This window comes from Ambystoma mexicanum, chromosome 12, assembly GCF_040938575.1.
Source record: "Ambystoma mexicanum isolate Mex_15411 chromosome 12, UKY_AmexF1_1, whole genome shotgun sequence".
Taxonomy (NCBI): domain Eukaryota; kingdom Metazoa; phylum Chordata; class Amphibia; order Caudata; family Ambystomatidae; genus Ambystoma; species Ambystoma mexicanum.
The window spans coordinates 283,834,207-284,987,639 of record NC_090936.1 but is presented as its reverse complement, the minus strand read 5'-3'; the positions used below and the strand labels follow the sequence as shown (position 1 = coordinate 284,987,639).

The 1,153,433-nt window shown below is 46.8% G+C and overlaps 1 long non-coding RNA gene and 1 other non-coding gene across 2 annotated transcripts; both read right to left on the bottom strand.

Moving 5' to 3' along the window:
- Positions 1-609,047: 609,047 nt before the first annotated feature.
- Positions 609,048-609,154, bottom strand: LOC138514801 (U6 spliceosomal RNA). The gene has a single exon (XR_011281950.1). It is a non-coding gene; the product is annotated as a U6 spliceosomal RNA (small nuclear RNA).
- Positions 609,155-637,667: 28,513 nt separating this feature from the next.
- On the bottom strand, positions 637,668-638,098 carry LOC138512963 (uncharacterized). Its single transcript, XR_011281636.1, has 3 exons — positions 638,062-638,098; positions 637,829-637,948; positions 637,668-637,732 (listed from the first exon to the last, which is right to left on the bottom strand). It is a non-coding gene; the product is annotated as an uncharacterized lncRNA (long non-coding RNA).
- Positions 638,099-1,153,433: the final 515,335 nt, after the last annotated feature.

The window sequence follows — 1,153,433 nt, the reverse complement described above, 5'->3', positions numbered from 1 at the left end:
TTTACCCTTCCCCATTCCCATTTTTGCCCCATAGGGCATAATGGGAGTGGGGAAGGCGCTAATTACGCCACCGTAAATTACGGTGGCGTAATTAGCACCATGGTCCCTTAGCGCCATGGATTTTAACGCCTGCAAAAAGCAGGCGTTAAACTCACCATGGCGCAAAAGGACCTCGGAATCAGGCGTTAAGGGTTGGCGCCGTTTACAGCGCCGTTAATCCCTTAACGCCTGATTCGTAATGAGGCCCAAAGACATTGTTGAGGAGTTTTGGGAATTTTTACACATGCCTGAATTCCTCATAGATTCATGGTTCACAGTCCAAAATAGATACTTTTCTTGACCCCAGATAGTGCTATACTGGTGTGGTACTGAGGAGAGAGACTGGTTGTGTCATCCCATTATGTTGCAAGAAGTCCTGCAGGCGATTAAAGCATTGTCGCCAGGGAAGGCTCCTGGGCCCGATGGCCTTACGGCTGAATTTTATAAATAGTTTGCATCAATTTTGGCCCTATGCCACTTCTAGAGGCATATCAGCATGCTTTTTAGGATGGGGAATTGTCTGAGCCAATGAGAGAAGCGGTGCTCACTATACTGTTGAAACAAGGAAAAGCCGCAGATGAGTCCAAGTTGTTAGCTGCAAGACTAGCACCACTGATGCATAAATGTATGAATCCAGCTTTATCCCAGGGCGCTCCACCTCTTCTGGGTTGCAGCACATATTTAGGTTGATGTCAGCTGTGTGACAGGAAGGTTCTATAGTAGCAGCACTGTTGGATACCCAAAAGGTGTTTGATTGGTTCTATGTCCTTTTTCTGCACATAAGAAAGACCAATTTATTTTGGGCGATTTTGTGCAGCATCCCAAAAGCATGACCAAGGTTCTTAAAAAAAAGAAATTTGGGTGCATTCACCCTCTGATGCCCCCCTTTCTCTTTGCCGCCCCACTCCCTCAACACCGCATCGCGTGCGCTCGCACACACGCACACACACACGCACACTTGGTCTCACAGTGCCTGTCAGCCTCTGTGGGCACTTTTGTGCATCGCAGGGGCTGACAGTTCAATTTAGAAAGACCGCTCTGTGCGGTCACATAGCAGTCTTTCTAAATCTATCTTTTTTGTAATTGTTTTTTTGACATTTATTTGGACTCAGTACCATTCGATTCGGTGGAATAGACCGTCTTCTCTCGTCTTTGTTGTTCGCTTTGGCGGTTGAGTCATTGTTGTTCGCTTTGGCGGTTGAGTCATTGGCTGAATTAATCAAAGATAAACATTTACATATAGGGATACAGTCGTACAGTCATAAGTTGGTGGTGTCCTTATATGCGGATGACGAGGTGATATATGTCAAGGACCCGGAGGTTAATGTGTTGCAGATCATGACTAATGTGTAAGAATTTGTGGTATTTTCAGTATTGAAAATACAATGATTGATTCAATGTTCAGTGGCAAATGGATTGTAACCGATATCTGGGAACAGACATAGTTCGTTCCCCATAGATTCGATTTCAACACAACTAAGGAAAGGTGCTGTAACAGTCCAGGGTGGTAGTTGGGAGGTGGATGGGACTGCCCCTTACTTTTTATGGAAGGATTTCAATGGTCAAAATGGTCTTGCTACCTCTGGTCTTATTTTAGAGAGGTGCGAACAGTTGTGTCTCAATTTATATGGGCAGGTAAACAACCACTCATGAGGTGGGGAAAAGTGGTTGCACCACTAGATAGAGGAGGTTTGGCACTGCCTGATTTTGAGAAATACTATGCAGCAGCCCAGGCAGCGTTTCTGGCATATTAGTTTACTACTGATACAGACAGGAGACATGTGGAGATTGAGAGAGCCCTTAGGGCTCCATCTTTATTAAGGGCGGTTATACTTGTGGCTCAGGTAACCCATGTAAGCTCAAAAGAAATTTGTGGAGTTGACATGTAGGACCTGGGTACACATCGAAGGTAGGACTGGGGGGAAGGGGGCTTTGGGTTGTCCACTAATCGCCTAAATTGCCATTTAAACATATTCCGAAATTACTGTTTGTGATGCTGGAAATGCATTGGAGGGACAAGGCCTCCATGTCCTTGTCCTGTAGTCCTTTTATCATGTGTGTTCTGTGTTAGTTTCTGCCCAAGAGTCCATGTGGGACACCAGGCAGTGCAGCTCTTCCTCTTTTTGGTCATGGTGAAACAGACCCTTGGTATAACCTTATGGCACCCATGGGTGCGGGTACAGCTCTGTACCCCTAGTGTATGTTTTGGGCACTTGTGTGGGGCCCACAAAGCAGGGCTGGTGGCAGCTCTATGCTGAATTTGACAGGTGCCCTGAGTATCCTCCATTTTGGGATACCCAGACCCTGCCATCGGAATCAGTTGATTCCTGATAGGAGCCAAGATGACCCCTGTGGCCTCTTGATTTCTTTTTCCTGTTATCTTGATTTCCCAAAGTCCTGGGAAGCACTGACTCTGCCCCTTCCCCCTGACTGGCTGTTGGGTGGAAGTTCCATATATGACATTGTGGGGAAGTCCTGGCCAGACTGGATGGAGCCTTCTCAATGACTGTATGTTGTGGGTACACCCTTGGGGTGGGACCTGTGTAAATTGAGTATGTGATCAATATGCACTTCATGTAATGGGTGTCTGGTTTCTGGTTTGTAACACAATGAATGAGACAGCCCTGCCCGAAACTGATATGTATGCAGTGTGGCGTGCTGAATGGCTAGGTACTCGTCCCAATACGCATCCCTTGTTATGAGTGTCTCAAGAGAGGAGAACGGCCTGAATGCACTGTGAGCCTGATTGGCTGCCTGCCTGCATAAATGCCCTTCTGAATGATTGGTTGCCTGAGTGTGACCCAGAAGAGTGAATGAGAGACCAAACAGTATATCTGGTGAACTCTCACTGATGGAAATCATTCAGAAGCTGAAATTGATCAAGGGTGCTTACTCTGGAAGCCGAGCTGGAAGAAGAAGGTTGACCGATGTTCCCTTCGATGCAATCTGATGCTGCTGTGCCTTCGGGAAACTGATCCAAGAGAGGATCTGGCTAGGTGACTTCTTCCCTGGCTACAAGGGACCATTGTGCACCAGCTAACCTTCTCCCAAGAACCCTTGAAGTTAGTTCTAGAAAGGCTGCCGACCGGAGATGGGGACCGCTGCGGAATCATGAAGCGAAGCACCCGGACATTGAAGTCCATCTCTGTCGACGACAATCATCGTCGACCAGAGCCGCAATGCTCCATTGCCTAAGAAACACTTTGAAACAATGACTCCCTTTCTCATCACCGACGACCACTTTGTTCAGCCAGAGAAAGTCAATGCCGCCGACGACCGAGGAGAATCCGCCGGTGGGTTTCCCACTACCCAAAGACCTCAGAGACACCGACGAAGCTTCGAAAGCCAGCCGTGGTCACATCCCGTTCGCTGATGCAAGACGCTGACGACCAATGCCCTTGCTGGGCCAAAGTTCTTCATTGACACTTCGCTGCAATTAACATCGTCGAGGTGCACCGCACGCCACATCTTTGCAGGACGTCCACTACCGATCGTTGACAAGCAACGCCAGGACCGAAGCTGCTGCCTGAACACCTTTTTTCACCCCATTCTTCATGGGATCTCTACGATCTGTGTCTCCTCCCTTAAAGGGAATCACTCAAGAAGGATCCGTTGACGACCCAACGTCAAACTCTGCTAAACCATGTACATTGGGGTAGTAGAACATTTGTAGAATGAACAAAGACTCGGCTAAAGCAATATATGGACTGGGTTTGTTTTATGTCTTTATTACAGGTTGCCCAGGTGGGGGGGATCCTCACACAGAACTGTGTCTAGTTGGTAGGGACCCAGTACTCCACCAATTGTTTATCCAACTTTTTTTCCTCCTCAAGTCTATGGTTGATGCCTGTTGCTATTGATTTGTATGCCGTTTGAAACTGTCTGCAGTTGATGCATTTTAGTGGAATCAAAGATTAATAGTGGTACTACATAGAGACTGTGGGCCTCATTAGGACCCTGGCGGAGAGGGTATTACGCCAGCGTAGTGCATGGCGTACCTCTCCGCCATACTACGAGTTCCCGTAGCGCCATGGAGGTTTTCTCCGCCTGGTTTTACCAGCCGGAGAAAACCATGGCGCTACGGGACCTCGTTGTTAATTACGCCACCGTATTTTACGGTGGCGTAATTAACTCCTTCCCCACTCCCATTATACCCTATGGGGCGAAAATGGGAATGGGGAAGGGCAGAATGGGGATTGGGGATTTACCGCTCCGCCGAGGTCGGAATGGGGCGGTAAATCCGCCAACCCCCATGGCGCTATCGGCGGCTTTCCGCCATGCTTCGCGGTGCATTTAGCACCGCGAAGTCCGCCTGGGTCGTAATGAGGCCCTGTATGTTTTTATCATTTTAGAATTTCCTGAGCAAAAAGTGTGTTATTGCATGTGTACATAATCAAAGCCTTATTTATATAAAGAACTGTGTTACCACTAACATAGTGTATGGACAACATTCCTTTGTGGGTGCTTGGGGACTACACTGTACATAAGTACCATACTAAATCACCTCCTAAGAGCTTAAGCCTTGATTGCTCATCCATAGCTACCCTATAGAGAATCTTATCTGGAGGGCAGGAGAATGGAAACCCTCCTCTAGTCTTTACACCATTGTTTAGCGAACTTGGTTTCATACAATGTATGGGGAAGTTCGGTATCTCTCAATTTCAGGATTAATTTCACAGTGGGCAGTTTCTCTCCATGGACTCATTTAGAAGGATGAGGAATGTCACATTCTTGGATTTATTCTTGCATTTTCATTTGAGGGACTCCCTGAAGGAAATATTTCTGACATTTCCAAAATCGCCAAAGGTGACTACTGTTTTAGATGGGACGATAGGGATAATGGATACGGGCAGACTTGTGTCCAGTCTCTATGACAAAATAGTGGACACTAGGGCAAAGTGAGAAGTGACATCCCTAGGAAAATGGGATATAGCCCTGGGTTGCACCATCATTGAAGAAGTATGCCGAAACTGCTGCACACAGCCTAGAAACATAGATATTAATAGCAGGTTTAAGTTTAAGTTAATACATTTTAAATATCTTCACCAGTTCTATTACACACCGACAACTTTACACACATACTTCCTGGACACACCAGATGAATCCGTTAGATGTGCAGCTTCACCTGCAGATTCTTTACATGTGTCATGGAGCTGTACCTCTGTGTTACAATTTTCGGGAGAATGTTTTTGCTGCAATTAGTGTATTTATTGGGGAGAGGGTAGACCCTACACTGGTGGTGGCTCGTCTGGGATACACCAGGCAAATTGCTAGTCACGTAAAGATGTTGGCGGGGCTGTTGCTGCTGTTTGCAAAGAGGAGAGTTGCAATGGTATGGGGCAGGAAAAAACTGCGTACAATAGAACAGTGGAAGGAGGACATTCTCTATTGCAATGAAATGGAGATGGAATATGGGACCATGGTATACCCAAATTCTAAACCCAGAGATATTTGGGATCCCTATAAACAATATCTTATTTCACTGGCGCAAGAGACTGTTTCATCATCGGAGGATGGGACAACCTAAGGTACTGGCTTGTAAGGGGAGCTGGTGAGGTCGTTGAAAGGGCATATTTGGTAATGCTTATGTTCGACATGCAATTAATTGTTGGAGCTATGAATTTTGCCGATGGGGAGATTGGGTAATACTGAAGGTTGCAAAGTAGTTTCATTTGTATGTACAAGGGGGGATTACCGGCTGTAAAGTACTTGGGGGTAGGTGGAATGCTGAACTATTGTTTTCTCATTGGTGGGTTGTTTTTAAAACAATAAAAATAATTTAAAAGAGAAAACCTGACAGAGACACAATACATTCTCCTTGTAAACCACACCAATCATGTCCAAGTCGAGTCTAGTATTGATTGACAAGATTGAACCTTGAAGGATTTATGTCTCAGCTATTACCCATTTCAGAATCACTCCCTGCTTTCATTCTCTGACCTCTCATTCAAAACACAGACCAAATAGAAGACAAAGGGCCTCATTCCGAGTCTGGCGCTGACCAATGGCGCTATTAGCGCCTTGGTCGGTGCCGGACCCGTACCGGCACCGCCCTGGTGGAATGGGAAATTACCGCCCTATTCCGAGTTGACCAGGGCGGTAATTTCCCATTCCCCAGGGCTCTTCCCCATTCCCAAATGAGCCCCCATAGGGCTCAATGGGAATGGGGAAATTGCAAATAGCGGTGACCATACTTTACGGTCACCGTTATTGCCTTAAAAGCCCCTTTGCGCCCTCGTTCCTAACGCCTGCTAAAAGCAGGCGTTAAGGACGAGGGCGCAGAGGGAACTCGGAATGTGGCGGTAAGGGATTACCGGCACCGGTCTTGTTAACAGTGACCGGTATCCCTTACCGCCATACTCGTAATGAGGCAAAAAGGCTCTTTCCAATTCAAACTCCTCCTTCTTCACTGCCCCACATTTCAAAGCAGTCCTCCCAGCCGGGTCAACTCCCAATTTGACACTAGCAAAGCATTACTTGCAGTAATCCCAGAAGTCACCTTGGCACCTGTGAAAGGCATCTACCACCCTACAGAAGGTCTCATCATAGAACTGAGACAATTTAATAACAACAAGCCCATCTCCAAGGAGCGACACTGGCTATTTGTGCAAGAAGGCATCATATTCAAGACACCCTGCATCACTTACAAAGCAATCACAAGGAAAACAACGCAACTAAGAAACATACCTTTTCTTGCTATGACCCCTTTATTACACATGTCTAGCACAGATTAGACCGGACCCTCCACCCTGCACTTCAGGAAGGACCTGAAGAACATACACATCAAAGAACATCTTGGCAATTACTCATTGCTCCACGAACCCCAATGGACTCTTCCAGTGCTCGCCCACTCTCCTGAGTTTCCTTGTCATCTCAGGAGCCCTGCCACCCCAGGCCAAGCTCTACCTGTATCCGGGGTGGGTGGGGTAGGTGGAGGGATGGGAGGGATGGGGGGGTGGTGCATCCTCTATGTACAGCAATCACAGCTAAGTTTGCACTTTACAACTTTCATACATACTTGCATAAACTTTTTGACTTAAATGCCAACAATGTTTTCACCGAATAAACATATACAGTGGTTTATTAACAGTTCTGAGTATACTTTAGATTACTAAACTTCATTTGGTTGGAGCATACCTAAAGATATTTTGATAAATTATATATATGAGCTGATATGAGCTGATATGATGTTCCATTCACCACTTCTATGACTCTTGCACGTTGAGACAGAGTCAGTATGCAAACCCCTTCCTAGGGCACTCTGTACTCTCTGCATAGTCAAAACATGGGGTCAGAGAAGACCGTAATATAGATCTTCTAGAAATCTCCATTGCCCCTAATGGGACCACATTACCAATTATCTAGGGTTATAAATCAAGACATCCCCAGACCCAGTCAGAACTCCCCAGGATCCACTCAGACCACAGACGGCCCCATCCCTATAGCTCCCGCACAAGACAGAGACACATTCTGTTGACTTGAGTGGGACCTCCTTTCTTGATCCCGTGGGGACAAGAGGCAAGATGCCACGAGAAATTAAGAGAGCCACACTCCTGCAATCCTCTAAACTTACTCATAGTACTTCCGAACACACTCAGCAGCAAGACTACATCCTATAGACAAACCCTCTGCCTTCATTCAGCATCTGAGTAAACAAAAACGAACCTCACAGGGAAAAGGGTAGACATGAGACCATAGCAGTCCACATTTCAACAGCATGAACCCCTTTCAGCAAGGAAGACACTAGAGAGTGAGAAAACACTGTCTGCTCACCAAACAAATGCTTGAAGTATATGGTCTGATTCCAAAAAGACCCCACCAGCCCATTTTTGAAAAATAAATATAGATATTCTTCCCTAGTCTAGAGTGCAGATTCTCACACCAAATTAAATGATGGCAAAGACAAGCCTGACCAGCCCAAACAATCAGGGTGTCATCACCTGGCCATACGTACAATCTAGTTCCCATATGAGCAGGGGGAGAAGGGAGAAGGGAAGCAAGAGGGAAGTAAGAGCAGTCCTAGCTGAGAGTTGAGAAGTGGGATGAAGCAGATATGGAGCAATCATGGGCAACAAGGGTAGGTCTCTGTTCCATAGTTTAGGATCAAAACCAGGAGATGATCAAACATATAGCTGGAATAAAGCTAGGTAATTAAACTCAAGGTTGGTTATAATGCTCTCCAATGAGATCAGAACAATACGATCCAAACATTGCCCTTCTGGGCAGCTGTTGACGTTAGTGTCTCTTGCAAATAAACAAAGTTCTCTGACTCTCTGGGTTATTATCCCTCTCAGCTGCTTGCCTAAATAAAAATAAAAAATCACTCACAGCCCTGAGGTTGCATGATTCACAAGACCTCTTTCTTGAGCCTCCTGATTTCTTGGCTAGGAGTTTTTGTAGTTTGAGTATGATGGGGAGACCATTTCCTCTGCACTAAGGTCGGGAGTGGTAATATCCAGCTGGGCCGTTGCAGGATATTACATTGGAGCTCACATTTCACAAAGGCTCAATTTCTCAAGCAAACAGAGGTATGCTTTATATTTTTCACCTGATTTCCTGCAGGATTCTTGCAATCTCCCTATCTTAGGATCAAGACACTACGGCCCACCGACCCACTCTTCCTTGACACCTCACAACTCAACAATTTCTCTTACCTCTTTCTTTTCCACTCTGTTTTTGTTCTTCACCTGCAGTTCTCAATGCATCACCACATGCTTGTTGCTTCAACCATCTGAGGCTCACCCTTTACAGCTTCAGGATTCACTCTTCTCCAAACTACCAACGTGGTCATCTCTGGGTCAGTCTTGCAATGTCCTCCATCCACCTCCATTCTCTTTCTCTGATCGCTTCTTGCCTTTTCTTTCAACCTCTCATCTCATCCTTAATCACTCTCATGTCCCCGTTCCCAGCACATCCTTCTCTCCCGCCTTTCTGACAGGATGGAATTCTCTGGCACTGTCCTGAATTGGTTTGCCTCCTAACTCTCAGGCTCTCCAGGTCTCCTGCGAAGACCCACAAGGCTCCATCCTCTCAGCAATCCCTTTTAATCTTTACATGGAGCCTCTGTGCACTCTCAAAGATCCCAATATAGCCATCCACCAATATGCAGGATATACTCAGTTGTACCTGCATGAGAGTAAATAGCACGCAGAACATCATTCGGCTGCACGATTATCTAGCCGTCATCCAGTCCCAGATATCAATTGCCTACCTCAAACTAAACACATCCAAGACTGAATTCATCCTCATCAGTCTGCCAACTGAAAGCAACTTGTCCAACAATGTCTCAATGATATGCGCCTATAAGAATTTGAGCCACAACTCTCAGGCTCAGCAGGATCCTTAGGCATCAGTATTGACAGCAATCTGTCCTTCCAGAAACATATAGCCAAGAAGGCCCAAATAGCATGTGTCAGAATCTCTAAACCTCTTCTAAAAATCAAACCCTTCATCCCGCTGTAGAACTTCTGGACCATAGTGCAGGCCCTTGTGGTCTCGCTCACGATGGGGGAATTACTCTCCTGACAGGGCTCCTAGCTGTTCACTTGGCTCCCATAAAAGCAGTGCACCATGCTTCAGCATGTCTTACTAGGAAACATGAACATTGGACAGAATTAGCCCCATCCTATGTGAACTACATTGTCCTCCACTCATCTACAAAGCAGTCAAGAGTAACACACCAGCTTACCTGGCGGCTAAGCTTCACATATCTGGTGGCACACACTCCTTGTGCAGCAAATCAACCAACTGGCTTGAATCACAACTCATCCGTAAAAAGAGGACCTGCAAATAATCCTTCTCTTGTCATGCAACCCCCCTCTGGAACTCGATCCCGGTATCGGCCCACTGACACCGGGATTGTTTTGACATCCTGCATAGCCTGCCGACAGAGGTTAGAATCCTTTCTGGGCCAAACTCGGCCTCTCATGCTTCTGAGGTCGGTAAATTAGCACCACACCTTGGGTAATAATAAGCAGCAACCAAGGACCAGCAGATGTCCTCTCTCTTGTGGAGCCCTCCCGTCCTCACACACCCAATGTATGTTGATAAAATAACCAATAACTTTGCTTTTTATAGAAAAAAGTACAACATTCTGTCTGTTATATACGCTTAAAGATCAATAATGGATGATGCTGTGTTGTTCAGGAGTGTTATTCAAATGTACATAACTTTCTCATGTTCAAATTTCTTAAAGTGAATCCGTTTTCCTCCTATAGATAGGGGAAGTGTAATCATTATGTCTTGCCTATTTAATGCTACATGTTGATAACATTAGCTCTTAGCTAAAGAGAATTCTGATCAAATTTGAATATACGTGTCATTAACAGCCAAAAGATCCTGCTGTCTGTTGGCAAAGTTTGGCTTATTCTGTTGCTTTGGATCTTCCGGTATCACAATCCATGCATTTTATTTCCAGTTTCTTCCTGCAAAACTGGCAAGGAAACTCTGTCATAGATATTTCTATTAGGCTAATATCAATTATTCCAAATTACAAATCCAATATTATAATCAATTCTTACCCTCGTAGTGGTATTAATGTCTGGTATTCCTCCTTTTCTGTCTATAATTTTCCACTAGTTCATGCGGTACAATCTGCATTCTGCAAGGAGATCGAATTTTTAAGGTAATGTATTATGTCCCCCATAGATCTTAATATCCCCATAGTACTTGTCTAACTGGTTAGAGCCTCCACTCACCTTTGCACATCTCGTCTGTGTGCCAAATGCTTCATTCTGGAACTGCGGGACGCGTTCCAAAATGGCTGCTTTTTATTGAAATATGTCATCACGCTGCAGCGTGATGACATCATAAGTTTATTTACAATAGTCACGGTCAGTTTTTTAACAAATGTGTTACCCAAAAATGTAGACATTATCCAAAGGAGGGATATAATTAGTTGTATCCTGATTGGCACATTATTCAAGATTTTAATAAATTTGAATTCTCAATTAGTGTATGGATCCATCTCAAGAGCCCCAATCATGGATCTGTAATTGTTCATCAACTCATGATTGTATATCTCCTTGCTGGAAATCAAACACCGTGCTTCCCGGCCTACTCATCTGCAATGCTTATTTACACTAGATGCCGAATATTTGGTTGGTGGATGTATCAATGTTATACTCTCTAATCACGTTATACTCCCATTCACGTTCAGGATGGACTACTCTGTCAATTGGAAGGTTGAATTTTACTATAGTGTTGTATTCATAATTTAAAACACCATGTTTAACCTTTCACATTGCATCATCCCGATGTCTATAGTCAAGGATATGCTCAGAATATTATGGGGTCACTTTCTGCCAATGAGGTTTCATTGTATATTCAGTGGTTATACCAACAACCTTTCCGAATAATAAATAATATTGACATATTAGAGGTTTCAAATAGTGAAAAATACAACAAACCATATTGTCAATATCACCAAATTAATGTCAATCTCATTAGCTGAATAGGTCTAATAATAAGCAGCACTGAGATGCCTAAGGGTTTGTAGCACTATATAAATGCAAATTATTATTATCATATCCCTGTGAAGAGGATGTGTTGATAATACGTGGTTGGCAACTCTATCACTGGGGTTTTGTGTTTAAAGAACCTGGGGAGACCACTATCTCCATTATAGAGCAAAGTCAGACATCTAATTATAGGACCCATTGACACTGTCAATTTACACCAGTCTCCAGGAAAGCACCCTATTCTGACGTAGATATACCCTTTGTCTCTAGAGGTGTTATCTCAGCATCTTTCTTCTGACACATTGGGCCTCATTACGACCCTGGGGAAACGGGTTAAACTGCGCCGTAAAAGGTGCCGGCGCCGTTCAACCCGTTCCGCTACATTACGAGGTCCGCTCGTGGGACCTGGTAACGCCTGGGAAAACCAGGCGTGCTTACCGGGTCCCGCGAGGGGAAGAGGGAGCAAATAATGGACCATCTCGTAATGGCCCGTTGTTTGCTCCCTCTCCCATTCCCATTCAGCCCTATGGGTGCTGAAATGGGAATGGGGAAGGACCGTGTCCGGGTCCTTCGAGGGAGGAATTACCGGGCCATCCGAACTCAGAATGGCCCGGTAAGTCCTCATTTCGAGGACCCGGGCGCGATTTCGGCGGCAGCCATGCCGACAATAGCGGCATGGCTACCGCCAAACTCGTAATGAGGGCCATTAAGTTAGAGCCAAGATGTGTCCTGGACACTGTAACCCTGGAACGGCGCAGTAGATTAGAGAACATGATGGGGACTACTATCTCCATTATTGAGCAAAGTCAGACATCTAATTATAGGTCCCATTGACACTGTAAATGTACTCCAGTCTCCAGGAAAGCTCCCAGTTCTGACGTAGGTATACCCTTTGTCTCTAGAGGTGTTATCTCAGCATCTTTCTTCTGACACATTGAGTTAGAGCCAAGACATGTCCAGGACACTGTAACCCTGGGACGGTGCAGTAGACTAGAGAACCTGATGGGGAATACTATCTTGATTACATTAGGAAACCAGACTCCCTATATATCAACCTCTAATCTTGACACTAGTACTTTATTTTCCTGAGGTAGAATATCTCTTTAGTTGTGTGTAAATCCATAGTTCCAATGGTAGAATATCAAAATAACATCCCAACAAAGCTAATAAAGTCAGTCAGTCAAATTACTTCATTTCCAGTAAAGTGTTTCAATAATATCAGTAACAACCGCAATACATATAAAACTTATCAAATCTATTCGAATGATTAACATATTTGCCTAAAAAGCAGAAAGCATAAAACAGTCACAAAAATGAGTAAGTACAAATTTGATATCTAATTCCATAACAGGAAATCGATATAGATGTATAAACATAGCAATGTATACTTCCCATTCATGGCCATCATTTTGGGGTATTGCACCAAAATATCGTGAATAAAATGCCGAATGCACGTTTGCAGAAAATGTTGAAGCCAAAAATGCCAAACTAGGTGAGGCTGCAGGGTTTTTCTCTGCACTCCTCGTTCAGTATTTTTGCTTTGGGGGTGCAGTCATTAATAACAATAATATAATGGTCACGTGTCTTTATACCGAAGTAATTTATAAAGAATGCATCTATATTGAATATTTTTTAACAAACAATTTTATAGAGTGTGCACTTTTTTCTCTTTTGGGGGGGCGTCCACCCCAGAACCCCTGTTTCCCACCCCTAAAAACCCACCCCAAGCTTTTCCCAAAAATATTTTATTCTTTACCCCACCCCTAAATGCATGCTCTAGAAACATGTTTGTTACACAAATTCGATGTTAATTAAAAAAATATACGATATAAAGACTGCATACCTCATATAATGTATATTGACTATAGAACACTAGTTCAGCATTTTTTTAAACCTGTGCATATAATCACAAAAAACATACAGGCCAACAAGAAAGTATTGGTATTTAGCTAAACATAAAGTGCATCTGCATCATATAAAAGGAGGAAAGTAGGGCTGAAATAGCAGCCTGTACCCAAGAACCCCGGCCATCAGACTTCAGCGTCAGCCCTTTGTTTGTTTCCTCGTATTTTCCAGGTTCTGCTTATGTAAAGAGACAATACACAAGCTGTTATGACAGACTCCAGACAGACAGTATAGAATGAATCTGTCATCGTTAGAAGCTGGCACCAATAGCCTTTTTCTCAAAGGCACCTACGCAGGGCAAATAAGAAGAAATGTGGCATATCCTTCACTTCAGCTTGGTACATTGGCCATCTTGCCTCGGCTTCTTGCCCTGTTCTTTTAGACTAATTAAGTTTTCTTATTTTCTCATTCAAACACGTAACACGCCGAGCAACATGCCTGGTTGCTAATAGTAATAGGCCTTTTGTTCAGGGGTGGTCATGGCCAGTAGCATTCCAGAGCGCTGGCCCAGGATTTGTCTTTGCTTGTGCCTATTTTAGGCTCAGGCAAGGAAGTTTTTAGCATCGCTGTCCACCCCAAACCTGGGGTTTTCACTCTAATATTACCCTTTACTCTGTATACAATGTATCTGTTATGAAGCTTGATAGGTCAAGTTTACTGTAAGTTATTATACCATATATTGTGCAGTACACACAGATCCAAAAAAGTATGTACTGATCAGTTCAGCTGTTGTAAACAAAATAAAAATATGTCAGAGTGGGAACATAAAACCATTCTTTCTGTTGTAGTGTATTTTGAAAAATGAACAGCAGACATAGAAAGTGGCAGTGGCTGTGTAAGTACTACGAGGCCTCACCCATCATGACTGTTAGGACAATGAAATATGCACTGATCCTTGGAGTTGTGCCCTGCAACCAATACAAAGCTAACTAGGCCTTGGCATGTCAAGCATTACAAGGATGGATATTGTCAACTATTAGTGGGCTAGAGGAAGAAATGGCATTAGCAGATGGAACTACCCAGAGTGCTTTGTGTCAAAGAAGGTTCAGGTAGCTCCTATGAACGGCGACACTGCAGGAGAACTAAATATCACTTGTCCGAAGTTAGTGGTAGGTCTAATGGCCACTAACAATGGACATGCAAGAGTTCCCTCCTGTAATGAATCAGGAGTAACACTCAGACACAGGTGTTATTCAGGTGGTTGTGATACACTTGTATTAGCATAAAAAAGGGTTGGAGAAAGACCTATCTTGCCCTATCACTATGAGGGAATTCCCTACCTTAACAAAACTAAAGGAAGTCATTGGCAGAATGTCCAAAAATAAAGAGTTCTTTGTCCAGTGTCCAAAAATCCTACCCTGACCCTTACAAGCTAAGCTGGAAAAAAAAGGTGCAAAATGGGAAAAGGCTTTCTCTTAACCATCTGTAGGCTTTCCAGTGTTCCAACACAAAGAGCAAAAGGTACAAAAATAAATTAATAATCAAAGTTCAACAAGGTTTCACAACCATCAGCATATTCTCAGATCAGGATTATAATTTAATCGGGAAGAGCTTCTTCTCCCCTACTGGGATCTTTAGTGATCGATTTATAAACACTCTAGTTAACATGGCCGGTTTCATCCCTTTGTCCCACAATATTTTATCTTCCCATCCAGCAGGTGGTCTCTCTTTTCCTCTTGGATTTTACAGATACACAAAGTTGACTTTCTCACTCGGTTAATTGTCTGACTACGGGTTTCAGACTTGCGATCAATATACCTGGTGTATTCTCTAGCCAGGCTTCTTCCCAATGTCACCATTCACCTTACGGTTCCAGTCCAGGGTTATGATTCCTTTCCTATGGATTCTACACAGGCAAAAAGGTGTTCCTGTTCTTACTTTTATCAACATCAGAACAATACATATTTATTGACTCCAGGGATTGTGACTCCCTGGACTACACACACTCAACGGTACTTCTCCTTGCTTGTATCTCTAAAGTTGCATCACTTTTCCATCCCATGGGTATGATTACATTTTCCTGGGTTTATCTCTTCTCACCCACAACTCTCTTTCCTAATAATTTGCAATTGCTCAATCCAAGGGGAATACAACTTCCTTCCCCTAGACTTCAGACACTCAAGGATTCTTTTCCTCCCCTTTACTCGCTTACCTTTTTCACAGTTCAATCACCTCTTCACCCCAAGGGGTTTTGGTTGCTTCGCCTTGGTTTCAATTACTTTCAAGGTGCTGCCTTTCCTCTTTTGGCACTTCTTACTTGTAAACCTCTCATTTGTAATTGGGTGTGGGACCCAGACTTGCAAACACACTGCCTGCTATCCTCTCTTGCAAAGACTTTCTTAATGTTCTCGTTTTTGGGGGTGTAGGTCTCCTGACTCACAGACACATTGCCTGTTATACATTCCTTCCAAAGCTTTCTTAATTATCTCTTTCTTCTGGGTGCAGGTCTCCTGACTCACAGTCACATTGCCTGGTGTACTCTCCCGCCAGGATTTATTCACTTTGTACTTTGGATGAAGGTCCCAGACATGCAACCGGATGCCTGGTTTATTCTATTGCCAGGACTTTGTCTATATGTTTCAGTTGTCTCCCTTCTAAATGTACTCTGCATCACAGCGCCCATGCAGGGTTCACCCTGAGAGTGTCTCTGTCTCTCTAGGTATGCAGTATATGATATGTTATGATATGATATGAAAAGGCATTTATAACACGCCTATACACAAGTGTTTCAATGCGCGACGAGGCAAAGGAGGGGAAACAAAGGGAAGACAGAGACAACGATCTTACTAGGCCAGGTGACATTGAGATTGCACAAGTGCAGAGGAGGGGGTTGGGCAGAAGTGTGAGAGGAAAGGAGGAGGGGCAGTGTAGTACACAAGATCAACAGAATGAATAAATAGAATAAGTACAAACAATAAATAGAAGTGCGGCCAGCTGGTGGCAAGTGCAGGGGTAAGTGCAGACAACAAGTGTCAGGTGCTGGTAGGGGACTGTTGCGATACAGAATCAGCCCCTGAGTGCAGTTTTGCCAGGGGGCAGTGCAGGTATGCAGCTGGCAGGGAGAACCTGGGATAGAGATTAAAGGGTAGTCAGGTGACCAGTGCAGTTTCAGTTTCAGCCAGTAGTTCAACAGAGGGTAGGCAGAGAGAAAGCAGAATGAAAGAGGAAGGTCAGGAGGTGCTTCGTGAACCAGAGATGATTCTCCTCATGATTCAGACAGTCTGGGAGGCTGAGGAAGTACCCAGCCGAAGAAAGAGATCTACCACCAACGCATTACTTGGAGAAGCGACTGACCCTGAGGGATTTGGAATCGGATGAAGGAAGAGCTCGAGAAGGAAGATATTTGCAAAGAGAAAGTTGAAGGTATTGAGGCCCCAGGCCCCAGAAGCCCCTGAGGACAAAATATGGCTCGAAGCAATGACGAAGTGTACTCAGTGGATGCGCAAAGCTGATTAATCAATAATTCCAGTTAGGTTAGTTGATTTTTATTTTGAATTAAGTAGTTTTATAATTTCTGAAGCATAAATCTTGGATCAATATTGTCTCATCAAACAGATAATAGTTAAATTGTTATGCCCTTCTAGGTTCGACAGTGTTTCGGCCTCCAGGGCCTTTCTCAAAAACTGCGCTAATTAATGTAATAAAAGGTCGAATTAACTCTTTACAGAGCAAAATCACACACTCTGAAATGCAAATTCACATAATATGGACATACATATGGTATTATGTGGTTAGACCGAAAATAAAGGTGTGTTATTGGGTCAGATCAGTAGGGAGAGAGAAAAAACTGTGTCAACAACATAATACTTACTTCTTGAACACATGTAGCTTTACAATTTAGATTGTAGAATTCTGATATTATCACTAAACTATTTCAATAGAGCTTTTTAGCTTTTACTGTGTTAAATGAAATGGTACATTCCCATAGTCATAGTCACCTATTAATGACTTGAATAATGCTAGGTGAGTGAGGTGGTCCCCCTTCATTCTGCAATGTGATTATTTAATATCTCCCAGTTGCTTGCCTTTACCCTCTGAGGCGATTTGCGTGCTTGACATGGGGCATGTCAGTGGGTGGTAGTAATGCAACATTACTCACCATTCGATTTGTATTCTGAGCTAGTCCTTACATTTCTGCTACAGTTTAAGTCCTGAATCATATATTCTGGGTTAGTTCCCTAGAGGCTGCAACATCAAATCAAAGCAAAAACCGATCATGTCTTGTAAGGGGTAGCATGTACCCTTAGATTTACAGTAATTGTTTTATGGCCTCTGTACCCGTCCATTCAATTGAAAGCAAAGTATCAATTACCTGCATGGTTTCCCAAAATGCAGGTTTTCATATCAGCATCCCATGATTAATTCCTGATCGCGGTCGCCAGTCAGGATGTTTATTTAAACAAAGTTCAGATTGGACAATTCCTCCTGCGGTGCGCATGACGTCATCCTGTTAGGGAACAGTGATGACGTAGGCACTTTGCACCCTGTTCCCTTTACCTTGGCGGCCATACTTTGGGCTAATGAAGCCCGTTTAATGCTGATAATCTGCATTGCTGATGATATATATGTGGTTAATTTGGTGGCCATATTTAGGGCTAATGATGCCCGATTCATGCCCGAGAGCCACATTACTAAAGATATATGTGTGCCATAATAGGTGTACATACAAAAAACACTTTACAAGTATAACACCTTCCCTATATTAACTAACATGGGCAAAGGTAACTATACAAATACTGTCTGCGTGGCATCGGTTTACTCAATTGGTCATTACCTGAAGACTGGATTGAAATCCTGATGTACCCTAGAGAATGTGCAATCTCAGCACGCATTAGATTAGTACAACTCAAGATACTCCACAGGATATATTATCCTCGAATAGCTCTGTTCAATTGGGGCAAAACATCGGATCCCAACTGCCTACGATGCAAACAAGAAGAAGGTTCCTTCTATCATATCCTCTGGAAATGCGCACGCATACAGCGATTCTGGCACAAATGCAGCGCAAGACTCTCCAGGGCCATATGCCGCCCGATCCCAATGGAACCCAAACTCCTCCTATTGGGCATCGCTGACACGATAGAATTGACTCGATTTGAAAAACTACTAGTATCAACAGCCACGGGAATTGCTAAGAGGAACATCGCACAATTGTGGGGCTCAGAAAACACCCCAAAATATGGCCACTGGATAACGGAGGTGGAATCAGTCATCCTAATGGAACGCCGTGTCTACCAGGCCAGAGGCTGTCCGAACAAAGCGGACAAGATTTGGGGAAAATGGGAAAAGACTATGTAACCCTGCTATAATGTCGTCAAATTGTATTACTATTGTGAAAGCGTGTAAAACCTGTACCCGCCCATACTATCCTTCTAGAAGTCTTGTACAATACCAGGATGCACAAACTGCCAGCTATCTTGCCGTCCAATGTATCTACAATGCTAATATCTCTGCGATTGTTTATATCTGAAATACTTACCCGTGCTACTCTGTCACCTGTATGCGAAGTCTTATAATTAAGGTTTGATATGTTGTTGTTTCATTGCATAAAATACAATAAAACGTGTTATCAAAAAAAAAAATCAGTGTTAGCATTTAATCAGTCCAATATGTTCCCAGTTATAGCTTGTTGATAAACATGCTATATATTTACTACCAATGGGTCTAAATTAGCTCAACTATACATTTTTATACATTTTGAACAGTAGGTCAATCATATATCTGTCCAGGTTAGCTATGACCTATTGTAGTTTGTTAGTTTCAAATGTTGCAACCTGCTAAGATTTCATTACAAACAAAAATGGATGTGATTTAGCAAAGTAAACCGGTGATGTAACTCATTAAATTATTTTAATTACTCACTAATTTTAGTTAATTATAAAATTCCAAATCGCATCATTAGTTAGTTCTTAAATATCTTTGGTAATTGGAGTCTCGAAATTCTGATACATTGTGAGACTATATTTCATAAATAAAAGCACTTATAAAAATTAACCCATCTCTTGATCAGTGTTTAACCCAACTTCTATTGCCCGTAATTTACATATCAACCTTGCTTCCATGCAACGTAATACTAGCTCCTTGTAATCTCCCCTTTTACCTAGAGACATTTTCTTCAGTCCTATAAATCTCAAATCATTCTTGTTTACAAGTTGGTGTAGCTGCTGCCAGTGCTGGGCCAATGGTAATTTAGGATCCTGGCTTCCAATGGTGGAGAAATGTTTTCTGATCCTTATCCTTAATTCACGGATCGTGCTTCCTATGTAGCACTTTCCCCAGGCACATGTTATGGCGTACACTACAAATTTTGATTTGCAATTGATATTGTCATGAATACGTTATCTATTTCCTCTTTGGTCAATGAATTGTATATGTGCCACATTTGTTAAATCCTTTCATTTACGGTTTAAGCCATGTTTGTTCCATGCTTGTACTTGGTAAGTAAGATGGACTCAGTGGGCCTCATTCCGAGTACGGCGCTAACCAATGGCGCTATTAACGCCTTGGTTGACGCCGTACCCGGACCAGCAGCGCCTTGGTGGATGGCGGAATTACTGCCCCATTCCAAGGTTGGCGGGGCGGTAATTCCCCAATCCCCATTTACCCTTCCCCATTCCCATTCTTGCCCCATAGGGCATAATGGGAGTGGGGAAGGCGTTAATTACGCCACCGTAAATTACGGTGGCGTAATTAACATCAAGGTCCCTTAGCGCCATGGTTTTTAACACCTGCTAAAAGCAGGTGTTAAAACCTCCATGGCGCAAAGGGAACTCGGAGTATGGCGGTAAGGGATTACCGCCACCGCTCTCGTTAGCGGTGGCCGCTATCCCTTACCGCCATACTCGGAATGAGGCCCAGTCTATTCTTCAGAGTCGCAGTCTTTTTGAATATCACTCTAGGTTTATACTCTATGTATCTTGAAAGATCCTTATCTAGGGGGAGTACATGCCAATTTTTATTGAGTGCCTTCTTGATTTCATGGTGATTCTCACAGTACTTCATTATAAATGTAACACTATTTGTATCCAAACTGGTCTGTTTGTTTTTCTGCTTAAAAGTTTCACTTCTAGACATTGTTTGTGCCCTTTTGGTTGCTTTGTGAATGGTGTTTCACAGATACCCTCTTGCTCGAAATCTGTCTGCAAATAGGTTACATTCCGCCTCAATAGTTTCTGTTTCTACACAGTTACTTGTAGATCTGATGAACCTGCTAGTTAGAATAGTATGTATCATTGATCTCTGATGACAGCTAGTTGCTGGAAGAGTAGTTAACTTCTGTGGTTTTTCTATATGTTTTTGTAAGTAGCTTCTGGCTAGATACAGAAATAGTTAGATCTAGAACATCTATGTGTTGGTTACTGGAGTTGCCTGTAAAGGGAATACCAAAATCATTTAGATTCAGTCTTTGAATGAATGATTCTATTTCATTCTCTGATCCTTTCCAAATTATTAATACATTGTCTATGTATCTAGACCACAGGAGAACCATTTCCAGGTAAGCTTGGTCAGTATAAATGACAGTATCCTCAACAATGCCCAGGAACAAGTTAGCAAGTACTGGTGCATATTTAATGCCCATGGTAACTCCTTCGGTTTGGTGATAATAGGTATCGCTCAATATAAACTTATTGTGATCCAATGTAGCTTGCAGCATTTTTTAAAGCATCTCTACATGCAGGTAATAAGATGCTGAGCATTCTCTGAAAGGATATTCCAGCGTTTAAATTGACAGAGTTTTTTTGATCAATGTGTACAGTGCCCGGACATGAAGTGTAACCAACAGATAGTGGGGTTCCCATATTTGATCTTGTTAAGAATACTTGTGGCATCTTTCAAGTGAGCAGGTAGTTTATACACCAAGGTTCGTAGGATGTTGTCCAGATATTGTGAGAGTGGCTCTGATGCCCATCCTATTCCATTCAAAACAGGTCTTGCCTCCAGGATAGTTTGATACTGTTTATGTATTGTGGTCAAAATGTACATAGTTGGTAGAGTAGATTCTTTGATAATTAGAAATTACCTCTCCTGCTAAGTTATGCGTCTTGTCTGTGCCATTTAAGGATGAAATCATGTAATTCTTCTGTTACTTTCTTCCTAAAATCTGTTTTAAGGATCTTGTAGTGCTATGTGATTGTATCAATGACATATAATCACACTGATTCATAATCACAATATTTCCCCCTCTGTCAGCTTCTTTGATTACTATCAATCTGTTTTTAGCTAGGGTTTATAGTGCTTTAAATTCCTGACTGGATACATTTTTATTATGCTTGAACTTCCTTTGCTTTCGTTTTTCATTTATAATATTGATGTCCTGAGCTACTGCTCTTTGGAAGGTATCTATTACATTATCTGTTGGTACTGGAGGAATGAACCCAGATTTAGGTCCAGGTTCCTGTGTATCAAGATTATGTGGTCTTATATGTAATTCCTGAAAAACATATCTTATATTACATTCTTCATTTCCTTCTAATGACCTTAGAAGAAATGTATTTTCAATATTACAGAGTGTAAGATCACTCGGTGCTGGCATGTCGTTTGTTTCCCTAGTCTGCATACCGTCTGTTCCCAAAAATCTTTTCCATTTTTATTTCCAAGTGAATCTAAAAAGATCTATTTGTAGATCAAGTGGGTCATAATAGGAGGAAGGTGCAAAACGTAAGCCTTCATTGAGTACACATACTTCATCTTCTGATACCTCTCTTGATGATAGATTGATGACAAGGTATTTCATCAGTTGCTGTTATGAAAACCTTTGTGCTGGCTCTTGTGATTTGCATGTTTGGGTTGTTTCGAGCATCTGTGTCTTTTGCGCTGCCTACCCTCTCCTTCTTCTCCTTCTAATAGTTGAATAACAGGACTTGTAGTTGTTGGTAGTTGGAAACCTTTGTGCTGGCTCTTGTGATTCACCTGTTTGGGTCATTTAGATCATCCGGGCCTTTTGCGCTGCCTACCCTCTCCTTCTTCTTCTCCTAATAGTTTAATAGGATGACTTGTAGTTGTTGGCAGTTGAAAATGAGCCTGCTTAGTAATGGTGCTCGAGTTTCCTTTTTTATAATATTTAATTTGGATCATAAACCTTTACCTGGTAGGGAATTAGAAGGCATGCTATCGAATTAGTATTGCTTGCTCCATCAGGGTCTGATTCTATGTCAGAACTCTGTGGGGATGAATTAGGGGTGCTTCCTCTTGTTATCGGGTGGGATTGTCAATTAAATGTATCTTGGAATATGTATACATAATCCTTGTGGTAATTTCTGTCATCTCAAAATGATTTCCTCATCTTGTGTAGTTTCACCTCACCTTGGTATTCCTTCAAAATATCACATATTTTCTGATAATTATTTTCCTTGGTTGTCCTAGTGCCTTCATTTCTGCAATCTCTTGCTTGACCAATTCTATTTGTTCAGTCACTTGCTTGTGTTACCTGGTAGTGTGTTAAAACATTGGAATATATTTTCAGAGAATGCTCAGCGTCTTACTACCAGCATGTAAAAATGCTTAAAGAAATGTTGCAAGCTACATTGATTCACACAATAAGTTTATATTCAACTACACCTAATATCAACAAACAAAAGGAATAGCCATGGGCACTAAATATGCACCAGCACTTGCTAACTTGTTCATGAGCCTATTTGAGGATCCTGTCACTTAAACGGACCAAGCTCACCTGTAGACGGTTCTCCTGTGGTCTAGATACATACACAACATCTTACTAATTTGGAAATGATCAAAGAATGAATTAGAATCATTTATTCAAAGACTGAACTAAATGTTTTTGATATTTCCTTTACAGGCAACTCCAGTAATCACAACATAGATTTTCTAGATCTAACTAGTTATGCATCTAGCCAGAATCTCCTTACAAGCACATACAGAATACCCACATAAATTAACTCTACTCTTCTAGCAACTAGCTGTCATCAGAGACCAGTGATACATAATAGTCCAACTTGTGGGTTCGTCAGAGCTAGACGTAATTGAATAGAATGAGAAGCTTTTGTTGAGGAATGTAACCTACTTACAGACACATTTCAAGTAAGAGGGTATCCGTTGACCACCATTCACAAAGCAACCAACAAGGCACGAACAATGCATAGAAGTTAAACTCTGAAAGAGAAAAACAAAGATACCAATTTGGATACACATAGTGTTACATTCATAATTAAGTACTGTGAGAATCACCATGAAATCAAGAAGGTACTTAATAAAAATTGGCAAAAACTCCACCTTGTTAAGGATCAGTCAAGATGCATAGAGGATAAGCCCACAGTGATATTGAAATAAGTTGCTACTCTTAAGAATAGACTGAGTCCATCTTACTTACTAAGTAGAAGCATGGAACTAACATGTCTTCAACCGGCAAGGAAAGGATTCCGCAAATGTGGCACATGTAGGATGTGAAAATTTGCTCACACAAGTACTGAGCAATTAATTGACCAAAGAGGAAATAGATTACGTATTCATGACAATATCAATTGAAAATCAAAATGTGTATTGTATGCCATAATACGCGTCTGTGGAAAGTGCTACAGAAGAAGCACTATCCGTGAACGGATAAGGATCAGAGAACATTTCTCGACCATTGGAAGCCAGGATCCTAAATTACAATTGGCCCAGCCCTGGCAGCAGCTACACCAATTTGAACACAAGATTTATAGGACTGAAGAAAAAATGTTCTGGGTAAAAGGGGGGACAGTCATATGATTGACCTACTGTTTGAAATGAATAAAAAATTTATAGTTGAGCCAATTTAGACCCATTGGTCATAAACATAAAGCATGTTTATCAACAAGCTATAACTCGGAACATATTGGAATGATAAAATCCTTACACTGACCTTTGACCAATTGAATAAACAGATGACACCAGAAGTTAATTATATAGTTACTTTTGGCCATTTTAGTTAATATAGGGAAGGAGTTATACTTGTATGGTCTTTTTCTATGTACACCTCTTATGGCACACATATACCTTCAGTAATATGGCTCTCTGGCATGGATCAGGCTTCATTAGACCTAAATATGGCCAACATATTAAGCACATATATGACCTCAGAAATGCCCATTATCGGCAGAAAATGGTCTTCATGAGCCCAGAGTATGGCCGCCAAAATAAAGGGAACATTGCGCGAGGTGCATGCGTTGTCACCGTTCCCTAATAGGATGAAGTAATGCGCACCGCAGGAGGAATTGTCCAATGAGAACTTTGCTTAAATTAACATCCTGAACTGGCGACCGCGATAAAGAATTAATCGTGGGACACTTATACGAAAACCTGCATTTTGGGAAACGATGCAGGCAATTGATACTTGGCTTTGCAATTGAATGGAAGGGTACATAGGCAATAATACAATTAGTACATATCTAAGGGTACATGCTACCCCTTACAAGATAAGACTGTTTTTTGTTTTGATTTGTTGTTACAGGCACTAGGGATCTAACCCAGAATATATTATTCAGGACGTTAACTTCAGCAGAAATGTAAGGAGTACCTCAGAACTCAAATCCAATGTTGAGTAATGTTGCATTACTATCACCCTCAGACATGCACCTTGTCAAGCCACTGGGATATGTTAAAAAAATCATGTCACAGCATAAAGGAAGACCACCTAACTCACCAAGCATTATTCAAGTCACGAACAGGTGACTGTGACTATGGGAATTTGCCAATTCATTTAACACAGAACAGCCTTAAAAGCTCTAATGAAATAGTCTAGTGATAATATCAGAATTCTACAATCTAAACTGTGAACCTATATGTGTCCAAGAAGTAACAAACATGTTGTTGACACTGTTTTTTCCTCTCCCTCTACCCATCCGACTCAATACCACTCCTTTATATTATGTCTAGCCACATAAAACCATATGTATGTCCATAGTATGTGAATTTGCATTTCAGAGTTTGCGATTTTGTTCTGTAAAGAGTCGATTCGACCTGTTATTACTTTAATTAGCCCGCTGTTTGAGAAGGCCTTGGAGGCAGAAACACTTGTCAAGCCAGAAGGGCGCAACAATTTAACTATTATCTGTTCAATGAGACCTTACTGATCAAAGATTAATGCTTCAGAAATGAAAAAACGACTTAATTGAAAATAAAAACCAACAAACCTAACTGGAATTATTGATTTATCAGCTTGCCGCATCCACTGAGTACATTTCGTTATTGATCAGGTTTTGTAAGGTGTGTGTGTACGTTAGGTACTCAAGTCTGGCATGAAAAGCATGAATTTGATGCCTCCACTGCCTGGGGATTGGAAAAGTATTTGTGTGGCATAGAGTGGAAGTCCTACTATCCAGCGGTCTAGCTCCGTATTGAAATTACTATGCCTTGAAGCACCCTGTTGTCCCACTTCCCCTCTCTGGGCTTACCAGTGTTCTCTGGCTGCTTCAGCGTTATCCTCGACTCTCAGCTTCTCCATTGGGGCAACTCCTTCTGCTCGCGTCCCGCCTGTCCTCCAGTGTTAGCCACGCCTTGACCTCTTGTCGTCCGCTTCACTTGCTGCAGGTCTGCGTGTGGCAAAATCTTCCACTCTGGGTCTCTCGTGACTTCGCCAATGTGAGCTTGTCTGCTCACTGCTGTAACTGGTCTGCTTCTCACTTCACGACCCATGACAGGTACTGTGGATCTCCATCTACCTTGCAGTGCTGGGATTTTACATGTCCTGGCACCTATTGTATCCTTCCAACCACTAGAGTGTGTCTCTAGTTCCAAAGCTTTTGCCCTGTGCATTACTCTCGGGCTGTTGCTCTTCTCAGCGTTTTGGCACAAGTTGTCAAACAGAGCCCTATCCTCAGAACAGAGGGGTTGGACTGGTTGTACTCCAATAGGCTATAAAAGTTGGTGAATTAGGGGATGTCATACCCGGAGTGGAAAGGGGCTACCATGTTCCTACCAGTGAGTAGCCTTCTCTCCCACGAGGGTCCTCTCCTCCCATGTGGTCCTTCCATGGAACGCCACACCCAGTGACGGGATCAGGTAGCGGCTGCCCTTCCCTGGCCACGTGGGAAGAGAGTTTCCCCGGAGACAAAGTGATGACATCACTGGATTCATCACACTCACTTTAGTGAGAAACAGCATCTTCTTAGGATTGCATTGTTATTTTCAGGCCGAAAAAGGTATTGAATAAGAGGCCTATGGCAAGCATTCTAGAAGGGAATAAACAAAGGTGATTCATTCATTGGGAGTTTGTTGTTGCTGTTAGTTTAGACATGCACATTCATCACGGAGCAGGATCATTTGGCGCAAGCCTTTGGGGGAGCCGGCCGCTTTGGCATGGCGCGTTGACGGCAGTTGCCCCTTCGTCATGCCAGTTAGATGCAGCTAGCAGGGGACAGGGGCCTAGCAGTGCTGTTTGTTTCCGATAATATATTGTAATCCTAAACACAAATAAATGAAGTGGTTAGAATGACAGGATATTTAACAAATACACAGTGCTCAGTAAATAGAAGCTGTACTTTAACTGAACACGCCATTCACACATAGGCTGTGTGTCCTGCATGTCGTGTATGCAACATACATGACATTCACAACACAGCAGTCTACGTATCAGCGTACAGCTTCATTTACTAGCACTTAAATATATTGTCATCCTAATCACTAGATTTATTTGTGTTTAGAATGACAATATATTTAAGGAAACATGGCGCTGCTAGGTCCCTGCGCCCTGCTGGGCATATCCATTAGTCCATGCCAAAAGGGCTTCTGTGGCCGACACATCACGCCGAAACAGCTGGTGCCCAAAGGCTTGCTCCAAAACAAGGTGCACCATATGCAGCTAGTCATTATATGGCACTGAAAGGCAATAAACTGTCTCCTGTTAGACTTCCAAATTTGCTGTGAGGACTTTCTTTCCTCCAATAGTGATGGATCAAATACATGTAGGATTTACTATTGCACAATTATCTGCTTTTGCCATTGTAAATTCAGAGGTATTTTTTTAGTTCTTTTTCATTAATTTAAAGCTAAAGTTGGCAGATGACGGAAAGGTTTGGTGTGGAAAATCAGACATTACCATAACCTGTTAAGGCTTATGGGAGCCAACAATTTAAGGTTCGATTGAAGATTAATATTTGAGGAACACAGTCACCCATTTCATCTTCCTTAGAATGTTGGTTAGCAGGCTGAGAGATGCTTCACATCTTACTTTAAAATGTTCAGGTGTTATGCTCAGTGGCCTGCTGGGACATTTGCTCATCAACACAGGCCCGTTGAGGGTGGGCAAGGCATTTGTCAGATATTCGTCAGGGGATGTGTCGGTGCAGAGGCCTGAATCCTTCCTCATTTCTCCCAGACGTCTACCCTGCTGTCTCCCACAAGCCCCAAACCCTTCTCACACAGTCCAAAATTCCCTTCTACCAACAGCAACACCAGGTCTTCAGTGTCAGAGTGATGCAACAACCCCGCAGGGGATTCTTCATGATGAAACGAGGAGCATAACAGATGAAAGGTGGAGGGTGGATTCCTCAACAAAAAAAAAATGTGCAGAACTTGGCCTAAAAAAGGGGGACTAGGAGGTAAGACAGCTGCAAGATGGTGAAGAGCAGTGTGTTTGCAGTGACAGACAGAGTTTTGGCAGTGGAGGATATAATGGACCTTCCAATAAGATTTCAATCTTGGGTTTGCAGTCTCTCTGGCTCCTTGCTAGCTAAGGACCTCAGAGGAATATCTTTACTTATACCACAGTGAAACGATGGGTCCAGATTAAAGCAGCCATGCTGTATTCATCCAGATTGTAAGGGCTGCCCATCCAAGGTTATGGAGGGTGTGCCATGAGGTAGCATTCACACCAGGCGTGAACTGTTCTCCACACTGGGCCTCCTGGACATTGCCTACTGGGCAGGACTATAGTCATGCAGCACCTGGGACCCAGGGTACAGTATATCTTCAGTACACTAGGCACAACAGACACACCTACAGTGCTCACTGGCGTGATCTGCAGCCATGCCCTATGAACAGTGTGCCCCTTTGATCATGTACCGAACCCTGCAAACATACCTACCTACAGAGTCCTGGGAACAGCAAAGATATACACAGTGGCAAATTGCCAAGGCCTAGTGTTTTGCTCAGTTGACACTGTGCCCATTTGTCCATGTTTTGGGTTCCACAAGCATACTATCAATGTCAAATGGATGTGGAATGTGCCTTAGGAGCATATACACAATGTCCACTGGGCATGTCCTATGATCGTGCCCAGTGGACACTGTGTCATAGGTATGGCGTTCAGCAATGCAGTGTGTAGTCAAGCACACTTACAGTGGTCCAAGGCCCAAGGTCATTGTGGAGAAAATATCCCTTTCCACATGCACCAAACACCCACATATACCCACAGTGCCCACTGAGCATGCCCAGCGGACCTTGTACCTGGGGTCCTAGCACATAGAACATACCCACAATGCTCTTTAGACGTGACCAGTGGCCATACTGAGTGGCACTAGGTCTAGGCCATGACCTTCCTGGAAGTTCAACATTTGGGATTCACACATATACACTCCCCCTGTACAGAACTTCACAACCGTTTCAGGCACACTCCGAGACAGAGGTACAGTTTCCTTGAAGGTTTACATTGACTTAGGTATAATCGTGTCGAAGTAATTCGCAATTCAGACGTGGACTTCCTATGGAGACCCCAACCTAACCATAACTGCAGAGTCATTGCTGGCACTGCACTACAGAAATGCATATATGTAACATTTGAATCGTTTGATAAATTTGCATGAATTTCATAAATGTTCTTGAAAAGTTGATCAGGACAAATATCTCGAAAATATGGTGCAAGTCTGTCCAACGGTTTAAAAGATCTGAAGCGGGAAACAAAAGGTGTTTTAAATTTTCCGCATTGCTTTTCCTTGTAGAATAAAATTAATAATGTTTGCCCATGTGCCCAACCAAACCACGGAAGGGAAAGAGTGGGTTGAGTGAGGTTTTTGGGGTTTAATAGAAATCCGTCCATTATTTATTTTTAAAATATCTGTTGCCACTGAAAACGTTTATATATCTCCATTGAAGATTTGCAGGAGCTGAGGCTTTATAAACCTGAAAATCCTACCTTTTGCTCGTAAGCATTTCAGAAATGCTCACAAGCATGGGAAAATTGCACTAGCACGTGCTCTAAAATGTATAAGAACGCTGGTAAGGAAATGTTCCACCCCACTGAGTTTGAGTGGAGGAAGAATGATGAAGATTTTGTGAAGGGCTTGGTTTGTAGGTGGCCAGGAAAAGTTTTCTTTTCTAAGCTTTCCACATTCTTTTTTATTTTTTATTTTTTATTTATTGTTGTTTTAATCAAGAGTTTAAGCTTGATTCTTTCAACTTTCCAAATCATAAAAGGAGAACAAAACATAAACACAATCAAATATTAAAACCTTCACGAACATTCAAATAAAAATAAAACGGAATAGTCTGCATAGAAGCCTTCATGTTCAACGGTTAAATTCAATATATTACCTAATGGGTCTAGTTGCTTACTCGCATTTTCACGTCACATCTATGGTATTGCAGATTGTTTAGCAAAACACATCCAAAAAGAAAATGATTACAATTTGCTTACAATCATTGCTTTCCTCAGCATGCCTATATTATACAAAAAATTAAGTATTGCATATCTTACTGCTTTGATATTGGTGTGATAAAGAAGCTCCCAAAGTTTCTCACTAGTCAAGGAATAATTAACCTTAAATAACGACTTAAACGATTGATTCTTTGTAAGCAAACTAGGGCATTCCACAAGTAAATGTTTGATGGTTTCAAAGGTTATTTTACAAAAACGACAATGTGCGTCCAAAAGGGTTAGCTGTTTGCGGTTATGTAGAACTTCCTTTGTAGACCACAAATTGAGGCGGAAATGCAAATAATCATCACGTTGGTGTGAATTGGGAAACATATAAAGGTAGCTTTCAGCTCGACCATGCCTTTTTAAAATAAACGGATAATGTACAAAGTGATAGTAAGTATGACATGCAGTTCTTGTTTGTATCCAGTCATAATCCCACAACTGCTTTGTAGCTTTATCGGGATTCTCTACTAGCAGAGTTAATGAAATGCCTGAATTATAAAGGACTCTTTGCACTTTTAGACGCCATGTCTCTGCAAAGATATCCTTAGAGTTTAGAAGATGGTTTGAGATATGGCATAATATTCCCGTTGTACCAATTGCTAACATACATTTACGGCAAAGCGAGCAGAGCTTCCACTTATCCTGCATAGAGTGATAATAGACCCTATTCATGTCTTACTAAACATATAGGTTCTGATAATGATAAGTTCAAAACTTGTTTCCAATGCAACCCTTCAAATCGCGCCCAGTATTCTTATGGTTTCACAGACGAGGCCTCCGAGCCATACAATATTACTGGCATACATTTCTGTTTATAGTAGGTTTTAATGGGTACAATACAGAATTTACAAAACTTGGCTTTAATTACACGAGCCTGAGAGGTGGTTGTAATTGATTTTTGCTTTATATATTTATCATGACAACTTTGGCCAACCTGATTAGTTACTATTGTACCCAAATAAATGTATAATGTCACTGACAACAATGTAGATCCTTGTAGGGGACATTTATCAGCTTTTGTACGTTACTTCATATTTCCAAATTGCATGATTTTAGTTTTTGAAATGTTCATCATTATGCAATTTTTCTGTGTATAACATTCGAGGGCATCTAATAGTGTTTGTAGTCCTTTGGGAGACTTGGAAAACAGGACCATGTTGTCTGTATAAAGTAAGTATTTATCTTGAATACCATTTATTTTGGGTGAGTCAGTGATATATTTTTCAAAACAAATGCCAACATCAGAAATAAAAAAGTTAAATAAGGCAGAAGCCAAGAGGCAGCCTTGTTTTAAGCCATGAGCAATTCGAATTGGGGCTGTCAGTACCCCATCACTACTTATTCTCACTTGTATGGTGGTCTCTGGGTGTAAGTCAATAATCCTTTTCAAAATAAACCATAGACAATTCTTGCCCATCAGTTTCTTGTACAGCAAGTCACGGAGCTCTGCGTCAAACGCCATGAAAAAATCAATGATTGGAATATACAAGGCCTGATGGCTTTGCTGAGCTTGCTGTATGATGGTATTGAGAGCAATGATGTTAACAGCAGTCCCCAAAACTGGTCTAAAACCTGTTTGAAATGGATCATATAACTTTTCATTCGATAACCAGAGGTTAAGTTGCGTTAAGATTAATTGCGCAAATATTTTCCGCGGGCAGTCTAACAGTGCAATAGGGCGATATGATTTTGGTTCATTCCCTGCTGCCCTTTTTAAAGATAGGCAATATTATTGATTGTTTCCACGGGATAGGTATGAGACCTGTTAGAAATATGTTCTTAAATATTTAGAATAAAATGTGTGCATCAGGCTCGGGATCTACTTGCTAATGCAATGCACAATATCATCAATATCTAATGGAAATGCATGGGAAACATCTTGCAAGCTGACTTGATCAAAGGGATCAGAGAATGAGGTACGATACAGTTCTAGAAAATAATTTTGCCACACCTCATTAATAATGGGGCTAATTTGCACGGCACCTTGTGTTTTATTGGTGGACGAATTCAAACAAGACCAAATACCTCTTGTTGATTTATATAGGATATATTTCAACATATATTCACCATCATTTTGATATTGGAGAAATGTGCTCTCTTTGAGCTAGGTTTTATGAGCTAGGGTCATTTGTTTCTTTCCTGCAGTTCTTGCTATGATAGGAAGATATTTCAGGCTGTGCATGTTATGCCTTAGGAGAGATTTTGTTTGATAAGCCATGACAATGTCTGTGCTTGACAGTCTGATCTGGTAAGATGACACTTTTAAAAATTTGCATCAATTGAACATAACAGTCAGATCCATCAAGTTGTGGTGCATTAAAATGCTTGTGAAAACGAGTACTAAATTGTTGCAATTTAAATGGGGTCCAGTACAGTCAGTTACCACCATTATTTACATGTATATGTGCCACATGGCGGTTTATTTGCATGGCATATGATTCTGTTGGAAATTTACAACAAACGTGTAGCATTTTGTGATCACTCAGGTTTGTTGAAATCACAGTAAGTGAGAGAACCTGTTTGAATAAGTTAGAGGATACATAAACGTAATCCAAGGTGGCAGTTTGCTGACCTCTTGCCCAAATGGACTGGGCGGGGATATCCCCTGCCACCACGCCATTTAGCATGATGAAACCTCTTTCTTTCATGATAAATGACCATGTTGATTCATTTTGTGCTAGTTCAAGGGTACCATTGGGAAATAGGTGCAAATTAAGGTCGCCCAGTATTATGGTGTGGACTATCTCTGGGTCAAGAAGCAAGTTATCCAGTATTAGAAGCAGTTGGTTAAAGAATGTGTCAAACGCCATGGTTAGTCTGCTCCAATAAATATTAACAATGGTGATAATTAGCGGGCCTTTGGTTAACTTTACCAGTTGGAAACAAGATGAGGGAGACGGACATTCGATGCTAACAAAGCCACTGAGTTTCTTAACTGCTTGTAGGAGCCCTCCCATTTGGGTGGCCCATTGTTTTTTTAGTAGCTGGGATCAAAATATTGGTGTGAATGGACCACAAGGGTGGATTCATGAGCCATGTTTCCTGGAAAGCTATTATGTCATACTTCTGGAGACTGCTTTTGTTGGAGTTGATAAAATGATTATGGCCACGAGTGTTCCAGCAAAGGAGGTTAATAGTTAAGGCAGTCTCATTACCTGCCGGAGGAGCCTCATTGCATCATGATCCAGTATGATACAATTGTGTGGCTGATTTGTAATGTATGGTTGACTGGGTTCTTTTTATGGCCTCTTGTGATCCGGTTAAATATTTAACTGAGGATATTCTATTCATTCTGTCTGTGGTTTGACATCTTGTGTCAATAGAAAGCCCATGTCAAACAGGATCATTCTTGTGTCCCAAAACATATTGGCTTCCAGGACAGAGCACATGTATATTTTGGCTTCTGATAAATCGTCTTTGTTGGTAAATTCAATTAAATCAATATCAGTAGATGCCAGATTCCCTAATGCCGGTATGTCCCCACATATGTTCAGAATACTGGCTCTATTCAGAACAAATTTCTTATACAGTAAATCACGACGTCTGAGGACTAAACAGTGTGCAATTTTACGTTGAATGGTAGAACTAGTCTTAAGGGGATGGTGTTAGTGTATGTTTACGGGTGGTAGATACACTTGACTGGAAATGCTAGGGCGAACTAGATCAGCCTTCTGTTGAGGTCTATCTTGACAGGACAATCTATTAGCATTTTGTGATTGTGAACACTCATTAGAAAAAGACGGATCACAAGCAATTGTGTCCAATCAGTTCTCATTCCGCATTTGCGTGAGATATGAATGGATGGAAAGTGTTATGACATCTTTGAAGTCCTGTTGTTGATTATGTGGCTGAGTAGGTGCTAATATTGGTAAGATCTGGTGTGGTTAATTTATTATAGAGGATTGATTTTGTTGCATGGTGTTTTTCTCAAACTGATGGTTCATATCTTGTGTAATCAGGGTTACAGTCGGGTCCGTCAAAGGTATAATCTTGGGTTGATAAGATACAGCTGATGAAACATTAATTGGACCTAACGATAGCATCGTAGTATCATTGCCAAAGACAGTAGTCTTTTCTAGAGTTTTTGATACTAGAGTGTTCTGCTTTATGTATGATTCAATAGAAGCTTTTATCTCTGCTCTGAGCTGTGCAATAGTTGTTGACATACAGGCAAAACATTAAGAGCAGTTTGTACATTAGGCACGGGAATGGTATTTTCCACTTTAGCAGCACTAGTAGCTGGTTTTCCCATTGATGCATTTTGTGGACTGGTTGGGGTATGTCTCAGGTCAATCACTGGGACCTCGATTAGAGACAGTGCTATTAAATCATCCAGTGGCTTGTAGACTTTTGGTGTTAGTGCACTCGTTTTTGCACATGCATTTTCTTGCGGCTTGTCTAATTTGCCTTGAATTCTTACATATTTCCTCTCTTTCTTTTTGAGAGGTCGACGGTGATTTTTTGTGGTCCATTTACATGGCTGTTTCCAATCTGACCTAGGAATGGCATGTAATGTTTTCTGATCAGCTGTCTTATTGGGGACGGCAGAAAACAGATCAAAAATATTCGTTTTAGAGATTAGCATTATGTTAGGCAAGCCAGGATTCGAGGGAATATTGGGTGACAAGCCCTTTCACGTTAAAGCACTCATCTCAGTTATCTCAGAAGAATTATGATGAGATGCCATGGGCTGTGATTTCCTGGGATCTGCTGTGACATTGACTGGATCATTTCTCAGAATACAACTGTGGTCCTGGATATCAGTATTATCCGCTGAGACGTTTACATCAACTGATTGCTCAGGCGGTATACTTTTTTCGATATAGTTAATAGGGTAACCTAGGGTATTCATGCAATTTACCAAATACTCTAGAAGTGATGTTTGCTGGTTCATTTTGGTATCCAATATCTCATACAATTTAGCCACAGTCAGAAGGGCAGTATTCATCGCACTTAACGTGTTATTGAGTGCTGGATCTTCGGGGAATGAGAACCGTTTAGACTGAGCTCTATGAATAAAGACCTCTGGTTCTTGAGTTGCTTCTTGAAAGCACGAACGTCTTGGAGTTGGGGCTATGAATGATAGAGATTCATCGACAAAGTGAATATGTGTCTTGTTCTGTGGTAGTGGGGGGGTATTACCAGCTGAGTTTTTCGTATGATGAGGAGAAGTGTCAATTGACTCATGCCCAGGTTGTAATGAAACATTATTAAATGTGTATTCCTCTTGTAATTGCATTAGGTCACCGGAGTTTGAGCAAATATATTGAATCTCTTGGGACGATGATTCAGATCTACTAGAAATATACATAAAGTCTCTAGCATCATCATCAACTTCCCCTGCCATAGTTAATATGTCATGAGCCTTGCAAAGTCGTTGTTGAGCCGTTACTGAACATCGCACAGGCTCTAACAGTTCGCTCACTTTGGGAGATCTAACCTTGGTTGGCTCATTTGTGAATTGCATTTCCCCAGCCAGACATACAGACACCACAGTGGTATCCGTTACTTCACTAGTCAACGTATTGGATACCAAATGAGAATGAGGACTTACTTGCAACACATCATTGCTATATTCCAGTGGAGTCGGTGGTATTGTGGTTATTTTCTGTGCATCTTGAACATTAGTAGGATTTTCACTCTGGTTCGTCGTCTGTGTGGGGGAATGATTAAGGCAAGTATCTGATGATATTACTGTTTCGTTGTCGTTCGTATTGCTAAGCTCCTTGGAGTAAAATGTACGAATGTCCAAAGAGGTGGAGGCTGAATGCATGGAAATAAGAGCAGGAAAAAAACAATACAAAATGTAGGGAATGTGGAATAGGTGGCACCTTACACACAAAGTCAAATTAGAAAGCAATCAGTGAATAAGGAAAATGAGGAAATAAAAGGGTGTGGAGTGCTGTCTAAAGTAAACAAGCATTGGCAAAGCCAACAAGTTGGGAGTTGCACCTGCTTCTATCAGCGTCCAGTTAATGCACTATGGCAGTGCCTAGTTTTTCAAAAGTTTTATGGTATGCAGTAGGGAGGTAACAAGTAGGAGTCTGCAAGTAAGACTTCAATGTAAATGACTTATTTAAGTTCATTGTCACAAGTAAGTGACCATATATGTATTTCACACCAAAGATATTAGTTTTTCCACATACTCATTGCAACCTCTTGTAATGTCTCTTCTCATGTTGCCACTAAGTAGAGCTGGCAGAGGCAGGGAGCACTGGGGTAGGGCTGAGCCAGGACCAAGTCTTTATGTCTGGCTCTCGAATCTCAATGCGGTCTGAGCCAGATTCTCATGGTGGCTGGATTAGGGGTGGAGGCCAACAGGGGTGGCTGCATGCAGCATGGGCGGGGATGGGGGGTTTAGAGGGTCAGCATCAGTCTTTTTTATGGGAAGAGGGGATGTGAAAGAGAGCAAGGGCATGTTTGTGCTGGGGGAGAGGGACATTACTGCTGTTTTGGGGATGACAGGAGGAACACGGAACAAGATGATAGTGGCACTTGGGGTGGGTGTGGATAGCATGAGTATTTTTGAATAGTGAGGAGAAGGCTTGGGGTGTATGAGTAAGGGACCTCAATTCTGGGTAGTGCTCCGGACAATTCCAGCCAATAAAGTGGCTGGGGTGGGACAGGAAGTCTGGCCAGCTGGACACGAAGTCAGGTACCAGCACATCTGGAGTATTTTTTTATGATTTTCCTTGCAACGGGGCAGCAGGCAAAGCTTTGCGCAGTCACTGACCTAAGAGAAGGGTCAGCCCAGAGCCCCAGTTTAGGCCCAGGCCAGCAAAGCCCACCAGGCTCACACAGCTCTACCCGACATGAGTGCTATGGTGTTCCTGGCAAATTCTGCATGACATCTAATTGCCAAAATGGCTTTGTAGTGAAACTTTGAGTGGAGGAAACAGGCAAATGGTGGTGCAGCGCGCACAGCTTTATATGTCAGCTGGATCCATGTGCAGGTGCCATGTCTCAGTACAGTGCGATTGAAGCTCATTCTGTAGGTGTATCTGCTTACTCCATGTCTTGGTTGGATCCTCTGGAGTAACCTCTCTTTTGAGGCATCAGAGAATAAACACAGCAGGTGAATAGACCTGTAGAGTAAGCGTCACATGGCCCTGATGAGATCAGCTCTTCTCTCTCTCAACTTAAATAGGCTCTCCACTTTCAATCAACACCTGAATTGGCATTTTAAAATGTAATTTCCATGGGAATTTCTTTTAAAAAGCAATCCCAATATATCTTTCATATTATGGTCAATATTTTTAAAGCATAACATACTTGAGTGAACTGCCCTTTTAAAGAGGAAAAGGGATCAATGTGAAGGCATGGACTTAAATTGGATTCAGCAAACTAAATGTCAAACATATTCTGAATACAGATTTTCCACACTAATATGCATGGTATCTTTCGCATTCAGATGGCTGCTAGTTCCAGCTTGTTTCCAGAGAGTTTCCTCAGAAGCAGTCATCCAAGATGGCTGCCTCCATGGAAGAGCTTAAAGAATTCAAAGATTGGCAGGAAAGGGTGGGATTGGCCATATGGATTTGCATGGGTAGGGCCAGGGAATGGGAGGGATTCAATAACCGAACAACTACGAATACCTCTTCATATATCATCTCCATTGAAATGCATTATAGACCCTCATTGAAAGGCCCTATTTGAAGCTCTTAATGTTAAAGCTCTTATTTTAATGACAATAGTTGCGGCTTAAAGGTAACGATTTCACTGCCAACTAATAGCCCAAACTAAAAATCACGGTGCCGAGGCATGAACTAGGTTTGTGTTCCAATATGTAAGCAAATACCCCCAAAATATTGGGGGGCTGGTGTGGATTATCACTTGGTAATCGGCTATGTCCCAAGTAACAGGCTTGTGTGAAACAAGGACCTTGGCAGCTGTTTAACAAGTTTTAAAAACTACATACAAAATTGCTGCCATGCAAAAGAAAGAAGGAAACTACTTTGAGTCTTATCTCCCTTTCCATGGGGGCCATAAGTAAAGGGTCGGGACTGACTAGGAGCACAGTCAACGGTAAAAATACTTATCGATGGTGTGTCAGTGAGTTGGGAATTGTGGCGCAAGGCTGTGGCAGAAGGTGTGGGTGTTCAGTGGTGTGGGTGAATAGGTTTGGGATGCAAGGCAGGAAACAGCCATGGATGGAAAATGGCAGTGCTAGCAGTTTGTGTAAAATCCAGCTTCTGGAAAGGCTAAAAAAATCATGAAGTGGTGCCTGACTTTTGACACCTGTGATTAGCTAAGACGCTGTCTGATGTCAGGAGGCAGGTGGTAATTTGGTGTAAATAGAATAGAAGCGAGTCGGATTATGTGGAAAGCATCTGTATTAAGTAAATGTGCAAAGCGAGTGGCATAATATCACTCGCCATGCTTGAGCCCCCAATCGTTTGTGATTCAGAGGAAATTACAACTATAGACTTCAAATGTTTGTAGATACTGTAGGATTGCTAATCTGCATGATATGATATGATATGATATGATATGGCATTTGTAACGCGCCTATACACAAGTGTTTCAAGGCGCGAATGGCATTTGTAACGCTATGGGACTATGGGACAGTGGTAATGCGTGTAAGGATTGTTGGCATCTTCACAAGGATTTGTGAAGAGAAATATACGTAGAAGTACAATTACTAACAAACATAGCATGACAAAACCTTTGACATTCAGAGTTAGAGAGTCATAAAGGTTTCAATTTAATGCAACAAAGCCCCAGAAATGTGGTGATTAAGGAAAGCAAAGAGACCTTCGTTCGGGGTGTGGCGTTATGCAGGTCATGAGCAATTGTGATGAGTGGACGCATGCTCTCCTTTATGGAATTCCCTTTCACACTCGTCCCCTCTGACTAAGAGTCACTGGCACATGGAGGACAGCTCCGGGGGAACGCTCGCTTTGGAAGCAAGACGAAGTGGAGCAACACAGGTTCGATCCCTGGGAAACCTCTGGGTATTAAGCGTGGAATAAATAACCAATCACAATTATGATAACCAGTTGGGCGACGTGTTCAATCCTAGGTGTTTCCATTGGCACTATGGGCCGTGCTTGTGTATTGTCTCTTTAATGTCTAGGAGTGCGTGATGTGCGTGATACTGCTGGGATCACAACATGCCCGAAAGGTGTCTAACCATATTGGGACGAATAAGTTCACTTTTCATGTGCCCATGTGGATCCATTAAGGCAGATTTTTATTTTTGTATATTGTATATTCCCTTTTAAGTCTGTGGATGCCACCACTAACCCATTCTAAACCACCTAATCGATTATTACAGTGAACTTCTTCCATGAAATGGGCTACTTTTATAGAGGATGCATTTGTGATTAAACACCATTACTTTTCTTAAGTCCCAAGACAAATTTAAACGTGTACACAAGGTTGTGCGGTTGACTATGATTCATGATAGAAAAAGCTGGTGGGATGATGCATTCCCTGAAATGGCCATCTTAACATTGGCCAGGTCACTCCCAGGAACATGCTGACAGCATTAACCCCTGCACTAACTTCCCATGGGGCACAGTACTACGCCTAAAGCCACTCAGCGTTCCCACACGACTTCCGGTGTTACTGTGTAAACAATTCAAAGGGAACAAGAACAGCATTTATTAAGCATCTGGCTGTTTTGTGTCCTGCCCCAGCCATGTTATTCATTGTGGAGTTCACACAGTTTCTCATAAAACTTCGCAGTAGGTCTGGTTTCAATAATGGCTCTCGGACAATAGGCAGATATGCACTGCTCTGACCGGCGTGTCTCCGTTGATCTCTAAGCAGATATAATGATATCTATTTATTTTTTAAGAGTAACATAGTTATCTGTCGCCACAAACATCCCCAAAACGATCTCAGAGACAGGTTGGTGGAAATCGTGGCCCTGAAACGAAGCTATTAAGAAAAAATCTGTAAGATAAACATACTGAGGTATGTTCTAGTTTACTGGAGCAGCAGCCCACGTGGAAACGTAGTAGACCATTTACAAAGCTTTTTTTAGATTAATAGGTCTGACTTAAAATAGAAACAATTGACATCAAAATGACTTATGCCTAAACCACGGGAGGAAAAATGACTAGTCCGGTTTTGTGGGCATGTTGGCATAAGATGTGCACAGTTGCATAACTTGCATGTACATGTGCCACCAGAGGTTTGTCTCTGAATGGGATACATGTGTGTGACTTCAAAAGTCGAACTTCATGTGTCTTTTCATTGAATGGGAATTCTGTAAGTGAACGTGGGTTTCCTTTGTAATGACGAGAGCCTATGGGACCTCAAGATGCCCGCAAGGTAGATAAAGTGCAACCCAGATGTGGTACACTGGAATGCTCCAGTTTTCCACAAGCCCAAGCCAACATGAAGTCTGGGGTATATGCCTGACGCTCTTTATTCCACAATTATAGACATGGGGGGTTGGAGGAAGGGCTGTTTTTAATTCCTACACAGCATTCTTGTGAGTCAGACCAGACCAGGCAGTCAGGGGTTTCATCATTTATCCCAACAGGGCCTTCCTGGTCCCCATCACATTCCCTTACCCAGAGTAACCACCCGGTTAATCCTCCTAATATTTGTCAGAACAAGTCCTTGTTGTATTAGTTTTATTGATAAACACCCAACTGGTCGAATTATTGTTTACCTTTTTTTAACCACCAAAATAATGATGTGGGTAGGCAATATTGGTGGGAGTGGGCATGCTGGTGGGGCAGGCAGGGTCAGTGTGGGGGACAAGCAGGGTCTCCAACTAAAATGGAGGCCAGGAAGATGCCCATTAAAACCTGACAGTAGGTAAGAATGATTACTGCCAGCTGGTAATTTCAGTAGGGGGAATCAGAACCCTGGATAGAATATGTCTAGAACCAGGATTAAGACAGGTACTGAGTAAGAATAGAATGAGGCTATGGGAGCACCGAGCAGAAGCTTTATCAGTTGATCAGACCAATAAAGAGGGCTACATAAGCCCACAGCCTGCTGGAAAATGTAACACCGTGAAGGCTACGATCCTGGAGACAGGAAGAGCAGAGAAGAAGCCACAAGTAGAGAGAGGTACCACTCTACTGAGGGGCATATCTTTGGCAAAGGAGCAGAGCAGGCAAAGTAGTAGGAGGAGAGTCTGCCAAGGGCTATATCTCAGACCCTGTCAGGGGCCGCAAATCATGAAAGAAAAACGAGAGCCCATGAAGGGCTTCAGGTTTTGGCCACGGGGACAACCCATGCCTGGTGGGTAAACATATCACCATCTGAAAAAGCCCTAAGCAACGGGAAATATATATTTGCCGTTAAAAGTGTCTAAAGGTGGCACCCCAAGCAGGAGGCAAGCAAATACTTGTTGGTAGGAGGTGCCGAGGCCCGATCAGGGAATACTATCCCTCGGTTTGCCAAGTAGCAAGCAGGGTGGTATATCCCTAGGAATGCAGAAGATCAGGGAGGGCAATGTATCCTAAAATTGGCAATTAGGAAGCTTTGTACGGTAACTTTTCCAAGGGGGAGCAAAGAAGTGAATTGGCCACAATAACATTGACACTGTGGGTGGTAAATGTGAGCTACATCCCAAAGAAAGTACATTGGACCAGGGATTCCTGGAAGGAACAATGGCTCCTCGACTGGTCCTTAAATCACCTTTGGTTGTCTAGTCTGACCAATGCACTAATAGTTTGAGGTAAAACATGCCTGCAGAGCCACAGTCCTTGAGTTCAGCTCTAACAGCAGCCCTGACGTTTCCAGCCTGACACTTGAGAATAGTGCCACTCAATAGGGCCACTTTTGAATTTAGTTGAAACTATAAGACCTTGTAGGCATACTTCGAACACAAACTGTTGCACAAAAAATAAGTGTGTTTAACATTACTTTGTCTCTTGTGTTTTGTTAATCTTTCACCACAGTGAGGATTATAGGATATGTGCTATGGTGAACAATGTTGCCGGAAGGCACCAACGTGCACATCATTGTTCCTTTTAATACCAACTCAGAGAAAAAGTGTCTGACAACCTGTAGAAGAGCAAATAACAAGGGGGGTCCTGGGAGTCTCTCTGCCAGACATGAGTCCTGTTTACGAGAGCCTTACCCAGAGTTTTAAGCTCACTATCTTTCACAGAGGTGGTCCAACCAGACCGCAACAGGTGTCTGGGATTGCTGTTGGTACTCTTTTTCAGAGGAGAATTGCCTAGCATTTCGATGCTCGACTGCCCCAGGGAAGGACAAAGACTGGTATGTTTTGGATATTTCTTCTCCGTTAAAGATAGTGAGCTAAAGACTCTGGGTAAGTCTCTCATAACCAGGACTAATGTCTGGCAGAGGGACTCCCAGGACCCCCTTGTTAACCTGTAGAAGAGGGCAGAAGGATGACAAACGTAACATTATAATCTATATCACTCTCCACAACATACACACACACACACACCCACCACACACACACACAAACACACGCAGACACACACACAGATACACCTGCACACACACACTCACAAAACGAAACAGACCCAATCATTAGTATTGAAAAAGGAGCATTCAAGACAAACAACACAAACTTAGATCAGTACTTTCTATTAACAACCAGTAATCACAAGTCTAGGTTCGAACGGCAGTAGGCCTGTTGTCAAGTTAATCATACTTAGGGTACCTCTCTCCCTTTGCAACAAGACTGAAGTATCAAATGGCATACAACTTTGTTCAAGGTTCAAGATTACCCTGAGTATTTATTTTAATGATGATTAAAGCTGGCAATACACACATGCGTTCCATCTGCACTATCCTTGAGTGTATACTCCTATAATGGGTGCTCCTTAATAGGCTCTGCCTGCCAGGGAATGATTTCCTCCATGGCTGTAGAAGACATTTTGCCTGATGCAGTTGACTCAGCATAGTGGTGTCACAAAGAATGTTTCAAGTCCATCCACCACTGAAGTCTAGGGTCATTTGGGCATGAGTGGCCGTGATTTCCAATTTCCATCCTTCGACACTGTTCTGGCGCTCTGTCCTGGAACATAAAGCTCGGTCCGCCAAAAATGAGGACTCTCCCTTTCCAGGATCGATCCACCATGAGAACACAATGAAAATAAGGCAAATGCCATTCAGACTCTCCAATCGTGCCCGCAGGCTTGCACCTGTTATTGGAATACTTTTTAAAGGATACCGCGACAACACATGGAGCAGATTTTAAAGTGCGGAGGTAGAGAACACCCAGAACCCAGTGAGGATCCGCCAGATCACCCAGAACTGGAGAACAACATTGTTCTTCCCCATTCTCTCTTGGTAGGGGTCAATCAACATAGAAAGACACGTGGCTTACAATTGTCAGTTTTCGCAAACTCCATTTGTCCTTTACAGTTGGCATTGCAATGTCAGTTTCACTTCTGCAGAAGGCTAAATGTCTGTGTGCTCAGTTGTCCTGCCTCTCCATTTCTACATTTCAAGTCCAGGGTATCTTGACTTGCACATCACAGGTTGTGACCATTCACTGGGCAGCACTCACTCCAGCTTCAGGAACCAATGCAGTTTCTTCCTCACATTTAGGGGGCTAGTTTGAACCGATTGCTTGCCAAAACCGAGCTCCATTTTTGGGGGTGATTGCCCACACATTTATTGACATAACAAAGATAATGTTGAAAGCCCCTAAGGTCGTTTTTTATACATACCAACCCACACAGCTTTTAGTATTCTTTATTTTCATTATTTTGCATTAAACCAAACAACTTCAACATGCGACATGGCAATCCCTTGTCACAAAGGACAATCACATAAATTATATATTAGCACATACAAAAATGAATCCATTGACGAGGTTAAATCAATTTGTGAGTTCACTACATACATTGATTAACAGGACGAGATCATTAAAATAAATTATTCCATTGAACACAGTGAAGTCCACTATTGGCCCTGGGTGCCATTTATGATTCCTGCCTCAATTTCATGCATCCAGGGTGAGGCGTCACAGTCTAGTCTTTGCAAAGTTTGTGCATCACCTAACTGGTGTTCACCAATGCAAAACCCCACATTTCTGCAACTCCCGCTGCCAAGTGAAGCAAAGTATGTCCTGACAGCCTAAATGAATGGGCACTGTGAGATAACTCTTCCCAAGGTTTACCTTCAGAAACCTTTCCTTTTAGCCAAGGATACTCCTGAGAATGTCAATGTCCTTCCCTTTGAAAGGATGGATCTCCACCCCCCTGGTCGAAACTCTTAATGCTGCCGATGGGTGCAGAACTGCATTGTATTTTAATTTGGCACAAAATATTTCTGATGAAACCTGGAAATAAGACGTCCACGTGCACGACCGAGTTCCTGGAAACCAGATAGTTGACCTCCTGGAAGGCCAAGACAATTTGTTCGTGCAAATTCTGTGAATAAAACATAAGAATATTGTTCACTGCATAGAAATTCCTCAACACCAGTAGTTCTTTTTTACATTCACAGGCATAGGGATGGTCACTGACAATAGATTCTGTATGGCACTGGCAACATGAGTTTGAAAACTGACAACACCAGTCCTTTGCTTTCCCAGTAAAACACATGGTCATGCTGGCTCTACTTGAAGAATCTTGCCATACAGGCAGTGCTTAATGTGTGGGTGGGGCTTACCAGGGCTCATCCCCGGCAGTTATTTCTGATCCCAGCTTGATCATGCTGTAGTAGTTTGGCAAGTTCATTTTAACCGTCAGTCTGTCTTAGTAATGTAACAATCAACCGCACAGTGCATTGGCCAGGGTCTCTCCATACTGGGCTGGCGCATTGTTATTCATGAACCGGATGGCCCAGATTGGCAGGGTGGGGCTTTTGATCAATTTTCATAATATTGAGTCGGAAGGTGACAGACTGGACATTGATGCTGGTCATGCCTGTGCACTGCTCCACTCAGCCGGCACGACTTTGCTGCAAGTTCTGTACTGTAATAACTAGCAGGGTGGGTTGACAGCGAAAGGCCAGTCACCAGCCAGCTGCCACAACAAAGGGGTAAGGTCAGTAAAAGGGACCAAAGGGAAGAGAAGTGCCTGTCATGAGTATCCACCTATAAGGGAAGATCTTGCTCTAGTGTTTGACAGGCAAGTTCATCAGTTTAATAGTGATTTGTCCTGCATGTGTCCATCAATTTACCATGCGACGAAAGCCGGTCTGCTCATGTATTCTGTTGATAGCTGGTTAACATGCACTACCTGCCACCGATAGGATCAGAGCATAATGGTAATGATGATGCGTTTCAAAGAAACACTTAAACATGTATTACATAACAAGAGACAACTAATATTTTACGTGCATTGATATCTGTAAATCGCACAGTGCACCAATCGCTCTTAATGAACCGATGGGTGTTGCAGCTTAAACCTCAAATATGTTGACAGGGTATGGCACAGCCTTGGTTGGTGTCCACAGTGGGCAGGGCACTGTTCCGCCCCATTGTGTCGCAGGTGTGCTAGCAAATATTTGGGCCCTGGCAGATATTTTCTTACAAATTAATCACTGCATATAGGTATATGTTTCCTTTCCTGGCACAACACATTCATCCTTGGCCACTCAACACACATCTTTCAGTCTCTTTCTGAACTAATACTCATTTTGTCGATCAGACTGAAAGCATTATTTGGTATAACGCAGAGCGATCTTTTCCTTTTCTATTCATCTGCTATTGTCATTGTTCTGGCTAGTGCTGTGTGTGAATCACATCAATAATCTATTGAAGCAATCTTCCATTCTATAACTTTAGAGGCTTTTTCTGATTCATGAGCAATAAATCAAAACCCCTGATATTATTTCAACATCTACCGCATACAGTGCTCACAGAAAATCACAGGTATTTGATTCGATATCCAGACTGCACAGATCTGATGCATTGATTACCTCACACATCTGGTGAAATCACAGAGAAAAAGCCATGTTGCCACAGATCACTGCATGCCGGCAACCAATATTTGTTTTCCTTTGGGTAATCACCAATGCTTGGGGCATTTTCATGGTCAGAGTAATCAATGGTGAGCACCATTGAAACCTTGATCCTTCGACCCACTCACTCTCTACCAGAGCTGCAACAATGTACCCTTGAAATTGCAATTTATGAGGCTTACAAGTGGGGATTGCTGGAGCTTGAGAAGATTTGGGGTGGCGCAGATGCCCCAATACAGTGAACATACACAAAATAAAAATGTGTGTTGTGTGCTGTGTAGAGGAGCAGCCGAGTACCTCTACAGGAAGTCCCGCATCTATTTTGCCTATATATTGGAAACCAGAAATTGCAACATGTGCAACGCCAGTAATGGTACCTATACCATGAAGAATCTTTGAGACAAGGTATCCGTTGAGAAAGCCCTTCTTGAAGGATCCCCAAAAGACTGAGAGAAGCTCATGAAGAAGTGTGAAGATGTGAAAAGAAGAAGCTGGTGACATCATGAAAAATAAGAGTGACGCATTGGAAAGTATGACCAGAGAATAGAATGCCTAGGTGACATAGAATCTGATGGCAAGGTAAAGAATCGAGAAGGCTTTTATGTGCTGAAAGAAGCTTGCACGTGTGAAGAGCACTGCAGAATTCACAAGTCATTTTACAATTGTACAGACGCTGAAACGCAAGTAAAGTAAGTATTCATTAGGCTGGCTATACATAGCATGTAGACTGCAGGCAGTGCCGCCAACATATATGTATATGGAATTCTGGACATTCGATTATACATTTTAGTAAGCAAGTCTCCATGAAGGAAGACAGATTGGAAGCTATGTGTGTCACAGTAAAGTATAGGCTTGAATTCGAAGCAAGACCAAAGAGGCTGTCTGGCTTAATGTCAAAGACTGTAAGCAGCCAAGAACTGGTTATCAGCTGTGAAGAACAGAAAAACGTGAGAAGACAAGGCATCCCTTGATAAGTTGCAAATAGAGAACATCATGAATGCCAAGTTTCTGTATTAAAAACAATTTAAAGCCATAATATGAGTAATTTCACTGTCTCTGATATCGTCAGCTGAGGATGAAAGTAGATGGAGAGCATGGTGCAACAGATTGAAGATAGTGAGTACTCACACTCCCTTATATTGCCTGAGATGAGAAGCTACCACAAGGCCAAGTTCAAAGACAATGTGACCGGCAGACAGCATGAGTGATGAGAGCAGTCAGGCTAATTGGGTGGGGTGATACAGTCAAATTCATCCCACCAGCACCTGGGGCACCAGCTTACATGCTGCAAGAGCATCAAATGTTCCAGAAGGGTACAGACGTGCCAACCAATTATAGAAGCCTGTATAACGAAGAGCCTTAAAGTTTAAGAGCCAATGAAGTGTCGTGTTTCTAATTACGGTCGAAGATGACTTGTACTAGGGGAAGGCATACGTTCCCACCTGACTGTAGAGACACAATCACAATCCTATCCCATATAGAAAGTATACTTAGACATTCTCCTTGAGCCAACCACAATCTTCTGCAGGTTTTCTTAGTTTGCCAAGTAGTATGATGTCATGTATGATGAACCTTCAGTATAAATGTTTTGTTTTTCATGAAATGATTCGAGATCATCTGTGCGATGTCCGTTGATGTCCTTTGTAATCCCTGTTTTAGACAATTGATATTAAAACAGAGTTATTTGCCAACTTCCTGAGTCAGTCTCATTATTTAGTTTGAGAAGTTATTTTCCATCCCATCCATAGCACAACATGTTACCTTGAGTAAAAGGGCCTGTAGGGGTCAGATGGATGACGTAAAGACCCATCGACCCATAGACTCCAGTGCTTCGGACGATTGATTGCCCTTCACCATCTAGCCAGAAGTTTGTGAGGTTTCCTGTGGAGAGGGACCGATATAGAAATCTTGCAAGAAAATCGATACAGGTGGGACGGGTCCTTCTTTGACGAAATCCCTCCTGGTTTCCACAAGCGCTTTGCGGACGGAAGGGGAAAGTGGTTGATTGGAGAGGGGAGTTGATACCAAAGTTCTTGAGCTGAAAGAGCAAATGGTGAATAGATTAAGGGCAATAGCAAATTGAGGGGATGGGATTGTGGTAGTTTATAAAGTAACAGGGGATTTAAGAAATATTGTAAGAAAAGCCATGAGTGGTGTTTATTTGTGTATATAGATAAGAGATAGGGGGTTAAGGAGTCCTGGTTCAAGGGAATTTCAAAATAAGTCATTATGCACTTCAGTCGAAGTAATCTAGGCTACACAGAGGATAGATCCCTGTAAAATAATGACTTAACCCCCTATCAGGGTATATTTAGGGGCAGAGATAAGGAAAAAGCACTGAGGATTAATGTGAAGAGTGGACTAGTCTGTCTGTTTATATTTGTGTCATATTGAGGGGTCGAAGAGTGACAAAAGTGTAAAGAGAATTAAGAGAAGGTTGAGAAGACATAGTATTTAGCTAGAGAAGTTGGCAGTGCCGATTTAAGGCTAGATTAAGACTCTTGGAAAATAGAGGATTGAGCAGCGATTTGTTGGAGCTAGCTCATATTTGTTGTTTTTATAGACGTATTGTTTGTAAAGCACCGGTTGGTATTGACAGTCAATTGAGACTTGACACAATGGAAGATATTACTCCTTTGATGGACTTGTGCAAAACCCTGCCAAAACACATGCCCAAGTTCAAACAGTATAGTGCAGAATAGGTGAAAGGCATGGCAGACAAGATGTTCATGCCGTGGCCACAAGTGGGATCTTTGACAAAGGTGGTATTGCAACACATGACCACATACTTGCACGCTGTGTACACAGGAAAGAAATTAGAGAAGAGGTTAGCTATTTTAGAGCTTTTGAAGATATACCAGGAATAGAGAGAGGATCCTCCACCTGAGGATTGGATGCTTAATCAGTGTAAAGAGGAAGGTGTCAAGACTTCTTCTCCCCTTCCCTCATTTCAAGTCAAAAGCGTTAGTATAGAAAGGGCAGGACTGTATTCATTGAAGGAACTGAAAGCAGCAATGGGGTATAGTAATCTGATATACAAACCACCAGTTTATAGTAGTGACAATAGTCCAGAGGAGACTAAGAGAAAAGAGGAGACCTTTAATGCCTTACAAAACGGGGAAGAGAAAGGTAAGCGATCAAACATATCGACAGATATAGAACGAGAAATTAAGAGATGGAAAGGAGAAAAGGATAAAGCTGACAAGGTAACGCTCATACAGAACGAATGGATGGGAGGACAGATATTACTTAAGCTAGATGGGAAAAGCATCAAGGAAGTTAGGCAAAGGGAAGATCGAGACAAGCAAGATAGGAAAGACAGGGAACAAGAAAAGAAATTAAAAGAAGATGAGCAGAAAGCCGACAGAGGCAAGAACGGCTGTATCAGGAGGAGCAACAAAAGGAAAGAAGAAAGGGCAAACGAATAAAGGAAGTATGATAACAGACAGAGAGCAATGGAAGAACGGGATAGACAGGACAGCAAGAGAGAAGAAGAGGAAGCACAGAAATTAAGAGATAAGAGGATACAGAGACGAAAGGAAGAGGAAGAAAGAATAGCAGGGGAAACGAGAGAAGAAATAAGAAAGGAAGAAGAAAAAAGTAGATGGGAGGCAAGAAAGCAGAGAGAAGTAGATGAAGAATTACAAAGAAAAAGAAGACAGCGAGAATGCGAGGTTGATTGCATTCAGAATGAATGAATAGAGCCAAGTCCAGTGATGCAATGGAGTGACACATAAGAGTTTTTACCCTTACAGGGAGCAACCTCTGGACCATCTAAAGTTACATTAGATAAGGATTTCGATATAGGGAGCATCTGAGATAGGATTGATAAAGCCTATCAGTATTCAAGAGAAAGAGGCGAATCAGGAAGCCCAGGAAAGGGAGATCGATCTACAATCTCCCAATAACAAGGTGAAGAGGGACACTTGTTTGGTTCTGAGCATAGAGCTCTGTCGTTAAGTAGGCTAACCTTAGACAAGGGTATAAGAGAGGAGAGCCATACTAGTTGGGGGCTAGACATGTCAGATGAAGATAGAGAATCCTTCAGTGGGGAGGGAAGGAACATGTATGCCCCGAGGGAGGCTCACAGGCAGAAAAGGGAGTAAGATGGTCTGATTTAGAACAACCTAAAGATAGGATGCCAGATCCTACAGCATGTCCAGAGTACCCTAATGGACGATTGTATAGCGAAATGGGAGAATCACCACCATAGGTGAACCGGTTAAGGTCTCTGCCAGGAAGAAGGCTATCAGGAACTATTGTTCCTACCATGGATAGGCAGACAATGAGAGTGGATTGCCGAATAAGGTTTACACAATTTCCCCTATTGGAGAAGAGTGGGGCAAGACCACAGTATATTCCATGGCCACAGATGTACAAGAATAATTTAAGGTGCAAACTTCCCAGCTTAACGTGCGTGTGGGAAAATGGATTTATGAGTTAGAGAAAATGACCGGATGAAATACCTTATCAATAGGGGATATCAAGGGTCTCCTAGCAGATATTCTTGGGGAAAGAGCAGATGACATTTGGACGAGAGCAGGTTATTTGTGTATCACGGCACAAAACACGGTGCACAATGGAGCGCCAGTTGAAAACAGTTGGGCAGATGTTTGGAGAGCCCTTAGAGTACAATATTCTGATGTATTAGATATGGGTGCGATTATGACACGAAAGATGAAAGGAAATGAAGATACGCTTGCTTACATTCAAGACATTCAAGAGCGCTAGTCTCTTGAAATGTGCAAGCCATGGAGTAAAATAGTGGTGGTATTTTACCACATTTTGTGTCAGGGACTGCCCAAGCCATTACGGAGACAACTTAAGAAGTTAGTGGGAATGGAAGCAAAACCATGGCCTGAGATACAGTTGACTATAGTGCATCACTGTCGGCTGTTTCAGGAGAAGAATAAAAAGAAAGACAATGCTAGATAAATTGTGGAAGCTAAATTAGTAGAGAAGAAATTGTCAAAATATGCCATAGAAGGGGCGGTATTGACAAGCGGAGAAGGGCTAGAAGTACAGCAAGCAGTGGACATATCGCTGGCGAATAATCAGTGCCTGATGAACCAAGGAGGGAAGGGATTTGTGCCACGAGGTAAAGGTATAGGTTACAGAGGAAGGGGTGGATTTCAGAACACTCAAAGTGGGTTTCAGAATGGGCAGAATGAGAATCAGAATGTGCAAGGAGGATTTAATTAAGGAGGGCTAATTAGACAAAACCCTCCTATATGTTGGACGTGTAGGAATGACAGGACAGATTGCGCGCACATGTGGGAGCCAAGGTTATATACGAAATGGTCAATACTCAATACTCAAGAGGGGGGACAGCTTATCCTCCAGCATATAGCTCACAGGGTAGGTATAGATTTGCCCAGGATCAGACAGTATATCAGGCACAAGCACCACAAGCACCACAAGTGCAACAGGCACAGCAACTGCAGCAATTACAGCAAGCATCATTTAATCCACTGCAAGTGCAGTCGCAGCATGCCTCCAGGCAGATATAGCAAAACGTAAACACAAGACAATTATGGGCACCTAGAATAGGGGGTGTCAGAGTGGTAGGAGGGAATCCTTTTACAGGTACAGATGGTGTATAAGTATTCACAAAAGGACAGCTCACAGGGCAACTTAATGTGTTCAGTACTATCTGTGACACCAGACCTCCAAGAGGAACCAATGGTTGATGTGATGATAGGAGGCACATCCTTTTTATTTTTAGTTGACACTGAGGCTACTCATTTATGTATACGAGAGGGAACGTACCCGGTGTCGGGAAATGCCATGAATTCTCAGGGATTCTCTGGAGCTACAAGTTGAGTTCATTTTACTGATGAATTAACAGTTTCTATAGGAAAATGTGATATGGAATGTGATATGTCTGTTCCATTATTGTATTCACGGAAGACACCAGTTAATATTCTGGGAAGAGACTAAATGACAAAACTTAATATGATTTCTTTTACTGATGAAGATATAGTGTGCTCCACTCTTGGGATACACTATATGAATGTGGGTGAGTTATTATTATTTAGTTGATTTCACATGAGGAAACTTAAAAGAGCTAAAGCAATTATGAAAACTGCAAAACCACATACAGTAAAGCAGATGCAGCGATTCTTGGGAATATGTAATTAAGTGAGAGCGTGGGTGTTTGACTATAGCTCATACATGAGACCCATTTTGCAGGCTTTAAAGAGAGCACAGGTAAACAAGGGGAATATAGAATGGACTGAGGAAGGAGAGGAAGGATTTGAAGAATTGAAGAGGGCAATTTGTACGGCTCCAGCTTTAGGAATTACCAATTATGCTGACAAATTATTTTTATTTGCACACACTGATGGGACAGTTATGACAGCCATGCTAGCACAGAGAATCACATTATTGTACAAACCCCTGGCATATTACAGTGGGATGTTAGACCCAGTCATGAAAGGTCATTTTCTGCGTGAACTATTATTGGCAGCAGCCACGTTCGCAATTGAGAAATCTATAAGTATTGAAATGGGTTGTTCTATGACACTCTTTGCTGAACATGCTTTGTTTGCCATTTTGGAGAAACCTAAGAGTACATTGACGTCCCAGAGGGCTTCCGTGTATGAAGTCACTATATATAATCCAGTGATTCAAATTGTCAGATGTAAAATATTGAACCCTGCCACATTTGTAGCTTAGCCAGTGGCAGAGGATGAGCATGTGCATGATTGCACAAACTACGAGGAGTTTTTTGATAACTAACCACACTTTAAAGAAAATGCATTATCAGGAGGGGAGTTCCTCTTTATTGATGGTTCTTCGAAAATTGATCAGGCAAGTGAGAAAAGGCATTCCGGTGCAGCTGTAGTGAGGCATAGAGCAAATGGTGAATTTGAGGTTGTGGCAAGTGCAAGACTACCGTCTCACTTTTCAGCACAAGTGGCAGAATTGGTAGAGCCTAGTGCAGTACTTGAAAAACACGAAGGACACCGGCTATGTGACATCAACTGTGCATGCAGGGTTAGCACATTGGAAAACGAGGAGCTACTTTCGAGCGGACGGCACTCCAGTGCAGCACGCATCACTATTGGACAGGCTTATTAAGGCACTGCAACTCCCAGCAGCCATAGTGATAGTTAAATGCGCAGCACATACTAAGCAAACTGATTTTATTTCTTGTGGGAAAGTTTTGATGCTCCAGAAATTAAGGAAAAGGTGGTTAAAATCATGATGGTAAAAGAGGGGTATAACCATTTATCAATAGCTCATTTAATGGAGATTCAAAGCAGTGCACCACAGGAAGAGCAAGCACTATGGAATAAAGGGGATTCTCTTTATCCCCCATGGAAGCATTGTAGAGACAGGACAGTACCAGAAAGCCGGTGATGCCAGTTGCATTATTGAGGGTAGCGCTTGAACAGCTGTACTACACAGCGCATGTAACTACAGAGGAGTCCCGCTGCAGCTATTGCAGAAGACTGGTTCATACAGAACCTGTTAGAACACGTTGCATTTTATGTAGTAAATTGCATGGTATATCAAAAGTTTACCGCTGGGCATACACTGTGAACACTTAGAGGAGTGATTTCTCGACCAAATGGTCCTTTTCAGCATTTACATATTAATTATGTTGACATGCTGCAAGTATGTAGTGGATATAGGTATTTGATAGTGGTGGTGTGTTCCTTCTCTAGGTGGATCAAAGAAGGTCCTTGTACATACTCTGATGCTGTTTGTGCAGCAACGTTTTTAGTACTTGAAGTCTTTCCAAGATGGGGAGTGTGTGAAGTGCTGGGATCCGATAACGGGACACATTTTGTTCATGAAGTATTTGAACAAATAAGATTGTTGTTGAATATCAAACATACGAATTCTTCTGCTTATCACCCGCAAGCAAACAGAAAATGTGAGAGACTCAACGACCTCCTAAAGGAGACAGTCGCCAAGCTAAAATTGACATTGAAGAAGGGATGGCTATATCGCTTGCCCTTAGCACTATATGCCCTAAGTATTAAACCTGTTTCTGACCATTACCTCACACCCCACAAATTAGTGACAAGGAGAGAAATGAGAATGCCTTTGAATTCTCCATCGAGGAGCAGTAGTGATGCCGAGTGTTCTGCAATACTGTTAGGAAATGAGTTAAAAAATGAGTACTTAACATGTATGACCGCTAGTATCTTTGTCATTTCAGATCAACTCAAGCTCCAGTGGGGTCGGTCTCAGAACACAGATGAAGACCATTCAGCAGCCACAGTTTCTAAACTATTATCAGCACCCAAGTTGTTTGTTGGTGATACAGTGCTGACCCGTATCTTTACTAGAAAGTGGCAAGAAGCTAGATTTGTTGGCCTGTTTATTATGAAAGATATTACTCCCTCTGCAGTAAAACTTCAAGGCAGGAGAGCCTGGACCCATCTCAGTGATTTTAAAATCTGCATTGGATAGGCCAACGCACCCCTAAATATTGATTCGGAAGCAAGCCAAGAAGAAGAATTTCAGCACGTGCAGACTTGATTGAGGACGAGGAAGAAGGGTGATAAACCAATGGATTAATTGATAAGTGCAGATTTGCACTTGCACTGTGGCTCTCCTGAACACTCCTTATAGATATTATAGCAGGTGTGCAAACCGATTTCTTAAGCTAAAGAGTTCTTTGAAAATGAACTTCAGAAAGCTGTTAATATATTATGGATGTGATTGAGTGGCAACATTTGATAAACAATTGAAAGCGTGAGTAATACGCTGATTCTTTTCGTACAACGCAATTGTTTGATTGAATGTATGGTTTTGACAAACAACGATGCCCATAGGATCCTACTTTCTGTTTTCAAATATATTCGTTGAGCTTATCCTCGTATTGTTGTGGTAGTGTCAACATACATACTTTTCTTCATGATCCTAAAAATGGCCCTGCGATAAGGATGCTGCTTACGGTGATAATTGAACAGATCCTGCAACTACATAATTCACCTGAACTGCCTGATTAATGAGGTTTTTTCCTTCCTTAAGGTAGTATACATCCATAATGAGGAATCTTGAAAATGGTACGATTTTAGAAAATGAGCAAGGCCAAGAGATTTCAGAATGGCACAAGTGATGGGGTTTCATTTGTTGGTTTTTCATATATGTGTTTACAATCATCCTTTGTGCCTTCCTGTTTCTTTTGATTTATTATTTTATTGATCCAAAGAAGGCAGAAATCCCTTTGATTCTCCCCATTCCAGTAACTCATGTAGATTTACCAATCACTAATGAACCTAGGTCTCGAGTGTTCTCTACCCATTAGAATTATTTCCATGGGCAGCAACTATTCTGTTGGGAAGACGCAAAATGAGTACAGAGGAAGATGCTAATATTGACACATATTTAGACAGCACAGCACATTTGGGTAACAACATGTGGTATCAACACATGAAAAGGAAGGGTGAAAAAACCTCCAAAGAGAGCTGCTATGGTTGTGTGCTCTCATACCTTATGCTGTGGGGACCTCTAAGATCTTAGTAGCTACAGAGGTACCAGTGCTGAAAGCCCATTGTCTAATGCATCTTGCAATTTGCCAGACACAAGGTCAGTTCTAGGGATGAACAGCATCCTGGACATGGGTGATTGAGAAGATGTCCCAAAGAGAAGATAACAAAATTTGAAGACAAAAGAAAAAACACAAACACAAAATCTAGTGATAAAATATGAAAAGCCTGGAATAAATGGAGCATGTATCAGAAGGGAAGAAAACAAGATGCTAGATTGTCAAGGAAAGAATTCGGAAGAGATACGGAGGTGCAAGGAAGGAGGCCAATTACAAATTGAAAGAACAGTGTTAACTCCGGAAGGTTGGGCGAAAGGCCTGATTGTGTGCAAAGCAGCAGCAATTTTGGGATTTTATAAGCCAGTTATAGATACAGCAGAGAATGTGTGCAAGCAAAACTGGCCAAAGATTGTGAAGCTGTTGACAGGGGTCAATGATAAAAGAAAACCTTTGTAGATAGTGCATCTGGCCAGTGCAGCCCTATTCTTCAGAAATAATGGTACGTGGATGGTGGATTAAATCATCAGTGTGGTTTAATCTGTCATGGCCACAGGCCCCAGAACACAAAAACCACACCATATAGTGATGGGGGCAATGGGTCACTTAACTCACGTATGTCCCTTTGGGACCTATAAACACAGGGGCCCTGGCTGGACTCAGTCCTGGCGCCAGGCTCATATAGAGATGTGAGCAGGAACACTTTATTTCAGTTCAGGAGTGCTTTTACTTTATTTCAGTGCAGGAGTGCTTTTATTTTACAAGAACTTTCCAGGAGCTGAAAGCCTTTATTCCAGAGAACATCATCATGTGCTGACTCATCGGGTGTGGCTCCCTAGGTCTGGTCTCCATGTGCTGACTCATCGGGTATGGCAGTCAGACTGAACCTCATGGGCGTGGCTTCAGAAGCTCAGCTATATAAGCTGCTACATCCTTAAGGCCGGTGCTTCACGTTACTGTACACTTGTGTGCATTGCGACGCTCACCGCCGCTTGGACCAGTTTACTTACCTTTGAAACCAGGCGTTCTCCTGCATACTAACCTCCAGGAAACCAGTGCTTCATCGCTTCATCTGCAGACTCATTCCTGACATCCAGTGATCTTGATCCCAACACCGCAGCAAGACAAAGGCAAACAGGAACACTTACCTGAAGTATAGTGGCTTAGTCGCAGCAGGATTGGACTACCATGTGCAAGGGACCAGTGAAGGAACTCGCTTCAGATCATACAAGCGCCCCTGCCAGAAGCTGCAGGACGGAGTTCTCACCAAAACGAATCAAAAGCTGAGCTTTCCAGGGACAGCGCATCCCACGAGTACCATGATTTGGGAGAAGGGGTCTGGAAGGGGATCAGGTGCACAAGCTGGCAAACTCACACCCCATATTCTCCACAGAGGAGCAGTCCAGAACAGCATCACCTATTACCACCAGTCACTACATAAGCGCAGAGGGCGAAGTCAGACCCGAGCGACCTCACCCCCGGGAGGGCTGCAACCATGCCACAACGCCTCCGCAGAGACCCGGTGAGCGTAACAGAATATTTGATGTACCAGGCATGAAGGATGGGACAGTAGTACTAATGGATCACTACTGGGCCTCTGGATCCAGAGCCTACATTTAGCTGCCCAGGGACTGGTGACATATTTGTTCCCTAATGCTCTTTCATGTGCCAGCATTAGTGATTCCGAAAAGCGATCTGAATATTGATGAATTTCCAAAGGCAGCTGCCCATTTGAGGAAAAGAAGATCACTTGAGTTCCTCAATCGAACCAGGAGAGAGAATTACTTTTCATTAAAATCAATAGAAGCCTTTTATGCTATTCCATATGAACACAAGGTTTTCAGCCAGACAGCCACAGTGTTATGATTATCTTTATGTCTGGGATCCAGATGATTGCCAGTGTTAAATAGCTTCAGATTACCAGATGGGAACTGTAGTATAATTTAGCGTGTTTTGGAGTGCAGCGCCCCTGCATGGGCTATCTATTTTAAAAGCACACCATTTTTTTTTCTCAATACCTATTTAAAAGCACACCATTTTTATTCTCACTTGAAATGTCTCACTTACAGGAGAAACATTAAATACTTGATTAATTAACTTAACTAACAAAAACGAACACAATTTTAACTCCTTAACATTATAACGTGTTCTCCATGTGCAAAATGAGGCAGGCTGAGATTCATTTCAAACGTTCAATTTTTCACTGTCTTTGCAGGAAGCAAAATTCGAATGCCAGGAAATCAGTTAGTTACAGTTGCTTTCTGTAAAAGTGAGCTATTGTTGAGGAAGGAGGAGGCGAATCTATGAATTTTGATTGGTGCTACGTAAACTTAGGGGAGGTAACAGAGGTTTTCTGGAGTGTCTCTGACAGAATTACAGGGAGAAGACATGTTGCAGTGTTGCAGTGAGGTCGCCTTCATTCTGCTGCTGTGAGGAGCTGGACTAATGACCTTCAGAGACTGGGGTTTCCTAGTCACTTGGCACTGGCTTGAGAACTGCAGATTGCAGATTGAACTGCATGTTCTCGCTGGGTGCTTTAAAGAAAGAAAAAAGAGAGCCCTGGGTCATTGCTCAGAGATGACAAGCCAGGAGATTTTGCGTGCTGAAAAGCTACAAATAGCTGGTAAATATACAAATGGAGTGAGATTGCTGTGACTGCCGGAGAAATTATCTACTATTAGGCAGGCAGTGTAGCGATAGGGAATTCTCCTGTGTTTAACTGCCACGTTATAATGTTGCAAGACAAATGATGTAATCTTTCTTCTTCTTGTTGAAAATGTAAAATGAATTTCGTGGTATTATTGCATTTGTTTATCTTATGTTTATTTCAGAAAGGATTGTCTCACCAGAATGGTAATGTATCATTTTGAAATGAAATTGTGATAACACACAGTCTGCCTAAGAGTGTTCTTGCTTATGTTCTTCATTTGGTGCCTCTAAAAAAATACTCTGCAAGAGAGGGAATGATGTTTAATGTGCCAAGTTTCCTATACAGATTAAGCAATGTCATGAGCCATTATAAATAGTTGTGCGCGTGATTCCACTCAGGGAATGTGTGTGTGGCTTCTGAGTGGAATATAATGCAATAGTCTGCTGAGCGTATATGAATCAGCAGAGAGTGGCCTATGGAAACATAGTCTCACTAATGTAAATAAATTAGTGATAATACAACATGTTATTGTGAATAATTTATGGAAACATAGCTCACTGGTGTAGATAAATCAGTGATAACAGCCATAGGTGACACTCCATATGAAAATGTGGTGTTTCTGAATAATGTAGAAGTCTGAGGCCTCTAGAGATCACAAGAACAGTCTAAACAAAAGAAGGGGGTTTTGTATGTTGGGGCCACAAATAAAACAAAGAAATTATGCTCACCAAAATACCACCAACAAAATGTATTCCACTATAAAGCCAAACCCAATCTGATTGCAAGGAATAGTCATTGTCAAATTACCATTGTTTTTGATAATACAGCCAAGCCCCAAGTTTATACAAAATACCCTACATATTTATGGTGCATTGCAGGCCGGGAAAGTTATCATAGAGCATCTAATTTGCGTGACAAGTGTGTCCCACACTGGAATCTGTACCTTAAAGGGAACCCATTTCGTAGTAACAGTGTGTCACTAAAAACGAATTTCAGAATGTCTCAAATGGAAGCCACATTCCCAGAGATAGTGCAATATTTAGAGGCAAAGTTATATGCACATGGGACATGGTCATCGAACAGTGCCTCAGAATGTCATGACCGCATTCATGGTGAGGTGCAGAAAGGAAAACTAGACAATATTTTTGCAGAAGGCAGCATAATTCAGGTCTGCCTTCTAAGGTTATTAAATGCAGCTGATAAGCATGCAGAGAAGGATTGTCTGATACGGCTATGCGCCAAGATCTGGTTTATTTTGAATAGGTCCCTGCGAATGCAAGAAAATGATACTAAGCTGATTAACAGGTTAAAAGCCGACCTAGATGGGGCAAGCAAAAAGGAGGAAATGTAGGGAGCAGAATTAGAAGGATGTCAGAAAGACATGCAGTTAAAATGCAGAGATTTTGATATTCAATTGTCCAAAAGCAAGAAACAGTTTGAGGACAGTGAACAAGAATTGGTACACTTAAAGGCATTGGTGGACCACATTAGACAAGATTAAGATGAGATGGTTTCAGAAATGCAGATTTTACAAAAATAACATTATGAAAAAGAAAGTGATCTCCAAAATGCAGAACAGGAAATGGTTAAAATGTGTCAAGAAAGTGACAAGAGAAACAAAGAATTTAATGACAGCCAAATGCAAATGTGCGACATGCAGGGGGTAATTAATAAAATGAGTGATGAAAACAACTATTTGCAAAACGAAGCAGACAGTCTCCTTAAAAAGTGTAAGGAGTTGGAACAGCAAATGTGCATTCCGAGGTCCCAGGAGAGGCGGCAGGGCACCACATTCAATAGAGTTGAGGTGAATTCTATTTCTACCCAAAGAGCTAGTGCCCCAGTGACAGGGCCAGTGACTGAACTTGGTTGCATCACTCTTGGGGGATTTGACACTCCCATTGGGGGCCGCCACCAATCCCATACACCTGGAACCAGGGTTGAGTCACCAAGTAGTGCAATTCCATGCATTGCAACAAGTAGCCCCATAAAGATAATGAAATCCATTAAAGCCCTAATCAAACCATTTAAAAAGGGAGGGGAATGCTGCATACAGGATCACTTAGAAGCGGTTCATGACATTTATAAAGCCCTCCAAATACCTAAGGAACAGTACAGGCAGTATTATCATTTAACTTTAGATGCTCCGACGGCCAGTATCATAAGACGATTGAATGAGCAGCAGAATGTGACATGGGCAGAGTTTGAAAAAGAGATTAGGCGTCATTTTTCTCCTTTTCAGTCATTGCAGGAGGCAAAGAAAGTCGCTTACACAATCACTGCTGGGCCTAATACATCCCCTCGCCAGTTCTTACAAGACTTAAAAAGAGAATTTTCTCGCTTTGATGTATCTTTTGACCCCAATTCTAATGAGTTTAAAACTGCATACTTCTATGGGTTACAGAAAGACATTATATCACAACTGGTTCGTGAATTTGATCGTGACAAGTCCCTTGAATGGATTGTACACCAAAGCACAAAACTATATGAGGTACTCTATTATCAGGGTAGAGAAAGTGATAACATAAAAGAACCCAGACCAAAATCTAAAGAACCCTCAGCAACAGTGATGGAAATCAGGTCAGCCAAAATGTCCCTTGAGTCGGCTCAAAGTCCAAGTAAAAATAATTTGGCACCTGAACAAAGGGATAATCAACAAATGTCCTCACTTCCTGTACCAATGTTTCAATCACATGATCCTAATAATAGGGAGAGCTACATCAGCCCCAGGTACTTAGGAGCCCCGGGCAGGCTATCGACCTGATATGTCAAGTATGAACAATAACCAGAGACAAAATCCGGATCAAAGAAATGATGGTCCCTATCAGACATTGGGGACACAGAGCAGATTTGACCCCAATACCATGATATATGGTAATCAGGACAGACCCCGATATGTGGATCGATTTGCTGATAATGGGAATCAACATAGGGCCAGTACCCACAACCTGAGAGACAGGAGATGAGGCAGAACATGAACTACACTCCACGTCAGTACAATGATTCACCACCAGGGGACTACAACCAAAGGATGGGTGCACCCCACTCCCCTCCACAAATGAATCAAGAGTTCAGGAACCATCACAATAGAAATCACTCACCTGAGAGGTATCGGAATAGATCCAATCAGGGGGAAAAAAACCAATATCGATCTAGGCCACAGAGAGAGGATTCTAGAGAGGTGGAAAGGTTCCAGTGTCTCGAGGCCCAAGTGACAATGTTAGCTGAGCAAATAGGAAAGCTCTGTACAGCGCAAAAACAGTAATCCAAGGAGGGGGCAGAAGGCCCTTGCAATGACCGGGGGGGTTCTGAAAAGTGACTAAGTACTTATGATACCGGCAGTGCCAAAAAGACAGATTGCTCTGATGTAATTTTGCATAATGACTTTGAGATGCCTAATGATTTAAAAGTGAAAGTATCAGTAAATGAACATGTGACAGAAAGTGCAAGTACTTCTAAAAGAGAAGTTCGGTTTAACCTAGAGCTAAATCAGACATTGGAGATTTGTACAAATGAAAAAGAAACACCTGAAATTCCAAAGGAACAAAGAGACAGATTTAAGAAAAATGACTCATGCATGGGGAATACCAGTGAACAGGGAGTAAGTGGTGATGATATAACTCCTTCCCTGGGAAATCAGAACAATAACCAAACACAGGCAGTAAGAAGAAATACTGAAAAGGAGGGTACATGTCAATCACCTGAAGAATTCTTCGAGCCACATATTTTTGAAGAGGTTAAAAGGGCTGGTACTACACTAAGGGGCCGATTCATGGAACAAACGTGCGCCGAAAATCTACGCGCAAGCAGGCGCAAGCAGGCGCAAGCAGAAAAAAACAGGCGCACGCGCACGCGTGTGATTCATGGAAGTCCCTGCGCGTGTACACCCCGAGATGTGCGCCAAACCCGTGCATGACGCACAAGTCACTGCAACATCCCGATAGGCGTGCGCGACGCGCACAGTGAAAGCGCACAACCTCGGCGCATACACCAGAAAGTGGGCGGGACATGGGGCGTAACGCGCGGAATGGGGAACAACGCGCGAAAATAAGGGCGTAACTGGGGATGTACTGCAGGGAAGCAGACGGAACGCCCACACGCACTCGAACCACACGTATTCATGGAATCGAATAGGGCAAAGCCACACACAGCCAAATACACGCACAAGCTGAAACACGTCCGCCACACGAAGGCAGGCGGTAGCGTCCCTGCGCATTACAAAAGTGGCAACATACAGCAATTGGGCCTGTGCGAGCGGGCTACGTGTATTTCAGGGGTTTGCGTGAACTTTTTCACGCGATCGGGCCTGGGGGAGCGGGCTACGTGTATTTCAGGGGTTCGCGTGAAGTTTCTCACGCGATCGGGCCTGGGGGAGCGGGCTACGTGTATATCAGGGGTTCGCGTGAAGTTTTTCACGCGATCGGGCCTGGGGGAGCGGGCTACGTGTATTTCAGGGGTTCGCGTGAAGTTTCTCACGCGATCGGGCCTGTGCGAGCGGGGCACGTGTATTGCGGGGGTGCGCGGGAAGCAACACATGCGAGCAAGCGGGGTACGTGTATTTCGGGGGCGCGTGGGAAGTGACACGCGCGATTGAGCGGGGTACGTGTATTTCGGGGGTGCGCGGGAAGTTACACACGCGATTGAGCGGGGTATGTGTATTTCGGGGTTGCGCGGGAAGTTACATACGCGATTGAGCGGGGTACGTGTATTTCGGGGTTGCGCGGGAAGTTATACACGCGATTGAGCGGGGTACGTGTATTTCGGGGGTGCGCAGGAAGTCACACACGCGATCTCATCAGGGTACGTGTATTTCGGGGTGCGGGAGAAGTATCCCACGCAACATCAGCAGGGTACGTGTATTCCAGGGGTGCGTGGGAAGTTCCACATGCAATTCCATCAGGGTACGTGTATTACAGGGGTGCGCGGAAGTTCCACACGCGATATCATCAGGGTACGTGTATTACAGGGGTGCGCGGGGAGCAGCACACGTGAATTGCATGTGTGGGTCCTCCCAGGTGTTCCCTCTACACCCTCCACGGCCACTGCAGGTGGCTCACACCACAGGGGCCTACCCAGCACATGTCATGCAGGCACCCCATCCACCATGGCCATGCCCACTAGCCAACCCACATGTCAACTTGCATTACTGCCCACCAACGCATGTCCCCCTGCACCCCCAGCCACCAGGGGCACCCTCCAGCAGGCCCCCACCCATGTCTCCCACCACCCCCCAGCAGTGCAGGGGCACCCTCCACCAGGCCCCCACCCATGTCTCCCATCACCCCCACCCCCCAGCACTGTGGGGCACCTGCCAGCAGGCCCCACCCATGTCTCCCACCACCCCCACCCCCCAGCCACCAGGGGCAGCCTCCACTAGGTCCCCACTCATGTCTCCCACCCCCCGTAGTGCAGGGGCACCCACCACCAGGCACCCACCAATGTCTCCCACCACCCCCACCCCCCAGCCACCAGGGGCAGCCTCCACCAGGCCCCCACCCATGTCTCCCACCACCCCCACCCCCCAGCCACCAGGGGCAGCCTCCACCCGGTCCCCACCCATTTCTCCCACCACCCCCACCCCCCAGCAGTGCAGGGGCACCCACCACCAGGCACCCACCCATGTCTCCCACCACCCCCACCCCCCAGCCACCAGGGGCAGCCTCCACCAGGCCCCCACCCATGTCTCCCTCCACCCCCACCCCCCAGGCACAAGGGGCAGCCTCCACCAGGCCCCCACCCATGTCTCCCATCGCCCCCACCCACCAGCAGTGCAGGGACAGCCTCCACCAGGCCCCCACCCATGTCTCACACCACCCCCACCCCCCAGCCACCAGGGGCATCCTCCACCAGGCCCCCACTCATTTCCCCTATCACCCCCACCCCCCAGCAGTGCAGGGGCAGCCTCCACCAGGCCCCCATCCATGTCTCCCACCACCCCCACCCCCAAGCAGTGCAGGTGCAGCCTCCACCAGGCCCCCACCCATGTCTCCTACCATCCCCACCCCCCAGCCACCAGGGGCAGCCTCCACCAGGTCCCCACCCATGTCTCCCACCACCCCGACCCCCAGCAGTGCAGGGGCACCCACCACCAGGCACCCACCCATGTCTCCCACCACCCCCACCACCCAGCCACCAGGGGCAACCTCCACCAGGCCCCCACCCATGTCTCCCACCACCCCCACCCCCCAGCCACCAGGGGCAGCCTCCACCAGGCCCCCACCCATGTCTCCCATCACCCCCACCCCCCAGCAGTGCAGCGGCAGCCTCCACCAGGCCCCCATACATGTCTCACACCACCCCCACCCCCCAGCCACCAGGGGCATCCTCCACCAGGCCCCCACTCATTTCCCCTATCACCCCCACCCCCAGCAGTGCAGGGGCAGCCTCCACCAGGCCCCCACCCATGTCTCCCACCACCCCCACCCCCCAGCAGTGCAGGGGCAGCCTCCACCAGGCCCCCACCCATGTCTCCCACCACCGCCACCCCCCCAGTCACCAGGGGCAGCCTCCACCAGGCCCCCACTCATGTCCAACTCATGTCTCCCATCACCCCCACCCCCAACAGTGCAGGGGCAGCCTCCACCAGGCCTTCACCCATGTCTCCCACCACCCCCACCCCCCAGCAGTGCAGGGGCAGCCTCCACCAGGCCCCCACTCATGTCTCCCACCACCCCCACCCCCCAGCAGTGCAGGGGCAGCCTTCACCAGGCCCCCACTCATGTCCAACTCATGGCTCCCATCACCCCCACCCACAGCAGTGCAGGGGCATCCTCCACCAGGCCCCCACTCATGTCTCCCCCCACCCCCACCCCCCCAGTCACCAGGGGCAGCCTCCACCAGGTCCCCACCCATGTCTCCCACCACCCCCCAGCAGTGCAGGGGCACCCTCCACCAGGCCCCACCCATGTCTCCCATCACTCCCACCCCCCAGCACTGTGGGGCACCTGCCAGCAGGCCCCACCCATGTCTCCCACCACCCCCACCCATCAGGGGCAGCCTCCACCAGGTCCCCACCCATGTCTCCCACCACCCCCACCCCCCAGCAGTGCAGGGGCAGCCTCCACCAGGCCCCCACCCATGTCTCCCACCACCCCCACCCCCCCAGTCACCAGGGGCAGCCTCCACCAGGCCCCCACCCATGTCTCCCACCACCCCCACCCCCCAGCAGTGCAGGGGCAGCCTCCACCAGGCCCCCACTCATGTCTCCCACCACCCCCACCCCCCAGCAGTGCAGGGGCAGCCTCCACCAGGCCCCTCTCATATCCAACTCATGTCTCCCATCACCCCCACCCCCAGTAGTGCAGGGGCAGCCTCCACCAGGCCCCCACTGATGTCCAACTCATGTCTCCCCTCACCCCCACCCCCAGCAGTGCAGAGGCAGCCTCCACCAGGCCCCCACCCATGTCTCCCACCACCCCCACCCCCCAGCAGTGCAGGGGCAGCCTCCACCAGGCCCCCACTCATGTCCAACTCATGTCTCCCATCACCCCCACCCCCAGCAGTGCAGGGGAAGCCTCCACCAAGCCCCCACTCATGTCCAACTCATGTCTCCCATCACCCCCACCACCAGCAGTGCAGAGGCAGCCTCCACCAGGCCCCCACCCATGTCTCCCATCCCCCCACCCGCCGGCAGTGCAGGGGCAGCCTCCACCAGGCCCCCACCCATGTCTCACACCACCCCCACCCCCCAGCACTGTGGGGCACCTGCCAGCAGGCCCCCACCCATGTCCAACCATGTTCCCCACCACCCCCACCCCCCAGCACTGTGGGGCACCTGCCAGCAGGCCCCCACCCATGTGCAACTCATGTTCCCCAGCCAACATGTCATCACAATCTAGATCTCTGGTCCCTATGGTCAGCCTCCAAATGCAAAACACCCACCCGAGTATTGCATCCACCCACTCATAATTTGCAATTACATCACAGAACACCAATTGCAAGTTCCGAAACAAACACATTTCCCTCATATACACCCAATGGGTGTCAGTGAATCTCAAAACACATATCATGAAATGCATGAAACCAATGAGATACCACACATTGAAGTTCACCAAAAATAATATGTATTAAAGGAAACATCAATAGAATAAAAAATGAAGAAACAGAAACGTGAATGTACAAAAATGAAAAGAAGCATGGCCGTCAAAAAAAGCAAAACCAAAAATAAAAAACCAAAGTAATGTTCAAAGTCATTGTCCACAAAACAAAATCCAATGGGAAATAAAAAAGAAAGCCATTGCTCCATGGTCAAAAATAGAAAAAAAAATACAATCTGTCAACTATGTACATGGGAACAATCCAGGGTCCATTATCCCAACAAAATAAAGGAAACCTTTCTAACTACACTAACTAATAAAATAAACTATATACAAAAATGTGGCCAATGTCCGAAAGGTCCAAATGAAATAAAAACAAAAATGAAACCTAACACTACCTAGAAACTATGTACAATGGCAGCGGGCTAGTTTCACGGCTCTCTTGTGGATGTTCCGGGCCAGGGCATCATCGAACTCCTCCTCAATGTCCCGGAGGCGGTCCTCCTCCATGGCCCCGAGCGTCCGCAGGGCCGCCGACGTCGCCACCTCCAAACCCCTGCGGATTGCCTCGAGACACTCGGCCCACCTCAGGGCCCTCCGCATGGAGTTCTCCGCCCTGACCATTGTGAGCCGTGCCTCTTCCGCCCGCTGCCGCTCCGCATCTATGGCGTGCCCAACCGCTGCCACACGGAAGACACTGTCTGTCCTGGGTCCTCCTGCCCTCCGGCCGATGCCTGCCCCTCCGATGTCGAATGCCCCGAGCCTTCATGGCTCCCACCACGTTGCTGCTGCTGCTGTGCTTCTGCCCGTGCACTGCCTCCTGCTGCCTGCACATCCTCCGCTGGCTGGGGTGCAGTTGTTGATGTGGCCACCCCTGCTGGACGTCCGACTCCCGACTGTGGCAGGGATGCCTCCTCCACCAGCCTGGCCGCACCGTCAGAGGCAGCTCCACAGGGCACCCAGGTGACTGATGGGTGGGAAGATGGCACAGAGGACGACTGGCGCGTAGGGGGTCCAGTTGAGGAGGGGGTCGGAGCAAGCCCCATCAGACGGAGGAATCCGGCCTGGGTGACCTGTCCCAGCAGGCTGATGTGGTCAACGAGCCATTCGAGATGACTCGCAGTCTCTTCATGAAAAGACTGCACGTCACCTCGCATGGCCCGTTGACGCAACGCCACACCAGCCAGTACAGGCTCAACCCGGACATGGATAGCCACGTCCGCAGGCAGAGGAAGGCCAGTTGACGTGAGCTCATCCCCTGCCTGAAAACGGGTCTGGACGTAGGCATCCCTGCTGGTGCAAGATGATGCAGGGACAGGATCGGGGACAGGATTGCACACAGGCACCTCCGCGGTGGCCTGTGCTGCCTCCTGTCCCTGGTCCTGCACTGCACCACTAGCACCAGTGGGATCCCCACCTCCAGACCCCGTTTCTGGTGCTTGCACGGCCTCCTCCTCCACCAAACCCCCAACCAACCTGGATGACTCCGTGCCATCTTCCCCTGTTGGACCCTGTGGGGTCCCAGCTGCCCCTTCTGCTGCCGAGGAGTCTAACTCCAACCTCTGCCTCTTGGACCTCCCCCCGGCAGCTGCGGCCTGGGACGCGGCCTGGGACGCGGCACCGGACTCCTCACTCCTCACTCCCCGACGAGATGACAACCTGGGAGGGGAGCCGGGCCTCGCTGCAGACAGGGAGAAACAAAACACAGGCATCAGGGCACTGTACAATGGACACATACACACATGACAGTTGTACATGAGTGGCATTGGCAAACCTCAGACATGTCATCACAATCCCCAACACACATGTCATTACAACTCGCACACATGAGCCATACCACAGCCATATCGCAACTGCCGCCACCATCCATACACATACAACAGCATGAGCAGCCAAAGGTGAGCCAGACATCACATGCAACACAGGTATGCACCACACATGTACACACACCACCACACTTGCATGCATGTGTACACCTCTGCCAAGTGTCGCACTGTTCAGACGGGCATCCATGTCACATCTGCCAATCAGGTTTCCACATACCGCTGTCACATGCATCCATGTTGCATCACTGTTGCACCCTTGTCAAATACACACACATGCACATGTACACAGTGCTGATACATGCAGCCGAAAACAACATACATGCGTGACATCAAGGACATGTCTACTTACATACACATTCATCCAAACATGTGTGCCCACACAACTGCATTTGGCATGCAAGCCTACACACACAAGCACCATCCATGTCTCACACATTACAGCCCTCGCATGTGTCAGCCCCACGGCCCTGTACACCCCCACCCATACTCGACCCCATACAAACAGATGTGCAACCTGCACACTACTGAATAATCACCACATGCACTGCTCACAATCAGGATGCATGTACACTCACCGCTCGACTCCAGACGGGTCTGCTTCTCAAGGACCTGGACGTGGAGCGCTGGGGATATGCGTTCCAGGACCCTCATCTGTTCTTCCGACAAGTGGCCCCGGCGTCCCTTGGCATCCGCTGCCTTCAAGAGGCGCCGGGCCTTGTTCGGGGTCCTGGACCTGAAGTCCTCCCAGCACTTCCTGACATGTTGTAAGTCGCGGACTGCCACCGCCTCCGCGTTGATGGCAGTCACGATGTCAGTCCAGATCCGAGTCCGTCCTTCCTTGTCGGCGTGGGAACTTCCGAAGAGGGCATCATACTGCCCCAGGACTTGCTCCACCAGGACACCAACTTCGGTGGCACTGAAGCTGGTGCCCCTCTGCTTCTCTGGCCGGGGGTTGTCAGTGGTCACAGATGGTGTTTGCCCCGACATGACAACCCCAGAGGCAGGAGTGGGTGGGCAACTGGGTCCTGGGGCTGGGCTGTGGAGCGATGGAATCCCAGTCGGGAGTCTTCGGTTCCAGCAGGGGTGGTCACAGCAACAGCACCCCTGGCTGATGTGCAGGCAGCAAATAAAACAAAAAGTGTCTAAACTTAAAGACACTCCCGTCCCCTGCACACCTTACAAGCTGAAATAAATCAGTCAAATTTCATAACATTTGCACTTTTATATATAGAAATAATTGTCCATTTAGAATATAGGTAACAAAATATCTTCATAAAGGTACAGAAAAAAGGTATCAACTTACTTCCAATATGGCCAGCACGAAAAACAAATCAAACCAGACAAAGAAATAAGCTCCCAATTTTGAACTGCAGCTTCAAGCTCTACGCGTTTCGGGGACTATCCCCTTCTTCAGGAGCAAAAATATCTCACAGTGGGAATGTTGTCAAAGAAAATAGAGTCTCTGTCTGTGCATCTGTCTGTGCACGACGTACACAGAACCAGGATCCCTGCGAATACTCCTGCCGTCCTCAACAAGTGAAATGTGATTGCAGAACTCTAAGGCAAATCAATAGCCAATCCAATCCTAATTCAGGACTTCCAGTACCCCGCATCCAATGTAAAGCATCCTGCTGATTATAGAAATGTATAATGCAGTTCCAGAAGCGCACCTCTTCACCTCCGATTCAACGGCTCCTCTCCAATTCACACGTAACAGATCCCCTGCAGCAAATGGCAGTGCACGTGGGCAGCAGGCAGTCAGGCAGCAGCAGATGGCAGGTGGGAGCGTGCTCGGGGCTTTGGGGGGCAGTAGTTCGGCCTTCTGGGCAGGAGCGTGGTCTTCTGTGTGCTTACGCGTGGCCAGCTTGATACGGAGTGATTTGGCACGCATTTTCGCACCACGGACAAGCCTTTTTGGGATGCCTGACGACCAGGTCTATGGCAGGTATAGGTTTCCACCCCATATCATCCTAGACCGGGTCAGGGAGTGGGAAGATGACCTCACATCCCCCACCCTTTGCTCCCAAGCATTGAGCCCCTTGGAGAAGCTGCTCAATGTCCTGCATTTTTTGGCCACTGGGTCATTTCAGCGGACAACTGCCATAGTGGGGGGGTCTCACAGGCCACGCAGTCACGCTGCCTACACCAGGTACTGGCAATCATGACAGCGCACCTCTCAGTCCGCAGGCACATATACATGCCCAGAACACCCGCAGAAAGGCAGGCCGTTGTCCTGGATTTTTTCAGGGTGGCACACTTCCCCAAAGTGCTTGGTGCCATAGATTGCATCCATGTGGCCCTACGTCCACCTAGGGCCATTGAGCACATCTACCGAAACCGCAAGCACTGGCATTCCATCAATGTACAGGTGGTATGTGATGCAAAGGGAATCATCACCTCTATCTATGCAAACTACCCTGGCTCCACCCATGACAGTTTCATATACAGAATGTCCGCCCTGAGCCGGGCCCTGGAAGCTGGGCAGCATGGCGACACATGGCTCCTAGGTCAGTACAAATGCCCTTGCATATGCATGCAAGTCACACACAGATAAATATCCAAACCCTAATAATCTCAACTATTATCACCTCCCCAGGGGACAGTGCCTACCCTCTGAGCAACCACATGATGACGCCAATCCGGAACCCCACCACACCACCCCAGGTAAGATACAACGCCGCCCATATTGCAACCAGGGGCATAGTGGAGTGCACATTCGGAGTGGTCAAGTCACGTTTCCTCTCCCTTGACCGCTCTGGTGGGCAACTACTCTATGCACCACCAGTAGTGTGCAGGATCATTGTGGCAGCATGTGTCCTGCACAATTTTGCAACACGGCAGGGCGTCCCGGTGGACATGGTGGTGCCCCCACATCCCCAACCACAGGCACAGGCGCTGCCCATGGGAGGGGACAGGGCACGTGGCGAGGAAGCCCGGACCCAGCTTGTGGCCACATTTTTCACCTAAACTCCCACCCCTGCGGAGTGCACACAGGCCTGGCACATACCAGGTGACAATCGATGATGACAAAGAGACAGTTAACTGTCACAACCCTACCACCCTGAGAAGGTTGCCATGGAAGTGCCACATCGTCTGCATCCCTAGCTACTTCAACACAAGCTATCCTGTGTGACCAAAAGGCACACATATGACATATGACATGATATGGGCCATACACAAGTATTCCAATGCGCAATGAGGCAGGGAGGGGGGAACAAGGGAACACAGAGAACGGTACTACTAGGCCAGGTGTCATTGGGATCGTGCAATTGCAGGGGTAGGGAGAATGGGAAAAGTGCAAGGGGAAGGGTGGGGGGGAGTCCAGTACAGGGGAAGTAGCCCAAAAAAATAATACATAGGTCGCCTGGTGGCAACTACAAAGGTAAGTGCAGACAAGTGCTGGGAAGGGAGGGCTCTAGGGATAGAGAGACAGTGCTGCAGTGCAGGGGTTACCAGGGAGGCAGTGCAAGTGGAGAGTGGCTGGGCCAGGGACCGAGGTCGGTGAGAGTGGCCCAGTTGCAGCTCCTGTGCAGTTCCTGTGGAGAATTCTGCCAGGGAGAGGTAGACAGTAAGCAGAAGCAAAGAGGAAGGTCTTGAGGTGCTTCCAGAACTGGAGATGATTCCCCTCAAGTTCAAGTCAGGCCGGAAGTCTGTTCCAGGGGGAGGGCCCTGCTGCGGAGAGAAATCTACCCCCAGCTAGTTGCTCTGAGAAGCAGATTACCCGGACATGCAAGGTGTGCATCACACACACCTGAAAACCAGGCCATGGCCATCACTGTCATATCACTCAAACCCTCCCAAACATCAACATGACATGGCACGCCATACCCATACACCAACGCAGTAACGATAAGGTACACATTGCCATGTACTAAATGCACAGTGGCATCGGACACTGCTGCCTGACCCGGAATCAGATAAAATGACAGACCAACAACCTCCCACCCAAAATAAGTCATTTCCAAATGCATTACAACAGTCGTAGACGTAACATCACAATGAATGCCTGTCTACATGCACATTATGCATTGCAAAATCAACACTGCAGCTCATGTGTGCAGTGTCCTACTCCTGCATCACACTGCTCAGCGCACAGCATAGTGAACAGCCATTGTGTGTGATGCACACCCTGAGCATCACATCTAAGTGACAGACCACGTCAAACATCAAATTAGGCATGTACTGGATTCATGATCGGTCACAGGACATGTGCTGCCGGAACACAGTGGGCACCAGAAGGCAAAAAGTGTACACGTGGATATGCAAGGGTGGGAGTACATGTAGTGCATCAGAGTGCAAGTGTGTGGTTCTGCAAGGACATGCACTCCACATATGCATGTGCACTCAAGTGACCATCAGTGTTCCCTACACATCACATGTGAACATCCACCATGTGTACACCCCAGAATGTCAAACCACAACTATCCCCTCGCACCTGAAAGGAAAACACAACACATGAACAGGCATTGATCAGCAGAACACAACATGTACATAGGATACCACCATTACTATGTCAGAGTTCCCATCACACTGCACGGCAAGGCAACTATCAACAACAACCCCCCCCTCACAAATGACCATGACCCACTGACCAACTGCACCTGGGTCATGGAGCCTCCAACCCTCAATTCCACCTGGCCACAGGATCACCTTTACCCTTCGTCACCATCTCCCACCTTGTGTGTAAAAAGATGCTTGAACCCTCAGAATCCACACTCATTTCCAATATCACAAAATCCAAGGCATAAAAACGAACCCGAACACCCTCCAGTAGATGACTTGATGTAGCAGTACCTCACAAAGGCCAAGTACTACCACAATGATGCAACAACCAAGGTAGCACAGCAAAACAATGTCACGACAGGATGTGAGACATGTGTGGTACATGACATAGGATGATGCACCATGAATGGATGTGTACTGTCACAGGTCCCCTGTACAGGCGCGGGAGTGTCACGAAACAACCACCCCCACCATCTCCTGGGTGCCTGCAAGGTCAAACTCACACAGGCCCCTGAGACCCTGGTGGGGAATGAGGTTCAGGGATATGCAGTCGGGACAGGTGTTGACACACTGGATGACTGGAATGAGCGGCAGGAGAGGGGAGGAGGAATGACACATGAAACTAGGGAATGCACGAAAATGTACAACCTGCATGAACACATACACAATCCAAACAAACTTGGACATCATTGTCATGGCCTTCTGTAGTCCAGGCTCAGGAGTGGTACGAACCAACCACCCCCTCTAGGGTTTTGGCGCCTGCAAGTTCGGGGCTTACACAGGCATCCGCAACCCCAGTGGGGAAAGAGGGTCAGGGAACGTTGCTTGGATAGGCACGGGAAGCAGGAACACCGGGTAGAGGGTACAGGTTTCAATATTGCATAGGATCACGGGTGATTAGGGAGAAAAAAACATACCAAATTGAACCACACATACATCCATGCATCAGTACACTCCCCAGCAAGCCTATGCAGAGCAGTTCGTAAGAAAAACAACAAGACACTTAGCTCTGGTTTTGAGTGCTGGCCTCCTGCCTGCGCACTCTCAGGTCCGGTTACAGGAGCACTGCAATGATGCAAAGAGAGACACAGTGAACAACCTGTACGTGCCAATTGCACAAAAACACAACACCAAACATGCCCCATAGCAACAGACTACTCTACAAACAGACAATCTGTGGTTGATGCTTCGTACCCATATATAACATCACCCCTGTGACGGGTCATACACAGTCATTGCAGTAAGGCAGCCGCTGCTGGGTGCGTGGCAAATGGAACACCAATGTGTCACAATTCACACAACATGCAATGTTCCCTGGGTAAGCAGACAGACCCATATAGCAAGCCATGACTACAGAGAAAATTGCGTACCACCATGACCGAAACAAAGTTGGCAGTGCATTTATCATGAAGTACGTGGAAAAGACATGCACTGCACCCGAGTATGTCCCTTGCTGTATGTCCCTGTGAGCTGCCCCTTTCCATGTCTCGGAAGGCTACATGGTTGATACAAGTGGCTCAATGGACCTTGGTGTACCGGAGGGTATGTGCCACTGCCCCTGCATGTGTCCCAGACAACCCTACTATCAGCAGCCATCAGTCCACAAACACATCTGAGCTGCATTGTGTGCTTCAACACCAATATTCGTCTAAGCTCACCCTTAGTGCTGTGACTAAGCCTGCATGTGCAACTCGCCTGGTGCAGGCTTTGCTGTGTCGTGTCCCCCCTGTGATGCTCACCTTGCCTGGAGTTCCTTGGAACATGTCAGCAGTTCTAGGATGTGGGTCTGCAATCACCGTGCCTCTGCTTCTGCACACATGTGCATGTGGGCACCAACGAACGGGTCCAGAATTACGTCGTCCAATGGGCCATGTCTGCTGGCAAAGGTGCTCTGGAGGCTCATCCCCCTGCAGAAAGGGCATGAAACACATGATTAATGCTTCAAAGTCATCTGTGTGTGTCTCATCAGGCATCTCATTACTTGACCATGTCAGAGAGTCACATAGCAAATCACACCATCAGTCCGTCTTTCACCTCCAAAGTGTGGAACACTATCTACAGCATGAATTGCAACAAGCACATGTACAGGAAAGATATGAAACATACTACACAATGCATAGCAATCAATGTCCACATTAATCATGACACGCCCCATCTAGCAAAAGCTGAACAGTGGACAATGACACCTAAATCATCCCCACTAGGGGTGTCAACAAAAGTCACACATCACCAGACATGCCACAGATATGACAGTCCAAAGCCCTTGTGTAAAATGCTGTAACACCGAACCATCCTTGCGAGCCCATGGATAAGGGAGGCAGGAGTGGCATATGTGAGTCAAGGAACCCAAGCAGCAAACACATACACAAGACAACCATGAAGGCCCCTGCTGGAACAGACAGTGGATGCCTTCAAAAGCCACAAAGCATTGCACCGTCACATGAAAGCACAATAGACTAGCAATTTTAAACTAAATCAACTATTAACTAATTACACTAACTATGGAAACCTACATTACCTATTTAAACTAACTATCAAACAGAAACTTAACTAACTAAACTAAAAGAAAAATCAAAAATGGCCACATATGACCCAGGGGGAGGGGAGGCACCCAGGAGGGGGGAGGTACAGGGTGCTGCTCAACATCCACATGCGATGATGCTGAGCCAAAAAAAAATCCTCCATGGGCTCAATGCCTGCACAGCACGACCTATGTGGGAGATAGATGGTCGTCCGAGTCTGGCTCATCCTGGAAAGGAGGACGTGGCACAGTAGCCTGGCCACGCCTAGCCGCAGCTTGCCCCTCATCGGCAGCAAGTCTGCCAGACGGATGAGCCTGGTTCTGTGTGGCGATGTGACATAGGTCTGCATGCAGAACCTCCCGTGATACATGTGCTTCCTCTTGCAAGGTAGCACGTGTAACACAGAGTTCCTCCTGCAAGGCCTGGCTGGACAACCACTGCACCTCCCGGCAAGCCTTTAGCTCAGCCGAGATGGTACGCTCAAGCTGTGCAAACCTCTCCTCTGCCTGCTGCCTCTGGGACATCATAAGGACACCCAGAGTGGATCTGAGGGAAGCATACTCCTCCCTAAGGGCATCCATGTGCGCCTCTGCGTGAGCAGCAATTGCTTGACGCAGAAACGACATTTCAGCCTGGCGTGCCCTGTCTGAGGCCGCCATGCCCAGCCTGAGCGAGCGGTCCGTGGACCGTGCCGCCTGCTGCTGGAGAAGCACCTGCCTAGCAGTGGGGAGCACAGATCGGGCCACACGCTCCATGCTCTCAGCGATGTTCTCCATTGCTGTCCCCTGCTGTTCGGAATTGGCAGTCATGTCTTGCTCCCACTCAGTATACAGCGGTTGCGCGCGGCGACCGCGTTGCCGAGCTTGACCCCTGCGGGACCCAAGGACCGGGGGTCGTCGCTGTGTTGGCACTGCCTGCGGCTGCACGACTACATGCCCCCGTCGATGTGATGTCCCAGGCACATCAGTGACTGGTGTGGAGGGTGACCCTGCGTCCCGATCCACCACGGGCGGAGGAACCAAGACTGTCTGATCCCTCAGTGCAGGTGTCGCAGACAGAGGAGTGTCCACATCAGAATCACTCACCCCTGACACATGGACTTGATGCTCATCCAACTCAACATGGGCGTCAGAGTCGTCATCAAGGCTGGACTCATAGGCAGCCAGAAACAAGATGGACTGCAGCACTTGGGGATTTTTGTGGCCTACCACCCCACGACCCCCACTAGTGCCGGGTTGATGTGGCGTTACCAACCCTGTGTCTGGCATGACAACACCATCCTCTGTTTCCATTGCGTCATCACCTGAAAAATAGAGAGAAAAAGGTCAATACACATGTCAGAAGCACATGACACACACTCACACCGACAGCAAAGGCATCCGGCAGACATGTGACACACAACATATGACCTGGCATGCATGCTGGGTCTACTTTGAATAGCTTCTGTGATCAGACCTGTTGAAAGGTGGCAGTTTCCATGGAAGTGGGTCTATGTAGTGCAGAAAATGTGTATGCCACTCACTACCTACATGTACAAGCACTACATGGTGTGTGCCAGGAAATGTGAAGGCAGTGCAATGTCAAATTCAGACATCACGTGCATTGTGCATTCAATGTGTACCATGTCTAGAAGCCAAGCACCCCTCCACCCCAGTACCAAAGCAGGGATGCCTAGCATGGTATCAAAAGGCTGACCATACACCTGTGTATTGACAGGCAGTGTTGAGTGGCATCAACAGCTTAATGTGATTCAAATTACAACACTGCAAATGATGCTGGGACAGTGGGCAGGATACATGATGGAAACTCCGGAGGCCGCCCACGTGTGAAGAAGACACAACAAGAGTTGGACAGAGTCATTGGCCATTGAACAGGCTGAGGCCTGTGAGCCACACAGATTGCCAGAGCCTAAACATGTGTGCAACGCAGGACTGAGCCACAGTTGACATGGGAAGGCTGATGAGATGGCAGGCAATGTATGTAACCAAGGACTTATATTACAGTGATCATCCAGTCAAGGACACATAGGGGCATGCGTGCAATGCACATGGAGCATGAATGGGCACTCATGTCACTGGGGGACATCTGACCCATGCACAGTACAAGTGAGATACCCTGCATCGAGTACTAAGGCTGTACCACACGGCATATGTCTGGCAGATTCTACGCTGGAAGTTAGCATCTACACAGGACACATGAACAAGAAAGTACACATTGGCAAGATTGAAGCAGACCAGTGCAAAGGTGGAACTGGGGTGCAGAGTGGCGGAGGAGGGGCAAGGGAGCATGCCTACATGGAGTCCCGCATGCAGGCAGAGGAGACATGCATGACGGTAGCATTGCATTACTTACACATCAGAACCATGTACCCGTCACATGTATCAGCAATCATGCACAACACATCCCACAAGTGAAACACACACGTCCTCAACAAACACGCATCAACACTCACTGGACTGGGCATCAAAGTCCAGCTTCTCTCCCACTCCTTCGACCAATTCAGGTGGTATGAACTCCGCAACGAGAGCCTCATGCGGAGTGAGTTCTTCCTCCTCTGGTGCAGGCCCACCGCAAGTCACCAGAGTCAAGTTGTAATTTGAGGCACGCTTGGCCTTAGTGCTGCGCTTGATGTCATTCCAACGGTTTTTGCACTCCTGCGCCGTGTGCACCTCATGGCCGAATGAACTGACATGTTCCGCAACATGCTTCCAGTGGGTGTCACGTTGGGCAGCCGTGGTCTGACTATTGGCACCCACTAGCATGTCACGGCTGTGGCCCCGCACGTAGTCCAAGAGGAAGTCCAGTTCCTGCTTACAGAAAGGCTTCTTCCTCGACGTGCAGGAGGTCGTGGCTGTGTGTGGGGTCCCAACCTGTGCTGCAGGTGCAACCTTCCTCCTCTTGGACTGTGGCGCAGACCCTGGCTGGCTAATGCCGCCCTGACCAGTATGGCCAGTGGGTTCGGTGGATTGAGCCAAGGGAGTGGCAGGTGGAGGGATGACCAAAGGCCTGACTTGTGTCAGTGGCAGCTGGGTGCGCACTAATGGACCCTGCGCAGCAACATCAGCTGTGGCAGGGTCGTTGGCCGCAACGGTCCTGGTTGGCAGACTCACAACCGGGGTGCTGTTGGGTGCATCTGCCCCTGCACTTGCCAACACCCGGCTGTTCGGGGCAGCAGATGACATAAATGCCCCAGGGACACGTGTCTTGGTCTGAGCATCCCGGCCTACCCTTATGGTTTCCCCCCTGGCCTGTTGGAGATCTACCAAGGGCTCTTCAAGTGCCAACGCAGCCTGCGCTGGCAGACCCTGAGCCTGGGTGGCTTTGTCCACAGCTGCACCTGCAGCTACCACTACCCTTGGGCCCGTGGCAGTCGATGGAACGGACTGCCGGGTCATATGGGTGCCAGTGCCAGATGCAGGAGCTGCATCCCCCGGAACCACAGGGGGTGGTGGCATGGCTGCACCGACACATGGCACAACATTGTGCTCAAGTGGCACACCCCTGCCTCTTCCCCCTCTGTGGCTGCCCTGGACACCCTGGAGTCCCCCTACTCCCTGGTCACCACAGCCACGTCCCCAACCACGCCCGCCACGAGGAGTACGCCCAGCTGAGGCGCCCCTCACCTTTGGTTGCCTCCCAACCATGGCACAGATGTAGTAGTGCTGGCACAGATAGAGTGGTGCCAATGGGAGGTGTACACCACAATTGACCTGGGAAATTGGGGTGAAGGGGGTGGGAAGCAAGATGTTAACAGCCCCCCTGCTCCTGCAAGGCTGTATGTGACCCCGGTGATGTGGTGACGGGTCACGCAACGCTCAGGCACCCCAAAACTGCAGTAAAACCGTGCACGCAACCCTGCAGCCTACGTGCGTGGATTCAACCTCCCGCAGTACGCGGTGGCACCCAGTAACACGAATAACGCGTACGCGTGGGACACGCAGGCTACTATGACATCGGAAATGGGTGCGATACACAGGGGCACCCGCAGTGGGAAAAAGAGCGTGTGCGACTCACCGTCTGACTAGCGCGATGCAGAAAAACACGCGTAGCCAATATCCCTGCCAAAAGAAGAGATACGTCCTTGATAGCTGTGAAGTTGTGATGGTGCGCGAAACAACAGGAAGCAGCAACACACGTCGGTCTCCACGAAAGGCACATTCAGCGAACTGCTGGGCCCGCTCACCTTTAACCCGTGCTGAGGGAAACGCACGAGCGCGTCATGTCACTTACGCGCATGGGCCCTTTCCTCGTATTACACGCGGACGTGCAGTTTCCACACGGGCATTACGCGCATGGCCCTTTCCTCGTATTACGCGCGGACGTGCAGTTTCCACACACGCTTACGCGCATGGCCCTTTCCACGTATTACACGCGGACGTGCAGTTTTTCACTTGTGCTGAAATGCCCAAGCACGTCTGTACGCGTCACGTCACAGGGGCGCTTGCACTTGAGGGGCGCCTTCTGTCCAATGAAAATGCGTATGGGTGCAGACGCGCTTACGCGCTAAGGGCCTTTCCTCGAATTACACGCTGACGTGCAGATTTTTCATGTGCCAAATCACTCCGTATCAAGCTGGCCACGCGTAAGCACACGGAAGACCACGCTCCTGCCCAGAAGGCCGAACTACTGCCCCCCAGAGCCCCGAGCACGCTCCCACCTGCCATCTGCTGCTGCCTGACTGCCTGCTGCCCACGTGCACTGCCATTTGCTGCCTGCACATCAGCCAGGGGTGCTGTTGCTGTGACCACCCCTGCTGGAACCGAAGACTCCCGACTGGGATTCCATCGCTCCACAGCCCAGCCCCAGGACCCAGTTGCCCACCCACTCCTGCCTCTGGGGTTGTCATGTCGGGGCAAACACCATCTGTGACCACTGACTACCCCCGGCCAGAGAGGCAGAGGGGCACCAGCTTCAGTGCCACCGAAGTTAGTGTCCTGGTGGAGCAAGTCCTGGGGCAGTATGATGCCCTCTTCGGAAGTTCCCGTGCCGACAAGGAAGGACGGACTCGGATCTGGACTGACATTGTGACTGCCATCAACGCGGAGGGGATGGCAGTCCGCTACTTACAACATGTCAGGAAGCGCTGGGAGGACTTCAGGTCCAGGACCCTGAACAAGGCCCGGCGCCTCTTGAAGGCAGCAGATGCCAAGGGGCGCCAGGGCCACTTGTCGGAAGAACAGATGAGGGTCCTGGAACGCATATCCCCAGCGCTCCACATCCAGGTCCTTGAGAAGCAGACCCGTCTGGAGTCGAGCGGTGAGTGTACATGCATCCTGATTGTGAGCAGTGCGTGTGGTGATTATTCAGTAGTGTGCAGGTTGCACATCTGTTTGTATGGGGTCGAGTATGGGTGGGGGTGTGCAGAGCCGTGGGGCTGACACATGCGAGGGCTGTAATGTGTGAGACATGGATGGTGCTTGTGTGTGTAGGCTTGCATGCCAAATGCAGTTGTGTGGGCACACATGTTTGGATGAATGTGTATGTAAGTAGACATGTCCGTGATGTCACGCATGTATGTTGTTTTCGGCTGCATGTATCAGCACTGTGTACATGTGCATGTGTGTGTATTTGACAAGGGTGCAACAGTGATGCAACATGGATGCATGTGACAGCGGTATTTGGAAGCCTGATTGGCAGATGTGACACGGATGCCCGTCTGAACAGTGCGACACTTGGCAGAGGTGTACACATGCATGCAAGTGTGGTGGTGTGTGTACATGTGTGGTGCACTTCCTGTGTTGCATGTGATGTCTGGCTCACCTTTGGCTGCTCATGCTGTTGTATGTGTATGGATGGTGGTGGCAGTTGCGATATGGCTGTGGTATGGCTCATGTGTGCGAGTTGTAATGACATGTGTGTTGGGGATTGTGATGACATGTCTGAGGTTTGCCAATGCCACTTGTTAGGAAAGATTTCGTAATTGTAGGTAATTTTCCTTCCATGTGGCAACCCCTAAACTTTTTGCTGTTGTTTTTCACCTTGTTCTTGACTTTGCCAGAGAAGTGCAGCCTTCTGCCGCACTCCTCTGGGCTTTCGCTCCTTTTCTTACGGGGAAACTGACATGCCCTTAAGACAGTCAGTACCGGGGAACGCTGTTTCCCGTAGTTTCCTTTATCATGTTGCGGCTTTAGTGCAACATGACACAAGAGGGCACTGTAAGCTAAGTTACAGCTCTCTTGGGTCTCTAGCCTTCTACAGGCCCTAGATACTCTTTTAGGATGGTATTTGATCGGTGCAAGTCATTCAGGGACTGGAATGGTGGCAGCGATCGTTTTGTTTATTTTGAGCTCCTTTTGGCGTTCTGAGCACGTTTTTCGCACTGAACCCAAAATGGTGGCCTGGCTCCCAAAATGGCCAGACCACGAGGCTCCTTTGTCCTGTCCACTGACCGTCTTGCTCCCTTCACCTTCCCCAGGTCGGGCGACCCGGGGCCTTCCTTATTTGGGCATGTACTTTCCCGCGAAACGTGGTTGCTTTCGCGGGCTTCTACATGTCGTTTGTGTGCCTCCAGGGTGTGGGCTGGGATGTCTGGTCCCAATACACATCCTGGGTGCCAGAGAGTCTAGGGTAGTGTGAATGCCTGGGACCACCGTGGTCCGTGATTGGTCCACGTATGGTATGTGTGTTGATGAGCGGATCTCCCATTGGCTCCCCTCCATTTTGGCGCGAAGGGAACCGTGGATAAGAGGGGGCTGGAAACACCACTACCATGTCGATCTCCTGAGTTCTCACGAAGGAAGGAATACTGGGGCCAAGTATCCTGCAACCAAGAGGCTGGACCGAGGAATCGCTGGTGACCCGCTGAAGGAATCCTCCTTTGCACTACTGTCGTCCTGTGAAACCCTTTCCTCCTTGGATCGAACCAGAAGGCCTGTACTGGTGCTTCGACCTTTGGAATAGCAGGAACAGCTATTCCCGGCGACTTCATCATCTCCTGCCAAGTAAGCCTTCGGAAGTGTCTCTGGGCCATCCAGTTGACTGACCAGCTTACAAGGGAGTCCTGCTCTGTAACCGCCGCCAGGTTGTGTTGTATTTCGAGTCCTTGTCACTCTCCCACGCTTCGTACGCTTGGCGTTCCCAAGTCTGAAGGGAGGAGTGTACATTTGGCTTGAATACACACGGCCGCTCCGTTGTCCTGCTGCGGCAACAAACTGTGCTGGTTTCGTCGATTGGGACGTCTTTTTGCTCTACACGACTACGAGGCGTTCCCTGCTCTTCTGAACCTGCCAGCTGCTGAAACTAACGTGGAGAAGCCTGGGTCTGCTTGCTTCGGGGACCGGTGAGTAGTTTAGCAAGGATCTGGTCGCCCTCCTGCAGTATCCCATTGCTTTTCCCTGCTGTGTAAAAACAGCACCCTTTTGGCCGTACTCGCGCTCTGCTTCTGCCCGCTGTGGAGGCTGCGCTTGAGTTGCGGAACCTGTTCTCCTTCTGCTGTGCACTAACCCGAACTGCCTGACTTCCTCCGAAGAGCTTCCCCTTTTCCCCGTTGGCACCGGCGTGGCAGGTACTTTGAGCACAAGGCTCCACTCTTCGCAGGGCTCGGACTTCCATCTAGTTAGGTGCCTCTAAAGGCGAACTGAGTCTAAAGCGTTATTGCACTGCCTGTTTTCCTTTCCTTTCAGGTGGACTACATATTTCGTGCTTTAAACGCTTGCGACTGTGTATTTGTATATATATTGTGTTGATATGGTATGTATTGGCTTAGTATTGTGATATTGTGATTTTCTCGCTACGGTCATTATTTTAAAGGCCTTAAAATAAATGTGTATCTATTTTTGATATAACAACTGTTTGGAGTAGTTTGTCAGCGCTCTTGCTTTGTGTGCTCACTGCGGGCTTTCAGTCACCCTCACCCCTCTTGAGACCTAGTCTTGACCGCCGCGATCGCTACCTTGATTGGTCTGGCTTGTCCAGAGGTTACCCTGTTCCAAGTAATTAGGTTGGCCTTCTGAACTTCTGCGCCACCAGGACAGAGTTCAGAAATCCGTCTTAACAAATTGGTGTACAGCGGTGGGATACGACTGAAGGTATCCAGTGTTGCGCTCGAACTAGGGCATTTCAGGTTATTCCAAGCAGTACACGTAGTGAATTGTTGTAGTATAACTTTAAAAAGGCCATAGTCCTATCAAACAGTATGGAAACAAATACCTTGTTAACTTTAAATGCTTCCAAATCAGAAACGCTGAAAAAGATGTGTGCGGAGAGAGGTGTTTCCTCTCAAGGCACGAAATTGGAAATGATCCAAAGAATCGTGGCGTGGCAAGAAGCGCAGCTTGACGCTATAACTTCTGAGGACAGTGCGGAAGGTGGTGGGGCTGCTCTCACTGGTAGAACCGACGGTTCTGCCGCTGCACTGATCCATCGCGACCACGAGGACAGGGAGGATGTGATGTCTAATGTTTCCTCTGCCAGTGTTGATGGGGAGGCTATGCTTGAATTCAAAAAGCAAGAGCTGCGGTTTAGGCAGCAGGAGCTTGAATTCAGCATAGCCAAACTAAAAATCGAACAGGCAGAAAAACAGAAAGACAAGGATCACCAGTTGGAACTGGCCAAGCTTCAGGTTGCAAATGGATCCAAGGGTCCTAGACATGGGTCTGGGGCTTCCTCTCATCCACGGTTTCCGAAAGATCTGCTCAGTGTGTATGAAGAAAGGAATGACATTATGGACTGGCTGAATGCGTTTGAGTATGCATGCGAGGTTCAAGAAGTTGACAATGCTGATAAGATTGCGTAGTTGCTCAGTAGACTGCCCCATTCTGGCTGCAGTGCCATTATGGAAATGTCGAAGGCTGAGCGGGCTGATTTAGCAATGTTAAAGCAAACTCTCATTTTAAAGTTTGGGAAGACTCCGGCCCAATATTTAAAGCGTTTTCGAGAGTATAAGAAAAAGGAAGGTGGTACTTGGGTATCTTATGTCGCTGAATCTTTGTAAAACTTAACTGGCTGGGTCGAAGGTTATAAGGTTTCTACCTTCGAAGGCATGATCAATCTGGTCATGCTGGAACACATTTTTGCTTCTTCTTCCCCGGAGCTTAAGCAGCATTTGGCCGATTCGAAGGAGATAGATCCTAAGAAGCTGGCCATTGCAGCAGACTTATGGGTGTCACATCGAGTGTCCCATAAGGACAAAACTCATCCTGGTAAGCAGGAGGAAGGGAAAAAGTCCAAAGATATGGAGGGTGGGGAATCTGCTAAATCTTCTTCCCATAAGGGCCACAAAAAGAAAAACAAGGGTAAGACACAAGAGAACTCACAGGGTAGTGGAGGTTCGCCTCCGAAACAGAACTCTGGTTACAATAAGCCTCCCTACGTAAACAGACCCACTGGGGCTTGTTTTTCTTGTGGAGCAACTGACCATGTGAAGGGGGATCCCCGGTGTAAGGTTAGACCTTTGGGGGTCCACTCCGCTAATCTGGCCTTCTCCTCCTACGAGGAAGAAGAGATTACAGGAGCATCCTTCTCCTCAGACTCATTTCCCAGCGGAATAGAGGCTGAGGTAGTTTTAGTGTCCCTGGGTTCCTGGGAGCCTAAAGTCGCAGAGGCTTATGCTAGGATTCCGGATAATACCAAGCACTACTTTAAAGACAGTGTGCTGATCAATGGAGTGGATACTCCAGCTCTTAGGGATAGTGGGTGCAGTCGAACTGTAGTGGATTCTACCTTGGTAGACTCAGAGGAAGTTGCCAGAGCTACTCTGATGCCCACTAAGTTGGCTGACGGCCCCCTCCGTATGTTTCCAGTAATACCTGTAGATCTTACTTTAAATGGTACAGCAGTCAGGATTCCAGTGAGCATTCAGAGAAACGTCCCGGGAAAGGTCTTGCTCGGTAATGATCTCAGAGCTTTAGGGCTCGTAGGAGACACTGCCGAAAGACTCTACACACGGTCTCAAGCACGGGCAGCATTGGCCAAGTCCAATACGCCGCCCCAGCCGAAGGGGAAACCCAAGGCGAAAGGAGTCTACAAGTCAAGACGAGGGAAAGAGAATATTCCCCCGAGCTCGCCTACCACTGCGGTGGAGGAAGTTGGTCAATCGCCCGGGCCTGACGAGGAGGTGGCGATGCCTGAAGTATTCGACCCCAACGATCATCCTGAACTAAAAGACTTGTTAGTTGAAGGAGGTCCTGATAGGGACGAATTCAGTAAAGGCCAACGTGAGTGCCCATCTCTGGAAGGCCTAAGGAGACAGGCCTGCTCCCAGCTTGAGGGTGAGCCTCCTGGGAAGCATAGGATTTATTGGGAAGGTGGACTCCTGTATAGTGAGCCCACAGAGTCTACAGAAGGAGACCATAGGAGGTTGGTGGTTCCCCTTGCTGTTAGGCCCTTCCTCCTGCAGTTGGCGCATGAAGTTCCCCTTGCTGGTCACCTTGGTATGAAGAGGACCAAGCAAAGGTTATCCATGCACTTCTACTGGCCCAAGATGGGGGTACAAGTAGAAAGTCACTGCAGGAGTTGTGCCTCCTGCCAGTTGTCTGGTAAGGTTGGCGCGACAATCCAAGCTCCGTTGGTACCGCTCCCAGTTGTGGGGGTACCATTTGAAAGGGTAGGGATCGACATCGTTGGTCCCCTTGACCCGCAAACATCCTCGGGCAATAGGTTTATCCTGGTGCTGGTCGACCATGCAACCAGGTATCCTGAGGCCATCCCATTGAAAACTGTAACTGCCAAGTCAGTTGCAGAAGCTTTACTCGGCAGATTTACTAGGGTTGGCTTCCCTAAAGAAGTTGTGTCGGATCATGGCAGCAACTTTATGTCGAAGTATAGGCAGGCTATGTGGAAAGAATGTGGGGTCACCTACAGGTTCTCTTCTGCATACCGCCCCCAGACCGATGGTCTGGGGGGGCGTTTCAACAGGACGTTAACGAGCATGATTGGGGCTCTGGAGGAGCCTCAGAGAAGAAAATGGGATCTTCTTGTTTCATGCTTACTGTTTGCCTACCGAGAGGTACCACAGGAGGGTGTTGGCTTCAGCCCCTTCGAACTTCTGTTCGGTCATCCCGTACGGGGACCCTTAGCCATCGTCGAGGAGGGAGGGGAGATGCCCACTCCCCCTGTTACTACCAATGTAGTTGATTATGTGCTAGGGCTCAGAAAACGGATGGTACTTCTGATGGGCTTGGCTAGTGATAAATTGAAGGCAGGGCAAGCACTGGTGAAACATTGGTACGACCAGAAAGCTTCCCTCATCAACTTTACACTTGGTCAGCAAGTCCTGATCATGAATCCCATAAGACCTCGAGCTTTACAGGACAAATGGTCAGGCCCTTACCCAGTGGTGGAGCCCCTGGGTGAGGTTAACTATTCAGTGGACCTTGGAAGGCCTGGACAGGCTCCAAAAGTGCTTCCCGTGAATAGGCTGAAGGCTTTCGGCCCAAGCGTCGAAATCGCAGCACTGCTACTGGCTTCAGATGTTGAGGAAGAGGAGTCTGAACCTCTCCCCGACCTGTTCCCAAGCAGTCCTTCAGTTAGCTCTTTTGAGGGTGTCCGAGTGGCCCCTCACCAAAATGGACAAGGCTCAGTGGTTTACCTTGGACATGAAGTAGGTGGAGGGAGGAGACAGCCTCTACTCAGTCAGGTACAAGCAGTACAAGACTGGCCTACCCCCACTACGCAAACCCAAGTGAGAGCCTTCTTAGGACTCACGGGGTATTACCGCAATTTTGTGGCAGACTATGGCACCATAGCTGCTCCTCTGACTGCCCTCACAACTCCGAAGAAACCCAAGAAGGTAACTTGGACCGACGAGTGTGAGAAGGCCTTCAATGGCTTAAAAGACTCCTTGTGCCAGGCCCCTGTCCTTAGGGCCCCGGATTATCAAAGACCTTTTATCATGCAGACGGACGCCTCTGACACTGGGATAGGAGCTGTACTATCACAAGTAGATGAGAAGGGTAAGGAACACCCTATCGGTTTTATTAGTCGCCAGCTTAAGGACAGAGAGCTCAGATGGTCCACGGTAGAGAAAGAATGTTTCTCTGTTGTGTGGGCCCTAAGGAAGCTGAGGCCCTACCTCTATGGGACCCACTTCACTGTGCAGACTGACCATAAGCCGTTAAAGTGGCTAATGAACATGAAGGGGGAGAATCCAAAGTTGCTTAGGTGGTCCATAAGTCTACAAGGCTTCGACTTCACTATTGAGCATAGGCCAGGTGTCCAACATAGCAATGCTGATGGGTTGTCCAGAATGTTTAACCGACCTGAACAAGAGACTCATCCAGGGGTGGATTAGTTCCCCCTGTCCATAGTCTGGGAGGGGCGAGTGTTAGGAAAGATTTCGTAATTGTAGGTAATTTTCCTTCCATGTGGCAACCCCTAAACTTTTTGCTGTTGTTTTTCACTTTGTTCTTGACTTTGCCAGAGAAGTACAGCCTTCTGCCGCACTCCTCTGGGCTTTCGCTCCTTTTCTTACGGGGAAACTGACATGCCCTTAAGACAGTCAGTACCGGGGAACGCTGTTTCCCGTAGTTTCCTTTATCATGTTGCGGCTTTAGTGCAACATGACACAAGAGGGCACTGTAAGCTAAGTTACAGCTCTCTTGGGTCTCTAGCCTTCTACAGGCCCTAGATACTCTTTTGGGATGGTATTTGATCGGTGCAAGTCATTCAGGGACTGGAATGGTGGCAGCGATCGTTTTGTTTATTTTGAGCTCCTTTTGGCGTTCTGAGCACGTTTTTCGCACTGAACCCAAAATGGTGGCCTGGCTCCCAAAATGGCCAGACCACGAGGCTCCTTTGTCCTGTCCACTGACCGTCTTGCTCCCTTCACCTTCCCCAGGTCGGGCGACCCGGGGCCTTCCTTATTTGGGCATGTACTTTCCCACGAAACGTGGTTGCTTTCGCGGGCTTCTACATGTCGTTTGTGTGCCTCCAGGGTGTGGGCTGGGATGTCTGGTCCCAATACACATCCTGGGTGCCAGAGAGTGTAGGGTAGTGTGAATGCCTGGGACCACCGTGGTCCGTGATTGGTCCACGTATGGTATGTGTGTTGATGAGCGGATCTCCCATTGGCTCCCCTCCGTTTTGGCGTGAAGGGAACCATGGATAAGAGGGTGCTGGAAACACCACTACCATGTCGATCTCCTGAGTTCTCACGAACAAAGGAATACAGGAGCCAAGTATCCTGCAACCAAGAGGCTGGACCGAGGAATCGCTGGTGACCCGCTGAAGGAATCCTCCTTTGCACTACTGTCGTCCTGTGAAACCCTTTCCTCCTTGGATCGAACCAGAAGGCCTGTACTGGTGCTTCGACCTTTGGAATAGCAGGAAAAGCTATTCCCGGCGACTTCATCATCTCCTGCCAAGTAAGCCTTCGGAAGTGTCTCTGGGCCATCCAGTTGACTGACCAGCTTACAAGGGGGTCCTGCTCTGTAACCGCCGCCAGGTTGTGTTGTATTTCGAGTCCTTGTCACTCTCCCACGCTTCGTACACTTGGCGTTCCCAAGTCTGAAGGGAGGAGTGTACATTTGGCTTGAATACACACGGCCGCTCCGTTATCCTGCTGCGGCAACAAACTGTGCTGGTTTCGTCGATTGGGACGTCTTTTTGCTCTACACGACTACGAGGCGTTCCCTGCTCTTCTGAACCTGCCAGCTGCTGAAACTAACGTGGAGAAGCCTGGGTCTGCTTGCTTCGGGGACCGGTGAGTAGTTTAGCTAGGATCTGGTCGCCCTCCTGCAGTATCCCATTGCTTTTCCCTGCTGTGTAAAAACAGCACCCTTTTGGCCGTACTCGCGCTCTGCTTCTGCCCGCTGTGGAGGCTGCGCTTGAGTTGCGGAACCTGTTCTCCTTCTGCTGTGCACTAACCCAAACTGCCTGACTTCCTCCGAAGAGCTTCCCCTTTTGCCCGTTGGCACCGGCGTGGCAGGTACTTTGAGCACAAGGCTCCACTCTTCGCAGGGCTCGGACTTCCATCTAGTTAGGTGCCTCTAAAGGCGAACTGAGTCTAAAGCGTTATTGCACTGCCTGTTTTCCTTTCCTTTCAGGTGGACTACATATTTCGTGCTTTAAACGCTTGCGACTGTGTATTTGTATATATATTGTGTTGATATGGTATGTATTGGCTTAGTATTGTGATATTGTGATTTTCTCGCTACGGTCATTATTTTAAAGGCCTTAAAATAAATGTGTATCTATTTTTGATATAACAACTGTTTGGAGTAGTTTGTCAGCGCTCTTGCTTTGTGTGCTCACTGCGGGCTTTCAGTCACCCTCACCCCTCTTGAGACCTAGTCTTGACCGCCGCGATCGCTACCTTGATTGGTCTGGCTTGTCCAGAGGTTACCCTGTTCCAAGTAATTAGGTTGGCCTTCTGAACTTCTGCGCCACCAGGACAGAGTTCAGAAATCCGTCTTAACACCACTCATGTACAACTGTCATGTGTGTATCTGTCCATTGTACAGTGCCCTGATGCCTGTGTTTTGTTTCTCCCTGTCTGCAGCGTCAACTGATGAAGAGGGCGGAGAAGGTGCTGTGGAGCACAGCGGCGGGGATCCGACCGCCAGCCGGAGACGCAAGGCCCGGCTCCCCTCCCAGGTTGTCATCTCGCTGGGGAGTGAGGAGTCCGGTGCCGCATCCCAGGCCACAGCTGCCGGGGGGAGGTCCAAGAGGCGGAGGTTGGAGTTGGACTCCTCGGCAGCAGAAGGGGCAGCTGGGGCCCCACAGGGCCCAACAGGGGAAGATGGCACGGAGTCATCCAGGTTGGTGGGGGGTTTGGTGGAGGAGGAGGCCGTGCAAGCACCAGAGACGGGGTCTGGAGGTGGGGATCCCACTGGTGCTAGTGGTGCAGTGCAGGACCAGGGACAGGAGGCAGCACAGGCCGCCGCGGAGGTGCCTGTGTGCAATCCTGTTCCCAATCCTGTCCCTGCATCATCTTGCACCAGCAGGGATGCCTACGTCCAGACCCGTTTTCAGGCAGGGGATGAGCTCACGTCAACTGGCCTTCCTCTGCCTGCGGACGTGGCTATCCAGGTCTGGGTTGAGCCTCTCCTGGCTGGTGTGGCGTTGCGTCAACGGGCCATGCGAGGTGACCTGCAGTCTTTTCATGAAGAGACTGCGAGTCATCTCGAATGGCTCGTTGACCACGTCAGCCTGCTGGGACAGGTCACCCAGGCCGGATTCCTCCGTCTGATGGGGCTTGCTCCGACCCCCTCCTCAACTGGACCCCCTACGCACCAGTCGTCCTCTGTGCCATCTTCCCACCCATCAGTCACCTGGGTGCCCTGTGGAGCTGCCTCTGACGGTGCGGCCAGGCTGGTGGAGGAGGCATCCCTGCCACAGTCGGGAGTCGGACGTCCAGCAGGGGTGGCCACATCAACAACTGCACCCCAGCGGGCGGAGGATGTGCAGGCAGCAGGAGGCAGTGCACGGGCAGAGGCACAGCAGCAGCAGCAACGTGGTGGGAGCCATGAAGGCTCGGGGCCTTCGACATCGGAGGGCAGGCATCGGCCGGAGGGCAGGAGGACCCAGGACAGAGAGTGTCTTCCGTGTGGCAGCAGTTGGGCCAAGCCATAGATGCGGAGCGGCAGCGGGCGGAAGAGGCACGGCTCACAATGGTCAGGGCGGAGAACTCCATGCGGAGGGCCCTGAGGCGGGCCGAGTGCCTCGAGGCAATCCGCAGGGGTTTGGAGGTGGAGACGTTGGCGGCCCTGCGGACCCTCGGGGCCATGGAGGAGGACCGCCTCCGGGACATTGAGGAGGAGTTCGATGATGCCCTGGCCCGGAACATCCACAAGTGAGCCGTGAAACTAGCCCGCTGCCCTTGTACATAGTTTCTAGGTAGTGTTAGGTTTCATTTTTGTTTTTATTTAATTTGGACCTTTCGGACATTGGCCACATTTTTGTATATAGTTTATTTTATTAGTTAGTGTAGTTAGATAGGTTTCCTTTATTTTGTTGGGATAATGGACCCTGGATTGTTCCCATGTACATAGTTGACAGTTGGATTGTATTTTTTTTTCTATTTTTGACCATGGAGCAATGGCTTTCTTTTTTATTTCCCATTGGATTTTGTTTTGTGGACATTGACTTTGGACATTACTTTGGTTTTTTATTTTTGGTTTTGCTTTTTTTGACGGACATGCTTCTTTTCATTTTTGTACATTCACGTTTCTGTTTCTTCATTTTTTATTCTATTGATGTTTCCTTTAATACATATTATTTTTGGTGAACTTCAATGTGTGGTATCTCATTGGTTTCATGCATTTCATGATATGTGTTTTGAGATTCACTGACACCCATTGGGTGTATGTGAGGGAAATGTGTTTGTTTCGGAACTTGCAATTGGTGTTCTGTGATGTAATTGCAAATTATGAGTGGGTGGATGCAATACTCGGGTGGGTGTTTTGCATTTGGAGGCTGACCATAGGGACCAGAGATCTAGATTGTGATGACATGTTGGCTGGGGAACATGAGTTGCACATGGGTGGGGGCCTGCTGGCAGGTGCCCCACAGTGCTGGGGGGTGGGGGTGGTGGGGAACATGGTTGGACATGGGTGGGGGCCTGCTGGCAGGTGCCCCACAGTGCTGGGGGGTGGGGTGGTGTGAGACATGGGTGGGGGCCTGGTGGAGGCTGCCCCTGGTGACTGGGGGGTGGGGGTGGTGGGAGACATGGGTGGGGGCCTGGTGGAGGCTGCCCCTGCACTGCTGGAGGTGGGGGTGATGGGAGACATGAGTTGGACATGAGTGGGGGCCTGGTGGAGGCTGCCCCTGCACTGCTGGGGGGTGGGGGTGGTGGGAGACATGAGTGGGGGCCTGGTGGACGCTGCCCCTGCACTGCTGGGGGGGTGGGGGTGGTGGGAGACATGGGTGGGGGTCTGGTGGAGGCTGCCCCTGGTGACTGGGGGTGTGGGGGTGGTGGGAGACATGGGTGAGCGCCTGGTGAAGGCTGCCCCTGCACTGCTGGGGGGTGGGGGTCGTGGGAGACATGGATGGGGACCTGGTGGAGACTGCCCCTGGTGGCTGGGGGGTGGGGTGGTGGGAGACATGAGTGGGGGCCTGGTGGAGGCTGCCCCTGCACTGCTGGGGGGTGGGGGTGGTGGGAGACATGGGTGGGGGCCTGGTGGAGGCTGCCCCTGGTGACTGGGGGGGTGGGGGTGGTGGGAGACATGGGTGGGGGCCTGGTGAAGGCTGCCCCTGCACTGCTGGGTGGTGGGGGTGGTGGGAGACATGGGTGGGGGCCTGGTGGAGGCTGCCCCTGGTGGCTGGGGGGTGGGGGTGGTGGGAGACATGGGTGGGGGCCTGGTGGTGGGTGCCCCTGCACTGCTGGGTGGTGGGGGTGGTTTGAGACATGGGTGGGGGCCTGGTGGAGCCTGCCCCTGGTGGCTGGGGGGTGGGGGTGGTGGGAGACATGGGTGGGGGCCTGGTGGAGCCTGCCCCTGGTGGCTGGGGGGTGGGGGTGGTGGGAGACATGGGTGGGGGCCTGGTGGTGGGTGCCCCTGCACTACTGGGGGTGGGGGTGGTGGGAGACATGGGTGGGGGCCTGGTGGAGGCTGCCCCTGGTGGCTGGGGGGTGGGGGTGGTGGTAGACATGGGTGGGGGCCTGGTGGTGGGTGCCCCTGCACTGCTGGGGGGTGGGGTGGTGGGAGACATGGGTGGGGGCCTGGTGGAGGCTGCCCCTGGTGGCTGGGGGTGGGGGTGGTGGGAGACATGGGTGGGGGCCTGGTGGTGGGTGCTCCTGCACTGCTGGAGGTTGGGGGGGTGGGAGACATGGGTGGGGGCCTGGTGGAGGCTGCCCCTGGTGGCTAGGGGTGGTGGGAGACATGGGTGGGGGGCTGGTGGAGGCTGCCCCTGTTGGCTGGGGGGTGGGGGTGGTGGGAGACATGGGTGGGGGCCTGGTGGAGGGTGCCCCTGCACTGCTGGGGGGTGGTGGGAGACATGGGTGGGGGCCTGTGGAGGGTGCCCCTGGTGGCTGGGGGTGCAGGGGGACATTCATTGGTGGGCAGTAGTGCAAGTTGACATGTGGGTTGGCTGGGGGGCATGGCCATGGTGGATGGGGTGCCTGCAGGACATGTGCAGGGTAGGCCCCTGTGGTGTGAGCCACCTATAGGGGCCATGGTGGGTGTAGAGGGAACACCTGGGAGGGCCCACACGTGCAATTCATGTGTGGTGCTCCCCGCGCACCCCTGTAATACACATACTCTGATGGAATCACGTGTCGAACTTCCCCCGCACCCTGAAATACACGTACCCTGATGGAATCGCGTGTGGAACTTCCCGCGCACCCCTGGAATACACGTACCCTGCTGATTTTGCGTGTGTAACTTCCCCTGCACCCTGAAATACACGTACCCTGCTGATATCGCGTGTGGAACTTCACGCACACCCCTGAAAAACATGTACCCTGCGGAAGTCACGTGTGTAACTTCCCCTGCACCCTGAAATACACGTACCCTGCTGATATCGCGTATGGAACTTCACGCGCTCCCCTGAAAAACACGTACCCTGCGGAAGTCACGTGTGTAACTTCCCCTGCACCCTGAAATACAAGTACCCTGCTGATATCGCGTGTGGAACTTCACGCGCACCCCGAAATACACGTACCCTGATGAGATCGCGTGTGTGACTTCCCGCGCACCCCTGAAATACACGTACCCTGCTGAAATCGCGTGTGTAACTTCCCCTGCACCCTGAAATACACGTACCCTGATGGAATCGCGTGCGGAACTTCCCGCGCACCCCTGGAATACACGTACCCTGCTGATTTCACGTGTGTAACTTCCCCTGCACCCTGAAATACACGTACCCTGATGGAATCGCGTGTGGAACTTCCCGCGCACCCCTGGAATACACGTACCCTGCTGATTTCGCATTTGAAACTTCCCCCGCACCCCGAAATACACGTACCCTGATGGAATCGCGTGTGGAACTTCCCGCGCACCCCTGCGATACGCGTTCCCTGCTCGCACGGGCCCAATCGCGTGTGGAAATTCCCGTGCACCCCTGAAATACACATACCCTGCTGGAATCGCGTGTGTAACTTCCCCTGCACCCTGAAATACACGTACCCTGCTGTTATCGCGTGTGGAACTTCACGCGCACCCCTGAAATACACGTACCCTGCGGAAATCGCGTTTGTAACTTCCCCTGCACCCTGAAATACACGTACCCTGCTGATATCGCGTGTGGAACTTCACGCGCACCCCGAAATACACGTACCCTGATGGAATCGCGTGTGGAACTTTCCGCGCAACCCTGAGGTACGCGTACCCTGCTCGCACGGGCCCAATCGCGTGTGGAAATTCCCGCGCACCCCAGTGATACACGTAGCCCTCTTGCTGTGCTGGTACAGGGTTAGCGCAGCCCTTTGTGCTGGATTGGGTATGTTGATGGCTTTTCCCTGCGCGAGAGGCGTTCTTGGGGGCGTAACTGGAACTCCTGCAGCAGGGTCCGTGCTCCACTGTGCGCCACGGCTGGTTTTGGTGGCTGGAATCCATGAATACGCTGTGCACGGAAATGGATTTTGGCGCACGCGGCTGGCGCAGGGATTCGCATGCGCACACTGTGCACAGCCGTGTGTCCGCCACTTGTGCGCTGAATTCTATGAATTACCGCCTAAATTATCACAAATTCACAGAATTAGACAATGAAAAATTGCCAAGTGATGTTGTTACACATGTTCAGTTGGAGGGTTGTAATATGGTCTCTGATGCTATCTGGATGGATGGGTGAACGGTGGCCACACTCCAAAAAACCTCTGAACATAGGGAAATGAATAAAGTCTCTCACACAGAAATGGGCAAAAAGGAAGGATAAATGTCTTTCCATTTACCAATGTGCTTAGCCAAAAGTGAAAAAGGCCTGAGAAAGGTGAGCCCTGAAATCAGTAAGAATTTGCACTTCTTATGTGTGTTAGAGGAAGTTGAAGACAGGTATTATGTTCCCAACACTGTAGAGGAAAAATGCAATACATTTGCAATGATTGACACTGGCGCACAGGCCACAATTATGTCTAAAGAATTGGTAAAGGTTATCAATGAAGGGAGATCCCCACAGAATCAGATCACAGTGAGGGAAAATCAAGGTCCAGTGCATAATTTTAACGTCGAGGAGGTGCCTATTATAGGCATCACCGAGGTTGACATAAAGATAGGTAAACACAGAATGAAACAGGAGGTATTAGTCACATCCATTTGTGATATTCCATTTCTGATGGGAACAGATTGCCTGAAAAGATTGTCTCCTCTCATAGATGGGGTGAATGGAGTACTGTGGTCCTTAACCAAAAAACCATTGAGACCTAAGAAAATAAAATCACAAAACAGCAATATAAATGAATGTCACACCGTTGCCAAAACAAATGATGCAGTAGAGGTATATCTCCAGAATAGCTGTATACCTAGTGTCACTGTCATTTTGATGTGCCAAGATAAAATGCAGAGTGAAGATGAGAAACAATCTGTACAGATATACTTGGACCCAGGCAAAAGATGGCAAACTGCCATAGATGAGCACACATTACGCTTTTATTTAAAAGAGAAAACATGCAAACAGAATATTGCTCCTAAAGCAGATTCAGAAAAACACATCACCACTCTTGCTGAAATACACATGGAAGATGAGCAACCATGGGTTCACATTGATATAAATGACTATTCTAAAACAACAAAAGCCACTTTAGCACTTGAACAGGAAAGGAGTTTCATTAATGAGAAATTGTTGCAAAAAATAATGGAGAGGGAGGAGATCCCGAAAATTTAGAATTAAAAACCAATATGTCATTGGTTTGGACAGTCCAGACTTTGAAAACCGAATCGCAGGAAGATGCATGCTAAAAATTAGCATTGGGCAGAAAACAATTTACCATAATGTATGGATAGTGAGTGGAACACAAAATGGCTTTTACATGGGCAATGATATCATGCACAGAATGTGTATGGTGTTAGGTTTCCTTAATCAAAACATATGGTCACGCCTAGGTGGGCCTGCACCTGAATTTGAAGACAAAAGAAGGGCTTATCATTGCGCACAGCTGGTCCCAAATGCAATTGGGTTACAACTGAGGAAGGATACGATTATCCCTGCATTCACCAAACAGGTTGCAATAACACTGAAGTGCAAAAATGGACAGCAGATGAAATATTCTGATGCATTTGTGTGCTTGAATGAATCCGTAAAACAGCAAGGCCTGGATTATGAATACATTCCATTGGTAGATATTGGTGAAGGGTCTGTAAAAATCATGGTGAATAATAAAAGTTGTCAAGATATTCATTTAGAGGAAAACTCCTCATTAGGAATGGCCATACAAAAATCACTTTATACTGCAAATCTGAATTAACATGGTGATTGGAATATACCTGAAAAGTATCTAGATGCCAAGGGTGAGTTGCCAGAACACCTGAATTCTCAGCCCAAAGGAATATTTAAAATTCATTCTGTCTACCCTTATGATTCAAGTGAGACAGTGTGTTGTCATCAAGAGGATTGCATAACATTGAACCTAAATGAAAATGAAATAGAAAATGAGCCAATTGAAGCGGAAGCTGATATGCCAAAACATTTAAAAGTGGCAGCTCTACAGAGAGACACACACAGTTAGAGGAAAGCACCGAGATTCCCCTTCCAGAACATTTTCCAGAACTCTCCAAAATGGTAGAGGAGCAGATTTTTATCAGCGGATGCATGTGACAGCGAAGAGGATAGAAATGAACTGAGGAAGATATTTATGGAGTTTAAAGATGTATTTGCAAAAGATGCTTATGATTGTGGTCTAACTGATTTACATGTGGCCACGCTACCGGAAGGGTGTAGCAGAAGCCCAGTATTTGTGCGCCAGTATAGATTACCACTGGCATGTTTAGAGTGATTGGCAGAGATTATTAAAAATTTGGAGTCTTGGGGAATCATAAGGCCCATTCATAGCACATCCAACACACCTAAAAGTGTGTTGAAGCCAAATGGTCAATGGCGGCTACGTGCAGATTTGAGGGAGTTAAATAAAAGAGTGCCAGTATCCAGATGGCCACTGCCCTTCATTGATCAGGGCGTAGCTCAGGTACATGGTTCAAAAGTGTTCACCACGTTGGATCTCACCTCTGGATATTGGTGCGTGCCATTGGCAGAGGAGATTCAGAATTTATTTTCATTTTCATTTGATAAGACGCAATGCGCGTGGGTTAGAGTTCCATTTGGTTATGTCAATAGTGGGAGTGAATTTGGAATATTTTTGAGAAAGGCCATGCCTGATGCAGCGGAAAGAGGTACCATAGTTTATGTGGATGATGTACTGATAAAAAATGAAAGCTTGAAAAACCATTTTGATGAAATAAGACATGTTCCTGGCCAATTGCAGAAAGCAGGCACCAAAGTATCTTTACAAAAGGCACAATGGTGCAAGAAAAAGGTGAATTTTCTAGGCCATGAAGTGACTGAACATGGATTAAAACCACAAAAGAAGAAAGTGGAGGCTATACAAAAACTAAAAGACCCTAAAAATGTGAAAGGGGTAAAAAGTTTATTAGGAATGACGGGGTTTACCAGGAAGTTCATTTAAAATTATGCTGAAATTACTCAACCATTAACTAAGCTTTTAAAGCTGAATACACCCTGGAAATGGGAAAAAGAGCAGTCTGAGGCAGTGGCTAAATTAAAGGAATGTCTTGTAAAGGCACTATGTTTAGCATACCCCGTAAAGGATAGGGATTTCATTATAAAAATAGGTTTCTCTGAACAGTGTATGTCAGCAGTGCTATCACAAAAACATGTTTTGAATCACAAAACCATTGCCTATGCAAGTAAGGCGTTTTCCCAAGTTGAAATTAAATTCAGTGAATGCAAAAAGGCCCTTTTGACCACTGTGTGGGTGCTACAGCATTTCTGCCCCATTGTTCAGGAAGAAAAAGTAATTATTGAGACCAATCATCAACCATTGCAGTTTTTAGAGAGTAAAAGAATCAGGTCAGGTAACCTAGCACAGTACAGAATCACTTCATGGACGCTAGCATTACAAGGTTTCCTGTAGAAGTGAGATATGGCCAAAATAAAAAAAAGCCCAGTTGCTCAAGGTTTAGCAGATCTACATGACTGTGCAGCTGAACATGTATCAAACGGAGTAGAAGTGGAATCTAGTTTACAGGATTTTGGGCAATCACCACACAAAGCTTTTGATGAAAAGACATGCAAGGATTTGCCACCTGTATATGTTGATGGTTGTGCTTTTCACATTGAAAATGACAGTAATAAACAATTAGTGTCAGGAATAGGAAATGTCTGGTTGAAATGTGAAGGCGTCCCCAGTGTAGGGATGAGAATTGGAGCTAGGAGCAGTCAAGTAGTGGAATTGGCAGCCATTTGTAAAGCAATTGTTACTGAAGTTGATAATAAATTTAGTGAAATTGTCCTGGTGACTGATTCTGACTATGCACGAAATAGCTTTGTGGAATATTTACCTGGCTGGAAAGCGAGAGGCATGATTACATACAACAAAAAGCCACTTAAACATGGAAAAATGATACAAGCCATAGACAAATTGGTGTCAGAGAATGATTTAACAATATACTGGAGGAAAATTTGTGGGCATTTAAAAACTCCAGGAGAGGATAAGGAGGGGAACGATAAGGCAGATCAGCTGGCTAAAATTGGGGCTGTGATGGGAGAATTGCTACCTATTGAACATTTACTTGGTGAAATACAAATTGACGCAGTAACACGTTCTAAAGCACCAAAGGAGATAAATCAGCCAGTGGTACAGTGGAGTTATGATACACCAGATCACGATCTAATTGAGGCACAAACGGATGATCAAATTTTGGGAATCTATTATAATCATTTGATAGAACCTGAACAAAACCCTTTAACAGAAAATGATTGTATGGGAAAAGAAGAGCTGAGGGTTCTATTAAAGAATAAAAAACAAATTAGACTACAGGATGGACTCATGTTTAGAGAGTCCATAACAGGACAGATACAGTGGGTGGTAACCCTTTCATTCAGAGGGCTAATGCTACACCATGCACATGATGCAATAACTGCAGGCCACAGAGGTTCACAAAAAACATTGGAAATACTAAAAGATTATGCTTTCTGGCCACATATGCCCCAAGATGTAGAATTATATACTAGAGAATGTCTAGTATGTGCCCACTTTAAACCTGCTTCACCAATGCATAGAGATCCATTAATGAAAAGAGGCTTAACTCTTCCATGGTCATATTTGCAAATAGACTATGTAGGGCCTGTAAAGAGTTCGAGCAGGGGGAACCGTTATATTTTGAGTGAGGTGTGTTTGATGTCGAAATGGATGGAGTATATTCCTGCACTAGATTGTAGTGCGCAAAGAGCAGCTACATTACTGGTGAATCATGTGTTTTCAAGGTTTGGATTACCACAAAGAATAGAATCAGACAGAGGGAGTCATTTCACAAGTGCCCTAATGAGTAAGGTATGGCAAATAATGGGTGTGAAAAGGAAATTACATATGGCATATCGTGCTGCTTCTTCTGCAGGAGTTGAACGCTCTATTAGGTCTGTTTTGGATATATTAAAGAAATTTGTAGCAGAAGCAGGTTCTAGCTGGGATTTACGTTTACCTTTGGTTTTCATGGCAATCAGGTCAACTCCTGCCAAAGCAACAGGTGTTAGCCCACATGAGGTTTTGACAGGTAGGAAAATGGTATTACCACAACACCTGCTATACAGAACACATGAGCAGACACTTGTGAGCGCATCCACAGTTCATGAATACATTGATGAACTGAGGAAGCATTTACAACATGCATTTGCTTTTGTACAGCAAAATCTAGAAAGAGCTGCTGACAGTGCAAAGTCATATTATGATAAACATACATCAGTGAAAGAGTATTGTGTGGGCGATCAGGTGTATAAATTTCATTTTGGAAAAGGTAAACAGAAAAATTCCAAATTTCTAGCAGCCTGGCAGGGGCCATTTCGAATTATAGATAAGGTCTCTCCTGTGGTTTATAAAATTTTGAAAACTGAAGGTGAAACAGCAACGGAACAGTTTGTTCATGTAAACCAAATTAAACCCTGATTGAAAGAGCGTTGAAGCTGGTTTTGTTCTGCACAGTTAATAGATTGGAAATGTTGAATGCTATTTTATGTATGTTTCTTTTCTCTTTGACATGTGCTTAATTTCAGAAGGCGAGAGGAAAAGGGCGAAATATTTTGCAAAGCATGTTTTATTTTTGGCAAAAGGGTGAAGTTAGTATTGTGCTATGTACTTAATTTGTTCCTTTTCTATTTGATTTAGAATACTAATGTATTTTGGGTCGAAGGTCACGGGACCGTAGGATACGGCAGACGATGGAGTCCTGGAGTCCCCTGGATGAAGATCAAATGATGCCTGCCTCCAGGTTGAGGTGAAGACAAAGTAACCGGAATGCCAAAAAGAGATGATTCCTACGGAAAAAGGCTCCAAGAGTGCCAGGATGAAAGAGTACCCGAATTAACCAAATCGCTGGTCGGGACATATCAGAGGCAGACAAGTGTCCTGGAGTATGGAGTTCCACATATTTATTATTTTAATTATTTATTTTAATCTGTTATGTTAATTCTTTATTTTAACTATTTGTTTTATTTTATTGTTTTGTGATTGACTTCAAGTATAAAAGTAAGACACTGGACTATGGACACTTCCATTGGGAAGAAATATGTAAAATATGTTATAAGAACTGATGGACTCAAAGATGAATGTTGATATTATGATGATTGAACAGTGATTTTTCCATTTTCATTTTTCACATATGAATATTCATTTTGTTGGATTGGGTTTCCCCCAACTGTGGCTTGGACCATGGCCAAATTTTCAGAAAAAGTTGGGGATACGTAGTATAATTTAGCGTGTTTTGGACATGGACTATCTATTTTAAAAGCACACCATTTATTTTTCTCAATACCTATTTAAAAGCACACCATTTTTTTTTCTCACTTGAAATGCCTCACTTACAGGAGACACATTAAATACTTGATTAATTAACTTAACTAACAAATACTAACATGATTTTAACTCCTTAACATTATAATGTGTTCTCCATGTGCAAAATGAGGCAGGCTGAGATTCGTTTTAAATGTGCAATTTTTCACTGTCTTTGCAGGAAGCAAAATTTGAATGCCGGGAAATAGGTTAGAAACAGTTGCTTTCTGTAAAAGTGAGCTATTGTTGAGGAAGGGGGAGGCAAATCTATGAATTTTGATTGGTGCTACGTAAACTTAGGGAATTAACAGAGGTTTTTTGGAGTGTCTCTGACAGAATTACAGGGAGAAGACATTTTGCAGAGTTGCTGTGAGGTCGCCTTCATTCTGCTGCTTTGAGGAGCTGGACTAATGACCTTCAGAGACTGGGGTTTCCTAGTCACTTGGCACCGGCTTGAGAACTGCAGATTGCATATTGAACTGCATGTTCTCGCTGGGTGCTTTAAAGAAAGAAAAAAGAGAGCCCTTGGTCACTGCTCAGAGACGACAAGCCAGGAGATTTTGCGTGCTGAAAAGCTACAAATAGCTGTTAAATATGCAAATGGAGTGAGATTCCTGTGACTGCCGGACGAATGATCTACTATTAGACAGGCAGTGTAGCGATAGGGAATTCTGCTGTGTTTAACTGCCACGTTATAATGTTGCAAGACAAATGATGTAATCTTTCTTCTTCTTGTTGAAAATGTAAAATGAAATTCGTGGTATTATTGCATTTGTTTCTCTTATGTTTATTTCAGAAAGGATTGTCTCACCAGAATGGTAATGTATCATTTTGAAATGAAATTGTGATAACACACAGTCTGCCTAAGAGTGTTCTTGCTTCTGTTATTCATTTGGAGCCTCTAAAAAATACTCTGCAAGAGAGGGAATGATGTTTAGGGGCCAATTCATGGAACAAACGTGCGCCGAAAATCTTCGTGCAAGCAGGCGCAAGCAGGCGCAAGCAGGCGCAAGCGGAAAAAAACATGCGATTCATGGAAGTCCCTGCGCGTGTACACCTCGGGATGTGCGCCAAACCCGTGCATGGCGCACAAGTCACTGCAACATCCCGAAAGGCGTGCGCGACGCGCACAGTGAAAGCGCACAACCTCGGCGCATACACCAGAAAGTGGGCGGGACACGGGGCGTAACGCGCGGAATGGGGAACAACGCGCGAAAATAAGGGCGTAACTGGGGATGTACTGCAGGGAAGCAGACGGAAACGCCCACATGCACTCGAACCACACGTATTCATGGAATCGAATAGGGTAAAGCCACGCACAGCCAAAGACATGCACAAGCTGAAACACGTCCACCACACAAAGGCAGGCGCATCACAAAAGTGGCAACATACAGCTATTGGGCCTGTGCGAGTGGGGTACCTGTATTTCGGGGGCGCGCGGGAAGTTACACACGCGATTGAGCGGGGTACGTGTATTTCGGGGGTGCACGGGAAGTTACACACGCGATTGAGTGGGGTATGTGTATTTCGGGGGCGCGCGGGAAGTTACACACGCGATTGAGCGGGGTACGTGTATTTCGGGGGCGCGCGGGAAGTTACACACACAATTGAGCGGGGTACGTGTATTTCGGGGGTGCGCGGGAAGTCACACATGCGATTGAGCGGGGTATGTGTATTTCGGGGGCGCGTGGGAAGTTACACACGCGATTGAGCGGGGTACGTGTATTTCAGGGGTGCGCGGGAAGTTACACACGCGATTGAGCGGGGTACGTGTATTCCAGGGTTGCGCGTGAAGTTCCAGACGCGATCTCATCAGGGTACGTGTATTACAGGGGTGCGCCGGGAGCAGCACACGTGAATTGCACGTGTGGGTCCTCCCAGGTGTTCCCTCTACAACCTCCACGGCCCCTGCAGGTGGCTCACACCACAGGGGCCTACCCAGCACATGTCCTGCAGGCACCCCATCCACCATGGCCATGCCCACCAGCCAACCCACATGTCAACTTGCACTACTGCCCACCAACGCATGTCCCCCTGCACCCCCAGCCACCAGGGGCACCCACCACCAGGCCCCCAACCATGTCTCCCAGCACCCCCACCCCCCAGCAGTGCAGGGGCAGCCTCCACCAGGCCCCCACCCATGTCTCCCAGCACCCCCACCCCCCAGCACTGTGGGGCACCTGCCAGCAGGCCCCCACCCATGTCCAACTCATGTTCCCCACCACTCCCACCCCCCAGCAGTGCAGGGGCAGCCACCACCAGGCCCCCACCCATGTCTCCCAGCACCCCCACCCCCCAGCCACCAGGGGCAGCCTCCACCAGGCCCCCACCCATGTCTCCCACCACCCCCACCCCCCAGCAGTGCAGGCGCAGTCTCCACCAGGCCCCCACCCATGTCTCCCAGCACCCCCACCCCCCGCGACCAGGGGCAGCCTCCACCAGGCCCCCACCCATGTCTCCCACTACCCCCACCCCCCAGCCACCAGGGACAGCCTCCACCAGGCCCCCACCCATGTCTCCGAGCACCCCCACCCCCGCCACCAGGGGCAGCCACCACCAGGCCCCCACCCATGTCTCCCACCAGCCCCACCCCCCAGTCACCAGGGGCAGCCTCCACCAGGCCCCCACCCATGTCTCCCACCACCCCCACCCCCCAGCCACCAGGGGCAGCCTCCACCAGGCCCCCACCCATGTCTCCCACCACCCCCACCCCCCAGCACTGTGGGGCACCTGCCAGCAGGCCCCCACCCATGTCCAACTCATGTTCCCCACCACCCCCACCCCCCAGCACTGTGGGGCACCTGCCAGCAGGCCCCCACCCATGTCCAACTCATGTTCCCCACCACCCCCACCCCCCAGCAGTGCAGGGGCAGCCACCACCAGGCCCCCACCCATGTCTCCCAGCACCCCCACCCCCCAGCCACCAGGGGCTGCCTCCACCAGGCCCCCACCCATGCCTCCCAGCACCCCCACCCCCCAGTCACCAGGGGCAGCCTCCACCAGGCCCCCACCCATGTCTCCCAGCACCCCCACCCCCCAGGGGCAGCCTCCACCAGGCCCCCACCCATGTCTCCCACCACCCCCACCCCCAGCCACCAGGGGCAGCCTCCACCAGGCCCCCACCCATGTCTCCCAGCACCCCCACCCCCCCGCCACCAGGGGCAGCCTAGCCTCCACCAGGCCCCCACCCATGTCTCCCACCACCCCCACCCCCCAGCCACCAGGGGCAGCCTCCACCAGGCCCCCACCCATGTCTCCCACCACCCCCACCCCCAGTCACCAGGGGCAGCCTCCACCAGGCCCCCACCCATGTCTCCCAGCACCCCCACCCTCCAGCAGTGCAGGGGCACCCACCACCAGGCCCCCACCCATGTCTCCCACCACCCCCACCCCCTAGCAGTGCAGGAGCACCCACCACCAGACCCCCACCCATGTCTCCCAGCACCCCCACCCCCCAGCCACCAGGGGTAGCCTCCACCAGGCCCCCACCCATGTCTCCCAGCACCCCACCCCCCCAGTCACCAGGGGCAGCCTCCACCAGGCCCCTACCCATGTCTCCCAGCACCCCCACCCCCCACCCCCCAGGGGCAGCCTCCACCAGGCCCCCACCCATGTCTCCCAGCACCCCACCCCCAGCCACCAGGGGCAGCCTCCACCAGGCTCCGACCCATGTCTCCCAGCACCCCCACCCCCCCGCCACCAGGGGCAGCCTCCACCAGGCCCCCACCCATGTCTCCCTGCACCCCCACCCCCCAGCCACCAGGGGCAGCCTCCACCAGGCCTCCACTCATGTCTCCCACCACCCCCAATCCCCCAGTCACCAGGGGCAGCCTCCACCAGGCCCCCACCCATGTCTCCCAGCACCCCCACCCACCAGCACTGTGGGGCACCCTCCAACAGGCCCCCACCCATGTCTCCCAGCACCCCCACCCCCCAGCAGTGCAGGGGCACCCGCCACCAGGCCCCCACCCATGTCTCCCACCACCCCCACCCCCAGCAGTGCAGGGGCAGCCTCCACCAGGCCCCCACCCATGTCCAACTCATGTTCCCCACCACCCCAACCCCCCACCCCCCAGGGGCAGCCTCCACCAGGCCCCCACCCATGTCTCCCAGCACCCCCACCCCCAGCCACCAGGGGCAGCCTCCACCAGGCCCCCACCCATGTCTCCCAGCACCCCCACCCCCCGCCACCAGGGGCAGCCTCCACCAGGCCCCGACCCATGTCTACCAGCACCCCCACCCCTCCACCACCAGGGGCAGCCTCCACCAGGCCCCCACGCATGTCTCCCACCACCCCCACCCCACAGCAGTGCAGGGGCTGCCTCCACCAGGCCCCCACCCATGTTTCCCAGCACCTCCACCCCCCAGCACTGTGGGGCACCTGCCAGCAGGCCCCCACCCATGTCCAACTCATGTTCCCCACCACCCCCACCCCCCAGCACTGTGGGGCACCTGCCAGCAGGCCCCCACCCATGTCCAACTCATGTTCCCCACCACCCCCACCCCCCAGCACTGTGGGGCACCTGCCAGCAGGCCCCCACCCATGTCCAACTCATGTTCCCCACCACCCCCACCCCCTAGCACTGTGGGGCACCTGTCAGCAGGCCCCCACCCATGTGCAACTCATGTTCCCCAGCCAACATGTCATCACAATCTAGATCCCTGGTCCCTATGGTCAGCCTCCAAATGCAAAACACCCACCCGAGTATTTCATCCACCCACTCATAATTTGCAATTACATCACAGAACACCAATTGCAAGTTCCGAAACAAACACATTTGCCTCACATACACCCAATGGGTGTCAGTGAATCTCAAAACACATATCATGAAATGCATGAAACCAATGAGATACCACACATTGAAGTTCACCAAAAAAAATATGTATTAAAGGAAACATAAATAGAATAAAAAATGAAGAAACAAATGAAAGAAATGTGAATGTACAAAAATGAAAAGAAGCATGTCCGTGAAAAAAAGCAAAACTAAAAATAAAATTCCAAAGTAATGTTGTCCAAAGTCAATGTCCACAAAACAAAATCCAATGGGAAATAAAAAAGAAAGCCATTGTCCATGGTTAAAAAGTAAAAAAAAAATACAATCCAACTGTGAACTATGTACATGGGAACAAGCCAGGGTCCATTATCCCAACAAAATAAAGGAAACCTATCTAACTACACTAACTAATAAAATAAACTATATACAAAAATGTGGCCAATGTCCGAAAGGTCAAAATAAAATAAAAACCAAAATGAAACCTAACACTACCTACATAACTATGTACAAGGGCAGCGGGCTAGTTTCACGGCTCACTTGAGGATGTCCCGGGCCAGGGCATCGTCGAACTCCTCCTCAATGTCCCGGAGGCGGTCCTCCTCCATGGTCCCGAGGGTCCGCAGGGCCGTCGACATCTCCACCTCCAAACCCCTGCGGATTGCCTCGTGGCACTCGGCCCGCCTCAGGGCCCTCCGCATGGAGTTCTCCGCCCTGACCATTGTGAGCCGTGCCTCTTCCGCCCGCTGCCGCTCCGCATCTATGGCGTGGCCCAACCGCTGCCACACGGAAGACACTCTGTCCTGTGTCCTCCTGCCCTCCGGCCGATGCCTGCCCCTCCGATGTTGAAGGCCCCGAGCCTTCATGGCTCCCACCACGTTGCTGCTGCTGCTGTGCCTCTGCCCGTGCACTGCCTCCTGCTGCCTGCACATCCTCTGCCGGCTGGGGTGCAGTCGTATTTGTGGCCACCCCTGCTGGACGTCCGACTCCCGACTGTGGCAGGGATGCATCCTCCACCAGCCTGGCCGCACCGTCAGAGGCAGCTCCACAGCGCACCCAGGTGACTGATGGCTTGGAAGATGGCACAGAGGACGACTGGCACGTAGGGGGTCCAGTTGAGGAGGGGGTCGTAGCAAACCCCATCAGACGGAGGAATCCGGCCTGGGTGACCTGTCCCAGCAGGCTGACGTGGTCAACGAGCCATTCGAGATGACGTGCAGTCTCTTCATGAAAAGACTGCATGTCACCTCGCATGGCCCGTTGACGCTACGCCACACCAGCCAGGACAGGCTCAACCCGGACCTGGATAGCCACATCCGCAGGCAGAGGAAGGCCAGTTGACGTGAGCTCATCCCCTGCCTGAAAACGGGTCTGGACGTAGGCATCCCTGCTGGTGCAAGATGATGCAGGGACAGGATCAGGGACAGGATTGCACACAGGCACCTCCGCGGCGGCCTGTGCTGCCTCCTGTCCCTGGTCCTGCACTGCACCACTAGCACCAGTGGGATCCCCACCTCCAGACCCCGTCTCTGGTGTTTGCACGGCCTCCTCCTCCACCAAACCCCCACCAACCTGGATGACTCCATGCCAACTTCCCCTGTTGGGCCCTCTGGGTTCCCAGCTGCCCCTTCTGCTGCCGAGGAGTCCAACTCCAACCTCTGCCTCTTGGACCTCCCCCCGGCAGCTGCGGCCTGGGACGTGGCACTGGAGTCCTCACTCCCCGACGAGATGACAACATGAGAGGGGAGCCGGGCCTTGCGTCTCCGGCTGGCGGTGGGATCCCCGCCACTGTGCTCCACAGCACCTTCTCCGCCCTCTTCATCAGTTGACGCTGGAGACAGGGAGAAACAAAACACAGGCATCAGGGCACTGTACAATGGACACATACACACATGACAGTTGTACATGAGTGGCATTGGCAAACCTCAGACATGTCATCACAATCCCCAACACACATGTCATTACAACTCGCACACATGAGCCATACCACAGCCATATCGCAACTGCCACCACCATCCATACACATACAACAGCATGAGCAGCCAAAGGTGAGCCAGACATCACATGCAACACAGGAAGTCCACCACACATGTACACACACCACCACACTTGCATGCATGTGTACACCTCTGCCAAGTGTCGCAGTGTTCAGACGGGCATCCATGTCACATCTGCCAATCAGGCTTCCACATACCGCTGTCACATGCATCCATGTTGCATCACTGTTGCACCCTTGTCAAATACACACACATGCACATGTACACAGTGTTGATACATGCAGCCAAATACAAAATACATGCCTGACATCACGGACATGTCTACTTAAATACACATTCATCCAAACATGTGTGCCCACACAACTGCATTTGGCATGCAAGCCTACACACACAAGCACCATCCATGTCTCACACATTACAGCCCTCGCATGTGTCAGCCCCACGGCCCTGTACACCCCCACCCATACTCGACCCCATACAAACAGATGTGCAACCTGCACACTACTGAATAATCACCACACGCACTGCTCACAATCAGGATGCATGTACACTCACCGCTCGACTCCAGACGGGTCTGCTTCTCCAGGACCTGGACGTGGAGCGCTGGGGATATGCGTTCCAGGACCCTCATCTGTTCTTCCGACAAGTGGCCCCGGCGCCCCTTGGCATCCGCTGCCTTCAAGAGGCGGCGGGCCTTGTTCAGGGTCCTGGACCTGAAGTCCTCCCAGCGTTTCTTGGCATGTTGTAAGTCGCGGAATGCCACCCCCTCCGCGTTGATGGCAGTCACAATGTCAGTCCAGATCCGAGTCCGTCCTTCCTTGTCGGCGCGGGAACTTCCGAAGAGGGCATCATACTGCCCCAGGACTTGTCCAACAGGACACCAACTTCGGTGGCACTGAAGGTGGTGCCCCTCTGCCTCTCTGGCCAGGGGTTGTCAGTGGTCCCAGATGGTGTTTGCCCCGACATGACAACTCCAGAGGCAGGAGTGGGTGGGCAACTGGGTCCTGGGGCGGAGCTGTGGAGCGATGGAATCCCAGTCGGGAGTCTTCGGTTCCAGCAGGGGTGGTCACAGCAACAGCACCCCTGGCTGATGTGCAGGCAGCAAATGGCAGGGCACGTGGGCAGCAGGCAGTCAGGCAGCAGCAGATGGCAGGTGGGAGCGTGCTCGGGGCTCTGGGGGGCAGTAGTTCGGCCTTCTGGGCAGGAGCGTGGTCTTCCGTGTGCTTACGCGTGGCCAGCTTGATACGGAGTGATTTGACACGTGAAAAATCTGCACGTCAGCGTGTAATTTGAGGAAAGGCCCTTAGCGCGTAAGCGTCTGCACGCATACGCATTTTCATTGGACAGAAGGCCCCTCAAGCGCAAGCGCCCCTGTAACGTGACGCGTACAGACGTGCATGGGCATTTCAGCACGTGTGAAAAAATGCACGTCTGCGTGTAATACGAGGAAAGGTCCCATGCGCGTAAGCGCGCGTGAAAAAATGCACGTCCGCGTGTAATACGAGGAAAGGCCCTTAGCGCGTATGCACGACAGCACGCATATGTGATTTCATTGGACCAAAGGCCCTCAGCGCGTGAGCGCGTCTGTGACGTGATGCGTGCGGGTGTTTCCCTCATTGCACGTGATGACAGAACACACGTGGATTTCCACCAATCGCGTGTGAAAGTTCCCGGCACCCCAGAACACACGTACCCAGGCTAATCGCATGTGGAACTTCCCGCGCACCCCGAAACACACGTACCCAGGCCAATCGCGTGTACGCTCACTCCCCTCCGATCACACGCGATGACACCCGAATACGGGAAACCCGCGCACGGCAAAAGACGTGCATAGGCGTCAACACGTCCGCCCACACGAAGGCAGCCGGAGGCGTCCCCGCGCACAGCATAAAAATGCGCGCAAACAACAAACGCGTATATACAGCTACGATGAATGCCCCATTTGTCGCTGCACTGATCGTGGGACACCGCAGGAGGAGAATAGCCAGGGCACGCATTTTCGCATCACGGACAAGCCTTTTGGGATGCCTGACGACCAGGTCTACAGCAGGTATAGGTTTCCACCCCATATCATCCTAGACCTGGTCAGGGAGTGGGAAGATGACCTCACATCCCCCACCCTTTGCTCACAAGCATTGAGCCCCTTGAAGAAGCTGCTCAATGTCCTGCATTTTTTGGCCACTGGGTCATTTCAGCGGACCACTGCCATAGTGGGGGGGGTCTCACAGGCCACGCAGTCACGCTGCCTACACCAGGTACTGGCAATCATGACAGCGCGCCCCTCAGTCCGCAGGCACATATACATGCCCAGAACACCCGCAGAAAGGCAGGCCGTTGTCCTGGATTTTTTCAGGGTGGCACACTTCCCCAAAGTGCTCGGTGCCATAGATTGCACCCATGTGGCCCTACGTCCACCTAGGGCCATTGAGCACATCTACCGAAACCGCAAGCACTGGCATTCCATCAATGTACAGGTGGTATGTGATGCAAAGGGAATCATCACCTCTGTCTATGCAAACTACCCTGGCTCCACCCATGACAGTTTCATATACAGAATGTCCGCCCTGAGCCGGGCCCTGGAAGCTGGGAAGCATGGCGACACATGGCTCCTAGGTCAGTACAAATGCCCTTGCACATGCATGCAAGTCACACACAGACAAATATCCAAACCCTAATAATCTCGAATATTATCACCTCCCCAGTGGACAGTGCCTACCCTCTGATCAACCACATGATGACGCCAATCCGGAACCCCACCACACCACCCCAGGTAAGATACAACACTGCCCATATTGCAACGAGGGGCATAGTGGAGCGCACATTCGGAGTGCTCAAGTCACGTTTCCGCTGCCTTGACCGCACTGGTGGGCAACTACTCTATGCACCACCAGTAGTGTGCAGGATCATTGTGGCAGCATGTGTCCTGCACAATGTTGCAACACGGCAGGGCGTCCCGGTGGACATGGTGGTGCCCCCACATCCCCAACCACAGGCACTGGCGCTGCCCATGGGAGGGGACAGGGTACGTGGCGAGAAAGCCCGGACCCAGCTTGTGGCCACATTTTTCACCTAAACTCTCACCCCTGCGGAGTGCACACAGGCCTAGCACATACCAGGTGACAATCGATGATGACAAAGAGACAGTCAACTGTCACAACCCTACCACCCTGAGATAGTTGCCATGGAAGTGCCACATAGTCTGCATCCCTAGCTACTTAAACACAAGCTATCCTGTGTGACCAAAAGGCACACATATGACATATGACATGATATGGGCCATACACAAGTATTCCAAGGCGCAATGAGGCAGGGAGGGGGGAACAAGGGAACACAGAGAACGGTACTACTAGGCCAGGTGCCATTGAGATCGTGCAAGTGCAGGGGTAGGGGGAATGGGAAAAGTGCAAGGGGAAGGGTGGGGGGGAGTCCAGTACAGGGGAAGTAGCCCAAAACAATAATACATAGGTCGCCTGGTGGCAACTACAAAGGTAAGTGCAGACAAGTGCTGGGAAGGGAGGGCTGTAGGGATAGAGAGACAGTACTCCAGTGCAGGGGTTGCCAGGGAGGCAGTGCAAGTGGAGAGTGGCTGGGCCAGGGACCGAGGTTGGTGAGAGTGGCCCAGTTGCAGCTCCTGTGCAGTTCCAGTGAAGAATTCTGCAAGGGAGAGGCAGAGAGTAAGCAGAAGCAAAGAGGAAGGTCTTGAGGTGCTTCCAGAACTGGAGATGGTTCCCCTCAAGTTCAAGTCAGGCCGGAAGTCTGTTCCAGGGGAAGGGCCTTGCTGCGGAGAGAAATCTACCCCCAGCTAGATGCTCTGAGAAGCGGATGACCCGGACATGCAAGGTGTGCATCACACACACCTGCAAAACAGGCCATGCCCATCACCATCATGTCACTCAAACCCTCCCAAACATCAACATGACATGGCAAGCAATACCCATACACCAACGCAGTAACGATAAGGTACACATTGCCATGCCCTAAATGTACAGTGGCATCGGACACTGCTGCCTGACTCGGAATCAGATGAAATGACAGACCAACAAAATCTCCCACCCAAAATAAGTCATTTCCAAATGCATTACAACAGTTGTAGACGTAACATCACAATGAATGCCTGTCTACATGCACATTATGCATTGCAAAATCAACACTGCAGCTCATGTGTGCAGTGTCCTACTCCTGCATCACACTGCTCAGTGCACAGCACAGTAAACAGCCATTGTGTGTGATGCACACCCTGAGCATCACATCTAAGTGACAGACCACGTCAAACATCAAATTAGGCATGTACTGGATCCATGATCGGTCACAGAACATGTGCTGCCGGGACACAGTGGGCACCAGAAGGCAAACAGTGTACACGTGGATATGCAAGGGTGGGAGTACATGTAGTGCATCAGAGTGCAAGTGTGTGGTTCTGCAAGGACATGCACTCCACATATGCATGTGCACTCAAGTGGCCATCAGTGTTCCCTACACATCACATGTGAACATCCACCATGTGTACACCCCAGCATGTCAAACCACAACTATCCCCTCGCACCTGAAAGGAAAACACAACACATGAACAGGCATTGATCAGCAGAACACAACATGTACATAGGATACCACCATTACTATGTCAGAGTTCCCATCACACTGCAGGGCAAGGCAACTATCAACAAAACCCCCCCCCCTCCCTCACATATGACCATGACCCACTGAACAACTGCACCTGGGTCATGGAGCCTCCAAACCTCAATTCCACCTGGCCACAGGATCACCTTTACCCTTCGTCACCATCTCCCACCTTGTGTGTAAAAAGATGCCTGAACCCTCAGAATCCACACTCATTTTCAAAATTACAAAATCCAAGGCATAAAAACAAACCCGAACACCCTCCAGTAGATGACTTGACGTAGCAGTACCTCACAAAGGCCAAGTACTACCACAATGATGCAACAACCAAGGTAGCACAGCAAAACAATGTCACGACAGAATGTGAGACATGTGTGGTACATGACATAGGATGATGCACCATGAATGGATGTGTACTGTCACAGGTCCCCTGTACAGACACGGGAGTGTCACGAAACAACCACCCCCACCATGTCTCGGGTGCCTGCAAGGTCAAACTCACACAGGCCCCTGAGACCCTGGTGGGGAATGAGTTTCAGGAATATGCAGTCGGGACAGGTGTTGACACACTGGATGACTGGAATGAGTGGCAGGAGAGGGGAGGAGGAATGACACATGAAACTAGGGAATGCACTAAAATGTACAACCTGCATGAACACATACACAATCCAAACAAACTTTGAGATCATTGTCATGGCCTTCTGTAGTCCAGGCTCAGGAGTGGTATGAACCAACCACCCCCTCTAGGGTTTTGGCGCCTGCAAGTTCGGGGCTTACACAGGCATCCGCAACCCCAGTGGGGAAAGAGGGTCAGGGAACGTTGCTTGGATAGGCACGGGAAGCAGGAACACCGGGTAGAGGGTACAGGTTTCAAAATTGCATAGGATCACGGCTGATTAGGGAGAAAAAAACATACCAAATTGAACCACACATACATCCATGCATCAGTACACTCCCCAGCAAGCCTATGCAGAGCAGTTTGTAAGAAAAACAACAAGACACTTAGCTCTGGTTTTGAGTGCTGGCCTCCTGCCTGTGCACTCTCAGGTCCGGTTACAGGAGCACTGCAATGCTGCAAAGAGAGCCACAGTCAACAAGCTGTACGTGCCAATTACACAAAAACACAACACCAAACATGCCCCATAGCAACAAACTACTCTACAAACAGACAATCTGTGGTCGATGCTTCATACCCATATATAACATCACCCCTGTGACTGGTCATACACAGTCAATGCAGTAAGTCAGCCGCTGGTGGGTGCATGGCAAATGGAACACCAATGTGTCACAATTCACACAACATGCAATGTTCCCTGGGTAAGCAGACAGACTCATATAGCAAGCCATGACTACAGAGCAAGTTGCGTACCACCATGACCGAAACAAAGTTGGCAGTGCATTTATCATGAAGTATGTGGAAAAGACATGCACTGCACCCGAGTATGTCCCTTGCTGTATGTCCCTGTGAGCTGCCCCTTTCCATGTCTCGGAAGGCTACATGGTTGATACAAGTGCCTCAATGGACCTTGGTGTACCAGAGGGTATGTGCCACTGCCCCTGCATGTGTCCCAGACAACCCTGCTATCAACACCCATCACTCCACAAATACATCTGAGCTGCATTGTGTGCTTCAACACCAATATTCGTCTAAGCTCACCCTCAGTGCTGTGACTAAGCCTGCATGTGCAACTCGCCTGGTGCAAGCTTTGCTGTGTCGTGGCCCCCCTGTGATGCTCACCTTGCCTGGAGTTCCTTGGAACATGTCAGCAGTTCTAGGATGTGGGTCTGCAATCACTGTGCCTCTGCTTCTGCACACATGTGCATGTGGGCACCAACAAACGGGTCCAGAATTCCGTCGTCCAATGGGCCATGTCTGCTGGCAAAGGTGCTCTTGAGGCTCATCCCCCTGCAGAAATGGCATGAAACACATTATTAATGCTTCAAAGTCATCTGTGTGTGTCTCATCAGGCATCTCATTACTTGACCATATCAGAGAGTCACATCACAAATCACACCATCAGTCCGTCTTTCACCTCCAAAGTGTGGAACACTATCTACAGCATGAATTGCAAAGAGCACATGTACAGGAAAGATATGAAACATACTACACAATGCATAGCAATCAATGTCCACATTAATCATGACACACCCCATCTAGAAACAGCTGAACAGTGGACAATGACACCTAAATCATCCCCACTAGGGGTGTCAACACAAGTCACACAGCACCAGACATGCCACAGATATGACAGTCCAAAGCCCTTGTGTAAAATGATGTAACACCGAACCATCCTTGCGAGCCCATGGATAAGGGAGGCAGGAGTGGCATATGTGAGTCAAGGACCCCAAGCAGCAAACACATACACAAGACAACCATGAAGGGCCCAGCTGGAACAGACAGTGGATGCCTTCAAAAGCCACAAAGCACCGCACCGTCACATGAAAGCACAATAGACTAGCAATTTTAAACTAACTGAACTATTAACTAATTACACTAACTATGGAAAACCTACATTACCTATTTAAACTAACTATCAAACAGAAACTTAACTAACTAAACTAAAAGAAAAATCAAAAATGGCCACATACGACAAAGGGGGGAGGGGAGGCACCCAGGAGGGGGGAGGTACAGGGTGCTGCTCAACATCCACATGCGATGATGCTGAGCCAAAAAAAAAATCCTCCATGGGCTCAACGCCTGCACAGCACGACCTATGTGGGAGATAGATGGTCGTCCGAGTCTGGCTCATCCTGGAAAGGAGGACGTGGCACAGTAGCCTGGCCACGCCTAGCCGCAGCTTGCCCCTCGTTGGCAGCAAGTCTGCAGGACGGGTGAGCCTGGTTCTGTGTGGCGATGTGACGTAGGTCTGCATGCAGAACCTCACGTGATACACGTGCTTCCTCTTGCAAGGTAGCACGTGTAACATGGAGTTCCTCCTGCAAGGCCTGGCTTCACAACCGCTGCACCTCCCGGCAAGCCTGTAGCTCAGCCGAGATGGTACGCTCAAGCTGTGCAAACCTCTCCTCTGCCTGCTGCCTCTGGGACATCAAAAGTACACCCAGAGTGGATCTGAGGGAAGCATACTCCTCCCTCAGGGCATCCATGTGCGCCTCTGCATGAGCAGCAATTGCTTGACGCAGAGACGACATTTCAGCCTGGCGTGCCCTGTCTGAGGCCGCCATTCCCAGCCTCAGTGAGCGGGTGGTGGACCGTGCCGCCTGCTGTTGGAGAAGCACCTGCCTAGCAGGGGGAAGCACAGATCGGGCCACATGCTCCATGCTCTCAGCGATGTTCTCCATTGCTGCCCCCTGCCGTTCAGAATTGGCAGTCATGTCTTGCTCCCACTCAGTATACAGCGGTTGCGCGCGGCGACCGCGTTGCCGGGCTTGACCCCTGCGGGACCCAAGGACCGGGGGTCCTCGCTGTGTTGGCACCTCCTGCAGCTGCACGACTACATGCCCCCGTCGACGTGATGTCCCAGGCACATCAGTGACTGGTGTGGAGGGTGACCCTGCGTCCCGATCCACCACGGGCAGAGGAACCAAGACTGTCTGATCCCTCAGTGCAGGTGTCGCAGACAGAGGAGTGTCCACATCAGAATCACTCACCCCTGACACATGGACTTGATGCTGATCCAACTCAACATGAACGTCAGAGTCGTCATCCAGGCTGGACTCATAGGCAGCCAGAGACAAGATGGACTGCAGCACTTGGGGGTTTTCGTGGCCTACCACCCCACGATCCCCACTAGTGCCGGGTTGATGTGGTGTTACCAACACTGTGTCTGGCATGACAACACCATCCTCAGCCTCCATTGCGTCATCACCTGAAAAATAGAGAGAAAAAGGTTAATACACATGTCAGAAGCACACGACACACACACACACCGACAGCAAAGGCATCCGGAAGACATGTGACACACAACATATGACCTGGCATGCATGCTGGGTCTACTTTGAATAGCTTCTGGGATCAGACCTGTTGAAAGGTGGCAGTTTCCATGGAAGTGGGTCTATGCAGTGCAGAAAATGTGTACGCCACTCACTACCTACATGTACAAGCACTACATGGTGTGTGCCAGGAAATGTGAAGGCAGTGCAATGGCAAATTCAGACATCACGTGCATTGTGCATTCAATGTGTACCATGTCTAGAAGCCAAGCACCCCTCCACCCCAGTACCAAAGCAGGGATGCATAGCATGGTATCAAAAGGCTGACCATACACCTGTGTATTGACAGGCAGTGTTGACTGGCATCAACAGCTTAATGTGATTCAAATTACAACACTGCAAATGATGCTGGGACAGTGGGCAGGACACATGATGGAAACTCCGGAGGCCGCCCACTTGTGAAGAAGACACAAGAGTTGGACAGAGTCATTGGCCATTGAACAGGCTGAGGCCTGTGAGCCACACAGATTGTCAGGGCCTAAACATGTGTGCAACGCAGGACTGAGCCACAGTTGACATGGGGAGGCCGATGAGATGGCAGGCAATGTATGTAACCAAGGACTCATATTACAGTGATCATCCAGTCAAGGACACATAGGGGCATGCGTGCAATGCACATGGAGCATGAATGGGCACTCATGTCCTTGCGGGACATCCGACCCATGCACAGTACAAGTGAGATACCCTGCATTGAGTACTAAGGCTGTACCACACGGCATATGTCTGGCAGTTTCTACGCTGGAAGTTAGCATCTACACAGGACACATGAACAAGAAACTACACATTGGCAAGATTGGAGCAGACCAGTGCAAAGGTGGAACTGGAGTGCAGAGTGGCGGAGGAGGGGCAAGGGAGCATGCCCACATGGAGTCCCGCATGCAGGCAGAGGAGACATACATGACGGTAGCATTGCATTACTTACACATCAGAACTATGTACACGTCACATGTAGCAGCAATCATGCACAACACATCCCACAAGTGAAACACACACGTCCTCAACAAACACGCATCAACACTCACTGGACTTGGCATCAAAGTCCAGCATCTCTCCCACTCCTTCGACCAAATCAGGTGGTATGAACTCCGCAACGAGAGCCTCATGCGGAGTGAGTTCTTCCTCCTCTGGTGCAGGCCCACCGTCAGTCACCAGAGTCAAGTTGTAATTTGAGGCATGCTTGGCCTTAGTGCTGCGCTTGATGTCATTCCAACGCTTTTTGCACTCCTGCGCCGTGCGCACCTCATGGCCGAATGAACTGACATGTTCCGCAACATGCTTCCAGTGGGTGTCACGTTGGGCAGCCGTAGTCTGACTATTGGCACCCACTAGCATGTCACGGCTGTGGCCCCGCCCGTAGTCCACGAGGAAGTCCAGTTCCTGCTTACAGAAAGGCTTCTTCCTCGACGTGCAGGGGGTCGTGGCTGTGTGCGGGGTCCCAGCCTGTGCTGCAGGTGTAACCTTCCTCCTCTTGGACTGTGGCGCAGACCCTGGCTGGATAATGCCGCCCTGACCAGTATGGCCAGTAGGTTCGGTGGATTGAGCCAAGGAGTGGCAGGTGGAGGGATGACCAAAGCCCTGACTTGTGTCAGTGGAGGCTGGGTACCCACTAATGTACCCTGCGCAGCAACATCAGCTGTGGCAGGGTCATTGATCGCAACGGTCCTGGTTGGCAGACTCACAACCGGGGTGCTGTTGGGTGCATCTGCCCCTGCACTTGCCAACACCTGGCTGTTCGGGCCAGCAGATGACATGACTGCCCCAGGGACACGTGTCTTGGTCTGAGCAGCCCTGCCTGCCCCTATGGTTTCCCCCCTGGCCTGTTGGAAATCTACCAAGGGCTCTTCAAGTGCCAACGCAGCCTGCGCTGGCAGACCCTGAGCCTGGGTGGCGGTGTCCACAGCTGCACCTGCAGCTACCACTACCCTTGGGCCCGTGGCAGTCGATGGAACGGACTGCCGGGTCATATGGGTGCCAGTGCCAGATGCAGGAGCTGCATCCCCCGGAACCACAGGGGGTGGTGGCATGGCTGCACCGACACATGGCACAACATTGTGCTCAAGTGGCGCAGCCCTGCCTCTTCCCCCTCTGTGGCTGCCCTGGACACCCTGGAGTCCCCCTACTCCCTGGTCACCACGGCCACATCCCCGACCACGCCCGCCACGAGGAGTACGCCCAGCTGAGGCGCCCCTCACCTTTGGTGGCCTCCCAACCACGGCACAGATGTAGTAGTGCTGGCACAGATGGAGTGGTGCCAATGGGAGGTGTACAACACAATTGACCTGGGCAATTGGGGTGAAGGGGGTGGGAAGCAAGATGTTAACAGCCCCCCTGCTCCTGCAAGGCTGTGTGTGACCCCGGTGATGTGGTGACGGGTCACGCAACGCTCAGGCACCCCAAAACTGCAGTAAAATAAAACTGTGCACGCAACCCTGCAGCCTACGTCCGTGGATTCAACCTCCCGCAGTACGCAGTGGCACCCAGTAACACGAATAACGCGTACGCGTGGGACACGCAGGCTACTATGACATCAAAAATGGGTGTGATACACAGGGGCACCCGCAGTGGGAAAAAGATTGTGTGTGACTCACCGTCTGACTAGCGCGATGTAGAAAAACCCGCGTAGCCAATACCCCCGCCAAAAGAAGAGATACGTCCTTGATAGCTGTGAAGTTGTGATGGCGCGCGAAACAACAGGAAGCAGCAACACACGTCGGTCTCCACGAAAGGCACGTACAGCGAACTGCTGGGCCCGCTCACCTTTAACCCGTGCTGAGGGAAACGCACGCGCGCGTCACGTCACTTACGCGCATGGGCCCTTTCCTCGTATTACATGCGGACGTGCATTTTTTCACGTGCGCTGAAATGCCCATGCACGTCTGTACGCGTCACGTCACAGGGGCACTTGCGCTTGAGGGGCCTTCTGTCCAATGAAAATGCGTATGCGTGCAGACGCGCTTACGCGCTAAGGGCCTTTCCTCGAATTACACGCTGACGTGCAGATTTTTCACGTGCCAAATCACTCCGTATCAAGCTGGCCACGTGTAAGCACACGGAAGACCACGCTCCTGCCCAGAAGGCCGAACTACTGCCCCCCAGAGCCCCGAGCACGCTCCGACCTGCCATCTGCTGCTGCCTGACTGCCTGCTGCCCACATGCCCTGCCATTTGCTGCCTGCACATCAGCCAGGGGTGCTGTTGCTGTGACCACCCCTGCTGGAACCGAAGACTCCCGACTGGGATTCCATCGCTCCACAGCCCAGCCCCAGGACCCAGTTGCCCACCCACTCCTGCCTCTGGGGTTGTCATGTCGGGGCAAACACCATCTGGGACCACTGACAACCCCCGGCCAGAGAGGCAGAGGGGCACCAGCTTCAGTGCCACCGAAGTTGGTGTCCTGGTGGAGCAAGTCCTGGGGCAGTATGATGCCCTCTTCGGAAGTTCCCGCGCCCAAGGGCGGACTCGGATCTGGACTGACATTGTGACTGCCATCAACGCAGAGGGGGTGGCAGTCCGCGACTTACAACATGTCAATAAGCGCTGGGAGGACTTCAGGTCCAGGACCCTGAACAAGGCCCGGCGCCTCTTGAAGGCAGCGGATGCCAAGGGGCGCCGGGGCCACTTGTCGGAAGAACAGATGAGGGTCCTGGAATGCATATCCACAGCGCTCCACGTCCAGGTCCTTGAGAAGCAGACCCGTCTGGAGTCGAGCGGTGAATGTACATGCATCCTGATTGTGAGCAGTGCGTGTGGTGATTATTCAGTAGTGTGGAGGTTGCACATCTGTTTGTATGGGGTCGAGTATGGGTGGGGGTGTACAGGGCCGTGGGGCTGACACATGCGAGGGCTGTAATGTGTGAGACATGGATGGTGCTTGTGTGTGTAGGCTTGCATGCCAAATGCAGTTGTGTGGGCACACATGTTTGGATGAATGTGTATGTAAGTAGACATGTCCGTGATGTCACGCATGTATGTTGTATTTGGCTGCATGTATCAGCACTGTGTACATGTGCATGTGTGTGTATTTGACAAGGGTGCAACAGTGATGCAACATGGATGCATGTGACAGCGGTATGTGGAAGCCTGATTGGCAGATGTGACATGGATGCCCGTCTGAACACTGCGACACTTGGCAGAGGTGTACACATGCATTCAAGTGTGGTGGTGTGTGTACATGTGTGGTGCACTTCCTGTGTTGCATGTGATGTCTGGCTCACCGTTGGCTGCTCATGCTGTTGTATGTGTATGGATGGAGGTGGCAGTTGCGATATGGCTGTGGTATGGCTCATGTGTGCGAGTTGTAATGACATGTGTGTTGGGGATTGTGATGACATGTCTGAGGTTTGCCAATGCCACTCATGTACAACTGTCATGTGTGTATGTGTCCATTGTACAGTGCCCTGATGCCTGTGTTTTGTTTCTCCCTGTCTGCAGCGTCAAATGATGAAGAGGGCAGAGAAGGTGCTGTGGAGCACAGCGGCGGGGATCCCACCGCCAGCCGGAGACGCAAGGCCCGGCTCCCCTCCCATGTTGTCATCTCGTCGGGGAGTGAGGAGTCCGTTGCCGCGTCCCAGGCCGCAGCTGCCGGGGGTGGTCCAAGAGGCGGAGGTTGGAGTTGGACTCCTCGGCAGCAGAAGGGGCAGCTGGGACCCCACAGGGCCCAACAGGGGAAGATGGCACGGAGTCATCCAGGTTGGTGGGGGGTTTGGTGGAGGAGGAGGCCGTGCAAGCACCAGAGACGGGGTCTGGAGGTGGGGATCCCACTGGTGCTAGTGGTGCAGTGCAGGACCAGGGACAGGAGGCAGCACAGGCCGCCGCGGAGGTGCCTGTGTGCAATCCTGTCCCTGATCCTGTCCCTGCATCATCTTGCACCAGCAGGGATGCCTACGTCCAGACCCGTTTTCAGGCAGGGGATGAGCTCACGTCAACTGGCCTTCCTCTACCTGCGGACGTGGCTATCCAGGTCCGGGTTCAGCCTGTCCTGGCTGGTGTGGCGTTGCGTCAACGGGCCATGCGAGGTGACCTGCGGTCTTTTCATGAAGAGACTGCACGTCATCTCGAATGGCTCGTTGACCACGTCAGCCTGCTGGGACAGGTCACCCAGGCCGGATTCCTCCATCTGATGGGGCTTGCTATGACCCCCTCCTCAACTGGACCCCCTACGCGCCATTCGTCCTCTGTGCCATCTTCCCACCCATCAGTCACCTGGGTGCGCTGTGGAGCTGCCTCTGACGGTGCGGCCAGGCTGGTGGAGGAGGCATCCCTGCCACAGTCGGGAGTCGGACGTCCAGCAGGGGTGGCCACATCTACGACTGCACCCCAGCCGGCGGAGGATGTGCAGGCAGCAGGAGGCAGTGCACGGGCAGAGGCACAGCAGCAGCAGCAACGTGGTGGGAGCCATGAAGGCTCGGGGCCTTCAACATCGGAGGGGCAGGCATCGGCCGGAGGGCAGGTGGACCCAGGACAGAGAGTGATTTCCGTGTGGCAGCGGTTGGGCCACGCCATAGATGCGGAGCGGCAGCGGGCAGAAGAGGCACGGCTCACAATGGTCAGGGAGGAGAACTCCATGCGGAGGGCCCTGAGGCGGGCCGAGTGCCACGAGGCAATCCGCAGGGGTTTGGAGGTGGAGACGTCGATGGCCCTGCGGACCCTCGGGGCCATGGAGGAGGACCGCCTCCGGGACATTGAGGAGGAGTTCGATGATGCCCTGGCCCGGGACATCCACAAGTGAGCCGTGAAACTAGCCCGCTGCCCTTGTACATAGTTATGTAGGTAGTGTTAGGTTTCGTTTTGGTTTTTATTTTATTTGGACCTTTCGGACATTGGCCACATTTTTGTATATAGTTTATTTTATTAGTTAGTGTAGTTAGATAGGTTTCCTTTATTTTGTTGGGATAATGGACCTTGGCTTGTTCCAATGTACATAGTTCACAGTTGGATTGTATTTTTTTTCCACTTTTTAACCATGGAGCAATGGCTTTCCTTTTTATTTCCCATTGTATTTTGTTTTGTCGACATTGACTTTGGACAACATTACTTTGGAATTTTATTTTTGGTTTTGCTTTTTTTCACGGACATGCTTCTTTTCATTTTTGTACATTCACATTTCTGTTTCTTCATTTTTTATTCTATTTATGTTTCCTTTAATACATATCCTTTTTGGTGAACTTCAATGTGTGGTAACTCATTGCTTTCATGCATTTCACGATATGTGTTTTGAGATTCACTGACACCCATTAGGTGTATGTGAGGGAAATGTGTTTGTTTCGGAACTTGCAATTGGTGTTCTGTGATGTAATTGCAAATTATGAGTGGGTGGATGCAATACTCGGGTGGGTGTTTTGCATTTGGAGGCTGACCATAGGGACCAGGGATCTAGATTGTGATGACATGTTGGCTGGGGAACATGAGTTGCACATGGGTGGGGGCCTGCTGGCAAGTGCCCCACAGTGCTGGGGGGTGGGGGTGGTGGGGAACATGAGTTGGACATGGGTGGGGGCCTGCTGGCAGGTGCCCCACAGTGCTGGGGGGTGGGGGTGGTGGGGAACATGAGTTGGACATGGGTGGGGGCCTGCTGGCAGGTGCCCCACAGTGCCTGGGGGTGGAGGTGGTGGGGAACATGAGTTGGACATGGGTGTGGGCCTGCTGGCAGGTGCCCCACAGTGCTGGGGGGTGAGGGTGCTGGGAGACATGGGTGGGGGCCTGGTGGAGGCTGCCCCTGCACTGCTGGGGGGTGGGGGTGGTGGGAGACATGGGTGGGGGCCTGGTGGTGGGTGCCCCTGCACTGCTGGGGGGTGGGGGTGGTGGGAGACATGGGTGAGGGCCTGGTGGTGGGTGCCCCTGCACTGCTGGGGGGTGGGGGTGGTGGGAGACATGGGTGGGGGCCTGGTGGTGGGTGCCCCGCACTGCTGGGGGGTGGGGGTGGGGGGAGACATGGGTGGGGGCCTGGTGGAGGGTGCCCCACAGTGCTGGGGGGTGGGGTGCTGGGAGACATGGGTGGGGGCCTGGTGGAGGCTGCCCCTGGTGACTGGGGGGGTAGGGGTGGTGGGAGACATGGGTGGGGCCCTGGTGGAGGCTGCCCCGGTGGCTGGGGGGTGGGGATGGTGGGAGACATGGGTGGGGGCCTGGTGGAGGCTGCCCCTGCACTGCTGGGGGGTGGGGGTGGTGGAAGACATGGGTGGGGGCCTGGTGGTGGGTGCCCCTGCACTGCTGGGGGGTGGGGGTGGTGGGAGACATGGGTGGGGGCCTGGTGGAGGGTGCCCCACAGTGCTGGGCGGTGGGGGTGGTGGGGAACATGAGTTGGACATGGGTGTGGGCATGCTGGCAGGTGCCCCACAGTGCTGGGGGGTGAGGGTGCTGGGAGACATGGGTGGGGGCCTGGTGGAGGCTGCCCCTGCACTGCTGGGGGGTGGGGGTGGTGGGAGACATGGGTGGGGGCCTGGTGGTGGGTGCCCCTGCACTGCTGGGGGGTGGGGGTGGTGGGAGACATGGGTGAGGGCCTGGTGGTGGGTGCCCCTGCACTTCTGGGGGGTGGGGGTGGTGGGAGACATGGGTGGGGGCCTGGTGGTGGGTGCCCCTGCACTGCTGGGGGGTGGGGGTGGTGGGAGACATGGGTGGGGGCCTGGTGGAGGGTGCCCCACAGTGCTGGGGGGTGGGGTGCTGGGAGACATGGGTGGGGGCCTGGTGGAGGCTGCCCCTGGTGACTGGGGGGGTAGGGGTGGTGGGAGACATGGGTGGGGCCCTGGTGGAGGCTGCCCCGGTGGCTGGGGGGTGGGGGTGGTGGGAGACATGGGTGGGGGCCTGGTGGAGGCTGCCCCTGCACTGCTGGGGGGTGGGGGTGGTGGGAGACATGGGTGGGGGCCTGGTGGTGGGTGCCCCTGCACTGCTGGGGGGTGGGGGTGGTGGGAGACATGGGTGGGGGCCTGGTGGAGGGTGCCCCACAGTGCTGGGCGGTGGGGGTGGTGGGGAACATGAGTTGGACATGAGTGGGGGCCTGCTGGCAGGTGCCCCACAGTGCTGGGGGTGGGGGTGGTGGGGAACATGAGTTGGACATGGGTGGGGGCCTGCTGGCAGGTGCCCCACAGTACTGGGGGCTGGGGGTGCTGGGAGACATGGGTGGGGGCCTGGTGGAGGCTGCCCCACAGTGCTGGGGGGGTGGGGGTGGTGGGAGACATGGGTGGGGTCCTGGTGGAGGCTGCCCCTGGTGACTGGGGGTGTGGGGGTGGTGGGAGACATGGGTGGGGGCCTGGTGGAGGCTGCCCCTGGTGACTGGGGTGGTGGGGGTGCTGGGAGACATGGGTGGGGGCCTGGTGGAGGCTGCCCCTGGTGACTGGGGGGGTGGGGGTGGTGGGAGACATGGGTGAGGGCCTGGTGGAGGCTGCCCCTGGGGTGTGGGGGGTGGGGGTGCTGGGAGACATGGGTGGGGCCCTGGTGGAGGCTGCCCCGGTGGCCGGGGGGTGGGGGTGGTGGGAGACATGGGTGGGTGCCTGGTGGTGGGTGCCCCTGCACTGCTGGGTGGTGGGGGTGCTGGGAGACATGGGTGGGGGTCTGGTGGAGGGTACCCCTGGTGACTGGGGGTGCAGGGGGACATGCGTTGGTGGGCAGTAGTGCAAGTTGACATGTGGGTTGGCTGGGGGTCATGTCCATGGTGGATGGTGTGCCAGCAGGACATGTGCAGGGTAGGCCCCTGTGGTGTGAGCCACCTGCAGGATCTGTGGAGGGTGTAGAGGGAACACCTGGGAGGACCCACACGTGCAATTCACGTGTGGTGCTCCCCGCGCACCCCTGTAATACACGTACCCTGATGGAATTGCGTGTGGAACTTCCCGCGCACCCCTGAAATACATGTGCCCTGCTGATGTTGCGTGTGAAACTTCCCCCGCACCCCAAAATACACGTACCATGATGAAATCGCGTGTGGAATTTCCAGCGCACCCCTGAAATACACGTACCCTGCTGAAATCGCGTGTGGCACTTCCCGCGCACCCCTGAGATACGCGTACCCCCAATCGCGTGTGGAAATTCCCACGCACACCTGAAATACACGTACCCTGTTGAAATCACGTGTGGCACTTCCTGCGCAACCCTGGGATACGCGTACCCTGCTCGCACAGGCCCAATCGCATGTGGAAATTCCCGCGCACCCCTGAGATACGCGTACCCTGCAGAAATCGCGTGTGGAACTTCCCGCGCACCCCTGAAATACACGTACCCTGCTCGCATGGGGCCAATCGCGTGAGGTACTTCCCGTGCACCCCAGTGATACACGTAGCCCGCTTGCCGTGCTGGTACAGAGTTAGCGCAGCCCTTTGCGCTGGATTGGGTATATTGATGGCTTTTCCCTGCGCGAGAGGCGTTCTTGGGGGCGTAACTGGCGCTGCTGCAGGGTCGCTGTGCCACTGTGCGCCACGGCTGGCTTTGGTGGCTGGAATCCATGAATACGCTGTACGCGGAAATGTATTTTAGCGCACGCGGCTGGTGCAGGGATTCACACGCGCACACTGTGCGCCAGCCGCGTGCGCCACTTGTGCCCTGAATTCTATGAATTACCCCCTTAATGTGCCAAGTTTCCTATACAGATGAAGCAATGTCATGAGCCATTATAAACAGTTGTGCGCATGATTCCACTCAGGATATGTGTGTGTGGCTTCTGAGTGGAATATAATGCAATAGTCTTCTGAGCGTATATGAATCAGCAGAGAGAGGCCTATGGAAACATAGTCTCACTAATGTAAATAAATTAATGATAATACCACATGTTATTGTGAATACTCTATGGAAACATAGTCTCACTAATGTAAATAAATTAGTGATACTACCACATGTTATTGTGAATAATTTATGGAAACATAGCTCACTGGTGTAGATAAATCAGTGATAACAGCCATAGGTGGCACTCCATAAGAAAATGTGGTGTTTCTGAATAATGTAGAAGTCCGAGGCCTCTAGAGGTCACAAGAAGCGCTGGGAGGACTTCAGGTCCAGGACCCTGAACAAGGCCCGGCGCCTCTTGAAGGCAGCGGATGCCAAGGGGCGCCGGGGCCACTTGTCGGAAGAACAGATGAGGGTCCTAGAACGCATATCCCCAGCGCTCCACGTCCAGGTCCTTGAGAAGCAGACCCGTCTGGAGTCGAGCGGTGAGTGTACATGCATCCTGATTGTGAGCAGTGCGTGTGGTGATTATTCAGTAGTGTGCAGGTTGCACATCTGTTTGTATGGGGTCGAATATGGGTGGGGGTGTACAGGGCCGTGGGGCTGACACATGCGAGGGCTGTAATGTGTGAGACATGGATGGTGCTTGTGTGTGTAGGCTTGCATTCCAAATGCAGTTGTGTGGGCACACATGTTTGGATGAATGTGTATTTAAGTAGACATGTCCGTGATGTCACGCATGTATGTTGTTTTTGGCTGCATGTATCAGCACTGTGTACATGTGCATGTGTGTGTATTTTGCAAGGGTGCAACAGTGATGGAACATGGATGCATGTGACAGCGGTATGTGGAAGCCTGATTGGCAGATGTGACATGGATGCCCGTCTGAACACTGCGACACTTGGCAGAGGTGTACACATGCATGCAAGTGTGGTGGTGTGTGTACATGTGTGGTGCACTTCCTGTGTTGCATGTGATGTCTGGCTCACCTTTGGCTGCTCATGCTGTTGTATGTGTATGGATGGTGGTGGCAGTTGCGATATGGCTGTGGTATGGCTCATGTGTGCGAGTTGTAATGACATGTGTGTTGGGGATTGTGATGACATGTCTGAGGTTTGCCAATGCCACTCATGTACAACTGTCATGTGTGTATGTGTTCATTGTAAAGTGCCCTGATGCCTGTGTTTTGTTTCTCCCTGTCTGCAGCGTCAACTGATGAAGAGGGCGGGGAAGGTGCTGTGGAGCACAGCGGCGGGGATCCCACCGCCAGCCGGAGACGCAAGGCCCGGCTCCCCTCCCATGTTGTCATCTCGTCGGGGAGTGAGGAGTCCGGTGCCGCGTCCCAGGCCGCAGCTGCCGGGGGGAGGTCCAAGAGGCAGAGGTTGGAGTTGGACTCCTCGGCAGCAGAAGGGGCAGCTGGGACCCCACAGGGCCCAACAGGGGAAGATGGCACGGAGTCATCCAGGTTGGTGGGGGGTTTGGTGGAGGAGGAGGCCGTGCAAGCACCAGAGACGGGGTCTGGAGGTGGGGATCCCACTGGTGCTAGTGGTGCAGTGCAGGACCAGGGACAGGAGGCAGCCCAGGCCGCCGCGGAGGTGCCTGTGTGCAATCCTGTCCCTGATCCTGTCCCTGCATCATCTTGCACCAGCAGGGATGCCTACGTCCAGACCCGTTTTCAGGCAGGGGATGAGCTCACGTCAACTGGCCTTCCTCTGCCTGCGGATGTGGCTATCCAGGTCCGGGTTCAGCCTGTCCTGGCTGGTGTGGCGTTGCGTCAACGGGCCGTGCGAGGTGACCTGCAGTCTTTTCATGAAGAGACTGCACGTCATCTCGAATGGCTCGTTGACCACGTCAGCCTGCTGGGACAGGTCACCCAGGCCGGATTCCTCCGTCTGATGGGGCTTGCTATGACCCCCTCCTCAACTGGACCCCCTACGCACCAGTCGTCCTCTGTGCCATCTTCCCACCCATCAGTCACCTGGGTGCGCTGTTGAGCTGCCTCTGACGGTGCGGCCAGGCTGGTGGAGGAGGCATCCCTGCCACAGTCGGGAGTTGGACGTCCAGCAGGGGTGGCCACATCTACGACTGCACCCCAGCCGGCGGAGGATGTGCAGGCAGCAGGAGGCAGTGTACGGGCAGAGGCACAGCAGCAGCAGCAACGTGGTGGGAGCCATGAAGGCTCGGGGGCTTCAACATCGGAGGGGCAGGCATCGGCCAGAGGGCAGGAGGACCCAGGACAGAGAGTGTCTTCCGTGTGGCAGCGGTTGGACCACGCCATAGATGCGGAGTGGCAGCGGGCGGAAGAGGCACGGCTCACAATGGTCAGGGCGGAGAACTCCATTCGGAGGGCCCTGAGGCGGGCCGAGTGCCTCGAGGCAATCCGCAGGGGTTTGGAGGTGGAGACGTCGACGGCCCTGCGGACCCTCGGGGCCATGGAGGAGGACCGCCTCCGGAACATTGAGGAGGAGTTCGATGATGCCCTGGCCCGGGACATCCACAAGTGAGCCGTGAAACTAGCCCGCTGCCCTTGTACATAGTTATGTAGGTAGTGTTAGGTTTCATTTTGGTTTTTATTTTATTTGGACCTTTCGGACATTGGCCACATTTTTGTATATAGTTTATTTTATTAGTTAATTTAGTTAGATAGGTTTCCTTTATTTTGTTGGGATAATGGACCCTGGCTTGTTCCCATGTACATAGTTCACAGTTGGATTGTATTTTTTTTTCACTTTTTAACCATGGAGCAATGGCTTTCTTTTTTATTTCCCACTGGATTTTGTTTTGTGGACATTGACTTTGGACAACATTACTTTGGAATTTTATTTTTGGTTTTGCTTTTTTTCATGGACATGCTTCTTTTCATTTTTGTACATTCACATTTCTGTTTCTTCATTTTTGATTCTATTTATGTTTCCTTTAATACATATTTTTTTTGTTGAACTTCAATGTGTGGTATCTCATTGGTTTCATGCATTTCATGATATGTGTTTTGAGATTTACTGACACCCATTGGGTGTATGTGAGGGAAATGTGTTTGTTTCGGAACTTGCAATTGGTGTTCTGTGATGTAATTGCAAATTATGAGTGTGTGGATGCATTACTCGGGTGGGTGTTTTGCATTTGGAGGCTGACCATAGGGACCAGGGATCTAGATTGTGATGACATGTTGGCTGGGGAACATGAGTTGCACATGGGTGGGGGCCAGCTGGCAGGTGCCCCACAGTGCTGGGGGGTGGGGGTGGTGGGGAACATAAGTTGGACATGGGTGGATGCCTGCTGGCAGGTGCCCCACAGTGCTGGGGGGTGTGGGTGGTGGGGAACATGAGTTGGACATGGGTGGGGGCCTGCTGGCAGGTGCCCCACAGTGCTGCGGGGTGGGGGTGGTGGGGAACATGAGTTGGACATGGGTGGGGGCCTGCTGGCAGGTGCCCCACAGTGCTGGGGGGTGAGGGTGCTGGGAGACATGGGTGGGGGCCTGGTGGAGGCTGTCCCTGCACTGCTGGGGGGTGGGGGTGGTGGGAGACATGGGTGGGAGCCTGGTGGTGGGTGTCCCTGCACTGCTGGGGGGTGGGGGTGGTGGGAGACATGGGTGGGGGCCTGGTGGTGGGTCCCCCTGCACTGCTGGGGGTGGGGGTGGTGGGAGACATGGGTGGGGGCCTGGTGGTGGGTGCCCCTGCACTGCTGGGGGGTGGGGGTGGTGGGAGACATGGGTGGGGGCCTGGTGGAGGGTGCCCCACAGTGCTGGGCGGTGGGGGTGGTGGGGAACATGAGTTGGACATGGGTGTGGGCATGCTGGCAGGTGCCCCACAGTGCTGGGGGGTGAGGGTGCTGGGAGACATGGGTGGGGGCCTGGTGGAGGCTGCCCCTGCACTGCTGGGGGGTGGGGGTGGTGGGAGACATGGGTGGGGGCCTGGTGGTGGGTGCCCCTGCACTGCTGGGGGGTGGGGGTGGTGGGAGACATGGGTGAGGGCCTGGTGGTGGGTGCCCCTGCACTTCTGGGGGGTGGGGGTGGTGGGAGACATGGGTGGGGGCCTGGTGGTGGGTGCCCCTGCACTGCTGGGGGGTGGGGGTGGTGGGAGACATGGGTGGGGGCCTGGTGGAGGGTGCCCCACAGTGCTGGGGGGTGGGGTGCTGGGAGACATGGGTGGGGGCCTGGTGGAGGCTGCCCCTGGTGACTGGGGGGGTAGGGGTGGTGGGAGACATGGGTGGGGCCCTGGTGGAGGCTGCCCCGGTGGCTGGGGGGTGGGGGTGGTGGGAGACATGGGTGGGGGCCTGGTGGAGGCTGCCCCTGCACTGCTGGGGGGTGGGGGTGGTGGGAGACATGGGTGGGGGCCTGGTGGTGGGTGCCCCTGCACTGCTGGGGGGTGGGGGTGGTGGGAGACATGGGTGGGGGCCTGGTGGAGGGTGCCCCACAGTGCTGGGCGGTGGGGGTGGTGGGGAACATGAGTTGGACATGAGTGGGGGCCTGCTGGCAGGTGCCCCACAGTGCTGGGGGTGGGGGTGGTGGGGAACATGAGTTGGACATGGGTGGGGGCCTGCTGGCAGGTGCCCCACAGTACTGGGGGCTGGGGGTGCTGGGAGACATGGGTGGGGGCCTGGTGGAGGCTGCCCCACAGTGCTGGGGGGGTGGGGGTGGTGGGAGACATGGGTGGGGTCCTGGTGGAGGCTGCCCCTGGTGACTGGGGGTGTGGGGGTGGTGGGAGACATGGGTGGGGGCCTGGTGGAGGCTGCCCCTGGTGACTGGGGTGGTGGGGGTGCTGGGAGACATGGGTGGGGGCCTGGTGGAGGCTGCCCCTGGTGACTGGGGGGGTGGGGGTGGTGGGAGACATGGGTGAGGGCCTGGTGGAGGCTGCCCCTGGGGTGTGGGGGGTGGGGGTGCTGGGAGACATGGGTGGGGCCCTGGTGGAGGCTGCCCCGGTGGCCGGGGGGTGGGGGTGGTGGGAGACATGGGTGGGTGCCTGGTGGTGGGTGCCCCTGCACTGCTGGGTGGTGGGGGTGCTGGGAGACATGGGTGGGGGTCTGGTGGAGGGTACCCCTGGTGACTGGGGGTGCAGGGGGACATGCGTTGGTGGGCAGTAGTGCAAGTTGACATGTGGGTTGGCTGGGGGTCATGTCCATGGTGGATGGTGTGCCAGCAGGACATGTGCAGGGTAGGCCCCTGTGGTGTGAGCCACCTGCAGGATCTGTGGAGGGTGTAGAGGGAACACCTGGGAGGACCCACACGTGCAATTCACGTGTGGTGCTCCCCGCGCACCCCTGTAATACACGTACCCTGATGGAATTGCGTGTGGAACTTCCCGCGCACCCCTGAAATACATGTGCCCTGCTGATGTTGCGTGTGAAACTTCCCCCGCACCCCAAAATACACGTACCATGATGAAATCGCGTGTGGAATTTCCAGCGCACCCCTGAAATACACGTACCCTGCTGAAATCGCGTGTGGCACTTCCCGCGCACCCCTGAGATACGCGTACCCCCAATCGCGTGTGGAAATTCCCACGCACACCTGAAATACACGTACCCTGTTGAAATCACGTGTGGCACTTCCTGCGCAACCCTGGGATACGCGTACCCTGCTCGCACAGGCCCAATCGCATGTGGAAATTCCCGCGCACCCCTGAGATACGCGTACCCTGCAGAAATCGCGTGTGGAACTTCCCGCGCACCCCTGAAATACACGTACCCTGCTCGCATGGGGCCAATCGCGTGAGGTACTTCCCGTGCACCCCAGTGATACACGTAGCCCGCTTGCCGTGCTGGTACAGAGTTAGCGCAGCCCTTTGCGCTGGATTGGGTATATTGATGGCTTTTCCCTGCGCGAGAGGCGTTCTTGGGGGCGTAACTGGCGCTGCTGCAGGGTCGCTGTGCCACTGTGCGCCACGGCTGGCTTTGGTGGCTGGAATCCATGAATACGCTGTACGCGGAAATGTATTTTAGCGCACGCGGCTGGTGCAGGGATTCACACGCGCACACTGTGCGCCAGCCGCGTGCGCCACTTGTGCCCTGAATTCTATGAATTACCCCCTTAATGTGCCAAGTTTCCTATACAGATGAAGCAATGTCATGAGCCATTATAAACAGTTGTGCGCATGATTCCACTCAGGATATGTGTGTGTGGCTTCTGAGTGGAATATAATGCAATAGTCTTCTGAGCGTATATGAATCAGCAGAGAGAGGCCTATGGAAACATAGTCTCACTAATGTAAATAAATTAATGATAATACCACATGTTATTGTGAATACTCTATGGAAACATAGTCTCACTAATGTAAATAAATTAGTGATACTACCACATGTTATTGTGAATAATTTATGGAAACATAGCTCACTGGTGTAGATAAATCAGTGATAACAGCCATAGGTGGCACTCCATAAGAAAATGTGGTGTTTCTGAATAATGTAGAAGTCCGAGGCCTCTAGAGGTCACAAGAAGCGCTGGGAGGACTTCAGGTCCAGGACCCTGAACAAGGCCCGGCGCCTCTTGAAGGCAGCGGATGCCAAGGGGCGCCGGGGCCACTTGTCGGAAGAACAGATGAGGGTCCTAGAACGCATATCCCCAGCGCTCCACGTCCAGGTCCTTGAGAAGCAGACCCGTCTGGAGTCGAGCGGTGAGTGTACATGCATCCTGATTGTGAGCAGTGCGTGTGGTGATTATTCAGTAGTGTGCAGGTTGCACATCTGTTTGTATGGGGTCGAATATGGGTGGGGGTGTACAGGGCCGTGGGGCTGACACATGCGAGGGCTGTAATGTGTGAGACATGGATGGTGCTTGTGTGTGTAGGCTTGCATTCCAAATGCAGTTGTGTGGGCACACATGTTTGGATGAATGTGTATTTAAGTAGACATGTCCGTGATGTCACGCATGTATGTTGTTTTTGGCTGCATGTATCAGCACTGTGTACATGTGCATGTGTGTGTATTTTGCAAGGGTGCAACAGTGATGGAACATGGATGCATGTGACAGCGGTATGTGGAAGCCTGATTGGCAGATGTGACATGGATGCCCGTCTGAACACTGCGACACTTGGCAGAGGTGTACACATGCATGCAAGTGTGGTGGTGTGTGTACATGTGTGGTGCACTTCCTGTGTTGCATGTGATGTCTGGCTCACCTTTGGCTGCTCATGCTGTTGTATGTGTATGGATGGTGGTGGCAGTTGCGATATGGCTGTGGTATGGCTCATGTGTGCGAGTTGTAATGACATGTGTGTTGGGGATTGTGATGACATGTCTGAGGTTTGCCAATGCCACTCATGTACAACTGTCATGTGTGTATGTGTTCATTGTAAAGTGCCCTGATGCCTGTGTTTTGTTTCTCCCTGTCTGCAGCGTCAACTGATGAAGAGGGCGGGGAAGGTGCTGTGGAGCACAGCGGCGGGGATCCCACCGCCAGCCGGAGACGCAAGGCCCGGCTCCCCTCCCATGTTGTCATCTCGTCGGGGAGTGAGGAGTCCGGTGCCGCGTCCCAGGCCGCAGCTGCCGGGGGGAGGTCCAAGAGGCAGAGGTTGGAGTTGGACTCCTCGGCAGCAGAAGGGGCAGCTGGGACCCCACAGGGCCCAACAGGGGAAGATGGCACGGAGTCATCCAGGTTGGTGGGGGGTTTGGTGGAGGAGGAGGCCGTGCAAGCACCAGAGACGGGGTCTGGAGGTGGGGATCCCACTGGTGCTAGTGGTGCAGTGCAGGACCAGGGACAGGAGGCAGCCCAGGCCGCCGCGGAGGTGCCTGTGTGCAATCCTGTCCCTGATCCTGTCCCTGCATCATCTTGCACCAGCAGGGATGCCTACGTCCAGACCCGTTTTCAGGCAGGGGATGAGCTCACGTCAACTGGCCTTCCTCTGCCTGCGGATGTGGCTATCCAGGTCCGGGTTCAGCCTGTCCTGGCTGGTGTGGCGTTGCGTCAACGGGCCGTGCGAGGTGACCTGCAGTCTTTTCATGAAGAGACTGCACGTCATCTCGAATGGCTCGTTGACCACGTCAGCCTGCTGGGACAGGTCACCCAGGCCGGATTCCTCCGTCTGATGGGGCTTGCTATGACCCCCTCCTCAACTGGACCCCCTACGCACCAGTCGTCCTCTGTGCCATCTTCCCACCCATCAGTCACCTGGGTGCGCTGTTGAGCTGCCTCTGACGGTGCGGCCAGGCTGGTGGAGGAGGCATCCCTGCCACAGTCGGGAGTTGGACGTCCAGCAGGGGTGGCCACATCTACGACTGCACCCCAGCCGGCGGAGGATGTGCAGGCAGCAGGAGGCAGTGTACGGGCAGAGGCACAGCAGCAGCAGCAACGTGGTGGGAGCCATGAAGGCTCGGGGGCTTCAACATCGGAGGGGCAGGCATCGGCCAGAGGGCAGGAGGACCCAGGACAGAGAGTGTCTTCCGTGTGGCAGCGGTTGACCCACGCCATAGATGCGGAGTGGCAGCGGGCGGAAGAGGCACGTCTCACAATGGTCAGGGCGGAGAACTCCATTCGGAGGGCCCTGAGGCGGGCCGAGTGCCTCGAGGCAATCCGCAGGGGTTTGGAGGTGGAGACGTCGACGGCCCTGCGGACCCTCGGGGCCATGGAGGAGGACCGCCTCCGGAACATTGAGGAGGAGTTCGATGATGCCCTGGCCCGGGACATCCACAAGTGAGCCGTGAAACTAGCCCGCTGCCCTTGTACATAGTTATGTAGGTAGTGTTAGGTTTCATTTTGGTGTTTATTTTATTTGGACCTTTCGGACATTGGCCACATTTTTGTATATAGTTTATTTTATTAGTTAATTTAGTTAGATAGGTTTCCTTTATTTTGTTGGGATAATGGACCCTGGCTTGTTCCCATGTACATAGTTCACAGTTGGATTGTATTTTTTTTTCACTTTTTAACCATGGAGCAATGGCTTTCTTTTTTATTTCCCACTGGATTTTGTTTTGTGGACATTGACTTTGGACAACATTACTTTGGAATTTTATTTTTGGTTTTGCTTTTTTTCATGGACATGCTTCTTTTCATTTTTGTACATTCACATTTCTGTTTCTTCATTTTTGATTCTATTTATGTTTCCTTTAATACATATTTTTTTTGTTGAACTTCAATGTGTGGTATCTCATTGGTTTCATGCATTTCATGATATGTGTTTTGAGATTTACTGACACCCATTGGGTGTATGTGAGGGAAATGTGTTTGTTTCGGAACTTGCAATTGGTGTTCTGTGATGTAATTGCAAATTATGAGTGTGTGGATGCATTACTCGGGTGGGTGTTTTGCATTTGGAGGCTGACCATAGGGACCAGGGATCTAGATTGTGATGACATGTTGGCTGGGGAACATGAGTTGCACATGGGTGGGGGCCAGCTGGCAGGTGCCCCACAGTGCTGGGGGGTGGGGGTGGTGGGGAACATAAGTTGGACATGGGTGGATGCCTGCTGGCAGGTGCCCCACAGTGCTGGGGGGTGTGGGTGGTGGGGAACATGAGTTGGACATGGGTGGGGGCCTGCTGGCAGGTGCCCCACAGTGCTGCGGGGTGGGGGTGGTGGGGAACATGAGTTGGACATGGGTGGGGGCCTGCTGGCAGGTGCCCCACAGTGCTGGGGGGTGAGGGTGCTGGGAGACATGGGTGGGGGCCTGGTGGAGGCTGTCCCTGCACTGCTGGGGGGTGGGGGTGGTGGGAGACATGGGTGGGAGCCTGGTGGTGGGTGTCCCTGCACTGCTGGGGGGTGGGGGTGGTGGGAGACATGGGTGGGGGCCTGGTGGTGGGTCCCCCTGCACTGCTGGGGGTGGGGGTGGTGGGAGACATGGGTGGGGGCCTGGTGGTGGGTGCCCCTGCACTGCTGGGGGGTGGGGGTGGTGGGAGACATGGGTGGGGGCCTGGTGGAGGGTGCCCCACAGTGCTGGGGGGTGGGGGTGCTGGGAGACATGGTGGGGGCCTGGTGGAGGCTGCCCCTGGTGACTGGGGGGGTGGGGGTGGTGGGAGACATGGGTGGGGGCCTGGTGGAGACTGCCCCTGGTGGCTGGGGGTGGGGGTGGTGGTTCGACATGGGTGGGGGCCTGGTGGTGGGTGCCCCTGCACTGCTGGGGGGTGGGGGTGGTGGAAGACATGGGTGGGGGCCTGGTGGAGGCTGCCCCTGGTGACTGGGGGGTGGGGGTGGTGGGAGACATGGGTGGGGGCCTGGTGGTGGGTGCCCCTGGTGGCTGGGGGTGGGGGTGATGGGAGACATGGGTGGGGGCCTGGTGGAGGCTGCCCCTGGTGGCTAGGGGGGTAGGGGTGCTGGGAGACATGGGTGGGGGCCTGGTGGAGGCTGCCCCTGGTGACTGGGGGGTGGGGGTGGTGGGAGACATGGGTGGGGGCCTGGTGGTGGGTGCCCCAGTACTGCTGGGGGGTGGGGGTGGTGGGAGACATGGGTGGGGGCCTGGTGGAGGCTGCCCCTGGTGGCTGGTGGGTGGGGGTGCTGGGAGACATGGGTGGGGGCCTGGTGGCAGGTGCCCCACAGTGCTGGGGGGTGGGGGTGGTGGGTAACATGAGTTGGACATGGGTGGGGGCCTGCTGGCAGGTGGCCCACAGTGCTGGGGGTTGGGGGTGGTGGGGAACATGAGTTGGACATGGGTGGGGGCCTGCTGGCAGGTGCCCCACAGTGCGGGGGGTGGGGGTGGTGGGAGACATGGGTGGGGGCCTGGTGGAAGCTGCCCCTGCACTGCTGGGGGGTGGGGGTGGTGGGGGACATGGGTGGGGGCCTGGTGGTGGGTGCCCCTGCACTGCTGGGGGGTGGGGGTGGTGGGAGACATGGGTGGGGGCCTGGTGGAGGTTGCCCCACAGTGCTGGGGGGTGGGGGTGGTGGGGAACATGAGTTGGACATGGGTGGGCTCCTGCTGGCAGGTGCCCCACAGTGCTGGGGGGTGGGGGTGGTGGGGAACATGAGTTGGACATGGGTGGGGGCCTGCTGGCAGGTGCCCCACAGTGCTGGGGGGTGGGGTGCTGGGAGACATGGGTGGGGCCTGGTGGAGGCTGCCCCACAGTGCTGGGGGGGTGGGTGTGGTGGGAGACATGGGTGGGGTCCTGGTGGAGGCTGCCCCTGGTGACTGGGGGTGTGGGGGTGCTGGGAGACATGGGTGGAGGCCTGGTGGAGGCTGCCCCTGGTGACTGGGGGGGTGGGGGTGCTGGGAGACATGGGTGGGGGCCTGGTGGAGGCTGCCCCTGGTGGCTGGGGGTGCTGGGAGACATGGGTGGGGGCCTGGTAGAGGCTGCCCCTGCTGACTGGGGGGTGGGGGTGCTGGGAGACATGGGTGGGGGCCTGGTGGAGGCTGCCCCTGGGGGGTGGGGAGTGGGGGTTGTAAGGATATTTGGCGTGTTACAGCACAGAGTACTGCACTACTACACAGGTAGCAAACAGCACAGAGTACAGCACTACTACACAGGTAGCAAACAGCACAGAGTACAGCACTACTGCACAGGTAGCAATTTTTTTTTTTGCAGCACCACCACAAGGGTGCGGTGCATTGCTATATGTGTTACCAGATTAACAAGGAAAGACAGGCTATTCAGTCAAAAACGATTTTAACATATAAGATGCAAATCTATTTTTACAGTTAAAAGCACACGTGCACATTCAAAAATGCACACTATTTTTCACCTGAAATGCCTATGGTGCGAGAGACACATTTGAAAATAATAACTAACATTACTCATAACTAACCTGACTAATGAAACTAAAGTTAACATAGTCCACTAATAAAAATGTGTCTCCACTGCAGAATTAGGCCTATTCTGAAAGTGAACTTTTAAACGCACATCCATTTTTTTTCTCTGCTGCCCTGTCCACATAATTACAGGAAGCAAAAGAGCTCGAAAGAACCGGAAATCAGTTGGTTACAAAGTATTACTATAAAAATGAGCCATTGTGTAGAGAAGGAGGAGATGGCATGATTGATTCTGATTGGAGCAGCGTCATAGCAAGTATCATGCTAGAGGGAGTGATCAGAGTTTTGCTGGGGGGAGTTCGAGGAGAGAGAAGGACAGTCAAGATTTGGCAGAGCTGGGAGAAGGACCTATTTTTTCCTGGTTGGAGCATTCCTATGTGCAAAAGCTGAGAATTCCAGGCAATGACCCCGGTTTGAGAAGGAAAGGCGCTCCTTTTCACTGGGGTTAATCTTCAAGGGAGCCACATTCAGAAAGAGAACAACTGAAGAAAACTCTGAACAGATAAGGTAATTACATAAGTGTGGGAGCTGAGTGTGTACGAGAATGTTCAGTCAGAGTAGGAAAGGAGATTCCGGTGCCTTAATCACACGTTAATGTTGCAAATTGTGTTCTGTTCTCCGCCATTTTTTTTTTCAGTGTATTACAGGCAATGCTGTTAATGTGCTGTTTTATTTATTTCTGTAAAGAGTGAGATCGTGTTTAAATGCAACTTTTATAATACAGAAAAATATTTGAAAGCAGACGGGTGGTGTGTCTTCTATTTACCAATACAGTGCTGATGATGAGGGGAGATTTTTAAACAATGCAATTGTCATTTTAAGACAGATGTGTGCATGATCATATTCAGTATGGACAGTTGAGAGTGATTGTTTGTAGCATAGCTCGTTGGAGGTACATGAGCCAACGGGAAGAGGGACTCTCTGAACATAGTTCCCTACCGTATATAAGGTAGTGGAAATTACCACAAAATTACCACATATAGCTCTCTGTCGTAAATAAGTCAGTGAGATCGCCCATGGTGGCACACTAACACTAACACTGAAAATGTGGTATTCCTAAAATGTAGGTCTGAGGTCTCTCTACTGATTACACGAAAAATCTAAGCAAAGTAAGGGATTCTGGACATGGGGGCCACAAATAAAATAAGGGAATTATGCTCACCAAAATACCACCAACCACGCATACCAACCACGCATACCAACCACGCATACCAAATATGCATGTCTGGGTGCTGAAATAATGCATGTCCACTGTATTATTGTTGCACATGGCCAAATCTGAATACAAGGAGTGATTATTGCTAAGTTATTTTTGGCGGTAATAAAATACCGTCAGGCCCCAAATCTCCACAAAATACCCTACATATTTATGGTGCGTTGCAGGCCGGGAAAGTGATCATAGAGTACCTACTGGGCGTGGCAAGCGTGTCTCACACTGCCATTTGCACATTAAAGGGAACCCATTTTATAATAACAGTGTGCCACTAAAAACGAATTTCAGAATGTCACAAAGGGAAACCACATTCTCAGATCTAGTGCAATATTTAGAGGCAAAGCTGTTTGCACATGGGAATTGGTCGTCAAATAGCACGTTAGAATGGAGTAACCGCATTCAGGGTGAGGGGCAGAAAGAAAAACTAGACAATATTTTTGCAGAAGGCAGCATAATTCAGGTCTGCCTTACAAGATTATTGAATGCAGCCGATAAAAGTGCAGAGAAAGACTGTTTAATACGGCTATGCGGCAAAATATGGTTTATTTTAAACAAGTCCCTGCGAATGCAAGAGAATGATACTCAGCTAATTACCAGGTTAAATACTGAATTAGATGGGGCAAGTAAAAATCAGGAAATGTTGAGAGCAGAATTGGATGTATGCCAAAAAGACATGCAATTAAAATGCAGAGACTTTGATACTCAGTTATCCAAAAGCAAGAAACAATTTGAAGATAGTGAGCAAGAATTGGCACATTTAAAAGCCTTAGTGGATCACATTAGGCAGGATAAGGATGAGGTTGTTTCAGAAATGCAGATTTTACAAAAAGAACATTGTGAAAAAGAAGGTGATCTCCAGAGTGCAGAACAAGAAATGATTAAAATGATTCAAGAAAGAGACAAGAGAAATAAAGAGTTCAATGAAGGCCATATGCAAATGTGCGACATGCAGGAGGTGATTAATAAAATGAATCGTGAAAAAAACTATTTGCAAGATGAAGCCAACAGACTCCTTAAAAAGTGTAAGGACTTAGAACAGCAAATGTGCATTCCCAGGTCCCAGGAGAGGCGGCAGGGTACCACATTCAATGGAGTGGAGGTGAATTCTAGCTCTGCCCAAAGAGCTAGTGCTCCAGTGACTGGGCCGGTGACTGAACTTGGTTGCAGCGCCCTTGGGGGATTTGATACTCCCATTGGGGGCGGCCACCAATCTCATACACCTGAAAACAGGAGTGAATCACAAAATAGTGCAATTCCATGCATTGCAACAAGTAGCCCCATAAAAATAATGAAATCCATTAAAGCCCTGATCAAACCATTTAAAAAGGGAGGTGAATGCTGCATTGAGGATCACTTAGAAGCGGTGCATGACATTTTTAAAGCACTCCAGATACCTAAGGAACAGTACAGACAATATTTTCATTTAACTTTAGATGCCCCGACGGCCAGCATCATAAGGGGATTAAATGAACAGCAGAATATGACATGGCTGGAGTTTGAAAAAGAAATTAGGCGTCATTTTTCTCCTTTTCAGTCATTGCAGGAGGCAAAGAAAGTCGCGTACACAATTACTGCTGGACCTAATATATCCCCTCGCCAATTTTTACAAGACTTAAAAAGAGCATTTTCTCGCTTTGATGTATCTTTTGACTCAAATTCCAATGAGTTTAAAACTGCATACTTCTATGGGCTACAGAAAGACATCATATCCCAATTGGTCCGTGAATTTGACCGTGACAAGTCCCTTGAGTGGATTGTACATCAAAGCACAAAACTATATGAGGTACTCTATTGTCAGTGTAGAGAAAGTGATAAAATGAAAGATACTAGACCTAAATCTAAAGAACCCTCAGCCACAGTAATGGAAATCAGGTCAGCCAAAATGTCCCTTGAGACTGCTCAAAGCCAAGGTAAAAATAATGTGACACCTGAACAAAGGGGTAATCAACAAAGATCGCCATTTTCTGTACCAATGTCCCAATCACATGATCCTAGTAATAGAGAGAGCTACATCAGCCCTAGGTATTTAGGGGACAGACCCCGGGTAGGATACCGGCCTGATATGGCAGGTATGAACAATAACCAGAGACAAAATCAAGATCAAAGAAATGATGGTCCCTACCAGTCATTGGGGACATAGAGCAGATTTGATCCCAGCACCATGATATATGGTAATCAGGATAGGCCCCGATATGTGGATCGATTTACTGATAATGGACATCAACATAGGGGCCAGTACCCACAATCTGAGAGACAGGACATGAGGCAAAACGTGAACTACAGTCCACGCCAGTACAATGATTCCCCACCAGGGGACTATAATCAAAGGATGGGTGCAACCCGCTCCCCTCCACAAGTGAATCAAGAGTTCAGAAACCATCCCAACCGACATCAATCATCTGAGAGGTATCAGAATAGATCCAATCAGGGGGAAAACAACCAATATCGACCTAGGCCACAGAAAGAGGATCCTAGAGAGATGGAAAGGTTCCAGTGCCTTGAGGCCCAAGTGAAAATGTTAGCTGAGCAAATAGGAAAGCTCTATACAGCGCAAAAACAACCTTCCAAAGAGGGGGCTGATGGCCATAGCAATGACCGGGGGGCTTCCGAAAAGTGACTAAGTACTCATGATAACTGCAGTGCCAAAATGACAGATTGCTCTGATATAATTTTGCATAACGACTCTGAGATGCCTAATGGATTAAAAATGAAAGTACCAGTAAATGAAATTGTGACAGAAAGTGCAAATACTTCTAAAAAAGAGGTACGGTTTAACTTAGAGCTAAATAAAACAGTAAAGATTTGCACAAATGAAAAAGAAACATTAGGAATTCCAAAAGAACAAAGGAACAGATTTAAGAAAAATGACTCATGCATGGGGAATACCAGTGAACAGGGAGTAAGTGGGGATGCTGTAGCTCCTTCCCTGGGCAAGCAAAACAATGACCAAACACCGACAGAAAAAGGAAATGCTCACAAGGAGGGTACAAGTCAATCACCTGAAGAATTCTTTGAGCCACATATTTTTGAAGAGGCTGAAAGGGCTGGTATTACACTAAATGATCACAAATGCACAGAATTAAAAAATGACAAATTGCTGAATGATGTTGTTACACATGTTCAGTTGGAGGATTGTAATGTGGTCTCTGATGTTACCCAGATGGATGGGCGAACAGTGGCCACACTCCAAAAAACCTCTGATCATGGGGAAATGAATAAAAAATCTCGCGCAGAAATGGGTAAAAAGGAGGGAAAAATGTCTTTCCATTTACCAATGTGCTTAGCCAAAAGTGAAAAAGACCTGAGAAAGGTGAGCCCTGAAATCAGTAAGAATTCACATTTCTTATGTGTATTAGAGGAAGTTGAGGACAGATATTATGCACCCATCACTGTAGAAGAAAGATGCCACACCTTTGCTATGATTGACACTGGCGCACAGGCCACAATTATGTCCAAGGAGCTGGTAAAGAGTATCAATGAAGGGAGACCTCCACAGAGTCAGATCACAGTGAAGGAAAATCAAGGCCCAGTGCATAACTTTAATGGGGAGGAGGCGCCCATCATAGGTGTAAATGAGGTTGACATAAAAATAGGAAAGCACAGAATGAAACAAGAGGTATTGATCACATCTATTTGTGAAATTCCATTTCTGATGGGGACAGATTACCTGAAAAGATTGTCTCCTCTCATAGATGGGGTGAATGGAGTGCTGTGGTCCTTAACCAAAAAACCATTGAGGCCTAAGAAACTAAAATCACAAAACAGCAATATAAATGAATGTCACACCGTTGCCAAAACAAATGATGCTGTGGAGGTATATCTCCAGAATAGCTGCATACCTAGTGTCACTGTCATATTAATGTGTCAAGACAAAATGCAGAGCGACAATGAAAAACTACCTGTACAAATATACTTGGACCCAAGGAAAGATTGGCAGACTGCCATAGATGAGCACACATTATGTTTTTATCTAAAAGAGAAAACGTGCAAACAGAATATTGCTCCTAAAACAGATTCAGAAAAACACATTACCACTCTGGCAGAAATACACATGGAAGATGAGCAACCAGGGGTTCATGTTGGTATAAATGATTATTTTAAAACAATAAAAGCCACTTTAGCGCTTGAACATGAAAAGAGTTTCATTAATGAGAAATTGTTGCAAAAAATAATGGAAAGGGAAGAAATCCCGAGATTTAGGATTAAAAACCAATATGTTTCTGGCTTGGACAGCCCAGACTTTGAAAACCGAATTGCAGGCAGATGCATGCTTAAAATTAGCATTGGGCAGAAAACAATTTACCATAATGTATGGATAGTGAGTGGAGCACAAAATGAATTTTACATGGGAAATGACATCATGCACAGAATGTGTATGGTGTTAGATTTCCTTAATCAAAAAATATGGTCACGCCTAGGTGGTCCAGCACCTGAATTTGAAGACAAAAGAAGGGCTTATCATTGTGCACAACTGGTTCCTTATGCAATCGAATTACAAATGAGGAAAAATACTATTATTCCTGCATTTACAAAACAGTTTGCAATAACACTGAAATGCAAAAATGGACAGCAGATGAAAGGCTCTGATGCATTTGTATGCCTGAATGAATCCATAAAACAGCAAGGCCTGGATTATGAATACATTCCATTGGTAGACATTGGTGAGGGATCTGTGAAAATCATGGTAAATAATAAAGGTTGTCAGGATATTCATTTAGAGGAAAACTCCCCATTAGGAATGGCTATACAAAAATCACATTATACGGCAGATTTAAATAACATGGTGATTGGGAATATTCCTGGAAAATATGTAGATGGCAAGGGCGAGTTGCCAGAACACCTGGACTCTCAGCCCAAAGGAATATTTAAAATTCATTCTGTGTATCCTTATGATTCAAATGAGACAGTGTGCTGCCATCAAGAGGATTGCATAATATTTAATTTAAATGAAAATGAAACAGAAAATCAGCCCATTGAAGTGGAAGCTGATATGCCAAAATATTTAAAAGTGGCAGCTTTACAAAAAGACACAGCCACACAGTTAGAGGAAAGCGCCGAGATTCCCTTACCAGAAGATTTTCCAGAATTTTCCAAAATGGTAGAAGAGCAGATCTCCTTAGCAGATGCGTGTGACAGCAATGAGGATAGGAACAATCTGAGGGAGATATTTATGGAGTTTAAGGATGTATTTGCAAAAGATGCTTATGATTGTGGTTTAACTGATTTACATGTGGCCACACTACCAGAAGGGTGTAGCAGAAATCCAGTGTTTGTGCGCCAGTATAGACTACCGCTGGCATGTTTAGAATCATTGGCAGAGATTATTAAAAATTTGGAATCGCGGGGACTCATCAGGCCCATTCATAGCACATCCAATACACCTATTTTAGGTGTGTTGAAGCCAAATGGTCAATGGCGGCTGTGTGCAGACTTGAGAGAGTTAAATAAAAGAGTACCAATATCTAGATGGCCACTGCCATTCATTGATCAGGGCCTAGCTCAGGTACATGGTTCAAATGTATTTACCACATTAGATCTCACCTCTGGATATTGGTGCGTGCCATTGGCAGAGGAGATACAACATTTATTTTCCTTTATATTTGACAGGACTCAATATGCCTGGCTTAGAGCTCCGTTCGGGTACATCAATAGTGGGAGTGAATTTGGCATATTTTTGAGAAAAGGCCATGCCGGATGCAGCGGAAAGAGGAACAATAGTTTATGTGGACGATGTCCTGATAAAAAATGAAAGCCTGAAAAGCCATTTTGATGAAATAAGACATGTACTTGGCCAATTGCAGAAAGCAGGCGCCAAAGTATCTTTGCAAAAAGCACAATGGTGCAAGAAAAAAGTGAACTTTCTAGGGCATGAAGTGACTGAACATGGGCTAAATCCACAAAAGAAGAAAATAGAGGCCATACAAAGATTAACAGATCCTAAAAATGTGAAAGGAGTAAAAAGTTTATTAGGGATGACAGGCTATAACAGAAAGTTCATTGAAAATTATGCAGAAATCACTCAACCATTGACTAAACTGCTTAAACTGAATACTCCCTGGAAATGGGAAAAAGGGCAGTCTGATGCAGTGGCTAAATTAAAGGAATGTCTTGTAAAGGCACCATGTTTAGCATACCCCATAAAGGACAGGGATTTCTTTATAGAAATAGGTTTTTCTGAACATTGTATGTCAGCAGTGTTATCACAAAAACACGATTTGAATCACAAAACCATTGCATATGCAAGTAAGGCATTTTCCCAAGTTGAAATGAAATTTAATGAATGTGAAAAGGCCCTATTAACCACTGTGTGGGCGCTACAACATTTCCGCCCCATTGTTCAGGGAGAAAAGGTAATTATTGAAACAAATCATCAACCTTTGCAATTTTTAGAGAGTAAAAGAATTAGATCAGGTAATCTAGCGCAATCCAGAATCACTTCATGGACGCTAGCATTACAAGGTTTTCCCGTAGAAGTGAGATATGGACAAAATAAAAAGAACCCAATTGCTCAAGGGTTAGCTGACTTACATGACTGTGCAGCTGAACAAATACCAAATGAAATGGAAGTAGAAACTAGTTTGCAGGAATTTGAACAATCACCACAAAGCTTTCGATGAAAAAACATGCAAGGATTTGCCAACTGTATATGTGGATGGTTGTGCTTTTCACATTGAAAATGACAGTAATAAACAGTTAGTGGCAGGAATAGGAAATGTCTGATTGAAATGTGAAGGTGTCCCCAGTATAGGGATGAGGATTGGAGATAGGAGCAGTCAGGTGGCGGAATTGGCAGCCATTTATAAAGCAATTGCTACTGCAGTTGATAAAAAGTTCAGTGAAATTGTCCTGGTGACTGATTCTGACTATGCACGGAATAGCTTTGTGGAGTATTTGCCTGGTTGGAAAGCAAGAGGCATGGTTACATATAACAAAAAGCCACTTAAGCATGGAAAAATGATACAAGCCATAGACAAATTGGTGTCAGAGAATGAGTTAACAATATACTGGAGAAAAATTTGTGGGCATTTAAAAACACCAGGAGAGGATAAGGAGGGAAATGATAAGGCAGACCACCTGGCTAAGATTGGGGCTGTGATGGGAGAATTGCTACCTATTGATTATTTAATGGGTGAAATACAAATTGATGCAGTCACACGTTCTAAAGCACCAAAGGAGGTAGATCAACCGGTGGTGCAGTGGAGTCATGACACGCCAGACCAAGATTTGATTGAGGCACAAAAGAATGATCAAATTTTGGGAATCTATTATAATCATTTGATAGACCCCGAACAAAATCTTTTAACAGAAAATGATTGTATGGGAAAAGAAGAGTTGAGGGTGCTATTAAAGAACAAAACCCGAATTAGATTACAGGATGGACTCATGATTAGAGAGTCCATAACAGGACAAATACAGTGGGTAGTACCCCTTTCATTCAGAGGACTAATGCTACACCATGCACATGATGCCATAACTGCAGGACATAGAGGTTCACAAAAAACATTAGAAATACTAAAAGATTATGCTTACTGGCCACATATGTCCCAAGATGTGGAATTATATACTAGAGGATGTCTAGTATGCGCCCAATTTAAACCTGTTTCACCAATGCATAGAGCACCATTGATGAAAAGAGGCCTAACTCTCCCATGGTCAGATTTGCAAATAGACTATGTAGGTCCTTTAAAAAGGTCGAGCAGAGGACACTGTTATATTTTGAGTGTGGTATGTTTGATGTTGAAGTGGATTGAATGCATTCCTGCACCAGATTGTAGTGCGCAAACAGCAGCCACATTGCTGGTGAACCATGTGTTCTCAAGGTTTGGGTTGCCACAAATAATTGAGTCAGACAGAGGAAGTCATTTCACAAGTACTCTAATGAGTAAGGTATGGCAAATACTAGGTGTGAAAAGGAAACTACATATCGCATATCGGGCGGCGTCTTCAGGTACAGTTGAAAGAAGCAATAGGTCTGTTGTGGATATTTTAAAGAAATTTGTGGCAGAAGCAGGTTCCAGCTGGGATTTACGTTTACCATTGGTTTTGATAGCAATCAGGTCGACTCCTGCCAAAGCAACAGGTGTTAGCCGCCATGAGGTCTTAACAGGTAGGAAAATGGTGTTACCACAACACCTACTATACAGAACACATGAGCAAACCCTTGTGAGTGCATCCACAGTTCATGAATATATTGATGAACTGAGGAGGCATTTGCAACATGCATTTGCTTTTGTGCAGAGAAATCTGGAAAGAGCTGCTGACAGTGCAAAATCGTATTATGATAAAAAGACATCAGTAAAGGAATACAGTGTAGGGGATCAGGTATACAAGTTTCATTTTGGAAAAAGTAAACAGAAAAATTCTAAATTTCTAGCAGCCTGGCAGGGGCCATTTCAAATTATAGATAAGGTCTCTCCTGTAGTGTATAAAATTTTGAAAAATGAAGGTGAAACAGCAATAGAGCAGTTTGTCCATGTAAATCAAATCAAACCATGCCATCCCAGACATGAGATCAGGCAGCTTGAGCATGTAGAAACAGATAAAGTCCCTTGAACACAAAAAGAGAAAATAAATGGGTACAATCAGGAGGCAGTGACAAAGGAGTTAAAAAGTTGATTGTTATGATGGCACATAAACACTGTAGTATATGTAAAAATATATAATATAAAATAAATAAATAAATAAATAAATAAATAAATAAATAAATGCACATATAACGGAAGCTCATGGTTGGTGTGCAGAGAGAAAATGTATTAAATATTGAATGCTGTTTATGTGTGCTTGTTTTCTTTTAACTTGTGTTTAATTTCAGAAAAAAAAAAAAAAAACGAAATATTTTTACCAAGCATGTTTTATTTTTGGCAAAAGGGTGAAGTTAGTATTGTGCTATGTACTTAATTTGTTTATTTTCTATTTGATTTAGAAAATTAACATTATTTGGTCGGAGGTTCCGGGATCAGAGGCCACGGGAGACGATGGAGTCCTGGAGTCCCCTGGATGAAGACCAAAAGATGCCTGCCTCCAGGTGGAGGTGAAGACAAGATAACCAGAATGCTAAAAAAGATGACTCCTATGGATCTAAGATTGCCAAGATGAAAGTGTACTCGAATGAACCAAATAACATCGCTGGTCGGGACATATCAGAGGCAGACAAGAGTGCTGACATATGGAGTTCCACGTATTTATTATTTTAATTATTTATTTTAATTTGTTATATTATTTGTTTTGGTTAGTTGTTTTATTTCATTGTTTTTAATTGACTTGAAAAATCTAAACTTAGAGTAATGCCACTTCCACTGAGAAGGCAATTGTAGAACATTTTGTAAACTAATGAACTCAGATGAATACTGTATTGATTGCAACTTTTTCATTGATGCACATGAATATTCATTTTATTGGATTGATATATTGTGAAAAGAAGAAAAAGAACAAATTGTTTTTAGGAATTGGATTGGATCGTAGCCAGATTCTAAAAACAAAAGGAGGGTATGTAAGGATATTTGGCGTGCTACAGCACAGAGTACAGCACTACTACACAGGTAGCAAACAGCACAGAGTACAGCACTACTACACAGGTAGCAAACAGCACAGAGTACAGCACTACTGCACAGGTAGCAATTTTTTTTTTGCAGCACCACCACAAGGGTGCGGTGCATTGCTATATGTGTTACCAGATTAACAAGGAAAGACAGGCTATTCAGTCAAAAACGATTTTAACATATAAGATGCAAATCTATTTTTACAGTTAAAAGCACACGTGCACATTCAAAAATGCACACTATTTTTCACCTGAAATGCCTATGGTGCGAGAGACACATTTGAAAATAATAACTAACATTACTCATAACTAACCTGACTAATGAAACTAAAGTTAACATAATCCACTAATAAAAATGTGTCTCCACTGCAGAATTAGGCCTATTCTGAAAGTGAACTTTTAAACGCACATCCATTTTTTTTTCTCTGCTGCCCTGTCCACATAATTACAGGAAGCAAAAGAGTTCGAAAGAACAGGAAATCAGTTGGTTACAAAGTATTACTATAAAAATGAGCCATTGTGTAGAGAAGGAGGAGATGGCATGATTGATTCTGATTGGAGCAGCGTCATAGCAAGTATCTTGCTAGAGGGAGTGATCAGAGTTTTGCTGGGGGGAGTTTGAGGAGAGAGAAGGACAGTCAAGATTTGGCAGAGCTGGGAGAAGGACCTATTTTTTCCTGGTTGGAGCATTCCTATCTGCAAAAGCTGAGAATTCCAGGCAATGACCCCGGTTTGAGAAGGAAAGGCGCTCCTTTTCACTGGGGTTAATCTTCAAGGGAGCCACATTCAGAAAGAGAACAGCTGAAGAAAACTCTGAACAGATAAGGTAATTACATAAGTGTGGGAGCTGAGTGTGTACGAGAATGTTCAGTCAGAGTAGGAAAGGAGATTCCGGTGCCTTAATCACACGTTAATGTTGCAAATTGTGTTCTGTTCTCCGCCATTTTTTTTTTCAGTGTATTACAGACAATGCTGTTAATGTGCTGTTTTATTTATTTCTGTAAAGAGTGAGATCGTGTTTAAATGCAACTTTTATAATACAGAAAAATATTTGAAAGCAGACGGGTGGTGTGTCTTCTATTTACCAATACAGTGCTGATGATGAGGGGAGATTTTTAAACAATGCAATTGTCATTTTAAGACAGATGTGTGCATGATCATATTCAGTATGGACAGTTGAGAGTGATTGTTTGTAGCATAGCTCGTTGGAGGTACATGAGCCAACGGGAAGAGGGACTCTCTGAACATAGTTCCCTACCGTATATAAGGTAGTGGAAATTACCACAAAATTACCACATATAGGTCTCTGTCGTAAATAAGTCAGTGAGATCGCCCATGGTGGCACACTAACACTAACACTGAAAATGTGGTATTCCTAAAATGTAGGTCTGAGGTCTCTCTAGTGATTACGCGAAAAATCTAAGCAAAGATAAGGGATTCTGGACATTGGGGCCACAAATAAAATAAGGGAATTATGCTCATCAAAATACCACCAACAACGCATACAAACCACGCTTACCAACCATGCATACCAAATATGCATGTCTGGGTGCTGAAATAATGCATGTCCACTGTATTATTGTTGCACATGGCCAAATCTGAATACAAGGAGTGATTATTGCTAAGTTATTTTTGGCGGTAATAAAATACCGTCAGGCCCCAAATCTCCACAAAATACCCTACAGGGTGCTGGGAGACATGGGTGGGGCCCTGGCGGAGGCTGCCCCTGGTGGCTGTGGGGTGGGGGTGGTGGGAGACATGGGTGGGGGCCTGGTGGTGGGTGCCCCTGCACTGCTGGGGGGTGGGGGTGCAGGGAGACATGGGTGGGGGCCTGGTGGAGGGTGCCCCTGGTGACTGGGAGTGCAGGGGGACATGCGTTGGTGGGCAGTAGTGCAAGTTGACATGTGGGTTGGCTGGGGGTCATGGCCATGGTGGGTGGTGTGCCTGCAGGACATGTGCAGGGTAGGCCCCTGTGGTGTGAGCCACCTGCAGGGGCCGTGGAGGGTGTAGAGGGAACACCTGGGAGGACCCACACGTGCAATTCACGTGTGGTGCTCCCCGCGCACCCCTGTAATACACGTACCCTGATGGAATTGCGTGTGGAACTTCCTGCGCACCCCTGAAATACACGTGCCCTGCTGATGTTGCGTGTGAAACTTCCCCCGCACCCCAAAATACACGTACCATGATAAAATTGCGTGTGGAATTTCCCGCGCACCCCTGAGATACGCGTACCCCCAATCGCGTGTGGAAATTCCCGCGCACCCCTGAAATACACGTACCCTGCTGAAATCGCGTGTGGCACTTCCTGCGCACCCCTGGGATACGCGTACCCTGCTCGCACGGGCCCAATTGCGTGTCGAAATTCCCGGGCACCCCTGAGGTACGCGTACCCTGCGGAAATCGCATGTGGAACTTCCCGCGCACCCCTGAAATACGCGCACCCTGCTCGCACGGGGCCAATCGCGTGAGGTACTTCCCACGCACCCCAGTGATACACGTAGCCCACTTGCCATGCTGGTACAGGGTTAGCGCAGCTCTTTGCGCTGGATTGGGTATATTGATGGCTTTACCCTGCGCGAGAGGCGTTCTTGGGGGCGTAACTGCAGGGTCGCTGCGCCACTGTGCGCCACGGCTGGTTTTGGTGGCTGGAATCCATGAATACGCTGTGCGCGGAAATGTATTTTAGCGCATGCGGCTGGCGCAGGGATTCGCACGCGCACACTGTGCACCAGCCGCGTGCACCACTTGTGCGCTGAATTCTATGAATTACCCCCTTAATGTGCCAAGTTTCCTATACAGATGAAGCAATGTCATGAGCCATTATAAACAGTTGTGCGCATGATTCCACTCAGGATATGTGTGTGTGGCTTCTGAGTGGAATATAATGCAATAGTCTTCTGAGCGTATATGAATCAGCAGAGAGAGGGCTATGGAAACATAGTCTCACTAATGTAAATAAATTAATGTTAATACCACATGTTATTGTGAATACTCTATGGAAACATAGTCTCACTAATATAAATAAATTAGTGATAATACCACATGTTATTGTGAATAATTTATGGAAACATAGCTCACTGGTGTAGATAAATCAGTGATAACAGCCATAGGTGGCACTCCATAAGAAAATATGGTGTTTCTGAATAATGTAGAAGTCCGAGGCCTCTAGAGGTCACAAGAAGAGTCTAAACAAAAGAAGGGGGTTTTGTATGTTGGAGCCACAAATAAAACAAAGAAATTATGCTCACCAAAATACCACCAACAAAATGTATTCCACTATAAAGCCAAACCCAATCTGAATGCAAGGAATAGTCATTTTCAAATTACCATTGTTTTGGCGGTAAGAAAATACCGCCAAGCCCCAAGTTTATACAAAATACCCTACAGAACTCCTGCAGACGATCAACACCACTATTGAGGGGTTCAATGCGATTAAGGAAGAATTGAGGGCCATAAGGCTGATGACCCTCCAGACCAGCTATGTCATTGATATTATCACAGCAATTGATGGAGGTGCTTGTGCTAAAATTGGAGAATCATGTTGCATGTTCATACCTTCTCATGATGACACGAATGGGACTTTAACAGAGACCATAACGTTGCTGACAAACCTGCACAACAAGATGTAAGATGAGACAGAAGATATCGCAGATGTCAGTTGGTTCACATCCATCTTCTCACGGGATCCACAATGGATGGTGAATATCTTTAAGCTCTTGGGAGCTATACTCGTGATGGTGATTTTTTGGTTCTGTGTAATCAGGATAATGATCACACAGTGTAAAAAGACAGCAAACAAAGCAGTAGGAATGAAGATCATAATAGATGCCGAGTTATTATTTGGACCCAAGGAGTTGACAGATGAAGAAATCAGAGACTACATAATAGCCAGTATTTTAGCACCGGAGGGAACGAAGTTCCTGCATCCAAGAAACCACAAGAAGTATGTGGGTCGGTGGATTTCCTGAAGCCTGAATGGACAATGTGGTCACATGACCTGGAGTGCTGATGAACATTTTCACTCCAAAGAAGCACTTTTTTTCAAAAAAGGATGCTGAGGTGTGGAAAATGATGAAGGAGTGGTTGATGAAACGACCAGAGGGGGGAGTGTAGAGAAGCAGCTGAGTACTTCTACAGGAAGTCCTGCCCCTATTTTGCCTGTATGTTGGAAACCAGAAATACCAACATTTGCAACACCAGTGATAGTACCTATACCACGTAGAATCTTTGAGACAAGGTATGCGTTGAGAAAGCCCTATGTGAAGTATCCTCCAAAGACTGATGGTCTCCTAAGAGAATAGCCCAAAGAAGTGTGAAGATGTGAAAAGAAAAAGCGGGTGACGTCACCAAAAGATAGTAGTGACGCATTGGAAAGGATGATCAGAGAAGAGAATGCACAAGTGACATAGAATCTGATGGTGAATTAAAGAATTGAGAAGGCTTTTATGCGTGGATTGAAGCTTGCACAAGTGAAGAGCACTGCAGAAAACACAAGCTATTTTACAATTGTACAGATGCTGAAATGCAACTAGACTAAGTATTCATAAGGCTGGCCATACGCAGTATATAGACTGCCGGCGGTGCAGCCAACATATGTGTATGTAGAGGATGATACATTTTAGTAAGCAAGTCTCCATGAAGGAAGACGGATTGGAAGGTATGTGTGTTGCAGCAAAGAATAGGCTTGAATTTGAAACAAGACCAAAGAGGCTGTCTGGCTTAATGTCAAAGACTGGAAGCCACCAAGAACTGGTTATCAGCTGCGAAGAACAGTAAAACGTGAGGAGCCAAGGCATCCCTTGATAAGTTGCAAAGAGAGAACACAATGGATGCCAGGTTTATTCATTAAAAATGATTTAATGCCATAATATGAGCAAATTCACAGTCTCTGATCACGTGAGCTGAGGATGAAAATAGATGAACATCACGACAGCGAGTGCTCGCCCTCCCTTATATTCCCAGATGCGAGAAGCTACTACAAGGGCAAGTTCAATGTGCATGGCAGATGCATGAGTGATTGGAGATGTCAGGCTAATTGGGTGGGGAGATACGGTCAACTTCACCCACCAGCACCTCAGGTACCAGCTTACGTTGAACATCAAATGTTCCAGATTATGGAAGGCCGTATAATGAAGAGCCTTATAGTTTAAGAGCCAATTAAGTGTTGTGTTTCTAATTACTGTCGAAGATGACTTACACTAGGGGAGGGCATAAGTTGCCGACCTGACTGTAGAGACCCAATCACACTCCTATCTCATATAGAAAGTATACTTAGACGTTCCCCTTGAGCCAACCACAATCTCCCATAGGTTTTCTTAGTTTGTCACATAGTATGACCTCATGCATGACAAACCTTTAGTATAAATGTTTTGTTTTTCATGAAATGTTTCAAGACCATGCTGTGCGACGTCAGTTGATGTCCGTTTTACTCCCTGTTCTATACAATTGATATTAAAACAGTTATTTGATAACTTCCTGAGTCAGTCTTATTATTTAGTTTGAGAAGTTATTCCCTGTCCCATCCATAGTACGACATGTTACCTTCAGTAAAAGGGCCTCTAGGGTTCAGCAGTATATGGTATACATATGTGATGCTCCCACTTATTCAAAGAGGAAACTCGAATACCTGGAAATGTGCAAATTACGTAATTGTCAAAAGGGGCTTTAAACTTTTACATTTTTTATTCATTTTGTCCTTGATTGAAAGTGATATTCCTACAGTTGCTTTCATGTCATACACATATGCTAATCTGATAGCAGCTGGTTCACTTTCCTACACCTATTTAACCACTTACACCTATATCAGTCGGGCCCAATACGTTTATCAGATACATGTGAGAAAAGAATATGGACATATTTGTGAATGCCCTTGTAATTTAAAACTTTGTGGATGCTCACTTAAATTTATATTGCCCTCTATTTAACCTTCTCTGACACACCCTTTAGGACACCCACTTCAGCTGTTTTGGCAGTAGATTATGCATGCATATGTTTGCATAACTTACTCCTAATATTGGCAATTTTTGTATGCAGAGTAATACTTTGTTAGAAAACGCAGAACACATCTAACGCCACCCACAAAGATCCCTGGGCAACTCTAGACTAAGGGGGGACCTCTGGTAGCTGGTGATGAAGCTCTATAAGAGGCCCCCTGCCTTTCATTTTACATTACCGATCACCTGGCTGCAGTGGTCGAAGTGTACGAAAAGAAGTAGTGGAACTATGTTCCATGCCGGTCTGCACCCACTTCCCACAAACCCTGTCACCACGTTCCCTCCCACACACAATAGACACCCCAAACACTTGCACCTGCTGTTTAAGGGAACGTTCAGTGCAGTGCACTGAAAGGGCAAGTTTCAACTTCTTCCTACACTTCTATTTTAAAACGAAACCATTCCGGAACGGTTTCGTTTTAAAATAAAAGTATAGGAGCTGTAAAAGGTCATTTAAAAAAGTAGAGGAGCACCGCTCCCGACCGCTCCCGCTCACTTCGACCACTGCCTGGCTGTCCTATTCCTACTTGTGCACCATTTTAGACAAACAAGGCTGGCCATATGCCATCATCAAACTACCTGCCCTTAGGTATCTTATCCCAGTGACAGTGTCACTGCACATGTAAGGTCTGTTTGGCCACCCAATCATCCCAATTTCCCCTTCCATCAAGTTTCAGATGCATGCAGATCTTCCATGTGAGTCAAGCTTCCAATATATTTGTGATCACTTAAAGAGCTGACACAGGTGCATACATAACCTGCACCTTTCAACTTGATGTTGGTCGTCTAGGACCCTGTATGCTTAACATGCATTTATTTTATTTGCCATGGACTCTGTATATTTAACATGCAGTGTTTAATCACCCAGAACCCTGTATATTTATTTAACGTTCAGTGTTTGGTCACCTAGGACCATGTGCCACCCCCCCCCCAACTCTCCCAGTGCCCCCTGCCTACCATGCTCCTGCAACTTCTGATCCTCTGCATTACTATTCTTTGTCATTCTCTCTCCCACGGCATTTGCCCACCCCTATCTCCACACCCTGCTCCCCTCCCATTGCTTCCCATCCTTCACTTTACTCCCAAATGTCACTCAAACAGCTCTTCTCTCCCACATCCCACTCACTTCAACTTCATCCATCCTAACCACTTCCCTTTATCTACTCTAACAACTTTATTTTCTACCTCTGCCCCATCAACTGACACTAGGTAACTGGAATCCCTAATCACTCTCTAAAAGAAAAGTAATTTACCATGTACCATTTTTTTTATTCCCATCACACCAAACTCTTGGTGACTTCTATCACTGAAAACTGTATCTACCCCATGATACCACCACCCTCTGAGCACTATACAACGACTGTCTATTTCTCTTGCTCCCCTTGTCTCACTAAGAAGGGAGTGGTGTTGGTTTCATGATTAGCCCGAGTACTCCATTGGCACCCCATTCCCCTCTATGATTTTACCCCCCCTCCTTTGGCATATCTCAGTTCAACTCCTTGCTTCCACTCCTCTTACAATTTATTTTATTGTAGTTTGATGCTTGTAGCACAACATAGCTCAAGAGCAACAGAGTGCTTTAAAACGGGAGAGTTCCAGCTTAGGGCTTGTAATTGACATAGTAGCCCCGTTGGTGGAAGGAGAGAAGGATTTTTATTAATCAGGCAGGTAGTGTTGAAAGGCACATGTTTTTAGTGTTTTGTGGAAATGGAGGATTGTGAGGGCATTTAGATCTTCCGCCGGGATTGAGTTCAGATGGCTGGAGCATGGCAGGCGTTACCAGGCTGCTCACCTACCTCCCACCCACCTGGCATACTCAACTTCTTCTTCACTGATCATGATCTCTACTCAAAATCATCCTACATGATCCTCCTGCCATCATTAATGGGTAACATAACCTCTCCAGTATTCAAGTAAAGTGAAGATAAGCTTTATTATGTACATATGTTAATGGGTCTTCTGTAGCACACTGTTGCCACTTTCAAGGCGTCTTGGCACTCTACATAACCAAGAAAGTGATGTGTGGTAGGTTCTGAATTAATCTGAACCACTAGCACTTCTCTGGGCAATCTTCCACACCAACATTTTCTAGCCAATCTGCGCCATTGCAAAAGGTAACCAGCCATATGCAAATCAGTCAAGTAATCCCACCAATAGGAGCAGCCCAGCTGGAACTGCTAGGCCAGGTCCCATCTGCACGGAAACACAAGCAACACCAGACATGTTGCGGTCTTGAGTTGCAGCTTGTTTTCCTGTGGCACAGTGCGCAAGGGACCCATATCTGGGCATACCCCCTCTCAGATAGGGAGACAAACAATAACCTAAAAAGTGATGAGTGGAAGGTTTTGAATTAATCTGAACCACTGGCACTACTCTGGGGAACCTTTCACACCACAATTTTCTTAGCCCGTCTGCGCGATTGCCAAAGGGGTCCATCCATATGCAAATCAGTCAGGTACTTCCACCAATGGGAGCAGAAAGGATGTGACTGAGCAATTTGGGCTAGACTGCCCTTTTTGACGTGGGACCAAATCTGATATGCATACTGTCTTTCCCCCTTTGTAATGGCTTGGTAGGTGAAGAATGTTGGTCTGGATGGTTGCCCAGAGCAATGCCAGAGGTGAATATTCATTCTAAACCTTCAAGCCATCACCTTTTTTGTTTTGCTGTAGTCATCCCGAGTGAGACGGGTATGCCCAGACATGTGCCCCATACCTGCTGGGCCTAGAGACCAAAGCTATTTCTCATTGATGAGTTTTAGAATGGATTAGCGACGAGGATTACTAAGAACCCATGCAAAGAAGCAAAGAAGAAGATAGCTGTGGAGGGGGAGCAGCAGCAGAAGAAGGAGAGAGACCACTGCCCCCAGCCATCCAGAAGTATGTCCCGTCACCCAGGGGCGCTGCGTGCAGGGGGTCAGGAAGAGATGATAAGGGGATAAAAAGAAGTAAAGTAGATAAGCCCCAATATCAATAAACCCCAAAGGGGAAGTGCAAAGCGCAGGCTTCACAAGCAAGAAGAGGGTCTGAAGACATAAAGAGTTCGGAAAGCAGTGAGGCCCCAAAGAGGTAAAGATTTTGGAAAGCAGTGTTGCTCCAAGTTTGGAGTGAAGCCCCTAAGCGGAAGTAGAAAGTACCCGATGTAGTACCAGCTATTGACCCCAAGTTGTGTAGAGTGAAGAAGGGGTTAAAAAGGAAGAAGCTGGTTATTGAGTGCTATGGGACTGTGAGCTGAGGGGTGCCACAGTAAGTCGCAGCACTAGAAGTAAAACATCCCAAGTCGGCACAAGTAAGCTCCAGAAGGAGAAGCGTTTCATGGGAAAACACTAAGAGATGCCAGGCCCTCAATCAAATGATGGGCATGAGCGTTGATGTTCTGTGATAGGGCCAGAAGATGTACCATGGCAGTTTAGGGGTCCTGGTACATAAGCTAGCATAGACATTTTGAAGTACGGTGTACCATACCTGGACAGCGACCGGTAAGCCAGGAGAACTCCGTTCATCTCCAGGGTGAGTGTGTGTCTGATGACGTCAGAAGGTCATGCAGGGGAGTCGGTGAAGAATTAGAATAATGACCCCTTCGTTCCAAGATGAGCTTGGTGGTGGAGCCGTGCGGCCGATGGTTGCTTTGTGTGTAATGTCGCAGCGAACACCAGAGTAAAGGATGTGTGCCCCAGAGTAAAGGACCCAGTGACGTGCCTAGGCATGCCGGGAATGCAGAAGTGATAGGCAGACGCATTGAGAAGGAACGTTGAAGAAGAGAGTCAAAGTCCTACCTGTTATCTAGAAACGTTGAACTCCTTGCAGTACCAGGAAGAGGGTCAGAAGGCGTTGTTGACTTCATAACGGAGCTTAAGGAAACCAAGTTAGCTTTTTTGGTCGGCAGAGTTTGTCTGGCAGCGCGCAGAGTTTGGAAATTATTTTGTGAATGTGACAGAACGCTGCAATTTGTGAGCAGCATATGACGATTTTGCAGAAATTTCAAGTGAATCTACCACCGGGAGCGTTTCACACGAGGGAGAAGTTCAAGCTTCAAGCAGCGCCGAAAGTTCCTTGTGGCAATGAAGTGTCAAGTGTGAATCTCAGAGGAGATTCTAAGACTTCACAATGTATCCTTTACTGTTTCATGATGTAGCATGACATTTTATTGGTGGTAAACACATATGAAATCTTATGTATAAACAGTTTATGGATGAAAGTGTGCATGGGAATTGCACTAGAAGTGTGCGCTGGAAGGATTATGCAGGAAGTGTAATTGAAGAGATAAAGAGCAACATGGACTTTTAGAATTTAATGGGCATGAGTACTAATTACTCATTGTATATTCAAATGTCACTAGATAGTGTGATGTTAGAGAGTACGGACAGGTGGGTGAGTGCCTCAAAGTATAGGGAGGTAGCGCCTCTAAGTGTGTGTGGGTGAGTGCCACAAAGTGTAGGGAGGTAGCGCCTCCCAGTCTGTGCGTGTGAGTGTCACAGAAAGTATAAGGAGGTTGCGACTCCAAGTGTTGTGAGTGAGTGTCACAAATTGTAGGGAGGTAGCGACTCCAAGTGTTGTGGGTGAGTGCCACAAAGTGTAGGGAGCTAGCGCCTCCAAGTGTTTGTGGGTGAGTGCCACAAGTGTAGGGAGGTAGCGACTCCAAGTGGTTGTGGGTGAGTGCTACAAAGTGTAGGGAGGTAGGGACTCCAAGTGTTTGTGGGTGAGTGCCACAATGTGTAGATGTGTTTTGATGCACTTGGTGCATGCTTGTTTTGTCATCGGAAAGGGTGGTGATGTGTTGTGATGTACTTGATGCATTACTATGAGCCGATATGGAATGCTGTGGAAGCTCTTGGAATGTTTGGATATGAGCCCAGCTACTGAGTTCCAACCTTGACAGTTGAGCCTGGGTGATGGGACCCAGTGGTCTCTATTATCTCTATGTAGCTTTCTATATGCTTAAGAGCTTATGTAACTTTGTAATAAAGAAATACTAAATAAACTAGGAAGCCTACAGAAGCTACTTCGTAACACTCTGCTCTAGAAAACAGAAGTTTAGGAGGTCACCCTTGTTAGTCAAACAAGGAACACTTCTGCAATGTTAGCCAAGACAATTCAAGGTAGCTTGGAGAGCAGTCAAGGCTAAGTCTCAGGAGTAGTGGGGGTGATCTGAGGTCTTGGATAAGCACTCACAGTAGGACAACAAGAATTAGCCTTAGACAGTAACATATCAAAAGTACACAATTTATTAGGCCTAGAGGAAACACAAATGAATAATGGGAAACACATTAATATCACTACTTAAACACACACTATGGAGATTGTATGTATAGTCACTTTTCGGTCAATGCGGTAAAATGAGGTTTCCCACCAAAACCTGTCAGAAGGGAAAGCAAACAAACATCAATACATTGGCTAACAGTTAGGCATAATTATTTGCAGTAACGTTTGGGAACACCACAAACAATTAAGACTACAAGTGACAGTACATATTCACCTTTGGTACAAACCTGTACTACACAGTAAAAGTGGTAGCGATGGCTGAGCAGCCAGACTTATCTCAACAGCAAGTGAGCAGTATCAATATTTATACAAAGGACAGTAATTACTATGATTCAAACAAACACTGACTCAAGGTTTATGAGTAAAAGAATATACATTTATTTACACATCAGTTGTATAACATTTCACTAAAGTAAAGCAGTTGAAAAAATCACACTCTTAATACACCACACCACTCCCAAAAGTTTCCAGACAAGTTAAGCTCACAAAATGAAGTGGGAGCAAAATGGCACTCTAGTAATTAAAAAGGGAGGGAAAGACAAAGTTAGGCAGAAATTCAGCAGCACCAACAGGTAAGTCAGCAGGGCAATCTAGAAAGAGGAACTACAGTGATGGAATCAAATCAAATAGGCTTAGGGCCAAAGTCAATAGGACAAAAGTATTTTGCTCAAGTTCACACAGTTCAGGGTAGTTTGCGGTTTAGGCTACCAAGATAGCCTAAAACAATAACAAGGTTATTTAAGATAACCGCAGTAGGAAAAATAAGGTAGTTACCACTGCCACCAGCCAAGTCTTGATGAAAAGGGAGCAAAACAATGCTCCAAGAGAAACAGACAAAAAGGGATAAGTATTAACCCTTTCCAGTACTCCATGTAAGATGGTTTGTATTGGGTCTGTGGATTTAAAAAGACTAATAAAGTCAATGGCAAATGTACATGTTCTGGGAGACAGTAGTCAGTCCCAGAAAATGGAGTCTGAGTTGGGAAGTCTAGAAGACAACCGTGTGTCACTGCACTGAAGATGCTGTGTAACACACAGTAAAAATATGATGCCTGTGGAGTAGGTGAGGCTCCACAATCTATGAACACAAACATTTTAAACACACACATCGAAACACATGTAAGAGTGGGAAAAAAGGGACTCTTACCAGGTGAAAAAAAGAAATCCTAGAAATCCAGCAAAGCTGCTGAGGGACTCAATAAGTAAGGGCAATTAGCCATTCTTGAGAATTCTCCATAAAACTCCTCCCACACAGACTAAGCAACAGGAGGATTTAATCCACTCCTGGATGAATCTCTACCTCTAGTCAGTTAAAAACATTCTAGGGAGACCATCAGCATTTTGGTGGTGACATCCTGCTCTGTGCTCAATGGTGAAATCAAACCCTTGCTGGCCAATTGACCATCTCAGAAGTTTTGGGTTCTCCCCTTTCATTTGCATTAACCATCTCAAGGGTTGGTGGTCTGTCTGAATCACAAAAGTAGATCCATACAAGCATGGTCTAAACTTTCAGAGATCACACAATGGCAAATCATTCACGCTCTATGGTTGCCCACCTTGTTTCTGGTTCCTTCAGTTTCTTACCGATGAAGAAAATGGGGTGTTCCCTACCTTTCTCATCCAATTGACTAAGGACTGCACCTATACCTGTATTGGAGGCATCTGTCTGCAGAATGAAGGGTTGGTGATAATCAGGAGCTCTTAGGACTGGAGCTTGACAAAGGGATTTCTTCAGGTTTTCAAAGGCTTCAGTACACTCCTCATTCCATCTAACCTTTTTAGGGAATTTCGGAGAGGAGATTAAATTCAAGGGAGAAGCTATGGTCCATAGTTCTCTATGAAATTCCTGTAGTATCCAGTGAGACCTAGGAAAGCTCTCACTTGGGTTTAAGTAGTAGGGGTGGCCCAGTTTTGCACAGCTTGTAGTTTGCTGGGCAATGGCCATATTTTACCTCCTCCTACCTCATGACCAAGGTAGACCACTTTGCTCTGACCAATTTGACATTTACTTGCCTTTATGGTCAGATGGGCCTGCTCAAGAGCCTGCAAAACATATCCTAAGTGATCAATATGTTCTTTCCATGTAGGGCTGAACACCGCAATGTCATCCAAGTATTCCATGCAGATGTCCTCCATCCCTTTCATAACTTGATTGACCATCCGTTGGAATGTAGCAGGTTCATTCTTTAGTCCAAAGGGCATAACCTTAAACTGGTAGAGGCCTGCTGGGATTGAGAATGCAGTTTTCTCCTTGGCATGGTTTGTCAGAGCTATTTGCCAATAGCCTGACATACAGATCAAATGTACTGAGGTACTTGGCTGAACCAAGTCTATCCACCAGTTCATCTGTCCTTGGCAAAGGATGAGTATCAGTCTTAGTGACTGCTTTTAGAGCTCTATAGTTCACACAGAATCTCAACTCCTTTGATCCTGCCTTTTTTACTAGAACAACTGGACTAGAGCATGGACTTGTAGAGGACTCTATAACCCCTAGATCAATCATCTTGTTGACCTCTCCTTTGATGTGGGATCTCACATGTTCTCACATTCTGTAACGTCTGCTTTTCACAGGTAGACATTCACCAGTGAGAATATCATGCTGTCCCCAAGGCGTCAAGCCTGGTGATAGTGAAAACAGGGAGGCAAACTGATTTAACAGAACTTTGCGCTCCTCCTGTTGTTCGGAAGTCAGTTGAGAAGAGAGATTAACTCCTATTTTCTCATCCAAAGGTTGGCCTCTGAGGAGGTCAGGTAGAGGTTCACGCTCCTCCTCCTCTTGAGCTTAAGCTAGAAGCAAAGCTCCCACTTCTGGTCTCGAGACATATGCCTTCAAACGGTTGGTGTGAAAGACTCCTTAGGTCTGCCAAAGTCCACCAAATAGTTCACCTCTCCAGGTTTGCCCACAACCTTGAAGGGTCTTATCCATTTGTCCTTGAAAGCCCTCTGCCTTGTTGGCACCATAACTAATACAAGATGGTCTTGAGTAAACTCAACAATGCTGGCCTTCTGGTCATGCCAAAATTTGACCAAAGCCTGACCTGCTTTTAAGTTATCACTAGCTTCTGCCATCATGTGTGACATTCTCCTCAAGAGACCTATCACATAGTCAGTCACTCTGACTTGCTTGGGGGAAGGAGCACTATCCAACACCTCCTTAATCAGGGCCAATGCACCTCTGACTGGATGGCCATCGAGGATTTCAAAGGGACTGTATCCAACTCCCTCCTTAGGGACATCTCTATAATCAAAGAGAAGGCATGGCAGTAGACGGTCCCACTTTCTTTTAAGGGGTTCCTTTAAAGCACCTATCATGTTCTTCATAGTACGATTAAACCTCTCTACCAGTCCATTTGTCTGTGGATGGTAGGCTGTAGAGAACTTGTAAGTGACACCATAGTTTTTCCACATGGCTTGCATGTAGTGGGACATAAAATTGGATCCCCATTCGGATATCACTTCCTTAGGAAACCCTACTCTGGTAAAAATACCAAGTAGAGCCTTAGCCACAGCCTGAGCCGTAACAGTTCTCATAGGTATGGCTTCTGGGTATCTTTGTGCATGGTCTACTACAACCAGGATAAACCTGTTCCCTGAAGATGTGGGAGGGTCAAGGGGACCAACAATGTTGATGCCCACCCTCTCAAAAGGAACTACAACCACTGGGAGAGCCACCAGGGGTGCCACATTTTTGGCTCCACTCTTGCCAGAGGTTTGGCAAGTGTGACAGCTCCTACAGAATTTGTCAACTTCTGAACCCATTTTAGGCCAGTAGAAGCATGAAGAGAGCCTTTCCTTGGACTTTTTGAAACTTAAATGACCAGCCAAAGGTATCTCATGGACCAACTGTAGGAACTGGAGTCAGTTGGCAAGGGGCACTAAAATTATTTTGCAGTCCCCCGGGACTAGACTCTGTGGGTTCACTGTAGTAGAGGCCATCTTCCCAGCTTAACCTGTGCTTTCCAACTTCTTGCCCATCAAGTTGGCTAGCAGCCTGTTGTTGAAGACCTTCGAGAGTAGGAGACTCTCTTTGTCCTCTGATGAAGTCTGCCCTGTTGGGCCCACCTTCTGCCAGTAAATACTGCAGCTCAGGGCGGTAAACAGAGTTAAAATCTCCAACCAAAACAGCGTCTTCTTCCAGATCTGCTTCTTCAGAAACTGGCTCAGCCACACAAGGTTGCACCTCACTCTCTGACTCAGCAGATGGAGGGATCACAGGTGTGATCTTGGACTATCTTGGGAATGTCCTTGTTGGTAGCACAGGGGTGCTGTCTTTTTCCTCGAGGTCTTGGGTTTCCCCTTTGCCTCTTTCTTCCTAGAAATAGCAGTGAGCATCTCCTGTGGAGTGAGAGTGATAGTTTCCTCTATCAACTCCTCTGGAGAGCCTCTCAAGGTCCTCTCACATGCAGGCCTGTTGAGCTCATGTCTCCTCTTACTGGGAGGCCTGGGGGTGCTGGACACAACTCCAAGAGTTTTCATGTCATTACCCAACAGGACTCTCCCAGGCACTTCACTCTGCACACTAACAGGTATTTTGACAGTTATATCATGACACTGGATGAGAGCTGGTAACAGGGGAGCATTTGCACAGGGCCTCCATCTAACTTGGTGAGGCATTTGGCTGCCTAAGCAACATCCTCCACCTTGAAAAATGATTCATCCACCACAGTTATGCTGGCTCCAGTGTCTCTATGGCAAGGGTCTCCTAGCCATTCACAAGAACACTATCTTTATAATACTCTTTATTATTATCGGGGATGGAATTATAGACATCTAAATTCTGTTGTTCCCACAAGCCCAGGGACACTAAAGAAACACTAGCTGAGACTCTCATGGGTTCATCAGCCAGTAGGTGAAAGTTTCCACTTTCCATAGGTACTTCTTCCTCCGGGGAGAAGGCTAAGGAGACAGTGTGGCCCCCTGAACGTTTACCCTTACATCTGGGTTCCCCTTTCACATGGTCAGTTGTCCCACAAACATAACTTTTCCCAAATGTCTTGATGAATGGGGGTTCGTTCTGACCTCCATCTGGTTTGGGTCCAGATGGTGCACTAGCCTGATTTGGTTTCCCTTGTGGTTTACCCTTATGTTGCTGTTTGTGGCCCTCTTTTGGAGTGAGGTATTAGAATTCTCCTTGTTATCTTTCCTTGGCTGCTTTCTCTCATCCTTCTTCTGAGTTGCCCCAGAATCCTTGTGAATAGCCCTGTTGGCAACCCACAAGTCAGCAGCCTTAGCTAACTTCTTTGGATCTATCTCCTTAGAATCAGCCAAGTGCTGTCTGAGATCAGGAGAGCAGGCATCATAAATGGACTCCAACATAACAAGATTTCTCATACCTTCATAAGTGTTCACTCTGTAACCCTTAACCCAACCATCTACGTTTTTCAAAAATTGACATACCCAGGTAGCCCAAGGGGTACCATCATGCTTTTTGAGGGTCCTAAACCTCTTAAGGTACTGGGAAGGGGTCTTCTCAAATCTAGCAATTAAAGCTAGCTTCACACACTCATAATCCCTCCTATCCACCTCCCCCAACTCCATCACAACATCAGATTCAAGAGTGGGTAGCCTAGAGAAGAGCCAGGGAAGCAACTGATTCCCTGTAAGGCCTTGAATCCCATGGTTATATTCAAACATTGCCAACCAATCCAAAATATCAAGCTTAACCTCATACATACCCACAATTTCTTTAGGCATACAGGGTCTCTTAGCACTGGAAGACCTAGAAGACTCTGGGAGAGAAGCATTTTCAAGAGATAGCCTTTTCATTTCTAGTTCATGATTCAACTCAATTTTCCTGAGTTTAAGTTCTTGGTGTTTTTGTTCAGTTTGAGCACTTAAGCGTTTGAATTCCAATTCAAGCCTCATCTTTTCTAGAGCAATGAATTCAGGACTAAGTGTAGGACCTGATGGGGTCCCAGTGGACAAAGGTTGAGGTTGCTGAGCACATAAGGGAGCAGTGAGGCCTACATTTGGAGACACATCTACTTCCTTTAACTCATCAATAATAGACACATTATCATCCTCATTATTTTCTACATTTGCGGGAGAGCCAGGTATTTCAGACCCACTCCCCAGACTTTGGTTCTTTAACAACTTTTCAATCAATTCAGACTGTTTGCCTTTGGCCGAGAGATTCCTTTCTCTACACATATTTTTTAAATAATCCACAGTGTAACCAAGGAGGGTCTCCTGACTGTAGCTTTCCATATCCAACATGACTAATATTGCTTTTTAGTGATGAGAGCATTATGGTTAGTTGATCCAAGGTAATAGCAGCACTCTAAGCATAATTACTATACTTGATCCTCCATTGTTAGGCAGAATTATATACAGTACCCTTTGGGAACACCACACACAATTAAGACTACAAGTGACAGTACAAATTCACCTTTGGTTCAAGCCTGTACTACACAGTAAAAGTGGTAGCGATGGTTGAGTAGCCAGACTTATCTCAAGAGCAAGTGAGCAGTATCAATATTTACACAAAAGGACAGCAATTACTATGATTCAAACAAACACTGACTCAAAGTTTCTGACTAAAAGAATATACATTTATTTACACATCAGTTAAAAAATCACACTCTTAATCCACCACACCACTCCCAATAGTTTCCAGACAAGTTAAGCTCATAAAATGAAGTGGGAGCAAAATGGCACTCTAGGAATTAAAAAGGAAGGGAAAGTCAAAGTTAGACAGAAATTGAGCAGCACCAACAGATAAGGAAGCAGGAAAATCTAGAAAGAGGAACTACAGTGATGGAATCAAATCAAATAGGCTTAGGGCCAAAGTCAATAGGACAAACGTCTTTTGCTCAAGATCACACAGTTCAGGATAGTTTGTGGTTAAGTCTTTACCAACAGTTCCGGACGAAGTTGGTCAGCAGGAAAGTTAGTTTACAGAGTAGAGAAGGACAAGCCCTCGGATTGGCAAAAGGTTTCACACACCTTCACAACGGCTGGACGAAACGAACAACCTAATTTGCACAGTACCTTTAAATGGGGAAGAAGCTGTAGTGAGGCGGACGTTCCTGGCAGTTCTTGCAGGCTCACGGTTCCTGTCGACTGTCGGACTGACATGAAGTAGAAAGACTGGAGGGTCCTGCACTGCCCAGGGAAGAAACCAGCAGCAGAGCAAAGCAACGAATAAAAGGTGCGCTCCTTAAAACTCAAGCAGGGTCTGACCTTCCTGGCTATCCTGCCCACTGTAGCTCTGTACAGCAAATTTGACCAGAGGAGGGAGTCCTGGCTTGCAGTTTGGGCAAACTGGTTGGTCCCACCAGCTCAGGGGAAGAGGATTCCAGGAGGATCTCCTCTGTCATTGGAGTTCGAGGATTCGGACCTCTAGCAGGGCTTCACTGGACGGTTCAGCCATGGTAGGGGTCCTCTTCCATCAGGTCCTCATCGGTTCTTTCGTTCCAGTGGTGATTCTGCCTTTCCAGACCCAGCAACCTGATTTTTTATGCAGTTTCCCTCATTCATACAGCCTGACTGTCAATCATAACAGCAGGGTGGCTGTCCTGGCCAGACAGTCACCTAGAGATGAATATAAATTGAGTCACTGGGTTTTCTACTACTGACTATACCCTGATATTTATAACACACAATTGACAGGAATTCTTGTTGAGGGGGGTTTATTCCTACATCTAAGTCCCTTTGCAATAGCTAGTTTGCCCTGTGTTGCTATTCTACATATGTAGTAGTCACTTCAGCCCTAGGGGTCGCTGGTGTGCCGACTACAATTGGGGTGTAGAAAGCCTATCCCTTTCCTCTCTCACTGCTTTCCTATACGAAAAAGTAAAGTGCACATCCATTGGTGGTCGGATTTCTACTTTAATATTTCCGCCTCCAATGTTTGTGTCTTATCAATAAAAATAGTTCTGATTCGGCCAAATGGTCGATCAGTGGTTAAAAAATGTATATGAGTGCCCTACTTCTTGTGTGTAAATGGGGCACTCAGATGTATGTACATTTGTATCTTTTTAATCAAGCCCTTTTATCATAAATATAGTGGGTCTTGGGGTCTGGGTCATCAGTCCAGAACTGCTTTTTGAACGTCAACCGGTTTCAGCGGTTCAGGTTAATGGCCGCTTTCTTCAGGACAGGTGATATCTTGTTGCTTTTATGCATAAGATATAAAATGTCTTCTAATACTCCCATTCATGGGTATCATAGGGAAATCTTCGGATTTCCGGACGGGCATTGTGGATCACTTTGGAGGCCCTATTGGGTTAAAAAGACAGATTAAAAAGACATAGGTCCAATATCCGGACAAAAAAACGTACAGCCCTGCTAGTTGAACACTACATAACAATGGGCCATACGGAAAATGATCTAACATGGACAATGCTTGAGAAAGTAATACAACCAAGAAGAGATGGCAATATATCCGCACTCCTATTAAGGAGAGAACAGATGTGGATTTTTAGATTACAAAGCCATAGAATTGGCATGGATGAAGACATCTGCTGTCAGGCACTAGCGGTACAATACCAACTTGAAACATAACGACTCTAGCTCCCAAAACCATTTTGCTCCCCAATCAAGCCAGTATGAGACAGAGGCACATAGATTTATAGTCATCTGATAAAATATATAATGAAAAAATATCTAGAAATAGATCACACACTAATATGAGCCATATTTAATAGACTGAGGCAAAGACATAGAAATTCCTTTGAGTCAAATACAGAAAATCAACTGGGGCCAACATGAAAGATGACACCAGTGGTAAAATATTTGGCAAGGACAGAGTCACTCTGACGGTCTGCAGGATTGAGAGAGTTCTCCCTTTTGAAAATATATGAAATGAGCTAGACACAAGATTGGAGCACATTTCCCATGAACAGCAAGGTTTTCTGTAGTCCCTATTGCAATAACTAGGTGCACACAACAAGAATTCATATACAACAAAACCCCAGAACAACAAACGAGCGACATGAGGTCTTAACAACATAAGCTGTTCAAGTGATTACCAGACATAGTAATTACAGACTCCGAAGAGCGCTGCAACTCGGCATATCAACAGGACATGTGAGGATGCACGTAGAACCACATCCCCCATGAAGACTTGGGAGGAGATTTCTGCTCGAATTGCCGCTGATCGAGCAACGTATTTAATAGTACAGAGCATTTGAATGAAAGAACATTAGAGGCCCGTATGTTCATTTAGAGCGATCAATGTAGCACATTAATTTTGACAAATATAACAACGAGCTCGCTCACGAGCGGTCACGTGATTAGAACATGTGATTAGAAATAGGGAGGTTCTCCATCATGGCGTCCGCGACCGAATCCGGAAATAACTCGCTGCGAAAGTTGAAAATAAAGGTAAGCGAACTCTACGAGACCATTTAATAGCCAAGTGTGATATCGAGTCAACTTCTGAAGAGTCACAGTAGACTACCTCGAGAGACTCTTCAGCATTGAACAGCTGCAGGGAGCACTCAGTTGTATACTAAAGGATACAGCGCAACTATGCATCCATCTTGTTTTTGTAGGGAGTCCCTTGTAGCAAAGATAATCGGGGTACTCCATACTCTGGTTAATGCATAGTGAAAGAGGCAGAACCTGTGGCGCTGAATAGTCTTATCTGGCGCCAAGTTTGCTTAAACGAGAAACAGATGGGGAGCTATGTGGGTAGAGACTACTCCAGGCAATACAGTGTGTGTACCATACAGACTTTCTAGATTTGACATATAGAAACAGCCATCGTAGCTCCGTCACTAACTGTTAATAATATCTCCTAAGAACTAAGTAAGATGTTTTGAACATCACATTCTAGACACTCACATATTTGGATTCGTCTCCTAGGGTGACCAGACATCAAAAGACGAATAAGAAGCCTACAACGTGGACTACCTAGAATAATCCAGCCATACAGCAGGTAAACTGGACGTCCAATATAGACACATGTGCCACTCTCTTCCAGTAAACAGTAGCTTGATGATAAGAACGCTATCCCATTCTGTATTCATCCTTGGATACTGACCCAAGGGAGACCCTGGAAGCAATCACACATCAGGATCCGACCACTATATCCCACTAGAGAAACATGTACTAACAGTGACATACAAGTCACTACAGTTAAGGGACAATGAAGCCTGGACATTTTGCTATTATGTTTTATGGTAAGCACTCTGAGACTGATGATATCCCATCTGTCTTTTTAACCCAATAGGGCCTGGAAAGTGATCCACAATGCCTATCCGTAAACCCGAAGATTTCCCTATGATACCCATGAATGGGAGTATTAGAAGAAATGTTATATCTTATGCATAAAAGCAACAAGATATCACCTGTCCTGAATAAAGTGGCCATTAACCTGAACCGCTGAAACCGGTTGACGTTCAAAAAGCAGTTCTGGACAGATGACCCAGACCCCAAGACCCACTATATTTATGATGAAAGGGCTTGAATAAAAAGATACAAATTTACATACATCTGAGTGCCCCATTTACACACAAGAGGTAGGGCACTCATATACATTTTTTAACCACTGATCGACCATTTGGCCGAATCAGAACTGTTTTTATTGATAAGACACAAACATTGGAGGTGGAAATATTAAAGTAGAAATCCGACCACCAATGGATGTGCACTTTACTTTTTAGTATAGTAAAGCAGTGAGAGAGGAAAGGGATAGGCTTTCTGCACGCCAAATGTAGTCGGCACACCAGTGACCCCTAGGGCTGAAGTGACTACTACATATGTAGAATAGCAACACAGGGCAAACTAGGTATTGCAAAGGGACTTAGATGGAGGAATAACCCCCCTCAACAAGAATTCCTGTCAATTGTGTGTTATAAATATCAGGGTATAGACAGGAGTAGAAAACCCGGTGACTCCATTTATATTCAACTCTTCTTCTGGCAGTGTCAAAAACCGCGAGTCATGCACCAGTAGGGCATCAGACTCTGAGTGCTTTTCTATCTACAGTGGGTAACCACGAGGGATTGCGAATAAAAACATAATGGCAGAAGCCACATATTTGTCCTTTGCAGAAGACCTTATAGAAGGGATTTTAGCGAATCCCTCTATTTTAGGGATTGAACAACAAACCGCTATAGCCACAAAAGGCGATGACTGGAATGAACTGGAGATTCTTAGAAAGAAACTTATTCGAACAGAATTACATGGGGCAATTATGACAGAATATCGGCGGGCACTCATCGCACCAAATGGCCTGATAATTAGAATCAAACCCAGAATTTTAATGGGAGAGTTACAATTCAGAAAAGACTGGAGTTTTATTGCCAATAAGTGCACAAGGGACTGGATTATTTTGATAATTAACACCGCTAAAACAGTCTCCGAAAGATTAATGAATTAAATCATTGGCAAACAGGACGCATTAGCAACGAAAATGATAGTAGGTAACTATGTGAAAAATATGGCGGCATTAGATGCAACAATAAAAGAATTTAAAGAGCTAAATCTGAATAAAAAAGTCATCAAATTGAAAAAAGACATCACCATATTTTCACATGAGAAAAAATACCCCTACACAACTAACAAATACTACGAAGAACACGAGAAAAGTGCCAATATGCCTAACATTACTGGACCCACAAGAGGAAGGTATAACCAACAAAGAAACAGACCAAGACCAGGAAATTGGAATTTCTCCAGTGGTAGCTCTGATGATGACACAGGAAGAACAAAAAAAACCTTCCGTTTTGAAGATCAACAGCAAAACAGAGGAGGAAATACCCGGGGTTTTCAAGCACCGAGAGGCCATGGCAGACAAAGAGGATGGTGGCAGGAGCAGTCACTGAGGGTCACCAGGAACCGAGGGAGAGGCTGGTACCAACAGAACAACCCCCAAGAATAAGAAATCAGGCTGAAACAACCGAAAAGAAATCTCTGGTCATGAACCTTTCTGATCTTATTCTCACACAAGAACATTACATGGTTCTGGAAAAAGGGTTATCTTTTGTTCCTACATCAATGCTTGATCCATTCAAGACCAGAATAGAGATAACCCAACGTATGAGAGAAATACGATTGAAACAACATTTCTCTAAGAATACCTATGGAGGCTGTAAAGAAGTGACTGGATTACACAGCAAATCCACATATTATCCACCACCACAGGTCAATACAGTGGAATCACAAACCTTTGAAAAAGTAATCCTGAAAAAACTTGAACAAATCGAAAAAGAGGAGAAGAAACAATTTAACAACATGACGAGGATGGAGAGGATAGCCCATAAAGATTTACAGACTAACGTTGAAATAACGATTAAACCCGCTGATAAAGGGGGGGCTATTGTCGTCATGAAAAAACTTGACTATGAAGGAATGGTGAATACCCTGATTGAAGATCACACCACATATCAACAAATTAGGAAGTGACCCTACAGAAAGACTCAGGAACCTTATTAATCTTATCATAGAAGAGGCAGAAGCAGAAGGCCATATCAGCGCCAAAGAAGCGGCCTTTCTGAGTCCACAACATCCGAGATGCCCTGCATTCTATGCACTCCCTAAAATCCACAAAGGGGTCTCCCCACCACCAGGATGACCCATAGTATCAGGTATTGGTTCCATCTTAGAACCCCTCTCCCAATTCACAGACTTCTTTTTACGAAATGAAGTCATTAAGATGTGATCCTATACCAAAGGCACCACGGCAGTATTAACATACCTGGAAAGCCTAACTTTGAACAACCCAGATATATTCATTGTCACCATGGATATAGAATCCTTATATTCAAGAATTCCACAAAGGGAGACACTGAAAGTCCTGGAAAAAGTTCTACAAGACAAGACGGAAACCCTGGAAATGCCTATCTCACTTATTTTACAACTAGCAGAGATTGCATTGACTAAGAATTACTTTCTGAGAGAAGAAAGCTACTATGAACAAATAGCAGGGACTGCTATGGGTGCCACTTTTGCCCCTCATTAGCTAATCTATATGTTGCAGATTTTGAAGAGAAACATATCTACCCGGAGTCCAACCCCTTCTCAGTTAACATCTTGAGTTGGCGCCATTATTTTGATGACATCCTCATGATTTTCGAGGGGCATATAGCGATTTTGGACAATTTCATCAAATGGGTCAATAACCAAAATCCGTTTTTAAAGTTTACACATGAGGCTAGTAAGACCGAGGCCACCTTCCTGGATTTGAAAATCATGAGGACAGGGCATACCTTTGAAACCACAGTAGACCAGAAAACGACAGACAGAAACTCCCTCTTAGAATATTCAAGCTTTCACCAAAGGTCCTTGAAAGAAAATCTTCCTTTCAGACAATTTCTCCGATTCAGACGTAATTGTACTACAAGAGCTGAATATGGCAAACAGGCAGAGAGATTAGCAAGCAATTTAAAAGACAGGAACTATCCCAATAAAATAATTAAACAAGCAAGAAAGAGGGCAACAAACATATCGAGAGAGATGACATTGATCCAACACGGAAACAAAGCCAGAGGGGAAGATGTCATTAAGGCGGTTTTCAGCCAATCACCGATCATTAACCGCCTTAAGAAAGAAATCAAGAAGGCCTGGCCCCTACTCAATGTAGAAGGCGATTTACCAATACCTTTGTTCTCCATAAAACACAGAAAAAACTTAAGGGACAGCTTGGTCCATACGTACAAAGAAACCAAGCCAAGAGAAACAGCAACATTGTGGAATACAGCAAAACCAGCACGACATGCACCTTGTAATAACTGTTCCATCTGTCAATTCACGAAACGGACAACTACCATCGACATCGGTTGGAAATACCCATGGGAACAAAGAAAGTTCACAAACTGTAATACAACCAATGTGGTATACCAGATTCAGTGTCCATGCCAATAAAGATACATTGGGATGACAACCAGAGCCATCAGAATACGGATTTGTGAACATAGGTCCAATATCTGGACAAACTGTACCTATACCTGTATTGGAGGCATCTGTCTGCACAATGAAGGGTTGGTTATAATCAGGAGCTCATAGGACTGGAGCTTGACAAAGGGCTTTCTTCAGGTTTCCAAAGGCTTGAGTGCACTCCTCATTCCATCTAACCTTTTTAGGGAATTTTGGAGAGGAGATTACATTCAAGGAAGAAGCTATGGTCCCATAGTTCTCTATGCAATTCCTGTAGTATCCAGTGAGACCTAGGAAAGCTCTCACTTGTTTTGCACAGCCGCTGAGCGACTCAGGTAAGGGAAATTAGCCATTCTTGAGAATTCTCCCTAACACCAACTCCAGAGTTGGATAACCCTAACTTATCAAATCAAGCCCTACGAAGATATGAGCCTTGTGCTCAGTGTCAAGTCTGTGCGTAAAAGCACTCATTGATGCATAAAGCTACAAAGTAATTTTCAATGGGAAGGAAAAGTTGGAGGGAGGATTCTGGAGTGTGGAAACTTGATTCTGAGCATCAGAGGAGATTCTGCTGTGGAGAACAAAGCTGTCCCCAACCATGGGATGGCTTTCGGAAGCAGGAGCCATCCAAGCCAAAGCAAGCACCACAATGGATCCTTTGTACTTAAAAAGGGAAAGATGAACTAGGAGCCACTGGTAAGTAGTATGATTACTCACTACCCTTAGCTCACTCTGGGTCCAAACTTACAAGGCTTGGAGATGGTCACCTGGAGTACAAAATCCCCTTCTTGGTTAAGCTTCACACTCCACAGACACTGCAGGTGCAGATGCAGGTCTGGTTTACAACTGGAGCTGGATCTCTCGTCACAAATGCAGGACAAAGAAAGCATTGATGCAGCTGGTCTCAGGTCACTTGAAGAAAGGCGTGAAAGTCACCAGCAGTGACCGCCACTGTCGCACAGTGATGCAAGGGCACCAAAGTCTCGTGGTCTGATTCCTGCTCCTCTTTCATGTCCCAAAGTAGCTGGGCCACCAGAATTTGCCAAGGAGATGCATTGCAGTGCGAAGTAGGATTTTCGCAAAGCTCAAGGCAATTCTCAATAAAGCCAATCTCTAACACACGTGCCAAGGTTGAAGCTGGTCAGTCCACTGGAGAGTTCAGGGAAACATACAATAAGGTAGGAAGTAGGATTTTCACAAAGCTCAAGGCAATTCTCAATAAAGCCAATCTCTAACACACATGCCAAGGTTGAAGCCGGTCAGTCGACTGGAGGGTTCAGGGAAACATACAATAAGGCTTGTTAGTAGGGCAACAAGGAGGCATTGAGAATGATTGGTCCCACAATTCTAAGTTGGCTGAAGCACCTTTGCAGATTTTCGAAGATCGAGCACAAAGCAGGGCTCTACCGGGACAACACAGGGCTCAGGGTGCCAAACTTCTCTGCATGGTTCTAGACAGTCCTTGGATCTGCTTTGCTTCTCTGCATACTTGGCTCCCTATATATGACATATATATATATATCAGTTTAGACCTATTGGTGATCTGCGGGTCTGCACTCAGGCCCCCTCCTGATATCCCAAAGTCCAGTGAGTGTGTGCACCCAGCTGGCCAATGAGGAGGTCTGCCCCACTCATGCACACAGGCAGTGGTCCTATCAGGGACCACTGTGGCTCTCATGCTCTCGTGCACAACAGACATCCTGGCACCAGTATTGTGGATGGGACCAGAGAGTCCCAGCCTGCTTCCTGGGTACCTACACACGTGACATGCATTAGCCCGTGCAAAGTGTCCTCTTTCGTGGGTGTATGCATGTTCAAATAAGGACTCCCCATGTCACAATGACCAGAAAGAAGGCAAATGGACCAAATGGCCAAAGGAGTAGACAAGAGAACTTGTGGCACGGCCATGATGGACACTTGCCACAGTCATGAGCCAAACGCGGTAGGCGTGGTATGGCTCAGTAAAGAAATGTAAAAACACATGAAAAAGCTTCTGCTGCCACTAGTCTACCCCTATGCACAATGTCCAGTTGCTAAAAAATCCTTAATGAATGACTAGGGCCAGGAAAAACAAGGACGCCAGTACGCGGTACAGTAATGTACTTTGCGCACTGAAATAGTGTTGCCAAAAGTGGCAACAATGTCATAAGACTAAGATAAACAAAGTGGCTCAGTACTGGCTGCCTGAAGTCAGTTTCCCCATAACGATGAAGGAAAAAGGCCAGTGGAGTGCAGGTGAAGGCTGTGCTCCACTGGCAGAAAGTGAGGACAGGAATATGAAACAAAAGCAAAAAGTTTAGGGGGTCCACAAATAAAGAGGTAAAATAGCAGTGCATGAAATTTTACCTAACATTCGCCCCTCTCAGACTAAGGACAGGGGACTTAATGCACCAACAGCGAGTCTCATATTCAGGTTGGTTTAAAATTCCAGACAACCCATCAGCATTGCTATGTTGGACACCTGTTCTATGCTCAATAGTGAACTCAAAGCATTACAGGCTATTGAACCACCCAAGCAACTTAGGATTCTCACCCTTCATGTTCATCAGCAGCCTATGGTCAGTCTGTACAGTGAAGTCGGTCCCATAGAGGTATGGCCTCAGCTTCCTTAGGGCCCACCCAATAGAAAAACATTGTTTTTCTACAGTAGACGACCTGAGCTCTCCGTCCTTAAGCTGGCTACTGATGAAACCAATAGGGTTGGCCCTACCTTTCTCATCTAGCTGTGATAGAACTGCACCCGTCCCAGTGTCAGTGGCATCTGTCTGCACAATAATTGATTTCTGATAGTCAGGGGCTCTGGCAACAGATGCCTGGCACAAGGAGTCCTTTACATCTTCTAAGGCCTTCTCACACACCTTAGACCAAGACACCTTCTTGGGTTTCTTGGGAGTTGTGCTCTAGCACCTTGAAGCATCTCTTGTGCTAGATGGGATTACCAGTAAAGATCTCAATTTCCCAATTAGGCCATCATCTCTCATCAATCTGACCTTGAACCAAAGCTTCCTATTTGTAGTTGACCTTGCAGCTTTCTCTCTGTTCTGGGACATTCAAGGGAGTGCAAGCAGATCGCTATCTTCATCCACTGTTTAATGAATAGCCCTTGTTTTCGACTTCTGGATCACTTGTGAGGAGACTACAAATTTGTAAATTTCGACCTATTTACTGATGTTTGATTTAATTATGCTGGGTGTCATTGCTCCCCTTGGCCTCTAGTGACTTGCTCACTCCATATTTTAGGAGCCTTATTCATTGTTAATTGTCCAATACTTTGGCTCTTGCAAATGTTTTCATTTTCTTTAATCTCAGAAAAAATATGTCTCGCTTCCATTGCTTATCTGTTTGCCTCCCTTTGTGTTTAGCAACTCTTCTCCTCGAAATAGCATCCATGATCCCAGGCCTACATAGACTCCTCTTTATTTTGCACACAAAACTAACTCTCTAGCATCTCCTGACGCTGCAGCCAAGGTCTGTTTCTGTGGTAGCTGAATTTTAATCTGTGCACAAGCCAACATACATTTTCCTATCATGGCCGTCCTTGCAACATTATATTTTCCTCTTTAGAAAGCTTCTATGTGTCTCATATACCTTGCGTTGCTGCGTATTTACACTTATTGGTCAAGTTACTTCATTCTTCTTTGTGTATATGGTTACTTTATCTTTTATTGTTTATCGTTTTGTACATGTTTCTCTTATCACTTCTGCTACATCGTTACTCTCGAGTATTTTCATATTGTTTCAGTATGTCCTCAAATAGCTTCTTTATGACAACATCCTTCCACGTCAGATTTCACTCAGCACTACATGATATCCAGTGCTGCATGCTGACATCCCACCACATGACATCCTTCTGTCCCTCCAGTGCGAGGATACATTCAATAGGGTTGTCTGAGTGCAGATCATCTCTCCATTGCTGTAATTAAGTTTAGGACATACCTGTTCTGGAGAGTTATCAGCCTGATGGCTCTAAAGTCTTCTCTGATAGCATTAAATCCTTTTATCGGTGCAATAATCGTCTGTAGCTCCCAACTGTTGATTTGCTGCCACTTGGCGTTCACTGCAGTCTGGTATCCTGGTATAAATGTAGATGTGATTATAATTGCTGTCATGCTGAACACTTTCGGCCTCATTAGGAGTTTGGAGGAATAGCGCTAATGGCTGCCTCCAAATCCTTACCGACTCCGCCCTGGTGAATGGAGCTATTACCGCCCCATTCCAAGGTTGGCAGGGGCGGTAATTCCCCATTCACCAGGGCCCTTCCCCATTTGAGCCCCCATAGGGCTCAATGGGCATGGGGAAGGCACTAATAACGGTACCGCAAATTGCGGTACCGTTATTAGCACAAAAGTCCCTTTGCGGGTCCCGTCCTTCACAGCTGATAAAACCAGGCATTAAGGGAGGACCCGCAAAGGGAACTCGTAATAAGGCGGTAAGGGATTACCAGTAACGGTGCCCTTAACGCCTGGGTCGTAATAATGTTATTTGTGTTCATCTGGAAAGTCTTCATAAGCCTTTATTGATTTTAATGAAAAGTAGCTCTCCCTTTTCAACCGGCGTAGAATAAGTGATCTCTTCCTTCTCTGGTATTCATTCATCTTTGGAAATTCACTGATATTGAGATCACTTTGGGGGATCATTAATGCTGGAACAGGTATTAATACAATGGAACATATTCCTCCCCAATTTCTAGGCAACTGCATGTAAGCTCTGGATCCACATGCCCAATGTTTGTCCATCAGTACAGCAGTTCCTCCATTCATCCCTGGGACCACAAGTGTCTGTCCACATCCTTTGTTCTCTCTGACTAGAACCGAGCCTCAATTCTTGAAGCATGTTGTTGCATTCTTCAATGGTATTATACATCTGGTCCTGCTTCATTGTTGACCCATGTTAGTGTAGAGAAGGGGCCAAATGCATCTACAAGAAGTCCTGCCCCTATTCTGCCTATATGTTGGAAGCCGGAAATTTCGACATACACAACGCTTATAATGATACCTATACCGCAAAAAATCTTCGAAACAAGGTATCCATTGAGAAAGCCTTACAGGATGTATCCTCAAAGAGATGATGGTCTCCTGAGAGAGATCCCCAAAGAAGTGTGAAGATGTGAACAAGAGAGGCTGGTGACATCACAAGAGATGAGAGTGGTGCTCTAAGAAGGTTGCTCAAAGAAGAGAATGTATAGACCTTATGGAATCTGATGACGTAATAAAGAATGGAGTAACTTTCATGTGCGTAAGGAAGATTGCATGTGCAAAGAGCATTTTATAACTGTCCAGATGCTACAACACAAGTAGACTAAGTAATCATGAAGGCTGGCTATACATAGTGAATAGACTGTAGGCGGTTCCGCCAATATATATACACATGTGTAGAATCTGGATATTTGATGTCGCAACTTTAGTATGCCAGGACCCCTTAAAGAGGAGGGCTGAAAGTGTGGTGCAGCACAGAAAACATCTGAAAATGGAGGAAGGATCAAGAAGGCTGTCTGGCCCAGTGTCAAGGGTTGGGCCAGCCAAGAACTGATTATCTATTAAAGGAGATAAAAAGAACGTGAGAAGCGAGGCAAGCTTTTGTTAAGATACAACAGAAAGACACTAAGAGTGCCAAGTTTTATTCATTTAATATCATTAAATGCAAAGAAGGAGCTAAAACACAGTCTCCTGTCACATGGGGTAGATGGAAATAGAACATGGGAAATCAGCAACTAGACTTGAAGAGAAGAATGTGCTCGCACTCCCTTCTATTTTCAGGAACAGTGATACTTTGGAAGGCCAAGTTCAAAGACAATTCAAATGGCAAAAGGCACAAGTGATGAAGGATGGTGGGCTAATTGAAAGGGGAGGCATGGTCAAGTCCACCCACCAGCACCATGGGTACCAGCTTGCGTGATGCTAGCAAGTTGTATAATCCAGAAGGGTACAAGCATGCCAAACAATTATGCAATTATCGAGGGCCATGCATTGAAGAGCCCTATAGTTTGAGAGCCAATGGTGTGTTGTATAACAAATATTGAGGATGACTTGCACAAGGGGTGGGCATAAGTTGTACACCTCACTATAGAGACCCAATCACAATCCATTCCCCTACAGAAAGTATACTTAGATGTTCCCCGTAGACAAACCACAATCCTGAATATGTTTTCTTAGTTTGCCACATAGTATGGCATCACATATGATGAGTTATTACTATAAAAGTGTTATTTTTTATGTGATGTGTTGAGATTATGCCTTGAGATGTCCGTTGTATTCCCTGATTTAGACAATTGAGAATAAAACAGCTTACCTTTGCCAAAATCCTGAGTCAGTCTTATTATTGGTGTAAGAGTTATTCTGCATCCCCTTCTATCTAATGACGTGCTAACTCATTTAAAAGGGCCTAACGGTTCATTAGTAACTTGGAATACTAGGCTGATGATTCTAGGCATCTGTCATTCCCTATTTGCACTATGGCTACTGGTTTTTTCTTCAATAAAGGTGCATGGCAAGATAATAGTCCATCTTTCTATCTGGTAATGATGATAACACGCTCATATACCAATAGCTGAGGTCTTTCCCAGCATCGTGGCTCTCCTGACTTTCAGTCATGTCTGAGCAACCCACCATCTTCATTTTGACAATCTGGGATGGATACATACATGTTTTGCTCATCCACCCCATCCCACCTTCCATCCTCTTTGTCTTTACATAAGTATCTTCATATGGCAATGTTCCTCTTGATTTCCATCATAAATGTGGCTATTTTCCATCAAATTGTCCTCTGGTTGTACATGCTGCTAGATGACCGAGACATATTGCATCATGTGCAGGCATCTCTTTACCAATATATGTCCTTGCTGCATTTATGGCATACGGTATCATGGAACAGACAGAGCAGCTTTCATCTGATGTGCTCTCTCCCACTTCCTTCATGTGCTGATACCATAGGTTATTCTTTAAATGAGCTGAATTATCAAGATATGTGTTTATATCTTCACAATCTTCTCCACTATCCCTTTTAAATTAAAATAGATACCTAGTAAGATTATAAAGTATACTGTTTGTGCTTTCATCAGGGGCAATAGTAACTGTTTCATTGTTCTTCTCCATGTCTGTATCATTTCTTATAACATGTCTAAATGCCATAAAGATCAGGAGGAACATAAAAATAATAACACAGAATGATATCACAATTATTACTCTACGAAAGCCCATCGGCTTTCTTGATGGCAATGAGCCTCTTATATTCCGAAACCTCTCCATTTTGTTTGAATTCTGAATGTATACATGACTCTGTAATTCTTCATGGGTCACACTTTTAGATCAAGAACTGCAAGATTATTGCTTTGATTATTCTGAAAATAAAGTAGGATTGCAAAAAAAGTCAATATATTTACATATCTTCCTATTAAAGCAGGATAAGATAGTAATATGTATGTAAAAACAGCATACACTAATGTGGATATGATTATTATAATGGGTAACATAAAGATGAAATGTGCTTCTCTGCTTTCAGCTCTGGTAATTCAACGCACTACTCCTTTAACCTATCTAAAAAAGTTTCAGAATAACTGCAAGTCTGTTTATTCCTTTTCAAATGTTAAACGATATTGGCCTTTAGTCTAAAATGCTGCTGTGTTCTTCATTTTCCTTGTCTTTACTCTTGGTCATAAAATAAGTCTGCATGTGCGTAACTGCTTATCTTGCTTCACAGTCAGTAGTTGCAGGAGGGGTCTGGGCTTCTCCTTTATATGATTTGATGTTGTTCAAAGGCACCCACCTATGTGTAATGCCTAATAGAAGAACTATTTGTTCAAACAGCTCATTTACAAAATGTGGTCCATTGCCAAAGCAGAAAACCTCACACACCCCATCTTGGAAACACCTCATGCCCAAGGAACTTGGCAGCACACGTGGCATCAGGGTGTGCATGGACCTGCTCGATACATCTAGAAAAAGGACATACCATGACAAGCATATATATGTAGCCATTGCATGTCTGCCGCATATCCACATAATCCATATGTAGATGCTTAAATGGGCCGTCGAGTCTAGGAATTGCTACCCTCACTATTCGCAAGGTGTGCCCTGTAGTACATTTCTGGCCCACAATGCAATTTATAATAAACTGTGCCACATGTTCTGACATCAGGATAGTAATTCTCATAGTCATGTGCTTTGTGAACAGAGGTGTGCATCTTAAATGCAACCCAAGTGCTGCAGTGACATGCCTGTCACTGCGTCTGTCAAGAGGGCACCTGTGATCCCTGAACCTGCTCTGTATTACTTGAGAGCAGGCACTGCATATCAGGATATTGATCCAGCAGGGGGTAGGTGTACACTATAGTTTTGGCATTAAGCTTATGCAAGGGAAACCTTATTAGGAGATCACCCTTTCTGAGATGGAATTGCCCATATCTTTTTATCAATGAATACAAATTTAAAAATCCAGGTCTTCGGCACCCTTGCCAGATGGCAATACATCACACCAGTTGTCAACCAATGGCATGCATCACCCTCAAGAGATTGACACCATCTGGTGTGTCACCTGCCTGCCTCAAATCTCTGTTGCTCGCAAACATAAAAATCAGGTGAGGGTGACTCCCACAAGCTGCTATCAGGGAAGGCGACTCCTTTCACGTACCCAGTGTTGAGATGGAAATGAGCCTATCCCACGCCCTAGGCGCTTCCAAGTTAGGCGGACCCCATACAAGGCGATATAACCAACTGGAGGGAATAGCCCCCACCCACAGGGAATATATAAAAGCCCTGTAGTGCATAGAAGTAGGCAAATAGCGCTAGCCATGCTCCTGCTCTGCGACTCCATTTTGTATTAGGCCAAGACAAGACATGCTGATGGCCTGTGGTGCGCGCGCGCATCCCAAGTTCACTCAGAGATTCCCGGCCCGACATCGGCGCACCAAGCCTGCTCCACAAGAGCCCTGTTGCCACGGAAGTCCATTTCCCTCCTGTCTTTTCAGTGTTGCAAATATCTAGTATCACTTCCAAGAATGCACCCTGAAAAGAGCTTGAGAAAGTACCAGGCTCCAGCACGGTGTCCATCCATCTCCATTAAACTGCCACTGGGCCCCTGACCCTCACCCAGCCAGGCCAGAGCCAGCCACACTTCATCGACACAACCCCCTACCTTTTAACATAGTGATAAGTATCTGACCCCCAGCCCCTGACCTACCTAAGGTGCCCACCACAAATCTAAAGCTTGCACGGCTGTATATCTCTCCATTAGCAACCCGTGTCTCCTGTATCATTAGGTACCTTGCAGGGTAAGTCATAGATCAAACCCAGGGGGAGACCTTGAGTGTGGGAATTGCGGTATCAACGAAGCTCTGAATGTAGGGATAAGTGTGACTGTATTTTATCCTCCCCTCTTCTTAGCACCCCTTTCCTGTGTCACCCAGGTGCCTGTCATAATGAATAATAAGGAAAGAATAGTCTGTCATAGCTATTTAGTTTAGCTTAGAAACATTGTAGTTATGCATGCCCTGATCTTCACCACGAAGATGAGCCCTTCTGAACCCACGTGGAGCTAGATCGATGAGGAAGAACCAGACAATTAGCACCTGGCATCCCCTGTGGAGCAGGCCCATGTATATGTTCGCACCAACCAGCCATGTGGATTTCTACCGTATATAATGATGTCACTGGTGATGCTCTTGACCTTCTTAATGTGCTGTAATTTTTGGCAGAGTGCTCTGGGGCAGCAGAGTTTTTTGCTTACACTTATTTTTTATATGAGCAAAACCTTGTTACCCTCGCAAGACTATCTCTTGGCTTTATTCCCTAGCGGGTTGTATTTACTCTTTATTGTGCACAAAAGGGTATATGCCTTCACCAGCCAGGTGTTAATGGTTGGCATGTGTCTCATTCACTTGCTTGCAAAGATGCAAACTGACTGTCTCACCTGCCTCCCTTAATCTCTAGGGATAGAACGTGTGTTGATTTAAACAAAACCAACTCAGGTCCCCGGTCACTCACCACCTCTCCTTACTCTCTTTTCTATTTAACTACTCTAATTCAATCCCAATTTATTTACCCTTCCCTAACATCCCTAAGCCCTACAACAGCAACAACCATATGTCTCTCTGAAGGCTGCATGAGACTGAATAGGAGCTCTAGCTATGTGCCTTCCTTTAACCTATCTGTTCGAAATTAGGACAAACTATTCAAAAATGTTGCCAGGAATTTCTACCTGGTCAAAACACCTGAAACATGGGTGATTTGAGATTTGTGTGAGATATTACATCCAGACCTAAGCTCCAACAAAGATGCACACATGCAGTCCCTAACACACGGACTGGCTTATTGGAGAACACAACAGCTTATAATTGGGGCAGTATAGGAAAGAGAATTATGGGCATTTGTAGACACATGTTTTGACAGGCTATAGTGTGATTTGATGAATCAGGAACAAGATGGTGGGAGGTGTTTGGAGAGAGAGAGACAAAGAGAAGTGAAAGAGGCTGAAGACAAGAGGTGGAGAACAAATATAATCAGGTTGGAGGAGGGAGATGCAAGGAGATGATCGGATGGGCACATCAGGTGATTGTAGGAGGGGATATCAGGAAATGGTAGGATGGATGAATTAGGAGGTGGAAGGAGGGAGATATATAAATGAGAAGGACAAAATTGAGGTTAATTGAAAGATATCATAAGGTTGTAGTAGGAAGATGTCAGAAGGTGATTGGAGGAAAACATCAGATTGTGGCAGGTGGAAAGCATCAGGAGATGGAACTAGGCAGACATTAGGAGGCGGAAGAAGAAATACATCAGGTGATGGTAGGAGGAAAACAACAGAAGGTGGTAAGAGGTAGACATCAAGATGTGGCAGGAGGAAGACGTAAGCAGGCGGAAGGATGAATACATTAGGAGGTAGCTGGAGGAGAACATCAGGAGGTGATAAGAGGAAAACATGAGGAGGTGTTAGGATGAACACATGAGGAGGTGTTAGGAGGTATGCATCAAAAGGTAGATGGTGGATGGCATCCGGAAGTGGGTGGAAGAAAAGGTCAGTGGGAAGAGGTTGTTGGGAACCAGGAGGAAACACAAAGGGCTAGCAGCATGGTAGATAGCAAGAGTGAGAATGAACAAGAAGGCATGCTAAGCCTATGAGGCAGGTATTTGGCCCTTATCTGAAGGAATTCAATAAATATTTTGAGGATGAACAAGAATTTGGCATAGTGTTGAGGAGGAGCAGGGCCAGAGGAGTAATTATTAGGTTGTGCAGAGGGCAGATGTCAGAACAATAGGAAAGTGAGGTCATACAAACCTGCTAAGCTTCTCTCTGGAAACTGGGTTAAACAAACCCAGTTGTTTCTGTCATGAAGTAAAAGAGGAACTTAACTTGTTTCTGGAACTTGTGCCAGAGTCTCAGCAAAGTCTAGAGGACATTTAGGAAGGTTGGAGGAGGTTCAATGTTCCCACCAATCAGAGACAAGCTAGAGGATGTTTGGAGAAAGAACCTAAGAGACTTTCAGTGACTGGGTGGAACACCAAATTGTTTTGAACATTAGAAAGAGACCCCTGCACTGGTGAACTGTTGACAAAGAATGTCTTGACATGATAGGTTTGGGTATAACCTCCAAGATCAATGTTTTGTGTTTAATAGCACAAGGGCTTGATTGAATTCCAATGAAATTGGGAAGGATAAACCATCCTGGCAATTGAAGGGAGGTCAATTTGGTTGGCGACTCGCTTACAATATGTTTTTTGAAAGACTCCTGGGAAGGCAGAAAGGGGCCAGCATAAGCCGACCCCAGGAGATGGGAATGTATGTTGGAGTTCTGAATAAGTTATTGAAGAATTTTATTTTCTGTCTTCTAATCATTGGGCCAACAATCAACGTTGGAATCAGTAGGCGCCTCAAAATCAACTTTCTAATTGGATGGGGTGACTAAGCACCTAACTTATTCTGTATTTTCAAGGACTAAGCTTGATAAACAACATCAACCTCCAAGTCCTCTGGTGATAGAAAGGAAGATCAGTTTACTTTTATAGATTATCACCCTCTGAAGCTCTTAGATATTTGATTTCAAATTACGTCTAAGGGACCATTAGCCCTTAGGTTATTAACTGTGGTGGAAGTGGGAGAATGGTACTAGTGGCAATTCGACTGCATCTAAAAAGGAGTGGATGGGGTGGCGGGACAGAAGGGGGTCAAAGGGCCGGCAGGTCAGGTCTTTACCTTCCGTTTTAAATCTTCAATAACTTTTTTGCATTGTGGCCAGAATATACTTTGGCTGGAATAATAAATGTATGGCACTAGATTCGTCTCTGACTGAAATATAAATATAACATTCATGAGCAGAAATCTGTGATACAACTGTGCATGCAAATTAAACAAGATACTGTTTGACACACATCTCTTCAGAACATGCTTATTAGTGTTATCTGCAAACCAACATTTACACTATCACATACAATTACAAATCTAGTTTAAATGTATTTTGATTGGCAATACAATTTGACCTGTGAAGGGCTTTATACAGTGTCGGTAGGGAAACATGTAATTTTCCTACATGAATGGTGCAGGAAGTTAATCCATCTATGACAGGTGACAGTTTAATGTTCATACAGTACACTTTGTATGTCCCAGTAATCATCCTGCTGCAGTTACTTCAATTGAAGCCAAGCATTGGCAAAGACAACAGATTTTGCTTTTGTGTAGACATGGATAGGCATTTGCCAGACACTGTTATAATGCCACTAGCTGGAACATGGTGTGAATACCTAGGCATTTGAGTGTCTGGCATCTGGCTATCTGATACCTATACACAACCCAAAACTGTTGACTTCATCAATGTTTGTTTAGACAGGACTTCAGTGCAAGGAACATAAATGAAGTGGTTGAAGGCATACTTGTTTATGAAATTTGTATTAAATATGCAGCACTTTTACACTGCAAATAAGCCATTAACGCTTAACTCTCATCAATCTACTTTGAAATAACACAGATAGGCCCAGTATGATGTTCCTGCTTCATAGAGCTAGCAAAAAGACATCCCACTTGGATATGTTTTGTGCAGGGAGGGAGGAGCTGGTAGTGGGTGCGAATTGCCATAGGCAGTCAATGGGTTGGTAAATAATTAAACCCCACCCTCACATCTAAGTGGTGGGAGGATAGCTCAGGGGCAAGGTGCTCGTCTTGGAAGCAAGACAATGCAGAGCAACACAGGTTTGATCCCTGTATCTGTGCTTAGAAACCTCTGGGTATTAAGTGCTTTAAAAATATCCCATTACAATTGCATTGCATATTCCTCCTCACAGGTCCTCTCCTTCCTATTTTTACTTCAGAGCAATAATATTAGCTTATAAGCACCACCTAATAGCCAAAACTAAAAATGGACTGAAGTAAAACTATAGTGCAAGCAAAGCTCTGTGGTTCTGTCTCCCTCTGGTTGTTCCCCTCTGTTCCTTGGCTGTTCTACTGAGTCACTCTCCTCTGGTCCTTGGCTCCCTTCGGTGCGGCTCCTCTGGTCTTCCCCTTGTCTGGTCATTGATTCCCTAGTGAGTCGATGTCAAACACAAACTGAAGCAAAAGGCTTCATTTTTTTGTGTGCTATTGCTGTTTAAAGTGCACATTTAAAGCCTCCAAATCCCACTCTGGGAATGCTTGTGGTCTCATGCAGAAGGGATGGGACCAAGCAGTTTGGGCTGGGATTCCCCTTTTCGGGTGGGACCAAGCCTAATTTGGATATGGTATTTTCCCTTTTGTAATGGCTTGGAGGGCGAAGAACAATGGTTGCCCAGAGCAATGCCAGAGGTTAGGATTCATTCCAAACCTTCCAGCTATCACCTCTTTTGTTTTGCATGAGTCACCCTGAGTGGGACGAGTATGCCCAGATGTGGGTCCCATGCCTGCTGGGCCTAGAGACCCAAGCTACTCCCAGCCAACAAGGCTGAAACATGTTTGGAGATGCTTGTGGTCTTGTGCAGAAGGCATGTGACAAAGCAGTTCGGGCTAGACTGCCCCTTTTGGGGTGGGGACCAAGCCTGATTTGCAAATAGTCCTTCCCCTTTTGTAATGGCTTGGCAGGCGAAGAACGATGGTCTGGAGGGTTGCCCAGAGCAATGCCAGAGGTTAGGATTAATTCCAAACCTTCCAGCCATCACCTCTTTTGTTTTGCAATGAGATCAAGTTTGCCATTTATTTGAGAATGATATGGTAATAGCCACTTCAAAATTACTCTAACCCCCACTTTAACTGAAAATACATTGCAGCACACAACCTGCGCCCCCGAAATAACACAGGTTACACAATGGAACATACACCATCTGAATGCACGTATATTCACTAACTTTCCTAAAGCACCAAATTAACCACGACAGATACACCAACACAACTCCCTACATTCCTTAAGCACCACTCCTACAGACCCACAGACAATAACACAAACATGTACCTTAGCAACGTGGAGCACACATTACCTACTCCGCCAGACAGATCACAAAATATCCAAGACGTGCACTGCATAGAGTCACATCTTCGGACCTGCAGGCATCAGCATTGTAACAAAGCAATCTTGCCCCAGTCCCCACTTCTGCATTAGTCTCCCACCCCGCCTGGAGCTCCTAGAAGGGGATGAAATGACCGCAGTTGTGCTGTAAAAGATGCAATAAAATAGCATAACAGGACATTGCAAAGAGTTTCACTCATTCTCCTGTGTGGTAGTACTCTGGATGGATCAAGCAACATCTGTGACCAAACGCAAAAGAGGGAGACCATTTAAGTTGGCTCTGCCACCGTTAATGCACCAAAGATTCTAGCTTAGTGGACTGACTGGCTCCTGGAATTGTATATTTACCTGTCAAATGAAGTGATACGGGACTGAGGGAGGGCCAGTATATCAATAATGACGTTCTAGGTAACGGCTTTGTGATCCACTAACGAAGAAACACAAGCGTACAATATTTTCTTCTTACTCATTCAATCTGTCCCATTGCTAGGGTGTCTTTTTTCAAACAGTGTGATTAAGTACACTCTTTGATATAACGACTCCAATTTTGGCAGTAAAGTCAGAGTGTGAATAAATAATGGAGCAGGATCACACACTTTGGCTAAACAGTGAAGCAGGGATGTTAACCCACTCTGCAAATTTGACAATATAGCTTCCAAGCTTTACTTGGTTCAAATATTTAATTTTTTGAATATCCAGTCCTACAATAATACTGTACTATAGAGTTTACTTACAAAATACACACATTCCGTATTAAAGCCGTAAATCCATATAGCAACATATTTAGCCAAGAGAATATTATTGTGGCTTTAATTTTCACATCCTGAGTGGTAAACTATAATTCCCAGAATGCAAGATAATGCAAACCTAAACTATCTGTATAACCCCACTGTACTTTCAGTGCTTCAAGACGCAATGAAGGAAGTTGTGTAATAAACTCAGATGTAGAGCTTCTTTGTCACAAACTTCTAACTCGCTGTCTTCCATGATGTTGAGAACATTTGATTAGTGACAGGAAAGCAACTGTATTGTTTTGCTTGCCAAGCTAGTAGACATTATGGATATAAGCACATCTTTAAAAGGTTGCTTTGTGTTGCTTACTTTAACTATTATAATTGCGCAAGGTAACGGGTGCCTTGCGAGGTCTTTCAGTTGGAAATGCAAGCACATGAATGCCTCTGCAGCTGATACATGTGTTTGCCAGGTCGTTGTGGTGCTCAGACTGCAGCGCAGAAGACGCTGTGTGCCTCTATGCCTTACCGTGACTTGGGAAGTCGGCACATGTCGAGCTGGTTCTATATTTATCTCGGGGAACATAAAAAAGGTCTAGGACGTCTTTCTTCAGCCTTTGAACTAAAGGTACACTATGTAAAAAGCAAACGAACTAGTGGTACAGGGTGCCAATGATTTATTTTCACACTTCCGTCTATGGTGTTTACAAAGAGATACAATGATTAAAAACAACTCTTTGTAGATTTAGCACCAATTATCACAGTAGCTGTCAACTTTTCTTTTGAGCTCTATTCCTGCCATCTTTAAACACGCACTGGTGATCACTCTTCTAAAGAAGCCTACTTTGGATCCTGTTCTACCCTCTAACTGCCCCACCATTTTGCTTCTAATGCTTTTTATGGAGGTTTTAGAGGCTGTATTTTTAGAGGTAGTAACACCTCAATGCAGACCTTCTTTAGAGGATGCAACCATGTTGAACCCATTCCAATCGGGCTTCCACCCCTTCTATGGGCACTGCTTGTTTCTATCACTGATGATCTCACGAGGATGAGTGACCAGGGTGGAGTGGCTCTCTTGATTCTTCTAGATTTATCCAGAGCTTTCAGTCTGATTGACCACTCCATCCTGTGTCATTGCCTACAGGAGGTGGGAAGCTCAGGAATGGTATTAAACTGGTTCAGGTCCTTTTTCTAAGACTGTACTCAAATACTCTCTCTTACCCCATTTAGATCATTGTCTTCAGCCCTCACTTGTGGGGGTCCTCAAAGCTCAGCTATCTCTCCTTTGCTTTTTAATATCTATGTGCGCCCTCTGGCTAGCCTCATCCACTCTCACGAGTGTCGCTGCTTCTCATATGCTGAGGACACCTAGCTGATTCCAAGAGTTGACCAGCATCTGAAAGAATCCACCTCACATTTCAGAGGCTGCCATAGGAGAGTGTGTAAGCACCATCACATGGCTTTTCTCCTCCTTCCCACCCACCTTCTCATCCTTCATATCACCGCTGCGGACCGGGTGTCACACGGCTCAATGCAAGCATTTGATCATGAGCGGGGCACTGTGTTCACTGAGTGCCGCCCGAGTCGGGTTGACTCTGCCTTGCTGTGATGTCTTCGCTCTCCCGTTACAGCCTGGGAGTACTGCAGCTGTGTCTCCTGGCATCCGCTCCGTTCCCTCCGTTCCTCTCTTTGATGTGGGTCCACGCGCCGACAGCACAACCCTCCTTCGTCGCCAGTGTAGCAACCTTGATTCGCTCATGCACGCACCTCACTGCGCAGCAAATAAATGGGATTGACACGGAGGATGCCAAACAACGTCCTTCTTTATTGTCGTCCTACTTGCTACTAACTTACCCCGCCCTCCCACGTCACTTCCCAACCTTCATCCAGCATCCCAATGCCCCGGAACTGATGCGTCAAACATGACAGAGTGAATTAAAATAAATTGGTGTAAGCTCAATGGGAAAAAAAAATGTTTTGGTGATAGGTCCAACTGAAGCCCATTCCCTTCTTCAGATTGCTGGCCCTACACTTTGGGTAAGTTTCCCGCACCTGTGGATACGGTCAGAAATCTGGGAGTTAAGATCTCCAGCTCTCTGTCTCCTATCATCAAGTTAGTGCTTGTTGCAGTGCAGGGTATTTTAAACTTAAATTGCTCAAACAAGTGGTTCCTTTTATACCATAAGCCTTAAAAGGAAGAGTGGTTCTCTCTTCTGTGCTAGGAAGTCTAGACTACTGAAATGAAATGTTGCTAGCTCAACCTAAAAACCAGCTTAATAGGCTTCAAATTCTCACAAATTCTGCAGCTCGGTTAGTAGCTGGCTTACCTAAGTTTGCTCACATATCTCATGTATTACCCACTCCATTGGCTTCCCGTCGAAAGAGGATCACGTTTCATGTCCTCTGTCTAACACATAGAGCCCTTTATAGCCATGGCGCTCTGTACCTTCAGGAAAAGATTATCCCTTATAAGCCAACCTTACCTTCTTATGGTTCCTCATGGTTCCTCATGTCAAGAAGGCCTCAGTAGGTTCTCCCTCCCTGTGTATAACCCTTCAACCTTCCCTTGAGCTGATGGAGGACTAAGTTACATTTCGGAAAATCTTGAAGACTTTTCATTAACCACTGTATTCAGCCTGACTCTAGCCCATTTAATCCTCTCTGAAATCCTTCCTTATTTAGTGCCAAGATACCTCTGGGTGAGAGTGTGCTCTACAAGTAACCAATAGCATAACCTAATGTGCAGAAGTAACCTAGAGTGTATCAAGTGCTAGACAGGATTACCACAACAACTGATTTCTGGCCTAAATTACCGGACAGACTCACAGAATATGGCAAAACACTACCTTACTATCAGTTCAATAAAGTAGGGAAATCTGGCAAGCATAAAACATCACAGCTCACACACTCTTGAACATGTTTCAGTTACACAAAGGTTTATACCTCGATGTACGTCAGCTATGTCACCCAATGTGGCAATTAGTAAAAACCTATCAGGTGGAGGGATAAGTTAATGGAACATATATACCTATAGTTTATTTAGGTGTTAGTAACATCATTGGCTGCCCTATATCAAGTAGGCATGCCTCGAACTACCTCTAACTACATATAATACAGATAATAATAGAATAGTAGCAGTGGAATGGCTTCTGCAACAATGTATAGTCCATCATTACATAGGCTTTCCTGATTGGTCGGTACTCTCTTCCAACCTTGGACATTCGGCTTGTTAACAGCACATAAGCAAAAGGAAATCCAAGTGCGCAGAACCACGTTTGACAACTGCCCTCTTGTCCAACTAGACTACCAACTCTCATCAGTTAGGCCCTAAGCCAAGACCTCTTCTTAGTAGGTGACCTTGGTGACTGTTCTCTTCCTCAGAACATTAAAGGGAGTGAAGGTACATTGCTATCTTCATCTGGAGAGTTATTAATAGGCGTTGGTTCCTGGTCTTGCACCAAGCATGAGGAGACCATGATGTTGTCCATCTCATCCTCCTATTTAGTGCTATTTGATTCAATTGTACTGGGTGTTATTAATCCTCTTGGCCTCCGGATACTCGGTTGCTCTGTCTTGCATATACATTCTGCATCTTCGATTTTCTAATACTTGGCACTCGCAAATGTCTCCTCCTTTACTTAATCTAAGAGAAATATGTCCTACGTACATGGCTTATCCTCTTTGAATCCTTTTGTGCTTTGCAATTGCTTCTTGCTGTGAATCCTTGATCCTGAGCCAAACAAATATTCTTTGTTTTTTCACAGATTTGTATTTCAGTGCCTGTCAGCTCTGCAGCCTTCGTCTCTCTCATTAGGGCTTTTGGCTTACTATTATACAAATCCGACGTCCATCTTCTCATCATGGGTGCTTTACCCACGTTATATTTCCTATGTTTAGCAAGCTTCTTTATGCCTCATCTACCTTGTGTTTCAGCGTATATACATTTCATCTTCTTACTTATCTTCTCAGTGTATATGATTTCTTTACATTTGCATATTGAGTTACTTTATTACTTCAGTCACATCTTCGTTATTTAAGTATTTGTATATTGTTTCAGTGTGTCCTCGTCTCTTCTCTTCATGACATCACTTTACACCTGTCAGATTTCACTTATAGTTCTTCTATGTCCAGTGATATCTGCACACTTCCTTCTACCACATTAGTTCGAGGATACATTTGGTATGGTTGCCTAAGCCCACAACGTCTTTCATATCTTCGATGTGGTATTGGGATGATACTAGTTGTCATTCACAGTGCATTCTTGCTGTTGTTCCAATATGACTGAGGTGCGGGGGCGGGCTCCATGAGTGACGTGTACATGTGCTTCTCTACAATAACAGAACAAGCAATCCATTTCGCACCCAGTTTTATTTGATTTTCCCCAACATCTTCTGTGTTTGGCCTAATACAGACTACAGACTCCACCCTCTAAAGTTGTGTTCTCTGTATCAGCTCTCAGTGGAGAATCAATTGGAAAGGTAGTTTATTCTTTAAATTGCACTTCGAGAAAACACCCTCTGCCTCTCACGGTAAAAGGATACTTCATGGACTAGCTAAAGGGTTTGGTAAAAGCTAAGGTTCCACCTAAAACATTTGTCATGATGTAATTTTAGTTTATAATGGAATTATATTCTAGTTTCTAGGAATCTACTTTCTAATTATTGCACAGGTTTATAACATATCTGAAGAAGTCTTTCTCTTTCTAGCAAAATGAAAATGATTACTCTGGACTCTAACTTTTTTATTTTTACATTTATTTATTTGCTTGGTCATATGACACATCAACAGATTACACTATTGTGTCTTCAATTTCACAACAAGTGGGGAGATTGGTATAAATGACATTGGTAAGCTGTGACAGTGGTTTGCTCAATGTCAGGGATAGGGCTGTAGACATTTCTGAGTGACATCTTAACAATTGCAGCTGTATATTGAACACTTTTTCAGTTGCAATCCCCAGTCCACAAGTCACTATCCAGATTGAAATGCAGAGACACCTGCAACCTTCAAGTCAATGGGAGGATAGTTCAGGGGCAACATGCTCGCCTTGGAAGCAAGACGAGGTGGACCAACACAGGTTCGATCCCTGGGTCTGGCTTAGAAACCTCTGGGTATTAAACGCTTTATAAATAGCCAATTAAATTATACAATCATAAAGTGGACATGCAGCAAGTAATTTCGGTAATATGCCCAGTTATCTTTGACCCATGGGATCAGAGACACGTAGAGCTCCTCAGTGTCATTCGCTCAGGTAGCATCCCTCAGCCAAGCCAATTATTAATTGTGGGAGGGGACCTGTGAGTCCAATACATCAGTATACAATGTTTCGCCAGTAGGAAGCCCAGATTTCACAAAGCGGTACCATCAACTTTGGCAGTTCACTTGTCAATCCGATCAAACAGATCTTTGGGATTGGCTCTATTGACACACCTACAATTTCTGTATCCAGCCTCTTGTTTGTCACATCTGGGACATTTTACACTATTCTCCCTAGAAATATGCTTTATTCTAGATGGTGTGTGTAGTGCAATCTGTGGAGCACACTGTACTGCATCATATGGAACGTCGAGTTGAGCACACTTTATTCGTTAATTTGCACATATTCTGCCAGTCTCTGTGGGAGATCTCCTCTCCCAGCACCACCACCCACCCAGCATTGACAGCATCTCCCAGATCAATTGCTTAACTATCGTGCAGCCCAGTCAGTGGCAATGGTAGGGAATTCTGCAGTAAATCATAAAGTGCTGAAACTAAGCACACAAGTGGCGCACGCGGCTGGCGCACATTGTGCGCGTGCGGCAGTCTGCGCCCGCCGCATGTGCCAAAATCAATTTTCGCGTACAGCGTATTCATGGATTCTAACATCCATAATGAGCCGTGGCGCAGAGTGGCTCAGTGAACCTGCAGCAGTGCCAGTTACGCCCCCAACCCCACCCGTGCGCCATGAACAGCACACAAATCCCGTACATGGCGCACAGGCCAGTGGACCAGCATACAGCCGCCCAACCATGAAAACGGCGGTAAACTCCCCGCTCACCCCTCTGAATACACGAACCCCACTCACAGCAGGGTGCGCGTGGAGAACCACACGCGACAGGCCTTGTGCGAGCGGGGTACGTGTATTTCCGGGGTGCGCACAGAGAATCACACGCGACAGGCCTTGTGCGAGCGGGGTACATGCATTTCGGGGGTGCGTGTGGAGAATCACACGCGACAGGCCTTGTGGGAGCGGGGTACATGTATTTTGGGGGTGCGCGTGGAGAATCACACGTGACAGGCCCTGTGCAAGCGGGGTGCGTGTATTTCGGGGTGCGCATGGAGAATCACACGCGACAGGCACTGTGCAAGTGGGGTACGTGTATTTCGGGGGTGCGTGTGGAGAATCACACGCGACAGGCCTTGTGCGAGCGTGGTACGTGTATCTCGGTGGTGCGTGTGGAGAATCACATGCGATATGCCCTCTGCGAGTGGGGTGCGTGTATTTCGGAGGTGCACGTGGAGAATCACACGCGAAAGGCCTTGAGCGAGCGGGGTACGTGTATTTCGGGGGTGCGCATGGAGAATCACACGCGACAGGCCTTGTGCGAGCGGGGTACGTGTATTTCAGGGGTGCGCGTGGAGAATCACACGCGACAGGCCCTGTGCGAGCGGGTACATGTATTTTGGGGTGCGCGTGGAGAATCACATGTGACAGGCCCTGTGCGAGCGGGGTACGTGTATTTCGGGGTGCGCATGGAGAATCACACGCGACAGGCACTGTGCGAGTGGGGTACGTGTATTTCAGGGTTGCGCATGGAGAATCACACGCAACAGGCCCTGTGCGAGTGGGGTACATGTATTTCGGGGGTGCACGTGGAGAATCACACGCGACAGGCCTTGTGCGAGCGGGGTACATGTATTTCGGGGGTGCACGTGGAGAATCACACGTGATCGACCCTGTGCGATGCGAGCGGGGTACGTGTATTCTGAGGGGTGTGCGGGGAGTTCCAAACGTGATTTTGCAGTGTGTGTCTTCCCAGGTGTGCCCTGTACCTCCTCCCCAGCCCCTGCAGCCAGCCCACATCACAGGGGACTACCCTGCACCCCTGGTCATGTCCCGTAGCCAGCCCATCCACCCTGGCCATGCCCCCCAGCCAGCCCACATGTCACCATGCACCAGTGAGCACCGAGTCATGTCCCCCTGCACCCCCACCCACCCATTGAGGGGCACATGTCAGCAGGCCCCGACTCAGGTCCCCCTGCACCCCCACCCACCCAGCATTGAGGGGCACCTGCCAGCAGGCCCCGACACATGTCCCCCTGCACCCCCACCCACCCTGCATTGAGGGGCACCTGCCAGCAGGCCCCGACACATGTCTCCCTGCACCCCGTCCACCCTGCATTGAGGGGCACCTGCCAGCAGGCCCCGACACATGTCCCCCTGCATCCCCACCCACCCTGCATTGAGGGGCACCTGCTAGCAGGCCCTGACACATGTCTCCCTGCACCCCGTCCACCCTGCATTGAGGGGCACCTGCCAGCAGGCCCCGACACATGTCCCCCTGCACCCCCACCCACCCAGCATTGACGGGCACCTGCCAGCAGGCCCCGACACATGTCCCCCTGCACCGTCACCTACCCAGCATTGACGGGCACCTGCCAGCAGGCCCTGACACATGTCCCCCTGCACCCCCACCCACCCAGCTTTGAGGGGCACCTGCCGGCAGGCCCCGACTCATGTCCCCTTGCACCCTCACCCACCCAGCATTGAGGGGCACCTGCCAGCAGGCCCCGACACATGTCCCCCTGCACCCCCACCCACCCAGCATTGAGGGGCACCTGCCAGCAGGCCCCGACACTGTCCCCTTGCACCCCCACCCACCCAGCATTGACGGGCACCTGCCAGCAGGCCCTGACACATGTCCCCCTGCACCCCCACCCACCCAGCATTGATGGGCACCTGCCAGCAGGCCCCGACACATGTCCCCCTGCACCTCCACCCACCCAGCATTGAGGGGCACCTGCCAGCAGGCCCCGACTCATTTCCCCCTGCACCCCCACCCACCCAGCATTGACGGGCACCTGCCAGCAGGCCCCGACACTGTCCCCTTGCACCCCCACCCACCCAGCATTGACGGGCACCTGCCAGCAGGCCCTGACACATGTCCCCCTGCACCCCCACCCACCCAGCATTGATGGGCACCTGCCAGCAGGCCCCGACACATGTCCCCCTGCACCTCCACCCACCCAGCATTGAGGGGCACCTGCCAGCAGGCCCCGACTCATGTCCCCCAGAAACCCCACCCACCCTGCATTGAGGGGCACCTGCCAGCAGGCCCCGACACATGTCCCCCTGCACCACCACCCACCCAGCATTGACAGGCACCTGCCAGCAGACCCCAACACATGTCCCCCTGCACCCCCACCCACCCAGCATTGAGGGGCACCTGCCAGCAGGCACTGACTCATGTCCCCCACCCACCCAGCATTGAGGGGTATCTCCCAGCAGGCCCTGATACATGCCCCCCTGCACCCCCAACGCCAGCAGGCTCAGACACATGTCCCCCTGCACCCCCACCCACTCTGCATTGCCGGGCACCTGCCAGCAGGCCCCGACAGATGTCCACACCCAACATGTCATAAAGATGCAATGCACATTCACGGGCCTCATGTCCACCAAAATCCCACTGCACGCCACCCCAGTCCTGAGACACAATAAAGTTTCCCATCCACCCCGGGGGCGTGGCTAACCGCCATGTAGGAGAGACGTGTTCGGCGCAGCTCCGCTCGATACGATTATGGATCCGCCGCCAACCATTGCTTAACTTGACTGCAGTCATCCGAAAAACGAACACAGGTCGTGTGAAGGTGTGACCCGCCTGCTGTCGAAGTTTGGGAACCTCACGTCCCTCTGTTGGCCCGCACCAGCGAAAAGAAACAAAACGCCATGCGAGGGCAGGAAATGGCGGCCATGATGATCCCTGGCCCAGCGCTGTAGCGGAGCCCTGTGATCGACCCCAGAGGAGCTCACCAGGGATCTGCCTTAGTGGAACTCGGACTGAAGCGGCGGCGGTGGCCTAAGCTGAGATTCACGCTCCAGCGTCCCGAAGAAGCGAGGTAAGGAGTCGGAGGGGGGGGCACCTGGAGCGGCCTTAACTGCACCCCTGCTGGGCCCGGAGCGAAGAGCCTTGCGGCAGGATTGGGCCCGACCGCCCTGCCGAGCGGCCCATTGATACTGCCCGGACAACACACAACCCCCCCCTCACGAAGCATCTCACGCCGGCGTCAGTGAACCGTATAGTACCCTGGCGGATCCCGCGGACAGGACATGTCCACTAAGGGCGCCCGTAGCAAACACCGCCAAACCACCATGGAGTCCTTCGCGGCCGCTGGAGCGACCGAACCCAGGGAGGCTCCAGCCCCTGGGGAGGCGTCGGGCTCCGAGAGGCCCGAGCCGGCCAACTCCCAACTGCTAGAGGCCATCAAGACACTCCAGAAAACCATGGAGGACAAAATAGACGCGGTCGCCATCGACCTGAACTTATTGAGGCAGGATGTGCGCTCTATCACCGGCAGAACGGACGCTCTTGAGATCCAAGTCCGGGACAACACAGACGCCAAAACTCAACTCTTAAAGGATGTGGACATTTTGGCGCAAAGAGTGAAAAATCTGGAAGACAGGGCCGAGGAAGCTGAAGGAAGGGCCCGCAGGAATAACATCAGAATCATCGGCCTGCCCGAGGGTATCGAGGGCAGCGACCCCACCAACTACATCGAGAACCTGCTCATACAGGAAATTGGGGCTGGGAAACTGTCGCAGGGCTTCACCATAGAAAGAGCCCATCGCTCCCTAGCCAGGAGGCCGCCACCGGGGAGCCCATCCAGACCCATAATAGCCAAAGTCCTCAACTACAGGGACAGGGAGGCCATTTTGGCCTTTACTAGGATGGGCGGTTCCATACAGAGGGACGCCACGAAGATTGCAATTTACCCCGACTACACCTTGCAGGTTCAAAGGAGCAGAGCCCAGTTCCACCACACCAAGGCAAGACTCAAGGAGGCAGGCCTGCGCTACCTACTCCTCTACCCGGCCAGACTCAAGGTCCTGCACAACAATAAGGCACGTTTATTTGACACTCCCGCAGAGGCCTGCGAATGGTTGGACAGTGAACAGATCCCAGACATTGAACGGAGGCAGCGCGGGCCCTAGCCGCCTGTAACAAAGGGACTTCTTCTCACCACTTACTGGCTGCAGTAGCCGATTGTACACTAATATGCCAGTAAGAGTGGCGACACTGATGGTACCGGAGCCGCGCTGGTCGTGGCGCACCTCCTGATAACACCCTCGGAGGTAGCCCCTCTCCTATCCCCAGGATAATTTGGGTGAGCTCACCTGCCCGTAGGGCACCGGAAGACCTCGGTCTGATGGGGCAGAAACGGGGATGTCAGAGCAAGGGCAACCTCGCTAGACGTGTTGTGTTTGAAGTTGTGTTTGTAGTTAAGTTAGACTTTGTTTTTCATGGGGGTTTGAACCCCAAGTTGGGATCACAGTTTGAATCGGACATAAACCGGACCGGGACCAAGCGCAGCAGAATTGCTACCAGGACGACCAAGTTCACCGAACACCTCAACCTCAGGCTTCCCACAGCAACACGACCACACCTAGACTATGGCTGAGAGGATCAGAGTCATGTCCTGGAACGTCAGGGGACTAAACAGTTACATCAAACAGCGCCGCGTTTACGCCTACATGAAGCGCCACAGAGTCGGAATCGCTCTCCTTCAGGAGACCCACTTATGTGGCCCTAAGCTTGCAGCGCTAGCTAAGGTCTGGCGAGGTACCCTAGTGGGTTCCTCCTACTCCACCTACTCCAGAGGAGTCTTGATATGGATTGCCCCCTCTGTCCCAGTCAAGCTGATCCACACCAAGACGGACAATGAAGGTAGGACGGCCCTAATTCAGGGCACCATAGAGGGGCGTGACGTTCGCCTGATTTGCACTTATGCCCCGAATCATGATGCCACTGTTTTCTTTCGTTCGTTGTACGCCCGGCTGTCCCCGAGTAACGAATGTATAACGATATGGGGAGGCGACAACAACTGTACCTTAAACCCTCGCATAGATAGATCGGATGGCAAGCATGGCGACCCCTCCCCACCCGCCAAGATACTGAACGCCCTCACACAGCAATATGCCCTGAAAGACCTGTGGAGAGCGCAAAACCCCGAAATCAGAGGCTACTCCTTCTACTCTCCCCCACATAAGGTCCACACCAGGATAGACTGCCTGTTCATTAGCGAAGAGCACGTGGCCGGGTTTGAAGATACGCAGTATCTGGCCAGGGTACTTTCAGACCACTCCCCACTGATGACCTCTTGGGTGATCACAGCCCCCCGGCCCCCCATCCCGACGTGGAAATTAAGAAGCGAAGCGCTATTAGATAAAGCCTTCAATGAACAAATCAGGGAGGGCTCCATACACTACTGGCAAACCAACATTGATAGCGTCAGATACTTGGGCACAGCATGGGAAGCCTACAAGGTGGTAACTAGAGGGGAAATGATAGCCGCGGCCGGAGGGGCCTTGAAATCCGTCACGACCCTGCTAGAGCACGCTGAGACCGAACTCCAAGACCTCGAAGCCACCCCGTCCCCTGATCCCGCCCACCTGCAGAAAATGATTGAACTTAAACAAACATGCCTAACACACTGGGAGACGCTGGGGAGGCTCAGCTATGCCAAATTCACGGAAAGGAACCACGCCCTGGGCGACAAACCCGGGACACTCCTTGCATGGCTTTATAAACGAGAAACCCCCAGACACCCCATATGCTCCATCTGTAATACAGACGGCTTGACCCTTCACACGCAAGTGGGTATTAACGCAGAGTTTAAGCAATATTACCAAACCCTTTACTCTGATCCAGCCCAGCCCCCAGACCACGCGATCGAAGATGCCCTGGACGCCATCAGGCTCCCTCGCCTGGAGGACCATTTGGCAGATTCCCTCGGAGGCCCCGTCACCCCAGAAGAGGTCGCAGCCACCATTAGGGCACTGCCCTCCGGTAAAACGCCGGGACCGGACGGTCTCCCGGGCGAATTTTATAAGACCTATGAGGACATACTGGCCCCCCTACTGTCCAAAGTATATAACGAGGCGTATGAAACAGGTCACCTCCCCGACTCCATGACCGAAGCTACCATCATCCCCTTACTTAAGCCCGGCAAGGAAAGCTCTGACTGCGGCTCATATCGCCCCTTATCCATGCTGAATGTAGACAATAAGATCCTTACCGCACTACTGGCCAGAAGGCTGCGTACAGCCGTCCCGTACCTTATACACCAAGATCAGACAGGCTACATGCAGGGGCGCTCCATGTCTGAGAACCTGCGAAGGCTGCATCATGTGATACACAGCACAAACGGCATGCCCGGTAAATATGCAGTTGTGTCCCTAGACGCCTCTAAGGCCTTTGATTCGGTCCGATGGACATGGCTCTATGCCACCCTTGACAAGATGGGGGTCGGAACGGCTTTCTTGAATTGGGTCAAACTCATTTACACTAATCCCACAGCCAGAGTGCGAACCAACAACACCTATTCGGAAAAATGGAGTCTGGCCAGGGGCACCCGGCAAGGGTGCCCCCTATCCCCTTTCCTCTACATCCTGGCGATTGAACCAGTGGCGGCATACCTCAGGCAGGAATGTGGAGACGGGGGGATAGTGGTAAATGGAGTGAACCACCTTGTCTCCATGTATGCGGATGACATGCTCCTCTACCTAAGGGATCCCGAATTTCTTCTCCCCTACATTCTCGAAACCCTAGATGGGTTCCACAGATGCACCGGGATCCAGATTAACCACGGCAAGTCTTGCCTATTCCCCCTGGCTGCACTTAGTGGAACCGAGAAAGAACACCTCCCCCCTCTGGCCCTGAAGTGGGAACCCACCACGTTCAAATATCTGGGCGTCGCGATCCACCGGGACCCCGAGGCCGAACACGCATTAAACATGGGCAGGGCTAAGGAGGGACTGGCTAAATCAATTAACCTATGGTGTAAATTGCCCCTCTCAATGGCTGGCAGGGCGGGACTCCTCAAAATGGTTGCTCTCCCGCGTCTTCTACATTTCTTCACTAATGTCCCCTACAACATCCCCCAACGTTTCTTCAAAGACCTGAGCAAACTATGTAGGAAACTCCTATGGCGGGAGGGGAGGCACAGAGTTGCCCTAGACGTAACTCAAAGACCGTACGAGAGGGGAGGCCTGAAGACCCCTAACTTTGAGCTCTACTACATAGCGGCCCAGCTTAAGCACGTGATCCAGTGGATGGCCGATGATGCCACGACGGACACACGCCTATTGCAGCCCCCAGACGCACCTTGGTTGCTTAGGGACCTCCTCTGGATCAGACCAATACCTAAAACGCTGGATGCATACCTCATCCGCCTAGGCATTCAGATCTGGAGTCGGGCCTGCAAATCGGTCGGGTTGACCGACCCCTACTCCCCACAAATCCCTATAGCCGCCATCATGTCCACTAGACCGGAGGACCAGAAGGCGATCCGGAATATGTGGGAACCCTCCGGTGTTGCCACCCTGGGCGATCTGATAGACGACCAGGGCACTCACACATTTTCCGAACTGCACGAGTTGACTGGGGTTCCACTGGGTCAGTTCCTTTTGCATGGGGCGGTGATGGACAGGCTTAGGAAGCGATGGCCGGAAGCGGAATCCCAATGCGCCGGACACGAGTCCATTGAGAATTTGGTGGGCGTTGCAGAGGGGGGACATGAAACCTCTAGGCTTTATGAGATCCTAATTGACAACACCACACATAACGAACTCACATGCAGGGGTAAATGGGAAGCCGAGCTAAACAAGCCGAGTGGGAAACAATAACACATTACCATAAAAAAGTCTCCAGGAATGCCCGATTCCAGCTTATCCAATTTTACATCATCCACAGGGCCTACCTTACCCCTGCTGTCATCTCGAGATTCAATGGTGCCGGCGTAGTTCCGTGCCCCAAGTGCCAAGAACCCGCGGCTTCACTGACCCACATGTTTTGGGCCTGCCCGGATATACAAACCTTCTGGTCGCAAATTCAGACCAGGTTGGCGGAGGAGGACATAACGCTAGACGTGCAATCCCCTAAGGCATGTCTATTGGGCTCATACCCGCGAGGCAAAAAAAACAAACCCCTCAATAGGCTCAAGGACTTGATGTACATCCTCGCAAAAAGGCGCATCGCAATGGCCTTGAAGTGCCCCAGGGCCCCTAGACTTGTGACATGGTGGGAAGACCTCCGTAGGTGGTCTATGGCTGAAACCGGGGCCTGGGAGCTGGCACAGCGACAGCAGAAGACAGGTGACTCGGAAGACCTCTTGCAATGGATAGCCCTCACGACAGCCCTGTTCCGTCCTAAAGAAGTCAGTACCTCAGGTGAGGAACCGGACAGCCCGGGCTCACCCTAACACCAATGGCAGACCGCGCAACCCCGGTCCGGGTTCGCATGGGGGGAGGAGGGAATGGGAAGTTATTGTGGATATATAACTGATTGCTATGTGGAGGATGCTGTTTGTATAAGTTTTTTTTGAAAAATCAATAAATATATTTAAAAAAAAAAAGTTTCCCATCCACCCCACACTGAAAGGCCTATTTCTTGTCACAAACCAAAAGTCAACTATGCACATCAACACATGTCTGTCACACACACTGTGTGCCAGTGATTGTGCAAACCCACATTGTGACATGCAGTAAACCAATGAGCGAATACCACACATGGAAGTAAGAAATCAAAATGTATTGTGCACAAAATGAAGCAAATGGAATCAAAGCATGAAAATAATATTAATCAAAAAAAAGAATGCATGTCCAAAAAAAAAAAAAAAAAATAATGAAGTCACAATCAAAAGTCATCCAAAATAAAGTCAGTGAAAACTCCTTGTCCACCAAAGCAAATCAAAAGGAAACCTACATTTTAAAATCCATTGATCCATGGTGAAGAAAAATAATAATTTTTGCAGAAATCCACATCCAACTATGTACAGAGATTGAAACCTGGGTCCATGAGCCCAACAAATGAAATTAAATCTATAAAAAAAAACCTACCTAATTAAGAACTATATACAAAAACGTGGGGCATTGTCCAAGCCTCCCAAAAGAAAAAAAAAGAGAAAGGAAACCTAACACTAACTAACTATATACAATGGCGGCGGGCAAGTCCTACGGCTCACTCTGTGATGTTGTGGGCCAGGGCATCATCGAACTCCATGTCAATCTCCTGGAGGCGGGCCTCTTCCCAGGCCCCGAGGTCTCGCAGGGATGCATCCATGGCCGGTTCCAACTCCCTGCGAGTTGCCTCAAGGCATTCAGCCCGCCTCAATGCACGACGCATATAGAGAACTCCGCCCTGACCATGGTGAGCGGCACCTCTTCCCCCCACTGTCACTCTGCATCTATACGCTTGCCCAACCGCAGCCACACAGAATACACACCCATTCCAGGGTCCTCCTGCCCTCTGGCCGAGGCCTTCCCCTCTGATGTTGATGGCCCCGAGCCATCATCGCTCCCACCTAGAGCCTGCTGCTGCTGTCCATGTGCCCTGTCCGATGATGCCTGCACATCCTCCATCTGCTGGTCTCCAGTTGTTGGGGTGTCCGCCCCTGCTGGACCGCTAACTCCCAACTGTGGCAGGGATGGGATCTCCACCAAGCTGGCTGTGTTGGTCAGGCCAGGTCCACAAGGGGCCCTGGTGGAATCTGGGCCGGAAGACGGCAGGGAGAATGACTGGCGCATAATCTCCACAGAGGAGGAGAGGTCCGCCAGAGTGTGCGACACATGCAGGGACCCACCGACCATGGCCCCTCCCTACTGTGCCACGTTACCACGCAGCTCTTCGTGATGGCGTGTGTGGTCCCCCCAGGAAGCATGCACATCAGCACGAATGACACGCATGCGCAACGCAACACCAATCAGGATGGAGCCCATATGGTCATGGGACTCCACGTCCGCAGGTAGTGCAGAGCCAGATGACATGGGCCTCTCCCCTACCTGCAGACGGGCCTGGGACAGGGCATCCCTGCTGGTGCATGGTGGTGCAGTCACAGGGTCAGGGACAGCGACATGCACAGGCCCCTCCGCAGCGACCTGTGCTGCCTCCGAACTCTGGCACTGGACTGCACCACTTGCACCAGTGGTACTACGCCCACCATGCCCCATGTGCCGCTCAGTAGCGGGCTCCTCCTCCTCTGTGGAGACCACCAACCTAGATGTCTCTGCACCGTCTTCCGCCACTGCAAGCCCCTGTGGGGGCTCACCCGATCCTTCCGCTACAGCCGTAGTGGCAGACGCGACACCAGTCCCCTCGCTCCCGGATGATGGCAATTCCTGCAAGGGTGGCTGGGCCTTGCGTCGCCGCCCGGTGGAGGCATCCCTGCCGCTTAGCTCCACAGCGCCGTCTCCACCCTCTTCTTCACTCGACGCTGCGTAGAGGGAGACATAGAACACAAGCATCAGGGTACTGTACCATAGTCCCCTAGACAGGAAGCAATAACACATGAGTGGCACTGTCAAACATCACTTCCATCCTGTCCCTCCACAACACATGGGTCAATGCAGGCAACACACATGCAGAAACAGGCACGGCGCATGCAATCAACATCAGCATCCATGTACAAGGGCCTCTATTGACAGAAATGTTGCCTTAAAACTCACATGCATCATGGCTCATACTGATCCCATGCACACACATCACCGGAGGGTCATGCATCATGGCTCGTACACCACAGACACAGTGGATACAAGGGTGACTAGACTGCATAAGTGAATCGTCACGGACATGTGTCATGCATCCATGGTGTTTCAAAGTCACACACACACTTCTCAGACACACAGACATGTACACCATACATGTACATGAGAGCAGCACCCATCTCTCACCCCCATCTATGTCCAAAAACAGGGACAGGCATGCATTCATGTGTGCGTTCCGCATGCTGCTCCCCATATTGCATTGGAACACATGCACCACCCATGTGGTTCACGCATTACTGGTCTCACATGCATTACCATGATGTCCCTGCACACACACACACACATCCATACATGGCCTATGTTACACATACAGGCAAGTAGCTGACTACCAGCACACTGCAACATGCCCTATTTCACACAATAATGCATGGCCACTTACCGCTCGACTCCAGACGGGTCTTCCTCCGAAGGATATGGGCGTGGAGCACTGGGATTATGCGTTCCAGGACCCTCATCTGGATGTTGGTCAGGCTGACCCGGCACCCCTCTGCATCCTTTGCCTTCATGAGGCGCCGAGCCTTGTTGAGGGTCCTGGACCTGAAGTCCTCCCAGCGCTTCCGGACATGCTTGATGTCGCGGGTTGCCACCCCCTCCGTATTGATGGCACCCACTATGTCCTCCCAGATCCTCTCCCGTCCTTCCTTGTCAGCGTGCAATGGTGTGAAGAGGGCATCATAATGCCCCAGAACTTGTTCCACCAGGACACCAACTTCCTTCTCACTGAAGCTGGTGGCCCTCTGCCTCTCTGGCTGGGGGTCGGCAGTGGTCTTGGATGGTGTTTGCCCCGACATGGTGACCCCGGAGGCAGGTGGGGGTGGGCAACTGGGTCCTGGGGCTGGGCTGTGGAGCGATGGTATCCGAGTCGGGAGTCTTCTCTTCCAGCAGGGGTGGACACAGCAACTGGACCCCTGCAGATGGCTGACGTGCAGGCACCAAATAGCAGGGCACATGGGCAGCAGGCAGGCAGCAGCAGATGGCAGGTGGGAGCGTGCTCGCGGCTCTTGGAGGCAGGAAAATTGCCTTTTGGCAGGAGCGTGGTCTTCCGTGTGTTGTTGCGTGGCCAGCTCGATACGGAGTGATTTGGCACGTGAAAAAAGTGCATGTCAGCATGTAAATCGAGCAAAGGACTTTAGCGTGTAAGCGCGTCTGTGACGCTACGTGCGCGGGCGTTCCCCTAGTGACGGGTGCATAGTGAATCAGCACATGAAACAACTGCATGCAATCCGAGGAAAGGGCCTACGCGCGTAAGTGACATGAAGTGCGGGTGTTTCCCTCAGCACGGGTTAAAGGTGAGCAGCTCCTGGCAGTTCACTGTACATGCCTTTCGTGGAGAGCGACATGTGTGTTGCTACTTCGTGTTGTTTTGCGCACCATCACTACTTCACAGCGCGTCAAGGACGTATCTCTTCTTTTGGCGGGGGTATTGGCTCTGTGTGTTTTTCATTATCACGCTAGTCTGACGGTGAGTCGCGCACGCTATTTTTCCCACTGCGGATGCCCCTGTGTATCACGTACCCATTTTCAAGGTCACAGTAGCCTGCGTGTCCCACGCGTATGTGTTTTTCGTGTCCCTGGGTGCCACCGTGTACTGCCGGAGGTTAATTCCACACACGCGGGCTACCGGGGTGCGTGCACGGTTTTACTGTAGTTTTGGGGTGCCTGAGCGTTGCGTGACTCGTCACTTCATCACCGGGGTCACATACAGCCTTGCAGGTGCAGGGGTGCTTATAACATCTTGTATCCCACCCCCTTCACCCAAATTGGCCAGGACAATTGTCGTTCACACCTCCCATTGGCACTTCTCCACCTGTGCCAGCACTGCTCCATCTGTGCCATGGTTGAGGGGCCACCAAAGGTGAGGGGCGCCTCAGCTGGGCGCACTCCTCATGGTGGGCATGATCAGGGATGTGGCCAGGGTGACCAGGGAGTAGGGGGACTCCAGGGTGTCCAGGCTGGCTGCAGACGGGGAAAAGACAGGGGTGCACCAGCTCCGGACGATGTTGTGCCACATGTTGGTGCAGTCATGCAACCCCCCCCTGCGGCTCCAGGAGATGCAGTTCTTGCATCTGGCACTGGCACCCATGTGACCCGGCAGTCCATTTCATCGACTGCCACGGGCCTCAGCTCAGGGACTGCCAGCGCAGGCTGCGTTGGCACTTGATGAGTCCATGGAAGATTTACAGGTGGTCAGGAGGCACACCGTAGGTGCACGCAGGGCTGCCCAGACCGAGGCACGTGTCCCTGGGGCAGTAATCCCATCTACTGCCCCGACCAGCTGGGTGTTGGCAACTGCAGGGGCAGATGCAGCCAACACAACCCTGGTTTTGAGTCTACCAACCAGGACAGTCCCGGTCAATGACTCTGGCCTAGCAGATGTTTCTGTGCAGGGTTCATTCCAGGGCACCCAGCAGCCACCGACGCAAGTCAGGGCCTCACTCCATGTTCCACCTGCCACTCCCTCTGCTCATCCCACCAGTGCCACTGCTCGTACTGATTAGGGCGGTATTTGCCAGCCAGGGTCCGGACCAGCGTCCAAGAGGAGGAAGGTTGCACCTGCAGTACAGGCTGGGACCCCAGACACAGCTACGGCCTCCTGCATGTCGAGGAAGAAGCTTTTCTGCAAGCAGAATACCCACTGGAAGCAAGTTGCAGAAGATGTGAGTTCATTCGGCCATGAGGTGCGCACAGCCCAAGAGTGCCAGAAGCGTTGGAATGATCTCAAACGCAGCGCTAAGGCGAAGCGTGCCTCAAATTACAACATGACTCTGGTGACTGGCAGTGGGCCCGCACCTGAGGAGGTAGACCTCACTCCGCATGAGTCACTCGTTGCGGAGTTCACACCACCAGAATTGGTCGAAGGATTGGGAGAGATGCAGGACTTTGATGCCCAGTCCAGTGAGTGTTGCTGCGTGTTTGTCGAGGCCATGGCTGTTTTTCTCGTGTCATGTGTTGGGCATGACTGCCACTACATGTCATGTGTACATGGTTCTCATGGGTGTCCTGTCAAAGATTCAACACCAAAAGGATTGAATGATGAAAGGGTAGAGGTAATTGGACCTAAGACAAAAGGGTCAAAATTCTCAGACAGAATATATATGGTTAATGGTTTTCGTGTAGTTAAAAATAAAAGTGGTTTATGCTACAGTAACTGGAGTTGGGGGGGGACCCCCAAACTATTGGTCCCAAAAAATAGACCGTTTGGTTTTTTGGTCCTTTTGTTTCGACCCTTTGGTCATTCGATCGTTTTCATTTGAACATTTGACCTAGAACCGTTTTCATGTGCAAGGCATGCAATGCTTCACTGATGCGTGCCTGCTGTGCAGGATGGTGGACATGTTGAGCAGACAGGGACTGTCCTCATCACCACACTTGCACCATGCTCACATGCTAGTCTCCCGGATGCCCCTCCAGTCCATGTTCCAGCTCACCGGCCCTTCTGCATGTAGCCTGGGGTGTCCTTCCTCTCAGCACTGGGACTATGTCATTGCATGTATCCCCTGCTTGCATGTGGGTACTCCACATAGGCATGCTCCCTTGCCCCTCCACCCCCCCTGCACCTCAATTTCACCATTGCACTGTTGTGCATCATTTTGCGGTACTACAATGGCCTGCTCAAGCCTCCTGTGTACATGCTAACTTCCACAGGCCAACCTGCCAGACACAAGCAGTGGGGTACATCCTCTGTCCTTCATGCAGGGTGTCTCACTTGGATTGTGCAGATGGCAGATGCTCCATAGGGACCTGATTGCCCATTCATGCTCCATGTGCATTTTACGCGTCCCCCTATGTGACCTTGACTGGATGCTCATTGTAGTACGTGTCCAGGGTGACCGACATTTCATGCCATTCCACCATCCATTCCATGGCCACTCTGGCCCAGTCCTGCATCACACACATGTTTAGGGTATCACAGTCTGTGTGGGGCACAGTCCTCCCCCAGTTTCAGGCCCACTGACTCTGTCCAACTGGTGTAGTGGGTTTTGCACACATGGGTGTACTACTGAGGGTTTGTCATGTGTCCTGCTTACTGTCCATTCATCCTCTGCTGTGTTGTCAGTTGACTCAGTTGACTCAGATTATGCCATTGATGCTAGTCAATACTGGCTGCCAATACACAGGTCTCGGGTCACCCTTTTGCCACCATGCACGGCATCCCTGCATTTTCACTCGGGAGGGGGTTTGCGAGTAGCCATGCAACCCATTGCATGCACATTGCACATTGTGCCTGAACTTGCCCATGCACTGCCTTCATGTGTTTTGATGCACATCATGAAGTACTTGTTCATGTAGATAGTGAGTAACATACACATGTTCTGCACTGCATCAACCCACTTTGGAGCCATGTAGCACCGTTCTACATGCGTACTCACTGATGCAATGTCAAATTGACCAGGCATGCATGGCAGGTTCACTTTTGTGTGTGACATGTCTGCTTCATGTGTTGGCTGTCTGTGTGATGTCCAGGTGTGACTGTGTTAAGTGCTTGTAACATGTGTACTACTGTTTTTTTCTCTCCACTTGATGACACAATGGAAGCAGAGGATGGTGTTGTCATGCCAGGCACAGGGTTGTTATCACAACCGCAACCCAGCACAAGTGGGGGTGGTGGGGTGGTAGACCACGAGAACCTATGTGTGCTACAGTCCATCTTGTCTTTGGCTGGCAATGAGTCTAGCCCAGATGGCCACTCTGACGACCATGTCGAGTTGTATGTGCATCAGGTCCATATGTCAGGGGTGAGTGATTCTGATGTGGACACTCCTCTTACCGTGACACCTGCACAGAGGGGCCAGACAGTGGTGGGACCTCCGCCTGTGGTGGATCGGGATGCAAGGTCACCTTCCACACTAGTCGCTGATGTGCCTGGGGCATCACGTAGACCGGGGCATGTAGTCGTGCAGCCGCAGGCGGTGCCAACCCAATGAAGACGCCCGGTCCTTGGGTCCCGCAGGTGTCAGACCCAGCAACGCGGTGGCCGCGCACCACAAGGTATACTAAGTGGGAGCAAGAAATGACTGCCAATTCAGAACGTCAGGGGGCAGCACTTGATAACATCGCTGTGAGCATGGAACATGTGGCCCAATCCGTGCTCCCCCCTGCTAGGCAGGTACTTCTCCAGCAGCAGGCGGTGCAGTACACGGCCCTCTCGCTCAGGCTGGGCATGGCGGCCTCTGACAGGGCACGCAGGCTGAAATGTTGTCTCTGCATCAAGCAATTACTGCTCACGCAGAGGCTCACATGGAGGCCCTCAGGGCTGATTATCAGTCCCTCAGATCCACTCTGGGTGCCCTCTTAACATCCCAGAGGGTGCGGTCAGAGGAGAAGTTTGAGCAGCTTGAGCGTATCATCTCAGCTGAGCTATGTGCTTGCCAGGAGGTGCATCAGTTGTCCAGCCAGACCACGCAGGAAGAACTCCATGTTACACGTGTTACCTTGCAAGAGGAAGCACGTGTATCACAGGAGGTTCTGCATGCAGACCAGCGTGTCATTACCGCACAGAACCAGGCTCACCCGTCCGGCAGACTTTCTGCCGACGAGGGGCAAGCTGCGCCTAGGCGTGTTCAGGCTCCTGGTCCACCTCCTCCAATTCAGGTGTGGTGCTTTGTGGCTTTTGAAAGCATCCACTGTCTGTTCCAGCTGGGCCCTTCAAGCTTGTCTTGTGTATGTGTTTGCAGCTTCAGGTCCTGACTCACATAGGCCACTCCTGCTTCCCTTATCCATGGGCTCGCAAGGATGGTTCGGTGTAACAAAATATTACACAAGGGCTTTGGACTTGCCTCATAACTGTGGCCTGTCTGCTGCTGTACTACTAAGTATGGATTGGTTGCGTTTCATCCACCCCATGTCTGTCAAAATGACACTGATGGTGGGAGGAGTTTGGATGTAGCTCTGTAACCTGGCCCAGTGACAACCAGCATGTAGACACACACACAGGGAACTTTCCAGCCTTATTGCTTTGTTAAATGCCCTTTCTGCAGGAAGATGAGGCTCCAGACTACCTTTGCCAGCAGACACAGGGACGACTAATCCAGGAAACTGGCCACGTTCGGTGGTGCAGACGTGTGGATGTGTGCGCAAGCAGATGTACAGGGCTTGTGCTCAGATGTCCGACAGAAGCAGACATGTTTCCAGGAGCTCCTGCCAAGGTGAGCAACACAAGGGCCCACACCGCAGACTACATTCCACCAGGCCACTTGCACATGGATGCTAAGTAGCACCAGTGCTGGGGAGGTTTGCCAGGCATTGTTGGGGAAGCACACAGTACAGCTGACATGACATTGAGGGCCAAATGCCAATTGCCTTTGCAAGTGGTCAGGGGCGCACGCAGGGGCCATCAAACATATCCTCCAGTACACCCTGCTCCATTGAAGCTGAGTAATTAGGGTAGAAGCGTTCCTAACCAGAAACTGATACAGCGCACAGGGACGACCAGTGAGGCTCTGATTCGTGGTGAGTGCATGTCATTTGCATGTGCAAATTTCCACGTGCACTGCCTATTTAAATCTGCGGTGGCAAAACACAACTTGTACTGAAGTTGCACCTTGCTATACGCGTCTTCCAGCTCACCCAGGGACCATTCTATCATGTCTGATTCTTGACCCATTGGTCTTCCATTTTCCGGGCAGCCACATGCGCTGGCCTTACTGCATTGACAGTGTATGTACCATCGGTGGGCCAAGCTAACGTATGGGTACATGGCAGCAGGTGGAGTGTTTGTTTGTGGAGAAGTCACTTTATTTGGGGCATGGATGGGGTTGAGTGTGTGTGTTGTAAACACATATTCAGATCAGTAACTCATCCTCTCTTTGCAGCATTGAAGTGCTCCTGTTACCGGACCTGAGAGTGCACAGGCAGGAGGCCAGCACTCACCCCAGAGATAAGTGTCTCTTTGGCTTGCATCTGACTTATTTGGTACAATGTGCATGATGAACATGTTTTCTCTAATTGAGTATGTGTTTTGTGATTAGTTGTATTTTGCTTATTCTCCCTTGCAAATCCACATCCACTCTCCTGACCCTCTTTCTGGTTATCCTGAATAACAATGCCAGTCCATGCAACATATTCCTGACCCTCCTTCCCCGCCGGGGTCTCAGAGGCCTGTGTTAGTTTGACCTTGCAGGTGCCCAGACCACGGAGGGGTGGTTGGTTCTTGATACTCCTGTGCCTGGGCAACAGAGCTGTGACATTACCCATCAGTTGTTGCATCATCATTGTATGTAATGTACCGTAAATGGTACCCATCCTGTTGGACCATTGGTCAACTGTGCTTCCTTGGTTGTTCTATCATTGTGCTTGTACATGTGCTTTGACATTTCCTGCTACTTCAAGTCATCTACTGGAGACTCTTCCAGGGTTTTTTGGTGCTTACAGCCTTTTTCCGTGGTTTGTGGGTTTGCCTACTTGGAGTTCTATGGGGTTTGGTATTTTTAGCAGTCAAGGTGGACTCTGAGGGGGCTGGACCCTATTTACACGCAAGCTGGAACATGGAGACCAAGGGGTAGGGTGATCCTGTGGCCATGTAGACTTGGAGGAAGAAGGCTACATACCCCAGTGACAGTTGTTCAGAAGGTCACGGTGATGTGTAAGGGAGGGCATTTTGTTGTTGGACAGTTGGCTTGGCCTACAGTGTTTTTGGCACTCTGACATTGTAATTGTGGGGTACTATGTACATGATGAGTTGTGCTGCTCAATGCCTGTTCCTGTGTTGTCTTTACTTTTCAGGTGCCAGGGGATTGGTGTAGTTTGACATGCTGGGGTGTTCACATGGCCAATGTTCATATGTGATGTGTACAGGACACTGAGGGTCACTTGATTTTACATGCATATATTGAGTGCATGTCCCTAATGACACACACAGTTGCACAATGATCCACCACACGTACATCCACACTTCCATGGCCACAGGTCCACACAGATTGCATTCTCATGCCCGCAGTGTCCATGCAGCACATGATATATTACCATTTGGGTAGCCTGTACATGCGTCATTTGGTTCTAGATTTCATTAGTCTTTTTCATGTGATGGTCAAGGTGTATCTGCAACACTATGGCTGCTCAAAGTGCTGTGTGCTGAGCAGCGTGTTGCAGGAGATACACACAGCACACGGGTTCGGGAGTCTGGATTTTGCCATGCCCAATGTGCATGTCAACGGGCATTCAGTGTTGTGTTCATGCTACGACTGTTGGAAATCATTTGTGTCTGACTTTGTATGTGTGGGAGGTTGTTGGTCAGTCATTTCATCGGATTCCCTGTCAGACATCATTGTCTCATGCCAGTTTTCATTTATGACATGTCACTTTGTATATTGTTGGTCATGTGTTGGCCTTTTGCTATTGCATGCCATGATGGTATGGTGTAGCAGACAAGGGTGATGTGGTTTGGGAGGGTTTGGGTGATATACCAGGGATTGTGATGGACTGTTTTGCGGGGGGTGTTATACACACCTTGGATGTGTTCCTTTTGGTCACACAGGATTGGTTATGTTTAAGTAGCTAGGGATGCACACAATGTAGCACTTCCGTGGAACATTCTCAGGGAGGTAAGGTTGTGAGAGTTGACTGTCTCTTTGTCATCATCGATTGTCACCTGGTGTGTGCCAGGACTGTGTGCACTCTGCAGGGGTGGGAGTTTAGGAGAAGAATGTGGCCACAAGCTGGGTCCGGGCTGCCTTGCAACGTGCCCTTCCCCTCCCATGGGTAGCGCCTGTGCCTGTGGTTCCCGCCGTGTTGCAACATTGTGCAGGACACATGCTACCACAATGATCCTGCAAACTACTGGGGGTGCATATAGTAGCTCTCCACCAGAGCGGTCAAGGGAGCGGAAGCGTGACTTGAGCACTCCGAATGTGCGCTCCACTATACCCCTGGTTGCAATATGGACATCGTTGTATCTTACCTGGGTTTGTGTGGTGGGGTTCTGGATTGACGTCATCATGTGGTTGCTCAGAGGGTAGGCACTGTCCCTTGGGGAGGTGATAATAGTTGAGATTATTAGGGCTTGGGTATTTGTCTCTGTGTGACTTGCATGCACGTGCACAGGCATTTGTACTCACCTAGGAGCCATGTGTCACCATGCTGTCCAGCTTCCAGGGCCCGGCTCAGGGCAGACATTCTGTATATGAAACTGTCATGGGTGGAGCCAGGGTAGTTTGCATAGACAGAGGTGATGATTCCTTTAGCATCGCATACAACCTGCACGTTGATGGAATGCCAGTGCTTGCGTTTCGATAGATGTGCTCAGTGGCCCTAGGTGCACGTAGGACCACATGGGTGCAATCTATGGCACAAAGCACTTTGGGGAAGTGTGCCACCCTGTAAAAGTCCTGGACCACGGCCTGCCTTTCTGCGGCTGTTCTGGGCATGTATATGTGCCTGCGGACTGAGGGGCGTGCAGTGATGATTGCCAACACCTGGTGTAGGCAGCGTGACTGCGTGGCCTGTGAGACCCCACCCACTATGGCAGTAGTCCACTGAAATGACCCAGTGGCCAAAAAATGCAGGACATTGAGAACCTTCTCCAAGGGGCTCAATGCTTGGGAGCACAGGGTGGGGGATGTAAGGTCATCTTCCCGCTCCCTGACGATGTCTAGGATAATATGAGGTGGAAACCTATACCTCCCATAGACGTGTTCGTCAGGCATGCTAAAAAGGCTGGTCCGGGGTAAAAAAAAGCGGGCCCTGCCTGTTCTCCTCCTCCTGCGGTGTCCCACGATCAGTGCTGCAACAAATGGGGCATTCATCGTAGCTGTATATACGTGTTTGTTGTTGGACGCTTCCGCCTGCCTTCGTGTGGCGGACGCGTTGACGCCTATGCGTGTCTTTTGCCGTGCGCGAGTTTCCCATTTTCAAATCCATTAATACGGGTGGTTCGCGTGCATGTGGGCGTTCCGTGTATTTCCTTGCAGTACTTCCCCAGTTACGCCTTCTTTTTCACGCGTTGTTCCCCATTCCGCGTGTTATGCCCCATGTCCAACCCCCTTTTTGGTTTGTGCGTGGACATTGTGCGCTTTCCCTGTGCGCGTCGCGCACAGCGTTCGGGATGTTGCAATAAAGTGTGAGCCTGTGTGCGCCACGCACGGGTTTGGCGCACATCCCGAGAAAGACACGCGCAGGGACTTCCATGAATCGCACGCTTGCACGTGCACTTCCTTTTTCACGCTTGCACCTGCTTGCGCCAGCTTGCGCCACTTTTTTCAGTGCACGTTTGTTCCATGAATCGGCCCATGAGTGTTGACAGCCCGAGGAGTGGGCAATATAAGAGAGGAGAGAGTCCTTGATCGGTTCAGTTGGAAATGCATGCCACTTCACTCCCACCCTGTAATAGTACAATCTGAACAGTGAAGTCAGGGTGGAGGGAGTCTCCACCTCTTCCAGTGTGAGGATAGGTCCATTAGCATACATGTCCCCGAGCAAGTTAGACCATATTCCATGCAACTGGTTCAAGTGAATCTGTCAATGAATGGCGGTATACTGAGAGAGAACCAGAGTGGCAAGTGTTTGCTGAATGGGGCCTCTGAAATCATGATTTGGAAAGCAGGACACCATGGCAAGAGGGTGACCCTAAGGGGATTGAATCGACATGGGTCATTATAAGTAGTGAAAATGAACAGTGTAGGAATGTCGGTGTCCCTGGCTGCTAATCGCTAGATTTTCATCTGAAGGGTGACTGCAATGGACTAAACCAATACGATGCGTAGTGGGCTTAAGCCGCTATCCAGCAGAGCCCAAAGTCGGGGGTGTTAAACCTTCCTTTGTCACTCATGGTAGTAAAATGTTGTCATTTCTTCCTTGCTGAGCCAGAGTGCCAAAGGAACAGTGATAACACATTATGTAGAGTGTGAAAGTAGCCTCTACCCAGCCACATGGGCACATTTTGGTTAACATACAGCAACTTCGGGAGGATTATTATTTTGATCAAAGTGATCCTACCTGCGAGAGATAAGGGTATCTGTTGCCACGTGTGTGTTTTGGATACCATTTACATGTAATAAGCCATATAGTTATCATCAAATAACATTTGCCGCGTTCTTCTGACCTGGAACTCAAGATATTTTATGCGTGCTAAAGACCATTTAAACTAGATGAGATCCAGGATGCTGGTGGTAACATCTGTGAGCAGGAATATTTCTGATTTGGTCTGGTCAATACGGAGACCTGATTAGGACCCATATCTGATGACATTGATGAGTACTGGGAAAAGGTTAATGCCTCTGTCTCGGATGTACAATAATATTTCATTGGCTTAGGGGAAGATAACCTTGGGTACACCTGACAAACAGATACCTTTACTGGAATGTTTCAACCTGATAAAAGTCTGCAAGTGATTCCATGATCAGAGCAAAAAGGAGTGTGGATAGTGAGAAACCTTGCCTAGTACCTCTAGACCATTGCAATGGATTTGACACCTGGTGGTTCGTGCCAAAGGTAGAGTGGATAGTAGTCGTATGCACCGAAGAAACTCCAGACCAAGCTCACCTTTCTACAGCACCGCAAAGAGGAAATGCCAAGACCGAATCAAAGGCCTTCTGCGCATCAAGTGATACGACTGACATCCACATCACAGGGTCGATCTGGGCCATAATATTAAACAGTGCAAGAACATTCAGTGATGCCGAGTGACCAAAGAGGAGATGCCAGCAGCTTTGTAAATATGTTGGTGTCTGCATTCATGAGAGGCAATGGACGGTATGAGCCACAGTCCGTAGAGGGTTGATCAAGTTTGAGCTGCAGCACGATTGTGGCCTTCCGAACTGTTGGTGGGTGCACCACAGGGCGCAGCGACTCTTCTCAGAGGGCTTGTATGCATTTTGTCAACAGGTCAGCAAACGCCTTATAGAATTGAGCAGTGAGCCCATCTGGTCTCAGGGACTCCCCTGTCGGTACGTCTACAATGGACTTGGTTATTTCGTCCACTGTGAGCGCCTGCTCCAGTTCATCTCTCATGGCACCTGATATTATGGTGATGGGACTCTCATTGATGAAGGCTTCTATTTCTGTGGTCATTTTAACATCTTGGATTGCGTGTAAATTGGAATAGAATTAGTGAAACACTTTATTTATTCGCTCTAGGCCATGTATCATCACCTCCTGTCTTTATATATGCATGGAATGCTTTGATTGCCATTTTCATTTGTAAGGACTCTTGACAATTGTCTACCTGGTTGGTCGCCTTCCACGTAGTGTGTGGCTGCTGCGGGTATGGCTACATAGCTATGCTCTCTGTGCGCATGGGAACAAAACCTATCCAATGCCTGCTTGATCTCTGCGAGTAATTTCCTCTTGGGGTTTGAAATATGTAGGCATTCTAATCTAGGGAGCTCTAGCTCAGCATCATTGATGTCTTTTGTAATTGTTTCAGCACTCCAAATTCAGTTGGTATTGCTCACGTAAGACTAAAAAAACTGCCACACTATGGCCATTGTGCCATCTAACCCCATATTCAAAACAAAGGGGGGTCTGTGAATCTCTCTACCAGCACGAACACAGCCCAATGACCTGTTCTTGGGTGAATAACACCTGAGAGAGACTCTACCAAGTCTCTAGCTCACTGTCCCTTTCACAGAGAAGACATTTCTCTGCATATCAGACTTTCTCCTTCCCAGAGGCAGTCCAGCACCGAAATACTAAGCAATTCTCCTCTGAACAAGATACCCACAGCAACCCCATACACGTCTTTCAGCCTTGTAGGGCATCATCAGTGAGGTGAAGCTGTGCCTCTCTAAGAACAGTGAGCAAGGGGTCCACGTCTGGATCGCCCTGTTAACTTAGGGTGAAACCCAAAGTTAAGTTATGCAAAGCAAAGGGGGGTCTGGGAATCTCTCTACCAGCGCGAGCACAGCCCAATGACCTGTTCTTGGTTGAATAACCCCTGGGAGAGACTCTACAAAGTCTTTAGCTCACTGTCTCTTTCACAGAGAAGAGATTTCCCTGCATATCAGTCTTTGTCCTGCCCAGGGGCAGTCCAGCACTGAAATATTTGGCAAGTCTACTCTGTACATGAGTACCACAGCAACCCCATACACATGTTTCAGCCGTGTTGGGCATCATCAGTGAGGTGAAGCTGTGCCTCTCTAAGAACAGTGAGCAAGGGGTCCACGTCTGGATCGCCCTGTCGACTTAGGGTGAAACCCAAAGTTAATTTATGCAAAACAAAGGGGGGGTATGGGAATCTCTCTACCAGCACGAACACAGTCCAATGACGTGTCCATGGGTGAATAACCCCTGGGAGAGACTCTACAAAGTCTTTAGCTCACTCTCCCTTTCACAGATAAGACATTTCCCTGCATATCAGTCTTTGTCTTGCCCAGGGGCAGTCCAGCACCGAAATACTAGGCAATTCTCCTCTGAACAAGAGTACCACAGCAACGCCATGCATGTTTTTCAGCCTTGTTGGGCATCATCAGTGAGGTGAAGCTGTGCCTCTCTAAGAACAGTGAGAAAGGGGTCCACATCTGGATCGCCCTGTTAACTTATGGTGAAACCCAAAGTTAATTTATGCAAAGAAATGGGGGATCTGGAAATCTCTCTACCAGCACAAACACTGCCCAATGACCTGTTCTTGGGTGAATAATCCCTGGGAGAGACTCTACCAAGTCTTTAGCTCACTGTCCCTGTTACAGAGAAGACATGTCCCTGCATATCAGTCTTTGTCCCGCCCAGGGGCACTCCAGCACCGAAATACTAGGCAATTCTCCTCTGAACAAGAGTACCACAGCAACCCCATATACGTGTTTCAGCCTTGTTGGGCATCATCAGTGAGGTGAAGCTGTGCCTCTCTAAGAACAGTGAGCAAGAGGTCCACGTCTGGATCGCCCTGTTAACTTAGGGTGAAACCCAAAATTAATTTATGCAAAACAAAGGGGGGTCTGAGAATCTCTCTACCAGCACATGAACACAGCCCAATGACCTGTTCTTGGGTGAATAACCCCTTGGAGAGACTCTACCAAGTCTTTAGCTCACTGTCCCTTTCACAGAGAAAACATGTCCCTGCCTATCAGTCTTTGTCCTGCCCAGGAGCAGTCCTGCACTAAAATACTAGGCAATTCTCCTCTGAACAAGAGTACCACAGCAACCCCATACACATGTTTCAGCTGTGTTGGGCATCATCAGTGAGGTGAAGCTGTGCCTCTCTAAGAACAGTGAGCAAGGGGTCCACGTCTGGATCGCCCTGTTAACTTAGGGTGAAACCCAAAGTTAATTTATCCAAAACAAAGGGGGGTCTGGAAATCTCTCTATCAGCACATGAACACAGCCCAATGACCTGTTCTTGGGTGAATAACCCCTGGGAGAGACTCTACCAAGTCTTTAGCTCACTGTCCCTTTCACAGAGAAGACATGTCCCTGCCTATCAGTCTTTGTCCTGCCCAGGAGCAGTCCTGCACTGAAATACTAGGCAATTCTCCTCTGAACAAGAGTACCACAGCAACCCCATACACATGTTTCAGCTGTGTTGGGCATCATCAGTGAGGTGAAGCTGTGCCTCTCTAAGAACAGTGAGCAAGGGGTCCACGTCTGGATCGCCCTGTTAACTTAGGGTGAAAACCAAAGTTAATTTATGCAAAACAAAGGGGGGTCTGGGAATCTCTCTACCAGCACAAACACAGTCCAATGACCTGTTCCTGGGTGAATAAGCCCTGGGAGAGATTCTACCAAGTCTTTAAATCACTGTCCCTTTCACAGAGAAGAAATGTCCCTGCATAAAAGTCTTTGTCCTGCCCAGGGGCAGTCCAGCACCGAAATACTAGACAATTCTCCTCTGAACAAGAGTCCCACAGCAACCCCTTACATGTGTTTCAGCCTTGTTGGGCATCATCAGTCAGGTGAAGCTGTGCCTCTCTAACAACAGTGAGCAAGGGGTCCACTTCTGGATCGCCCTGTTAACTTCTTAGGGTGAAATCCCACGTTAATTTATGCAAAACAAAGGGGGGTCTGGGAATCTCTCTACCAGCACGAACACAGCCCAATGACCTGTTCTTGGGTGAATAACCCCTGGGAGAGACTCTACCAAGTCTTTAGCTCACTGTCCCTTTCACAGAGAAGAAATGTCCCTGCATATCAGTCTCTGTCCTGCCCAGGGGCAGTCCAGCACCGAAATACTAGGCAGTTCTCCTCTGAACAAGAGTACCACTGCAACCCCATACATGTGTTTAAGCCTTGTTGGGCATCATCAGTGAGGTGAAGCTGTGCCTTTCTAAGAACAGTGAGCAAAGGGTCCACTTCTGGATCGCCTTGTTAACTTCTTAGGGTGAAATCCCACGTTAATTTATGCAAAACAAAGGGGAGTCTGGGAATCTCTCTACCAGCACGAACACAGCCCAATGAGCTGTTCTTGGGTGAATAACCCCTGGGATACACTCTACCAAGTCTTCAGCTCACTGTCCCTTTTCCCTGAAAAACTAGGCAATTCTCCTCTGAACAAGAGTACCACAGAAACCCCATACACGTGTTTCAGCTGTGTTGGGCATCATCAGTGAGGTGAAGCTGTGCCTCTCTAAGAACAGTCTACGTCTGGATCGCCCTGTTAACTTAGGGTGATACCCAAAGTTAATTTATGCAAAACAAAGGGGGGTCTGAGAATCTCTCTACCAGCACATGAACACAGCCCAATGACCTGTTCTTGGGTGAATAACCCCTGGGAGAGACTCTACCAAGTCTTTAGCTCACTGTCCCTTTCACAGAGAAAACATGTCCCTGCCTATCAGTCTTTGTCCTGCCCAGGAGCAGTCCTGCACTAAAATACTAGGCAATTCTCCTCTGAACAAGAGTACCACAGCAACCCCATACACATGTTTCAGCTGTGTTGGGCATCATCAGTGAGGTGAAGCTGTGCCTCTCTAAGAACAGTGAGCAAGGGGTCCACGTCTGGATCGCCCTGTTAACTTAGGGTGAAACCCAAAGTTAATTTATCCAAAACAAAGGGGGGTCTGGAAATCTCTCTATCAGCACATGAACACAGCCCAATGACCTGTTCTTGGGTGAATAACCCCTGGGAGAGACTCTACCAAGTCTTTAGCTCACTGTCCCTTTCACAGAGAAGACATGTCCCTGCCTATCAGTCTTTGTCCTGCCCAGGAGCAGTCCTGCACTGAAATACTAGGCAATTCTCCTCTGAACAAGAGTACCACAGCAACCCCATACACATGTTTCAGCTGTGTTGGGCATCATCAGTGAGGTGAAGCTGTGCCTCTCTAAGAACAGTGAGCAAGGGGTCCACGTCTGGATCGCCCTGTTAACTTAGGGTGAAAACCAAAGTTAATTTATGCAAAACAAAGGGGGGTCTGGGAATCTCTCTACCAGCACAAACACAGTCCAATGACCTGTTCCTGGGTGAATAAGCCCTGGGAGAGATTCTACCAAGTCTTTAAATCACTGTCCCTTTCACAGAGAAGAAATGTCCCTGCATAAAAGTCTTTGTCCTGCCCAGGGGCAGTCCAGCACCGAAATACTAGACAATTCTCCTCTGAACAAGAGTCCCACAGCAACCCCTTACATGTGTTTCAGCCTTGTTGGGCATCATCAGTCAGGTGAAGCTGTGCCTCTCTAACAACAGTGAGCAAGGGGTCCACTTCTGGATCGCCCTGTTAACTTCTTAGGGTGAAATCCCACGTTAATTTATGCAAAACAAAGGGGGGTCTGGGAATCTCTCTACCAGCACGAACACAGCCCAATGACCTGTTCTTGGGTGAATAACCCCTGGGAGAGACTCTACCAAGTCTTTAGCTCACTGTCCCTTTCACAGAGAAGAAATGTCCCTGCATATCAGTCTCTGTCCTGCCCAGGGGCAGTCCAGCACCGAAATACTAGGCAGTTCTCCTCTGAACAAGAGTACCACTGCAACCCCATACATGTGTTTAAGCCTTGTTGGGCATCATCAGTGAGGTGAAGCTGTGCCTTTCTAAGAACAGTGAGCAAAGGGTCCACTTCTGGATCGCCTTGTTAACTTCTTAGGGTGAAATCCCACGTTAATTTATGCAAAACAAAGGGGAGTCTGGGAATCTCTCTACCAGCACGAACACAGCCCAATGAGCTGTTCTTGGGTGAATAACCCCTGGGATACACTCTACCAAGTCTTCAGCTCACTGTCCCTTTTCCCTGAAAAACTAGGCAATTCTCCTCTGAACAAGAGTACCACAGAAACCCCATACACGTGTTTCAGCTGTGTTGGGCATCATCAGTGAGGTGAAGCTGTGCCTCTCTAAGAACAGTCTACGTCTGGATCGCCCTGTTAACTTAGGGTGATACCCAAAGTTAATTTATGCAAAACAAAGGGGGGTCTGAGAATCTCTCTACCAGCACATGAACACAGCCCAATGACCTGTTCTTGGGTGAATAACCCCTGGGAGAGACTCTACCAAGTCTTTAGCTCACTGTCCCTTTCACAGAGAAGACATGTCCCTGCCTATCAGTCTTTGTCCTGCCCAGGAACAGTCCTGCAGTGAAATACTCCTCTGAACAAGAGTGCCACAGCAACCCCATACACGATTAAGTTGAGACTCTCCCAGGGCTGTCCACCCACGAACAAGTCAATGGGCTGTGTTTGTGCTGGTAGAGCATTTCCCAGACCCTCCACCCCCTGTTTTGCATACCAAGTAACTTTGGATCTCTCCCTAAGTTACCAGGCGTCTCCAGACGTGGACCCCTTGCTAACTGCTCTTAGAGAGACACAGCTTCACCTCACTGATGATGCCTAACAAGGTTGCAACACTTGTATGCGGTTGCTGTGGTACTCTTGTTCAGAGGAGAATTGCCTAGCATTTTGTTGCTGGACTGCCCCTGGGCACAGCAAAGACTGATATGTGGGGACATGTCTTCTCTGTGAAAAGAACAGTGAGCTCAAGGCTTGGTTGAGACTCTCCCAGGGGCTATCCACCCAAGAACAAGTCAATGGGCTGTGTTTGTGCTGGTAGAGAGTTTCCCATCCCCCCCCCGTTTAACCTCATATTCATCTCAAAGAAAAACAGAACGTGTTCCCATAAAGTTTAGTGGACCACTATGTCCTGCAATGCCCGGGAGTCTCAATTTCCATTGTTGACATCTCGTGTACTTGGACTTCAGGGTCAGTCTGAAGAGAACAGGTGAGTAGTCGGAATATGTACAAAGGAGGATGCCTACTGAATTCACCATGGTCATAAGGGCGATTGAGATTAGGAACATATCGATTCTGGAGCATATATCATGTACCAATCATTAAAATGTATGGACACACTCCGTCACATGGAAGAAGCACCACATGTTAGCCAAGTCTAACTCACGCAGCCCTTTGATCAGGGTGAGAGCTGCCCTAGTCACTCTCGTATGGGCAGTGCCGGTGGGGTCCAACTGGACATCCAGTATCATATTCATGTCTCCAACCCAGATCACCGGGACAGAGGGTAAGCCTGGCACATTACAATGATTGTGTCATAGAAACCGGTATTCTATATTCGGTCCATATGTTTTGAGCAATAAAACCTCAGTATTCTGTAAAATAGCTTGTACCAGTACATTTCTGCCCGCTGGGCCCACCCTTGATTGTATGGGTGTAAATGCTAGCGATTTATGTATGATCGATAGGACCCCCCTTGATTAAGTGTTATATGATGTATGGAAACGAGTCTTCGCCCAGGCTTTGGCAAACATTTGGTTGAGTGCAGACATTGCATGAGTGTCTTGAAAAAACAGGACTCCATGCCTATCAATATGTGCAAGGATTTTCCTGGCCTTTATGAGATTGCCCAAATCTCCAGCTCAGCAAAACAATGTCCACAGATGACATTACTGGATGTAATAAGAATCATTGTTACGGACCTGACCACTAGCGTTAGTCCACTTTTTGCAATGACCATTTTAGTGAGTGGTCAAGTTTTTTTAAGACAACACCCCCTACACACCTTCCCCAGCCCTACCCTTGCCACCATTCCACTCATAGTGGCGTCAGTCCCAAACAAGTTAAACAACAAGAACCAAAACAAAATTAACCAACAATCATGCACTGGCGGGAGCCACAAACTGCTGGGGTCACCAGTGCCACCAGAGAATACATCAGAATGTCACATTAAGTTCCACCTGTAGCCCAGGGGCCTTAAGTAAGGGTGAAAGAGGAGCATAGTATCCAATGAAGAAGAATGCAAAGAGAAGAGAAGCCAAACCTGCACACGGGAATAGCCAGTCAACCAAGTTCAGTGGCAGCCCGTTCAGGATCCCTGCAGCCATTGGGGTCAGGCCTGTGTCTGGGACATTAGGTTGAATAAAGCTGATAGCATCTTCCAGAATTGTGAAGAAGTATATCTTGCCCTTGAGCTGCAATCATAACAGGATCTCTCGAACAAGAGCTTTCGCACACCTGCGAATGTCTTTCGTTCTGCATCTACTGCCACAGAGAAGTCAGGCTAGATATGAATGTTGTTGTATTCATAGCGCAGGTCTCCTTTTTCTCTGACCAGTCACAATATTTTATCACAAAAAATTGGGCTATGATACGCATTGGCAGATAGCCAGGCTTTGGCATGGGAGACAGGCATCAATGTACTTGCTCAACCCTGAAGTGCTGGGACTGTGTTCGACAGATCAAGTAGCTCCAGTGTTAATACTTCAACAGAGTCATCCATCTGACCGCTTCCTGTGTTCTACGGTATGCCAACTATCCTAATGTTGTTGATTCCAAGTCTTTGCCCTTCAACATAGTGCGCTTCATGTCAGACATTAGTTTGGTGAAGCAAGTCTTCATATTTGACAGGTCGTCCTTCACGATCCATCTCTGCTCTCTGCCTCTGTTATTCGTGCCACTTCTTTATCGAGCTTAACTCGCAACATATTGATGTTTGCCATCATATCATCCAATTTCGTGTTCACCGAGGCAAAACCAGACATCATGCTGTAGAGGAATAGCTGTATATTTGCAGTTTCCTATTCTGCTCACTGTTCGGTGGTCCCCAGGCTTGAGCCCTGCTGCTCTCCTGCCTTGTGAGTTTGCCTCTGGAAGGTGTCCACATTCCCTTGTCTTTTGGATCTGCCTGCCCCCTCATCATGAAATCTTCAAACAATACAAGGAGGTATGTGCTGGGCTGTGTACTCCAGCAGGCCATGGTTGGCCCTGTAAACAGCTGCTAGAAGGGTGTCTGCACACAAGTATCATGCTGCGGGAGAAAACTGAGGCCACCACTCCCCCTAGCAATGCCCTGGTAGCGCCAGGCCTGAAGAGGAAACCGGCCACAGCCCGGAACAGTGCCCCTGACTGACAGCAGCCTCGCAGGTACTTTGCTGCTCCGGGAGAGGGGATGAGGGATAGGGGATGTTGGTATGCCAGGAGCGAAGAACCACTCAAAGAAAGCCCAAGGCATCTAAGGCAGAAGGGCATATCCAGAAGGCCTGTCCAAATCAGCAAGCCAGGGACCAAGTACATAAATGCAGAAAGATCCAACATGAGTTTTGATGTCCAGACAATGCTGGGAAATATCCAGGAAATGAAATCCATATGAAGCCAACACAAAAGGAAGTTGCTGGCAAGTACGAAAATGCTACTCACTTCGAAAAACATCCTATTGAGAAGCATTGTTACTGTGGGGACAAGATTATTTATTTAGTGTTTGAGTGAGTCTCTGCACAAACTGTGTAAAAACCACTAGGTAGTCCAAAAAGGAGCATACACCAAGCAAGAAGTAACAGGTCCAGATATATCTGGGAGAGCACAATTCAATCAGCACACTGGAACAGAACTGATAGAAGGGAGCTGTCAGTGCCGCTCACCACAGCCAAACCTTCTGTAGGATTAAACATTATTAGCATAAAACAAAGTTGCCAACACTGTTGTATCAGGTTACAAATCTTCTTGGCGGGCCTACGTCAGTCCCCTATAGTTGAACATACGTTAGTCAAGCATGATTGGAGCAAACCCTCTTGAGCCCCTCTGCTTGTGACCGCCCAACGTGATGTCACAAACTTTCCCACACTGCCCACAATGACAAACATTTCCTGACATAATTGTACTGACTACCAGAACTTTATTCTTGTGCCAGTGGCCAGTTCTCATGAGAAACACAAAGCAATCTGGGGTTGGCAATGAAGAGACATTGAAATGGCATCTAACCAATCAGGTGCCTTGCTGACACATGCCTCAGAGTTTCTTGTTTCCCCAGCTCCCCCCTGGGTGTCCCCACCACTACTTTATCCTGCAAACTCCTCGAGCCACACCTGCGCACACATTACACAAGTTACATGGTGCTGCAGTCAATGGTGTTCCCACCTCAAGGGATGCTCCCTCCCGCACCCATAATTCCCGCAGCTGATAAACGCACACCGACTCGCAGCACTCTATTTGCATCTTTACCACAACTTCAAGCCCATGTGGATTCTCAGGAGCTGTAGTCTCCCATGCAGCATTTGGTTCATAAACCGCCACTGATGCCACCAGAGAACTGGCCTCCAGATACTGGCTGAGTGTAGTCCAAGAGCAACCGTATCAACGCAACCCCCAAGACTACCACATTCCCATCACCTAGAACTTTATATGAAAAGTCATCATAGTAGAAGTAATATTAGGGTTTTGTGCTTGCATACAGTGACACCTTACCACATTTTACAGTTATGGGGACATCTGTGTGAAATGTGGGAGTCAGCAGAGAACCATTGAGGGAGATGGACAGTGGTCGATAGGATCTATTTATGCAAATAAAGAGTGATTAAGGAAGGTGTACCCCTCAGTGATGTTCGTACATATTTCACTGGTGACAAGGTGGAAGACAGTGACCGGCTCACCGGAGCAAAACTGTGCGACTGTGGAGACAGAGAGGGAGGAATCGATTTTTCACAAATACACCTCAATCACATACCCCCATAATCGGCACATACTGTCCACCAGGTAGAAGGGCAGGGCCTGCAGCACAAGAACACTTGTTTGTTTTGGACATCCAACGCGAGCTGTGGCACAGGAGCAAGGCAGAGTGGGGTCATCGGAAGAAAGCATCTTGCAATGCATCACAAGGCGCTATGTCAGGGAAGGAAAGGACGGTCAGGTAATGTTCAGGAAAGGACCTGTCAATGCCACGGAATGTGTTACCTAGAAATCACCGCAGCCACAAATAACAAATCAGCGCTCTCTGAGTGATTACAACAGCTGTTAACAGGAAATACCAAGATAGGCAAAAACATTAAACAACCAAGAAAAAGGACCAAGTAAGGGAAAAGGAGGAAGCACTCACACACCTGTAGTGAATACATAATAATGTAGCTAAATACACTTATAAAAAAAGGGAAAATACGAGATAAAGGAAAAGGAAGATACAAATAAAGAAAGTCACAGCCCAAACCAGTGAGAGTGCCACAACAACCAAGCAAGGCATGCCCCTACCTAATTTCTTTCTGGCAGTACAGGTTGAACCACTAATACTCTGGAAGAAATAGAAGAGAGGTTTTGAGCATTATGTACAAGCAGTACATGGCCCTAACTATTCTGCCAAAACGGAATGAATCACTTGCTCTTAATTAAGTGCATAGATAAGCATTATGTACACAAGCGAGTGTTGTCTTAGAAGGATATCATTCTGGCAAAAGAACACAGAAATAGGGAGAATCAGTGGAACAGTTTATAACTGTGTTACAAGGATTGGCAGTGACTTGCACATTTGTAGTACCTTAGAAGGGAGACTTTTCAACCAATTTATGTTTGAATGCAGAGATGAAGCAATCATGGATGCTGTACGAAGGAAAGATAATCCACCGCAAGTAGAAGTCTTGCGAGTTGTGAAAGTGGTAGATATGCATCAAGGAATTCGAGCGGAAGACAGTTGTGACTACACACACAAAAAGGAATGCAGTACAGGTTCAGGGACCAGCATAAATTGTTGCTGTACCAATCAGGAGAGGAGACAAAAGGCAAGCTATCACTTAGCATGGAAAGAGGTGATAGGGAAGAAAGGTAGCAGTTTTAACAGTGTGACAGCCTATTTCATCTTTCTAATAGGGACAACTGTCCTGCTTCTAGGGCAATGTTCAATCGTGGAGGTATTTTGGCAAATGCTGTAGGAATACGGAGGCTTAAACAGATTGTCTGATGAGCCATGTGAGGAATTTGATGAATTTGAATTAATTATTGAAGAATCAGTACTCATAGTGGGATGGAGATGCAGACCCAGAGGCTCAAGCAACAGTAGAAGGCATGAATGTAAATATGGTTATTGATTTAGCTGCAAAATATACTTTGCTTCCCATGAAAGGTTTTTATGTGATGTTTAAAAAAGGAATCAACCCTAAAGAGATAAACATCAATATAGTGCATATAGTGGAAAAAGCATTGAATTGATAGGATGGTTTTTGGCGAACATGACATTCAAAGTTCATACAGCTGAAGGGAAGATGTATGTATCCAGAAAAGAAAATGCTGCTTTGATGAACTGGTCGCATCAAAGGAAACAGTGTTTGCATGTGATGAAAAAACATACTGAAGAAAAAGCAAAAAAAAAAGAGAAGGAAGAGAGTAATAGTAACCATATTGTCTTTATGGATGAAATGGGATGTTTGAAAGGACTTGAACATTAGATAAAGCTTACGTCTGGATCAGTTCACACTGTTCACAAAGTCCGGAACGTGCCATGGGCATTAAGGGATGAAGTTAGATGAGAACCGTTATTAATGGAAGGATGAGGAGTAATTGAGAGTGTTGAGTCGGCAGCGTGCGAGTCTCCTTTAGGTGTGGCAAGAAAGTTAATGGAGAATTATGGTGTACAAAGATGTAAGGACTTTAAATTCCAAATTTTTATTCCAGACATCATGTAGCTAATATTGCAACATTATTAAGTACGTCAGGAGAGGCACCTTAGATCTAAAATCAGCCGGGCACCAGGAGAGATTGTATCCATCTTTCAAGAATTTAACTGCATTCATAACTCCTGAAGTTTTATTCCAGGTTCTATGTTCTTAGATCACCAGGTTTTTTGCCAAAGGTTTTCAGCTGAAAAAACGAATCTAATTTATTTTTATATATTTGGGGTAGTTCCCCTCCAAGCCCCCGTTAGCTATTTTCTGGTCCCTATTCCTTATGCCCTTTACCCCTTACATCCCCTTTCTCTCCCTTAAACACCTATTTTACGATGAGTTTTACGGCCGAAAATATCAGCAAAAAACTCAGCAGAAAAAAGCCTGCCGATGTAATAACGTCTTACCTTATTCCAGTGTGTAAGGATGCTGTTTGGATGAGTGTCGGCTGCTGCAGTTATTCAAAGAGTCATGTATCAGTTATTTCATGATGAGGAGGGGATTGTCTGTTTCCAAAATGATGTGTTCATTTATGGAAGGGATACTGAAGAACACAAAAGATTGTTGATGAGAGCACTCAATATTTTAAATAAAGTAGGAATGATATTAAGTAGAGAAAAGTGTAAACTATGCAAACAGAACATTCTATATTTAGGTCATGAAATCTCAAAGAATGCCATTAAGTCCAGGGAAGACTTAATGTACAATATTATTATTTTGGGGTATGGCGGAATACAATATGACATTTTTACTGTGGTTTGGCAGTTCTACCTACAAGATGAAAAGGTTGGCTAAAAAGGGAGTGACTTTTGAATGGGATGAAGAGTGTGAGAGATTATTCCAGGAAGTCAAAGAGGCATTGAACGAAGTTTAACCATCATTAAAAAACAACCATCCTTCTAGGAAGAGCATTGTGACAACCAATGCCAGGGATGAAGGTTTAGAGGCGTTATTAACTCAGAGAGAAGGCAGAAATTAGTTCACCATTGAATTTGCTCTAAGAGCACTAAGGGAGGAAAACAATCATTACTCTACCATTGAGGATAAACTGCTTGCCATTAAATGGGCGGTAGAGAAATTCAGGACCTAATTATGGGGTGCTTGATTTGTAATACATTCTGATCATGAGCCCTTGAAGGAGATTATATCTCCAAAAGGACTAGTTAACGTGTTGTTCCACATAACAAAGTGGGTCACAAAAGTACAAGAGTATAATTGTGAGATAGAATATGGTCTGGGTATCAAGACCTTTTCAGAAGACTGTTTGTCTTGGTTAATGAACAATGAAGAAACAAGTGTAGAGCAGGATCCTAATGATCCAGTATCACTGGATGATCAAGACATAGTATCCAGGGAAGAATGAAGCACTGCAATAGAAGACGACTCTGTTTTTAACAAACTGAAGTCAGTCTTAGAAATGAAGACTTTCAACAAACTTTTATTCAGGATAATACATGTGAAGCTTTTAATATGGTACAGGATGAACTTCATGTAATCCAAGACTTTTGGGGTAATTACGAGTTTACTATTAGCGCCATGGCTGCCTCCAAAATCGTGTCCGGGTTCTTTGAATGCGGACTTACTGGGTCATTCCGACCTTGGAGGACCCGGTAAGTCCCCATTCAAAATACCTATCCCCATTCCCATTCGAGCCCCCATAGGGCTCAATGTGAATAGGGAGGGAGCTAATAACGGGCCTGTTAGTAATGGGCCCGTTATTAGCTCTCTGGTCCCCTTGCCGGACCCACAAAGGACGTCTGGTCTGACCAGACGTTCGGAGCGGGCCTGCAAAGGAACCTCGTAATGCGGCGGTAAGGATTTAACGACACCAGCATCCTTACCGGCGCCGTTAACCCCTTACCGCCGTACTCGTAATGACCCCCATAGTTCATGAAGTTAGAAACGTTATAAAGATACTGGTTCCCAAAAGACTCAAGGCACAGTATTAAGACTTTTTTTCGAATCATACATGAGTGGATGAGTGAACGTTTGTGTGGGTACATTAGTTAAGCACCCTAAATATCATCTCTCTGCTGGCCCTCATGTTAGTGGTATGGACACCTGATGCAGCGTTTGAGCACTGACCAAGCAATATTGTAAGCAGGAAAACATATTTTATCCAAGAAGTTACTTTTACATTGATTTCTGAAAGACAGAACTAACCCCTGTTCGTTCTGGAGCCAGTCACAGTCTGTTTTTTCGATATAATGCTACATGTTTCCAGTGTCCAGTTCTGGATTTGTTGTCAGGGGGTTAATTCTCACGATTTCCTGGAGATAGACTGTGACTTTATAGGAGTTTCCTAAGTCAGCCTGCTTGCACTTTGGTGAGTGGCCATTAAGGCAGGGGGCAGGGTGGTGCCAGGAGATTGTGTAATAGGAGAGAGCCCTCATTTGAGTAACAGTTTCCTGGATAATTGGCTTTACTGGGACTGGTGGTATGTGATAATTTGAAGGTACAGCGATTCTTTTTAGAGTTGTTTTTCACTGAAGCCTAAAGAGATCTGTTGCTCTGGTGAGAGGAGTTCAATAATAGAGCCTCCTCGCATTAACAGTCCCTCATTAAATAATGAAAGTATGTCTGAATTGCATGGCTACCAGATTTCATAGTATGCCTTGCAAGGGGGGATTGTTTGTGGTGTTTGCTCGCTAAGCACTGTAAATGGAGTGTGACACAGGGCCTTTTACAGAGAGAGTTGTGGTGCCAAAGTGCCATTCTAGTGCTGTCCCGTGAGTGTCACAAAGGTGTTCATCACTGAATAGTGGGATGCCGCGTATATGCCCCAATTGCAAGCAGCATTCATATATTGTGAGGTGCACACAGGTACTGCAGTGCCTGCAGCAGTGCTGCAGTGTCGCCTTAAAGCACTGGTAGTTAATTGAGGTTTTCTGAGTCTGTGTTCTAGGGTGTTTGCAGCTTACATCCCTAGGCAGAGTAAATGCCAGCTGGACTATGAGGATAGCTCTCTTTGTTTCAGTTTGGAAGCCTGTTGTATTAATGTGTGAACCTCATTGCACACAGAAATGAATGTCTATATCCTTCTACACAAGTCATCAAATATTTGTTTTAATCCATCACTTCTTTTAAATAAATTCACCAATATATTATACATATTATACTCTGTCATCTCTGTAGTGGAGATTGTAATTGTTAATTTCTCCCTCATGCTTTGTTTGGTGAATATTGCAAAGCCATACGTTTCAATGGGTCACCTTTGGGGTCCCTAGTGGCCCATTATGTTATCTGCTGGTGGAGGCACATTTTTTAAATACCTAAGAACTCAGGTGACCTTGGTCGTGCCCATCTTGTGGTACTCCTCAGGTTAGCACCTTGATATCTCCAACTGCTAAATGGGAGCTATTAATAAAACAGAAAGAACGTTACACAGAAATGGTGATTCCTCTCTAATGTGTCAGGTAGTTTTGCTGCTCTAAGGCTGGACCATACAAACAGAAAATCATTAGTCACCTCTATTAAAAGATCAAGTCTTGAGGAACACAGAGCAAAATGGAGGTTGCATGTCTCAGGCCGCTCCCCTACTTGAACTGCTGTAATACTTGCAGAAGATATTTTTGTGTGTTATTATTTGGTAAATCATGTACCTGGTTCAACATGTGAACACGGATGGCCTGAGGGTGTGGGCTTGGGCGGGGTTTGCATTGTGACAACACCATTAAGGCATTTCGTAATGTAGGGATTCAATATGCAGGTACATGATGATATGGGTAGACTGGGATGAATATTCTGCATACCTGAATTGTCACTCACTTTATGTAAGCCCGAGCGTTTATTATTTTTCTTTTAAATCTTACAAGACATTGGATAGGGAAAGTCGCTACCTATTGGCTTTAGGCAATGCCTATCCTTGAGGGCTCTCTAGAGGGACATGCACATTGAGACTGCTGTGGCAGAGCTTTCAGAGGCTCTCGGGGTAACTGGATACCCAGCCGCCATCTTCGGATTAGACCAGCCCGTACCGGTTAGAACAATGAGACTTATTCCTCGGAGAAACTGCATAAAGAGGTGGTTACCCTGCGCCCCTCGCCTGACGAGGTGGACGTCGGATATTGTCAGAGCAGAGCGACTGACCCGAAAGCAGAGAACCACATGACAACTGATGACGCTACAGAAATTGAGGATGGACTCTGGGAATACACTATGGGCCTCATTACGAGGTGGGCGGTAAGGGATTACCGGCACCGGTAAAGGCTCCGGTGCCGGTAATCCCTTACTGCCCTACTACGAGTTCCCTTTGCGGGTCCTCCCTTAACGCCTGGTTTTTCCAGGCGTTAAGGACGGGACCCGCAAAGAGACTCTGGAACTAATAACGGTACCGCAATTTGCGGTACCATTATTAACGCCTTCCCCACTCCCATTGAGCCCTATGGGGGCTCAAATGGGAATGGGGAAGGGCCCTGGTGAATGGGGAATTACCGGTCCCGCCAACCTTGGAATGGACCGGTAATTGCTCCATTAACCAGGGCAGAGTCGAAGGGGTTCGGGAGGCAGCCATGGCGCTAATAGCCAAGATGCTGCAAACTGTTGGAAACTCGGTACGCAGAGCTACACATAATAATATTGACAACAGCTTACTGACACACCCCAACATGGAAAATAAAAGACACTGAACGTGGAGCCCTACGCACATTGTATCTGTACACTGATGCGGATATGGTGTACCTCCTACATAAAGAACGTGACACTTGTAGTCACACAAGAAGTAATAAAAAAACTCCAGCTAGAGTACACAACCTAGGACAGCAAGTAGATTTTCAACAGGATTCCCCTACTTTGACACGGAATCACTATGAATAGCAGAACCGCAATTTAGTAAATGGTTACAAATGGTGAAAGAAAATAGCTTGAATTAATGAATTGTAAATGCCCCCATGATGAATGTTCTTAATCCTTAGAAAAGAACAGAAACATGACATGCCAGGTTTTTTGACAAGAATTGAATAACTTCTCTGTATTTAATTGAACAGCTTGTTCTGTAGCAATTCTGTTTTGCATCATTTGAATTTTTTTTAAATGAAGCATATCCAGAATCTCTTTTATTTAATTAATTGCAATAAGAGTCCTAGGATTTAAGGGAGCTCACCTAGTAATCTTCTAGTGATATATATATATACATATATATATATATCAAGTTAATTGATTGTGATATAAATATAATTCAGTTGAACATCCATGGTGATGGTATTCACAGGGGAAATGTGAACAAAATGCGGTCCAAAAACAAGAGGTATGAACACAATTGAATTTGTACTGATGATGTTGACCACTATATAATGAAGAGCGAACCAATTTAATATACTTTATATTGACAACTTCCTATATTGATTACTTAATGTAATAAATTAATACAAACGCTTGCTACTCAAAAAGATAAAGTGTACTCCTTGAGCTGCAACAAGGGATGTCTTCACAGATCCTTATAGTATACTATTCTGTATGTTTCTCGGCATGGATGTGAATTATAACTTGTGATTTAAAGTTACACTTGGGGGCCTTTTGCTGTATATAATGTATTGCATGCGGCCAGACCACAAGGGAATATAAGGGGTGGGCAAATTGGAGGCGGGTGAGGTTGGCTTTGTGTGGTGGGCTAATAGAGATGCTGTCTATTAATGAGTTTGCAAGCTGTATTAAAAGGAACATTCCAATTTGTCCATTCTCAACAAGACTTGTTAGCCTTCTCATTTTGATCCCGAGGACCTCCTCCCGGACACACCTACGAGCGCTCAGAATGATAAGGTAGGAGACCTATATTCAAAATCTCCATAGAGGGTTCCGGAGGAGGATACCTGGGCTGGTGAGCGTGCATGGGGGGCTGCATAGAGAGATGAGGGCCCCATTTGGACCAGGGAATGGACAATTTTGGGTGGGAAGTTTTTAGGGGATATGCGGAAATGGGATGCAGATTTTGGGCTGGGTGTGTAGTATTGGTTTTCGTATATGCCTGTTTTATAACTCTGATTCTTTTAGTATTGTCTCTATTTTATCCAGAAAGTAACCTAGAAAAATATCAAGGGTTGGGACTGAACCTGGTGTGGTGGGTCCTCAATATAGTACAAGGCCCCAGGAGGCACGTAACTCCCAGGTACTGGTTAGAGTAATAATTTGGGTATGGGGTGAAACCCAGAAGTGAATAGGGGAAGGTGATAGTGGCAGTATGGTGGAATCCTTACCCTAGTCAGGGCCACTCTGCAGTGTTTCCGGTTGTTAACTGTCAACCCCTTCCCTCTCAGGACCACACCTAAGTGGAGTTAAAGAACGTGTGGAGCAGGGGTGCTTGGGCAATGGGGCAAGAGGCCAACACATGTGATTTAAATAGGGAAAAGAAAATGAGCAATGGCAATCAAAACAATCGTTAAATAGTTGGAATTGTGATTATTTGGCTTCATGGGACTATTTGACTTCACGCAACAGACAGACTCAATTTCAGATTGAGAGGATGCTTAATTTGGATAAACAGGGAACTCTTAGGATGGATCTCGAGGCAGAAGGTACGAAGATGCACACAGTGCAGTGGGGATCGTTTGCCATTTGGTTGGAAGCGGCGACAGCTAGGAGGAATTATGGGAAAATTAGAAGACTGAGGGAGATAAATGATCGACTGAGAGGACAAAATAAAATTCTTAGAGATGGGAGGGGGACGGTCAGAGCCTGAATATGCCCCCAAATAATTCAAAGGGGGCGACAAGGGAGAAGAGGATTGTGCAAATCAGGCTAGTGCGACACCAGAAGATATACTTTAATTTTTCACTAGCATGGGGCCACTCACAGGAGCGAGGTCAGGTGAGGCAGACGAGGATGTACCCTTGGTAGAGATGTCACCATTTATGCCCTCTGGCCCCGGACACTGAGGCCGAGCGAGCCGGGTCGAGCAGTAGCCCAGCCATCCATGGGGACACCTCCCTCCGATGCCCACTCTATGATGAGGGGAGGTACATATAAAGAAGGGATTCAGGCCCTTTTGAAGCTCCCCTCGGACAGGTGTCATCTGGTCATGAGGATGGAGAACAACATCAGGGCCTTTTCAATTTCCATGGCCCTTGGACTTCTGGGTACCTCAGAACCTTGGCGAAGGAGTTCCCTAATATTAGGGAAGAGGCCCAACAATTTGTGGAAGAACCACAGACAGTAATGGAGTGTTATAACCCATCCTGGGCTGATTTTAATTAACTTATGAGACTAGTGGTGCCACTAGATGAGACAGAGGTTAGTGAAATGAGTGACTTGGCCAGTCATGGATCAATGCACACGTGACGCCCTGGGGCAGACAATTGGAAGAATAGAGATGGTGGTTGCAAAGGTATGCCTCAGAAAGACCAATTGGTGAAAAATGTCAATGGTAAACAAAACAAAGGTGAATCCCCAGCAGATTACCTAGACAGGCTGAAGTTGGTGTTCATGCAGCACTCTGGCATTACCAAACCAGTAGGCCATAGCCAACTCGTTTGTTTCCAAACTGTTATCAGTTTGGAAACAAACCGGTCAGGTGCAACTGAGGAACGTGTGTATAGGTTGGCAGACCAAGCCGCTAGGGGAGTCAGTGGCAGTTGCGAATCATTGCGTTACTTGCTAAGGACAAAAGAAGGAAACGTTTGAGAATAAACATATGACATTACAAATTCAAGGAAAGGTGCAGCACAACGCCCTGCGACACAGGCCAGAAGGAGGGCCGGCAAAGGGACAGGCATAGCGGCAAAGTTCAAATGGGTCAATAGGTATATCAAAACCAACATGGATGGTATATAGGATTGCCACAGCAACAAGACAGTGGGGACAGTTTAATCAACAGCAGGCGGGGGAGCAGAGGGCCAACAAGGTCAGGGAAATCGGCCTAACCTGTATGCTAGAGAGCTGTGGTGCCAAATCCTTTGACCTGTAAGCAGGAGGGACATTTGTAGGAGATTTTGTCTTTAGGGCTAATTCCTGATTTGGTGGTATTTTGGTATTGTGGTATTTTGGCAGTAAATTGATTTTACTATTGGTGGTAGTTCAGTATCACCCTATTTTGGTAATAGTTCAGAACTATCTTATTCTGGTGATAATTTAGTGTTAGCTTACTTTGGTGGTAATTTTTAGTGGTATCTTATTAGTGTGGTATAGTGGTAATTTTAGTGGTGAGCATACCTTCCATCATACAGCCCTACAATAAAACAAACCTTCCCTTTTTATAATTATGACCCACCTTTGGCTAACAATAAAGAACCTTTGGACATGGCACACTTTCAGGGGAGCAGCCAGTAAAATGAATGTTCATTTTTAGAAATACTAAATGAAACAGGCAGTCATTTTAAAATGGGTGTAAATTAGGGGTACAGTTCCGCATGGTAAGCGGATTAGCCTGGAGGTAGCGAAAAGTTGGGACAGTACATGGAGCAGGTGAAATGTCACATTAGTATTACATTAAAAACAGAATTCAGAAAGAGACAGGGTTTCAATGTGCATTTTTACAAATTAAGTATTTATATCTGTGACAAACTGCATTGTGGAAATAATCTATATAACAGAATATACTAACCAAAAGCCCATTAACCAACTAATTGTCCCAAATTAACATTGTAATGCAGTTGGTAAACACAGATGCAAATTCATTCGGTTTTAGTGTTCTTCTATGGAGAAGAGAAAATATGCACCGGAAAGAGAATCATTTAACAGTGGGAAGACCTGGGTAAGGCTACTAAACGAATGGGATCTTCACAGTGTTAATGGTGCGATAAAGGGTGAATTTCCCACAAGACCAGCTTGGAAAAATTGGATCGCCTTCTAATATATTGACTATATATTCATCTCTAATGCTATCTTCTGTAACTTTTTCATGTACAGGAAGTTACAATTAGTGCTCATGTCTGCCTATGGTTAGACTGGAGAGGTGAAGTAGAAAGGACATGTAGGTATCCCCTGGAGCTAAAATGTAATCAGGCTAAAAACTGCATCTCTTGGAATGGATGTATTGTGAATACATTTAATCACGTGTTTGAGATGGCATTTCAGAAATGTGATCATATGATGATGTTAGTGAGTCTGAACAGTGTTAGAAGATCTGTACAGATAGCTTTTTCATCCATCTAAGAGGAAACCCCTGCATGTCCATGCTTATGACCTGGCAATTAAATCTTGAAAAAGGGAGATGAGAAGAAAGTTGCGCTTGTTACAGAGATCTCATCCTCCCAATGTATCTGAATGAAGTAGGCAGGTCCAATGTAAATTTAAGAACTGGCTTTACATGGCCCAGCAAGATGCAGAGAGGGTGTTAAACATTTTGAAAGATCAAAATACTTCCCAATTTCAGGATATAGTGAATAGACATCTGAACCCGTAATAGTGGCTACAGATGAATCCAATTTCGAAAGATGTATGGCGTGATTTTTACTCTAAGATTTATGCTAAAAATAAGGATGTACAATGTGATGAATCACCTGCTAATAATTTTTTATGGGATCTAAAGTTTGAGGTGGATGACATCTTGGATATAATTGCTAAATGTTAAAGCACCATATCCTCTGGGCCAGCAGGGGTTTCAAATCTAACCCTAAAGGGTATGCCTGTAGTATGGGCCGAGTTCCTATTTGTTTTATTTAATAAAATCGTATTTTGGAAGAAAATCCTCCCTACTTGGAAAACCTCAATTGTGGTTACTATACACCATTTAAATCCAGCAAAATATAGGCCCACAGCCCTCATAGACTTCCCAGTGAGGTTTTTGTGCACCATCGTAGAATCCAGGCTTAGAAGTTGGACTGAGGAAGCAGCCAAACCTGCTTCAATCTGGATTTTTGCATGGTGCGGGAACAGCGCTGAATGTTTTTTGATCAACGCATTGTAAACACAATTTTCTGATTGTAATGCCTGTGTGTATCTATGTTTCATAGATTTTATCATGGCCTTTGACTCTATTAACCGATCACTATTATGAACAAAATTTAAGAATTGGGGCTGCCCGACATTCTTGGTAGAAATAATCCAGGAGTTATATACAAGAACATCTATACGAATAAGCCTTAATGCAGAAGGCCTCCTCTCTGTCCCTATAAATGCAACCAAAGGATTCAAATAATGCAGCGTAATCACGCCAATACTTTTTAATGTATTCATCTCCGATCCTGGAAGATCCTTAAAAAGTGTAGTGTTCTTCCCCCCTAAACTTGACTCACTAGGCATAAGTTTGCTTCTCTATGCTGAAGATTAAGTGTTTTGTGACCAGACGCCCATTGGTCTGCAAAGCCAAATTTCAGCCTTTAAACAATATACAGTGGCAAATGAGTTGATAATTAACATCAAGAAGTCAAAGGTGATGTTTCTCAAACCCTCTAAAAAGAAAGCTGTACCTTTTTTAAATGGTCACTCCTGAAGGATACCTTTAAACAGTGTTGCAGTTAGTATATTTGGGCTTTCCAATATATGAGAAGTATAACTCTACAAATCTTTATGTACATTTAAGAAAAAAGGGCATGGTACTAATAACGCAAGCAAAAATGATGGACCATAGAAATGGTCAATACTCGGGGCTTCCATTAATACACTTTTTAAAACTGAAGGTTATGCAGGCCATGATATATGGTTTGGATGCTATTTTGAGCTGGGCTGAGGATAAATAGGAACGCACAGAAGAGCTTTCTTTGGAAAAGAACCTTGGACTTCCAATGAGTCCCCTACGGCTTTATTCTGATTTGAACTTGGTATTTTATCCATTTGATCACATTTTTTATGGAAGTTCCTCTCTTTTTATCAAAAGATTTTAACTGATGAGAAACAATTGTTGTTTTATATCTTACATCGAATGATTTTAAACAATAAAAAGGTAGTGAGACTAAATTAGTGTAAACATGGCTGTAATAATCTGTTGAGGGAAGTAGCAGTAACCATACTTGTGCTAAAGAAAATCCCAGATTTAGTGAAAGAACATAGCTAGGGGGTGGATTGGATTTTTACAATAGATATGTGTAAAGTTTATGTCTTCCGTCACTATATCAGCCTAGATGGGAAAGCAATTAATAAAATACCAAACTATCTGGTCAAATTTCGAGACCCCAATTAGAGAGGTTATTTCCTAAGAATAAAGTACATTTGCTTGAGACATTTGCTTGAGACTAAATAAATCATGGGAGACAGGCAAAGAATTCCGAGAGAGGGCAGAACCTGTCAATTTTGTTAGGGTAAGGACATTGAAACATTAAAAAACTTGCCTCTGCTACGTGAGAATTTAAGGGACTTGAGGTTAACTTTTCTGGGTAAGCTATTAAATGATTTTAGGAATGCAAATACAGAGACGCTTTGGAAATTACATTTGCAGGGATATAATGTGGGTCTGAAACTGAATTTAATGAGATTTTTAAAAACTGTTTTAAAATGGTTTATAACAAATGAATTATGAATTATGTACTACTGATGATTAGACTGCAAATTTGATGTACTATGCATGTTTACATAATACTAATATATTCCTCTTTCCTTTTTTTTATCGTATGATGATTTAGGGTATTTTGTATTCTGTATCCTGTATTTTGTGTTGTGTGTATTTCATAATAACACTATAATAACACTATGTAATTTGTGAAAGGTACAGTTTTCTAAACTATAACACAATAAAAGAAAAAAAAAAGATCACCTCATCTTGCAAATAAGATACACATGTTTTGATAAAAGCATTGCCAGAGAAAGGGCATAAAGATTCAAAGAAGTTACAATTCCGTGCCTTCAAGGTACATTATCTGAACGAGGATATTATGACGGGCTATCCATTGATATCCACTGTACGGAAAGAGACAGTTTACAACATCCCCAAGTGCCAAACAGTGATAACAATGCAAGCTTTCTTGGGGGCAGTTGGTGAATTCCGGCAATGGATCACGGAATATGCAAAAATCGTTAAACCACTCAAGGAATACACATGTTTGAATAATGCAAAACCAAGGAAACGTGCACTAGAAGCAGAAGAGGTTTTCATTAAAGTGATTGGCAGAAGCATCTGCTTTAGGGTTGCCCAATTACAAAAAAGATTTCACTCTGTATTGTCATGAGAGGAATGGGATTTCTCTGGCTGTGTAACTCAGAAACATGGCATCCACGGTAGACCCGTAGCTTACAAAAGTAAGGAATTGGACAAAGTTGCTGCCAAAATGCTGCCCTCTTTAAAATTGGTGTAGGCTGCTGGATTGACAGTGGAACAGAGTGAGAACATTGCACTAGGTTCACCCTTTTATGTGGTTGTTATACACGCTGTAGTGGCATTATTACTGAAGACAAAGACACAAAACATGTCTGTATCAAAAGCAAGTAAATTGGAATGTGTCTAATATTACTCTGAACAGATGTTCTGTTTTAAATCCAGTGTCCCTGTAACCTACCCCACAATATGTATATATGTATTGATCCTTTTAGATGGTATAATGATGCCCGAACAGGTTGAGATTGTCAAAGGAGCTGCCTATCAGGCATTGGATGACCCAATTAGTTGCAGTAATGATTTTGCTGATTGAACTGCCAAGGAAACAGCAATACTGGAGAGAAGTTGTGTGTAGGTTCTGCCATTTAAAATGGTGCATTAAGTGACTCCATATAAGACACTGAAAGATATTGCATTTATACAGGTGAATGCTCCTTCTAATGAAAAGGATAATTGGATCAAAAAAGGATGCTGGTAGCAGGAGAACTCTCTGTGGCAGGATTAGCAGTGTCAGTTAGTGGCTCAAAAATATTAGTGTCACTTCTTGTCAGGATGTAGCAAGGGCAGGCACACATCGAAAGAGATGGAATGACAATGTTAGTGGAATGCTCGTGGTTCACACCTAAGTTCACCACTTTGGCCCAAGAATACTGTCAGAGGTGTGTTATTCATCTACCGAACAATGTGGGGAAAAGTGTGCCAATCAGACAGGGGTCACACGCCACCATCACCATATGGCCCATTTGTAGGTTTGGAAATTGACTTCCTTTAATTGCCTAAGTATGACCAGTGATAGTATCTACTTGTGGTATTGGTTGTGCTCTCTGTGTGGGTGGAAGCCTACCCCTGTAGGAAAGCAAATGTAACAGTTGTAAAAAATATTAATTTGTGAGTGTGCACCTAGATTTGGAATACCAGTGTGCATTAATAGTCTTCAGAGAATATATTTTGTTAACAATAATATTGGCATATTATTAAAACTCTATGGCCTACAATGACCATTCAACATAATTTGCATTGCCCCACACCACCTCCAGTTGCAGGGACTGTAGAGAGATCAAACAGTGTTCTGAAAAATAAGCTGGCCAAAATGTGTCAGGAAACTGAGTTTAAGTTGCCAGAAGCCCTTCTCCTGGTATTATAAAGCATGAGAAATAACCCAAATAGGAAAACTGAGCAGAGTCCTTATGGCATTCTTTAGGGATGAACCATGAGATTACCTGTATCACCACATGATGATCTATCCCAAAATGTACCTGATAATTTGCAGTTATCAGGTGATCGATTATTGGAATATGTCAAGGCATTAATTTCTTCTGCCAGTCTTATTCACAATCAGGTTCAAACTGCACTGCCACAGGAACCAGACACTCCAAGCCATTCATTGCAGACTGGTGACCGTATCTTGACAAAGGTTCATCAATAAATAGACAGACTTAGATCCCAGGTGGAAAGAGCCACATTTGGTGATACTTAGTTCTAACTCAGCTGAAAAGGTTCTGGGATTACCCAACATGGGTGCATGCAAGCCACAGCAAATGAGCGGTAGCCCGCGCAGTGTAGCTTATGTGACCTTTCTGATTTCTTTATCAGTACCGGCTTACACTAATGTAGTTATAGGGGAACATGACGTAAACTAGTTTGGCTAAGACAAATTTGACTAACATTGTAATATCTGCTGATTTCAAGGCTTGGCCATGGTACAAAAAGCAATAGATAGTGCCCTTGAATGGGGAACCTGTGACTTGAATGGAGACAGAACATTTGGGCTGGATGTTTGGTTAGGATTTATACCAAGGACAACTGAATGTCTAGCGGGAGTAGTTCCATATCCCTGGGAGGATCTACCAAATTGGATGAGTGTTGAGGACTATTTGAAAGCCCTAAATTCTGAAGTGGAATATCCCACAGTTACCCCCAACCTAGCTTTAGAGATAGAGGTGTGAGTGCTACTATTAATGTACCAAGTACTACCAATGAAAAGCTGACTATTTCATACCCAGAACCTTCTGATGTCTCTGATTTGATATATTATTGTCACTCAGTCCTTTTTACTAGGAGGATGTAAAAGATTATCTTCAAACTCAACTATTGATTGAAGCAGTGGACATGGAGCCACGGTGGTGACAGCCCAAATAGAACTTGGTGGTGACGTAAGTGTGTTGCCAGACCTAGTAAATTTGCCCACGGCCATGCACTGAGTGGTGGTGCCAGGATACTGGGAATTAGAGGACCTCACTTTTGTAGTAGGTAGCAGAAACTAACAACCAAGGCGTTTGGATTATTTACTAACCATTGTGGAGGGAAAGAATAGTTCTAGGTTGGTGAAAGTGAGTTTGAATTTTACAGATGTACAGTCTCAGTTTTCAGGAAATCTAGATACTCAAATTCGTACTATGATTCAGCATTTGCAATCTGCAGAAATGGATATATGAGAGTTTATGACATATACCCAGGGGTAAAATCAATGGTTATGGTCGACACTGTATCAAAACCGGACAGGTTTGGCTATAAATATATAGTGTTAAATGCCACTGTAGCTATGGTATTGTTCACTGTCTCTTTGTCTGCCTTTCAGGTGACCACCCATCACCCTAACTGCACTAAGGAGGCTGGAATCCGGTTGGCACAACAGCAAGACGAGTTGTTTGAAGGATGACAGAAAAGGGAAGCACTTGTTAACATGTGGAGTTGTACTAATACTGCACTTGCAACATTGGGAATATGCATAGGATCACATTTAGATGGTTGTGTTGACTCGCTGAAAAGGCCACATGGCTCAAATCTGGGCAGAGTTTACAGGTAGTGGAGCATGAATTGGTGAGCTTCACATAATAGACACCCTCAGTCAACTTAACAAGGGTGCTCTCCAAAGGTGGATGAATGGCGTGCTCAAAGTAGGGAGAAATCTGTAGTAGGACATGAAAGACTACCTTAATACTCCGGTGGTACCAATAAAAGAAGATATATGACACAATAGTTGCTGAAGAATTATTAGGGGATACCAGAATGTTTATGGCAATAGAGAAATGTGTGGTTGGTACTGCGAAGACAAAGAATGTCACTTCACAGCAGCTGTGCATTTTTTCTGTGCATACAGGCACTAAGCAGTTCACTGTCTTCTGGACAGCTAAGGAAAGAAGGATGGTAAAGCTGTGTGTTGAATTTTTGAAAGAGTGGCCTGAGTTAGTGCCACACATATTTCGGTATAGCGTTCGTTCATTGACAGTTGTAATTTTTATGGTTTTGTAACAAGTATCTTTTACCAAAACAACTCATCAAAATATATAGGGGGGTTGGGAAAGTGTATATAAGCAGTGGGGGGAGGTCAGGAGTAGTTAAAAAACAATAGAGGATGGGGAAATTGGGTGAACCCCCAAAATAAAATAAAAATCAATTTTGATGAGTTTTTTCAGTAAAAAATACTCGTTAAAAAACGCATTGAAATTAGGACCATCAATGAAATGACATAGAACCCATATTTCAAGGTCGCGAGGAAGTGAAGGAGGCAGTGAGGCATGTGCCAGAGTTTGCACATACTGGAGAGGGTGTACAACAAAGAGAAACATGCATTCAAAGCAGTTCATCGTACTGCCACTAAATGCACTCAAGGAGAAGTTCTACGTGCAGTAAATCAGGAAGTGTCTGAGCAACCTTACATTACCACCAATGTGTGTCTCACTATGTTCTCTCTTATATTGGCTTGGTTAATCTGGTGTTGCAGAAGTAACCGTGGTAATTGAAAATTGACCCTCCAGTTCGCCTCCTCTTTGGGTCGCCCCCTGGCCAATATCCCTCTTTCGAGTTGCTAGAAAATGTTTGTTTATATTATGGATCAAAAGCCTGTAGAGATAGATGGTTTAACTGTGCAAATGATAAGCAGGATTGGACCGTAGCTGGGAGAGTACAAATATATATGTAGATTAGTTGTGCAGTAAGCACAAAAGGGTGGTCTATGAACGCGGATGGCCCCTGGAAGGGGGGCAAGTTGTATTGTGGCAAAGCCATGAAGGCAATTAGGAATGCGTGGTTTGAGTATGTGGGTAAATGATGATATGGAGAGTCTGGGATGAATATCTGAATACATGAAGTGTTACTCACGTTATGAAAGCGCAAGTGTTTTTTATTTTTATTTTAAAAACCTAACGGACATTGAATAGGGAAAGTCACCACCTATTAGCTTTAGCCAATGCTTATCCTTGAGGGCTCTCTAGAGGGCCATGCATAGTGGGACTGCTGAGGCAGTGCTTTCAGGAGCTCTCAGGGTAACTGGGTGAAGGACACCGAGCCGCCATCTTCGGATTAGACCCATACCGGTTAGAACAATGGAGCCTTATTCATCGCCGGAAATGCATAAGGAAGCGGTGGACCTATGCCCCTCATCTGAAGGAGTGGACCCTGCATATCACACGACCAGAGTGACTGCACCAGAAGCAGAGGTCCGTGTGACAATGGATGACGTGATAGAAACCTTGGACGGATTCTGGAAAAGCAGAAGGAGTTTTATTGTTATAATTTGAGGGCCGAAAAGGTCAAACAGAAGTGAAATGTACTGCATGGGGCCAGACCACGAGGGAATATAAGGTAGGTGAATTGGAGGTGGGTTGGGTTGAGAGTTGGGTTGGGTTGGGTGGTGGGCTAATGGGGTGCTGTCTGTTTATTAGCTCGCAAGGATATCCCATGGTTTTAACAGCGGCAATTACTTTGTAATTTACTTCGCAAAATATAAGGGGCTGTGAGTTAAGGAGTAAAATGGGGTTGGGGAGATGCTTGGGAAGTAGTGTAGAGGAAGTGGGGCTCTGTAGGGTAGAATAAAAAAGAAATCGAAGTTACATATTCGAAGTAATTACTTTGAAGTAATTACTGTTGTCAAAATGGCATGGAACCCTTGCAAGCTGTAATAAATGGAACATTCCGATTTGACCATTCTCCACATGTCTTCTTATTTTGTTTTGCTTTAATACAGCCTTTATGTGTGATTCTTATGTATACAAAGCTAGTGTAGGGATTTCCTAGGAGGAGTATCTGATCTATTCATCTTAGCCTTGGCTGCCACAGGGTTCTATTATTTTTGGATCTTGTTAAAATTAATATTTAGCAGCCCATCTTACTTTGCAATGAAAGTCAAGTCTAGTATTGATCATGGCTGTAATAACTGTTGTAAGTTATTCCTCAGAAAAAATAAGAAACATTGCTCCCCTAAGCTTAAAATGAATGGAAACACAGTTCTTCAATACTGTAAGAGGATTCAATTCAACACTACAGCTAAGTCAATGCCTAGTCTGGGATACTGAATGGAAACCCTTATTGATATATCTTTATGTCCAGTTCATGCGTTCTGGATGACTACCCCTATATAACACCCCTCTCTTGGAATCCCCCTGACCCCACTGAGCCAAGAAGTAGTTCTGTTTTGCAAGTTTAAAGGTTTATTTGATAATTTAAACAATATATATATATATATCACGCTTTATAATAAATTAATAATTGAATATCACACTGAATCTGAGCAGTAATCAATAATGGATAGTCTGGCACTAGCACACTTGTGAATAGGAACAGAAGAATAAGGTGGTAGAGAATGCTTTATATAAGTTCAGATGGATGTAATGTTGAATGAAATGCAATACAGAAAATACTCAATATGATTTCAACAAAACAATGTAATCACTTTTCTCTGGCAATCCCCTCCCCCCTTTTATGCAATGCAAGGAAATGGAAGGAAAGCACACAGTTCTCAGAAATGCAATCAAATGTAATTCAGTTCACCCCAGCAAGCTTACACTACAGAAGTTGGAAACATAGGCCCAAAATGCTTTTATATGTGCTGGCAATGAAGTGAAAAATATGCTAAAATGCTTTTAATTCCCTCTTGAGGTTCAGGGTGAGTGGTGTCAAGTTAATATTAGTCCAGGCTCACTCTAGCAATGATTCAGGGATGGTTCCTAAGAGGCAAACGAAATTTTAGCAAGGAAAGCAAGAACTGCTGTTTTCACACGTGGAGAAATTTGCAAATCGCGGCAAATTTGCGAGTGCATTTTTCGCGATTGCGGCAAAAGTATCGGTGGTAGGAATGCGGTTCTAGGTTCGTTGAAAAGCCAACATTCTAAGCTTTCAGAGGAAAGTTACTGCAAGTCTCTAAGACAAACGGTTACGGGGTTATGAACGATTTTGTGAAGGTTGTTTTTCGGATTTGAAAAACTTTCAGCTAAAAAATGACAGGTGACAGCTTTGCAAATGACAGGTGACAGTTAGGAGGCAGTTCTACTTAGATTAAAATAGATTGAATTATATTATTTTAACTAAGAGATTGGTTCTGCACAGTTCTGCTGGGTGCTCACAATATATTTTTGAAATAGAATGGGCCTCGCCACGGATCAGGTCAGGTTTTAGACTGGACTCTGGTCTGGTCTCTGCACTTCACAGTGATCTGGGTCAGCTCTCTGGTTCTGCTAACAGTGGTCTGGGTCAGCTCTGCTCTCTCTGGGTACAGCACTGCTTCTGGATCTTTCTGCACAGCTTTCTCTGGAGATTGATGGATTTGAAGTCTGGATCTCTGGATGTGGTATGGTCCGACAGCATGCTCCGCAGCAAATGGAATTGAATGTCCCTATCTGTCCTGACTGTCTGCTTTTAGTGTTTTGAAAATGGGTGTGTGTGCAGCATCACTAGGCTCTACCCCTCTCCACTTGTCATTGGCCACTTCATCCTCTTCCCCTTGATTGGGGGAATGAAATGAAGTGTCATCATGATGAGGTCTGTTTATGGTACAGAGAACCTACCCCTGTCAAATTACACACAATCTATATTTTGACCCAAAAGACATATTTGCACAGGTACACATTTGTTTAAAATTACATGCACCCATCATGCATTTACTGATGGCAGCCCCTGTTCAAACTCTGCTCTTCCTGGGGGCTTGCATTCAGAAATGGCAATATTTTTCACTTTTTGGTCAAGTTACCAATATCAGATTCTTACTCAAATTTACCCAAATGTGTGCAAGGCATGCAGGCATTAATTGATGAGGTATCAGACTTTTCACATGCACACATTTGTTTAAAATTACATGCACCCATCACATATCACAGGAGGTATACCCTGTCCAAATCTGCTCTTCCTGGGAGCTTGCATTCAGAAATGGCAACATTTGCACTTTTTAACTGGTTTCGTAATATCGGACATTACCCCAAATGTATACAAATGTGCGCAAGGAGTATGGACATTACTTGATGAAGTGTCAGATTTTTAACATGCATACATTTTAAGTAATACCCTCTTAACTGCTAGTTTGCCCCCAGAACATCACACAAATTGGAGTTTGGACTTGAATTGAAGGTACATTTTTTAAATTAAGGCTCTCAAAGTTATACATTTCTGTCATTTGATTACAAAGAGTTATCAGTGTTTCTGTAAAATATATATTTTGCTTTCATTTCAGTTCTCAGAGTGTTGGAGTCCGCCTCCAAGACTTGGGTGGGTCAGTCACATGTGTCTTCTGGCAGGCAGGCCTTTGTTGACAGGAAACAGTCAAAATCAACATATCCTATTCAGTTGCAAGAGCCTATTGTGTGGTCTCCAGGAGGCTCCCAGCCAGTCTGCCTTCTATCAATCAAGAGGTCATGTGAGATTCTAACTCCTGGTGTGAATCTCTGGAGGTGAGAGGGTTTCCCTGGCTTCAGGCCTCTGGGAACAGCAGGTGGCAAATTTTTAATTAAAATGCAGCCTTTGAAGTCATTTGAGTCAAATCCCTTTGTCAGCAACTGCACTCAGTTCTCCTGTCAGAGTTTAGACCGCTAGCGCCGCCTTGAGGATATTGTTGGTACTGCATGCAATTTTGGGATCTTTCTTGGATTAATGCATTCTAAACAGGAATGGTTCTTACATGGTAGTAAATAATCCTTGCTTAACATTGTTTTGATGGGGCTCCTTACAGTAAAATGGTTATGTGGAACCCCACAAAAGGGTTGAATCTTTAAAGTGGTCCAATGAGCCACAATTTCAGCAACTTTTTGACATCAGTAACAGTGGATTTTGTTAACAAAGGTTTTTCTTTACACTGGTGGGTGGCAAGTTAGGTAACCATTTTGGTGTGCGCACAAACTGCGTGGTTCTCCTGGATTCTGGCACACTTGTGGGCTTTTTGGCCATCTTGGATTTTCTAAGCCCACAGCACCAAATGTTGCAGCATGATAGCTCAAACGTGGGTCAGGACACCCAACAATACAAACTGATCAGGGGGAGGGGAAATTGCATATAGGTACTCAGTGTGACAATCTGGCTTTTCACATTAGGCATAGGTTGGTTTTGTCAGCCAGGATAAAGTAAAAGGCGATTTTGCCTTCCTGAAATATGCTTATCTAGGAAGAGGAATACAGCGTCATTTCTGAGATCCAAAGAAGCCTAGCTGTACAGGTGCAGCTTGGAACCTATAGATTTGTTCAAGTTAACCAGTCGTGTCATACACATTAGGTAGCCTAGCAGACATGTCTCAATCTTGCAGAACACCAGGTCTGCCACTGAAAGGGTAGGATAGTGCTCACGCTACCCTACATACACATTTCCGTTAACTGAAATGGACTGCAACCTCTTCGGGGCACGCCACCAATCATATGAATTAACCACAAATGCGACGGAAACAGATTGTGGCCCACTATATCAGAGGCTGCTAATACGAGCACAGTTGTGTGGCAATTGTCTGCAGCACCCATAATGACTTCCCAAAGTTTGACAATGGCTCTTGTACCATATTATTCTCTGAACAGATACAGAAGGAAATGCAAAATGTCCAACTCCAGATAATCACTGTACTCCTACTTTTTTACCAAACGTGCCTGTTATATTAATCCCTGCAATTGGTTAAAAGTTTTTGGCTTCCCCAAATCCAGATTACTCTTCGTCAAACTTTTAGTGATGCTTGTCGTTTTTAAAGCAGGGACTAATAGCTGGAGGAGGATAGATGTAATGACATACACAACTGGCCCAGACGAAGCATATGTGTGTACAACAAAAACACAACCTTAATTGGGACATAGCAGGTTGGCCACAACTTTCCTTTGTGTAATATGGCTAATAACCTCCCTTGTGTACGTTTGTCAAACAAAGTTTTTGATAAGTGTCAAAAGGAGTTCACCACTGCTACTTGAGACATATCTGATCTTGAACTATGTTTTGCTTGTAAAGGCCTGTGGAACCTGAGTTTGCTTCATTGTATTTCCTTTAACACCTTCTGACGTTTTGCTCCTATATTTTACCTCTAATTTCATGCAAAGGGAACTAAGTTTTAATTGTTCTATACTTATTCAATTTTTCATTTATTTTACTGCAATACAGTTTAAATGTAAACCCTTTGCAATATAAAACCAACATTATCAAAGTGCATTCATTTTAAACTCTTTAAAACAATATCTAAATTATTTAATACAGCAATACTCAATTTAGTTCTTTGAGAGTTTAAAATACAATGTCAAAAATAATCCGCTGAATAACAAACTCTCAACTTCACGAATTTCACAAATATTTGTCTTTGCAACCAAAGCATCTGAGAAGAATCAATTAGAGGGTGTTTCAAGGGCTCCGGTCTCTACCCCTGCCTGACAAAATCTGCAAAGTTTCTCTGCTCATGGAAGCCTCATCTAGCACCAATGACTTCATTTGTTAAATATAAGTTAAAACGAAATTTGAAAAACTGTGTTCTAAAACTACGCGACTGGTTACAATGGTAAAGTGTTAAAAACTCTAATATAGATAAAATTGCTGAACAAATGGTAATCTGATATCCTCCTGCAGTTATCAGTACAGTCTAACTCTGTTTAACCTTTGAAGTGAAGCGGGTTAAGTCCGCCACACTAATTTTATTTTTCAAATAAGAAATTCGTACACAACTCATACCATTCGGTTAACACTGTATAGCTAATTGGTAGGTCAAACCAAAATCTTCGCACACAGCTGTAGCCTTTGCACAGTAACACACATTGCCATTGAGATCAGGTCGAGTTTGGGTCGGATGATGCTGACTGGGACTTCCGGGGGCAAGGACAAAGTCTTCCTCCCAAGGACAGCCTTAACTTGGTCACAGTCAGTATTCCGCTCTGTACTGTTGGGTACAATGAATAGGGCTCGGTACACATTTTTGCAAGTACATTTGTAGTAAAAGCCTAATAGAAAATGTCCCAAAACGATTATCTAACAATCTTAACTGTGCCGCTGCACTTTTTGCCTGAGCAATCTCATCTGTCAATGGGACAGTATTTTTCCTGACTTCGTTAAATATCATGCACAAATATTTAAAAGCTTTGGCAGTTTCAATGTTAACACCATTTAACATAAAGTTAAAATGATAACTCCTATTAGCAGCATGCCTGTTGGGTTTCATTCGCATCACCTTTGTTTTTAAAACATTTGTGGTCAAGTCCAAATTGGTTAAAAAACGAGCCAGAGCATCGATGCCACGCTGGAGACCGACTGCAGTTAAATCAAAAACGATGATGTCATCTGCATATGCCATATGCTGTAGATGGAAAAGCCTGAGCCGTGGGGGTTTGCTTTTACATTATTAAAAATACTTCCCATATCCTCTATATAAAAGTTTAAAAGAAACAGCGCCAATACGCAGCCTTTCCTTAGCCCGCGAATGGTCGATATCTATTCAGTAAAATGACCATTACAGTCCAGGCTGATGTCAGTTCTAATATCGGTGTGCAATGCAACTAGGATATTAAGTAGATTATCAGGACATTTTGCATTTCTCAACGTTAACAACAACTTGTTCTTATTTATGCAATCGAATGCCTGAGTAAGATCTAAAACGGCTAAAAATATCAGCTTTTGATAAAAACTTAACATCAAAGAGCTCTAATTATTGTAAGAAGTGTTTGAAGTGGCTGTACGGAATACGGGTCAGTGCTCTTGTGCTCCTGTGCAGTGTGGCTTGGCACGTTTCCTCTAATGGTTTTGGGCGTTTTGACCATTTCGGAGTCTGTGTCGGAGCTGGCGCGATAATTCGCTACAAACGACTACCAGCCCATGCTGCCTGTGCTGCCTGTGATGCAGTGAGCCTCCAGTGACCTGGTGGGGTGAATGTGGTGTGCGCTGGGTGAGCCAAAGACTGGCTGTGGCAGTGCTATGAAGTGTTGTGCCGTAGCTGTACCGTGGCTAGAGGCTAAAGGAGCGAATATGACTGCGATCTCACCCCAGCCAACACTTCAGTGATAGCAGGTATTTACAGACTTTAGAACTATAGAGCGGCAGTGGCGGAAGTGTTTGGGGAAGTGCTTCGGCTCAGACGTTCTTTTTCCCTCCTGATAACTTTCGTGACCTGCGCTATTCGATACATTCCGTTGTATGCGGACAGGTGCTAATCTATGCTCTCTGCGGTATCCGGACAGTGCTGGCTTTGAACCAGTGGCTTGCCGTATTATAAATCTGCTGGTAACTGCGGCCAGCGCTGTCTTCGAGTCGGTGGTACTCGACGGCATCTACTCTGATTCAGTAGCGCATAAACTGAGCGGCGGCCGCATTGTTTGGCGCTGCTGGTGACTGTGGATTGTATTATCTTTGAGCCAGCAGGATTGGGCAAGACAGGAGTGCTCCCGCTGGTGACTGTGGCCAGTGCTGTTTTCGAGCCGGTGGCATCATGCGGCATCTATGCTGACTCCGTAGCGCAGAAACTGAGCGGCTCCCTCGTTGTCTGCTCCTGCCTTTACTGACCTGGAATATTCCTAGCTGTGGATATAATTTGGTCTGAGAACCTTTTGCTTTGAGGTAGTAGCTTATCCAATGTGAACAAGTGCGTGGCTGAGCAGTAATAATGAAAGTTAGGCGCAAAGTTAGAGTTAATAAAAAGAACAGAGGTGGCTTGGTGGAAGCTGGCACAGCTGAAACAAGTACGCAGACTACAGTGACAAAAGAAAAGAAGATCGCAGACTTTTTCGGGGAACAAGTAGCGTTAGCTGAAGTGCATGAAGAGCCTAAAAGCTTGGATATGCCTCTCAATGATGCTACTTGCACATCTGCTGAATTTGATAAAGATAACTCACTTCTGAACCTTTGTTATAGCCTAGAGGGCCCGACTGCGAGTATGGAACCGAGCAATCTGGGAGTGCAAGGTACAGATGATGGAAAAAATCCCAGGCCCAGATATGGAGGTTGGGAATCTAACTCCCTCTAATTCTAAGGCAGTGGCATCTGACAGACTGTCCTGTTCACTACGCCTTACGGGTCTGGCTGACGGTTCTGGTGATTTAAAATCAAGAATGTGGTTACTGTAATATTGAATCTAAACGCAAAGAATGTGATGCGCATAATATGGCAACTGGTTCTGCTCTGAAAATTCTGTTGAAGCTGTGCCATGACATCTCATGCCAAGTGAGAAATAATTCTGAATAGTTGAAAGCTAAACAAACGCTATTCGGAGCAGGTGGATCTGAGGCGTCCAAGTCATTAAAGGAAGTTATACCTGCGAAATCCAATTTAGATAATATGGGGGTAGTTAACTTAGAGTCTACCTTGGTTGAGGTTTTGGCTGGGCGTGATTGTGAGAGTATGGATGGCTGTCATATGCCTAAAAGAAAGAGGAGAAGAAGGAAGAAACATCATAAAATAATTATTGAGCCCACAGAGGTACAAGCTGTTCTCAATGACGGAGCTATTGATCCTGCCATGAAACAAAGCCTGTATAAATGCGGTAGAAAGAAGGATGCTAGGAAAGCCAAAAGACTCTCTCACAAAACAAATAATCTCACAACATGGCTGCTTGCAGCTAAAAATGGGCAAAAGCCTAAGGAAACTCATACATTACCGGAGGTTTTTAGTTTAATTGAAGAATCTAATATCAGTTCTATGGACTTTACTGCTAGTAGCCTTGGTAGCAGTATTGAGTCTGTTGAAGTACACATTCCTAAAGAAAAATCTAAGGTAAAGTTTAGGACTCCTAATCAGGCTGTTGGTAAGGTAAGAGTGAAGCTTATATGATTAAGAGTGGAGCAGGCAGTGAGAATGGGAAACAAAAAAACACTTTCCTAGTAGGGAGTTCACTATCTCAGCTTTGAATAGGAAGAACAGAAACCTATAAATCAAAGTCAGCTTTTGGAAATCCTCAGCATGTAGTTGGTGCTGAGGATTATAAAAAGCGGGGACTTCCATTGTGTAGAACAATGCCCTGGCCTTATAACAAAGGTACACTCCTTCTTGGAAGTAGTCGTATTTCTCATTAGAGACTGCAGTGATGAACTGAAAAGGAGTGGCTATGTTCTAGACATTGGCTATGATAATAAGGAGGCAGTGGAGACCAATGGGAGTCAAAAGCATGGGGGATAATGACGATTTGATAAAATCCCATTGGGAATGGCTATGTTCCTTTTTCCCATTGATGAATAAAGGCAAGTGAGTTGATCTCATTATAGCATCTTGCAATACCCGTGGCCATTACAATTTCATTAATGATTCAGGCTCCTATGATGCTTTTAATAAGGCTAATTTTGTCTTCTTACAGGAGACCTGGCTAATGCAAGCAGTTATATTAGACGGCTATACTGCTTATCATAATAAAGCCAAAGGGGATCTACGGGGTAGACCATTTGGGGGATTAACCATATTGGTATCCAATGTTTTTGAATGTATGGAATGTACGATGGTGATGTATAATCAGAATCTAATGATTGTTGAAGTACGAGTGAATGAGGACTGTAAGATTATGTTGGTCAATATGTACGATCCTTCTGGTGATGCATATACTGTTGCCATCAAATTGGGCATCAATGAATGTCTCATTTAGAACTATAGATGCGAAGATGAGATGAATATTATACTAAGACATGACTTAAATACCAACATTTCACTATATAATGATAAAACAATAAGACAAGAGATGGCCATGACAAAGGCTGAAAGATGGCAAGCCTTCATTTTAGATTTAGAACGCCAGGTTGCTAATGGTTTTGGAGCTAGCCCAGCCACAATCATGCCTATATGGACTAATGGTACTTATTCATCCACACTTTACTTTTTATGCCTTAACAATAGGCTGTACGATTGGATGTCTAATTTTCGGACATTGGTGAATTCATATATAGCAATCATGCTTTGTTGATATGCACTATTGAGCTGAAATGTAAATGAGGGCAACACGACAGAGTTGGGGAAGTGGATGTCAATAGTAAAGGAAATAGGTTGGGATGGTCAGATGCCAACCTTGCCAAGGCCAAAGCATGGAGTCATATTACACAGGTTGAACATCTGGCTACGTCTTCTGCTGATGAAATTATATGTGGGATCACCTGAGGCATGCATAATATGATGCCCATAGGTGGCAAGCAATGTCCATATGAATCAGGTAATAACAATTTGAGACAGTATGATAAAGTAATTAGTGCTATTAAGATCAAGATGAGGCGTGCTCTTAGACTATGTGATCGTAGCAGTCTATGCCCTGAATTACTATCTGTGACTAGACGTAAGATTAAAAATAATCACAGAAATGAGATTAGACTGCATTTTATGTCTGATAGAAACATCAATTGGCAAAATATGGTCCAGATGCTGGTTGAGGGTAATATGAAGACATTTTGGGCTAGCTTTAAATCCATCACTAATGGAGATAAACATGACCTGGTGATACCTATTGATATTTCCATGTGGTCTAATTTTCTCATGGGCAAATTTAAAGGAGCTGTCAATGTTTTGGGAACAAAACCTATACCCAATCTGAATATCTTCAGGTTGGATATTGTTAGCATAATCAAGAATCTGAAGCTCTCCAGAACTCCGGGGCCTAACGGGCTCTGTAACATCATAATCAAGAAGAATACAGAAATATGGGCAGACATATTGTTAACTATATATAAGAAGGTAAGCAATACAGGAATCATGCCCAATTCATGGAAAATGTCTAACATCATTCCAGTTTATAAGAACGGCTCACGTAGCCTTCCTGATAATTATCGTCTTCTGGAACTTAGATGTACCTAGTAAGATATTCTGTACATTTGTTCTTAGTGAAATTAACAAATGGATAGAGACCTACCATGTGTTGGACAAGGCTCAAACGGGCTTTTGTAAAGGTTGTTCGACCATCGACAACATATTTATAGTTAACAGGTTAGTAGAACAAGCCAATGGTATCGATAGGCTGCTTCTTTATATGGTGTTCATAGATTTCTCCTCTGCATTTGATACACTAGATCACCTACCCATACAATCTTTTTATGGCAGATTTTGGCAGAATATTTATAGAGAAAAGGAATGCCTTCCCCAAACTGGGTACATGTAAGATTGGCTGGCTGGATAAGCTATGCTGATGACATCATTGTGTTTGATAATACCTTCATTGGTATATGCAATAGTGCCAGGGCTATCTGTGATTATACAGAAAAAAATGGCCATAAAATTAACCTATCCAAAACACTATTTGTGGCCGTCAGCAACAAGTGTAGCAAAAACTCTTACATACCCGGTTCCCTGGGTAAATATATCAAGAGTTAAGTGCTGTAAATATTTAGGACTAGAAATCGGTGTGGATGGGAAGAAAAAAATTTACACCATGGTTCAACAAAATAAAAGAGCCAAGGTTATGTCCATACTTAGTGCAGTGATGTCTTTGTCTAAGAAAACAGCAGGTTATATTGGGTATTATTAATATATATAAATAAAAATTGGCAGCTATGGTGTATGCCAGGGCTGCGTCTTGGTTCACCTACATATAAACGATCTCTACAGGGCCGGGGTTGCTTCAGGAGCAGACTACCGATGTGTAGGGAACAAACCCTTCCCTCTGTTGGTCTACGCTGATGACACAGTGATCCTCACCCGGACACCAAGTGCCCTGCCGAAAATGATCCATGTGTACACAGACTTTATGGCCTTATCAAAGCCTTAAGGTGTAGTGAAGTCTGGAGAAGGATCCCCTGGCTCATGGGTATTTACGTTTGCACAGTCAAGTTATATGTCACAAGTGCGTTTTTACAGACAACTTTGATGAGTAAAGGAGAGGTGAAAGGCTCAGACATTCTGATTCCCTAATCAAGGAGAGACGTGGATTACTGGGGTTCTCTTCGATATAAAACAGGAACCATACAATAGTGTTGAAAGTTGACTCCATGCATCCTATCTGACCTAGAGCAACAATCCAATAGATCGCTGGATAGTGACGAGAGCCAGGTTTGATCTATTGATGCTCAGAGGAAATACAGAAAAATGGGCGGGTGGGCTCCACGAACTTGTATGTCCAGGTTGTAACTCAGAAGTTGAAAGTCTCATGCACTTTGTTCTGTTTTGCCCACATTATGGGGAACTAAGAAGGCAAACAATCCTCCCGATATTGAAGTGAGACAAATTTTCTCAGTGTCGACCAGCATTAACCTTCTTATTACAGGCGCAGTCAATCTTTGTTGCTTATATATTACTAAGATATCTAAGGAGGGCCTGGTGTGCTAGAAATAAATGCCTGGAGAATACTGTACTAATCGACCTGAGCTTGTGCATAGGACTACTCCTTGATGCTGTGTAACGGATTGGACATCATTGCACCTGCAATTTATCATATGAACGCTCCTCTCGTCTGGTTTTATCACAATGTTTTAATGATTTTATTGTATAAGGTTTAATTTGATTTTATCCGAATAAACTTATGTTTGATGAATTATGTCATAAATATCATCAAACTCTAAAAACCAGGGTGTGGCCGCCTCTGTCGAATAAGTCAACTCAGTCACACATGACTCATATAATGAGGTGAACTGATCATCAATTGGAATAGCTTGCAAAGAAAGTTGGAGTCCATGATTTTTTAATAATGCACAAAACGTACCCGGTTTGTTAGTAGTAACATCTCTAAACATTGTCTCAGAGTCATTTTGGACCAAAATAATCCTATGACTTTGAGCTAATTCTTGCATGCCAACTTCAATTTACAGACTTTACAAAGATAGTCCCCAAAATGACTGACTCTTAACGACCTTAACTTTCCCGCAGTCGCTTCTTTTTGATCTGTATTCCTTTATCAAAGGCATGCACTAATCTGTTTGTAAAGTCGATCTTATTTGGATCTGGCTTTCCAATGAAACAGCCAAGCAATGTCTGCACCATGTCTGGATAATAATAAGGATCAGTTAAAATAGTATCATTTATTGCAAAAAGCATAGCCACTTGGAGATCAGTATGGGTTGCATTACTAGGCCGCCAAAATAGGGCCTTGTCACTGTCTTTCCCTTCAACGACAAGCGAACTGCATTCTGGCATTTGTTGTTAAAAACACAATTTCTAAGGCCAGCACATTGTGATCACTGGCATTTGATTCATTTGAGTCTCTAATGATAGGTTTTACAATCTGAAAAACTGTCATGTGAGAACAAAATAAAGACAATAGTCGACTGTGGATGAACGTTCTTCCACGTGAATTGGGGGCAATCCCGGTTGATACATCAATTCAAGGGGAGCAAGTACCACAATTCCAATTCCGCTCGAATCCAAATTCCATATTCTCATAACACCAATAACACTGTGAATACCAAGTTTCACCCAAACATTCACTATTAAGGTCTCCCATGAACAAAAGGTGGGCTGTTACAATCTTCTACCCAAAATGCAAACTCATCCACTAATTTCATCAGAAACTTCTCTATTGAGTTATTCCTCGGATTAAAATACAAATAGACCGGAATGTAGGTATTGCTGTTCTCACAGGTAAAGCTGGGTCCCGATAACTTCACAACTAAAATATCCGGATTTTTTACTCTATTTTTGTAAATGAAAAACCCAAGCTATTCCTCACAGCACATAAGAGGCCCTCATTATGGTTGATCTTTTGGGCCCTTCTGTGCCGCGATGACGCACGTAGTGAATCCATCAACTGCTGGAACCACTTCCAACCAGGGTTCCTGCAAACACATAATGTCGTATGAGTCACCACAAAGATTACTGAAAGACGAAAACATAAAGTCTGATTGACCAGCATATCAGTTTTAATGGTCTTTGTCACTGATCCGTAATGCCAGCTGAATCCCTAGCGTGTAAAGATTTTGTAATTAAAGTCCAATCCTGGGCTTGCGGTCTCGTGTCAACTCGTACATTTTCCATGTGTGTGACCTTGCGGCTATTCACCCCATCTTGCGACACACAAATTCTTAGCAAGGCTTTACCTGCTAAACTGGCAATAGAGTCTATCAACTTATCGGAAGCCACAATTCCTGTTCCCAGATGGGGGCTCAAGTACTCAAACATGTAGTATCCTGTTGAGTACATGTAATTTGCCTCCTCCAGCACTGCCATTCTTACCATACGTGAACCAAAATGCAGTCAAATTAAGTCAGCCCTATCTACACTTATAAACTCGACCTGCGTAATGTCCGCTGATCGCAGTGATCTTAGGCTGGTATCTCGTTGAACAGTGACAAGATAAACTGCCTGTTTACAGGCGACCAAGACTCATCGTCAAAGATACGCTCCACATACAGTGTGTTTGGATTTTACTCACTCCAAGAGCCAACTGATTTAGGGCCTGATTCACGCAGCGTTTTTCAATGGGATTGCACCATTATTAAAAGCTTATTTGAATCAGCCTCTTCGTCTTACGTCTGTGATCACTGGAGTTAGCTAAATGGACAGGTCTACTCTCCAAATGTCCCCTGTGCCCATCATCTCTGACCAGATCACTCTTCATCCTTACTTGAGACTCTGGTTTGGAAGAGAGCTGCTGTTCGGGCCCTATATTAAGGGATCCCGTGAATTTCTGCCACCTCTCTTCCAATATAATACCCATTGTGAAAAATGAACGTTGCACCAGGCAGAGATGGTAATGGTACATTGGACTTTAAGCTTGCTAGAGGCCAAGCCGGCAAAGGATAACAATTGGGAAACCCCTTCTTCATTCTCAGACACACAGGTGGAATGCTGAACAGGAGCTAACAAGCATTCCCTCTCCCCTGTGTCACTCACATCATCTGGATAGATTGTTAAAATGTTCAAATCTGATGATAAATTAGCGGGATGTTTATGAATAACAATGGGTTTCAGAAACTGGGTAATGGCTTTTTTTTCCCAGTTAGCGGTTGCAGGGCTTTTTTTGCCCCCTTTTTATTTTTTGAATTCCACTCGTTGGTTGACTTTTTGCACATAGTAACACTTTCGGAAACCTCCTCCGACGACCTCCCATCCACTGAAGCAACATACTCCACCTTACCCAATCTCTTCCCACCCTTTAATTGCACTTCTTTATCCAATGGTTCGGAGTTCTCAGATCTAGCTTGGACTCTGACACCCCACAAACAGGGCTCTGGGCCTTTGTTCTCAGTTTTTAATATATTTTTCATACTATAGTATTTTTCAGGGGGGTACATCTGCACCTTGTTTTTTAGTTTTGCTTAGACTTAAAAACAAGTACGGTGCTGGGTAATCCCCTCCGGCACGGAATATGCAGGCCTCCTGAATTGGATTGGAGTGTCCGCTGACGTAACCATAGAATTATGTACAGCCTAAACCTCAATGCTGACCTGATCTACGTCCCTTAAGTCAATTGCATTGATATTTGACAACCTCCTTGCCACAATGGGCACTGTAGGTACAACCAAGGATGTGCCAAAGACAGCAGCATGCAATTCATCAATAACAGCTGAGGTCTCTAAACAAGGCATCGGTTTACCGCACAGTTAAGCGCGTCAGCAGCATTAGACAGTGACTCTAGGCCATTCGCTCCCACCGCAAATATGAAACCTTCCAAATAGCTCAGTTTCGTCAATATGTTCATCATATTTACATTGGTATTCTTAGGTTCCTCTTGTACGAACTCATATGACTTGACTAAGCTCATTAACCTATAATTTAAAGCATGCAGTACTGGCAATGCACCGAATCTTTCTCCTCCATTGATTTAACAGGTAGGAACAGTCTCACTTTAGGGCCATTAGTTAAAGTTCTATGGGAAAAAGGTGGAGGGGTCCTCCACCTTCAAAGAATCAGAGGCGTATAGTGATGGCGAGCGTGACAGCCGCGTCGATGGAATAACAGCAGGGGACAATGCATCAAAAGCTCACAGCTGCACCAGGTTTCCAACATTCCCTTCCACTGCTGGGGCTTCAGTGATCAAACTTGCATTCAGCTCCCAATTAGGGACAAGTCTGTTATTGTACGGGAAAGATGGAGGGGCCAAAATCGCTGAATCAGTGACCATCTGCATAGAAAACAATCCCTCACCAACTATTAAGAGTTGCTCGGGCGACCCTGATACCATGCCTTCGTTAGCTTGGCACACGTGTGGAAAATGCTGCTGAAACAAAAGCAGCACCTGGTCTGGGGACAACCAGAATATCAAGGGCCTGGGCCAGAGCTATCCCCAAGTGCATCAGGGAAATTGTTGGGGTCAAATGCCATTTTGCTCTGCATAGCATAATGCCTCCCACTGACACCAACCCCAACGCCAAAAGTACTTTAAAATGAAGTCTCACCTTCAGTTTACTTCACCAAAATGTGGGGGCAGGCTGGACAGATCTGCACAGTCTATATGTAAGCTGCAAACCCGAATCCTGGGATTGCCAGTCCCCCTCTGTAGCCCCATAACATTGCTCAATATAGTATTAGGGGTAGATCGCCCACACATGGGCAACTTCAAGCTGTGCTGAAGAAATCACCCACTTCTGAACTTCCCACCCGTGTGGGCGCATCACTGCTGTGCTGTCTTTAGGCTGTGCCTACTCACGTCAATTCCAGTTAGCTGTTAGCTATTCAGGTCAGCTCAGCCAGGCAATAGTACAGAACAGGTGCAGGCGGGCGGGCAGATGAATAGCTCTAAACTCTGTGCTCCAGACTCTGCAGGAATTTAAACAAGGCATTGTCAATGACAACACTTTGGACTTTTGTGTAGGCATGGGAAAGACACTTATCAGGCACCACCATAGTGCTATTAACTACCCATTGTTGGTAGCAGGTGCAAAATGGTGTGAATACCTAGGCATCTAATAGCGGTGCCTGGCAAAAGATTAAAACTTATGCACAAGCTAAAAATGTTGGCTTTCCCAATGTTTGTTTTAAACAGGACTTCAGTGGCTTTGTCAATCCAATTAAGTCATTAATTCTCAGAAGATTGCGTTGAACAAACACTGGCAGGCACTTTGAATGCAAATCATGATGGTAAGGCTTGATTAACGCGAGCTCAAAGAGTTCCCATGAGAAGGTGTTCAGGGTAGGCAGAGACAGGAATGGGTGGGAATGGCCTTAGGGAGTAGCATGGCCGTGGGCAGACAATGGGTGTGCACACAACCACAATACACCAACAGATTGTGTCCCTCCTCATATGTCAGGCCTCCCTATCTGTACTCCAATGCAATAGTTTTGGCTCATAGGTGTCGCAGGCGACAGCTAATAGCCCAAACTAAAAAGGGCGGGCTGGGGGTAGCAGGTATGCATGCACCTGATTCCTTTTGTCACATTCATGACTCCGGTGACTTTTTCCAGGTCATTGGCAGCGTCTTCCACAAAAAGAACTCTGCTATAGTGTAATGTGAAGCCAGGCTACATAATAAACACGTGCCTTTTCTTTTGCGAGCGTTTCTAGATATAGATGTCTTCACGACACAGAAATAACTTTTTTTTAAACGTAAATATATTCCTACATGTATAGCAAAACACACCTGTTTGGATTGAGAATTACAATGTATACTACCTAAACATCCTTCAACTCCCAACGTCCTATAATAGTAACGTATTAGCCCAAATTCCTATTCGGAGTTCATGCACTAAATTCTGATAGAAACTGATTGGACACTTCCAACAGGCACTTAAAACATTTCTTCGCAAAGAATGTACGCAAAGAAATACCCACGCATCAAATAACACTGGCATTTGATTGACAGTGAAGCTGTGCCGTGGTTGCAGGCTCGGTTGCCCTGACTAGAAAAGCTAAAAGGATGTCATTTCACGGTAAATGCACAAAAGGATGTCATTTCAGATTACTCACACGTTGAGAACATTGCGCGTGTTGCTCATGTATGTATCTGACAGAGGGCACACCTCCTTTAGCGCAGACCCCACGACTTTGAGGACCACTTATACAGACACGTGTCTCCGAACTGACTCTTTCAAACATGTATCTGAAAAATCGAACGGTTCACTCCAGGACATCCGTGATGTTACAGTGAATCCAAGGTCCTCCAGTCTCGGGAAGTGATCACACATTGATGGTGAAGTAGGGTAACAAGAGCGTTCCCCCATGCATTGCACAAGCGCAGTTTCACAGCTGTCCTCCCACAGTCTCCCAATGCATGATTTCTAGAAAGGTTTCCTTTATTTGTATATGTTATCTTCATCACGAAATATTTTGGAATAAACTATGCTATTCTCCAAAGTATAATGCTGCATCTTTCATTTCCAAAACATGTATTTTACTTATAATATATTTTCAAACGTAGATTACGATAGAGCACAGGCAAGGGGTTCAATAAATGCTAGGAGGACGTCACACGCCCTGACGTAACGTGAACCATGCAATGCCACACATTGGGTCAGGCGAGTCCTTTGAGCAACCAGCAGCAGTCTTACTCTGTGTTAAACCAGTCAGCATGTGCCTTACATCAGCACCCTGCACGAACAACGAATGGAAAAGCAGGAATGGCTGGGAATAGGCATTAGCATAATTATGGGCAGGGAATGGGTGGGCTCATAGCCAAACAACTGTGTGTCCCTCCTCAAATGTCATTTCTCTGTGTCCCTTGTCATATAACATTCCTCCCTATTTTACCGGAAGCTGGATTTGAATGCAATAGTTTGGGCTTTATAAGTGTTGCAAGCGACACCTTATAGCCCAAACTGAAAATAAAAATCAGTGATGCTCGTCCACCTTCCTATAATTCACACTGCACCTCTCTGCAAAGTCAGATTTTATTTTCCAGCGTACTGTTCAGCTCCTCTTTCCATACATGTTGTTTTGCATCAAGTCCTCTGCAATGACGCTGTAACATATGTCCCGAGCATTTCTACATAAGGGCATACGTCCAGGATACATGCTGCCCCTTGTGCATTTTTGAGGCTCAGACAAATTACTGGAACAGTCAGGGGATTGGCTTGGGCATACAGAGCCTTTCATGTGTAGTGCTAGAAAAGACAGGTGATTGGCCCAGGGATACAGAGCCTTTCACCTTATGAGACAGAAGAGTTAGGGGGCATGAGTCACACTGCATTTGTTAATTGGATTACTCCATTGTAAAGCATGCTTGTAAATCAGGCGCAGGGGATTGTAAGATATTTTGGGCCTTATTAGGAGTTTGGAGGTAACCATGGTGCTATTAGCGCTATGGCAGCCTCCAAATCCTTACTGACTCCGCCCTGGTGAATGGAGCTATTACCGCCCCATTCCAAGGTTGGCGGGGCAGTAATTCCCCATTCACCAGGGCCCTTCCCCATTCCCATTTGAGCCCCCATAGGGCTCAATGGGAATGGGGAAGGTGCTAATAGCGGTACCTCAAATTGCGGTACCGTTATTAGCACCAAAGTCCCTTTGCGGGTCCCATCCTTAACGCCTGGTAAAAAACCAGGCGTTAAGGGAGGACCGGCAAAGGGAACTCGTAATAGTGCGGTAAGGGATTACCAGTACCGGTGCTGTAAAAATATTGCTGGTAATTTGGTGGTAAATTAGTCTTGCATTTAGATTGGGTTTGGCCTCATATTATTTTAGTGACCATACCTTGTTAGCTTATATTGGTGGTAATTTTAGTGGTATTTTGAATTGCAGTATTTCTACCTGTGGTATAGTGGCGAGCATGGTTTTCTTCTTTATACTATAACCCCATCATAAAACAAACCTTTCCTTTCTATTACAGTACCCCCTAGTTGTCTGTAGAGAGCCCCAGACCTATGCAATTTAAAGGAACTCAATGATTTTATTCAGAGCGCCACCTACAGTTTGTGGCTGGTGTTGCTGGCTTATGTACATCCAGTAACCTATGCACCATTAGGCATTACTGGCTTATGGACATCCAGTTATCTATATATCATATCAGATTCCTTCCCATCAGCATGCAAGGAAGGCACACACACACACAAACCTGCCTTATCACTGAATATTATTAGCTTCCTCTGGATTGTTATTTTACCTGCAGTAGTACATTGGCAAATGCACTACTGAACAGATATGAACTTCCCCTGTATACTATATATATATATACATATATATATATATAAATTAATTCACAGATGCAAAAATGACACCAAAATCCCATTTGTTTTCATATACACTCATTATATTATATCTTATTCAAACGTCATTAAGTCTTACCATGGGTACATTGCATCGTCCTCTGGAATCCAAAAAAACCAAAACAAAACAGAACAAGCAGGTCTTTTGAAACATGGATTAATGTTCCCACATTCTGAGCATGACGAAAAATAAACATGCACTGAATTCCTGCACTGTAATAACCTCAGCTGCTCATACGGCCCTCACTTGACACATATCTTACCAAGATTAGTATTTCTTTGAAGTTCCCAGCATGACCTTGCTATATTCGCAAATGCAGGCCCAGTGTCAGCACAAAATGCTCCAATAATCTTGTGTGGGGAGCACCAGCGAGATATTTTACAGCCAGTGTTCTAGCCCCTTGGAACACCGTCAGTCTTCTCAGCCCAGCCCAAACTAACTATTCTATGCATTTCTTGTCCCAAGAAGTCTCCTATCCTTCCCCTTTTGACATTTCTTGTCTGCCTATAATTTCCCCCAATCAGGTTAACAAGAATGTGTTCTGTATCAACCCTCATGTTTAGAACAATGAGGGCTTTAGGACTGCATTATAATGTTAGAGAAGTTAGAATTAGTATTTTAGCAATGTTAATTATGTTAGTCAGTTATATAACTTAATGTAGTCTCCATGTATGAGGTATCCAAAAATTGTGCACTTCATTATTTGACCTGACAGCACTAAGCTTTTCTATGCGTGTATTTCATTCTCTGCAGTTTCAAGTTGGGCTTGGCTGTGTTGTAAAACCTGTACTTTGCATGCCACCAACAACACATTTACATGTCACACTGGCAAAAAAAAAAAACATATATATATATATATATATATATATATGTATATGCCATAATACTGCTGGCAAAATACCACTACATGCTGGCAATAAAATGTCATTGCATTTGCAATAAGAAAAATGCCATTACATTTTGGTAAAATAAAAATGCCATCACATTTGGTAAAATGCTATATATATCCTTACATATACCCTCCTTTTCCAACAATTCTGGCTACCCAAATCCACAAATGGAGGAAACACAAATTGTTTTTCTTTCTTTCTATTATATGAATCACAATTGAAATAATAGCAACTTAATAAAATGAACATTGACATATTTTATAATAAGCCACTGCTCAATCATAATAACATTAAAAATATCATGCATGTATAACTCTTTTTTTTAACCAATGTGTCCGCCATCAACATTTTCATATATGATAACAAAAACAATACAATAAAATAAATAAATAAAATAAATGACTGATATAACTAACTAAAACAAATAATTAAAATTAAAAAAACATGTGATTCTCCACCACACTCCTTTTCAGTCCCATAGAATAATACTATGCGTCATCAAGAACGCCGTAGAATTAAGTTCAATTCACTACTGTTCTTTTAAAAACATTTATCATATTTATGATTGCACATCTGAGATGTCCTGATCATCAATTTTTCATCATCTGATTCATTCGCTGAAGTTCTTTCATCCTGCCACCCTTGAATGTTTTTCCATAGACGTCATCTCTTTGGGCATCCCTGTTACTTTGTCTTCCCCTCCATACTTCGGTCTAGAGGATTTACTCGAGCTTCATCCCGTGGACTCCAGGACTCATTCATCTCTCGTCTCCTCCGGTCCTGCGACCACCGACCCCAAAAGATCAATTATTTTTTCTAAATTGAATAGCACAATACCAGTTTTACCCTTTCTACCACACACAAAAAACAATTTTGTCCAAAATATTCCGCTTGAGTCTTCTGATTTCTGAAACTAAGCACATGTTAGAGAGAAACAATAAAATATATAAGATACCATTATACACAAAAAATATATATATATATATATATATTTCAACATTGTACCATAATAATTCAACCTGATTCAGGCCCTTCTATCAATTTCTATTACTGCACCTTTCTTAAATGTGGTGTTTTTATCCACATTTATCTGTACAAAAAACATTACATTACATTTATTTTAATTCATTATGTCGTGGGACACTATGAGGACAGCCACTGTGTCTTCCTTTCCATGTCTTCAGGGCACTTAAGCTGTTTCTACTTGCTCAAGTCTCCTGATTTCATGTTTGGGGTGACAGGGCTTGATTTGGTTAACATGAACAATCTGCTCTGTCACCGTTTCAACCTCTGTCTTCAATATTTTGTAAACTACTGGGGACACCTTATCCAAAATTTCAAATGGTTCTTGCCAATCCCCAAGAAATTTAGAATTTTTATGTTTACCTTTTCCAATAGAAATTTATATGCCTGATGCCCTACATTATACTCTTTCACAGATGTCTTTCTATCATAATATGACTTTGCACGGTCAGCAGCTCTTTCCAAATTTCACTGCACAAATGCAAATGCATGTTGTAAATGCTTCTCAGTTCTTCCATATACTCGTGAACTGTAGATGCACACACCAGTGTTTGCTCATGTGTCCTCTATAATAAATGTTGTGGCAGTACCCTCATCCTTCCTGTTAACACCTCATGAGGACTGGTACCTGTCGCTTTGGCAGGAGTCGATCCGATTTGCCATCAAAACCAGGGGTAATCATAAATCCCAGCTGGAACCTGCCTCCGCTACAAACTTCTTTAATATTTCCACAACAGACCTATTGCAACGTTCAAAATTCCCAGAAGAGGAGGGCCAGTAAGCAATATGCAGTTTCCTTTTCACCCCCAATATCTGCCACACCTTACTCATCAAGGTGCTTGTGAAATGACTCCCTCTGTCTGACTCTATTCTTTGTGGTAATCCAAATCTTGAAAAAATATGATTTACAAGAAATGTAGCAGCTTTTTGCGCACGACAATCTGGTGCAGGAATACACTCTACCCATTTCGACATCAAACAAACCACGGTCAAAAGATAACTCTTCCCCCTACTCAACCTTTTTACAGGCACTATATAGTCAATTTGCAAATCTGACCATGGAAGGGTTAAGCCTCTTTTCATCAGTGGAGCTCTATGCATTGGTGAAGCGGGTTTAAATTGGGCACATACCAGGCAACCCCTAGTGTATAATTCCATATCTTGGGACATATGTGGCCAGTAAGCATAATCTTTCAGTATTTATAAAGTCTTTTGTGAACCTCTGCGTCCTGCAGTTATTGCATCATGTGCATGGTGGAGCATTAGTCCTCCGAATGAAAGGGGTACCACCCATTGTATCTGTCCTGGTATGGATTCCCTGATCATGAGTCCATCCTGTAGTCTTATTCGTTTTTTATTCTTTAATAATACCCTCAACTTTTCTTTCCTTGTACAATAATTTTCAGTTAAAGGATTTTGTTCGGGGTCCATCAAATGATTATAATAGATCCCCAATATTGGATCATCCTTTTGCGCTATAATCAGATCTTGATCTGGTGTATCATAACTCCATTGCACTACTGGTTGTTCTACCTCTTTTGGAGCCTTATAGCGTGTAACTGAATCTATTTGTATTTCACCAATTAAGTGTTCAACGGGTAACAACTCTCCCATAACAGCCCCAATCTTGGCTAAGTGATCTGCTTTATCATTTCCCTCCTTATCTTCTCCTGGATTTTTTAAATGTCTACAAATGTTTCTCCAATATATTGTTAAATCATTCTCTGACACTAATTTGTCTATAGTCTGTATCATTTTTCCATGCTTGAGGGGCTTTTTATTATATGTAAGCATGCCTCTTGCTTTCCAACCAGGCAAATATTCTACAAAGCTATTTCATGCATAATCAGAATCAGTCACCAGGACAATTTCACTGAATTTATTATCAACTGCAGTAGTAATTGCTTTATACATGGCTGATAATTCTGCTACCTGGCTACTCCTAGCCCCAATTCTGAGCCCTATACTAGGAATGTCCTCACATTTCAACCATACATTTCCTGTTCCTGATACCAACTGTTTACTGCTGTCATTTCCAATGTGAAAAGCACATCCATCAACATATACAGTTGGTAAACTCTTGCATGGCTTTTCATCAAAAGCTTTATGTGGTGATTGTTCCAACTTCTACAAACTAGATTCCACCTCTACTTTGTCGGATACACATTCAGCTGCACAGTCATGTAAATCTGCTAATCCTTAAGCAACTGGCCGCTTTTGATTTTGGCCATACCTCACTTCTACAGGAAAGCCTTGCAACGCCAATGTCCATGAAGTAATTCTGGACTGTGCTAGATTGCCTGACCTAATCCTTTTATTCTGTAAAAATTGTAATGGTTGATGATTTGTCTCAATAATTGCCTTTCCCCATGAACAATGGGGCGGAAATGCTGCAATGCCCACACAGTGGTCAAAAAGGGCCTTTTCACATTCACTGAATATGAGCTTAACCTGGGAAAATGCCTCACTTGCATAAGCAATGGTTTTGTGGTTCAAATCATGTTTTTGATATAACACTGCTGACATTCAATGTTCAGTGAAACCTATTTCTATAAAGAAATCTCTGTTTTTTATGGGATATGCTAAACATGGCGCCTTTATGAGACATTCCTTTAATTTAGCAACTGCCTCAGATTGCTCCTTTTCCCGTTTTCCAGGGCGTATTCTGCTTCAATAGTTTAGTCAATGGTTGAGTAATTTCAGCATAATTTTCAGTAAATTTTCTGTTATAGCCCGTCATTCCCAAGAAACATTTTAAACCATTCACATTTCTAGGATCTTTCAATTTCTGTATGGCCTCCAGCCTTTTCTTTTGTGGATTTAGCCCATGTTCAGTTATCTCATGATTTAGGAAATTTACCTCTTTCTTGCACCATTGGGCTTTCTGTAAAGATACTTTGGCACCTATCATCTATCTTCCTCTCCACCTCTGGGGTTTCCCAGGGGTCTAACCTCTCACCCTGGCTTTTCAACCAACACCTGGCAACTCTCACTCACTGCATTGCCATTTTCTGCTCAGATTTCCAGTGCTACGCTGATGACACTCAACTCATTTTCCGGCTGCCCTTGGCCACCTCCTCTCCCTCTCTCATCTCTGACTGCCTAACTGCCATTCAAAACTGGTGTGCCGCCAATGATCTTTGTCTGAATGCCAGCAAGACGGAGATCCTCCTCATCAGCACACCATCTCCATCCTTTTCCCTCACTCTCTGGCCGGCCTCCCTTGGCCCTCTTCCTACCACTACCTGCGAGGATAAGAACCTTGGCGTCATCTTTGACTCCACACTTTCCTTCTCGGCCCATATCTCTGATGTCTCTAAAAAGTCAAACTTTTGACTGCACCTCCTCAGAGGTGTTCTGCCTTTCCTCTCCTACCCCCAGAAGCTCATGTTATCCCAAGCTCTGGTTCTCTCTAGCTTGGACTATTGTAACAGCCTCTTTCTAAATCTACCTGCCTCTACACTCCGCCCTCTACAACTTATCCAGAACAGGACTGCGAGACTTGTCCTTGGAATCAAGCTCTGGGATCGTATCTCTCAAGCTTTGAAATCTCTCCATTGGCTCCAAGTGGATGCAAGGATTAAATTCAAAACCCTCTGCATTGTCCACAAGGCTTTCTGGGGCCTGGGCCCAAAATACCTTCAGCTATCCCTCCGCAAATACCTCCCCCTCGAGCTCTTCGCTCCTCTACCTCTAACTCCATCAGGGTCAGTCGTTTTTCAAAGAAACGAGCTGGGGGTAGATCTCTATCTTCGGCTGGGGCCTACCTCTGGAACAGCCTCCCTGCCACTCTAAAACTTGAGGAGAACCATCTCCGGTTCCAGAAGCACCTCAAAACCTTCCTCTTTGCTTCTGCCTTCGCTCCCCTTCTCCTCTGCTGATCTGCTCTCTTGGCACTGTGGACCTGGCCACCCTCTGTCCCCTGGGTCCATGTACCTGCTCACCCTGCCACCTTCCTGCACTGCCTCCTGGCCAACCCTTGCACTGAAGACTGTATCTGTACCCATAAAGCCCCCCCCCATTTTTCTTCTTTTGCTGCACTTATTCAGACTTACCCAGTCTGCTGCCTTAAACACAGCACTTGCCACTTGCTGGCTGCACTACCACAGTTTGCCTCAATTTTCTATTTATTTTATTTATCTGCACTCCTCGGCTTCTGCACTTTCCACTCTCCCCCTTCCATGCACTTTTTCCCTTTTCCCTTTCCCATGCACTTGCACGTTCTCAATGTCACTGGGCCTAGTAAGATCATTTTTATGTTGTGCTGTGTTCTCCCTTGTTCCCCTCCCTTGCCTAGTCGCGCTCTGAAACACTTGTGTACGAGCGCGATACAAATAAAATACCATATCATATCATATCATACCTGCCTTTTGCAATTGGCCAAGTACATGTCTAATTTCATCAAAATGGCTTTTCAAGTTTTGATTTTTTATCAGGACATCATCCACATAAGCTAAAGTTCCTCTTTCCTCTGCATCAGGCATAGCCTTTCTCAAAAATATGCCAAATTCGCTCCCACTATTGACATACCCGAATGGTGTTCTAGCCCATGCGTATTGTGTTTTATCAAATGAAAATGAACAAACAATCTGAATATCCTCTGCCAGTGGCACACACCAATATCCAGATGTGAGATCTAATGTGGTAAACACCTTTGACCCATGCCTCTGAGCAAAGCCTTGATCAATGAATGGTAGTAGCCATCTAGATACTGCCACTCTTTTATTTAACTCCCTCAGGTCCGCACACAGACGCCATTGACAATTTGGCTTTAACACACCCCAAATAGGAGTGTTAGAGGTACTATAAATGGGCCTGATAATTCCCCTGGTCTCCAAGTTTTTAATTATCTCTGCCAATGACTCTAAGCATGCCAATGGGAATCGATATTGGCACACAAATACTGGATTTCTACCACACCCCTCTGGTAATGTGGCAACATGTAAATTAGTTAGGCCGCAATCATATGCATCTTTGGCAAAAACATCTTTAAATTCCATATATATTTTTCTCAATTCATTCTTATCCTCTTCACTATCACATGCATCTGCGAACAGAATCTGCTCCTCTACCATTTTCGAAAATTCTGGGAAATCCTCCAGTAGAGGAATCTCTGTTCTTTCTTCTAACTGCGTGGCTGTAACTCTCTGTAAAGCTGCCACTTTTAAACATTTTGGCATATAAGCTTCCATTTCAATGTGCCGATTTTCTGTTTCATTTTCATTTAAGTCAAATACTATAAAATTCTCTTGGTGACAGCACACTGTCTCATTTGAATCATAAGGCTACACAGATTGAATTTTAAAGATCCCTTTGGGTTGAGAATCCAGATACTCTGGCAACACACCCTGTGCATCTACATATCTCTCAGAGATATTTCCAATCACCATGTTATTGAAGTCTGCAGTATAATGTGATTTTTGTATGGCCATCCCTAATAAAGAATTCTCTTCTAAGTGAATATCCTGGCATCCTTTATTATTCCACATAATTTTGACAGACCCTTCCCCAACATCTACCAATGGAGTAAATTCATAATCCAGGCCTTGCTGCTTCATGGATTCATTCAAGCACACAAATGCATCAGAATCTTTCATTTGCTGACCACTCCTGCCCTTTAGTGTCATAGCAACCTGCTTGGTGAATGCAGAAATAGTAATATCCTTCTTCACCTGTAATTCAATTGCATATGGTACCAATTGTGCACAATGTTAAGCCTTTCTCTTGCCTTCAAATTCGTGTGCAGACCCGCCTAGCCGGGACCATATTTTTTGGTTAAGGAAATCTAACACCATGCACATGCTGTGCATGATATCATTGCCCATGTAAAAATCATTTTGTGTTCGACTCACTATCCACACACTGTGGTAGATGGTTTTGTGTCCAATGTTAATCTTTAGCATTCACCTTCCTGCAATTTGATTTTCAAAATCTGGATTGTCCAAACCAGAGATATATTGGTTTCTAATTCTAAATTTTGGGATCTCCTCCCTCTCCATTATTCTCTGCAGTAGTTTCTCATTATTAAAACTCCTTTCCTGTTCAAGCGCCAAAGTGGCTTTTATCATTTTAGAATGGTCATTTATACTAAAATGAATCCATGGCTGCTCATCTTCCATATGTATTTCAGCAAGGGTGGTGATATGTTTTTCTGGGCATGCTTTAGGAATTGTGTTCTAATTGCATTTCTTCTCTTTTAAATAGAAGTCGATGTGTGTTCATCTATTTCAGTTTGCCATTTCTTCCTAGGGTCCAAATAAATCTGCACAGATTGTTTTTCTTTTTCACTTTGCATTTTATCCTGACACATCAAAATGACAGTGACACTAGGCACACAGCTATTCTGTAGGTACACCTCCACTGCATCATTTGTTTTAGCAACAGTGTGACATTCACTTACATTGCTGTTTTGGGACCTTATTTTCTTAGGTCTTAATGGTTTTTTGGTTAAAGACCACAGTACCCCATTTACCCCATTTATAAGAGGAGACAATCTTTTGAAGTAATCTGTTCCCATCAGGAATGGAATTTCACAAATAGATGTGATCAGCAGTTCCTGTTTCATTCTGTGTTTTCCTATCTTTATGTCAACCTCGGTGACACCAATGATAGGCACCTCCCCACCGTTAAAGTTATTGTCATGCACCAGCCCTGGAAGTTCATGCATAGATGGAAATACCACTAACATGGTTCTGATAGTTCCAGGTTGACGGTCTAGTTTTTATCCAACATGGCCACCCGAACCTATAAACAACAATGCATTCTGGCGCTCGGCGCGTTGTATCAACTTTGTTACGTGCGCTGCCAGTTCTTTCCCTAAGGCGACTTGCAGTTCAGAGCCTCTTCTCTGTTTAACCTCTCCTACTCTCCTTTCTGTATGTATTTCACCTTTATCTCCTCACGTGGGTGTCTACAGGTTAAGGTAAGATAGCGGTTGGTTCTGTTTCGCTGTTAGTTCGTACACGTAGCGCTAACCACCTTTGGTGTCTGCCGCTATTTCCATTTAAGTGTCTATCTCGGCTATCTCTCTCAGCCTTTCTCTCTATATTTACTGCCTTCCTGAGTATCGGAAGTCTTTACATTTTTCTATTTCTTTCTCGCTATCTTCTATCTTTTATTCTTACCTGTTTCTTTCTTTCTTTGCCGGTGTTCCGGTTCCTTTCCGTTTTTTGTGAGAACAACTGGAGTCTGTTTTCCTCTATTCAGCCCCTCCTTAATCTATTGGAGGAATCTTTAGAGACTTTTCTGGTACCCTTCCCAAAGGACAATTGAAAGGTACTACCAAACACTCACCACATCTGAAGACGGACGGTTAACATCTCTCAGGGTTTTTTGCCTTTGTGCTTTTTCCCAGCACGAAGGGCGTGCTCCTCGGGTTTCCCCAAGATCTGTAAAACATCCAGATCAAGGTGGCCACCGATGGAGCGCGTCCTTACTTACGTCAGAAAAAGGAGAAGAGGCCAGTGGAAAGCATAAGAACCAGGAAGAAGACAGAAGCATTAAGGTTGGAGGAGATACAAGACGAAACAGATGAGGAGGAGATAGGGGAAGAGGAGTCAAGTTTTGACAGTATACAACACCCAATTACACCCATGGCGTCTCCGGAACAGACACAGGAGATGTGCAACGCCATACAAGGACTCAGAGTGGAGATGCAAACCCTGCATGCTGAGAACCTTCTGCTTCGTCAACAGGCTGCGGCCAGAACAGAGAGTAGAGATGATTTACCACCTATGCCATTTTCGTATGGTAAATATGAAGGAAACCCTAAGATGATAAAGGAGTTCCTAGATGCCTGTGCGGTATATTTCTCCTTCAGGCCTAGAGCCTTCGAGTCTGGAAGGGCTCGGATAGGATTTATCATTTCTAACTTAGCTGGAAGTGCTCTGGCCTGGGCAACCCCCCTAGTCACTAACCAGGATCCTTTGGTTAATGATTATGCTGTGTTCATACAGGGGTTCAAGGACCGTTTTGAACGTCCAGAGGTCCAGAATACCAAATACGAAGCTTTCCTCGATGTAAAGCAGGGAAATCAGGAACTACAAGCTTACATTGCGCAATTCCAGAGTCTAGCAGTATCCGCTGGTTGGCCAGATACAGCTTCAGAAGGGGGTTGAACGAGGAAATGAAGGACGAACTGGCCCGGGTAGCTCGTCCCAACAGCTTTCGTGAGCTAGTTACCCTCTCCCTCCAGATCGAATTTCGTATCCAGGAGAGACGTTTGGAGAGAAGAAGAGGAAGAGGCTATGTACAACGGTACAGTCCCCCGCAATAAAGAAGAGAACGCCCAACCCTAGAGGAACCAATGCAGATAGGATCTACCAGAGGACCCTTAACCAAGACTGAAAGGAAGAGAAGACAAGAACTGAACCTCTGTATGTACTGTGGATCCTCTAGACACAGCCTCAAGGACTGTTCTGAAAATCCCTCCAGAAGACAGGGAAACGACCGACCCCAGGTCTATGCAAGGGAGACCGTGGGGACAACTGCTCAAACCCTTGCAATCTTACCAGATTCAGCCAGGAAGGAATAGAAGACAACCGTTTAATGGTATTTCAGGTCTCGTTTTCCTACAGTTCGAAGCAGAACATCCCTGTACTAGCCATGCTAGATTGTGGAGCTGCAGGAAATTTCATAGACGTCAAATGGGCCCAAGAGAACCAAATCCCGCTCCAGAAGAAGACAACATCTCTCCCAGTCGAAGGGGTGGATGGACGTCCTTTATCTTCCGGATTTATTACTATGGAAACGGTTCATATCTCATTGGGAATGGGACACCACACGGAGACCCTTAGCTTTGATGTCATCAGGGCGGCACATTTCCCTCTGATTCTAGGTATCTCCTGGTTACGACGTCATAACCCCAGAATAGATTGGACGGCTAACAAACTTAGCTTTGATTCAGACTATTGCAGAGAACATTGCATGAAGGGACTCCAGGTTGAAGTCCAATCCAGCATTACCGAAAGACTATCCAACATCTCAGTTTCCTCTATCCCAGTACAGTACCAGACTTTTTCAAAGGTGTTTGAAGATGTAAACCCTAGACTCCTCCCACCTCACCGTAATGAAGACTGTAGCATAGACTTCAAGGAGGAGGTTTCTCTTCCATTTGGACGGATGTATCCCTTGTCCTTAGCAGAGAAGGCAGCTCTGAAGGATTATCTAGATGCCAACTTGGAGAATGGACTGATCTGACCGTCAAAGTCTTCAGGAGGGGCATCATTGTTCTTTATATCTAAGAAGGACTCAAAGGAATTACGCCCATGTATCGATTACAGGGGTTTAAATAGCCTGACTGTCCGTGACAGAATCCCAATGCCCCTTATTCGAGACATTCTCGAGGCTGTCCGGAACTCAAGGGTATTCACCAAACTCGACCTACGAGGGGCCTACCATTTGTTAAGGATTAAGAGAGGGGATGAGTGGAAGACTGCATTCAGAACACCAATGGGGTTGTTCGAGTACTGTGTGATGCCATTCGGATTAGTGAACGCCCCGGCGATATTTCAGAGATTTGTGGACAAGATCTTTGCAGATCTTCTATATACATCCGTCGTGGTATATCTGGATGATATACTGATCTTCTCAACTTCCTTGGAAGAACATCGAGTCCATGTAAGTGTGGTTCTACAGAGACTACTAGAGAATCATCTCTTTGCCAAGCGGAGAAGTGCATCTTCAATGCTTCCGAGGTCTCATACCTCGGGTTTATCTTGTCTGCTAATGGGGTGCGAATGGATCCTAACAAGATTCAGGCAATAGACCGATGGCCAAATCCTTCTTCTGTTAAGGAGGTGCAACGCTTCCTAGGTCTGGCAAATTTCTATCGCCGATTTATCCCGAAATTTTCAGACCTGGTTTTGCCCATAACCTCGCTCCTCAAAAAGGGAGTGGTTTTTCACTGGGATACTGAAGCACAGGAGGCATTCAAGAACCTTAAGAAACATTTCACCTCTGCTCTGGTTCTACTACGACCTGATCAGACCAAACTTTTTGTCCTGGAGACAGACGCCTCCGGAGGTGCCTTGGGGGCAGTCTTATTACAAGAGGATCGTAAAGGGGAAGAACACCCCATAGCTTACTATTCCCGCACCCTGACGGGAAATGAAAGAAATTATTCTGTGCTCGAGAGAGAGCTATTGGCTATGCGAGCTGCCTGTCAAGAATGGAGACACCTTTTGCAAGGGGCAGCGCAACAGTTCACGATCCGTACGGATCATAGAAACTTGAAGGTACTCCAACAGATGGAGTGTAGAAATTCGAAACATGCTCGCTGGGCATACTACTTTTCCAATTTCGACTTCCAAATCACCTATATACCTGGATCTCAGAACAGTGTTGCTGACGCATTATCCCAAAGCTGGGTAGATGAGGAGAAGCCAGAATTACAGAAGGAAAGAATCCTACCGAAGCATCATTTTTCCATGATAGCAAATCTTTTTCTACAGGAGGTTCATAGTGGATTGGAGGAATATACACAAGAAGAAAGAGAAGCCTATCAATTACAAGAGATCGACGGACTATGGTTTCACCAGTCTGCACTATTTCTACCTACCTCGACTCTTCGAAACCAAGCCATCAGCTTTTGTCATGATCTACCCTTGGCGGGACATAAGGGAGAAAAGGCAACTTATGAGCTGATATCCAGAAGTTTTTGGTGGCCATCTATGCGAAAAGATATCACCTCCTATGTTTCTACTTGCCCCATCTGTGCCATCAATAAGACACCTCGTCAAAGACCATTGGGACTCTAACATCAAGCCAAGGCACCCACACGTCCTTGGGAAGACCTTTCAATGGACTTTGTAGTAGAGCTACTAACTTCAAATGGTAGAACAGCGATCTTGGTAACGATAGATTCTTATACAAAGCTAGCCCACTTTGTAGCATTACAAGGAGTACCCTCTGCCTCTGAGACGGCTACCATATTCCTCAGGGAGGTAATAAGACTACACGGCTTACCCCGAACCATAATCTCTGACAGAGGAACCCAATTTACCTCCAAGTTTTGGGACTCCCTTTGTCAACAACTTGGAGTTCAACAAGCTCTCTCCTCGGGGTATCATCCTCAATCAAACGGACAGACGGAGAGACTGAACGCCAATTTAGAGCAGTACCTTTGTTGCTTTTGAAATAGAGAGCAAGATAATTGGGCTTCTTTGCTACCAATGGCAGAATTTGCCTATAATAATACGTATCATACGGCAATCAAGATGATTCCTTTCAAATGTACCGATGGGTACCATCCCCACCACTTACCAGGAGTCCTAGCTCCAAGGTCTAAGATCTCCACGCCAGCCATAGAAGAGATGCTAATGGATCTCAGAGTCTCACACAAAGAAGCATTGCGAGCATTGGAAGACAGCAGGAGGAGATACAAGGTGTCCGCCGACACCAAAAGAGGTCCTACTCCATTATGGAAGCCAGGAGATTGAGTCTGGCTCTCTACTCGGTATTTACCTCGTTGGACCCGTATGGGTAAATTTGCAGCCAGATTTATAGGTCCTTATCGCATTCTATCCAGGATCAATCCAGTTGCATTCAAATTACAACTCCCCAGCGCCTTAAGAAGAATTCATCCTGTCTTTCATTCGTCTCTTCTAAAGGCTCATAAGGAAGATCCTTACAAAAGAACAAGAAGAAGCCCGATCACTGCCCCTCGCGATGAACCAAAGGAGTATGAGGTGGCCAGGTTGGTGGATTCTCGTTACAGAAGGGGAACTCTTCAATACCTAGTCCATTGGAAGGGTTATCCGATTGCTGAAAGAACATGGGAAACAAGATCCCATGTACATGCCGCACGACTTGTTCAACAGTTCCACCGACGGAATCCGGGAAAGCCTGGAGGAAGCAAGTATCGAAGGGGGCATACTGTCATACACCAGCCCTGGAAGTTCATGCATAGATGGAAATACCACTAATATGGTTCTGATAGTTCCAGGTTGACGGTCTAGTGTTTATCCAACATGGCCACCGGAACCTATAAACAACAATGCATTCTGGCGCTCGGCGCGTTGTATCAACTTTTTTGCGTGTGCTGCCAGTTCTTTCCCTAAGGCGACTTGCAGTTCAGAGCCTCTTCTCTGTTTAACCTCTCCTACTCTCCTTTCTGTATGTATTTCACCTTTATCTCCTCACGTGGGTGTCTACAGGTTAAGGTAAGGTAGCGGTTGGTTCTGTTTCGCTGTTTGTTCGTACACGTAGCGCTAACCACCTTTGGTGTCTGCCGCTATTTCCATTTAAGTGTCTATCTCGGCTATCTCTCTCAGCCTTTCTCTCTATATTTACTGCCTTCCTGAGTATCGGAAGTCTTTACATTTTTCTATTTCTTTCTCGCTATCTTCTATCTTTTATTCTTACCTGTTTCTTTCTTTCTTTGCCGGTGTTCCGGTTCCTTTCCGTTTTTTGTGAGAACAACTGGAGTCTGTTTTCCTCTATTCAGCCCCTCCTTAATCTATCGGAGGAATCTTTGGAGACTTTTCTGGTACCCTTCCCAAAGGACAATTGAAAGGTACTACCAAACACTCACCACATCTGAAGACGGACGGTTAACATCTCTCAGGGTTTTTTGCCTTTGGGCTTTTTCCCAGCACGAAGGGCGTGCTCCTCGGGTTTCCCCAAGATCTGTAAAACATCCAGATCAAGTTGGCCACCGATGGAGCGCGTCCTTACTTACGTCAGAAAAAGGAGAAGAGGTCAGTGGAAAGCATAAGAACCAGGAAGAAGACAGAAGCATTAAGGTTGGAGGAGATACAAGAAGAAACAGGTGAGGAGGAGATAGGGGAAGAGGAGTCAAGTTTTGACAGTTATGCACTGGGCCGTCACTTTGCCTCACTGTGATCTGATTCTGTGTAGATCTCCCTTCATTGATACTTTTTACCACTTCTTTTAACATAATTGTGACCTGTGCACCTGTGTCAAACATTTCAAATGTATTGCATTTCTCTTCCACAGTAATGGGAGCATAATATCTGTCTTCAACTTCCTCTAACAAACATAAAAAGTGTAAATTCTTACTGATTTCAGGATTCACTTTTCTCAGATATTTTTCACTTTTGGCTAAGTACATTGGTAAATGAAAAGACATTTTTCCCTCCTTTCTGTCTATTTCCGTTTGAGAAACCTTACTCATTTCCCCATATGCAGAGGTCCTTTGGAGTGTGGCCACTGTTCGCCCTTCCATCGGGGAATCATCAGAGTTCACACTACAATCCTCCAACTGAATATGCGTAGAAATATCACTCGATAATTTGTCATTTTCTAATTCTGGGCATTTTTGGGTATTTGGCATGTTACCAGTCTTTTTAACTTCCTCAAAAATCTGTGGCTCAAAGAACTCTTCAGGTGACTGATCTGTACTCTCCTTTTGAGTATTTATTTTTCCTGCCTGTATTTTATTAGCGTCTTGATTGTCTAGGGAGAGCGTTCTAACATCCCCACTTACTCACTGATCAATTGTATTGCCCATGCATGAGTTGTCTTTCTTAAATCTGTCTCTTTGTTCTTTTGGAATTTCTTGTTTTCTTTTTTCATTTGCGCAAATTTCCAATGTTTGATTCAACTCCAGGTAAAACCAAACTTCTTTTTTATATGTATTTTCAATATTTGTCTCATGTTAATTTGCCGGTATTTTCATTGGTAAATCATTATGCATCTCAGAGTCATAATGCAAAACCAGATCAGGGCAATCTGTCTTTTTAGCATTGCAGGTATCATGAAGATTTTGTCACTTATTATCAGTAATCACCCAGTCACTTCTAGGGCCTTCTGCCCCTCTTTTGATGACTGTTTTTGGGCTGTACAGAGCTTTCCTATTTGTTCAGCCAACATTTTCACTTGGGCCTCAAGACACTGGAATCTTTCCATCTCTCTAGAATCCTCTCTCTGTGGCCTATGCCGATATTGGTTGTTTTACCCCTGGTTGAATCTATTCTGATATCTCTCAGGAGAGTGATTTCTATTGGTATTGTTTTTGAACTCTTGATTCATGTGGGGCGGGGAGCGGGGTGCACCTATCCTTTGATTGTAGTCCCCTGGTGGCGGTGATTGATTGTATTGAGATGGGGCATAATTCATAATCTGCCTTATGTCCTGTCTCTCATTTTGTGAGTATTGCCCTCTATGCTGATTCCCATTTTCAGTCAATAGATCCACATACCGGGGTCTATCCTGATTACCATATATCATGGTGTTGGGGTCAAATCTGCTCTGTGTCCCCAATGTCTGGCAGGGACCATTATTTCTTGGATCCAGGCCTTGTCTCTGATTATTGTTCATACCTGACATATCAGGCTGATATCCTGCCCGGGGCCTGTCTTATAAGTACCTAGGGCTAATGTAGCTCTCCTATTACTAGGATCATGTGACTGAAACATTGTTGCAGAGAGCGGCAACCTCTGTTGATTACCCCTCTGTTCGGCTGTCACATTATTTTTGCCTGGACTTTGAGCGGATTCAAGTGACATTTTAGCTGACCTGATCTCCATCACTGTTGCAGAGGATTCTTTAGATTTTGGTCTAGTACCTTTCATTTTATCATTCTCTCTACACTGACATATAGCACTTCATATAGTTTTGTACTTTGGTGTACAATCCACTCAAGGGACTTGTCACGATCAAATTTGCGAACTAACTGTGATATGATGTCTTTCTGCAACCCATAGAAGTAGGCAGTTTTAAATTCATTTGAATTGGAATCAAAAGATAAATCAAAGTGAGAAAAAGCTCTTTTAAGTCTTGCAAAAATTGGTGTGGGGATGTATTTGGCCCAGCCGTCATCGTGTATGCCACTTTCTTTGCCTCCTGTAATGACTGGAATAGAGAAAAATTACGTCTAATCTCTTTTTCAAACTCTGCTGATGTCATGTTCTGCTGTTCATTTAATCCTCTAATGATACTGGCTGTGGGAGCGTCCAGGGTTAAATGAAAGTATTGTCTGTATTGTTCTTTAGGTATCTGGAGGGCTTTAAATATATTGTGTACCGCTTCTAAATGGTCTTCTATGCAGCACTCCCCTCCTTTTTTTCTATGGTTTTATTAGGGCCTTGATTGATTTCATTATTTTGATAGGGCTACTTCTTGCTATGCATGGGACTGCACTACTTTGTGATTCCAGCCTTGTTTCAGGCTTATGGGTTTGGTGGTGGCCCCCAATGGGTGTGTCAAATCCCCCAAGGACGCTACAACCAAGTTCAGGCACCTGCACAGCCACTGGGGCACTAGCTCTCTGTGTAGAAATAGAATTCACCACAATTCCATTGAATGTGGTGCCCTGTCATTTGTCCTGGGACCTGGAAATACATATTTGCTGTACCAAATCCTTGCCCTTTTTAAGAAGCCGATCCACCTCCTTACACAAATAATTGTTTTCATCGCCCATCTTATTAATCACATTTTGCATATCACTCATTTGCATTTGGCATTCATTGAATTATTTGTCTCTCTTGTGTCTTTCTTGAAACATTTTAACTATCTCTTGTTCAGCATTTTGAAGATCACTTTCTTTCTCAAAATGTTCTGTTTGTTAAACCTGCATTTCCAAAATAACCTCGTCTTTATCTTGTCTAATATGATCTACCAACCCTTTCAAGTGTTTTAATTCTTGCTCACTATCCTCAAACTGTTTCTTTCTTTGGGACAATTGAGTGTTGAGGTCTTTGCATTTTGACTGCATGTCCTTTTGACATACCTCCAGTTCTGCTCTTAACATTTCCTCTTGTTCACTAGCTACATCCAGTTCAACTTTTAATCTGCTAATCAGCTTGGCATCATTTTCTTGCATTTGCAGGGACCTATTTACAATGACCCATGTCTTGGCACATAGTCGTATGAGACAAACTTTATCAGCATGTTTATCAGCTGCATTTAATAATCTCAAAAGACAGACCTGGAATATGATACCTTCTGCAAAAATGTTATCCAATGGTTCTTTCTGCACTTCCCCATAGATACGGTCATGCCACACTGTGGCATTATTTGATGACCATGTTCCATGTGCGTATAACTTTGCCTCCAGATATTTCACTAACTCTGGGAATGTGGTCTCCATTTGAGACATTCGGATATTCACTTCCAGTGTCACACTGCTCTCATAAAATGGCTTCCCTTTAATGCACGTTTGGTAGTGTTAGACACACTTGCCACGCCCAGTAGGTGCTCTACAGTCACTTTCCCGGCCAACACACCAATATTTGTAAGATATTTTGTCTTATTGGGGTAAATTTAGGATTTGGTGGTATTTTCTTACCGTAAAAATATTGGCAGTAATTTGGTGGTAAATTAGCCTTGCATTTAGATTGGGTTTGGACTCATATTATTTTAGTGACCATGCCTTGTTAGCTTATATTGGTGGTCATTTTAGTGGTATTTTGTTTTGCGGTATTTATACCTGTAGTATAGTGGTGAGCACGGGTTTCTTCTTTATACTATAGCCCCATCATAAAACAAATCTTTCCTTCCTATTAAAGTACCCCCTAGTTGTCTGTAGAGAGCCCCAGACCTATGCACTTCAAAGGAACCAAATGATTTTATTCAGAGAGCCACCTACAGTTCGTGGCTGGTGTTGCTGGCTTATACACATCCAGTAACCTATGCACCGTTAGGCATTGCTGGCTTATGGACATCCAGTAATCTATATATCATATCAGATTACTTCCCATCAGCATGCAAGGAAGGCACATACGCACACACAAACCTGCCTTATCACTAAATATTATTAGCTTCTTCTGGGTTGTTATTTTACCTGCAGTAGTAAATTGGCAAATGCACTACTGAACAGATATGAACTTCCCCTGTATACTTTATATATATATAAATGAATTCACAGATGCAAAAATGACACCAAAATCCCATTTGTTTTCATATACACTCCTTATATTATATCTTGTTCACACATCATTAAGTCTTACCATGGGTACATTGCATCGTCATCTGGAATACAAAAAAAAAAAACAAAAAACAAAACAGAAGAAGCAGGTCTTTTGAAACATGGATTCATGTTCCCACGTTCTGAGCATGATGAAAAATAAACATGCACTGACTTTTTTGCACTGTAATAACCTCAGCCACTCATACGGCGCTCACTTGACACATGTCTTACCAAGATTAGTATTTCTTTGAAGTTCCCAGCATGACCTTGCTATATTCACAAATGCAGGTCCATTGTCAGCACAAAATGCTTCAGTAATCTTGTGTGGGGAGCACCAGCTAGATATCTCTCACAGCCAGCGCTCTAACCCCTTGGAACACCGTCAGTCTTCTCATCCCAGCACAAACTAACTTTTCTCTGCATTTCTTGTCCCAAGAAATCTCCTATCCTTCCCCTTTTGAAAAATATGCCAGTGTGCATTTAAAAATGAATTACAGCAGTGCCACTAAAACATGGATTTCACCTCATTTTGCATATGAGACTGCATTATAATGTTAGGGAAGTTAGAATTTGTATTTTAGCAATGTTAATTATGTTAGTCAGTTATATAACTTAATGTAGTCTCAATGTATGAGGTATTCACAAAATGGTGCACTTCTTTATTTGACCTGGCAGCATTAAATCTTTCTATTCGTGCATTTCATTCTCTGCAGTTTCAAGTTGGGCTTAGCTGTGTTGTAAAAGCTGTACTTTGCATGCCACCAACAACACATTTACATGTCACACTGGCAAAAAAAAGAACAAAAAAAAAAAAATATATATATATATATGTATATATGTATATATATATATATATATATATATATATATATATATATATATATATATATATATATATGTTTATTTCTGCTGGCAAAATACCACTATATGCTGGCAATACAATGCCATTGCATTTACAATAAAATAAAATGCCATTACATTTTGGTACAATAAAAATGCCATCACATTTGGTAAAATGCTATATATGTCCTTGCAGGATTAACCCAGGGATATATAGCCTTTCATCTCTAGTGCTGAACAGTCAGAGTTGATAGGCCCAGGGACACATAGCCCTTCACCTGTAGGGGTGGAACAGGGATGCAAAGTATTTCCCCTGTCGGACTGGACCAATCAGAGGATTAGCCCAGGGATACAGAGCCTCTCACCTCTAGTGCTGAAATGATTAGAGGATAGACCCGTGGATAAAAAACATTACAAACCCTTTGCTTTCAATGGTCGCAAGACTCGACTGATTCTCATAAGCAGTGCCGGATTAAACCCTGTGGAGGCCACCAGGCAGTCAAATTTTGGGCTCACCTTGCAAATTATCTCCTAATACGTACCTCTTCTTTAGGGCGCCGACATTATGGGTCTACAAAAGAGCGGCAACAAACAATATTTACATTTTGTTCAGGAAAATGAAAGAACTCTTAAGACTCAGACAAACATGAGTAAAAGTCCCTGAACAAGATAGATGTGTTCTGTTACAATAGAAACTAGACGGTGAGGTTAATGAAGCTTCATTATATCTCAGAAAAGCTAACTTAGTAATGCAGACGTCGGGCACTGTATATGTGTTCTCGAAGCTTATACACTCGAATATTCTATTAAGGTCTGGAGTCGGCAGGAACACGCAACACGCCAACTCACAATTTCTGGATGTTTGCTGTGTGCGACTGCGATCTGCACACTCTAGTGGGATAACATTGAACTAAGTGGTGTGTACGTCGGCAGCTAGATGGAGATGACCATCACTACTGAACATTATACATACGTAGTTTGCACCGGATCTGTATACAAACTGACAGCTGTCAGAAGATGAGCTTTTAAGAGACAAACTGTTATGTGAATCAGAAGTCTCTGGTTTATGTACATTAAATTATTAATGGGTACATTACATTAACACAGTATTTTCTCTATAGACTGCAGTCTTTCATGTAAAGTTTTGGTTTGTTTCTTTGAGTTGATTCATTTTTGTCTATCTTTTGGAAAAATTTAAAAAAGCTAGATTGTAATTTTCCTTCAAGATCAAATCAATATTACTTTGATCCAATGTCACAGGACTCCTAAAAGGAATGGGCCCCATAGACCGGTCCCTGCTTTGCCTATTTGGTAATTTGGCACTGATCACAGGGGTCAAAGCCTTTCACCCGTGGAGCTAGAAAGATTCAGGGCATTGCTGCTGTATTTTTAACTATTAAAATGATGTATGTAACGTGATCCTTGGCACAGGAGCATCGATTCTTTCATTACTAGGGCAGGTTGATTCAGGGGACTGGCATAGAGACAGGTGCCCAGTGGCTTCTGGGAACGGTTGGTCAGTGGAGGAATCGTTTGCTGTAGACCTGTCTTCAGATCCATGGTATGCTAATCCCAGGATGCATAAGCTACACTGTGTTATCTCTTAACATAATCAGATTCTAGTAGAACCACTTACAAGCAACAGTGTACTGTTTGCCTGAAGCATAGAAAACTGGTTATGCCAAAGGTGTTAAAAATAAACAAAGTATGCCACGGCACATGAGTAAAAAATGACGTGGCTGCGTTGTGGGAACACCAGCTCTCTGGGGTCCGAGTAACCAGTGTGCCCTGGTGCAGTTGTTCAGTGAGGGGCTGCTGCTTTTGGCTATAGGTAGTATGGGTAAGGAGGCTTATTGCAGTCCCTGACAGCATCCACAGACCACTGTCACCCAGATATTTTTCCAACTGCATAACACCTGTCTCTGCCACCAAAATACCCTAATACACTGTAAACAATTAAGTCCAAGCCAAGAGTAGGGTTAACATTTTCTCTACTCGATATAAGGACATTGGGAAGGGTACAGTGAAGAACCTGATGCAGAGGACCATGAGATGCTCTAAATCAGCAGAAAGTCTGCAGGTTGGCGCTATATCGTACAGCCAAAGGTATTCTTATACACATGAAAGCTTAATGTGGGCAGAAGCAAAGACCCCACCACATTCATCCAATGTGCTTTCAGGGACGGCACAATGTGTGCAGCACCAGATTGGAGCCCACCAACACTGTGACTAGTTTCTAAACCAAAAAAGCAATGTTATTTGTGTATGAGCGATTTTTCTGCATACGCTAAATGTAGCGTAAGAGGGACAATCACGTTATTTGCATCTACGAACATTGCATAACATTTTGCAGAGGTGGGGGGCCCAAGTCCATTTTTGCACCATTGTTGTTGCTAATTCAACAAAGAACACTGAAGAGAAGTTTCCCAGGCCTTTTCGGATGTGTGCCCACATCAGTTGGCACCATTCTCTGTTGCCAAGCAGTACATAGTGCAAAACCTGTTCTCATTAGTTTTTATTTGTGCATCGCCTTGAAGCCACATGATCAATCACTTGCGCCATTTATTACAAATCAAGCAGGACAGCGGGTGCAGAATCGATCTTTTCCACCTGTGTGGAAATCTCCATGTAATATTACTTCCACCATAATAAGAAGCTGGGGCTCAGCGACGGTCTGAACTTGCAGTGTCTGGGATAGGAATACATGTAGCCCCCCATAGGGGGACGTGGTTGCAGGGAGCGTGAAAAACAGTTAGTGGTGTCGGCCAAAAGGGGACACCACAAGCAGGACCTAGAGGGCACGGGTTAGGGGTTGTAGGTTGGGGGCTGAGAGCCAGAGCAAAGAGGCAGCTCATAACTAGAGGTAGCGAGATCGGAGGAGTCCAGGAATAGGGTGGGAAGAAGGGAAGAAGAAAGGACAAAGGGAAGGGTCACAGAACTGGCCATAGCACCGATCTATGGAGCAGTTGCATGGCTTTTAGATCCTGTTACTGATAAAATGTAAAATGTTCCAAACAAAGCAGCTACAACCTCGGCACTAAAAAGAGAGGAAAGCCCCAAGGGGGTAATAACTTACCCAGTTAGTTGTAGCATGACATCCTCAATCTCTGTGTTGCTAGCACAGAACGTTTGCAGCAGCTCTGGCTTCAGAACCCTCTAATTTACTGGGCTTCTGTATTAAGGAAAGTCCATACATTCAATGTGTGTCACGTGATGATCTCGCATCTGCGTGGGTATGTGATTACTGCGGCCAATCGCGGGTCTCCCCGCCAACACACTGATTGCGATACAGCGATTTCAATGTTTCAACAACATATGGGTAAAATTATGGGTCAATGCCCTCTTTTTTGTTGTCGCGCGGCCTGACTCCTGAGGGACAAATCTATTGGACCACAATGCAGGTGAGTGCAGACTACCCCACCTTTTGACGCTATTTGGTACTGGTGGGGAACCACAATTTGACAGACATATTAATTATTCTGTCCTCATATGACAGGTAATAGTCACAATCTGGTAAAACAACAATGTATTCATAGTATAACAAAAACACCAACTAAAAAACATATGAATCAAGATCTAACAATAGTTCTGATCTATTCAACTTGTTTGAACACAATGAGGTTGAAATTGCATAAATGTGCTGAGGTTAGTGATATTGTTCTGTTTTAAATTCACCAACATGCTTCATAGTACTGGCATTACCTACGGGTAAGCCACAAAACCATTTAAATGAGTATGCTTTGACACCCCACACAACATTGCTGATTGGCATTCTCTTATTCCACAGAAGGGTCCTCCAACCGCTCGCATATTGAGATGCACATGACGGAATACCATCCGGCAAACTCAGCTACCGCATAAACAGGTATTTACAGTTCATCATTGAATGCCATGACAGTTTCTTTTAATGTGAACGACATCGTAATGAGGAAATCCTGTCCTCTCTTGTCTCTCTATGCAGCATCTACCAGCCTAAAAGCAAGACCTAGCACTGTATTCACAACAGTCTAACCAAGAAAAACTGCTCAAAGACACACAGAGCTACCACCAGGTAGGTAGTGAACCCCAGTTATGGAGGTACAGTGTACCATATCTATGTATATAGATTTCACAGACAGACATATCCCAACACCATTTCATGTTTTTCTTTTAATGTAGATACCACCTGCTTGGTCACCAACCAGAAGTTAAGACTGGGACCAGATTGCGTTTTACTTGTTCAGTCATGAGGAAAGCATGGAGGATAGCATATACATTAAAATTGCAATTTCCGTCAGATATTCCCATGCTGGAAACACAAAATGTGTCGACTTATATAAGTGTATTGGAAAAATACAATATACTAAGTCACTCGTACTAACCTCACCACATTGATGCATTTTCAACCTCATTGTTGAAATACAAGTTGAATACATCAGAACTATTGTTACATCTTGATTCATATGTTTTTAATTTGGTGTTTTTGTTATACTATGAATACATTTTTGTTTGACCAAATTGTGACTATTACCTGTCATATGAGGACAGAATAATTAATACATCTGTCAAGCTATGGTTCACTACCAGTACCAAATAGTGTCAAAGGGTGGGGTAGCCTGCACTCACCTGCATTGTGTTACAATAGTGTTAAACAACATCCAGGAAGCATTGGCACTGTGGACTGTGCCTTTCAGCGCTGGCAGTTTCACAAGAACCAATTGAGGAAAAGGAAAGAATGCAGAACAAAAAGAACACACTCTCGCCCAGATTCAAACATAAATGTACATTAACTATTTAAAAAAATAAAAAGAACAAAATAAATATACATTAGCTATTTTAAAAAACCATTAAAAAAAATAAAACAAAATAAATATGCATTAGCCATTTAAAAAAAGATTACACTCACATGCTTCAATGTATTCTTTTACTTGGACGATGCATGGTATATTTCCCATTCAATGATGGCCAGCTATTTTCCAGAGAGCTTCCTTAGAGACAGTCATCCAAGACGGCTGCCTCCATGGAAGAGCTCACACCAAACAAAAGACTTCTGAGATGGGTCAGGAAGGCGTGGGATAAGTCATAGGGATTACATTCGCAAGGGGTAGGGAATGGGAGGGATTACAACTGTGTATCCCCCCTGAAATGTTGTCTCCATTGGAAAAGCATTACAGACCCACATTCCAAGCCAACATTTGAATCTCTTATGTTAATGACAATAGTTTTATCTTTTAAGGTAGTGCTTTCAGTGAAACCGAATAGCCCAAACTAAATATTGAACAAGAATAAGATTCTCTGAACCCCACGGTCCACTGCAGGAACAGCCAAAACTGCTCTTCCACTGCAGTTTCCACTACACGGACACTTGGCAAACAAGGTTTTTTCAAGCCCAGCGTCATCATGGGATAGTGCAGTGCTCCGCCTCTGCTTCCAGGTAAATTAATAAATTAATCCATAAACGACCACATCCACACCCTGTAGCACTCTGTAACACACTGCTCACTTAAGGAACTGGCCTTCCACTGCCGCTGTTGCTTGGGAAACAAGGCTTTTTCAAGTCCAGCATTATCATGGGAAAGTGCAGTGCTCCACCTCAGCTTCCAGGTAAATGAACGAATGAATCAACAACAACAACGTCCATGCTCTGTAACACCGTGTAACACACAGCTCACTGCAGGAGTTGCCCTTCCACTGCAGATTCCGCTGTCCTTATACATGCGCTTGGAACCTTAAAGATTGTGTACACCTTAAAATATCATACATCAATTTGTGAAGAGCTGCCCTAGTCTGAGTACCTCCAAGCCTCCTCCACAAAGTAACACAGTAATTACAAAATAGTCTGGCGGTTACTGCTATTCCACATTGGTGTATATCCAGATTGTGTTGGCATACTAAGTTTGGGGCACATTCGGTCCCAAGTTCTTTATTCTATGTACATTAAATGCCATTAATAGTGTGAATTCCTTCTTTGGAGCTACAGCACAGTCTGAAATCTGGCAGCACTAGCCATCTACTGTAATTAGAGGTTTTAGTGACTTACCATCCTGTATGCCTCTCGTAAACCTTCAGAACAAGCTATGAATTAAATGGTACGTTTTCTTGAACAGGCGTCTTTGTTCATACCACCTCTTTTCCTCGTAAATTAAGTGTTAGAACATCTTTTATTTGAATTACAAAAGGTTAAATAAATCTCATGTGTCCATTAAACAATCTGACCACAAAAGTGATGGGTGGAAGGTTTCGAATGAATCTAAATCACTGGCAATTGCTCTGGGCAACCTTCCACACCACCATTTTTTAGCCCGTCTACGCCATTGCAAAAGGGGACCAGCCATGTAGAAATCAGTCAGCAGCTGCCGCCACCGAAGGTAGCAGCCCAGCCCGAACTGCTAGGCCAGGTCCCCTCTGCACAGAAAACCATGCAACCCCAGACATGTTTCGGCCTTGTTGGACCTCCTCAGTGAGGTGCAACCTGGTTCCCTGTGGCACAGCGAGCAAGGGACCCACGTCTGGGCATACCCTCTCTCACAAGGAGAAACAAACTGACCACAAAAGTGATGGGTGGAAGGTTTTGAATGAATCTAAACCACTGGCAATTGCTCTGGGCAACCTTCCACACCACCGTTTTTAGCCTGTCTGCGCCATTGCAAAAGGGGACCAGCCATGTGCAAATGCGTCAGCAGCTGCCGCCACCGAAGGTAGCAGCCCAGCCCGAACTGCTAGGCCAGGTCCCCTCTGCACAGAAAACCAAGCAACCCCAGACATGTTTCGGCCTTGTTGGACCTCCTCAGTGAGGTGCAGCCTGGTTCCCTGTGGCGCAGCGAGCAAGGGACCCACGTCTGGGCATACCCTCTCTCACAAGGAGAAACAAACTGACCACAAAAGTGATCGGTGGAAGGTTTCGAATGAATCTAAACCACTGGCAATTGCTCTGGGCAACCTTCCACACCACCGTTTTTAGCCCGTCTGTGCCATTGCAAAAGGGGACCAGCCATGTGCAAATCAGTCAGCAGCTGCCGCCACCGAAGGTAGCAGCCCAGCCTGAACTGCTAGGCCAGGTCCCCTCTGCACAGAAAACCAAGCAACCCCAGACATGTTTCGGCCTTGTTGGACCTCCTCAGTGAGGTGCAGCCTGGTTCCCCGTGGCGCAGCGAGCAAGGGACCCACGTCTGGGCATAGCCTCTTTCACAAGGAGAAACAAACTGACCACAAAAGTGATGGGTGGAAGGTTTCAAATGAATCTAAACCACTGGCAATTGCTCTGGGCAACCTTCCACACCACCGTTTTTTAGCCCGTCTGCGCCATTGCAAAAGGGGACCAGCCATGTGCAAATCAGTCAGCAGCTGCCGCCACCGAAGGTAGCAGCCCAGCCCGAACTGCTAGGCCAGGTCCCCTCTGCACAGAAAACCAAGCAACCCCAGACATGATTCGGCCTTGTTGGACCTCCTCAGTGAGGTGCAGCCTGGTTCCCTGTGGCGCAGCGAGCAAGGGACCCACGTCTGGGCATACCCTCTCTCACAAGGAGAAACAAACTGACCACAAAAGTGATCGGTGGAAGGTTTCGAATGAATCTAAACCACGGGCAATTGCTCTGGGCAACCTTCCACACCACCGTTTTTAGCCCGTCTGTGCCATTGCAAAAGGGGACCAGCCATGTGCAAATCAGTCAGCAGCTGCCGCCACCGAAGGTAGCAGCCCAGCCCGAACTGCTAGGCCAGGCCCCCTCTGCACAGAAAACCAAGCAACCCCAGACATGTTTCGGCCTTGTTGGACCTCCTCAGTGAGGTGCAGCCTGGTTCCCCGTGGCGCAGCGAACAAGGGACCCACGTCTGGGCATAGCCTCTTTCACAAGGAGAAACAAACTGACCACAAAAGTGATGGGTGGAAGGTTTTGAATGAATCTAAACCACTGGCAATTGCTCTGGGCAACCTTCCACACCACCGTTTTTTAGCCCGTCTGCGCCATTGCAAAAGGGGACCAGCCATGTGCAAATCAGTCAGCAGCTGCCGCCACCGAAGGTAGCAGCCCAGCCCGAACTGCTAGGCCAGGTGCTCTCTGCACAGAAACCAAGCAACCCCAGACATGTTTCGGCCTTGTTGGACCTCCTCAGTGAGGTGCTGCCTGGTTCTCTGTGGCGCAGCGAGCAAGGGACCCACGTCTGGGCATACCCTCTCTCACAAGGAAAAACAAACTGACCACAAAAGTGATGGGTGGAAGGTTTCGAATGAATCTAAACCACTGGCAATTGCTCTGGGCAACCTTCCACACCACCGTTTTTAGCCCGTCTGCGCCATTGCAAAAGGGGACCAGCCATGTGCAAATCAGTCAGCAGCTGCCGCCACCGAAGGTAGCAGCCCAGCCCGAACTGCTAGGCCAGGTCCCCTCTGCACAGAAAACCAAGCAACCCCAGACATGTTTCGGCCTTGTTGTACCTCCTCAGTGAGATGCAGCCTGGTTCCCTGAGGCGCAGCGAGCAAGGGACCCACGTCTGGGCATACCCTCTCTCACAAGGAGAAACAAACTGACCACAAAAGTGATGGGTGGAAGGTTTCGAATTAATCTAAACCACTGGCAATTGCTCTGGGCAACCTTGCACATCACCATTTTTCCATTAAACAATCCTCAGAGATAAAAGTAAATCAACCGAAGGTCATCTGGCTGTATGGAAACCAACGGGGATTAAGCAGTGCTGGCATAAGAGATATGACAGCCTGAGGAGGTACAAGGTCAGTGAAAAGAGAGCTCCTGAAGAGGATCATTGTGCAAGGAAAAAAAGCAAGGTATAACAATGCAAACATGTCATTTATTAAAATACACATAAAATAATGATGAAGTATATTTTCCAGGGAAATAAAATGCCACTGAATGTTAACAATACATCCACAACACAATCTTTTGGTCCACCCCAGAACTACCTGTGCACCCAAAATAAACCCTCATTTTCCTTGTGGACAATAAATACTACTTTGCACATGAAATGAAAGACAGCCCCTTTTATCTCACCAGTGCCCCCCTTCCACTCTGCTCGCGCCTGTCCCCCCACACCTTCTGCTGCCCTTTCCACCCCCGACCCTCTCCTAACAAATCCTCAGCGCCTGGTGCTCTTAAGACTTGGCAGCCACCTTCTCTTTCACTCGTCCCTACCATCCAGCTCCATCCACTCAGGATACATTCCTACACACCATAGAAATAAAAGAGGGGCTCTGCTCAGAATCTGGATTCAATTTCTATGTCGGCTTTTTTAAAACAATTACACAAATACTCTATCAACAACCAAAAATGGGCTGGGCACTAATAGCATTGAGCCCATTGTTCTTCGGGGGACTTGGGTCATAATGGCACTGACCCCTAGCCAAGACCCCCACCCAGCTGGGCGATACCTGTTCCATCCAATAGCACAGTGCTTAACGCTAAAATATATTATTTCACTATTAGAACATGATGGAACTTCGGTCTCCGACACACTTTCCACTTAATGTTCAAATGAACAACTGCACAGTTCCACTGTTTTATCACGTGTTTTAAAGTTGCAATGTTTGTGTTTCTTCAAAACTGTTCCCTTTCTCCTGTAAGTAAACAGATAATTGTAGTATTCTACTTATGCTGATGTGAGCCATGAGCTTGTGTGGACTCCAGTCTCGCTAGCCATGAGTTCCTATGTACTTCCAGGCTCGAGAGCGTACATCGTCATGGAACATTGGAGACGAGTTGAAGACAAACGGATCTGGCAGAGCTGAGTCTGGTAGGGGTCACATCCACTCCTTTTCAGATATATTGTTTTAATTAATTACATTTTAATAAAGGCCCATTAAACCCACCGCCGTTTTGATATGATATATATACGTCATACTACAAAGTGGCGACGAGGATTTTGTGATAATGAGCCTGCAGGCTCTGCGGGCGCAACTGACACGGAGCGGGGCTCTCGCTCCGTGATCGCAATGCTGTCGCGGGGCGCGGGAGCTGCGCAGCAATAATTACACGGACCACAGGTATCGATGCCTAAACCCGGACTGGCGTTCCGACGCCAGTTCCGGTGATGCCTTTATTTCCGCATCCGCCTGTAGTGTCACGTGACCCTGCTATATCGGGACACGTGACACCACATTCCTCCCCAAATTGGAGGTGAGACTCTCATGAGTTAACATAACATTTTACATAGAGTCTTACTTCTGGGTGAGTGAATGTCTCTGCCTCGGCTGTCGTCTTCCTTGGTATATTCCGTCTACTACATATCCTTGAAGGCGGGAAGATGGTTTGGGCCTTTCTCTCAGACTGTATCGGGTGCCTCTCTCTCGCGGCGCGCTTTCCGTGGCGGCCTCCACTTCACTACTTCCTCCTTCCGGCACGTCGAGGGTCTGCTGTGGTGTGGGTGTTTGAGGTGGGTGTACTACTTCCTCCCTCTGGGGTGACCGTTGTTCTTCCCACATTTCTGGGGGCACTTTCCTGAAATGGGAGACGTTCCTGGTTACTGTCTCTTTTCCGCGGGTTGCCGTAATCATGCTGTGGTTAGTGGTCGCAACGGTCCACGGGCGCGCTTCGAAGTTGAGGGACATTTTCTTCGGTGGTGCCCGGTTCTTGACAAGGACTGTGACCCCCGGGTTTATGTCTCTGTGGTGCGCTCGTCGAGCAAGGCTTTCTCGCTCATTGTGTCTTTCCCGTCTTTCTTCCATCCCGATGATGTCTGGGTCTGGCGCTGTCCAGTCTGGGTGTATCGGTAACTCTGCCTGGATGGGAACTCCGAACATGAGGGCCGCCGGGCTGACTCCTGTGGCTGTGTGTGGGGTTTGTCGATGTGTCCTTAGAAACCGATATACAGCCTTCAACCAGGGGTGCCCTTGTTCCTTTGCGATCCTGATGATCTTGTTCAGGGATCCCATGAAACGCTCTGCGTCACCGTTTGCCTGAGGCCATCTTGGGGTGATGCGTTGATGTTTGACGTTGACCTCTTTGAAAAATTCCCTTAGTTCTTGACTGACAAACGATGGGCCATTGTCACTCTTCATTTTCTTGGGAATGCCATGAGTGGCGAATATTTTTTTCCAGTGTGAGGATGGTGGTTTCTGCGTTCGTCGAGGCGACATGCTCTACTTCCGGGTATCTGCTAAACTCATCTATCACCACTAGCAGGTATCCTTCTCCAGCGATGGTGCAGTGGTCCATGCTGATGGCCTCCCATCGTCTTCGGCTTCGGGGGGCGCAGCTGAGTGGTTCTGGGTTTGCTGGTCTCCGTGAGGCTTGGCATGCCGTGCAGGATTCTACGAGTTCTGTAATTCTCTGGTGCATGTTTGGCATCCACATTCGGGACTTTAGGTAGGCAGTCGACTTGACAATTCCTTGGTGTCCACTGTGGGCCAGCTTGAGCGCTCTGTCCTCAAGGGATTCTGGTAATATGATCCTGTGTCCTTTCAGTATTACTCCCTCAGGGGCCACAGATAGTTCATGTCTGATGCCGAACAGGGCTCTGAGTTTGGCTTGGGCAGTGTTTGTTCGGTGAGACATTGACATGAGGTACGTTTTCCAGTTACCTGACTGTATGGCTGCGGCCGTATGTTTTAAGACGGTGTCCTCCGCTGTTTCTTGTACCACTTCTTGCAGTGTCAAAGCTCGTGGTCGGGTGCATGCTATCACGTGACAGACGTGTTCGTCCGTTTCTGTTGCGTGGCGCTGTTCTTTGTCGGTGGCTGGCCGCGGGTGGCGGGACAGGTAGTCCGCCGGATTATCCGAACCTGGGCGGTATTCTACTTCAATGTTGTAGGGTTGAAGCTGCAACATCCACTTCTCAATGCGGGCGGGCGGATGCGGGGCGGAGCCTCGGAATATCGGGACAAGGGGTTTGTGGTCGGTGAATACTTTCGCCTGTTTTCCTAACAGGTATACCTTAAAGTGGCGACATCCCCACAGAATGGCTAGGGCTTCCTTCTCAATGTGGGCATAATTTAGTTCAGGTTTTGTGAGGGCTCTGCTGGCAAACGCGATTGGAAATATAGTGCCATCTTTATCTGTTTGGGTCAGAACGGCTCCTAGGCCAACTGGGCTGGCGTCAACAAGAAGTTCGGTCTGTCGGTCTACGTTGAAAAACGCCATGGTGGTGGAGGCGGACAGGGAGTCTTTTATTTGTTGAAAAGCCTGTTGGTGAACCTCCGTCCACTCCCACTTTTGATCTTTCTTGGTTAGCTCTCTGAGTGGGCTGGCGATGCTTGCAAGATCAGGGATAAATCGGGCACAGTATGTGGCCATTCCCATAAAGCTCCTCACCTCTGAGGCTGATTGTGGTGGTTCGAATTCTTTTATGTCCTGTACTTTTGATGGGTCTGGGGACACTCCTGCCGCACTGAAGATGTATCCGAAGAAACAGAGTTCCTTTTTGTTGAATTCACATTTGTCTGCGTTGAGGGTCAGACCGGCCTCTTCGAGTCTCTTTAGGACCGCTGCTAAGCGTTGGTGGTGGTCGTTTTTGTTTGACGCATATACGAGGATGTCGTCACTGATGTTAGTTGCTCCTTCGAGGCCTGTGATGACTTTCCGGATCTCATGCTGGAATACTTCCGCCGCCGAAGATATCCCGAAATTGAGTCTCTTGTATCGCATCAGGCCAAGATGGGACGAAAATGTTGTGATGTATCTGGACTCTTTTGATAGTTTTAGCTGATGATAGCCGGACCGGAGGTCGAGCTTGCTGAAGACTGTCGCCCCCGTGAGATCTACAATGAGCTCGTCGATGGTGGGAGTGACATGGCGCTCACGACCGATGGCTATGTTGGGGAGCCGCATGTCGATGCAAATCCTCACTGCACCTGGTTGTTTTGGTTTCTGGGCTACTACCATCGGCGAAACCCACGGGGCCGGTCCAGACGTCTTCTCAATGATCCCTGCGTTTTCGAGCTTGAGTAGTTCCTTTTCCACGGCTTCTCTCAGGTGGAATGGGATTCGCCTGTGCCGTACCGCTTTGGGTTTGATGGTGGGATCTATATGCAGTTTGACCGTTCTCCCCTTTAGGCGTCCGATGCCTTGGAACAGCTTTTTATGTCGCCCTAGGAGGTCGTGTAGTTCATCGTGCTGTGCACTGAAGGCGAAGTGTATCAGCTCCAGCTTTTCGGCTGTTTTACAGCTTAGGAGGGTTTCGCACCCGGCGTCCACCACATAGATTCGGGCCCGGCAGCTGGCATTACTGTGAGCGAAATTGGATTTGAATGATCCTCGCACAGGTAGGGGTTTCTTTGATCCATAGGCGTATAGCCTGACTTTCCTCTTCAAGAGTTCTGGTCTGGGGTTGAGACTGTTGAATGCAGTCACGGGCATGACATTTACTGTGGCACCGGTGTCGATGATAACTTTCAGTGGGTCTCCGTTGGAGAGGATGGTGCATGTTGGTCTCCTCTTCTGTCGTGATTTTCGTGGGTCCACTGCTGATATTAGGTGCACTCGGTGTGTTCGCCTCTTCCCTTTCTTTCTCCTTTCTTTGTCTTGCCTTTCGGGGGATGAGTCGCTGTTACTTTCGTCGCTTTCGCTTGTGGTTTGTGATCTGTGTGATTCGTCGACTGCCCTGGCTTTCCCTCTCCGCGTTGGTTGGCGGGGTTCTTTGGGCGCGAATCTCCTGCGTGGTTCTTGCGGTGGCCGCGAGTCTGCGTCCCGGTCGTTCTTGTTCGGTGGATTTAGGCAGACTGCGGCGTAATGGTTCAGGCGGTTGCATTTTCTGCATGTTGACCCCCACGCTGGGCAGGAATCCCCTTTATGCCATGGGCATCCGCACCACTTGCACGATTGGTTGCGCCGTTGCGGTGGTTGTATTCTTGTGTTTTGTTTCGGGCGGGTGCCCTGGTGTCGGGAAATGGCCGCTACCTATTCTGTTGGTCCAGGGTTGTCAAGCGGTAGCCTCTGAATGGCTGCTTCCATTACTGCTACTTGGTCCTCTGTTTGCTCGCGGAGTCTTGCCATCTCGAGGATGCGTGATAGCCTAACATTCTTCTCTGACAGTATCGCCCTCCTCAGCTTCTCGGACGAGATGCCGTTGATGATCTGGAGGCGGATGGCGAATTCCTCGTCTGGAAATTCGCAGCCTACAGCCATTTCGCGAAGGCGAGCGTGAAACTTGTCCACTGTCTCTTTTTCCCGTTGCCTCGCCATGCAGAAGTGAAACCTCTCGTAGTCGGGGTTGAGGTCTGGTTTGAACATGTTGGAGAGGGCAGCTTTGGCTGCAGCGTAGTTGGCATCCGTACCTCTGTTTGGTGTGGCGTTAAATATGCGCAGGGCGGCAGATCCTATGTTGAGGAGGAGAAAAGTGCGCATCTTTTTGGGCATAGTGATATCTCTCGCGTCGAGGTGCATCTCGAACTGTTGTAACCATATCTCCCATCTGATGGCTGCTCCATTGGTAAACGGGTCGAAAGGCGGCATGAACGTGGTTAGTGAGGGGTCAGTGCGTTCCTCGGTGAGGCTCCTTCTTGACGTGGACCTGGCGCTGGTATCTGATGGGCTGGACGTCGGGTCTGACATGGTGCGTTGTGCGGCGTTACGGCGCTGTGTTGCTGCTTACCGTGTGTTGGCAGTTGGCCTGGTGAGCGTGCAGCGCGTGGTCCCACGTGCGGCGTCCTGGCAGGGTAGGCCGTGGATTTTTCTGCATTGATTGCCTTTTTATTTTCTTGTCATGGGGTGGTGGTTTCTGTTGGATGCAGCTGCCAGGGCTGGGGGCTGCTGCCAGGGGTATTGCCAAGATGCTGAAAATTTTTTTTTTCTGGGCCCTGGGCGCTGGGCCTTTACTTTCTCTTGTTGGGGCCCTGGGCACTGGGCCTGCACTCCGCTGCCACAGGAAGATGGATGTGATGGTGGGCGGGGCTGGCGTTGTTGTTGAGCCAGCTCCGCGATCGTGCAAACGCGGGTCCGTGGGTGCGATGGCCTCCGTTGTTGTCGGGGCTCACAACCCACTCACCGCCTCGTCGCCAGTGTGATAATGAGCCTGCAGGCTCTGCGGGCGCAACTGACACGGAGCGGGGCTCTCGCTCCGTGATCGCAATGCTGTCGCGGGGCGCGGGAGCTGCGCAGCAATAATTACACGGACCACAGGTATCGATGCCTAAACCGACGCCAGTTCCGGTGATGCCTTTATTTCCGCATCCGCCTGTAGTGTCACGTGACCCTGCTATATCGGGACACGTGACACCACAGATTTCATCCCTAGCCCCACCGCTCTGTGTATCCAGTTAACTCCTACCTGTCCTCCTGGTGAGCTGTCCGTACATCCTGAGAGGTACTCTGTGGCTGCTCAGCTCTACCCTCCCGAGCTTTGCAGCAGCCTCTGCAATTCCGCACATCCCGACCAGCACTCCTTTGCCACTCTGCTCTGCCCTCCCGAACGTTGCAGTGGCCTCTGCAATTTTGCACATCCCGACTGGTACTCCATTGCTGCTCCGCCATGTCCTCCTGAGTGCTGCAGCGGCCTTCCTATCTCAGGTAAATCCTAATTGTTGCCAATGCGCATGCTGTCATCATATCCGATCATGCGGCACATTAGTACGTGAAGATGATCCCGTTATCAGCTGCAGCCTGCACAATTAAAGGCGACTCAACCATTTCCTATTGCGCATGCATGTAACTTTCTGAAGGAAGCACAGAGTTTAAAGTGACAAGCGTGCAACGTTCAGAACAAGCAATGAAAGCTTAAAGTGACAGCACAATTTCGGTGGGCCAGTGTGAAATGATAAAAAGATATTGCTGCAAGATAACGCCAGCTAGCCTATTTATGAACATATTAGCAACCTTCTGCCGTTCATTCATCAATATTATTGCATGTTTGTCACAACCCTTACCCCAGTCCCCCACTGGCAAGTGCACTTGCCAGGTAGGATCAGGGCTCAGGGCTCCATTAATTCCTTGAAGGCCTGGCATCCACTCCCAAGACTCTCTTGGAGTCAGTCCTGGCGCCTCTGGCGCCTGGCTCATAATCTTAATGGAGAACATGTGTAAAAGGGACTACTTTTTTCATTGGGCCTGCAACTAACATGGAGGCACTCACATAGCTTGGTTCCTAGGAACCAAGCTATGCGGTGTAGTGTTTTGGGTGTGGTGGCCTGGGACTACTCTACCTGGACAACTTTATTGAGAGGCTATGTAAACCACACCCAAGCAACAAAGCACGCTTTGCGTTACTTTGCAGACTGCAACGTGACACTCACCGTGTCCTGTGAAACCCACGAGCCTCGGAGAAGCGAGCCTGCAGAGGAGAAAAAAGGGACATCGTTAGCAGCATCTTACCTGCAATCTCCATCCTGTCATCCGCTCCCAGCTCCAGTGAACAGCGTCTTCTGGACACTGCATACCTTCCAGATCGAAAGACCTGAAAGAGAAAGGGGGAAGACAACGTTAGAAAAGGCATACTCTGGCTTTGCTAAGCTACGAACAGCACAAGAAGCTTACCTGGTTGGTCTTCTCCTGGCCGACATCGCTCCTGAGTTCCACACCTGCTGGAGAAGCACCGCGTCCTGTAAGGAAGAAAGAAAACAGGTTAGCAAAGGCAAGACAAAACAGCGCTGCGCATAGCGCTTACTTACCGCATCATAGCGCTCATCACGTGCCATAATTTACCAGAGAGGCCCAACTCGACCAGTTTGCCACACTGAAGCTCTGCACACCTAGGGAGAAGGAAAGACATTATTAATCACCAGAAAGGCAGGCAAGGATAACAGCGCTATACAGAACTGCTGCAATAAGACCTACCTTAGAGACACTTAAATGGGCATGCGTCAGTGAAGTAACTCGGTCGCCCACTCCCACTGAAGACAACGCGCCCCTGCTAAGAAGGCAGGATGGAGAGCACGCCTATTACCACAACAAGGTGAGGAGAGGGCCCAGAGGGGCTGAAACCAAAAGGGGTGGTGGGAGGATATTTACCCAAGTTGGCCAGTCTTGAATCCAGCCCTCCTGTGTTTCAGGCTGGACATCCTCTGAGGACAAGGGGAGAAGATTCCGGCAACCAACCCAGACTGAGTGGCGTCCCTGTGGATACCAGGTGAGAGTAACAATGTTGCAGTCAGAAAGAAAAAAAATAATTTCTCTTATTATTACACTAAATATCAGTGAAATCTTCAGCACTTGCAGTGTTTTCACAATCCATTCTGGCAAACATAATACCACCATCTTCAGGGTGTAAGTATTAATTTCATATTTTTATCCTCACAAATAAAAAATAAAAAAAATAAAAAACATGTCTATCAACAGCATGCTCCCACCCATGTTTTTCGTACCAAAAGTTGGTGAACCTGCAATACCATGGAGGAGGTGGATCAAATCATTTGAGCATTATGCAGGTGTTCTCTGTGGCCAAAAAGACAGTGCAGAGAAGAGGAAATTGTTACTACTACATTGTCTGGGCTCAGCTGGCCAAGAAAAGTTTGAGGACTTGCCAAAATATTCGGCTAATGAGGACATTGACCTAAATAAATATGAACGCACTGTCAAGAAAATAAGCAAGCACTACAAAAAAAAAGCTGAGTACCATATTAGAATGATACAAATTTGGGAAAAGAGTACATGAGGAAGGAGAAAGTGTTGAACAATACATTACGAGCTTGAGAAAATTAGCAATGACCTGCAATGTTAATGAGCAACTTGATGAAAGACTGAGGGATCAGTTCATGTTAGAATGCAGAAATGCCAAAGTGAGGGAGAAATTATGGTCAGAGGACGACCCACCACTAGATACTGTCCTACGAGTAGCCAAGGAGGTGGAACACACGGAGAAGTGTGTCAAAGAGTTAGAAAGTAGGGTTAAGACAGTCAATATCAAATCTGCCACTCAAGAAGCTGATGGGAAAGAAGTTTTAATTGCTTTTGCATCAAGATTACTGAAGGGAGCTGAGAAATCATATGCTGCCATAGAAAAGGAGACTATAGCCATTAAATGGGCAGCAGAGAAATTTAGAAGGTTCATCTGGGGTGTAGATGTGGAATTTCGCACAGATCACAAGCCATTGGTTCACATCATCATGGACACAGGGTTGGAGAAAGTCTCAAATAGGATTAGGAGATGGGTGATACTGTTGCAAGAATTCAATTGTACAGTATGATATGTTCCAGGATTCAAAAATACTGCTGCTGATTATCTGTCCCGTCTCACCACTGTTTCCAAAGCAGGTGATGTGAATGAGAATGACTCAGAAGTAGTTCTGAGTGTGGAAGCTACATCCATACCATGAAATGTATGGGACGAAGCAGAAACACATGATAGTTCTATAAGACAATTGAAACATCTCATTGGAGGTCAATGTCCTTTGAGGAAGACAGAGTTTGAAGAACTTGGTCTCATATTTTGCTGGAGGGTTGCAGATGAGCTCAATGTGCAAGGACATTTGATTATGAGAGGTGACAAAATAATTCCACCAAGAGGTATGCATCAGAGACTCATTGATTTAGTTCACACAGGTCACCAAGGGATAGTGAAAACTAAGCAGAGGATACGAAACAATATTTGGTGGCCTGGATGTGATCTTCAAATGGAGAGATCAATGTGCAACTGTATCCTTTGCAGTGAGAGTGATAAAGTATGTATGAGTGCTAAGTACCCAATGGTGTTAACAGAAATTCCAGAGAAGGCATGGGACGATTTAGGTATGGATGTCCTGGGCCCTGTATGCAGTAATGGGAAACAACAATTTTGTTTAGTTGTAATTGACTTAGTGACCAGGTGGGTGGAGGTGCTGATTAAGCCTTGCACCACTGCTAAGACTGTCACTGATTTCCTTTTGGAGATTTGTGAAATAGAAGGTTTTCCAAAGAGCATCCTGACTGATAATGGCACTCAATGTCGCTCCAAGGAAATGGAGGATTTTTGTATAAGAAATTCTATTGAGCATAAAAGGAGTGCCATTTATCACCCTCAGACAAATGGAGTGGTTGAAGGGTTTAATAAAATACTCAAAGAAACTATTAGATGGGCTTGGTCGAATAGGTTGAACTGGGAGAAAGCAGTGAGAGAAAAAAGTGTTGCACATCGGTCAACTCCACATTCTACAACAGGTTTATCCCCATTTGAGTTGAGCAGAGGACAGATGGCAAACACCATATTGGTACTGTCTTGGATGGGGAATGAAACCAATGTGCAAAAGGACTTTGGGTTTGTTTGTGAGAATATTAGAAAAATTCAGTTGAAGAACAAGTCAATCATGATAGGAGGTCAGCTGTTAGCGGAAAAAATTTAACCCCGACAGTAGGGAAGTTGGTAAGAATCAAACTTCTGCCTTCTTTGAGGAAAGGACCATGCAAATGGTCAAAACCTGTAAAAATAGTTGAAGTGTTCAAGCATGCAGTTAGAATTGAAGATGGAAGAATATGGAATATGGAGAGAGTGTGTGTGGTGAAATCACATGGTGATGGTGACAAGGTTGCAAGTGAAGAGACGAATGCTGATGCTGTCAGTGAGGGAGGAAGTGTGAGGAAGGTATCAAAGACGAAGAGAGTATCGAAATGTTCCTTGTCAAGTGTGAGGAAGGTATCAAGGACAAAGGAAGTGTTCAAATGTTCCTTGCCAGATGTTACCACAGACATTTCATGCCAGTCAAGATGGGGAAGAGTCAGTCGCAGACCCTGATACATGGAAGATTTGTGTAAATTATTTTTAAATGCGGACTTGTCACATGGAAGTTTCTGTGTTTAGACTTTTAGTTGTGTTTGTGATTTTTTTCATTGCAAAGGAGGGGAGATGTGTAGTATTCTACATATGCTGATGTGAGCCATGAGCTTGTGTGGACTCCAGTCTCATGAACACTTGCTAGCCATGAGTTCCTGTGTACTTTCAGGCTTGTGATCGTACTTGAGCTCACATCCACTCCTCCTCAGATATATTGTTTTCATTAATGTAATGCTAGTAAAGCCCCATTAAACCCACCACCGTTTGGTATGTTATATATACGTCCATACTACAATAATGTTACCCTAGAGACTGCCTGTGCTTTAACCATGTTAAAATGCCATTCTTTTTCATTAACTTTTAATGTAACATTATTTTCATGGACTCATTTTTCCTGTGGGTTTTTTCTCTGAACATTTCTTTATTGTGTTCACAAAATGTAAGGGCTTTATCTACCGTTAATAGAAATACTTGTCAAAGAAGGATGTATCCATCCAATGTGGGAGTCCACCCGGCACACACCAGTAATCGTTGAACGCAGAATAGCACAGGGGCAACGTGTCGGTCTTGGAAGCAAGACCACGCAAAGCAACAGAGGTTCGAATCACAGACCCGTGGCAAGAAGCCAAACTAACCTGGCAATTATCATTTACAATGAATTCTAGGAATGGTCCAAGTTGGACAAGCCACTTCAGATAGTTCATTAAATGACTAAGGTGGTTGTGGGTGATTAAATACGTTTTGCAATCAATATCTTTTGTGAGGCTTTTACTGATGCTATGGAAATTGGGGATATTCAGAGAGTTTATCTCAATCCAGACGGGTGGTAAGAGCAGGGAGAGACATTGTGAAATGATTAATGTTCTAACTTGTTAAATAAGGGGAACTCAAACCACCCAACTTAAATAAAAGCTATGGCTAGTCCTTGTTTGTACGCTTCTTTCCTGGAAGCCGAGGAAAGCCGGAAAACATCTACCTGGAGATGGCTTATCAAACATACATTAGTTAATTTTGCACAGCTGGGCATGAAGGCTTAAATCCGAATTTGGTTTTGCGTATGTTCTAATGGCATGACACCTTAATGTAATTGTGAGGAGAGACACACACAAACGTGCGTGAAGAGAAGCAGACTATGAGATCGGTTATGAGTTAGTTATATTCTTCCTGGCTTTTCTTTTTTAATGTATGTTGTTGCACCTTATCGTCTTCTGATCTCTTGGCAGCAGAGGGAGAGCACCAGTCAGAGGCAAACATGCAGTTTCCCTTTCATTGAGAACCGTTCACAGGCTTGTGGATGGCAAAGGATGGATGGGGAGCAAGAGGGTGGGTTCTGATGAAGAGGGTTTAAAGTATTATGACATTTGGAAATTTCTGGAAGAAACATGTCAGGTACCTGTGTTGTCTTTTTACAGTCCTTGCCGAAGATTGTTTCCACATATTACTGATGCCAGGATAAAATAAGCTGAACACGTTGCCGGAAAGTTAAGAGGCTCAACGAATCATGGCAAAAGAAATGTAGCCAAGGATTTTGTTTTATATTCTGTATAGAAGAACCGATTTAAATTGTGATAATTGCAAGTCTTCAGCAAGTAAAGGGATTAAGAGATCAAATGTCCTGGGAAAAAGGAACATCTGGTTTGCCAGAAGTCTTTTTTATTTATTTCCCGATTCAGGATGATCAAATCATACATTCGAAGATGCACTGGAATTTGATGATCAGGGAAGGAGGTTTTGTACGTGGTGATTCCAATGTCCCGGCTGAACCACTACCACTACTTACTGGGCTGTACACGAAGAACAGTTTTTTTAATTCAACACACAATACTGAGATGCCAGATTATTTCCTGTCCCTACTTAAAGCGGAGGGCTCCTGGCGAAAGGAAAGCAGTGAGGATCTGACAGAGAATATTGTTTATATTTCAAATGCAACAACAGTGCTCACACATCGATTGTGTTATCTCGCGATGTATTAAACAGCTAATATTCGCCATAATGTGGTTTATTTATTTCAGACCGATCACCCATAAGTTGTACTTTCAGCTTTGGACATGTATTGAAGGACAGCTCCTCCATGAGCAACCTCACCTCTCCATTCAGACTGATTTTTTGTGTGTGTTGAAATAGAGTTATAGGGTTTATTTTAAACACTTATATGACAGAGCTTGTGAAGGGAGACCAGGAATCCCTGTTGACGTGAGATAAGTGACCTACCAGCAGAATCCCAAAGGCATACCTAGCCGAGAGGTCATGTGCGGATCCCTGTTGCCAGTATGCATGGAGCCACACAAGCTCTGTCACTATTTATTTATTTCATTCTTCATTTATAATGCTTAATACCAGTGAGTGGCTTCTAAGCCAGGATCAGGATTTGAACCTATGTTGGGCTGTGTTGTCTTGCTTCCAAGACAAACGTGTTGCCCCTGAGCTATCCTACCCACCTCCCCCCAAAGGAAGCTCTCCCAATGCCTATCAGCCTTTGTCCTGGCAAGGTCTCTTTTTTCTTTTTTTCTTTTAGGTGGTTCACAAGAAACCCCAGTTCCCAGAATTCACCAGACTCTTCACACATCTGGGATAACAAAAGGTTAATGGGAAGCAGCACCATTTGGAGAAATACTACAAGAACCACAATGCACCTGGGCCGACAGAAAAGACACAACCTGGCACAGGAGGAATGGACTGATTATCAAATTGGAATGTCTTGGCTTCCCCTTCAGAAAATGAATAGGAGGAAAACCACCTACCCCCAAAAGACAGATGGCTGTAGGGAAGCAGTGGGTCAGCAACGGAGGAGCTGTAAACAGCAGCCAGCTGCTCAACACTAGGGGACAGGAAACCCCCACCAAAATCTTTGTAGGCAAAGACATGCTTGATCCAGGAAGGAAACAGAAAACAAATGAGCCCAGTGGGTGACTACATGGACCATATGGTCCATGTAGTCACATAATGTGAATAGGGGGTGGAGCAGGAGGTCCTTTTGAAGACTTCCAGGCGAAGTCCTGGTCCTCAAGGTGATAGCTCAGAAAGTGATTAGCCGAGATAATCTGCTGACTCAATTAGTCAATGGGAGCAAAGGGAAGCTTTTTAGCAGAAAGAAATGACTATACAACGCCAGAAGAGTCAGTTGAGAGTACGAGTGGGGTAAGAGAGCAGGTGAAGGAGGACTTAAGAGTGTTTACAGAAAGAGGCGCTAAGGTGCTGGGGGTGATAAAGGTGTACCAACTGCTGATAAGTGTAAGGGTGGTTGGAGGTATTTTTAGAAGAGGAATATGAGAGGGTTGAGAGTAGGAAAGAGGGAAGAGAGGAAGGTGAAAGGCATGAGCTTGAAGGAGGACAGAGGAGGTGTATTGTTGGAAAGAGTGAGTTTTAGACAGCACCAGCTAGGGTCAGGAGAAAGTGGGAGGGTGAAGACATGGGAAGTGAATGGGAAAGAGATAAGACCCTGAAATTGAGGGTAGTGACAGGGTAGAGATCAAAAGAGAACTAGAGGGTGGAGACAGGCGACGAGACAGAGGGGGTCATTACAACCCTGGTGGTAGGGGGTTAACAGGACCAGTAGAGCTGCCGGCCCCGTTAACCCCCTACCGCCTCATTACGTTGTCCGCTTGCGGGGTCCGTTAAGGATACCTGGTGAAACCAGGCGTCCTTAGCGTGTCCCGTGAGCGGTCCAGCATGCTAACAACGGGCCCATCATTAACGAGCCCGTTGTTAGCATGCTCCCCATTCCCATTGAGCCCTATGGGGGCTCGAATGGGAATGGGGATGCACAGGGTCTGGGTTCTCTGAATGGGGAAATACCGGGCCCTCCAAGGTCGGAATGGCCCATTATTTCTCCATTCAGGGAACCCGGACCCAGTACCCGGTATGGGGGTAGTCATGCCGCTAAAAGCGACATGGCTATCTCCATACTCTGAACGACCCCCAGAGTGTCATAAGAGCAGGAAATGGAGTGTGGCGAGAGAGAGAGAGAGAGAGAGAGAGAGAGAGAGGCAGGCAGTGTAGAAGAGAGTAGAAAGGTTTAGGGAGTAGAGAATGAGAAAAAGTTCATAGATGGTCATTTGGCATAAACAAATGCAGGACACACACATAAATCACATTGGAGGTCCCTGAGGCCTTCAGATAGATAAGGCCTTGGACACTACCTAGAACAAAGACAGACCAAACAGCAGTGGTACTTTGGATTTAGTGAATTGACATGTCATTATGAACATTTCAAGTAAGGAGACTGGACTAGGGAGGTAGGCACCCCTTCCAAGATTGAGGAAAATGTGTACAGGGATCCCACATAGACTGTAAGTCCAAATTGCCTTTTTTGCACATTTTTATAATAAAAACTGAAAGCTTATTGGATTTGTCTGGAGACACATTGAGCACCTTATCACACTGGGACAACCGGTATGAGAATAGTTTCAGAATAACTTGAAGTCCTTTCTCTGGGCAGTTACTTTCTATATTATTCAAAAGTCAAATAACAATACACAACAAATATTTAGTGGCTCTTTTAAAAAAAAATACAGTGAATGATGTTGTGTTATTTTTCATCAAGAATTCTTCAAAAAGGATTCAACCAAAATGTGTGAAAACATGGGCCAAATCAGGACTTAGTTTGGATACTGTCTTCCAGTAGGCATCTTGCACGAACCCGCAGTCTAGGTACGCTAAGTTGTCAAGCTTGGAGCAGAGCCACGAAACCTCATCACACAAGCTGAACAAACCATAGAAAGATCTTGCAAACATAAAAGAAATCATGAATAGATCCCATTCAAAATTTGACTATGAATTAAATGTATACAACTATTATTCCTCCTGAAGAGCTCCACTAGTAGTGAAACTCGCATAGACTATGACGATGAGAGGATATGGATAATAGGACAAAATTATGCCACTAATTTGATAGAATAAATGAAATTAATATTTGGATATAATTACATTAAAAAAAAGAATACAGGATGTAAGTATGATACTAATATCTGATTAAATAATTGCACAATGAAGATTTGGGAAAAATATATAAATATATGAGTAAAGGTCAATATTGAAGATTTGTGGAGAAGAGATCCAAAAGTCAATTTAAAGCGAGCCATATACAGGTCTGAAGTGGGAGAATGGAAGACCAGGCTCCCGTCCTTCACCTCTCGCGCTTGGCCTAAAGGGTCACGGCCCAGGCACCTGCCACGAGAAGAGTTTGCCCATCTACCAGACGACCAAATACCCTGGTACAGGAACATACGGATGTGTCCATCTGCCTGCCCAGCAGCCCGCCCTGGCCATGCCGACACCTGCGGCACGAATCAACTAGACTAAAACCTACACGTCGTTAGAGATGCCATGACGACTTAGCCAACGGTCAGCACACCTGTACAAATATACACACTGGACACTCCCGCACCAATCTACACGAAGAATATACTCAGTGCTATGACGTAGGCGACAGACATATTCACGGACGTGCATCTTTATTATTTTGCACATAGGCTCTCAAAATGCAGAAACGCAAGACGCATCATGAACTCATCTAAAGAGCTTGCTTACGCTTCTCCTAAAACCAGGTGCCCCAATGAGAAATATAATGAAGACACGATACTGGTCATAAGACAATATGGTACTATAACCTAAAGCGCCTGTGCACCAAACGGTTCCACCTATACACCAGGCCTAAGTAGGCTGCAAGCAAGAGCTTCCATGGACGTTAAAAGAACAAGAGTCAGGTTGCTGATCCTGCAGAATGAGCCCGGCGAAAGCAAACAGCCAAGGTCGCAATGTTGCAAACCCACATTCCGAAATCAGACCATCAAGGGCACGATGTTGCAACCTCGCATGCCGCACACCAACGTTAAAGTCACACCTGCAAATTAAACCAGGCACACAGTGGAAAAACAATATTAATTGTGCAGAATTCTGCCTCAAACACGGTCCCACCTCACGTGACCAAGCCGAACCTGACAGGATGCCAAGACCAGAAAAGGCGTCTGGATCCCTCGTTACAAGACACAAGGCAGATACAATTAAAAGGCTCAATGGACATCTGCGACAGTGGGAGTAGTCGGCCTTCCATCTTATGAATAAGTCCTCACATTGTCTGCACGTACTCATAGTGAAACATTGTTGCAAATGACAGGTACACCGAGAGCTGGGAACAGCGATGGTCCCAGGCTGGGAAGCTCGCGGGCGCACCAATCAGAACATGGGGCTCCTATCACTGACGCCATTAACATTAACCAATCATCAGGGGTCTTCATGTAACAATTCTCATGTATCTAATTGTAGGGACAACCCAGATATATCACCTGACTAACCCTTGTCCACTAATATTGTTCTCTATACGTATGCTATACTAACCCTACCACTCGAGCAACCAATTAAGAGTGGCGATAAGTTTTTTGCTAACTTTCCAAGGTGACGCAAGTAGCGCGTCATACTAAGGTAAAAAGGGCCTGCGAGCCCCACGATTGTGTGTGTGTCAGGACGGACGCGTACGATCCTTGACCCATCCCTGCCGTTTTTTGTCTAATAAACAGCAGAGTCACCTTGCTTCTTGCGTGTGTCTCATACTCTATCTCTTTTGGGATATACGGGAGGAGTTGGGGCCTCCCTGCCCGGAGGTCTGCGGACGGCCCGGCCGACCCCGGCAGAATTTCCCCCCCGACAAGTTGGAGGCACTGCTGAGATCTGTTTAAGATCCGCCTTTTAATTTTTACTTTTTCCAGGCACTCCCGTTGCGAGGAGGCCCGGCGGCGTGGCCCCCTCTGCCGTTGCCCCCTTCTGAGGACTACAGGACCATCGCGGAGCTGCGAGAAGACCGGACAGCGCAATCCGGATATTGGCCCTCGGGAGCCGGTTGAGAAGTATCCCGCCCGCGGTTGGCGAGTGTCCAGACGTGGTCCAGACGAGGGGAGGTGACGAGCCGCTTGGAGAGGTGCACGCAGTCGAGCGGCCCCGCATCAAGAGAACTTGGTGAGCATGCCACGCACAACAAGCAATGTGAAATTGTGAGGGAGGGGGGAGGAATTAAATACGGGAGGTGGGAGGTGTTGCACAGGTGCGCGGCGAAGGTTTGACAATTTAGTGTTGGCAATGGAATGAATGGTAGTCGAACGAGTGCGAGAGCAGTCGGCTACGTCACGCGAGAGAGGGGGGCGGAGCACGAAAACATCACGTGCGGCCGCTCGTAGAAACTGATTGGCCTAGGTCGCGACTACGTGTAAGGGTGGGTGTGTGTGGTTTCCTACGATTTGGCATTTATTGATCAATGAGTAGATGAGGATCCCTATTGTTCGAGCAAGAAACTCGATAGGTAGATGACGTTTCCCTGTAGGCGGTAGCTAGTTAGTTGTCCAATACGGAAGATAATTGGCTGGTTAAGCCCTCCTGTTGAGGGGCGTATCACACGCGAGGCGACGCAGCGTGCGCAGTCCGATTATATTATTGATTTGATTACCTTGTTCCAGGAGTGACAGGAAGACAGCTGTAAGGTTAACGGGGGTAGATTGCAAGCGTATTTTGAACTTAAAGAATATATGAAGAACTTACCAGTAGCTCGAAGAGATCGGTGACGTCACCAGTAGGGCTTTCATAGGATATCGCGAGCACAAGGCATCTTCGTTTTGAGAGTGGTGGGGAAGAGAAGTGTGGTAAGGGAGTGGAAACGGAGATAAACGGTAAATGAGTTGATCGGGGAAAGGTGAAACGGGGGACGTGGCTGCGCACGGAGAACGCCGGCCACGGCAAGTGTAGAAGGGGGAGGAGCACGTGAAAATAGGACGACTGTATAAGAGCGTCATAAGGGGTACGCAGCCGCAGGGGGCTACGTGCGCCTCGGCCGCAGGGGGCCGTAAGGGTGTTGTATAAAGAAAGAAAGACAGAAGAAAATATACAAATGTAAAATACCATATTTTTTTTATAATTTTCCTTAGCGGACTATCGTAAGTCCCCAAACTTATGGGGCCAGGTAACGATATAAGGTTGTATATTGTAAACTACTAGTGAGATAAACTGCTACCAGATAGGGGAAGGGTAACAAGTGGAGCGCTACTATGTCATACGGGACAGGATCAGGAGGGTGGGGGAACACCCTCACTACCCCACTACAACACATATGCACAACACTGCCACCCCATAGGGAGAAACTGATTAAGTATAGCATAGAATGGACCCAGGGGACGGATAACAAAATGCTAACACCGTGGCCGCCTAATGGTAGCTTCGATCCATATGCCCAACATTCACTGCTAAACCATCTGCACAATACATACAAGGGGAAGAAGTTGGCAAACCATGTGGAGGTGTTTAAATTATGGAGGATGTTCCAAGGGTCCCGACCAGGACCAAATGGAATGTTCACTATGGGGGAAATACCGGAAGAAAAAGAGATTAAGGAGGAAGGAGAGGATGGGAAAAAGGGGAGTGAAGACCCAAAGTACACGGGGAACGGACGAGAGGGAGGAGAAAAGAATAATACACCAGATGACATAAAAAAGGAACCGAGCAACGAGATACCCATAGCAAAGGGAGTGAAAACAGAGAGAGGGGGGTTGTACCCTTTAAGAGAATTAGGAGAAAGAGAAAGAGGACAGTTAAGGGCGGCTGAGGGATACTCGAACCCGGCATACAGCCCTCCACCATATGTGGCTCATAGGAAGATGCCAGCAGGGGAGGGGAGGACTGGAGAAGACCAGACTGTGGAAATAGGAAATGATGAGTGGGTAGCTGCACAGATATTATTAAAATTACGAGGTTCATTAACAGGAGAAGAGAAGGAGGTAGTAAAGAAAACAGACGAGGATAATGCCAGGGAGAGTGAAATGAGGGGGGAAGAGCTGTTATGACAAAAGGAAGAGATTTTGGAGGAACGACTAGCAAAATTAAGGGATGAGCAGAATGAATTGATAAAGCAGCTCGAGAGGGAGGAGAGAGAGAGAGCGAGGAAAAGGAAAGAAGGTAAGAACGAATTGGAAAAAATAAGGGAACGGAATGAGGAGCAAAGGAGAGAAGCTGAAAGGGTAAAAGCAGCAGCAGAAAGGGTATCAAGAGTAGTGCTGCGAGAAAAGAAAAGGGAAGAAGAAGAAAAAGAAAAAGAAATGGCAATGTGGAAGAGGAGGTTACTATCAGAAACAACTAAGAAATACGAAGAAGGGAGGGTGATAGAGAGTATAGTAGAAAGAGAAAGGGTGAAATGGGAAAGGAAGAAAGAGGATGAAAGAATATTGGAACAGATGAGCAGTGAAGTGATGGAGGAATTAAAAAGGAAAAGGGAGGAAAATAGTAGGGAGATGGAGGAGAGAAATGAAGGAGAAAGAGAAGATAGGAGTAGGGAGAGTGAAGCATGGGGGGATGTATATAGAAACACAGAAGTAGCGACAACATCAGCACAAGGGGGAGCGGTTGATAAAGGAGAAAAAGGAGAACTGGACCTAATAGACTTACAAACAGTAACAATAAAGGGGAAAAAGACCGAGTGGGGGGTGCCGTTTATGACTGACTTTTGTAGTGAGGAAGAAGAAGGAGTGGAGAAGGAAGGAAGGAAAAGTGAAAAGGAAAGCTTAGATAAACTATACCTCACCCGGACCAACACAGACTCACCATGGATCAGTAGGAGAAAGGATGAGCTGGAGAGAAGTGAGGAGGGAGAGCAAGGAATAGCGGAAAGACAGACACATGAGGCCGCACCATCCCCATCCCCATCCCCATCCCCATCCCCATCACGCCCTCCCCCATCGCACCCAACATGCTCAACCACCTCACGCTCGTTACGCAAAATAAAACTCGCGCCCTTCACAGACGAACTGACACCCTATGCATGTCGGCTTAGAGATCTCCCTAGTCGCAGACTGGAAAGACGAATATACATGCCCACATTAAATACAGGAAATGATGGAAGAAGGGGAAAAGATGGAGAAGAAAGAGTTACGAGCAGGGGAAATAAGGACGAAATTGAAGATGTAGAAGAAAGGGAAGAGGAGGAAGGGTGTGAGGACTCGATATTATGGAACACAAAGGGTGAAACGAGACATAACTTAATGCCACTTTTTGAGAGAGGAGGGGTTAGACCACAGTATGTCCCTTGGAAGCATACAGATAAAGAAAATATAAAATGCAGGCTCCCATCATTAAGTGGAGGTGCGGGTAAGTGGATATATGAAATGGAAAAACACACCGCAGGACAGAAACTGGCAGTAGGAGATGTAAAGGGCCTTTTAATATCAATATTAGGGGATAGAGCGGATGACATTTGGAAGAGAGCGGAATTCCATGGGGTAACAATAACAAACACATCGCATGATGGGGCACCATTCGCAAACTGCAGACATGCACTATGGCAGGCACTGAGGGTACAGTACCCAGATACATCAGACATAGGAGCAATTACCTCCCGCAAGATGCGTGAGAATGAAGATCCTGTTGATTATATCCAGGAGATCCAAGAGAAGTGGCGCATGGAAACTAGAGAGCAATGGGATAAAACACCAGCAATATTCTATCATATACTAGTACAAGGGCTCCCAGAAGGAGTTCAGAAACAACTAAAGAAAGTAGTGGGAATGGAAGCAAAACCATTGCCAGAAATACAACTGACTATAGTGCATCATTGCAGGACATGGCAAGGAAAAATGAAACAAAAGGAAGAGGACAGGAAAACGGAAGAGGCTAAACTAGTACAGAAAAAGCTTACTAAATACACAATGGAAGGGGCACTAATAACTACGCCCACAACAATGACCCAAAGCCCCACACAAGTAGTGGCTGCACAAGATTCCGCCCAAATACCACCTCCACAGACTATAACACAACAGGCGCCGCCACTGCAACCATACACAACCAACATGGGAGGAGGACACCCAATGCAAGGAGCTGGGTATTATAATTATAACAGGGGGAGAGGAGGAATTATGAGAGGGAGAGGATACGGATGTAACATCCAACAGCAGGTGGGAGGACTTAGATATTCCTACCCCACAGGACAACCAGTATACCAGGACAACACAGGGAGCTTCCCATGGCAGAGTAGGGAACCACCGGTGTGTTGGAGTTGTGGACTATTAGGGCACATGTCACGCACGTGTAGAGTTAGACCAGGAACACCATCATGGAGTGAACAGGGACAACCAAGGCCCTCACCGGAACAGCAGGGCCTACAGCAACAGCAGACGTTGCAACAGGGAAATGAACAACAACAACAAATAACACAACAACAGCCACAGACATATTCACTGCCACAACAACAGGTAGCGATGACACAACAACCCCAAGCACAACAAACACAACTGGGTAGGGTGACGGTCTTGGGACACAACCCTTACACAGGAAATGGCCAATCGTTGTACCCTCAATAGGACAGCCCACAGACGGCCTTGGTGTGTCCCATCCTGTCAGTAACACCTAATAGTGCGGAGGAACCACGCATAGAGGTAACGATAGGTGACAAAAAATTATCATTCCTTGTCGACACCGGGGCGACCCGGTCTTGCATAAGGGAAGGTAAATTTAAGATGTCAGGCGAAGCCATGAACGCCCAAGGATTCTCTGGGGCTAGAGGGTTGGTACCCTTTACTGATAACATTCCCTTATCTATTGGAGATTATGACCTGTCAGTTCCACTTCTATATTATAGTGCCTCACCAGTAAATATACTGGGGAGAGACATAATGAACAGGCTGAATATGACGATCTCCTTTACTGAGGACGGCATAATTTGCTCTACTCCAGGGATTAACATGCTCACAGCACGACAGATTATGCAAGCATACTGCGGACAGACAGCGATTAGGGCGGAGCCAGTAGAATAAACTATTCCAGTATGGGACAGATATGGCATTTGCATGGATGCCAGTTATAGAAGGGAAAATATGGAGGAGGCCAGCAGCCTATCTGTTTAGACCAGAAACACCTGTTAATGAACCAGAAGGAAAGGTGGTTGTAATGGACATTGAGAGCATTATTGCAACAGCTGATTACATTGCTGTACATACCCAAGACAGAGAAGGAAGAGCATGGAGGGCAGTGATAGCACTAGCAGAAGGGTGTAGGCTCACCCAGGTGTCAGATGAGGAGCTGTTCTCAGAAGAAAAGGAGGAAGGTGAAATGGTGTTCATGATGAGTGTGGAAATATGGCTAAGAGTGGCTTACAAACAAGTAGCACAGAAAATTGCAATGGCACTTGAGGCACCCGCCTGCACCCCAGTCCCCTTCTTTAAGGAAGATATGTCAAAGGTACCCAAATCATTGTGGACTACTAGCCCCTATGACGTGGGGTGCATAAAAAGTATAGAGGGAGTAAGGATAAAATTGAAAAAAGGTGCAATACTCCCCAGAGTGAAACAGTACCCACTATCAAAAGAGGCAGATGAGGGCATTTATGAAACCATTACGGCCCTTAAAAACAATGGCATATTGGTCCCCTCAGAATCACCATGTAACACGGCTGTATACCCAGTGTGCAAGGCTAAAGGGGGGTCTTGGAGCTTCATACAGGATCTCAGGCCCTTGAACAACATAGTAGAAGCAGAATATCCCATAGCAGCAAACCCGGCCACAATATTGTGTGGCATTCCAGCAGAAGCATCACGATTTACAGTGATAGACCTTAAAAATGCTTTTTTCTCAATACCGTTGCACCCAGACTCACAAGACCTGACAAGCTTCACTTACAGAAACACAAAGTGGAAGCACACCAGATTGCCACAAGGGTATTGCGAATCACCCTCAATTTTCAATAGAGTGATACAGATGGATTTGGGTAACATTGAAGTGGAAAGCACAGTATTGCAGTATGTGGATGACATAATAATTTGCAGTACAAACAAAAGAACATGCAGAGAGGACTCCTTAAAGATGTTGACAATATTGGCTGAAAAAGGTTACAAGGTAGACATGGAAAAGATACAGTACTGTCAAGAACAGGTACTTTACATTGGTCAACTTATATCCCAGCATGGAAGAAAGATTGCACCACAAAGAGCACAGGCCATTTCAAGCACTCCAATGCCACAAACTGTGAGGGAACTGCAGCAGTTCCTGGGGCTGTGCAACTACTGTAGAGCATGGGTATTTGATTACAGTTCGTACATACGACCCCTGCTTGAGGCGTTAAGGGAAGCTAATAAAGGGGAGAAAAAGCTGGGGTGGACGATGGAAATGAAAGAGGCTTTTGATGAACTAAAAGCTCCAGTACTGGCATCCCCAGACTATGAGCGACAATTTTTTATATTTTCACATTGCGACTCAGCAGTAATGAAAGCAGTGTTGGCTCAAAAAACAAGCATGGGCTACAAACCAGTAGCATTTTACAGCGGCCACTTAGATCCTGTGATGTTATGTCACTTCCCTTGCGAACAAGGTCTCGCCGCAGCTGCTTTTGCGGTGGAAAAAGCATCAGCAATCACCATGGGGTGCCCAACTACACTGTTTGTGGAACATGCACTATTTGCGATATTGAATAAACCTAAGTCCACTCTAACCACGCAGAAGGCATCAGGTTATGAGATCATTTTATCCAGAGCTGAACTATCAATTGTTAGATGTAACAAGGTCAACCCTGCAAGGTTCCTGGCAGAAGTAATTGAGGAGGGAGATTATGCCCATGACTGTACGCAAATAACTGAAATGTACTCATGTACTAGAAAGGTTGAAGAAAACGCACTAGAGGGAGGTGAGCTCTTGTTTATTGATGGGTCATCAACTATCGATCAAAGGGATGGTATAAGGAGAACTGGGGCAGCAGTGGTAAAAATTATGGAGGTACCGTGTGTGTGGCTATGAAATGTGTACAATTACCACAGCATTACTCCGCTCAAGCAGCGGAATTAGTTGCACTGATCTTGGCGTTGAAGGAAATCTTTGACAAACGAGTGACCATATACTCCGACAGCGCATATGTTACATCCACTGTCCACTCAGGGCTGTCGAAATGGAGAAGAAGAGGGTTTAGGAGAGCTGATGGCAATCCAGTGCAACATGCCCTCTTATTGGCTGAACTAATTGAAGTAATAAATGACCCCCAAGAATTAGCTTTAGTAAAATGCACCGCACCCACCAATGGTGAAGACCACGTCTCGAAGGGGAATGCAGCAGCAGACGCACATGCGAAGTATGCTGCATACTTTGGTGAGATATGGAACCCCCCAGAGTCACAGAGAGGGAGGGGGAGGGGAATGTCTAAGGAGATGTTGATAAGAGAAGGGTACACCCATCTCCCAGCCACACAGATTATGGAGCTACAAGCGGCTGCACCAATGGCCGAAAAAGAAATATGGGTAAAAAGAGGATGCACAATGTCACCAACCGACGCACTATGGCGCCAGGGTTGCACTGGAAAGGTTGTAATACCATTGGCACTTTTGAACACCGCCCTGAGCAAACTACATCATCCAGCCCACACAGGCAAGGAAGTAATTGCAGCACGAATTAGAGAAGATTGGTTCTGCCCCGAGTTAAATTCTCATGTGTCAAATTTTATCAGCAATTGTCTCACATGTCAACAGTTTACGGCCGGCCATACCCTAAAGGTGATAAGAGGTACTATACCCCGGCCATAGGGACCTTTCCGGCATCTCCATATTGACTATGTTGATATGATCAACATATGTCAAGGAAATAGGTATATGATCGTAGTAGTATGCCCATTCTCTAGGTGGATTGAAGCAGGGCCCTGTTCACACCCAGATGCATTTAGAGCAGCTAAATTCCTAGTGAGGGAGGTCTTCCCCAGGTGGGGAGTGTGCGAGGTGTTAAGGTCAGACAATGGCCCACATTTCGCAAACGAAATGTTCCAGCACATCACATCCTTGCTGAACATCAAGCATAAATTTGCATGTGCATACCACCCACAGGCCAACGGTGTATGTGAACGCCTGAATGGCCTATTAAAGGAGGCAATTGCAAAAATACAGCAAACAACAAAGAAGAGTTGGTTATATTGCCTTCCATTAGCCCTATTTGAGCTAAGGAATAGACCAGGGTCCGACCACCACCTCACCCCTCACGAGGTGGTTACCGGACGTCAAATGCGCCTTCCCCTAACGCCAACATCAAGAGCATTTACCGACCACGAAAGTACAGCGAGTGTTCTTGGTGATGAAATGTACCAATATGTGTCTTCTTTGATTACTAGTGTAGTGTTTGTGTCTCAACAGCTCGAGCGCACACGGGGCGGGTCTAACAGCAATCAACAAGAAGACGCGGATAAAGAATTGGAAAAGGAAAGACTGTGTAAAATTGCTAAAGGTGACCACGTACTACTTCGCAATTTCAACAGGAAATGGAATAGTCCACGATTCACTGGCCCCCATCTGGTAGAGGAGGTATCAACGAGAGCAGTAAAGCTACAGGACAAGCATGCCTGGAACCACCTACACGATGTAAAGATCTGCAAACTCCAGACCCGCCCCAGCGCCACCGACAGGTCCATTGGGAGAACAGCAACAACATCACCAACGGAAGAAGAGAGTTCTACCACAGCCAACGACCCAAGTGTTCCCATACCCTGTCACTCCCCAGATTCCCCAGAAACAATAACTGAAGAAGAAAGGGGTGATCCCCATACTGCCCACCCCATGGTCACACGCTTAAAGAGTAAAAATACTTCCGCCAGTTGAGCCCAAACCCCCTGCCCATTGACCCCTACCCCCACTGAAGTAATAACTGAACTGAAGGACATTGCCTTGCACACGTACACATGTAAACACGTGAATGCTCTCTTTTCTTTTTTCTCGCACATGCAGGAACTGCGTATTATTGTACTGCTAAGAAAATAGATAACTAACAAATTCACTGCCCAGGAGTAGATGGTACCCTCAGACGATAACTACCCAGAAGAATTGTCACACCAATTTGTATATGAAATAAAAAGGCCAACGTACCTGAAAAGAAGAAGGGTACGTGTCTACTACACAGCATTCCTCTTGGCCATAGAATACTCAATGTCCCACCTCCACCCATACTTGCCTATCCTAAGAGACAGATCGCTTAGATTAGCGTGGGAACAGCTCTTCGTCTGGGCACTGAATGACTATTTGATAGAGAGAGCTTAAAAAACAACAACTAACATTTAATAACCAGCATATTGAGAATTTTCAGGCGGGCAACTTTAACGTCGCAAGAATACGCTGCCGGACTGCAGCAAGGTAAGAGCAAAATGCCGGTGAAATTAGCATATGTAATAAAAATAATAGGGATTTTGATGATCACCGGGTTCTTGGCTGCCTCTGTATGGCAGTACAGCTATGCTTTCAATATTATTGCTGTACCCAAACCTAATACACCCCCATCCCCAGCTGCAACAGGTGTTACGTCAGGTGATACTAGTAAAATTGCACACAAGCAAAATAGAGTTCAACGCAGCACATACTCAGATAATAAAGGTATTGATAATTATATACAAGATTCAGCACACGTCTCAAACAACATATGGTACCAACACATGACCCGCATTGGCAAGCAGACAACAGAAGACAGCTGCTACGTTTGCTCATTAATACCATACGCCATGAGCGCTTCTCGAACATTCGATGCCACAGAAATAGATGAAAAGACAGCACGATGCATAATATACTTGGCACTGTTCCAAACGAAAGGAAGATTCCAAGGGACAGTGGTGCATATGGTGTGGAAAACACAAGACTCATACCCATATGAAAACAACTTCCTCAAGACTTATTTGAGTTACCACAACAGCAGCCTACATGCTGAAGCATTCAAATACATAACAAGTGGTCCTGCAAAAGGGGAAACAAAGAAAGTAACACTGCAGTATTTACCATGTGATTGGTACGCCACTGAAGTTCCTGGTAAACCAGGATGTTGGGAGAGGCCACTGGTGACGATAACGGGGAAGGTGTACCTGGACAACAAATGGGAGATAGGAGTGATTGGCAGCAACATGGTAACAAAAGAAACTATCTCAACTATCGATGCACACAACCACAGATGTTGGACGACTTGGATCAAGTACGTACCCATGCTCACGTGGATAGAGACGGATGAAGACCCAATAACAATACTGCCGCTGCCTGCGCCTAAGGTATGCTACCAACATAAAGGAGAGGTGGACGTAGGATACAACACCAACTGTGCAAGCGGGATGGAGTTACCTGAGGGGGGAGCAGGAACAGCACTAATAATGGACCATTATTGGGCCTGTGGAGAAAAGGCATACCATACACTGCCCCCCCTGTGGAATGGTGTGTGCACAATGGTGCACGTCAATGTACCATCACTAGTGGTACCCCAGAAGCATGTGAATGTGGTGAACTTTCCCAAAATGGATGAAGGGGACAAGAGGAAGAAGAGATCTGCACCACCTCAGGAGGGGCCAAGGAACAGGAACAACAGCAATGATACTGTCCTAAATAGAAGGAAAAGACAAGGAGAACCTCTGACAGGAAATTACCTGTGGGGAAGGTCGGAAACGGCACTCACTTCAATTCCGCCAGAACACAGACTATTTAGCAGAGCAGCAATGTTCTTCTCCTCAATAATCCATCCGGGACTGCAGGCTTACGCAAACGCAAAATGGCTCCAGATAACTAGATGGGAACTAATGATGACCATCAATTCTACAGTAAATGGATTCAACGCAATAAAAGAGGAGCTGCGAGCTATAAGGATGGTAGCACTCCAGAACAGATATGTATTGGACCTCCTCACAGCCATGGAAGGAGGAGTTTGCGCAAAGATAGGACAATCATGCTGCACGTTCATTCCTGCCAACGATGCTGACAATGGTACACTGACAGAAGCAGTTTCACAATTGGCCCAGATGCACTCCAAAATGATGGATGAAAGTAAAGGTGTGACAAAGGATGAGAGCTGGTTTTCACTATTATGGTCATGGATGCCATCTTGGCTGTCAGATGGACTGAAAATTATAGTTGGTTGTACTATTTTGGCTGGAGCTACACTGATCATAATAAGATTTTGGAAGGCCCGGAAGGCACGCACCACTGATGAGTTGCTTGAAATGGTCGGTATGCACCCCTTGATGCCAGCAGATGACGGCCAACACACAGGCATAATCATACAAGAGAGAGAGAAGTTGCGCAACCAGATCATCACCAACCATCTGGACCCACCATCGGTGAAGATCGAGAACCCAAGAAACCCCAGGAGCTACATAGGGAAATGGGTATACTGTACTCCTGGAGGAGCGTGTGAATATATGTATTGGTCATTTGAAGATCATGTGAACCACTATGGACATTTAGGAGGAATAACTAAGATATGGAGAGTAAGAGGAGATAATGAAAAGGATATGTTTGTGGTCGACAAGTCGACCAGAGGGGGGACTGAAGTGGGAGAATGGAAGACCAGGCTCCCGTCCTTCACCTCTCGCGCTCGGCCTAAAGGGTCACGGCCCAGGCACCCGCCACGAGAAGAGTTTGCCCATCTACAGGACGACCAAATACCCTGGTACAGGAACATACGGATGTGTCCATCTGCCTGCCCAGCAGCCCGCCCTGGCCATGCCGACACCTGCGGCACGGATCAACTAGACTAAAACCTACACGTCGTTAGAGATGCCATGACGACCTAGCCAACGGTCAGCACACCTGTACAAATATACACACTGGACACTCCCGCACCAATCTACACGAAGAATATACTCAGTGCTATGACGTAGGCGACAGACATATTCACAGACGTGCATCTTTATTATTTTCCACATAGGCTCTCAAAATGCAGAAACGCAAGACGCATCATGAACTCATCCAAAGAGCTTGCTTACGCTTCTCCTAAAACCAGGTGCCACAATGAGAAATATAATGAAGACACGATACTGGTCATAAGACAATATGGTACTATAACCTAAAGCGCCTGTGCACCAAACGGTTCCAACTATACACCAGGCCTAAGTAGGCCGCAAGCAAGAGCTTCCATGGACGTTAAAAGAACAAGAGTCAGGTTGCTGATCCTGCAGAATGAGCCCGGCGAAAGAAAACAGCCAAGGTCGCAATGTTGCAAACCCACATTCCGAAAGCAGACCATCAAGGGCACGATATTGCAACCTCGCACGCCGCACACCAACGTTAAAGTCACACCTGCAAATTAAACCAGGCACACAGTGGAAAAACAATATTAATTGTGCAGAATTCTGCCCCAAACACGGTCCCACCTCACGTGACCAAGCCGAACCTGACAGGATGCCAAGACCAGAAAAGGCGTCTGGATCCCTCGTTACAAGACACAAGGCAGATACAATTAAAAGGCTCAATGGACATCTGCGACAGTGGGAGTAGTCGGCCTTCCAGCTTATGAATAAGTCCTCACATTGTCTGCACGTACTCATAGTGAAACATTGCTGCAAATGACAGGTACACCGAGAGCTGGGAACAGCGATGGTCCCAGGCTGGGAAGCTCGCGGGCGCACCAATCAGAACATGGGGCTCCTATCACTGACGCCATTAACATTAACCAATCATCAGGGGTCTTCATGTAACAATTCTCATGTATCTAATTGTAGGGACAACCCAGATATATCACCTGACTAACCCTTGTCCACTAATATTGTTCTCTATACGTATGCTATACTAACCCTACCACTCGAGCAACCAATTAAGAGTGGCGATAGGTTTTTTGCTAACTTTTCAAGGTGACACAAGTAGCGCGTCATACTAAGGTAAAAAGGGCCTGCGAGCCCCACGATTGTGTGTGTGTCAGAACGGACGCGTACGATCCTTGACCCATCCCTGCCGTTTTTTGTCTAATAAACAGCAGAGTCACCTTGCTTCTTGCGTGTGTCTCATACTCTATCTCTTTTGGGATATACGGGAGGAGTTGGGGCCTCCCTGCCCGGAGGTCTGCGGACGGCCCGGCCGACCCCGGCAGAATTTCCCCCCCGACAGGTCACAATGGAAGGGGAAGATGAGACTATTCAAAGCTATACATATGCAACTCTCACTGTTTTATTTGACACAAATGACAATGATATCTTACATTTGGATTCTCTATTTGAAAATACATTTTTGAACATATTGTATGATTTTAGTGTATTTGTTATATATAACTCATAGGAAAAGCACTTTTTGTGCGGCTTATAACTATGCTCCCCCTGGACGAATCCTTACCAACTTTGCAAAAAAAGCATACGGCTCGCTCTGAATTTTATTGGCAAGTTTGGTGAGATTTCGTACATGGGGGGGGCTCCCAAAACATTTTCTTTTTCCATAGACATTATGGAAAAAAATGTTGCTCACGCCTACAGCCCAACCCGTTGGATGGATTTTTACCAAATTTGTGACAGGAGCGTTGGCTTGGTCCCGAATGCGTGGTTTTGTAAATTTGGTGTAAATTGGTCCAGTAATTGTTTTTCAAACAACCAAAAATTAGGTCCAAAAAAATGTGTGTCATCTGGGTTCGGTCCACTAACCAATTTCCCTGTTCGGTCCGAGCACAGGCATCCAATTGTCCTGCGGGCGTGACGTGATGTCCACAGACATCGGACGCACCTAAAGATTGGATGGTGAAAGTGCGTCAGATCTTTGGAAACACCCATTATGTTGGATTTGCAGACAGCCACTATTTTCCACGGACATCGCAGTAAAAACATATAAAAAAGACAATACATTGCACTTGTCAAACTTATCAAACAATCTCTAGGGAGGTGAGGGGTGATAGGATGGGATGGGATATGGCTGCGAAATCTGCGAACAGTCGGGATGTTCGGGGACAGTCCTGTGATGTTCGCGAACACTTCAGATATTCGGGGCATCTATGCCTATTTTTGCATTACAGGGTTGGTGAAAGCAGTTCTTGGATGGTTTATAACTTTTGGCGCCACTCAATAAAAATGCATGACATTTTGGAATTTTATTCTAGACTTGATTCTGAACGGTTTTGGAAAGTGTAAAGCTATTTTGTCAAGAGGGAAAACATTTTAAGGGGGGTCCCAAAATATTGATGTGGTGTCATTTGACGAATCTGCAAAAGGTTTGCAAAACAATTTAAAATCTCGATATACATTTTTTGGTGGGATTTTCTCAAGACGGGGCTAAATTAGAGGGGGGTCGCAACATTTTTAGATGTCTTATAACTTTGTTGCCATTTTATGAATGTGGACAAAAGTTTTCTGAAAGATTAAAGATCCAACCTTCAATGCTTGTGTAACGACTGAATGGATTTTGTCAAGTGGGGGCCAAGTTGTATGACTATTGTATGTATATACATTTTGACACTTTTGAAAAAAAAAAACATGGGCAGATTTTAAGCAAACTTGTGTAAGGAGCATTGGCAAGGACCTTAAAGCATAGTTTTGCATATGTGCACGTGTCATAATGTAGGTACAAAAAATAGTGATATACCTTTGGTGGCCAAGGTATAGCCTGTGGCCATGGGCAGTGGCCAGATTGTCCAGGTCATGGTATAAGGTCATGACCTGGACAATCTGGCTACTGGCCATGACCTTGAGCGATGAAAAATTGTGTTAAAGTGGCAATGTCCACCTGGGACTGGCTATGTGGTAAAGTTATTCGAAAGTAGGATAGTTTTGAAAGGGTAAGCAAGTTTGCTCATGGTAATATGGTCATAGGGTTCTGACTTTGTCTTCTGCAGGCTGCCATGGAAAGGAAAGAGGGGCTCTGTACCGAGCCCTCCCTTCTCTTTCCATGGTGGCCATCTTGGAAAAAATCTGTTTTTTAGCGCCCCAGGTTCCCGCTTTGGAAACCCGGGGTGCTAATGGCCTTTATACCCCCATTGCAGAGTCTGCAATGGACGATAATGGTCCGGAGCCCTCGTTATTTATTTATTTATTTATTTATTTATTTATTTATTTATTTATGTAGAACGTGCCAAAGCCTGTAGGTATCAGAGCGAACACAGACACACTTCGCTTGGGCCAATAACTTGGGCTGCTGGGTTGTTTTCCCCCGTTCCGGTCCCTGGAACGGAGGATCAACATCATATTGTTCAGGTTGGCATGACACAAAATGCTAATGGAAATGTTGGAAAAACATATTGAGTCTATGTACTTTACTGAGAAATGTAAAGTAGATGGAGTCTATAAAATGTTATTTTAGTTTTATTTTTTAACTGTGAAAGGTGGTTTGTAAAGGCACCTTTCTTTAGTTGTTTTAAAAAAAAAATGCTTGCAGCAGATGTTAGAACATAAGGTGAGGAGGGAAAAGAGTGAAGAGGCACCAAGCACTAATATGGAGGGGCAGGTGAACAGGGAAAGATGTTGCGTGTGTGTTACTTCTAAGGTAGTGGGCAGTGTTTCTCTTGCTCCTTGATTACAGCTTCAAACACACGTCGAAATTGCTTCCCTCTGCAGAGTGGTTTGTTGCAGTATATACAGAGGACCATTGTCTTCCAAATATATGGATTAACAGCCTTTTTTATTGCTTGCAAGGGCTGGTTGGATATTGTGTCCCACAGAAGTAGGCTGTGTGGTAACAGTATTGGTTGAGGAAGATGATGTGGAGGAAGACAGCCGACTACTTGCTAAGAAAGGAACAATCTTTCTGAGAGCACTGCGATAGTTGGATTTGTTGTGGCGGCGCATGAAGGTGGTCTCATAGGAGTAATGTCCAGGTAGTCCACGACTGAGTACAAAGTTGCACTCAGTGTATTTCACTTTTGTAGCTTTAGCCTTTGGTATATTCCCAACAGTGCTAAATAACTGCCACACTCATTATTCTCTCTGTATGCTAGAGGTAGGCACTTCCTCTACCTCATCTTCTTGGTCCTCTTTATTGTCTTTGGAAATACTATACTTTTTTGCTGTGTGGGTCGTCCAGTTGTTGGTGGTGGTGGCTCTTGGGAAGGAGGGATGGCAATACCTGATGCCATTTTTTAAGATAAATAGCAGTTTTTCTACTATTCTTCCAAGTGTGTGCTTTGTACTAGATTGTTAATGGATAATGAGTAAGAATGGGTGCAGGAGCTTTGCAAGGGTACATTTTGAGCTTGAAAGCTCCTAGATCAGTAGAAAATGCAGTTTCAAACTGTCCTCAAAGCAAGGACATGAACGCAAAGTGCAAATGCACTCATGGACATGTCATCATGCTGCACGCAAGCGCAGGGTCCCGTAGCACTGTCCAGAAGGTCCACAATGACGTCAGAAGTTCGTGGACATCGACAGAAGCAAAAACAGTGGAAAAGTATTGAAGTGTTAAAAATGATGCTAGAAGGTGGGAAATAGCTGAGTTTTAAGATGAAACATTGTAAATTGGACAAAAACTTTGCTATATTGGGGTAAGTATGATTTTATTTATTTGCATTTTTTTAAAGCGCTCACACAGCCCGGGGGCATTGATACACTGTTACAGAATTTGGTTTTGTCTTAGTTGCATATTTATAACGTGCTTCAATACCCAGAGGTTTCTAAGTGTGGACGCAGGGATCGAACCTGTGTTGTTTTGTGTCATCTTGCTCCCAAGGCGAGCACGTTGCCACTGAGGTATCCTCCCAGGACATTGTATTGATACTTGATATTAGTGAGTTGTAGGAAAATAGCATGCACTGGTAAAAACCCATGGAATTCTCTGAAAAAACCTTGTTAAAGAGACGTTATGGTTAAGTTGCACCAACACAATACAGTCCATTCCTATACAATTCACTAAAAAAACTTTCTTAAATAGATTTTATGGTCAAGTTGCACTAATAAAAACCTATGAAATTCATTTAAAAAACGATGTTAAAAGGACCTTATGGTTAAGTTGCACTAATAAAAACCTATGAAAATCGATGAAAAAATGTTGTTAAAGGGACCTTATGGTTAAGTTGCACTAATAAAAACCTATGAAATTCGATGAAAAAATGTTGTTAAAGGGACGTTATGGTTACAAGTAAAACCGAAAAACCTCAGAAATTCGCCAGTTACGGTAAGATAAGCGACCATAACTCACGCCAGGGGTGTGGCTACATGGCCGTGTGAGCGGACGTGTTCTTGGACAGCTCCCGCAGATCCGACATTGATCCTTGGATATGAACGTGCTTCACCTTTGCCACATGTGCCTGCCACACACCTATGGATGCATGAACATCGGGGGCACGAATGGAACACAATGAGGGACCGATCCGCGGCGTGACGGGCGTGGAACGGATGCTGGAAGATTTGGAGAGCCCGAGTCTCGGGCAGTGGTCGAAGTGTACGAAAAGAAGTAGTGGAGCTATGTTCCCTGCCAGTCTGCCCCGAGCTCCACAAACCCCATCGCTGTATCCCCTCCCATACACAATCCAAACCCCCAAACAAACACACCTGTTATTTAAGGGAATGTTCAGTGCAGTGCCCTGAAGTGTAAGCTTCAACTTCTTCCTACACTATTATTTTAAAAGTAAACCATTCCAGAACGGTTTCTTTTTAAAATAAAAGTATAGGAACGGTGAACCTTAAAAATAAAAAGTATAGGAGCACCGCTCCCGACCGCTCCCGCCCACTTCGACCTCTGGTCTCGGGGCTGAAGAAAGTGGAGGACGGCGAACAAAGGGCCATATAAACTGACCGCTGCATCGCAGGGAAAGGTGGCAGGCGAGGCGCAGCCGAGACCGAGCCCGCCGTGTCCTGGCAGGACAGGTGGAGCCCAGCGTGTGTGCCAGCAAAGGAGGCCCTTTGCGGATGGGATGAGACCCTGCCAAGTCGGGATGTTGGCGACGGGGCCCACGGAGCGTGGAGGTGCGGTGTGAGATCGTGGGCGGCACTGTATACAGCCCGCAGTTTAAGGACGCCCCTGTCACAGCCAGCTGGGCCCTAACACTAATAGCAGCCTAAACTTTACTAAGGCCGGAGGCCAAAAGTGGTGGGGCTTACCCGCACTTCTCTGCCACAATACGATGACCAATAAACCTTTGAGAACAAAGGGCAAGCAACCCACGTTCGACGAATACGCCAGAACATCGCTGGGTGCAGAAGGAGCCAGGAGCAAAGACAAAACCCCCGTGGGGGGCACAGCCAGTATGGGCATGAACCAGGAGATTCTTGCTGCGATTGCCGATCTGAAAGTGGTCTGGTAGACCAAACTGGGACTGGCCATGACCGAATTGAAAGTGGCACTAGAGCTTAAAGTCGGGGCGGTGCAGGAGGAGGTGAATCTTCTCCGGCAAGATGTCAGGTCACTGGCGGAATGCATGGGGAAGCTAGAAAAAGAGATGGCCCCGAACACAGCGGACTGCGCAACCCACAAATCGGAACTTCATGCCCTAGTGCAACTTGTGGGGAACCTGGAACGTAGGGCGGAGGAGGCAGAATGATGCACCGAAGAAATAATATCCGTATCGTTGGATTGCCGGAAGGAGCTGAGGGACCCAACCCCACGGAGTACATTGAATCTATGCTGGTGCAGGAGATAACCAGGGGTGTGTTGTCTGAGGGGTTTGCTGTGGAAAGGGCGCATAGGGCCCTGACGAGGAGACCACCGCCGGGGAACCCCCCTAGGCCGGTGATTGCCAAGATCCTGAATTACCGGGATTGCGAACGAATTCTTGAACACTTTCAGAAAGGTGGAACAATACAAAAGGGGTCAGCAAACATAACCACATATCCGGATTACACCTTGCAGGTGCAACGCAGATGAATGAACTTTGGGACTGTGAAAAGAAGATTACGTGAAGCAGGCCACAGGTATATGCTGATCTACCCCGCAAAACTGAAGGTGTTCCATAAGAACAGAACCTTGTTTTTCGAAACCCCGGAGGACGCTATGGGGTTGCTGGACATGCAGAGCTTCCCCCAAGAATCAGGTATCCAGACAAGAGAAGGAGTAGATAAATAACGGATGTCTGTGGCACCCAGGGTGTCACAGCCTAAGACAATGGGACTTGAATATAGTTTAAGACATAGCCTTTAGGCGGGTGTTGCTAGGGCCAACAAGTATGCATGATCTGTTGGCACCGAGAAACCTTGATGATAGCGCGGGAGCCTTAAAGAGCCTGCCCTCATACCCCCACAACGAGAAGTTTAGTTAGGTCACCGGTAGTCTGGTAACACCCCGCCGAGTTCCTGGCATCGGCATTCCCGGGGAGCCTGAGATCCAGGGATGGAGCTGAGCACTTGTTGGGGTTGGGTGAGGAGTGGGGAGGGAAGGGGTTGTGTGCAGTGGTTTAAAGTTGGGAAAGGGGGGAGGGGGTGTTCGTTTGAAGTGGGAAGGGAGCGAGCCAAATTTTGTGTCATATCAGGCGGGAGGGGAAACTGGGAGGGGAAGCGGGATTCTTTATAAATGGCGTTGGGTAGCCTTAGAGTGGTCACCAGGAATGTGAGGGGCCTTAATAGCTATCTGAAGCTTAACAAAGTAATGATGTACCTAAGAAGGATGAGGATTGACATAGCACTACTACAGGAAAACCACCTTATTAAGGAGAAACTGGAGGTGGTCAAGAGAAAGTGGAAAGGGAGCACCAAGGGAGCTACATACTCAGCTTATGCAAGGGGAGTTTTCATATGGGTGGCACTGCATGTACCATTTCAACTGATTCAGTCTACGGATGACCCGGAAGGCAGAATGATAGTAGTGCGGGGGATGCTGGAAAACCGGGAAGTGAGCATTATAAACTTATACGCCCCTAACCAAGATACAGCAGCCTATTTTAGGACTTTATACGTCAAAATTAGCCCCCTATTGGGTGGCACGATCCTATGGGGAGGGGACTTTAACTGTACATTGAATCCTAAAGTGGACAGGTCAGATGGTAAACTAGACAAACCAACCCTGGCCGCAAATGCGTTACAGGCCCTGCTGACAGATTTTGGACTTGTAGACGTCTGGAGGCAGCTGCACCCGGTGGACAGGCAGTACTCACACTACGGGGCACCACATGACCTGCACACAAGGCTGGATTATGTGTTTGCTGCTGCTGAGTTAGTAAGGGAAATGGTGGGCGCGGAATATAAGGCCAGAGTGCTTTCGGACCACTCCCCCTTAGTCCTGGAGTGGCGACACCAACCCCGTAGAGCGCGAATCCTGACGTGGAAGCTCAGAGCTGAGGCCCTGCAGGTCTCGGGATTCCGGGAGGACCTGAGGGAGGCGATCACTGAGTACTATAATATTAATACCGGAAGCGTCCAATCTGTGCGAACCATATGGGAGGCATTCAAAGTTGTGGTGCGGGGCGTAGGCATATCAAAATCCAGAGGGCTCCAGAGGGGTATAGAACAGGAGCTGCAAGAAACGGAGAGGGAGTTAGAAGACATAATGCATAAGGGGGGCACCTCTTGAGAGGATGGGGCAAGTATGAGACTGCTCCAACAAGCCAGCAGTGAGCACTGGGATAGATTATGCAAGTTGAGCTATAAGAAGTATGTCGAAAGGCAGCATCCAGGGGGAGAAAAGCCGGGCAGATTGCTGGCCTGGCTATATGAAAACGAAACATCACAACCAGTGATCAGGGAAATTAGGGGGGATGGAGGCCAGATCTGGGATACCCAAGAGGGAGTAAACAAAGAGTTCCTTAGATACTATACATGCCTTTATGAGGACACAGGTGAAGTAAGGGACCAAGAGATCCAGAACACACTAGAAGACATAGGCTTGCCCACTCTAGACAATCTGGAACGGGCAGACCTGGACGCCCCAATCACCTCAGAAGTACTAGATACAGTGATCCAGCACCTGCCCACATGCAAAGCTCTGGGGTCGGACGGGCTCCCCAGCAAATTCTACAAAACATACAAACAAGAGCTGCTCCCCCCACTGCTGGCCATGCTTAATGAGGCGTTTGAGCGCGGTAGGCTGCCAGAGTCCCTACGGGAGACAGTGATCATCCCGCTCTTAAAACCAGGTAAGCCAAGTACAGACTGTGGGTCATATAGACCCCTATCGATGCTTAATCAGGACAGCAAGATCCTCACGGCAGTGCTGGCAAACAGACTTAAGCGAGTCATCGGCAGCCTGATACACCCCGACCAAACAGGCTACGTCTTTGGTAGGAATATAACTGATAATCATAGGAGACTTCACCACATTATTGACCACGCAGAGAAGGACCCTGGCGAATTGGCAATTGTCTCGCTGAATGCGGTCAAGGCCTTTGACTCAGTGAGATGGCCTTGGTTGCTAGCGACTCTGAGAGAATATGGAATGGGGCCGGGGTACCTAAGGTGGGTTAAAATGTTATATAGTTCCTCAAACACAAGGGTCAAAAGGAGCGCTACCATCTCAGATAAATGGCAACTCAGCAGGGGCACTAGACAGGGCTGCCCTTGGTCGCCTATTCTATATATCCTAGCGTTGGAGCCATTGTCAGTATGCCTCAGACAACAATACGGGGAGATAGGGATTCACACTGCGGGAGGCTCGCATCTCATATCATTGTATGCCGATGACATACTTTTATATCTGCGCTTCCCAGAGGAGAACCTACAGTATGTCCTGGAGGTGATGGAACGATACGCTACCCTCTCGGGCATAGCAGTGAACCCCAATAAATCCAGCATGTTCCCCCTGGGGAGATACAGACGTGCCCTACCGATGAGCCTACCGGTATTGCCAACACCCTGGCAAACCGAGACGTTCCGATACCTGGGCATTGACATATACTACACGATAGGAGAAGAACACAAACACAACACGGAAAAGGCAGTTGCAGGCATTAAAAACAGCATGGGATTTTGGTCCAGACTTACCCTGGCCATGAATGGGAGAGTGGCTCTGATCAAGTTGGTAGTCCCGCCCAGACACTTTTTTGTAAACATCCCGTATGTGATCCCCAAGCGCTTCTTTGCCAGGCTCCACAGCCTGTGCAGGGGTTTTATATGGCATAACTCCAGGAACTGGGTGGCCCTCTGGAAATTACAAAACTCATGTGATAGGGGTGGTATAAACCTGCCGCATTTTGAGTTGTATTACTGGGTGGGACAGCTGCAATATGTGGCCAGGTGGTTGTCTGAAGAAGAAATGGCTGAAACCAGGCTGTTCTGTAAGCATCCTGCTCCCTACGTCCTTAGAGAGACATTGTGGTTACCTAAAACAAAGGTACTAGGAATGGTGAGGCTGCTGGTGCTTGGCTGGGAGGAGTGGCATAGAGCATGGCAGACTGTGGGATACCCAGCTCCGTTCTCCATGCAGGTGCCGTTAGTGGCGCTATGCAGAGAGGACTCCCAAATGATAAAAGGGGTCCGCAGATACTTGGAACCGATGGGCCTTGCTACCCTTGGAGATATATGGCAGGAGGGGGAGGCATTGGACTTTCAGAGGCTAATAGAAGACACCGGGGTGCATAAGGGCCAACATATCACCTATTCTAGAATCATTAAACAAGTGCGAGAAAGGTGGCCTGCGGCAGTGCTTGCGGAACAACCTGATGCTACCATCGAGACGATGTATGACATCTCGGAGGGTGGGCATGACATATCCCGCATATATGAGCTACTGGGGACCAGAGTGGGGAAGGAGTTGCTCCAACTGAGGCGAGATTGGGAAGAAGAGGTGGGTGAACCCATGTCGGATGGGCAATGGGATAGAGCCCAAAGGTATCATAAGAAGGTGTCCCGAAATGCGAGGCTCCAGCAGATTCAATTATATGTTACTCATAGAGCATATTTGACCCCAAGTAAAATTGCCAGATTTGGTGTCCCGTTGACACAGAAAAGCTCTAGGTGCGGGGAGGAGGAAGCTGGGATGCTACACATGTTTTGGGCTTGCCCGGAGGTGGGAAGGTTTTGGCCAGAACTGAAGGTATGCTTGGCAGGAAAAGGTATTACGCTGGAGGTGGAGTCAGCTTGGGCATGTATGTTTGGGGGCTTTCCCAGACCATGTAACCTGAGGCACATTACTAAGATGAAGGACCTGGCCTACATCCTGGCCAAACAGAGAATTGCAATGTGTTGGAAAGCAGCCCATAGACCTAGAATAGAGATGTGGTGGGCTGACCTCATGAAGTGGGCAGAGACAGAAACGTCTGCCAGGTACGAAGCAGGGTGGGGAGGAGGAGGTGGTGGGACCCCTAATAGCATGGAGACAATTGGTGGCCTCAATGGCGGGCCCCTCCCAGGCCGACCATAGTGATGATGACACAGAAGAGATATTGGCAGCTGACACGCCTGAAGATGAACAGGCTGATTACATGGACACAGGGGCTTCAGTTAAAGGGGTGGGAGGGGGGAGGACAGAAGAGTGTATTCTGTAATGTAACTTGTGAAACTTAAACACGGAAGTCCTAATTGTTTGTAATGGTTGGAGTGTTGTTATAAAATAATAAAAATCTTTAAAAAAAAACATAGCTCACGCCACCACCGTGCACTGCTAAGACTAACACACAGTACATCAAAGATGACATCACAAATGTCCTTGATGACATCACTGATCACATCACATATTTGTTCACTGGAATATCTAGGCCAGGTGGTTTCATTCACTGACAGTCCGAATATTAAAATTCAAAAGGTGCTGTATATCTAGACGTTAACATTGTCATATGTTCTTAAAGTACTTTCCTTAGGGTTTGGTCTCAGCTCATGGTGCACATACATTGGGCAATAGGCAGGCCTGAAACACACAATTCATTTGTAAACATGAAGATAAACTTTAATGCTATTAACATTTTCTGATGATGCTGTTTCTTTCTTCCTTACTTTAGTTTCCCTGTATGTGCCTCTGATGTGTATGCATTGTGGGTCTTCATATGTATTGTTTGTACTAGCACAAGTGTGTAGTAAGTCTTGAATTGTTAGCTAGTTATTACATGTTCAACAACACACAATCACCCCTGACATCATGTAACCAACATTATAAGCACAACCCACTGTAGGGACTTTACATCAAAATAAATTTCACATGTGATGTCATCAGTGATGTCATCGATGACATTTGTGATGTCATCTTTGATGTCCTGGGTGTAAGTCTTACGGTGGTGGCGCAACTTATTGTTGCTTAGCTTATTATAACTGGCGAATTAATGAGGATTTTCTGTATTACTTGTAGCCATAACGTCCGTTTTAAAACGTTTTTTCATTGAATCACATAGGTTTTTATTAGTGCAACTTAACCATAATGTACCTTTAACAACGTTTTTTCATTTAATTTTATAGGTTTTTATTAGTGTAACTTAACCAAAACGTTCCTTTAACAAAGTGTTTTAACTGAATTTCATAGGTTTTTATTAGTGCAACTTAACCATAACGTCCCTTTCACAACGTTTTTTCAGTGAATGTTATAGGTTTTTATTAGTCCAACTTAAAAATAACGTCCCTTTAACAACATTTTTTCATTGAATATATGTATATTTGTGAAAGTGTGTTTCTATGTCTGGGTTTGGCTCCAGTCCCGTAACAGTTGGTGGGCTGAAATTTTGGCCCAAAGTCGGCATACCAGTCTGGGGTGTACTGGCTTCAGTGACATTTCACCAACCCCACGCATTCCCCATGCACAGGAAGGGGTCCGGCCCTGTGCTATCAGCATAGGCGTTTTCGGGAGATTGCTGATTTTTACGATTTTTCAATAATAGAAAGTTATGACACTATACAACATACACACGGCTATAGCAGACCCTCATGTGCATGTCAGCTACAGACCCGGGCAATGCCGGGGAGCATCGCTAGTTTCTAATAAATAGTTCTTGTTGAATTTGAGCAGGCCTGTAATCCCTATTAATGACCAGCATTTTGCCTCTTCCCAAAGCTAGCTTTACACTCAATAAATACTCATTTGTATGAGTTGATTGCAATGTTTAATGAATGTACTATGCAGGTATTTAAACATATGTATACAATCAAGAAATGTCTATTTAGAAACAATGGGAAACACACATATGGATATTATGTTCAAAATGTATGATCATCTAAGATAACAACTTTTTGATAGTCTTTTAAACATTTTCTGTGTTATAAAACAGTAATAATAAAACTGCAATGTCTGGTATAACATTTTTACATTTTATCGCAGTATGGGCCAAGGTCCAGAAAAGTGCTTTGTCTGTGGTGGCGATAATATAAGGTTTGAGAAGTCTACTCGCTTTTTGATCTTTCTTGGCAAGTAGGAATCTGTGGAAGTTCCCTCATCTAATTATGACTCCTTGCATGTCATTGACATTTCTGATATAATCCTTGGCTTCCCTATTCTTAATGGCGTTGTGTTTACTGAGATAATTATGTTTTTGTAGATTTTAAAAGTCTAACCTCACTCTGACCTTGCTCACCTCGATTGTGTCTGACCTTGGTGTTTTAAGATCACCCACAAAAGCCTGATTAATATATTAATATGCTTTCTTGCCATCATTCATATCTTCACTTTTTTTTAACCTCAATCAGTTTAGTATTTTCTGATAGTGTAAATGTTTGTATTAACCTGCATAAAAGAACATCTCTAGTTAGCAGGTGTTGAACACTATACGCTCCCAGTAATTTACAGTGGAATTGCAAAAATATAGCCTAAATAATGTAAATCTTAGTACCACACAATCAAATGTCAATTCAAATACAATGTTACTGTAAATACCCCAACACAATTGCACTCTTCTGAATTCAGAATTTAAAAAAAGAAAGTATTGTGCACACTTTTTTGATGAAGGGGATATTGAGGATCTGTTGCAGTGTATTTGAAGTACCCTTATTCATTCTCCAGATGAAGTAAGAACACTTTCCAAGAAACGGATAGTCTTTTTAACAAACAGGGCTCATGCTTACCATGTTGGTTTTGAAATTGGTTGATGTCACTAAATATTGAAAATTTGGATTGCTCCCCATTTATTATTAACTATTTGTTTTTTTCGAAAAATCCTTTTATATTCTTTCATATTTGAATTTCGTAGCACTTGTACCACATTTGTAGGAAGTCTTTTACATGCTCGGATTTTACAGTCAGTCAATAACCATGCACTTTATTGAGAATTATGTCACCATTTAACAATATTGTCTGTACAAATTGTTGTTCTTGGTTTTACAGTGTGTCTCTTGTTATGCACAAAATGAAATATGTAAGCAAATAAATACACTGTACAATGATTTTGAACACTATCGGCCTCATTACGACCCTGGCGCTAAGTGTTTAACGGCGCCGTAAAAGGCTCCAGCACCATTAAACACTTAGCGCCTTACTACGAGGTCCCTTTGCGGGACCCGACCTTAACGGCTGGTCTACACCAGCCGTTAAAGTAGGGACCCGCAAAGGGACCTTGGTGCTAAGTACGGTACCGCAATTTGAGGTACCGTACTTAGCGCCTTCCCCATTCCCATAGAGCCCTATGGGGCAAAATGGGAATGGGGAAGGGCCATGGTTCAATGGGGAATTACCGCCCTGCCAACCTTGGAATGGGGTGGTAATTCCCCATTAAACCAAGGCGGACCCGTTACAACACCGGCATCAACCATGGTGCTAATAGCGCCATGGTTTAGCGCCGGTGTTATAATGAGGGTCTATATCAATAAGTGTCATTTAGAAATTAAACATAAAATGGTTGTGTAATGATGAGGGGGGGCTTTTCCTTTGCTCAGATGTTCCTATTAGCTCTGAAGCCCTTCTAGTATTTCCCAGTTAAATTCCTGCAAGAGCATAGACGGTCAGTTGTGATTTGGTCTTTTTCACACAGTCATTGCAAAGTCCTGGATTGAACTATGGATTTTCCTTCATCAGGAAAAAAATATATATAAGCCAAGATGCTAGATCCTAGACATTCCAATTTATGGCGTTAACATTCCTTGAAATGCTTACACAAATAATTGGTATGAAGTTCCCACAAAGTGCAGAAATCAGTGTTCAATGCCATTGAGTCTTCAAACAAGGTCCGTTGGCAGTGGGGCTCTCTGTGGTGTTATTACTATTCAGTTCCTCTGAAGCATCTGTCAAAAATTAGACATTTGGGACCAAGAAGTATGCTAAAACCAGGGCTCAACGATCATAGTTCAATTTGTTGAAATCACTTCTAATTGTATACATGGGTGGGCCAAATGAAATATAAACAGTATCTTCCCAAAACAAAACAAAAACATAGCACGGCAATTTCCACAAATGTCTCTTCTGTGGATTTTCTGGTTCTCAGTGTGAGTGGTCAGGCTTTCGAGTCTCAGCCATCAACGTGCCAAAATCCCAGAGGAGTTACCCCAATCGACTCTAATCATACAGGATCCAGGATGTCCTGAGTTTTTACACTCCATTGAGCTTAGGTTATGAGCTTTCCAGGGTCCAATATTCCAAGGCAAGCCAGTCCTTAATATCCTGCATGATGCTCAGAGTTCGCTAAGAGATATTGCTGGGGTCAGTCAGGAGAGAGGCTGATGGACCAGTCTCTACTAGCCTTCCTTCCTGGCTCTGTTCTCTGCACCCGACTAACACTGGAACCCCCTCCCACCACTGAGACCTATATGGGGACTGACCTGGCCATCTGAAACCTCCTATCTCTAGCCGACTAACCGCCTTCCAGCGCCCTACCTATTTATTCAATAGCAAAAGTGCTAATCTCTTTTCTCAAGTGCCTTCTTTTTTGTTTTCTACTCCTCATCAACCCCTGACTTATTGTTCTCACTCTCCTCACCTGAAGATGTTGCATTCCCAATCTCCTCTCTCCCGTCTACCTCCTTCTTCTGCTGATTCTTCACTGTCTCTGTACTACCATCTTGCCCTGTATCTGCCTTCACTTCCTTGTCTCTTGATCTCACAACCTACTTCCCCTATGTTGTAACCACTTCCTGGTCCCCAATCCTTGTAGCCTATTACTTCCACTTACCTGCCTATTGTTGCCAATTTCCATCTTATTCCGAGTCTGACTTAGTCCCTGTAGGCTTCTAACACTACAACTTCCTTCAACTCCATTTCTAGTTGTATTTCCTCCATCCTTCTCTTTCCTCGTGTCACCTACTGTCACTCCACTCCTGGGTTTACTTTCTTCCATCCTCTTTTCTTCTGTTCCTATTGTTGCCTTCCATTCCAATCCTAGTTTTACTCCCACCCTTTTGTCCTCTGTTCCTGTTACTACCTGATGGTCTGCAGGTGTGAACCTAATGGGTTTGAGGGTTAGAACTGTCTAGCCTATTTCACTTCATGATGGTCAGAATGAGGCTGAGGGGGCTGGGCTAAATTTATAAGAGCCCTGGTAGCCATATTTAAACGTTGTGTGCATGGAGAGCTGACAAGCTGCCTTTGTTGATCATATACTGTTTTATTTATTTATTTATTTGTATAGCGCACAGCAGTCCATACGCATCGCAGCGCTGTTACATACGTTAGAATAGCTCAGTTACAATGGTACATACAAAATAACCAGGTCAAGGCACACAAATACAGTACACAGTAAACATGGGTTTAGACAAACAGCCAGGTTTTGAGTGCTATGCGGAAAGCAGGGTGGGACAGTTCAACTCTCAAGGTGACCGGGGGGGAGTTCCATTGCCTGGTGGCAATGTAGGGGAAGATAGCACCACCAGCTCTAGCATGTTTGACTCTGGGGACTACGAGTTGGTGGGGGGTAGGATGTTCGGGTGGGTATGAAGGAGCCTGTTCTGAATACTTTCTGGGAGAGGTAGGGTGCGGCCGTGTGTGTGATGCACTTGCGGGTGATCACGAGTGTATTGAACAGGATCTGTTCTTTGACAGCGAGCCAGTTTACTTGCCTTCTTGCTCCAGAAATGTGTTCTTTTTGGGGAATGCCAAGGATGCTCAGAGATCATTATTCTGGTTTATTTGAAGTTTCAGTAGGTTTTTTGCTGAGGTGCCGGTGAAAAGGATGTTACAATTATCCAGTCTAGAGCTTATTATTTCTCTGACAATGGATAGGCAGTTCTCGGTGTACAGGTATAGTTTTCCTGCGCTGAGTAGCTTAGTGGAGTAGGCTGCAGAGGAAGCAATAATGCTGACTTGCTGTGACATAGAAAGGGTGGCGTCTTGGTGGAGCCCCTAGGGTCTTTACCAAGGATGTGACAGGAGTTTGTATGTTGTTGATTGTAAATGATAAGTATTGGCTTTTGAGTTTTATTAGGGTGTCTTGGGGTTCTACCAACAGGAGTTCCATTGTGTCTCCAATGAGGCAGAGCCATTTGGATGCCATGCAAGCCTGAAAGGTGGAATAGGCTGTGGTGAGGGCTTTGGCGTCTGCTTCATAGTTTCCTGAGAGGGGAAGGATGACTTGAGTATCGTGAGCATAGTTGGTGTAGGCTATGCCGATGGAGTCCAGAATGTCAAAGAGTGGTCTAGTAAAGATGTTATAAAGAGTGGGAGGGATACAGGATCCCTGCGGAACTCCACACTGGATGGTGGCTGGGGCGGCACATGCCTGGTCTGAGAACAATGGCATGGCTCTGCGTTCGAGGAATGAGGTGATCCAGGCTGTCGCATTGGGTGAGAAATTAGCTGAGGTCGAGAGATGATGATAAAGGGTTTAAGTCGAATGCAGCTGATAACTCTAGGAGGAGGAGAGCTGGCTTACCTGCATCCTTGATTTTCACCCAATTGTTTTTTTTAAGTCAAGCAGGGCTGATTCTGTGCCATGCCCTTGGCTGAAGTTGGATTGAAGTAGACCAAGGATGCAGTTAGTTTTCAAGGAATAATTGGACCTGTAGGTATGCTGCTTTGTCTAGAATTTACAGCAGGAAGGAGGCTGTTGATATGGGCATGCAGTTGTTTTGGGATGTGGGGTCAGGTTAGTTTTTGTTTGGGAGGCAGCATACTCAGGCCTCCTTGAGGTATGGGGGATGAGCACAGAGGCAAAGGAGGCATTTATGAAGGCAGTGAGGAACACCGCCATTGTGGCTGAACAGTCCTTAATGATTGTGGCGGCCAGAAGTCACCTTTGCAGTTAGATGATTTGATCTTTTTCATAAGGTTGAGAACTTCAAGTTCATTGGCATCCTTGAATGCGAAAGGTGGGATGTCCTTTGTGGACGGGTTTTGGGTGGCTGTGGTTAGGTGTTGGGGAGTGGTCAGGACATTCTGATTAGTCTGGATACTGCCCTGCAGTAGCTCTATTTTGCTGAGCATGGCCGTTTGTATGTTGGAACACTAGGTTTTGTCCTTAATGAAGGCCTGTGGAGTTGGTTCAGGAGATTCAAGTTCCCTGAAAATGGCAAATATCTCTTTGGACCCTGATTTGGCATTGTCAATCCTTGTATTAAAGGAGGATCTTTGGCCACGATGATTGCCTTTTTATATTGCTTGGTTAACTTGTTAAATTCTAGCGTTGAGGACTCTAGATGATTTGTTTGCCACGCAGTGAGTTTGGTGTATTTCTTGTTTCAGAGCTCTAGTAGCTCTGGGGTAAACCATGAGTTATGTGTCTTACGGGTTTAGCTTTCCGCTCGGCTAATGGGGCAATGGCATCAACTGCCTGTTTTAAAGTAGCATTATAGATGTCAGCCAGTACCTTGGGTTCGTTGGAGAAGGGGGGTCTCAGGGCTGGGATTTCTAGATGAGGCAGTACATTGTCCTTGTTAAGCTTGCGGGAGCTCATTGTTAATGCCAGTGGTAGGCGAGTGGTAGAGGATTTCATCTTAATCGGTTGGGAAATGGAGAAAAGTATGACATGCTGGTGTGACCAAGGCAAGGGGAATTGGAGGTGATGGATGGTGGGCAGTTGTGGTCAGTTATCCAGTCCAAGATGCAGCCTTTGATGTGCGTAGGGTTATGCATGGATTGTTTAAATCCCAGGATATCTAAAGCTTTAGCAAGAGATTTGTCTTGTGAGTCCTGGGGGCCGTTGAACTATAGGTTCCAGTCTCCTAGTAGGATGGCCTTGGAGGCAATCTTTAAATTGTCTGATAGGAGGTGGATAAGGTTTTCGTGGAAGTCCACTTTAGGGCCTATGGATCGATAGACCGATAGTCTGATAAACAGTTTGGAGAGCGATAGTGCAGTTGTGGGAAATGGTGATTTTTAGGACTAGGATGTCACTGCTGCTTCAAAAGAGGCATTAAACTTTCTGGTCGACAGAGATTCCTTTGCTATGAGGGCTACTCCACCCCCTTTGGCATGAGGGCAGTCTTGCCTGTAAATGGTGTACCCTGGCGGGCCCAGAGGCTTCCTGTAGCCATGTTTCTGAGATTGCTGAGAGGTCCAAATTGTGGTTAGTGTGCAGTTTGTGTATGTCTAGTGTGTGAGCAGGGTGGGATCACACAACTGTTACACTACAATTGGGAAGGCAAGTGGTTTAAGGGGCTCTAGGAGTCATTAGGTTTCCCCCAGGGTCTTCCTGTCCTTTAAAGGTTTTCCTATGGGATCCCTGTCTTTTAATGAAAAATGTAATTTCCCTTATCTAGGGGACTTATACAAAATCTGACTCAAAATTATGGGCTCATGTTTCATCCAATTTGTTCAATCAATTCTAACTCAGCATACGTCCAGCAATCCAGTTAACCAGCGCAATAGTTCCTAGCTTCAAGAAAGGCCACAGATCAAGTTAAATGCTATAGACCGATCTCCTTGAGTGATGTCTAACTAAAACGATGGGGAACCTTTGTGATGGATAAATTGCTGTTATGGGCTGAAGACGGTGGTATACTATTCAATACAGAACTGGAGTTCCGATCATCTCTATGTACTACTGAACAATGCTTGAATTTATCTACAATAATCGGACGTTAAAGGGACAGCACTTAATGTGGACTTTACAGACCTATCCACTGCATTTGACTCTCCACGAAGCTGCTGAAGAGCATGCAGCAACAACATCCAGCTGCCTGAAGTCCTGCGAGGTACGTGCATATTTGTGTGCACTTCTGAGCCCTCATATATTAACGTTCCATCGACCGAGAAGTGCCTGCTAAATATAGAGCTCAATTCCCTCTTGGATCACGGATGCATACAAATGCATTCCCACTGCTTTTTTGTTTCATTTGAAGTCTACAGCATTGTTTTACCTCTGATGTCGCTCCAGCTCTTTCAAAATGGGCGCCGCCATTTCTTTGTTCTATCTATTCTTCATAGTGGGCAGCCTGAGCCCACCTCCCCTGATTGGCTGACCTTCCTTTACTTGTCCAATCAGTGGAGCCAGCAGGTAGAGAGCCAGCCCCTTCACAAGGCCATCTTCAGAAGGTCACAGGGTCTACTCTGTCTGGCCCTGTCCGGCCCTGGAGGGAGCCCCCTCCATGCTGCCGCCCCATTAACTTGCCCCCAGCCCACTTCGCCAACCAAACTTGTAGTACATTTTCCTTCAGTGGCCATGGGTTATCTGCCTCGACTTTGCACTGGTAAGTTCCCTAGAACTGGACTACAACCGGCATAGTTGTCATTGAATTTTGTCTCCATTTCCATCCAGCATGACTGTAATCTAGATCTGTTGAGCATCTATTATGTGTATCTGCCTACAGTGTCTCACTGCTTGTTTTCCACTGCTTGTTAGTGCCTTCCTTAAATCTGCTCTCTAAGCTTGCACTACACCTCTGCACCCTCCATTTTGTGCCGTTTCTGTGAATTTTGGGGACATTCACATCTAGGTGTGCTTTTACATCTGTGTTACATCTGTGCACCCTCCATTTTGTGCTGTTTCTGTACTTTTTGGGGAAATTAGAATCTTGCTGTGATTTTACGTCTGTGCTTTTTCATCTGTGCACCCTCCATTTCTGTGCTGTGCTTGTGCTTTTCAGGGAATTTCGAATCTAGGTGTGCTTTTACATCTGTGCACTGATTGTCTGCCTTGGCACACCGACTCCTCTGTGCCGTCCTGACTGCTAGGCCACTTGATGGATTCCTGTGCACTGTGCAGCTTCCCTGCGTATCCCTTTCTCCCCCTCAATTCCCATGGCACTCTCGGCCTCTTCACAGACATCCTCTTCACTGTCTCCTCTCCCGACCTATGAACACCCCATCTGGTCTCCACTCTTTCTTCCTTCTCCTCCTCACCCATTAATGGTGGCACTAGGTGGAAAGTACTACTTTCATCCTTCTCATTCTCTAGGTGTTTCATTAATGTCTATCACAATGGCACTATCATGGCCAAAGGTTCTCATCCTGCTCTTCTCCTTCTCGACCAGTGCCTGCTGTCTCTCATAAACGTCCTTCCTTCTCATCCTACCCCTTCTTCCTCTCCCCTCACTTCTCCACCACCACCGATGGGAGTACTATGCCCCTGTACACCACCTTGGATAACCTTCAAAGGTGGTAACCAGCTCCACCTTGCTACTCTGAATGCTCCTCTGCTGTTAAACACCCCTCTGACATCTGTATCCTTATCAAAGACTTTGACATGTACGTCCCTACTCTTACCAAGATGTGGTTTAATGCCAGTTCTGTCACTGCTCTTGACAGTCTCCTTCCTCGGGCTACAAATTCCTCTCCAAACCGAGAATCAACAGGTCTTGAGGTGCGGTGGAACTGATCTTCCCTGAGTGGGTCCCTGCTTACATCATTTCTTCTCAATCCTACTCCTCCTTTGAATGCCTCGTCTGTAGGCTTGGGGTCTCGCCTACATTCACCCTCACCACTATCTACAGACCCCCTGTCCCTCTTTCCCTCTTCCTCTCCAAATGGGGCAACCTTGTCTCATCCCTTTCAACCTCTTCTTCCAAACTCTTCCTCCTTGGTGACATCAACATTCACCTCGACTCTCTTGAAACTTCCACCTTTCAGTTCCGGGTCCAATGTGACTCTGTCTCTCTCCCTATTCTTCCTTTTGGCCCAATTCACTCTGCTGGCCACAATCTTGATGCCCTCATCTCTGGTGACATCCCTATCCCTGATCTGGTCACCAGCTCCCTCTCCTGGTCTGACAACTTTCTCCTTTCCTCTTGCCTGGGGCCCGCTGCCCCTCTATCTGAGCCACCCCCTGCACTACCAGCCTCCTTTGCCATCCTTCGACAAATAAAAGCAATTGTCAGTTGATGTTTTTGCCTCCACCTTCATCTTTCCTCCCACCCCTACCCCTGCCACTGACTCTCCCTATGACTCTGTCCTGCTAACCTGCACCTTGCCATCTCTAACATCCTTGACACCCTTGCCCCTGCCATGAGCATCTGCCTAAATCCTGCCACCAAGAACAACAGCTGGCATGACTCTGATCTAGCATCTCCGAAATGCAAGTGCAGAGTTGCTGAATGGAAGTTGCAGACCTTGGGCTTATCCTCTGACAAACTGGCCTGCCGCCTGCTCCAGAGGCAATATCGCTTCTCAATCCATTCCGAGATGATGCAGGTCCACATCCATGCCTGCATTTCTGAAGCCACTAACAACACGGCCACACTTTTCAAAATCTGTAATCCAATTGCAGTCTCCACCCCTCTCCTTCCTTCCCAGGCACTCTGCACTGCCTTGGCCTCCCACTTCACATACAAAACTCAGAACATTCTGTCCTCATTCTCCTCTACCCTCCTCCACCCCCATCTCCTCTCCTATGCCTACTCCCCTGTCTCCCTTAGCCCCCTCCTCCGTCGACCCCCCTCACTCTCTGCCCTCCTGCCTATAACACCAGATGAGGTCACTAAAGTGGTCTGCTCTAGAAGGCCTCCTCCAAACAGGTGCCTCCTGCTCCTACAGAACCATTAAGGACAACATCTCCTCTCTTGCCCCCTTCTGTAATCACTCCTTTCCCACCGCTCTTTCCCTCTATCCCTCAAGTACTGCCTCGTGCACCCTCTCTTAAAAAATCTGTCAGCTGACCCCTCCTGCCCAGCTAACTATCACACTATCACTACTACCCCCTTCCCGGGTAAACTCCCCATGGCCCTCCCCCAACTGAACTTCTACACTGAGCTTGTTGGTTGCCTTCATGACCATCAATCTGGATTCCAGGCATCCACAGATATGGAAACTGCTCTCATGAACACCCGTAAATCCATGCTCACAAATCTCGACTCCAACTCTCCTGCTGTTCTCATTCTCCTAGACCTCACCTCTTCCTTTGACATGGACAACCATTCCATCCTCTGAAAACACAAACAACTTCCCACACCCTTGGCATCACTGACCGGGCACTGGATTGGCTGACCTCTTTCCTCACTAACCACCTTCGACGCTGCAACTGGGCCCTTTCTCCTCCACCACCACCCACTCTACCTAAGGCGTCCCACAGGGCTGTTTCCTATTACCATGGCTCTCCAATATCTAACTCAACCCTGTTGCTCACCTGATCTCCTCCTTTTCTCCCCATTTCCAGTGTTATGCTGATGACACACGGTGAGGAATTTGACCATCCGCATGGGGAGTGTGCACACGCTTGGTTTAAAAAAAAATTGTAGTGAAATTGAATGATGGGAGATCAACCTCTGGAAAATGTGTGAGGCTAATCTGCAGACATTTTTCTATGCTTGCCGCACAACACACACATAGTCACATGTACTTTGGGTGGACAAAACCTACAAGCCCAGTCCTCCTGTCATGTCCAAATGGAATGTAACAGCCGCAGGTACATCAAAGCATCTGAAGAAGGGGGAAGGTAACACCTTCCTCTTGCCATGGCCAGCCTCATTAACTGCCAAAGGCTCCATGGATCCTCCCTATACATTGTCTGCCTTTGCTGGTGGCAGTGCATACTGATGAGAATTTAATTGAAGCAGGCATGTGAGAGGCCTGGCCGCAAGACTGACAAAGGGCAGGATACCCAACACCCTTTTTATATGTCAGCTCCCGCCCCTTAGTGTCAAGGGCAGTGAAATTTCATGGCTGGGACAATTGTTTACACTGGTCATCCCCACAGGGAGACCCCATTCAGGAAGGTACGAGTATGTGGTTTGGTGGGGACCATAAGTCTGGTCTGACCGCCGCTTCAGGGGAGACCTGCCACTTTTAATCAGGAACCGCAGATTGATCAATTAACCGGAGACACTTTGATCCACAACAGACAGCAAGATGCATGGGACTAAGTAGTACATGTTGCCACCTCTTTACCTTTCCTCTTGCAATGCACCCTGGTGCTAACCTCATGCATAACAGAATATTGTTGGTGGGGACCAGGGATTGGTTCCTTAAGGTAGGATTAGCGTGCACCAATCACTGGGGCTGATTTGACTTTAAAAGAGGGCTGCGCCCCTCTTTTGGCAGATCTTTCAATGACTTCGAAAATGAGTAAGAAGAAGGACTCATTTGGAGCCTGGCTGAAGTACAGTATGCCTTAAAGCTTCCGCCAGTGAAGGAAGGCCAGGTGTCGACCTCAGACAATTCAGTGTCAGTTTCAAACTCTTCCTCACCTGAAGAGCTGGAGGTTGGTGCTGATATCTTCTTCTTTCTTCTTCTGCAGTAGTCTTTTTTTTGTGTAGGTATCACCTTCCACGAGAGGAAGCCACAATGACCACTATGGAATAAGCAGGCCAGTGACCTTGCTTCCAAGATAGCCAAAAATAATGGGAAAAAGCCTAGTACAGCAGAAAAAAACCCTGGTCTTGTGAAGCGAAGCGATCCAGGTAACAAGGTGCCTTGAAATCCGGGTGACAGAAGTTCCAGTTGGTTAGCAGGATCCAGGTATGTCAGCGGTGTAGACAAGCACAGATAACCCCCTGAAAAGCAGTTGGAAGGAGTATATGCAGAAACCGCAAGGACAGATCATAACTGTAACCAAGGGACAGCAGAGGATAACAAGTGCAGGGAATGGAGACCTGGGAGGAGCACAGGAGACAACTTCAGGAGCAAAGTGTCTGTAATGAAATGCTTGCAGGAAAAGTAGAAGAGGGAGAAAGAGAGTGCCGAGGAGCGGGGAAAGCCCGGCGTGAGAAAGCAAGAGAGCAAAGAGGAGTACCGCAAGCAGGGACAGCCTGTCATGGGGGAGTCGAGAGGAAATGCAGGCAAATAATAAGAGCAGACCGTAATGAAGAACCGGCAAAAGAGGCAGGGACAGACCTGCTGAGGGAATAGGAGAGAGAGAGAGAGAGAGAGCTGCAGGCCATGAGCGGACCTTCTGCGGCAAGCATAGAATCTGCAGCCCCAGGGGAGAGAAAGGGGAAGAGGAAGCCAGCGGGCAAACTGAATCGCCAAGAGAAAACATGCATGTAAATCCAAAGAAGAAACCAAACACCAGGTTGCAATGCGCCAGACTGCTGGGAGAGGAAGGGCCATGTACCTCCCAGCGGTGGCCATGTTGCAAACAACTAGACCATTAAGAGGAAAATGGCAAACATCATGGTGGGGGTGAGTGGGGGTGTTGGGGAGGAGAAAGGATGAGAGTGTTGGGGATGGTGTGTTGGGTGAGGTTAGTGGGGAATGTTGTCATGGTGTGTTGGGAAGGGGGAGGTGGGTGAGGGGTGCTGGGGATGATGTGATGGGGATATGGAGGTGAATGGCGGATGTTGGGGATGGTGTGTTGGGAAGGGGGAGCAGAGAGGGGGTTTTGGGAGGGAGAAGGATGGGAGTGTTGGGGATGGTGTTATGGAAGGGAGAGATGGGTGGAGTTTCACACTTGCTTATACAATTCTAGTTCACTTGAAGCAATGTGAGGACATTGAATTTTGGGTGATAGTGATTTATTCAATGTGTGGCTATGTACAAAGGTGAGCAGCATGTGATTATCAATGTGATCAGAATAATGTGTCTATTTGTTCTTGCTGCACTAGGCGACCATACCTTCCCTCCGCCCATTCACTGTGTGGCAGTGTATCTGCAGGTAGTAAGTTCTGGCGCGACATGTCTTCTTCAGGGAGTAGGGGCACATTTTGCCTAAGGCAGATACTGTGCAGCATGTCACAGGCAAGAAATATTTGTCCAACTTTTCCTGCCCTGTACGTCAAGGCCCTTCTTGTCGGGTGTAGACACCGGAAACAATACATCAGCAGGCCAAACATCTGTTGTGTGTACAACCTCGTCCTGATGTGTGCCTCATTGTAAGCCACCTCCTGTGGCATATACGTGGATTGTGCACAGGTGTCATTAGGCATGGTAGATGGGGGTATCCATAATCAACTGTAAGGGCAAAGGTAACAGGTGCAAGCCACAGAGCATTGTGGATGTATTTCCTTTTCAAAGGGCATGTTGATGGACACTCTGTACATAAATCTTTTCTACATTTTTGCACAACATGGTTTTCCATCCCAGATATTCAATGTAGTGTCATATGCTATGGAGGTACATATGCATTGCCATGTTACACCGTGCGCACAGCTCTCAACCAGCAGTTGACAACTTCATGGCCTGTGAATGGCATTCTAGGGTGCATGTTGCCTATGTTGATTCTGTGTGCTGCTCTCATGCATGTGCCCTGATAGAAGGTTGGTTGTTCTTGAGCATGTTTGTGGTTTCTGCTTTCCTTCCATTATGGCTCCACATGCATGAATGTCATATTACATGCAATCACTATCTGCCAGTGATGCATTGTCTTTTGCAGTGTTGAACGTGCCCCGATGGTTGATTGGTTGTTCTTTTGAATGTTTGTGGTTTCTGGTTTCCATCCATTATGGCTTCACATACATGATTGCCAGATTATATGCAATCACTGTCTGCCCGTGTTGCATTGTCTTTGTGCAGTGTTGAACTGTGACATTGGATGTGTAGGTATGTGTTCCCTATGCATTGTGGTTCCTGCAGTCCTCTTTGTGTGTATGACTTGCTTGTTGAGACAATATGCATTACTGACATACTTCTCTAGGGTCCTGCATGGCCAGGTCCTGTGGGTTGGTGGCTGTCATGTGCAGAGTGAGAGGGCAGGTTCTGCATTAACAGTGCCTTGCCAGGGCATGCATTAATCACTTTGGTGATGCCCCACCCCCTTCATAACACGCCTCTCTCGTGTTGCAAGATTAGTTTGTGTGTTGGCACTTGTACTCACCCAGTATCCATGTCTATTGATCGCAGGACCATGGCATTGTGGGTGGAACCAGGGAAGCGGGCACAGCTGTTTTTGATCATGAGGACTGCATTGCAGGTGACCTGGGTATTCATAGATTGATCCTGCTTTCAGTTATGGTATACCTCTTTGGGTGCCTGGGGGCCACCAGCATCAAATGGGTGCGGTCCAGAGCAGCTATTACTTTGGGCAGGTGGGCTGTTGTATACAAAAATGCCTTTGTGTCATTTTTCTGTGCCAGGGTGGTGGACAGGGAGAGGTGCCAGGAAGCATGCCACAGAAGTGCGTCATGCACCTGCACAAGCACATGTGAATATGTGAGCTGGGGCATGCCGCGCAGCATGCCCACTGTGTACTGGAAGGTGCCAGTGGCATGCAATTGAAGGTCTTACACAAGCCTCGGCAGTGGTGCTACGCAGTTCTGATATTGATCCTGCTGTGTATGTCATCATGGGCCAGGTTGAGGTGCTCAACAGTGGTCTCTCTCTTCAGCCGGTACAGAGTAATCAGGTGTTAGTCAGTTAATGTCAAAGGTGAGAGCCTGACCTGGGGAAGTTGTGCTTGCCTTGCATGGTGTCTCCTCCTCCTCTTCACTGCACCCTGTGCATGTGCTGATGTTCCCGCCTCTGCAGCTCAGTGTGGAGCAGGAGCAGGTGCATGTCCCAGTTTGCAACAGCTAGTGGCAGCATGGTGTTGGTAAGTGTGTTAGGGTCTGGTGTAGGCGTTTATGTACCCTTTCTGAGTGGATTGGGTAACTGGACTGTGTGGATTGCGTAACTGCTCTGTGTTTAGGCAGAATTACCACCAAAAACACAGCAGTATTTTAACTAATTCTGCCAGTTGCTGTTGGTAATTCCGTTGGCTCTAATTCTGCCGGGGCTAATTTTGAGGGTGGAATTAGCACTGACTCTTTATTCAGCTCTGAGGTAAAAGTGGCAATAATTCCGTTTTTGCCTTATATTGCCATACTCATAATGAGGGCCTATGATTGTGTGGGTAAAAGATCCACCTTTGTATGCACAGACTAAGTAGTTTAAAGCAAAGCTAGCATGGGCAACCGCCAGCGTGTGCCCACCAACCATGCATCAGGAGTAATGCTCTGTTGGGAGTGATTAATGCTCATTTTTCAGGAAGCAAGATTGGCGAAGTTCCTCCTGAGACTCTCGATGTTGTGAATTAGCACTTTCATCATTTAACATATTTGCTCCTTTTGAATGGCAAAAATATATATCTACCTACCCATCCTTGTTTTGGTTTACTAAAGGTGGCAATAATTTTCCAAATATGTGTACAGTTCTGGAAATAAGTGGAACGGACAAAAACGTTATGGAAAACGAAAATGCCAGCATGACAGAAATCATGTGAGCTGGAACCTTCTCAGACCTCAATACGAGGTCGCTGGTAACCCGCCGGTGCGACTGGTGGGTTTCCGCCTACCCGGGAACACTGCTTCCACCACCTGATATCTCAGCGGCACCCCAGTGCCACTGGGATATCATAAGTTGCAGCGGAACTACGTGGGAATGGGGATAATGAAGCTCCGACACCATTAGTAATGGTGCTGGTGGTTCAGTGAGGAGTCTGCCGGTAGGGGCCTGAATGCCCTGCAGGTCGGGCCTGCCGGGAGTTCTCTAGACCCTGCCGACAGACTCAGAGTTTGCCTGTCCGGAAAGGATGCTGGAACGTTGCTACCGCCACCCTTCTTTCCAGACCAGCAAACACGTAATGAGGCCCTATGAGCAGTCAGACAGCGGGATTATAGTGAGTTTAAACAAGCTACAGTAATAACTGCCTCCTCTTGTCACAGTATATCATTAAAAGAATTCTCATCATGTACACATTTCTTGGCAATGTAGTCTGCGCTCCTTTCAGATAATGGCAGAAGAAATGCAGAGGAGTGTGAGAAGTATTTTAAGAGCATAAGCACAGCACTGACAGTTGCACGAACAAGCTTGCTGAAGTCAAATGCTTGTTGTAAGTTTCAGAGACATTGCAAAACTAAAGGTCGATGGATGGAAAGTTTTGACTTAATCATAACCAAAGGCATTACTCTGCGTCACCCTGCAGACCGTTGTTTCTTTTTTTAGCTTAGCCTGCCGATCAGCCATGCAATCACAGAAGAGGAAAGACCTGGCTAGGAGCAGTCCAGCGCAAACTGTTAGGTCATATCCCTCATGCAAGAGACCACTACGAAGCACATACATGTTTCAGCCTGATTAGAGATCATCAGTGAGGTCTAGCTTGTGGTGTCTAGCCATAGCAGAATCGGAACCTATAAAAAAGTGGGGGTAATGGGTGTTTGGCCCATGAAAGAAAAACAAAAGAACAAGGTCAGTAAAAAGGTAAGAAATTAATATGACAGCCCTCCCATCCCCCATGAAAGTAATCACAGTGTGTGCGCTCAAGGACAGGCTCCATGGCCAAGCCGATAGAAAATGACGAGAAGAGAAAACAGGAAATCATGTCGATAGGAATGTCGGGGAGGCCTTGCAGAAGTGACAATGCAAAGGAGCCAGCCCAGGGGATCCAGCCCAGGTTTTCCATGGGAACTGTGCAACGGGAGCGAAGGCCCAGGATGCGTTGCAGAAAGAGAGGCGCAATATGTAGGCATGCTGCAAATTCATCCCGTGATGTAAAATGACCCGATCCAAATCAATTAAGGTCCTCTTAATAATTCTGCTGGATTCCTACCCACGGCCACATACACAAAGTCTTCTGGAAAACATAAAACAACATCAAAGTGACGTAGGCCACAATCGTCATTAAGCATAACGTTGGAAATCTGAAAACGCTTTCAAACTGGTAAGGTTTAACATTCAAGAATGATGAGCGCACTCAAATTGTTGAAATTAGGGCAAAAGTGATTTTATATGAAATTGATTAATATGCATTCACATGATGTACAACACATATGTTATTTCACAAAAGAGAATTGTAACAAACAAGTTTCTTTGATGGGATAATTGGGATACCAGTCCACCATACACTGTGAGGTCCGGGAAGACCACCTGCTCAACCCATGTTATGAATGGCTTATAAACAGAGGTCTGACTCTGCAGGTACGAGTCAATTTGGGACGAGAGGTAGTCTGGCCTTAACTGGACTATGCAAAATGTGTACCAAATCGGGAGACAAAGGCAGATTTGGCAAACTTCACAGGGTTGATGGAGATAATAGTGGATACACAGCTTGAATGAGCTGAGACATTGCAGATAAGAGAGGAAAAAAGCTAGAGCAAATAATGCAGACGGTTGCTTGAGGAGATACTACACGCAGGTGTGAATAGACAAGGTGGAGTATGGGCTGACACATTAAGCAAAAGTGGAGGTACATGGTTTAGGAAACTGAGGCAAAGCAGCTTAAGTATTGTAAATAATATGCATACACATTCCTTGTTTGTAAGAAGATGTATGCCTTCGCTAATCACACCAGGCCACATTAGATCTAAGAAATGTCTCTGTTTGGGAAAAAAGTTATTGGTATAACTTAATTACAACTCTGGTAGTATATGTCCTCATTTTAGACCACCATTAATTTTAACAGCATCATTACTAGCCACAACAATATTTATATCATAAGAGAAAAAGAAAAAAAAACGAATAGATGAACATTGTTTTATAGGTAAACATTCTTACAAATAATATCAATAAAACGAAAAAGGACAAGAAACCGAAAAAAAGAATTACAAACAATTACATAGATACATCAACCAACAATAATGTCTATACTTCAGTCCCCAAGAATTTGGCCAGTGGCCACAAACATTATAGTAATATGTTTTGTAGTCATTTTAGGTACTGTAGGGGGAGTAGAATGTATGTGGTATTTATGATTGCAGTACAATTGAGGACAGTGCTTGTGGAATATGTATTTGTTTACACTGGGTATGGTTACTTAGTTGTATACAGTAATGCAGCTGGAAACTATGGTTTGTTTTCTGTGAAAAAAACAGTATAATTTGTTAAGCAGGAATTTGTTAAGCTCCTCCTCATTTCTCCTCTTTCTCTCTGACAACACCTGACAAGGTTTCTAGAAAAGTCCGATCTATGAAAGTGTCATCCAAACAGGTGCTCCCCTACTCCTCCTGAACCATCAAGGGATCATATTGACACCCTTGCTCCAGTTTTAGCTAATTTCTGTCATCAATCTTTCACCGCTGGAAACTTCCCCGCTCCCCTTAAGCACTCCCTGGTGCCCCCCTCATCAAGAAGCTGTCTGCCGATCCTACCTGGCTGGAAAAATATTGCACAATCTTCATCACCCCTTTCCTGTTCAAACTATTGGAAAAGCTGGCCATCTCACAGCTTACTATCCACACTGAACCAGTTGGTTGTCTCCATGACCATCAGTCTGGCTTCAGAGCTGCCAGAGGCACCGGAAATGCTCTCCTGAACACCCGTGAATACCTGCTCTCTAGCCTTGATTCCAGCATTCCTTCTGTCCTCATCCTCCTTGATCGTTCTTCTGCTTTTGACACAGTCAACCATGCCATCCTGATCAATTGACTCCGTGAGAACCTGGCCATCACGGATTAGGCCCTGGAGTGGCTGACCTCCTTCCTCTTGGACCACCCCTCCCAGGTTCTACTTGGTCCCTTTCTCTTTGTCACCTCTCTCTCTACCTGTCATGTTCCCCAGGGCTCTAGCCTCTCACCCTGGTTTTTTAACCTCTACTTGGCCTCTCTGGCCCAGCTTATCTTTACCTTCTCCTCTAACTTTCAGTGTTATGCAGATGACACCCAGCTTTCCTTCAGGCTCCCCTCAGCCTCTTCTCCCTCTCATTCCTGACTGTATATCCGCAATTCAGGATTGGTGCACCTCCAACGATCTCTGCCTTAATGCCAGTAAGATGGAGATCCTTCTCAATGGGACCCCTGCCCCTGCTTTCCCTCTCTCACTCAGGCCGCCCGACTTGGGCCCTCTTCCTTCACCTTCCTGCGAGGCACAAAACCTTGGTATCATCTTCGACTCCACTCTCTCTTTCTGTGCTCACATCTCAGACGTTGCCAAGAAGTCCCATTACCAGCTGCACCTCCACAAAGGGACTCTTCACTTTCTCACTTTCCATAGAAGTTCGCTTTCTCCAGAGCCCAGATTCTCTCTAGGCTGGACTACTGCAACAACATCTTTCTCAATCTGCCTTCCTCTACTCTCCGCCGTCTGCAACTAATCCAGAACAGGACTGCAAGACCTATCCTTGCCTCAAGCCCAGGGACCGTATTTCTCCAGCCCTGAAATCTCTCCACTGGCTCTCAGTGGCTGCAAGGATCTAGTTCAAGACCCTTTGCATTGTCCACAAGTATTTCTGTAGCCAGGGCCTGCACTACATCCAACGCTCTCTTCCAAAATACCTTCCTTCTCGACCCCTTCACTCAGCTACCTCCAACTCCCTAAGGGTTAAGCGCTTCTCCAGGCAGAGAGTGGGGATAGATCTCTCTCCTCTGCAGGTGCCTCCCTCTGGAATGGCCTCCCTGCCCCTCTTAATCTTGAACCGGACCATCTGAAGTTCCAGAAGCAGCTAAACACTTTCCTCTTCTCCTTTGCTTTCTCTCACTCTCTCCCCCCTGCTGACCTACCTGTCTATTGTACTGACTGGCTGCTTAGGTACCCTCAGAGTCTCACTCGGTATCAGGCTCTTTCTTGATCAGTCACCCTTGCACTGTCTCCGGGCCTAACACGCACCTAGGGGCTGTAACTGTAACCCTCCAGTCCCGTGTTCTCCTTTCACTACCCAGAGCTGTGCCTGCATGGCTGCACTTACTCAGAGAATTGCTGCTCTGTTTTCCCCTCCCCTCTACTTTGTATTCCCCCTCCTTTCCCCTTGCATTTCTCGTTCTTGCACGATCTGAATGACACAATGCCTAGTAAGATTGTTTGTCTTGTCCTTCCTCTGTCTTCCCTCCCCTGTCTTGTCGCACCTAGAAACACTTGTGTACAGGTACGTTATAAATGACTTACCATATCATATCATAAATATACATTTACTTTTTTTACCCTCATAAACAGTACATTCTATGTACTATGTTTGGTACAACATTAGTGTGTGCTAGACTGTTGTTCTATTGACTTGATTAATCATTATAACATTGGGGAAAAATAAATCATGGAGTTTTAAAAAAAATCCTACTATAATTATCTCAGTGTAAGTGCAATAATATGTTTGTTTAAAGTGTGTTGGTGTTAAGGGAATGTTTAAAATAGATATCTGTTGGCATGTTCTAACCACATTAGACTTCAGAAGAGGTTTTGTAGTGATACGAATTTTGATGGCGTATTTCAAGTGTATTACAATGAAGGGTATTTTTGAAGTAGTTACATACCTGTTGGCATATTGTAACAATCTTGCATCTACTTTTTTCTGTTTTAGAAAAAAAATTACACTCAGTGCTGCTATACATGTACATGCACATTTTTTTTACTTACATTAGTGTGCTCCTAAAAAGAAATATTTCTAAACGCACAGCATTGTAAGTATTTGCAATTTGGTGCTAAATGATGCAATACATGGCAATTGCTAGAGTGGTTAAAAAAGAGAATATGCTTATTGTAAAGCTTATTACAGGGTAACTAGCAGAACCCCTGTATATACATATTTCTAAAAGAGTTGAAGAAAATACTTTCAAAAATATTTGTATATCTCTTGCTAGATGCAAATGTTGTTGAATCTGAAAATAAAAATGATGGAGAGTTTTACAGTAGTTTTTGATGAAGATGGCTGTGATTAACAGGACATATGTACTCTCAGGGCCCAATTAATGGAAATGTTTGCAGAATTCCTGCGAGGGCCACAGGGCCGTCCTCCGAGAAGGACACTGCGCAGAAAGAAAAATGTGTGCCCTGCGTATTCATTGAATTTACAGCACATCACAGGCATAATCGCAACTCAATCCCGAAACGCCCCTGACATGCTCACACGCTAAGCATAAACAGCCAGAATAGCTACCTTTGTGCGCTCCCCCGGGGGAGAATGCATGCACCCTTCATACAGTGCCTGGGGTCCCCTGTAAGCAGGCCTGTGACTCTGTGATCCTGCACGGGGTCCCCCGTAACCACATCAAGCACCCCGACAACATGCGTATAAAAAGTGCAACTCTGCAATAACTAGGGAAATCTGCATCTGAACCCCTGTAAAACATTCCTGCACCTCACTACACTGCTTACGTGCACCCCTGAGTTACATTGGAAACCTGATTGAGTACACGTACCCCGAAATCTGACATGCAACCACACCAGCATGCTGCAAATCCTACGCGCATTTGTACTTACGTCTGCCTTTAGGTGGCGGATTGTATGAATGACTAGCCAAGACATTGCGCGATTGAATGCATGAACACATCTTCTGCCGTCTTGTGCCGCTCAATTGTAGGCTAGTGAGGGACTGTCTACAGGCAGTCCCTCGGAATGCCTACTTTTTCGCAAGTTGTTCCCCATTTTTGGTGTCCGTCCCCTTCCCAGCCCTCTGCACAAGCCACGCCCATGCTCTGCTTGGAGTCTCGCGTAAGGCCACCGATGGCTCGCAAAGACGTGCCAATCCAGCATGAACTCCACGCAAGTCCAGGAAAAGTACCGTGCATTTGAATCCATGAATCTACGAAGGTGTCATGATCACCTCAAGGGTTCCTAGCCTAGATTCAGGAGTTCAGCCCAGGGGGGTTCATTGTATAGATCAGCAGGTTATAGATGGGTGTTAACTTGGCACACATGGCATGTACACCATTCACAGCAGTAATTCACCAAAGGCTTCAATAGGGATCAAATAGCATACCCATACTCTTAAGATGGCCTCCCTGTGGGCCATGGGGAAGTTTCAGGCAGTGATCTGCACAATGGACCTTGAGGACTACATAAGCCCTGCCACCGCAGTAAGGCGCGCTTCGCGTTAGGTCTGCTGAGAGCAGTGTAACGCTATTGGCGCTTCTGCTCACAGAACCTGTGAAATCAAAGAAAAATAAATATTAACAATTCTACAGCTTCACAGAATTATCTATTGACCACAGACAAGAATTACCTGACCGAAGACATCATCCATCGCAGTTTTTCCAGTCAATATTTTTTTGTCACAGTTCACTTCAGCCTTAAGCCTCACCCGCAGCTGCAGTAACGTTCCGCAGTATTTTTTCATTTTCCCAATTCCTGCAAATAAAAGGTAATATAGTTAAAAAAAACAACTAACTTTACAGAATTATTAGTTCATACACACATTCTTACCGAAGCTTCACAGAGTTATACCTCACTGCTGAGAACCACACTTCGCAGTAGGAGAAAGAAGTGTTTTCAGACTAAAACGAACTCACTCTGTGAAGCGTTTTTCTTCTGGATTACGCGCGCATAGTTACTTCAGTCAAAACACCATGTCAGGTTACCAAAGACTTACCCATTTTTTGTGTGCTTCACCCATAGTGAACGCTTCAACTTACCTCAGGAAGGAGATTTATATTTTTTCCCTTGAAACTCAAAACTCTCCTGTCAAGGCTTTTTCTTCTGAGAATTTACAAAAGAAAAGAAGAATTAAGAAATCATTAAGAGACATCTCTCCAATTTATAAAGAACATTAATTCCACATAGACATTCGTTTTTTCCTGTTTATTTCTGTCAAGAGACTCATTTACATATTAAGACACTTGCCTTCAGCGGTTTCCAGTCAACAGAATTTTGTCTTCAGAACCTCATAATCAGTGCAGCCCTGTGTGATAGCAGGATGGAGAGCTCCCTAAACTCAGAACAAAGGGGCGGAATGTTGGGATTACAATTAAGGGGAGTTATTATCAGTGGTCGAAGTGAGCGGGAGCGGTCGGGAGCGGTGCTCCTCTACTTTTGAAAATTACCTTTTACAGCTCCTATTCTTTTATTTTAAAAAGAAACCGTTCCGGAATGGTTTCGTTTTAAAATAAAAGTGTAGGAAGCAGTTGAAACTTGCCCTTTCAGTGCACTGCACTGAACGTTCCCTTAAACAGCAGGTGCAAGTGTTTGTGAGTGTGTATTGTGTGTGGGAGGGGACGTGATAATGGGGTTTGTGGGGAGTGGGTGCAGGCCAGTAGGGACCATAGCTCCACTACTTCTTTTCGTACACTTCGACCACTGGTTATTATTAAAAGAGGAAGAGGGATCTAGAGTTCTAGTAGTTCTCAAATTTCTTATCAATCACAGCACTCCTTGGTTTGTTATTTCTTTTTGAACGATAGGGAGAAACCATTAAAGCAACAGTGTAGCAGTTCAGCAGGCATTGAGATCATTACGCTCCTGTGGAGTCCAGGTAAGCGTTACAGAAGGCGGATTTGCGTGCAGTTCCGCACGCAAGTACCCTATTGTCCACACAGATAATTCCATGAATTGGGCCCTCAGAGTTCAAGTGTACATCTGAAGTGTTGAACTGAGATAACAGGGTTACATGTAGAATTTTTGGATGTGATTGGTGAATGGATGTGTGACTGTTTCAAAGCAGGCAATGAGGGAGTGTTACAAACATAAAAGTAAAAAGGGTAGAAGGGCTGCCCTGTGCCTGTTGAGCGTAAACCTCCCCACCCTTTTCAATTGCATGTTCTGTCTGCGGACACCACAGAAGTCCACAGTCAGCATATGCCACAATCGGGTCTTTTGAGGATGCCTGGCATGGAAAGGGGACTGCAAAGACTGACGAAGGTCGTGGATGTCCGCAGACATCGGGGGATCAGCCCATCAGGTTTCCTGGGTGTGGTGTACAGGAAGAGTGGATTTTTGGAGCTGTGTTTGATGAGAGCACTGAAAATGGCTATGGCAATGTCTTTGAGTAGTCAGAGTGTATAGATTTTGGGAGATTCTTAGATCGGGTCATTAAAGGTGTATGCTGAAAATCATGGCATCTGTGGAAGTATTGGATTGAAATAAGTGGAAGCTGTGTGGCATGCAGTTTGTGGGTTGAACTGGGCAAGCTTGCTTTCATTCTGTCAGAGCATGGCACATTTTAAATTTCCAGACATTATAGTTGTGCATTGCTGAAGGAACAGTTTGGAGTATTTGACTGCAATGTATTTGCAGTTTGCCCTGAAGGATTTTTTTAAAAGTCTAATGGAACTGTTTCCTGCTGCAAAGATTACTTTTCTCAAATAAATCAGAGGCAAACATGGAGATTTGTAAACCTTTTCAGTGTACAACTGGATGAATTGCAGCGGCTTGTCAAGAAAGCTGTATCTGCTTTTTATATGCTGCAGGAATGTCATTTTTTGAAAATGACAATATGAGGTATGATGGTGTGAATTCTTTTTCATGAAGATGGAGTTCTTTTCACAGATGTCAGAAATGTGATTTTTCTTTACAATATTAGGAATACACTGAAACGGTACCTGTAAGAAAGTTGGAAGGGAAGATGTAGAGGGTAAAGTACTACTGTACATAACAGCAAGACAAGGAAAAAAAGGTGTTTGTTAATAAACCCCCCCCAAAAAAAAAGGTGATTTCCACAGCCAACCCTAAATAATAAATAACTGAAACTGAGTTAAAGCTCACCCCACCCCTTTAAATTTGACTTTCTGTCCAGAGATCACGGGGTAGTCCACGGACGGCATGTGCCATGTGGTTCATTTAAGGATGCCTGGCATGGAAAGGGTGCTAAGGAGACCACAGACAGTTGTAGTGTCTGTGGACATCGGGGATCAGCCAATCAGGTTTCCTGAGTATGATGTACAGGAAGATCACTGAAGATGGCTATGGCTATGTGTTTGAGGAGGCGTAGTGTATTGATTTTGAGGGACTCTTGGATCTATTGGCTAAAGGCCTATTCTGAGCACTGTGGATTGGCTGAGAATCTTGTATTCCATGAATTTCAAGTTTAATGGTAAGGAGTGCAAGTAATGAAGTGGGCTTACTTACTTCCATTTTATAACCGAAACCCCCCGGAAATTAGCCAGTTATTACAACAAATTTGCATGACGAGTATCAGCAAGGACCTAAAGATGGTTCTGGAAATCTGTCTTGTCTTTTATTTTTCCAAAGCGTTAGAATGTAAGTGGAAAAACTAATGATGTAAATTTGGTGTCTGGGTAGTGGGCCTGGCCCTCGGCAAATGCACGTGTGTACTCTGATTTGCTTATTGGGGAATGAAGGACGGCTGGAGGCCATGCCCCATGGATTTGGAGACTGGCCATGGCTGTGTCAGGTTTCAGGAGCTGTGGTTGTTTGTGGAGAAATATATGTGTGTGTTTAAGATGCTAAATGGTTTAGGCCTTAACCTAGAAGTACAGAGTGTGGAGAAATTCCCAAGCAAAGATGGAGATTCAAGCAACATTCCTGATTGGTCAGAAGTTCAGAAAAGGCATTGTTAGAACATTCTAAACTGCCTTTCATTGTCAGCAGCTCAGCAGGAAGGACCTATGTATTAACTTCTGATACATTTTGAACCTAAAACTTTTGGCCTTAGTTTAAATTGAATCTTGATGATTTTGGAGTTTTGGTTGGAGAGCTTTGGAGACCGTCCTGGTATTCCTATGAAGAAAGAAGCAAGCTAAGTGACTTAATTTAAACCTTTCTTTATTTAACTGCATTGCGTTATGTACTTGAGTTGAAATGCGTGCGTGCGTTCATTTTTATTTTCTTATATTAATGTTTTTTGTTAACGTGCGCGTTTGGCGTGAATTAGTTAAATGTAGTTATATCCAGAGCGCTGTTAGCTTAGTGCTCCTTTTCGTTCGGTTTTCGGATTAGTATTATTACGCTGTCTGCGCAAGTGACAGCGTGTTAGGAATCGTTGTGAAGACTCTCGCTGAAATACAATTTTTCATTGTGCTCGGACTGTTTATTAATATACTAACCTACGCGCGTGTTCTTTTCTCGATGGGATTCGCCAGCTGCAAGATGGACGACAACATTCCCTTTCACGCATGCGTGTTTTAAAACTAAAGACACTTTCCTTAAAAGAGTAGTCGCGCATGCTTATTGATCCTACTACGCTAGTTTTCTGGCAAGACTATTCTTTCCACGCAGACACTAATTTAAATGTAAAACGTCACAATTCTGAAAACCAGAAAGCAGCGTTCTTCCGCGCATGCGCATATAATTAATTCAAGAACGCAACTCTGCAAGTCTAATTATTACACGGATGTCAAAATCCGATGAAAAGGCTTATTTATTTAAAAAAAAACGGTTTATTTCCAAACTTGTGTATAAGTATAAGGACGCTATCCGGCAAGCTCGATTATTAATACTTGTTCATTCTTAAAATAAGGAAGAAGCTAGCAAAAGCGGATTAAAGAACAGATTACATTTTATTTACTTCAGTTTGAACTACATCAATGTTGTTTTCTCAGAAGGAGTTTCTTCTACAACTTAGTTCTGCAGTCTTCATGTAGAATTTTTAAAGGAAAAAGTAAAAAGGAACACTGTTTAGTGTCATTCAGAACATTTCACAGTAAGAAAATTAATCCTCAAGTTTTGAGAAGAGGATTTCAGGTATGGTGAAGTTTTTTATTTTAAAAATCCGGGATATAATTTCAAAGGGGAAAGTAGAGTTTTGAAACAACTAAGGTTAGTAAACAAACTGTTGTTTTCTATTGTTTTGTTTCTCAAATAGGTTGAGTGACTTCAAGAAGCAGAACGAAACCTGAAGTTTGTTATTTTGTCCCATTTTCCCCTTTTCCCTCGGGAATGCTAACAGCTACACTATTAACTATCAGTAGAGATGTCAGCATTCATAGGGGACTGTGGGGTTTCAGCAGCTTCTGTGGACACAAAAGAAGTTTTGGAAAAAAGCCTGACAGAATGAAAGGCCAGAAAAGATAGTTCACCCAAGCTGACATGAACCCTGAGTAATCTATGGAAGCATTAAGTGCTCTGGTTAGGAAATTACAGGAGGACTTGAAGGTGGCCTATCATGAAAATAAGAATTTAGGAAGACGGGTGGATGAGTTATGTGATAAGATGGCCCAAACTCAAAGATTGAGAGAGGAAACTGATTTTCCCCCTGAACTAGTTAGAGAGGGAGCGAGAGAGGAGGGTAGTGCAAGTAGGGGTGTGGGGGCAGAAGGAGGTTTCAGGGCTTTAATGATGCCAGTGCCTTTGGCTGCTCCTGAATGCTATTAAGGAGATCCCAATAAGTTTCAAGTATTTCTAACTCAATGTGAGCTACACTACCTAAGTCTGCCCAAATGATTTCCTTCAGATACTTCAAGGGTAACTTTTATGATGTCTTACTTATCTGGAGATGCTTCTACTTGGGCGGGGTTACTGGTTAGACAGAAGAGTGTATCATTGAGTAATTTTCCTCAGTTTATGGAGGAGTTTAGAAAGATGTTTGATAAAAGACAAGTCTCTCTAGAGGCGGATGGTGAACTGTTAGATTTACGCCAAGGTAACAGGGATTTGGTAACTTATATTACACTGTTCAGGTCTTTAGTTTTAGAAACCAAATGGCCAGAAGAAAAAAGATCATCACTTTTTTATCGAGGTCTTAAGGACGAATTAAAAGATGCTTTGTCCAATATAGTTCAGCGCCCTTCTACTTGTGATGGACTGATTGATTTAGTTGTTCAATTGGATTTTCATATAAGTGAAAGCAGAGTAGAACAGCGTTGCATTTCACAAGGAGAGACTAGGTCAGCTTCTTTTAGAGGAGATCGGTTTAAGATTGAGGTTGGTAATAAGGAAGGTAAACAGAAGGGGAGCTACACTACCTACTACATTTTTGATGTCATCTTTAATGTCCTGGGTGTTAGGCTTAGCAGTGCACGGTGGTGGCGCGAGTTATGGTTGCTTAGCTTACCATAATTGGCGAATTTCAAGGGTTTTTCGGTTTTACTTGGAACCATAACGTCCCTTTAACAAAGCTTTTTCACTGAATTTCATAGGTTTTTAGTAGCACAAACTTAACCATAGCGTCCCTTTAACAAAGTTTTTTCACTGAATTTCATAGGTTTTTAGTAGCAAAGCTTAATAATAGTAACTTTGACTTTATGTACATGTAATATGGAACATACTGAACCACTTCTACTGAATGTAATGTCCGCGAACATTTTTGATGTCCGCGGACATATTCGGACAACAGTACCACTACCTAAAAAGTCTGGGGGGGGGTATGTTTAATTGTTATATTACAACATGATAACATTTAAAAAATTCACAAAGTAGTACACATACATATTATATGTAATAATACATAAGAAATGTAACCCATACATGTACCACACTAACCATTCATTTAAATACAATATATTCTAAAATGGAATATACCAAGAGAAGATAAATAGGCTTCCAACATAATTACCTCACAGACACTCCACAACTAAGACCAAGACCAGACCTACAGAGTACTCAGAACATATCTTACCTGAAATAGTAAGTGTACATCATTTTACTCATAGCTTTATAAACTTTCTGTATTAGATTAAAAAATAATATTATATATTTGTTTTTGTCACAGAAATGTCTAGTACTCTCGAATGGCTAGAGGAGCACTTCCCACATGACGAAATGTCAGAAAATAGTGAAGCTAATGGTACACACTTTACTATATAAACCATTTAATTGTTATTATTTTACATATATTTAACATATATATTTCTTTTTGTACAGAGCATACCAAAATAGAAAATATGTCTGAAGAAACTGTTATGGAAAACACGCTTGACAGCTTAAAAGAAAAAATGGATTTATTATTGAGCAATTTTAATAATTTGAAAACTTTTGTTGAGGATCATTTTAAAAACAAAAACCTCATACCATTGTCCCACATGTACTTGTCCCCCTCACCATATCCCAGTCAATTATCCCCAAACCCTCTCCATAATCCAAAACGTTTTGATGAGCCTTCCATCCCTTCTTCACCTGATACTAATCACGTTGAACCCCCTAATTCTCCTGTTTTTGTTTCTGTTTCTTCCTCACCTTCTCTGTCATAAATTATTAATATATGTGAAATAAAGTTAAATGTTTATATTGTGTTGTAATTACTTCCCATTTTTTATTTTTTTAAAAACAATGTAGATGTCCGCGGACAGAGCGGGTGTTCTGAAATGTTCCTAAATAAACGAAAATGGAGGTGTCCTGAAGAACACTATACCTGTCCGTACTGTTCGCTAGCAAGTTGAAACTGTTCTAAGAACACAAGCAGTGTCCTGAAATGTTCGTAATTAAACGAAAATGGAGGTCTCCTAAAGAACACTATACCTGTCCTCACTGTTCGCTAGCAAGTTCAAACTGTTCTAAGAACCCAATTGGTGTCCTGAAATGTTCGTAATTAAACGAAAATGGAGGTGTCCTAAAGACCACTATACCTGTCAGTACTGTTCGCTAGCAAGTTGAAACTGTTCTAAGAACACAAGCAGTGTCCTGAAATGTTCGTAATTAAACGAAAATGGAGGTGTCCTAAAGAACACTATACCTGTCAGTACTGTTCGCTAGCAATTTAAAACTGTTCGAAGAACTCAATTGGTGTCCTGAAATGTTCGTAATTAAACGAAAATCGAGGTATCCTAAAGAACACTATACCTGTCCGTAATGTTCGCTAGCAAGTTAAACTGTTCTAAGAACACAATTGATGTCCTGAAAAGTTCATAATGAAACGAAAATGGAAGTGTCCTAAAGAACACTATATCTGTCCGTAGTGTTCGCTAGCAAGTTTAAACTGTTCTAGAACATACGCGATGTCCAGAAATGTTTGTTTGATGTGTGACGCACTTTTAATTAATTCAGGACCCGAACACTGTCTGTAGAACATCAACGCGCATGCGCAAACCAATGTCCGTGCATTTGGTCTCCTGCGGACAGGAGCTTCCTTCGCGGACCTGTTCGTGAAGGGATCATGTGACCGCGCCCATGCTGATCGCGTGTTCTGAATGCGGACACTGTTCGTGTCCCTGAACAATTTAAAAGTACATTTTCGAGTAATCCACAATATTTTTCCATAAAAACTCATCATGGCACAAGTCCCACATAGTAATCCTGAGTTTCTACATATCTTTTGAAACTTTTTGAACCCTTTTTTGTGTTTGATCTGTCCGCGGACAGCACGCATGTCCACGAACCGCGTACAAGCACCCCTATAAAAGACCACGCCCTAGAGCTTATTCTCATTGTGTTTCTGGCTATTCTTCAGAGCACAGCTATTTCTCCAGCAACTTGCTGATTCCACCATCGAGATGGCATCCCTGGCTGCAGAACTGCCACCTGGTGCTGCACCTGCTTCAGCACCACCACCTTCCCAAGGGCCTGAAGAGGGGAACTGGAGTGAGGATGCAGAGGAGTAAGAAGAGGATGATGAGAATGAGGTAGAGGAAATCCCTACTACCCGCACTAGACGTGAGTCTTGGGTGTGGCGGTTATTTTCCATTTATGGGAATGGTCCTAAGGCTCGTGTGAACTGTGTTATCTGCAATGAGTGCAAAATGATACTCAGTCGAGGGAAGCACGGTTCATACAGCTTTGGGACCATGACCATGAAGCGACACCTGAGGTCATTTCACTCCGGGGCTATTCGCAAGGTTGTACCTTGCGAAGAACGTAGTAGGTTGATTTCCTCTACTTCATCCTCTGTTTCTGATCCTGTCACCACAAGGACCACCTCTGTGGGACAGCGTCTTCCTCAAGCTGCCTTCCAGGCCATACATAATTCTGATGACCCTTACCTTTCGAGGGTCAGAGTTGTATGTATGTACTGTGACACAGTACTCTGCCGGCGGGAGCGACTTCGGAGTGCTTTTGAGACTATCGTCTCAGAGCACGAGAAGACCTGCTCACTACCCAAATAAAACCCACTATACATCTTCCTCTCTCAGCTCGCCCTTTCTTATCCCTGTGCTTGGTGTCCCCCCTTTACCCTCCTTTCCCCTCCTTTCCTAAAGTGTCATGTCTAAAAAACCCAAAAAAATACAAAATTACAAAAATAAAAAAAAATAAGGCTCTTTTCAGAGCCGCATTTCACCGTTAAAAAATAGAAGTGAAGATAAATAAAGCAGGGCCCTTTGTATTTCTTAAAAGTCCGCGGACCGTTCGCGAACATTAAAAAAATTGGGGTGCTACCCTCTTGTTACCATTGCATTTTTCTCTGGGAGGAAGTGGTGGCTCTGAAAAGAGCCTTTGGGAGGTGTTTGTATGTCAAAAATTATAAATACTTAACACCTACTTCAAAATGGATGCTGTATTTCTAAAAAAGGTCGCAATGCATTTTGTACATTTCTCAGAAAAATCTGATTGCCAGCATAAGTAAGATGGACTCCATCTCTGCGAAAAATGTATGTACTTCGAAACATAATATTTTCATTGTGAAAAGAGGACATGCCAAAATCTCTTAGAAATGCACAAATAGCCTTATTAACATTGTGCTTTGCTTTTTCCATTTGTGGACCAAATGAAGAAGAACGAAGCCACATTTGTCTCTCCGCAATCCATGAAAATATTACTTGATAATTGGAAAAATGTCCATGACTTTCCCAAGTCCTTCTTTCATAGCAAATTGCAAATAAATTCCAGACACATGTCCTAAACTGTTCCCTCCACAATGAATTACAATTATGTCTGGATGTTGCTTTGTTTCCAAAGTAGCACAGAGAGGTAGCAAGTCCAACCACTTCATTCCACGTACTCCATGCCAGTGTACTTCCACATGTGGAAATCCAAGATCTACAGCTACTCCACAGCTTTCTGCATGCACCTTCAACAAATGTATCCACAAATCTCCCAAAATCCAAACAATCTGTTTTCTGAAACACAGAGCCATAGCTATCTGTTGTTCTCTCAGCAAAAAGAGTATCTGAGAAACTCTCTCCTGGCACAACACACCCACTAAACTTTCCTGACCAATCCCTTTCACTGCTCATTCCATTTGCATGAATTCTGAACCCAAAAATCCACGGATGTAACTCCCGATGTCCGCGAACTACCGCCATGTCCGCTGACATATCGTAACATGAACAGCCCTTCTACCATGTGCACTTCACTCTCTGTGCCATTCCCTCATTGGATGTAGCTAAGAAATCACATGACCATGCACCAATCACATTCAAGACCTCTACATCTAACTGCATCATCATAGATCAACACTGCAAATGTACTGTGAATCTCTCTGAGTACAAGTGTCATATCATTGGCAAGCACCATCTACATGAAATACTGTACAAGTCTCCAAGATTTCTACTTGCAGCTCCATGCATATCCATATGCATGAACACAAACTACAGGTATGCATATTTTCTGTACAGTACATGAAAACATTTTCAAACTGACTTTTAGCTTGTGTAATCTGTAAAATGAATCTACTGTCTTTTTTCCAATTTCCTAAAATCAACTATCACTTATAAACCTTTATACTATGTATTTTCTTTATACACACACTATCAAATCATGTTAAACTAACATGTTTGAAATTAAATTTATAGACTACATATATTCAAACAAAATTGCATGCATGCACACTCTATGTCCCAATCTTAAAAAATAATACTTATACAATTACATTTATTTATTTATTTATTTATTTGATTACTTTAATTTAAGCATGACATTAAGGCACTATTACCTAGAACAGTTTAGTTACAGAAATGGTGGTATTCAGTGGTACATTATGAATTTCACAAGACATACTAAAGATATTTTGTTGGTTACAGTTACTCATTGCAATAGAATGTGTTCATTAAGAACATATCATATGTATTGAACTGGTGCGACTTATCTTATGTGAATAAGATAGTTTTAATGGTTTTAAGGATGGCGCTGAGGATGTCAATTAAAAAAATCAATATCTAAATTAAAAACAATGCTATATACAAAAAAAATTACTAATTTGTTTCTTTTACAATTGCAGTGAAGACCATTCTCCTGAAAGGAAGCAGCCGAATTTCAAGAACAAAGAAGAACTAAGAATTAAACTGCTCATTTTAGAAAAAAAATAAGTAGAATATCACCATAATATTTGTATTATTACTCAGACATACTGTAAAGTTAATTCATGCTATTGCTGTGCCTAAAAATAGAGATTGTACACCATTCTGTCCAAAAATCCCCATGTCTTAAACAGCGATTTACAGCCAGAATGGCGCACAAATTCCTACTTTTGGACACACAAATTACCCAACTCAACCGCTAGAATTTTCATATTATAGAACAAACAACTGTTTTTATTGTATACATTAGATTTACTATTTGTACTTCTCCACACCACTAGCTTATTTTTTTCTGTCATCTGAACCTGAGTTTAGTAACATATTAATTGAAGAATACACATCTCTACTAGTTGTAGTTCCCAATGCACAATCAGACACCATTACATACATCATCTTACTCAAACACTCATGCACACAGCACACATACATTGCAGAACACCCCAACCCATACCTTCTTTATTTTTTCAACAGACCCTAAAGAATGCCTACCAAAAGTCAAGTCCGTAGAAAGTAACGCAGAAGTAGAGCAAATGAAAATAAGTGTCCAACATAAGCATCCATCTCTAGCAGAATTTGTAAAAAGAAATTGAAACAAAACAGCTAATACAGTCATTTAGTGAAACTCAAGAAGTTTCAAGTACAAAAACTTTGCCTCCTCTATCAAAATGTAAAACAAACCAAAAAACAATTAACAGAAAATCAGCTATCACTACATATAAAACTACTTCTTTAAATTTTAATATAGTGCAAAGTAAGCATACCAAGAAAAGTATTTTAGTCAAAATGTTCCGTCATAAAGTCCTTCAAAATCTTATAAAAACAGGAGAAAAATCAGGTTCAATGCTAGCGTAGGAAATACATTTTAGAAGCGTTGATAGATAGTGCAATTCTTTTCAAAAGAAAGTTATTTATTTTAGCGTTAAACAAAATGAAACCACTAACAAAACTAATAACTAAATTACAAAAAAGACTTCTCAATAAACGAAATGTCAACAGAAAGTACTTCTTAAGTATCTGCGGAGGTGAATGGATTCACACTACGAGCACAGAACCATACTTTAATGAAGAAGCGTACAAACAAAAGCAAACAAATACAATTGCCATACATAGCAGTGGTCGAGGTTATGAAAAAGTTAATAATACCATAATGGAACAAGAAGTACTCCTTACAAAAATATGCCCTGAAAACTTAGAATTACCCCTCCATTCAAATGAATCAGAACGTCTGGTGTACAAATGGCCATGCACGTCAATATGTAACATTCCTAAACAATTTTTCAAGTCTTTACGCCAATTCCTCAATCAATATGTAAAAAGCAAAGACAAAATCAAAATTAAACAACTGCAAAATATGGATACCTGTCCAGTGCGCAAATACACAGGACTACAAGGACATTCATTGGCCTGCATTACAGGACCTACTTGTAAAACCACGTTCCATGATATCAAAAGAATATCAACACATCATTCAACTATAAGAAATCTAGTCTATAAACTGTACTATGCTAAAAGTCCTGCTTTAGCACTAGCAAATTTAAATAACATTCTTCTACATGGTACAGCGAAAGACCTACTTCAAGAAATTGACTATATCCAGAAAAAATATTTTGGAAGTGAAAGCCATTTACAGAATGAAATAGCTTTAAACCAAATTAGCAACAATTCTACACATGGAAACCTTTTGCTAAACACATACAAAAAAGAAATACTAAAATTTAAAAGTACATCAGCTGAAGTACCAAACCATGTATGTGTATGTTGCCACAGAACTTTTTATAAACGTAACACAAAAACTGTAGACCTATCATATAAAATAGAAAACAATGAGGATTCTAAATGGTTTGAATTAGCTCTCTACCTTGTAGCAGAAAACAAATACGAAATAAGTGACCCCTTAATACGTTGCAGTTACTGCACTACAAAACTTGACACAACCAAACTCCTTCACGTGCTATCACAAATAATTTGGAATTATACCCACTACCAAAACCCCTACAACAACTTAATTTATATGAGAGCATCATAATTCAAACAGTACACCCATTTCAAGCAAAAATACGCCTTCAACCAAACCAGCAAAATTACCTCCCTCTGAATTGGTAAAAGGCCTTCATGGAAAAGTAGTTTATTTACCATTAGATCTAAAAGAAAATGTGCATACTCTAGGAGTGCAACGTCCAATGCAGCAATCTTTAATTATCTTAGTAAATGCAGTACCTACAAAAGACAAAAAAATATGGCAACAGCTGGTAGATTTACATAAAGTTAGACAAGCCGTCCAATATCTTAAAGAGAATAATGAATATTACAAAGAAATTAATATTGAAGAAAACTTGAAAGATACAACTGAAATAATTCAAGAAACACAAGAAGCTGGTCAATTTGAGCTACTAGATTCTGCTACAATATCAAATACTGTAGACCATTATACAATTCATCCTTTGCACTCTAATGACACCACAGAAGATGCACTGGAAACATACCAAATGTGTCAAACAAAAGGATCTTCAATCAGCATATGGGAAAAAAGTATAGAAGCACATGCTTTTCCTCTACTCTTTCCTACTGGCAAAGGAGGAAGGTATGATGATAGACCTAATCAAATATCAGCTTCAGAATACCGCTCATTATGGATGTATTCTGAAGATCCCAGATTTAGACAAAATGTGGAATACATATTCCACCTACTCTTTGAAAGCGAACTAGCAACTTTATGTTACAGAGTTGCAAACATATTAAAATCAGGATCCCACTTTCAAAATATGACAGCTACACAAATATTACAAAAAGTGCAACAAAAGGATGATGTTTTACAATCAAATATTACACATCTATTAGCAAATATGCATGGTACTAAAGAGTACTGGTTTCGACGTCATGGAGATGTACGTTGTATGATCAGAAACCTTGGCCCACCCACTTGGTTTGTTACATTAAGTTGTGCAGAATATGCATGGGAAGATTTACATGATTTCCTATGCATGTCAAATAAAAACAAAACAAGCATAGATATACTAACACCAGGAGAACTTTGTTCTTTGGATCCTGTTAATGTTTCAAGATATTTTCACCATCGCTTCATTGCTATGCTACATTTTATTTGTAATAAAACTGTTCCTCCCCTTGGAGAAGTGCAACACTTCTTTTGGAGAAAAGAATACCAAGCCAGAGGAGCCCCACATGTCCACATGCTTTTATGGATTAAATATGCTCCTAAATTTGGTCAAGACAGTGATGCCACTGTTTTACAGTTTATTGAAAAATATGTCACTTGTGAAATTCCATCAGAATCCACAAATAGTGATTTTCATGCACAAATTTTACAATTTCAAAGACATAAATGTGGCAAATATTGTCATCGCAAATACAAAAACAAAGGGAAATACTACACCAAATGCCGATTTGGTTTCCCTAGACCAGTTACAAATACAGGTCAAGTGAACAACCTCATGTCTTGAGTTAGACATAGTGTTAAAGGTAAGTCACCTAAAAATACATATTACATAAAAAGAAAAGAAGAAGAAAAATATATCAATGATTATAATGCAATCATTGCCCACTTATGGAATGCAAACATAGCTGTGCAGTACATTGCAGACAATTCTACTGCCGTTGCATGATATGTCACAGCATACTTAACAAAAGCAGAAAAGACAGAGCTCCAAGACCTCTGAAATGACCTGTCATCAGATAAAACAGTGTCTCAGAAATGATACAGCTTGGGCATAAAAATGCTCTCCCACAGAGAAGGTGGATCATATGAAGCAGCTGATCGTTTAACTGGTACTGCATTGTATGGTAAATCTGAAAATATAGTATGGCTAAGTCTTGGTCCAGCTATATCTAGAAAAAGAGTTCTAAAAACATACGAAGATATAGAAACAATAGCCAAACATGATCCCAACAGCCAAGACATTTTAAAAAACAATTTATTGGACACATACTACCCAAACAGAAGTAATACTTTTAAACCATGTGTCTATACCACATAGCCCAAAACAACACATACAAAAATAATATAAAACCTGATATAAAAAAAGGTAAATACAGAGTGACAAACTGTGAAGGCAGCTTAGTTAAACTCACTAAACCAAATTTAATTAATCATATCAAATTGTCATTGAAGACTCCTCAACATAAAGAAATATATTACATGTCCCTGCTACAACTCTTTAAACAATGGAGAAAAGAAGAAGAAATACTAGAAAACTATGACTCATATGAAGAAGCTCTCAAAGCAAATTAAAGCACTATAACTAATGTAAACTTTACACAATACAAAACAATGTTGCACAATGAACAGCAACACGAAGAAGAACTCCAGGCCCAACTAGATAAAGACACTCCTGACAGTAGTCAACCTTCTGTAACAGGAAGCCAAGAACCACTGGGAGAACCACTAATAATAAATGAGGCAGAATTAGCTATGATAGAAGTAGAAAACACCATGTGTCAGTATGAAGATAAAGAAGACTTAACTATACTACAATCCAAACTAAACAACGAACAACGTAGCATTTTTGAAGAAGTAACAAAACAAATTGCACATGGTGTACAACATGAAAATAAAGAATGTTCCTGCCATAATTATAAACCTATACTACTGTACGTCAGTGGTGAAGCTGGTTCTGGCAAAACATTCCTAATCAAAATCATTAGTAAATTCCTTCAACAATTGACATACAACAAACTGTCAGCTGTCGTCACTGCCCCCACAGGTTTAGCTGCCTACAACATAGGTGGTGTCACTTTACACTGATTACTACTATTGCCAGTAGAACACCAGAACAAATTAGACTATTACAAACTTTCTGCAGAAGCTGCAATGGAACTACGCAGAGTATTGAAACAAATGAAAATGCTACTAATAGATGAAGTGAGCATGGTCTCCAACCTAATGTTGGCTTTGATTCACCTCAGATTATAAGAAGCACTGAAAACAAACTATGGAGAGCTCTTTGCAGGAAAACACATTATTGTTTTCGGAGATCTTCTTCAATTCACACCAGTAAAAGGTGAGCCTATTTTTAAAACATTAGGACACAAACTCTGCCGTAAAACTGTTGGCAGCATTGGAAATGTCAACCTTTGGCAACATTTCCAATACAGAGAATTAACAGAAAACATGCAGCAATCTGCAGATCTCACTTATGCCAACATCTTAAAAAGTATCAGAGTTGGTATACTCTCTAAAGAAGCAGAAACAATATTGAAAACCCGGCACATTTATGCACTTCATGGCGATAATGCATGTGCTACAGATGTTATGGAACAATTAGCCCACAAAATGTCAATTGTATGGCCTTAATGCCAACTCTTGCAGGCTGTTTCAAATTCAATTAAATAATGTTAAGTAAAGAAATGCAACCAATAATGGAAATTAGCGCCACAGACAAACTAGATGTACATGGTATGACACTACCTATGTGTGACCAAGCCACAACAAGACTAAATAGTTTAGAAAAATCAATCTCAAACACAGCAGGCTTAGAAAAGATATTAAAATTATCCTTAAATTGCAGAGTTATGATTAAACGTAACCTTGACGTGGACCAAGGACTAGTTAATGGAGCACTGGGTACAGTTGTTGGCTTTCAAACATACCCACGTGACAACAAATTCAGTTTGTTAATATACTCTTTGACAAACTTTCAGAAGTTAAAAGGATAGGACGCTCAACAGCTCGATTCCTTCTCTTCAAAGACATGTATGTATGCAGAGAACAATTTTCTCTAACTCTTGCATACGCAGTCACGATTCATAAATCACAAGGTCTTACCCTAGCAAAAGCAATGATGGATATTGGTAACACAGTCTTTAAAGAAGGCATGAGCTACGTAGCACTATCACGCTTACGTACACTTGACGGTCTATTTCAAATCAACTTTGATGCAAGTAAAATAAACGCTGATATTCCTTGCATTTTAGAATACAATAGACTTCGCTCATTATACACTCCCCATCTAAACACATATTATGTTCCACAAAAAGTAAAACATTATAAAAGAAAAATAAATCAAACAGAAAAGCAACAGGATGTCACTGCAAATCCTCCAAAGAGAGTAAAAGAAAGTAATACTTCATCAAGTACCACAAGCAAAAAAGAATCAATTAGGGAAAGTAAACCATGGTACTTCTTCAAAGAAGGAAGACAAACTCCAAAAAAAAACAGTCAGATACAGAACTACCTGGTCCATTTAAACTCTCAAATATAGTTGGTGTAAGTTGCTACGCAAACGTAGCAATGTATTTTCTATTTCAATTACCACCAATTGTTGACAACATTTACTTACACAGTACAGACCCATTGTGTTTGCAAATGTTAGTACTTCACAGAAATGCAGCAAACAATCCTGACAACATGTATAGTGTTTATGGAATAAGACAACAATTGGACTACTGTGCTGGAATGGTGAAATTCACTATAAACTCACAGGAAGATCCACCAGAATTTCTAATGTACTTACTACAAGTACTGGAAAACAAAAACATACATATACATGAAATCTTCCAGATTTCAAAGATGTGGAAACATACATGCACTCTCTGCAACAATGTGACACAAGAAGAAATTCCCAATGAACGCTTTGTATATATATCAATACCTAATTGTGAATCCATTCCATTTCAGCAACTTGTACAAAATGCAAACCATGGTAGATTATGTTCTACCTGCAATTTAGATAATCGCTCCACGTTAGTAATACAAACACATAGTAAATACGTAATACTAATGCTTCTATGTTACAATGCAGATGGTACCAAAAACAACTGCAAACTGACTGGATTAACACATGGTCAAATATCACTTGGTAAGAAAACCTTCACAACAATAGGTATAATCTAGCACGCAGGAGCCACAACCAATTCAGGGCACTACACTGCATATATAAAAAAGAAATGTGGATGGTTTCAATGTAATGATAGTACCATTACTCTAAAGCAGAGATTACCAGCAAATCTTACAAACGCTTATTTAATGTTTTTAAAACCAAAATTTGATAACTAAACTGTACTTAAACCTCAAGTAAACTTGTAGTAACAAATATAAACTGTTAGAATATTCCGAAAGCTATCTAACTGCCCAAAGATTCTACAACAATTAATCACATAAATGAATACCACTAAATTAGAGCAAAAAATAGACAATTAGAATACGCCAATTGGTATCTAACTGTCCCAAAATTTAACAATATCCAAACAGATAAATCAATACCACTAAAATGTATAAAAAAATAGACAGTTAGAATACGCCAATTGGTATCTAACTGTCACAAAATTTAACAATATCCAAACAGATAAATCAATACCACTACAATATAGACAGTTAGAATATGCCTACTGGTATCTAACTGCTCCAAAATTTCATAATATCCAAACAAATAAATACTATGTTACTGCTCAAAAAAAAATGCAACAACCCAATGTATAAAGCATTAGCCAGAAACAACAAATGAACACTGAAAACAAACAAACAAATAAACTGTAGCATAACAGAAAAAGGTTTTTTTTTTTAATCCAACATGGATTTTTTTTCTCCCACAGACCCAATGATTTTAGCAACGAACACAGAAACTGAGCAAATTGCACAGTACTCTGGTTTGTAATCTACTAAAAATGAGGGATGAGGGTCCAAAAAAAAAATGTTGATTATACAATGTAAAAAGTCATTACAAAATACTAATACTAACATGCTATTTTCTTTTATCACAGAAATTAACAAGAAATACATGTACTCCAGTTACTAAACCAAACAATAAGTATATTATACACTCTATGCCCTGGCCACAACCATCACAGCATATCACACCCATAGTATCTTATAACTTTGTTCCTTATAAATTTGTTTTTTACCCAAAGTTATAAGCAACTATAAATGTGATATGCTGCGGTGGTTGTGGCCAGGGCATAGAGTGTTGGGTGCATGGCCAAATGGCCATGCACCCAACACTCTATGCCCTGGCCACAACCACCGCAGCATATCACACCCATAGAGTAAAACATTTCAACTATGGCCTATGGAAACTTTTAATGTCCACGGACATTACCAGTGTTCTTAGAACACCTTCAATTTGCCAGCAAACAATACGGACAGCGTCTTCAGAACACCCCCTACGAACATTTCAGGACAACGTGAAAGTTCTTAGAACACTTTCAACTTGCCATCGAACAATACGGACAGCATCTTCAGGACACCCCCTACGAACATTTCAGGACACCGCGAGAGTTCTTAGAACACTTTCAACTTGACAATGTACAATACGGACAGCGTCCTCAGAACACCCCCATTTTGTTTATTTGCAAACATTTCAGGACACCCCGAGTGTTCTTAGAACACTTTCAACTTGCCATCGAACAATACGGACAGCGTCTTCAGGACACCCCCTGCGAACATTTCAGGACACCATGAGAGTTCTTAGAACACTTTCAACTCGACAACGAACAATACGGACAGCGTCCTCAGGACACCCCCTACGAACATTTCACGACAACGCGTGTGTTCTTAGAACACACCCCCATTTTGTTTATTTGCGAACATTTTAGGACACTGAGACAGTTCTTAGAACACTTTCAACTTGCCATCGAACAATACGGACAGCGTCTTCAGGACACCCCCTATGAACATTTCAGGACAACACGAGAGTTCTTAGAACACTTTCAACTTGACAACAAACAATATGGACAGCGTCATCAGAACACCCCCATTTTGTTTATTTGCGAACATTTCAGGACTCCCCGAGTGCTCTTAGAACACATTCAACTTGCCACAGAACAATACAGACAGCATCCCCAGAACACCCCCATTTTGTTTATTTGTGAACATTTCAGGACACCCCGAGTGTTCTTAGAGCACATTCAACTTGCCACAGAACAATACGGACAGCGTCCCAAGAACACCCCCATTTTGTTTATTTGCGAACATTTCAGGACACCACAAGTGTTCTTAGAGCGTCTTCAGGACACCCCCTACGAACATTTCAGGACACTGCGAAAGTTCTTAGAACACTTCAGGACAACGCGTGTTTTCTTAGAACACACCCCCATTTTGTTTATGTGCGAACATTTCAGGACAACGCGAGAGTTCTTAGAACACTTTCAACTTGACAATGAACAATATGGACAGCGTCCCCAGAACACCCCCAATTTGGGTAATACCACTTAGATGGTCACTGTTTTTTGCTGACTATGCTTTTGTAGTGACATTTAAGCCAGGCAAGCAAAATAAAAAGGCAGATGCTTTGTCACATCAATTTCCTGGGAGTGAGTTGGAAGCTACCAAAGAAATGTTACCAATAATTGATCCATGTCACTTTGTTTCTGCGGGAATACAGAAAACAGAAGACGTGGAAGAGGGAGTTCGGAAATCTATGACAATGTTCAGATGGAGGAGTGGATCAGGAAGGACCCAGTTCGAGCAATCAAAAAGGGGTTACCATATTTTGAAGATAAGCTCTATTTGCCTAATGTGGAGTTGAGAGAGAAAGTGGTAAGCGACTGTCATGAATCTAAATTGTCTGGATATCCGGGTTTCCCAAACAACACTTGAATTAGTGAGGAGAAGTTTCTGGTGGGAAAAGATGCATAAGGATATCCTGAATTTTGTGAAGACTTGTGCTGTCTGTGTTCAGATGAAGAGTCAAACAGAAAAACCGTTTGGGTTATTGGAGCTGTTGCCTATTCCACCTCGTCCCTGGCACACAATCTCCCTGGACTTTATTACAGATCTCCCTCGGGATAGGGAATTTACATCTATTTTAGTGGTTGTGGATCTTTTGTCTAAAGAGGCTCATTTTATTCCCATGGAGGGAGAGGTTACCACGGACATTCTGGCTAAAACCTTTCTTCGGGAGATTGTTAGATTGCATGGGCTTCCCAATCAGATTATCTCTGATAGAGGTTCCCAATTTGTTTCTAAATTTTGGAAATTTTTCTGTAAGAGATTGGGAGTGGAAGTAAGATTAACATCAAGTTATCATCCCAAAACGAATGGGCAGGTAGAAAGGGTTAATCAGGAACTGGAAAAATACTTGAGATGTTATTTACAGGCAAGTGATGAATGGGTGAATTTAATTTGGCTTGCGGAATTTGCTTATAATAATTGTGCAAAAGATGCAACTACAATGTCCCCGTTTTTCTTGGAAGGGGTTTCCACCCACGGTTTCTAAGTTTTGAAATCTCAGAGGAGTCAGAGAATACTGGAGTTGAGGCTCACTTACAAACTATGAGAAACAATCTGGAAAGGGCAAATAAGGTACTTTAAGATAGTAAGTTAAAATACAAGAAGTTTGCAGATCAAAAAAGAAGATTAGGTCCCGAGTACAAAGTGAGGGATTTGGTTTGGCTTTCTACTAGGCATTTAAGAATTAAAAGTAAAAATAAATTCAGTCCTCGCTTTGTGGGTCCTTTTGAGGTAGAAAGGGTGATTAATCCTGTAGCGGTATGGTTAAGGCTTCCTAATTCCCTGAAAGTACATCCTACTTTTCACACCAGTCTTTTGAAACCAGTGATTCATGGAACCAGGGTAGTAACGTCCCCTTCACCAGTGTTGTTAGGACGATTCATCTGAAGAGTATGTGGTGAAAAGGATTCTAGATTCTAGAAGACTTAGAGGAAGAATTCAATATTTAATTGATTGGGAGGGTTTCGGACCAGAAGTGCGTACGTGGGAGGATGAATCAAATGTGAATGCCCCACAGTTAGTTGCAAAATTCCATAGGAAGTATCCTTCTAAGGCTAGCCCTGGGACAGGGCGTTAAAAGGGGGGGTACTGTCAGGTTTGAGGAGCTGTGGTTGTTTGTGGAGAAATATATGTGTGTGTTTAAGATGCTAAATGGTTTGGGCCTTAACCTAGAAGTACAGAGCGTGGGAAGGGAAGATGTTGAGGGTAAAGTACTACTGTACATAACAGCAAGACAAGGAAAAAAAGGTGTTTGTTAATAAACCCCCAAAAAACAAAAAAAAGGTGATTTCCATAGCCAACCCTAAATAATAAATAACTGAAACTGAGTTAAAACTCACCCCACCCCTTTAAATTTGACTTTCTGTCCAGAGATCACGGGGTAGTCCACGGACAGCATGTGCCATGTGGTTCATTTAAGGATGCCTGGCATGGAAAGGGTGCTGAGGAGACCACAGACAGTTAACTACAGTTGTAGTGTCTGTGGACATCGGAGATCAGCCAATCAGGTTTCCTGAGTATGATGTACAGGAAGAGCACTGAAGATGGCTATGGCTATGTGTTTGAGGAGACGTAGTGTATTGATTTTGAGGGACTCTTGGATCTATTGGCTAAAGGCCTATTCTGAGCACTGTGGATTGGCTGAGAATCTTTTATTCCATGAATTTCAAGTTTAATGGTAAGGAGTGCAAGTAATGAAGTGGGCTTACTTACTTCCATTTTGTAACCGAAAACCCCCGGAAATTAGCCAGTTATTACAACAAATTTGCATGACGAGTATCAGCAAGGACCTAAAGATGGTTCTGGAAATCTGTCTTGTCTTTTATTTTTCCAAAGCGTTAGAATGTAAGTGGAAAAACTAATGATGTAAATTTGGTGTCTGGGTAGTGGGCCTGGCCCTCGGCAAATGCACGTGTGTACTCTGATTTGCTTATTGGGGAATGAAGGACGGCTGAAGGCCATGCCCCATGGATTTGGAGACTGGCCATGGCTGTGTCAGGTTTCAGGAGCTGTGGTTGTTTGTGGAGAAATATATGTGTGTGTTTAAGATGCTAAATGGTTTGGGCCTTAACCTAGAAGTACAGAGTGTGGAGAAATTCCCAAGCCAAGATGGTGATTCAAGCAACATTCCTGATTGGTCAGAAGTTCAGAAAAGGCATTGTTAGAACATTCTAAACTGCCTTTCATTGTCAGCAGCTCAGCAGGAAGGACCTATGTATTAACTTCTGATATATTTTGAACCTAAAACTTTTGGCCTTAGTTTAAATTGAATCTTGATGATTTTGGAGTTTTGGTTGGAGTGCTTTGGAGACAGTCCTGGGATTCTATTTAAACCTTTCTTTATTTAACTGCATTGTGTTATGTACCTGAGTTGAAATGCGTGCGTGCGTTTGTTTTTATTTTCTTATAGTAATGTTTTTCGTTAACGTTGAGAGTTTGGCGTGAATTAGTTAAATGTATTTATATCCAGAGCGCTGTTAGTTTAGCGCTCCTTTTCGTTCGGTTTTCGGATTAGTATTATTACGCTGTCTGCGCCAGTGACAGCGTGTTAGGAATCGTTTTGAAGACTCTCGCTGAAATAGAATTTTTCATTGTGGTCAGACTGTTTATTAATATACTAACCTACGTGCGTGTTGTTTTCTCGATGGGATTCGCCAGCTGCAAGATGGACAACAGTATTCCCTTTCAAGCATGCATGTTTTAAAACTAAAGACACTTTCCTTTAAAGAGTAGTCGCGCATGCGTATTGATCCTACTACGCTAGTTTTCTGGCAAGACTATTCTTTCTACGCAGACACTAATTTAAATGTAAAACGTCACAATTCTGAAAACCAGAAAGCAGCGTTCTTCCGCGTATGCGCATAGAATTAATTCAAGAACGCAACTCTGCAAGTCTAATTATTACACGGATGTCAAAATCCGATGAAAAGGCTTATTTTTTATTTTTTTTTAAAAACCTGTTTATTTCCACACTTGTGTATAAGTATAAGGACGCTATCCGGCAAGGTCGATTATTAATACTTGTCCATTCTTAAAATAAGGAAGAAGCTAGCAAAAGCATATGCACTGAAGGGTTCTCTTCCAATTTCAGATTAAAGAAGAGTTTACATTTTATTTATTTCAGTTTGAACTACATCAAGGTTGTTTTCTCAGACGGAGTTTCTTCTACAACTTAGTTCTGCAGTCTTCATGTAGAATTTTTAAAGGAAAAAGTAAAAAGGAACACTGTTTAGTGTCATTCAGAACATTTCACGTAACAAAATGAATCCTCAAGTTTTGAGAAGAGGATTTCAGGTATGGGGAAGTTTTTTCTTTTAAAAATCCGGGATATAATTTCAAAGGGGAAAGTAGAGTTTTGAAACAACTAAGGTTAGTAAACAAACTGTTGTTTTCTATTGTTTTGTTTCTCAAATAGGTTGATTGATTTCAAGAAGCAGAACGAAACCTGAAGTTTGTTATTTTGTCGCATTTTCCCCCTTTCCCTCAGGAATGCTAACAGCTACACTGTTAACTATCATTAGAGAGGTCAGCATTCATAGGGCACTGTGGGGGTACATCAGCTTCTGTGGACACAAAAGAAGTTTTGGAAAAAAGCCTGACAGACTGCAAGCCATGGGCACTGGACATTGGTGACATTATTAGGGTATTGTGGACATCGAGATAGGATGCAGGGTAGGTGCAGTGAATAATAGGGGTGGTTTGGTGGAGCTGGGTTCATGGTTGAGCCTTATGCGATTGGAAATGCAACGATGATTTGCTTCGGTAGCATGTGCTGCAGATGACAATTGACATACATGTGAGTTGCAAAAAATATGTTTATTAAAGGAGGTTTATAGTTGTTTCATATATATGAAAATAGAGATTATTAATAACTTATATACAGTGATGTAATATCATGAAACATTTTCATGTATAAAAAAATTATTAAATTGACAGAAAAAACGTTGTTAAAGGAACGTTAAGGTTAAGATGCACCTCACCCTTGGTACCGCTCCACCCAGAAGTTAGCCAGAGGCCTCCCAGTTTGGCATCCCTTTGCACTTCCCTCCTGTGCTCCCATGAGCACTTGCCCATCCGTACTGCCCTTTTTTATTTATGCTCTTCTCTCACTGCACAGTGCATATGGGCATTTGTTAAGTGGCAGTTGGTGTGTAGAAGTTTAATATGTTTATAGGCTTTGTGGCATGTATTGACTCACTCTGCTATACTATGCGGCCTCACTCTGCTATCTATGGTGTGAGAAACAGTAAGATGGCAGCAAAACCATTGCGTGTGCCAAAACCTCCAAAACCGCATTTTTGCCGAAAAAGTGCCAGTGGACTCCTTGACAAGAAAACATAGAGTGACGAGGGAGAAGCAGCGCTTTGCAAGTGAAACTCCAAAATTTGCTTGTAAATGACATTTACTTTGCTGCTGAAACTTCAAAATGCCTGTACATAACACTTTCCAACACTCAAAATCTTGCTTGGCAATACAATTCATTTAATCTAATGAAGCACTGTGAATTTACAAGGTCCTGAAATGTTAAGAGCAAAACACCTTCTCAGCAAAATTGGATTGCCTGTGAATGACATCTCCTGTCAAAAATCTTTGTGCAGCCACACTGGGCTACCTGGGAGTGACAGCCCTTGTGAAATGGGCTCTCCTGATTAAACGTATAGGTCTGCCGGATTAGCAAATATAAAGGGTCTGTTTCTGAAAGAAACACAGATCTTAGTTGTTTTGATCCCACAGGTTCAAATCAAGAATGTAAATTATATATGTTATCTGATGCAACAAGTTTGTTTTCTGCTGGATTTCAGGTCAAGAAATTAAGAATTAACCTAGGTTGGCTGGACCTGCAAGGGGTTGACAAACAGGTTTGCACCAAGGGGAGGGCATTGCTCTCAGCATATGCTCACTGACTCATGATAATTGTGGGGTATGCCAGACTTGTGTCTGCTGCCAGGGACTGAACAATGGCAGATTCTCCAGGCCAGGAAATGGATGTGTGAAGAGGTCATAAACTAGGCTTGCAGAAGGAAATCCCAAAGGTGGGGATGTCCTTGTTCCAGATAAAGACAAAAGGCTAACCATGTGCTGCTAAAGAATATGTAATGAACATTTTTTAGAGATTTATAACTCATTATCAGAAGTGGTGAAAAATATAAAACATGCAGATTTGTTAATCTAATTTTTGGCCCTACATTTGAAAACTTGGTGGAACTGTGTAGCATATTCTGAACAGGAATGGCAATATATGTGGTTTTATGGGAACTGTATTTATGCTAGAATTGTTAAACTTTGCACACACATTCTTATGGTAAACACGCATATTTGTGGACATTTGGAGAAATTCTGGAAACTGTTTTCATGGCGTAATGGACAAAATGCTGCAGAAAGGCGAAACGAAGTCACACAGCTGTGGGATTTTGATGAACAGATACGCCAGAAAATATGTAATCCTTGTGTGTGATTTTCGTAGAGGTTACAAATGTATACATATGTATTTAGGACAACATTTGATGTTGATACTAGTGGCTAGGGGAGGTTTCTAAGTATTGGAAAAATCAAACCATAAACCTGACATCATCTGTCTTTCATCCAATCACCCGGATGCAAGGCGGAGATGAGGCTCTGATCCAATCACATTTCACTGGGGCAAGTTTAGTTAAGCCAGATCATACACCCATTTGGTGAGGACATTTGACAGTATAAATAGGGACATCTGACAACACATAGGACACACTCTTTCTTCTGATTCCAGCAAAGCACTTTGATCCAGCATTCAACATCCAGCCTTCAACATCCTTCTAGATCCATATGCCAATCACCAGGCCAAGAAGTAGCTGAACCATTTTCAGCTAGGCCTCAATCCTTCAACTAATCCTCACAACCCAGTGAAGCACCGTGGTGGGGGGAAGTGTCTTAAAACTATCTGGCTTGCTACCATAAATGCTTGCCTGCTGAGCTCGCCATCCAACTGATCTGAAATATCCAGAGACAAGAATAGCAGATCCCGTGCAGTTCCAGCAACCGGCCTAGCTGATCCTGTCCCGCCTAATGTGCTGCCCTTCCCTGATAGACCCGATCCAATTGACCAGACCCTTGACGGTCCAAAAATCTTAAATCCCATTGGATTGTGAGTATTAACAGGACGCTAGAGAACTATTGTATACCTTGCCTTATTTGGTTCCACCCTAATCTCTGAACTATCCTTACTTTCATAACAAGTAACAGTGTCAAAATCTTTAGTGCTATCCTATCCTGTCCCATTTGCTAATGCGTCATTTTCATAGTCATTTTTATTTGTGTAACTCTTATCCATAAATCCCACTTTGAGTTTTTGGACTGGTTCCGCCGGGGAAGGTGCTGGGGATCTGTTACTGAAGTCATGAATCGGTCTCAGAGCTTACCTCATCCCAACCTGGTTGTCTAGTCTGAATGCTCTAGTCTTGAGTAAGAGCATAAACCATATTTTCTGGTTTTAAACTGAAGTTCTTGTCCAAATTTGCGTCTTTATTTTCAAAAAACACCTCTCACTAAAACCTCTATAACTCCCCCAGTTTTAAAGATAGAAACTAAATTTCAACTCTCACTGAAACCTAACATCCTTAGCTATCTCCGCAACCATATTTGACCCGTTTTTCTTCAATATCGTATAGTAAAAGTTTGACGCGAATTTGCAATTTCAGCCAAAGTACAGTGTCTTTTGCCCATTTCAAAGTGCTTTTTCCATCCCATCATGATCTGAAATGTATATTGTGGTTCATATTATAGCCCATGTATGTTAGGACCTGATTAGTGTTTTTGACCATTTTGCAGTATTTCACCAAGCCATTTCACCTGTCATTTCAAAGTGCCATTTGCCAAAATCAGGTTTACTCTCTTGTGTTGGAGGGAGAATTGCCTATAACTCTACACATTGTAGTTCATTCCTGAAAACCTGCTGATTACTCACTTTGGTGTAGGATTGCTCATTTGATTTTAAACAAAACTTTGCAGTGGGAACATTAACCTTAACACTATCTGTGTGCAAAACCAAACTGTTCTGTTTCCCGGTGTTTCTATATTTCCTACTTATAAGTGAATTAAATTGCTTGACTTATATTTCTGAATTGTATTGTCACCCTTTGGGTGATTGCTGGCCCATATACATATCTATAGTAAACCTATGTGTGATTTGAATATTAAAACAAATAAATAAATATTTACCTTTACAAACTAGCCTGATTCCTGGTTCAGTGTGACCTGGGGGGTATTTTGAGAAGGGTGTGATATGAGTGGTATATCATTCAGAATATTGAATTTATAGACAAAAAATAAATAAAGGTTTCATTTGCGCACTACATACCAGGCGAGACTTGGGTGTGTGCCTGATTGAAATCCCTTACAGCTTGGGGGATCGTGCCACGATTCTGAATTGAGATACCACCCATGACAGTCTAACACAGCATACTATCCTGCAAGGTACAGACACCTTGTTGGGTTGACCTACTGTGCTACACTGTACAAGCACCCCTCAAAAGAAATACTCAAAAGAATTGGGCCTGTTTGCAAAAGTAAATTAACCCCGAAATAAGCCATAAGTAAATTGATATTTCTGAGATGGCGACCCCATTGGAATTTAATATTGGTAGGGAACACTTCCTGCATAAACTCTTTGTCAGGGTTGAGTGGCCAGAACAGGATGTACAGGTATGGCTGCAGGAAATAAAACAACAAGTCACTGCAATCGACCTTGATACCTGGCAGGACAAGGGTTCATTACATCAAGCGCTTAGCGAACTGTTTATGGCCCCAAAAATGAAAGAGGGGCTGTGTAAAATTGCCAAAATATTGGCCTACCTGTACCTCCACATAGGAATCATACAGGAAAAGCATGCAGACAATATAGTTCTGGCACAGAAACAAGGGGAAACCCTGCAGAAAATCCAGACTAATCTGGACTCTGCAGAGCAAAAGCTCCAGGAAAGCAAAGAATCAGAAATAGAGGCTATGCAGTATATCACCAAATTAAAGGAAGATCTAGCTCTCTTACAGCAAAGGAATGCAGAACAATATCTCAAATTACAAACACTGCAAGATGTGTATCAGGAAAGAGTTGAATCTTTACAACAGAGTCAACAGAAACTAGAGCATCCATTGAATTATAATAGAGTCTGTGCAGAACAGATAGTCACCTAACAAAACCACCTGAAATCCTTGAAAGAGGAAAATAATAAATTAATTATTCAAGACATCCACTCTCAAGAGGAATTTGATGAGGAGCACCAGAAATCTAGTGCATTTAAAAAACAGAGGGATGACCTGGCTGAGCAGAGAGCACTCTAACTCAGGAGAGGGACGCCTTAGGCCAGGAAATCCGCCAATTAAAAACTAAGTTAGAGGACAGAAAGCTGGCTTTTCAGGAGTTTAGTGAAGTTAAAACTGAATATGAGAAGCTACTAGAGCACACCAGGTGGGTGGACGATGATCTGGCAAAGACCAATAAGGACCAAACTCAGGAGGTGAGTCTCCTGCAGCAAACAATGGCCCAGTAGTCCCAATCCAGGCACGAAGCAGAGAGAGACAGTGTGGCTCACTGTGAAAAGAATGACAGGCTCCACAAACAGATAGCCATGCAGGAGCAAATCATTGAGACCAGTAAGGCCTTAATAGAGGAGCAAAAGGGTCAGATTTTGGCATGTCACCAGGGAATAGGGGCCGAAAGAAATGAGGTAAGAAGGGGCAGAGAAACCCCTGAGCATAACTTCAGGACCCCTGTCATCAGGGACTTTAATCCCTTCAGTTCCATGGACTCTGACGCCTTCATGTCCACTGGCTCATATTCACCAAGGGCCACAGGCACGGTAGACTTCAGTAGAATAGGAAACATGGGACTGACAGATCAGCGCCTCCCAGAAATGGATGGGCGGGCATCTATGTACAGATTCCCAAATGTTATGGCTGGTCTCTCTGATCAGGAAGACTCCAGTGAGGGGAGAATCAGAGAATTGGATCTTTCAAGTCCACCAGGACTGCCTTCCCCACCTCAAGCCATCAGTCCTATTCAGTACTTTAACCAGGGACTTCCCCACTGAGCTGGAGGGGGCCGCTGAGATAGCCAAACCAGAAGTGTTTCCAGGCTCCAGGCAGATGGTTGAAGAGAGAGTCAACCTAGCTGATGCATGTGAGACTCTGGATCAGAAGCAAAAATTGAAACAAGTTTTCTTAGATTTTCAAAATCTCTTTGCGGTGGACTCATGTGACTGTGGTTGCACCGAAATACATACAACAACAATTCCCACACACCCTGGCATGACTCCAGTGTTTGTGAAGCAATATTGCTTGCCTCTCGCATCAATGGAGTCCCTTACAGAAATAATTAAGAACCTTGAGTACCGTGGGATAATTCGTCCAGTCCACAGCACCTTCAATAATCCGGCACTGGGGATTTTGAAACCAAACGGCCCGTGGAGACTCTATGCTGACCTAAGGGAGCTAAACAAATTAGTCCACACTTCCCGATGCCCTCTTCCCTGCATTGACCAAGGGCTGGCCCAGATCCAGGGGTCAAAGGTATACACTGCCATTGACCTGACCAATGGGTACTGGACTGTACCTGTCAGTAGGGAAGACCAATACAAGCTGGCCTATACCTTCAGGGGGCAGCAGTATACTTGGACCCAGACTCCCTTTGGATACATCAACTCCAGCAATGAATTTAATATCTTTTTGCATAAGGCCATGCCCGACTTGGGTGAAAGGGGTAACCTGGCCTATGTAGATGATGTTCTAATCAAAAGCTCTACTGTAGAGGAACACATAGTGGAGATCCGTTATGTTCTGACACAGTTGAGGGCTGCCGGAGCAAAACTCTCTTTCCAAAAGATACAGTGGTGCAGGCCCCGTGTCAATTTCTTGGGGCATGAGATAACTCCCGAGGGTCTCTGTCCCCAGCAAAAGAAAGTAGAAGCACTTCAGAAACTAAAAGACCCCACAACTCTGCGGGAGAAAAGGAGCCTCCTTGGACTGACTAATTACAGTAGAAAGTTCATTGAGGATTACGCAGAGATCATAAGACCCCTGATCCATCTGTTGAAGGGTGGGTCAAGTGGGAGGGGGGTCCATAACAAGCCGAGGCAGTAAGACAACTCAAAAGAAGCCTCTCACAAGCGCCTTGCCTAGCTTACCCTGTCAAAAGCAAGGAGTTTTTCTTCGAGACAGGGTTCTCAAAAACATGCTTGACTGCAGTATTAGACCAAAAGCATGACAAGGTAAATAAAGTGATCTCCTATGCAAGTAAGACTTTATCTTCTGTGGAGGAGAAATTCAACGACTGTGAGAAGGCACTCCTGGCAACCGTGTGGGCATTGAAGAATTACCGCCCGTTTATCCAGGGGGAACACATCATAGTGGAGACTCCGCACCAGACTCTGCAATATCTTCAAAGTGACAGAATCCGGGCCGGAAATGTGAGTAATTCCCAAATTACTTCCTGGATTCTGTCAATGCAAGGCTTTCCTGTGGAGGTCAGATATGGCCAAAACAAGTCCCCTCGCGCAAGGTCGGCTGACTTTCATGATTGTGCCAGAGAAAACTGTCTCAAGGACGAAAGTCTTAAATTCAAGAACAACATGGAGGCATACCTTAAATCCCCACAAAAGGTCTATGAAGAAGACAAGTGTGACGGAAAGCCCACGTTCTATGTGGATGGGTGCTCCTACCATGTTGACAACAACGTGGAAAAGGAACTTGTGGCTGGCGTGGGGAATGCATGTGTGAATGATGTCCCAGAACCCTCCACTGGGTAGAAAATTGGACCCCATAGTAGTCAAGTGGCAGAGATGATGGCTGTGCATCAAGCCATCCTCACTGCTATCCAACACCAACTCAACAAACTGGTCATCATCACTGATTCAGATTATGTACAGAACGGGTTCGTAGCGCACCTGGTTAATTGGTAAACCAGAGGCATGCTATGTGCTAACAATAAACCACTAAAACATGGAAAATGAAAACAGAATATTGATGATCTTATGACCATCTACTGGAAAAAGATTAAGGGTCATTCTAAAGTAGAGAGACCAGACAAAACTGGAAATGACCTAGCTGATCTGGTGACCAAAACCGGAGCCATCCAAGGGGATCTACTTGAGAATGAGTCCCTGTTGGGGGAAATCCAGGTCAATGCTATCACTAGGTACCAGACAAATGCTCACAATGAACTCTCAACTGCCCAATGGAGTAAGGAGACTCCAGATGCTGATTTGATAATGGCTCAAAAAGGGGATCCAATAATTGGTAAGTTTTATCAACACATTGAGGACCCTGAGAACTTTCCCCTGATGGATACCAATTGCATTGGGAAAGAGGACCTCAGAGTGTTTTTGAAATGTCCAAAAATGTTCCGAATCCAAGGCTGTTTGTTGGTGAGGAGATCCATATCTGGCCATGACCATTGAGTGGTCCCTACCTCATTCCGAATGCTGATACTAAATCACGCCCATGATGCGGCAACAGCCGGTCATCGGGGGTTTCATACGACATTAGAAATCTTGCGAGAGGTTGCATAATGGCCACACATGGGGCAGGACCTCGCCCAATACTTGTATGTGCACAATTTCAGCCAACATCACTCACACACTGTGCTCCCCTCCAAAAGAGGGGGATGACACTGCCTTGGTCAGATTTGCAAGTCGATTTTATCGGGCCTGTGATTCCCTCCTCTAGGGGGAACAAGTACATGTTGACCGTAACATGCTTGTCTACTAAATGGGTGGAATGTCTCCCGGCCCCAAATTGCACGTCAGAAACAGCAGCTGCCCTGATAATCAATCACATATTCTCGCGTTTTGGACTACCCCAAAGGATTGAGTCAACTGAGGAAGCCACTTCACTAGCGAAGTGATGACAAAGATGTGGCAAAGATGAGGCAAAGATGTGGCAGATACTTGGGTTAAAAAGGAAAGTACACATTGCATACCGCTAGGCTGTAGTGATGGAGTTAAGAGGTACAATAAAACTATTGTGAGCATATTAAAAAAGTTTGTGGTAGATTCTGGGCCAAGTTGGGACATTCGATTACCCCTTGTCCTGATGGCCATCAGATCTACCCCTTCTTCTGCAACAAAAATGTCTCCATTTGAGCTGATAACTGGACGAAGGATGATGCTACCCCAGCATCTGCTCTACAGAACCCAAGAGCAGACCTTGATTAATGCTTCCACATCTCATGAGTATGTTGAGAATCTGAGAAAACACCTTCAACATGCTTTTGCGTATGCTCAGTGGAATCTAGAAAGATCTGCAGACAGTATAAAGACCCACTATGACCTTAAGACAACTAAAAATGAATATCAAGTAGGAGGTAATCTGCAACCCCAAGGGCAGTTTGACCATCCCAAGCATACTTTGCGGCAGATAGAAGAGCTTACCAGAAAACCAGAGGGGGAAATCCGGACCTCTAGAAAAATTATTAAATATTCATTGATTACACCTGAGAAAATGGGTAAATTATCAGTGACTGTCGGTGGTGAATATTGCCAATTGTTAAGGAATGCAAATGTCGTTCCCACTGCTGAGATCTCCCGAAGATTTGTGGGTACAGTAGTGGGAAAATTTTCATAAGCGTGTTATGTTCTGTTTTCTAGTTTTGGCACTAAATCCCAAAAATCACCTAGTAGGAGCACTGGGGGACCTGGTGGAAAAACCCAAGGAATCCGGAGTATCATCCCATCTCAATCCGAACTGGTGAGGAGAGCGTATCACCTCAATCACTGACGGGAGAAGCAACTGAATTTCTCGACATGGACAGAAAAGCACATCCCACTCGCCCAACTCCCCCTCGACTGGAAGTCAAAACAAAGTCGGGAGGGGGAATTTGTGGGATGTATTGACCCACTCTACTATAGTATGCTGCCTCACTCTGCTATCTATGGTGTGAGAAACAGTAAAATGGTGGCAGAACCCTTGTGCGCGCCAAAACCTCCACAACCGCGTTTTTCAACACACAAAAAGATGGCTACACAACCTGCCACCCATGGTGAATGTGTGGTGGAACAGAGCACACGCTGCCGAAAAAAGTGCCAGTGGGCTCCATGACAAGTAAACATAGATTGCAGAGGGAGAAGCAGCACTTTGCAAGTGAAACTCCAAAATTTGTCTGTAAATGACATTTACTTTGATGCTGAAACTTCAAAATGGTTGTACATAACACTTTCCAACACTCAAAATCTTGCTTGGCGATAAAATTCATTTAATCTAATGAAGCACTGGGAATTTACAAGGTCCTGAAATGTTAAGAGCAAAACACCTTCTCAGCAAAACTGGATTGCCTGTGAATAACAACTCCTGTTGAAAATCTTTGTGCAGCCACACTGGGCTACCTGGGAGTGACAACCCCTGTCAAATGGGCTCTCCTGATTAAACTTTAAATTTGTCTAAACTAAAAGTCTGCCGGATTAGCAAATATAAAGGGACTGTTGCTGAAAGGAACACAGATCTCAGTTGTTTTGATCCCACAGGTTTAAATCAAGAATGTAAATTATATATGTTATCTGATGCAACACGTTTGTTTTCTGCTGGATTACAGGTCAAGAAATGAATAATTAACCTAGGCTGGCTGGGCCTGCAAGGGGTTGACAAACAGGTGTCCACCAAGGGGAGGCCATTGCTCTCAGCAGATGCTCACTGACACATGATAATTGTGGGGTATGCCAGACATGTGTCTGCTGCCAGGGACTGAACAATGGCAGATTCTACTGGCAGGAAATGGACGTGTGAAGAGGTCATACACTAAGCTTGCAGAAGGGAATCCCAAAGGTTGGGGATGCTCCTTGCCTCCAGAGACAGACAAAAGGCTGACCATTTGCTGCTAAAGAATATATAATAAACATTTTTGAGAGATTTATAACTCGCTATCAGAAGTGGTGAAAAATATAAAACGGGCAGATTTGTTAATCTCATTTTTGGCCCTACATTTGAAAACTTGGTGGAACTGTGTAGCATATTCTGAAAAAGGAATGGCAATATATGTGGATTTATGGAAACTGTATTTATGCTAGAATGGTTAAACTTTGCACACACATTCCTATGGTAAACACGCATATTTGTGTAAATTTGGAGCCATTCTGGAAAACGTTTTAATGGCAAAATTGACAAAATGCCGCAGAAAGGCGAAACAAGTTTTTACAGCTGTGGGATTTTGATGAACAGATACTCCAGAAAATATGTAATCCTTGTATGTGATTTTTGTAGAGGTTACAAATGCATAAATATGTATTTAGGACAAAATTTGATGTTGATACTAGTGGCTAGGGGAGGTTTCTAAGTATTGTAAAAATCAAACCACAAACCTGACATCATCTGTCTTTCATCCAATCACCCCGATCCAAGGCGGAGATGAGGCTCTGATCCAATCCCATTTCACAGGGCAAGTTACACCCATTTGGTGATGTTATTTGACAGGATAAATAGGGACATCTGACAACACATAGGACACACTCTCTCTTCTGATTCCAGCAAAGCACTTTGATACAGCATTCAACATCCAGCCTTCAACATCCTTCTAGATCCAAATGCCAATCACCAGACCAAGCAGTAGCTGAACCATTTTCAGCTAGGCCTCAATCCTCAACTAATCCTCACAACCCAGTGAAGCACTGTGGTGGGGGGATGCATCCTGAAACTATCTGGCTTGCTACCATAAATGCATGCCTGCTGAACTCATCATCGCGCTGATCTGAAATATCCAGAGACAAGAAGGGCAGATCCCGTGCAGTTCAGGCGACCGGCCTCGCTGATCCTGTCCCGCCTGATGTGCTGTCCTTCCCTGATAGACCCGATCCAATTGACCAGACCCTTGACGGTCCAAAAATCTTGAATCCGATTGGATTGTGAGTATTAACAGGACGCTAGAAAACTATTGTATACTTTGCCTTATTTGGTTCCACCCTAATCTCTGAACTATCCTTACTTTCATAACCAGTAACAGTGTCAAAGTCCTTAGTGCTATCCTATGCTGTCTATTCGCTAAAGCGTCATTTTCATAGTCATTTTTATTTGTGTAACTCTTATCCATAAATCCCACTTCGGACTGGTTCCGCCGGCGAAGGCACTGGGGATCTGTTACTGAAGTCATAAATTGGCCTCAGAGCTTACTTCGTCCCAACCTTGTTGTCTAGTCTGAATGCTCTAGTCTTGACTAAAAGCATAATCCATATTTGCTGGTTTTAAACTGAAGTTCTTGTTCAAATTCGCGTCTTTATTTTAGAAAAACACCTCTCAGTAAAACCTCTATAACTCCCTGAGTTTTAAAGATAGAATCTGACACTTTATTTGACCCGTTTTTCTTCAATATTACATAGTAAAAGTTTGCCGCGAATTTGCAATTTTAGCCAAAGTACACGTGTCTTTTGCCCATTTCAAAGTGCTTTTTCCATCCCATTATGATCCCATCATGATCTGAAGTGTACATTGTGGGTCATATTATAGCCCATGTATGTTAGGACATGATTAGTGTTGCTTTCTTTAGAATTTGTCTCCATTCTAGCATTTTTGACCATTTTGCAGTATTTCACCAAGCCATTTCACCTGTCATTTCAAAGTGTCATTTGCCAAAATAAGGTTTTCTCTCTTGTGTGGGAGGGAGGATTGCCTATAACTCTAGACCTTGTATTTCATTCCTGAAAACCTGCTGATTACTCACATTAGTGTAGGATTGCTCATTTGTATTTAAACAAAACATTGCATTGGGAACATTAACCTAAATGCTATCTGTGTGCAAAACCAAACTGTTCTTTTTCCCAGTGTTTCTATTTTTCCTCCTTATAAGTGAATTAAATTGCTTGATTTACATTTCTGAATTGTATTGTCACCCTTTGGGTGATTGCTGCCCCATATACATATCTACAGTAAACCTATGTGTGATTTATATATTAACATGAATAAATAAATATTTACCTTTACAAACTAGCCTGATTCCTCATTCAGTGTGACCTGCGGGGTATTTTGAGAAGGGTGTGATATGAGTGGTATGTCATTCAGAATATTAAACGTATAGACAAAAATAAATAAGGGTTTCATTTGCGCACTACATGCCAGGCGAGACTTGGGTGTGTGCCTGATTGAAATCCCTTACAGCTTATATGTAGAGTTTTTGGAAGTGATAGGTGGATGGGTGTGTTACTGTTTGACAATAGGCAATGAGGGAATGTTACTAGTATAAAAGTGAAATTGTTAGCAGTACAGTCCTGTGCGATGGTGTGCATGTACCATCCAGGTCTTTTAATGATGCATGGCCTGGAAAGGGGACTATGGATGCCATGGATAGTTATAAAGGTACATGGATTATGGTTCTCATTGAATGCTAGAGAAAAGCATGTGAGACAGAAAAGTGTTTCTGTTCTTTGCCATTTTTCTCTAGTAGACAATTGTTCATTGTTTCCATTAGCATATTAAGAAATGCTTATGGTCATGTTGTAGAATCTTATTGAGACTAACTACTTAACTGAGAAATGCAAAGTAAATGGAGTCTATACACTTATTTTATTTAGTGCTATGTTTTAACTGTGAAAGGTGGTTCCTAAAGAAAACTTCTTTTGATGTTTTTTGATTTTGTATTATTTGTTTTTTTTAGTAGGAGATACAGAGAAGTAAGGTGGTAGGGAAGTGAGAGAAGAGACACCAACCACAGATAAGGATGGGCAGGTGCCTAGGGCAAAATAATGGGCATGCCTCAAATGTATGGTAGGGGGCAGTGTTTCACATGCTCCTTGATTACAGTCTCGAAAGCACTTCGGAACTGCTCCCCCTTGCACAGTGGTGTGTTGCAGTACATACAGAGTACTGTTGACTTGGAAAGATATAGATCAACAGTCTCTTTTATGGCTTGCAAGGTAGCTGGTCGGAGATTCTGCTCAACCGGAATGGCCTGTGTGGTGGCAATAGTGGTTGAGAAATATGAGCAAGAGAGCTTACTACTATCTGAGAAAGGCAAAGCCTTTCTAAGAGTATCCCGGTTGTTGGATTTGGTGTGGCGTTTCATGGAGGTGGTCCCAAAGGAGTACTGCCCAGGTTGTCACGACTGAGTACAATGTTGCACTCAGTGAATTTAACCTTTGTAGCCTTAGCCTTCGGCACATCCCTAAAGGTGGTAAAAAACGGCCACAGCCATGATTCTCTCTGGTTGCTACAGGTAGGAATGTCCTTTATCTCGTCTTCCTGGTACTATTTATTGTTTTGTGCATGATTGCACTTTTTCCATTGTGGAGGCCTTCCAGGTGGTGGTGGCGGCTTTTTTGGGAGAATGGATGGCCATGGCTGATGCCATGTTTAAAGTTAAATAGTATGTGTGCTAATATTGTTCCAAGCATATGCTTTCTCGTGGATTGCAGATGGAAAATCAGTAAGATTAGGTCTAGGATCTGTGCAAGGGTCCATTTTCAACTTGAAACATCCTAAATCAGCTGAAAATGCAGTTTTGAACTGTTCGCGAAACATGGACCTGTTTGTGAGCAAATCATCACACTGCACGCGCGGGGTCACGTGACACTGTCCGAACAGTCCACAGTGACATCATACATCCGCGATCGTCGGCGAACTGGAAACAGTGCTAAAAAGTTGCAGAAAGTTATTAGAAGTGTTACAATTGTTGCTAGGAGGTGGAGAATTGCACAGTTTTTACTTGAAACCTTTGTGATTAGCTGAAAATGCTGATGTATTCTGGGTAAGTATGATATTAGGAAGTTGTAGCACATTAGGGTGCACTGGTATAAAACTATGAAATGTAGAGAAAATCCATTGTTAAAGGGACGTCATGGTTAAGTTGGACTAATAAAAACCCATAAAAATCAGTGAAAAAACTTGGTTGAAGGGACGTTATGGTTAGTAGTAAAACCAAAATTTGACAGTTATGGTATGTTAAGCAACCATAACTCGCGCCACCACCGTGTACTGCTAAGACTAACAACCAGGAGATCAAAGATGACATCACAAATGTCATTAATGACCTCACTGATGACATCACATATCTAGGTCACTTGTTTTTGTTCACTGACATATGTAGGCTAGCTGTATTTGTTCACTAACAGTCAGAATATGACAAATGAAAAGGTGCTATATATCTAGATGTTAACCTTATATTATGTTCTTAATGTACTTCCCTTATGGTTTGTTGTTAGCTGATGGAGAACAAACACAGGGCAATAAGCAGGCCTCAAACATACAATTCATTTGTATATATTAACATGAACTTGAACCTTATTGAGATTTTCTGGTGCTGTTGTTTCTTTCTTCTTTACTTTAGTTTCCCTATATGTACCTCTAATTTGTAAGCATCTGGGTCTTCACATGCATTGTTTGAACTAACACAAGTGTGTAGTAATTATTAATTTGTTAACTGTTTATTACATTGTTAACATTACTGAAAACTCAGATAAAGTAGGTTCAGTATTTTACTATCCAAGATTACGTGATAAAAAATATTGTACTTCTCTGGTGCATGCTGCAGCCATTCCCTATGTGTATGTATGATTAGATTCCTGCATTAAAAACAACACTCCAATATAATGTGTTGTTTACATGAGTACATTCTTTTATTCATTAAGTAGTTCATAGTAAGTCTCTCAATTAACACCAACATCTCGTTAGGAGCATTATAATCACAACTCCTTGTAGGGACTTTTCTTAAAAATGTATTTCATATGTGATGTCAACAGTGACATTTAGTATGTCATTTTTGATGTCCTGGGTGTTAGTCTTAGCAGTGCATGGTGGTGGAGTGAGTTATGGTTGCTTAGTTTACCATAACTGGTGAATCTCTAGGGGCTTTCGGTTTTACTTGTAACCAAAACGTCCCTTTAACAAAGTTTTTTCATTGAATTTCATGGGTTTTTATTAGTGCATCTTAACCATAATGTCTCTTTAACAAAGTGTTTTTTGTAAATAATGTACTTCTTTGGTTCATGCTGCAACCATTGGCTATATGTATTTATGATTAGGTTCCTCTACTAACAGCAACGCTAGAATATAATGATTTGTTTACATGAGAACATTCTTTAATACATTAAGTAGTTCATGATAGTCCTCCCAGTCACTGCTAACATCTTGTTTCCAACATTATAAACTCAACCTCTTGTGGGGACTATTTATTAAAATTAATTTAATATGTGATGTCATCAATGACATTTGTGATGTCATTGTTCATGTCCGGGTGTTAGTCCTAGAAGTACACAGACATGGCGTGAGTTATGGTTATGATATATGATATGGCATTTATAATGTGCCTATACACAAGTGTTTCAAGGCACGACGAGGCAAGGGAAGGGAACAAAGGGAGGACAGACAATGATCCTACTAGGCCAGGTGTCATTCAGATTGCGCAAATGCGTGGGAAGGGGGTAGGAACAGTGCAATACATGAGAAAAAATAAACAATAAGTAAAGTAATGGCCAGCATGTGGCAAGTGTATGGGTAAGTGCAGACATCCGGTGTCAGGCTGGTAGGGGGACTGTAGGGATACAGAAACATTCCCCAAGTGCGGGGGTTGCCAGCTGGGCAGTGCAGGTGTATGACGCTGGCGAGGGAGGGACCTGGGCCCGAGATCAGAGGGTGTCCAGGTAGCCAGTGCAGTTCCGGTTACAGCCAGGAGGTCAGCAGAGGAGAGGAGGAGAAAAAGCAGAAGCAAAGAGGAAGGTTTTGAGCTGCTTCCGGAACGTGAGATGGTTCTCCTCAAGTTTAAGGGAGGAAGGGAGGCTGTTCCAGAGGGAGGCACCAGCCGAAGAAAGAGATCTACAACCAACTCGTTGCTTGGAGAAGCGACTGACTCTGAGGGAGTTGGAGGTGGATGAGAGGAGAGCTCGAGAAGGAAGATATTTAGGGAGAGAGAGTTGAAGGTATTGTGGCCCCAAGCCCCAGAAGGCCTTGTGGAAAATGCAGAGGGTTTTGACTTAACCTTCGCAGCCACTGGGAGCCAGTGCAGAGATTTAAGTCCTGGAGAGATACGATCCCTGGGCTTGAGGCCAAGGACAAGTCTCGCAGTCCTGTTCTGGATAAGTTGCATAGGGCAGAGAGTAGAAGCAGGCAGATTTAGAAAGAGGCTGTTGCAGTAGTGCAGCCTAGAGAGAACCAGAGCTCTCTCTGGAGACAGTGAGCTTCTGGGGAAGGAGAGGAAAGGAAGAATACCTCTGAGGAGGTGCAGCTGGTAGTGTGACTTCTTAGAGATGTCAGAGATGTGAGGGGAGAAGGAGAGTGTGGCGTTGAATATGACCCCGAGGTTTTTAGCATTGCAGGTGGGAGCAGGAAGAGGGCCAAGTGAGGCCGGCCAGAGAGCTACAGGAAAGGAGGGAGCGGGTGTGCCGATGAGGAGAATCTCAGTCTTACTGGCATTAAGGCAGAGGTCATTGGTGGCACACCACTCCTAGATAGCAGACAGTGAGTCAGAGATGAGAGAAGGAGAGGAGGAGGCCGAGGGTAGCCTGAAAATGAGCTGGGTGTCATCCACATAGCACTGAAAGATGGGGCAAAGGGTGGCAATGCGGTGGGCAAGGAGTTACCAGGTATTGATTGAACAGCCAGGGAGAGAGGTTAGACCCCTGGGGGACACCACAGGTAGAGAAAAAGATAGCAGAGAGGAAGGACCCAAGTTGGACCTGGGAGAGTCGGTCAGAGAGGAAAGACGTCAGCCACGCCAGAGCCTGACCAGTGATACCCAGGTTATCACAGAGATGGTTGAGCAGGATGGCATGGTTGACAGTGTCAAAGGCAGAAGAGAGATCAAGCAGGATGAGGACACAATGGGTGTTAGCGTCAAGGTTGGAGAGCAGGTCTTCACAGATGTTCAGGAGAGCAGTTTGCGTGCTTCTGGCAGCTCTGAAGCCAGATTGATAGTCATGAAGACAACCAACAGATTCAGTGTGGAGATTAAGCTGGGAGATGGCCAGTTTCTTCAGGAGCTTGCCCAGGAAGGGAGTGATGGAGATTGGGTGATAGTTAGCTGGGCAGGAGGAGTCATCAGAGGGTTTCTTAAGAAGAAGGTTGCTTAGCTTACAATAACTGGTGAATTTGTGGGGTTTTTCGGTTTTACTTGTAACCATAACGTCCCTTTAACAACATTTGTTCATTGAATTTCATAGGTTATCATTAGTGCAACTTAACCATAACGCCCCTGTAACAACGTTTTTTTACTGAATTTCATGGGTTTTTACCAGTGCATGCTAATTTCCTACAACTTACTAATATCAGACCTACCCCAATATAGCAAAATTATTGTTGAATTTACAAATTTGCACCTTAATACTCTGCCATTTCACACCTTCTAGCATCATTTTTTAACACTCCTATACACATTTTGCAACTTATTTCTCAGTGTTTGTGTTTGTCGATGTTCGCGAACGTCTGACGTCATTGCAGACTTTTCAGACAGTGTCAAGTGATGACGAGCTTGCGCGTGGGCATGACCACTTGTCCTTGAATGCATCTGCACTTCTCAAACGGGTCCGTGCTTCGCAGACTGTTCGGAACTGCATTTTCAGCTGATCTAGGAACTTTGAAACTCAAAATGTACCCTTGCACATCTCCTACACCTATTCTTACTCATTATCCATTAACAATCTAGCACACAGCACATACTTGGAAGAAAATGTGCAAAACTGCTATTTATCGTAAAAATTGCATCAGCTATTGCCATCCCTCCTCCCCAAGAGCCACCACCAGCTGGGGGACCTACACAACAAAAGAGGCACAGTACTTCAAAATACAATGAATAAGACCAAGAAGATTAGATACAGGAAGTGCCTACCTCTAGCACACAGAGAGAACCATGGGTGTAGCAGTTCTTTATCACTATTAGGAATGTAGCAAAGGCTGAAGCTACCAAAGTGAAACGTTGTATTCAGTCGCGGACTACCTGGACAGTACTCCTACGGTGCACGTCCATGCTCTGACCACACCAAATCCAACCACTGTAAGGCTCTCAGAAAGGTTGTTCCTTTCTTATCAAGTAGTAGGCTCTCTTCCTCCAACTCATCTTCCTCACCCTATACGGTAACCACACAGCCTACTTCTGTGGGACAAAAAATCCCACCAGCTACCCTACAAGCAATAAAAGAGGCTGTTGATCCATATCTTTTGAAGACAACTGTACTCTGTATATACTGCAACACACCACTATGCAAGGGGGAGCAATTTCAAACTGCTTTTGATGCTGTAATCAAGAACCATGAGAAACACTGCCCCCTACCTTGGAGTTAAAACATGCAATATATCTTTCCCTGTCCACCTGCCCCTCCAGATTTGTGGTTGGTGCCTCTTCCCTTATTTATCTCACCAATTTACTTTCTAAGCTCTCCTGAAAAAAAAAAACACACACACAAACAACGGTTCCTTTAGGAACCACCCTTCACAGTTAAAAAATAGAACAAAATAAATTATCTTATAGACTCCATCTACTTTACATTTCTCAATAAATTAGATAGACTCAATAAGATTCTCCAACATTTCAATTCGCATTTTCGGTTATGCTAAGGTGAATAATTGACAATTGTATACTAGAGAACAATATAAAAGGACAGAAACTATTTTCAGTCCGAAATACTTGTCTCTAGCATACAATAAGGACCATAATCAATGGGACTTTATAACTATCTGCGATCTCCACAGTGCCCTTTCCAGGCCATGGGTCATTAAAAGACCCGGATGGCACATGCACAGCATCGTGCAGGGCAGCCCTTCTACCCTTTTTCAATTTTATATTTGTAACCCCCCCTCAATGCATGCTTTCAAACAGTAACACATCCATCCACCAATCACTTCCAAAAACTCTACATATAATCCTATGACCATATTAAGCTTCCACACACCAACTGCCACTTAACAATCTTCTACAAATCTTTTGCATCTGCATTTCCCTTAATTGCATTGTGCAGTGAGAGAACTTGCGCGTGGCATGACGACATGCCCGTGAATGCGTCTGCACTTTGCAAACTGGTCCGTGCTTTGCAAACTGTTCGGAACTGCATTTTCAGCTGATCTAGGAACTTTAAAGCTCAAAATGTACCCTTGTACATCTCCACCCCTATTCTTACTCATTGTCCATTTACAATCTAGCACACAGCACATACTTGAAAGAAAATCTGCAAAACTGCTATTTATTGGAAAAAATGGCATCAGCTATTGCCATCCCTCCTCCCCAAGAGCCACCACCAGCACCAGCTGGAGGACCTGTGCAACAAAAAAAACACAGTACTTCAAAAGACAATGAAGAGGACCAAGAAGATGAGGTTGAGGAAGTGCATAACTCTAGCACACAGAGAAAATCATGGGTGTGGCAGTTCGTTATCACTGTTGGAAATGTACCAAAGGCTGAAGCTAACAAAGTGAAACGTACTCAGTCGCGGACTACCTGGACAGTACTTCTACGGGACCACTGCCATGAGATGCCACACACAATCCAACCACCGCAATGCTCTCAGAAAGGTTGTTCCTTTCTTATCAGGTAGTAGGCTGTCTTCCTCCACCTCATCTTCCTCACCCAATACGGTAACCACTCAGCCTATTTTTGTGGGACACACAAATCCCACCAGCTCCCTTGCAAGCAATAAAATAGGCTGTTCATCCATATCTTTCGAAGACAACAATACTCTGTATATGCTGCAGCACACCACTATGCAAGGGGGAGCAATTCCGAAGTGCTTTTAAAGCTATAATCAAGGAGCATGAAAAACACTGCCCCCTACCTTAGAGGTAAAACACGTGCAGTATATTCCCCTGTCCACCTGCCCCTCCATATTTGTGGTTGTGTCTCTTCCCTCATGTATCTCTCCAACTTACTTTCTAAGCTCTCCTAAAAAAAAACACACACACACACACAAAAAAGGTTCCTTTAGGAACCACCTTTCACAGTTAAAAATAGAACTAAAAGAATGTTCTTATAGACCCCATCTACTTTACATTTTTCAATAAAGTAGATAGACTCAATACGATTCTCTAACATTTCCATTCACATTTTGGGTTATGCTAAGGTGAATAATTGACAATTGTATACCAGAGAACAATATAAAAGGACAGAAACTATTTTCGGTCCGAAATACTTTTCTCTAGCATACAATAAGGACCATAATCAATGGGCCTTTATAACTATATGCAGTCTCCACAGTGCCCTTTCCAGGCCATGGATCATTAAAAGACCCGGATGGCACATGTACACCATCGCACAGCGCAGCCCTTCTACCTGTTTTTCAATTTTATATTTGAAACACCCTCTTAATGGATTTTTTCAAACAGTCACACATCCATCCACCAATCACTTCCAAAAACTGTTCATATAATCCTATGACCATATTAAGCTTCCACACACTAACTACGATTTAACAATCTTCTACAAATCTTTTGTACCTTCATTTCCCTTACTTGCCTTGTGCAGTGAGAGAAGTGCATAAATAGAAGGGGAAGTTTTGATGGGCAAGTGCTCATAAGAATCCAGGAGGGAAATGCCAAGGGATACTAAGGTGGGACACCACTGGCTAACTACTGGAGCAGAAGAGTCCCAAAGATGGGATGCATCTTAACCGTAACATCCCTTTAACATCATTTTATTCCTGTCAATTTAATAGGTTTTTGTAAGTGAAAATGTTTCATGGTGTTACATCACAGTATATAAGATATTAAAAATGTCTCTTTTCATATATATGAAAGAACTATAAACCTCCTTTAAGAAACACATTTTTTGCAACACATACTTATGTCTGTCGTTATCAGCATTGCATGCTTGGGATGCAAATCATTGTTCAATTGCCTATGGCATAAGGCTCAACCATGACCCCAGCCCAACCTAAACCACCCCTATTATTCACTGCACCTACCGTGCATCCTAGCTCAGTGTCCACTATACCCTAATAATATAACCAATGGCCAGAGCTCATGGCTTGCAGCCATGGCCAGTCTCCAAATCCATGGGGCATGTACTTTGGCCATGCCACATTCCCCAATGAGCAAATCAGAGTACACATTTGAGTTTGCAAAGGGCCAGGCCACTACCCAGACACCAAATGTATATCACTAGTAGTTCTATTTATATTATTACACTTCGTAAAAATCAAACACGAGACATATTTCCAAAAACATGCTTTCAGGTACTGGCCAATGCTCATTGCGCAAGTGTGTTCTAATCTAGTCCACCACTTCAGGCTGTAACCGCAAGCAGAATATGCGTTCCCATTGAAACCTACCGATTTGCCATGCCGCATACACCAACAAGCAAATTAAAGTATAGATTTTGCTTGCTTGCGGCCAGTCCCATTGCCCAGACACCAATGTTATATCACTGTGTTGTGTACTTACATTTTCACACTTTCCAAAATAAAAAACACAGGACATATTTGCAAAACCATGCTTTCATGTTTGCTCCGACCCTTCTCGTGCATATTTGCTGCAATCTCATCCAGCACTTCAACCTGTACCCACGAGAAGATTTCTTTTTCCCATTCAAACCTATCCGATTTTCAAAAAACTTTACCACATAGCCAGTCCCTGCTGGCCATGCCCACTTTAGCCCCATTGCTGGTCCTTCTTGGTCATGGCCAGGAGCCAGATTGTCTGTGTCATGGCATTAGGCCATGACCTGGACAATATGGCCAGCGCCCATAGCCACAGGCTATACCTCAGTCACCAAAGGTATATCACTATTTTTCGTACCTGCATTATGACACTTTTCAAAAAATAAAATACAGACACATTTGCAAAATCATGCTTTTAGGTCCTTGCCAATGCTCCTTACACGAGTTTTCTGCAAATCCGCTCATGTTTTATTTTTTGAAAAGTGTCAAAAGATGCATACATAAACTAGTCATATAACTTAGCACCCACATGACAAAATCAATTCTGACTTTGCACAAACATTCAAGGTTGAGACTATAATCTTTCTGAAAACATTTGTCCACATTCTCCAAATGGCAACCAAGTTATAAGCCATCTAAAAATGTTGAGATCCCTACTCCAGTTTTTCTCCCTCTTGACAAAATCCCACTAAGCTTTGCAAAAACATTCATATCTAGGTCTAAAATCATGTTGCAAACTTTTGTGCAGATTCGTCAAATGGCACCACATTTACAAGCCTTTAAAATATTTTGGGACCCCTCCTCTAGTTTTGTTCACTCTTGACAAAACAGCAACACAGTTTGCAGAACCATTCATAGTCAGGTCTAGAATGTAATTCCAGAATTCCCTGCAGTTTCATTGAGTGGCGCTAAAGTTATAAGCCATCCAAAAAACTGCTTTTCACCAATCCTGTAATAGGCAAAGATGTCCCCGAACATGCTGCGGATGTTGGAGTGGAAAAACTCCAGTTTTTTCTGATTTCTAAGGCCACATCCCATCCTCACCACCGCTCACCTCTCCAGAGATTGTTTCATTAAGAGCAACGTTGTGTTTTATGTGTTTTTACCACGATGTTCGCAGACAACAGGTGCTGTCCGCGAATCGAACATGGCGGGTGTTTCCAAAATCTGACACACCTCATGCTTTCACCATCCAATGAGCAGGTGCGTCCAATGTCCGCAGACATCATGACAGCCCCTGTACCAATTGGAGGCCCATCCGCGGACCGAACAGGCAAGTGAGTCAGTGGGACCGAATCCAGATATCACTGATTTATTTTGCCCTACTTTTTGCTTGTTTTAAAAAAAGCAACTGGACGGATTCACACCAAATGTATAAACGCACGCTTTCGGGACCAACCCGCCACATGTGCTGCAAATTTGGTGAAAATCTAGTTTGTGCTCAATGCGAGAATAAAACAGTTTTTCCATTGCGTCTATGGGAAAAACCACAACTTTTGGGACCCCCCTGCTATAACTTTACCCCCAAACACAAAACCGCACCAAACTTCCCAGAATCAATCTGACAGTGCCACATACCTTTTTTGCAAAGTTTTGTTTCGTGAGGATTCGTTCAGGGCTGGGCAAAGTTATAAGCCACCCAAAAAGTGCTCTTCTTGTGGGTTGAGCCACTTAACCATAACTACAGGGCCGCTACCGCAGGCTTTGTGATATTGTGAGTTAATAGGTGCCTCTTCCTTCTGAAATGAGTGAGTAAACCTGAAGAGGAGAAAACTAAATAATGTGGTGTTTATTACACAACTTGATGAATCAACCATAATGATAAATGGAACTCATGGCAATGAAGGCAGGGCACTCACATTGCAGCTATTGAATTAGACTAATTTAAAAATACATATTTGCATCCTGATGAAACAATCATTCTTGCAGGGATAATAATGATCAGTCATCCTGAAAGATAAATATGTGGAAGAGTTATATTAGACTTAACAACAACAAACAATCCCTGCCAACCAGAAAAACATTTACTGTTATCTTCGGCAAGGAACCTACAATCAAAACAGTAGAAACATGATTCTGTGGCCAAGGTTCATACATGCCCCTGAATACTTTTGAAGCCAATGTTCATAGAGGAACCAGAATAGTCCTAGAGGGGAAAACGCGAACCTGGCAATCCATTTAACTCTCGCAGTTTCTTTGGGTTCATCAGGCCAGATAAATCAGTGGAAAATATTGAAGCCAAATAATATGATATGATATGGCATTTATAACATGCCTATACACAAGTGTTTCTTGGCAGCAAAAGGAGAATAGTGCTGCCAGTTCTTGTTTCATATGCGATCAAAAGAATAGAGGCGGCTTGGGAGGATGAATAAGGTGCAGATATGTCACAAGCTGAGGGGCTGGATGGTACGCATGTGGAAAGCTTGAGGCAGTTATGGGTACACCATTCACCAATATGGCAGACTGGCTGTCGTTTTATGTATAAAAAGCAACATTGTGAGTATTGCAGTAAGGGTTAGGTGTAGAAATGCAGTTCCAATGGGTATTTTCATAGGCAAATACGTCTATTAGACAACATATAAAACAGGCATGCATAACTGAAAATCTGTGGTCTATTAAGAGTCCAGACAACAAGAGAGAAAGCTTTTGTGTACAATAACTAATCTACATGTGTACTTATTTACATGCACAACCAAACGACCTATCTTGAAGATCGAGTCTATATGTCTGTAGCATCTCATGTAGCTTCATTACGTTAACGTCTCGTAGGTTGACAGGTGCCCTTTTAGTTATGTAAAATGGTGGACATTACACAAGTGAAACTGACGGAAAACCTCATGTAAGCTCAGAGCTCTTAATGAGGCCCAAGGCTGCAGTGTATGTGTCTAGCGATTGCACTACATGCATTCTTCTTCTTCTGTAAATATATTAATATTTATGTGCCTTCTAACAATACTGATACATTAATGCTGGTCTAACCTCAAGCCATGTACCAACAGAAGTTACATTTAAGTCCTAAGAAATGAATGTGCACACATGATTTATTGGAGACGTGAAATATGTGCCTTGGTGGTGTAAAGGTGCAGAGACACTAAAATGGCAGGGTTGATTTAATTGTGATTATTAACACTTTTAAATTGTGACTAAGTGCATATTGTGCTTGCATGTGTACTTTTATGTTGTTGTTTTCTGAATTTTAATTCGAAATAAAGAAGTATAACCAAAAAGAAGGATTGCTTAAATGGGGCAAACAGAGTATACTGCTTCCAATTGTGAAACATGAGGGGGTACATCTTCCTCGGAACAGGGGCTTTGCATGTTCAGTGGTGGACTAAGAACTGAATCAGAGGGAGAGCACAATAGACACGCCATCATTGAAGAAATGATGGTTTGGTGACCCCTTCCGTGTGATCTACCAGGAGCCTTGAAGTAGATCTGTAGTCACAGTTTATTCATTTTCTTGCACACAGACATCACTGCCGCCTGGTCTTAGCACTCACTGTATGTGGCACGCCACCAATAAGACGATATTTCTCTCTATAACAAGGGGACACGATACATTCAATGCGACATTGATACAAGAGCAGGAACATTTCAAAATATTACATACTTCGTTGTTGGGGGTCACCCCCACTCAATGCATTGTGCTGAATAAGAGCACTCTGTTTTCCATATACAAAGAAATGAAAATGAAGAGTAATCAAAGCATTACTGAAAGGGATTCATTCCAGAAGTGGCACCTCTGAAAGCGATTTGAAGAACAGAGGAAAGTTTACATTGGTTCTGGGGAGTCCTGATGAAGGCCCAACAAGAATGATGGTGGCTCTCATGCTCCATACAAGGGGGATTGTCTAGACAATAGGGGTGAATCACAGATGTGTCGACAAGCTGACACTGGACATTGTATTACACTGATAATTTAGAAACCTTTCGCTTTGAAGGTATGCCCATCAGCACCACACTAGGGTTTTTGTGGTGCTGAAGTGTGTTCGCAGGAGGGAAACTGTATTTGAGCTTTGTGATGTAAGATGGTAGTTTAACAGTTTTCAGGTGTAACAATGGGTCATTTCTAAGAGCCCAGAAAAAGTGTTATTAAATGGGTTGTGGGTACAGTGTTACTTCAACTACTAACCCCCACTAAACGATTTCATGCTTTTAGGAGTGTACTGTATTCATTGCATTTGTTTGTCTTTTGTGTACTATATTGAATTAAATAACACACACTTGAGTGCGTAGGGTTGAATAAAATACCCAACACATTTGCGGTGTGCAGAGCTGTGTATGAAAAGCGAGGGATGTGTGAAATAGGCAGGAGTGTCGTAAGCTTATTTGAGTACTCTTACATAGGAGTTGTGTTTCCACATTATTCATTTACTTGGACAGCATTGCCCAGCAACTCAATCGGAAAGGTGCTAAAGGGTTCTCTATGCAAGTTAATTGAGGAGCTAATTTAGTGTCTGGCCTAAAGATCTCAGTCCTTCCACCAATGAAGCTCTCTGCCATCCGCCAACAAAGAATGGCAAAGACCTATAGGCCTTTGTGCTGCAGAAGGAACATCCTTATAATCAATGGTGGTAGAGCCCTGCCTAATGGCGGACATACAAACATCAACGATAAGCCCCCGTCACTGCCGGAGACATTGACATCAAACACCTTCTGCCATTGGTCCAACCGCATGTGAAGGTGATGTGAAACAACTATTGGCACAACAAAACTGATTCTGGAGAAGTTATCTAAAAGAGATACTACTCAAAATAAATTCACAAAACACATACAGGCTGTCCCTAGTAGGAAGAACATCCTGACCCTCACGGGCAAAGCTCTCCCTAAGAGGCCGGTGGTGCACCACCTATCTAATAGGGATAGAGAGAGAACTCGCTCTCATCTACAAAAATAGACACATATAAAACTTGCATTGACTAAAAAGACCAGAGACAAGTATGAATAGAGACAGCGGACATAAGATCTTATCTCTGCTGTGTGTAATGATAGGCTCCCACTACCTGGAATTTCTGTACAAGTTTAATCACCATAAGGGTAGTGGCCTGTCACACATTAGCGCTCGTTCTAGAATAATAAAACTAACAACCCTCAGATTAGGGAAGACCTAGGAGCCAAAAGCATATCTAAGATTAGTAATTTACCTGACGTGTTAAACCACTACTCTGTAAACATCGACGTATTCATGAGAAAGTGCATGATCTTATGGTCGAGTGGTTTCGATGGCCGCTATAATTAGGGTCATTTTCTTCAGGTCCTAAATTTCTTCTGGGATGGGCTTCCCTCCATCAGCAGTCCGCAGTTGCGATCATATGATCGCAGGTGTATCATATGATATATGATATGATATATTCCACACACGTCTAGCTAGTAGACCGGGAAGTGAACATTATTTGTTCTGCAGGTCTCTCTATATGGGGACTGATCAAGCATGAGTTGGCGTTGTATGACACTGGTTCTGCGTGATGCCTTTGTCACATCAGAATGATTCCGCACACCTGTGTAGTGCAGGCCGTGTCATTGGTTCGTCTGCACTGTAAAAGCACGTTCAATCTCGTTATGCTTGATTGTAGCATTTCGCTGCTGCTATATGAGGATTGAACGCGGGGTTCAGAAGCCACGATCTGCATGGATAGAAAGCATCAAATGTGGAAGTAGCGGGACACATATTTCATTGGTCGGGACAGATTAGTGACACGCTCTTTGGCAATACACTAATGCACTTACACCCTGCTCAATGTGTTTGGACAGTTACCAACCAGGTGCCATTTATCGATCCATAGATCTTGGCACATGTATGTGTGAATACCATGTTTTCATCACACAGTCTGCAAGTTGATGCAGTGGAAAACTTTATAATTCCGCTACATGCGTTAATGTACTAGGAAGGCAACGTGTGTTCTATCAAGTATAACTATGACATTGTGGAACCAGCCATACTGCAGAATTCAGTCTTTATGGTGTTGATAGGGGAATCTGTTGGGATTTTGATGTGCTCCCAGACACGTGAATTTGTGGTTGATGGCATCCAGCACCTGTCTGAGAATGCTACTGAATAACAATTGAGAGAGGCCAGCAACACCTCGCACAGAGACATCAAGGGAACATATTTGCAAACCACTGTATTTCAGGCACACTGAATTTATAGAGGCACCTCTCAACAGGTGCACAGTTGGACTCAATGAGGCAGGTGGGAGGAGCTTTTCCTCCTGGACAGCATTTGGGAAAGTAATAAATTGTTTGGACCACAATGCCTTGAGAGTACAAGATGAAATCCCAAAAAGGATTCTGAATTGGTGCTGAGAATGAAAATGATGACAGCGGGTTGTGAAAAAGATACAGGGTTCTGTTTGAGTTTTTGGGACCCCTTTGGCATGCCAACTCATGCTGCAATGCTAGGCATGTGAGATCCTTATGAATACTAACTTAATTCCAATTGATCACATAGCAGAAAGCTGGGTGGTGTCCGCCAGGAACTGCATGTTTTGTGACCATTCTGACTGCCTATTACATCTGAGCCCAGTTTTTTTAATTAATAATCCAGCCTAAACAGAGTTCTGAGCAGATGCAAATTAGTTGTTTGTGGTCTCCAGATCAAATGCCTAAAGCCCAACACACGAAGAGTGTTGCAAATAGGCCAACACACAATGTGTCTCATACAAGGCCAGTGGCGCGAGGGGGTGAGTACAGATCATTTTGCTGAAGGTAAGCGCATCAGGTGGGTGTATGCTGGAGGGGGTGTGGCAAGGTTAAGGGGGGAAGGTGGCTGCAAATCCGGGACAGGGGTGTGGGGACCCCCCCAAAAATAAGTGGGAGTATGGGAAATGAAAGAGTGACCCTGCGAGGGACAGCCTTTTACAAGGGACCTTCCTCAATGTCACTCTTTTTAGAGTGACATTGAGAAATATATTCAAATCAGCTGGTGGGATTAGGTCCTGTGGCAAAATGTCCTTCTGGTCATTGTCACATGAACCTGCACATAACAATCCCAAGTCCTCAAAGGCAGCTATAACTCAGAAGGTTATTTTACAGGCACCACAGCCCAGCCTATTTTGTGAAACCAAGCATTTAAGGACTACACCTCCCAGAATTGGCCTCTGTCTAAGAGGACACACCTGGGTCAGAATCGGGAGAGACAACTATGGATCTGTGTAGAAGAGAGGTTTGGAAACAATGTAGTAAGGTCCTTAAAGTCTGAATAGACATGGAAGAACATGGTCCAAGCCCAATTTATCCAGACGCCGGTAAACAATCAACTCTAAGAATAACTACATCCCCCATCATCTGTCTTCTACTAAGGGGAAACATGGGCCCCTAAGAAACCTCACTTTGAGGTATGGGTGAATAAAGACTTTGAGGGGATCCTTAGCACCCAAGAAAAACAGTTTACTGTCTTCCCACATCTCAAAGGAAAGGCTCAGCAACAAACATAGACAAAGCACAGCCAAGCTGGCCTACAAGGGAATGGAACCTTGCAGGGACTGACAGGGAGAGAAAGCAGCAGCTGCATCTCATATCCAGAGAGAACATTCTGTAAAGAAATTCAAGTTGGTATCTTGTTTATTCGAAGCATCCCGGTGACTGAGCATGATCAGTTAGGTCACAGGACACAGGACTCCTACAGTCAATCAGGAATAAGCTATTTAACTGATCACTATGTAATTGTCTGTTCTGCAACACAAGAGGGAGGAAAGGGATGTCTGAATTGCAGAGCTGGTGAGGTGCAAAGTGGCAGTTTTGGTTTGGAGGCAGAAGAGGAGCTTAGGGAGTGTTAGGGGTGGAAGAGAATGTGTAGAGGAGGTTTCGGATATGGCCTGCACCCCATCCCCTCAGCTTGAGGTACCAGAAGCATACTCGCCAGGGTATGTGACGTATGAGGAGCAAATGAATCAGCAAAGAGCTACACTGGGATTCTGCCCAGTATACATCAGAAGATCCTTACCTGTTGAAGTGCCCATAACCAGACAACCCTGGGCAACATGGTACCCTATCAGACAGCCGTACCAGCCGCTGATACGAACCGAAGAGTACCTACAGACGGTCCATGAAGAGACCCAAAGAGCCCTAATGGAAAGCCAGTGGAAATGACACAAGGGCCCGAACAGACTCGTGAATGAACAAAAGCGGCTATCAAAGACAAGCACGCTAGTGCGAGTAACTACGAAATTAAATGTAATGCACACAGAGAAGAGATCATGTTAAAACGTGAGGAAACGGAGCTACTTAACAAGATGGAAGCAACCTATATATATACAGTCTTCTCTACTTTTAACTCCTTTATTTTTTCTCCGCCGCCCTCCGTTACCTTTCCCTTACTTACATTCCATGACAGGGTATTGATTAGAAGGCAGGTATACGTGTGTCCAGCTGGTGTTCATCTAATCTGTCGAGTGTCTGTCATATGTGTCTTGTTGTATGTCAAATGTAAAATAATTGTATTAATGATTGGTTGAGATGCATTTTGGCTTTACGCGATTCTGTAACTAAGAGGGAATCACCATTGAATTGATGGGTTTGAGTAAATTGTTGGTATAAATTTTGGCGGGAAAATATTGGATTAGAGCTTTCGTATGTGTTGCTCGCTCATACCATTGGAGGGTTAAAGAACTGTGTAAATACTATTAGTCATGAAAATAAGAAGTTACCCTGCCATGCAACTGCCCAAGCATGCACCCAAACTGAAGAAATACAGTACGGAGTGGGTTAAGGGTACCGCCAATAAGATGTTTATGCCATGGCCCCAGAATGGGTCACTCTCTAAGGCTATTTTACAGCACATGACTACCTTCCTACACGCCACATATTCGGGCAAGAAGTTAGAGAAACGTCTTGCTGTTCTAGAGTTGTGGAAAATGTTTGAAGAAGCGAAGGTGGAAGAACCACCCACAGACTGGATACTAAATGTATGTACGGAGGGGGGTAAGATGCCTACCGCGCCACCAGCCCTGCCTGAGTCAGTCATTGAAGGAAGTAAGTCAGAGGGTCTTTACCCACTAAGAGAACTTAAGGCAGCCACGTGGTATAGCAACCCCGCATATGAGTCACCTATGTACAGTAGTGACGATAATAAGGGAAAAGAACAAGAAAACAATATTGCGTCCGCGGTCTCAAGGGACAAAGAGAGATGTGAAGATGAAGGGAAAGATTGGGCACAGAGTTGTGCACCTCCAGATAAGGAGAAAGAGGGAAATAAACGTAAAGGAAATGAAGGTAGAGATGACGAGATAGCATCGCGAAAGACAAATGGATGGGAGGTCAAATATTACTGAAGTTAGATGGAAAAGGAAGTGATGATTTGAGGCCAAGGGAGAGGTTTGATGAGACGCAAAGGAGAGAGAGAGAGAAAGGGAGGGAAGAAAGGGATGAAAGGACAAGAAAAAAAGATAGGCTAAGGCGAGAACAACTATATCGCGAAGAGCAAGGAATACCGCTCAGTCGCACACAATACATAGCCTATAAAAAGTACAGGCAGAACATGTTAAGGTTAGAGGAAGAAAGGAGAGTGCATGAAAGGAAAGTAAAAAAGCGGGAAAATGAGGAAAGTAGGAGGGCAAAGGAACGTAGAAATGAACAGATGCAGCAAGTAGATAAGGCTAGATAAGAAGCAAAAAAGCAAAAGGAAATAGACGAGGAAATAGAACGTAAGCACAGACAGAGGGCACAGGATCTTGAATATTTGGAGCGGGAAGTGATTAAACCCAATCCTACAGTAGAATGGGAAGACATAGAAGAATTCTTTCCTGCAAGCGATGCGGTACCAGGTACAAGCGGGACAAATATTGAAGATGACTTCGACACCAGGAGCATCAGGGAAACGATTGATAAAATATATGATGAGATGGGGCTAGAGCAGATATCCAAAGGGGGAAGGGAAGATGAGCGCTTAGAGAGCACTCAGCTATATGACACTGAGGATGTCACCCTAAGTAGTGGGAGCAGGGGACTGTCCCTAGACAAGCTGGAGATTGGGCAGAACGAGGAAGATGCAAGTAGTTGTGTAAACTGGGAGTATTCAGAATCTGACTCTGGTGGGGAAACAGAGGATGAGGCACATGAGGAAGGGAGATGGTGTGAAAAACGGCTCCCATGGGACCGAGGGGTACGATGGTCAGACGCTAGCGAGTCCACAAGTAGGACACCGAAGTCTGCCGCGCAGTCCGGCCGACATGAAGGAACACCCCAGGGTCAGAGGGGGGCGTCAGCACCAGCCTATGCAGACAGACTAAGGGCATTGCCAGGTAGACGGCAAGGCGGGAATGCCACCCCGGCGATAGACTGGAGAGCTATGGGAAAAGAGAAGGAGGACTGTGCATTCCAATTCCCGTTGCTAAAAAAGGGGGGAGCAAGACCACAATATATTCCATGGCCACACATGGACCGAGAGAACCTTAAAAATAAGCTTCCAATGCTGACCTCGGGAGCCGGAAAGTGGATACATGAGGTAGCGAAAATGACGGGGGGTGTCACCTTAGCTATAGGGGACATAAAGGGCCTCCTATTTGCCATACTTGGTGAAAGAGCAGATGATGTATGGAGACGGGCAGCCTATCCAAGGGTAACCCTAACTAACACCTCCCATGACGGTGCGCCATTTAATAACTGTAGGGAAGCAGTTTGGAAAGCGCTGCAAACGCTATATCCAGACACTTCTGATATGGGGGCTATAATGACTCGGAAAATGAAAGAGTCAGAGGATCCATTGATTTATATCCAGAATTTTCAAGACGCGTGGGTGCTCGAAACGCATGAGACTTGGACTAAATCTATCCCTGTTTTTTACCACATATTATGCCTGGGGTTGCCTGAACCGGTGCAGAAGCAGCTCAAGAAATTAGTAGGAATAGAAGCTAAACCATGCGCTGAAATACAGTTGACAATTGCACATTACTGTAGATTGTTGCAAGAAAAGAATCAGAAAAAGGAGGCAACTCGTAAGGGGTGAGGAGGCGAAGCTGGTGCAAAGGAAGCTCTGGAAGTATGCTCTCTAGGGAGCCATGCTCACCAGCCCAGCCGAACCAAGCGCACAACAAGTGACCAACCCATCGCAGAATAATCAGGGTAACGCAGGATTTTACCCAAGAGGAAGGGTTTTTGGAGCAAGACGATGGCAGAGTAATCAAGGAGGGTTTTGAGGTAACCAGGCAGGATTTCAGAATAATCAAATTGGCTTTCAGAACGCGCAGATGGGCGGTCCAGCTATGCCAGATGGACAGGTGGCCCGACCACCGCCAGTGTGTTGGCTGTGTGGAATGACAGGACATGTGGTGTGTATGTGCAGAATCCAAGGCATGTGGCAAAACAGCCAAGGGATGGGGGTAGGCATGGTGAATCAGCCTGCCATCCCGCAACAGGGCGGTGCACAAAATTATACAGTGCAGCCGCAGGCGTTAGGCGTGCAGAAAGATGCACAGCAAATGGTTCAATCACCAAACATGGGGAACTTGCCGCAGGGACAATCCCAGCAGGCACCGCCCCAAATGGCACAGGGCACTAGCTCTGGAGGGGGAGTTAACCCTGGGGCTGAGGGAAATCAACAAGTATACAGTGGGCCGAACTTATATATGAAATAGGACAGCTCACGGGAAACTCTGATGTGCTCTATCTTGTCAGTGACACCAGACCCTAACAGGAAACCAAGGGTGAATGTCACCATAGGGGGTAAAGAATATTCCATCTTAGTTGACACGGGTGCAATGCGCTCGTGCATATAAGAGGGCAAATTTTCCTTGTCCGGCGAGGCTATAGAAACTCAAGAGTTTCACTGGAGCTCATAGTAGAGTTCCCTTTACAGACGCACTCCCAGTCTCCATAGGAGAACGCAAAATGAATGTACTCCTATTATATTCACGTCAGACCCCAGTAAATATTCTGGGCCGAGACCTGATGACTAAACTAAACATGAACATATCGTTTACCGAGCATGGTATAGTGTGCTCCACTCCAGGAATGCATTATTGAAACGTGTGCGAAATGATAAGAGCATACTCAGGACATATAGCCATGAGAGCTGTACCGATGGAGTCAGAAGTCTTTGCATATGGCGTTCGGGTGCTTATGGCGGGACTGCCAGGCCTCACAGATAGAACTATGAGGACACCTGATGAGTTTCTGTTCAGGCCAAGAATACCCATACACGAAGAGGAGGGACAAGTATTTCCCTTAATGATACAATCCGCCACAGTACGAGGGAAAGTGGTATTGGTCGAAGGATATGATGACAAAGGCAGACAATGATGTGTGATTATCGCCATCGAGGAAGGGTATCGAGTGACTGACTTCAGCGGTGACGATCTGTTCGAAGAGCACCCTGACCTAGAGGAGACAAGAGTGGAAGTAAGTCTTACATTTTGGGTCAAAATGATCACACGGGAGGTGCCACAGAAAATGATGTTGATGCTGGTACGTCCAGAATACTTTGATGATGACATGGCCAAAGTGCCTGCTGCGGTATGGACTACAGGGCCCTATGATGTAGGCCTCCTGAAGGGGGCAGCGGAAGTGAAAATTAAACTGAAACCAGGAGCAATTTTACCACAAGCGCGACAATATCCCATATCCAGAGAAGCAGATTAAGGGATCGCAAAGACAATTTCCGCCATGATGGAGCAGGGCATCTTAGTGACGTCAGAATCACCTTGCAACATGGTGATTTACCCTGTCAAAAAATCAAAGGGAGGGTCTTGGCGTTTAATCCAAGATTTACGAGCATTAAACGATATAGTTGAAGCCGAGTTCCCTCTAGTCCCTAATCCATCCACAATACTGTGTAATATACCCACTGAGGCAAAATATTTCACAGTGATTGATTTGAAAAACACATTTTTCTCAATTCCACTGCACCGTGAATCTCAGGACCTGACGTCATTCACCTTCGTGCAAATGAGCATGAAAAGTACGAGATTGCCACAGGGCTATTGCGAGTCCCCGTCTATTTTCAACAGAGTCCTGCAAATGGACCTAGGCAATATTGCGGTGGACAGTGTTGTTTTGCAGTCGGTAGATGACATTCTGATCTGCAGCACCGCTGAAGAGCAATGCAGGCGGGACTCTGTCCAGCTATTGACTATATTGGCTGAAAAGGGATACAAAGTTGATAAGGAAAAGTTGCAGTACTGTCAACAGGAGGTGTTGTTCATAGGGCAACTGATCTCTAATGAGGAGAAAAAGGTAACCCCAGAAAGGGCTGAATCCATCATGAACACGGCCAAGCTGCGCACGTTAAAACAAATGCAAAGATTCTTAGGCCTGTGCAATTATGTCAGAGCATGGGTCTTCGACTACAGCTTGTATACCAAGCCCTTGCTTCAGGCTTTAAAGAAAGCCCAGGCAAGAACAGGAGAAATTGAATGGACTGAGGCAATGGAGAAAGGGTTTGCAGAACTCAAGGGGGCAATTTGTAAGGCCCCAGTTCTCGGGATTCCAAATTATGCAGAGGAATTCTACCTGTTCTCACACTATGATGGTAATTTCATGATGGCAGTGCTCGCACAGCGAACCTCACTGGGGTACAAGCCCCTAGTATTTTACAGCAGGAGTCTGGACCCTGTTATGAAGGGCCACTTCCCATGCAAACAAAATCTAGCTGCTGCCGCATTTGCCATCGAAAAGGCGGCATCCATCATGATGGGGTGCTCCATGACATTGTATGTTGAACATTCACTGTTCGCCATACTAGAGAAGCCAAAGGGCACACTGACGTCTCAGAGAGCATCCGCCTATGAGGTGATTATCTCTAACCCATCGATCGAAATAGTTCGATGTAAAACTGCGAATCCTGCTACATTCATAGCTGAGCCAGTCGCAGAGGGAGAACCTATACACGACTGTGCAAACTATGAGGAATTCTATGATGAGATCCCCAGGGTAAAGGAAAATGTCCTGGCAAGTGGAGAGATCGTCTTTATTGACGGTTCTTCGAGAATCGACCAAGAAGACGGACAGAGGTATACAGGCCTGGCCGTGATAAAACACCTAGCGAAAGGAGAGTTTCGAGTACTCATCAGTGCGCGAATACCCTCTCACTATTCTGCGCAAGCTGCAGAACTGTTGGCACTGGTACTCACCATTGAGAATCATGCAGACCAGGAAGTACCTGTAGCGTGAGCCACACCAGAAGCCTATAGCAATATGGGGCAGACTCAGCTAATGGCGATCCAGGGGGAGGCACCGCATGAGGAGAAAAATTTGTGGAAGTGTCGAGGGTGTTCTTTAAACCCCTCTGACGGGTTGTGGAGGCAAGACAGCACTGGTAAACCAGTAATGCCTGTCGCCCTTCTAAAGGTAGCATTAGAACAACTACACTACCCCATCGATATGACAAAAGAAAATCTTGCTGCAACGCTCGCAGAAGACTGGCTCACACCGAATTTAGCAGAGCATGTTGCATTTTTCATGGTGAACTGCATAATCTGCCAGAAATTCACCGCTGGGCACACATTAAAAGTAGTGAGAGGTTTCATCCCCAGACCAAATGGGCCATTCCAGCACTTGCATATCGACTACGTCGACATGATTCAAGTGTGCAACAGGTACAGGTATTTAATTGTGGTGGTGTGTCCATTCTCTAGATGGATAGAAGCAGGTCCCTGTACACACCCCGACGCTAACTGTGCTGCCAGGTTCCTAGTGAGGGAGGTGTTCCTAAAATGGGGGGTGTGCGAAGTAATGAGATCAGATAACGGAGCTCACTTTGTAAATTCCGTTTTCGAACAGATTAGCTTGTTGCGTGATATAAAGCACAAGTTTGCATTGGTGTATCATTCTGAGGGGAATGGGATATGTGAACGGATCAATGGCTTGCTTAAGGAGAGGATAGCCAAGTTGAAGCTCACATTAAAGAAGGGATGGCTGCACTGTCTACCATTGGCATTGTATGCACTTCGGAACCAACCAGGCTCCGAGCATCATCTCACACCGCACGAGATAGCTACAGGCAGAAGGATTAGGACCCCTATTACCCCCCGAGATAGAGCTAGTTGTGATGCCCAGCCAACTAGGGAGGTTCTGGGAACAGAGATGCAAAAGTACCTTAACTCTATGACATCCGCCGCCTCTGTCATTATAGGCCAGCTGCAGCGATGGCGAAAAGGGGACGGCGCAGCACAAAACACAGTACGAAGTGCTGAAGCAGACACCAAGCAAGGTGTGCATGCGCCCCCCGTCTTCCCTGGTGACAGCGTGCTTGTGAAGAACTTTACCAGGAAGAGGTAGGACGAGCCAAGATTTAATGGCCTGTTCATCGTAGAGGACTGCACACCCTCTGGAGTCAAGCTCCAGGGCAGAAGGGCATAGATCTTCCTGAATGACATTAAACCATATATAGGAGAGAGCCCTCCTGCTGCATCCAACTGCAAAGAAACCACAGACAACGGGGAAGAACCTCAGCATGTGCAGACAAGATCCATGGCGAGGAAGAAGGACGCATGAGCAGAAAACCAAGACAAAGAACCCGGATGCACGTGTGGCATGAACCTGGACAGGTTCCCCAAGCAAAGGGGGATAAGGACATAATGAACACTCTATACATCCCAGTTGCAGGGTAAAGAGAAGTACATCCAAAGCCACAACATTGATAAAATGAACTGTTGAAAGCACGACATGCCCAAAGTCATACAAAGAATCAAGACTCTGATAGACTGTAAACAAAATATTCACCAAGAGTGTGACACAGTATCCTGAAGCATCCAGTATCAAGGCTTTGTGCACAGAACTTATGGTATCCCCCAGTAGAAACATCACAGGGTGGATCAGGGTGGAACATCAGAGGATGTACTTTCCTGTTTCCGGCTAGTATTAGAGACATATCCATCACTTGTAGGGAGAGTTACCAGCATCACAGACTTTATTCAAGATCCGGCCAACAAGAAAATAATCGGGCAACTACTGACTGTCATCACGGAAGCTTTCATTGCACTGCCGAGTACAGTGATAAGGGTACAGATGCTTCCACCACAAGTGATCATTGATGAACTGACATACACACTCTTCTTCTGCGAGGAATGCCCTGGACTTGTGGGGAGAACCACAGATACTTTAACCTTTATCAGAGATCCAAGAAACAACAAATTCCTAAACCGAGTGTGGTACAAACTGAACTACGTGGTCGCAATCCACGCAGCAGGAAAGTGTAAAGACTGTTCACGTCACAAGCAAGGCCTGTGATCTAGAGACCAGAAAATCAGAGCAAATGTTGTTGTCACCAGAAGACAGCAGATATGCATACCATGTCTTCTTTTACCTCATTGAGAACTTTCCAGAACTAGTGGGTAGACCCAGCGATGTGGACGTACCCGCATTCCTCAGAGACCCAGTAAAGAACGCACAACTAAACAAGCTCCTAAGAGCTATCATAGCGCAACTGTGAAGTAATTATGTTCATCAACTGCTGATGAGAGCCTTCTGAAGAAGAGATCCCAATAAACTTTCTGCCGAGGACTGATAGAGAAGAGCAGAAACGAGGATTACGACATCTTGTTCCTAGTATATTTTATTTTTTCTTCTATTTTTGCGTATTATCCTTTTCATCATCCTTCCGCCGTGGAGCAGATCGAGGAGAGAGACACTGTTCTTCAACTTGTCGCCAAGAGACAGAGTGAAAGGAGCAGACACAAGAACTTCACCATCTTATTTTCATTTTTCCTGCATTCTTCTCATTTTTCCTATTTTTTCATATGTTCCCTTTTAGTTTTATTTTTTGTTTTTACTTTTACAACATTTTATTTTTGTGTGATTTTTAACATTTACATCTCTTCTTTCGCATTGAGCAAGTTCCAGCATGTCCTCAGGACCAAGACAAATTTGAGGCGTGCATTGGGACCTCACCTATTATCGATATGTATAATGAATGTGATGTACCAAAGGTGCTAGCCTAACCCTTTTCCATAATCTAGCACAGGAACTGTACTGAGTATCCAGAGACTACCGTTGTCACTCACTTTAGGGGGGGCATTTGGAGAAGCACTCGACCCTCTAATAGTAACAAACTCTCGAAATACGAGACCAGAGCAAAGGAAGGAATAAATAATTGACTGTGAACTCATTTGAAATGGGGACCCAGAACAGTAACTTGGTTTTACCCCCAACAGAAGGGCGCCCCCACTTCCCTGGAAGAAAATGCTGCAAATTGTTGTTCCGAACGATTATGTGTATATGCATAGTTATTATTATTGTTTTTCTGTCTTTAACAATCAGAACTGCGTTCTTTATCGGTGCATGAAGTGTCCCAATCTCAGTGCACCCATCAGATAATGAATGTCGGGGGCCTACGAAAGCACCCAGATCCTATATAGTCATCCCAGTCCCAAGAAAAGCTGATGATAAAAGTAGCAAACTAAATTTAAATGTAATAAGCAATGATTTAGACACATTCGAGGTCACAAATGAAGAGAAAAGCTGGAGACAGGGTCAGCACGGAATGAATGAAAATGTTGCACTGACCACTGCACGCACCCACACAAAGGATACACATAGACAAGGGCAAGTATCAATGGCTACAGGGCCTCCAACGAAGGCAGCAGAGAAGGGGAGACTGCCTACCGAACAATCAGTTCCAGAAAACAGTGGAAGTACCCAAGAGGAGCCAAGTAAAACACTAGAGAGAGAGGTCATAGCAAAATCCCTCAAAAGAACAGAAGTAGCCAAAAAGGTATTCACAGAGAAAACACAAATGCTGATAGACTATTTGTTCCCCTTCATAGTCAGAGCAAAGAAACTGCACAAGGAGCTGGAACATAGAACTGCAAAGACTATAATGACAAACACGCCAGTTCGAGCACTGCAGACAAACACCAGATCTATGACTCAGCCTCACGTTGAGGAGATGGTGAGCAAATGGTGGCCAGAGAACCACAATGAAAAACAACAAGAGGAGTGGAAGAGAAACACAAAACCTTCTCCCATCACAGCAATGCAGTCGAGGCAGCCTGCTCCACCGAGACACCCAGAGAGGAAAAGCCGCACTGACTCATTTAGAGACATAGGGCCTCATTACTACCCAGGCGCTAATGGGTTAACGGCGCCGTAAAAGGCTGCGGCGCCGTTAACCTATTAGCACATAATTACGAGGTCCCTTTGCGGGACCCGACCTTAACGGCTGGTGTAGACCAGCCGTTAAAGTAGGGACCCGCAAAGGAACCTTGGTGCTAATTACGGTGCTGCAATTTGCGGCACTGTACTTACCGCCTTCCCCATTCCCATTGAGCCCTATGGGGCAAATATGGGAATGGGGAAGGGCCATGGAGGAAGGGGGAATTACCGCCCAGCCAACCTTGTAATGGGGTGGTAATTCCCCCTTTCTCCATGGCGGAGTCGGTAACTTACCGGAATGGACCATGGTGCTGATAGCACCATGGTCTTCCGCCAGGGTCGTAATGAGGCCCATAGTCATAGCCAACTACAGAAGAACGCTGAGAATCAAGAGAAGCCCACATGAAGATAACAATGAATTTAATGATTACCTGGACAGCACACCCCATCTCGGAAACAACATATGGTACCAGCACATGAAGGAAGTAGGACGAAGTGAGTCGGAAGGAGAATTCTTCGTCTGTGCTCTCCTACCATACAGCATGGGAAAATCAAAGATCTTCGTGGCCGTAGAAATTGATGTCCCTACAGCACACTGTATGTCACATGTAGCAATGTGCAACACCCAAGGACAATTTATGGGAAGAGACACCTCGTTGATATGGGCCAATGAAAAGGATTACCCGGATGAAGATGGCTACATCCAGGACATTAAAACAAGAAACCGAGCGCACACCAGAAGTCATGTGATCAGGTATGAGAACCCTGGCATCAAAGGATCAGGGATACGATGGGAAGTTAACCCGAGACTGAACGTTCAAGGAAAGACTGCAGAAGAGGCTCAAATCTGGAAGAACAAATGCAGATCTGGGGGTCAGTGCTCTCCCAGATGGTTGGGAGGACGGAGAAGTAATCTGCAGAGTGTGGATGGTCCTTGGAGCCTGCAAGGAAGCAATAGAGAATTTGCAGAGGTTGTGCAAACCTCTGTGGCCAAAACTAGTAAAACTGCTAACATGGGTCGAAGATAGAGGAGGACCTCTGCAGATAGTGCCACTGGAGAGCCCGAAACTATGTTTCAGAAACAATGGCACAAGGACGATGGGAGAGAATCAAAACTGTGGACTAATCTTTGAAGCTCCAGGAATGACACAAGGAACCACAGTTATTATGGACCATTACTGGGCGTGTGGATCCAAGGCATACATAAGGCTGCCGAAAAACTGGGAAGGCATATCCACACTAGTGAACATCCACGTTCCCACACTAGTGATCTCTACGAATGACCTGAAGTTGGACAGTTTCCCAAAAGCAGATGCTCATCTAAGAAGAAGGAGATCTGTGGAACTGGTATCCAGAATAAAGAGAGAAAATTACTTTTCTACCAAATCAGAAGAGGCATTTCAGGCAATCCCATATGAACACAGGCTGTTCAGCCTCACCTCAACTGTATTGACCACGTTGCTCTTGCCACACATCCAAATTGGAGTGAATGCTGAATGGTTGCAGATAACCAGATGGGAGTTATTGCAGACCATCAATACCACCATAAATGGATTCAACGCGATCAAAGAAGAGCTTAGAGCAATCAGACTGATGACCCTCCAAAACAGATATGTGCTTGAAATGATCACTGCAATGGATGGAGGTGTTTGTGCAAAAATCAGAGAATCATGTTGCACATTCCTACCATCACACAATGAAGAACACGGAACCCTAACAGAGGCCATAAGCATGTTGACAAGCCTGAAAAACCAGATGATCGATGAAAGTGATGAAGTGGACGGTGACAGCTGGTTTGGAGACCTATTCTCGTGGGTTCCTCAATGGATGGCAGATATATTCAAGTTTCTGGCAGCTCTACTAGCAATGGTATTGCTAGGATTCTGTGTTATCAAGATAATCATTACACAGTGCCAGAAAACTGCGAAGAAAGCCAGAGGGATGAAAATAATGGTTGATTCGAGCCAGGCTAGAAGCCCAGAGACCTGACTGATGAAGAAATTAGAGACTTTGTGAAAGCCAGCAAATTTGCGCCAGAGGGAACAAAGTTCACATACCCTAAGAAACGAAGAAGGTATGAAGGAAAATGGATCTACTGCAGCCCAAATGGACATAATGACATGGAACAAAGACGAACATGTGAAAACAGCAGGAAGTTTGAAGGGGGTGATAAAAATATGGACTCCAAAGACTCACACATTCACACCATCATGAACAAACCCTGATGACGATGAACATGACACTGAAGAACCAAAGGAAATAAGTTCAAAAGAGATCGCAGAAGTGGTCTATGAACTGACCAGAGGGGGGAGTGTAGAGGAGGTCCCGGATATGGCCTGCACCCCATCCCCTCAGCTCGAGGTACCAGAAGCATACTCGCCAAGGTATGTGACGTATGAGGAGCAAATGAATCAGCAAAGATCTACACTGGGACTCTTCCCAGTGTACATCAGAAGATCCATACCTGTTGAAGCACCCATAACCAGACAACCCTGGGCAACACGGTACCCTATCAGACAGCGTACCAGCCGCTGATACGAACCGAAGCGTACCTACAGACGGTGCATGAAGAGACCCAAAGAGCCCTAATGGAAGGCCAGTGGAAATGACACCAGGGCCTGGACAGACTCGCGATTGAACAAAAACTGCTATCGAAGACAAGCACGCCAGTGCGAGTAACTACGAAATTAAATGTAATGGACACAGAGAAGAGATAATGTTAAAATGTAAGGAAACGGTGCTACGTGACAAGATGGAAGCAACCGACCTGTTAACGTGTGTAAATAGGATTGAAACGCAAGATGCTAAGAAATCGATACTGTTTGCAGTGCTTAGTAGAAGATAGAGCGGCAAGCGCCAACCATATATCTATCTCAAAAAGCCACATTATACAAGTGCGACTCCATTTTGTAAAAGCAGAAATGTACCCAGGCGGCCAGAGGGCTGACCGGCCAAGTTTCATGACCCAGCCAAGACAAGTGAAGGAGCTGAATCGAAACTCAACAAAGAGCGGCTCATGCCTAGGAAATCGAGGTCAACCAGAGAAGGGGAAGAGAGCGTCAGCTCACAAGACTCCAACTTCAGAGCATACCAGCCTGCCTCTTGAAGATCAAGATAAGGGGGCCCATGCAGGTGGATAGGCTGACACAGAATTAAATGCACTAAAAGCTGGAAACTGAAGCAGATTCATGGTGAACTAACACGTGACCAGCCAGGCGCGAAGAGGTACCATCGCCTGATGTCATCCAGGACCCGAGGATTCCATAATTTTTCCCGATAAGAGACTACAGTTTTGAGGCCATCCTTAGCCAACTAATTGACACATTGCCCTAAAACACTGATTGATGGAAGGGAGGCAGGGTGAAACTTGGGACACCAGGCACAGGGGTGTCCATTCTGCATGCTGCTAATTAAAAGTGGAAATGTATGTCTAGGGGTGTAGCCTACCCAATCACAATGGACCAAGTTATCTGGAGTCCTATAGATACTGTAACCATTAGGACGTCGTACTTGCAGTGACGTCAATCACGTGTGAAGTAGAGGGAGGGGCTTAGACGCCCACCCAATAAGAGTTATCCAATCCGCATGCCCTATTATCATATACAGATATAACACCTCTACTTAAGTTACCTTTCCTAACCAATTATATTGCATGATGATTTTTTATAGAATTAGACGTCAGTGATGACAATATTTGCCTATAAGAATTGCTGTTCGACTGAAGTTCGAGGAAGTCGGAATGAGACAGGCACAATGCTGCTGATTTCCATTTGTTTCTCTGTTTGATGTAATTGTCATTAAACAGAATTCCCTTTGCCAACTTACTCAGTCCTCATTATTGAGTCGTGTTGGAGTAAGTGAATCCTGCAGTCCCCTTCCTCACATGGTGCAGCTATCTTGTCTTACAAGTTCTAGAGGGGTGAGCGTTGACCTATGGGCCCGTCAGTGATTTCCTCCCCTATAGAACAAATGGAACTGATGCAGGGGGATAGAGGCTGCATAGAGGTCACCGGAGAACAGGAAAATAGCTTGGAGGTAGTAAAGTGGTGCTTGAAAGTATACAGGAGTAACAGATGAGCAACACAATAAGTGGGGTGGTTGGAGGGAGAGGCAAAGGAGGAGACGAAGTTGGAAGAAGTATAAAGGAGCTTGGAGGTGACATTTTCGAAGAAATGCAGACATATGGTCAGGTGGTGCTTGGAGGAGACAAATGAGAAGAAGAGAAGTCTGTTAAGGAGGAGGTCGGGAGTAGAGTTGAGGAGGAGGGAAAGACAAGATGAAACAAGTTTGCAGAAGACCAGCGGGAGAGGAGAATGGAGCAGCCATGTGTTAAGATTGTGGGGTGTGAGTCGAGGTGGTGTGGGGGTATGGGCACTTTGCAGTGCATAGAAGAGGTCGTGAAATTAGGAGATATAGATGAGAAAGTGCAGGAAAGGTCTCCTTAGGTATTAAAACTATTGTGACTCATCTAGGAGGTGGGCGAGGACAGGATGCTGGAGGCTGGAGTCAGGACCTCAGGAGAGGGATGTGGAAAGGGCTGCCTTGCCCAGTTATAGAGAAGCCCAGGTGTCCAATCGTTTGGTGGAAGTTCTGGGACCACTTTCCACCTTCCCAAGCCCCGGCTGCCCCATTCCCCAGGGATAACAGAGCACATGCAGGCAAAGGCGTAGACAGGGTAGGGTCTGATCAAGCAAGGCCCAGCCAAAATCTGTAAATGCCCAATCGGCAGTGCTGTGTGTGCATTTACAGATATTAATGTCACAAGTACGTTAGACTGTTAGACAATCCTGGCTACGCCTCTGCATGCAGGGCCCAGAGACCCAGATATAGGGTGCTCCTGAAGTCGAGGCCGAAAAACAGAGGACTTCAATCTATAGGCCATGGATACAAGGAATGAGTCTGGGGACACTCATCCTTCTCCACTACTCCAAGACTTTTAGTGACATTGAAAGGATACTATGTAACAGGGAGGGAGCCCTGGATTCAGGAGTAGGAGACCCAAAGACATACTGTTGACCAAGTGCTGTTGTGCTACAACAACGATTGCTGTCTTGTTATTGCGCCAAAGGAGAAGCCATCTTGAACAATGTTGGCAGGAGCACTCAAAACTCGTTCACCATCCTGACAAAAATGCATCCATTGTGTTACCTCATATGTAGAGTTCACTACAGTGAACAAAAACTGACTAGCAGAAATGAAAACAAAAACAAACACCAGATCATTAAGTGAGTCGTAATGTTTCTTTGCCTGTCTCTTTCGCCTTTTCTATTTGTATGTATTTTTTTTTTCATTGAAGATCAGGGATGTACTTTTGAACACAAATGATCTACAAAGTAATCAATCACAGAGATCAAGGCAGTCCTTGACTAAGGTACCATTACAAAAAAGGAGCATTGATGGATTGAATGAGGTAGACTAGGTGATGAAGGGGTAGCATATGAACATATACCAGGCACAGGAGTACATATCATCTCTCTCCACTGCTTGCTTATTGTGCTTTTTCAACTGTTATTTCAGGTTCGATGTAGCAGTTTAAGCCTCTGTAAAGTTGCCATTCGATGCACGGTCCACAAAGTATTGCAAACTGTCTAGATCAGGGTTGTCCAACTCCAGGCCTCGAGGGCCGGGATCCTGGTGGGTTTTCAGGGTATCCCTCATTAATATTCATGAGGAAAAATGTGCATACATTTAGAATCATTCTATGCAAATGTATCTCATGAATATTAATGAGGGGTATGCTGAAAACCAGACAAGGATCCAGCCCTTGATGCTTGGAGTTGAACAACCCTAGTCTAGATGATAATGCAAAAACCATGCCTCGGCCTATTCCAGGTAAAGCTTCACATATGCTACTAGGTTTAAGGTTCATTAAACAGACAAAAACCTTCTAACCTAGAGATGGATGGCAAAATATAGGGAGCAACCTAGCAAACAAAGTCAAAGAGTAAAGGGCTCCAAGAGGGAAGTACGGAATGGTTTTAAGTGAAAAAAAAAGAAAATATGAAAACACTCAGAAACAGGAAGAATGCCCCTAAATGAATTGTGTACTTTTAAAATGATATTAAAGCGAATCTACTCGAAAGGTGCTTACATTCATTTTTAATGTAGGGTTTTCTACTACAAAAGACGAGCAAAGATAAAAATGATACATTTTTACAAAGCCCATTAAAAAGCAAAAGGTCTTTTATTTCACATTCACTGCCAAAGACTTGTGTATCTGTGGTCTATATTATTACATCATTTAACAGTAACAACCTTGGTTCTTTAACACAAATATACTCACTTAAAGTCATGTGACAAATGCATTGTCCTCAGCCCTCTGAGAACATTCGACTTGTTGATTTTAGTCCAAAGTCCTACTTCTCCGTACCTTCAAGTACTGCTGTTGGCTGTTAAACATTATTTATCTCATTTATTTATAGACATGTTGTAGCGATTTGACAAAATGAATGTAGTAGCAACAATTGTGGAAGAAATGATGGACATACATTACTCAGGGAAAACAATAGAAAAAGGCAACTTGAAAGTGAAACCATAATTGCAACACTCTCCTAAATACAAACAGCTTGATCACAGAACAGCAATTATAAAGTTGCAAACTACAGATATCCTTCAGGGACCATCTGTATGAACCACTCGGGTCCATTTTACCCATCAAAGAGTTATACGAATGGAAGGACCTTGCTTTACTCCTAACTACCAATTGTTAACCCTTCCTTAGGCAATCCTTAATAATCTGGTAAAAAAGTGTTATTTATGCAATATGACCTGAGTGGCGGGGACATTACCGACTCAGGTAATGCCCTGCCGTGAGGGTCATATTGCTATTAGTACCCCGGCCCGCATTGTATGTGTGACCGGAGCACTAAAAGCATTTTTTTCTGTCCCGAAAAGCTGCAGCATTTCGGGATAAAAAAAAAAAAACAACCAAGAAAATGGCCGCCGGGAAAGGGAAAACGGGAGTCCGTTTTCTCTTTCCATGGCGGCCTTCGAGAGCGGACGCGCTGGGAACACAAGTGTTCCCAGCGCGTCCGCTCCCGAAAAAAAAAGAAGCAGAGGGTAAGTGGGGTTGGGAGGGCGGGAGGGAGGGGAAGGGGGGAAAAAAAAAAAACGTACCTTTGTCGATGGAAGCCTCCAGCTGTGTGGAGGCGCGGAGTCTCCACACTGCTGGAGGCTGCCATCGTCCCCCAGCAGGGACGCAGGAGCAAGAAGGTAAGTGGGGTGGGTGTAGGGAGGAGGGAGGGAAGGGAAAAAAAAAAAAAGCTTACCCGAGTCCCCAGCCGAGGACAAGGCAGCTGTAGTCCCGGCTGAGAATTGAAGGATTCTCGGCTGGGTAAGGACCCGGCGAGAGCCAATCAGAATGCGTATTGCATCCTGCTTGACTCTCGCCAGGTACTAATACCTAATAATCTACTAAAATATTGGTAGTTATCTTTTACCTAATGATCTGGTAAACAATTGGTAGTTAGGAGAGAAGCAAAGGTCTTAGTTCTGTTTTCAAATAACCTTTCTGCCCAAAACGCTATAGAAATAGCAAATACTGGAGAACTCTACTTACTTCTAAGATCTGTATCCGTAGGCCGAATACCCATGTTTGGTCTCCAGCAGTGCTTTTCTATTAGAGGTATGTTTTTCATTTCAAGACTGAGCATAGATGATGCCCATTAGGATGGGTTTTAAGGCACCCATCAAGTCCATGTCAGGGCTATGAATTCTGTTTCAAACAACCATGAATGCTGCTGCTTGAGTGAATTGTGTGCTGGAAATTGTTCAATTTCCAAAAGTATGTTTTTCCCATCGTGCTCAACTTCCACCTAAGACTGATCACATTCACAAATAGGCCAGAATGATATTAAATTAGAGTGACCCAGAAAAGATCCCTAAAGGAACCAAATTATTTATGAACATGTTCTATCTATTCATAAACATATATTACATTCGAATAATAATAAAAACGTATCATAAGGACCCATTCACTAACCATAAAAAAGCAAGAGCAAATTTATGAATCAATCTTAAGTACACAGAGGGCATCCGGGCAGCTTATCATGACCTTTTATTGTATCCCTTACCAGAGGAGAACAACATGTGCAAGTAGGTATTTCTCCAGTTTCAACAGTGCCTATTCAATCCAGATTGTTAGCTCTCATTCATTCTGATAGGAAATACAAGGAACCACAGGCATGTTTTGATCTCACCCACCTGCATCATCAGTGATCCGTATCTTTGGACTCTGCTCGCAGAGAGATCTAAACACACAAATGGTCACGGGATTTGGCATGACCGGTTGAAACAACCAAAATTTGTTGGATGGAAACCTAACACTAGGAATTGTGCCTTTACAGAAAGGAAGAACCATATGCAAATCCTACTTATTCCCACTTCAAAAGGGGAAATCCTGCCTTAATGAAAGGGAACACAAGCAGCTCAGATATATAATGGCCTCCAATGCGAAAATAACAACTGTTTTATGTACAAGCCAAGAACATCCCCTGTTCAGCTCTTGGGTGATCTAGTGGGGTGCTCAAGAGGGGAGAGGGCCTGTGAGGACATCGACTATCCGCACAGTGGGTGTGCGCTAACCTGGGCATTTTTAAAACATTTCTATATGAAATTGAATGAGGGCAGGTCAACCTCTGGAAAATGTGTGGGGCTAATCTGCACACAATTTCTTATTCCCACTGCATGACATACCCATAGACATGTGTACTCAGGGTGCACACAGTTTACAGGTGCAGTCCTCCATGTCATATTTAGTTGTAATGTGTCACCCAGGAGTATATCAGGGAATCTCAAATGTGGGAGGGCAAAACCTTCCACCTGCCATGGCCAGACTAATTAAATAACAAAGGCTTGTTGGCCCTGCAGAATGATGGCATCAATTAAACATAATTAGCATACTAATAGAGTATACTTCAAACAGGCCCACATGGGGCCTATCTGCAGAGGCTAACTAAAGACAGGAAAAGGCCCAACAAACTTCAATATGCACTGTGTCAACCTGAAGCCAGTTCTGCCCCTCGGTATAAAGCTCAGTGAAGTTTCATGTCTGGTACATGTGGTTACAGTAGGAAACCCCCACAGGGGGACCCGTTTCAGAGAGTAGGAGTATGTGATTTGATGGAGACAGAAAGTCTGTTCTCGTCACAACTTCAAGGGGGACCTGTCTTTAATCAGGAACCACTGAAAGCTCAATTAACCAGAGAGACCCTTTGATCCACAACACACAAGAAGATGAGTGGGACTTAGTAGTGTGTTTTTACCCCTTTACCTTTCCTGTTGCAAAGCACTCTGGTTATGACCTCACATATAACAGAACATTGTTGGTAGGGGCCCATTGGGTCATTAAGCTAGGCTTAGCTTACACCAATCACGGGGGCCCATTTTGCTTTAAAAGAGGGTTGAGAACCCTCTTTTGGCAGATCATCTGAAGACTTTGCAAGGAGTAGAAAGCATAACTAATTGGGACACTGGCTGAAGGTACAGTCTGCATTACAACTTCTACCAGTGAACGAAGGCCAGAAACTCCAACAGGGAAGCAAGATCCCTCCCCTAAACTTCTCCCAGGGAATAGAGTAAGATACTGAATCCAGAGGACCCTCCAGCAGCTCCAGAACCAGTACGCAGCCAGCACTCAGCGTGCCCTGCTAGGCCCTACAAGCAAGCTTCATATCTGGGAAGTGGCAGAGAGTCTCTGAACCAAGCCAAGGACAAGGCGGTTGCCTGCAACACTCTCCTCAGCTTTGGGCCATCTGCTTTAAAGGATGACACAAGCCCAGCTATGAAGCTAGGAGGACGTCACTGACAAGCATCAACCGGCATCCACCGTAAAGGAAATTTCCGAGGAAATTGAGCCCCTCAAACTGCAACCGACTACACCACTCACTGTTGTCATGCCATAATCGTTCACGCAGTCCGAGACACCTCACCACATTCAGACACGCTAACCAGCACTGAGACAATGAGTCCTTACCCCGAGATGCCATTTAGGCCTGCCTGCAGCCATCCATCCAGCCTTACTCGCCGAACTGCCTGATAGCTGCAGCTGTCTCCCATCTTGAACTCTGTCGCATAAGCTGAATAGTGCCCTGAAACCGACTTACAGGCGCTTAAGGAGGGCTTCTGTGTAGAAGCCCGCAAATGGATGGTGAACAAAGGAACCAAACCTGGTTTGGTGTGCAGAGTAAAACACGAGAAAGACATTTTCAAAAAGAAATGGCAGATAAACCCAGCTGGAACCATATAAAAATGTATATGGTCTAGCAGGTTTAAGTTCGAGGCTACCAAGATAGCCTAAAACAATACAATGGTTATTTAAGCTAACCGCAGTCGGAAAAATAGGGTAGTTACCACTGCCACCTGCCAAATCTTTAATGAAAAGGGAGCGAAACAATGCTCCAAGAGAAACAGACAAAAAGGGATAATGATTAACCCTTTCCAGTACTCTATGTAAGATAGTTTGTACTGGGTCTGTGGATTTTAAAGAGACTAATAAAGCCAATGGCAACTTTACATGTTCTGGGAGACAGTAGTCAGTCCCAGAAAATGGAGTCTGAGTTGGGAAGTCTAAAAGACAACCCTGTGTCACTGCACTGAAGGTGCTGTGTAACACACAGTAAAACGATGATCCTTGTGGAGTAGCTGAGGCTCCACAGTCTATGTACACAAGCACATGTTAGACATACAGCAAAACACAGGTAAGAGTGGGGGAAAAAGGTTCACACTCTTGCCAGGTGAGAAAAACTAAATCCTAGAAATCCAGCAAAGCTGCTGACGGACTCAGTAGGTAAGGGAAATTAGCCATTCTGGAGAATTCTCCCCAACAGTCCACCTAAATCAGTGTTTGAAGAAGATGATAATTTGGAGAGAACTAGAGGACGCTTAAGAAGCTAAGGCTGGAGTTGGAACCCATGAGCTTGAGAGTAGAGGAACAGGAGCCAAAGCCCAAGAGATGGGGGAAGGGGTTGGAGCAGCTGCACATGATGTCAAGGGAGGACTGATGAGGGGCTGGAGCTATTTCCTAGAGCGGCTCTCCAGCAGAGTCCAAGTGCTCAACAGAGAAGCTGGAGCAAAAGCCCATGAGCTGGGGATAAACACCTGAGGAAGACTGAAAGAGCTCACATGCTCAAGGTAGGGGTGAATGTCACAAATTTAGTAACTGTGAATATCAGGAGGGGCTAGGGGTGGAAGGCTATGAGACCGAGGCCCACAAACAAAGGTTGAAGAGACAGGATAATGCTAGAGGTGTTAGAGGGTGAGGTGATAGGTGCCCAAAAGGGTGAAGCTGGAAATGACAGGCGAGAGGAATAGGCATGCTAAAACGGGCAAAGAAGGTGAAGGAGACAGGAGAGAGAGGGATAAAGGGGAATTTATAGGGAGGAGAGTGCAAAGGGGAAGAAGATGAGGGTAAAGACACCAGATACGTGGAGGAGAAAATACAAGCGTTCAACCAGTGGTTACGGAAAGAGTGGGAGTTAGAAGAAAGAAATATGAATCTGGTGGAAGAAGGTCTAATATATAGGAGAGTCAGGAGCAGAAGTGCTGTCACGTGAAGTGGAAGTGGTGGATGAGGAGACATTGTAGAAAATTGAAAAGATCACTTGGAGTGTGGCAAAAAGGCTAACAACTAGAGTAGGGTGTAACAGTAGTTATTCCACTCTCTCCTCTGATCTACTTCTTCTTGCCCTCATCCAGGGCTTATGGAACTGCCCAGAACTCTACCAAGAACCCTCATTCCTTGGCCCAAGTACAATAAGCATCTGTAGAGAAATAAGAGCCAATTCCTCTGGCAAAGACATAGGAAAACAAAAGAAGGACTCTGAAAGAAACCAAGTCTCAAAGGACTAAGAAGAGTGTAGGAAACCCTAAAGCCCAAATTTAAAGAGAGAGAGATCCAGATGCTGGTGACCAGAGCGTGGGAATCTATAAAGCCAGAAAGGACAGGCTGATTTCCCAGAGGCTATTACAGTGCTGCACTGTCCAACAACGTCCCCACAAGGATACAAGATCAACATTCTGAAACCCCAGAGACTTTGTGTCATGACCCTTTTGGTGGAAAGTAAAACCTTGGTGAGACCCTGAAATGGACAAATTCAATTTGGAACTTTAGTTGTCCTCAAACCTTGAGTTAGTTTGATTCTCAAATCCCTCGTGAAAATCTTGCTCCAACTTTGTCTCATTTCTTGTTTTTTATTTGTGTACAGCACTTTTGAAAATCAAACAAAAATATTTAAAGTTAAATGTGTCTAGTTCTTTGAACTCTAGTATCAATGTGACAACAACTAAACAATATGCTAAAAACAGAGGTAAGTGCTAAACAAAAACTAGTTCTTAATACTAATAAAGCAAGGTTGTGATGGGCTTTCAGTCTACCTTTAGGAGTCTTGTATTAAATATCTGGTTGCATGGTAATGAGACAGGGGTTTTGTGGGAGCTTGGGTAGAGATCATTAAGCCACGTTCTTCCCTCCCACTTCTATTCCATATGCAGCCTCCACTCCATGAATTGCTCTAATTAAAAATGAAATACAAAATAACACCATTCCTCAAGGGGATATTTCCCCTCTAGTATTGTACAGAGAGCTAAAAGGTTATTTCAGACCATTGTGACTGGACACCACGAATCCGATTGATTTGCCTGCGGCTGAAAATACCGCGGGCAAATCGTTTGCATGAGAAAGGTGCAAACTAGAAAGGTTTCCACCTTTCTCATGTGAACACACATACATTCTCACACCCACACACACACACAACAGACCCACAACACAGCCATAACACACCACCACCCACACCCTCAGCACACCCCCGCCCACACCCCCAACATAAACAAACCCCACTTACCTTCATCTTCACGCTGGTTCCCTGCAGCGCCAGTTCCCTTACACTTCCGTGATCGGGAACTGGCACTGCAGGGTCCTTTTCTTTACTTTTTTTTGTAATGGAAGGCTGCGCGGGTGTTCCCCGCAGTATAGTGAGTGGGCCGATATGGGCGACACCCCCGCAGTCCCCGTTTTATTATTTTATTTATGTATTTATTTTAACGGAAAGCTGCGGGGGTGTCCCCCGCAGCCCCCGCTCACTATACCATAAAGTATAGTGAGCGGGCCGATGCGGGGGACACCCCCCATTTTATTTTATTTTTTATTTTTTTAACAGAAGGCTGTAATAAAGTATAGTGAGCCAGCTGTTGTTTTTTTTTTTTTTTTTTTTTAATGGAAGGCTGCGGGGATGTCCCCCACAGCCCCCGCTCATTATACCATAAAGTATAGTGAGCAAGGCGATGCGGGGGACACCCCCGAAGCCCCCTTTTCTTTTCAATGCTACCACCAAAGGTTCGAGGTTTTGGTGTTCGAACCTTTGGTGGTAGCATTTTTAGAACTTTTGGTTCATGTGAACCTTTAAATGTGGGAAAAACGTCCTAAAACAGGCACCACCCCACAGGTCAGGTTATTTGGACCTGTTTGTTCTCAATAAAGGTGCTACACTTTAGGAACATATTCTGTATAGTTATATTTTGAAGGTCAGCAGTAGGATCACTGGCCATGGCCATGAGTCTGAGACAGTGGCAACCTAGGGTGAATTCTAGTGAGCAAACTGGTCATGGCAGCAGGTAATGACTAGTGGCCACTCTGCTGCAATATGGAGACCAGTGGTCCATTGGACGTGGGGTCCTATTACAGGCCCAAATGCCCTGCTGCTGTACGTGTAGCCACTGCTTAGTTCAGGGGATACGATGGCAGGACCATAGGCCCTTCTCTATTCAAAGAAGCCACTGGCCATGGCCAACTGTCAGTAGCCTAAGGCCATGACCAGTGGCCACTATGCAGACATTTGTGGAGTCAGGGGAACGACCAAAGTCCCTGCCCTAGGCAAAATGCACGCTCCCCATTACCAGTGGTCCTTTTTGGTGACTTTGGGGTTCCCAGGATTTTGCGAAATTCCACACTCTGGTCAAGTAGCCACTTGTACTGATTACAGGCCATGCTCAATGGGCTTGTTGGGTGGCTTTAGGATTCTAAAGGCAGTGCTGATGACCTAGCTCTAGGCAAAGCAGCCATTATGCAGTATTGCAGCCTAAGGTCATTGGACTATCTGGTGGTACAGTGGTTCACAAGGTGGACAAAAGGCTCTGTTGCAGTCACGTTATTGATTATGCTCTCAGACCCACTAGTCAATGGGTACTTTTAAAGCCTACCTGTTCAGTAAATGGCAGTAATTTTGGGTGTTTCAATCCAATCCTTCTTAACGGAAATTCAATGCATTTGCTTATCCGCAGATGTTTTCTTTTTTCAAAACCTCTTTATTAAAACATTGGAGCCCATTTTCCTCTTGCATGTAATTTGGCAAAGGGTGCGATTACATGTAGACATACACGTAGGTTGCTACCCGCCTCCAAATTTTGGTCATTTGCACTGTGGAGTGCAAATGTGGAGGGCAAAATGTGGCATACATGTGTGCACGCCACCTTTTACCCTGCAGATTTTCACTCCACCGTGCAAATGAGTAAATGCTGTCTACCATACTCACATGGAAGCTAGCATTTACAAATACAATTAACTGCTGCCTGCCATTTGTGCGTGGTAGGCAGCATTTAATCGTAACTGTAAATGCTGCCTGCCACGCATGCATGATAGGATGATAAGTGTTGGATGTAGGTTGAGGTTAGTTGTCAGAGCATCTCAGAGTGTGTTTGAAAGGTTTTAAGTTGTAGCCAGGAGGTATATAGATGAGCAGGAAGCTGTGCGAGGCGGAGGGTGAGAGTTGGAGTTTTACCAAAAGGGGTTTGTCCTCCACCCCTTCATGATCTGTTCCAAACAGTAAGGGTGTAGCTGGGTGGGAAGGCCTTGTGCGCAATGGGTTTGTAATCATCAACAAACCAGGTCTTCTGTGAAAAGGTCAAAGATGTGGAATTTGTTTTTGGAGACAGACCTGGCGTTAATGAGGATGCAAGAGAGTTGGTGGGGTATGCTTGCAAGTGCTAGATGGGCCAGGTTGGAGAATGTGGAAGGAGCAGGAGTAGAGGAGGGGGATTGGGGAGAGTGTAGCCAAAGGAGGGCATCAGGGGAAAGGGGTTGGTTGGTGGGTAGGGGTAAAAGGGGTGGATGGGGAGGATGTGGGGGGAGGACAAGGGGAATGGTGGTGGACCAGGGGGAGGGTCAAAGATGGGAATAGGGCTAGGAGTGGAATTGAGTGCCGGTGGGAAGGCTTCAGCTCTAAAATGAGGTGGCAGGGTTTGTGATCTGGGTTGGAGAATTGGTGATGCTAGATGGGGCCTGAGGTGGACTAGGTCTGGACCTTTCCATGACTTTCAGGTGGCCCATGGGGTGTGGGTGACAAAGGGCTGTGGAGGTAGGGTTTTTGTCCAGGGCTGCTCTTGCTGCCCCAAGAGAAGTGAAGAGTAAGTTTGCGGTGGGGGTGCTATGTTGTTAGGCAGAGGTACGAGCAGAGGGTGCATGTGAGTAGCTAGTAGGGGAGTTGAGATGGGAAGGTTGTTTTAACTGGGTCACCGGGCAGTGCGGAATTTTCCAGGGGTCAATGTTCTCAGCTCTTGCTCTCCATGTGAATACCCAATACATCAAAGAACTTTAATTCATATAACAACATACAATTATGTTAATAACCCACCAAACCAGAATTAGAATAACATATGTTTCCATATTATTTATAGAAAAATATGATTGCATCTAAATCATGTATTTAGTAGTTCAAAATCATCAATGACATTGGTGGGTTAGTCAGTCAACATAACATAGGAAACTCATACAAAGTTAACATCATTATCCAATAGCCAATCTACATCGTCATAATCAATAGCAAGCTGTATACATGTCTTATGATTCAGGGGACCTTTTATAATATACACTTTGAGTGCCCTGGCAATCTGGGGGTTGCTCATCCTCATCAAATGCCTAAGGGCAATTTAACAGTTCAAAATACCTGTTTTATTTTCAAATTAGATTTAATGTCTGTGCTTGAATTATACTATAAACTGGGCAAAAAAATATAAATATATAACCATCTCAACTGCATTATAAAACCTGCCCAATTCTGATCATATGTTTGTAATTTTAACCAAGACCCTGTTATGATTTTCAGTAGCAGTACATTCAATTGTAACCTCACCAGCCAGTGTCTGGTTGGTGTTCTAGACAGATTTTCCGCAGGACTACTTCGGAAGTTCTCAACTCTGAAATACATCTGATTACTAATTTCATTGTCTTGTAGTTGGACACGCTGTTCATCAAATCAGGATTATAAATCAGTGATTACCTGAGATTATTATGATTTGAATAATGACAGGAGCTTAATTAAACTCTGGCCACGATTGCAGTCTTTGAAAGTGATCCCTCAGCTTTAATCCCTGGGATGTTTAAGCAGTTTTCACACATGCTTAAATCTTTTTTATTAATGTATTAATAAAAGAGAGACCTTGCTTCTACTGTTTGCCCAATGTTCTCAAGCAAAGTTAAACTGGTGCGCTCCATATCTCATCTTCAATGTAAGTAAACCAAGCTCCAGGGGCCAGATTACAGAAACGTTGCACTGGTGCAAGTGCAACATTGCACGGTTTAGCACTAGGGCAAAGTTTGCTCTAGTTCTAAAAACACTTGGAAATATTAGAAAACCATTGCACCATGAGAAGTGCAGTTTGCCATGGCATAAACACCAAGGCAAAAATTGCCTTAGTGCAAAAAATATACATTGTTGAATCATTTTTGCACCAGGGCAAAGTTTGCCCTATGGCTAATACCATTCCATAATAGCACTGGGGCAAAGCTTTCCCTGGTGCAAAAATACAGCGAAAATGTATCTTTCTTGCATTGGGGCAATTTGTGCCCTCATGCTAATAACATGCCAAAATGCACTTGTCATGGTGCAATGGTTTTCTAATATTTCCAAGTGTTTTTACAAATAGGGCAAACGTTGCCCTAGTGCTAATACTGTGTAGACTTTGCACGTGCATGGGTGAAAAGCTTCTGTAATCTGGCGCAAGGTGTCTCAGGAGGATAGCTCAGGGGCAACATGCTCACCTTGGAAGCAAGATGACACAGAGTAACGCAGGTTCGATCCTCGGGTCCGCGCTTAGAAACCTCTGGGTATTAAGTGCGTTATAAATAACCTATCATATCAGGTGGGCAACATAAGAGCAGAGGTAGCTGAGAACTAAAGAGATAATAATCACTTAATAAAGTTACATACAAATGTTTGCAAAGTAGAGTAATCATCCATGCTCTAAATTTCAGCTCATAAAATGCAATTGCCTTTGCTTTGGCCTTATAAACTCTTATCATATTGACGAAAATGTCCTCCTAAAACTAAAAATTCACACTTTGGGCCATATTCGCACATTTAAAACATTTGTTAAAGCACGCCTGAGTTTGACCCCTATGCTTGCCCCCATGTCATCACATGCGCAACCACGCAGAGACTATTTTTCCCCACTTTCAGTCTGTGAGCCTGAAGTTCCTCACCTTTTGGTCTCAGGATCTGGGTAACCAATTTAAGAATATAAAGGATTAGTCCCTTGATAACTACTTAATGAGTATATACCGCAATAAGGCTGTGCAAGCCATTGGGTTTTCTGGCCATTAAAACTGTATCATCAGCGTATGCCCGCATCGGAATACCAACTCCTGAAACTGCAGGACCACTGATAACATTTTAAACACTTTTTTAATCTTGGTTTAGTCACTTTATATTAAGAAGGAAAGCTCGCTTTTATGGATCTTTCCATGGCCTTGGGTCTGGTTAAACGAGGGAAGCAGTGGGAAAGCCTAGGAGACATGGGTTTACCTTCTGGTCTTCTAGAATCATTGATGGCCTTATGCTCTAACAATAAATTCTGCTTGCGATATGCTCAAGATTCGGTCTGTTGAGACAATTTAGGGACAGAGCGAGATCTGCATCAAGGATGGGTCCTTGCACCTCTTCTTTTTAATCTTTATATCAATTCTCTCAATGAGGTCTTGAATACTGCAACTTTGACTACTCCTTTAGTGTTCTTGTTGCCTGTGTCTCCTTCCTCTTTCTGCCTCCTCAACCTGCCTTGGGCCAACCCGGGCTCCTCATATTTTTCTATTCTTTCTAACATGGTTTGCCATCCTCCTCCATTTAAGCAGTTGCTAATTACAATATCTCCGCTAGCTATTCTCTTGTTAAGACCTTCTCTGCTAGAAACTTTAATCGTGTTGCTATCACCTCCTCTGCTGTTATCACCACCTGCTTTCCTGATGGTATCACCTCACCTGCTGTTATCGCCACTTCATCCTCTGTTATCACCTCCTTCACTATTACAACCGCTCGCTCCCCATTTGGTTAGAATACAAAATTGACTGAACGCCCGAGTTTACGATCAACAAGCAATGGAGGAATTATCAATTTCAGCCTGTTTTTTGCCCAGACTTCTGAAGTGTACGAATCACTTTTTTGTATTGGTGCCGAGTCCTTAGAATACAAAGATTAAAGGATTTTGCAACTGCAACCCCATCCTTTTAAAGAACAGTGATCCAGCCGCAGTGGTGGTGTCGTTTTTCTCCAAGAACCTGCATCTGCCATCACATGCAGGTCTTTCTGAAGCCCTGTTAAAAAGGTGCAACGCTTCATGTTGTGTAACACTACATGTACATCACTGTAAGCACCGTAACTGGTATCACTACATATTATCCCCACCAAAAATATCACTGTATATATGGTCGTCCGGAACGGCCACAGGCGATATTTTTTGGGGGGATACGTTTTCGGGTTTTTCGGAGCAGGGTATGCAGGGATGTCCCCCACTCCTTTAAAAATAATGCGGGGGTGTCCCCTGCAGGTTCCATCCCTTAATATCGCCACATAAATATGGCAATATTTTTGCATGGCGATATTTTTGCAGGGATATTAACACATGGAACCCCGTAACTGTGTTGCTCTGGGCTGAACAGCAATATTACATATGGGTTATTTGGGTTGCATCTAAAAATTGCTCAGCACTAAAATGATTGAGAAAAGGAAACTAGAATAAACAATTCATGCAAACATGCATGACAGGTTGAACCAATAGAAAAAACTCCAGCAATAGATGATCAAGCAAATAGACAATTTTATGTTATTGGAAAACACACCAGCTGACTGTGACATAAAAGGCATCACATGCTGCGCATATGTTCCATATTGTTCACGGTTATCTCTCTGCTGATACATAATGCTGTCCCTTGCAGACAACAGATGCTACTCTGAATCCAGCTTTCTTACGATGGCTTCCTCGCAGTTTTCCACTCCTTCAGTGGTTGCTTCTTGTCTACGATGAAACCAAGATAGACTAAGAGCATAGTTCTACATGCAAGACTCATTGGAGGGGCGAACCCCTAATACCAGTAGCAACTGTCCCCTAGGGAGCATACAGTCAGCAACCATCTCCATGCGTCCAAATGATCTATCCAAAAGCCTCACACTCCTTCACCTTCCCAGAACATTAGTTATGCCTTTCTTAGAATCCCATCCAATGCACATCGAGGCATTCAATTTCCATCCAACCATTCCCACTGGAGTCCAGACCAGGTGGTGGTGTATCATCTCGTGTCAGGTAATTCTAAGGTTCAAGTCAACCTCACATGCTTCACCTCAGAGCATGCATTTCCACCGACATTGCATATCCATACCTGAACCAAACTTATCTTCCTAACCCCGCCAATCCTTATCATCATGTGTCTCTTCCCATCATCCATAGGCAAAACTTTCTACAGAGTGGAGTCCAACGGCATCAGATAAAGAGAGAGTAAGCAAGGAAGGAGGAAGAAAGCCGCCTTCAGTACATTTATCAAGCTATCACTTCGGTCAGGCAGCTCATAGCATCTACAATAAACACAGAAAAGGGTGCCCGATGGGGATTATTATATGCTGATATCATAATCAATGAAAGGCGTTTAATGCCTGTACCTCAAGATTGAGGTTATGTGGTTGCAACCTTATGTTTAACCATACACTGGCGTAAATCAAAAACAGTGTGAAGGCAATCATAATATGACACAAACAAATTGAAGTACCTAAAGTATTAATTCAAATTATTAAATACATTTGTGTAGAAATTAAATATTTTGCACAGTAGCACAGAATACAAAGGGGCCCATTTCATGGCATGTTTTGCATGGTGTGAAGTAGCTTTGCACTGCGGAAAATTGACTTTGCACTTCCAACATTCCCTCTGCATGAGGCCACAAGCATCCCCAGACATGTTTCCGCCTCATTGGGCATCACCAGTGAGGAGTAGCCTGGGACCCTAGGCCCAGCAGGCATGGGACCCATGCCTGGGCATACCCGTTCCACTCAGGGTGACTAAAGCAAAACAAAAGAGGTGATGGCTGGAAGCTTCCCCTCACTGATGAGGCCCATCGCTGGTGTTCTCGTGCTGAAGGGATCTGACCAAGCAGTTTGAGCAGGACTGCCCCTTTTGGGGTGGGATCAGGCCTGATTTGCATACGGTCTTTCCCCTTCTGTAACGGCTTGGCAGGCGAAGAACGATGGTCTGGGGGGTTGCCCCGAGCAATGCCAGAGGTTAAGATTAGTTCTAAACCTTACAGCCATCACCTCTTTAGTTTTACTGCATAACAGTGATCAACTGTCTGTTTTAGAGCAGGACCAAGAAACAGAAGGGTCTACGGGCATATGCTGACTTGAACAGAACCTCAACACTTAGGTTTGGTTAAAAAATGGCAAACATTGCACGTTTCAGTGGGTGTTGTAATATGCACCACCTTCGTCAGGACCAAAAGACGACCCTTTTACGGGAAGGCTCAAGGAGAGTGTCAGTCGATGTAGCTCGATGACAAGAGCTGATCCGAAGAAAGGAAACCAGTTTTGTTTGCAGAAAGGGCAAGGGATCTCCAGTAAATGCAGGCTGACCAGTCGCCTTCTGAATGTACTTAATTAGCACAAATCTAAAGAAATGGAGGGGAAGAAGAAATCTTGCGTGGAAAGTCTGGCTTATCAGGGCAAGCTAGTAGAATGCTCCTCTACGAAGAAGCATGAATAAGGTATTAGTGCAGCTGCAGTGTCAGTGTGGCTGAGCTTTCGCGCAATTGATATCAAAATCGGAAGAGTGACAAGGGTCCACACATGAGCTCATACCATCTTCGCCATTCCCTGTGGGTGAGTTTGTGCTATCCCTGCTCCCCCTACCCCACCATGTTTATCTGCTGCTCCCTCACCCACTGTCTAGTGTGGTGTTGTTGTGGTGTGTTTGGTAGTACAAGGAAACCCTTTAAAACCACTTCTTAATGCATCCTTTATATAATTAGGAGGTACAGTCTGTTTGACATGGGAATACGGCTGCTGTATGATTCCTAACTTGGACTATTTCATAAGCATACAACACATAGTGGGACAGATATGACCGATTTTCTGCAATTCTCTATCCCCAGTTTTTCTACACCCCGTTAATTTTGTTTTGAGCTGGACATGTTTCGTGTTGTAATACTCGTGTGCTCAGTAACAATTGTTTCACAAATAAAAAAAAAGGCCAAGCTGAAATAATTAGTGGCCTGGTATGCTGCGAAGGCTTTTTCTATTGCTTTATGCTCTCAATATTTTAAAAAAGGATGTCACAGAAACATGTAAGATTTCAAAGAAACATCAGTTTGAGTAGGCCGTGGCCAGCATTTTCTGGTCATCAAACAGTCATATTTGAGAAACTGACAGAAAATGTGCCGAGTTATTTTTAGGTTTACAATTTTGAGGATCTGCCAAGAAAATGATCATAAACATCTGTTTTTAAGAAGGGTCACTGCAGAGCATGTTGAAATGCACAGCCCCAGCTTCCTGTGCTTTTGAAATGTGAAGGGCTGTTGCAGCAACTTGTTCTTTTCCTATATAATCTTAAATATAATGAGCTCCACACACTATGACAGCCACAGTTTAGTACTGAGGCGATATAAACCGAGGCGGTCGGCCGGCGGTGTTGGTAACGGTCCGCCGCCCAAGTTAAGTGCCTGAATGCAGTAAGGTTCTGTTAACGTGGGCGGCGGTCCCATTAGCAACAGTGTAGCTCCTTACACGGGTGCTTATGGTGCCTTTTTTGAGTGTAAATAAACAAAAAAGAAACTTACCTTGGCTGCGCGGCGGGTGCTGTAGGGTGCTGGTGTCCTAGAAGTGTGTTTTCACTGTTAATGACGGTGACATTATTAACATGAAAGCGGGCTTCAGTGAAAGCAGCACTGCGCGGCACCGGGCCGCGCTGCCAAGGTAAGTTTCTTTTTTTTATTTACACACAAAAAAAGACACCATTAGCACCCGGTTAGGGCGCTACATGTGTGCTAAAATGAAGGAGGAGTGGGGAGGGGAAAGGAAGCGCCCTACACCAATGAAAATTCTCAGAACGCACCCGAGCATTTTCATTGGTGGATGGCGCCACACAGGGTGCTAATGAGGACTGGTGATTTTATAGTAAACTGCTCTGCATTGCTTAATTTCAAGGGTCCATTTACACTTCTAAGAATACAAACATTATTTGTTGTCAGGTTTACATTATTTTACAGGGAAGGGGAATAACAGAATACGCGAGGGTCAAAGTTAAACAAATAAAACAACTTTATTGCATTTTACACAAAGAGAGAATCCAAGGTAAATTGAAAACCAAGCTAGGACATGTGTTCGTAACAAAAGGGAGGGTAGTACACTGATAATTGAAGGGAATGTCCACAAAGCTCAGGGACAATCTTTGGTTGTGTCATTACCCTGAGATAAGAGTTAAACAAATATTTGTCGGAAAGGCACCCACACACATTTCGTTCGGTAGCTCTGTGCACCTGAGGTTTTTGTCAGGTGATCATTTATTTCGTCCCAATCAGTTTGGGGCAGATCTTCGGGCAGTCGTCATTATTATAGCAACTTTGACTTGTGTGAGCCTGTAAGATGCTCAATCATCTCTTTGGGTCTTCACAGCCTGGGATTCAAGCTCTGGTACAACACCTTGGCTGGGATACCCAAAGGGGCCTCCTAGTTAGCATATGGCTAAAGGGAAAAGTGGCCAAGGACTGGAACTTTACCATGAGGTTCCATGCCTTCTGAAGTTATTTAAGCAAAGGTGCTCTGCATCATGCTAAACTTCCAGTCCATGACTACTTTTTGCTTTAGTCATTTGATTCTCGTGGTATTTGCCAGAACTGAGGAGCCAGGATACCCATTGGTATTGATAGCCTCCTAGTCAACAGTCAGTGTCCCTCATTAAGAGTTGTATGGTACCCGGATAAATGCTGGTAATAACGTTTACCAACACTTTTACCGGACCGGCCAACTAAAACCTTGCCGATAGGGGTGACGGATTTACTTCCAGCTTAAAGCTGGAGGTAAATCTGACCCATACTGGCAAAAAAATGCCTGTGTTACCGGCATGATAATATTGTTTCTGGTAATTGTGGCAAAATGGAAATGGGAACTTACCATGAATATGGCACTTGTAATCTGCCATTATTACTGACAGACACGTGCCGGTAACAGAATTTCCATTTGCTGGTATCCTGGCAGTATTACCGCTGGGATACTGGCAAACCCGTAATGAGGCCCAGTGTCTCAGTACTGCTGGGTCCGTTTTGGTTAGTGTGATTGGTAGACTTGCTAACTCAATCCGGTCCAGTCTGTGTCTCTTGGTCTTAGCCTCTCTCCTTTATGGCAACTATTATTTAGTGTTATTGGTGGACCTGCCAATTCCACCAATTCCAGTCTTTAGCTTTCCTCCAGGCTTATCCAAGGTGATTTTGATTTGATGTCCACTAACTCTCAGCACCAGGTCAGTAAGGCTCTCAACTGCCACCAGCCATAAAGCTTTGACCTTCTTCCATCATAGGCCCTCATTGTATGTTTTCCACCTTAATTCCCTGACTATCTCTTTTCTTTCTTGCTGTGGCCAATGGTGTGTACTCCTGAGCCTTCCTGTACATCCCTCCTTCTGTTCCACCTCTTCCTGATAGTAATGTCTCTTCTTCTCCACTCCTTCTTCGCTTGGCCTCTTTTCCCCTCCCAATGTCTCTCTTCTCCGATACCTCCCGTCCCCTGCACATAACTTCCTCCTTCCTCTCGGTCTTCTCTCCTTACCTTTTAATTATTAACTGTTTCCCTCTTCCTCCTCATCATGGGTTTCCTCCCTTGACCATCCTTGTATCGCTGACTCCTGACCTCCCTCCTGTGGTTTTTGCCTTTGCCTTTACCGGGATCCTCCTGACTGTTTCTATCCTTCTTCAGCCAACTGTCATCCTTCTCCTCGTTCTTGCACCTCTCTGCACAGCCTGCATTGCTCTAGCATCCTCACACTCCCACACCAGTCTCAGCATTTGACCACCTTTAATATTCTGGCCGAATGAGATTTGTAAATGTCTGGATTGCATATAATCATGAATTTTGCTTTGGGCCTGATCTATATAAAAAGAGGCCCCTAAACCTCATCTCCTGGTATGACTAAGGAACTTCTCTTTGCACAGCCCGAGTGCATAAATAACAGGTCTGCTATCTTGGAATCAGGCATTCCGAGCATGGGGGACACCTGATCCTGAATGGCTCCCTCACCTCACTGTGTTTCTGAGTGTCTCTTTTCTGACAGTTGCGCGCAGGCACAACGTCTGCCTCTGAAAATCAGGATTAAGAAATTACATTTGATTGGTGTTTCTTTTTTTGTGTGAAGGTTTGTGAGCCACAATTGCATAAATAGCACACCTGCCATCTTGGAATCAAGCCTACCTAGCATGATGGCCACCTGATCCTGAAATGGCTCCCCATTCCCAGCATTGCTGTCAGTTGTTCGTAGGCAGAGCCACAACTTCGGTTTCTGCAAGTCAGGGTAATGTAATGCAATATGATGGATGGTTCTTTATTGTGAAGGTTTGTGGTCTGTAATTGCTGTTTGACTGTGCAAATGCCTGAGAACCAAGGGGAAACAACTGTGACTCTGCTCCCCTTGGATGGCACTGTTTGCAGTGACAACATGGTTTGACAGACCTTAAAGTAATAGTGCGGTTTAACACCTCACACTGCCTCCTAAAAGAAAAAAAATAATGATATTCCCTTTATTGCCAGTAATTTACACCCCTGATCGCCTGCAAATAATCTAACATCCAAATATCACCTGCTAAGGGACCATATGAAAACTGTCAACCCAGATTTTCTTAGATGACCCTCTGAAGTTACAGTGACGAATCCATACGCACATCGCCTGCCATCAGAAAGATACATCCTCAGATTAGACAGGCTGTTTTCATTAGCGTAGAATATGCCCGCGTGGTCTCTTCACAGGTGAACTAAGCTCATTGGGCCACTCGATAGGGGGTGCGTCTTGGCCGGATTAAGGGAGGGTTCGAGGTGCACCGAAGGCGACAAACAGCGTGGATAAGGGAGAAGATATCAGGCACAAAATGAATGTTGAACACGGAGACAATAAAGAGTTTACAGGGTGTGGTGGTTGACTTCAGACCTTCCTTTCTCTGATGCCCGCAGCCTCAAATATTTTAATAGACAGACAATTAAGATAGCCTCTTTTAGGATGGGAAAAGAAAATGGAAACCCTACCTTAATTTAAGCAGTTAGTTTATTTAATGAATTAGAAATCAGAAAAGAACTGTGAATCTCCCGAAATTAGGACATGCAACCACACCAGGATACTAACAAATTAGTGGTAATTCGAAACCCACTTTGGTAATCAGAGACATTATTGTATAGACCCTACAAAGTAGAGTTAAATATAATGTCCAGAAGGCTTGAAAGGGGCTGCATCAGACTTGTGTGTGTGGGGGAGGGGGGTGGTATAGAAGAAAACTGATTAAAGTAAGGGAAGTGGTACAGATATAATAATGTGTTGAGAGGAAGAGACTGAACATGAAGAACCTCCCAACTGGTTGGAAAGTAGCCATTATATATTGGGGAATTGTACAATGTTGCAATGACAGGTTTCATAGGTAGGATTAGCTAGGGAAGGGCAATATATTGGGGCATTACTCCATGGGGAAGACTCGAGGAATAAAGAGGCAGAGTCTCCATCCCATGTCAGGAATAATAGAATAGTAGATGACACTAAAATCATTTGAGAAAGAGCAATTTAAATGAAATAAGCTGGGGCGGGCGCAGGTCGGGCAGGTGTGATTAAAGCAGGAGTTGAGTCCATGGAGAGACCTACAATCTATTATTAGTAGAATGAAGAGCTACCTAAAATACACAACTAGATAGTTTTAGAAATCTCATTCCCCTAGAATGCAAATTGAATGGGATCTTAGACGGGTAACCATCTAACGGGGGAATTCAAGCAGGGACAAAAAGGGTGTGTTTTTTTTAAATTTCTTATATTCCTTTCTATTTTCTCCTTTATCTCTCACTCCTTCCTGCATCACTATATCTCCTATCTGTCCTACCTGTGGTGTACAAAATGAATCCTAGATCGATTAACCATCTTAACATGGTATCATGGAATGGGCTTAACAATGTTGTCAAATTAACCAAGGTGCTGAATCACTTGCAATCTATGCCCTGTGATATTGCGTTTCTCCAAGAAACACACTTTGATGATAAGGAAGCTGAGAAACCTAAGAGAGGATGGGTTGGACAGACCTATTTTTCAACAAACTTAAGTAGCAAATGTGGTGTCTCAATACTTATCAGGAAGAGTTTGCCTCTGACAATCCTGGCCAGCAAAACAGACAAGGAGGGGAGAATTGTCTGTGTTACAGTCAAGATACAAAACAGTATACTGCCTTTATGTAATATATGTGCGCCAAACTTAGAAGACCCTCTGTTTTTTCATACACTTTCGAAAATTATCCAAAACTGCAAGGTCGACTCAATTGTGTTGGCCGGCGACTTCAACTTGGTGATGGATCAATTACTTGACCAGTCTAATTGCTGATTGCTCCTGAAATCCCAAAAAAAGTAAGAAATCACTAGACAGTTTGATCACTGAATTACACCTGGATGATATATGGCATCTGGAACACCCGTCAGAGAGAGACTATCTATGCCATGACTCATATTCATGCATTGATATTTTTTTTTACCTCAAGTCAGGTGACGCCGAACGGTTTTAATTCCAAAATAGGTTTGATCAATATTGCGGACATGCACCTGTGTCGTTATGCATCTCCCTTTGGTCAAATCAACGAGGTGGCGGCTAATCTCAAACGTTTTGCAAAACGAGTAAACCAGAAGTGAGATTGTGGATGAGATTGAAGAATTAATTCAAAACAACAAGACAGAAGGCATGGCAGTCTCTACAATTTGGGAAGCATTTAAATGTTTTATCAGAGGTGTGCTAATGTCAAAATCTGGGAGATTCAGAAAGATGAGGGAAGAAAAGATGAAGACGTTATCTGCAGAAGCCAAACGATTGGAAAGACAATTTGTCATGAGCCGTGATGAAGGGGTTAAAACACAACTGAGGGAGGCAAAGTATGAACTGAACAAAATAATGTCGGACCGCTTTATTCAGGCAGAAGATAAACTACTTCGAGAATGGAGAAAAGGCTGGTAGGCTTCTAGCCTACAGGCTGAAAGTGGCTGACAGTGACCGTATCGTCACTGCAATCCGGAAGGGGGACTTAAGACACAACAAAAAGGAATCAATACAATGGGCCTTATTACAAGGAAGGCGGGAGGGGGTTAACAGGACCGGTAGAGCTTCCCGCAACATTAACCCCCTAGCGCCCCATTACGAGGTCTTCTCTCGGGACCCGCTAAGGACGCCTGGTAAAACCAGGCGTCCTTAGCGGGTCCCACGAGCAGACCAGGATGCAAACAACAGGCCTGTCATTAACGGGCACGTTGTTTGCATCCTCCCAATTCCCATTGAGTCCTATGGGGGCTCAATTGGGAATGGGGATGTACCGGGTCTGTGTTCCCTGAATGGGGAATACCGGGCCCTCCAAGGTCGGAATGGCCCGGTATTTCCCCATTCAGGGATCCCGGTACCCGGAATGGGTGTAGCCATGATGCAAAAAGTGGCATGGTTACCTCAAGGGTCGTAATGAGGCCCAATGTTTCATAATTTTTATGAAGGACTTTACAGATCAGAATTGAGCTGCGAGCCGGAGGCTATAAAGTCCTTCCTAGAATCCATAGAACTCTCTTGCCTAACCGATGAACAAACAAAGGATCTCGAGGGTTATGTACACTTAGAAGATGTCCGATGGGCTATTTCATCACTCAGTGTAGGCAAATCACCTATTATCGATGAACTACCCACAGAATTGTATAGGATATTACCTGACAGCACCCTGCAGCTATTGTGTGATGTGTACAATGCGTCCTTTGACACTGGCTCCCTGCTGATTCTATGCAGCACGCCTTGATAACTGTGCTACCAAAAAAAGACAGGTCACCTACTCGATGCGCCAATTATACGCCGATCAGCTTAATCAATACGGATTGTAAGATCTTGGCTAAAATACTAGCTAAAAGACTGGAGACAGTGATACTATGCATAGGCGACCGCTATAGCTGTGGTATCCCTAGATGCCGAAAAAGCTTTTCACCGTATTGAATGGGCCTTTCTATTTACCTGCTTGGAGAAAATGAAACTTGGTCAAGGCTTTTTGAAATGGATGCATCTTATATACAAGGATCCATCGGCCAGTGTAATCACCAACAGTCTAATATCAGAATCATTCAACCTTGCCAGGGGTACTAGACAGGGGTGCCCTCTTTCGCCTTTATTATTCATTTTGTCAATGGAACCCCTGGCAGTATTACTTCGATCTGATACCAATCTCTGCTCAATAATAGAAGACGACCATGTAAATAAAATCTGGCTATACGCAGATGACATTGCTAGTGGCTATATGGGAACCGGCACTTGGCATCCCTTATCTGATGCAAGACATTCAACCATTTTCTTCTGTGTCCGGATATAAGGTAAACTGGTGTAAGTCAGGAATTCTCCCGATCAAAAACTTGTGTATGCAATTCACATGTAGTCTGTTCCAGTTTACTTGGTGTCAGGGCAAAATAAAATACTTGGGGATTTGGATTGGGCCAGAAGTGGTGAAGTTACCAAAAATGAACTTTGATATGATCCTGCCGAGACTACGGTCGGACATGGATAGATGGGGAGTCCTGAAACTGTCAACATGGGGGAAAATCAATTCTATTTAAATGAATCTCGTGCCACGTGTAAATTATCTTCTTTCCATTTTTCGATCAAAGTGCCAAAAACACTACTTCAAAGAGATAAATAGAATAATGCAGAAATGTATATGGGACAGAAAACCACCAAGACTTGCGCTGTGGAAAATGCAGCTGCCCCAAAAATATGGCGGAATGAATCTACCTCACTTTTCAGAATATCATCTGGCCTCCATGGTTAGACATCTGTGTAAAGTTATTGATACTGATGGGGAGCGAATGGTTGACATATTGAGAGAAAGTAATGCATCATCTCAATTGGCTCCGAAGGCATTACTATATATGGTGTCCAAGCATTCAAAAAGGCACTGACTGCATTCAAAAAAGGAAATGACTGCATTCAAAACTGCAATGACTGCTTTTTTAAAGGAGAGCTGGCATGACCTAAATGTATTGGAACCAATCCGTTCTTATTCCCGGAGGCTTCGATTTAGTTCAATACAGCTTTGAAGTCACATGGAAAAGTGTTATTCTGGCCAGCGTGGTTCCTAGCAGGGATCAAATACATTATAGACCTAATTGAAGGTGAAGAATGAATTCCATTTGCACAACTATGCTGCACTTTCGATTTAAAGGAATGCACCTATGCAGAATATAGAAAACTGAAGAGCGTCATGTCCATGAACTTGGACCCTGCACAACTGGCGATCCAGGGCAAAGCTTGGTCAGCTTTAGAGACTTGCAAACGTGCTGCTCACCCAGCCACAACTATGTACAAGGTTCTGAGAACATATCATAAGGGGAACTCAGAGACGGCAAATGTTTGGACCGAAGAGCTGGGTGAAATGATTCACCAAAATTGCTGGCTACATTGCTGTGGTAATGTGAGGCTTGTGAGCATGGACTGGGGCTTAAGAGTGTCGCAAACCAAGCTTCTTTTTCGATCCTTTTGGACTCTGGTGCATCTGTTTAGGAGACACTTGTTGGAAAATGATCTGTGTCGGAAATGCAAATAAGCTAGAGGTACTCGAAGTCATTAGATCTGCTTCTGTCCAAAGACTAAATTATTCTGGGACGGAGTTTGTAAAAGATTAGGTTTGGTGTTGTGCTGCACCATTTCAATGGTTGCGTCTCTCTTAGTACTTGGAGATGTATCACTGTTAGAGGATGTTGACTTTAGAAAGACAACGTAGTTCCTCAGGGCCTGTATGATTGCGAAAAAGATGATTTTAAGGGCCTGGAAGTCGTCTACCTGTTTTTGCATCGATGAGTGGGTGGATGCGTCACTTACAATCTCCACCTATGAAAAGGCAATTTGTAAACTGAAAGGACAGACTGAAAAGTTTATGGACATATGGGGGAATTTTCTCAATGTGTACGGTTAAAGTCTCTGGGTGACTCCACATGCTGGTGTTTTTTGTCAAAATTCACTATTATTTCGAAATGTATACTGATTTGCTCTTATGCTAACCATGACCATGCCATGTTGTGTGGGGATGTGTTTTGTGATTATTTATACATTGTACTACCAAATAATACATGTATATATTCTTTCGTTTCTCTATCTTCTTCTTTTCCTAATCCCTTTTCTATTTACTTTCTTGTTCCACCTTTTCTTCTTATTTATGTTATGTTATGCATTATGAGATGTTTATTTTTCTTTCTTCTTCTCTTTTGAAGCCAATTTTGTGACCACATTTGTACTTTTATGATGCTTGTTTATTTCCGATTGTATTGCAAACTTTATTTCTGTGAAAATAAAAATATGTATACCAAAAATAAGATAACTGAATTGCAGCGATGGGACTCTCTTAAACTGTCGTTGGGAGGCAAGGTGGATGCAATTAAGATGATGATAACTCCAAAAATAACTAATTGTCAAGACTTGAGGTCTTCGAAGATTAAGTATACCTCCGTCCCCAAGAACCGAACAGAAAGATAGAATCAATTTGCTGTTCAGTTATTGGAGCCACAGGTGGCACGAACAAGAACACTGAGTCCCCAGGTAGCTGCAATGGAGGAAAAGGCGGGTTATACAATGACAACAATGAGACACAGTGTACTGGGTGACAAATGACAAAAGGAATCAAAAGGGGCACCTACCCGTTGGATAGCTGGGGAATGGCCGGAGGGAGGAAAAGGAAAACAGGAACCCTGATTCTAGTCCACCGCCCAGGGGAGGGTTGGATGTTCCCTCAGTAGTGTGCAGTGCAGCCACAGAATGTGCCAGTTAAGGTGTGCTGGCAGCAGCAGAGACTTACTGGGTTGCCCCTGTGTGAAGGATACAGGAGAGACAAGCCTTCACAATAGATGGAGTTCAGCATAGTTTCAAAAAATGCAAATCCAAGAGAAGTCCAGAGAGCAAGATCTGAGGTCCGAAAAACACCAGACTGACGAGATGTAAAGCGCTGAGCCAGGGAAAAGTCAATATCAAATCCAATAGCCAGGAACCGAGGTTGGAGCAGTTCAGATAATCAGCCAGAAGGTTGCTGTAACAAAGGAAAAGGCACAAGGAAGTCCAGCAACAAATGCCAAGTTCGAATATCCAGAGGCAAACAAGGTCGGGAAAATGAAAATGCCAAACGCTGGAAAGTACACAGCTGAGAAGCACGGTGTCGTGTGTATGGCATTCGTTTTATACTGTTGCCATGGTTCCTGTGTCATGAGAGCGGGAGCGCCGCATCAGGTGATGCATATGGAGCTGCCGTGCTGTGTGGACTGACAGTCTTGCCAGACGTGTGTTGAGACAACATGGCAACTGCCAATGCAGATGCGGCCGACGCCACCCTTAGTAACGAATCCCGGATGGTGCAATGACCCTTCTTAAAGGAAAGGATCGGTGGTACGCTGATTGGGCACCCCTCTGCTGTTGGGGCAATTGTACGTGAAGCCCACAAGTGGGGGTGTCCTGAGGTGTTGGGTGCAACTCGGGTGATTGCTGAGAGTGTGCATGCATAACACTTATGTTATGAGTATGATATCTCTGAAGAAATAAAAGCTGAGAGAGATGGATAGTCTAATCCAAGCAATCTTATGGGAAAAGAAGAAACCAAGATTGAAGTTATGGAAACTGCAATTGCAAAACAAAAGAGGGGGATTAAATAGTCAAAGTTTTGGAAGATATCTTCAAGCATTCACGATAAGACATTTTTTGCCGTCATTGACAGGGATATTGATGAGTGGGCTGTTGCTGAAACAAGCATGGTAGGCCCACTCAAGACCTGCGCAGTCTTATCAACTACAAATGTAGACTGGGGGAATAGATTTGCTCTGATTGAGGGCCTCATTACACGTTGTGCGGTAAAAACCTCAAATTACCGGCATGGCGCTCTTAGCGTGTCCGCCCTGGCGCTAATAGCATACCATTACGAGTACGCGGACACGAGCATAGCGCCATGCCGGTAAAGACCCTACCGCCATGCCGTTAAAGACCCAAAAAAGTCACTTACCGCCCTCGACGAAAGTGCAGATAGCACCTCCGCCCACATGCTGCATGCAAAGAGCAGTCACCGCTAAATTGCGGAACCGGAAATAGCGTCATCGCACAGGAACGGGAAAGAGCACGTCGGCCATCTTTAAAAACACAATCCATTGCCATCCACTGCCCCCTGGACCTGTTTGGAGTAGGTTGCAGTTGCAAATCATCCGGGACACCTTCAACATGCCCAAAGCATTTAAAAAAAGCACTGACAGGCAGCGCAAAGAAAAATTCACCTCGGAGGAGTTGAACATGTTGACCCAGACCCTGGCTGACAATGCTGAGGTTGTCTTTGCCAACGACATGCGGCGGCCGGCACTACTGAAAAAAAAGGCCATCTGGGAAGAAGTTGCGGTTAAAGTCAGTGCAGTGGGCACCAGCACCTGCACGGTGCGTGAGTGCAGGAAAAGGTGGGACGACCTCAGACTGCAGATGAGGGGCATCCTTTCCGAAAACCACCGAAAAGCCACTGCAGGTGGAGCCAGTTCACCCATAAGACTAAAGGAATGGGAGGAGACCTGTGCAAACCTAATCGCAGTGGAATCCATTGAGGGAGTAGGCACTATGGAGCTAGGCGTGGGAACCACTTCGTATGGAGGTGAGTGTACACATGACAGGATGCTATGTGAATGTACTGTTCCCCCAAAATGTGAGCCCAGAATCCTCTCATGCATGGACACACATCCACACATGCATCCATCCCTGCCCATGGCAGTGTCAGACCCAAACACACACACATGCACCACACATCACCATAGACAAGTGCCAAACACAACCATGCATGGATGAGGCACTGAACTGACACATCACCTGCATCCACGACTATTAAGTCCCAATGGCCACAACTGCATTATTGATGTATCCTGCATGAAGTACATAGAAACGTAACCAATGCCATCCCCCTTCTTGTCCCTGACAGGCTCACATACAGATGGTGAGGATGCCGCAAATGCATCCCAGGCACCACCTACCAGTATGAGACCAAGGGCACAGTACTCTGAGGACACCACCACGACATCTAGGGGCAAGGGGGGAAGGTGCCACATGATGAGTGCGAAGCTTCGGAGGAGTGCCACTGCCAGGATTGAAGTAGCCACACCACCAACTAGAGCCCCATCACCGCAGGTGAACCCACAACCACCAATACCAGCTACCAAGGGCCCACCATCAGCTGCGCCAAGCTCCGCAGGAGAGGCAGCCGCCACTGCCCCCCTATCTGACCTTGAAGACACAACAGTTGGCACAATGCTGATGCACACCCCAAGCCCCCCTACAACCCCTGAGCCAGCACCACTCCAGACACCTGGGTCTGATGTCACTGGTGAGGACAACATTACAGCCATAATGTCCCCCATGGTGGCTTCACCTGCTGTCATGGATGCGTCTGAGGGCACAGCAGCCACTAAACTATCACCCAGCACTGCCCTCGAGCTGGCCACCATCCGGCAGCGTCAACAGGAACTTACTGTGCTGGTTGGCCAGCATGTTGAGGAGGCTGCCCATCTCAGAGAGGATATTGTGGAGACGGCAAGGCACTCCAGTGAGAGGACGGAGGCCTGTACTGACAGGCTTTGTGAGGAGATAACTAGGCTAAGGGAGGTCCTCATTCGAATAGCTGACACAATGGACCGCCACTTCACACCACCAGGACAGTCTGCCACGTCGTCATCTGCCGGTTCAACGCAGACAAGACCCCTCCGCCGCTCAACACGCACCACCAGGCGCATGTCTGCCCATCCTCCAAATGCTGCTGCAGATAATGGCCAATAGGGGGTTTATGGCAATTCTTCTGCGTGCATGGGCCAACGCAAACATGGCAGACACATGAGGAACTGTTGTGGGGGGTGGGTGGAAGGGTGGTAGGGTGTTATGGGTCTGTTGTGGGGGGTGGGTGGAAGGGTGTTATGGGTGTGTTGTGGGGGGGTGGAAGGGTGTTATGGGTCTGTTGTGGGGGGGGTGGAAGGGTGTTATGTGTCTGTTGTGGGGGGGTGGGTGGAAGGGTGTTATGGGTCTGTTGTGGGGGGTGGTTGGAAGGGTGGTGGGATGTTTGGGGACATGCACTTTTTCATCTTTCCGTTACTTAATACACTGGTGTTTGATCAAAACACAGGCTTGGACATCTTCATTGTGTATGGGTACTTTATTGGTGACAGGGTCCATTGCGTACTTCTAAACATACACCAGTGCATTACTACACATAGCCATGTGACAGTACCAAAACATGTTCCTGAGAATATTTGGTTGATCAGATGCTGTCTCACAGCACGTCCCTCCTGCCCATCCCCTCTTGCAAGACCTGCATCCGCTTCACCTCCGTCCTCATCACCATCATCATCCTCATCAGGTGCTTCTATTTCAACGTCAGGGGGCAGTGGCACATTCCGTCTGATACACATATTGTGCAGCATGACACATGCCATGGTGATCTTGGCCACCTTCTCATGGCCATACAGGAGAGCGCCACCAGACCTGCTAATGCACCTAAACCGTGACTTCAAAAGGCCAAAAGTCTGCTTGATCACGATGCGGGTACGGGTATGTGCTCGATTGTATTCCTCTTTGTGCCTGTTCTGTGGGTTCCGTACAGGTGTGAGGAGCCAGCTCTTCAGGGGATAGCCTGCATCACCTGTATGGGGGAACGAATGGGGTCCTGTTACTGTTCACCTCAAGAGCAGCCTATTCATATCACACAAATTGACATTGCATTGTTATTCAAGTCCACAGTCAACAGCATACATGCAAATGGTCTGTGTGACAGCAATGTGCAAGGGTGAGCTCGACCCTGCAAGTAGACATGCCCCATTGATGCCTTCAACAGTAATTGACATGTCCTGGGTGAGGCGAGGTCGTAGGTGTCCCTGGGCCCAGGCAGATTTGGTTCCTCACTGCTGTTGTATTGCCATTCCAACATAGATGTTGCCATGCAGTCAGGCATCACTTGAGTGGTGGTAAAGGTGTGTGGTGAAATGCTATGTCTATGGCTAGGGCTGATCCCTTTGCATGCATCATAGGGCACATTGCATTATAGATGTTGTGCTGGACTGATTCCGGATGACTATCCTGATGGCACGTATGAAATCTGTGTATTTTGTGGCGTGGAATGTTGTGCAATGTGTATGGGTGTTTGATGTTACTAGACCTGAAATTTCATCTGTGTTTTGTGGCTCATACTTGCATGTCAGTTCAACTCAAGTACGTTGCAGCCTTCCCAGATGGATATTGGCGTACATCTGTATGTGCATTTTGCAGACAGACAACAAGCTACACCCAGTTGGAGCATGTCTCTCCCCCCCCAATCACACCCAGTTGGAGCATGTCTCTCCCCCCATCACACCCAGTTGGAGCATGTCTCTCCCCCCATCACACCCAACCATCACACCCAGTTGGAGCATGTCTCTCCCCCCATCACACCCAGTTGGAGTATGTATCTCTCCCGCCCCAAACACACTGCCATGTGCCTGCCCTGCTACTCACCAAGTAGCCACGAACGTTGTGCAGTTTGTCGCTCCATGTAGCGTGGGATAGTTGAGTTCCGCAGAACCATGGAATCATGGGTTGATCTGGGAAATTGGGCACAGCAATGTGTGATTATCTTGTTAGCATCACATACCATTTGGACATTGATGGAGTGGAATTGCTTCCTGTTTCGGTAGACCACTTCATTGCGATGTGGGACCACCAATTCGACATGTGTACAGTCGATGGCCCCAATGCAACTTGGGATGCCTGCCAGTGAATAGAAGCCAACTTTGGTGTTTGCAATCTCCTGGGCAGTCCGTGGCATGTATATGTGTTCAGGTGCATGCTTCAGGAGGGCATCGAGTACCTGGTTCAACGTGCGTGAAAATACTGGTTGGGAGATGCCATGCATCTGGCTCACTGTATGCTGATAGGTGCTTGTGGCCAGGAAGTGGAGCACAGTCACCACCTTGAGTAGAGGGGGGATGGCAGTTCTGATGTCTATGAGGCTCACAATATCGTCGTGTATCATGTCCACGATGCTGGTCATGGTATCCCGGTCCAGAAGGTACAGGGTGTGTATCTGCTCAGGGGTTAGGTTAAATGGACTGGCTCTGATCCTGGGGATTGGTGGGTGCCTCTGTGGTATGATTAGGTGCCGTGGTGGTGCTTCCTGTGCCTGTCTTGCCCTCCTCCTCCTCCCCCTGCGTCTCCTTTGGGCTGCCTGTTGTTGGTGCAGCTGCGCTGCAATCATGTCCTCAAGCCCATGTAATGCTGCTAGTATTGGAGCCATCTTGGTGTGGGAAGGGGTGTGTGAAGGGGTGTGGTGTGCTCCTTTTGAGCTGCCACAGTCTCCATTGCCTCCACCTGTGCTGATTGTGTCCACCGGTGGCACGTGGGAACACTGCTCAGTTCTCTCAACGTGTGGTTCGCGATGCCGGTATTTGCGCCATGGCGGTAAGGGGTTTTGGGGGCTTTACCATGCCGCTATTGGCATGTCCGCTCGCCTTGTGATGCTGTGCTAATAGCGGCATGGCCTAATTTAAGGTATGGTGGGTCGCGCGCACGCGGACTGCCCACTATTAGTGGCACCGTACTTAGCGGTGCTGCTAATAGCGGTGAGCCGGGTCGTAATTCGCATGGGGATTTAACGTTGCCGGTATTCCAATACCGGTAACGTTAAATCCATACCGCCTACCGTGTAATGAGGCCCTGAGTTTTTAAGATCAACTTGGAGAGCCATCTATGTGTCACTGAACATAAAACCGGTCATTTCAAATCATCCACAATTTCGTTAAATCCAGCAATTACAATTAGGAACAAAACAATTTTCTGGCCAAACTGGTATCTGACAGTAGTAAAAAAGATTGATGACTTATTTGAAGGAGGAAAGTGGCTGTCATTTTAAGACCTTATAAGCAAGCATGATATAAATGAATGCATTTATGGAGAATATAGAAAGATAAGAAGTGTAGTGAACCTGTCAACATTGGATTCTTCCAACATATTGGATACCTTTAAGATTATATGTAGCCAAGAGCATATGGGATCCAAAATGTATAATCTATTAAGCAAAAACTCAGAAGGAAATAACAATATTTTGGCAGCATAGTCTCAAAGCTTGGAAGAGGAAATGACTCAGGGTTGATGGAAGTCTCTGTGTGGTAACATCCCGAGAATATAATTAAATATTGGAGAAAGAGCCTGGCAAGTGAAATTATTTAGTATTTTGGACTCTGGATCTTATGCACAAGCAAGGCTTGAGTTTAACAAATACTTGTTGGGGATGCGGTCATGCACAAGGCACAGAGTATATGTTTTGGGAGTGCTACAAAGTGAGAGAACTTTGGAAGTGAATTACTGAGGTGATGAAAGAAGTGAAAGAAGATAAGGACTTTAATTTTGAATCACAGATTCTGGGAGAGTATACAGACCTGGAGGAGCTGAGATAGCATCAAGTGACTTGGATTATGAGGGGTTTGTTAGCAGAAAAAAAGATAATTTTACGTAATTGGAAAATGGATTGGTACCTAACATTGGACTCATGGATGGAAGAAATGTACTCAATTAGTAACATGGAAAAAGTTGTGATGTTGTTGCAGAGTAAGGAGGCTCTATTCAATGAAATTTGGGGGGTTCCTGAAGTTGGAACTGAGTTAATCAGGTTAAGGTTTGAATGTAATTATAATACTTGTTCATAGCATGGAAAATATTGTATGATGTATTAACAAAATTAGATTTTAAAATTGTGTAAACACAATAGTTAGGATGAAAAAAAAATGATTCCCTTTTTTTGTCTTCTTCTTCCTTTCTTCATCACTCCTTTGTTTGGCTTCTATATCTCTGGGGTTGTTATGAGGGGGGCAGGGGGATTACCTATGTTTTTTATACTTATTGCATTTACCAAGGATAAGTTGTATGTGTTGAATGACATTTCATATTATTTTGTGAGTTGGTAAAATTAATAAAGTAGTTTGAAAAAAAAAGAAAAAAATGTATTGTTTAATAACAGGGTGAGGCCAGAAGTGTGAGGGAATCCCTGGTGCCTCCATGTACCATCTACCAAGTACCACCTCAGAGTCAGTATCACCTAGCAAGTGGTCTCCCGAAGGCCCCAGGGTCCTACTATCCACAAGTACTGCCCTTTGACATGGAAACTCTGTCACAGCTATCAAAAGATTGAACATATGTGGCTAGACAAAAGGAGGAATATATAAACATGCTTTGTCTGAATCTTTCATACTTTCCACAAAGTTATACAAAATTCGATTAGAAAATCTAAGCAATTTTTGACGGCCTGTGGTTGGATTTATCAATGTACCCTCAGTTATAAAGGCAGGATGGCCCCCTTCTTTTTAGCAGACATCTGCAAACTGTGTCTCAACATATGTGTCTAGCTATGGCTCTCTAGATCGCTCACCAAAGCCCATGAATATAGAGATGATGCAAGTTGTAATGTGTAACACCTGCATAGACAAAGGTTGCACACCTCTGTTTCTGAGGATTAACTTGTTTCATGCAGATTCCTTTATTCTGCTTGTGAAGAACTTGAAGCACTTGAATTACAAGTTGCTGCTAAATAAAATAATATTTCTGGATATATACAATGTTAGACTTCCTCTGGTCTTTCAACCAAGATTGTGGTAAATCTTCATTAACCATTGTCCCCTATGGCCTTACAGACAGACAGACTTGGATCCATATTTGATTCCATATAATAAATATATCGGAAGGCAAAGTTACGTCTGAATAGGCCAGTCCAAATGGTTCTTTTGACCTTCCTGTGGGTTTCCTCCACCTGAACACAGGCATCCCTAACCCTGCAGTGTCACCTGATGTCATACTGTGAAATAGTGACCCCTACTGTCTATTATTTAACTATGTGGATATCCGTGGCCTTCTCTGACTAACCCCATCCAGGAATTTCTTATTGTTTATGCAGTTCGTTCAGCTGGCTGGTACCTCTCTCTCTCTCTCTCTCTCTCTCTCTCTCTCTCTCTCTCTCTCTCTCTCTCTGTCTCTCTCTCTCTTTCTCTCTCTCTCTGTCTCGCTCTCGTCTCTCTCTCCCTCTCTAACTCCCCGTTACAAGTTATGCGGTGCAGGAAAAGGGAAAAGTGCTGGTAAAAGTGCTGGTAATTCCGTGACTGGCCTTTTTATCGCACCACAAAATTACAAGTTTGCTGGGGGGGTCACTGATTTACCTCCAGCCAAGAGCTGGACTTAAATCTGGCCCCCACCGGCAGAAAACCGATGGAATTACTGGCACCTGTAATACCAGCAATCCCCTCCATGGAATCCTATGGGACTCAATGGAATGGGGATCTACCGCCACTTTCTGCCACTTGTAATATCCTGGAAATTACAGGATATCAGGCAGCAGAAACGGTAGGTCAGTTTACTGGTATCCCAATGGAAATTACCAGTGAGATACCGGCAAACTTACAATGAGGCTATGGTCTCATCCCTTCCCATCAATACCTCTCCTTCTCCCTCTACAACTATTCTGCTACCTTCTTGATCTTATTAGTCTCTCTCTTTACAGCTATGCTATTTGCCTCAACTTACTCCCTCTCTCCACTCATCTCACCACTTTTCTTCCTCTATCATTAACTCTCACACCTCTCCATCTGCACCTTAGTCCACACTCCCTGTCTGCTTCCTCCATGTCCTGATCTTTTTACACTCCCTTTTCTTGTCCCCTACTCAGTGGTGTCGCTAGGGGGGGAGACTGGGGGCGCCGGCCCCCCCTTGTGAAACCCTGTGCCCCCCCTTGTGCCCCCCCTACCTAAGATGAGCAGTGACCATGTTCTCCCTCTTCTTTTGTCTGTGCCCCCCCTACTTTTGTCTTTGGCCCCCTCTGTGCCCCTCCTAAATTTGATTCCTGGCGACGCCACTGCCCCTACTACTACCTTCCTCCCTCTATTTTCACCATCACCATTACTGCTACTTTTGCGCTTCCATTATTGTTATACTCTCACTCTTCTAGACTCCTGCACTGTTGTTCATACACACCCCACCCTCGCTCACATTTTGCACCCCTCCTCTTCCTCTTACCAATCACTTCCTGTGCTTTCCCCAGAGGGTCAGGTTTGCATTATGAAAACTTTCATTTGGTTGTAAATCTGGGCAACCATCTAGTCTCACTACGTCTGCTTCCTGAAAAATGTGCGCTTGTTCTTCTTTCTTTTCTATTGGTCGGCCTTGTCGTGAGGGGTAACTGTGTTTTGTCTCTTATAGATTCTGGAACAGGCCTCTGGTGGCAGTTAGTTATCTTCGATGTCTCTGGTACGAGTCTTTCTTTCTGATGCCTGGATGCTTCTGCGGGAAGTAGCTCTGAATGAAAACAACAGGAAACTGAGTCAGGACCGAGGCTGACACGTGTAGCAAATAGGACAGTGGTACCAATGCTTTCACACAACATTGGTCTCTCTGTAAAGTCAAGGACTGGGGACCCCCTCAGCTCCCTCTCTCTGTCCCTGGGGTAGGAACGGCTCTGTGAATGTCCTAGTAGGCCGCCCAGGCAGGGTTGAGAGTGGTCCCTGCTCCTGTCTGAAAGCGTCATTAATCTGACCCTGTCACATCACCAATTTAGAGGATGTAGACCATCTCCAGCTACTATCGGGATTGAGATAGTGGCATATTATTGGGCCATGAATATCCAAGGGGTGGGATGTACTGATTCCAATGGGCCACTAACACAAGGTAGTGGCCCATGAGAAGTGTGGACCACTTCTGAGGCTGTTGGCCATTATCGGTGAGTATGGGCCAACCAAAAAGCTTGATTTGCTTCATACATTCTAGCACAATATTAATGGGGGTATAAAAACTATGATTTTCTTTGATGATAAGATAGAGGGTATATAGTCATGCAGAATCTGTCTCAATTACAACATATGCTATCTGTATTTCAATTCCCTGATGCTTCAATCACATTATACCCACATTTGCTGCGCTTTCGCAGTGATAGATAGGATCAACTCAAGTCAGACACAAATGTTTTACAGTTAATCAAAGGTGCTTCGAGGATAGTAAGATCCTTGGGCCAAATAAGGAAAGAGCAACCTAAAATGTTCAATGTAAACAGCATGATGGATTCTCCTATAATTTAACGTTGCAAAGAATGTGGCTTGTCCTCTAGTTTAAAGGTTGAGTCTTTAGTTTGCAAAAAGAACAGGAACAAAAAGATCAGAACATTCTTATTGGGCCTTCAGAAAAGCTCTGAAAACTTGGCTGCTCACGGAGCCCTAGACATTGATTGCCCTCATTTGCCCCTCTGCAGTTTTTTCCATCCCAGCCCCCTACAGCGCCTTGATGCCTGAGGTTTGTGTGCCAATTATAGATGAAAAAATAAATAAATAAATAAAGTCAGGATTTCCCACCAGGGAGACTGATCAGTTCCCAGTCACTCCGAATGTAAGCGTCCTGTCCCTGCACTGCTTTCTTGTAGCCTTCTCTCCTAGCCTCTGGTCATCTGCTTTTCATTCTTGATGTGGTAGGTTCTAGTCTCCTGCTTCTCATCTTCATTGCACTGGGAGTCCCTTCGTCTGCATCTCTGGATCCTGAACCCCACGGCATACTAGGTCGGTTCAACACTGGACGCTGGGCTAAAGGAGTGGAGAGAAAACATTAGTAGCTCCCCCAGGCCAGTGGTCTGCTTACTTTCTCTATAATCTTTCTGTAGCTATTGTTGAAAACCAAAAGGTATGGCAGATACTAGGTGCTCTGTGTGTAATGAAGCCAAAAGAGAACCTGAAAGACAAAATATACCTGCACTCACCTGTGACAGAATATCTTCTTAAGGCAACCCGTTGAAATACACTGGAGATGGGTGCACTCCTGCAGTAGAGACGCCCCTGAGTTATTTTCCAGTCGGCGGGATCCTGGACCTATAGCAAATCCAGAGAGATAACTGGAACCTTTTAATAGTCAACGGTTGGGCTTTTGAGATTTCCTCCTGCCCTTGGAAGGTATGTTTTTATGACGTTTTAAAGGAATGGTTCGGTCAAAAAATGTTATTTCCACTACGGGTCGGCCATGTGTTTTTAAGCCTAAATGGCTTGATTTTAGAAAAATTTCCTATGGACCATACCCGATTTTTTGTCCATTAAACGCACGCGAAATCAGGCATCAGGGAGCTGCCATTTTGTGATAATCCTATCATTTCCCCCATCGCCCTGGCTGACCTGCTTTTGCGGCACTAAATCATATCCCCCACCCCTGAGCCTGTCATCAGCAGACGCGTACCGCCCATTTCACAACGCCAAAGCACGTCTCGTGTCAACATTCGCTGCGCTTCAGCTAATGACGTGTCGCCATGGAAATGGCAGGACGCCTCTTTCCTCAATAAGTATAAACAGACCGTTTCACAACACACAGCCACAGACTTTCGATTCCATTTCTCTCTCTGTGTTACTTTGAGTATTCTGTGACTCGTTTCTGTGCTCTGGTCAGCTACCTTCATTGCTTGTTGCCCATGTGAACAGATACCAGTACCACCGCTATCAATTATTTTAGTTTGTTTAACACACAATGGCTACAATAATGCCCTACATGTACAAGCCCGAGTATACCGAGGAGGAACTACTGGAAAGGCAAACACGTGAAAATGATGGGGATTCGGACGGCAGTTGGGAGGACGACTCAACAGCTGAAGAGCCTGGACCTAGTCGCATGGACGGTGTTTCCACCTGGTGCACATGCAATCGGTGCGAGCTAATGCCAACCGAGGACGAGAACTGCTGCTGCTGTGAAAACTCGGGATGCGTGGCCTACATTTCGGAAGGCGAGCCACGACCGCAATGCATCACCGAGCTGCCAGACTTCAGGGCAGCCTGCCTCACACGGTCCGTGTTGAGGATAATGATGGTGCTTATGCACGAACTTCGCGCAACTGTTCGTCCTCGTAATCCTAGTACGAGTAAGTATACTCTGCTTGTAATGCCACTCCTATTTCATGGTCTTCTACTATATCCAAAATTACATATACATATCATTGTAACGCACGAAAGTCTTCCAATAATGTGCAGTGTGTAGATAGCATTTGTCCGAGCAGAATGCCATTAGTTACAAGAATTGTCATTGACAACAAACGTTTATTAAACTTATCTTGGTCATTTAAAAACAGTTTGTTTCATTCCTTTTCACAGGTGGTACAGGCTGGTGGCCTATCGTTCCTTTACATGGTGGCTTCACGGGAGGCTTGGACACCGCGTTCGAAGAGTGATACCCACCTGTGCCATTCGTGCCATAAGAGAAACGTTCCCGAGTGACAGCGGTCAGTACAGGGGATTTTCTCTCGCTGCAACCTGAACTGTACAATGTGTAAAGTTTTGTATTTTGTGTCATCAAAATAAGATACAAAATAAAACACCACATATATTTTAACAACGGTTGTTTCGATTTTTTAAATCAATCAAGTGTGTCTCCATTCAAGGATGGACGTCAGACATCTGTGCTCGGAATGGGTGAAGTTCAGGTCGCTGTGAAGCGGGGTGGTCACTATCTAAGCTAACATAATATATTATCAATAATGCATGCACTAAGTAACACTTGTTCAAAGTCTTTCAGTTGGTTATGTCTCTATAAAAGTCACACATATATCTATACTATCAATTAACATTGGATTATACAGGCCTTAGGTCAAGGGTCTTGACCACTATAATACACTGTTTGAAGTGTGGGTCTGTGCTCACAAGAATCTCCGGTATGTGGCATTTGTTATTGATAGGCAACTATATTCTGCAGTAGGGGTCTAATGTTAGTTTGGGATCTGCTAGGTGGGCATCATGGTGTGGTCAGTGGTCTGGCACATGAAGAGAATACTTTGCAGGGACACAGGGTCAGAATGGCAGTAAGTTTCCACTGGCGAGGGTGCGTGGGCAAGGACACGTTTGTGGAGATGAACGAGCCATGTGCTTGGTTCAGGCCGGTTCACATGCAGGACCGTTATCTCAGAGAGTGATGTGTTACATTTATTAGCTGTTGCAATTACCTCTGGAGTTATCCAGTCAGAGTGGGAACGAGGGTGTGGGCCATGTGCTCTGCGCGCTGTACAATCGCAGTGAGGCCTGGTCACCAAGATGGAGTGGAAAGGGGGTACAAAAATGGATGCCCCGTGTCCTGCTCAGTGTTCCCATCTACGCAAATGTCATCCAAAGTTACCATCACATAAGGGCAAGGGGCGAACCCACTACTGGAGGCACTTGGTACGATTTTCAACTGAGAAGTAAAGGATGAGAGGGGCCTGATGGCCCCTCGCTCCCACACACTTGCCTGCACGCCAAAAGGTGTTTCGCACCCGGGGATGAGCGCTGGCATGGGGGGGTGTCACGGGCGCAAACGCCCAAGGTGCCAAACAGCATGTACACTTCAAAAGGTATCCCACGCCCAGGGGCCATCGCTCACATGGCCTCCTCAGACCCCTTGTCTCCAGGCAGGCCTCCCCCGAGGCAGGCCGCCCCCCTGCAATAAACATAATACCACGACACACACACGTCATTCATTCACAAACACACCCCTGTTTCTAATACTTTATAAACCACTTGATATGTCTCATGAGAACATCTTTGTGCTTTGCAAGTCAACTCCTGAACCTTCTACCTGAGAAGCACTGAGATCTATGCTAATCTGCTAGTTGCCGTGCTATCTGTGACAGCTTCGAGCAAACTCGTCAGTGCTACCTGTGGCCATCTACCTGTTCTCCTGCAACATACTGCTCGGCCTGCTGAATCCAACTGTTTGTTGGTCAAGGTAAGGCCATGTATCCTAGTCATATTTCTGTCATTTTTACATTTCAATCTATTTGCTATTACAGTACCCAACAGAGCTTTGGTCATTGGTCTCATTGCTATTGACTTGAGTTTCAATTGTTATGCTATCAATAGATCTATTTATTTTCATCTGTGTCAATTGTCATCGAATGGCATCCTTCGGGGGTCCAGTCTATAATGTAAGCATGTTTCCTTTTCGTGCAAGACAGAACATCCAAGGGACGAGTCACATGTTCAGAGTTTAGTCACATAATTTAAAAAATGTCTGTAACTTATGCAAATACTAAGCCGCACATGATGAACTGGTATGGTTCCGGCGACCAAAACAAACCTTGCATTGAGCATGGTATGGTTCATTTACTTTTTTATGACATTTTTATTCATCAAGGTTTTATAAAAATCTTGATATTTAATTTTCAGAATTTTCAACAATGCCTGCCTGTTCGATTAGCGGTTGCCCTTCGAAGACCCATGCTAAATCTGAAGGCACTACAATGCATGTTTTCCCGAAAACTGTTGATCGAATAAGAGAATGGGTCAGACATTGCAGATATCCACTGGATGAGCTGGAAAGTAGAGTCCAACAATTCTTTGAGGACAAGAGGGGTGATCGATACCGCATCTGCAGCCGGCACTTTCCCTCGAACATGTACACCACATCTTGGGTAACAAAGAAGAATAAACGGCGATCGACACGAAAATTGCTCGCAAACGCTATTCCCACTCTATTCGTCCACAATCCGCCACTGGTGAGTCAAGTGTCCGTTTTTAGCTTTAGGCCTTGCGGTAGTGTGTAGGTAGCCGAATGGATTCATTGATATTTTAGGTGTTGTTTCCAATTTGTAATACTTTTGACATTGATATGATTGTATAGCTTTTTGAATAATGACATTTATCAATATATTATTTTTAGATTTCATAACACACAAACGAAATCTATATATGGGCACAGGCAACTGTGCTATATTGCGCATTACTCAAGTATTCTGTCTCCTTACATGGCAATTTTAAATATTGGCATTTCATTATCAAACAATAATTTACCTTTACAACTTCTTGTCTATCCCTTGAATCTGAAGCAAGAACATTCTACTTCCGTCACGTGCTCGCAGTTATCAACCACTTCTAGCGCGTATCAGGTAAGCATACTTGGCTATTCTGCTACAGACTTGTTTTATGCATGTCAAGTAATAGTTTTTATGTATCGTGTGATTATTTTACCAATTGTTTGGTTAGTGCTTTCCAATTGATATACACCTTAGTTGTCATCCCCTGGTGTTTGTTTTCAGTTATAATTAGTGTTATCCATACTAATGCAAGTACTGTCTTTCAGGGAGATGCTGAGGCGTCCACTACATTGACAACAGCCCTAGATGTTCTTCAACAGCACTAGGTATGGATACTGACAGCTCCATCGACCGTGATCGGCAGGACTGGAACACTTGCCGTTTGATTGTTGTACACCATGTTTCATTCGTGGTTAGCCGTTGATATGTACCTGTGCGGTCGACCCCAAGCGTGTGTTGTGTTTTCAATATTGTAATCCTTACTAATGCAAATACTATGTTTCAGGCAGTTGTTGAATCGTCAACCCACGCAGTTGATGCAGACCCTGACATTCAAGTAATTCCGGTGGAAGTGGGACCATGCGGATACGAATCGTGCAACAGCTTTCGGAAGTGCGCACCACATTGACAACAGCCCTAGATATTCTTCAGCAGCACGAGGTATGGATACTGACAGCTCCATCGAGCATGATCATATAACGTGATTCCATTTGCTATACTTTCTTCCCTATTAACGCAAGTACTGTGTTTCAGGGAGACGATGGAGCTTCCACTTCAATCACAAGATTACATTTAGATGATGCAGATGTAAAGAAATCGGAGAAATAAGTCGGTTAAATCTGATCATATTTAAATATTCCTTGATTCTTTTAAACAATGCAACATTTGTGGTTATCTCTTTAGATGTACCTGTGACGTCGACCCCAAGTGTGTGTTATGTTTACAATATTGAAAACCATACTAACGCAAGTACTGTGTTTCAGGGAGTTGCTGATGCCTCCTCTTCAATACAATCATTCGTGGGAGTACATGCTGAGCCAGAGGTATGGATACTGACAGCTCCATCAAACTAGGTCATCAGAGCTCAAATACTTGTCGTTTGATTGTTCCACACAATGTTTAAATCGTGTTTGTCTATTGAGATGTACATGTGTGTTCGTCCCCACGTGTGTTTTATGCTAACAATATTTTGATACACCGTAATGAAAATACTATGTTTCAGGGAGTCGATGGAGCCTCATTCCGTGCTGTCTATGCAGATACAGAAAATATAGTCGTTGCAGCGCAATAGGAAGGGGAGACATGCGGATACGTATCGGAGCAACAGCGTGCAGATGTTGAAGGTCGAGTCAAAAAAGTTGCAAAGAAAAGAAACAAAAATAAGGTTAGTTACAAACAGTTCATAACTTTAGAGTTTTTTTTGTGCTGGGGACTATTTTATGTTTTATTCAAGTCAATTGTACTATACTTTATCTTGTGTTTAAACTGAACATCCCTTTTCCAATCTATCCTCTAGTTACCCGTGGGTGTCCGAACTATACATACACAGACATTGAAGCGAATGAGAGATGTTTCTTGCCAGCCATTTACACTATGGAGGAACTATTAATGCAGACGCCGCGTGTTGAGACTAGAGATGCTCATGTCCTATGGTCAGAACATGAAATGAATGTGTCCGGAGAATCCAGTAAAGTTGTAAAGGACCATTGCTACAGTACGACTGCACCACCGCAACAACATGATACTGGATGTATTGAAGATAGCTCTGAAGTAGTCGCAGATCAATTTACACAATCTACACCCGCCAAAAAATTGCCACCAAAAAAGCTGTCGACATTGTTGTGTTCTCCCAACAAATGTTGAAGCAGCAGATGTTGAAATGACAGAGAATGAACCAGCAGCAGCATTCACCGACGCATCAGAACTTGATAGCAGCGATATTTCTTTCAAATGTGGTGAAATGTCCTCAACGTCACAGGCCGAAACAACTTTGACGCAGGATGACAGTCTAATGAAAGATGGCAAATACATAGTATTCGACAGTTGTTTGATGGATATTATAAGTATGCTGAAATGTGGGCATTCCATCAGATGGAAAGTATGTGGGAAGCCATTGATTCATGTGACTCGTCAAAAACAAGGCAGTAACGTCACAATACATGCCGCCTGTAGATTACATCATACGTTCTCATAGTCTGCACAACCGATGCTGGGGAAACTACCAGCAGGCAATCTACTGTGTGCAGCTGCATCACTTTTTAGTGGCTCCAGTTTTAGAAAGTTAAAGTCTTTCTTTCAGTTGGTGGGACTTCATTTCATTTAAAAAACGCAGTACTACAAATACCAACATGATTATCTGTTTCCGGCCATTAGTGAAGCTTTGAAAATTGAACAATTGTCTCTAGCAAGTACATTCGAAGGCAAACGATTCAGGCTAGCGGCGATGGACAGTGCGACAGTCCTGGATTTTCTGCAAAGTACTGCACCTACCACTTTCAGGACATGGATAGTAAGAACATTGTGAGTTCGGTGGTCGTGCAGGTAACACAATGTACATCCTCAGTGGCCATGGAGAACACTAGGATTTATAAAATCATTGGAATATCTGCAATCGAGGGGAATGCACATCGACCTCATAGCCACGGACAGACACATTTCAATTGCCAAGACAATGAGAGAGCACTTCCCACATATTAAACATCAATTTGACGTATGGCATCTTGCTAAATCAATCAATAAGAAAATCTCGGCTGCAGGGAAAAAAAAGGGTTTGGAAAGTATTTCAGAGTGGTCCCAGTCTATCAGCAACCATCTTTGGTGGAGCTCCAAAACTTGTGAAGGGTCAGTGGAAATACTACTTGAAAAATGGCGGTCACTGATGCACCACTGTACCAATGTGCACCGCTGGTCAGAAAACCTACATTTCCACCAATGTGAACATGGCCCTTTGTCCCCAGTGGAGGCACGGAAGAAGAAGTGGTTGAATCCATCTTCACCGACACACAAAGCCATTGAGAAGATTGTTTTCGATAAAACTCTCTCAAGAGATTTGAGGGGACTGACAGAATTCTGTCACACAGGAGGTTTGGAGGTGTTCCACAATATGTGCCTAAAGTACAGGCCAAAGCGCTTGCATTTCAGCATACAAGGCATGAGACATAGGACTCTACTTGCCGTCTTGGCCCATAACGAAAATCTCGGCCGTGAACAATCTAGGACTATGGGTAATGTAAGAATGCCTCGCTACACTAAGGCCTTTTCAAAAAGAAGTAAGCAATGGGTGATCAAACCAGTCTATGAGGAAATGGAGTTCGACTTTGTCAAAAGCCTTATTGTTGCTGTATTAGAGAAGCACAGATATGGAATTTTGAACGTTTCTGTGCAGAGCACTGATCCATTGCCACCCAACATTGCCACTGTGCCATGTCCACCCAAAGGAGAGCTGGTTGTGAAGTACAAATCCCGGTTTAAATAATTGTAAAACGATTGTCTTTTTGTAAATAAATGTTATTGTACAGTGTGCATACAAAGTACGCTAACCCTAACCCCTACCTTCACCATCCTGGGTGCCGAACAACCTGGGTGTCATCTTTGAATTCTCCCTCTATTCACCTCATATTGCAGACCTTGTCTATATGTGTATGTATATATTTTTGTTGATTTAACTAATTTTCGCAATCTCTTCTAAATGCTGGGCACTGTTAACCGAGGGGAGGCTTGCGTATTGCAAATAATAAAACAAACAAACAATAAATCTCACTTTCAACTCAACTCCTCGGGTACTTTATACTTTCCCTGACCTTCCCCAAAAAATTAAAAGTCTCAATAGTTATGTTTCTTTGGGGCTTCAAAGCTCGCAGACAACGAGGACAAAATTGGGGGCCTTAGAACACGCCAAGCGAGCCGTTGCAGATGGGAGAGAAGCCAGTTTGCATTTGCACATTGAGGCGCACTACATAGATGGATTTGAAACTTCAAGTTCTCACAGATGGCTTTACTACGGGATGGTGCAAAGAAAGAATGTATGCTCATTTCTAGTGAAGGTCAGCGGCTTTGATTTTCAGCTCGCGCCCTGAAGAGGCCCACAACTCGCACTGGCAGTATAAGGTTCTATTGTTTTTTGACCTTGAGAGACAGGGACCATGCCGAAAGAACTTCATTTGAAGAGGGGGTGGGGGGTGCAATAACGTAAGAGACGATAAGGCAGAAAATTCTTAAACTAGACCGAGTTTCATGTTAGTTCAGTATACGAAAAATCGTTGTCAAGAGCACAGTGGGATTTACAGACTGCATTACGCAGAGACACAATGGAAATTGCAAATATAATGTAAGTAACTCTTTAGACGCTTTTATACCGGAATGAAGAATTAATGAATGGATGCATGAATAAATGAATGAATGAAGAGCTTTGAAAACGTTTGTGGGATCGTCCTTGTAGCGGGCACATGGGCATGCAGGTCCACATTCCACACGCATGTAGACAAAAAGTAGTTTCTCATTGTGTACTAACCTCGATTTATTTCGTTAGTTTTCGCATTGATTTTAGAGCCAAACATACTCCATTGCACTATCCTTGAAAGCAAATAGATTTAGCTCGGCCGTAATAAATAAAATGAATAATATTAATAAAGATCGGCTGGCGAGACTAATTATACATTTTATGTTTTCAAAACAGGTATATGCTTCCCTTTTGCCACTGCCACCAGTTTCAGACCCCGGCAGATGGTTTCTTCAACCGCCAGCTGCAGCTTAATGTAAACAACTGCACCATTCTGATGATTTTATGGGACGATCGCCAAGGGCCCATATGCCCTTACGCGGTACTAGCGGCTAGAAGCAACATATCAACCTTTACGCTGGCCTAGTGCCTACTTGTTCAACGTGCGATAAAGGTGCTTCTTTGAACGAAAACCAACACCCTGTGTACCATAAAGGAACAGCGCGTGACTCACGATAAACTTTTACGAATTTGCGGATAGAGATAAAAGAAAATAAAGGACTTTCGGAGTTCATATGGCAATTGCTGAATATTCTATAAACATTTAATGTCAAATAAATGTACTTTACCAAATTTACCGTGTTGCTGTTTGATTTTAAAGTACAGTTTCATATTCCAAATTGTGGCGCGCTGTGTTGTGAGCTGATCTGTGTTGGTTTCCGGGTTCTGTGTGAAGTCGCATAGAAGACGACTGGGTGCGTTTGCCTACGCAGCACAGAAACTTCATGGAGAGAGGTGGGGAATGTGAATGTTTTGATAATGTCAGGCTCAGGGGCGGGGGAGATGATTTAGTGCCGCAAAAGCAGGTCAGCCAGGGCCATGGGGGAAATGATAGGATTATCACAAAATGGCAGCTCCCTGATGCCTGTTTTCACGTGCGTTTAATGGACGAAAAATCGGGTAAGGTCCATAGGAAATTTTTCTAAAATCGAGCGACTTAGGCTTAAAAACACATGGCCGACCCGCAGGGGAAATAACATTTTTTGACCAAACCATTCCTTTAACTGATATTTATTTTATTGACTGTGTTAAAAAGCTATCATTTGTACTGCTGCATGACAAGGGTTTAATTAAAAAATTAAAAAATACAAAAATCAATATTTGTCAAGCCTCAAGGGGCTTCCTGCTAATATAAATCTGTTTAGTGGACCGTGTATTAAAGTACCAGGCAGTTCCTTACGCATGAGTATGCAGCCACTCGCGCCATTCACACCATAATGTTTCCATCATGAATAATGGTGTGAAGACTGTCTCCTGGTTCTGATCTCATTTCTGACTTGCTGCGCACTCAGGCCTTTGGGTGAGTTGTGCCCTATAAAAGATACATAACAATAACAACCAAAGAACAAACTCACAAACCTAAGCAAATCAGAGATGGATTGCCCTCTGCCCACTCTACCCAACATGCCACGCTGCTGTGCACAACCCTCAGGGAATGAATTCAGGAGATCAGACGCATCCTGGTCTGCCTCCCGTGCCCTCTTTTTAAATGGAAAAGAGAAAGGTAGGATCAACTTCTTTGATGAACAACAGCTTAACAACATTATAAAGCCAGATGAATAACAAAACAGAACTAAAATGACTCATTATAGGCGTGAAACTCCTAGGACAGGGGTGCCCACTAACCTGTTACCCATCCCCTAACTCACTATCGGACTGTTTCCTTTTGCTGACACCTTGCACTACCCACACACTCTATCCTCACACATGGAAGTGATCGGTTCTCAAAACCTCACACTCACAGAGAAATTCCACAGCTCTAGTCATAGCACCACTCCCCCAGGTCTCCTTCAGATCTGAAGCCAGGCTCACAGCGCAGACTTCCCTTTGACTGATCGTATGCTCTCCCCTTTGAATGAAACACACACCCAAGTGTCAAAACGCCACAAACCGCTTCGAATCGCAGGACACTCAGGACTCAGGTATTTCCAGTCCGCGTGCACGAGCAGCCTCCATCTGCCTCACCCTCTATCCCACTATGACGCCTCCCGCTTTGCTTGCAAGGCTATGCACAATGAGGTTTCCAGAATGACAGGCGTACACCATACAAGAAGAAAGTACATTCCATTACAGTAAATTGAGCAAAACCAGGTGCGCTGACATACCAATTCTCACATGTGGCTTACTAATCAGTTTTCAGCAACAATATTTGGAACTCAAATTATGGAGAAACGATTGCGAATGGGGGGTAGATTACGATGCAAGTACCCATGAGACATTAGCTTCTCCTAGACCCATCCTTTGCTATGACCTTGTCCAAAATGGAAACACTTGTGTATAGGCACCATACAAATGTCCTATAAATACATAAATAAAAAGTGACTGATTCTCTGGTGTGGCTTTCCAAAATAGCCACCATCTAGCCCAATCCATTTGAACAATATGTTTAAATAGGACAACATTTTAGTATTAGAGGAGACTTAAAACATTTCACAGGTTGATAGCTACAGACAGGGAGCAGTAACAAAACATTGCGCAATGCAACTATCCCAGGCATATGTGCAGGCTCAGACTGGCCTATAGGGCAATAGGCCCATGGGCGAACCAAAAACGCAAAATGCTTGTGTGGGCCAGTTTTTGGGTCAAAGTGGGGCACTTTATGGACAATGTGGGCCGGTTTGATGAGTTACTTCACCATGCAGCTAATAGTTTTGACGAGTGTTGCTGAATAAATATTCTTTAAAATGTAGAATTTGCATCACATTGTATCAAAAACCTCCCCCTTAAGTACTATTCAAACACCGTCACTAAAGGATTGAATTCCCATTTGCAACGGTGTGCCACTTTTTCGTTGGTGCCTGAGACAATCGTATGCTCCAGTCCAACCCTGGGCATATGCCACCCGATGACAAACAGAAATAAGGTGAACTTGATCATTGCATTTTGCAAAGTCTTTTTAACTGCACGCTGTAGTACTCGAGGTGGCAATGTCACATACACATGCTACATTTCTTTAAATGTTTAACCAGAACACTGCCTTATATCATCTAACTGCTCAACATGCTGGCTGGAGTATTGCACACAAGAGCGGTTCAGAGCTGCGCAGGATGTAGTCACGTGTCTGGGAGATTCAATAGCTTGGCCTTCAGCACAAAGGCGACACCCACGGTTCTCTTTCGGGATGCCTTACCAAGAAAACACTGTTCATGGCATCCGGGAAGAGTAGTGCCGGGCGCTAGCGTGTCAGTTCCAGTATGGGTGCTGTGGAGAGAGTCACGAATGATAGTTGCCTTGCCTATGAGATCAAAACCGATGGTACAGCTGATACATTGCTGGGAAAGGAACGTATCACAGCATCAGCCACAATGACTGCTATTAAGAAATATTCGAAGTCAGCAGCGGGCAATATTGCCGCGATATTGAATGCATTTGAGACATCCTATAAAGATATCTCTGTCTGGTCCGATAGAATGGGGGATATTGTATGGAGGAAGGCGCTTGATTTAGCAAACCAAGACCTCATATCATTGCCACCACTGTAAAAGCGAAAAGAGAATATCAAGGCTGAGTTCCACAAAAGGAAATACACCAAACACAGGCTTACAAAGATACACAGATCTTTATTCTACAACTGAACAGTTTTCAAAGGAACAAAGTATCAGATAGCTATCTGGCCCTCAGCACATCACAACGAATACCAGCCCTTTCGGTGTGAGAAGTGAGTGGGGCTGTACATCAGAACATTCACTCTTTTTATACAATTCTCTAACATGATGTCCAGCCCATCTACAGGTTAATCATTCCTCGGGCTAGGGGTTCGTGCCGCGTTCACTTCTAATTTATTCAACTATATGCATCTGGATTAGTCCTAGTTTATACACAAATAAGTCACAACGGCAACATTGTATCTTTGGATCTAACATTAAGCCTTCATACATATTTCATACAATTCAGTTCTACAAGTGTTCACATTCAGTATTTAAACAACATTGTACTTAATACATGCTCGCGGATCGGTTTCGTTGGCACAGGTAATCCTTGATCTACAGGTCAACGAAGGACAAGGTCTCATTACATGGCCTGCGGGAAGTTTAGGCATTAACTTGCATGTAGAGGTCAAGACAGGCAAGTTACAAACAGAAGAACACTGTCCACCATTTTAGAACACAGGGTGACTTTGGAGTGAGAATCAAAATGGCGGATGAACCTAAAACGGCGGCTAAATCGATCTAAGATCGGAAATTTGCAGCGCGGATTTCTTCGCAGAGTGACTGGGCTTAGGCCAATATATACAATAAAGGAGGCATGATATAATATCCTGTTTAACAAACCCTCCTTTTGGCCTAAGCCAAACGCTAAACTACTTCTAGTCAATTTACGAGTAACCCCACGGCTCAATGTCCATACATCCTGAATCACTATCGGAGATATCAATTGCCATAAGATCAGATAATAAGATTTCTTTCAGCACATATTCATATTGGAGATCTTCTCTGGGGCGTATACTTTATGTCCTAATGTACCCATCGCTTGTGCGCAACATCCTCCTAACATCGAACACATACCAGGAAGACATTGTATACAACAACAAAGAAACAACAGATTACGTAAAAAAATCAGCAAGACCGAAAGTAGTTTCCATCCCCAAGATCGCAAGAAGTCCCAGAACCAAGCGCTAAGATCCCAGTTTCCCTCGGGAACATGCACTTATGAACTTAGGACATGCAGATTCTGTATTGCCTTAAAGATAGTTGGGGAGGAATCTGGTGCGAAAACACAGCAAGCGGACCACACCAATTTACATAGCCCACCACGCTCAGCCAGGATGACATCTAATGCCATACGGTTCTGAAGTGCTACTAACCTTATTGCTTTCTGTTCTAGAGTCATATTATAGAGTGGTTTTCATTCAAAATCTCGAAAGAATAATCTCGAATAACAATAAGGTCGAAAAAAAAAGACCGAAAAATAAAAAGTCGATTTTTTTTTTAAAATTATATATTTATTTTGGGGTCCGGGATTAAAAAAAAAATGGTAAAAACAAAAAAAAACAAAAAAAAGGGGGGTTGGTGGGGACCCCCCCATTTCGAATAAAAAACGCCATAAAAAAATTCAACCTTTTTTTTTCGGCCTTTTTTTTCGAGATTTATTTTTTCGAGATTTGTAAATTCGGTATTATGACCATAAACCTTATAGAGTATGTCAGTGGTCCAGTTGATGGTCCTCTCCAGTACTCTCGCTAGTCTCCTGATATCTTCGGAGTTCATTATTTGCCCCCAAAATGGCACAAAGGATTTAGCTACATCACCCAGAACTTGTGCTGAAGTCTCACCATTCTCGTCCCGTCGTGGATGAGCCTTTGAAATCTCTACCGTACTTGCAACGAATACTCGGATAACAGGATCCCTAAATAACAAGTTCCCTGCCAATCCCTGGGTAACCATGGAAATGCTACATTACTGCAAACGAAGTAGACAGGTTCGCCTACATACAAGGGTCTGTCCTCGCCAGTCAAATTCGCAACATTGGCGCAACCTTTAAAATCACCCATTAACTGAGTACCATTCCTTTGTATGCAGAAAGAACTTGAATTGGGGCTATGGTTAACAGTGTAGGAAGGAAGCATGGCATCCTTATTACCTATAGGAGCCATCTTGAAAGAGATCAAAGATTGAAAAGGGCGGGACAGTCTATCAGAAGGCCTAATAGAAGCAACACTTGGCTTGCTCCTATTCTCAAAAAGTGAGCATCCCGAGGGCATCAGAACACTTTTTTCAAACTTGTTCAAGTTAATCCCATCGAAATTCCCCGAGATGCTATCGTTCCATTGCCAAAGAATAATGCTCTAAGAGAAGCATATCAAGCAGTTGTCAAAGGTAAAGGATGAATATACCAACCTAGCCCCTTATCCCCGTGTTGCGGTAAGTGTGAACAGATCCGACAATTAGATTTGTTAAAAATGGCATGTCTAGCATTCATGATGAGTAATAGTGTGTTGTTGTGATAATTCTGTCTGTGCTGAGAGTCTCTAGGAGATAGAGTATGCAGATGCACGAAAGGAGTAGAAACAGTAGGTACATTTTCAGTAGGTAACAAATTCTCAAATGGATGTACTTCTTCTAGATACCAGAAACCTATGACAATGACTGTTGTGAAACCAATTAACATTATCACAAGACAGCAATACGTTTTCGGGGCCCATACATTGGTTTGTCCATTTTTGCAACTGGTCACACATTTTCTTATCTGTTCTGTGCATGCGGGAGCGGTTGCAGGCATTGTATTCTTCAAACGAAAGCACCAATGTTATTTGCTGGCGACCTGCAGTTTGAGCATTTTCTTAGTCCTTCCACAAACCCTAGCCAACAGAATCCCCTTATGTACAAATGATCGGGCCAAAAAGACAAGCCCTTCAATGATTTTCCTTGATGGCACAGCCGAACCTTGGAGTAAGTCTATTTCCTCGGACGCAGATCTTACCTTGTGGTGCCTGCTACTGAGTGATCTGTGAACAACATGTCATCACTTCCCACTGGAAGTGGCAAATTAATGGAAGCAAGATCAGAAACAAGAGCAACTTCTGGAAACAAAACTGTTGGAGAGTGTGGAGATGAAATGGCTGTTTCCCCAGACCTCACAGGCTCAGGGAGAATCTTCGATGCACTCTTGATGCTGGTTGCTGCTTCGTGATAATTGGTTACAGAATTGGTTAGGGGTTCTGCATCTTCTGTATCGTGTGGCACTGGGTGTGGAATCCTCTTGGTGTGTGATGCGTGTATCCGATACTTCTGGCCTGCTACCCGCACTGCAGTCTGTGTGACCACCAAAACCTGGAAGGGGCCCCGCCAGCGAGGTGCGAGGCAAGAAGATCGCTCAAGCGATTTCATGAGGATCCACTCTCCCGGTCGTATCCTGTGACTGGGACCCTCGTACCGTACAGGTAAAGCCTCTCGCACCTGGTGATAAATCGAATACAGATTTTTAGTTAACTGGCCTTAATAGTCAGAGAGAAGTACATTTTCAACGTCTCGTAAAGAACGAGACTTCAGAGCATTCCAAATATTAGCTGGCCTATCCATAACCACCTCAAAGGGAGAGAGCCCCGTCTTAGTTTGAGGGGTTGTTCTCATAGATAACAACATGACCGGTGAGGCGTCTCGCCATTTTAGTTTGGTGCTGGCACACGTTTTAGCGAGCTTGTTCTTGATGATGCTGTTGTGTCTTTCTACCAGTCCAGCACTCTAAGCGTGTCTAGCCGAATGGAACCGTTTATCGATCTGTAATCCCGCGCATATCTGCAGAATTACAGCAGCGATAAAGTGTGGACCATTGTCCGACCAGATGAATCTCGGCAACCCAAATCTTGGAAAATATTCCTTTAACATAGTCTTTGCCGTGGTCATAGCTGTGGCATCGTTGACAGGATAGGCTTCAATCCATTTTCTAAAAGCACAGATGACGACTAACACATACTTGAAATTGTTGTAACGCTCCATCTCAATAAAATTAAAATGAATAACCTCGAAGGGGACGGAAGGTGGACCAAAACTACCCCTAGGAGTTGATGTGCCCTTTCCCACATTACGCTGCAAACAAATCATGCACCCCTGAACGAAGCGTTCAGCTACTTTAGGGATTTTGTCATTTACCCACACATTTTGCAACATTTTAGTGATTTTACAAGCACATATATGAGTGGGACCATGAGCCATAACAACCAGGCAGTAACCACTTCCCTTCAACTTTGTCCACCCAACACCCATCATCATCTAGTTTCCCCAAACCCTCAGCCCACTTCTTAGCTTCTTCTAATGTGGCATTGGCTTGGATATCCCTTACGGAATCAATACCCTCATCCAAAGTATAGGCATTCGTGGCTTCCCTTAAAGTATACATTTCTGAAGAGGGATCAGTGGCAGTCTGTTTGGCTATCTGGTCAGCAAAAGTGTTCCCTTTTCCTACATGATCTACAATCTTCTGATGCGCTGTGCATTTTATGATAGCTAGCTGAGTAGGGAGTGCAAGCGCTGAAAGTAACCGTACTATCAAGAAGCCATGTTGAATTTTTGTACTATGTGAAGTCAAGAAACCTCTTTCTGCCCAAAGTCTACCGAAGTTGTGAACCACCCCAAAGGCGTACTGACTGTCAGTATATATGTTTGCTGTAAGCCCTTCAGAAAGTTCACAAGCTCGGGTCAATGCTACAATCTCTGCGGCCTGCGCGGAGTTATGCGTGATTCTCTTGGTTTCCACGACCGTGCTTAATGTATTGATTGCATAAGCAGCTGTGGATGTACCATCCGGAAGTTTGAAGCAGGAGCCATCGCAAAACAGCTCCCCTTGTGGATTGTTCAAAGGAGTATCTTTCAAATCGATTCTACCCTTTGTCTCTTGTTCAGTAATGCAAAGGCAGTCATGTGACTCTTCGTCACTGCAAGCAGTACCTTGCGGGAAAGGTAGAAGTTCAGCTGGATTAAGAACACAATACCTCTTAATTTGTATGTGCGGTGCAAATAAGATCAATTCATATCTCGTTAATCGTGCGGAGGTGAGGTATTGCGTTTGTGTTCTGTTTAATAGAACATCTACAGAGTGAGGTACCATCAGGGTTATTGCATGGCCTAGCACAATTCCCTCGCTCTGTTTTACGGGCGCAGCAGCAGCAGCAGCGACAGCTCGCAAACATCTTGGCAAAGCGCATGCTACAGGATCAAGGGCGGAAGAAAAGTAGCCACATGGCCTATTCTTCCCTCCATGTTCCTGTGTTAATACAGCCAAAGCACATCCATCACATTCATGCACATAAAACACAAAGGCCTTTTCATAGTTTGGTGTGCCCAAAACGGGTGCCGAGCACAATGCAGTCTTGAGCAAATCAAATGCTTGCTGGTGTTCCAAGTTCCATGGTAATGGCAAAGAAATGCCCTTTTTCGTCAAAGCCAACATTGGTTTAATCACTAGGGAGAAACTGGGGATCCACTGCCTACAGTAAGAAGCCATAACTATCAGGGCTCTAATTTCCTTCTGCGTATTTGGGACAGACATGCTAGAAATAAGTTTTATCCATTCAGGCATCAACCTTCTTCTCTCCTTTGACAGGAGATAGCCTAAATAGGCGACCTCCTGACAACAGTATTGACATTTTTAAGCGAAGCCTTATGTCCATGTTTAGCCAACTGAATAAGCAACAACACCCTTGATACCCTCGAGCTGCCCTCCATACAAGCGCTCTCTGAGTCAGCAGCTAAAAGAAAGTCATCAACATATTGAAGCAGTGTACAAGTAGAGGGCAACTCAAGGGTATCGAGCTGCTCTTTCAAAGCCCTACTATAGATACTAGGAATTTCCGTGTAACCTTGGGTGCATGGGTGAAGGTAAACGAACGTCCCCCTAAGGTGAACGCAAACATGTATCTACTGTCTTTGTGTATAGGAATACTAAAGAAAGGGTTCTTTAGATGCACGACACTAAAATGAGTAGCTGAAGCCGGGATCATGGTTAATATTGTCGTCACATCAGGCACAATTGGAAATTGTGGAGCAACGATCTTATTGATGGCACGTAAATCAATTATGAAACGAAAAGGAATTGCATTATTGCCTTTTTTGTACACAATTAAAATGGGACTATTGCACAAACTACCTGCAATTTCCTCAATCACCCCTCGATGCACAAAATCGGAGATGATGCATTTCAAAGCTTGCTCACCATCGACCGAGATCTTATACTGGGGAATACGTGGCAGCTTTTACTCCATGTTTCAAGATAATCTTAACAGGTTCAATTTGCAAGATACCGACGTCATTATCATCAATAGCCCACAAACACTCCGGAACATGACTAAATTCCGGCGGCAAAGGTCTGGTCAAGAATTGAGAGGCAGAAAGTTGCTGTGGTGAAATCGCCAAACACACTCCATCAGAAGAACAATGAAATACTGCATAATGGGGGTAATTCATAGAATTTAGCGCACAAGTGGCGCACGTGGCTAGCGCACAATGTGCGCGTGTGATTGTCTGCCGCATGCGCTAAAATCCATTTCCGCGCACAGCGTATTCATGGATTTTAGCTACCAAAACCAGCCGTAGTGCACAGTGGCACAGCGACCCTGCAGCAGCGCCAGTTACGCCCCCAAGAACACCCCTAGCACTGGGAAAAGCCATCAAAATCCCCAATCCAGCGCAAAGGGCTGCACTAACCCTGTACCAGTATACATGGCCGCCACACAGCACACGGCAAGCGGGGTGCACGGGAAGTTTCATACGCGATTGTCCCTGTGCGAGTGGGGTATGTGTATTACTGGGGTTTGCGGGAAGTTTTACACGCGAAGGGCCCTGTGCGAGTGGGGTACATGTATTACTGGGGTTTGCAGGAAGTTTCACACGCTTTTGGCCCTGTGTGAGTGGGGTATGTGTATTAATGGGGTGCGCGGGAAATTTTACATGCGAAAGGGCCCTGTGCGAGTGGGGTACGTGTATTACTGGGGTTCGCAGGAAGTTTTACACGCGAAAGGGCCCTGTGCGAGTGGGGTAAGTGTATTAATGGGGTTTGCGGGAAGTTTTACACGCGATTGGCCCTGTGCGAGTGGGGTACGTGTATTACTGGGGTTCGCGGGAAGTTTCACACGCGATTGGCCCTCTGCGAGTGGGGTACGTGTATTACTGGGGTTCGCGGGAAGTTTCACACGCGATAGGCCCTGTGCGAGTGGGGTACATGTATTACTGGGGTTCTCGGGAAGTTTCACACGCGATTGGCCCTGTGCGAGCGGGGTACGTGTATTACTGGGGTTCGCGGGAAGTTTCACACGCGATAGGCCCTGTGCGAGTGGGGTACATGTATTACTGGGGTTCTCGGGAAGTTTCACACGCGATTGGCCCTGTGCGAGCGGGGTACTGTATCACTGGGGTTCGCGTGAAGTCTCACACGCGATTTGAGCAGGGTACGTGTATTTTGGGGGGTGCGCGGGAAGTTTCACACGCGATTGGCCCTGTGCGAGTGGAGTACGTGTATTACTGGGGTGCGTGGGAAGTTTCACACGCGATTGGCCCTGTGCGAATGGGGTACGTGTATAACTGGGGTTCACGTGAAGTCTCACATGCGATTTGAGCAGGGTATGTGTATTTCGGGGGGTGCGCGGGAAGTTTCACACGTGATTGGCCCTGTGCGAGCGGGGTACGTGTATAACTGGGGTTTGCGTGAAGTCTCACATGCGATTGGATCCAGGTACGTGTATTTTGGGGGGTGCGCGGGAAGTTTCACAAGCGATTGGCCCTGTGCGAGCAGGGACGTGTATAACTGGGGTTCGCGTGAAGTCTCACATGTGATTTGAGCAGGGTACGTGTATTTCAGGGGGTGCGCAGGGAGTCTGACACGTAAATTGGCAGTGTGGGTCCTCCCAGTCCTCTACATCCTCCACGGCCCCTGCAGGCAGCCCACACCAGAGGGGACTACCCTGCACCCCTGGTCATGTCCCGCAGGCAGCCCATCCACCATGGGCATGCCCCCCAGCCAAGCCACATGTCAGCTTGCACTATTGATCACCAACTCATGTCCCCCAGCACCCCCACCCCCCAGCAGTGCAGGGCACCTGCCAGCAGGCCCCACTCATGTCCCCCTGCACCCCCACCCCCCAGCAGTGGAGGGCACCTGCCAGCAGGCCCCCACTCATGTCCCACTCATGTCCCCCTGCCCCCACGTCATGACGATCCTCAATCATGGCCCTTATGGCCAGCCTCCCCTGCCCAAAGACCGAACCAAGTATTGCATCCACCCACATAGAAAAGCCAATTACATGATACAACCCCAAAGGCAAGTATGTAAATGAACACTTGTCCGTCACACACACTCAATGGGTGCAAGTGAATGTGAAAACCCATATCATGACATGCATGAAACCAAGAGATAATACCACACATCGAAGTATGAAGAAAAAAATGCATTAAACACAACATGAATGTAATTAAAAGAAAACACACAACAATGGGAATAATTAAAGAAATGCTGCATGTCCGTAAAAGAATAAAAAACAAGTAATCATAATCCAAAGAAATACAAAAGAAATGGTGTCCAAAGTCTCAGTCCAACAAAGGAAATCCAAGGGAAAAAAGAAAGTGAAATCCATTGCTCCATCGTGAAAATAAAAAAAAATAGAATAATCCAATGGTGAACTATGTACAAATGAACAATCCAGGGTCCATGAGCTCAACTGATGAAATGAAACCTACCAAAAATACTACCTAATAAAAAAACTATATACAAAAACGTGGTGCATTGTCCAAGCGCAACCAAAATAAAAAAAAGGAAACCTAACACTATCTAACTATATACAATGGCTGCGGGCAAGTCCTGCGGCTCACTCTGTGGTTTCCTGGGCCAGGGCATCATCGAACTCCATGTCGATCTCCCGCAGGCGGGCCTGTGTCCTGGCCCCGAGGTCTCGCAGGGAGGCACACATGGCCTGTTCCAACTCCCTGCGAGTCGCCTCGAGGCACTCTGCCCGCCTCAATGCCCGACGCATGGAGAACTCCGCCCTGACCAAGGTGAGCCGTGCCTCTTCCGCCCGCCGCCGCTCCGCACCTATACGCTGGCCCAACCGCAGCCACACGGAAGACACATCTATTCCAGGGTCCTCCTGCCCTCTGGCCAATGCCTGCCCCCCTGATGTTGATGGCCCCGAGCCATCATTGCTCTCACCTAGAGCCTGCTCCTGCTGCTGCTGCTGCTGTCCATGTGCCCTGTCCGATGATGCCTGCACATCCTCCATCAGCTGGTCTCCAGTTGTGGTGTCCACCCCTGCTGGACCGCCGACTCCCGACTGTTGCAGGCATGGGATCTCCACCAAGCTGGCTGTGTTGGTCATGCCAGGTCCACAGGGGGCCCTCGTGGAATCTGGGCCGGAAGACGGCAGGGAGAATGACTGGCGCATAGTCTCCACAGAGGAGGAGAAGTCCGCCAGAATGCGCGTCACATGTAGGAACCCACCAACCAGGGCCCCTCCCAACAGTGCCACGTTGCGACGCTGCTCTTCATGATGGCGTGCGTTCTCTGCCCAGGAAGAATGCACGTCATCACGAATGTCACGCGTGCGCAATGTGACACCAATCAGAACGGAGCCCATTCGTTCATGGGACCCCTCGTCCGCAGGTAGTGGAGAGGCAGATGACATGGCACTCTCCCCAACCTGCAAACGGGCCTGGGACGGGGCCTCCCTTCTGGTGCATGGTGGTGCAGTCACAGGGTCAAGGACAGGGACATGCGCAGGCCCCTCCGCGGTGACCTGTGCTGCCTCCTGACCCTGGCCCTGGACTGCACCACTTGCACCAGTGGTACTACCCCCACCAGGCCCCATGTGCGGCTCAGTAGCGGGCTCCTCCTCCTCTTTGAAGACCATCAACCTGGATGTCTCCATACCATCTTCCGCCATTGCAAGCCCCTGTGGGGGCTCACCCGGCCCTTTCGCCACAGCCGTAGTGGCAGACGCGGCACCAGCTTCCTCGCTCCCGGATGATGGCAAGTCCTGGGAGGGTGGCTGGGCCTTGCGTCGCCGCCCGGTGGAGGCATCCCCGCCGCTTGGTTCCACAGCACCGTCTCTGCCCTCTTCTTCACTTGACGCTGCGTAGAGGGAGACATAGAACACAAGCATCAGGGTACAGTACAATATTTCCCTAGACAGGAAGCAATAACACATGAGTGGCAGTGTCTAACGTCACTTCCATCCTGTCCCTCCACAACACATGGGTGAATGCACGCAACACAGATGCATAAGCAGGCATGGCGCCTGCAATCAACATCAGCATCCATGTACAAGGGCCTCTATTAATCAAAATGTTGCCTTCAAACTCACATGCATCCTGGCTCACACTGATCCCATGCACACACATCACCTGAGGGTCATGCATCATGCCTTGTACACCACAGACACAGTGGATGGACACAGTGAATACACCGGTGACCGCACTGCATGAGTGAATCTACATATCATCACGGACATTTGTCATGAATCCATTGCGTATCGAAGTCACAAACACACTTCTCAGACACACTAACATGTGCACCATACATGTACATGACAGCAGCACCCAACCCTCACACCCCCACCATGTGCAAGAACAGACACTGGCATGCTTTCATGTGTGCATTTGCCATACAGCTTCCCATGTAGCATTGGAACTCATGCACCAACCATGTGGTTTGCACATTACTGGTCTCACATGCATGACCATGATGTCCCTGCACACACACATCCATACATGGCCCAAGTCACACATACAGGCAAGTATCAGACTACCAGCACACTGCAACATGCCCTGTCTCACACACCAATGCTTGGCCACTTACTGCTCAACTCCAGACGGGTCTTCCTCTGAAGGATCTGGGCGTGGAGCGCTGGGCTACGTGTTCCAGGACCCTCATCTGGATGTCACTCATGCTGACCCGGCCCCCCTCCGCGAGGTGCCGGGCCTTGTGGAGGGTCCTGGACCTGAAGTCCTCCCAGCGCTTCTTGACATGCTTGATGTCGCGGGTTGCCACCCCCTCCGTGTTGATGGCAACCACTACGTCGTCCCAGATCCTCTCCCGTCCTTCCTTGTTGGCGCGTGATGTTCCGAAGAGGGCATCATAATGCCCCAGGACATGCTCCACCAGGACACCAACTTCCTTCACACTGAAGCTGGTGGCCCTGTGTCTCTTTGGCTGGGGGTCGCCAGTGGTCTCAGATGGTGTTTGCCCCGACTTGGCGACCCGCGAGGCAGGCGTGGGTGGGCAACTGGGTCCTGGGGCTGGGCTGTGGAGCGATGGTATCCCAGTCGGGAGTCTTCTGTTCCAGCAGGGGTGGACACAGCAACTGGAACCCTGGCTGACGTGCAGGCACCAAATAGCAGGGCACGTGGGCAGCAGGCAGTCAGGCAGCAGCAGATGGCAGGTGGGAGTGTGCTCGAGGCTCTGGGGGCAGGAAAATGGCCTTGAGGGCAGGAGCGTGGTCTTCCGTGTGTGTACGCGTGGCCAGCTTGATACAGGGTGAATTGGCACGTGAAAAAAGTGCACGTCAGTGTGAAATCTGAGGAAAGGCCCTAAGCGTGTAAGCGCGTCAGCACATGTACGCGATTTCATTGGACCAGAGGCCCTTAGCGCGTAAGCACGTCTGTGATGTATCACGCACGGGCGTTGCCCTGGCACTGGTTGAAGATCCCACATGTCTTTCCATTGCTCTGTACGTGCTTTTCATGGGGTGCGGGCGTGTGTTTTCCAGCCGTTGGGGTTCACACGCTATTACTTCACAGCGGGTGGGTGTTGGCTACGCGTTCTTCTACACACAAGGCAGACGGTGAGTGGTATTCCGCTCGCCCAGGGCCAATCGCGTGTGAGACTACCCGGGATCCCCAGTAATAGACGTACCCCACTCGCACAGGGCCCTTTCGCGTGTAAAACTTCCCACGCACCCCAGTAATACACGTACCCCACTCGCACAGGGCCCTTTCACGTGTAAAACTTCCCGCGAACCCCAGTAATACACGTACCCCACTCGCACAGGGCCCTTTCACGTGTAAAACTTCCCGCGCACCCCCGAAATACACGCACATGCTATTTTTCACACAGCGGGTGTCTGTGTTTGTCACGTACCCCCTTTTTTTACGGCCATACTGGCCTGCCTGTCGATTGCGTATATTTTTTTTGGGCTCCTGGCTTCCACACCGTACTACGTGTGTCATTTTTGCACACACGTGGGCTACTGGGGTGCGCTTGTCTCTTTTTCTTCTTTTTATGGGGTGCCTGTGTGTTGCGTGCACGTCATTTATCCTAGGGGGCCACAGAATGGGACATTCATCATAGCTGTATATACGTGCTTTTTGTTTGTGCACACTTTTGTAATGCGCAGGGACGCTACCGCCTGCCTTCGTGTGGCGGATGTGTTTAGCCTGTGCGTGTCTTTGCCCGTGCATGGGTTTGCCCTATTCGATTCCATGAATACGTGTGGTTCGCGTGCGTGTGGGCGTTCCGTGTACCTCCCAGCAGTACTTCCCCAGTTACGCCTTCTTTTTCACGCGTTGTTCCCCATTCCGCGTGTTACGCCCCGTGTCCCACCCCCTTTTTGGTGTGTGCGTGGACATTGTGTGCTTTCCCTGTGTGCGTCGCGCACAGCGTTTGAGCTGTTGCAATGACGTGTGTGCCCATGTGCGCCACACTCGGGTTTGGCGCACATCCCAAGGAAAACACGCGCAGGGACTTCCATGACTTCCTGTTTTTTCATGCTTGCGCCTGCTTGCGCCTGCTTGCGCCAAGATTTTCGGCACACATTTGTTCCATGCATCGGCTCCTTAATTCCTTCAACAGATTCAACCCCAACCAATTCTCCCCACAATTCGTAGTCAAAAGGAATGGACAATGGTCTGAAAATGGACACCAGGTAATCGGTACCGGCGAAGAAACTGGACAGACAACTGGTGTGCCAGAAAACTCTACAGAAACATTGGTTTGCCCTGACAGTGGAATGTTCGGAACCCGTGAATAGTCAATGGAACCCTTCTGTGCCCCTGTATCTATCAAGAATAGATGTTTCCTATTTCCCACTAACATCTCAACGTAGGGACCCTTCTGATTAAAGGGAATAGGCGTTGGTTCCAAACCCTGTTTCGGGCAACCCTAGCGAAACAGAATGTCATCAAAAGCAAGTTCTTCAGAGAGGTAAGCAGCAGAAGGACAATCAAAAATGTTTCTATTATCCACACTCGATGCCTGATTGTCTGGCAAAAAAGGTTGCTGTGAATCCTGTGAAAACTGACCTCTACCAGGACCCCCTACACCTGGGCAACCTCTGGATCATCTACCCATATTTCCAAATGTATTATTTGACCTCTGCTGGAGGATCGGTCATTGTGCACGCCAATGGCCCTCTTGTCGTCAATAAGCACACTGGTTAATGTTTACAGGACCCAAGGGCGCATTTCCCTGAGGAACCTTCTGACATCTAGATTGCTAATTAGTCCCTCTAGGGCCTCTAACAATTTGCTGCAATAGTACTTTTGTCTTTAAGTCTCCTTTTCTCTTTTCAACTCTTTCTTTTTAGTTATTGACATGATTCTCATAGTACTGAGCCATGTGCAATACTTCTGACTGAGACTTCGCTTGCCAAGCACTCTCGGAGGATATCATTTGCGACTGGATGTCAGGCAGCAAACCACGCCAAACTTTGTTCCTAGGTCTTGTCCACTGAAATCTGAAAATACCTGTTCAAACCGATTAAAGAACTCGGTAGCACCCTCAGACTTCCCTTGGACACAGGCAGTAAGCGTGTCCCAAATAATTCTCTTTTCAGGAATTATAGTTTTCAATTTCGTAACTACTCTGTCAGGCAAAGTTAGTATTACCTGAGGCGGTCTTTCGCCAGCTGGCCTTTCTCCATCGAGTCTAGCCATGTTAGTCCATGTATCTCCTAGCCCTGGTACATCATCTACAGTTCTAATCTGTTTCCACAAGTCGACAGGCAGGAGTACGGGAAATAACAAATCGATATCACTTAAGGTGAATACCGATGATTGCAAGACAGACTATTTCTTTGTAGAACCCTGTCGGATTTTTCCTAATGTCGGGAATAGATTGTTTAATGGTGTTCACTTCCTGTCTCGAGAACGAGACGTGAACAAACTGTGACACATAGGGCCTCATTACACGGTAGGCGTTGGACCAAGGTGCTAATAGCACATAACACATAAATGAATTCCTAATCCTTGAATAAAAATGTTTTTCTCAGGAAGATTGTCTATATTAGAAAGTGTGGCAAAAACATTAGCTTGTTCATCCTTCTCCATGCCCACGCAGTTAACTCACGTTTTTTCTCTGGAGACACAGTATTATGAGTTACAACCCTCGATCCCGCTCCCTGATCTACTACAAGCGGTGTAGAACCACTTGGAAGAGGGAAAGTAGGCAAGTTTTGAACATCAGGGAACAGAGGTGCTATTACTGGTATAGCAGGCAAAGGTGGAGGAACGGGTGGGGGAGCAACGACAAGAGAAGGAACAATGCCTGGAGGAAGAGGAACAGCAGGAGGAACAATAGGAGGAGCAGGAGGAACTATAGGAGGAGGAATAACAGCAGGAAGAGGAACATACGGAGGTGGCGCATTGGCACCAGGCCTTCGTTCGTTTAATAGTTTATCGATAAGTTCATCAGATACATGAAAGTCTTTAGAAGGGTACATTTCTGAATCCCAAGTGAAAAATCCCTATCCATATTCCTAACTGACTCAGACTGTTTATTTTGGTCGTACAACAACACTTTTTCGGCGTTATTCATATGACGGCGCGCATGCTTTTCTCTACTCTTAAACTGCTGCAAAGCTTGTTTCTTCCAATTCTGTAATACATTGAATGCTGCAGGTGTAGACTTTTTCTTCAATAATATAGATTCTAAGTATTCAATACGAGGGAGTTCAAAACTACCATTGATTGGCCACTGAAGTTCGGAAGCATGTCTAGTTTGTCTGTGCCAAATATCGTTAAATACTATAATAATAATAATAATAAACTATACTACCAATGCCCTGCTAACAGTACATAGTACACCCCTCCATTGGTGCTGGTCGGACAAATTCCAAAGATTGTCTGTCCTTGCGGAATAATGCCCTGAAGCAGGCAGACAAATTCCCAGACATATCAGAATACTGGTGAACTCGCGAGTGCAATATGCCAAAACATATTATCAGGATACTTAAGAATCAGGTCCCGACTCACCTGATCAAATCCTAAGGAGGTCCGATCGGATTACAAAGTTTTCTCACAAAGATTTCCTCGTGGTTGGTGATTTAGGCAAATCTGCCCGTCTCGATATATGGACCCTCGTCGAGATGCTGACTCTGACCACGTGCTCACCGTCCAGGGATCAGGTCGTGTAGCGCTGCTGAGGTGTCGCATCTCATCCAAGAAAGGGGCCCTCTTTACACCGTCCAATCCCGGTCCGATAGCTGTGTCAACCTTCAACGAGCTGGCATCAATCTTGAGGGTCCCTATTCAGGTGCTATCTGTAAAAGGGAAAAGAGAATATCGAGGCTGAGTACCACAAAAGGAAATACACCAAACACGGGCTTACAAAGATACACAGATCTTTATTCTACAACTGAACAGTTTTCAAAGGAACAAAGTATCAGATAGCTATCTGGCCCTCAGTACATCACAGCGAATGCCAACCCTTTCGGTGTGAGAAGTGAGTGGGGCTGTACATGAGAACATTCACTCTTTTTATACAATTCTCTATCATGATGTCCAGCCCATCTACAGGTTAATCATTCCTCGGGCTATGGGTGTGTGCCGCGTCCACTTCTAATTTATTCACCTATATGCATCTGGATTCGTCCTAGTTTATACACAAATAAGTCCCAATGGCAACAGTGTATCTTTGAATCTAACATTAAGCCTTCGTACATATTTCATACAATGCAGTTCTACAAGTCTTTACATTCAGTATTTAAACAACATTGTACTTAATATATGCTCGCGGATCAGTTTCGTTGGCACAGGCAATCCTTGATCTACAGGTCAACGAAGAACATTTGGCCTGCGGGCAGTTTAGGCATTAACTTACATGTAGAGGTCAAGACAGCCAAGTTACAAACAGAAGAACACTGTCCACCATTTTAGAACACAGGGTGACTTTGGAGTGAGAATCAAAATGGCGGATGAACCTAAAATGGCAGCTAAATCGATCTAAGATCGGAACTTTGCAACGCGAATTTCTTCGCAGAGCGACTGAGCTTATGTGAATATATACAATAAAGGAGGGATTAAGGCGCTATATAAATAACACATCATTATCATTATCATTATAATATCCCATTTAACACCACGATTAACACTATTCCTGGTAAATTGCATATAAACATTTATTATGCATTAGGTGGGACTTTATTGTACATTATATAGTCTGCCCTAGTTAATCATAGGAGCACTGTATTACAGCATGTTTCGTCTTGATTGGATGGTATCCCGGGTGGGAGAATGGGGAAGCAGTCCTACTGAAATCATCCAGGAACTAAGCAGAGAAGGGGGATTCGGCTACTAATCATGAAAAAAGGCAATGATGAAATTGTTGTCCACTTTTGTATGAGTTATTTTTACATGTAAATAACCCTGACCTATGCTTAAAACTGGCTCTGTTGTGAGAAAACAGTTCATGTTGCGCTGATTTAATGCACTTCAAGTATTGGATGTCACTGGAGCCTGGTTAGGCATCCCGGAAGAGAATCGTGAGTGTCGCCTTTGCGCTGAAGGCCAATATATTGCATCTATCAGACACATGACTACATCTGTGCAGCTGTGAACCGCTCTTGTGAACAATACTCCACCCAGCATGTTGAGCAGTTGGATGACATAAGGAAAGAAGTGTTCTGTTTCAGATGTGTATCTGGCTACTCTCATGGGTTGCTGGTTGCTATTAAACCGGTTTGGAGAACTGTGGTGGAAAATTAGCCTCATTGGGTTATGCCATACGAATTCCATTATTATTAATGATCATATGAGGTTCTGGATTTTGTTTTCTAAGATCTTATATGGAATGGTTCTCTATATATAGGCAAATGTGTGAGTAATGTTTGTGTATGCACTTTATGTATGTTTGTGGTATTTTGAGGACATTTTGTGTAGGCTTTTAGGTCAAATTAATTGTATGATGAAATGTATGTATATACGTTTGCTGTATTTTAATATGTTTGTGTAAACGTTTAACTATATGCAACAACAAAAAAAATAACATTTAATTGACAATTTTTTTCAGGATCTGATAGTTTGCCTTTCTGGGACCATACTGCACTAATAAGTTCTCCCAGTAAAAAGTTGCAAGCCTCTCTGTTGGTACAGATTTTACAGAAATATTGGTTGTTGCCTACAACCATTTCACCCATATCGTCATCTGGTAAACACTCCTTACATCAGGTTTAATATTGGCCTCAGTTGTAGGAACCTGATCCAAAAAACCTCATGTTGCTAAATCCCAAAATAGGCGAGCACCCTCTTAAGCAGCTAGGGACTATAATTCTTTGTGTGATTTAACCTGGGCTTCTTTGATTTCCTTGAGATAATTTTCCTTTATTAGAATGTGTGTCCCCATGCCATGAGAATCCCTTCCTCATTCAAAAGGATGAATGGTAACTGAGGGACATGATGTCAGGTAACAAATTATGGTTTGTGTTAGCAAAATCTAATGCATTTAATTTATTTCATGTACATTTCAAATGATTAAAGAGGCTGTCTTTAATAAATAAATAAAAAATCATAGACACGCCTTGGAATGTGAAGACATGTGCAGGAACCAGGAGTTAGAAAATGAATAGTAGAGCAGCGACTCGGGATGGCTGCCTGATTCAGAGCATAGGCTAAATAAATACCTTCCTTACAATGTTCTAAAAACCATTAAAATGTTACCTTTACAGTTTGTTTGATATCTGCTGTTATGTAAAGTTGGAGTGGGACGCTCTGACGTTAGCAAGCATTGTAAAAGAATACTTTGTTCCGATGCGGAAGAACCGGTGGGTGCGGCCTTGAAGCAGCGGCATGTGTTTGTAAACACATCCGGTGCGTCCTGTCAGCTGATCGGCGTGCGTACGGATGAAGAGACGCCTTAAATGGAGTTGCAGTTTCCCTCACAATAAGTGTTTGTAAGTACGTCAGTGCTTTACATGAAGGAAAGAACACTTTTTTAAACACGCAGAATACTCAGCAAGAAAGTATTCACATTACAAAGACATTGGCCCTCATTACGACCCTGGCGGAAATCGAAAAACGATGGCGGAAATGCAATACCGCCATCGAATAGCGCTCGGTGCGATTATGACCCGTCACCGTAAAGTACGATGCCATTAGCGACACCGTAGTGAACGCCAACGCTAACTGCACCAAGTACGCGCACGCGCGCCATGCGAAACCGTAATTACCACCATGGCGCAAAGGTACGCGAATTCTGACACTAGCGGACATGTACCTAACGCCATCAAGCATGGCGGAAAGTACCATTCCGCCATGGTGAGAAGAACGGCAACGCGAACCAACCGTAAATGGCCCTACTGAGTGCCTGTACACCACTCCCTGGCCACATTGCACAACTCCTCGTAGGTGCAATGAAGTCACACAATGCAACCAGTGAAATGTACACGTCACCCATGCATGCCAACGAACAAATGAATGTAGGGGGTCCAAGTGCCTTCTGAGTGGCCATCCATATTTGCCATGTCACCATTGCTGCACTGATGCAGCACAGGCATGTGAAGGGTCAAGTACAGCAATATGAACTGAAATATGAGACAAAACAACAACAGGCCCCCATCGCTTGACACCAGTGTAAGGCAACATTCAGAGCAGTAACCTGAGGGAGACTGCACCAGCCCTGTACCCTTGCCAGTAAACAAACCAACCATCAGCATAAGCATGTACCACACAAGTTGGCAGAGTGACTGAGCAGCCAGGCCCATCTCAAGAGGGGCCAATGGGAGCTGCAGGGCACAGATGGCACGAATACAGAAGCTATTCCAATGGACATGACCTCAGTCTCCCTCCAAGAAACGCACGCAAACACAGGCACCTGTGACCAGCCATATTCTGATAATCATATCATTCCACCAATCCACCTGGCTGACCGGCATCTGTTACACAAAAGCTAATCCCCCGCCCCTGAGCATGACATCATTAAAACAGTCATAATGGCAGCCCCTATCCCTGACCTCACTGGGCTTCGTAGGCAAACGCGCACAGTACAGTACCACGCAACTATAACCAGAAGCCGGAACCCAATGCAGATCTACTCACAATACATCGCTCCACAAATAGGAATATGCTACATTACTTGCAAAGAATAATGCTACACGGTTAATATCAGAATAGAAATTTAATGCACTACAAAATCACCAAGCCCATACAGCCATTAGGTCATGAACTCCAAAATACATTTCAGTATTGTGGGCAGCATCCGCAATAAATGACCAGCTTCTGCTTGTGTGACGCCCTGTTCCTTCATGGTACACAGGGGCTACATACACGTTCAAAAAGGCAACAAGGAAGCGCCTAGAACCGCAGGGCCGTCCCATTAGGTAGGCACTAGTCCAGCTGAAAGGTTGATATGTTGCTCCTAGCCACTAGTACTGCGTAAGGGCATGTGGCCCATTGGCGATCGTCCCATAAGATCGTAATGGTGCTCCACTGATTAACTCGAAGCAGCAGGTGTCGGGAGTAAAAGCCATCTGCAGGAGTGGCATACAGATGGCAGCGGCAAAAGGGGAGGAGATACCTGTCACCCAAATGAAATGAAAAAGAATGGTATGGGCATCAGAACTTAATTTGAATTACTCACTTCAATGATCACACTAAATCTACAGCCATATGCATGTTAGCCCACTCAAAAGGATTATTTCCACCCAAAATTCACTTGCGAATCATAACCATATAAATCGAGGTGAAAACACTATTACAAACGAGTGTTTGTGTGCATGCGTCTGTTAAGACAGAATCCATTAGATGGGACTATTAACGTGCATAGACACAAGTGTTTGAAGGCGCGTCGAGACAGGGAGGGTTCAACAAGGGCAGATAGACGATGGTCCCACTATGGCAGCTCTGCATCACATAGCGCAGGGGAAGGGGATAGATACCAAAAAGCCATGTACATGGCAAACTCTCAATTAAATCCTCTGTCCATGCATGCATACATCATTCCCTCATCCCGGTATAAAAACGCCTGATTATTTACTCACATAACATTTGAAATCTCCATTGAGTCTGTGCGTAATGCAGTCTGCAAAATCCACTGTGCCCCAGGCCGGAATAATAGTGTTGTGAAGTAACATGTATGTGGGAACGTCCTGCCTAATCGTCCACTACGCTATTGCGCATCCCATACTATTCATATCAATCATTGCATTCTCGCCATGGCCCCTGTCCCAAGGACATTAAACAATAGAACGTTATATTTGCAGTCAGACCTGTGGGCGTCTCCTCGCCGCTAGCTGAAAACCGAAAGCGCTGTCCTTCGAATTCCTCATTTGCAACATCACGTCGAAAAGGCATCTGTGACCGCTTGAAATCACAAATTCATCCATGTAGTGCGGCAGTGTGTGAAAATGGCAACTGGCTTCACTCACAAATGGGACGCCCCGCCCGTCGGTGAACCTCGGTACAGTGCTGCATGAGGGTCCACCGTTAATCGAGTACTACATTCCACTGACCCCTCACAAGTTTGTTCGCGACTGCAAAGATTGTATGTGAAACAATGGGACCATAGCAGAATGAACATATACAGCAATATTACACTGCCATCGGGATTAAATACATGATTGTAATAGCAAGATGCCATGCGTCACATTGCAGCGTTGCGTGCGGGACGTGCTCGCCCAAAGGGGATTGCAGCTGGCACAGGTGGAATGAATCACCACAGGTGGAGGCTATACAGCCTGAAAACACATAAATTGCACACCCAACCCCCTCCCACAACCACACCCACTCCAAAATGCTACCGGCAGGACTAGCGATGTTGGGCCTGGGGGACCTGATAGCACTGCAAGTACTCCAACTTCAAGAAGAAGACAAACACCAACTACTACAACAACCGGCCGCACAGAGGAGACGCAGGAGGAGGAGGAGGGCAAGGCAGGGCCAGCAAAGCCCACCAGCACAGCCACTACCACCACGCAGGCAGCCCGCAATCCCACGCCTCCGAGCTCATCCGTTCAACCTCACTGATGAGCAGATCCACACCCTCTACCGTTTGGACCGGGACACCATAACCGCCATTGTGGACATGACACACGCTGACCTTGCCAGCATGATAGATAGCCCAACCGCCATCCCACCCCTACTGAAGGTGGTGTCTGTACTACACTTCCTGGCCACAGGCACCTACCAGCACACAGTCGGACAGTTGCATGGCATTTCACAGCCACTGTTGTCACGGACACTATCGCAAGTGCTCGATGCCCTCCTGAAGCACGCAGACGACTACATCTCTCTACCACGCTCGGAGCAGAAAATTACGAACACGAAAGTGGGATTCCATGCACTTGCCGGCATACCGGGTTGCATTGGTGCCATTGACTGCACCCATGTGGAATTGGTTGTGCCACATGCCATGGAGGCCCAGTACCGCAACCGAAAACAATATCATTCTCTTAATGTACAAATGGTGTGTGACTCCAACAGGATCATTACACATTGTTGTGCCCGATTTCCTGGATCAACCCATGATTCTATGGTCTTGAGGAACTCTACAATACCACGCTACATGGAGCGACACGCAGGGAACAGATCCTGGCTACTCGGTGAGTCTCATTTCATGCATGATAATGTGGGGTATGTGATGCGGCAATGACCTGGCAGGAAGGGGGGGGGTGCGTACGTAGCTATGTCATTCCACAAACATCCTTTATTGTCCACATACAGGTGATGCCGGGTATCCACTGAAGAGATGGCTCCTTACACCACTCCGGAACCCACAGAACCAGCATGAGGAGGACTATAACCATGCCCACTCATGTACCCGTGTAGTCATAGAACAGGCATTCGGCCTACTGAAGACTCGTTTCCGCTGCCTCAGCAGGTCTGGCGGGGCACTCCTGTACTGCCATGAGAAGGTTGCAAAGATGGTCATGGCATGTGTCATGCTACACAACATGTGCGTACGTAGAAATGTGCCCATGCCCCCTGACGCAGGACTGCAAGCACCTGATGATGGTCATGATGAGGGTGGGGATGTGGCAGCACCTCAAGGAGTCCACGAGGCACAGGAGGGCCGTGAAATTCGTCAGATTCTCATAGATTCATGCTTCTAGCACTCACGCCTGGTGGCTGATACATGGACACGGGACTTGTGGCACTGTGTGTGTCTGGAACATGCACAATATGGACTGTACGCCTATAAAGGCCTCGTACACAAAGATCAATGTCCACACATCTCATTGGATGATTGTGAATTGTTTATAGCATATGTGAAATTATGTTACACACCCCATCGACCCGCCACCCAAGAAAGCCCAACACACCCCCTCCACCCTCCTACCTCCCCCCGAACACCAGTGTCCAAAGATGCTCATTGTCAGTGGGCAGACGCTATTGCATGCCCCCTCTGCGGGTATCAGGGGCACCCCTGCCTGTGGAGCGCAGGTTCCTCCCCGATCTACGTTGGGGGCTGCCCTGGACGGAACTTGCAACGGATGATGTCTCTGCCTGCTCACGTCCATGCATGTCCCTAATGGTTTGTGAGAGCTCAGTGAGCACACGGCGCACAGCGGCAAGTTCAGCACATACGTCTTTGGACGTCGCATGCAGTTCCCCCCTCAGGCTCTCGGTGCTTCTCTCCATTTGTACCCTCAGGCTCTCGGTGCTTCTCTCCATTTGTGCCCTTAGTGTCTCTGTGCTTCTCTCCATTTCTGACCTAAGTGTCTCAGTTGATGTTTCTATGGCTGCCTTAGTACCCCCACATTCATCAGCATGCTCCTTGAGGAGCGTGGCCAGTTGCTGCTGTTGCACGATCACCTGGTCGAGGGACTGTTGCCTCTGCTGGGCGATGGCCATTTGCAGTGGTGTCACAGAGGGGCTGATCACCTCATGTTGCCTTGCCACAGGGCTTGTGGGGGATGGCCAGTCGTCGTCTTGTGGGTGCCCCTGCGTGGTATCCTCATGGTGTACGGGATGAAACAAACAGGGGGATTGAGACAGGTCATGGATGGATCCTACATCGACTGCACCGTTTTCTGTGTCGGAGCATGCTGCCATTAATGCAGTGTCACCTATGGTGCTGCTGCCACCAGAAGCAGTGCCTTCTGTGGCATCCATTGGGGGGACCTGTGGTGCTGCTGTTGTGGGCATGCTGGCTGCTGGGGTGCCTGTTGGAGTCCCCTCCTGTGTGCTGCCACTTGATTTGTGCTGCTGCCGTGTCTTGATCCGTGCAGCTGAGGTGGAGGGTCTTTGGCCGTTGATCTTGGCCCTCTTTGCAGGTGTGCTGGTAGGGGTGTCCTGGAGCTCGTCGTTTGAATCGGACCCTGTGGTGGAGTAAAGGAGGGCGAGCGTTATTTATGGGTCTGTGGAAATTGGAATGGCAATGTATCACATGCATTGGGGTGGTACCTGAGGGTGATTTGGGTCAGGGCCTTGGAGGTGGTTTCATTTTTGTGTGGATTGAGGATGCAGTTGTTTTGCAGCCTGCAGTTAGGGTGTGCATGCTGCACGTGTAGAGGGTGTTTTTAGGATTTTTAGTTATTTATGTATTTAATGTGACTTTTAAAGTGCGCTATCAGGCCAATGTATGTGGACGTTCTCCTGGACATGTGTTTCTGTTGCACTATGTGGACACATGGTACTTCACATGATTGGACATTGTGGATTTAGCTTTGTTTTATTTGGCCCACCTACCTGATTCTTCGGATGTCTGCACTCCTTTCTCCATCCCTCCGACTCCCTCTATACTCTCCATTCCAATGGTGGAGGCACAGATTTCTTCCCAGGGGGTCAACTTGATGGGTGATTCCGATCCTCCCCCGTTTGCTGTGGCAATGTTACGGTTGGCAGATAGTATGCTCCGTACGCGTATCCGCAAGTCGTCCCATCGCTTTCTGCATTGCTGTGGGTTGCGGGGTGCGGTCCCCACCGCACTTACCCGCTGTGCCACCAGGGCCCATATGGCCTTCTTGTTCCCAACTGCCGTCCTGGTCATTTGCGTCGAGAAGACGACGCCAGCATTCTCCTGGAGGGTCTCTGTGAGCACGGTGAGTTCCTCATGGGAGAAGTGGACCTGCCGCTTGCGGTCGCACGCTTTTTTCGCAACTTTTCCCATTTTTATTGTTTTCACTAGGGTGGCTAACGGGTTGGGATGTGTCTCAGGGTAGGATTTTTGATGGTTGTGTTGAGATTCTGATTTTATAGGTGTACGGCGTGCTGTTTCCCGTTCCGGGACCATGTTTTTACTTCCGTTTCCGTATGTTTACGGTCACCGTATTTTGCGATTAGCGCTCATTACGGTGACCGCTATGATGGGTGGCGGAATTGCACCTAGGGCGCCGTACGACGGCGGTGAGGGGCGTTTTGGGGACATTTCCGCCATCGCGGACTTTGCACTTCCGCCATGGCGTAGTGCTCGTGCCCGATGGGTCAGAATTAGCCGCACTTTACTCCGTCGTGCATTGACGGAAACGCTATTTACGCTATGGCGTTCCGGTCAGTTACTTTCCGCCAGGGTCGTAATGAGGGCCATTGTGCATTACTTTGGAGTTTATTTGAGCAAAAAAATTATATTTGCGGCACTTTTCCCTATATTCTCCTTGCTACAAGATAAGCCTTATATACTTTTAACAAAGCCTTTAAAGGGGGAGGAAGAGGAATTTGCAAATACTTATTTCTACAACCAGCTTTATGGAAGCCTAATTACCAATATAGATACCTGTGTGCCTACTACAATAAATAATGCCAAACTATTTGAAACCACAATAAAGACATTTGGATGAATACTCCAACAGCAGGTCAAATAGCGTGCAGAATTAAATGCAAGATTTGAAGTCTTTTATTAAGGAGTCGCTGCACAAACCAATAAGCATTGCTTATTGAGGTTAATAAACCCATTCCACAGGCTGGTTCCCTTTTTATGCTAGAACACCCAATATAGAACATCTTTGGCATATTCATCCACCAGTGCCACTTCAATAATACTATGACCTCAAAAAAGAATGTGCTCAGGGATGGGACTTCGGCATCACCCCAACAATGCCCTTAAAAGACAAAAACGCGACTCCCCCACACCTAAAGATGATCCACAGGACCCAGTCATGCCTGCCATTCTAGATGAGATTAAATCTCTTAAACCCTTCATGGGAGCTACAACTAAAAAACTACAGATGTTTGATGAGAAATGGTCGTCGTTTGAAGCTAGAATCCATGAATTTGAAAAAAGAGTAAGTAATGCGGAAGACGTCATAGGAAGAGTACATGCTCTGGAAAATTAATTTCCCTCTCTCCAAAAGCAGAGGATCTAAAAAATGGGAACAGGAGAAATAACCTGTGCATTGTAAGCCTTCCAGAGAATATGGAAAAGGATAACCCCACCCAATTCTTATATAATATGCTCCCAACGCTTCTGGGCCTTCCTCTGTCAATGCAACTCAATATTGAAAGAGCTCACAGCGTGGGTCCTAAAATTCCACCCAGAAACGCTCCTAGAACTTTGATCTTTGTTGTTCTGGATTATACTCATGTTCTCCTCATTATGGAAAAAGCAAAGCAAAGGAAGAAATTAATATGGGAAGGTATCAAGATCTTCATCTCTCATGATGCATCGACTGCAACTGCAGCAAGGAGGAAAGAACTACTGATGCTTAGACCCACACTTAAAAAAACTTAATGCCAGGTCTGGAATTATACATCCGGCCTCTCTAAAGGTTACCCTTAATGGTCATATGTTCACTTTCCAATTCGCAGCAGATGTGAGAAGATTTATACAAAACCATAGAAGAGAATACATGGGTACATGAAGACTGCCCACTTAAAACAACTTGTTTATTGGAATTGTCTCATCATTCACGATTCTTGAGCCAGTGTGGAGCACCGGGTGTGCCGTCCAGGATCTGGCTCTCCACCCCCTCTACTTATCGTTCATTCTAGGCAAGGTTTGGAGTGGCTGCTCCGGTTATCCACTACTTTCATCGTTATTTTTCAATTCAAGTATGCATTACAAAATTCCATTTCAATCGTGTTTGTCTTTCCCTGCCCCTCTCGTCTCCTCTCTGTTTGTCTACACATGCAATTCCCAATTCATCTAGGCTTTGTGTGTATTTATATCTTTTTGAATGGCCCTCATTTCTTTTAATGTAACGTCATGGAATGTCAAAGGTCTCCATAACCCTGTCAAGCTGCAGAAAATACTGGCCCATCTTAATAGGGCTAAACCATCAATAGCATACCTGCAAGAATCTCACCTCTCACAATCAGAAGCAGCCAAATTGAAATGTCCTTGGGTTGGACAAGCTTTTTCTCTCAGAGCACTTGGGAACAAAATTGAGTCATCACTCTTATTAATAAGCACCTTCAATGTAAAGTTATTTCCACAGAATCTGATGAAGTGGGTAGCTGTCATGATCACTGCTTCCAAGGAGCCAGGACCAGCCCAACGTCCTTGGAAGCAGGCCCCTAATCCTAAGCCTAGGCACCAGCCGGTCCCTACTGGGACCTTTTGGACCTTGTCCTGGTGCCAGTGGCACCAGGCTCATCAAAGCCATCGGTCCCGGCACTGGAAGCGCCGGGCTCATACTATATGTGAAGATGCTTGGGTGGACTTACCTGCAGCAGACCATGCTGCTTACTTACCAGCTACATAGGAATCCTCTGTAAGCCGGAACTATTTTCTTACCTGGGTTGGGCAAGCTCCACGCCCTGGATATAACACTGGAACTCTTCTGGAACAGGAACTCTTTTCTTACCTAGGCGGGGCCGTGGAGGAAGACGCCTCATCACTCCTAGGCTATTTAAACCACACCCGATTGATGAAGCGTGCTTCGCGTTATTCTGCATCTGCAGCAGAACGCTCACCGAGTCTGTTCCAGCTTTTCTTCTTCCGATCCGGTACCTGCAAGAACAATACTTACCATTCCAGTATCCAGTCTTCAGCAGCGCCTGTAAAAGACAAGAAACAACAGGTTAGCACAACGACTTCACATGCAACGCATTCCTTACCTGGTCCATCAGCAGCGACCATTTCTTCACGCTCCACCTCCGCCTGTGGAGACAAAAGCATAGTTATTACTCACCGGCAATCCGCGAATTCCGGATGTTTTCAACACTGCAACCCAGCATCTGAAAGACAAAAGAAGAGACATTAGACAGGTATTTACTTACGCCCATCGCGCTCTCCACAATAGAGCGCCTGCAACTACTCCGGCGTTTTCATCACCTCTTCAGCACGAACTCACAGCTGTGAAGGAAAGAGACAGTTAAAGCGCTTGCATATACTCACTCATTTCCAAGCGCTTCTTTCCAAGGCTCTGGCTCCAGCTTTGGCTCTCTTCATACCATCTTCTAACGCTAGAGCCCTGCAAAACAAATAGAACAAAGCATTATTCCGAGCCCTGTTCAATACTTACGTGTCCACGCACCTAAAGACTATATGGACTAAAAGGTGTCCGGAAACTCACCGCTCGTGCTGTTAACGGCGGTTGCGATCCTCTGATGTTAAGAGGCCTACGTTTCACCCAGTGAAGGAACTGGCAACGTCACCCTGCACCAGACGCAGATGGAGAGCCCAGCATTCACCTATCTAAGGTGAGCACGTCTAGCTGGGGGCTCTACGGAGAAGCTAGACGAGAGAGAGAGAGAGAGAGAAGGACACTCAATTGCCCAGATCTTTAACCCCATATATTCTTTCATCTGCAGAAATCTCACCCTTCGAGTTCGACACACAGTGCGAAGAGGCTCAGCCCCAGAAGCCAATCGAGTCCTGCACATCACTTTTCGAGTCACAGACTCCTTCCTGCCTAGACCAGCGCCTCCGTGGGAATCAGGTGAGCGTTACAGTAGATGTGTTCTGGTTAATAAGCACCTTCAATGGAAATTTATTTCCACAGAATCTGACGAAGTGGGTAGATGGGTTCTGGTTAAACTTCTTTTTCAGTCTACTGAATATAACATTTTAAATGTGTATGGCTCTACCAATGCGGATCCTACTTTCTGGACCCAATTAAGAAATCATATATTTAAATCTAGCCCTGATAATCTTATAGTGTGTGAGGACTACAATGAGATCATGGACCCCCTTCTTGATAAAACATCAAATGTTCTTTTTTAAAATATTAACTCTCATATACAATTTACTAACTTTGTATCTGAATTAGGTCTTATTGATGGTTGTCGTTTAGTTCATCCCGCAGATATGGAATACACTTTCTCTTCTCCACCACACAACTCATTTTTAAGAATCCACTATGTCCAAATCTGTGACAAACTGCCTGTTAGACGCTAAGATAGAACCCATCACTTTATCAGATCATGCTCCCATCCAAATTCAACTTTCAAATTCCCATAACCTGCACCAACATAATAGGTGGAGATTCAACTTAGCTCTCCCGAAAGATAAACTATTTACTGAATTTATACAACAACAACACACCCACTTTTTCTCTAAAAATTTGAAGGAATACATTCCCATTGACAATAATTGGGACTGCTATAAAGCTGTACTAAGATGCCATATCATTTCCTACTCAGCCAGTAAAAAGAAAAAAACCAAGACAAGAATCTGAAGGCATTCTTAAAACAATTAAATGTCTAGAAACTGAATATATTCTTACTAATTCTGATTCAATTCTCCCGAAAATAACTAAACTAAGGATTCAGTACAATAATCTGGTTACACAATATTCTTGCACTAACCTCCTGAAGTATAAGTCAAAAATCTATCAATTTCCTAATAAATCTAGTAAATCACTTGCTTCGTATCTCAAACTCAAAAAAGATAGAGCCAGAATTGCGGCTATTAAAGAACAAAATGGAAATAGAGTACTTAAAGATGAGGATATTTTACTAACCTTCTGGAAAACGATATTCCTCTGAAGTATCTCCTAATAGTACGGATGCTTCGAATTTCCTCAGGAATATCCACCGCAATTCATATTTCTCAACCAACTTTCAATGCTTATTGTATTCCCCAAACCAAATAATGATCCTGAATTAGTCCAGAATTATAGACACATATCCCTAATCAATACTGACTGTAAAATCCTCGTCAAAATCCGAGCCAATAGACTGAACCCTGTGGGATGCATTGACCCACTAGGCTCTGCCCTGCGACATCACTGTGTGCTGCTTTCACTAGAAACAACAGAATGGCCGCCAAAAAGCCCTATGTGTGCTAAAAACCTCTGAGAAGTGCACAGGGAAACCGTAAAAATAGGCTGCCAATCTACTTTGCCTGTGTCAGTGGTAGAACAGGCGACCACACTGCCAAAACCTGTCATTGGGCTGCCCTCAGAGTGAAATGGAACTACCAGAAAAGGCAGTGTTTCATGGGCAGGAAAACCCAGAAGTGCTCTAAAATTAATTTTTCCTTGGCTGTGCAATTGCAAAATAATGGTTCTAAAACATCAGAAAAGATCCAACATCCTTGTTGGGTGTTAACCATCTCCTTATTTAAGGAATCCCCATAAATCCACAATGTCAGGAGAACCAGATTTCATCACAAGAATATCCACATTAAAAAAAAGGCTTGCCTGGAAAAACCGGTCAGAATATGGGCGCAGGACCGCCGCCCGCCTGTGTGAAAGCTGTCATTTACTTACACTGGGAGTTTAGACTTGTACATTAAGATCAAATTGTTGAAAAGAAGGGACTTGCCATCAAAAGCAATATAGGTTGCTACTATTCAATCTCTATATTTTTAAAATACTGGAATTAGAGATCTGTGTGTCTACTTGTTGAAAATGTAAAGTATTTTAGCAAAGACAATTTTAAACAAAGTGTTTTAAAGTGAACTGATGCCAGCCACAGAACTTCAAAGGCAAATTCCACATTGTGCTCCAAACAAAGGTGCCTTCCTTTTGCTCTCTGCCCAGGAACTCTCAATTAGATGCTAATGAAAGGAGGAGGAGATTTTGCTCTGCTTCTCTGGGGAGAGACAATAGGCTTCCTGGACTGAAAGGGAATGCAAATTCAAGTGTCAACGGACACTACTGCCAGCAGGAAGAGAGGCCTGGATTGCTCTTGGCCCAGCAAAACCTTGCGGGCGGGACCAGACAGATTTGTGTATCCGTAAACCACAAGAAGATATATTTTTGAAAAAGATACAAAGAGAACTGTGCAAAATTTGTACACATCTGTAAAATATAGGTTGTTAACAGGAACATTCTGCTCACATTTGGAAACTACTCTGAACTCTGTGCTATGTTCAGAGACAGAACTACAGAAATTGTGATTTTGTAGCAATTGTGATGATGCTAGAAATATGAAACTTCACGGGATTATGCCCAGATGTAATGCGCATATATGTAGAGCAATGTGGACAAATCTGACATTGGGTACCCAACCAAAAGGTAAAAAAAATGGTCAAATCTGAACTAAAGCTCTCACTGAGATGGGATGGGACTCGGACAGATACTTGCTCTAATAAATCTGTGATGTAAATATGTATTGTTAGCAAGTTGGTTATATTGTAAATATGCTTTATGTGAAAAATAGATTTACTGTACAGAAACAAAGGGGAGGTACTTCCTGTATTGTAAAATACAGCATCATCATGGCACCAGAGTTCTTTCTCAAATCAGGAGAGAGGACAGACCCTTACCAATAGATTCCTAGAGGGTGTTCCTAGTATAAGTCAGCCTACCCACCCCATAGGGAAATACATAAATAGAGACAGCTTAGGACCTAGAGACACACACAGATGCACCCATCAACTGATTACTGGTGAAGCATTTTTCAGAAGAAACCCATATCTAAGACTCCAGAACTGTGAAAGCAGAGAGGTCAAATTCCAAAGCTGAACCCTTCTCAGCTTGGCCTTTAAAATCTTGAAACTTGATTTTACCCCAGACATCCAAGGGGCACAACAAAAAGAACAGCCAGCTGTGCTATTTCTGCTTTCTTGCCAAGAACTCTTGCTAGAATCCAGAGATCCAAACCAGTAGAGCAGAGCTGTAACCAGATATCTGCAACCCAGAACCAACCCGTCAGATCCAGTCCAGAGGCCGTGCAGTGTCCAGAGTGTCGTACCGAGCGCCCTGAATCTTGTCCGGTGGGCTAGCAGAATTCCCGTCCAGACATCTTTGACCAGATCCTTGACGGGCCCATTCCCAACAGTTGTTGTAGGTATCTATAGCATAGAATTGTCATTAGCAAGTATCGTATCCATAAGTAATACTATCCAAACCCATTCTATCATATCCAGAACTGCATTGTAGAACATTTTTGTCTTTCCTGAATCTTTCTCTCATTCCTATAGTCCTTTCGTAATGGTAGTGATAATATCATCTTTGCGCTAATATATTTGCTGAGAAAAGACAAGTGTATCGGCGGGCAAAAGTCAGGCGTCACTGATCTGGTGGCTGTACCGTTGGGTATCTTGCATCTTTAGAAACTCCCTAGTGTATAGAAAATTCCTGTTAGTAATTCAGAAACAAATCTTCCATTTGAAAATTCTGACTCTTTCTGAGAAAAACCAACCTCTAAAAAACCCTTCATAACTCCCGTACCATATATGCTAGAAATCGCGTTTCTTGTGCGCAGAAAAGTTTGCCGCAAATTTTTCTTTTGGCTCAATTTCATCATATGTAAAACAGCTGTTCTTTGCATCCGACCTCAGAATTCAGTTTTCAACCTGCTGGTTATTCAATCATCATTGCTAGTGTTTCCCTGAAACTATACAAAGCGGCTCACACTAGGTTTGAATCAAATTTAGTGAATTAAATCCATTTTCAGTGTTTTTAACCATTCATTCAAAGCCACATTCAAAAGCATTTGACCTGTTTGCAATCATTCCTGTTTCTCTCTCTATGCTTGCTGGGGGGAATTGGGATTGAAACTGTATTTATTGACTTTGTATTCCTGAAACCTGTTTTCTCTCCTTCCATATCTTTATCTTGCATAATGGTGGGATTGAGTAGTGTGCAGGAGGAAAGAGTGACATTGCATTTGACTGAACCCACACAAAGTTTTATTCTATGCTGCATTATTTTTCCTATCCATACTCCTTCTGATTAAAGAGATTGTTGATTGTAACATCGCCACAATGATGATCCTTGTATAAATATTAATGCTGTGATATATATATTGTTCAAATTCATCAAATAAATCTTTTAACTTTGCAAAACAGCATGCTTCCTGGTTCAGTGAGACCTGGGGGATTCAAAGAGAGGGGCATGATATAAGGGTACATCATTCAGAAATAAAAGAACTTATAGACAAAAATATATAATTAAGGGTTCCAGCATCACATGCTAGGCATTGACTTAGGTGGAGTGCCGGGTTGAAATCACTTACAAACCTTTTCTCCTGAATCTAATTAAAAATGATCAAGTAGGTTATGTCAAAGGAAGACTGTCCTCAGAAATATTAGACAATTCACGAGCATCCTTAATATCTTTGGAAAATCTACAAACTCGTATGCAGCCATAGTACCTGACACATAAAAAGCTTTTGACAGATTAGAGTGGAATTTTATGTTCAAAACCTTACAATGGCATGGATTCCCAACCCCTTCATTTCTATGGTGAAAGTATTATATGCTAATCCCAGGACGGCAATCTTTATAAATAGACATATTTCTTCCTCCTTTCCTCTTAGTAGAGGAACGTGCCAAGGCTGTCCCCTTTCCCCGCTACTTTTAATTCTCGCCCTAGAACCATTTCTTGAAGCAACCAGACAATAAGAGAATATTGTCGGACTTCATTATGGTGATATTCAAATTAAAACTGCTGCATACGCAGATGATGTATTACTCCTCCTAAATGTAACTGACTCTTGCCTAAAACATTTACTCAATATTATCACACAATTTTTTCTAGCCTCCGGGAACAAATTGATCATTGACAAATCAGAAATATTGCCACTCGACATACACTGCACCAAACCTCATTGCTCGAATCTAGGAATGAAATTGGGTATTAAATATCTGGGTGTTATTATAACTTTTTCCATCAAGAATCGTATAAAACAAAACATTGAGAATGACTTAGCTAGAGTTAAAGATCTTACAAGTTTATAGTCCCCTGTTTCCTTATCTTGGTGGGGTGGGTTGGAATCTATTAAAATGTTGATTGCTCCAATTGTATTATATTTGTTATATATGCTCCCAATTTCCCTTCTCGTGTTGTTTTTCAAATCTCTTGATTTATATATTCTTAAATTTCTATGGGGAAAGAAAAAACATAGAATCACACTTTGTAAACTTAAAGCTTCTAAAGCAGCAGGTGGAATTGATTTTCCTGGTTTAAAGCAAATATCAAATAGCGTTTATTTTACGCCAAGGTCAAATGTGGTTCACTCCCATTACTGTGAACTCACCAAATTCGTTTCTTATAGAGAGAGCGGTGGTCTTTCCCCACATCTTAACAGATTGCCCATATATTAAAGGGACTAATAGATTTATTACCAGTAATAGCATAAATACCACTATTGGTTATCTCAGATCATACTTATTTCCATCCACCCCCAAAATATCTCAATTCATATCTCAATATATTTGGATGAATCCACTGATTAAGATTAATAAGAAAACTATGTGGTAGAAGCCATGGCTCTAGGTATTAAATATGTAAGACAACATTTTGTTAGAGGGATACCTCTCATCTTTAATGTGTTGGTAACCAAATATCATATTCCCATGATTTTTATTAACCAACACTTCCATTTTCCACAAGATCTTTGCATTTCTTTTTTATACCTGGGTAGTTCAGCTATTCAACCTGCAATTGATAAAAACGGAGGCTGCCTGCTAGACCTATTCATCTAAGTAGCTATCCAAAATATCCAAATATATCCAAAATATAACTTCTAATTGGAAAAACATAAAAAATCTGCACTTTAAAATATGGTGGAACTCTATATGACATATTGATAGATTGGAATGATGTAATGCCTCATCCCCTTCCTTGCAAGATAAACACGAATCAAGATGGGAGTCATTCATTGACAATTTGGAAAACGTATTTGGGAAAACGTATCACCTCGTTTTTAATGTATACTAATAAGATAACTATGTCCCCTCACTCTCCTTTTGTTGCTGTATGTCAGTCTTTGTTTTGTATGTCTCTTATAAATGTCATATGTTATATCGTATACACCTATTAGTTTAAATGAAATCTGCATTCATGCATTAGGATATAGAAGGTTTGTTCCGGCATACGAGGCCTTTCAATATAACAATAATATGTTTTGAAAACTCTGCTATTATGTTCATATATTCGCACTGAACTGATTTCTGTATGTTTTCAATTCGCCTTGTATGCTAATGTATTAGAATAATAAAATACTTATAGAAAAAAAAGAAATGAATAGTACAGTGAAACAGCATTAGGCAATGCCTTGACAAAAGAGAAATTAATGTGCATTGGTTGCATGGAAGGATACATCAGGGCGCCCCTGTCTTGGAAGCAAGACAACACATAGCAGCACAGGTTCGAATCCGGGTCCCAAGCTTGGAGACTGGTCTCCGATGTTAAGCACACAATAGAAGATTAATTAATTAATGGAAGAACACAAGAAACAAACAGAGCATATGCTCCCTATGCAAATACAGGTGACAGCAATTGAACCTCCTTTTAGTCTGTGTGTGAGCATTTGTGTGCTATTAAAAACAAGTGGATGTGTGATGCCCCAGGAACCGTCAATACAGTAGGACATTTAGAGACAGCATTCATATTACCTCACGTACCTTTGTGATGGGGTTATCAACTGGTGGTCAGTCTTTAGGACACTATTTGAAAACTATCAGACCAGTGCTAATGCTGACAGTCAACCATCTCAAACAAAAAATCAGAAGAGAATTCTGGGTTTCTGGGCGTCATTACGAGTTTGGAGGTCCGGAAATAAGGATGCCAGAAGCAACGTACAGGCACCCTTTCTGGACCACCAAACTAAGAGTTTGCCGGTAGGGGCATGGAAATCCCAGCAGGCCCGACCTGCCGGGTGTTCAGGCCCCTACCGGAAGTGCTTTCACTGAAGCACCTGTACCGTTAGCACTGATGCTGGTGCTTCAGTAACCCCGTTCCCATGAAGTTCTATGGGACTCCACAGGAATGGGGATGTACCCTTTCTGCCACCTGCCATAATATGCCGGTGGCATCGGGAAATCATGCAGGTTTTACCGGCAACCCCATAATGAGGCCCAGACTAGACAGAAGCACTTACCCTCGCACTTGCCACCAGCTGGCTGAACTTTTATTTATTGTCTATATTTATTCTACGGTTATCCTATGGACTGCACTGCTCTCTCCCCTTTCCCCCTGTACTTTTCCCCTTCTCCCCTCCCCTGCACTTGCGTTATCTCAATGTCACCTGGCCTAGTAGGATCGTTGTCTCTGTCTTCCCTCTGTTTCCCCTCCCTTACCTCGTCAAACCTTGAAACACTTATGTATAGGCACATTATAAATGCCATATCATATCATATCATATCATATCATATCATATCATATCATATCATATCATACCAAGAAGACAGATCATGTGGCAAAGAAGCCTTCTGTGCAGGTCCATGAAAGTAATGTGGGTAATGGAGTGCATAAAATATGCAAAGACAGTGTTTCCAGCTGACCAATGCTACACTGCTCGAAAACGGTGCTGTCTGAATAATCCAACCCACACCAGTTCACACATAGGGTGATCCGCTTGGTTCATGCTGGCCACAAAGCCTTGTACAAATTCAAGGCTTAGCTCAGGTAAACCATTCGGTTCCCTGGAGTACAGGAAGCGAGTGATAACCTGATTACGGTGCTGTGTCCCCTGTCAGGCCAGAGGATGCCAAGACATCCCAGGCCCCCATCCGACCAATGGTATGATATTTAGAACCCTCCATTTCAGACTTTAGATCACTACCTATTGGTCAGTATGTATTGGTATTCATTGACGTAGGTAAAGATATTGGTGAAGGCCCACTTTTTTGTTATCGGGAGACCTGACGCATATGGGACTAATCAAACGTAACAGGATACAAGTGAGCGCAGGCTACCCCACACTTTAACACAATAAGGTACAGGTAGGAACCAACAATGAGACAGAAGTATTAATCACTCTTTCGTTAAAAAACAAGTAATAGTATAGATCTGGTAAAACACAATGTATTCATGATTTAACAACACACCAATTTGAAAAATAACACATCAATCAGAATCTAACAGCATTTCCAGTAAGTTGTAAATCAATTATACACAATAGGACAAAGGACTCAGCAATGTGTTGAGGTTAGTAGTTGAAGTGCCTTAGTGTGTTGTACTTAGTATTAGCACACTTCAAAAAGTTGGTTCCTAACTGTACATTATTGTGTTAAAGGGTGGGGTAGCCTGCACTCACTTGTATCATGTTCTGGGTGGTATGCATTGATACATTTCCAAATCGCCAGAAGTAGAAATAGTCACATCTGCGGCCTCCTCAGCAGTCCTACCCAAGCTGAACAAGATGTTGGTGACACATGGCTTTCCTGAAACTATCAAAACAGACAAGGGTCCTCACTGTAGATACATTTTGACAATTCCAGGATATTCTGCTAGTGGAGCATATTTGCATCATGCCTGCCTGCCCTCAAGTCAACGGAGATACACAACACTTCATGCAAACACTACAGAACATGTTACAAATGGTACAATATTAAAATGCCATTCCAGAGAGAATTCCAACCTACATCCCATGCATAGCACAACTCTGAGGTCCTTCAGAAATATTCTTGACATATCGCTGAAGGGGGTGAATGGCAACATGCCAGAGACTCAACCATTTCAGAAGGGGACCAAGAACTAATAAGGGACTGGAAAATCAGAAACATTTGTCATGACTTTTAATGGAATGTGTGTCAAACTTTTAAGTTATGTTATGTTATGTTACTTTGCATTTATATAGCGCCTTATGTACCATTGGTATGGTCTCAAGGCGCTGGTGGGTTGAACGCCCTCGGGAACCGAAGTTTGAGTCACTAGAGAGAGTAAAGAGAGTCAAAAGGTGCGTGTGAGCACCGGATATGTGTGCAGCTGGTGTGGCATTCGTGTGATAGCTGCTTCTTAGCGGTAGGTGTGGTGGTTGAGAAAGCAAGAGTATGTGTTCGTTCTGGCAGGTTTTTATCCAGACCGATTCTGGCTGAGTTAGGCCTGAGGAGAACGCCTGGGCTTGAGGGTGGGTAACCAGCAGTGTTTAGGTAACACCCATGGTTGACCATTTCTGTCAAAATAGCCCTGGTCTTTTTTTTCACCATTTTCTGTTTGGATGGTCTTTCTTGTGTCTTACTCTGAGCACCAAGCCAGGTTTGAGCCCTTTGTTCATTTTGCCTTTGGCTGGCTTCAGTCCGGAATCCCACCTCTGGCTTCAGTGTGTCTGGAAGGGCAGGAAGTGAGGGAGGTTCCCAAAACTCCCCTGTCCATTGTCTCTAGGAATGCGTGAATGCACCCAGTCCTGATTGGCAGGACAGCCACCCTGCTGTTTGAGTGACAGTCTAGACTGTGCACTAAAGGGAGACATATGCTTAAAAGGGGAGGGTTTTGGAACTAGAGGCAGAGTCAACCACTGGGAAGAACACCCGATGACGAAACCATGAACAAAGTTTGATGCATCGTCCTGGACCTGTGAATTGCCCAGTGAAGCCCTGCTGCTGTACTGAAACACCTTTTTCTGATCAACAAGAGAATCTCTGGAAGGGACAACTTCTTCCCTTGGGTTAGTGGGACCAACTAACCCTGAGACGAACTCCACTGGACCATCTTCCCCGACTGCCTGTGCTTCTTTGCTGCTGAAAAAACTGAGTGCCAGGGGTTGAGAAATCCATGGTCGAGTGCAACATCTGCAATCCGGCCCGAAGATCCAGGAGTATCCTAAGGACCATCCAGAATCAGGGCAACCAGAGCTTGGGTCCCCTTACCAGAGTGCAGGACTTAAAGAGTGAAGGAAACCCAACTGGTATCCAAGATCTGTGGTGGTGCTCTTTACCGTGCGCTGAAACCGCAAAATGCCGCTGATCTGAAAAGAGCCTGTAGCTGCCGACGACCTCCAAATTGCTGCTGCAGGAGTCCTCCAAACATCCTCCCTCTTGTCCCCACGACTGAGACTCAGAAAAACAGGATCTGCATCGCTGCAACAGGACAACATCCAGTCGGACCACTCTTCTTCAAACCAGAGGTACTGTTCAGACTTGGGGTACTTATCTCAGTTGAGACTTGCAGTGGCTACTTTTGTTAGAGTTGATTTCAAATCTGCTTCCCACAAGTGTAACAGCTTGTGACCCTATAAGTGATTTCTACAAAACTGTCTAACTTTGTGCAAGACTTTTATTAACTACGAAGTGCCTCAGCTCCAAAGACTGTGCTCCAATTGACTTTGGTTGTCCTGTCTCCCATTGACTTTGATATTTTCTGTCCCTGAGAAGTGGTAACTTGGTTTAGACTGTTATTGCTGGGAAAGGTTTTGTCTAGATTTCACTGGAAGATTTAAGTATACTCACATACCCTGAGAACCTGTTTAACCTTTTTCCTTCCTTTAACCTTTCATTTCTGCAACCACAGAATCTGCAAAGTATACTAGTGATATATTTATGCCAATAATGTCCTTATGAACGAAGTCACCTCGGGGTGTAGGAAGTCTGCAAAAATCATCTCAAAAGAGTATCTACTAAACTCATGCTGCTTTTGGAAAAATATTTTAAAGAATATTTGATTGTTACATATATTGCCATTTTTAAAGAATGATGATACACAAATTGATGTTAAAAAAAGAAAAAACTATGTATAACTGAAACCTTGAGTATAAGGGTTACTTGGCAACTTGTATCTGTGAATTTCATTGCTACAGCTCTATAGCTCACATTTACCCCTCTTGAGACAGGCATGGCTGCTCAGCCACACTACCAACCTGTGTAGTACAGCCCTATACTAAAAGGTGGGTTACCTAATACCACAAGGGCATGTGTTGTGTAGTCTCACACAGTTTTACTACATCAATTCTTGCCTAACAACCGGCAATAGGGCAGGTCGGTCTACCTCCAGCCTACCTCCAGCCGTTGTGCTTCTATAGGGGAGAAACATCAATGCCAAGAAAGCACACTATAGCTTTCAGGCCCGGCTGCCGGGGTGGACATGACGTTTAACGGCCTGCTAGTTCGAGCTTTGGTAGGCCCGAGCAAAGCTAGGGCCTCTGCTCAGGCTGTGGGTCGTTAAACTCCATGTTCGCACAGTGCTGGGGTATGAAAGATAATGTTCTTTTTTTTAATTTCGAGGGGAGATGTGCTCAGCGCGAGCACATCTCCAGTTGGAATGGAAAAAAAAGTCAAACAAAATGGTCGCTGCCATGAACATAGAAAAAGTACGGCAGCCATTGAATGGGTGCAAAAATCTGAAAATCCGAAAAGGGACAGTGTCCCTTTTCGTTTTTTATGGCGGCCGGTGAAGGCAGATTTGTGCCCAGGAAAGGTGGATTTTGATTGGTCAGACCGCCTTTCCTGGGTGAAAATACCCCATATGTATAGAAGTGGCACAACACTGCCCAAAAAAAATTTAAGTTCATCCAAGACCAACAGCCTGTAAAACAGCTCAACTTCAACTTAAGAATTCTGAGAACAAATTGTTGTTAATTCCAGATAAAAGATCATGATATGAACCACTTTTAGACCTGGAAGGTATTTGGGATGACCAGGATGAGGCATGGGATATCCCACTGGAAAGAGCCTCATATCCTAAGAAAACCCCCAGACTTGCCATCAATACTATTAGGGTACTATCCGAGATGGAGACACAAGCAGGCAATGGAAGTGTTACCAACGATTGTCCTACAAACATGACATATCTAGGGGAAATGGGCTCTATGATAATTGATTATATATTTGTCTCAGACGATGTATGGTCTAAAATAAGTCATTTTGAGGTTCTGGAAATTTGTGAAAGCGGCCATAGGCCTTTTGCACTAACCTTTGAACTTGAGTGCCCCGTTCTTTCACCATCAGGTAAGGATGTACGAAAACAGGCCATTACAGTCACTGGTCATGGCTGTATGGCTGATAAATGGGTGAAATTGAACCAGGGGGACTTCATACCACGCCTTTATGATAATATTATCTCTCCCCTCAAGAAGAGCTGCTTAAATTAAGTGGAAGCTCCTGAAGTGATGGGAACCTTTGGGGAAGTGGTCTCAGGAATGTTCCCTCTTGTAACAAGTACCAGCAGACATATAAAACGAAAAGCCTTAACCAGGGTTAATTGGTATGACCATGATTGTGTAATAGCAAAACAAGAGATGGTAAGAGTGCCTGCAAAGGATAACGCAATAGATAAAGCCCTACTTCGGGAAAAAAGGTCAGAATATAAATCAATGGTCAAGTCTAAAAATGATCTTTACTGTAAGAACAAATGGGAGACCCTGGCATCTGCACTCAACTCGAGGGATTATGTTACATTTTGGAAGCTGGTGTCGGGAGCTGAGGTGAGAGGGAATGTAGAGATCTAGTGTAGTATAACTGTAGAGACATGGCTGCACCATTTATCTTCATTATATGGGGGAGAGAGGGAGGAGGAACCTGCAAGGACTATCACGGCCATCTGAGAAGATCCTGAGGGACTTTCATTTAGCATCAATGATGTGTCAATTGCCATTAATTCACAAAAGGTTGGGAAGCCGGCAGGCACCGACAAAGACCTATGTAAGGAATAACCAGCAAACGTTGCCCCAATCCTCTAGAAGCTCTTAGAAGCATGTGTCATTACTGATTCTGTCCCCGAATCGTGGCGGATGGCAGAAATTGTGCCGATTTATAAAAAAAAGGGGGAAGGAGTGTCCCGCAAACTATTGCCCAATTTCATTGTTAGTGTGGGTAAAATCTTCACTAAGGCACTATTAGGTCAGTACAGGCATGTGCCTCAGAAAATCAGATTATAGGCATGCTACAGACAGGTTTCCAAAGGGGGAAGGGTACAGTAGATCAGAGCTTCTGCTTTTATAAGATTGTTAGAAAATATACCGTCCTTAGGAAGATAAGACTTTATGCCACGTTTGTGGCCCTAAAGACGCCCTTTGACCGTGCCCCATGGAATTTTATATGGCAAGTCTTAAGGTAAAAAGGAATGCCAATGGGATTATTAAGGGCCATTAAATCCCTTTTCAAAGAGAACAAGGACGCAAGTCAGAGTAGGCCTGGGGGCGAGGTCACAGATACATTTGATGTCACCAAAGGAGTAAGGCAGGGCTGGCCCTGGCTCTTCTCTTGTTCTGTATTTATATAGAGGACGTGTTGAAACAGTTGCAGGCTGATGGCAATGACGTGCCGAAGCTGGGAAACTTGGTATATGCTGGTCTGTTCTTTGCAGATGATGTTGTGATTCTGTCGACCACCCCCCACGGATTAAAGCAGTCATTGTCAGCTTTCTTGGAAAAATGTGAGGAGTTAAAACTATCTTTGAACACAGAGAAAACACAAATACTGGTCTTTAGGCCCAGCTTTGGTAAAATTGTGAACCTTGGCATTAATGCATGGGGGATGCACTAGAACAAGTAAGCCATTACGATTACTTGGGCACACGTTTCAGTGATAATGGTAACTGGTCAAATCAAACTGCCAGATCTATTGTCACCGTAGAAAATTATAGTGGTGGCACCCGTGCTTTCTGCAACAAACACGGCAGGGGTGCTATTTCCCCTGCCTTGGATTTATACAAGAAGCAGGCCACGGCAGCTGCCATTTTCGTAGCAGAATTATGAGGGTTTGCAGACCTGAAGCCATTGAGAACGGTGGAAAACAAGTTTCTCAAGACACTGTTGTGCCTCCCTTTATCTATGTCTAATGCATGGTTGCATCTTGAACTTGATTTATGCCCAACTGAAGTAATTGTGACAGCAGAACCAATTCTCTTTAGGCTGCGGCTTTCAGAAACGCCCAATCTTGAGTATAAGTGGGGTGGATATGATCCATCTGATGAGTCTAGAGGGAGCAATGAAATTGCCATGGCTGGCGCATGTCAGAAAAAACCTCTATGATTTAAATGAGCAGGAAGTATGGACCCAACCACTCTTGATTAATACACTAAAGTCCAAATGTATAAAGGTAAAGATATGTGAGGAATTCTATAGACGACATATGGTTATAGCATGCAGGAATCTAAAATCTACACCCGACTAAGTATCAGTTAAGTCAGATTTGGGGTTTGAAAAATATATGGACTGGATCAACCCTCCGCTAGCCTCTGCTCTTTTTATTAATTTCAGATTGGGATCATTGAAGGTGGAAAAATTCACTGCCTCATGGAGACCATGGGCCTCATTACCGATCCGGCGGTAACCCTGCCAGTGCTACCGTCGGGTTTGCCGCTGGACGCATAATCATTTACTGCGCCTGATTACCTGGTGCCACCGATACAAGTCTGGCGGCCGTCAAGTCAGGCGCTGGAACATTTGTTAATCCCGATTCCCATAGAGTCCTTTGGGTCTCTATGGGAGTGGGGACACAGGAGCACCAGCACTGTTAGCAATGGGGCCGGTGCTCCTGTGAAAAGTCTGCCTACCATGGCCGCCGCACCTGGCAGGGTCATACCTGTTGGGAACAGCTGCTCCAGCAGGTAGACTTGTAGTTTTCCGGTCCGGAAACAAGGCTGCCGGTGAGCTTACCAGCAGCCTTGTTTCCGGACCGGCAAACATGTAATGAGGCCCCAGGGAACACGAGTAAGTGCCCTCTGTGTAATGCAAGCAAGGAAACGTTTATACATGTTATGTTTTTTTGCACCGCTAATTAGGGATTGAGAAAGTTATACTTAAATACTTCAATGAGACTAGCTGGTGTGTAGACAGTCATCAAAGCCTTGGAGCTATGTAAGACAACTGATGACCCAGGAAGGGTTTATGAAGTGTCAAAATGTATACATAGGGCCTGGTTGGTGAGGCTTAAAATGTGAGATGCTGCTTTCATGATAATTGATTTTAGGAAGGCTGCAAGTTTTCTATTTCATGATTCATTAGTGGGTACTCTCCCACTCTGGAATACATTTTGTTAGGTTTTATAAATGAAATGTTGTGGTTCAATTAAATATTGAATGAAGCTGTGGATTCTATAAGGTCTAAAATATAGGATTTTGTTTTTAGGACTACTGATGATTTTTATGTGTTCTTTTGGGGGGCTGCAAGCTTTAAGCTGTAAGATGTGTAAGTGGTTTACAAGATTTTGTAATTGATATGTTTTAGAATTTGGATGAATTGAATGTCACTGCTGTTTTTAAAAGATTTTTGTGAAATATGAATTTGTAACCAACTTATTGACATGTAAGCCATTCTTTTATGGCTTCTTTTATGGCTTAGTAGCTGAATAAAAGATTAGAAAAGTGAAAGTGATATGATATGATACAGCATTTATAATGCGCCTCTACGCAGGTTTTTCTAGGTGAGACAAGGCAAGGAGGGGGAAACAGAGGGAGGACAAAACAACGATCTTACTAGGCCTAGTGTCATTCAGATTGCTGAAGTGCAGGGGAGTGGAAGGAGAGAAGTGTTGGGGGTGAGAAATGCAGGTAACTCAATAAATGTAGTCCGCGAGTGGCTCATAAGTGCAGAGAGAAGGGACTGTAGGATTGCAGATACATGCCATAAGTGCTGGGGTAGCCTGGAGGCAGTGCGAGGGCAACTGGACATGCAGGAGTCCATCCAGGCCCGAGTTCAGAGGGTAGTCAGATGACCAGTGCGTGCAGCAGTTGGGACATCAGCAGGGGAGAGGAAGAGAGAAAGTGGAAGCGAAAAGAAAGGTGGTTCTGCTCAAATTTGAGAGAGGCAGGGAGGCTGTTCCAGAGGGAGGCCCTAGCTGAAGAGAGATTTCTGCCCCCAACTCTCTGCTTGGAGAGTTTGAAGTGGATGAGCAGAGAGCTCGAGAAGGGAGATGTTTAGGAAGAGAGAGTTGGAGGTAGTACAGTCCCAGGCCCCAGAAAGCCTTGTGGACAATGCAAAGGATCTTGAACGTGATCCTAGCCGCCGCAGGGAGCCAGTGAAGAGATTTCAGAGCTGGAGAGATATGATCCGTGGGTTTTAGGCCAAGGACAGGTCTCACAGTCCTGTTCTGGATAAGTTGTAGAGGTTGGAGAGTAGAGGCCGGCAGATTTAGAAAGGGGCTGTTGCAATAGTCCAGCATAGAGAGGACCAGAGTTCTGGAGACAGTGAGCTTCTGGGGGAAAGTGAGAAAAGGAAGAATACCTCTGAAGAGATGTGAGGAGAGAAGGAGAGGGTGGAGTCGAGGATGACACCAAAGTTCTTAGCCTCACAGTTATGAGCAGGAAGAGGGCCCAGAGTGGGTGGCAAGAGATAGAGAGGAAAGTAGGGAGCTGGTGTTCTGATGAGTAGGATCTCAGTCTTACTTGCATTAAGGCAGAGATCATTTGCGGCACACCATTTCTGAATTGCAGCCAGACCGTCTGGTATGAGAGAAGGGGAAGAGGCAGCAGAGGGGAGATCGAAAGAGAGCTGGGTGTCATCCGCATAACACTGAAAGTTGGAGCAGAAAGTAGCGATGCAGTAGGCAAGAGGTGCCATGTAGTGGTTGAAAAGCCAGGGAGAATAGTTAGACCCATTGGGAACACCACAAGTAGCTAGAGCGATAGAAGAGAGGAAGGACCTGAGAGGGTTGGTCAGTGAGAAAGGAGGTCATCCAGGCCAGGGCCTGACCGGTGATACCCGGGTTATCATGGAGGTGATTGAGCAGGATGGCATGGTTGACCGTATCAAAAGCAGAAGGAAGATCGAGGAGAATAAGGATAGAAGTAAGGTTAGAGCCAAGGTTAGAGAGCAGGTCTTCACTCGTGTTCAGGAGAGCAGTTTCGGTGCTTATGGCAGCTCTGAAGCCAGACTGGTGGTTCTGGAGACAACCAACACATTCAGTGTGCAGATTAAGCTGGGAGATGGCCAGCTTTTCCAAGAGTTTACCCAGGAAAGGAGTGATGGAGATCGCCATAGTTAGCCGGAGAGGAAGGATCGGCAGTGGGCTTCTTTAGAAGGGGTGCACAAGGGAGTGCTTTAGGGGGAGGGGGAAGGTTCCAGTAGCAAAGGAGTAATTGCATAAATCAGCCAAGGCTGGAGCAATGGTGTCAATGTGGGCCTTGATGGTTCTGGATGAGAAGGGGAAAACCTGCTTTGATGAGGCTTTGATATATCATACTTCTCTAGAAACATAATCTGGGGTTAACAAGGGAAAGGAGGAGAAAGGAGGAAGAGAGGTTGGACAGGGTGTCCTGAGTTTTAGTGATGAAATGAGAAGCCAAGGCCATGCAGAGGGCCCGGGAGGGAACAAGAGAGCTAGAGACTGCCGCAGTATTGACCAGCTCCTTGCAGTTTTGAAGTGTTAATCATACAAATTGAAGGGCACCTGGAAAGTAAATGCACACACACTGCCACTCTGCCCAGCCAAGCATTCAGCATCCAGTGCACCAAGCCTCATTTCTGACATCATTCCCCCTCTTATGCATACAAGATGCACCATCTACACTTGACTCATGCATCCCAGCTGGATCCCCAGAGAACCCAGGCCGACCCAACTTACTCAAAATGATCATGAAACAGTAAGAGCTGACACCTGCTTTCTTATCCTTCCTCAATACCTCAATCACGACTTCATATGTCCCACCTGCTTTAAAGTCACCATTTGTTACGCCACTTCTCAAGAAAACCCACAGTTGATCCAAATAACCCAGTAAGTTATCACCCCATCTCAAACACTCCTTTCATTGGATAATTCTGCAAATGTTCATATACCGCCAGTTCTAGGAATCAAACATCATATTTCCCAAGGCCCAGAATGATTTGAGGCTGAAGAAGGGTACAGAATCATCCCAAGTGATCTCTCATTTTATTGGAGATTTCAACAGCATATGGCACACTCATCGACAGAATTCTTCAAAGGAGACTATAAACATTGGAATAAAAGGACCTGCTTTACTCTGGATTGCCTCCTTTCTCACAGGAAGAACTTAAACTTACATCATGCTCTGCTACATATCTCAGCCACTCCTACCCACCTGTGGAGTACCCCCCCCCCAAAGATCCACCATCTTGCCTCTCCAGTTCAACATTGCATGACTCCACTACAGGACGTCATCAGCCTGACTGGTCTCGCTTGACATTCATCAGACGGCACACAGATAATCTACAAACTCAAAAACACTGTCAACAGAGTTACCACACCTAACACATGCCTCAAAGATGTGGGTGGTTTGATGTAAAAAAACAGAACTCATGCTCTGCAGTCCAGCTGCTTCAAACACTGCATATTTCACAAAAGGTAGCAGGCGCTCCTCTCCAGAAAGAACATGGCATGATAACCTGTTCTGAGATGAGAGTTTGTAGCACATGCTGTTTGCTCACTGTACCTTTCACAGATGGGAAATTCCCATTTGCATATCAGTCTTTGTCTCGCCCACATGGCCAGTCCAGCACCGAAATGCTATGGCAATTCCTCCCTGAACCCCATACACGTGTTTCAGCCTTGTTGGGCCTCATCAGTGAGGTGAAGCTGTGCCTCTCTGCTTCAAACACCACCTCAGTCTGTTGGCCTAACAAGATGGGCCTATGCCCAGCATCTACATCATCAGTAAAGAACTTCGGAACAACAATAGAGTGTGCCATCAAACATGAACCCGCTGAGAGCCATTGCCAGAAATTGTTTTTTCCAACATTGCCATCTACGAGGCATTATGGCGTATCTGTTTTTTATCCACAGGACCACGGCTGTGATATCACTATTTCTATCAAGACGGACTTGACAAGAGCCTCATCTTCGGCTTCCCAGAATACCACATGGAAAGATTCAGTGGGCAAATTGCAGCAGCCAGACTGTTACTAAGAATGAAAAAACCCACCTATGTAAGTTAAACTCACAGATAATGCAAGCTAGATGTATATAGACAGTACTCTGTGGATCTAATAATGCCGGAGAAAACAAATGTTACATCAAGAATAAACATAATGTTAAAAACACAAAACACATTTTATTTAAATTTGTTTTTTATAAGATAAGAACAATACACCAACAGGCCGATTCATGGAATAATTAGCGCGGCGCAAGTGGCCAAAAACGTGCGATTCGCAGTGGAATAGCGAAAATCGCAGTGGAATAGCGAAAATCGCACGAAAAGCAGCGCACATCGATTCATGGAAGGCCGTGCGCGAGAAAACCATCGGACGTGCGATAAGAAAGTGCGCGGCGCACGTTGGCGCACAGGCCATCTAACGGCATGCGCCAGGTCACAGCGAAAATCGCACAGTCCACAGCGAAAATCGCACATAGCGCGGCGCACGCAACAAAAGTAGGCGGAACACGGGGCGTAACACTCGGAATGGGGAACAACTTGCCAAAATGTGGGCATCACGGGGGAAGCACAGGGTAAAAGTGCGCAGAACGCCCACACGCTCGCCTACAACATGTATTCATGGAATAGAATAGGTCAAAAAAGCGCACGCTAAAACCAGCGCACAGGCACAAACACGACCGCCACAAGAAAGCAGGCGGTAGCGTCTCAGCGGCTGTAAGAAATGTGCGCCAAAAGGTGCGCCAACAAATAGCACCCATATACTGCCATGATGAATGTCCTATACTGTGGCCCTCCAGGACAAATGAGGTGCAAAGGGGTACCCACAAACACGGACACGCTGACAAAAAATACGTGTGCGCGGGAAGTCTCACACGCGATTTGGCCGGGTACGTGGATTTCAGGGGTGCGCGGGAAGGTCCACACGCGATTACAGCAGGGTACGTGCATTTCAGGGGTGCGCGGGAATTTCCACACGCGAATAGCCTGGCCGCGTGTATTTCAGGGGTGCGCGGGAAGTTCCACACGCGATTACAGCAGGGTACGTGTATTTCAGGGGTGCGCAGGAATTTCCACACGCGAATAGCCTGGCCGCGTGTATTTCAGGGGTGCGCGGGAAGTCCCACACGCGATTGCAGCAGGGTACGTGTATTTCAGGGGTGCGCGGGAAGTTCCACACGCGAATAGCCTGGCCGCGTGTATTTCAGGGGTGCGCGGGAAGTCCCACACGTGATTACAGCAGGGTACGTGTATTTCAGGGGTGCGCAGGAAGTTCCACACGCGAATAGCCTGGCCGTGTGTATTTCAGGGGTGCGCGGGAAGTTCCACACGCGAATAGCCTCGGCGCGTGTATTTCAGGGGTGCGCGGGAATTTCCACACGCGAATAGGCTGGGCGCGTGTATTACAGGGGTGCGCGGGAAGTCCCACACGCGATTACAGCAGGGTGCGTGTATTTCAGGGGTGCGCGGGAATTTCCACACGCGATTTGGCTTGGTACGTGTATTACAGGGGTGCGCGGGAATTTCCACACGCGAATAGCCTGGCCGCGTGTATTTCAGGGGTGCGCGGGAAGTCCCACACGCGATTACAGCAGGGTACGTGTATTTCAGGGGTGCGCGGGAAGTTCCACACGCGAATAGCCTGGCCGCGTGTATTTCAGGGGTGCACGGGAAGTCCCACACGCGATTACAGCAGGGTACGTGTATTTCAGGGGTGTGCGGGAAGTTCCACACGCAAATAGCCTGGCCGCGTGTATTTCAGGGGTGCGCGGGAAGTTCCACACGCGAATAGCCTGGGCGCGTGTATTTCAGGGGTGCGCAGGAATTTCCACACGCGAATAGGCTGGGCGCGTGTATTACAGGGGTGCGCGGGAAGTCCCACACGCGATTACAGCAGGGTACGTGTATTTCAGGGGTGAGCAGGAATTTCCACACGCGATTTAGCTTGGTACGTGTATTACAGGGGTGCGTGCGAAGTTACACACGCGATTAGGCTGGGTGGGTCCTGTCACCCTCGACGGCCCCTGCAGGCAGCCCACAAAACAGGGGACTACCCTGCACACCTGCTCATGTCTCCCACCACCCCCACCCCCCCAGTCACCATGGGTACCCTCCACCAGGCCCCCACTCATGTCTCCCACCACCCCCACCCCCCCACCATCCAGGGGCACCCTCCACCAGGCCCCCACTCATGTCACCCACCACCCCCACCGCCCACCATCCAGGGGCACCCTCCACCAGGCCCCCACTCATGTCACCCACCACCCCCACCCCCCCGCCACCAGGGGCACCCTCCACCAGGCCCCCAACCATGTCTCCCACCACCCCCACCCCCCACCATCCAGGGGCAGCCTCCACCAGGCCCCCACTCATGTCTCCCACCACACCCACCCCCCACCATCCAGGGGCACCCTCCACCAGGCCCCCACTCATGTCTCCCACCATCCCCACCCCCCACCATCCAGGGGCACCCTCCACCAGGCCCCCACTCATGTCTCCCACCACCCCCACCCCCCACCATCCAGGGGCAGCCTCCACCAGGCCCCCACCCATGTCTCCCACCACCCCCACCCCCCAGCAGTGCAGGGGCAGCCTCCACCAGGCCCCCACTCATGTCCCCTATCACCCCCACCCCCCAGCGGTGCAGGGGCAGCCTCCACCAGGCCCCCACCCATGTCTCCCACCACCCCCACCCTCCCGCCACCAGGGGCAGCCTCCACCAGGCCCCCACCTATGCCTCCCACCACCCCCACCCCCCGCCACCAGGGGCACCCTCCACCAGGCCCCCAACCATGTCTCCCACCACCCCCACCCCCCACCATCCAGGGGCAGCCTCCACCAGGCCCCCACTCATGTCTCCCACCACCCCCACCCCCCACCATCCAGGGGCAGCCTCCACCAGGCCCCCACTCATGTCTCCCACCACCCCCACCCCCCAGCAGTGCAGGGGCAGCCTCCACCAGGCCCCCACTCATGTCTCCCACCACCCCCAGCCCCCACCATCCAGGGGCACCCTCCACCAGGCCCCCACTCATGTCTCCCACCACCCCCACCCCCCAGCAGTGCAGGGGCAGCCTCCACCAGGCCCCCACCCATGTCTCCCACCACCCCCACCCCCCAGCAGTGCAGGGGCAGCCTCCACCAGGCCCCCACTCATGTCTCCCACCACCCCCACCCCCCACCATCCAGGGGCACCCTCCACCAGGCCCCCACTCATGTCTCCCACCACCCCCACCCCCCAGCAGTGCAGGGGCAGCCTCCACCAGGCCCCCATCCATGCCTCCCACCACCCCCACCCCCCCGCCACCAGGGGCACCCTCCACCAGGCCCCCAACCATGTCTCCCACCACCCCCACCCCCCACCATCCAGGGGCAGCCTCCACCAGGCCCCCACTCATGTCTCCCACCACCCCCACCCCCCAGCAGTGCAGGGGCAGCCTCCACCAGGCCCCCACTCATGTCTCCCACCACTCCCAGCCCCCACCATCCAGGGGCACCCTCCACCAGGCCCCCACTCATGTCTCCCACCACCCCCACCCCCCAGCAGTGCAGGGGCAGCCTCCACCAGGCCCCCACCCATGTCTCCAACCACCCCCACCCCCCAGCAGTGCAGGGGCAGCCTCCACCAGGCCCCCACTCATGTCTCCCACCACCCCCCACCATCCAGGGGCACCCTCCACCAGGCCCCCACTCATGTCTCCCACCACCCCCACCCCCCAGCAGTGCAGGGGCAGCCTCCACCAGGCCCCCACCCATGTCTCCCACCACCCCCACCCCCCAGCAGTGCAGGGGCAGCCTCCACCAGGCCCCCACTCATGTCTCCCACCACCCCCACCCCCCACCATCCAGGGGCACCCTCCACCAGGCCCCCACTCATGTCTCCCACCACCCCCACCCCCCAGCAGTGCAGGGGCAGCCTCCACCAGGCCCCCACCCATGTCTCCCACCACCCCCACCCCCCAGCAGTGCAGGGGCAGCCTCCACCAGGCCCCCACTCATGTCTCCCACCACCCCCACCCCCCACCATCCAGGGGCACCCTCCACCAGGCCCCCACTCATGTCACCCACCACCCCCACCCCGCCAGTCACCAGGGGCACCCTCCACCAGGCCCCCACTCATTTCCCCTATCACCCCCACCCCCCAGCAGTGCAGGGGCAGCCTCCACCAGGCCCCCACTCATGTCTCCCACCACCCCCACCCCCCACCATCCAGGGGCACCCTCCACCAGGCCCCCACTCATGTCTCCCACCACCCCCACCCCCCAGCAGTACAGGGGCAGCCTCCACCAGGCCCCCACCCATGTCTCCCACCACCCCCACCCCCCAGCAGTGCAGGGGCAGCCTCCACCAGGCCCCCACTCATGTCTCCCACCACCCCCACCCCCCACCATCCAGGGGCACCCTCCACCAGGCCCCCACTCAGTTCACCCACCACCCCCACCCCCCCAGTCACCAGGGGCACCCTCCACCGTGCCCCCACTCATGTCCCCTATCACCCCCACCCCCCAGCAGTGCAGGGGCAGCCTCCACCAGGCCCCCACCCATGTCTCCCACCACCCCCACCCTCCCGCCACCAGGGGCAGCCTCCACCAGGCCCCCACCCATGCCTCCCACCACCCCCACCCCCCCGCCACCAGGGGCACCCTCCACCAGGCCCCCACTCATGTCACCCACCACCCCCACCCCCCCGCCACCAGGGGCACCCTCCACCAGGCCCCCACTCATGTCACCCACCACCCCCATCCCCCCAGTCACCAGGGGCACCCTCCACCAGGCCCCCACTCATGTCACCCACCACCCCCACCCCCCCAGTCACCAGGGGCACCCTCCACCAGGCCCCCACTCATGTCACCCACCACCCCCACCCCCCAGTCACCAGGGGCACCCTCCACCAGGCCCCCACTCATGTCCCCTATCACCCCCACCCCCCAGCAGTGCAGGGGCAGCCTCCACCAGGCCCCCACCCATGTCTCCCACCACCCCCACCCTCCTGCCACCAGGGGCAGCCTCCACCAGGCCCCCACCCATGCCTCCCACCACCCCCACCCCCCCGCCACCAGGGGCACCCTCCACCAGGCCCCCAACCATGTCTCCCACCACCCCCACCCCCCACCATCCAGGGGCAGCCTCCACCAGGCCCCCACCCATGCCTCCCACCACCCCCACCCCCCCGCCACCAGGGGCACCCTCCACCAGGCCCCCACTCATGTCACCCACCACCCCCACCCCCCGCCACCAGGGGCACCCTCCACCAGGCCCCCACTCATGTCACCCACCACCCCCATCCCCCCAGTCACCAGGGGCACCCTCCACCAGGCCCCCACTCATGTCACCCACCACCCCCACCCCTCCAGTCACCAGGGGCACCCTCCACCAGGCCCCCACTCATGTCACCCACCACCCCCACCCCCCCAGTCACCAGGGGCACCCTCCACCAGGCCCCCACTCATGTCTCCCACCACCCCCACCCTCCCGCCACCAGGGGCAGCCTCCACCAGGCCCCCACCCATGCCTCCCACCACCCCCACCCCCCCGCCACCAGGGGCACCCTCCACCAGGCCCCCAACCATGTCTCCCACCACCCCCACCCCCCACCATCCAGGGGCACCCTCCACCAGGCCCCCAACCATGTCTCCCACCACCCCCACCCCCCACCATCCAGGGGCACCCTCCACCAGGCCCCCACTCATGTCACCCACCACCCCCACCCCCCAACATCCAGGGGCACCCTCCACCAGGCCCCCACTCATGTCACCCACCACCCCCACCCCCCGCCACCAGGGGCACCCTCCACCAGGCCCCCACTCATGTCACCCACCACCCCCACCCCCCACCATCCAGGGGCACCCTCCACCAGGCCCCCACTCATGTCACCCACCACCCCCACCCCCCGCCACCAGGGGCACCCTCCACCAGGCCCCCACTCATGTCTCCCACCACCCCCACCCCCCAGCACTGTGGGGAACCTGCCAGCAGGCCCCCACACATGTCCCCCTGGCCCCAGGTCCTGACGATACACAATCATGGCAGTAATGGCCAGCATACCCAGCACAAACACCCAGGCAAGGATTGCATCCACCCACATAGTGAATGCAATCACATGACACAACCCCAATGCCAAGTATGCAAAAGAACACATGTCCGTCACACACACATACACAATGGGTGCAAGTGAATGTCAAAACCCATATCATGACATGTAACAAACCAATGAGAAAATAACACAAGTGTAAGAAAATATAAAAAATGTATTGAATACCATGAGTGGGGGCCTGGTGGAGGGTGCCCCTGGTGGCGGGGGGGTGGGGGTGGTGGGAGGCATGGGTGGGGGCCTGGTGGAGGCTGCCCCTGGTGGCGGGAGGGTGGGGGTGGTGGGAGACATGGGTGGGGGCCTGGTGGAGGCTGCCCCTGCACTGCTGGGGGGTGGGGGTGATAGGGGACATGAGTGGGGGCCTGGTGGAGGGTGCCCCTGGTGACTGGGGGGGTGGGGGTGGTGGGAGACATGAGTGGGGGCCTGGTGGAGGCTGCCCCTGCACTGCTGGGGGGTAGGGGTGATAGGGGAAATGAGTGGGGGCCTGGTGGAGGGTGCCCCTGGTGACTGGGGGGGTGGGGGTGGCTCATGCATATCACATGCACACACTTCACCTCAGTCACATCCATCTGGCCCCAAACACACCGAACACAGGCGAAACAAGGGTAAGTTGGGTGCGTCACTGAATCTGTGCATTGTCACACACATGTGTCATGCATCCATGGCATGCACAAGTCACAGACATGCAGGTCAGGCACACAGACATGGCTACCATATATGTACCTGGCATCAGCACCCATCCTTCACCCCCATCCATGTCCAGGTACAGAGACTGGCATGCTCTCATGTCCAAAATCTGCATAGGGCTCCCCATGCCGCATTTCAACACATGCAACAACCATGTGGGTCACACATCACTGGTCCCACATGCATTACCATGATGTCCCTGCACACATACATGCATACATGGCCCATGGCACACATACAGGCAAGTATCATAGAACCAGCACACCGCAACATGCCCTGTCTCACACAGTAATGCTTGGACACATACCGCTCAACTCCAGACGGGCCTCCCTCTCAAGGACCTGGGCGTGGAGCGCTGGGCGTACGCGTTCCAGGACCCTCTTCTGGATGGAACTCATGCGGCCCCCGGCCCCCCTCCACGAGGCGCCGGGCCTTCACAAGGGTCCTGGACCTCAAGTCCTCCCAGCGCTTCTTGATCTTCTGGACGTTGCGGGTTACCACCCCCTCCGTGTTGATGGCAACCACACAGTCGGCCCAGATCCTCTCCCGTCCTTCCTTGCTGGCGCGGGACGATCCAAAGAGGGCATCATACTGCCCCAGGACATGCTCCACCAGGACACCAACTTCGGTGGCAGTGAAGCTGGTGCCCCTCTGCCCCTCTGGCCTGGGGTTGCCACTGGTGCCAGATGTGGAAGTGCCCGACATGGCAACCCCAGAGGCAGGTGTGGGTGGGCAACTGGGTCCTGGGGCTGGGCTGTGGAGCGATGTAATCCCAGTTGGGAGTCTTCAGTTCCAGCAGGGGTGGACACAGCAACTGGACCCCTGCAGATGGCTGATGTGCAGGCACCAAATGGCAGGGCACGGTGGCAGCAGGCAGGCAGGCAGGCAGCAGCAGATAGCACGTGGGAGGCTGCTCGGGGCACTGGGGGGCAGTAACTCGGCCTTCTGGGCAGGAGTGTGGTGTTCCGTGTGTTTTCGGGTGGCCAGCTTGATACGGAGTGATTTGGCACGTGAAAATCCTGCACGTCAGCGTGAAATCCGAGGAAAGGCCCTTAGCGCGTAAGCCGCGTCAGCACGCATACGCGATTCTATTGGACCAGAGTCCCCTCAGCGCGTAAGCGCGTCTGACGTGACCCGCACGGGCGTTCCCCACTCAGCACGTGATGACGGAACACACGTGGAAATACTGCACGTCAGAGTGTCATCGCGTGATTGGCCTATGTACGTGTATTTCATTGCGTGTAATTGGACAAAAGTGCGCGTACACGCAATTGGCCTATGTACGTGTATTTCAGGGGTGCGCGGGCACTTACACACGCAAGTACGTCAGCGCACCTGTATGGCTGCTGCGTGGGAATTTCCCACACGCTATTGGAGTGGGAACTAGATTCCAGGGGTGCGCGGGTCACACGCTCGCCTAGAACACGCGCAAAGCATTAATTTGCGCACTTTTCAAATAACAAGCCAGATGCCAGGATGAACATACCGTTCCTAGCAGCAGTGGCAGTGGGCTACCAAAGGAGGAGGAGGAGGAGAGTCAGGGCCAGAATATTCACACCCAGAACCAGCCTTTTCGGGATGCCTGATGACCAGGTGTATGGAAGGTACAGGTTTCCACCACACATAATACTGGACCTGGTGAGTGAGTGGGAGGATGACCTCACATCACCCACCCTGTGCTCTCAAGCACTCAGCCCCCTGGAGAATGTCCTCAATGTACTGCACTTCTTAGCCACTGGATCATTTCAGCGGACAAGTGCCATAGTGGGTGGGGTGTCACAGGCCACCCAGTCACGCTGCCTACACCAGGTCTTGGACATCATCACTGCACGCCCATCAGTCCACAGGCACATATACCTGCCCAGAACACCTGCTGAAAGGCATGCTGCCGCCCTGGATTTTTACGGAGTGGCACGATTCCCCAAAGTGCTAGGTGCCATCGACTGCACCCATGTGGCTCTACGTCCCCCCAGGGCATCAGAGCACATCTATAGGAACCGCAAGCACTGGCATTCCATCAACGTGCAGGTAGTATGTAATGCCAAGGGGAATCATCACCTCAGTATATGCCAACTATCCCGGGTCCACCCACGACAGCTTCATTTACCGAATGTCCACCCTATGCCAGGACATAGATGCTGGGCGGCATGGCGATACATGGCTTCTCGGTGAGTATGTATGCCACTGCACATGCATGCATGTTGGATACTGAGCAAGGTCCACAACCCCACCAATGATACCAATCACCACCTCCACAGGGGACAGTGCCTACCCTCTCAGCCCCAACATGATGACGCCAATTCGGAACCCCACCACGCCACCCGAGGTAAGATATAAACACAGCCCACATTACAACCCGGGGCATAGTGGAGCGCACATTCGGAGTGCTAAAGTCACGCTTTCGCTCCCTTGACCGTTCTGGTGGGCAGCTGTTATACGCTCCCCCAGTAGTGTGCAGGATCATAGTGGCAGCATGTGTCCTGCACAACGTTGCAAACACGCCGGGGCCTGCCCGTGGACATGGTGGTGGCCCCACATCCCCAACCACATGCACAGCCGCTGCGCATGGGAGGGGAAAGGGCACGAGGGGAGGCAGCCCGTACACAGCTAGTGGCTAATTACTTCACATAGTATTCACTCCCCTGTGGAGTGCACACTGGCCTGGCACATTCCATCTGACAATCAATGATGACTCAACCTGACACTGATCCTGAATGTCTGGAGATTCAACCGTGAAAAGCATATCAGCCTGAGATTGTTCACCTGGAAGTGTTACAATGTGTGCATCCCTACCCACACACAACACCAATGCAGTTTTGTGAAGGAACACATTCAAGCAGCCAAAATTAATACCCACTTGCTAGCAACAAGAGGACAGTGCCATGTCACCCAACCCATCCCCAGCACTGCCACACAACACACCGTGCCATGTCATGCTATGTGCAGGTAAACAAAGTAATCCCCACAACGTGACAAGTGTTGCGATGTACAGTGTCCCCAATTGAAACTTCCTACACCTGAAATGCTCACTGTAATGCAGGACAAACAACATACTTGAGCACGTACTACCATAAACATGACTTCAGTAATGTAATAAATCAGTTGTCTCACCACCTGGATATGCCTGCACTCCCACCACTTCCAACTGAACAGTGTTGGTGCCATGTAGAGTTGTAGGTGCACTGCTGCCAACAAGGACCCCATCTCCAGACTAGAGGGCCTTGTGTAGACATGAGGAAGGGACCTGCAAATTGGGAGGCAGACACAGATGATGAGTTACACATCAATGCAACATGCAGTGTACAACACAACAGCAATATGCACTAGGAATGTATACACAGTATTGACTAGACTACCCACACATGTAGTGGGAGTCCAATGTCACCATGTACTTCAATGTCACTTGGGCACACCCTTTGCAAGCCCATGGAAACGGGAAGCTGGAGGGGTGTGTGTGACTCAAACCCAGGCATCTGAACCTAATACATGACAAGCCTGCATGTGCCCAGCCACAATGCAGCGTATGCCCACAGGAACCACGGAAGCCAACAATGTGTCCCCAAAAAATTGGGTAAAATATAAAATTAAAAATAAATATTTAAAAAATATAAAAATAAAAAGAAAATCAAAAATGGCCATTAAAGGGCCCGGGGGGGTTGGGGAGGCCACCCAGGAGGTCCGAGGTCAGGGTGCACACCAGAAACCACCTGTGTGGATCCTGGGAAAAAAAAACACCTCCATGGGCTCATGGCCCACACGGCTACCCTATTGTGGGAGTATCACTGCTGTCGCTATTATCACCCTGTGCAGCTGCATCCGGAGGTGGTTGCACTATGGGAGGCAGCCCACGCAAGGCCCTACTCTGTTCCTCCATGGCTGCAAGCATGCGGGTGTGGTAGGTCTCGTTCTGGAGGATGAGGGTGCGGAGGTCCCCATGCAACAACTCACGGGATGCCCGGACCTCCGCCCTCGTTGCTTGAATCTCAGCTGAGAGCGTACGGGTGAGACGCTCCAGCTGCTGTTCTGTACTTTGGTGTGTTGAAGCCTCTAGCTCAACAAGAGTCGTCCTGAGTTGATGTAGCTCCTGCCTCAGGGCTTCCCTGTGGCCCTGGGACTCTATGGAGATGGCCTCCTGCAGAGTCGCCAGTGCCGCCCGCCTGTCCCTGTTGGACGCCAACATGTCCTCCCTGTGTGACTGGCAGATGGAGTCGGTTGCCTGCTCTAGTCGCTCCATCAGCCTTTCAGGGGGGACAATGGAAGTGGCCACCCTATCCATGGCCTGAGCCATCATCTCGGATGATGCTGCCTGTTGGGTAGCCATACCGTAAATGGATTGCTCCCATACGGTATTGCCAGGTGGCGTACGGCCACCACGTCGGCGGGCACCACACCTGTCTGGGGCAAGGCGGACTGCGCCTTGCTGTGCCGGCACTGCCTGAGGCTGCAGGACTGCATTCCCCCTCTGATCTGCTGGCCCAGGAACAGGATCAGATGTCGCGGAGTGTGACCCTGCATCCGTAACCACCAAAGGCCTAGCTGCCAACACTGACATCCCCATTGAGGGTTCTGACCCTGGTGCAGGTGGGTGGGACAGAACAGATTCCCTCCCTGGAACACTCACCTGCGACGGCACGTAGGTCTCATCATCCGAGTCAACAGCTGAGTACAGCTCGGGGGAGGTGCAGCCAGAGACACCCCTTGAGAGCACGACCTGCAGCACTTGTGGGTTTTCACCCACCAGCACACCACGTCCCTCACTGGTGGTTGGTCGGCCCTCGGACCCCTCCTGGCTCTGCACCATCTCCACAACCCCAGCAGTATCAGGTGCGTCTTCCCCTGCAATGACATAATGACAAAGAAATGGAAACCTGCATTAGCACCATGGCACACAATGAGGGCTGTGAAACAAGAGAACCAGTACTTGATTGACACATGTCCCACATGACTAAGACCCTCCCATGCATGCACCCTCACTGCGTATGAAGGGCAGGCAAATGGCACACACTCATTACACAAAGATGGAAGATGAACACATTTCATGCATGCTGCCTGGCAGTGGCATCACACATTGCCCTGTGATTGCCAGGTGACACACACATGCCATCACACAGATGGCATGTGCCATTGCTATTGAGTGTAGATGGAGAGGAGGGCAGCACTTATTCATTCTGTCCAGTTCCCACATGCAATAGCTTTTCTAATTCTGACAGGTCTGCTTTATCACCTGGAGCTGCCAGTCCAATATGGTCCAATTGCACATGTGTGAACATATGATATCCAGGTAACAAAGTAACTCCACTTTACCATGGCCATGCCATACATGTGACTAGAGGACTGAGGAATGCCTAGTATAAGTGGTGGAATGCATACAAATTGTCTGATTGAACATAGGAAAATAATCAACAATGTAGTGGCAAGGTGACACTTCAAGGCCAACTTGGGTGCTGTTGGGCTAGATGTCTACTGTTGGCAGAAGGGATACTGCAATGGCGAAATGCAGCTGCCCAGGATGTCTTGCATGAAGCACATGGCTGACCCATTCGACTCAGGCGCACACACTTTCACCTGGCACACAAACAGATGCCCTCACACACACACCATGCACATGGATGACACACACATGCATGTGCACTCACCGGACAATGCCTCGTAATCAGGCAGATCTCCCACGCCTTGGATCTGTTCCTCCGTGACGTAGGTCCCAGCGACTGACTCATGTGGAGTGAGTTCCATGTCTTCTACTGGAGACCCACCTCCAGTCACTAGAGTTGCGGCATGACTTGAGGCCAGCTTCTTCTTTGCCCTGCGCTTTAGGTCATTCCAGCGCTTGTAGCAATCATTGGCTGTGCGCCTCACGATTCCAAGGGCACTTACGATGTCCGCAATGGTCTGCCAGTGTGCCTGGCGTTGTGCAGGTGTGGTCTTGGATCCTGCAACAATGACCATCTCGTTATCATGTCCGGACACATACTCGACAAGTGCATTCAGTTCCACATCCGTGAAGCTGGGCTTCCTCGACGGACCGGACTGTGTAGCCGTGTCGGGGGCATCAGCCTGTGCCGGACGAGCACTCTTCCTCTTCCGCTTGGAAGGTGGTGGTGATCCTGAGTGTCCTGCGCCGCTCTGGACACTAGGGGCAGGAGCCCTGGTGGGCTCTGTATCAGGTGTGTGGGATTGCACACTCAGCATGGGAGTTGGTGCAGGCATTGGCTCAAGTGTAATGGTGTCATGGGGAATGTCAGCAGAATGGACTAGGACGGACACTGTCCTGGCTGGGTGTGTGAGAGCTGGGGTGGATGGAGCTGCAGCTGCCCCTGCAGCCTCTCCGCCCTGCCTACTTGGGGCAGCAGATGACCCACCACCAGATCCACGTGGCATGATAGCATCAACGTGCACCAGCGCACGTGTCGTAGCCCTGCTGACCTGGAAGTCAGCCATGGAGTCAGCCAGGTCTGGTGCCACAATGGGCTGGTCCAACAAGGGCTGAGCATGGATGGTGTCAGCCACTTCAGCCTCAACGGGAGGGGGGGAGGGGGGGAGGGGGGGGGGTGATGGGTGCCCTTGACTGGTCCTCCACACATGGGGGGACAGGCTCACCCTGCAAGTTACGACCACGTCCCCTACCGGATCCACCACGGCCACCACTTGTGGCTCTTCCACCTTTGCCACCCTTACGGAATCCTTGCCTCCCAGCCATGGCACTGATATTAATGTGCGTATGGGAGTGGCTGTAGACAATTGTCCTGGGCAATTGGGGGTCAAAGGGGTTGGGTACCAGATGGTAATTGTACCCTAGTGCTCTAGCACGGCTGATTGTAACCCCTGGGGAAAGATGACGGGTCACGCAACGCACAGGAGGCCCAAAAAAGGGAGATGACGTGCACGCAACCCCTCCTAGACCACGTGTGCAGAAAGAAAAACCTGCACTACGCTGTGGCACCCAGTAACACAAGAATGAACGTATGCGTGTCACACGCAGCCTAGAATGACCTCTGAAGGGGTAGGCTACACACGGGGCAAGCACAGAAGTTGGATACGTGCGTGACTCACCGTCTGCCAGGTAAAAGAGCGTGAAAAATGAGCGCGTTTGGCTGGCTAAACCCCCGCCAAAAGAAGATGTGTACGCTGTCTGAGAAGACAGGACAACAGTAGAAGGGGACACTGTTTGAGGGAACAGGCCCAGGTAAACCAGTACAAGAGGAAAAATAGAGAAAAAGCTGTCAGAGGTAACAGGGAGTACGAACTGGAAACGCCGTGAAGTAAATCGCGTGTGAAACGACAAGAAGTACAGAATTCACCCACTCGCTCTCCACGAAAAGCACGTACAAGGAAATGGTGTTCTACATGTACCTTATATACAGGCCCACACGTACAGCGTCACTTACGCGGCGTGTACGTTCACCAATCACACGCTTTGTCACTCCTGCGTGTAGATCCATTTTCACCAATCACACGCTTTGTCACTTCTGCGTGTAGATCCATTTTCACCAATCACACGCTTTGTCACTTCTGCGTGTAGATCCATTTTCACCAATCACACGCTTTGACACTGGGACGTGTCACGCAACAATTTCCTGCACGTGCAGGTGACTATAGGCGCGCATATGCTGTTGACGGGTTTACGCGCTAAGGGCCTTTCCTCGATTCACACGCTGACGTGTGGGATTTCACTCCCTATCAGGCTGTCCACGCGTTCACACACGAGAGACCACGCTCCTGGCCAGGAGGCCAAATTACTGCCCCCCAGAGCCCTGAGCACGCTCCCACCTGCCATCTGCTGCTGCCTGACTGCCTGCTGGCCAGGTGCCCCACAGTGCTGGTGGGTGGGGGTGTTGGGAGACATGGGTGGGGGCCTGGTGGAGGCTGCCCCTGGTGGCGGGGGGGTGGGGGTGGTGGGGGGCATGGGTGGGGGCCTGGTGAAGGCTGCCCCTGGTGGCGGGGGGGGTGGGGGTGGTGGGAGACATGGGTGGGGGCCTGGTGGAGGGTGCCCCTGGTGGCGGGGGGGGTGGGGGTGGTGGGAGACATGGGTGGGGGCCTGGTGGAGGCTGCCCCTGGTGGCGGGGGGGTGGGGGTGGTGGGGGGCATGGGTGGGGGCCTGGTGGAGGCTGCCCCTGGTGGCGGGGGGGGGGTGATGGTGGTGGGAGACATGAGTGGGGGCCTAGTGGAGGCTGCCCCTGGTGGCGGGGGGGTGGGGGTGGTGGGGGGCATGGGTGGGGGCCTGGTGGAGGCTGCCCCTGGTGGCGGGGGGTGGGGGTGGTGGGAGACATGGGTGGGGGCCTGGTGGAGGGTGCCCCTGGTGGCAGGGGGGTGGGGGTGGTGGGAGACATGGGTGGGGGCCTGGTGGAGGCTGCCCCTGCACTGCTGGGGGTTGGGGTGGTGGGAGGCATGGGTGGGGGCCTGGTGGAGGCTGCCCCTGGTGGCGGGCGGGTGGGGGTGGTGGGAGACATGGGTGGGGGCCTGGTGGAGGCTGCCCCTGCACTGCTGGGGGTTGTGGGTGGTGGGAGGCATGGGTGGGGGCCTGGTGGAGGCTGCCCCTGCACTGCTGGGGGTTGGGGGTGGTGGGAGGCATGGGTGGGGGCCTGGTGGAGGCTGCCCCTGCACTGCTGGGGGTTGGGGGTGGTGGGAGGCATGGGTGGGGGCCTGGTGGAGGCTGCCCCTGGTGGCGGGGGGGTGGGGGTGGTGGGAGACATGGGTGGGGGCCTGGTGGAGGCTGCCCCTGGTGGCGGGGGGGTGGGGGTGGTGGGGGGCATGGGTGGGGGCCTGGTGGAGGCTGCCCCTGGTGGCGGGGGGGGGTGGGGGTGGTGGGAGACATGAGTGGGGGCCTGGTGGAGGCTGCCCCTGGTGGCGGGGGGGGGTGGGGGTGGTGGGAGACATGAGTGGGGGCCTGGTGGAGGCTGCCCCTGGTGGCGTGGGGGTGGGGGTGGTGGGGGGCATGGGTGGGGGCCTGGTGGAGGCTGCCCCTGGTGGCGGGGGGGGGTGGGGGTGATGGGAGACATGGGTGGGGGCCTGGTGGAGGGTGCCCCTGGTGGCGGGGGGGTGGGGGTGGTGGGAGACATGGGTGGGGGCCTGGTGGAGGCTGCCCCTGCACTGCTGGGGGTTGGGGGTGGTGGGAGGCATGGGTGGGGGCCTGGTGGAGGCTGCCCCTGCACTGCTGGGGGTTGGGGGTGGTGGGAGGCATGGGTGGGGGCCTGGTGGAGGCTGCCCCTGCACTGCTGGGGGTTGGGGGTGGTGGGAGGCATGGGTGGGGGCCTGGTGGAGGCTGCCCCTGCACTGCTGGGGGTTGGGGGTGGTGGGAGGCATGGGTGGGGGCCTGGTGGAGGCTGCCCCTGGTGGCGGGGGGGTGGGGGTGGTGGGAGACATGGGTGGGGGCCTGGTGGAGGCTGCCCCTGCACTGCTGGGGGGTGGGGGTGCAGGGGGACATGAGCAGGTGTGCAGGGTAGTCCCCTGTTTTGTAGGCTGCCTGCAGGGGCCGTGGAGGGTGTACAGGGAACACCTGTGAGGACCCACCCAGCCTAATCGCGTGTGACTTCCCACGCACCCCTGTAATACACGTACCCAGCCAAATCGCGTGTGATGATTCCCACGCACCCCTGTAATACACGTACCCAGCCAAATCGCGTGTGATAATTCCTGCGCACCCCTGTAATACACGTACCTGGCCAAATCGGATCCCTGTAATACACGTACCCAGCCGAATCGCGTGTAAAACTTCCCGTGTACCCCTGTAATACACGTACACAGCCAAATCGCATGTGATAATTCCCGCGTACCCCTGTGATACACGTGCCCTGGCTAATCGCGTGTAAAACTTCCCGCCTACCCCTGTAATACACGTACCCTGGCCAATCGCGTGTTAAACTTCCCGCGTACCCCTGTAATACACGTACCCTGGCTAATCGCATGTGAAACTTCCCGCATACCCCTGTAATACACGTACCCTGGCCAATCGCGTGTTAAACTTCCCGCGTACCCCTGTAATACACGTACCCTGGCTAATCGCGTGTATAACTTCCCGCCTACCCCTGTAATACACGTACCCTGGCCAATCGCGTGTTACACTTCCCGCGTACCCCTGTAATACACATACCCTGGCTAATCGCGTGTATAACTTCACGCGTACCCCTGACATGAACGTTACCCGCTTTGCGTTCCTTGTTTGGCAGCCCTGTAAACTGGTCCAGGGTTAGCGCAGCCCTTTGCGATGATTTTGCGATTTTGATGGCTTTTCCTTGCGCGAGGGCGTTCTTGGGGGCGTTACTTGCGCTGCTAGTGGGTCGCTGCGATACTCTGCGCCACGGCTGGTTTGGGAGCCTGAAATCCATGAATACGCTCTGCGCGGAAATCGGTTTTAGCGCACGTGCCTGGCGCAGTCAATCGCACGCGGACACTCTGCGCCAGCCGCTTGCGACACTTTTCTGCGAAATTCTATGAATTACCCTGCAAGGCTGTCTCTACAGCTCAAGGTAAAAGCCATGCTCTCAGAGCACCTAGGAATGCCTTGAAAAATGGCCAGTAAGTCTACACGACCACTTTCTTAAACAGGCACAACCTTATAAATCAGGCATCGTGTCTCTCTTCCTTGCTGCAGAAGTTGAAGATTTAGCACAGTCTTCTTGGTGCAGAAGGCAACCAAGAGTGTGAAGCATCACAAGGTTTAAACTGGCATCAAGGGTAACTTGTCACAAAACAGGATCACATTCATCTTGGCGGAAATGTAGCAGTTGTGATCAACAGCACATCCCAAGGTTACTGCTCTCGGACAATAGAAATTCTGTGGGTTCCAGTATGGGGTCCATTGAATAGTTAGTACATTCCTGTGTTTGCCCCGAGCCAGCAGAAATGTCAAAGCCACTTATAGGATGCATGTAGCAAAAGTTGAAGTGGGTGTCCTGGGTACAATACCTTAGCAGCCATTTGGTGCATGTTTCTTTAAAGAGCGCCAACAGGAAGGGTGTATTTTATTTATGTCTATAAAAGCATATCCCCAGTTCTATCAAAGGGCCCTTTGAATGATATCAGTTGAAGTGTGATTCACAAGAGGGATGGGAAATCACTCTGTACACTGCGCAATCGCGGAAGGGGACTAGTGAATTCTCAAACCCCTTTGCCATTTACCAACTATACTCATAATAAAAAGTTATCTCTCACTGTTTTATACACAGAGCTATTTTTCTGCAGGAGATCATGTGGTGTAACCATGAATCAATGCAACAAGTAGTATCTGAGATGACAAGTTTCTTCCATGAGTCACTGGCCTTAAGATTCATCTTTAACAGCCTCCCCACACTGGTCTCCTACAGATCCTCGAAGCGTGACAACCGCCATGCTTGCAGATGTTTTTGAAGTGCATATGGTCTACCCCTGCCCAGTTAATCAGCCTATTAGCAAAGGGGTGTGGTGTCAGATTCTCCTTGTGCAATAAAAAGGATTTTCTGGGAAGCTTGGGGCCATCTGTTCCCAGTTCCTGTGTCAAGCTCGGCCGCCGTTGGCGGCTGTGGAGACGCTGGCGATGGGGCGGCCATTGAATTGGCCGTCACGCTGACGGCGTCCACATCCAGCGGTCTAGTTTTCTCCGCGCTTCCCCGGCGGAGCCTATTTAACGTCACCCAACCCGGAAGCCCGCGCGTTGCAACCTTCGCGTCAGGCTCCGGGTTGGTACGCTGCAGTTTTCCTTTCCGTGGCTGTCGCCACCGCATTCCCCTTGTTGCTTCTCTCCTCCCTCTCTTGTTCCTCCTTCCGTTCCTCGTCCTCTCCCTTTGTTTCTCTCCCTCGTTGACTGCAGGGATCCCCTTCTTATGCTCTCTCATTGTGTCGCGTTCCCTACTGGCTCCTTTCTCTGCTTGCCGTTCTGCCTTCCTGGGTATACACTCCTGCCTCTGCCCTATTTAAGCGGACCCCTCAAGCTTCGCTATCGACATACTCCTGATATGCCCTGCAGTCCAGACCAGAACCACTACTGACCTGCAAAGAAGGGTTTTTTTTGTGCCTTTTAGGCTTTTTCCCCTACACCGGTCTACCCCGGTTCGGGGGCCCCCTTTTTGCCCCGAGTTTGAGGGGCAGGGTGGCTTCCTCTCGGGGTAGGTCATATCATCATACCAGAGAACAGGAAGTCTGGAAGCGGAGATTCGGAGCTGAACCGGAAAAGATACCCCAAGGTGAGCAGGAAGGTATTGAAGATAGAGGGGGATCAGGGGTGAAGTTAGAAGAAAGTAGGAGTACAGCTGACAGATTGCAACGCCAGGAAGTAACAATGGCCACCCCTGAACAGGTACAGGAGTTAGTGGCCGCAGTTCAGGCCTTGAACGTTGAACTACAGAACGTTAAGGCTGATAATCTAACCTTGAGACAAATGATCACTTCACGAGAACCCAGGGATCATGATTTGCCTCCCATGGCTTTATCTACTGGCAAGTTTGACGGAACCCCAAGGCGCCTCAAAGAATTCCTGGAAGCATGTTCTATGTATTTCACGTTCAGACCTAGTCTGTTTTCAACTGATCACACCAAGGTGGGATTTATGGTTTCCAACATGACAGGGAACGCCTTAGCCTGGGTCACTCCCCTGGTGTCAAACAATGATCCTGTGATAAGTAATTTTGGTGGATTTGTGACCTTATTGCGCCAGACCTTTGAACAGGACGAGATAGTCCATGTAGCAGCAGAAGAGCTATTGGATGTTCACCAGGGTTCCAGTGACCTGTTGACGTATATCTCCACGTTTAAGCGCTTGGCTTCCACCGCAGGATGGCCAGAACAGGCCCAGTATACTGTGTTCCGTCGTGGACTGAAGGAGGAGATCAAGGACGAATTGGCAAGAATAGCTCGTCCAACAACCCTGTCGGATTTGTTTTCCATAGTCACCCAGATTGAGTATCGTTTGAGTGAACGTAAGGCAGAGAGAAAGAAGTATAAGTCCCCTATCTCCCTTCCTCAAGGCACCCATTCAGTACCTTCTCTAGCTCACCCCAGCAACAAGGAAGAACCTATGCAGGTTGGGTCTACCAGAACTCCTTTGTCATCTGAAGAGAGAAGACGCCGTAGAGAATTGGGACTTTGTATGTATTGTGGCTCGGATTCCCACCTGCTTCGAAATTGCTCAGAAGTACCGCCAAGGCGGTCGGGAAACGAACGACCTCGGAACTAAAGGGGACGAGTGAACGAGGTCGGACTTTTAGTCCCTATCTTACAGTGACAGTGACGTCACATCCAACCACGCTGGACTCACGTCTTATGGCAGTTCCCATCCAATTGACTACCCCGACGGAAGTCCTTACCACCATGGCCTTGTTGGATTGTGGCGCTGCAGGAGTGTTTATGGATACTACGTGGGCACACAAACACGGGCTAACACTTGTACAAAGGGAGGAAGTCCAGAAGGTGGAAGGAGTCGATGGGTCTCCGCTTTCATCAGGTCCTATCACCCACTCCACCGAAACCATGATGGTTCGCATCTTTCACCATTCGGAACAGTTACAGTTCGATTTAATTCGAGCAGCACATTTCCCAGTAATACTTGGAATCTCTTGGCTGAGGATGCATAATCCGCTAATAGATTGGACACAGAACACTTTGGCCTTCACTTCCTCATACTGTAAACACAATTGCGGTATCCATCCCGCAGAAGAGCCGGTACAGGTCCTTACTCCTCTACAACAAGGGGTAAACGAGATTTGTAAAGTTCCTCAAGAATTGACCGAATTTTCTGACCTTTTCAAGGACAACTCAGTTTTGGAACTACCCCCACATCGGCCGGAAGACTGTGTCATCGAGTTGCTACCTGATGCCCTGGTGCCATTCAGTCGCATGTTCTCCTTGTCTCTTACGGAAAAGAGGGCCCTTCGTAAATATTTGGATTCCCATTTAGTTAATGGCCTTATTCGACCTTCCAAATCACCGGCAGGTGCATCTCTCTTCTTCATACCTAAGAAAGATACTTCTGAACTAAGGCCCTGTATTGATTACCGGGGCCTGAACAAGGTCACAATTCCAGACAGATACCCAATGCCCCTGATAGCTGACATCTTGGAAGCAGTCCAGGGTTCCACAATATTTTCTAAATTGGACCTTCGCAGTGCCTATCATCTCCTGCGAATTAGAAATGGGGATGAATGGAAGACTGCTTTTCGGACCCCGTTTGGCCTTTTTGAGTATCGGGTGATGCCATTCGGCCTGGTAAACGCACCCGCCATATTCCAACGCTTTATGGATCGCCTGTTTTCCGATCTGCTATATTGTAGTGTCATAGTTTATTTGGATGACATCTTGGTGTTTTCAAAGACCAATTCCGAACACGTGTGTCATCTTCGGACAGTATTCCAGCGACTACGCTCGCAACAGCTATTGGTCAAGCTTGAGAAATGTCTCTTCTACCAACCTTCTATTCCATACTTAGGATACATCCTCTCTCAAGAAGGAATCAGTATGGATCCCAGGAAGGTATCTGCCATCCTGGATTGGCCAGTTCCAGCATCCCAAAAAGACGTCCAACGGTTTTTGGGGTTAGCTAATTTTTATAGAAAATTTATCAATCACTTCTCACAGATAGTTCTTTCAATCACCGCCCTCCTGAAAAAGGAGACCAAACCTTTCTTTTGGTCGGAATCGGCCAACCAAGCCTTTTTATATCTGAAAGGAAGATTCTGCTCCGCTCCGATTCTGTCTCAACCGGATCAGGACCAGCCCTTCATAGTCGAGGCAGACGCTTCGGCCCACGCATTGGGAGCTGTTCTCCTTCAACTTAAGGATGGCACAGAGCATCCCGTAGCCTATCTCTCTAAAACCCTTTCAGCTAGCCAAAGGAATTACTCTGTGATAGAAAAAGAACTTTTGGCCCTCAAAGTCGCCTGTGAAGAATGGAGACACCTACTCCAAGGCGGTACCCATCCTTTCGTGTTACGCACGGACCATAAGAACCTAAAGGTACTCGGAAGTATGGAGTGTGTCAACTCCAGGCAGGCCCGGTGGGCGCATTTCTTTAGCCAGTATGATTTTGATATAACCTACATACCAGGCACTCAGAATTGCTTGGCCGATGCCCTATCCAGAAGACAGTCTTTCGAGCAACTCACCCCCCCAATCGGAAACCCTCTGTTTCCTCGAAACAGGATTGTGGGATTAGTTTCTTCCTTTCTGCAAGAAATCAAGATGGTAACCAGACCGGACTTAGTCACCTCAATACCTGGGAGTCTGCGCTCACAAATAGGTTGGTCGGAAGGACTTTTGCTAGTGGGACAGCGTTTGTATGTTCCCTCCGAAATCCTACAGCGGAAGGTACTGGATTGGGGCCATAACCACATGACAGCTGGCCATAGAGGAGTTAAAGGAACCACAGAGTTGATCTCTCGCTCATTCTTTTGGCCATCACTATCTCAGGATGTGAGAAGGCACTGTAGAACGTGTATGGTGTGCGCACAGAATAAGAATACCACCTGCAAACCCTATGGGCTATTGACTCAACCGGAATTACCCAACAGACCCTGGACTCAAATTTCTACAGACTTCATTGTAGACTTGCCAGTGTCCCAGGGTTCGACTTGTCTCATGGTTACCATAGACACGTTTACTAAGATGGCACATTTTTCTGCATTACCAGGAATACCATCTGCCCCCCAGATGGCGGAAGTTTTTCTTAGGGACATATTCAGACTCCATGGTCTTCCTGATAAGATAATCTCTGATAGAGGCACTCAATACACATCTCGGTTTTGGGGAGCCCTATGCCACCGACTAGGGATAGAAAGGGCCTTATCATCTGGCTTTCACCCCCAGACCAATGGCCAGACGGAGCGAATTAACGCCTCCCTCGAGCAGTACCTTAGGTGTTACATCAACAAGAATCAGGACAATTGGGTTAGCCTTCTGCCCACGGCAGAATTCGCCTACAACAACACAGTACATTCGGCTACGGGTCTTAGCCCCTTTTTCTGCTCCTATGGGGTTCACCCTCGTAGTATACTTCCTGTGTTTCCCTCACCTTCTAATATACCTACTATTGAATCTACCTTGGATCGCATAACTACCGCACATTCTACCGCTCGACGGAGTTTGGCTTCCACTAGGCATAGGTATAAGGTTTTTGCTGATCGGTCTCGCTTGCCTTGCCCTGATTGGAAGGAGGGTGATCGAGTTTGGTTATCAACCCGATTCCTGCCTAGATGGGTGCATTCGACCAAATTGACCCCCCGATTTGTAGGGCCCTATAAGATCATCAAGAAGATCAATCCTGTGGCCTATAAATTACAGCTTCCCAAATCCATGCACCGGGTACACCCGGTCTTTCACTCATCCCTCCTTCGGCCTGTTGATCCCCATATCTCAGTTAAGAAGGGTGTTGGATTGTCCAATAATGCCAAGAACCTGCCCAAAGAATATGAGGTATCAGCCATTCGTGATTCCAGATATCGCAAAGGCAGGTTGGAATACCTGGTTTCCTGGAGGAATTACCCTAGTTCAGAGGACTCCTGGGAGCCTAAATCCTATATTCATGCTCCCAGAATGGTCAGGAGTTTTCACCGAGCTCATCCGGGTAAGCCCGGGGGAACCAGCCTTGGAGGGGGGCATACTGTCAAGCTCGGCCGCCGTTGGCGGCTGTGGAGACGCTGGCGATGGGGCGGCCATTGAATTGGCCGTCACGCTGACGGCGTCCACATCCAGCGGTCTAGTTTTCTCCGCGCTTCCCCGGCGGAGCCTATTTAACGTCACCCAACCCGGAAGCCCGCGCGTTGCAACCTTCGCGTCAGGCTCCGGGTTGGTACGCTGCAGTTTTCCTTTCCGTGGCTGTCGCCACCGCATTCCCCTTGTTGCTTCTCTCCTCCCTCTCTTGTTCCTCCTTCCGTTCCTCGTCCTCTCCCTTTGTTTCTCTCCCTCGTTGACTGCAGGGATCCCCTTCTTATGCTCTCTCATTGTGTCGCGTTCCCTACTGGCTCCTTTCTCTGCTTGCCGTTCTGCCTTCCTGGGTATACACTCCTGCCTCTGCCCTATTTAAGCGGACCCCTCAAGCTTCGCTATCGACATACTCCTGATATGCCCTGCAGTCCAGACCAGAACCACTACTGACCTGCAAAGAAGGGTTTTTTTTGTGCCTTTTAGGCTTTTTCCCCTACACCGGTCTACCCCGGTTCGGGGGCCCCCTTTTTGCCCCGAGTTTGAGGGGCAGGGTGGCTTCCTCTCGGGGTAGGTCATATCATCATACCAGAGAACAGGAAGTCTGGAAGCGGAGATTCGGAGCTGAACCGGAAAAGATACCCCAAGGTGAGCAGGAAGGTATTGAAGATAGAGGGGGATCAGGGGTGAAGTTAGAAGAAAGTAGGAGTACAGCTGACATCCTGCCAGAGGGAAAATAATGCTCCTTTCATCTGCTCAGCTAATGGGTTGAAAGCTAACTTAGGCAGACAATGGGCCTCATTATGACCCTGCCGGTCTGGAAACAATGGTGGCGGTAAACCCGCCGCCACCGTTGTCTCTGGACTGGCAGATAAGGAGTTTTGCAGGCGGGTGGTGTCACCCCCGCCAGGTCTGACCTGGCGGGAGTAACACCACCCACCTGCAGACGGAAATGGAAACAACAGCACCGTTATTTATGGTGCCAGTGTTTCCACGGTCCCCATCCCCATGGAGTCCTATGGCACTCCATGGGAATGGGGATTAACGGAATTCCGTCTCAGGAATTACTGGGTCACCAGGGTGTAATGTCCAAGTAAATCTGGCAAGTCCTAATGCAGTAATTCTTTCCGGGTCTGGCAGCAGCCTGGCGGTTTTTCCAGCACGGCTACCGCCATACTCGTAATGAGGCCCAATGTGTGCAACAGCAAATTCAAGATTGCCAATTACTTTAATCCCTGATATATATATATATATATATATATACTGTCAAGGGAGCTATAAGGATCTAGGGAGGGATTTTCATTTCAAATATGGGGTTGAAATTGTGCATTTTACCGCACAAAAAGTGACCAAAAAGCCATAAGTTTACAATCACTTCTAAAAGGGAACATGAAAATTCCATGTCACCAACAGCAGACAAGAACATTTTACAACATAACACATGTTAATGATCAATGTGTCCACAGTGTAAGACAGCACTGTCACTGATGTAACACATTGTCATGCTGGTTGTGCCCAAAATATGCCTCTGTAGCAACATGTCTATGCTGACTGTTCCCAATTTAGGCCAGCATTGTCCTGTACAACGCATGATTGATGCTGCCTGTGCAGTGTGCTCAATACATATGGCAGCTTATCTCTGTAATACACTTTCATTACTTCTGTGTTAATGATTGATGCTGCCTGTGCAGTGTGCTCAATACATATTCCAGCTTATCTCTGTAATACACTTTCATTACTTCTGTGTTAATGATTGATGCTGCCTGTGCAGTGTGCCCAATACATATGGCAGTGTATCCCTGTAATACACATTCATTACGTCTGTGTTAATGATTGATGCTGCCTGTGCAGTGTGCCCAATACATATGGCAGCTTATCTACTGTAATGCATTCATTACTTCTGTGTTAAGGAAAGAAGCATAATCCAATTCAAAAGATAAAATGTGGAAAAGCGATCACCCAAAGGTGAACCTAATTGAAGAAATGCAATGTGAGCACAATCTTAAAGTATGAAGAACTAGACATGGCCGGGTGCCCTCCTCTCCCAGCGCCCAGGGGCGGCCGGTGCGCCTGTACTCGGATCACTCCAGCCGAGCTGAGGGACATGTTGTAGAAATCGGGGAGGGAATTGACCTCATGGTGTCTGCTGTAAAGCCCACAGTGTCTTGGATCTGTTGGGCTACAGTGTTATGCGCTGTGAAAATTCACTCCCCAGCTGGCCTTCCTCCAACAGGGGCACGGACACCTCCCAAGGGCTGTTTTGCCTCATCCAGATTAGCACTTGTCAGTTGCAAAAACAAAAACTAGATAGAGCCCCAGGTATTTTACCTGCTGTGCTGCTTTTCCGAGTATGGATGGTGTGATTGCGTTGCCTAGCCATTTTGGCAAATAATTAATTCCCACATGCGGTAAAATCATGTTGAAAATCATTCCTTTTGTGACGCAATTTGAACAGTACCCAAGGGGGAGGTTTTTGTCAAAACGTAATGCAAAGTGTACCCTCCCTCCCCAGGCGGAATGTTCAAACATTAAGGTGGCCCGTGCTGCTTTTGAGTCTCCGAGATACTACTAGCCAGATACTTGTGTTTCGGTGTATCTGGCCAGCAGTATCTCGGAGGCTTAAAAGCACTGCATGCCACAAACATACGTAGGAAAATATAGCAGGCAGTACTTCCCACTGCTGGAAGCTAGGAGAAATAGGCTAGTGTTTGTAGTAACTTCCTGGTTACCACTTCCTGTTGCCAAACAGGAAGTGCATGATAACTCATGAGCTCTCTAGTGTGTGGGTGTGGCTGGCTATATAAGCCACACCCAAGATTCTTCCAGTGCTTCATGTTGCTTACTGTGAGCTGTATCAGCAACACACTTGCCGTGCTCTGGATCAGCCAGCATCTGCTTACCTGCTTCGGATCATCCTGTTTCTGCTTACCTGCTCCGGATCATCCTGCTTCTGCTTACCTGCTCCGGATCATCCTGCTTCTTCTTAACTGCTCCGGATCATCCTCCTTCTGCTTACCCGCTCTGGATCATTCAGCTTTAGCTTACCTGATTCTTACTCCAATCCGCAGCTATCTCCAGTCAAGGGAGAACTTCTACACCGGCACCCGTAAGAACAAAGAAGAACAGCGTTAACACGCGCACATCAGTAATGTTGCACATACTCACTGAATCTTCCCGCGATGCTGGAATCCAGGTTAGTTGCACGAGCGCACAAACCCCTGTAAGAAAGAAGAGACATTATTCATTACGCTTGCTCCAATAACGCAGACACTTATTTCACTGTGCTCTCTCTCTCTCTACACGGTGCATACTTACTAAAAGCCTCTGTGCAAACTTACCTAACCACCAAGTCTGCAGTAGCGCTGAACCCGGACTTGAGGCGCTAATACCACAATTTTCTCCTTTGCCAGGCACGCTCGAATTGAAGGCGCTGCGCAAACCTACCAGCAGCTAGCTTCTACACGCAGTGCTACTCACCCACAAAAATACCGGCAAACAAAGACAATACGGAACATTTTGGACACTCAACATTCTCTGCGCAACGTTCACTTGTGGGAAGGACTTTCTAGTCATTGAAGAAACTGGCGCCTTGAACTCTCGGTCTTGCTGTGAGGTATAAAACAGCGTTTGACATCTGAACTCAGCCTACAGACATTGGCACCAATCACATGAGTGAATTGCACCCCTGCAAATGCAGGATGGAGTGCACACCCTACTAAAGATCAAGGTAAGCCCATAGGGGGACATCACAGCACACAGTAAAGAGAAGGGAAGGGCCCAGGGGAATCGGGTGAATTCAGGTCTGAGTGTACACCTAGTATTTTACAGGTATTTCTACGGGTGAAACAGGAGAATTGAAGACTCAGGGTCAAGGGAGGCTCGTCCATCGCTCCTGCAGAGACACAGGTGAGTTTGACAGAACACTAAGCCATCCTCAATACCTCTGCCTGAGCGATGGAAATCTCTGAGTTAGACCATCTTTCCCTATTGTTAGGTGAACTATGGGACGAGGTGCATGCAGCCAGCTCAGAGACAAATGTCTTAAGGTGCGAACTGGTAGTCAACAGGGACAAAACAGACAATTTGGAAAGACAGCTCCTACAGACCCAAGCTGGTCTAGCACCCCCACAAGGTGGAGTTCCACAAGGGCAGCCTACCGTGGCACCTGTAGCCACACCCGTTCAGGTATTGCTTCCAAGCAACATCCCTTTAGCACCCCCAGAACGCTTCTCTGGGAATCCCAAGAAATTTGGAGCGTTCATGAATCAATGCTGGCTACATTTCATATGCATACCAGACACCTTTCTGAACGACCAAGCTAAAGTAGCTTTTGTCCTCTCCTATGTAGGAGGGCACGCGGTGGACTGGTATGTCCCGTTAGTGCTTACGGATAACCCTTTACTGAGAAATTACCGAGGTTTTCAGTGTGAACCGGAAAAACTATTTGCCCATCGGACTCGAGGTCAGGACCTGGATGATGAGCTACTCTCTCTGCGACAGGGTGGTCAGGATCTAATCTCATATATCACCACATTCAATCGCTTAATAGCCGAATCGGTGTCCAGTCAACTGGTCGACACCATTTGGTCGAATGCCAAATGGTCGAATTTTTTTTTTTTTTAATATATATGTGTTTTGTGGGTTTTCGTGTGGGGAAAAAAGAAAAAAAAAGAAAAAAAAGGGGGTCGGGGGGGACCCCCCCAAAAAAAACCAAAAAATGGGTAAACAAAAAAAAAAAAAAAAATTCGACCATTTGGCATTCGACCAAATGGTGTCGACCAAATTGTCTGTCGACCAAATGTTTTCGACCATTTGACTGGTAACCAGCCGAATCAGGTTGGCCAGAGGAGAAACAAATAACATTATTTTATTGAGGGCAGAGAGGAGAATTAAAAGCATAAGTAGTTAATCCTCCCGAAGATTGCAGTGAATACATCAGCCAAACTATGCAACTAGACCACCGGTTACAGGATCGCAAGGCTGACTGAACCAGATCAGAGCATAGACCAGTGTATGTCCGACCAAAGGAAGCGTCCCATCGACAGGCGTCAGAAGTACACTCAGAGCCCATGCAATTGGGTGTTCTCAGGGGACCACTCACCAAGGCGGAGAGAGAACGGAGGTGTCAGGAAAATCTTTGCTTATATTGCGGCCAATCTGGACACTTCCACCGGAACTGCATGATTAAACCCCCACGGAAGGCAATGGGGGTACTAGATAACATAGGGGAAGACACAGGTGCGGTAGTGGAAAACTCCAACCCCCGGCAGATGTAGAGGTTGATCTGTTGAGCCAGGAACGGAGCACTCAGATCTCACATTTCAGTATTCCTGTGGTTTTGGTAGACCCTTCAAAGACCACCCGAATGCATGCCCTCAAGGCATTCATAGACAGTGGGGCTATTGGGAACTACCTGGACATAAACACTGCAAAGACCTTGGGATTAGCATTCCACCGTAAGGACACTGCAGAAAGCGTGACAGCTGTGGATGGCACACAAGTCCTTTCAGGACCAGTAACACAGTGTACTTCCACCATCACCTCTGCCAAGATGGCCACAGAGAAAGTATTAGATTCCACCTTATCGCTGCACCCCAATTCCAGCTGATTCTTGGGATACCGTGGCTAGAGACGCACAACCCTAAGATAGATTGGCGAGCTCGAACCTTACTCTTTTCCACGGAATGCGCCTCTTGTTACGACATCAGAGGGATCAAAGGAAGCCCATTTTTAGCTTCACAGGAAAAGATAGCAGGTTTATGCTTGGTGGGCACTTTACCAGAGGAATACCAGGAGTTCTAGGATGTGTTCGCGAAGGAGCAAGCTAATACTCTACCACCACATTGAGTTTAGGACTGCCAGATTGACCTGCAACCAGGGGCACAAGTACTGTGCAGCCGCATTTATGCATTAACAGAAGAAGAAAACACTAATCTACGGACCTACTTGGATCAATACCTAGCCAATGGCTTCATTAAACCATCTAAGTCACCAGCCGCCTCCCCACTCTTCTTCGTACCGAAGAAAGAGGGGGATTTAAGAACGTGTATTGATTACCGGGCCCTAAATCAAGTCACCATAAAAAACAAGTACCCATTACCTCTGATACCAGTACTCATAGACCAGGTGAGACAAGCGAAGATGTTCACCAAGCTAGACTTACGTGGCACATATCACCTGGTATGCATGAAGAAATGGGACGAGTGGAAGACTGCGTTCCACACCCGCTATGGCTTGTACGAATACCAGGCCATGCCCTTTGGGCTATGCAATGCCCCGGCTGCATTCCAGCATTTTATGAATGATGTGTTACGGGAACTCCTCGATGTCTGCGCAGTCCTCTACATCGATGACATTCTGATCTACTCCACCACTCCCCAAGAGCACGTAACCCACGTGTGAGCTGTACTCCGCAAACTGCGTGAAAACCAACTGTAGGCAAAGCTAGAAAAATGCTCCTTCCACGTCACCGAGGTGGAGTTTCTGGGATATGTAAATACACCGCAGGGGATCAAGATGGACAATAGAAAAGTGGAGGCAATCCTCACTTGGTCCTCACCCACATCTGTAAAGGGAGTACAGAGTTTCCTGGGGTTTCCAAACTTTTATCAACGCTTCATACCAGGATTCTCACATATTGTACATCCAATAACATCCTTGCTGCGCAAACACCGAAAGTTCGAATGGACACCAGCAGCGGAAGAAGCTTTCCGAGCTCTCAAGGAAAAATTCCCCTCAGCCCCAATTCTGCAACACCCACAGCCTGATTTACCGTACATCGTGGAAACGGACGCTTCAAGCATTACCATGGGGGCCATATTCTCTCAACAAAATCCTGAAACCGGATGCTTCAAACCATTGCCTTTTGGTCAAGGAAATTTTCCCCAGCAGAATTAAACTATGTCATTTCTGAGAAAGAACTCCTAGCAATCAAGAGTGCACTGTGTGAATGGCGACATTACTTACTAAGAGCAAAACACACATCACAATAATAAGAGATCATCGGAACTTGCAATACTTACACTCAGCAAAAGCTTAGTCTTCTAGGCAGCTCCGTTGGGCCCTATCCTTAATGGAATATGACTTTGTAATCAGCTACCGCCCTGGAGTTAAGAACGGGAAAGCAGATGCGTTATCCCACATTGGCACAGGAGAGGACGTCTACAATGCCCCTAATCTGGTGGAGATCATACCAGCCATATAATTCTTGGCCTCTGCATCGGCCCATCTCCGTTAAATACTCTGCAGGAAACAATAAAAGAAAATATGTCTGAAGAAGACCTACTGGCTTGGGACATGAAGGGAGATCAGTTCACCATTCAAGACAAACCACCATACTACCAAAAACGCTTCTACATTCCAACTAAGGATCTGCAACAAGCAATCATATCAGACTACCACGACTCGCTGTAGAAGCCCATCCGGGTATAGCCAAAACCATGAAGAAAGTAAGCACATCTTCTTGGTGGCCAACTTGGCGAGAAGATATTGCCACCTAAATAGGCACCTCTGAGGTGTGTGCACAATACAAAACATCCAGGCAAAAACCAGCCGGCCTCCTTCAGCCAATCACCATTCCGCCAGCGCTCTGGCACACAGTATCAATGGACTTCATCACTGATCTACCCCCTAACTCAGGTTATAATACCATCCTCGTAGTAGTGGACCACTTCTCCAAAATGGCCCATTTCAAAGCTCTAAAGGGTATTCCCTCAGCAAAGACCCTGGTGCAGGTTTTTCTAGATCGAATCGTCAAGTTACATGGATTCCCTACCATAATCACTTCTGACAGCGGCAGCCAATTTGTATCTCGTTTTTGGAAAAAATGTTATACTCTGGCAAGAGTCTGTCTTCTAGTCACCACCCTCAAACGGACGGCCAAACCAAGCGCACGAACCAGACCATGGAACAGTATTTGCACTGTCTATTACGCCAAACAAGCCAAAGCTGGACAGAAATTCTATGGATGGCAGAGTATGCCTACAACAACTCAACACATTCATCAACCCAAGCAACACCCTTCTTTACTGTATACGGTCGGAACCCCAGAACGTCGGTCTATGATCCGCCAGAAAAGATTGAAATGCCTGCAGTAAAGAATCTACATGCCAGCATCATGAAAGCAGCCAGAGAAGCCAGCAGGAACCTACAGCAAGCCAAAGAAACACAGAAAAGAATTGCTGATCCCCATCGACGAAAAGCCCCAGATTATCAAGTGGGAGACTCGGTCTGGCTGGCAACTAGACACATTGCTTTAAAGGGTCCCAAGAAATTTCAGCCTAGATACCTCGGCGCGTATACAATAGAAAAAGTAATTAATCCAGCAGCCATGTGACTGGCTTTACCTCAACATATGCGTATACATCCCGTATTTCACGAGTCACTATTAAAACCAGCACACCCAAGAAACCGAACTTCCACATCTCCCGCACCCATACAAGTGGGTGAGGACGCACCAGAATATGAAGTAAAGAACATATTAGATTCCAAACAAGTACAAAATATCCTGTATTATTTGATTGACTGAAAGGGGTACGAACCCCAGGGAAGGTCATGGGAAGCCAGCATGCACGTGCATGCCCCCTGATTGGTGCGGAAATTCCATCGGGACCATCCTGAGAAACCAAAGCCCTCATACACACCATTGGGAGGGGTCTTGAGGGGGAAGACTGTCATGGGTATCAGGCAGGTAGTTGGGGCAAGCTGGGTGGAGGCTTGGCAGGCCTGGCATAGGCACACAAAGAACCCATAACAAATCCCTCCCTTCATTCCTTCCTAGTGTTTGTAGTAACTTCCTGGTTACCACTTCCTGTTGCCAAACAGGAAGTGCATGATAACTCATGAGCTCTCTAGTGTTTGGGTGTGGCTGGCTATATAAGCCACACCCAAGATACTTCCAGTGCTTTGTGTTGCTTACTGTGAGCTGTATTAGCAACACACTTGCCGTGCTCTGGATCAGCCAGCATCTGCTTACCTGCTTCGGAGCATCCTGTTTCTGATTACCAGCTCCGGATCATCTTGCTTCTACTTACCTGCTCCGGGTCATCCTACTTCTGCTTAGCCGCTCTGGATCATTCAGCTTTAGCTTACCTGGTTCTTACTCCACGCCGAAGCTATCTCCAGTGAAGAGGGGATTTCTACACTGGCACATGTAAGAACAAAGAAGAACAGTGTTAACACACGCACATCAATAACGCTGCGCATACTCACCGAATCTTCCTGCAACGCTGGAATCCAGGTTAGTTGCACGAGCGCACAAACCCCTGTAAGAAAGAAGAAACCTTATTCATTGCGCTCGCTCCAATAACGCGGACACTTATTTCACTGCGCTCTCTCTCTCTACGCGGTGCATACTTACCAAAAGCCTCAGTGCAAACTTACCTAACCACCAAGTCTCCAGTAGCGCTGAACCCGGACTCAAGGCGCTAATACCACATAATTTCTCCTGCAAGGGAATGGGAGAGACATTACCAGGCGCACTGGAATTGAAAGCGCTGCGCAAACCTACCAGCAGCTAGCTTCTACACGCAGCGCTACTCACCCACAAAAATACTGGCAAACAATTTTGGACACTCAACATTCTCCGCGCAACGTTCACTTGTGGGAAGGACTTTTTAGCCAGTGAAGAAACTGGCGCCTTGAACTCTCGGCCTCGCTGTGAAGGCATAAAACAGCGTTTGGCATCTGAACTCAGCTTAAAGACATTACCACCAATCACATGAGTGAATCACGCCCCTGCAAATGCAGGATGGAGTGCACACCCTACAAAAGATCAAGGTAAGCCCATAGGGGGACATCACAGCACATAGTAAAGAGAAGGGAAGGGCCCAGGGGAATCGGGTGAATTCAGTTCTGATTGTACACCTTGTATTTGACAGGTATTCGTCCGGGTGAAACAGGGGAAGAGAAGACATGGGGTCAAGGGAGGCTCGTCCATCGCTCCTACAGAGACACAGGTGAGTGTGACACAACCGTCACACTTTTTATGAATATGGTATTTTTGACACTGTAACGAATCAAAAGTACATCAAGGAAAGGTAATGCAATATACAGACATTATAAATTGAATTCATGGCACTTAGCATTTATTGTAGGAGTGCTCTAGAGTCCTGTTCAGCCTGGGCTGCTTGGTTTTCTTTTACCGTGCTCCTGCTTTGAATTGGATACATTGTATCTCCTTGACGAGATTCGTAGAACAATTCGACCCATGACTTTGATCCTTAGTTCTGTGGTAGGCATTTTACTTCATTCAACCTGACCACAATGTCATTTAAATATACTGTGCCCCTAAAAAAAAAATGTATTCTTTTAATTTTAGTGGCAAAGTAAGCTACGCCCACTTTCTCCCAGCAAGACTTTATAATCTAAGACATGCGTGCGCATTGTGTGCGCGCATTGTGGGAGTGCTCAAGAGTGCTGTTCAGCTGATACAGCTGACCAGCCGACCCACTAATCGAGCATATTTCCTTCCAATGTGCCAATGCAAACTTTCCTACGCTATATTCACAAGTTCTCAAAAACGGAGCCCAACTGATTCCTCCTGCACCCAAAATGGATAAACAAGGGCTCCCAAATGCCATGTTAGAAACCCGTTTCATGCAGCACGATGCTGTGAAAGATGATGTATCCCTGCGATATAACAAAGAGGACACAATACCCGAAACACAACAAGAACTGTTACCAGGACTGAAAATGTTGTTTGTTTATTTATTTATAGCGTGCGCCGGACCCGAAGATATCCAGGCGCGTGTGTAAGAATACTTTAAGCTTACAGGTTACAGTTACACATTACAAGTAGTTACAGGTTACATTGACAACAAGGATAATGATATACAGGGTTATATACACAGGAATTTGTACACATAGGTGTATACACAGTATACATTGATAGACAAAGAGCCAGGTGGAGTAAGCGGGGGAGATGAGCATGTAAGTATGCGTTCAGCTGCAGATTAACAGACGGGTCAGACGTGAGTAGTCCTGGTGTCAGTCAGTTATAGGTCATTTTCCTTGAGCCATTTAATACATTTAAGTCTGAAGTGTGGATACGATTGGTCAGACCTTAAAGAAGATGGGAGGGAGTTCCACAACTGGGCCGCTTTGACCGGCAAGCTGTTGCCTCCGGCTGTGCTCAATTTAAATGGGGGCACAACTAGCTGGTTGGTATATGCTTCTCTGGTAGGTCTATTGGAAGTTCTTCTTTTGAACCTATCTGTTAGGTATTTGGGGGCTAAATCATTAATACTTTTGAATGTTAGTGATACTGTTTTAAGTTTAATTCTGTCAGCTGTAGAGAGCCAGTTAGATTGTCTTCTGACATCTGAGATGTGCTCTCTTCTTGGGATTCCTAAGGCGGCTCTGAGGGCATTGTTCTGCAAGGTTTGGATTTTTTGCAGCGTGTGTGTATTAGACACTATGTATAGTGCGTTACAATAGTCCAATTTGGATAATACCAGAGCTCTTGATAGGGTGAGGCAGCTGGCAGTGGACAAGTATGGTTTTGCTGCTCTAATCAGCTTACAGGTGTATGCGGTACTAGAGGCCATCACACTCACCTGCTTAGTTAGAGAAAGGCAAGAGTTGAGGTAAAAACCTAGTGTTTTTACCTGTTTTGCTACTTTAATGGTGTTGCCATCTATAACAAATGATGCATCATTCAGTCTTTTGATGTTTTGTGTGTTCCCCAGTATGATGAGTTCCGTTTTGTCATCATTCAGGCATAGACCATGACGGTTCCATCCATGCCTGGATGATGAGGTATATCTTATTCACCAAGGCCAAGTCCTGTTCATAATCCCCTGAAAGTGGGATGAGAATCTGAGTGTCATCTGCATAGTTTGTGTAGGTGACACCAAGAAGGTCCATATCATGAAAAAAGGGCTTCGTGAAAATATTATACATGGTCGGAGAGATGCAGGATCCCTGGGGGACGCCACATGTGATAGGCATTGAGTCAGCCGCTGCAGAGGTAGAGAAAACCCTCATGGTTCTGCCACTTAAGAACGACTTAATCCATGCAATGGCAAATGTGTGTGGAGAAGTGGGCCGCAGATTCCAGGTGGGTACAGAGCACATCATGATCCACCAAGTCAAATGCTGCTGAGAGATCCAGTAGGATGAGTAGGGCTGTTTTTCCAAGGTCTCTCAGCTCATCGACCTGGCTTTTGAGATTGATAAGTGCAGTTTTGGTACCGTGCTGAGGCCTGAAGCCTGATTGTCTGGTACCTAATAGTTGATGCAGCTCCAGGTATTTTTGGATCTGCAAGTAAGCAACTCTGTCTAGTATTTTTTAACAGAAATGTTACTGTAGTAATTGGCCTGTAGTTAGTCAGGATGGAGGGGTCCAAAGTTTGCTTTTTAAGGAAGGGGAGGACCCATGATTGTTTAAGGTTGTCTGGTATCGTGCCTGATACAAAGGAGGTATTAATAAGTTCGGAAATAAATGGAGATAGGTCTCTGGCCGCATCTTTTATCAGTTGGGCTGGGCATATGTTGCCGCGACAGTTGGATGGTTTGAGCGAAAGTATTATTTTTTCAGTCTTTAAAATGGTTACTTTGGTGTAGTTGAATTTATGTTCTGGTTTGGTAGAAGTAGGTGGTTTACCTCTTTGGTTGGTTGAGGGAGGAATATTTAGTTTCTTTTTCTCAATTTTGGTTTGGAGTGTGGCAATTTTGTCGTTTAGGGCTTTTTGGATGTTAGAGCACCACGTTTTATTTTTGTCGCAGTTGTCTGGAACAGGGATAGGGTTTTCCAGTTCCTTTAGTATAATGAATAGCTCTTTGGTTCCAGATTTAGCCTGTAGTATTCTGTTGTTAAGGTTCTCTTTTTTAGCTCTCCTTATTTCATTTGTGGAACTCTTAGAGGCATTGATGAGAGCTGCTTTATTAGTCTCAGATGGAGTTAGTCACCAGACAGATTTTCATTTGCATTTTTCAATCCTTAGGGATTTGAGGTGAGGGGTGAACGAGGTGTTTAAGTGTGCTCTGGGCTTACTTTTTCTCATTTTCAAAGGAGCGATAGTGTCCAAGATTATGTCCAAGGTTGAGTTGAATTCGTTCACTAGAGCTGATGGGTTTAGAGATTCAGGTAAGGAGTTTAGAGTTGGGAGGATAAGTGGTAGCAGTTTGTCCGTGGTTATGTTTTTTTTTAAATTTCTGGTTGGTAAGGGGGGAGCCAATATATTTTCCTTAGGTTGGGTAGTGTTTTCATTTATGAGGAAAGTTATTAGCGCATGATCTGTCCAGATTTGTGGACAGACATCAGTAATCATTACATTACAGTTGTGGTTGGCTACCCAGTCGAGGGTTCGACCGTTTTCGTGGGTAGGTTGTGAGATTCTTTGGGTAAATCCAAGTTCTATGATGACATTGGTGATATTAGTCGCTTGCAGATCTTTGTGGTCGTTGAAACATAGTTTCAGGTCTCCCAGAAGGATGGCTTGCGATTACTTTTTTAGGTTATTTGAGAGGATCATAGAGATGTCCTCCTCAAAGTTTCCAATGGGACCTGGTGGCCTTTAGATGAGGTGTATATTGATAGATTGAGAGGATGATGTTAAGAGTTAAGCGGTTAAGGATTCACACAATTTGGTTGGTGTTTGAAGGCGTTTCTATTTTTATGGCGAGATTATTTTTAGCAAAGATGGCTAGGCCGCCTCCTCGAGAATTGGTTCTATCTTCTCTGAGAATGTTGTAAATAGGGGGCAAGGCAAGCATCAGAGCGGGTCCTTCTGCTTGGTGAAGCCATGTTTCCGTTATGGCTAGGAGATCATAATCACCTATTTGGATGAGATCAGCAATTTCGGTGACATGTGTTGTTAATGATCTAGCATTAATAAGGGCACCCTTAAGAGGGGTGTTTGGTTTGGGTGTCGCAGGGGTGGCACAACTTTTCTTTTTAGTTGGCCTATTGCTTGATTTGCAGTGATTGTTAATGGGACTGTTAAAGTGGGAATCTCTTTTGGTGGGGGAGGTGTTTAGTTTGGGGGCATTACGTTGGAGGTCACTTCTGTTATTAGGTTTGGTGACTAGTCTGGCTGGAGGTTCATAGATTTTTGGTAATCTTGATGATAACTTGGCATTTCTGCTTAAGGTGTCACACAGGATATTTGTTAGAGGGTGGTAGGGGATAGGTAACTTTATAGACTGAGGGTTAGTGTCTGGGGTGATGGTCGGTTGGCGCTCACCAGGGTTCAATGATGCAGTAGTCATAAATTGCGGTGGGTCATTTACTGTTGTAATTGTGGACCAGAGAGTGGTCAGGTAGAGGAGGGTGGAGATCATTCTATCCTAGGAATGATCATCTATGTCTGGTGGGGGGCCACAGTCATGTCTAGGTAATCACTAATAGGTTATGGAGCTCATAGTTTCTAGCATTGTAGTAGTGCCAGTCGCCTAACACGATGCAATAAATGATTAATTCACAGTAATGTCTATGTAATCACTAATGGGTTACAGAGCGCATGGTTTCTAGCACTGCATTATAGTGATAGCAGTAACCTGGTACAATGCAATCAGAGATTCATTCATTCACCACGCACATTGGGACTAGGTTCCCTTTATAGTAACGGTAATCACAACACTATCTAACAGCAGTATGCAGTGCGGAAGTTAAAGTGGTAGACGTAGAAGGCTAAACAATCCTTAGTAGTAATCTGTAAAGTACAGTAATATCAGTAGCAGCACAGTATTTTGAGGCAGACATTCTTCTTCACTATGGCTAAAGTTAGCTATTACGTGCATGTACAGGTACGACTGGACGTTTTAGATGAGAGTAGTAGAAGTGTAGGCAGTAAGGTGACTATTTTACAACACATGGCAATATAATAAGCAAGATAATTTACAAGCTGACGTTATGGAATAAGGCTGATAGGCAGCGCTAGTTCAGCATAGGCATGTTCGGGAGCGCCAGAGCTGTGGGAGTGGGTTAATGTGCACAGCATGGCTTAACCAGGAGCAAACAATCAATAATGCACTACTGACCATGACTGTATGGTGGCATACTGGGGCTGAGGCGGCAGTCATTCAATGTCAGTGATGACCCCACAGTGGTGAGCGTTGGAGGACTGTAGTGGTCCTAGGAAGTCTTTGGTCATCCGAGGCAGTGTGGGAGTCGCCGGGTTGTTGGACCATGGGCAGAATGATGTGGTGACGGTGATGGGCCATCACGGGACAGGGCCAGGACAGGCTCTTTTACTCGGCCCTTCTATGCGGTGCTTCCGCACTCCGGCTTCCGCCTATCCGTGTCAGTGGAGGGTGGAAGTAGAGCGGCACAGCCAATCCGTAGCTGGGAGAGGCTGATCAGGCAAATGCGTTACAAAATGCTGTGAAAGACGTTGCGGCGACTGACAGAGTTGATGGCAATGGTGACGCAAGGCAAAATCAATCAGGGAAATGCCAGAAGGCAATGCAAAATACCCCAATACTGCACAACTGCCTTGCAGGGTGCAGATGACAAATGTGCAACGAAATGGGCAGCAGTGCGGGTGTCAAAGTCGGGACTCACTGGTGCAGAAGATATGGTTTCCTGCACTTCCCCATTTGCTGGGCAGGTCACGTGGCGATGAAGAGAAGGCCTCTGCCTTCCTCTTGCGACGTGGCTGCAGCTGTAGCAGGCACAGGACAGGCCCTTTTACTCTGCCCTTCTACGTGGAGCTTCTGCACTCCGGCTTCCGCCTATCGGTGGCAGTGGAGGGTGGAAGTAGAGCGGCACAGCCAATCCGTATCTGGGAGAGGCTGATCAGGCAAATGCATTAAAAAATGCTGTGAAAGACATGGCGGCCATTGACCGTGTTTATGGCAATGACAGCCCAAGGCAAATTCAATCAGGGAAACGCCAGAAGGCAATGCAAAATACCCCAATACTGCACAACTGCCTTGCAGGGTGCAGATGACAAATGTGCAACGAAATGGGCAGCAGTGCGATTGTCAACGGCGGAACTCACTGGTGCAGAAGATATGGTTTCCTGCACTTCCCCATTTGCTGAGCAGGTCACGTGGTGATGGAGAGAAGGCTCCTGCCTTCCTCTCCTGACGTGGCTGCAGCTGTAGCAGGCACAGGAAAGGCCCTTTTACTCGGCCCTTCTATGCAGAGCTTCCGCACCCTGGCTTCCGCCTATCGGTGGCACTGGAGGGCGGAAGTAGAGCGGCACAGCCAAAACGTAGCTGGGAGAGGCTGATCAGGAAAATGCGTTACAAAATGCTATGAAAGACGTGGCGGCCATTGACCTCTCCCGAGGTGGCTGCAGCTGTGTTATAGTTTACAAGTAAATTGTTATGTGTTATAGTTTACAAGTAAACTTTTCACATTCAATAAGTACAATATTTCAATTCATGTATAAATGTTGTGCAAGAACCAATAATATCACAATAGTGTACTACAATATAAAATATAAACAATTAGTGTAAATACAAATACAAATATATATACAGATATACAATATAAAATATCATTTAGAAATGAAAGAAAAAACATAGGTTCACAGTACGCAGTTATCAGTTAACCAGCTTAAAACATGTAGATTCCAGTATTATATCTGCATCCAACCTGGCTTGATCTTTCTACAGTATACATGTATGGGAAAAAATACCAGTTCACTGCTGTATAGTTATTTCCAGGAATTTGTCTACCTTTTGTCAGCCATTGTACATTGAGATATAAACCTTCATATTCCTTGTATTAATGCACTGTGCCCAAAACGCCATCATTTATGGTGTCAATGCTGTGTACATATCTTCCATATGATCTAATATATGTCTCGGTAAGACTGGAGCATTCTGTCAGTAAGTGCTTAGCAGTTTCAATAACATCCTTTTTCTTGAATATCCTACACCATCGATCAGCCCATGGTATGTTGGTAATTGACCCAGTTACTGACAGTACTGGCAGGTAGTTTAATCTCAGTAATAGAATGAAACGTCTGAGTCTGGGGGAAGGGGAAAGATTTAAATACTGCTGTGGTGTCTTGAACTTATACAACAAGTGGGACCCCGACTGGTACTTTTTAAGCTGTTCAGTTGGGCATAGTTTTCCAGTCAGTCCCACCATTCGATGCATCTAGCAAGAGCATGTTTCATTTTAACAATATCATGCCCCTGCCTCTGTGTCCAACATATCTCTTCAAAGAGCACTTCCATGCTTTTATTTTAGTTGACAATTTGTCGATTCTTTGAGTGTTCCCTGGTGTAGGGCCAAGAGCAATCTGTTGGTGGGGTGATTTTCAAAACAATGGATTTGAATGACATAAGTACTAGCTCCATCCTAATTATTGCCATTGCAATACAGTCCGGGAGACCCAATATGTTCCTCCAATATTTGCCCTCTATGATCTGCAGCCACTTTAAGTCTATAGATAATAGTGACTCCAGTTCATAGGTTATCATCGGAGCTGCCCAGACTGTGTATGCCCCATATTTAAGGGTAAAGCGATATATCATGGCAGTAATCTGTGCAGTTTTGATGGTACATGCTTGTTTACAAACCAGATAACCTCCCTTGTCATTAAGTTCAATTCCCAGGTATTCATACATTTGTGTATATGGAATCTCTCATTCTTTTATCAACAGATTAGGGCGGACAATTTTCCTGCTGGTATAGACCATAAACTTTGTTTTGTCACGATTAGTAATCAGACCATTGGTATCAGCAAATGACCAGAGAACTTCCGTAGATCTACAGAGGCCACTGAAGGTGTGATCGAGAATTACTAAATCATCTGCATAGGCCAAGACTGGGCAGTGAGAAGAGCCTATCATAGGTGGACAATTATATACAGACTTTATGCCAATTGGCAGATCATACACAAACACATTGTAGACTAGGGGGGCTGTAACACAACCCTATTTAACCCCTTTACTTTGGTTTATAAACGTAGTCATATTCCCTTGCGTATCTAATTTCAGGGAAGCGCTGGTATTATGGTGTAATAGCCTAAGATAGTATAAAAGGCCGACAGGGCAGCCCACTAGGTAAAGTTTTGGCCAAAGCTTTTATCTAGGTATGAGGTCAAATGCTGCCTTAAAGTCCACAAAGAGATCGTATAGTGGTGGTTTACCTTTCTATTTGGCTCTAGTGCGAAGTATGTCCATGACAGCCAAGTTATGTGCAGTGGAGTACCCTCGCCTGAAGCCTGATTGAAGGTGGCAAAGAAGCTCCGACTTTTACTATTTCCTCTGTTTCTTCAGTGATGTCCTTCGCGAAACCCACCCCGAGACCATCCTTTGGATTAAAGCAACTGCCGATTCCAATTCACAAGACGACTCTAACAGCCATGAATAATGGCCTCTATATTATAACAAAAATGTATACATTTTTGGACAAAAAGACAGAAGCACATACTATCCTGTTAAATGTATTGTCTGCCAAAATTGATTGGATAGCTGCTGAATTAATACAGAAAAATGTAAGCCCTTCAAAAGATAAATTACTAACTCCCCCTATATCCATATTTGATAACAGCCAATAGCAAAAATCGCACCCAAAGGAAAAAATTGGGCTGGGTCCACTGTTACAAATAAAACCTACATCAGAAATTTTAGAGGATGACACTGTACAAAAAGATGCCTATAGAAAAAAATACTCGACTCCCAGGAGCCAATATACAAAGTTTTCCAAATACCAAAACGTATTAAAAGAAAAAAAGAAAATGGTTATTCAAACTAAAAAGAAAAAAAACAAGAATCAATTAATACTAAATAAAGCATCTAAGAGTAAATAAAAAAATGTTTTAGATGCTCTAACTACTCCCCAAGTCAAATAATAGGGAATATGAGAACTAAACTTAATTTAGGAGTCTCCAAAGAACAACTTGGAGCAAAAAATCCAAATCGCCCGATACTATCCTAAACAAAGAGCCTGATGCCTCATAACTAGCGGGAGATGAAGAAATGACAGTAGAAAATGAAGAACTCATGAACTACTCAAGTTATTCTATCACTTCCCTACAAAAATTGGGCATGAACAAGATCACTCAGACCCGCCATCTGGCACACCCAAATATTCTATTCACCTGGAAATGAGTTCTCCAGTTAACAGTGTTTTTGTTATTATGGAACAAAAAACGGCTCCAACTGTTACTTGAAATAATAAGGAAATTGTACTTGACAAACAACGAAAGGATAAAGTAACCTTTGAGCCCATGAACAAACTGTAACGCTAACCTGATTCCCGTAGAGGCGCCGGTCTTGACTGGGCGTATACCGTATCTTCAAAGGTGATGTGTAACACACGGCTGGCTCTTTGGGCTGGACCTCTGTGCACTGTATGTCTGACTCGAAGGGTAAGATGTCTGCAGATAGAAAATATGGGATTAAGGAACTGGGTTATTGAATGTCTCTCTCTTCTTCCCTTTCTCTTCTCCTGTAGAACCCCAAAGGTTAACGCTCTCACCTTAGGTAAGTGAACGCTGTGCTCTCCATCTGCCTCGGGGCAGGGTGCTGTAACCAGTTTCTTCACTGGATAAGGGGAGCAGGCCTCTTGACTTCAGAGGACTGCTGTCCGTCGTTTACTGCACGAACGGTAAGTTTCGAGTAATTCTAATGTCTTTAAAGTCTTTAGTAATGATGTTTCTTGTTTTGCAGGGTTCCGGCGATGGCGGATGACGGGCTGAAGTGAGTTGAAGATGGAGCCCGTGTGATGAATAGAAGCGCCTGGAAGCACGTAAGTAAGCGCTTGTTGCCTGCTTCACGATGCGCTCTAACTGTCTTTTTATTTTGCAGGTACAAGTTCGGAGCGGCTGCAGGGTGCCGGAATACCCACTGGGTTAGATGTGGAAAGGAGTAATGGCACGTGAGTATTAAAGTTCCCCAATGTCTTTAAACGCACCTTGTTTTGTCTTTCAGATGCGGGATGCAGCGCCGAAGGCCTCCGGAGCGTGCGAAGAGTTGGTAAGCTTTTGTCTTTCAGATGCCGGAATGCAGTGTGAAGACCTCCGGAGCGCACGAAGAGTAGGTAAGCCTTTGTCTTTCAGATGCCGGAATGCAGTGTGAAGACCTCCGGAGCGCACGAAGAGTAGGTAAGCCTTTGTCTTTCAGATGCCGGAATGCAGCGCGAGGCGTTGGTGACAGCCGATGGACCAGGTAAGTGAAGAGCTGTCACTGAAGACCGTAATGCTAACCTGTTCTTTCTTGTCTTTATAGGTGTTGCTGAAGACTGGATTCAGGATGGTAAGCCTTTTTCCTTAGGCCCAGGATCAGATGCAGAAGACACGATGAGCGTTCTGCTGCAGAGGATGCAGAATAACGCAAAGCAAGATTCATCCATCGGGTGTGGTTTAAATAGCCTCCTGTAGTGCTTAGGTGTCTCCTTCCACAGCCACGCCTAGGTAAGAAAAGAGTTCCTGCTTTTCAGAAGAGTTCCAGTGATCTGAATCTAGGGAGTGGCTCCTGCCCCACCCAACAGGAAAAGTAGTTCCAAACAGAAGAGGATCAGAGGCTCAACTGGCAGGCAAGTAAGCAGCATGGTCTGCTGCAGGTAAGTCCACCCAAGCATTATGAGCCCGGCGCTTCCAGCGCTGGGACTGGGCATATTTATGAGCCTGGTGCCACTGGCGCCAGGACTGGGTCCAAAAGGTCCCAATTGGGACTGGTTGGCACTCGGAACCTGGGTTATGGATCTGCTTCCAAGGGAGTTGGGAAAACCCTGACCTTTTGGAAGCAGAGATCATGACAGTACCCCCCTCAAGGCCCCTCCCAAACCGGGCTTCTCCGGGGGTTTTGGCTTGTCAGGAAAGGTTCGGTGAAATCTTTTCATTAGGCGAGGAGCGTGGACATATTCAGCAGGTTCCCAGGATCTCTCTTGGGGGCCGTAGCCTTTCCAGTCAATTAGGTAAAATAGTTTAGATTTGGAGATCTTGGAGTCCAGAATGCTTTTGACTTCAAACTCGAGTTCTCCATCAACTAGGATAGGTTTTGGAGATTTAGTTAGTCGGGTTTGAGGTTGCACGGGTTTTAATAGAGAGACGTGGAAGACCGGATGTATCTTCATGTGCGGGGGCAAGTCCAGCTTGACCGCTACTGGGTTTACTATGGTAGTGATGGAATAGGGACCAAGGTATCTTGGGTTGAATGTGCGTGGCCCTTTTAGAGGTAGATATTTGGTGGATAACCAGACTTGATCTCCTACTTGATATTGAGGGGCTTCCTTCCGATGTTGATCTGCTCCTTTCTTGTATTGTTCTTTAGCCCTTTGAAGGTGAGAAACAGCTTCCTTAAAGGCTTGGATGATTGTAGAATGCAGGTAGTCTACTGCTGGTGTTTCAAGATCTTGGAGGGGATCCAACTCCGAGGTTCGAGGGTGACTGCCGTACAAAAGAAAAAACAGGGTTTTCCCAGTTCCCGAATGGACAGAGTTATTGTAGGCATATTCGGCTATCCAAAGGATGTCTTTCCAAGTTTTTTCAGTTTGTTGCAGCATGCAGCGTAAATACTGTTCCAGAGTTTGATTGGTCCTCTCGGTTTGTCCGTCGGTCTGAGGGTGGTGACTGGTCGATAGTCTCACATCAATTTGAGCCGACCGACAGCAACTTCGCCAAAAATGAGAAATAAATTGACTACCTCGATCCGAAATTAGAACCGAAGGAAAACCGTGCAGTCGGACGATGTTTTCGAGAAATTCTCGGGCCAGAGTTGCTGCTGTTGGCAAGCCTTTGAGCGGAATGAAATGCGCCATCTTGGAGAATAAGTCCACGATTACTAGAATCGTATTGTATCCGGAGCATGGAGGTAGATCGGTGATGAAGTCCATAGAAAGCGTATGCCAAGGGCGAGGTGGGATGTCAATAGGGCGTAAGAGGCCTGCTGGTCTTTCCTTTTGACTCTTGTTTTGGGCGCATACTCCACAGGACATTATAAAGTCTCTGATATCTTTTTTCCAAGACGGCCACCAGAAGTAGCGCTTGATCTTTTCTGAGGTCTTGGCCATACCGGGATGTCCTTCCATTAAAGAATCGTGATAACAAGAGATTACTTTTTTCTGTAAATCTGTGCTGGGTAGGTATAATCGTTCTTGGAAATACAATAAGTTGTCCTTTACTGCAAAGTCCTTTCCCTGCAGATGCCAATTCTGTATGTCTGCTGGAGTTACAAGTTGCCTGGCTTTATCCTTAACTTCCTCTATGGATTCTGTGGCGATTACACCCAGAATTCTTTGTTCGGGAATGATTGGTACAGGTTTAGGGTTGATCAAGTGTTCTTCCACTCCCATCCGAGAAAGGGCATCAGCTTTACCGTTCTTTGTACCAGGTCGATAGGTAATTATGAAGTCAAACTCGGCAAAGAATAATGCCCAACGGAGTTGTCTAGAGGATTGGGCTTTTGCGGTTTTCAAATATTGCAGGTTTCGGTGATCCGTAATCACAGTAACGGTGTGTTGGGCCCCCAGCAGATAATGCCACCAAGCCTTAAAGGCAGACTTGATAGCCAGAAGTTCCTTGTCAGTAATCGTGTAATTGATTTCAGGAGGCGAGAATTTGCGGGACCAAAATGCCACGGGATGCAACTGATTGGTTACCGGGTCCTTTTGTGATAGAACTGCCCCCATGGCAAGGCTTGAAGCATCAGTTTCCACGATGTAGGGGAGTTCGGGGCGAGGGTGTTTTAAGATTGGTGCAGAGATAAATTTAGTCTTCAAATCCTGGAAAGCTTGTTCCGCCTCGGTAGACCATTCAAAACATTTGTTTTTCTTTAACAAGGCAGTGATGGGCTGGACTATTCGAGAGAATTCGGGGATAAACCTGCGGTAAAAGTTAGCGAAGCCTAACATGCTTTGCACACCTTTTACGGAGGATGGTGATGGCCATTTGAGAACTGCATCGACCTTCTTTGAATCCATACACACTCCGCCAGGTGATAATATGAATCCCAAGAATTCAACTTCAGTCACGTTGAAAACACATTTTTCCAACTTAGCGAAAAGTTTGTGTTGACGCAATCTTTTGAGGACCATTTTCAGGTGTTTCCGATGTTCAGATTCCGATGAAGAATAAACGAGGATGTCGTCAATGTAAACAACAACACACACATCTATGAGCTCTCTGAGGACATCGTTCATAAAATATTGAAAGGCGGCCGGGGCATTGCAAAGTCCGAAGGGCATGACCTGATATTCAAATAGCCCATACTTGGTGCGGAAGGCCGTCTTCCATTCATCGCCCTCTTTTACTCGTACCAAGTGGTAAGCTCCTCTAAGATCCAGCTTTGTATATATGCATGCTTTTCTGACTTGGTCCAGGAGTTCAGGGATCAAAGGTAACGGATATCTATTCTTAACGGTGATCTGGTTCAGGGAGCGATAATCTATACAAGTTCTAAGGTCTCCTTCCTTTTTTGGAACGAAGAACAAAGCTGAAGAAGCAGGGGACTTGGAAGGACGAATAAACCCATTTGCCAGGTATTGATCCAGGTATTGTCGAAGGTGAAGGTTCTCAGGCTCGGTGAGGGCATAAATTCTACTACAAGGAGGAGTAGATCCAGGTATCAGGTCTATCTGGCAGTCATAAGACCTATGAGGAGGTAGAGAGTTAGCCTGATCCTTCCGGAAAACATCTTGGTATTCTAGGTATTCGGGAGGTAACTGGGGAGTCTCTGAAGAAATTGCTGCCAGTGCAACACCAGGTGGAGGGTGACAAGTAGAGACACATTCTGGAAACTGGACCGTTCTTGCTCGCCAATCGATCAGAGGATTGTGTTTCTCTAACCAAGGTATTCCTAGAATAATCTGAAACTGAGGGGCCTTGATCACATCGAACACGATCTTCTCATGGTGTCCATCTTGACTTACTAGCGTCACCTCTTGAGTGGTATGCGTTACTGGCCCGGAGGCTATCTCCGTACCATCCACCGTAGTAATGACGTCCTTTACAGCCTTGGGACAAAGAGTTAGATTCATCCTCAAAACCATTTCATGATCCACATAATTGCCGATGGCACCGCTGTCAACGTAAGCTTCAATTGCATGTAATCGATCCGGATTATCAGGGCTAATGAGGACCATAGGTATCACGAAATGCGAGGTCACGGAACTGGTTTTCACGCTCGGCAAGAGGACCTCTATTCTTGTCGGGCGAGGTCGTTTCCCTGCTCAGAGTTTGTAACTTTGGTAACTGCAGCTCCTACTGCCTTCTTGGCAGGTTTCACCGGACAGTCTCGAAGAGAGTGCCCTGAGTTTCCGCAATAGAGGCATAATTGCAACTGTTTTCTCCTTTCCCGCTCCTTTTGTGTTAGAGGACCTTTCAGACCCCCTATTTGCATGGGTTCCCCGGAGTCTACTCCTTTGGAAGGAGTTGGCGGTTTGGAAAATACTCGAGCATCAAACTTGGAACGATCGGCCTTCCTGTTCTGCAGTCTGTGATCTATTTGAACGACTAAGTCTATATAGTCCGAACAATCTTGTGGGGGATTCACTACTTGGGCTAACACATCTTTGAGCTCTCCACGTAGACCTCTATAAATCAGCGTAATCCTTTTGTCCTCAGGCCATTGAGTTTCCACTATCAGTCTGTTGAAAGACGCAATATAAGCCAAAAGGTCTTGATTACCTTGTCGCAACGAAAGAAGCTCATTGTCCAAGGCCTGCCCCTGTGAATGTCTTGCGAACAGTTTTTCCATACTGAGCTGAAAAGCTTGAAAATCATGGAGGACCGGATCATCTTGATTTACTAGAGGGATCGACCAGTCTGCCGCATTGCCACTAAGGTACGAAAGCACGAAAGCTACTTTAGCTTGATCAGTTGGAAAGGCTGCTGGCCGGCATAAGAAATGCAACCGGCACTGATTGATAAATACTGCAAACCTCTTTGGGTCACCAGAAAATCGTTCGGGCGGAGCCAGAGGTACATTCCCAGGTAGGTTGATCTGCACTGGATTCATAGAGGATGTAGGAGGAAGATTTCCCCCAGATGCGGGTAACTGGGTCTGTCCGGCTTGGGACTGTAGCAATTGTCTAGCGAGATCATCTGTTCGCTCCTTGGAAATAATCAGTTCCCTTCTTAGAGCGTTCGTTTCCTGACGGGCTGCATGCACTTCTGCCCTTAGTTCCCCAAGTAACTGGGCTAGCTGGTCGGTATCCGAGGTTTCCATAGCGCCTGGACGGGAGTTTTGTGGTAGGCTTTGCGTTCTGTAACGCTCACCTGATTCCCGTAGAGGCGCCGGTCTTGACTGGGCGTATACCGTATCTTCAAAGGTGATGTGTAACACACAGCTGGCTCTTTGGGCTGGACCTCTGTGCACTGTATGTCTGACTCGAAGGGTAAGATGTCTGCAGATAGAAAATATGGGATTAAGGAACTGGGTTATTGAATGTCTCTCTCTTCTTCCCTTTCTCTTCTCCTGTAGAACCCCAAAGGTTAACGCTCTCACCTTAGGTAAGTGAACGCCGTGCTCTCCATCTGCCTCGGGGCAGGGTGCTGTAACCAGTTTCTTCACTGGATAAGGGGAGCAGGCCTCTTGACTTCAGAGGACTGCTGTCCGCCGTTTACTGCACGAACGGTAAGTTTCGAGTAATTCTAATGTCTTTAAAGTCTTTAGTAATGATGTTTCTTGTTTTGCAGGGTTCCGGCGATGGCGGATGACGGGCTGAAGTGAGTTGAAGATGGAGCCCGTGTGATGAATAGAAGCGCCTGGAAGCACGTAAGTAAGCGCTTGTTGCCTGCTTCACGATGCGCTCTAACTGTCTTTTTATTTTGCAGGTACAAGTTCGGAGCGGCTGCAGGGTGCCGGAATACCCACTGGGTTAGATGTGGAAAGGAGTAATGGCACGTGAGTATTAAAGTTCCCCAATGTCTTTAAACGCACCTTGTTTTGTCTTTCAGATGCGGGATGCAGCGCCGAAGGCCTCCGGAGCGTGCGAAGAGTTGGTAAGCTTTTGTCTTTCAGATGCCGGAATGCAGTGTGAAGACCTCCGGAGCACACGAAGAGTAGGTAAGCCTTTGTCTTTCAGATGCCGGAATGCAGTGTGAAGACCTCCGGAGCGCACAAAGAGTAGGTAAGCCTTTGTCTTTCAGATGCCGGAATGCAGCGCGAGGCGTTGGTGACAGCCGATGGACCAGGTAAGTGAAGAGCTGTCACTGAAGACCGTAATGCTAACCTGTTCTTTCTTGTCTTTATAGGTGTTGCTGAAGACTGGATTCAGGATGGTAAGCCTTTTTCCTTAGGCCCAGGATCAGATGCAGAAGACACGATGAGCGTTCTGCTGCAGAGGATGCAGAATAACGCAAAGCAAGATTCATCCATCGGGTGTGGTTTAAATAGCCTCCTGTAGTGCTTAGGTGTCTCCTTCCACAGCCACGCCTAGGTAAGAAAAGAGTTCCTGCTTTTCAGAAGAGTTCCAGTGATCTGAATCTAGGGAGTGGCTCCTGCCCCACCCAACAGGAAAAGTAGTTCCAAACAGAAGAGGATCAGAGGCTCAACTGGCAGGCAAGTAAGCAGCATGGTCTGCTGCAGGTAAGTCCACCCAAGCATTATGAGCCCGGCGCTTCCAGCGCTGGGACTGGGCATATTTATGAGCCTGGTGCCACTGGCGCCAGGACTGGGTCCAAAAGGTCCCAATTGGGACTGGTTGGCACTCGGAACCTGGGTTATGGATCTGCTTCCAAGGGAGTTGGGAAAACCCTGACCTTTTGGAAGCAGAGATAATGACACAAACCCACTTCACAATTGAGAGACCATTCCCGGTCAGCAAAAAATAGATTACACCGAAACCCAAACCTGAGAAGATGTCCATATACTGGCGAAAACGCCAAAACTATTGATCTTACCATCTCTCCTAACAGAGATTCTAGCAGAATAACTGAAAAGACTTTACATCGTCGCAATACCTTAAACATAATAATGAATGAAAGGCAAAGAGGGAACCTTTATTCAAATCGAGCAACTCATCTAACCATTTCAAGAAAATCCCAAAGTTAAAATGAATTGAGTCACACGACATCCAAACAGTTTACCCTGATAGAACTTGTAAAATGGACACAGGAAGATTATCCATTGCATCACAAATTGTTAAAGAAGCAATCTTGGGAGAAAGAAATACTTTAGCGGAGCTAAGGTTCACACTATCGATTAACCAAAACTCAGATGCTACGAGAGAGACACTAACTCTCAATCAGAAATACGAGAGAGGAAATACCTCCTTGAAATCTCACAGAGAAACACAACCCTCCTCAGAAAATCTTTAACCTCTAATTATAAAATGTGAGGGCAGCAGAATTAAACTAACACAAGCAGTTTATTTTGATAAAGCAAACCATTCTGATTGGAAGCAACATGAAAGAGACACAAGACACTAACCACAATTCAAACCATTAATGCCAACTAAATCCCATGCAACTGAGTGTTAAGATGGCCGTATGGAACACCAGGGGATTTAAACACCTTATGAATACTAGTCATAACCACCCATTGTCATCTTATGATATAATCATACTACAGGAGACCTGGATAACAATACAACCCATATGGCTGAACTATAACATTGTTTGGATTCCTGCAATCAAACCGTCAAAAGGCAGACCTATGGCTATGTGAGAAAGAGATTTTACCATCCTCAATTGGCCAGTAGAAGGAGACTTTCCACCTCAGCCAAAATGGAAAAGAGAACAGTCAACTGCAATCTTAGATTACTATTTTAGTTTTAATAGCAATTTATATCAACAAATCCACAGCACAGCCATGGGGTCGCCGGTAGCACCAACAGCTGCTAATCTGTATGTCGAATCATTTGAGATACAAACTATATATAATACAACTAACTCATTTTTCAATCAATTAGTGTTATGGAGACGCTTTATAGATGATATCTTGATTGTGTGGGAAGGCTCAGAGACATCTTTTCAAAACTGTATGGAGTGGATTAACCAACAGAATCGGCACCTGAAATTTACCTCCACTCTGAGTAATAGCAAAGTGAACTTTTTAGACATCACGATTTGGGCAGATAAAGTGAACAACATTTTGAAAGTAAAACCATTTCACAAACCGACAGATCGGAACTCTCTTCTGTGCTTCAACAAATGCCATTCTCAACACACCAGGGAAAACCTGCCCTTTGGGCAGTTTTTACGTTTGAAACGTAATAGTACACAAAACAGTACTTTTTTATTAGAAAGTGAATCTCTAAGCTTAAAGCTGTGAATGAGGAAATATCAGAAGAAAATAGTGAAATGAGCTCTGAAGAAATCTATAAAAAACAACCGTGAAGCACTCCTTGAGTACAAAACAAAAACTCCAGCAAATATAGAAATACAGAGCACATTTACATCATCTTCCAATGAAATTACAAAGATCATTGAAAAAAAAACTGGCATGTACTACGCGGTGGAGAATGCCCATTGGAAACACCTTTGTGTGCATTTAAAAGAGCCGCTAATCTAAAAGAGCTGCTCACGAAGAATAATATTTTTTTAAGATCTGATCAACAAAAAAGTGTGACAGAATTGTGGGGTTTGCCACATGTGAAAGGACACTGCCCGTGTGGGGGATGTATAAATTGTAAGTTTACTAGTAGGACTACCGAAGTAGGCATAGGCTTGAAGAAACCATGGTCCCAGCCCACTTTACAAACTGCAATTCAGAACACGTGATATATACAATTTGGTGTCCGTGCTCAAAGATTTATGTAGGGGTGACAGAAAGTAAAGTGAAGCTGAGAATCAGTGAGCATAGGAGTTGCTTGAAAAATAAGGTGGTGACAGCTCCCCTTGTGAATCACTTTCTTACAATGGATATAATAGAGAGACATTAAATAAAAAATGATTAAATATGGAAAAATGGCTCATCTTCCTTACCAGTTCGTCAGAGATTGGGCTTAATGAGTCAGTAAAGTGGAATAATGTTTGATTCCTTGAGTATTCATAATATGGGTTTTTCATCTTCAATTTGAAGTTAAGTTGTTGACATTATCAACAGATGTCACTAACTGAATGCTCCAAATATATGTCACTATTAATGGTAATTAGTCTTGTTTGTTAATCATTTAAACCTGTAGAAGCACAATAACACATGATTATTATCAGAGTATAGGAAGACATGTTCAGGTTATAGGAGGCTTCAAGCCTATGGATACAACGAATAACTGCGTGTACAACGTTTATTGTAAAATACATTGCCGAACTTTCTGGTAGTTGATCAAGAATACAGGAGAGGCACAGGTGGTAATAGTTAAAGGCAGTAGTTACGAGATACATTGCACCACACGTACACGTGCACCGAGAGGCGTTATAAATTCAAACGCTCACGGAACAACGTGAATGAAATCAGCTGACAAGTGCTGTCGGGTGTGCGTTTCAGCGATTCGTCCAGAGATACAGAAACAGCGAGGTTGTTGGTAAGTTCTTCTAAAATCGGTTAGCAAGGAGACTAGAAGTAGTTATACAATAAATAGATGACGATTTGATGAATGACTTTGAGTGTTTGCGATCGAAGTTTCTAATTAGTTTTAATATATATGATGGTCGTATTTTTCAGAAGGTGGCAGTGCCCTTTAACATAACTAAGAGGTTTACCGCTCTGCAGATTGCAAACCTAGATGAAATAGCAGCGAGTGTTAGCCGTGGATGGTCACTATAACATCGGAGGACTGCTTTTGGCCCCATTTGCAGGTAAAGAAAGCCATTCAAGACATTTTTACAGCTTGTTATGAATGGGCTTCCCTTTGCCCGGGGAAGATTAGTGTCAGAACTAACCCAGAGAAGCAAGTTGGCTTTTGAGTTATTATTTGATGTGCCATACAAACATACAGAGGTAAGAAATGACCAGCCCTAGGTCCGAGTATTAAAAGACCTGCTAAAACGTGATTGGATGTTGGCACACGTGTTAAGAGCATCGCAATTAGAGTCTGCCATGTGTTGCATGTTAGTCAAGTTAACTAGATGTGGGCTGTACATCATTCCAATGAGTTAGTAAGTGATTCTAGTGAAGGTTTATTGTAGCACATGTTAGGACTTACTCTTTGCAGTCAAAATTAAGATTTCTGCTTTTACAGAATCACAATTGTAGAGTAAACAGAATGAAGCACACTTGTTTAGAGCATCGCAACAAGTGTCTGCCATGTGTTGCATGTTAGTCAAGTTAAACAGACGTGGGCTGTACATCACTCCAATGAGTTAATAAGTGATTCTAGTGCAAGTTTATTGTAGCACATGTTAGGACTTACTCTTTGGAGTCTAAGTTAAGATTGCTGCTTTTACAGAATAGCAAATGTAGACTAAACATAATTAAGTACCGAGGGTTTTTCTTACTCTTACACTGCTGTTTGTGTTGTTCCTCAGATTGTTGCCTGTTAAGAATGTACCCACTCCTGACCGTTTTAGGAATTCAATATCCAATTTATACGGTAAGCCTATCTAGGGTGAATTGTTGGTCCCTGTAGATTGGGTAACAGGAATTTAGCAGTATTAATGAAAACTGCTTATAATTGTTTCCTCCTTCATAATTCGGACATATAACATCGTATATTCCAACTTCTGACATCATAAATTAATGTGTGCATTAAGTTATGTACCCATTGGTCCCCTGAAGAAGTTCTCAGTGATTTTATTTGTAACATTGATGAAGAACGAAACATGTTGGCTCTATTAACACTGGATCAATTAGCAGTGTTCTCAATTATATATTAAGTTGTGTAAAGAACCTTTTTTGTAAAATGATTCACCCACCAGTGTCTACATCTGAGAAGGTTAAGTGACCTGACCATTACTAATAGTGGTCCCTTACCCGTTTACCAACGTTGTTTGTAAACTTTGCACTTTTGTGTTTGATTTATGCTATTTTTATCATTGCATTGTTTATATATTGTATTGCAAGATTTTATTGTATTTGTGATTCCGATAAAATGTGATGTCTTTTTATGTGATTTTATTAAGGATTATTAGATTATCTTCGTGAATAAAATTGAATGCATTTGTATCTATTTGAGAAGGTTGGTGCAGTTCTTATTTGTTAAATGAACTGAACAGGTCAAATCCAGGTTTAGGAGAAAACAGAGCAACGCAATGGTTCTGTAGTTTTTGAGTGTCCTTTGCTTTTTTGGGGGTCGAACACTTGTGTCAGTAAATTATCCCAAGTCTCTTTTTTGGTTCTTGGATATTTAAACAACCTGTATACCTAGAGTTTATTGACTTCAAATAGGCTTACAATTTAATATCTAGGAACATCCTATGGCAAAAACAAATAGAAGAAGAATGCCCAAAGTACATCTTACAGGTACTAGAGCAACTGTACTCTAACACCTTTGTACAAGTTAAATTAAATCAAGAAGGCTTACTATCACACCCAATTCCTACTTACCAGGGCCTGAAACAAGGTTGTATATTGACTGCAACTCTCTTTAATGTTTACATTAGAGATATGCTTAAACACCTGCAAAACATGAGAGCCTTTGGCACAAATGGTAGACAAATATAAGTAAATGAGATAAGGAATGTTACCTTTGTGTCCAATGTTTGAAAAACATATGAAGTATTTAACAGAAAACAACCAGCTATTCAAGGATGTTTTAACATTTGTTAGTTTTGTGGAAAGACTATGTACCCTAAGTAAATGTTTTATACGAAGAAGGGCGGAACGATGTGTTCGGGATTGTGAGAAAACTGTATAAATACTCATGTTTTTGAAATGTCCAGCACGCTCTCATCTCACTGTGTCTGCTTGCACACATTGCGGGGTGTTGAGAGCCAGACAGCTATTCTGTTAAAATAAAGTGTACTTGTACCTTAGTACTTGTGACTGGCGTATTTGCATTATGTGGTATTAAGCCTTGATATTCTTTTAATCTTTCAGATGGTGCCCGAATAGGGACCCTCAGGATTGATGTCATATCGCTAGACAAAAACGAGGCTGCGGGACTGGGATTGGAGAGTGATGGGGGCCTCCACAGTACTGCACGCCTGATACCTCGACGGTGAGCTGCGTTTAGTAGGACATCACGACGAGGGTCCCCATATCGAGGCCTGTTTTTGCGTAAGCGTCAGCCACAACAATTTGTAATCCAATCGGACCCCTTTGAAATTTGAAGTCAGGTGAGTCATGCCCCGATTCTTAAAAGTTCTGATATTGGTTGCAGTTTTGTTTTTGCAAATACAAACAACGCCAGGTAAAGACAGTGATTTGATATGCTTGGGAAATTGTCATCCTGTTTCAGGGTTTTATTTCGCAGAGAGAGACAATCTTTGAAACAAGGCCAACTGGCGCCACCCGATGGGTCGCCGGCTTATTTAATGTATTGTAAGTATGGCAGAGGAACTATAGTATTAAATGAAATTTGGCACAGACAGACCAGACATATTTCTGAACTTCAGTGGCCAGTCTATGGTAGTTTTGAAATTGCCCGCCTAGAACATTTAGAATCTGTATTGTTGAGAAAAAAGGATAGGCCTGCAGCATTTGATGCAGTTAGAGATTGGAGGAAGGAAGCTATGCAGCAACTCAAAAGTAGAGAAACGCATGCACGTAGACACATGACGAATGCTGAGAAAACATTGTTGCATGATCAGCAGGTACAGTCAGAATCCATTAGAAATATAGATAGGGCTTTTCAACTAGATGTGCAAAAGATATATCCCTCTCAGGATTTTTATACATCAGATGAGTTACTTAATAAATGATTGAATGAACGTAGAACTGTTTCAACTGCACCACCTCCTTATGTGCCTCCTCCCATTGTTGTTCCTCCTCTTCCCATTGTTGTTCCTCTTCTTCCTGTTGTTGTTCCCCCTCCTGCACCTCCACCCTTGCTGACAGTTGCCGTCCGCATAGCTCCGTGTGAACCACCAGCGGTATAGCCTCCGCTATCTATTGACTCTTTGCCAGGTGGTTCTGCTGCACCTGTAGTGGTTCAAGGGGCGGGAGATGATCCAAGAATAGAGACTTGTGGCACTGTATCTAAAGGCAGAAAGAGAGAATTGTATGCGTGGGCTAAAAAGTACATAGAAGAGGGTGATGATTCGGCTGTTTTAGTTGAAATTTCTGACCAAGGGGTTATTCCTGAAGAGAATATTTTGATACAACGGATGGGAATGTATTTAGTTTATATATGGAGTGATTTAACGGACATGAATGTCCCACAGGAGTTGAGTGATTTGAATGTCCTTGCCCGTGCAAGGGGCACTGCGGAGAAAGTATATGAGCATGTAGGGAAGATACTTGAGTTTAAAAGGTAGCTAGATCGATTACAGGAAGATAAAATGGATGGTAATGAATGGCAAGCTTAATATGTGCAGAAGCAATTTGTTCTTCCATTGAAACCAATGAGTGAAGAAATGTGCATTTGCCCAAGAGATGCTCTTAGATGGATTTCGGATGTTTCAATTTCTCCCATTGAAGTGCATGACACGTTTAGTCAATATGCTACGGCAATGCAAAGGAAAGTGTTTCAGGTGAGGGTAGAGTATCTACAAGATGAATTTATGAAGAGAAAGGAATGTTGCCCCGCATATTGGATGGTTATTTATAAAAGAGCATTTTCACCCGATACTGCTTATTTACTTTGTCACTTGATTTAGCCGTGTTGCTTAATAGACATCTAGATTTGCCTACTTTACAATTGCCGATGAGGGAGGTTCCTCTGACATTTATTCCAAAAGTAGAGATTCCAGCTAATGCTGCAGCAGGAACAACTGCCACTTCTATTGAAGCACATTATGTCTCACAGTTTGTCCATGTTCCATTTTCTAGACAGGAAGTGAATACCATTAGGCAATCAATTCCAGATATTAGGAAGAATCCAACAGGATTTTATACAGAAATTGAATTTGTTTTGCATTTGTCAGTTTTCACGGTGGGTGATATAGACTTGTTGTTTCCTGTGAGCCTTCCTGCTGAGGTGGAAGCAGATTAGAACTGAAGACAATCAGGCAGGGATGGGTGATACATGGGATGCCTTAGTACGAATAGATGGGGAAAGGAATGCAGGTGAGAAAACGCCACAGGTGATACTGATGTCAGATAGAGTAGTGACTAAATTGAAAACTCTGGTTCCTGAAAAAAGAATCATATGGGATAAGCTTACGGCTTGCATGCAATTGAAGTCAGAGGGTGCAACTGAGTATTTTAACTAATTTGAGCAAGTAATTTCAGATTTTAGTGATCAAGACTTAAGTACAGAGCCAGGAAAGAGGCTGTTCGTTGATAAGTTTATACGTGGATTATTGCCTGAAATCCAATCACAGATCATGACTTCTGAGAATGCATGGCAAACAAGATCACAATCTGAAGTGTTACACATGGCTCAGAACTATGAAAATAGGGTTAATACAGAGAAGGAGAAGGTGGGAAAGAAGAAGGGAGGTCTGAAAACTAGAGTGTTATCACAGAAAATAGCTAGAGGAGCCAGAGGTGGGAATACACACTTTAGAGGTCCATTTACACCACAGGGTGGTGCACAATTGAGTCCTGTACATAAGAACCAGTGTGCATATTGTAGACAGGAGGGTCATTGGCGAGGACAATGCCCGATCCTTCAGCAGAGATCGAATAGCATGTATGGTGCCATTGGTAGACGATCCAGAGGCCACCCTGGGATAGGGGGTCCTGGTAGAAGTCAGTTTGCACACAATCAACAGACACCATCACAAGATAATCAGCAACAGAGTGTTACTAGTGGGAATATTTTTGATAATTCTTCGAATGTCTATTTTTCTGAGGATTTTGGATCTGACAATATACTGTTCCATTAGGACAGCCCGAAGCAGAGTCTGGAACCGATACCTATTCCCGTCGATCAGAAGGGCTCTACGTTGAAATGAAGGTTGGGAATAGGGAGCATCTCTTTTTGATACATACAGGAGCACATAAGTGTTCTATTGATCATTCACAGGTTCCAGATATTCCACTGTCAGGGCAGAACAACATTTCTGTAGAGTTCTCTGGTACGCCAGTGGTTAGTCCTGTCTCTCGGCCGGTACCAATTTCACTGGGACCATTTACTGATTCTTGTGCGTTTCTATTGATGACAAATTGTGTCAAAAATGTGTTGGGATTGAATTTGTTAAAGGAATTGAATGCTGTGATTTACTGTTCTCCAGATGGAGTGTACTTAACGATTTTGCCCCAACAAACATCTGTTCCACAATTTGTGTATATGCCTTTACCAATTGAATTTAATAAGGTTCTGACATGTTTACGAGCAGTTAATGATAATGATGTTGAAATTTTACAAATTCAACCTGCTAAAATTGTGTTGAAACTAGCTGTTAAATTGGCGCGTATTCCGTTCGGTTGAAGGTGAACAGGCTTTGAAGAGTATTATTTCTGATTTCGTACACCAAGGAGTAAATGAGGAAATTGCATGGAGTGTGTGTAATAGTCCGATTTTACCAGTTTACAAGAAAGGGGATAATGTGATTTCTTTTCGTTTTATTGTTGATTTGCCCACAATTAATAAAGTTGTTGTTCCACAGTTTCCGATTGTGCCTGATGTTACCACAATTCTGACTATGATTCCAGCCACGGCTACACATTTTAGTGTTACGAATTTAAAAAATGCTTCCTTTAGTATCCCTGTGCATGTTGATAGCAGATATTTGTTCATGTTTACCCTAGGGGGACGCTCGTTCACATTCACACGTGTGCCGCAAGGGTACACTGAGAGTCCAAGCATCTATAGTACAGCATTGAAAGAACAGCTTGATATGCTTGAGTTGCCTTCCACCTGCACGCTGTTGCAATATGTTGATGATCTACTTCTAGCTGCTGATTCTGAAGCTGCTTACAAAGAAGTCACTGTGTTGCTGCTTATTCATTTAGCAGAGCATGGGCATAAGGCTTCATTGAAGAAGTTCAATGTCGAAGGAGGGAAGAAGACTGACACCTGAACGGATACAGCGCATCTCTGATATGTCTGTTCCAAATACACAGAAAGAGGTCAGAGCTTTAATAGGCATGGCCCCATATTGTAGACAGTGGATCCAGAATGTTTGTTTGTTGATAAAACCTATGTTGGCATTGACAAAGAAGGACATTTCTTTACTGTGGAACATGGATTGCCAGAACGCTTTGATCTGCTTAAGGCTGCGCTGTGTTCAGCACCAGTTTTGGGCACAGCCAGGCCCCCAGATAAGGTGCGTAATAGGCATTTTACATTAAAATCTTGTAAATATGACAGCTTTATTATTTTCCTGTGTACATTTACACAGAAGTTTGGAGCAGAGGGCAGTGGAAAAGGTCAGTTTACTTAACAGAAACCAGAAGGCTTCTTTTGATTTTGATCTACATGGATGTAATTGCGAGCCATGGATAAAAGCCCCTGAAACAGAATGTATATTTCTCTGAAGCCTTTCAAAAAAAGAAACTGCACACTGTGATAAAAGGAATGGTATATTTCCATTCAACTTCTGCTATGTTGTGCCCATAGAGCAAACAGAAACACTGTGCAGAGTTATTTTCCTAGCATTTTAGGATTGTAAAATTAATACGCTGGAAAACTAAGTTGCAAATGAGAATTCATATTTTGTAACAAATTATGCTTTTTTTCCCAGTGAAGGCAAACCAGTATTGCACAATTATATTTTTTGGAGTTCCTGTGCTGTAGGCATAATCATGCGGAGGCAGATAATTTGTACATTTATAATTTAATTTACACTCTACTTATAAAAACAATGTGCAAAATGATGACTATGCACTGTCTAGTTTCCATCCATTCAACCTTGCAGTCAATGGGGTACATTACTGTAAATGGTCAGTGGCAGAAGAGTCTTTGTTCAAGGGTGAGTGATTGTCATTACACCAATCACAGATGTTCTAGCCTCTCAAATCTGCAAGACTACAATTAAAACATTCAAAACCTGACTCTCCAGGAAGTGCAAGCACTGTTCAAAAACAAACAAATGAAAGTTACATTTGTAATTGAAATAGAAACTCAGCAAAACCTTTCCGTGTGATAATCCAGATAAGTATTTAACTTTATGTAGCGCTTCATACATGGTTCATCCAACATCTAGGCACTGATTATTATACCTCAGCCGATACTCAGTCAACCGACCTCTGAAGGATTTTAGCCAATAAGATAGCTAAGCTGGTTGAGCACTCGTTGCTGTGATGTATGAGTGATCTTTAGGTTGCAGGTATGAATGCCGGCAAGGCCAACTCAGTCTTTCATCCTTTCAAGGTCGATAAAGGTGTTGGTATGGTGATAATTGTGATAAATATTTTCTTTGTACAGCTCTTTGCAAAAAGCGCCGTATAAATAACCATTTGACCATGAGATTAGATATAGAATTTAGCATGGAGTCCTTGCCACTGTGCACTGTTGCATCATAACATTGGCATGCCATTAGGTAGCAATAGATCTAGGAAATTAGGACTTTCATTAAACATCAAAAGACAATTCTGCTATTGAGCCTCAAAACACACAATATAATACAATTCATGCTTGCTTTGTAATGTAATTGGCTAGGTTTTTATGTTTTCAACATTTAAATATATACAGGAGAATTAGAATGGCCAGACCTTAGAGAAATATGAAAGGTGTATTCTGTCACAATACAGAAAGCTCCCGCATAGTAATGAATTCCATACAGTTTTTGCACACGTCAGCAGGATGTCACATACATTTTACTCTCTTGCAAAGGAGAAAAGTCATTTTTACTCTCTTGAAATCACATTTACTCTTAAAGTTTAAAAATAGGGAGTAAAATACTCCCACCTCAAAATCCTATCTGGAACACTGGGCACACCAAATTATGAGAAAGGATTTGTTTTGTATGTGAATGAATGTGATGGATGTGCTTTCGCTGTTTTGACACAGGAATATGGGGGCAAGAATAGGCCGTGCAGCTATTTTTTCTCCACGTCAGACCCTGTTGCATGCACTTTGCCAAGATGTTTGAGAGCTGTAGCTGCTGCTGCTGCATCCGTGAAACAAATTGAGGGTATGGTTTTAGGTAATTCTTTAACCGTGATGGTACCCCACTCCGTAGACATTCTATTAAACAGAACACAGAAGCAACATCTCACATCAGCTCGATTAACAAGATACAAGCTGATTCTATTTGCTCCACATATCCAAATTAAGAGATGTTGTTCATTGAATCCGGCTGAACTATTGCCTTCTCAACAAGAGAAGGATTGCAGTGATGAAATGTCACATGATTGCCTCTTTATTACGGAACAAGAAACTAAGGGCAGCATTGATTTTATTGATGCACCCTTAAAGAATCCACAAGGGGAGCTATTCTGTGAATGCTCCTGTTTTAAACTGCTGGATGGTATATCCACCGCTGCTTATGCAATCACCACGTTAAGCACTGTTGTGGAGACTAAACGAATTCCGCATAATTCTGCGCAGGCCGCAGAGATTATTGCACTAACCAGAGCTTGTGAGATTTCTGAAGGGCTTAGTGTAAATATATATACAGATAGTCAGTGCTCATTTGGGGTGGTTTGAAATTGTGGTCGACTATGTGTTGAAAGAGGATTCTTGACCTCACATGGAACAAACATTCAACATGGCACTCTGATAGTCCGGTTGCTGTCAACACTTGCACTCCCTACGCAACTAGCAATAATGAAGTGTGTCGCACACCAGAAAGTATCGAACAATGTAGGAAAAGGGAACACTTTTGCTGACAGAATAGCCAAACAGATTGCTATTGATTTGCACTCAAAGATGTACGTGCTCGATCCAACAAGATGGGTACTGACACTTGAATGATGGATGAAGAGATTAGATGTATGAAAGAAATTCAGGCTGAAGCTTCCCCAGAAGAAATTAAACAGGGGGCTGAGGGTCCAGCGGGTCTAGATGATGAGGGGTGTTGGGTGGATAATGAGAAGCAAAGATGGATGCTACCCAATGCCTATGTCACTGCTATGGTCACCATGGCTTATGGCCCAACACACATATATGCCAAAAAGATTTGCCAACAATTAGATCCCATCGGGTATAACACTAATATCCAGAAAACTGCTAAATGTTTGTTCCAGAGTTGCACGATATGTTCGCATCATAACATTGGGAAGAGAACACTGACACCGAAGGGCAGTTTTGGTCCCCCCCCCATGCCTTTTGAGGTGATCCATTTTGATTTCATTGAGATGGAACATTGTCAGAACTATAAATATGTCCTAGTTGTGATCTGTGCCTTTAGCAAATGGGTTGAGGCTTTCCCACTGAAAGATGCCACAGCAATGTCAATGGCAAAGACCATGATTAAGGAATATTTTCCTAGGTTTGGCTTGCTGAGAGTAATTTGGTCCGATAATGGTCCACATTTCATCACTGCTGTCAACCTGCAAAGATGTGCAGGGTTACAGATTGATAAACGGTTCCACTCGGCCAGACATACTCAGAGTGCCGGCCTTGTGGAACACCATAATGGTATTCTACAGAATAAAATCGCCAAGGTGTGTGCGCACAGCAATCTGAAATAGCCTTGACGCTTTGCCAATAGCCTTACTATTAATGCGGACGACCGCACAATCAAAGACAGGGCTCTCCCTCTATGAGATTGTCATGGGGGGACCAGTCAATGTAAGGAATGCTCCAAGACTCAAGCAGTTGAAAGATATCGAAAATCCGCTTTTGTCTGACTATTGTGATCAGTTGACTCAAAACTTGCATTTGATTCACCAACAGGTACTAGCAGTCCTCTCTGTAAAATACAAGGGTCCGGGTCATCGACTCTGACCTGGTCAGTGGGTCCTGGTGAAGAATTTTGAAAGGAGCACCTGTCTTGTACCTCATTGGAAAGGACCACATCAGATCCTTTTGGCTACGCAAACTGCAGCACGAGTGACCAGAAAGAAACACTGGATATACGTGACACATGTGAAGAGGATTCCTTTTCCTTTGACTTATGACGAAGGGCAGGGGAAGTGAATTGATCCCGACGCTCACAACGCACCTGTTTTGATCGACACTGAGGGTGTAACGAAAGTCCTTCCTGAGCCTGTGGGGTCTGGGGAGATTTCTGCTTCTTCATTTTCTTCTTCACCGTCGATTGATCTTGTTTCAGCTTCTTCAGGAAACGATGATGCTTTGTTCACCGATCATTCAGTACCTGAAGTTGTAAGGTACGATCTGCAACCACGGAATATGATTTAGATTTAGAGTTTGCTGACATTACATTAATGTAAATAGAATAGGAAAGTACACCTAGGATTCTGTGCCCACAAGAAACCTACAAGAATCCACTTTTGAGCCAGTGCCTTGTCATTCCTCTGCTGCACACAATAAAAGACAGGGACCCGCAAAGTTACCTTCAATGAAGATAGGCCACGTGGTCAAGTGAGGCTTCTTAATGGACGCTGAGAAACTATGCCTATTTTAGAGGCCATTCGTACTAAAAAGGATCTTGATCATTTTACTGATAATGAGTCTGCCCATCGAGGGTCATGGTCCCCGAGGAACAAATGGATACTGATCACAATAACAGCTTGTATTATAATTGCATTGAGATTTGGGTTTTGGTATCTGGAAAGTACACATCCGCTTGATGTTTTATTGCCAACTGCAAGTGTCTCCACCATATGTGCATTCGCACACACTTCGTCCTCGAGACCTCCAGATAGATGGGGTTATCATAACAACACCCTCTTGATGATCATGAATGCAACCAATGCCATTCTGAATAAGTCCAATTGTTGGATATGTTCACATCTGCCACAACATGGGAAAAGGGATTGGGCTGGTATATACATCCACTCCCTGTAACTATTGCTTGTTATGCTTCACTTAGGGCATTATTCTTTGGCCAATGGAATGATAGTGTCACTGGGAATTTTGATGGGACTAATCTCAAGGAGTTTGAAAAACAGTTTTAGCACCTTTGGTATGTTCTCTGTTTACAAATAGGAGCAAGCAAAATGTTGCTTCTATCAGGCCTTCTGATAGACTCTCCAGACCTTTCCAATCAATGATTACCTTTAAATGGCTCCCATAGGTAATAGGGATGCCATGCCTCCTTCATATACTTTTAACCATAGTCCAAACTCTGTTCCATTTTGCATACAAAGAGAGGGTTCCCAACCAATGGGTATATTTGAGGTATGTACAAACGTTGCTGTGCTTACTAGTGAAGATAGACCTCTATATGTAGGAAATCCTGTTTACTTTGTTTGCGGTAATGAGGCATATCCATGGTTGCCAAGAGATTGGGAGGGTACTTGTTATTTAGGTATACTATTACCAGGCGTATATGTTGCCACCACTGCTGAAGTTTCTAGAACTCGTCCCAGGCACGATGAGGATGGTGACAACCCTTGCAGATTCTGGGTGACATTGCTAAATCCTTTGTGCCATTTTGGGGACAGATAATCAACTCCCAAGATATTAGAAAATTAGCGAGGCTTTTAGAGAAAACCATCAATGAAACCACTGACATTCTATACAACATGACACTGGAGCAAAAGGCTATTAGATTAGTGGTTCTTCAAAATAGGATGGTGCTAGACATCATTCTAGCTGAGTGTGGTGGGGTGTGAAAAATTGTGGGATCTGCGTGTTGTGATTTTGCACCCGATTCCTCCCCCACCATATTTAAGGCAATTAAGAAATTGCACACCTTAAGTACTGAAGTACATGTTCCAGAGGGAAACTGGGATATTGGCACATGGTTCTGGGACTTGTTACCATCTTGAGGGTGGAAAATCTTTGCAGTTCTAATGGTGATCCTTGACATTGTACTGTTTTGCTACTGTTGCATACAGTGTCTTCCTGTAGTTTGTTCTATGATAGGGGGAAGTTGTGCACAAGCAGTTGGTAAACTAGAACATAAGACAAATATGCCCGGAAAGATTACTAATGCTTTGGTAATGCAGGATATCGCATTAAAGGAGTTAATGTGATCAATGTTTTTGAAGATAGCGATTCAGGATGTTCTGACGATGATACATGGTTTTCGGATGATGCTAAGGTTTGAGTAATGCTGTGGTCTTAGGCCAAAAGGAGGGTTTGTAAAAGTATATTTTGCATGAATACCGTCTGATAGTGAACGTTGGCCTAAGCACATTCGCATCACACTGTAACTCGCATTTGAATTAACCTGAAATAGGCTGACTATGCTGCCATTTTAAGTTATCCGCCATTTTGATTAACTCCTGTTTTCTGTCCCATGTTAGAATTTTGTGTTTTCGGCTCCAGCAGAGCAAAATGAACTTTGTACTGTGTCAACATAGATAAGCATGCTGAAGCTGCTAAGGTGGATTGTTTGTCCTGCACTAAGGAAACCTTGGAGCTAAACAAGAGCCGTGCTAATCAGTAATTTAGATGCCATCTGTACCAACAGTGTCTTCCCCGTTCAAATAGTGAAACAGAATGATGAATAGCTGAACATGTGCATTGCAGAAATCTTTGTTTTCACTCGTTGAAACTAAGCTGACTTTAAACTTAAGAAAAAATGGTAGACAAATGTAAGTAAATGAAATAAGGACTGTTACCTTTCTGTCCAATGTTTGAAAAACATATGAAGTGTTTAACAGAAAACAACCAGCTATTCAAGGATGTTTTAACATGAATTTGTTTTGTGGAAAGTCGGTGTACCCTAGGTAAATGTGTTACACAAAGGTGGGGCTGGACGATGTGTCCAGGATTGTGAGAAAACTGTATAAATACGGGGTGTTGAGAGACAGACAGCTGTTCTGTTAAGATAGAATGTACTTGTAGCTTAGTACTCGTGACTGGCGTATTTCTATTATGCGGTATTAAGCGTCAATATTCTTTTAATCTTTCATAATGTATTTAAGAAATTCATGAAAACACCTATTCAATAGCAGAACCAATGTGATATGTTCTCTCCTTATACACTCCACTCAGAAGGATAGCAAAATAATATCTAGTGAATGTTTGACTAAGTGCATAAACTGTAACACTCACCTGGTTCCCACGGGGGCGCTGGTCTAGTCTGGATTGCTGTGGCCTCTTCTAGCGTGATGCGCAGGACCCGGAACACCGATTGGACAGGACCTCCAAATCGTGCTTGCCTGGCCCGTAGGAATATCCTTCTGCAGATGAGGAAGGGGATTAACAGTCTGCAGAATAGTGTGCTAGCTCCCCCCTTTCCCCCTTCCCCCTTCGTTCCTCTCTAACTTCCTCCAAACCCCGGTTGAAGCTCACCTTATGGTTTGGAAGGATGAACTCTCCATCCTGCTTCTGGTGCAGGGGCGCGTGTTCGTCCAGTTACTTCACTGGTTTTCAGAATGGCGCTGGCAAAATCCACTTGACTTTCCTGAGCGATGCGCCGTAAGTATGAAAGTTCAAAGTTCAAGTGAGGCCCCCTTTATGTTGTCTTTCTAACCTGTGATCTGTGCTTTATTTCAGGTGCAGAATGAAGGCGATGCGCCGAGGGGTTAAACTGCCGAGGTGAGTAGTGATGAGGGCGATCCCTCTAAATGTCCTTATCATTCCCCAGAAATGTCTCTTGTCCTTTCCCCATAGGGGCCGGGGTACGGTACCTGCCAACGGGGCGGCGCCGACCCGAAATGTGGAAGAAAAGCCGGTAAGTATTATGTCTGTTAATCAGGCTTTCCTTCTGTGTTCCTTCTGCTCACCTTTTGTTTCTTCCTCTCTCCCCTAGGTGCAGAGATGTGGCGTCCAATGCTGACAGCCGCGATGGAGCCGGGAGATGTCTCGAGGACAGGTGAGTGAAGCGTGGCGCTGCAGCGAGCAACGCAATGCTTTTAAATTGAAGTCTTTCTTCAGGGATGCTGGCGAGAAGATTCCGGATGCAGGTAAGAAATTTGAAATAGTCCTTGGTTTTCACCTTTCTCTTCTCTTCCTTCCTTGCAGGTCTTCCAGGTTCGAGGTGGGCGTGGCTGGAGTCCAGGAGCAGGAGCAGACACAGTGAGCGTTAAGCTGCAGGAAGCAGAACAACACGAAGCATGAGCTGCTGTCTGGGCATGGCTTAAATAGCCGCCAAAGAAGTCCCAGGTATGTATCCTTCCCCAACTAGGTATGAAAAAATAGTCCCTTTCAGGTCTCAGGGAGGCCTGAAGCGTGCAGCATGGTCTGCATCAGGTAAGTGCACAAAACACCTCCCTTTATGAGCCTGGCGCCTATGGCGCCAGGACTGATGTCCAACATGAGCCTGGCGCCAAAGGCGCCAGGACTGAGTCCAAAGAGCCCCTATAAGGGGCTGCTGGGCTTTTACCCGAGGGCATGATGCCTGCTTCCGGGGGTGCTGGGCCTGGCCTGGTGCTCCGGGAGTAGGCATCATGACATAAACCCCTCTACATTTGTTGGATCAATACACTTTAGGTGGCTATTCCATTCCAATCTTAATTGCTATTGTTATTGTTAACCTTAGAATTCAACCCACCATTTATTTGGCTGCTCTTGAATATGCCTTATGATTCATTGTTCTGCAATGCATCCCTGTCTCCTGCTTGCAGTTGATCCTTTTTGTGTTGTTGTTAATTGATGTGGCCTCTATCTTTTCAGTTGTTACCCTTAATTGTTTTGAAGAAAACACAACATTTGGGAGACTGATAGACATTTTGAATTTTTATTTTCCAATTTTTCTTGGGTCAATCACTTAAATAAATTTCATTGCAGAGTACACTTGAAGTTGTACTATGAGGAAATGGTCCTTTCATTCTTTGTATGTGGTCCTTTTCTTTACAATAATTCATTTATATGTCAATATTCCTCGCATTATTTTAAAAAAATATTTTTCTTTGACGTCTTTTCTTATTTAATAACTACACATTCATCATTTTCACCACTTGATGTAGGTCCTCGGGATCATATGAAATCCTCTCAGTATATGTCAAGGCTTATCCTCATATACCTTGTTGTGGATTATCTAAAATTGATGTGATATACACTCTGGGTGCTACTGTCCCGGCAGTGTTCTTCTCTATGCTGAATATTTTTGTGAAAATAAAAAGAGGAATACTGACTTATAAATGTTAATGTTAAGGGTATTTGTATTGCGCACCATCACCACCGGAGTGGTCCCCATTAGTTCAGGCTGATCTGAAAATGAGGGTGAACAAAAAGGGAGGGACTGGGTGAGTGGGTTAGTATGGTGTAGTGGGGATAGGAAAGTGAGAGCTATGTTTTCCTGTTGGCAGCTTCAGTTCAGTTTGCACTGTTCGCTGAGCTTAAGTGCGGTTTTCGGGTCATTGAGACTTCATATGTGCTGTTGTGAGGGTTTATGTTTTGTTAGTCTCTTGTTGTAGTGGGGTGAACTGTGTGCGTAGTGCTGTGCAGGGATGTGGTTGGGTAAGTTTCTGTATGGGAAGTGTGTGCGGAAAGTTGAGATTTTAGAGTTGGGTTAGCAGGTTTTTCTTACCTCTTTGTCTTTGCATTTCTGTGCTCATCATCTATGATTATCCTGTGTGTTTGGTGTAGTAGTGTGTCCGCTTAGTTGGTGGCCATGTCGAGGAGTGGCAGTTTTCCTCTGTGTTACACTAGTGGTATGTCTACCTGGTTGATACTGACGTGCTCCCCGACCTGGGTTGGTGATGATTGGGATAGAGGGTTCTCGTCACTCCCTGGCCGTCCCTTGGGGGGTCCTTACCTACCTAAGTTTCCTATGTGGACATGGGTTGTTGGGGTGCCTTCCCCCCACCCTCCGGTTAGGGGAGATTAAGTTAGGGCCATGGGTTACTACTTAAGGTTCTTGTTTCGCGTTGGGTGCATACTTCCTAGTCATTTCCTTCTGGTTTTGGAGCAAAGACCCACATTTTTAGTAGTTTCCTGAATTCCAAATTATCCCTTGTGTTGCATATGTTTTTTGGTAGGTCATTCTAGGTTATTGCTGCCAGGAGAGAGAAAGATTATCCTCCAAATGTTCCTTTATTGTATGGTTTTGGTTCTAAGCGAATGTCATTGCTTGATCTGATTGGTCTTTTCAGACGGTAGATGGTTATTTTCTCATTTAGGAACTCTGAACATTGGTCATGGTTTGTTCTTTGAATGAATGATTGAAAGAGAAGGACCACATACAAAGAATTTAATAGTAATTTCTTCATAGTACAATTTCAAGTGTACTGTGCAATGACATGTATTTCATTGATTGACCCAAGAAAATGTAGAAAATAAAAATTAAACAAGCCTATCAGGCGCTAAGTCTCCCAAATGTTGTGCTTTTTTCAAGTTCATTTAACATATTGGGCAGACACAATATTCCATTGAGTGTAGACAAGCAACATGAATACCATAAGACGATTGTTTATTAATTAGCGCCAAAGGATAATGAACGTTTGCTATTTAGTTTCTTCTACCCTTAATTTTGTATTTATGTGTTCATTTATTTTTCTTGCTATTTAATGGTATGACTTGCTTTTTAATACTGTTAACTCTTTCTTCATTTGTGTTAATTATTTTGGATATGATTATGAATTTTAATTTCTCTCCCTTTTGGAATAGGTTATTCACCTCACCTAGTCAAAACGATGGAGAATCTTTCAAACAAATATATAGAATTAGTTGAATTTACATTTTATATTTTACATTAGGTGTCTCCGGAACAAAACTTCAGATATATGTCATATTTGATACAAGTTTTGCAAGGATTTGAAAAAGGTAGAAGAGTAGAAGGCCAACATTAGAGCAGGGAGGGATAACAATCCTCCTCTGAGGTAACAACTTGGTAGGAATTGGGCACATGTAGCCAACCTGTTTCTGCATAAATCTACTTAAATATGCTGATGGGTTGAACTCAGAATATTAGCGAGCAATTGGTTTACATGCTTCATCTTCACTGATCTATCTAGGAAGGCCCTGAGAATGATTGCCTTGACATCACTGAGATGTAGCCACCTCTGGACTTCAGGCCCAGATTCTCCACTCCAATGCTGTTGCTATTTTGTTTCGGTAGGAGCGCTACCCTGCTCATGTAATGGTGGATTATGTTCTATGGTGAGGAGTATCTGCGGAAAGCGAGAGGAGTTTTGTGATGCTAGTTTTAGGGTATTCTTGCACTACATAAGGATTGCATAAGTTGGCTTACAAAATGCCCCACCAGAAAGGTTAAATCTGATGCCATACTTATTCAAGCAGCATTGAAGAATTCTCCAGTGAATACCTTCAGAGGCTGAGGAGCAATAGAGAAAGTGACCAGGAGTCTCCCCTGATCCCAGGGATCACTATTCAATGGCCATCTTCCCTTTCCAAAGAAAAGCGGGAGCACGCCCACATGGATTTTCACATACAACGTTCATTAGGAAGCCGGATGCATCACTTCGAGGGACTCTTTAAACCCTATATTTGTTTTGCACCTCATATACAAAGACCCCTATGCGTACTTGGATCTTTAAAGCATCCTTCACTGCTCTTTCTCTGTCCTGGTAAATAGACACTTCGTCATCCCCTAGAGCTGACATCTCAATGACTGTGACTAGCTCCTTAACATGTTTAACCCAGGTCAATGAATTCCACTAATGGCAGGTTGGCCCAAAGGCATACTCAGTCTAGTAAAGGTTGTAGATTGGCTTTGATTTTATCTTGATACTGATTATGTCAAGTTGATAATGATTAATACATTATTCTTGTATTACACGCTTAATACCGGGAACAACAACTGTGTTTAGGAAGAAACTAAAGACGTCCCTGTTTAGTTAGATCTTTTACTTCAAATCTGCATAGGGTCTTCTGGTGATAACAGACTTTCTGTCCTGCCTTGTCTCATCTCGTCTGGATGTATTGTGTCTTGTCATTGTTCTTTGTTGGTGTGCTTAAGTCTGCGGGTCAGTGGTGCGTGATACAAATTAGTAAAGTAAAGTAACAGTCTCTAAGCAGGGGACAGGATTCGTACCAGAGTCGCTCTTCATTGTCTTGCTTTTAAAACGAAAGTGTTGCCAATGAACTATCCTGCCGGCACTGATAGGTGGAAATATTAGAGCACCTTTTAGGAGGTCCAACAATTTCTTAAGAAAAATGTTTTTAGTGCACATCATGTCATGACTCGTAGAGCCACCCCACAAATAAGAGCATGGCTGATTTTATTGATCTGTTGCCTATCAAACACTGAAAGCTTACTGGTGTTGATCGAGCTCTCGTTAGAGCGCCTTTACTTTCTTCCACATGTGCACCTCATTGTCCTTCCCTGTTAAAGCCCCCGCTGAGATCATCGAAGAACTTTACCACTTCATTCTCAGCCTCTGCAATGTTCGGTTTCAAACTGCAGTCCATTTTCCCAGGTCCACAGAAAATCAACTTCGTTTTTTTTCTCCATTTATTTCCAACTCTTTATTACATCTAATCTGCTGAAATGGATCTAATTGGGCGTCCATCTTAGTCTTGGAGAGGAGAGCAGCATCTTCAGCATAAAGAGCAATGCCAATCTTCTAACCTCTGGGAGTCAGGTGTCAGCCTTAAGGGTAGAGATCTTTTCATTAATTTCCTTAACGCACAGGCAGCCTTAGGGGTACACATTTTCCCTCTAGATTTAGTTGGTGTTTCCTCCGTCTGACACCAGCTGGCCGAGGCCCTATTGCTGCTATATTAATCCACTATACCTCTACGGAGCGATGGTCGAATGTTATACTTAATCAAATATTTGCAAAGTTCAGATCTCGGAGCACTGTCGAAAGCAGATGTCAGATCAATGAAAAGTACATATAAACACTCATTTCGCAGTGTTGCAGGTGCATAGGCACATCAATGTTGCCTCGTGGGATTTTTTGCACTGGTGGTAGGACTGTCCTTGTACTCATATTCCACATCTGCAAACCCTCTGAAGATAATAAAGGTTTAAACTGTAGATTAAGGTCACCCAGCACCATTTGTGTGAGAGTATTATTCAATCTGTAATGTGTGTCCTCAATTTCAAGCAATGTTTTCTTTCACTCTACAGAAAAGGCAATTGCGTCTTCGCCATAGGGTCTATGTTCACTGCATGCGTTCTTACGCTGATAGAAATGACAACTTAGATTGTTTGCGTGTCAGGGAGCCCTCTTGCGACCCTATGTATTCTAGCATAGAGATCTAACTTTATCCATGAGACCAGCCCTCCACTGACACGGCCCATAGGACTTTAGTTGCTGGCACTGCTAGATTTATATAAGTTCTAAACAGATATCATCCATTACCCAGGTTTCCTGTAAAAAGATGATTTAATGTTCTCTAATAAAATGAGATCCAGTCCTCATCCATTATATTCTCACTCGAACCCACAATGGTTCGTCATAGAATTGTTAACTTTTCGGGGATGCGGATATTGGACATTTCCTGGGGATGATTGAGAACATCAATGGAGGGACATAACCATCATGATATGATATGATATGGTATTTGTAACGCGCCTATACACAGGTGTTTCAATCAAATCATTCTATTGTGTCTGATTTTCGTAAGCATGTATCTGTTTCTGTGACTAAGACATACTGTGAACACATGTTTTTAACGTGTTGGCATAGATCTGTATCTCCGATATGATCATTTTCACTCACAACCTTCTCCAGATATACATCCCTTTACAACACTTAATTTAGGGTAACCACTATAACGTATGTTACTTAGATCTCGAATTATGTATTGGTCTAAGGGACAATAGGAGGTAGTGGTCAGAGTAGAATGATTGGGCCTTTGAGACAAGTTCTGTACTCAAGAAACGGGACGGCCATCTGCTAACAACTTCACTCATATCGTCACAAATTAGAGAGCAGCAACTGTTAACAGGCTATCGCATCCCTGTGCAGATTTTCTGTACATTAATCACATGCACTCCTCCCCTTTATTGCCTGCAGTCTCCCTGATCCAACTTGGATCTAGGACTAGGATCTAGGATTTCCCTTCCAATAAAAGCGGGAAGCTTTTATTGGAAGGGAAATTCTTCGCCAAACCTCTGCAAGCGGTTCTTACTTGCAGAATGCTTATTATTTACCGACTTCACTGTCTCAAGGCAGGGGGTCTATTTTATTGTGTGAAGACCTAATATTACTAATTGATGGCTGGCTAGCCAATTTTGTGATATTCACCATTGTTAGAGTTCCTTTCCCTCTGCCACTTGTTCTTCCGCCCTGCTGTTTCCCACACTTTATCAGGTTGTAACAAATTTAATTGAATAATTTCTTTTCTCACCTCTGCTCATTCTGATCTAAGGGGCCGCTACCATTTTCTTTATGCACTCCAATTTCATATTCAACATTGTAACACGGGCCAGAAAACCCTTAATGTAAAGTCTGTACAGCCTATGGGGTTTTAGATTATGCACCAGATAGCAGCTTTGCTTTCATGGGATTAAGCATGGGGCCAGAAGTGAGCTCAGTACTAATGTAATATTCGAATAGTATCTAGACTGCCATTCCGAACCAAGGAATGTTTATATGGGGGAGAGAAAGTTCACAATGCACATTACCACGATTTACAGGGCGATTTCCGGTCTGTTAATGACATAGGGGGTCATTACGAGGTAGACGGTAAGGGGTTAACGGCGCCGGGAAAAGGTGCCAGAGCCGTCAACCCCTTACCGCCCCATTATGAGTCTTCTCGTGGGAACCCATTAAGGACTCCTTGTTTTACCAGGTGCCCTTAGCGGGTCTCGCAAGCAGACCAGGGTGCTAACAACGGCCCTGTTGTTAACAAGCCCGTTGTTAGCAGCCTCCCCATTCCCATTGAGCCCTATGGGGGCTCGAATGGGAATGGGGATGGGTATAGGGCTCAATGGGAATGGGGATGGGTTCCTTGAATGAGGAATAACCAGGCCCTCCAAGGTCGGAATGGCCCAGTAATTCCTCATTCAAGGAACTTGAACCCGGTACCCTGTAAGGGGGTAGCCATGCCGCTAATAGCGGCATGGTTACCTCCTACCTTGTCATGACCCCCTTAGTCTCTCGGGACAATGTTATATCAGGATAACTTAATACATTGAGTCTATTACTTACCATTAAAGTATCAGCAAAGAACATATTGGGTGTCCTTTTTCTCTAATAGTAATATTTAATTCGGCTTTATGTGTTTTCTTTGATTTTTGTACTCAGGTGTGATGCATTCTAAGAATGGGATTCTGTAATTGATCAAGCAAGTGTACTTCTGCAAGAATCATAAAAGTCTGACAAACCCCCCAAGTCCCCCGCTCCCACTAGGTGAGGTTTAGGCTGTACTCGGCAATGGCTGGAATAAATGTATTGATATTCAGATGGCCATTTTACTAGATATTTTAATATTGGCTTTAACCATAGCACCACTCATCTCAAAGCCTAGTCTATGTTTTTTTTTTATCAATAATGGAATTTACAGATGGGTCAATGTCATCTCCTCTCCTTTGCACGACAGCTATTTCCCAAAACTCAGTGGAAGCGGCTCCATTTTTTAGATTAAACATTGTGGTGTATGGATTTGTTTTGTGGCCTAGGCTGGAGATTGTTTAGTGTTAGACTCATTTTTAGACATAGGGGCTCATTATGAGTGTGCCGGCCTGGTAAAATTGCCGCATTTTTACCGGACCGGCGCACTCCGATTTTTGACAGTAGGTGCTCTGATCCACCAGCAGGCCAGAGCTGTTAGTAGTTCAGGCCACTACCGGCAAATGATTGCTGCAATCACCGGCACTAGTACTACCAGTGCCAGTGTTTGTGGCAAAACCAATCCATGGAGTCCTACAGGACTCCATGGAATGGAAACTTAACACCGTCGCTGGCACTTTTAATATCCCGGGAATACCGGGATATCGGGCGAAGGTAGCGGTAAGGCAGGTTTGCTGGCAAACCACTATAATTACCGGCGGGTTACCGGCAAACCCGTAATGACCCCCTGTCACCAATATAAATAAATACATCTAGCCAAAGCAATACACTAATAATCAAAATAACAATTAAGATGTCCCCAAGGCAATCAACAGAGACTGTGTTAAAATAAGAAAGGTAAAAAGGAATTAAACAAGTAGGCAAACCATTGAAATAACAGTGCTGCAAATAGTGCACCTTGGGGCGCCCGACTGGCTCAAGGGGTATGTATAGTTTGCCTGCCTCAAGTAATGCCATTGCAGCGCTTATAGCCAACAATGAGACAAACTCAAAACTAAATTCAAAGACAAAGCATGCGCATATCTTCATGCAATTATAGGTACTTTACAGCTTCTCTTGAGCTCCAAAAGGGATTAAACCAACCAACTCCAGGGTGCAAGTTACAGGGTACAAAGTGTATGGCACACATTCCGGATAACAGGATATGGCACACCACGGCTCACCAACTCGCCTGGCTCTTAGACGCACTGCATCTGGGAGGCTGCCAATGTGCTCTGGAGCAGTCTGGCATTGTGTAGTTTTGCGAGGGTCCAAAGTGAGGTTGAGGAGGGGCTTCTCCACTCCTTAATCCTAAATTCCTCCCAAAGCTGCTGCGCCAGCATGGCAACATTATGGAACCAGCAGTGGAACAGCAAGCAACAGACCACCCAGCTTCCCACTCTGTTTTGCTCAGGCCCCCGTTTTGGTGGTGCACTGCATGACACCACCTCCATCTACAACCTTCCAATAGGTGAATGGTGAATTTCTCAGCAGCTAGCATACCACTTATGTTCCCACTCTGCTCAGTCCCCCTTTTTATTTGAGGTGCTATAGGACACAACCTAATTTCACCTCTTTCCACCATGTGAATGGTGATTGCTCAGCAGGGAAGAGCCCTCTCAGCTTCCCGTTCCACTTACTTCAGACCACCTTCTTGGTGGAGTGCTGTATGACACACCATCTCCTTCCAATATGTGAATGGCTCTGCAGGGAACATCTCTCTCAGCTTCACGTTCCACTTACTTCAGACCGCCTTCTTGGTGCATGGCTCTGCAGGAAACAACCCTCTCAACTTTTCGTTCGACTTACTTCAGACCACCTGTTTGGTGGAGTGCAGTATGACACTCCACCTCCTTTCAATAGGGGAATGGCTCTGCAGGGAGCAGCCCTCTCAGCTTCCCGTTCCACTTACTTCAGACCACCTTTTTGGTGAAGTGCTGTATATCACTCCACCTCCTTCCAATAGGTGAATGGATCTGCAAGGAACTGCCCTCTCAGCTTCTCTTTCCACTTACCTTACACCGCCTTTTTGGTGGAGTGCTGTATATCACTCCACCTCCTTCCAATAGGTGAATGGCTCTGCAGGGAACAGCCCTCTCAGCTTCCCATTCCACTTACTTCAGACGGCATTTTTGGTGGAGTGCTGTATGACACTCCACCGCCTTCCAATAGGTGAATGGCTCAGCAGGGAGCAGCCCTCTCAGCTTCCCGTTCCACTTACTTCAGACCGCCTTTTTGGTGGAGTGCTGTATGACACTCCACCTCCTTCCAATAGGTGAATGGCTCAGCAGGGAGCAGCCCTCTCAGCTCCCCGTTCCACTTACTTCAGACCGCCTTTTTGGTGTAGTGCTTTATGACACTCCACCTCCTTCCAATAGGTGAATGGATCTGCAAGGAACTGCCCTCTCAACTTCTCATTCCACTTACTTCAGACTGCCTTTTTGGTGGAGTGCTGTATGACACTCCACCTCCTTCCAATAGGTGAATGGCTCTGCAGGGAACAGCCCTCTCAGCTTCCCGTTCCACTTACTTCTGACGGCATTTTTGCTGGAGTGCTGTATAACACTCTACCTCCTTCCAATAGGTGAATGGCTCAGCAGGGAACAGCCCTCTCAGCTTCCCGTTCCACTTATCTCATAACCGCCTTTTTGGTGGAGTGCTGTATGACACCTCCCACACTCAAGATTTGCAAGCAAAAGAGAAGAGCCCAATTCACATTGCTGGTCTTTTTTATCACCTGTCAACTCAGTACTCGTGATAGAGAATCGCTGCCTTAGGATATGTGGCATATCAGCCATCAGGCAGACACCTTCTATCTAAGCCATACCAAACAAGAGTATACATAAGCTGATTGAGTCCAGTCCTGTGCAGACACAGATGAATGACAAGGTAGCCATTTTTGATACTCACATGCCCCACAATGCTTAAACTGGCCTTGACCTAAATGATGCCTAGCAATGGCGCAAATCAGAAAAAAACTTGCACCGGCCTAAATGGCTCCAATAAGAAAAAAAAATGGATCAGAACAGCAGCGTTTCGAGCTGGCTCCAATGATTCAAATCAATCAGAGTGGAACCCAAAATAATTCAAACATTTCAAACTCTGAGTCAAACTATTCGGAGATATAACAGCAGATATTTCCTCAACCTGACTCGAAGTTTTGGCAGCTTGTTTTTATTGAATGTATTTTGATTTTATTATGATGTTATGTTATGATTAATGTAATTGGACCTTTAGTCTGATTTCAGTTGATTCAGCCTGATCAGGTGCCTATGGTTTCAAATTGTTTGCATTGATTAGAACCTACCCTAGCGTTTTAAGGCCTAGTTCGAATTCAGGAAGGTATCAGCCCTATCGGGTTCAACTGGTGTCATCCATTATTTACTGTGTTCAACAAGGGTTCGAGTTGAGAAATGTAAAGCTCACCCGCCCCCTAAGTTTACATGATCACCGCCCTGTGGCCGTATTATAGAAACGTTTCATTGGTCCAAGTGCAATTTGGCACCATATTAGCACTGAGAAGCAAAAACCATAAGCATAATGAAAAAGTAAGGGGTAAAATCAAAGTGTTAGCAGGGATGTTGTTTCCCCAAAATGCCATGGATAGTGGAAGTGACATCACACAACCCTTGACCTCTGATGACATCAAAGGAAGTGGTATCATTTGACACTGCCCCCAAGTGACATCACGGGAAGTGATGGCACACAACCTTCAGATGCGTCTAACACCTCCTGTGTTTCCACCCAGAACATTCAAACACACACTATCCCATTACTACTCAATCACCCACCAGTCACTCACTCATACACCTTCTCTTACATCCACTCTCACTGCATTCTCCACACAGGCACCCACCCACGCAGAACATACGTTTCAAACACACACACTAGCACATTTCTTCTCATTCACCCACCACTCACGGACCATAGCACATACATACATCTGACACACACTTCATGCATGCAAAATACACATCACATTTAAAAAAAGAAAAAAGCCTTCCTGTCTGTTTTTCCAGCTTCAGTCTGACACTCCAGGCCACCTCGGCTCCTCCGTGCTGCTCACAAACAGGAACCAGGAAGCTGTGAGAGCTTCTTGTTTCCTGCATATGAGCTGCGAGGAAGCTGGAGGAGAAGGGGTTAGAGCCGAACATGGCATGTGACACGTGCCACATGTCATGGTCAGTTCATCCTACTGAGCACTTGCTTCTTGCAATGCAAGCCCCGGCCCATCCTTCACCCTAATGGGTGAGGATGGGCCGCGCCCCCCACACTCCAGACCTGGTGTGACAAGGACCTTGGTACTCCTGTACCCAGGAGCTTCCATTTAAAACAAAAATAAACTTTTTTACAGGGTTATCAAGGGAGACTACAAGGGTAGCAAGGAGACCACGGTGGTCGCTTCCGAGACCCTTAGTGCCCCCCCTAATGAAGCTCCTGGTTGTTAGCCATTCATGCCTTATTTTCGTAACCCAGGCCATTGTCATGCCCTTCCATGGTGTAGGAAGCAAAACATTTTCATTTCTACTTTGCTTTCCTCCTCCATCTTGGAAGAGCGTCAGCTTTTACACCTGCAAGAGATTTTCAGATGTATTCCATTGGAACCCATTTAATAAAAAGTTGCCTACAAAGCATAATTTGCAGGCGCGTTTATTATTATTTTTAAAAATGTAAAGCAGGGGACCCAGCAGGGCATGCGTGCTAACGTTGGCGATCCACTGCATGAATGTTGCATTTTATTTAAAATGACCCCCCGCCCCATTGTTTCAATGCGTTTTGGCTCCTGGGCATTGTCTGTGTGCTAATGCAGAAGGGTATTAGCGCCAGAAATGCATTGAAAAACATGTTTTTTGCGTTATGCTAATAATGCCCAGAATTGCACCTGCAATGGAGCAAAGGCTCGGCAAAGATGCACGTGATTGTTCTGTAACATCATTTCAATAATCAGCAGTGTGTGACATGTCAGAAAAGAAGTAGTGGAACTATGTTCCCTGGTTGCCAGCCCGTGCGCCCCAAAAACCCCATCGCCACGCTCCATACCACGCGCAAACCAAACCCCCAAACAAACACACCTGCTGTTTACGGAAATGTTCATTGCAGTGCACTGAAGTGGAACTTTCAACTCACTCCTACACATTTATTTTAAAAGTAAACCTTTCCTGAACTAATAAATGAAAGTATAAGAACAGTAAAAAATGTGTTTTAAAAGTAGACGAGCACTGTCCACCCACTTTGACCACTGATAGGCATATGTGTGTGGTGTGCTTAGAATTCCATCCCAAATTGACCTGAGGGAGTGCTTGAGCCAAGTAAGTCATACGCACTGATGACCAAGGGATTTCTGAATCTATTTTGCAGTTATCCTTGGGGGATAAAAAAATGATCTTGATACTGAGGGGGGAATTAGGTTTTGTTCTTTTCGGATCATTTGGGGTCAGCACATAGAACTCACTTGACGTCGAGTCAAAAACAAGGTCACGTGCCGCTCAATCAATCAGGAGTTGCACTTTTTGGGGACACTTGGTTGCAGTCCTGATATCATACCGAAATTGTCTTAGTGCATTCACTTCGCTACAGGGTGCATTTCAAATATAAATACCCCTTACAATGCGGGAACGAGATGTCTGCACATTAAACGGGGGTTCTAGGAACGTGATATTCCCTTGGGCAGGATTTCCGGAAGTGACTTGGTAGCTCTGTCGTGCGTCACCTTTTGTGAGGCAGCTGTGAATTGTAGGGTAATAAGACCCGCTTACGTTGTCCCACTTTAAACAAAGCTTTCAGCGTCTGTTTATGCAAGTGTAAAGAGGACCTTCGCAATGTTTCACTGCGGACATTTACACAAGACTGTTTTCCTGTGAAGTCCAAACGCTCTGACGTAGCTCCTCAGCAGCTGCCATCTGAGGAACGTATCTCAAGGCACACCTTATCTATTGCAACTACTGCGTCTGAACGCGTTCACTGAAGTGTTGAAGGCTGGCACAATCGCCTCTTCGTTTAGCTCATGAATGTAAGTGCATGTTTTCCTCGCGAATAGCAGGGTTCTGAGTACACTAAAGAGGCTGTAAAGATTAATGGATGAACTGGTTCAAGGCCATTTGTAATGACGTACATTTCCCAGCACTTGGGGTGAATATGGAACGAAGAAACAACAATTAGGGTTAAAAAAAAAATAGGCTCCTTAGAGACACTATCCAGTGCCTAGTGCGAGAACAACGTCGTGTCATCTGTTATAACACACATCTGTTGAACTATAGGACATAAGCAAAAAGCACATCGACGTGCTTTCAGTTGCAACACAAACATCTGCCAACTGAGCCCTTGTCATAAGAGATCGCTCTTTGCCCAGTCCTTGGAGTTAATCCAACACTCTGCATTCTGGGACTTGTAGATCCATGCAAATGTCTAACTGCAAGTCCATTCCTGTATGAGCCTTGTTGTTTATTTGTGACAAGGCCCATTTCTGCTTCTCACAATAATGTAATAAGGAAACGCATTTGAGAAATAAGATTTTTTAAATAATTATGATGTTTAACCAATGGCACCCTCCAATCAACATAACATAGACGTTTTATTGTACTCAACAAAAGACTTTCCAGGCTTAACTGCTGTCACGGCTGAGTGGTTCAGTAGGAGTAAAAGCCAAGTAAAAGTATTCCGAGTTTTACCAACGATGCCACTTGCAAGCAGCAAGTTAAAATCCCAACCCGCAGACATCAAGCGTCAGAACTTTACACATCTACATAAAATACATTAATAAATGAAAATCTACAACTACTTGCATACCACCGCCTCAGCCAATGCGCACTAGCACCAAAGGCACAGGTGGCTCCTATCTGGACACAAACGCTTCTATCTGCTTGACAGAGAGCACCCCGGGACAGCCCCACGCTCAGTTTCTGAGTACCTCTGGACTTCACGCCCAAACATAACATAACACAAAGAACATTTAAGGTTATTGTATATCTGCAGATATAGCTTTTCCTGACCTCCTTAGTTCTGTAGCCTTCTGTCTTTCCCTAAATGGGTCTGCCTTCCTGGCAGCAAGCAGTCACTCACAGGCATTTGTGCCCTACACGTTTGTCTTGCCTTATGGTATGGGTTTCTTGGTTCGACTTTGTCTGGTGAAGATAAGGTGTGTGTCCTCCTGGATTTGTGGAACACCTGACACGGCCACCAATGAAGCCCTGGTCATGTGCTTGGGGCCAGATGGCAGACGTTTTTGTAATAGTTGTACCCCGGGGTTGTCAGACTTAACACCCCCTTCCAGGATCTTCTGGCCCTCACTTTGCCTCCTCTTCCACCACCTTATGAGGATTCACTGGATGTGGGAAATTAGCCTCCTGACTTGGGTTATTTTCTTCCTCCCTATCCTTTCTGCTTTTCCCCTCTTCCTCCATCCTGGTGTTCCTGTTAATCCTCTCCATCATCTTCATGCTTTCTTTCTCTCACATGCTCTATGTCTCCTCTACTCTTCCTCTGCTTTTCATGGTCTCCCTGCTGCCGTCTCTGCTCTCCTCTGATTCCTCTTACTTTCTCCCACCACTGTTTCCGTGTTCTGCAGCTCCACTCTTCTTTCAACCTTCTTCATTCCACTGGCACCTTTCTCTCTCCTTCATTGCTGCTCTTCTTTCCCCCTCATTTGCCTACTCCTCTCCTTCACTTTTGCTCCTCCCTCTCCTCCCCATTCCGCCTCACCGTATCACCACGCTCTAAACTGCCTCTCAGTCTCCAGACTCCTAACTACCACACTGGTTGTATACTCATCTCTCTGTTATCCCAGCTCAGGGGTATGAGTTGCACGTACGGGTGGCTGGGGATAGAGCAATCATCATCAGCACCAAAGGTTTAGCAGGTGTGGATGATTCGTTAGTGGTCTGCGACACAGCTCTGCTAGCCGGCATGATAAAGCACCCTTCTGCAATCTTGGATTCAGTTTCCTTGGTATTGTATGGTACTGTTGGCCAGGAGGACCAGTGTCTCTTCCATTCCATATTCATGTAAGGGTTCAGGCTCCTTTTCTGATAAACTGGAGTCTGCCCAGAATCAAGAGAGTCCGAGCAGTGGGAACCAGCTTCCCCTACCTCACAGCCCAGCATTGGAATGCCCTCTTCTCAGCATTCAGGGGATAAAACCGGCCTTCCGCAAAGCAGTAAAGACCTTAATCTTTACCTAAAAACTCTTTGGCACCCAGTTGCCACATAATTTCCTTGCAAATGTACATATACTGTCTTACAAAATGAACTCTGTATGTATGCATCCAATCTTCTTGATTCCCCCAGGGCTGTTTGCGCACTACATAAATATAAATAAATAAATAAATACATAAACAGGAAGTAGCTCCCTAGATCCATTGACTTACGCTGGGTAATCAGAGCTCCCAGTCCTCTACATTATTACTTTGGCGTTCACGGTTTTCCATGGTGGCGGCTCAGAAAACCATGTGGTCTTTAGCAGTCTTCAGACTATATTTCCCAGGGTATAGTGATTCAGATGAGGCCAGGGATTGACTGATGCACCTAATGGATCTGCCAAGTACCTTCTCTTGGGGCCTGCATCATGGAGTGCTTACCAGTCCTCAGGCACCATGTTCATCACAGACAACCCCCTAGTCTAGCATTAAGCATGGATATTATTCACAATATAACGAATTAAAATATTCGAATTATCATAGTCATAATTATTTTTTAAAAAGCCTAAAACAAAACAAAGGAACTGAGCAGTCTGTAAATGCTTCTTTGTTTAATAAATAGTGCATATTTCCTATGCGTACCACTGAATAATATGGTTTCTTGGTCAATTACACAAATATCACTTCCTTTGGCATTCTTGCATCAGCTAAAAACGAGGGGTAGCATGACTTAATCGGTCCAAAAACCAGAGATAGTACACACCTCTAAATGTCCGTTTTAGACCCACCTTCATATCCATAGAAGAGGGAGTAATAATTGTACTGACAGCTCTGGCTATTCTGTGCAGAGAGTGTGCTTGTCCCAGGGTCATATGTGGACCAGACCTCGGCTAGCAAGCATACATTCTGGCTTTTGAAACTAATGAAAAAATGCTAAATGGAAAATATTGAATGGTACCGTTGAGTTAATTGTGATTGGAGATGGTACTGATGAAGGTGGTTAGCACCTCTGTAGGACACCGAAACCGGTTGACCCTTGTTTTCAGGAAATAGGCTATAACAAGAGCCAATCCTGACGAATGTGTTGTACCAAGAGCACTGTATGAACATAGTACGCTATTTTTGATGACACAGTCTGTTGAATGATTGCTACACAGACTTAAATTAACGTTTTCACAGCTTCTTTTAAACATTTAATTTTTAGATTAAGCTCCCATAGGTCCAAAAAGAATACATCATAACCTTGCAGACATTGTAGTTTTCCTTTTAAGTAGAACGTGGTCTATATGCCTTGTGTTCGATAAAATCTATAAAATATGTGTTCTAAAAATATTGTAGGCATGAACAGTGAAAGTGAGGGTTGCGCGACAGACCATGGTTACGAAACGAAAAATCATTCTTTCTTATTCTATCTTTTCGTAGATAGGCGGCACACCGCCATGTACTAGCGACATGGGGTGTTTCTAATAGGCATATTTAGAGATGTGTGCTATCACTGTTTTTTGGTCTGAATAAGTTATGCTAATACTCGTTTTTAGCGGATATGACGGTCTGAAGCAGACTGTGTGATAAAGCTTGTTCGCATTTGAAATTAACATTTAGGATCACTGTCTTTTGTGATATATATAGTTTGTTAACGGCAGACCCCTGACAAATAATGAATGGGGGCCTCGCTTTTGTGTTTTGTAAATCTTGCATCCACCCCATCTCTAGCTGATGGCCACAAGAGGCTTCTCTGGGTCCAATCAGGAAGAAATCGCCTCAGCCCGGGCACACCCGGGACAATATCAGAGATATCAACCACTGATGGACTAGGTGATCGGATGACAAAAGCGTGTGTCAATCCTTCTTAATTTCCTAGTGGCATCTAACCAGGGGAGTCCCAATTAAGGGCAGAACAGTGAAGGGTGAAGACCATTGACCCCAGCTTCTTTGCCTCTAAGCCTATGTGTTTGCCTTTCTCCCTGTTGCGCCTATGAGTACCCGAAGCTTCTTAACTACTATACTGTCTCTCCACATTGTTTTTATCACCTATAATGCATTGACTCCAGCTGCTGATCCTCCTACTCACCTCTCCCTACGCTTTCTCCAGTCATGCTGCAGCTTCCTCCTTTCCTATCCCTATTGTAAACCTCACAACTCGAAACTCCCACTACTCCATCTCTCTTCCACCTCCTTCCAACAAACAAAGCAGATGAGCTAACCATGTCTCCTCTAACACCTATCCACCTCACCTCATTTCCTCTGAGACTAAACCTCTCTACTCTTTCTTACCTTATCAACTGAACATTGCACTCTGGAATGCTCAGTCTGTACGCAACAAAACTTCCCTTCTCACTGACTACTTTCACTTGAGCTTTCCTCCCCTAGACCTTCTTGCTATCATTGGAACCAGGATTTCCCCATCTACCACTGGTACTCTGGTGGGTCTACATGACTCCAAACTATCCTTCATTCACTCTCCTCGACTGACTGGCAGAGGTGGAGGTGATGGACACCTGCTCTCTTTCCACCACAGTGCCTCACAGATCTTCCCTGCCATTTCCTCTCCTTCCTCGTTTCAATTCACCATCTCAACTATTGCTCTGCCTTACTCTGCTAACATAATTTCCCTCTATTGCCCTCCTGGTCCCACTGGACCATAGATTGATGATCTTGGGCAATTCATTGATTCTCTTTCCACTTAACATCACCTCATTTTCTTAGGTACCTTTAACCTTCTCTCCCCAACCATTTCTTAGAAATCTGAACCAGTATTTTCTTCATTGCCACGTTCTCCAATCTATCCATAACCTACCTATCCACACAGATGGTAATTGCTTGGTTCTCTCATTAATCCACACCACTCTCACAGCCACTAATACTACTGTCACACCATCCAAATCTGATCACTAAATTGTTTACACCACCACCTCCTTTGCACCCTCTGACCTTTCCTCACCACTTGCTTTAACTATGACTAAAAGGAAATATAAACTTTCTGCCATTTCTCCTTTCTCTCCAACCTACCGTTCACCCACAGCTGATGCCTCTTCCACCAACACTGCCTACTCCATGTTCCAATCTCTACTATATGACTCATTCTCTTCTCACTTTCCACTGCTTATTTTTACCCCTAAGTCTCAGCATCCTCAACCATGGGTCACCCATTTGTACACTCTCTCTGCAGATACATGTGTTGGCTGCTGTGCAAATAGAGGTATACCCACTCGCAAGAGGACCTAGAACTCTACATCTCTCCCCTGAACTCTCCCAAGTTCACTCTTGAATGAGCGAAAAGGGAATTCTACCTAACCCTCATTGACTCTCACTCCAACCATCCTCGCCGGCTATGTGAAACCCTAACAAAACACACTCCTCACTCCTCCTAAGTCAATGACTATCGATTTCTTTCTCACAGCCAATGACCTAGCTGAATACTTTTGCTGCAATAACTTCCCAAAATTAGAGTCTCTCCTGACCTATCTCACATTTCCTTCTCCTACATTTTACACTCTGCCTACTCTACCATTATCATCTGCCTCTATCTTCCACTTTAGTCACATGAATACTTTTTTTTAAATATATGGAACGATTCACAAATTTGCGTGTCATCCTTGCACAGCGGCCATGCTAATCTTCTTTGTATCGTTCCAATTTTAGTATATGTGCTGCGGAAGCGAGCACTAGTCACACTAATACTGATGACGTGCTATCTCTACTGATGAAGGCTAACCTCCCTTGTCCCTCATCAGACCCTCTTGCTCCTCAGCTAGTGAAGCCTATTGCCCATTTAATGGCCTCTCACCTGAATGAACTCTTCAAACTGTCATTCGACCTTGCTTGCTTTCCCTCTATTTTCAAAACAGCCATGGTCATCCCACTCCTAAAAAAAGCAAGGGGCTGACCAGAACCTACCGGCTAACTTTCACCATGTGTCTCTCCTTCTGTACTACTCCAAAGTGTTTGAAAGGGTTGTGTTCAACTGTCTTACCAATTTCTTAGACTTCCACAACCTTCCAGCCCCCCTACGAGCAGGTTTCTGCTCCTATCACTCCATGGAAACTGCTCTCATGACTGTGTCCAACTTCATTGCCTCTGCTAAGCACTCCAACCGATCCTCTATCCTACTTCTCCGACATGTCTGCTGCCTTTGATATTGTCAATCACTCTAATATCCTTAATACTCTCTTTCATCTTGGGATTTTGCGATTTAGCCCTGCCTGAATTGAATCGTACCTTTCACCTTGTCAATTCTCTGTCTCCTGGAGCAACAACACCTTTGAACTCACTCTAACTGTTGGTGTTCCACAAGGCTCTGTCTTGGGACTGCTCCTCTTTACACTCCAAACCTCTGCTCTTGGGGCACTAATCTCCTTCTTTGTGTTCTCGTAACAACTCTTGGCGGATGACACCGAAATATTTCCTTTTCAAGAAATCTCCTCTGATCTCTCTATCAAAATTTCCAACTATCTCTCTGCCAATACATTTTTATCACTTCACACTCACTGATGTCAAACTCTACTCTACCAAAACAGAGGTGCTCGACTTCCCGTCCAAAATATCTATCTTATCTCTTCCTCTACCTCTCCAGTTCCCACCTGACACTCTCTTCTACTCTTTTTCATCTGGAAACCTCAGCAACATATATGACCCTTCTCACTCCATCCCTACTTTCATCTGCATAACTGGAACATCAGCTCACCTCAACCTCCAAAATATTAGGAAAATCAGGCTCCTCCTTCCTTTCAACACTGCCAAGAATCCCTTAACCACTCTTATCTTCTATAAACTGAACGACTATGCCAGCATCCTCTTTGGTCCCCCCAACTATACGTTTTGTCCTCTAGACAAGATCTTTAACCTCGCTACCAGGACTCTCTTTGAACTCCCTCACTTCACATCTACTTCCTCATACCATCACCAGGCTGGATGGATGTCAAAATGCAAAACAGAATCAAATCAAAATGTCTTCTCCTGATTCACAAATATCTCCATGGTAAGGCACTTCTGTATCTTTCCTCCTCAATCCAACTCTACAATCCTTATGTTAATCTCTGCTCTGCCTCCTTCACTACCCTTGTGGCTCCTCAGCCCTCCCTGTGCTTCCTCTCACTGCCCACTCTTTCTCTCTTCTTGCTCCACTTACATGGAATTCTCTTCCCCCGGACATCCGATTAACAGTTCACGTGTATTTGTTCAACACCAAATTAAAAGCTTACCTCCTTGCCTATGAGTTACTCTCTTAACCTACTTCACATCTTTCTGCTAGCTAACATTTTTCCTTCGCCTATACCTACCCATACCCCTCACTTCCTCTGCCTCCACTCTAGCACTTCACCTATCATGGTCACATTCCTAGCACAGCTGGCTGTTCCGCCTACCTGCACTTAAAAATGTCCACTGTTGATTGTCCTTTGTAGAGAAGCAGATGTACACATCATTAGACCCACCCTATCACATCCATCATATTGGAAGAGCAGCAAGAAAGCACTGTGCATGACACCTGGTATCATCCAAATACTTCATCGAAGATATGAAAGACGTTATGCGCTCAGACAACCGTATCGAATGTACCCTTGAACTGACGTAGTAGAAGGAAGTCTATTGATACCACTGGACATATAAGAAAGTAAACTCTGACAGGTGTAAAGTGATGTCATGAAGAGAAGAGAACAGGGCACACTGAAATGATATATGAATAATTAAAGAATGAAGATGTGATGAAGTGACAAAGTGAACATACATGTGAATATGAAGAAGCTATAAATGCTGAGAAGGTAAGTGAGAAGAAATGCAGTAGATGTATACATGCAGAAATGCAAGGTAGATGAGACATATAGAAGTTTGCTAAACATAGGAAATAGAACATGAATAAAGCAGCCATGTTGAGAAAATGGACATCGGTTTTGTATGTAAGAGAGAAGCCTCAAGGAGAAAGACCAAGGCTTCAGAGCTGACAAGCACTCAAATACAAATTCCTGCAAGAACAAAGAATATTTGTTTGGCTCAGGATCAAAGATACCACAGCAAGAAGCAACTGCAAGGCACGAGACGAGTCAAGAAGGATAATCTATGTACACAAGACATATTTCCCTTAGATGAAGTAAAGGAGTGAACTTGTGAGAGTGCCATTGTTTGGAGAATTGTTTTATGGAAATGGGTGGCGATTGATGACGCTTGCCCAAGTTGATTGTTGCAGTGTAATTAATTGAAGAAAGAACAGAATAAAAGAATCTGTAAGTTTTGACACTCCCCTTTTACACTTGTGTAAAACATTACTGAGATACGCACCTAAGATGAGGAAATACTGTGCCGAATAGGTAAAAAGCACGGCTGACAACATTTTCAGGCCTTGGCCTCAAGTAAGTTCACTATCGAAAACAGTATTGCAACACATGACAACATACCTACATGCTTTATACTCGGTGAAGAAGTTCCAAAAAAGGTTAGCTATTTTAGCTTTATGGAAAATGTGTCGGAGCGAGAATGAAGACACACCCGAGAAGAAGGAGTGGCTGTTCAATCAGCATAAAAGCGAGGGCGAAGCCCCATCAGCTCTTCTTTCTCCTCCCAAAAACAATAGTACAATTTGAGGAAAAACAGGGATTTTATCCTCTAAAGGAGTGAAAAGCAGAGGCGAGGTATGTTAATCCGATATGTGCGTCCCCGCTTACAGTAGTGAAGATAATGTAGAAAAAAGCAAGAGTAGAAAATGTAAATATATTAGTGCATGTGATGAACATAAAGAACGTGATGAAAGAAGGGACAGACAGATAAAAGAGGAAGCCAAGAGACGAAAAGGAGAGAAAGACAGAGCTAGTGAAGTGACAATAGTACAGAAGAGTGGGTTGGAGGACAGATACCACTCAAATTGAACGGAAAGGATATTGACTATATGAAAGAAAGAGAGGAAATGGAAAAGAAGGTAAATTAACAAGAAAGGGTACAGAGAGAAGAAGGAAATGGAGAGGAAACGAAAGGAAGAACGAAGAAGATATGAAGAACAGAAAAAAGAGAAAAAGAGAAAAGAGGAGAAGAAATATGAAGAAACAGAAATACAGAGATTGAAAGAACATAGGTTGCAAAGAAGGCGAGAGGATGAAGAGAAAAGGAAGATGAGAAGAAAGGAAGAATGAATGAGAAGGAGAACGGGACAATGGGATGACGAAATAGATCACATTGTTAATAGATGTATAATACCAATTGAAGCACAAGAACAATGGGAAGAAGAGAGAAGGTCACAACAGCTCTGCAGGGAGCTGAATGAGATACCTAGAGTACAGACATGGGCTGATTAGCATGAGGCAGAAGGCATGGGGAAAAGGATTGGGGATCTATATAGTCAAATAAGGGAGAAAGATGGTTTCGAGACCAAGGGGAGCATCGAAGGACCTCCACAAAAGAAAACAGGAGGTGGATTGGATGAAATAATGATGGACAAGCATAGAGCACTGTCCTTAAGTAAAATAGACCTTGATGATGAGGAAAGGGATAACAGCCATACCAGTTGGGGTATAATGATATCAGATGGAGAAAGCGAAGAGAACGAGAGAGCGCAAAGAGAGGGCACGTGTGGTTTTTTAGTAGATCCGAACATAGAAAGAGGAGTAAAGTGGTCAGACTTCAAAGACCTGAAAGAAAAAACAACAGAACCTATGCCGAACGATGACAAGCACGGTCACATAGCACAGGGGATATATCCCCACCTTATTTAAGAAGATTTAGGTCACTGACCAGATGAAGTCAAGCAGCCAAATCATATTTTATGTCAGGGAATGCCCGAGCCAGTGCAATGGCAGATGATAAAAAAGGTAGGGATGGAAATGAACCCATTGCCAGAAATACAGTTGACTATCGTGCACCATTGATGATTGTTAGAAGAGAAAAATAAGAAAAAAAGCTGTGAATAGAAAGCATGAGGAAGCAAAGTTAGTTCAGAAAAAGCTATTGAAATTTGCCCTGGAAGGAGCAATATTGACGAGGGGTGACGGCATGGCCACACAAAAATGATAGCTCACACAGCCAAGCATGTAGGGTACCCTACAGATCAAGGTGGGTAAAACCTCTGGTTATGAGGTAGAGGGAATGGACCTAGAGGATGAGAAGACAGATTTGAAAACCCTCAAACGGGAGAAGGATTTAGTGGAGGACAGCCGCAGCAGCACTGGAATTGTGGCAGTACAGGACATATGGCCTACACGTGTAGAAATAGAGGTGGCATGCAGCAGAACTGGGAAGCTCCAAGAGGGGGATGGGCTATTCTCAACATTATAGTGAAGAACCACCAGAGAATTTTGCCCAAGTTCAAATGCAGTATCAGACACGTGTGCTGCAAATACAGCAAACACAGCAGATCCAGCTGCAATCACAGTCGCCACAAGAGCAACCACAGCAAGCGCCTATGCAAACACAACAAGTACAGACTCAACAACAACAGTACACTCCGATGCAACAAGTAACGGTACCACAATAGAAGGTGAATACAGGAGCCCCATAAGCACCCACACCCAGGATAGGGAGTGTAACAGTAGTGGGAGGGAATCCTTTTATAGGTACAGGAATCAATTTATACCCACATTAGGAAAGCCCACAGAGCAAGCTGATGTGTTCAGTACTTTCTGTGACACCAGACCCACAAGAGAAACCAAGGGTCAAGGTAATGATAGGAGGCAAGGCATTTAAGTCCCTTGTAGACACAGGAGGGAACATATCCAATGCCTGGCATTTCCATTAATGTGCAGGGATTCTCTGGGGTAATGAGTGTGGTTCCTTTTACTGATGAATTACCAATTTCAATAGGACAACATGACGTGTCCATGCCATTATTGTATTTGCGGCAGACACCAGTTAATACATTAGGATGTGACTTGATGACACAATTTAACATGATGACAATGAGATAGTGTGTTCCACTCCAGGGATACACTACATAATGTAAGAGAATTCATATTAGCATTTACCGGCCAAAAAGTATTACGAGGGGTTCCTTTGGGCTCAGAAGCATTTTTTTATGTAGTAAATATCGTGTTGTCATGGCTTCCTGGATTGATAGATACATTGTTTAGAATTACTGACAAATTGTTTTTTAGGCCAGAAATACCTATGGATTAGGAAGAAGGACAGGCTATCCCCATAGAACCTGAGGCAGCAGTGGTAAAAGAGGAAAGTGTGGTTGTTCATGGGACAGATGATGAGGGAAGAGCATGGAGAACAACTAATAGCTTTTGACAAAGGATACAGACTAACAGACTTGACAAACAAGGAATTGTTCAGAGATGAGTATTCAGATGATGAATTAGTATTGTTCATAAGGCTCACTTATTGGATTAAAGTTGAGAATAGGGAAATACCAAAGCGAATGGCACTGGTGAAAAAGAAACCATGATTTTTCCAGAAAGATTTAGAAAAGGTGCCAGGCATCTTATGGATCAGCAGTCCATATGACGTGGGTCTATTGAATGGAGCAGAAACAAATAAAATAAAGCTCAAACCCAGAACATTTTTACCATGAGCAAAACAGTACAGAATGTCCAGAAACAGAGGAAGGTATATTTGAAACCATTTCCACTTCAATACAGCAGGGAATACTGGTACCATCTGAATCCCCACGTAATACAGCTGTGTACCCAGTGAAGAAATCAAAAGGGGTGGTCATGGAGATTTATTCAGGCTCTACGCCCTCTAAACAATATTGTAGAAGCAGAGGTTCTATGCAACATTGCAGCTAATGCCAAATAGTTCACAGTTATGGATTTAAAAAATGCTTTCTTTTCAATTCCCCTCACAAGATTTGACTTTGTTTTTGTATAGGAATCAGCGCTGGAAATATACAAGATTACCTCAGGGGTACTTTGAGTCCCCATCAATCTTTAATAGGGCACTTCAGATGGACCTAGGTAACGTACAACTCGAGAGCACAATAATTCAGTATGTAGATGACATATTAGTGTGCAGTGAGACAGAAGATGCAGAAAAGATTCATTTCGACTAACAACAATAATAGCAGAAAAAGGATACAAAGTAGACAAACAGAAACTACAAAATTGCCAGGAAGAGGTCCTGTACATAGGACAGCCAATCTCTGAAGAGGGGAGAAAAGTGATACATGAGAGAGCAGAAGCAATCATGAAAACTACAAATCCTGAGACATTGAGGCAAATGCAACTATTTCTGGGCCTATGTAATTATTGTAGGGCCTGGGTTTTTGATTACAGTACATATATTCAACCACTTCTTAAAGGATGTAAGTAAGTACAGATAGGTAAAAGGGAGATAACATGGACAGATGACTGAAGAATTTGAAGAATTAAAAAGGGCGATTTGTACAGCCCCTGTGTTAGGGATTCCAAATTATAATGAGGAGTTTTTCTTGTTCTCACATTCAAATGGAGAAGTGATGACAGCAGTCCTCACACAGAAGACAACATTAGGACATGGACATAAACCATTAGCCTACTATAGTGGAAATTTAGACCCAGTAATGAAAGGGCATTACCCCTGCAAACAAGTGAATTTGAAGAAGTGACAAGTTCGAGACTGTCTTCACATTGTTCAATTCAGGTTGCAGAATTAGTGGTGCTTATCGCAGCACTCCAGAGATATGAGGATGAGGAAGTGACAGTATACACAGACTCTGCCTATATGACGTCAACCGTACATGCAGGTTTGTCTCTCTGGAAAAGGAGGGCTTTCTCCACTCAGACGGCATACCAGTGCACAATGTGCCATTATTGGACAAGCTTATTAAAGTACTAAAGCTCCCATTGGCTTTCACCATCGTGCAGTGTGCAGCCCACACTAAGAGGGCAGACATGATTTCTTGTGGTAACGAAGCTGCAGATTTTGAAGCCAAAAGGGCAGCATATTTTCCAAATATTTCTGATGTTGAAGTAGAAGATGTTAAGCAAATGTTGGAACGATGTATGATGTTGAAGGAAGGTGTTAATATGTTATCCATTGTACACTTAATTGAGCTGCAAGGTCGAGCTCCAGAGGAAGAACAGGATTTATGGAAGAGACAAGGGTGTTCTCTATCTCCCACAGAGGCTATATGGAGACAAGATAGCAGTGGAAAGCCAGTCAAAGCTCTAGCATTATTGAAAAAGGTGCTGGATCAGCTTCATTATCCCAGTCATACAGCCAGAGAGAATCTTGCTGTCAGGATCGCAGAAGACTGTTTTTCACCATATATCTTAGAACACATTGCACAGTGTTTTGTGAAATGCATTATCTGCCAGACGTTCACAGCAGGGCATACCTTGCGAATGGTGAGAGGAGAAATACCCAGACTCAATGGTCCTTTTCAGCATCTACATATAGATTATGTGGATATGTTGCAAACATGCAATGGCTACCTATATATGATAGTTTTAGTATGTCTCTTTTCCAGATTGATTGAGGCAGATCCATGTACGCACTTCAATGCCACATGTGCTGCCAAGTTTCTCGTATGTGAGGTGTTTCCTAGATGGGGTGTGTGCAAAATCCTGCAGTCTGATAATGGGCTGCATTTTGGAAATTAATTGTTCGAACAGATAGCTCTTCTATTAGGCATACAGCACAGGTTTCCATCTGCCTTTCACACACAGGTGAATGGTATCCATGAGCATTTAAATGGACTCCTTAAATAGAAGAAAGCCAAGATTAAGATGACTGATAAGAAGGGATGGCTAGATTGCCTACCCCTTGCACTGTTTGCTTTGAGAAACCAGCCTGGCTCAGATTGTCGAAATAAGAAAGTATATTGTGCCTCCTATTGTAATAAAAATATTTTATATTGGCCTACGCCAAGCTGCTCAAAAGTCGCTTGGGAAAGAAATCTGTGTTGCAAGGTCCTGACCTTAAATCTATGTAGGCTGCCATTTTACGTCAAACAGCCATTTTAGGATTCGTTGTGTAAAATTCACCATGTGAGCTAAAATGGTGGACAATGTCATTGTTGAGGTCATGAACTGAGACCTCGTCCTTCGTTGACCTATGTGTAAAGGTATTACACATGCAATGAAAACTAATCCACGAGCATATGTCGAGATAATATATTCGAATACTGAACAAAGAACATCTGTCTTATTACATTGTATTAATGTTTAAGAAGGCCTGCATGGAAAACTTTAGAATACACAGCAATTGCATACGCTTGTTGTTACATGTATTAAAAGCAAACCAGTTATATGCGGTTATTTGAGACTCGGCACGAACCCTAGATCTGTGATATATTAAAAGGAATATTAACCCGAAGTGGGGCTAGGCATCGCGCCCACAAAACATATAAAAAGCGAATGCATTCTAATGTACAGCGTCTCTCACTGAACACACTGAACCACGCTGGAGTTCTTTGTGTTGTACTGAGGGCCGATAGCTATCTGACTTTGCACTGTTTTTGTAATTGAATTCAGTAGAGAATAAAGTACTTTGTATGTTCCTTTGTAACCCGTGTTCGATGTATTTCCTTTTGGGGTACTCAGCCTCGATATATTATTTCTGTTTTTACAGTTGGCGCCCAAATAGGGACCCTCAAGATTGATGCCGGATTGTTGAAGGTTGACACACGCTATCGGACCGGGATCGGATGGTTTGACAAAAAGAAAGGGGCCCCTGGATGAGACGCGACACCTCAGCAGCGCTGCACGACCCGATCCCTGGACGATTAGCCTGTGGTCTGAGACGGCATCTTGATGAGGGTCCACTAATCGAGGCGGGCAGATTTGCCGAAATCACCATACACGAGGTAAGATTAGTTAGGTAAGATTCTTAGAAGTACCGATCGGTCCTCCTTAGGTTTGGTCAGGTGAGTCGTGACCCGATTCTTATTTCAACCCTGACAATTTGAATTTTGGCGCATTATATCTGCAGACACAATTATTGACCAGGTAACACCAAGAATTTGAGATATGCCTGGGAAATTGTCTACCTGCTTTAGGGCATTATTCCACAGTGATAGACAATCATTGGAATTTAGCCACCCGCCACCACAGGAGGGGTCACCGGAATGTACTATGTACTGTAAGCATGTCATTGGAAGTATAGTATTTAATGATATTTGGCACATACAGACCAGACATGCCTCCGAACTTCAGTGGCCAATCAATGGTAGTTTTGAGATCCCTCGCATTGAATATTTGGAGTCAGTCTTGTTAAAGAAAAAGGCTAGACCTGCAGCATTTGATGTTTTGCAGAATTGGAAAAAAGAAGCGTTACAACAGCTTAAGAGTAGAGAGAAACATGTGCGCCGTCATAAACCGAATGCCGAAAAAGCGTTATTATATGACCAGGATAAACAGTCTGAGTCGGCTAAAAATATGGAAAGGGCTTTCTCACTTGGTATTCACAAAATCTATCCTTCCAAAGATCTTCATGTTTCTGATGAGTTTATTGATAAAATATTAAATGAACGAAGGCCTGGTGCCTCTGCGCCACCTCTGTATGTCCATCTTCCCACTGTTGTACCTCTTCCTGCTGTTATTCCTGCTCTTCCTACTCAACCTGTTGTTCCTACTCCTCTGGTTTTTGTCCCTCCACCTGCTCCTCTGCCTCTTTTTATCGCACCAGTTATAGCACCATCCATCGAATTTGCCTGCTCCCTCTCTTCCAAGTGGTCCTGAACCGCTTTTAATGGATTGTGGTGCAGGGTCAAAGGTTGTCACTCGCAGTACTGTACCACCGGAGAAGAAATGTGAGTTAATTGCATGGGCTAAGCATTGTATGGAGAAGGATGATCAAGCTAGCGTTTTTTCCACACTTATTAATACGGATAATTTTCCTGAGAAAAATGTTTTTATTGAAGGTTTAGGGATTCAGTTATGTATAATGTGCGGAAGAGTAAATAATGCGGGTGTTCCGCAAGGGATAAGGGATCTAAATACTTTAGCACTTTCCAGAGACACGGTGGAGAAGGTAAATGAGCATGTTGAGAGGTTATTTGGGTATAGAAAGGAGTTAGAAAGGATACAGAATAAGGATGATGAAGAGGGAAATATGTATGTACAGAAACGGTTCCTTCCGTGTCGTAAACCGATATCGGAGGAAATCCGAATTTGTAAGAAAGATGCGATTAGATGGATTTCAGACATATCGATAACTCCAGTTGAAGTATATGACACGTATAGTCAATACATGCTGGAAATGCAGAGGAAAGTGATACAGGTAATGGTAGAGTACCTGCAGGATGAATGTGTAAAAAGGAAGATTAGTTGTCCCACAGAGTTATTGAACATTTATAAGAGAGCTTTTTCACTTAACACTTCTTCGACTGCTTTAGTGCTTGACTTGGCTCTGTTGCTTAGTAAGCATTTGGAGTTGCCTACATCTCAGTTGCCTATGAGAGAGGTTCCTCCGTCATTTGTCCCGAAGGTTGAGGTTGCGGCCGATGCTGCACGGGGTATAGTCGCTGTGGACATTCCCGCACATTATGTATCACAGTTTGTTCACGTCCCGTTTTCACGGCAGGAAGTGAACACCATTAGACAGTCTATTCCTGACATTAGGAAAAATCTGACAGGGTTTTATAAAGAGATGGAATCTGTTTTGCAATCCTCAGTGTTCACCTTAGGTGACATTGATTTGTTGTTTCCTGTACTCCTGCCCGTAGATTTATGGAAACAAGTTAGAACTATTGACGATGTACCCGGGTTGGGAGATACATGGGCGAATATAACTAGACTAGATGGGGAAAGGCCTGCTGGCGAACGACCACAACAAGTGATACTAACCCTGCCTGATAGAATCATTGCTAAATTAAAAACCATAATTCCCGAAAAGAGAATTATTTGGGACAAGCTTATGGCCTGTGTCCAAGGAAAGTCTGAAGGTGCCACTGAGTTCTTTAATCGGTTCGAACGGGTATTCTCGGATTTCAGTGGACAAGACTTAGGCATCGAGTCTGGGAAAAGATTATTTGTGGACAAATTTGTACTGCCTGACATCCAGTCACAGATTATGTCTTCAGAGAGCGCTTGGCAGGCGAAATCACAATCAGAAGTACTGCACATGGCTCAGTACTATGAGAACCGTGTCAATAATGAAAAAGATAGGATTGAAAAACGGAAAGGCGATTTAAAAACTAAAGTGCTCTTGCAGCAAATTGTTAGGGGGCCCAGAGGGGGTAATTCTCAGGTTAGAGGTCAGTATGTCCCACAGGAGAATGTGCCCTTGGGTCCTGTGAATATTAATCAGTGTGCTTATTGTCGTCGAGAGGGTCATTGGCGAGCACAATGCCCCGTCCTTCAACAAAGGTCAAATAATACATTTGGTAATATGGGTAGGCTATCCAGAGGTCGCCCGGGCGTAGGGGGCCCTGGTAAAGGTCAGTTTACACAGGACCCTCAACAACCTTTTTTAAAGGACAATCAGACTCTGAGTGCGGACACTAGGAATATTTTTGATCATCCTTCCGCTGCATATTTATCTGAAGAGCTTCCTTTTGATAATATTCTGTTTTGTTAGGATTGCCCGAAGCAGGGTTTGGAACCTACACCTATTCCAGTCAATCAGAAAGGTCCCTACGTTGAAATGATGGTGGGAAATAGGAAACATCAGTTTTTGATAGAGACTGGAGCACAGAAGTGTTCCATTGATCATTTGCGGGTTCCAAACATTCCACTGTCAGGGCAAACAAATGTTTCTGTAGGGTTTTCTGGTACACCAGTTGTTTGTCCGGTTTCTATGCCGCTACCTATTTCTTTGGGTCCCTTATGGACCACTGTCCTTTTCTGTTGACTTCGGATTGTGGAGAGAACTTGCTGGGGTTGAATTTGTTAAAAGAATTAAATGCAGTGATTTATTGTTCTTCTGATGGAGTGCGCTTGACGATTTCACCACAGCAATTTTCTGCCTCGCAATTTTTGACTAGAACTTTGCCTCCCGAATTCATTGATGTACCAGAGAGTTTGTGGGCTGTCGACGACAATGATGTCGGTGTTTTACAGATTGAGCCTGTTAAGATAGTTTTGAAACATGAAATTGAGCTGCCTCGCATTCCCCAGTATAAGATTTCGGTTGAGGGCGAGCGAGCTTTGAAATGTATTGTTTCCGATTTTGTGCATCGCGGTGTGATTGAAGAAATTTCAGGAAGTTTGTGTAATAGTCCGATTTTACCCGTGTACAAGAAAGGCGATAATGTAATTCCATTCCGTTTTGTAATTGATTTACGTGCCATTAATAAAGTTGTGGCACCACAATTTCCAATTGTGCCTGATGTGACGACGATCCTAACCATGATTCCAGCTACAGCTACTTACTTTAGGGTTGTGGACTTAAAGAATGCTTTCTTTAGTATTCCTATACACAAGGATAGTAGATATTTGTTCGCATTCACCTTAGGGGGATGCTCGTTTACATTTATTCGTGCACCTCAAGGGTACACAGAGAGTCTTAGTATTTATAGTAGGGCTTTGAAAGAGCAACTTGATACCCTTAAATTGCCCTCTACCTGTACTTTGCTTCAGTACGTTGACGATTTGCTTCTAGCTGCTGACTCTGAGAGTGCCTGTAAGGAGGGCACTGTGTCATTACTTATTCATCTAGCTAAGCATGGTCACAAAGCTTTGCTTAATAAATTTCAATATTGTTGTCAGGAGGTCGCCTATCTAGGCTATGTCCTGTCAAACGAGGGAAGAAGATTGACACCTGAAAGAATAAAACATATTTCTGGCATGTCTGTCCCAAATACACAGAAGAAAGTTAGAAACTTGATAGGTATGGCTTCTTACTGTAGGTTGTTGATCCCGAATTTCTCACTAGTGATCAAACCGATGGTGGCTTTGACGAAGAAGGGCATTTCTTCGCCGTTGCCATGGACCACGGAACACCAGCAATCGTTTGACTTGCTTAAGACTGCATTATGCTCTGCACCAGTTTTGGGCACACCAAACTATGAAAAGGCCTTTGTATTGTTTGTACATGAATGTGATGGATGTGCTTTGGCTGTATTAACGCAGGAAAATGGAGGGAAGTATAGGCCATGCAGGTACTATTCTTCCGCCCTTGATCCTGTAGCATGCGCTTTGCCAAGATGTTTGCGCGCTGTCGCTGCTGCTGCTGCATCTGTAAAACAGAGTGAGGGAATGGTCCTAAGCCATGATCTAACCCTGATGGTGCCTCACTCTGTAGATGTTCTATTGAACCGAACTCAAACGCAACACCTCACTTCTGCACGTTTGACAAGATATGAATAGATCTTGTTTGCTCCTCACATTCAAATTAAGAGGTGTTGTGTCCTTAATCCGGCTGAACTCCTACCTTTTCCGCAAAATACTATTTGCGTCGATGAAGAGTCACATGATTGTTTGTATACGACCGAACAAGAAACAAAGGGCAGAATTGATTTGAAAGATACCCCTTTGAATAATCCGCAAGGAGAGCTGTTTTGTGATGGCTCATGCTTTAAACTTCCGGATGGTACATCCACAGCCGCTTATGCAATCACTACATTGAGCACGGTTGTGGAAACTAAGAGAATTACGCATAATTCTGCGCAGGCCGCAGAGATTATAGCATTAACCCGAGCTTGTGAACTTTCCGAAGGGCTTGTAGTAAATATATATACTGATAGTCAGTATGCCTTTGGGGTGGTTCACAACTTTGGGAGACTTTGGTCGGAAAGAGGGTTCCTAACCTCGCATGGCACCAAGATTCAACATGGCTCCCTAATAGTGCACCTACTCTCAGCGCTTTCGCTCCCTACTCAGTTAGCAGTTATGAAATGTGCAGCACATCGAAAGATTGTGGATGATATTGGAAAAGGGAACGCTTTTCGCTGATCAGATAGCTAGACAAACTGCCACAGATCTTTTCACGGAAATGTATGTTTCAAGGGAGACTGAAAATGCCTATGTAATGGATGAGGGCGTTGGGTCTGTACGGGATATCCAAGCCGATGCCACATTAGAAGAATCCAAGAGGTGGGCTGAGGGCTTTGGAAAACTTGATGATGATGGGTGTTGGGTGGACACGGTTGATGGAAAATGGCTACTTCCTGATGCTTATGTGATGATGATGGTTGTAATGGCACACGGTCCTACGCATGTGTGTGCCCAGCAGATGACGAAAATGTTAGAAAAAGTTTGGGTAAATGATAACATTTCAAAAATTGCTCAGCATTACTGTATGATTTGCCTACAACATAATATGGGAAAGGGGACAGCAACCCCAAGGGGAAGTTTTGGGCCACCCTCTGTTCCATTCGAAGTGATCCACTTTGATTTTATTGAAATGGAACGATGCAACAATCTAAAATATGTCCTTGTGGTCATTTGTGCCTTCAGTAAGTGGGTTGAGGTTTTCTCTGTAAAAGATGCTACAGCCATGACCACTGCGAAAAACATGTTAAAGGAGTACTTTCCCCGGTTTGTTTGCCGAGAGTTATCTGGTCGGACAGTGGTCCACATTGTGTCGCCATTGTAATCCTACAGATATGTACAGCGTTACAAATTGAACAAACAGTTCCATTCAGCCAGACATCATCAGAGCGCCGGACTAGTAGAAAGACACAACGGTATCATCAAGAACAAGCTCACTAAGACGTGTGCCGGCACCAAATTAAAATGACCGGACGCCTTACCGATCGTGTTACTAGCCATGCGTACAACCCCTAAAACTAAGACTGGGCTCTCTCCATTTGAGGTGGTAATGGGGAGACCTGCCAATATCTGGAATCTTCCAAAATGTCGAAATATGAAGAATGTTGAAAATGTACTATTTTCATATTATTGTAGCCAATTGACTAAAAACCTGTATTTGATTTACTACCAGGTACGAGAGGCCTTACCTGTGCGATACGAGGGTCCGGGCCATGGCATAAGACCAGGGAGCTGGGTGCTCGTCAAATCATTTGAGCGCACCACCTGCCTCGCGCCTTGCTGGCGTGGGCCATTCCAGGTCCTGTTGGTCACCCACACAGCGGTGCGGGTAGCAGGGCGAAAGAACTCGATCCACGCGTCACACATCAAGAAACTTCCTCACCCTGTGCCACACGCTACAGGAGAAGCATAACCCCTCGCTGATACTGCAACTGATTATCCCAAAGCAGTAAGCAGCACTGAGAGTGTGTCAGAGAATATCTCTAAGCTCAGGAGGCTTGGGGAGGCTGCCATTTTGTCTCCACACTCTTTGCAAATTTTGCACCCGGAAACGGCTGTTTCAAATTCAGCCCCCTCACTTGCCTCTGACACATTGCTTCCAACGGGAAGTGACAACACATTGTTTCCGGACCAATCAGTACCAGGAACAGCCAGGTACCACTTACGTTCGAGAAAATAGACACACGGCACGGTTCTGCTGTGCATCTGATAGACATACGGCACGGTTCGGCTGTGCATACAAGGAAGGAAAAGAGTTATCGAGGGCTTACTTTTGCCCAAATTTGAGAAAGGGGATTCTGTTGGCTAGGGTTGTGGAAGGACGGGGGGGTTGCCAGCAACGAACATTAGGGTTTCCATTTGAAGACTGCAATGCCTGCCACCGCCGCCGCTCGTATTGGACTTGTAAATAAGGGGGTGACGAACCGGGACAATGGACAAAATGCCTGGGCCCCGAAAACGTATTGCTGTATTTTTGTAATGATATTTGGGTTTCTTATAGTCGCTGCCTTAGGATTATGGTACCTTGAGGAAACTCATTCCTTAGAACTTTTGTTGCTTGCTGAAAATGCACCCATTGTTCCTACTCCCTTTGTACATTTGCACACTTTATCCCCTCGGGATTCCCAGCACAGACAAAGGTACCATAATAACACACTACTACTTATCATGAATACTACACATGCCATTTTTAATAAATCCAATTGCTGGGTCTGTTCGCATTTACCGCAACACGGGGATAAGGGGCTAGGTTGGTATATTCATCCTTTAGTGTTGAAAACTGTCTGCTATGCTTCTCTTAGAGCACTGTTCTTTGGCCAATGGAATGATATCGTCTCAGGGAACTTTGATGGCACCAATTTGAATAGTTTTGAGAAACGTGTTTTGACTCCCCTGGGATGCTCCCTTTTTGCAAATAGGAGTAAACCGAATGTTGCTTCTATTAGGCCTTCTGATAAACTGTCTCATCCTTTCCAATCTTTGATTTCCTTTAAAATGGCTCCGATAGGCAATAAGGATTCCATGCCTCCTTCCTACACTGTTAACCATAGCCCCGATTCAGTTTCTTTCTGCATACAGAGGAATGGCACTCGGTCAATGGGAGATTTTAAAGGTTGTGCCAACGTTGCAAATTTGACTGGGGAAGACAGACCTTTGTATGTAGGCGAACCTGTCTATTTCGTTTGCGGTAATGTAGCGTTTCCATGGTTGCCCAGAGATTGGCAGGGATCCTATTACCTGGGGTGTTCATAGCAAGTACTATAGAAATTTCAAAGGCTCGCCCATGGTGGGACGAGAATGGTGACACCCCACAAAAGTCTTGGGAGATATAGCAAAATCAGTTGTGCCATTTTGGGAGCAGATAGTGAATTCAGAAGATATCAGGAGACTAGCGAGAGTACTGGAGAGAACCATCAACCGGACCACGGATATACTCTACAACATGACATTAGAGCAGAAAGCAATAAGATTAGTAGAACTCCAGAACCGGATGGCATTAGATGTAATTCTGGCTGAACGTGGTGGAGTATGTAAATTAGTGGGGTCCGCTTGCTGCATTTTCGTACCAGATTCTTCCCCAACTATCTTCAAGGCAATACAGAATCTGCATATCCTCAGTTCCGAAGTGCATGTTCCCGAGGGAAATTGGGATCGTGGCGCTTGGTTCTGGGACTTCTTGCGATCTTGGGGTTGGAAGATACTTTCGGTCTTATTAATTATTTTGGGAATTCTGTTGTTTCTTTGTTGTTGTATTCAGTTTCTGCCTGGTATGTCTTCGATACTAGGGGGATGTTGCGCACAAGCGATAGGTTCGATAGGACATAAAGTATATGCCCCAGATAAGACTGCCAAAGAATACGTATTGAAGGATATTTTAGCAAAAGACCTAATGACAATAGATATTTCTGATAGTGATTCAGGGTGCATGGACAATGATGCATGGAGTTATTTGCAGGGAGATCCAAAGTAGTTTTTTAGCACTTGGCATAGGCCAAAAGGAGGGTTTGTCAAAATAAGAAAGTATATTGTGCCTCCTTTTGTAATAAAAATATTTTATATTGGCCTACGCCAAGCTGCTCGAAAGTCGCTTGCGAAAGAAATCTGTGTTGCAAAGTCCTGACCTTAAATCTATGTAGGCCGCCATTTTAGGTCAAACCGCCATTTTAGGATTCGTTGTGTAAAAGTCACCCTCTGAGCTAAAATGGTGGATGATGTCATTGAAAAAATACAACATGGCCGTCTTGACCTCTGTACATAGCTAATGTGTAATTTGCCTGCAGGCCACTTGTTGAGGTCATGAACTGAGACCTCGTCCTTCGTTGACCTATGTGTAAAGGGATTACTCGTGCAATGAAAACTAATCCACGAGCATATGTCAAGACAATATATTCGAATACTGAACAAAGAACATCTGTCTTATTACATTGTATTAATGTTTAAGAAGGCCTGCATGGAAAACTTTAGAATACACAGCTATTGCATACGCTTGTTGTTACATGTATTAAAAGCAAACCAGTTATATGCGGTTATTTGAGACGTGGCACGAACCCTAGATCGGTGATATATTAAAAGGAATATTAACCCGAAGTGGAGCTGGGCATCGCGCCCACAAAATGTATAAAAAGCGAATGCATTCTAATGTACAGCGTCTCTCACTGAACACACTGAACCACGCTGGAGTTTGTTGTGTTGTACTGCGGGCCGACAGCTATCTGATTTTGCACTGTTTTTGTAATTGAATTCAGTAGAGAATAAAGTACTTTGTATGTTCCTTTGTAACCCGTGTTCGGTGTATTTCCTTTTGGGGTACTCAGCCTTGATATATTATTTCTGTTTTCACAAGATCACCACCTAACTCCTCATGGGTTGGTGACTGGGTGCCGCATAATAGTAGCCCTTGCTCCTCCCACTCAAATACAAACCAATGCCCAATGTGTAGCAAAAACATTAGGGGATTATATACATGATTATTTAACAAATATGACAGCTAGTGTTTCTTTTATTTCCCAACAGATAAAAAATGAGAGGGAAGGGTCAAAGAAGATTGAAGAAGACAGCCAAATAGTTAATCCTGTAAACTTGTACCTGGTAGAGAGGGCCATTCCCATTGCTGTGAAGCTCAAAGGAAGTGGAGCTTGGCTGCACCTGAATGATGTAAAGCTTTACAAAGGAGAGACCCTTACCCCTCCTGCACCCGCTGACAATGAAGCAAGAGAATCTGCAGACCAGATCGCTACCAAGAGCCAACAAAGAACAGATTACATAAAAACAATTTGAACTGTCAATTATTCCTAAATTTAAAGGGAAAATAAACAAACTTTGCTGTGTTCACAGAACTATTCCTATTAGGCTAAAGAGACAAAGCTTTGTAAACAGAACACGAAGATCGCACATGACACTTTATGCTGCCTATAACATTGCACCCATTTCTGTATGCTGCTTTTGTATACATACTTCGATCTTACCCAGCTTTAGTGAGACAACACATTGATATTGTCACTTTTTCGTAAAATCCTAAAAACAATCCTATTAATTTCAGGATCCTCATTGCAATCACATAAACATTTCTGTTATAAAAATGTGTGGTTCCTAAAAGTGACAGAAGCTGAACGATTGAATTAAAGAAAATGAGAATCTTACACATTCTTAGAAAGAAGGGCGCTTAATGCACAGGATACAATTCAACACATGAAGGATATTGCAATACTTCTTGCAGCTGCATTTTGTACATTGTGTTCTCTTTACTTCCTCATGCTTATAATATATCATGAAATGATGTTTTATAATTTAAATGAAGTATCCAACAATGAGAAATCTCTTTCCCTAATACAAGCATGAGTGATATTTTCCCTGAGATTTCCAAACAAATTAACCGAGTCAAGAGGGATGTTGAATCAAATTGTCAGGATATAAATACATACCTTGATAACTCAGCCCATTTAAAAAATAATATCTATCAATACATGAGTGAGGTGGGGAGTAGAACGCCAGAAGAGAGCTGCTATGTATGTTCCCTCATCCCTTATGCCATGAGCATAGCCAGAACATTTATAGCAAGAGAAATATCTATACATTAACCGAAGTGCCTCATCCATCTAGCAGCATGTATGATAAGAGGTCAATTTGAAGGGAATGGATGGATGTCAAAGAGAACGTTCCCATATGAAGATGCTTACATAAAGACACAGAAGATGGAAAAGCAAACTAATTGGAAGAGCAGAATGCTCCTATACTCATTTAGTGGTCTGACTGGAGGAGAGATAAGAATTGTTGAACAAAAGAGACTAATTGGGTTACATCTATATCTAACAATTACCCATAGGTGTCGGAATTTTATGTGATATGTATCTTACTGACATGGTGACTTTGTATTTCTAATTGCACTTGTAATACTAATTCGTAGGGAATCACCAAATACTGAACAAAACATGTATGAATTCATCATCTGAAGATAAAATTATATAATCTGGATTACTCTGACCTTTTTGTGCTTGTTTTCTACACTAATAAAATCTACACCATATGGTGCTTATAAGTAAAACTATCCTTTGGTCTATCATACTTCATGGTTGTGAGCACGGATAGTGAGGATACCCCCTTTGACTTTCTATTTGCGTTTTAGGTGACAGTGAAAAGTCATCTAACCTTCCCCACCGGTGCAGCACACTATTATATATTTCTTTGCATACTAAATCTAGATAGGATAGCGCACCTCCAGCATAGGGTTTATTTCACAAAACCCAAGTAACACAAAATAAGGGTCTTCGGGTGCTCCCAGCACCTCAGGATATTGTGTTCTGCTAACATAAAAGTGTAAAACCTAATCTTGCAAACAAACTGTCCATGTTAATTGCTGAAACAAGTCTCAAATGGACAAATACTGTATTGTTGGCACATTTTAGCATTAAAAGTACTGTTAACAGAAGAACTGGTTTAAACACACATGAGGTATTTGCTTCTTCCCTCCTCACCACCACTGAATGCATCTAATATATCACACATTTGACAAACGATATAATGCTGGAGTACTTCAAAAGACTCATGAAATGCATTAGATCTATCCAATCATAAGTAATAATAAGTAATAATCAAAAGTCCTAATAAAGTAGCTGGAGCAAGGCTGCCATTCTTTTGAGCCTGAGAATTATGTAAATGTGAAGATAAACCAGCAGAAAATGCCATTGGCTTCGTGCTGGAAGGGGCCCTATCAGGTTCTTTTTACTTCTAACACTGCTATAAAAGTTCCTGAGCTGGCAACCTTGATAAAAATGGCCAGCTGTTACAAAGGGGCAGCTCCCAAGATGAAGCACCAACTGGTGCCAGTTAGAGTATTGCTTCTGTTTCTATATTACCTGGTTTTATTTGAGAACAATGCCTTGGGGCCCTAGAACACAAACACTGTGTTTAAACAGGAGAATCATTTGAAAAGACAATTTTGAGTCTTCAATCTGAAGAATGTCATTTCAATGGCAGAGGTGGGGAGGTAGTTGTGGTGGAGACAATGTATATAGTGTGCAGCAGATGTAAGTGCCCAGTGGAGGAAGTGCTAGGAAGAGGTCAACTTCCAATAAATAGGTAAGTAAAGGCCTACATTGGCATAGGCCAGTGGGTGACAACTGCAAGTGCTAGGAGCAGGCGGAGGCTGGAGGTGATTAGATGTGGGAGGCCAGGGCTCAGAAGGACACATAAGGGCCTTGGTCACCATTCTCAGCAATTGTGGGATTAACAGAGGAGGGAGGAAGGGAAGGAGGAGGTGAAAAGCACAGTCTTGAGGAGCTTCTGGAATTTGAGGAGATCCGGCTCAAGACAAAGAGGAATAGGGGAGGCTGTTCCATAAGAGAGAGCCAGCTGAGGAAAGAGGTCGGCCACCTGCCCTCTGTTTAGCAAAGCGCTTGACACACAGAGGGTTGGTCCCGGAGGAACATAAAGATCTAGAAGGAGAGTATTTCGTGAGAGACAGTTGTAGATAGCGTGGTCCCTGGCCCCAGACAGCCTTATGGATGATGCAGAGGGATTTGAAATTGAACCTTGCAGCAACGGTGAGACAGGGAAGAGTTTTTAGGCCTGGAGACATGCAGTCACTGGCATTGAGGCCAAGGATATGTCTTGCTGCCCTATTATGGATTAGCTGGAGGGGTTTTACAGAGGAAGAGGGTAGATTCAGGAAAAGGCTACTGCAGTAGTCTAGCCTAGAGAGTGTGAAACAGTAGAATTCTTTTGAGAAGGAAGATTTGACAGTGGGACGTCATGGCAAGTTCCTGAATGTGATGAAAGAAGGAAAGTGTGGAGATGATGATGACTCCAAGGTTTCTGGCTTCAGATGAAAGAGATTGGGTATAACCCATAGAGGATGGCCACAGTGAGGCGACATAAGAGGGAGCAGCAGTCCCAATAGGAAGGATTTCAGTTTTGCTGGAATTAAGGCAGATATTGCTGGAAGTGCACAGGACTGGATGGCAGATTGACAGTCCGGAATGATGGAAGAATAAAGTAAGGAGAGGGTCAGAGGGAAGTTTGAAGCAGAGATGTGTGTCCTCTGCGTAACACTGGATGTTAGGCGAGAAGGTGGAAATGAGTTGTGCAAGTGGAGCAAGGTAAGTGTTGAAGAGCCAGGGAGAGAGGTTGGATCCCTGGGGGACTCCACATGTGGAGAAAGAGGTGAGGTAGGGGAGGAGAAAGTGCCCAGAATAACCTGGGATGGACAGTCAATGAGGAAGGAGGTCAGCCAGTCCAGTGCCTGCTCCACGATACCCAGGGTATCATGGAGCCGTTTTATGAGGATGGAGTGTTTGACCGTGTCAAAAGCAAAGGAGAGGTCAAGTAGAAGGAGAACAGCCAGAGAGTTGGATCTAGAGATGTGCGCAGTTCCTCACGGGTGTTCAGAATAGTGGATTCGATGCCTCTGGTTGCTCAGAATCCAGATTGATGGTCGTGGAGGGAACTAACTAGTTCAGTATGTGAGGTAAGTTGGGTGAAGGCCATCTTCTCCAGGAGTTTCCCAAGGAAGGGGGTGATAGATACAGGGCAGTAGCTGGCTGGATAAGTGGGGTCTGCTGAAGTTTATTTCAGTAGGGGGAACACAAGGGAGTGCTCAAGGGAGGAGGGGAAAGATCCAGTGGTAAAATAGTGGTTGCAGCAATCAGAAAGTGCAGGGGAAAGGGAGCCAATATTGTCCTTAATGTTTCTTGAAGAGCATGGGGAAAGCCAGTTTGGAGGAGACCTTCATGGAGCGGACAACTCTGATGTCATCAGGTGCGATAGGGGAGAAGGAGGAGAGAAAGGAAGAAGGGAGGTGGGAGGCATACGAGGCAAGGGGGTGGAGGAGTTGAGGGGGTGAAGGACGCAAGGATGCTCAGGATGTGCTGAGTTTTTGTACTCAAATGTGTGGCCAATGCGTTGCAGAGGGCTTGGGAGGGGAGAGGTGAGGAGGAGACTGCGAGAGGGTGGCTAGTGACCTGCACAGTTTAAATAGTTCAGCCATGTTGTTGGATGTACCACAGATGTGCACCTGGATGTGGGCCCTTTTCTTGGCGTGGATGGAAAGCCTGCATTGCCTTTGGAGCAGGCAACAGGCCAGTTTGTCAGAGGGTAAGCCAGAGGTCTGCCACTTCTGTTCTGTGACTCTGAACTTGTGTTTCAGTGCTGCAAGCTCAGAGTCGTACCAAGAGTTATGCTTGGAGGCAGTTTTCAGGTGGATCCTCATGTCTGGGGCAAGAATGTCCAGAGTGCTAGTAATGGCCAGATGGAGGTTGCTGAGAGCAGCGACAGAGCTAGAGTCTGGGATGAGGGGAGAGTGGGGGATGAAGGTGGATGTGAAGGCTACAGCTAGTACTTGTTTAATCAGATAGATGTTCATGAACAAGGTTGGCAAGGCTGGAGGAGGTGCATTCAGAGGACTGAGAGGACGTGGGTGAGAGGAGAGAGTGGTCTGAGCAGGAGAGGGGGTGATCAGTGGGGAGGCGAGTGAAAGATCAGAGTGGATGAGGGCATCAATAGTGTGTCCAGCCTAGTGGCTTGGACCAGAAAGGAGAATGGAGAGGGAGAACGAGGTGCAAAGGTTACAGAAGAGAGTGGATGCCATGACAAAGGAGTCCAGATGGATGTTGAAATCACCCTGAAAAAACAGTTTAGAGGTGGCTATGTGGCGAAAGGAGCAGAAATCGGGCCATTTAGAAATCAGGCTCTCAAAGGAACATTAAAGTTGCGTGGGTATGATGGAGGAAGGGACCCACTCGGGGAAAATCAGTGCAACCCCACTGCCAGCACGCCACATCTAAGTGGAACATTGGAAAGGGTCCCCTCAATGCATTACCCATCCTAATGGATTTCTGATGAAGATTATCAAAAGTCACTTTATACAACTACTGTTAGACAATACAGGATGGCCCATTGTTCATGTTATTGTCACTTCCCAAATGGACCAAATAAAATTTGGTGAATCTATGTCTCCCACGTCAACCCATATTAGTGGTCTTGCCTTGTATTGTGCTAAAACCTAGTATTTGTCAGGGCATGATAAATCCTCTGAGTGGCTGATAACATAGCACACTGGTGTTAAGATTCAGATAACTGTTGGGAAAACATGCATACGAAAGTCTTTCGCCCAAAAGCGGTACACAGGTTGGCTTCCCATGTTTTTTTTATTATTCAGACCATTAAATAGATAATGGAAGGGGTACTTATTATTTTATTGATTTCTCTTGACACATTTGTCATTGGAGACTGAAACTACTATCAAAAAGGTATGCTGTGTCATTCCTTCCTTATTCTGTATTTAGCACATGATGTACCTTGCACCATTATTCGGTGTTCTGTTTCTCATGTTATAAATGTGACAAAATGTAACTATCATGCCACTGCACAAAGCCAGCAGTTGTGGTACGGAACAACAGCCAGGTTAGATATATCAGGACACAGGTGGTTACTTTTCAACTATCAGTTTCTCATGACCTTTGTCTGCCTCCCAGGTAAATTCCAAGTTCCAGAATTGTTCCAAGGGTGCAGTCATTAGTTTGGCACAGTAGAGAGCATTTCTCATCACAAGACATAATCAAACTTTAGATGATGAGGTGTGGAGTGGAGGAACTTCTGTGATTGTAGCCTGGAATGTGTACAAGGGCCAATGACTTCATGACAGATTAGGCCAACTTGGAAAAACAATCATCATTATAACTGGGGTAAAGCTTAGAACTATAAATGCCAAGGCTGGTAAGCTGTGAGTCGTTTCTGCACTGAGCACAATCACTGAGGACCTGCTGATGTGTTTGACCTGAAATTCAACAAAGGTAGCAGGCGCCCCTGTCTCGGAAGAACAAGGCATGATAACCTGTTCAGTGGTTGTTAACCACATTGAGAGCTTGCTTAGAGAGGCTCAGCTTCACCTCACTGATGATGCCCAACAAGGCTGAAACACGTGTATGGGGTTGCTAGTGGTACTCTTGTTCAGAGAGAAATTGCCATAGCATTTCGGTGCTGGACTGCCCATGTGGGCGGGACAAAGACTGATATGCAAATGGATATTTCCCATCTGTGAAAGGTACAGTGAGCAAAAAGCAGATGGCTGCGAACTCTCAATGTGGTTAACAACCACTGAACAGGTTATCATGCCTTGTTGTTCCGAGAGAGGGGCGCCTGATACCTTTGTTGAATTGTTTGACCTGAAATATCACAGCTGCAGATGAGAACATGGAATCGGATGTGGCCTGCTCTGAAGTTTAGGAATACATCAATTAACATTTGCTGAGGTTTTTTGACAATTTGCAACACTAGATCTGACCCAGAGAGATTACCCAAGAGTATGGGATTCCTCTTGAATTGTGCAATGGCAGTTCTCGAACTGCACAAGCTGAAACTGTCAGTGGTCTCAGTGTTCCTTTTAAGATTATGGTCCCATTGCAGGGGTATGGGGCCTTTCCAGCCAGATAATGCCTTGACCATGGGCAGGGTATCTGTGGGATGGATCATCCACAGATATTAGAGGCAGATAGAGACTGGCAGAGAGCACAACAGTTTCATGCTGACCTCTGCAGAGATAGGATTGGATGTCTGATTACGGAAATGATTGGTGGTTATGGCCCTTGGAACCTCCCCAACTGCATTGTGTCAGAAAGATTAAACTAGATCAGATAGTAGTAGTAGTTGATGGATATATTGGGAGGGGATAGGTTATTTAGCAGCAACAGATGCATTTGAGTTAATGGTATACCTTTCTGGAGGCATTCACTTCAGACTATAAAAATGCACTAGGACACACAACAATCTATTAGCTGGCTTAAAGGGAAAGAATGTCAGGTTTAGATTATTAGATTGATTATTATTTAATATGTGTTTTCGTTCAATCAAAATAACCCTCCAACTATACTATCTGGGCCCTCCGAGTGGTTGCTATCCCTAGCTACCAGTGGTGAGCCGCCTATCTATGGTGAGAGGACAGAGAGATGCTGACCCTATTGCTCAGAATGGTTTAAAAAGAACAGACAGCTGCACTGTGTCCAATGTACTGGGTTTTAGCATGACCTTGATTACTTTAATTGTCCTGCTTTCTTGAACTACAGATTATTTAAAAGCAACATAAAGTCATACAAATTTGAACTGAACTTGTGCACATATTTTTTAAGAACATGGGGTATCCCATTATTACTGGAAAATCCCTAAGTGGTGTTGACCAACTGGTTTCACTGGTTCACGTATGTGTGACCACTTTCTTCAGGACCTCAGATGCCTCATAATTGCCAAGCATCAGTACATCTGCTTATGGATTGCTTGAAAATCAGGAAAGGACTGCCTCTGCACCCATGGGAGGAGAGCAGGGAAGGGGGGACACCAAGTGTTTATTTACTAATGGCATCCAAATGATATCTTCTCTGTGGGTTTTAGATATCAGCCCCAAAATGAATGTCCCCACCCAAGTATGTGGCAAAGACAGCTCCCTATCTAAAGTCAGAGTGGCCTCTGTCTTTGTGATATGTCTTCACCCACATTCAGTATAAGTCGGAGTTTTGTCACTTCTTTTTTAAGCCAATTGAGCAGCAGAGAATAGCTGAAGATTGCCGTAATGTTGTTTAGGTTATCTACTTTCCTCCCATGTTGTTCGAGAGTGATATCTCTGGGAAAGTGCCTGGCCCTCTTCTTAGCATGTCAAACTGTTTTCTACGGGCATCCCGGTTTCTTAATTTTATTTCCAAATCAGTCGACTGTTGGTCATAGTCGCACAGGGCAGTGCAGTTCCTCTGATAACAACGAAATTAAAAGGTCAATTTTCTGAGAAGCTTCTAGGAAGTTAGCTCTGAAATAGTAGTAGTGAATTTCTATCAGTGGGTTTGTGGTACACTGTGCTCTTGATTACCCCATCTTGTGCAATCAGAACTAGGTTGAGGAAGTTGACCTCGGAGTGGCTGCTTGTCAAGATGAATTTGAGAAAGCCGTGCTGTGTTTTAAGCCATGTCATGAAATCAGTAAGGTTTCCATCTGTGTCTTCAAAGATCAAGAAAATATCATCTATACATCTAGTACATAGTTTGATATTGCTATAGAAGGGGTTGTTGACATAATAACTGGTTGTTTTTTCCAAATCTGCTACATAGAGGTTGCCTAGGCTGGGGGAAAAGGATGCCCAATAGCGATTCCTGATGTTTGATCATAGAAATCTTTTTCACAGATAAAGTAGATCTTAGTCAAAGCGAGGTGGTTGTTTTTCTCTATGAATTTTGTCAATTACAGTGATTGTCGCTTCCTGTTGGATTCTCGTATATATAGTGACTCTAAATCTAGGGTTACCAGGATTTGATTGATGAAGTCAAAACCGGTCGGCTAACACCACTTAGGGATTTCCCAGTAATAATGGGATACCCCATGTTCTTAATAAATATGTGCACAAGTTCAGTTCACATTTTAATGAGTTAATGTTGCTTTTAAACAATTTGCAGTTCAAGAAAGCAGGACAGTTATAGTAATCGAGGTCCATGCCAGAATCCAGTACATTGGATACAGCGCAAAGTGTCTGTCTGTTCTTTTTAAACCATTCTGAGCAATAGTGTCAGCCTCCCTCTGTCCCGCACCCTAGATAGGTAGCTCACCACCGGCACCTAGGAATATCAATTACTCCGAGGGCTCAGACAGTATGGTTGGAGGGTCATTTATATTGAATGAAAATACATGTTAAGTAATAATCAGTTGACTTAACCTGTATTTCTGTTGTGTGATAACATGTTTGGGATCATGTACAGTGTATGGCACCCACTCCAAGTCCCCCTTTGTGTTTATTAGATTATAAAATACCATTAAACTGGGTAACTCTTTTGCCACATTGTTTTCTAAACCTACTTAACATTATGACCAATGTACAACAGATCTCTGATATAGAAAGACAAACAATTTATGATACCATAATGAATGCATTTGAAAGTGTGCTACAGTCTTCACCTTGTGCACTGCTTTGAACATATTGTCTGTAGCTCTAGAAGGAATAACATTTCACTTCTTTGGAGTTCTATTCTCAAAACGGTACTGAATCACAGTTAGGGATAAAACAGACCTCTTGCTCTGTGCACATACACTTATATAAACAAATAGACAGTCCGATATTTACTTAGGTGTCACTAAACACTCTTCCCACAGCAAAAAGTGGTATCAATTATCACAAAATTTTATTAAGATTCTAAATTTCATAAAACAATCAAAAAAATTATGATCATCATACATAAAACATATACATTATGCTTAAAACCACACAAGTAGAAATACCATAAGTACGGCAAGTTTTCAGATGTTCTATAAGGATCTTACATTGTGTGTACAACTCACACTCTGATTCCTATATCACACTACTAATGGCCTATTTACTATTGGTATAATACAAACAACCCGACTTGTACAAGTTTCTGTCCTTAAGATACAGTGATGTAGGACATTCTTCAGGGGAAATTGTCTTGTGCCGCAATTTAAAAATTCTTCTTTCTTAGGGGAGAACTCTGTTGGTCAAAAAGTGAACACCCTATTAGTATCTAGTCATTGAGTATCAATCTCTATTTACATAAAACATGTATACCCTCATCCCTCCAAGGGTAAAGAGTATGTCTTAAATTACATACCTCTCTGCTCAATCATGAATCTTTGGCTTTATCAGTTAAATATTGTAGATTCCCGATTTCTTCAGGTATTCTAGCGCTTCCTTATCTCTCCCTTCTCTCTAGTAGTATATAAATAGGGCAAAAAGATATGGGATTTAACACAACCTCCCATATATGTCAACTTGATAGGCTAAATAATAGGTTCAAAGTCTTACCTATATCAAAGCAGGGTTATGCTACAGTATGGCTGAACATCTTGATCCCAAGTGTTCTGTAAGGATTCCTCCTATATACTGGTGAGTACCAGACTCCACTCCCCTTATAGGGCCAAGTTCCTGTAAGAGATAGATCCCCATTCAGATTTCTATAGTCCTTATAGTTCTACAAATGTCACCTCCACCATGGAGTTTTTCATGGATTTATTCATCCAAATTCTGCCCTCACTTACTTGAGCATCCTTTCTCTTTACCACCAACCCGTAGAAGTACCAATCCTGTGTTTCTGCTAGGATCTGGCTTTGGAGTTGCCATGGTGATAATGCTTAGCAGAATAATTATTGTTGTGGTATGTTTCTCCTTTTCGTTTTATACTAATAAAGGATACATTCATGTCTCTAATGCTGACAAAATACCTGAAACCCTTGAGAATAAATATTGCTATTTCCATGATGAACATTTTGATGGAAATTAACACTAGGTAGGGCAAACCCCTACTATCGGTGGAAGGTTTGGTAACATATAGGCAAAACAAAATATAATCTTCTTCCACTGGAGATGATTTCATCCTTTTGATTAAACCTTGCTTATTCTAAATGGGCTCCGCGAGGAGTTCCGACTCGTCATTCAACTGGTATGAAACAAAAACAAGGAGTGTATTTATGTCAAATGCTTATTTTAAAATACACCAATTTGTATCCATACACGGAAAGGACATTCAGACATTTAATGAATACAAAATGAATTTCACGTACACCCCAGGGACAGAACCTTGGAGTGATATAGACTAAATGAAGTAAAAGATCCGGAGAGTCAGACAAAAGATTGTCCTACCGTAGACCCGAAAAGTGTGTAGCCATGTTTTGGTACAAACTAGTGAAAACCCAAAGGAAGAACTCAAGAAATAAGAGGGTTTACATGAGAAAGGGAAATACATTACAGAGAAAAGGGATACTGTAAAATCATGTTTGTTGATGCCCTAAATCACATTGATATATTGTGATGAATCCTACGGATCCTTCACTACACCCCTGCCTAAAGTCTACTCCCAGGTGGCCAGGAAAAGGCAGATCTTTTATGGTCCTTGCCTTGTAGGTGATGTACTGTGGGAGCATCACCTGGAAGGAGGCAGGGCCCAGGGTGCTGAGGAGATACCACAGGATGAGATACAGTATTTTTCCTTTGAAAGGGAGAACCTTGTGGAGTTGCCAAAACAGTTAATGACTTGTTGTAATTATAATGTACCTGAACCATATATAAGATCTGTGGCTCTGGTCACAAATGCCATAAAGCCTGAACAATCCTTACCAATAGAAAAACCATGCAAGGTACTTCAGGAAAAAAAAACTCCTTACTACCAAAGGTATAATGGAACAGAATTTAGAAATATTGCCTTAAATAATCTGTCTTCCTCTGTAATAACAAATTCGAATGGTTCATCCTTATATAACTCAATAAATTACTACAAAGAACTAACTTTGCTGTTGGGGACTTCAACTACCAGGATCCCATAAGTACTGTGACGATTCAGAGGGCTGAAGAGTCACATTCTGATGCAGGCAATTAGAAGTTTATGCAGTAAAAGCAGTAGCAGAACTAAGAAGGCACAGTGTTGGCAATCCAGGCAGAAGTGGGAGAACCAAAGGGGCTGCCGGGACTCTAATGCAGCAGATTTCCCCTCCTTGTCCTGGGAGCATCCTGTCCCCCCAAACTCTGGAGTGCGACAGGCTGCACAGCGTAAGGCATGCAGGAAGACTGCCTTTCCCGATGTGAGCCTAATTGCAGATATTGCACAGCAGGAAGCTTGTCAGAGAATCCAAAAGAGTAGCAACAAAGCGTCTGGGCAATTATTCTGGCTAACAGTTGGCAGAAAGATAAAAGGCAAGTTTGGGAAAGGGAAACCTGCTACTTGAGAACATTCTTTGAAGTTGATACAAGCTACATTGCCAAAGACTGTTGGAGAAAGAGAGAAGTGTGTCCCAAAGGCAATTCTAGGTTGTTGTTGGTTGCAGAGAAACAAGAAAGGCAGATGTGCTGCCCTTCTGAAAGGAAGGTTCAGGGGAAGAGTGTCTTGTCTACTTGAAGGTGTTGAAGTACCTGAGAGTGTATCTTGTTCTATCTGAAAACTGTCTTACAAAACACTGAACTTGTGGTGGTGTATTTTTACAGGCAAAGAAGAAAGGCAAAGAGGTGGCCCCTCTGTTTAGAGGAAGAGTGACTTGTCTACTTGAAGGTGTTGAAGTAGCTAAAAGTGAATCTTGTCTCAATTAAAACCTGTTTTAAGTCACAAAGTACTGAAGCTGTGGTGGTGTATTTGGTTGTCAGTAGATTTGAGACTTCAGTACCACAAATGAATGTACAATACTATGAGGCAAAGGGTGTAGACCCTCATGGTAAACTCTTGTGGAAGTTGAAGTTGTTGAACTGGAGGTAGAAGTGCTGTGAAGTCTTGGCCTGAGCCTTGGCCTGGGTAAAGTCTTCACTTTGGATTGGATTTTGTATGCCAGATAAGGCCAATTAGAAGTAGCCTCCTAAAGCCCCACTCCTAAGGCTCCAGTCTGCCCCTGTCTGGTCCTGGCTGGGCGTTGTGGGCCCCTCTTCTTCGGCCAAACCCTCATTATTCACCTGGTTGATGGGGAAAACTATCCTGGCGCTCTTGGGCTATTTGATCGCCCCACCAAACAATAACACCCACGTCATCCTGAACTTTTACTTTACTTGCCTATATATCTGATTACCTAAAAAAGAACTAAATACGGCAGGAAGAAAATCAAGGAGGACACACTAGGGTCTAACCTAGGCCTTCCGATTGCAGACACCTACATTCCTGCCTCTGCCAGAGAGACTCTCACCAACATTCTCTTTGTTGTTCCCTCACCCGACCTATGGACTCTCCAAATGATCACTCTTCTCTCTCCTTTCTTCCTCACCCATCAATGGTGGCACCCACTGGGAGGTCCTTCTTGCCTTCTGTTCACCTCCAGGGTCATCATCAATGTCTACTGCAATGGTACCATCATGGTACAGGCTCCTCAACCCAACCTTCTACTATTTGATAGGTTCCTCCCCCAACTTATCAACCTCCCTTCTCCTTCTGTACCATCTCATTCAGCATCCCTGGTACCCCTGCCAGCTATGCCCTCCTTGGCTCCCTTGCCACCTCCTAACCACCATTCTATCCTCACCACGGCCTCCTTGCCACCACCACCCACATTAACAACCTTGTCAGCCTCCTCTTTGGTGAACCTGACACTCACTGACACCATATCTGGGGCACCCTTGCCCCCTGTGGCCCCTCCTGCACTAGCTCCCTTCTCAACCACTGCGGTCCTTGCTCCCTTTGCCGGCCTTGGCTCCTCCTCCACCTTCTACCTCTGTCCATCAGGCACTCTCACCACTTGTAAGGAGGATCACCCCCGTAAGTCTTTCACAGATGGCAATCTGCTCCACATTGCCATGCTAACACTTGCTCAGCTGTCAAACACTCCTCTGACATCTGCAACCTCCTTGAACTTCCGGATATTGATGTTCTTGCCCTCACTGAAACTTGCTTCAAGGTTAGCTTGGTCACAATTTCTGACACACTTCTCCCAGAAGGCTACAAGATACTCTCTCTGCCTAGACCAAACATAACAGATAGGGGAGTAGCAGTGATCTTCCCTGAGTGGATCCCAGTGTCTGTCATTCCCACTCAGGCCTATTCTTCATTTGCGTGCCTGGTCTGCAGGCTCTCCCTCTCTCCTAGCTCTTCAGTCCTGCTGGCCACCTTCTATCGGTCACCTGGTCACCCCTCCCTCTTGCTTTTGGAATAGGCTCACCTGGCCTCCTCTCTCCTTTCCTCCTCTTCCCAAATGCTCCTACTGGATGATCTCAACATGCCTCTCAACTCACCCGATTCCTAAGGACCTTTCCGCAATCTTTCCAAATCTCTCTCTCTTTCCATCCTACCCTCTGGACAAACGCACACCGCTGGCCATACGTTGGATGCTCTCATCGCAACTGGCATTCCACTATCTATCCCTCTCACTACTTCTGTCTCCTGGACGGATCAATCTCTCCTCTCTTCTCACTTGAAGCTCTCTTCTCCTCTTGCATCGGTAAACCCAACACTGCATCCCATCTACAAGGTTATCGTACCCATGAAATGAGTGTTGGTAGCTGCCTTTGTCTCTAGCTACTCAGCTCCTTCTTCTCCTGTGGCTGACTCCCACCCTGACACAGCCCTCTCTAACTTTAAACTCTCTGTTTCCAACACTCTTGATATTCTTGCCCCTGTCATGAGGGTATTACTGAAGCCTTCCAAAAAGTGCAACTCTTGGCACGACTCCAAACTGGCTGCCCTTAAACGCAAGTGCAGGGCAGCTGAATGGAAATGGTATTCCTCAGGTGCACCCTATGACAAACTGGCCTACTGTCTCCTTCAAAGGCACCATAGACTGCATCTGCTCCAAAAACAGAGTCTTTATTCAAGCCTGCATTTCCGCAGCATCCAATAACACCGTCAAACCTTTTAAATTCTGTAAGCACCTAGCCAATGCTACCACAGCTTCCTGCACCATCGCACCCACACAGGCCCTTTGCTCTGCCCTGGCTGCGCACTTTACCTCAAAATCACAGTACATCCTATCCTCTCTCTCTTCCTCACCACCCTATGCACCAACATCTCTTGTACTGCCCATTGCCACCCTCATCCCTCCCCTTCTTTTCTCTTGTTTCACCTCTGTCACACCTGAGGTCAGTCACTAGAAAAGTCCAGTCTGTGAAAGCCTCCTTCAAACAGGTGGACCACTGTCCCTCCAAAACCATCAAGGACAACATTGACTCTCTCAGCCCAGCCTTGGCCGACCTCTGCAACCTCTACTTCACCACTGGAGTATTCCACAATGCTCTTAAGCCCTCCCTTATGCACCCTCTCCTCAAAAAACCTTCTGCTGACCCTTCATTTCCAGCAAACTATTGCCTGATCTCTATCACTCCTTTCTTTGGCAAACTCCTAGAGAAGTTGGCTATTTCACAGCTTAACCTCCACACTAAATCTGTTGGCTGCTTACATGACCACCATTCTGGCTTTAGAGCATTCAGAGGCACGGATACTGCTCTTCTGAACATCTGTGAAGTTCTGCTCTCAAACCTTGATTCTAACTCTCCCTCTGTCCTCATTCTACTCGACCTCTCCTCTGCCTTTGATACAGTGAGCCACAACACCCTGATTGCACGTCTCTATGATACCCTGGGCATCATTGACCAGGCCCTGGAGTGGCTTACCTCCTTTCTCTCTGACCACCCATCGCATGTGGAAATGGGGTCCTTCCTCTCCCCTATCACTCTCTCTACGTGCGGTGTCCCCCAGGGATCTAACCTATCGCCCTTGTTTGTCAATGGCTACATGGCCCCCTTGCCCATGTGATTGCCACCTTCACCTACAACTTTCAGTGTTATGTGAATGACACGCAGCTCTCCTTCAGGCTTCACCGGCCTCTTCCTCTTTGTCACTCACACCTGACTATGTCCGCAATTCAGTCGTGGTGTGCTGCAAACAACCTCTGCCTCAATGCCAGTAAGACAGAGATTTGACCCCTGCTCTCGCCTTCCCTCTTTCTCTCTGGCCAGACTCCCTTGGCCCTGTGCCTCCACCTACCAACGAGGAAAAACATCTGGGTGTCATCTTCAACACCAGTTTATCCTTCTCATCTCACATCATGACATCTGTAAAAAGTCCCACTACCAACTGCACCTTCCCCCAGAGGCTCACCATCTCCAGAGCTCTGGTCCTCTCTAGGCTGAACTACTGCAACAGCCTCTTTCTCAACCTGTCCTCTTCTAAAATTCGTCTTCTTCAACTCATCCAGAACAGAATCGCAAGACTTATCCTTGGCCTCAAGCCCAGCGACTGCATCTCTGCAGCACTGAAATCCATTCACTGGATCCCTGTGGCTGCAAGGATTAAGTTCAAGACCCTTTGCATTGTCCACAAGGCTTTCTGTGGCCTGGGCCCGCTCTACCTGCAACACTCTCTTCCTAAATACTCACCTTTGTCAGCCCTCCACTCTTCTTCCTCCAACTCTCTGCAGGTGATCTGCTTCTCCAAGCAGAGAATTGGGGGGAGATCTTTATCCACTGCAGGCACCTCCCTCTGGAACAGCCTCCCTGCCTCTCTCCATCGTGAGCCAGATCTCCTTAAGTTCCAGAAATGCCTCAAGACTTGCCTCAATGCCTCCTCCTTCCCCCCCTGCTTACTACCTCTTTCAGTGCCCTCGCTATCCTGCCTCTACTTCTGCTTAGTTTAGCTGACTGGCTGCCTGGTGCACCTTCAGAGCCTCACAGGTCCCAGGCTTCCTCGCCAGTCTCCTGCACTTGCACCCGGGCCTTGCACTTGCTACAGCACTACTGCACTTCGGTTACGACCCATGAAACTGGTATCTCTCTGCACTTAACCCATGTTCTAACAGGACTGGATGCACTTGGTCCCTATTGTCCCCCTCCATGCTCTTCCTGTTGCATTTCAACTGCATAATTTGAATGTACCATGCCCAGTAAGATCATTTGTCTTGTGTCCCATATGTATTCCCCTCCCATGCAAGGTTGCGCTTTGAAATGCTTCTGTATAAGCGCATAATAAATAAACAATCAATCAATCCTGACAAAGATACCTACTGTGACTCCTAATCTTGTAGAGAGAGACACAGTAAGTGTTACCCAAGTACTGTGTTGCATTAACATTTACAGATGTTGTATTTCCTTTGAACTGTGGTAATTCTTCTTGGAGAACTGGAAGTAATGGCAAACCATTGTGGCTGGGAATGAAATTGATGCTATTTTGGTGAAGTGGAAAATTAATCACAAAGAGGAGAAGCTTATCTGTTATTGGAACTTTGGTTAACAAAACTTTACTTTGACATTGAAGACCTCTAGAACTGAATTGATACTGTATTACATACATGGATTTCCTTGTTTCTTTTTATTGAACATTGGAGATGAGTTTACTTTGAATCCTGGGGAAGGGGAGCTCACCCAGGTTACTAAGAGGTAATCAAGAAACTGTGACTATTATTGTTAATATTATTTGAATTGCCATATATTTTCTTTGTTCATTTCATGTTTAAGTGTGAGGGACAGACAGTCTGTGTTACAGTGTTTTGCCTGCAGTTTTGATATGCAGGAAAATCCTTGTCAGAATAGGGATAGTGATGCGCTTGATAACATTTATAATTTAGTAAAATGTAATATTTTGAACAATCTTCCAAAAGTTGTCTGCCTCACACTGCTGAGCCCTCACAATATCTATGCTGAAGATCATGTTAAACTAAATTAATCAAACTTATTTCATATTTATTGTGCGCCGTTTGCCAATTCTTGTTTTTGTAAACAGAATTAAAGTAAAATGCTTAATCTAATAATGATTCAAATTCTAAGGGGGTAATTCATAGAATTTGGCGCACAAGTTGCGCACGCGGCTGGTGCACAGAGTGCGCGTGTGGCAGTCTGCGCCAGCCGCGTGCGCCAAAACCCATATCAGCGCACAGCGTATTCATGGATTTCAACATACATAACCAGCCGTGCAGCAGAGCTGAGCAGCGACCCTGCAGCAGTGCCAGTCACACCCCCAACACCGCCCCATGCGCCAAAAACATTGCACAAATCCCCTACATGGCGCAAAGGCCAGTGGACCAGCATACAGCCCCCCAACCATAAAAACGCGTTGACAACTCCCTGTGCACCCCTCGGAATACGCGTACCCCACTCGTGCTATAGAAAACACGTGTAAAAGTCCACGCGCACCCCCGGAATACACCTACTACTTCCCACAAAGAGCACATACAGAGCGATGGAAACCCACGTGGGACCTTCAACCCGTGGTCAGGGAAATGCCCGCGCATCTTACGTCACAGATGCGCTTCCACGCAAAGGGCCTTTCCTTGAATTACACGCTGACGTGCTGTTTTTTCACGTGCCAAATCCCTCAGTATCAAGCTGGCCAAGCGACATCATACGGAAGACCACGCTCCTGCCCAGGAGGCCGAATTTCTGCCCCACAGAGCCCCGAGCAGCCTCCCACAAGCCATCTGCTTCTGCCTGCTGCCACCGTGCCCTGCCATTTGGTGCCTGCACATCTGCCATCTGCAGGGGTCCAGTTAAGTTGACCACCCATGCTGGAACAGAAGACTCCCGACTGAAGTTCCATCACTCCACAGCCCAGCCCCAGTTGCCCACCCACACCTGCTTCGGGGGTTGCCATGTCCGACACAACACCTTCCGGCACCAGTGGCAACCCCTGAGCAGAGAGGCAGAGGGCTACCAGCTTCAGTGAAAAGGAAGTTGGTATCCTGGTGGAGCAAGTTCTGGGGCATTATGATGCCCTCTTCACACCATCGTGCACCGACAAGGAAGGACAGACGAGGATCTAGAAGGACATAGTGGGTGCCATCAACGTGGAGGGGGTGGCACCCCGTGACATCAAACACATCCAGAAGCGCTGGGAGGACTACAAGTCCAGGACCCTCAAGAAGGCCCGGCACCTCTTGGAAGCAGCGGATGCAGTGGGGCACCGGGGCCAGCTTACCACCCAGCAGATGAGGGTCCTGGAGCGCATTCGCCGAGTGCTTCACCACCAGAACCTCAGGATGCAGGCTCATCTGGAGTCGAGTGGTAAGTGCCCATGCATTCACGTTTAAAAAAGGACATGTTGCAGTGTGCTGGTAGTTAGCTACTTGGTTGCATGTGTGACATGGGTCATGTTTGGATGTGTGTGTGCAGGAGGGACATGATGGTGCTGCATGTGAGTCCAGTCACACGTGACCCACATGGATGGTGTATGTGTTACAATGCATCATGCGGAGCAGCATGCGGAACGCACACGTTTATGCATGCCTGTGTCTGTACTTTGACATGTTTGTGGTGTGAGAGATGGGTGCTACTGTCATGGACATGCATGATGTACATGTCCGTGTGTCTGAGTAGTGTGTGCGCCATGGATGCATGAACCATGTCCATGACGATGTGTTGATTCACTGATACAGCCTAGTCATCCTTGTATCCACTGTGTCTGGGTGTATACCGAGCCAGATGCATGACCCTCTGGTGATGTGTGTGCATCTGACCAGCATGTCCCATAATGCATGTGAGAATCAGCCCACCATTGGAAGCAACTACGGTTCCTTGGACATGGATGCCAATGTATGTCGCATTTGCCATGCCTGTTCCTGCATGTGTGTTGCCTGCACTGACCCATGTGTTGTGGAGGGACATGATGGAAGTGACGTTTGACAGTGCCACTCATGTGCTATTGCTTTGTGCCTAGGGGACCATAGTTCAGTACCCTGATGCTTGTTTTCAATGACTGCCTTTACACAGCGGTGAGTGAAGAAGAGGGCGGAGACAGTGATGTGGAGGAAAGCGGCAGGGATGCCTCCACCGGCCGGCGACACAAGTCCCAGTCACCCTTCCAGGACATTCCATCATCTGGGAGCAAGGAGACTGGTGCCGCGTCTGCAACTACGGGTGCAGCGAAAGGGGCGGATGAGCCCCCACCGGGGCTTGCAATGGCGGAATTTGGTGCGGAGCCATCCAGGTTGGTAGTGTGTTTAGAGGAGGAGGAGGCCGCTACAGAGCCGCACATGGGGACTGGTGGGGGTGGTACCACTGGTGCAAGTGGTGCAGTCCAGGGGATGGGGCAGGAGACAGCACAGGTCACCACGGGGGTGCCTGTGCATGTCTCTGTCCCTGACACTGTGACTGCAAACCCATGCACCAGCAGGTATGCCCCGTCCCAGGCCCATCTGCAGGTAGGGGGCACTACTTGCGGACGAGGGGACCAAGGACCAGATTGAGTCCATCCTGATTGGTGTCGCGTTGCGCACACGTGACATTCGTGATGACGTGCGTGCTTCCTGGGGGGACCATGCATGTCATCACGAAGAGCTGTTTGCCAACGTGGCCCAGTTGGGAGGGACCATTGTCGGGGGTTTCCTCCATGTTTCGGCCAGTATTGCGGCCCTCTCCTCCTCTGTGCACACTATACGCCAGTCGTTCTCTGTGCCGTCGTCCGGCCCAGATCCCACCAGGGCCCCCTGTGGATCTGCCCCAACCAAGGCAGCCAGCCTGGTGGAGATCCCATCCCTGCCACAGTCGGGAGTCGGAGGTCCAGCAGGGGTGGCCACCCCACCAACTGGACCCCAGTGGATGGAGGATGTGCCGGCATCATAGGCAGGGCACGTGCACGACGGTGACGGTGGATTACATCATCCATGCCATTGTGGTGTCAGAGGCAGTTGCGTCGGAGGCAGGGGCAGAATCAGCGTGGGAGGCATGAAGGCTCGGGCCTTCAACATCACAGGGGCAGGCATCGGCCGTAGGGCAAGAGGACCCTGGATTGGGAGTGTTGTCCGTGTGGCAGTAGTTGGGCCAGCGGATAGATGTGGACCGGCAGCGGGCGGATGAGGCACGGCTCACTATGGTCAGGGCAGAGAACTCCATGTGCAGGGCATTGTGGTGGGCTGAGTGCCTCGAGGCAACTCGCAGGAAGTTAGAACAGGCCATGACTGCATCCCTGCGAGACCTCGAGGCCAGGGAAGAGGCCCGCCTCCAGGACATCGACATGGAGGTCGATGATTCCCTGGCCCTGAACACCAACAAGTGAGCCGTTGGACTTGCCGTCCGCCATTATACATAGTTCATTAGTGTTAGGTTTCCTTTATTTTTTCTTTTATTTTGGAGTTCATGGACATTGCTCCAATTTATGTATATAGTGTTTTGTTCATAGGACATTTTTTTGTAGGTTTCCTTTTGTTTGTGGATCATGGACCATTTGGACTTCCATTGTATATAGTTGCAGACTTGTACATACTTTCTTTTTATATTTTCCCATGGATCAATGGTTTTCTTTCATTTGGAGTATTCATTTTTCAAGTTTGATTTCCTCTATGTTACTTCATTATGTTTTTAATAAATTTGTTCTAACGTCATGATTGGTGTTGTGTTCTATCATTGGTTTTGTGCATGTCTCAATGAACATTTCCATGTGTTGCCACTGTGTGGCTCTGTTGTGCATTCATGCATGGGCATGGTGGTTCTTTTAAGACTGTCATGGCATGGGTAATTTGGGAGTGGGTGCTGTAGATGGTTGCATGCTTTTACTGGGGGCAAGGGGGATTTGGGTTGGCATTAGGGCCATGGGTCTGTTTTGTTAGGACATGTTGTTTGGTTGGCCATGTGTCGGGGCCTGATGGCAGGTGCCCGTCAATGGGGGTGGGTGTGGGTGCAGGGGACATGAGTCGGGGCCTGCTGGCAGGTGCCCGTCAATGGGTGTGGGTGGGGATGCAGGGGGACATGAGTTGGGGCCTGCTGGCAGGTGCACGTCAATGGGGGGGAGTGGGGTGAAGGGGGACATGAGTCGGGCCTGCTGACAGGTGCCTGTCAATGGGGGTAGGTGGGGGTGCAGGGGGGCATGAGTTGGGGCCTGCTGGCATGTGCCTGTCAATGGTGGTGGGTGGGGGTGGGGGGACATGAGTCGGGGCATGCTGGCAGGTGCCCGTCAATGGGGGTGGGTGGGGGACATGTGTTGGTGCTCCCGAGTGCATGGTGCTATGTGGGCTGCCTGCGGGGCATGCCCCGGGGTGTATGGTAGCCTCCTGTGATGTGGGCTGACTGCGGGGCATGCCCAGGGGTGTAGGGTAGTCCCCTGTGGTGTGGGATGCCTGCAGGGCATGGGGAGGGGGGAAAGGGCACACCCAGGAAGGCCCACACTGCCAAATTACGTGTAAAAGTCCACGCACACCCCCGGAATACACGTACCCCACCCACACTAGCGAAAACACGTGTAAAAGTCCATGCACACCCCCAGAATACATGTACCCCACCCATGGTAGCAAAAACGTGTGTAAAAGTCCATGCGCACCCCCGGCATACACGTATCCCGCTCGCATTAGGTAACCCACGAGAACCCTGCACGTCATCCCGAATACCACATTGATGCAACGCCACCCCAGCTAGGACAGGCTCAACCCCATCCCAGATTGCCACGTCCGCAGGGAGAGGAAGGCCAGTTGTTTGCGCATTCCCTCCTTGCAAACGGGTCTGGACGAAGGCATCCCTGCTGGTGCGGGATGATGCAGTCACAGGATCAGGGACAGGATTCCACACAGGCACCTCCATAGCGGCCTGTGCTGCCTCCTGTCCCTGCCACTGGACTGCACCACTAGCACCAGTGGAATGCCCCCCTCCAGGCCCCATGCCTGGGCCTTCCACAGCCTCCTCACTCCTCACTCCCGGAAGAGATGAGAATGTGGGAGGAGAGCTGGGCCTTGCGTCTGCCTCTGTGCTCCACAGCACCGTCTCCGCCCTCTTCATCAGTTGATGCTGCAGACAGGAAGAGACAGAACACAGGCATCAGGGCACTGTACAATGGTCGGATACACATGTCACAATTGCACATGAGTGGCAGTGTCAAACTTCACAGATGCCATCACACACCCACACACATGCAGAATTCGACAGGAATCGTGCAGCAGGCAGCAGCATCCATACGCACACAACAGCATGAACATCCGAAGGTTGGCATGAAGTCACAAGCAACATGGGGAGTGCCGAACACATGCACACGCGCCAACAGACAAACATGCATCTGTACATCTCCACTACCTGTCACAGTGCAATCATTGGCAACTATGTCACATCGGCCAATCAGGTTTAGACATGTCCATGTCACATGCATCCATGTTGTATCACTGTCGCACACATGCAACCCACACATGCAGATGTAGGCCGTGCACATACATGAAGGCGTAACTAGCATCCATGTGTCACACCCCAACCATGCCATAGTACATACACATAAATACCAACATGTGTGCATCTCCTCATACAGTGGTGCATCATGCTTTGGAACACATACACCATTGATGTGCATCACTCATGACAGGACTCACATGCAGCACGGTCATGTCCCTGCACATACAGATCCATACATGGGCCTTTTCAGACATATGTCCAAGCTGCACACCTCAACCTGCACTTCGTCCAATAAGTACGCATGGACACTTACCGCTCGACTCCGGACCGGACTCCCTCTCGAGGACCTGCCGGTGAAGTGCTGGGTTAATACGTTCCAGGACCCTCATGTTGTTGGTGGTAAGTTGGATCCCCGGCGGCTCACTGCATGCATTGCTCCCAAGAGGCGTTGGGCTTTCTGGAGGGTCCTGGACCTGAAGTCCTCCCAGTGCTTACGTACGTGTTGTATGTCGCGGGTTGCCACCCCCTCTGCGTTGATGGCAACTACGATGTCCAGCCGTATCCTCTCCCGTCCATCCTTGTCGGCGCATCTTCTTCCGTAGAGGGCATCATAATGCCCCAGGACCTGCTCCAACAGGATGCCAACCTCTCCTGCTGAGAAGCTGGAGGCCTTCTACCTCTCTGGCTGGGGGTTGCCAGTGGTGTCTGATGGTGTTTCCCCCAACATGTCAACCCCCGAGGCAGGTGTGGGTGGGCAACAGGGTCCTGGGGCTGGGCTGTGGAGCGATGGGACAGCAGTCGGGAGTCTTCTGTTCCAGCAGGGGTGGTCACAGCAACTGCACCCCTGCAGATGGCTGACATGCAGGCATCAAATGGCAGGGCATGTGGCCGGCAGGCAGCAGCAGATGGCAGGTGGTAGTCTGCTAGGGGCTCTGGGGGGCAGGATAATGGCCTTCTGGGCAGGAGCGTGGTCTTCTGTGTGTTGTTGCGTGGCCAGCTTGATACGGAGTGATTTGGTATGCGAAAAAAGAGCACGTCAGCGTATAATTCGAGGAAAGGCTCATAGTGCATAAGCGCGTATGTGACATAACACACGCAGCGTTTCCCTCAGCACAGGTGCATCCGCACATGCAAAAAAAAATCACGTCCGTGTGTGGATGCGTTTAATTGGAGGAAAGGCCCTTAGCGCGTAAGTGACGTTACACGTGCGGGTGTTGCCTTCAGCACGGGTTAAAGGTGAGCGCGGGCCAGCAGACCTCTGTACGCGCTGTTCGTGGAGACCGACGCGTGTGTTTACTCTGCTGGAATCACACGCGATTACTTCACAGCGTCTGAAGTCCGTAGCTCTTCTTTTGGTGGGGTGTTGCCTACGCACACAAGTGCGTGTGTTTTTGTTTTTTTTCCACGCAAGGCAGACGGTGAGTCGCGTACGCTTTTTTCCCCACTGTGGTTCCCCCTGTGCATGCGTACCATTTTTGAGGTCATAGTAGCCCGCGTGTTCCACGAGTACATGTTTTTTGTGTTTCTGGGTGCCACACCATACTGCTGGAAGTAAAATCTACACACGTGGGCTACCGGGGCCGCCTGCACATTTTTTTGTTTTTTTTTTTCAATTCTTGTTCTTATATTTCTGAAATTTTTGATGTATTTCATTTTTTTAAAAATTCTTTTTGGGGGTGCCTGAGCGTTGCGTGACCTGTCATTTTTCCACAGGGGTCACAGAGAGCCTTGCCGGGGCACTGGGGTACCTATTCCATCAAGTACCCTGCCCTCTTCTAGCCAATTGACCAAGACAATTGTTGAGTGAACCTCCCATAGCCCATTTTCCATTGGTGCCATGGTTGGGAGGACACCAAAGGCTAAGGGCGGCAAAGCTGGCCATCCTCCCAGGGCTGGATGTGGTCGGGCACATGGGCGCCGAGACCAGGGAGGATGGGGAGTCCAGGGTGGCCAGGGTGGCTACAGGGGGGGAAGAGGATGGGGTGGCCCTCTGAGACGGGATGCCCAGCCATGTGCTGGTGCAGACATGCCACCACCCCCTATGGTTCCTGGTGATGCAGCTGTTGCATCACAACCTGGCGGCCAATATCACCCTACAGCAATTTACATCTGCTGTCACGGGCCCACCGGTGGTGGTAGCTGCAGGTGCAGCTGTGGACACCTCCATCAGGGCTCTGGGTCATGCAGCGCATGTTGCGTTGTGTGACGAGGACTCCCAGGAGGATTTCCATCTTGTCCGGAGGTTGGGCTCATGTGCGTCCACTGTGGGTGTGACTGTGGCACACATATCTGGGGCAGTTATGACATCTGCTGCCGCAAGCAGCCGGGTAGTGGTAACTGCATGTGCAGATGCAGCCAACTCTACCCTGGCATTGACTCAGACCCAAGCCAGACCTTCTGTCCTCATACCAACACCCACTGCCTTGGTCCAGTCCACCAGCACCACTGCCCCCACTGATCAGGGCCACATCGCCCCTTCAGGGTCAGTACCACCGGCCAAAAGGAGGAAGCGTGATCCTGCACAAGAGGCTGGGACCCCAGAAAAGGCTCCGGCCTCCGACACGTCATGGAAGAAGCCTTTCTGCAATCAGGAACTGGACTTCCTTGTGGACTACGTGTCGGAACACCAACGTGATATGCTTATGGGCCCACAGTGCCATACAACGCATCACCAGCGTTGGGTCCACTGGCAGCATGTTGCGGATGGTGTGACATCCATGGGATTCCAGGTGCGCACAGCTCAGGACTGCTATAAGCGTTGGAATGACCTCAGACGCAGTGCTAAGCAAAAGCGTGCCTCCAATTACACCATGTCTCTGGTGACTGGTGGTGGGCCACCACCAGAGGAGGATGAACTCACTCAGCATGAGGAGATCGCTTCAGAGTTCATCCCGGAAGAACAAATCCATGGAGTGGGAGAGAGGATGGATTATGATGCATCATCTGGTGAGTATTGATGCGTGTAACTCAATGACGTGTGTTTGGCATGTGTGACCCGCCCAACTACAAGTTGGCTCTTTCCTATCTTCAATCTACCTCTCCACCTGTGTTGTTTACCAGGGGTCTGACCTCTCGGCCTCAATTCATGGAGAGCAACTGGCAGCTCTTGACTACTGCATTATCAGATTTTTGTACGAGTTCCGGTGCTATGCTGATGACAACCAACTCATTTCCTAGATGCCCTGGGCCACCTCTTGTCCCTCCCTTATTTCTGATAGCCTCATTGCCATTTGCTTTTGGTGTACTACCAACAGTCTCTGTCTGAATGCCAGAAAGACTGACATCCTCCTCATCGATACACCTTTGCCATCCTTTGCCATCAATCTCTGGCCAGCCACACTTGGCCCACCTCCTGCCTCCACCTGCAAGGCCAAGAACCTCAGGGTCACCTTTGACTCAACACATTCCTGTTATACACACATTTGTGATGTATCTTGAAATGGATTAACTTCTTGCTCCACCTCCTCAAGGGTACTGTGCCTTTCCTAACATTCTCCTATATGCTCACAGTCTGCCAAGCTCTGGTTTACTCAAGGTTGGGGTACTGTGACAGTCTCTTTCAATATTCAACATGCCTCCACCCTCCACCCTCCGCCATTAATCCAGTAGAGGACTCCAAGACTTTTCCTTGGCCTCAAGCCCTTGGATCCTATCTTTCCGGCTCTGTGACCCCTTTATTGGCTACCAGTGGATGTAAGGATGTTATTTCAGACCCTCTGCATTGTGCACAAGGTTTTTTTGGGACTGGGTAGAAAATATCTTCAACAATCCCTCTACCAATTCCTCCCCTCTTGAGTCCTTTGCTCCTCTACCCCACACTCCCTCAAGGGCAGTAGTTAATTGAATAAATAAGGTAGGAGCAGATATGTGTGTACAGCTGGGAGCTCACTTTTGAACAGCCAACTGGCCACGTTGAATCTTGAGGAGAAATATATCTGCTTCTGGAAGCACCTCAACACCTTCCTCCTTGTTCCTGCATTAGCCCCTCTACTACCCAGCTGAACAGTTTCCTCTGTTGGCACTGTGCTCCTGCACATACTCTGTCCATTGGATCAGGTACCTGCTCACCTTTCCCCCCTGCTGCACTGCCTACAGGCCTCCCATATCAATGGGTCCAGTGCGTGTCCCCATATAGTCCAGTACTCTTTGTCTGCACTCATTAGATTTGCCCTGTCCAAATCATCTTGCACTTGCCACTTGCTGGTTTCACTACCAGTTTTGAATGGACATTCTATCATTGGACTTCATTTTCCTTCTTTGGTCTCCTCTCTTTGGCACGTTACCCTTCTCCCCCTTCCTGGGTCTTCAACCCTTTATCCCTTCTCCATGCACTTGCGTGTTCTGAATGTCACTGTGCCCAGTATGATAGTTGTTTTTAATTCCTTTTCTCCCTTGTTCCCCTCCCTTTGCTTGTTTGCTCTTTGAGCCTCTTGTGTACGAGTGCAGGCTTGATGAGATGTCACATCATGTCATACACATCCTTTGTCCTTGGTGTAGTGTGGCTCACTCTGATTGTGCTGATGGCAGCGGCTCCCCATGCACATATGTGCATGATCATGTTACATGTGCATTCCATGTATGCCCCTAGGTGTCCTTGACCACCTGCTCATTGTTGTATTTGTCCAGGAGGATCCAAGTGTCATCTCATTTGGATAGCCATGTCATGCTCACTGTAGGTCTGTGTGTCATCACGCACAACTTTAGGCTGTGCACATCTGTATCATGGCCATGGCTCCCCCTGTTACAGGCCTGCCGCCTCTTTTAAACTAGTGTTGTCTTCGGCATGCATGGATGTACTATGGATGGTTCCTCACCTCTCCTCCATCATGTCCACCTCTCATCGGCTGTAGTGACATTTGAATGATGAAATGCAATAGACGCACGCCTACACTGTCTGGCAATGCACAGTTCTGTGTGGAATATGTCATTGCCATGCAGTGCCTCCCTGCTATTGGCCAGAGGGCAGGTGTTTCACGGAAACCATGCTACCTGGTACATGCCAATTGCACATGATAGCTGCAATTGCCATTAAACTGCCATAATGTTTGAATATTGTCATCACTACATACGTCTTGATGTTGTAAGTTTAGGGGCTACACATGCACTGCAACGCACACACCCACTCCTGTGCCAAGTTAAGCCCTTCAATGTGCAAACATGATGGTGCTGTATGATGTTGATCTGACATGTCTGTACCCATGCCCTCCTCTCACAGCGTGGAAATGCACTAGTGTAGGTGCCTCCTATGACACATGTACTGTGCATAGTTGATTGTAGTTGAGTGCTGCACATGAACATGCATGTTACATGTATCATGGTATGATCCGTTAGATTTCTAGCTGTGTCTATTTGTGTGTTCACACATGCGTATGCTAGGTGCTGACTATGTGTTCCCATCTCTCATTTTGCATTGGATATATGCCTTCTAGAGGTTGTGTGTGATGCAGGTGATGTGCAACATGCAATACATGTATTGCATTCACATTTTGCACACATCCTTTTCTGCTTTTGGGATGGCCTTGCATTGCAATGCCACTGGATGCATGTTGGGGTTTGAGATGACTGTGACATGGCTGTTTCATTATTTGGCTGTCAATGTTGTGAACTGTATGTGTGTGGTATGTGTTTCTGACATACGTGTCCTTGTTTCTTTTCTTTATTTTGCAGGTGATGAGGCACTGGCGGCAGAGGATGAAGATGTCATCCCAGACACGGTGGTCAGTTCACATGACCAACCAGGCACCAGTGGTGGTCCTGGAGTGGCAGCCCACGAGAACCCACAGGTGCTCCAGGCCATCGTGTCCAGTGCTGACTCTGAGTCAGGCTCTGATGTATCCTCTGACCACTATGCTGAGCTGGATCTGCAACATGAAGTGTCCTCGCCGGTAAGTGATCCTGTGTTGGATGGTCTTCTGTCTGCAACACCTGCAGTAGGGGGCCAGGCAGGGTTGGAATGTCCACCTGTGGTGGTTATGGGTGCACAGTCCCACTCGACACCAGTTGGCCATGTTCCTGGGGCATCAGTTCGACGGAGGGATGCAGTCCTGCAGCCGCGGGAGGCACCAACGCAGCAAGGACCACGGCTCCTTGGGCCCAGCTGGTGTGGTGTCTGGCAACGTGGTGGCCGTGTGCCACCGGGGTCAACTGAGTGGGAGCGTTCCATGATTGCCATAGCACAGCAACAGGGGGGAGCAGTTGAGATGATTGCTCAAGGTATAGAAAGTGTGGCCCATTCCATCCTCCCCTCTGTAAGGCAAATGGTGCTCCATCAGCAGGCTACGCAGTCCATGTGCCGCTTTCTCAGGCTGGGCATGGTGACGTCTGACAGGGTGCGCCAGGCTGAAATAGTGGCTCTGCGTGAAATACTTAATGCTCAAGCAGAGGCACATCGTGAGGCCCTGAGGGTGGAACAACAAGCCCTCTGATCTACTCTAGCTGACCTCATGATGGATGAGAGTAGACAGACAGAAGACAGGATTGTACAGCTTGAAAGAACCATCTCGGCCGAACTCCGTGTATGCCGGGAGTCACTTCATTTGTTATGTGAGGCATTGCAAGCAGAACTCTGTCTCAAACGTCAGTCCCTGCAGGAGGAAGCACGTGTGACACGTGAGGTAATGCATGCTGACCTCAGTCTCATTGCCCGCCAGGACCTGGCTTACCAGACCCGCATGCTTGCTGCCATTGAGGGAAAATGTGCGGCTAGGCGTGGTGAGTCAACTGCACCACGTCCACCTTCTGATTTAGATCCAGAGGATGACAATGACAACCTATCTCCCACATAGGTCTGGCCGTGCAGGCACTGAGCCCAGTTGTTTTTTTTTTTATTTACCTCGACATCTACACATGTGGTTGTTGACGTGCACCCTGTACCTCCCCCCTCCTGGGTGCCCCCCACCCCGGGTCATATATGGCCATTTTTAATTTTTGTTTTTTCCTGCAAATATTTTTTTTTCCAGCAGTTTTTTTTAAAATAAAATATATTTTTGATTTTTCATAAAAATTGAATAGTTTTTGGTAAGTATGTTGGTAAGTATGTTATCTTTTTATTTTCATTTTTCATTTTTTTCCTTTATTTTGTTGTTCTTTTAGAATTATTTCACTTTGCTTTTTATTTGTTCTGTTTTTTTCTGGTTTTCTTAAATTGTATTGATTTTGTTTTTCTTTCTTTCATTACTCTTTTCCTTTTTTTATCTCAATTATTTATTTGATTTAATTTGTATTTTCTTTGACATTTTTTTCCAATTTTATTTTGTCTATTGTGCATCCATGTGACAGTGTGGTGCTTTGTGGCATCAGAAGGCATCCACTGTGTGTCCCAGCTGGGTCCATTCAGGCTTGTCTTGTGTATGTGTTTTGCTTCAGGTCCTGACACATATGCTACTCCTGCTTCCCTTTACCCTGGGCTCACAAGGATGGCTCAGTGTAACAGCATATCACACATGGGCATTGGGCTTCCGTCATATCTGTGGCCAGCCTGCAGTTCTACTTGTGTGTACACCCCTAGTGGGAATTCCAGGTGGTTTCTCCAATGCATGTCTGGACTTCACTTTGGTGAGTATTATGCTGACTGTGCATTTCATCATGTTGCTTTAGATGTTTGTTATGTATTGACTGTCTATGTTGATGCACTTCCTGCTGCAGCTGGTACCATGCACCCTTTGGCTGCGTACAACACACTGATGGTGGGAGGGGTCCATTTGCTGAGAATGTTGAATTGGGACAGTTTCCCACCAGTGATTTTGATATGCCACATGAAGGCTACACACTGAGTTACCCCAGTCACCACGCATTTCAAGAACCACCCATTCCTTGCTAGCACCACTTTGGCCATTTCCCAGCCCTGGCTGGTGTTTGGATGTGCCATCTGAGTTATGACTGCATTGTTCATTATTTGAATGTACTGTTTGTGTCCTGGACCTGCTCCCCCCTCCCACTGTTTGCACTTGGCCCTTGTGACAATCCGGCCAACCAGGATGATTGAGCCTGCCACCACTACCAAAAGCCCACAAAGTTGGCCCTGTCTAGACCTGTCCACATGCCTTCTCAGTCACTTGAATGCTCCCCTGTCTCCCCTGCCCCTGTCAGTATCCCTCTGTCTCCCCCCTTCATCATCACATCCCTACTCTCCTGCACCGTCATGTTTCCCTCTGCCCCCTGTGTGTGCTTTCTTTCACCATCTTCCCCATTAGCCATTTTGAGCTTGACCCCCTCCTCCCTATTCTCCTCCCTCTCCCTCTCCACCACCCTTTACCCTCCTCCTTGTACTCTGGCTGTTATTTTCAACCACTAAACCCAATTGCCATCAGGCATGGTGATACATAGGCGCTTGTTCTTTACAGACATTTGCCCTTCTGCCGACGTCCTTCCACACCCCACCTTCGACATTTTGAGTATGATTTTGCCAGTTATTTTTATCATTAGTCCCTCCACCACTGATTGCAGGTCATCTCTTCCCCCTTTCCCTTCTGTCTTTCTTCTCCCCCTGCCCAGCACTATCTTGAATATTTGTAGACCTACCACAGTTTGTCACTTGTTTTGTTAGTCTCCTCACCTCTTCCCTCACTCACCTCCTTATGTGATTCCTGCAATTCGACTATTGCCGTCAGGCATAGGAATGTTGATGCTAGTTATGTCATCCAACACTCCCTTCCTAGACTCTCTCTTATTGTTCCAGCCACTTGTCATATGTAGTTTGTGTTTCCAGTTCATTATCACACTGTGGACTGTTTCAGGACATGCAAGAATGTACTGTTCTTCTCCCTTGTTCCCTCCCCCATTCATGTGCTTGCATGAACTTTGTGTGTAGGTCGTATTATGGATTTCTATGATTCAGTAATGGGTCACTGTCTGCCATTTCCGATGTGGGATACTCTGTACATGATATTTTCTGCTGGTCAATGGCTGATGTAATGTAGTGCTTCATTTTGAGGTGTCAGGGGATGGGTGTGGTTTGACACACAGGGGGGTCCTTGGTGCTATGTTCACATGTGTTGAGTACGGGACACTGGCACTCACTTCATTTCACATGCATGTATTCTAGGCATGTCCCTATGGACAAATACAGTTAGGCAACACCCCCACAACTACATTGACACCGCGTGTACCCAGATTGCCTTCTCAAGCATGCTGTGTCACGACAATCCATGTTCACTTCCAAGTCATTGATCGTGTACCTGCATGACAGGGTACTATTTGGTTGAATGCCATTTTTTACAATGATGCAGAAGGATTTTCACCAATGCAATGCACACTCACTGTGCTGTCCAGTGTGCGGTGTTCGATATGGCAATTTACAGTTGTCCAATGTGCATGGCAACAGGTATTCTGACGTTTGTTGGTTGCACCAATGGTGGCATGCATTTGTGCCACCGTTTTCAGGGTGTGAGGTTTTGGTCACTCATTTCTTCCGATTCCATGTTAGGTATAATTGTCTGGTGCCTATTTACATTTCTCACGTGGCACTTCATGTCTATTGTGTCATGTGTTGTGCATATGGTTGGATGTTTTGCCATTGCATACCATGGTATGGTGTGGCAGTCTGGGTTCAGGAGTGCTTGGAGGGTTTGGGTGGCATAACAGTCCTTTCATGCCCTGTTTAGCAAGGAGGGGTGGGAGGGGAATGCCTTGCATGTGTTCCCTTTGGTCACATGGGATTGGTTGTGTTTAATTAGCTAGGGATGCACACAAAGTGGCACTTCCGTAGACACATTCTCAGGGTGGTAAAGTAGTGACAGTTAACTGTCCCTTTCTCATCATCAATTGTGACCTGGCATGTGACAGGCCTGTGTGCACTCCGCAGGGGTTGGAGTTTAGGTGAAAAATGTGGTCACAAGCTGGGTACTTGCTGCCTCGCCACATACCCTTTCCCCTCCCATGCGCAGTGGGCGTGCATGTTGTTGGGGATGTCGGGGCACCACCATGTCCACTGGTACGCCATGCCATGTTGCAACGTTGTGCAGGACACATGCTGCCACAATGATCCTGCACACTAATGGGGGTGCATATAGTAGCTGTCCACCAGAGCGGTCAAGGGAGCGGAAGCGTGACCTGAGCACTCCAAATGTGCCCTCCACTATGGCCCTGGTTGCAATATGGGCTGCGTTGTATCTTTCCTGGGGTGGTGTGGTGGGGTTCCGTATGGGCGTCATCATGTAGGTGCTCAGAGGGTAGGCACTGTCCCCTGGTAAGGTGATAATGGTTGTCATGAGTTGGGCTTGTGTATTTGTCTGTGTGTGACATGTATGCATGTGTTCAGGTATTTGTACTCACCTGGGAGCCATGTGTCACCATGCTTCCCAGCTTCCAGGGCCCGGCTCAGGGTGAACATTCTGAATATGAAACTATCATGGGTGGACCCAGGATAGTTTGCATAGACAGAGGTGATGATTCCCTTGGCATCACATACCACCTGCACGTTGATGGAATGCCAGTGCTTCGGTTTTGAAAGGTGTGCTCAGTGGCCCTAGGTGGACGTGGGGCCACATCTATGGCACCAAGCACTTTGGGGAAGTGTGCCACCCTGTAGAAATCCAGGACCACGGCCTGCCTTTCTGCAGGTGTTCTGGGCATGTATATATGCCTGTGGACTGAGGGGCGTGCATTGATGATTGCCAACACCTGGTGTAGACAGCATGACTGCGTGGCCTGTGAGACACCCCCAACTATGGCAGTTGTTCGCTGAAATGACCCAGTGGCCAAAAAATGCAGTACATTGAGCACCTTCTCCAGGGGGCTCAATGCTTGGGAGCACAGGATGGGTGATGTGAGTTCATCCTCCCACGCCCTGACCAGCTCTAGGATGATATGAGGTGGAAACCTATACCTGCCATAGACCTGGTCATCAGGCATCCCAGAAAGGCTGGTCCTGGGCAGAAAAATGCGGGGCATGGCTATTCTCCTCCTCCTGTGGTGTCCCACGATCACTGCTGCGAGGAACTGGACATTCATAGTAGCTGTATATGCTTGTCTGTTGTTTGCGTGCACTTTTATGCTGTGCAGAGGAGCTTCAGCATGCTTTCACGTGGCGGACGTAATTGTGCGTGTGTGTGTGTTTTGACGTGCACAGATTTTCCCTATTTGATTCCATGAATACGTGTAGTTCGCTTGAGTGTGGGCGTTCTGTGTACTTCCCAGCGGTACTTCCCCAGTTACGCCCTTATTTTCACGCGTTGTACCCAATTCTGTGTGTTCCGCCCCTTGTTCCGCCCCCTTTTTGATGTGTGCGCTGACGTTGTGTGTTTCGCTGTGGGCGCGTGCACAGCGTTCGGGATGGGTAAGTGATGTGTGCGCCGGTTGAAAAGTTGGCGTAGGTGAGGTCTGTAGACTGTTGCATGTTTTCTGTTAATTCTCTGTATTGGAAATGTTGCCAAAGGTTGACATTTCCTATGCTACCAATAGTTTTCTGGCAGAGTTTGTGTCCTAAGGTTTTAAAAATTGGTTCACCTTTCACTGGTGTCAATTGAAGAAGATCTCCGAAAACAATAATGTGTTTTCCTCCAAAGAGATCTTCATAGTTTGTTTTAAGTACTTCTTGTAATCTGAGGTGAATCAAAGCCAACATTAGGTTGTAGACCATGCTCACTTCATCTATTAGTAGCAATTTTATTTGTTTTAACACTCTGCGTAGTTCCATTGCAGCTTCTGTAGAAAGTTTGTAATATTATAATTTGTTTTGGTGTTCTACTGGTAGGAGTAGTAATCTATGTAAAGTTACACCCCCTATGTCGTAGGCAGCTAAACCTGTAGGGGCAGATACAACAGCTGACAGTTTGTTGTTTGTCAATTGTTGAAGGAACTTGCTGATGATTTTGATTAAGAATGTTTTACCTGAACCAGCTTCACCACTGACGTATAATAGTATAGGTTTGTAATTTCGGCAGGTACATGTTGTACACCATGTGCAATTTCTTTTGTTACTTCTTGAAAAATGCTACTCTGCTCATTGTTTAGTTTTGATTGTAGTGTACGTAAGTCTTCTGTATCTTCATACTGACACATGGCGTTTTCTACTTCTGTCATAGCTAATTCTGCTTCATTTGCTATTAGTGGATGTCCCAGGGGTTCTTGGCTTCCTGTTACAGAAGGTTGACTACTCTCACGAGTGTCCTTATCTAATTGAGCCTGGAGTTACTCTTCGTGTTGTGGTTCATTCTGCCAACATTGTTTTGTACTGTGTAAGGTTTACATCAGTGATAGTGGTTTCATTTGCTTTGAAAGCGTCTTCATAAGATTCATAGTTATCTAGTATGTCTTCTTCTTTTCTCCATGCTTTAAAGAGTTGTAGCAGGGACATGTAATATAGTTCTTTATGTTGAGGAGTTTTTAATGACAATTTGATATGATTAATTCAACTTCATTTGGTAAGTTTTACTAAGCTGCCTTCACAATTTGTCATTCTCTATCTACCTTTTTTCATCGGGTTTTATATTATTTTTGTATGTGACGTTTTGCGCTATGTGGTATAGACACATGGTTTCCAAAGTGGTACTTCTGTTTGGATAGTATGTGTCTATTACATTGTTTTTTAAAAAAGTCTTGGCTGTTCGGATCATTTTTGGCTATTGTTTCTATGTCATCGTGTGATTTGAGAACTCTTTTTCTAGATTTAGCAGGACCAAGACTTAGCCATACTATATTTTCAGATTTTCCATACAAAGCAGTACCAGTTAAACGATCTGCAGCTTCATAGCAGCCACATTCTCTATAGGAGAGCATTTTTATGCCCAAGCTGTACAATTTATGAGACAGTGTTTTGTCTGATGACAGGTAATTCCAGAGATCTTGTAGCTCTGTTTTTTTCTGCTTTTGTTAAGTAGGCTGTAACATATCATGCACCTGCAGTGGAATTGTCTGCAATGTACTGCACATCTATGTTTGCATTCCACAATAGGGCAATGATTACATTGTAATCATTGATATATTTTGCTTCTTCTGTTCTTTTTATGTAATATTTATTTTTAGGTGATTTACCTTTAACACTATGTCTAACTGAAGACATGAAGTTGTTCGCTTCACCTGTTTCTGTAACTGGTCTAGGAAAACCAAAACGGCATTTGATGTAGTATTCATCTTTGTTTTTGTATTTGCGATGACAATATTTGCCACATTTGTGTGCTTGAAATTGTACAATTTGTGCATGAAGATCACTATTTGTTGCTTCTGATGGAATTTCACAAGTGACATATTTTTCGATAAACTGTAACACAGTGGCATCACTGTCTTGACCAAATTTAGGAGCATCTTTAATCCATAAAAGCATGTACATATGTGGTGCTCCTCTGGCTTGGTATTCTTTTCTCCAAAAGAAGTGTTGCACTTCTCTGAGGGGAGGAACAGTTTCATTACAAATAAAGTGTAGCATAGCAATGAAGCGGTGATGGAAATATCTAGAAACATTAACAGGTTCTAGAGAGCAAAGTTCTCCAGGTGTTAGCATATCTATGTTTGTTTTGTTTTTGTTTGATATGCGTAGGAAATCATGTAGATCTGCCCATGCATATTCTGCACAACTTATTGTAACAAACCAAGTGGGTGGGCCAAGGTTTCTTATCATGCAATGTACATCTCCGTGACGTCGGAACCAGTACTCTTTCGTACCACGCATGTTTGCTAAAAGATTTGTAATGCTTGATTGTAAAACTTCATCTTTTTCTTGCACTTTTTGTAGTAATTGCGCAGCTGAAATATTTTTAAAGTGGGTTCCTGATTTTAATGTGTGTGCAACTCTGTAACATAGAGTTGCTAGTTCACTTGCAAAGAGTAGGTGGAATATGTATTCCACATTTTGTCTAAATCTGGGATCTTCAGAATACATTCATAATGAGCGGTATTCTGATGCTGTTATCTTAGTGGGTCTATCATCGTACCTTCCTCCTTTGCCAGTACAAAAGAGTAAAGAAAAGCACATGCTGCTATACTTTTTTCCCATTTGCTGATTGGTGATCCTTTTGTTTGTCGCATTTGGTATGTTTCCAGTGCATCATCTATGGTGTCTTTAGAGTGTAATGGGTGAATTGTATAATGGTCTAAAATATTGGGTATTGTAGCAGGATCTAGAAGTTCAAATTGACCAGTTTCTGGTGATTCTTGTATTATTTCAGTTGTTTCTCTTAAGTTTTCTTCAATATTTATTTCTTAGTAGTATTCATTATTGTCTTTTAGATATTGCAAGGCTTGTCTAACTTTATGTAAATCTACCAGTTGTTGCCAAATTGTTTTGTCTTCTGTAGGCACACCATTTACTAAGACACTAAAGATTGTTCTATCGGATGTTGCACTCCCAGAGTGTGCACATTTTCTTTTAGGTCTAATGGTAAATATACTACTTTGCTGCAAATGCCTTTCACCAATTCAGAGGGAGGTAATTTTGCTGTTTTTTGTTGAAGGCGTATTATTGCTTGGAATGGGTCTACTTTTTGAATTATGATGCTCTCATATAAATTGAGTTGTTGCAAGGGTTTTGGTAGAGGGAATATTTCCAAATTATTTGTGATAGCACGTGAAGGAGTTTGATTGTTGTCAAGTTTTGTACTGCAGTAATTGCAAACTGTTAAGGGGTCAGTTATTTCATATTAGTTTTCTGCTATAAGGTAGAGAGCTAATTCAAACCATTTGGAATCTTCATTGTCTTCTATTTAGTATGTTATGTCTATAGTTTTTGTGTTACTTTTATAAAAAGTTCTGCAGCAACACACACACACACATGGTTTGGTATTTCAGCGAATGTACTTTTGAATTTTAGTATTTCTTTTTTTGTATGTGTGTAGTAGAAGGTTGCCATGTGCAGAATTTTTGCTAGTCTTTTGTAAAGCTATTGCATTTTGTAAGTGGATTTCACTTCCAAAATATTTACTCTAGATATGGTTGATTTCTTTGAGTAGGTCTTTGGCTGTACCATGTAGAAGAGTGTTATTTAAATTGGCTAGTGCTAAAGCAGGACTTTTAGCATAGTACAGTTTATAGACCAGATTTCTTATAGTTGAATGATGTGTTGATATAATTTTGATATGATGGTAGCTGCTTTTGCAAATAGGTCCTGAAATGCAGGCCAATGAATGTGCTTGCAGTCCTGTGTATTTGCGCACTGGACAGGTATGTATATTATGCAGCAGTTTTATTTTGATTTTGTGTTTGCCTTTCACATATTGATTGAGGAACTGGCGTAAAGATTTGAAAGTTCTTTGGGGATGTTTTTGTAAGCAGTATTTCTTATTCCATTATGGTATTATTATGCTTTTCATAACCTCGTCCACTGCTATGGATGGCAATTGTGTTTGTTTGATTTTGGTTGTATGCTCCTTCATTGAAATATGGATCTGTGCTTGTGGTGTGACTCCATTCACCTCCACAGATATTTAAGAAGTTATTTTTGTTGACATTCCGTTTACTGAGAAGCTTTTTTTGTAATTTAGTACTTAGTTTTGTTGGTGGTTTCATTCTGTTTAACACTAAAATAAATAACTTTCTTTTGAGAAGGATTGCACTGTCTATCAAAGCTTCTAAGATTAATTTTCTATGGTAGTTTTTAAGGGTTGTGCATGATTTGTCTTCTGATTTTATAAGATTCTGAAGGACTCTGTGGCAGAACATTTTTGTTAATATACTTTTTTTGGTATGGTTACTTCCTGCTATATCAAGATTTATAGGAGCAGTTTTAGCAATAGTGGTACCTGTATTTCTGTTAATCATTTTCTGTTTTCTTTTACATTTTGATGGAGGAGGCAAAGTTTCTGTACTGGAAGATTGTTTAGTTTTGCTAAATGACTGTATTAGCTGTTTTGTTTGAACTTTTTGTACAAACTTTGCTAGAAATGGATGCTTATTTTGGACATTTCTATTTTCATTTGCTCTATTTCTGTGTTGCTTTCCACAGACTTGCTTTCTGGTAGGCATTCTGTGGGGTCTGTTGAAACAAAAAATAGAAGGCATCGGTTGGGCTGTTGTGCAATGTATGTGTGCTGTATGCATGAGTGTTTGAGTATGATTAGAAAGATGTATCTGGTGGTGTGTGATTGTGCATTGGGCAGCTACAATTAGTTGGGAAGGCTACTCTTCTATTTGTGTGTTACTATACTGCGGTTCAGATGACAGTAAAAAGTGAGCTAGTGGTGAGGATAAGCACTAATAGTAAATCAAATGGTATAAAATTAAAACTATTCTTTGTTTTGTAATACTAATATTCTAGGGGCTGAGTTTTGTTATTTGTGCTCTGAAAAATGGGGATTTGTGTGCCATTCTGTTTGCTAATCCCTGTTCAATAAATGGTGATTTGTGGGTAGAATGGTACACAAATCTTCATTTTTTTGGTGCGCAAATTACATGAATCTCCCGCACAGTGTATGTGAGTAATATATTTTAATAACAAGATAATAAATATAACAAGTTAAATTATAACAGTAACAGTGGAAACAATTTAAAATTGAGAATCAGACCAAGAAAACAGTAAGTAGACCAATTGAGGTGAAGGGAAGGTGAGTAGTGCAGTAGAAGTGAGAGGGAATGGTGGGGAAGAGGAGGAGGAGGAGGGAAACGGATGGGGTTAAAGGTGAGAATGGGGGAGAGGAAAGGGGAGGGAGATGGTTAAGGAGATAGGGCAAGGGGGGAAGGGGCAAGAAGGTGTGAGGGGGTTCATGTTGGGGAAAGGAGAAGGAGAGATTTGTGGAAAGTGTAGAATGAGGAAAAGGTAGAAATAGAGCGGAGTGAGAGAGGTAAGGAGTTACAGTGCAGGGGGCTAGGAGATGAAAGGAGCGGAAATGGGGTGTGGTATAAGGGGAAGGAGGAACAGTGAAAAAAAAGTGGCCAGCAGAGTGATGGGAGTGGGAGGGAGTGTAGAAAGAGAGGAGAGAGGAGAGATAAGGAGGAGCAAGATTGTGGAGAGATTAAAAGGCTAGGCAGAGACAGTATGGTAGTATTGCACTTACTTTTTTGTGTGGAATGAGCAGGTTTCTTTGTAGTTGGTGTTTGTAGTTCCGATGTTGCTGTTTTCCAGGAGAGTGGTCTTCAGTGCAATTGTAAAAGAAAGAAGTTAGTAATTTTGTGTGTTCATAGCAGTGATGTTAATTGAGAGATTCATTTTTATGTTTTTGTAGTAGTATTCTTGTTTGATATGTGAACATAGTGTATGCATGCAGTTTAATTTGACTATGTGCAGCCTTTATATTTCATTTACAATATGGTAGTTCAACATGCTTTGCAAATGAGTAGAATATCAAGTGTATGAAAGTCACTTGGTTTTTTAAAGCTGTGTTATAGGATGTTAGGAGAAAGAAGAATTGTATAAGGTAAATGGCAGAAACTGTATAGAAAAGTATGGAATGTATGTATCTGTGAAGGTGTGGGTAATAAAGCAGAAGGATGTATGTGATTTACAGGTATTGGTGTTATTGCAGCTGAGAGCTTTTCAATTATAGTGTCTATATGTGTGAGTGTATGAAGATGCATGACCTTTTACTGGCTGTATACAATTTTATAATACACTACTAAGTGTGTTTCCACTATTATATTGTTATTTCTCCCATCTTCTAATGTTAGAAATTTTTAGACAGGTGTGTGTGTGTAAAATAAAAAATTGGGTAGCAAACAGGTTTGGAAGTGACAGTTGATTATATCAGATGGGAAACATTACAGTAAGTTCATTTTATAGGTCATATAGTTTAAGTGGCAGTTACTCTGTTTATATGCATTTATAAGAGTTGTACATGTACTGTGCAGACAATTTGCATACCTGTAGTTTGTATTCATGCATGTGGATATGCATGGAGCTGCAAGTAGAAATCTTGGAGACTTGTAGAGCAGTTTTTGTAGTAGGTGCTTTCCAATGACATGAGACTTGTACTCAGAGTGATCAACAGTACTTTTGAAGTGCTGAACTCTGATGATGGAGTTAGATCTAGAGGTTGTGGATGTGATTGGTGGATGGTTGTGTGACTGGTTAGCTGCATCAAATGATGGAATGCACAGAGAGTGAAGTGGAAATGGTAGAACGGCTGTCCAAGTTACGATATGTCCGCGGACATGGCGGTAGTCCACGGACGTCACGTATTACATACAGGGATTTTGGGGTGGAGAGGCATGTAAATGAGAGTGAGCATAGCAATTGATTCGTTATTAAAGTTAAGTGGGTGTGTGTGTAAGGAGAGAGTTTGTCAGAAAGTCTTTTTCCTGAGAGAAGAACAGTTAGCTATGGCTGTGTGTTTCAGAAAACAGATTGTGTGGATTTTGGGAGACTCATGGATACATTGGTTGGAGGTGCATGCACAACACTGTGGAGTAGCTGCAGATCTTGGATTTCCTAATGTGGAAGTGCACTGGCATGGAGTGCGTGGAATGAAGTGGCTAGACTTGCTACCTCTCTGTGCTAGTTTGGAGACAGAGCATCATCCAGACATAATTATAATTCATTGTGGAGGGAACAGTTTGGGACATGTGTCAGGAATGTCTTTGCAATTTGCGATGAAAGAAGGATTTGGAAAGTTCATGGACACGTTTCCAAATTCCCAAGTAATATTTTCTTGTATTGTGCAGAGACAAATGTGGCTGCATTCTTCTTCATTTGGTCCACAAATGGAGAAAGTGAGGCGCAATGTCAATGAGGCTGTTTGTGCCTTTCTAAGAGATGTTGGCATGTCCTCTTTTCATAATGAAAATATTATGTTTCGTAGCACATACATTTTTCGTAGAGATGGAATCCATCTTACTTATGCTGGTTATCAGATTTTTCTGAGAAATGTACAAAATGCATTGCGTCATTTTGTGGAATTACAGCCATCTTTTTTGCAGTAGGTGTTGACTATTTCAAGTTTTTCAAATACAAAAAAACACCACCAAAAGGCTCTTTTCAGAGCCACCACTTCCTCTCAGAGAAAAGTGCAATGATTTTGATAGGACAGCACCCCAAAATGTTTGATGTTCGTGAACTGTCCGCGGACTTCTAAAAAATATTGCACAGAGCCCTGCTCCATTTATTAGTCACTTTTATTTTTAGACCAAGAAAGGGCGGCTCTGAAAAGAGCCTTTTTTGGTAGATTATTGTTGTTTTATATATTTTTTTTGTTTTTTACACACAACAAACTAGGAGAGGAGGGGAAAGGAGGGTAAGAGGGACACCACCATAAGAAAGGGTGGGTGGAGAGAGGAAGATGTAGGGTGGACTTAGTTTGGTAGTGGGCAGGTCTTCTTGTGCTCCGAGACCATAGTCTCGAAACACTTCGAAGTCTCTCCCCCCTGCAGAGTACTGCGGTGCAGTACATACACAAAACTGTGACCCTCGAAAGGTAAGGGTCATCAGCATTGTGAATGGCCTGTGAGGTAGCTGGAGGGATGCGCTCTCCCAAAGGAGTGTCTCTTGTTGTGAGAGGAGTGGACACGGAGTATGAAGTAGAGGAACTCAACCTACTACGCTCCTCGCAAGGTACAACCTTGCGAACGGCCCCACCGTGGAACGACCTTAGGTATCGCTTCATAGTAGTCGTACCAAAGCTGTACGAACCAGGCCTCCCGTGACTCAGCACCATTTTGCACTGGTTGCAGGTGACGTTGTTCGCACGCGTCTTGGCTACGTTACCATGAATGATAAATAACCGCCACACCCAAGACTCACGGCGAGTGCTGGTAGTAGGGACTTCCACTACCTTATACTCGTCATCCTCTTCATCCTCCTCTGCATCCTTATGCCTGTTCCCCTCTTCAGGCCCTTGGGGAGGTGGTGGTGGTGGAGGGGGTGGGGGTGGTGCTGAGGCAGATGTAGCACCAGGTGGCAATAGAGGAGCCATAGATGCCATCAGGATTCAGAAAAATCTGCAAGATTGGCAGCAAAATACCAGCCAAAGTAGACAATGCTTTGTCAAATAGCCAAAAGCACAATGAGGATGAGCTGCAGGGTGTGGCCTTTTATAGGGGTGAGGGTGCACGGTTCGCGGACACCCGCCCTGTCCGCGGACAGATCGAACATCCCAAAAAGGCTCAAAAAGTTCCAAAAGGTATGTAGAGAGTCAGGGTGATTGTCTGGGACATGTGCTATGGTGAATGTTTACTATAAAATACTGTGGATAGCCTGAAAATGCACTTTAAAAATGTTCGGGGACCCGGACAGTGTCCGCAATTTAGAACACACGCTCAGCGTGGGTGCGGTCACATGATGGCGTTGCGAACATGTCCGCGAAGGGCATTGGTGTCCGCAGTACATCAAATGCATGGGAACAGTTGTGCACATGTGCGCAGGTGTTCTACGGACAGTGTTTGGGTCCTGAAATTAATTAAAAGTGCGACACAAGTGACGCAAACAGTTACGGACAGGCGCGATGTTCGGAAGAGTTACGAGTATGGTGCGCATATGCGTAGAGGTTCTTTAGTCAGTACGGACAGGTAAAGTGTCCTTAGAACACCCGCATTTTACATGTATGCGGACAACCCAGACACTGATTGTGTTCTTAGAACAGTTCCCATTTGCTTACGAACAATACGAACAGTATAGTGTCCTTAGAACACCGCCATTTTGGTTAATTGTGGACATCCCGGACACCGAGTGTGTTCTTAGAACAGTTTCAACTTGCCTGTGAACAGTACGGACAGGTATAGTGTCCTTAGGACAACTCCATTTTGGGTTTTACGGACATCCTGGAGACCGAGTGTGTTCTTAGAACAGTTTCAATTTGCTTGTGAACAGTACGGACAGGTATAGCGTCCTTAGAACACCTCCATTTTGGGTTTTATGGACATCCCGGACACCGAATGTGTTCTTAGAACAGTTTCAACTTGCCTGTGCACAGTACGGACAGGTACAGTGTTCTTAGGACACCCCCATTTTGGTTAATTGCGGACATTCCGGACAGCTGCACTGTCTGTGGACATCCTAACTGCCTTTTTTTCTTTTAAAAACGCAAAAAAGAACTGAATTAAGACAAATAATATTTTTGTTTTATTATATATAGTTGTATAATTTATGAAAGAGAAGGGGAAGCAGAAACTGATACAAACACTGTGGAATTGGGGGTTTCAAGAGGATGGATCAGAGGAGATGAAGGGATGGAAGTCTCATCAAAACGTTTTTCTTTGTGGAGAGAGTTTGGGGATAATTGACTGGGATATGGAGAGGGGGGACAGGTACATGTCGGACAAGGGTATTTAATTTTTCCTTTTATGTGGTCCTCCACAAAGTTCTTCAAATGGTTGAAATTTGCCATGAGCATGTAAATGTTTTCTTCCATGCGCTGGAGGGTCTTATCCAATGTATCTTTTGGTGTAGTATTTTCAATGTTTGTATGATCTGTTAAAAATATATATATATATGTTAAGTGTAAATAAAGCAATGCTTATCAATTTTTTTATATAGAGAAGTGTCTACCACTAGTATTACTATCTTCAGACATTTCCTCGCGTGGGAAATTCTCTTCAAGCCACTCCAATGTACTGGACATTTCTGTGAAAAAATAAATCTTACTTTTATTGTATGTACAGAAATTTCAGAATTATGTAAGAAAAATGAAGTACACTTACTAGCTTCTGGTAAGTTGTGATCTTACTGGTCTGTAGATCTGCTGTTGCTCCTAGTTGTGCAGTTTCTGTGAGGTAATTATGTTGAAGGCTATCTTTTTTTTATTTTGGTATATTCCATTTAGTACATATGGCATTTAAATGGATGGTTGATGTGTTAGATATATAGGTTCTATTTCTTATTTATTACTACATATAAAGTGTTTGTGTGCTGGTTTTTGAACTTGTGCACTGTTCATATGGCACAATATAACAATTTAAGATACACCCTGAGTTTTTGGGTAGTGTTGCTGTTGTCTGTGTCCGTCCGCGGACATACGCACAGTCCGCGGACATTCCGGACACCTGCACTGTCTGTGGACATCCTAACTACCTTTTTTTCTTTTAAAAACGCAAAAAAGAACTGAATTAAGACAAATAATATTTTTGTTTTATTATATATTGTTGTATAATTTATGAAAGAGAAGGGGAAGCAGAAACTGATACAAACACTGTGGAATTGGGGGTTTCAAGAGGATGGATCAGAGGAGATGAAGGGATGGAAGTCTCATCAAAACGTTTTTCTTTGTGGAGAGAGTTTGGGGATAATTGACTGGGATATGGAGAGGGGGGACAGGTACATGTCGGACAAGGGTATTTAACTTTTCCTTTTATGTGGTCCTCCACAAAGTTCTTCAAATGGTTGAAATTTGCCATGAGCATGTAAATGTTTTCTTCCATGCGCTGGAGGGTCTTATCCAATGTATCTTTTGGTGTAGTATTTTCAATGTTTGTATGATCTGTTAAAAATATATATATATATGTTAAGTGTAAATAAAGCAATGCTTATCAATTTTTTTATATAGAGAAGTGTCTACCACTAGTATTACTATCTTCAGACATTTCCTCGCGTGGGAAATTCTCTTCAAGCCACTCCAATGTACTGGACATTTCTGTGAAAAAATAAATCTTACTTTTATTGTATGTACAGAAATTTCAGAATTATGTAAGAAAAATGAAGTACACTTACTAGCTTCTGGTAAGTTGTGATCTTACTGGTCTGTAGATCTGCTGTTGCTCCTAGTTGTGCAGTTTCTGTGAGGTAATTATGTTGAAGGCTATCTTTTTTTTATTTTGGTATATTCCATTTAGTATATATGGCATTTAAATGGATGGTTGATGTGTTAGATATATAGGTTCTATTTCTTATTTATTACTACATATAAAGTGTTTGTGTGCTGGTTTTTGAACGTGTGCACTGTTCATATGGCACAATATAACAATTTAAGATACACCCTGAGTTTTTGGGTAGTGTTGCTGTTGTCTGTGTCCGTCCGCGGACATACGCACAGTCCACGGACATCATAAACACTAGCTGGGGGTTCAATATGTTCTATGTTACATGTATATAAAGTCAGGGATATTATGGTTAAGTTGTGCTACTAAAAACCTATGAAATTCAGTAAAAAAACTTTGTTAAAGGGATGTTATGTTTAAGTTGAGCTACTAAAAACCTATGAAATTCAGTAAAAAAAACTTTGTTAAAGGGACGTTATGGTTCCAAGTAAAACCGAAAAAACCCTGAAATCCGTAAGTTATGGTAAACTAAGCAACCATAACTCGCGCCACCACTGTGCACTGCTAAGACTAACACCCAGGACATCAAAGATGACATCATAAATGTCATTGATGACATCACTGATGACATCACATGTCTGCCTCGCCCTTTTCTCATTTACTGACATATGTAGGCCACATGGTTTTCTTCAGTAACAGTCAGGAACTAAAAATGTAAAAGGTACTATATTTGTACACTTATTCTTCAAATATGTTCTTACAGAAATCCCCTTAGGGTCCAGTCACATCATATGAAATATATACATAGGGGAAGACACAGGCTTGAAAGACAGCAATCATTTCTGTGCATGACGATAATCAGTTAGACGAGTTATCAGCACTTTCTGATAGTTTTTTTGTTACTGTACTTTACTTGTACATGCTCATATTGGTATACATATTGGTATACATTGTACTCACACTACTTTCGTTAGGGTCCAGTCACATCATGTTATACATATACATAGGGTAAGTAGAAGATTTGAAGCAGAGCAATAATTTCTCTGCTTAAAGACAATAAGTTAGTTTATGAACACTTTCTGCTACTACTAATGCTTTTTTGCTTACTTCACTGTCCCTGTATATACTCATATTTGTATGTGTTGTTGTCTCTTTGTGTTTTGTCTGTAATAATGCAATTATGTAGTGAGTGGGTTTTATTAGCTACTTATTACATGCTTCACAGTACGCAAAACTCTAATAAGAAAGCAGTTATCATTTCACTATTCAATATGCCAAGATTATGAATATTGCACCTCCATCATGTATGCTGCACACAATGCCTACTTTTCTACATGAGTAGCTTAGTATACTGGATAGAATTTCATAATAAAATGCTATTTATATCAATGCATTGCTTAATGCACTAAGTAGCTCATGATATTTATTCCAATGATCCTTGACACTTTTTTGTCAACATTATAATAAGAATCCCTTGTACAAAATTTTCATGAAAAGTAAATGAAAATGTGATGCCATCAGTGATGTCATCAATGACATTTGTGATGTCATCTTTGATGCCCTGGGTGTTAGTCTTAGCAGTGCACAGTGGTGGCGCGAGTTATGGTTGCTTAGCTTACCATAACTTACGAATTTCAGGGGGTTTTCGGTTTTACTTGAAACCATAACGTCCCTTTAACAAAGTTTTTTTACTGAATTTCATAGGTTTTTAGTAGTGCAACTTAACCATAACGTCCCTTTAACAAAGTTTTTTTACTGAATATATATATATATATATATGGGCAATACGTAGTGTGGGCCAATCTGTAATGGAGCAAAAACAAAGAGGTGATGGCTGGAAGGTTTAGACTGAATTTTAACCACTGGCGTTACTCTGGGCAACCCTCCAGATCATCGTTCTTCGCCTGCCAAGCCATTACAGAAAGGGAAAAACCATCTGCAAATCAGGCTTGGTCCCACCCCAAAAGGGGCAGTCCAGCTTTAACTGCTAGGTCACATCCATTCTGCACGAGAACACAAGCATCCCCAGACATGTTTCGGCCTTGTTGGGCTTCATCAGTGAGGAGTAGATTGGGTCTCTAGGCGCAGCAGGCACGGGACCCACGTCTGGGCATACCCGTCACACTCGGGGTGACAAAGCAAAAACAAAGAGGTGATGGCTGGAAGGTTTAGACTGAATCTTAACCACTAGCGTTACTCTGGGCAACCGTCCAGCCCATCGTTCTTCGCCTGCCAAGCCATTACAGAAAGGGAAAAACCATATGCAAATCAGGCTTGGTCCCACCCCAAAAGGGGCAGTCCAGCCCGAACTGCTAGGTCACATCCCTTCTGCACGAGACCACAAGCATCCCCAGACATGTTTCGGCCTTGTTGGGCTTCATCAGTGAGGAGTAGCTTGGGTCTCTAGGCCCAGCAGGCACGGGACCCACGTCTGGGCATACCCGTCCCACTCGGGGTGACAAAGCAAAAACAAAGAGGTGATGGCTGGAAGGTTTAGACTGAATCTTAACTACTGGCGTTACTCTGGGCAACCTTCCAGACCATCGTTCTTTGCCTGCCAAGCCATTACAGAAAGGGAAAAACCATATGCAAATCAGGCTTAGTCCCATCCCAAAAGGGGCAGTCCAGCCCGAACTGCTAGGTCACATCCCTTCTGCACGAGACCACAAGCATCCCCAGACATGTTTCGGCCTTGTTGGGCTTCATCAGTGAGGAGTAGCTTGGGTCTCTAGGCCCAGCAGGCACGGGACCCAAGTCTGGGCATACCCGTCCCACTCGGGGTGACAAAGCAAAAACAAAGAGGTGATGGCTGGAAGGTTTAGACTGAATCTTAACCAATGCAAGTGGTTAAGATTAATTCTAAACCTTCCAGCCATCACCTCTTTGTTTTTGCACAATCTTTAATGGGGTAGCATAGGATATGAGTCGTAATGTGTGTCCTAGATGGTTCATTATATCTGTAAAATGCAGAAAGAACAAATGTAGGTCAATGTAGTATACAAACCTTAGAGTTAATGATAATAATATCTGCCATGTATGTGGATCTTACCTTTATTCGCTCCACTCAGGAATGTCACCTGCTGTGTAGGCTGGAGACAGTTGACAGTGCGATCGCATATGTCCACATATGAAAGTGTGGCCTAAATGGTGGCAGTTGTATGGGCTTGATGATATCACTGAATTGTCCCCTAGGCAACGAGATGCACTGCATCAGGCCTGATTACGGATTTATGGTCATTCCATTGAATTTTTACCATTGAATGACCATTCCATCTAAAAAAGTGCATCGAAAGAATTACCATTGAATGCATGTTTTTTCTTTTTTTAAAAAAAATTGGAGAGTTCCCCCCAACCCTCTGTTTTTTTACACTTTAAAACCCATTATAAATGACACTAAACCCTTTAGCTTGAAAAAACATCCATTCGATACATATTTTTTTGATGCAATTGTGTCGATGGAATGGCATTCGATGGTAATGTTTTAAATAAAATGACCAGAGACCCTGATTATGGCCATTAATAGACATCCTAATTAGGTATGTGAATGGAAAAGAACGCAAAATGAAGTAGTTTTCGGCACACTAACTGTTTGTTAATTGGATGTTGCAAAAAGCCGCTGAGCGGAAAAAATCCAACTTGGGAGATTGTGTATTTGCAGCTCAAAAAGGAAGATAGGTGTAGCATGTGCATGTATCTGGAATTGGATGGTAGAACATGAATCCAGGTCATAAGTGAATCAAGGAGGTTTATATTTGTAGTTATACAACTGTATAATGTTCATACATGACATAGTGATGAAGGAGGTAGTCGAGGACCTGTTCATGAGTTGAGCTGTATAGATTGCATGCATTGCATAGTGATGAAATAGGGCAGGTGTAAACTGTTCATTAAGTCCATGGGTGTGTGAGTCAAGCTTGTGGATCCAACAAGTCTCCTTGTCCAGCAGACTCCATTGGACATTGGGCACCCCCTTGACCACCTCAAATACGCACCACAATAGATCATCAGGTGACAGCTGGAATTCAATTTAATGGTCCACCTGGTGGGCCGTGGCATTCCTGCATCAGATTTCTGCTACGAGATCCTAATGTGGACTGACCGCATGGTTTGACCCACATAGCGGAGGCCACAAGTGCATTGTATGCGATAAACAGCTTGACTGGTTTTACAGTTCATTAAATTTCATAATTCACAGTCTCTTTCCCCAATTTTGAAGGTCTGGATATTTTGAGTAAATTTGCAGGCTATCCAGTTTACACAGGGAAAGTGTCCTGTGGTCACTCGCAAATCCTATAGGCCAGTTCTAGGGCCTCCCTTACAAATTGAGAGTGCATCAGATGCTCTCTAGGGGTTTTCACATGTTTAAAGGAAAAAAGTGGTGGTGGCTCACCTGGAAGCTTAAGTTGTGCCAGGGACCAATATTTGTGTATGAGATTTTTCACCTGAAACTTGTGGGGGTCATGTGTGACTACATATGTAAGCTGTTTGTGTGTCTCATCCTCAAAGCGGTTCTTTGGGGTGAATCTAGCCTGTTTTCTTTATTTATTAAGATTTTATTAGGGTAGCTGCAGGCCTTAAATCTTTTGTCCAGCATTTAAGCATGAGCATACACATCGTCCAATGATGTGCAGTTTGTACGAATCTGTAGGTACTGCCCACAGGGTATGTTTTCTTTAATGTGCCTGGGATGGTTACTCTCAAAATGTATTAGTGTGTTTCTGTCACTGGGTTTGTGGTATAAGCTGCATATCTTATGTGGGGTCAGACAAGGGTGCGTCCAGGCCCCTTTATTGTTTAACCTCTATGTTCACAATTTAGCCATGGAATTAAATGAAGTCACTAAGGATACACCAAATGTTGCACGGAGACATGCCACTGTGTTATATTATGCCAACGACGCAGTCCTATTGGCGCGTACGCCGCTTTCATTGCAGAAGCTAGTTAATGCTTATGCCAAATATATGAACTGCAGGGACTTGCTAGTGAATACAATTAAATCTTCAAGTTATGAGCATTGGCAGGCAGGTAAAAAATCTCCCACACATCTATGTATCTGGACATAAAGTAAAATGGGTTACTAAATTCACCTATCTAGATGTGACATTCAATAGCAATAGGCATTGGTCTGAGCACATCTTTGAAGCAACACTGAAATTCACAGAGGCCAGCGGCGCACTATGTAGGTTTGGAGCCTAGATGCGTGGGCTAACTATGAATCCAATGCTCCCCATCTATCAGGCTAAGCCCATAGCATCCTACACCTGCGGTGCAAAGGTGTGGAGTTTGTTTCCCTCAAAACTGATTCAGGGCAAATAAAATAGTTTTCTGTGAAGCATTATGGGCACCGTAAAGAGCACTCCAACTTATCTTCTACACCAAAAGTTATGATGAGAGTATATAAATGATATTATTAGCTTAATACCTCTTCTGTTCTAGGCAAACATATGGTCTCAAACCAAATATAACTTAACTCACAAGATCATACAAGATCTATTATTTTCAGATATTTGTAGGAAGATCTTTTGGTTGAGCAAACTGGAAAACTCTTTAGATAGTATCAAACTGCCAGACCTTTATGCCACTCCCAACAAGTGTTACCAGAGCTGATACCACATTGGTGTGTCAAAAATACATGGATCTCATGAGGGAATGGCAAGGTCACGTTGAATTTAAAAAACAGATGCGCTGGTTTCACTGAAAACGAGTAAGGAGTGTCCTGGTTCATCTGAGGACATGTTGTATAATATAATTGGTCACCCATCAGATTTGAAAGAATATATATGGGTCTGGAACTGAACATTTGATGTTTCTGTAATGTTATTTTATCTGTTGACCTGGTTCATCTATTACTCTTTTAGAAGCATCTAGATTCATACTCTCCCTGTGTTCAAGAGGGGCTGCAGCAGCTGTGTACATGTTTTTAGAAGCCGTGTTACAGCTGAGTGGGGTAAAACTGTTGGAACGAGTGAGTATGTAACGTCATACATTTCATGGGATTTATTTATTTTATTGTTTGCTCTTATACCTTTATTAGTTGTATAATCTGATGTGTGTTTATTCCATTGTTTTTTAATGTTGCCTTTTATAAAGCTTTGGCTCTTTGAAATAAAGTTGTTACATTACATAGAAGCTGCATTCTAAAGCTATGCCAAAGTGTTTAATGATAAGATCCAGGAAGTACATTTCATGGAGATTATGTTCCATTGTAAACTGGATGTTACTATGACATGTATTGAGCCAGACAAGAAATTATCATACTTTCCTCAGGGCCCTCCCAGACACAGATCACATTGTCGATGTATCTTTTCCTGGATTTTAGATTGTCCTTGAAGGGATTCTGGTTATCTAGCACATCCTCGGTCTTGAATTTGTCCATCAAAAGAATTGCCAAACTAGGGGCCAATGCTGCACCCATCACGGTGCCCTTAGTTTGTAGAACTATTTATCAAAGAAATGCAAGTTTTGACATACTGCTATTGTTATTAGTTCAATAATAAAGTTATTGGCCCTCATTACGACCCTTGCGGAAAGCGACTGACCGGAGCGCCACAGCGTAAATAGCGTTTCCGCCATTGCACGAAGGAGCAAAGTGCGGCCCATTCCGACCCATCGGGCACGAGCACCACGCCACGGCGGAAGTGCAAAGTCCGCGATGGCGGAAATGACCCCAAAACGGCCCACACCGCCGCCGTACGGCGCCCTAGGTGCAATACCGCCACCCCTCTTAGCGGTCACCGCAGTGTGCGCCTACCGGAAAGTACGGTGACCGGAAATATACGGAAACGGAAGTTAAAACATGGGCCCGGAACGGGAAACATCCCGGCGTACACCTATAAAACCACTAAAACCACACAACCACCAAAATCACTACCCTGAAACACACCCCAACCCGTCACCCACCCTAGCGAAACCAAGACAAATGGGAAAAGTAGCGAAGAAAGCGTGCGACCGCAAGCGGCAGGTCCACTTCTCCCGCGAGGAACTCACCGTGCTAACAGAGACCCTCCAGGAGAATGCTGCCGTCGTCTTCTCCACGCAAATGACCAGAACGGCACTTGCAAACAAGAAGACCATATGGGCTCTGGTGGCACAGCGGGTAAGTGCGGTGGGGACCGCACCCCGCACCCCACAGCAATGCCGCAAGCGATGGGACGACCTGCGGATACGCGTCCGCAGCATACTCTCTGCCAACCGCAACATTGCCACAGCCACCGGGGGAGGTCCTGAATCACCCATCAAGTTGACCCCCTGGGAAGAAATCTGTGCCTCCACCATCGGAATGGAGAGCATAGAGGGAGTCGGAGGGATGGAGAAAGGAGTGCAGACATCCGAAGATTCAGGTAGGTGTACCAGATAAAACAATGCCAAATCCACACAGTCCATCCATGTGAAGTACCATGCGTCCACATAGTGCAACAGAAACACATGTCCAGGAGAACGGCCACACACATCGGCCTGATAGCGCACGTTAAAACCCACAATAAATACATAAATAATTAAAAACCCCTAATACACGCACTACACGTGCAGCAGGCACACCCTAACTGCAGGCTGCCAAACAACTGCACCCTCACTCCACACACAAATCAAAGCACCTCCAAGGACCCGACCCAAATCACCCTCAGGTACCACCCCAGAGCATGTGATACAATGCCATTCCAATTCCCACAGACCCATCATTAACCCTCGCCCTCCTTTACTCCACCACAGGGTCCGATCCAAACGACGAGCTACAGGACACCCCTACCAGCACACCTGCAAAGTGGGCCAAGACCAACGGCCAGAGACCCTCCACCTCAGCTGCACGCATCAAGACACGGCAGCAGCACAAATCAGGTGGCAGCACAGAGGAGGGAACATCAACAGGCACCCCAGCAGCCAGCATGCCCACAACACCACCACCACAGGTCCCCCCAATGGATGCCACAGAAGGCACTGCCTCTGGTGGCAGCAGCACCATAGGTGACACCCCATTGATGGCAGCATGCTCCGACACAGAAAACGGGGATGTCGAAGTCAGATCCATCCATGACCTGTCCCAATCCCCCTGTCTGTCCCATCCCGTACAACATGAGGATACCACGCAGGGGCACCCACAAGACAACGACTGGCCATCCCCCACAAGCCCTGTGGCAAGGCAACATGAGGACAACAGCCCCTCTGTGACACCCCCGCAAATGGGCATGGCCCAGCAGAGGCAACAGTCCCTCGACAAGTTAATCGTGCAACAGCAGCAAATGGCCACGCTCCTCAAGGACCATGCCGATGAATGTGGGGGCACTAAGGCAGACATAGAAACATCAACTGAGACACTTAGGGCAGAAATGGAGAGAGGCACAGAGACGCTAAGGGCACAAATGGAGAGAAGCACCGAGAGCCTGAGGGGGGAACTGCATGCGACGTCCAAAGACGTATGTGCCGAACATGCCGCAGTGCGCCGTGTGCTCACTGAGCTCTCGCAAACCCTTAGGGACATGCATGGACGTGAGCAGGCAGACACATCATCCGTTGCAAGTTCCGTCCAGGGCAGCCCCCAACGTAGATCTGGAAGGAACCTGCGCTCCACAGGCAGGGGTGCCCCTGATACCCGCAGAGGGGGCTTGCAATAGCGACAGCCCACTGACAATGAGCATCTTTGGACACTGGGGTTCGGGGGGGAGGTAGGAGGGTGGAGGGGGTGTGTTGGGCTCACTTGGGTGGCGGGTCGATAGGGTGTTCAACATGACATCACATATGCCATATAAAGTGCACGATCAACCAATGAGATGTGTGGACATTGATTTTTGTGTACTAGGCCATCATAGGCGTACAGTCCATATTGTGCATGTCCCAGACACGCACAGTGCCACGAGTCCCGTGTCCATGTATCAGCCACCAGGCGTGAGTGCTAGAAGCATACATCAATGAGATGCTGACGAATGTCACGGGCCTCCGGTGCCTCGCAGACTCCATGAGGTGCTGCCACATCCCCACCCTCATCATGACCATCATCAGGTGCTTGCAGTTCTGCGTCAGGGGGCATGGGCACATTTCTACGTACGCACATGTTGTGGAGCATGACACATGCCATCACCATCTTTGCAACCTTCTCATGGCGGTACAGGAGTGCCCCGCCAGACCTGCTGAGGCAGCGGAAACGAGTCTTCAGTAGGCCGAATGCCTGTTCAATGACTACACGGGTACGTGAGTGGGCATGGTTGTAGTCCTCCTCATGCTGGTCCCGTGGGTTCCGGACTGGTGTGAGGAGCCATCTCTTCAGTGGATATCCAGCATCACCTGTATGTGGACGAGAAACCTATGATGTGGAATGCCATTGATACGTACGCACACCTCCTCCCCCTTCCTGCCAGGTCATTGCCAAATCACATTCCCCACATAATCATGCATGTAATGAGACTCACCGAGTAGCCAGGATCTGTTCCCTGCGTGTCGCTCCATGTAGCGTGGTATTGTAGAGTTCCTCAAGACCATAGAATCATGGGTAGATCCAGGGAATCGGGCACAACAATGTGTAATGATCCTGTTGGAGTCACACACCATTTGTACATTCAGGGAATGAAATTGTTTTCTGTTGCGGTACTGGGCCTCCATTGCATGTGGGACGACCAATTCCACATGGGTGCAGTCGATGGCACCAATGCAACCCGGTATGCCGGCAAGTGCATGGAATCCCACTTTTGTGTTGGTAATTTCCTGCTCCGAGCGTGGTAGAGAGATGTAGTCGTCTGCGTGCTGCAGGAGGGCATCGAGCACTTGCAATAGTGTCCGTGAGAACAGTGGCTGAGAAATGCCATGCAACTGTCCGACTGTGTGCTGGTAGGTGCCTGTGGCCAGGAAGTGGAGTACAGACACCACCTTCAGTAGGGGTGGGATGGCGGTTGGGCTATCTATCATGCTGACAAGGTCAGCCTGTGTCATGTCCACAATGGCGGCTATGGTGTCCCGGTCCAGACGGTAGAGGGTGTGGATCTGCTCATCAGTGAGGTCGAACGGATGTGCTCGGAGGCGTGGGATTGCGGGCTGCCTGCGTGGTGGTAGTGGCTGTGCTGGCGGCCCTTGCTGGCCCTGCCTTGCCCTCCTCCTCCTCCTGCGTCTCCTTCGTGCGGCCGGTTGCAGTTGGTGTTCGTCTTCTTCTTGGAGTTGGAGTAGTTGCAGTGCTATCATGTCCCCCAGGGCCAACATCGCGAGTCCTGCCGGTAGCATTTCGGTGTGGTTGTGGGAGGAGACTGGCTGTGCAATTTATGTGTTTTCAGGCTGTATGGCCTCCACCTGTGGTGATTAATTCCACCTGTGCAAGCTGCTCTCCCCTTTGGCCGAGCACGTCCCGCGCACAACGCTGCAAATCTGGGAATGGCATCTTGCTATTGCAATCATGTATTTGTACCCGATGGCCGTGTAACATTGGTTGACATGTTCATTCTGCTGTGGTCCCATTGTTGCACATACTATCTGTGCAGTCGCGAACAGACTTGTGAAGGGTCAGTGGAACGTAGTACTCGAGTAACGGTGGGCCCTCATGCATCACTTTACCGAGTTGCAATGACGGGCGGGGCGTCCCATTTGTGGGTGAAGGCAGTTGACATTTTCACACACAGCCGCACTCGATGGAATAATTAGTGATTTCAAACGGCCACAGATGCCTTTTCGGCGTGATGTTGCAAATGTGGAATTCCAAGGGCGGCGCTTTCGGTTTCCAGCTAGCGGCGAGGAGATGCCCACAGGTCTGACTGCAAATATAACGTTCTGTTGTTCAATGTCCTTGAGACAGGGCCCATGGCGAGGGAGCAATGATTGATATGAATAGTTTGGGATGCGCAATTGCTACGTGGGCGATGAGGCCGGCCGTTCCCAGATACATGTTACTTCACAACACCGGAATTACGGGCTGGGGCACTGTGGATTTTGCAGGCTGCATAACGCACAGACTCAATGGATGTTTCTAATGTTATGTGAGTAATTATTCAGGCGTTTTGATTCCGGGATGAGGGAATGATGAATGGATGCATGGGCAGGTGATTTGATACAGAGTTTGCCATGTACAGGGCTTCTTGGGATCTATCCGCCTCCCCTACGCTATGTGATGCAGGGCTGCCATGGTGGGACCATCGTCTATCTGGCCTTGTTGAGCCCTCCCTGTCTCGACACGCCCTCAGACACTTGTGTCCATGCACATTAACATTCCCATCTGATGGATTCTGTTTTGACAGACGCATGCACAGGTACACTCGTTTGTGATGGTGTTTGCACCTCGATATAGATGGTTAGGAGTCGCAAGTGGTTTTGGGGTGGTGATGATCCTTTGGAGTGGGCTAGCATGCATATGGCTGTGGATTTCGTGTGATCATTGAAGTGAGTTGTTGGAATGTAGTTCTGATGGCCATTCTGTTCTTTTTCTTTTCTTTTGGTTGACAGGTATCTCCTCCCCTTTTGCCACTGCCATCTGTATGCCACTCCTGCAGATGGGTTTTACTCCCGACACCTGCTGCTTCGTGTTAATCAGTGGAGCAGCATTACGATCTTATGGGACGATCGCCAATGGCCCACATGCCCTTACGCTGTACTGGTGGCTCGGAGCAACATTTCGGCCTTTCGGCTGGACTAGTGCCTCCCCATTGGGGCGGCCCTGCGGTTCTGTGCGCTTCCATGTTGCCTTTTCGTACGTGAATGTGGCTCTGTGTACCATGAGGGAACAGGACGACACACAAGTAGTGGCTGGTCATTTCTTGCGGATGCAGCCCACAATGGTGATTGGTGTTTAGGAGTTCATGGCCTGATGGCTGTATGGGCTTGGTGACTTTGATGTGCATTAAATTTCTATTCTGATTTGGCCCGTGTAGCGTTTTTCTTTGCAAGTGATGTGGCATATGCCTATTTGGGGGGCGATGTATTGTGAGGAGATCTGCATTGGGTTCCAGCTTCGGAGTTTAGTTGCGTGGTACTGTACTGGGCGCGTTTGCCTACTAAGCCCGTGAGGTCAGGGATGGGGGCTGCCAATATGACAGTTTGAATGTTGTCATGCTCAGGGGCGGGGGATTGGGTTTTGTGTAACAGATGCCGGTCAGCCAGGTGGACTGGTGGAATGATGTGATTCTCGGAATATGACTGGTCACAGGTGCCTGTGTTTGCGTGCGTTTCTTGGTGGGGGACTGTGGTCATGTCCATTGGGATGGCTTCTGTGCTCGTGCCATCTGTGCCCTGCAGCTCCCATTGGCCCCTCTTGTGTTTCTTTTGTTCGTTGCCATGCATGGGTGACTTGTACATTTCAATGGTTGCATTGTGGCTTCATTGCACCTACGGGGAGTTGTACTTTGTGGGCAGGGAGCGGTGTACAGGCACTCAGTGGGGCCGTTTACGGTTGATTCGCGATGCCGTACTTCTCACCATGGCGGAATGGTACATTACGCCATGCCTGATGGCGTTAGGTACATGTCCGCTAGGGTCGGAATTGGCGTACCGTTGCGCCATGGTGGTGTTTGCGGTTTGGCATGGCGCGCGCGCGCGTGCTTGGTGCAGTTAGCGTTGGCGTTCACTACGGTGTCGCTAATGGCTTCGTACTTTGCGGTGACGGGTCATAGTCGCACCGAGCGCTATTCGATGGCGGTATTGCATTTCCGCCATCGTTTTCCGATTTCCGCAAGGGTCGTAATGAGGGCCATTGTGTACATTGTGTACATGTATCTGTAGATTGTGTGTGTTAAAATGTTCATGTAGGCATTATATTGCTTGGTCCTGCAAAATGCTTGTGTTAAGGGAGTTTATCTCCATGGTGACAAGTAACTGAGTCTCTGGGTTGTAAGGCCTCTACTCAAAGATTTGTATGGTATGTATCCTGTCTCTAAGGTATGTTTCGGTTAGTAAACTTATAGGTTTTAGAAAGGTATTCATACCTTTGAATAGAGGTTCTAATACCAACTCACACCCAGACACTAAGCGGCGCCTGGCTAAATTCTAAAGGTTTTTATATATTTTCAGGAGGGCATAAAAGGTAGGTGTCCATCCTTGTGTGCTGTTAAGGAAAGCTGACTCCTTTTCTGAAACCAAGCCTTGTTGGAGCCCATATACCACAGTTTCCGAGATGTTCTGACGTATCTTCTTCATTGGATCTTTCCTAAGTGTGGTGTAACTATCTGTGTCATTCAATAAATCCTTGAACATATGCAGGTATTGAGCTGTAGTCCTGACCACTATCCATCCCCACTTGTCAACTGGTTTAATCACCAAGCTAAGGTTTGATAAGAGAGTTTAAAGTGCTGACCTTTCTTCCTTCGAGATGCTGAGCTGGGTAGTTTTTCTTTGCCTTTTTTATGAGTCTAGGTTCTTCAGGATGCATTTCTCAAAGGTTAAAATGTCTTGTGGAATATGATTGTAAGATGGAGTAACCATAGATGGCACCTGTGGACCTGAGTCAGTGTCTCTTTTTTGATTTGGATGGTCTTTAAAGAAAGTTTGCAACCGGACCATTCTATGAAATCTTCGGATCTGCATTTCCATTGTGAACCAGTCCATCTGTCAAGACGGTAAAAAGGAGAGGCCATCGGATAGAATGGAAATTTGGGGAGTGAAAGTTCTGTTTCGGAGAGGTTAAATATAGGCATGATACATAGATCATTAATTGTTGGACTATCGTCCTCCTGTATCGTGTGCGTCTCCTGCCGCCCCCAAATTGTAGTGACCATGGTGGCTGTCCCCATTTTATGCCTCCCAGGCCTCCTCTGCCTAAAAAAGAGAGAGCGGGAGGGAGTAAATGCCCCCTAATAGGAGGTGGGGGAATAAACCAAGTGTTGTTGTAGTTTTCTTCTGATGGTGAGTCACTGCTCGTATTTGAGAAGTTAACCCACCTTCTCCTAGTAGGCAGTCTGCATTGAGTCTGATGTGATCCTTTTTTGTTTATTGTTTCTCAGTAATCATCTGATCTGTAGGGATATATTAATTCGAGTTTGAATTCTGAATATATTTAGAGAGATTTATTTTTATTTTTATTGAGGGCTGTGAACTTAAAACCTTCAAACTGTTGGATGATCTCTCTTAATTGGTCACATGCATTAGTAATAACAATACTATTAGCACATTTTTCTTCTTCAAGGTCTAGTTCCCTCAGTTCCCTCTATATCCCTGCACTTATTCTTTGGTCCGTATGTATTGCCAAAACCATTAGATCGCAACAGCATTTAGTTGCTATATGACGGAAATTTGTTGTATTCTGCTTGTCACCTAGGAAGAGACAGGGCTCATTTCTTACTATTAGGCTCTGTCCCTTTGACCTACGTGGAATTCCTGTTGTACTCATTAATTGTTTGCTTCGCCTTTCCACATATGGATACAAAATGGTGTGGGAACTCCTTGTAGGAGCCCATTGAGAATAAACAAGGTTTAATCAAAATTAAGAAATCATCTCCAGTGAAAGAACTTAATATTTTGTTTTGTGAACATCTTGCACTAATTGTTGAAATCAAGACCTTTATGAAGGTTTATGGACTAACGGTAGTTTGCTTCCTGAAGCGAGGTAATGCACTTAAGGCCAAGTGGAGCAATTCTGATAACATGCTCATAGGCAGTGCCAAAATAAAATATTTTAAAACAATATATATACACTTAGATAGTCACTGGAGGGTTATTGCTGTGTTTAAGTTACAAGGGGACATGCTGCAAATTGTCCTCTTACATTGCAATGTAATAATCTGACTCTGTCTTTTGCTTCACTTTCTAAATATGTCATGTGGACTCTGTTTTCTTCCACAATCACTACCTTTTTTCACCTTTGCCTCCCTGTCATCGAGACTCATCTTGCTGACTTGTTAATGGCAAGAGCTTGTGCGAAATAGTCTTTGTGTTCCGGTCAAATGAAATCCTGCACCTAGCCAGTCACTAGAGCAGAGCACGAGAACCATCAAAATGACAAAACACAGAGAATTGTAATCAAGTGTGGAGGGGACTCTCTCAGGCGCAAGGGATTTTTGAAGGACTTTTATAGTTAAACAAAGTCTGCAAATCCAGTAGGAACCAGAAAAGTAATGGACCAACCAGGATTGGAGGGGACCTGTGAGAACTGAGGAGAGCCATCCTGGTACTTTTACTTTGAATTTACAACCCCATTTAGTTTCAGTTGCTCAACTTGGTCCATAACCCAAATAAAACATTGTGAACTTGATTCGGAGCTGTTAGCGTCTTTCTTTTGTTCTAGGTGTCCTACCTGTCAGGACTCATTACCAAGATGTTTGTTCTTAACACATTTATGTTAAACCCTTTGGTTGCTCAATATTCTCAAATGCTCGTAGCAGAGGAAGTACACAATATTTTGTGGTACAGGATTATGCTCCCATCATCATAGAGTAGAACATATTATGTTACCTATTTATTCATTTTATTTAGTGTGTTACAGTTCAATTGACATTTTCACACATTCCATTCATGCCATGCACGTCTTTAAATAGTTTGGACCAATATATTACATTCTAATAAAACCTAACCATTTATTGTCCATTCACTTCTAAAATGTAAAATACACAATTTTCTGCAAATCCCATTTAAAGATCAATCATAAAATCAAGTCAAGACAAATATCTCCACAATTAACTGTCAGACCTCAACTCCAGTATAATTTTCAATGTCGATTGTACTCTATACTTGAGGGTTACTACTGTTCAAAATTCTATTTACTCACCACAATATCCCACAGTCTACTCAAGGCAATAGGTAATGGCAAGTGGTTACCTGATAAACATCTATGCAGATTTGATATAGTCTAAATTGTAAACAAATATACCCAGCCAAAATACATATTGATCTACCAGTCTTATAGATTCAGTGAGTACATGCCTAACAGAGTCTAAATTACTCAGTCATTTACACAATCAACACATTCTTTGCACTCTACTAAATCCTGTTTTGGGACCAGTAAGCATCAGAGTAGGTAGCTGATTCAATTTTAGCAGCTTCAGAAAACTTCTCAGCTCGGGCGATGGGCCCTGCATTAGATAATTCTGCGGAGACATGAATCGAAACTACAAGTTATGTACTTAAGCTTTTTAATTGAACACTAGGTTCATAATTTTTGATCCCGTCCCAATTATTAACTTTTTTTATGAGTTCTATTCTTAGCTCACAATTGATACAGTCCCAGTTCGGTTCCCATCCAATCATCTAGAAAAAAACCCTTTTGAAAATGTATTAGGACTTTAGATGTCCCTGCCGTTTGTGTGGCACCCAATAGATTTATCAAAGGGCCTTTTGAGTCCTTCATTGCCTTTATATATGGTAGCCCTTTTTTTTAGAAATGCCTGGACCATTAAATAGCCCAGGACAAGTTGAGGTATGTCGCTTCCACTGGGATGCCATTCACCAAGAGCAAGCTTCTCCAAATCTTTCTCGTTAAATTGTTAAGCCATTTATAATTATGTTAAAAGTTGGCCTCCACACCCTATATAATTAATACAGTTAGCCTCAGTTTATATAATAATAGTAATAATTTAGCATTTATATAGCGCTACGAACCCTCGGGTATCTGAGCGCTGCGTATTATTACCCATGGTGTGTGGTGCTCATTTATCGACCTCAGAAGGCTGAAAGGCTGAGTTCAGCCCTGCGTCAGCAGGCTCTGCACAGATGTCAAAGCAAGCACTCTACTCGCTGTGCTATTGGACCGGCTCATATGCCAGTGACATTCCTTTTTAAACCGTATCCAGCAATCTTCTTTGCACATTTCTTCATCATGGCCATTAGGGAGAGTGCCTTATTTTGTTTCATTTCTTTCAATTCAGTAATGATGTTATCTTGTATAACTACATAGCACAAGTAAATGTTGGTGTTCAAGTACTCAATAGCTCCTTCCTCTATGTGGATTGGTTGGGTTGGTTTTGTGGTAACAAAACACATATATTTTGTGTAACTAATATTCATTTGCACCCTATTTGTTTTTGCGTAGGTTTAAAGTGCATTTGCGCTTCTCCTTAGCCTGTTAGAATTGTGGTTTAAGATGAGAACAACAAAACTGTGGACCGTGGCTAGTAAAAGCCAATGATGTGGGTTGCCCACCCTTTGTCTGGCATATCACAAAACCTGTGTGTTGGTAAAAAAATGCTGCATGCGTGTAATTATTTCATCCTGCCACCATTATTACATATTAGATGTGATATGCATCAAGATTACAACAAAACCATTATTACATATTAGATGTGATAGGCATGAAGGTTACAATGAAACAATGCATAGCACACATTTCCATGATCACGCAGTCCAATTCAACAAATTCAATATGTTGTTGATATCCACAAGTCAAAGCAAGGAAAAACCAAAAGGACAGAAAAGAGGGGAAACATTAACAGAAGAGGGAAAAATAAACAGACTGGAGCTAGACCGTTATTTAGAGCCATGTCATTACTGCGGCTGAATGTAATGAAATGCACCTGAAGCGTGGCTCACATTTTTCAATTAAACATATTTTGGACAATTCCATCTCCCTAGCACATAGATTGCTAGCGGCCATCGAGTGTCTCAACGCGTGTAAAATAAAATCATCTGTTTGCCCTCAAGCTGTGCACATCGTGGAGTATGCATTACAATCAGCTCAATGAGTAACCCGAAGTGCCTGTCACGACCAACTGCTTACACTGATGTAAATAAGGTTAAATGAGGCTACAATGTTATCTCTACATTGCACATAGTACACAAAACATCTGACTCAGCCCGGGCCCAACATTATCTCTCAGTATTTAGGTTTAGTGGGCAGGTGGTCACGTTAGTGTGATCATAAAGATGACTGTAGAATTCACAAGGCCCCCGAGTGGGTGTCCTCTACGGTGCCTGTCCCGAGTGTGCGATAGAACAGTACCCGAACAGTACCCGATGCATGCTAACTATCTGCGGGTTGTGAGAAACCAAAAGGTGTTTCACCCAATAGTCCTCAGGGACTTGTCATGCAGGTGGTCAGGACACGGCCATCACTTTTGGATCCAGTTCCTGTCGGTGGACCAGTGCAGGAGGATCACCTGGGTGGTGCACCTGATGTGGTATTCACCCCTTTCACATAACCATGACCCCTCCTATTTCATAGGATTCTCTAATGTCCCAACTGCCCCCCCTTTTCTACACAGACACTGGGCCGAGGAAGAGGCTGAGAGTAACAAGGCTAAACCTTACACATCCCACTGAACATGTCCCGCTAATCCGGTCAGGCAAAGTCATGCACTTGACTTTAATCACATACATGTGATACCCAATAGCTCTCGCCACACGGATAAAAGCCGGAACATAGAAACAGACTCTGAGCAAGGTGGACCACGAGAAGCAGCAGAACCTCTGGGGTGAAGAACAACCTACTGGAGCAGAGCGACAGATATAGGGACGAGAACCAAGGGTAAAGAAACCCTGGAGTTCCCTGCAGCAGGTAATTGCCTCCAAAGAATCATAAGAGATACGTGGAGAAGGCCAAATTCCATATGCAGAAGACTGCATTGTGTTTCAAAGGTGCCTGCGACACCCTCGGGTGAATGACAGAGTTGGGGAGGCAAGGCCAAGCCTGTGGAATTAACCTTGACTTGTGAATTAAAGACACAAGACAATAAAGGAATGCAAACAACCAGTGAGTTGGCAAGTGACATGAAAGACCAGTGTGTATTAAGGGAAGATTGAAGTTGCAAAAGTATATTGCACAATTGGAGGTTGCATGCGTGTGGATGAGATGCGAGGAAAGGCAGACCTGTGGTGAACCTTTAACCGATAACTGTGAAGCCGGAGGTACAGAGTAGCAGAGTGGTCCGGCGAAAGGGAGTAGCCTCAGTCTCAGCGAATTGGGAAATGTTTTATTATAAAGCAACCAAGTGATGATCAAGATTGATGCCAGAAAAAGGGGAATTAAAGAATTAATATTTAACACTTGTGCTCATGAGACTAAACTCGAAACACCAAGAAACACTGGGGCAAACAACAGAAGAGTGCAAGTAGAAGGGAAAGTCGAAGTGGTCCTGTGGAGGTCTATAGTAAAAGCGTCACACATTCGAAAAACTTCGACATCAGAAAAAAGATCGGAGCTCGACTGAGGGAGACCCGAAGTGAATTGTGATAAGTTAGGGGAATAGAACCACTAACGAAGGTGAATAAAGCTTGGTGAAGGTAACCCCTACAAGTTCTGTGAGTGAGAGGCATGAGCCTGACCGAGGGAGGCCTACATTAACTTTTATTTTAAGAGGTCTGAGCCAGACAGAGGGAGAGCTAAGGGAACCTTTGCTTTAAGGGGCCCGAGGCCAACCGAGGGAGACCTGAGTGAAACTTTTTGGTTGAACTGTGAACCCTTTTGTTGAACTGTGAACCTTTTGTTGATCTGTGAAAAGAAGTTTTGGAACGTTGGAGAAGTACCTTTAATGTGGAAGGCCAGGCGGGCCACCATTCACATTTTTAACTGCTTTGTTTTGAGAACCTGAGCCAGAGTGTGTCATCCTGTCTACAGAGACCACCTTACTCTGTGCTGTAGGATGTGGGGAGGAGAAGTGACTCAGCCACTTTGAATCTTTTTATTCGAACACTGATTTTCCTTTGTATACATATTCCCCTTTGCACACATTTTGTACAAGATATAGGGTAGGCATACGTTTTGTTAGTATAGGCCATTTTGAATTGACAGAGACTGACTATGACTGTGTTTTCTTTATTATTTGATGGTAGAGACTACTCCCATCTTAGCTAAAGGGCAAAGAAAGAGTTTTTTCCAATCCCAGAGAATTAAAGGTTTAACAAAGTGTACCTTTTTTGTCAGTGTCATACTTGTGATACCATGCCTCCCTTGCATGGTGGAATGTGTTTCAGGCAATTCAGGTGCCTGCAGTGCAATCGCCAGCATACCAATGTCAATTGCGGGTAGGATTTGTACAAATTAATGTCAAATCAACTACTGAGGTATCTGGAAAAGTCTATAACTATATCTTAAGATGTGTCTGGTCAATAAGTGCCTAAAAAGCATTATACTATTATGCGCTATATTATTGCCAAATGAGGAGCAGACTGGTAGTACTGGTCCAGCTCACTGGATAGAGATGCCAATGTGAGTGGTAAAATATTTGGTAAAATATTTGTGGGTAACCTAACTAGCCATAGGTGGAGGTGTTTTAGTAAAAGGAAAATGTAAACCATATAGTGCCTGGGTGATATCTAGCAAGCAATTAAACCACTTATGCCTGTCTAGGTACTGATGCAGTGTGTTGACTTCAGCAGACAAGCTCTGTGTGCCCGGTAAAGACAAATCATTGGCAAAACATACATGGTCTGCTGTGTCTTAGATAGTGACCATCACAATATACAGCGTTTTCTTTAATTCAAGGTGAACTCTCTGTTCCCTCATGATATCCATGTGGTGTGGTATCAGCTCTGGTAGCACTCGTTGGGGCAGCATAAATGTCTGGCAGTTTGATATTATCTATAGCATTTTCCAGTTTGCTCAACCAAAAGATCTTCTTACAAATATCTGAAAATAACAGATCTTGTATGATCTTGTAGGTTAAGTTATATTCAGTTTGAGACCATATTTTGCCCAGAATAGCAGACTTATCAAGCTTATAATATCATTTATATACTCTAATCGTAACTCTTGGTGTACAAGATAAGCTGTGGTGCTCTTTACGGTCCCCATAATTTTCCAAAGAATTATTTTTTGTTTGCACTGAATCAGTTGCGAAGGGAACAAAACCCACAATTCTGCACCGTGGTGCAGGATGCTGCGGGCTTAGCCTGATAGATGGTGAGCATTGGATTAATAGTTAGCCACCCATCTCGGCTCCAAACCTACATAGTGCACCGCTGGCCTGTGTAAATTTCAGTGTTGCTACAAAGATGTGGTCAGACCAATGTCCTCTGCTATTGAATGTCACACCTAGATAGGGGAATTTAGTCACCCATTCTATTTTGTGTCCAGATACATAGATGTGTGGGAGATTTTTTACCTGCCCGCCAATGCTCATAACTTGGAGATTTCTTTGTATTCATTAGCAAGTCCCTGTAGTTCATGTATTTGGCACAAGCATTAACTAGCTTCTGCAATGCAAGAAGAGTATGTGCCAATAGGACTGCATCATCGGCATAAGATAATACTGTGCCATTTCTCTGTACAACCTTTAGTATATCCTTAGTGACTTTATTTTATTCCGTGGCTAAATTGTGAACATAGAGGTTAAACAATAAAAGGGCCACGGCACACCCTTACCTAACCCCACATAAAATATGCAGTTTATACCGCAAACCCAGTGACAGAAACACACTAATACATGTTGAGTGTAACCATCCCAGGCACATTAAAGAAAATGTACCCTATGGTCAGTATCTACAGATTCGTAGAAACTGCACATCATTGAATGGTGTGTATTCTCTCGTGAAATGCTGGACAAAACACTTATGGCCTGCAGCTACCCCAAAAAAATATGAATAAATAAAAAAATCATGCTAGATTCACACCTAGTGAAACCCTGCTCACCCCAAAGAGCTGCCGTGAGGATGAGACACACAAACAACTAACATATGTAGTCATACACGGCCCCACACCTTTCAGGTGAAAATTCTCATTCACAATAATTGGCCCCTGGAACAACTTAACCTTCCAGGTGAGCCACCATCATGCTTTGCCTTGAAACGGGTGAAAACCCTTAGAGAGCATCTGGTGCACTCTCAATTTGTAAAGGAGGCCCCTAGAACTGGCATATGGGATTTGTGCATGACCACAGGACACTTTCCCCGTGCAAACTGGATAGCCTGCAAACTTGCTAGAAAAATTCCGACCTTCAAAATTGGGGAAATAGACTGTGAATGATGAAATTTAACGAACTGTAAAACCAATCAAGTTGTTTATTGCATATGATGCCCTTGTGGTCTCCGCTATGTGGGCCAAACCATGTGGTCAGTCACATTAGGGTCTTGTAGCATAGATCAAAAAATCTGATGCAGGAATGCCACGGCCCACTTGGTGGACAATTACATTGAATTTCAGCACTCACCTGACGATCTATTATGGTGTGTATTAGAGGTGATCAAGGGGGTGCTCAATGTCCAAAGGAGTCTGCCGGACAAAGAGACTTGTTGGATCCACAAGCTTGACTCACACACCCATGGACTTAATGAACAGTTTACACCAGCCCTATTTCATCAATTTGCAATGCATGCAATCTATACATCTCAACTCATGAACAAGTCCTAGACTACCTCCTTCACCACTATGTCATGTTTGAACATTATACAGCTCTATAACTACAAATATAAACCTCCTTGATTCAGTGATGACCTGGATCCATATTCTACCATCCAATTCCAGATACATGCACATACTACACATATTACACTTATCTTCCTTTTTGAGCTGCAAATACACTACCACCCAATTAGATTTTTTCCCGCTCAGCAGGTTTTTGCACCATCCAATTAACAACATTAAGTGTGCTGAAAACTCCTAAATTTTGCTTTAGAGCAGGTTCTTTTCCACTCACATACCCGATCGGGACGTCTGTAGCTGCCGCTGTGATCCGTAATCAGGCCCAATGCAGTGCATCTTGTTTCCTAGGGGACGATGCAGTGATGTCATCATACCCATACGACCGCCACTAATGGGCATTTAGGCCCGCATTCATGACAACATGAACATCAACGCATGAACAGTTTGACATATGCGGTCGCGCTATCAACTGTCTCCAGCCTGCACCAGAGTCGACATTCCCGAGTGGAGAGAATAAAGGTAAGATCCACATACATGGCACATATTATTATCTTTAACTCTAAGGCTTGTATACTACATTGACCTTCAGTTTTTTCTGCATTCTACAGACACAGCAATCAATCTAGGATACATATTAGGACTCAGATCCTATGCTACCCCATTACAGAATGGGCCACACTATGTATGTCCCCTTTAAGATAACACCTTTCGGGAAAAGAAATATATATATATTTTCCCCCAATCACAAAGTACCATCATGGGTGATGACAATAAGTGTCATGATCACCAAGACACTGCCTTGAAGAAGTACCCATGTTATCCACCTAGGGCCAGATGGGCATTAGCATAGAGCTCCTTGTGCTTCCAGCATCCACAGTCACACAACCCGAGTAGGGAAATAGGACTTCCTTGTTCTCCCAAGATGGCTGCTCACCAGGCCATAGACAGTTTCCAGCAGGGGGCTAGTATTTGAGCGTGGCTTCATATTTAAGCCATGCCCCAAGTTCAACCTGTGCTTCGTGTTGAATCTGCAGCACAATGCTTACCAGCGCTCCAGGATCAGCCTTGCAAGGAAAGAAAGGACACGCGTCAGACCAATCACGGTGAACAGAAGGAAATCAGATTTCTGAACCTACCAGCTACATTGCAGATCTTCAGCACCTCCATTCAAATGCTTTCCTTGAGTTCCGTGGGTTCTGCGCGGTATAATTTCCAGCCCACGCCTCCTCTCTCAGAACAGCAAGGGAAAGGGAAGGTACAAACTGTCAGACGTTGCACACTTGCAGAAAAACAACTCGCGCATTGAAAACTTACCTGTAACTTAGAACGATCGGCTCCTGCGAACACACACGCTTCCGCAGGGGACCATCTCCTAATACACGTGCATGCAAAAGTATACTTATTTTTTAGTCAACAACAGCCAGGCTCTGTCGGCTGCATTCACTTGTGCCTGCATGAAGGGGAGAAACGCGGGGAGCTATAAGAACCAACGCTAAACACTGTAATTCGTTTATCGCAACACATGCTCATTTTTGGAGCTAAAGCTCCATCCCCAATCCACTAATCAAGAGTCCTAGTCAACATTAGCAGGGGGAGGAGAAAAGACAAGCACGAATCAACAATCAAACACTTTAATCAACAGACAAGACAAGCGCAAAGCTACAACCAAGCGCCTTAATCAACATTAGGAGGGGGCAGAGTCAAAACAAGCATAAAGCTGAACTGAACAGTACATACCTTAAAAAGGCCATTCCTCAGGTCTGGTCTTGAGCGCCAGTAAAGTAACTGGTAGCAGCCTCCACCGGGAACATAGTGCCCTTGCAAGATAGCAGGATGGAGAGCTCCTTTTTCTAAAAGTCTAGGTGAGCAAAAGTCTTATACTCCTGGGAGATACAGGGTTGGACCACGGGACTGAAAGGGAGAACAGAATTTGGGTTCCATAATATAGTGACCCTGGTTCCTTGTTTTGCAGAAGATCACTCTCAACCCCAGCTAAGCCTCCCATAGCAGCATCTGTTGATCAGAGGCTCCAAACGCTTCTGCAGAGGTCAGTTAAGCGTTACACTAATGCATCGCTCTACCTGGTAAGGAGTTCTACTATTAACTTGCCTTTTGTCTGGCATCCCTCCGTCTCACTGCTACAATTTACTGGGCCAATACACACAGCCACAAAGCACTCCATCCTGAGTCCTGAGACTGTGATTGCTTTATTTAGTATTGGGTCATTTGCAGTTAATCAGTTCACAACTAATGAAGTACAGGAAACATTAATTCACATGCTCTTTCCCATGCCTACACATCAAAGTCACTTCCAAACTTAATGCATGGCATTCTCAGAACCTGAACACTAGATACTGGATTACCTGTAATTTCTGAACAGGGATCAGATTGTCAGTCTCTTACCAATGGCTACATACTTTGTCTCATTGTTGGTGCTGTGAGGAAGAAACGATCAAAATGTTTTAAGGACTACAAATGACTGATCCTATGGTGGAACAAAATCACAGCACTCGAATCACTCTACATAAGGCCTTCGTGTTAGTTTCCAGGGACTCCAAATTTGCTTTCATTTCTAGTTTTAGATCTGTGAAACCTCCCTTAGCAGCAATCTTACTTGTGTCTATCTCTTGTCCTTCACAGGTGGGGGACACTGAATTCTATATAGCACTGTGCAACGCCTCACAGATTGCCTTCTGCCCCCCCTTCCGGTGAATGAATGCTAGGAGTTTTTGTGAAGGTTAAGCTCTTTAGGGCAACCCATAGGTTCAAATTTACTTTAGGCCATTAACTTGTATGATACTAAAAAATATTTGTACGCACTTTTGCAGGATCTTTTCACTTGCCCTGATGAAGGCAGTCTTATTTACCAACAGTCACCAACGTGGATATCTAGGAATCCAGCAATTAAAGGACCACACAGGCACCCACGTGATAAAACAAACACGCTGGCCCACCCAACAAAACACATTTTGAATTTGAGTCATTATTAGATTAAGCATTTTACTCTACTTCCGTTTAAAAAAACAAGAATTGGCAAATGGGACACAACACATTTGAAATAAGTGTGAGAAGTAACAACTCAAAGAGTTGTATATAGTTTGATTAATTTAGTTTAACCTGATCTCCAGCATAGATATTGTGAGGGCTCATCAATGTGAGGTGGACATCTTTTGGAAGATTGTTCAAAATATGCCATTTTATTAAATTATAAATGTTATCAAACGCCTCACTATCCCTACTCTGATGAGGATTTCCCTGCATATCAAAACTACAGGCAAAACACTCTAACACAGAATGCCTTGCCCTCACACTTAAACATGAAATACAAAAAGAAAATATATGGCAATTCAAATATCATCAACAATGATATTCACAGTTTCTTGATAACCTCATAGTAACCTGGGTGAGCCCCCCTTCCCCAGGAATCAATGGAAACTCCGCTCCAATGTTCAATAAAAAGAAACAAGGAAATGAAATCCATGTGTGTAATACAGTCTCAAATCAGTTCTTGATGTCTTCAATGTCAAGGTAAAGTTTTGTTAAACAAAGTTCCAATAACAGAAAAGCTTCTCCTCTTAGTGATACATTGTCCACTTCACCAAAATAGCATCAATGTCATTCCCGCCCGCAATGTTTTGCCATGACTTCCGGTTGTCCAAGAAGAATTACCACAGTTCAAAGGAAATACAACATTTGTAAATGTTAATGAAACACAGTTCTTGGGTAACACTTACTATGTCTATCTTTACAAGATTAGGAGTCACAGCCCGATGTATTTATAACAAGGCCCAGACCCAGGCCTAGGTTAGCAGATTGCCAGAGAAGCAGCATTTATTGCAGTTTATTTTCAGTTTACTGGTTCTCATTTTTAAAATATAAAGCCAATTGTGTTTCTCAGAGTTGGTCGGATCCAGGGCATTGCAAGTATTTTTAACTTGTTAGCAGTCATTCCACTCTAATAGCTATAGTCTTTGAGGGCCACACTTGTATATATGCTTGATATTTGCAAAAGCTCTATTTTTAGGGTGACTTAGCTTTAGAAAAAACAAAAAGGAAATGCATACCTAACCCAACGTGCTTTATGTATTCAGTGATTCAGTCAACTCAACTCTCACAGACATATGCGACAGATATAAAGTTCTTTTTTCATTTATTTCATTAATAAGCACACAATTATATTTCAAACTTTTGCTTTCCACAAGATCAAAAAGTTTCCACTTTAACAAAGCCAAGAGACAATAATACAGTTCTCAGGAGGGCCTTAACCGAGATTTCCTCCAAGAAGATCTACAACATCTTTACAGAAATGGGCAACGCAGCAGTAATTCTCCCATCAATTGCCATTATTGCACATATCGTTATCCTTCAAAGTCCTCTCTTGACTTGTCAATTTTTAGATTTCCACAGAGCTCTTCCAATTTATTTTACACAGTTTCTAGTTAAGCCTGTTTCTTCCATTGTTTTATTTTGACCTTTACTTTTCATGAGGAGACATCATTGTGGCCAAAGGTTCTGCTCAGATAAACGCCCAGTGCTCTAGTGACTGCGTGGGATTGGGCACCATACAAGGTTTCCCACCATGCATCAGCGTTCAGGTCATGGACTTTGTTCATCTTTTCCAATTAGATGATCGTTCTTTCCTTCTTAAGCTTTGGATAGTACAAAGTCAGATGTCGCAGAGTTTCGGTCTTCAATTGACAAAAAACAATGTTTCTCATCCTTTGTCAGGCCATATTTAAACAGCAATTCGTTGGTCCTCAAGATATTCAACCTAAATATAAGGATCAGATCCTGCAATTTTGAACAGTGACATTTTTTAAGGTAATCAGCCGTGATGGTTGTGTTGCCCGTCAGGAACGTTGGTAGAGTGTGACGTTTCAAATCCAAGCTTTTTTTTTCAACCCAGACCAATCAGCTGCCAACAAGGCTTCTTTTACCTTTTGGGGCTTCTCACACAGAGATTTTACAGAGAAGCCTAACTTATCCAATAAGGGTACACAAGAGTCTTTCCACTGGTTTAGGGGCCAGAAGGTCATGCCGTCTTCGTTCATTTTTAATATATAATATTGTGGTGGGAAGATATCTCCTTCCACTTTTCTGAATGTCAACAGAGATCTCCATTGGATCCACACAGACAAAGAATTAGTGCCCAGCTCATGCCTTATGACCTCTATGGAACTGCATTTGGAAGTCGGAGGACCCTCCTCCAATAACTACTTTCCAATTGATCCCAGAATTTTTTTATTTTTTTTGGTAGTTGAGGCCTGTTTCACCAGCATAGGTCATAGTGGAGACTACTTTCCGATTGAAGTAAGTAATCAGTGGTTGTAAAAAAACTTTCCAAAATGTTTTCTTTATTAATAGTTTTTGTGCTGTGAGTTGTTTCATTTTGAAAAGAAGAGTTTCCTTCCATGGATGGTCTCCACTGTCCGAACTGATCGTGATTCCTAGACATTTCATCCTCGTTATATTAAGCCTTGCCAGGCCAAGAGACCAAATAAAAGATCTTTTTTCCTCTGGTTCTTGGTTTCTTTAGGACTAGTATCTCGGATTTTCTTATGTTGATTTTTAACCCATTTTCTGTCACGTATTCTTGAAGTGTGTCAAGCTTTTTCTGAAGACCTAGTGAGGTGCGATCAAGCAACACTATGTCATCAGCATAGAGAAAGTGACCCAAAGATGTTCCACTTATCTTTGAAGAGCAGGATCTTGGGGGCTCTAGTACTTCAGGCAGATCACTGATGAAGAAATTGCAGAGGATCGCTGCCAGCGGGCATCCTTGTTTTAATCCTTTACTAGTTTCAATTTCCCTGGATAACCTTCCTTTCTGATTCAGGCAGATCTGCAGAGATGTACCAGTGTGCTGAGTCTTAATGGCTGCCAAGAGGTAATCAGGGCATTTCTTAGTTTCCAATTGTTGCCATAGCCTTTGTCGAGCCACACTATCAAAAGTGGCCTCCATGTCAATGCAAGCCATATAAAGATATTCATTGGCTTTCAAAGATTTTCTTTTCAGAAGACTACTTATGAGTAGATTTAAACCACAATCCACGTTGTTAACAAATCCTGTCTGCCTAGAGTCAAAGTTTCTGATTCATAAATCCATTCCTTTAATCTTTTAAGGAGGATGCCCGCAAAAACTTTGCCCAGGACATCAAGCAACAAAATAAGGCGGTAATTCGATGGATCATTTCTGTCGCCTTTCTTAGATATCTGCACAACCACTGCCCTGTTCCAAGAAGCTGGAATTTTTTTTGTAGTTTTATTTTGTCGATTAGTTCAACACAAAAATGTGTCCATAGATCCGGGGCTAACTTGCGGGTGGCATTCAATAGCCCGTCAGAGCCAGGGGCTCTTGATGCACTCACCTTAGCAATAATTGCACTTATCTCTTATTTCTCTGTCTTTATTGACCATGCAGAATCGGCATTAGGTCTCACGGAAACAAGTTTTTTTTAAAATTCCCATTTAATCCATATAACTTCTCAAAATGAGTGACCCAAGTTTCTTCCTGGATGGGATTTAACTGCTGTGCTCCCATTTCAGACTCCTTCCCATTTAGCAGTGACCATATTTGGGTTGTGTTTCTGTTTGGAATTGCCTGCAGCATTTGTTCGCCATCATTTTGATACATTTGCATACAGTGTGACTTTACCCAGTGACTGTAGCTCTGTTTTAGCTCTTTCTTTGTTGTTATTCTAGTCGCAGGAGTCAGTCTCTTTAGTTGTCTCAGTTCCTTTGCTAATAAGCATTTTCTAACGCTTATTTCCTTATCGAAACAATGCTTTCTAGTTATCGTTCTTCTTCCTAAAGATCCAGAGGTAGTTTTAAACATCATTAAACATGATTGATACTCCACACTTTTCTTGCATCGATCTTCAGCCGAATCCCACATGAGTCAAGTCGCGGGTTACAATCCCATCTAAGTCTTGTGGTATTTGTTTGGAAGATGGAAGATGGCCATAAACAGGACAATATCACAGGGTTATCGTCGCTCAAATCACTGTCTATGACTTTTAAGGACTGTATATTTCGAAAAACTGGTTTCATCTTCAAAAAAGTAGTCTAGAGAGGCATGCTTGTTACCTGAAAGCCATGTTTTGGCTCTGTGTAGATCACTGATTACTTGTCTGTTTGCCATTTTCAGGTTTCTTGCAGTCATTTCTTCAAGCCATTTACAGCTTCTATGGCTTTTGCCTTCCATTGAACATTTATTGTCTTTAATGAGATCGATTCTTAAGCCTTCAATGTTCAAGTCTGCTTATTATTATGCTTGGGTTTTCGAGATCAAGGTTCAGGTCATATAGCCATTTAGTGATCAACCCAAGAAAGCACATGCCATCTGATGCTTTCACATTCCAATAGACATTGCCAATGATCAAAGACTCCTTTTTAAAATTTGTCTCATGGGATATATCAAATACAATGATTTGAATCAATGAATTGGGTTGGATTACTCGGATAACTTTTCCCGGGAAGGTGTTTTTCACTAAGATAAGTAGGTCGGACATTGGTTTTACACTCTTTCCTTTTTTTGCTTTGTTCAGGAGGCTTGTATATCCATCTAAGTAAGGGGTCTCCCTTAACCAGCTTTCCTGTAGACGCAACACATCCAAGCTAGTCAAGATAGGATCCATTGCCTGAAAGAGGTGCATCTTTGCTCTTTGGTCATTCTTATCTTCCCAAAATGCTCTTTAACATGCACAGCCAAAACGTCACTGATTTTACTGGTGCCACGTCACGTTATCTTTGGAGTTCATTTTAATCAATACAAATATCCACTGTGTTACACAATCACTTTCATATTCAAATACATGACATGCATTTTTTAAACTGCTGCAAAAATTAGGGCTTTCCATTCAGAAAAGTAAAGATTAAAAATGATGCATCATTTTACAATGTTAAAGGCATACCTATGCTCAAGTCAAGCACAAAGTTCCCAAAGGTGGCACAAAATGATGTCCAGAAGCTCGCACTAATTTCCCTCCCTAACCCCACATTTCAGAGGTCTGTGGCCACCCAAAATGTGCAAGCATGAAATAGATCATAGATAAATGGTGAAGAGTAAATCTGAATGGGCAAGTGTATCAAGAAACCTGTGAAAGTATACCCAAAGCCATAGAAGAGTGTGAAAAAAGACTGTATGCTAAAGGTACACACTGTTTCCAAGCTGTAAATGTGTCCCGTAAAGATATACATTCAGCCATCTTAACAGAAGATGCTCAGTGCTAAGCAGGCACATGGCATGCCTACTGGGTTTATCATTTGTCTTTGATGACATTCTACTGCATGCTCAGTACTGCCAGGAGAACTAACTGCAAAGTATGTCACGCAATGCATAACTGTGATCCTTATAAGTTATGTTTATATTTATTATATTTTAAATACAAGGGAGGACTTTTACTGTGAAACAGTACTTCAAATGACAGGACATCTATATCTATACCCACACATATCAAAATGTTCTGATGAATTGTACAGTCCAAACAACTGTACAGAGTTAGGAAACATTTTAAATTACCTTAAACACAAGCTGGCAAGACCCATATCCTAAACCACACCCACAAAAGTAATATTGTACTGGAGCGCTGGATCCATTGATCAACTTCACTCTTGGAGTGTTGGGTATTTTGAACAATTGCACAAGCAGCAATAATGTAAACAGTATGTACCACTTTATTTGTTATTAATAAAAAGTGCATGTATTGTGCAGCTACAAGGAATGTTGCTGCTTCCCAAACATAAATATTTAGGTTCACCCTTATCCATTACTCTTCCATGAGAATGCACAGCCAAAGATTACAAGAACCTCCTCCAACTGCCTTTGCTCTGCAGAGGTGTGATTTTTGCCATATTTGAATGGCATTCAAGCCCATAGGATTGGAGGTAGAAATGTAGTTACTTTGAATTAATATTACAGACCGGTCTAGGTTCTTATCATAGAGGGACAGCCGGCAATTAGTGAGAGAAACCAGATATTAGCATTGAATCCAAAATTGCTCATTCCAACCTTCTCTTACTTGTGTCCAGTTGGCAGAAAGCTTATTTTCTTATTAGACCCTCTAAAATATTGTTTTCGGACTTAACCGAAAGAAGACAATACGCCATACCAATTATCTCTAGTGCACTCAACTGTAGAACACACTGCCTTCTCCAAATCCTGGGCCGCAGAGATCTGAAAATACCCTTTCAACTAACATAACATACAAGATGACAGGCTTGAATTATTAGAGAGGAAGCAATGACTTTCTAATCCTGCAACCTTAAAAATGTCCTACAATGTTATGGAGCCAAAATGATTCCATAATTATAATTGTTCTTTTATAATGGGCTTAATACCAGAGAGTGGTTTCTTGTTTCTTTCTTCAAAACTTTATTTTCATTCTCATAGGAGTGGTACATGGCTTTCTATTGTTTTCATGGTAAGGCTTGTTTACCACATACAACTCCTTGACCCCAAACATTAAATCCCCCCCTGATTATCCCGCCTCCCCCGTAACTTGGTCCAGTCTGCCTTGACCCCATGTCTGGCACTTGGGGGTTATCACTGTTTCGTGAAGTCTCGGCATCTCCCATCTCTGTTGCATAATTTTCCCTCTGCCAACTAGTTCAGGAGTGCCCTGAGTAGGTTTGGCCAGAAATGTTGAGCTTCTCTGTCTTTCACAAACTCTATAAATGGGTCTCAAATTGCCAAACGTTTCTGATATTTCCCTTCTTTCAATGCCCCCACTTTCTCCATCGCCAGTATGTTCCATACCTTGACCCACCAGCATGCAGTTATGTGGCCGACCTTATTCTTCCAACTTTGCACTAGGGTCAGCCTCGCTGCCATTAGTAGTTGTGTAATGAGGGTGGCTATCTTTCCAGACGCCGGATAGCTCCCATCTGCCACCGCCCCCAGCAGCACCACCTTTGGGTTGTGTGGGAGTTGCTGCCCTGTTATTTCTTTTATATACCCCAGGTTCTCCTTCCAGTAGATTATTGCCTTATGACATTCCCACCACATGTGATACAGGTCTCCTCTATGGCCGCATTCTCTCCAACAGGTGGGGGGATAGGCGGGGATCATCTTATGTAACCTATAGTACCATCTATAGCATAGTTTGTAGGCCGTTTCCCTAAATGACGTGCATACCAATGTTTTCTTCTCTCTTCCCCAAATTTGCCCCCATTCTTCCTCTGTTATGGGAGTGCCAATGTCTCGTTCATAGTTGGTTTTATATGTTAGCGGGTCCCCCGACTGTGCATTGTCCAATAGTTTGTATATCTTGGAGAGAGCCCCCGAGCCCCCCCCCCCTACAGTGTCAGTTCTAGACCAACCGGTTCCCTGTTGGCCACCCTCCTCATTTCCTTCTGAGATACCCAGTGTCTGATCCAAATGTACCTGTAACGTTCTTTCTTGTCCACTACGAATGTATGTTTACATTCCTCAAACAAGAGGGGGTTACCTGCGCCGTAAAGGTCCTTCAAGTGGAGTGGCCGTGGTTGTCCCCAGTTCGCCCAGAATCTGCTTTCCCTCCCAAAGGCAAAGTCTTGGTTGTGTGCCAGACCTGGGGTGATCAAGTACCTCCTTAGCGCCTCATCCTAACCTCTCAATGCCACTCTAGTGTATTTCAATAGCCGGCCTTCTGCCTCTCTGGCCTGTGGGTGTAGTGTTTGCAATGTATTCAGGGGAATGCCTGTTACACTTTGTTCGATGCTCATCCACCCTTGTTGCCCCCTTGCCCCCTACCATTTCAACATCAGTGCCACCTGTGCCGCTAATGTATAGCTTTCCACCTCTAGGACCCCCAACCCTCCCAGTAGCGGCGGTCTTGTCAAGATCGTTTTTTGCAACCTAGGTTTTTTCCCATGCCAAATAAATTTCACTATCTCTCTCTGTAAGGACCCCAGCATTCCAGGCGGGATCTCCGCCGCGAGGGAGCTCACCACATATAGGAGGTGGGAAAATAACATCATCTTAACCACCGCAATGCGGGCAAACCATGAGAGATCCTGTGCATCCCACCTCTGCAGGTCTTCCTTCATTTGTTTCCATAAGGGGGTTATGTTAGTCTCGTATAGGGTCTTGTAAGTGGTTGTTAGCTGGATACCCAGGTATTCTAATGTGTCTTTCTTCCAGATTAGCGGGTACCAGGTGCTCAGTGTCCCTATCACTTTGGCATCTTCTGAGATGTTCAATGCCTTAGATTTGGTGAAATTTATCAAAGGCTCCAGGGCTTTGGGGAGTGATCTAGTACTATTTTTAAGGAACAGCATAATATCATCCATGTATAATGCTATTTTATGTGATGTGTCAGCCCCACCACTCCTCTCACCTCTGTGTCCTGCCTAATGAATTCTGCTATTGGCCCCATTGCCATAACGAAGATAGGGGAGATAACGGGAAACCCTGTCACGTACCCTGTCGTATTTCGATTTTTGTGGTGGTGCCCTTGTTCAGTTTAAAGGTTGTGGAGGGGAGTTGAAAGTTAGCCAGGACCATTCTGCTGAATGTGGGGTCTCATCCAAATTTCTTCAGGACCAGGGCCAGGTATGTCCAGTCCAGGCTATCTAAGGCGCAACAAACTTCTAGCGCCGCTATTGAAAATGAAATGTTTGCCCCGTTCTGATTCCCAGGTCGATTATGTTGATGGCTCTTCTGATGTTATCCTGGGTATGACGTCCCACTATAATGCCTGTCTGATCCCCATGAATAATTTTGGGTAGGACTTTCATCAGTCTAGATGCTAAGATCTTGGCATACAACTTTTTGGCTGTGTTTAGGAGGGCTATCGGCCGGTAGCTGGCACATTCAGTGGGGTCCCTGCCTGGTTTTAGCGCTAGGATTGTAGTTGACCTCCTCATATCAGGCGTCACCATGCCACTCTCCCGAATATGGTTAAAAAGCCTTGTTAATGGCCCCACCAATTGGTTCCTAAACGTCTTATAATATCCATTCTCCAGCCCGTCCAGTCCCGGGGATTTGTTTAAGGGTAGCTCTGTTATGGCGTCCCCTACTTCCTCCACCATTATGGGGGCTTGTAGCATGTGATTATACGATTCCGGAATGTGTGGGAGGGCGACCCTCGACATGTATTTTGTTTGGGCTTGGAGCGATAAATCCTCTTTCTCCAAGAGGTCCCGATGAAACTTTTCCATTATCTCTAATTTATCTTTCTCCAGCACCCGCATTTCCCCTCTGTGGTTTTTAAGTCGTAGTATCTGATTACAGACCTTCTGCAGTTTAGCGGCCAGGAACCTATTGGTTTTACCCACGTGGGCGTAATATGACTGTTTGGTACGTAGTAAGGCTTGTGCTGTGCGGTCCGCCACATGGGCTTCCAGCTGGGCCGGGATTTGATGGAGGGCTCTCAGTGCCTTTAAAGAGTGTTTAGCTTTCAGTCGAGCTTCTGCCCCTTTCACTTCTGCCTCCAATTTATTTCTAATGAGCTCCCTCTCACGCACATATGCTGTTGTTTGTGAGATAAATTCTCCCCTGACCACTGCCTTCCCTGCATCCCATATCATTGGCCAGCCCGTAGACCCATTATCATTTTCTCTGAAGTAATTGGAAAGCATTTCTTCTATGTGTGCCCTGAGAGCGATGTCTTTAAAGATCATTTCATTAAGTCTCAAATGTCTATGTGGTGTGGGGGCATGTGTCTCTCTCACCATCTGTAGCAAGACTGGGGCATGGTCTGAGATGTACATGGGTTCAATTTGCACCTTGTTTATCTGTGGGATCAATGTGGCCGAGACAAGGATCATATCATCCTCGAGTATCCCCTATGAACTGCTGAATAGTGTGTTCATTCTTTCTCCTGTTCATGGAAGAATCGCCAGGTTTCTATGACCCCCAGTTCCTGGAAAAGATGACCCACGGCCTGTCTATTCCTGCTGTCTGCCTGGGTAGCCGGGAGTGTCTTATCTAAGGCCGGATCCATCAAGCAATTGAAGTCTGCCCTATTATAATTTGGCCCTCACACAGTCCTCCAGCTCACATAAAACCTCCCGTAGGAATAGATCCTGTTTATCGTTTGGGGCATAGATCGCTATTAAGGTGTACCATTGGTTGTCCAACATGCCTTTGAGCAGTAAATATCTGCCCCCTGTATCCCTGTGCATGGCTCCAGTTCTAAATGGGACCTCAGCACCCAGCACGAGGTGGCCACTCCTTTTGTTTTCTATACCCAGAGATAAAGTATTGTTTGGGAAAGGCCGTATGGGCAAATATCCTCTCATCTCCCGCTAATAAATGTGTTTTTTTGCAAGAAGATTATTGATACCTGGGGTTCCTTGAGCCTTGTGAGAATCGCTTGTCTCTTTGTCGGGGCGTTCAACCCATGTACATTTAGGGCAATACATATACATATACATATACATATATTCAGATCAGCCATAACCACTCTCAATTTTCATTTCCCATGTCAATTTTATGACAATTCTTCCTTTGCGTGCAGCAACCTCTTACCCTGCGTTGGCTGTGCCTTGAGATGCTACTATTGCGCTGGACCTCAACTACCTCCCCCCTCTGCACCCAATCCCACGCATTCCCCCAAACCTGGAACCCAGGCCCCGCAGTGCCTTCCGTAGGAACTTCCCGGGGCGAAGAGCCCTAAACATTTACCCGAACCCATCCCTGCCAGGGCATGTGTATGTCCTGTATATTGACTCCAACATGTCCGCGACTCCACACCACATCTGGAGGAGCGTGGTCCATTTCCCTGGACCACATGCAAACACCCCTTAGCTGTTCCTCTTACTTGTTTTCTCCCCTTCCGGGTCTCATTTCGGTCTGGGTCCATGCAGGGTGAGGTTCCTGTCTCGATGCCTCCTGGGGACCGATGACCATTCCCACTGTTTAGGCCTGCCTCCCTTTTGATTGTGGGCCTCCTCCTTGTCCCTGCTGCTCCTGTCTTCTTCCTCCTTGATCTGCAGGAGTGCCATACCTTCCTCGCGGTGTCCAGTCATTTGGTCGACTACAAACTGGTTGACTGCAATTTGGTCGACGCCATTTGGTCGAAAACCAAATGGTCGAATTTTTTAATTTTTTTATTTATATATGTGTTTTGTGGGTTTTCGTGTCGGAAAAAAAAGGGGGTTGGAGGGAGACCCCCCCAAAAAAAAACAAAAAAGGAGTGAAAATAAAAAAAAAAAAAAGAATCCGACCATTTGGTTTTCGACCAAATGGCGTCGACCAAATTGCAGTCGACCAGTTTGTAGTCGACCAAATGACTGGCAACCCTTCCTCGCATGTGGAGATCCACTACTGTTTTCCTTCCCACATGAAGTTCAGACCAAATGGGTATGCCCATCTGTAGGTTATCCCCTTAGTTATCAGGGCTTTAGTTACCAGCTGCATCAACCGGTGCTTGTGGAGAGTAGACAGTGCAAGGTCCTGATAAAGTTGTATTTGTGTACCATTGATCGTAACAGACTGCCGCTTTCTTGCTGCCTGTAGAAGCTCCTCCTTCATCATGAAGAAGGTCATCGCTATCAGCACGTCTCTTGGTCCCCCCCCGGGTCACTCATCTTTGGCCCGTCCTGTGCACTCTATCGATGAGCAGGTCTTCCGGCTGTGTACCCGGGAGGAGACTGCTGAAGCAATGTTTCGCGGAGGTCCGGATCTCCTATTGATTTTTCCAACCCTTTGACTCTAATGTTTGACCTTCGCAACCTGTTTTCTAGGACTTCAACCTGGAGCTCCAAGTTATGGGTCACCCTAGCGAGTTGTTCAAGGAGGATTGTTTCATGTCCTCCATGACTTCTGTAATGCCCACCTCTGTAGTGTCTGTCCTCTTCCCTAGGTCCGTGATTTCCTTCCTCACTTCCTGTGGGAGGTCTGTAGGTCCTCTGTGATAGAGCTCAGTTGGGACTGAATGAAGTCCATCATCCTGCTTTCCATGTGTCTCAGGCATTCCTGGAGCTCTTCTTTGTTGAGTGCCATTTTTTCTTGCTCCTCCCCTTGTCTTCGATTTGCTCCTGTTCTTCCGCGTCCAGGGGCTAGTGCTTCTCTGATCTAAATTGTCGCCAGCAGTGTTCCAGTTGACCAGGACGTGCTTTGGATGTCTATTTTGGTCTGAGCGGAGTACCTCTGGATCTGTTATTTGGCATCTGTAGTCCTCTTACTGTGCCTGTTCCATCCGCTGTTGACTTTGTTCAAAGTACCTGCTTGCTGTCTGTCCCTCAGCTCCTCTGTGATGGCTTGACTGGAACAGAGGGTCTTTGGTGTGGGTCCCGTCTGTCTCCATCTACCACTGGGTGGGAATCCCCCCCATTTGTTAGGGGGCTTACCGGGGTCACCACCACAGCCAGCAGTCTGTTTCCTTGTTCGGACCTTTGTCTGTGCTTGCAGTTCCCCCAGCCTGGGCGTGCGTTCTGTATTGCTCCTTTTGTTCTTGAGCCACGTACATTCCAAGTGTCCTGTTTTCCTCCACTCCCCTTGATTTGCCGGTGCCCCCTCCCCTTATCGGCTTCTCAGGGCCACCCTCCTGGGGGTGCTCCCTCGACCGCTCTTTTCTCCAGCTTGCAGAGCCTCCCTTCAGCTCCTGACTTCCTCTGCACACTGGTGGGTTGGCTCAGGGGCTTGTCAGCCTTACAGGGCACTGTACTGTCTTCACACCATCACGGCCTGGGAAATTCGCCTTAATTTCCCGGATTACTGCATCGGACACTTCCTTCCAGTGTTCCGCTCCGACAGTGTTCCTAAGTTTGATCCAGAGGCACCAATGATACAGCCCCAGGAGGCCCGTTGTCTTTCTCTGTTCAGCGTATGTAGATAGTGTGTACACCCCATTCGGCCACATTTCCTTCTTTTGGGGGCCGATCCCGTGGCCAGGTCAGTAACACCTCTCTGTCACTGTGGCCCGGAGTTGCTCAGGGCTACTGCTTGGGACCAGGATCTCCCCCAGCCCCGGGCAGGCGCCGCATCCTCCTCTGCCCTAGTGGGCCCTGCTGCCTCTGTGACCGGAGCCGGCCCTCTTCAACCCTCCATGGTTGGGTTGTGGAGGGGGGGATGGTCTCACCTCTGGGATCGCCTGCTCTGCCGTCCGGCCCTTGCACCTGGAACCAGCGGGCTCCTCTCGCTTTTCCCTTCCAGCACAGACACTCGGCCCCCCACCAAGTCCGTTTGTGTCCTCTGTGGGGTCGCCAACGGCACCATTCCTCTTTCCACGTTCGCTCCACTGTAGTTTGCCGTCAGTCCTTCTGGTTGGGGGAGCCCAGGGTCAGCTGCCCACGGCTGTCAGGGGGCCGTAGTTGCACCTGCCCCTCCGAGTCTGATGCAACCGGTCTCTCGTCGGAGGGGGCCAGGCAATTCCGCTCTGCAGCTCCACCCACCTGTTCTTCTATCCTCCGTTTCGCAGGCCCAGTGTCCTGACGGCCACTTGTTCTTACAGTCCTTTGATGGGACGTCATGCAAGTATCTCGACAATCCCTCCTCCCCACTTCTTAATGGTGTGTAGGGAGACCAATTCAGGGTTCCTCAGATAGGGAAACTGCTATTGAAACCTTTAGTTAGTTCCCGCAGCTCGGAGCACCAAGAGAGTGTGTCATTAGCAGGCGGCGGCCATCTTGGAATCCCAGAGAGTGGTTTCTGAGTGCCGGATCGGGATTCGAACCTCTGTTAGCTGCGTTGCCTTGCAGCTAAGACAAATGCGTTGCCCCTGACACAATGAGGTTGAAGGGGTGTAGTTTGGACAAGGTGGACAGAGTTTGCTGAAGGGCCAGAATCTAGTGAAGGTGAAGAGCCTGGAAGAGGTGGAGTAAAGTTGGGGGACGCATGCACATATTTGAGCCTAGGGCAGCAGAAAGCCTAACTACGCCACTGGTCACAGTAGGTATGTTTGTCATCGAGGAGAGCAGTTGAGTGAAGCCTGCTGGTGCCCCCTCCCTAAAGGCAGCCACTTGTCCACCTGAGTGGGCCCTAAGCCCTCGCAGCACCCCCCTTGCCGCTTTCCAATTCCCCAGACCCTCTTCTCCCTCCCAAGCCCTCCCGCCTCCTGCCCCGCCCCTGGCTCTGATTGGGCATCCGCCCATGGTTCCTGGGTCTATCGACCCGTGTAGTCACCCGCTCCTCTTTACATCGAGGAGAGCAGGTGAGTGAAGCCTGCTGGTGCCCCCTCCCTAAAGGCAGCCACTTGTCCAACTGTGGGGGCCCTAGGCCCTCGCAGCATCCCTCTTGCCGCTTTCCCCCTCCCCAGACTTTCTCCCGCCTCCCGAGCCCTCCTGCCTCCTGCCGCACCCCCCGGCTCTGATTGGGCATCCACTCATGGTTCCTGGGTCTATCGACCCGCGTAGTCACCTGCTCCTCTCTACATCGAGGAGAGCAGGTGAGTGAAGCCTGCTGGTGCCCCCTCCCAAAAGGCAGCCACTGTCCACCTCAGCGGGCCCTAGGCCCTCGCAGCATCCCCCTTGCCGCTTTTCCCCTCCCCAGACCCCGGTGAATGTTGTGCCTTTTGCAGGCCCTTTGGGCCTGTATCTTCCAACTTGTTGAGCCTACTGGTGGTGCCCCTGGCCCGCTAGTGCCCGTGTAGCCCTCCCCCCAAGTCACTTCCCTTCTGTGTTACCTCCTCCCCCGCCTCCCTCTGTCCCCGTTTTGCTTGATTTGCTTCCTGCACCGGCCCTGATTGGTGGTCCCATCTGATTCATAACTGAACCTCCAGGGCAATCCCCTGCCCGTGCACCCCCTGCGACTGAGGGCCCTAAGACAAAGGGTGGCTCCAACAAGGCGGCTCCAGATCATATCTGCAGGTATCTGCAGAAGAAACAAGAAGCCAACACCCACCAACAAATAAGTGTGGCAAGGGCGGGAACTGAAGCAATTACTTCACGCCATACTACCCTACCACCTAATCCTACAAGCCCAATGGTTATAAACTATTGCATCTAAACTGTACTCACAACATCATTAAATACACCTGACTCATTCCACTGAGATGAATCTCACCTCTTCATATTCTGCAAAAACCCACAAACCTAGAAAGTGTGCCTAATAAACAAAACTGTGGTCTAGTTGCACTTAGAAGTGTGCCTAATTTTGTAACTGTGGTCTAGTTCAATTCAGAGAGTGTACCCAATAGCATAACTGTGGCCTAATTCAATTTAGAAATGGTGTCTAATAACGTCACTGTATCAAAGCCAAACTTAGAAGATTGCCTAATAGCATAACTGTGGTTTAGTTGCATATAGAAAATGTGCCTAATAGCATAATTGTGGTTTAGTTGCATGTAAAAAAAGTGTGCCTAAATAGCATAACTGTGGCTTTAGTAGAATACTGAAAGTGTTCCTAATAGCTAATTGTGGTTTAGTTGCATTTAGAAAGTGTGCCTAATGGTATAACTGTGGTTTAGTTGCATTTAGAAAGTGTGCCTAATAGCATAAATGTGGTTTAGTTGCATCTAGAAAGTGTTCCTAATAGCATAAATGTGGTTCAGTTACATTTAGAAAGGGTGCCTAATACAACAACCGTGGTTTTAGTAGAATACAGAAAGTGTGCCTAATACCATAAATGTATTTTAGTTGCATTTAGATAGTGTGCGTAATAGCATAACTGTGGTTTAGTTGCATTTAGAAAGTGTGCCTAATACAACAATTGTGGTTTTAGTAGAATACAGAAAGTGTGCCTAATAGCATCAATGTGGTTTAGTTGCATTTAGAAAGTGTGCCTAATGGCATAACTGTGGTTTAGTTGCATTTAGAAAGTGTGCCTAATAGCATAAATGTGGTTTAGTTGCATTTAGAAAGTGTGCCTAATACAACAACTGTGGTTTTAGTAGAATACAGAAAGTGTGCCTAATACCATAAATGTATGTTTTTTTCATTTAGATAGTGTGCTTAATAGCATAACTGTGGTTTAGTTGCATTTAGAAAGTGTGCCTAATACCACAACTGTGGTTTTAGTAGAATACAGAAAGTGTGCCGAATAGCATAAATATGGATTAGTTGCATTTAGAAAGTGTACCTAATGGCATAACTGTGGTTTATTTGCATTTAAAAAGTGTGCCTAATAGCATAAATGTTGTTTAGTTGCATTTCGAAAGTGTGCCTAATTCCACAACGGTGGTTTTAGTAGAATACAGAAAGTGGGCCAAATAGCATAAATGTGGTTTAGTTGCATTTAGAAAGTGTGCCTAATGGCATAACTGTGGTTTAGTTGCATTTAGAAAGTGTGCCTAATAACATAAATGTGGTTTAGTTGCATTTAGAAAGTGTGCCTAATACAACACCGTGGTTTTAGTAGAATACAGAAAGCGTGCCTAATACCATAAATGTGGATTGGTTGCATTTAGAAAGTGTGCGTAATAGCATAACTGCGGTTTAGTTGCATTTAGAAAGTGTGCCTAATAGCATAACTGTAGTTTCGTTGCTTTTAGAATAGAGTGCCTAACAGCAGACCTGTGGTTTTAGTAGAATACAGAAAGTGTGCCTAACAGCATAATTGTGGTTCTCTGGTTATTGCGATTATCTCGCAGTGAAAAGTTTGAAGCAAATTTTTGTTTAGGAAAATTCTGACACATGTAAAACAGTTTTTGAGTGCTTTCAACTTCAATTTTCAGATTTCAAATTGTTTCTTGGTATCAAATCATTGCTAGTGTTTGTGTGCAACTATCCAAAGTGGCGCCCATAAGAATTATAACAATTTCAGCAATTGAAACCATATTTAGTGTTTTTACCCAATCCATTCTAAGATAACTTTAAAAGCCATTCTGACAGCTTGCCAATCAATTCTGTTTTTCTCTTGTGTTGCTGGGGGGAAATTGGGATTGATATTCTGTTTGAATTCTGCCATTCCTGAATACCTGCTCTCTCTCCTCCTATCTCTTTACATTGCCTATTGGGAGGTTGAGGGGTGTGCAGGGGGAACCTCTAACCACAGTGCTACCTGATCTGATCACACACACAAAAATATTATTTCTGTGCTGAATTATTTTGCTCACTATTACTCCTTGTGTAAATATTAAAGGGATTATTTTGTGTTACCTCACCCTATGGGTGATCATTGTGTACCCATTAAAACATAGTGTGATTACATTTTAAATACATAAATAAATATTTTAACATTGCAAACCAGCCTGATTCCTGGTTCAGTGTGACCGGGGGGGGTTCCAGGAGAGGGGTGTGATATGAGTGGTATATTGTTCAGAATAAAGAACTTTCAAACAAAAATAAATAAGGATTTCAGTTGTGCATTACATACCAGGCGTTGACTTGGGTGAGTGCCGGATTGAAATCACTTACAGCTTGGGGGCTCGTCTGAGATCCTGAATTAGACACACCACCTGTGACAGTCTAACACAGCATGCTAACTGATGGGGTACATACACGTTGTCGGGCTACCACACTGTGCTACACTGTAGAAACACCCTTCAATAGAAATACTCAAAGGAGTTGGGCCTGTTTTGCAAAGGTAAAAGTAACCCTGAAATAAGTCAGAAGGAAATTAATATTTCCGGAATGGCGACCCCAGTGGAAATCAATATGGCAAAAGAACACCTACTGCACACATTGTTTGTCGCCTGAATGGACTGAGCAGGATGAGAATGTTTGACTGCAGGAAATCGAACAACAAGCCACTGCCACAGAATTAGATAGATGGCAGGACCAGGGTCCATTACACCAGGCACTTAGTGAACTGTATATGGCCCCAAGGGTAAAAGAAGAGCAATGTAAAATTGCCAAAATAGCGGCGTACCTGTACCTCCACATTAATACAGGAAAAATATGCTGAAAACCTAGACCTGGCAAAAAGGCAAGTACAATCCCTAGAGAAGACCCAAACTGATCTGGACTCTGCAGAGCAAAGGCTACAAAAGTGCCAGGATTCAGAGAGAGAAACCAGACAGTTCCTGACAAAATTAAAGGAAGATCAGGATCTCCTGCAGCAAGAAAGGTAGAGCAGGATACCAAATTAATGACATTGCAAAAAGCGTGTCAAGAAAGGGTGGACTCTTTCAAACAGAGCCAACAAAAACTGGCGCAACAATGAACGTGTAATATAGCCTGCGCAGAGCAGGTAGTCACGTTACAGAACCACCTAGAATCCTTGAAAGAGGAGAATAATAAATTAATTATTAAAGATCTTGAATACCAAACAGAGTTTTATGAAGAGCGCCAGAAATCTGGTGCAATCAGAAAACAAAGGGACGACCTAGCTGCACAGAGGGGTACTCTAATTCAGGAAATGGACGCCTTAGGCCAGGAAGTCAGCAATTAAAAAACCAAGATGGAAGAAAATCACCTGGCCCTTCAGGGAATGGGTGAACTCAAAATGGACTATGAAAAACTGTTAGAGCACACCAGGAGGGTGGAAGATGCTCTGGAAAAGAATAATCAGGCCAGTAAGGACAGAACTCAGGAGGTGAGTCTCCTGCAGCAAATATTGGCCCAATACTCCCAAATCAGACAGGAAGCACAGAGAGACAATGAGGCTCTTTGTGAGAAAAATGACAGGCTTCATAGACAGATAGCCATGCAGGAACAACATTTAGAGACCAGTAAGGCCTTAATAGAAGTGCAAAATGGTTATATTCTTGCCTGCCATCAGGGAGTAGGGGCTGAGAGAGATGAGGTCAGATGGGAGAGGGAAACCCCTGAGCATAACCTCAGGAACCCTGGCACCAGAGCCTTTAATCTCTTCAATTACATGGACTCTGCCACCCCCATGTCCACTGGCTCACATGAGCCAAAGGCCATGGGGATGGTAGACTTCAACCCAATGGAGAATATCGGGCTAATAGGTCAGCGCCTCCCAGAAATGGATGGGCGGGCATCTATGTATAGGTTCCCAAGTGCTGGGGCCATCTTCTCTTTTCAAAGAGACTCCAGTGAGGGGAGAATCAGAGAAATGGATCCTCAGAAATATAACTTACCAAGAGATCAGGCGGTAAAATTTGGTGGGGAATTCCATGAGACTAGGGCCACTAAGAGCATACTAAAAACCTCTTCCCAGCTAGGACAGTGGGAGGGTACTCAACCAATCCTGGGAGCAAGGAAGAGTCAGGAAGAGACTGGGCCCCCACATTCTGCCAGCCATTCCCAAGCTCGCAGAATCCGGGAGAGTCTAGAAGACCAGACAGCCACCTCTGGTAGCAGTGCCTCTGAGTCAGAGGATGAGTGGACCAGAGTGACAAGAACTAAATAGGCTAACAAAGTTAAGAGGGCTTTACTCAAGGATCCCCTAAAGCAAATAAAAGCTATTAGGAGCGTCATCACGCCCTACCACAAAAATGCCAAATATTCGGTTTGGGAGCACCTTGAATTATTTGAGCAGATGATGGAGACTTTCCATCTGAAGGACAGCCAAAGCTTTATTCAGTATGTAAAGTGGACATTTTCTCCTGAGTACTCCAGCTTCTTTGCGGGGCTGGATCATCAGAACCATTCCAGATGGTCCACCGAAAGGGCGGCCATCCTGAAAAAAATGTCCATTCATAGGAAGCCTCAAGAGGCTCGCAAGGCAGCCTACAACTTACAATGTGGGGAAGATAAGGCCCCACAAGAAATTGTAGAGGAATTGAAACGCGCCTTTGTGAAGACCACTAGAAGGGTGCGCACTGACAGTAAGGGATTTGTGAACACCTTCTTTCATGCTCTCCCTAAGTATATTATGACCCAGCTAGTGAGGGACTTTCATGATAAAAGATCACTAGTCTGGGTCATTGAACAAGCAACGCCCATCTATGAAGTACAGAAGCCGTTGGAAAGTAAAAATGTTAGCAAGAGCCCCAAACCAACCAACACCCCTGCTGCTGCTAAGGTGGCGGAGGTGAAGGTTGCCCCCATTTTAGATCTGGAGATGGGGGGGGCTAAAAACCTTACCGCTCATAATCAGACCAACCCCAAACCCAGAAGGCCCTTGGGCCAACCCCAAAAAGGGAGCCCGGGAGGTAACCCCACAAATGGGACCCCTAACTACGCTGACTATATCAGCCCACACTACAAGGGAAAGAGATCCATGCTGGGCTATGTGTGGACTCCTCCAGCCCAAGGGGGGGGAATCCAACCAGACAGCAGGAAACCCAGGGAACTTCCCTCCTCACTTTCCCCAGGAGGGCAGTAATCCACCAAATACCCACCAAACTTCAACCCCAAAACAACCCTTCAGTCACTGAGCAGTAGTGACTGATGATGTCACACATGCAGCAGGGGGAGATGGTGAAGCGTAGAATGTTCTTTGGAATGTGCTATTGTTAGAGCTTCGTATTATAAGTGCTTTTTGCCCTGAGGATGTAAAAGGGAAAGTACTTTAAGGAATCTGACGTTTGGCAAGACATGTGTTTTAGAAGGAAGGAAGCAAATGTGTGTGCAGCTATATTAAAGCAGGAATGAACTATGCTTAGAACATGGGAACCCTATGATACGAATCGGATCCAAGAGACATGGTTTGTTTAGGTGCCAAATGCTGTGGTCTCTGCTTGGCAAAAGAGACATTTTCGGTGGATTGTGATGCTGGCATGCCGCTCCATCTCAGTTAGTGAGGCCACAAGTAGCGGCCAACAAATAAGGTGCCATTTTTAGGTCATGACAGTATGGTGGGGTATAGGCTTGTGCAGAGAGTAACAGCCATAATGTTGGGTAGTTTGGAACTGTACTATACCTATTTAAAACTGACGGAGCATTTTTGCATGTGCAGGATGGTGAGTGCCTTTGTGCGCTGTGAATCTGTAGAATGGGGGCACTGCGAGGATGCAAATGAGTTTGTGTTTATAGAAGATATACATGCATCTTAAACAGCGCTGTTCTGTTATGTAAATGGGTAAGTGAAACGGTGACAATATAGTATGGTAATATGTTGTATTGAAGGGTATTTAGCATAATTATTTTGAGGAATTGCAGGTTTTGAGTGCCAAGCACAATGGCACAATGACACTAATGTGCATAAATCGTTGCTGTTAGTGTAAGATGGGTGGTATGTGTATGAGTGTGATAGCTTTAATCATTTTGAGGATTTTCAGCCATATTGCACATGTCAGTATAGCCTGTGTAAATGGCTATGGACTCATAGGTTTACTTAAGAGCCTACACATGGCTATAGACGTTTTAGTTCATAAAAGTGTTAGTTTTGGGGATTTTACTTACTATGAGCAACATGGTTTTGTATTCAAATGTGTACAATGCAAATGTTTTCAATGCGGTTTATGTATTGTTTACAGCATATAGTTGCAGCATTCTATGATTTTGGAATGCATGTTATGATGAATCTGACTCAGATAGGTTGGAGAGAGTCAGTGAGTGTTGGGTTTTGGATGAACTCACACTCAGCATGGAAGTGTTGCAGTGTGAAATGCATGGTTTGAATTGTTTGGGTAATGTCAGTGGGGTATATAGTTTTCCTTACATTGTTTTGGTTTGGTTTGGGTAGTTACCTGTCGTGGAAAAAGTTGAACACCCATGCGATTGTTCTAGAGTGAGGTAGCGCCTCGACTCAAATAAGGATGTTAGGATTTTCTAATTTCATGTGAGGGATTTGGTCTTGTTATAGGGGTTACCTGATTCTGGTAAAGGTTGAACAGCGATGAGGTTGTTCTGTGAGGGAGGTAGCGCCTCCTCTAGGTTTTTTTTTTATCCTTCTCATCACATTGGACAGTAGGTAGCTGGTGGTAAAGGGGTAGCTGGGGACGCCTGGTAATGACCTGTCGGTATTGAGTGTGGTAAGTCCTGAGATGATGAGTAAATTGTTTTCTATGTTACTTGTGGTATTTATTGTGGATTTCGTTGTATCCATGGGTTCAACAGCTTGTTTTGGGTTAGGATGTTTTCCTTGCTATAAAACCGTTTAGTTTTTACCAGTCATTGATGTTGGCATTGGGAGTGCGTGGCCACCGCTCCCAATTTGTTTGGAAGGCTTGTACATCCTGGTCTGGTGTAATGAGTATGCTATTAAGACCATGGGTGTTTGTGATCTCAGTGATGTTGTATGTTTCCACTTTGTGAATCCCTGTTGGAGTGAGGTTGTGATTGCCTTTTTGGAGGCTTTGAGGTCTCAGTTCTCTAGGGTGGCAGTCTAGAGGCCTGCTGGGGTTCCAGGGTGGCAGCCTGTACACCCGCGTTGTTGTAGGCGGGGGCAGGTGGTAGGAGGTGTAGCAGTCTTGTGTTTGTTCAGGAAAGTAGATGAAGTAGCCCAGTTTCAGGGTTGGCCAGGTCCTGGGGTTAGAGCCCAGTTGCTTGTTTGTGGTAGGAAAAGGCAGATGGATGACAGTATTTTTGTTATTGGTACATGGAATGTAGTTTGTCAGGGTGTGATGTTTTGATGGCTGGGTTTGGCAGTGGAAGTGTCTGTCTGCCAGTTGAGTGTTACGTGTGCGTATATCTTGGAAGGTGATAGTTGTGTTGTTCTGGTATGTGACTTGTTCTGTGCATGTATGGTTTAGTAAAGGAGGGAGGTGTGTTGTATTGTGCCTGTCTGAGGTGAGGTAGCTTGAGATGTCATGTGGAATGTTTATGTGTGGATGATGGAATATTCTGAGTGAGTGTTCTGTGTAGAGGCGGTTACAGCTGGCTGGCCCTGGGTGATGGTAGCCAGTGTTGTCACAGCTTATGTCCTTTATGTCCTTTATGTCTTCATGTGGATATGTAACTAAGAACTTGGAAATAAACTTACCTGAAGAAATCTTAAAGAGCCTGGAACCTGCTTTTTAACACTGGCATCATCGTAAATTTACCAAATTCCTGATGTAGTTTTGCACCTTGGAGAGCGAAGGTATTCATCCTTACCTTCAGGTCTTCAATCCAATTCCATTCTCTGATGGATTTGTTAAATAATATTCCAAGATACCTGATGCTATCTTTGCTGGCTAACAGTTTCTGATCAACGTACCACTTAAAGTGTTTGTTCTTGGAACCAAGTTGAGGCCCTAATACGATAATTTCGGACTTATCTGTATTTATTTCCATGCCAATCGAGGCTAAATGAATGCACAAGTTTGTTAAGAGTCTTTGGAGACCAATGGGGGTGGAATCCATCAGCACAACGTCATCGGCATATGTGGCCCAACCAATTAGTGGCCCAACTAATTGGATGACCTTTCATTCTCGGTGGAAAGGATTTGGTTTTCTTCAGGGCAGCTGGCATATCAGCTAGATACAGTTTGAATATTAAGGCCACCAACGGGCAGCCTTGCTAAACTCCTCTTTCTGTTCTGATGTTATCAGAGAGGTCCCCGTTTGTATTTAGCCAAACACGGACTGATGTATTTGTATGCAGTTGGATCAACATCTCTAGCAAATCAGGTGGACAATGAGCCTTTGACAATTTATCCCACAGGAGATCAAGGTGAACTTTGTCAAAGGCTTGCCGTAGATCGATAAATGAGATGTAGATTGGTTTATGACTTCTTAATGATTCCAATTTCAGAAGGTTTAAGATGCCAAGGTTTAATTCGACACCAACCCCCTTTGTGAATCCGGTTTGTCTTTCATCTATAAGGTTTGCATTAGCAGCCAACTTTGCAAAAAAGATGAAAACATTTTTCCAATCACGTCTAACAGGGCAAACGGTCAGTAGTTGGCTGGGTTGGAGTAGTCACCTTTCTTAAAGATAGGCACAACTACCGCCTATTGCCATGAAGACGGGATCCTTCGTGTCCTCACTATTGCCCTAAACAGAATGTCAATGAAACTTGTCCATTGTTTTGGATTCTTTTTAAAGGTAAATTCGACAAGCTGTCCGGGCCTACTGCTCCAGAGATTTTAAGTTTCGTAATTGCAGTTGCGATGTCGTCCTTGCTTACTTCAAATGTCCATTTGATCTCAGAATTAATCCACTGCTTATCTGTTCGTTTGTAGGGAAACATGAAGACGGTTGAAAAATGTTTTAGCAAATCTGCGTGGCTTACTCCCACAATTTAGCTGCCCATCTGGTTATGAGTTCCTTCATTGATTATGGCCCAAGTTGCACGGCTCTTTCTTTGACAAATGGGTTTTAACATTGTTTCAGCTTGTTCTTGCTCTCGGGAGCATCAAAACGAACGGACCCAATTGCGATATGTTTGACGTTGCAATCTTACCGCTTCATGTTTGTACTTGAATTGGACCTCTTCAATTTTTTTTAGATCTTCTCGTAACTGTACTTTCTTTTCTGCAATTGTTTTGCTAAACTGATGTTTTTGTTTAATATCAGCATGTCTACAGCCTGTTTTTACCTCAATAAATTGTTTCACTAAAGGAGCATACTCAATCTGAAAGTTATCTTGTATGAGACCTAAACCTAGTGACTCTGTTAACTTTATAATCTCCACTGGTCTCAGGTGTAAACGACTGACACCCTGATTAATCTCTAATTGGGCTTTGTAGGTCTCACCTCGGGCGCTTTCCTTTATTAACCACTTAAGGTTGACTGCGTCATGATCACTATTACGCATTTCAACAACCTTCAATGTTTGGATCTTAGCAGTGAATTCCATAGAAGACCAAATATAATCAATTGTTCTATGTTTCTGGTTCCTATGCCAAGTAGCCTTCATGGGAATATCTCTGCTTGTTTGACTGGTCAACATCACACAATTTCTTTCAGTCAATTGTTTCCACCAGATGTTACTACAAGTGGTGTGCGAAATATCTTGTGTCTTTATTACTTGGCCATCGGAGTTGATCCAGGAATGATTCAAATCTCCACATATAACAATTGAATAATTTGTAAACTCCAAAATGAACTTATCCATCATTCCTGTGATTGATGAAATAAACGAATGCACCTTATTTTTGCTGGGTTGCAGTAAACCTTTAATAATAAGAGAAATTCAGATGATGCGTCATTGTCGACTGCAATCTCTATGATGGTTCCTTTTACAAAGATGTTTGGGTGCATTGTTCTGTCTATTCGCCATCCTGGATGGTTTTTTACCATGGTCAAGAGGCCAGAGAATGGACGACCAGTGGTATTTTTTTGAGCTGGTTTTAATAGACAGATCAAATTGTGGTTGCCCTTTGATAGTTCATTATCTTGTAGCAAGTGTAAAAAGCCTCTGGTATTCTATGAACTTAATGAGCAGTGCTGGGGCTTAACATGGCCAGAGAGCTAATGGCGGTTGGTAGCAATACCGCCAGTGGTAGACGACTGAGCATGCCGATCATTCCAATCCCTCCGTTGAGCAGGTTCAGCTCTATCGGATCTGAAATGGGTCTGTAGTGATTGCCTTCTGTTCTCTTGGCGAGAAGACTGTGGGAGACTACTAGGGGGTTTGGAAAGAGATTCGCCTTTTGATTGGTGCCTGACGCATGTTGGATTGCTCAAGGCATAACCAAACACTAGAAGTTCGTCTTTTGCTGCTCTCAAGGTGTTTGCTACAAGACGAGATTGAACGTGCAGTATAACCCAATCAGAACGATGTTCGTATTTATATTCGACTATTTGAATGTCGTCAGAGTCAATTTGACTTAATGCAGGGATGTCCTTCAGTAAGTTCATCACATTTCGTCGGTTCAAATTGACTGAGTTGATTTCTTTCAGAATATATTCAATTTCCAATTTCCTCCAATCTTCCACTTTACTGTCTTTTCACTTGTCATGCCGCCTTCTCCCTTTACTTGATTTTTCTTCTTGGGAAGAAGTATATTTGGGATTGAGCTTCATGAAAGTGGGGAGTGTTTGGAATTACTAGACTTTATTTCTAAGGTCTTATTCCTTCTAGATCGAGATTGTCGAAGAGGTTCTGTCACTTCAAGCATCTTTGTAATTTGTAGTTTTTTTGAATTTCCTGGGTTTTTCTTCATCGGCAGTGCTTCACATTCCTCGACCTATGGATCTTCGTCAGATGAACCAATATTGATGTTATTGGCAGACTCATTGCCCACAGAGTAAGTTGAGAGATTAGCGAGATCTTCAGAAGTAAAGGACTCTGGTTTGTTTGTATCATCAGTATCTAAACGGGTCGCTTGCCTGCAGGCCCCTTAGAGACTGATACACTATTATTAGTTTGATGGTTGTTTCCTGCTTTATGGATTATAGAATTAGATATCTCTGTTCGCTTGAACATCAGTACTGGAGGGGGGGTAGTCAAATTCCTGATAAACTTTTTTGATGAATTTCGATTTTGAAGGACCACCAACTTTCTTTGTTTGGGCGTCTTTCTGTTTTCCACCTATTTTAGATTTTTGGATGTTACTACTTGATTTTACGGGCAAAATACTTTTTGAATCGTTAAAGATACCAAAGGAGACTACCTTCGTCCCATCTTAGGTAGCTGGAGGGATGATCGAAACTGAAGTCTTCTCTGTTCCATTTAAGGAGACTTCAATTGAAGCAGCACTTTCCAAATGTGTCGCCACTTGGGGTGCTTGGGTTAAAGCACCGGTGGCCAACAGATTGGAATTTGATGTCTGAACTTTGGCAACTGCAATTGTGGCATCCATTGGGCAGTTGCACATGGAAAATGCATAGCAAGGTCATCTGCTGGAGGACGAGATGACTGCACATCGAATCGGTGTACATTTGTACTATTCACATTTGGACTTGGATCGGTTTGGGATGCGCTAGATTGCTTTCCCGTTACTGAAGATCTTAAGACAGAGGAGGTATCACAGATATTACCAGCCAATTCTTTACGGGACAATCTTGCAAGCTATGCAAGCACATCCATTGCCTGCATTCCAGTACAGCGTTAATAAGTTCTGGTTGTTGGCGTGTTTCATTATGAGCCAAGTCGCTCATCCTATTTTCCCATTTAGTCGACTTCTCGGCTTCGGTATCCAGCCTACGCAAGGTCTGTTCCACAAAGGCTTCAAGGGTTGAGATCTTGGCATTTACCACTGCTAGAAGAGCATTCTGATTAGTCAAATCTTCGTGCAATGTTTCATACAACTTCATGAATGGTATCAAGGCACTTAAAGTTGCTGTCGTAACATTATTATAGATTTGCAGTCCGTCTGTTACCGACAGATGATGATTAGTCTCTTCAGCCTCTTTGATGCCAGTTTTCTCTGATGACTTGAGTCCTAAAGTTGAAGTCTCTGAACAGTCTTTGTTTAGGCCTTGCATGCCAGTTTTGGCTAGAGGCACCTTCTTAATTGTAAGAGAGTGTTCTATAATTTTCTCCAAGTTTTTTGAATCACTTGTTGAAGTCCCATTACTTGGAGTGCTTATTAAATCGCAAGGAAGGGTCTCACTTTCAGTAACCAGCAATTCGTGGTTCTTATGACTTCCAGCAGCATGAGTTCTTGGAAAGGGGCTGTGAAGAGTCACTCCTGGTCTTTCGTGCTCCTTGTATTTTGTTGCCGGGGCACTGGGACTTTTTATAGACTGACTGATTCGCATAAAATCAGCTTTCAGGCGTTCAGCAAAACGAGCCTCCTTCACGGCTGCATCTGCAAAATGAAAGCGCAACATCCTGTCGTCGACCTTTGCTTTAGATGGATTAGCAGCAACAGGCTCAAGAATACTGTGGAGTCCTGCTCTCAAGCTGCAGCACTTTCGAAAGAGACAACATACCCTTTGTTAGAGTCTTGATAGCTGCTAGCTGAGTTTGGGTCAGGTCTGAGTTTGTTACTTTAGGATCGGCATCAATAACCACAGTTTGCATATTTCCTGTTGGTTCACATAAATATGCCTTTAGGGCAAGAGGTTGATCTATGTGATCATTACTTCTTTCAGTATTTGCACTCCTAGGTCCGTCAGAGTCCTTCACTCAATTAGACTGACAAGGGGTCTGGTTATATTGGTTATATTGGGGTTTAGGCAATTCAATGTTTCCATATTGTTATATTTTATTAGCAGGTCGCGTTTCATTAGCCAATGTGGATGGTTGCATATCACATTTGCTCTCACTATTTAAAAAAACATCCACAGCGTCAGCAATGTGGCTTGCTTAAAGCAGTTCGTGATCAGAAATCACAATGTTGATGTCAGTAGGTAATTGTGCTAGTATTGGCTGCTTTGTCAGGCCCGGATATGTTATAAATGCGGGCTGCGGCTGCGGCTGCACATCAGGATCTACTGGAATAAAACTTTCTTGGGATCTTGCAACAGAAGAGCCCAACAGACTTTGGTTCAATTTTGATATGTCAAGGTTCACTGAGCAAGGTTCATCAAGAAACAAAAGAGGCCCGACAGGGAAAATTGCAGGTGGGGAGAAAGATGAAGGTTGCTCAATAAGGATTGGGATTTTTGGTGACATGCAATCAGCATCGCACTCACCTCGATTACACACCTCCGTAGCAGTGTTTATAGCAGTGTCGTAGTCTGAATCAATGTTCGCACTCACATTTGCCAGCCCACATTGTCGTAGTTGTAGCAGTAGTTTCTGGCAAGTCAGAGGGCCCACCTCCTGCATCCTGCTCACAAGCCGAAAAATATTTTTTCCGCCAAGCGGCAATATAGATCTAATAGTTCAATCACGGTGTGCAGGGAGAATGAACCGCAGATTGGAACGCCGACTGGAGAGTACGGCGTGGTGGTAAAATGATTGCTACAGACTCTGCCCTTAGAGTATGGCACAAGCGCAAGCTCCAGCTGGCAGCCTAAACAGCAAAAACAGTATTGCCAGACGTCCTTCACTTTGCGATGGGCTTAACGCTGCAAGGGCACTACGGAAGTTATTTTAAAGGCTGCTTCCTCAATAGGTGGAGCCAAACTCCTCAAGGTTCCTTAAGGCTGCAGGACAAGGAATAAGCACCTATCGTGCTGCAGGCTCCACAGGACAGGACCCACAGCACACACAGTATTGCCAGATGCCCTTCACTCCGCGACGGGCTTAATGCTGCAAGGGCGCTACGGAAGTTCTTTTAAAGGCTGCTTCCTCAATAGGCGGAGCCAAACTCTTCAAGGTTCCTTAATGCTGCAGGACAATGAATATGCACCTATCGTGCTGCAGGCTCCACAGGACAGGACACGCAGCAAAAACAGTATTGCCTGATGCCCTTCACTCCGCGATGGGCTTAACGCTGCAAGGGCACTATGGAAGTTCCTTTAAAGGCTGCTTTCTGAATAGGCGGAACCAAACTTCTCAAGGTGCCTTAAGGCTGCAGGACAAGGAATAAGCACTGATCGTGCTGCAGGCTCCACAGGACAGGACACACAGCAAAAACAGTATTGCCAGACGCCTTTCACTCTGTGACAGGCTTAACGCCGCAAGGGCGCTATGGAAGTTCTTTTAAAGGCTGCTTCCTGAATAGGCGTAGCCAAACTCCTCAAGGTTCCTTAAGGCTGCAGGACAAGGGATAAACCCCGATCATGCTGCAGGCTCCACAGGACAGGACCCACAGCAAAAACAGTATTGCCAGACGCCCTTCATTCCGCAATGGGTTTAACGCCGTAAGGGTGCTACAGAAGTTCTTTTAAACGCTGCTTCCTGAATAGGCGGAGCCAAACACCTCAAGGTTCCTTAAGGCTGCAGGACAAGGAATAAGCACTGATCATGCTGCAGGCTCCACAGGACAGGATACACAGCAAACACAGTATTGCCAGACACCCTTCACTCCGCGACAGGCTTAAAATGTGCATTATCTTTGCCCCCTTGAGGAAAAGGAGGGAAGGTTTTATGCTGCAGTCAAAATACAGGGGTAATGTACAATTTTGGCACTGGTGGACACTGGATCCCAAGCTACCCTTATGTCAAAAGGGGCCTTTGATCAACTGAATTCGGGAAGGGGGAGAAATACCTAATTCCTCTCACCCCTCTTCCTGGACAACTTCAGAACTTCGATGGGAAGGAAATTCCCATTGAGCGGACTGCGGATTTAGACATTAAAATTGGGTGACACACATCCACAGGGGAGAAGCACCCAATCATAGTTGTGACTCCAGAGGGCACACCTTCTTTACTAGGGAATTACATCCTGCGTAGATTGTCTCCCCTCATAGATTGTTTAAACTATGTCCTCTGGACCCAGACTAACCAACCAATAAAATTGAAACAGAGTGTCAACCATGTTAGTTTAAATGGCACATGCCACATGGTTGAACAAAAATCTGACCAAATTGAGTTCCACTTCCAGAATAATCAAATCCCAGACGTGACAATAATTGCAGTAGGACAACAAACTGGTGATGGGGGGTCCTCTCCATTTCTGAAAATCAACCTTCCTTCCAGTATAAGGTGGCATTCCACACTGGAAGGAAACACTCTGAAATTCTATACAAATTCACAATCAGAAAATCCCATTCCTATAGTCCAAAGCGTGGATGATATTCAGAAAATTTTAGAGCAGTTGTTCATCCCTATTCAGTTAAATGAGGGGAAAGACTCTGTTCTCACCCAAGTATGTGTGAACAACGGTAATAGCTTCATCAGCGAGGCCATGTTCCACAAACTCCCAAAAGATCCAGCCATTCCCACATTTAAACTGTTAGACAAATGGGAAATGGATCTGGAAACCTGGAAACACCCAATTCCAAACATCTCCTGCCTAGCTGGTGTATGCTCAAAATCTCCATAGGTAACAAGAGCATGGTCCATAATTTCGGGTCATGCGAAATTTCCCTGCTAAATTTTATTTAGGCAGTGACTTTCTCAATCTCTTTGCCATTAGTTTGGACCGAATAAACTTCAAAGCTTGGTCCCGATTAGCGGGTAATCCCATGGACCTTGATGACCCAGAGAAAGCATTTCGGTCAGCTCAACTGCTGCCATATGCAGTTGAAATTCAGATTGGAGAGGAAGTCACCATCCCAGAACGGACCCGACAATTCTACCTGGAAGTAAAAATTAAAAGAGGACAGAAACTGAAAAATCCTGATGCCTATGTCCACCTCAATGCCCATTTCCAACAGCAAGGGTTGGTGTAAAACCCAACACCATTAGTCAACACAGAACACGACACCATTCCAATAGAGGTGGATAACAGCGACCTAAAGAGTATCACTCTGGGCGCAGGCACCATTATTGGAATGGCGGTTGATGACCGACATTTTTCCATAGATTTAGGTAATGAACTGTTAGGACCAATCCCCAAGGACTGTTTTGGCAGTGATAGCGACAATGACACAACACCAGACAGGATCTTCACCCAGCATGGGGGAATTTCCTGGTGTACTCTTCCTGCCCTTATGGTAAGGAAGATGTGACCTTTGACCTCAGGAAGGATGAGGTGATCTTTCAAGTCCACGAGGATTGCCTTCCCCACCTGAAGCCATTAGTCCAAATCAGCACTTTGACCAGGGACTTCTCCACCCAGCTGGAGGAAGCAGCTCAGATAGCCAAACCGTAAGTCTTTCCAGGCTTCAGGAAGATGGTTGAAGAGAGAGTCAACCTAGCTGATGCCTGTGAGACTCTGGAGCAAAAGCAAAAACTGAAACAAGTTTTCTTAGATTTTCAAAATCTCTTTGTGGTGGACTCATATGACTGTGGTCGCACGGACATCCACACAACAACAATTCCCACGGACCCTGGCATAACTCCAGTGTTTGTGAAGCAATATCGCTTGCCTCTCGCATCAATGGAGTAACTTACTGAAATAATTAAGAACCTTGAGTCCCATGGGATAATTCGTCCAGTCCACAGCACCTTCAATAATCCGGTGCTGGGGATTTTGAAACCAAACGGCCAGTGGAGACTCTGTGCAGACCTAAGGGAGCTCAACAAACGGGTCCATACTTCCTGATGGCCTCTTCCCTACATTGACCAAGGACGGCCCAGATCCAAGTGTCACAGGTATTCACTGAAATTGACCTGAGGTACTGGATACTGGACTGTACCTATCAGTAGGGAGGACCAATACAAGTTGCCCTTTACCTTCAGGGTGCAGCATTACCCATGGACCCGGACTCCCTTCAGATACATCAACTCCGGCAATGAATTTAACATCTTTCTACATAAGGCCATGCGCGACCTGATTGAAATGGGTAACCTGGCCTACATAGACAATGTTCTAGTCAAAAGCTCAACTGTAGAGGAACACATAGCGGAGATCTGTTATGTCCTGACACAGTTGAGGGCTGCCGGAGCAAAACTCTCCTTTCAAAAGGCACAGTGGTGTAGAACCCGTCTAAATTTCTTGGGGCATGAGATAACTCCTCAGGGTCTCTGTCCCCAGGAAAAGAAAGTAGAAGCAATCCAGAAAATAAAAGACCCCACAACTCTGCGGGAACTAAGGAACTGCGGGAACTAAGGAGCCTCCTTGGACTAACTAATTACAGCAGAAGGTTCATTGAGGATTACGCAGAGATCTCAAGACCCCTTATCCATCTTTTGAAGGGAGAGGGTCAAGTGGGAGTGCGGTCCAGAACAAGCCGAGGTGGTAAGACAACTCAAAAGAAGCCTCTCACAAGCGCCTTGCCTAGCTTACCCTGTCAAAACAAGGAGTTCTTCTTGGAGACAGGATTCTCAAATACATGCTTGACTGCAGTATTATATCAAAAGCATGACAAGGTCAATAAAGTAATCTCCTATGCGAATAAGTCTTTATCCTCCGTGGAGGAAAATTAACCGATTGTGAGAAGGCACTCCTGGCAACGGTGTGGGCATTGAAGAATTACCGCCCGTTCATCCAGGGGGAACACATCATAGGGGAGACTCCACACCAACCGTTGCAATACCTTCAAAGTGACAGAATCCGAGTCGGAAATGTGAGTAATTCCCGAATTACTTCCTGGATTCTGTCAATGCAAGGCTTTCCTGTGGAGGTCTGATATGGCCAAAACAAGAAGAGTCCCCTCGCGCAAGTTCTGGCTGACTTGCATGATTGTGCCAGAGAAAACTGTTTCGAGGACGAAAGTCTTAAAATCAAGGACAACATGGAGACCTACCTTAATTCCCCACACAAAGTCTATGAAGAAGACCAGTGTGAGGGAATGCCCACTGTCTCTGTGGATGGGTGCTCCTACCATGTTGACAACAACAGGGAAAAGGAACTTGTGGCCGGCGTAGGGCATGCATGGGTGAATGATGCCCCAGAACCCTCTGCTGGGTACAAAATTGGTCCCAAAGTAGTCGACAGAGCTGATGGCTGTGCATCAAGCCATCCTCACTGCTGTCCAACACCAACTCCACAAACTGGTCATAATCACTGATTCAGATTATGTACGGAACGGGTTTGTGGAGCACCTGGTTAATTGGAAAACCAGGGGCATGCTATTTGCTAATAATAAACCATTGAAACATGGAAAATTAATACAAAATATTGATGATCTGGTCACCTCGAATGGGATGACCATCTGCTGGAAAAAGATCAAGGGTAATTCTAAAGTAGAGGGACCAGACAAAACTGGAAATGACCTAGCTGATCAGCTGGCCAAAACAAAACCAGAGCCATCCAAGGGGATCTACTTGAGATTGAGTCCCTTTTGGGGGAAATCCAGGTCACTGCTATCACTAGGTCCCAGACAAATGCTCACAATGAACTCTTAACTGCACAATGGAGTAAGGAGACCCCAGATGCTGATTTGATTATGGCTCAAAAAGGGGATCCAATAATTGGTAAGTTTTATCAACACATTGAGGACCCTGAGAACTTTTCCCGACGGATACCGATTACATAGGGAAAGAGGACCTCAGAGTTTTGATGAAATGTCCAAAAATGTTCCGAATGCAAGACGGTTTGCTGGTAAGGAGATCCATAGCTGGCCATGACCAGTGGTGGGTCCCCACTTCATTCCGACGCCTGATGCTAAGTCACGCCCATGATGCGACCGCAGCCAGTCTTCTGGGGTTTCATACGACACTAGAAATCTTGCGAGAGGTTGCATACTGGCCACACATTGGGCAGGACCTCGACCAATACTTGAAGGGGTGTCTTGTGTGTGCACAATTTCAGCCAGAATCACCCACACACCGTGCTGCCCTCCAAAAGAGGGGGATGACACTGCCTTGGTCAGATTTACAAGTTGATTTCATTGGGCCCGTGATTCGCTCCTCTAGGGGGAACAAGTACAAGTTGACCGTAACATGCTTGTTCACTAAATGGGTGGAATGTCTCCCGGCCCCGAATTGCAAGGCAGAAACAGCAGCTGCCCTGATGATCAATCACATCTTCTCACATTTTGGACTACCCCAAAGGATTGAGTCAGACCGAGGTGGCCACTTAACTAGCGAAGTGATGACAAAGATGTGGGAGATACTTGGGGTCAAAAGGAAACTACACGTTGCCTATTGGCGAGCCTCTAGTGGTGCATTTGTCAGATACAACAAGACTATTGTGAGCATATTAAAAAGGTTTGTGGCAGATTCTGGGGCAAGTTGGGACATTCGATTACCTCTTGTCATGATGGCCCTCAGATCTACCCCTTCTTCTGCAACAAAAATGCCTCCATTTGAGCTGATGACTGGACGAAGGATGGTGCTACCCCAGCATCTACTCTACAGAACCAAAGAGTAGACATTGATAAATGCCTCCACAACTCATGAGTATGTTGAGAATCTGAGAAAACACCTTCAACATGCTTTTGCCTATGCTCATCGGAATCTAGAAAGATCTGCAGACAGTATGAAGGCCCACTATGACCTTAAGACAACTAAAAAAGAATATCAAGTAGGAGACCAGGTCTACTTGTACAATTTCCAAAGGAACCAAGCTAAACAGCGCACATTTCTCCCAAGTTGGCGGGGCCCTTTTGAAATTGTAGACAGAATCTCACCAGTTGCCTACAGAATCCACATCCCCAAGGACAGTTTGGCAGAGGGGGAAGACAAGTGCTGCCCTGATGATCAATCACATCTTCTCACGTTTTGGACTACCCCAAAGGATTGAGTCAGACCGAGGAAGCCACTTCACTAGCGAAGTGATGACAAAGATGTGGGAGATACTTGTGGTCAAAAGGAAACTACACATTGCCTATCGGCGAGCCTCTAGTGGTACAGTTGAGAGATACAACAAGACTATTGTGAGCATATTAAAAATGTTTGTGGCAGATTCTGGGCCAAGTTGGGACATTCGATTACCTCTTGTACTGATGGCCCTCAGATCTACCCCTATTTCTGCAACAAAAATGCCTCCATTTGAACTGATGACTGGACGAAGGATGGTCCTATGCCTATGCTCATCGGAATCTAGAAAGATATGCAGTCAGTATGAAGGCCCACTATTACCTTAAGACAACTAAAAAAGAATATCAAATAGGAGACCAGGTCTACTTGTACAATTTCCAAAGGAACCAAGCCAAGCAGCGCAAATTTCTCCCAAATTGGCGGGGTCCTTTTGAAATTGTAGACAGAATCTCACCAGTTGCCTACAGAATCCACATCCCCAAGGACAGTTTGGCAGAGGGGGAAGACAAGTGGGTCCACATAAACCAGCTGAAGAGTTGCCATCCCAGGTATACTTTGCAGCAAATAGAGGAGCCAACCAGAAACCCAGAGGGGGACATTCCGGACACCTAGAAGAATCCACCTGTTAAAACCATTAGTAAATATAGGCGGGGAAGATTGTAAATTATATTCAATGTATGCATCTGCCCCACTACATGAATAGTAGTGGGGAAATTTCCATAACCTTGCTCTGTTCTGTCTCATAGAACTGGAACCAAGAATTTCTAAGTACCAAGGAGGACCACTCGGGGACAGGGAGGAAAGCCCCAAGGAGCCTGGAGTATCGTTCCATACTCCCAACCAGAACCGGCAAGGAGAGCGTGTCACCTCCAGCACTGATGGGAGAAGCAGATGACTTTCTCCACCTGGACCAAAGAAAGAAAGAACATCCCAATCACCCGACTTCCCCTTGATGGGCGGTCAAACTCAAGTCATGAGGGGGGCTCTGTGGGATGTTTTGACCCACTTTTTGCTCTGCTATGCAGCATCACTGTGTTCTGATGGTGTCAAAAATTCTTGCTGGGTGCTACAATTCACTTAGTGTAAAAAATCATTGTGAACTTATAATGTCCTGAAAAGCTGAAAGCATCAAGGGATTTCCACAGCAAAAGTGGCCTGTCTGTGAATCTGTAAAAATGTGGGTGCAGTACTCTAGGCCGCCTGAATGACAGCTGTCAGTAGCCTGCATGATTAAAATATAAACATGTATAAACTGAAATGAAATGTTTGCAATCTAAGAGGCCTGCTGTTGAGAGTAACCCATCTTGTAATTGTTTTGATTCCATGGTTTAAAATCTTGAATAAGTATTTAGATGTGAATTGATCCCACAAGTTTTTTTATGCTAAGGGAAAATTCAACAAAAGTAACAATTAAAGTCAACTGGCTAAAGCTACCAAACTGGAATAACAGTTTTCCTCACAGAGGCAAGGCCTCTCCTTCCAACAGGAAATCCCACTAAAGCGATAATTGTAGGGTTTGGGAAGAACCTGGTCTGCAGTGGGGAAGGAAACAATGGCAAACTGCAATGCAGAAAATGCTAGGTGTGAGGACAGTCGTAAAATGGCCTCTGCCAAGAGAACAGGGAGGAGACTGCTTCTGAACTAAAAGGAGACAAAAAGAGGCGGACCCGAACATCCATCTGTGGCTGAACATTCACAAAGAACATTTTGTTTAAAGACTTCTAACTTACCACTTATAATTATCAAAAATACAAAAGTAACAGAATTGTAAATCTAAATTTTGGTTGCACATTTCAAGAGGCGGAAAGATTGTGTGACATGTTCTGGAAAGAAACAGCAGAAAATGTGATTTTACACCAAATGTATTTCTGCTATAAGTATGAAACTTTATACATGTATGCCCATGTTATACGCGCACACTTATAGAAATTTGCTGATAAATTGGACATTGTGTTCCTGATGAAAAGGGTGAAATTTGTTGAAAAGCAGACACAAGATCCCACAGCAAAGGGGTTTTGAGGAGTAGCTGCTACACAAAATATATAATCTGTATATGTAATTGTTATAGAGGTTACTCACGTGTAAATATGTTTTGTGTCAAAAGTAGATTTTGTGTTCAAGAGGTTCATGGTGGACTCTAAGCATCATAAACCCACACCATTAAGGTGACACACTGTTTATCTCCTCCTATCAAGGCAGAACGGAGACTCTGACCAATCGCCTGTCAAAAGGGCGAGTTTAGGCTAAACCAGCACACACACCTGCTTTATCATAGCATGAATAGAGACAGAAGAAGGCAGATAGGTACAGACAGATTCACTCACTATCCCAATGCTGGCGGAGCACCATGCTGCTGAACTTCCCATCTTCCTTGCTCCAGACTCCATAAAATCTTGGTCAAGCAGAAATTCCCATTGCATAGCTGAACCATTTCAGCTAAGCCTCAAATTCCAGAACCAGAATCCCACAAACCTAAGGGGAACCAAATTACAGCCGGGCTTTGCTGTACTGCTTGCCTTCTGAAAATAATAATTTTCATCATAACCAAGAAGGGCAGATCCAATCCAGTCCGGTGCCGTGCACTGACCAGAACGCCTTGACACTGCCCAATCCGATGTGCCCAGCAGTCTGTCCTAAAACCAGATCCAGTTGACGGACCAGAATCCTGATGGTTCCGTTTAAAAACATATATAGTGAGTATCTATAGAAACAACTGTGTCACTAGCATGTGTACTGTCCATAGTCAATCCCTATCTTAAACCCATCCTATCTTGTATTCCGAATCTGTGTTGTTAGAAATATTTTTGAATTGTCTGAACTCTCCATCCAAACCATCCTATCTTCCTCCTGTACTAGTATTGTTAAAACTATATTTGCGCTGATCATTTTTAGTGTCCATAACTGTGGCATAGATAAATGTAGAAAGTACACATAACATCATCCTTGGTATAACTGAACTCAGAAAGTATGGATAATCTCACCCGGTAGTACAGAAGAACTTAGAAGGTGTGAATAATCCCCTACCGTGGTTCTACTGAACTTTTAAAAATATCCGTACCTGTAGTATAAAAAAACATAGAAAGTGTGATAATATCATCCTGTGGTATTGATAAACTTGGAAACTGTGAATAACTCACCTATGATATAATTGACCTTAGAAGGTGTGAATAAAATTCATCCTGTGGTACAATTCAACTTAGAAAGCTGCCCTAACTGTGACTTAGGCAAACTTAGAAAAGGTGAATAATAGCTTCCTGTGCTATAATTGAACCTAGCAAGCGTGAATAATATCATCCTATGGTACAGTTAAACTTATAAAGTGTGAATAATCATCCTGTGACTTATGCAAACTTAGAAAATTTGAATAATAGCTTCCGATGCTATAATTGAACCTAGAAAGCGTGAATAATATCACCCTATGCTATAAATAAACTTACAAAGTGTGAATAATCATCCTGTGGTTCAGGCAATTCTAGAAATATCTCCAACTGTGGTATAGGTAAACTTAAAAAGTGTGAATAATATCATCCTATGGTATAGTTGAAATCAGAAAGTGCGACTAATCATCCTATGTTATAGTGGAACCTAGAATGTGTCCCTAACTGTGGTATAACCAAACTTAGAAACTGTAAATAATATCATCAAGAAGTATATTTCAACTCAAAAGAGTGAACAGAAAGCATCCTACGCCAACCACAGCAGTTTCAAACTCAGCCACACCATGAGTCCTCCTGGCCCACCATGGTCCGCCAAAAAAGACACACTCACGTCTACCTCACTTGCCACCCTCCTGTACCCAAATAAATGGGTCAACTCATTATAAAGGATACACCCTCGATGCCATCTTCAGCTCCCATGACCAGATACTTCTTGTCATGATCTCTGCTTCCAAAAGATCAGGACTTGCCCGACTCCCTTGGAAGCAGACCCATAACGCCGGTTCTGAGTGCCAGCCAGTCCCAATTGGGACCTTTTGGACCATGTCCTGGCGCCAGTGGCACCAGGCTCATAAAGATGCCCAGTCCCAGCGCTGGAAGCGCCGGGCTCATAATGCTTGGGTGGACTTACCTGCAGCAGACCATGCTGCTTACTTACCTGCCAGTTGAACCCCTGATCCTCTTCTGTTTGGGACTACTTTTCCTGTTGGGTGGGGCAGGAGCCACTCCCTAGGTTCAGAACACTGGAACTCTTCTGGAAAGCAGGAACTCTTTTCTTACCTAGGCGTGGCTGTGGAAGGAGAGACCTAAGCACTACAGGAGGCTATTTAAACCACACCCGATGGATGAATCTTGCTTTGCGTTATTCTGCATCCTCTGCAGCAGAACGCTCATCGTGTCTTCTGCTTCTGATCCTGGGCCTAAGGGAACAAAGGCTTACCATCCTGGAATCCAGTCTTCAGCAGCACCTGTAAAGACAGAGAAAGAACAGGTTAGCACTACGGTCTTCAGTGGCAGCGCATCTTTTACCTGGTCCATCAGCTGTCACCAACGCCTCGCGCTGCATTCCGGCATCTGAAAGACAAAGGCTTACCTACTCTTCGCATGCTCCGGAGGTCTTCGCACTGCATTCCGGCATCTGAAAGACAAAAGCTTACCAGCTCTTCGCACGCTCCGGAGGCCTTCGGCGCTGCATCCCGCATCTGAAAGACAAAAGAAGGTGCGCTTAAAGACATTGGGCAACTTTATTACTCACGTGCCATTACTCCTTCCCACGCCGAATCCAGTGGGTATTCCAGCACCCTTCAGCTTCTCTAAAGCTCCGAACTTGTACCTGCAAGATAAAAGGGACAGTTAGTGCGCATCGTGAAGCAGGCTACAAGCGCTTACTTACGTGCTTCCAGGCGCTTCTATTACTCACGCGGGTTCGATCCTCAACTCTCATCAGCCCGCCATCCGCCATCGCCGGAACCCTGCAAAACAAGAGATATCATTACAAAAGACTTTTAAGACATTTGAAGTGCCCAGAACTTACCGTTCGTGCAGTTAACGACGGACAGCAGTCCTCTGAGGTCAAGAGGTCTGCACCCTTATCCAGTGAAGAAACTGGTTACGGCACCCTGCCCCGAGGCAGATGGAGAGCTCGGCGTTCACTTACCTAAGGTGAGGGCGTTAACCTTTGGGGTTCTACAGGAGAAGAGAAAGGGAAGAGGAGAGAGGCACCCAATAACCCCAGTTCATTAATCCCATATTTTCTATCTGCAGACATCTTACTCTTCGAGTCAGACATACAGTGCACAGAAGTCCAGCCCAAAGAGCCAACCGTGTGTTACACATCACCTTTGAAGATACGGCATTCACCCAGTCAAGACCGGCGCCTCTGTGGGAATCAGGTGAGCGTTACAGAACGCAAAGCCTACCGCAAAACTCCCACCCAGGCGCTATGGAAACCTCGGATACCGACCAGCTAGCCCAGTTCCTTGGGGAACTAAGAGCAGAAGATCATGCAGCCCGTCAGGAAACGAATGCTCTAAGAAGGGAACTGATTATTTCCAAGGAGCGAACAGACGATCTCGCTAGACAATTGCTACAGTTACAAGCCGGACAAACTCCGTTACCCGCATCAGGGGCAAATCTTCCTTCAACATCCTCTACGAACCCAGTGCAGATCAACCGACCTGGGAATGTACCTCTGGCTCCGCCCGAACGATTTTCTGGTGACCCAAAGAGGTTTGCAGTATTTATTAACCAGTGCCGGTTGCACTTCTTATGCCGGCCAGCAGCCTTTCCAACTGATCAAGCTAAGGTAGCTTTCGTGCTTTCGTACCTTAGTGGCAATGCGGCAGACTGGTCGATCCCTCTAGTTAATCAAGATGATCCGGTTCTCCATGATTTTCAAGCTGTTCAGCTCAGTATGGAAAAACTGTTTGCAAGACATTCACAGGGGCAGGCCTTAGACAATGAGCTCCTTTCATTGCGACAGGGTAATCAAGACCTTTTGGCTTATATTGCGTCTTTCAACAGACTGATAGTGGAAACTCGATGGCCTGAGGACAAAAGGATTACGCTGTTTTATAGAGGTCTACGTGGAGAGCTCAAAGATGTGTTAGCCCAAGTAGTGAATCCCCCGCAAGACTGTTCGGACTATATTGACTTAGTCGTTCAAATTGACCACAGACTGCAGAACAGGAAGGCCGATCGTTCCAAGTTTGATGCTCGAGTATTTTCCAAACCACCAACTCCTACCAAAGGAGTAGACTCTGGGGAACCCATGCAAATAGGGGGCCTGAAAGGACCACTAACACAAAAGGAGCGGGAAAGGAGAAAACAGCTGCAATTATGCCTCTATTGCGGAAACTCGGGGCACTTTCTTCGAGACTGTCCGGTGAAACCAGCCAAGAAGGCAGTAGGAGCTGCAGTTACCAGGGTCACAAACTCTGAGCAGGGAAACAACCTCGCCCGACAAGAATAGAGGTCCTCTTGCCGAGCGTTAAAACCAGTTCCGTGACCTCGCATTTCGTGATACCTATGGTCCTCATTAGCCCTGAACATCCGGATCGATTACATGCGATTGAAGCTTACGTCGACAGCAGTGCCATCGGCAATTATGTGGATCATGAAATGGTTTTGAGGATGAATCTGACTCTTTGTCCAAAGGCTGTAAAGGACGTCATTACTACAGTGGATGGTACGGAGATAGCCTCCGGACCAGTAACGCATACCACCCAAGAAGTGACGCTAGTAAGTCAAGATGGACACCATGAGAAGATCGTGTTCGATGTGATCAAGGCCCCTCAGTTCCAGATTATTCTAGGAATTCCTTGGTTAGAGAAGCACAATCCTCAGATCGATTGGCGAGCAAGAACGGTTCAGTTTCCAGAATGTGTCTCTCCTTGTCACCCTAGACCTGGTGTTGCACTGGCAGCCATTTCCTCGGAGGCTCCCCAGTTACCTCCTGAAAACCTAGAATTCCAAGATGTTTTCCGGAAGGATCAGGCTAACTCTCTACCTCCTCATAGGTCTTATGACTGCCAGATAGACCTGATACCTGGATCTACTCCTCCTTGTAGTAGAATGTATGCCCTCACCGAGCCTGAGAATCTTCACCTCCGACAATACCTGGATCAATACCTAGCGAATGGGTTTATTCGTCCTTCCAAGTCCCCTGCTTCCTCAGCTTTGTTCTTCGTTCCAAAAAAAGAAGGGGACCTTAGAACTTGTATAGATTATCGTGCCCTGAACCAGATCACCGTTAAGAATAGATATCCGTTACCTTTGATCCCTGAACTCCTGGACCAAGTCAGAAAAGCATGCATATATACAAAGCTGGATCTTAGAGGAGCCTACCACTTGGTACGAGTAAAAGAGGGCGATGAATGGAAGACGGCCTTCCGCACCAAGTATGGGCTATTTGAATATCAGGTCATGCCCTTCGGACTTTGCAATGCCCCGGCCGCCTTTCAATATTTTATGAACAATGTCCTCAGAGAGCTCATAGATGTGTGTGTTGTTGTTTACATTGACGACATCCTCGTTTATTCTTCATCGGAAACTGAACATCAGAAACACGTGAAAATGGTCGTCGAGAGATTGCGTCAACACAAACTTTTCGCTAAGTTGGAAAAATGTGTTTTCAACGTGACTGAAGTTGAATTCTTGGGATTCATATTATCACCTAGCGGAGTGCGTATGGATTCAAAGAAGGTCGATGCAATTCTCAAATGGCCATCGCCATCCTCCGTAAAAAGGTGTTCAAAGCATGTTAGGCTTCGCTAACTTTTACCGCAGGTTTATCCCCGAATTCTCTCGAATAGTCCAGCCCATCACCGCCTTGTTAAAGAAAAACAAACGTTTTGAATGGTCTACCGAGGCGGAACAAGCTTTCCAGAATTTGAAGACTAGATTTATCTCTGCACCGATCTTAAAACATCCTCGCCCAGAACTCCCCTACATCGTTGAAACTGATGCTTCGAGCATTGCCATGGGGCAGTTCTATCACAAAAGGACCCAGTAACCAATCAGTTGCATCCCGTGGCATTTTGGTCCCGCAAATTCTCGCCTCCTGAAATCAATGACACTATTACTGATAAGGAACTTCTAGCTATCAAGTCCGCCTTTAAGGCTTGGCGGCATTATCTTCTGGGGGCCCGACAAACCGTTACTGTGATTACAGATCACGGAAACCTGCAATATTTGAAAACCGCAAAAGCTCAATCCTCTAGGCAACTCTGTTGGGCACTATTCTTTGCCGAGTTTGACTTCATAATTACCTATCGACCTGGTACAAAAAACGGTAAAGCCGATGCCCTTTCTCGGATGGGAGTGGAAGAACACTTGGTCAACCCTAAACCTGTACCAATCATTCCCGAACAAAGAATTCTGGGTGTAATCGCCACAGAATCCACAGAGGAAGTTAAGGATAAAGCCAGGCTACTGGTAACTCCAGCAGACATACAGAATTGGCATCTGCAGGGAAAGGACTTTACGGTGAAGGACAACCTATTATATTTCCAAGAACGGTTATACCTGCCCAGCACAGATTTACAGAAAAAGGTAATCTCTTGTTATCACGATTCTTTAATGGAAGGACATACCGGTATGACCAAGACCTCGGAAAAGATCAAGCGCTACTTCTGGTGGCCGTCTTGGAAAAAAGATATCAGAGACTTTATAATGTCCTGTGGAGTATGCGCCCAAAACAAGTGTCAAAAGGAAAAACCAGCCGGCCTCTTACGCCCTATTGACATCCCGCCTCGCCCTTGGCATACGCTTTCTATGGACTTCATCACCGATCTACCTCCATGCTCCGGATACAATACGATCCTAGTAATCGTGGACCTATTCTCCAAGATGGCGCATTTCATTCCACTCAAAGGCTTACCAACAGCAGCAACTCTGGCCCGAGAATTTCTCGAAAACATTGTCCGACTGCACGGTTTTCCTTCAGTTCTAATTTCGGATCGAGGTAGTCAATTTATTTCTCATTTTTGGCAAAGTTGCTGTCGGTCGGCTCAAATTGATGTGAGACTTTCGACCAGCCACCACCCTCAAACCGACGGACAAACCGAGAGGACCAATCAAACTCTGGAACAGTATTTGCGCTGCATGCTACAACAAACTGAAAAAACTTGGAAAGATATCCTTTGGATAGCCGAATATGCCTACAATAACTCTGTCCACTCGGGAACTGGGAAGACCCCGTTTTTTCTTTTATACGGTAGTCACCCTCGAACCTCGGAGTTGGATCCACTCCAAGATCTTGGAACACCAGCAGTAGACCACCTGCATTCTACAATCACCCAAGCCTTTAAGGAAGCCGTTTCTCACCTTCAAAGGGCTAAAGAACAATACAAGAAAGGAGCAGACCAACATCGGAAGGAAGCCCCCCAATATCAAGTAGGAGATCAAGTCTGGTTATCCACCAAATATCTACCTCTAAAAGGACCACGCACATTCAACCCAAGATACCTTGGTCCCTATTCCATCACTACCATAGTAAATCCAGTAGCGGTCAAGTTGGACTTGCCCCCTCACATGAAGATACATCCGGTCTTCCACGTCTCTCTATTAAAACCCGTGCAACCTCAAACCCGACTAACTACGTCTCCAAAACCTATTCTAGTTGATGGAGAACTCGAGTTTGAAGTCAAAAGCATCCTGGATTCCAAGGTCTCCAAATCTAAACTATTTTACCTGATTGACTGGAAAGGCTACGGTCCCCAAGAAAGATCCTGGGAACCTGCAGAATATGTCCACGCGCCTCGTCTAATCAAAAGATTTCATCGAACATTTCCTAACAAGCCCAAACCCCCGGAGAAGCCCGGTTTGGGAGGGGCCTTGAGGGGGGGTGCTGTCATGATCTCTGCTTCCAAAAGATCAGGACTTGCCCGACTCCCTTGGAAGCAGACCCATAACGCCGGTTCCGAGTGCCAGCCAGTCCCAATTGGGACCTTTTGGACCATGTCCTGGTGCCAGTGGCACCAGGCTCATAAAGATGCCCAGTCCCAGTGCTGGAAGCGCCGGGTTCATAATGCTTGGGTGGACTTACCTGCAGCAGACCATGCTGCTTACTTACCTGCCAGTTGAACCCCTGATCCTCTTCTGTTTGGGCCTACTTTTCCTGTTGGGAGCCTTTCTTAGGTTCAGAACACTGGAACTCTTCTGGAAAGCAGGAACTCTTTTCTTACCTAGGCGTGGCTGTGGAAGGAGACACCTAAGCACTACAGGAGGCTATTTAAACCACACCCGATGGATGAATCTTGCTTTGCGTTATTCTGCATCCTCTGCAGCAGAACGCTCATCGTGTCTTCTGCTTCTGATCCTGGGCCTAAGGGAACAAAGGCTTACCATCCTGGAATCCAGTCTTCAGCAGCACCTGTAAAGACAGAGAAAGAACAGGTTAGCACTACGGTCTTCAGTGGCAGCGCATCTCTTACCTAGTCCATCGGCTGTCACCAACGCCTCGTGCTGCATTCCGGCATCTGAAAGACAAAGGCTTACCTACTCTTCACATGCTCCGGAGGTCTTCGCACTGCATTCCGGCATCTGAAAGACAAAAGCTTACCAGCTCTTTGCACGCTCCGGAGGCCTTCGGCGCTGCATCCCGCATCTGAAAGACAAAAGAAGGTGCGTTTAAAGACATTGGGCAACTTTATTACTCACGTGCCATTACTCCTTCCCACGCCAAATCCAGTGGGTATTCCAGCACCCTTCAGCTTCTCTAAAGCTCCGAACTTGTACCTGCAAGATAAAAGGGACAGTTAGTGCGCATTATGAAGCAGGCTACAAGCGCTTACTTACGTGCTTCCAGGCGCTTCTATTCCTCACGCGGGTTCGATCCTCAACTCTCATCAGCCCGCCATCCGCCATCGCCGGAACCCTGCAAAACAAGAGATATCATTACAAAAGACTTTTAAGACATTTGAAGTGCCCAGAACTTACCGTTCGTGCAGTTAACGACGGACAGCAGTCCTCTGAGGTCAAGAGGCCTGCACCCTTATCCAGTGAAGAAACTGGTTACAGCACCCTGCCCCGAGGCAGATGGAGAGCTCGGCGTTCACTTACCTAAGGTGAGGGCGTTAACCTTTGGGGTTCCACAGGAGAAGAGAAAGGGAAGAGGAGAGAGGCACCCAATAACCCCAGTTCATTAATCCCATATTTTCTATCTGCAGACATCTTACTCTTCGAGTCAGACATACAGTGCACAGAAGTCCAGCCCAAAGAGCCAACCGTGTGTTACACATCACCTTCTAAACCCTGCCGCCCCAGTCATCTGATCTGATCACTTCATTATCCCTTTCAGCATTCGCTCGCCCGCTCTCCTCCGCTTACCAAAACCAGAACCTCCAAAGCTATGAAAATGCTGGAAGAAACTCAAAATCTTTCCCGACTTAGCTGACGCGCTCCTTCAGTCTCCCCCCTACCAGCACATGCAATCTATGTCTAACCCCCGACGCCCTTGACATATGGCTCAACACCTCATTAATCCCGCTCACGCCCACTTGCCAATCAATTGCACGCCATGGCCCTTTTCCAAGATGGTTTACACCAGAACTAAAAACTGCAAAACAACTTTATAAATCCCTCAAACGCAAATGGCGGAAAGATAAAACCACCCTGAGCAGATCCATCTTGGCCCGGCACCATCACCACTACAAAGCCCAAATCCGAAAAAGCAAAAAAAGCCCATTACAACTCTCGAATCCTCAATTGTGGAAACCCCAGCAAAGAACTCCACAAAATCATCTCTGAATTTACCAAACCATTATATACCACCACCCAATCAACCGCTTCTCAATCACTCTGCGATTCACTCTCTCTCCACACCAGGTTTCTTGCTAAGCTCATCGATCGAACCGCTCACTCCCAACTAAATGCCTTTGTCGAAGCCAACAATCTCCTTGACCCCGCTCAATCAGGTTTCAGATCCCGACACGGAACCGAAACCACCCTGACCTCAATCTGGGATTACCTTAAAAACACTGCAGGCGCTGAGGGATGCGCTGCACTGATCCTTCTTGACCTATCCGCCGCCTTCGACACAATCAACCACTCAATCCTCCTCGACCGCCTCCACTCCCTAGGAATCCGTGGAAACGCTCTCAAGTGGATAGCATCCTTCCTTAACAATAGGAATACATAACCCTCCTCTCCTCCTTTGTCTCCGATGCCCGACCAGTCATTACTGGACTTCCACAAGGAGCGTGCCTATAAACCCTCCTGTTCAACCTCTACATGTCCACCCTCCCTCGAATAATCCGCTCGCGCAATATCCTGTGCTACAACTACACCGACGACACCCAACTAATCCTAAAACTTCTTAACTCAAAAACCAACTGCCAACCCGACCTCACTGCCTGCCTACTTGACATTGATCACTGGATGACTACAAACCACCTCCTTTTAAACACCGCCAAAACTGAAATCATGGTTTATGGCAACATTGAACTTCTTCCTCACCCCTACCCTGGCCATCAGCCCTGGGCAATCCCCCAACAACCTCTACTTCAGTAAAAAACCTTGGATGCACTCTCAGACCTAACACTCTCCCACCAAGTCAACAACGTCTCTAAGTCCTGCCATTAGCATCTCAAAATTCTTAAGGCGCATTTTTCCATACCTCTCCTTTCCCAACAGACTTGCCGCGGTCCAATCAATTGTAATGCCAAGACTGGACTATGCTAACCCCCTCTACCTCGCAATCCAAGCATACCACCTGACTAAACTACAAAGAGCACAAAATGCTGCAGCCAAACTACTACTAGCACTTGGCCCAAGAGATCACACCTCCCCAGCTCTCAAAACTCTCCACTGGCTCCCGGTCAGACGAAGGGTAACCTTCAAAACCTTATGCATCTCACACCAAGCAATGCATAAAATTGGTCCCCAATACCTTCAGGACAAGCTAAAACCCTACCATCCATCGCACACTCTAAAATGAAGCTCAGCCAGCCTCCTGGTGATACCAAACACCAACTCAGTCAAATTGGGTGGATCATCATTCTCAGCCTTGGCCCCCATTCTGTGGAACTCACTTCCTCCGCACATACGACTCACCGAAGACCTCCTGTCTTTCTGCAAATTACTGAAAACATGGCTCTTCCCATAAAATCGACTCTTAGCACAAACAGAACAAACAACAAAAATTAAAAAGAAAGCAAAGTTGCTGAATCAAAACAAAAACAAATCCTCCATAGTAACCGATAGAACAAACAGACAAACAGAAAATTAAATTGCCTAATGTAATTAAAATGAACAAAATTAATAGAATGGATGAAACGTATGAAGTGGATGAAACATATGAAGTGGATGAAACGGACAAATCGAATGAAGTGGATGGAACGGAGGAAGTGGATGGAACGAATGGAGCAGATGGAACGAATAGAACGGATAGAACGGATGAAGGGGATGGAACGGATGAAGGGGATGGAACGGATGAAGGGAGTGGATGGAACGGTTGGAGTGGATGGATCAGATGGAGTGGATGGATAAAACCACCCTGAGCAGATCCACCTTGGCCCGGCACCATCGCCACTACAAAGCCGAAATCCGAAAAGCAAAAAAAGCCCATTACAACTCTCGAATCCTCAATTGTGGAAACCCCAGCAAAGAACTCCACAAAATCATCTCTGAATTCACCAAACCATCATATACCACCACCCAATCAACCGCGACTCACTCTCTCTCCACTTCTACTCCACTGCTCTTGAAAGAACAAACTCCCTAATCAACAAACTGGCGCTCATGCACCCACCGTGCAATCCACCCACGCCACCTACCAATCCTCTGCCTGCAACTACAACCCTCCCGACCTTCGACACATTAACACTGATATCAACTAACCTATTTACCAAACTTCTTTCTGCCCGGAAACCATCTGGCTCCCCGCTAGACCCCTGCCCAGCCTCAACCCTCAAAGAAATATTTGCATCCACCTGCGCAGGAGAATATGCGAGAGCCATCATAAACGAGTCCCTCTCCTCAGGAATTTTTTCCTGATGTGTTCAAAACTGCTCATGTTAAATTCCCCTAAGGGTAACCCCCGAAGGGTAACCTTCAAAACCATATGCATGTCACACCGAGCAATGCATAAAACTGGACCCCAATAACCTCAGGACAAGCTAAAACCCTACCATCCATCGCACACTCTAAAATGAAGCTCAGCCAGCCTCCTGGTGATACCAAACACCAACTCAGTCAAGTTGGGTGGATCATCATTCTCAGCCTTGGCCCCCATTCTGTGGAACTCACTTCCTCCGCACATACGACTCACCAAAGACCTCCTGTCTTTCTGCAAATTACTGAAAACATCGCTCTTCCCATAAAATCGACTCTTAGCACAAACAGAACAAACAACCAAAATTAAAAAGAAAGCAAAGTTGCTGAATCAAAACAAAAAAAAAACCTCCATAGTAACCGATAGAACAAACAGACAAACAGAAAACTAAATTGCCTAATGTAATTAAAATGAACAAAATTAATAGAATGGATGAAACGTATGAAGTGGATGAAACGTATGAAGTGGATGAAACGGACAAATCGAATGAAGTGGATGGAACGGAGGAAGTGGATGGAACGGATGGAGCAGATGGAACGAATAGAATGGATAGAACGGATGAAGGGGATGGAACGGATGAAGGGGATGGAACGGATGAAGGGAGTGGATGGAACGGTTGGAGTGGATGGATCAAATGGAGTGGATGGGACAAGTAGTGCGGATGAAATCAGGTAGAGTGATGGAACAGTTGATGGAACGGATGGAGTGGATGGAACGGATGGAGAGGATGGAGTGGATGGGGTGGATGGAGTGGATGAAGTGGATGGAGTGGATGGAGTGGGTGGAATGGATGGAGTGGGTGAAACGGATGGAGTGGGTGGAACAAGTAGAGTGGATGGGACAAGCAGAGTGGATGGGACATGCAGAGTGGATGGGACAAGTAGAGTGGATGGGACAAGGTAGAGTGATGGAACTGGCAGAGTGGATGAAACATATGGAGGCTACTAAACTGATGGAGTGGATGGAACGGATGGAGTGGATGGAACAGATGGAGTGGATGAATCAGATGGAGTGGATGGCACAGGTGGAGTGGAAGGATCATATGGAGTGGACGGAACAGGTGGAGTGGATGGAGTGGATTGGACAAGTAGAGCAGATGAAATCAGGTAGAGTGATTAAACAGGTAGAGTTGATGAAACTTATGGAGGCTACTAAATGGATGGAGTGGATGGAGTGGACGGAACGGATGGACTGGACGGAACAAATGGTATGGATGAAACGGGTAGAGTGGATGAAACAAGTAGAGTGGATGGAATCAGGTAGAGTGGATGGAACAGGTAGAGTGAATGATACGAATGCAGGCGATGAAACAAATTGAGGCGATGAAACGCATGGAGGCAATGAAACGAATGGAGTGGATGGAACGGATGGAGTGCCCGGCCTCAAACGCATAACTGATAACCGCCATATCACAATATCACACCACCATGCTTACTTTCTCCCAAACACCAGCACTCATCTAGAACATAGCGATACTATGACACATTCGGTATAGCTGTTCTCACAATAACATACTCCCCATCATCCTGAATAATCATCAGCTGAGCACACCGCTGATTAAGCGTCTCCTCAGGCCTAACGCAGCCACAAATCAGTCTGGGCGTCATACCCCCAGAATGAACACTTATGCCTGACCTCCCAACCGCTAGACCTACTGCTAAGAAGCAGCTAACACACAACTGCCACGTCGGGTGCACACATAGGCGGTGCACACACGTACCTTTTGACCCTTTCCCTCTCTGCTGACTTCTGAGGGCTTTCAACCTACCAGCGCTTGGGATCATACTAATGATGCATAAGGCGCTATATAAATGCCAGTAACATAACATAACATAACATCACTGCACTTCTACCTCCACTTCAACAACTTCAACTTCTACAGAGTTTACCATGAGGGTCTAATCCCTTTGCCTCATATTATTCCACGTTCATTTGTGCTACTTAAGTCTCAAATCTACTGACAACCAAATACACCACCACAGCTTCAGTACTTTGTGACTTCAAACAGGCTTTAATTGTGACAAGACTCACTTTGGGTACTTCATCTCCTTCATGTAGACAAGTCACTCAGTGGAATCAAAAAATACAATATTGAGGCTTTTACACCATGCAAAGAGAAATACACCAACACGGGCTTGTAAAGATTCCCAGAATCTTTATTGCAATACTGAACAGTTTACAAAACAAAGTACACAAATAGCTATTTGACCGTCAGCACATCACAGAGACCACCAGCAGGTTCAATGTGAGCAGTGAACAGGAATTGCTAGCTGGACATCAGCATATTTATACAGTTTCTTCATAATGATGTCCAGCCTCCTACAAGTTAATCATGTACTGGGCTAGGGTTCGCGCCAGGTTCATTCCTAATTTACATATCTCGTGCATGCGGTTTACTTCTTAATACATTTACTAACAAGCACTATTACTCTCTGGGTTTAACTTTACACTCTTTACAAATTTGCTTTAATGCAGGTCAAACAGATGTTTTGCATGTCATGTTTAAATAGCGTTATTGTTCTTGTATACTTGTAGGTTAACATCACCGATTCAAGTAATCCCCTGATCCCGAGGTCAACAAAGGACAAGGTCTACATGACCCTGACATGTAGCCTGCAGGCAGGTTGGACATTAACTCGCCTTCAGAGGTTGAAGAGGTTAAGTAAGAACAAGTGAACACAGGTCGGCCATTTTAGGCCACAGTGTGACTTTGCACGACAAACTAAAATGGTGGCTTTAACCTAAAATGGAGGCTTGATTAACTTAAGGTCATGACCTTGCGATGCAGATTTCCTAGCAAAGCGACTGGGCATAGGCCGACATATACAATGTGGACGAAACAATATTATATCAGTCTTAACAACTCTTCCTCTGAACAGAGGGGCAACCTCTTTGCCTTTCTTGTCTACCTGCATAAATACACTACCACAAAGTCTGTATTTTATAAGACAATTTTCATATAGAACAAGATACACTTTCGGGTACTTCAACACCTTCAAGTAGACAAGACACTCTTCCACTGGACCTTCCTTTCAGAGGGGCAGCATCCTTGCCTTTCTTGTCTATCTGCAACCAACGACAACCTAGAATTGCCTTTGTGACACACTTCTCTCTTTCTCCAATGGTCTTTGGCAATGTAGGTTGTATCAACTTCAAAGAATGTTTATAAGTAGCAAGTTCTCCTTCTCCAAACTTGCTTTTATCTTTCTGCCAACTGTTAACCATAATAATTACCCAAAAGCTTTGTTGCCACTCTCTTGGCTTCAGGTAATGCATGAGCACTTTAATATTAGGCAATACTGAAATTCTATTTGCCTCACAGTACTGTTTAGACTGTTCACTGGCTTTGGGAAAGGCTAATTTCAGTCTCAACTAAGAAAATATCCTCTTCACGTTTGGCTTGGGCAATGCTTGCTCTTTCCAAGCCCAAATAATGTTTAAACACTTGACATTCTCTTTGTTAGCAGTTGTTGACTGTGTTAATAAAGATTCAGCGGTCACTCTTCCTCTTAGAATCATAATTAGGCACAAGCTACCACTGCTTCATGTGCTTTATAAGGTTTTAGGTTTAACAATTGCTTTTCATAGCACTTGCTTCTCACGAGAGTGAAAGAGACAATACCCGATCAAACGAGAATGCTAAAATACAAGTGTTCTTTTGTTAAAGACTTACTTATCTGCTTTGCATCTCTTCTACTCATATGCAAGTGATTATTCAGCTGGATACTGTGACCGGCAGTGCTCGCGCAAGGAATCAGAACACCTGGTTTAACTCACCCGCTTTCTGTTCCTTTCTCCATGTGCTACACAACTTCTGGCTTCACTTAGGACTCGCGCCCTTCCTCGCTGAAGGTGTCTATGGTCCGGCAACTCAGTTAAAGAGCCCCTCTTGCTCCTGAGACCAACAGCTTCACGGCAGGTCCTTGCCACAGTTGCTGACACGATTCCTGCCAGTGTGCATCTTTCCTGGCCTGTGAGATGTGTTCCCTTTTGGGAATACTCAAGGTTGCCCTAAGGGCATTGTTCTGTGTGACTTGAATTTTGTAAAGGTTTTTTGCCAAGGTGCCCAGAAATAGTGCATTGCAGTAGTCCAGTTTAGTACCTACTGTGGCTCTGGCAATGGATAGGCAATTTTTGGTACAGAGAAAGGGCTTAACAGCATTGGTGGTGAGTGTGGCAGAGGAGGCTATAGCATTGACTTGGCGTGACATGGACAGTGAGGAGTCAAGGTAAACTCCCAGGGTTTTTACAGCTGCTGAGACTGTGGTGGTGGAGATGTCTATAGTAAAGGTTTTGTATTGTGGTGGGAGCTTGTTGAGCGTTTCCCTAGTGCCTACTATGATGATCTCTGTTTTGTCCCCATTTAAGCAAAGACTGTTGGCCACCATCCAAGTCTGAATAGCTGAGTAAATTTTGGTTAGTGCTGCAGCGTCTTGTTCGTATATGCCAGTTAGAGGATCTGACTTGTACCCGAGTGCTGTCAGCATAATTGGTATATGCTATGTCACGACAGTCTAGATCTTGAAGAGCGGGAGGGTGTAGATATTGTACAGTGTGGGGGCAGTGCATGAGTTCTGTGGGACGCCACAATAGATAGTGGTGGGGGAGGCGCATGCAGAGTCTGAGAAGTCTTTGAGGAGTCTTCCATTAAGGAATGAGTCCACTCAGGTAATTGCTTCTGGTGAGAAGTGGGCCACGTTTTTAGGTGCATGCCTAGGATATCATGGTTTACAAGGTCAAAGGTGGTGGACAGATCTAAGAGGAGGAGAAGTGCCGGTTCGCCTTTGTCCATGATGTTGCCGAGTTGTATTTTAAGATCAAGTATCCTGAACGGAAGCCTGACTGTCTTTTGCCTAGGATCTAGTTTTCTTCTAGATATTGCTGGATTTGCGTGTAGGCACCTTTGTCCAGAATCTTAAGCAAAAAAGGGACAGTGGTAATGGGCCTGTAGTTATTGACAATATCTGGGTCCAGATTGTTTTTTTTAGAAGGGGGCGCACCCAGGCTTCTTTCAGGCTATCTGGGACAGTGTTATAGTTGAAAGAGGCTTTAATGAAAGACTTGAGGACGGGGGCAAGTGTTTCTGCTCAATCTTTGACTAGCTTGGACAGGCATCTCCTTTACAGTTGTAGGCCTAATTCTCATCACAACCTCTATTACTTCAAGCTCAGTGATTTCCAAGAATTTGAAAGGGGTTATTGGATCTTTGGCGTCCACTCGTTCTGTGCGAGAGGTGATCACCTGCTCTATGTTAGAGGTTCTTCTAACATGCTGTGTGAGATTCTTGTGGTGCTCCTGAATTTTCTTTTGCAGGAGTTCAATTTGTATAGTATTACACCATTTTTGATCATTGACAATATTTTGGTGGCTGGGATGGACAGTTCTTTAAAAATTGCAAAGAGCTCTTTAGATTCAGAAGTGGCGTTTCTGTCGTAGGATGCAGAATTGGCTGCGACTTTTGCCTTCTTGTTTTGTATGGCAAGTGTTTTGTATGATGATATCGTAGCTGCATTAGGGGAGCTTAGCCATTTGTTCAGCGTTTTGCATTTCTGGGTGCAGAGTCCTTTTAGATCTGTAGCGAACCAGGTGTTGAAATGTTGCACATTTTTGGCTTTTTTTTCTGAAGTGGAGCGATGTTGTATAAGTAGTGCTAATCGTAGATTTGTAGATGTCCACCAGTACCGATGGGTCTGAGGATGCGGGGAGGTTGGAGGAGAGGGTATGTAGGTGGGGTAGGATCCTTTCTTTGGTGATGTTTTTGCCACTTCTCGCCAGGCTGGGGGGATCGGGTTAGGTTTTTTGGTATTGGTAGGATCGGTCGGGATGAGGAAGTGTATGAGAAGATGGTCTGACCAGGGGGTGGGGGTGATGGGGCTGATGTCAATATCACAGTTATGGTCAACTACCCAATCAAGGGTACGCCCTTTACAGGACGTGGGCACGTGAACTTTTTGTTCAAAACGTTGTTCCTGTAAGGCTAATGCCAGGGCTTTGGCTGGTCTGTCATTCTTGTCGTTGAAGTCGAGGTTGAAATCACCTATGAGGATTGTTTTAGATGCAGTTTTTAGATTTTCAGCTAGGAGGTGTGTGAGGTTTTCATGGAAGTCTAGTAGTGGGCCTGATGGGCGGTAGGCAAAGTTGAGGGTGATAGTGGTGTTAGGGGAAAGGGAGATCTTTACTGTAAGTGTGTCGGTGTTCCCTCCGAAATTAGATGGGGTTTGTCTGACCTCTAGTTGGTCTTTCACTATGAGTGCTACACCACCGCCTACGGTGGTGAGTCGGTCCTGCCTGATGATGGAGTATCCTGGTGGGATGGCTAATGTGAGGTTAGACCCGGCTGCACTTTGGAGCCAGGTTTGTTTGTTTGTTTTTTGATTTGTAGGGCACACCAAACCCAAGGTTAACTGGGCGCACAGCATAGCAAGAATACTTAAAGCTTAGTTACAGGTATAGACAGATACAGAGAATACAGAAGTTTGGTTTCAAATGTCAAGCAGTACCGGTATGAAACATACACGTTAACATACAGCTGCTAACATAGTCTTAATGTTCATTAAGGCATAACCAGGTGAGGGTGTTGCATCTGAAACTTTAAAAGGATTGATCTCTCCTGAGTTCAACTGGTAGTGCATTCCCTTGCTGGGCCGCTTTTACTGGGAAGCTGTTTCCTCCTGTTTTTTTTAGTCTGAATCTAGGTATTTGAAGGCAGTAGGAAATGGATGTCCTAGAAGGCCGTACAGAGGTTTTCCAAATTATTCTTTCCTTCAGGTATGCAGGGGCTGGGTTATTGAGACATTTGAAGGTTAATGACACAGTTTTAAAGAGGATCCTATCGCTAATTTTCAGCCAGTGATAGTTTCTCCTAGCATTGGAAATGTGCTCTCTGGTGGGGAGGTTCAGGACCGTTCCGAGCGCATTATTTGGCAGTGCTAAGATAATACAGCTTGCTAGTGAGAGGAAGGGTCTGCATGCTCTAATAAGTTTGCCGGTGTAAGCAGTGGATGAGGCCAAGGAGTTAACCTGTTTTCCCTCCGAAATTAGATGGGGTTTGTCTGACCTCTAGTTTGTCTTTCACTATGAGTGCTACACCACCGCCTACGGTGGTGAGTCGGTCCTGCCTGATGATGGAGTATCCTGGTGGGATGGCTAATGTGAGGGTAGGCCCAGCTGCACTTTGGAGCCAGGTTTGTTTGTTTGTTTGTTTGTTTGTTTGTTTGTTTTTTGATTTGTAGAGCGCACCAAACCCAAGGGTAACTGGGCGCACAGCATAGCAAGAATACTTAAAGCTTAGTTACAGGTATAGACAGATACAGAGAATACAGAAGCTTGGTTTCAAATGTCAAGCAGTACCGGTAGGAAACATACACGTGAACATACAGCTGCTAACATAGTCATAATGATCATTAAGGCATAACCAGATGAGGGTGTTGCATCTGAAACTTTAAAAGGATTGATCTCTCCTGAGTTCAACTGGTAGTGCATTCCCTTGCTGGCCGCTTTTACTGGGAAGCTGTTTCCTCCTGTTTTTTTTTAGTCTGAATCTAGGTATTTGAAGGCAGTAGGAAATGGATGTCCTAGAAGGCCGTACAGAGGTTTTCCAAATTATTCTTTCCTTCAGGTATGGAGGGGCTGCGTTATTGAGACATTTGAAGGTTAATGACACAGTTTTAAAGAGGATCCTATCGCTAATTTTCAGCCAGGGATAGTTTCTCCTAGCATTGTAAATGTGCTCTCTGGTGAGGAGGTTCAGGGCCATTCCGAGTGCATTATTTGGCAGTGCTAAGATAATACAGCTTGCTAGTGAGAGGAAGGGTCTGCATGCTCTAATAAGTTTGCCGGTGTAAACAGTGGAGTGGCCAAGAAGTTAACCTGTTTTTTTAGAGTTAACGTAGAGTCCAGGTAGAAGCCAAGTGTCTTCACTTCTTTGAAATTATGTTGCCGTCAATGTTGAAGGCGCTGTAGTTAGTGTCAAGTTTCTTTAGGTTATTAGCTGAGCCAAGGCTCAGGATCTCCGTTTTATTGTCATTCAGGCAGAGGCCATGGGTTGCCATCCATCCCTGAATGAGGATGTATATTTCCTTTACTAAGGCTGTATCTGCAGTGAAATTGCCAAAAGGGGAATGAGGATCTGGGTGTTTTCCGCGTAATTTGTATAGGTGACGCCGAGTCTATCCAATTTGTCAAATAAAGGCTTAGTAAAGATATTATACATGGTTGGAGAGACACAAGATCCCTGTGGAACGCCACATGTAGTTTGAATTGGTTCTGCTGATGCTGCAGTGTAGAAGACTCACATATTTCTGTTGTCGAGAAAGGACTGAAGAGAGGCTATGGCTTCTCTCGAAAAGTGGGCCGCCGATCCTAGGTGTTTGCATGATATTGCATGATCCAACAAGTCGAACGCTGCTGACAGATCAAGGAGGAGCAGCATAGCTGTGTTTCCTTTGTCATTAAGCTTGGCAATTTGCGCTTTAAGGTCTATTAAAGCTGTCTCCGTGCCATGCTGGGGTCTGAAGCCCAATTGGCCGGAGCCTAGAAGTTGGTCTTGGTGATGGCAAGGATATCGAGGTCAAGGTTGGTGATGAGTTTGTGGATTTCTGTAGCATGTGCCGGAATGGATCTAGTATTGATCAATGCGTATTGCATTGCAAATTGGTGGGATTCAAGGATTGTTTTGTATTGATGTTAGCTGGTCTGGTTGTAGGAGAGTGTGGGGGTACCTGGTGTGCCTGTGGTCTGCGAGGTGTCTAAGCTACCCTGTGGGGTAGTGAGTGGGTATCTGGAGCGGATACCTAGAAGTTTGTTCCTGGTGCTGATGGATCTTGGGCATGTGGTAGGTCCTGTTGGATATTGGTGGGTCACTGGGATGTTACATTTGGTGAAGAACGATGGAAGGAAGTGGGTGGGAGGAATGTTGGAGGGGAATAGGTGCGCTGTAGCTGCCATAATGGGCATGCATGGGTTAGTGAGCTATGGTAGTTGTCACTTGACCTCTTGGTAAATATGGGCGGTGTTACCGGGTGAAACTAGGGTGGTTAGGCTATTTGCCAGTGCATCAACTATTGTGATAGTTCTAGTGTGAGGTTTAGGCACATTGAAAAATCGAGCATTCAACAGTAGATGTTGGGCAGTGGGCCGGAATCAAGCAAATATCAATGCAGTTCAAATGTATGGTTCATGCACAAAGAAAGTGAACATTACATATGTAGCACATCCAAAATCAGGGCATTGCACAAGAAGCACATTGAAAAAGCAATCATTGAACAGGAATCAGGCAAGTATCAACGCAGTTCAAATGTGTGGTTCGGGCACAAAGAAAAGTGAACATTACATATGTAGCACATCCAAAATGCAGGCATTGCGCAAGAAGCACATTGAAAAAGCGAGCATTGAACAGGAATCAGGAAAATATCAATGAAAATCAAATGTAGGGTACGGGCCCACTGAGGAAGTGAGAAATGCACATGTGGTACGTCAAAGGTGGGAAGTGGGCCGGAATAGGGCAGATACGGATTCTGCTTAGGTGTAGGATTTAGGCAACTGTGGTGCAGCGGTAGAGAATTAATTGTCAGGCTATGAGTGTCGCTATGTTACTTTATCGTGGGAAAATGTCAATATGGTGGGCACAGTCTCGCAGAGAGCAGGGTATCAAAGCAAATGTTAGCGGGAGAGTAGATGCCTGGAAGCCAGAGCAGCATAGATAGTTCAAGAGAGATGTCTAATATCATGAATGATGCAGACCTGTGAGCGGCAGGGGGGCCGTCCATCGGCACGTCCGAGACGGACAGGCACACAGGGGTCATGCGCCTTATAATGGGTGCCTTCTGGTGGGGGCCTCGCACACGGCTCGACTGTAGCGGATGTATGGCTCGGCAGTCAATCAGAGACTCGAGCTCCAACTGGGTTGTTGCCTAGCAACACCCAAACAATGCGGCAGCCATTTTGGGGGTGATTCTTCATTCCACATGGTGGGGGCCGGCTAAAGGCGGCGAATATCAGACCTTCTGGAAAAGGAAGCGTTGTTATGGCAGGGAATTCTTAATGCAGGTCTTGGCAGTGGGTTAGGCATGTGGATGCACAATCCACTTCTCGTGAGACGCAGCGGGAAGTAGGTGCAGGCCCCTGCCCTCGCACAGCTGTGAGCTACAAAGTGGGGCACAGAGGGGTCATGCACCTTATAATGGGTGCCTTCTGGTGGAGGCCTTGCACACGGCTCTCGCCTTTCGGTCACACACTGATATGATATGATATGATATGATATTTGTAACGCGCCTATACACAAGTGTTTCAAGGCGCGACGAGGCAGGGAGGGAGGGAAACAAGGGGAAGACAGACAAACGATCCTACTAGGCCAGGTGTCATTCAGATCGCGCAAGTGCAGAGGTAAGGGGAAAAGGAGAAAGTGCAGGGGGAGGAGGTGGGGGGGAAGTGCGGTACAAGGTAAGTAGCGTAAAAATAAATAAATAATAAATAATAAATAAAAGGGCCAGCTGGTGGCAAGTGCGAGGTAAGTGCAGAGCAAGTGCTGGGAAGGGGGCTGTAGGGATGCAGTGACAGTCCCACAGTGCAGGGGGAGCCAGGGAGGCAGTGCAAGTGGAGAGTGGAGCAGATGTGTGGCTCAGCAGCCAATCGGAGACCATTAGAATTTGCTGTTACAGAGGAAGACAGTTTATTTACGGCAATATTTCTAAATTCCGTTCCATTATACCTTCAGGAGGAAGGAGGATTTCTTTCCTGAAGTACCCTGCATGGTCTTTCTGTTGTTAAGGCTTGTTCAGGTTTTATGGCATTTGTGACCAGAGCCACAGATCGTATATATGGTTCAGGTACATCACAATGACAGTAGGTCATTACCTGTTTTGGCAACTCCAAAAGGTTCTCCCTTTTAAAGGCAAAAATACTGTGTCTCATCCCACGGTATCTCCTCACCACCCTGGGCCCTGTCTCCTCCCAGGTGATCCTCCCATCGTACACCACCCCCAAGGCCAGGATCAGGAAGCGTCTTCCTTTCCCTCAGCACCTGCGAGGAGACTTTAGGCAAGGGTGTAGTCAGGGATCCCTAGGATTTATCAAAACATATCAATGCGATTTAGGAGATCAACAAACATTGAAGCAATCATGTTTTTACACTCTCCTTTTTCTCTTTAATATATTTCCCCTTTTCATGTAAACCCTCTTATTTCTAGAGTTCTTCCTTTGGGTTTTCACTAGTTTGTGCCAAAACATGGGTCTACGGTAGGACAATCTTTTGTTTGACTCTCCAGATCTTTTACTTCATTTTGTTTTTTATTACTCCAAGGTTCTGTCCCTTGGACATACGTGAAGTTCATGTTGTACTCAATAAATGTCTAATTGTCCTTGCCATGTATGGATACAAATCAGTATATTTTAAAATAAACATTTGACATAAATGCACTCTCTGTTTTTTTTTATTTCATACCAGTTGAATGATGAGTCGGAAACTCCTGTGCAGTGCACAAGGTGAAGACTAACACACTTTCAAATGCATTCATTGTGGTATCATACATTGATTCAGTAATGTGTGACTGTCTTTCTTTATCAGAGATCACATTGGTCATACTGTTAAGTAGGTTTAGAAAACAATGTGGCAAAAGAGTTACCCAGTTTAATGGTATTTTATAATCTAATAAACACACAGGGCGACTGGGCGTACATAATCCCAAAGACATGTTCACACAACAGCAATACAGGTTAAGTCAATTGATTGTTATTTAACATGTATTTTCATTCAATATGAATACCCCTCCAACCATACTATTTGGGCCCTCAGAGTGGTTGATATTCCTAGCTAGCGGTGATGAGCTGTGAAAGGATACCCAAAGCCATAGAAGGGTGTTAACAAAGACTGTATGCCAAAGGTGCACACTGTTTCCCAGCTGTAAAGGTGTCCCATAAAGATATCCATTCAGCCTTCTTCACAGAAGATGCTCAGTGCTAAGCAGGCACATGGCATGCCTACTGGGTTTATCATTTGTCTTTGATGACATTCTACTGCATGCTCAGTACTGCCAGGAGAACTAACTGCAAAGTATGTCACGAAATGCATAACTGTGATCCTTATAAGGCATGTTCATATTGATTATATTTTAAATACAAGGGAGGACGTTTACTGTGAAACAGTACTTCAAATGACAGCAGGACATCTATATTCGTACCCACACATATCTAAATGTTCCGATGAATTGTACAGTCCAAACAACTGTACAGAGTTAGGAAAATGTTTAAATTACCTTAAACACAAGCTGGCTAGACCCATAGCCTAAACCACACCCACAAAAGTAATATTGTGCTGGAGCGCTGGATCCATTGCTCATTTTAACTCTTGGAGTGTTGGGTATTTTGAACAATTGCTTAAGCTGCAATAATGTAAACTGTATGTACCACTTTATTTGTTATTAATAAAAAGTGCCTGTATTTTGCAGCTACAAGGAATGCTGTTGCTTCCCATACATAAATGTTCAGGTTCACCCTCATCAATTACTCTTCCATGAGAATGCACAGCCAAAGATTACAAGAACCTCCTCCAACTGCCTTTTCTCTACAGAGGTGTTTATGCCCAGGCAGAGTTTACACATTTCACATGTGGTTTTTGCCATTTTTGAATGGCATTCCAGCCCAAGGGATTGGAGGTAGAAATGTAGTTATGTTGCATTAAAATTAGACCAATCTAGGTGCTTATCATAGAGGGACAGCCGGCAATTAGTGTGAGAAACAAGATATTAGCATTGAATCCAAAATTGCTCATTACAAACTTCTCTTACTTGTGTCCAGTTGGCAGAAAGCTTATGTTCTTATTACTCCTTCTCAAAGATTGTTTTTGGACTTAACTGAAAGTAGACAATTAGCCATAAAAATTACCTCTAGTGCACCCAACTGTAGAACACACTGCCTTCTCCAAATCCTGGGCCGCAGAGATCTGAAAATACCCTTTCAACTAACATACCATAGAAGATGAAAGGCTTGAATTATTAGAGAAGAAGCAATAACTTTCTAATCCTGAAACCTTAAAAACTTCTTAAAATGTTATGGAGCCAAAATGATAACATAATTATAATTGTTCTTTTATAATGCACTTAATACCAGAGAGTGGTTTCTAAGTGCCGGATCGGGATTTGAACCTGTGTTAGCTGCATTGTCTTGCTGCTAAAACAAAAGCAATGCCCCTGACACAATGGGTTTGCAGGGGCGTAGTTTGGACAACGAGGACATAGTTTGTTGAAGGGGCGGAATCTAGTGAAGATGCAGAGCCTGGAAGAGGTGGAGTAAAGTTGGGGGCGCATGCTCATATTTGAGCCTAGGGCAGCAGAAAGCCTAAATATGCCACTGGTCACAGTAGGTATGTTTGTCTGGATGACATCACTTCACTTCTACCTCAACTTCTACTTCTACAGAGTTTACCATGAGGGTCTAATCCCTTTGCCTCATACTATTCCACGTTCATTTGTGCTACTGAAGTTTCAAATCTACTGACAACCAAACACACCACCACAGCTTCAGTACTTTGTGACTTCAAACAGGTTTTGATTGTGACAAGATTCACTTTGGGTGCTTCAACACCTTCGAGTAGACAAGTCACTCTTCCTCTGAACAGAGGGGCAACCTCTTTGCCTTCCTTGCCTGCCTGCATAAATACACTACCACAAAGTCTGTATTTTGTAAGACAGTTTTCATATAGAACAAGATACACTTTCGAGTACTTCAACACCTTCAAGTAGATAAGGCACTCTTCCTCGGAACCTTCCTTTCAGAGGGGCAGCATCCTTGTCTTTCTTGCCTGTCGGCAACCAACGACAACCTAGAATTACCTTTTGGACACACTTCTCTCTTTCTCAAATGGTCTTTGGCAATGTAGTTTGTATCAACTTCAAAGAATGTGTATAAGTAGCAAGTTCTCCTTCCCCAAAATTTGCTTTTATCTTTCAGCCAACTGTGAGCCAGAATAATTACCCAGAAGCTTTGCTGCCACTCTCTTGGCTTCAGGTAATGCTTGCACAGTTTTAAATTAGGTGATACTGAAATTATATTTGCTTCACAGTACTGTTTAGAATGTTCTCTGGCTTTGGAAAAGGCTAGTTTCTGTCTCAACTAGGAAAATATCTTGTTCACGCTTGGATTGGGCAATGCTTGCTCTCTCCAAGTCCAAATAATGGGTAAAAACTTGACATTCTCTTTGTTAGCAATTGTTGACTATGCTAATAAAGATTCAGCAGTCACTCTTCCTCCTAGAATCATAATTAGGCGCAAGCGACCACTGCTTCATGTGCTTTACAAGGTTTTAAGGTTAACAATTGCTTTTCATAGCACTTGCTTCTCACGCGAGTGAAAGAGACAATAACTGATCACACGCGAGTGCTACAATACAAGTGTTCTTTAGTTAAAGACTTAATGATCTGCTTTACATCTCTTCTACTCATATGCAAGTGATTACACAGCTGGATACAGTTGCCGGTAGTGCTCCCGCAAGGAATCAGAACGTCTGGTTTAACTCACCCGTTTTGTGTTCATCCATGTGCTACAAAACTTCTACAACTTTTGGCTTCACTTGGGACTCACATCCTTCCTCGCTGAAGGCGTCTATGGTCCAGCAACTCAATTAAAGAGCCCCTCTTGCTCCTGAGACCAATGGCTTCACGGCAGGTCCTTGCCAACAGTCTCTGACACGATTCCTGCTGCACAATCTCTGCAATTAGGCTCACATCAGGAATGGCAGTCTTCCTGAATGCCTTCTGCTGCACAGCCTCTGTATACCAGAGTTTGGGGGAACACACACCTACACATTGTACGCTCACATGACAAGCAGGTGAAATCTGCTGCATCTGAGACCCGGCAGTCCCTTTGGTTCTCCCATTCTGCCTGGATTGCCAACACTGTGCTTTCCTGCTTCTGCTACTACTGCATACCCTCCAGCCACAGTTCCAACTCCTTCTAATTGCCTGCACCTGAGACTCTTGAGCCCTCGTCCCAGTACTTATAGGATCAAGGGACTTGCAATCCCCAAAAGCAAAATCAGTTCTTTGTAGTAACCTCTTGGTTTTAAGGATAGATTTATTTCCCTTAGAGTTTTTTAAGGATGAACCATTCAAATTTGTTGTTACAGAGGAAGACAGTTTATTTATGGCAATATTTCCAAGTTCGGTACCATTATACATTTGGGATGAAGGAGGATTTCTGCCCTGTAGTACCTTGAATGGTCTTTCTGGTGTAAAGGCTTGTTCAGGTTTTATGTCATTTGTGACCAGAGCCACAGATCTTTTATGTGGTTCAGGTACATTGTAATGACACTAAGTCATTACCTGTTTTGGCAACTCCAAAAGGTTCTCCCTTTTAAAGGAAAAATACTGTGTCTCATCCCACGGTATCTCCTCGCCACCCTGGGCCCTGTCTCCTCCGAGATGATCCTCCTGCAGTACATCACCCCAAAGGCAAGGATCAGGAAGTGTCTTCCTTTCCTTGGGTACGTGTGAGAAGACGGTCTACAGTAGGACAATCTTTTATCTGACACTCCAGTTCTTTTACTTAATTTTGTCTTTATTACTCCAAGGTTCTGTCCCTTGTACATACGTGAAGTTCATGCTGTACTCAATAAATGTTTGATTGTCCTTGCCATGTATGGATACAAATGGGTGTATTTTAAAATACACATTTGACATAAATGCACTCCCTGTTTTGTTTCATACCAGTTGAATGGTGAGTCAGAACTCCCGTCTGAGCCCCTTTAGAATAAACAAGGTTTAATCAAAAGGATGAAATCATCTCTGGCAGAAGAATTTTATATTTTGTTTTGCCTATATGTAACCCCACCTACCACCGATAGTAGATGCTTGTCCCACCTCATGTTAATTTACATCAAAATGTTTATCATGGAGATAGAAATCTTTATTCTCACAGGTTTCAGGTATTTTGTCAGCAGTATAGACAAGAACCTTTCCTTTATTAGTATAAAACCAACAGAAGAAACATATCACAATAATAATTATTCTGATAAGCATTTTCACCATTGCAACTCCAAAGAAGTGAAATGTTTCACTATGTATACTTTCTATGGCTACACACTCTATGTTGAAAGCAGTACACACGGTGAAGACTGTAACACACTTTCAAATTCATTCATTGTGGGATAATAAATTGCTTCAATAATGTGTGACTGTCTTTCTATATCAGAGATCTGTTGTATATTGGTCATAATGTTAAATAGGTTTAGATAACAATGTGGCAAAAGAGTTACCCAGTGTAATGTTATTTGTGATCTAATAAACACACAGGGGGACTGGGCATACATAATCCCAAACACATGTTCACACAACAGCAGTACACGTTAAGTCAACTGATTATTATTTAACATGTATTTTCATTCAATATAAATACCCCTCCAACCATACCATTTGGGCCCTCAGAGTGGTTGATATTCCTAAATAGCGGGGGTGAGCTGCCTATCTAGAGTGAGGGGACAGAGGGAGGCTGACACTATTGCTCAGAATGGTTTAAAAAGAACAAACAGACACTTTGCTCTGAATCCAATGTACTGGGTTCTAGCATGGACGTTGATTACTGTAATTGTCCTTTGTGTGATGCATTGTTTCATTGTAACCTTGATGACTATCACATCTAATATGTAACAATGATGGCAGGATAAAATCATTACATGCATGGGGCGTTTTGTTACCAACATGCATTTTTTGAGATTGATGTATTTTTCCTGTTATTTGCAAGGTATTGCCCTTAATCCACGAATGTCTTGGGGTCCCTATGGCCTCCCATATGACATGTACAGCTATATGCCCTGCCAATGGACCACTGGTCCGAAATGCATAGAAATTGTCGCTATTTGGCCTTGACCGGTCAGCACACTGAATACAACATTATTTTATCTCAATTAAAGTGAGAAGCCAATGACATGTTTTTCATCCTACAAATGCAACATAACCATCAACACGATTAACACTCATTCCTCTGGCTATATGTCAGACAAATGGTGTGCAACCCACACCATTGGCTTTTAGTAGCCAAGGCCCACGGTTTTGCCATTATCTTTAATGCCGTGTGCAAAGGCATTTTCCACATGGTATACACCCCGAATTGTTACGCTAATCAGAACAACCAACAAACAATTGAGAATACTGAATTTTCTAAAAACGGTGCCCGCTCACACCTAGAATTTGTGCATCTCAGCGTAGGCCAGCCAGGGGATATGTATATTTCCTATTTTTGGGAGAACATTGTTAATGATGGCCAACAGCATGGGGGCCAACACACAGCCCATTTCAAACCTCTGTGTGTGGGTAACTCCTTAGTAAATAACCCCAAGATGTTCTGTCTCACCTTCTCGCTCGTATTCTCATGCAGTTGTATCAACAGGCGTCCTTGTAGTATGTTCCACTTTAACAATTTTTGCCATAAACATTTTCGTACAATAGTATTGAATACTGCTCGAAATGTATGTATAAGGTATATACAGGGGATTCCTTCTGTCTTGTGCAGCCTCAGTCAAAGTACTTAAAGCCAAAATATTGTGTCAGGTTGATGTCCCAGTCCTAAAGCCAGTTTGAAATGTACTTTATATTTCTTCTTCTCCTTTAAGCCAAAACTTTTGTCAGTAAAATAAGAGCTTTAACCTTGATTCTAATCTCCCCTCTGTCCTCATCTTACTCAATCTCTCTTCTGCCTTTGACATGGTCAACCACGCCATCCTGTTCAATCATCTCCATGATGACCTGGGTATCACTGATCAGGCCCTGGCCTGGCTGACCTCATTCCTCTCTGATCGACCCTCCCGGGTCCAACTTGGGTCCTTCCTTTCCTCTATATCACTCTCGACCTGTGGTGTTATGCAGGGGTCTAACCTTTCTCCCTGGTTGTTCAGCCAATACCTAGCACCTCTGCACACCGCATTGCTGCTCTCTGCTCCAACTTTCAGTGCTATGCGGATGACAGCTCATTTTAGGACTCCCCTCTGCCACCTCTTCACCTTCTCTCATCTCTGACTGTCTGTCTGCTATCCAGGAGTGGTGTGCCACCAACAATCTCTACCTTAATGCCAGTAAGATGGAGATTCTCCTCATCGGCACGCATGCACCCTCCTTTCCTGTCACTCTCTGGCCGGCCCCCCTTGTCCCCCTTCCTGCTCCCACCTGTGAGGCTAAGAACCTTGGAGTCATCTTTGACTCCAAACTCTTGTTTTATCCTCACATCTCTGATGTCTCTAAGAAATCAAACTACTAACTGCACCTCCTAAGACGTATTCTTCCTTTCCCCTCCTTCCCCCAGAAGCTCACTGTCTCGAGAGCTCTGGTTCTCTCTAGGCTGGACTACTGCAACACCCTCTTTCTAAATCTGCCTGCTTCTACTCTTGCCATCTGCAAATCATCCAGAACAGGACTGAAATACTTGTCCTTGGCCTCAAGCCCAGGGATCGTATCTCTCCAGCACTGAAATCTCGGCATTGGCTCCCAGTGGCTGCAAGGATTAAGTTCAAGACCCTCTGCATTGGCCAAAATGCCTTTTGGGGCCTGGGTCCTCAATACCTCCAACTCTCTCTTCGTAAATACTTTCCTACTCAAGCTCTTCGCTCCTGCGTCTCCAGCTCCCTCAGGATCAGTCGCTTCTTTTGCAACAAGATGGAGTTAGATCTCTTTCTTCAGCTGTGGCTTCCCTCTGGAATAGCCTCCCTGCCTCTCTGAAACTTGAGGAGAACCATCTCCGGTTTCTGAAGCACCTCAAGACCTTCATATTTGCTTCTGCCTTCTCTCTTCTTCTCCTGCTGAATTCCTGTCTGATACTGCACTGGTCAACTTGCTACTCTCTGATTTAGGGGCCAGGTCCCTACCCCCCCCCTCAGTTGCACACCTGCACTGCCTCCTGGGAAACCCTTGCAGTTGGGTCTGTATATGTAACCCTACAGTCCTCCTACCTGCACTTTTGAACACATGGTGTCTGCACTTACCCTTGCACCTGCAGCCTGCACTTCTTGTTATTGTTTTGATCCCATGTACAGCACTGCCCCCTCCACTTTCCCGTCGCACTTTTCCCCTTCCACCTCCCCTGCACTTGCACGATCTAAATGTCACTTGGCCTAGAAAGATTGTTGTCTCTGTCCTCCCTCTGTTCCCCCTTCCTTGCCCTGTGGCACCTTGAAACACTTGTGTATAGGTACATTACAAATGCCATATCATATCATATCATAAGACCTTCAAATATGGACTTTGAATGGGGTCAGTAATGCTTTTCCAATGGAGATGACATTTAAGGGTGTATACACAGTTCTTCAGTTATTGAATCCCTTGCATTCCCTGCCCCTAGACATGCTAATCCCTATGACTAATCGCACCCATTCCTGCCCATCTCTGAACTCTTTGAGCTCTTTGAGTTTTTCCATGGAGGTAGCAATCTTGGGTCACTGTCTTTAAGGAAGCTCTCTGCAAACAAGCCAAAACTAGCAGCCATCTTTGAATAGGAAAGATATCATGCATCTTCTAAATAAAATGATACAATGAATCAGGTGAGTATAATCTTTTTTTAAATAGCTAAAGTAATTCACAATATTTTCGTCAGCAGTAATTATTTCTGGCCTTTCTGCATTTCATTTCTTGTTTTCTTTTAATACAGCTAGGGTTGTTGCTCACTCTTTTTAAATCAGTGTATTTTTGTATCAATGTCTTACAACACAAAATTGGCAATGTTGTGCTCTGACCTTCACTGGCTGAATGATTGCCTCTGTTATCTGAGAAGTGTCATGCAGATGCTTGCCCCACATGGTCCCGCAATCAGACTGGTTGTGCTGGGCTTCACACATAAGTTGTCAGGCTCATCACACATCTATTTTTGTCCCTCAATGTATTCCCTTTCTATTGTTTTCCTCCCCTGACACTTTCAAACAAACTGTAAAGTGCTCAAAGAAGAAACTTGCAACAAGATCAGTGTTTACATTGCAGGATAAAATAGAGACATAATAAATAAAAGGGTAAAAATAACGAAATACAAAAATGTAGAGGGTAAAAAACAGTGCAAGGATGGAAAAATATCAAAATATTGCCAATAATATAGTATTGCAGGTTTGGGTTTAAGTTGGAACAAAAATATATTTCATTAAAAAAAGTATAAAGGCATAGACGAAAAAGAGGAAAGACATATATAAGTGGACATGAAAGATAGGTATAAGTGGATCCGGAGAATGGGGGGTGTCCCCCATGTAGGGTATTAGCAAGGCAAAAGCACAAAACAAAGATTGTAATTCTTAAAATGTCCACAAGATGGAAGTCACATACTATAGAACAGTAGATATATACATCTGAATGTAGATAATATGGGCAATGTAGTATGTATGTTGGGATTTTTTTTAAGGTAGTGTCTTTATGAATGTATTGTTGATGTTTTGTCAGCAATAAAATCACATATAACCACCGTACAGGGCTCACGTCGGAGAGGATCTCAGGATCTTCAGCCCTGAGATCCTCTCCGACTTGAGCACTGTCCTCCGCGTCCTTGCAGGATTTTGCTTGCATTTGGGATTTCTAGCTCCCCGCTGCCAGTATGCGCCAGGTTGCCAACAGCAGGGAGCTAGAAATTCGAAGTGCGAGTCTAACCCCATGAACACACAGAGGACAGTGCTCGCGCATTTTGAGCATTGTCCTCTGTGTGTTTCTGGGATTTTGTATACAAATCCCATTTTATACTGAAATAACAAATATATGAAGACTTATGTGAACCAAACATAATATGACAGTAACTTTGTTTTCCCTGTTTGGAATGGACAAATACAAGTATATGAATGCAAAATTATGTCAGCGTAAAAGAATCTTCTATGTGCTATGCAGCTTTTCAGTCAAGTCATCAAGACACCCAAAACAAAACTGTGTGACAATGCTATCTGTTAGTAAACATTAGGGGCCTGATTTGAAAAATAGTTTTTCAATGGGAAAGTCAATTGCAAAGCTTCCAGAATACAGGAATTGCATGTAGAAGTGCCTTCTTACTGCTTATGTACTGTCATTTAAACATTGAACCTGCATGAAAAATTGTAATCAAGCATTTCTGTTTGTTTAGGGCAATTTTGAATTTGCTGGGTGGCTCCCCTTTTCTCAGCAAGTGAGTCTGGCAACTAGGGTGGCTTTTCACCTCTTCTGAAGCGCAAAGAGCACATAACAGAGATGCAAGGTGTGGCTGGCAAGTATTGCAGGTAGGGCAGAGCAGCCCCTGGGACATGTTTGCAAGTTACACTTGATTTCATGCATCATTGATTAGCCACCTCCTGGAATTAAACATAATAGAGCTTAAATGTTCATCTACCCCTCGCCACCCAGCAAGCAAAGTGTGTCCCGCCACTCCCAGGTGACTCTGAGAACCGGACAAAGACATGAGGTTGAATGCTTGTTGTGTCTTCACCTGAAGACACAGGATACTTGAACTCTCCTCCAGTACCCTCCATGGGACAGTAGAACAGAATGCTGGTAAGTGTGCAGGCTTAGCTACCGGAAAGCATTTCCGGCTCAACCAAAGGTTGTTAGCCATTCTGTGATAAAGCTAGTCTTAATGCCAGTTCCCTGCACTAACAAACTGCGGTGAGATTTGGCCGTCTCCCAATGCCCCCCCAATCTTATTGTCTTGCTTATGAAGCAGTGGTCTCTGGTGTAGCGCTTTCCTGGAAGGGACACTCTTAAAGCAGGCGCTACATGCATCTTGTTTTCTCCATGGTGAGAGAACACACAGGATCTCAGGATTGCTTTTGTTCCAGTCAAAAGCATCGCTGGCCAAGCCAGAGGCTTGCCAGGTTTTTAGGCTCATGTGCAACCCACTTAACACCAGAACAGCAATGCCCAACACTATCTCTGCACCTTCACTGTTGATCCAAGACTGCAGCCTGATAAGTGGACATACATAGATTAAGAACAACCAACATTGGACATTTTTAAGTGCATGTAGGCAGTACCGCCAGCTGCTCTTAGAAGTGTGACCATGATGGGTGAAGTGCTAGAATGGGGGAAGAGGAAGTGAGGGACAGAGTCAGGTTAGAGGCGAGGGAAAAATATTAGCTGTGCTAGCTAGGATAGATGGCTAGGTTGAGCAAATGCTGCTGACTGAGCATAGAATTCAATCTATAGGTCACATGTTTTAATCCCAGTGACGAATCAGGATTTCTTCCATCTGTGAATGACCAGAATTAGGACAATGAGGTTTCAGGATATTTTTTTTTCTTTCTAGTAGCACAGAGATGAAACCTCTGTTTTTTCTTGCAGGCACAGCAGCAAGCGATCTTGTGGTTGCTAGGCTATCTTGCAGCCAAGCAGAGCCCAGAACTGATTACTTGAAGTTGTGGGCACTTCAGTTTTGGTGCATTTTGTTGCATCTCTTCGGATTGTGTGAACAGCGTATGTTGGGGACGACACAAAGCTTGTAGGTGTTTGGTTATTTGTCCACCCATTGATTGACCATGTGTTAGGCGTTTTGCAGGCACTGATATTAGAAGCCCACAAACCCCAAACTGTTGGAATTGCCAATGCCTGTTTACATATGGGTATGAATAGGGTTTGATTTCATGAATCTGGGATAATCTCCACCATAACTATTTTCGTATACATGTCCATAAGAATACTAGCCCAAAAGTCTGGGTTCCTCAACAATTCTGCATTTGCCAACCTGTCAGGTCCCAGGGCTCATGAATATTTCAATTAACATATAATGGTAATTATGTAATCATAGTCCATAACTATATAAAATCCCTTCATCTTATTTCTGACTGGTATTTATCACCGTTATATATTTAGTGATCATATGCAAGATCCATACCTCTTGCTCAAATTGGATTAATGAACATGTGTGCTTTGTCTCCCTTTAAGTGATTTAATGGATGCCAACACGTGTTCTTGCTTCCCCCCTCCTGAGTATGTCAAACATGGATTGCCATTGTACATTTGATTATGTATATGTCTCTCTTATTATAATGGATATTCTTTCGTTATAATTAAGGTTGCAAGTTCTAATATTTCTAGTAATTTGTTTTAGTGATCTTTTTGCGTCTCATATAGCTACATCCTTCAGGCGTGTATGTCTATCCTCACTCTTCTGAGCACACGCAGTCTCCATTGACATAACTGAAGCAGCCAGTTTAGTGAGCCACAGTATTATTTCATTGGGATCTAACTCCTGCAATTTTAGTAAATTGCGTCCACCTAGGTCTCCAGTTCTCCTGCTTATTGTCTGTAAGTCCATCTTACTCCATTTCAGCCTAAACTCATTTCAAGGTCCCCAGCATTCCTAGGTACATCCAGCTCTAATTCTAAGTTAACTCTAGACTCAGGGTGGCATGGTCACTCAAGGTCTTAAAAGTCGAGGTCAATGTTAATTGCCTCCGAGTTGCCAAATAGGTTGTCAATAGTGGCACAACCCTTATATTTGCGCCAAGTGTCATTCCCCTGTATGTCACCATTACGGCGGCCATTGAACATGTAAAGTTCAAAGTGCACCTTAAAAGTGTTTGATTTCCTTCCTTCTTCATTTTCTTTGTTTTATTCAATAATTGCTTTGTTCTGGAAATACTTTGTGGCATTTATTTCCGTAAAATCTATACAATGGGTGCGTTTAGGTCTGCTCCCACGATCAACATTTTTTCTTTGGTTGGCTCGTACCTATCGTAAATTCTAGATTTAATCAGTCCTGTTGATTTGCCTACTGGAGGATCATAAGCATTCCCAAGCAGCAGTGAAATTGATGAGTCTCATGTTGCTACATGTTTATGACGCGTTCACTTTTCTCCTAAAGCTAAATGAACTTGAGGAACAAGCCAATGACACGTACTGGATTTCAAAGTCTCTTGAGATTTCACAGGCTCACCCGGATAGCTAAAACAATTACACTAGATTCACACTCAAGGAATTTGCCGTACGTCACTGACTTTGGCCGGACAGTAAGTAGCAATAGTCCCCACTGAGATTTTTCGGTGGGCCAATTAGATCCCTTGACTTTCTGTAGTTTCATTGTCTATGTAAAAGACCCAGCTCACTTCATCATTCTCTTTAGGTTAGGATTTCCTGTTACAGGGAGGAACAGGGCTGATTCACGCTAGCAGAGATCTGCTGAGCTTGTACTTTAGAAGTTGAGAGGATTTTCTGAATGCAAAGCCTGTTCAGATTAAGACTGCCACCCCATACAGGGATATAGATTTGGCAGTCATGTAGAAAGATAAACCAGGAGAGCTGGCAATTGATGGTCAAGAAAAAATAAAGGAATTGGTGGAAATGGGGCACAGAGCAGGAGCATGTCATCATTGGTTGAGGGCTCCCAATTGTAGAGGGGGGGAGTTGTCAAATGGGTTTGTGGACAAGAGAAAGAAAAAGGTGCAGGCGAAGGAACATGGGGATGCAGAAATGGAGAGTCGGGAGAAAGATGAACTCAAATTGGCAGATATGTAGGGCAAGCAGGGTATGGCACAAGAGATGGAAAGGCTGGAAGGACTGCAGGGTGTGGACAACGAGGATGCAGAGATGGGGGGACAGCAGAAGGTGGAAAATGAAGAAGGTAGGAGAAGTGGAACAGAAAGAAGCAGATTTGGGACAACAGGTGGACAAGAAGAGGTGGTAGAACATAGACAGAAGGAGGAACACAAGCAAGAAGAGGGACAGCAGGAAGTCTAGCAAGTAGCAGATGCATGGCAGGATGAATATGGCAAGGATGCAAATATGGGCTATTAGGAAGAGAGGCAGGGGATTAGAAGTGAACCACCAATGAGGAGATGGAGGAGGAGGATGATTGAGGTAATGATGGTGGAACCTGTTCTGTGGGGTAGATAAGGGCACACAAAGTGTACTGCCCTAAGACTTTCAACAGTGGGCCCTGTCTTGGTTTGGAAGCATTTCCCCATGCCTCTGAGAAAGGCAAAGGCAGTGTAGTGTACAATTGCGTGAAAGATCAGCAAGAATAAAGCTTGGTGGGTCAATAAAAGTATGCGTAATGCACTGGGCATGACTGTAATGTGTAATCACTTTAGGTGGTGGCTTAAAGAAATGTTTTAGACTGATGTTACATTGACTGTCCCTTCTGCCATGATGACCTCGATCAGTGATGTGGAGGAAGCATCTACCAGCATGTCGAGAGATGCGGAGTGTTCCAACCTACCCTTTAGAGCACACCAATGGGAAAGTGAGGCCTAACCATACCCAGTGGCACTATATTCAGCTTGCAGGCCTGTGTTTGCTTGGTTGGCTCCTTGCCACCCTGTGGTGGAAAGGTTGGCTCCACTTAGATGTGGTAGTAGTTACTGGATTGCCTATTCTGACATATAGTCACACATTGCAGGATGGTGCTCCACTGGGGGGAGGTGGAGGATAGTGTGCTGCATGAAGCGCAGGAGGCTCACCTGCATGCTCACCTCTCCATTTTCTCTCAGTAAATTAACCACGAGGGACTGACTGCTACTGCATGAGGAAATGGCCGGAAAGCAGCTGTCATGTATAAACAAAGTCATAGTCATTTTGTGGCAGGCCGCTTGAATGACTGTTTGTAACCCTGCTACCAGAGCTGAGTCTGAGCACAGAAATTGAAGTTTAAGGTTTATATCGAAGAAGCTACTGAATGTAAGATGTTAGGGTGTTTGCCAACTCAACAAACCAAGGGATCAAAAATAATGGATCAGAGGGTGGGGATTTACTGTGAAGAAGAGCGCAGCAGGGTGCTTAAAATCCCAAAAGAACATGGATTGAACCTTACTTCAAATAGGTTCTTCGGGAAGTGATTCAATATTCCAAAGCCCATTACAAATTAAATCTGTGGGGTACAAGTAGAAATGTCCCTACAAATCCTACCATGTCTCAAAACCAAAATAAGTGTTCCTCAAAGAGTTTCCTCCTCAGGGAGGGTTTCTGTTCCTCTCTTAAGGTTTCTGGGGATTGGTTCATTGAAGCCCATGTGGAGAAATGTTGTAGATGTCCACTGCAATACTGCCTCCTAGGGTTTTTCCAAGATTACTGTTGCAATTTTTATTTTGTTTATTTTGTTTTAACATTTGTATAGCGCGCTTCACCCTGTGGTGTCTAGGCACTTGTAGCAACATAGTGAGTTACAGAGAGTTAGCAAGAAGATTGTTGCTAATGAAGGAAGGGTTGCCTCTGATTTTACCCCCAAAACATTTTTCTATGGATTTTTTCCTGACTCTGCTCTTTATGCCATGTTATTTCCATAGGCTGTATTTGGTTTACTGTTGCACATTTGAACTGTTTACCATTTTGCTTAGTTCTTAGGTTCTCATGAGGCTGAAAAGCAGCAATGCCCATGTTGGTGTTTGGCTATCCATGGCACACAGTTTTCTTGCACAGGGAGAAGGTGGTGAGATGTTGATCATTGTCCTGATTTTGAAAGATCCACACTTTGGATTTCATCTCAGATTATCCTCTGTCATACTATGCTTCTCTGATTGCGGGGGTTGTGGTTGTGAGGGCATAGGTGGTGTGGCTTTCACGCAATGATGATTTCACTCTCAGGTCTTCCAAGTTGCATTTGGAAGACCCTGTACGTTGCTGGATGAGTAGCTTTGTCTTTCCAGCACTCTCTGTAAGCGTGTGGGTCTCCCTCTCCTCTGTCGTTCTCCCTCTCCTCTGTCGTTCTCCCCTCCTCGGTATCAGCAGTTTCCACAATCATGTGTTGCAAACTGCCCGTGGATGAGTCATGATCTGTGCCAAGCTCCTCGTCATCGTCAATATCCTCAGACTCACTGGATGTTGGTGGTGCTGAACAGGAACTTCTGTCCTACTAGCCTCGGTTGATTGCTGTTCATACAAGTTCATTGGTGGTTGCAATCTTCATTTCTAGCCCTTCTGCCCCAGAGACAGAGGGTCGAACCTTCCCTCTGCAGTATCTGGGCATGCATTAATATCAGGTGTGCAATCACACTGTCAGCAGCCATTCATCCAGGCAATTTACAAATTTATAAAAAAAGACACAGGCTAGAACAGACCCCTGCCTTACTCCTTTCTGGAAGGAAAACTGCTCAGTAGCTTCCCACTTTAGGAACTAACTTATGGTCATGTAAACTCCGCAGTACTTACACTATTCCTGTGTCCAATTTTAACATATCCATGGAGTACCAAACAATTTCCTTGTACATACAATCAAAAGCCTCCAAGGTTACCAAACCCCAAAGTAGATTACTGTTCTGTATTTTTACATATTTCAGTTGAAATATTGCTTAGTTGTACCAAAGTCACTACCGAAAGCAATACTACAGATAGGGCCTCATTACGACCCGGGTGGTAAGTGAATAACGATGCCGGTAAAGGATTACCGGCATCGCTTACCACTCCAGACGATCATGACCCGCCAATCTGCTATTAGCGGCACCGTAATTAACGGTGCCTCTAATAGCGGCATGAGCGCGGGCACGCGCCCCTTTATGTCGGCAATACCGGCATTGCGTAAACAGGAGGACATCACAAGTCAGGCGGCCATGCAAATAACGGCCTACTGAAGGCCGAAAAGTACCTTACCGGCATGGAGCAAATACCGGCATCGCAGACCACCCGTAAACGGCCATGTGCAGTGTTCCCAACTGCCACAGGTGCACACAATCAGCACAGGTGGCGGAAATATAGTCTGGGCCAGCACAAAAGGAGCGCACCCCACCCCTTCGCACACCCAGTTACACACCAAAATGATTCCCATACGACAAGCAATGCTGGGGCTGTAGGACATGATTGCAGTGGAACTCCAGCTACAACAACAACAACAACAACAACAACACCAACAACAACAACAACAACAACAGAGGAGATGCAGGAGGAGAATAATGGTTAGGCAGGCCCAGCATGCCCCACCAGTGCAGCCAGTGGTACCACGCAGGCAGCCCCCAATCCCTCGCATCAGAGCCAGTCCATACAACCTAACCCCTGAGCAGATCCACACCCTGTACCGTCTGGACCGGGACATCATCACCACCATTGTGGACATGATACATGACGACATTGTCAGCCTGATTGAAATAGGCACCGCCATCCCACCCCTACTGAAGGTAGTGTCTGTGCTCCACTTCCTGGCCACAGGCACCTACCAGCACAAAGTGGGGAACATGCATGGCATATCACAACCATTATTCTCACGTATGCTGAACCAAGTGCTTGATGCCCTCTTGAAGCACACAGGCGACCACATTTTCTTACCACGGACAGCCCAGGAGATCTCAAACGCCAAAGTTAGTTTCCATTCACTGGCCGGCATCCCTGGTTGCATTGGCGCCATCGACTGCACCCATGCACCCATGTGGAATTGGTGGTCCTACATGCCATGGAGGTAGCGTACCGCAACCATAAGTTATACCACTCCATCAACGTGCAAATGGTATGTGACTCAAACAAGATCATCACACATTGTTGTGCCCGATTCCCCAGATCAACCCATGATTCAATGGTCATGCGGAACTCCACGATACCATGCTACATGGAGCGACATGCAGGGCAGAGATCCTGGCTTCTCAGTGAGTTGCATGTTAGGCTCATGGAAATGCGATGTGGGTAAATGATTGGGGGAGTGATGTATACTTCACCACGCTCAGATGGGGGGGGATGCATACTTCACCTGGCTGAGATGGGGGGGAGAGATCCATACTTCACCACGCTGAGATGGGGGGGAGAGATGCATACTTCACCTGGCTGAGATGAGGGGGGAGAGATGCATACTTCACCTGGCTGCGAGAGCCTGAGAGAATGGACCATGCTCAACCCCAAAGCAGGCCAGACCGGACCTGACAACTGACCACATAATGCAAGCTGCCCTACCATGTAAATGATACAGTGTTACAACCATTCCATAGCCATCAACATGTGCACTGTACTCAATCAGACCGTATCCCCCGAAACACAATGCAGCTACAAGCAATTAGTATGGCCTATACACAGCACCAAATACCATCAACAGAAAGGACAGTCCTCCATTACTGTGTACAAAGGAGTCACATGATAGCCAAATACATTAATACATCACTACACTGACACAGAGGTCCAACAAAACTGCATGTCACCATTTGTTGTGCATAGTGAGATCATCATGAGGCTACCATCATCGGTGACAGGATGAAAGCATACAAATGACTGCACATCAGCCAGATCATGGGAACAACCGGCGTGGACTAACACAGTACATGAGACTCACAAGGAATAGGACCCTCCCTGCGCCCACTAGACGATGGCACGCACACCTGTCCTTTAAGAGGAAGACACACATAGCAGTCACATTGTGTGTCTCCATTCATGCATGGACATGTGGTTGTAATCAGGAAATAAATGCATGCTATGGTGTCATTGATACAGGTCCCATATGATGTGATGACTTACACATATACATTGTTGCCCACATGCAGGTGATGCAGGCTATCCCTGGAAGAGGTGGCTCCTTACCCCAGTCCGGAACCCACAGGACAGGCACGAGGAGGACTACGATTGTGCGCATACACGTACCCGTGTGGTGATTGAGCAGACATTTGGCCACTTGAAGGCACGGTTTCGCTGCCTCAGCAGGTCTGGTGGGGAACTCCTGTACGGCCATGAGAAGGTGGCCAAGATTGTCATGGCATGTGTCATGCTACACAATATGTGCATCAGACGGAATGTGTCTCTGCCCCCTGACGCTGAACTGCAACCACCGGACGATCAGGATGAGGAGGGTGGGGATGGGGCTGCAATTCAGGGAGGCAGCGATGCATAGGAGGGACATGTCATGCGTCAGACTCTGATCAACCAATGTTTCTAGCACACATGGACAGGGAGTGTGACATGGAGGTGGCACTCAGGGCACTGGGTGTGTCAGGGACATGGACACTGTAGACTGTACACCAATAAAGCACACGTACACAATAAGCAATGACCGCACATGTGAATTATGATTTCCCCACAGGTGTATTAAAGAAATATAACAAAGTGCACAAGCCCGCCACCCCTCACACCCTCTTCCCCCTCAACTCCCCCACACACCCTCTCCCACCTCCCCCGTCAACTCCCCCACACACCCTCTCCCCCTCCCCCCTCAACTCCCCCACACGCCCTCTACCCCCTACCCCCTCAACTCCCCCACACACCCTCTCCCCCCTCCCCCCACAACTCCCCCACACACCCTCTTCCCTCTCCCCCTCCCCCTCCCCCCTTGACTTCCCCACACATGGAGTGCACTGGCGTGCACCATTAGTCCACATGGGACCAGTATGCCTGGCTGTACCTACAGCCTTCCCCCTCTCCCAGCACCAGGTGCACCCCTGTCCAATCTGCGCAGGTTCCGGCCAGACCTATGCACGGGGCTGGTCCTAGTTGAGCTTGCATTGGAAGATGCCCCAGGTTGTTCTGGCAACTGTGGCGGACGCATGGCCTACATTGCTGCCACCATTTCGGAGAGGACCTGCGGCGCTGCTGCCAATTCGCCACAAATGTCCTTCGAGGTGTTCTCAATTGCTGTTTTCAGGGATGCAGCACATTCCCTAATGTCATCCCTTGCCCGGCCTGATCCCCTCTTGGCTGGTTGGAACAGTGGTGGATGTGTGAGGGGTTTCCAACATGGATTGTTCCTAATGAACAGTTGGCGTGGGACTGAAACTGCCAGGCCCTGAATCCCCAGGAGATAGCCCGTGCATGCTGCTGTTGTGCAAGCTGCACGGGGACAGTTGTGGTGAATGCAGGGGGCCTGTGACGGTAGTTGCGCCATGCAGCTGAACATCTGCCTTATCGTCCAACACGGCTGCTGTGGCAGCTGTCTCCCCCACTGTGCTGCTGGCAGCCGATGCAGTGCCTTTTGCCACTGGCTCCTGGGTGCTGGTGGCTGGTGTGGGTGCTGTTGTGGGGGCCGTAGTGCACATTGGTGCTGTGGCCTCTGGGGTTTTCTTGCCCTTCCGCAGTGGTGCAGGTTGGCCTCTACCCCTTGAAGTCGAGGGGCAGTGTTTTCTCTCCTTGCCCCTGGCCTTCTTTTGTGGTGTGGCATCATCCTCCCTTGTGTCCTCGTCGCCACTGTCGGAATACGTGCCTGTCGGGGACCAATAGAGGGAGAGGGTTAGTGATGGGTCTACAGGCATCAGGCATGCATTGGGGTGCCTGTATGCATATGGAATGGCAGTTGATTGACATTGGGGGAGTGACATTCGGGTTGCTTGGCTTTCGGATGGGTGATGCATGGAAGCGTCTGGGTTGAGACACATACGGGGTGCATAATGCATGTGGACAAGATGATGCTGTGCACTGCCTGCAGGCAGTCTTGTACATATGTGTCTGGTGGACCCTGCCCTACATCATTGCACTGTCAGTTCAGGTGGACATCATCGTGTTGGTATTAGCATTGTTTAATTTGGGACACCTACCTGCATCAGCCAATGACGGGGCTCCTCGCTCCATGTCCCCCACTCCCTCAATTGCCTCCGTCCCTATGGTGCTGGTGCAGATCTCCTCCCATGGTTGCAACTTGATGGGGGAGTCCGCACCTCCGCCTGTCGCCATCCCCAGGTTGCGGTTGGCAGAGAGGATGCTCAGCACGGGTAAACGCAGATCGTCCCAGCGCTTACGGACATCTTTAGGAGTGCGGGGTGTGGTGCCAACGGCAGTTACTTTCTGCGCAACCTCTGCCCAAATCTGCTTCTTGCGCTGCAGTGCTGGTCGGGACATGTAGGTGGAGAACACCACATCTGCATGTTCTTGCAGTGTCTCTGCAAGCATGGTCAACTCCTCTCGGGAGAAGCGCTCCTTGCGCAGGCGATCTGTGCTTTTTATAACTGCTTTCGGCATGGTAAAATGTAGCAGGTAGTGGTGGAGGTGTGGTAGAGTTCTGGGGGTCAGATGGCTCCTGGTTGTGGTGTATGGCAATGGATTGTGTTTTTAAAGATGGCCGCCGTGCTCTTTCCCGTTCCTGTGCGATGACGGTACTTCCGGTTCCGCTTATTAGAGGTCACCGCTAATGTCGATGGCTTGGATGCCGATGGAGCTATTTGCACTTCGTACTATGCCGGAAAGGGAGATTTTTCACCCTTTTACTGCATGGCGGTGGGGTCATTACCGGCATGGCGCAAAGCTCGTGCCCACGTACTCGTAATAGGCCACTTTTAACGGTCTATTGCCAGCACGGACACGGTAGTTGCTCCATGCCGGTAACTTACTGCCCAACTCGTAATGACCCTGATAGACTATTTTGCTCTCAGATTCATTCGATGTCGTTATTATTTTAAGAGTAGTTTTACCAAACACTGTGCAGAGAGCATCTATAAGGGGCATTGTCATGTAGTTGGCTAGTTCATCATGCAAGCCAATTTTTGTGCATTAGGACATTTTGGAAAACTGAAATGTCACCTAAGCAACCGTGTGGCCAGTGTGTCATGTGCTGTTTCACACAACAGACAGAGGAAGTTGATATTGTATTACCAAAACTGTGGCATCAGTAGCTCTACACCAACTATTCTATGGCCCTCATCACGAGTTGGGCGGTAACGCCGGCGCTATTAGCGCTGGTGCTAATAGCCCTACCGCCAAACCCACTGGCACTATTAGCACCGGATCACGAGTTTGGCGGATTTGGAAGTCCCCATTCCCCATTGGGCTCAATGGGGAAATTTTGCACTCATACCGCCGGTAGATTTCCCGCAGGCGGTATGAAAGTGAGTTTTTGATGGATTTCCCCCCAGCCCAGAGCTGTGGAGAAATCCTCCAAAGCCCTGATTTGGTGGACCCTTAAATCTGGCGGTAACAGCGCTACCGCCGGATTTGAGGGTTACCGCCAAACTTGTGATGAGGCCCTATATCTTCTCAAATCTGCTGTATAACTTACACATGTGACAAACAGCATGTTGCTAAAACAATTAGTGCAGTGAAGACAAGGATTGCAGAACATAGAAGATGCACTAGGACAGGACATGAGAACACTCCCCTTGCAGCACTTTTCAAGGAGGCGGGGCTTAATGTATATTATGCCTCAATAGACGTTTGGTGGCCCTGAATGAACATGCCAGTAATTCCGTGTACTGGCAGATTTCCTGACCGCCAAACTACAAGTTTGCCAGTGGGGGGGTTGACTGGCTTACCTCCAGCCAAGAGCTGGAGGTAAATCAGGCCCCACCAGCAAAAAAGAGCCAGTATTATCGGCACCAGTATTACCAGTGTCGGTAATACTGACAATTCCCCCCATGGAGTCCTATGGGACTCTATAGACTGGGGAATTATCATTGTTGCCAGCACCTGTTATATCCCGGAAACACTGGGATATCAGGCACCAGTAACAGTAGGTCTGCTCGCCGGTATTCCGAAGGAATTACCAGTGGGATTCCAGCAAACTTCTAATGAGGCCCTGGTTTATAAATCCCAAAGTCACATACAGTAAGATGACAGAACAAAGAAGTAGAGTGGTTGCACTAAATTGGTTAGGACACTATGGGGTCATTACACGTTTGCCGGTAGTACCGGAAAACAGTATTACCATTCCTGCTGCCTGATATCCTGGAATTACTGGGATTTTACAGGTGGTGGGCATACCGGTAAATCCCCATTCCATGGAGTCTGATTGGCAGGGGCGGACTGGGAACTAAAAGAGGCCCTGGAAATAATCACTGGGAACCAAAAGAGGCCCTGGAAATAATGTTCAAAGGGGCCCCATATGACACAAAAGAGGCCCAGTGTGCAGAGGCCCAGCCGGAAATCTCCAGAGTTCCCTATAGGAAAGTCCACCCCTGCTGATTGGACTCCATGGAGGGGACTGCCAGTATTACCGGCACCAGTAATACCGGCGCTGGTAATACCTGCTGTTTCTTTGCCGTGGGGGCCTGATTTACCACCAGCTCTTGTCTGGAGGTAGATCAGGTAACCCCCACTGGCAAACATGTACTCTGCTGGTCTGAAAAAGTGCTGGTATATTGAAATACCAACACTTTTTTTCCAGACCAGCAGAGTCCTAGCGACCCTCCATGTACCAATCCACATCATTAGTTTTGTTAAGTACACATAACACCAAGTCGTTGTGATAAACCAGAGATAACCTTAATCAATGTCAGTAAGGATGTCCCCTCGAGAAAAACCTGGAGGCTGGACCATACAACTAAGTTAACATCCGTTTTCCTTAAGAAATGCAGAGTGCTACAGAGTGCGAGCACGCAACAAGATGGCATACAATTGGCTGTCATAATATAAGTGTAGAGTTACACAGATCATGCTGGAAGTAGACTAGGAAAATAGGTTCTAGGGGGCGGGAGGACAGCTCAGGGGTAACGCGTTTGTCTTGAAAGCAAGTCAACGCAAAGCAAGACAACGCAGAGCAACACAAGATTGAATCCAGTTCTCCGGTTTGAAGCGCGTTATAAAAGATGAATTCATTAAAGCCTTTAAGTTCCTTTACTAGAAAACGAGACACCCACTGGCCACCGCATTCAGGCCAGCTCAGCTTTCAACTGCCATACACATGAAACATAAATTCATGTCACTCACACAACATGCTCTGACCTCTCCTGCACACAGCATTCAGCATCTGCCCTCTGATGGCTGACAAACAAGGACATAGCTCTTCCTCTCTACAGGCACATAACACAATGGCACTTTAAACATTATGTCAACACGCAGTGCTCATACCCAACATAGCTGCTATCAACACACAAACACACACAAACATGCAAACACAGCGCCCACAAATCTGCACAACATACACCTCTCCCACCAATCACGAACAAACCAGAACAGGAAGGCCAGAGCATAAAAACGTGATTACACTATGCACAGCAACCATATGAATATAACTCACTACATGCAAAGACAAATACGAATATACTATGTGCATTCAACGCCAAACACTCCGAAAACAAAAAATATACATCAAGTCTACCAGTCACATTCACATTCCTTGCAGTAAGGGTATTGAACTCCCCAGGATTCACCTCTGTTCCAGGCAAGAGCCCTTTGTCCACCCACACACCTCACAGAAAAGGAAGACATGTGCCCACAACTGAGCACTAACCAGTCACCAAAAACTCAAAATGTACACACAAAGGCTCCAAGAGACACCCTTGTATGCAATGCATGACCAAACAACAACAGGCATGCAGGAATCAGCTGTCATCATTCACCCAGGCTGCCAATCACAGGCTCCTTCTGAACCTCAACAGCCCAGGCATGCCGCATCCAGGCATGGGCGTAATTATAGGGGTTGACAGGGGGTTTTGTCCCCCCCAACTTCTGTGGCTTGCCTTTTTGTCCCCCCATCCTTTGGAGGGAGTGCAGGGGGGCCGCAATCATCAATTATATAATTGGACAGCGCATGCACAGCTGGGGTGCCCAGCAAGGCTTGCGCTGCCTCGTTACATAGTGCAGAGATGCCTGGCAGCCGCGCTGCAACACATTCAGGGTGGGGGTGCCCTGTGTGGCTCAGTCCCTCACCCTGGCTGCCCTGACTCAAAGTCAGCAGCCAGGGTGCTGAACTGGTTGCTGCAGGGCCTGGCGCCTGTGCTGTCATGCTAGCAGCAGCACTTCTGGGGGCTAGTGGCACAGAGCATCGCTATACGGCTTTATGTTCATGCGACACACAGACAGGAACTAGGAAGCTCATTCAGCTTCCTGGTTTTTGTCTGGAGGCGCGTGAGTGCGAAGAGGTTTGGTCGGTGTAACATGAGACGTGGCCCGGGCAGCATTTGAAAGCAGGGCATAGGTACTTTAAAAAAAAATAGATGTTATTGTGTATGTTTGTTGGGGAGCTCTGTCCAAGCCCTCAAGGGCAAAATCCATGCAAACTTCCTAATTAGCATATGGATTGCACCAACAGAAGTGACTTCAGAAAAAAAGGACATTGCAAGGCGCCTCATCAGTGTTTGATAATTGGAGGCACCATGGAAGTGACTTTAGAATAAGTTGCCATAAATAAGCCAAGTGGTGGCGGGCAGGACTAAATGGGCTGGAGAAACAGTGTACCCAAGATTCTTAAATCATTATTGAAACCTTCAAAAAAGAGCCTGGTGAGACATCACTAAAGTTTGTGTCACTGGGAGAAAACCATCCATACACAGAGATTTAGCCTAATCTGCCTTTTTCATTTGGCTAAAAATGTACATTCATGTGTTTTTAGTAAAGAGAGAAAAAGGAAGTGCTCAGACAGTATATGAGACCAAATCTGTAAATAGTACATACAATCAAAAACACAGAGGGCATAATCAACTTTTTTGTTATGTGCGTAGTCTGATACTCATAGATACATGGCCTGACTAGTATTATTTCATATTAGTCAAACAAATAAAATAATTACAAATTCATTGGGTACTGTCTGCATAATATGTCTGCATAATATGTACATTCCGTCTAGTGTTTTAAATACAACATTTCTTGCATAATTGGTAAAACATTGTGTATAGAGAATGCATATATTTCAAGTGACAAATAACTTTGTGGTGCAAAATACCTAAATTGCACTAGTATTATATGTGGAGAAAATAGTCATTAGGTTTTTCCATTATAATAGCATGATACATTAACATAAGCTTTTAAGTGAATTAGAATCACTTGAAGAGCTGCAGATAAGGCACAATGTGATTACATAATTTGCTCAGGATCATACACTTGGTTAAATGGTGAAACTGGGATGTGGACAATTTAAGCGACCATGCCCATCTTTCCAGGCTTAGTTGATTTAGATCTTAAGGTTTTGTTTTACATTTCATGTGCTTATTATTTATATAATAGATTTAATTATTTATAGCAATGCATTGGAACCAAACCACATTACATAATAAACTAACCTTTAATAGTAAACTAACCATACACTATATACATTGTCATAGAAATATGTTGAGCAACGGGAGTATGGCTTTAGTTTCATTCTCCATATTCTGCAAGCATAGTTGCAATAGCATCATGCAGATTAATGTGAGCCTAACACATCCTCCTTTGGTTTTAAAAACATAGCGCCAAATTACGAGTTTGCCGGTCCAGGAACTATGGTATTGGTAAACTTGCCAGCATCGTAGTTGCTGGACCGGCAAATTATGAGTTGTGCTTGCGGGTGCCTTTCTGACCATCAGCATAGCATGTCGGATGCACCGGCACCGTTATAAAAGGTGCCGGTCCATCCGATCTCCCCACTCCCATTGGGCCCTGTGGGGAGTAATGGATTCCGGCCCCTGGTAAGAGGGACATACAGGGTCCGCTAAGATCGGAATGGCCCTGTAAGTACCCATTGCCAGGGGCCAGAAAAAATGCAACTCCGGCGGCAGCCGTGCCCATTTTACAGGCACGGCTACCGCCAGGGTTGTAACGAGGCCCATAGTCATTATTTCATAAAGCATGCCACATTATGCACCCTTCTCACTTCTGATCACTCACTCCTATTCACATTTCTAAAGGGCCAAAAGTCCCTGCTAATTGTACCCCCCTCCGTCCCATCAGTGCCTAATGGCTCACATTGTAATACTCTGTCGATGCAGAGCAACGTGAGGACCCTCTGCTGCCCGGAGCTCCTTGGGACATTGTCTTGGCAGCGGGACACCTCTACCATTCGGAATAGGTAAGGTGCCCTGTTGCCAGGACAATGAGCACTCTGAGCAGGAAGTGCTCAGCACACATTGTCCTGCCAGCGGGACAGTTTTGCCATTGGCCACCCTCTTTGACGTGCAGAATGGGAGACATGTCCCAATGGCAAATGTCCCAGTATGGCACTTAAAAGAGCTACGGGGGGGGCAGCTTGACCACCCCCTTGCGACTCTCCCGCTCGGTACTCCACTGCTTGGAGCCATTTGCACAAAGGAAAAAATACCTTAATTTTAATCAGTCAGAATCTTGTAGAAAAAAATCTATCAGCACGTAGACATATAAGGTGCTGTGCAGAACCCAAGTTTGGAGATATATGGCATTTAAAAATCTATCCCAATTATACTTGGTCACCCACTGCACTGCATTAACCAATGGTTTCTGCCTTTGAATGAAAGGAAAAATCAGGCATTTGCTGACATTCCAGTTAATCTGGTCCTTTCAGCCATGGCTTTATAGTTCAAGTCAACGTCGCCCAAAATGTCAGTTATCAGAGGGTGATAACGTCTGGTCTGCCTAATGGACATTGCACCACTGTTTCCATATGTTATTGTAAGTATACATATAAATGTGTGCACACAGTGTATGTCAGTGGAGGTGCTGGGTGCATTTGTGTGTGAGTGAGAGTGTGCGCAAGCATATGTGTGCTGACCTTTGTGTCTGAATGAATGATAAATAATGCATTGTTTGTATGTTCTAGTGGAATTAAGTTGGTGAATGTAATGTTGTGTCACTGGGTGCATAGCAGGCTGTCTGAAGATGTGTGGGGGCCCAGTTGAATTTTAAAAATACAACGCCAGTCTTATGAAAGTTTTAACAGAGCGAAAGCAATGGACTCTTGTGATGTAGTAGTTTAGTGTTATCCCTCAGGGATTTAGGCTGTTTGACCGACGTACAAAATCACGGCAGAATTAACCGTAGTCATTTTCACTGCGAATACTTTTTACTGAGGTGCAAAAAACCAAACCCATGTCCCCTCAAACTGCCAGTGCACCCATAAACCTCCCCACTTACCTTTTCTCCATCCGCTGCCTCTACCATACAGCCAATTTTTTTGTTTAACAATTTGATCGAATTGATCCCTTAGAGCCACCATCCACCCTCCCTTCACCTCACCCCTTTCATTCAGTTGTCATGTCCCCCCACCAACATTTTCAGTAAAGTTACTCCACTGCAGGCACGCACATATGGCCCCCAACTGCAATGCCAGAGAACTGTCAAAGCATTTCTACCGCCTGCAACTAAGTCATGCATGCTTATGCAGGCATAAAAGAAAAAGGTTTTCTATGGAATACACCTTGGCTTTGCACCTGGCAAAGACCAGGCAGAGTTCATAGGAATCCATTAAAAACGTGGCCTGCACAGCATCATTTGCAGGCAGCCTTTTATTTTTTACAAAGCAGAGAATTCAAGTGAAGACTAAAGGTGATGTAGCCTGGTTGTATTCTTCGCTTGGGCACCATGCTTTCCAAATGTTGAAAATTGAATGCAGGGGACCAAAAGCACATACGTGTAAAAGTTGTAAATGATTTTCCATTGCTTATCAGTGATATCACGTGTCATTTCATGTGTGGAATTGTGAGCAGAGCATTGAAAGTCTATACGAAAAGGACGAGCATACTCGTCCTGGGCACTTAAGAGTTTGCTCTGGGTTCCCTGAATGTACAAAGCAAAGAGAAGACATGCGTTCGTGGCTTCTTTGCTGGGCATCATGCTTGCATGCCGTTTAATGTTACAGGCAATAATGCAAAACAGAAGACGAATCAGAACTGAATCTGATCCTAGGTGTGCTCACTCCCAGCTCTCCTTTTGGAGTTGCTTAGATTGTAAAGGGAAGTTAGAGCAGAAGGATTTTAGCGGTGTGATGCCAAGCAGGACACAAGTAGTCCCCCTTTGGGAAACAGTAGTGCCTAAGAGCCCTGAAGACGGACATAAGTCCGAAATGCATTGGCAGTTAAACTTGTTGGCACTATGTGAACAAGGAACGCATAAGCCTCACTAATAAAGTGGAAGGCAAGAATCTTCATAAATGTATATACATTGCCAATCAAGTGTTTATTTCAAAGTGAATACGACTTTAGCCATTTACAATATAAGCAACTCCAAAAGGAGAGCTGGTAGTGAGCACACCTAGGATCAGATTCAGTTCTGATTCTTCTTCTATTTCGAATCTATAACCTTGTGCCAAGGCCTCAAGGTGTGCCCCTGTAATATAAATAAGATTGAAGGAGAAATTGAAGTATATAAAGCGGTGCCCACCCATCACTCATAAGTTACAGGCAATAATGCAAACATTGGTCAAAGAACTATGCCACTGGGACTAGGGCAAATTAGCACTAGGGCAAACTTTACCCTGGGGGCAAGAATGCACTTGCCACTGAAACACTTGTGTATGGGCGCGTTATAAATGCCTTATTATATCATATCATGGTGCAAAGGTTTTCTTATATGGCACCAATGTTTTTTCACACTAGTGCTAATACCATGTAAAATGACACGAACTGGTGCAAAGTTCCTGTAATCTGGCCCCAGACTGTTTTTTTTCAAAAAACAATAGTGTTCTAGAAAAAAAAATCACATAAACATATTTCACTGACGTTTACAGTATATATGAATTTAAACCAATTAGAATTGTAAAAACACTAAAAAATGTCCATTGTGTTCTTCTAGTAGTTGGTAATTGTGACGAGCTCCTATTTTTTTAAGCACAGTAGATATCTCTAAAGGGACTGATTTAGCTCATGAATGTGTGTCTGCGTTTTATGTTTTTTTTTTTTTTTTTCAGACGGCGTCGTGCTTGTGCCCGCGGAATACATGGATACTTATATTATGCTGCGAAATGCGAAGAATCGTTCTTCAGTCCCAACTCGGATTGATTCATGAACCTGTGTTTACATTTTTCGACATAAAATGCTGGGACGTTACTGCCATCTAGGGCCCTCCGTCTGCATAATCTGCTACAGCCGTGCTCCATAGAGTTCTTTTGGTTACTCAAACAGATTGACTAAACACACGTTAGTTTCATTGTTCTCAGTAAAAGTAATGACCCTCAACATACGATGCTCCAAAGTATGAGTCTATGGCGTTATAGGATGGACATGGCAGATTTTCCAAGGCCTGAATATAACGTGCAAAGAATGTATGTCAGTAATTCAGAAATCAATTGTAGGATCGTTATTTATCCCTGTGAAGTTCGCTGTTCCCATTAAATACCATCTACATTTGGTTTAGTATGATCTGGTTTTCAATGAACAGCTACTATGGATGCATGAGTGGCATCTGGCAAAATCCTTATCTCGAAGAACTACTGCAGGCAGTTGCATATCATAGCCAGACACGTGTTTCTACTCCAGTTGTAAATCTTAATTAGCACTTTAAAAACGTCTTTTTGAAACCTTTTTTCAAAGCACGGGAAGAGAATGAGTGACAGCGCCAGAGCTCGATTGTGCAGAGTTCGTCTTCCTGGGATGATTATATGTTGGGAATTGCCATAATTTGCTTTAGGGATCATTCTGAGCCCACTCTGCATCACTCGTCTCTACTTCAATTGAAGGTGTTCACCGTGTTTAAATGTCCCACCTAGCTGATTTTCGCTGTGACAACTAGCCTGCACATTTAGCTTGGTGTCTACTTCAATCCACATGAACTCCTTCTTCCTCTTCCTCATCTCAATACTTGAGGCTTTATGGGAGTTGGAGTCCAAAGGAATTGTAGATTTTTTCAAGTTATATTGTTTTGGATCTTTGTTTAAATAAAAAACATCAGAGGCAGGAGATGTGAAGTGAACATTATGCATAATAGTATTCTGCTCAGATTGGCAGTATGCCTGAAGCATTTTAGATGTTTCAGTGTTTTCTTCTCAAGGGGGGGAAAGAATACCATGTCTCTCCTAGTGGAGTCATCACTTCCTCCCAATAGTGGTCCTGTCTCATACGACCCTCACTCATAATACCGCCCCCAGGGTCAGCATCAGGTAGCGGCTGCCATCCCCTGGCCATGTGGAAGGAGACCATCATCGGGGAATCAGTGATGACTCTGCAGGATTCATCACATACCCTTCCCCGAATGTCATTGTTTTCACAGCTTCTATTGGGAACCAGGAAAGGAAATCGATATCACTGTGTCCTTTCCCTTTCCTATCTTTCACTGAGAAACAGCAAGAAACTAGGCATGACCTTTGCATTAGTGTGCTTGCAAAGGCTCAACCAAGTTAACAGGGCATGGTCTGTGACAAGTCTAAACCTTCTACCAGTGAAATTATATTATGGCCCACTTAATGGCCAGGGCCTCAAGTTCAAGAGTTGCATAATTTGTAAGAAGATTCAATTCAACACTACAGCTAAGTCAATGCCTAGTCTGGGATACTGAATGGAAACCCTTATTGATATATCTTTACGTCCAGTTCATGAGTTCTGGATGACTACCCCTATATAACACCCCTCTCTTAGAATCCCCCTGACCCCACTGAGCCAAGAAGTAGTTCTGTTTTGCAAGTTTAAAAGGTTTATTTGAGAATTTAAACAATATATATATATATATCACACTTTATAATAAATTAATATCTGATAGTACACAGACATATGATGTTGATCAACAATGGGTAATCTGGCACTAGCACACTTCTTTACAATCAATGAGGAGTTAGTATAGGATGGATAAAGTAGCAAAACTACTTTTATGATTTCAAGGGAAAAGCAATGAGGAATAAAATGCAGTACAGAAATACTTGATATGATTTTAGCAAAACATAAAATAATCACTTTTTCTCTGGCAATTCACCCCCCTCCCCTATGCAATGTAAGAAATGGAAGGAGATGGAAGTAACACATACAGTTCTTAGGAATGCAATCAAATATAATTCAGTTCACCCCAGCAAGCTTAGACCACAGATAGAAGGTTGAAACACAGGCCCAAAATGCTTTTAAAAGATGATGGCAATGAAGTGAGAAATATGCTGAAAATGGTTTTAATCCCCTTTAGGAGGTTCAGGGGGAGTGGTAGCTACTTGGGATAAGTTCAGGCTCACTTTAGCAATGATTCAGAGATGGTGATTAAGAGGCAAATGAATTTTTAGCAAGGAAAGAAATGACTGCTGATGGTTACACGTGGTTCCAGAGATATGAACGATTTTGTAAAGGTCGTTTTTCGGATTTAAAGTAAACTCAAAATGACAGGTGACAGCTTGCAGCTTCAGAATTGGCAAGTGACAGTGGTGCAGCTTTACAAAATGACAAGTGACAACTTCTAGGAGGCAGTTCTGGTTAGATTAAAATAGTTTGGACTAGATTATTTTAAACTAAGAGCTTATTTCTGTCACAATCTGACCTAAGTACTCACAATATATTTTGGAAGGACTGGACCTCGTCACGGATCTGATCAATCAGGCTAGCGGCACTTCACAGCGATCTGGTCTCTGGGTCTGCGGTTCTGCACGGTCTGGTCTGGCACTGGTCTGGTCTGTCCGGATACAGTGGTCTCTGCACGGCTCCTGGATCTCTGCACTGGTCCTGGCAAAATTTCTTGGCAAGGGATTCAAGCAGCTCGCCCAGCTGTGAGTAGCTTGCAATGATTTGAGGCCTGCTGCAGAGAACTCAGTTTGTGGTTTTAGGCCTCTGATTTAGGTTCTAAAGTATAAGTTCTAGGTTCTGGAGTATGTAGCTGGAGTCAGTCTGGAACTGGTATCTTCTGGATGTTGTGTGGTCCGGCAAAACGCTCCGCAGCAACTGGATTTGAATGTCTCTACCTGTCCCAGCAGTCTCTTTTTATGTGTTTTGGAAATGGGTGTGTGCCTGGGCCTAGCTAAGCCTGCCCCTCTCTACTTGTCATTGGCCCAATTCTCCCCTCTCCCATGATTGGGGGAAGGAAATGTGAGTCAGAGTGATGCTGTAGGTGTTATGGGTCAGAGGATCCTCCCCTGGTCAGTTTGCCCACAAATCTATATTTGATTCAAATACAAATTGCACAGATACACAGTTGTTTAAAATTACATGCACCCATCACATATCACATGAGGTATACTCTGTTCAAACTCTGCTCTTCCTGGGGGCTTGCATTCAGAAATGGCAACATTTTGCGCTTTTTAACTGGTTTTGCAATATCGGACATTTACCAAAATTTACACACATGTGCGCAAGGAGTATGGACATTAATTGATGAAGTGTCAGATTTTTAACATGCAGACATTTGGAGTGAGACCCTATTTTCCGCTAGCAACCCCCCAGAATACACCACAGGGTCCTAACGCACCTCAAAATGTTCACAGAAAAATCACAAGAATTATGGTATCATTTAGATAATTTTGACAAGTCCGCACCATGAGTTATACATCTTTCTTAAAATCATATTCTGGCCACCAGGGGTGTGTCTTTCCAGGTCACATGGTGGAGAAACCAGTCTATCCACTTTCTTTAAGCTCAGCCTGTCCTCAGAGGGGGCTGCCCCTCCCCGTTTCTGCCAAGAGGGAGCCACTTTTTTTACGACGCCCCCAATATAACATTTGCCTGAGTCCAGGACAGGCCTTTGTTCAACTCCCTGTAGCTGCTCCACCCCTAATCTAATCAGAGAGGTGACAACTCCTTTTGGCAAGGGGAAGAGTGGCTGAGCAGGTTTTAACTCCTGTGGGGGTAGATGTCAGGCAGAATTGAAATCTCTTTAAGCCAGTTTTTAGCTACATGTCATTTTTTTGTTCCCAGTTTAAATCACTTACGATTTTTACATACACATTAAATAATTACTTCCTTCAAGTCATTTCAGAATATAGTTTTACATTGTACCCACCTCTTAGCAAGTCTTTCCTTGGTCTGGTTTTGTTCCATTTGTTCAGTTTTACACAAAAGTCTGGTGGTTTTAAAACGCCGGCTTTCTGATAGTGGTGAGTACTGGTAATGCAACCATTTTTGGGATTTAAGAAAATGAATTCCCCACAGTTCTAGGTTGCTTTTGGCAATCAGCATTGCCATTCCCAATGGTTTCAGGCTACTGTGTGGGTAGCCCAATGGAGGTTTTAGGCAGTGCCCTCCTATGCTCATAACATAGGCAAAAATGGGTGGCAGCCTATTCTTCATGCATTTCCCTGTGCATTTTCTGGGAAGTTCTGGCCATCATGTTGTTTTCCATGCTGGAACTGCACAGTTTTCCTATTCTGGCGTACATGTGGGCTTTTTGGCCATCTTGGATTTTCTAAGCCCACAGCACCAAATGTTGCGGCATGATAGCTCAAACGTGGGTCAGGACACCCAACAAAGCCCCCCCACGCGACTGCACTTTGAATTTGAGTCGATGGGGAGTCGGGTGCACAGAAGGTTTTGACCCACGCACTGGTATGTCCGCATAATCTTCTTCCAATTCTGCAAATGGCACAGTTCAGCATCTTTTCCTCCATCCGGTACTGATCGATCGGTTCTTCTCGCCGGTCCGGATGGGAATATTGGGCGGTACCCCGTGCCCCTTGGGTCTCTGCTCTCAGTCTCCGGATCGTCCTCCTTGCCCAGTCTCCAGGTTTTCTTTCTCCTACGATGACAAAGGAAAAGCGGCAATACCTATTCATGGACATTTCTCCCCCACCATTGATATAGTGGGGTGGCATATATATTTTAGAACTCACCAGATATGAACATGCACATTTTTTTAAATTAAGCGACAGGAACACATAAACTTGAGAAACAAAGAATTTGATAGGCTATATGTAGGATATTTTAGGGTTGGAATTGAATTACTTTGGAGCGGTACCCTCTGGGATTTCAGAGGACTCCTCCAGTTGCTGCAAAGTGTGCCTGGGATGGCAACACTTCAACTGGTTTATGTGGACCCACTTGTCTTCCCCCTCTGCCAAACCGCCTTTGGGGATGCGGATCTTGTAGGCCACAGGGGAGATCTTGTCTATAATCTCAAAGGGTCCCTTCCATGTAGGCAAGAATTTTCGCTGTTTGGCCTGGTTCCTTTGGAAATTGTATAGATAGGCCCGATCAACCACCTTATATTCCTTTCGGGTAGTTTTTCATTGTGGGTCTTCATGCTCTCGGCTGATCTTTCTAGATTCCGCTGAGCATAGGCAAAAGCATGCTGAAGGTGTTTCCTTAAATTCTCCACATACTCATGATTTGTGGAGGCATTTATCAACGTTTGCTCTTGGGTTCTGTAGAGCAAATGCTGCGGAAGCACCATCTTGCGTCCAGTCATCAACTCAAATGGTGACATTTTGGTTGCAGATGAAGGGGTAGATCTGATGGCCATTAGGACCAGTGGTAATCGGATATCCCAACCTGGACCAGAATCTGCCACAAACTTTTTTAAGATGCTCACAATGGTTCGGTTATATCTCTCACTGCTCCAGAAGAAGCTGGCCTGTAAGCAATGTGTAGCTTCCTTTTAACCCCCAGTATCTCCCACATCTTTGTCATTACTTCACTGGTGAAGTGGCTACCTCTGTCTGACTCAATCCTTTGAGGTAGACCAAAACGGGAAAAGATGTGGTTAATCATCAGGGCAGCTGCTGTTTCTGCCTTGCAGTTTGGGGCTGGGAGACATTCCACCCACTTGCTAAACAAGCATGTAACGGTCAACATGTACTTGTTTCCTCTAGACGAGCGAATCACAGGGCCTACAAAGTCGATTTGCAAATCTGACCATGGCAGTGTCATCCCCCTCTTTCGGAGAGGCGCACGGTGTGTGAGGGATGATGGCTGAAATTGTGCACACACAAGACACCCCTTCAAGTATTGGTCGAGGTCCTGCCCCATGTGTGGCCAGTATGCAAGCTCTCTTAAGATTTCCAGTGTTGTGTGAAACCCCCTATGACCGGCGGTGGCCGCATCATGGGCGTGACTTAACATCAAGCTTCGGAATGAGGTAGGAACCACCCACTGATCGTGGCCAGCTTTGGATTTCCTTACCAGCAAACCGTCTTGGATTCAGAACATTTTTGGACATTTCATCAACACTCTTAGGTCCTCTTTCCCAATATAATCGGTATCCGTCAGGGGAAAGTTCTCAGGGTCCTCAAGGTGTTGGTAAAACTTACCAATAATTGGATCCCCCTTCTGAACTGTAAGTAAATCAGCATCAGGGGTCTCCTTACTCCATTGTGCAGTTCAAAGATCATTGTGAGCACTGGTCTGGGACCTAGTGATAGTGGTGACCTTGATTTCCCCCAACAGGGACTCTATTTCGATTAGATCCCCTTGGATGGCCCCGGTTTTGGCCAGCTGATCAGCTAAGTCATTTCCAGTTTTGTCTGGTCCCTCTACTTTGGAATGACCCTTGATCTTCTTCCAGTAGATGGTCATCCCATTCGAGGTGACCAGATCATCAATGTTTTGGATTAACTTCCCATGTTTCAGGGGTTTGTTATTAGCGCATAACATGCCTCTGGTTTTCCAGTTGACCAGGTGCTCCACGAACCCGTTCCGTACATAATCCGAATCTGTGATTATGACCAGTTTGTGGAGTTGATACTTGACAGCAGTGAGGATGGCCTGATGCACAGCCTTCAATTCTGCCACCTGACAACTTGGGAGACCAATTTTGTATCCAGCGGAGGGTTCTGGGAACTCCTTCACCCATGCATTCCCTACGCCAGCCACCAGTTCTTTCTCCCCGTCGTTGTCAACATGGTAAAAGCATCCATCCACATAGACAGTGGACATTCCCTCACACTTGTCTTCTTCAAAGACTTTTTGTGGGGAATTAAGGTATGCCTCCATGTTGTCCTTGATTTTTAGACTTTCGTCCTCGAGACAGTTTTCTCTGGCACAATCATGCAAGTCAGCCAGACCTTGCGCGAGGGGACTCTTCTTGTTTTGGCCATATCTGACCTCCACAGGAAAGCCTTGCATTGACAGAATCCAGGAAGTAATTCGGGAATTACTCACATTTCCGGCCCGGATTCTGTCACTTTGGAGATATTGCAGAGGCTGGTGTGGAGTCTCCACTATGATGTGTTCCCCATGGATAAACGGGCGGTAATTCTTCAATGCCCACACCGTTGCCAGGAGTGCTTTCTCACAATCGTTGAATTTTTCCTCCACAGAGGATAAAGTTTTGCTCGCATAGGAGATTACTTTATTGACCTTGTCATGCTTTTGGTATAATACTGCCGTCAAGCACGTATTTGAGAACCCTGTCTCCAGGAAGAACTCCTTGTTTCTGACAGGTAAGCTAGGCAGGGCGCTTGTGAGAGGCTTCTTTTGAGTTGTCTTACTGCCTCGGCTTGTTCTGGACCCCATTCCCACTTGACCCCCCCCTTCAGGAGATGAATCAGGGGTCTCGTGATCTCTGCGTAGCCCTCAATGAACTTTCTGCTGTAATTAGTCAGTCCAAGGAGGCTCTTTAGTTCCTGCAGAGTTGTAGCGTCTTTCAGTTTCTGAAGTGCGTCCACTTTCTTTTCCTGGGGACGGAGACCCTGAGGAGTAATCTCATGCCCCAAGAAATTAACACGGGTTCTACACCACTGTGCTTTCTGAAAGGAAAGTTTTGCTCCGGCGGCCCTCAACTGGGTCAGAACATAACGGATCTCTGCTATGTGTTCCTCCACAGATGAACTTTTGATGAGGACATCATCTACATAAGCCAGGTTACCCCTTGTACCCAGGTCGGGCATGGCCTTGTGTAGGAAAATGTTGAATTCATTGCCGGAGTTGAGGTATCCGAAGGGAGTCCGGGTCCATGTGTACTGCTGGCCAGCAAAGGTAAAAGCCAGCTTGTATTGGTCCTCCCTACTGACAGGCACAGTCCAGTATCCATTGGTCAGGTCTATTGCAGTGAATACCTGTGAGCCCTGGATCTGGGCCAGCCCTTGGTCAATGTAGGGCAGAGGCCATCGGGAATTATGGACCCGTTTGTTGAGCTCCTTGAGGTCGGTGAAGAGTCTCCACTGGCCGTTTGGCTTCAATATTCCCAGCACCGGGTTATTGAAGGTGCTGTGAACTGGACGGATTATTCCCCGGGACTCCAGGTTCTTAATTATTTCAGTAAGGGAGTCCATTGATACGAGAGGCAAGCGATATTGCTTCACAAACACTGGAGTCATGCCAGGGTCCGTGGGGATTGTTGTTGTGTGGATGTCGGTGCGACCACAGTCATATGAGTCTACCGCAAAGAGATCTTGGAAATCCAAGAAAACTTGTTTCAACTTTTGCTTCTGTTCCAGAGTCACACAGGCATCAGCTAGGTTGACTCTCTCTTCCACCATCTGCCTGATGCCTGGAAAGACTTCTGGTTTGGCTATCTCAGCGGCCTCCTCCAGCTGGGTGGAGAAGTCCCTGGTCAGAGTGCTGATTTGGACTGGAGGCTTCAGGTGGGAAAGGCAGCCCTCATGGACCTGGAAAATCACCTCATCCCTCCTGAAGTCACAAGTCACATCTTCCTTACCATAAGGGCAAGACGTGTACACCAGGAAGTTCCCCCCATGCCGGGTGAAAATCCTGTCTGGTGTTGTATTGTCCTCACTGTCACTGTCAAAATAGTCCTTGGGGATTGGTCCTAACAGTTCATTTCCTAAATCAATGGAGAAATGTCGGTCATCAATCGCCATTCCGATAATGGTGCCTGCGGCTAGAGTAATACTCTTTAAGTCACTATTATGCACCTCTATTGGAATGGTGTCATGTTCTATGTTGACTAATGGTGTTGGGCTTACCCCCAAACCTTGCTGTTGGAAAGAAGCATTTAGATGTATATAAGCATCAGGGTTTTGCAATTTTGTCCTCTTTTAACTTTCACTTCCAGGGAGAATCGTCGGGTCCTTTCTGGGATGGTGACTTCCTCTTTGATCTGAATTTCAACTGCATAAGCTAGCAATTGAGCTGACCTAAATGCTTTTTCTGGATCATCAAAGCCCATGGGATTATCCGCTAATCGGGACCAAGCTTTGAAGTTTATTAGGTCCAAACTAATGGCAAAGCGATTGAGAATGTCACTGCCTAGATAAAAGGCGGCAGTGACGTCTCGTACGACCCAACAATTATGGACTATGCTCTTGTTGCCAATGGAGATTTGAGAATACACCTGCTTGGCAGGAGATGTTTGGAATTAGGTGCTTCCAGGTCCATTTCCCATTTGTCTATCAGTTTGAATGTGGGAATGGCTGGATCTTTTGGGAGTTGGCGGAACATGGCTTCGTTGATGAAGCTCTTACCGTTGTTCACACACACTCGAGCGAGAACAGAGTCCTTCCCATCATTTAACTGAAAAGGGATGAACAACTGCTCTCCAATTTGCTGAATATCAGCCAGGCTCTGAGCTGATTTCACATCGTTCTGGACTATAGGAGTGGGAGTTTCTGATTGTGGATTGGTGAAGAATTTCAGAGTGTTTCCTTCCAGTGTGGAATACCACCTTAAACTGGAAGGAAGGTTTATTTTCAGAAATAGAGAGGACCCCCCATCACCAATCTGTTGTCCTACTGCTATTACTGTCACGTCTGGAGTTTGGTTGTTCTGGAAGTGAAATTCTACTTGGTCAGATTTTTGTTCAACCATGTGGCAGGTGCCGTTTAAACTAACATGGTTGACACTCTGTTTTAATTTTATTGGCGGCTAGTCTGGGTCCAGAGGACCTTGTTTACACAATCTATTAGGGGTGACAACCTTCTCAGGAGTTCGTTCCCTAGCAAACAAGGGGTGCCCTCTGGAGCCACTACTATGACCGGGTGTTCCACCTTGTGTCGCCCAATTTTAATGTCCAAGTCTGCAGTCCCCTCAACGGGTATTTCCTTCCCGTCAAAGTTCTGCAGTTGTCCAGGAAGAGAGGTGAGAGGAATTCGGTAATTCTCCCCCCTTCCTGCATTTAGTTCCTCAAAGGCCCTTTTGGACAGAAGGGTAGCTTGGGATCCAGTGTCCACCAGTGCCAAAATTGTACCCTGCCCCTGTACTTGTACCGGGGCATAGTATCTTCCCTCCTTCTCCTCAAGGGGGCACAGATAATGCACAGTTTTGGACAACTGGTGGGCTAACTTTCTGGTTTTGGACATTGCTAGCGAAGATATTTGGGCAGAATTCTGTGGAGAACTTTGGGAATCTGAAAGAAAAAGTTGGCAACTGGAGATCAGAGCCATTGTGGGTTCCCCTGGTTCCGGTTCTGGGCTGCCCCCCCCTTTTTGGAGGCAGTCACCAGGATGGGTTTGAACCAGGGGATTTCAGTATTGTGGGTTCTGGGATGAGATGATGGGCGGCGGTAGCTCAGTCTCCATATCTCCCCAGTCTGGATTGGAATCCCGTGGGACCCATTTTTCTTTGGGAGGAGTTCCCCCATCTCTGAAGGAGAAGATCCTTTTCCCAGGATCTTCTGAGGATCCCTCTCCCTCAAATTGGAAGACCTGTACCTCCTCCACAAAGTGGGTCTGTTTGGGTCCTTTGTTTCTCCTACCCCCCCTCTGCTCCTTGGGAGGCAGGCTTTCAGGGGCAGGAGATTTTGTTTCCGGTTCCTGGTTTTCCAGGAGCTGTTTACAAGTTGGGAAGGAAGCTTCCTCCAAGGCTTTACACCCCCCTTCCCCTTGTGCCTCCTCCCTGGGAACCGGTGGGTTATCGGGGTGCTGCCCCGTCATTGTTCTGGAGCACCAGGTCCCGAGTTTGGGGCATTCTGCAGTGGCATGCTCATCTGAGGGTTCTGATGAGCCCTCAGTATGTGACCCAGATCTCGTGCCATATTTTGGACCTGGCGCTCAAGTTGTGAAACCCGCTCAGGCTGATACGGGGCTCTATTTTCTCCCCTGGGCTGATCCCGGGAAGGGTAGCTATCCCTTCTCTGGTAGTACCCCTGGTTGGGAAGATTTTGGTACCCCTCCACCCTTGGCCTCCCCTCTCCCGGATTAGGTTGTCTGGGCTCAGGGAATTGGGGAAAGAAGGATGGATGATTTTGGGGCTGGAAATTGGGTGGATACCTGGGGAAAAAGTTCTGCCCAGGATTTGGAGAATTTCTGCCCTCCTGTGGGAAGTTGGGAGGGAAGTTCCCTGGGTTACGTGCTTGGCTGGATCCCCCCCCTTGGGCTGGAGGAGTCCACACATAACCCAGGATTGGTCGGTTTCCCTTATAGCGGGGAATTACATAGTCAGGGGAGCGGGGGACCCCATTTGTGGGACTACCTCCTCGACTCTCTGTCTGTGACTGGCCCGAGGGCCTTCTGGGCTGTGAATTATTTGGTGGAGGCAGGTTTTTAGGCCCCCCCATCTCCAAATCTAAAACGGGGGCAACCTTTACCTCTGCCACCTTGGCAGCAGCAGGGGTGCTGTTGGTTTTGGGGTTTTTCGGCGCGTTATTTTTATTTTCGATAGGCTTCTGCACCTCATAGATCCGGGTAGCCTGTTCAATGACCCAGTCTAAAGATCTTTTCTCATGAAAATCTCTCACAAGCTGGGTCATTATGTATTTGGGTAAGGCATGGAAAAACGTATTGATAAATTCTCTGCTATCCGTGCGCACCCTCTGGTGGTCTGCGCAAAAGCACGTTTTAATTCTTGCACGAACTCTTGTGGGGCCTGATCCTCCCACATTGCAAATTGTAGGCTGCCTTGCGAGCCTCTTGAGGATTTCTGTGAACAGAAAAATGTTTCAAGATGGCCGCCTTATAGGTGGACCATCTTAAATGATTTTGGTCCTCCAGCCCCGCAAAGAAACTGGAGTATTCTGGGGAGAATGTCCATTTGATGTACTGCATGCAGCTACTGCTGTCCTTCAAATGGAAAGTCTCCATCATTTGCTCATAGAGCTCCGAGTGTTCCCAAACAGAATACTTGGCATTCTTAAGATAAGGCGTGATGACACTCCTTATTGCCTTTATTTGCTTCAATGGGTCCTTAAGCAAGGCCCTTTTTGCCTTATTGGCCTTTTTGGTTCGGGTAACCCTGGTCCATTCATCCTCTGACTCAGAGACACTGCTCCCAGAGGTTCCTGTCTGCTCTTCCAGGTTTTCCCGGATTCGCGAGGCTGGGAATGGCTGGCAGAATGTGGGGACCTGGTCTCCTGTGTCCTGCGCCGTTCAGAGGAGTCTTCAGATTCCTCCTTGCTGCCAGGATTTGATGGGTACCCCCCCCACTGACCTAACTGGGCAGAAGTTTTCAGGATGCCCTTAATGGGCCTACTCTCCTGGGGTTCCCCACTAAATTGCACTGTGCTTGGGTGCCCATACCCGGATGCCCGCCCCTCTATTCCTGGGAGGTACTGGCCTATGAGCCCCATACTTCTGGTTGGATAGTAATCTGCCAACCCTGTGGCCCTGGGCTCATGTGCGCGAGGGGACATGGGGGTGGCAGAGTCCAGGGACTGAGAGATATGAAGGCCTCTGGTACTAGGGCTCCTGAGGTGATGCTCAGGAGTCTCCCTCTCCCAGCGAACATGGTCTCTATCCGCCCTGCTCCCTGTTGCAATGCAAGAGCCTGCGCTTTCAGTTCCTCAGTTAAGGCCTTTCTAGACTCTATCAGTCTCTCCTGCATCGCTACCTGTTGTTGGAGCCTTCATTGTGCTGACAGAGAGCCTCATTTTCTCTCTGTGCCTCCTGATTAGTCCTGGAGTACTGGGCCAGTATTTGCTGCAGGAGGGTTACCTCCTGAGTCCCTTCCCTACTGGCCTGCTCCTTTCTTGCCAGAGCCTCCTCCACCCTCCTGGTGTGCTCTAACAGGTTCTGGTGTTCTTTTTGGAGGTCACCCAGTCCCTGGAGGGCCAGGTGATTTTCTTCCATTTTCCTTTTTAAATGGCAGACTTCCTGGCCTAAGGTGTCCCTTTCCTGACTAAGAGTCTGCATCTGTGCTGCCAGGTCGTCCCTTTGCCTTTGGAAGGCACCAGCTCTCTGGCGCTCCTGATCAAACTCTGCCTGGGTATCCAGGTCTTTCAGAATCAATTTATTGCTTTCTGCCTTTTCCCTATCTAGGTGGCTTTGCAGGGTGACTACCTGCTCAGCACATACCCTATTGAAATCTAATTGTTGCTCCAGCTTTTTCTGGCTCTGTAGTAGGGAGTCCAAACCTTCTTGGTACTCCTTTTGCAAGGCCAGAAATCTGGTATCCTGGTCAGCCTTTTCCTGTTGCAGGATGTCCATATCCTCTTTTATTTTAATGATACACTGCCTACTATCATTTTCTAACTCCTGGCTCCTCTGCAGCCTCTGCTTAGAAGAGACCAGGTCAGATTGGACCTTCTCTAACGCCATCTGTCGCCTATTTGCCAGATCTTGGCTTTCAGTACATTTATCCTGCATGTCTCCCATATATAGGTACAGGTATGCCGCTATCCTGGCAATCTTATTGTGTTCATCTTTGGCCTTAGGAGCCATATATAGTTCACTCAGGGCCACATGTAATGGACCCTGATCTCTCCATGTGTCTGACCCTGTTTCAGCGACCGGTTGCGCGATGGCCTGCAACCAGACCGTTTGGTCCTGGTGAGTCCACTCACCTCTCAAAAATAGCTTATGTAAGAGGTGCTCCCTCGCTATTTTCATGTCTACCAAGGTCGCCATTCTAGAGATTGATCTCTGTCCTTACTTACAGAAATTAGTATTTTATTTTTGCAAAACAGACCTTTTCCTTAGAGTGTCCCTTTGAAGAGTGCTTTACAGCGTAAAACAGCGTGGTGATCCGACCGGATGTATGTATCCCATCAGTTAGCACACTGTATTAAGCTGCACAAGTGATAGATCTCACCCAGACGTCCGGCTCGAGCCCCCAATTTGTAAGGAGATTCAATTCAACACTACAGCTAAGTCAATGCCTAGTCTGGGATACTGAATGGAAACCCTTATTGATATATCTTTATGTCCAGTTCATGAGTTCTGGATGACTACCCCTATATAACACCCCTCTCTTAGAATCCCCCTGACCCCACTGAGCCAAGAAGTAGTTCTTTTTTGCAAGTTTAAAAGGTTTATTTGAGAATTTAAACAATATATATATATATATCACACTTTATAATAAATTAATATCTGATAGTACACTTAGATATATGATGTTGATCAACAATGGGTAATCTGGCACTAGCACACTTCTTTACAATCAATGAGGAGTTAGTATAGGATGGATAAAGTAGCAAAACTACTTTTATGATTTCAAGGGAAAAGCAATGAGGAATAAAATGCAGTACAGAAACACTTGATATGATTTTAGCAAAAGATAAAATAATCACTTTTTCTCTGGCAATTCACCCCCGTCCCCTATGCAATGTAAGAAATGGAAGGAGATGGAAGTAACACACACAGTTCTTAGGAATGCAATCAAATATAATTCAGTTCACCCCAGCAAGCTTAGACCATAGATAGAAGGTTGAAACACAGGCCCAAAATGCTTTTAAAAGGTGATGGCAATGAAGTGAGAAATATGCTGAAAATGGTTTTAATCCCCTTTAGGAGGTTCAGGGGGAGTGGTAGCTACTTGGGATAAGTTCAGGCTCACTTTAGCAATGATTCAGAGATGGTGATTAAGAGGCAAATTAATTTTTAGCAAGGAAAGAAATGACTGCTGATGGTTACACGTGGCTGGATTTTTAACCAAATCGCAAATCGCGGTAAAATTTGCGAGTGCGTGAATCGTGATTGCGGAAAAAGTATAAGGAGTCGGTTCCAGGCTCGTTGGAAAGCTTAGCTTCTAAGCTAAGCTTTCAGAGGAAAGTTAAACCAAGTTCGTAGCCCAAACGGTTCCAGAGATATGAACGATTTTGTAAAGGTCGTTTTTCGGATTTAAAGTAAACTCAAAATGACAGGTGACAGCTTGCAGCTTCAGAATTGGCAAGTGACAGTGGTGCAGCTTTACAAAATGACAAGTGACAACTTCTAGGAGGCAGTTCTGGTTAGATTAAAATAGTTTGGACTAGATTATTTTAAACTAAGAGCTTATTTCTGTCACAATCTGACCTAAGTACTCACAATATATTTTGGAAGGACTGGACCTCGTCACGGATCTGATCAATCAGGCTAGCGGCACTTCACAGCGATCTGGTCTCTGGGTCTGCGGTTCTGCATGGTCTGGTCTGGTCTGGCACTGGTCTGGTCTGTCCGGATACAGCGGTCTCTGCACGACTCCTGGATCTCTGCACTGGTCCTGGCAAAAGTTCTTGGCAAGGGATTCAAGCAGCTCACCCGGCTGTGAGTAGCTTGCAATGATTTGAGGCCTGCTGCAGAGAACTCGGCTTGTGGTTTTAGGCCTCTGATTTAGGTTCTAAAGTATAAGTTCTAGGTTCTGGAGTATGTAGCTGGAGTCAGTCTGGAATTGGTATCTTCTGGATGTTGTGTGGTCCAGCAAAACACTCCGCAGCAACTGGATTTGAATGTCTCTACCTGTCCCAGCAGTCTCTTTTTATGTGTTTTGGAAATGGGTGTGTGCCTGGGCCTAGCTAAGCCTGCCCCTCTCTACTTGTCATTGGCCCAATTCTCCCCTCTCCCATGATTGGGGGAAGGAAATGTGAGTCAGAGTGATGCTGTAGGTTTTATGGGTCAGAGGATCCTCCCCTGGTCAGTTTGCCCACAAATCTTTATTTGATTCAAATACATATTGCACAGATACACAGTTGTTTAAAATTACATGCACCCATCACATATCACATGAGGTATACTCTGTTCAAACTCTGCCCTTCCTGGGGGCTTGCATTTAGAAATGGCAACATTTTGTGCTTTTTAACTGGTTTTGCAATATTGGACATTTACCCAAATTTACACACATGTGCGCAAGGAGTATGGACATTAATTGATGAAGTGTCAGATTTTTAACATGCAGACATTTGGAGTGAGACCCTATTTTCCGCTAGCAACCCCCCAAAATACACCACAGGGTCCTAATGCATCTCAAAATGTTCACAGAAAAATCACAAGAATTATGGTATCATTTAGATAATTTTGACAAGTCCGCACCATGAGTTATACATCTTTCTTAAAATCATATTCTGGCCAACAGGGGTGTGTCTTCCCAGGTCACATGGTGGAGAAACCAGTCTATCCACTTTCTTTAAGCTCAGCCTGTCCTCAGAAGGGGCTGCCCTCCCCGTTTCTGCCAAGAGGAAGCCACTTTTTTTACAACGCCCCCAATATAACAATTGCCTGAGTCCAGGACAGGCCTTTGTTCAACTCCCTGTAGCTGCTCCACTCCTAATCTAATCAGAGAGGTGACAACTCCTTTTGGCAAGGGGAAGAGTGGCTGAGCAGGTTTTAACTCCTGTGGGGGTAGATGTCAGGCAGAATTGGAATCTCTTTAAGCCAGTTTTTAGCTACATGTCATTTTTTTGTTCCCAGTTTAAATCACTTACGATTTTTACATACACATTAAATAATTACTTCCTTCAAGTCATTTCAGAATATAGTTTTACATTGTATCCACCTCTTAGCAAGTCTTTCCTTGGTCTGGTTTTGTTCCATTTGTTCAGTTTTACACAAAAGTCTGGTGGTTTTAAAACGCCGGCTTTCTGATAGTGGTGAGTACTGATAATGCAACCATTTTTGGGATTTAAGAAAATGAATTCCCCACAGTTCTAGGTTGCTTTTGGCAATCAGCATTGCCATTCCCAATGGTTTCAGGCTACTATGTGGGGAGGCCAATGGTGGTTTTAGGCAGTGCCCTCCTGTGCTCACAACATAGGCAAAAATGGGTGGCAGCCTATTCTTCATGCATTTCCCTGTGCATTTTCTGGGAAGTTCTGGCCATCATGATGTTTTCCATGCCGGTACTGCACAGTTTTCCTATTCTGGCGTACATGTGTGTTTTTTGGCCATCTTTTATTTTCTAAGCCCACAGCACCAAATGTTGCAGCATGATAGCTCAAACGTGGGTCAGGACACCCAACAAAGTCTCTATCACTGAAACAACTTCCTACTTATGTAGACGAACAGATGTTCTATGCCATCATGACTGTGAGAGAACTGCACCTAAACCTGTATGTGAAGCATCAGTTTTCAGGATAAATTCCCAATTGCAGTATGCCACCTTCAATAGAGGTTCACCGCACAAGATATGTTTTAGTTTGTCAAAACATAATTGATCTTTAGGTCGTCATTAGATTTTCAGAGGTTCTGTAGAGGTGAGAGGAGAGGTTATAGATGAGAAATTAAGAATAAACGATCTATAATGTCCAACTACCCTCAAAAAGGCTCTCAACTCTTTGTCTTTGGAGAAGGGGTTTCTTTCACTGCTTTGACCTTTATTGTTTGGGGTTGAACTAGTCCATTCCTGAAAGAAAACCAAGGCATTTTACTGCAGACCAAGTGGGATAACATTTCTTTGGGTTTTGTTATGGTCATGAAATCAGGGAAACAGGCATGCAGCGGTCGCATGCACAAGAGACCTGGGTGGACACTGTCCTGGCGCCTTTGGCATCAGGCTCATGAACAAAAGTAAACATGAACATCCATTTAACACCAAAATACTTTTATTATGGACATAGCACTTCAGATGCATTAACCTTGAACATTCCATCCATTAAGCAGGATGCATTAACCTTGAACATTCCCTCCATTAAGCATCCCCAAATGTATTCTTGGGTGTGGCTGCTAATGGATTGCCTTCGCACGTGCTCCCTCTCTAGGAGTGGCAGGGCGTGCTCACGATCTCAGCTCTATAAGCTGCCCCAATCCTCAAGACAGACGCTTCATGTTATTCTGCACTTGCAAGCAGCGTAACGCTCACCGTCTCCTGAGGTCAGACTTACCTTTGAAGATCCTGCTTCCTGGACATCCTCCTTCCTGCCAGCATACTTACCAACTGGGGGAAGCTGTTCTTATGTGTACATCTCTTCGGCAAACCAAGCATTCATTTTTTACACTTTCGGGAATGCCGAAATCTTCATCTTGGCACCGCAGCACGACGCGTTCCATCGTCGACAGCAGCACCTGCAAAGAAAAACAGAAGACAAGGTTATACATTGGAAAAACAGTCAGTTTAAGGTTGTGCTTCGCCATACTTTGCGCTTTTCCTTAAACCATCACTTACCTGCTATCGAACATTGAGGTATCATCCATCTTCCATCCGGCCGCGTCTCGCGTCTCACAGCTGCATTAAGGCCGCATTTCCATCTAAGGGAAGAAAACAGAAGAGAGACATTATTGCGGGCATAAATAGCAGCAATATATAAAGACATTAAAGAGAACAAACAGCATCACAAGAGCTCAAGAAAGACTTACCAATCATAAGGAGAAGCATAGTCGCAGCTGGACTGTACTAATCCTTATCAGGGATCAGTGAAGGAACTAGATTCCATTTGATGCACCCCTGCCAGAAGTAGCAGGATGGAGAGCTTATCTTCCATAATTCACAGGTGAGCTTTATGGGCAGGCGTATGCTCATAGAAATCGTACTTTGGGCTGAAGGGTTCGAGAGGTACAACAATCACAGATTGGCGCACTCTCACACTCTTATCTCCATGCAAGAGCAGTATAACCACGTACCACCGCTCACAGCTTTTCTACTGAGAGAGAGGCCTGAAGTGGGTGATTCAAGTTCAGGGAGGGCTGCAACCATGCCCCAACGTCTCCGCAGAGACCAGGTGAGTGTAACAGAACGCATAGCCTCTAATACTCTCTGCTTGGGCGTTATGGAAACTTCAGAAACAGATCAGTTAGCCCACTTACTAGGGGAATTACAGGCAGAAATACATGCTTCAAGACAGGAAACCGATGCAATTCGGAGGGATCTTATTGTAACTCGAGAAAGAATTGACGAATTGGCAAGACAAATGCTACAAGCACAAGCAGGACAGGTTCCACTGCCTGGAGTGACCCATTCTTCTCATTCTTCCACACCACAACAATCAACACCGGTTCAGGTAGTTCTTCCAGGAGCAGTGCCTCTAGCCCCTGCCAAACACTTAATCGGCAACCCAAACAAGTTCACTGTATTTATGAACCAATGCTGCCTGCATTTCTTGTGCATACCAGGAGCCTTTCCTAATGACCAAGCCAAAGTGGCGTTTGTACTCTCGTATTTTGGAGGTAGTGCGGCGGACTGGTCTATACCTTTGGTAAATCAAGATGACCCTTTACTTCAGAACTTTGGGAATTTCCAACATGAGATGGAGAAATTGTTTGCCCGTCTTACTCATGGACAAGCTCTGGACAACGAGTTGTTGTCACTCAGACAAGGGAGTCAAGGTCTATTAACCTATATTGCAACCTTCAATCGTCTCATAGCCCAGACCAACTGGACAGAAGAGAAGAGGGCTACACTCTTTTACCGAGGGTTACGTGGAGAGCTTAAGGATGTGTTGGCACAAGTGGTGAATCCCCCTGAGAGGTGTGCAGACTACATAGACCTAACAGTGCAACTCGATCATAGGTTGCAGAATCGGAAAATGGATCAAACTAGATCAGAGGGAGGGTCAGTTTATCTACGGCCTCGTGAGAATCAGACTAATCCACATGAACAGTCTGAGCCAATGCAAATTGGTGGATTACGAAGTCCCCTCACCAAAGCAGAAAGGGAAAAAAGGAAACAACAACGGCTTTGCTTATATTGTGGACAAGCAGGTCACTTCCTCCGTGACTGCCCGCTAAAACCACCCACGAAAACGGTTGGAGCAACAGACAAAACTGATGAAGAAGAAGAAGAACAGAACTCTGGAAACGACAATGCCCGGCAAGTGAAGGGGTCCTCTTGACGAGCATGAAAAAGGAATCCGTACAGACCTCAAATCGAGTCCTTCCAGTGCTTTTGCTGAATCACAAGCAACCATAAAAAATACATGCCTTGGAGGCACATATTGATTGCGGAGCTGTGGGTAACTACATTGACCAAGATTTGGCTCTCCGAATAGGCCTTCCTCTCTGAAAGAAGCAGAAATCGGAAAACGTCACTGCTGTGGATGGTTCTCAGCTATCATTCGGGCCGGTGACACAATACACCGAGAAAGTCAAGCTTCTGTGTCAGGACGGGCATCAAGAGGACAATACTTTTGATCTCATCAGTGCTCCCCAGTTCCAGATGATATTGGGAATGCCCTGGCTGGAGACCCACAATCCTAGGATCGACTGTCGAAAACGAGTTCTGACATTTCCTCATGATTGTGCCAACACATGTTTTAAAAAAGATGACACCAATCTGAAAGCGAAGAAAGGAATCGTGTTGGGCCTCATAAACTCCTTACAGCTTGAATACCAAGATTACCAGGATGTCTTCAAAAAAGAGCAAGCCAATGTTCTACCCCTGCACAGACCCTACGATTTTCAAATAGATCTTGTACCCAGAGCCCAGATCCCTTGCAGCCGAATTTACGCTCTGACAGAACAGGAAAATCAGCATCTTAGAATTTACCTGGATCAGTACCTGGTGGACAGTTTCATTCGCCCGCCCAAGTCACCTGCCTCCTCGCCCTTATTCTTTGTGCCTAAAAAGGGGGGGACTTAAGAACTTGCATAAACTATAGAGCCATCAATCAGATCACAGTAAAAAATCGATATCCTTCACCACTTATACCAGAGCTCCTGGACCAAGTAAAACATGCTCAAATCTACACAAAACAGGATTTAAGAGGAGCATACCATCTTGTAAGAGTAACAGAGGGAGATGAGTGGAAAACGGCCTTCCACATGAAGTACAGCCTCTTTGAATACCAGGCCATGCCCTTTGGGCTATGCAATGCCCCTGTGACGTACATTGACGACATTCTTATCTACTCAAATTCCATTGAAGAACATGTAGGCCATGTCTGGGCAGTCTTAGAGAAGCTTCGACAACACCAATTGTATATCAAGTTGGAAAAATGTTTTTTCCATGTAACCGAGATTGAGTTTCTCGGTTTCATGCTCACACCACAAGGCGTACATATGGATGCACGAAAGGTGGATGCAATCCTCCAATAGCCCTCACCAACATCCACAAAAAGAATGCAAAGCGTGCTCGGATTCGCCAACTTTTATCGTCGGTTTATACATGGGTTTTCACAAATTGTATAACCAATTACCTCCTTGTTAAAGAAAAATCAAAAGTTCCATTGGTCGACAGAAGCTGAAGAAGCCTTCCAGAAGTTGAAACTAGCATTCACTACAGCACCAGTCCTTTGACACCTACGACCAGACCTACCTTACATAGTTGAGACAGATGCTTCAAAAATAGCCATGGGAGCAGTATTGTCACAACAAGACCCTGAAACAGGACAACTACACCCTGTCGCATTCTAGTCTCACAAATTTTCAGCCCCCGAGTTGTACTATGCAATCACAGATAAGGAATTACTGGCAATTAAAGCAGCATTCAAGGCCTGGAGACATTACCTTCTTGGGGCGAGACATAGGGTCACTGTCATCACGGACCACCGTAATTTGCAATACTTGAAAACCGCCAAAGCACAATCCTCATGTCAACTTCGTTGGGCTCTCTTTTTCGCGCAATACAATTTTATTATCACTTACAGACCTGCAGTACGCAATGGGAATGCAGACGCTCTGTCGCGCATGAGTGAAGAAAAAGAGGTTTTTACAGCATCCGACCGTGTGGCCATAATTCCTGAGGAAAGGATTCAAACCAGAATAGCTGCCTCCACGTGTGTGGATGACCAAAGAACCAGTTTTCAATCCCGATGGATCAATCAACACAACAGGAATGGCTGTTAAATGTGACCAGTACATCATCGAAGACAATCTACCATATTTCCAAGGATGATTATATGTCCAAGACTGCAAAAGCAAATCATCACAAATTAAGACAATTCACTAGTGAAAGGACACCCAGGAATAGCCAAAACTCAGGCTAAGGTAAAACAAAACTACTAGTGGCCAACCTGGTGAAAAGACATTGCCCAATTTATTGAAACCTGCAGTGTCTGTGCACAACACAAGTCTCAGAAACTGTCATACACCCCAGCGCATGGAGGCTATGGCATAGATGGAGGGTGGCGGGACGCCTCCATTAAAACATTCCATCACATTGTTCTCACACCACCCACACGCGGTCTAGTCTTTTCTGACTGCCGTGCTGCAGAAGCATTTAACCAATTCCTTCCGGTGCTCCATCGCCTTGCAGCTGCACTGTTTCCGTATTGCGCCTCCAACACTAGTTTCACAACTTTCTTTCGCTCAAGTGAATTCTGCTGTCCTCCACGCCTCGTTCCTTGGCGCCTCGCTGCCCTTCGCCTTGGGCCTCCTTTCCATTCCTTCATTTTGTTCTTTCTTGTTTTTATTCCTCTCTCGCTCCTCGCTTTGCCTACTGACATTGCAGCTTCCCTATTCATCTTTCTAGCTGTTTACCTTTCCTCTCTTACAGTTGTTTTACTTACCTTATCTGTTTCTGACTTCTCTCACGCATCCTTCCTTTTCCTTTTGGATTCCGTCCATATCCTATTCCTACTGCCATTCTCTGAGCCGGATCTGCCCATTACTGTCTCCTCGGCACGGACTTCATCTGCATCTTTTCCTACCGCTACTTCAGCAAGGAGCAGGATCAATATCCCGGACTTGTAAGAACACCTGATCTCACCTTTCCACCTGGGTTTTTTGTGTCACCTGGCTTTTTCCCCGCTCCGGAAGGGGGTCACAAGGGTATAGTCAACATTAGACTGTAATGGTGGCTTCTTTTCGGGGCAGAGCACTGCAAACAAAAAAGCCCAAAGACTTCAACTACAGAAGAAGATCGTTGAAAGCAGCATATCTCACAGATTCTTCTGATACAGGTGAGGAGGAGAAGGAGGAGGGAGAACTCAAAGAAAGCCTTGGTATTTACAGTTTGCAGCGCCCAGTAATTGCCATGGCCACTGCTGAATTGGTCCAGGAGCTACTGGCAGCTGTTCAGGGTTTATATGTGGAAGTACAAAATTTGAAGACCGAAAACACGGTCTTGAGACAGTTGGTCGCTACTAGGGAGAGACAGCCCACTGAACTACCTCCCATGGCGCTACCCTCTGGGAAGTTTGATGGATCTCCCAGGAAACTTTAAGAGTTTCTGGAGGCTTGATTAATTAATTTTACATTCTGAGTCACGCCCTACACATAAGACCATGCACAAGTTGGATTTGTAATTTCAAACCTTATTGGAAACGCTTTGGCCTGGGCAACACCTCTGATCACTAGCTCCAGCCCACTTCTACGGGATCATGATGGATTTATTGCACATCTGAAACAGGCGTTTGAACGGCCCGAGATATCATTTGCGCATGTGAGGAGTTGTTAGACATCGGCCAGGAGTCTACTGACTTGTTGCCATATATAACCACATTCAAGAGGTTGGCATCTGAAGCCGGTTGGCCAGAACAGGCCCAATACACCATATTTCGTGGAGGCCTAAAGGAGGAAATAAAAGATGAACTTGCCAGGTCTCCTAAATCATCCACTTTTTCTGATCTATTGGCCTCTGCCCTCCAGATAGAACACAAACTTCAAGAGCGCTGTTCGGAAAGAAGACGTCATAGACACCCTTTCTTTGTTACTGACTCCCCTCCTCTAACATCTCCTCCTACTCCAAGCCGAGACAAACCCATGCAGATCGGTGCAACCAGGTCCCCACTCACTCCAGAAGAGAGAGGACATTGAAGAGAGTTGGGGTTATGTGTTATTGCGGTTCGGACAACCTTATGATATGAGATTGTACAGAGATATCCACCAAGTGTCAGGGAAACGCAAGACCTCGGTCCTAGCAGGGACGGGTTCCTGAGGTGCCACTTCTAGTCCCTTTGTTACTCTGTCAGTTGCTTCATTAACATGAAGTGAGGATGCCAGACTTATAGTGGTTGCTGTACAGGTCCTCTTGGGAAGTCATATGGTTGAAATTCTTGCACTTCTGGATTGTGGAGCGGCAGGCTCCTTTCAGACACCATCTGGGCAGATTAGGTGGGTCTTTGTCGCTTACAAAGAACCGAAAGACAAAATGTGGAAGGTGTAGACAGGACTCCCCTTAGTTCAGGTCCTATAACGCAAACAACAGAAGAACTACAAGTCACCATTACGCAACATACCAAATCTAAGACGTTCGAGATTATCAGAGCTGCACATTTTCCCATGATCCTCGGGATAACGTGGCTGAGAAAGCACAATCCTCGAATAGATTGGACTCAGAACTACCTGGAATTCGACTCCACCTACAGTAAAGAGCATTGTCTTACCACGGCTCAATACAGCCGTGTACAGACCCTTTCCCCTAAACTTGAAAAGACCTTGAGTATACATCATATTCCAACAGAATTGAGTGCCTTTAGTCAAGTATTTGTTGAAAAAATACCTCTGGAATTGCCTCCCCACTGACCAGAGGACTGTGCCATCGACCTCATCCCAGAGGCTCTGGTGCCTTTTGGTAGGATGTTCTCCCTATCACTAACAGAGAAGAAGGCACTTAAGACATACCTGGATACCAATCTGGCTAATGGTCTCATTAGACCTTCTCGGTCTCCTGCCGGTGCATCGCTGTTTTTTATACCCAAGAGAGACTCCGCTGACCTCCGGCCTTGCATAGATTACCGTGGACTCAACAAAGTCACTATTAGGGACCGGTATCCTATGCCACTTATAACCGACATCATAGAAGCGGTACAAGGGGCAAAGATCTTTTCTAAACTGGATCCCCGCAGTGCTTACCATCTTCTGCGGGTTAGATCCCGGTATGAGTGGAAAACTGCATTTCGCACCCCGTTTGGCTTATATGAGTCCCGAGTAATGACATTCGGATTGGTGAATGCCCCTGCAATATTCCAACGGTTCATGGACCGGCTTTTCTCTGGCATTATGTACCTTACAGTCATAATTTATTTGGATGACATACTGGTGTTTTCTTCCTCTCTTTCCGAACACCAAGAACATCTAAAAAATGTCTTGAGACGTCTCCAAGAAAATCATTTGTTAGTCAAACCAGAAAAATGTATGTTCTGCGTTTCAAAGGTCCCATACCTTGGTTACATCCTATCTCAAGAAAGCATCCGCATGGATGAGAGGAATGTTTCTGCCATTCTGGAGTGGCCGGCTCCATCCACGGTCAAAGAGGTTCAGGAATTTCTGGGACTGGCAAATTTCTACTGCTGTTTCATTTCCCATTTCTCAGAGGTAGAGTTGCCTATTACTTCCCTTTTGAAAAAATCTGACAGACCCTTTTCTTGGACCCTGGTCACTGAACAAAGCTTCAATCGATTGAAAGAACTGTTTTGTTCTGCCCCTGTTCTAATACAGCCTGATCCATCGAAACCGTTTATCTCCTGAAACAGATGCTTCTGCTTCTGCAGTGGGTGCAGTTTTGCTGCAACTACATGACAACCTCCAGTGGCGTATTTATTCAAGACTCTCACAACCAGTCAACCCAATTACCCAGTTATTGAGAAAGAGCTCCTCGCTCTGAAATTGGCCTGTGAAGAGTGGGGGCACCTCCTTCAAGGTAGTCTGCATTCATTCCTTATACGTACGGATCATAAGAACTTACACATTCTTCAAACTATGAACTGCAGGAATTCTCGCCAGGCCAGATGGGCACACTTATTCGCTCAATATGACTTTCAAATTACTTATCTACCAGGTAGTATGAACACAATAGCGGATGCCCTTTCCCACATATGTCTCAAAGGCACTCTGACACGAATCCAACCGGAACGGCTGATACCACAGAACCGCATTGTAGCTTTAACATCTGCTTTCCTTCAAGAAGTCAGAGAAACGACCATCAGAGAGCAACCACTAAAACCAACCCAAACTAAGTCCAGAGTAACTAACAAGGATGGCTTGTTGTTTCTCGACCATCGTCTCTTTATCCCTGAAGGGCCCTAACGCCAAAGGGTCCTAAGATGGTGTCACGAAAACAAGACAGCTGGACATCGGGGCTAGAGGGGTACTCTAGAGCCAGTGCGTCGTTCCTTCTTTTGGCATTTGATGAAACAAGAAATACAAAACTATACTCTCTCATGTCCGACATGTGCAAAAAGTAAATACAGAATGTCAAGACCTCTGCGGTTGTTACATCAAGAACCTGTTCCAACACGTCCTTGGGGCTCAGTTTCCACCAATTTTATCGTAGAGTTGCCTGAATCCCAACAATGTACTTGTATCATGGTTACAGTGGACTCATTTACCAAGATGGCGCACTTCTCGCCCCTACCTCATTTACCTGCGGCTACTGAAATGGCCGGTGTCTTTCTCAGAGATGTCTTCCGCCTGCATGGACTCTCGGACAAGATTATTTCAGACCGAGGAAGTCAATATACATCCAAGTTCTGGAGAGTGTTATGCGAAAAGTTGGGTATAGAGCATGCTCTGTCCTCTGGATTCCATCCTCAAACTAAAAGACAGACGGAAAGCATAAACAACCCTTTGGAACAATACATAAGATGTTACACCAATCAACAGCAAGACAACTGGGTGGAACTCTTACCCACCGCAGAATTTGCATACAACAATGTTGTACACTCTGCTACAGGTAGGTCTCTCTCCGTTTTATTGTTCTTATGGTTACCATCTCCATAGCATCTGTCCTCCTGTCATAGGACCTACTAACATCCCCACTCTTGATGCCATCCTAACTAATCTTGCTGATGCACATAAGAAGGCCATCACAAACCTGGGAGACAGTCAGAAACGCTACAAACATCAACCAGATCGTCATTGCCAAAATGGAAAGTAGGAGATCAGGTTTGGCTATCTACCAAGTTCCTGCCACGCTGGGTCCGGCCATCCAAACTATCTCCCAGATACCTAGGACCCTTCCATATCATAGCCAACGTCAATCCATTGCGTTTAGGCTCAGACTACCTTCCTGTCTCAAGAGGATCCATCCCATTTTACATTCTTCTCTGCTCAAACCAGTCATTCCAGACCCCGATCACAGAACTGTACCCAAGGCAAGAATCGCCCAACCACTTTTGCCCGATGAGTATGAAGTCTCTCAGATTTGTGATTCCAGATATTGCAAGGGTAGAATAGAATATCTAGTCATTTGGAAGGATTACCCCAATTCTGACGACTCTTGGGAACCAGCTGCTAATATTAATGCTCCAAGATTGATAAACAAATGCCACAGATGTCATCCAGGTAAGCCAGACCTCCCAGGGATCAGAAGGGGGCATACTGTCATACACCCCGGCGCATGGAGGCTATGGCATAGATGGAGGGCAGCAGGACGCCTCCCTTAAAACATTCCATCATGTTGTTCTCACGCCTCCCACACGCGGTCTAGTATTTTCTGACTACCGCGCTGCCGGAAGCCTTTATCCAATTCCTTCCGGTGCTCCATCGCATTGCAACTGCAGTGTTTCCATACTGTGCCTCCAACACAAGTTTCGCAACTTTCTTTCACTCAAGTGAATTCTGCTGTCCTCCACACCTCTTTCTTTGGCGCCTCGCTGCCCTTCTCATTGGGCCCCCTTTCCATTCCTTCATTTTGTTCTTTCTTGTTTTGCTTTCTCTCTCCCTCCTCGCTTTGCCTACTGACATTGCGGCTTCCCTATTCATCTTTCTAGCTGTTTACCTTTCCTCTCTTACAGTTGTTTTACTTACCTTCTCTGTTTCCGACTTCTCTCACGCATCCTTCCTTTTCCTTTTGGATTCCGTCCATATCCTACTCCTGCTGCCATTCTCTGAGCCGGATCTGCCCATTACTGTCTCCTCGGCACGGACTTCATCTGCATCTTTTCTTACCGCTACTTCAGCAAGGAGCAGGATAATAATAATTTTGCATTTAACCAATTCCTTCCGGTGCTCCATCGCATTGCAACTGCAGTGTTTCCGTACTGCGCCTCCAATGCTAGTTTCACAACTTTCGTTCACTCAAGTGAATTCTGCTGTCCTCCGCACCTCTTTCTTTGGTGCCTCGCTGCCCTTCTCCTTCCCCCAGGATCAATATCCCGGACTTGTAAGAACACCTGATCTCACCTTTCCACCAGGGTTTTTGTACCGCCTGGCTTTTTCCCTGTCCAGCTGCTCCGGAAGGGGGTCACGATGGTATAGTCAACATCAGACTGTAACGGTGGTTTCTTTTCAGGGCAGACCACTGCAAACAAAAAAGCCCAAAGACTTCAACTACAGAAGAATATCTTTGAAAGCAGCATATCTCACAGATCCTTCTGATACAGATGTGGAGGAGAAGGAGGAGAGAGACTCAGCGAGTTCAGGAAAGAAAGACTTGGTATTGACAGAAACAGAACCCCGCTGGCTTACTACATCCCCTAACAGTACCACGAGCACCTTGGCATACCCTGTCGATGGACTTCATCACAGATCTTCCACCCTGCAATGGATACAGCACCATATTAGTCATTGTGGATTTATTCTCCAAAATGGCCTATTTCATCCCTTTGAAGGACTCCCAACTGCGTCAACTCTTGCTCCTGTGTTCCTAGAGCAAATTGTTTGATTGCATTGATTTCCATCAATATTAGTATCTGATTGCGGAACTCAATTTGTTTCTGCCTTTTGGAGCAAGTGTTGTACGATTGCCAAAATCGATCTCTGGTTGTCCACAAGCCATCACCCTCAAACTGATGGGCAAGCTGAATGAACCAACTAAACTTTAGAGCAATATTTCAGGTGTATGCTGCAACAGTCCGAGGATTCTTGGAAAAATATACTCTGAATAGCTGAGTATACATACAACAACTCAGTTCACACAAGCACTGGGCAAACTCCATTCTACAGTGTGCACAGAAGGCATCCGAAGACATCAGTATTTGATCTACCGATACCCTTGAAATTCCAGCCATAAAAAACTTGCATAAAACCATCACTCAGGTTCTTAAGGAGGCGACAGAGTGTCTGACCAAGGCTAAGGAAAGACAAAAACTGTTTGCTGATCGACATCATCCCACCTACCATATTGGAGAAAAGGTGTGGTTGGCATCCAAATATATTCCCCTGAAGGGGCCAAGAGCTTTCTGCCCAAGATACCTGGGCTGCTATATTATAAACAAAAATATTATAGACAAAAACTGTTTGCTGATCGACATCAGAAGGAAGCTCCCACCTACCAGATTGGAGAAAAGGTGTGGTTAGCATCCAAAAATATTCCCCTGAAGGGACCAAGAGCTTTCCGCCCAAGATACCTGGGCCACTATATTATAAAGTTCATAATCAATCCTGTCGCCATGTTTCATGTCTCTCTCCTCAAACCAATGAAATCCCATACACGGCTTAGTTCTCCACCAGAGCCCGAAGTAATAGATAGAGAACCAGAATATGAAGTCAAATCCATCCTGGACTCCAAGGTGGTTCGATCAAAATTTTATTACCTAATTGACTGGAAAGGTTACGGACCTCAAGACTGAACTTGGGAACCCAGTGAACACATCCATGCTCTGCGTTTAATCAGACAGTTCCATCGCAATAATCCCACCAAACCAGGACCGTGAGTAGAACCACCTTGAGAGGGGCCTTGAGGGGGAGTGCTGTCATGGTCATGAAGCCAGGGGCACAGGCATGCATGGGTACAAAAGTAAACAAGAACATCCATTTAACACCAAAAGGCTTTTATTATGGACATAGCATTTCAGATGCATTAACCTTGAACATTCCATCCATTAAGAAGGCTGCATTAACCTTGAACATTCCACCCATTAAGCAACCCCAAATGTATTCTTGGGTGTGGCTGCTAATGGATTGCCTTTGCATGTGCTCACTCTCTAAGAGTGGCAGGGTGTGGCTGGTAAGCGGGCCCTACTGGGCATGCCCACGATCTCAGCTATATAAGCTGCCCCGATCCGCAAGACAGAAGCTTTGCGTTATTCTGCACTTGCAAGCAGCGTAACGCTCACCGCCACCTGAGGGCAGACTTACCTTTGAAGATCCTGCTTCCTGGACATCCTGCCAGCATACTTACCAACTGAGGGAAGCTGTTCTTACCTGTACATCTTTTCGGCGAAACCAAGTATTTATCTTTACTCTTTCCGGAATGCCGGAATCTTCATCTTGGCACCGCAGCACGACACGCTCCATCTTCGACAACAGCACCTGCAAGGAAAAACAGAAGACAAGGTTAGACATCTGAAAAAAACAGTCAGTTTAAAGTTGTCCTTCGCCATACTTCATGCTTTTCCTTAAACCATCACTTACCTGCTGTCGAACATTGGGGTAGCATCCATCTTCCATCCGGCCATGTCTCGCGTCTCACAGCTGCATTGAGGCTGCATTTCCATCTAAGGGAAGAAAACAGAAAAGAGACATTATTGCGGGCATAAATAGGAGCAACATATGAAGACATTAAAGAAAACAAACAGCATCACAAGAGCTCAAGAAAGATTTACCAATCATAAGGAGAAGCATAGTCAATCCTTATCAGGGATCAGTGAAGGAACTAGATCCCATTCGACGCGCCCCTGCCAGAAGTAGCAGGACGGAGAGCTTATCTTCCATAATTCACAGGTAAGCTTTATGGGCTGGCGTATGCTCACAGAAACCGTACTTTGGGGTGGAGGGTTTGAGAGGTACAACAATCACAGATTGGTGCACTCACACACTCTTATCTCCACGCAGGAGCCATATCAACATGTACCACTGCTCACAGCTTTTCTACTGAGAGAGAGGCCTGAAGGGGGTGATTCAAGTTCAGGGAGGGCTGCAACCGTGCCCCAACGCCTCCGGAGAGACCAGGTGAGCGTAACAGATTTTCATTAAATCTCACTTTTCGTTGGGCTCTAGTAAACAAGTATAGATGGTACATATTTTTTCTCCAAGGTTTGCTATGACTGGTAAGATTATCAATATATGCTCCACAAAAGGAAGCACAGGGTTGAAAAATGTGATCCGATAATCTTTGAAAGGTGGCTTGTGCTCCATGTAAACAAAAAGGCAGGACTTTAAATTGAAAAAGACCTAAAGGAGTAGGAAAAGCAGTTTTTTGTTTATCTGTGGGTTTTTCTGAAACTTTCCAGTATCCCTTGGTCAGATCCATTGTGGAGAGATACACCACAGTACCAAACTATCAATAAGATCATAAATTCTAGGCATGGGATAACGGTCAGTTTGGGAAACCTCATTGAGTTTTCTCTAAGCAATGCAAACTCTCCATGATTGTTCTAATTTAGCAACAAACACAATAGGGGAAGACCATGGGATTTGAGAAGGTTCTATAATATCAGCCTTTAACACAATTTCCAACTCTACTTGATTGATATTCTTTCTACTCTCCAATATTCAATATGGTTTTAAATTAATAACCTTCCCTTGACGGGAACAGATATAATAATATACTTTTACTCTTCCTGGTTCTGTTCTATAAACAGTGATTTTTAAATAGGTTAAAAAAACTTCCCTTATTTTAGAAATCTCCTATCTCACCATCAGTGGCAACACATTCATGTCAATTACAAAAAGAGATAGGTTCAATATTTTTAAAATCCTAATATTCTCATAGAACTGGTATCCCTCTCCAAATGATGATCCAGCACTAATATCCTGAAATAATGGATCTAGTGCAATATGAAGCAGTATTTATCAATGATAATTTATTAATAATCATAAACATATATACATTCTGTAGAGACCCTAACCTCACACACAGTGATTATGTCTATTACATATCAATCATTCTATTTTTCATAAAACCACCAACATTGAATGAGTAAACAGACACTGATGACAATACATTACAACATCACATAATAAATGTGTCATAAAACCACATATTCGCAACATGTTTCAGTTCTTCTGGCCCTTAAATGGCTGAACTTTCTTCAGGAAAAACATTTTTTTCTAAAAAGATTTCTTCAACACTGTGCGGTAGGGGTAAAAAACACATCAACCAACAGATGTCATAAAAACCTGTAACATAAAAGAGAGAGGTAACCTTAGAATCTAAAAGATACCAACATAGTACCAAAGTTACAACCTTCATCAACTGTAAGGAAGAGACTAAAACATTGTGAAGGAACCACCAAACATCACCATGACACAAAAGGGGGGCCTAATAGTGCAGCCTCTTCCCAGAAAGTGAATTTCACACTTAAAGTACCTTCAAATGGTACTTCATCAATCGTGACCTCTTCGTATAGATTCGCCTCTAGCCCCTTCAATCAGCCTTTTATTTATCTGAATGGTCCATTAAACACCACAGAAATTTTGATAACTGGAAAACAGTGAAATCGCAAATTAAGAAGCATCTCATCATACAGGTTGTAGCCTGTCACTGACTATACATATCTAGTTGCCCTGGGTACCTGTTAGGTCCTAAAGATGACAACAGCAACATCAGAGTTATTTTCAAATAAACACCTTCCTATATCCACATGGACAGTTCCAAAGGCAATGATGGATAACAACTGCAAACAACAATGGGGAACATCCATCACTCTCCCCACCAGAATTGTGTGCACTCTTCTGCATAACCTACAGGGTCTATGAAGTATATTTACCTGCTGGCTAAGTCTCCGATGTCCAAGTGTGCATTTTCGTGTGGTTCCAACTTTTGTAGCCATCACACGGGACATAAACAACCCAAACAGGGTAGAGCACCATCTAAAATAACATGGCAATACATGCCGGACCACCATCAATATGATGTAATTCAGTCCTCTCAAGAAATCCACAATAAATTACAGTCTGTTAACACTGCACAGCCTGGGAAGGTTTTTCATGCTAATGCAAATGCTACAACCCAGTCCCCGAATATGGCAATCTGTACTTTACCCTTACAACCAGGGAAAGGGAACCTCTGAGGTGCATATACAAGATCTATGTCCCCAGCATGGCAACTTCTATCTGTCTGGAGCATACCCGAACTTAGTAAAGGCACTCACCCATGCCTGAATGCACAAGCTGTCCACATTCAACACTCTGAGCGCGTATGCAGGCCTTCTTACGGTCGCTGTTTTCAACAACACTCACTTCCGCGTTGGATCGGCCGCTGGCAATATGTATTGGTTTCCCAACATTGATGGCTCTATGGGTCCACCTATATTCCTACCTATATATGTGTAAACGGTATGTCTATAATGGCTATGGGTTGTAAGGGAGCTGGGTGAGGCAGCTGGGTACTCATTTTCTGACAAAGGGCACAAGTACTGACAACATTCTTTATATCAGCATATATTCCTGGCCAATAGAATTGGTTCACAATTTGGGATTGAGATTTAGCTGTTCCTAGATGCGCACCTGTCAGATGAGAATTATACATTTCTAAAACAATGGTTTTATGACTATTAGGTACCCCTATTTGTGACTTATGAATACTGGCAGGTCCAACATCGCCCCTATATAACAACAGAGATTTTAAGAAGAAAAATGGCCCACCCTTTTCCCTTCCTTCCTCCTCATGTAATACCTGAAGAAAATGTTCTGCCAGTATGGGATGATTTATTTAGGCAAAAGCTAGGTCAGGACTAAATTCAGGTTCTTCTTCTGCTGTAGGGATGGGTTTTACTCGTGGTCTAAGGGGAGGCTCTTTGTCTGCTTCTCCAAGACTTTTAGTTCATCTCCCAGTTTTGTCAAAACCCTTGATTTCTTGGGGTTTAGGAAATAGAGTCTTCTCCAAAATCCATTGGGCTATTCTCTCCACTGCTATAACTTGGTAGGGGTGTTCTATTGTTTTGTATCCTCATTTTTACATCTCCTCTATAATCAGGGTCTATGACACCACCCAATACGTCTTAGCCATACTGCAAGGCCAAACTTGACTTGGAGGCCAATTTAATGTAAGTACCATGAGGGGGAATAAGTAGTAAGCTGGTGGGCATCAAAGCTTGGTGCCCAGGTTGAAGTAATTCTCCTCTGCTACTGTATTAGTCAAATCTTATAGACTGTTCAGAGGCTCTCAAACTTAAGGGTCTCACAATTTTTGTCAACTGAATCTGATCCCACATCTGACACCATATCTGAGGGGCCAGAGAGGCCGACACAAAGTTGCAATATTTTCAACATCAGACATCTTTATTAAAAGAAAAGAAATGGGTTGGATAAAGGCCTTTCTGTCCTTATCCTAAAGATAGTTTCCCTTCCTAGGAAACTTAAACTAAAGACCAGTCTGTGTCTCCTTATCAAAATTATGCAAACTGTCCTTGTGTCCAAAACGTATCTGACATTTACACTAGAAATAAACTATCAAAGGTGTAAGGTAAAGTGTCTCTGTTTTTGATTTAGCAAAAAGTGTGCAAAAACCAAACATGAAAATTAAGCAAACAATCCTTGAATCCATGGTTGGTTCCCTTCTCCTGGATTATTTCAGGAAGTTTAGCAAAAGTGTTATTTTCAAACAATGGTTCAAACAATGAGAAATGTCTCTTTCGCAATGTCTCTTTCACACAACACTTTCTTAGGGATGGCTAAACGTGTATTTTGAAGAAAATCAAAAGTGCCTCTTTTACATAACAACTTTGTAAGGATGGCAAAAGTGTTTCGTCTACACAACAACTTCTTAGAGTGATCTCCTGGTATAATCCCCTATCAGGAACCCTTCAGTAGATTCTTTAGCTCCCCTGGTGTACTCTCCTGCCTGGTATCTTTTCACAGTGTCTTTCTCATTCACATGTTTTATGTGGATTACCTGGTCAACTCCCCTGCCAGGAATCCCCGTCTGGGTTTTTTAGATCCCCTGGTATACCCTCCTGCCAGGTGTCTTCCTCCCAAAGGCATACTGCCTGATTTGCTTCTTTCACCAAGACTTCTTACAATGTTCTCTTTCTCTTTAAGTATCACACAGTTGTACTCCTTTACTGTTTATACTTCATTGGCTTTAAGCCTACTTGTTCCAACATCCCCCATATTGACAGCTCATTTATGGGGACTTGTTCAAGTTCTGTCTGTTAGATTCTTCATTAATGTTCATCTGCTGGTGATAATGTTTACTCCAACTTTCCCCATATTGACTTCTCTTATTTGAGGATTTGTGTAAATTCTGTCTTTCTAATTTACTTGGTTGGTATTCAAAATAGGTGTTCAATTGTTCATATGCCTGATGGAACACCCCAGGGTTCCCAACACTTAAGGGCAGACTCACCAGTATCTGATGGCGTTTCTGACCTGGGTCATGTTGCTGCGGCAAGGTTTTCACTCTGCGAAAGCTTCTCGCACTTGGCAGACCTTCATTCAGTTCTCCCGCCAGCTTCACATTCATTTGCTGGCCGAACTGCTGCAGTTCGACAAGACTGCATACCCAACAGCTTTGTTGCCAATGTTGGCTCTTCGGTGGTCCTTCCACAGCATCTGCTGTGCTTCTCCTGGTCTCACACCTCTCCGGTAAGTTATGCTCACAAGTTGTTGCTTGGAAAATCCTGCCTCCCTCAACTCCATCCGTTTCTGTGCGTCTGCTTCTGTCTTCGGTTCTGCTTCCCACTTCGCCTGCTCTGCATGTCTCGTCTCTACTTCTCAACTGAAGGTGTTCACCATGTTTAAATGTCCCACGTAGCTGATTTTCATTGTGACAACTATTCTGGACATTTAGCTTGGTGTTTCCGTCAATCCACATGAACTCTTTCTCCCTATTCCTCGTCTCAGTAATTGAGGTTTCAAGGGAGTTGGAGTCCTTAGGAATTTTAGATCTTGTCAAGTAATATTGCTTTGGATCTTTGTTTAAATCAAAAACATCAGAAATAGGAGATGTTAAATGACGGCTGTCATCGCCTGCCCATGTGGGAGGAGATCATCATCAGGGAATCAGTGATGACTTTGCAGTATTCATCAGAGTGTGCTTTCTAAATCGGTTTTATATTGCAGCACACATATGAGATAGATTCCACAACTGGCCAATTAATAAATACTGTATCCAGGTTAGTGCAAAGGCCTGTGCAAATAAGGAAGCCCAGATTCCCAATCCAATGTTTTGAAGTGTCAAAACAGAACAGAAGCACATGTTTGGTTGGTTACACTCACAATATGTCTGCTATGCTAGACTTCACAGAGCCACCTAATTAAAGCTTTTGCTTGTGCATTCTCATGCATACAATGTTTGCTCCCAAGTGCACAATACTGGCTATTAGAGGCCTGCAGTACTGAACTAACTAAGCTGGCTTAATAGCCTATGAAATATGAGAAAGCACAGATCCATTGCCCTATCATTCACCAAGACAAAAGTGACAAAATGATAGCTTGCAAAACAAAAAAGGTGATGGCTGGAAAGTTTTGAATTCATCCTAACCTCTGCCATTGCTCTGGGCAACCCCACAGATCATTGTTTGTTGCCTGCCAAGCCATTACTAAAGGGTAAATACCAAATGCAAATCAGGCTTGGTCACACAAAGGGATAGATTGCTGCAGGTACATAACGTGTATGAGACTGCAGAGTGTTATGACAGATTTCCATGTATGTGTAATTTTCCCTCCAGTTGTGTACCCCCAACTTTGTTGCTGCTGTTTAACACCATAGTCTGACTTTACCAGGGGAGCCCAGCCTTCTGTTGCCCTCCCCAGGGCTTTCGCTCACGTTTTATGTGGAAACTGACATGCCCTTAAGACAGTCAGTACTGAGAGACGTTGTTTCCCTTAGTCCTTTCCAATGTTGCAACTTTTCTGCAACATGTAACAAGTGTACAATGTACCTTCCAGTACAGTACACTTGGGTCTCTAGTCATTTCCAAAGGCCCTAGATACTCACAAAGGATTTTCTTAGGAGATGTGCAGATGTGCCACTGACAGGGCTGGTGACAGCTTATCTTTTTATGTATTTTTAACCCTTTCCTGCCAGGTAAACCACGATTACCGCGATTGGCACAAATAGGTGGCCATGCCATGAGGTTCTTTGTCCTGTCCTTTGGCCATCTTGCCCCTTTCGCCTTCCCTAGGTCGAGCTGTCGAGCTGACCCGGGTCAGTCCTTATTTGAGCATGCATTTTCCCGTGAAACGCCAAGCTTTCGTGGGCTTCTGCATGCCTTGTGTTTGTGCCTCCAGAATGTGGGCCAGGGTGTCTGTCCCCAAAACAAATCCTGGGTGCCAGAGAGACTGGAGTGCTGTAAATGCCTGGGACCACCATGGTCTGTGATTGGTCCACGTATGGTATGCCTTTATGTGAGAAGATCTCCCATTGGGTCCTCTTCATTTTGGCAGGAAGGAGATTCTGGATAAGAGAAGGCCCCAAGCACCCGTGCCGTGTCACTCTCTGGAGTTCTCACTGAACGAAGGATAGGATCCAAGTAACCTGAAACTAAGAAGCTGAGTTGAGGAACGACTGGTGACCTGCTGGAAGGTTTGGCGCCCTGAGCCCACTGTCGTCCCGTGGGACCGCTCTGCATCTGGTCATCCGAGAAGGTCTGAAAAGATGCTTTGACCCATTGGAATAGTGGGACCAACTATTCTCGGCACCTTCATCAAATCCTGCAAGTAAGCCTTCTCGAAAGTGTCCCTGGGCCAACCAGTGGGCTGACCAACTTACACAGAACCTTTTCTATGTCTCCACCACCATTTTTAGGAAGCCAACAAAACTTGGTGTATCGCTAGCACTTTGTTCACAGCACACTCACATGGAATTTCATACACTTGGCTTTCCCAGGACTGAAGTGAGACGAGTGCGCCCGAACCGGAGCATACGTGGTTACCGTGTCACCCAGCCGTGGTGACGACTTTTGCAGGTGCACTGCATTTGTGCCCCTCTTGCTCCTGAAGCCTGCTGCAGGAATACTGGCCTGATCCATCCACAAGGAGCAGAGAAATCGCCACAGTCTTGTTTGGGAATCATCGCTGTATCTTTGTCGCTGAAAGCCATAGAATGGCCAAATTGCTTCACTTGAACCTGCAACCAAAGTGGAATCAACTGCTGAAGTTTGGTGCAGAGTTCGCCAGGGGTCGGTGAGTAATCGCAACCCTAGATGGTGGCTCCTAGTGCCTCCATCCATTTTTACACGTGAGTGGCCCCTGAGGAAAGATTAAAGAATATCAAGGCTCACTACCATATAATAGAAATATGCCAGTCACAAGTTCAAAGTGACAATTGTACTTTTATTAACAAACAGCTGTCTGGCTCTCAACACCCTGTAGTGTGTGCAAGCAGACACTGTGAGATAAGAGAGTCCTGAACATTCCACAAATGCACATATTTAAACAAATTCTTCACAACCTTGGACATATCGTCCAGCCCCTCTTTGTGTGTAATACATGACCTAGGGTTCATGACCTAATTACATGACTAATTCATGTTTAAACATCTTTGCATAGCTCGCTGTTTTCCATCAAACATTTCACATGTTTTCCAACTACAAGACACAAAGGTAGCATTCCTCATTTTACTCACTTATATTTGGCTACCATTTGTGTTTAAGCTTAAAGTCAGTTAGTTTCAAGGAGAGAAAACAAGGATTTCTGCAAAAGAGCATGTTCAGCTATTTGTTATTTGTTATTTTACTTTGCTGTTTGAACAGGGAAGACACTGTTGGGACAGATGGTATCTAAATTACTGATTAGTACAGCTTTTGTTTAGCTCCTAGGTTCCTCAGTGTAGGATAAAAAATCCACCTTGGCAGCTTCAACATTCTTATCTATGTTGACATCATGAAACACCACAATGTTCATTTTGTTCTGCTGAAGCCAAAAACACAAATTCTGAACATGGGACAGAAACAGGAGTCGATCAAAAAATGTCGGATAACTCAAAATGGTGGCATAGTCAGCCTGTTTCAGATTCATTCATTGAGATATTACAGTGCAATGCGATTGTGCTTAGGCCAATATTTACTATCAGGTGGTATTATGTAAGATATATTTTCACACTGAGGGCCCCTCTCCTTTCCACTGCTTGTGCGAACTTGCAAACTATTCCCAACTCTTGGAATCGACACTGCCCTCAAATGGAGCCCCTCCTCGAAGAGTGGGAACCCATTCTTCATCACCTCACCCACCTTCCTGAGTTGCTACAGACATTTGAAGAGACCCCGTTTTGCCCATTTTAACTACTGCGTGCACTTGCATTGCATATACATTTGAGCATTAGGCTCCACTTTTCTCAGGGATTGGACTGCCTCTTAGGAGTGTGTTGGATGTGGAAGGGACTAAAGACTATTTGCAATGCCTGTTTCCTTCCCCTTTAGGTTGTGGACCCATTTCATGCATTAACCCTGTAGACCCCATTAGTCTTGTATATATATATTTAGATAGGATTGTGTTGGCTTCATAAGATTATTGCGATTTGATTTGTGTGTTGAAACTCAAAGTCCTTGAAATAAAAGTATATTTATTTTTAACATATCTACACCTGACTGGGAGTGATTTGTAAGTGTCCTTTACTCTGTGTGCTCATTGAGGTCTTTCAGTCACCCTCACCCCTCTTGAGACCTAGTCTTGACTGCTGCCAAGCTACCTTGATTGGTCTGGCTTGTCCAGAAGGTTACCCTATTCCAAGAAACTAGGCTGGCCTTCTGAACCTCTGCCCACCAGGACAGAGTTCAGAAATCCATTTTAACACAGAGTGTCACCTATTAAAAATGTGTGGTCCTCAACAACTATAGGCATTTCTTAGTGTCTGATTGCATAGCACTACCAATAAATGGCCTACATTACTGCTACATACATCCAATGTTGGTGCCCAACTGCCCAGATCTGCATATTAACACTGATGATAGAGCACTCCTATATGGCGTTAGAGACTGTGATTAATTATATAATCTCAGTAATCTGTAGGATTTTGTAATGATGGGGCGCCATTTTGTATACAAAATTTTGTTTCACAGGGTGTAGTGTTGGTTTGATATATTGGTGACCCTAAAGAGTATACATGCTTTGTGTAATAATTGTGGTGTTGCTGCCATTGATTTTTTTTTAACACTTATGGTCATTTTAAAATAAACAAAATTATAAGTGTGAATGTTTTTGAATAAAATCATTTTGATATTTTCCTAATACGGCTATATTAAATCCTTCATTGTGTCTGTTTTATGTAAAAAATACCTTAAATTCTGAGGAAATTTCTGAGTTTGATGATAGAGTACGCCTGTACCCAAGTTTCTGGTGGCTGACACCAAAATACTGCACAATGCCATTTTAATAGATTAAATTGGTGACGTACCCATGTACATCTCGCGCCTAGAAACACTTATGCAGAGGCACTTTATAAACAGTGGTCGAAGTAAGCAGGAACGGTCGGGAGCGGTGTCCTGCTATTTTTATTTTTTCTGTTAGCAGCTGCACTACTTTTTGCAACCATTTTCACCATTCCGGAACTGTTTATAAGGTTAAAGCAAACTTCTTCACTTTACCACCAGATATCTGTTACAGCAAAAGTGAAATCTGTTTCAACAAAATTGGCTGTCAACCAGCATGACTACAATCCTTGAAAAACGTGTTGCATTTTGCTCCTTTCTTTCCTACTCTGTCACCCGCCGGAGTCACAGCTCCACTTCTTTTTTGGTACAATTTTATCACTGGTTATAAATGCCATATCATAGCATATTATCAGAAAGGCTCCCACACTATGGGGGTAATTCATAGATTAAATGTGCCAAATAAACGGAATTTGTGTGCCATTCTGCCCGCAAATCCCTGTTTAACAAATGGGGATTTGCGGGCAGAATGGCGCACAAATCCCGTTTTGTTCTGCGCAAATAATCTATGAATTACCCCCTATGTGTCAGTGTTTAGCCATGCATAATGGTGCGTTCCTGCTTTCTTTTCAAAACAATAAATTGAAGCACATAGGTGGAAATACTATCAATGAACTAGCCAAGGCAGACTAAGGCCCTGATTCACAGAGTGTTTTCCTATGAGATTGCGCTATTATAAAACACTTCTGTGAATCAGGCACTAAATTAACCCCTACAAAGGATAATGCTAAAACTTTAGCCACAACATTCATAGCAATCGAGGCATTTATAGAATTGCTGATTGTATGCGCTCAGAATCATTCTTGCTCTTTTTTAGGGAGTTTTTAGAGAGTTCCTTTTTATCAGCTCTTTTAGTATGGGGCGAGGCAAGGCAATGTTGCATAATTTTTGTGGCCACAAAAAATATGTGCTAGTGTTTAGCCAAGAATTACTTGAGCCAGACTACAGAGCACCGCCTATTGACCAGATGCGCTACTAGATTGTGCAAACAGTAAGGAATCAGTAAATGCACTTAAAAGCCTATTTCAAGCATAATTTCACAAATCGATTCCTAATGTAGACAGTTCCACTAGCAGCCCAAACATAAAAAACACAGGCAGCACGAGAACGAGGCTTAAGTACTTGAAAGCAAGATTTAGCACCTTTACAAAAGAATGGAATACAGTGTAAAAAATGAATCAATGCACTAGGCAGGGACTTCCAAAAGAACTCCTACCGAATTACACTAACACCAATTTACACAGTAACACAGCAGGGACGTCATTTCACCAAAATGCCATGGGTAGCGCAAGTGACATCACACGACCCCTGACCCCTGATTACATAACATGAATTGATTTGATTTGACGCCACCCCAGAGTGATATCGCGGAAGCGATGGAACACGACTTTTCATCCGTTGACAAAACAAGAAGTGGCATCACACAGCATTGTACACTACGAAAAATATGGTTACGATATTACTATAATTTGATGTACATTTCATACAAGAATGGATTGCCATATGTATCGTTAAGATCAGTGAGTATAGGCCCATGTTATGCAAGCAGACATCCATGACCAAATGATAATTATGTGTTATTATATAGCACTTACGCTAAAGCGCTTTGTATAGAAAAAAATATACACCCAATATCACCCAACCTGTGTTGGTACTCATTTATCGACCTCAGAAGGATGAAAGGCTGAGTTGAGGTGTTTAAGAACAGACTAAAACAGTGACTTAGAATTCCAGAAAGATTATTTGATATTCCTGTTCTTTCTTATTTAGTGTCAGTGCTGAAAGTGTTAGACTTGTAGCACTCTTGTTCTTATTTTTCTTTTTTTTAAGGGGCCTGAACAAGAAAGCCAGTGACTCCAGAAGTAAAGAGCCACATGGTGCTGGCCACAGCCCAGGTGCTTGCATTACTAAAACAAAAAAAAACGTTTTTTTTTAGAGGTTGCAAGGGAGACCACAAAGGTCGCAGTTGCGACCTCTGGCGACCCCTAAATGATATCTCTGTAACACAGGCGTCTACAAAATGGCTGCTGGTATGCACTCAGAAGGCGTTTTGCTAATATTTGTGAGAGTTGCACACTACTTCTTGTGATTGGCCATCGCCCCCTTTAATAAACATGGAAGAGAGGGAGGGAAATGTATAATTTTGAAAAATATATTTCAGTGCCTAGCCATGCATTACTTGTGCCAAACTGAATAGCGCCACCCATTGCCCCCATGTGGTACTGGACTCTACAAGCATTGTGGATATAAAATATGCACTTAAAAGCATTGTGCAACAAATCGAAATCTATCCCCCACACTACTCACACAAAAGTAAAAAGCATCAGTCTAAGAGCAGAGTGAACAGAAACCTTGAGCCCTTTAAAGCAGCCTTGAGTAAATCCCTCACCCTCTAAAACAGCTGGTCCGATAGCACAGAGAGTAGAGCGCTTGCTTTGACATCTGTGCAGAACCTGCTGCCGAATTCAGATGGCTGAGGGTTCGGTTCATAGCGCTATATAAAATCTAAATTATTATCATTGAAACGTGGCAGGACTGCAGTGTTTGTTCTGCCTTTGGCTAACATTATGGATTGTTCCCAGTACCATGCAGCGTCCCCATTTTGGAGATGACAAAAACACTGTAGAAATTAGTCAGCCATTATGGTTTGGGAACTTCTTATGTCGTTTCACAACACAAACACAGGCAACCGCGAGCAATGATTTAAATAATAACTCCAGCACCATGCATGGCAGTACTAAAGTGTAAAAATGTTAATGTGCCAAGCAGTAAGGAAAATGAAAGCGTGTTTTTAGAGTTACATTTCACAAACGTCTCCCCTGCATAGACTTCTCCAGCAGCTCTTAAGAAATGACTGCTTGTGGACAGATGCAGAGCTCATAGTTTCCAGGGCAGCTGACCTCCCACTAAACCTCTACCTGCCATATGATGGCAGAGAGCAAGCTCTCGTTCCCCAGATCTCAGCATATAAATAGGTCCTATTTCGACAGGAATGGACAGTCGTAAGAGAAGAGCAATGGAGAACCAGCGGCCATCATGTGTGAAATAGGACATGAAGAGCAGGGCTATCTCTAGCGTTGGCAAGGGGTGATTACATGGTGGTAAAACCTCAGGAAAGGGCCTATTCATCATTAGACCCTATCAATGGCCCCGCAGAACAGCTGTTGCAGGTGTCCTAACCTATGCACAGACCATTCCTTGCCAAAGCTATAAGTAATATGCTTCCAGTTGGTGCAGTGCTGCAGACATGATCCAAGTGTAATGGGGGGGATTCAAAATGTGACTATACGTGTGCGGCTTTTGAGACTTTTACTCATTTTGTTTTACTTTGCCCACTTTTCCACAATAGAAGAGTCACATTCTTACTGAATATACCGAGGGTAAGGGTAATGAGATCCCACCATCCGGCACTGATGTTTTTGCTAAATCCAACAAATCCGGTGGTTATGTTCCCCTTTGACTATTTTCTGATAGATGCTTAGTGGAGGCAGACTCAATTGTAGAAGGGTGGAAAACGGGACCTTTTAACCTGTTTGAGGCATGATTTGATTGCAAAGTTTGTATTTTGGCTTGTTATAGGTTTTAATTGCAAAGTATGTACATTCTAGGACGCTGGGGGTAAATCGATACAGCTATTTAATTAGTTGTGTTAAACTCTGTTTATGGCCGTATTTGATTTTATAACTTTATGAATTGTGGTTGTTATGATGTTTTTATTTTTTATTTTATGAATTGTGGTTGTTATGGTGGTGTTTATGGTTGTTATGATTTTTTTTAATGATTTATGAATTGTGGTTGTTATGATGGTTTTTATGATTTTATGAATTGTGATTGTTATGGATTTGTAATGATCCGAAATGAACTTCAATTGATGATGATGATGATGATGATGATGATGTTGAAATAGGATAATAATATAGTAGTCTTAGAATACCAATAAGAATATGACAAGGACTGGAAAAGGTTTTCACCCAGGCAGATAGCAAAAAACGGATCTAAGCACTATGACCTGCAAGACACCAGGAAAGGCTAAGTAACAAACAAGACATCATTCCACTGAGAACATTGATCTCCCACTTCCTGATGTATTTCTCAAAACATAGGCAGGAAAATATATGGCCAAAACTTTATGTCCGGAGCAAAATCTCTCAGAAATCCATGCAGAAGTCCATAAGATGATTTGTACTTGTGTAAATGATTGGTCTATTTAAGACATTAAAACAAGACTCAGTCTCAGAGTCCTACTTAATTCCAAATTAATTTCCCATTGGCATGAAGGATGGAGCACAAAACCATTTCATCGAAAGTACAGTTAACAAAAATACAAATTTTATAAAAAATGTAAACCTGGAAAAATCTATTTCTGTGGCGTTCTAGAGTTTGATAGAGGCCATGTGCTGTACATTTCTTGAGACAGGGCTTTCATCATATTCCTTAGGTTGCCCTGGAGCCCTCCTTTATCATGGAAGTTAATTGCAGCCCAGGTTGAGAACACTAGATACAGCTGGATCATACAGATTTACTCTCAGAAAAACCCACCCTCTGTCATTGAGGAATCCAGCCTCCCACACTACTATTAACACCCCCATGAATCTCCTGGCAGTCCTCAAGACCTCACACCCAGCCCTGTCCAGGGCATTGTTCCACGAGGAATTCCAGTTCAAAATCCATGCTTATTTTCAAGTGCCTATGGTTCCTACCAGGCTTTCTGACTATAGATCCAGTGCATTTGTGGCATTTTGGGGGATAGGAATTTGATAAACATGTGTGCGCTCTCTTTTGCCATTGAGTACCTGAGTTGTCAAAAAGAACTCCTAGCCTGACCACTCTGAGACAAAGGTATACTCGGATCCCTAGACTATTTCACACAAAAGGGTACACGGCTCTCAATGCATGGAAGCCTTTTTGTTGACAGTTGGCTCCATCGAACATTGTCCTTATGCAAAATATTTCACTTGAATTGGCTAGCCTGCCATGCATGATTTTACAATCTTACTTCTAAGTTAATTCTCTCGCAGCAACAGAGCCAATTTCAAAATTCCACCCAAATCACAAATAGACCACAGCACGTGGCTGTGCTGGCATGGCACTCTCAGTGACAGGTTACACTCCCCATTCTACCGGTTTCCTTAGACAGACCTCACAATCATACACCTAAAACCATTTTGGCAAAAGAAGTTCACCCCATGGACAGGACTAGGGTGTGCAAAGTAGGGTGAGGACTGCTCATGGGGAGGAATAAACCAACCCCAAGTTCCCTCAGCACTGTTTTCAGTACCAATTGGAGGAGCCCATCTGCCAATCATCACAATCTCAATCACAATCTCAGTTTGAAGGAAGACACACCTAAGATCCCTTACGTCAGAGAGAGGCTGGAGGTTGGAGGCCAAATCCCTGTAAATTGGTGTGCTGGTGGCAAAAGGCATTGGGTGTCGGACAATAGAGGTCATTTGGCGTTGGCTGGTGAACAGTGCAAAAGGAGACATGGGAAGAGCCAGGAGGCCAAAGGAGAATCCCAGAAGGCTTGGGAAAGGAGGATCCAGGTGACTCTGGGAGAGGATGGTTTTCAATCAACAAAGTCAAAATGATGATATGAAACACTGCAGTGGAAATTCCATTCGTTGTTCTTGTTCCGAAGAAATACCAACAAAGGCTTCAGCAGAGCAGATGCCATAGAAAATTGAATATTCAATTTTGCTACTAATCTTGGAAATATGGCTGCTCATATTCCTTCCATCCTTCAAGGAAAAGTAGCAAACGTCAATAACAATTGGGCCAAAATATGTGGCCTGTCAAATAAGGTCTTCAATAACCCAGGGAGTACCAAAAGTGACATGCAGGCTACTGAGCATCTCAGAAAGAGAGTCCGATAAGTTCAGAAGTGCACACATGCTCGAATTGACCAGAATCTCCTTTAAGATCCATACATCTTCAGATAAGTTTGGAAGACATTTGGGCTTATTCGGCTTGGGGAAAAATACACTAAATAAGCTAAACGGCTTCATGGAGGAAAATAAGTGTTTGGGGGATTGGGTGGGGTTTGGTGTAGCTGGGTGTAGGGGTATTAAGCGGAAATGGAGTTCTGTGCACTTGCAAATGTTAAGATTGCAGTGCCGGAAGCAGCCCTTTGGGTGTGGTTTGAAATGCGTTGTACACTGCCAGGTCCCTTCCTCTAATCCTTCCTATGCAGTCCGGCAGCTGGCATTTGGTGCTCCATTTTCATCTCCGTTTTGTCCATTAGAGAGAGTTCTTGATTGAGCGATTTGGGCACCTGTAACAAGAGTCTGGATTTGTGGCAAGAGTCTGAAGTTACTGACTGAACAGCTTGGTGGTTTGTAAGGGTGAGTGTGGGGGGAGGGGTAAAGACCAGTTAGACAAACGGTTTATGGTCCACGGCCTCCTTGCCCCCTTCTTCCTATTGCGACCTTGCTGTGACCCTAGTGCCTCAGTAATGACCCCATTGGATCATTGGATCATACCCGTTGTCTCCTCTTGCAGCCTGCAGAGCAGTGAGTGCATACAGCACCCTTTTGGAGGCTGCTGTTGTTGGAGGATGCTGAAGACAAATTGTGGGAGTTAGCAGGGGGCCAGTGGGTGGCCTTGCCCTGACTGCTATAACTGCCGTCATAATCTTAGGGATCAAGGCTGGTGTTACGCCCCTGCTTTATTGCTTTTTTTTTACTGCTTTGCTGCTTTACTGCCTCCACTGTCCTAACCCTTGGCCCTAACCCTAACCCTAACATATCTTAACATCTCTTAATGAGATGGCTATAGTACTATATAGTGCCGCAATTGTGCATCTGTGGGCTATCTTGTCTTTGAAGGGCAATGGTGAAGAGGAAAACAGAGGGACTTAGCTCTGGGGGGACATGCAGCACAACATCTCTCGAAGATTTAGACCAATCTCGGATGTTAATCTATTAATTACCAAAATCAATGATCTACTGTGTGACATCAACGGTATGGGCATTGAGAAGGGAAGTGTGGACCAGGCAACCCCCCAGAAAAAAAAGGCGGGAAGCAACACGCTTCTTCCTGGATCGAATTGTGTGGCCCATGCATGTGACAATTTAATTTTCTTTTTGCGATCCTGTTGCTACAATTGGTACCCAAAGGCGATCCCCAGACCCAGTATCATGAAGGATGACCACCTGGTGCCATTTGAGGTGGCCCATAAACCTAAGCAAGTTTCCCAGGCGAACTACAATCGCAGGGTGACAGGGGCTACAGGGGATCACAACTTTGACATTGTCAAAATCTACTCACAGACTTCTGAGACACTCTCTTCCAATCACCCAGAGTTTATACATCTCCCTCTTGCCTGTAATGACCCTAAGCTACCCATGTGTACCTCCCCATTACTCCCAACAGCTACAGTAATCCTTGTCAAACAGATGGAGACGGAGGGTTATCTCCTCTAGGCTGTAGAATCCCCAGCTATTTCCTTGTTTCTTCTATCTAACCCTGGCCGCTGAACCATTAGATGCTGTTGCTCTGGAGGATCAATCATGGCAAACCGTGGCCCGTAGGAAACTCAAGAAGCCACAATAACTGTTTCCCTTGAAAACGGAGAAAGGACCGCTTCACGAAAGTGTGCTTTTGCTAACTTGTGAAGTGGGTACGTGGACATGCCTCCTCCTGACACGGGTGGCCTTCACAGCGTCATCCCGGAGTCTTCTTTGGTCCCTGCTTACAAAGTAGCCTTCGTTACTGCCACTGGCCAGGTGCTCACCTTGATAACTGAATTCAAGAGTTTAAAGGACCAACTAGCCCCGCTAGTGAAGAGCTTGGGAAAATTGTCTGTTCTGTCCCCCATAAGACTTCTATTGGCAATGTTCAACATGCCATTTACTCTAACGCTATTCCTAAAACATCTATCATAAAGGGGCCAGCTGCCACCAACGAGGGTCTGAATCAACAGAACATGAACAGTATTTTCTCTACAGCCTCATCCCATCCATGGAAAAACCCAACTGGAAGGCAGTCTGATAGTGATAAATTTCCAAATACCCCTCTATCTGTTGCTAACCTGATCCCCTTGAGACATCATTCTGAGCCTCCAAGACACCATCCTTCAGCTGACTCTCGTAGGAAGGGGAATATCACTGATGGCCCCTCCATAGTGATGATTCATGTGCCTAAACTTTCTTTGAATGCCTTTGAAGATATTGGCAGCTTAAAAAACAAGTGCATTTTCTGGATCCAACATACTAGGGGCTGCCTACCAGTTATCAGATAAGATATGCCAGTAAGACTGAGATTATCCTCATCGGCATGCATGCTCCCTCCTTTTCTGTCACTCTATGGCCGGCCTCACTTGGCCCTCTTCCTGCTCCCTCCTTTGAGGCTAAAAACCTTGGGGTCATCTTCGACTCCACACTCTCCTTCTCTCCTCACATCCCTGACGTTGCCAAGAAGTCACACTAACAGCTTCACCTCCTCAGAGGTATTCTTCCTTTCCTCTCCTTCCCCTAGAAGCTCACTGTCTCCAGAGATCTGGTTCTCTCTAGGCTGGACTAATGCAACAGCCCTAAATCTGCCTTCTTCTACTCTCCGCCCTCTGCAACTCATCCAGAACAGGACTGTGAGACTTGTCCTTGGCCTCAAGCCCAGGGATAGTCTCTCTCCATGACTGAAAGGATTAAGTTCAAAACCCTCTGCATTGTCCACAAGTCCTTCTGGGGGCTGAGGCCTCAATACCTTCAATTCTCTCTTCCTAAATATCTTCCTTCTCGAGTTCTTCGCTCATCCGCCTCCAACTCCCTCATGGTCAGTCGCTTCTCCAAACAACAAGTTGGTGGTAGATCTCTTTTCTTGGATGGGGCCTCCCTCTGGAACAGCCTCCCTGAAACTTGAGGAGAACCATCTCCGGTTCCAAAAGCACCTAAAAAACGTCCTCTTTGCTTCTGCTTTCTCTCCTCCTCTCCTCTGCTGAACTCCTGGCTGAAACTGAAACTGCACTGGTCACCTGGCCAAACCTCTGATCTCTGGCCCAGGTCTCATCCTCTGGCAGCTGCACACCTGCACTGTCTCCCTGGAAACCCCCACACTTGGGGACTGTTTTCTGTATCCCTACATTCCCTTGCCAGCACTTGACACCTGATGTCTGCGCTTACCCTTGCACTTGCCACCAGCTGGCCTCACTTTTTACTTATTGCTTTTATTTATTCTATTTATGTTTTTCTGTCGATCCCATGTACTGCACTGCCCCCTCCCCGCCTTCTGCACTTTTCCACTTTCCACTTTCCCTGCACTTGCACGATCTCAATGTCACCTGGCCTAGTAAGATTGTTCTCTCTGTCTTCCCTCTGTCCCCCCCCCTTGCCTTATCACGCCTTGAAACACTTGTGTATAGGCATGTTATAAATGCCATATCATATCATACCATATCATATGATATTGTGCACTGTTTTAGAGGGTCTACATCAGACTCGGATTATGATTAAAATTGTGTAGACAGACTCAAGTGACCACAGTTCAAGGGTGTTTATTGAACTTACACACTGGTTTGGGATAGGAAAATGCTTACCTGAACCTAAATCTAAGGATGGGAGCAAGCTACGACCATCAAATAATAATAACACAGTCCTAGTGTTACTTGACATACTAAAAAATAACTATTACCAATCCTTACCTCTAAATACAAACATATGTACAGGTAAACAGGTTTCTTAAAGGAAAATCAATATGAAACAAAAATGTCAGAATGGCAAGTTTATATGGTGCTAGGTCTCCACTTCCCCACGTTTGTATTGCACATGGATACTTCCAAATCATTATTCCTCAGGAGACTTGGGCTCTCCATCCTGTTTCCCTACAGGTCTACCAGGCTTCCACACTGCAGTTACAAAAAGCCCTGTGGCAGACCTAGCGCTGGTCTGCTAGTATGGGTGGATGTAACCCTAGGATGGAGAATTGAAGTTGTGGACACTGGCTCCCCAGTCCGGCACCTATTATCAATCCGGTTGACTAATGACGATTTGCTGTATGTCTCTGTGTTGTTCTGCCTTATTGTTTTTATGCCAGTGTTTATTCCTTAATGCTATTTATGCAAATACACGCATCATATCTAGAGCATGGCGACAGTGGAGCAACATTTTGAAACAGGATAGCGCCATTGGCAGGGTAAATAGTTGAACACGACCTACACAACTTGTATTTTATGTTATTGTTCTTCTCTTCATATTGCATTGTCTCTTTTAAATTGTTATCCTCGCGTTTTTATTCCTGCTGCAATTTGTATTTGTTATTAAGCTTAATGGTTTTTATTTCCAAATAAAAGCTAATGATGATGTTGATTTATATGCAATGAGGAATTTTAAGACTGCATGTCAGTAAACGATACAGAATGGGACCCAAGAAGAGGGGGGGCATCATACCTGAACCAAAGGCCCACAGAGGCCGATTCATGGAATAATTAGCGCGGCGCAAGTGGGCAAAAACGTGCGAATCGCAGTGGAATAGCGAAAATCGCAGTGCAATTGCGAAAATCGCACGAAAAGCAGCGCACGTCGATTCATGGAAGGCCGTGCGCGAGAAAACCAGCGGATGTGCGATAAAAAAGTGCGCGGCGCACGTTGGCGCACAGGCCATCTAACATCGTGCGCCAGGTCACAGCGAAAATCGCACAGGGCACAGCGAAATTCGCACATAGCGCGGCGCACGCAACAAAAGTAGGCGGAACACGGGCGTAACACTCGGAATGGGGAACAACTTGTCAAAACGTGGGCGTCACGGGGGAAGTACAGGGCACAAGTGCGCGGAACGCCCACACGCTCGCCTACAACACGTATTCATGGAATAGAATAGGGCAAAAAAGCGCACGCTCAAACCAGCGCACAGGCACAAACACGACCGCCACAAGAAAGCAGGCGGTAGCGTCTCTGCGGCTGTAAGAAATGTGCGCCAAAAGGTGCGCCAACAAATAGCACCTATATACTGCCATGATGAATGTCCCATACTGTGGCCCTCCAGGAAAAATGACGTGCAAAGGGGTACCCACAAACACGGACACCCGCTGACAAAAAATACGTGTGCGTGTATACCGGGGTGCGCGGGAAGTCTAACACGCGATTTCAGCAGGGTACGTGCATCACAGGGGTTCGCGTGAAGTTATTCACGCGATCGGGCCTGGGGGAGCGGGCTATGTGTATTTCAGGGGTTCGCGTGAAGTTTCACACGCGATCGGGTCTGGGGGAGCGGGCTACGTGTATTACAGGGGTTCGCGTGAAGTTCCTCACGCGATCGGGCCTGGGGGAGCGTGCTACGTGTATTTCAGGGGTTCGCGTGAAGTTTCACACGCGATCGGGCCTGGGGGAGCGGGCTACGTGTATTACAGGGGTTCGCGTGAAGTTCCTCACGCGATCGGGCCTGGGGTAGCGGGCTACGTGTATTACAGGGGTTCGCGTGAAGTTCCTCACGCGATCGGGCCTGGGGGAGCCGGCTACGTGTATTCCAGGGGTGCGCGTGAAGTTCCACACGCGAATAGCCTGGGGGCACGTGTATTTCAGGGGTGTGCGGGAAGTTCCACACGCGAATAGCCTGGGGGCGCGTGTATTCCAGGGGTGCGCGTGAAGTTCCACACGCGAATAGCCTGGGCGCGTGTATTTCAGGGGTGCGCGGGAAGTTCCACACGCGAATAGCCTGGGGGCGCGTGTATTCCAGGGGTGCGCGGGAAGTTCCACACGCGAATAGCCTGGGCGCGTGTATATCAGGGGTGCGCGGGAAGTTCCACACGCGAATAGCCTGGGGGCGCGTGTATTTCAGGGGTGCGCGGGAAGTTCCACACGCGAATAGCCTGGGCGCGTGTATTTCAGGGGTGCGCGGGAAGTTCCACACGCGAATAGCCTGGGCGCGTGTATTTCAGGGGTGCGCGGGAAGTTCCACACGCGAATAGCCTGGGGGCGCGTGTATATCAGGGGTGCGCGGGAAGTTCCACACGCGAATAGCCTGGGCGCGTGTATTTCAGGGGTGCGCGGGAAGTTGCACACGCGAATAGCCTGGGCGCGTGTATATCAGGGGTGCGCGGGAAGTTCCACACGCGAATAGCCTGGGGGCGCGTGTATTTCAGGGGTGCGCGGGAAGTTCCACACGCGAATAGCCTCGGCGCGTGTATTTCAGGGGTGCGCGGGAAGTTCCACACGCGAATAGCCTGGGCGCATGTATTTCAGGGGTGCGCGGGAAGTTCCACATGCGAATAGCCTGGGCGCGTGTATTTCAGGGGTGCGCGGGAAGTTCCACACGCGAATAGCCTGGGCGCGTGTATTTCAGGGGTGCGCGGGAAGTCCCACACGCGAATAGCCTGGGCGCGTGTATTTCAGGGGTGCGCGGGAAGTTCCACATGTGATTTGACAGTGTGGGTCCTCCCAGGTGTACCCTGTACACCCTCCACGGCCCCTGCAGGCGGCCCACACCACAGGGGACTACCATGCATCCCTGGTCATGTCCCGCAGACAGCCCACCCACCATGGGCATGCCCCCCAGCAAAGGCACATGTCTCCTTGAACTAATGAACACCAACTCATGTCCCCTTGCACCCCCACCCCCCAGCACTGTGGGGCACCTGCCAGCAGGCCCCCACCCATGTCCAACTCATGTCCCCTTGCACCCCCACCCCCCAGCACTGTGGGGCACCTGCCAGCAGGCCCCCACCCATGTCCAACTCATGTCCCCCACCACCCCCACCCCCCAGCACTGTGGGGCACCTGCCAGCAGGCCCCCACCCATGTCCAACTCATGTCCCCCACCACCCCCACCCCCCAGCACTGTGGGGCACCTGCCAGCAGGCCCCCACCCATGTCCAACTCATGTCTCCCACCACCCCCACCCCCCAGCCACCAGGGTCACCCTCCACCAGGCCCCCACTCATGTCTCCCATCACCCCCACACCCCAGCAGTGCAGGGTCACCCTCCACCAGGCCCCCACTCATGTCTCCCACCACCCCCACCCCCCAGCCACCAGGGTCACCCTCCACCAGGCCCCCACTCATGTCACCCACCACCCCCACCCCCCAGCCACCAGGGTCACCCTCCACCAGGCCCCCACTCATGTCCCCTATCACCCCCACCCCCCAGCCACCAGGGTCACCCTCCACCAGGCCCCCACTCATGTCCCCTATCACCCCCACCCCCCAGCCACCAGGGTCACCCTCCACCAGGCCCCCACTCATGTCTCCCATCACCCCCACACCCCAGCAGTGCAGGGTCACCCTCCACCAGGCCCCCACTCATGTCTCCCACCACCCCCACCCCCCAGCCACCAGGGTCACCCTCCACCAGGCCCCCACTCATGTCTCCCACCACCCCCACCCCCCAGCCACCAGGGTCACCCTCCACCAGGCCCCCACTCATGTCACCCACCACCCCCACCCCCCAGCCACCAGGGTCACCCTCCACCAGGCCCCCGCTCATGTCCCCTATCACCCCCACCCCCCAGCCACCAGGGTCACCCTCCACCAGGCCCCCACTCATGTCTCCCATCACCCCTACACCCCAGCAGTGCAGGGTCACCCTCCACCAGGCCCCCACTCATGTCTCCCACCACCCCCACCCCCCAGCCACCAGGGGCACCCTTCACCAGGCCCCCACTCATGTCACCCACCACCCCCACCCCCCAGCCACCAGGGGCAGCCTCCACCAGGCCCCCACTCATGTCTCCCACCACCCCCACCCCCCAGCAGTGCAGGCTCAACCTCCACCAGGCCCCCACTCATGTCCCCCTGCACCCCCACCCCCCTGCCACCATGTGCAGCCCCCACCAGGTCCTCACAATCCCCAATCATGTGCGTAATGGTCAGCCTCCACAGCCAAAAAGCCCTACCAAGTAACCCATTCACCCACATGGAAATGGAAATCACATGTTACACCCCCAATGTACATGAAGCAAATGAACCCATGTCCGTCACACACATATTTTCAAATTGAATGGGAAAACACACAACATGACATGCATGAAACCAATGAGATGAAACCACACAGTGAACAATGGAAAAAAAAATGTATTGAAAAAAATACAAATGCCAAAGAAAGAAAACTAACTACAATATAAATGTGAAAAAATAAGCTGCATGTCCGCATAAAAACACAAAACTAGAAAATCAAATCCAAAAAATTATGTCCAAAGTGAAATGTAAAAACTCTCCATGCAACAAAGAACTATGTACAAAAATAACAAGGGTCCATCATCACAACTGAACTAAGGAAACCTCCTAAAAAACCTACCTAAATATCAACTATATACAAAAAGTGGAGCAGTGTCCGTCGACTCCAAATAATAATAAGAACGAAAGGAAACCTAAAACTAAAGAACTATATACAAAGGCAGCGGGCAAGTCCAGCGGCTCACTCTGTGGTGTTCCGGGCCAGGGCATCATCGAACTCCTGTTCGATGTCCCGGAGGCGGTCCAGTTCCATGGCCCCGAGGGTCCGCAGGGACGACGCCGTGTCCTCCTCCAACCCCCTGCGGATTGCCTCGAGGCACTCGGCCCGCCTCAGGGCCCTCCGCATGGAGTTCTCCGCCCTGACCATTGTGAGCCGCGCCTCTTCCGCCCGCCGCCGCTCCGCACCTATGGCGTGGCCCAACCGCTGCCACACGGAAGACACTCTCTGTCCTGGGTCCTCCTGCCCTCCGGCCGATGCCTGCCCCTCCGATGTCGAAGGCCCCGAGCCTTCATGGCTCCCACCATCTTGCTGCTGCTGCTGCTCTGCCTCTGCCCGTGCACTGCCTCCTGCTGCCTGCACATCCTCTGCCGGCTGGGGTGCACCTGTTGATGTGGCCACCCCTGCTGGACGTCCGACTCCCGACTGTGGCAGGGATGCCTCCTCCACCAGCCTGGCCGCACTGTCAGAGGCAGCTCCACAGGGCACCCAGGTGACTGATGGGTGGGAAGATGGCACAGAGGACGACTGGCGCGTAGGGGGTCCAGTTGAGGAGGGGGTCGGAGCAAGCCCCATCAGACAGCGGAATCCGGCCTGGGTGACCTGTCCCAGCAGGCTGACGTGGTCAACGAGCCATTCGAGATGACGTGCAGTCTCTCCATGAAAAGACTGCAGGTCACCTCGCATGGCCCGTTGACGCAACGCCACACCAGCCAGGACAGGCTCAACCCGGACCTGGATGGCCACGTCCGCAGGCAGAGGAAGGCCAGTTGACGTCAGCTCATCCCCTGCCTGAAAACGGGTCTGGACGTAGGCATCCCTGCTGGTGCAAGATGATGCAGGGACAGGATCGGGGACAGGATTGCACACAGGCACCTCCGCGGCCGCCTGTGCTGCCTCCTGTCCCTGGTCCTGCACTGCACCACTAGCACCAGTGGGATCCCCACCTCCAGACCCTGTCTCAGGTGCTTGCGCGGCCCCCTCCTCCACCAAACCCCCCACCAACCTGGATGACTCTGTGCCATCTTCCCCTGTTGGGCCCTGTGGGGTCCCAGCTGCCCCTTCTGCTGCCGAGGAGTCCAACTGCAACCTCCGCCTCTTGGACCTCCCCCCGGCAGCTGCGGCCTGGGACGCGGCACCGGACTCCTCACTCCCCGACGAGATGACAACACGGGAGGGGAGCCGGGCCTTGCGTCTCCGGCTGGCGGTCGGATCCCCGCCGCTGTGCTCCACAGCACCTTCTCCGCCCTCTTCATCAGTTGACGCTGCAGACAGGGAGAAACAAAACACAGGCATCAGGGCACTGTACAATGGACACATACACGCATGACAGTTGCACATGAGTGGCATTGGCAACCCTCAGACATGTCATCACAATCCCCAACACACATGTCATTGCAACTGGCACACATGAGCCATACCACAGCCATATCGCAACTGCCACCACCATCCCTACACATACAACAGCATCAGCAGCCAAAGGGGAGCCATACATCACATGCAACACAGGAAGTGCACCACACATGTACACACACCACCACACTTGCATGCATGTCTACACCTCTGCCAAGTGTCGCACTGTTCAGACGGGCATCCATGTCACATCTGCCAATCAGGCTTCCACATACCGCTGTCACATGCATCCATGTAGCATCACTGTTGCACCTTTGACAAATACACACACATGCACATGTACACAGTGCTCATACATGCAGCCGAAAACAACATACATGCCTGACATCACGGACATGTCTACTTACATACACATTCATCCAAACATGTGTGCACGCACAACTGCATTTGCCATGCAAGCCCACACACACAAGCACCATCCATGTCTCACACATTACAGCCCTCGCATGTGTCAGCCCCACGGCCCTGTACACCCCCACCCATACTCCACCCCATACAAACAGATGTGCAACCGGCACAATGGGGAATGATCACCACACGCCCTGCTCACAACCAGGATGCATGTACACTCACCGCTCGACTCCAGACGGCTCTGCTTCTCTAGGACCTGGACGTGGAGCGCTGGGGATATGCGTTCCAGGACCCCCATCTGTTCTTCCGACAAGTGGCCCCGGCGCCCCTTGGCATCCGCTGCCTTCAAGAGGCGCCGGGCCTTGTTCAGGGTCCTGGACCTGAAGTCCTCCCAGCGCTTCCTGACATGTTGTAAGTCCCGGACTGCCACCCCCTCCGCGTTGATGGCAGTCACGATGTCAGTCCAGATCCGAGTCCGTCCTTCCTTGTCGGCGTGGGAACTTCCAAAGAGGGCATCATACTGCCCCAGGACTTGCTCCACCAGGACACCAACTTCGGTGGCACTGAAGCTGGTGCCCCTCTGCCTCTCTGGCCGGGGGTTGTCAGTGGTCACAGATGGTGTTAGCCCCGACATGACAACCCCAGAGGCAGGAGTGGTTTTCACGCTGACGTGCAGGATTTTCACGTGCCAATTCACTCCGTACCAAGCTGGCCACGCGTGAGCACACGGGAGACCACGCTCCTGCCCAGAAGGCCGAATTACTGCCCCCCAGAGCCCCGAGCACGCTCCCACCTGCTATCTGCTGCTGCCTGACTGCCTGCTGCCCACGTGCACTGCCATTTGCTGCCTGCACATCAGCCAGGGGTGCTGTTGCTGTGACCACCCCTGCTGGAACAGAAGACTCCCGACTGGAATTCCATCACTCCACAGCCCAGCCCCAGGACCCAGTTGCCCACCCACTCCTGCCTCTGGGGTTGTCATGTCGGGGCTAACACCATCTGTGACCACTGACAACCCCCGGCCAGAGAGGCAGAGGGGCACCAGCTTCAGTGCCACCGAAGTTGGTGTCCTGGTGGAGCAAGTCCTGGGGCAGTATGATGCCCTCTTTGGAAGTTCCCACGCCGACAAGGAAGGACGGACTCGGATCTGGACTGACATCGTGACTGCCATCAACGCGGAGGGGGTGGCAGTCCGGGACTTACAACATGTCAGGAAGCGCTGGGAGGACTTCAGGTCCAGGACCCTGAACAAGGCCCGGCGCCTCTTGAAGGCAGCGGATGCCAAGGGGCGCCGGGGCCACTTGTCGGAAGAACAGATGGGGGTCCTGGAACGCATATCCCCAGCGCTCCACGTCCAGGTCCTAGAGAAGCAGAGCCGTCTGGAGTCGAGCGGTGAGTGTACATGCATCCTGGTTGTGAGCAGGGCGTGTGGTGATCATTCCCCATTGTGCCGGTTGCACATCTGTTTGTATGGGGTGGAGTATGGGTGGGGGTGTACAGGGCCGTGGGGCTGACACATGCGAGGGCTGTAATGTGTGAGACATGGATGGTGCTTGTGTGTGTGGGCTTGCATGGCAAATGCAGTTGTGCGTGCACACATGTTTGGATGAATGTGTATGTAAGTAGACATGTCCGTGATGTCAGGCATGTATGTTGTTTTCGGCTGCATGTATGAGCACTGTGTACATGTGCATGTGTGTGTATTTGTCAAAGGTGCAACAGTGATGCTACATGGATGCATGTGACAGCGGTATGTGGAAGCCTGATTGGCAGATGTGACATGGATGCCCGTCTGAACAGTGCGACACTTGGCAGAGGTGTAGACATGCATGCAAGTGTGGTGGTGTGTGTACATGTGTGGTGCACTTCCTGTGTTGCATGTGATGTATGGCTCCCCTTTGGCTGCTGATGCTGTTGTATGTGTAGGGATGGTGGTGGCAGTTGCGATATGGCTGTGGTATGGCTCATGTGTGCCAGTTGCAATGACATGTGTGTTGGGGATTGTGATGACATGTCTGAGGTTTGCCAATGCCACTCATGTGCAACTGTCATGCGTGTATGTGTCCATTGTACAGTGCCCTGATGCCTGTGTTTTGTTTATCCCTGTCTGCAGCGTCAACTGATGAAGAGGGCGGAGAAGGTGCTGTGGAGCACAGCGGCGGGGATCCGACCGCCAGCCGGAGACGCAAGGCCCGGCTCCCCTCCCGTGTTGTCATCTCGTCGGGGAGTGAGGAGTCCGGTGCCGCGTCCCAGGCCGCAGCTGCCGGGGGGAGGTCCAAGAGGCGGAGGTTGCAGTTGGACTCCTCGGCAGCAGAAGGGGCAGCTGGGACCCCACAGGGCCCAACAGGGGAAGATGGCACGGAGTCATCCAGGTTGGTGGGGGGTCTGGTGGAGGAGGAGGCCGTGCAAGCACCAGAGACGGGGTCTGGAGGTGGGGATCCCACTGGTGCTAGTGGTGCAGTCCAGGACCAGGGACAGGAGGCAGCACAGGCGGCCGCGGAGGTGCCTGTGTGCAATCCTGTCCCCGATCCTGTCCCTGCATCATCTTGCACCAGCAGGGATGCCTACGTCCAGACCCGTTTTCAGGCAGGGGATGAGCTGACGTCAACTGGCCTTCCTCTGCCTGCGGACGTGGCTATCCAGGTCCGGGTTGAGCCTGTCCTGGCTGGTGTGGCGTTGCGTCAACGGGCCATGCGAGGTGACCTGCAGTCTTTTCATGGAGAGACTGCACGTCATCTCGAATGGCTCGTTGACCACGTCAGCCTGCTGGGACAGGTCACCCAGACCGGATTCCTCCGTCTGATGGGGCTTGTTCCGACCCCCTCCTCAACTGGACCCCCTACGCGCCAGTCGTCCTCTGTGCCATCTTCCCACCCATCAGTCACCTGGGTGCCCTGTGGAGCTGCCTCTGACAGTGCGGCCAGGCTGGTGGAGGAGGCATCCCTACCACAGTCGGGAGTAGGACGTCCAGCAGGGGTGGCCACATCAACAACTGCACCCCAGCCGGCGGAGGATGTGCAGGCAGCAGGAGGCAGTGCACGGGCAGAGGCAGAGCAGCAGCAGCAGCAAGATGGTGGGAGCCATGAAGGCTCGGGGCCTTCGACATCGGAGGGGCAGGCATCGGCCGGAGGGCAGGAGGACCCAGGACAGAGAGTGTCTTCCGTGTGGCAGCGGTTGGGCCACGCCATAGGTGCGGAGCGGCGGCGGGCGGAAGAGGCGCGGCTCACAATGGTCAGGGCGGAGAACTCCATGCGGAGGGCCCTGAGGCGGGCCGAGTGCCTCGAGGCAATCCGCAGGGGGTTGGAGGAGGACACGGCGTCGTCCCTGCGGACCCTCGGGGCCATGGAACTGGACCGCCTCCGGGACATCGAACAGGAGTTCGATGATGCCCTGGCCCGGAACACCACAGAGTGAGCCGCTGGACTTGCCCGCCGCCTTTGTATATAGTTCTTTAGTTTTAGGTTTCCTTTGTTTTTTCTTATGATTTGGAGTCGACGGACACTGCTCCACTTTTTGTATATAGTTGATATTTAGGTAGGTTTTTTAGGAGGTTTACTTAGTTCTGTTGTGATGATGGACCCTTGTTATTTTTGTACATAGTTCTTTGTTGCACGGAGAGTTTTGACATTTCACTTTGGACAAATTTTTTGGATTAGATTTTCTAGTTTTGTGTTTTTATGCGGACATGCAGCTTCTTTTTTCACATTTACATTGTAGTTAGTTTTCTTTCTTTAGCATTCGTATTTTTTTCTAATACATTTTTTTTTACATTGTTCACTGTGTGGTTTCATCTCATTGGTTTCATGCATGTCATGTTGTGTGTTTTCCCATTCAATTGGAAAATATGTGTGTGACGGACATGGGTTCATTTGCTTCATGAACATTGGGGGTGTAACATGTGATTTCCATTTCCATGTGGGTGAATGGGTTACTTGGTAGGGCTTTTTGGCTGTGGAGGCTGACCATTACGCACATTGTGAGGACCTGGTGGGGGCTGCACATGGTGGCAGGGGGGTGGGGGTGGTGGGAGACATGAGTGGGGGCCTGGTGGAGGGTGCCCCTGCACTGCTGGGGGGTGGGGGTGGTGGGAGACATGAGTGGGGGCCTGGTGGAGGGTGCCCCTGGTGGCGGGGGGTGGGGGTGATAGGGGACATGAGTGGGGGCCTGGTGGAGGCTGCCCCTGCACTGCTGGGGGGTGGGGGTGGTGGGAGACATGAGTGGGGGCCTGGTGGAGGCTGCCCCTGCACTGCTGTGGGGTGGGGGTGGTGGGAGACATGAGTGGGGGCCTGGTGGAGGCTGCCCCTGCACTGCTGGGGGGTGGGGGTGGTGGGAGACATGAGTGGGGGCCTGGTGGAGGGTGTCCCTGGTGGCTGGGGGGTGGGGGTGGTGGGTGACATGAGTGGGGGCCTGGTGGAGGCTGCCCCTGCACTGCTGGGGGGTGGGGGTGCAGGGGGACATGAGTGGGGGCCTGGTGGAGGGTGTCCCTGGTGGCTGGGGGGTGGGGGTGGTGGGAGACATGAGTGGGGGCCTGGTGGAGGCTGCCCCTGCACTGCTGGGGGGTGGGGGTGGTGGGAGACATGAGTGGGGGCCTGGTGGAGGGTGTCCCTGGTGGCTGGGGGGTGGGGGTGGTGGGTGACATGAGTGGGGGCCTGGTGGAGGCTGCCCCTGCACTGCTGGGGGGTGGGGGTGCAGGGGGACATGAGTGGGGGCCTGGTGGAGGGTGTCCCTGGTGGCTGGGGGGTGGGGGTGCAGGGGGACATGAGTGGGGGCCTGGTGGAGGGTGCCCCTGCACTGCTGGGGGGTGGGGGTGGTGGGAGACATGAGTGGGGGCCTGGTGGAGGCTGCCCCTGCACTGCTGTGGGGTGGGGGTGGTGGGAGACATGAGTGGGGGCCTGGTGGAGGCTGCCCCTGCACTGCTGGGGGGTGGGGGTGGTGGGAGACATGAGTGGGGGCCTGGTGGAGGCTGCCCCTGCACTGCTGGGGGTGGGGGTGCAGGGGGACATGAGTGGGGGCCTGGTGGAGGGTGCCCCTGCACTGCTGGGGGTGGGGGTGCAGGGGGACATGAGTGGGGGCCTGGTGGAGGGTGCCCCTGCACTGCTGGGGGGTGGGGGTGGTGGGAGACATGAGTGGGGGCCTGGTGGAGGGTGTCCCTGGTGGCTGGGGGGTGGGGGTGGTGGGAGACATGAGTGGGGGCCTGGTGGAGGGTGCCCCTGGTGGCGGGGGGGTGGGGGTGTTAGGGGACATGAGTGGGGGCCTGGTGGAGGCTGCCCCTGCACTGCTGGGGGGTGGGGGTGGTGGGAGACATGAGTGGGGGCCTGGTGGAGGCTGCCCCTGCACTGCTGTGGGGTGGGGGTGGTGGGAGACATGAGTGGGGGCCTGGTGGAGGCTGCCCCTGCACTGCTGGGGGGTGGGGGTGGTGGGAGACATGAGTGGGGGCCTGGTGGAGGCTGCCCCTGCACTGCTGGGGGGTGGGGGTGGTGGGAGACATGAGTGGGGGCCTGGTGGAGGGTGACCCTGGTGGCTGGGGGGTGGGGGTGGCGGGTGACATGAGTGGGGGCCTGGTGGAGGGTGTCCCTGGTGGCTGGGGGGTGGGGGTGGTGGGAGACATGAGTGGGGGCCTGGTGGAGGCTGCCCCTGCACTGCTGGGGGGTGGGGGTGCAGGGGGACATGAGTGGGGGCCTGGTGGAGGGTGCCCCTGGTGGCTGGGGGGTGGGGGTGGTGGGAGACATGAGTGGGGGCCTGGTGGAGGGTGCCCCTGGTGGCTGGGGGGTGGGGGTGGTGGGAGACATGAGTGGGGGCCTGGTGGAGGGTGACCCTGGTGGCTGGGGGGTGGGGGTGGTGGGTGACATGAGTGGGGGCCTGGTGGAGGGTGACCCTGGTGGCTGGGGGGTGGGGGTGGTGGGAGACATGAGTGGGGGCCTGGTGGAGGCTGCCCCTGCACTGCTGGGGGGTGGGGGTGGTGGGAGACATGAGTGGGGGCCTGGTGGAGGGTGTCCCTGGTGGCTGGGGGGTGGGGGTGGTGGGTGACATGAGTGGGGGCCTGGTGGAGGCTGCCCCTGCACTGCTGGGGGGTGGGGGTGGTGGGAGACATGAGTGGGGGCCTGGTGGAGGCTGCCCCTGCACTGCTGGGGGGTGGGGGTGGTGGGAGACATGAGTGGGGGCCTGGTGGAGGGTGACCCTGGTGGCTGGGGGGTGGGAGTGGCGGGTGACATGAGTGGGGGCCTGGTGGAGGGTGTCCCAGGTGGCTGGGGGGTGGGGGTGGTGGGAGACATGAGTGGGGGCCTGGTGGAGGCTGCCCCTGCACTGCTGGGGGGTGGGGGTGCAGGGGGACATGAGTGGGGGCCTGGTGGAGGGTGCCCCTGGTGGCTGGGGGGTGGGGGTGGTGGGAGACATGAGTGGGGGCCTGGTGGAGGGTGCCCCTGGTGGCTGGGGGGTGGGGGTGGTGGGAGACATGAGTGGGGGCCTGGTGGAGGGTGACCCTGGTGGCTGGGGGGTGGGGGTGGTGGGTGACATGAGTGGGGGCCTGGTGGAGGCTGCCCCTGCACTGCTGGGGGGTGGGGGTGGTGGGAGACATGAGTGGGGGCCTGGTGGAGGCTGCCCCTGCACTGCTGGGGGGTGGGGGTGGTGGGAGACATGAGTGGGGGCCTGGTGGAGGGTGACCCTGGTGGCTGGGGGGTGGGGGTGGCGGGTGACATGAGTGGGGGCCTGGTGGAGGGTGTCCCTGGTGGCTGGGGGGTGGGGGTGGTGGGAGACATGAGTGGGGGCCTGGTGGAGGCTGCCCCTGCACTGCTGGGGGGTGGGGGTGCAGGGGGACATGAGTGGGGGCCTGGTGGAGGGTGCCCCTGGTGGCTGGGGGGTGGGGGTGGTGGGAGACATGAGTGGGGGCCTGGTGGAGGGTGACCCTGGTGGCTGGGGGGTGGGGGTGGTGGGTGACATGAGTGGGGGCCTGGTGGAGGGTGACCCTGGTGGCTGGGGGGTGGGGGTGGTGGGAGACATGAGTGGGGGCCTGGTGGAGGCTGCCCCTGCACTGCTGGGGGGTGGGGGTGGTGGGAGACATGAGTGGGGGCCTGGTGGAGGGTGTCCCTGGTGGCTGGGGGGTGGGGGTGGTGGGTGACATGAGTGGGGGCCTGGTGGAGGGTGACCCTGGTGGCTGGGGGGTGGGGGTGGCGGGTGACATGAGTGGGGGCCTGGTGGAGGGTGTCCCTGGTGGCTGGGGGGTGGGGGTGGTGGGAGACATGAGTGGGGGCCTGGTGGAGGCTGCCCCTGCACTGCTGGGGGGTGGGGGTGGTGGGAGACATGAGTGGGGGCCTGGTGGAGGGTGCCCCTGGTGGCTGGGGGGTGGGGGTGGTGGGAGACATGAGTGGGGGCCTGGTGGAGGGTGACCCTGGTGGCTGGGGGGTGGGGGTGGTGGGTGACATGAGTGGGGGCCTGGTGGAGGGTGACCCTGGTGGCTGGGGGGTGGGGGTGGTGGGAGACATGAGTGGGGGCCTGGTGGAGGCTGCCCCTGCACTGCTGGGGGGTGGGGGTGGTGGGAGACATGAGTGGGGGCCTGGTGGAGGGTGTCCCTGGTGGCTGGGGGGTGGGGGTGGTGGGTGACATGAGTGGGGGCCTGGTGGAGGCTGCCCCTGCACTGCTGGGGGGTGGGGGTGGTGGGAGACATGAGTGGGGGCCTGGTGGAGGCTGCCCCTGCACTGCTGGGGGGTGGGGGTGGTGGGAGACATGAGTGGGGGCCTGGTGGAGGGTGACCCTGGTGGCTGGGGGGTGGGGGTGGCGGGTGACATGAGTGGGGGCCTGGTGGAGGGTGTCCCTGGTGGCTGGGGGGTGGGGGTGGTGGGAGACATGAGTGGGGGCCTGGTGGAGGCTGCCCCTGCACTGCTGGGGGGTGGGGGTGCAGGGGGACATGAGTGGGGGCCTGGTGGAGGGTGCCCCTGGTGGCTGGGGGGTGGGGGTGGTGGGAGACATGAGTGGGGGCCTGGTGGAGGGTGCCCCTGGTGGCTGGGGGGTGGGGGTGGTGGGAGACATGAGTGGGGGCCTGGTGGAGGGTGACCGTGGTGGCTGGGGGGTGGGGGTGGTGGGTGACATGAGTGGGGGCCTGGTGGAGGCTGCCCCTGCACTGCTGGGGGGTGGGGGTGGTGGGAGACATGAGTGGGGGCCTGGTGGAGGCTGCCCCTGCACTGCTGGGGGGTGGGGGTGGTGGGAGACATGAGTGGGGGCCTGGTGGAGGGTGACCCTGGTGGCTGGGGGGTGGGGGTGGCGGGTGACATGAGTGGGGGCCTGGTGGAGGGTGTCCCTGGTGGCTGGGGGGTGGGGGTGGTGGGAGACATGAGTGGGGGCCTGGTGGAGGCTGCCCCTGCACTGCTGGGGGGTGGGGGTGCAGGGGGACATGAGTGGGGGCCTGGTGGAGGGTGCCCCTGGTGGCTGGGGGGTGGGGGTGGTGGGAGACATGAGTGGGGGCCTGGTGGAGGGTGCCCCTGGTGGCGGGGGGGTGGGGGTGATAGGGGACATGAGTGGGGGCCTGGTGGAGGCTGCCCCTGCACTGCTGGGGGGTGGGGTGGTGGGAGACATGAGTGGGGGCCTGGTGGAGGCTGCCCCTGCACTGCTGGGGGGTGGGGGTGCAGGGGGACATGAGTGGGGGCCTGGTGGAGGGTGTCCCTGGTGGCTGGGGGGTGGGGGTGGTGGGAGACATGAGTGGGGGCCTGGTGGAGGCTGCCCCTGCACTGCTGGGGGGTGGGGGTGGTGGGAGACATGAGTGGGGGCCTGGTGGAGGGTGTCCCTGGTGGCTGGGGGGTGGGGGTGGTGGGTGACATGAGTGGGGGCCTGGTGGAGGCTGCCCCTGCACTGCTGGGGGGTGGGGGTGCAGGGGGACATGAGTGGGGGCCTGGTGGAGGGTGTCCCTGGTGGCTGGGGGGTGGGGGTGCAGGGGGACATGAGTGGGGGCCTGGTGGAGGGTGCCCCTGCACTGCTGGGGGGTGGGGGTGGTGGGAGACATGAGTGGGGGCCTGGTGGAGGCTGCCCCTGCACTGCTGTGGGGTGGGGGTGGTGGGAGACATGAGTGGGGGCCTGGTGGAGGCTGCCCCTGCACTGCTGGGGGGTGGGGGTGGTGGGAGACATGAGTGGGGGCCTGGTGGAGGCTGCCCCTGCACTGCTGGGGGTGGGGGTGCAGGGGGACATGAGTGGGGGCCTGGTGGAGGGTGCCCCTGCACTGCTGGGGGTGGGGGTGCAGGGGGACATGAGTGGGGGCCTGGTGGAGGGTGCCCCTGCACTGCTGGGGGGTGGGGGTGGTGGGAGACATGAGTGGGGGCCTGGTGGAGGGTGTCCCTGGTGGCTGGGGGGTGGGGGTGGTGGGAGACATGAGTGGGGGCCTGGTGGAGGGTGCCCCTGGTGGCGGGGGGTGGGGGTGTTAGGGGACATGAGTGGGGGCCTGGTGGAGGCTGCCCCTGCACTGCTGGGGGGTGGGGGTGGTGGGAGACATGAGTGGGGGCTTGGTGGAGGCTGCCCCTGCACTGCTGTGGGGTGGGGGTGGTGGGAGACATGAGTGGGGGCCTGGTGGAGGCTGCCCCTGCACTGCTGGGGGGTGGGGGTGGTGGGAGACATGAGTGGGGGCCTGGTGGAGGCTGCCCCTGCACTGCTGGGGGGTGGGGGTGGTGGGAGACATGAGTGGGGGCCTGGTGGAGGGTGACCCTGGTGGCTGGGGGGTGGGGGTGGCGGGTGACATGAGTGGGGGCCTGGTGGAGGGTGTCCCTGGTGGCTGGGGGGTGGGGGTGGTGGGAGACATGAGTGGGGGCCTGGTGGAGGCTGCCCCTGCACTGCTGGGGGGTGGGGGTGCAGGGGGACATGAGTGGGGGCCTGGTGGAGGGTGCCCCTGGTGGCTGGGGGGTGGGGGTGGTGGGAGACATGAGTGGGGGCCTGGTGGAGGGTGCCCCTGGTGGCTGGGGGGTGGGGGTGGTGGGAGACATGAGTGGGGGCCTGGTGGAGGGTGACCCTGGTGGCTGGGGGGTGGGGGTGGTGGGTGACATGAGTGGGGGCCTGGTGGAGGGTGACCCTGGTGGCTGGGGGGTGGGGGTGGTGGGAGACATGAGTGGGGGCCTGGTGGAGGCTGCCCCTGCACTGCTGGGGGGTGGGGGTGGTGGGAGACATGAGTGGGGGCCTGGTGGAGGGTGTCCCTGGTGGCTGGGGGGTGGGGGTGGTGGGTGACATGAGTGGGGGCCTGGTGGAGGCTGCCCCTGCACTGCTGGGGGGTGGGGGTGGTGGGAGACATGAGTGGGGGCCTGGTGGAGGCTGCCCCTGCACTGCTGGGGGGTGGGGGTGGTGGGAGACATGAGTGGGGGCCTGGTGGAGGGTGACCCTGGTGGCTGGGGGGTGGGGGTGGCGGGTGACATGAGTGGGGGCCTGGTGGAGGGTGTCCCTGGTGGCTGGGGGGTGGGGGTGGTGGGAGACATGAGTGGGGGCCTGGTGGAGGCTGCCCCTGCACTGCTGGGGGGTGGGGGTGCAGGGGGACATGAGTGGGGGCCTGGTGGAGGGTGCCCCTGGTGGCTGGGGGGTGGGGGTGGTGGGAGACATGAGTGGGGGCCTGGTGGAGGGTGCCCCTGGTGGCTGGGGGGTGGGGGTGGTGGGAGACATGAGTGGGGGCCTGGTGGAGGGTGACCCTGGTGGCTGGGGGGTGGGGGTGGTGGGTGACATGAGTGGGGGCCTGGTGGAGGCTGCCCCTGCACTGCTGGGGGGTGGGGGTGGTGGGAGACATGAGTGGGGGCCTGGTGGAGGCTGCCCCTGCACTGCTGGGGGGTGGGGGTGGTGGGAGACATGAGTGGGGGCCTGGTGGAGGGTGACCCTGGTGGCTGGGGGGTGGGGGTGGCGGGTGACATGAGTGGGGGCCTGGTGGAGGGTGTCCCTGGTGGCTGGGGGGTGGGGGTGGTGGGAGACATGAGTGGGGGCCTGGTGGAGGCTGCCCCTGCACTGCTGGGGGGTGGGGGTGCAGGGGGACATGAGTGGGGGCCTGGTGGAGGGTGCCCCTGGTGGCTGGGGGGTGGGGGTGGTGGGAGACATGAGTGGGGGCCTGGTGGAGGGTGCCCCTGGTGGCGGGGGGGTGGGGGTGATAGGGGACATGAGTGGGGGCCTGGTGGAGGCTGCCCCTGCACTGCTGGGGGGTGGGGGTGGTGGGAGACATGAGTGGGGGCCTGGTGGAGGCTGCCCCTGCACTGCTGGGGGGTGGGGGTGGTGGGAGACATGAGTGGGGGCCTGGTGGAGGGTGACCCTGGTGGCTGGGGGGTGGGGGTGGCGGGTGACATGAGTGGGGGCCTGGTGGAGGGTGTCCCTGGTGGCTGGGGGGTGGGGGTGGTGGGAGACATGAGTGGGGGCCTGGTGGAGGCTGCCCCTGCACTGCTGGGGGGTGGGGGTGCAGGGGGACATGAGTGGGGGCCTGGTGGAGGGTGCCCCTGGTGGCGGGGGGGTGGGGGTGATAGGGGACATGAGTGGGGGCCTGGTGGAGGCTGCCCCTGCACTGCTGGGGGTGGGGGTGCAGGGGGACATGAGTGGGGGCCTGGTGGAGGGTGCCCCTGGTGGCTGGGGGGTGGGGGTGGTGGGAGACATGAGTGGGGGCCTGGTGGAGGGTGCCCCTGGTGGCGGGGGGGTGGGGGTGATAGGGGACATGAGTGGGGGCCTGGTGGAGGCTGCCCCTGCACTGCTGGGGGGTGGGGGTGGTGGGAGACATGAGTGGGGGCCTGGTGGAGGCTGCCCCTGCACTGCTGGGGGGTGGGGGTGGTGGGAGACATGAGTGGGGGCCTGGTGGAGGGTGCCCCTGGTGGCGGGGGGGTGGGGGTGATAGGGGACATGAGTGGGGGCCTGGTGGAGGCTGCCCCTGCACTGCTGGGGGGTGGGGGTGGTGGGAGACATGAGTGGGGGCCTGGTGGAGGGTGTCCCTGGTGGCTGGGGGGTGGGGGTGGTGGGTGACATGAGTGGGGGCCTGGTGGAGGCTGCCCCTGCACTGCTGGGGGGTGGGGGTGCAGGGGGACATGAGCAGGTGTGCAGGGTAGTCCCCTGTTTTGTGGGCTGCCTGCAGGGGCTGTGGAGGGTGTACAGGGAACACCTGTGAGGACCCACCCAGCCTAATTGCGTGTGATAATTCCTGCACACCCCTGTAATACACGTACCTGGCCACATCGCATGTGAGAATTCCCGCGCACCCCTGTAATACACGTACCCTGGCCAATCGCGTGTAGAACTTCCCACGCACCCCTGTAATACACGTACCAAGCCAAATCGCGTGTGATAATTCCCACGCACCCCTGTAATACACGTACCTGGCCAAATCGCATGTGAGAATTCCCGCGCACCCCTGTAATACACGTACCCAGCCGAATCGCGTGTAGAACTTCCCGTGTACCCCTGTAATACACGTACCCAGCCAAATCGCGTGTGATAATTCCCACATACCCCTGTAATACACGTACCCTGGCCAATCGCGTGTACAACTTCCCACGCACCCCTGTAATACACGTACCAAGCCAAATCGCGTGTGATGATTCCCACGCACCCCTGTAATACACGTACCTGGCCAAATCGCATGTGAGAATTCCCGCGCACCCCTGTAATACACGTACCCAGCCGAATCGCGTGTAGAACTTCCCGTGTACCCCTGTAATACACCTACCCAGCCAAATCGCGTGTGATAATTCCCGCGCACCCCTGGAATACACGTACCCAGCCAAATCGCGTGTGATAATTCCCGCGCACCCCTGGAATACACGTACCCAGCCAAATCGCGTGTGATAATTCCCGCGCATCCCTGTAATATACGTACCCAGCCAAATCGCGTGTGATAATTCCTGCGTACCCCTGTGATACACGTGCCCTGGCTAATCGCGTGTAAAACTTCACGCGTACCCCTGATATGCACGTTACCCGCTTTGCGTTCCTTGTTTGGCAGCCCTGTGGACTGGTCCAGGGTTAGCGCTGCCCTTTGCGATGATTTAGCGATTTTGATGGCTTTTCCTTGCGCGAGGGCGTTCTTGGGGGCGTTACTGGCGCTGCTGCAGGGTCGCTGCGATACTCTGCGCCACGGCTGGTTTGGGAGCCTGAAATCCATGAATACGCTGTGCGCGGAAATCGGTTTTAGCGCACGTGCCTGGCGCAGTCAATCGCACGCCGACACTCTGCGCCAGCCGCTTGCGACACTTTTCTGCGAAATTCTATGAATTACCCTGACAGTGTTTTCACACAATAAAGTTCAGATCTCTAAATCTTACTTATAATGTATTAAATGAAACCTGAAAAAAATCGTACTGTTCTCTCCCTCCAACCTCTGCTAACTATCCATCCTATAGTGTCTAACACTAGCGTGCGCTGGTGCACCGCTCATCCAGGGTAAGGGGCTAGAAGAAGAGACTGACCCTAAATTTAATCAGAAGCCAGGTGTTCAAAATGCAAAAAATGATGCTGGTCACAGAAGTGTGAGGACAGGAGGAAGTTAGACTGAATGTATTTCTTCCCACTCGTCTGCTCACAGGAACTATTAAAAGCAAAAAAAAATTCTCTGGATTTCTGGGCTACTAGTCAGATATCCCTTTAGTTATGGTCGACCGGTTTCAGTGTGTTATCTTATTCCTTCTATCCCACTTTCTTCAGGACCTAGTACATATAACAATTATTTTATGCCTAGAGTCGCTTACAGGCTTCCATGGAGCCAAAATGCACACCACAACCCTCCAAGGTTTTCCAAATTATGGATATCAACTCCTCTATTTTGGACAGGATATCATATAATTTCTCAGCTAGTTAGTTTTCCACGGTCAGTGTTCCATCTTTTCTGTGTAACAGCCTCTAGTTTGGCTGCTGCATTTATCTGCTAGTTTGAGCTCCCAGTCTCATCTAGCCTGTGGTGACATTTCCGGGATACATTAACATTTAATTATCATGAGCTTAACCTAAATCTCTCATTGAATCTATTAAAAGTTTGGGATGAACCTGAATCACCCAAATACTGTGAACATTCCGGTGGTTCAGGTGAGTAATGTGTCACAGACTTATTCTTGGCAAGGCTGAATGCAAATAATGACCAACTAATGATGACTATAACAAAAGGCTGCATTAAAGAATATGCCACAATAGCAGAAACAGCCATACAACACATATGGGACTGATGTTTCGGTCCTGACTCAGTTCTGTGGCAAAGCGATTCTGAAGGAAATCCACCGATCTGCTTTAAGCTAGCATATCAATGTGGTTTTCTGAATGGTACTTAAGATTATTTCAGTTCTATATTGAGTATTTAGACACATACACCAATCTAGGTTTGGTCTTTACATTTGGTGTTTTTTGTGACTGGCTTGTGCATTCTAAGAACTGTACTTTGGCCATGGATGCACTGTCCTCATTAGCTGAATAACCTCTGTAAACATTTTAATCATCAATTCCAACTTTCTATTACTGTCACTAATTATCTGTTTGACTTTCAATAATTGGCTATATGGTAGGTTTTTAATCAATCTTGAAAGGGGAAAACTCAGATGATGCAGTAGATTGTTTCCATCTGTGTCCTTTTGGAAAATGTTAGTGGCATAGCTAGTGTGTGTGGCTGTGATCTTATATCTAAAAAATGAATGCTGGAAACTTCCAGATCAAATGTAAACTTCATTCTTGGGACAATTTGATTTATATATGTAAGAACACAAATAAGTGTTTCCTTCTCACCTTTCAAGATACCAAATATGTGTTACGCTCACCTGGTATCTACAGGGACGCCACCCAGCCGGGTTACTCACTGGTATGCTTCTCAGCTTTGCCCTGAATGGGTCTGCGGGGAAGGTTCTGCCTTGTGATAGAATTAGGCATGCTCTGCGTCCTGCCTTCTTTGCAGGGGTGCGTTGTCTTTCATGGGCGAGTGCGGTCCAGTTACTTCACTGACGCTGCCCCGTTTGATATTGTTCAAGTAGGTCTTATTGCTGTTTTTTTAGTTTTGTTGCTATCCTGCATGCCTTTCTTTGTTTAAAATGTCTCTTTTTTCTCCCTCAGGTATGCAGAGCTTCAGCGCGGCGAAATGGCTTGGTTGAGCCCCGCTGTTAAATGATGGCACATTAAGAGCGCTATGATGCGGTAAGTAAGCGCTATGTGCTGCGCTGCAAAGTCTTGCCTTTGCTAACCTGTGTTTTCCTTCCTTGTAGGACGCAGTGTTCTTCAGCGCGAGTGAAATGTCCGGAGTGGTGCCAGTCGAGAGGCGACCAGCCAGGTAAGCCTTTTGAGCAGTTCGTAATTTGTAAATGTCTCTACTGCTTTCTTTAATGTTGCCTCTATCTTCCTCTTTCAGATCGTTCTGTCCGGGAGGCGTGCAGATTCGAGGAAGCTGTTCTCAGTAGCTGCGAGTGTTTAAAGATGAAGACTGCAGGTAAGATGCTGCTGCTAATGATATTCCTTTTGTCTCCTTGCAGGTTCTGCTTCTCCGAGGATCGAGGGAATAGCTGGGCACGGTGAGCGTCACGTTGCAAGATGCAAAGTAACGCAAAGCGTGTTGTATTGCTCTGGTGTGGTTTAAATAGCCCCAACAAAATAGTCCAGGTAAAGTAGTCCCTAGGCTACCACACCCAAAACACTAGACCGCATAGCTTGGTTCTTAGGAACCAAGCTATGTGGATGCCTCCATGTTGGCTGACAATACAATAAAGTAGTTCCCAAGCACATTGTTTTTCATGGTGTATGAGCCTGGCGCCATAGGCGCCAGGACTGGCCCCATGAGGGCTTTTGAAGAGGATGCCAGGCTCTAGAGGCCCGAGTCCTGACTCCAACTGGCCAATGGGTTTGCCAGAGTGGTTTTGGGCGAGGGTTGTGACAATATGTCATCTCTGCATCAGGCCCAAAATGTAAGGTATTTGTGCCAAACTGGATGGTGCAGTATGTAATCCTATTTAAACTTATGCATGAAGCAATTGCCAAGGGCGGAGATCATTGTGGCCCCCATTGATGCACCCGAAACCTGTAAAAAATGTTGTTTTCCAAACCGAAATTAGGAATCTTTGGAAATGTATATTAGTAAACACATAATACATTCCTTGGAGTAGGCACCTTTGTTGCCCTCTTGAAGTAGAAACCATACCAAGGCCTCCATGCGCAGATCTTGCATGATTTTTATTTTATTTTATTGAGCATTTGTTGGGCCCGTAGACAACAGAATTTTGTTCCAAAGTGTCACATGGATAAATGGGAAGGGAACAGGGGAGAGAAACAACATTGGCAAAACAGTTGATATACAGTTGTGGTCCTACTAGGCCTTATGGTATTTGGACACACAAGTTCAGTGAAGAAGAGTAGGAGATAAGGATAGGTGTGGGGGGGCAAGGAATGGACAAGGGCTGGTCTGGGGCCCAGGAGGGAAGTGCCAAGGGGAGCCAAGGAGGAGGCCTCAGACTAAGTGCAATTGCGGGCGACTCCCAGTAGTGGAATGTATAGCCGCAAAGCAGGGGCCCGCAGGGGCAGTGAATTGGGGCGGAGTGCTGGTATTGACTGGGTAGAAGGGTCTGGTATCCTGTGAGATTCATGAGGACCAGGCCACTGGTCACAGTGGCAGTGGGGTGATTAGCAGGGAAGGGAAAGAGGTAGAGAAAAGCAGAGTTTTCAGCAGTCTCCAAAACTTAAGGAGGTCCGGCTTGAGTCTGAGAGGGGCAGGGAGGCTGTTCCAAAGGGAGGCACCAGCCAAGGAGAGAGACCTTCTCCCCACTCTCTACTTGGAGAAGCGTTTGACAATCAAAGAGTTGGAGTTAGAGGAGCAGAGGGCTCTAGCACAGGAGTATTTAGGGAGGGAAAATTGGGTGGAGGTGCAGAGTCTTTTAACATCAATAGAAAACAATATAGATAGAGGTTCTGTGTGAATCCGGTTCAGCATCTGCAAATAATGTGCCATGTCTTTGACACATTAGCATGTTTGTAGGATCAAAGGTTGCACAAAGTAATCATGTAAACACCAAGCGGTTGTAGAATGGTCTTAGTGGTGGCTAATATGGGCATTACCCTGTGGTTTGGCTGGATGTTTGTGGATTTTAGGAAGAAGATAAAATATTGGCTTCTTAGGATATGTGATCAAAGGGAATCTCCTAATATTGTCATTAATCCATTTTCTTTCCTCTGCCAGCTTGACTAAGGCTGTCAATGAGGTTGGAATATCAATGGTGGGGTCATTTTTCCAATTTAATATACATATTATTATCAATCAGTTGTCTCTCACATTCAGCTATATAGTCACATGTGTTCATTAGTTCTAGAGCATATCCTTTATCAGCAGTGGGGAGCATGATGTTGCAATAACTCTATACATTCCTAATCAGTGCATGTTCATACCTTTTCAAATTAGAATATTTAGGTTGTCTGAACAAGATTTTCTCAAGATCCTTTAAAATTGCTAAGTGGAAAATATCTACAGAAGAGGTGGTTTTTGGAGGTAAATAATACCTATTAGGTTTAAATTCAATCATGCTCTCTTTAATGTAACTGTTTGGATCTAAACCCTCTTTCATGTTCTCATTGAAAATTCCCTTGGTTTCAATTTGCAGATAAACGGAAAAAAATTAATTTTGGTGTCAAACAATGTGGAGCTGTGGGTGACAACAAAGCTAAGACCTGTCTGCAAGGTATCTATCTCATTAGGGTTAAGCACCCTGTAGGATAAATTGATTACTACGTTCTCGTTTTCTGCCTGGTTGTCACTCTTGTAGTGTATGTGTTTGCGCCTCCCGCTGCACGTTTTTGGTTTCCTTTGCCTACTCCTAAAAAAGAGGAGGTGGAAGTTTGTGCAGTTTGTAAGTTAGTGTCTGCAATTTCTTCTCTCCTATCCGTTCCTTCCCTGTCTGTATTCTAACTATATGTATCCGGATTTACTTCTAGGTCCGAACTCGAAATATTACATGAACGTTCTTGTTTGTGTGGTTTGTAGGGTGCCTTATGTTTGTCCATCCACGTACAAACCCTGAGGTTATTGTAAATATCTTGTTTAAATTTACATACTTTCTTCGATTGTAGCTCATTCTTGTATCTTTCCAATCTTACATCTATATCTGTAAGAATATGACCAAGATCTTCTTTACCCAGAAAGCCACACAATTAATTTTGTATTTCTTTATATCATGACTTATAGTACCTAAATTCTTTGTGAGCTCCTGGCTTGTTAGTAGAATCAGATCAAGAGAGAATTTATTGAGTATTTCTTACCAACATTTTACAAACTCTTTATTCTCTTTAAATAATGTTGGTCTTAATTGTATCCTTAAGCTCCTGGGAATACATTGATACCTGTTGTATCTGTAAGGCATAATCGCATGCATTTTCTTGTTGCCTTCCTACCGTTCGAGGTACTCTAACTATTTTCTTTTTTAGATGGATCACCTGTTGTAGTGGATGTGGATAAAACAGTGTCTCCGATGAGGATTAAAATAGCATCTTCTTCCTCTGTGGAAAACCCTAATGTCTCTGCTTGTTTATTAGTGATAGATTATATGTCCTCATAAGGCATGTGCCACTGCCCAGGTTGTGCTTTGTGTAATTAATTGAATCCCAGAAACGTCTTTTGCTGCAGAGACTTTGAACCAAGGAGAAACTAGTATGTACAGTGTTGGGAAGGGTGCCTACAACCATTGCCACCATCCTGGTACATTGAATAAATAATTTGGATAGCATTTAGTGTGTTGTGTCACATGTAACATTTCTTACAAGTCACAGGTTTGAGTTCCGACAAGGCCCACAGACGTCATTTGGGGCTCACCAGGTGTCGCAGCTGCAGCTCCTGTGGTCTCCCTTGCTACTGCTGTGGTCTCCCGTGCTACACCTAAAATAAAATAAAAAAAGTTATTTTTTCCTTGTGTTTTTTTAAATGGATGCGCCTGGGCTGTGGCCAGCGCCATGTGGCTCTTTGTTTCTGGAGTGGCTGACTTGCTTGTCAGGCCTCTTAAAAAAAACAGGGGGGTTCCACGAGTGTAACACTTTGAGCAGTGACCCGAAATAAGAAAGAATAGGAATAACACATATTTTGTCTTTCTGGAAATCTATACAATAATTGCTAGACTCATTAAAGGTTTATTTCAAGCACACTCCAGGGGGTGAGTCACTGATTTAGTATGTTCTTAAACACCTCAAATTCACAATGCAGACAAAAACTTCCAAAAAGCATTTAGAGTCGAATAAGCATCGATTTCGGACTATGGATCGTGCTTTACACAAGTTGCAGTTATAGCATGTTTTTTTCTGCCATTGTCTCTGTTACGATCATCACAAGACATTCCCTCTCGGTGTCCTCGGCCACTTGACTAAATCCTTGTGCCTAAAAGCTTGTGTACAGTTAGAAATGTTTGACCATAGCACATAAAGTGGTCCTTAATTTCATTGTGCTACAAGTAGTGCTTTGTTGCAATGTGTCTATCTTTCCTATCTCCCTGGCATGCTGTTCAGGATGTTTGTTTGCATGTATGAGGTAACGAGCGCACGGAATACGGGATGCCGTGTGATTGTGCTTCTTTCCATGCACTACTCTAAATTCTTTAATACACAGTTATGAACCCTCCAAATGGTATGTATTTTGCCAACTTCTGAAGCCTGAAAAGTAGATTCACGTAAGCTTGACATGTGGCCAACTTTGTACCACACCTGCAGATGAATTGGCCTGCTCTTACATCTGAGTTACCATTTTAATGATATCCACTACAGAGTGTAATTTGCTTTCTGTCTTTGAGAACATTCAGACATGTAATTGTTAATTTTACTATAGCTGGTAAGATAGCCCAGTGGGTTGAGTGCTCGTGGCTGCGATATGTGTGTGATATGCAGGTTGCGGGTTTGAATGCCGGCAAGGCCAACTCAGCCTTTCATCCTTCTGAGGTTGATAAATGAGTACAAGCACAGGTTGGGTGATAGTGTATGTATATTTGTTCTATATAAAGCACTTAAGCGTAAGTGGTATACAATAACACATCATTATCATTTGGCCTTGGACATCTGCTTGTATTCACAGTAATTTGGTAATATGGGCCTGTACACACTGATATTAACGATACATATGGTGATCCATTCTTGTATGAAATGTATATCACATTACAGTAATATCGTAACCCTATTTTTCATAGTGTACTTAGGAACAATGCCATGTGATGCCACTTACTGTTTTGTCAATGGGTGAAAGGTTGTGTTCCATTGCTTTCTGCGACGTCACTTCGGGATGGGGTCAAATGGCATCACTTCCTGTGATGTCATCAGAGGTCAAGGTGCGTGTGGTGCCACTTCCGCTACCCCTGGCATTTTGGTGAAATGATGTCCCTGACAATGCCCACTAAGCTCTTCATCTTTCAGAGCAGTCAGAGTAGTATTTCACTGGATAACAATGCCTAATATTTAGAAGAGTGAGTAGCAATAGGGATACAACATGAACCACTTTATGAATACACGTGTTTACCGGGCTCCCTCCCCCTGAACTAATCTGGCTGGGCATGCACCCCTTTGAGCCTATCCAGCCATGTCCTCGCACTTAGCATGTGGACCTTCATTCCCCTGCACTCTCTGCATTCCCCTGGAACTTGTTCACCTGGCCTCCCCTTAGCACTCGCCTAGCCCAGGGGCCCTCTTCCCGCCCCTTCCTCCTCCCCCGCCACATCGCTTACACGCTCTCCACTCCGACCTGCCCTTCTAAGCATTAGCGCATTCCGCTCTGACCTGCACTCCCCCCAACCCCCTCCTTCCCTGCACTTCTTGTTACTGTAATTGCACGCTTCCATATGACACAAGGCCTAGTAGGATCTTTTTTTGTTATATTTCATCCCTGCATCCCCCCAATAAATAAATAAATAAATACAGTAAGCAGAATGACTGAGTCGTGTGCTCGTCTGCCGTTGCCCCTTATTTTGTTCACACACCCTTAAAATGCAAAGGATAACCACCGTCGCAAGTGGCACTGACAGCTACTTTTTAAACATAGTTTGCATATTCTTTGTTCCCAGCTCCATCTTTACATTTTTAACACAGCAGTTAAAGAACAAGAAGACCAATTTGTCTGATGATGAATCCGTGCCCACACCTTTCTTTTGCTTTCAGGCCGTATCAGTGCCCCCGGAGGAGAAATAGATTGGCATCAACCTCTGTGGTGTGGTGGGAGTTTCTGCTGTAATTTCAAAACATAGCCTGACTCACAAGCGTTTGTTTACAATTTGCCATGTAAAATGGCACGTTATTACCAGGGACGTAATTTCACCAAAATTCCAGGGGTAGTGGAAGTGACATCACATGACCCATGACATCTGATGACATCACAGGAAGTTATGTCATCTGACCCCACCCCGAAGTGACATCATGAGAAGCAATAGAACACACCCTTTCACCCCTTGACAAAACAGGAAGTGGGATCACATACCATTGTTTCTAAGAGTACACTATGCAAAATATGGTTACGGTATCACTGTAAAGTGATATACATTGTATACAAGAATGGATCACCATATGTATAGTTAATATCAGTGTATAAATACCCATATGACCAAAATAATAATGATGTGTTATTATATAGCACTTACGCATAAGTGCTTTATATAGAACAAATATACATACAATCAATATCACCCAATCTGTGTTGGTACTCATTTATCAACCTCAGCAGGATAAAAGGCTGAGTTGACCTTGCCCGGGAGTCGAACCTGTAGATCACACACTCATTGCAGCAGCAAGCCCTCTACCCATTGAGCTATCTTACCGGCTATAGCTACTAGAAAACCAGCTAGCAACAAAGAGCCACATGCTGTTGGCCACAGCCCAGGATCCTCAATGTAAAAAGAAAATAAAAGAGAAAACGTATTTCTTTTTTGTTGTTGTTTCTTTTAGGGGTGGCAAGGTAGACCACAGGGATAGCAAGGGAGACTCCAGGGGTTGCAGTTGCGACCCATGGTTACTCCTAAGTGACGTCCCTGGTTATTACTGCCTTCTAGCGCTGGCAGTATTTATAGTCTATTTTTATTGCATCTGTGTTCATTGGGCTGAGGCATGAGCTACTCCAAAGTTTCCGCAGACTGAAGCTAGTGTTGCTACAAGAAACTAGTTTAATTCAGACCAGTACACATATTGGGACAGCGTTCACAGTGCCCTCAAGTAGGAATATTTTTTTATTTATTTATTGAGCATTTGTAAGGCGCTTATACAGCAAGTAAATTGTGTTTCAAATTGCCCACAGGACATCAGGGAGGGAACATGGGCATGAAAATGAAATAAATCAATGAAAGATAGAGGCGGACCTACTAGGCCTTGTGAGTATTCTGAACGTGCAAGTGCAGAAAGTGAGACGGGATGAGGGAGTGGGATAAGTGCTAGGAGTACCAGGAGGGAAGTGCTAGGGAATGAGCAGCTGTAAGTGCCTGGGCGAATGTGCAGCTGCCAAAAAATAAGTGCAGGCCGGCGGTGGTATAGGCTCCCGAATACATCTGATAATCAATATGGAAATTGCAAGGTAACTAGGTCCCTCACCTCCCCCACCTGCACTCCCTGTGTTTGTCCCTCGCCACCATCCTGACGCCTTGAATACATTATTTGGATAGCATTTAGTGTGTAGTGTCACATGTAACATTTCTTACAAGTCACCGGTTTGAGTCCCGACAGGGCCCGCTCAGCCATTCATTTTCAGAGCAGTCAGAGTACTATTTCACTGGGTAAAAATAGTACCTAATATTTACAACAGTTAAAAGCAAGAGGTATACAGCAAGAAGCAGTCAAGGAGTGCATGCTTTTAATACAGCAAGCACAATTACTGAGCACAACTCAAGCTTGAGCCTCGGTCTAATGCCCAGTGACTTAGTGAGGTAATTGCCTGCTTTCGTCCCTTATGTTGTGCACACGCCATCACAATGCAATGGATAATCACCTCCACAAGTGGCACTGACACTTTTGCATGCTCTATTTTCCCAGCTTCATCTTTACCTTGCAGTGGGGCATTGTGAAAAATGACCTATTTTTAACACAGCGGTTAAGGCACGAGAAAACCCATTTGTCTGATGATGAATCCGTGCCCACACCTTTCTTTTGCTTTCAGGCCGCATCGTGTGTGTGTGCCCCCGGAGGAGAAATAGATTGGCGTCAACCTTTGTGGTGTGGTGGGAGTCTCTGCTGTCATTTTACAACTTAGACTGACTCACGAGTGTTTGTTTACAATTTGCCATGTAAAATGGCACGTTATTACTGCCTTCTAGCGCTGACAGTATTTATATTCTATTTTTATTGTGTCATGTGCTCATTGGGCTGAGGTCACACCTACTCCAAAGTTTCCACAGACTGAAGCGAGTGTGTGATCTGATGCACCGGTGCACTCGCCACAAGAACCTGGCTTGGGTACGACCAGTACTCGTACTGTGTTGTCCACAATGCCTCAAGTCGAAATATATCTGGTGATTAATAGGGAAATTGCAAGGTAAATATGCCCCCCCCTCGTCGCCCCCACCTCCCGTGCCCCATGATTGTCCTGCTTCCTCTTCCATTTGTTTTCACTATCTTCATTCTTGATCTGCCTGTGATCTCTGTGTTATCTTTGAGCCTCCCTTGAGATCATGTTCCGTCTCTTGCTTGTAGATATCTACATCAGTGTCACAATGTTTGTAAATTCCAGCCTTTGTCACTTTCTCTGCTACTACACTTCTCACAGGTTCACTAGTTTCTTTTCACTTACTCCACTGTTCTCCACTTCTCCAAGATCGTCCTTCCTATGCTCTATCACACTGTCAATTCTTTCAATGCTGCCTCTCATCTTCGTTGCGCGTTTCCCCCCCTTTCTCATATCTTTCCTTTACTTGCAGTTTTCCTTTAGATTTCCTTCGCTGCCCCGCCACTTTCGCTTTCTATGTGTAGTTTTTAAGCATCTCTATAGACTTGCTCCACCTTATCTTTCTCCCCTTAATTTGGTGCATTCTCGCAGTCTTTCTCTTCGCTCCTCATCCCTTTTCTTCCTGCTCTTTCCGTTTCCTACCTGTGCTTCGTCCTTCTTTGGCTAATGTTCATCCTTGCTCCTGAACTTTGGAATGCTCTGCCCCGTCTGCACTTTCTTCATCTACTCTTGCTTCCTTTCACTTTTCTTTGAAAACTCATATTTTCACTCTTTCACAAGGGCAACGTCTAGCCTTATGCCATTGCCTTCTGTTATTGGATATATGTCTTGGCTTCCCCTGCATTCACTTCGCCATACATTCACTTGATCACAGTTACATTTCCATGCCTTTACTTCTCCTAGCATTTACTTTGTCATTCCCGAGGGAGACCCCCTCGGCCCACACTTCTTTTTAACCCTATAATCTAACCCCCTGCTACCCCTTAACCCCAACCAGAACCTTTAGCTTACTTTAGTTACATACATTCCCACCTTCACAAAGCAAACACATGAAGAAGTAAATGTATGACTATGTTAATGTCTTGTGAAGTGAAGGCCGACTCCGTTAGAAGTTTTCTGGGAGAAGTACAAAGGGGATACCCTGTTATGATGTCATATGTTTACTGTTTATTTAAATCAATTGTGTGGACATTTGATATCTATTTCTATACGCCGGCTGTGCAAAGCTGAAAATTAACAGGGTAATTCATAGAATTTCGCACAAAAGTGGCGCACGCGGCTGGCGCACAGTGTCCCCGTGCGATACACTGCGCCAGCCGCGTGCGATAAAATCCATTTCATCGCACAGCGTATTCATGGATTTTAGCCCCCAAAACCAGCCGTGGCGCAGAGTGGCGCAGCGACCCTGCAGCAGCGCCAGTTACGCCCCCAAGAACGCCCTCGCGCAAGGAAAATCCATCAAAATCCCCAATTCATCGCAAATTTCTGTGCTAACCCTGGACCAGTTTACAGGGCTGCCAAACAGCAAACGCCAAGCGGGGACCGTGTATTACTGGGCTGCGCGGGAAGTCTCACACGCGATTGGTTCTGTGCGAGCGGGGTATGTGTATTACTGGGGTGCTCGGGAAGTTTCACACGCAAATTTAGCCGGGTACGTGTCTTTCAGGGGTGCGCGGGAAGTTCCACACGCGATTGTCCTGGGTACGTGTGTTCCAGGGGTGCACGGGAAGTCTCACACGCAAATTCAGCAGGGTACGTGTATTTCAGGGGTGCGCGGGGAGTACTACACGTGATTTGGCCGTGTGTGTCCTCCCAGGTGTTCCCTCTACACCCTCCACGGCCCCTGCAGGCAGCCCACACCACAGGGGACTACCCTGCACCCCTGCTCATGTCCCGCAGGCAGCCCATCCACCATGGGCATGCCCCCCAGCCAAGCCAAAAGTCACCTTGCACTACTGATCAACAACGCATGTCTCCCAGCACCCCCACCCCCAGCACTGTGGGGCACCTGCCAGCAGGCCCCCACTCATGTCCAACTCATGTCCCCCTGCACCCCCACCCTCCAGCAGTCAGGGGCACCCTCCACCAGGCCCCACTCATGTCCAACTCATGTCCCCCTGCACCCCCACCCCCCAGCATCCAGGGGCACCCTCCACCAGCCCCCACTCATGTCTCCCTGCACCCCCACCCCCCAGCATACAGGGGCACCCTCCACCAGGCCCCCACTCATGTCTCCTTGCACCCCCACCCCCCAGCATCCAGGGGCACCCTCCACCAGGCCCCCACTCATGTCTCCAGCACCCCCACACCCCAGCATCCAGGGGCACCCTCCACCAGCCCCCAACTCATGTCTCCCTGCACCCCCACCCCCCAGCATCCAGGGGCACCCCCCACCAGGCCCCCACTCATGTCTCCCACCCCCCAGCAGTCAGGGGCACCCTCCACCAGGCCCCCACTCATGTCCAACTTATGTCTCCCAGCACCCCCACCCCCCAGCAGTGCAGGGCACCCTCCACCATGCCCCCACATATGTCTCACAGCACCCCCACCCCCCAGCATCCAGGGGTACACTCCACCAGGCCCCCACACATGTCTCCCAGCACTCCCACCCCCCAGCAGTGCAGGGCACCCTCCACCAGGCCCCCACACATGTCTCCCAGCACCCCCACCCCCAGCATCCAGGGGCACCGTCCACCAGGCCCTCACTCATGTCCCCCTGCACCCCCACCCGCCAGCATTCAGGGACACCCTCCACCAGGCCTCCACTCATGTCTCCCAGCACCCCGACCCCCAGCATCCAGGGGCACCCTCCACCAGGCTCCCACTCATGTCCAACTCATGTCCCCCTGCACCCCCACCCCCCAGCATCCAGGGGCACCCTCCACCAGGCCCCCACTCATGTCCAACTCATGTCCCCCTGCACCCCCACACCCCAGTAGTCAGGGGCACCATCCACCAGACCCCCAATCATGTCTCCTAGCACCCACACCCCCCAGCAGTGCAGGGCACCTTCCACCATGCCCCCACACGGTTACCAGTCAAATGGTCAAAAACATTTGGTCGACAGACAATTTGGTCGACACCATTTGGTCGAATGCCAAATGGTCGAATTTTTTTTTTTTTTTTTTTTTTACCCATTTTTTGGTTTTTTTTGGGGGGGTCCCCCCCCAACCCCCTTTTTTTTCTTTTTTATTTTTTTCCCCACACGAAAACCCACAAAACACATATATATATATAAAAAAAAAAAAAATTCGACCATTTGGCATTCGACCAAATGGTGTCGACCAAATTGCAGTCGACCAGTTCGTTGTCGACCAGTTGACTGGACACCCCCCCACACATGTCTCCCAGCATCCCCACCCCCTAGCATCCAGGGGCACCCTCCACCAGGCCCCCACACATGTCTCCCAGCACCCCCACCCCCCAGCAGTGCAGGGCACACTCCACCATGCCCCCACACATGTCTCCCAGCACCCCCACCCCCCAGCACAGTAGGGCAGCTGCCAGCAGGCCCCCACTCATGTCCAACTCATGTCCCCCTGCACCCCCACCCCCTCAGCATTCAGGGGCACCCTCCACCAGGCCGCCACTCATGTCTCCAGCACCCCCACCCCCCAGCATCCAGGGACCCCCTCCGACAGGCCCCCACTTATGTCTCCCTGCACCCCCACCCCCCAGCATCCAGGGGCACTCCCCACCAGGCCCCCACTCATGTCTCCCACCCCTCAGCAGCCAGGGGCACCGTCCACCAGGCACCCATTCATGTCCTCCTGCACCTCCACCCCCCAGCAGTCAGGGGCACCCTCCACCAGGCCCCCAAACATGTCTCCCAGCACCCCCACCCCCCAGCAGTGCAGGGGCACCCTCCACCAGGCCCCCACACATGTCTCCCAGCACCCCCACCCCCCAGCAGTGCAGGGCACACTCCACCATGCCCCCACACATGTCTCCCAGCACCCCCACCCCCCAGCACAGTGGGGCACCTGCCAGCAGGCCCCCACTCATGGCCAACTCATGTCCCCCTGCACCCCCACCCCCCAGCATTCAGGGGCACCCTCCACCAGGCGCGACTCATGTCTCCAACACCCCCACCCCCCAGCATCCAGGGGCACCCTCCACCAGGCCCCCACTTATGTCTCACTGCACCCCCACCCCCCAGCATCCAGGAGCACTCCCCAACAGGCCCCCACTCATGTCTCCCACCCCTCAGCAGTCAGGGGCACCGTCCACCAGGCACCCACTCATGTCCTCCTGCACCCCCACCCCCCAGCAGTCAGGGGCACCCTCCACCAGGCCCCCACACATGTCTCCCAGCACCCCCACCCCCAGCAGTGCAGGGCACCCTCCACCATGCCCCCACACATGTCTCCCAGCACCCCCACCCCCCAGCATCCAGGGGCACCCTCCACCAGGCCCCCACTCATGTCCAACTCATGTCCCCCTGCACCCCCGCCCCCAGCATCCAGGGGCACCCTCCACCAGGCCCCTACTCATATCCAACTCATGTCCCCCTGCACCCCCACACCCCAGCAGTCAGGAGCACCGTCCACCAGGCCCCCAATCATGTCTCCCAGCACCACACCCCCCAGCAGTGCAGGGCACCCTCCACCATGCCCCCACACATGTCTCCCAGCACCCCCACCCCCCAGCATCCAGGAGCACCCTCCACCTGGCCCCCACACATGTCTCCCAGCACCCCCAAACCCCATCAGTGCAGGGCACCCTTCACCATCCCCCCACACATGTCTCCCAGCACCCCCACCCCCCAGCACAGTGGGGCACCTGCCAGCAGGCCCCCACTCATGCCCAACTCATGTCCCCCTGCACCCCCACCCCCCCCACCCCCCAGCATTCAGGGCCACCCTCCACCAGGCCCCCACTCATGTCCAACTCATGTCCCCCTGCGCCCCCACCCCCCAGTATCCAGGGGCACCCTCCACCAGGCCCCCACTCATGTCCTACTCATGTCCCCCTGCACCCCGACACCCCAGCAGTCAGCGGAACCCTCCACCAGGCCGCCACTCATGTCTCCCAGCACCCCCACCCCCCAGCATCCAGGGGCACCCTCCACCAGGCCCCCACTCATGTCTCCCAGCACCCCCACCCCCCAGCAGTGCAGGGCACCCTCCGCCATGCCCCCACACATGTCTCCCAGCACCCCCACCCCCCAGCATCCAGGGGCACCCTCCACCAGGCCCCCACACATGTCTCCCAGCACCGCCACCCCCCAGCAGTGCAGGGCACCCTCCACCAGGCCCCCACACATGTCTCCCAGCACCCCCACTTCCCACCAGTGCAGGGCACCCTCCACCATGCCCCCACACATGTCTCCCAGCACCCCCACACCCCAGCAGTCAGGGGCACCCTCCACCAGGCCCCACTCATGTCCGACTCATGTCCCCCTGAACCCCCACCCCGAGCATCGAGGTGCACACTCCACCAGGCCCCCACTCATGTCTCCAGCACCCCCACCTCCCAGCATCCAGGGGCACCCTCCACCAGGCCCCCACTCATGTCTCACTGCACCCCCACCCCCCAGCATCCAGGGGTACACTCCACCAGGCCCCCACACATGTCTCCCAGCACCTCCACCCCCCAGCAGTGCAGGGCACCCTCCACCAGGCCCCCACACATGTCTCCCAGCACCCCCAACCCCAGCATCCAGGGGCACCGTCCACCAGGCCCTCACTCATGTCCCCAGCACCCCCAACCCCAGCATCCAGGGGCACCCTCCACCAGGCCCCCACTCATGTCCAACTCATGTCCCCCTGCACCCCCACTCCCCAGCATCCAGGGGCACCCTCCACCAGGCCCCCACTCATGTCCAACTCATGTCCCCCTGCACCCCCACACCCCAGCAGTCAGGGGCACCATCCACCAGACCCCCAATCATGTCTCCTAGCACCCACACCCCCCAGCAGTGCAGGGCACCTTCCACCATGCCCCCACACATGTCTCCCAGCACCCCCACCCCCTAGCATCCAGGGGCACCCTCCACCAGGCCCCCACATATGTCTCCCAGCACCCCCACCCCCCAGCAGTGCAGGGCACACTCCACCATGCCCCCACACATGTCTCCCAGCACCCGCACCCCCAGCACAGTAGGGCACCTGCCAGCAGGCCCCCACTCATGTCCAATTCATGTCCCCCTGCACCCCCACCCCCCCAGCATTCAGGGGCACCCTCCACCAGGCCGCCACTCATGTCTCCAGCACCCCCACCCCCCAGCATCCAGGGACCCCCTCCACCAGGCCCCCACTTATGTCTCCCTGCACCCCCACCCCCCAGCATCCAGGGGCACTCCCCACCAGGCCCCCACTCATGTCTCCCACCCCTCAGCAGCCAGGGGCACCGTCCACCAGGCACCCATTCATGTCCTCCTGCACCTCCACCCCCCAGCAGTCAGGGGCAACCTCCACCAGGCAACCCACACATGTCTCCCAGCACCCCCACCCCCCAGCAGTGCAGGGCACCCTCCACCATGCCCCCACACATGTCTCCCAGCATGCCCACCCCCCAGCAGTGCAGGGCACACTCCACCATGCCCCCACACATGTCTACCAGCACCCCCACCCCCCAGCACAGTGGGGCACCTGCCAGCAGGCCCCCACTCATGTCCAACTCATGTCCCCCTGCACCCCCACCCCCCAGCATTCAGGGGCACCCTCCACCAGGCCGCCACTCATGTCTCCAGCACCCCCACCCCCAAGCATCCAGGGGCACCCTCCACCAGGCCCCCACTTATGTCTCCCTGCACCCCCAACCCCCAGCATCCAGGGGCACTCCCCACCAGGCTCCCACTCATGTCTCCCACCCCTCAGCAGTCAGGGGCACCGTCCACCAGGCACCCACTCATGTCCTCCTGCACCCCTACCCCCAGCAGTCAGGGGCACCCTCCACCAGGCCCCAACACATGTCTCCCAGCACCCCCACCCCCAGCAGTGCAGGGCACCCTCCACCATGCCCCCACACATGTCTCCCAGCACCCCCACCCCCCAGCATCCAGGGGCACCCTCCACCAGGCCCCCACTCATGTCCAACTCATGTCCCCCTGCACTCCCACACCCCAGCAGTCAGGAGCACCGTCCACCAGGCCCCCACTCATGTCTCCCAGCACCCACACCCCCCAGCAGTGGAGGGCACCCTCCACCATGCCCCCACACATGTCTACCAGCACCCCCACCCCCCAGCATCCAGGAGCACCCTCCACCTGGCCCCCACACATGTCTCCCAGCACCCCCAAACCCCATCAGTGCAGGGCACCCTTCACCATGCCCCCACACATGTCTCCCAGCACCCCCACCCCCCAGCACAGTGGGGCACCTGCCAGCAGGCCCCCACTCATGTCCAACTCATGTCCCCCTGCACCCCCACCCCCCAGCATTCAGGGCCACCCTCCACCAGGCCCCCACTCATGTCCAACTCATGTCCCCCTGCGCCCCACCCCCCAGTATCCAGGGGCACCCTCCACCAGGCCCCCACTCATGTCCAACTCATGTCCCCCTGCACCCCGACACCCCAGCAGTCAGGGGAACCCTCCACCAGGCTGCCACTCATGTCTCCCAGTACCCCCACCCCCCAGCATCCAGGGGCACCCTCCACCAGGCCCCCACTCATGTCTCCCAGCATCCCCACCCCCCAGCAGTGCAGGGCACCCTCCACCATGCCCCCACACATGTCTCCCAGCACCCCCACCCCCCAGCATCCAGGGGCACGCTCCACCAGGCCCCCACACATGTCTCCCAGCACCGCCATCCCCCAGCAGTGCAGGGCACCCTCCACCAGGCCCCCACACATGTCTCCCAGCACCCCCACCTCCCAGCAGTGCAGGGCACCCTCCACCATGCCCCCACACATGTCTCCCAGCACCCCCACACCCCAGCAGTCAGGGGCACCCTCCACCAGGCCCCACTCATGTCCAACTCATGTCCCCCTGAACCCCCACCCCTGAGCATCGAGGTGCACCCTCCACCAGGCCCCCACTCATGTCTCCCAGCACCCCCACCCCCCAGCATCCAGGGGCACCCTCCACCAGGCCCCCACTCATGTCTCACTGCACCCCCACCCCCCAGCATCCAGGGGCACCCCCCACCAGGCCCCCACTCATGTCTCCAGCACCCCCACCCCCCAGCATCCAGGGGCACGCTCCACCAGGCCCCCACTCATGTCTCCCTGCACCCCCACCCCCCAGCATCCAGGGGCACCCTCCACCAGGCCCCCACTCATGTCTCCAGCACCCCCACCCCCCAGCATCCAGGGGCACCCTCCACCAGCCCCCAACTCATGTCTCCCCGCACCCCCACCCCCCAGAATCCAGGGGCACCCCCCACCAGGCCCCCACTCATGTCTCCCACCCCCCAGCAGTCAGGGGCACCCTCCACCAGGCCCCCACTCATGTCCAACTCATGTCTCCCAGAACCCCCACACCCCCGGCAGTGCAGGGCACCCTCCACCATGCCCCCACACATGTCTCACAGCAACCTCACCCCCAGCATCCAGGGGCACACTCCACCAGGCCCCCACACATTTCTCCCAGCACCCCCACCCCCCAGCAGTGCAGGGCACCCTCCACCAGGCCCCCACACATGTCTCCCAGCACCCCCACTCCCCAGCATCCAGGGGCACCGTCCACCAGGCCCCCACTCATGTCCCCCTGCACCCCCACCCCCCAGCAGTCAGGGGCACCCTCCGCCAGGCCCCCACTCATGTCTCCCAGCATCCCCACCCCCCAGCAGTGCAGGGCACCCTCCAGCATGCCCCCACACATGTCTCCCAGCACCCCCACCCCCCAGCATCCAGGGGCACCCCCCACCAGGCCCCCACTCATGTCTCCAGCACCCCCACCCCCCAGCATCCAGGGGCACCCTCCACCAGGCCCCCACTCATGTCTCCCTGCACCCCCACCCCCCAGCATCCAGGGGCACCCTCCACCAGGCCCCCACTCATGTCTCCAGCACCCCCACCCCCCAGCATCCAGGGGCACCCTCCACCAGCCCCCAACTCATGTCTCCCTGCACCCTCACCCCCCAGAATCCAGGGGCACCCTCCACCAGGCCCCCACTCATGTCTCCCACCCCCCAGCAGTCAGGGGCACCCTCCACCAGGCCCCCACTCATGTCCAACTCATGTCTCCCAGAACCCCCACACCCCCGGCAGTGCAGGGCACCCTCCACCATGCCCCCACACATGTCTCACAGCAACCTCACCCCCAGCATCCAGGGGCACACTCCACCAGGCCCCCACACATTTCTCCCAGCACCCCACCCCCAGCAGTGCAGGGCACCCTCCACCAGGCCCCCACACATGTCTCCCAGCACCCCCACTCCCCAGCATCCAGGGGCACCGTCCACCAGGCCCCCACTCATGTCCCCCTGCACCCCCACCCCCCAGCAGTCAGGGGCACCCTCCGCCAGGCCCCCACTCATGTCTCCCAGCATCCCCACCCCCCAGCAGTGCAGGGCACCCTCCAGCATGCCCCCACACATGTCTACCAGCACCCTCACCCCCCAGCATCCAGGGGCACCCTCCACCAGGCCCCCACTCATGTCCAACTCCTGTCCCCCTGCGCCCCCGCCCCCCAGCATTCAGGGCACCCTCCACCAGGCCCCCACTAATGTCCAACTCATGTCCCCCTGCACCCCCACACCCCAGCAGTCAGGGGCACCGTCCACCAGGCCCCCAATCATGTCTCCCAGCACCCAAACCCCCCAGCATCCAGGAGCACCCTCCACCTGGCCCCCACACATGTCTCCCAGCACCCCCAAACCCCATCAGTGCAGGGCACCCTTCACCATGCCCCCACACATGTCTCCCAGCACCCCCACCCCCCAGCACAGTGGGGCACCTGCCAGCAGGCCCCCACTCATGTCCAACTCATGTCCCCCTGCACCCCCACCCCCCAGCATTCAGGGCCACCCTCCACCAGGCCCCCACTCATGTCCAACTCATGTCCCCCTGCGCCCCCACCCCCCAGTATCCAGGGGCACCCTCCACCAGGCCCCCACTCATGTCCAACTCATGTCCCTCTGCACCCCGGCACCCCAGCAGTCAGGGGAACCCTCCACCAGGCCGCCACTCATGTCTCCCAGTACCCCCACCCCCCAGCATCCAGGGGCACCCTCCACCAGGCCCCCACTCATGTCTCCCAGCATCCCCACCCCCCAGCAGTGCAGGGCACCCTCCACCATGCCCCCACACATGTCTCCCAGCACCCCCACCCCCCAGCTTCCAAGGGCACGCTCCACCAGGCCCCCACACATGTCTCCCAGCACCGCCATCCCCCAGCAGTGCAGGGCACCCTCCACCAGGCCCCCACACATGTCTCCCAGCACCCCCACCTCCCAGCAGTGCAGGGCACCCTCCACCATGCCCCCACAGATGTCTCCCAGCACCCCCACCCCCCAGCATCCAGGGGCACCCTCCACCAGGCCCCCACTCATGTCCAACTCATGTCCCCCTGCACTCCCACACCCCAGCAGTCAGGAGCACCGTCCACCAGGCCCCCACTCATGTCTCCCAGCACCCACACCCCCCAGCAGTGGAGGGCACCCTCCACCATGCCCCCACACATGTCTACCAGCACCCCCACCCCCCAGCATCCAGGAGCACCCTCCACCTGGCCCCCACACATGTCTCCCAGCACCCCCAAACCCCATCAGTGCAGGGCACCCTTCACCATGCCCCCACACATGTCTCCCAGCACCCCCACCCCCCAGCACAGTGGGGCACCTGCCAGCAGGCCCCCACTCATGTCCAACTCATGTCCCCCTGCACCCCCACCCCCCAGCATTCAGGGCCACCCTCCACCAGGCCCCCACTCATGTCCAACTCATGTCCCCCTGCGCCCCACCCCCCAGTATCCAGGGGCACCCTCCACCAGGCCCCCACTCATGTCCAACTCATGTCCCCCTGCACCCCGACACCCCAGCAGTCAGAGGAACCCTCCACCAGGCTGCCACTCATGTCTCCCAGTACCCCCACCCCCCAGCATCCAGGGGCACCCTCCACCAGGCCCCTACTCATGTCTCCCAGCATCCCCACCCCCCAGCAGTGCAGGGCACCCTCCACCATGCCCCCACACATGTCTCCCAGCACCCCCACCCCCCAGCATCCAGGGGCACGCTCCACCAGGCCCCCACACATGTCTCCCAGCACCGCCATCCCCCAGCAGTGCAGGGCACCCTCCACCAGGCCCCCACACATGTCTCCCAGCACCCCCACCTCCCAGCAGTGCAGGGCACCCTCCACCATGCCCCCACACATGTCTCCCAGCACCCCCACACCCCAGCAGTCAGGGGCACCCTCCACCAGGCCCCACTCATGTCCAACTCATGTCCCCCTGAACCCCCACCCCTGAGCATCGAGGTGCACCCTCCACCAGGCCCCCACTCATGTCTCCCAGCACCCCCACCCCCCAGCATCCAGGGGCACCCTCCACCAGGCCCCCACTCATGTCTCACTGCACCCCCACCCCCCAGCATCCAGGGGCACCCCCCACCAGGCCCCCACTCATGTCTCCAGCACCCCCACCCCCCAGCATCCAGGGGCACGCTCCACCAGGCCCCCACTCATGTCTCCCTGCACCCCCACCCCCCAGCATCCAGGGGCACCCTCCACCAGGCCCCCACTCATGTCTCCAGCACCCCCACCCCCCAGCATCCAGGGGCACCCTCCACCAGCCCCCAACTCATGTCTCCCTGCACCCCCACCCCCCAGAATCCAGGGGCACCCCCCACCAGGCCCCCACTCATGTCTCCCACCCCCCAGCAGTCAGGGGCACCCTCCACCAGGCCCCCACTCATGTCCAACTCATGTCTCCCAGAACCCCCACACCCCCGGCAGTGCAGGGCACCCTCCACCATGCCCCCACACATGTCTCACAGCAACCTCACCCCCAGCATCCAGGGGCACACTCCACCAGGCCCCCACACATTTCTCCCAGCACCCCCACCCCCCAGCAGTGCAGGGCACCCTCCACCAGGCCCCCACACATGTCTCCCAGCACCCCCACTCCCCAGCATCCAGGGGCACCGTCCACCAGGCCCCCACTCATGTCCCCCTGCACCCCCACCCCCCAGCAGTCAGGGGCACCCTCCGCCAGGCCCCCACTCATGTCTCCCAGCATCCCCACCCCCCAGCAGTGCAGGGCACCCTCCAGCATGCCCCCACACATGTCTCCCAGCACCCCCACCCCCCAGCATCCAGGGGCACCCCCCACCAGGCCCCCACTCATGTCTCCAGCACCCCCACCCCCCAGCATCCAGGGGCACCCTCCACCAGGCCCCCACTCATGTCTCCCTGCACCCCCACCCCCCAGCATCCAGGGGCACCCTCCACCAGGCCCCCACTCATGTCTCCAGCACCCCCACCCCCCAGCATCCAGGGGCACCCTCCACCAGCCCCCAACTCATGTCTCCCTGCACCCCCACCCCCCAGAATCCAGGGGCACCCTCCACCAGGCCCCCACTCATGTCTCCCACCCCCCAGCAGTCAGGGGCACCCTCCACCAGGCCCCCACTCATGTCCAACTCATGTCTCCCAGAACCCCCACACCCCCGGCAGTGCAGGGCACCCTCCACCATGCCCCCACACATGTCTCACAGCAACCTCACCCCCAGCATCCAGGGGCACACTCCACCAGGCCCCCACACATTTCTCCCAGCACCCCACCCCCAGCAGTGCAGGGCACCCTCCACCAGGCCCCCACACATGTCTCCCAGCACCCCCACTCCCCAGCATCCAGGGGCACCGTCCACCAGGCCCCCACTCATGTCCCCCTGCACCCCCACCCCCCAGCAGTCAGGGGCACCCTCCGCCAGGCCCCCACTCATGTCTCCCAGCATCCCCACCCCCCAGCAGTGCAGGGCACCCTCCAGCATGCCCCCACACATGTCTACCAGCACCCTCACCCCCCAGCATCCAGGGGCACCCTCCACCAGGCCCCCACTCATGTCCAACTCCTGTCCCCCTGCGCCCCCGCCCCCCAGCATTCAGGGCACCCTCCACCAGGCCCCCACTAATGTCCAACTCATGTCCCCCTGCACCCCCACACCCCAGCAGTCAGGGGCACCGTCCACCAGGCCCCCAATCATGTCTCCCAGCACCCACACCCCCCAGCATCCAGGAGCACCCTCCACCTGGCCCCCACACATGTCTCCCAGCACCCCCAAACCCCATCAGTGCAGGGCACCCTTCACCATGCCCCCACACATGTCTCCCAGCACCCCCACCCCCCAGCACAGTGGGGCACCTGCCAGCAGGCCCCCACTCATGTCCAACTCATGTCCCCCTGCACCCCCACCCCCCAGCATTCAGGGCCACCCTCCACCAGGCCCCCACTCATGTCCAACTCATGTCCCCCTGCGCCCCCACCCCCCAGTATCCAGGGGCACCCTCCACCAGGCCCCCACTCATGTCCAACTCATGTCCCTCTGCACCCCGACACCCCAGCAGTCAGGGGAACCCTCCACCAGGCCGCCACTCATGTCTCCCAGTACCCCCACCCCCCAGCATCCAGGGGCACCCTCCACCAGGCCCCCACTCATGTCTCCCAGCATCCCCACCCCCCAGCAGTGCAGGGCACCCTCCACCATGCCCCCACACATGTCTCCCAGCACCCCCACCCCCCAGCATCCAAGGGCACGCTCCACCAGGCCCCCACACATGTCTCCCAGCACCGCCATCCACCAGCAGTGCAGGGCACCCTCCACCAGGCCCCCACACATGTCTCCCAGCACCCCCACCTCCCAGCAGTGCAGGGCACCCTCCACCATGCCCCCACACATGTCTCCCAGCACCCCCACACCCCAGCAGTCAGGGGCACCCTCCACCAGGCCCCACTCATGTCCAACTCATGTCCCCCTGAACCCCCACCCCTGAGCATCGAGGTGCACCCTCCACCAGGCCCCCACTCATGTCTCCCAGCACCCCCACCCCCCAGCATCCAGGGGCACCCTCCACCAGGCGCCCACTCATGTCTCACTGCACCCCCACCCCCCAGCATCCAGGGGCACCCCCCACCAGGCCCCCACTCATGTCTCCAGCACCCCACCCCCCAGCATCCAGGGGCACCCTCCACCAGGCCCCCACTCATGTCTCCCTGCACCCCCACCCCCCAGCATCCAGGGGCACCCTCCACCAGGCCCCCACTCATGTCACCAGCACCCCCACCCCCCAGCATCCAGGGGCACCCTCCACCAGCCCCCAACTCATGTCTCCCTGCACCCCCACCCCCCAGAATCCAGGGGCACCCCCCACCAGGCCCCCACTCATGTCTCCCACCCCCCAGCAGTCAGGGGCACCCTCCACCAGGCCCCCACTCATGTCCAACTCATGTCTCCCAGAACCCCCACACCCCCGGCAGTGCAGGGCACCCTCCACCATGCCCCCACACATGTCTCACAGCAACCTCACCCCCAGCATCCAGGGGCACACTCCACCAGGCCCCCACACATTTCTCCCAGCACCCCCACCCCCCAGCAGTGCAGGGCACCCTCCACCAGGCCCCCACACATGTCTCCCAGCACCCCCACTCCCCAGCATCCAGGGGCACCGTCCACCAGGCCCCCACTCATGTCCCCCTGCACCCCCACCCCCCAGCAGTCAGGGGCACCCTCCGCCAGGCCCCCACTCATGTCTCCCAGCATCCCCACCCCCCAGCAGTGCAGGGCACCCTCCAGCATGCCCCCACACATGTCTCCCAGCACCCCCACCCCCCAGCATCCAGGGGCACCCTCCACCAGGCCCCCACTCATGTCCAACTCCTGTCCCCCTGCGCCCCCGCCCCCCAGCATTCAGGGGCACCCTCCACCAGGCCCCCACTAATGTCCAACTCATGTCCCCCTGCACCCCCACACCCCAGCAGTCAGGGGCACCGTCCACCAGGCCCCCAATCATGTCTCCCAGCACCCACACCCCCCAGCAGTGCAGGGCACACTCCACCATGCCCCCACACATGTCTCCCAGCACCCCCACCCCCTAGCATCCAGGGGCACCCTCCACCAGGCCCCCACACATGTCTCCCAGCACCCCCATCCCCCAGCAGTGCAGGGCACCCTCCACCATACCCCCACACATGTCTCCCAGCACCCCCACCCCCAGCACAGTGGGGCACCTGCCAGCAGGCCCCCACTAATGTCCAACTCATGTCCCCCTGCACCCCCACACCCCAGCAGTCAGGGGCACCGTCCACCAGGCCCCCAATCATGTCTCCCAGCACCCACACCCCCCAGCAGTGCAGGGCACACTCCAACATGCCCCCACACATGTCTCCCAGCACCCCCACCCCCTAGCATCCAGGGGCACCCTCCACCAGGCCCCCACACATGTCTCCCAGCACCCCCATCCCCCAGCAGTGCAGGGCACCCTCCACCATACCCCCACACATGTCTCCCAGCACCCCCACCCCCAGCACAGTGGGGCACCCTCCACCAGGCCCCCATTCATGTCTCCAGAACCCCCACCCCCAGCATCCAGGGGCACCCTCCACCAGGCCCGCACTCTTGTCTCCCTGCACCCCCACCCCCCAGCATCCAGGGGCACCCCCCACCAGGCCCCCACTCATGTCTCCCACCCCTCAGCAGTCAGGGGCACCGTCCACCAGGCACCCACTCATGTCCTCCTGCACTCCCACCCCCCAGGATTCAGGGGCACCCTCCACCAGGCCCCCACGCATGTCTCCCAGCACCCCCACCTCCCAGCAGTGCAGGGCACCCTCCACCATGCCCCCACACATGTCTCCCAGCACCCCCACCACCCAGCATCCAGGGGCACCCTCCACCAGGCCCCCACTCATCTCCAACTCAAGTCCCCCTGCACCCCCGCCCCCAGCATCCAGGGGCACCCTCCACCAGGCCCCCACTCATGTCCAACTCATGTCCCCCTGAAACCCCACCCCCCAGCAGTCAGGAGCACCGTCCACCAGGCCCCCACTCATGTCTCCCAGCACCCACATCCCCCAGCAGTGCAGGGCACCCTCTACCATGCCCCCACACATGTCTCCCAGCACCCCCACCCCCCAGCATCCAGGAGCACCCTCCACCAGGCCCCCACACATGTCTCCTAGCACCCCCAAACCCCATCAGTGCAGGGCACCCTCCACCATGCCCCCACACATGTCTCCCAGCACCCCCACCCCCCAGCACAGTGGGGCACCTGCCAGCAGGCCCCCACTCATGTCCAACTCATGTCCCCCTGCACCCCCTCCCCCCAGAATTCAGGGCCACCCTCCACCAGGCCCCCACTCATGTACAACTCACGTCCCCCTGCACCCCCACCCCCCAGCATCCAGGGGCACCCTCCACCAGGCCCCCACTCATGTCCCCATGCACCCCCACACCCAGCAGTCAGGGGCACCCTCCACCAGGCCCCCACTCATGTCTCCCAGCACCCCCACCCCCCAGCAACCAGGGGCACCCTCCACCAGGCCCCCACACATGTCTCCCAGCACCGCCATCCCTCCAGCAGTGCAGGGCACCCTCCACCATGCCCCCACACATGTCTCCCAGCAACCCCATCCCCCAGCAGTGCAGGGCACCTCCACCATGCCCCCACACATGTCTCTCAGCACCCCCACCCCCCAGCATCCAGGGGCACCGTCCACCAGGCCCCCACTCATGTCCCCCTGCACCCCCAACCCCCAGCAATCAGGGGCACCCTCCACCAGGCCCCCACTCATGACTCACAGCACCCCCATCCCCCAGCAGTGCAGGGCACCCTCCACCATGCCCCCACACATGTCTCCCAGCACCCCCACCCCCCAGCATCCAGGGGCACCCTCCACCAGGCCTCGACTCATGTGCCCCAGCCAACACGTCATCACAATCTAGATCCCTGGCCCTTATGGGCTGCCTCCACATGCCAAACACCCACCCAAGTATTGCATCCACCCACTTAGAAATGGCAATTACATGATACAACCCCAATGGCAAGTATGTAAATGAACACATGTCTCTCACATACACACAATGGGTGTCAGTGAATGTCAAAACCCATATCATGATATGCATGAAACCAATGCGATGATACTACACATTGAAGTTTGATGAAGAAAATGTATTAAAAGCAACATAAATGGAATCAAAAATAAACAAACGACAATGGGAATTAAAAACCAAAAGCAGCATGTCTGTAAAATAAAGTAAAACCACAAATCATAATCCAAAGGAAAGGTGTCCAAAGTCACAGTTCAAAAAAGTAAATCCAATGGAAAATCCAAACCGAAAACCATTGCTCCATGGGTAAATTCCAAATAAAAAAATAAAATCCAACACTCAACTATATAGAGATAAACAATCCAGGGTCCATGATCCCAACAGAAGAAATGAAAACTATCTAATAATACTACCTAATAAAAAAACTATATACAAAAATGCGGTCGATTGTCGAAAAGGTCCAAAAAAAAATAAAAAGCAAAGGAAACCTAACAACAACTACATAACTATTTACAAGGGCAGCGGGCTGGTCCGACGGCTCACTGGTTGTTGTCATGGGCCAGGGCATCATCGAACTCCTGTTCAATGGCTTGGAGGCAGGCATGTACCCTGGCCCCGAGGTCTCGCAGGGATAATGCAGTGTCCAGCTCCAACTCCCTCAGCCCGCCTCAGCGCCCTCCGCATGGAGTTCTCCGCCCTGACCATTGTGAGCCATTCCTCCTCTGCCCACTGCCGCTCCGCACCTATCTGCTGGCCCAACCGCTCCCATACGGAAGACACTCCCATTCCAGGGTGCTCCTGCCCTCCGGCCGATGCCTGCACCCCTGATGTTGATGGCCCTGAGCCATGATGCCTCCCACGTCGAGCCTGCTGCTGCCTCCGACGCAACTGCCTGTGCCAGCACGACGGCATCCAGGCTGATGGAATCCACTGACGCCCTTGTGCACGTGCCCTGCCCGATGATGGCGTCACATCCTCCTACTGCTGGGGTCCAGTGGCTGGTGTGTCCACCCCTGCTGGACCTCTGACTCCCGACTGTGGCAGGGATGGGATCCCCACCGAGTTGGCTGCATTGGTTGGGGCAGGTCCACAGGGGGCCCTGGTGGCATCTGGGCCAGAAGACGGCATGGAGAATGACTGGCGCATAGCCTCCAAAGAGGAGGAGAGGGTTGCCAGAGTGCCCGACACATGTATGAAACCCCCGACCATGGCCACTCCCAACTGGGCCACCTTGGCATGGTGCTCTTCGTGATGACATGCTTGCTCCTCCCGGGAAGCACGCACCTCATCAAGAATGACACCCGTGCGCAACGCGACACCAATCAGGACCTTCTCATAGAGCCAGGGGTCCCCTCGTCTGCAGGTGGAGGGGAGTCAGATGACATGGACACCCCCCTTACCTGCGGACGGGCCTGGGACGGGGCATCCCTGCTGGTGCATGGCGGTGCAGTCACAGTGTCAGGGACAGTGACATGCACAGGCACCTCCACGGCGACCTGTGCTGCCTCCTGCCCCTGGCCCTGGACTGCACCACTTGCACCAGCAGGGATGCCCCCACCAGGCCCATGTGCGGCTCAGTAGCGGCCTCCTCCTCCTCTGTGGAAACCACCAACCTGGATGGCTCCACCCCGTCTTCCGCCGTTGCAAGCCCCTGTGGGGGCTCACCCACCCCTTCCGCTGCAGCCGTGCGGGCATCCCCGCTGCTTTGCTCCACAGTGCCGTCTCCGCTCTCTTCTTCACTTTGCGCTGTGTTGAGGGAGACATAGAACACAAGCATCAGGGTACTGTACAATGGTACCCTAGACAGGAAGCAATAGCAGATGAGTGGCACTGTCAAAGATCCCTTCCATCATGTCCCTCCACAACACATGGGTCAGTGCAGGCAAAACACATGCAGTAACAGGCATGGCGCATGCTATGGACATTAGCAAACATGTCCAAGGGACTCTTGAAACATACAATGTTGTTTATGAACTCACATGCATCATGGTTCATGCCTATCACATGCACACACTTCACCGTACTTTCATCCATCTGAACTCGTACACCCCAGACACAGTGGATGCAAGGATAACTAGGCTGCATCAGTGATTCTGAACATTGTCACAGAGATGTGTCATGCATCCATGGCATTCACAAGTCACAGACACGCAGGTCAGACACACAGACATGGACACCATACATGCACATGGCATCAGCACCCATCTCTCACCCCCACCCATGTCCAGGAACAGAGACTGGCATGCTCTCATGTGTCCATTCCGCATAGGGCTCCCCATGTTGCATTTAAACACATACACCAACTGTGTGCTTCACACATTACTGTTCTCAAATGCATGACCATGATGTCCCTGCACACACACATGCGTACATGGCCTATGTCACACATACAGGCAAGTATCAGACAACCAGCACACTGCAACATGCCCTCTCTCACACAGCAATGCTTGGCCACTTACCGCTCAACTCCAGACGGGTCTGCCTATCAAGGACCTGGACGTGGAGGGCTGGGGATATGCGTTCCAGGACCCTCATCTGATCTTCCGACAAGTGGCCCCGGCGCCCCTTAGCATCCGCTGCCTTCAAGAGGCGCCGGGCCTTGTTGAGGGTCCTGGACCTGAAGTCCTCCCAGCGCTTCTTGACATGATGGATTAGTCGGACTGCCACCCCCTCTGCGTTGATGGCAGTCACGATGTCCGTCCAGATCCGAGTCCGTCCTTCCTTGTCGGTGCGTGATGATCCGACGAGGGCATCATGATGCCCCAGGACAAGCTCCACCAGGACACCAACTTCCTTCTGACTGAAGCTGGTGCCCCTCTGCCCCTCTGGCTGGGGGTCGCCAGTGGTCTCGGATGGTGTTTGCCCCGACATGGCGACCCACGAGGCAGGCGTGGGTGGGCAACTGGGTCCTGGGGCTGGGCTGTGGAGTGATGGTATCCCAGTCGGGAGTCTTCGGTTCCAGCAGGGGTGTGGACACAGCAACTGGACCCCTGCAGATGGATGATGTGCAGGCACCAAATGGCAGGGCACGGTGGTAGCAGGCAGGCAGGCAGGCAGGCAGCAGCAGATGGCTCATGGGAGGCTGCTTGGGGATCTGGGGGGCAGTAATTCGGCCTTTTGGGCAGGAGCGTGGTCTTCCGTGTGCTTACGCGTGGCCAGCTTGATACGGAGTGATTTGGCACGTGAAAATTCTGCACGTCAGCGTGTAATTCGAGGAAAGGCCCTAAGTGCATAAGCGCGTCAGCACGCATACGCGATTCCATTGGACCAAAGGCCCTTAGCGCGTAAGCGCGTCTGTGGCGTATCGCCCACGGGCGTTGCCCTGGCAGGGCTTGCAGATCCCACATGGATTTCCATTGCTCAGTACGTGCCTTTCGTGGGGTGTGGTGTGTGTGTTATGCAGGCTTTGGGGTTCATACGCCATTACTTCACAGCGGGTGGGTGTTGGCTACGCGTTCTTCTACACGCAAGGCAGACAGTGAGTGGTACTCTGCTCCCCCAGGCCCGATCGCGTGTTAAACAACCCGCGAGCCCCTGAAATACACGTACCACGCTCCCCCATGCCCGATCACGTGTTAAACTTCCCGCGCACCCACGAAATACACGCACATGCTATAATTCACACAGCAGATGTCCGTGTTTGTCACGTACCCCTTTGCACGTCATTTAGGGGTGCGTGGGAAGTTTCACACGCAAATTCAGCAGGGTACGTGTCTTTCAGGGGTGCGCGGGAAGTACCACACACAAATTCAGCAGGGTACGTGTATTTCAGGGGTGCGTGGGAAGTTTCACACACGATTCCATCAGGGCACGTGTATTTCAGGGGTGCGCGTGAAGTTTCACACGCAAATTCAGCAGGGTATGTGTCTTTCAGGGGTGCCCGGGAAGTTCCACACGCGATTGTCCTGGGTACGTGTATTACAGGGGTGCGTGGGAAGTACCACACGCGAATTCAGCAGGGTACGTGTATTTCAGGGGTGCGCGGGAAGTTTCACACACGATTCCATCAGGGCACATGTATTTCAGGGGTGCGCGTGATGTTTCACACGCAAATTCAGCAGGGTACGTGTCTTTCAGGGGTGCGCGGGAAGTTCCACACGCGATTGTCCTGGGTTACGTGTATTACAGGAGTGAGCGGGAAGTACCACACGCAAATTCAGCAGGGTACGTGTATTTCAGGGGTGCGCGGGGAGTACTACACGTGATTTGGCCGTGTGGGTCCTCCCAGGTGTTCCCTCTACAACCTCCATGGCCCCTGCAGGCAGCCCACACCACAGGGGACTATGCTGCACCCCTGCTCATGTCCCGCAGGCAGCCCATCCACCATGGGCATGCCCCCCAGCCAAGCCACATGTCACCCTGCACTACTGATCAACAACGCATGTCTCCCAGCACCCCCACACCGCAGCACTGTGGGACACCTGCCAGCAGGCCTCCACTCATGTCCCCCTGCACCACCCCCACCCCCCAGCATCCAGGTGCACCCTCCATCATGCCCCCACTCATGTCTCCCAGCACCCTGACCCCCCAGCACAGTGGGGCACCCTCCACCAGGCCCCCACTCATGTCTCCCAGCACCCTCACCCCCCAGCACTGTGGGGCAGCCTCCACCAGGCCCCCACTCATGATTCCCAGCACCCCCAACCCCCAGCAGTGCAGGGCACCTGCCAGCAGGCCCCCACTCATGTCCCCCAGTACCCCCACCCCCCAGCAGTGCAGGGCACCTGCCAGCAGGCCCCCATGCATGTCCCCCAACACCTCATGACGATCCATAATCATGGCCCCCATGCCCACTCAATACACTGCCTACGCCACCCCAGTCCGAACACACCACCAGGTATGACATCCACCCAACAAAGAAATCACCAGCACATGATGCATCCCAAATGGCTAGTCTGCACATCAACACATATCCGTCAAACCTACACAATGACAGCATGTGAATGATAGAACACACATTGTGACATGCATGAAACCAAAGAGAGAATACCACACATTGAAGTACAAAATTATAATGTATTAAACAGAAAAGCAAGGCAATGAAATGGAACAGAAGAAAATGGAAATAATAAATGAAATCCAGCATGTCCAATAAATGAAAAAGATGCATGAAATCCAAATGAAAGGCAATCCAAAAGCAAGTCTCCAAAGTGTCAGTCTGAGAAAATAAATCCAATGTTCCAAAATAAGAAAAAACCATTGATCCATGTGAAAAAAAAATCAAAAATCCAAATCCATTGTCAAACTATGTACAAGGTGAATATCCAGGGTCCATGTGCCCAATCCTTTAAATGGAACCTACTTCCTAATACTACCTAATGAAGAACTATATACAAGAAGTTGGGGCATTGTGCAAGCGTCCCAAAACAAAACAAAACCAAAACGAAACTTAACACTAAAGTACTATTTACAAGGGCAGCGGGCTAGTCCGACGGCTCACTTCTGGATGTTCCGGGCCAGGGCATCATCGAACTCCTGCTCAATATCCCGGAGGCGGTCCTCCTCCATGGCCCCGAGGGTCCGCAGGGCCGGCGACATGTTCTCCTCCAACTCCCTGCGGATTGCCTCGAGGCACTCTGCCCGCCTCAGGGCCCTCCGCATGGAGTTCTCCGCCCTGACCATCGTGAGCCGTGCCTCTTCCGCCCACTGCCGCTCCGCATCTATGGCATGGCCCAACCGCTGCCACACGGAAGACACTTCCCATCCTGGGTCCTCCTGCCCTCTGGCCGATGCCTGCCCCTCCGATGTCGAAGGCCCCGAGCCATCATGGCTCCCACCTTGTTGCTGCTGCTGATCTGCCTGTGCCCATGCCCTGGCTCCTGCTGCCTGCACATCCTCCACCGGCCGGGGTGCAGTCGTTGATGTGACCAGCCCTGCTGGACGTCCGACTCCCGACTGTGGCAGGGATGTGTCCTCCACCAGCCTGGCCGCACCGTCAGAGGCAGCTCCACAGGGCACGCAGGTGACAAATGGGTGGAAAGATGGCACGGAGGACGACTGGCGCATAGGGTGGTCAGTTGAGGAGGGGGTCGGAACAAGCTCCAGCAAACGGAGGAATCCGGCCTGGGTGACCTGTCCCAGTAGGCCGACGCGGTCAACGAGCCATTCGAGATGACATGCAGTCTCCTCATGAAAAGACTGCAGGTAACGTCGCATGGCCTGTTGATGCAATGACACACCAGTCAGGATAGGCTCAACCCGTACCTGGATAGCCACGTCCGCAGGCAGAGGAAGGGCAGTTGTTGTAAGATCATCCCCTGCCTGAAAACGGGTCTGGACTTAGGCATCCCTGCTGGTGCAAGATGATGCAGTGACAGGATCAGGGGCAGGATTGCACACAGGCACCTCTGCAGCGGCCTGTGCTGCCTCCTGTCCCTGGTCCTGCACTGCACCAATAGCACCAGTGGAATCCCCACCTCCAGACCCCATCTCTGTCACTTGCACAGCCTCCTCCTCCACCAAACCCCCCACCAACCTGGATGACTCTGTGCCATCTTCCCCCGTTGGGCCATGTGGGGTCCCAGCTGCCCCTTCTGCTGCCGAGGAGACCAACTCTGACCTCTGCCTCTTGGACCTCCCCCCGGCAGCTGCCAGCTGCAGCCTGGGACGCGGCACCGGACTCCTCACTCCCCGACAAGATGACAACCTGGGAGGGGAGCCGGGCCTTGCATCTCCGGCTGGCAGTGCCATCCCTGCCGCTGTGCTCCACAGTACCTTCTCTGCCCTCTTCATCAGTTGACGCTGCAGACAGGGAGAAATAAAACACAGGCATCAGGGCACTGTACAATGGACACATACACACATGACAGTTGTACATGAGTGGCATTTAGAAACCTCAGACATGGCATCACATTCTCCAACACACATGTCATTTCAACTCGCACACATGAGCCATACACAGCCATATTGCAACAGCCAGCACCATCCATACACATACAACAGCATGAGCAGGCAAATGTGAGCCAGACATCACATGCAACACAGGGAGTGCACTACACATGTACACACACCACCACACTTGCATGCATGTGTACGCCTCTGCCAACTGTTGCAGTGTTCAGATTGGCATCCATGTCACATCTGCCAATCAGGATTCCACATCCCGCTGTCACATGCATCCATGTTGCATCACTTTTGCCCCCTTGTCAAATACACACACATGCACACTTACACAGTGCTGATACATGCAGCTGAAACCAACATCCAGGTGTGACATCACAAACATGCCTACTTACATACACATTCATCCAAACATGTGTGCCCACACATCTGCATTTGGCATGCAAGCCTACACACACAAGCACCATCCATGTCTCACACATGAGAGCCCTTGCATGTGTTAGCCTCATGGCCCTGTACACCCCCCCATACTTGGCCCCATAAAAACACATGTGCAACCTGCACACTACTGGCACACCACCACACGCACAGCTTACAATCATGATGCATGTACACTTACCGCTCAACTCCAGACGGGTCTGCCTCTCAAGGACCTGGACGTGGAGCGCTGGGGATATGCGTCCCAGGACCCTCATCTGATCATCCGACAAGTGGCCCGGCACCCCTTAGCATCCGCTGCCTTCAAGAGGTGCCGGGCCTTGTTGAAGGTCCTGGACCTGAAGTCCTCCCAGTGCTTCTTGACATGATGGAATAGTCGGACTGCCACCCCCTCCGCGTTGATGGCAGTCACGATTTCTGTCCAGATCCGAGTCTGTCCTTCCTTGTCGGCGCGCAAACTTCCAAAGAGGGCATCATACTGCCCCAGGACTTGCTCCACCAGGACACCAACTTCAGTGGCAGTGAAGCTGGTGGCCCTCTGCCTCTCTGGCTGGGGGTTGCCAGTGGTGTCAGATGTTGCAGTGCCCGACATGACAACCCCAGAGGCAGGAGTGGGTGGACAACTGGGTCCTGGGGCTGGTCTGTGGAGTGATGGAATCCCAGTCGGGAGTCTCCAGTTCAAGCAGGGGTGGTCACAGCAACAGCACCCCTGGCTGATGTGCAGGCAGCAAATGGCAGGGCACGTGGGCAGTAGGCAAACAGGCAGCAGCAGATGGCAGGTGGGAGCGTGCTCAGGGCTCTGGGGGGCAGTAATTCGGCCTTCTGGGCAGGAGCATGGTCTTCCGTGTGCTTACGCGTGGCCAGCTTGATACGGAGTGAAAATCAAGCACGTCTGCGTGTAATTCGAGGAAAGGGCCTTAGCGCGTAAGCGCATCAGCACAAGTACACGAATTCATTGGCCCAAAGGCCCCCAGCGTGTAGGCGCGTCTATGACGTTACGCGCACGTGCGTTTTCCATGGCGTGTAGAAAAAATAAGCACGTCAGAGTGTCATAGCGTGCAATTGGTGGAAAGGGCCTCAGCGCGTATGCGCATCTGTGACGTGCGTGCGCGGGCGTTTCCCTATGACTGCACGTCAGAGTGTCAGCTCATGTAATTGGAGGATAGGGCCTTAGCGCGTACACGCGGAAGTGACGCTGGACGTGTGGCATATTTAAAAGGTATGTGTAGAACGCCATTTCCTTGTACGTGCTTTTCGTGGAGAGCGAGTGGGTGAAATCTGTACTTCTTGTCGGTTCACACGCGATTTACTTCACGGCGTTCCAAGTTCGTACTCCCTGTTACCTCTGACAGCTTTTTCTCTTTTTGTCTTTTTTCTGGGTCTTTTTCCTCAAACAGCATTCACTTCTCCTGTTGTCCTGTCTCCTCAGGCAGCGTACAATTCTTCTTTTGGCGGGGGTGTTGCCAACGCGCACGCGCGCATATTTTTCACGCGATTATTCCTGGCAGACGGTGAGTCGCGTACGTATTTAACATCTGTGCTCGCTCCGTGTGTTCCCTACCCCTTCAGAGGTCAGTCTAGGCTGCGTGTGGCACGCATACGTTCATTTTTGTGTTTCTGGGTGCCACAGCGTAGTGCAGGTTTATTTTTCCACACACGTGGTCTAGGAGGGGTTGCATGCACATTATCTCCCTTTTTTGGGGTGCCTGTGTGTTGCGTGACCCGTCATCTTCCCCCAGGGGTCACATACAGCCTTGCTAGAGCACTAGGGTACGAATTCCATCTAGTACCCTACCCCTTTGACCCCCAATTGCCCAGGAAAATAGTTTACTGCAACTCCCATACACACAACAACATCAGTGCCATGGTTGGGAGGCGAGCACGCGGTAAGGGTGGCAAAGGTGGCCGAGCCACAAGAGGTGGCCGTGGTGGATGCGGTAGGGGACGTGCCCAGGACTTGCAGGGTGCCCCTAGCCCCCCATGTGTGGGTGACCAGTCAGGGACACCCATGCCCCCCCCTGGTTGAGGGTAACGTGGCTGACACCATCCCTGCTTAGCCCTTGTTGGACCAGCCCATTGTGGCACCAGACCTGGCACAGGGTGACTCCATGGCTGACTTCCAGGTCAGCAGGTCTAGGCCACGTGTGGCGGTGCACGTTGGTGTCACCAGGCCACGTGGATCAGGGGCAGCTATGTCATCTGCTGCCCCGAGTAGGCAGGGTCGGGAGGCTGCAGGGCAGCTGTGGCTCCATCCACCCGAGCTCTGAGTCTCCCAGCCAGGACAGTGTCGGTCCCAGTCCATCCTGCTGACGTTCCCCCTGACTACATCACACTTCAGCTAATGCCTGCACCAAGTCCCATGGTGAGTATTCATTCCAACACTCCTAGTCCACAGTCCACCGGGGCTCCTGCGCCTAGTGTCCAGAGCGGCGTAGGACACTCAGGATTCCCACCTCCTTCCAAGCGGAAGAGGAAGAGTGCTCGTCCAGTACAGGCTGATGCTCCAGACACGGCTACACAGTCCGGCCCACCAACGAAGCCCAGCTTCAATAAGGCCGAACTTGATGCACTTGTTGAGTATGTGTCTGCACATGACAGCAAAATGGTGATTACTGCAGGATGCAAGACCACACCTGCACATCGTCAGGCACACTGGCAGACCATTGCGGACCTCATAAGTGGCCTTGGATTCGTGAGGCGCACAGCTAATGATTGCTACAAGTGCTGGAATGACCTGAAGCGCAGGGCAAAGAAAAAGCTGGCCTCAAGTCATGCCGCAACTCTAGTGACTGGAGGTGGGTCTCCAGCAGAGGACATAGAACTCACTCCACATGAGTATGCTGCTGGGACCTACGTCACGGAGGAACAGATCCAAGGCGTGGGAGACCTGCCAAATTACGAGGCATTGTCCAGTGAGTGCGCATGGATGTGTGTGTCATCCATGTGCATTGTGTGTGTGTGAGGGCTTCTAATTGAGTGCCAGGTGAGGGTGTGTGTGCCTGAGTGGTTTGGGTCACCCATGTGCTTCATCCAATACATTCTGCGCACCAGGATTTGGGTATTGCAGTATCCCTTCTGGCAACAGTAGACATTCAGCCCAACCTCACGCCAGTTGCCCTTGAAGTGTCATCTTGCCAAAACATAGTTGCGTATTATTCTGTGTTCATTCAGGCTGATTGTCTGCATTCCAACACTTTCACTAGGCATTTCTCAGTCCTATTGTCACATCTATGACATGGCTATGGTACATGCCATCTGTGTGATGGCATGTGTCATGTATGTGTATTGGACATGCCTATCACAGGCCAATGTGTGATGGCACTGCTAGCCAGCATGCAGCAAAAGTGTTGGTCTTCCATCTTGGTTTCATCAATGTGTGCCATTTGCCTCCCCTTCATACGCAGTGACGGTGCATGCATGGGAGGGTTATAGTCATGTGGGACATGTGTCAATGAAGTACTGTTTCTGTTGGTTCTCAGCCCTAATTGTGTGCCATGGTGCTAATGTCTTTTCCCATTTCTTTTCTTTCATGTCTTTGCAGGGGATGCCACACTTGATACTGCTGGGGTTGTGGAGATGGTGCAGACCCAGGAGGGGTCTCAGGCCCGACCAGGCACCAGTGAGGGACGTGGTGTGGTGGTGGGTGAGAACCCACACTTGCTGCAGACCATCATCTCAAGGGGTGTCTCTGGGTGCACCTCCCCCGAGCTCTATTCAGGTGTCGATTCGGATGATGAGACCTATGTGCCGTCGCAGGTAAGTGTTTCTGGGAGGGATTCTGTACTGTCCAACCCACCTGCACCAGGGGTAGAACCCTCAATGCGGATCTCAGTGTTGGTAGGTCTGCCTTTGGTGGTTATGGATTCAGGGTCACACTCCGCAACATCTGATCCTGTTCCTGGGCCAGAAGATCAGAGGGGGAATGCAGTCCTGCAGCCTCAAGCAGTGCCGGCACAGCAAGGCACAGTTCGCCTTGCCCCAGACAGGTGTGGTGCCCACCGACGCGGTGGCCGTACGCCACCTGGCAATACCGCATGGGAGCAATCCATTTACGGTATGGCAAACCAACAGGCAGAATCATCTGAGATGATGGCTCAGGCCATGGATAGGGTGGCCACTTCCATTGTCCCCCAAGAAAGGCCGATTGAACAACTACAGCAGGCAACAGACTCCATTTGCCAGTCACACAGGGAGGACATGTGGGCATCCAACAGGGACAGGCGGGCGGCACTGGAGAATCTGTGGGAAGCCATTTCTGTTGAGTCCCAGGGCCACAGAGAAGCCCTGAGGGTGGAACTCCGTCAGCTCAGGGTAACTCTTATTGAGCTTGAGGCTTCAACTAACACAAGGACAGAACAGCAGCTGGAGCTGCTCACACGTACGCTCTCAGCTGAGATACAGGCAACTAGGGAGGAGGCCCGGGCATCCCGTGAGTTGTTGCATGGGGACCCCCGCACGATTATCCTCCAGAACCAGACCTTCCACACCCGCATGCTTGCTGCCATGGCGGACCAGACTAGGGCTTTGCGTGGGCTGCCTCCCATAGTGCCACCACCTCCTGATGCAGTTGCAGAGGGTGAGGAGAGCGACAGCAGTGAATCTCTCACAATCGGGTAGCCGTGCAGGCCATGAGCCCATGGAGGTGTTTTTTTTTCGCAAGATCCACACAGGTGGGTTTTCATGTGCACCCTGTCCTCGGACCTCCTGGGTGACCTCCCCCACACCCCCTGGCCCATTCATGGCCATTTTTGATTTTTGATTTTTGATTTTTTATTTTTGATTTTTTGGACAGTGTGTGTTGCCTTCTGTGGCTCCCGTGGGCATACGCTGTATTGTGGCTGGGCACATACAGGCTTGTCCTGAATTTGGGTCAGATGCTTGGGTTTGTGTGACACACACCCCACCTGCTTCCCGTTTCCATGGGCTTGCAAAGGGTGTGCCCAAGTGACATTGACTTACACGGTGACGTTGGACTCCCATTTGATGTGTGGGCAGTCTGCAGTCAATACTGTGTATACATTCCTAGTGCATATTGTTGTTGTATTGTACACTGCATGGTGTATTGATATGTGCCTCTGCATCCATCTCATCCTCCTAATTTGCAGGTCCATTTCTCATGTCTTCACAAGGTGGTCTACTTTGGAAATGGAGTCCATGTTGTAAGCAGTGCACCTACACTTTTGCGTGGCGCTAACACTATACAGTTGGAAGTGTTTGAAGTGCTGGCATTATCAGGTAGTGAGGCTACCAATTTTTTTAAGTCCGTACTGTCATGTTTATGGTAGGGTGGAGGTTGTGTAGGTGATTATTATTATTGGTAAATAATTGGTAATATGTGTTGTTGGTCCTGCATTACTGTGAGCATTTCATGTGTGGCCAGTTTCCATTAGGGACACTGTAGTTTGTGACACTTGTGTCATGTTGTGGGGATTAATTTGTTTGCTCTCACATAGCATCTCATGCCATGGTGTGTTGTGTGGCGGTGCCGGGGAGGGGTTGGGTGACATGGCACTGTTCTCATGTCGTATTTTGCAAGTGGGTATTCATTTTTGCTGCATGGAATTGTGTCTTTTTATGACAGTGCATTGGTGGTGTTTGTGTAGGTAGGGATGCACACATTGTGACACTTCCAGATGAACAGGCTGCTATGGTTCTGACAGTTGACTGTCCCTTAATTCATCATAATTGTCAGATTGAGTCATCATTGATTGTCAGATGGTATGTGCCAGGGCTGTGTGCACTCCACAGGGGTGTGATTTCTATGTGAAATAATTAGCCACCAGCTGCGTACGGGCTGCCTCACCCCGTGCCCTTTCCCCTCCCATGCGCAGCGGGCATGCATGTGGTTGGGGATGTGGGGGCACCACCATGTCCACAGCAAGGCCCCGGCGTGTTCCAACATTGTGCAGGACACATGCTGCCACTATGATCCTGCACACTACTGGGGGAATGTATAACAGCTGCCCGCCAGAACGGTCAAGGGAGCGAAAGCGTGACTTGAGCACTCCGAATGTGCGCTCCACTACACCCCGGGTTGCAATATGGGCTGTGTTGTATCTTACCTCGGGAGGCGTGATGGGGTTCCGAATTGGCGTCATCATGTGGGTGCTCAGAGGGTAGGCACTGTCCCCTGGGGAGGTGGTGATGGGGATCATTAGTGGGGTAGTGACATTACTCTGTGTCTGTCATGCATGCGTGTGCTGTGGCATTTATACTCACCAAGCAGCCAGGCATCGCCATGCCGCCCAGCTTCCATGTCCCGGTTTAGGGTTGACATCCTGTAAATGAAGCTGCCGTGGGTGGACCCTGGATAGTTGGCATATACTGAGGTGATGATTCCCTTGGCATCACATACTACCTGGACGTTTCTGGAATGCCAGTGCTTGCAGTTTCTATAGATGTGCTCAGATGCCCTGCGGGGACGTGGAGCCACATGGGTGCAATCAATGGCACCTAGCACTTTGGGGAATTGTGCCACCCTGTAGAAATCCTGGCTGACAGCCTGCCTTTCTGCAGGTGTTCTGGGCAGGTATATGTGCCTGCGGACTGATGGGCGTGCAGTGATAATGGCCAAGACCTGGTTTAGGCACTGTGACTGTGTGGCCTGTGACACCCCCCCCCCCACTATGGCACTTGTCTGCTGAAATGATCCGGTAGCCAAGAAGTGCAGTACATTGAGGACCTTCTCCAGGGGGCTGAGTGCTTGGGAGCACAGGGTGGGTGATGTGCGGTCATCCTCCCACTCACTGACCAGGTCGAGTATTATGTGTGGTGGAAACCTGTACCTCCCATACACCTGGTCATCAGGCATTCCAAATAGGCTGGTTCTGGGTGTGAAGATTCTGGCCCTGACTATCCTTCTCCTCCTCCTGCAGTATCCCACAGCCACTGCTGCTAGGAACGGTATATTCATCCTGGCGTCTGAGCTTGTTTGTTGTTTGCGCACTCTTTTATGCTGCGCGGGACGTGCGCCTGCTTCATGCTGGCGTATGTGTTTCCGGATTGGACCTTTTTTTTTGGCGCGTTGTAGGCGACCGTGTAAATCTTCCCGCCCACCCCAGGAAAACACGTAACACGCGCTCCCAGGCCCAGTCGCGAGTAAATATTCCCGCCCACACCTGGAATACACATACCCCACTCTCACAGGCCCAGTCGCGTGTGGAACTTCACGCGCACACCGAAATACACGTACCCAGGGCAATCGCGTGTGGAACTTCCCGCGGGGGGCATGGCCATGGTGGATGGGCTGCCTGCGGGACATGTGCAGGGGTGCAGGGTAGTCCCCTGTGGTGTGGGCCGCCTGCAGGGGCCGTGGAGGGTGTAGAGGGAACAGCTGGGAGGACCCACAGGGCCAATACATGTGTGGGACTCCCCGGCACCCCCGAAATACACATAGGCTGCTGGATTCGCGTGTGGAATTTCCCGCACACCCGGAGTACACGTACCCTGCTGAAATTACGTGTGGAACTTCACGCTCACATCGAAATACACGTACCCTGCAAATTCGCGTGTGAAACTTTCTGCGCACCCCAAAATACACGTACCCAGGGCAATCGCGTGTGGAACTTCCCGCGAACCCCGTAATACACGTACCCTGCTGATATCGCGTGTGGAAGTTCACGCAGACCCATACTACACGTACCCTGATGAAATCGGGTGTAAGACTACCCGCGCACCCCTGAAATACACGTATCCAGGCAAATCGCACTGCTGGGGGTGGGGGGGTTGGGAGACATGAGTGGGGGTCTGGTGGAGGGTGCACCACAGTGCTGGGGGTGGGGGTGCAGGGAGACAGGAGTGGGGGCCTGGTGGAGGGTGCCCTACAGTGCTGGGGGGTGGGGGTGCAGGGAGACAGGAGTGGGGGCCTGGTGGAGGGGGCCCTACAGTGCTGGGGGGTGGGGGTGCAGGGAGGCAGGAGTGGGGGCCTGGTGGAGGGTGCCCCTGGATGCAGGGGGTGGGGTGCAGGGAGACAGGGGTAGGGGCCTGGTGGAGGGTGCCCTACAGTGCTGGTGGGTGGGGGAGCAGGGAGACAGGAGTGGGGGCCTGGTGGAGGGTGCCTCTGGATGCAGGGGGGTGGGGGTGCAGGGAGACAGGAGTGGGGGCCTGATGGAGGGTGCCCTACAGTGCTGGGGGGTGGGGGTCAGGGAGACAGGAGTGGGGGCCTGGTGGAGGGTGCCCCTAGATGCAGGGGGATGGGGGTGCAGGGAGACAGGAGTGGAGGCCTGATGGAGGGTGCCCTACAGTGCTGGGGGTTGGGGGTGCAGGGAGACAGGAGTGGGGGCCTGGTGGAGGGTGCCCCTGGATGCAGGGGGGTGGGGTTGCAGGGGGACATGAGTTGGACATGAGTGGGGGCCTGTTGGAGGGTGCCCCACAGTGCTGGGGGGTGGGGGTGCAGGGAGACAGGAGTGGGGGTCTGGTGGAGGGTGCCCCTGGATGCAGGGGGGTTGGGGTGCAGGGGGACATGAGTGGGGGCCTGGTGGAGGGTGCCCCTGGATGCTGGGGGCTGGGGGTGCTGGGAGACATGCATTGGTGGGCAGTAGTGCAAGGTGACATGTGGGTTGGTTGGGGGGCATGGCCATGGTGGATGGGCTGCCTGCGGAACATGTGCAGGGGTGCAGGTTAGTCCCCTGTGGTGTGGGCCGCATGCAGGGGCCGTGGAGGGTGTAGAGGGAACAGCTGGGAGGACCTACAGGGCCAATTCACGTGCGGGACTCCCCAGCACCCCCGAAATACACGTAGGCTGCTGGATTTGCGTGTGGAATTTCCCGCGCACTTGGAGTACACGTACCCTGCTGAAATTGCGTGTGGAACTTCACGCGCACACCGAAATACACGTACCCTGCAAATTCACGTGTGAAACTTCCTGTGCACCCCGAAATACACGTACCCTGCTGAAATCGCATGTGGAACTTCCCGCGCACCCCGGAATACACGTGCCCAGGCCAATCGCATGTGGAACTTCCCGCGAACCCCGTAATACACGCACACGCTATTTTTCACACAGCGGGTGTCCGTGTTTGTCAGTACCCCTTTGCACCTCATTTGTCCTAGAAGGCCACAGTATGGATCATTCATCATAGCTGTATATGGGTGCTTTTTGTTAGCGCACATTTTGGCGCACATTTATTTCAGGCGCAGGGACGCTACCGCCTGCTTTCTTGTGGCATACTTGTTTGGCCCTGTGCTTGTCTTTGACCGTGCACTGGTGTGCCCTATTCGATTCCATGAATACGAGTTGTAGGCGAGTGTGTGGGCGTTCCGCGCACTTGCCTCCTGTACTTCCCCCGTGACGCCCATATTTTCACGCGTTGTTCCCCATTGCCAGTGTTACTCCCCGTGTTCCGCCTACTTTTGTAATGTGAGCCGCGCTATGTGTGATTTCGCAGCGGCCGTGGCGCATGCCGTTGGATGACCTGTGCACCAGCGTGCGCCGCGCACTTTTTCAGCGCACATCCAATATTTTTCTCGCGCACTGACTAACATGAATCGATGTGCGCTGGTTTCCCTGCGATTTTCACAGTTGCACTGCGATTTTCACACTTTTACTGCGAATCGCACGTTTTGGCACCTCTGCGCCGGAATTTTCGGCGCACATTAATTCCATGAATCGGCCAGTAAATGTGTTTGAAATATATTTCACTGCAGACAATACAGCCCTCACTGAAATGAGCAGTTAGCCTTGGGGCAAGGTACAAGTTAAAGCTTGAATTCAAAATGGCGCAGCAGCGTAAGTGTTCCAAAGGAGTGCAGCGCAAGCAGACCCAGGTTGTCAGTTCAATCGAGGCAGGCTTGTCTGATCTTGGGAGGCCATTGCAGGAGTGAGGCCAGAATTCCCAGGATTCAGACATCAGGAAAAATGGACCGTTGAGCCCTATTGCAGGAACAGCTGATCATTGCCTGAACATGTTTCAACATTGGGCCTGTGGTGTTCGTTCCCCTGTAAGAGCAGCAGAAAGGTACGTGCTGCTGCAGAACAAATGAAATATAGTAGAGCAGGATTCACCTAAGCCTTTTCACACTGAGTCTTTTTGCTTAAAATCCCGGTCGCAGTTTTGGGAAAAGTAGTGGCCAGTAGCAGAATCAAAGCTATGACTGCATGCATTGTTGGTTTACAAATAAAATCAGGAACAATCGTAAACTAAACAAATGTAATTGCGATTGTGCACTTTCAAATGAACATGTAAGGCAGTGAGGTGCAGGCTGGAACCCTCAACATTCCAACTAACTGCCGTATGCATTAAGCGTTTGTGCCACAGAGAATACTTGTCAAAGTGCTTCATAGCAAGTCTTGAAATAGCTATCAGAGCAAACATTCTATCGTTTTGAACATGCTTACAGTCATAGCCAAATCCACACAGTTTATATCCTAGGGAATTTCTAGACCCCACCCTCAAGCACCTATTTTCCAACTACTGAAGCTGTAATCATTGTAGCCAGTTTCTAAATTGATGTACTACTTTTATGTGTTGGCCTGTCACTATTTTATATTTTTAAAATCTGGTCAAAGAATCTTATCGGGGCCTCAGCAGCTACCTAACCTCTACCTGAGACATCATCATGGGACACTGTTCCCTAGCACGGCATGCTGACCTGGTCAATAAGAGCTCTCAATATTCCCATGCGTGAGAAGGCCATTCGGCCCAGCTTTTACTTCAAATTGTGGGACTTGTAGTTTTCCTAAATTTCAAATGGGAAAGAAAAAACGACAAGTTCCAGAATTCAAAAGGCAAAAGGGCATAGAACAGGACCATATGGCCTTCTCATAGATGGCCATGGGAAACTTGAGAGCTCTTGGTAAATGTTTTATTTTTTTATTATTTGGTTGAAAAATTCTACCTTTAATAAAGAACTTCAAACATTAAAAAAAACATGCAATTATTTAGTACTAGTAATGAAAATGGATGGTACAATAATTCATTTACAGTTATCAAACATATAATCTAAAACATATATCAAAATTAAAAACATGCTAAAATTCCTCTAAATTGAGCGCTGTAATAAAAGAGGTGATACCAATTACTGTAGACGTAGTTCCACCTGCCAAGTATATATTCCACAAGGCATTTAAATCAACCTTATATCGTACCATGATTTCTTTTGTTTCAAGCAAGTTCGAACAAAAACGTACAAAGATGGCACAAGTCAATTTGTCGGGGTAAATGCTAAGAAACGGGGGCCAGCACACACCTCTGTTTGTAATCTTACCTGAAGTAAGCTACAGATGGATAGGAATGAAAATTGGTCCAAAGTCTCAGTCCACTCGTAGCAGTATAACAAGGATTTAACTATGCTTGGATACTCTAGGAAGTCCACTATAGAGAAATCAATCTTTTCCTGTATTAAAGTGCAAATTGCTTTAAGGACTCTCATTCTGGGGCAACACTGAGTAAGTACTCTAAAATGAAAATATAGCGAGTTCTCAGTCGGAATTAAAATTTTCCTCCAAAAGGCATAAAATTCTCCACTCAGCACGTGATTTAGGACTAAGTCATCCCAAGTCATAACAAACCATGACTCCAGGAAAGTTCAAGGGTATCCTTAGTATTGTCTTCCAAATATTTGCCTTAACCACGTGCAGGTGTTCCAATATAGCCAATATTGGAATGTAGCTTCCTTGTCAAAGCGGCTCAATTATGGAACTCCCTGCCTAACCCTATCAGAGAAGACCAACCTTATCTGAATTTCAGACACAGCTATATGAACTTGCTCAAGGCCACGGATCTCTAAGACTGTCTCATGCATGACTTATACTTTGTACTGTACTCGTATGTTATACATCCACGCACTGTACCCACCTTCTGTATATTCCTATATATTCTCTCCATTGTACTGATTTATTTGCTCCTGTATCTGCACTATTCCTGCCTATATTTTGTAACCATTGTACCTAAGCCTTGCATATTCTGTAACTGCTGCACCCTACCCCCGGGTCTGGTGTGCATTATAAATGATTAAACAGACAAACTAACAAACATAGGGAATGGGTGCAGCTCAATACCATGAAGCAGCTTTGGAATCACCTTAGCTTTCGAATATTTTATCACTGGTTTAAGGAAAAACTTTCTGTACTTTGTATCAATAATTTTTATCTGGGATACCAATTTATTAGCGATTTCATTCAGCCAGGTGGCATCAGAGAACGTCTTCAAAAGACCAGAAAATACAAATAAACCAAAGAGTCTATGCACGGAATTATCGAATTTGCCAATGGCCTACTTGAGAAGACATTTCTTTTTGCTGTTTGAGAATATAATTATTTTAGATTTAGAGGGGTTCGCTATGAATGAGTGATCACCCATATATTTCACAAATGCTGTAATCATGCGCTGCAGACCGATCTTGCTCGCATCAACAAAAAAAAAAATCATATGCCTATCAAAGCCATTGGAAACAGAGCTGAGACAATTTAGGGGTAATCAAAGAGGCATCCTGCAAGACCAACATAATGTCTGACGAATATATATTGAATATACAGGGGACAGCAACACAACCTTGTCTTACCCCTCTAAAAGTCGAGATCTTCCCTGACAGGGACCCTGAATTATTTAAGCGGACCTGGATTCAGTTCTTGAGTGGAGAGCCTTAAGCAGACTTAACAGGCCTGTAGGAATTCCCCAACTAGCTAGCTTCTTCCATAATACCCTTCAGTCTAATGTATCGAAGGCTGCTGTTAGGTCAAGTGAGGCAATATAATCATACAAGGAAATCAGACTCTATTATTCTTCTTTATACATACACATAATGGTGTCAAATGTACTTGTTTATAAAGCCAAAACATAATTTCAAAAACAAGCCATAAAAATATACACTTTTATTTTAGAACTACACAATTTCATACAAAGCTTTTTCTTTTTTCTTTTAAAAAAAAAATTTAAAACTCTAAAACCACATTGGAAAGACAATCGCACATAACATATAAATGCATATTACATAACACATATTGCACATTTAGTTGAAAAACCCAACAACACTAAAAATAAAAAATCCTTTGAACGTTTGTTGCGTTCTACATATAACCCAACATTTTTCTTTATGTCCAACGACTTATTGATGTCTGACATTCATCAGGGGATCCTGTTTTTTTATTTTAATTCCGTGAACAACGACCACTTGTATCCTGGTAAGGGTATTTCTTGTTTAAGGTTCTTCATGAAACTCTATAAAAAACATAAAAAACATATTCAGACACCATCACATGATTATCTTCGAGCAATAAATCCACACCACCAAACTTATATGGTATGTCTTTTTTAATAAAATACCCTTTCTGTGTCCACCGGGCACCTTAGCACAAAATGGGCCTCATTACAACCCAGGCGTTAAGGGTTTAACGGTGCTGTCAGCGCCGTTAACCCTTAACGCCTGATTACCATTTTAACGCCTGCTTTTAGCAGGCGTTAAAATGCAAGGCGCTAACCCGCTTTGGTGCTAATTACGGCACCGTAATTTACGGTGCCGTAATTAGCGCCTTCGCCACTCCCATTATGCCCTATGGGGCAAAAATGGGAATGGGGAAGGGTAAATGGGGAATGGGGATTTACCGCCCCACTCACCTTGGAATGGGGCGGTAAATCCGCCATCCACCATGGTGTAAATGGAGTTTACACCATGGTGGTAAAGTAGGGAACTTACTGCCTGGGCTGTAATAAGGCCCAATGTCTGCTAAAAAGTACATTCAAAGATCGTGTTCCAAAGCTATGTTAATGGAAAATTAAATCTCAAATCTGTTCAAGTTGGACTCCAATGACTCCTCAACTCCCTTCACATGGAAACCGGATAGATACACTGTATGAAACAACCACAGAAAACACAACAACTGAATTACCATTTCAAAAAACTGCATTACCGTTTCAAACAGCACACACTCCCATGTTCCACTTTCATCATACATTGTAAGTGATTTCAGTCTGGCACTCACCCAAGTCAACGCCTGCCATTTAATGCACAACTGAAATCCTTATTTATATTTGTCTAAAGGTTCTTTATTCTGAACGATATACCACTCATATCACGCCCCACTCCTGGGACCCCCCCAGGTCACACTGAACCAGGAATCAGGCTGGTTTGCAAAGTTAAAATATGTATTTATGTATTCACAATTTAATCACACTATGTTTTAATGGGTACACAATAATCACCAATGGGGTGATGTAACAATGAATAATATCTTTAATACACAAGGAGTAAGAGTGAACAAAACAATTCAGCACAGAATGAATACTTTTGTGTGTGTGTGCAGATCAGATAGCACTGTGGTTATAGGTTCCCCCTGCACGCCCTCAACCCCCAATAGGCAATGTAAAAAGATAGGAGGAGAGAGAACAGGTTTTCAGGAATGGCAGAATTCAAACAAAATAACAATCCCACTTCCCCCCCAGCAAGCAAAAGAGAAACGGAATTGACTACTAAGCTGTCAGATTGGCTTTTAAAGTTATCTTCAGAATGGATTGGGCAAAAACACTAAATGTGGTGTAATTGCTGAAATTGTTATAATTCTTATGGGAGCCGCTTTGGATAGTTGCACACAAACACTAGCAATGATTTAATACCAAGAAACAATTTGAAATCTGAAAATTGAAGTTAGAAGCACTCAAAAGCTGTTTTACACGTGCCAGAATTTCCCTAAACGAACATTCTAGGAAAACTTTTCACTACACGATAATCGCGATAACGGGAAAACTGTATGGATTTGGGATGCGGTTTTAGTTGCGATTTAAAGCTGTGGATGTTAGCTACAAGCAGAAGTTGAAAATGTGTTTCTAGCACATAAACGAGGAAGTTATGGACGTTTTAGTGGAGGTCGTTTTTTCGAGATAGGTGTAAGAATGGAAAACGGGAATACCCTTTTAAAATGACAAATGGGATTTCTAACACTAGAGGATGACTATGAACAAAATTAATCCCCACAAGAACACAGCCACTTGATCAGAATGACTGCCTGCCCGGGACTCGCCTTCTTCAGATGAGAAAAGATCAGCGCAAAGATAGTTTTAGCAATACTAGTACAGGAGCAAGATGGGAGGGATAGGATAGAGAGTTCAGACAATTCAATAATACTCCTAACAACACAGCTTCTGAATACAAGATGGGATGGGTTTAAGATAGGGATTGACTATGGACAGAACATATGCTAGTGACACATTTCTATCTATAGATACTCACTAGATATGTTTTTAAATGGAAACATCAGGATTCTGGTCCGTCAAGATTCTGGTCAGGGAAGGAAATCTGGTTCTGGGACAGACAGCTGGGCACATCGGATTGGATCTGCAATCAGCAAGGCGCTCTGGTCACAGCACACAGCGCAGGACTGGATCAGATCTGCAAGGCACTCTGGTCACAGCACGGCACAGGACTGGATTGGACCTGCCCTTTTTGGTTCTGATGATAATTATTTCAGCAGGCAAGCAGTACAGCGCAGCCCGGGTGTAGTATGATGCCTCCCCTTAGGGTTGTGGGATTTTGGTTCTGGAATTTGTGGCCTAGCTGAAAGTGGTTCAGCTATGCAATGGGTTCTGCTTTGCCAAGTTTCTGGAGTCTGGAGCAAGGAAGATAGAAAGTTCTGCAGCAGGGTGCTCCACCAGCATTCGGATAGTGGGTGAATCTGTCTGTCTTTTTCTGCCCTCTACTGTCTCTATTTATGCTATGATAAAGGGGGTGTGTGTGCTAGTTTAGCCTAAGCTCTCCCCTTTGACAGGGATTGATCAGAATCTTCTCTATGCCTTGATAGGAGGAGAAAAACAGTGTGTCACCTTTATGGTGTGGGTTTATGAGGCTTAGAGTCCAACCCTAGCCTCTTGAACACAAAATCTACTTTTGACACAATACATATTTACACATGTGCAACCTCTATAACAACCACATATACAGATTACATATTTTGTACATAAGCTACTCCTCCAAACCCCGTAGCTGTGGGATCTTCTGTCTGATTTTCACAGAATTTTGCCCTTTTCATCCGGAACACAATGTCCAATTTATCAGTATACTTCTACAAGTGTGCGCGTATAACATGGGCATAAGTGTCTAAAGTTTCATACTTCTAGCAGAAATACATTTGGTGTAAAATCACATTTTCTGCCGTTTCCTTCCATAATATGTCACACGATTTTGCCGTCTCTTGAAATGTGCAGCCAAAATTTAGATTTATAATCCTGTTACTTTTGTGTTTTTGACAATTTTAAGTGGCAAGTTATAGGTATTTAAAGAAAATGTTCCTTGTGAATGTTCAGCCACAGATGGCTGTTTGGGTCTGCCTCTTTTTCTCGCTCTTCAGTCCAGAAGCATCTCCTTGGTGAACATAGAGTCATTACTCCTTTTATAGGTGAATGGGGGACTCAAGATAATTCAACAGGAATGTAATAATGTCCCCCCAAAACAACTTTCCTCCATTTTAGAGTAGATGAAACAATAGTGCAACGAAAAGTCTCCAGGCACCCTATCCCTTTATGCCAGTAAGCATTCCCCGCCAAAGGCTCCCCTTGGTAGCCCCCACAAAAGGTCTTATGTCGCTAAGGCTCTGTTGGCAACTTTACTGATATTGTTCCCGAGGAGGTGATTAAAGTTAGGATCCCACGATGGGCGCCCCATGAGACCCTCCAGTGTCCAATATTGGGGCCTGCGTCAACCATGTCTCTTGAAGGTTGAGTATCTGGGCCGTCCTAAGCTTATCTCCCAGAGCTGGTTCTGTAATCTATGGCCTCTGGTATTCCAGGAAATAAGCGTAAGTGTAAAGGAATTGCCCCCCGCCCCCAATTCCCCATCATCAGAGCTCTTGGCTTTCATAAATCAAGTGTCGAGTAGCCACAACCAGTTATTGGTTGCCTCAGAGTATTGCATCTTTTGTCTCAGCTTTGCAATCTCGGCCCGCAGGACAGGCATAGCCTCCACCCTGTCTTCCCTCCTGAATGGAGAAACATCAAACCCCAGAACTTACAAGTTATCACTTTCTTTTAAAATAGATTAAAAAACGAATTTAGAATGTAAGACTACTATGGCTCTATCCGTTAAACCATGATCAACAATGCCGACCCTTTTTAGGTCGCTTTAGGAAATACCACTTAGATTTGGTACCTGAAAACAATTGATGTATCGTAGATCGCCTCATAATCACATCCTTATTCTCGGCTGGTATGCTTTCAAGTAACGTTGTCGGGTTTAAGTCACCTTCGTCCTTACAGAGGGACTTAGATGGTTTTTTGACACTGGCGATTCTCTGCGAATTGTGGGTTTGCATCCCGTTACAAAAGGGGGACCCTTCGTAAACCTGTTCCAGAGTTCCCTTGACAACAAATCCCTCTCCCCCCCAAGAAATTAGTTCTCGGGGAACCTATGATTGTGGCTTTCCATTAACAAGCACCAGGACCATTTCTTTCCGGCAAAGCCACCCCACCCTGCTGACCCTTACATGGTGGGAGCTGGTCCAGGACCCCAATCAGCACGACCCTTACCCCGAGCATTCCCCCTTCACAGTAGGAGCGAGAGGGGAAGTGGGAAGAACCTGAGGGTTTCTCTGCGCGCCCTGAGCCCCATCTGGTATAACAACCCATTTTCCACTCCCGGTTCCAGTCCTGCCTTCCCTATACATCCCCCTTAGACTTCCCAGGGTGTATCTAGAATGTATGCCGAAATCCGATTCCATGCTCCGCACGGATTCAGGTGTTTGGTACATGTAGTCGTGAATATACACCAGAATGGTGTATTTTTCATAAATTAATTCGCTTTCATCTGCAATTTCCAATGCCTTCTTGTCCTTGAAATGTTTACCCCTAAGGTTCATAATTTGTCATTGGTGACTGATACGATATTCGGATTGTAGGAGAGCAGCCTGCAGGTTTGGCTGCTGATGGGGCAGGTGGTTGGGGGGGTAGGAATGGCATCTCATATCATTCTTTTTTAGAATTAGGTTAGCGATTTGCAAACCAGTGGACAATGTGTATTGGGGCACTAGTTTTTTTGTGTTCACTGTTTTATCCCAGTTATACCCCGCTACACCTTATACTACTCCCATATGTTCTGTTTTCTGCAATGTGATTTATATACTATAGATACAATATGGGATCTGTTTAGTCCATATTTTTAGGTGGGGTACTGGCAGAGAGTGGTAATTTGTGCATATGCCATCCATTAGCCCAATGAACAGTTCTTACTTGAGCAAAAATCCCAGAACCAGGGGGGCATTACCGACTCAGGAAATGTCCCGGGGCTCATAGTTACAGGCCGAAGCATAGTCCCTTCTCCCTCTCCATTGCAGTCATTCAAAAAATAGGGGGACAAGTCTTTTAAAAAATGACCACCGAGGTAAGGAGAGTAGGGACTATGTGAAGTTGCTTCTTCCTTTCCATGGTGGCCTCTCACAGTTCGGGAGTGGCCACGCTGGAAGCAGAAGTGTTTTCAGCACGTCCGCTCCCTATGAGGAGCGAAAAAGCAGGTAAGTGGAGGGAAGGGGGGGAGAATCTGTGGAGCGGTAGGGGGAGCACTTACCTGAATCCTTGGTGGGGGAAGATGGCGGTCTCCAGCCGGGAGCAGGCTCGGAGCAGGGGATAACCATGTGGCAATTCCCCCATTCCGAGCCTCCTCATTGGCTGGGTGGCTGCCACATCCCCCCGCCGGATAGTAATTCAGCTTCGGTCAATCTCTGATCCAACCTGTAAACCTACGTGTTTTCTGGTTTGTGCTTGGTGTCAAAAGGCAGGTACATTTTGCAGGAAGCTTTAGAGTGGCTCTAATGACGCGAGTATAGGTCAGGGGCAATGCGTTTGTCTTGGAAGCAAAACAACGCATAGCAACAAAGGTTTGAAGCCCAGGGTTGCGCTTAGAAACTGGTCCCCGGTATTAAACCCATTATAAAGGAATAATTATAGTAATATAATGATGTTCTTGGCATGATATGGGATTGTAAGGAATCACATCTGTATTAGTGAAAGAGATGTAAAATGTGTTTCATAATCATTAGATAACTTGTTACATTGTAAAGGTATATAATAGGACCCCACTATAAATGTACAACCTGTTCGGTTATGTTGTTGGGTTTTATTAACTTCCACTGCCATCTGTATGATCCATCGAACCTATAGCTTCTGCAAGAGAGGCTGTATAGGTTTGGTTAGTAGGGCCAGAGGGAACATGCAAGAAAGCTTTGCTGTTTTGTGGGGATGTTCAGGTCAGAAGAACCCAAGATCTGTTTGCAGGTATATTTATTCAGTGATTTGGGTTGAGGGCACTAGATGTATATGACTGGAGAAGGGAGCATCATACCCATAGTGTAAGGTTGCATTGCTTGGGACTGTGATATGCAAGTTGGTGGGTGACAAGTAGACATCTGATGGTTTTTTGTCTGTGTTTGGAAGGGGTGTTCAATTGCTGCATTTTGGTGTCATGGTTTGTGTGCGTACTATAAGGTGGAAAGTAGAATTTGGACATCTAAGTGAGGCGAACAGACAGTCTATATACCAGTGAGCATGTTGAGTATTTTATCTGGAGTCCCCACTTGGGCGTCCTAGAATGAGGGCACCCAGGAGCACACCACATTCAGGGGAAGTACTTAAGGTTGGGTGAAATTTCCACCAACGGAATTACTGAATTACTGAGTGGTAATTCTGCCGGTTTTTTAAGGAAAGTGGAGAATTTACCTCCAGCATGATGCATGATGCAGAATTGGCACTCAGTAAATCTGCTGGTGCTGATTCAGAAACTCCCGAAAATGGGCAGTAACACTGCCCGACCACCAATTGCAATCACATGGTAAACCCATGGGACCAAGTGGAGGCGACGGTAGCCAATTGTGGTAGTAATACTGCAGAATTACCACCAAATTACTGCCAAACTCGGAGTAATGCCCACAGTAATTTCCAGGTTGCTCAGTAGGGCTGCATGATTACAGGTTATGTAGACTTTTCCGTTATTCCCCTTTTTGGAGTGCCATAGGATTCCATGGGGCCTGGTCATTACAGCACCCAGTAATTACTGCATGCAGTACTGTTTTTTTCTGGCAGTCATTCCTAACCAAACAAAAGCAGCCAATAAAAAGAGTGTCAAAAATGAAAGTTGGAATTAGGTGGTGTGATAAAACTCCCGGTAATGTTAATTATTGGGTAATCAGGCACAGAATAACAACAGTTTTCAAGTCAGCAAGGTTCCATTGAAGGACATACGACTTACAGCATGTTTAATTTTTAATGAAGCATAATACACGTGGTGTTTATTTTTTATATTTGTACTTTCTTTCCGTCTGTGCTTGAAATAAGTGAATATATGTGTTTCCGAGCCCGCTATCTACTTTCAAAAATACACTACTGGCCTTCATAGCACTTGACCTCGCCACACACTAGTCCATATCGTCAACGGAGCCATGCCCGTATATAGTGTGAAAATGAGAGGCCGAATTACACAAGGACAGACAGGACACACATACGAGCCAGTGGCAACTAGAACGGCACAGAAAGTGACAGGTCACAAATCTTTAGCTATCTATCACGACGCTTCCATTTAACATGAGCTTTTATCGCAAATGTTGCCTGGTTTTTTGTGTGAGTGTGTTTTGTTTTTTTACCCAATGGAACAAAACAAAGACTGGCTTGAATGATTCATATGTGCGCGTTGGATAGCGCGCGCTGAATTCGATTACTTGCTATTCCGGAGCCCTTCTCAGTAACGAGGCTCACATGTGCATGCATGTATCCGCATTGTGTGGAAATGCGGTGGGCTGCAAGACAATGAAAGAGTAGATGATCACGGGCTCCCTTTCCATCTGACTCTGAATAGGGAGCATTGTTTTTACTGAACCGTCGCTTTTTTTCAACCTGACGACAGATTCAGCGCTTTACTAACGCATTTCATGTGGTATTCAAGCTACAGCTGGAATTTAAATGTGTCAGCCCGAAACTAAACATCCTACACCCACCTTGGTAGAATGCAAACGTCTTTCACTTAATCAAGTTTAGCTTGCAAGATTGATATTGGTTTGCTAATTATTCTCTCTCTATATATATATCTTGTATATATTATATCGAAAGTGACTCTTAGATATGAGTGAGTAGGACTCCCCATAAAAAGTGAAATTTTTGAGATGCGTTGTACTTCGTCAGTGTTCAACGAAAGTGTATAGACTTGGCGAAATATATACACTTTACTCAGAATTTGTTGAGAAAGTTTCAGTCTATGACATCCCACAGTCTTAAAATCAGTTTAGCGTTTTGTGTTAAAGAAAACAAAAAACAGGGACATTAATTCATAAAGATGTTTGCCCGCAGAGATTACACGGACCTAATTAAAACAAGAAATGTGAGTGATTAATGTCGGAGTGACATTTTTTATCCTTCCTCCATCTTGAATCGATGTATCCAGACATGGCGATGGGAATCTACAGCTGAAAGACCTTTAACAAAGAGGTATATATAATACCCAGGGGGCAATGTTCAGACCATGGGAAGGGCAATGGTACAAAGGAGTAGAATATACCCATGTTTTTCAAAGAAACTAAAGGGGAACATTTGGACACATGGGGCCTCATTACGACTTTGGAGGCAGCCATGGTTCTATTAGCACCATGACTGCCTCCAAAGTCGTGTCCGGGTTCTCGGAATGGGTACTTACCTGGTTATTCCAACCTTGGAGCACCTGGTAAGTCCCCAGTCCGAAAACCATTCCCCGTTCCCATTCAAGCCCCTATAGGTCTCAATGGGAATGGGGAAGGAGCTAATAACTGGCCCGCAAATAGCGGGCCCGTTATTAGCTCCCTGGCCCCTTAGTGGCTCCCGCTAAGGGCAGCTGGTAAAACCAGGCGGCCTTAGTGGGACCCGCTAAGGGACCTCGGAATGTGGCGGTAAGGGATTAACGGCACCAGCATCCTTACCGGTGCTGTTAACCCCTTACCGCCGCACTTGTAATGAGGCCCATGGTCCATTGATCTAGGGACTGGATTTCAAGATCTGGGGGCACAGGAAATGCCAAGAGAAAAAGCCATACCCTAGGCACAGTGACTGTTGATTATGGCGGCTCACTGTGCCCAGTGTGAGCAGGAGGCAACTTTGCTGTGCCTAGGATATGGCCACAATCCATGCCAATCTGACAGGTAGGTAGGTAAGTAGGTTCACCCAGAGCAAAAGAGAGCATCAGTATGCCCTAGATTCAGTGACTGCTAGGCATGGCTCCATGAAAGGCCCAGTGAGCAGTGGAAAGGAGGTCACTGTGCCCAAGGGTATGGCCAAAGGTCCTGCTACCGTCATAGGTAGGTTCACTGTGGTTATAGGCCATTTCACAGGCATAGTGCCCACTGCGTATAGCTACAGGCCATGTGCAGTGAGCATTGCAGGTATGGCATTGTTACAATATGGTATTCATTGTAAAAAGCACGCTTGTCAAGCCAAAGGGGCATGATGGTGCATGATACATAATGAAGAGATTCAACACAACACAGGGATGAAGTCAGAAAATACAAAAAAGAAAACTGAAAAACTATAAAATCAATATAAGTAAAGAAATAAAAGCCATAGTGGAGAGAAACAAGGGCCCTCATTCCGAGTATGGTGGTAGTCATGGCGCTATTTGCGCCATGACTGCCTCCCGTACCGGTACCGACTCCGGTTTGGTTCAATGGGGACTTACCGGTCCATTCCGACCCTGGAGGGACCAGTAAGTCCCCATTTACCAAACCATTCCCCATTCCCATTTGAGCACCCATAAGGCTCAATGGGAATGGGGAGGGTGCAAATAACGGGCCGGCGTATGCAAAGCCTGTTATTTGCGCCCAGGTCCCTTAACAGGTCCGTCCTTAACACCGGGTCAGACCAGGCATTAAGGAAGGGACCCGCTAAGGGACCTCGTAGTAGGGCGGTAAGGGATTACCGGTCCGGTCACCTTACCGGTGCCCGGTATCCCTAACCGCCCCACTCGGAATGAGGGCCAAGAAGAGTTATCGTTAACGTATTGTGCATTTGTATAGCGCTGTATATACCAGTGGTAGGATCTCAAAGTGCTTGTGGGTTGAACACCCATGGGGACCGTAGTCCAAATCAATGGAGAAAGAAGGGTACTCTATATTGCATGGGTGCACTCTATATGTGTGCAGCCAGGGTGGCTGGCGCATTGGTGGCCGCAATCTAATATAATGTGCTCTGCAGGCCAAAGATCAAAAAGACTGCATGCTGGGTGAAATTAACACGCAGATGTCGTGTTAAACCCAGTCCTTGGACAATAACGGCTCTTTGCTAAAACACTGCAAAGCAACTCTTTGGGATCAGGTCTACCTCCAAGTGTAGATATGCTGCTGAATAACCTGTCCAGCAGCCCCATCCTGGAGGCGCTGGCAGTTGAATATGAAGCCCCTGTGGAAACAACCTTTGACCACGAAACGACACACGTTGTGTGAGCAAGGACCTCTAAACAGGACTGAGTCACTTCTGGCATACCTAAAGGAACTGTTCGCTAAATACGAAGCCCTGTTTGCCCTTTGCTCTGTCATGGCTTTGGACCAATGTGCCTTGAAACAGATAACGGCTAAACTACTGGAACCTATAGAGGCCCTACACCCAGCGGTTAATCTATACCTCTGCGGGTCGGATATAGCCAATACCTGCAAAGTCCCTGATCCTCCCTTGTCTGGAGCCCTGGAAAGTTTGTCTAACAAGAGGGTTTTGTTGGGGTATGAGGAGTGCAGGTTGACAGGGGATCAAGGTTTTTGCTATCTTGTTATGTTATGTTATTTTGCATTTATATAGCGCCTTATGTACCATTGGTGTGATCTCAAGGTGCAGGTAGGTTGAACACCTTTGGGAACCGCAGTTCGAGTCAGTTGAGAGAGAGAGAGAGTCCTGAAGTGCGTGGGCGCACCAGGTATGTGTGCAGCTGGTGTGGTTGTTGCATGATAGCTGCTTCTTAAAGGTAGGTGTGGTGCTGAGGAGATCAATTAAATGTGTTCAGTCTGGAGGGTGGACATTCAGACTGAGTTCTGGCTGTGTTAGGCCTGAGGAGATGCCTAGCTAGCCGGTGTGTGCTAGCTATCTGTTTTATAAGGATGATGGGTAATGTTAGTATGAGAACAGCTTTACCGAATGTGTCCTAGTACTGCTGTGTTCTAGTTGAATGATGGTGAATAGGAGGGAGTAAGCATAGTAGTGGGATATTGTGGTAATCAGTAAAGTGTATGCAACCAGGTACACTCAGTGAATGTTGGGAATACCTACTAAATTCATTTCTACTACAGTGACGCTATTAGGGCACACTTCAAAGTTCAACTTTAACACAGTGACGCCACTAGGCACACTCAATGATGTTGGAATACCGTCTAGATTCAACACTAGCACAGTGACGCTATTAGGGCACGTTTCTAAGTTCAGCTTTAACACAGTGATGCTATTGGGCACACTCAATGAAGTTGGAATACCATCTAGATTCAAAAGTAGCACAGTGATGCCATTAGGGCACGTTTCTAAGTTCAGCTTTAACACAGTGACGCTACTGCGGCACACTCAATGATGTTGGGAAAAACCTCTAGATTCGACTTGAACACAGTGACGCTTTAGGCATATTGGCCCTCATTACGTGTTGCGCGGTAGGGGATACCAGGCACCGGTAAGGAGACCGGTGCCGGTAATCCCCTACCGCCCGATTCCGATGTCCCCTAACGGGAACCGCTAGGGAAGTGTGGTCAGACCACACGTCCCTTACGGGTCCCGTTAGGGGAACAGGCCGCTAATTACGGGCCTGCCATTAGCAGGGGGGTTCAACTGGGAATGGGGAATGGTTGGTGCAATGGGGATTTACCGGTCCCGCCAGGGTCGGACTAGACCGGTAAGTCCCCATTGCACCACCCCGGACTCGGTCCCGTTATTGGTGGCAGTCATGGCGCAAATAGCGCCATGACTACCACCAATCTTGGAATGAGGCCCATTGTCTAGGGTTAGCAATTAACACAGTGACACTATTAGGCACACTTTCCAGAGTTCAACTGTAACAGAGTGACGCTATAAGGGCACACCCTCTAAGTTCAACTTTAACACAGTGACGCTATGAGGCACACTTTCTAGATTCAACTTTAACACAGTGACGCTATTAGGGCACACTTTCCAGAGTTCAACTCCAACACGGTGATGCTATAAGGGCACACTTTCTAAGTTCAACTTTAAAACAGTGACGCTATTAGGCACTATTAGGGAGAATTCTCATTTTATGGCTAATTTCCCTCACCTAGTGAGTCAGTCCCCCAGCAGCTTTGCTGGACTTCTGGAGTTTATTTTTTTTTCACTTGGTAAGAGTGTGAGCTTTTCCCCCACTCTTACCCATGTTTTGCCATGTGTCTTTCACCTGTTTTTATGATTGTGGACTCTGAACTACACCACTTCAGTAGTCCCCCTTCTTTTGTGTGTTACGCAGCACCTTCAGTGAAGTGACACAGGGTTGTCTTTTAGACTTCCCAGCGACTCCATTTTGGGGCTGACTATAAGTCCCCCAGAAAAGGGTAAAGTTGCTATTAACTTTACTTAGTCAATTTACCACAGATCCAGTACACCCCATCTTCCATGGAGTACTGGAAAGGGTTACTTTGTATCCCTTTTGTATCTGTACCTCCTAGAGCATTATTTTGCTCTTTTAACATTTAGACTTGGCTAGTGGCAGTGGTATCTACCCTAACTTTTCTACCGCGATTATACTATATAAACGTGGTATTGTTTTAGGCTATTATATTAGCCTTGAACTTAAACCCGCCTGACCAAATACTTTTTCTTTTGGCTCTGGTCGGGTTTATTCGCCATTTATTTTTGTTAAAGTCCTTCTTGTGTTTTACTTTGTGCGTCAAACCAGGTTTGCCTTCTTTGTTCACCATCTTTTGGCGGGCTTCTGCTCAGAAGCCCTCCTCCAGGCGCCTGGGTGTCTAGGTGGGCTGAATGTGAGGGAGGGGTGTAGTCACCCCCTGCACAGGGTATCCTAGGAAACCCAAGTCGCACTTTTCCATGATTGGCTGAGGTGGTTGTCCGGGCCGGACAACCCCCCTGATGCGTGATTGACAGCCAGGCTGTGTGAATGGGGGATTTTCGCAGAAAAGGCAGGTCTCTTGGGCTAGAAGTCAGAGTCGCCACTGGAACTACGAGGAACCAAAGAGAACTAGCAACTACCCCGTCCCAGTGAAGCCCTGCTGCAGGTCCGAGCTATCTACCCTTTGACGACCAGAGAAGATCCAATCCGGAGTCTTCTTCCCTTGAGCTTGGTGGGAATAACCAGCTCATCTTCCACAGCTAGAGGATCCTCTTCTTGGTCAAAATCGCTGCACACTGCTGTAGTGGTCCGGATAGCCATCTGAAGAGCCTCTCCTATTTTTAAGGAGCGCACCTTTTATTCACCGTCGCTGCTGCTGGCTTCATCACTGGGTGGTGCAGACCCCTCCAGACGTCCTCCTTCACCTCGAAGCTCCACGAACCGTGGGTCTGCAGGAAACCAACAGGAACAACTGCCAGGGCCCCAGCTTCTCCATTGAATAAGGTACTGTGTTCTGCTTGAGGAATTAGGGTGAATCCCTTTTCTTCATCTCCAAGGCTTGCCCTTGTCTTCCCTCCTTCTTATAACTTTTGCTTCCTCTGTTGACAATATCTAAGTACTCCTGGCAACGTTGAATCTCGAACTATTCGACTGTGTGATCCTCGACAACAGGAGCCCGGTTCCACTTGACACTGGCTCCGGCCTATTGACTCTTGAATTTCTATCTATGAGTGTTCTCTCATTCTGTCTGCCTTGACAAAAGTATTGCCTGTGATTTTTGCCCCCAACTCCCCCTGGTTAACCCAGGTGCTAAGTGTGTTTTTGCCCTGGTAACAATTCTTGCCGCGGATACGCGTTTCTTTAGTAAGACCGAACCGTCATTACTGTCAAAAAGTGATCGCAAGAGTATTCCCGGTAACGTCTTTTGTTTCATAACACCTGTCCGTTGAAACACAGGGTACTTACCTTGAGTTAGAGTGTACCAAAGTGAATTGGTTGGTTGTAGTATATTTTACGTTTGGTTTTGAATTAATAGAAGTGTTGTGTTTATAACAAATGGTCTAAAAAATAAATTTACTTATATTTCTTACCTGATACCTTGAGTCAGTGTTTGCTTGAGTCACAGTAATTGTGGTCCCTTTGTGTAATCTCTGCTACTGCTCACATACTCTTGAGATAAGCCTAGCTGCTCCGCTACTGCTCCGACTTTAACATAGTAGTACAGGCTTGTACCAAAGGTAAAACTTGTATTGCCACCTGTAGTCTTAATTGTGTGTAGTGGTCCCTAAGGGCACTGCACAGGATTCTGCCTAACAGCGACGCTATTAGGGCACACTTTCCATAGTTCAACTCCAACACAGTGACGCTATAAAGGCATACTTTCTATGTTCAACTTTTATCACAGTGACACTATTGGGACACATGCTATTTATCATAATTGTGCCTAATATGGTACATGCTATCTTTTGCAATTCCAACGAAGAGTGGGACAGGCTATTAATTCACAAAGCACCTACGTGAGGGATATGCTACCAGTTATAATTCTATCTAGGAAAGGCATATGCCAACATTCACAATTCGTTTGAGCGTGATGCATGCTATTATTCACAAAAGTCAAGCTAAGAGTGGGGCATGCTAAGATTGTTACACCCGTCTCAATGTGGCTAATATTCACTATTCTCTAGGAGTGGCACTAGTTATTAATGCATCTATGCTACAAAGTTTTACAGGACAAAGTTTACAGTCCAGCATTGAATTAGGTTGGTGCTCGGATCTCTCTAGGTGTGCATGGAGCAATTATTTGGCAGTTTATAATATGGGAAGGTAAGGTAGAGTGGCAGGGGTTTTCTGGAGTAGAGTAATTGTTCTACACCCCACCCATGACCCACTTACAGTTTTAGTGGTGTCTCTCTGCTGCTGGCTTCACTGGCTTCCTCTGCAGATACTTTGTGGAGCCGCTACTGTAGGAGGCGCCCTTTGTCTTGGGCCCTTAGCCGAAGGGGCTGCCGGGCAGAGGGCTGCCCTGAGAGGACCGGTTATGAACATTTGGGTATGGCAGAGGCACAGCCAATCAGTGGTGGGGGCGAGATGGAAGGCTGACCAGGAAGGGGTGCCGGGAGATTCCCAACGCACGCTGGCCCTTGGGGCATTTAAACACATACTTTCAGGCACCAATGGGGTCGCGGGATGGCACAGGGGCTGGGGCAATCACTTTTTTTTTACATTAAGGCGATCCTTACAGAAAGGAGCGGGTCCTATGCAGCAAACACACACAAATGCTCAGCCATCAGGGGGTGGATGGGCGGGACAATGAGGACCAGGATGCCATGAGAGAAGCATGGGCTGCAGGAGGGGAGATCTGGGTGTTTTGGGCACAAACAGAAGAAAAATGGGGGTTGGATGGGCAAAAAGGAGAGATTCACTCACCAGAGGACCCCAAAGGTAATGGAGGACCCATGAGTCTGGTCAGCACCACATTGAGCTCCCACACCGAGGCCTTCACCGGTGGAAATGAGCAGAACAGGCCTTTCATGATGACATGGAGGTCTCTTGGAGGTCCGTTGACTCTGTAAATATAGCGGCGGGACCGAGGAAGACACATTAGAGGCACTGTGTGCCAGAATTTGCATGATGGAAAGATCATTTCCCCAAATATCCAAGCTTAACACCAAAGGAAGGGAGCAGCTGGTGATTGCTACTGAAAACCCATCACTGCCTAGTCCCCCCCCCCTGCCTAGTGCATGGGGTAAGCTCAAGGGGACCGTGAGAAAATGTGCCCCCACCACCTCTAAAACAGTCACAAAAGCATTATCTGATTGAACCAGGCATGCTGTGACTTTGCAGGGCCCATTGGATAGGTGGACCGCTCCAAAGCTGGGATCCATCATACCTACTCCTAGTGAGGGGGTGAAGCCTAGGAAGGTTAAAGTGACGGGGAATGATGGCCTTGCAGCTGTAAGGAGGGGACAAGTCCATACTCAGCAGAAAGTGGGCATGATTAACTTATCGCAAAACAAATCCTAATGGCCAAGTACTAAGTTGACTGTTGTCTGACCAAATAACCCAAGGGCATACTCAGCCTACTTACCCCTAGTCGCCTAAGGCCTGTGGATCCTTTAGTGCTGTTACAGGGAAAATGGTGACTGGCCCTATGAAGCCTGGTCCATCAGTCAAAATCGAGGAGATCTTTACTTCTGACTGCAGCCCGTTTCTAAACAGATCTACTGTCCTCCGGTTATGGGCTATGATCCCCTGGCTTTCACCAATTTCCTCCGCTGACATGCTGCAACTCGAGCTACCTAAATGGGGTATCTGTACCAACTGACTTGTGCTATCATTCCTGTGTGCCAGCGTGGATGTCCTCTACACCTTGGGCCTCAAGTTAACTGTTTGTCGTGAACTGCAAGACAGCTGTACGACCTCCACCTGACACAATCCTGGGACCCACACCACAATGGCAGAGCGCCCCCTTATTGATCGGCAGAAGGCCAGTTCTAGTCTGCCCAGGTTAACTCAATCTGCCTTGACCCACGGCCATCAGAGCCTTGAAGCAGTGTACTGGGCACTCCCATTGCCCTCTGAGACCATGAGTGATCGGCTCAGGGGGAATTGACCCTTTAGGATCGCAAGTTGGAACACCAGGGGTCATAGCCACTTATTGTCAGATGTGGGATCAATGTGTACCTTGGCTTAAAATGAAATGAAACCTGACTTGACCGTGCCCTTTATGTTGAGGGATACCTTTTATACCAAACCATGGCTGATAAAGGCCCCCTGGGGAGAGCCTCTGGGGGCTTCATCATCGGAGTGAGACAGGACATTAGTTCAAGACAAGTCCAGCTGCCGCTGGTGGGGGGAAATGTTCAGGCGGTTGGATTAAGGTCTAACTCTAGGGTCGATGGCTGGAAGATGCTGTTTATGAATGTATATATTCCCCCTTATATTAAATGTATGGAGGAAGTTCAATCCCTCCTCGAAGACATTTTGGGTGCTTGTGAGGGGACACATGTAAGCACATCATCCTGTTGGGATGAGTCTTCCTGCTAGGTGTCTGGATGAGCGGCAGGGTGCTGAGTATTGCAATGTGGTTAACCAGTGTGTGATGCGGCAGGGGAAAAACAACAGCAAGGGAAAACAATGGGTTTCCTTTTGAGACAATTGTACCTGTTCTTGTTGAATGGTAGCAAAATAGAAAATGGATACCTTGCACTCCTAGTTATTTTTAGAAACCATTTGTTTGTGTAAAATGTTCTTTTGTCTTTTATAAAAAAGAGAGATATTTAGATAATTTAAGGTGCAGGGGAGAACATTAACAACCCTGGCATATGGGTTGTACATACAATTGAAATAAAGTAAGTTCCCAGTTTGGGAACTTCCTACCCCTGCACACTATCTATGGCTAAAAAAGCTCAAATAGTTTATAATTACTAAGGGAAATTCAATGGAGATGTAGTGGTACAGTCACATTCTATATAAGTAATATTGTTTTAGGAAGGAAAGCATTTAAACCAAATGACTTAAGTAAAACTTCCAGAGAAGGTTTTCAATTTGTTCACAAAGATGATTTATTTTTCATATGAATATGCCCAGTGCGTTTCGAGATCATTTCTCTTCATAAGGGGATGTATAGGTTCATTCAAAGTTCAAAAATACTCTATAAATAAAAAAGAAATTTAAATATATATGTCCGAATGGAATTTCAAACAAAACATAGTGTCAAATACAAACATTCATCTATGTGGATCCGATGGAGGATCTAATTCATCCTTAAAAAACCTCAGTGACAGTCAATGCTGTAGATTAATAATCTGATATTCTTATGAACAACTAGATCTATTTTGTAAATAAGCATTTAAATGGTGCACAAAAACAAACTGGAAAGTGGTTTTAATCATCAATTTTAGCAATGGATCCTAAGAATAATCCTATATAGAATTGTGTGCATTTTTTATAAAAAGAAAGTAAAGCATACCGTGTTCTTCTTATTTTTCAGAATGTACAAATAAGGTGGAATAATGCTAGACAATGTTGCTCCAAATATTCCGGTATTGTGAGGTATTCAGAATCCCCTCTAGAGGAAACAACAATGTGTGTCATAAGGATCGGCTTCCTACTGGTGCATACAGTATATGATATTGATAGGATAGAAGCACTCACTTCTCAATGTAAACGGTGGCAGTGGATTTGAGCGAAGGATTTTGTCAGACTTCAAGTTAGTACTTGTAACAATGCCGTCTCATCAGTGGCAACTTGTAAGACATGGTGCCATGAATTAGTAGATGCTTCTAAGTATCTGGGTAGTCAAATGGTAATAAACAGGATAACGAACACCAACGGTGCTCAGTATGCGCTAAGAAGCCGGTCAGAAGCGGAGATCCAATCGCCCGTGGTGACTTCTCAGCCTATTTCTCACTGTAATGAGAAGCAGTAAGTGTACTTACTAGATACAAACAGAATCAGCGATGTGGAAGGAGCCGATCCAGCTGCGCGCTGTGTTCTAGGCTTCCAAGATGCAGGTCAATATATGCGTCATGGCTGTGACGTCATTACGTAAGAACGTAAGTGATGTCACTGGTGTCTACAATGAAAAAAATGTGTCTATCGGCGTGTGAGCGGCTTGGTGCACCCTGGATTCTACCAAGCCGCTCACACGGCTATAGACATATTTTGACTTCTCTTCCCCATTTCCTGATTGGTGGTTGGCCACTGGAAGTCTGAGAAAACGAGATTGAGGCTATAATAATGAACCTTAAACACTCTAGGGCCCCTGGCCCGAATGGTCTCACAAGTATTGTCTTGGAGCAGAATCCCATAAATTGGCCTAACATTCTTAAAAACTTGTTCGACAGGATATGTGCTTCTCAGGAAATTCCTACTTCATGACAGCAGTCTTTGCTTTCCCCGGTTTACAATAAAGGTGATTGGACCTTGCCAGAGAACTACAGACTGCTGTCACTTCTGGACGTTACAGGAAAAAGCTTCTCCACCTTCATCCTAGGGGCTTTATAGAATTTGGTGGAGGAGACTAACTTGCTACAGTTTACACAGACAGGGTTTCGCCCGGGGTGCTGTACTTCCCATAATTTAAGGATCATGGAAAATCTGTTTAGAGGAGCACGGCTCCCGGGGCGGTCCACCCAATACCCTATTTTCTTGGACTTCCGGGCGGTTTTATGATTAAAAATGACAAATTAGGGCTGCCTCCAATGGCTCTTGAATGTCCTTAAGGGGTTACATAACAACACACAGGTGCGAGTGGGACTGGTTGAGCTCTGTTTGATATTTCTAGTGGGGTAAAGCAGGGCTGTAATTTGGCTCCCTACTGTACAATATTTACATGTCTGATCTCCCCTCTCGTTTTCTACAAGGAGTTGGAAGTAGCCCTAGAATTGGGGCTCGTCAAATTTCGTGTATGTTATATGCTGATGATTTGGTTATGTTCAACCACACTTACAGTGGAGAAAGGTGTAACGCTTACCTGATGCCCTGCAGGAGCATCGCGTCTGGCCTTCTGGTGTCGTGTGCGTGGCTTTCTGGTGTCAGATGCGTGGTCCAGAACACTCCTTTCCCACAGTATCACAGTAAGGCAAGAATAACCCTGCGTACAGTGTAGTAGGGAGTGATTTGGAAAGGTTTCCCAGCGATGACTGAATAGGCCAAGCTGTAAGTGGGGCGAGGAACTATGGGCAAGACAATGGGGAAGATTATTAGCTGTCCCAACCCCCCCCCCCCCTTTGCACCCTGGATCTGTTGGCTGGCAAGGAGACTGGCTCACCTCTCTATTAAGCTGTTCACCCAAGTGTGCAAAGAAGGCACCAGGTCCAGTTCCGTAAATGGCAGGATGTATTTCAGTCCAGCTGTGACACGGGTGATGCTCCTTACAATAGTCTGTTGAGTGTCTATGGCTGCGCTGGGTGGAGCGAGGCAGCACATTATGTGTCTTTATGGCTGTGCTGCATGGCATGCGGATTGGGCAAGTAATGTGCTCTTGTCTCTTGTCTTTCCCGCAGGTGCCGTGCCATGGCTGTTGGGGCGATGGGAGGATCTGGTGAAAGACCCGCGAAGAACGTAGTAACTGCACTGGAGCGACTTCTGCGCTGGAGGGATGCTGAGCTGCAATGTCAGGTAAACTGGATTCCAAAGGGCTCAAGTTGAGCGCGGATTCGAAAGTGAATGTTCTCCTTACTTGACTGACTTTCTTGCAGAAGCCAGGTGTCGTGGCGGGTGGAGCAGGAGTCCAGTAAGTATAGAAGTCCAGTAAGTACTTGCTGATAGGGATCCCGTAGGTATTTTCTGTGAGGTAATCAGGAGGCGTAGTAAATGTTACACTGCTGCTGAGGACAGCAGAAGAAACGCTAAGCACGGGGTGTGGCCCATGGCATGGTTTTATAGGCCTGGGCAGCACACTGTGAGACTAGACCAGTGGGCCTACTGAGGTAATGGGTTGTCTCTGGGCCATCTTGAGTTACCGGTTGAGTCCCAACCTGGTGGCCATCTTGGTAGGAGCTGATTTCCTGATATGCTACGATTGCCATAAGGTGCCTGCACCAGCCAGCAACCCTTACTGTCCATTCCCTGCCTGTGTTCCTATGCTTCCCCCCTACAGTCTAGTGGTGTGTGTAGTGCATTCCTGGGGGTCATGACTGCACTCCCCTCCAATGCCCCGCCAAGGAAATTTATACCTGACCGTGGCTATCCCGGGTAATTACTATGGTAACGGGCCACTAGACACAGTGCGTGTACATTACCAGCCGGTTCCCAGGTCTTGTCTAACACACTGTACCCCTTCCAATCAATGAGATAATATAGTCACTTTCTCACTATTTTAGAATCTAGGATGTCCCAAACCTCATACTCAGGTTCGTCCCCTTGAGTCACCACCGGGGAAGGTTTAGTTGTGGAATCCCGGATACCGGGTTGGACAGGCTTTAGTAGTGATACATGAAAAAAAGGATGCACCTGTAAGGTAGATGGTAATTCCAGTCTGACTGCTACAGGATTGATTATGGAAATGATGGGATACTGGCCAATGTATTTCAGGTGAAACCTCTTTGGGCCTTTCAACAGGGGGGGATTAAATGAGCGCGTTAATGAGAACAAGGAAGTAGATAACGTAGAAGGCCACAGATTTAAGGGGACCCAGTTCATGCCAATGCAGCCAAATTTAAGGGGGCATCAGTCAGGATACAATCCAGTAGTAAGTACACAGAGGGGAACAGCTGACACCTGGTCTACTGAGTTGTGGAGACCCCTCCAAGAGCACTTGTTGCGGGACTTGGCAGTTTGCACTAATGCAGGTGATTTTCAGAAATGGATGGTGTCTGTAAACTCTAATATGGTGACCATACCTTCGGTTAATCCAATAAAAGTAAAATTTTACAGAGACAAAAAGAACAGAACACTCTTCACAAACTTCCCTCTTAAAGAATGGACTTAACCAGTGTAGTCAAACAGACCTGAGAGAGTCCCTGAAACTAGGTTGGTCCTCTCAGGTAACAGTTGTTACTCCGGTCCCTGTGCCTTGTAGGGGTGATAAGGCTCAGAGAGAGGCTCATAGGCTGCCTCCCATGGCATTACCCTCTGCGGCTATGCCACATCGCAAGGACATTCGGCAAAGAAAAGTTGAAAAGGCCAATATTGTGGACCCCAGCCTAAGGAGATTCGTTCTTGATTCGAGAAACTTTATTATCATCAATGCTGATAAGCTAAGCCACTTTGAATCCAGGGAGGCCTTGAAAAATAAAATCCTGGCCTGGCTTAATGCCAAATTAGGCTTTAACTGTGTGCAAACTCAGGATCTAAAGGTTCTGCGGAGAACCCATATTGACAAATGGTGCCATAGAGACAATACAGACTGCATTATTGTGGATTGTGGGTCTAGTAACCTTCCTCAGTACTTGAATAGAATCTCATTCTCACAACATTTGTCCTCCTCCACCAAACTGGGAATTGTATTGAACTGACATGCTAATGTTGAAGTCTCTCATTATAGTTTCTTGCGCTCTTTATGTGCTGATGTTGCTCATTGGTTCTTATGTTAGCCCAGATGTTCTCTCAATGTTACCAGTGTTACAATAGTTAAGTTATTTTATTGTTTATGTTCTGTGTTTTTTTCGTGTTTGTACTTTATATTGTTGTATGTATGTTTTATGTTAGCTCCCTGATGCCTGCGGGCTTTCGGCGCTTTATAAGAATACAAATAAAAATCAATAAATACATTTGTAGCCAACTACACCTTGTCCCCTATGTGGTATGTTGGGGCATCTGTTCTTTGTTTATCCGCAAACCTCTTGTGTGCCCCTTTTGTGTTCTGGAGCGTTATGGTGGTTTGTTTTAAGGTATCTTGGATGCTAGCATGCGGGAGGTAATGGTGGGCATTTTCAATGGTGTGTGCGGATCACAGGCAGTGGTGCGTGGGTGTCTCCCATGAAGGAAGAAGTAGAGTGAAAAACCAGTGGAATTGTGTATAGTGTTGTTATATGCATATTCAGCCAGTCAGAGAAGGTCAACCCAACATTTGTCTGTTTGTTTGAACATAAAATGTAGATATTGTTCCAGGGTTTGATTGGTTCTTTCAGACTAGTCGTCGGTCAGTGGGTGATGGCTGGTTGACAAGCAGATTTCAATTTGAGCAAGGGCACAGAAATTCTTCCAAAATCGGGAGATTAATTGGCTTCCCCGAACAGATATAACCATGGAGGGGAAACCGTGTAGCTTGACCACATTTGCTAGAAATACCTGAGCCAGTGTCTCGGCATTGGGCAATCCCTTTAGAGCAATACAATCTGGCATTTTAGTCATAAGATCAACTACCACTAGAATAGTATTGTAAACATTACATGGAGGAAAGTTCATAACAAAATCCAGAGATATTGGGCCTCATCACGAGTAGGGCGGTAAGGGATACCGGGCACCGGTAAGGAGACCGGTGCCGGTAATCCCTTTGTGCCCTACTACGAGTTCCCTTAGCGGGTCCCTCCTTTAACGCCTGGTCTGACCAGGCATTATGGATGGGACCCGTTAAGGGAAATCAGAGCCAATAACGGTACCGCAAATTGCGGTACTGTTATTAGCTACTTCCCCATTCCCATTGAGCCCTATAGGGGCTCAATGGGAATGGGGAATGGTTTTTTCAATGGGGACTTACCGGTCCCGCAAAGGTCGGACTACACCGATAAATCCCCATTGAATGAGACCGGTGCCGGTACCGTTATTGGAGGCAGTCATGGCGCAAATAGAGCTATGACTACCTCCAATCTCGGAATGAGGCCCATAGTCTGCCAGGGGGGAGGTGGTATAGGCAATGGACGAAGTAATCCTTGTGGCTTGATTCTTGGTGTCTTGTTCCGTGCACAGATATCGCAGATCTTGACATATTGTGCCACATCCTTCTGCCATGTAGGCGACCTATAGTAATGCAGGATCTTCGTGAGGGATTTTCTGATGCCAGGATGGCCTGCTGTTAGAGTATCATTGTAGGCATGTAAGACCTTGGTTTGCATGGTAGTATTCGGTAAGAACAAGCATTTCTTGAAGTATGAAGGTTCATTATCCTCTGTTCATTGTGGGTCCTGACAGGGACAGCGTAAACATCACCCCATCTGCATCCCAGCCTATGCAAGAGGGCGTCGGCTTTCCTGTGCCATACTCCTAGTCATAATGTTACCGTAAAATCGTATTCAGTAAAGAACTGAGCCCATTTTAGCTGTCGAGGAGATTGAGCCTTTGCTGTCTGGAGATATTGTAGGCTATGACGGTCTGTAAGTACCGCAATATGGTGACATGCCCCAAGGAGGTGATGCCGCCATTCCTTGAAGGCTGCTTTGATAGCGAATAGCTCCCTGTCACAACGTAATTCAATTCAGCAGGTGTACACTTTGTAGACCACAATGCAACTCGATGTAGTTGGTATGTCTTCAGATCTCGATGGGACAACACTGCACCCATTGCGATGCTGGAAGCATCAGTTTCTACCAAGAAAGGGAGTTTGGGGTCTGGGAGCTGCAGAGCCGGGGCAGTGGTGAACTGGTAAAGGGTAATCTTGCTCAGTGCCCCATCAATTTCCTTTCTTTTCCTGCTGGCCCCTTTTTTCCCTCCATGGCTTCCTTGCCTCCCCCGCTGTCTCCTCCTTGGCTACCTTGCCCTCTCCTCCTTCCTCTTCTGCCCCCCCGTTGGCTTCTTCTATACCTCCGCAGGGCGTACCTCTGATTTTTAACCCTCCCCGGAAGTCTTTCAGAGATGGCAACCTTCTCCATGAGCGATCCGCGAGGCTCTGCAAGTCTGCACACAGCCGTGTGACACGATCCCATGAGGAGTCTATGCACTCCTACTGAACATCTGCACATAAAATATTATACTGTTGATAATCAGGTTACTGAGTAGAATGTGGTTCAGGCCCTGAGGAAGGAGCTAGACTCCGAAATGCATAGGCATAAATAAGCACAACCATATGCAGTCGAATAAGATGGTTTTATGTATGGATGGGTTCACCCAAAACACAGATGAATATATGAATGGAAAGATTTTGCATATACACACTTAAAAACAAAATAAATTGTGAATTAACAATTTATAAAAAGTTTGGATGAATCATTATTGAAACCGAAAAAGAAATTATAAACAAATAAGCTCAGGCTACTGAGCAACAGTGAGAGCACTGGTCTTTGCTGGATTGTTCATCCAGCTTTTCTTCTTGACTAGACACTTTCAGGTCCGGGGTGTCACAAGGACCCACCGACTGGTTGCTCCACACAAAACAAGTGTAACTTAAACCAAAGAAAGAATTTCTTTACTAATCTCAGTAGTGCCCACCTTTTTCCGACTTCAAATCTTCTCCATATTGCCACCCTCAACTCTCACTCATCTGTCAAACACTGCTCTGACATCTGCCGCCTCCTGGAAGAACTTGACCTCAAGTTTCTCGGTTTTACTGAGACATGGTTCACGGCCAGCTCTGTCACAAACTTTGACACTCTAATCCCTGATGGCTCCAAGATCCTCTCTGTGCCCAGATCCAACTGTTCTGGAGGGGGTGCAGCCCTGATCTTCCCGGAGTGGATTCCTGACTTTGTCATTCGTACATAGGCCTACTCCTCTTTCGAATGCCTCATCTGCAGGCTCTCTCTCTCTCTCTCTCTCCGGGCCATTCCCTTACTGTGGTACCATCTATCGGCCAACTGGTCAGATCTCCTCCTTCCTCTCTGAGTGGGCAGACCTCTCCTCCTCCCTCCTGGTCTCGACCACTCAACTCCTCCTTCTTGGAGACTTTAACATCTACCTGGATGCTTCCTGTCCTTCCTCTGGACTCTTTTGCAACCTCTGCGACTCTCTCCATCTCTATCCTCCCCTCTGGCCTGACTCACTCTGCAGGGCACACTCTGGATGTTCTGATCTCTTCAGACCTTCCTCTTTCTATCCCTCTTACCACACCTCTCTCCTGGAGTGATCACTTGTTTCCCTTTCTCCCATGTCATGCTCTCTACCCCTCAGGCTAAGCCAACTCCAGCACTGCCACCTACCTTCTTGGTTATCCGACCCATGAAACATGTGTCAGTTGAGGCTTTCGCTGCCACTTTCTTACCCCCCCACCCACTTCGGCTGACTCACACCCTGACTCAGCCTTCTCCATGCTCCACTGTACTATATCTGATACTCTTGATGTTCTTGCCCCTGTCATGAGGGTCCACTTGAAGCCCAAAGACAAGTGCAACTCCTGGTATGATTCAGACCTCGTCACCCTTAAACACAAGTGCAGGGTGGCTGAGAGAAAATGGTGTGCTTACAGTACATCCTCTGTCAGACTGGCCGGCTCCTGCTCCAAAGGAAATACCGGCCCTCTGTCTGCACCAAGAAGAGAGCCCACATCCAACCCTGTGTCTCTGCAGCATCCAACAACTTGGCCAAACTCTTTCAAATCTGCAAGGAGCTGGGCAATCCTGCTGCAGTCTCTACCTCTCCTGTCTCCTCCCAGGTCCTGGCATCTCATTTCATCTGTAAAACTCAGGGCATCATGTGCTCTTTCTCTTCCTCTCCCCCTCCTCCCTCTACTCCCCGCTCTTCATCTGCCCCCTCTTTGGCCACCTCTCCTCACTCCTTCTCTGCCTTTCCCCAGTTCTCCTCAGACAAGGTTTCTAGACAAGTCGGATCTATGAAAGTTTTGTCAAAACAGGTTCTCCCCTGTTCCTCCAAAACCATCAAGGATCACATTGTCACCATGGCTCCTGCTCTGGCTGACTTCTGCAACCACTCATTCACCACTGGAGTCTTCCCTTCCCCCCTGAAGCACTCCCTAGTGCACCCTCTTCAAAAGAAACCTTCAGCCGACACCTACTGCCCGGTTAACTATTGACCGATTTCTATCATTCCTTTCCTGGGCAAACTCCTGGAAAAGCTGGCCGTCTCCCACCTTAAGCATTGAAACTTCTCTCCTGAACATCTTTGAAGACCTTCTCTCCAACCCCGATTCCAATACCCCCTGTGCCTCCTCTTACTTGATCTCTCTTCTGCCTTTGAAACGGTCAACCATGCCATCCTGCTCAACCTCACGGTCATCTTTGACTCCACTCTTTCCTTCTCTGCCCACATCTCTGATGTTTCTAAAAAGTCAAACTTCCTATTGCACCTCTTCAGAGGTACTCTGCATTGCCTCTCCTTAACCCAGAAGCTCATGGTCTCCCAAGCTCTGGTTCTATCTAGGTTGGACTATTGTAACAGCCTCTTTCTAAAACTACCTGCCTCTACTCTCCACCCTCTGCAACTAATCCAGAACAGGACTGCGAGAATTGTCCTTGGTCTCAAGCCCTGGGATCATATCTCTCCTGCTCTGAAATCTCTCCATTGGCTTCCACTGATTGCAAGGATTAAATTGAAAACCCTCTGCATTGTTCACAAGGCTTTCTGATGCCTGAATCCAAAATACCTTCAGATATCTCTCTGCAAATACCTACCTTCTCAAGCTCTTTGCTCCTCTACCTCTAACTTCCTCAGGGTCAGTTGTTTTTCAAAGAAACGAGATAGGGGTAGATCTCTGTCTTCGACTGGGGCCTCCCTCTGGAACAGCCTCCCTGCCACTCTAAAACCTGAGGAGAACCATCTCCGGTTATGGAAGCACCGCAAGACCTTCCTCTTTGCTTCTGCCTTCGCTCCCCCTCTTCCCTGCTGATCTGTTCCCTCTTGGCACCGTGCACCTGGCCACCCTCTGTCCTACAGGTCGAGTACCTGCTCATCGTGCCACCCTCCCACACTGCCTCCGGGCCATGCCTTGCACTGGGGTCTGTATCTGTACCCATACAGACCCCCCCTTTTTCTTCCTGTACTTACCAGACCTACCCTGTCTGCTGCCTTAAACCCAGCACTTGCCACATGCTGGCTGCACTACCACTATTTGTTGCCTTTCTTATTTATTTATTTATTTATTTATTTATGTATTTATTTATTTATTATTTATCTTTTTCTCCTTTGCTCCCCACTTTCCACTTCTCATCCCTTCCATGCACTTTTCCCCTCCCCCTCTCTCATGCACTTGAGTGTTCTCAATGTCACTTGGCCTAGTAAGATCGCTGTTTTGTTCTACCATATTCCCCTACCTTGCCTTGTCGCGCTCTGAAACACTTGTGTACGAGCTCGATAAAAATAAAATATCAATTCAATCATTTCTATTCAACCGTCTCTGTGATCACCGGAGTATCACCGATCTGGCCCTGGCTTGGCTGACCTCTTTCTCTGCGATCGACCCTCCCAGGTCCAACTTGGGACTATCCACTCCTCTATCCCTCTCTCTACCTGTGGTGTTCTCCAGGGGTCTAACCTTTCTCCCTGGCTGTTCAACCAATACCTGGCACTTCTTGCCCACCGCATTGCCACTCTATGCCCCAACTTTCATTGTTATGCGGATAACACTCAGCTCATTTTCAGGCTCCCTTCTGCCACCTCTTCTCCTTCTCTCATTTCTGACTGTCTGTCTGCTATCCAGGAGTGGTGTGCCACCAATGATCTCTGCCTTATTACCAGTAAAACTGAGATTCTCCTCATCGGCACACCTGTTCCCTCCTTTCCTGTCTCTCTCTGGCCAACCTCTCTTGGCCCTCTTCCTGCTCCCACCTTTGAGACTAAAAACCTCGGGGTCATATTAAACTCCACACTCTTCTTCTCTCCTCATATCTCTGACGTCTCCAAGAAGTCACACTACCAACTGCACCTATTCAGATGTATTCTTCCTTTCCTCTCCTTCCCCCACATGCCCACTGTCTCCAGACCCCTGGTTGTCTCTAGGTTGGACTATTGCAACAGCCTCTTTGTAAATCTGCCTGCCTCTACTCTCCGCCCTCTGCAACTCGTCCAAAACAGGACGGCGAGACTTGTCCTCAGCTCCCAGTGGCTGCAAGGATCAAATACAAGACCCTTTGCTTTGTCCACAAGGCTTTCTGGGGTTTCGGTACACAATATCTTCAACTCTCTCTGCGGAAATACCTTCCTACTCGAGCCCTTCGCTCCTCCACCTCCAACTCCCCCAGGGTCAGTCGCTCCTCCAAGCAACAAGTTGGGGGTAGATCTCTTTCTTTGACTGGGCCTCCCTCTGGAAAAGCCTCCCTAGCTCTCTGAAACTTGAGGTGAACCATCTTCGGTTCCAGAAGCACCTCAAGTACTTCCTCTTTGCTTCTGCCTTCGCCCTTCCTCTCCCCCGCTGATCTCTGTCTGCTTCAGCACTGGGCACCTGGTTAGCCTCTGATTTCAGGCCCAGATCAATGCCCACCCAGTTGCATACCTGCACTGCCTCTTGGCAACCCTTGCATTTCGGTCTGTATCTGCAACCCTACAGTCCCCTTCCTGCACTTATTAGACACCTGTCCTCTGCTCCTTATTTTGCACTTACCACCTGCTGGCCGCACTTGCTGTTGTTGTTTGATCACCTGTTAGTACTTTCCATTTGTCCCCTGCCCCTTGCACTCTCTCCTCCCCTCTCCCCTGCACTTGCACATTCTCAATGTCACTAGGCATAGTAAAATTGTTTTTTTGTCCTCCCTTGTTCCCCTCCTTTGCCTCGTCATGCTCTGAAACACTTCTCTATGGGCGCAATATAAATAAAATAGCATATCTTATCATATCTCCCACTGGAACCATAGGTTAAAAATACATTATAAAATATGGTTTCTTCCGGCTTCATATTATTCAACGCATCATGATCCAACAGACCAGAAATAGGAGACCATGGCAGTAATCGCATTTGTACTCGCAAGGCAAGATTATCCCAAAAAACTCTGCATGTTTGACTCCTGGAGTACCTACACAATAGAGTCCAAAATGTGTCAGCCAGACTGCTCCCAAAAATGAAAGATGGAAAGTCTTTCCTGCACTGGCTTTCTGGCACAGTACATTAGCGCACATCCCCCTACCTCACTGAGTTATTAGTTCTACGGGATTTGTACTGCATCCTGCTACCTGTGTTTGAAGGAAGTCCATGCACTTCACCCCACTTCCTCAAGATGACCCCTTTCTTGTAAGAGGGCCCTAACCCCTTTACCAACCGTTGCTTACAATCCACCTTCTCCCACTCACCGACTGTCTCTGTTCCATCTCACAAACCTCAGTATTGTGTGTCTCTGCCCATCCCATCCTCCCTCTTACCTCATTCCTGACTCTGACCCCTTTCCACACTTTCCCCTCCCCTTTTCCAAGCTTTCCAACCCAAGCAGCCACAATTCCTGCACCATGTTTTGCAGCACATTGTACAGAAAAGGTGCCATGCTAAAGTCCCATGCTGCAAGGCTGTCATGGAGGTGACATACCACCTGAAAAGATACTAAGAGATCACCCCAGCCCTTGGTACACTCCATTGGCTGTCAATCAAATGGAAAGTGCATTTATACAACATCCATCACACCTTCCACTGCAGGTACCCTGATTCTATCACTATGAAATGTACCCATTACCACACATCAAGTCTGGTACTGAAAGAACAAGGAAATATCGAGGCTGAGTATCACAAAGGAAATACATCAATCATGGGCTGAAAAGATTCACATATCTTTTCTTACTGTGCAGTTTACAAAGCAACACAGATAGCTATCTGGCTCTCAAAACCCGCAATGTGTACCAGCCCGACAGTGAGAGGTGAGAGAGTGCTGGACATCTTAACGTTCAGGCTTTAATACAATTTTGAGTAATATTGTCCAGCCTCTCTTCACGTTAATAATTCATGGTCTAGAGTTTGTACCTAGTTCACCTACGGTTCATACAATATTATACAAAGGATTACATAGGTTTGCATTTCCATTTTTTTAATTTTTATTTTGCATTTTTAAAGCGCTCGCACAGCCTGCGGGCATCGAGGCGCTGTTACAGGAATTGTTTGTTTTTTCAGTTGCATAATTGATTTTTTTGTTTTTTTGTTGTCTTTGTTGCGTATTTATAACGCGCTTAAACACCCAGAGGTTTCTAAGCGCGGACACGGGGCTCGAACCTGTATTGCTTCGTGTCGTCTTGCTTCCAAGGTGCGCACGTTGCCATTAAGCTATCCTACCGGGACACAATGGAGGCACAATGGCGATGTATGTTCTCAAATCCTGCAGTAAGCATCATTTACTATCCCTTTACAATTGCGTTCGGCCTGTGTCCATGCTCGAGGTTTGTTTTACATTGTCCCTAATGTGTATTCAAGGATGAGTCTTGTGAGCGCAGACAACACTTAAACAACAGTTCATATGTAGTACAAGGCCTTATTGCCTAGTCTAAACAATCGGCTCTTGGACAGTCTAAACATTAAAAGAACTCAAAGGTCGGGAAGCCTGGTTGCAAGTTGAAAACATAGTCCACCATTTTAGAACGAAGAACACACAAGTGGAAATCAAAATGGTGGATGAATCTTAAAATGGCGGCGAAGTCAAACCAAAATCGGAACTTTGCAACGCGGTTTTCCTCATAGCGCGACTAGGCTTAGGCCAATAAAAATATAAAGGAGGCACAATACAATTACCATTTAACAAACCCTCCTTTTGGCCTAAGCCAAGAGCTTTACTAAAAATAGTCGCTTTACTCGTAACTCCACGTTTCAATGTCCATACACCCTGAATCACATTCATCAGATATATCAATCGCCATTAGATCTGTGACAGTAATATCCTTCATCACAAATACATTAGTCATCTTCTTAGGTGTGTGCACTTTCGATCCTAATGTTCCTACAGTTTGCGCACAACATCCCCCTAACATCGAATATATGGCAGGAAGACATTGGCCCTCATTACAAGTTTGGCGGTAGCCATGGAGCTATTAGCTCCATGGCTGCCACCAAACCGGGCTCATTTACCAGGTTCCATCATTGTAGGACCCGGTCATTCCTCCTTGCAGGAACCATTCCCCATTCCCATTTGAGCCCCATAGGGCTCAATGGGAATGGGGATGGAGGTAACAACGGGCAGATTACAACTGGCCCGTTGTTACCTCCTTCTTCCCCTCAAGGGACCCGAAAAGCACGCCTGGTTTTACCAGGCATGCGATCTGCGTCCCGCGATGGGAAGCTTGTAATCAGCCCTGTCGGAATGAAGGGGGCGGGTCCCGTACCAGCCTCCTTCATTCCGACACCGCACGGGTCGTAATGAGGCCCATTGTATGCAACAACAACAGAATAACAGAATGCTAAGGATTACCATTAAGACTGAGAGAAGCTTCCATCCCCAAGACCGTAAGAAGACCCAAAACCAAGCAATAAGATCCAGTTTCCCTCGGGTACATGCACTTCTGTACTTAGGACGTGCAGATTTTGTATTGCCTTAAATATGGTCGGGGAGGAATCAGGTACGAAAACGCAGCAAGCAGACCCCACCAATTTGCATACTGCACCACGCTCAGCCAGGATGACGTCTAACACCATCTGGTTCTGTAGAGCCACTTATCTAATTGCTTTTTGTTCTAGATTCATGTTGTAGAGTATGTCAGTTGTCCGGTTCATGGTTCTCTCCCGTACTCTTGCCATTCTCCTAATATCCTCGGAATTCATGATTTGTCCCCAAAATGGTACAAAGGATTTTGCTACATCACCCAAGACTTGTGAAGGAGTATCACCTTTCTCTTCCTGCATTGAACAAGCCCTAGAGATCTCAGTGTTACTAGCTACATATACCCCTGGTAGCAGGATACCCAAATAACAAGTTCCCTGCCAATCCCTAGGTAGCCACAGATAAGCTTCATTACCGCAAACAAAATAAACATGCTCGCCTACATACAAAGGTCTGTCCTCACTGGTCAAGTTTGCAACACTGGTACAACCCTCGAAATCGCCCATTGACTGAGTACCATTCCTTTGTATGCAGAAAGAGACTTGCAGGGTAATTCATAGAATTTCGCAGAAAAGTGTCACAAGCGGCTGGCGCAGAGTGTCCGCGTGCGATTGTCTGCGCCAGGCACGTGTGCTAAAACCGATTTCCGCGCACAGCGTATTCATGGATTTTAGGCTCCCAAACCAGCCGTGGCGCAGAGTATCGCAGCGACCCTGCAGCAGCGCCAGTAACGCCCCCAAGAACGCCCTCGCGCAAGGAAAAGCCATCAAAATCGCTAAATCATCGCAAAGGACTGCGCTAACCCTGGACCAGTCTACAGGGCTGCCAAACAAGGAACGCAAAGCGGGTAACGTGCATATCAGGGGTACGCGTGAAGTTATACACGCGATTAGCCAGGGTACGTGTATTACAGGGGTACGCGTGAAGTTTTACACGCGATTAGCCAGGGCACGTGTATCACAGGGGTACGCAGGAATTATCACACACGATTTGGCTGGGTACGTGTATTACAGGGGTACACGGGAAGTTCTACACGCGATTCGGCTGGGTACGTGTATTACAGGGGTGCGCGGGAATTCTCACATGTGATTTGGCCAGGTACGTGTATTACAGGGGTGCGCGGGAATTATCACACGCGATTTGGCTTGGTACGTGTATTACAGGGGTGCGTGGGAAGTTCTACACGCGATTGGCCAGGGTACGTGTATCACAGGGGTACGTGGGAATTATCACACGCGATTTGGCTGGGTACGTGTATTACAGGGGTACACGGGAAGTTCTACACGCGATTCGGCTGGGTACGTGTATTACAGGGGTGCGCGGGAATTCTCACATGCGATTTGTCCAGGTACATGTATTACAGGGGTGTGCGGGAATTATCACACGCAATTAGGCTGGGTGGGTCCTCACAGGTGTTCCCTGTACACCCTCCACGGCCCCTGCAGGCAGCCCACAAAACAGGGGACTACCCTGCACACCTGCTCATGTCCCCCTGCACCCCCACCCCCCAGCAGTGCAGGGGCAGCTTCCACCAGGCCCCCACCCATGTCTCCCAACACCCCCACCCCCCAGCAGTGCAGGGGCAGCCTCCACCAGGCCCCCACTCATGTCTCCCACCACCCCCACCCCCCAGCATCCAGGGGCACCCTCCACCAGGCCCCCACCCATGTCTCCCACCACCCCCAACCCCCAGCCACCAGGGGCACCCTCCACCAGGCCCCCATCCATGTCTCCCACCACCCCCACACCCCAGCAGTGCAGGGGCACCCTCCACCAGGCCCCCACTCATGTCCCCTATCACCCCCACCCCCCCGCCACCAGGGGCACCCTCCACCAGGCCCCCATCCATGTCTCCCACCACCCCCACCCCCCAGCAGTGCAGGGGCACCCTCCACCAGGCCCCCACTCATGTCCCCTATCACCCCCACCCCCCCCGCCACCAGGGGCACCCTTCACAAGGCCCCCATCCATGTCTCCCACCCCCCCCCACCCCCCAGCCACCAGGGGCACCCTCCACCAGGCCCCCACTCATGTCTCCCACCACCCCACCCCCCAGCAGTGCAGGGGCACCCTCCACCAGGCCCCCACTCATGTCTCCCACCACCCCCAGCCCCCAGCAGTGCAGGGGCAGCCTCCACCAGGCCCCCACCCATGTCTCCCAACACCCCCACCCCCCAGCAGTGCAGGGGCAGCCTCCACCAGGCCCCCACTCATGTCTCCCACCACCCCCACCCCCCAGCATCCAGGGGCACCCTCCACCAGGCCCCCACCCATGTCTCCCACCACCCCCAACCCCCAGCCACCAGGGGCACCCTCCACCAGGCCCCCATCCATGTCTCCCACATCCCCCACCCCCCAGCAGTGCAGGGGCACCCTCCACCAGGCCCCCACTCATGTCCCGTATCACCCCCACCCCCCCGCCACCAGGGGCACCCTCCACCAGGCCCCCATCCATGTCTCCCACCACCCCCACCCCCCAGCAGTGCAGGGGCACCCTCCACCAGGCCCCCACTAATGTCCCCTATCACCCCCACCCCCCCCCGCCACCAGGGGCACCCTTCACAAGGCCCCCATCCATGTCTCCCACCCCCCCACCCCCCAGCCACCAGGGGCACCCTCCACCAGGCCCCCACTCATGTCTCCCACCACCCCACCCCCCAGCAGTGCTGGGGCACCCTCCACCAGGCCCCCACTCATGTCTCCCACCACCCCCACCATCCAGGGGCAGCCTCCACCAGGCCCCCACTCATGTCTCCCACCACCCCCACCCCCCAGCAGTGCAGGGGCAGCCTCCACCAGGACCCCACTCATGTCCCCTATCACCCACACCCCCCAGCCACCAGGGGCACCCTCCACCAGGCCCCCACGCATGTCTCCCACCACCACCACCCCCCAGCATCCAGGGGCACCCTCCACCAGGCCCCCACCCATGTCTCCCACCACCCCCACCCCCCAGCCACCAGGGGCACCCTCCACCAGGCCCCCATCCATGTCTCCCACCACCCCCACCCCCCAGCAGTGCAGGGGCACCCTCCACCAGGCCCCCACTCATGTCCCCTATCACCCCCACCCCCCCGCCACCAGGGGCACCCTCCACCAGGCCCCCATCCATGTCTCCCACCACCCCCACCCCCCAGCAGTGCAGGGGCACCCTCCACCAGGCCCCCACTCATGTCCCCTATCACCCCCACCCCCCCTGCCACCAGGGGCACCCTTCACAAGGCCCCCATCCATGTCTCCCACCCCCCCCCACCCCCCAGCCACCAGGGGCACCCTCCACCAGGCCCCCACTCATGTCTCCCACCACCCCCACCCCCCAGCAGTGCAGGGGCACCCTCCACCAGGCCCCCACTCATGTCTCCCACCACCCCCACCCCCCACCATCCAGGGGCAGCCTCCACCAGGCCCCCACTCATGTCTCCCACCACCCCCACCCCCCAGCAGTGCAGGGGCAGCCTCCACTAGGACCCCACTCATGTCCCCTATCACCCCCACCCCCCCGCCACCAGGGGCACCCTCCACCAGGCCCCCATCCATGTCTCCCACCACCCCCACACCCCAGCAGTGCAGGGGCAGCCTCCACCAGGACCCCACTCATGTCCCCTATCACCCCCACCCCCCGCCACCAGGGGCACCCTCCACCAGGCCCCCATCCATGTCTCCCACCACCCCCACCCCCCAGCAGTGCAGGGGCAGCTTCCACCAGGACCCCACTCATGTCCCCTATCACCCCCACCCCCCCGCCACCAGGGGCACCCTCCACCAGGCCCCCATCCATGTCTCCCACCACCCCCACCCCCCAGCAGTGCAGGGGAACCCTCCACCAGGCCCCCACTCATGTCCCCTATCACCCCCACCCCCCGCGCCACCAGGGGCACCCTCCACCAGGCCCCCATCCATTTCTCCCACCACCCCCACCCCCCAGCAGTGCAGGGGCACCCTCCACCAGGCCCCCACCCATGTCCCCTATCACCCACACCCCCCAGCAGTGCAGGGGCACCCTCCACCAGGCCCCCACTCATGTCCGCTATCACCCCCACCCCCCAGCCACCAGGGGCACCCTCCACCAGGCCCCCACGCATGTCTCCCACCACCACCACCCCCCAGCATCCAGGGGCACCCCCCACCAGGCCCCCACCCATGTCTCCCACCACCCCCATCCCCCAGCCACCAGGGGTACCCTCCACCAGGCCCCCATCCATGTCTCCCACCACCCCCACCCCCCAGCAGTGCAGGGGCACCCTCCACCAGGCCCCCACTCATGTCCCCTATCACCCCCACCCCCCCCGCCACCAGGGGCACCCTCCACCAGGCCCCCATCCATGTCTCCCACCACCCCCACCCCCCAGCAGTGCAGGGGCACCCTCCACCAGGCCCCCACTCATGTCCCCTATCACCCCCACCCCCCCGCCACCAGGGGCACCCTTCACAAGGCCCCCATCCATGTCTCCCACCCCCCCACCCCCCAGCCACCAGGGGCACCCTCCACCAGGCCCCCACTCATGTCTCCCACCACCCCCACCCCCCAGCAGTGCAGGGGCACCCTCCACCAGGCCCCCACTCATGTCTCCCACCACCCCCACCCCCCACCATCCAGGGGCAGCCTCCACCAGGCCCCCACTGATGTCTCCCACCACCCCCACCCCCCAGCAGTGCAGGGGCAGCCTCCACCAGGACCCCACTCATGTCCTCTATCACCCCCACCCCCCCGCCACCAGGGGCACCCTCCACCAGGCCCCCATCCATGTCTCCCACCACCCCCACCCCCCAGCAGTGCAGGGGCACCCTCCACCAGGCCCCCACTCATGTCCCCTATAACCCCCACCCCCCCCCCGCCACCAGGGGCACCCTCCACCAGGCCCCCATCCATTTCTCCCACCACCCCCACCCCCCAGCAGTGCAGGGGCACCCTCCACCAGGCCCCCACCCATGTCCCCTATCACCCCCACCCCCCAGCAGTGCAGGGGCACCCTCCACCAGGCCCCCACTCATGTCCCCTATCACCCCCAGCCACCAGGGGCACCCTTCACCAGGCCCCCACGCATGTCTCCCACTACCACCACCCCCCAGCAGTGCAGGGGCACCCTCCACCAGGCCCCCACTCATGTCCCCTATCACCCTCACCCCCCCGCCACCAGGGGCACCCTCCACCAGGCCCCCATCCATGTCTCCCACCACCCCCACCCCCCAGCAGTGCAGGGGCACCCTCCACCAGGCCCCCACCCATGTCCCCTATCACCCCCACCCCCCAGCAGTGCAGGGGCACCCTCCACCAGGCCCCACTCATGTCCCCTATCACCCCCACCCCCCAGCCACCAGGGGCACCCTCCACCAGGCCCCCACGCATGTCTCCCACCACCACCACCCCCCAGCATCCAGGGGCACCCTCCACAGGCCCCCACCCACGTCTCCCACCACCCCCACCCCCCAGCCACCAGGGGCACCCTCCACCAGGCCCCCACTCATGTCTCCCACCACCCCCACCCCCCCAGTCACCAGGGGCAGCCTCCACCAGGCCCCCACCCATGTCTCCCACCACCCCCACCCCCCAGCAGTGCAGGGGCAGCCTCCACCAGGCCCCCACTCATGTCTCCCACCACCCCCACCCCCCAGCAGTGCAGGGGCAGCCTCCACCAGGCCCCCACTCATGTCTCCCACCACCCCCACCCCCCAGCAGTGCAGGGGCAGCCTCCACCAGGCCCCCACCCATGTTTCCCACCACCCCCACCCCCCAGCAGTGCAGGGGCACCCTCCACCAGGCCCCCACTCATGTCTCCCACCACCCCCACCCCCCACCATCCAGGGGCACCCTCCACCAGGCCCCCACTCATGTCTCCCACCACCCCCACCCCCCCAGTCACCAGGGGCACCCTCCACCAGGCCCCCACTCATGTCTCCCACCACCCCCACCCCCCACCATCCAGGGGCAGCCTCCACCAGGCCCCCACTCATGTCTCCCACCACCCCCACCCCCCAGCAGTGCAGGGGCACCCTCCACCAGGCCCCCACTCATGTCCCCTATCACCCCTACCCCCCGCCACCAGGGGCACCCTCCACCAGGCCCCCACTCATGTCTCCCACCACCCCCAACCCCAGCAGTGCAGGGGCAGCCTCCGCCAGGCCCCCACTCATGTCTCCCACCACCCCCACCCCCCAGCAGTGCAGGGGCAGCCTCCACCAGCCCCCCACCCATGTCTCCCACCACCCCCACCCCCCAGCAGTGCAGGGGCAGCTCCCACCAGGCCCCCACTCATGTCCCCTATCACCCCCACCCCCCCGCCACCAGGGGCACCCTCCACCAGGCCCCCATCCATGTCTCCCACCACCCCCACCCCCCAGCAGTGCAGGGGCACCCTCCACCAGGACACCAACTTCCCTGGCACTGAAGCTGGTGCCCCTCTGCCTCCTTGGCCGGGGGTTGCCACTGGTGCCAGATGTTGTAGTGCCCGACATGGCAACCCCAGAGGCAGGAGTGGGTGGGCAACTGGGTCCTGGGGCTGGGCTGTGGGGCGACGGAAAAGCAGTCGGGAGCCTTTGGTTCCAGCAGGGGTGGTCACAGCAACAGCACCGCTGGCTGATGTGCAGGCAGCAAATGGCAGGGCACGTGGGCAGCAGGCAGTCAGGCAGCAGCAGATGGCAGGTGGGAGCGTGCTCAGGGTTCTGGGGGGCAGTAATTTGGCCTCCTGGGCAGGAGCGTGGTCTTTCGTGTGTGAACGCGTGGACAGCTTGATACGTAGTGAGTTATTTTGCACGTGAAAATCCTACACGTCTGCGTGTAAATCGATGAAAGGCCCTTAGCGCGTAAACGCGTATGCGGGTCTATGCACGTGTAGGAAAAAGTTGCGTGACACGTCCGAGTGTCAAAGCGTGTTATTGGTGGAAATAACCCTACACGCAGAAGTGTCAAAGCGTGTAATTGGTGCAAATGGACCTACACGCAGAAGTGACAAAGCGTGTAATTGGTGGGAATGGGCCTAGCACGTACACGCCGCGTAAGTGACGCTGTACGTGTGGGCCTGCATATAAGGTACGTGTAGAACACCAATTCCTTGTACTGCTTTTCGTGGAGAGCGAGTGGGTGAATTCTGTACTTCTTGTCGTTTCACACGCGATTTACTTCACGGCGTTTCAAGTTCGTACTCCCTGTTACCTCTGACAGCTTTTTCTATTTTTTCTCTTGTACTGGTTTACCTGGACCTGTTCCCTCAAACAGTGTTCCCTTCTACTGTTGTCCTGTCTCCTCAGACAGCGTACATATCTTCTTTTGGCGGGGGTGTTGCCAACCAAACGCGCTCATTTTTCACGCTCTTTTACCTGGCAGACGGTGAGTCACGCACGTATCTAACATCTGTGCTTGCCCGTGTGTAGCCTACCCCTTCAGAGGTCATTCTAGGCTGCGTGTGACACGCATACGTTCATTCTTGTGTTACTGGGTGCCACAGCGTAGTGCAGGTTTTTCTTTCTGCACACGTGGTCTAGGAGGGGTTGCGTGCACGTCATCTCCCTTTTTTGGGCCTCCTGTGCGTTGCGTGACCCATCATCTTTCCCCAGGGGTTACATTCAGCCTTGCTAGAGCACTAGGGTACAATTACCATCTGGTACCCAACCCCTTTGACCTCCAATTGCCCAGGACAATAGTCTACATCCACTCCCATACGCACATTAACATCAGTGCCATGGCTGGGAGGCGAGGATTCCGTAAGGGTGGCAAAGGTGGACGAGCCACAAGTGGTGGCCGTGGTGGATCCGGTAGGGGACGTGGTCGTAACTTGCAGGGTGAGCCTGTCCCCCCATGTGTGGAGGACCAGTCACGGGCACCCATAATCCCCCCTCCCCCCCTCCCGTTGAGGCTGATGTGGCTGACACCATCCATGCTCAGCCCTTGTTGGACCAGCCCATTGTGGCACCAGACCTGGCTGACTCCATGGCTGACTTCCAGGTCAGCAGGGCTACGACACGTGCGCTGGTGCACGTTGATGCCATCATGCCACGTGGATCTGGGGCAGCAAGGTCATCTGCTGCACCAAGGAGGCAGGGCGTAGAGGCTGCAGGGGCAGCTGCGGCTCCATCCACCCCAGCCCTCACACACCCAGCCAGGACAGTGTCGGTCCTAGTCCATGCTGCTGACATTCCCCCTGACATCATCACACTAGAGCCAATGCCTGCACCAACTCCCATGCTGAGTGTGCAATCCCACACTCCTGATACAGAGTCCACCAGGGCTCCTGCCCCTAGTGTCCAGAGCGGCGCAGGACACTCAGGATCACCACCACCTTCCAAGCGGAAGAGGAAGAGTGCTCGTCCGGCACAGGCTGATGCCCCAGACACGGCTACACAGTCCGGCCCGTCCAGGAAGCCCAGCTTCACGGATGACGAACTGAATGCACTTGTCGAGTATGTGTCCGGACATGACAACGAGATGGTCATTGTTGCAGGATCCAAGACCACACCTGCACAACGCCAGGCACACTGGCAGACCGTTGCGGACATCGTAAGTGCCCTTGGAATCGTGAGGCGCACAGCCAATGATTGCTATAAGCGCTGGAATGACCTAAAGCGCAGGGCAAAGAGTAAGCTGGCCTCAAGTCATGCCGCAACTCTAGTGACTGGAGGTGGGTCTCCAGTAGTAGACATGGAACTCACTCCACATGAGTCAGTCGCTGGGACCTACGTCACGGAGGAACAGATCCAAGGCGTGGGAGATCTGCCTGATTACGAGGCATTGTCCGGTGAGTGCACATGCATGTGTGTGTCAGCCATGTGCATGGTGTGTGTGTGAGGGCTTCTGTTTGTGTGCCAGGTGAGAGTGTGTGCGCCTGAGTCGTATGGGTCAGCCATGTGCTTCATGCAATACCTCCTGCGCAGCTGCATTTGGCCATAGCAGTATCCCTTCTGCCAACAGTAGACATCTAGCCCAACTGCACGCCAGTTGCCCTTGAAGTGTCACCTTGCCACAACATAGTTGCTTATTTTTCACTGTTCATTCAGTCAGATTGTTTGCATTCCCCCACTTTTACTAGCCATGTCGCTGTCCACTAGTCACATGTCTGACATGGCTATGGTAAAGTGGAGTGACTTTGTTACCTGGATATCATTTGTACACACATGTCCCTGTGCAATTGGACCATTTCAGACTGGCAGCTCCAGGTGAAAAATCTGACCTGTTAGAATTAGAAAAGCAATTACATGCGGGAACTAGACTGAATGAATAGGTGCTGCCCTCCTCTCCATCTTCACTCAATAGCAATGGTACATGCCATCTGTGTGATGGCATGTGTGTTTCACCTGGCAATCACAGGCCAATGTGTGATGCCACTGCCAGGCAGCATGCAGAAAATGTGTTCATCTTCCATCTTGGTGTCATCAGTGTGTGCCATTTGCCTGCACTTCATACGCAGTGAGGGTGCATGCATGGGAGGGTTTTAGTCATGTGGGACATGTGTCAATCAAGTACTGGTTCTCTTGCTTCTCAGCCCTCATTGTGTGCCATGGTGCTAATGCCTGTTTCCATTTCTTTGTTTTCATGTCTTTGCAGGGGAAGACGCACCTTATACTGCTGGGGTTGTGGAGATGGTGCAGACCCAGGAGGGGTCCGAGGGCCGACCAACCACCAGTGAGGGACGTGGTGTGGTGGTGGGGGAGAACCCACAAGTGCTGCAGGTCGTTCTCTCAAGGGGTGTCTCTGGCTGCACCTCCCCCGAGCTGTACTCAGGTGTTGATTCGGATGAGACCTACGTGCCGTCGCAGGTGAGTGTTCCAGGGAGGGATTCTGTTCTGTCTCACCCACCTGCACCAGGGTCAGAACCCTCCATGGGGATGTCAGTGTTGGCAGCTACGCCTTTGGTGGTTACGGCTGCAGGGTCACACTCCGCGACATCTGATCCTGTTCCTGGGCCAGCAGATCAGAGGGGGAATGCAGTCCTGCAGCCTCAGGCAGTGCCGGCACAGCAAGGCGCAGTTCGCCTTGCCCCAGACAGGTGTGGTGCCCGCCGACGTGGTGGCCGTACGCCACCTGGCAATACCGCATGGGAGCAATCCATTTACGGTATGGCAACCCAACAGGCTGCATCATCCGAGATGATGGCTCAGGCCATGGATAGGGTGGCCACTTTCATTGTCCCCCCAGAAAGGCTGATGGAGCGACTAGAGCAGGCAACCGACTCCATCTGCCAGTCACACAGGGAGGACATGTTGGGGTCCAACAGGGACAGGCGGGCGGCACTGGCGACTCTGCAGGAGGCCATCTCCATTGAGTCCCAGGGCCACAGGGAAGCCCTGAGGCAGGAGCTCCTTCACCTCAGGACGACTCTTGTTGAGCTTGAGGCTTCAACACACCAAAGGACAGAACAGCAGCTGGAGCGTCTCACCCGTACGCTCTCAGCTGAGATGCAGGCAACGAGGGCGGAGGTCCGGGCATCCCGTGAGTTGTTGCATGGGGACCTCCGCACACTCATCCTCCAGAACCAGACCTACCACACCCACATACTTGCAGCCATGGAGGAGCAGACTAGGGCCTTGCGTGGGCTGCCTCCCATAGTGCAACCACCTCCGGATGCAGCTGCACAGGGTGATAATAGCGACAGCAGTGATACTCCCACAATAGGGTAGCCGTGTGGGCCATGAGCCCATGGAGGTGTTTTATTTTCCCAGGATCCACGCAGGTGGGTTCTGGTGTGCATCCTGTCCTCGGACCTCCTGGGTGGCCTCCCCAACCCCCCCGGGCCCATCAATGGCCATTTTTGATTGTTTCTTATTTTTATTTTTATTTTTATTTATTTTATTCCCTATTTTTTTGGGACGATTTGTTGGCTTCCGTGGTTCCTGTGGGCATACGCTGCATTGTGGCTGGGCACATGCAGGCTTGTAATGTATTTGGTTCAGATGCTTGGGTTTGAGTCACACACACCCCTCCTGCTTCCCGTTTCCATGGGCTTGCAAAGGGTGTGCCCAAGTGACAGTGAATTACACAGTGACGTTGGACTCCCATGAGCTGTGTGGGCAGTCTGTAGTCAATACTGTGTATACATTCCTAGTGCATATTGCTGTTGTGTTGTACACTGCACGTTGCATTGATGTGTAACTCATCTTCTGTGTCTACCTCCCAATTTGCAGGTCCCTTCCTCATGTCTACACAAGGACCTCTAGTCTGGAGATGGGGTCCATGTTGGCAGCAGTGCACCTACAACTCTACATGGCGCCAACACTGCACAGTTGGTAGTGGTGGGAGTGCAGGCATTTCCAGGTGGTGAGACTACTAATATGTAACATTTGTGATGTCATGTTAATGGTAGTACGTGCTCAAGTATGTTGTTAGTCCGGCATTGCTGTGAGCATTTCAGGTGTTGCAGGTTTCTAATAGGGACACTGTCCATAGTGACACTAGTGTCATGTTGTGGGGATTACTTTGTTTACCTGCAAATAGCATGACATGGCACGGTGTGTCGTGTGGCGGTGCTGGGGTTGGGTTGGCTGACATGGCACTGTCCTCTTGTTGCATTTTGCAAGTGGGTATTCTTTTTAGCTGCTTGAATGTGTAACTCCACAAAACTGCATTGGTGGTGTCTGTGTGGGTAGGGATGCACACATTGTGAAACTTCCAGGTGAACAATCTCAGGCTGATATGGTATTCACGGTTCATTCTCCAGACATTCAGGATCAGTGTCAGGTTGAGTCATCATTGATTGTCAGATGGAATGTGCCAGGGCAGTGTGCACTCCACAGGGGTGTGATTTCTATGTGAAGTAATTAGCCACTAGCTGTGTATGGGCTGCCTCCCCCCGTGCCCTTTCCCCTCCCATGCGCAGCGGCTGTGCATGTGGTTGGGGATGTGGGGCCACCACCATGTCCACGGCCAGGCCCCGGCGTGTTGCAACGTTGTGCAGGACACATGCTGCCACTATGATCCTGCACACTACTGGGGGAGCGTATAACAGCTGGCCGCCAGAACGGTCAAGGGAGCGAAAGCGTGACTTTAGCACTCCGAATGTGCGCTCCACTATGCCCCGGGTCGTAATGTGGGCTGTGTTATATCTTACCTCGGGTGGCGTGGTGGGGTTCCGAATTGGCGTCATCATGTGGGGGCTGAGAGGGTAGGCACTGTCCCCTGTGGAGGTGGTGATTGGTATCATTGGTGGGGTTGTGACCTTGCTCAGTATCCAACATGCATGCATGTGCAGTGGCATACATACTCACCAAGCAGCCATGTATCGCCATGCCGCCCAGCTTCTAGGTCCCGGCTTAGGGTGGACATTCGGTAAATGAAGCTGTCGTGGGTGGACCCGGGATAGTTGGCATATACTGAGGTGATGATTCCCTTGGCATTACATGCTACCTGCACGTTGATGGAATGCCAGTGCTTGCGGTTCCTATAGATGTGCTCAGATGCCCTGGGGGGACGTAGAGCCACATGGGTGCAGTCGATGGCACCTAGCACTTTGGGGAATCATGCCACACCGTAAAAATCCAGGGCGGCAGCATGCCTTTCTGCAGGTGTTCTGGGCAGGTATATGTGCCTGCGGACTGATGGGCGTGCAGTGATGATGTTCAAGACCTGGTGTAGGCAGCATGACTGGGTGGCCTGTGACACCCCACCCACTATGGCACTTGTCCGCTGAAATGATCCAGTGGCTAAGAAGTGCAGTACATTGAGGACCTTCTCCAGGGGGCTGAGTGCTTGGGAGCACAGGGTGGGTGATGTGAGGTCATCCTCACACTCACTCACCAGGTCCAGTATTATGTGTGGTGGAAACCTGTACCTCCCATACACCTGGTCATCAGGCATCCCGAAAAGGCTGGTTCTGGGTGTGAATATTCTGGCCCTGACTATCCTCCTCCTCCTCCTTTGGTAGCCCACTGCCACTGCTGCTAGGAACGGTATGTTCATCCTGGCGTCTGAGCTTGTTATTGTTAAAGTGCGCAAATTTATGCTTTGCGCGTGTTCCAGGTGAGCGTGTGACCCGCGCACCCCTGGAATCCAGTTCCCAGTCCGATAGCGTGTGGAAATTCCCACGCACCACGGGATACAGGTGCGCTGACGTACTTGCGTGTGTAAGTGCCTGCGCACCCATGAAATACACGTACATAGGCCAATCGCGTGTACGCGCACTTTTGTCCAATTACACGCTGACGTGCAGTATTTCTACGTGTGCTCCGTCATCACGTGCTGAGTGGGGAACAACCGTGCGGGTCACGTCACAGACGCGCTTACGCGCTGAGGGACTCTGGTCCAATAGAATCGCGTATGCGTGCTGACGCGCTTACGCGCTAAGGGCCTTTCCTCGGATTTCACGCTGACGTGCAGGATTTTCACGTGCCAAATCACTCCGTATCAAGCTGGCCACACGAAAACACACGGAAGACCACGCTCCTGCCCAGAAGGCCGAGTTACTGCCCCCCAGTGCCCCGAGCAGCCTCCCACGTGCCATCTGCTGCTGCCTGCCTGCCTGCCTGCCTGCTGCCACCGTGCCCTGCCATTGGGTGCCTGCACATCAGCCATCTGCAGGGGTCCAGTTGCTGTGTCCACCCCTGCTGGAACTGAAGACTCCCGACTGGGATTACATCGCTCCACAGCCCAGCCCCAGGACCCAGTTGCCCACCCACACCTGCCTCTGGGGTTGCCATGTCGGGCACTTCCACATCTGGCACCAGTGGCAACCCCAGGCCAGAGGGGCAGAGGGCCACCAGCTTCACTGCCACCGAAGTTGGTGTCCTGGTGGAGCATGTCCTGGGGCAGTATGATGCCCTCTTTGGATCGTCCCGCGCCAGCAAGGAAGGACGGGAGAGGATCTGGGCCGACTGTGTGGTTGCCATCAACGCGGAGGGGGTGGCAACCCGCAACGTCCTGAAGATCAAGAAGCGCTGAGAGGACTTGAGGTCCAGGACCCTTGTGAAGGCCCGGCGCCTCGTGGAGGGGGGCCGGGGCCGCATGAGTTCCATCCAGATGAGGGTCCTGGAACGCGTACGCCCAGCGCTCCACGCCCAGATCCTTGAGAGGGAGGCCCGTCTGGAGTTGAGCGGTAAGTGTCCAAGCATTACTGTGCGAGACAGGGCATGTTGCGGTGTGCTGGTTCTATGATACTTGCCTGTATGTGTGCCATAGGCCATGTATGCATGTATGTGTGCAGGGACATCATAGTAATGCATGTGCGACCAGTGATGTGTGACCCACATGGTTGTTGCATGTGTTCAAATGCCGCATGGGGAGCCCTATGCAGATTTTGAACATGAGATCATGCCAGTCTCTGTACCTGGACATGGGCGGGGGTGAGGGATGGGTGCTGATGCCAGGTACATATATGGTAGCCATGTCTGTGTGCCTGACCTGCGTGTCTGTGACTTGTGCATGCCATGGATGCATGACACATGTGTGTGACAATGCACAGATTCAGTGAAGCAGCCAAATTACCCTTGTATCCGCTGTGTTTGGTGTGTTTGGGGCCAGATGGATGTGACTGAGGTGAAGTGTGTGCATGTGATAGGCATGAGCCATGATGCATGTGAGTTACAATTCATTGAATGTTTCAAGAATCCATTGGACATGCATGGAAATGTCCATGGCATGCACCATGCCTGTTACTGTGTGTGTTTTGCCTGGACTGACCCATGTGTTGTGGAGGGACATGATGGAAGTGTACTTTGACAGTGGTGCTCATCTGCTATTGCTTCCTGTCTAGGGGACCATTGTACAGTACCCTGATGCTTGTGTTCTTTGTCTCCCTCTACGCAGCGGCTAGTGAAGAAGAGGGCGGAGACGGCGCTGTGGAGCAAGGCGGCGGGGATGCCCCCACGGCTGCAGCGGAAGGGGTGGGTGAGCCCCCACAGGGGCCTGCTACGGTGGGAGACGGTGAGGAGCCATCCAGGTTGGTGGTTTGCACAGAGGAGGAGGAGGCCGCCACTGGGGCACACATGGGGCCTGGTAGGGGCATCCCTGCTGGTGCAAGTGGTGCAGTCCAGGGCCAGGGGCAGGAGGCAGCACAGGTCACCGTGGAGGGGCCTGTGCATGTCGCTGTCCCTGACCCTGTGAGTGCACCACCATGCACCAGCAGGGATGCCCCGTCCCAGGCCCGTCCGCAGGTAGAGGGGATGTCCATGTCACCTGACTCCCCTCCACCTGCGGACGTGGGAACCCCTGGCCGTGTGGAGAAGGTCCTGATTGGGGTCGCGATGCGCACGGCTGTGATTCGTGATGCCGTGCATGCTTCCCGAGAGGAGCACGCACGTCATCACGAAGTGCACCGTGCCGACGTGGCCCAATTGGGATCGGCCATGTTCGGGGGTTTGCTGCATGTGTTGGCCAATCTGGCGGCCCTCTCCTCCTCTGTGCAGGCTATACACCAGTCGTTCTCCTTGCCGTCTTCCGGCCCAGATGCCACCAGGGCCCCCTGTGGACCTGCCCCGACCAATGCAGCCAGCTCGGTGGGGATCCCATCCCTGCCACAGTTGGGAGTCGGAGGTCCAGCAGGGGTGGACAACACAGCAACTGGACCCCAGCAGATGGAAGATGTGACAGCATCATCGGGCAGGGCACGTGCACGACGGCGTCGGTGGTTTCCATCAGCCTGGATGCCGTCGTGCTGGCAGAGGCAGTGGCGTCGGAGGCAGCAGCAGGCTCGACGTGGGAGGCATCATGGCTCGGGGCCATCAAGATCAGAGGGGCAGGCATCGGCCGGTGGGCAGGGCAACCCTGGGATGGTGGTGTCTTCCGTGTGGGAGCAGTTGGTCCAGCGGATAGGTGCGGAGCGGCAGCGGGCGGAAGAGGAGCGGCTCACCATGGTCAGGGCGGAGTTCTCCATGCGTCGGGCGTTGAGGCGGGCTGAGTGCCTCGAGGAAGCTCGCAGGGAGTTTGAGCTGAACATGGGGTTATCCCTGTGAGACCTCGGGGCCAGGACAGAGTCCCGCCTCCAGGACATCGACATGGAGTTCGATGATGCCCTGGCCAGCAACATCACCGAGTGAGCCGCAGGACTTGCCCGCTGCCTTTGTATATAGTTATTTAGTTAGTTAGTTTTATGTTTCCTTTATTCATTTTTATTTTTTTGGACCGCTCGGACAATGGCCACTTTTTTGTAGATATTTTTTTCATTAGGTAGTAGTAGGTTTCATTTATGGTGTTGGGCTCATGGACCCTGGAATATTCGTGTATATAGTTTGCTTTTTGAAGAAACATTTTTTTTATTGATTATTGTGTTCACCATGAGGAAATGGTTTTTCATTATTTTCCTTCCACATGACATTGCTTTGGACAACATTTGTTTTTGGATTACTTTGTTTTTTTTATTTTTACATTTGTTCTCGGACATGGACCATTTATTTTGTTATCCCCATTGTTGTATGTTTGATTTGTTTACTTATTTTTCATCTTTAATACATGTTTTTTTAACTTTCACTTGTGGTATTTTCTCATTGGTTTCATACATGTCATGATATGGGTTTTGACATTCACTTGCACCCGTTGTGTATGTGTGTGTGACGGACATGTGTTCATTTACATACTTGCCATTGGGGTTGTATCATGTAATTGCATTCACTATGTGGGTGGATGCAATCCTTGCCTGGGTGTTTGTGCTGGGTATGCTGCCCATTACTGCCATGATTGAGTATCGTCAGGACCTGGGGGCAGGGGGACATGTGTGGGTGCCTGGTGGAGGTGCCCCTGCACTGCTGGGGGGTGGGGGTGGTGGGAGACATGAGTGGGGGCCTGGTGGAGGGTGCCCCTGGATGGTGGGGGGTGGGGGTGTTGGGAGACATGAGTGGGGGCCTGGTGGAGGGTGCCCCTGGATGGTGGGGGGTGGGGGTGGTGGGAGACATGAGTGGGGGCCTGGTGGAGGGTGCCCCTGCACTGCTGGGGGTGGGGGTGGTGGGAGACATGAGTGGGGGCCTGGTGGAGGCTGCCCCTGCACTGCTGGGGGGTGGGGGTGGTGGTCGACATGAGTGGGGGCCTGGTGGAGGGAGCCCATGGTGGCAGGGGGGTGGGGGTGGTGGGAGACATGAGTGGGGGCCTGGTGGAGGGTGCCCCTGGTGACTAGGGGGGTGGGGGTGGTGGGAGACATGAGTGGGGGCCTGGTGGAGGGTGCCCCTGGATGGTGGGGGGTGGGGGTGGTGGGAGACATGAGTGGGGGCCTGGTGGAGGGTGCCCATGGATGGTGGGGGGTGGGGGTGGTGGAAGACATGAGTGGGGGCCTGGTGGAGGGTGCCCCTGCACTGCTGGGGGGTGGGGGTGGTGGGAGACATGAGTGGGGGCCTGGTGGAGGCTGCCCCTGCACTGCTGGGGGGTGGGGGTGGTGGGAGACGTGAGTGGGGGCCTGGTGGAGGGAGCCCATGGTGGCAGGGGGGTGGGGGTGGTGGGAGACATGAGTGGGGGCCTGGTGGAGGGTGCCCCTGGTGACTGGGGGGGTGGGGGTGGTGGGAGACATGAGTGGGGGCCTGGTGGAGGGTGCCCCTGGATGGTGGGAGGTGGGGGTGGTGGGAGACATGAGTGGGGGCCTGGTGGAGGGTGCCCCTGCACTGCTGGGGGGTGGGGGTGGTGGGAGACATGAGTGGGGGCCTGGTGGAGGCTGCCCCTGGATGGTGGGGGGTGGGGGTGGTGGGAGACATGAGTGGGGGCCTGGTGGAGGGTGCCCCTGGTGACTGGGGGGGTGGGGTGGTGGGAGACATGAGTGGGGGCCTGGTGGAGGGTGCCCCTGGTGACTGGGGGGGTGGGTGTGGTGGGGAACATGAGTGGGGGCCTGGTGGAGGGTGCCCCTGGATGGTGGGGGGTGGGGGTGGTGGGAGACATGAGTGGGGGCCTGGTGGAGGGTGCCCCTGGTGACTGGGGGGGTGGGGGTGGTGGGAGACATGAGTGGGGGCCTGGTGGAGGGTGCCCCTGGTGGTGGGGGTGTGGGGGTGATAGGGGACATGAGTGGGGGCCTGGTGAGGGCTGCCCCTGCACTGCTGGGGGGTGGGGGTGGTGGGAGACATGAGTGGGGGCCTGGTGGAGGGTGCCCCTGGTGACTGGGGGGGTGGGGGTGGTGGGAGACAAGGATGGGGGCCTGGTGGAGGGTGCCCCTGGATGGTGGGGGGTGGGGGTGGTGGGAGACATGAGTGGGGGCCTGGTGGAGGCTGCCCCTGGATGGTGAGGGGTGGGGGTGGTGGGAGACATGAGTGGGGGCCTGGTGGAGGGTGCCCCTGGTGACTGGGGGGTGGGGGTGGTGGGAGACATGAGTGGGGGCCTGGTGGAGGGTGCCCCTGGTGGCGGGGGGGTGGGGGTGATAGGGGACATAAGTGGGGGCCTGGTGGGAGCTGCCCCTGCACTGCTGGGGGGTGGGGGTGGTGGGAGACATGAGTGGGGGCCTGGTGGAGGGTGCCCATGGTGGCAGGGGGGTGGGATTGGTGGGAGACATGAGTGGGGGCCTGGTGGAGGCAGCCCCTGCACTGCTGGGGGGTGGGGGTGGTGGGAGACATGAGTGGGGGCCTGGTGGAGGGTGCCCATGGTGGCAGGGGGGTGGGGGTGGTGGGAGACATGAGTGGGGGCCTGGTGGAGGGTGCCCCTGGTGGCGGGGGGTGGGGGTGATAGGGGACATGTGTGGGTGCCTGGTGGAGGATTCCCCTGCACTGCTTGGGGGTGGGGGTGGTGGGAGACATGAGTGGGGGCCTGGTGGAGGGTGCCCCTGGATGGTGGGGGGTGGGGGTGGTGGGAGACATGAGTGGGGGCCTGGTGGAGGGTGCCCCTGGTGGCGGGGGGGTGGGGGTGATAGGGGACATGAGTGGGGGCCTGGTGGGGGCTGCCCCTGGATGGTGGGGGGTGGGGGTGGTGGGAGACATGAGTGGGGGCCTGGTGGAGGGTGCCCATGGTGGCAGGGGGGTGGGGGTGGTGGGAGACATGAGTGGGGGCCTGGTGGAGGCTGCCCCTGCACTGCTTGGGGGTGGGGAGGTGGGAGACATGAGTGGGGGCCTGGTGGAGGCTGCCCCTGGATGGTGGGGGGTGGGGGTGGTGGGAGACATGAGTGGGGGCCTGGTGGAGGGTGCCCATGGTGGCAGGGGGGTGGGGGTGGTGGGAGACATGAGTGGGGGCCTGGTGGAGGCTGCCCCTGCACTGCTGGGGGGTGGGGGTGGTGGGAGACATGAGTGGGGGCCTGGTGGAGGGTGCCCCTGGTGGCGGGGTGGTGGGGGTGATAGGGGACATGTGTGGGTGCCTGGTGGAGGATGCCCCTGCACTGCTGGGGGGTGGGGGTGGTGGGAGACATGAGTGGGGGCCTGGTGGAGGGTGCCCCTGGATGGTGGGGGGTGGGGGTGGTGGGAGACATGAGTGGGGGCCTGGTGGAGGGTGCCCCTGGATGGTGGGGGGTGGGGGAGGTGGGAGACATGAGTGGGGGCCTGGTGGAGGGTGCCCCTGGAAGGTGGGGGGTGGGGGTGGTGGGAGACATGAGTGGGGGCCTGGTGGAGGGTGCCCCTGGATGGTGGGGGGTGGGGGTGGTGGGAGACATGAGTGGGGGCCTGGTGGAGGGTGCCCCTGCACTGCTGGGGGGTGGTGGTGGTGGGAGACATGAGTGGGGGCCTGGTGGAGGGTGCCCATGGTGGCAGGGGGGTGGGGGTGGTGGGAGACATGAGTGGGGGCCTGGTGGAGGGTGCCCATGGTGGCAGGGGGGTGGGGGTGGTGGGAGACATGAGTGGGGGCCTGGTGGAGGCTGCCCCTGGATGGTGGGGGGTGGGGGTGGTGGGAGACATGAGTGGGGGCCTGGTGGAGGGTGCCCCTGGTGACTGGGGGGGTGGGGGTGGTGGGAGACATGAGTGGGGGCCTGGTGGAGGGTGCCCCTGGTGGCGGGGGGCTGGGGGTGATAGGGGACATGAGTGGGGGCCTGGTGGGGGCTGCCCCTGCACTGCTGGGGGGTGGGGGTGGTGGGAGACATGGGTGGGGGCCTGGTGGAGGCTGCCCCGTCACTGCTGGGGGGTGGGGGTGGTGGGAGACATGAGTGGGGGCCTGGTGGAGGGTGCCCATGGTGGCAGGGGGGTGGGGGTGGTGGGAGACATGAGTGGGGGCCTGGTGGAGGGTGCCCCTGCACTGCTGGGGGGTGGGGGTGGTGGGAGACATGAGTGGGGGCCTGGTGGAGGCTGCCCCTGGATGGTGGGGGGTGGGGGTGGTGGGAGACATGAGTGGGGGCCTGGTGGAGGGTGCCCCTGGTGACTGGGGGGGTGGGGGTGATAGGGGACATGAGTGGGGGCCTGGTGGGGGCTGCCCCTGCACTGCTGGGGGGTGGGGGTGGTGGGAGACATGAGTGGGGGCCTGGTGGAGGCTGCCCCTGGATGGTGGGGGGTGGGGGTGGGGGTAGACATGAGTGGGGGCCTGGTGGAGGCTGCCGCTGGTGACTGGGGGAGTGGGGGTGGTGGGAGACATGAGTGGGGGCCTGGTGGAGGGTGCCCCTGGTGGCGGGGGTGTGGGTGATAGGGGACATGAGTGGGGGCCTGGTGGGGGCTGCCCCTGCACTGCTGGGGGGTGGGGGTGGTGGGAGACATGAGTGGGGGCCTGGTGGAGGGCGCCCATGGTGGCAGGGGGGTGGGGGTGGTGGGAGACATGAGTGGGGGCCTGGTGGAGGCTGCCCCTGGATGGTGGGGGGTGGGGGTGGTGGGAGACATGAGTGGGGGCCTGGTGGAGGGTCCCCCTGGTGACTGGGGGGGTGGGGGTGGTGGGAGACATGAGTGGGGGCCTGGTGGAGGGTGCCCCTGGATGGTGGGGGGTGGGGGTGGTGGGAGACATGAGTGGGGGCCTGGTGGAGGGTGCCCCTGGTGACTGGGGGGGTGGGGGTGGTGGGAGACATGAGTGGGGGCCTGGTGGAGGGTGCCCCTGGTGGCGGGGGGTGGGGGTGATAGGGGACATGAGTGGGGGCCTGGTGGGGGCTGCCCCTGCACTGCTGGGGGGTGGGGGTGGTGAGAGACATGAGTGGGGGCCTGGTGGAGGGTGCCCATGGTGGCAGGGGGGTGGGGGTGGTGGGAGACATGAGTGGGGGCCCGGTGGAGGCGGCCCCTGGATGGTGGGGGGTGGGGGTGGTGGGAGACATGAGTGGGGGCCTGGTGGGGGGTGCCCCTGGTGACTGGGGGGGTGGGGGTGGTGGGAGACATGAGTGGGGGCCTGGTGGAGGGTGCCCCTGGATGGTGGGGGGTGGGGGTGGTAGGAGACATGAGTGGGGGCCTGGTGGAGGGTGCCCCTGGGGACTGGGGGGGTGGGGGTGGTGGGAGACATGAGTGGGGGCCTGGTGGAGGGTGCCCCTGGATGGTGGGGGGTGGGGGTGGTGGGAGACATGAGTGGGGGCCTGGTGGAGGGTGCCCCTGGTGACTGGGGGGTGGGGGTGGTGGGAGACATGAGTGGGGGCCTGGTGGAGGGTGCCCCTGGTGGCGGGGGGGTGGGGGTGATAGGGGACATGAGTGGGTGCCTGGTGGAGGCTGCCCCTGCACTGCTGGGGGGTGGGGGTGGTGGGAGACATGAGTGGGGGCCTGGTGGAGGGTGCCCATGGTGGCAGGGGGGTGGGGGTGGTGGGAGACATGAGTGGGGGCCTGGTGGAGGCTGCCCCTGCACTGCTGGGGGGTGGGGGTGGTGGGAGACATGGATGGGGGCCTGGTGGAGGGTGCCCCTGGATGGTGGGGGGTGGGGGTGGTGGGAGACATGAGCAGGTGTGCAGGGTAGTCCCCTGTTTTGTGGGCTGCCTGCAGGGGCCGTCGAGTGTGTACAGGGAACACCTGTGAGGACCCACCCAGCCTAATCGTGTGTGTAACTTCCCACGCACCCCTGTAATACACGTACCAAGCCAAATCGCGTGTGATAATTCCCGCGCACCCCTGAAATACACGCGCCCAGGCTATTCGCGTGTGGAACTTCCCGCGCACCCCTGAAATACACGTACCCTGCTGTAATCGCGTGTGGGACTTCCCGCGCACCCCTGAAATACACGCGCCCAGGCTATTCGCGTGTGGAAATTCTCGCGCACCCCTGAAATACACGTACCCTGCTGTAATCGCGTGTGGGACTTCCCGCGCACCCCTGAAATAACGCGCCCAGGCTATTCGCGTGTGGAACTTCCCGCGCACCCCTGAAATACACGTACCCTGCTGTAATCGCGTGTGGGACTTCCCGCGCACCCCTGAAATACACGCCCCCAGGCTATTCGCGTGTGGAACTTCCCGCGCACCCCTGAAATACACGCGCCCAGGGTATTTGCGTGTGGAACTTCCAGCGCACCCCTGAAATACACGCGCCCAGGCTATTCGCGTGTGGAACTTCCCGCGCACCCCTGAAATACACCTACCCTGATGGAATCGCGTGTGGGACTTCCCGCGCACCCCTGAAATACACGTACCCTGATGGAATCGCGTGTGGAACTTCCTGCGCACCCCTGAAATACACCTACCCTGATGGAATCGCGTGTCGAACTTCCCGCACACCCCTGAAATCCACGTACCCAGCCAAATCGCGTGTGAGACTTCCCGCGCACCCCGGTATACACGCACACGTATTTTTTGTCAGCGTGTCCGTGTTTGTGGGTACCCCTTTGCACGTCATTTGTCCTGGAGGGCCACAGTATAGGACATTCATCATGGCAGTATATGGGTGCTATTTGTTGGCACACCTTTTGGCGCACATTTCTTACAGCCGCAGAGACGATACCGCCTGCTTTCTTGTGGCGGTCGTGTTTGTGCTGTGCGCTGGTTTGAGCGTGTGCTTTTTTGCCCTATTCTATTCCATGAATACGTGTTGTAGGCGAGCGTGTCGGCGTTCCGCGCACTTGTGCCCTGTACTTCCCCCGTGACGCCCACGTTTTTGCAAGTTGTTCCCCATTCCGAGTGTTACGTCCGTGTTCCGCCTACTTTTGTTGCGTGCGCCGCGCTATGTGCGAATTTCGCTGTGGCTTGTGCGATTTTCGCTGTGACCTGGCGCACGCTGTTAGATGGCCTGTGCGCCAACGTGCGCGGCGCACTTTTTATCGCACATCCACTGGTTTTCTCGCGCACGGACTTCCATGAATCGACGTGTGCTGCTTTTCGTGCGATTTTCGCACTTGCATTGCGATTTTCGCTATTCCACTGCGATTCGCACGTTTTTGCCCACTTGCGCCGCGCTAATTATTCCATGAATCGGCCTGAGAGTTGGGGCTATGAATGACAGTGTAGGAAGGCGGCGTGGCATCCCGATTGCCTACAGGAGCCATCTTGAAAGAGATCATTGATTGGAAAGGTCGAGATAGTCTATCGGAAGGCCTAATAGAAGCAACATTAAGCTTGCTCCTATTTGCAAAAAGTGAGCATCCCTGAGGTGTCAGGACTCGCCTTTCAAACTCATTCAAATTAGTCCCGTCAAAGTTCCCTGAGATGCTGTCATTCCAACGACCAAAGAATAGTGCCCTTAGGGAGGCATAACATGCAGTAGTTAAAGGCAAAGCATGAATATACCAGCCCAACCCTTTTTCCCCGTGCTGTGGCAAATGCGAACATATCCAACAATTTGTTCTATTCAGAATCGCATGAGTTGCATTCATTATTAACAGAAGTGTGTTGTTGTTATAGCTCTGTCTGTGTTGGGAGTCACTAGGAAATAGAGTGTGCAGGTGCACAAAAGGTGTAGACATAGTGGGAACATTCTCAGTAGGCAAAAATGTTTCAAGTGGACGCACTTCCTCTATGTACCAAAACCCAAAAGCAATCAATACTATAAGACTGGTTAACGCAATCACGAGAAAACAATATGTCCTCAAGGAACATGTATTTGATTGTCCAATGTCTTTGTTGGCATCACAAACGATTGGCTGCTCCGCATGAGTAGAGATAACGACAGGCATTGTTCCTCAAAGCTCTTTACCGAAAAGTTCCTGCGAAAACTTTTTTTTTTAATTTAATTTAAAGTGCATTAGCCAAAATTGGACTTTTAACACATTTCATACACAATGTATTAACATAAACAATAAAAACAAACATTTGCAATTTTTAAATCAAAACATATATCATAATAAGAAAAAAGAAAAGAGTAAAAGATCTAACCAACAAATTTTTTCACAAAACGTAAAATCAAGTTGTTACTAACTTCAATTCCTTTAAAACTCTACCCACTTCAATTGATAAAGCCATCTCATTACCGGAAGATAGTCTCGCCCAAAAATCATCAGTATTCAAATGAGACTCCTCATGAACAAATCTGCCAAAAGAACTGGCCCTGATACTTCAAGTCCCGGAACACTTAGTAAGTAAATGCTTAGTAGTATGCACTTCCATAGTTAAGCATCTATCACATATTGGTGCAGTACCACCTTCTTTATCCCTTTTAGCAAGTAATTCCAGGGTATGGAGTAAATTTAAACAAAATCTCAAAAACGCAGATCTAAACCAAAAACTGGGGGACTTCTTAAGATAAGCCGGAAGAAACGATAAACGCTTATCTAACAGTGTCAGGGAGGCTGATCTTTTAGTTCCCCGCATCTTATCAATCGTGTGAATCCAATCAGTCACTTTCAATTTTTCCTTCACTTTTAGAGGATTCTGTAAAAGGGACTCAACATCAGAGTCACAGCCAGACAATAATGCTAAACAAGTAAGTTCTAGCCTACACAAAAAAACATTATTTCCTTGTTCCTACTCTACATCAATTTCCTCAAAAAGTGAGTTCCTAGGGGGATCAAAAATTGACCTATAAAGAGTAAGCCACTTCCAGGCTAGCCATGATCTAAGTGAAGACAAGCCAAGCTCATATCGTATGGAAACAATCAGAACACGATCAGGGAGGCCCAAAGTACGTTTCCAGATCTTTGATTCAAAAGCATCCCAGTCTAGTTCGAAGGCTAGAGGATTGTAGTCCATGCCATATAGGATTATGGGAACTACCTTCCCGATATAGAATCTTATAAGGGGGAGGATGGTAAATCTGCCAAACTTAGAGTGGATTTTTTTCATCAGAGCTCCCAATTTGATCAATTTTAAATCAATAGAGGCCATCAAAGTAAACCTAGATGGGAAGGATCTTAATTCAGCTCCCAGATAGGTTAATTCGGAGACAACCTCTACCAGGGAGAAGTCTAACTTACAGATCAAAGTCTTCACTATTTTGTTAGGCCTCCTAAATACAAGAATCTTCGACTTTGAGGGATTTATTCTTAATTTATTAGTCCTGGCATAAAGCAGTTAACAAACGCTGCAACCCCACTTGTGAGTAGTCCAAGACTACTATATCATCGGCATATGCTAGCCAATTGATTTTTACATTACCGATAGAAGGAGATATTAACCCAATATTCTGTAGCCAAGCCGCTAGATCCGCCATAAAAAGGATGAAAAGCAAGGGAGCTAATAAACAGCCTTGGCGTACCCCTTTAGATATCCTGATTGGATCAGAGAGCAAACCGGACCTGCCCAGTCTGACCTGCATATAATTGTTAGAACGCAGCTCTATTAAGATAGAAAGTAAGCCAGCAGGAATACCCCAGGCATCCAATTTACCCCATAATAGATTTCTATCAACCATATCGAATGCCTGGGATAAATCAATCCATGCTCCAAAGAGAGCAGGGCCCCCCTTGGTGAAAGACTTTGCCGCAAGACAACTCAAAACTAACCCATCCAGTGAGGTAGAAAGACCCTTTCTGAAACCAGATTGCTGCTTTGGAATAATTCCCTTTGTTTTCGCCCAAGATTCCAATTCACCTAGAACAATGCCCGTGAAGATTTTACTATCAGCGTCTAGGAGAGAAATGGGGCAATAGTTAGAAGCCAGTAACCTATCACCCTTCTTGTAAATAGAAATAACTATCGAATGAGTCCAAGAGTCAGGGATTCTCCTCTGGACAATTATGTTGTCAAAGAGGGCTTTAAGGATCTTCGCCCACATTTCTGGATCCGATTTCAAGATCAAATTACTTAAAACATTCGGACCAGAAGCTCTGGAAGTTGAGGATTTTTTAATTAACAATTCTATATCCAGAACGTTAAACTCAAGAAACCAACTATGGAGTTCATCCGCAAACGCTCATATCGAGGCGTCAGAACCATAAACCTTAGGAACATGGTCAATCCAGATCCCCTCTTGAGTAATAGAATCTTGTTTCTGATGTTGAGTAACCTCATTCAGATTCACTTAAGTCCAAAAATTTCGAGAATTCCTAAGAGACAGGGCGTAGAGCATTCTCTCAGCATCCTGTTGAACTACCAGATGATTATGTGCACGAAGCCAATTCCTATAGTTATTTTTCAGCCTTACTAACCCCTCCCCATAGGCTTTCTCACATAGGCCTGATCTCTTTAGGATAGATATCTGAGACCTCAATTATTTTTTACGAATTATAATTTGCACATTAAAAGAATGTTTATGCAGCTTGTGTGGTTTCTGCGCGGGGGGCTCCACCGACGCCTGTACAGACAAAAAATCCAAAAAAACACTAGGGATACAAAAATCAGACAGATTCTGAGTAGATAAATGGCTCGTCCTAAAACGCAACTCGCTATTTAATAACTGACCTCCTTTTTGAAATTTTCTAATGGCATTTCCTGAGTTAAGAAGTAGTTCATGATCATAGCGAAGAGTTACTGGAGCGCAATCGCAAGATAGAGTCACCTTCAGCATAGCATGGTCATCAGGGTTCCCATCTCCAACTATCAAACTATTACAATTTTCGAAGATATTTCTAGAAACAAATAAATAATCTATTGTGGAGAAAGAGGAACCTCTATGCCAGGATGGGGAATTAGGAATATCCCCCCTAATATTTCCATTCAACATATATAGATTCCATTCCTGCATAAATTTTAACCATATTTTGCCATTAATAGACTTCTGCTTGCAATTGCCTGATCTGGGATCCACAGTGGAAATACATTGGGAGTTAATGTCCCCGGCAATAAGAATTTCATCCGCTTGGTAACGGATAGAGCAATCAAGTAAACCCTCCGAGAGAGCACACAGAAACTCACAAAGTGGAAAAAATACCCGGGTTCCAATACAGGTATGCCACAATCCAACTTGAACATTCATTGGAGTTTCTCAAAGATACTCTCACCATGAGGATCCCCTGGGTGCTATTTGAAACAATCATCGAGGATTCGAACATCTCGTTATTAGAGGCTACCAACAAACGCCCCATCGATCTGCCCACCCCAGGAGCCAAAGCCAACTGTTGAAAAATTGAGTATCCATCAATACCCACTAGACCAGTTAGCCAAGTTTCTTGAAAAAGAATTAGATTGAAAGTTTTAAAAATTTCCGATCTGCTAGGCTCGTCAGAGAAGGATGTGTAACCTCTAATGTTCCAAGATAACACGTTGATCTCAGTTGACCCTAAAGCTTCAGATGGGTCATCCCCATCTTAAGAAAGACTTGAGAGATCACTTCAGGTAACATATCCCACATATTCGTTGAAATAATTGGGGAAATATCCTTACTGATCGCCCCCGACAATGATCATGCTTGACTATCTGGCGGGAGTCGGTGGGAGTAAGTACTGGGCAAGTCAGAGAGATCTTCAGTCCCCTCTGCTCCCATGCCACTGCCTCACCCATAATTAAATTCAAACCCAATCTTGATTTCAATTCTTTTGCCGCTATATTTGTATCAGTGTCAACTGGGAAGCTCACTGCTTCAATATCGTCTGAAGAAAAGTACTTCAAGGCTGGGATTGACTTAATTTCCATTATAATTGCAGAACGATTTAACGGAGAGTCAAAACGAGAAGATGCAACAAGTCTTGATAGAAAAACTCTCAAAATCTAGGTTCTGTTTATACGATTCATCATGCACCTGGGATGATGTATCAAAGTTTCCACTCTCCGTCAAAATTCCTAAACCAGCTGGAACATCAAATCCTGCAGCCCGTGGTTCACCATCAGACAAAAGGGAAGCCAATCTGTCAGATGGACGCTTCGTTACAGCAGCAGTATTCGCTTGCGGATTTTCAAAGCTAGCAGTGGCCCCCTTGGCACCATGATCTACGGCCACCCTCACTGATTTTTTCAAGAAAATAGGAGCAATTTTAACCAGAGGGCTAGGCAGCAGCTTTTTTGTTTAGCCATTAGAAAGATTGGTGCAATTTTTTTTTGGTTGGTGCACATAGTCAGTTTGACTTCCCACAGTAGATTTACCTCTAGACACTATCGTTTCATCCATAAGATGTACTTTTTGGGCTTTTGATTTGGGAATTTTCTTCCCCTTTTTCGAGCCAGGAGTCTTAGCCAAACCCTTTTGAGATTTTTCAAGGGTTTCAGAGTTCCTGCGAAAACTCCGTAGTCCGTTTGCTGGTGATCTCCTGATCACGTGGTTTCTTGATTGAAGATAGTCTTTCCCAGTCCCCAGCCACTTTCTTATACTTCAGTGCAAAAGTGGCAAAGGTCAAGCTCAACAATTGTTTCCTGGGGGCACAGATAGTACCTTGTGACTCCTGGTACTGTGTGATCTGCGAACAGTGTGTTGTTGCTTCCTGATGGAAGTGATGAAATACCAACAGAATTATGCAAGGGTGCATAAGGATCTGTAGAAGAGTTCAGAGACGAAGCAGCAGTCTCCCCAGGCCCCGCGGGCTCAGGAAGTGTCTCCGAAACACCCTTGATGCTGTTCAAGACTGATTGATCATTGGGAACAGAGCAAGTAGGTTTCTTCTTGTCTTCTCCGTCGTGTGGCAAAGGAAAAGGTATCCTCTTGACATGCGTAGCGTGGATCCAATGTCATTTCCCAGCTACTCGTATGGCAGTCTGTGTGGCCAATAGACCTGGAAAGGCCCTCTCCAGCGCGGTGCAAGACTGGATGCTCTCTGAAATGACTTTGTGAGCACCCAGTCGCTGGGTTGAATTCTGTGACCTAGCCCCTCATAGTTAACTGGGAGGGCTTCTCGCATCTGTTGATAAATCAAATACAGATTTTGAGTTAACCGGTCACAGTATTCAGAGAAAAGTAAATGCTCTACATCTTTGAGATACCTAGGCTTGGGGAGGTTCCAGATGTTAGCTCGCCTCCCCATAATAATCTCATAGGGGGAGAGCCCAGTCCTAGTCTGTGGGGTCGTTCGCATCGAGAGGAGTACTATCGGTAAGGCGTCCGGCCACTTCAAATTGCTGCCGGTGCAAACCTTAGCCAGCTTGTTTTTTAAAATACCATTGTGACATACTACAAGTCCAGCACTTTGAGCATGTCTAGCCGAATGGAACCGTTTATCGATCTGTAATCCCGCGCATACTTGCAGAATAACAGCAGCGATAAAATGTGGGCCATTATCCGACCAGATGACTCTCGGCAAACCAAACCTAGGAAAATATTCCTTAAGCATGGTTTTAGCCATTGTCATTGATGTGGCATCTTTCACAGGGAAGGCTTCAACCCATTTACTAAAAGCACAAATGACTACCAGGACGTACTTAAATTATTACAGCGCTCGATTTCAATGAAGTCGAAGTGAATTACTTCAAAAGGCACAGAGGGTGGAGCAAAACGACCCCTCGGTGTCGATGTACCCTTCCCCACATTATGCTGTAGACAGACCATACAACTCTGGACAAAATGCTCAGCAGTTTTCGGGATGTTAACATTTAACCAAACAGATTCTAATATTTTGCAGATCTTCCTAGCACATATATGAGTGGGACCATGGGTCATTGAAATCATTACGGTGACATACGCATCAGTTAACATCCATTTTCCCTTTGAATTATCTACCCAACACCCTTCTACATCCAACCTTGCCAAGCCCTCAGCCCATAGCTTGGTTTCTTCTAGAGTGGCATCTGCTTGAATATTTCTTATGGAATCAATCCCTTCATCTATAGTACAAGTGTTTGTGGCTTCCCTTGTATACATATCTGAGTAGAGGTCAGTAGCAGTCTGTTTGGCTATCTGGTCAGCAAAAGTGTTCGCCTTTTCGTACATCATCTACGATTTTCCGATGTTTCCCTCGCACTTCATAATTGCTGTTTGAGTGGGAAGCGCAAGCGCTGAGAGTAGCTGAACTATCAAGGTACCATATTGGATTTTCGTTCCATGTGTGGTCAAGAAACCTCGTTCTGCCCATAGTCTACCGAAGTTGTGAACCACCCCAAAAGCATACTGGCTGTCAGTAAATATATTCCCTCTATGCCCTTCGGAAAGTTCACAAGCTCGAGTGCAATAATCTCTGCGGCCTGCGCTGAGTTATGCGAAATTCTCTTGGTTTCCACAATCGTGCTTAGAGTAGTGATGGCATAAGCAGCAGTGGATGTACCATCCGGAAGTTTGAAGCAGGAACCATTGCAAAACAGCTCCCCTTGAGGATTGTTCAAAGGTGTATCTTTCAAATCAATCCTGCCTTTAGTTTCTTGCTCTGTAGTATAAAGGCAGTCATGTGACATTTCGTCACTGCAAGCAATATCTTCCGGAAGAGGTAATAATTCAGCCGGATTTAATACACAACATCTTTTAATTTGGATATGCGGTGCAAACAAGATCAATTCATATCTCGTTAATCGTGTGGAAGTAAGGTGTTGTGTTTGCGTTCTGTTTAATAGAACGTCTACAGAGTGAGGTACCAACAAGGATAAAGCATGGCCTAGGACCATACCCTTGCTCTGTTTTACAGACGCAGCAGTAGCAGCGACAGCTCTCAGACATCTCGGAAAAGCGCATGCAACAGGATCAAGGGTGGAGGAAAAGTAACCGCACAGCCTTTTCTTCCCCCCATGTTCCTGTGTTAACACAGCCAAAGCACATCCATCACATTCATGCACATACAACTCGAAGGCCTTTTCATAATTTGGTGTGCCCAAAACTGGTGCTGAACACAGTGCAGTCTTCAGCAGATCAAAAGCTTTCTGGTGTTCCAAGTTCCACGGTAGTGGCAAAGAAATGCCCTTCTTTGTCAATGTCAACATTGGTTTGATCACTAACGAAAAGTTTGGGATCCACTGTCTACAGTTAGAAGCCATTCCTATCAAGGCTCTGACTTCCTTCTGTGTATTTGGGACAGACATGATAGAAATGATTTTAATTTGTTCAGTTGTCAATCTTCTTCCCTCCTTTGACAGGAGATAACCTAAGTAGGCGACCTCTTGTCGACAATACTGAAACTTTTTCAGTGAAGCTTTATGTCCATGTTTTGCTAGATGAATAAACAATAACACAGTGTCTTCCTTGCAAGCAGTTTCTGAGTCTGCAGCTAAGAGAAGGTCGTCGACATACTGTAGCAATGTGCAAGTAGTAGGCAACTCAAGTGTATCGAGCTGCTCTTTCAAAGCCCTACTGTAAATGCTCGGACTCTCTGTGTACCCTTGTGGCGCACTGGTGAATGTAAACGAGCGTCCCCCTAGGGTGAACGCGAACAAATATCTAGGAATGCTAAAGAAGGCATTCTTAAAATCCACAACACTGAAATGCGTAGCAGAAGCTGGAATCATCGTTAATATCGTCGTTACATCAGGCACAATTGGAAATTGTGAGCAACAATCGTATTGATAGCGCGTAAATCGATAATGAAACGGAAAGGAATTGCATTAACCCCTTTCTTATACACAGGTAAAATCGGACTATTGCACAAACTTCTCCAATTTGTTCAATTACCCCACAATGTACAAAATCATAAACTATACACTTCAAAGCTTGCTTGCCATCAACTGAAATCTTATACTGAGGAATTTGTGGCAACTTTACTCCTGATTTCAAAACGATCTTAACAGGCTCAATTTGTAAAACACCAACATCATTGACATCAATCGCCCATAAACACTCCAGAAATTCACTAAATTCTGGTGGCAAAGGTCTAGTCAGAAACTGTGAGGCAGAAAATCTCTGTGGTGAACTCGTCAAACGCACTCCATTCGAAGAACAATGAATTACCGCATTCGTTGCAGGCCGATTCATGGAATAATTAGCGCGGCGCAAGTGGGCAAAAACGTGCGAATCGCAGTGGAATAGCGAAAATCGCAGTGCAATTGCGAAAATCGCACGAAAAGCAGCGCACGTCGATTCATGGAAGGCCGTGTGCGAGAAAACCAGCGCATGTGCGATAAAAAAGTGCGCGGCGCACGTTGGCGCACAGGTCATCTAACAGCGTGCGCCAGGTCACAGCGAAAATCGCACAGGCCACAGCGAAATTCGCACATAGCGCGGCGCACGCAACAAAAGTAGGCGGAACACGGGCGTAACACTCGGAATGGGGAACAACTTGCAAAAACGTGGGCGTCACGGGGGAAGTACAGGGCACAAGTGCGCGGAACGCCCACACGCTCGACTACAACACGTATTCATGGAATAGAATAGGGGAAAAAGTGCACGCTCAAACCAGCGCACAGGCACAAACACGACCGCCACAAGAAAGCAGGCGGTAGCGTCTCTGCGGCTGTAAGAAATGTGCGCCAAAAGGTGCGCCAACAAATAGCACCTATATACTGCCATGATGAATATCCCATACTGTGGCCCTCCAGGAAAAATGACGTGCAAAGGGGTACCCACAAACACGGACACCCGCTGACAAAAAATACGTGTGCGTGTATACCGGGGTGCGCGGGAAGTCTAACACGCGATTTCAGCAGGGTACGTGCATCACAGGGGTTCGCGTGAAGTTATTCACGCGATCGGGCCTGGGGGAGCGGGCTACGTGTATTTCAGGGGTTCGCGTGAAGTTCCTCACGCGATCGGGCCTGGGGGAGCGGGCTACGTGTATTCCAGGGGTGCGCGGGAAGTTCCACACTCGAATAGCCTGGGCGCGTGTATTTGAGGGGTGCGCGGGAAGTTCCACACGCGAATAGCCTGGGCGCGTGTATTTGAGGGGTGCGTGGGAAGTTCCACACGCGAATAGCCTGGGCGCGTGTATTACAGGGGTGCGCGGGAAGTTCCACACGCGAATAGCCTGGGTGCGCGTGTATTTCAGGGGTGCGCGGGGAGTTCCACACGCGAATAGCCTGGGTGCGTGTATTTCAGGGGTGCGCGGGAAGTTCCACACGCGAATAGCCTGGGCGCGTGTATTTCAGGGGTGCGCGGGAAGTTCCACACGCGAATAGTCTGGGTGCGCGTGTATTTCAGGGGTGCGCGGGGAGTTCCACACGCGAATAGCCTGGGTGCGTGTATTTCAGGGGTGCGCGGGAAGTTCCACACGCGAATAGCCTGGGCGCGTGTATTTCAGGGGTGCGCGGGAAGTTCCACACGCGAATAGCCTGGGCGCGTGTATTTCAGGGGTGCGCGGGGAGTTCCACACGCGAATAGCCTGGGTGCGTGTATTTCAGGGGTGCGCGGGAAGTTCCACACGCAAATAGCCTGGGCGCGTGTATTTCAGGGGTGCGCGGGAAGTTCCACATGTGATTTGACAGTGTGGGTCCTCCCAGGTGTACCCTGTACACCCTCCACGGCCCCTGCAGGCAGCCCACACCACAGGGGACTACCCTGCATCCCTGGTCATGTCCCGCAGGCAGCCCACCCAACATGGGCATGCCCCCCAGCAAAGGCACATGTCTCCTTGAACTAATGAACACCAACTCATGTCCCCTTGCACCCCCACCCCCCAGCACTGTGGGGCACCTGCCAGCAGGCCCCCACCCATGTCCAACTCATGTCTCCCACCACCCCCACACCCCAGCAGTGCAGGGGCAGCCTCCACCAGGCCCCCACTCATGTCACCCACCACCCCCACCCCCCAGCACTGTGGGGCACCTGCCAGCAGGCCCCCACACATGTCCAACTCATGTCTCCCACCACCCCCACACCCCAGCAGTGCAGGGGCAGCCTCCACCAGGCCCCCACTCATGTCACCCACCACCCCCACCCCCCAGCCACCAGGGGCACCCTCCACCAGGCCCCCACTCATGTCTCCCACCACCCCCACACCCCAGCCACCAGGGGCACCCTCCACCAGGCCCCCACTCATGTCTCCCACCACCCCCACACCCCAGCAGTGCAGGGGCACCCTCCACCAGGCCCCCACTCATGTCTCCCACCACCCCCACCCCCCAGCAGTGCAGGGTCACCCTCCACCAGGCCCCCACTCATGTCTCCCACCACCCCCACCCCCCAGCAGTGCAGGGGCACCCTCCACCAGGCCCCCACTCATGTCTCCCACCACCCCCACCCCCCAGCAGTGCAGGGTCACCCTCCACCAGGCCCCCACTCATGTCCCCCTGCACCCCCACCCCCCAGCAGTGCAGGGTCACCCTCCACCAGGCCCCCACTCATGTCTCCCATCACCCCCACCCCCCAGCCACCAGGGGCACCCTCCACCAGGCCCCCACTCATGTCTCCCACCACCCCCACACCCCAGCCACCAGGGGCACCCTCCACCAGGCCCCCACTCATGTCTCCCACCACCCCCACCCCCCAGCAGTGCAGGGTCACCCTCCACCAGGCCCCCACTCATGTCTCCCACCACCCCCACACCCCAGCAGTGCAGGGTCACCCTCCACCAGGCCCCCACCCATGTCCCCCTGCCCCCAGGTCCTGACGATACACAATCATGGCAGTAATGGGCAGCATACCCAGCACAAACACCCAGGCAAGGATTGCATCCACCCACATAGTGAATGCAATTACATGACACAACCCCAATGGCAAGTATGTAAATGAACACATGTCTGTCACACACACATACACAATGGCTGCAAGTGAATGTCAAAACCCATATCATGACATGTATGAAACCAAAGACAAAATAAGACAAGTGGAAGTAAAAATAAAAAATGTATTAAAGATTAAAAATAAGTAAACAAATCAAACATACAACTATGTGGATAACAAAATAAATGGTCCATGTTGGAGAACAAAAGTAAAAATCAAAAAACGAAAAAGGAATAAAAAAACAAATGTTGACCAAAGCAATATCAAGTAGAAGCAAAAGAATGAAAAACCATTACCACATGGTGAACACAATAATGAAAAAAAGAAAATTTTCCTTCAAAAAACAAACTAAATACAGGAATGTACCAGGGTCCATGAGCCCAACACCATAAAGGAAACCTACTACTACCTAATGAAAAAAATATATACAAAAAAGTGGCCATTGTCCGAGCGGTCCAAAATAATAAAAACAAATAAAGGAAACCTAACACTAACTAACTATATAACTATATACAAAGGCAGCGGGCAAGTCCTGCGGCTCACTTGTTGATGTTGCTGGCCAGGGCATCATCGAACTCCATGTCGATGTCCTGGAGGCGGGACTCTGTCCTGGCCCGAGGTCTCGCAGGGATAACCCCATGTTCAACTCAAACTCCCAGCGAGCTTCCTCGAGGCACTCAGCCCGCCTCAACGCCCGACGCATGGAGAACTCCGCCCTGACCATGGCGAGCCGCTCCTCTTCCGCCCGCTGCCGCTCCGCACCTATCCGCTGGACCAACTGCTCCCACACGGAAGACACCACCATCCCAGGGTTGCCCTGCCCTCCGGCCGATGCCTGCCCCTCTGATCTTGATGGCCCCGAGCCATGATGCCTCCAACATTGAGCCCGCTGCTGCCTCCGACGCCACTGCCTCTGCCAGCACGACGGCATCCAGGCTGATGGAAACCACCGACGCCGTCGTGCACGTGCCCTGCCTGATGATGCTGTCACATCTTCCATCTGCTGGGGTCCAGTTGCTGTGTTGTCCACCCCTGCTGGACCTCCGACTCCCAACTGTGGCAGGGATGGGATCCCCACCGAGCTGGCTGCATTGGTCAGGGCAGGTCCACAGGGGGCCCTGGTGGCATCTGGGCTGGAAGAAGGCAAGGGGAACGACTGGTGGATAGCCTGCACAGAGGAGGAGAGGGCCGCCACATTGGCCAACACATGCAGGAAACCCCCGAACATGGCCGATCCCAATTGGGCCACGTCGGCACGGTGCACTTCGTGATGACGTGCGTGCTCCTCCCGGGAAGCACGCACGGCATCACGAATCACAGCCGTGCGCATCGCGACCCCAATCAGGACCTTCTCCGCACGGCCAGGGGTTCCCACGTCCGCAAGTGGAGGGGAGTCAGGTGACATGGACATCCCCTCTACCTGCGGACAGGCCTGGGACGGGGCATCCCTGCTGGTGCATGGTGGTGCACTCACAGGGTCAGGGACAGCGACATGCAGAGGCCCCTCCACGGTGACCTGTGCTGCCTCCTGCCCCTGGCCCTGGACTGCACCACTTGCACCAGCAGGGATGCCCCCACCAGGCCCCATGTGTGCCCCAGTGGCGGCCTCCTCCTCCTCTGTGCAAACCACCAATGGATGGCTCCTCACCGTCTCCCACCGTAGCAGGCCCCTGTGGGGGCTCACCCACCCCTTCCGCTGCAGCCGTGGGGGCATCCCCGCCGCCTTGCTCCACAGCGCCGTCTCCGCCCTCTTCTTCACTAGCCGCTGCGTAGAGGGAGACAAAGAACACAAGCATCAGGGCACTGTACAATGGTCCCCTAGACAGGAAGCAATAGCAGATGAGCACCACTGTCAAAGTACACTTCCATCATGTCCCTCCACAACACATGGGTCAGTCCAGGCAAAACACACACAGTAACAGGCATGGTGCATGCCATGGACATTTCCATGCATGTCCAATGGACTCTTGAAACATTCAATGATATGTAAATCACATGCATCATGGCTCATGCCTATCACATGCACACACTTCACCTCAGTCACATCCATCTGGCCCCAAACACACCAAACACAGCGGATACAAGGGTAATTTGGCTGCTTCACTGAATCTGTGCATTGTCACACACATGTGTCATGCATCCATGGCATGCACAAGTCACAGACACGCAGGTCAGGCACACAGACATGGCTACCATATATGTACCTGGCATCAGCACCCATCCCTCACCCCCACCCATGTCCAGGTACAGAGACTGGCATGCTCTCATGTTCAAAATCTGCATAGGGCTCCCCATGCGGCATTTCAACACATGCAACAACCATGTGGATCACACATCACTGGTCGCACATGCATTACCATGATGTCCCTGCACACATACATGCATACATGGCCTATGGCACACATACAGGCAAGTATCATAGAACCAGCACACCGCAACATGCCCTGTCTCACACAGTAATGCTTGGACACTTACCGCTCAACTCCAGACGGGCCTCCCTCTCAAGGATCTGGGCGTGGAGCGCTGGGCGTACACGTTCCAGGACCCTCATCTGGATGGAACTCATGCGGCCCCGGCCCCCCTCCACGAGGCGCCGGGCCTTCACAAGGGTCCTGGACCTCAAGTCCTCCCAGCGCTTCTTGATCTTCAGGACGTCGCGGGTTGCCACCCCCTCCGCGTTGATGGCAACCACACAGTCGGCCCAGATCCTCTGCCGTCCTTCCTTGCTGGCGCGGGACGATCCAAAGAGGGCATCATACTGCCCCAGGACATGCTCCACCAGGTCACCAACTTCGGTGACAGTGAAGCTGGTGCCCCTCTGCCCCTCTGGCCTGGGGTTGCCACTGGTGCCAGATGTGGAAGTGCCCGACATGGCAACCCCAGAGGCAGGTGTGGGTGGGCAACTGGGTCCTGGGGCTGGGCTGTGGAGCGATGTAATCCCAGTCGGGAGTCTTCAGTTCCAGCAGGGGTGGACACAGCAACTGGACCCCTGCAGATGGCTGATGTGCAGGCACCAAATGGCAGGGCACGGTGGCAGCAGGCAGGCAGTCAGGCAGCAGCAGATGGCACGTGGGAGGCTGCTCGGGGCACTGGGGGGCAGTAACTCGGCCTTCTGGGCAGGAGCGTGGTCTTCCGTGTGTTTTCGCGTGGCCAGCTTGATACGGAGTGATTTGGCACGTGAAAATCCTGCACGTCAGCGTGAAATCCGAGGAAAGGCCCTTAGCGCGTAAGCGCGTCAGCACGCATACGCGATTCTATTGGACCAGAGTCCCTCAGCGCGTAAGCGCGTCTGTGACGTGACCCGCACGGGTGTTCCCCACTCAGCACGTGATGACGGGGCACACGTGGAAATACTGCACGTCAGAGTGTCATCGCGTGTAATTGGACAAAAGTGCGCGTACACGCGATTGGCCTATGTACGTGTATTTAATGGGTGCACGGGCACTTACACACGCAAGTACGTCAGCGAACCTGTATCCCGTGGTGCGTGTGAATTTCCACACGCTATTGGACTGGGAACTGGATTTCAGGGGTGCGCGGGTCACACGCTGTATCCCGTGGTGCGTGTGAATTTCCACACGCTATTGGACTGGGAACTGGATTCCAGAGGTGCGCGGGTCACACGCTCGCCTAGAACACGCGCAAAGCATAAATTTGCGGACTTTAACAATAACAAGCTCAGAAGCCAGGATGAACATACCGTTCCTAGCAGCAGTGGCAGTGGGCTACCAAAGGAGGAGGAGGAGGACAGTCAGGGGCAGAATATTCACACCCAGAACCAGCCTTTTCGGGATGCCTGATGACCAGGTGTATGGGAGGTACAGGTTTCCACCACACATTATACTGGACCTGGTGAGTGAGTGGGAGGATGACCTCACATCACCCACCCTGTGCTCCCAAGCACTAAGCCCCCTGGAGAAGGTCCTCAATGTACTGCACTTCTTAGCCACTGGATCATTTCAGCGGACAAGTGCCATAGTGGGTGGGGTGTCACAGGCCACCCAGTCACGCTGCCTACACCAGGTCTTGAACATCATCACTGCACGCCCATCAGTCCGCAGGCACATATACCTGCCCAGAACACCTGCAGAAAGGCATGCTGCCGCCCTGGATTTTTACGCTGTGGCACGATTCCCCAAAGTGCTAGGTGCCATCGACTGCACCCATGTGGCTCTACGTCCCCCCAGGGCATCTGAGCACATCTATAGGAACCGCAAGCACTGGCATTCCATCAACGTGCAGGTAGCATGTAATGCCAAGGGAATCATCACCTCAGTATATGCCAACTATCCCGGCTCCACCCACGACAGCTTCATTTACCGAATGTCCACCCTAAGCCGGGACCTAGAAGCTGGGCGGCTTGGCGATACATGGCTGCTTGGTGAGTATGTATGCCACTGCACATGCATGCATGTTGGATACTGAGCAAGGTCAAAACCCCACCAATGATACCAATCACCACCTCCACAGGGGACAGTGCCTACCCTCTCAGCCCACACATGATGACGCCAATTCGGAACCCCACCACGCCACCCCAGGTAAGATATAACACAGCCCACATTACAACCAGGGGCATAGTGGAGCGCACATTCGGAGTGCTAAAGTCACGCTTTCGCTCCCTTGACCGTTCTGGCGGGCAGCTGTTATACGCTCCCCCAGTTGTGTGCAGGATCATAGTGGCAGCATGTGTCCTGCACAACGTTGCAACACGCCGGGGCCTGGCCGTGGACATGGTTGTGGCCCCACATCCCCAACCACATGCACAGCCGCTGCGCATGGGAGGGGAAAGGGCACGGGGGGAGGCAGCCCGTACACAGCTAGTGGCTAATTACTTCACATAGAAATCACACCCCTGTGGAGTGCACACTGCCCTGGCACATTCCATCTGACAATCAATGATGACTCAACCTGACACTGATCCTGAATGTCTGGAGAATGAACCGGGAATACCATGTCAGCCTGAGATTGTTCACCTGGAAGTGTCACAATGTGTGCATCCCTACCCACACAGACACCACCAATGCAGTTTTGTGAAGTTACACATTGAAGCAGCTAAAATGAATACCCACTTGCAAAATGCAACAAGAGGACAGTGCCATGTCAGCCAACCCAACCCCAGCACCGCCACACGACACACTGTGCCATGTCATGCTAATTGCAGGTAAACAAAGTAATCCCCACAACATGACATCAGTCTCACTATGTACAGCGTCCCTATTAGAAACCTGCAACACCTGAAATGCTCACAGCAATGCCGGACCAACAACATACTTGAGCACGTACTACCATTAACATGACATCACAAATGTTACATATTAGTAGTCTCACCACCTGGAAATGCCTGCACTCCCACCACTACCAACTGTGCAGTGTTGTCGCCATGTAGAGTTGTAGGTGCACTGCTGCCAACATGGACCCCATCTCCAGACTAGAGGTCCTTGTGTGGGCATGAGGAAGGGACCTGCAAATTGGGAGGTAGACACAGAAGAAGAGTTACACATCAATGCAACATGCAGTGTACAACACAACAGCAATATGCACTAGGAATGTATACACAGTATTGACTACAGACTGGCCACACAGCTCATGGGAGTCCAACGTCACTGTGTAATTCACTGTCACTTGGGCACACCCTTTGCAAGCCCATGGAAACGGGAAGCAGGAGGGGTGTGTGTGACTCAAACCCAAGCATCTGAACCAAATACATTACAAGCCTGCATGTGCCCAGCCACAATGCAGCGTATGCCCACAGGAACCACGGAAGCCAACAGATCGTCCCAAAAAAATTGGGAATAAAAGAAATCAAAATAAAAATAAAAATAAGAAACAATCAAAAATGGCCATTGATGGGCCCGGGGGGGTTGGGGAGGCCACCCAGGAGGTCCGAGGACAGGATGCACACCAGAACCCACCTGCGTGGATCCTGGGAAGATAAAACACCTCCATGGGCTCATGGCCCACACGGCTACCCTATTGTGGGAGTATCACTGCTGTCGCTATTATCACCCTGTGCAGCTGCATCCGGAGGTGGTTGCACTATGGGAGGCAGCCCACGCAAGGCCCTAGTCTGCTCCTCCATGGCTGCAAGCATGCGGGTGTGGTAGGTCTGGTTCTGGAGGATGAGTGTGCGGAGGTCCCCATGCAACAACTCACGGGATGCCCGGACCTCCGCCCTCGTTGCCTGCATCTCAGCTGAGAGCGTACGGGTGAGACGCTCCAGCTGCTGTTCTGTCCTTTGGTGTGTTGAAGCCTCAAGCTCAACAAGAGTCGTCCTGAGGTGAAGGAGCTCCTGCCTCAGGGCTTCCCTGTGGCCCTGGGACTCAATGGAGATGGCCTCCTGCAGAGTCGCCAGTGCCGCCCGCCTGTCCCTGTTGGACCCCAACATGTCCTCCCTGTGTGACTGGCAGATGGAGTCGGTTGCCTGCTCTAGTCGCTCCATCAGCCTTTCTAGGGGGACAATGGAAGTGGCCACCCTATCCAAGGCCTGAGCCATCATCTCGGATGATGCAGCCTGTTGGGTTGCCATACCGTAAATTGATTGCTCCCATGCGGTATTGCCAGGTGGCGTACGGCCACCACGTCGGCGGGCACCACACCTGTCTGGGGCAAGGCGAACTGCGCCTTGCTGTGCCGGCACTGCCTGAGGCTGCAGGACTGCATTCCCCCTCTGATCTGCTGGCCCAGGAACAGGATCAGATGTTGCGGAGTGTGACCCTGCATCCGTAACCACCGAAGGCGTAGCTGCCAACACTGACATCCCCATGGAGGGTTCTGACCCTGGTGCAGGTGGGTGAGACAGAACAGAATCCCTCCCTGGAACACTCACCTGCGACGGCACGTAGGTCTCATCCGAATCAACACCTGAGTACAGCTCGGGGGAGGTGCAGCCAGAGACACCCCTTGAGAGCACGACCTGCAGCACTTGTGGGTTCTCCCCCACCACCACACCACGTCCCTCACTGGTGGTTGGTCGGCCCTCGGACCCCTCCTGGGTCTGCACCATCTCCACAACCCCAGCAGTATCAGGTGCGTCTTCCCCTGCAAAGACATGAAAACAAAGAAATGGAAACAGGCATTAGCACCATGGCACACAATGAGGGCTGAGAAGCAAGAGAAACAGTACTTGATTGACACATGTCCCACATGACTAAAACCCTCCCATGCATGCACCCTCACTGCGTATGAAGTGCAGGCAAATGGCACACACTGATGACACCAAGATGGAAGATGAACACATTTTCTGCATGCTGCCTGGCAGTGGCATCACACATTGGCCTGTGATTGCCAGGTGAAACACACATGCCATCACACAGATGGCATGTACCATTGCTATTGAGTGAAGATGGAGAGGAGGGCAGCACCTATTCATTCAGTCCAGTTCCCGCATGTAATTGCTTTTCTAATTCTAACAGGTGAGATTTTTCACCTGGAGCTGCCAGTCTGAAATGGTCCAATTGCACAGGGACATGTGTGTACAAATGATATCCAGGTAACAAAGTCACTCCACTTTACCATACCCATGTCAGACATGTGACTAGTGGACAGCGACATGCCTAGTGAAAGTGGTGGAATGCAAACAAACTGACTGAATGAACAGTGAAAAATAAGCAAATATGTTGTGGCAAGGTGACACTTCAAGGGCAACTGGCGTGCAGTTGGGCTAGATGTCTACTGTTGGCAGAAGGGATACTGCTATGGCCAAATGCAGCTGCGCAGGAAGTATTGCATGAAGAACATGGCTGACCCATACGACTCAGGCGCACACACTCTCACCTGGCACACAAACAGAAGCCCTCACACACACACCATGCACATGGATGACACACACATGCATGTGCACTCACCGGACAATGCCTCGTAATCAGCCAGATCTCCCACGCCTTGGATCTGTTCCTCCGTGACATAGGTCCCAGCGACTGACTCATGTGGAGTGAGTTCCATGTCTACTACTGGAGACCCACCTCCAGTCACTAGAGTTGCGGCATGACTTGAGGCCAGCTTACTCTTTGCCCTGAGCTTTAGGTCATTCCAGCGCTTATAGCAATCATTGGCTGTGCGCCTCACAATTCCAAGGGCACTTACGATGTCCGCAACTGTCTGCCAGTGTGCCTGGCGTTGTGCAGGTGTGGTCTTGGATCCTGCAACAATGACCATCTCGTTGTCATGTCCGGACACATACTCGACAAGTGCATTCAGTTCGTCATCCGTGAAGCTGGGCTTCCTGGACGGGCCGGACTGTGTAGCCGTGTCTGGGGCATCAGCCTGTGCCGGACGAGTACTCTTCCTCTTCCGCTTGGAAGGTGGTGGTGATCCTGAGTGTCCTGCGCCGCTCTGTACACTAGGGGCAGGAGCCCTGGTGGACTCTGTATCAGGAGTGTGGGATTGCACACTCAGCATGGGAGTTGGTGCAGGCATTGGCTCTAGTGTGATGGTGTCAGGGGGAATGTCAGCAGCATGGACTAGGACCCACACTGTCCTGGCTGGGTGTGTGAGGGCTGGGGTGGATGGAGTCGCAGCTGCCCCTGCAGCCTCTCCGCCCTGCCTCCTTGGTGCAGCAGATGACCTTGCTGCCCCAGATCCACGAGGCATGATGGCATCAACGTGCACCAGCGCAAGTGTCGTAGCCCTGCTGACCTGGAAGTCAGCCATGGAGTCAGCCAGGTCTGGTGCCACAATGGGCTGGTCCAACAAGGGCTGAGCATGGATGGTGTCAGCCACATCAGCCTCAATGGGAGGGGGGGGGGGATTATGGGTGCCCGTGACTGGTCCTCCACACATGGGGGGACAGGCTCACCCTGCAAGTTACGACCACGTCCCCTACCGGATCCACCACGGCCACCACTTGTGGCTCTTCCACCTTTGCCACCCTTACGGAATCCTCGCCTCCCATCCATGGCACTGATGTTAATGTGCGTATGGGAGTGGATGTAGACTATTGTCCTGGGCAATTGGGGGTCAAAGGGGTTGGGTACCAGATGGTAATTGTACCCTAGTGCTCTAGCAAGGCTGAATGTAACCCCTGGGGAAAGATGACGGGTCACGCAACGCACAGGAGGCCCAAAAAAGGGAGATGACGTGCACGCAACCCCTCCCAGACCACGTGTGCAGAAAGAAAAACCTGCACTACGCTGTGGCACCCAGAAACACAAGAATGAACGTATGGGTGTCACACGCAGCCTAGAATGACCTCTGAAGGGGTAGGCTACACACGGGGCAAGCACAGATGTTAGATACGTGCGTGACTCACCGTCTGCCTGGTAAACGAGCGTGTAAAAGGAGCACGTTTGGTTGGCAACACCCCCGCCAAAAGAAGATTTGTACGCTGTCTGAGGAGACAGGACAACAGTAGAAGGGAACACTGTTTGAGGGAACAGGCCCGGTAAACCAGTAAAAGCGAAAGAAGAGAAAAAGCTGTCAGAGGTAACAGGGAATACGAACTTGAAACGCCGTGAAGTAAATCGCGTGTGAAACGACAAGAAGTACAGAATTCACCCACTCGCTCTCCACGAAAAGCACGTACAAGGAAGTGGTGTTCTACGCGTAGCTTTTATACAGGCCCACACGTCCAGCGTCACTTACGCGGCGTGTACGCGCTAGGGCCATTTCCACCAATTACACGCTTTGTCACTTCTGCGTGTAGGGACATTTCCTCCAATTACACGCTTTGTCACTTCTGCGTGTAGGGCCATTTCCACCAATTACACGCTTTGTCACTTCTGCGTGTAGGGCCATTTCCACCAATCACACGCGATGAGACTCTGACGTGCAGTCTTTCCACGTGTGCTCTGTCATCACGTGCTGTGTGGGAAACACCCGTGCGGGTCACGTCACAGACGCGCTTACGCGCTGAGGGCCTTTGGTCCAATAGAATCGCGTATGCGTGCTGACGTGCAGGATTTTCACGTGCCAAATCACTCCGTACCAAGCTGGCCACGCGTAAGCACACGGAAGACTACGCTCCTGCCCAGAAGGCCGAACTACTGCCCCCCAGAGCCCCGAGCACGCTCCCACCTACCATCTGCTGCTGCCTGACTGCCTGCTGCCCACGTGCACTGCCATTTGCTGCCTGCACATCAGCCAGGGGTGCTGTTGCTGTGACCACCCCTGCTGGTACCGAAGACTCCCGACTGGAATTCCATCGCTCCACAGCCCAGCCCCAGGACCCAGTTGCCCACCCACTCCTGCCTCTGGGGTTGTCATGTCGGGGCAAACACCATCTGTGACCACTGACAACCCCCGGCCAGAGAGGCAGAGGGGCACCAGCTTCAGTGCCACCGAAGTTGGTGTCCTGGTGGAGCAAGTCCTGGGGCAGTATGATGCCCTCTTCGGAAGTTCCCGCGCCGACAAGGAAGGACGGACTCGGATCTGGACTGACATCGTGACTGCCATCAACGCGGAGGGGGTGGCAGTCCGGGACTTACAACATGTCAGGAAGCGCTGGGAGGACTTCAGGTCCAGGACCCTGAACAAGGCCCGGCGCCTCTTGAAGGCAGCGGATGCCAAGGGGCGCCGGGGCCACTTGTCGGAAGAACAGATGGGGGTCCTGGAACGCATATCCCCAGCGCTCCACGTCCAGGTCCTGGAGAAGCAGACCCGTCTGGAGTCGAGCGGTGAGTGTACATGCATCCTGATTGTGAGCAGTGCGTGTGGTGATTATTCGGTATTGTGCAGGTTTCACATCTGTTTGTATGGGGTCGAGTATGGGTGGGGGTGTACATGGCCGTGGGGCTGACACATGCGAGGGCTGTAATGTGTGAGACATGGATGGTGCTTGTGTGTGTAGGCTTGCATGGCAAATGCAGTTGTGCGTGCACACATGTTTGTATGTATGTGTATGTAAGTAGACATGTCCGTGATGTCACGCATGTATGTTGTATTGGGCTGCATGTATGAGCACTGTGTACATGTGCATGTGTGTGTATTTGACAAGGGTGCAACAGTGATGCAACATGGATGCATGTGACTGCGGTATGTGTAAGCCTGATTGGCAGATGTGACATGGATGCCCGTCTGAACAGTGCGACACTTGGCAGAGGTGTAGACATGCATGCAAGTGTGGTGGTGTGTGTACATGTGTGGTGCACTTCCTGTGTTGCATGTGATGTCTGGGTCACCTTTGGCTGCTCATGCTGTTGTATGTGTATGGATGGTGGTGGCAGTTGCGATATGGCTGTGGTATGGCTCATGTGTGCGAGTTGCAATGACATGTGTGTTGGGGATTGTGATGACATGTCTGAGGTTTGCCAATGCCACTCATGTGCAACTGTCATGTGTGTATGTGTCCATTGTACAGTGCCCTGATGCCTGTGTTTTGTTTCTCCCTGTCTGCAGCGTCAACTGATGAAGAGGGAGGAGAAGGTGCTGTGGAGCACAGCGGCGGGGATCCGATCGCCAGCCGGAGACGCAAGGCCCGGCTCCCCTCCCGTGTTGTCATCTCGTCGGGGAGTGAGGAGTCCGGTGCTGCGTCCCAGGCCGCAGCTGCCGGGGGGAGGTCCAAGAGGCGGAGGTTGGAGTTGGACTCCTCAGCAGCAGAATGGGCAGCTGGGACCCCACAGGGCCCAACAGGGGAAGATGGCACGGAGTCATCCAGGTTGGTGGGGAGTCTGGTGGAGGAGGAGGCCGTGCAAGCACCAGAGACGGGGTCTGGAGGTGGGGATCCCACTGGTGCTAGTGGTGCAGTCCAGGACCAGGGACAGGAGGCAGCACAGGCCGCCGCGGAGGTGCCTGTGTGCAATCCTGTCCCCGATCCTGTCCCTGCATCATCTTGCACCAGCAGGGATGCCTACGTCCAGACCCGTTTCCAGGCAGGGGATGAGCTGACGTCAACTGGCCTTCCTCTGCCTGCGGACGTGGCTATCCAGGTCCGGGTTGAGCCTGTCCTGGCTGGTGTGGCGTTGCGTCAACGGGCCATGCGAGGTGACCTGCAGTCTTTTCATGGAGAGACTGCACGTCATCTCGAATGGCTCGTTGACCACGTCAGCCTGCTGGGACAGGTCACCCAGACCGGATTCCTCCGTCTGATGGGGCTTGTTCCGACCCCCTCCTCAACTGGACCCCCTACGCGCCAGTCGTCCTCTGTGCCATCTTCCCACCCATCAGTCACCTGGGTGCCCTGTGGAGCTGCCTCTGACAGTGCGGCCAGGCTGGTGGAGGAGGCATCCCTGCCACAGTCGGGAGTCGGACGTCCAGCAGGGGTGGCCACATCAACAACTGCACCCCAGCCAGCGGAGGATGTGCAGGCAGCAGGAGGCAGAGCATGGGCAGAGGCAGAGCAGCAGCAGCAACATGGTGGGAGCCATGAAGGCTCGGGGCCTTCGACATCGGAGGGGCAGGCATCGGCCGGAGGGCAGGAGGACCCAGGACAGAGAGTGTCTTCCGTGTGGCAGCGGTTGGGCCACGCCATAGGTGCGGAGCGGCGGCGGGTGGAAGAGGCGCGGCTCACAATGGTCAGGGCGGAGAACTCCATGCGGAGGGCCCTGAGGCGGGCCGAGTGCCTCGAGGCAATCCGCAGGGGGTTGGAGGAGGACACGGCGTCGTCCCTGCGGACCCTCGGGGCCATGGAACTGGACCGCCTCTGGGACATCGAACAGGAGTTCGATGATGCCCTGGCCCGGAACACCACGGAGTGAGCCGCTGGACTTGCCCGCCGCCTTTGTATATAGTTCTTTAGTTTTAGGTTTCCTTTGTTTTTTCTTATGATTTGGAGTCGACGGACACTGCTCCACTTTTTGTATATAGTTGATATTTAGGTAGGTTTTTTAGGAGGTTTCCTTAGTTCAGTTGTGATGATGGACCCCTGTTATTTTTGTACATAGTTCTTTGTTGCATGGAGAGTTTTTACATTTCACTTTGGACAAAATTTTATGGATTTGATTTTCTACTTTTGTGTTTTTATGCGGACATGCAGCTTATTTTTTCACATTTACATTGTAGTTATTTTTCTTTCTTTACCATTCATATTTTTGTCCAATACATTTTTTTTTCCATTGTTCACTGTGTGGTTTCATCTCATTGGTTTCATGCATGTCATGTTGTGTGTTTTTCCATTCAATTTGAAAATCTGTGTGTGATGGACATGGGTTCATTTGCTTCATGAACATTGGGGGTGTAACATGTGTTTTCATTTCCATGTGGGTGAATGGGTTACTTGGTAGGGCTTTTTGGCTGTGGAGGCTGACCATTACGCACATGATTGGGGATTGTGAGGACCTGGTGGGGGCTGCACATGGTGGCAGGGGGGTGGGGGTGGTGGGAGACATGAGTGGGGGCCTGGTGGAGGGTGACCCTGCACTGCTGGGGGGTGGGGGTGCAGGGGGACATGAGTGGGGGCCTGGTGGAGGTTGACCCTTCACTGCTGGGGGGTGGGGGTGGTGGGAGACATGAGTGGGGGCCTGGTGGGGGCTGCCCATGGTGGCAGGGGGGTGGGGGTGGTGGGAGACATGAGTGGGGGCCTGGTGGAGGGTGACCCTGCACTGCTGGGGGTGGGGGTGCAGGGGGACATGAGTGGGGGCCTGGTGGAGGGTGACCCTGCACTGCTGGGGGGTGGGGGTGGTGGGAGACATGAGTGGGGGCCTGGTGGGGGCTGCCCATGGTGGCAGGGGGGTGGGGGTGCAGGGGGACATGAGTGGGGGCCTGGTGGAGGGTGACCCTGCACTGCTGGGGGGTGGGGGTGGTGGGAGACATGAGTGGGGGCCTGGTGGAGGGTGCCCCTGCACTGCTGGGGGGTGGGGGTGGTGGGAGACATGAGTGGGGGCCTGGTGGAGGGTGACCCTGCACTGCTGGGGGGTGGGGGTGCAGGGGGACATGAGTGGGGGCCTGGTGGAGGTTGACCCTGCACTGCTGGGGGGTGGGGGTGGTGGGAGACATGAGTGGGGGCCTGGTGGGGGCTGCCCATGGTGGCAGGGGGTGGGGGTGGTGGGAGACATGAGTGGGGGCCTGGTGGGGGCTGCCCATGGTGGCAGGGGGGTGGGGGTGGTGGGAGACATGAGTGGGGGCCTGGTGGAGGGTGACCCTGCACTGCTGGGGGGTGGGGGTGCAGGGGGACATGAGTGGGGGCCTGGTGGAGGGTGACCCTACACTGCTGGGGGGTGGGGGTGGTGGGAGACATGAGTGGGGGCCAGGTGGAGGGTGACCCTGCACTGCTGGGGGGTGGGGGTGCAGGGGGACATGAGTGGGGGCCTGGTGGACGGTGACCCTGCACTGCTGGGGGGTGGGGGTGGTGGGAGACATGAGTGGGGGCCTGGTGGAGGGTGCCCCTGCACTGCTGGGGGGTGGGGGTGGTGGGAGACATGAGTGGGGGCCTGGTGGAGGGTGACCCTGCACTGCTGGGGGGTGGGGGTGCAGGGGGACATGAGTGGGGGCCTGGTGGAGGTTGACCCTGCACTGCTGGGGGGTGGGGGTGGTGGGAGACATGAGTGGGGGCCTGGTGGGGGCTGCCCATGGTGGCAGAGGGGTGGGGGTGGTGGGAGACATGAGTGGGGGCCTGGTGGGGGCTGCCCATGGTGGCAGGGGGGTGGGGGTGGTGGGAGACATGAGTGGGGGCCTGGTGGAGGGTTCCCCTGCACTGTTGGGGGCTGGGGGTTCAGGGGGACATGAGCAGGTGTGCAGGGTAGTCCCCTGTTTTGTGGGCTGCCTGCTGGGGCCGTGGAGGGTGTACAGGGAACACCTGTGAGGACCCACCCAGCCTAATTGCGTGTGATAATTCCCGCACACCCCTGTAATACACGTACCTGGCCAAATCGCATGTGAGAATTCCCGCGCACCCCTGTAATACACGTACCCAGCCGAATCGCATGTAGAACTTCCCGTGTACCCCTGTAATACACGTACCCAGCCAAATCGCGTGTGATAATTCCCATGTACCCCTGTAATACACGTACCCTGGCCAATCGCGTGTAGAACTTCCCACGCACCCCTGTAATACACGTACCAAGCCAAATCGCGTCTGATCATTACCACGCACCCCTGTAATACACGTACCAAGCCAAATCACGTGTGATCATTCCCGCGCACCCCTGTAATACACGTACCCAGCCGATTCGCGTGTAGAACTTCCCGTGTACCCCTGTAATACACGTACCCAGCCAAATCGCGTGTGATAATTCCCACGTACCCCTGTATTACAGGTGCCCTGGCTAATCGCATGTAAGACTTCCCGCGTACCCCTGTAATACACGTTCCCTGGACAATCGCGTGTTGAACTTCCCGCGTACCCCTGTAATACACGTTCCCTGGACAATCGCGTGTTGAACTTCCCGCGTACCCCTGTAATACACGTTCCCTGGACTATCGCGTGTTGAACTTCCCGCGCACCCCTGAAATACACGTACCCTGGCAACCTGGCTAATCGCGTGTATAACTTCACGCGTACCCCTGATATGCACGTTACCCGCTTTGCGTTCCTTGTTTGGCAGCCCTGTAAACTGGTCCAGGGTTAGCGCAGCCCTTTGCGATGATTTAGCGATTTTGATGGCTTTTCCTTGCGCCAGGGCGTTCTTGGGGGCGTTACTGGCGCTGCTGCAGGGTCGCTGCGATACTCTGCGCCACGGCTGGTTTGGGAGCCTAAAATCCATGAATACACTGTGCGCGGAAATCGGTTTTAGCGCACGTGCCTGGCGCAGACAATCGCACGCGGACACTCTGCACCAGCCGCTTGCGACACTTTTCTGCGAAATTCTATGAATTACCCTGTTGATTCCTTCAACAGATTCAACCCCAACAAATTATCTCCACAGTTTATTGTAAAAAGAAACGGACAGTGATCCGTAAATGGACCCAGTGAAATCGGTACCGACAAAGAAACCGCACTAACCACTGGAATACCAGAAAACCCTACAGAAATGTTAGTTTGCCCTGAGAGTGGAATGTCTGGAACCCGTGAATGGTCAATGGAACACTTCTGTGCTCCTGTGTCTATCAAAAATAGATGCTTCCTATTCTCCACCATCATTTCAATGTAGGGACCTTTCTGATTAACGGGAATAGGCGTTGGTTCCAAACCCTGCTTCGGGCTGTCCTAACAAAACAATATATCGTCAAAGGGAAGATCTTCAGAAAGATAGGCAGTGGAAGGATTATCAAAAATATTTCTGCTATCCACACTAGGTTGCTGATTATCTTGCAAAAAAGACTGGGAATTTTGAGCAAACTGGCTTCTACCAGGACCCCCTACCCCAGGGCAGCCTCTGGATCGTCTGCCCATGACAGCATATGTGTTATTCGACCTCTGCTGGAGGATCAGGCATTGTGCTCGCCAATGACTCTCTTGTCTGTAATATGTACATTGGTTTGCGTGTACAGGACCCAACGGCACATTACCTTGTGGAACATACTGTCCTCGAAACTGTGTACTTCCCCCTCTAGGCCCTCTAACTATCTGTTGCAACAATACCTTCATTTTCCAGATCTCCTTTTTTCTTTTCAATCCTTTCTTTCTCATTATTGAGTCTATTCTCATAATGCTGAGCCATATGCAATACTTCGGACTGTGATTTAGCATGCCAAGCACTCTCGGAAGTCATAATTTGTGACTGGATATCATGCAACAATCCACACACACATTTTTTCACAAATAATCGTTTTCCAGACTCGGAGGTTAAATCCTGTCTGCTAAAATCTGAGAATACTTGTTCGAACCGATTAAAGAATTCGTAGCACCTTCAGATTTTCCTTGGGTACAAGCAGTATGTTTGTTCCAAACAATCCTTCTCTAGGGAATTAAGGTCTTTAATTTTGCTACTATTCTATCAGTCAAAGTCAGTATCACCTGTGGTGGTCTTTCACCAGCTTTCCTTTCTCTATCTTGCCTAACCAAGTCATCCTATGTGTCACCCAAACCCGCTGCATCATCTACAGTCCTAATCTGTTTCCATAAATCAGCAGGTAGGAGCACAGGAAACAAAAAATCTATATCACCCAGAGTGAAACCTGACAATTGCAAGACAGATTCTATTTCTTTGTAAAACCCTGTCAGATTTTTCCTAATATCTGGGATGGACTGTCTAATAGTATTCATCTCCTGTCTTGAGAATGGGACGTGAACAAACTGTGATACATATTGTGCCTCAATATCATAGGCGGCTACACCCGTTGCAGCATTAGCCGGAACCTCAGCTTTAGGAACAAATGTCGGAGGAACCTCTCTCATTGGCAACTGAAAAACAGGCAACTCCGAAAGCTTACTGAGCAACAGATCTAAATTGAGCGCTAGAGTGGTGGAAGCAGTGTCAAATGAAAAAGCTCTCTTATAATATTCAATAATTCTGTGGGACAACAAATCTTTCTCTTTATACATTCTTCCTGCAGGTATTCTACCATTACCTGTATAACTTTCCTCTGCATTTCTGGAGTTTACTGACTATGCGTGTCATTTACTTCTATGGGAGATATCGACATGTCTGAAATCCATCTAAGTGCATCTCTTGTGCAAATTCGCGTTTCTTCACTCATCGACTTACAAAGAGGAAGGACCCATTTCTGTACATAAAAAGCATCCAAAATATCACCAACTATTTCATCATTCTGTAGCCTTTCTAACTCCCTTCTAAACTCAAAAACCCTCTCGACGTGCTCATGTACTTTCTCCGTAGTATCTCTTGAATAAGCTAAAACATTAAAATCCCTCAACCCTTGTGGGATAGCTATGTCCTTCAGTCTGTTCCACATTACAGTCAAATGTATTCCCATCCCTTCAATAAAGACATTTTGCTCGGGAAGACTTTCTAGATTAGAGAGTGTAGCCAAGACATCAGATTGTTCACCTTTCTCCATACATTCTCTAGCCCATGCATTCAAGTCTCTCTTTCTCTCTTTAGAAACTGTATTACGAGTTACAATTTTTTGATTCAGCACTCGCTCCTCTATCAACTACAAGCGGAGCAGAACCGCTTGGAAAAGAAAGTGTAGATAAATCCTGTACAACAGGCAGTGGAGATACTATTACTGGCGCCAAAGATATATCTACTGGAACCACAACAGTCGGTAAAGGTGGAGGTACAGGCGGAGGAACAACAATAGGAAACAAGGCAATAACTGATGGCGGAGGAGCAATAGGAGGAACAAAAGGAGGAGCAGGAATTGCTATGGGAGGAGGAACAACAGCAGGAAGAGGTAAGACATCAGGAATAGGTACATAAGGAGGTGATGCAGTGGCACCAGGCCTACGTTCATATAGGAGTTTATCAATTAGTTCATCTGATACATGAACATTTTTAGATGGATAGATTTTCTGTATACCAAGTTGAAAAGCCCTATCCATGTTTCTAACAGACTCTGACTGTTTTTGTTGATCATATAATAATGCCTTTTCGGCGTTTGACATATGTCGACACGCATGTTTCTCTTTACTTTTAAGTTGCTGCATAGCTTCTTTTTTCCAATTTTGTATTACATCAAATGCTGCAGGTCTAGCTTTTTTCTTTAACAATGTAGAATCTAAATACTCTATACGGGAAAATCTCAAACCTACCATTGATTGGCCACTGAAGTTCGGAAGCATGTCTAGTTTGTCTGTGCCAAATATCATTGAATACTATACTACCAATGCCGTACTCACAGTACATAGTACATGCCGGCGACCCCTCCTGTGGTGCCGAACGGCCAAATTCCAAAGATTGTCTGTCTCTGCGGAATAACAATTGCGCTCGCGAGGACAATACTACAACCAAATATCAGGATACTTAGGAATCGGGACACGACTCACCTGATTCAAAGGACTAAGGGAGGTCCGATCAGATTACAAAGGACAACAAAGGACCCTTGTGGTTGGTATTTTCGGCAAAACTGCCCGCCTCGATTTATATAGACCCTCGTCAAGATGCCGTCTCGGACCGCAAGCTCACCGTCCAGGGATTGGGTCGGACAGTACTGTTGAGGTGTCGCGCCTCATCCAAGAAGGGGCCCCCTTTCTCACCGTCCGATCCCAGTCCCATAGCCGCGTCAACTCTTCAACGAGATGGCATCAATCTTGAGGGTCCCTATTCGGACAGCATCTGAAAGAACAAGGAAATATCGAGGCTGAGTACCACAAAGGAAATACTCCAATCACGGGCTGAAAAGATTCACAGATCTTTTATTACTGTACAGTTTACAAAGTAACACAGATAGCGATCTGGCTCCCAACACCCTGCAATGTGTACCAACCAGACAGAGAGAGGTGAGAGAGTGCTTGACGTCTTAACGTTCAGGCTTTTATACAATTTTGAGTAACATTGTACAGCCTCTCTTCATGTTAATAATTCGTGGTCTAGAGTTTGTGCCTAGTTCACATACGGATCATACAATATTATACAAAGGATTACATAGGTTTGCATTTCCATGGAGGCACAATGGCGATGTATGTTCTCAAATCCTGCAGTAAGCATCCTTTACTATCCCTTTACAATTGCGTTCGGCCTGTGTCCATGCTTGAGGTTTGTTTTACATTGTCCCTAATGTGTATTCAAGGATGAGTCTTGTGAGCGCAGACAACACTTAAACAACAGTTCGTATGTAGTGCCAGGCCTTATTACCTAGTCTAAACAGTTGGCTCTTGGACAGTCTAAACATTAACAGAACTCAAAGGTCGGGAAGCCTGGTTGCAAGTTGAAAACATAGTCCACCATTTTAGAACAAAGGACACACAAGTAGAAATCGAAATGGTGGATGAATCTTGAAATGGCGGCGAAGTCAACCCAAAATCAGAACTTTGCAACGCTGTTTTCCTGGTAGCGCGACTAGGCTTAGGCCAATATAAATATAAAGGAAGCACTATACAATTACCGTTTAACAGTTAGAGTGTGAAAGAGTCAGAGCCATGACCCTATCAGAGGGGAACTAGGATCAATTTCAAAAGAGAAGGAGAATGGGAGTTGGGGGGATAGTTGGGAGGACCCCAGTCCCTGAAACACCCTCACGTGCCTTGAATTAATATGGCTACAACACTCTGTCACACAATGCCTCCCAGTACTTGTTCTGGCCACAGCTCCCTTTTCCCTTTTTTAACAAAAAACTCCCAGAATGCAACCTCGGTACAACCGAGAAAGACAGACAGGAGACAGGTGAATGGAATTAAGAAAAGAAATGGACTGGGATTTTTTTGCCAAATAGGGATGAGACACCCAATACTTGACCTTTCAACTCCAGCTGAACCACAGATGGTAGGTGGGGCAGCATAAAACCAACTGAGAGTGAGAATAGACTGCAGCAGAGCAGGAGAGACACAGCAATCTTCCCCAAATAGAACTGGAAGCAAAACCCACCAGTACACTGTTAAGGATGTCAATCAGGCGACGCACACCTTAGTCTCGGCGTAGTATGCAGTGAGGAATTTAAATGCTTATGTTGATGTTAGATTCAATATTGAGATGGCACACCACTCATATCACACCCCCTTTTCAAATACCCCGGGTCACAATGGACCATGAACCAGGCTGGTTGATAAAATATAATATTTATTTATTTATTTATTTATTTTAAAATTCAAAAGAAATCATAGAATTTTTAATATGGGGCAGCAATAACCAATGGGGTGTTAAGAACTATAGGAATGGAAGCAATGCTTTTAGTTGACCTTCTATTGACATATCTACAAAACACCAGGAAATAGGAGTACTTTTTGATTTTAGGTAGGATAGCACTTGAGTTACAATTTCCCCCTGCAATGTTCCCTCAACCCAAAAATAATCAATTCTAAATGGGTAAACAGAAACAGCAGGTCATCGGGAATGACAAAGGGAAGACAGAATTGAAATCGGGCCTTCCCTCCCCAAACGAGAGAGAAAAACGGATTTCAAACCCTGGCAATACTAAAATGACACTTGGAAATGGATGAATAAATGAATGAATGTGTGTAAAAACTTGAAGCAAATATTATTCCTTACCACAGCAACAATGTGGAAGTACAAACAATCACAAGCAATGTATAACCAAGAGCATACAGTTTGAAAATGAGTGGCAGGGTTTTAAAACATTTTGCAGCAATTGACATATTGGAAACTTGCAAACTTTTGCAATTCCCGCCTGAAATTACCAAAACAGATTTTAATAAAAACGGGTGAAATATTGTAAATCGCAAAGCGGTTTTTGTGTTGGGGGTAGCTATAGATCATAGATACAATATGGAAGTGAAATTAGGTGGTCTCTAGCTGGTAAATTGAGTGAGTTATGCGAGATAGAGTGAGGTTTGTTTTTAGGAAAATAGAGTAGTGGAAAACAGAAAAGCGGCTTTATAATGGATTGCAAATTTTACTTAAACTGAATTTAATGACTAAGGAAAAGAGAATGCCACCCGTGAATCTCCACAGTTACGTGGCCGTTGTAACCCTTCACGTGGTGTACCCCGTTTCCTTTATGGAAAATTAATTTATTTAATCAAAATCTCTAATGGTTTATGTTCTATGCGAAACAGAGATGAAGAGAAACTCACTGCTGACACTAGGAATCAAAGGCACGGTTTCAAGAATAATTCTGACAATATTACAAGTTATCAGGATGAGGATAAGATGACTTAGAGAGGGGAACTAAGGACAAGGCAAGGCAAGGTATACTATGGTTTTATATGGTTCCTATTGATACTCACAGTCCACATTTAGTTTGGGGATTTTGGACAGTCAGCGCTCTGGTCAGCACACGGATCTGGACTAACAAAGGACAGCCAGACAAAATCAGCGGGACAGGATCAGCTGGGCATGGACTGGATACTGGGTAGGACTTCTGGACTGGCAATTCTGGTTACTGGATAATATGGTGCATCAGGGTAGCAGGATGGCAGCAGCATGCAGAGAGTGGCAGCAAGCCAATCTGGGTCAGGAAACCAAAAGTACCACAGTTTTTCACTTTGTTAATAGGACATTTAGTGGTTTTCAAAATTTGAGGCTTTGCTGGAGCAGGAGCAGCAACGCTTGGCCTTCTAGTTGGGATCTGGAGTCTGGATAGATGATGGTATAGGAACGCAGCACAGGAAATCAGGAAGGGTGTGTGTAGGGTGTTGTCAGGGACCCTTATTTATAGTGCAAAATGACAACATCAAGGTAGAGGCTGGACAGGGTTAACTATGCATGCCCCTAAACTACTTGGATTGGGAAGGGGTGCTAGTCTCCGCCTTTCTCTCATCTGGTTAGATTTCCAAGGGAATTATGAGGTGAGGTTTACAATGTCCAGAAACTCCCACGTTTACTTTACTTAAAATCCGATTTTGCCAAAAACGTACATTTCTACAATTGCAATCTCTTGGCAAATGATACACACAGGTTACATATTATATGCAGCACAGATCAGTCCAATCCTCAGGTCTGTGCGACTTTGTTTCGCCTTTCTGATACATTTTGGTAATTTTAAACATGAAAGATTGGCCTAAAATTACACAATGTTATACACAGATGCGAATTGTCCCCAAGGATGTATGTACAACATTGTATGTTTGCAACATTAATACTTTCCTTGGAATCTGTCATATTTTGTAACTTCTGTTCCCCATGCAGCAGTGAGTTCTACCAAGTTTTAAAAGAAAGCCCATAAAATTAGATTTGGAACTGCAAACGTTTTACCTTTTTACTAATTCTTGTTGCAGAGATAAAAAGACTTTACAGTTTTTTTTTAATAAAATAGTCTTTGTAACCAAAAGGCAGTCCATTGTCACTAGGTAATTTTTTCCCTATAAGTTCAACTCCAAGCAACTGTCATTTCCTTCAAGGCAAGGGGGGTGTCCCATCTTAATTGAAGGTTTTATTGCCCCTGACACTTGACAGGTTAGTGTCCCAGGACTTCTATTGTCCCAGCCTGGAACACGGACGAATGTCTGACGAGTGTGTAAACTTTCATTGTCCTAACCCATTCAAAGTTTTTCAAGCTTGCAATTTTCACCTATGTGTCCTGAATTTATGGTGTGTCTCCCTTCCTTGGGTAAGTTACATGGCTGGCAACTGGAATGACTGGTTTTTCTGAGAGCTTGCTAATCCAGCCCATGTGTTTTAAACTCTTTCATTTCTTATTTTGGGTCCTGAATTAAAACACCCTGTGAAAGAAGATAGCCTATGTGTGTATTATCACCGCTAACATAATCCCTTTACATTGCTAAGTAAGCAGGCTTTTTTTCAGCAATTTATTTCAAACAGGCCATTTTTTCTTCAGTCAGCAAAGCCCATTTTTCCACATGTGTTAAAACTGCTAGCATTTTTTTTCTTTAAATTCAGGTTTGCAGCTCCTTCAGCTGCCCACACTGTCTTTGCAGCTGTAGCCATTTCCTTGAATGCAGAAGTTTAATCTAAAGCATAGATACATTTACACTTGACCTGGCTCAGAGAGTTAAAGTCTCTTTGAACTGCTGAGTCTGGATACATTTTGGCAAGAAATAAACATGTGATCCTATGTGAGTAAAAGTGAAGTTGCTTATTGATTTCTCTGAGAGCTGGGTAGACTGGGCCTGTCACTCAGGAATTATGCCTGGTTTTGGTGGAGCACAATGAAATATCCTGGGGATGACAGGGCCTTTTGAATCATAGTGGTTTCAGAATGAACAGATGGAATTAGCGTAAAAAAACAGCATTTTGAAAGGGTGAAAATGTTTTATTTTGAAGGGGATTTTGGCTTTTGCAGCAAAGCAGTGCTGCCTGTTCACTTGATTCCATATATGTTTCAGAACACACTGGCATATTTTTTTCAGTGTGTCCCCTTGTTCCATCTTGCCTAAAGTGTACTAAGCAGGATGGAGCAGCCATTTTGTTTGTTGCTGCCAAAACGCAGTTTTGAGGTCCTGGTGCGCACAGTAGCCAGCGCAGCCAGGTTGCTGTTTCTTGCGCAAATGCAGCGTAGTGATGTGGTGAATGCCGTTGAGTGGGTCAATATATCCCACAACACAAAGAAAGCCATAAGAAAAATTAGCAGCCTGAGCACCTAATTGCTAACCTGCAATCAAAGATTGAAAAGGGGGTCCCACTCAGAGTTTTAATTTTTTTAACATTTTTACACCTGTTTAACCCAGCCCCTTGGGAAAGAATAGCCATAGAGTGGCCTGCAGAGTCAGATTACTGTTGGAACTAATGGAGGGGGAGATATAACCAGGAAGAGAACTATATAAAAGGAGAGGAAATGAGAGACAGGGTGCTTGTTTTGTAGTGGTGAGGTCAGTAGGTGTGGAGGTAGATCAAGAGATGACATAGAGGACAGATGGGGAGCAGAGGACTGAAGAGTAGGTGGCAGAGATGGGTAAGGGTGCATGTGAGGTATTGGTTGTAAGAGAGAGTTGTACCAGTTTCCACCCAGGTACTCGCAGCATTTTACAACTGCTTCTATCGATGGTCAGTTAATACCACTACGGCAGTGCCTGGCAAGAGCCTTTCTCATGCTTACACAAAAGCCCAAACTGTTGGCATTGCAAGTGCTTGTTGATAATAGAACTAGAGCCTGTTATCTATAGGCTAAATGCAAATCTCTACAGCAGAGGTGCATTAACTCCAACCCAGCTCTATTTTTGCCTATGTTATACTTATATCGCCTCTTTCTATCACTCTTCACCTTTCTTATTTTTATTTGCACAACTCATCCACTCCTTCCCTCACTCCTTGCTGCCCTTCTTCCCTCACTTCTCCCAAACCCTCTCATCAATGCTTATTAAAATGTCAAATCTATTGGCTTTGCAAATGTTTTTTCAAGTCAATTCTAATTTATTTTAGTTATTAATCCGTAGAATCAAATAGTATACAATTGCAATAACATTGGAGGGCTGTGGGGCAAGCCTGTTAAAACACATCAAAGAATATATACCAACAACTTACTGAAAACCAAATATATTTCCCAGAACCCAAATGGAGGGAATCTGCACATTCCGGTAAGCAATTGCTTTACATAAAATGGTCAGTATTTTCAGTGCAACACCATACTAAAGATATGACCATTGTAAATTAGCATAAACAAGGTCAGTTTATTGGGGCTTGGATGTGATAGTAAAGAAGAGTAATACAACAACCTAATAGGTAGCTAGCAAGTCACCCCTTATCTAATGAAGGGCATGTACGCATATTTTTAAAGCAGCCTTCATAAGAAAACAGATATTCAGTCTGTGCAAAACATACCTTTTGCACACCATTCTATAACATCGCAGGAGATAAGAGAGCATAAATAATGACTAAATAATTGTGTCAGGCCCCAATATGTGACTACCCCTAGCACGGACGGAGTCAGGGACTTTCACGTGAAAGGAGTCTGGGCTCGAGCCTCAAGGGGGTCCGAGCAACTGCCCCCTTGTTGCCATTCAGCAGACTTGTTGCACCACGGGCAAATTTCTCTTTTTTTCATCCTGGGGCTTAAAATGTGTGCTTTGTAACTGCAGCACTCGCATTACAAGTGTGTTTTCTCTTCCCATGGGATATACAGAAGTGTTATCACGGTCACCTCATTGACTTCTAACTCAGGTTGCACGTCAGCCTCTTGCTGACAAATAAGGGTTAACAGCCCTTCAGAGGGAATTTAGGGCCTGATTCAAAGATAATTTTTCAATGGGATTGTGCCATTATAAAACACTTCTGTGAATCAGACCCTTAGTTGTTAAGCTGGCTACTGGCTAGCTGTCTTGTGGTAATCGGACGGCGGGCGGCTATCAACCTTATGTTGACTTGAATGAATTGTCAATTTCTCATTGGCACCATTGTACAGGTACCCGCGCCCCGCTGCACACCACATCGGCTCGCAGATCAATGCAAGCCTGTGTGAGGTGCAAATGACTGACAAAGTTGTAGAGAATCCCTACATGGGCATTTCCGGGCAGTGAATGGGCAACCCATATCTATAAGCGTGCAGTGGGTGGGAGTAGACCTGTGCACCACCACATGCGTGCTCCTCCACACAAAACCTGCTCCATATGATCTGGCCTTGAAAACCATGGCCAATACTCTAGGTTAATTGCTTGACTTATGCCACCGACGCACCTAGCGGCCAAACCACTATTCTTAACACGTTCAAAATATGAAACAGAGTGGTGCTGATCATAAGGTTTATTTATTCATAAGAACAAATATATTTCTTGAAACGTTCCCATGACAAAAACTAAATTTTCCATTACAAAAACGAAGTGTAACTCCGATAATGCCATGCAGTGCAGTTCCAAACTACCGTGAGTCATGGAAAGACAGTTATACTGGTCACACCTGCAAGCAGTGAGTGTGTGTCATAGATACTCTGACTTGGAAAGGACATGTACCTCTGACAGGTAAATCTAACAACATACACTCTGTGGGAGCGTGCAGTCCTGTGGCACTTTACCTGTGACGGAATCTGCCTGCGTGTGTAAAGAGCCCTCCACAACTCGTTGCGACCTTTTACTTTAAAAAGGCGGCAAATGAAGAACTAGCATCAAATGAGAACCTTCCTAGTTTAGACACGCAGTCCAATGGTGTGGGTCACTGTATACAAGTATGTGGACATTTCTAGCAACACTGGAAGTGCAATTTGACTCCCTCATCAGCAAGCAAAACAAATCATTTTGGGGTAAGTGGCAAATACATGCAATATTTGTGAGAAAGAAATGGAAAGGGATTAGCTGTTAATCCTTTGATGCTGCTCGTACTTAAGCATAGTTCTCAAGTTTTACAATTCCATGCATGAGAAAGCCATGCTTTTTTCTTGGAATTCTGGGAATTGTAGTTTGCTGTTTAACATTTTTAATATGTAGGACTACAAATTGCAGAAGCCCCGCAAAAAAGGGACTGGATGACTTTCTCTGCATGGAAGTGGGAAATGAGAGAGCCTGGACTAAGGCGGTCTGCCACCTCAACCTAAGTGACATATTACTGGTCTCCTGGCAACGGAAGGCCAACCATCTGCCTCACGTACAAAGCCCTCAATCACCTAGCACCACCTTATCTAGCTAATAAACTCACCCTGAAACCTGCCACCAGATTCACCAGATCCTCCAACACTCTTTGCCTACTAGTGCCCAGGTTCCACCTAAAAAGAGCTGGAGGGGTAAGCTTCACAGTGCTTGCCCCCAACTCTGGAACTCCCTACCGCTTAACATCAAAACTGTCGAATCCTTCCAGATCTTTAGGAAGCAGGTCATCAGCTGGCTGCTAAACAAAGAATAACACCACTAACTCTAGACCTGTGCGGAAACTGGTTTAGACACTGTATTTATTCTGAAAATTGTATATTGTACGTACTGCATATGTTCTGTTTATTGACCACTGTATATATATGTATATATTATAAACCTGTACGAAGTATGCAACACACAGATACTTCTCAACTCTGTAACCAAATTCTTAAGCGCCATTCTACCTCTGGGTTTGGAGCGCCATACAAATAAAATAAACAAACAAACAAACAAACAAACTTCTGCTTTTAGGGCATTAGTTTCCCACCACCCCCTGCTCGCCCTCGCTGGTGGTGCCCTAGGCGTCCACTGAGGATTGCCTTTGGCTCGGCTGGCTGTTAGACAACAGGTTACTACCCGAAGTGCAGGGTCAGCATGTTAGTGTGGGACCCTTATTTTCAGCCAAAGTGGGCCAGTTTGATGAGTTACTTCACTGTGGACAAAGTCGTTTTGACCAGTGTTACTGAACAAGTATTTGTTAAAATGCACTATTTGCAAAAAGCTCCTCCTTGGGTACAACTCAAACAGTCTGTCACAAAAGTAATAGCTTGCCATCTGCGATTGTGGGTGACTTTCATTGGTGCCTGAGCCAATGTATGCCCCATCCTGCCTCTTATTGCCTTGCCCTAGACCTGTAAGCATTTGCACTAATACACCTGTGTAAACGGCAGGAGAGGGGCAAAGCACTACAGGAAGCAACAGCACTAGAACCACCCTCCCCATTTAACTGGGAACGGGCACCCAACGCTCCTCCAGCAACCCTCGCCTTCGTGCCTCAGCAGTCATTCTGCACGGTTTACCTTCTCTGACACATAAGACGGTCGGAGGGAAACGCCGTGGGCTGCGTGGACATTTGCACAGAGGCTTGCAGTGAGGGTGCTCATCTAGCCATCGCCTGCAACCTGGGAGAGTTGAGCAAGGGAGGTGGTTTCACACATGCACAGCACACGAGGTGTAATTGCAAGGTGCCCGGTGCACGCTCACCTTCACAACAGATGGGGACTTGGCTTCCCTGTGGCGAGCAGATGGCCTCTTATAGAGGTCAGTCATGCACGCGATGATGAGGACCACCCAGGTGGTCTCCCTCACCTGTGGAGGGAAAGCACACTCCAGCAGCAGAATGTTCTGTTCTTTTAGGAGCAGCTCCTGGGTGCAGGCATCCAGCAGAGCAGTGAGTTACATGCATGGTGATGTGACCGGCACCACCGCGTGCAGGTCACACACAGGCTTGATTTCTATCAATGGAGCGGGGATCGAGGAGTCTGGCCCTGATAAGGCAAGCAGGCAAGCCACCTGTGATAGGGATCTTTCACGTGCACCACCTGCCCTTCAACCTGTATAATACCAAGTGCTTCTTAAGAATAAGCCTTTCAACTCCCAAAATCTATCATAGCGTAATGATGGCACATATCCAAAATCCTTAGCCCGCTCTGATCCCACCTTTTAAACCATGAATGACAACCACTCTCTGAAATCTGTAACCTCCGACCCATTACAGACATACACTCGGCAAAATCCAGAACCTCTGATCTAATCCCAAAGCCATGAACGTTACTATGACACCTCCAGTGTCAGCACTGAATAGCGGGTACCCCCCTTGTGGGTGTGTTCACTTGTAGGCATTACCATTTCCAGCACGCATGAAAAGCGTCTTGGAGGCTCGTCCTACTATTCATGCCCCTCCTCTGGCATAATTCAATACAATAACTCTGGATCGTAGTCCTGGTTGTTTTGAATTGAACAAATTGGGTTAGGCAACACACACCAGAATGTTTTGGTTTGCAAAAGATAAGCATGTCCATGGAAATATACCTCCTTGATCACATGGGTGCGACATGGGCAACCTAAGGCCCTACTTCAAAACTAACCTAAAAGCATTGGGCAAGCACTGGCAGAGGTGGACCGGTAAATAGGGACGTTTCCTGCCAAAGACTGGGGAGAAGTTAGTCTCCTGGCATTATGTTACATTTGTTTTCCCAATCCCACATTCATGTGTGGCCTGGCCCACCTAGTTTCTTGCATAAAGGGCTATGAAATAGCAGAAGGGCCTGAAGTGCAACGGCAGCCTCACAAGGACACTCATCTAAAAAATATTAGTACATTTATTGCACCACACTTGGGCATAGCAGGAAGCTCAGCAGTTGGCATACAGCGGGATGAAAACCATATCAGGAATAACAACCAGGAGGAAAATTAGCAGCCATGGCAACTGTTGGAACAACAAAGAAGCCATGCAGGGTGCCGCGAGGCAGGCTTTAGTTGACTCTCGAGTGAGTCGGCTTTCGTGCTAGCAGAACATATACTGCCGCCTGCCTCCCTCTCTCAGCAATGGCCGCACTCCCAGTGACAGCACTGGACAATGCATCTGGACCATGGGGGAGAAATCCTCCACACTGGACTCCATTTTTGGTAGTAACATCTGTTCTGAGAGAGTTATGCAACTTGAGTCCAGCAACACCGATTTTAGTGGCCATCATATGTTGATTTTGACATTAAATGTACAGGCTACTGTCGTTGGGCAAATCGATGTGGGAGGACTTGATGTAAACCAAGGTGGCAATAGGATCTGTTGGATACTGAATAACTTAACTAAGATCTCACGATCAGTAAACCAACTCCTTAGGCATGAGTGGGATGGGGTGGAGGATTATGGTGTGCACGATATGGGTGTCTGTATTAAACAGCTTGCATATCAAACATGTTTGGTAAAAGAGTGTTGCTTAGCTATTAACAATGCAAGGCATAGCAACAGCTTTTATATCGAAATACGGGATGCTATGTGCCTTATGCATAGGCAGATGAGAAAAGTCAGAGGTGTTGATGGCCCGTGTAGGGGAATTGAGGGCAGATTAAGCAGAATCAAGCAAGATTACAAGAGCTGGTTTAGGAGAAGGAGGTATTCTGCCTTGAACGTGCAGTGGCAGCAGATGTTTACTGCGCTAAGCACTGGTTAGGCAAGAACAATTTGGCAAATCTTGTCAAAGGCCAAGGGAGATACAAGATATGGTACAGTAAATCCAATACCGGCGTATAAGTGGATACAATTTATCCAGGCTAAATACGTTACTGCTGATGTGGCCCCACGTGTGTAAACAAGTTCCTGCTATGGTTCAAACAAATTGAACCCTGTGTTGTACCTGATCTATGTGGATTTCAGTGCTGCATTCAACACCGTCAATCGTACACATCTATAGCAGAATATAGGTGCATTCGGTTTCCCAGAATGGCTATTACCCATTCTCATACACCTCCATACTAGTAGTAGTCTGCAGATAAGATTGGACGGTTTGGGATCTTTGTCAGTTTCAGTGGAGATTAACAGGGGGGTCAGGCAAGGATGTTTGTTTGTTTGTTTGTTTTTATTATTTGTAATGCGCACATAACCCAAAGGGTAACAAGGCGCAGGAATAACAAGAGGATTGTATAGCTTGGTTTACATGGAACATATTGGATAACGTCCCACAAGGATACAATAGGGACACAGTGACAGCATAAGTAGCAAGTGTGTGCTGGCACCCCTGTCTTTTAATCTCTGTTTGGCATATTTACTGGCACGCCTTTTGGCAGTAGAGGGTTGCCCCATTAAAATGGGTTCCGGACATGTAACCAGTCTATTGTACGCAGATGACTTAATCTTGCTTGATTGCACTATAAAAGGTGTCAGAAATACATTTATTGACCTCATTGAATATACAAAAATGAACAATTTGATAATTAATAAGAGCAAGACAAAAATGATGATGGTGTCTTGTTGTGGGATATACAGGGTTAACATTGAAGTGGATTCCCAAAGCATTGACTATGTGATTAGTTACTCATATCTGGGGCTTGAGCTGCAGGACAATGGTAACCATAGGGCCATTATTGGTAGTAAGAAAGGTAAAGCATGACAACTTACTTTTGACATAAATAAATTCTCAAGGCAGACCGCTGGGTATTTGGTTGAAGGGACGATCAAGCTCTATAAACAGAGTTTTGTACCAGCTATACTGTATGGGCTTGAAGCCCTAGCCTTGAGCGATCTGACACGGCTGAATGTAGTTGAAGGCTTTTTCTGTAGGAAACTCGTGAGTTTACCTCCATCTACGTCAATGGCCTATCTACGCCTAGAATTGGGACCAGTGTCTCTGAAAAGCCAGGCTTTGATACATAGAGGTGTGTTCTCTTCATTAAGTCAAGATCAATGCCTAAATGCCCGCTGCTGAAGATCATGGGTTTGATTTATGACACAGCAACTTTTTCCCAGATACGGGGGGTGCTTCATAAGGTTAAATGAGGAATGTATTTCTGCTATGGAGGTGCACCCAGCCCAGATTTTACCGGTGGCACAAAGTTTGAAATATTGAAGGTTATACACATGAACAAGATCGAGCATTTGGATTGGATAAACATGGGATTGGATAAACAATTACACGCACCTCCAATCACTGCATAATTATAAATATGTAGCCAATATTGTGCATCGGTACCTCAAGACACAGTGGTATCCATTGTGGTGCCCGACCCCAGTAGTTCACAGTTTTACATTACGGTTCTGGATCAATCAACTTGCTGTAGTAGCATTACAGGGTGCACGTTCCAAGATTCAATTGGAACTGAGAACATGTAGGATTTGCAAGTCTGGAGCTAACATCGAAACCCGAAGACCTTTTTTGACACAGTGTCCAAAGTTGACAGTATTGGGTCAGTTTGTGGGAAACTATGATGCCATCAAGTCTGATGACTTTTGGAGTTTTTGTTCAAATACTGATTTGGAGAGTGTGCATATACTGTTATTTCGAATTTGGGGTGTGGTGTGTGCCTACGTGAAGTCATAAAGCATTGATTAAGGGAGAATACGTGAAGTGGCATTCTAAAAACGAGTCATATCGTATCCCTGTATCCTCCAACGAATTTTGAAAATATAGTTAGTTGTTTTATAGGCAGTCTCATAGGAAACTTTTATGACATGTTTTTTAAAAGGCTTTATATGTTTCTAAATATTTTTACATTTTTCTATATGTTTTATGCTATACCGTTGGGTATCCACATACTGGACCTGAAGGGCGGTCTAGTACCCAAATCTTCCCTTGGTTATCATATTTTCACACTTGGATTTGGGTATTTTTATTTTGAATAATTTTCTAATAACAATGATTTTGCATAGCTTTGTTGTTTGTCATAAAAAGGCTGTCCTCGAAGTGGAACAATATTGGCTCTATTAGGTTTCCATTGAGGGCAGGTTTTTCTTAAAAATACCCACTATTCCCTAGTTGGCAAGTGGGTATAATTAGTACATCTTGGACCAGGGGTCCTTGTGTCAGTTTCCTTTTCTTCTTCTTTTGTTTTTTTCTCTTCTTCTTAATATTAGCAATATAGAGAGTGTTTCTCTATATCCCTGTGTATTGGGTACACAGTAAAGATCCTTGATCAATCCTTGTCTTTATTTGGATAGATCAAACTGTAATCTGGCATGTTACATTCAGTTGTGCAGATGGAGTATCGTAAAGAGCCGACCAGTTTCAGTGGTGAAGACCACTTTTCATCAGGGCTGAGACATCTGGCAAATAATGATGCTGTTGTTGTTAAGAGTGGCTTGATATAGCTTCATTGATTTCAAATGGACCAGTCTGTAAGGATACAGAACAGGGTGGGGGGACGGTAGGGGAGGAGGTTGGAAGGGAAGGAGAAAACACAGAGATGAGTTATGGCAGGGCTACACAATGTGTTCTTAAGTCGCCTAGTTTGGTAGACATCTTACCCTCAACTTGGGTCTTCTCTCCTTGGAAAGGGTCCTAAATGTGTGACTGTAGAGCTTCAGTCCCACTGCAGATGCTGGCGTAATTCAGACTCCTGCACAGAGTACCTAGACCTAGAAGAGAAAAAAACAAAAGAAGAGGAAACTCTTGCAAGGACCCCTGGTCCAAGATGTACTAAGTATACCCACTTGCCAGCAAAAACAACAACTAGGAAATAGTGGGTCTTTTTAAGAAAACCTGCCCTCAAGGGAAAGCTAATAAAGCCAATATTGTTCCACTTCGAGGACAGCCTTTTTATGACAAACAACAAAGCTCTGCAAAATCGTTGTTTTTAGAAAATTATTCAAAATAAAAATACCCAAATCCAAGTGTGAAATTGTGCTGTACCTTTTCATTTACTGAATCGTGTCTTAGTATTTACTTTGTTTAATTACGTGTTGTAACTATATGTTGTAATGTGATTTCGTAAAACTTATTTTTATGAATCAATACAAATAAATAAATAATACATTTGGCATTGTTCACTTTTTCCACGACACTAAACTTGTAGTTACTCAAATATGTGAATCAAAGTTGACCTTAGGTTGTCCACTTTTTGCTGAGCTAACCTTGCAAGGGTTTTCCGACATTTTAATTGAGACAAGACAAAATCAGTGTGCCTGAAATTAAAAGTATAATGTGTTACGAGTTGGTCGGTATTCCGGTGGTAAATTTGCTGGAATACCACCTGACAGAATTACTGTTACTGCCACTTGTTCTGGCAGAATTACCGCCAGTTTACACGTGGCAGTGGCAGAGTTAATCCCCATTTTTTGAGAGTCCATAGTACTCTAAAGGGCATTTTTGGCAGAATTACCATTTCCGGGATTCACGCTGCAGTAATTCCGCTGGTTTCCAACAAAAAGTGAGAGTATTCACCTCCAACATGATGCTGGAGTTAAATCCCCCACTCCAGGGCAGTGCAGAAAACGTGGTAGTAATTCCGTTACCGCCATACTTGGAATGAGCCTGAAATGTTCCTAACGTGAACAGTCGAGCCAATAGGCAAGCACCAATGAATACAGCATTTGTTTTTTGTTAAACGCATATGCTGAGTACCCTCCAGTAATGGTCAAATTCATTTAAATATATGCGTTATAATCGGTTATGTTTTTAAATGTACAATCCCACATCTATTTACTAAAATTGTGTTCAGCAATACAGCACTGAGCTTCCATTTCTTCAAATATGCCGTTTCGAATACAACGACTGTTTGGAATATTTAATAACGTGAAGCCCAGCTATGGACCTTCACTTTAGTGTTTCAGTCCCATTTCCTTGTGCATCTAAAAGAAATCATAACGAAAGAACATGGTTATCTGTGTTTCGAACTCCCTTCCCCTCCGTGCCCCTTGGCCGACCCTTTGAGAATCAATATGGCATCACATTATCCATCCTCTTGTTCCCCAGAGATGCTCTTCATAAGTTAATGCAATTAATTGTGCATGAGGTTTTTTTGTGGCTGACCTCGATTGACCTTTTTATCATCTTCTATGTTATGGTGTGCACGTATCACCTGAAGACATTGAAAGCTGCACCCAGAACAATCCAGACGTATCTCCCGTGACAGTGCTACCTCCCTATGGTATTTTATCCATCATAATAACACCTGCCCTTACGAACTGACAAACGTGCGAATGGTCTCCCATTGTATTAATAACCAATTTGTAATATGGTCTACATCACACTGGCAAGTAGTTCCAATTACATTTGTAATAAAACCTAATTGTCAGATTCAAAGGAGAGAGCCGAGTTCTTAGTTACTCACGCTGGTCCCTGTCTCAAAGGAAATATCACACTTACCAGGCTTAAAATCTCCTTCAATTTTACAGCTTCTTGTCTTTTTCTACCACTTGCACCAATGCCAAGAGGAACACACAACTGAAAAAGATTGACAAAGCCAATAGTTTTGACTCTTGTATAGCCATCTTCCTGAGTGAGCCCCCTCTCATGGGTAGGGGTACCAGAGAGGCGAGCAATAAGGCAGAATGTGCACCCACTTCTTTGCCAAAGTTTGCCATTACATTCACAGGTACTTTCCCCACAGCCAAAAATGGCCTTTCCCATTCCTGTGTAGAGACCCCATTGCTATGGAATTCTGTCAACTGCAGGGGTGCCTGTGCTGCCAATGATTGCCATCCCATTCCCAGGTATTTGTGGGATTGTGAAGGTTTGCAATCACATTGCCAGAAGCTTGCCCATTTGCCAAGAATTGCTATCAAATGCCCTGCTACTTGCCCCAATGACAATATTGTCATGAAATGGGTTCAATGTGTTAAACGCGCAGCAAAAATTGCCGTTTACACAAAAAATCACGGCAAAAAGGCTGTGGTTTTGCAGCCGCAATCCATGTAAACCCCCGCAACCCCCAGACCCATTATACTATTTAAGGGGAACGGGGGACACCCCCTTAAATGGTATAATGGGGTACACCTTTACTGGGTCAAACCACATCATTTTTGCCGCGATATTTTGTAAAGGCGTTATTTTTGCCGCGATTTTATTACTGCATACCATGAAATGACTGAGTAATTGCCCACAGCCAGGGATTCCCATCAAGTGCTATACTTGTAATTGCAATCGCTGCCTTTTCCTCACCTTCATAGTCCTCACTCTATTCTAACCTTATAACTGTGGTGACGTCATATTACAGATTGGACATCAGAATAACCTCCAACCATAAAACTGGCACATGTGTAATAAGGAGGCGGCAGGCTTTGGGCTGTGCATGGGAAGTTGATTGCAATCCTTAAAAGTGTGGGACACAGCTGAACAGTTCATGGCAACATTTGGTGATGGGGCACATGTTGCTCGATGTCCCAACCTTCCACAGCTCCCTCTCCTTTCAGCTGCCATTGACCGCACAAACAGGGAAACAGGCAGGACTGGGAGTGCATAGCAAAGCTGCAGCTTACAACTTCTGGTTCTACCCTGACTCTGCCCACCTCTCTGGTTCCACTTGCCTTGGAAGCAGCACTCTAGGAAGACACACATAAGCAAACAGTGGAGTGGAGAGACTAGTACATCACATAAGGAAAGCACATGTCGAGCCCATGTAGGTAACAAACGAGGCGGAGAGACCCTAGTCAACCAAATCCTCAGAAAGGCACATGTGGAGTCATTGTAGGTAACCATCTCACTAGAGGCTCCCTAGCACTCCACATCAAGAAGACACGTTTGAGCCACCAACAGTGCAAGGTGTTGAGGTACATAGATGTGCATGACATCGGGAGCCATATGTACTTACCATATCCATTGCGCAAAGTTTTGCAGACAAAACGCAACACCAGCATCCAGCCGTGGTGCTACAGCATTAGACTGCAGCTGAAAACTTGTGAACTCCTGAACTCTATCAAGATTTCGTAGTCTCATAGGACTTTGCGGTCTTCGCAGCCATCTTGGTTGCAGTTGTGTACAAGAGTTCAGCACGTGCACAGCAACGCCTTGCAACCAGAACTCTCAGACAATTCACATAGTTGGATCTTTAAGAAATGAATTTACTTTTGTGTTTTCACTATATTAGATGCATAATATATTCAGGCACTAAAATCTATCAATAACCGGTCTTCTGATCCAAAGAGACAATGGGCCTCATTACGACCCAGGCGGTAAGTTACCGCCTGGGCCGTGACTTTACCACCATGGCGTAAACTACGTTTACGCCATGGTGGTTGGCGGACTTACCGCCCCATTCCGAGGTCGGCGGGGCGGTAAGTCCCCAATCCCCATTTACCCTTCCCCATTCCCATTTTTGCCCCATAGGGCATAATGGGAGTGGGGAAGGCGTTAATTACGCCACCGTAAATTACGGTGGCGTAATTAACTCCATGGTACCTTAGCGCCATGGATTTTAACACCTGCTAAAAGCAGGTGTTAAAAGCGCCATGGCGCTAAGGGACCTCGTAGTTGGCGGTAAGGGGTCGGCGCAGCTAACGCTGGCGTTAACCCCTTACTGCCAGGGTCGTAATGAGGCCCAATGGGCCTCATTCCGAGGCTGGAGCTATCCATGGAGTAAAGAGCACCATGGTAAGCAACCATGGAGCTATTTACTCCATGGAAATCCGGCATGTTGAATGGAGTAATTACCGGTCCATTCCAACGTTGGAGGGACCGGTAAGTCCCCATTCACCATACCGGTTCCCCATCCCCATTCCTGCCCCCATAGGGCTCAATGGGAATGGGGAAGGAGTAAATTACGGCACCGTAAATTACGGTGCCGTAATTTACTCCAAGGTCCCCTGCTAAAAGCAAGCGTTTAATGCCAACCCGCAAAAGGGAACTCGGAATATGGTGGTAAGTGTTAACGGTCACCGTTGCCATTAATGAGGCCCAATGTCAAACGGCTCTTGATTAATGCAGAACGCTGATGGCAGGTACAAAGCATCACTTGCAAGTAAGCCCTTGGCTAATGCAAAGTGAGACTAACCTTAAACAAGGACTAAACCTTGCAATTCACATCTGGACATTTTTTGTGAAACTAACATCGGGATGGTTTGGAAAATAGGAATACGGAACAGATCTGTGCAGGCCGTCCCTGCTGCCATACATTCACTAGACACCCATTGGTAAGCGGGAAGGAAGGGACAGAGAGGTCATTAGGAGGGAACAGTACAGTTTATCGCACAAAATAATGATCCCTCTTATATGGGTGTACACAGGTACAGTTGGGTTCAACAGCGAAAAGATCATCTAGCAGAAAAGGACTAGCAGAAGTAGGGGCGGTTGAACCATGATGCTGATGACATGAAATGGTTTGTGTTGGAAAAAGTCAAGACTAGTATGCAAGAAAAAATATTGTGCAAAAACGAACCCAACGTGAAATATTATAATATACTTACTTCCCTGTTCGGTCCGCGGACCTCACGTCAGCCTCTGGGCCAACCAGATGCCTGTCCGCAGACCAAACAGGGAAGTAAGTCTTTCGCCCGAGCCCAGCTATCCCTCATTTATCTGGCCTACTTTTTTATCATAGAAAGAAAGGGTTTGCTCTCAAACTGCGCACACACATAGAATAATAAGCAATTGCAAATTAAATGAGTGGTTTTAATCAGAATTGGTGCAGCCTGACACGTGTTTCGAGCTTCCCGCTCTTCTACTGAGGCTTAATCTTGGCTAGTGTGTATTTTGAATACAAAGGTAGAAGTTGAGTAATCTGACAAAGTTAGGCGTGGGCTCCCATTATTTTGCAGTTGCACGAATGAATTTTCAGTAAATTATTATCTTGCAGTACTTTCACTGCTATGTGGGGAACTGGAGCCAGCAAACCCTTTCTTTCTCTAATTCCAATTTCCAGTGGGAATTTGGCAGGCTCCTACTCAAGCTCTCAGCCGCAGCCCTATCACAGCCACATAAGTTACCGTTCTATGCGCTGTATCCTGCTGGCCTTTTCTGCTACTTTTTTATCATGTAAAAAAAAACAGGGTGGATTTACACCAAATTTACAAAAGCACACTGGTATTTCCCTCCTGGTTTCTCAATGGCACTTGCCCATCCGTAATTAATTTCATATGTGATGTCAACTGTGATGTCATCAATGACATTTTTGATGTCATCTTTGATGTTCTGTGTGTTAGTCTTAGCAGTTCATGGTGATGGTGTGAGTTATAGTTGCTTAGCTTACCATGACTGGCGAATTTCTGAGGTTTTTTGGTTTAAGTTGTAACCATAACGTCCCTTTAATAACGTTTTTTCAGTGAATATATATATATATATATATATATATATATATATCAGTGAAAAAACTTTGTTAAAGGGACGTTATGGTTCCAAGTCAAACCGAAAAACCCCTGAAATTAGCCAGTTATGGTAAGCTAAGCAACCATAACTCGCGCCACCACCGTGCATTGCTAAGACTAACACCCAGGACATCAAAGATGACATCACAAATGTGAAGTGTGGTGGCATCTTTTATGTCCGGGGTGGTAGTGGTAGGAGTGGAGAGTGCTGATGGGAAAAATGGGTGATTAGCCTACCATAACTGCCAAATTTCAGGGGTTTTTAGATTTTACTTGTAATCATAACGTCCTTTTTACAAAGTCTTTGTACAGAATGCATAGGTTTTTAATAGGGCAACTTAACCATAACGTTCCTTTAACAAAGTTTTTTTTGTAGTGAATTTTGGACGTTTTTAGTAGGGCAACGTAACCATAATGTCCCTTTGACAAACGTTTTTAGAATGATTTGCATAAGTTGGCACTACTGTAAGTGATTCATAACATAAATTGACCAACATTTTTGTTGAGCATTTAGAAGGATTACAATAGTAACACATAAGCATACTGTAAAGCAACATTTGACTTCACTACCCATCTTTCTACGAATTGCACAGTAGCATATGCTGTTGCACAGCATGGCCACATGGTGCAGAACTCATACACACTTCGCATAATATGGGTGAGTCGTTGATATTGCGGAAGGACCTTGTATATTGTTGTACGAACTTGTAACTGCAACACTTCCTGCTCACCACTCAACAGGGCAAATTTGCACCACAATAGAAGCAAGAGTGCATACAGAGGTCTTTGAATCAGTAAACCCCATTCCACCCTAAAAAAATGGGGGATGAATGCCCTTATCAATACAGATTTTACGGCACTAACCCATTGCATCAAAAAAAAGGATTTTTTATCTTCAACCGGAACGCCTCCGGCGTTCCCGTTTGAAGAAAACAAATCCTTTTCCAAGATGGCCACCATGGAAAGGTGTGTGGGCGTGAGGGGCCAGCAGGCCCCTCTCTGCCTTCACTTCTCAGTACAAAGCTTGGACCAAGTGCCTCCAGTGGTGGGTTCGCCCCTTGCCCTTATGCAAATTTAACTTTCGTTGACTTTCGTGTCGCTGGGACCACTGAGCAGGACACAGGGCATCCATCTTTTGTGCCCCCTTTCGACTCCATCTTGGTGACCAGGCCTCACTGCGATAGTATAAAACGCTTCCCTCCCTCTCCTCACTGCGATCAGGCTCACAGAGCACATGCCCCACCTTTGTTCCCACTCTGACTGGAAAACTCCACGGCTCCATTCTCACGCTGAAGCCGGGGGTATTTGCAACAAATAATAAATAATAGAAGTCTTCCTCTGAGATCACTGTCCTGCATGTGAACCAGCATGAACTAAGCTCATAGCTCATTCATCTCCACAAACGTGTCCTTGCCCCCGCACCCTCGCCGATGGAAACGTACTGCCATTCTGACCCTGTGTCCCTGCAAGATATTCCTTTCATGTGCCAGACCGCTGACCATGCTATGAGGCCCACCCAACAGACCCCCAACTAACATTAGACCCCTGCTGCAGTATATCGTGCCTAATACTAACAAATACCACCTACCTGAGATTCTTGTGAGACTAACCCCACAGTTCAATGAGAGTATTATAGAGATCAAGACCCTTAAACCTGTGACCTGTATAACCCAAATGTTATAGATGATATAGACACCTGTGTGATTTGTATAGTGACATGATAAACTAGTGAGAGTCTTTTGATCAACCATTATTTAGTGCATGCGTTATTTAGAATGTATTCATTAGCTTAGTTCATTAGCTTAGATAGTGACCACCCTGCGACACGGCAACCTGACCTTCACCCATTCGGAGCGCAGATATCTGACGTTCATCCTCCCGCCAACCAAGCAACCAACCATGAGGAAGAGATGATGCCCACACCTAAAACACCTCCCTGGCTGACAAATCCGGGTATGTAAGGATATTTGGCGTGTTACAGCACACAGTACAGCACTACTGCACACGTAGCATTTTTTTATGCAGCACCACTGCATGGGTGTGGTGCATTGCTATATTTGTTGCCAGAGTAACATGGACATATAAGTAAAGACAGGCTATTCAGTAAAAAACGATTTTTACATATAAGATGCAAATCCATTTTACAGTTAAAACACACATCTGCACATTCAAAATGCACACTATTTTTCACCGGAAATGCCTATGTTGCAAGAGACACATTTGAGAATTGATAACTAACCTTATTAACAACTAACCTGACTAATAAAACTTCATTTAACATAACCCACTAATAAAAATGTGTCTCCACTGCAGAATTAGGCCTACTCTGAAAGTGAACTTTTAAACGCACATTCATTTTTTTTTGTCTCTGCTGCTCTGTCCACATAACTACAGGAAGCAAAGAGCTCGAAGGATCAGGAAATAAGTTTGTTACAATTGCCACTGTAGAAGTGAGCCATTGTGTAGTGAGGGAGGAGATGACATGATTGATTCTGATTGGAGCAGCGTCATAGCAAGTATCATGCTAGAGGCTGTGATTAGAACTTTGCTGGAAAAGCTTGAGAAGAGGGGGAAGGGAGTCGACATCTTGCAGAGCTGGGAGAAGGATCTCTTTCCTGGCTGGGGCATTCCTGCTGCAAAAGCTGAGAGCTCCAGGCAATAACCCCGGTTTGAGAACGGCAGATGCTTGTTTTCACTGGGGTTGATCTTCAAGGGAGCCAAATTCAGAAAGAAAATAGGCGGAGAAAACTCATGCTGAACAGATAAGGTAATTACAGAAGCGTGTGGGAGCTGTGCGAAAGTGCGCGAAGCTATTCAGTCAGTGTATTAGAGGGAGTCTCAGTCTCTTATCAGCATATTTAATGTTACCAATTGAATATATTGTCGCAGCTCTCTTTTCATTTTATCACAAATAATGTTGTACCATTTTATTTATTTCTGTAAAAAAAGTTAAACTGTGTTTAAATGAAATTTCTATAATACAAAAATATTTGAAAACAGATAGCTAGTGTGTATTATTTTTCTCTTTCATTTTGCATGGGGAAAGGTTTAAACGTGGGTAGATTTTTAAACAGTGCAATTGTCATTTTAAAGCAGATGTGTGCATGATTCTATTCAGTATGGACAGTTGTGAGTGACTGTTTGTAGCATAGCCTGTTGGAGGTACATGAGTCAACGGGAAGAGAGACTCTCTGGACATAGTTCCCTACCGTATATGAGGTAGTGGAAATTACCACAAAAATACCACAATTGCCCATGGTGGCACACAACACTAACACTGAAAATGTGGTATCCCTAAAATGTAGGCCTGAGGTCTCTCTAGTGATCAAGAACAATCTAGATAAAAAACAAGGGTTGTTGGATATTGGGGCCACAAATAAACCAACCACTATACCAACCAACCATGCAAACTACCCCGCATACCATCTAAATAGGTCTGAATTCTGACATAATGCAATGTATTATTGTCATGTGTGACCCAATATGAATACAGAGAGTGATTATTGCTAAAGGTATTTTGGCGGTAAGAAAATACCGCAAAGCCCAAAATATCCACAAAATACCCAACAGGTCCAACGTAGCATCATATGTTAGATATGTAAGTGTGCCTATATAATGTACTGTAACATTAATTTTGCCAGAGCGCTCTCAGAGATCTAGATAAACTTTTCCTTGGACTCTCGCAGCCTGCTCTCTTTGCCTTATTCCCCACCCAGGGTGTGTCTGTTTTATTTTCTTGCACGTGTAAGTCGGGGAGGGCACAAACATTTGGTGACCCCCTGCGACGTGATTTGGAGAGGTGCCTCGAGGCCCGCACTGTGCGGCGAGATCCGGGACGCCCCCCAGCAAAACCATCGCCTCCGCGGCCGACCAGCCTGTGCGCACCACAAGAAAGGGTCAAGGGGTCCCGGTTGACGAATACGCGACTGAAAAGCTTCTCGTCGAGGCGGGCCATGGCTTGGTTGGGGTGGGGACCTAACTGGGGTCGGACCACGAACGGTGACCCTCGGATCACTTGACCGAACACGTGAGTGCCGGTTTGCGAAGGTTACCAAGGAAAGGTAAGGGGGAATAGTACGGAACAGGGGAACAGGTGGTAATGGGTTATAGGGAAGAGTAGGGCCTGTGTGAGTGATGATGAGGCTTTTCTGATCTGTCCTTTATATGGCCATTAGGTTTTGTGAGAAGTGAAAAGAAGAAGAGAAGAGGTATCCTAGCCCGAACGAGGTAGAAGGTGGCGCCGCGTAGCATTGTCTCGTCCAGTGCAGATAAAATAAGAGAAGATAAAGAGAAAATAGTAGGGGTCTCGTATATTGAGTAGACTCAGAGTAGTTATTTACAATATTCTTTTTCCATGTAAGAAAGAATTCTTGGGGAAGAGTAAAAGGGTGTAAGAGGTGGGGAGCGAATGAGAAGAGTAGGTGGAAAGGAGAAAAGTTTGGTAACGGGAACAAAGAGGAAATAAAAGTGCGCAGCTAGTGCATGTACATGTTATGTGTTATATGTGTTTCCATGTTCTGTCTATTGTTTTGGTCAAAAGTATCAAACTATTGTAATTGATTTATTGGTAAAGTGGTACACATGCGAAAGTGAACTGTTGAATTTGGAAATGCAATAATTACAAAAGTAACAGTGAATGTTGGTACATAACAATTACTAGTAATTGAGAAGCATTTGATATATAGTTGGTCTAAAGGAAAGGACAAGTGGGTGGAACGGTGATTAGGGGGAGAAAACATCATCATGGGTGGAATAACACCACTAGCTCATATTTGTCAACACCTTCCATTATCCAGTGAAAATATACAAAAGTACCATGATCAGTGTTGACAGAGATAAAAGGAGACAATGTAACGCCGATTTGGCCAGAAGGAGGGTCATTTGATAAGAGAGTGTTAGATTTAGTGTCTATGCACTTGCTAGCAAGATATAAGGGGAAGCAGTTACAGAATAGAAGGGAAATGCTGGATCAATGGCGAATATTCGAGGAAGTGACCCCCACAGCAGAGGTAGGTAAAGAAAGACCAACTGAAAAACCAAAATCACAGGAAGAGGTAAGCGGAATGCTAAAGGGCGAGTGCATAACAACCACAGCTGAGGGTGATACAACCAAAATATATCCGTTAATGACAAGACCAGCAGTAGGATACAGCGAGCCCCTGTACATACCAGCATGTCCCACCCCCACTCCCTCAAATGGAGTGGTAGCTACAGCACCACCACCCTATGACAAAGGAGGTTTGTATGGCCCAACGAGCGCACCCCCCGTGAATTTAGCACACTTGACAGGAGAATTAGACCGCCAGCTAGCGCATGCACAAATGGAGATAACACGGCTGAGGGCACTCTGCGATAAGGGCCAAATGCTGCCTGGGGGAGAGGAGGTGCCTCCATTATCCGTAACAGATCTCTCACCCCCACCAAGCACAACAGGGGAACTAGCACCAACAACATCAGAGCTAGCACGATCCATAACGTCCCAAGGGACACACATACAACAAGGGCGTGAAAAGGAGTGGAGGTCAGGGGAGTTCCTGTTCCATCTGAATAACAAACCAGTGAGGATTATATGTCCAGCTACTCCAGAAAGCCAGCAAGGGGAAAGACAGGAGGAGAATGGCGTAGAAAATACAGAAATAGAAGAGATAGGGAGTGACTTAGACGAATACGAGGAAGCAGCAGCCGCTGTGGGATCTCCACTACCATCGCAGCTTGACGATTGGGACGAACCATCACCGCCACGATGTCAGGGTAGATTAAGACAGCGAACAGGGAACATGTTGGTGAATAAAATCAAGAAAGGGATGGTAAGTAAAACAGGGAAGAAACATAAGTTACAGATGCCACTGATACATAAGGGAGCAGGTAGGCCACACTATATCCCATGGGCCCAATTGGACAAAAATAACTTGTTGAAAGTTCTCCCTCCACTATCAGGAGGGGCTGGGAAATGGATACATGCATTTGAAAAAAACACGGCTGGGGTGCCACTAGCAATAGGCGATGTAAAAAGTTTGTTAGTGTCTGCAGTTGGTGATCAGGCAGATGCAGTATGGGAGAAGGCATGATTCCCAGGAGTAACAATGAGTTGTGACAGCCATGACGGATCACCGTTCAACAACGTTCGAGCGTAAGTATGGGACGCATTGTGGCGCACGTTTCCAGACATTCCAGATTTACATTTAGTGATGCAGTGTACAATGGAGGAAAATGAGGATCCTACGCAATTCATACTACGGGTGCAAGATTTGTGGAGAAGCGAAACTGGCACGGCGTGGAACCAGTCCACCGCCTTGTTCTATTTTAGCATCAAAAAAGGGCTCCCGAAGCAGGTACAAAAGGCCTTGGACAAAATAGCTGGGATAGAAGCCAAGGGTTGACCTGAGGTTCAGAGTATAATTGTACACCACTGCAGGAGGATCAAAGAGAGGGAAAAGGAGATAGTACATTAAAGGCTGGCAGAAGAAGAGAAACTGGTGCAGAACAAATTGGTGAAGGTCGCCGCCATAAACGCCAGCGTAGCCACAGATAGAGAAAACGAGGGGGATGAAGGAGCAGGAAGTAGGCCAGTGACAATAGCAGTGTTGCGGACAGCAGGAGAACAAGGACCGTGGAACGGAGAGGATTCATACAGCGGACCACAGTGGCAAGGAAGACCGGCAAGAGGAAGAGGTGGGTACCGTGGCCAGAGAGGAGGATTTGGAGGCATGGGGAATAGAGGATTTGGTTGACAGGGGACGAGAGGAGGACCACAAGGGTCTTGTTGGAACTGTGGGAGATGGGGACATTATTCGAGGGATTGCAGAATGCGGCCTCCAGGGTATTTCCAAGGGCAGCAGCCCATGAAAAATGAACAAGGATGGGGATGCCCACACCCAGGTAGCCCCTATGGGTTACCAATGGGAGGGGAAGACAAAAAGACCAGTGCTATAACGAATCCCAAATGCAGCAAAGACAGCCACCCCCACAACGGTATCACAGCGCACTGCAACCCATGGTGAGACAAAACGCTGTAGGCAATGCAAATAGTAACTGTTTCGCAACGGCTGCAAATGGCGCACCTGCACCATTCCGTGGCGTGACAGTGGTCGGAGACTATGGGCCTGATCACGACTTCAGCGGTAACCCTTAAATCCGGAGGTAGCGCTAATACAGCTCTGAGCTGGGGGGAAATCCGCTGAAAATTCGTGCTATTACCGCCGGCGGGAAATCCGCCGGCGGTAAGAGCGCAAAAATTCCCCATTGAGCCCAATGGTGAATGGGGCATTCCCGAATGGGCTCAATAGGGAATGGGGAATTACTTTACCACCGAACTGGTGATCCGGCGTTATTAGCGCCGGGGAGTTCGGCGGTAGGGCTATTACCGCCAGCGGTAATACCGCCGGCGGTAACAGCCAAGTCGTGATCAGGCCCAATGTCTTTTCAGTACCAGGGCAAGAAAGGTATGCAGACTAGGATAGCCCACAGGGAACACTTGCATGTCCAGTCCTATCCACCAGCCTACGTGCAGAAGAGGAACCACTAGTGGGGGCGGAAATAGGAAACAAGCAGTTTATCTTCATGGTAGACTCGGGAGCAGAGAAATCATGTCTTATGGAAGGGCGGTTTCCGCTCTCAGGCAGGAATTTGGAAACGCAGGGGTTCTCTGGGGCTATTTTAAAAGTTCTTTACACTAAAGATATTGATATAACGGTAGGGAGAAAAACTGTGCGCGCACCCTTACGCGCCAATCAATGTACTGGGCAGAGATTTGCTAAGTAAATTGAACATGACCATTTTGTTTACTGAGCGGGGAATAGTGTGCTCCACCCCAGGAGTATGCCCACTACGAGCAATGTTGATGATTAGCACAGCGATGAATGAAGTTGTGGTGCGAGGAATACCCATTGACATAGACATGTTTATTTATGGCATCAAAGTATTAGCCCGAGTGGTAACAGAGATAACGAGAAAGGAATGGAGAATATCATCAGATTTTATATTCCACCCAATTGCACACACAGATGTTGTGCCAGGCACGATCATGTCCATAGACATCGAGGCAGTTAATGTATTAAGCAAACGCATTGTGGTCATAGGATTGGACGCGCATGGGTGTGAGTGGAGAACTGTGTTATGCATAGACCCCAACATAATGCTAAGAGACATAACTGATGAGGAATTATTCACTGATAACAAAGATGACGGAGAGATCATAATGGAAATAAGCATACCATGTGACATCATGATTCAATACAGAGAGGTACACAACCCACTTATGGCTAGCATTAATGCCCCGCTGACAATATTTGAGGAAGACATGGCAAACGTGGCACCTGAAATTTGGACTACAGGCCCCCATGATGTAGGATTACTCCATAAGGTGACACCAATAAAGATAAAACTAAAACCAGGTGCCATACCGCCACGGGTGAAACAATATCCCATATCCAGAGAAGCAGAAGAAGGGATTAGGGAAACAATAAATGCATTCTAAAACAGGGTTTTATAGTGCCATCAAACTCCCCCTGTAACACGGCTATCTTCCCGATCAAAAAAGCAAAAGGAGGGGCGTGGAGGATGATCCAAGATCTCCGCCCACTCAATGACATCATCCAAAAAGAGTTCCCATTAGTGCCTAACCCGGCATCAATACTGTGCAGCATACCCAAAGAATCTACATGTTTTACTGTGGTGGATTTGAAGAATGCTTTCTTCTCCATACCACTCGACCCAGGCTCGCAGTACCTGACAGCATTCACACTAGGAAACAACAGGTATGAACATCGCAGACTCCCACCGGGCTACTGCGAAAGCCCCAGCATTTTCAACAGAGTATTGCGTGAAGATATTGGGAACATAGATGTAGAGAGCACCATTATACAATACGTAGACAATTAACTCGTCTGCAGCCTCACAGAAGAAAAGTGCAGAGAAGACTCTATAACACTATTAAATGTGTTGACTGCCAAGGGGTATAAAGTGGACAAAGGAAAATTCCAATACTGCCTGGCTGACGTTGTATACCTTGGACAGCTAATATCAAAAGATGGGAAACGGATACTCCCAGACAGGGCAGCTGCTATACGTAGCATGATCATACCTAAAACAGTTAAAGAAATGCGAAAACTCCTCTGTATATGTAATTATTGCCGAGCATGGATCCTTGATTACGCAGCATACACAAGCTCATTGCTACAAGCATTGAAAGAAGCACAGAAGAGTAGGGCCCCAATGAAATGGACACATGACATGATGGCACAGCACTTTAGATTAAAAGACCTCATTGCAGATGCTCCAGTACTCGCGAACCCAGATTATGAGAGGGAATTTTTCTTATTTTCACACTGCAATGGAACACTGATGACAGCAGTGCTCACACAGAAAGCATCATTAGGACACAAACCATTGGCCTATTACAGTGGAACATTATACAGTTGATTCATAACTTGTGATATGCTTACAGTCAATTCAAAAATTAGATAACTTAAATGAACCTTACTTTTGGAAATTAATTCTTGTGCCTCTTAGTTGTTGACTCTGTTGTAGATTTTCTGTATCTATCTGTAATGGTTAATTCTATATATTCAAGAGCACTTCCTATTTGGAATTGGAAATGAGAGCAAACAGAAGGACTAAGTTTGTTGTAGAGCCAAGGGTTACCAATCAATGCATTTCGAAAAATGAACTTAATGGGAATGAGATTTAAGCGTAAGGGGTATTATTACCTTTATATTCTTGTAGGAATTTCTCCCATCATACGATTCCTGTGGATTGCGATCAATTCCCGGGACTGCTCGAATTTGGCTAACTAAGATGGCCGCTATTTAAACACGCTGAATGACGTGACAATGTCATCCGCACTGTCACGTGACATGCATGATCACATTACCAGCGCAATTTTGAAATGGTAACGCGAACCTAAGAGGCGCTAACTATGATTAAAGAGACCTTTTAAAGTGTAATTCGGGTAAGACATGTAGTCAACACTTACGCTGATTACGGGTTAATTAATTGCACGTGGTTTGATATAACGAGTGCACTCTGAAAAATGCTTTAGTAGTATTACTGAAAACATGACGGCCTTGTCTGATTATGGTGAAAAGTAAATAGCTGAAAAATAAAAACAAAACAACCACCAATATTCCGTGTTTGAATTAATGTATCACCAATTGTTCTAAAATCTAAATAGGACCTGCCTATGGGGATGCTAAGAACCTATCCTTTCTCTTGAATTGGGCCATCAATGAGAATTACGTGAAAAGGCAGGTGTTACTTTTGCTTAAAATAAATTGTCTAATAAAGGCGAGCAGCACTGAGTGGTTCATTTGTTGCTATGAAATTATACCGTTTGAAGAGTTTAAATAATGAAAGATATGAGAAGTATGAGGAATAAGCATATTATAACGAATGGCTCAAATTTAAACGGACTCTGAAAGAAAGGACCAATGTTGGTATTCATTGTCCAAGTAAATCATTGGTAGCTGTTGCAAATTGCAAGAAAGATAAAATGGAAATGAGGAAACATACAAGAAAAGAATGAATCTGAAGGAGAAAAAAATGTTAAAGAAAATGATGTAGTTCATGGTCCGCATTTAGACCAGTTTTGGTACTGTCCATCCAGAAAATCCAATGTGCTTCCAGTTTGCACAATAGTTTGTCTCTATTTCCCCCTCTTTGGCCGATGGTTGCTTGTTCAGTGCCAAAAAATCTGATCCTGGTGATGTCTTCTTTTCTATGATTTTCAAAGAAATGCTTGCTCAGAGGGTAGCGTATATCCCCTTGTTTGATGGAGCTTATGTGTTCATATATTCTGGTTTTTAGAGGTCTAATAGTGCTTCCTATGTAGGTTTTGGCACATATGCATTTGATGGCATAGACAATGAATTTGGAGTTGCAATTGAGAAAGTCTCTGATTTTATAAGTCGAACCATCTGCTTTCAGGCATTCTTTAAGTCTATTGGTAGCAAAATTGCACATTTCGCAGGTTCCACATTTGTAGAACCCGCACAGGTTTTCTGTTGCCCATAGCTGATGTTGTCCTTTAGTTTTTTTCCGTTCTACAAAATGAGATGGACATAACATGTTTTTTAAATTGGGTGCCTTTCTGTAGGTGAGAGACAAGGAGATTAAGTTAGATATGGTCTTAAATCTTGATCCATGGTTAGTATGTTCCAATGTTTGTTAAAAATCTTCCTCAAGTTAGTGGCTTCTGAATTGTAAGTGGTGATAAATCTTAGGTTTTGTGAGTTGGTTTTTACCGTTTTGTTTTGTTTGAGGGTTTTATAACTCAAAAGGTCCATTCTGTTTGCGTTCATTGCTTTTGATTTCTGCTGCAGTTAGAAGATCATTTTTGTATCCTCTTGTCAGGAATTTGTTTTTCGCCATTTTGTAATGTTTCTCCCTTTCTTGGTTATCTGTGCAGTTCCGCTTGATTCTTAAAAATTCCCCAAATGGGATATTGTTTTTGATGTGGGGCAGATGATGGCTTTCGGCGTGCAGGATGCTGTTGCCTGCTGTTGGTTTAATGTATAGTGTTGTACTGATTGTGTTGTTACAAATATATAGTTCCAAGTCCAGGAAGTGGATTTTGTTTTCACTTTCTACTATTGTTAATTTTAAGTTATATTCGTTATTGTTGAGAAAATGGTGGTATTTGTTTAACGATTGTTTGTCCCCTTTCCATATGATTAGAATACCGTCTATGAATCTGCTCCAATAGACTATCTGATTTAGTTGACTGAATGAGCGGTGCTGCCACGCATGGTGCAGTTCAAAAGAACCCATGTATAAATTCGCATATGCTAGTGCAAATTTTGCCCCCATAGCTGTTCCTCTTTTTTGTTTGTAAATTTCTCCATTGAAAGTAAAGATGATGTTGGTGAGCGTGAAGTTTAACATTTCCAGAATCATTTCATTTTGATTTTTGTACGAAATAGATCTTGTATCTAAAAATTCTTTGGTTAATTCCATGCCTTTTTGATGAAGAATACTTGTATACAAGCTGGTCACGTCGAAAGTTACTAATCTGAAATTATCTTCCCAATGAATTTTTTCCAATTGGTTGATTACATCCGTTGTATCTTTGATAAAGGAAGCAAGGGTTGCAGCCAGCGGTTGAATGTGTTTGTCATTGTAAGATGAAATAGGTTCTGTTAGGGAACCAATGCTATTAACTATATGTCTGCTTGGTGGTAGATGGTGGTATTCTTTATGGATTTTTGGTAAGAAGTAGATACTTGCTAAAATCGGATGCTGATTGTTCATGTATTCATATTCTTCTTCCATTAGGAGTTGGTCATCAACATAGTGTTTATTGAGTAGATGCCATTCAGTGGTGAGGGCGGGAAGAGGATTGTGGGCAAGTTTCTGATATGTTAGTGTGTCGTTAAGGTGTTTGGCAGCCATTTTGATGTAATCTGTTGTGTTTAGCAACACAATTTTCCCCTTTTGTCTGCTTGTTTTATGACCACTGTTTCATCCTTTTGTAGATCGAGAATGGCTTCTCTTTCCTTACTTGTAAGGTTGTAATGAGGGTTCTTTGATTTGGATGGTTTGAGGTACAAAGCTCTTAAGTCCTCTGATAGCACGTGTAAAATTTCTCAAAATGTATAATCGCGGCAAACTTTTCCTTGCGCGATATTTGCTATAACAGGATAATCGCATCGTTTTTGCAAAATAGCCGTGAGAATGGAAAACGGAAATGCACTTTGAAAAATGACAGATGGGTTGATTACAATAGATGATGACTATGAAAAAGCGAATGCCACAGATGGATCTTATAGTCACGTGATCAGCGTAACCCGCCTGTTGTGGATACTCTACTTCTGCAGATGAGAAAAGAGTCAGCGCAAATATAGTTCTAGCAACACTATGGTTCTGAATTAAAATGGGATGGGTTTAAGATTGGGATAAGACAATGCAAATATACTATGGGTGACAGTTCTTCCTATTAATACTCACAGGATAAGTTATTAAATTGGACCGTCAGTTTGGGTCATGGGTTGGATCTGGTCTAGGAATAACAGCACATCAGGCACGGGATCAGGTCAGCTAAGCCGGTCACCAGATTTGCACAGGATCAGTCCTTCTTATTTGTGGATATTTCAATCAGCTGGATAGCAAGTTCCTCAGGCAAGCCTAGTGGTAGCAAGCCAGATAATTTCAGGATCTTTGTTTAAATGGCCTTCTCACACCACAGAGCTCCAATGGGTTGCAAGAATAAGTTTGAAGATTTAGGCCTTGCAGGAAGTCAGTAGTTTTCTACTGCTTGCAAGAGTCTTGGCATCTGGATCTGGAAGGATGTTAAAGCTGGATGTAGAATGCTGGATCAGATTGCTTTGCCAGAATCAGGAAAGTGAGTGGATCTGTGAGTCCCTATGTGTTTTCAGCTGTCTCTATTTATCCTTTCAAATGACATCACAAAATGGGTGTATGGGCCGGCTTAGCTAAGCTTCCCCTGTGAGCTGCGATTGGATCAAAAATTCATCTCCATCTTGCATTTGAGTGATTGGATCAAGGCCGGATGATGTCACATTTTATGGTTTGCTTTACAGATCTCAGAGACCTCCCTTTAGCTACTGGTCTCAAAATTGGATTTTTACTAAAAATACAGATTTCTACATTGGTCACTTTTACACAAATGACACACAAAGATGCCATATTTTATGTAGTAGCTGTTCATCAAAATCTTGCAGCTGTAGGATCTTGTTTCAACTTTCTACAGAATTTTGTCTTTTTTGCTATGAACACAATTTCCAAACTTTATGCAAATTTCCACAAATGTGTGTGTTTAACAAAGGAATATGTGTAAATTTTCACACTTCTAGGATTCATACGTTTCACAGAAAACCACATATATTGCCATTCCTGTCCAGAACATGCTACACGGTTCTGCCACCTCTTAAAATGTGCAGCCAAAATTTACACTAACAGATATGTCCTTGGTATATTTTTCACCACCTTGAATCATAAGTTATGAGTCTTTAAAAATTGTTCTCTGTTCATGCTTAACAGCAAATGGTCCGCCCCTTTTTCTCTCCTTGCAGTCCAGCAGCATGCCCCTCCTTGTTTGTTCCTTTCAGGAGCCATTCACGACCCTCTCACACCTCTGTTTCCTGGGCTGAAGGGCCTGCTATTGTTCATTCTCTTTCTGTAGACGAGTCTGGGCTAACCCACAATTAGCACCTCCCTGTGAGTTTCAGCTCAGAGGAAGGTCCTCCTCTCGGGAAAAACCTGTTTGTCCACTTCCAAAGGGTTGCAGCTCAGCCAAGCTAATTTATTCTTAATTAAAATCCAGGAAAAACCACATTTGTTGCATCAAACATAAATACATTACTTTTTTAGCTTTAACTCTGTGGGAAAAAAAGCAACTGAGATCTTTATTCTTTTTAGCCACAATCCTTTTTATGTTTGCTGATCCGGCAGACTTTTTAGTTTAGATCACTTTAAAGTTTCATCAGTAACTCATCTGACAGCTGTCATTCAGTTAGCCCAGTATACTGCACCCAGATTCTGACAGGGGCTGTCAGTTTACAGACAATCCGGTATTTCTGAAGAAATGTTTTGCTCTTCACATTTAGGACTTTGTATGTTTGCAATGCTTCATAAAATTACATGAATGCTAGCGCTGAGCAAGATTTTGGATGTTGAGAAGTGTTGTGTTATAGGCATTTTGGAGTTTTTAGCAACAAAGCAAATGTCATTTATAGGCACATTTTGGAATTTCATTTGCAAAGAGCTGCTTCTCTCTCTGCACTCTGTTTGCTGGTCATGGAGCCCACTGGCACATTTTCTGCAGGGGGTACTCTATTCCACCATACATGCACCATGGGTGGCTGGTTGTGCATCCATCTTTATGTGTGCTTGAGAACGCGTTTTTTTTGTAGGTTTTTGGCATGCACAAGGGTTTTGCCGCCATTGTTGCAGTTTATTTCACCATAACTGGCAGGGTGATGCCGCATAGCATAGTGGAGTGGGTCAATAAATCCAACAGGGGATCCCCCTTACACATATTACTCAAAAATCTATGAAACATTCTCAAGGATTGACTACATCCTGGTGGAATGTGCCCTACTCGCCCATACACAAAACCTGCGAGTGGACCCGATCCCTTGGTCTGACCATGACCTAGTATGGGTCACGCTGAGGGGGTGTTGGGGACACCAGGGAATGGGGAGGTGGAAATGTAACACGCCCTTTTGAAAGACACAGTAACAGCTCAAATGGTATTGGAAAACATAGTAGAATATTTAGAGAAACAATAGCACAAATACTACCGGGACAGGTATCCGGCAGCTCCATCACCCTGCATCAGGCTACGGCCCTTGACCATTACAAGACCCAACTTAAGGATCTATTGTTCATCTATTGTTGAACAAGATCGAGAAGAACCTCCTATTCCTCAAACAAAAATACTATTAAAAGGGAGATAAGGCAGATAGAATATTGGCATGGAAACTGAGCAAAGGCCAGAAAAGTAAAATGGTGAAAGCCATGAAAACTGACGAGTGGACACTGAATTATGACACCCCGCGGATAGGGGGGGCTTTAAGCAGTACTATGAAAGACTGTACAAATCAGAATTTATTGGGGATGAGGCCCTCATAGAAGACTTTCTAACAAAGTTACCCATACCGGCTCTTACGCGGGACAGTGCTGAAAGATTTGAAGCCTCGGTATCGGAAGAAGAAATTGTTCAGGCAATAAAGGCGATGAAGGGAGGCACAACGCCGGCGGAGGACGGGTTCTCTGTGAAGTTTTCAAACCAGTATCGGTCCACCTTGGCTCCGCACCTAGCTAGGGTCTTCAATGCAGTTCTTGAAGGGGACAACCTGCCAGAGACAATGATGGTAGCCATCATAATGGTATTGGCAAAAGAGGATAAAGACCCAACAAAATGCTCCCCCTACTGCCCAATCTCCCTACTGAACACAGATGTTTACATTTTTGTGAAGGTGCTCGGTAAGAGGATGGAGGGTATTATGCCCACGCTGGTTCACAGAGACCAGGTTGATTCATTAAAGGGTGACAGTGGTTGGATACTATCCAGAAGACCATTGACCTAATGCTCTACACACAGGGATACAAACTCAATGCCCGCCTGCTTTCCCTTGACTCACAGAAAGCCTTTGATAGAGTGGAATGGAGGCATATGGCGGTTCTCCTACAGAAAATGGGATTTGGGGTACATATGAGAAAGTGGGTGGGAGTGCTCTACAGAGCTCCTACGGCAAGAGTGTGGGTGAATGGGGAGCTGTCGGCCTCCTTCCACCTCACAACGGTTATGAGACAGGGGTGTACTTTATCTCCTTTGATATACGCCCTCACAATGGAACCACTGGTGATCGCTGTGCGGAACCACCCAAGAATACAGGGGACTAAAAGAGGACAGGTTGAAATCAAACACTCTCTGTTCACGGACGATATGTTGGGGTATCTGGTTGATGCCCCAACGACATTACCGGTCCTGCTCTTCCTAATTAATACCTTTGGTGTCTTCTCAGGTTTAAAAATTAACAAATCTAAATCCATGCTGCTGCCACTTCGAGCAATCGAGCCAGACCTAGATCCAGTGAATAGCTTCTTAGGGGTCAAAGTCAAAAAAGTAGCAATCCAATACCTGGGAGTACAAGTGACCAGAAACCTGGCATCGCTGGCAACAACTAACTTACACCTGTTGCTGTCCACCATTAAAGCAGACCTGAATCGGCGGGGCAACATGATTCTATCGTGGTATGGTCCTATATTGGTGGTAAAGATGAATGTTCTGCCGAGACACTTGTACCTGTTACAGCCCTCCCCACAAAAGGTGCCAGAATCAAGTGCAAAAATTCATATGGCAAGGCATGACCCCAAGGACCAGGCGTACCACTCTTACCCTCCCCAGTGAGGAGGGGGTTTTGGCCTTCCAGACTTCCGATTACACCATAAAGCAGCCCACCGCAGGGTCCTATTGGAGCATAAGAGGGACGGCCTGGGTACATACTGGCGTTACCTAGAGGATATGGACACACACCCGGTCATTGATATTGATATTTTATTTTTACCGCACTCATACACAAGTGTTTGGGAGAGCGACAACGCAAGGGAAGGGGAATAGGAGAGAACAAAAACAACAATCTTACAAGGCCCAGTGACATTGAGAACACGCAAGTGCATGGGAGAGGGGGAGGGGGAGAAGTGCATGGAGGGGGAGAAAAGGAGAGTGCGGAGCAAGGAGAAAAAACAGAAATAAATAATAAATTAATAAAAAGGCAACACACAATGGTAGTGCATCCAGCAAGTGGTAAGTGATGGGTTTAAGGCAACAGGCTTGGTAGGTCTGATAAGTGCAGGAAGAAAAAAGGGGGGACTGTATGGGTACAGATACAGACCCCAATGCAAGGGGTGGCCAGGAGGCAGTGCGTGAAGGTGGCAGGATTAGCAGGTACCTGGGCCCGGAGGACAGAGGGTGGCCAGGGGCATGGTGCCAAGGGAGAGCAGAATCAGCAGGGGAGAGTTAGGGCAAAGGCAGAAGCAAAGAGGAAGGTCTTGAGGTGCTTCCGGAACCAGAGATGGTTCTCCTCAAGTTTAAGAGTGGCAGGGAGGCTGTTCCAGAGGGCGGCCCCAGACGAAGTCAGAGATCTACCCCAAGCTCATTTCTTTGAGAAACGACTGACTCTGTGGGAGTTAGACGTAGAGGAGCGAAGAGCTCGAGACGGGAGGTATTTGCAGAGGGCTATCTGAAGGTATGTTGGATCCAGGCCCCAGAAAGCCTTGTGAACAATGCAGAGGGTTTTGAATGTAATCCTTGCATCCAATGGGAGCCAATGGAGAGATTTCAGAGCTGGAGAGGTATGACCGCAGGGCTTGAGGCCAAGGACAAGTCTCGCAGTCCTGTTCTGGATAAGTTACAAGGGACAGAGAATAGAGACAGGTAGATTAAGAAAGAGGCTGTTGCAATAGTCCAACCTAGAGAGAACCAGAGCTTGGGAGACAGTGAACTTCTGTAAAGTGTGGAATCAAAGGTGACACCAAGGTTCTTGGTCAAAGTGAGGGATCTGTTATGGGCCCCCCATAAAGACATACCAACAGACTACTAGACCACCCCACCCTAGGAGTGCTGTGGTCCCTGTGGAGGGAGGGTAAACACATGGATAACCTAACAACGTGGCCCTCCCATATGGTCTCACTCTGGGATCCCGTTATAGGTCTGGGGGACAGGGGTTTTCTTAACTCGCAAGACTGGTCTGAGAAAGGGCTGGAAAGGGTAGGACAACTGTTCCAAGAGGAGGAATTCCAACCTTATTAGGCAGCAGTAGCGGTTCTGCGAGCTGGTAATATCACAATATTCGAGTATCTCCGGTTGAAAGGACTCCTGAGTGATCTAAAGTTTATTACTCTCTCCATCTTGATCCTTCCCTACCCCCCTCCTCTCCTCTCCTTTCTTACTTGAAAATTGTCTAAATGCAGATTTTTTGGCTTGATTCATGTTTACTGTTTGGCTTCTACTGTTCCATGTTTTTTGTATTACTGGTTGTTATTTGGAAAGAACCTTGGATTAAGGCGCTATATAAAACAATAAAAATACAAATACAAATACAAGTGGGGAGTGAAATTGAAGAGACCGCTAACCCTGTTTGAGAAAGTATTAGACTCAGCCAACACGCTGAAAGGGATTGTGTCCAACCTGTTTAAGGTTATGAACATTAGCGACAAAAAAAACACAAGGGTTTCAACAATACTGGAATGAGCTAGCGGCGGAGGAACTTGCGGATTAGGTGTGTAGTAAGATAGCATTTCATGGGAATCTCTTCACAGCCGATATGGAACATAAGTTCAAGGTACTCCAGGGATGGCACAGTGACCCTCTCAAGATAGCTAAAATGTTTGCTGAGGTATCCCCACTGTGCCCGAAGGGGTGTGGCCAGATTGGTTTGAGAGGAAATATGTGGTGGTACTGCCCACAAGTACAAGCTTATTGGGAGAACCTACAGGGGTGTATGGCAGAGGTCATATGGGAATCACTTACCGCAAGACCGTCTGCAAATGTTATTGGGAATACTAACAAAGGATTCAGAGATGTATATGTACCTTAGAATGTGGGAGACAATGCTGTGGGCGGGAAGGTTGTCTCTAGCCCAGAAGTGGAAAAGTGCAACAATCCCAAATAAAAATGATTGGCTGAATGAACTGAAAAATATGTTTCTGAAGGACAAGCTAACAGCAATGGTGAATGATGGGGTGGGCGCGTTCAAGACAGCCTGAGACGGGATCAGACAGAAATGGGTATGGGATGCGCATTAATGGAGGGTCGATTCAAGGGGGGGAGTGAAGGCATAAAAAAGTGGTAAGAAGAAGGAAGGAGAATGCCCCGGAACAGGAAGGGACAAGATTGAACAATCGGAGAGGGGTAGGTGTCCCCCATAGGGTCCATAGCTATAACAGACCAGCGCCCAGAAGGGCAATATGCCAAGAACTAATCCAAGTACTGGGAGTACTGTCCCCAGGTGGCGAGCTTCACTGAGAGTGAAGAGTCAACAAACAGTTTGATTTGGTTGTACGATAAACGACCATTGTTTTTTTTACAAGGGGAGGGAGGGAGCAGGAGGGTGGGGAAATATGTTTTTCATGAGGACTGGCAATGCTTTAAAGTGATATGTAAACGTGGTCCTTGCTTTGAATGTTAGAATGCCAATAAAAACTAAAGTTAAATTAAAAACACAGCCACCACCTTCTTGCAAATCTGTATGTGACTGTTTTCCTGTTCTCATGAGTTTGTGCCGCAAGATAACTATAATTAGTCAAGCGGCAGCATGTATCCACAAAGCTGTAGACAAAAAGCCAGAGAACATCACGTTACTCGTGGAGAACCTCAGTCAACACAATACTAATGCTATTTATCTAATGCCTAAAGCGTGAGTGAAATTATGTGTGGAATATCAACAATCTTACAACACTAGCACTCTGACTATCGTAATTCCACTGAATTGCTATTATTTATTTTATTTTATTTATTTTTACATTTGTAAAGGGCCCACAGCCCAGAGGCATTGGGGCGCTGTTGCACGAAAATGACTTAGTTGCAGTGCAGCGAAGGGTAGATCGACACAGCAAGATCGTGTCTACCCCTAGTCTGGAAAAAAGGACGTTTGCCTTTACAGAGGTTATACAGTTGACAGGGCCCAGGTGGGGTTTATACAAACAGCATAGTTTTTATTGCTTTCCTGAAGCCCAAGTGGGATTCGATGCCTCTGATCTTGGCGGGTAATAGGTTCCAGTTGGTATTGATGAGGACTCGGAAGCTAGCGCCCCCTGCTCTGATGCTTTTTGGAATTGCTAGGCGGTTAGTGTGGCTCGACCTAGTTGGTCTGTTAGAGGGGGGACCAGAGAATCTCTGAGCAAGGTAGCGCGGTGCTGTGTCGTGTCGACATTTGTGGGTGCCAGTGATTTGAAAAGGATCTGTTCCTTGACTGGAAGCCAGTGGACAGATTTTCTGGTGGCTGAGATGTGGTCTCTTTTCGAGATTCCTGTGGCTGCTCTGAGGGCATTGTTCTGCACCGTTCGAAATTTTTTAATGTTTTTGGCTGAAGTGCCTAGTAGGATTGCATTGCAGTAGTCTAGGCGGGAGCCGATGATGGCTCTTGCGATGGTGAGGGAGTTTTCCTGTGAGAGGAAGGGCCTTGCAGCAGTGATGAGTTTTGAGTGGTAGGCTGCTGCTGAAGAGATTGCGTTGACCTGTCTGTCCATGGTGAGGTTTGAGTCCAGGTAAACTCCAAGGGTTTTGACTGCTTTGGAGACCGAGATATTGTGGCCCCATTTTATCGATTGTGGCTGGTGATCCGATGATGAGTAACTCTGTTTTTTCGCTGTTGGGGCAGAGCCAGTTTTCCGCTATCTAGGTTTGGATGGTGGTGTAAATGGAGCTGAGGGTTATTTGGTCGGCTTCGTAGTCTCCGGTGAGAGGGATGAGGACTTGTGTGTCGTCCGCATAGTTGTTGTGAGTGATGCCCATTGCATCGAGCTATTTGAATAGTGACCTTGTGAAAAGGTTGTACAGTGTGGGGGATATGCAGGACCCCTGCGGGACACCGCATTTAATTAGATGTGTTTGGGCACAGGCTGTGTCCGAGAAGACTTTCATTTCTCTGACCCTAAGGAAGGATGCTATCCAGGCGGTGGCTTCTGCTGAGAAGTTGCCCGCTGTAGAGAGGTGATGGCAGAGGGTGTCATGATTGACCAGGTCAAATGCCGCCGAAAGGTCGAGTAGAAGTAGGAGAGCTGGTTTGCCTACGTCTCTTAGATCATCGATTTGGTTCTTAAGGTCCAGTAGTGCTGTTTCTGTGCCATGGTTTGGGCAGAAGCCAGATTGCCGGAGACCAGGTAGGTGATGAGCTTCTAGGTAGCTCTGAACTTGGAGGTATGCAGCTTTATCCAGGATCTTGAGAAGGAAGGGAACTGTAGTGATGGGCCTATAGTTCCCTGGTACATTGGGGTCTAGTGTAGGTTTTTTTAGTAATGGGCGGACCCACACTTCTTTGAGGCAGGATGGCACTTGGTTGGATTTGAACGATGCGTTGATGAAGGCTGTGAAGAATGATACCAGTGCGGGGGCGCTGTCCTTGAAGAGCTGGCTGGACATGAGTCGCCTTTGCAATTGGAGGGTTTGATGGAGTTGAGTATGGTTAGGACTTCCTCTTCTGTAATCTCCTGGAATGAGAAGGCTGGGATTCCGGAAGTGGCGGTGTTCTGGTGTAGGTAGGATAGTTGTTGCGATAGGGCTTTTTGGTGACTGATGATTTTTTCTTGCAGAGTATTCAGTTTGTTGAGCATGGCTTCTTGGATGTCGTTACACCATTCTTTGTCTTTATTCAAGGGGTTTGAGGGGGGAGTCAGGGACTACAATTCTCTGAAGATTGCGAAGATTTCTCTGGATCCTGGTTTAGCGTTGGCGATCTTGGCATTGAAGGAGTTGGCTTTGGCTGCAATGATGGCGGATTTGTATTGTTTGGCGATGTCTTTAAAGGCTTGTTTAGTGATGTCATTGGGGTTAGTTTGCCATGCTGTGAGAGCCATTCGTTTTTGTGAGCGTAGTTTCAGGAGATCCTGAGTGAACCTAGAGTTTTTTTTTTGGTGGGTTTAGCTTTCCTGTGTGCTAAGGGAGCGATGGTGTCTATGGCCTTGGTAATGATTGGCGCTGTAGGTTTCTGCGAGAGTGTCCGGATTGTTGGTGAAAGGGTGTTTGAGTTTGGGAACCAAGAGGTGGGGAAGTAGTCTTTCCTTGGTTAGTTGCTTGGCGCTCCTGGTGAGGGCAGGCAGCAGAACTTTGTGAGCAGTGGGTGGAGTTTTGGAGTAGTTGATATTGAAGTGGATAATAGAGTGATATGACCATGGAATAGGAGAGATGATGGGTGTCGATACCTGACAGTTGTGTTGGGCGATCCAATCCAGGATGTGGCCTTTGATGTGTGTTGGTTTTAGCACTTCTTGTTTGAAACCAAGTGTTGCGAGGGCGTTGTTGAAAGAAGCGGCATTCCTGTCTGAAGGGTCATTGAGGCCGAGGTTCATGTCACCCAGGAGGATGGACATGGTGGTTTTCTTGAGGTTGTTGCTGATGGTGTGTAGGAGCGCTTCCTGGAATTCTCCCGCAGGTCCTGGTGGGTGGTATGTGAGGTGGGCGGTGATAGTGCAGCTTGGTGAGGGGTTGTTTTTGATGAGCATGTAGTCACAGCTGTGCAAGGGGTCCCCTTGGATCCTTCTGATGGGGATGGACTGTTTAGCTATCAATGCAACCCCCCCTTTTTGTGTATTGCAGTCTTGCCTGAAAATTGTGTAACCATCGGGCAGGGCAATGGCTACAGCTGGGCCTGCGGCTTCATGGAGCCATGTTTTGCAAATAAATAGTAGATCAAGGTTGGAGTTGCAGAGGAGGTCGTGGATATCTAAGGCGTGTGCCAGGAGGGAGCGTGCATTGTTGAGGGCGCATTTGAGTGTAGATGGTATGCTTGGGGTCAATTTGCTGGCAGTGGTGGTGTCAGTCTAGAAAAATGGATATCTCTCATGATTGACGGCAAACGTATTTTGGTGGCTGTGGGCTAACCGTCTCATGCACGATATGACAGACATATAGGTTTCCGAGTTTGCCAATGAACGACCATTTTGATGTAACAAGGATCACCATTTTGTTTTCTAACAATTGCTCATTGCTTTCTCTGCTTACACTGCTCGACTGTTAAACATTGTTGCCTGAACGTGAAAGGACAAGGCCGCAGGCCGCAAGGCTAATAAGAGTTGATTGGAACACAACGTAGGCAGCGCCAGGAAGGAATGCCCGGCTCCCTCCCGAATGTAGCCTTGAAGCAGAGCTGCAGGGCATTTAATCATTTCGCAGCTGCCAGCCAGTCTCGTTATATGCTAGAATATGTTAGAATAAAGCAGATAAAAGCCTGAATTATGCTCTTCTTACGGCCCCCCTTTACTGAGCCCTGTAGAGCGTGTCGGCTCCCAGGACACGAATAGCACCTCATAGATAGCAAGGTCTGGAATGTGACTCTTCCCCCGCATGTAGCTCGCTTCCAAGAACAGAAGCACTGTGTTCTGTTCAACAACTAAAAGATGCATCTGCACTTGCAAATTGCATATTGTTACTAGAATAGATATTTGAAGGTGTCATAATTGTCGAAAGTGTCCATCATCACACCGAGTTCAAAGAAGCCCAATAAAGGGGGGGTGTTAAACATGCCATAGCTGATTGTATGATATGCATTTTGTATATATGTAACTGATGTACGTAATTCACTCTCTTGGGTCCCTAGAGGTCTAGAGATACACGCCGCGGGGCGTGAGACCGAGTTGGCCAACTGAGACTATTTGCTTTGCAATAAACCCTAGCTTTGGGAATACAACCTTGTGTCTGGCGCATCTATCGTGTGTGGTGACCTGGCTTGTTTCCATAGGTGTAAGGGACCTCTAGGGGCCCCTTTCAAGATGGCGCCCGAATAGGGACCCTTCCCCACTTGTTCTATCGCATACGTTGTAATTGAGTCAAGGCGGAGAACTGCGAGGACGGGACGATCGAGCCGGGATCAAGAGGTTTTCGGGGCGCCCTGTAGAAGTGATATGAGATTCCTTTGCAGATCTGCACACATCTGATCCCTGATCGACGTACCCGGCTAGAGAACAAGGAGGAGAGGGTCCCGAAGCGAGGCAGAAGCCAAGAAACGCAGACACGACGTCATTGGTTGCATCAGTATACAGACGACTTGTGTCCGGAAGGACAAATTGATTTATCAGGTGAGTCATTCCCCGATTCAAAGTAATCCTGATATTGGTTGAGAGTTGACTTTGCAAAATCAAATGCCCTAGGTAAGGTTGATTAACCAGGGGGAAGGTTAAAACATGCCTGGGGTATTGTCCACCCTAGCAGGGTTTTTCCGCTGTGGTAGACAATCTTTGGAAGATGGCCAAATTGCACCACCTGGGGCAACGCCAGCATATGAGATGTATGTGCAGTATGGAGTGGGTGCAATAATATTCTGTGAGACTTGGCATAGGCAAACCAGAAAGCAACAAGACCATCAGTGGCTGATTAATGGTAGTTTTGAGATAGCGAGAATAGATAACTTGGAAAGGGTGTTGATAAGAAAGAAAGCGCATCCTGCAGCATTTGATATCGTTAAGGACTGGAGAAGGGAAGCAATGCTACGATTTAGAAGTAGAGCGAAGCATGCACGCAGGCATAAATCTAAAGGTGAAGTAGCAGAAGAAAAGGAAGAGGAGGAGTGGACTGAGAGTCTAAGGAGGACAGGTAGACGTGATCAGTTGAATATAGAAAAAATATACCCACAACGAGAATTGCACATAGCAGATGACTTGATAGAAAACATATTGATCCATACAAAACAAGGCCCAAGATCAGAAGTGAGGCCAAACACGTCAGTAACTACTGCCCAAACCCCGCCCAGAGCTCAAACTCTCCCTCCTGTAGCTCAAACCCTCCCACAGCCACAGACCGCGCACGTAACACTTCCTATTAGCCAACCAGGCCCACAGCAGACACTCCCCGTTTCTATTGTCCCATCCGCACCTCCCGCCTTAGATACAGACTCGGTACCGTTTGTCCCTCCCAGGGTTGAAGTTGAAACCACGGGGGCGAGAGGCGGGACTGAACAAAGTAGATGCACGAGGGTAACTCGCAGTGCGATCAGCAAAGAAAGGAAGGTGGAATTGCAGCAACAGGCAGAAATGTACATAGACGGGAATGATGGGACAACAACATTGGCTTCGATATATGACTTCCGAAGAAGCAACGAAAGACAGGTAGTGCTGGAATGCATGGGTGAATATTTGGTGGTGAGATGGAAACATTTAATTGGGAAATTACCACTGCAGCGATTGTTGGATTTTAATGCATTAGCACGCTGTAGGGAGAGGGATGAAGAAGTGAGAGAACATGTATATGGAATTTTTGAACTTAAAGATGAATTAGATAATGATTATGCCGAAATGTTTACTGCACCTGGGTACAGGGGTAAGGATATCGGGAGACATAGGAAGGAAGCTGTAGAGCTGTATATACAACAACGACATTCAATGTCGTCAGTGCAGAGGGGCGACAAGTTGAAAGTATGTATACGAGAAGCGTTTAGATGGATGTCGGATCCCAGTATCCCCACAATGGAGATACATGAGATATTTGATGAATATTCCCTGCCCATGAAAAGAAAAGCATTGCAGTCGATGGCTGAACATTTACTAGACAAAGATATAAAAAACGACAAGGCCAGCCCACCCAAAATAATGGCAGTATATAAGAGAGCACTAAAGCGAGGGACAGGAGAAACAGCCCTATCGCTTGATCTGGGAATATTGTTGCACATGAGAGAAGGGGGAGGGACAGTAAGTGGGTATTTCCTATGAGAGAGGTCCCACCTACCTTTGTGCCCGAAGTAGAGGTTCCCGCAGCGGGCAACTTAGCGGCGCAGGTAACACCAGCCCATTATACCACCCAATATGTGCATGTCCCCTTTTCCAGACAGGAGGTGAACAACATAAAGCAGACAATTCCCGATATAAGAAAGAATCCTGCAGGGTTTTACAAGGAAGTAGAGTCCTGCCTACAATCATCCATGCTTACCATGGGTGACATAGACCTAATATTCCCAGTGATCCTGCCAACAGACATATGGAAGCAAATAAGAAAGGTGGATGACATAACGACCTTTGGCGCCACATGGGCGGACTTGATAATAGAAGACAGGAATAAAGCGGTTGGAGGAACACCGGGACCGAACCTGGTAGCATTACCAGCATGCATAGTACAGAAATTAAAAGAAATTGTCCCAGAGAAAAGAATTCAATGGGACAAATTGACTGCATATGTACAAGGCAAGGATGAGTTAGCTACAGATTATTTTAACAGGTTTGAAGAAGTATTTACAGACTTCAGTGGGCAGGATGTGAGCTCGGAAGCGGGGAAGAGGTTATTTGTTGACAAATATGTGAGGGGGTTAAAACTTCCAATCCAGAACCTAATAATGACATCAGAGAGTGCATGGCAAGCAAAAACTCTGGGCGAAGTATTACACATGGCCCAATATTATGAGAACAGAGTGACTGCGGAGAAAGAAAAAGAGAAGGATAGGGTAAATCTGAAGACACGGGTGCTATTACAGCAAGTAGCAGGACATATTAGAGGGATAGGGAATGCACAAGGAAGGAGTAATTCAATGTGCATGGGGGACCAGTGTGACCAAATCAGTGTGCGTATTGTAAGGAGGAAGGACACTGGCGAGCGCAATGTCCACATCTGCAGAACAGAAATGGGTCTGGTCAGAGAAGACAGCACCGAGGGCACCAAGGAGCAAATGGTCCAAATAGGAATAGTATGCAGCAGCACCACAATAATTGAGATAATCAAAACCAAGCCCAAAACCAAAGTGCCCCTAACCAGAGTCAGGGAAGCAAAACCAACAGTATGGAAACAAGAGTGGGGGAAATAGAGGGAAGAGTGGGAACGTTTTCGATACACAGCCAAACACGTATTACAGTAATAGTAATGATTACACATCGGACGATGTGTTATTTCCCCAATAAGACAGCCTGGGACAGGGGTCGGAACCAGTGTCTATTCCCGTGAATCAGAGAGGACCCTACGTAGAAATGAGAGTCGGGAATGACGAGCACTGCTTCCTTGTAGATACAGGAGCGCAAAAGTGTTCAATAGACCATCACTTGGTTCCCGATATGCCACTGTCAGGGCAAAATAATGTTTCCGTAGGGTTTGCAGGTACACCAGTCATAAACCCAGTGCCCCAACCTGTCCCAGTTACTATAGGACCATTCACTGAACATTGCCCTTTCCTTTTAACAGAACATTGTGGGGAGAACCTGTTGGGATTAAATTTGTTGAAAAAGTTAGGTTCCGTTATACATTGCACGGCAGACGGGGTGTTCCTAACGATTTGGCCACAAGGTGCCCCTGTGTCAGAATTCATGTCTGAAGCTTTACCAGGAGAACTAAGTAAAGTGCCAACCTGTATATGGGCAATGCATGACAACGATGTAGGATGCTTGAAAATAGAGCCAGTAAAGATCATTTTGAAAGAGGGTGTTACACTACCGCGAATTCCCCAATACAGAATTTTGGCTGAAGGTGAGAAAGGATTGAAGAGTATTGTTACAGATTTGGTGAAATTAGGGGTGATTGAAGAAATTACAGGCAGTACAAGCAACAGCCCTATTCTTCCAGTTTATAAAAAAGGAGGCAATGAAGTACCATACTGTTTCATAATTGATTTGCGCGTGCTAAACAAGGTAGTAGATCCACAATTTCCTTTAGTGCCAGATGTCACTACAATATTGACAACGATACCTGTCTCAGCAGAATACTTTAGTGTAGTTGATCTAAAGAATGCGTTCTTTAGCATTCCGGTGGACGAGGACAGCAGATATTTGTTCGCGTTTACATTAGGAGGACCATCATTTACATTCATGTGGATTCCGCAATGTTACACGGAAAGTCTGAGTATTTACAGTAAAGCATTGAAAGAGCAGCTAGACATGCTAGAATTACCAGTGGGTTGCGTACTCTTGCAATACATAGATGATCTATTATTAGCTGCTGACACAGAGGAGATTTGTAAAGAAAGCACTGTATTACTACTATCACACCTAGCGGCACATGGCCATAAAGCTAGTTTGAAGAAATTTCAATATAATTGAAAGGAGGTAACTTATTTGGGCTACCTACTTTCGAAAGAGGGGAGAAGGCTAACGCCAGAACGCATAGAAAGTATTTCTTGTATGCCTATTCCAAAGACACAGAAAGGAGTCAGAGACATAATAGGCATGGCTTAATATTGCCGACAATGGATCAGTAAATTTGCGTTAATTGTGAAACCGATGGTGAATTTGACTAGAAAGGATGCGGTTACGCTTCTAGTGGGATGAGAAATGTCAGAGAGTGTTTGATCAATTGAAAACTGGCTTATGTTCTGCTCCAGTTTTGGGAACACCAAATTATGAAAAGGTTTTTAAACTGTTTGTGTGTGAAAGTGAAGGATGTGCATTGGCGGTTTTGGCCCAGGAACAAGGTGGAAGAAATAGGCCGTGCGGCTATTTTTCTTCTGCGCTGGACCCTGTAGGGCGCGCACTACCATGATGTTTGCGATCTGTCGCGGCGGCTGCTGCGTCAGTGAAACAAACGGAAGGGATGGTATTGGGGCATATTTAATTCTGATGGTGCCACATGGCATAGACGTTCTATTAAATAGAACACAGACGCAACACCTCACCTCTGCTAGATTGGCAAGATATGAGATTATCTTGTTTGCGCCCCATATGCAAATTATGAGGTGTAGCACTTTGAATCCTGCAGAATTAATGCCACTACCCATAAAAGAAATTGGTGACAACGAATCACCCCCCCATGCTTGCTTAATGGTCACTGAGGAAGAAACCAAGAGGAGAGTTGATTTAAGTGATACCCCTCAGAAAGAGCCAGATGGAGAGTTATTTTGTGACGGCTCTTGTTTTAAATTACCTGATGGCACGACAACTGCCGCCTACGCTATCACTACCCTAGAGAGCATTGTAGAAAGCAAAAGAATCCCCTACAACTCGGCACAAGCGCAGAGATAATAGCATTGACCAGAGTCTGCGAGATTTCTGAAAATTTGAATGTGAATATATATATACTGATAGTATGCTTTTGGGGTGGTTCATAACTTTGGTCGACTCTGGGCTGAGAGAGGGTTTTTGACATCACATGGTGCCAGAATTCAACATGGCCCTTTGGTTGTACGATTGCTGGCTGCACTCACGTTTCCAAAACGCCTAGCAATAGTGAAATGCGAGGCACACAAATAGGTAACATGCAAAGTAGGAGAGGGAAATGCGTTTGCAGACAGAATTGCGAAACAAACTTCCACTGATTTAAATACTAAAATGATGACGGTTCAGACTGAGGAAGTACCCTGTATGATAGAAAATGGAATTGCCACTGTCAAAGAAATGCAGGCCAAAGCTACGGCCGATGAAATACATGGGTGGGCAGAGGGCTCTGCTGAGTTAGATCTGGAGGGTTGTTGGGTGGACAAGGGAACTAGAAACTGGATGTTGCCAAATTCTTATGTGACTGCAATGGTCACAATGGCCCACAGACCTAATCACATCTGTGCGAAAAAGATAATACAGCACCTATCTACAGTATGGCAGAATGTAAACATAAAGAAGAATGCAGAGAGGTTGGTGCAGAACTGTATCACGTGTTTACAACACAATGTAGGACAGGGAACAGTGACTCCAATAGGCAGTTTTGGCCCGCCCTCTATGCCTTTTGAGGTAATCCATTTTGATTTCATAGAGATGGAGAGATGCCAAAATTTGAAATTTGTCTTAGTGGTGATCTGTGCATTCAGCAAGTGGTTGGAGGCATTTCCCTTAAAAGACTGCACAGCAATGAGCACGGTAAAAGTAATGCTTAAAGAATATTTTTCCCATTTTGGCTTGCCCCGTGTCCTATGGTCAGATAATGGTCCACATTTTGTGGGCGCAGTGGTGTTACAGATATGTGCGGGTCTTCAGATTGATAAGAGATTCCATAGTTCAAGGTATCCGAGTTCGGCCGGTCTTGTGGAGAGGCACAACGGGATTCTCAAGTCAAAAATAAGCAAGATATGTGCTCGAAGCAAGTTGAGTTGGGTGGATGCATTACCAATAGCGCTATTATGCATGCGTATGTCTGTACGGGCTAAAACTGGGCTCTCCCCGTACGAAATCGTAATGGGGAGGCCGGCAAATGTTTGGTGCGCACCTCAGCCAAAACGACGTAGAGAGGTAGAACATCCTGTGCTTAGTACCTATTGTGGCCTTTTAATGCAGAAATTGCGTTTGATTCATCAGCAGGTGCAGGAGGCTTTACCAGTGAGATACATCGGTCCGGGGCATACGCTGGAGCCAGGCGACTGGCTGCTGCTAAACATTTTTGTAAAGAAAGTAATCGTTAGCACCCAGGTGGCGCGGCCCCTATCAAGTACTCTTGGCAACGCAGACGGCGATACGGGTGGATGGACAGAAGTCGTGGATCCATGCCACCCATGCCAAAAAGATTCCAACTTCACTGAAAGACTTGCCTGACCCAGATGACCGGAAAGAAACAGCGGTCCCAGAAACAAAAGAAACTGTTGCCAGTAAGCCGCCACCAAATCTGCCCAAGCGAGAAGTGAAATTCGAAACAAAGCCTGAGACGATTGCCAAACAAGGGGAAGGGCAAAGAGTGCCCCAACGCTGCCCAGCAGAATCTACATCACTGTTGGCAGACACAAAATCTGCATTGCAAATACCGGCAGACACTAAACGTGTACCCCTTTGGCGCCCTCCAGCACTTGCCAGCACGCCAAAGACCGAATCTGCATCACTGGCGAGGCGCACACCAGCACCTGCAGTAGCACCACAGGCTGACTTTGAGCCTGGATCTGGAAGTGCACCGGCACTGTTCACGGATCACACAATACCAGGAGTGAGGCGATATGATTTGCGGCCTCGAAAGACAAGGTGATCCACAGTCCTTTGATGTTTATGTCAACCTCTGGTTCCGCTCATGGACGGAGAAGGAACTAGAGGTGTAGAGGAGAGAAGCGTGAGAATTGTGCAAGTCGGACAATTCAAGACTCGCGGCTCCTCGGTGCGATCATAAAAAGTACATGTGTCCTGAACCAGAGCGGACAAGCTGGGTGCATATGGTACTAAGGCAATAGATAACTGATCAAAAGTCCTCTGAGCAGTATGAGAAAGGACAAGTGATCTTGCCCGAAAACAAGTAAGCAAATCCAGGCTATAAAGGACTGGCAGAAGTGAACTGTGACAATTCCGTTGAACTTATTGACATCGGAGTAAGTGCAACGAAGAGAGATATCCATGACGAACTCTCATAAGAAAGAAGGACGATGAGAAACGTGTCGGGACCGGTTTCAGCCTCCTCCTGCACTGCTGCTGAGAATTAGTTAATTGTAAAGACTGTAAGCTTAAGAAAAACGCATGGTAAAAAGAATTGTATGCTGGCACTGACAATAATTATGTGCTTTATGAGTGTGGTAGCACCAATAACGACAGCCCTAGTATTATGGTATGTGGAATCGATACACCCATTGGGAATGTTTTTACCAATAGTTAATATATACACTACTGAAAGCCCAGTTCAGGTGATTACGTATACCTTGTCCCCAATGGAAGAAAGACACAGGGAAGGGTATGGGAACAATACGTTGTTATTGATTATGAATATGACACATGCAATTCTAAAGAACACACATTGCTGGGTATGTGCCCATTTACCGCAGCATGCTGGGAAAGGAATAGGTTGGTATGTACAGCCATTACCATTAAGTTCTTCATGTAGTGCATCTTTAATTGCAATGTTCTATGGGAAATGGAATAAGAGTAGTACGGGTCAATTAGACAGAACAAACATGAATGAGTTTGAGGAAATAATTATGAAGCCTGTGGGTTGTTCCATATTCCATAAAGCACAAGTGATGACCCCAGAGCGTACGAGGAATGTACGCGAAAAATAACACGACAAAATAGACAAGATAGATTGTCCCCACCAGTTAAAACATCTGTGATGACGTTTCGTGTAAGAACAGACGGGAACAAAGATGCAGTTCCCCCTTCTTACACGATGAATTATAACCCAAGAACTGTCCCTTTTTGTCTAAAAAAGAAAGGCTCTAGTCAGTCGGAACATTTACTGGATGCATGAATACAGTGGTATTAAAATGGGAAATAGAACCAGTATATGTGGGAGATCCAGTTTATTTTATATGTGGAGAGAAAGCATATCCTTGGTTGCTCAGAAACTGGGGAGGTACATGTTACCTAGGTCTACTGTTCCCAGGAGTGTTCCTCTTAGAAACAGCAGACATGGCCAGACTATCCAGATCTAGAGCCAAAAGGAGTAGCAAAGGCGTTCTGATAGCGACTGACGTAGCAAAAACATTCATTCCATTTTTATCCCAAATAGTGAACTCCTATAACATAAGGCAGCTGTCCAGAATACTAAAAAATACCATAAACACAACGACAGATATACTATTTAACATGACGTTGGAAGAAAAAGGAATCAGGTTGATGACGCTGCAAAATAGAATGGCTCTCGATGTGATCCTGGTTGATCGTGGGGGAATTTGCAAGATAATGGGATCAGCGTGTTGTGTATTTGTAGATGACTATTCCCCTACGATTTTTGAAGCGATAAAGAAAATGCATGTCCTAAGCTCCGAACTCCCTACTGGAGAAGGAGGCTGGGGAATAGAGTCCTGGTTTTGGGGAATATTGCGTTCTTGGGGATGGAAGTTGATCTCGATATTAGTAGTGGTGTTTTGAATATTCATAACGTGCTGTTGTTGCATACACTGCCTACCGATAGTTTGCACTGAGGTAACTGAGGGATGTACGAAGGGATGTATGCATATGATGACAAGAAGAAAACAAACTTATGGTCAGGCTGACCGAGACACAAATGAGATGAAAACAGTGAAATAATTAATGGCTATAGATATTAATGAAGATGATGATGCTTACAATAGCATGCAAAATTCAGACATAAGTACTTCAGACTTATCGTCATCAGAGGAGGATACAATGAATGAATGAGACGTTTGGCATACGGCCAAAGGAGGGTTTGTCAGTCTAGAAAAATGGATACCTCTTATGATTGACGGCAAACATATTTGGGTGGTCATGGGCCAACCATCTCATGCACGATATGACAGACATATAGGTTTCCGAGTTTGCCAATGAACGACCATTTTGATGTCACAAGGATCGCCATTTTGTTTTCTAACAATTGCTCATTGCTTTCTGTTCTTATTGCTTCGCAGCACATTTTCTGCTTACACTGCTTGACTGTTAAACATTGTTGTCTGAACGTGAAAGGACAAGGCCGCAGGGCCGCGAGGCTAACAAGAGTTCGTTGAAACACAACGTAGGCAGCGCCAGGAAGGAATGCCCGGCTCCCTCCTGAATGTAGCCTTGAAGCAGAGCTGCAGGGCATTTAATCATTTTGCAGCTGCCAGCCAGTCTCGTTGTATGCTAGAATATGTTCGAATAAAGCAGCTAAAAGCCTGAATTATGCTCTTCTTACGGGCCCCCTTTACTGAGCCCTGTAGTGCGTGTCGGCTCCCAGGACACGAATAGCACCTCATAGATAGCAAGGTCTGGAATGTGACTCTTCCCCCGCATGTAGATCGCTTCCAAGAACAGAAGCACTGTGTTCTGTTCAACAACTAAAAGATGCCTCCGCACTTGCAAATTGCATATTGTTACTAGAATAGATATTTGAAGGTGTCATACTTGTCAAAAGTGTCCATCATCACACCGAGTTCAAAGAAACCCAATAAAGGGGGGTGTTAAACATGTCATAGCTGATTGTATGATATGCATTTTGTATATATGTAACTGATGTACGTAATTCACTCTCTTGCGTCCCTCGAGGTCTAGAGATACACGTTGCGGGGCGTGCAACCGAGTTGGCCAACTGAGACTATTTGCTTTGCAATAAACCCTAGCTTTGGGAATACAACCTCGTGTCTGGCATATCTATCGTGTGTGGTGACCTGCCTTGTTTCCATAGACGTAAGGGACCCCTAGGGGCCCCTTTAAGTGGGAGCGCAAATATCTAGTGGTTCAACAATAGCATCAGCGGCAGCAGCAAAGGCAGTGCTGGGCGCACCTAAAACAAGTGGGTCACACATAGCACATGGTACAGCAATAGCATCAGTGGCAGCAGCAAAGGCAGTGCTGGGCGCACCTAAATCAAGTGGGTCACACATAGCACATGGTACAGCAATAGCATCAGTGGCAGCAGCAAAGGCAGTGCTGGGTGCACCTAAATCAAGTGGGTTACACATAGCAAATGGTACAGCAATAGCATCAGTGGCAGCAGCAAAGGCAGTGGTGGGCGCACCTAAAGCAAGTGGGTTACACATAGAAAATGGTACAGCAATAGCATCAGTGGCAGCAACAAAGGCAGTGCTGGGTGCACCTAAATCAAGCGGGTCACACATAGCACATGGTTCAGCAATTGCATCAATGGCCGAGGCTGTAGCATACATAACAGGTGGGTTGGTGTATGCATCACGCTTTGTGTTGCATTCAGTGGAGGCAGTACATAGGGCCATGTCGTGCTTTGCGTTCGTGTTGCAAGTGGCACTAGCAGATAGAGCGGCAGTGGTTTTGCCGGTAGCAGGTACAGTTTTGGGCACGATGTGGTGGTGGGTTCCTTAGAGGGGTTTGCAGCTGATGGCCGGCGTTCTGCAGGGGAGCATGGTTGATGCCTACTTGGCGTTGCGTGCACGGAGGAAGATCCAGGATGGCAGTACCGTGACGGTGACCACCAGTGGATGGTTGGGACATGCAGGGCGGCTGAGGGGAGTGATATTCTCGTGCAGAGGTGTTCGTTTCTGCAGAGGTGGGAAAGGGGGGCCATGCGGGCGTGCGGGACTGCCGTACAGGATCATAGGCATAACAGCCTGCTTGGTAGCGGTGCGGGTGACCAATTAAGGGGGAGGGTCTTACCTTTAGTCGGCACCCGCACCTTTGAGCAGCAGAGAGCAGACGAGAGCTCTGGATGTGGCCTTTTCCCAGGGCCTTCGCCCTGTGGCTTCACCTGTCAGCCGCCTCCACCTACATTTAAAGCAGTAGGGGAGGGGCTGGCAGGCTCCACGGGCCTATTGGATGCTCAGGCCGCGGCGGTGATGATGCGGCGGCCATCTCTGTTGTTGTTGGTTGCCATGGCAGCACTGGCAGCCATTTTGGAGGGGCCGAGGGGGGGATCCTCGGGCCCACAGCTGATCCTTCCCTCACAGCAGAGCAGACGAGAGCTCTGGATGTGGCCTTTTCCCTGGGCCTTCGCCCTGTGGCTTCACCTGTCAGCCGCCTCCACCTACATTTAAAGCAGTAGGGGAGGGGCTGGCAGGCTCCACGGCCTATTGGATGCTTGGGCCGCAGCGGCGATGATGCGGCGGCCATCTCTGTTGTTGTTGGTTGCCATGGCAGCGCGGGCAGCCATTTTGGAGGGGCCGAGCTCCTCGTGTATTTCAGCAAATGTCATGGGTGCAGATGCACGGCTGTTGGGGTGAATGCACTCTGGTGCTATTTCGGATGCTGGTGGGGGGGATCCTCGGGCCCACAGCTGATCCTTCCCTCACAGCAGAGCAGACGAGAGCTCTGGATGTGGCCTTTTCCCTGGGCCTTCACCCTGTGGCTTATATTCCATTTTGAAACCATGTCTGTATTTCAGAAAAACTCTGTTACCTGTTAGTGCTCCTGTATCTGCAGGTAGTCTTTCGTCTGTGTTTTCAGCAGAATCGCTATGCGGAGCATATCATGTGACCCATTTTAATTGGCTGACATCCTGCATTTGACGAGAGAATGATTGTCCAAAACAATTGTCCAAATCCCGTGGGCATATTTGATTGGTATGGCCCTGTTCTCAATTGTCAACCTCAGTATATGGATCGCAATACAGAGTTAGTCAAATGCCTCCTTTTTTATAAAAAAAAAAGTCAATTGAGGTTGTGGCCATCCATGGATCTGCTTAACCAGGCAGCAAGAATAAACTGGCAATATACAACATCAGATCATACAGTTCCAATCAACATTTTCATTTAATCCAATTGTAGAACTATTAGTAAGGTATGTTAACCTCATTTCGAGTCTGGACAATGTCTTTCTATTGTGTTCTGAGTTCAGTTTCTTCAAAACTGTCCAGGTTAATTCTTCACACGTATGTCCTGTGTGTACAAAGTGGCCGACCATTCGGGCTGTCATTATCAAGTTCCTAATGCAACTCTCATGTTCTGTAATTCTGGTTTTCACCTTCCTTTCAGTTGTGCCTATGTAGATCAAGATACACTAACACCAAACAGCATAGATCACCCAGCAACTATTGCAATTAGTAATGTTGTTGCCAAGGTTTATGTATGGCAATGTTCACTTCATTTGTTCTCTTAGTTTTGCACATCCCACATGGGCTATGTCTTTTAGGGTTTGGCATAACCCAGGTCTCTGTCAACGTCAATTGAGTTGCTGGTCCTTCATAAACAACAATTCTTGATAACATTTCTTTCAAATTCTTACATCTTTTGTATGCACACACGGGTTGAACTAGTGTGCTATCTCCCTTGGTAACTATATGGCAGTTTTTCAGTATTATCTTCTGTATTTGATTCCACATTGTATTGAAAGTACTGACATAATTAATGTTGGTCTTCTCAGTGTGTTGCCCCTTATATTCTAATAGTGCTTCCCTATTGTTGTTGGCAGCTCTTTTCAAAGCTTTGTTGACTATTTTCTCATAATCACAGGCTCCAAATTCATGATTTGGAACAAAAAGGGGGGCTTGACACATCAAAGCTAATAATGTCAGTATGCCCTAGCTCTCCTGCTCTTACCTGCCACTCCCTTTAGGGGGGCTCTCGTTAGGTGATGTGGCCTAAGTAGCTCTAACAGTTCAAATGAGGATGCACTGTCAGACAATGCCACCGAAAGAGGAACAGGTAGAGGATATCCAAGTGGCCGTGGCAGATGGAACAACAAGAGAGGCGTGCCTCAATCTGACAGAGCGCAAAGAGGTAGAGGGTATAATCAACAACATTTTTTAGATATGGACCAAATGACTTGGGACTATGAATCAAGACCGACAAGGAGTCGGACACCTTATTAATTAACATCTCCTCCTATAGTCACACAACAGATGACATTTCATCTCTCTTGGTAATCTCTCTTTAACTGATACTGGTGGTAATCTCTCTTTAACTGATACTGACTAGAGGGCTATTTCGATTGAGTCAGAGATATTGCCCAACTGGTAAATTATGCCTTGTGTGTTTCGGATGGAAACTGCTGAAACTGAGTAATGAATTTGTATCCGCTGTTTTGTGTAATGGTCTGACTTTAAGTTCTGTGTTTGTTTGGTCAGAGTAAAACATCAGGTCTAAGATTTTCATTTCTTTGTTGCTGTGGTTGTTGGTGAATTTCAAATATGGGTTCTGTATATTGAGACAAGTAAAGAACTCTTCAAATTCACTTACATTACCCTGCCACATCATCAGTATTTCATCGATATACGTCTTCTTCAATTTGATGTGTTGTTTATTCAGATTCTAATCAGTCAAAATTCTACAGTTTTCAAGATTTTCCACATAAAGATTAGCTAGTGTTGGCGCTACCACTGGGCCCATAGCTGTGCCATGTATTTGACGGTAAAAAACATTGTTGAACACAATATAATTTTCAGTGAGTGCCATTTCTGTACACCACAGAATAAATGAGTTTGGTGTATACCCATCTCTTCTTTTATTTAGCAGCAGTTCTTCAACCATATTGAGAGTCATAGCCTGAGGTATATTAGTGTACAATTATATAATATCCAGACTCATGAGTAACAGTGTTTGCATCAAACATGAGGCTTTCGACCAGGTTGAGTACACTTGTTGTATCCTGTAAAAATGATGGAATGGCTTTGATCTAGGGCTTTAGAAAAAAATCTGCAAATTTAGCAAGGGGTTCTAAAACTGAGTCTGTACCCGAGACAATCGGTCGATCTGGTGGTTTAAGAAGGGGTTTATAACCATGGGTAATGTATAGAATTTAGGTCTCATTGGGTTAACGACAATTAAGATGTTTCGATAACCAGTTTCTTTCTGCAGCCTTCTCAACTTTCAAGGCTACCTCTTGTTGTAATCTAGCAGTCGGGTTCATCTGTAGTTTTTCGTAAAATGAGATGTCACTCAATTGATGATCGCTCTCCTCGGTGTAGGCACTCCTGTCTTGTATCACAATAGCACCTCCTTTATCAACCTTCGTCAAAGTAATATTCCTATGTTTTTTAGGGATGAGATTGCTGATCTTTCTCTTGGGGTCAGATTTTGGAAGTTACTCTTGAAACGGGTGTTATTCTCAAGTGTTGTGATCTCTTTTAGGATCCTCTTTGTGAAAGACTACAGACTCCGGACTATGACTAATTGTAGGTGGACAAAATGTTGACTATTTCTTCATACCGTTTGGTCATAGGGATTGGTGGCAAAGCATTGTCTCAAATGGATTTTGCGCAGTAACTGGTGTACCACCACTCTAGTCCTAAAACTGTCGTATTTTGCCATTGGTACGAAGCTAAAATCTTTTTCTAGTATCGAAATGTCATCTGTTGTGTGACTATAGGAGGAGATGTTAATTAATAAGGTGTCCTACTCCTTGTCGGTCTTGATTCATAGTCCCAAGTCATTTGGTCCATATCTAAAAAATGTTGTTGATTATACCCTCTACCTCTTTGCGCTCTGTCAGATTGAGGCACGCCTCTCTTGTTGTTCCATCTGCCACGGCCACTTGGATATCCTCTACCTGTTCCTCTTTCGGTGGCATTGTCTGACAGTGCATCCTCATTTGAACTGTTAGAGCTACTTAGGCCACATCACCTAACGAGAGCCCCCCTAAAGGGAGTGGCAGGTAAGAGCAGGAGAGCTAGGGCATACTGACATTATTAGCTTTGATGTGTCAAGCCCCCCTTTTTGTTCCAAATCATGAATTTGGAGCCTGTGATTATGAAACAAAAGGAGAGGCTGGGCACACCAAAGGTATGACACCAGTGTGCCTCAGCTCTCCTTCTATTCCTTAATGAGGAGCCAACATGCAGCAGGCTGCCCTTTCATTCAAGGAACCAAATGGTTAAAGGGTTGTATCTGGGGGTCACTGATCCCACACAGGCAACCCTTTAACCACAGGACTCCTTGAGTAAAAGGGCTGCCTGCTGCATGTTGGGTCTTTACTCAGAAACAAAACCAGATGCCAGGCAACACAGCCATCCCCCTGTTTCTGAGTAAAAAGCCAGCACGCAGTTGGCAGCCCATTTAGCCAAAGTGCTGCATGGTTAAAGGACTGACTGCAGGTGTCAACACTTCAGATTAGAAAAAAGAAGAGGCAATGTGAAGCGATGACACCGAAGGCAGCCCTTTAACCATGCATAGCTTTGGCTAAATGGGCTGCCTGAGGTTTAGGCATGATGAGGCTAGCCAGGGGTGAGCCCTGGCAAGGCCCTGGCTCAGGACCCCTTTTTGGAGACTGCTGGGGTTCTGTCCTTGCAAGCCCACGCCCACTTAAAGTCCTGTGCCCAATCCATGTATGTCAGGAGTGGTCAGGGTCTCCTGAGTTGCAGTCTTCTACAGGCGGAGGAGCAAGATCCGGGCGGTTGATATCAGTGAGAGGCTGTAACAAGAGCGTGGGTGCCACACAGGTGGTGGGCCAGCGAGTGACTGAGTATGGTACTCCTGCAGGCCCACGGAGAGATGCAAAGAAGAATAACAGCAGGCATGATCAACCAGGTACTTTAGCAGCACAACTGGGGCCCGCTGAGAGGGCCTACACGAGCTGTCATGTATTGCCCTCTATGCAGCAGGCTCAGTCCTAAACTGCTGAAACCTTCTCAACCTTTTTATTCCCCAGAGTGGATGAAAAAGGTGAATGTTGATTTGTGAGGGTAAGAGCCCATTGAAATTAATGGACGGGTAGAAGGCTTGGCATGTCAATGGATTTATTCCAAGGCGGGTGGCACCCGCCTAAAGTGCGTAATTTGAGAGGCATGGAAACGGGACCCCATTCCATCAGTCTCCTAATGCCTCACATTGCTTCCTTTTGAAAGAGTTCATGTGTTGCCCTACCTGTAGGGGGCAAACATTATGTGCAGCACTGGGGGCCTGAGCTGTACATTTAAGTTAAACACCTTTCTCATAAACATATATCAACAAAGTGTACTCGCATGTGCTTTTTTTGTAACCCCATTTATGGGGAGCGGGATACGTTGCTAAAGGGTTACAAACAGACTGTTAATCATGAAAAGTGGAAAATAATGCGTGTGAAGGCCTTTTCTAGCAATTTCTATCACACATGGTTTGATGCATAGCATATTATATTCAAGAGTACACAGCAGCGTGCTTGAGAACAATGTGTATGTTGCGCTGTATGCCACTTCCTCATACTTTCCACTTGCGTACAATGGTTTGCTGTGTTACACTTCTGCTCTCTATTTTATGTTGCTTGTTATCTTGTATTGTGAAATTTCAGTCTGAAATTAAAACACACCATTTTTTATGTTGTCTGTTTTTTAAAGTACCCTTAAATATGAGAAAACTTCAATACAAGAATGTGTTGCTCTACAAAATAACAGTGTTTTTGATATGCATTGTGGATTAGAGAAAAACAATTACTAAAACAATGGGAGACAATTACGGTTGATTAGTTTGGCACTCAGCTTCATAATAGAAGCTTGTAGAGTGTCCCATCCAGCAGTAAGGTACAATAATGGACAGTTTACAATTTAAAACGTTCTTTTTTTTTCGTGTGACATTGCATAATATTAAAATCTGAAGATAATTTATTTATTTATTGTTCACTTGTTAGGTGATTACACAGGAAGTAAATACTGTTTCAAAGCGCGCTCATGGCAACAGGGAGAGGACTAGGGGCTGATAGACAAAGTAATTACAAAAATGTTGAATAATAAAACACAACAAAGAAGAGACAATGGGGAGGTGAAGATGAACCTACTATGCCTTGTGAGTGTTCAGAACATGCAAGTGCAGGGGAGAGAGTGATATGGAAAAGTGCTATGGTGCCCATGGAGAGCAGTAGGAGAAGTGCTATGAAGTGGTGGAGGGTGAGCCGAGGCACGTGCAGGGGAGAGACAGCAGCTGGGCTGATAGATGTGGAAGATCAGGGCCCACAGGATGCATAAGGGCCTTGGAAATCAGTCAAGTTACTCTGCCATTAGCAGGGGAGAGACAGAGTGAAGGAAGATGTAAAGAGGAAGGTCTTGGGGCTTTTCAGGAACTTATGGAGGTCCTTCTCAAGATGAAGAGGGAGGGGGAGGCTGTTCCAAAGAAGGGATACCGCTGAGGTGAGCGAACAACCACATGCTCTCTGTTTCACAAACCGATTCACTAGCAAGGAGTTGCTGCCAGAGGAACGCAGTTGCCTAGAGGGGGAGTATTTGGTCAGAAAGAGTTGCAGATAGATGGTCCCAGGCCCCAGACAGCCTTGTGGATTATGCAGAGGGATTTGAATTTAATCCATGCCGTGATCAGTAGCCAGTTAAGACTGTGTAGGGCAGGAGAGATGCGGTCCCTGGGCTTGAGGCCAAGGATAAGTCTTTGTGCCCTATTCTAGATTAGCCGGAGGTGTCGCAGAGTGGACGAAGGTAGATTAAGGATGAGGCTATTGCAATAGTCAAGCCTAAAGAGAACCAGAGCTCGGGTAACATTGAGTCTCTCGGGGACGGTGGGGAAAGGTAGAATTCCTTTCAGAAGGACACACTGAAAGTGTGACTGCTTGGCAATGTCCTGAGTATGATGGTGGAAGGAGAGACAAGAGCCAAAGACGACTCAGTGGTTTCTTGCTTCCAAAGAGGGAGCAGGGGGAGAGCCCATGGAAAAAGTCCAGAGTGAAGGGAAGAATTAATGTGCCGGGGTCCCATTATATGATAATGATAGCAAAGTGAAGTAAAGTCTATACACCAAGGCCTTATTTTTTATTGATTTGTTGCAGGAGCTAAAACATTGGCTTCAGCTCATTTTAAAACCTTTAGATTTTAGTTCATGTTTGTATATTGCAAAGGTTACAGGGATTTCCGAAAGAATATTTCCACAGCAGAATTACTCTTTATACTCTTAAAGCAAGTTCCATACCCTGGGGAAATGGCAAAAGCAAATAATGCACTTTCGCAGATGCCAAGTGATGCCCATGTAGTGTGAGGCATCTTCTGCCAATTCTCAATTTTCTTCGAAAACGGACACAGGTACTTTCATTTTTAGTTTTCGCTCATACACCTAGTAAAGCGAAATGATTGGCACGAAAGAAGGGTATGGGGACACAATGACGGGTGTTTGATTTAGCAAATGAAAGTGCCATGCTGGAATCGAGATGGTCCTACCAACCTAACCCAACCTAGGCTTCTCTATAGTGAAGCAACTAACACAAATAGGTATGTATTCTGTTGAGATCATGATGATGTGAGCTTTTAGCTCCATGGCTGCCTCCAAACCGGGCTCCTTTTCCGGGTTCCTGCAATGGGGACTTACCGGGTCATTCCGACATAGGAGGACCCGGTAAGTCCTCCTTGCAGGAACCATTCCCCATTCCCATTTGAGACCCTATAGGGCTCAATGGGAATGGGGATGGAGGTAACAACGGGTACATTATGAGTGTCCCGTTGTTACCTCCCTATTCCCCTCGCGGGACCCGGAAAGGACACCTGGTTTTACCAGGCGTCCGATCCGGGTCCCGCAATGGGAAGCTCGTAATCAGCCCTGACGGAATGAAGGGGGCCGGTCCCGATTTAGCAAATGAAAGTGCCATGCTGGAATCGAGATGGTCCTACCAACCTAACCCAACCTAGGCTTCTCTATAGTGAAGCAACTAACACAAATAGGTATGTATTCTGTTGAGATCATGATGATGTGAGCTTTTAGCTCCATGGCTGCCCCCAAACCGGGCTCCTTTTCCGGGTTCCTGCAATGGGGACTTACCGGGACATTCCGACATAGGAGGACCCGGTAAGTCCTCCTTGCAGGAACCATTCCCCATCCCCATTTGAGACCCTATAGGGCTCAATGGGAATGGGGATGGAGGTAACAACGGGTACATTATGAGTGTCCCGTTGTTACCTCCCTATTCCCCTCGCGGGACCCGGAAAGGACACCTGGTTTTACCAGGCGTCCGATCCGGGTCCCGCAATGGGAAGCTCGTAATCAGCCCTGACGGAATGAAGGGGGCCGGTCCCGTACAGGCCCCCTTCATTCCGTCAGCGCCTGCCTCGTAATGAGGCCCACAGACACACATTAGGCCTCATTACGTGGTTGGCGGTAGCCTTGCCGGTTTTACCGGTAGGCTACCTCCAAACTCGCATCCGGGTCCGGCACCCGCAAATGGGCAATTGCTGGGCTATTCCGGCCCCGCCGGACCCAGTAATTGCCCTTTTGCGGTTGCCGGACCCGGTACATCCCCATTCCCATTTGAGCCCCATAGGGCTCAATTGGAATGGGAGGGTTGTAGCACTGGTACCGTTAATAATGGTACTGGTGCTACCATCATGTTCTGCTCACAGGTGCCGGTACAGCCACCAGGTCAGACCTGGTGGCTGCAAGGGCACCCGCGAGCAGAACTCCTAGTATGGCGCTACGATAGCAACGGTGCCGGTAGCGATATGGGTGCCGTTGTTGCCTTACCGCCATAATTGTAGGGGCTCTATAGGAACTGATGAAAGGATGTCAAGATTTAGCATGTAGCCTGTGACATAAACGAGTAGCCAAAGGAGACATATTAGGCAAATCGGGGCTATGACAGAACTCTTCTGGGATATTCTGTGTGTCATTCCGGTAGGAAGAAGGTGTACATGGAAATTCAGTATTTTTTTGTGTGTTCTCTACCATGAAGCATAGCTGCTGATTGTGCCCCATGTCGCGTGGCATTGTTAGCATGTGTTGTATGTCAACAGAATAACAGCATCTGATGCTCAATACTTAGAATAGAAAACGTATTGACAAAGTCTGTCATTTTGGTTAATATATAGACATTGGTATCATATATCAAGTACTCCCACTATTTCACCAGCTTATGCCATCATATGGATAGGAGGGACCATCATTTCCTAGGTAGTGACATCATTTACTCTGTTTCTCGTATGCCAACTATTGCTTTAATATTCCAGGTAATGCCACCAAAGGTCTATGTGTATACCATTTCAAGGACTCACTCCATTGACATCAAACCCCAAGAATTTCCACCATTGACATTATATTCCCAGGTATTGAAATCACTATTAAGGATATGTGTACTGTGATTTCGTCCTCGTTCTATGTTTGGGGAAATTGTAGGGTGTACACAGTGGCTGAGTAATTCCCTGAGGTAGTGGATGGTGGGCTTGGGGAAAGAATGGAGAGGCCCTGGTCACCGAACATAATCCTCTCCAATGGGTTGGAGACCCCCACATGCATACCCACAATTCTGAGAACTCGTGTGCATGTGCAGAAAGACCATTACCCCATTCCACAATGTGCACCCGACTTTTAAAGAGCAGTCCCCACTGGGAGAGAGGACATCCCTTCCAAATCAGACACAACTGAGACCAATGCAAATATTACACAGAACCAATCCAAAGCCACGCACAGTCAGACCACACAGATACAGATCCTCATTGTTAGTCTCTTGCGGGAGAGGGGGGGAGGAGGGGAGGAGGGCGGGGGGGGGGGGTTACGGGTAGCCACACAGATGCAGGTCCTCATTGTTAGTCTTGTTGCGGGGGGTGGAGGGGTGGATAGCAGAGTATTTAAGCCGTGACAGGGATGAGGGATTGACCCTGTCAGGGAGGATAGGGACCCATCCCAACCTGGGTTAGGATGCCCAGCAGGGCATATGCCACAGTCAGTCCTACCCATGAGATGAAGTGGAGGTTGTTGGGAGGGAGCGAGTCTGTGAACCCCCTAACTATGCCCTGATGGTTGATCTCGGTACTGCTGTCTGTCACCCAATTCCGTGCACCTTTAATGCTGGCCAGAGTTCCCTCTTCATTTCAGGACCGCAAGAACCAACATGTGGCATCAGAGGAAACAGAGGACTGCATAATGATGCCAGGGCATAGAGATCGACCCTGAATCTCCAGCCCAGGTCGTTCTCCAGCAAAAGACCAATGCAATAACTTACAGAAAGTCCAAGAAAGCATCCTGCTAAGCGAACACAGGCCATGGAAAACAGAGAAGGGTTTGAATGCTGCACGTGGAGAGGGAGAAGAGCCAAAATTAGTGTTTCAAGATTTTCAATTAACAGGCCCACCCACGGAGAAAAGACCAAACATACATTGGCTCATAGTGTTAGCGGCAGGGGTGTCGCTAGGTCTGGAAAAGATCAGGGGCTAAGCTAATGTCGGGACTGGCGGGACTCGGGGCTAGCTAGCATTTTGGCTGTAGCAACTGAGATTCTATCCGGGGATACAACCCAAAGACCTGGGGCTATAGCCCCCTTAGACCCCCCTCAGCAACGCCTCTGGTTAGCGGAGACATGTAACCAATAGCGGGAGGGCGCCGAAGGAGGGAACTCAGGTATAAAAAAACCTAGAGGACAGGGACAGAGTGAAAAGTGTTCAGAGGCGTTCAGAAGGTGTGGAGGCGGACATAAAGACCAGACAAAGGATGGAAAGTGATGCAGAGTGCTGAATGGTCTTTCAAGGAGTTGTAGGAAAGCGACGGTGAGGTATTGTGAGTGAAAGGGAGTGGTAGCAAGTGGAAAGAGCATTGCTGTGATTGTGGGGTGTGAGAGTGAGTATGCCAAATTAGCTAATACGTTTCAGGGTCCACTCTGCACAGTTAGCAGACACAGCCAGCTTCCATATGCCCAACAATAGTGTCAACGGCACGTTTGATTTTTCCCAAGTATCTAAGTAAGATCATATACGTGTATGCCAACTTACAACAGCAGTGCCAGATTCCATTATCCATAGTTGGCACAGTTAGGCCACACTTCACTATTCAAAGATATCACAGTAAAGCCAGTTAGCAGTTCACCAGACTTCATTGTGTCTGCATGTGGTTGGTGCTAGGGCAGTGTATGGGCAGTGCTAAATGCACTGTTTGTGCAATGCTATGGCAGAGTGCGCAATGCCAGAGATGCTACTTGTTTATGTGGAAATCTGTGGTCAGTGTATGTGTGTGAGTGCACATAGCACTGAAGCAGTGCATTTGTTCAATGTGGTGGCGATGTTTGTGTGTGAATTCAGTGAAGAGCTATGAGCATTTTATGTGTGTGTATGCTGACAGCAGTGCTGGGATGGTGTGTGTGTGTATATATATATATATATATATATATATATATATATATATATATATATATATATATATATATATAGTATGGTGTCTGTCTTTGTGTTTCGGAATGCAGTGCTGTGGTGCTGTGCGTGAGCATTTCAGTGCTGGGCAGTCTGTTTGTCCCTTCTCTGAGGATTACGTGTGTGCAGTGCTGGAGGCTGTGTGTGGGTGAAGTGCTTTTGTGTGTGCCATGCTTGGGGCAGACCATGTGTATCTGTGTGTGCACAGTGCAGTACTGGAGGCAATGGGGGTCATTACGAGTCTGCCGGTCTGGGAACTACGGTATCGGTAATCCTACCGGTACCGTAGTTCCCGGATCGGCAGACTACGAGTTGTGCTCGCGGGTGCCTTTCATTCCGCCAGATCTTACCTGGCAGAATGAAAGGCACCCGCAAGCAAAGCAGGCCTGTAGCACCTGCACGGTAATGAACCGTGCCGGTGCTACAGGCATCCCCATTCCCATTGAGCCCAATGGGGCTCGAATGGGAATGGGGAAGAATTATTTCTGGCGCCCTGGAATGGGCAATTAACCAGTCCGCCGGGGTTGTAATACCCCGGTAATTGCCCATTCCAGGACACTGGAAAAAAAACGACTCACGAATCCTTTGTGTTATGGCTGCCAGAGAAACACAACTCACACAATCGTTCTCTGAAAGGAGCTAAGACATATGCATTGCCTGCAAGATAATCAACAGCCTAGTTTAATCTACTGGAACCATCCCGCAACAACCTGACCCACCAACCAGATCTCGACTTTTATAGGTCAAGCCCTCATGACATAACGGAAATCACAAATGATTCTTCGAGAAGGAAAATGTAATCACCGGTCCCAGAGAGGAGGTCTACCTCGCCAGTCCAGTCTAACCAGGAGCGGCTGATAAGTCTGTCATCAACACAGATATCTTTACTCTGTCGTCCAATGTCCTGATTCCTTTTGGAAGTCTCCCACCTGAAAGATGATCAAGATTGCAATTTTCCACATTACACATGAGTATACTTTTCCATCAGTTACCCGATTGCATTAGTTCAGTAAGCTGATCAGTGAACTATAGCCCATGGCGATTAGCCGAAAAAGAAAGTATTGTGTTATATGCACACTGATGACACAGAGAAATCACGTGATGAAAGATCCAAACAGGAAACAAAATAAAACAGAAAGAGATAAATGTGGTTCTACAGTACTTACTGGTAGTAATGAGTCAGGCGGTTCATGCAGAAGTCAAATCCACTGGAATTTGGGGTGGTTTGAGTCCTCCGAAGTTTTAGAACTTCCCAGAGGTTTGTTTGGTGTTAGTTGAATTCACACATGGGTTACTAATTGGGCAGGCACCTGCCTTCCCCTATAAGACCCTATACTTGAGTCTCATTCCGAGGTTGGCGGTAAGGGGTTAACGGCGCCGGTAATGGTGCCAGAGCTGTCAACCCCTTACTGCCCCATTATGAGTCTGCTCGCGGGACCCGCAAAGGATGCCTGGTAAAACCAGGTGCCCTTAGCGGGTCCCGCTAGCAGACCGGGGAGCTAACAACGGGCCCATTATTAACGGGCCCGTTGTTAACTTCCTCCCCATTCCCATTGAGCCCTATGGGGGCTTGAATGGGAATGGGGATGTAATGGGTCCAGGTTCCTTGAATGAGGAATTACCGGGTCCTCCAAGGTTGGAATGGCCCGGTAATGTCTCATTCAAGGAACCCGGACCCGGTACCCGGTAAGGGGGTACCCATGCCGCAAATTGCGGCATGATTACCTCCAAGGTCGTAATTACTCCCAATGCCTCTTTCTCCTGCAGAGGCCTGGAGGGCCCCAGATGGCATTTAGCAAAATGAGCTGAAATTATAAAAACACTTTAAAACATTGTTGGAGTACTAGGTTGTATTGGGAAGTGCAGGGTATTCCTGGGCAGTGAGAAGGCAGGTGCCACAGGGAGAGGTGTGGCAGTCAAAGGGGAAAGTAGACACCCTCAAAGATGTCCCAAATAATGTCATGGGTCACAAAACCTCTAAGACAGAGATCTGTGAAATTTCATTGGTCACCTATGGGGGAGTTCAAGCATCCCTATTTACTGGCTGTAGCCAACATTGGGTCACTAACATCTGCATATGTTGGATTGACTGATGCATAGGCTATCAGGATCACTTAAAGAACAGATGATTAAAAAGTGAGAGCCCATGCACAATGAGTAAAAAGAATGCAGGAAAGAACAACTTCTTAATTTTTCTGTAAAGAGAGAATATATATATATTACACAGCCTGCGGTAGCGGCCGTGTAGTTATGGTTAAGTTGCTAAACCCATAGGAAGACCACTTTTGGGCGTCTTATAACTTTGTTCCCCGTGGACGGATCTTCACCAAACTTTGCAAAACAAATATATGGCCCAATCTGAATTGTTTGGCAAGTTTGGGGAGGTTTTGTCAAGGGGGGAGGAGGGGTGGGCAAAGTTATAGGAGGAGTCCCACATTTTTTTTTCTCCGTAGACTGAATGGAGAAAAACTTTGCTCACGCCTACAGCCCAAACCGCTGGATGGATTTTCAGGAAGTTTGCGGCAGGAGTGGCGGCTTGAATCTGAAAGCATGCTTTTGTAAATTTGGTGAAAATCCGTCCAGTAGTTTTTAACAAAACAGGTCAAATGTAGGTGCCAAAAAATAGTGATATATGGCTTTGCTCCGCGGAACCATTTCCCTGTTTGCTCTGCGGACCGGACTCAGATTGTCTACGGGCGTAATGTCATGTCTGCGGACAACCAACGCGCTTGCTGATTGGCTGGAGGGAAGCCTGATGTGCATCACATTTTCCTGAAACATCCGCCATGTTGTATCCATGGATAACCGCAGATAGCAGGACGGGGAACACGGCTGGAAGACATGTTTTGGGGCATCTGGTGTTGGTTAGAGGAGCTGCAAAGGGTGTGGGAGTGAAAGATGGTTCACATGATGTATTTACTTAGATGGAAGAAGAGTGTGTTGTGTCAACAGTCACCGCAGCAGTCCGTGGGTAGGTTCTCAGACGAGCAGGTTATGTGGTGACTTCAGGGAGATATGGTGATAATATGAGGATGTTTGTATAGGCTGTATTATGCTGTGGCGTTTCTGGCCAGCTACTAGAGTCTTGCCCACTGATTGAAGTACTGTGATAGTATGTGTAGAGAAGTGTACAGGGCTGCAGATGGCTGGCTTATTGGATCCAAGAGTGTGCTGACTGGTTGTACGTACTGGAATACTATGTGTACATAAGTGGATAGGGCCTCAGGGGGTTGGCTTATGTGTGTGGGTTGTGGCAGTGTATAGATTGTTGGGTGCATGTCTGTATTATGCTGTCGTGATTGTGACTAGCTACTAGACTCTTGGGTGTATGGCTGGAGACCATCTACCCAAGAATCTGTCTACTGGCAGTAAGTAGTGTAGCAGTATGTGTACAAAAGTGGACTGGGTGTGTGTCAGGTTGTTTCTTGGACTGTCTTGAGATTCTTTGGTGTATGATACAGTATGCAGTGGGAGGTAATTGTGGCCACCTACTATAGTTTAGGGTGCATGGCTGGAGGTGATGCACTCAAGAGTCCAGGAGTGTACCCACTGCTTGAAGTACTGTAATGTGTAGAAAAGTGGACAGGGCATCATTAGGCTGGCCTATTGGACTCTAGAGTGGGTGCACATACTGGAATACTATGTGTACAGAAGTGGACAGGGTGTCAAGTGGATGCCGAATGTGTTTGGGTTGTGGCCACTGGGCAGATTCTTGGGTAGTTTACTGTATTATAATGTATTGGTTGTGGGCAGTTATTAGAGTATTGGGCGCAGAGGCCATGCATCCAAGAGTCTGTCCATTGGATGGAAGTAGTGTAATAGTATGTAAATTGAAGTGGATAGGGCATCAGGTGGCTGTGTTATGTTTGTGGGTTGTGGTAAGTGGGCAGATGTTTGCATGCATGTCTGAATTATGCTGCAGTGGTTGTGGTCAGGGCCTAGAGTCTTGGGTGCATGGCCGGAGGCCCTAGGCCGTAGGACATGCATCCAAGACTCTAGGCCCTGGCCAGAGCCACCGAAGCATAATACAGCCACGTGCTCAACATTTTGACAAATGGATTGCATAGGAGGAAATGCATCTAAGATTTTGTGCACTGGTTGTAAGTAGTGTAATTGTATGTTTACAAAAGTGGACAGGGTGTGTGGCAGGTAGCTTGTTGGACCCGCCTGATATTATTGGATGTATGATAGTCTATGCAGTGGGAGGTGATTGTGGCCAGTTACTAAAGTCTTGGGTGCATGCACCCAAGAGTCCTAGAGTTTGCTCACTGGTTGAAGTACTGTAATAGGTGGCTGGCTTATTGGAGTCAAGAGTTTGCTGACATGTTTTATGTACTGGAATACTGCGTGTACAGAAGTGGACAGGGCCTCAGTTGGTTGGCTTATGTGTGTGGGTTGTGGCAGTGTATAGATTGTTGGGTGCATGCTTGTGTTATGCTGTGGTGATTGTGATCAGCTACTAGGCTCTTGGGTGTATGGCTGGAGTCTGTAGGCCGAAGGCAATGCACCCTAGAATCTAGGCCCTGGCGACAACCACTGCAGCATAATACTGCTATGCACACAAGTTTTTGGCAGTAGCATGTAGATGCATAAATATGCGTATAGCATGCAATTTGCAGATTAGAAAGAAGAATGACACCAATAATTGTATACTCACTGTATGTATTGTTGAGGCCCTGAGCACCATTTTTGCATGCACTGCAGAATAGGGGAGAAGTGGCTATAGCAGATTTGCCTACTGTGGTATGTGGAAATTCAGGAGAAATCGTTGTTTCATTGTCTGTGATGAAAGAAAACATAACATGTTAAAGTAGGTACTTTGTAATGTCATATTGCATTGCATTGCAGACATTTGTGCACTTTGTGGACCCTCATAATTAGTACTTCACCAGTACTATGCTTTAAACAAGCGTACTGCGCAATGTGCACAGTTCCTATATTTTTTTACATAACCATTAGGTCTGTGGGGAAATACATCCATGCAAGATTAACACCTTAAGTGCCATGCTATTATGGAAGCCTATGCAAAAAGAACGAGCATACTCGTCCTTGGCAAAAAAAAAGTCTTCATTAATTTGTTGTCATGTGGAACACCGTGTTTCAGTGACATGTGCACTGCTTACAGTAATGGCTAAGGTGCATATTGTTAAGATGGATTTCTGAACTCTGTCCTGGAGGGGCAGAGGTTCAGAAGGCCAGCCTAGTTTCTTGGAACAGGGTAACCTCTGGACAAGCCAGACCAATCAAGGTAGCGATCGCGGCGGTCAAGACTAGGTCTCAAGAGGGGTGAGGGTGACTGAAAGCCTGCAATGAGCACACAAAACAAGGACTCTTACAAATTACTCCAAGCAGGTGTTATATTAAAAATACAGACACATTTATTACAAGGCCTTTCTAACATTGACCGTAGCAAGAAATCACAATAAACCTCAAGTATACCAACACATCACAATCAAATACAATATATATATACAATTACCAATGGGTCTAACGAGTTAGACGCACAAAATGTGCAGACCACCTAGATGGGGAGGAAAACAGGCAGTGCGAATATTAGTTAGACCCAGTCCGCCTTCAGAGGCACCTAACTAGAAGGAAGTCCGAGCCCTACGAAGAGTGGAGCCTTGTTCTCAAAAGTACCTGCACACGCTGGTGCCAACGGGCAAAGGGGAGTCTCTTCGAGGGAATCAGGCAGTTCAGTTCGGTGAACAAATGAAGATGAACAGAGCTCTGCGACTCAAGTGCAGCCTCCACTGGGGGCAGAAGCAGAGCTCGAGTACGGAAAAGGGGTGCTGTTTGACACAGTGAGGAAAAGCTATGGGCTACTGCAGGAGGGCGACCAGTTCCTAGCGTTGCTACTCACCGGTCCCCGATGCAGGCAGACCCAGGCTTCTCCACGTCAGTTTCAGTGCTGGCAGGTTCAGATACGAGCAGGAGACGTCTCGGCGTCGTGTAGATTCCGCGGCAGCAGAAGTTAGAGTTGAGGATGTCCCAAACGCAGTGAACCCGCACAGATTGTTACCACAGCAGGGCAACGAGCGAATGTGTGTATTTCAGCCCAATGTACACTTCTCACTTCAGACCTGTGAACGCCAAGTGTACGAATCGTGTGAGATTGGCAATGACTAGTAATACAGCAGCAACCTGACGGCGGTTACAGAGCAAGACTCCTGGGTAGGCTGGTCAGTCCACTGGATGGCCCAGAGACACTTCCGAAGGCTTACGTGCAGGAGATGGTGAAGATGCCGAGAATAGTTGTTCCCACTATTCCAAAGGGTCGAAGTGCCAGTACAGGCCTTATCGTTCGATCAGAGGTAGAAAGGGTTTCACAAAGCGACAGCAGTGCAGAGGAGCAGTCCTTCAGCGGGTCACCAGCGATTCCTCGGTTCAGCCTCGTAGTTGCAGGATACTTGGCTCCTGTATTCCTTTGTTTGTGAGAACTCAGGAGATCGACATGGTAGTGGTGTTTCCAGCCTCCTCTTATCCACGGTTCCATTCGCGCCAAAACGGAGAGGACCCAATGGGAGATCGGCTCACAAAACACTCACACCATACGTGGACCTATCACGGACCACGGTGGTCCCAGGCATTCACGACACACTAGACTCTTGGCACCCAGGATGTGTATTGGGACCAGACATCCCAGCCCACATCCTGCAGGCACACACAAAGCCTGTAGAAGCCTGCGAAAGCATCTGTGTTTTGCGGGAAAGTACATGCCCAAATAAGGAAGGCCCCGGGTCGGCTCCACCTGGGGAAGGTGAAGGGGGCAAGACGGTCAGCGGACAGGACAAAGAGCCTCGTGGTCTGGCCATTTTGGAAGCCAGGCCACCATTTTGGGCTAAGCGCGAGAAACGCACTTAGACAGCCAAAAGGAGCTCAAAACACAAAGAAACGATCGCTGCCACCAGTCCCGTCCGTGATTCACTTGGCCATTCGTTAACAATCCAAAGAGAGTGTCTAGGGCCTGAAGAAGACTAGAGACCCAAGAGAGCAGTAACTGAGCTTACAGTGCCCTCTTGTGCCATGTTGCGCGAAAGCTGCAACATGATAAAAGAACTACGGAAAACAACGTTTCCCGGTACTGACTGTCTTAAGGGCATGTCAGTTTCCCTGTAAGAATGGAGCGAAAGCCCAGAGGAGTGCGGCAGAAGGCTGCACTTCTCTGGCAAAGTCTAGATCACAGTGAAAACAACAGCAAAAAGTTTAGGGGTTGCCACATGGAAGGAAAATTACCCACAATTAAGAAATCTTTCCTAACACTCGCCCCTCCCAGACTATGGACAGGGGGAACTAATCCACCCCTGGATGAGTCTCTTGTTCAGGTTGGTTAAACATTCAGGTCAACCCATCAGCATTGCTATGTTGGACACCTGGCCTATGCTCAATAGTGAAGTCAAAGCCTTGTAGACTGATGGACCACCTAAGCAACTTTGGATTCTCTCCCTTCATGTTCATTAGCCACTTTAAGGGCTTATGGTCAGTTTGCACAGTGAAGTGGGTCCCATAGAGGTAGGGCCTCAGCTTCCGTAGGGCCCACACAACAGAGAAACATTCTTTCTCCACTGTGGACCATCTGAGCTCCCTGTCCTTAAGCTGGCGACTAATAAAACCAATAGGGTGTTCCTTACCCTTCTCATCTACTTGCGATAGTACAGCTCCTATCCCAGTGTCAGAGGCGTCCGTCTGCCCAATAAAAGGTCTTTGATAATCAGGGGCCCTGAGGACAGAGGCCTGGCACAAGGAGTCTTTTAAGCCGTTGAATGCCTTCTCACACTCGTCGGTCCAAGTTACCTACTTGGGTTTCTTCGGAGTGGTGAGGGCAGTCAGAGGGGCAGCTATGGTGCCATAGTCTGCCATGAAGTTGCGTTAATGCCCCGTGAGTCCTAAGAAGGCTCTCACTTGGGTCTGTGTAGTGGGGGTAGGCCAGCCTTGTACTGCTTGTACTTTACTGGGAAGAGGCTGCATCCTCCCTCCAACTACTTCATGTCCAAGGTAAACCACTGAGCCTTGTCCAATCTGGCATTTACTAGCCTTTATGGTCAAGTGTGCTTTCTGAAGAGCCTGGAGCACAATCCCGAGGTGTTTCACATGGTCTTCCCAGGTGGCACTGAAAACTGCTATATCATCCAGATATACAAGACAGAATTCGTCCAACCCATTCAACACATGATTCACAAGCCTCTGGAAAGTGGCAGGTGCATTCTTCAACCCGAACGGCATTACCCTGAATTGGTAAAGACCGTCTGGAGTAGAAAACGCTGTCTTCTCCTTGGCATGTTCTGCTAAAGCTATTTGCCAATAGCCAGCAGTGAGGTCAAACGTGCTGAGTTACTTGGAGGCACCCAAGGTATCCACCAGCTCATCTGTTCGAGGCAAGGGGTGTGCAACTGTCTTGGTGACAGCATTCAGAGCCCTGTAATCCACGCAGAACCTCAGCTCAGAAGTGCCTGCATTTGGAACCAAAACCACAGAGCTGGACCAAGGACTACTAGAGGGTTCAATCACTCCAAGGTCTAACATCTTGTTGACCTCGGTCTTAATGTAAGACTGTACTTTGTCTGACATCCTGTATCCCCTACTTTTGGTAGGTACACTGCCTCCTGTGTCTATGTTATGTTTGCACCAAGGTGTCAAACCAGGCGACTGTGAGAACAGGGGGGAAACTTCCTAAGCAAACTTTTCACCTCAGCCTGCTGATCAGATGTCAGGTGAGGGGCCACTCGGACACCCTCAAAGGAGCTGTCTGAAGGACCGCTTTGGAACAGGTCGGGGAGAAGTTCAGACTCCTCTTCCTCAACATCTCAAGCCAGTAGCAGTGCTGCGATTTCGACTCTTGGGACGAAAGCCTTCAGCCTATTTACGTGGAACACTTTTGGAGGCTGTCCAGGCCTTCCAAGGTTCACTAAATAGTTTACCTCACCCAGGGGCTCCACCACTGTGTAAGGGCCTGACCATTTGTCCTGTAAAGCTCGAGGCCTTATGGGATTCATGATCAGGACTTGCTGACCAGGTGTAAAGTTGATGAGGTAAGCTTTCTGGTCGTACCAATGTTTCACCAGCGCTTGTCCTGCCTTCAATTTATCACTAGCCAAGCCCATCAGAAGTACCATCCATTTTCTGAGCCCCAGCACATAATCTACTACGTTGGTAGTAACAGGGGGAGTGGGCATCTCCCATCCCTCTTTTACTATGGCTAAGGGTCCCCGCACAGGAGGACCAAACAGAAGTTTGAAAGGGCTGAAGCCAACACCCTCCTGTGGTACCTCTCGGTAGGCAAACAGTAAGCATGGTAAAAGAAGATCCCATTTTCTTCTCTGAGGTTCTTCCAGAGCCCCAATCATGCTCTTTAACGTTCTGTTGAAACGTTCCACCAGACCATTGGCCTGGGGGTGGTATGCAGAAGAGAACTTGTAGGTGACCCCACATTCTTTCCACATAGCCTGCATATACTTTGACATAAAGTTGCTGCCTCTGTCAGACACAACTTCTTTAGGGAAGCCAACGCTAGTAAAGATGCCAAGTAACGCTTTTGCAACTGACTTGGCAGTTACAGTTTTCAATGGGATGGCCTCGGGATATCTGGTAGCATAGTCGACTAGCACCAAGATAAACCTATTGCCTGAGGATGTCTGCGGGTCAAGGGGACCAACGATGTCGATCCCTACCCTTTCGAATGGTATTCCCACAACTGGGAGTGGTACCAATGGAGCTTGGATTGTTTAGCCACTCTTACCAGATAACTGGCAGGAGGCACAACTCCTGCAGTGACTTTCTACTTGCACCCCCATCTTGGGCCAGTAGAAGTGCATGGATAACCTTTGCTTGGTCCTCTTAATACCAAGGTGACCAGCAAGGGGCACTTCATGCGCCAGGTGCGGGAGGAAGGGTCTTAAAGCAAGGGGAACCACCAACCTCCTATGGTCTCCTTCTGTAGACTCTGTGGGCTCACTATACAGGAGTCCACCTTCCCAATAAATCTGATGCGTCCCAGGAGGTTCACCCTCAAGCTGGGAGCAGGCCTGTCTCCTTAGGCCTTCCAGAGATGGGCACTCACGTTGGCCTTTACTGATTTCTTCCCTGTCAGGACCACCTTCTACTAACAAGTCTTTTAGTTCAGGATGGTCGTTGGGGTCAAATACTTCAGGCATCGCCACCTCCTCGTCAGGCCCGGGCGATTGACCAACTTCCTCCACCGCAGTTGTAGGCGAGTTCGGGGGAATGTTCTCTTTCCCTCGTCTTGACTTTCTTACTCCTTTCGCCTTGGGTTTCCCCTTTGGCTGGGGCGGCGTATTGGTCTTGGCCAATCCTGCCCGTGTTTGAGACCGTGTGCAGGGTCTGTCGGCAGTGTCTCCTACGAGCCCTAAAGCTCTGAGATCGTTGCCTAACAAGACCTTTCCTGGGACGTTTCTCTGAATGCTCACTGGAATCCTGACTGTTGTACCATTTAAAGTAAGATTTGCAGGTATTACTGGAAACATGCGAGGTGGGCCGTCAGTCAACTTAGTAGGCATCAGAGTAGCTCTGGCAACATCCTCTGAGTCTACCAAGGTAGAATCCACTACAGTTTGACTGCACCCACTATCCCTAAGAGCTGGAGTATCTACTCCATTGATCAGCACACTGTCTTTAAAGTAGTGCTTAGTATTATCTGGAATCCTAGCATAAGCCTCTGCGACTTTAGGCTCCCAGGAACCCAGGGAAACTAACACTACCTCACCTTCTATCCAGCTGGGGAAGGAGTCTGAGGAGAAGGATGCTCCTGTAATCTCTTCTTCCTCGTAGGGGAGAAGGCCAGATTAGCAGAGTGGACCCCCAAAGGTTTAACCTTACACCGGGGATCCCCCTTCACGTGGTCAGTTGCTCCACAAGCAAAACAAGATCCATTGGGTCTGTTTACATAGGGAGGCTTATTGTAACCAGAGTTCTGTTTCGGAGGCTGACCTCCACTACCCTGTGACTTTATGTGGCCCTGTTGAGAAGAAGATTTATCAGATTCTACACCCTCCTTATATTTGGACTTTTTCCCTTCCTCCTGCTTACCAGGATGAGTTTTGTCCTTATGGGACACTCAATGTGACACCCATAAATCTGCGGCAATGGCAAGCTTCTTAGGATCTATCTCCTTCGAATCGGCTAAATGCTGCTTAAGCTCCGGGGAAGAAGATGCAAAAATATGTTCCAGCATGACAAGACTTATCATGCCTTCAAAGGTAGAAACCTTATAACCTTCGACCCAGCCAGTCAAGTTTTTTAAGGATTCGGTTACATAAGATACCCAAGTACCACCTTCTTTTTTCTTATACTCTCGGAATCATTTTAAATATTGGGCTGGAGTCTTTCCAAACTTTAAAATGAGAGTTTGCTTCAACATTGCAAAATCAGCTCGCTCAGCCTTCGACATTTCCATAATGGCACTACAGCCAGAATGGGGCAGTCTGCTGAGTAACCAGGCAATCTTATCAGCATTGTCAACTTGTTGAACTTCACATGCATACTCAAACGTATTCAGCCAGTCCATAATGTCATTCTTTTCCTCATACACACTGAGCAGATCTTTTGGAAACCATGGATGAGAGGAGGCCCCAGACCCATGTCCAGGACCCTTGGATCCATTTGCAACTTGAAGCTTGGCCAGTTCCAACTGGTGATCCCTGTCATTCTGTTTTGCGGCCTGTTCGATTTTTAGTTTGGTCATGTTGAAATCAAGCTCCTTCTGCCTAAACATCAGTTCTTGCTTCTTGAATTCAAGCATGGCCTCCCCATGAACACTGGCAGAGGAAACATTAGACATCTCATCCTCCCTGTCCTCGTTGTCGCGGTGGACCAGTTCAGCGGCAGAATCGTCGGTTCTACCAGTGAGAGCAGCTCCACCTCCTTCCGCACTGTCCTCAGAAGTTATAGCGTCAAGCTGCGCTTCTTGCCACACCACGATTCTTTGGATCATATTCAATTTGGTGCCTTGAGAGGAGACACCTCTCTCCGCACACATCTTTTTCAATGTTTCGGATTTAGAAGCATTTAAAGTTAACAAGGTATTTGTTTCCATACTGTTAGATAGGACTATGGCCTTTTAAAAGTTATACTACGACAATTCACTACGTGTCCTGGTAGGAATAACTTGAAATGCCTTTGCTCGTGCGCAACACTGGCTACCTTCAGTCGTATCCCACCTCTGTACACCAATTTGTTAAGATGGATTTCTGAACTCTGTCCTGGAGGGGCAGAGGTTCAGAAGGCCAGCCTAGTTTCTTGGAACAGGGTAACCTCTGGACAAGCCAGACCAATCAATGTAGCGATTGCGGCGGTCAAGACTAGGTCTCAAGAGGGGTGAGGGTGACTGAAAGCCCGCAATAAGCACACAAAGCAAGGACACTTACAAATTACTCCAAGCAGGTGTTATATTAAAAATATATACACATTTATTACAAGGCCTTTGCAACATTGACCGTAGCAAGAAATCACAATAAAACTCAAGTAAACCAACACATCACAATCAAATACAATATATATACAATTACCAACGAGTCTAACGAGTTAGACGCACGAAATGTGCAGACCACCTAGATGGGGAGGAAAACAGGCAGTGCGAATAATAGACCCAGTCCGCCTTCAGAGGCACCTAACTAGAAGGGAGTCCGAGCCCTGCGAAGAGTGGAGCCTTGTGCTCAAAAGTACCTGCACACGCTGGTGCCAACGGGCAAAGGGGAGTCTCTTCGAGGGAATCAGGCAGTTCAGTTCGGTGAACAAATGAAGATGAACAGAGCTCTGCGACTCAAGCGCAGCCTCCACTGGGGCCAGAATCAGAGCGCGAGTAAGGAAAAAGAGGTGCTGTTTGACACAGCGAGGAAAAGCTATGGGCTACTGCAGGAGGGCGACCAGTTCCTAGCGTTGCTACTCACCGGTCCCCGATGCAGGCTGACCCAGGCTTCTCGGCGTCAGTTTTGGTGCTGGCAGGTTCAGATACGAGCAGGGGACATCTCGGTGTCATGTAGATTCCGCCGCAGCAGAAGTTAGAGTTGAGGATGTCCCAAACGCAGTGAACCCGCACAGATTGTTACCACAGCAGAGCAACGAGCGGCTGTGTGTATTTCAGCCCAATGTACACTTCTCACTTCAGACCTGGGAACGCCAGGTGTATGAATCGTGTGAGAGTGGCAAGGACTCTTAATACAGCAGCAACCTGCTGTATTACGAGTCCTTGCCACCAGTAGGCTGGTCAGTCCACTGGATGGCCCAGAGACACTTCCGAAGGCTTACGTGCAGGAGATGGTGAAGATGCAGAGAATAGTTGTTCCCACTATTCCAAAGGGTCGAAGTACCAGTACAGGCCTTATCGTTCGATCAGAGGTAGAAAGGGTTTCACAAAGCGACAGCAGTGCAGAGGCGCAGTCCTTCAGCGGGTCACCAGCGATTCCTCGGTTCAGCCTCGTAGTTGCAGGATACTTGGCTCCTGTATTCCTTTGTTCGTGAGAACTCAGGAGATCGACATGGTAGTGGTGTTTCCAGCCTCCTCTTATCCACAGTTCCCTTCGCGCCAAAACGGAGAGGACCCAATGGGAGATCGGCTCACAAAACACTCACACCATACGTGGACCTATCACGGACCACAGTGGTCCCAGGCATTCATGACACACTAGACTCTCTGGCACCCAGGATGTGTATTGGGACCAGACATCCCAGCCTACATCCTGGAGGCACACACAAGGCCTGTAGAAGCCCGCAAAAGCATCTGTGTTTCGCGGGAAAGTACATGGCCAAATAAGGAAGGCCCTGGGTCGGCTCAACCTGGGGAAAGCGAAGGGGGCAAGACGGTCAGCGGGCAGGACAAAGAGCCTCGTGGTCTGGCCATTTTGAAAGCCAGGCCACCATTTTGGGCTAAGCGCTAGAAACTCGCTTAGACAGCCTAAAGGAGCTCAAAACACAAAGAAACGATCGCTGCCACCAGTCCCGTCCGTGATTCACCTGCATCGTTTGTTAACAATCCAAAGAGAGTGTCTAGGGCCTGTAGAAGACTAGAGACCCAAGAGAGCAGTAACTTAGCTTACAGTGCCCTCTTGTGCCATGTTGCGCGACAGCTGCAACATGATAAAACTACGGAAAACAACGTTTCCCGGTACTGACTGTCTTAAGGGCATGTCAGTTTCCCCGTAAGAATGGAGCGAAAGCCCAGAGGAGTGCGGCAGAAGGCTGCACTTCTCTGGCAAAGTCTAGATCACGGTGAAAACAACAGCAACAAGTTTAGGGGTTGCCACATGGAAGGAAAATTACCCACAATTAAGAAATCTTTCCTAACACATATCTATGTGGTATTGTGGTTTTAGGCACTGTTGAAGTAGGAGGAATTGAAATGGTGTGTGATTTTTCTTTTGGAAGTGGTGGTACTATGGTTGCAGATAGAAACCAGTTGGCATATTCTAACTGTTTAATTATTTTCTCTTTTTATCAGTGTTTGTTTATGCATTGGCTTGCTGTTGATGTTTTCATAGTACTGTGGCATTACAGAATAATATTGCAGGATCGTGGGGTCAGTTAGATACCTGTTGGGGTATTCTAATTGCTGGTAGTTTGAAAGTTGTTGAGGGTATGTTTGAAGCACTGTGAATGTAGAAGGTTTATTTTGGTAGTTTGACCGCTGGAAGTGACATTGTAGTACTGCGGGTGTCATAATATACCAGTTGGTGTATGCTGGTTGTTTATGCTTAATAAGTGTTGAAGGGTTTCTTCAGAAGAACTTTCATGTTTGCTGGTGGATTAATGGGAAGTAATATTGTAGTATTATGGTTCTAGTTAGATACCAATTGGCGTATTGTAGCAGTTCACGGTTTCTCATACGTGATGGTGTGTATTGGGCAGTAGATTAGTGAGTACATTTTGGATTTAAGAATATTAAGTAGGCATTTGCATGATTTGCTGGTAATCTCTGCTTCAGTATAATAGAAGTAAAATTGCATTCAAACCATACACATTTCGTTTTAATGTACGCAGTGTTGTGACCTGCACAGGTTGTGGCGCTTGTGTGGTAGATTATGCCTATTGTTGTGAAGGTTTACTTGCCAAGTGATACTTGGCCGCGTGTGAAGCTAGTAAGCTTGCAGTTGTATTTCGTACCGTCTGCATTGTATCGTAAAAGCATTACTATTACATATTGGCTATGTGATTGTATCAGTAAGGTGGAACGATTGTCGGAATTGCAAGTAGTACACAATATGCCATGGTTTGCATTTTGTACAAGCAGCTGAAATGGAATGGATTCACAGTTAGGTATAGATACATACATAAACCGTTCATTAGGGACTTGTTCCTGCACCACATGGCTGTTAAGACGGATTTCTGAACTCTGTCCTGGTGGCGCAGAAGTTCAGAAGGCCAACCTAATAACTTGGAACAGGGTAACCTCTGGACAAGCCAGACCAATCAAGGTAGCGATCGCGGCGGTCAAGACTAGCTCTCAAGAGGGGTGAGGGTGACTGAAAGCCCGCAATGAGCACACAAAGCAAGAGCGCTTACAAACTACTCCAAACAGTTGTTATATCAAAAATAGATACACATTTATTTTAAGGCCTTTAAAATAATGACCGTAGCGAGAAAATCACAATATCACAATATTAAACCAACACATACCATATCAACACAATATATATACAAATACACAGTCGCAAGCGTTTAAAGCACGAAATATGTAGTCCACCTGAAAGGAAAGGAAAACAGGCAGTGCGATAACGCTTTAGACTCAGTTCGCCTTCAGAGGCACCTAACTAGATGGAAGTCCGAGCCCTGCGAAGAGTGGAGCCTTGTGCTCAAAGTACCTGCCACGCCGGTGCCAACGGGCAAAAGGGGAAGCTCTTCGGAGGAAGTCAGCCAGTTCGGGTTAGTGCACCGCAGAAGGAGAACAGGTTCCGCAACTCAAGCGCAGCCTCCACAGCGGGCAGAAGCAGAGCGCGAGTACGGCCAAAAGGGTGCTGTTTTTACACAGCAGGGAAAAGCAATGGGATACTGCAGGAGGGCGACCAGATCCTAGCTAAACTACTCACCGGTCCCCGAAGCAAGCAGGCCCAGGCTTCTCCACGTTAGTTTCAGCAGCTGGCAGGTTCAGAAGAGCAGGGAACGCCTCGTAGTCGTGTAGAGCAAAAAGACGTCCCAATCGACGAAACCAGCACAGTTTGTTGCCGCAGCAGGACAACGGAGCGGCCGTGTGTATTCAAGCCAAATGTACACTCCTCCCTTCAGACTTGGGAACGCCAAGCGTACGAAGCGTGGGAGAGTGACAAGGACTCGAAATACAACACAACCTGGCGGCAGTTACAGAGCAGGACTCCCTTGTAAGCTGGTCAGTCAACTGGATGGCCCAGAGACACTTCCGAAGGCTTACTTGGCAGGAGATGATGAAGTTGCCGGGAATAGCTTTTCCTGCTATTCCAAAGGTCGAAGCACCAGTACAGGCCTTCTGGTTCGATCCAAGGAGGAAAGGGTTTCACAGGACGACAGCAGTGCAAAGGAGGATTCCTTCAGCGGGTCACCAGCGATTCCTCGGTCCAGCCTCTTGGTTGCAGGATACTTGGCTCCTGTATTCCTTCGTTCGTGAGAACTCAGGAGATCGACAAGGTAGTGGTGTTTACAGCCCCCTCTTATCCACGGTTCCCTTCGCGCCAAAACGGAGGGGAGCCAATGGGAGATCCGCTCATCAACACACATACCATACGTGGACCAATCACGGACCACAGTGGTCCCAGGCATTCACACCACCCTAGACTCTCTGGCACCCAGGATGTGTATTGGGACCAGACATCCCAGCCCACACCCTGGAGGCACACAAACGACATGTAGAAGCCCGCAAAAGCAACCACGTTTCGCGGGAAAGTACATGCCCAAATAAGGAAGGCCCCGGGTCGCTCGACCTGAGGAAGGTGAAGGGAGCAAGACGGTCAGTGGACAGGACAAAGGAGCCTCGTGGTCTGGCCATTTTGGGAGCCAGGCCACCATTTTGGGTTCAGTGCGAAAAACGTGCTCAGAACGCCAAAAGGAGCTCAAAATAAACAAAACGATCGCTGCCACCATTCCAGTCCCTGAATGACTTGCACCGATCAAATACCATCCTAAAAGAGTATCTAGGGCCTGTAGAAGGCTAGAGGCCCAAGAGAGCTGTAACTTAGCTTACAGTGCCCTCTTGTGTCATGTTGCACTAAAGCCGCAACACGATAAAAGAAACTACGGGAAACAGCGTTCCCCGGTACTGACTGTCTTAAGGGCATGTCAGTTTCCCCGTAAGAAAGGAGCGAAAGCCCAGAGGAGTGCGGCAGAAGGCTGCACTTCTCTGGCAAAGTCAAGAACAAGGTGAGAAACAACAGCAAAAAGTTTAGGGGTTGCCACATGGAAGGAAAATTACCTACAATTACGAAATCTTTCCTAACACTCGCCCCTCCCAGACTATGGACAGGGGGAACTAATCCACCCCTGGATGAGTCTCTTGTTCAGGTCGGTTAAACATTCTGGACAACCCATCAGCATTGCTATGTTGGACACCTGGCCTATGCTCAATAGTGAAGTCGAAGCCTTGTAGACTTATGGACCACCTAAGCAACTTTGGATTCTCCCCCTTCATGTTCATTAGCCACTTTAACGGCTTATGGTCAGTCTGCACAGTGAAGTGGGTCCCATAGAGGTAGGGCCTCAGCTTCCTTAGGGCCCACACAACAGAGAAACATTCTTTCTCTACCGTGGACCATCTGAGCTCTCTGTCCTTAAGCTGGCGACTAATAAAACCGATAGGGTGTTCCTTACCCTTCTCATCTACTTGTGATAGTACAGCTCCTATCCCAGTGTCAGAGGCATCCGTCTGCACGATAAAAGGTCTTTGATAATCCGGGGCCCTTAGCACAGGGGCCTGGCACAGGGAGTCTTTTAAGCCATTGAAGGCCTTCTCACACTCGTCGGTCCAAGTTACCTTCTTGGGTTCTTCGGAGTTGTGAAGGCAGTCAGAGGAGCAGCTATGGTGCCATAGTCTGCCACAAAATTGCGGTAATACCCCGTGAGTCCTAAAAAGGCTCTCACTTGGGTTTGCGTAGTGGGGGTAGGTCAGTCTTGTACCGCTGGTACCTTACTGGATAGAGGCTGTCTCCTCCCTCCACCTACTTCATGTCCAAGGTAAACCACTGAGCCTTGTCCATTTTGGTGAGGGGCCACTCGGACACCCTCAAAAGAGCTTTCTGAAGGACTGCTTTTGAACAGGTCGGGGAGAGGTTCAGACTCCTCTTCCTCAACGTCTGAAGCAAATAGCAGTGCTGCGATTTCGACTCTTGGGACGAAAGCCTTCAGCCTATTCACGTGAAACACTTTTAGAGCCTGTCCAGGCCTTCCAAGGTCCACTGAATAGTTAACCTCACCCAGGGGCTCCACCACTGGGTAAGGGCCTGACCATTTGTCCTGTAAAGCTCGAGGCCTTATGGGATTCATGATCAGGACTTGCTGACCAAGTGTAAAGTTGATGAGGGAAGCTTTCTGGTCGTACCAATGTTTCACCAGCGCTTGCCCTGCCTTCAATTTATCACTAGCCAAGTCCACCAGAAGTACCATCCGTTTTCTGAGCCCTAGCACATAATCAACTACATTGGTAGTAACAGGGGGAGTGGGCATCTCCCATCCCTCCTTGACGATGGCTAAGGGTCCCCGTACGGATGACCGAACAGAAGTTCGAAGGGGCTGAAGCCAACACCCTCCTGTGGTACCTCTCGGTAGGCAAACAGTAAGCATGAAACAAGAAGATCCCATTTTCTTCTCTGAGGCTCCTCCAGAGCCCCAATCATGCTCTTTAACGTCCTGTTAAAACGCCCCCCCAGACCATTGGTCTGGGGGTGGTATGCAGAAGAGAACCTGTAGGTGACCCTACATTCTATCCGCATAGCCTGCCTATACTTCGACATAAAGTTGCTGCCATCATCCGGCACAACTTCTTTAGGGAAGCCAACCCTAGTAAACATGCCGAGTAAAGATTCTGCAACTGGCTTGGCAGTTACAGTTGTAAATGGGACGGCCTCAGGATACCGGGTTGCATGGTCGACCAGCACCAGGATAAACCTATTGCCTGAGGATGTTTGCGGGTCAAGGGGACCAACGATGTCGATCCCTACCCTTTCAAATGGTACCCCCACAACTGGGAGCGGTACCAACGGAGCTTGGATTGTCGCGCCAACCTTACCAGACAACTGGCAGGCGGCACAACTCTTGCAGTGACTTTCTACTTGCTCCCCCATCTTGGGCCAGTAGAAGTGCATGGATAACCTTTGCTTGGTCTTCCTCATACCGAGGTGACCAGCAAGGGGAACTTCATGCGCCAACTGCAGGAGGAAGGGCCTAACAGCAAGGGGAACCACCAACCTCCTATGGTCTCCTTCTGTAGACTCTGTGGGCTCACTATACAGGAGTCCACCTTCCTGGTAAATCCTATGCATCCCAGGAGGTTCACCCTCAAGCTGGGAGCAGGCCTGTCTCCTTAGGCCTTCCAGAGATGGGCACTCACGTTGGCCTTTACTGAATTCGTCCCTATCAGGACCTCCTTCAACTAACAAATCTTTTAGTTCAGGATGATTGTTGGGGTCAAATACTTCAGGCATCGCCACCTCCTCGTCAGGCCCGGGCGATTGACCAACTTCCTCCACCGCAGTGGTAGGCGAGCTCGGGGGAATATTCTCTTTCCCTCGTTTTGACTTGTAGACTCCTTTCGCCTTGGGTTTCCCCTTCCGCTGGGGCGGCGTATTGGACTTGGCCAATGCTGCCCGTGCTTGAGACCGTGTGTAGGGTCTTTCGGCAGTGTCTCCTACGAGCCCTAAAGCTCTGAGATCATTACCTAACAAGACCTTTCCCGGGATGTTTCTCTGAATGCTCACTGGAATCCTGACTGCTGTACCATTTAAAGTAAGATTTACAGGGATCACGGGAAACATACGGAGGGGGCCGTCAGCCAACTTAGTGGGCATCAGAGTAGCTCTGGCAACTTCCTCTGAGTCTACCAAGGTAGAATCCACTACAGTGCGACTGCACCCACTATCCCTAAGAGCTGGAGTATCCACTCCATTGATCAGCACACTGTCTTTAAAGTAGTGCTTGGTATTATCCGGAATCCTAGCATAAGCCTCTGCGACTTTAGGCTCCCAGGAACCCAGGGACACTAAAACTACCTCAGCCTCTATTCCGCTGGGAAATGAGTCTGAGGAGAAGGATGCTCCTGTAATCTCTTCTTCCTCGTAGGAGGAGAAGGCCAGATTAGCGGAGTGGACCCCCAAAGGTCTAACCTTACAACGGGGATCCCCCTTCACATGGTCAGTTGCTCCACAAGAAAAACAAGCCCCAGTGGGTCTGTTTACGTAGGGAGGCTCATTGTAACCAGAGTTCTGTTTCGGAGGCTGACCTCCACTACCCTGTGAGTTCTCTTGTGTCTTACCCTTGTTTTTCTTTTTGTGGCCCTTATGGGAAGAAGATTTAGCAGATTCCCCGCCCTCCATATCTTTGGACTTTTTCCCTTCCTCCTGCTTACCAGGATGAGTTTTGTCCTTATGGGACACTCGATGTGACACCCATAAGTCTGCTGCAATGGCCAGCTTCTTAGGATCTATCTCCTTCGAATCGGCCAAATGCTGCTTAAGCTCCGGGGAAGAAGAAGCAAAAATGTGTTCCAGCATGACCAGATTGATCATGCCTTCGAAGGTAGAAACCTTATAACCTTCGACCCAGCCAGTTAAGTTTTTCAAAGATTCAGCGACATAAGATACCCAAGTACCACCTTCCTTTTTCTTATACTCTCGAAAACGCTTTAAATATTGGGCCGGAGTCTTCCCAAACTTTAAAATGAGAGTTTGCTTTAACATTGCGAAATCAGCCCGCTCAGCCTTCGACATTTCCATAATGGCACTACAGCCAGAATGGGGCAGTCTACTGAGCAACCACGCAATCTTATCAGCATTGTCAACTTCTTGAACCTCGCATGCATACTCAAACGCATTCAGCCAGTCCATAATGTCATTCCTTTCTTCATACACACTGAGCAGATCTTTCGGAAACCGTGGATGAGAGGAAGCCCCAGACCCATGTCCAGGACCCTTGGACCCATTTGCAACCTGAAGCTTGGCCAGTTCCAACTGGTGATCCCTGTCTTTTTGTTTTTCTGCCTGTTCGATTTTTAGTTTGGCTATGCTGAATTCAAGCTCCTGCTGCCTAAACCGCAGCTCTTGCTTCTTGAATTCAAGCATAGCCTCCCCATCAACACTGGCAGAGGAAACATTAGACATCACATCCTCCCTGTCCTCGTGGTCGCGATGGATCAGTGCAGCGGCAGAACCGTCGGTTCTACCAGTGAGAGCAGCCCCACCACGTTCTGCACTGTCCTCAGAAGTTGTAGCGTCAAGCTGCGCTTCTTGCCACGCCACGATTCTCTGGATCATTTCCAATTTTGTGCCTTGAGAGGAAACACCTCTCTCCGCACACATCTTTTTCAGCGTTTCTGATTTGGAAGCATTTAAAGTTAATAAGGTATTTGTTTCCATACTGTTTGATAGGACTATGGCCTTTTTAAAGTTATACTACAACAATTCACTACGTGTACTGTTTGGAATAACCTGAAATGCCTTAGTTCGAGCGCAACACTGGATACCTTCAGTCGTATCCCACCGCTGTACACCAATTTGTTAAGACGGATTTCCGAACTCTGTCCTGGTGGCGCAGAAGTTCAGAAGGCCAACCTAATTACTTGGAACAGGGTAACCTCTGGACAAGCCAGACCAATCAAGGTAGCGATCACGGCGGTCAAGACTAGGTCTCAAGAGGGGTGAGGGTGACTGAAAGCCCGCAATGAGCACACAAAGCAAGAGCGCTTACAAACTACTCCAAACAGTTGTTATATCAAAAATAGATACACATTTATTTTAAGGCCTTTAAAATAATGACCGTAGCGAGAAAATCACAATATCACAATATTAAACCAACACATACCATATCAACACAATATATATACAAATACACAGTCGCAAGCGTTTAAAGCACGAAATATGTAGTCCACCTGAAAGGAAAGGAAAACAGGCAGTGCGATAACGCTTTAGACTCAGTTCGCCTTCAGAGGCACCTAACTAGATGGAAGTCCGAGCCCTGCGAAGAGTGGAGCCTTGTGCTCAAAGTACCCGCCACGCCGGTGCCAACGGGCAAAAGGGGAATCTCTTCGGAGGAAGTCAGGCAGTTCGGGTTAGTGCACCGCAGAAGGAGAACAGGTTCCGCAACTCAAGCGCAGCCTCCACAGCGGGCAGACGCAGAGCGCGAGTACGGCCAAAAGGGTGCTGTTTTTACACAGCAGGGAAAAGCAATGGGATACTGCAGGAGGGCGACCAGATCCTAGCTAAACTACTCACCGGTCCCCGAAGCAAGCAGGCCCAGGCTTCTCCACGTTAGTTTCAGCAGCTGGCAGGTTCAGAAGAGCAGGGAACGCCTCGTAGTCGTGTAGAGCAAAAAGACGTCCCAATCGACGAAACCAGCACAGTTTGTTGCCGCAGCAGGACAACGGAGCGGCCGTGTGTATTCAAGCCAAATGTACACTCCTCCCTTCAGACTTGGGAACACCAAGCGTACGAAGCGTGGGAGAGTGACAAGGACTCGAAATACAACACAACCTGGCGGCAGTTACAGAGCAGGACTCCCTTGTAAGCTGGTCAGTCAACTGGATGGCCCAGAGACACTTCCGAAGGCTTACTTGGCAGGAGATGATGAAGTTGCCGGGAATAGCTGTTCCTGCTATTCCAAAGGTCGAAGCACCAGTACAGGCCTTCTGGTTCGATCCAAGGAGGAAAGGGTTTCACAGGACGACAGCAGTGCAAAGGAGGATTCCTTCAGCGGGTCACCAGCGATTCCTCGGTCCAGCCTCTTGGTTGCAGGATACTTGGCTCCTGTATTCCTTCGTTCGTGAGAACTCAGGAGATCGACATGGTAGTGGTGTTTCCAGCCCCCTCTTATCCACGGTTCCCTTCGCGCCAAAATGGAGGGGAGCCAATGGGAGATCCGCTCATCAACACACATACCATACGTGGACCAATCACGGACCACGGTGGTCCCAGGCATTCACACCACCCTAGACTCTCTGGCACCCAGGATGTGTATTGGGACCAGACATACCAGCCCACACCCTGGAGGCACACAAACGACATGTAGAAGCCCGCGAAAGCAACCACGTTTCGCGGGAAAGTACATGCCCTAATAAGGAAGGCCCCGGGCGCTCGACCTGGGGAAGGTGAAGGGAGCAAGCCGGTCAGTGGACAGGACAAAGGAGCCTCGTGGTCTGGCCATTTTGGGAGCCAGGCCACCATTTTGGGTTCAGTGCGAAAAACGTGCTCAGACCGCCAAAAGGAGCTCAAAATAAACAAAACGATCGCTGCCACCATTCCAGTCCCTGAATGACTTGCACCGATCAAATACCATCCTAAAAGAGTATCTAGGGCCTGTAGAAGGCTAGAGGCCCAAGAGAGCTGTAACTTAGCTTACAGTGCCCTCTTGTGTCATGTTGCACTAAAGCCGCAACACGATAAAAGAAACTACGGGAAACAGCGTTCCCCGGTACTGACTGTCTTAAGGGCATGTAAGTTTCCCCGTAAGAAAGGAGCGAAAGCCCAGAGGAGTGCGGCAGAAGGCTGCACTTCTCTGGCAAAGTCAAGAACAAGGTGAGAAACAACAGCAAAAAGTTTAGGGGTTGCCACATGGAAGGAAAATTACCTACAGTTACGAAATCTTTCCTAACAATGGATGCAGAGAGTGCATGTATGTTTCCACATGTATGAAATCTAGAAGATTTCATTAATAGGTATGTTTTTGTTTTCCAGTACTTGCAGTAAGTACATGAGAAATTCTTGTGGATCTTCCTGTGTATGTATATTGAATCTCACCTTTCCCACACAGTAGTCAAATCCCTGTCTTATTCCTGAGAAACTGTAAGTGTTTTCAGGATTGTTTGTTTGTTGCACTTCTCTGAAGGAGTAGCATTTGCAAACACAACTGGTCTGTGTTGTTTAAGTAAATGTTTTCAACAATTGGAATTGATTGCTACATTTGCATAGCAATTTATACCAGTTGTATTGGAAAATGTGAATGGACCAGACAGTTCTGTGTCTGATTCATTTGATGGACGTCTATGTGGTTTCTTTGAAGAGGTAGTTTTCTTTGCTTCTGCAGTTGTGTATTCATTTGCCTTTTCAGTACATGCTTCCGTGGTTGTGCTAATTGATGGAGTAAATTGTTTTCAATTTCTTTGGTGGTACTGTTGGAAGATTGTGTATAAGTTGTGTTTGCTCTAGTTTTCTTTTACAAAGTTTTCTTTTTTGACGAGCAGGGTACATTTTGAGATGGGGTGTGAAGAGAGCACGTAGTCTGTTGTACTCTACGATGCAATGAATGTCATGTTTGACTTTACTTGCATCGAAAATTGACTAGAAATTGTCCTTCAATTGTACATAGGGGTGACAGTGCTATGTAACTCATGCCTTCTTTAAAGACTGTGCTGCCAATGTCAATCAGTGCTTGATCTACAGTTAGGCTGAAAACAGGGAGAGGTCCTGCCTGTCAAAATTCTTTTCAGTAGCAACTTATTCAAATGCAGGTTTAATCAAATATACGGCAGACAAGCAACATAATATTTTACTGCCATGTAATGCGCTGCTGTGTGAAATACAACTGGACACTCAGTATATTTAATGTAGGTCCGTTTTGCATATTGCTGACACTATTTTTAATATTTTTATAGATTTTCTTAAAGGCAATAAAATCTATCTGTGGTCAATAGTTGACCTATATAGATTTAATAAGAGGTTAGGCGCAGCTCATTCCCTCTACATGAGTATGCAAGTTACTCCATTAAACATAGACATAAACATAAAAACTGTGAACAACGTAAGCAAAGACAAGAGGGGGTTCACAGATCACAATGCAAGCTGTACCATAGTTGAATTAGTACAAACGATTACAATTACAATGTTGTCCCAACAGTGTGGACTATTTAAACAAGAAAGAAAATTCCCAAGAGGCATTAATTCATGGTGATTGGCCATTCAGTGCAAAGCATTGTAAATGCATACAATGCAGAATAACAAGTATCAGAATAGAGGGGGTGCGCACATATCTACACCTCACATGGGGCAACAGATACTGTATGGTAGTGTCTTTGAACGACACTCAAGCTTTGTATAGTTTTATGTCTTCCTAGTAAAGGTATAGCCAATATAGTTCATCTAGGAGACAGGGCCTTGGGGAGGTCTACTAAAGCCAGGCTAAAGGGTGACCTTGTTAAGGGTCGACGTCAGGAAGGGGAATCATAGACCACAAGTGGGGGGGGACAAAAGGGCATCAATTGGTGCCAGGGTTCACAGATGTTTCGGCATATGCAGTTAAAGAGCCTTCTTCTGGAGCAAAGGTGCAGAATCCCCTGCAAGAAGCATTGGGGAGGGTAAGTAAAACAAAGGAGCAATGTGTTGAAGTATTCTATTGAGTACGTGTAACAACATGAGTGACAATGAAGTATGTACACAGACTTAAACAGATTAAAATAATGTCTAGAAAAGACAATTCAGTTCTTACACTGACCTTAACAATGGTGGCAACAGGTGTGGTTGCCTTCTGGTTTAGTGAATGAATTTAGAGTAGTGGAAGACCATGGTAGAGAAGCTGCTACAGATCCTTCTAACCCAATGCTGGGAGTGGGGCACTAAAAGTGAAAAAGAAATGTGCCTGAATAATCAACATGAGGGCTTAAGGAATGCAACTGGCTGGATGAAATCACAGTTGTGTGGCTATTGAAAAAGTGCAGACACTATGGGCCTCATTACACGGACGGCGGTGGACCAATACTTCAACACATTGCTCCTTTGTTTTACTTACCCTCCCCAATGCTTCTTGCAGGGGATTCTGCACCTTTGCTAGAGGCGGTGCCGCTATTAGGTAAAATACCGGCACCGCCTTGGTGGAAAGGGGAATTACCGCCCTATTCCAAGGTTGGTGGGGCGGTAATTCCCCCTTCCCCCATTGCCCTTCCCCATTCCCATTTTTGCCCCATAGGGCATAATGGGAATGGGGAAGGTGCTAATTACGGCACCGCAAATTGCGGTACCGTAATTAGCTCCCTGGTCCCTTTGCGGGTTGGTTTTTAATGCCTGCAAAAAGCAGGTGTTAAATACTCCAACCCGCAAAGGGACCTCGTAGTAAGGCGGTAAGGGTTTACCGGTACCGGTAAAATACCGGTACCGGTAAACCCTTACCGCCTACCGTGTAATGAGGCCCTATGTACCTTAATGTCCATTGTGAATGGCGAACCGAAGATGGGCTGGCCATTGTAATCCCAGGGCGTAGAATGCTGGGTGGAAGAGACGCTGGAGACAGACAGCAACTTTCTGCTGAAATGCAAGCAGAACTCTATTGTAACTGATAAAGAAAGTCATATTAGCTCGGATTGACTACACGCTGCTGAGCCATTGGTACCGCAGCACGGGCTCACCTGAGGGCTGCAGTACATGGAGGCGATGGGTCCGACCTGGTGTACAGCAAGGAGGCGCAGCTGTCACGGTTGGCGACTGCTGTGTAATGCAAGCAGCCGCTGGTTGAGTCACAAAGGCACGTAGATATGGCAACAAAAATGTAAACATAAAGTTGAGAGACAGGTTCAAGCACCAGAGCGCGGGTACCGAATGGGGAGAAAGATCTCCTTATGTGTAATAAGTGCAAAGAGGCGTGAGGGTGCCTCCAGATAAAAGTTTAAATGTAAAACAGAGCTGCTGTGTCCGTCGGTGGTGTCACCTTGTTGGGTCATGTATTGGACCCTAAATAGGTGTCTACATACTAACTGGAGCTACTTGGTCCGATGGTAGTGTCCCCTCGTCAGGTGTGGACAGCGGGAGAAAGCAATGGGATGTTACATGCGTCCATATGATGGCCGCAACGGTATCAGGATCACCCTATGTGCCCCAGCTGCACTCTGTCTAAGGGGGTAACAGCCAGAGAGAGCCCCTACCTGATCTACGGTTAGACCTTGCAATTTATGAATGGTGACTGTGTATGCTAGATACAGAGAAAACTGTCCTCTGCGTACATACATGTCTTTGAAAAGAATGAATCGGGCTCTTGAGCATGCTATCCTTTTAACTTCTGAAAGTTTGTCAAACTGAATATTGATAAACTGAATGCTGTTGTCATGTGGGTATGTCTGGAAGCCAACAACTGTACCGAGTGCTCCATTAACTAAACCTTGTTCGATGTCAAGTTACGCTTCAGCATTACTCTTCAGTTTAAACACAATCGGCCTCATTACGCTCATAGATACATCTGATATTTAAGATAGAGTGTGCGTCCTTGGAAAGCACACCAATGCATATGCTTTTCAAAATATTGCCATAGGTCAGGTCTGCAGACAGACACATGTTTTCAGTTAGTTCTCTGTATTGGAAATGTTGCCAGAGATTTACATTTCCTATGCTGCCAAGTGTCTTATGGCCCAGTTTGTGTCCTAAAGTTATAAATATAGGTTCACCTTTTCTGGTTTTAAATGAAGATCTCCGAAAACAATAATGTATTTGCCTCCAAAGAGTTCTTCGTAGTCTGATTTAAGGACCTCTTGCAATCTGAGGTGAATTAAAGCAAGCATTAGGTTGGAGACCATGCTCACCTCATCTATTAGGAGCATTTTCATTTGTTTCAGAACTCTGCGTAGGTCCATAGCAGCTTCGCTGAAAGTTTTTAGTAGTCTCATTTGTTTTGGTGATCTACTGCGAGGAGTAGCAATCAGTGTAAAGTAACACCATCTATGTTTTAGGCAGATAAACCTGTGGGGGCAGTTACAACATCTGAAAGCATGTTGTTTGTCAATTGTTGGAGGAACTTGCTGATAATGTTTATCAAGAATATTTTGCCTGCGCCAGCTTGACCACTTACATAATGGAGTAGAGGTTTATAGTTTTGACAGGTACACATTTTAGCTTCGTGCTGCACACCATGTTCAGTTTATTTAGTTGCTCACTGTTCAGTTGTGATTTCAGTGGAGCAATGTTTGCTTCAGATTGCTCATACTGACACATGGGGGCCTCATTACAAGTTTGCTGGTAAAAAAAGTAAATTACCGGCATGCCGGTACTACCTTGTCCATTGAGCACTGCGGCCAGAATCTATGGTAAATTCCAAGTGCACGCGCATTCCGGCATGCCAGAAACGGTAGCACTGGCATGCCGGTAACGGCCCCCAAACCTGCGATACCGGCATCCACAACGCAGCAGGCACTGATACCAGCACCGACGATGCCGTAATTACTGGTACCCCAATGGCAGTAATAGCAGCACCAGAAACAACGTCATTGCGCCGGAACGGGAAATGCATCGGCGGCCATCTTTAAAAACACAATCTATTGCAATCCGCAGTCTACAGCAGTCCAACAGGATAACTGAGTAGACAGCAACAAACCTGAGCATCATGTCATCCAGGAAAGGCACCGTCCGTCGTCGGAAACCAAGATTCAGTGAGATTGAGCTGAACATGTTGGCGGACACAATCGTCAAACATTCCGACGTCGTCTTCTGTGCAGACTTGCAGAGGCCAGACCAATTAAGCAAAAAAGCCATATGGGAGCAGGTGGCCCGAAGGTATTGGCAGTGGGGACAACACCCCGGACTGTCCGTGACTGCCGTAAGCGTTGGGACGACCTGCGTCTGCAGGTCCGCAACGTCCTTGCGGCAGAGCGCAGCCAGGGGCTGGCCACAGGAGGCAGACCACCATCCCCCCTCGAACTGACATCCTGGGAGGAGACCTGCAGCACCGTCCTCCACATGGAGGGTATTGAAGGTGTTGGAAATGCAGAGATGGGAGTTGCAACATCGGATAATGACGGTGAGTGTCCCTTACTGTAATCCCATAGACACACCACACACCTTCATACCCAATGCCAATGATGAAGTCCAAATGCCAAGTAGGTGGCACCAGATTTCTGCTGCATTTGCACCCACCGAAAGCCACCTCCCACACAACTACAATGTGCTTGCCACAAACACATGCAACAAACCCCACTGACTCACCACACATGACCCCTGCATTGCCAACACAAGTACCATCTCCATGTGCACACACACACACACACACACACACAACACTGTACAACTGCAGCCATCACCAACGTGTCACCTCATGGCAAGATGCACACATCATCACCGCCAGTTGCACACCTGTCACACCCACCAGGTCCATACATGCAGAGTAAACATCAATACATCAACGTACAGAATGAGAGCACATCAGTTCCACAATGAAACACCACATGGCACACAGCCCCTTTGGCATGGCCACAGCACGCAAATCACTAGGCACCTGTACCACACCCAACAGACACCATGCACAACATGGCCGCACCAGAAGGATGCTCCTACACTGCACCCCCCCACCCCCATTCTTGTGTGCACCATGCCAGGCCCTCCAACATGTCCATGAGAATGCACATGACTCAGAGTGTACTAGCATCAATGTATTTCATTTACATTTACATTTACATTTATTTATTTATATCGAGCACAATGGACCCTGAGGCATGATGGCGCATACAGACATAAAAACATCAATAACATAAAACATAATGAAAATGCAGAAAGCACTATATGGACGCAAAGCACAATCTCCCGATAGAGCGTATGGAGTCTAAAAGACCAAAAGAGTGTAATGGGTCTGATCAGCATAGATTAGAAGTGTCCGTACATCGTCAGAGTATTATTTTACAATCCGAGCAACCCATTGGGAGGCAGCTACATGATCTCAGATATGCGGGGAAGGAGCTAAACCCACAGCCCACTAAAACGTAATCACTTGATTGCTGTGAGCACCAGTCATTCAATTCGATCCTGCATAGGAACTTCAGGTCTGACATCCTGACAACCCCAGGCCCAGTTCGTTGACGTAGCCATGCAAACACCTTGTTTCGCAAAGCTTCTCTAGGCTCTTTTCCATCCATCCTCTTGATGTTGGAAATCACAAAATTCCTTTGGTCCATGACAAAGGTTTTGGCATGCAAATTGTCAATATTAGGCATTTGAGATTTTCTTAGGTGCGAACTCCTTAAGGTCACTTGCTTAGATTTGGTGATCTCCACTGTAGTTTGTTTGGCATGAGATTGAGTATGATTGAGTATTATTCTGTTCAGGGAGAGGGTGATCCTCTCGTGGTAACTTGCCCTTCATCTGCAAAGGCGAAACTGGGGTGGGGGAATCTGTAACAGCTGTTTGGCACCCCTGATGGATGCCATGTTGGTGACGAGGAGTTTGCGAAGATTTGTCCATTCCTAAAGGTTCAAGTTCTGATTGAGTAATCTTTTGATGCAAGAATAAGGGGATAAGTCTATCTAAGCTTACTGACACCACCCATCTCTGAAGGTCTTCAGATGGATGCACACCCATAATGAATGCCCTGCTTCACTGTCCCCCACAAGCAGAGGAACAGACAGCGAGGGCGAACATGCCACAACACCGAGGAGAGCTGCTGCATGTCAGCACTGGGCGAAGACACTGCCTCCAGCCCGGAGCTGTCTACCTCCACAGCAAGACAGAAGCGTGCCACACTATCCACGGCACAGCCCCCCCACCAACAGGAAACACAGGCTGGCCAGCAGTCTGAGCAGCACCATCAACCACCAGCAAGGGCCCCCAGCAAACATCTACTCCTGTCAGCAAAGACCCCGGCAAACAACTACTCCTGCCAGCAAAGCTCCCCGGCAAATGTCGGCACAGGGGGCACCTCTAGTGGAAGAGCTGGAATCCCCCGTGGGCAGCGAGCAGGAGGAGGCACAATCTGCTGTGCAGAGTGAGCAGGGTGAGGTGGCTCAATCCACACTGCACATTGAGGAGGAGGCAGACTCCCTCAGCCACAGCCAGCATGAGGAGGCAGACTCCACCAGCCACAGCCAGCATGAGGAGATCGAATCAATGCCATCCAGACAGGCAAGCACACGTGGCACACCTGTAGTTGACTCAGGTGCACACTGTGCAGTGGAGGCCAGTGGACCTGGCACCCACAGCAATGACGTGGTGTTCAGTCCTGCAAGCCCTCAGAGCCCACCTCCCCTGCCAGTACCTGGTCTACAGCACATCAGGGACATTGAGGGGCGACTCTCCCGCATGGAGGGACGGGAGCAGGCAATGCAGGCCCTCGTCACTTAGTACGTGACAGACACAGAACAGACACGGCAGGCCATGCAGGATGCCCTGGAGAACACTGCAAGAATGGTGAGCCGAGCCGTGTACCGCGTGGCCAGGCGTATGCGTGAAGGGAATGCAGTCATGGCAGCCATGACCCAGTCCATCACCCAGTTGGAAACCGCTATAGCGGAACAAGGTAATATCACTGCAACACCCCGACCAATTTCCGTCATCCAGCACAACACTGGCCAGCTCGACTCAAACAAGCCCTGTTCGTCGCTCACAGTGACTTGTTCGCCACCTAGAGTCTCACTCCCCCCTCCAAAAAGGGGGCGTGAATAGGATAACTCACAAGTGCATGTGGGGAGGGAGTAGTTGGTTTGTATGTTTGTTTATTTATTTGCAATGCGCACCTAGCCCAAGGGTAACAGGGCGCAGAAGCAGCATGAGGATTGTTAAACTTTGTTACAGTAGCACCATAGATAGTGTCCAACTGGGGTTACATTGTTGGAAGCATGTTGTGAAGTTATGAAGTTGTTGTGGGGTAGCGGAGGAGGGGGTGTTGGGGTATTAGGTGTGGGGGTTGTAGGGGAGGGGGTGTTGGGGTATTGGGTGTGGGGGTGGTGGGGGAGGGGCTGTTGGGGTATTGGGAGTGGGGGTTGTGGGGGGTGTTGGGGTATTGGGTGTGGGGGTGGTGGGGTAGGCGGTGTTGGGGTATTGGGTGTGGGGGGGTGTCGAGTCAATTTAAGGGAACAGTGGTAGTAGTAAGTAATGCAAATCTGTAAATAGTTATATATTGTTCAATACAGCTGGTGTTTAAAAGGAAAACACATGACTGGACATTGCTTTTTGAGTGTGTGTCTATTTAATTATGTACAGTGCCCAGTGCCCAATGTGACACATGCCCAGTGTTTTTCTCTTTTCCAGACCATCGGAAGTAGTGCACAATTGAATCTTGCTGTGTCACACGTCCTTCATTTACATTGTGCAGCTGAAGAATTCCACCATCTTCCTCATCATCATCCTCATCCTCAGGTGGCAACATGGCCATGTCAGGGGGCAGGGGGACTTTGCGCCGGATGCACATGTTGTGTAACATGGCACATACTAACACAATTTTTCCAACCTTCTCTTGCCTGTAAATGAGTGCTCCCCCACCCTCGACCTGCTGAGGCAGCGGAACCAGGCCTTCAACAGGCCAAATGTCTTCTCAGTGGTGACACGAGTGCATGCATGTGCCGCTTCGTGCCTGTTGACTGGTTGCCTGATGGTGGTCATGAGCGAAGCCTTCAGGGGATACCCGGCATCACCTGCATGGGAGCAAGAGAAAGGGTACTTGTGAATAATTGGTAATTCCATGTCAGCACTGCCTGTACGGTGCTCATGGTTAAATGCAACTAAGGATTCATAACTGCACACAACATGTTTTATTTACAATGCCCCAGGTAAGTGTACTTAGGGCTCATCCATGGGTAGGGGCGATGGGTGCAGTTGCCGTCCCAAGGACCATTCGATGTGCACCTGAATTCTCACAAATCAAGTCCAAATGTCCATGATGGCCTCAGATTTCATTGATATTTTACCAATGGAAATGACCTGTGAATGTAGAGGGGATCAGCAGACACGTTGCCTATGCTTGTGGTCCCCCCAATCAACACCACTCATGGCCCAGCCAGCAGACAGATTGCCTATGCTTGTGATTCCCCCAATCAACACCTCTCATGGCCCAACCAGCAGACACGTTGCCTATGCTTGTGATCCCCCCCAATCAACACCCCTCATGGCCCAGCCAGCAGACACATTGCCTATTCTTGTGACCCCCCCTCAATCAACACCCCTCATGGCCCAGCCAGCAGACATGTTGCCTATGCTTGTGATCCCCCCTCAATCAACACCCCTCATGGCCCATCCAGCAGACACATCGCCTATGCTTGTGATCCCCACCCAATCAACACCCCTCATGGGCCTGTGGTTAGACTCACTCAGCAGCCAGGTACGTTGTGCAGCATGTCGTGCCATGTAGCGGGAAGCGTGGAGTTGGTCAGCACCATGGCATCATGTGTGGAGCCAGGGAATCTTGCACAGCAATGTGTGATGATTTTGCGTGCATCGCACATCATCTTAACCTTCAGGCAATGGTACAGCTTCCTGTTACGGTACACTACCTCCACAGCATGCCGGACAACCAGCCCCACATGTGTACAGTCGAGAGCACCAATGACATTTGTCATGCCTGCCAGTGCATAGAATGCTATTTTGGTTGAATTCACCTCCTCCGCAGGCCGTGGTAACTTGATGTGGTCGCTTGCGTGTTTCAGGAGTACAACTAGCACCTGATTGAGCACACGGGAGAAACAGGGTTGTGGGATTCCATGCAGTTGCCCTACTGTGTGCTGATAAGTGCCTGTTGCAAGGAAGTGGAGCACAGACGCTACCTTCAGCAAGGGGGATGGCTGTCCGGATGTTGATCAGGCTCCCCAGGTCATCATGAATGAGGTCCACTTTTGTGGTGATGGTGTCCCTGTCTAGCCGGTACAGGGTGTGGATCTGAGCAGGGGTTTGGTTGAATGGGCTAGTCATAAGGCAGGGGATTGGTGGCTACCTGCATGGACCAACTGCCTGCGTAATGGGCATGTGCTGACCCAATCTCCACCTCCATTTCCTCCTGCACCTCCACTGCATTCTCTAGCTGACTGCCTCCTCAAAGAGTAGCAGTGCATTCATATCCTCCAGCTACAGTACTGCTAGTGCTAAAGGTAGCATTGTGGGTTTGGGAGGGGTGTGGTGTGTGGGAGTGCTCTTTTTATGCTGTGCCAGACTTCATTGCCTCCACCTGTGCAGATTGTGTTCTTTCTACACACCAGATTCCTATTAACGCCAGCACCGCAGTGCCGGTGTTAATGGCATGATTATATCTGTTATTACCAGCATGTCCATGCCGGTAAGTGGATGTCCATGCACCTCTTAATGTGCACTTAACTACGGCATGCCGGTGTCACTGGCATGGCTGCTGCCTGTCGATGCTCATACCGGCAAGGGTTATGCAGGTCACGGCGGGTCCATGCCAATGTCAGTGACACCAGCATCACGCCTCCTAATACTCCGATCCGGTAAACGATATTGGTATGATAATACTGGCATCGATTTTACCGGACCAGCATCCTTCCAATGAGTCCCATGGTGTTTTCTACTTCAGTCATGGCTAATTCTGCCTCATTTGCTATGAGTGGCTGTCCAAGTGGTTCTTGGCTTCCTGTAAAAGAAGGTTGACTGCTCTCAGGAGTGTCTACATTTAGTTGTGCTTGAAGTTCTTCTTCTTGTTGGCGTTCATCGTCCAACATGTTTTTGTACTGTGCAAAGTTTTTATCTGTTATAGTGCTTTCAGTTGCATTGAAAGCATCCTCATAGGAGATATGGGTGTCCAATAAATAATCTTCTTTTCTGCATGGTTTAAAAAGTTGCAGTAGGGACATGTAGTACAGGTCTCTATGTTGAGGAGTTTTTAACGATAACTTCATATGATTAATCAGGCTGCAATCAGTAAGTTTAACCACGCTGCCCTCCCAACTTTTGAATATGTATTTACCTTTTTTTTTCATCTTGTTTAATATTATTTTTGTATGAGAAGTTTTGGACTATGTGGTATAGGCACATGGTTTCCAAAGCAGTACTCCTCTTTGGGTATAATGTGTCCAATAAATTATTTTTCAAAATGTCCTGACTGTTGGGAGCGTTTTTGGTTATTGTTTCTATGGGCCTCATTACGAGTTTGGAGGTAGCCATGCCGCTATTTGCGGCATGGCTGCCTCCAAACTCGGGTCCGGGTTCCCTGAATGGGGACTTACCGGGACATTCCAACCTTGGAGGACCCTGTATTTCCCCATTCAGGGAAGCCATCCCCATTCCCATTCCAGCCCAATAGGGCTCAATGGGAATGGGGAGGGAGCTAATAACGGGCATATTAATAACGGGCCCGTTATTAGCTCCCTGGTCCTTTTACCAGCCGCCCTTAGTGGGACCCGCTAAAGGACTTCGGAATGCAGCGGTAAGGGGTTAACGGCACCGGCATCCTTACCGGTGATGTTAACCCCTTACCGCCGCACTCGGAATGAGGCCCTATGGGCCTCATTCCGAGTTTGGTGGTAGTCATGGCACTATTTGGGCCATGACTGCAACCAATAACTGGTCCGGCACCGGTGTAGTTCAATGGGGACTTACCGGTGTAGTCCGACCTTTGCGGGACCGGTAAGTCCCCATTGAAAATGCCATTCCCCATTCCCATTTGAGCCCCCATAGGCCTCAATGGGAATGGGGAGGGTGCAAATAACGGGCTCCAGAAAAGGAGGCGGCACCAGTTTCCTTACCGGTGCCCGGTATCCCCTACTGCCCGACTCGGAATGAGGCCCTGGGCCTCATTACGACCCTGGCAGAACGGGTTAACGGGCTCCACAAAAGGAGGCGGACCCGTTAAACCCGTTCCGCCACATTACGAGGTCCCCTTGCGGGACTCGGTAAGGACGCCTGGTAAAACCATGCGTTGTTACCGAGTCGCGCGAGGGGAAGAGGGAGCAAAAAACGGGCCACTCGTAATCGGCCCGTTGTTTGCTCCCTCTCCCATTCCCATTCAGCCCTATGGGGGCAGAAATGGGAATGGGAATGGGGAAGGTCCGGGCCCGGGTTCCTGGAGGGAGGAATTACCGGGCCCTCCAAACTCGAAATGGCCCGGTAATTCCCCATTCTGGGAACCCGGACCCGGACGCAATTTCGGCAGCAGCCATGCCGCCAACAGTGGCATGGCTTCCGCCAAGGTCGTAATGAGGCCCCCTATGTCTTGATACGATTTCAGAACTCTTTTTCTGGATGCAGCAGGACCAAGGCTTAGCCAAACAATGTTTTCAGATTTGCCATACAATGCAGTGCCGGTTAAACAGTCTGCGGCTTCGTAGCAGCCACATTCTCTATGGGCGAGCATTTTTATGCCAAAGCTGTACAATTTTTGTGACAGTGTTTTGTCAGATGATATGTCACCCCAGAGGTCTTTCAGCTCTGTTTTCTCTGCTTTGGTTAAGTAGGCTGTGACATACCGTTCAAATGCAGTGGAATTGTCTGCAATGTACTGCACATCTAAGTTTGCATTCCATAGTAGGGCAATGATTGCATTGTAATCATTGATGTACTTTGATGCTTCTGTTCTTTTTATGTAGTATTTATTCTTAGGCGATTTGCCTTTCACACTGTATCTAACAGAAGACATTGGGCCTCATTCCGAGTTTTGAGGTAGCCATGGTGCTATTATCGCCATGGCTGCCTCCAAAATCGGTCCGGGTTTCCTGAATGAAGACCTACCGGGCCATTCCAACCTTGGAGGACCCGGTAAGCCCCCATTCAAAAAACTCATCCCCATTCTCATTCGAGCCCCCATAGGGCTCAATGGGAATGGGGAGGGAGCTAATAACGGGCCTGCTAATAGCGGGTCCATTATTAGCTCCCTGGTCCCTTAGCGGCTCCCACTAAGGGCGGCTGGAAGAACCAGCCGCTCTTAGAGGGACCCGCTAAGGGACCTCGGAATGCAGTGGTTAGGTGTTAACGGCACCGGCATCCTTACCGGTGCCATTAACCCCTTACCGCCAGGGTCAGAAATAGGCCCATTAAGTCTTTTACTTGTCCTTTTTCCGAAACAGGTCTAGGGAAATCAAAGCAGCATATGGTGTAGTTTTTGCCTTTCTTTTTATATTTGCGCTGACAATTGTTGCCACACTTGTGTCTTTGAAACTGCAACATTTTTGCATGTAGGTCACTATGTGTACTTTCTGAAGGGATTTTGCAAGTGACATATTTATGAATGAATTGCAAAACAGTAGCATCACTGTCCTGACCAAATTTAGGAGCATTTTTAATCCACAAAAGCATGTGGATGTATGGTGCTCCTCTGGCTTGATATTCTTTTATCCAAAAGAACTGTTCCACTTCTCTGAGGGGAGGAATTGTTTTATTACAAATGAAGTGTAGCATGGCAATAAAGTGATGATGGAAGTACCTTGACACATTTACAGGATCAAGAGAGCAGAGTTCTGCTGGTGTTTTCATGTCTATCCCTGATTTGTTTTCGTTTGCTATGCATATGAAAGTGTGCAAGTCTTCTCATGCATACTCTGCACAACTTAAAGTGACAAACCATGTGGGTGGGCCAAAGTTGCATAGCATGCACCGTATGTCTATGTGACGTCGGAACCAGTATTCTTTCGTACCACGCATGTTTGCCAAGAGATTTGTAATACTTGATTGTAAAACGTCATCTTTGTCTTGCACCTTTTGAAGTAGCTGTGCAGCAGACATGTTTACAAAGTTGGAACCTGTTTTCAATGTACGTGCAACTCCGTAACATAGAGTTGCTAGTTCACTTTCAAAGAGGTTGTGGAATATGTATTCCACGTTTTGTCTGAATCTGGGGTCTTCAGAATACATTCGTAAAGAGTGGTATTCTGATGCTTTTATTTGTGTGCATCTTTCATCGTATCTTCCACCTTTCCAATAGTAGAGGAAAGGCGCATGCTTCTACACTTTTTTCCCATATGCTGATTGGACATCCTTTGGACTGGCGCATTTCATATGCTTCTAGTGCATCTTCTATGGTGTCTTTGGAGTGTATTGGGTGAATCGAATAGTGGTCTAAAATATTGGAGGCTGAAGTAGGATCTAGAAGATCAAATTGTCCAGTTGATGAGGAATCTTGAATTATTTCAGTGGTTTCTCTTAGGTTTTCTTCAATGTTTATTTCTCTGTAGTATTCATTGTTGTCTTTAAGATATTGCAGGGCTTCTCTAACTTAGTTTAAGTCTACTAATTGCTGCCAATTTTTTTTTCTTTTGTAGGTACACCATTCACTAGGATAATTAAAAATTGATCTGTTGGGCGGTGCACTCCTAGAGTGTCTACATTTTCTTTGAGATCTAATGGCAAATAAATGACTTTGCCACAAATGCCTTTCGGTAGTTCAGAGGGAGACAGTTTTGCTGTTTTTGGTTGAAGGCGTATTATCGCTTGAAATAGGTGCACTGTTTGGATTATAATGCTCTCACACAGGTTAAGTTGTTGGAGTGGTTTTGGCAGTGGGAATATTCTCAAGTTGTGATAGCCCATGAAGGCATTTGATTATTGTCAAGTTTTGTAGTGCAGTATGTGCAAACTATTGAGGGGTTTGTTATTTTGTATTTGTTTTCTGCTATAAGATAGAGAGCTAATTGGAACCACTGGGATTGCTCATTGTCTTCTATTTTGTATGTTATATCGAAAGGTTTGGTACCCTTTCTATACAATATTCTGCAGCAACACACACATACTTTGTTTGGTACTTCAGCAGATGTGCTTTTAAACGTTGCTATTTCTTTTTTGTACGTGTATAATAGAAGGTTGACATCTGCAAGTTTGTTGGTACTCTTTTCTAAAGTTACTGGATTTTGTAAGTGCTATTCAGTTCCAAAATATTTGGGTTGGATGTGGTCTATTTCTTCGTGCAGTTATTTGTCTGTACCATGTAGGAGAATGTAATTTAAATGCTGCAGTGCTAAAGCAGGAATGTTTGCATAGTATAGTCTCTGAACGAGATTTCTTACTATAGAATAGTATGTTGCTAACATTTTGATGTGGTGGAAGGTGCTTTTGCAAGTAGGTCCACAAATACAGGCTAATGAATGTCCTCGTAGTCCTGTGTATTTGCGCACTGGACAGGAGTTCATAGGTTGTAATATTTTAATTTTTAATTTTTCTTTGGCTTTCACATGCTGATTGAGGAACTGCTGCAAAGATTTTAAAGATTGTTTGCACACGTTACACATTGATGTGTACGGCTATTTGTACATGGGAAGTATTAGTTCAGTGGAATGGAGAGTTGATTGTAAGTTTGTTGGGGATATTCTTGTAATCAGCATTTCTTCTTCCATAATGGTATTGTCTACCTTTTCATACCCTCGCCCACTGCTATGTATAGCAATTGGGTTTGTTTGCTCTTGTTTGTATGCCTCTTCTTTTAAATTTGGTTCAGTGGTGGTGGTGTGAATCCACTCCCCTGCACAGATGTTTGCAAATGGATCTATAATGATATTGCATCTATTACAAAGCACTTTTTGTAGTTTACTAATTAATTTTGTTAGTGGTTTCATTCTGTTTAAAACTAATATAAATAATTTCCTTTTGAGGAGCATTGCACTGTCTATGGGAGCTTCCTGGATCAGTTTTCTGGAGCAGGTTATAAGGGTGGAGTGTGCTTTCTCCCCTGTTTTTATAAGGTTCAGAAGAATTCTATGGTGGAACATTTTGTGTAAAATAAATGTTTTGGAATGCTTGCTTGTGGCTAAGTTACTGTTGGTAGAAATTACTCTTGGTAGATGTAGTGTTTGCACTACTGGTAGTTACATTCTTGTTAATATGTTTAGTTTTAGTTTTAGATTTAGAAAGAGAAGTTACACTTTTTTTCCTGCTACCTGGTTCCATTTTGCTTAGTGACTATATTAGCTGTTTTGTTTGAACTTTTTGTACAAAGTCTGCTAGAGGTGGATGGGCATTTTGGTTGGCTTGAGTTCTATCTACTCTGTTTCTGCGTTGTGTTCTACGTAGTTGCTTTTTGGTAGGCATTGTCTTGTGTTTGTTGGAGAAAAAAGGAAAGTGTGGGTTTGAAGGTTGTACAATGTATTTGTGTGTACTGTGGATGAGTGTTTGAGTATGAGTATAGGCATATATAGAGGAGTGTAATTGTGCATAGGGTTGTTAGTTTTGGTTGGGAAGGTTGTCGTGCTATGTGTGTGTGTTCTTGTAGGAAAGATTTGCTTTAGTGTGCATGGTGTTCGGATGACAATAGAAACAGTGTACCTGTCAACGTGCAATGAGTAAGGGTGAAACGACTGCTGTGGGCTGACATACCATTGTCTAAGCTACAATAAAACAACACTGCACAGGCAGAACACTGCAACAGTACTGCACTTACTTTTTTGGATGTGAAGTGCAGATTACTTCTGGGTTTTATCTTCTAGCAGAGACGTCACTGGCTTTCAGCAGGCAGTTCTTTACTGCAATTGCAAAAGAAGGAAGTTAGTGAGTATATGTGTTAATTGTACACTAATAGCAGTAGTAGAACACTTTGTTGTAGATTGTATCATGATTTGTTGGCAGGAAGAGTTAGTGTGTGTGTGTGCAATTGTACAGCACTACGTATGAATGGGGACTTGGGAGTTTTGGCATTGTTGATATGGAGGTCAGTGCTGCAATGATTACTGTGGCCTATGGGGCTAAATTTTTGAAGTGTTTGAGAGGTTTTTGTACTATTTGTTTTGAAATGGATTAATGGAAGTTATAGTAGAGTGAGAAAAAGGGCAAAAAGATGTAGAGATTGGAAAGGAAAATGTTACTGTATGTGGAATTTTGTTAAGTTTCTGACAGCTATATGCTTTCTATATGAGTGCAGAAATTATTTTCAGTTGTTGCATTTATGTATGGAAATGAACAGATAGTAGTGTTTCCAATGTACATATGCATTTCTTTGCTTTCCAATTGTGCATTTTGTCAATTGTGCAATGCATGTGGTTGGCTTGCTATCCTAATGTTCATGTAGTTTTCATTTATTGTGTGCATTCTGGCCATTTGACATTGAATCTGGCTCTTGCATGTGGTGTGGATATATTTTCAATGTGGTGTTCTATAAAAATATCAGAGACAGCGGTGGTAAAATTGAAATATGTGGTTTGTAGCTGTTATGCTGGTGGGCAGTACAAGAAAACTGTAAAACTGTAAAAGCAAACAGCATTGTGAGTAAATGTGAGTTGATGTGAGCAGATGGTACAAAGGACAATAAGATTATTTGGTAGGTTATACAGGGCCAGTGGCAGACACCCTGTTTATATGCATGCAATATATGTACTTGCTATGTTTTTGTAACATACATACAGTTTTCGTTTTCTGTGTGGAGTACAAAACATATGCATACCTGTAATTTGTGTTGCTGGATGTAGATGTGGATGGATAAATCTGAAAGTAGAAATCTTGGGAGTTTTGCAGTACTTTGGATGCAGGTGCTCGGGAATCACAGGATACTTGTTCTCTGAGTGTTGAACAGTACATCTGCAGTGTTGACTGTGATGATAGAGTTAGATGTAGAGATCTTGGTTGTGATTGGTGGATGAGTGTGTGACTGCTTAACAGTAGCCAATGAGGGAATGCTGCAAAGAGTGAAGTGAAAAGGGAAGAAGGGCTGCCCTTGTTTTACGAGATCCGCGGACACCAAGGTAGTCTGCAGGTCACATATGTTGCATCCGGGGCTTATCAGCATGCTTGGCATGGAAATGGAAGTGTGCTGTGGGGATTATCCAATGAGGTGTTAAGGGTGTGCTTTTACAGGAAGGGAGGGTTATACGTTTTTCCATTGCTGTGTTGGTTGTATGGTGAAGATGTCAGGATATTGTGTATGGGTACTTGGTGACAAGTCTGTTGCTGATCTGGAAAGGTATTCAAAATCCAGAGGTGTTTCTGCAGATTTTGGGTTTCCAGGAATGGAGGTTTTGTGGTGGAGTGTGCCTGGACGCAATTCGGAGGAACTGGTTTCTCTTTGTAGAAACTTGCCTACTTTTGGTAGTCCAGACATCGTGTTGGTGCACTGTGAAGGAGAATATTTGGGGTACATCTTTGCCCGAAGTTTAATTCCTGTTTTGAAGTCCTTTGTGGAGTGAGTATTGCAAATCTTTCAATGTGCAAAGGTGGTGTTTTCGGAAATATTACCAAGAGCACTCTGGAATCAGCCAAATGTTTTCAGTCCCCAACAAAATCTTGGGAGGTTGCATGTCAATAAAGGCATGGGTGTAGTTATGCGGTGTGTGAATATGTTTTTTTTCCAATGACAACATTGACTGCCTCAATGTTCAGTTGTTTAATGCTGATGGAGTTTTGTTGTCCATTTTGGGGAATTCTCATGTACTTCGGAATCTGAGGGATGCTGTTGAGAGGCTGATATAAGGGGGAAAGGAAGATAAAATAAAAACAAAAAAATACAAAATAAAAGGTTTTTCTTGTTAAAGCACCTTTAAAACAATAAAAAGCCTCTTTTCAGAGCCACCACTAAAGAGGAAATCCCCTACTCTGGTTGAAATGTGTTCCCCACCCATGTGCATTGCACAATATGTCAGTGGACACTGCAGTAGTCTACGGATTGCACGTGCAACATCCAGGTGTTTTGAGGATGGCAGGCATGGAAATGGGATTGTGGAGGCCAGGGGATTGGTCAATAAGGTTTCCTGGGTGTGGTGTGCAAGGAAAGAGCGTGGCAGAAGGTCTGTTTGTTGAGAGGAGTGCAGATGACTATGGCTGTGACGGTGTCTTTTAGGAGGAAGAGTGTATGGATTTTGGAGGACTTGTGGATACATTGGTTGCAGGTGCATGCAGAGCAATGTGGAGTGGCTGCACATCTTGGATTCCCTCATGTTGATGTGCACTGGTATGGAGTGCGTGACATAAGGTGTCTGGATTTGCTTCCTCTTTTTGCCACTTTGGTGATGCAGCATCATCCAGCCATTATTATTGTCCATTGAGGAGGGAACAGTTTAGTACATGTTACTGGAGTCGCATTGCAGTTTGCGATGATGGAGGCACTTGGGAAAGTCATGAACATGTTTCCAAACTCCCGAGTAATTTTCTCTTTTCTTGCCCAGAGACAGATATGGATGCGTTCTTCTTCATTTGGTCCACGAATGTAGAAAGCGAGGTGCAATGTGAACAAGGCTGTTTGTGCCTTTTTGAGAGATGTTGGCATGTCCTCTTTCCACGAAGAAAATATTATGTTTCGTATCACAAACATTTTTCACAGAGATGGAGTCCATCTTACTGATGCTGGCAATCAGCTTTTTCTGTGAAATTATCCAAAATGCAGTGCAGCCTTTTTTGCAATTGTAGCAAGCATTTTTCCAGTAGGTGTTGGCCACTTGAACCCTTCCAAAAACAAATAAACACCATAAAAAGGCTCTTTTCAGAGCAACCACTTTTTCCTGGAAAAGAGTGCAATGATTTTGATGGTGCCACTCTCCACATTTTTTTAGATGCCCGCGGATTACCACACTGTCCGCGAACTTTACAGGCTCCTCAGGGGCCTGCATCATTTCATTAATTGATCCATTTTTTCTTCTAAGCTCAGTAGGTAATTTAGTACACTGTTACTTTGCTGTTCTATGTGGTTGTGGACTTGTGGATGATCTACTGCTTCTAGGGCATCCCCTTTATTTCTGTATGTATGGTAAAAAAAAAAATGTGAGGTACATGGGAAGCAATGTGCATTAATTGTCTTACTTTTTACACTGTACTGTGTACAAATAGTATCACTGTCTTCACTCATTTCATCCAGAGGAAAATTCTCTTCAAGCCACTCCAGGGTGCTTGCCATTTCTGTGTAAAAAAAGAGAAATTATTTTTCAGTATTGCACACTGAACAAACTGCGCAGTTATAGGAAACAATGTAGCACACTTACCAGTTTGTAGTTGAGCTTTGCTGTCAGTACTTTGTCCTTGTCCTGCTGACAGTTGCTTTTAAGTTTCTGTGTAAAGCAGCACTGAGGTAATACTGCTGGAAGCACAGTTTTTTTTTTTTATTGGTGCATTCCATTATGTTGCATATCCTATGCAATTGCACTGTTGATTTCTTAAGTATACAGTTTGTTTGTATTTGTATTTTGTATTTGTTTATTTGTAACGCGCAAACCATCAGGCCCGGAGGCATCAGGGCGCAATTTGTACAAAGTTACAGAAATGTATATATACAGACATAGAAATTACATTAACAGAAATATTAACAGAGTTTCTATTTACAAATAATACAGTGGTTTCAGTGCCGCTAGGCTTAACAGTAGATATACCCATAGGGTGTACAGAAGAAAAATCTTAACTGTTGTCAGCGGGCCAGAGTATGTAAGACAAAGGCACAGAGCATGTCTTAGTGCAGGTCAAAAAGCCAATATTTGGTTTGGCCTTAAATGTGTTCAATGAGTCTTCGGCTCTGATTGAAGCAGGGAGGGAGTTCCATAGCTTAGAGGCTAAAACAGGGAAGCTAGAGCCCCCCGCTTTTTGAAATTTAAACCTAGGGATCGATAGACAATGGGTCTGGGCAGTTCTTAGAGGTTGGGAGGTCGAGTGGTGAGACAGCCGACTGCAGAGGTAGATAGGGGCTTTGTTATCCAAGCATTTGTGCGTGAGGGCAAGTGTTTTTAGTGAAATTCTCTGCTTGACAGGTAGCCACTTTAGGTTGGTTCTAGATTCTGAAATATGGTGGTTGCGGGGGTGTTTAGGGCAGCACGTACAGCATTGTTCTGGGTAATTTGGAGTTTATTCAGGTTCTCTTGGCTGGTTCCTAAATAAAGAGCACTACAGTAATCAATTTTGGCCATAGTGAGGGTTCTAACTAGTGTGACACTGTTAGGGGTGATGAGAAACGGTCTGCAAGCTGCAATAAGTTTGCATGTGTATGCAGAAGCAGATCTGACTGCATTTATTTGTCGGGATAAGGATAGGGTGGCATCGAGGTAAAAACCTAACGTGTTCGTATCTTTCGAGACTTGTTTGATGTTACCGTCTATGGTGAATGACTGATAGGACGTCTCTAGTTTGCTCAGGCGTTGTGCGGTGCCCAGGATCAGGAGCTCCGTCTTGTCGTCATTTAGGCATAGCTGGTGTTGGGCCATCCAGGCTTGGATGACCAGGTAGACGTTGTTAAGGGCCTTGGTGTCAGCTAGATAATCACCTGTGATGGGGATGAGTATCTGGGTGTCGTCTACATAGTTAGTGTAGGAGACACCCAGATAGTCAAGCACATCAAAGAATGGTTTTGTGAAAATGTTGTAGAGTATAGGTGACACGCAGGATCTCTGAGGTATGCCGCAGTGAATTGGGGAGGGGTCCGCAGCTGCGGAAGGGGCAAAGACCCTCATGGATCTATTGCTCAAAAAGGATTTGATCCAGGCACAGCAGATGACGAGAAGTTGGCAGCAGAGTGGAGGTGCCTGCATAGGATCGGGTGGTTGACCAAATCAAATGCGGCAGAGAGGTCGAGCAGTAGTAGCATTGCTAGTTTGCCCTTATCCTTCAATACCTCGATTTGGGTTTTTAGTTCTATTAAAACTGTTAGATTCCAAGTAATCTTGGATCTGAAGGTATGCTGCGCGGTCTAAAATCTTAAGAAAAAACGGTACTGTGGTGATAGGTCGGAAGTTAGTAGGTATGCTTGGGTCTAGGGATGGTTTTTTGAGCAGTGGGATCACCCAAGCATCCTTAAGGTTGTCCGTGACAATACCTGTTTTAAAGGAGGAGTTGATGAAGGGCGTAATGAATGGGGCCAAATCATGTGCAGAGTCCTTAATGATGAGAGCTGGGCAAGGGTCACCTTGGCAGTTGGATGGTTTGATTCTCAGGATGATATTTTCTACCTCGGTAACGGTGAGCGGTGAGAAGGCAAGTGGTTTGGTGTTAGTAGTGTCTAGAGGGAGGGCACTAGCAGGGGAGAGTGAGCGGTTGTCGAGCTTCAGGCAGTCCTGCTTGTCTTTAATTTTAGATTGTAGCGTAGAGATTTTATTTAGTAAGGCTGCTTGAATGTTAGCACACCATTTACTATCTTTTGTGCAAGTGTCTGGGGGGCGACTGGGGTTTCTAGATCTTTTAGGATTCTGAAGAGTTCCTTTGTATTCGAATCGGCTTGCAAAATGCGATTGTTAAGAGATTCTTTTTTAGCAGTGATGATAGCATCTTTGTAGGTGAGTGAGGCGAGAAGGAAACCATCTTTATGCTCATCAAAATGATAGCTTTTCCAGCGATTTTCAGCGCAGTGTTTAACTTTGCGGAGCATTCTTAAGTGTGGGGTGAACCATGAGTTAAGATGTGCTTGTGGTTTGGCCTTCCTAAGTTTGATGGGTGCTATAGAATCTATGGCCGTGAGCATAGTTTGGTTATAGATGTCTGCTAGGGAGGTAGGATCAGAGCAGGTGTTGGTGGCCGCATTGAGGGAAGGGAGTAACAGTGGGAGGAGTCTCTCCTTGGTTATGTCCTTTTTACTTCTAGTAGGGAGTGCTGGAGCTATCAGTGTCAGAATTTGCGGGGTTACTTCAATATTAAAAGTTATGATGTGATGGTCAGACCATAAGCAGGGGGTGTTGTCGAGAAACTTGATATTGCAGTCAGAGCCGGCTAAACCAGTCAATGGTTCTGACTTTGATATGGGTGGGTTCTTGAATGTACAAGGTGAGGCCGAGGTCAGTTAGAACATTCTCCAGATCTATTGCAGGGTCTTTTGGGTCACCAAGACCTAAGTTAAGGTCGCCTAGGATGATAGTTTGTGAATTGTTTTTGGTTTTGTCGAGGAGGAGAGTGGATATTTCACTGACAAAGGTCTGTGCCGGACCTGGGGGCCTATTAATAAGGTGGAGGGTGGCTGTTTGGTTAGGCGTTAGTGATAGTTTGACTGACAGCGACTCGGCTGATTCGAGTTTGGAGTCCGATACCACGTTTGGTCAAGAGAATTTTTATGGATGAAGGCTATGCCACCACCTCCGCGATGGGAAGTGGTAAAGTCGCATCGCGTGATGTTGTAGTCAGGCGGTAAAGCCAAGGATAGTGCGGGCCAGATGCAGCATGTAATCACGTTTCAGATATAGCAATGAAGTCGAGGTCAGAGGTGGTGATGAGCATGGTGGTGGTGAGCATGTAACCACCTTTCAGATATAGCGATGAAGTCGAGGTCAGAGGTGGTGATGAGGTCTGCAATCTCTAAAGCGTGTGCTGTGAGGGATCTAGCGTTGATAAGGGCACCCTTGAACATAGGCAGTTTAACCCCTGAGGTAGTGGTATTATATGTGGCGGTGGATGAGGGTGATCCAGGTGGTATATGTGATGTTTGCTTGGAGGCGTTGTTGTGGGAGTGTCGTAGGAGGAATCTGGTGCCTAGTCTCTTGTTTCTAAGGGAGAGGGGGCAATGTTGGTTAGGTGTAGGTTTCCTGGCGAAGTGTTCCAGCCACAGAGCTGGGTCATTAAGGTATTGGTTAATATGGTTGCTAGAGTAATGTAGGCCTGCGGTGGTTACTGCAGGTCTGATTATAGGAGTCACAGTCTCAGTCGGCAGAGCCTGGTGGTGTGAGTTCGGGCAGGCCAGACTATTGGGTGGCTGATCAAGTTTAACCCAAAGGGGAAAGGTTGTTACAGTGGGTAGCTGAGTGGCTAGGGCAGCCCGTAGGGCTAGAGTGTAGTATAGTAGAAGGAGCACACTGACGTGCATGATGGTAGTTCTAGTTACCTGAGTAGGATACTTACGAAGTTGTTCACACGGGTCAAGATTGGGTCTCATTAGATGGGACTATAGTAACAATGACCAAAGCGGCCCAGTGAATACAAGTGCCTGGATACCTAAATTCGATTTTAGCATGAGGGTCAGAAAGGCACTAAATTCAAATACATACACAAAGCCAGAAAGGCACTAAATGCAAATGCATACACAAAGGGCACCTAAAATCGATTTTAGCAGTGAGGGCCAGAAAGGCACTAAATTCAAATGCATACACAAAGCCAGAAAGGCACTAAAATCAAATGCATACACAAAGGGCACCTAAATTCGATTTTAGCAGTGAGGGCCAGAAAGGCACTAAATTCAAATGCATACACAAAGCCAGAAAGGCACTAAATTCAAATGCATACACAAAGGACATCTAAATTCTGGCAAACACTAGCATAGGCTAGATATGAGTGTCAAAATGCAAACACAGGCATAGGCTAGGTACTTATCATATCATTCATGGGAAAGCGTTTGCGTAAGGGTGATATAAATGTCTGAATGCAGGCACAGGCATAGGCTGGCTGCAAGGGTTACAAGTACTGATATGGCATGGATGCGCACCTGTAGGGTAAGGTGCAAGCATATGCAAAATACAAATTATCATAATGTTGCCAGGAGGGTGTATGTTCGGTGAGGCTGACTGCTACAGAGCAAGGTGGAGCTATGATGGCTTGCTAGATAGGATGGGCAAAGTTCATTGGATACAGTTTACTCATATGAGTGGAGTACAGTGCCATAAGTGGAACAATTTTCAACAGTGTATTGCAAGGACTGGTAATACACTTGCGTAGATTACATAACACAGGGCGTGGGTCGGTGGAGGTGAGCGGAGGTTGCATACAACGTTCATGGGACCGTAGATGGAAAATGGTCACCTACTTCATTTTTCTTTGTAGTTTATTTATGTGCTGCTCTTTCAAACATGTTGAGCTACAACTATGTAATAGAACCCTGGGCTTTTGGGCAGTGTGGATGCTACCCGAGGTCTACGGACAGTCGCATAATCCACGGACCCTGAGGTTATCAGCCTGGGGCCAGGGGGTTCAGCATGTTGTATGGTACATTTATAGAAACTAAGGGTATCCTGGTAAAAACCTATGAAATTCAGTGAAAAAACTTTGTTAAAGGGACGTTATGGTTAAGTTGGGCTACTAAAAACCTATCAAAATCTGTGAAAAAATTGTGTTAAAGGGACATTATGGTTCAGTTGCCCTAAGAAAAACCTATCAAATTCAGTGCAAAAACGTTCTTAAAGGGACATTATAGTTACTTTGCACTAATAACAACATAGCCATATAATGGTTATTACAAGTAAAACCCGAAAACTCACAGAAATTCACCACTTATGGTAAAATAAGCAACCATAACTCTCGCCACCACTGTGCACTGCTATGACTAACACCCATGACATGAAAGATGACATACTCATCTCATGTAAACAGTCCACTCCAAAATTAACCAAAACTGAAAACATGAGCAAACAAAAATGCATGTAAACAGTTATTCGATACATTTGAGTGGCCAATGGCCATGACCAAAAGACATATTGCGGAATATATACAGTGGACACAGCCAAAGGCCATGACTAGTTGATCAGATGTATCGCTACAAAACCCTTGCAATTCAGCGCATTGGGAAAGTCATAATCGGCTTAGCTTAGAACTCTGCTGTTGATTTCCCCCATAACGCCATGTCCCCCATAAGCCATATGTTATTGTGAATGCCTTCTCTTATTATATATATGTGGGCTTTGCAAAGGGAACGTGAAAAGTTAAGCTGGTCATGACTTCCCCAATGCACTGAATTGCAAGGGTTTTGTTGTGAGAAATCTGATCAACCTAACTAAACTTTAAAGTTTCTGTGAATAGAGAGAGAGAGTGTGTGTGTGTGTATGTGTGTGTGTGTCTGTGCATAACTCAATCAATACATGTTGATATTATATGGAATTAGTATGTCTTGGATTGTCCTGAAAGAAATTTACACACGTTACATTTGATGAGCATCACTTATTTGGTGTAGTTGAAATGTTCAACTAGATACAATTCTCTGATTGGAGTTTGGAACTCTTACCCTCACCCCAATTTCCTATGAATAGAGATTAGAGACGATGGCTCTAGCTATTTGGTATCATTTGGAATCATGAGGGAGATGCCCAGGGAAAGACAGAATGTTGACCCATTGTATAGAATAAGCAAAGACCCTCAGAGACCTCTTGACAGAAACGTTCTGCCCAATGCAAGACCCCAGAAAGGGCTAACCCTGGCCAAATTCTCAAAAGAGGACATGTGAGATGAGATGACATTCAGGTGATAGAGCTTGATGTATGGACATTTTCAAGTCTGCAAAACTGTCTTGTACAAAGTGCCACCACTGTGAGGCCTGTTAGAGGTATTTTCTGGAGGAGATACACCTAATCTTGTGGTATTTTGTTATTTTGGTAAAATAGTGGTATATCTTATTGTGGTAATGCGTTGGTGTCTTCCCTATTTAGGGGGTAATTCATGGAAATCAGTGCACAAGTGGTGCACGTGGCTGGCGCACAGTGTGCGCGTGCGGCAGTCTGCGCCAGCCATGTGCGCCAAATCTCATTTCAGCGCACAGCGTATTCATGGATTTTAACATCCATAATCAGCCATGGTGCAGAGTGGCGCAGCGACCCTGCAGCAGCGCCAGTTACACCCCCAACCCCGCCCGTGCACCATGAACAGCGCACAAATCCAGTACATGCCGCAAAGGCCAGCGGACCAGCATACAGCCCCCCAACCACGAAAACGCGTGTAAAACTCCACGCGCACCCCTCAGAATACACGTACCCCTCTCGCGCTAGTGAAATCGCATGTAAAACTCCCCGCGAACCCCTCAGAATACACGTACCGATCTCACACTAGTGAAATCGCATGTAAAACTCCCCCCGCACCCCTCAGAATACACGTACCCCTCTCGCGCTACCGAAATCACATGTAAAACTCCCTGCGCACCCTTCAGAATACACGTACCCCTCTCGCGCTAGCGAAATCACGTGTAAAACTCCCTGCGCACCCCTCAGAATACACGTACCCCTCTTGCGCTAGCGAAATCGCATGTAAAACTCCCCGCACACCCCTCAGAATACACATACCCCTCTCGCGCTAGCGAAATCGCATGTAAAACTCCCTGCGCACCCCTCAGAATATACGCATGCAGCCCATCCACCCTCCCCATGCCCCACAGGCAGCCCATCCCCCCAGTGCATGCCCCACAGGCAGCCCATCACCACAGTGCATGCACCACAGGCAGCCCACACTACAGGGGGGACTTTTCCCATGCAATTTCGGTAGCGCGAAAGGGGTACGTGTATTTGTGGGGTACGAAGGGAGTTTCACACACGATAGGCCCTGTGCGAGTGGGGTACGTGTATTTGTGGGGTACGAAGGGAGTTTCACACGCGATAGGCCCTGTGCGAGCGGGAAACATGTATTTTTGGGGTACACAGGGAGTTTCACACGCGGTAGGCCCTGTGCGAGCGGGGTACGTGTATTTGTGGGCTACGCGGGGAGTTTCACACGCGATAGCGCCGGTGCGAGCGGTGTACGTGTATTTCGGGGGTGCACAGGGAGTTTCACATGTGATTTGGCATTGTGGGCCCTCCCGTGTGTGCGGTTTCCCCCTCCCCATGACCTGCATGCAGCCCACACCACAGGGGACAACCCTACAACCCTCACAATGCCCTGCAGTCAGCCCACATGGTTCAATGCACTTGTGAGCACACTTGTGAGCCCCGACTCATGTCTCCCACCCATCCACCCACCCCCGACTCATGTTCCCCTGCACCCCCACCCACCCAGCATTGACAGGCACCTGCCAGCAGGCCCCGACTCATGTCCCTCTGCACTCCCACCCACCCAGCATTGACGGGCACCTGCCAGCAGGCCCCAATTTATGTCTTCCTGCACCCCCACCCACCCAGCAGTGACGGGCACCTGCCAGCAGGCCCCGACTCTGGTCCCCCCCAACATGTCATCACAATCCACACTCATGGCCCTTATGGCCACCCAAATCCCACCCCACGCCACCCCAGTCCAAACACCCAACCAAGTATTCCATCCACCCCACATTGAAATCCCCATGTCATGATAGATCCCACATGACAAGTATGCACATCAATACATTTCCTTAGCACACACACAATGGGTGCAAGTGAATGAGAAAACCCACATAGTGACATGCATGAAACCAATGAGAGAATACCACACAAATGAAGTATGAAACCAAAATGTATTAAATACAAAAGCAAAGGAATGAAAGAAAATTACACAATAATAGAAATAATAAACAAAATGCTGCATGTCCAAAATGAATGAAAAATATATAAATACGGAATCCAAATAAATCCAAAAGAAAAAGGCTCCAAAGCATTTGTCCATCAAACCAAATCCAAAGGTAAACAAAAAAGAAAACCATTTCTCCATGGGTAAAAAAAAATCAATAAAGTCACATCGAGTGCAGAACTATGTACAATGTAAAAATCCAGGGTCCATGAGCCCAACAATCCAAAGGAAACCTACAAAGTACCCTACCTAACTAATAACTATATACAAAAAGGTGGGGCATAGACCATATGCCCCAAATGAAAGAAAACTAGAAAGGAAACCTAACACTAATTAACTATATACAATGGCGGCGGGCAAGTCCTAGGGCTCACTTGTTGATTTCCCAGGCCAGGGTATCATCGAACTCTTGTTCAACGTCCTGGAGGTGGGCATGTTCCCTGGCCCCGAGGTCTCGCAGAGATAATGCCATGTTCAGCTCCAACTCCCTGCAAATTTCCCCGAGGCACTCAGCCCGCCTCAGTGCCCTGTGCATGGAGTTCTCTTCCCTGACCATAGTGAGCCGTGCCTCTTCTGCCCGCCGCCGCTCCGCATCTATTTGCTGGCCCAACCGCTGCCACACAGAAGACACTTCCAATCCAGGGTCCTCCTGCCCTCCAGCCGAAGCCTGCCCCTCTGATGTTGATGGCCCCGAGCCATCATCGCTCCCACCTTGATCCTGCTGCTGCCATGCATGTGCCCTGCCTCTTGATGCCTGCATATCCTCCTCCTGCTGGGGTCCAGTTGTTGGGGTGGCCACCCCTGCTAGACCTCCGACTCCCGACTGTGGCAGGGATGTGTCCTCCACCAGCCTGGCCGCTGGGTCAGAGGCAGCTCCACAGGGTACCGAGGTGATACTTGGGCCGGAAGATGGCACAGAGGACAACTGGCGCATAGCAGGTTCAGTTGAGGAGGGGGTCGGTACAAGGTCCAGCAGAAGGAGGAACCCAGCACTGGTGACCCGTCCTAGCAGGTGAGCGCGGTAAATGGGGCATCCCAAATAACGTGCAGAGTCCTCACGAAAACCCTGCACATCATCCCGGATGCCCCGTTGACGCAATGCCACCCCAGCCAGGACAGGCTCAACACGGTCCCGGATTGCCACGTCCGCAGGAAGAGGGAGGCCAGTTGTTGTTCACGCATCCCCTCCCTGAGAACGGGTCTGGACGAAGGCATCCCTACTGGTGCGGAATGATGCAGTCACAGGATCGGGGACAGGATTACACACAGGCACCTCCGCGGTGGCCTGTGTTGCCTCCTGTCCATGCTCCTGGACTGTACCACTAGCACCAGTGGAATTCCCCCCCTCCAGACCCTGTGTATGGCCCTTCCACGGCCTCCTCCTCAACCAAACCCCAAACCAACCTGGATGACTCTGTGCCATCTTCCTCCATAGGTCCCTGTGGTGTCTCAGCTGCCCCTTCTGCTGCCGAGGAGTCCACCTCTGACCTCCGCCTCTTGGACCTAGCCTCGGCAGCTGTGGCCATGGATGCGGCACCAAACTCCTCACTCCCCAACGAGATGACAACCCGGGAGGGGAGCTGGGCCTTGCGTCTCCGTCTGACAGTGCGATCCCTGCGGCTGTGCTCCACAGCACCGTCTCTGCCCTCTTCATCAGTTGATGCTGCAGACAGGGAGAGACAGAACACAGGCATCAGGGCACTGTACAATGGTCTGATACAGACATTACAGTTGCACATGGCATCACACTCCCCAACACACATATCATTTGAACTCACAGACATGCGCAAATCAACAGGATTGTTGCAGCAGGCAGCACCATCCATACACATACAACAGCATGAGCATCCGAAGGTTAGTCTGACGTCACATGCAACACGGGGAGTGCAGAACACATGCACACACGCCACCAGACATACATGCATCTGTACATCTCCACCACCTGTCGCAGTGATATCATTGCCATCCATGTCACATCTGCCAATCAGCCTCCTACATGTCAGTGTCACATGCATCCATTGTGTATCACAGTGACACACTTGTCAAATACACACACATGCACATGTACATTGTGCAGATACATGAAGGTGGAACCAGCATCCATGTGTTACACCACAACCATGCCACAGTACATACACAGAAATGTAAATATGTGTGCACCCACACATGCATTTGGCCACCATGCATTTGAACACATACACCATTGATGTGCCTCACACAAGACAGGACTCACATGCGGCAGGCTCATGTCCCTCTACATACACATCCATACATGGGCCTATCAAGACATATGTCCAACCTGCACACTCCTGGCACACCTCAACATGCACAGCGACCAAACAGTACGCATGAACATTTACCGCTCGACTCCGGACGGGTCTGCATCTCAAGGACCTGGAGGTGGAGCGCTGGGAGTATACGTTCCAGGACCCTCATCTGGTTGTTGGTAAGGTGTACCCGGCACCCCTCAGCATCCACTGCCTTCAAGACGCGCCGGGCCTTGCTGAGGGTACTGGACCTGAAGTGCTCTCAGCACTTCCGGACGTGTTGCATGTCGTGGGTTGCCACCCCCTCCATGTTGATGGCACCCACAATGTCCTTCCAGATCCTCTTCCATCCTTCATTGTCAGTGTGTGAACTTCCAAAGAGGGCATCATGCTGCCCCAGGACTTGCTCCACCAGGATGCCAACTTCATTGACACTGAAGTTGGCAGCCCTCTGCCTCTCTGCTGGGGGATTGCCACTGATGCCAGATGGTGTTGTGTTGGACATAGCAACCCCTGAGGCAGGTGTGGGTGGGCAACTGGGTCCTGGGGCTGGGCTGTGGAGCGATGGAATACCAGTCGGGAGTCTTCTGTTGCAGCAGGGGTGGTCACAGCAACTGGACCCCTGCAGATGGCTGACGTGCAGGCACCAAATAGCAGGGCATGTGGCCGGCAGGCAGGCAGCAGCATATGGCAGGTGGGAGCGTGTTCAGTGCTCTGGGGAGGCAGGAAAATGGCCTTCTGGGCAGGAGCTTGGTCTTCCGTGTGTTGTCGCGTGGCCAGCTTGATACGGAGTGATTTGTCACGTGAAAGAAATGCACGTCAGCGTGTAATTCGAGGAAAGGCCCTTAGCGCATAAGCGCGTATGTGACGTGATACGCGCGGGCATTTCCCTGAGCATGGGTCCACCTGCACGTGCCAAAAAACACGTACGCATGTGAATGCGTGTAATCCGAGGAAAGGGCCTAAGCGCATAAGAGAAGTGACGCGCGCAGGCGTTTCCCTCAGCACAGGTTAAAGGTGAGTGGGGCCAGCAGTTCACTGTGCGTGCCTTTCGTGGAGACCGACGTGTGTGTTGCTACTTCGTGTTGTTTCGTGTCCCATCACAACTTCACAGCAGATCAAGGACATATCTCTTCTTTTGGCGGGGGTATTGGCTACGTGTTTTTTTCATGATCACGCTAGTCTGACGGTGAGTCGCACACGCTATTTTTCCCACTGCAGGTGCCCCTGTTTATCGTGTACCCGTTTTTGAGGTCATAGTAGCCTGCGTGTCCCACGTGTATGTATTTTTTGTGTCCCTGGGTGCCACTGCGTACTGCGGGAGGTTAATTCCACACACTTGGGCTTCCGGGGGTTGCGTGCACGGTTGTACTGCAGTTTTGGGGTGCCTGGGCGTTGCGTGACCCATCACTTCATCACCGGGGTCACATACAGCCTTGCAAATGCAGGGGTGCTGTTAACATCTTGTATCCTACCCCCTTCACCCCAATTGCCCAGGACAATTGTCGTGTACACCTCCCATTGGCACTGCTACATCTGTGCCGGCACTACTACATCTGTGCCATCTATGCCACCTCAGCTGGGCGTACTCCACATGGCGGGTGTGGTCAGGGATGTGATGGGGTGACCAGGGAGTAGGGGGACTCCAGGGTGTACAGGGTGGCTGCAGAGGGGCAAGAGGCAGGGGTGTGCCCCTTCGGCACAATGTTGTGCCATGTGTTGGTGCAGTCATGCCACCACCCCCTGGGGCTCCGGGAGATGCAGTTCTTGCATCTGGCACTGGCGCCTATGTGACCAGGCAGTCTGTTTCATCGACTGCGACAGGCCCAAGGGGAGTGGTAGCTGCAGGTGCAGCTGTGGACACCACCACCCAGGCTCAGGGTCTGCCAGTGCAGGCTGTGTTGGCACCTGAAGAGTCCCAGGACAATTTCCAGGAGGTCAGGAGGCACACCATAGGTGCATGCAGGGCTGCCCTGACCGAGGCACGTGTCCCTGGGGCAGTAATATCATCTGCTGCACCGACCAGCCGGGTGTTGGCAAGTGAATGGGCAAATGCAGCTGACACCACCCCGGTTGTGGGTTTACCATCCAGGACAGCCCCGGTCAATGACCCTGGCACAGCGGATGTTGCTGCGCAGGGTCCATTCCAGGGCACCCAGCAGCCACTGGCGCAAGTCAGGGCTTCCGTCCTTGTTCCACCTGCCACTCCCGCGGTTCATTCCACCAGCGCCACAGCCCATACTGATCAGGGCGGCATTTCCCAGCCAGGGTCCAGACCATTGTCCAAGAGGAGGAAGGTTGCACCTGCAGTAGAGGCTGTGATCCCAGACACAGCTCTGGCCTCCGGCATGTCGAGGAAGAAGCCTTTCTGCATGCAGGAACTGCACTTCCTTGTGGACTACGTGTGGGACCACAACCGTAATATGCTAGTGGGGCCGAATTGTCAAACTATGGCTGCCCATCGTATGTCCCACTGGAAGCAAGTTGCGGATCGTGTGAGTGCATTCGGCCATGAGGTGCACACAGCCCAAGAGTGCAAAAAGCATTGGGATTTCTCAAACACAGTACTAAGGTGAAGCGTGCCTCTAATTAGAACATGACTCTGGTGACTGGCAGTGGGCCAACACCTGAGGAGGAAGACCTCACTCCGCACAAGTCAGTCGTTGCGGGGTTCATACCGACAGGATTGGTCGAAGGAGTGGGAGAGATGCTGGACTTTGATGCCACGTCAGGTGAGTGTTGTTGCGTGTTTGTCGTGTCCATGTGTGGTTTGCTTGTGTGATGTGTTGTATTTGACTGGATGATCATTGTAGTATGTGTCCAGGATGACCTGCATTTCATGCCATTTGACCATCCATTCCATGCCCACTCTGGCTCAGTCCTGCATCACATACATGTTTAGGGTGTCACATTCTGTTTGCGGCACAGGCCTTCCCCTGTTTCGGGCCCACTGACTCTGTTCAACTGGTGTTGTGGCTTCTGCACATATGGGTGTACTACTCAAGGTTCATCATGTTTCCTGCTTACCGTCCCATTGTCATCTGCTGTGTTGTCAGTTGACTCAGATGATGCAATTGACGTTAGTCAACACTGTCTGCCAATACAGAGGTCCCTGGTCACCCTTTTGCTGCCATGCAATGCCTCCCTGCATTTTCAGTTAGGTGGGGTTTGCTTATAGCCATGCAACCCATTGCATGCACATTGCACGTGATGCCAAAACTTGCCCTTGCACTGCCTTCACGTTTATTGATGGACATCATAATGTACTTGTTCTTGTAGATAGTGGGTAACGTACACATGTTCTGCACTGCATCAACCCACTTCTGAGACGTGTCACACCGTTCTACATGCCTACTCACTGATGCAATGTCATAGTGACCTGGCATGTATGGTCAGTTTTTCATCCCTTCTCTGTCATGAATGCGACGGGCACAGGTGACTCCTGTGACACATGTACTCAGTATTGGAACTCCATAGTGGTTGTTTCAATGAGTTGATTGGTCAATCTGCGGGCTATACCAACTGGCACAGGGCGCTGACTGATTGCAGCCTGCAAACCGGGTTGTAATGACTGTGGAGCTTCCTTCACATGTGTATGTGTGCACTGCCACATACATCAAAGCAAGCAGCGTTGTAGCTGCTTGCTTTGGTGTATTGGATGCTGGTCAAGTTAACAATACAGGTGTATGGGAAAATTGGTGTTTTTGGACATTTTCACATGTATATACGCAAGCAGCTTAAACGTTGTGTAGTGCAACATTCCGAGGACTCACTTATGTGTCTGTGAAAGTGTTCATTTACACATCTCTCTTCCGCAGCTTTTTTGTTGACCAATATGTAGTCGTTTGACGTTTATGCTGGTGGGATTTGTGCATTGCACACATAATGTGCAACTGGCATGATCCTGAAGGTTCACTGTTGAACGTATGTGTATGCCCAGGCCCACTTAGCTAATATGGTGGGTCCTGGGCGTGGACAAATACACAAGGAATGATAGAATAGTGTACATTCATAGCCCAATGGGCTCAATCAGGCCCAGAGGGGTGTTGTAGAGGCCCCATGTCCTGCAACTCGGACGGTACTGGGCATTATGGTCCCTCATGCCTGTTTGCAGGCCCTTGCTTTGCTTGGGGCATTCACCATATCTACATGGCCCATTCCACCTGGTATGGGCCGGGCTGCAGATGGATGGAGCTATATTGCTGATGATGCATTAGTGATGCATGTCTACATGCATGTTACCTGTGTCATTGTGTGTTTCGAATAACTTGCAGCAGTGGTCAATTAGCAGTTCTGAAATGCTTATGGTGTGTTGCATCTCTTAGTTTCCATCTGTCTTTTATGCCTGTGACATGTGCCTGACAGAGGTGGCGTTTGATGGAGTTCATATACTACAATTTGTACTTGTGTAGGCTTGCCTACTTAGACACATCAATTAATGCTTCAGGGATGTGTTTGCATATCAAGGCCACTGGATGCATGGCGGGTTCTCATTTGTGTGTGACATGTCTGCTTCATGTATTGGCTGTCTATGTGATGTCTATGTGTGTGTTATGTGCTTCTGACATGTGTTCTAATGTTTCTTTTTCTCCACTTTGCAGATGATGACGCAAGGGAGCCAGAGGACGGTGTTGTCATGCCAGACACAGGGTTGCTATCACACCAGCAACCCAGCACAAGTGGGGGTCAAGGGGTGGTAGGCCACAAGAACCCACTTGTGTTACAGACCATCTTGTCTACGTCTGGCAATGAGTCTAGCCCAGATGATCACTCTGACGACAATGTCGAGTTGGATGTGCATTGGGTCCATTCGTCAGGGGTGAGTGATTCTGATGTCTCTGTCTGCGACACCTGCACTGAGGGGCCAGACGGTGGTGGGACCTCCACCTGTGGTGGATCGGGATGCAGGGTCACCCTCCACACAAGTTGCTGATGTGCCTGGGGCATCACATCGATGGAAGAATGTAGTCCTACAGCCGCGGGTGGTGCCAACCCAACAAGGACGTCGCCTCCTTGGGCCCCGCAGGTGTCAAGCCCAGCATCGCGGTGGCCGCGTGCCACTGGGGTAAACTGAGTGGGAGCAAGACATGGTTGCCAATTCCGAACACCAGGGGGCAGCAATTGATAACATCGCTGAGAGCATGGAACGTGTGTCCCAATCCGTGCTACCCCCTGCTAGGCAGGTGGAACTACAGCAGCGGGCGGCACAGTCCACTGCCCGCTCACTCAGGCTGGGCATGGCGGCCTCAGGCAGGGCACGCCGGGCTGAAACGGCTCACGCACAGGCACACATGGAGCCCATGAGGATTGAGTATGATTCCCTCAGATCTACTCTGGGTGTGCTCTTGATGTCACAGAGGAAGCGGTCAGAGGAGAGGTTGGAGCAGCTAGAGAGTACCATCTCGGCTGAGCTACGCGCTTGCCAGGAGGTATACCAGTTGTCCAGCCAGGCCATGCAGGAAGAACTCTGTGTTACACGTGTTACCTTGCAAGAGGAAGCACGCGTATCACGAAAGGTTTTACATGCTGACCGACATGTCATCGCCGCACAGAACCAGGCTCACCCGTCCCGCAGACTTGCTGCCAATGAGGGGCAAGCTGCACCTAGGCATGGTCATGGTACTGTGTCATGTCAACCTTTTCAGCCAGAGGGTGACTCGGACGAGATATCTCCGACACAGGTCGGTCTGTGCGGGCGTTGAGCCCATGGGTTTTTTTTTGTCTCAACATCATCGCATGTGGGTGTTGAGGTGCACCGTGTACCTCCCCCCTCCTGGGTGCCTTCCCCCCTGGGTCGTATGTGGCCATTTTTGATTTTTCTTGTTAGTTTAGTTGGATAATATTGTTTTTGATAGTTAGTTTAATTAGTTAATATAGTTTAAAATTGCTTGTCTATTGTGCATTCATGTGACAGTGTCGTGCTTTTTGGCTTTTGAAAGCATCCACTGTCTGTTCGAGCTGGGCCCTTCAAGCTTGTCTCGTGTATGTGTTTGCAGCTTGGGGTCCTGACTCACATAGGCCACTCCTGCTTCCCTTATCCATGGGCTCGCAAGGATGGTTCGGTGTAACAGCCGTTTACACAAGGGCTTTGGACTTTCATCATATCTGTGGCCTGTCCGCTGCTGTACTACTTGTGTTAACACCCCTAGTGGGGATTGAGTGGGTTATATCCAGGGCATATCTGTAATCTATTTGGGTGAGTACATGATTGATGTGTCCATTAATTGATGTGGATTGTGATGTATGTTATTTTCTTGCCTGTATATGTGCTTGATGCACTTCATGCTGTAGAAAGTAGCCTGCACCTTTTGCCTGTCAAAGTCACACTGATGGTGGGAGGAGTTCTGATGTAGGTCTGTGACATGGCCCAGTGACAACCAGCATGACGACGCACACACACGGGGAACTTTCCAGCATTATTAATATGTTTTATGCCCTTTCTGCAGGAAAATGAGCCTCCAGACTACCTTTGCCAGCAGACACAGAGCCAAGTACTACAGAAACCTGGCCACATTCGGTGGTGCAGACGTGTGCATGTGTGCCCAAGCAGAAGCATATGGCTTGTGCTCAGACGTCCAACAGAAGCAGACGTGTTTCCAGGGGCTCCAAACAAGGTGAGCTGCACAAGGGGCCACACTGCAGCCAACCTTCCACCAGGCCACTTGCACATGCATGCTAAGTAGCACCAGTGCTGGGGAGCTTGGCCAGATATTGTTGTAGAAGCGCACAGTACAGCTAAGATGCGTTGAGGGACAAATGCCAAGTAGCTTTACAAGTTGTCAGGGGCACACGCAGGGGCTGTCGATATATCCTCCAGTCCACCCTGCTCCATAGAAGCTGAGTTATTAGTGCAGCAGCGTTCCGAGCCAGAAACTTATACAGTGCACAGGGACACCCAGCGAGGCACAGACTCATGTGCAGTGCATATTGCATGTGCAAATTGCCACTTGCACTACCTATTGTAATCCACGGCTGCTGGAACACGACTTGTACTGAAGTCGCACCTCGCAATATGCATCTAGCAGGTCAACCAGGGACCATTCTATCATGTGTGATTCTTGACGCATTGGTCTTCCATTTACCGCGCGCCCACGTGCACCTGCCTTACTGCATTGACAGTGTATGAACCATCACAGGGGCAAGCTAACGTATACATACATAGCAGCACACTAGAGTGTTTGTTTGTGGAGAAGTCACTTACTTTGGGGCATGAATGGTGTTGTATGTGTGCTGTAAACACACACAGATTAGTAACTCACGCTATCTTTGCAGCATTGAACTGATCCGCAGGGGCTGTCGATATATCCTCCAGTCCACCCTGCTCCATAGAAGCTGAGTTATTAGTGCAGCAGCGTTCCGAGCCAGAAACTTATACAGTGCACAGGGACACCCAGCGAGGCACAGACTCGTGTGCAGTGCATATCATTTGCATGTGCAAATTGCCACTTGCACTACCTATTGTAATCCACAGCTGCTGGAACACGACTTGTACTGAAGTCGCACCTCGCAATATGCATCTAGCAGGTCAACCAGGGACCATTCTATCATGTGTGATTCTTGACGCATTGGTCTTCCATTTACCGCGCGCCCACGTGCACCTGCCTTACTGCATTGACAGTGTATGAACCATCACAGGGGCAAGCTAACGTATACATACATAGCAGCACACTAGAGTGTTTGTTTGTGGAGAAGTCACTTACTTTGGGGCATGAATGGTGTTGTATGTGTGCTGTAAACACACACAGAGTAGTATCTCACGCTATCTTTGCAGCATTGAACTGATCCTGTTACCGGACCTGAGAGTGCGCAGGCCAGCACTCAACCCAGAGATAAGTCGCTCTTTGTCTTGCATTTGACTCATTTCGTACCATGTGCATGTAGAACATGGTTTCTCTGATTGAGTATGTGTTATTTTCAATAGTTGTATTTTGTATTTTAACTACTTTCCCTTGCCAATCCAACTCCCCTCTCCTGACCCTCTTTCCGGTTATCCTGAATACCAATGCCTGTCCAACCAACGGATCCCTGACCCTCTTTCCCCGCCGGGGTCTTGGAGGCCTGTGTAAGTTTTACCTTGCAGGTGGCCAGACCACAGAGGGGGTGGTTGGTTCGTGCCACTCCTGCGCCTGGAGACCGGAGCTGTGACACTACCCATCAGTTTTTGCATCCTCATTGTATGTTGTTTCCGGAAAAAGGTACCCTTACTGTTGAACCATTGTTGAACTGTGCTACCTTGGTAGTTCTATTATTCTGCTTGTACATGTGCCAAGAATTTTTTCCACTTCAAGTAATCTACTGCAGACTCTTCCAGGGTATTTTTGTGCCTAAAGGCTTTTTCCCTGGTTTGGGGGTTTGGCTCCTTGGAGTTCTCTGTGATTTGGTATTTTTACCAGTCAAGGAGGCCTCTGAGGGGGCTGGACCCTATTTACACGCAAGGTGGAACATGAAGACCAAGGGGTAGGGGGTCCTGTAGCTAGGTAGACTAAAAGGGAGAAGGCTACATACCCCAGACACAGTTAGTTGTTAAGAAGGTCATGGTGATATGTAAATGAAGGAGGGCCTTTTGTTGTTGGACAGTAAGCCTGGGCTACAGTGTTTGGGCACTCTCTGACCATGTGATTGTGGGGGTTTATAGGTCAAAGGATCGAAAATAAAGGGTCGAATGACAAAAGGGTTGAGCCAATTCAACCGAAAAAAAGGATGGAATTTCTTTTTTGGGGAGTAAAAAAATCATTTTAAAGCTACACTAGAGCACAAAAAATATATATATTTTTAAAAGAATTAGATCCTTTGGTTTTCGGTCAAATGCACTCAACCCTTTTGCATTTGCCCCTTTTGCTTTCGCCCCTTTAACTGGACACCATTGTGGGGTACTATGTATATGCTATGTTCTGCTGGTCAATGGCTGTTCCTGTGTTGTATTTACTTTTCAGGCGTCGGGATTTTTGTGGTTTGACATTCTGGGGTGTACACATGTGCAATGTTCACATGTGATGTGTATAGGACACTGAGGGTCACTTGATTTCACATGCATATATTGAGTGCATGTCCCTACTGACACACACAGTTGCACAATGCTCCACCACACGTACAACCACCCTTCCATGCCCACAGGTGCACATATATTGCCTTCTCAGGCACAATGTGTCCCTGCAGCGCATGATCAAGTACCATTTGGGGGTCCTGGACATCCGTCAATGGGAACATTTTTTTATTTGTCCTTTTGATGTGATACTCAAGGTGTATCCCCAACACAATGGCTGCTTACTGTGCTGTGTGCTGAGCAGTGTGTAGTAGGAGACACACACAGCACATGGGTTTGGGAGTGGTGATTTTGCCTTGCTCAATGTGCATGTGAACAGGCATTCAGTGCTGTTTTCAAGCTACCACTGGTGGACGGCATTTGTGTATGACTTGGTATGTGTGGGAGGTTGTTGGTCAGTCATTTCATCTGATTCCATGTCAGGCATCATTGTCTCGGGCCACTTTCCATTTATCACATGTCACTTCATATATTATTGGTCATGTGTTGGCCTTTTGCTTTTGCATGCCATGTCATAGTGTGGCAGACAAGGGTGATGTGGTTTGGGAGGGTTTGGGTGACATACCAGGGATTGTCATGGCCTGTTTTGCGGGGGGGTGTGATACACACCTTGCATGTGTTCCTTTTGGTCACACAGGATTGGTTATGTTCAAGTAGCTAGGGATGCACACAATGTAGCACTTCCATGGCAACATCCTCAGGGTGGTAAGGTTGTGACAGTGGACTGTCTCTTTGTCATCATCGATTGTCACCTGGTATGTGCCAGGCCTGTATGCACTCCACAGGGGTGGGAGTTTAGGTGAAAAATGTGGCCAAAAGCTGGGTCCGGGCTGCCTCGCCACTTGCCCTTTCTCCTCTCATGGGCAGCACCTGTGCCTGTGGTTGGGGATGTGGGGGCACCACTATGTCCACCGGTACGCCCTGCCGTGTTGCAACATTGTGCAGGACACATGCTGCCACAATGATCCTGCACACTACTGGGGTGCATATAGTAGCTGGCCGCCAGAGCGCTCTGAATGTGCGCTCCACTATAGCCCTGGTTGCAATATGGGCAGCGTTGTATCTTACATGGGGTGGTATGGTGGGGTTCCGGATTGGCATCATCATGTGGGTGCTCAGAGGGTAGGCACTGTTCCCTGGGGAGGTGATAAAGGTTGTGATTAGTTGGGTTTGTGTATTTGTCTGTGTGTGACATGCATGCATGTGCACAGGCATTTGTATTCACCTAGGAGCCATGTGTCGCCATGCTTCCCAGCTACCAGGGCCCGGCTCAGGGCGGACATTCTGTATATGAAACTGTCATGGGCTGAGCCAGGGTAGATTGCATAGACAGAGGTGATGATTCCCTTTGCATACAACCTGCATGGTGATGGAATGTCAGTGCTTGCGGTTTCGATAGATGTGCTCAGTGACCCTAGGTGGACGTAGGGCCACATGGGTGCAATCTATGGCTCCGAGAACTTTGGGGAAGTGTGCCACCCTGTAGAAGTCCTGGACCACGGCCTGCCTTTCTGCGGGTTTTCTGGGCATGTATATGTGCCTGCGGACTGAGGGGCGCGCAGTCATGATTGCCAACACCTGGTGTAGGCAGCGTGACTGCATGGCCTGTGAGACCCCTCCCACTATGGCAGTTGTCTGCTGAAATGACCCCGTAGCCAAAAAATGCAGGACATTGAGTACCTTCTCCAAGGGGCTCAATGCTTGGGAGCACATGGTGGGGGATGTAAGGTCATCTTCCCACTCCCTGACCAGGTCTAAGTTGATATGAGGTAGAAACCTATCCCTGCCATAGACCTGGTCGTCAGGCATCCCAAAAAGGCTGGTCTGGGGCAAAAAAATGCGGGGCCTGGCAATTCTCCTCCTGCGGTGTCCCATGATCAGTGCTGCGACAAATGGGGCATTCATGGTAGCTGTATATACGTGTTTGTTGTTGAGCGCACTTTTATACTCTGCGTGGGGACGCTTCCGCCTGCCTTCGTGTGGCAGACATGTTGATGCCTGTGCGCGTCTTTTAGTGTGCGCGGGTTTCCCAAATTCGATTCCATGAATACATGTTGTTCGCGTGCGTGTGGGCATTCCGTGTATTTCCCTGCAGTACTTCCCCAGTTACGCCCTCTTTTTCACGCATTGTTCCCCATTCCACTTGTTATGCCCTGTGTTCCACCCCCTTTTTGGTGTGTGCGCCGACGTTGTGTGCTTTCGCTGTGCGCGGCGCGCACGGGGTTCGGGATGTTGCTGTGATGTGTATGCCCGTGCGCGCCACGCTCGGATATAGCGCACATCCCGCTGTAATCACGCGCAGGCCCTTCCATGAATCGCACACGTGCGCGTGCGCTTGCTTTTACCAAGGTTTTCGGCGCACATTTGTTCCATGAATCGGCCCCTAAGAGTGGTAATACTCTACTCTGATTATACCCAAACACCTGTATTTCATCCCTGGGCCTCCCAAAATAAAGGATACCAGCCTTATTACACTAATATTTGACAGTGTCACTGTTTTATCTCAGCAACTCATCTATGATGCTGAGCTATGCTCTAGCAGCCAATCACAAAACGTTATTTTTTTATTATATATGAATCATCAGCTACACATGCATCACACACTTCTAAACTTACTTGCATGATCACCAAAATTCACTTTAGGTTTTACCACCTGTGATAAAATGCCTACCTCCAGTATATTGGGCTTTTCTATCTAAACATACAATCGCTGTGTCAGTGAGCACATTTATGCACAGAAAACTCAACCCAAACTGTCTTAATGTTAAACTTTTTTTTATATACGCTGTTATTTGGATCTATTCAGAAAACATGTCATGCAGTATAAACTTGGGTACAAGAAGAGAACATCTACATTATATTACATGATACAGTTTGCATGCATTAATAATCACCCTCGATTTTTATCATACAACCTACTTTGTACTCCTGCAGTAGATTCAGTCTGAGAAAGAAAGGGGAAAAAAAATGACAGCAAAACAAACCCTTTTTCTGAATTTTCACAGCTGTGTTCATTTTACATCAAGGAACATTACACATGACAGAAACCTCCCGGCCCTGACTAAGTATAACAACGCATAAATTCAGGCATCCACCTCACTTATGACTGGGTTAGATTCACCTTGGAAATTGGTGAGATACCTGCACCGCTATCTTTGGAAACAACCCTCCTTTCTAGGCTTTGCTACCAATAGGAGATATCGCAACTTCAGCACACTCGGGCAGCCCACAAGAAGGACACAACTAGGATGCCAAGATCTCTGCTTCCCCAGTCTACTGCCCGTCTCCTCGAACTCCGCCTGCCGTCTGCCAGGAAGTTTCTAAACCTCTGCACTGCACGTCTCTGACATCACACCCCCTCACAGTGTCTTTTATAATCTGACCCTGTCAATCAACAGAATCTTTCCCCTTTGACAATCATGCCACTGAAAATCATGTGCTGTTACAGTTGGACAGCAAAATGATACATTTCTCTTCCTTTGGCTTCCTGACATAATAATAGTGTTTTTGAGCAGAGCACATTCCATCTTTGCAATTTGTGGCATTCTGAAAGAAATCACACAGCCATTCTGCTTGCATGTTTTAACTCCATTGCAGAAAAGCACTAATTTTCAGTCCATCTCATCTGAACCCATTTTGCACTTATTTGCTAATGACAGGTTACAGGTTATTGGGAAGGGTTTGTTAATTCATTAGCTCATGTTAGTATTTATGTAAATAGTGGAACCCGGACGGATGATCTGTTACCCTGCAGTGACCATTTTAAAATATGTGCCATTGCCAGAATGTGTGCATTTCATTTTTAATGTGCACCGGCCATTCATGATGTTTGTATTTTCTACATGAACCACCTACCACTACTTATTTGTGACCCCTGTACTTCATTGCGCTCAGTCTCTCTACAGGCCCCATTGCTCACTGTTGGGGTTTGCCTACACACCCAAGTCTTGCATTAACAGGCCCAGAACAGTCAGTCTTCAATGTATCCTACCAACAGTGGCCAATTCACTGGGTTTCCTCTGGTTCTTGACATTATTAGATTTGATCTTCCATGCCACTGAGGCTACAGATCCTCTAAAGACCCACCAGATGAGACAGTAGAAACTCTGACCCTGGGAAGTTGAAGAACTGACAGCACCAGTCAGAAACTGAAGTTCCTGTTGGTGAGTTACCAGTGCATTTGCCAGTCAGATCCAGGAGAAGCCGAAGGGTTCCAACTGTGAAATACCATCCAAGCCCTTGTGCTATTTATCTGATCCAAAACGGACTTCTGAGTACCAATCCGGACTTTTGGTAGCTTGTCTTAACAGATGGATTTGAACACTTGTCCTGAAATGCTTGTGGCATCACAAGACCTCAGAATATCTTGGAGTCCTATCAACATTCCTCGCCTTGAACAAAACGCCAACCAACTTTGCATCAGAACCATCTCCTGGTTGTGGGGAGGGAGGTCTGAGGTCCTTTGTGATAACCTTGGAAAGGTTATTCCTGAAGCTGCAGAGGTGAGTGCATCCGGCCCTCAGACCCCACTTGGCCTGGTCCCCCCTGGTCCCCCATCCGAATTGGCCAAAAAATCCAAGCCCCAGCCCCTCTTTGTCTGCCCACAGGCCCCGATCCCTCTTCCTGGTTTGTATCTCCCTCCCGCCTCCCATCCCACCCACCCTGCCCTGATTGGTGCTTTTCCCCATGTGGCTTGTGCCTAGCACCCTGCACAGCCCCCCGTGCCGCTTCCATTCCTGAAGCTGCAGAGGTGAGTGCATCCGGCCCTCAGACCCCTCTGGGCCTGGTCCCCCATCCAAATTGGCCAAAAGATCCGAGCCCCCAGGCCCCGTTTGTCCGCCCACAGGCCCCGATCCCTCTTCCTGGTTTGTATCTCCCTCCCGCCTCCCATCCCGCCCACCCTGCCCTGATTGGTGCTTTTCCCCGTGAGGCTTGTGCCTAGCACCCTGCACAGCCCCCCGTGCCGCTTCCATTCCTGAAGCTGCAGAAGTGAGTGCATCCGGCCCTCAGACCCCTCTGGGCCTGGTCCCCCATCCAAATTGGCCAAAAAACTCAGAGCCCCCAGCCCCCCTTTGTCCGCCCACAGGCCCCGATCCCTCTTCCTGGTTTGTATCTCCCTCCCGCCTCCCATCCCGCCCACCCTGCCCTGATTGGTGCTTTTCCCCTTGTGGCTTGTGCCTAGCACCCTGCACAGCCCCCGTGCCGCTTCCATTCCAGAAGCTGCAGAGGTGAGTACATCCGGCCCTCAGACCCCTCTGGGTCTGGTCCCCCATCCAAATTGGCCAAAAAAGGTGACTGCCCACATGCCCCAGCCCATAGCCTGGTCTTTTGCATTTTAAAAATTATAGCGTCAGTAAGCGCGTGGTTCACGCAGCTACCCCTCCCAACCGGGCCGCTTCCTGGTGCCTTTATCCCGCCTCCCACCGGCCCTGATTGGCCCATTACACCCTCATAAGAAACAGGCCAGGGCAGCCCCTGCAGCTAAGGGCCTCAAGGCAAAGGGCGGCTGCAAGATGTGTCTGCAGGTGCCCGCAGGGGAAGCCAATGAAGCCAGCAACTAACAGACACCACCAAAACCGTGAGTGTGGTATGGGTGGGGAGTAGAGCAATCACTCCGCTCCAGAAAGCCCATGCCACTCTATCTTAACTCCAAATAACGTAGACTGCCATAATGTTAGCATGCCCACTCTTAGATGGAACGGTGAATGTTAGCATGCCCACTCTTAGATGGAACTGTGAATGTTAGCATGCCCACTCTTAGATGGAACTGTGAATGTTAGTATGTCCACTCTTGGATGGAATTGTGAAAGTTAGCATGTGAAAGTTGCATTTAGAAAGTGTGCTCTATAGCTTCTCTGTGAATTTTGAAATGTGCCCAATAGCCTCTCTGGTAAATGGAATTTAGAAATGTGCCCAAGATCCTCTGTTGAAAACTGCAATTAGAAGTGTGCCCAATAACCTCGCTGTGAATTTAGTAGTGTTCCCAATAACCACTCTGTGAAAGATGCATTTAGAAGTGTGCCCAATAACCCCTCTGTGAAATTTGAAAGTGTTCCCAATAGCCTATGTGAGAGTTACATTTGGAAGTGTGCCCAATGGCCTCTCTGGAAAATTGAATTTGGAAATGTGCCCAGTAGACGCTCTGTGAAAATTGCATTTGGGAGTGTGCCCAGTAGACGCTCTGTGAAAATTGCATTTGGGAGTGTGCCCAATAGCCTCTGTGAGAGTTACATTTAGAAGTGTGCCCAATAGCCTCTCTGGTAAATTGAATTTAGAAGTGTTCCCAATATCCTCTCTGGAAAATTGATTTTAATAGTGCGCCCAGTAGCCTCTCTGCGGAAAATTGAATTTAGATATGGGCCGAATTTACTCTGTGAAAGCTGCATTTAGAAGTGTGCCCAATAGCCACGCTGTGAAAGTTGCATTTAGAAGTGCTCTCAATAACATCTCTGAAAGTTGATTATAGAAGTGTATCCAATAGACACTCGGGAAGGTTGCATTTAAAAGTTTGCCCAATAGCCTCTCTTGAAAATTGAATTTAGAAGTGTGCCCAGTAGACGCTCTGTTAAAATTGCATTTAGATGTGTGCCCAGTAGACGCTCTGTGAAAATTGCATTTAGAAGTGTACCCAATAGCCTCTGTGAGAGTTACATTTAGAAGTGTGCCCAATAGCCTCTCTGGTAAATTGAACTTAGAAGTGTTCCCAATAGCCTCTCTGGAAAATTGATTTTAATAGTGTGCCCAGTAGACTCTCTGTGGAAAATTTGAATTTAGATATGGGCCGAATTTACTCTGTGAAAGCTGCATTTAGAAGTGTGCCCAATAGCCACGGTGTGAAAGTTGCATTTAGGAGTGCTCCCAATATCATCTGTGAAAGTTGATTATAGAAGTGTATCCAATAGACACTCGGGAAGGTTGCATTTGGAAATTTGCCCAATAGCCTCTCTGGAAAGTTGAGTTTGGAAGTGTGCCCAGCAGACGCTCTGTGAAAATTGCACCTAGAGGGGCACCCAATAGCCTTCTGCTCAGTAGCCTTCCTGGTAAATTGAATTTGGAAGTGTGCCCAATAGCCTCTCTGTGGAAAATAGAATTTAGAAGTTTGCCCAGTACCCTCTCTGGGAAAGTTGCATTTAGAAGTTTGCACATTAAAAGAGCATATAAACCATCATATCACACCACCACGCTTACTCTTTCCTTTACATCACCACTCAACTAGAACACAGAGATACTATGACACCATTCGGTATAACTGTTCTCATACGAGCATCCGCTGCTTACCCCACATCATTCTATGTAAACACTGCTGGTCTCACACCCCCAGCCAGGCGTTTTCCTCAGGCCTAACGCAGCCACATCCGTTCCGGATAAATCCTGCCAGAACGAACACATTCTCCTGATCTCTCAACCACCACACCTACCGATAAGAAGCAGCTATTACACGAGTACCGCACGAGCTGCACACATACCCGGTGCTCACACGCACCTTTTGACTCTCCCTACTCTCTCTACTGACCTGAACTTCGGTTCCCAAGGGCGTTCAACCTACTAGCGCCTTCAGACCATATCAATGGTATATAAGGCGCTATATAAGTGCACAATAACATAACATAACATAACCATTTAGCAAACCTAGACCATATCTAGTCAACAAACTCTAAGCACCACATCGTTAATCATGCCCTTATTAGTGGCTGAAAAACAACATTTTCCCAGAGACACCTGGGAGATTCTGAAAGTATCAGCACATAGATATTATAACCTCAGAAAGTAGAATTTTCCCATAGGCGTTATCTTCCTACCTTCAAGAAGGAACCTCAAAACATCAAAGTTTTACCAACCCAAACTGCAATAAAAGCATAGGATAGAGACTCTCTGAGAAAGTAGCCTGGTGTCAGGTTATACGGCTATGGAACAGGACACAGGTGGGCAGAGGAAGCAAGTTGGTTATGCTAACTAAAATGGCTGCCATTAACTTTACCAAGATGGCAAACATATTTGTAAGTAAGATGTGGTTTACTTCCAAGCATCAGTCTCACATGCAGTTCATTTAGCTCTTCAGTATACGTTTTTAAAAAATATATATGAACAACTGCAGTACACTGTCATCAACTCACACTAATGGCTACTTCTGTTGCCCTTACATACAGTTTAAAACAAAAAGAATCTTCCATTTCTACTGTCCTTATGTGTACAGGGGCACTTTTCTTGAATCTTGAACTGGATGGCAAAGCGGTTAGTCTCACTGTTAGGAAACCACCCAATGTTTTGATGAAGATTGCCATTTCTAGTTTCTAACGACTTGTTCCTGCCTCCCTCATGACATTAAGACCCAATAATTTAACTGCCATTTTCGATTTCTGGGCTTGAGGTGCACCAACTACCATGCCCAAATCACAAGATCAAGTTTTCCATCTTCAGAAGGTAACATGATATAAGTTGTATAAAATATACCAGCCCTTTCATTAAAAAAAAGAGAATGCACTAATCTGTATTTCTCCCCCCACCAATCGCTTAATTTTTCAGATTCTTGGCCCATATTGGTTAAGACAAACTACAAAGAGGAAACCAAAGAGACACTTGAAGAACACTTGGCAATCAAAATTAACAACCTCCAGAGATGTTTTTAATGCTTGTATAAATTCCTTTCATTTTAACCGTTTGCCATTACATTAATCTAAAATGCAAGAAAAACAAGGTAAAACCATGCCTTCAGATCGTCGTACCAGAAATGATATGCATAAAAGCCTTACCCCCTGGTAGGGGGTGTCTGTACTTCCGCTCTCTATATGGTAGAGGAGAGGCTCAGCGGACCCCAGCCAAGAATTATTATTATTATTATTATTACATAGGCTTGTATGCATATCATTTCCGGTATGGCTCATTTTCCTTGATCTGTATGGCAGAGAGGAAGGGTGGAAAGTAACTTACATTTGTGCAGCTCGCTTCCCATGAGCCATACAAATACTCCATCATTTGCGCCGGCATCGATTTTCATGTCAGTGCGAATGGCAAGAATTCCTATGGAGTCCGCAGGCTTTTTGCACCGGCATAAGGAGCGCAAATGATGAAGATTTGGCAGCGGGAACCACGTACGTGAAGGTGCACGCATAATGGGTCCTTGCTGCCAAATTACGGGAGAATTACAAATCATTATCTCCGCTATCATTCACACACAGATGATATGCGTTTACTGGCAGCACCCTACCAATTCATTAAAAGTCAGCTAATGATAATCTATGCAGAGCCTCTGCAGAGAACTGGGATACTGGTCTGGTTCGCTACTGGGTGCAAGACAAGCGCAGGCTTTTAATAAACTTCAGAGTCTTTGAAAAGTTGACTAACATATGCAACCTATTTTTTATTCAAACCATATAAACATGAATTAAAAAATAAATAATCCCAAAGCAATCATTGCTTTGAACTCTGAATATCTTTCAGCACACACAAAGTGATGAGCTGGAGTCAATTATCATTTGTCTTATCATTGGTGTATTGATCAGTGTATCTTCTCCTTGAGTCTGATAGCTTTGACATTTTACAAGATGTAGAATTCTGAGTGGGCTGGAAGGTACATTACATATGCAGTTTTAGTTCTGGGAGGGCTTTGTGAGTCAAGATGTTCTCTTTGCACATACTAAATCTCATTAGCATCAGCTAGGCAGAACTACAAAAGCTTTTTCAGAGAGAAAATAGCCAGCCATCTCTTCTGATCACGCTCAGTGTCCATAATATGTTGTAATTCTATCTGAAAATTGTATATTGCAGTTCTTCCAAATAAGTACAGTACCCTAAGAGGATAGGAATTGTTAGCTACTTCAAATAGTATGTGGTAAAAATTACACATTTCTTTTTCATATTTCATTTACTTCTCTTTGTCAACGCATTGGGTTCCTTTGCCAATCTGCCTTTGCACCGCTACCTTCCTCCGAATTTTTTTATCCCATTTCTCATTAACCCTTTCATTTCTCTCTGTTGTTAACCTTAATCTATCGTAATTTAATTTGCTTCTTTGTTCGTGCCTACCTCGCTTTGAATTCCCTTCCTTTTCATTTATCCCAACAATATTAAAATATCAGCAAAATATTATTTATTTTAAATTTAAGGCTTCACTAAGACCATGCATCTTAGACATAAAAACCTGAATATCTTAGTACACGTCAGTGACGAATTCAGATACTGGAGTCTGAGAAATGTTTTAAGAGGAACCTTGGGGGCTGGAGAAGTTCATTGGCTGCGGAATGCCAACCCCTGAGGTTGTATACTGGAGATCCTCTACTGCATGGGTCAGCAATCTTTGGCTCTCCAGATTTTTTGGACTACAAATCCCATCAGCTCTATCCAACATAGGCAATGGTAACGGCTCATTGGCATTGTAGTCCAATACACCTGGAGAGCCACAGGTTGCAGACGCCTACTCTAGTGCATCTCCCCCACGGGTCATGCCCAACCTCTGTTGCCAGCCACACACCTAATCCCAAAACCACATTCTCAAAGGCTGCTGAATATTAATGAGATTCTGGGTGGCCAGTCCCGCTTGCACGTGCGAACTCACTATGAAAGAGAATGACAGGCGCACGAACGTGGTCCAAGGGACAAACATCCACCATGATCTTAAAACGAAAGAGCAAATAGAGGGGAGCAGAAACCACAAACACTCACAACCACACGCTCAAACAACAATGATGCAAAATGCGGAGAGGAAGGCAGCATGGTGGAATGGTGAAGCTGCCATTATCGAGCCTCCTGATTTCAGAATGGCTGCTCAATTTGTTTATAGGGTTGGCCTGTGGAATTGCAGGCTGCCTAACAAGTCACTGAAAATGAGTTGACGCACATTGGTTCTGGACAAGGCTTGATGCATGCTCCCAAAAGGGGTCAACGCAAAAGAGAGAACACAGGTGTGACCAGTCCATCCATTGTTTGTTCAATCACACAGTGGTGTCAGCTATAAAAAAAGAAGCCCACCCAAGGTTAGAGTGCGAGAGCTTGTCGACAAGAAGGCAGTGTTTAATTTGTTAAAAAAATATAAGAGCAAGTGCCAAATTCTTCTGGCACACCTTTGGCACAAAGGGCGTGCTGCTCCTCACCCAATGTTGACACACCTCATGGTTGCTCCCTACCGTGTCAACATTTTTTGAGTTAAAGCTGCAACTACCACTTTCTCTTTGAGGGTGATGGATGGCCTACTATACCATAAGTGTGATTTACAGATACTAATAGAAATACTAGTTTTGTCTTGAAGTAAGATCAACGTTTAAGTGTTTCTTTAAACACATCATAGTCTACATGTTATCCATCCATGGCAAGTGGAACATTATATCAATAGAAAAAGGAGCAAACATACTTTCCTCCTATGGTAAATTGATGGACAAATGCAGGCAAATTTATTATTGAACTGATGAACTTGCCTTTGCAACATTACAGCACAATGTTCTTATATCGGTTGGCACTTGTGAAAGTCACTCTTCTTTGACAGTGGCCTTTTCCCTGACCATGCCCCTGTATAGGGGCTGCTGGCTGGTGACTATCATGTTATCAACCAACCAGGTTATGGCAGTGCTGCTGGTTATTAGAGTAGCAAAGGTGCCCTAATTTCATGCAAGCTGACTAGAGCATTGTGCGGATATTGCCTACATGCCTGCCCAGCTGTGTTACCTTCCATTGTTATCAATGAAAATGGACAACTAGTCTTGCCCTGTTTACCTTGTTCATCAGGTTCATGAATAACGACACAGACTAGGCTGCCATGTTACTGCTTATTGTGTGACTATAATTGGCTGACAGTTAAAATAATAAAGTTGCCAAAACATCACAACATATTCTAACCAAGGCTGACACTATAAGGGATTGGGCTCAGAAATAAGTGCCAGGGCTGAGCTCTAGCAAACACCCCTACAAATTAGGCACTGCAAGGAGGAAGTGCAGAAGTAAGCTGAAAGAGTGTGCAGGAGAGTGATGGAAGATGGTGAGTGATGAGGAAAGCTGGAGAAGGGAAATACCAGAAAGGAGGAGGTATGAACAGAGGGGTGGTTGAGGTTTTTAGGAGGGCCAGAGGATGTGGAAGGAGAAATAAATCTGACAATTAGGAAAGATAGAAGTGAAAAGGAGAATGGAGATGAAGAGTATGAAGAGGACAGAGAGTCCGAAGTAGAACATTGACAAGCCAAGAATGTCTAAGACTGGAAGGGGTACTTGAGAGTCTGGTGGCTAAGCCAGTGGGACATGAGCTCCTCAGCCAAGAACACCTAGTTCTTGCACCTGCAGTGTGCTACTGGCCCATGGACAGTATTTGGAGGATGCTCTGGCAAAACTCACCAAGTTGCGGGACAAGGAGTGTGGCATGTGCAACCCAATGTGTTCTGGCCCTTTAATCAATCGTATACCATGTAATTCAGAGAATGCAGCACTTTCAAAGATTCCTTAGGGTCTTTAATTCAAGACCCTCATCAATGTAATTGTAGTAGAGATCCATGCTACTGTACTGAGAGATGTCAGAATGGCTGCAGAGACAGATACCCGCACAGAGCTTAGTGCTTGTGCACAGCTCCACAAGTTCAGTCAAAGCAAGATGGTGGGCCCACTTTCAGAGGCTTGGTCTTCTGAGCAGATGAGAATTGCAAAACGGAATCACTGGCACATGAAATGAAGAAATGGTGGCCCAACTCTAACTTGCAGACCCTTGACAGAAGCTCAGTACTTTGGTCCAGGGAGAAAGCGCATGAACAAGGGAAGGCAATTACATTGGTGTTTGGAGTATGAGAGTGCTTCGGTAAAGTTGGAGAGTGGACCAGACAGAGAAGGCTGCAGAAAGGAGAGGAGGAGGAGGTTGGGAAGAGAAGAGCACAAAAGAGTGGAGGAATATAAGAGCAGAGAAAGAAGAGATGAAAAACTAGGTGGAGGGTGTCAGGTGCAGCCTGGAAGACAAGGGAGGAATATCAAGCAGGAGGTTGGGTAAAGAGATATATATGAAGTGGGGTGGAGGAGGCGCAGCTCAAGCAGAAAAATACGAAGTGAGACATGAAGGAGGTGGTTGGGGAAAGTATAGAGGAAAGTTGGGGGAAGATCAGAGGCAGAAGGGGGAATTTGGAGAGTGGCTCAAATCAGAACCTAGAGTGTCTGTAGGGAAGAGAGAGGGGAACCTGGGATTGATGAAGGAATGAACATGTTGGGAGGCATTGAGGAGGTGCCAGAAGATACTAGATAGCAGTAGGAGGCAGGACATAGAGGAGAGCAGGTCCCATTAGAAACGAGTAGGTGGTGAATAGAGCAAAAGTAGAAGGTGGAGGCCATGCTGATGGGAAGCAGTACCAGAACCCTAATGCACAGAGATTGTCGGAGCCCAAATTAGACATTCACCAGAGGTTCTAAGGTGGCACTTGTCTGCATGGAGCTATGGGACCTGGTGACCAATAGCCACAAGACTGTGCTAGACTACCAGGCGCTTAATACAGATGGGAGAACGGAGTGTTGCACCATGAGGATGAGATGCCAGAGAGGTTGGGCTATGACCAGCAGTTTCACCATCAGCAACTGAGAGATATCCAGCTGGGACTCCAAGAAACCCCGCAGAGGGTCGACAGAATTTTATTAAAATTGAAAATGTGGTTGGTCAAGAACGCCTCAGTGGAGGTAAAGGTCCATTTGATTCTGGAGCAGTTTTTGAATTCACTTGCTCTCCATCTACAATGATAAGTCAGGCAGTGCCAACATCTTAGGCTGAAACCTGTGATCCAAACCACTATAGGGTTTCTTTTTGCCCACCAATTATGACCTCTAGACATAGAGATGTTCCAAAGGAGCCTACATTCGGAGGACCTAAACCGGAGACAAACTATAAACTTAGAAGGCTTATACATTTTGGGAGTCATTAAAACACCTCTGCATCATCCAGGTGTAACGCTCACCTGACTCCCACGGAGGAGCTGGTCTAGTCTGGGTTGCTGTGGCCTCTTCGAGCGTGATGCGCAGAACTCGGAACACCGACTGAGCAGGACCCTCAAATCTTGCTTGTCTGGCCCGTAGGAATATTCTTCTGCAGATGAGAAAGGGGATTAACAGTCTGCAGACTAGTGTGCTTGCTCCGCCCTTACCCCCTTCGTTCTTCCCTAACTTCCTCCGAAATCCCCTGTTGAAGCTCACCTTATGGTTTGAAAGGATGAACTCTCCATCCTGCTTCTGCTGCAGGGGCGCGTGTTTGTCCAGTTACTTCACTGGTTTTCAGAATGGCGCTGGCAAAATCCACTTGACTTTTCCGAGCGGAACGCAGTAAGTATGAAGATTACAAAAGTTCAAGTGTTGACCCTCCTTTTCTGTTGCCTTCCTAACCTGTGATCTGTCCTTTATTTCAGGTGTAGAATGAAGGCGATGAGTTGAGGGATTGAATTGCCGATGGTAAACTCAGGTGAGTTAGCGAAGGGGGCGATCTCTCTTAATGTCTTTATATTCCTCCAGTAATGTCTTTTGTCCTTTCCCCATAGGGGCCAGGGTGAGGTACCTGCCAACGAAGCGGCGCCGACCCGAAATGAGGAATGGTCCACCAACAGAAGACCGGTAAGTGTTATGGCGGAAAATTAGGCTTTCCTCATATGTTCCTTCGGCTCACTTTTTGTCTCTTCTTCTCTCCCCTAGGCGCAGAGATGTGGCGACCGGTGCAGACAATCGCAGTGGAGCCAGAAGAACTCCTGAGGACAGGTGAGTGAAGCGCGGCGCTGCAGGGAGCAACGCGGTGCTTTTAAATGAAAGTCTTTTCTCAGGAACGCTGGCGTGAAGGTTCCGGATGCAGGTACGAAGTTTGATAAAATTCTTGGTTTTCACCTTTCTCTTCACTTCTTTCCTTACAGGTGTTCCAGGATCGAGGCGGGCGTGGCTGGAGACCAGATGCAGGAGCAGACACGGTGAGCGTTCAGCTGCTTGGATGCAGAACAACGCGAAGCGTGAGATACTGTCTGGGCGTGGCTTAAATAGCCCCCAAAGTAGTTCCAGGTAAGTATCCTTCCCCGGCCACGCCCGAGTGGCAAAATAGTCCCAATAATAAAATAGTCCCTTTCAGGTCTCAGGGAGGCCTGAATCTTGCAGCATGGTCTGCATCAGGTAAGTGCACAAAACACCTTCCTTTATGAGCCTGGCGCCTATGGCGCCAGGACTGATGTCCAACATGAGTCTGGTGCCAGAGTCCAAAGAGCCCCTATAAGGGGCCGCTGGGCTTTTACCCGGGGGCATGATGCCTGCTCCCGGGGGTGCTGGGCCTGGCCTGGTGCTCCGGGGGTAGGCATCATGACAGCACTCCCCCCAAGGCCCCTCCCAAGGTCGTTCCCTCTGGAGGTTTCGGTTTGTTTGGGAAATTCCGATGGAACCTTTTTACCAGCCGAGGTGCATGTACGTGGTCGCTGGGTTCCCAAGACCTTTCCTGAGGCCCGTACCCTTTCCAATCAATTAGATAGAAAAGTTTTGATTTTGAGATCTTAGAATCCAAAATGTTCTTCACCTCGAATTCAGGCTCCCCATCTATCTGGATTGGTTCTGGTGGCTTTATTAATCTGGTTCCTGGTTGCACTGGTTTCATAAGTGACACATGAAAAACGGGGTGAATCCGCATGTTAGCTGGTAGATCGAGCTTGACTGCCACTGGGTTAATTATAGCTTTGATCGAGTAAGGGCCAAATATCTTGGATTAAAAGTTCGAGGTCCCTTGAGCAATAAGTGTTTGGTAGCCAACCATTCTTGATCCCCTTTTTGGTATGGAGGCGCCTCACTCCGATGCAAATCCGCATTCTTTTTGTATTTCCCTTTCGCTTGTTGCAAATGTGCAGTTGCATCCTTGAAGGCTTGAGTTATCGTGCAATGCAAATGGTCCACTGCGGGCATTTCAAGGCTCAGAGGTGAGTCCAGGTCTGAAGTACGAGGGTGATGTCCATACAGGGTGTAAAAGGGGCTTTGTCCAGTTCCAGAGTGTACTGAGTTATTGTATGCATATTCGGCCACCCATAAAATATCCTTCCAATTACCCTCTGATTGGTGCAACATACATTGTAGGTATTGTTCAAGGGTCTGGTTCGTTCTCTCCATCTGACCATCGGTCTGTGGGTGGTGGCTGGTTGAGAGTCTTACGTCGATTTGTGCCAGTTGACAACACTTTCTCCAAAAATGAGAAATAAACTGGCTTCCCCGGTCGGAGACTAGTATGGACGGGAATCCATGCAAACGGATGATATTTTCGAGGAATTCCTTGGCTAGGACAGAAGCTGAAGGTAATCCTTTCAACGGAATAAAATGGGCCATCTTGGAAAATAAATCCACCACAACCAGAATAGTATTGTATTCATTACAAGGGGTCAGGTCCGTGATAAAATCTAGTGACAAGGTGTGCCAAGGTGCTGGTGGAATGTCTAAAGGCTGAAGAAGACCGGCGGGTTTTGTCTTTTGGCCTTTGTTTTGGGCGCAAACTCCACAGGACATCACGAAAGATTTAATATCCTTTCACCAGGAAGGCCACCAGAATTGTCGTTTAATGTTTTCCTCAGTTTTGGCAATGCCAGGATGTCCTTCCATCAGGGTATCATGATGACGGGAAATAACCAGTTCTTGCAATTCCTTTTCTGGCAGAAATAAGCGTCCTTGGAAGTAAGGTAGGCCATCGTTGACCGAACAGTAAGACCCCCTTTGGATCCAATCCTGCAAGGCTGTAGAGTCCAGGAGTTGTTTTACCCGTGCTTGAATGTCTTCAAGGGTTTGTAAAGAGGTTATTCCCAAAATTCTTTGTTCGGGAATTATCGGCACAGGTTCTGAGTTTGTGTCTATTTCTCCCATTCCTATTCGCCATTCTTACAGCCGGGGCGGTAAATGATTACAAAATCGAAGTCAGCAAAGAACAAAGCCCATCGGAGCTGACGTGACGATTGAGCCTTGGCAGTTTTTAAATATTGTAAGTTTCGGTGATCAGTGATCACGGTGATGGTATGCCTGGCACCAAGAAGATAATGCCACCAAGCCTTAAAGGCGGACTTAATGGCTAATAATTCCTTGTCGGTGATTGCATAATTTACCTCAGGCGGAGAGAACTTTCTGGACCAAAATGCTACAGGGTGCAGTTGGTTGGTTTCAGGGTCTCTCTGAGACAGGACAGCTCCCATGGCTAAGCTGGACGCATCGGTTTCGACTATATATGGGAGATCGGGACGCGGGTGCTTCAAAATAGGTGCGGACGTGAATTTAGCTTTCAATTCCTGAAAGGTGTGTTCGGCTTCCTCGGTCCATTCGAAGCGTTTATTTTTCCGCAAGAGTGCAGTGATGGGTTGTACCACACGTGAAAATTCCAGGATAAATCTGCGATAAAAATTGGCAAAACCAAGCATGCTTTGGACACCTTTCACCGAACTAGGTGATGGCCATTTGAGGATGGCATCCACTTTTCGTGAGTCCATTCGGACCCCTTTAGGTGTCAGGATGAATCCAAGAAACTCAACCTCGGTGGTATGGAAAACGCACTTTTCCAGCTTTGCAAACAGTTTGTGCTGGCGCAATTTCTCAAGGACGGCCCTGACATGCTTTCTGTGATCAGATTCCGAAGAGGAGTACACAATAATGTCATCGATATATACGACAAAACAAACATCGATGAGTTCCCGAAGGACATCGTTCATGAAGAATTGGAAGGCAGCAGGTGCGTTGCACAACCCGAAAGGCATCAACTGGTATTCGAATAATCCATATTTTGTACGGAAAGCCGTTTTCCATTTGTCGCCTTCTTTTACTCGCACCAGATGATAAGCCCCCCGGAGATCTAACTTGGTGTATACGCAAGCGTCCTTCACCTGGTCAAGGAGTTCAGGGATCGGAGGCAGAGGGTAATGGTTTTTAACAGTTAGCTGGTTCAATGCGCGGTAGTCAATACAAGTTCTAAGGTCGCCTTCTTTTTTGGGCACGAAGAACAAAGCGGAGGATGCCGGAGACTTTGACGGGCGAATGAAACCATTGGCTAGGTATTGATCTAAATATTGTCTCAAATGCAGATTCTCAGGTTCAGTAAGGGCATAAATACTGCTACAAGGGGGTTGTGCATCGGGCACCAGATCGATTTGGCAATCATACGATCTGTGGGGAGGTAACGTGTTGGCCTGTTCCTTTTGGAAGACGTCCTGAAAGTCTTGGTATTCCGGAGGTAGTTGCATGGAGACAGAGGTTACAGACGCTAGACTAATCTTCAGATTTTCTGGGTAGCAGGTTTGTGCACAATCCGGGAAGTTATTCTCTTCGCTCGCCAATCAATTTGCGGATTATGTGTCTCTAACCAAGGGACTCCGAGAATAACCTGAAACTGTGGAGCCTTGATTACATCAAACACAACTGCCTCCCGATGGCCGTCCGGACCTATAAGTGTCACCTCAGCAGTGGAATGTGTTACGGGTCCAGAGGCAATTTCGGTTCCATCGACTGTGGTGATGACATCTTTGCTGGTTTTAGGACGCAGAGGGAGGTTAATCCTAGAGACCAATTCACAATCCACATAATTTCCTACAGCCCCACTATCGATGTATGCCTTTATTGCATGCAACCGCTTAGGCTGTCCCGGATCTACGAGGACCATTGGCACAATGAAATGCGAGGTCTGAGAGTTAGTTTTCAAGCTCGGCAAGCGGACCCCTACGCTTGTCGGGCGTGGTCATTTCCCGAAACAGAGTCTTCATGGTTTTTATCAGCAGCTCCTACCACCTTCTTGGGCGGTTTTGCCGGGCAATCTCATAGAAAGTGTCCAGAGGACCACAATAAAGACATAATTGCATCTGCCGTCTTCTTTCACGTTCTTTTTGAGTTAAAGGTCCTTTACCCCCTCCGATTTGCATAGGCTCAGAGACATCAGCACCCTTGGGGTTAGCGTGGGTCTTGACCAACACCCGGGTCTCAAACTTGGACCGATCTGCTTTTCTGTTTTGAAGTCTGTGATTCAATTGGACCACTTAGTCTATATATTCTGTGCATTCTAGGGGCGGACTTACAACTTGGACCAGGACATCTTTAAGTTCTCCGCGTAAAACTTGTTAAAATAACATGATTCTTTTATTCTCTGGCCACCCAGTTTCCACAATTAGTCTATTAAAGGTTTGAATGTAGGATAGGAGGTCCTGATTGCCCTGTCGCAGGGATAGAAATTCGTCATCCAGAGCCTGCCCCCGAGAGTGTCGAGCAAATAACCTTTCCATTCTTGCTTGAAATCCTTGAAAATAACGGAGAATCGGGTCATCTTGAGTAACCAGTGGAACTGACCAATCGGCAGCACAGCCGCTGAGATATGACAATACAAAGGCTACCTTGGTCTGCTCATTAGGGAAGGCCCCAGGTCTGCATAGGAAGTGCAAACGACACTGATTCATGAATACGGCGAATCATTTGGGGAACCAAGCAAAGCGTTCGGGTGGGGCCAGCGGCATGTTTCCAGGTAGATTAATCTGCACAGGGTTACTGGGAACCACAGGAGCGGGGTTCCCCCCGCAACCGGGTAGAGGAGTGTGTCCAGCTTGACCTTGCAAAAACTGTCTAGCCAGGTCATCAGTTCTTTCCTTTGATACAATCACTTCCCTCCTGAGAGCATTAGTCTCTTGACAAGCAGCGTGTACTTCGGCCCGTAATTCCCCCAGTAGTTGGGCCAACTGATCAGTCTCGGAAGTTTCCATAGCGCCTGGGTGGGAATTTGTAGGAAGGCTTCTTGTTCTGTAACGCTCACCTGACTCCCACAGAGGCGCTGGTCTAGTCTGGGTTGCTGTGGCCTCTTCGAGCGTGATGTGCAGAACTCGGAACACCGACTGAGCAGGACACTCAAATCTTGCTTGTCTGGCCCGTAGGAATATCCTTCTGCAGATGATAAAGGGGATTAACAGTATGCAGACTAGTGTGCTTGCTCCCCCCTTCCCCACTTCGTTCTTCTCTAACTTCCTCCGAAATCCCCTGTTGAAGCTCACCTTATGGTTTGAAAGGATGAACTCTCCATCCTGCTTCTGGTGCAGGAGTGCGTGTTTGTCCAGTTACTTCACTGGTTTTCAGAATGGCGCTGGCAAAATCCACTTGACTTTTCCGAGCGGAAAGCCGTAAGTATGAAGATTACAAAAGTTCAAGTGTTGAGCCTCCTTTTCTGTTGCCTTCCTAACCTGTGATCTGTCCTTTATTTCAGGTGCAGAATGAAGGCGATGAGTTGAGGGATTGAATTGCCGATGGTAAACTCAGGTGAGTTAGCGAAGGGGGCGATCCCTCTTAATGTCTTTATATTCCTCCAGTAATGTCTTTTGTCCTTTCCCCATAGGGGCCAGGGTGCGGTACCTGCCAACGAAGCGGCGCCGACCCGAAATGAGGAATGGTCCACAAACAGAAGACTGGTAAGTGTTATGGCGTAAAATTAGGCTTTGCTCATATGTTCCTTCTGCTCACCTTTTGTCTCTTCTTCTCTCCCCTAGGCACAGAGATGTGGCGACCGGTGCAGACAATCGCGGTGGAGCCAGAAGAACTCCTGAGGACAGGTGAGTGAAGCGCGGCGCTGCAGCGAGCAACGCAGTGCTTTTAAATGAAAATCTTTTCTCAGGAACGCTGGCGTGAAGGTTCCGGATGCAGGTACGAAGTTTGATAAAATTCTTGGTTTTCACCTTTCTCTTCACTTCTTTCCTTACAGGTGTTCCAGGATCGAGGCGGGCGTGGCTGGAGACCAGATGCAGGAGCAGACACGGTGAGCGTTCAGCTGCTTGGATGCAGAACAACGCGAAGCGTGAGCTACTGTCTGGGCGTGGCTTAAATAGCCCCCAACGTAGTTCCAGGTAAGTATCCTTCCCCGGCCACACCCGAGTGCAAAATAGTCCCAATGAAAAAATAGTCCCTTTCAGGTCTCAGGGAGGCCTGAATCTTGCAGCATGGTCTGCATCAGGTAAGTGCACAAAACACCTTCCTTTATGAGCCTGGCGCCTATGGCGCCAGGACTGATGTCCAACATGAGCCTGGCGCCAAAGGCGCCAGGACAGAGTCCAAAGAGCCCCTATAAGGGGCCGCTGGGCTTTTACCCGGGGGCATGATGCCTGCTCCCGGGGGTGCTGGGCCTGGGCTGGTGCTCCGGGGGTAGGCATCATGACACCAGGTTCATATCTGCATCCATCTATGCCAACAGAAACCTCAAGACCCAGGGCACCTTTCGTGAAAAGAAAATTAATTAGGTGCAATGCCTGTGGATGGGTTGGGCATTTGGCTTGACATTGCCGCATGATCCATTTGCCAGAGGCTATGAATATTTGTATTGTGCCCGTGATGCAGGCACAAAAAACCATTGAACATGCCATTACCTTCTGGTGGAACTGGCAAGACAGACTACATTGGCTTTGTTTAGGTTTTAGCAGTGAACAATCAGTGGTTAGATTCAATTTCATATAACCAGAGCATCTGATGCTAAACCCTTGGGTCCCCATTACCTGTGCTTATGGAAAATAAGCGTCATATCCCAAAATCAGGGTCCAGTTAACCAGCAATGGAAAACCATTACAAATGAAAGTTGGAATCATGCAAGGATTGCCAGACCCACTATTTCTGAGGATTTACTCACTTGATTATGCTTAATGGTTCCAGATGAAATAAGAAAAGAATAGACAAACCAAAGACAAAGAAGAACATCATTGTTCTGGCAATGAGATGGCAGTATGGCAACAGAGGGAAGTTGGGAGTGGAACCATGACATTCTGAAGGGAGATTGCACCACCCTCCAATCCTTATTCCCTAGACCCCTGATGAAAACTCAAAGAAGTAGTTAAAAAGATGGAGGTTTGTATATGATTAAGTCCCCAGCCTGGCCCTTAAGGTGGGTGGTGGGTTTGCCAAGGGGACTGGGTGCCACCGCCCATAGTGTGATACTGGGTATGGGGGCAGTATGGCTAGGATCTCCTGGTTAGCCTCAGCACTCCACGGGCAGTGGACAGGGAGTAATCACATGTACAGCCCAAGGTTCTATGGCCCTTTAAACAATCGTAAGCTGTAACTGAGTTGAACCTTTCCACAACTGTGCTGAGAGCTATCAGAACGACCATAGCAGCTCTGCTTATGAGCATATGCACATGTTCTGTTGAAGCTAGATGGCAAACCAGCCTTTTAGATACTCATCCATGGAGCTGGGGAGATCTGCAAAACTAAATCATCCACACATGAATTGAAGAAACAATTAAGAGACACCAATCCCTGACAAGTAGATGTGATCACACATATCACACATACATTCTGACACTTGACGGAAGACGGGCCCTTGGGGAAGGAGCTTGGAAGTGTAAAAGGAGATACATTGAAAGCATTGACAGTGGACCAGATCAGGCAATGTTTTGGGGCTAGCTGGAGATCAGAGAGTAGAACAGAGACAGCAGGCTGGAGAGAGGAGAGGAGTAGAGAGGAAGAGTGGATAAAAATTTGAGCAGAGAAGAAGGAGGTTGAGAAGTATTGCCTGGAGGAGGGGGAGAGTAGGAATGCCAAGGAGGAGGTTCTAGAGAGTGGAGAATGTTGGACAGAGGAGATCCAGAGATAGCAGGAGGAAGCGAAACATCAAGATTGGGTAAACTAGAGGTGAGAGTTGGAGGATCCTCAGAGGCATGATGGAGGAGGTTTGAGAGTGGTTTAAGTCAGGGGCCAGTGAGAAGGAGAGTGGTGAACCCTCTGAAAAGGAAGTGTGAACATGGCACGGGTGGAGGTACAAGCCTTTTGCGATGTGGTGAGTAGGTTCAGGAGAAAGCTATGTGGAAGGAGGAGGCCAAACAAGATGAGAGCAGGTCCGCTTAAAAATGAGCATTTTGCAGACCAGTGAGTGGAAAATAGAGAGTGACTAATGTTGAGGGACTTTTTGGTTGACAACCTTTTCAGTTGTACCTCATGACCTGATTGGGTGTATGGTTTGAAAATCTAAGAATACTTAATTAGAAAGTCTTCGTATTGCCTTGTGTCGCATGGGTGTGAGCATCTACGAAGACTAAGAGACCCTCCACTCTGTTGTAGAATCACAAAGACATATGATGAGCTTACACCTTCAGATGCGCCAATTTTTTTTTGTCATATCATTAGTAAGTACTTAGGGATTGTTCATAATAAAGCTCTTCAGTAGTTTTTTTGAGGTGTTCAAAAAAGTCATTATTGTCTTCCTTAATAGCCCTTAGTGGATGACATGTGTTTTGGCAATCTCTCTTGCCTTTCTCAAATCCGGGCCTTTATGTAGATGTGCCCACTTGCGTGGATAGACGCATAATGCAGGTATGTTTATTTTATGACAAGAAAATCTGGGGGTCGTAAGGTAGCAGTGCGCTAATAGATACCACTAATAATTGGCAGTGTATGGGTCTGCTGTGTTAGTAGCCTTCCACTAGTGCCCCCTAGAAAGCACCATAAATCAAAAACTATGGAACGAAGGAAAGTCCAATGTGCAAATCCGGATACTGTTTCGAAAGTCCAAGTTAAAGAACATGTTCATGTGCTTGTATGCAGAATTTATTTGTCATAGAACAGCCAACACGTGTTTCGACCAATCCGGTCATTATCAAGGCTGTACATTAATAAAAATTAATATCATCATGGCAATATGTACAAAAGTAAAAATATATGCCATTGATTACAAATAAATTGCACAGTCATATATAAGCAAAGTAGCATCACATCCAAAGAAAATACAAAGAAAGAAAATAAGATCATACCAGTATGCAGTGGTTGGTTGGAGCAGGTAAGGAAAGTAGTGGTCCATAGACAAAAGCATAAAAAAATAATAGATGAGGAACCCAATTAGTGAGAATTCATTGGCCATAAATACATGCCAGAAAAAGTCAAGGTCCATATATGTGCATGTGGGATAACGTGACATACCGTGTGTCCAGAAGCGCAAAGCACAAATTGTGAGAGTGATTGGTGAATGGTAGATCAGGATAGCTACCTAAAAAAAGTAACAATGGAATCCTTAATCATGGATGAGTCAATTAGTGTAATTATCTAAAAGAAAAAGAGGGAAGCGTAAAGCACTATTTCCAGTTGTATATGGCAAGGAAAAAAGAGCAGTAATGTTGTATCTAAGTAGAAAACGTACCTCAATGGCATAAATGCTCTCCAAAATTCAGGGGTCCAACCCCCATAGGAAAGTAAGTATGTGTGCCCGATCTGTATCAAGTTAAGAATACGTGAGCCAAGTGGTAAATGGCTGCATTGTTCTTCGATGGCTACGTTGCGCGTGTGACCTCACACGCACGTTTTGCACGTGACGTCATGCATGCGCATAATGCGGATGACGTCAGGCGTGTCATAGAGTTGGACCCATGTGTAATGTAAACAAGGACAAGTAGGTCCTCGTTGTGTATTGGAAAACATGCACTGAAGAGATATTAATATAGCTGACAATAGCTGGAACATTAGTAAATAGTAAAGCTGCGTGTTTGTAAAGGAAATGTCCACAGCACATCATGAAACTTCAGATGGTATGTAGAATATGTTACCAGGAGCAGACAGTGGAGTGGCACAAAGGGGGGGCATTATCATAAAAGTACAATACAAGAAAAGTGATAATATTGATCATAAGTTAATAGCATAAGTGCCATACACAGCGCAAACAATAACAGTGTTCTTACATTAATGTTGTGAATCAAAAAGTCAGTATCATCAATGTTCACAAATCAATGTGATGTGTATGGGAACAAAGATAAGTAGTAGCAATAACACAACTCAATAATATAAGATAAATATCATAATAAGCACAATATCATAATAAGCATAATATTAGTCACATTTGAGTAGACAGTTGGATGTCTGCAAAAATTAAGAAAAAATTAATAGCTGCAATTGGAATTGATATGGTACTGGCAAGGTACCAGAAATACCAACAAATGGTAATTGAGCAATTTATCAACTAAAAAATGCTGGATCTTACTTGAGGGGAATAGTAGTTCTCCCAATTCATACTCAAGCGGCAGGATACCAACAGAGAACCAACAGAGAAGTTAGAGAACCACTGTGGCCACAGAGAATGAATGGCCTGGGAAACACCATGTGATCCCCAAGAAACCTAAACAGAGAGTCGTTTGGCAAATTTAGGGGGCACCTCGAGAGACTTTTCCTTGGTGTTTGGTAACCTTTCATTCATTTGGTCTTGTTTACAGCTCCAATTTACTGGGAAAAGACTGGACATCCCTTTTTTTCATGGCTCCAAAAATATTTCCCTAGTGCAGGTTCGATCTGCATATAAATCATTCCCATGATTGAGGACTACTGATGCAGACTGTAGTAACCACTGAGAAGTGATCCTATTCAAGTTGTGCCATTGTATGTGTGGTTAAAACCCTGTTCTTTCCCCTATTACTGTATTTTGAGTCCCAATACAGCATTTACAAAAGAAATCAGTTAACTGTTACACTCACCTGATAACGCCGGGGGCGTCTGGAAGGCTCTGAGATCTGGAACCCTGGATGCGTAGTTGCCCAGTGCTGAATAATGAATCTTAGTTCTTTGTGGGGTGAGCTATCCGACCTGTGTTTCTTGTGCAGGGGCGCTTGACATTTGTTGGCGAGCTGCCCAAGTTGCTTCACTGGTGCAGTATGCCTTCCTTTGGCCTAGGCCTGCTGTGACCCCGAATCTGCTGGTAGGCAGGTAGGTTTGTTAATTGTAAGTCTTTGTTCTGTTTATGGTGGGACTTCGTTAATGTCTTTATATCCTTCTTTTCAGGTGCAAAGGTCTTGATGCTGGCATGCCGGATGGAGAGGCACGCTTCTAGGTAAGAGAAAGCATGAAGCGCAGCGCCTTTATTGTCTTTTAAAGCTAAAATGTGTTTTCTTCTTCTTCTCCTCACAGGACGCTGTGGTGCTGCGAGTGAATGAGAGCACGATGAAAAACAGGCCCCCAGAATCTGTTAAGGTAAGTACAGCTCTCTGCAGTTGTTTAATATTGAAAGCGAACCTGAATATGTCTCTTCTTCCCTTGCAGATGTTGCTGTGGTGCTCCGGATGGAAGCACGGCGTAGCATGATGGAATTCAGGTAAGACTGATAGAATTCAATGTTACGGAAGCACGCGCCTTCTAATATTGTTTTTCCTTTTCTCCTTATTGCGGGTCGTAATGTTCGAGCAGCTGTGGTAGCGGTTCGCCAGAAGTCCTTAAGCTAGTACTCACAGGTGAGTGATGTTTCTTCTCTCTTTTTCCACAGATTGCAGCCCGGTTGAGATGCTGAGTCCTGGATGGTGTTTTCTCAGGTAAGACAGAATAATCTTGTTCTTGTTCTTGCAGGACTACAGGAAGATGCTAAAGACCTGGTGCTGGACACAGTGAGCGTCACGCTGATGGTTGCAGAATAACACAAAGCGTGTTCTGCAGTCAGGGTGTGGTTTATATAGCCCAGGTAAAGTAGTACCAGGGAAAGTAGTTCCAGGCCTGCCACACGCAAAACACTAGACCGCATGGCTTGGTTCTTAGAACTAGGCTGTGTGGGTGCTTTCATGTTGGATTTAAAGGCCCATGTACATAAATGGGACCTAGTTTGAACAGCCCTTCCTTCCTACATATGAGCCTGGTGCCAATGGTGCCAGGACTGGCTCCAGGAGCCCTTTTGCAGTGGTTTTAAGGCCCTCAGGGTTCTGGTGGGAGCCTGCTTGTGGCACAACGTGTGCCCCCTCACAGTGGTCATGACATTAACCCTGTATTAGGATGTCTTATCCCTCTCTCGTACAATTAATTTGCTTAGATACCTCTGGGTCAGAGCACTTATCGATACAAATACAAAAGCAATTGTGATACTATTGCTTACATTATATTCTAGATAAGGATGTCATACAGGTATTGCTATTAAGCACCCAAGAACTTGCGATCTAGGATTTGATCATGTACTCACGTCATAAGGCAGATACCCCCACCAAATGTGCCATTTGTATCACCTTTCTCCACATATCAATGGGCCCAGATAGCTTTAGGGGTATGCCCGGAATACTGGCAATAGACAGAATCATTGCTAGCACAGGTTGAACAGGTTCTCAGCCTGTAAGTCCTTCCTACTCCCAGTCGCAACTTCAAAGCTTCAATTCCTTTCTCTTCTATCCCTTTTCTCCATTTCCTCCTCAATAATCTTCAATTCCTCATCTAACTTCTCTTCTCCTCATCTGGGTTATTCTGGCCATTTTCTCTTCTGGATTGTCGCCTTATTCTTCTGTCCTATTTTTCTATTCGTGTTCAGGTCTTTCTTGTGATGTTTTTTCCTTCTTTGATTCATTACTGTTAGGTTATATTATATGTTGCCAGCACAACACAATTGTAATCTCAAAGCTGCAAACCATGTCTGATTAAAGGTTCATTAAATCCTGCCCAGGGACAGCAGAACATTAGTCTGCTTGGGAAGTATTGACCAGAAAACGTTGTGCTGATTGAAGAGCAATGTGTTAAAGTAAAATCTGGTGTGGATGAAGAAAATGTTGTGTAAGCGGGTTATGTAGGTGGGGAGACTGTTGTATTGTAAATATATATATATATATATATATATATATATATATATATATATATATATATATATATATATATATATATATATATATATATATATTACACAGCCACAGTAGTGGCTATGTAGTTATGGTTAAATTGCTAATCCCACAGCAAGAGCACTTTCCACAGCAAGAGCACTTTTTGGGCGGCTTATAACTTCGCTTCCCCTGGACGAATCCTCACCATACTTTAGTATAGTACATGGCCCACTTTGATTTTTTTGCAAATTTTAGTGAGGTTTGGTTCAGTGGGGGCAAAGTTATAGCGGGGGTCCCAAAATTTATTTTTTTCCAAAATGGGAAAAAAATGTGTGCACGCCTACAGCTCAAACCGCCGGATGGATTTCCACCAAATTTGCGGCAGGAGCGGCAGCTTATTCCCGAAATTCATCCAGTAGTTATTTTTATAAAAGGCAAAATAATTAGTGATATCTTGGTCTGCTCCGGGGACACACTTCACTGTTCGCTCCGCGGGCAGGACACTGATCGGCTAGTTGGCTTGCGTCATGTATGCAGACAGACAACGTGTTCTCTGATTGGCTGGGGTACAGCGTGAGGTGCGTCACATTGTTTTGATGTGCCCGTCATCTTGGAAACGCCGACAGCATGGTGGCGAACAGAGGCAAAATGCAATTTTGGGGAATTTGTTGGTGTGCGAAGTGGTTGGGGAGTAAGAGATGGGGGTCAAATACTGTATTTGTTTAGCTGGCAGGTGCCCCTGATATGTTCGGCTTGTCCGCGGTCGTAGTGGTTGCCCCAGGATATAATCAATGCACTACTGGCTATTTTACTTTAGTATGATGTTGGTTTTGGGTTGTTAGTAGAGGATTGATTGTAATTAATATCTCCTATAAGCAGCACACATACCACAGTCAAAATGTTTGGTAGTATAGGTGTGTTATGCTGTAGTGGTTGTGGCCAGGGCCTAGAGTCTTGGGTGTATGGCCAAAGGCCATAGGCCATGCACCCAAGACTGTACGCCCTGGACACAACCACTGCAGCATAACACACTCATAGAATCAAACACCCATCAAATATCCAGAACGCAAAAGTTTGTGTACTGTTTAATTTGTAGAGTTTGTATGTGAAGTTTTGGCTAGGCTATGCAGTTAAGATTGTAGAGTTTGTAATAGGACTGCATTATAAGATACCTTTGGAAGCAAATATTTTGGATTGTGGTGTATGATTGTGTACATTTTCTTTGAGATCTAATGGTAAATAAACTACTTTGCCACAAATGTCTTTCACTAATTTAGAGTGAGGTAATTTTGCTGTTTTTGTTGAAGGCATACTGACAGCGCAGCGGTGAACAGAGGCAAAATGCAATTTTAAGGACTGTGTTGGTGTGCAGAAGAGCTTGGGGATGGTTGGGGTTTAAGAGATGGGCCAAATACTGTATGTGTTTAGGTAGCAGGTGCCCCTGATGTGTTCGCCATGTCTGCGGTCGTAGCGGTTGTCCGTGGATATAATCAATGCACTACTGGCTATTTCACTTTAGTATGATGTTTGGTTTGGGTTGTTAGTAGAGGATTGATTGTAATTAATATCCCCGTTAAGGAGCCCACATACCATAGTCAAAATATTTGGTATTATAGGTGTGTTATGCAACACACACACATGGTTTGGTACATCAGCGGAGGTACTTTTAAACTTTAGTATTTTTTTTTTGTATGTGTTTAATAGAAGGTTGCTATTTGCACAGTAGTTGGTAGTTTATGGTAAAGCTAATGCATTTTGTAAGTGGCTTTCACTTCCAAAATAGTTTCTCTGGATATGCTCTATTTCTTCGATGTAGTTGTTTGACTGTACCATGAAGAATATTGTTATTTAAATTGACTAGTGCTAAAGCAGGACTTTTAGCATAATAGAGTTTATGGACCAGATTTGTATAGTTGCATGATGTGTTGATATCGTTTTGATATGATGGAAGGTGGTTTTGCAAATAGGTCCTGAAATGCAGGGTAATGAATGGGCTTGTAGTCCTGTGTATTTGCGCACTGGACAGGCATCCATGTTCTGAAGCAGTTTCATTTTGATTTTGTCTTTGCTTTTTACATACTGATTGAGGAAGTGGCATAAACATTTGAAAGATTTTTTGGCAATGTTACACATTGATGTGCATGCCATTTGTAGACTGGACGTTTTGGTTTATTAGAATGGAGAGGTGATACTGAGTTATTTGGGGATATTTTGTGAGCAGAGTTTCTTATTTCATAATGATATTATTATGTTTTTCATACCCTGGTCCACTGCTATGTAGGCAATTGGGTTTGTTTGCTTTTGTTTATATGCTCCTTCATGAAAATATGGTTCTGTGGTTGTGGTGTGATTCCATTCACCTCCACAGATGTTTAAGGAGTTATTTTTGTTGATATTCAGTTTATTGAGAAGTGTTTTTTGTAATTTAGTAGTTAGTTTGTTGGTGGTTTCATTCTGTTTAAAATAAAATAAATAACTACCTTTTCAGAAGGATTGCACTGTTTATGAGAGCTTTTAGGATTACTTTTCTATGGTAGGTTTTAAGGGTTGTCCATGATTTCTCTTTGTTTTTATAAGGTTCTGAAGGAGTCTGTGGCGGAATAATTTTTGTAAAATATTTTTTTGGTATGGTTAGTTGCTACTATATCAAGATTTATAGATGCAGCGTTAGTGGTAAGTGAGTCTTGTTAATCACTTTTTGTTTCATTTTACATTTTGATAGAGGAGAGAAAGTTTCTGTAGTGGAAGCTTATTTTGCTTCACGTAATGACTGTATTAGCTGTTTTGTTTGAACTTTTTGTACAAAATCTGGTAGAGATGGATGATTATTTTGGGCACTTATATTTTGATTTGTTCTACTTCTGCATTGCTTTCTATGCAGTTGCTTTTTGGTAGGCATTCTTTGGGGTTTGTTGGAGAAAAAAAGAAAGTGTGGGTTGGGTTGTTGTGCAGTGTATGCGTGCTTTGTGCATGAGTGTCTGAGTATGATGGTAAGGATGATTGTGGAGGTGTGTGATTGTGCAATGGGCAGCTATATTGAGTTGAGAAGGTTATTCTTGTATTTTGTGTTAGTATACTGGGCTTGAGATGACAATATAAAGTATGCAACTCGTAAGGGGAAGCGGTAATAATACATCTAATGGGAAAGCGTTAATACACTTCTTTGTTTTACAACAGTAAAATGCTAGTGTGTTTGAGTAACAGTTAGAAAATTATGGAAGTGTTGTACTTATTTTTTTGTATGGAAAGAGTAGGTTTCTTGGAAGTCGTTGGTCATACTTTAGACACTGCTGATTTTCAGGAGAGTGGTCTTCACTGCAATTGTAAAAGAAAGAAGTTAGTTAATATCTGTGTTTAGAGCACTTTTGTTAATATAGACGTTTTTTTTTGTTTTTGTAGTAGTAGTGTTTTCTTACCACCGAGCATAGTATGCATATGCACTTTCCTTTGTCTATGTGCATCTTGTATATTTTATTTAGAATCTGTTAGTTGAATATGTTTTACAACTCAGTATAATAGTAAACGTATAGAGCACACTTGTTTTTTTAATGTTATGTTATTGGATGGTAAGAGGTGGAAGAAATAATAATATGCATTTTTTTGCTATTTTTACAGGGTAAATGGCAGAGATTGTACAGAGAAGCATGCAATGTATGCATTTGTGAAGGTGTGGGAAATAAAGAAGTAGGATTTCATATAGAGGCAGTGGTGATGTTTGAGCTTGGAGCCTTTGTAAATATATTGGCTGTGTGTGTGCTTGAATGAACATGCATGTACTCATCCTGGTTGCGTGTAATTTTATAACACACTGGACAGTCTTTTTCACAATTATACTGTTATTTCTCCCATCTTTTAATATGAAATAAAAAAAATTTAGATAGCTGTGTGAGTAAACAAACATTTGGAGAGGAGACAGGTTTGCAATTGATACTTCATCATACCAGATGGGATAAATGAAGTATGGTCATTTTACAGTTTATACAGGGTAAGTGAAAGTTACTGTGGCCTCATTACGACTTTGGAGGTTGCCATGGCGCTATTTGCGCCATGGCTGCCTCCAAAACCGTGCCCGGGTCCGGGTTCCCTGAATGGGAAATTACCGGCCATTCCGAGTTTGGAGGGCCCAGTAATTCCCCTTCAGGGAACCCGGGCCAAGTCCTTCCCCGTTCCCATTTGAGTCCCCATAGGGCTCAATGGGAATGGGGAGGGAGCCAACAACGGGCCCACTCATAATAGGCCTGTTGTTAGCTCCCTGGTTCCCTCGAGGAACCCGCTATGGACAACTGGAAAAACCAGGCGTCCACAGCGGGTCCCGCGAGGGAACCTTGTAATATTGCGGAGTGGATTTAACGGCACTGGCACGATTACCGGCGCCGTTAAACCCATTCCAAAATAGTTATAATGAGGCCTACTCTGTTTATATGTATTCTTAGAAGAGCTGTACATGTACTGTGTAGAAAATATGCATGCTTGGCATGCTTGTAGTCTGTGTTTATGCATGTGGATGTGCATGAATCTGCAAGTAGAAGTATTGGACAGTTTTATAGTAGTTGTTGCTGTAGGTCTGTTGCATTGACAGCGGATTGTACTGAGAGTGATCAATAGTACATCTAAAATGCTGATGTGTGATGATAGAGTTAGATGTAGAGTTCTTGTACGTGATTGGTGGATGATTGTGTGACTGTTTAACAGTAGCCAATGAGGAAATGGTGCAGAAAGTGAAGTGCAAAGGGTAGAAGCGCTGCCCAGTGTTACGCGCTCCTCGAACATTGTGGGTGTCCGCGGGCAGAGGGTGCTACATCTGGGGTTTCTCACTAAATGCAGCATGTAAAGGGGACTGTAGGGATGAGCCAATCAGATGTTGAGGATGTGGTTTGTAGTGAAAGAGGCTGTGTGTAGTGAAGATGGTAAAGGTGAAGAAAATCAGTGTGTTGATGGTTGGAGATATGTTTGTGCATGGTTTGGAGTGGTATGCTAAATGTAAGAATGTGGCAAACAATTTTGATGTTAAAGGAGTCCAGGTGGTGTGGAGCACTATACCTGGTTTTAATGTGCAGGGAATTGGTCAAGTTAGTGGAGATATGGGCAGGGTAAACATTGCACATATAGTTGTTTTGCACTGTGGTGCTTTGTATTTGGGGTATGTCAGTGTCCCTACTTTGTTGGCAAATTTTGAATATTTGGTTCAGGCAGTAATGAAAATATTTCCAAATGTCAAGGTTATTTTTTCTGGTTTAGTACCTAGGGCAATATGGGACAATAGTTTTGTTTTTTGTGCTCAGCAGGTGGAAAGAAGAAGATGTAGGGTGTGGTTTATTTAGGTAGGTGGCAGAACTTCTCATTCTCTGTTTTACAGTAATGTTGGTATCATTATATTTGACCCATCCACAATTCTTTTCTATGTATGCAGTGTAGTGACGTGTATTGGTTGTGGCTGCTGCGTGGTAGAATATACCTAATGGTGTGAAGGTTTTTTTTTTTTTTACCAAGTGATAGTTTACTATTTGTATATCCAGTTAGCTTGCAGTTGTTTTTGGTACCAATTGCATTCTAACGTGAAAGCATTACTATTATGAATTTACTATGGGCTTCATTACACAGAAGGCGGTAAGGGTTAACGGTCACCGGTAATGGTACCGGTGACCGTTAACATTTACCGCCTTACTACGAGGTCCCTTTGCGGGTAGGTACTTTAACGCCTGCTGTTTAGCAGGCGTTAAAAACCAACCCGCAAAGGGACCAGGGTGCTAATTATGCTACCGCAATTTGCGGCACCGTAATTAGCGCCTTCCCCATTCCCATAGAGCCCTATGGGGCAAAAATGGGAATGGGGAAGGGCAATGGGGAAAGGGGGAATTACCGCCCCGCCAACCTTGGACTAGGGCGGTAATTCCCCTTTCCACCAAGGCAGTGCCAGTATTTTACCGGCATGGACCAAGGTGCTAATAGCACCTTGGTCCTCCGCCTACCATGTAATGAGGCCCTATGTGTCTGTATTTGTAAGGTGGTAAGGCACCCACACCGTTCATTTTGCTAGTGACCGAAAGTGGGATAGTACAAACACACGTGTGCAAATTATAGGCTATTAATATATAGTTGCATCATTGGGGTCAGGGACCACCGCGTGGCAGATGGGGTTGTAACAGGGTTTGTTCGGACATTTGCATACGAACACTTTTTGTCAGGGCTCGATACTTGCTCCTTTCAAAAATGTTTATGTGAGTTGCCGCGTGAAGAGGAGATGCGATAAGGTGACAGGTGATGTGGCCTGACTGTGGGAGTCGCAGGGAGAGTGCAAAGTTCTCCAGAGGAGCAAAATAAATCTGTACAAATGTTGTCTGCATTGGTGAATGATAGCAAACAATTCATATGTTTTCAAAAATATTTGAAATGCCACTGTGGTGTGAAGCGCTATCGGCTCCCATTCTGAGTGAAGGTGAGCGCCGTTGAATTTTTGTTTCCTAGCTGAGCAAACCCACGCATGGTACACAGTATACAGTTCAATTGTTTTTTGACCTTGAAACAAAGGGAGGATTGCGAACGGAATGCATGAAGGAAGGGGTGTAAGACTTTCAAGTATGATAATGTTCACAATTCAAAAATTGGACAAAGGAACATGTAATTTAATTTTATGAAAAAAGTGAACGGAGTGTCTGTTTTATGCCGATAGAATGGAAATGCTGAATATTATGTAAGTTTTACTGTGGACGATTTTATACAGGAACTAGTCAAATTATCATTCGGTGACGTTATTGGTGGGGTACATTGTATTTTTTGTTGTTTGTGGTATATTGCAATGACACACAATTACAACTTGCGTGTGTAGTTTGTTTTGTCGTGGGCACATGGGCAGTGCAGAATCGAGATGGGTGTGGTTCAGTAGTGGGTTCCCCCAGATTCACAAACACGTAATTGAGTGCTAATATTTAATTAAAATTCTGTGTATGTGTTTTTCTTGGTTTTATTTAGCTCTCTGATTGCAGCGTCAGCCTTGAGCATCCCATTTCGAGCTGACCATACTCCGTAGAAGTAAATTGTACAGCAAACTGAAGAGTACTTTGCACGTTGTTTTGTTTGAGTTATCATTGTTTGACGTCTGTGTTTATCAATAGTTGTAACAGGGGCCCAAATTAATGGTTAAAATGATAAACTGTAATAAGAATGGTTACTGAGACACATTTCTGTTGTCTTTTTTTAAACAGCTACATCTTGACTTTCTGCGATTGTCATGGATTCCAGATACCAACTGATGTTTTTTTTAACCTTCAGCTACAGCTACACGTGAGTGGGTGGATCACAGTGATGCTTTTTTGGGATGATCGACACGGTCCCATACGCCCATACGCCATACCAGCGATAAGGAGCAACTTGAAATCATTTATGGTGGCCTAGCGCGAAGTTTGTGGCAACGTCTTGCGATTCACAGTGCGTCCAATGCATTCTTATATCAAAAAGGAACACCACGTGACTCCTGATAAACATTTGTGGATCGAAAAAGAAGAAAACAATTACCTATTTGCTTGCATATGTAAGTCTCCGGATGTTGAAGCAGCGTTTATTGTGAAATAAAAGTACTTTACAAATTGTACACTTTTGCTATTTCCTTTAAAAGTATGGTTTCATATTCAAAATTAGGATACGCTCAGTTGTGAGATGATGTGTGTTGATATTCCAGGTTCTGCGTCAAGTAACGTTATCACGTAGGTGATGATTGGGTGCGTTTTACTACGCTGTATAGTAATGTTCTGGAGATAGGTGGAGCATATCTCTA